Source organism: Psilocybe cubensis, chromosome 8 (genome assembly GCF_017499595.1).
Source record: "Psilocybe cubensis strain MGC-MH-2018 chromosome 8, whole genome shotgun sequence".
Classification (NCBI taxonomy): Eukaryota; Fungi; Basidiomycota; class Agaricomycetes; order Agaricales; family Agrocybaceae; genus Psilocybe; species Psilocybe cubensis.
Genome location: NC_063006.1, coordinates 1319476 through 2398510, shown reverse-complemented (window position 1 = coordinate 2398510; position 1079035 = coordinate 1319476). Strand labels below are relative to the sequence as shown.

The following is a 1079035-nucleotide window of genomic DNA, read 5'->3' as shown; positions in this document are numbered from 1 at the left end:
CTCGACAGCCTGTTCAGATGGATATACACGTCCGTTCCAAAACCGTCCATGGATATCAGGCGTAGATCGCCCCCAAAGTAACGCGCGTACAGTCTTGACAGTGGTAGCCCATACCCAAACCCAGCCATCGGAGCCTTAAAATCGTTTGTCTGGAAATCGCCGTCAATTCCCTGGCTATCCATAGTGGTATACATGTACGTCCAGATGAGAGGAATGGCACTGCGTGGGATGCCTCCTCCCTCATCGGAAATTTTGATCGTGATGTCCTCCTTACCCTCAACGACGACGACCTTGATCGGGGGAAAGTTGTCTTCCTGGTCGACGCCATATCGTTCGACAACCGCACGCAGTGAGTTTTTAAGCAGCTCGAAGCAGATGTGTGAGAGATGGCCGGGAACGTAAGGGAAAGTGAGGTCTTTGGGACAGATGAGCTGCACAGGCGGCCCTTTGAACATGGCGTAGTGTTCTTCGCACACGAAACGCGCGTTTTCGATGGCTTCTTGCACGATATCGTGCACGTTCTATGGAAGTGCTTAGCGTGCGTATTTCCGCAGAATGGGAAAGAGGACGAACAGCTTTTGTACAGATGATTCCAACATAGTCCGCATGTGCCTGCTGTGTATTCAACGCCACATCTTTAACACTAATGAGCATAATGACGCAAAGACAGAAATAGTGACGCACGCTGTCCAATGAGAAATCGGATGCCTATACGCGAGAGGTAGAAGCGATCGAGCCAGGCCTGCATGTCGAGCCCAATATGGCGCGCATTCTGACTCCGCTTCCACTCCAAAACACCCTGGGCGACGGTGGTGACTGTTGGATCGTGGCGGCTCTTGATGTGCTCGAGCAGCTTGGTAAACCGCTTGTTGTAATCCTGGACCTCGGGCGGCCAGGTAATGTTGTTAGTATTCGCGTAATATCTGGAAATGCAATGGGTTGGTTGACATTCGATGTGAGAAAAAGGGCAATCGTGCGGACCTTCGTTCCATGGGTACCCGGAGTTTGAGCTTGTTAAAGCCATTCCCGTTGCCGTTCCCGTTCACATGGGACTGGTACGGATTTGAATAAGGGTCGTTGAAGAGATTGGGTTTGGATTCAGGGAGATGGATTTCGTCCGGTCTGGTTATCATCAACGCCTGGCGGATGCTCGGCGGAAGCACGATGGGGGGGAAAGTGATGAGTTCCTGCGGGAGGTGGAGTCAGAACAGGGTTGGTCGCACAAGGTATGTGACTCGCCTCGAACGACTGGGCGTACCAGTTTTTGACTTTCTTGATGGACGGCATCGCGCTGAGGTTGTGCGGTAGCTCGTCGAGTTCTTTGACGCGGTGGGCTAGGCGCACGGGTAGCTCCTCTACGTGAAGCGGTGTGAGATGTGCTGTCGATATTCAGAAGCCCGACGCACCTGCTAGGAACTGGCTAGCCTTGAGCAGGGTGCCCTGGCTGGGATTCTGACCGAACAAGACCATCTGCTGGAGAGAGACTAGCGCACTGTCAGACGGCATCAGACAAAGACCAAGCTTGAGACGAACCTCCCGTCTGTGGAAACGAAGCAAAATGGTGTATCTTGTCCCATATCGCAGGCGTTATTCTGAATCCTGCAGACATTGTGGAAAGAGGTCAACGTTGGCGTCGTCGTCCGCTGCAAGCTCAACTTATACCGGTAGGCCGAAGCTGCAATCCGCTTATCACATGCCCCCCGGATAAGTCCGAACTCCGCCCAGGCCAATCATCGACTCGAGCTGCGATAACTTTGTACCATATTCCGGCCGTTTACTTATGGGTGTCCGCGAGTTTAATGGAGAGCGCTGGTGAGTCATCTGGGCAGCGCCTAGAGGAGAGCTGGATTATGTGCTTCCCCGCATTTACCCCAACTTCTTCATGCGGGAGCATTCGCGCTGTATCTCTTGGCCCGCGCTTACCTTGAACCCGTCTTGTCTTCTGAGGTCTCTTTACGCTAAACTAAACCAATCCTACAACCACTCGGTGAAGATGTCGAGTAGCCTTTCTACATTCAGACCTTCTATCGCCCCATTTTCATCGATAATCAGAGTTGCAGCCATAGGCAACCACACAGTCCATTTCGGGGATACTGATCTCCTAAATCACAAGTTCCGCGATGCGCATGACAATAGATGGTACGGCCCCTTACGGCCCTTGTAGGTCGTGAAGAGCTTGTGTTTGTGTTATACGGGGTCAACCATGATCCGGACTCATCAGCGTACTATATAACACTCGCCTCGTTTCTGCAGATCACAAAGACCCAACCGCCTACGGCCCGAACATATCGAATATCTTTTCTGATGTCGTGGCTCGATGATTAATATACGTCACGAAGGTCAGAAATTGTCTATCAAATGAGATGAACGCTTGTTGCGGCTCCGTTGATCTATTCACGGCTTTATATTTTAATAATCACCCACGACGGACCAGTCAGCAGTTCCCGCACTTCACCTATTTCCCAGCATCTCCAATCTGTGAACCAGTGCGCCAATTTTTTATTTACTTCGAAGTTTATAGATATCCTTCGCTGTGCTTTAGTACTTTCAGGTTTCATGGTCAGCCATCATCGAGCCGAACCTCCGGGTCAGCATAATTACTGACATAATAGCGAGATCGGCATTGCGCAGGACATGAAGCGTATTAGACATAGGCATTTGTGGTGTGTACAAGCTCTCGTTGCACCTAACAGTATCAACTCTCCCTCTGGAATGCCTCACGGATCCATTTGCAGCTCCATGGCTAGAGAAATTTAGCTCACGACTCGATACCATGCGTAACTGTTGATCACATTCACATCCTCCTCGGGCCTCACATCCGACATGTCTGAGTACAGGATGAGTAGGCAATTTCAAGATAAGACCTTTGCATACCATGTTTCGACTGAGTGTATCAATGAATCGGAACGATCGAACTCGAAACAAACACAGTGACGATTTTTGACTTTCAAACTTGGCTGGTGACAGAAACTTCCCTACCTGTGGGCGCCCGATTCTTATATGTTTAAGCACTAATTATTCCATTGAATTCAGCTTCAAGTAATAGGACAAATTAAACCGACTTTAATTGCCTATTGCATGCCACCAGAAAATAACTTCAATTTGGGGAGGGCGTTCTGCTCAACTGCGCGAATGTTTTTACCCATGAACACCCTGAGCCCACATCGAAGGTCGACCACCCTGCAGTCTATGTTCTTGAATGGAATCAGCCATATAAGCTCTCATACATCTATACCCCCCATCGCTCCATCTAGGAGAAAAGGGACGAGGATAGCACCAGGTATTCAAAGGTGTGGTGACGTGCCTGCGTGGGCGGGCAGCCTTGGTTCCCCTTACAAACGAATCAAACTCACGACTTCAATGATTCATTTATGCCCTCCTAGGCGTCAAAACCCCGTCAAGACTATCCTACTCAAGCCTTCGCGGTGACAGTGACTTCATTCAATTTTTCTTACACCCTAAAACCCATATAAATTCAGAAGCTTTCTATCGGAAAGTGGGGGTTGCATTTGGGTTGTAAATGTGAAAAAATCATGGTCATTCTGGCGTCCCAACATGATTCAGATGATTGACAGAGCCATTTTCAACGACGTCAGCAGGTACGGACGTTCAACCGGCGCCAATGAGCCCATCAGGTGTACCAATGGAGTACTAAAAGTGAAGACAGACGAATCAATGCGAGGTATCTATCGTCAATGTTGGAATATACATGGCGATGAATGGGTTTCATGCAAAGAAAGCCACAATCTTCAGGTGTACATAGCCGAATGCAACGGGGTGGGTAACATATTTAGCACACAGATACGCCGCCACTTTATGAACATCAGCGACCGATGGGCGATCATCATCTTCTCCCGATTTTCAGTGGATTCTCCCGAGTCTCAATACATCTTTCACATTCAAATCCATATGCTAACGACAACTGTCAACAAGAGAGGAGACGCCATTCCTGACATACAGCATAGTCTATCAGCGACTCCCTACTCCGACGATAAAACACCAAGGATTCTCCACATCCCACACACTTCACATATTAACTTCTTTATTGCACGAAAACGATTCAATGTTGTCGTTCAGCGGTGGATTGCTGTTCGCGGGAAGCTGATACACTGTCCCGTTATACTGGGTTCCGTAGCCCGCACATCCAGCGATACTGTACGGTTAGAACACGGGCACGGTAAATATCGATATTTCAAAAATGGATCTCGTATAGAGGATAGAGGTGAAGACTAACACAAAAAAGGTGCATGTGTATCCCGGGCCAATGACCAGACTTTCTGCTCGACCAACCCAGCGACAGGGTAACGTGGTACAGTCTCCCGGGATGATATTGTCAGGAGCAAAGGTGGAACCGGTGAGGTTGGGCGCGTTGTAGAATATAACGGATACCTCGTCGGCCGGGGACTGTCAGTGACCAAAAACGATACCATCGACAAGTTGGATAATAAATACAATGAACAAAAGTATATTTGACTTGGAGCTCTGGGAAAACAACGTACACGAGATACAATAGGATCACAGCTCTGAGAAAGAATTACTGACGAGGCGACCGCGAAAAACAGAGGGCAGAAACTGGAGAGGGCCTTCATCTTGGAAAGGTGGTTGATCTTTGGGTTCTGACAAAATGTTCGATGGTGGTTATGAATTTATACACTCAGCTAAAGCATTTATTTATACGGGAAATCTTAGAATGTTGTGTATAAATAACGGTGTTAGTCTAGGCGAATTTCCAAGTCCGTGAAATCAAGGGTTTGTCTGTTATTAAACAATTTAACTAATGAATTAGTAACTTCTAAAAAGAAGGCCATTCCCTCTTTCCAAACATACCACAGACTGACAGATTTAAACGCCGACATTACTGAAGCAGGGACTACATTGTATAATGCAGGGGAGATCAGCTGCTTTGACAGGTGTTGTGAAGTTTCTGAAGACATTGAAACTACGGACACTTCTTCTCCCGACGTACACCATACAATAAATCTGACGTATCTTCTTAGACGCTCTATTTCTATAGTTTGCACATGGTCTCGGAATCCTTGTCTTTTCATACCTCGCTGTTATTCATCAAAGGGCGTCTAATTATACACGCGAATTCAACGAAGTAGCATTTGCATTCAAATCAAAGCGATTAAGGGGCAGATTGCTCGCATGTATTACACTGAGCCAGACTTGACCGGAGATACAAGCTTAAATGCAACAAACAACCCAACCACAGATCTTGAAGTATAGAAGATACAACAAGCTATCAATCAAACATACAAGGAGTGTGGTCAGGTAAGCGGTGAATTGAAGAGGAAGCAAACAGGAGGTTCTTATTTATTAATGTGCTATTGGTCAGTCATACCGAAGAGTACAACCTCAGCCAAAGAGGCCACGGCAAGGCTGCACAGGGATGGCGCGAACAAGTGTCCTGCCACCCCCTCTTTGGAAAAAAAATCCCTCTTCAAACCATGCTCTCGAGCGAAATCTGAAGAGGTCGTTATCGCTTCCCGATTAACAGGAAGCGATAGGGTGAATCTCAAGCGAGATTCCTTTGTCTTCACTCGATTGAGCGAACGACAGTGCCTGCCTTGAAAGGCTGGCCGTTACCATCCGAGCTCCCTTGCCAGTTTGGACTCACGCTACCCGTGGCAAGTCCTTGCTGGGGAATGGTAGAGGGAAGGGGATGTGGGTAGCAGCTCGATCATTGAGCATTGCAATGGTTATGCATATCATATAGCTATCAGTTACGAGTCAGTTTCGGAAATAAATATAATGAAGATGAATGTGGGCGTACATTGGTATATAACATTATCATCGAAGCATGATGCATATTTTCTGAGTATATCCCGAGTCAGCATTGTAAACGATATTATTCGATCATTACGCTCACCTTAATTCTGATCGACTGGCAGGAGAACCTCGAGTGAGGCTCCGCCAGCAAAGGGATTTTAGTGATGTTGAACGGAGTTGGACCGTCCAACGAGCATATTGACCAAAATCACACAAAAAAATGTTCTAAAAACCAGCAAGTTAGCAAAAGTTACAAAATCCCACAGTTGACCCAAACATACCTTCTTGAAGGACACATAATACAGGGATCTTCAACAGGAAAATGCTGGTCAGAACTAATGTAGACAACAAATGGATTCAAGGTAGAAAACTCACAAGGTGTGGCGGATACTGGCGGATTTTTAATGTGCTATTGGTCAGTTGTACCTATGGGCACAACCTAAGCCAAAGAGGCCACGACAAGGCTGCACAAGGATGGCGCAAACGAGTGTCGTGCCACCCCCTCTTCGGAAAAAAAAATCCCTCTTCAAACCATGCTCTCGAGCGAAATCTGAAGAGGTTGTTATCGCTTCCCAATTAACAGGAAGCGATAGATTGAATCTCAAGCGAGATTCCTTTGTCGCCACTCGATTGAGCGAGCGACAGTGCCTGCCTCGAGAGGCTGGCCTTTACCATCCGAGCTCCCTTGCCGGTTCAGACCTGCGCTACCCTGCAGGTCCTCGCCGGGGGATGGTAGTGAGGATGGGGACATGGGTAGCAGTGTGGAGTCAAAAGAAACTCATAACATAACTAAAGCACATTGAGTCAGCTGGGAATGAAACCATACAAATTGAACAAGAACATACTTTGGCATAGCATTTCATTGTTGAAGCATAGTAATCTGAACCTAAAAGAAGTTAGTATTTTGGGCAATAACCGAGAAGATTGTTACTTACTGGTTTATGATAGACTGGCTGGGGCGATTGGATACAATCAATGTATTTGAGATAGAAAAAACTCACAAAATGTGGGGAATACCGGTTGATTTTTAATGTGCTATTGGTCAGTTATACCCGTGGGTACAACCTAAGCCAAAGAGGCCACGACAAGGCTGCACAAGGACGGTGCGAACAAATCGTCGCACCGCCCCCTCTTTGGAAAAAAAATTCCTCTTCAAACCATGCTCTCATTCGAGCGAAATCTGAAGAGGTCGTTATCGCTTCCCGATGAACAGGAAGCGATAGGTTGAGTCTCGCGAGAGACTCCTTTGTCGCCACTCAATTGAGCGAGCGACAGTGCCTGCCTCGAAAGGCTGGCGGTTACCATCCGAGCTCCCTTGCCAGCTCAGACCTGCGCTACCTTGCAGGTCCTCGCCGGGGGATGGTAGGGGAAATGGGATGTGGGTAGCGTTGTGTGGTGGGTGACCGCAATCCATAACATAACACTGAATCATATCAAGTCAGACCGAATGAAAGCGTACGTGCGAGAAAAAGAACATACCTTATTATAAAGTCTTATCGTCGAGGCATAGTGGTCTGAATGCATTACCAGTTAGTGTCCTGGACCATAACTAACAAGAGCATTACCCACCTAAAATATTATGGGCAGGCTGGGGCAATCGGCCCCGCCCGCCATTGATGAAACGACCCCCTTGACGGCGTTTGGCCGTAGAATGAGGATCGCGTTGGTAAGTGGTATGATTCGTTAGCTAGAATCTGAGAACAAACGACGCGTTAGGTGAGGAAGAACTTAGATGTATGCATTAACGAACCTTTAACTATCAGATGCTCATTTATCAAGGAACTGCAGCCTGAATACGCGTTGAAGAGAGATTAGTAAACGCTTGAATGAACTGACTGAAGACAAAGCCACTTACATTTTTTGGGGCTGACCGGCGGGCATCGTAGAATGCCTCGCCGGTCAAGGACCTCGTCTACGGCTTATGCCATCGAACGAGCTTTGCCAATGGGCGTGCAGCGTGTGCACGCCCCATGACAGCGCCTCAATGTCGCCACAGGCGCGACAGAGGCCTTTATCGTCCGCTGTACCGCCCGTTTGGTAGGCGCGCAGACGATAGTGGTGATAGAGTCCCCGTATAGACCTGTGGTGCAGATTGTCAGTAAAAGTATATATGCGTTAGAATGTGGCATACCTTTGGCGACGTCGCCACCGAGTGGTCAGCCACCCGATGGCATATCGCTGTCGTTGTGGTGAATATTGAAGACGCGTCTCAAGCCCATATAGGGCCGCAGAGACTCGATGCAGTCTTCACCGCAGACGAGATGGGGGAGCTTGTGGAGGGGACTGAACACCCAAGCCAATCTTTATACGGTGGAGGTGCAGACCAAAAGGCAGTGGCGTCCTTCCCAAGTTCTGTCAGTACACACAATCGGCAGACACGGCACAGAATTTATTTTTGACATCTCGCCATATGGCCGCTACCCCGTCCTTCAATTATTTTCCTTTTGTGGATTTTACAAAGACCACGCTCAGGACACTTGTAAGAGGGATGCGGATTCTCGAGGCTTCTACGGATCGATAATCAATCATAAAGAAGTCAGAAACAGTCATTCCCTTTGTCTTTCTCATCGATTAAAGTGAAAAGGGGTTAGATGGTACTCACGGGAGGAATGATAGGGCCTCGATGTCGATGATCGGTTACACACAGGTGGGTTTAGAATACCTCGTTAGAAATGTGGCTGACTGCAAAGGTCATAGCACCTTTGTCTACCGATGACTCGGGTTTTCTTTTGGTATTATGAGGTGGAACGGTTTGCGTTCTGGATGCCATTTTACACGATGTTTTCGGTGGCAGAGTACTGGAATAGTGCTTCCCTTAAAGTATACATTGACGAGATGTTCAGCGAAGATGTGCCACTCGATGACTCACAGACAGAGGTTGAAATTGAAAGCGCATGATTCGATTTAAACTTACAATGATGAGATTTATCTTGGTTCGGGTGAATTACGAGCAGTCTCCGGCGTTGGGAAGGGCTTGTATTTGACGGAAAGCAAGGAAGATTGGGATATTTTCAGCTGATTAAACGGGAGGAGTTTGCGGAGGCCGGCTGCGTTCGAACTTACACACCGTCCTTCATGCGTTCTTCTACTTCCCTTCTCGTAGGATAACTATCAATCGTCCCGCTCTTCTCACAGCACATACCCGCAGCCTAATGGTGCAAAGGGTAAACAAATCAGCTCAGGTGGAGGTAAAAATTACCCTCAAAGCTGATGCACATACCTGCACTGCGACCTTCAATAACTTCTCCAATTCCATCTGGGTCAACTTGAAGTCTGTACCCTCCTTATCGGCAGAATCATCATGAGCATCAGCCATCCCCATGAGCTCACACACAAAGTATCCTGCAAAACAATCGCCAGCGCCCGTTGTGTCTTTTGGAACACCTCCTCGTAGCTTCGCTGCAGGGACATACACAATTTCCATCCCTTTCTCGACTCCGCATTGACGCGCCAGGACCCCTTTTGCGCCGAGTGTACACACCACACTTGTATTCCTAAACGCCTCCATCCCACCGAGCGCATGCACGAGCTCACGCGCAGCTTCTACCTTTCCATCTCCACCTCCACGGCCGACGCCGCCGCCAAACGCTTCAAACAACTCCCTTGCCTCATCCTCATTCACAATCAGCCAGTCGACCTTCTCCCATGGGAACGCGGAGATCGTGTCCCGCGCCGGGAGTGGAGAGGGATTGATGATCACAATAGTATCCCTTTGGCCTCCAAGTTGACTTTGTCTGGGAGGTTGCGACGAGACTTTAGCACTATGTATGGCGGATAAGGTTGCTTCCAAAGGAATTTCATTCTGCAAGAGAAGATGTGTGCTGTGCGGGAAGTACCCGCCTGTGCCTGCTGTGGTTAAAGACTGGGCACGGAACGCGTCTTCGTGGAGGGTGCTATAATTCGCGCCAGGGAAGAGTACTATATTCAAATGAAAGCAAGATATGATTAGCTCTGACCGGTAATACCCCAAGATTCAATAAAAGGGAGCGACTCACTGATACTATTCTCTCCTCTCTCGTCTACCTGAATAATTGCCCTCCCCGTAAGCTCGGTCTACAAACATTGCGCATATGAGATATTCGTGTTTTGCACAGCCCGACTATACCAGTTCTCTCTTTTCATCTTGTCCATCCGAATATCCAACCCCCTAGTGGATATCCAACGTGATAACTCACCTCCGAGACCAAGATACCCTCAACACCAACACCGACCTCTCGCATTCTCTCCCTAATCCAAGCTCCATCGTGCCCAATTGTCCCATAAAACTTCACCTTGGCCGGGTTACTTCCCGATGACTCACCCCCGCCCGCGGCCAACGCAACAGCGACAGCCTGGTTTGCACCTTTCCCACCAACGCGACTTTCGTGAAAAGTGGAAGACAGAGTCTCTCCCGGTCGGACAATGTGGGCGACTGGAGGTGGGAATGACGGTATTCATGGTTCAATGTGATTGTTTAACGGTTTGTCGCGATGAGGGTTATATGATAGGGGTATAACCGGCAGAGGGGGTTGGAGTTGTACGCAGGATACAACCACGTCAAAGAACAACAAAAAGCACGAGGAACGAGAAATGTTGTAATGCAATGTCCAAGCCTCAACTTTTTGGAGTCATTAGCGACATAAAATAGTTCACGAACCATGGAAATATTCATCATGGTCTGAAATTCGGTAAAAAAAAAATAACGTAAATCAGATTCCAAAGGCGTCATGATGTAGTTTTGTTGAAAACAGCAATAATCACATACTTATTGACCCTCTCACAGTACAGGTTGCCAAAGCTCTTGACCCTGAACCTGCATCCGCCACAGTTTGCATGTTGCTCGCCACTTCTGAATGGTTTCTGGATCTTGTTGGTTCTTCCCCAGTATTAAAGGCTAAAAGACTGTCAATGCTGCTGCTAGTTTGAAGACTGAGTAGCTGACAACGTGGTGATTTCAATGTTCGAAGATGGACCCCGTCCAAGGCGCGTCAATGTCAAGAATGATGGTAAAACAGTAATACAACGACGAGAAAGACCCGAACGTCGAAATGGAAGTGAGATAAGATCAACTTGATCACATTCCACCAATCGCGAGGAAAACAAAAGCACACAAGTAAAAATAGAACACAATTCCGTCATATGATAAACGCGTCGCGCCATCTTCGCTAAGTGCTACGGAAGCTTTCACGTCGGGATATTCATATTCGGATATTCAGAATATGAAGTTCCCACGAAGTGGGTAATCGAATGTTACAAAATATTTGAAATATAATAAGGTTTTAAATGATGCAACATGCTTTAAATACAAAAGAAATACATATGTTAACTAAGATTGTAATTACATGGCAACATCCAAATCTTTAAAGAATGTTGTGATAAATTTTATACATAAAGTACATTTCAAGAATGACTTGTATATTAAATCTGAATCATCCTCTTTGAGACCAAGATATTTTATATCAAAGTTGTCCTTGAAAGGAACTTTGTATTTCAAATCCATTGTAACTTTTGAATGCCTCGTGAATGTCAAAAAAAATTTAAAGTACAAAGGTCCTTTGTGGGCTTGCTTAGACATAGCATGTTTTGCACCATCTGTTGTTCATAGACATTTGAAATACAATACTCCCTTACATGCTGCCACATATATTGAGTTTGTTACTACTTACAAAGGTCCTTTATATTTTAAATATACAGGAACCTAATATGAGTACTTTGTATGTTATAACATATCTCAAATATGTTGTTCCAATATATTCTGTGCCCGCTCATTGCCCATTGAGTGCCCAACAGTCGCCCACTATAACAGCCACTGCGTGCCCACCTACATCTGGCATTGAACACCATTTTGCAGGCATCAATTCTATAAACATGTTCAATGCCCGCAAAAGAGATCTAGGTGGGCACACAGTGGCTGTTATAGTGGGCGACTGTTGGGCACTCAATGGGCAATGAGCGGGCACAGAATATATTGGAACAACATATTTGAGATATGTTATAACATACAAAGTACTCATATTAGGTTCCTGTATATTTAAAATATAAAGGACCTTTGTAAGTAGTAACAAACTCAATATATGTGGCAGCATGTAAGGGAGTATTGTATTTCAAATGTCTATGAACAACAGATGGTGCAAAACATGCTATGTCTAAGCAAGCCCACAAAGGACCTTTGTACTTTAAATTTTTTTTGACATTCACGAGGCATTCAAAAGTTACAATGGATTTGAAATACAAAGTTCCTTTCAAGGACAACTTTGATATAAAATATCTTGGTCTCAAAGAGGATGATTCAGATTTAATATACAAGTCATTCTTGAAATGTACTTTATGTATAAAATTTATCACAACATTCTTTAAAGATTTGGATGTTGCCATGTAATTACAATCTTAGTTAACATATGTATTTCTTTTGTATTTAAAGCATGTTGCATCATTTAAAACCTTATTATATTTCAAATATTTTGTAACATTCGATTACCCACTTCGTGGGAACTTCATATTCTGAATATCCCGACGTGTTTGTAGCTTAGAGGACGAGCTCAGAGAAGCTGAAGCGGACAGTTCAGTTTATTTCTGTACTTTAAATAGTTACAGACTCGCGCCTTGTGCATCCATGCAAGAAAGAGAACTAGTAAAAACTATCCAAGTATACGAGACAAAGGTCCAGTCCAGATGCGCAAGCAACGTTAGCCATTTAAATAAATAAATAGATTAAGTCCGATACCTGTGGGGTTGTGGTGTATTTAAAGTACAAAGCACCAGTACCAACTTGGAAAAAGTCCTGAACACTGACTGAAGCAGCAGAAAAAGAGAGAGAGAATCGATAACATTTTCTTTTGGAGGGGACAATCTGGGACCGATAGAGCTACAATGCCTTTTTTCGATGGGGGTAGGGGGATAGAAGGAGGAGAAGGTACATGGTAGAAATGAGGAAGGATCATGATGATGGGATGATGAAGCAGAAAAAGGACACATTTTGGTTTTAGAATTGATTCGGTGGGTTGGGTTGAATTAGCAGATAGGATAGATAGAAGATGGAAGGAAAGATATACGGAACGCAAATGGAAAGATTAGGGGAAAAAGTGAAAAAGGGCACAGAAAAACTTTTAGGCCGTATGGTTGAGGATTGAGCGAGGCAAGACAAGGCATGAAAAGGGAGGTAAGTAGTAATACGTATGCTTGAATGTATATAACCAAAAAGAATAGTGACGGGGGTTTTCTCCCAGTCAGCGAGTGAGAAAAAGCAAGCAAGCGTCATTATAAAAAGTCAAAGGAAGAACGAAAAACAAAAAGAAGCGAGTAGCATCTGAGAGATTTAAAAATTGAAGTGAAAAGCGAGTAACTGTGTGGATGTTTGTACCGATGTGCGTGCGGACATGTCAGCATTGATGAAATGATAATATAAATGGAATCGGAGAAGATATGAGGTGAGTCGGTAAGGATGAGATGAGCTGGAATGTGAACTGATGGGAGATGATGGTCATGGTTGAAATCAGCTAGTCTGTCTGTCCATCTGTCTGTCTGTCTGTGCAGTGTATGGTCATGCAGAAGGAATAACGAAAAAAGAAAGCAAAAAAAAAATGAAACGAAATGAAAAACACAAAGGAAAAAATAACCTCCCCATCTCAATTCGCGCTCACTTATCCATGTCGAACAAATCATCATCATCCCTGCTCATCACAGGCCCGCCCAGAGGGCTAAGTGGTCCCTGTCCCTGCACAGCACTAGCGCTGGCAGGGGGATACCGCCCGCCGCTGACGTTGCGCGAGAGCCCTGGAGGTGCATTTGGGTTGGCAGATGTCGTCGAAGCACTCGGGTTGGCATTAGCATTCCCGGCGGAAGGGCTACCCGTACCACTGCCGCGGGTCGCAGCCGAGTATGAGAGGCGGGAGAACATCGTCTCAAGCCCCGCGCCCGTACCCGTTGGTGTCGTGGCCGTAGCAGCCGTACTTCCCGCGTTGGCATTCGTATTCGTCCCCCCGACGCTTCCCGCCGCCCAATCGCCGCCATACCCTCCAGCACCCGCACCGCTCTCAGGCGACCCAACAACGTTCTTCAGCGGAGGCAGAGCGTGGATACGCGAATATCCCGCTGCAAGACCTTGTGGCAGACTCTGGCCGGGAGCATGCTGCTGCAACGCGCGAGCGCTGGGCGAGAGCAGATGTGGCGCGGCGCCACCACCGAGCATAAGCTGCTGCTGGTGTTGCTGCTGCTGAGTCAAGTGCGACGAATGCCCGAGGTGCGACTGGTCGTCAAGCGCAGAGCCAAAGGCTGAGAAGGTCGGGTACTGCGTCGATGTAGAATTGGACGTTGAGGACTGCTTTGAAGGGTAGAATGGAGAAGATGTCGAGGATGAGTTGTTGGTAGCGGTAGACGCGCCGAGACGTTGCTGAGGGAGCTGCTGACCATACGGTGAAGTTTGCTGCTGTTGATTTTGTGCATGCAATCCCTGCGTCAAATCAAATGGCGACGGCGTCGTCCTATAAGTCGTCTGCGTACCGCCATGCGTGTGCTGGAACGTCGCGCCGCCCGCGGACGCGGATGCAGGCAGCCCAAGGCCCATATAATTGCTTGCCAGAGAATTGCTATTCGCCCCACCATTCCCATTCCCTGCTCCGTTACCACTCGCACTTCCGTTCCCGGTCGAGGAGAACAACGGATTGCTCGCACCCCTCAACTGCCTCCCAATACCCCCCAGACCATACCCCAACTGCGCTTGCTGCTGCGCCTGCAGCTTCGCGGCCTTGGCATTGAGATAGTTCTGCTGCAGGCCAGGGAGGAACGCGGCACTGGCATTGCTCGGACTCATCATGCCCAGCGAGGAAGCGGTGCCTGCGCTTCCGATGCTCATGCTCAGCCCGCCATCGTCCATCCCATAGTGCTGCTGAGACGAAGACGCCTGCGAAGACTGGGCGAGCGATGCAGAGAGGTAGCTATCAAAGCGCGAAATCGAGGGCGTGCCCCTATGCGTTTGATTGTTGTTAGTCGCAGGAGGAGAAGAGGGCAGCGCGGACGACGAATCCGCCCAAATGGACTTAATATCACCCAGCAGTGACGGCGCGGGCACCGAGCGCGAGTACCGATGACCCAGCGCCGCGCCCCCGTTGCTCGCACTGTTGTTAGCAATGTTCACACCACCCGCTTGCCCGCTGTTCGCACCCGCATTCTCCGCAATACTCTGGTTCGTCGCGTTCGCCAGCGCGCTTGTCAAATAACTCACCCCGCCAGACGTCTGCCCCGAGTTGCTTCTCGACATTCGGCGACTCCGCTCCTCCGGCGTCAACAAATCATTCAACGAGCTCGGCAAGAAATCCTCCAGATCCTCGTCCTCCACGGCCTCATCATCCTTCACCTTGCCTCTCCTACGCCCGCCGAACCCAGCCCCATCGTCTCCCTCGTACTCAACGCTAATATCGTACCCACTTCTAGCGCCATACCCATTCCCGTGTTGCGTGCGCAGAGCATTAACAGACTTGGACAGCAAGTCTCCCCACGACTTGGGGGCTGCGCCAGGCGAGCCAACGCCGTCCATGTCCATCCCGTCCGCATCTGCCCAACGCCTTCCCCGTCCAGCACCCCCGCCCATCATGGCGAGGCCACTCCCGAGACTAGCCGCAATACCCATCCCACCCATTCCGCCACCGGCATAAGAAGACGATCCCGTGGTGAGGAACACACTTTGTGTGCCAGGGGCAGAGAAAGGTGATGACGAAAGGAAACCGAGGTTATTATTACTGTTGGTATTGGCGTTGGCATTAGTGGATGGGGAAGAGCTGATGGTGATCCCGTTGAGATGTTGTCCATATGCACGAGGTGAGGTGCCAGGGGAGAAGTTGTTAGTGTTAGAGGCGCGGGAGGGAGAGATGGGTTGACCGGCGCGGTAGTTTGGCGGCGAGCCTATCGGACCAAAGTCGACAGCTGCGGCTTGGGTGGTGGTAGAGGGCCGAGGGGCAGAAGGTGGGAGTGGTACAGATGCGGCAGATGTGTCTCCAGCAGCTGTAGTAGCTTGTTTTTGGTCGTCCGAGGTGGCAGAGTCTTCATCAGGAGTCGTCGTGGCCCCCGACGCCTTTTTATCCTTATCCTCCTTCTCCTGAGCTTTCGACGAGATCCCCTCCATCTCCTCGAGCGGGGCAAAAAAGTCGGTGTCCTTGAGTGGCGGGGCGGGTGCAGAGGGCGAGATGGATGCCTTGAGTGCCATACTCATTGGAGGGCGGCCAGACGAAGATGATCCGGAGGCAGGGTTAACGTCGCGGGTGGGTGCAGTCGCACCTCCAGCGAGGAGGCTGAGACGGTTTCCGCCTCCACTGGCCGTCGAGGAATCGCGCTTGACCCGCCCGCCGCCGCTGCCCGACTTGGCGCCCTTATCGCTGCCATGAGATCCTGATCCTGCGCTTGTGGTGGTGGTGGTGCCCGATGCTGCAGCCGCTGCAGCAGCATGTTGTGCGGCCTTCTTGTTCTTCCTGTCCATAGCCATGCTCTGCCCGGGGAGGACGTGTGCAAGAGCGCACTTGTGGCCAAACTTGCAGTTGCCCTTGACGAACCAGGTACAGGTCTCCTTCTGGCCCCCTGGCTCTACCGCAGAATGGGAGAAGGGACACGAGGATCCAGCAGTGCATCCACCGACCTTGAAAAATTTGCAGGGCACATGCGATAGATCCTTGCCTGGAGAGAGCGCAGATGTGAGATATTGGGTACTCGGGAGACAACAAGAAAAGAGATACTTTTTGAGACGGCTGCTGGCTTTTGCTTAGAGGCCCTGTCAGTGCGGTCTGTATCCCTGTCCCTGTCTCTGTCTCTGTCGCGGTCTCTGTCGTAGTCCCTGTCGTCGTGGTCTGCAGGCATCGTGGTCGTTGTGGTCAGAGTTCAGTGGTCGTAGTATTAGCCCCGCCAAGAAAAGACTGCAAAACTGACAAAAGGGCACGTGCCAATCACGTAAGCGTCCCCCAGTATGTCGCCGCCGCCCCTCCTGACCTCGCTTTATTCTGTTTTTCTCGGGAAATGTCCTGTAAAAATGTATTATATGGTCATAGGTACTCTCTTCTGTATTCTTATCCCCGGGCACGCGTCTGTCCTCGTCTTCGCTCTGCGCAGTCGCCCTCTGTAGATCCGAAATGGCTGCTTCTTGCCCACAAGTGTCGCTGTACATGTGGATATCCTTTCTTTCTGCGTATTCCGCTTTCCACGTATACATAAATGTCCGAGCGAGCGAGCACGAATAGACTGCGACGCTCCTGAAATAGCGTTGATTTCATCGATGATGACAAGTCCGTGTTTGTCAACTTAGGGTTAGGGTCAGCGCAGATTTCGGTCTGGGCGATAATCTTTTGGCCCAGCATCTCATCTTACATCCCATCCAACACAATCCACAATGCGGTACTACGAACAAAGGTACCCCGAGGTCGACGAGCTCGTCATGGTCCAGGTCCGCCAGATTGCGGAGATGGGCGCCTACGTCAAGCTGGTGCGTCTGGTCCCTTGGCCGCTGCTGTGAAAAAAATTACGGTGCAAATCGAAGCCATGGTATTGATTGTGAAATGAACAGCTCGAATACGACAACACAGAGGGAATGATTCTCCTCTCTGAGCTTTCCCGTCGTCGCATCCGTTCCGTGCAGAAACTCATCCGTGTAGGCAGAAACGAAGTCGTCGTCGTTCTCCGTGTTGATAAAGAAAAGGGTGCGTTACACTTTCATTTCTCCAAACCACCCACTGATCTCTATCTTTTCCTCTTCTTTTGTTCGCTTCCACCCTAAACAAAATATATTCAATCACAAAACCAAATACAAACCCGACGAAACATACAAAAAACCCACACAGGATACATTGATCTCTCCAAACGCCGTGTCAACGCAGAAGACATCGTCAAGTGCGAAGAGCGCTACCTCAAATCCAAAACCGTCGCCTCCATCCTGCGCCACGTCGCATCCAAGATCCCATCTCTCTACGGCTCCTCCTCCGACGCTGCTTCCCCCACCGCCGACGCCCCGCCTCCCACCCCGGCCTCCGCGGAAAAGGAGAAGGAGAGCAAGCGCAGCGCACGCAAGGCGCGCCAGGCCGCGCAGGAAGAGGACGGCGGTGTGGCGCCGGCGGAGCATGATGCTGGTGGGCCAGGGGGCAACGAGGACGAGAAGCTCGAGCAGCTGTACGATCAGGTCGCATGGCCGCTCGGCAAGATCTATGGCCACCCCTACGATGCGTTCAAACTGGCTCTGACGTGAGTCTTCTCCCTCTTATTGCCAGATCGTTTCATACACCACATCATACGATCACAAACCATAACTGTCTCCAAACTGTACTAACTCCTTCCCCTCCCTAGCGAACCCAACACAGTCTTCGCACACCTCTCCCCGCCCCTCTCCCCATCAACCCTTCAAATCCTGCTCGCCACCATCGCGCGCCGCCTCACACCACAGCCCATCAAACTGCGTGCCGACATCGAGCTCACATGCTACACGCCCGCAGGGATCGACGCCATCAAGCGTGCGCTGCGCAAGGGCGAGAAGCAGAGCACAGACGCCGTGCCGATCAAAGCCAAACTCGTCGCGCCGCCGCTGTACGTCCTCAGCACGAACGCAACTGATAAGGTTCGTCCGGTTTTTTTGGAATTTATATATCACAATTCGTCGATTATGTTAATGTGGTTACTGACTTTTTTTTTGATTTGATTTGATTACAGTATGCCGCGGTGGAGCGGCTGGAACGCGCTATCGAGTCTATCCAAGGCTCAATCGAGGCGCAGGGCGGAAGCCTGATTGTGAAGATGAAGGTACGTTCCCTTCCTTCCCCATATTATTTCCACGTATCCCCCTCCGTCTATCACTTTTCCCACTGCACTTTTATTTTATTTTATATCTCCGTAAAATTCATCTGACATCTTTCCAACTCACTTTTTGACAGCCCAAAGCCGTTTCCGAAACGGAAGAACACGATCTCGCGCAGCTCATGGCCAAAGCTGGCCAGGAGAACGCCGAGGTGTCGGGTGATGAGGATGACGAGGAGTAGATCCATTCTTGCATTCCCTCAGTTGCGGTTGCGGTTGTCTGTGTATGTAGATTCATATGAAAGAGGTGGAGGTGAATAGGGATTGTACGAATGTATTACGAGTTTGAGTACAGTACAGTACAATGCGAAAAAAAAATTCGCTTATATTGCTTTTTTCTTGGCATCTTTTGTTGGTTTTCGCCATTTCCTTGGTTGTGTAGTAACTCGCGACAGCGATATGTAGGCGGAGTTCGAACCTTCGCGAGCGTTAGAGCTGAACGGTTTTTACATGCTGTAATTAGCAAGAAGACTACGGTTGCTTTCAAGTTTCAACCCAACATTCTCCGGTGCCATCTGTGGCTAAGAAATTTAGTTGGGATCATTTCCTGGTCTGCTCGCACACCTTAAGCGCCCGTGATAGCTTTCAAAAATCGATTGGGATCGACAACAGCTAGTAAAGCAATAATCTCAAAACTACTTCCTATGTTTCCAACTAATCTAGGGAACTGTTTTGTTTATTGTTACGGCTCGAGTTACTGTTCCCATTCCACTTTCCTCGCATCCGTTTCGCTTTCCTGCAAGTGTATCAAGGCGCCCTTCCTCAGGCTTCGGCCTTTCCAGGAGAATCAGGGTCATTTTCTGCCGTGGCTGAACCAGCCGTGATAAATATAATACTACCCTCTTCCGGGGAAGCATCGTCATAAGTCCGCTTATTCGCAAGCAGCCCATTGAAAAGAAGTCTATTCTGATAAATCCCCGACACAATTGGGGTCTGCATCTGACTAGTAACAAAAGCACAACAAACCATTTCTTCACTTTGCGTCGAATCATAGGTCGAGGAATAACAAACTTACATATTTCTGTTTTCAAGGTCCCTGCGGATATCGTCGATGAGGGTGCGGTAGGTTGTGTGCTTGGCCTGCGCGCTCGTCATTTTGCCAAGGTGGTGCAACAGGGCGCCGGTGAACAGACCACCCTCGTGTTGTGACTTTGGGTCTGATGGATGTCTGTGCATTTCTAACGCAGGCTGACTTTCTGATGAGGCCGCCATGAGCACATGTGATGGGTATCCGATGAGGTATTCTGGAGTTCAATTAAGATTTAGCGCAGGGTTAGAAATGCTGCAGTGGGGGCTTTGGTAGTGGGTGATTTTGCGAAGGATGAATACGTACTAATAGTCGTTTTTTCCATCTCTCTCCTTATTGGCATTGCTCTTGATAGCTTACGACTGGTGTGGTTGATTTCTTTGGATGTGTCCGCCAGTTGCGTTTGGTTCTCGTTTTCGTTCACTGGTTCTGTGGGCTTGGGCCTACGAGTCGGGAAAGGGGGGGTTTGAGATCTAGTAGTATCATGTTCGGAATGTCTCCCAAATCGACCAGCATGGCATGTGTCTAAAATAACTGTCTTCAAGATAGTTATTCGTCTAATAATTTGATAATGGATTTGCGCAGATTGATGACTTACTATATTATTTCCCTTATTATCGGATATGTTTTGGATTAATTGAAGCAGTCTTTTGTAATCAAGTCCCGACTCGGGTCGGCTTGCGGTGAAATCTGTGGTGACAAACACCAGGGAGTCCTCTTCCCCCTCTCCCGCTTTCGAGAACTTGGTGTGACACGCGAGATAGATAACAATGGATGCGCCGAGTCCTATGTTCCGATCCGTCGCTAGATCTTGAAGAGCGTCCTCAATGTCTCTGGAACTTGCATGTAGCAGCAGTTTTACCTGGTGATTGGGTACCGCAAAGCTGTTCTTGAGGAAGTCTGCAACCGATTCTGCGTCGCTTTCCGCAAAAGAAAGCTCATTAACCTCGCCGACGAACTCAGTCTTATTAATTCCAATAATGACAGCATGCATGCTATCAACAGTCACATCCCCCAGTGTCCACCCAATTTCATAGGTAACCTTTGCCCTGTCTTCTTTCTTCTGAATGGCAATTGGAGGCGGAGGATCGTCAAAGAGGGGATTGGAAGCCCATACGGCTAGACGGACGACGCACAAGGCCGCCTCTACTGCAAGCCAAATCCCTGGACCGCGGGTATCATTCAAGTTGCTGGCCTTAGACTGGATAAGACCAAAGCAACCAACATAGCCTATACCGGCAGCACAGATTCCACCCAGTAGAAGAATGCGGCATGCCCCAAGCAGCAGTGTGGGGACAGACACCCTGTTGATGATCTTACTGAGCACAGTACGTTTGCTGGTCACTAAGAGGTCCTTGTCAAATGAGCTAAAGGACCAGGTTGCACCGACGGTTTCTTCAAGTCCTTTCCAGTATACTTCTTCTAGACTTGCAGCGGAGTCTGGTACTGTATTCGAGTTCAAAGAAGCATTGTCTGAACTGCTGACTCCGACTGAAGGTTGATTAGCTGTTTTGCTTCGATTACCTGTGTAATCTAATGAGCATAACAGAGAGAAATTAGCAGAAAAAAGGACATACCAGCTAATATATCGTGCCGGGTCCCCGATAAGCTTTCTGCTGCTCTGGACTCTGGATTCCACGTATGGGGAGGCAATCTCCCATTTCTTTGAAACCAAATGTTCATGGCATGGAATCGAATTCGGTCGTGTACAACCACCAGTATCCGAAGTTGAATAACCAACTGGATTACAATTGAAACAACCACAGAGCCGTAGACACGTAGCACAGGATACATCCAATTCTGAGAAAATGGGCGGCGAGCTATATCGGATTTAATGATGTCCACAAAGGATAACAAGCCCAAAGATCCCAACAGGACTGTGCAAAACGACAAGAGGAGATTCCACCGGATCCATCGCCAACACAGGATGTTAACGCGCACTTCAATGCTTGGATAATACTGGAGAATGGAACGTATGTCATTTTCTGCGACGCAGATGCTGTCATTGGTGTCCATAGCATACGCCAGCTTTCCCAAAACCCCCTTTGAGGAAAACCCTGCATTTTTTAACAGTCGTGGACCGTGTAGTGGCGACTTATCGATGGAAATCCAGAATGCAATAAACCCGGCTTTGATGATGCCTAAGCTTCCAAACATCGACATAGGTGCCCCAGCAGCATAAAGAAATCCACGGTCTAAGGTGCTGGTGACATGCTCTTCACATTGCTCTGTACCCAAGAGCGGTAGAAGCCCAGAGACATTTTGAATACCTGAAATGGTTAACGTGCGAATGTCTGTAGCCTTTGAAGGATCTGCAGTTGAGGTTGTATTTACAGACATTATCTGATTGTGGAATTTGTAACCATCAGTCGTAATTTTCTAAAAACGCAACAGGAGTTTGAACACGTACATGTTTTTGGGGGTGAAGAAGATCGTCGTATCTACGGTAACCCAGCTGCAGATGTTCTTTGCTGAGTCCGATATCTCAGAAACCTATGCTACCATAAATTTTTCATGCCGAAATGTTGGGGTCTATTCATAATTCATGCCCCAAAAATCCAAAAACAACTTGACTTCGGCGTGTGAAGAGCAGCCTGGCGCGGTAGCACCCAACTGTTGTGAGACTTAAGTACTTGGGAGTACTATGATATAGCCCTCGATAGAAGCGATGAAAAAAAACAAGGGAATTTCTGTGTCTAACACCTTTCTGGTTGGTTATCAATCCGTAGAAGCCTCGAGAAGCGGGAATCTATAACCCTCTAACGAGTACGTAGAGCGTGGTCAGTGTAAAATCCAGAGGGGTGAAATTAGGCGAGATGTCAAAAATGCCATGCCGTGTCTGCCGATTGAACGCCACTTCCCCCAAACGTGTCACATCATATCGAAGTCTGTCTAGGAGCGGTACACTTTCTAGGTAACAGACCGATGCAGAGAGCGCAACAAAAGCTGTACTTATACTGCGATTTTAAATTCCCCATGACTCTGGACGGTTGACATTACGAGCCTCGACGCATGCCCACAGACAGGAAGGCTAAAAATATTGTCCAACAAATGTCAAGCCCAGTTTGACTGTGTCTCCAATTGAGCGAGACCGAGAATTGACGATTATTAATGACTAGTCGAATCTCGTTCCTTGGTAAGCATATTGGTCGTTCTTCAAAGGAAAAAGGCCGTCAAATTGCAAAGGAGGAGGCAGCCAAATTCTCTGAATAACTTACAATTCTCCTGCTAACAATGTAATTCTCGTGCCAGTAACAGCTATCATAAGAGCTCTAAGCAAATCCATACTGCCCAGTCGACTCCGGATCATCAACCCCCAGTTCAGCAGACGCCTTTTGAACTTGACCCATGAAATGATCCCACCACCCTTCCGAAAAGGGCTCCCCGATGTCAAGCCAAAAACTAACGCGTCGCGCGCTCAACGCCGCCTCGATGGCCGGGTCAGACAGACCTTTGTCTATGGTGAGCTCCTTGTATATGCAAAGCGCAGCGAGCAGCGATTTACACTGGCGCAGATCATCAATCATGACACTCTCACAGTAAAGCGCAGCCAAGTAAAAAAGCAGACTCGGGTGATGGTGCTGGTCAGACGATGCTGGGGCCGACATCATTTCCAACACCTTGCTTGTCAAATGCTCCTCCAAGAAAGAAAGGATTGATGTAAAGATGTCCGGCTCAGTAGCGGGTTGGCGAGAATCTTTTTGCATTCTACCGAGAATAAATTTCCGTTGACTGCTGAGGACTCCTATAAGTGACATAAAATCTGCTAACTGGTGTTGTTGGATAGAAGAAGCAGATAGAGTGGTTTCCTTTATGTTGCCGTACGTCTCGAGCCGGCGCAACATTAACAGCGCAACCTCTCCAAATTGCAACGAGAACTCTAGAGCTGTATAATCATCAATTAGGGAAATAGAAAAGTGTTCATTGCTCGGAAACCATACCGTCTGGACTTTCTAGAGATAACGAATAGTAGCCTCCCTGGATTTTAAAACACTCAGGGATTTTTTGTTCCCCAAGCTTGGCGTTGCGTAGCCCATTTTCTTCCCGAAGATAATACTTCATTAACTGTAAACTCAGTTCAAATGAATGCTTTGTAAATAGTTCAATGCGTCTGTAGCTTTTATAACCTCCAACAAAGGCGAAAAGATTTTGTTGACGAAGAAGGCTGGAGTAGGCCGTTTGATGGGGGTAGAGGGCGCTAGTCATAGAGAAAAATCCGCCAAGCAAGTATCGTCTTCGAGTTCAAAGCCATTTGCCACAAGGCGGTACAAATACACATATTGACGGTACCAGCGTTGATTATCGCGCATCAATGATATTTCGTCGAAACAGTGATAGGCCGGAATCGCAGTTGACTTTTCGTCATTCTGAGAAAGCAACCCCATCACAATGTCATAAGTTGGAAAAATCTGGTAGTCCTCCTGGCCCAACATTCCTCCAAAATCGAGTTGTTGACCAAATAAACGTCGCATATAGGCGTCTCGTATGTTCAGCCACGCTAGATCAAAGCAGCCCCACCAATGCGAACGGGCAGCGTGTCCAAGGTAGACTGTAAAAGGGTGAAAGGAGTAGTAACCAGGCTGAAAGGGAGCAGACCTGGTGAAAGGTTTCCTAAGGTAATGCATAACTTGGTGAAGAAGCCTTGGGATATGTAACATTGCAACCCTATCATATAGTTGTGCAACTGAAATAAATATCCGTCGCACTGCATGGGATTGTGGTGATTTGTATGGGCACTGACTCGGTGGAGCAACAAACTTTGGGACTGTACCATTCCTGCGTGGAAAATAGACGTAGAGGGACAGCACTTGGAGACAAGGGAGAAGTGTCGTAGCGATAAGAAACAGCAAGATGAAAGAAATTACAACAGCAACAGGGATAGTGACGGCCCAGTATCCAATAGCATGGAGAAAGTCGATGATTCCTCCCAAGAAGAGGACCAGAGCAGACTGTAGTAATAGTGGCAAGGAGGTGAAAATTTTGTCAACGTGCCATTTTTTTATACCATCAGCTCGCATATTGTATAATGCATATTTCTCCCGTGAAGAAAGGTCGGATTCATATGCTTGATGCTCTCTCAGCCATTGTAGAGAGACAATGCCAATAACAACTGTGGCCAAGCTGAGAACGAGACTTATAAACCAAAAAACGTTGACCCGAATAGAGGATGAGGTGGGTACAAAAGAGTTTGCAGGCTCCCATTTGACCGTTGTTGTATTGAGAGAGCGATCCGTTTGCGAAGCTATCTGGGAAAGAAGGCCAACAATGGTATCATTGGGGTCCGCCTGCAGGTTTTTGTACGATTCAGCGATGAAAGTGGTAACAACTGCAGAAAACAGTCCAGCCTAATAAGGAAGACGGGGTTAATTCACGCCTTTGCGACTCAGAGATGTACACTCACGAAAATGAGCAAATTCTGTACTTCGTCTTTCCAAGCATCACATTGAACTCTGTCCTTCTTAATCAATGGGTCTAACAGCAGAGCCCATGCATCTCCCTCGGGTTTAGGCGGGGCGTATTTGAATGTATCTTTAATATCCCATAACTTGCTTGGCAGATTTGGCAGGGAGTTGGACCTGGTGTTTGATTGTTTCTGCTTGAAGTAGGCAGCTTCGAACGAATTTGACAAGCAATTGTATCTTAGTTACCTCAATATGTATCGGAGAATGATTTATGCTGTCTTTTTCCTCCTGAATCGACGACATTGAGTTCGAAACTGAACGAGTTGGAATGTGAAAGTTGAGCAGGTTTCTGTTGTCCGAAACAGGAAAGACAACGCGTGACATATGTGACAAAGCGTTACGACAACGTTCTTTTCGTGCCCAACATCACCGCCGACTCTCAGCCATTATTGCCCTTCAACGGACCCCACAGGCTTTGTATAGGTAGCCTGGTGCACATATCAACATTTTCCTCAATTAAAGAAGGCCAAAGCCTCTAGTACTCATCATGAAGCTCGTCAGGTAAGTGCTAGCAATCACATTCATTTTCGCTTTGAACTCTGGATGCAGAGGGTGTTTTCGTTGCGGACGTTTATCTTAATCTCGCTACGATGGATTATGGGCTATACGAAGTGGGGGAATTAACTGCAAAAACCACTCATTATCGCATACTCTGAACGTCTCCCTGGACTTCGATCGCGCGGCATGGATGCATGTTATAACAATTCATACTGATTCGTGCTTTCCCTAGATTTTTGATGAAGCTGAACAATGAAACAGTGACGATAGAACTGAAAAATGGATCTGTTGTTCATGGAACAATCACTGGTATGCATGACTTCGATTGGCGCGTCCTTTTCAAAGTACCGATGGCTAGTTTGTATCCTTCAATTCAGGTGTTGATATGCAGATGAACACGTATCTCAAGACGGTGAAAATGACGACGCGTAATCGCGATCCCGTTTCTCTGGACTCACTATCCATTCGTGGAAACAACATCCGCTACTTCATCCTTCCTGATGCCCTGCCTCTTGATACTCTGCTGGTCGATGATGCTCCCAAACCCAAGGGACGAAAAAAGGAGGATATCAGAGGCCGTGGAAGAGGCCGCGGTGGAGATCGTGGGCGTGGACGTGGTGGTGGTGGCAGAGGTGGACGCGGCCGAGGACGAGGATTCTGATCCCTTGAATCCAGCTGATCGTCATTCCCTGCCATCAAAGGGCGGTTGGACTGGACTGCCTTTTTGGACGAGTTTTATTCGAGCTGGGGATGTAAAAATGAGATGGGTGGATCACGGGTGTTGGATTGTTGGTCCCCGAGGAGCCTTGCGACACCGAGCGTTACAGCGGCCTGTTGTCCTTCCCCTTCTTGCGATACGACATCTGCGATCCGCGCACTGACTTCGTCTGCTAATTTGTTGTTGTTTTTTCTTCTAATCATGATCTTGTAGTTTGTATGTCTTGCCAGGCTTGTAAGACGAGAGAATTTTCTATCTAACGCATTCCAGAGTCAGATATTTATCCGAAGGACGAAGGTATTAGGTAAGCGTTTGTTTCTTCACTTTCAAAGTTTGATCCTCAAATCCGCGTCTATTTGCAGTTTAAAACGGTCAATCCCCTCAGCGGAAATTTCTCCGTCTGTAAGATGCATGTTTTCAACGAAAAGGTTATATGTGATTCAAACACCTTAACCTGCTCTTAACCATAGAGCACGTTGGATTATCATGATGTTCACTATTTCAATGTCTGCCTGACCTCCGACACACCTTTGGCGCAAGTCTGCGACAGTGCCTAGACAATTTCGCAGAATATTCTTTGCCGACTGCAAAACCCTGTGTGATTGCAACTCGGTGAAAATCTTATTTCTGGTTTACATATTTTAGTTTGTTCAGCTGCCAGAAAGCTGCCACTTTGCGATGGCCGCCATCACAACTTTACCTGAGGTATTTCGTTGCCTTGTTGTAGCGCGCGACTAGCCAGCTGATATTTGGTCGATACCAAAGCCGCCCAACGGCGAGCATAAGCTTAGCATTCACTTACCTCAGCTCCTAGGCTATCAAAGGACCGTATCGTGCTCGCTTGCAATTACATACATCCTTGCCGGCGAGCGCTCTCATAGTTCCCTGGAATGACGCTGTTACAAGCATTTCACAGACCATAGTCACTTGCAGCGGTATACGCGGACAATACTCTCCTGCTATTGGTTCTAGATGCTATGGGCTCTTTCCTCGGCTATTCATCGCCCATGGTGCTGCACCGTGCACCGCCTCGCAAAGGTCGCGTTTTCGGCTGTTTGCCCATTTTATCTCCGGATCATCGACGGCATCGTTTGTGCTAATAATATGTGAACCTTCAATCCCTGTTGTGTTTCAAGTTGACCACTGGCAATGCACACGACAAGAAAGTGAGAAAGAATTTGAGGGTCATGATGGAAACGACGTGTCCGTGTGTGTCAAATTAATTTTACTTCGACGCCTTTTACAAGCCTAAAGTGACCCAACTACCTGCAGCCATAACCACTGATCTACAAATTTACAGCTATGCAGTGCGCTTGATGGATCGTCGCTATCTATGACGAGATAACACGCCCAAGAGTAAGAGGCTATTCGTTGGTATTTTAAAGCTCAATTGTCAGTTTCATCTACCTTCAACTTTTGAGTGGATTAAGAGTTCCTATACGGTCATGCTGCTTAAGGGAACTCGGTTGACCATGGCAAGCCATTCCGAAGTATTTTTACGTGAAAGTGTAAATGACAGAGATTCTTAAAGCTAGAAAGAAAACTCCGACGTAAAATGCGATTTATTTTGACTGCAAACAACGCTCTTGTAACCACAGAATCATGCATTTGCATGCATTAATCGCATTCAAAACCAACAATCGGTTCATTCGTTCAACCCCAGCAGGTTTGCTCTACCAGGATCTGTCGGCTCGTATTTGCGATTCCGCTCTAATAAGAATGCGCCTTGATCGTTTCGTGGAGCATGTCAAGAATTTTCATATCAATCTGATTTGAATAGTTGATGGCATGATGCAGTGCCGGTGTTCCATGACGATCCCGAATTGGCAACGTTCAGGGTCTGGATAATTATATAAAACCTCAGGAACTCCCGGTATGGCTCTTCAGCTGGTCTCATCCCCCTTCATCTCACATATCGATATCGCCTGGCGCGTTTTCCAACTCCTCCAATCTAATCAATTTACGTTCAATTCTACATTTTCCTCTCTTCAATCATAATGGTCAGACTCGCTACCACCGTTGTTGCTGCTACCCTTCTTGTTGTTCCCGCCCTTGCTGCGACCCAGCAGTTTGAGTATGTCCCATTCTCCCTTTGTCATGTTGAACCTAGTTTCTGATAAATTACTATAGGCGCGATGTTTCTGACGACGTCATCGTCACTCGCGAGGACTTGATCGACATCCTTGGCCGTGATGTCGTTACAGATCTTGAAGAGCGTGACCCATTCGGTTTTGGCGCCATCTTGTACGTTTTCTATGGCTAAACTCCCTCGATGTATTTACTGATGAAAAAAAAATAGTAAACTAGTCAAAACCGGCGTCAAATTGGGCAAGGAAGCCCACAAAGCCCACAACCATGTGCAAAACGCTCAGAACAACAGGAACAACAACAGGAACAACCGCCACCACAGGCGTGCCTTGGATGAAGAGCTGTCTGCACGCCAGTTCGAGGAAGAGTTTGATCTAGCAAGCCGTGAGCTCCTCGACGACCTCGAAGAGCGAGCTCCTTTCGGACTTGGTTTTGCTGCGTGCGTTTCATCTTTCATACGTTCTATTCTGAAGCTTACATTCTGCCTCATTTCTGTAGCAAACTTGTCAAAAATGGTATCCGGGCTGGAAAGGCTGCACACAGAGGTTACGAACACTACCAACAGTACCGCCGTGAGTTCGACGAAGCTAATCTCCTTGAGAGGGAATACTATGACGATCTGGACTGAGAGACGTTTCCTGAGCGTTAACACGAGCTATGTGCAGGCTGAAGGGATCTCTGAGATAGTCACGACATTGATGTACGACTAGGTGTATTTGTAAATATATCCATGACTTCTCGGACGATAGATACTCTTTGGTGCTCCATGTTCCAGTACTGAGTATGACGCGATCACTAGTATCTTGAAAACAGATAGCATACGGAACCAGATTTGCGCCTAACGCCAGCGCCAATAGCCCTTTGTAGAGGTTGAAATGCCGCTCGCAGCTACAAGATTCCGTAGCGGCTGATGCGAAACGCCGACGAGTAGGCATCTTTAACAAGAATTTCCATCTAATCGTTTCAACCAAACGAGCAGCAGAAAGCTCAGTTCAGGCCTCCCCAAACAAACTACTCCTTGGGTCCGTCTATGCTCCGACGGTCCTCTGTCCTTTGAAAAAAGTGGGTGCAGCTTAGCTTTGACATGGGTCATCACAATCTGACGTCGCGAAGGTCCAGCATATGATTGTGGTTATTACTGGTAATAAATTAAGTTCAAAATTGTAGGTCGGTCCCTACCTGTTTGTGTTATGGTATCTTCAAATTTTCTTGCTCTCAAACATAATCTACAAAATAGCATCATGATGTCAGTATATTATCATATTACATGAGACGAATGGAAAAGGCCAACTACATGCATTACATCGATGGGCATAAATTTGGCGCTGGAATATATATATATCATTCCAAAAAATACCTGTTGGCATGCTCAACTGAAATAACCGCGTTATTATACAAGAGGGTAACTTCAAACATAACTTTCATTATTGTGTCATCATCCCAGGGGATTTTACCACTGGTCTTGGGTTCACAAGTGCGTAGGTATGCGTTCATTTAGACCATTATGTAGGAGAAAGAATATCAGTCAATATTCGTACCACCAATAATTGAAATGATTCGAAATTGATGCTCTTCTGAGGTAACATTAATTACCTTATAGCCTTATACTTCCAAGTTGTTCAATTCCCCTGCCCTCGCATACTTGGGATGTGTCGAAATGGAATCTAGTTGGGTGTGATCGCAGGATTTGATACGCGCACTTTGTACGGCCGTGTTTGATGCATTTTCTTTGCGAAGGTCGAATTCGTAGCTTGTACATACTGAAGGGTTTGATGTCTTGCTTAACTCTCCGGTCCTTACAATTATCGCAGAGAACTAGACACAACGTCAGCATTGATTATTCTCCATTCCGAACGACGTTCAGCAACAACTCACATTGAGACCCTGTATTTGTAGAACAATTAGTGGAAGGCTCTCCGATTATTTGAAGGATTTCAAGACTAACCAAGACGGGTGACATCTGATCAACAAAAAGGCATGAAGTATCAGTGACTGCTACAGCAAAAAGTGACTCAACAATATTGGAAAATAATTGTGTAAGGGTTGAATGACGATAAATGCAAGTTGCTATTGTTATCTCGCCTACGCAGTATACTGCAGCTTTATAGCAATAGGTTTTCAGATGGAAATTTTACTATACCAAGAAGCGGACAACCCTTACCTGATTCAATAAGAATCACCACAACTCGAGTAAACATGCGCTGCTGATTAGCGCGTGCGGGGAAGCCTATCTGAATGGATACGATCCTGTAGATAATACAGCCTTTCAAATAGTAGGCGTTGAGAAATAATGAAAACCAAAAAATGTACGAGACTCACTCGTGCAGATGAAGTTTTCGGCCAGCGTCAAGAGGATGAATGGCCCTGCCAGGTGCAGTTTTGGAGCTATCGCATTCGCACAAAATAAGACTAGTAACGAAAAAGGCATTTCGAAGCGATTCAGAATTATAGGTTTTCAAGGGTATAGAAAAATGACTGACCTATGTTCCCGAGGAATAAAATAAAAGGAAGTAGAACAACAACATATCTATGCTCCCATACAACAAAACACCTGTAAAGCTTCGAGAGCTTAGCCGTACCTGGAGATACTTCCTCATTGAGCCAAGCACTTACCAAAAACAGATCACAGACTAGCGTTACGGCAGTATATATCGTAGTACTGACAAAAGCAGTGTGCGTCTCAAAGAACACGATTGAGCCTGGAGATACGTTGCCCGCGAATGACCCTCGCATTGTCAATATTATTGAGGTAACCATAGTCTGAAAGAAATTTGAATCGTGCCGGGAGTACTACTTGTCAATGTATGCACTCATACCGCTGTGACCAAAATGAAGAGCAGAATGCTCGTCCCATAGAGATAGATAAATGAGGCAGACCAGGATCTTCTGCTGTAAATAATCCTCATGTGTTCGACAAAAAATGTCATATAAGCTCCTGGTGAAAGAGAAGTCAACGAAGAAAAATTGGCACGATAATATATCCTTGATTGGTATCTTATCTCACCGTAAATCAAAGAGGCTAGGATAGTTCCAAGCAGTTCTGCCTGAGGAGCTGGTAAAGACATGATGTTGGCACGGATTCGAGAACACCACTGGGGCCTGATGGAATTCAAGCCAGCGCCGGGCTTTTATCACCATATCAATAGTATTATAATAAGGAATTAGGGTTCCAGGTATACGGGAGGTCTGACTTCTTGAAGAAGGTCAACGCAAAAGCCACACGCCAAGATGAACTGGTACTTTCCACATGATGAGTTGGGCGTCGAAGGGTACATTGTTGGGAACAGGTCGTCAGAGCCACGAATCCCACACTTCCGTTGTGTTGAATGGTGGATTAATTGTGTTGAGATCACGGCGCATCATTCTGCCAATGCTGCGAGATGAAATTGCATGTCAAGCTATATGATAGATTTTCTATACGGGTATGACAAATTCATGACAGCAGATAGACACCTACACCAATTATACCCAACATGGATCCATGGTGGCAGTTGCGCAAAATATCCAACAACGCTGCTATAGAATCACAAGAAAACAAATATGGCTAAGGATATACATCATTGATTTATTGAAATTTTACGAGCGATTCATGTATATGATTTGAGAACTACGAGATAAGCCTTTCGAGCTGAAACACAAATTCATAGAGGATACTTACCATTTAGACATACGGTGCGCGTCTGATTCAGAGGAAATTGTCATGTCCAACAATTTGTTTATCATTAGGATCTAATGTGGAACTGTAACATCGTTTGAGCCTAAAAATCAATAATCCACAAATAGAGACCTTGAGTGATTGGTTACCGTAAACCACACTCCCGAATCAAATACTTGCCACCCACCAACTTCGGATTAGATCAAGGTATGAGGAAGAGCACGGGCATAACGGGTAAACCGTAGTATTTCTATTATTGAAGCCTAGATAGCGATAGCTTGGCATGAGGGAAGAGGACATGGTAAGTGAGTCATAACTTGATAACGATGGAAGTGGAATTTTTCAAGTTCAGTACTGGTTATGGAAAAGCTGTAAAGGAGAGAACCAGTTCTATATCATTGGTCCAGATGAACAATGAACAAAAATGTTCATTTCCCTGAATTTTCGATAATGTTACATGTAGTTAGCTCTTCGAGATGCCCAACTTTGTTTACCTTCCCTGCTACCTCCGATTCTGGTTCTAAATTGGATTCAGGAAGAAGTGGGTGACCCATCAGATCATCAGCAAAATGTTCGGCTTCCTCCTATTCTCCGCCAGATTCACCAGTCAATACGATACCATGATTAGGGTTGGCAACGAGATCGTCTGACTCCAGCCCGCGTACGCCTTCTGCATATCAAAGAAGATATGGACAAAGAAGCTCCAATAGACATTCCCAAATATTGAGAAGACGATGGACACAAACCTTTTTTTTTCGTGATTCGTTCCAGCTTTTCTCAAGCTCTTCGATTATCTTGTCCTGTGGGTGGGGAGTGACCGATTCGATCATTAAAATCTTCGACTGTTTCCTCTTCTCCACCAGAATCATCACTCAGTACGATGCCATGATTAGGGTTGGCCACGAGGAGATCTTCTGATTCCAGCCCGCGTGCGCCTTCTGTACAAATACAACAAAGAGACGTAAACAAAGAAGCCCGTAGACATCCCGAGACAGTAATGAAACGATTGATGCAAACCTTTATTTTTTCGCGATTCGTTCCAGCTTTTCTCAAGCTCTTCAATTATCTTGTCCTGCGTCGTTTGGATGTCATCTGATGATGTGCATTTTCTGTATTTTTCGAAAAAGGATCTAAATATTGAAAAGGAAAGCGAGAGATAAGGATATTTGTGTTGAAGCATACGGTCTCATGCCTTACCGATTCACATCGTAAAATGATCCCCCCCAACCAAATGAACTGAGCAGTTTCTCAGCATATGTATCAAAGCCTGTGATGTAAAAGGCGGCTGCAAGTGCTTCAACGCAGTTCAACCTCCAAGGTTTGCCGTAATTGGTAGGGTTTGTCGCAATGAGATATGGAACTAGATCGTTTTGGTTTGCTTAGCAGTTGAAAGAGGAAAAAGGAGGAGCAATGACATACGCAGGCGTTCGTGAGGACTAGCAATTTTGTTGAAGGGAACGTCGTCGAGGCGTGCCCAAGAGCATTCCACAACAGCCAAACCTCCCGAGAGAACAATCTCGCGATCAGAAGGATTTATGATTTGCTGACCCTTTGGTCTGCAGACTGACAGTAAGAGATGTGATGTGGTTGATGAAGCTACAGCAATACTCACGACACTACAATACCCCTGAACCGAGAACCTACTCGCAATTCTTTAATGAGCCCAAGTCGCGACAATTTCTTGCCGGAGCAACGACGAGGATCACAATGGTCAAAATCCTGTTGTGCAGTGACAGTTAGATGTGGAAGATAAAACTGCAGAGGTACTTACCCACATGGCGACGGGAACTTCAATTTTAACATCCAATTCCTCTTCGTCTAATCCGTAAATACCATGTCAGGGAATTCTTTCTAATCGAAAGTGCACAATTACACACCATCGCCCGATTCTTCTTCGGAGCCGTCTTCAACGTCGTCAACTGCACTCTCAGGGCGATCTGAGACTCCAGGTATATCCACTGAGCCTGCACCTGCATAGTCCCGTCCGCGTCCTTTGTGCCCAGTAAATCCTCTTCCTGCAGGACGGCCAGAGCCCCTGGGATGTCTGTGACCGCGATTTGAGGAGCCTGCCACAGGCCCACTAGATGAATTCTTTTTGCCCATTTCTTGCGGTGTAGTATCCCCTTCTAGATATCGAACCTGTCTTTATAGACCGTCCAGCAGAGTCTTTGTGAGGATAAAACAAAGAGACACAACAACCATGGTTTGAAAGCGATTAGATTCAAAGGGAAAGGAATCGTGGGAATATAATGAACGGTTCAGTAATTTTGCCATCATTTCGTGGTCGGCGCACAAACTCATTCGACCAACATGTTCGCGACGGTGGCCAGGCTGTCCAAGGCCTCTAGGGCGCCTCTGACACCAAAGAGGGGAAACAAAGACTTTTACAAGGGTGTGTACTTACAATTCTATCTGCTAGGTTATTTATTTTGACCGTCTTGACACAGGAACCAGGCAAGCGTTTCTTCCCGGTGGACGAAGAACCGGTGCGCCTGGTAAACATGTTATTGGTGGAAAGGCGAAATACCGCCTCGTGGACGAGAAAGTCAGGGTCTACGTCGCACCTCCTCTGGAGGAGATAGAGAACAGCGTTGTACGTTCATTGCTTTCCAGTAACGATCCAACAACTGCTCAAAAAACCTCTTCATTTCGGTAGCTAAAACCGTATGTTGCTCTCGGAACAAGGCTCAACGAAAATCAGGAGATGGCTATCTTCAGCAAATTCCGGACCACTGGGGGTCTATCGCCCCGGCATTTCTTGCGCGTTGCTAGAGAACACACGTATGCAGAGATGAATCCTTCAGCACCTATTCAACCCCTCAAAACCCAACCACTATGGATGAAGGCCCAGAGAAAGCTGGAAATGATGCCCGAAACCCCCCCTACTATAGAAGAGGTGAATGCCCTTGTGTCAGCAACGGACCGACAACCGGGTGCCAGGTTCAAGACCAGAGGTTTGAGAGAGTTGGAGGAAGTTGTGCCTGAGAAGCCATGGTGATTCCTCTGTGAGTAACAAGAACCTATTATTGAGACTGTTTCCTCACTATTCTAGTTCAGGATACTACCGAGAGCTTTCGGATGGGAAGGATTTATTAATTCGAGGTTGATTTGAGAATACCAACGCTCTCTCTTACATGTACAGTACACTTGCTCGCCAGCTCTGACGCTGATATATTCTCCGAGACAACATGATATAATGCACGGTTTTACAAACCTGGATCTTGGCGCGATGGTCTGTTCACATCCCTCTTTGACCTTCTAAAGAAAGCTTCTTTCAAAGTCAATTTTTTCCACTATGCCGAAGAATAGCTCTGGTGCAGGACTTACGCGAAGTTTGTATCAATATCGAGGGATAGCGGTCGCTGCTTTTGGCACATGCTGATCAAGTCTCAGTTCATGTTTCCTCAGGCTCGTTTTGAAAGTGTTTTCACTCGAACCTCAAGTTCCGAAGCCTGAGACCTCTTACTTCGTTTCAGCCTAACAAAATTCTATAAAGAGGTGAAGTTCTCTGACGCCTGTGGATCATTAGACCGCTTCCAAATCCTTTCTAGTAACATAATAATGGCCAACACATCTTCTGCATCAGCTGCACCTTCTGGTGTTGCCTTTGCCCTTGCCAACGGTTCTCCTGTCCGCTCAGCGATGTCCATCTTCAACCTTCTTGGACGCGTCGCGATAGTCACAGGAGGTCACCGAGGTATCGGTCTCGAAATTGCACTCGCTCTCACAGAAGCCGGAGCCGTTGTCTACTGCCTCGACCTGGCACCCCAGCCCGACCAGGACTGGCTCAAAGTCAAGAACTTTGCTGCTGGGCTTCCCAACCTCGTAGCCCAAGGTGAAGTTCAGAAGGGCAGGCTCGAATATATGTCCTGCGACGTGACGAAACAAAAGGAGACGTGGGATTTGGTTGAAATGATTGCGGATAAGGAGGGTAGGATAGATATCTGCTTCGCTAACGCTGGTATGCTGTCGGGTGCAGAGGCTCTAGATTATCCTGCTGCAGATTTCCAGAAGGTATGTTTTCAGTTTGCTCATCACTTGGTGAAGATCCACATTACTAAACTGTGGGCAGATTCTGGATGTCAACATCAATGGCGTCTTGTACACCGCACAAGCTGCTGGTCGGCAGATGGTGAAACGAGACATGGCTGGGAGTATTATCTTGACTGGTAGTATCAGCGCAAGCGTTGCGAACAAGGTATGGTATTGATGATTAAGAGTTGTTGTTTCCATTTTTAAGTTTCATTTACTTATAATTGGTGACGCAGGGAATGCACTGGACAGCTTATAATACTAGCAAGGCAGCAGTTGTCCAGATGGCGCGTTCATTGGCTTGTGAACTGGGGTCGAAGAAAATTCGCGTCAACACCATCAGTCCAGGTTATATATACACCGAGTGCGTTTGCTCCTCCTCCTCTTCTTCTCTGTAGTACTATATGCCAACACGGCACATTATAGCATGACGAAGGCCTTCCTTGATGATAAGCCTCAACTTTTGAAAGAGTGGAGCTCTCATAACCCTCTCGGTCGTCTCGGTTCACCTGATGAACTTCGAGGAGTGGCTCTTTTCCTAGCCAGCGATGCTTCAACCTTCTGTACCGGGTCAGAGTGAGTGCTTTTAAGTATATCTGCTTTCCTTCAGAAGTACTGATGAATTGTCAGCCTGATTATCGATGGTGGGCACTGCGCATGGTAGTAGACAAGTCCGCCAGATAATGTCGAGAATTCCGTAGAATAGACACTTAAATGGACAATTTTCTTCAACGACAGCGCTTTATATCTGACGGTTTGCACAGAAGTAAGACTATTACCACGAGTGGACATTTTCATTTATCCCAACTGACCACAACTTTCGAAAACCTTCACGGCGACTGCTCTACGATTTGGAGTGTCAAGCACTTTGTTGGCACTTTGGGCTTCCGCTTTAAAGATGTCTCTTATCTAACTAGAAATAATGCTTTTTGTCAACCTCTGAGGCCGCAGGCCTTCGATTGTGCAAACTGAAGCCCGAGTACTTGATTGAGTTCTGAGCCTGACTGATGTCTCTGACTCAGAATGAATTGGTCAGCAATTGGTTTTGATCGTCGTGTCACTGCTTACGTGACACCTTGATGCTGATTGGCTCCCCGTGAGCCGTGGGATCTTTCAACATCTTGCCGGATGTGCCGATGATGATCGGTGAAGTTTTTTGGATATGAGCTGCAGCTCAGATGGGAGCGCGTCTTTCACACTCTCAATAGGTTGCCCATATTCCTCATGACACCATCCTGTGTAATTCTCTATTCTGAAGCTCTCCAGTTATCGAAAAGCGCCCGAAATGCTATCCATTTTGCCTCAGTGTGGGGCTGACTCGGCTGCATGACATTATATCGAAACTTCCATGTCTTCCCAACTTGTGAAAAGGCGATACCACTACAGCAGACTACTTATCATATTATTAAACTTCTGTTCTCTTCTAGCATAGTACGGTGCCCGAGTCCTTGGCCCAATTATAAGCATTAACGACATAACGATGCGAAAATACCTACAGTCTCCACGATTTCTATTCTGGTCTGTACTTCCAAATCATCGAAAACAAAAACACAACGTCAATCCTGTGCCCCTGCGAACATTCACACCAATCGAACCAACCTATATAATCAGTTCGTCTCAGCCATGCGTTCACGCTTTATCCACTTGCACATAAGGGAAGATGTCAGACTCTTCCCACCCTTTAGGCGTCGCTGCTGCTCTCGCCACTGAGGCCCCACCAGTTCGTACTGCTCTGAATCTGTTCTCTCTGCTCGGAAAAGTTGCCATTGTCACTGGTGGGCACCGTGGTATTGGACTCGAAATAGCACTTGCCCTTGTAGAAGTTGGGGCCATCGTGTACTGCCTCGACTTGTCCAACGAGCCCAACGAAGAGTGGCTCAAAGTCCAGAAATTCGCCTCTGAGCTGGGTGATCTAGTCTCGGAAGGCAAAATCAAGAAAGGGAGGCTTGAATATATGCCATGCGATGTTACAAACCAGAAGGAGATGTGGACTCTGGTAGACAAAATTGCTTCACAGGAGGGAAGGTTAGACATTTGTTTCGCAAATGCTGGAATTGCGGGGTTCACCGGAATATTGGAGTACCCAGAGGAAGATTTCCAGAAGGTTTGATTTAATTTAGAGGTTGTTTCTCGCCAGGTCAATTTTCCAAGGACAGGTACTCGATGTCAATGTCAATGGCGCCTTCTACACTGCTCAGGCTGCTGCTCGGGAAATGGTAAAACGTCAAATAGCTGGTAGCATCATATTGACGAGTAGTATATGTGGAAGTGTTGCTCTTCCAGTAAGTATACAGATTCTTCTGTTGGGTTCTTGGGCATTTACCTGGAATGAAAACAGAGGGTTAAAACCGTTGCCTATAACATCAGTAAGGCTTCGGTGCTTCAGATGGGGAGATCCATGGCGTGTGAACTTGGGGAAAATAATATCCGCGTCAATACTATCAGTCCTGGATATATTTTCACTGCGTAGGTTCCGTTTTTTTTTTTTTTTGAAGAATAACACATCACTGAAGTCCTTAATTCATACCAGCATGACCAAGAACCCTCTTGATAGTACCCCAGGTTTAACGCAGGAATGGAGTTCCCAAAACCCACTTGGTCGCCTTGGCAGGACAGATGAACTGCGAGGAGCCGCGCTCTTCCTGGCAAGCGATGCATCTACGTTTTGCACTGGCTCAAAGTAAGTTTCTCAACTCTTGAGCTGGGCTTGTCAACGCCAAGGCAAATTAATTAATCGTGAACTCGCACATTAGCCTCACCGTTGACGGTGGTCACTGTGCGTGGTAGGCCGAAAATTGGATTCTATATAAAAGACAACAGTAAGCTCAAAAAACCTCTCGCTGTATGGCAACTTAAGAATACAACAGAAAATTATCAATGACACGCGAATACAAGACACTCAAACAAGTCCGATACAGTATAGTCGGAATATCTGTGTTGTGGAATCATTCAGACATAAATATCAATCAATCATGTTTAAAATTGTTTTCACAAGCAACCTAGCGCAAAGGCATGGTCACTGTCAAATTAACAAATACAGATTAAAAGTGAAGGCAGAAGCAACCTGGCGCTAAGGCTTGGTTTACTATGCAGAATAATCAAATTAACAAATACAGATTGACAAGTGAAGGCAGAAGCAACCTGGCGCTAAGGCTTGGTTTACTATGCTAAATACAAATACACAAAATTAACAGAGAGGCAGCCTGGCGCTAAGGCGTGGCCGCAGGATGTTGGAATTTATAGGTCAATTAAGAACATGTGCACGGTTTGTCGCTGGTGGTGCAACCGCATGAGTCCGAACTGCCTTTGCACGAACACTATAGCATAGTAATTGACACGTCAAATAACGCCATCATCAATGAATTCAGTTTACTCACCTTATCAGTGTGTGTTTTGTTAGGACACTGTGGGCAATCGCATTTGCCCTTTGGGCAAGCACAGCCTGTGCCTTGGGGTCCGCAAGCGCTGGTGAATTAGATAATTTAAGCAATGATACGGTGAGGAATAGGGGTGAAACGTACGAGCATCCTCTCTGGCAGGTGCAGTCGGTGGCCATTATTGATAGTTAAAGTTGTTGGATGTTGTGCGAATCAAAGATGGAAGGTGAATGGCTGCCTGAATCAATGACCCGTACAGTTTATATAGGGTAGCAGTGGCAGTGGTGTGGGTGATGACGTTGAAAACTTTGGAGTGAAGTAAAACACACGGGCCAGACAAGTGAGGAGAAAGAGGATCTGCGTCACAGGTGAGGCAATTGAGCGCCGAACTGTGGATATGGGGTATCCTGGTTTTGGAATAAATTTTGCCTCCGCTCCAACAGTGATCGGAACTCAAAAATAACAAGCCAGATTATCACGACGACGTTGGCGATAGCGTCTCAGACCACAGTTACGACCTCAATACGCAAATAAGACACTTTGTAACGGCAAGCATCACTTGAATATTCTCAGTGTGGCACATTGCGTTTGGCATAATGTGCCACTGCAGACGCTGAACTATTAGCGCTACTATGCCTTGGGGACGTCTTAAAATAGACCTACCGCTGCACAGATTATAAGGACATTGTCTACATCATTCTATCGTCAGTAAGAAAAAATACATTGTGGTTGTGATGGAGTATATGAGGTATGTACATACATATGATGTCGAGAAGACTGAGAGGTTTAATAACGAAGACTAGATGAAGACCCACTCTTGATAAAGAATGTTGTAGGTTCAAAAGGCCTTGACTTTAAACTTGAAATGCAATGAAGACAAGTTTAGCAAAGGAAATAGAGTGTTCCTCATCTGGTTCCTGAATTCCGTCACTGAGTTTATCCTTGTTCCCTGTAATAAAAGGATTCTCTCATGAACGGTAAGCTCCATGTCCAACCTTTTGAGTGAACGATACTCGAGTTGGTTCAATGCATTGGCGAGGCGTGTCCAGAAAACGTGCGTCTGAATATCGCGTGCTGTATGTGCATTGTGATGCAGCGGAAAGAGGATTGAGATGTTGAGGCAAACCATATTACTTGGCCGTGTAATTGATTCGAGTGCTTGCACAAAGCCTAGCAGGTCTCGTCCCACTTTCCCAAAAGACATGCGAACGGAAAACTTCTTCAACGCATTAAGCCTGCCCAGGTCAATGTTTCCTGGAAAACTCATGCCATTGACAATTTGAGTGTCTACAAGACCCGTCAGATGTTTTGATGTCGATGAAACGGAAAACAACCAGGATAAAAATATGACATACCTTCCCAGCAACGCCATTTTATAACCTTGATTTTATCCGCATGTGTTAGCATGACACTCCATGTGGCATTGGTGTTGGCAGTGGACTCGGTACGAACGCTGAGGTATCTGAGCTCAGCCTTCGGATGCGCGGGTGGGTCTTCTATCCAGTGTCCAGAAGGAAGATAAGACTCAGGACGTAATGTAAGTACGTTATTAAGGGAGAGATAATGAGTGCAGGTGTTGAGTGCCGACACAGGAAGCGATCCTAGGTTGGCAAGGCTGAGCATCTTGAGAGATGGTGAAAGGAATAAGAACAGCAAAGAGCATCGTAGTTCTGGCGAAAATTGATTCCAATGAAGAAACCCCACTTCGCATCCAAAAGTGAGCTGTCGAACACTGTGAAGCATATCCAAGAGTCGGGGTAGAGACTTTTGTTGGGTTATCCACTGAGAATTGTATACCGGATAAGAATCAAGTAGTTCAAAGGTTTTAACAAATCCTCTAGTATGTGGTCTCTTTTGGAACAGGTTGCATAGTCCGTCAACGCGCCGGACTACATCGCGAATGACAATGGGGCTAGGCTGGCTCCTCAAACGGAGAGTTATCGTTCTGAAGAGCAGTGGAAGAACACGAGAGTGATTGTCATGGGATAGAAGAGAACATGCTTTTAAAGTATTCCACTCCTTCTCGTTCTCGAGGATCTGAAATATGAGTGACAAGAGCTCTGGTGGCACTCTCGCCATGGAAGTCGGGGAAGAAGTTAGACAGTGATATAGTCACTCAGCGCGAGTAAAGCAGTGACAATGAAGCGGAGATTGATTGGATCAAGCAAAGTTCAAAGAGAATAGAAATAGTCGACATTCATCTTATCTAACCGACTGACATAGTAACATTTAAGTACTCAATCCATGTATAATCTGGGCGTAACCCGTAGGTCAGCACAACGACTTAATAGCGACCCTAAAGCATAGTGATTAAATTGGAGTATCTAATTTCCAGCATGCACTATTTCGATTGATTCAACGCCACATTATTATTGTAAGTACCATATCGTATTCTAGAAGTAACCAGCAAAAACAAAGCTACTGTTAATCCGCAGGGATCTGTATGTTTCATGTTCAGTTTTGCGCAGTCACAGTACTTCTCAGCATAAAGAACTTGGATAATTGCCGTGTAAAACGGCGCTGGGTCTTCGCAGGTCTTGCATAGATTGGTCTAAGAAGGGCAGTATCTGTTAGCTGGAGGTATAAATCTACCGTGGCTTCGGGAGCATCCCAGTGGGCCTATAAATATACTCGAGCAATAAGTTCGCAGGCCTGGTGGTTCAATAAATCACTTACGAAATGGTTAAGACCAGGAGCAATGTTGAAATTAATGGAATTTACGATCCCTTCTTTCGTGGCTTCTTCCTGCGCCGCCCATACACCCGCAATGCCAAAAGCCGCCGATTTCTCGCCAGCAAGGAAAGATATCTTCATTTTTGGGAATAGTGCCTTGGTGGACGGGTCAAACAAAACTTTACGGAAGACTGCGTTCAATTGGGGAGTGAAGCCCATGATATACGGTGCATCTCCGGCAGACTCCTCATTGGATCCAATCATTCCTTGTTGCTCGGCCTTCGACATGCTAAAGATGGAGCCAGGACGTGAAGACGAGGGAAGAACGTATTCCAGGGTATTGAGATCTTTCTTGGAGAGATCGTCATGGTCGAAGTATGCTGTAACCCACTGGTTGAAGTACGGGAAACGTTGTTCAGGAGGGATACTTTCAACAGCAAAAGGTGCCCAATTTTTCTCGGGCATAGGCAATCCGTAAATAAGAGGTGCAGCCTCTGTTGTGTGCCACAATTAGGCACGATTCCTTCTGTGCATTAGGTGAAAGTTTACGCACCGTGTAAGATTAATCCCCGGAGATATGAAGCCAAGACAGAGCGCATCTCAGAAGGAAGGGTATCGGCGTGAGCGATGACAGCATTAGCCTCTCCCGCACCAACCGACCATCCAATGAGAACGATGCCTCCGGTTTTACCATCTTCAGAAAGCTTGGGAAGGTTTTTTGCCTTAATCAATGCGACAATAAATCTGGCAATCTCATGACCACGTTCCCTAAGCCAGCTGTGCTTCTCTTCGTCCGAGCCATTGACAAGGATATTGAACTCCTCCGGTGAATATGGGGTAGATCCAGAATAGTTGCGTCGGTTGAGGGCAATTATACGGACTCCTTTCCCCGCTGCACATGCTTGGACCTTCTCAAAAACCGCTACAGGTCCCGCGGGAAAGATTATTAACTGTCAAAAATGGTAAACAAATTTACAGGAAAGACTTACGTGCGGCGAAAAACATCCCATGAATGGCAATAGCGGTCGTGTAGGGTGTTGACTTGGTCTCGAGCGCTCCGCTATCGGTGTATGCGAGCTCTACCCCAGAGTCGCTCACAACTACTTTCCCATAGGTAGGAGACATTATCTGGGCGAGGTTTGAATCCGGGAAAATTATGACCTTTATGGATCGACGCAAACGATTTATATGCTGGCCAGGACATATCCACCGTTTTGGTCAGGCCATTTTGACGTCCGATATTTAAAATTTTGAGTGCAACGAGTAAGACCAGTATGAGACTAGAACACGACTATATTATGTTTATCCTGTAGAGAACTGTTGAAGAATAGCAGAGGATTAGATTAATACCAATTTCCACATATCAAAAAAGAGACTTTGTACTCCGGTCACGGAACATGAGCTGGGGTATACCGATAAGCATGTCGTTGAAATGCCATTCTGCTGGGCCGTTCCCGTTGCGGCTGCTACCTTCCGAGCACTTTGCTCCCGTCACCACCGCTGGCGGAGGAGGAAGCGGAGGCGTTTTTGTTACGGTGTCATGAGACCGTAAAACACGTTATAAGATGTTGTATGTAGCATACTCAACAGGTAAGCCATACTTCTTCCTCTGTAATACGAAAGGCCAACTAACAGTGAGGAATCGAACGGAGACCGGATACTGGCCTGTAGACAGCTGTAGACTGGAGGTGCGTAAGTTGTGTGACTGGCAGCGATTAGGGTTGCATTTGGGTGGGTAGCTTTTCCATAGGACTCGCAACCTTCAGACGTGTGGCAGTCCTGCGTCAACGGTCACGATCAAACTGTATCAAATACCCCCAGGTGGCGTTTGGGCCTGCAGGGTCAACAGCAGTGCAACAACAGATTGAACGCCGCCATCAGGTAATTCATCGGCAAGGTTCGGGTAGGAAACCGCCTTTGTGACGAAGATTTGGCATTGGTTAGCAGCACTCTGTATCGAAATATCCCAGTGGAAATGATCAGCAAGAAATAAGGATGATTGAAATATGGGCTAATATGGGTGTCAAATTGACTTTTGAAAGGAAATCCTTGAATGGAAATTGTGCTTTCGCGGAAAATCAAAGTTTAAGTTCAGCTCGTGACTCCGCTCCGAATGTCTGGAAGCATTCCATTCGTCGGCTTGGCCTCCGATGTTTCTTCGCTGTCAACTTGTTCTTCAGATACCTTCGGTTCAATAGCACAACTGGTCAACTTCGCTCTTAACGCCTTGTTTATCATCCATAAACCACCTGAGCGACTAGCTTGTTATCAACTGTCGATCCCTCTCCATTGGAATTCTCTGGACCAACTTGATCAACAAATCATTACCCTTTCGTTCGTTACTCTCATACCTGATGCTCAAATTTGGCGTATACAATCCTTCCACCTCAATTTAAATAATTCTGGATATGATATCGATCTGATTTGCGCAAAACATCACACTATCTTCGCCATCATTAGGAAAATGATCTTGTAATGCAATTTTTTTGCTTGTTCGTCAACTTTTCGGTATTCTATCTGCGGGACTAATGCTCAATCCGTTGATATTCAACATCTCTCGTCATCACGGATGATGCGCCGCACAATGTGCCACTGGTCCGGATACATAACTACTGCCAACCGAAAGAAACATGATCGCCTACCTTATCGGGGTTGATTGTGTTCGGGTTGTGAGGACATAGATACCCCCGCATTGCCTCCTTCACTCACTGAACATCGTGTCAGTCTATGAGACCTGAAGGGTTGGCCACACTTGTCTAGTCGCGAGTATTGAACCGGTGAATAGGTCATTTCTATTCGATTCTTTGAAAGCAACGAAATGGTCTCCTTAGGAGAACTTTGGAGATTTTAACCAGGGAACTGTTGCCCCCATAACGTGTGTGCTGTTGATGCGTAGCGCTTGAAGAATGTTCGGACCTCTGAGCTGACCCGTATCAATCAGGAGTTCTGTCGAGCACTGGTTGTTGCCTGATACCCCTAGCCGAGAAACACGGTTCGTATTTTCATCGTTGAGAAAAACAATACTCCATCTCATTCAATTCAATATAGTGTGATCGGACGTGCCAAGCTCTACAGTTACATAATTCCTGTGAATAGGGTCAGAACTACAGTTCTGAAGAGTATAAAGACATAGATGACCCTATCTAGATTCTCCAGCTGGTCTCCTCTACTTCGCGCAGGTCGCATTCGCATCCAATCAACCCCACGCAACATCCCTACCCTACTCCTCTAACTCTCAAATACATTCTTTCCGCTATGGTTAAATTCACCTCCGTTTTCTTTGTTGCTGCTGTCGTCGTCAACGCTGTTCCTACTTTGGCCAGGCAGGTCTTCTTTTCGTACAATTAATGCTGGTATGCTAAACGCATACAGCTTCAGGGACAACCGACGAAGCCTAGAGTCAGATGATATTGTTCTATCTCGCGACGTTATTGAGGCTGTATATGGGCGGGAGCTTACGGACGTCGAGCTCCAGGAACGAGCTCCGTTTTTTCCTCTCATCTTGTATGTCTCTTTGAGGTCCATATCAAGATTTTATTACAGGCTGACTATTTTTTAGTGCTGCGCTGAGAATTGGCGCCCAAGTCGGTGCCCGCGTAGGCTCAAGAGTTGCTAGCAAGGTTGGCCGCAAGGCCGCACACAAGGCTGCCGAGCATCACCAGCAAAACCACAACAATAACCACCACCACAAGAGATCTCTCGAAACGAGTGACATTTGGAACGATCTCTTAGAAAGGGAAGAATTCTTCGACGAGGCATTTGAGAGACGGGATATAAACGAGCTCGACTGAGGGGCAGATTGGCATGGGGAAGTCACCAGCCGTGTTACCCGCGATGGGTAGCACATGGCATCTAACGAAGGCACATGGGCAAATAGGATGGTTAATGCTAACCTTTGTACATTCAGTGTACCCAAAATATGCGAGATAGTCGTTGAATATGCAATATCATGTCATTGATAACGATTGATAAGTTCCTGCGTTGACAAATGGTGCCTCAGGTTGAGCTAATTACTGCACCTTTGCTATTTCACTTTAGACGCCTAGAGATAGGTAAGGGTAATGGGATGAAATCTACAATTTCGCATGGGAATGGGGACCTCTTACCACTCGGAACGAAATTACTTTTGCCTTATTATTCCAGCTTCATGAGAACCCTGCCTGAGTGAGCGGCCCGGGAAGCCTCAGATGACCAGCCTTACTTGATCCGAAAAAATGATCGGACAGCACACAATGACAACTCAAATGGACATACTACGTCGATATACATGCGTGTACACATATATATAGTAAGCATAACCCTTCTACGTCTAATGACTCTAGAGTCTACAATCCACAGTCGCTTATGTTGCAGTATTTATTTTTTCATACATTCACACTGTCTTATGAGCGTGTACAAGAATAATGCGATATCAGGCTACCACTAGCCACAGCGCCCATCTAGCCAGCCAATCAGTGACAGGGCACGTTTTACTTTGTTATCCCCATTTTCGGGGCATTCAAATTGGCAAAGAATAAAAGGCAAGACTTCGTTAATTTATTGCCTCACCGTTCTTTCTTCTCTCTCTCATCAAGTGTTACTAATCGCTTGGAGGATTTACTCGATGTCTTTTAAGAAAGTACAAGTCAGTGACGATGGAGTTGAGCTAGGGTACATTGACAGCGGCCCAGTCAACGACTCGAGCGATTATACGACAATTATCGTTATCCATGGTTTATGCTTTAGTTCCAGTACGTCTTATCACTTCAACGCACTGGCAAGTTTTTTCTAAATTGTTCCTCATACATCTGGTATATCTACAGCGATATTCAAAAGGGTCCAAGCCATGGCTGCAAGCAAGAATATTCGCTTCATTGCTGTATCACGAAGGAATTATCCTGGATCGACAGCCTTCACGCCTGCCGAGCTTGAGGTAATGGTAAACGGTACGGATGAACAGCGCGATACGTGGATGAAGAACCGCGGACACGAATATGCCATTTTGATTGACAAGTTAATCGAGAAGTACCAGCTCCCGCCAGTGGCGAGCGATAGGAAATCAGGCGGCGTTGTGCTTTATGGATGGTCGCTTGGTTCAGGGGAGGCAAATGCCACAATTGCACACGCAGATACACTTCCTGCTTCCGTGAGAGACAGGCTCCAGAAGTACCTCCGTGCATTGATATTACATGGTATGTGATGATGACTACATTACACCTACTCCTCTGAACCCTGCTCCTCTCCTTTTCTTTTTGTTTCTCTCAAAAATCTAAAGAAGGACCGCCCCTCGTTTTTGGACTTCCTATGCCCGAGAAGAATTGGGCGCCGTTTCAGATCGAGTCCGTTCCTCCAGAACTCAAATTTCCCATGTTCGCGCAGTGGGTTACAGGATACTTTGACCATGGGAACGCCCTCGCCACGCGGGAACTCAATGACCTCTCATATATACTCCCATCCTCCTTTAAACCGGGTACTATCTACAACCTCACCATGGAGGAATACACTTCCGCAGTCTGTACAGGACAAAAGGAGGCCTCCTCCGAAATACCGTACATGTTCGGCTTTCAGAGCCAGCTTCATTCGGCTTACCAAAAGGCACTTTTTGATCCCCAAATCAAGACATTGTTCCCGAGTTTGGTAAAAGCGTATTTGTCGGGAGAGAAAGCTCCTGCGTTTGGCATTGCCGCCATGTGGGCTATACAGGATGAGGCAGAGAAACGTGGTGCATTGAAGTCAATGAGATTCGAGATGGTGGAAGGAATCAATCATTTCGTGAGTTCAAGTGTTGTTGACATTCTGACATTTATGTTGAATGTGCGTCAATGATATACAGCCACATTGGGAAGAGCCAGAAAGGGCTCTCGATATCTATTTGAAACTGGCATCCCCATTGTAAATGCCATTGAAAAATAACCGGTGAACGAATCTCTCGCTACATATAGTTTTAACACAATGAAGTTCATATGACACATTCGTATCGAATTAAAACCCCACTTTTGTCACTTTTCACTCGGTAGTACACAAGGATGAGAAAAACATCGCTATGGGCGCTTGTCCCAAACAAATTTTAACCCCGAGAACGCCGCCTAAATCAGTTGCATGGTGTTCTTAATCTTATGTAATGCAATTTCAGTGGCTGTTCTTGTCTAGATTTAGACATTGATATGCCTAATTGAGAGCATGCATCCCATGCCTAGAGAAATTAAATCACCGCGTGAGGGTCCACGATGTCCGCTTGTACATTGAGTTTACATCATAACATGGTTGATAGTATTTTCTACCCTGGGAAGCATGCCAAAAGAACAGCGTCGATATTGGGACTGGCCATTACCCCAAGGCATGCAGATTTTTTGTCGAATTGACTGCAACCTGAACCACAAATTCAATCAGCTTGCCTTACATTTTGGGATAGTATCACATTCAATGTATACCAATAGGATCCCATATTAAACTCCTGCCTTCATATACTGCATATGTGTACTAGATAATATATGCAAAGTGGTTTAGTCAAGCTCGTCAAGCTCATCAAAATCCCTCTCGAACTCCTCCTCGAACGCACGCCCATACAAATCCTCTTCCGCTTGATATTCTCTCCCGTATATCTCCTCATCAAATGCAAGGTTGTCACGTTCAACAAAATCTAGCTCAAGGTCCTCGTAATCCCTGCGGTTATTGAACGCCGCTTGAGCAAGTGAGGAGGCTACATGGGCCGCGTGGTGCACGGCGTGCGGGTGCGCCTCAACATGCGTCATCCCAGACTTCATAAATCTGGCAAACCCAGGGCTTCGCGCATCAATGCCTGCGATTGTACGTTCGAAGAGATTATCGAGCTCAGCTGCACCGCGCGCGAGGAGGATCTCGTGCTCGCTAGCGTCTTCCCGGCGGATCACACTGGTAGATACACAACGTGAACATCCTCCATGAGCCCTAGAGATTTAATGGTCTAATAAAGTGAGCACTCACACAGAGGCAACCTTCTTTATTCCATGCCATAACTTGTGGAAGAAGTGCCCAATCTTACTGCGCTCTACGAGGCCTTGCATATCTCCATCTTCGAACTCTCGAAGGTCAAGTTCCTCGGCAATGCGCCCAAAGAGCTCTTCTGTCTCGCGTGCAAAAGGTGAAAGGGCGGACGAGTCCGAGGGAGAAATAGACCGGCTGTGGATGCATATAAGTAAGATTTATTGTTGATAAAATTGAAGTGTGTGTAATATCCCAACAATGGAGGGAAAGGTGTAGTTGCCGATGTGTAGGCAATGATGTAGGCACATCATGCGAAGGGTGCCAATGCCTGAAGTATAAACACTACGCAAAGACACACCTTTCAAGTTCAAACTCCTCCCAACCAGATCCAGCCGCCAGCACAGAAACAGGACCGGCGACAAGGGCAGCAGCGACGAGAAGGGTGGCGGATGTGACTTTGACCATTTTACTATAGAGTACTGTGGATATTTAAGAGTTATAAGAGTGTTGTTTATTTGCGTATATAAGCTAACTGTGATCAACACAGATAGAAGGCGTAGGATGGGAAAGGGGTGGGGGAGGAGACCAGCTGAGGAAATTGCGTACGATAGGGATAACTACTTATATACCCTCACCTACATACGTCTGTTGAACTTTTACCCACAGTCAGATGCTGACGAATTTAGATTAACAACAGGCATAGTCCTATCAATAATCAAAAGGTGGAATGTGGATGATCGTTTCTTACGATGGGCGCTGTTCGCACTGCCGTTCACGCCGACGGCATGGGTGGATCAGTCAGTGATTGTCAACGTGTGATACTTTGATAGAGTAACGGAAGGAGTGGCGATAAAGGACATTAGCTGTGTCGCTTTCGGATCGTGATGACCCCCGTTGGGTTTCTTGAATCATTGAGGCAAAATGTGGCTCGTGGCTATCACCAGTCGCTGAGCAGAGAACGTACGCCGAGGCTTTATTTTAACACACTCTTGAAGTGGTTTGAATGAAAGCTACATAACTTACTGAGGGGAAGACCACTTCCTGCACCGAACCCAGCTTACAACGTAATTACTCTCTACCACGGGCCCAGACGGACAAGTTCTCCAAAAGCCGGATGTCAGTGGCTGAGAACATCATGAAATTCTGATCCCTACTTCCGCTTGAGGTCAAGCGCCATGTAACACCATCATTTCCTGTCATTGATAAAACAAACAAGAACTATTCACTTAGAAGTATCCCGTTCTTGAAACACCGCCGAGAAGGTAGGTTTATAATTAAACTACTATATTATTAGTATATAGTTCAGGCCCTCCAGGGCCATTGAATGACGACAGCGCAGACTGATGACAATGTATGTAATCTGTAAACTAAAAACACGAATAACCAACAGATGGGTAGATCCAAGGTAGGTCGGCCTGTGGTCAGCGCTGTGTTAAGTAGCAGCGGCAAAACCGTGAACTCGGAAATGATACACAGCCCTTTCTTACCTTCTAAATCACGCAAGGTACAAATCCTGCGCAAACCTCATACCGTTGTCAGACCTCAATATCCAGTACCAGGCTGGAACACATGCCTCAGAGAAAACAAGAGCACCAACAATGGATAAAGAAAGCACCGCGAGCGCCAGAGCGACTGTCGGCGCTGTAGCAAACTCACTTTTCCAAGCAATGTCATGGGCAGGCATTGGTATCAACACATATACAATACTGGTGGAAGAGCGACACTCTGCTTTCCTAATTCCAAAGTACATGGAATGAGTATTGATTAGTGTGATATACTCTTCTGCTTGACTCTGTATGTTAATGGTAATGGTAAATATAATTAAGGGATAATTAAGTTTTGCACATGACGGACGGAATCCAGCACACAAGGCATTTTAGTCGAGCTCGTCAAACTCGAACTCGCGTGCCAACATATCCTCAAGCTCATCGTCGAGTGAAAGGCCGCGCGCGAACATGTCTTCTTCGTCTACAAATTCGCGCGCGGAAAGGTCAAGCTCAAGGTCAAGCTCGCGCTCTTCGAGGATATCGTCGAAGTCGCGGGAAGCAAGGTAGAAGCTGTCGTCGGTGAGGTCACGGCCGTCAACAGTGGGTGGGTTCTGTGTGGATGGATCAGAAGCAGGGTGCGCGAGGTGCTTAACATGCGACCTATCAAATGAAGAGGAAGATTTGTTTTGTTGGTTATATTTAGAAAATGAAGAAAGGGGGAATACGCACATCCCGCTTTTCATGAAGTGCATGAACCCAGGGCTTCGCTGCTCAATGTCCTCCATGTACCGCTCGAAGAGCTCGTCAAGCTCTCGGGCTTCCACCTCATCAATGCCAAGCTCCCGAGTGAAAACTTCTTCGCCGTCTTCACGTCTAAGGATACTATATCCCAGAATATGCATTTGTCAATAAATTAAGTATCGCAAATGAATAGAGCCATGGCACTCACACTTTGGCGACTTTCTTGATTCCATGCCAAACTTTCTTAAAGAATCCCTTAATCCTGTCGCCGATTTTGGAGCGCTCTGTGAGGTCTACAGTCTCGTAGTTGATACCACGAGCGTCAAGTTCCTCCGCAAAGCGGGCGAAGAGCTCGTCCACCTCACGCGCGTATACTGCTCCTGTTTCCGTAAGCTCGCGCCCAAAGATGGACTCGGACTGGGCGACGGCATCGAGGTCACGACTGGAATGGAAGAAGGCAAGACAAAAATTAGAAGTGAGGTCAGAGTCCAGGATTACATGACACCAGGTGAAATGATGATGCATCTCAAGCGCCGGAAGGAAATACTCACGAATTTAGATCATCCCAGCTGTTTGAGGCAAGCGCGGGAGCGGCAACGAGGGCGGCGAAAATAAGAGCTGATACGAATTTAACCATTGTGTTTTTAAGGGTATGAAGTTTTCTTTATTGAGGAAGGGTGATTGTGATCAACACGAATCTGCAAGTGCAAGCAAGAAGTGGGTGGGTGGGGGAGACCAGCTGAGGAGCCGAGAACAGCACTGCCAGCTATTTGTATTCCCAAGAAACAATGATCTCAGGTCAGGGGAACACATGGCTCAATGTCTGCCGATGGAATCCGGTGACCGGCATTGCCATTCTGCCGCTCTAAGCCATACCTATTTTAGCTATTCCCCGGACGTCGGGATTTGCCAAGAAAATCCTAGATGTTATCTACGCCGCTCGATGAAAAACCCTGGTTTCCAACCATACTGCTGCATCCATAATTTTTAGCTTTAACCTGCTATTTTTCAGCGTTCCTTTGCTATAACTATGGATGCCGCGACGAATAATCACATTTAACTGTCATTACAGCAACTTTGCACTTTGCGGAAGCGCCCATGAACGTCGGCATTGGGCAATTGCGGAGTTTGAGAGATTTGAATGGAACGCGTCGCTAAGCGCACTAAAGGATCTCTGGTGTTCTGCAAGGCATAAAATTGTGTTTTTTCTCTTCAATTCTCATGATAAGCCATCCTACTAGGGAACCTCTAGGGATTGATTCACTCATAGGAGCGTTCTGGACTAAACATCCCTTATATGATCTCTTGCCATCCTGTTTGCACCAAAGTGATCCACCCGAGGCACACATTCATTTACGGAGGTAACGCACAATGACGCAGTTATCGGGATCGCCTATGGTATCCGACATCCATCATACCGTGATTCGTAAAGTCTTGATTAGGATCCATCGCTTCAAATTCCAAGCTTAGCACTGCACCCGCCCTGCATTCCCTTCACTTAAGTGCGCTTGAGCGTGTCGGAAGGGAGAGCGAGGCAGTGACGCTGGTATCCGCATCTGCATCCTTGATGTCGATGGAACACGGGGTTTATAAGAACCTTGTTCTGATGCTCTTTGTTAAGCCATATGCCCGACTGAATCGCCAGTGTTCATCACCTTACATCTATATATCCTTTGCCACTGAACAGACTAAAATGGGTAGGCTAAATTCTGGCGACTAGATCATCAATGATCCTGTCATGAAGTCCTGCCGAATAGTATGGTGGGTCCTGGGTGGACGTGTCAAAAACAAGTTCTCTACCTTATCGTTGAAAGTCCAATGTTTATTCGTGAGTTGGGACCAGATACATGGCGCTAATCTTTGTTAACCTTACTCAACCGGAAAGCTATATGCTCATACATATCAATGTTCAGGCCTTCAAGCTTCAGTTCTTGATCCATTCTCTTTTGATCTAATAATAACCTGTCCGAGATCGTGCCGTTGGCTGCGACTAACCAGCATCACATAGAAAATTTCGAGTACTAGGAAATCCAGACGAACCTAAATCAATCAGTTTTATAATAATAGTTACATACTCAACCATGTCATATGGAAGTGGAGGCTCAGTACTTCAGTTCTTGCAAGTTTCCCAGTCACCTCCCTTCTCCGAGTCCGGGTCAGGACTCAAGATAGATCCATATCTTGTCCATATCCATCACCCGTGTCAGCTACCACCTCCATATCCGTCGTCATCGCATAAAACCTTTCGCCACATATCAGTAATAAATAATCCAAACACTCATGACTTCGTTTTGCCTTTAAAAATCTCTGAATACTGGCGGACGTATTCATCTTTGATTGGCGTTTTCGTTCCACCAAGTTTTCCTCACAGGTGACAGCTCTTGCGGCAGCTTCAAATGCCATGATAGTACACTAGCTATCGGCATTTCAATCGGAAAGTGGACTTGGACAAACAGCAAGTCTTGAAGCTTGGAATCCGGAGCTAAGGAAAGGTCATATAGATGAAACCGGGTTAAATGTCTGCTCAATGGCTGTGGCGTCTCAGCAAGTATATGACTCAGTCATAAAGTAAGATTGACGTCGTCGAGGTTATGATGACAACCCTCCAGATTTTTGGTCCGATTCTACGAGCAAAGCATAACATTGCATAATCCTTCATGAATGCGCTGGTCTCGAGTCGGCATCCCAAATGAACCTGAAAGAAATATAGTTCGTCCAGTTGATTCAGATTGTGTCATGACATAAACTCAAGGTCCAAGGATAGTAACGACACTGGTGACTGATCAACGAATTAGCGTACTCGTTGGATATGATCCAATTGATACACATGTAGATACAGAAAGTGTGGGCACCAGGGATTGCAATAATTCTGCTCATCCTCCCCCAAATACGGCTCAATCCTGCCGCAAAGGCGACCTTGGAACAAGCGCCCATAATGACATCATAAAGACAATCATGGCAACCAACCTAACATAAAATGACAGAATTTTAGTATCAACCCAGCAATGCCCAAAAGATGTACACCCACAAAGGCTGCAAACTTTTTATTCCATGATTTTCAGCGATTGCCCCTGTCACGAATGGGAACAAAGCACTGCCAGCTTGTCCAAAACCTGCAATCCACCCAATGGACCCTGTCAAGATGTGCCGTGGTAGAATGCGTGAAGTTTGATTCATGACAATGGGATACATGGGCCCGAGGAAAACACCGACGATAGCTACCGCCACTGCGTTCCCAATAAGAGATGGAACAAACCAAATCACAAATTCGAGGCTGAAGTTGTGAAAGTGAGATTCAGTGGTCCACTGAGAGAATAAGACACCCAAAACACTCACCCAAGGCAAATAGCAGAGTACAAATACATGACCCGCCGCTCCCCGACCTAATGTCGAACGCAGAAGGGTTAATTGGTGACTTATTTGCTGGACAAAATTGCGTCAAAATCACCGTTTTGTTCACCCATAGTAGAATAACCCTGCCAAGGGTCAAACCTGAGAACAGGGAGAGGCAGATCATTTTCAGTGCTCCGCCACGTAACTAGGGTTCATTTCACTTGCCTCCAAAAAATCCTGATGAGATATAACCAGATGACGGTCCACCTCCTCTGACGTTGATTATAAACGTCACGATCCAACCTATAAAATACTTGACGGTTAGAAGAGTTAAATGACAAACATGCAAGTACATACCCCCTATAGTGACTTCCACGCCCACATATACAAGAATAAAGAAAGCTAGTAAATGCACTGCTTGTGTGCGCATCACTGTTTTGAAAGTGCTTTTATTCTGTTCTTTTTCTTCCGCTGTTGTTTCAGGAATAATCTCCCCCGCTTCCTTAAGGCAGTCTGAGTCCAAAATGAGAATCAGACCTGCCACAGTGGTTCGAGTGGAAATCTCACCATCTTGTCGTTTGAGTTTGAAAATCATAATCAAAATAGCAGTATTGGTGATAGCAAGTCCAAGGGACACCAAAAAATGAAAAGACCATCTATGAAGTTGCGCGAATTGAGTCGCCACCAACGGCGAAGCGAATGCCCCAAGACCTGCCAGAGAGATAATCAGCATAGTTCAAGACACACCATAATCGGAAGGCAAGGATGCAGAGAAAATGGCAAGGGGAGTTGGTATGAAAGTCAATGTTCATACCATATGCAGCATGTAAAATACCCATTTTAGACTCTGGGTTCTGGGTTAAGGTGGCAACAAAACCATTTGCTTGGGCGTCCTGTGAAGAGAATTAGAAAATTCAAAAAATACGATGCTCTGGTAATACACTAGAAAAACCTTTATTCGTAGACATGTACCTGGAGAGCGAGTCCTGCACCATTTATGACATACGCCAATACAAATACTGGAAAAGGAGGGGCGGAAGACTGTATGCTGTATGCCACGACCTGGCAAATGGATCCAAAAACAATGGCCTACCCAATGTCAATTCGTGTTTGGTTTGAAGTTTTCTTTGCGTGCGGGGCTCACCTTGCCAAAACCAATTTTATCGGTTAAGTATATGTTGGCTAGTGCACCTGAAAGGAATCCCTAACAAGCAAGCCCTTCAGGAACATATATACAATTGACCATAGCCAAGACCACTCACCACACACGCAAAGACAAAAATTAGAGATACAATGGTGAAGTTGACCTAAGGGTTATGGGAGAAAATCGAGGGTTCCATTAAATTCACAGGGGCCACAAATTGACACGAATACCCATCAAACTGCGTTGCAGAATCCAGGAGACAAACCTTATAAACTTCTTGGATACGTGGTAAGAGAGGACCCGTCGTTCCATCGTTCCATCCAGCAAGGAATAACGTCAAACATAGGGAGAGGAATTGCCCTAACGCAATGTTCTTCTGTTCGCGCGTGAGACTCCTAGCAACTTCCTTATCTCCATACCCATCTGCCGACATGCTCGGGCTTGCGAATGCACTAACATCGTTTCCTGGGGTCTTTTCGCCGACTATGACTGTAGGTTCGGGCGTAAGTGTGAATTCCTTTCCAGTCGAGTCGCCTTTGGGGTTGATTGTCATCGGAGTAGGGGGGCGGGACGCAGTCTGAGATCCTGTTCCATGGCTCGTGTCGATATCCATTTGAGACACCGGTACTTGCAATTCGATCCTGTCCGCCTTATAGTTTCCCTCGGGTAGGGAGACGGAGATGGATTCTAATCCTTGAATTCTCCAGTGTGGAGGGACTGTGGGTGAATGAAGCCAAGGAACGATCGGCATTTTAAAACTACTAGTACAAGTAGCCGGATTATGTTTTTCCGACGTTAATGCGATGACAATCTAATCTCTTTAATATCTAATCTCCCGCGGGCTCCCCCAATTGGGCGCGTAGGTACCACTCAACCAGAAAAATGAAATTACAGAAGGTATACAATCATTGGATTACTCTGAGAGACACTATGGTTTTATTGGTTTATCGTGTAGCAAAAATACATAAAAATCTTTCCAACAATAAGAAGTCCATAAGTATTACAGACCTTTGAAGATCGTTCAAAGACCAAACATCTCAGGCGGCGTTGCTAATCCAGTCGCGCCGGTGCATTTGGGACTAATGCCCATAATCCTAACATGAGTCCCATCATTGAAATGAGTCTTTGACAACGTGGTGAATAACAGTTGAAAGCGGGATAAATTTTTAAAACTTACAGTGGTTGTAGGCTCTTGATACCGTGTCTCTCTGCAACGGCTCCAGTGATAAAGGGAAACAGGGCACTTCCAGCCTGTCCAAACCCAGCAATCCAACCAATAGATCCAGTTAAAATCCACCGTGGTAGAATCCGCGATGCTTGGTTCATCACAATTGGATACATAGGTCCAAGGAGGACACCAACTATGGAGATGGCGACTGCGTTTCCGATTAGGGATGGTACAAACCAGATTACAAACTCTAGACTGGAAATTTTGTCAGAATGCTTAAGGTCCGATGACAGCAAAGATGCCTACGCAAAACACAATGCGCCATAGATGAACAGCACACGCCTTTCTCCAACCTTTACAAAAAACAATTAATTAGATATGTAACGAAGCGATAGCACTGTTTTCAGCAACGCACCTTTTTGTTCACCCATAATAGAAGGACGCGCCCTACAGTAAGGCCTTGCAAGTGGGCAATCATGATATCAGTACGGTACCCTATACCACGTCAAGCACAATGTTTACCTCCAAAGAATCCAGAAGAGATATAACCGGCTGATGGCCCACCGTTTCGCTCATCAATGATGAATGTCACAATCCAACCTGATATTTATTTATTCAGCAATACGCAATATCGCAATTCCTAAAAACGCACCGCCAATGGTAACTTCCACACCAACGTATACAAGAATAAAAAAAGCGATTAAATGTACTGAGCGATTGCGCATCACGAGCCCGAATGTGTTTTGAGTTCGAGTTTGCTCTTCCTGCACTGCAGATTTCTCTGGAACAACTTCCCCGGCTTCAAGAAGACATTCTGGAAATCGTCGACGAATAACAAAGCGATCAATAATTGTTACAAGAGATTTCGTCAAATATATCTCACCATTTTGGGGTTTAAATCTGAATATTGCCACCAGACAAATTGTGTTCAGAACGGACAGGCCTAAAGAAACCAAAAAGTGGAACGACCATCGCGGAAGATGCGCAAATTGTGTTGCTACCAACGGTGCAGCAAAGGCACCCAGCCCTGCCAAGCAAAGTAAGTACATTGGAAATTCGAAAAAATAATGAGATTAAGAATCAAAAAGGCAGAGACCAAGACGTCGTAGACGTTGTCACTTTCATCTCTGATTTTCTCTGACAGTCACTGAGTCAGAGTAAGGAATGATCCGCTGTTCATTTAAAGAGAGAAAAAGGAATGGTAGAAATTAAAAGGGAAAAATATGCACCATAAGCAGCATGTAAGATGCCCATTTTTGATTCGGGATTATTGCTCAGGGTTGCAACGAACCCATTTGCTTGAGCATCCTAATGAACGCGAATGAGGTAACACACGTTGAAAACTGAATGAAGTCTCACCTGAAGGGCGACACCTACGCCATTGATGGCATAAGCTATAACAAATAATGGAAATGGCGGGGCCGAGCATTGTATACTGTATGCCACAATTTGGAAGACGGATCCGAGAGCGACAGCCTAGTTCAAATACAACGACTTAGTTCAGCTGTTCACATTGTGTCATCGGAAGTGTTGTGTTCACTTTTCCAAACCCGATCTTTTCAGTCAAGTGAATATTCGCCAATGCTCCTGCAAGGAATCCCTGAAAACATATTTAAGAAGTGTAAATGTTAAAACAATGTAGTTATAGCTTACAGTGCAGGCAAGGACAAATATAAGGGAGACGACGGTAAAATTGACCTAAAACATAAGTTGTTATTGGAGAATGAGGTGTAAACGTAGAATGAACATACATGGTATACCTCCTGGATGCGGAGCAGAAGAGGACCTGTAGTACCATCATTCCACCCGGCAAGAAAGAGAGTAAAACAGAGAGACAGAAACTGGATACGGCCGGTGAACTTCTGTTCTCTTGACTTCGTCCCTGCTGAAGGCCCTGTTGCAGGTCGGGTGTTGACAGACTTTCGCTCTTCGTTCGTGAGCGTCTCTTCAATAGATACTCTCCTAAGCTGTGACCCAGAGGCAGTATCCACGACTTCGGAATTTACTTTGGATTTTGCCTTCATGGACGAGGAAGTTGATTGATTTCGAGATACTTTTTGGACAGGGGTGAGTTCCATGAGCACGGTGGTGTGTGATGTCTGAGCGAATCGATCCATGGTGTCGGAATCGGTCACAGAGATTAGAGCAGAGATTTTGATGCGCAGTGGCGGGTACGGAATCGAGAACAGCAGTGGAAGGATTTTCAGAGAATAGGTAGACCTAAGACGATGGGTAGAGGAAAAGGTTGACATTTACTTTTTATATCTAAATTTGACGCGGGGCACATTATTCCGATATTTAACCGTGGCAACGTCGCTTACTGCCACTCTTGCTTACTTACTGGATTGTCTCTTTCAAATTATGGTCGGGCATAAGAGACCTTAAATGCGCTCAGAGTGCGCTATAGAGTGGTCAGGTACTCAGTACTGAAGTCTGAGTACCTTGTCATGTGAAACCCGGTCTTACTCACTTCGATTTCCGTTTGCCACATGTACACGTCGAATATCTCGGCATCGGACTAGGCCTATAGATTTGACTTACAATGGTATTTGCTTGGGACAGACTGGCGCTAAAGTACAATGTGCTAATGTAGAATAGTAATGTATCGCGTCGTTTATAGCCTACCCATAGGTGAGAGGTACTTGTTCCAATCTTCAAAACTGATAAAATGTCATCAAGACTTTGTGTCAGAACGACAGATCCATGTCGAATAAAATAACTTACTTGATGAGGTTTGTTGCGTCAGATAGCGGTGATAACGCACCGTTAACTGTTTGGGTGAAGGCGTTGAACCCGTCATTAGACTGAAATATTCCTGCAGAGTTCTGCAATTGTGGATTTTCTGGACCAAGGGAAGAGGTAATGCTAGTTGTAATGGGTGCAGACTCGTTTGGTAAATAGCCCATCTCTACCAGCAGTATTCGTTGCAGGTCCCAACTATTCAGTGCATGATTTGATCCTGATATGTTAGTCGATCCTAACAATTCATTAAACATGGCGGTTGACATCTCAGTCATATCTTGGCTTATATGGGTTGGATCTGATTGGACAGTTGAGGGGTCGTTAGATGATGATGCATTGTTAATGTGCTGAGACCCATGTTCGGGAATGTCGCCTGCTTCCCTCAAGCTATCCCTAAGATATTGTCAGTCGAAAATCTTTGAGGAATGGATCGATAAGCTTACAAAAGCTTTCCAGCGGAGTACCATCTGGCAATGAATTAGACAGAGCAGAAAAATATGCAAAAAAAAATTCTAACCGGTTTTCGATTTGCTGTAGATAGTTCATGCACTTCTGAAGATTTTCGATGTCCTCTTTCGAGCCACCTGTTTGCCCAGTGGAGCGACTGGCCGCCAGTAGGCTGAATGTGATGACCATTCCTGCCGTGTACGCAATCGACTAGTATTTCATGAGTCAGATATGTGTACTGGTTGACATGCGGAATCTACTACACACCAATGCATTTGGTAGCACGCAAGTACCTCTTGCCAGTGAGGCATCCAGTATGCGTGTACATGACCTTGCTGCATTTTTACACATAGCGAGCGAAGGTAGAGTTAACGACGATTTCTTTATCAGATAGGGACGATGAATTTGGATTTGGATATAATAATAGAAAAGGTGCAAATTGACGGTTTGATTAAACACGACAGTGTCTTTTCTGTGAGGGTCCCATTGAACTGTCAAATAGAGTCACAAAGGAGATAAGCGGTGTTTTTCTAGAGTATAGAATGACATACGGTGCTCGGGGAGATCCTCGCTCCACTTATTTATGGAGGAATCTAGCTCCGCGACCATTTTCCCCTCCCAATCAGGTCCTATGAACCCCAGGAGCGCCTTCGACTTTTTGTTTGCATACAAGGTCCTCAGCGCAAAGCCAAGAATTTCGCAAAGCTTAATGAAACAATTGAAAGCGGTGATTGAGCACGGCTTTCCTTGAGGTTGTTTAAACGCTGTTTTTGGGTCACCTGTTTCCCAATACTCGTCGTCACATTCAATTGGATATTCAACGTCATGCCTACAGTTGATTCAGCAATAGTAAAGAATGGGAAACGAAAGTAAATACGCACGCCTCGTGCATAGTACAAGGTCTACCCACAAATGAGCTAGAACAACAGTCTATGCAAACAAGAACCCTAAAAGCCATTGGAGGAAATGCGGACACATAAAATATCAGACTTACCAAAACGCGCGTTTTAGAAGCTCACTCTCTACAGTAGGCGCATTTCCTTGGCCTTGGCGGCGATGGATGCCCTTCTCATATGCATATCGGAGACCAATTACCGCAAAGTTCCAGCAGGCGTACGGCATCGATGTTCCCACAAGAAACATTGAAGCAAGCTGGTAGGGCCCTGCAAATCAGCAAACGAACATCAACGGCAATAAAACAGACTTGCAGCATAGTATTGTAAATCGTACACCGTTGACTTGTAAAGCAGCTGCTTCCGATGCAACGGAACCTGAATGAAGTATTTCCACCCAGAAGACAATCCGATAGAGTCATCGGGCATAAATACACGGGGATCTTTTGAGTACTTAGCGCCATGAGCGCAAACCAGTAGAACAACCATGCCGAAGGACGAATCCCAATGGTGTTGTCCCGATTTAACCGATTCCATGAATGTCGGTTGGTGCAAAAGTGGGATTAGATTGTTCACTTTTTCGAAGTATATGGTGATAAGTTCCATGAGTAAGTCATATTCAGGATATATGTAAACGGTTTCTAGATCATTAATATAAGGAAGCTCCCACTGCATGCAAGTCAGAAGAACCCGTTGTCGAGAGGACGAATAAGAAAACACACTGAGCACAGATTCCAATATATTGGCCGTCTGTATTTGGAACTCAACACAATTTCGGAGTCCCCTGTAATCTCTTTCTTGACATCGGTGACATGTTTAGCCAGCATAACGGAACTGTCAGGCCCGTAAGAGAAGGAATCCGTGAAGTATAACAGCACTGTACCTGGCTTGCCCGAAGAATCGTACGTCTGCAGGATCACTAGTAGACAGATTCTTCAAATCTTTGCTCAGAGAGATCTCGTCGAGTTCGTCTTGTCCCAACTGATCATCATTATTTTCTGGTGTCGAATAAGTAACCGTGTTGGTATGTGGGTCGACATTACTCGGATACTTCAGTGATATTGAACCATACGTCCCACTACTTGTGCTGGCGTATGACGCGTTGGCAGGAAGAAGACCGTCAGGTTCGTTTATTATACGATCAATATCTTGACCTGGATGAATCTAATCGAAACCAAGTCAGCGTAAATGATAGAATTACAAGACAGACGCACCTTCTGGATGTAATTCTCTAGTTTCTGTATCCTGTCTTGCAAATTGTTGATATAACTAAAATCTCCAAGTTCAAATCTGGCATCAGGTGTACGATTGAACTGCGTTTACTCAATAGCTTCTTCATGTCGGTCAATCAGCTACAACGCGAAGTATAAGTAAACCTACTCGTTGAGATCGATACCGGCATACCTTCTGATATCGAGGCATTTCATGTCGACATCGAACGTTGTTTGCTATACAGCTGGAGCAAATGTTCAAGGGACTCTCAGCACTATCGCCTATCGCAAAGGAAAGTTTAAATGAATTTAAAACGTACAAAAGAGATGATTTTACTCACATTTAGCTATTGAAAGCCATTAGAGCCTGCAAGCTTTCATGACAGAGAGTGTGTCTCAGACGGAACAATACTTACTCTTCCTGATACGGCAGGCGTCGCATGCTCCACGTAGTCGTTTCTTCTTGACTCGAGAAGCACTCCTGGCTTCCTGTGATATGGTAGCTTCATCTGACATTGTCAATAGGATGGGGAAGTGGATTGGAATTCGGGACACTATTTAGCACTGAGAATAGAACGCGTAGTGCGTGGAGTCACAGTCTTGTTCGGTTACAAAATGGTTCCTGGCGGCAAACTGACACGCGCGCCACGGCCATCCCAAATTGAAACTCCGATTCGCACAGCCCCGAAACTTGTCCAAAGAAGTCGAACTAAGAAAATTCGAAACCACACATGCTGACGACTAAGAGAATTTCTAAATGTAATGAATATATCGAGGGACTATACTGGTGTAGACTGGTTCAGACAAAAATCCTCGGTACTTACAAAGACCCAGCCAACAGCCTTATGTCAATAACCAACCACCCAAATGATGACGCAGCCTCAACATCGGTCAGTTATTCCTCCGAGACAGTCCCCACGCAGCCCTGAGCAGCGAAATGAGGGTATGTTGTATTTCGTAAAGTCCAACAGTTCTGTTGATATCTGCATAAAAAATATGGCTCTCCTCATGGGAAATGACGGGTCACTACCAAGTCCCCCTGTGCAATAACTCTTCATTTTCCGTTTGTAATCAATCAGGTATCTGGAAAGAGCAGAAATCCTATAGATAATTGGGCCATCCACAGATAATGTCTATTTCGACTCGGAATAATCACTCGAAGCTCTTCTTGATGGCACATCAAATCTGGGCGCTTAATCCAAATCCAACACCGTCATTGTCCATTGCGCAAGCGCGGAATGCGCCGACGAGAAACCTCCAACACACCACCTGTTGCAGTGCTCCCAGCTGGTCGTCATAAGCATGACTACACACCTCAATGGACAGGTGACACCGTCTATTAATACACACGCGCTAGCACTGTAACGCGCTCTCAGGCTGTTACACCAAGGCAGATCGATGGCTATGTGAGGCTGATACAACGCTTCATATTTAGAAAAAAAAGATGTCATATCACTGATCATGACCGCCCGTCTATCTGCGTCCAGGTGCCTGGTGTATATATAAACACACGCCTTTCTTCTCATGGGATTGGTTCACTCGTATCTATTCCAGCTATATATGTATACCACAAGCTTGAACTGTTACGCAGCACCTCTTATCATTGAGCCATCCGGGTGTGACGTTTCAGAGAGCCGCATGTAATGGCAATGCGTTCCTGAGTCTATTACATTCCCAGAACCCAAAATCACAAATCAGGCGGATACATTGAAGCTCGTATCATAGCGTGTAAATAAAGATCCATACATATTCAAGTTCGTCACCAGATAACCATTGAACAAGCTATTCCATATCTCCAAAGCCTCGATATGGCTCAGCTCACGCTTCTCGTTATCTCCCCGGCACATCCATGAAGGAAGTCGAAGATGGATTGATACACAGACCGCCTCTGCCGGCGGTCCGAGTCTCCAATCGCATACGCATTCGCATTCGCATTCACACAAAAAGAATCAGCCTTACCTCCGACTACCACGCTCACACCCGTCAAATTAGGTTCGCATCATCCATTCAGGCAGATGGGCGATACACCTCCACACAGGGACGGAGAGAGCCCGGTTTAGTGCGTGCACGGTAAACGGCTACTATACCTGACACAGACTCGTGAGAGGCGCGTCGTGATTCTCACACTCGATCCCCTTGCCCCGCTCGCTCAATAAAACAATGCAAGCGCGCGGCACGCATCACGTATCAACCGCTTGACGATGCGAAGGGCAGACGAAATAGCGAGTTTAATTCTGTTACGCCATCATCTCATTCCATCTGGCTAGCTTTTTCTTTCAAGAAAAGGAAAAGTTAAAAAAACTAGAGACCACGCGTGTTATGTATCGCATTCGCCGCCACGGAACATGTCAATTTTAATTCTTCAAATCAAAAGTTTTGACTATTTGAATTCTGACGCGTGAGACAGACACACAGTCCAATCCACACTCTATGTAGTATAAGTGCCAGTGTATTGTATATATATCTCAATTTATTCTTTATTCTAGTCCCCCAAGTACCCCAGACGCCACATCCGCAACGCGTCCGACTAACACCGCAGATAAGCCTTACTTCTTACTTAAAGTTAGTGAGACGGAGACGGAGACGGAGATGGAGATGGAGACGAGAGTGGTTAATTATGGAGCCGGCAGCGGCGCTTGTCATGTCATATAATATAGAGTTAAGGGCTCAAGGAGTCGCGTATGGTAAGAGGTTTGATTGTTTAATTGATTGATTGTCTGTTCGTTCATTTCTGCCTAGTTTACTTTTTTGATTTTACACAAGTTGCGCACTGTTTTTTGATATTTGATGTTTTATTTCAAGTTCAAGTTCAAGGCTATTGAACTTCAACTTGAACAACTTGGCTTTGGCTTTGGCTTCAACTTCAACTTCAACTTCAACTTCAACTTCAACTTCAACTTCAACTTCAACTTCATCAAACATTGAATTTTCTAAACATTGAATTTAATTTGTGAGAAGGTACTACGTCATAGAATCATACACGAACACATGAACAGAATCAAAAATGTTGAGGCAGGCACAGAACTACAGAACTATAGAACTACAGAACTACAGAACTATAGAACTACAGAAACACAGAGCCACAGAGCCACAGAATATGGATTAGGGATGAGTGGTCTGGAGGAAGCAGGGGACGGAAAGGAAAGGGGACGGAAAGGAGGGGAGGGAGGGAGGGGAGGGGTTAATTCAGGACCCGGGAAGCTCCCCTATAAGCATGTCCGCCTGGGATCCCAATTTTTGCCCTCAAATCCACGAGATTTTGGGGCTCAAATCCGCGAAACCGGACAATGCCCGATAGGGGCTTTCCCAATTAGGATTTTTTTTTCAGCCCTGCGGGGCGAGCTTGCAAAACCACTCGATGGCTCGACAAGTCATTAATTGATTGCAAAATAAACATATGGAGTAGATATTTAGGTGTTACATGCCTCGAGGGGAAGGATTTTGAGGAGGTGGAACCTCCATTACTAGTTATCAGGATAGTGAAGAAATATGTCAGGGTAGCAGAGAAAAGACGTCCAAGTTTCACTAATATGCTGTATATAGGAAATGTAACCTACTACTGTGCATTTCCGTTGATTTCCATCCGTCTACCGCTCTTAGATAATAGACGCTGGCCAATCATTGCAATCTAAGCGGGATCCCGGCCCCAAATTTGGCCAACAATTAGCTGCATCTGGGAAAAATGGTTGCGGCATGCCGCCTTTGAACCATTACTACAGACGTTTTTTTAAAAATATGGGCCTCAAATCCGCCAAACCGGACTTTGTTTGGCCAAAATTTTGCCTGCGGCGCCCTCAAATCCGCGAGAACTGGACAAAGAAATTGCCATTTTTTGGCCTCAAATCCGCGAAAATGCGGACATGCCTGTACGGGACCGGGGAGCTTCCCGGGTCCTGTTAATTCGGATGGATGAGATAGATTAGCTTAGATTAGATCAGATGCGAAGGTAAGATAAGATAAGATAGGAGTAAGATAAGATAGTCTATGTTTGTTAACTACTAGATCAAGGAAACTGACACTGATAGTGATACTGAAAACCCGTCCTTCCCCCATCCTTCCTTCTTCTTCCCTCGTAATGATATTGATAATGACAAGGAGAATGATGGATGTTGGCATACCCCGGCGCGCTAAAAGTAGCTGTCATACCGATACCGAAACCGATATCGATATCGATATCATATCATATCATATCATATCGTGATGACAAGTAACTTGCTCGCTATTAGTATTATATACTAACGCTCGACATCAGTGGTCACCCAAGTAAGTACCTACACCAGCCTCCAGTCCCGTTCGCCAGCTAGCTAACCGCGCTGCTCAAATCAACTCGATTGCATAGCATTGCTAGTCATAGTCATAGTCATAGTCACAGTCATAACGTTAAACGAAAGCAATGCGTGCATACCTTTACCAGCAAGTATATAGTGCGGTTGACCACCGTCACCGTCACAATACTGATCCAGCTCTGATCCAGCGCAGCAGCACCAGCGCCAGCCTCTGCGCAGTGGGGCCCGGGCAGAGAAGCGCATGTGCCAGTGGATCGATGGGATGGTGCGTGGGCTGGTGAGTTATTTATACATGCTGTGTCATAGTCATACTCATGTCATGATCATGATGGATGATGATATGATGCGAACGAAGCGAACGAAGGGAGAAAGAAGGAAGGAAGGAAGGGACGAGGTGAGTGCTGTGCGGAGCTATATTCAGAATTCAGAATTCAGAGTAATTGTAATTATAAATTATAAAGGGTGCGTCAAGGTTTAAGAATAAGAATAAGAATAAGAAGCGAAGGGGAAATGGATCTTGATTCTGGATTCTGGATTCTTGTTGGTTTTTTTGATAGGCGATGGATTTACGGAGTAGTTGGTATGTATGTAATGAATTGGAGAGTTGAATTGAATTGGATTGGACTGAATTGGATGGGATGGGATGGATCGGAACTACATAATCAATCAGAACATAAAGCGTCTGTTCACAGTTCAGTGGGACTGCCAGTGCCAGTGGGTGGTACGCAGTAGTTACATTACATACACCAGTGAGATCTGAGAGGGTTAATTGTGATTAAACGAGTGACATTACATTTACATTGACATGCACACGGCGTCTGACAGGAGCCATCGCAGTTTACACCTCAAGCTCGACTCGTAGTCGTACTCAGAGCCAGGGACAGTGGGAGAGTTGGACTAGGGAGGGAAAGACGAACACGTGCCGGGCTTCGAGATTCGAGGTTCGAATTCGAATTCGAATTGTTGTTGATCTGAACGGGGGGGTGGCGTGCTCTGCCGCATTTCCCGCGACTCCCGTCTGTCCTGTTGCTCTTGACACCCACGCAATTGCTAATCCGCCTCTGCGTCTCGTTTTTTTCTGGCTCTTTCGTCGTTACGCTCTGTGTCTGTTTCAGCAAGCGAGAGAGAGAGGTTGAGATTCTGCATACGCATACGCACGCACGGTGATAGCTGGTAGCTGGTAGCTGGTGCGGATTGTATAGCTGGATAGCGATTCGACACATACCTACCCACCTACCACCCACTCACCCACCAAACCACACAGCCCAACCCAACCCAACCCAACCCATCTCCATCTCCATCTCCATCTCTCCAGTCAATCAACAAGCAAAGAAGGACTCAGAGAGTACGCGGGCGGCTGATCCCATCCCATCCCATCCAATCCAATCCAATCACATACACACACGCACACACGTAGTGCTATTGCCATTTTGGTTCCGCTTTTGCTTTCACCTCCGACCTCCCACAATAACACTTGCACCTCCAACAACAACACTACCACCACCGACACTAGCACCCACCACCACTACGACCACCAACACAGCCAACTACCCTGACGCACGACCCACACACGCACAACCGACCGCACACGCAGGATATCTAATCAAAACTCAAGGGCGCTCACTCGACTCGTAGCGCACAAGACAGGCAAGAACGAGTAGAGTGATAGTGATAGTGATAGTAGAGCCGGGCAGAGCAGGAGCATTCAGATTCAGCGATGTCCGCGCAGATATATAATGTGAGTTTTTTCTTCTTCTTCTTCTTCGTTGGTTGGTTGTTCGTTGGTTGTTCGTTGGTTATTCGTTGTTCGTTGGCTCTCCTCTTTTCCTTTGCTTTTCTTTTTTTGCTTTACTTTACTTTACTTTTTTTTTCTTTTCCTCGCTTTTTCTTTACCCTTTTTCTACTTCTTTTCCTTGCCTTGCCTTTTCCTTCCTTTTCTTTCCATTACGCACGAGACTCTGGCTCTGGTAGCGTCCCATCAGCACCATCGGTGTCCTCCTCCCACCTCCTGCCCCAGCTTGCCGCACCACGCACCACGCACATCATCACTGCCCCCAGCCCCGCGCCACGTACCCCGCACCCTCGTCTCGCACCCTCCGCACATCCGCACGTCCAGCGCCGAGCGCCCATCCTCATCCTCATCCTCCTCCTCCTCCTCGTTCCGCGCAGTACAGTGCAGTGCAGGACGCCGTCCTGCCTCCTGCCTCCTAACTCGCGCCTTCTGATTTGCACCACCTTACCCCTCTCGCCGTGCTCTGATGGTGTCGGTGTCGGTGTCGGTGTTACCGTGCTGGTGCTGACGTACCGGTGTGCTGGCATGTCGGCGGCGGTTGGTCGGTGGGGCCGGGCGGAAGAAGGGGGCAAGAGGGGCGTGGACGGGCGGGCGGGTGTGGGCGGGTGCGTGTGCAAGAGGGGTCAGGAGGGAGTCAGGAGAAGACGGATGGATGGATGGATGGTGTGTGTGATGCTGATAGTGGTACCCAACGCATGGCAAGCCAGCGAGCGGGCGGGTTGGTTGGTTCCTCTTGTTCTGGTTCCGTGACAGCTATGCGACGCGGAAGGAAGGAAGGAAGTGGATGGATGGATGGATGATCCTTTCTTCTTCTTTTCTTCTTCTTCTTTTATGGGTCGTTTTTTTCTTGGTTTTGGTTTTGGTTTTGGTTTTTTTTCTGGGTTGTTTTTGAGTTTTGGTTGTTTTTGAGTTTTGGTTGTTTTTGAGTTTTGGTTGTGTTGGTTTTTGGTTTGTTTTTTTTCTGGGTTGCCTCTCATTCTCATTCTCATTCTCTTTGTGTGTTTTTTCTTATCAAACATCTTGATTTAATATCTCTTTTCATTTCATTTCCCTTTTTTTTCAATTAATCATCATCCCTCCTTTCCTTTTTTTTCTTTCCTCTCCTCTCTCTTCCTCCTCTAAAAAACCCCAACTCACCCACCCTTTTTATAACCCCAGCACCGCACACTCCAGCCAACAGGCCCCGCAGGCCCCGGAGGCCCTCCACCACCGAACCAATCCCCCGCATCAAACCCAAACTCAAACCCCAACGCCAACCCAAACGCCAACCCAAACGCGCCCAACACCAACGCCAATAATCCCAGCGCAGGCCCCGGCGGACCGCCGCCCCATCCGATGACGCCGCAGCAGCAGGGCATGGGTGTGCCTATGATGGTCGATAGGGATCGTGAGCGTGATCGTGAGCGTGAGCGTGAGCGTGAGCGGGACGTGAGGGACGTCCGCGATGTGCGCGATGTGCGAGAAAGAGAGATGAGAGAAAGAGAGATGAGAGACGCGCGCGAGATGCGGGATATGCGGGACGTCAGAGAGATGCGGGACGCGCGGGATATGCGGGATATGCGGGATGTGAGAGATGTGCGGGATGTGAGAGATGTGCGGGATATGGGACGAGGCGATATGCGCGATATGCGCGATGTACGGGACGTGCGGGACCCGAGGGATGTGCGGGACCCCAGGGATGTGAGAGATATGCGGGATATGATTGCGCGGGATATGAGGGATTTGGGCAGGGATTTAGGGAGGGAACGCGAGCGCGAGAGGGAGATGGGCAGGGATGGGAGGGAGAGGGAGATGGTCGTTAGAGAGCGTGAGCGCGAGCGCGAGCGGGAGAGGGAGCGGGAGAGGGAGAGAGAACAGCTTGTGAGAGAGCGCGAGCGGGAGATGGGTGTTGGGCGCGCCGAGCGCGACCGCGAGCGAGACCGCGAGCGCGAGATGGTGATTGGTAGAGGCGACCGCGAGCGCGAGATGGGGCCTGGTGATGTGGGCGTTGGCAGGCAGCTCGAGCTGATCAACCGCGGGCGCGACATGGGCGGTGTTGGCGTCGGCGTGGGGATGGGCGGGCCGGCTGGTGCGGGCGCTGGAGGGGGCGCGGTACCGCTCAGTCTTGTTGGTGGTGGTGGGGGTGGTGGGATTAACATTGGTGCGCCGGGGGGCGGGGTGAATGTGGTTGGGCCTGCGGGGCGCGGCGGGGCTGTTGTAGGTGCGGGTGTGGGTGTTGGGCCGGGCGATAGGGAAAGAGAGAGGGAACGCGAGAGGGAGCAGTTGGCGCGGGAGAGGGATATGATGGTCCGCGAGCGTGATGTCCAGCGCGAACGCGAGCGGGAACGCGAGAGGGAGAGGGAGAGAGAGCAGCGCGCGCCGGTGGGCGGAGGACCCGGCGGTCCGCCGCCGCCTGGTGTTGGTGTAGGCGTGCCAGTCCTCGGCGTCGGCGGCGTTGGAGTTGGCGTGCCTGTGGGCGGTATCGCGCCAGGTGGTGTTATAGGCGGCGTTGTACCGGGCCATCACCCCGGGCTGAGTGTAGGTGTCGGTATGGGGCCTGGGGGCGTGGGCGTTGCGCCTGGCGCGGGGCCGGCGAATGCTGTCGGCCCCGGCGCGGGTGTGGGTGTTGTGGGTGTGGGTGCGCCGTTGCCGCCACAGCAGCAGCAGCAACAGCAACAGCAACAGCAGCCGCAGCCACCTGGTGTAGGCGTGGGCGTGGGGGGTATGCCACGCTCGAGGCTTGACGAGCCGCTTGATGCGATTAGAGCAGAGTTTGAGTTGTTGACGCAGGAAATGGTTTCGTTGCGTGCGCAGCGGGACGAATATGAGTCAAAGAGTGCGTCCTTTTTTTCCCTGTCTTTTCTCTTTTTCCTCGTTGGTTTTGTTACAATTTTGACTGATGTTTTTCTTTTCTTTTTCTTTGTAGTCGCTTCGCAAGTCAACGAGCTCAATATCATCCGTCAATCGCTCTACGACCTCGAATCGCAACACGGCAAGATCCGCGCGCATTTCGAAGAAGAAGTCGCGCGTGCGAGGGCGGAGGGGCGGGCTGCGGCAGCGGCAGCCGCAGCCGCCGCCGCCAACGCCAACGCCAACGCATCTGGGAGCGGCGGGCAGCAGCCACCCGGCGGTGGAGGTGGTGGTGGTGCAGGAGGAGGAGGAGGAGGGGCGCAGCAGGGGGGTATTGCGTCGCTTGCTTCTATGAATGGCAATGGGATTCCGGGGCAGCAGCTTGGACCTGGTGGGCCGCCGCCTCAGGGTCCTGGTGCCGGAGGTGCAGGAGGAGGAGGAGGGGGAGGACCGGTTGTGGGACCTGGAGGACAAGCGACGATGGGACCTGGCGGCATGCTCAGCGGGTCCAATGCGCCTGTGGGCATGTACGGCGAGCCGTATTATGGTGGTGGTGGCGCGGGGCGCGAGAGGGATATTGCGCATAGAGAGATGAGAGAGAGGGAGATGAGGGAACGGGAGATGAGGGAACGGGAGATGAGGGAGCGGGAGAGGATGGTGGGTTTGGAGAGGGAGAGGGAGAGGGGCATGTCGCTTTCCGAGCGCGATAGGGAGAGAGATCGTGATGTGCGCATGGGCGCGCCTCCAGGCGAACGCGAGCGCGAGCGTGAAAGAGAGCGCGAACGCGAACGAGAAAGAGAGCGCGACAATAGAATGATGGTCGACAGAGACCGCGCCCCCGACCCTCGCGACACCAAACGACCCAAGATCGAAGGGGCGCGGCTTAAAGACCATTTCAGTCCGGGGCATACACCCAAACTCCCGCCGCCGCCTAGCGCTGGGGCCTCCTCCTCTTCCGCCTCCGCCGCTGGTGGTGGTGTAGGGCTTATGCATCCTGGCGCGCCGCCGCCGCAGGGTGCTGGACCGGGTCAGTACCCCGGCATGGACAACTCGCTGGGTCTCATTCCCACTAACCCCTCCTCCGCTGCTGCTGCTGGGGGTGTGGGAGCAGGAGGAGCGGGAAGCCTAAGTTTCCCGGATGATCTGGACATCCACAATGTCCCTGCTGATATGAAGAAGGAAGGAAGCGATTGGTTCGCGGTGTTTAATCCTAGTCCGAAAGTGAAGAGAGTGTTGGATGTGCAGTTGGTTCATACGCTTATGCATGAGAGGTATGTTTTTGTTTTTTTTTTTTTGTTTTTTTTTTTTGCGTTTTTATCTTGTGGATTGTGGACATTTTGCTGATGATCGTTGTTTTTTTTTTGCGTGTTTTTTGCGTTTTTTTTTTATGGATAGTGTGGTATGCTGTGTACGCTTCTCAGCAGATGGAAAATATCTCGCGACGGGGTGTAACAGGACTGCGCAGATTTATGATACGAAGACTGGAATGAAAACTTGGTGCGTTTACATCGCCATTCGCATTCTCTCTGTGTTCTTCTCATTCTAACTCTTTGTGTAATTTTTTTTTAGTGTGCTGATAGACGATGCAGCTGGAAAATCGGGCGACCTGTACATCCGCAGTGTGTGCTTCAGTCCTGATGGCAAATACCTCGCGACAGGCGCAGAGGATAAACAAATCAGAGTGCGTTTCTTCAATACATCTCATACCGTTAGCATCAGTGGCTTATCATCATATGCACCGTAACTAGATCTGGGACATCGCGAAAAAACGCATCCGCAACGTGTTCGACGGGCACCAACAAGAAATCTACTCGCTCGACTTTTCACATGACGGCCGGCTGATCGTCTCAGGCTCCGGCGACAAAACAGCGCGGATCTGGGACATGCACGACGGGTCCTCGAAAGTCCTGACCATCAACGACCCCGACTCGCTGAACAACGATGCTGGAGTGACATCCGTCGCCATATCACCCGACGGGCGCTGGGTCGCGGCGGGGAGTCTGGATACGGTGGTGAGGATTTGGGATGTGGCGAGTGGCGTGCTGGTGGAAAGGTTGAGGGGCCATAGGGATAGTGTGTATAGTGTTGCGTTTACGCCGGATGGGAAGGGGCTGGTTAGTGGGAGTTTGGATAAGACGTTGAAGTATTGGGATGTTAGTGGGCTTGGGAAGGGGGTGGGCGGAGGGGGTGCGGGAGGGAGGAAGGAGTCCCCGAGCCCGAGGAAGGATGAGAAGCCTGTCATTGGGACGCCTGGGGGTGGCGGCTCTGGTGCGAACGCTGCTGGCACATCATCGTCATCCGCGTCCGGCTCCGGCTCCGCGTCCACCTCCACAGCCGTAGTCCCCGCCAACAACGCCGGCACATCCACATCCACGTCCACGTCCACATCCAACACCTCCAACCCAAGCACAAGCACAAGCACAAGCACAAGCGCAAGCGCATGCACAATGAACTTCACCGGCCACAAAGACTACGTCCTCTCCGTCGCCGTCTCGCACGACGGCCAATGGGTCGTCTCGGGCTCCAAAGACCGCGGCGTCCAGTTCTGGGATGCACACACCGCGGTTGTGCAGTGTATGTTGCAGGGCCATAAGAATTCGGTTATTAGTATTGATTTGAGTCCCGCGGGGAATTGGCTCGCGACGGGGAGTGGGGATTGGCAGGCTAGGATTTGTGAGTGGCTTTGGCTTTTTTTTTTTTTTTTTTTTTTGGTTTGAGGTCTTTTTTGGAGGTTGATTGCTGATCTCTTTTATCTCATTTTTTACAGGGAGCTACAGCACGATTGCTTGAAAATCTTATCCTATTCACCACTTTGCCCTTTGCCCTTTGCCTTTTGTCTTTTTCCCTTTGCATGGGATCCTTGTCTTTTCTTGTTTTTGACGTCGTGTACATTCTCTTTTTTTTTTTTCTTTTATTTCGATGTTTGATGTTCGCTGTTGTTTGATGTTTGATGTTTGATGTTTGATGCTCTTTGCGCTTACTACTTTCTTACTTTCTTAGCTGCTTACCTTGTTAGCTTTAGCTTCTTAGCTTTTTTACATGAATGTTCAATGTTCAATGTCAATGTCGATGTTTTATATACCATCTCCCAATCCGTATCCGGTTGATGCATTCTTGTTATCCTTTTTTTCTGTTTTTTTTCTCTTCTTTCTGTTTCTTTTCTGTTTCTGTTTCTGTTTCTTTTCTCACTCTCTCTTATATTTCTTTTCTCTCCTCTTTACTGTTTTTTCATTCCTGCACTTTGCATTCTGCACTCTGCATTCTGTGCCCAACCCTCCTCCTCCTCCAGCTCCTCCTCCTCGTCGTCGTCCTCGTCCTCGTACACGTCGCAAGGCCACGTCCCTAATTGCATACTATTCATTCTCTGCACGGTACGGCACGGCACGCTAGCATTAGCATTAGCATCAACGCCAACACCAGCAGCACCAGCAGCATCGCTATCGCTATCGACAGCCACGGCCACGGCCACAGCAGCATCCACAACCACAACCACATCCACAGCAGCATCCACAACCACAACCACATCCACAGCTAAAACCACACCCAGCACCAGCGCCAGCTTTACCCTAACACACCATTGTCTGTCGTCCGCCGTCCGTCACCCCATCGCGCGTTACCAAAAAAACGTAAACGTAAATGTCAACAGTCAACAGTCAACATAACACGCTACACATAATCGTTGAATCGTTGATAACGTACATGTTGGACGAGGAGCGCGGAGGAGAGCGGAGGAGGGGAGGAGAGGAGATGTAGCTCGCCGAACGGTGCACAGCGAACGGACGTACGGACGTACACGATGACACACCCCACCCTCTTACCCACCCACCCCCTTAAACAAAAAAAATAGGTGGTTGTTTGGTTCGTTGGTTGTTGGTTGGTGAAGTTGGTTGGTGAGGGAGGGTGGTGTATTTGGTGGTTGATACAAGATTTCTTTTTTTGTCTTTCCGTGTTTTTCTGTTTTCTGTTTTTTGTTTTTTTATTGAATGAATGCTTGAATGACTGCTTGAACGAATACTTGGATGCTTTTGAGTGAGTGGTTGAGCGAGCGCTGACGTTGAGCTTTTACGACTAATTGCGCATGCCCTATATTTTTAAGTATATACCTCTCTTTTCTCTTTTCTCTCTCCGTCTCCATCCTTCATCTCCACCTTTATAACGCGTTTGCTATCTGTAGCTGTAGAACTAGACGTAGAGCAAGAGCTAGATTGTCTCGTGTCGACGGAGTCTCTCTTCTTGCGAGTAGTTACTAGTTTCGCTTTTTCTGTCTCTTTTTCTTTTTTTTCTGAGTGGTTGTTTTTCTTTTCTTTTCTTTTTTTTTCTGATTTCTTTCTTTCCCTCTCTCTTGTTCTTTTTGATAGACGAAAGATGTACCTGTTTCCGTTTCGCGTTCACTTTTGTCTTCCTTTTTATATAATTGGTTTTCCAACTTTTGCGTGTTGTGATAATATTGTTATCAGCGTGCACTTACACTTAAAGCACCTGGATACTCCAGAACCACCCGCCACCCTCCTCTCGCCTCTCGTCTCTTGCCCGTGGCAGCGATAGGGCAGTGCCTGCTGCACCCGCATCTGTACAGTTCAATAGTAATACAAATCGATACAAATTGAAGCGCAAAACGCTATATGCCACTCCGCCGCGAATCCGCGATGATCATATACTACAGTTAGCTACAGTTTATCTTACCTTTGAGCTGCTTTGAAACTTGCTATCTATCGGCTGTCCGATATTTCTAGTTTCTATGTTATAGCGACTGTCATTCCACAATCCACATCGTTGCCGTTGCGGTTTTGACAATTTGGATAAACTGGAATCTGTCTCGTCTCCCGATCCACTTTAAAAGCAAGCAAAAATATCATGCACATTCCCCATTTCCAATGATAATAAAACATGATCATCTCCTCGAAGCACTGACCAGTGATTACATTTACAAACTACTTTTTTTTGAAAGCTCGTGAATCCGAATCATAGCCTCTCTACCAGTCCCGGCGCGATCGCGCGTGCAAGCGCCTCGAGAGTCTCTCGCCGGTGATTGGGTTGAGACGCCTGTACAGCGCGCGACGCTCGAGTGGGCGTTTCTTCGAGTTGGGCGCGCTGGAGCCTGTGCCTGCTCCAGGGGCGGGGGCGGGGGCAGGGGCGGGATGGGTGTTCGCAGCTGCTGTCAAGTGAAGCCATCATCAGTCCAATCAGCCATATTTTGAACCGTCTGTGGGAAGTGGCACGTACCATTGTTGGTAGCAGGCTTGGCGGCGGCAGGTTTGGCGGCAGGGGGTGGGAGGTCGTCGTACAGTCCACCCGCGGGCTTGGCAGCAGCAGCGGCGTTCTTTAAAGGTGGGAGGTCATCGTACAGTCCAACAGCCGGGTGCGCTGGAGGAGCTGGAGTCTTGGCTTTCTCCTTCTCCGCCTTCTCCGCCTCCACTTTCTGTTTCTTCGCAGCGATCATGGAGTCCATGTTCTCCTCTACCCAAAGCGTTGCAACCAAAAATTAGCGCTCATGACACCAACACCAAAAAAGACCAAAACAAAAAAAAGACACACCAATCTTCCCGCGCAGACTTTGTATATGCTCTGGTGCAAGCTTATCCGGCAACCCATACCTCCCAGCCACAGGCTGCACATTGCTCACATGGATCTGCGCCGGCACACCCGTACTAATCAAATGGTTCGGGTCCCCATTCGCCGAATTCGGGATCCCATACTTGCTCGGGTCGTCCGTGTGCGACGCGCCGGGGAGCGCGTGGCCAATCGGCGCCACGCCCATCAGCCCTGCGGCGTCGGGCTTGATGACGACGACGGCGGGCCTCGGTTTGTTGGGCGCGCCGCCTTGGACGTTAGCGCCGTCGCCGTTGAGGATGTGCACGGGTTTGATGCGCACGATGTCGCCTGCTTCGAATTTGGCGCCGCTGGCGCCGCCGGCTGCTGGCGCGGGTGCGGGTGCGTGTGCTCCTGGCGCAGGGGCAGGGGCGGGATTGTGGGCTGGTGGTTTGGCGTTCGCGGGTGGCGGAGAAGCTGGATGCCCCGGCTTGTCGTTGACTGGCATCGGCGCCGCCAATGCAGAGCTGGCAAAGGTGCATACAGCAACAATCTGGAAGAAAATACCGAAACGCATGATTGTAGAACCTCAAAAAAATGAAAGTATAGCTGTACATAGCGAATCAGTAAATCAGATGTGCGTCGAAGAAATTGAAAAGAGGGTCTCTTACGTTTATGCTATAGAAGACTTCTCGAGCTCTGCTCGATTAGACGCTTGCTTGAGTTGGGTGAGATGAGTTGAGAGACCGGCTCTTGGGATCCAAACCACATCTTTCCCCTGCTTTTATACACATCCAAGAAAAACACCTCTAGACCAACTTCAAAGGCAAACTCGAGCCGCAAGCAATCCGCAAACCTATCACGGACAGAGTAAGGTCATATTTTTAGATCTGTACGCTCCCGCTGTCAATTTCTCGTTGAAGTCAGTGGCGAAACATGAAAAAATATGTCAAGCGTGCAGGGTACCTGTTAAGTACCTGTTTTAAATTTTTTTCGCCTCGTGCAGCCATGCAATTATTGGCAGATTATTGACTGTTATGTTAAGCGAGCGTGGTTTACCCTAGAGCTCCAACTTATGATCCAATGGATCCACCTTGATTAAGCAGGCGCTCTGAACAAGTAGCCAGAGTATGATCATATACTAGACACTATTTTCTAATAACAAAATCTTATCATTAGAAAAGTAGCACCGAAAAAGTTTTCCAGAGGAATGAACACCCACCAAGGCTGTGACCCTCCTCGTTTCATTTTTTCCCGCAATAGACCTGTCACTAACGGGAACAGAGCACTCTCGGAGTATCCGAGCCCCGTATTTCATGGTATCATCTAATAGGCCCGGTCGGCGGTAAGGTACTCTCCGATGTAGAACTTTCAAGGTATGGTTCATGATGATTCTCGATCCTTTCAGTGTAGCATTTTCCGCTGCTGGCCGTCAAGAACGCGTCTGAGTCCGAATCTAGCCAAATCTACGACTTTGAAGAGGAGTCTTGTATTAAAAATCAAGCCTTCTTCATGAAAGTCAGAGAGCGTGTATCTGTCTCTGCTGATATAGTTGAGAAAGGGTTTGAATCCAGGGCAACTTTAGTAGCCTAGCGGGGTTTAAATCGGGGTTTATTATACATTTCAAAACTTTTTTTCTGCACCGTCTTGTCTTTTCAATCAACTTTCAACCAAAGAGAACTACCTCTGTGATCACCTCCGTCCCGAGATCTATTTCTGGTAATCTTTGACACCCAGGCAGCCCTAAAGTCTATCATCTGTACAGCCGTCAATGCATACCTCTGATTATTTTGTCCTCCAAAACCTTGCTCGGCACCAAAAACAAACCTGCAAGAAGCCCGAGGCATTCAAGCGGTAGAGATCGAGCTTAAAACTCTTCATATATCCAAATTCACTCTGCCATTTGTCTGACGCTATGGAGATTGGATATCTGCGGCTCTCCATCACTGTGCTCTACAGGAAACTGTCAAACTAGTCTGCTGCGCACTTTACAGTTGGTCAGATAAAAGAAGACACCTGGTTTTTCTGAATTACGACATAGAGAGCTGGCCTCAGAAGTATATAAACCTGTGCTTCTTTTATACTCCTTCGAGTCGCTTCTCTCCCGATTTGTTGCACACGCATTGCTGTTTTCAATATGAGTGCTCTAAAAAACTACTTGCGTTCGAAATGGTTCTTGATTCACCATCCGGGCGCGAAGACAGTACTGAACATTTCACTACTACAAATATTTCCACATGGCAGGTAAGCATTGGGACTTATACTATTCGCTTTCCCCCGCTTTGAACATTCTGATAGTGTCGTGTGTTGCCGCACTTCTCGAGCGACGGTAAATACTTGGCGACGGGTAGCAACTGGCATGCACAAATATCCGACGTAGCGACCCAGGAAAAAGTTTGGTGCGTTGAATTATTCTTTTACTTACTGAATTCTAACGAAATCTCTGATGTTCAAACCTGATAGCATTCTGAAACATGGCCTGGAAAACCAACTAGGTGATAACTACGTTCGTGGAGTACGCTTCAGTCCTGATGGTCAATATCTGGCAACGGCGTCCGAGGATAAGACAATCAATGTAAGTCACTAATTCCCTTTAGTTGTATGTAATCGACATCATAACGTTCAACGAAGATCTAGGACATTGCAAGCAAGCGTATTCGCGCTACATATGTTGCCCACCAATCAGAAGTTGCCCTAGACTACTCTGCAGACGGTTGTATCCTTGCATCAGCGTCCAGAGACGCCACAGTTTGTATCTGGAACTGTGACAGCGCGGAATCGAAAGTTTTCAGAGACCCGGATAATTCTGATGCTCAGTCGGGCTACACATGCGTTGCCATCTCGCCCAACGGTAGCTGGGTCTCGGCAAGAAGCCTAGATGGCACGGTGAGAAAATGGGACATCATGAACGGCCAGCTGGTGCTCAGCCTTTGTGGTCACCAAGACAGCGTTTATAACTTAACATATCAGGACAATGGAAATGCTCTAGTGAGCGCAAGCCTGGACAAAACACTCAAACGCTGGGATATCAGCTGGTTAAACACTGCCTCTACAGTTGTCCCATCCTTGCCGGGGTCCATTCCTTGCGTAAAAACTCTGACAGGCCATGACTACGTGCTCAGCTCTGCAAAATCCAAAGATGATCGGTGAATATTTTCAAGCTCCAGGGACCGCAGTATACGAGTATGGGACATGAATAGGGACAATGGAGTAACCCATTGTACTCTTAAAGATGCCCACAGCACATCCATAATTTGCATGGCTTTGAGCAACAAAGGCGGAATACAGGAGGGAGTGATGGCCAGCTTAAAATGTGTGAGTTGTATTAAGTCGTTGTCACTGTCTTTTGTAGGACGCTCATGTTGCACCGGGATAGGGAGCTTCAAAAAATTTTCCCTTTAGACCCCTTGATACCATCTATTCATCTACCTGGGCGCTTAATGCAAGGCTCAAAATTGTCATAAACCGATATCTTGAGGCTTGTAACCCCTTGTAACCTCAAGAATTCTCCCATTTTGGTTCCGCGAAGATCAAATATATTGAAATGGAGGCATGGTAATGCATACGTGTTCAGCAGTAGATACTATGCTTCGCATGATAACCTTGTAGTGTGATTTCATGACTTCATGGGAACTCTCGGCCAATCTTACCCCTAAGATCAGACTGTGACCCCTAACGCCGTTTCTGAACGGTTGAACGGAGGGGAAGCGGGGATAACGGCCCGATCCCGCCGTTCGCAGAAGGTTAGTCAACTGATCTTTGTTTTTTGTTATGCACCATCCTTGCGCTTTATAAGAACAGTCGAATCATGGATAACACTCTACCTGCATCTTCTTTCGAGGCTCATATCTATCCTTCTTGTTCTTACAAAACAAAATATGGTCAAAATCACTGGGTTTGAGACGCACGGTTCGCTGTCGAGTCTATGTCAATGCTTATTGTTTTGTTGGCGCTAACGAGACTGTAGATGTCCGTTTCCCGACCTCGCTGACCGGTGACGGTACAGATGCTATGTGGGCATCATCTCCTTGTATTGTTAATTCTTCTATTGTACTAACTTCTGGACGCATCAGGAACACAGATTGTGATTATTCGTCTGCATACGTTGCCTTGTTCACGGATTCCGAACTAGTCGGTTACGGAATGACATTTACCATCGGACGTGGTAACGATATTGTGTGTGGCTCATCCACCAATGATTGTCTTGCTCGCTGAATGATAGTTCTCCGACTAGGTATGCGCCGCCATCAAAGAGGTGGCAAGCCGCCTAGTCGGTAAAGACACAGAAGAATTGTTCTCCGATATGGGGAAGACATGGGACTTTATGATGGCAGACCCACAACTGCGATGGTAAGACGCTTCTCTCTCTAAGTGAAGTACACTCTTCAATATATGTTATTCCTCTATTAGGATTGGGCCTGAAAAGGGAGTCATCCATATCGCATCCGGAGCTGTAAACAACGCCGTATGGGACATGTATGCTAGGTCACGCCGAAAACCTCTTTGGAAGCTTGTCGTAGATTTTACTCCAGTTAGAGTCTTTCTTTATTGTCCTTGTTTTTTCGATTATAAGAATTCTTTACAGGAAGAACTGGTAAGATCGGCGGCTTTCAGGTACATTTCGGATGCCATCACGAAGGAAGAGGCGCTGGCCATGCTGAAAGAAAAGGAGGCGGGAAAGAAAGAAAGAGAAGCAAAAGTCTTAGAGCTTGGGTGAGTCGCTGTACTTTGTTTTGCAGAAAGCGTTATTTACTACTATCCATAGGTATCCAGCCTATGTGACTTCTGCTGGATGGTTAGGTACGTGACCCAATCTCATTTTGATTGATGTAGAGAGTAAATATACCCTGTATTTTTAGGCTATTCTGATGAAAAGGTCGCCCGTCTAACGAAAGAAGCCGTTTCTGGTGGTTTTAATCATTTCAAAATGAAAGTTGGAGCTGATCAAGCCGACGATATCCGGCGGGGTAAACTCATCCGCTCGATTATCGACGACCCTCAGTATCTGCCCGCTGGCTCCCAACCGCGTGACCCCAACGGTGAGGATCTAAGAGGGAAGAATGCCGGGCCGACTGGGGCAGTCCTTATGATTGACGCTAATCAGGTGTGGGATGTCCAACAAGCTATCGACTATGTGAAAGGACTCGAAGAGATAAAGCCATGGTATGAATATTTTTGCGATAGGCCTCCTCACTTCCGGGTAAACCGCTGCTGATACGCTGATACGAATACCCGGCAGGTTTATTGAGGAACCTACCGCTCCGGACGACATCTTAGGGCACGCAGCCATCCGAAAAGCTCTCAAGCCGCATGGTATTGGTGTTGCTACCGGGGAGCACGCGCACAACCGCATGGTCTTCAAGCAGCTCCTACAAGCCGATGCAATTGATGTCGTTCAAATCGATTCTTGCAGGCTAGCTGGTGTTAGCGAAGTCATCAGTGTGTTGCTCATGGCAGCCAAGTTCGTATTTATGATTGTTTCAGAGATTTTTTCTTACCAAACATTAGGTTCGGTGTTCCCGTATGCCCACATGCTGGGGGAGTTGGGTTGTGCGAATATGTGATTCACCTCAGGTAGAGCTGCTATTGAATTCCTCTGTTATAATGTTGATCAATTCTAACAAATGTACTGCCACCAGTTTGATCGACTATATCTGCATCTCTGGCACCATGGAGCGCAACGTCCTGGAGTTTGTTGATCATCTCCATGAACACTTCGTTACTCCATGCTCCATCAATGCTCGAGGAAGGTACAACGTACCTGTGAATCCGGATGAAGGATATAGGTAAGTGAATACTTCCATGACATTTTGTTACCAATATCTTTCCACCTCGCGATGAAGGGATTTTTTGTTTCCCTTCATTGGTCTATCATTTTATCAAATTTCTAAGATATCTGATTCATGTTTTGATCCTTGCCCTCTAGCATTGAAATGTACAAATCCAGTATTGCCGAATACGAATGGCCAAATGGAACTTATTGGCAGGGACGACGAGCAGAAAAAGCGGATTAGCTACTAAAGCATTGTCTTATCATACGACGATGTTCCTTGATATCTTTTTTTGCTGTGTTTTCACTTTAGAGGATCGACGCATCGACAACGCAGGATCGTCTGATCTATTTATAGCCATGTTTTCCGTTCAAAGGATCAAATTTTGCCATGCAAATTTTCTGATCAGATGGTGTCGCTCTGCACTTTTTTGTAATTAAAATGAACTGTTATTTCCGCTACAAATTGGAGCCTCAATTGACAGTCGCTCATGGCAAAACACGACACCATCCATACTCTCTAAAGCGCTATTGTCATACAATGTCAAAAATCAAGCGCGGTAGCAAGTATGCTTCACTTATCTCCGATCCCGGGGCGCTTATTGCGCATAGTTTCCTGTTCCGGTCACCTTTAGAGACTTTATCTCTTTGATCCTGAAGGCTACTTCTTTATGAATTTGAAAAACGTGCTGGTAAAACGGATCACAGATCGTCCAATGCCTCACAGCGTCGCAGTTCCAGCACTTTACTGATACGAAAGTATGTATGAAACACACTCGTTCGAGGCCTGCGCCTCAAAGATGACTAGGAGGGCTGTTCATACTTAATGAATAATGATATCTGACCGGGTCACACCGCTTCGCTCTAAATTATCTTCATTCCACTGGGTCATTCGCTCTCATACTTACATTCATGTAAACCGAAAGACCTCAGCTATTCTTGGATCGATAGCATGCTGTGTGCTAGAAACCCTATGAAAAGATCTTGGGATGGATGTTAAAGTTCTCTTCACGATTAAATCCGCAATTATGTACCCGGAAAAGACATCACACGGGTATATGTACCCTTTAGTGCGACAGCTCGGCCAATTTTCGTTTGTTAATTGCAACCAAATCATTGTTGATACTCGAGTATTGAATACTTCTCTCGAACATGATACTACGGGGGGTTCGGCTATGTATGGCTGATGAAATCTTTTATTAGAAAACTTTAATTCAATTTCCTCAAAGGGTCAGAGCGTGACAGATTCCGTATAGCCTATGGAACCTCTTATTTCAGTGAGAAACAAAAAATGAGATTGGCCGAAGCTAAAGTGCCTCGAAAGGTGCCGTCCCAGTGCCGAATCCAAATCTCATCAATTTCGCCATCGGCATATCGAACTAGCACCAAAGCAGTGTCACGAACGGGGACCTCCCCCTTGTTTATTGTTGTTCTTGATCTTCTTGTGTTATACGCCCACAAGTGATGTTCTATTATCAATGGGAGCCAGAAACCAGTTTGGAAGCGCTACCCACGTTTCTTCGTGACGACGATGCAACTCCTTGTCTGACCTTGTCTATCTTTTGTCTTCGACGCGTCGCGAAGCAAAACGCAAGACTAACTGATTGCAATGACCTAATGGGAAGCTTTGTTGCCATTATAAAGTCATCGACTATGCATTGAGTTGAGCTGCCTTTAGATTCTGTTCCTTCTCTCTACTTATCCGACTGTTGTTTTAGCTTAGTATCTGCAATTCTAGAGCAGATTTCGTTCTACCTTCTTCTTCATATAATACCTTGTTTTCACGCCAATTAGGGGGCTGGTCCGCTATTCAACTATTCAGCATCAACTTATACCCATGACTTGTTATCCTCCTTCTAATATCCCAACACTACACTACGGCTATTCTACACCTTATGCCGCCCTTCCCAAACCACCCCCCAACACAATACTCTACAACCAGGTTTATAATCACGACCACCTCACTATTAAATGCTACCTACGGAACCTTTTGAAAAGGAATCAACTATCCAACATGCCTTGCGGCTTTCCTTTCCATTGGGATCGCTATGATAACCCTCGAATCTCCTACAAATCATACGAATTCCGAGAGCAATTCTGCGTGGCAGACCAATCCTCTCGGATTCAACAGGCAACATTTGTCTACACTTCTCCAGATCCTTATGCTCGGGGGGGAAAACGCATGATGACTTGGAGGATCTATCTTCCTGCGCGGGAGTCTGAACTGTACAGAGACGCCCCTAGTGAGTTACTATTCGAGCTATTCTGCCTCATTACACCCCAGCTGATGATTTTCCTAGAGAAAGTTTCCGTCGCCCACGTTGAGGTGGATGAGATGGTGATGGAAACCTCTTTAGGAATTGATCTTACCACAAATCCTCGCATCATGCTCGAGGCTCTCGCTCTATCCCTAGAGTTAGGGATGCTAGTTACCATCGAAGTCGCCAGCTCTAGGACACTAAAGCTGTACCCCGCCAGAAGAAATATTCACTATGGACCTGGAGAGATTCTCTTTGTCACCACGGATTGCTCTGGCAGATCAGAAGTGGCTTGCGTATTCGACTAGCAATTTTCATTCGGTAAGTCCTCCCTTTGCAATGATTATGATGTTCAGTGTCCTAAAACTTGCTTGCTAGCTCTTCGTTTCATATCTCGTTATGCTAACAACTCTGCCTATTTGGACCTCTCCTTCTTTCTCATAACAGTCATCCTTTGCTTTTCTTCGACAACTATCATGATTTTTGACGACTTGATGACTTCTTGCGGCAACGACATGCTGTTCACTGATTTTCTTACGACGTAATTTTGTTCATGATGATCTTGCATTTTATTCGCATCGTTCACATACTGTTCTCCTTCATCATTGTTTCCATCTGCCTCTGATTGCTTTTCATGGAACACTCTCATTCGTTTTGTTTTTCCAATACCCATGCATTTTATCCTCGTGTCATTGCATTCTTTCATTTCGCATTTGTGTATCATTTATGCTTCAATTATTTGCAGTCAACTGTAGCAATTACTTATTTATTCTATGCACCAGATTTTGTTGTTGATATTCGGACAATCATACATTAATTACAATACGAGCACAACATGACCAGTATCGTATGAAACGGGAGCCATCGTCAGATCTGAGCTCCTGGTTAACGGGAGTGAAAATGCGACCTTCTCCGACTACTAGGGCAATTCTACAGGGACTGCATCTCTCAACCTTGTTGAGCGCTAGCTGCCCTAGCCATTTGGGTAAGTTGGACAGTAGCCTGCCACCAGCCGATCATAGCGAGGCCGACAATTCCGTGTGCAGTACCCCATACAACTTCAGGGGTAATGTTGAGTCTATATAAGTCATATTTGAATAAGGTATTGAAGATGGAAGGAAGGAAGGCTTACGACTCTGCTAGTGCACCGAAACTGTGCGGAATGAACCTGGGTGCTTGGTAGAGAACGGTAGAACAAACGGTGTGATATACCGTGAGCCCGATGGCCAACGCACGCTTCCCGGGAAGAAAATCTGTGTAACAAGGATTGCGGGTCAAAAAAGGGGAATAATTTGGACGGAGGAAATCAAAGTGCAGGGTTGACAGACTTGGTGCAACGTACCAGGAAGATTGAATGCCAACAGTGACGCAATACATGTCCCCAAGACTAAAGAAGCGTATAACTGCCCAATATTAACTAATTAGTGATTGTTCCGGTGCTTGTCGGGGTTGATTTGGCCCAACCTTGAGTAGAACGACTGCAGTGTTATTCAGCTGAATGAAGGGCAAGTTGGCAGGTGACCAGATGCCTTGGATGGCCACAGGGATCTCCAAAGCAATATGGATGAGAAACACAACAGCACTGTGTGGTAATCAATGCCAGATCATACAGCACGGTGGTCGCAATGAACTTACAAGGGGCTACGGTACGACATTGAGGAAGGGTCGAAGAGTTCGGAGTAGAGTGGTGGCTGCTGGCAATAGAGCGCGACGTGGACGTGGTCAAGCCTGTGAGCTCTACTTCGGGTATCCGTCAAACTCTCATGCACCTATTATCTGAGCGCATGTGGTCGCGTCCAACATGTAACCCCTTTGATAAACCAAAAGGTACACGGTCTAAAATGCCTGCTGACTAAGCATGTTTAGGTTCAAGGGGCGCTAACGCGGCCGACCTAGTATATCAGATTGCACCAATATTAACTCGCCACCTAGCTGATACTCATACCCATTGGTAAATGATACTATCAAGACGACTCTAGAAGGATCATAATGTTGATCAATCGCCTCTCTCTCTCTCTCTCTTTCAATGTGCCGAAAAGGCCTAAAAATTGTGGAGATCGTATACTGCCACACTAGTACTGGCAGAGGAGATACAACCGAACCAACACGTTCATATTGTGCACCAATCTTGACCTGCACACAACCAAAATGTTCCTTTGCAACAACTCACTATCCGTATATCTTCTCATGCGTCTGTAAAAACAACTACCGGATAGATCTTTTCCTCGGACATTCCATCTGTTGGGGATCCCTCCAAAACGTGGTACAATATCTTTGGTGAACTCCGCTCTGGGACAAAGCCCTTGGTCGCTCTTCACGGTGGCGTAGGAGTCGACTCAGACTATCCCGATATTCTCTCAGATACATCACAGTCTCGTATTCTATTTTCCTGTTGCAATCAGATTGCTATCGGCTGCTTTCCACACACTTTCTGGAGAAAATGCGAGGCACGAAATTCTGGACAGCATAGCTTTGCATCAAGGAGTTCAACAATATACATGACGGTCTGGGGATTGTTGAAGATTTTGGCCTTCTCGGACTCTCCTGGGCGGAGAATTTTTATCTTTGCTGACAGTTTTGCGATAACGAAGCCGTAGGGTCTGAAGCACTTAATAGTGTCCTTCAAGCTTTTGCCTGCAGACACCTCGTCGACTATCGATTTTCAAAAGGCACTGCGATCCCAACTAACCTCCGATGTGTGCATGAATTACCCAAGCAGCACGGAGACAACAGCGTACAGATACAAAGGAATATATCGAGCAGTGAAACAAACAGACATGTCTACCGGTGGCCGACTATTCTAAATTCATGCCATAGCCAATTTTTCATGGATCTTGAATTTTGGGTGGATCGATGGATCGAACATCCCCCTCCTCTTCCTCCTTCACTGTGTATGACCATGTCAGTATTATCTTTGGCAAAGGACCTTCAGGAGCTCAAGATCACTGAATCACTGAAACATCTACCGTTGTTAATGACACCTCTTGATCAATGCTCCAACGCTTCTGAACAACGGAAGCCACGATGAGATGACAGATGCTGTCGTCGCACCGCACTTAAAAGCTATATCCAGGGTGAAGGGGTCAAATCTGAGGTCGGCTTCCATCATTTCTGTTTCACCGTAGTTGACAACCAATGCATACTGTATAGAAAATTCTGTGCGCAAAGGACATCTCGATCTTGAAGAAAGGAAAATGTTTATGGAAGTTGTTATCGACTTTCTATCTCAGTTTTGCGTACAATTCACTTAACTCCCTCCTACGATGAAAAAGAGGGCTAATGCATTGAACGTTGTAAACCGATCATACTGCGCGAAGATATGTGACGATAGGTGATAAATCTCAACTTGGAATGTCGCTGATTCCCCTAATTTGGATGAATATCTAGTCTCGTGTTAGATTACCTCCAATCAAAATCAAGTTCTGCAAGCACCCAAAAATAAGCGCCCCAACATAGGCATACCAGTTTACACCTAGTTTAGTTGGTAACGCTATGGCTCAAGACGTGTTGTCAGTCATATCTGTCCTCACTGTCCTACCTGGCTTGCAAAGTATCCTCAATCCTCAGCATTGCTTCCGGTTCGTTGTTCCATGCGGACCCAGTCGGCAATTCCATACCGCTTTCTCAAAAGCTAAAAGTAGCGCTGACCATGGGCATTATCATCTAAGAAAGGTCTAGATACATTGAGTTGCGACTTAAAAGGCTTGATCAGCTATCCTATCTTGAAATTCTCCATCGTCATCGTAACTAAACGGAAAGCGCCATGTCCATTAACGATTCTCTCAAAGTTACCACAGGAGAGGCCCCATTCGATGTCCCAGCTGCTGGCGGAAAGCAGTGCAAGACATGGTACAAAGTATACGGCGACCTCAACGCTGGGAAACGGCCCCTGGTCACATTGCATGGCGGCCCAGGAGTCAACCATGAGTACCTCACACCCCTCTCAGATATCACAGCCTCCCACTCCATACCTGTGGTCTTCTACGATCAGATTGGCAACGGCCTGTCGACGCACCTTCCAGAAAAGATGGGAGACGAGGCGTTCTGGACGGTGCAGCTCTTCATCGACGAGCTCAACAACCTCCTCCAGCATCTCGGCATCGCCGACGACTTTGACCTCCTCGGCCATTCCTGGGGAGGCATTTTCGCCGCTAGCTATGCAATAACCCAGCCGAAAGGATTGAAGCATCTCATCATTGCCTCTGGGCCTGCGGATATGCCTGCTACAGTCATATCGCAAGAGAAGCTGAGATCTCAGCTACCTCAGGATGTCCAAGACACGTTGACCAAGCATGAGGAGGCGGGGACGACAGAGAGTGACGAGTACAAGACGGCGAGCGACGTCTTCAATGCCCGTTATGTGTGCCGAATGGATCCCATGCCTCAAGAGCTCGTAAATGGCTTTGCCTGGATCGCGAAAGATCCTACGGTATACATGACTATGTGCATATGCTTTTCAGTTCATTTTTTCAGGATACAAACTCACAAATTTTGTATTTCATCTCAGGAATGGGCCGTCCGAGTTTAAGATCCAGGGATCGCTGAAGAACTATTCCGTTGTTGATCAAATACACAAGATCAACGTCCCAACTCTCCTGACGAACGGACGGTACGATGAAGTCACTGAAGAGCTCGTCGCTCCTTTCTTTGATATTCTGCCCAAAGTGAAATGGGTTGTTTTTGCGGTAAGCCCTGTTTTATCATAACCTTACCACTTGTTTATTGACATTTGCGGCCGGCATAGGACTCATCTCACTTGGCTCATTTTGAAGAGAGGGAAAGATATATGGCAACAGTGACCTCTTTCTTGACCAATTAAGCGTGACCAACGAAGTTATCAAGGGAATGAGGCTGAAAATTGAAAGGCATAAAGGATGAAAGGGCATAGAACGTGCACTATCCATCGAGATTCTCACTTGCAAATATTCAATTTAGTTTGCCATATCAATCGAAAAGTAATCGAACGCACCTAAGATCTTCAAAGTAACACGAGCACTTAATCGTATGTCTTCTCATCAAAACATCTTGCTTTTGATTACAGGCTGTAATATGTCCTGCTTTGACGACTTGAATGAAAAACAAAGTTTTAGATTACGATAGTCTTGTCTTGGTCTTGTCAATGTGATCTACTGATCCAGCCCAACGTGATTAAACATGAAAGAGAAAGGGTATTAAACAGAAAGAGGATAGATTGAATTGAACACGAGGAACCTGTACGGTGAGGAACTACTAGCCCCAACGTGTCTTCTGCCTTTCTCTTGTGCTCGCCACGCCACTGACGCCAGACGATCCATAAGGCTGGAACCGACTTTTCTTGGGCGGCGGGGCTTTGTCCTTTGAGCTAGAGAACTCGATATGACTTCGCTTTCCAGGTGCTTGAGCCGCAGCCTGCTTTTCTGATCGCTCCTTCTGAGCGTCAGCTTCGAATTGGCGGACCCAAGATTTGCAGCCCAATGGACGTAACAGAAACCAAGCAGAAGCACACAGCAGGAGCGAGCATAAAAGATAAAGAGGAAAAGAAAGTGAGATAGTCCACATCGATGAGGGTGTAGGTCGTTTTCGGTGAAAGGTGGGAAAGAGCGGCGAGAGAGGGTAAACAGAATGGCATGAATTAGATTCTTGACGAAGCAAAAATGCAGACATACCAATTTGACTTGCGAACCATTCAGGCTTGACATCGTTGGGATCCCAGATGTCTTTTGGAAAGTTCGTCGTCCGTTCGTCCACGTCAACCCAGTCAACAAGCTGAGTATATAAATGGGGATTTCGGAAAGACCTGTTGGACATCAGAGAGTCGTTGTAGTGTTTGGGATTCTTAGGGTCGGTTTTGAGAGAAGAGAAACGGGTGAATTGTGTCTTCATGCAGAAATCAGTGAAATAGTCACGAAGATATAGGCATGACGACAGACTTGTAAAGCAGGTTCACACTTCTCCGTCGGCTCTGCAGGGATACCCCAGTTCTCGACCCCTGGTATGGGTTTAGGCCGTAGAAGAGCTCGGATGCGTGCTAGCTCGTCTTGAGGCTCTGCCGAGGGACCTGGACGAGTGGATGGTTGGCGACTCGACGAGGAACTGATGTCCATAGGTGAACCTTCTGTCGATGGCCCTGCCTTTTTGGACGGGTCATTACTGATGAGATCGTCCGAGTTATGGGTGCGTAGGTGTTGAGTTTTATGGCTTATAGCAGGGCGTTTAATGATGACTTGAGACTTTGGAAGCCGTCGGTTCCCTGATTGCAAAAAATGATTGGCATCAGCGGACGAACCCAACCAAAGACAGAAGGCGCCATTTCGTACCTTCAGAAGAGCTTTTCAAGCTAGCTATCGATGTTTTATCCTATCCGACGCGGAAACGGATGCCAGCGAAAGGGAAACTATTGTGGAAAGGAACAACAACGAAAGATCTCACATTGGTGTTTTGAGGGTTGCTAGAGGTCGACGGTACAGCTTCTGAATCACTTGGAGAATCGTAATCGTAGGAAACCAGACCTGAAATTGCAGTTAGATACGCCCATTGATAGGTTGTGAAGTACTGACCGTTCATTTTTTTAGAAGTGTAAGGTTGAGGTGGTGGCAGTTGGTGAGCAAGTCGTGACTTCGAACTCCGCCGACAGGCTGCGGGGCTCTATACCCGAGACTCTTCATCACTAACCACTGTCACTGTTCACAACTATCAAGAGTACAGCCAGCTCTAGGGAGAGTCATGCTTCTCTTATCTTTATTTCAGTTCCTTCTATGCCTCTCAAGCTGGGCTTGGGGTGTATATTCTAGCGATACTCAGGAAAGATTAGTCAAAGACTTCTTTGACAAGAATGGGGCATCATCAAATCCAAGCGGATCCACACACACGAATAACTGGGCAGTTCTAGTATGCTCATCGCGCTACTGGTTTAACTACAGGGTTTGGAGCAACCTTTGTCCTTCTTCACGAAGCTAAACGTCACATTGCAGCATATGGCCAATGCCCTTGGGATGTTAGTAAGCTCCATGTCTTTAACGTGTTGTATGCTCAAATGTTATTCAGGTATCGCACTGTCAAACGACTGGGTATCCCAGACTCCAATATCATTCTCATGTTGGCCGACGATGCGTCATGCAACTCCAGAAACAAGTTTCCAGGAAGTGTTTACGCCAATCCCGGGCGTCAGCTAGACTTGTACGGAGATAACATTGAGGTTGATTATCATGGCTACGAGGTTACCGTGGAGAATTTTATCCGCGTTCTAACCGGTATGCATCATATTCGAAACGGAGTGCGTCATGTCTTATATCAGGTTAGGTCGCATGGACGCCTCGGTACCGCGTTCGAAAAGATTGCTGAGCGATGAACGTTCGAACATTTTCGTGTACATGACGGGGCACGGAGGAAACGAGTTCTTGAAGTTCCAGGACAACGAAGAGATCAGTGCGTTTGACGTCGCAGATGCTTTTGAACAGATGTATCAAAAGAAAAGGTGCCGTGGTTCTCAAAGATCTCTGGGCTCCACATTAATAGCGTTCTCGCAGATATAATGAGATATTCTTTATGATTGATACATGTCAAGCCAATACAATGTATTCAAAGCTGTACTCGCCCAACATTCTGGCTGCAGGATCCTCTCAACTCGGAGAAAACTCATATTCCGTACGTCTCTTACCCTCCGTCCGAGACCAACGCAAACCTGACCTACTACCAACAGCATGCCAACGACAATGACATTGGTGTGGCCGTCATCGATGCGTTCACCCATTATACCCTCGAATTTATGGAGAAGATCAACAAAACCAGCCAGCTGTCCATGCAGGAGCTCGTATGTTTTTTTCACTTCTCCATTCAGCCAGGCCTTGCTGAAAAGCTTAATATGTACTAATGCAAATAGTTTGATTCATTCGACGTGACCAAGATCAACTCTCACCCAGGCGTCCGTAGCGATCTCTTCAACCGACCCTTGGAACACACGCGAATCACAGACTTCTTTGGCGGCGTGGCCCAGGTCGAGGTGATGTCGCCTCATGACGTAGCTCCATTGATTTCGGTGAATGAGACCCAAGGCACCGTGCAGGATTCTCCCAAACCAGCTGCATCAGCATCACCCAGGCCGCAATCCCAATTGCAGAACTTCAACCTGACTCCGGCCCGAGATTGGAAAACCGCACGGGCATGGGGTTCCGTTGCGCTCATCGGTGTCCTAGTGGGATGGATTGCCCTGAAACAGTGACTTTTCACGGTTGTCGTCGAGAAACATTTCCCCCTTGCCCATGTGTACTATTTGTAAGTTAAAAGGTTACTTATGTAATTGATAATCGAGGAAAACTATTAGGTCGAAAAATATTGTTGCCGTCCCTGCTGGCCCCACAGTCTACATCAAGTTCCACCTATCAGGCGTTTCTAAGCGATGTCCTATGGGCCCGGTGTATATGTCGGCGAGCTGTCGCTAGTCCAAGTCACAGCTCATCTTTTTATCTCTTCATCTTGGCACCCTGTTCCAATCCCTCTAACAGGCCTCCAACATGTTTTAGATTCGCCCGCTTTAACCCAAAATCGAATTCGACGTTCTTTTTTTTCCCTTTTTTCACAAATTCACTATGGGTCATTGGTCATGCAGGCGTGAAATGAAAACTGACGCCGTAAAGGCTAAAGCCATCCTGTTTCCGCCCAGGAATCAGGTTCAAAACAGCATGCCTAAGCTTTTTTTTCTGACACATTTTGATAAGAAACACTCATTTTAGCTCGGTCTTGTGATTTAAGCAAGCCCGTTTCTGTCAGGATAGAAAACAAATGAAGCACCCTAACGATATGTCGGATCTCGAATCTCGCTATCCATCCATCCATCTATCCATCTATCTATTTATCTATCTATCTGCATATCAATTCACCCCCCCCTCCCCTCACAGAAAAATAAAAAGCTCCCTTTCGATGTCGAACCGTGGGGTCAATTCCGCAGAACAAGAGAACTACATCCGGTCGAAGCGCTTTCGTCCCACTTCGAGCATTTATATAAGTACTCCTCGGAGGAAAAAACCGACTTTGCGTAAAAAAAACAAAGAAGGCACGGCACAACGTGGTTCTGGGGGTTCAGAACCCACTCTCTTTCATGTTACTTTTTTTTCTTTTGCTTTTCCGTCAAGGTCAGGACACAGTGCGTCTGTGCTTATTCTTGTGAAGTGAGCGGGCCCGGGGTCCCTGCTAGAACCTCTCCCTTGGCTGCTTTTGGGGCTCTTTGGAACGCCGTTTCTTCTGTTTTTTTTTAAGAATCCTTGACGCCCGAGTACCCGGAATGAAGGTATAGAGTTGGCTGGCTCCTTCCCCCTATTGAGGCAGGTCATGACTGATAGTAGTAGCTGTCGATTAGGACTATGCATGCACTTGGCTCCAATGTCCATGGTACGTCGTGTCTTATATTAATCGCACTGCGGTGGAGGCGGGCAGATGTCAATCTGAGTTCTTATCATTACAGCACATATGGTCACCCAGGGGGAAGGAGGGAGTGGATGGGAGAGGGGTGGGGGGTGGATGGAGAAATCCGCGCTCTTGGGCCTAAGAATTATCTGTCAACCGAGACTACGGAGTCGTAGCTGTGCAGTGGGTTATGCTTTAATTACTCTTCCAACCACCACGTCGATACCGATAGATAATAAATACCACGAATCAGATTTGAGCTCGACTTGGGGGAATCTCTCAAAGTCGATATTTATAGGTGGGCCAGTTAAGTAAAGATCCTCCATCTCCGGATTGGATTTTGGATTTTTGTTGCTCGTGCTCGTGCCCTTTTCCTAAATATCGGTGCCACAACCCAGGTGGGGGCGAAACGGAACGTGTGCCAGTTTACAAGGAAAGAAGGAAGAAGCCTTGCCGCCTGCCTGCCTGCCTGCCTGCCATCCGAGTCGGTGCTAACCTATCGTCCTATGAAAATCAGCGACTTATCGCGCCATGGATAGTCGTACCAGTCCCATCGTGGGTTCAATACAGAAGAGGGATAACCTCTTAGAAGGTGCGCCTAGACCTGCACTAGCGATATCTCTCTCTCTCTCTCCCTCTGCCCCTCCCTCGAGGTATCCCCTTGCCTAACCCAGGTCCTGCCATGGTCTCCCATCATCATATGCATCGCTGGGGGATCGCATCTGGTGCATCTCAATTCTCCAATACGTATCATGGTCGGGCGGTGTGATATTAATTAATCGTATACAAATGTCGACACCTTACCCAACCCAAACCTGACAGAAAAATGGACGGCTACAATTCAAATGATCATGATGATGATGCTTCCTCCAGTCTCTCCCATAAATGCTAAAACCCCGAAGAGTGGGATAGTCGCCTTTTCGCTTACATACCCCAACATCCTTTTTGGCTCAATTTGGGAAACCACGATGGGATGCCTTATTTGCTAGAGTTCTTTTTATAAAAAAAAACAACAAATAAAAAAAGCGATCCGTGAGTCCTTGCGGTAAATATAGCTCCATGACGCTTGGGAAGCCATCGGTTGGGTCATTCAGAACAGTGAAAACCTTGATTGGTTAGGATTCTCTCACGGACATTGGTCATGAGATTCGGGAATTCCGTACAATTGTTGTCTCTTTTTTTACCCCGCGCGGAGGGAGGTTTCAGTCGCTAAATAGTAATAACTAATTGAAGGCATACATAATGATTACTTACATTGTACAACGGCCAATAAACCCTTCATGCTCGGCACGCGCAGGCGATGTATGGGATCTGCCTCACGGTTTTGTTCCGACCTGACCTGACATGATTCTAGCGGACTGCTCCACGAGCTACAACTGTCTTGCATATGTCAAAAGGGGGACATTTAGAACTCGGACAGGATTAATTCTTTTTTTCATGAGCAAAGGAAGACTTGTTAATAGCGACGTCGACGGTGGAATTAGGAACAACCCAGAGCCAGTGGACATGTGTGTGTGTGTGGAAAAACACGGAAATATCAATGCTGATGGGGTCTGCAGGCAATCGCCTCGGCCGCAAATACATGAAAAGACTAGACATGGTAATTCCCGGCATTCCAAAAGTAAACTTGACTTGAGTGCAGGGGTGCGTTCACTTGTCATGATCAGCAAAATACTTACATGATATGCCCATCCATAAGTTTGCATGATAGGTGCTCCATACGTTTCTGAGAACGTTCGGAGGCTGAAATATACGTTACATACATATTCTTATGCTTATGCAGCAGTAATATCTCTTTGACTTTGACAGAATCGAAAAGGAGGCCATGACAGGCTTTCTTGGTCTCGTTTAACCCTTTATTTTGCGGTTAGCTTCAGACGGTCTTGTTATTACGGTAATGATATGAATGGGAAATGCCTTTCAATGGCCGAGCCCGTTGCGGTCCGTCTTGTCTGGTGCCTTTTCCGAAACTTGCATGATGGAGTACTAGCATACTACTACGCCTGCAATGGAGAAGATCGACTCTGACACTGCTATATTTATTATACGCGATCGCAATACCACTGGCTATATACCTCAGTTCGACCTCCGGGACTTGCAGTGCTCGGAGATCTGGAAATGATCCCACACCAGATCGCACATTAGCCGATGCAGATATAAGGCACCATTTGTAATAGTACGTCAGGCAATTCGGCGCAAGATGTGTTGCCAAATAGGGGTGTTGGTGAAGATGGAAGGCGATGATTGTCTGGGTTCAAGTGGGTGGTGGATGCAGCGCTGGCTAGACTAGGAGCATAAAGCAAGGATGAGTTGGGGGTGAAAGTGCATTGAGAGTGGCGGAGATGAGATTGAAGGTGGATCAGATCATCAGGAATAAGACGGAGTCCCCCGAAGACCCAAGGATTTTAAGAAAAGCTTCCTTTTGTAAGTCCTGGCATCTTTCCATTTTGCCGAATACGACGGATTTCAGTTGCCGGCAACCTAATTAGAACCGCCGTGCAGTGAGTCGTATATTCTCCTAGAATCTGGAGAGAGAATGACATGGATGCTATGAAAAGAAAGAAAGGCTGTACCTGGCCATGTTTGTCTCCAATTTATATCCGGCGGCTGGACAAAGGGGACAAAGCCACGCAACAAACCTGGATGGCATCTTCCAGATAGATCTCATCTGTTACATCTCCGGCAATTTCATTCGTCCCTATATATTTACTACCGAATGAAATCTAAGAACCGATTCTCCTCTACCTCTTCTTCAGCACGCGCTTTTGCTTCCATACTCACCCCGTATCCAGCTGCCAATCCCCAGTAGCCCCTCCCCCACACCGACCATGTCCTCCTCCAGCTCAGTCTACAACGTATGTTGTCGTCCAATATTTTTTCCATCCAACCCCTCACCCCGCTGTTCTCTCCTAGCATCGTCCTATGCAGCCTACTGGTGTACGCACATCCACCGCCCAGGATCCCCCACCCCCAGTCCATCCCACCTTTTCCATCGCCGATCCGCTCGACGCAATCAGGCGTCAATTTGATTCACTACAGACAGACCTTGCGCGGGTACGCAGAGAAAAGGAGGAAATGGAGGCAAAGCGTGAGTTGTCGTCTTTCACCTGTCCAAAACCCAACAAAAATTAAATGCATAACGTGATTCTACAATGCGCCACCCATGCTACTAGTAAACGCCCAAATTGCTGAGCTCAACACGATCCGAAAGTCCTTGTTTGACTTGGAAGAAGAGCACACGAGGATCCGTCAGCAGTACGAGGAGGAATTACACCGTCTGCGGTCAGAGACCGTGGCGATACAATCTGCTGCTGCTGCTCCTCCGCCGCACCAATCCACACCAGCACCCGGATTTTCGGGTCGTCCCCGCGGCCCCGGCGTTTCGGAGGCATCACCCAGGCTCACGAGTACGAGCCAACATGAAACCTACTATCAACTAGACAAACGGCCCATGAGTCGAGGGCTCCCCCCACCAGGCGAGCGCACGCCGATGGAGCAGCATACAAAGCTTAGCAGAGCCAGGTCCTCTGAAAGGGACCAACCCGACTCTGATCAGCGCGAGTCTAAAAGACGCAAGGCACGGAGGGAGAACCAACTGGGTATATCATTTTCTTCCTTTCTTCCTTTGTTGACCTTGTCCATCATTTCTTGAAGCGCTAAAACGTCTGTCTGATGGCACTATTTTTTCCTCTCTCTCTCTCTTGCAGATATGTATCCACCGCCGATGGGCCCGCAGTCTTATCATTCATCGTCATCTGCGCCATCTGGCGTCAAGCCTCAGTCGTCATCATATAACGATTCTATAGGGTATTATCGCTTCCCGGGACAGGAGGGACAGCCTGGTCCCAGTACCTCGGCGCTCCCACCCATAAACCCCAATCCCCCTAATCCTGTCTTCAATAGCCTCAATCCGGACACCCTACCCCCCGAGTTCAAGAGGTTTGGTTCAGATTGGTTTGCACTCTACAATCCGAAAGTAAGAAAGACGCTCGACGTCAATCTGGTACACACCTTTTCGCACGACACGTGAGTTTAATGCCTTTTTTCACCTTACACTCCTTCCTTCCTTCCTTCCCTTTTTTTCTTTCTTCTTTTTTGTCCGTTTGGGCCGTTTGAAACGCGAAACTTACCGAAAAGTAGCGTGGTCTGTTGTGTCCAGTTTTCGTTTGATGGCAAGTACTTGGCCACGGGCTGTAACAGGACTGCGCAGATTTATGACGTCCAATCCGGCATAAAAGTTTGGTAAGTGGCTCAGTCAAAGTCTACTTTTATCCTTTCCAATCCAGGGTCCCTCACATATCTTTAATCCAACCGCAGCGTTCTTGCAGACGAGACGGCTCGCCCCGAGAAAGACTTGTACATTCGGAGCGTGCGTTTTAGCCCCGACGGCAAGTACCTCGCGACAGGTGCAGAAGATTGTATTGTTAGAGTTAGCCAATTCCCATTACACTTCACCCAGCACAACACAAGCTCATTGACGTTATACTTTCACACCACACCCCCCCTCTGTGATCTATCTAGGTCTGGGACATCGCAAAGAGGCTCGTCCTCCACCGCCTCGAGGGGCACACGCAGGAAATCTACTCGCTCGACTTCTCGCCCGACGGGCGATACATCGTCTCCGGCTCAGGCGACCGCACAATGCGGATCTGGAATATCACCAACAACACCTCACAGACCATCACAATCTCCGATACCGACACTCTGAGTAACGACGCGGGCGTGACCTCCGTCGCCATCTCGCCGGACGGCTCGCTCGTTGCAACCGGCACGCTCGACAGCCCCGTGCGCGTCTGGGACGTCGCCACGGGCACACTGCTCGAGCGTCTGCGCGGCCACGGCAACAGCGTCTACAGCGTCGCGTTCTCCGCGGACGGCAAGGGCATTCTCAGCGCCAGCCTCGACAAGACGCTCAAGTACTGGGACATCAGCCACCTCGTCGCCGCCTTTGCCAACCGCGTGAAGCCAGATCCGCAGTCGGGCATCAGCATACCCGCTCACCCGCCCTCAGCCTGCACCATCAACTACGTCGGCCACAAGGTCTGTGTCAATTTTTTGTATTGCATTTTAAGTACTTGAATGTATTGAATGATTGTCTCACCGCCCTCTCCCCGATTCCAGGACTACGTGCTTGCGGTATGCGTGTCAAGCGACAACCGATGGGTCGTCTCAGGGTCCAAAGATCGCACCGTCCACTTTTGGGACCTCAAATCCGCCACCTTGCAACTAACCTTGCAGGGCCACAAAAACTCTGGTACGTCTCTCTCCCTCCCTCCTCTCTCTCACTACCACTCTCGCACGCACGCACGCACGCGCGTAGTATCTACGCGACAGCTCCGCCTAAAATAATATCCACTATCCACTATCCACTCACACTAATGCTAACAACACTAAAAACGTAATTTATCCAGTCATATCGTTAAACATGAATCCCCTTGGAGGTATGTTCGCTACTGGCAGTGGTGACAACACAGCGAGAATTTGTAAGTTTTTTAAGCAAAATCCATTTTTTTTCTAAAAAAAAAAGTTCCCTTTCTGACTTAATCTTACCCTTTTTTGTAGGGACGTATTCCACTACTCCATCATGACGGCCGGGCGCTTTCGTTCCATTTGTTTTAAATTCCTAATTCACGCATTACTCACGATTTATTATACTCTACACATTATACCCCTACCACCTCTTACTAACTGCTTGCTCCTTGCTCTGCGGGGTCCGAATTCTACATGACAGGGCTCCTAATCATCACCTACAGTTTGCATCTTGCTCTTCGTTTCGTCTTGTCTCGTTTTTATCTAGTTATCCGCCTTGCTTTCACATATATAAAGTCTCATCCAACTCTTGTAAAATACTACACATTCTCCTCCAATTATTATACCAAATCTCATTAGTAGAATCGAGAAAAAAGTGTATATATCATAATATTTCTCAATCTCTGCCATCAACACGAGTCCCATTCTGATCAGTGCACCAGTCCAACATCGCGCACTCAGGAAGAGTTCCTGCAGGCTCATCGCCATCATCTTTCAGAAGCAGAGCCACAACTCCATGTGGTGGCACGTTGTGCGCCGTGAAGTTCCGAACTGCCGTACCATTTTGCGTATGGGTCCAGAGATCCTAATTGACCGAGAACGTGGTCAGCTGAAAGAAAAAAGGAAAAAAGGAAATGACCGTGAATGTAAGCGACTCGACCTACCCTGACTGAATATTGCCGGCCTGCACGAATCCAAGGCGACTCCGTCAAACGGAAAGTCATGTCGGCAGGATGATCCAGAGTGTTCAGCTAAGGAACATTGTGTAAGCTACCAACAACAACAACAACGAATACAAGACAAAGTTACCAGCATGAAGACGGTGCCATTCTGACTGTCCCCGCTCCAGTATTGAGCAGGATGGGTGGCGTTAAAGGTCCAATCAGGCTATGGATAGAAAAGGTTAGACAAGGCCAATCTGCTGGTAAGCCATTGTCCTCGACTCACGTTAATTCCCCATCGGAAAGGAGTGATCGATGTGCCGACGACGGGATCCTGATTAATCGCAATAATTTCGGTGTTCTTCAAAATGCTCAGAGTCTGTTCTGTGACGGTGGCAAGCTGTCCTCCAGGTTAGGAAAAGATAAAGACTTGAGCGCTGACGGGACAACATACTTCTGTGCTCTGATGGATCGAGACGTTAGAGGTCAATCGATAGAGCGGCTAGTATCAAGCAAATATAACTCACAATTAATAAGGGGGACTTCATGAGAGCCCACGCCGTGAAGTGCGATTTTTGTTCTTCATATGTGAGATCGCCGTTTCCTCTGCGAGGTACAAAGAAAAACAACTCAGTAACAGAAAGGCAGTGGAGTTAGAACTACTCTGCTCACACTTCAAGCTGGAATAAGAACGCGATCGAATCAGCAAGGCAACATTAAATTTATGAGTGCAAGTTCCGGTTCTTACAATATCCATGTCATTGCGTCCATAGAAATCCGTCGCAGTAGCTATGAAAGAATTCCTATCAAAGGAGGTAAGTTCTACCGGAAAAACGTCAAACATATATTTGTTTCTTACTCGTTCAAGATGCTAGCCAAAGACTTCCACTCCGGGTCTATAGGATCATCATCCATATAAATTCAACAAGAACCTGATGGATGAACGTACAAATATCCATGGTTGTCTGAACAACGAATGGATTAAACACTGGCGTAAGGGAGATATATTAATTTTACTCACTCTCCAGCTCTGACCCAGTTTACGGGCCCAGATCCATGGTTGATTCTGGCGTGGATATCCCAAGGTTAATTCGCAGTATCTAAAAATAAACTCGAAAGGCTCTTACGCGACCCCATTGGCACAGCGAAAATAAGAAGGGTGGTTTCCCAGAGCTCTTGCTTAGCCTGATAATTGCTTCTGACATGCGCGTGAATTCTGAAAGAATAATATCATGTAATCAGCGGCAATTCTCAAGAATAAAGTGGTATAAATAGGCTTGTGAGAAAACTTACTACCGACCATACCCTCCTTGATAATTTCATCAAAGGGCACTGCATGAGGAGTTAGCAACTATCAGTCTCCCGAATACGCCAATACTTGCCAGCGCAGTTGTCGTATCTGTTGCAATATATTTAGTGGGTTAATGCTTGTGGCAGCTGCAGTTTCTTATCTACATACTTTAATAAATCGAATCCCCAATCTTGGAAGAGCTTGATATCCCTGAAAGGAGGATAAAATGGTTTAGCATTTGGTGAGAAATCTTAATGTAAAAAATGAACCTGTCTTCATTCATATATGATCCTGGGTATTTTTGGCAGGTAAACCATCCGGAGTCGCTGTACTATATCAAAATTTTAATTTTGATAAGCAGAACCTACAAAAATTGCGCTCACAATGCCCGCTTTACTGTAAGTTTCCGATAGTCAGTAAAGTTTGTCGACCAACCAAGAAGCTGATGATAGACGTACAGTCCGAGGGAGTGTATTTGATCCGTCAGCGCATTCATCCCGGAAGGGAACCGTTCCTTGTCTAGACTCAATTTGTCAATAAAGAGTGCTTGCACCACGAGTGGAGCTATACTCCTGACTTGCGACAATATCACCCTCTGGGCTTCGCTTTTTCTCAGAATAACAGTCATCGATATTCATATGATCATATCCTAGATCCTAAAATCAATATGTGAGTCTTTGAGAGTAGCGGCGTTCTAGAAAGAATTCTACCAAAAGTCCAAGGGATTTCATAAGGCGAGCGGTTCGCAAGATTTTAGTTTCATCGATATCACACTGAAATGAAAGTCAGTGCCATGAGATTCACGCGGAAAAATTGGATCGTACGGCGTAGGAATTCCACGCTTTGAGTGTAATGAATGGTCATCATCATGCTTTATCGGGAAAGGCTTAAGCACATACTATTATAACCCATGACTGCATGTAAAGGTTAGTCTTTGAATGAGAATCCAAGGTTCTAGAATACTTACAAGGAAGTCGGCCAACCGAATTGTTGCGTAGAGCGATTTGCTCAAGCGGCGTGTGCGGAACAACATTTTCGTTTGGTTTTGTGCGAGTCACCCATACTCCGAGCAATCCGGCCAAGATAATGAAGCCAAGGGCCATAATTACGGTAAATGGAGCAAGGCTAATGATAAGGCGCCTTTGAGAAAACTTCTTCGCTGAACTGGCATCTAATTACGTATAAGGTGAGCGTTCTGGTACGTAGAAAGATCTTCAGAGAAGACTTGCCAACAGAGTGCTGGAAACCGGTAGCAAGTACTTGGTAATAAAGTGTAAGCTAGTGCCCCAACTGAGATACAGGTTGTAGTGGAACACACCAGGTCGGCCGTTGCGAGAGTCGTCGTCGCGATCTACAACGCAATTAGAAGGCACGAACAATAGACAGACTACAACACCGTACATCCATTTGCTCTATTGCTATGCATATATTCGTTCATTTCTGCTCGTAACACGTCCCATATGATGAGTGCGCTCAGTGTTAACTGTTCTTCAAGAAAGGAAAATACCTGTATCTGCATCCAGGGCATCGCTGGAAGATTGGGCATCATGCTGCACCAGTGGTGCGTATAACGCAGAGTCTTTGGAAGTCAGCTATAATATAGACATGTAGATGATAATTCGCTACATACCTTTAGGGTTTTGCATCCTATGTATCCCGCCTTCGTAGTACTATAGCTTGGCCGTATTGAACAGGGTATGTCGACTGAATTGATAGGAGGGTATCCGTAGAATGTTGCCTTCAAAAGTGAAAGGTATTAGGACCGATGCTGAATTGTGATAGAAAGACAACACGTAAGACGGCAAAACATCGTCAGCAACGTAGAAGGAAATTTCACGAGTATTTGACTGTCACTTACTGAATGTGGGGGTTAACCAACACTGCACAAACACAGGGGGCTGTATTGTTGAAGAAATGTAATGAGTTTACGTTGAGAAAGTAGAGTTATTAAGCCTGACCAACAAGAAAAGGAGTCCCAGTAAATCAACAACGCCCGTCACAGTGATGCGCGTTGCCAGAGCCTTGAGCACTGCCTCGGACAATGGTGGCCGATGTACTTTCAGGAGGCGTGGGAATACTATCGCGTGACATTCATGAGGCAAAATTAAGCGTGACGTTTCACGTGATTAACGCGTCTATCGTTGAAGGCAAGTCACGAACGGTTTGACTACCTACTGGCATACCATTTATCTCAACCGTCGTTGTACTGAAGGCTCTAAAGTAAGTTGAAGGCTGTATTTGGCACATGAAAATGATCAATGGAGATTTGGTTAGGGAACATGTCACGACCATCACTTGAACTGCCAGCCATCGAGCCGAGTCAGAATGTTCAGGCTGCAAAGAAACTGGAGACGCAGTTGAACGCACTAGACATCCAGTTGTTGAAGAAAGCTCAAGAACTAAGTGAACATAGAACGGAGGACGATGAAGATCTCGATCCAGAAGATGCGATGATCAAGGATCCAGCTATCGTTGCAATGGATGTTGCCGCTCAAATAGTATGTGACAGTATTCCTCAAGACGCGTCTTCCCTTGATATTCCTCGCAGGCCTATCTACGAAAACTGAAATTTCAATATCTGGAACAAAACGCGAAGGACAAATATGTCAAATCCATTGTTAGTGATATCGACGATGCACCGATTATTACAGTAGAACAGAACAACGAGCTTTCAGCGATCAACGAAGAAAAGAAGGCAAAGCTAAAAGTCGCGAAACAAAAGCTGGAAGAGACACAGAAAAATATCAGACTGTTGGCTCCACTTGTCGAACAAGGTGCGTATTGTGTGGCTAGACCTTGATTCCGATTCAAGACAAATTTGGACAGATTATCATCAGGTTAAACAGGCAACAGACAGAGCAGCGCTACTTTCTCAGAAAATAATAGATGCTCGGACGCGCCTAATGCTCCTCAGACACACTCACCCCCACCCACGACTAACAATCCCGCTCGCCGATCAAAAACTTGCCGACCAGGTAGTAGAGATGCAAACGCTGAGCGATCAAGTCCAATCTGTCAAACAGAAGGCTAAAGCGGACAAAGCACGTGTGAAGGCCGGTGCTTTAGTGGTCGAGAATCTTCGAATCGAAGCCTCCGAAGCGCAGAAGGCCGTTAAAAATGCCCAGTTAGATGAGGAGGACAGCAGAATCGTTCCTTTGTATGAATGGTGCGCAGCTTTGATATACGCATACTACACTGCTCTCATACAATATCTCAGGTTTACCGCATCTTTATCCCTTCAGCGTTCTATCCACAATCTCGAAGATTTGCATTCTGAAACGGAAAACGAACTTCGTCTAACATACAAAATAAGCTCCTCTCCTCCGCATCACATTACAATCACCCTAATATTTCAGTCCGACACGAAGAAACTCGCTGCAGCGGAAGTTTCAGGCCTGGATGAACTGGGAATCGAAGTAGGGGACGTGGTGGATGCGCACATACAAGTTAATGATGTTCACGGGCTGGTGGCAGCTATTCTTGCTCATGCAAGAGCCGCTGCAGGCACATAACCTGATGAGTCCTGGCCATATTCTTTTCCTTTTCTATTCACGAGTTAATTTATTCATCGATATGTATGATATCTGTAATAACATACCCCTCCTCTATCATGTTCATTCACTTTGGCAGGCCCGGAACTCTAAATACCGTTTTGATATTCCAACGGTCCCGAAAGCCAACTGGACGTTCCGCCGCCATGTTCAAGTGATCTAGAAAACGGGAAACAAACTCGCAGAAGCAGGTTTCGGCCCGATCTGTATATGTGATCGCGGTCGTGACCTTGACTCCTGACTTTTACACGCTGGACGTGAGCTCCATCCCTTGACTGAATCTGTAGGAAGCGGCTACCCACAGTTCTTGTCATCGCCGTCATAGAACCACTTGCATCATGGAACACAATTATCCTCGTTGCATGGCGATACTCTGGCAAATTCCAGTATACTGTTGTCTCTTCGCACCAGCCCATCGCTTACTCTCTTGCAGAAACGAGCTCACAAAAATCTCTGTTGCTAACAAGTCTATCTCGGTCCTTAGATCTGCTGTATTCTATTATACCAATTTTCGAAGACAATATCTACATCTCCAGTCAAGCCTTCTGTGCAGTAAGCCTTACGGCATATATTCGGAAACACCCTACATGAACCACCTTTGCGCATGAGGCCTACTTGCTTCGAAGCGACTAATACTTCGTGACAAGTCATGCACTTTCCAGTTGGACGTCCAATGCTTCTAGTTGGATCTGGAGCAGGTTTAAAAGAAGACATCTCTTGACTCCACTCAGGCCCCTTCGAACAACAACCATGTTCTCTATCTCTTTCTGGGCCGTAACACTCGGCCTCGTCGCTTTCAATGTCAACAATCCTGTCAACGCTATCAACAACGGCGTAGCGCGCTTGCCAAGTCAGTCGGTCCAGATTCCCTTACGTGACCAAAACGTTTTTGGCTAACGATTCTGGGAAATAGTCCTGGGTTATAACAGTATGTTACACGCCTCTGACGCATTCATGCCTTATTGCTAACCTCTCTAAACTTAGCGTGGAATGCCTACCAGGTACTCGATCGCTTTTGAATACAAATGCCCTCGGCACCGACGCTAATAATGAACCTTCCGCATATTCACAGTGCAACATCGATGAAAATCTGTTGTTGACGACCGCGAAACTCATGAAGTCGTTGGGTCTCCAGGTCTGCATAAAGTTTTCTCATGCCTTCTAAATATAATGTTTTGGTGGAGAATCGTGATTGACATCATTGTCACTGTAGGCGGCCGGCTACAATTTTGTCAACATAGACGACTGCTACGCTGAGAAAAACCGAACTGCCAGTGGTGATATTCAGGAAGGCAAGCTTTGCATTGAGCAACCGTTCTCAGTGATGTTCTGCCCTACTGATTTCAAGGTTACTATCAGACAAAGTTCGCTTCAAGAATGGGATGGTCAAGCTCAATCAACAGATCCATGCTCTTGGATTGTGTGTATATTTTCTATGAGTATTATTAGCTCTTAAAGTTACTGACAACCCATGTCAGCCAAACCGGCATTGTGCGTGTTTTTCCAGTTACCTCAATTAAAATTATTCCATGTCGTCATCGAAATTACAGTACAGCGATTCCGGATGGTTCACATGTGCAGGATATCCTGGATCTTTCATGAACGAAGTTCGAGATGCTACTACCTTCGCCAAGTGGGGATTTGACTATTTGAAGTGAGTGATTGTTCTATTGGTTTTCATTTATTTCCATTTACTAAAATTGGCTTCCGTAGGTACGACAATTGTGCTAGTAAGTATATCACAGATGGATTGGTACCTAGTGAAACCACCTCATTGCTTATCTAGTTCCTTACGACGACATCATTAAACAAGGCATAGTCGGAAGTGCGTCAATATCGTGGGTGCTGTGCGAATAATAGACTAATTAGCAACTTTCAGAGTATCAACGCATGGCCGATGCTCTGGCCCAAGTTAGCAAGACTTTCAACAGGCCGTTTGTCTTCTCGTTGTGTGAATGGGGCTGGGTAAGTCGTGTTTTCTTTGTATCATCACTTCTCTGATTTGTCACATCTAGAGTCAAGTGTGGCTGTTCGTACTTTTCTATTCCATGTTTAAAACTGTTAGGAATCCTCATGTCTCTTCAGCTGGGGTGCGAAACTAGGGCATAGTTGGAGGGTTCGTCAACTTCCTTTTGTTTATATCGTATAACTTACGATATTTGGCCCATTTAGACTACTGGAGACATCGCTCCCCAGTGGAACTCTCTTGCCTCCATTATCAACTTGTAGGCTACCAAAAGCACTGTGTGATAACCTCCAACCTTATTGTCTTGTAGCAACTCGTTCATTACTCAAGCCACTGACTTCTATGGCCGCAATGATCTGGACATGGTACGTCCTATGTGCATTGTTTCTAAGTGATGGACATTAATACCAATCTTAGCTTCAACTGTACGTATTTAGTATAATTTTCTCTTAGGAATTGAGCTGAGAAATCAATGGATACTTCAGCGGGAATGGCGGCTTGACTTTTGAAGAATCAAAGTCGCACTTCACCGCGTGGGCATTGATGAAGTCGCCACTCCTCGTTCGTTAATTTATTTCTTCACCTTTCGCGAAATGAAGCTCTCATGCATCATCATTTTATAGATCGGGACCAACGTACGATGCACTTGAATCAATTGATGGTATGAGACTCACTAATTCCTATCCATAGCTGTCGGCCATCACACCTGATATTCTGGAAATCTTAACCAACCGAGAGATTCTCGCCATTAATCAAGATCCTGTCGAAGGAACCAGTATCTCTCCCTTCCGTTGGGGAATCAACGTAAGAACCCACACCCATAATTGCTATTTAAAAAGGCAACTGACAATTGTTGATTAGCCGGACTGGACAAGCAATAGCACGCACCCAGCTCAATATTGGAGTGGACCTTCCGAAAACGGAACCGTGTTTATGCTGGTAATCATCATTTCGCTTCAAGAAGTAATCGAACAGCGCTGAGATTTGCAACGTAGCTCAACACGCTTGACACTCCATCCACGATGTTCTTCAACTTGACCGAATCTCCTTTCATTCGAGCAGGTCGCCAATACTCCGTTAGGGTAAATTTTATGTTAAATCCTCTTTCATCTCGTTTCGTGCTGAAAATCCGGGTGTCTTTTACACAGGACCTTTGGTCACACACCAACAACGGCACGGCTGTAAGAAACTTCACGGCAACGGATGTACCACCTCACGGTGTTGTGGCTTTGTTGTTGAAAGACGCCGGCGACGAACCTGCGGGACTTTTCCCTGCCTGCAGCGTCTGGTGGCAATGCACAGACAAGAACGGTACTCACGTTGGTGGATAAGTACAAGAGGTTTTATTGGAGATCACAGGTAATAAGAAGTACAAGGAGTCGTCATTTTTCTTTCATTTTTTCTGGAAACTGCTACTACTGTGATAATATACTGGTATAAAGATATTTCAACATTGATATCTCCCACCAGGTAAGCGCCGATAGGAGATAGGAAGGTGATGGTATCAACATCTAAATGTGGTATAGCCTATAAAACCACATTCACAACTTTGGTTTTACGTGTGGCGTTCGAGTCTTGTTTACAATACTATCGCGAAGAATGCGCCTTAGAATCTTGCCACTAGGACTCTTAGGAATTGAATCAACAAATTCAATACCTCCGTCGAGCCATTTATAACGAGACTTCGCATTCTTCACAAACTGATCCAAATCATTAGCCACATTCCCCATGTAACCAATACAGGCGCCTACTTTGTATATATCTGCTTTAAGCGAGGATGCTGCAGCTGGGTTATTTTTTATCTCCTCGGCAGCTTGCTGACGCAGTACAATGAACGCTAGAGGAAGCTCTCCAGCATATTCGTCTGGAACTCCTATGACGCCGACTTCTGCGATGCTTGGGTGGTCAATGAGATGGCCTTCGAGCTCTGCAGGTGCGACTTGGAACCCTTTGACTTTAATCATTTCCTTTGACAAAACCGTTGAGAAACAAAGTAATAGTAGAAAATTGGCAGAGAACACGGTTCTACCTTAATGCGGTCGATGATAAATAGATCACCGTTGGAATCAATCTTTACCTCGTCTCCGGTTTTATACCATCTAATAGGAATATCGAAGTCAGCTTGTGTATTGTGTAGCTATTTTCGGTAAATACCCATTCTGGAATGCTTCACGCGTACTAAAATTACGATAGTTAACAAGGCCAAATCTGCAAGAAAGCTTTCGAAAACTACTCACGATGCCTCATTCTTGTAATATCCGAGCGTTATTTGATTGCCTTTAACCCAGAGCTCCCCAGACTCGCCAATTGCAGCAATAGATCCATCAGACTTGACCACTTTAGCGGTAGTGCCAGATATAAGCTGGCCTCCGCTGCCGACAGTCCCTATTCTTTGGGAGAGAGGCCACTATAAACGTCCCATCAAAACGCTGTCGCCAAGGGCCCATATTAACAGAGCCAGACACTTACCATGCTGACTGCACCGCACATTTCTGTCATACCTTTACGTGGTTGATAGCCATCAGAAGGGGAAGACGTGTTATCGTTTTGTTGCACATACCGTACCCTTGCCCAAGACAAGCATTTGGCAGTTTCTTGATAAGGTGTTGAGTAAGCTCGATTGTGAGAGGAGCAGCCGCTACCATGCAATATCGGATGCCGGATAAATCGGCTTTCAGAGCTGCGGGGTGCTGGTGCAGATACATAAATATAACTTTACTTCAAAGTTAATATACTAATACGAGCGTACCTTGCAAAGAAGAATGACCTGAGGTGGAACGATCCTAAATTCAGTTGTTTAGTGGATATACAGGCAATATAGTATGATTGTCTAACATAAGATGGGTGATTCTGTATTTTTTAATCCCTTCTAGAAATTTCAGGAAGTCAAATTTACGCGTAATGACAAGAGTCATCTGGGGTTTAGTGAATATAAACCGTTACTCTTACATCGTTGAGAAAGTCTTACCTGGCAGTATAGAATAAAATGTAACTTTATAATTGGCGATATTAGTTTGGCGCCGGGCTCATTAGTAATTACCAACTTACATTCATTGCAAGACCATAAATATCTTCATGTACACTGAGATAAGAAGTAGTGAAGAAAATTCAATAATATTTGGCTCACGATAGAGAGGAAGGACTGAGGGATATCAGCTTAAATTCATATTCTAGGATGCTTGCAGACATACCTCCAGTGCAAACATCTCCTGGCCTATATCGTGGCTCCACTCCAGGCAAGTTCATATTTAATCCATCAAAGGTAGCTAGTTGGAGGACGTTACATATCGCGGTTTGGTGAGAGATAGACACTGCCTATCAAAGATGCATGAGTCATGATTATTGGAAAGCGCCAGGAAGCGTCACCTTTGGTTTTCCGGTTGTTCCTGAAGAGAAGCAAAGAAACGCCACCTTAGATGATCCAGCTCCAGGCTCGAGACGAAACGTATGAATGTTGGGAAGGTGTCGCCCGTGATTGATAAGCACGTTCACCGACTCGTATGCTGTGGCTTCCCCAGTAGGATCGCCTCCTAGTACGATGATGCGACTCCTGGAGATGTTGTGGCGCTTCGCGGCCTGGGCTGCGATAGAGACATTTTCTGCATCGGCAATGATGATCGACGGCTTAGTAACCTCGAATTGATAACCTAACAAAAAGTCATCAGCATCAAACATTGAGGAGTACATAGATTTGGGTCGATTACTCAGTTCACCGGTCGTGAGGCCAGGACTTGTTGGGCTGCATGGGAATGCATGAGGTTCTGGACCATGAGCAAAAAGGACTTCAAACGCACGCGACGATCGCACCCAGCCTATGAGCCGCCCATATACATACAGGATAGTCTGCTCGCTTGCGTTATTGATAGACCGCCGAAGTGAAATTGAAAGGTTCGGAGAACTCACCTGTATGGTTCGCAGCAAGCAGACTGACTAGACCAGGGAGTTAGATTGTTAATATGCCAGGGTCTCTTTGAAATTAGGGTACCTATCTCGTCGTTGCCTGTCGTCATGAATCATGAATAATAGTCGCCAAACCAGACATCGGAAAGTAACACACGAACCTAAACCAAATTGCTTTGCAAAGGATCTGGCCAAACAATCTGTACGATTACGAAGCTTATGTGTGGAATCTAAACAGGGGCTCATCATCACATCCAACAACACGTACTTCAGAAAGGAATACGGTTCGTCCACTTTCAGCGTCAATTAATGTGGGTATCTGTGGATACTCCTGTGTTGTTGTGGAGTGTTTCAGCTTGCGGTCAAGGAACACTTCTGGCAAAGTGAGATCGGCGGGAGGAGGTACAAAAGGCGGGCCAGACGACTGTACGAGGGCCATATTTAACGTCGTCGACGGGGTGTAGTTGAAAGGAAAGACGAGATTTAGAAGGTGGTTCAGGCATGACCTTTTGAAGATCCGCTGAAAAGTTTAACCGTAAGTTCATGCGAAGCACGCTGTAAAGGTTGTGGGTCACCTTATGGGAGATTGTATCCTAGTCATCTGAGTGAGTGCGAAAATAGTTGGTAGAATTTTACCCATGTTTCAGGATTTTAAGGGATTAAGAAGGGAGAAAACTCATTTCAGGGACCAAATTTGTTACAATTATGCTATGAATTGAGGCAGGTTCGTAGAAATAATACAGGGACACAACTTCTTGGCATGTTCGGGCTCGGACCTTCCTTGATGGGCCGTCTTTGTCGGCCCGGCAATTGTCAAGAAGCGCGCCGGCCACCGTGGGCAGCGATGCAGTCATGATTGCAGGGCAGAAAGATCTTGTTACAGTCTGTTCTGCAAATGCATAAAATCTGCATTTATTCTCTCACCTCGAAAGGATGAAGCAGTTCGTACTGAAATGTGTTTCGGCGCCTAAAAGCCAAGGCCGACATCCCGCCACGTTGTCCAAACTGAGATAGACGCGTCGGTACCGCGTTAGTCATGTGATGTGACATCACGTATCAAAAGCCACTTTGAATGAGTCTGAAAAGTCTGAACAAAACTTACACTTCACCTGCACATTTGCCATACGAAAACAAATCCAGCTGCATTCAAACAGCACGGTAACACCATGGTATACTCTAGATCAAAAAAGATAGGCAAGGTTTCTTATGCCGAACGTAAGTGTTGAAATGTTCAAACCCCTAACAACGTCACCATTGACATTGATTCGGAATCAGGCGTCCTTGGAGCGTTTACCCAGCTTCAGAAGGAACATAGGAAGCATGCCATTCATGTCGCCTCAATACGTGCTCAAAGTAACATTCCATTCTCCTGCTAATGCCACATTTTCCTCTTAATCTTTTCTACCAGTCAAAAAAACTGCACAAGCGAACAAGGATAAGATAGGCCCTCAATGGAGTCACTGGGTTGGAAAAGCCATTTCAAAGCTTGTGGGGTATAAATTACTTTTAAATCTTATAATCTAACTCGTTTCTTTAGGAAAGCGAAGGAATATTGGAGTCTGCAAGCCCTAGTGGGACGGTGGCACTGACGTCGAACGGCAAACAACTGTGAGTGTTTGCATCTCATATGCTATACGGTCAATCTAAAGATGACCTCAGTATATCCCGGGCCCGCCGCTCTACCTTCCCTCATGAAAAGGATGATATTAACGCGAATGAAGAAGGAATGATCTGGAAGCAGATAATTAGTGGAGTTTCAAAGCGGACACGCGCGTCCTCTGTAGACGAGTACCCGGGGAGTACGAGCGCCACACCTAGAAAGAAATCCTCCAGAAAGCGAGCAAAAATTTCGGATCCCGCCAGTAAGACGAGCGTCTCAAAAATGACTAAAGCTGAGGTATGTCACCTTCCGGCACAAACCCCCAAAATTTAAAATTGATGGGGTTTCTACTAGCTCAAGGCCGAATTAGACTGGTTGCGAGAGCAGGCACAAGTTCATTATCTTCTCAGGGGAGTTTCTCCATTGACAGACCTTGACAACGAAGAACAAGTAGAAAATGCGCAGTTACGAGAAGAATTAAAAGAACGCGAGGAAGAAATCGAGCAAATGAGACGCGAGTTATCTGCGGCAAGAGCCGCGAGGTACCGGGCATTGAATGACGATAGGGAGAATGAACCAGATATCAGTTTCTCACCACTGATACCGGACGCTACGAGGTGCGCCCTTAATCTTGCAACGGATGGCATTATTCCTGATTAATGATCAAATCTTATCTAGCGAAGTCAACCATGTTACCTCCCCACGGGCTCCCGCTACCGCATTGTCGCGCGTCTATCCGAAGGGTCTAACTCGCACTCAATCTGGTTCATGTATTTCCAACATCAGCAAACAACCTACTCCCGCTCCAAGCTCACCTGATGATGATTTGCCCATATACGACGATAACATGTTAGGCCTTCGTCAGAGTACAGAATCAACTTTGAATCAGAATGCTGTTCAATGGCCAAGTGTCGTACCAAGTGGGAGTGGTAACCACCTAGGGGGCGACCGCTTGATGGATAGCGCATCCCCCGCTACCCCTCTCAGTCGCGTTGATAAGCGGTCTAACGAGCACCAAGGGGATATATCGACATTAACGACCGAGATTGAGAGTCTACGGAAACAATTGGAGGTTAAAACAGATTCACTTTCCAATCGGGACGCAGAGGTTAAAGCTCTATCGGAGCGCATTGCGAGCTTAGACTCGGTCCTTCTTAATCAGGAAGGTTCAATCGCGTCTTTGCGTGAGGCTAACGCAAGGCTGAGCGCCGAGGTTGCCGACAAGCAGGACTTGTGGAAACAAGCGAAAGATACGGTTGTGAAGACAGCAGAGCAATTGAAAGCAGCCCAGTCCTCACTCGAGGTTTTGAGGAACGAGAACACATCCGTTGCTGATAGGTTCGTCCTTCTAGAATTGTCAAATGAAGAATTGCATCGTCAGAAAGACGCCCTCCGGGATTCTGTTGACCGCCTCAAGAAACAAGAGCTCAACCTCAAGGCCGCAAATGAACGCCTTCAAAACCGACTTAATGGCGTTATGGCAGAACTGACGTTGGAGAAAGAATTAGGCGATGAGAAGCTGACCGAAATCGCCCGCCTGAATGCAAAACACTCAACGGACTTTCATGTCGTCCGACAGAAGAATGAGGATCTCGAGAAACTGGTATCCATATATCGAACCGAAATAGAAGAAAAGGGGTTATCCATTGAGAGCCTAGGTAACGAACTGAAGCAAAAAAATCTTCACATTGAGGACCTCTCAACCAAGTTGCAAATAATGGGTAGATCAGCTGAAGATCTTTCAGCGCGCTTCTCCGGAGCTCAATCCTCCATCGCGTCACTCTCTCAAGAGCTGGAAGACGCGAAGCGAGATGCACTGTCTTTTGAAACCAGGCTTGAGGCCACCGTTTCCGAGCTCAAAACCGAATTGGCGGGGAGACAAGAAACGGTCGCGAAATTGTCGGAAAAGGAGAAGGAGATAGAGCTCGAACGAGAAAGCACAAACCAGCTTCGTGGTTACGTGGAGAAACTTAAGCGCGACATTGCGACGAAGGAACATGGCGTGCAACAACTTGTGGGTGAGGTTGAAGCTGCGCGGGAACAAATTACGTCTTTGGAGGGCTACTTGGCCGATTCTGCACGGACCCTTGAAGCAGAGCGTGGTCAAATGTCAACAAAATTATCTAATCTCGAAAGTTCCGTCACATCGGCAAGGATTGATGTCGCCAGAACTAGCGAAAGTCTCGCGGACGCAAATAGACAATTGATTGTGTTAAACGCTGATCTAACGAGAAAGGACACCAAACTCGATACCTTGGGTGCCACTTTGAACGAGGAGCGGCAGGAAAAATCGCGTTTGTCCGCCGATCTTGATACACTTACTAGGAGGAATAACGACTTGCAAGACAAACTGCGCCAATATGAGGCCTGTAAATCCCTCGACCAGACTACGATCATCGACTTGCGCAATACGTTGGCCAAGATCCGCGACTCTCAAATGAAATTATTTGGAGAAATTGAGGAGAAGGTACGGAGATTTTTTTCGCCTTTTCGGAGCCGCATCCATCCGACTTTTTTTGCTTACCTTTAACTTATTGGTAGATTATTTCTGCTCAACCTTCGCCGAGCTCATATCAAGCTACTTAAAAGTTGAAACATTATTAATATGCTACCTTGAGCCGTATATTCTCCTATCTGCGGAGGACAAGCTATCTTGAAAGTCATATGGACTCATTTTTCTATTACAACACCAATATCTATTTGTTTCCTAGTGTATAGATTTTCATTTTCTATTTTATCATGTACTCACTCAGTCTAAGGCCATCCTGCCTATTTTACTAAATAATTAAGTAGATCATATTTTCTGATTTGTTGGTTATTACAATCCTTGTTCCTATGTCACCGATGCGCACCGGGGTTCAATACGGCATCAAAGATTCACTCGACGAGTGTAAGCTCTGTATCAACGAACCAACAAAAGCTACAACGGACCTCTGTACCTCTCAGTTCGCCGTCTTATTCAATGACATTTTCACGAGATGACATAAAATCATGCAGATGTTTAACAGGTGTTTCGGGCCTCAGATTACTCCCCACGGTTGTTCTAGATTCATGGGAGAAAATACCATATGTATATAGGCATAACCTTGGGAATATAAGCTTTACGCATTGTAATCTGCTGGTATTTGTTAAAAGACGCAAAGTTGATGCGAATGCCCCTGTAGCCTCCTAACTTGACAGACACAAAAAATACGCATGTGGAGAAAACTCAGGAGTATGTATCCACATTCAAATGGAAGCAAATAATCGTCGATTAATCAACCATCGAGATTTGAAACGCCGATTACGCTTGGCTGATCGAGCTGACTAGAACCTCTGCAGACTGTCATTCCCCAAATCAAGGCCAGATGGTACTCGAAACAAAAAACATATATCCTGAGTTTTCGGGCCCTGACAAGGTACATAAGAGCCTTCAAAGGGTGGCAAAGTTTCAAAAGGAATGTATATAATTTTGCGATATCCTCGCTTTCGACAAAGCAATTCTACGTAAATGGTTTCTTACTCTCCAAAATTCTCTGGAAGGCTGTACACGTGGGCGGCCTGTGACATCAACAGTGCCAAGGATTACATGAAGGCATTAAATGTGTTTAGAAAGGCCATTTCAAATGTCAAATCGGGCAATAGTGGCGGTCAATGTTCACCACGTGGTAGGTATAGTTGAACTTAAATAATTACCTGAATGCAAAACTGCAGTCAAAACTAAGTGTTGTGTGGAATACTATAAGCCCAGATCAACCTAGTCCGAGTCAGTGCTTTACCGTAATCTTGAGAGATTGGTAGTCTACCTTCTGATGTTCCTGAATTTTGTTGTGCAAAATCAAGACATTATGTCAGGTCGAAGCTCTAGTTTGGCAATTGTAAAATTATTGTTTGACATGTTCCAATTAGGACAGGATATTTAGCATATATCTAGAGTGTAAGAAGCTTCTACCTGTAGAATTTGTCTTACTCAATGAGCAATTGGAACTTCTGCTTCACATTGTGACATACGAAATACTGAGGTGCAATAATTCCCTTGCCTTGAAGTTGGCTATGTAGTACATGTAATAATATGTGTCAGAATACAAACAAACCACTCTTAATTGAAGTCTCCACCAATCACCTTCTGGCTATATTTATACGAGTTGATGGTTACTCCGCAGACCGTCTAGATGTGTACGAAAATGAAGAAAATTACATGTCTTCCAGAGCGAGCGCTCGCGGCATAGAGACAACGATTCATTACGAACCCCGTCTTACAAATATTACTCTTACATCCTCAGAAATCTTGTACAGTCGGCTACCCAGGTTGTCATTTGTGCCTTATCCGCTTACCTACAGAAGGTGGAATAAATATACACGGCCTTCGTTCTCCCATGACATCAATAGACGCCTACGGATTGATTTATGTAAGGTCCCTCTTGCTCTGTTCCGCAAGAAAACTTTGGAATGGGCGTTTTTATGCTGGGCCTTCGTCAGGCTGACGTTCCAGTCTGCCCGGTGGCGTATTCCAGACTGTATTTCCTGAAACATAGAAACCATGAGACTATTTAGAGTGCCGCGGAAGGGACTCCGCACGTAAACAGGGTTGAGGAGCATTTGGAGTTAGGGGTGCAAATCTGCAAGGCTAGACTCTATAGCTAACCCTACAGATCCGATGAGCGCCAGCCAGCAACTCTGCGAACTTCCGAAACGTGTGTAAATGGTTGTTATTTGGTTACCTCTACTCCGAGATAATAGTTATTTCGAGGCAATAAGCATAATAGAAACAACATGAGAATTTCGTGACCGCTTATAGTGTCTAAGTTTTTTCTGCAGGTAGCCAACCCTTTGTCGACATCAAACGCCCGCGTTCACCATCCAATTTATTTTCCCTTGAATTTCGCTCAATTAAATCCAGGTACGTTGCGGGGATACAGTAGTGAGAGAAATCATTATTTGAAATTCTCAATCGGGGCACAAAGAAAGTATCGCCCATCTCAGTGGGCCAGCAGCAAAGCCGAATCGTCTTGAATTGTGCATGGAAGTTCAAGCAACGGAGTTTGCTGCTTTAGCGCAAAATAAGCAACGGAACAAACCACGTGAATTGTCAATCCCTGACAACGTGGCTTTTGCGTGGCTTCAATGTGATCATTCCGCGAGCGTTCCGTCGTCTATCTGAAGGGTCAGTTGGATACTTAGGCGCGTCGACAGTGGACACCAAAGAGATAGCAGAGATTATGGCCGGTATGCCCTTCACAGGTGAAAGGGGAACCCGGACAAGCCAATATCGCGCACGTGTATAGCAACGATATCTAGTTGATGCACCACAGTGTCTGCTACCGTCATCGAATGGCTCATTGTAGAAGATAAAGCTGAATCGTACACATAACATCTATCGGATTTCCAGTCAAGTGTATACGAAAACATGAAATGAAGAATTAATAACCTAATCAGATTAGCGCAGGGGAGAAAGGAACCCATAACACAATCTACTGATCAGCACCTAGATCCACCATGTCGGGTTACAGATCGGTAGTCTATTTATGAATTGAATACTTGCCAAGCCGAGGCCCGGTACTCGGCTTACAGCATGCTAGAGCTTACTTCTATGGAAATTATGGCCGGCAATGGCCAGTCAAAGTCAGGAAAAGCTTCTGCTTCTTCAAATTAAAGTTTTGTTCCACAAGACTGACAGGAACAGAGGACGAAATTAACACAATCCAGATGATCGGTTTGCTCTGTTTTTGTGGGCAAGAATGTCATACAGAGTTTCCATTGAGACAAGTTTGTAGATCTGCTTGCCATCAACTGGCCATAACGATCATGTTCAATACTCCTTGGCTTAAATCCCAGGGTATCCTAGTCACCGAAATTTACCTGCCCAAATGGTCAGAATTACGCACTGAATTATGGATGCACGAGTAATATCCTCCATATGGCTTTTTGAAATATTATCTCTGCGATACGTGTGTACCTTGACAATGGGCATAACGTAGATACCCTGGAATGCCACGCGACCTCTGTAACGATCTTGGATCCATTTTCAACCTCACTCGACGGATGACATGACTCTACACTCGATTTCGGTTTCTGATGAGGTTAATCTGAACGGGACGGAGGTATTTTGTTTTTGTTTAGGGTCGCCATCATGGAATGTTTAAAGAGGAGACGGTTTCTCGAGTTTTTCCGATTCATCACACCTTTTTACAATATGGTTTTCCGTCTGCCAACCCAGCTCGAGAGTCTCGTCCCTCCTCCATACGATCAGCGCCCCCAGCCGCCACCGTGGCGAGGCTCTATAATCGTGAGCGGATTGAGGAGCTCCGACCGTGGCAGCAGTCAGGAAATCTTCGTCACCGCAGTTGAGACTGACGGCGAAAAGTACGTTGATGTCATCGCGCAAAGGTTACTTCTCTGATTTGGACTCAACCTAGCAGGGCACAACAATGGCCTCAAACATTCTTTGTTCGCATCTTACATGACCAGCCTGTTCTGAACGAATTTCAAACTTGGGTCAAGGCCTGTATGCCGCCCATGCCTCTTTGCACTTTTATGCCGAATCGTCTACGGGAAACGAACCTCCACACGGTCAACCAAGCCAACTTCCGCTCTTTATCCCGCGCACTCTTTGAAAACAATACAGTATGTGCCTCTGCTTCTGTCCAAAGTCTGGAGCTCAAAGTTCAGTTTATCAAAACAGATTGCCATTGCTTCTTGGGAGCCTAACACTTTCCCTGGTGCCGGGATGGTTATCTACCCCGCACAAAACTCGAGCGCAGTGCTCGTGGGTGCACTGTTTTTTGAGATGCCTTTCCCTCATTTCATTGCCGGTGTACATTCCCCGATAATGCCCATTTCCCCCCACGCAATGCAACATGCACCCAGACAGCCCCATTATCAGCAAAGGATATCTACCGCCATTCCTTACGGTTCTTCACCTCATCATCGTCCTTCCCTGTCTCCCCATCATTCTGATCACAATAGTCCCATAGAGCCTATTGCCGCACATCGTCAAGACCCTAATTTCCGCTACATAATGCCACGTTCCAATCATCCAGCTTATAACGTTGGACAGCCATCTTCGTCTTCGGAGGCACCAGCCTGGTCCACTATTAAAGATGAAGATGAAAACAATTACGCCGCATATTCTGCGCACCAACACCCTCCTTACAGCTAAATGCCTACTCAACAGATCTTCCGGATTGGGCCGACACTGCTCAGAGATTCAACATCAAGTGTCTATTTTCGAACTTTTTATTTTCTTCAAGACATAGACATTGTCGCCCCACAATTCCGTCTTTCTAACAACACCGTGCATAATCGCCCAATACCCCTGTTTTCCAATCACTTGCTGCCTTGCTTAAACCACCTGTATCGACATAGTCACCGTCCTTTCTGCCTGAACCCTTAGAAACAATTTTCGCTCTTCGATCTAATCTTCCCTGGGCGACAAGCCCGAATGTAGCTATTATATTGCCTTGACTCCAAATCGTGTATCCATATAGCGTATCGTGAATGTATTGTTATCTACTTTATAGAAGAATGTGAGATGTCCGTTCTATGAAAGCTAATCCAATATCCTCTAAGCAGAGGTATTGGTGGAGTTAGGGTCCTCCTTTCGGACTTTACGGGCTTGACTTTCTTGTTTAAATTGTCGAGGAAGAAGAGCCATGCCCAAGCCGTATAAAACCCAAAATACCTGAATCAATTCATTAGCGTGTTATGAACTTACGGTAGTTTAAATTACGCACAATAACCAACGCAAGCCAAGCATGTTTAGCCGATTCTGGGACTTGGTGAAGACCACCAGTGAGGAGCCATTCCGTGAATAGTCCGTAATGTACCTACATGGATCATTGAAACAAGTGCAAATGAGCGCAAATTAGTTATTAAATATCGGCATATCTTTTTAATGAGTTAATTACCTGCCATTGAGCGAGAATGAATATGGCCAGTCCGACAAGAACGTGTAGGTAACTGTGTGGAGGGCGATGACCTCGGAAAATAGACGGGAGTTTGAAGAAATGGACGATGGCTCCCAGGGCCATTTGCACGACGTATAGAATGAGTAGTGCCAATCCTACTTTCTGATGGGGATCTGTAAAGTGGGGTGTTTCTAGTTCATTCGTCGTTTTGTAACCCAATGCCCAGCCAGTGAATATGACAGGCCCTGCAATGAGGAATTGGATGATCCAGTGGGCCCAGAACCACCTCAAAGTGATCCAGTAATTAATACAAGTCCCTCTACGCCAATAACCGGGGATGAAAAACTCACTTGTAACGCAATGTCCTGGAGTATCTTGCGACCAGAGCTCCAATGGGTAGCAATATGAGGAAGCCAACCACGCAAAGAATGGCATGATTGCGTGCTCGTCTTTCTAGTTCTGTCAAGGGAATGGAGAATGGGATGAATCCACCATTACCGCCATCGCCAGCATCGCCAGCATCTCCACCTCCACCTCCACCACCTCCGCCATTATCGCGTCCGTGCATAACTGGTAGAGCAATTAGGTGATAGTGAGATAACAAGGAACTCTTGGAGTCTGTGGGTAAAAGGCCTACCATGGGTTGGTACATATACTTGAGGCGTTGATGATGTGTGTAAGCCGCAGCAGCAAGGCAAACATCTCGGCATGTTCAAGGCGTCGACTGTGCTGATGTTGAAGAAACTTCAACCAATTATACCGTATCGATCATTGGATGGGAATGCATTTCGAGGAACTAAAGCAGAACAGGACGTATCTTCCCAAGTCATACCGGGCGGGACATCGTTTGCCGATTCCCAGGCTGCTGGCCGAAGTCATCGCTTTCAGAGATCAAAATCACACCCTCACCACGGGTAGCACTATAGATAGAAAAATTAAACGCGACGCAAAAAGCGATAAATACGTATATGAAAAACAACATGATAACTGGCGACTGTAATAAAAACAATGGGGTGACGATGACAATTATGCAATGAAAAAAAGAAAAAGACAGCAATACAAGTACAGAAAAGACAACACTGCACCAAAACATTTGATTACTTGAGTCTCCCTAACAGACCATTCCTTCACGAAATGACGTGTCGCCGGTCTTTCCTTTGAAGAGCAAATGGATCCACATCTTCTCCTGCAGCTATGTTCCTAGATGGCGTCCCATGAAGTGCGGTGCGTTTCTGCTTTTTCATGGGTGTTTGCATATTTTCGCTTTCGGTTGCATCATCATAGGTGCGCTTGCTCTTGTTGGGACTCTCAGTATTTGTGAAGTCCATGCCAAACTCTCCAAGCTTCCCAACAAATCCATCCTTACCCTTGCCCTTCGTTCCGTTATCTACATCCATGGCGTCCATAGCGGGAAGAGCCTCGCGTGACAAGGCAGACTTTGATCTCTTCTTGGATTTCTGTTTCCTGGGCGGCTTGGGCGAAGGAACGTAGGCCGTGTTATTCCGGACTGCCCATTCGATCTCGATTATTCTGTGCCCATGGATTCAAGTACGGGTTATAAAAAGAAAAAGAAAAGACGAACGTCAGATATGCTTTCGTGACGAAGAAATTTTAAGGAGAAAGACGTGTATAACGAAGAGTATCCACCTCTCTTTAAGTTTGATGTTATCAGGCACGTAGGTCTCGGCCTTGCGATACAAGTCGAGTGCGACTTGCAAATCGCCCCTGTTTGTACGAACGACGATTGAAGGGGTCAACTTTGGGACATTTGATCCACAAATGTACGTACTTTTCGGAATGTGCACGTGCAAGCGCAACATAAGCGCGACCCGTTTTCTTCTTGGAAACGGGTGACAGGACATCCGCTAGCTGTGTCTCCTTAGTTCCTCTTTCACTATTCATGTCGGTCAATATGGAGTAAAGCATATGCAAGCATTAATGGAATCCTCACTATTTTTTCTCAAGTTCATGGAGACGGCTCTTGAGTTCCTCATCAAGATCTTTGTGACGTTTCAAGAGAGGAGTCAGGACACCTGAAGGTAGACTAGTCTCCTTGGTCGGCGTGCCTGTCCTAGAAACTTGTCCTTCTCTCCTCGCAGCTTCTTTCTCGTTCTGTTCAGCTTCTGCCCTTTGACGCTCACGTTCGGCTAGTCGCCTAGTTACTTCAGCTTCCACAGCTGCCTCAACTGCTTTCGAAATCTGCGGTGGCAAAAGATGATCAGCCTGGCGCCCTGCCAATATCGCCGAGAAGTGATAACACACCCGCTCATCGATCTCCTTTTCTGTCATACCAATGCCAACACTGCCGGACCGGTCGTATGAATGATCCTCTTCTCTTATCTTTTCAAACATCCCGGTTTGTCTTCGTCCTGCCGCCGCCGCCCCAGCAAGTCCAAATGATTGATACCCGTGTCCACCGCCTATTGAGGAGATGCGGGACGATCTTGACATGGGAACCAAAGATGGGCGAGCACGTTTGGCCCCTGCAGTTGAACCAGAGCCTGCAGTGGAGATCGCTTGAACGATGGCAGGTGCTGGTTTGGACGCAGGTGGCTGAATAGAGACGGCTGCAAAATGGGGTTTTGGAACAGGTCGGTTATCTATACCAGAAAAGAAGCAAAAAATAACATGCGTGAGGACAGATAAATGTTATGTCGCGAATCCACAATCGACGTACCGCGTTCGTTGACAACAGGCCGATTTTCGACATTCTTTGTGCGAACAGCAAAACTGGATTTGACGCAGGAGGTCAGGGACGTAGTAGAAGAAGAAATCAATTGCACATACTTAAGAGTATTCAGGGTGTCCTGACGGAATTTGATGCCTGGGGCCAAGTTACAAATCAACAGCCCCACGGATGAGCCACCAAGAGCGTCTTGTAAGATGCGAGTCAATTTGGAGTTGCGATAAGGTATGCGTGACTGATGATCTCGATTGAATGTCAGTGGCGTTGAATTGTAAAGAAAAAACTCACTGCTCCTTGATTCAGCGCGTGGACCACTTGCCCGAGAACACTCAAAGATTTGTTAATCGCAGATGATTCGGCCATGCGGGATGGATCGTTTCCTGTGAGCTGTTTTGCTTATAGGACTGAAAAGGTCATATTAAAAGGTGAATGTACCTTGTTGTTCTCCGAGCCAGCAAGGTCGACCAGGTTGATTTTTCCAGTAAGTGCTAGATCGATGAACTCAGCTTGATGCATAACAATTATAATTTTAAAACGTACTCGTATTCGCAACTGGATCCACCATAGATGCTTCGATAGTGAGAACTGCGTGCGAGCGCGACGACGCCCTATTCAGATTCGTGGCACCCACCGACCGGTGTTTGGTTGCAGTACTATTGAAAAGCTATCAGAACTTTCGAAATAGTAAGTATGTGTATAACATGTTATTCACTTATAGATGTTATCAAACTCTTCAACTCCAGAAATCTCCATTTTGGTTAAATTGGCGACGAAAACCATGCCGCTGTCGTTTTCTCTTACAGGAAGTTTGGGAGCCTGTGATAACATGTTATTGGCATATTTGTATACTGATTGACAGACGAACATTTTCTCTGGTTACCAGCAGGTCGTAAACCTCGTCTTTGTAAATCTCCATATACGAAACTGAAAGCGAGGTCTGGTATTGGTGGAAAGAAGCTTTTTTCTCAAACATGGCCTTAGAAGGGGTTATCAGTCTACAGAATGTCATATGAATACACTCGCTTACTCTAACGACACGGGGAATAACGCCAGGTTCGTTGCGTGTCCCTTGCATGGTGTGGGTTTTCCCCGAGGAAGTGACACCATATGCAAAGATAGTGACGGTCTGATATATGTTACAATAGAGGCAACGATGAAGATAACATGTAACTTACAACACCGCTATATACAACGTCAATCAATGGCTCCACATCGTTCTCAAATATCTCCTCTTGAGTGGAATCTTGATCGTAGCAACTTGAAAAACTGCGGCCACTGTGAGCAAAGCCCTCCGAGGTTGTTGTACAGAGTAACTCACGGAAACTTGAAAACTTGTGTGGGGTCTCTAGGGTTTGCCACCGAAATGAAGCTGCTGCCTCCACTTGAGCTTGAAGAACCCCCGGTGTTGTTAGATTGGTGTACGACTTTAATTGAGTCATCGTCGAGTTCCCCGTCGAGCCGTGGTCTAAGCCGAGCCGCTATCTTGACTTTATGAGAAGCCATAGTTGTGGTAATAGTGAGAGGTTTGCTGTGTGTTGAATTGAAGGCGGACTCGAACTTCTTTGACGATGTGTCCCCCTTACAAAGTTTGTTGAACCAACCTGATTCCTCCACCGTCGCGACGGTCATGTGATCGTTTCTCGACTGTCACAGACGTCACACTCATTTTTGTCACTGTGTCACACCTCATTTTGACAACCTCTCTTGTTCCTTTCCTCAACGTCCTCACTGTCAAAATCAGCGTCCACAAACTTTATTATGTACTTAATTTATTTGAAATTTCTGGATCTGTTTTAAATCATTTTATCTTCGAATTCCCGAGTCCAGGATACCTATCGTCAAACTCATGATTAATTCCTCTCTGTTGCTTATTCATGATCTATCCATTTCGCCTTTGTCTGGCTCGTTAGCGCCTCATGAGGGAGCGTAAATGAGGAAGCAAAATGGCAACATATACTCCGCGTCCCAGACTTTCGCGGCAGAACGCCAAAAAAATGTTTGGTACCACTGCTTTGTGGTAAAGCCTACGAAACTACGACCTGCCTGGGACCTGGGATATGGCTTACACCGTGCAAACAAAGGAAGAACCAGCTTTTTGGCTCTTAGGCTTTCGAGTTTTCTTTTAGTCTCATCCCTATTGCGTGGATCGCCGGCATTTGTTAAGCTTTTGGCGTTCGTGGGACCGTGCTGTGCTGTTCCCCGAATAGCAAGTCTGCAATAATTCAGAAATCAACGTTATCCTCATCATATCTAAGCGGAATATCCTATCGAAACCAAGTGCAAGGTGTGTAGTTGCTGTTTTCAACAGTTGCCATCTCATAAATTTAAGTCTTATAGCATTCTCCGTCATGTTTCATCACAATGTATTCGTCATTGCATTCATCATCGCCCTGTACAAGTGTTCCAAACTTGGAGTGTGCGTCTTGGTCAGATACTCCTATATCTCTTGATATGATATGCGGAAAACTCTAGGTTCATCTCGCCTTCCTCCGACATAATGCTCTAAGATTCATCGAGCTTTTAGGAATACCGCCTCGTCTCTACCTCAGGCAATAAGGCATCCTCTTATCCCAGTTCACTGTCAGGGAACAACCATTTAGCCGCCTGTCCCTCGGGCATACATTTCCGTATCGTAGCCCCCACATTACCGCAACCCTTTATCTCGCGTTGACATTGTATCCGCGCGTTTTCGTGCGTGTGCGCCGCAGTGTCACTTCCCCGATACAGTTACACAGAAGCCACGCACCTATAAATGACTGTGGATTTTGCCCAAAGCACTGAATTCAATCATCCTATGAACGGTTTTTCGCATCCAAATCTCCCTCAATATTAGCTATCCAAGCTTCAAAGCGTAATTTATTTCGAAGCACGAATTTCCTGGATGGGATGAGCCGTTACGTGCCAGGATCAATTTGACAGCCCTCCTGACGAGTAAACCCGTCAGAAAGGAACTCGCTTCGATGAATTGCAGCATGTGGGGAGAAGAAAATGCCGTCCTGCATATGGCCTCGCTTGAACAACATACTGCCAGGTTTCTAATTAAAATTCTAGGTAAATTATTAAAGCAATATATCACCAGTGTTAACGGTTATGCTCATCCGAAGCATTGCCTTGCTATGCTAGCACCAGGCTGCACGCATATAATGGCATCAGTCATAGGGTGCATGACCGGTTGAAATCGATGCGCTGGTGACGCATGAGAAGTCGTGAGAACTGTTTTTCCTAAGTAGCTTTGCACCGACTCGCACGACGCACTCGGAATGAGGTAAATACACTTCTTTCATCCAGCATATCTAGAGCCATGCTTGCGGTGTGCCAGTCCACCATATTTTCAAGTGCATTTACTCACCACTCCGACAAGCTCTGGTTTTATCCGTCACTACAATCGAACGGATATAAAGTACACAGAGACAGCAACTCTCCGATCCTATAAATACGCTGAAGCCGTCAAGGATCTCTGACCATTAACAATGACCTTGGACGACGTCAGACGGTTGAGAGTCGCTGTCTTTGGAGCAGGTGAGCTCCTTCCTCCGGTTAGTTGACTCACACGATGAACTCATAGCTAGTATCAAGGCATGGGCGGCCTCACTTGTGCCCTCTCGTTAGCACACGAAGGGTTTCTCTATATCGATGTCTACGAAACTGCGCCCAACCTAGGTTTTGTAGGAGCAGGAATTCAACTTGCCCCCAATATGGCACGCATTCTCGATAAACTCGGCGTTTGGAAAAAGATCGAGTCCGAGGCTGTCTTAGTCAAGAGCACGAGCATCAGACGTAAGTAATATCAGTTCTTGACATAGTAAATCAATGTGCTTAAATCTTCCCAGAGGGAACAACCGACGAAGAGCTCGGCTTTGTCGAGTTCGACTCCGTCAAAGATAAATATGGCTACGCTCACATGGTAGGACACCGTGCCTCGCTCGCTGGGAGCCTTTACGAAGGCTGCAAAGCACAATCTGCTATTACCTTTCACTTCTCGACTGCCGTATCTGAAGTGAATTTTGGCGGGGATGACAGGAAGCCATCGTTCTTGGCTACGCCATTAGTAGGTCCAGCTGTGCGAGTCGAGGCTGATATCATATTAGCCGCCGATGGTATCAAGTCGCTCACTCGAGCAGCAATGCTGAAGGAACTTGGTTCCACGGATCATGTGGTGGATTCTGGACAGGCTGCATATCGCATTATGCTGACCCGCGAGCAAATGAAGGATGATCCTGAGCTGTTGGAATTAATAGACGCTGACAGAGTTACTCGGTGGATTGGGGAGAAGCGGCTACTTATTGCATATCCAATTGATAACAAGCGGATATACAATATCAGTACCGCGCAGCCAGATACGCATTTTTCTGCTGCACCATCAGCTCAGTATACCACGAGAGGGAGTAAAACCAGGATGCTGGAGGTGTTCTCCGATTTCTGTCCGAAGGTACGCCGGACCCTCCCTTGAGCATGTCTGTGACCACTAATCTGATTAATATTCCACCATTCAGGTTCATAAATTACTTAGCCTAGTACCGCAAGACGAGGTTTGTGAGTGGAAACTGCGGATTCACGCTCGCCTCCCCACATGGGTTCATCATAGCGTGGCGCTGGTAGGCGACGCTTGCCATCCTACACTTCCGCACCTTGCACAGGGAGCTGCTCAGGCTATTGAAGATGGCATCACCCTTGCTGTTGCGCTCTCCAAACTTCCTAACACCGACCCCGAAAGCGTGCACCAAGCGTTAAAGATCTACGAAAAGGTCCGCAAAACGCGGGCGGAAACCTTGGTGGACTTGGCGACAGCAAATGGGAAACTATTGCACCTCGGCGAGGGGAAAGCAAGGGAAGAAAGAGATGCATTATTTTCTAAGCTTCTGAGGGATGGTAAGGGCACAGTTCCAGACAAATGGGCGGACAAGGAGATTCAAAGCAAAATATATGGTTTCGACTGTATACTCGAAGCACGCAGGGCATGCGTTGAGTTAGGCTGGTAAACAATAGTATGTTATACTATATAATACTATTATAGACCTTCAGTATGATTCTGGTGCTGCTCCATAAGTCTGTCCGCCATTCTGTGTAGTTTACCTTGGAGATTAGAGTGAGGAACCTGATAGTTAGGGGGTTAATCTATTAATAGACTTCCTCAACACTAAACGGAGCCCACGCTTTTAGGGATAAAATTCGTACATACAGTGCTCACATAGTACTTAAGTATCTCTGAGTTGGAGCTGGGCTACATATGTGAGTTCGTTGGTCCAGGAAGCAATTTTCTTCTCTGATAGTCGGTCATCAATAAACAATAGCCTGTGAAGCCCGAACAGTGATAGGAATTACATACGCAGGGTTATTTATTTGGCCGTAGAATTGAGTCTTGTTCTCACGATTCATTACATCAATAATGCCAGTTGCGATTTGTCTTCGATTGTCAACATTCAGCAACTGCACCAAGTACGAAGCGCGTTTGCCAGCTCACTAAATTGCCTCGTCGAAGATGCCTGCAGAAGACTCTTCAGTACACCTTGAGCAGGGCACCTCATCAGACGCTCAGAAGGCAAAGAGAAGGCGATTGAAAGGGTCATGCGACTCATGCCGATCTAAGAAGAGTGCGTAGGCACACTCATTCTTCATGAAGCTCTGCGATTGACTTTATTGTCACATATGACCAGCGAAGTGTACGCCATCATTACAATTTCATCAAAAACCGCACTTTCTAACGTCGCTATGCACAGGCGACAGTTCAGAAAGGCCAGGAAATGTTTGCACAAATTGCATCCTTTCAGGAATAGCATGCACTCATGACCTGCCTCGCCAACAGAAGGTACTCATCAATGTTTTATAAGAAAATTTCTATCGATGACACTCAAGCTCTTACAGGTAACGGAGGTCAAACAAGCAGCCACCGCGTAAGCGATCTTCAGTGATCCTTGAAGCTTGAACAGTCAAGCTGATCCGGACCTCCGATAGGCACATCATGATACTGGAAGCAAGGATAAAGAAGTTAGAAGACTATATACGAGGTGTATGTGCTCCATACTTACGTTCAGCTCAGTTTTATTGTTAAAGTGAACAAGTTGCATCCTGGAGAAGACATTGAGCAAATTATCAACGCACCTGTTAGGGAGATCTCTCGGTCACCGTCGATCTCCAGTGGTGTCGAACCCAGCTCTAGCACATTTAGCTCTGTGGATTTAAGATACCCTAGTAGCCCTCCCATGGATATAATGACAGCTGCTACATCGCCAACAGCAGAAGATGAACCCGCTGCTTCAGACGATGACGATGACCTTGCCCATGTCGCTCTTGCTGAAGATTTGAAGAAGCTGTCCACGAATGCCACAGAAGACCGCTTCTTCGGCGAGGCTAGGTATGTTAATTAAATCTTTATTCACGTACTACCTCACCTGATTACGCGCCCTTAGCACATTCATGCTCGCCAAGCATGTCACAGACGCTCGAAACATGATTACGGGTCAACCGAATGCTGGCCTAGATCCACGCAAATATCGGCGTCTAATCTATTGGGAACTACGACCTGTTTGTGTCCGAACTCATCTATACAAATACCATGACTGACTATCGTAAAGTGGGAGATGACCTACGTTACCTCGTCAGAGCGTCCTTACGTGTTTCCGGAAAACGATCTACTCAACACTCTTGTTTCCCTCTATTTCGAAAAGTCCAATACCATTATCCCCATTCTTCATCGCCCTACTTTTGAGAGGTCTCTTTCCATGGGACAACATCATTGGGATCCATCATTTGGTATGACAGTGCTTTTAGTCTGTGCCATTGCATCGCGGTACTCTTCAGATCCCCGCGTTTCGGTTGCCAATGACCCTTCTGGCATGTCCGCCGGTTGGCATTACTTCTGTCAAGTCCCAGTTCATCGAAAGAAGATGCTTTACACAGCAAGCACGTATGATTTGCAGTATTACGGTGTAAGTCAATATTATGGGCCAATTTTCTCTATTTTGCTGAGTTTACTGTAAGCTTGCTTCGTTATACCTCAGTGGGACATCAATGCCGCATAATTCTTGGACAGTGATCGCTATTGGTCTCAGGCACGCTTTCGAAAAAGGTGCACACAGACGCAAAGGGAACAAGCAGCCTTCGGTTGAGGAAGAATTACAGAAAAGGGCCTTTTGGTACGTCAACTCGACTTTGGTGAATATGTTATGCCAGAAAACAATTGCTATAGGGCCCTTATATGTCTTGACAACCTATCAAGCTCCTTCGTGGGTCGCTCAGGCTCCACACCTCACGACGCGTAAGTTCGGCATATCATATTACTGAGTGTTTACACATTTCATATACCTTCATAGCTACGACGTTGAATATCCAGTTGAGTGCGATGATGAATTCTGGGAGACCGAAGACCCCGATCAAGCATTCCGGCAACCTCCAGGAAGACCCAGCTACATGACCGCATACGTTCACTTCATCAAGCTATGCGAGATTCTAGGATTCGTCCTCCGAACCTTGTATACCACCAAGAAATCTAGGATGATTTCAGGTTTTGTTGGGCCTGACTGGGAAGGTAAAATGGTTGCGGAACTAGATTCGTCGATGAATAAATGGAAAGAAGCCTTACCCGAACATCGTATGTGGTTCCTTACGTCCCTTACCTTTATATTAATACTATAATAGTTCTATGGAACCCTGACAGACAAGATATTACCTTTTTCCACCAGTCTGCTAATCTGTACACATCGTATTACTATGTACAAATGCAGATCCACCGGCCCTACCTCACAAAAAAATCTGAATTGACGCTTCCCTCTCTCGCCATGTGCAATAGTGCTGCCAGAGCCTGTTCACATGTCCTGGAGGCTTCAATAGCAAGGGGAGCTAGAATCCTTCCTCATGCAATCGTACGTATCAACTGCATATTTCTGGCTCACCAAATTATCTAAGCGTTTACAATAGATTGTCGCATACACTGCTGGAATGGTGATTACCCTGTGTATGTGGGGTGGTCAACCTATGGGGTACCTTGGAGATAATAAGGAAGGCACGGAAAGCCTTCGAAAATGTCTTGACTATCTGTACCATTGCGAAAAAAAGTTGGTTCTTTGATCTTCATAAGCGTAAATTAATAGTTGCTGAAGATGATATCACCTCACTGTAGATGGCACTGTGCCGGCAGACTAAGGTATATCCTTCTTCTGATTAGATGTCCTTATGATGATCATATTTCTAAACAGTGATATGTTACGGGAAGCAAGTGATATTAACCTCTACGTACAGCCGACCGTGAATAAGCGCCGCCGTCTATCGTTTGATACTGAGCTAATTTTCCAGCCAGCTCCAGACTCGGCGGAGCCTGTGGAGGTGACTGCCACTGGCCTTAGCTCGGCGGGAAGCACTGTAATTGGCAATAGACCTGTGCCGCCTTCTACCATGGGCAGCCCTCTCCAAAGTCTGATGCTCACAGATATGGGTTTTTTCCCGGGGACCTCCATTTCAGACAACAATCCCAATTTGTTAAACACCACTAACTTCAACATCCACTTACCCCAATCTGAACCTACCGCTTCCATCGGTATTCCTGGACAATCGATATCTGCAGATCCTCCTGCAAGCGATCTGTTTGCTGGGGTCTGGTCTGACACTACTGTTCCATTTACGAGGTCAGTATCTCAGTATCATTTGCTACTGAGCAGTGACTGAATACCTCGTCATTTTAGCCTGGAGCAGTGGGATACGTATTTTGCTTACATGGGCCAATCATAGCTTGATACACTGTTACTCCACTGATTTATGTGTATCATATCGAAATAAATTTATACGCTTGTAGTTAGCCCTATGTAACTGACTTTCCTATGTACACGTAGAGAATAGAGAATCATTCGCCTAATTAATATGTAAATGCAATTTGGAATAGGACACCCTGACTGAGGCTTCAATGAACGGGGTCCGTATGAGCGACATGTAAGTATCCGTAACTTCAGTAGTGAGCCCTCGATTGCTTCTATCATCCTCTTTTACTGACATTAGGGGTGGTGAGGATCAATGTCGAGGGATAGACTGTAATGGAACTTCGGAAGCCCTTCGGTTAAAAAGCTGGAAGTCAATTTTACTGAGGCAACTATAGCCTTCAGGTCATTGCAGCCTCAATTTGTACCTGATCCGTGTGGGCCCACTGTCAAATTTTGTCACTGTAGTAAATAAGAATGTGAGATGGGCCTTGAGGGGGGACGTGAGGGCCCTCCGTGGCGCAGAGTCGCATCGAGGAAAGTAAAAAAGGGGCGAGTAGGTAGCCAGTAGTATCAAGCCCAGGGAGGGGTCCACCCCTCAGAGGCTATAACATAACACAAAAAAAAAAGAATGTGAGTCGACTTGTAAGCGCTCATGACACTCCAGGATATTTTTAGATGCTTCCAACGTGGTAAAAACCAGCGGTGCCAGGTCTTGCAGTGGAACTATACGACTCGGCGTCTCCTTCATGTTTTATCTTAACTATAGGCAATATGAGTGCTCTATCTGATTTTTAAGTCCTTAGCTGACCACCTACAGCAGTCACCAGGTCTTTCTCATGGTTGGGACCATCACAAAGAAGGCATCGGGCCTCACGGTTGGGACCGCACCTTAAAATAGTTGACAGCCACCTTGCTCATCTACATGTCGGGTTATCATCCCCGCAAAGTAAAATATGAAAACCTTCCATATTCAGGGTCCTTGCCGCTGGCATAATAAACAAAATTTTGTAGTATCACTGTCTCGGGCCCTCATCACACGAGCAACATTAAGATTATTAACCGTATCTCTCTATCATGTTTAAATCTCATCTGGGGATGTTAAGTCAACAAACCAATCATCAACGGACCTTAACCCTCATTAGTACAGAATTACGGGGTTCGAGGTCTTTCATCATTCAGGGTCAACTGTTACAGAAAGACGGGGTGGCCTCACGTGGCAAAATGATCTTGGCGCCAACGACGTCGCGGGGTGTGCCGTTCAGCCGTATTGTTTACCTGTACGACTTTCTTTGCCCTTCTTCGCGCTGATATAAGGCCATGGACTCATCATTCTTTTTCCCGCGTAACATTTTTGAAGCTCCACTGTCATTCTACTTATTCTGCCACGGTTTACATTCTCATGACATCTACCGCCGACTCGCGTTCACGCAGCAGCACTCCTCCTGAAATCGAAGCGGGGACCATTCAACATGGAGATTCACAACAGACAAAGAGAAGGCGACTAAGAGGAGCATGCGACAAGTGTAGAATAAAAAAGAGTGCGCTGTTTTCTCTCAATGACACAGAAGAAGGAACTTATTTTTTACTATCTTGTTCAGCCAAGTGTACGTTCACGCAGTTATTTCATTTCTATTTCTAATTTTTTCTTTCTCTGAGTATAGGCGACAGCGCAAGAATGCCCGGAAATAGGTGCACCAATTGTCGAATCGCAAATATGCAATGTAGCCATGACTTACCCAATTACCATAAGGCAACTTGAAATCCTGATTTTTGGTGGCTGGACCTCATCACAATAGTTTTACAGAGAGCAGAAATGCAGCAAGCGTAAAAAAGCCAGTCTTCAATTGCAACAGCACTCTTACCGTCATACCAGGTATATTCAAAATCTTGAAGACAAAGTTCGAAAGCTGGAAGGCTACATCGAAAAAGTTTGTGTTGTATCATCGTTAACAACTTAGCATTGACCCCGATCTGTTTTAGCTCCATCCTGGGAAGAATGTATATCGTGTAATAGCCTTATCAGAAGCGCAGGAAGGCTCGAATACATCTATAATCAATCGATCCGAGGTCCCAAAACCCGTTCGCAGTCTCTATGGAATAACAGATCCTAATTTCACCCTTCAACAAACTATAGCCTCAAGCGTACCCTCGAGATGTGTATCATTGGCGGTAGATGGAGGGGAAATGTCAGAAGAAGAGGACCTAGACCAGATTGGGCTATCAGATCACTTGGCCAAGTTATCAACAAATGCCGTCGAAGAGCGATTTTTTGGCCAGTCCAGGTAGGACTTAAAATCTCTTCAGTATGCGATAGCTAAATATCAGTAGCGTGTATATGTTTTCTAGACAGGTTTGCGACTTTCGACATCAAGTCGCTGGCCTGGAAAAAGTCAAAGGTACCGAATATCAACGAATCCGTCGTCACACTTACTGGGACATCAGACCGGTAGGCACTTGCTCGTAAATTAAAGTAAAGCTCGTTACTGAATCAGCACGAAGTGGGAATTGTCCCTTGTAGCAATACCTGAGACTCCATACATCTTTCCTGAGGAAGATCTCCTTCGAAATCTGGTTTATCTTTACTTCGAGAAGACAAATAGCCTTTTACCTGTTCTTCACCGCCCAACATTCATGAAAGCTCTGGATACGCGCCAACATCTCTGGGACTCATCATTCGGAATGACAGTACTTCTGGTGTGTTCCATTGGTTCCAGGTATTCACACGATCCTCGAGTTCTTTCCCCAAACGATACATCTGCCTTGTCCTCAGGATGGAAGTACTTTAGCCAAGTTACAGTTCATCGTAAGATTAACCTCTATAGAACAAGTGTTTATGATTTGCAATATTATATCGTGAGTCATTGCTTTGCTATTAGAACGCTTGGATACCTAAGTCAGGCATGGCCATATAGCTCGCTGCACTATATTTGACTGGTACAACGATGTCCAACGCAGCTTGGATTCTGTTAGGGATGGGCATAAGATTTGCTCTAGAAAAAGGTATCCATCGTCGTAGAGGAGATAAACAGGCTCCGACGGCTGAACGCGAACTGCAAAAACGTGCCTTTTGGTGTGATGCAATCTTAGCCTTTTCATACCTTGATTTAACACAGAAAATAGGGCACTTGTTTGTCTTGATCGCATCGAATGCTCCTTCGTAGGCCGCCCATGTTCGTTTCCTCATGAAACGTGTGTATTTGACAGCATTTTATCAAAACGTTTATTCTTAAAACTATTGATAAATCTTAACCTAGTTTCGATGTGGAGTATCCTATCGAATGTGACGATGAATACTGGGAGACTGATGACCCCGAGCAAGCTTTCCGTCAGCCGGAAGGGAAGCCATGTACCATAACGGCCTTCGTTTGCTTCATCAAACTGGTTGAAATCCTGGGTTTTGCCCTGAGAACCTTATATACCAACAAGAAGTCCAAAATTATATCAGGTTTCATAGGAAGTGACTGGGAGGGGCGGATGGTCGCAGAGCTGGATTCGGCGATGAACAAATGGAAAGAATCTCTTCCTGACCACTGTGCGTATACGTCACCTTTATGGATATCCTATCTGTCCGCTCAGAGGCTTGTAGTGAAATGGGAACCAGAGCGACAGGATCTCCTGTTCTTCCATCAGTCTGTGGACTTGCACGTCACGTATAACTACGTACAAATTCAAATCCATCGTCCCTACCTGACTAGGCCCTGTTGCCTAACCTTCTCTTCGCTTGCCATGTGTACCACTGCAGCAAGATCAACCGCCCACATCCTCGAGGCGGCAACGACAAGAGGGATTCGCATTTTCCCGATGACGATAGTACGTCCGTTATTCGTAGAGATCAGCTGTCTCAAAATCAAACCTGATTTTTTTAGACTGGCGCTTTCACATCAGGCCTGGTTATACTTGTTGGCTTATGGGGTGGCCAATCCATAGGATATGTTGGTGACCCAGAACGGGATATGCAAACTCTGGCTAAATGTCTCAACGTCCTGAAGGAATGCGAAAAAAGGTGTGTAGATTTAAATTTATAATACTTTAAATCGCTTATGTTTATATTATGTAGATGGATTTGGGCGGGGAGATTGCGGTGAGTCAAGCCCTTTTTAGGTATCGCACTTCTCTTAAATCCGTACAGAGATATAATCAACGAAACAGGCGCTCTAAATGAATACTATCCTACCAAAGGCGATAAGCGATCTTATGAGGCGTCCGAAGCAGCAAGCTCGAACCAAATACCAGCCACCGTGCCTTCGGCGATTGATGGTCTCATAAACACTGCATTTACCTCTCTCACCGAGATAGACGAAAATCCTGGAATGATGGCCACTCCCGAGTTTGACTGGGATCGACTGTTGCTCAGCGAAATGGGTTACCTTCCTGATTTTCCGAGAGATAATACAGAAACTCTTAATCCTGCGACTTCCCACAGGGCCTATAATTCTCAAGGTCCAACACCGTCAGGCATTGAGGTACCACATTCTCAGATCACGCCAGGAAATAGTATACATTCTTCATGGGATAACCTTCCCAGTTCATCTTTTCGGTGCGGTCCTTACCACTTCCTCAGAAATTCATGCTAAAATTACGTGATATCAAAGGGTTGAAGAATGGGACGCGTATCTTAGAAGTATGGGTCCATCATAGCTCTGACTGACCAAATGGTCTGGATTACAATGACTTTTAATGAACGATCTTTATGACTCTTTATGTATCATTTCATATACTCACTTGTACTATTTAACAACACTATTATCATATGGACATTTTGATTTTACAAGTCAAGATGCCTGAAACTTGTAGAAACTTGCGCAAATCTCGGATCAGGGCTATCATTTGCGCCAGCGCGGGTTCCGCGTAAACCCGATAAATAGCTACCTAATGAGTGGAGTCCTCTTTTGTCTACTGTAAATAAGGTCGCTCCTCCTACAAACAAGCATCATATACTTAGAACCAGAGTAATTGAATAGCCAAGCGTTCAAGGCCTATGTAGTTTTGGCATGTGTGAAAAACGCAAAACTGATGAGTCTAGACTCTAACGTCATATCAGTTGTCCACGGCACACGGATCAAAAGACTTATCAAATCTTGGGCGCTATTGTGTACATCAAAAAGTTCTCACGTTGTTTCTGTAAGGCTTGGTTCAACATTCACCATTGGTTATTAGCAGTATATGCTCATGACCAACTATTCCCTGGTAATCGCTATAACTGTCGTATAGATATTGACCGAAATGTAGCGTGAGCGCCATGATCCACAAAGTCGGTTTGCTACCTCTTTCACACATAGACAAAGTGTGGGATGCATATGGCTCTTGGGTCCATTCCACTGCTTTTAGGAAGGATACTGGAAGTAGGACAGTGATTATTGAGTTTGTAGGTGTCTGGTAAGTTATCATCCTGATCGCAAAGCAAGCTGCATAAAATGGTTGTCTAAACGTATTGAACTTGAAGGGATACAGTGAATTCGGTGGGTCTGATCGGTGTCAGAAAGCTTTATCACACTGCGAGCAATGGCTCCCTGCGAACATTTCGACATGCCGTGGCGTTAGATGAGCACCGTGCTCGATTTAGATCGAACATGTGGAGTCCACCAAGCACCTATCCAAAGAAACGTCCTCAACATTTTGTTGTAACAGACGTCGATCAAGTACGGTTTTCTGGCTGTCATTGTGGTGAGTTACGAAGACGACTTTCCTCTGTTAAATCCAAGTCATTGATAACTTCACTTTATCCCAGACGTTGGAGGTGGATCCGGTAAGCTACACACGCCAGATAATCCATGAGAACCTCACGGTTTCTAACATTCCCTCTTAATAGTCCCTAATGGCACTCGCCCAAATCTAGCGCATATTGCACTTCGTTGGATGGTTCGCGAGTGTTTCAAAGCAAAGACTGGGCTCAGGTTTGATCCTGCTGAAATAATGGCCATTGGGATTGATCCCGATTCTCTTAATCCCGTCGTCAAACCACGGCCACCTCCTGCCGCACTTTCCAATAGCCATAGGATATCGACGGAGCTCATTCTACAGCCCAGCTACATTAGTAAGGCGGCATCGTGGTTAATTAGCTGGTTTAAATCTGGACAGATTTCCGGAACTCCAGATTATTCCATATACAACACCTATGGCGAAGAAGAACTTGACCTCGTGGATGCTCTCGCGCCTGTGTATGATCAACTGGTTATCAACAGACGGCTGTGGTGGTTTCTGGAACATATATGGCTGCGCAGATATTCAGTTACCAACAAGAAGATGGTATGGAATAGAAATCTTGAACGCGGCCGCATGATACCCGTCCCTCATGATTCGTCACTCACCGACCCTTCTGCAGCGGCTTCACTGGGTCAAGTGGCAATTCACCCAGGATGGTCCAAAATTCGTGTACATAGAACTGTGACAACGCGAATGGAGTCTTCTGGTGATATTGATGGCAGGCAATATATTCCTAGGGCACTACTGAAAAACACAAGAACGTTAAACAATGTAGACCCTTCCTTGATCGAATGAGTTGACTGAATTTCTATTGCATTATTCTTTCCTACCTGGCGTTCAAACATAAATAACTTGTCATCAGGCACTTCCAAGCGGCCTAAAAGATATATTACGGTTATATAAAATATGCATTTAGAGTAACAGATAAATATGATTGTACAAACTGGTACATAGGTTACGGTAAAGAATACAAACGGGAGTGGAAATGGCAGTAACAAAAGCTAGAAGAAAAAATTAAAAATGCCTTTCAGTCCACCCACTCAATCAAATCAGGGTTGAGTTTATCAAGCCCAATTTCTCCATTCACTGTTGCTCGAGGCACATAGCGCTCTTTTCCATCTGCAGTTTTGCAAGACATCCGAGTCTTTACAGTCCTATGAACACGTACTTTGGTCCACCTTGGATCTTTTTCAGCCTTCTTCTTCATATCATCAGTACTCCCTGGTGCTCGTGGATCAAAGGGAGGAGGAATGACGCGGCCCTTTCCTAGGTTAGGTGTATACCCGCGAATCTTCATCGGCACAATTTCTAGGAGCGCCCACTTCGCCGTCTTAAGTGCGAGCTGATCGAAGATAGGAGCCAGAGCATCAACAAGGTCCAGCTGCTCTTCACTGTACGACCCATATATCGAATAGTCAGGCTTCTCTTCCTTTGGAGGCGTAACGAAGAAGCTCTTAACCCACGACCCAAAGCGCACAATGGCGTTGGGCTGTTTGATAGTGTTGCTGGATGACAATGTCATATCTGAAGTGGGTTCCAAAGCGGGAGGTCGGGTCTTAACAACAGGATACAACGCATCCGGATCCAATCCAATAGCCCGCAGTTCCGCTGGGTCGAACAGTATCCCAGCTTCTTTCTTGAAGATTTCCCGGATCATCCATCTCAACGCAATATGCGCCAAATTGGGGCGGGTGCCATTAATCACTACAATTTGAGTGAGCACGCAACATTTAAGCTCCAGCAAATAACATACCAGATCCACCTCCGACGTCTGGATGTTATAAAGTTTATGAGGTTTTGTGTCATAAGAGGATCATAATTTACATACCACAATGAGCGCCTGCGAACCACACCTGATCTGCGTCTGTCGACCAGCTCCAAGGCTTTTTGTTGTGTTCACTGAATTTTGGCAGTCTCCACATATCCTGTCTGAAGCGGGCGCGGTGCTCATCCAAGGCCACCGCATGTCTGAAAGTTTTTACTGAACCGTTTCTATCCGCGAATGGGAGCGTTTTGCCGTATACAACGCCAACAGAGCTGACGGTATCCCTGTTGATATTCCGTCAGCGACCTTCCAGGTAACGAATGTACAAAAAATTCAAGTACACACCATACTCCCAAAAATTCGATTGGTACATCTCGGCTTCCATTTATCTCACGGAATGCTTGCCATTCTTTTTTGTAGTCTTTACCCTTTTGCTTGTAGCTCTCATATGCACGTTCAACTTGATCCTCGCGTGACTTGGGAAGCAGGCCAATCTTGTTAATCATTCCTCCGACACTATGGCATGGACCAACGTAAGGCTAATGATCAGAAAACACAGCGTCCATTACTCACGCTCTCGCGGTGTATGCTCCCCTAGAGAAACCTGAGGAAGTGTATAAGAAAACAAAAGTAGCCGAGCATCTAGTTTTACTCACCAAACATGCAAATTCTGTCCCCATCCTCGTCTGAAAAGGTCGTCATGAGGCGGTAAGCACACGTCACACCAATAGATACAGGATAAAGGTCCCATACATTTGTCCATGATCCATTTATAAGCCTCTATAGTATGTGTAGAGATAAGTACCCATACATTGATTGTTGCAAACGATCGACGTACCTTGAACATGCGAACCCAAGCTCCAAGCAACTGCACTATCCACCGTCTGATGTACGATAAAGACCTTTGAGAGGTTGATAAAAACTCAAGGTCGACGTACCCTAGATGCGGTACTTATAACAGGGATCTTTTTGTCTCTCAGACCCGGAAAGTCAGGATGGTATGTTCCAATACCCGTCTGTGATGAAAGAGGTAAATGATTCTGCAAAAGTCATATATGATTTACAACTCGAAGCTTACCTGATAAAATATCATCTGTTTCTTCGGATCATCTATGGGATGAAGCATCCTCTTCAGCGCGACGACGTTGGAAATCTAGATGACGTTGCAAAGTTCAATTAAAACTCATAAATCAACTTGATTGACGCACATCCTGATCTTCCCTAAAAGAGGAGCATGTCAGTATTACACAAATATCAAAAGGGAGAGAGAGCTTACGAGTCGCCAGTCCCATCGAAGAGAAGAATAAGGGCGCGGCCTTGAACTTTGTGAGCCGGAGGATATGTGAGTATGTCTCCCTTCTTCTCCCCGTTCAACTTGTTCAAAAGAGGTGACGTCTCGTCGGAATTCATATTCGTTGTATTGGAAGATCTTGGGAGATATGTATGTATGGACCTGATTTGCCCTCTGGTCGGTTTTATATTTTCCTACTGGGCGTTCCTTGAATCGGTCCCAACACCCGCCGACCCAAGCCTGACTGGACTGTTTGACTGACATTGATCGCACCTTCCCTAACTAAACTGATAACGACATTCGGGAAACATTCCAATCTGACGTTCGCGTAAGAAGATATGCGACCCGCGCGGGGGTTTATGATTCCCAGCTCGCGCAACTGTGACTATGACTTTCGTTTTGAATCAACGACGGGGAGTTCCATAATAAACGATTGTGGGATGTTTGCGCGCGTCGTTAACACTGCCGACCTGCCCGCAACACTTCCCTTTTGTAGGTTGCAGGAAGGTCAAACATTGATAAGTTTCATCTCGCGCCGGGGTAAGTGATGGGACGGGTCAAGGGTCACAAGAGGTCATGGAAGCCTTAGCTCAGCCACAGGGTCCAGAGGCTTAGCAGGGCTTAGCAGCGAGCGCTGTGAGTTTGTCGAGTTCCTGAACTTTCCGGTGGCGGATGTTCAGTGGTGAAGACTGATGAATGAAATACATCTATTGAATACTCAGCGGTAGATAGACTGACGGATAGATTGGATTTGATGTTGTGTCCGCTCTATCCACCAGCACCAGTACCGACCTGATTGGCATGGGCGTGTTTACGTTTTTCTGCCTCTTGTCTTCAGCAAGAGCCGTTATAACTTCAATATAAGAACTAAATGGAAAGCTAATCATTTTGGGCAATGACAAGCAAACTGCATAGAGCCAAAGGATCAGATCATTCTATCTAAGAAAGGACTTCGAAACATACCGGCAGAATAAGGCCCAATTCAAACAAAACCTCCTAGCGAACGACCGATGTACATAAGTACTGTAGGCTTCGGACAGCATTGAATGTTCAACATTCAACTTGATCTTCAGGCACAGAGGAGGACAGGTGATTCGCGGTGTTGAACAGTTCTAAATGACCGACTCTTGACAATGCCATAATGCCGTCGCTTTTCAAACAAAGTCGCGGAACGCTTTAGCTGCGCTTTGACTCAATGTAAAGGACAACCTGGTGAGTCGGAAGAGACGGGACAAGACGGATTGCACAAACTGTCCATGTCATGTCCGGATTTCGAACGTTCACGTGATGCAGACGCGCTTGTATACGAAGACAGGGGCTAACACTATTTAGGTGGACTACGGTTCAAACCGGCGCTTCTTGTTCCTATGTAGATGTCGATGATTATAAAGCATAGAAGAATCCAAGCCACAAGTCGGTGCATTATTTAAAAATCAGTTTTAATCCACCCATTGAATCAGCGCAGGTTCCAACTTATCCAACGTAGTTTCTCCATTCATAAGCGCTTTAGGAATATATGGCGGATGCTTATCATCCCCCACACACGCCATACGCGTGCGTACCGTCCTATGAACGCGAAGCTTCGCCCATCGTGGATCCAGAGGGACCTGATGCTTCGCTTTGGCCTTCACCGGGTCTGTGAGGTCTGCATCAACAGGCGGGAGAATCGTCCGCCCACGTCCCAAGTTCCTCCGCCACACATCGCGCTTCTCTTGCGGCGAGTAGCCCTTCAGCCATATATGCTCCAAGAGCCACCACTTCATCTTGTGGATAATCAACTGGTCGTATATTGGTGCCAACGCATCCATAAGATCAAGCTGTTCTTCAGTGTACACTCTGTAGTCTTGGGTTTCGGGTGCGCGAGGGGTGGAAAACCAGCTTTTGAGCCATGATCCAGCGTGCTGAGCGACACCCGGTTTTTTAACGGTGACTGTCGACGGCTTCAAGTCTGGCGTGGGCTCAAGAGCAGCAGGGCGCTCCAGCACCTCAGGGTAGAGCGCGTCTGGGTTTATTCCAATGGCACTAATTTCTGCTGGATCAAACGTTATCCCAGTCTTTGCTTTGAAGCATTCCCGGACCATCCATCTCAGAGGTATGTGTGCCAGATTAGGGCGAGTACCGTTGGGAACTGTAGCGAGGTTATCGACATCGATCTTTTCAACAACGTTATGCACAAAACAACTTACCAGATCCTCCTCCGACATCTACCAGCATCAGCGCGCATAAAATTGTTCAATATTACAACCAACAAAAGACTAAATTTATTAGACATACCACAGTGAGCACCTGCAAACCAGACCTGGTCAACATCAGTCACCAGGGGCCACGGCTGCTTCTTCGGATCGGTTGAGGGTGGGTTCCACATATTCGAGCGGAAGCGCGCACGGTGCTCATCCAATGACACTGCATGCCTGAACGTACGCACAGAGCTATTGCTCGCAGTGTACGGGAGCTTCCGTGCGCTGATGATGCCGACCGAGTTCACTGTATCCCTGCACTATAGCATTAGATTATAACCGTCTTTACAAAAGGCTGATATCAAAAAGGACAAACCAGACGCCAACAAATTCCATGATAACATCTCTGCAAGCGTTCTCCTTGCGGAAGGCCTCGGAATCCTTCCATTTACCACAGCCTTGTCTCGCAAACGAATTATATGCATCCTTGGCTTTGTCCTTGAGGGCCCGAGGAAGCAGACCGACTTTATTGATCATCGCACTGACACTATAAAGTGTAATATTATTAACTTCGACAACAATGTTCACTACGAGTCTACTTACGCTCTAGCGGTGTATGCACCCCGGGAGAAACCTTGAAAGAAAGGGTAAAGATCATGTTAAATACCCGCCAAATCCAAGTGGCGTAGATTGCACAGTGCTCACCAAACAGGCAAACCTTATCATTTTCCTGGTCTGCAAACGTAAGATGGGTCAATAACTCGACTCGCAAATGGCGCATAGATATTCATACAATGATCAATAAGCCATTGGTAAGCCTCTACACCAAGTATCCCGTCAGCAGTACGCAGATAAACTAGACCGCGGAAATTCACCCCACCTACAACATGATAAGACAAACTCCAAGCTATAGCGCTGTCCAGTAACTATTAATCCATCCACAAAAAATGGCATCAGCCGAGGTTTCAGAAGCTGAGGAACGTGAACGCAAACACACCCTAGACAGCTCGCCAATGAATGGAATCTTGATGGTCAAGCAAGGGATGTACGCGTCATACGTCCCGATACCTGTCTATTAAATGAGAAACGCGAAAATACGCGGTAAGTTCATAAGCGCCGGGCAATCAGAACAGCATGATGGATGTGCAACTTCACACACCTGGTAGTACACCAGCTGCTTCTTGTGGTCCTCCAACGGATGGAGCATATTTTTCAACGCAATAACATTGGAGATCTACGAAAATCCATTTCAAAATATTAACAAATACGTCGTTTCGTTACTATTCATAAATCAAGCCTCTACGTACATCATTGTCATTATCACTTCACAGAGAGCAAAAAAAATCAAGCATTAACGCGCAACTCGCCGCGAGAAGAGAGAAAAAAGCTCACGTATCGCCCGTTCCATCGAACAACAAAACAAGGGTCCTGTGCCCGTCCTCGGACGCAGGTGGGTACGTGCGGATATTGCCCCTCAAATTATCCGCCGAGTCTGACTTCATCTTGTTCAACAGCGGGGTGGTCTCATCGTTCGACATTCTGCGCGAACGAGTGGATTACTTGAAGGGTATATCTCTTCTTTTCTTCTTTTAGCAAAAGAGGGGTGAACGCGGCAGGAACAGGGAATACAGCACACCCTGCGCGGATTATATACATATCGAACCTTTCCCCCACGTTGGATTCCATCACACCTCTACACATAAAGTGACAGCTAGAATGCTTCCTTGTAGATGTTTTTTCTTACACCCAGCCCAACGATTCACAACTGATGGCGCCTCTGAACAGCATTCCGGCGTTTTGGTAGACCTGATAACTTTAGAGAGCTAAGTATGGCCAATGACAGACTTCGGTAACCTGAGGATCAGAACATTCTATCTGAGAAAAACAGACAACTTCAGAACATACTGGCAGAGTAAGTCTCAATTCAAACAAAGTGAACCCTCCTAGCGAATGTCCGGTATACGTACGTTAGTCTTCGGACAGCTTTAAAAATTGAAAGTTCGACATTCACTTTCACCGTATCTTTACTAGGCTCGTCTTGAAAACGCCACAATACCGTGACTTTTCAAAAAAAGTTGCGGAACGCTCTCAGTTGCGCTTGAATCGATATAAAGGACTGCAAGATGAGTCCGAAGTCAAAGTCGATGGAAGTTAGAACTCTAAGACGGTTTGCACAGGCTGTCATGTTGATTTCAAGGTTCACGTGATGCAGTCGCGCTTCGACAGGGGCTAGTGCCATATTAGGCGTTCAAAGCATGTAGTGTTCCTATGTAAGTAAATAGTGATAATTATAAAGTACAGAAAAATCCAAACCAGAAGAACGTGCATTTGTTCAGAAATCAATTTAATCCACCCATTGAATCAGCTCAGGATCCAACTTATCCAACGTAGTTTCTCCATTCATAAGCGCTTTCGGAATATACGGCGGATTCTTATCATCCCCTGCACACGCCATACGCGTGCGTACCGTCCTATGAACACGAAGCTTCGCCCATCGTGGATCCAGAGGGACCTGATGCTTCGCTTTCGCCTTCACCGGGTCCGTGAGCTCAGCATCAACAGGCGGGAGAATCGTGCGCCCACGTCCCAAGTTCCTTCGCCATACATCGCGTTTCTCCTGTGGGGAGTACCCCTTCAACCACGTATTCTCCAGAAGCCACCACTTTGCCTTGTTGACAATGAGCTGGTCGTATATCGGCGCGAGCGCGTCGATGAGGTCGAGCTTCTCCTCGCTGTAGGTCTCGTACACGCTATAGTCTGGCTTCTCAGGTTCGGGAGGGGTGACGAACCAGCTTTTGAGCCACGACCCAGCGCTCTGGATGACGCCCGGTTTTTTGATGGTGTCTGTCGACGGCTTCAAGTCTGGTGTGGGCTCGAGGGCAGCAGGGCGCTCCACCACCTTGGGGTAGAGCATGTCTGGGTTAATTCCAATGGATCTAATCTCCGCTGGATCGAATGTCATGCCATTCTTCGTTTTAAAGCATTCGCGGACCATCCACCTCAGAGCGATGTGCGCCAAGTTAGGGCGAGTACCATTGGGAACTGAAGCGACAATATTTGCATCAGAATCTTCTCCAACAACATCACGCAGCAAATAACATACCAGATCCTCCTCCGACGTCTACCGGTACCAAACATCGTTCAATATATAATCGAAGAAAAACCAAAATTTATCACACATACCACAATGAGCACCAGCAAACCAGACCTGGTCAACATCAGTTACCAAGGGCCACGGCTGCTTCTTCGGATCCGTCTTGGGAGGATTCCACATATTAGAGCGGAATCGCGAGCGATGCTCATCAAGAGCAACCGCATGCCTAAACGTGCGCACAGAGCCATTGCTCGCAGTGAACGGGAGCTTCCGCGCGCTGACCGTGCCGACCGAGTTCACCGTATCCCTACACCACAGCGTTTTAGCATTATAACTGCGTCGGCGTGCAAGGGACAAAGGACGTACCAGACGCCGACGAATTCGATGATTACACCTCTGCTTTCGTTTTCCTTGCGGAAGGCCTTGGAATCCGTCCATGTGTCCGGGCCTTCTTTCGTGAACGACTTGTACGCATCCCAGGCTTTATCCTTGCGGGCCTGAGGAAGCAGACCAACTTTGTTGATCATCGCGCTGACACTAATAACACAACCATTAGCGTCCACAATAACGGCCACTACGAGTCCACTTGCGCTCTAGCGGTGTATGCACCCCGGGAGAAACCTTGAAAGGTGTAAGCGTCATGTTAACTTGGCCGCGGTCGAGCAATGCTCACCAAACAGGCAAATCTTATCATTTTCCTGGTCTGCCAACATTGCTTGCCTCAATGTTTCGCCTCTCAAAAGACACAAAGAAGACGCATACAATTATCAATGAGCCACTGGTAGGCCTCTACACCAAATATCGCATCAGTGAACCGCAGCAGATGCACTAGACCGCGGATAAGTCACCCACCTACAACATGATAATCCAAACTCCAAGCAATAGCACTGTCCAACGTCTATCAATTGATATATTCACGTCAGTCAATGTTTCCCGAGAACTCAGAAGCGAAGGAACGCGAAACTCACCCTGGACACGTCGCTAACGAGTGGAACCTTAACTTTCAACCCTGGGAAGTGTGGATTGTACGTCCCGATTCCAGTCTATCAAACAAACGAAAGAAAAATACGCCAAAGGCGCGATCGGGTTGTAAGCGCCGGAGATCACTGGAGCACGTTGAAGCAACTTCACACACACACCTGATAATACACCAACTGCTTCTTGGGGTCGTTCCTCGGATGAAGCATATTTCTCAATGCAATAACATTAGAAATCTACCGAATTCCATATTAAGATATCAACAAAAACATTGATTCGTGGTTATTCAGACGCACATCACCATCGTCTCTTCACATTGCAAAGAAGAAAAAACCATCAAACATCAGCAGGCAAATATCGTTGAAGGCAAAAAAGCAAATTGAAAGCTCACGTATCCCCCGTTCCATCAAACAACAAAACAAGGGTCCTATACCCGCCCTCATGCTCAGGCGGGTACGTGCGGATATCGCCTTTCAAGTTCTCCACCGCGTCAGACTGCATCTTGTTCAGCAGCGGGGTAGTCTCATCGTTCGACATCCTTGAAATTCACGAGCGAAACGGCTTGATTGCTTGCTTGCTTAAAGGGTGATATTCTTCTATCAAAGGTGGGGAGAAGGCAAGGAGAAAGCGAGCAGGAACAGGGAAACACAACACAACACACCCCGCACACAATATAAACACCGCGCATATATACATCCACATATCGAGCCTTTTCCCCCCAAGTCGGATTCCATCACACCCCGACAACGCAAAAGTGACAGCTAGAATGCTCCCTTGTTGATATACTTATCTCTAACACCGAAGATTGGTGCCTCCGAATAATGATACTCCGGCGTTTTTGACTGTTGACAACTTCAGATGGGACACGCTCCACAGATTAGCGCAGCTATAGGCTCTATCAGCGTTAGGGTTTCTCACGACATGTAGCCCAGCGCAGCGCTCTAATCGCTTCGAGGACGTGTAGGTACAGTCACACCGTGTTCACGACGCCTTGCACCGCGACTGTGAATTGGGTGTGCGTCGAGCGACGAGGCTGGGGAGGCCGTGGGTCGACGCGTCGCGTTCAGTCAGGGTCAGGTACACCTCCGGAAATAACACCCTTGTCGAGTTCCTGAACACTTTACTGATGCACTTACATAACATCACAACTTCATTTTTTAATTTATGGAACCTTTATCAAGGCCAAAATCGCTTATCATCAGGTTTTCTGTTTACGTACATATTGCGCTGTAACTGTGCAGTAACGTACTTTACTTCCAAAATCTCATGATCCCCGAGTTTGCAGCGCCGACTATAGTACTAGTACAAAAGCTTGAGTTAAGCACAAGACGACACTAAACAAAATCACAGGCTACTTTGTCAACTCTACCAAGCTGATTTCATTCAAACCAATTCCCGCGAGATGGTGATCATAAGAAAAGACAAGAGAACAGAACAGAATCGAAAATGAATACTACAACTATTGTAGTAGAACAGAAAACTAGAAGTCTTAGAAAAGGACGAGATGACACAACCGCACCATGGGGCCGTCAAGGTCAAAGGAAGGGAAGAGTAAGCACTGACACAGACAACATCAGCCAATTCCCAATTCCCAAACAAAGACGCCTTTAGCCTTTTCCTTTGGCCATTTGCCTTCGACCTTGAGCTTGATATTGAGCCTGTGCCCTCCTTCGCTACCACTACCAGACCTATAGACCAGGCCATCATGGCGTGGAAGCGACACCAACACTGTACACAACACCCGAAACCCATTGCTCAAAGGGCCGCATGGCCAAACGACAAAGAAAGAAACAATCAAAGTAGCCCAGCGCAGTGTAGTGTGGTGCAGGTATACATTCAACGCAAACAGTCGCACAGACCACCCTCACCCCTAATTAAAGCGATAACCCTCACCCCTAACCCCTAACCCTGCGCACCACCAGCATGCCTACCTAACACGCAGTCCACACCACACCACACCAAAAATCAAAATCAAAACCAAACCACTCCAAAAAACCAAAAACCAAAAAACACAAACCCAAAAAAGATAATCACAACAAACGAATGACTCACCCTCAATTCTCAAAACACCGAATCACCCCAACCGGCTCCGAAAGCCCACCAAGGGTAAGCTGCAACAAATTTAGCTCATCAGATACTGATACTGATACTGATACTTACTGATACTGATACTTACAAAGAGATACAACAGCTTCAAAAATAGCCATATCCATATCCAAAGAGGCCGCCCCTTCTATGGCTAAGGCCAAAGGCGCACGGACACCCGCCCCGTCCGTCCGTCCATTCACGTTCCCAGGCCCTAGGTGGTGGCCTCAGGGAGTGCCGGCACAATCCAGATGCACACGCCGGACGTTGCGTCAAAAGTCAAGTCTGACAAGTCAACTTGGAAAAAATGACGCATTTTGGCAAAAAGTGGTTTTAAGAGACGATGTCAGTCGTTTTCGCAAGTTGGGAGGGAGATGTTGGTGGTGGTTGCATCGAAATTGACAATACTGCTTCCAGATAGCAAAAATGACAAGGTAAACGGTAATGCCACTGAGAAGCACATCCAAGAGGCCTGTTGTCTCATACAAAGAGCTGAAACACGACATCAATGACTGCAGAAATGAAGCTAAAAAGCCGCTTACTTGAAGACGTCACATAAGATTCCAAAGTGGTAAACGTTCAAGTCAGTCAACATACTCTCAACAGATTAATGACGTTGACGAAACAACTATGCACCAAACATGACTTGCAACTTGGGTCTGTCCTCAATTGATCAACGGGAATCATGCAAATACAAAATAGATATTATGAAAAAATACACTGGTGTACAAAAATGAAAAGATGAAAACAATGAAAGCCCGACCAATCCATGATATCCGAATCTATTTGGCACCAGCAGATGAGAATTCTGAAAAAAGGAAGGGCAATGAGTAAGTGGAGCGATAGTGATAAGAAGCAGCCAACGTACTTGTCACAGACTTGGTACCCTCAGAGATAGCGTGCTTGGCAAGTTCACCAGGCAGGATGAGGCGGACGGATGTCTGGATTTCACGAGAGGAGATGGTGGACTTCTTGGAGTAAGCAGCGAGCTCTGAAGGAAGGGCGAACGCGTCAGATATGTAAATGAGAAAAAGAGGCAAAGTTGAACGTACTGGAAGCCTCGGTGGCAATGCGCTCGAAGATATCGTTGACGAACGAGTTAAGAATGGCCATGGCCTTGTTCGAGATACCAGTATCAGGGTGGACCTGCTTGAGCACTGGAACAAGCCCAAAATGAGTCAATAAGTGGAAAAGTGGCACGATCCAAGTCGAGTCAACGCACCCTTGTAGATGTAAGAGGAGTAAGTCTCCTTTCTGATCTTCTTTCTCTTCTTCTTGTCGCCATCAGCAGGCGCTGCGGCCTTGGAGGTCTTCTTGGCTGCCTTTGCACCCTCAGTGGATTTGGCAGGGGCCTTGGAGGCGGTAGAAGCTGGGGCTTTGCCAGCGGTGGAGGCGGGTTTGGGGGCCATTTGAGCAGCTGAGGTGGCGAAAGAGGGCGAAAAGAGCTGGGGGTGGTGGTGGTGCGAAGGAAAGTTGGAGAGAGCACAGACACGAATGTCGCCCTTGTATATATATCCACACGTGACTTTGTTGTTGTTTGGTCGAAACGCGCTAAACGCGTCTTTGTTGATTGCAAGTGACCTCCGTTTGGCCCGCGTCGGGTATAAATACCGCACCACTTTTCTCTTTCCGTCCCCCATCCATCGCCCTCCTTTTGCCCATCGCCACCACCACCAATCACCACCACCACTCCAATCAACACAATGTCTGGCAAAGTTAGCGGAAAATCAAAGTCTGGCAAGGCCGCCGGTGGTGATGCCGCCTCCAAGTCCCAGTCTCGCTCTGCCAAAGCTGGTCTCCAGTTCCCCGTCGGCCGTGTCCACCGTCTCTTGAAGAAGGGCAACTACGCTCAGCGCGTCGGTGCTGGTGCCCCTGGTGCGTCTTGTTCTTTTCTAATCAAAATTTTCACTTGTCTTATCAATTTTCTCGCGTCCAGTCTACCTCGCTGCCGTCCTTGAGTACCTCGCTGCCGAGATCCTCGAGCTTGCCGGAAACGCTGCCCGTGATAACAAGAAACACCGTATCGTGCCCCGCCACCTGCAACTCGCCATCCGCAACGACGAGGAGTGCGTCTTCTTCCTTCCCTATTTTTTTTCCTCCACTGACCTTGCTCTCCAGACTCGGCAAGCTCCTCGGCGACGTTGTCATCTCCCAGGGTGGTGTCGTCCCCCACATCGCCCCCGAACTCCTGCCAACAAAGACAGGAAAGGGCAAGAAGGAGAGCCAAGAGGCCTAATTCTTTCTTTTGGGTTCTTGTTTTATTATTTTATTTGCTTTCCTCTTCATCTTCGCTGTATTTTCATGTAACATTAGTTATACCTTACGCGCGGCTTTTATCTCAAAGCATTTAGTGTGATGGTTTATCTCATTGTGTGCTTAAGATTATTACTGAGCCTTTGATTAAGCAACGTTATGGGTATCGAACGCGTCTCTCCCTCATCTACCGATACTTCAGACAACAGTGGAAATGACGCCCCAGCTGAGATCTTCATTCCGAAATAAAGGCGCTTCAAGTCCTGCCTTCATCTCTCTTTCACCATGAAATCCGCGCGGCAAGTCCAACTCGCCGCACGCGTTACATCGTTTCAAAGTTTGTCTAGGAGACAACAGTGAACACGGACTCTCCGCTTTGAGAGGCAAGTTCAGACGAGGAGTCACTTCCGGATGAATACGAACTCTTCGAACTCCTTTCACTTGAGTATCCGAGTCTTTCAGCCTTCGAACCTATTCATCACCACACTCTATCTCACCCCAATTTAAATCTGCCACACACAATTAAACCCTTCACATCGATATCTCGAACGACCACTCCCAACACAAAATACAAATACAATACCTTCCCTAACCACACAAATTCGAGTAGTAACCAAAACAGAAAAAATATTAGACGCATCGGGAATCATTGTACATGTGCGCAATACCTTCCAAATTAAAGAAAAAGCGTGAAGCATTAGAAATTATAATTGAACCCCAAAAAACATGGACGCATTGGGAATTGAACCCAACACCTCTCGCATTTGCGAAATGAATAATGACGAGTATGCTAAGCGAGCGTGATAACCAACTACACCATGTGCCCATCTGAAGGGGCGTGCAAAGGAAACAACACAACAAGGCTCCTGACACGGCGGGCAAAAGTGCTGACTAGTCAGCCTGGGAGTTGGTCTGACCAGTCACCTGACCATATCGTGACGCGTTCCGTGACGAATCAACTGACCAGTCAGGAGAGGTCACACAAATATTGTCACGCTGGTCAGTATTGGTAATGGTAAATGAGTTCAGTAACATAAGATTAAATGGGAATAAACCATTGTCTTCCGAAGCACTCTCACTGAGGAAAAGCAATGAATGAATTGGATATTTCTTGTGTTTGGTTGAAATTCGGTCATTATTCAAACAAATGGATAACTAATCACGCTTTCAGAGTACTTGTGCATGGTCACCCAACGTTGTTTAGAAGGTACACAACGCTCACCCTGTGTAAGTCTGGGGCATAGAAAAGAAATCCTCTGTTCTACAATCAATGAGCGGAATTACAGAAACTTAGCAGCGTGACAATAAATGCGTGACAGCTACATGACTAGTCAGGTGACTAGTCAGCACACTGGTCAGGTGACTGGTCAGACCAACTCCCAGGCTGACTAGTCAGCACTTTTGCCCGCCGTGTGAGGACGTGAAGGCTATCAGGATATTGAGTTGGGAAGCACGGTAAAATTGGCGCTTGTCAGGCTGTCAACACAATCACGTGTAGTGATGGGTCGACCCCTGAGAGTTGAACGTTGAACTTCAACTTGACCAACTCGGAAAAAAATTGAAATTTTAAGCCCAACTCTTACTCATCCTTACAACATCACTGTGATAGAGAAAAAATGTTAATAAGCATATCTCTAAGCTAAGACTATCTTGATAACCCATGTTCAAAATGTCAAAATATAACATCTACTATGCTTTTTTAGTTGAAAGAGTGCCCCTCCTAGCGCCAGTCACAGCAATGATCGCGACCTTTGTGTTATTGAGGCACTGTGTTTGGTATGTAATGTGTATTATTTGTATATAAACAGCATAAATCATAACAATTTTGCATCAAAACCTGCACAACGCGGATGGAAAACCCAAGCATAACCACTCAAAAGTTTTAAAACTTCCAGAAAGCAAAAAGATATTTGAATATACTTGATTAATGTATTATATCACTGACTCGGCTACGGCCTTTGTAATTTCCATGGTCACTCTGAATTGGCATGTTCATGGTTGCTGCTGTTTCTGGGCTGGCACAACTTTAAAGTTTTTACATTTCTGAGTAACGGCGATCAAGTCAATCCTGTACAATACATCTTATTCCTATGATATAACTTCAAAGGCTCCTAATACATCTAAGTAAGACACTTGTAAATTGTCAATATCAATGGGCTTACCAGCTTGAAGTCTGATATAACCGTTCCCCTTGTGGGAAATAATAAACACGATCACAGGAATTGATGGTCGTCGGCTATTTTGCTAATTACTCCCATCCATCACTGTCTTTCCAAACCATTACCTCCCTAAAGTTTTTCAGCGATAATTCACAATGAACCCCTTTTTTTGAAAGTCCTTCCCAATCCTCATCGATTCATCCTCTGCATCCGGTTATTGGTACAGCAATACTTCATCTGGTAAGCCCACCTGCAACACATTGCACCGTACCCTCCGAGCTCATCCCTCTCCAGATTCTTGTTTAATGTCCGGTCGTACACGTATAAAATCGGCCAGTATCCTGAAATTGGACCGTGATGTCCACATTCTCGATAACGTCTCCGTGGCCCAATTTGTCAAGCACGACATCATAGAACTTCAAGCTCGCGGAGTTCTCAATGACTTTGATATAACCATCATTCTAGATCCCGATGGCAAACCTACAACACCTTCCACCGGAGATCACCACATCACAGGCACTCTACCCTTCATGGCTAGTGATCTTCTTATGACACTGGAAGATAGAGCGACATTCCAATTGATATACCCTACAACTCCGATGTACCATTTTTACCGCCACGACCTCGAGTCGTTTTTCTACATCCTCGTTTGGGCAGCCACATGTTATGATTTAAAAACCGGCCACAGGTTACCGCTTCCCGCGAAGTCGCCGCTGATAGGGTGGTCAGATACCACAGACTTGCCCAAAGCTGCGCTAATGAAGTCATTCACAATTACGCTCATGGCCCTATTGAAAAAGGGTATCCGCGCAGAGTGGAAATGCCTTTGGGCGGACTGGATTGAGCCACTCTTTCTTTTATTTGAGGAAGGGCTGCGATGCAGCGGAGCTGCTCAGAGACGCGGCAACATAGATGATTTCATAACAGGAGGGGGGCTATTGACTTTTGACAACTTCATGGACACTATTAAAGTCTCACGCCGAAATTTGGATCCCAAGAAATGATAGACCTGTGCGTTTCATCGCCTTTGTCGAATATAAATTTCAGTAGCTTCATCAATATATATAACATCTTACAAAAAATCTGCCGCCTAAAGACTTTTCTACCTTTTTATATCTCTCCGGAATCCGTTCAAGCAGTATCAATTTGTGCCGTAGGCTTATAGCAATATAAATGAATGGATATCATAATATAAAAAAACAGGAAAATCACAATAAATAACGCTTCTTCAAGAAGCGAGAATAACCTTCCATGCAGAAAATCAAGCGCCAGCGCAAGACATGCTTGCGTGTCCAGAGGAGGGGGCAGAGGGAGCGGGCGACGGAGTCCTGAGTGACGACCCCTTGTTACTAGCACTGTACGCGCTATGCGCGTCCATCGTGCGCAAAAGCTTATCCAAATTGACCTGTATTTCCCTATACTTTGCTGTGTCATGCATCTTAGGCAGCTCGTCCATCAACGCCTTTGCCACCACTTCTGCATCATACAAGGCCTGCGAACCGGGGGTGGCGGTATTGGCCTCCAAATAGTGACCCGTGCCATTCTTCCTGGTGCGCCGCTCATGCTGGTATTTCTCGAATAGTTGCTGGGCCAGATCAAACTTGCAATATGCATACTCCTCATGGATTGGCCCTATCCTACTAAGCAATTGGCGATTCCATCTGATCGCATCGTCCAGATCACTTAACCTCTCGCTGATCTGATAGCATACATAGTGTGCTGTACCCAGCGTGCGCATGCACGTCTCAGGTGTCGCCTTGAACTTGGCCTGTTCGACTGCGTCGATGGTCAAAGGTGCGCCAATATCCAACGCATCCGCGATATTGTTAATCGCTTCCTGTAAGGTCCGCTCCGCATCTTGTGTATTCTCTACCCCCTCCAAATCTTGATGGTCCCACCATGTCGTGACAACAACCCCACGCATAACGCGCGCAATCCAGCGTACCTCGGGCGGGACAGTATCCATTTCCCAAAGCACAGTACGAATCTGGCCTATCGCCTTGCCGTACGAAGCCTTTGCAAAATCCTTGTCCGCCTGCTGTTTAGACCTCTCAAAGCTCCTCATGGCACGATAGCACCTCGCAGCATGAAGGTTCGCAAGCGCAAGGCGTTTCTTTGCGAGCGGGGCGGATATTGCTGGCTGGTCGCTCTGCGACCCCCAAATCCTGCAAATTTCCTCATCCAACTGGATCACTTTGTCCATATCTGCTGCGAACTTGGACACGTCCAGCTGGTAGCGAGTCCACAGCGCATCCGAGTAGTGAGTGAGGATTTTATCAAGGCTATAACGCGCATGTTTTTCTTTGGTTTTCCCGCGATTGCGGAGTGATATTTGGAAATGCGATATTGAAGTGTTGAGGTCTTCAACGTCATGCTTTTCATTGTACAGATTGATACATTTCATCGCGTTATCAAAGTGCCTGTACGACGGGTCCTTCCGAAAGAGGTCGAGGGACGCTGACCAAAAGGAAGGCATGATGTAGTCGTGTTATTAAAGACTGATACGATTTATCGCAGACGTTTTTCGGCGCTAATGCACAAATAAGTTACGGTTTATGCCCAAGTCCAGGAAAAAAGTCTCACTCACTTCGAGTATAAAAAAAAGAGAGAAGCTTTGGATGAACTGTGAAATACAGAACAGAGAACAACTGACTGTTCCTGCTTTTATACTAGAGTTTTGGAGGCTTGATAAATTCATCAGCGAAACGACGGAACTTCAACCAGGACTTCTCCCCGCTGACGGCGGTGCAGTGCAAAGTCTCAGCACGCAACTCCTCGACACCGACGGACGGTGAACAGAGCGCAGCTTTTGCCACGGCATTCTAAAGGGTCCAGTACATACGACGCATGTCGCACTGGATTCAATAAACTCAAGGCATGAGGCACCTGATTGACCCCATTCTCCACGGGGTTCTAGGCCAAAACCCTTTTGTACTGAAGGCTACAAAAGTCTCGAAGATGAATTGACGCTCATCCTGGTCATATATGCAGAGACCCAGCGTTCAAGACACCTGTCAAGATAGACAGTAGTACGAGTCCAGGAATAGGTGCTATTAAGGTTGGTGTACTCGATGGGATTCTTCTTCTTCGTACTCATCATAGTGACCTAGCTCATTGCCTGGAGCTGGGCGTACACGTTGAGAACAAGATCAGCTGTGAATATGGCGTGTGATTGTTGCAAAGACTCCGTGACGTAGAAGCTATGTTGGAACATGAAAGAAACGGCTCCTGCGTAGTTCCTCGATGGGCTAAAAAACGACCCCTCCACGCTGTTTCCCACAGAGGGACTATTCACGACGTTCGGGAGCTAGTTTAACCGAAGGCTTCGAAAACACAAAAGCATTTTGATGAATGACTTACTCAAAACAACAAGCAGAGCAGTGTGCAAGCGTCTGTTTCTCTTCAGGAAACAAGTAAATGATTGTCCAAACGACCACTTTTGTTCACATTTGACCGTCCAAGTAACCAGACATTGAGAAGCGTAGAGCATCTGAGCGGTTCATAGGAGTAGATTTGAGAACATATATATGCTGAAGCGCCGGGGGGGTGGTCTGAACAGATAACGAAGAACGAAAGGAAATTTCAAGTTCCGCGTCGCTCCTGGTGATGCGTAGCTTTTTTTGTCACGCACCACGTGGTATATATACCCCGCGGCGCGTGCGTCGCGTCAGGCGCGTCGCCCCTGTTCAGACCATTCATATCATTCAATAGTCACTTGTAATAAGACATGTTATTAGCCTTCTTCAAGATTATTAGCCACCCAAAAAACTCATAAAGTGATTGTGAAAACTAGTGTGCCACCCTATATCACGTACGGCTCCCCAGCTGACAGTAGACTCTCCTAGCCAGACCACAACTGTCAATGGCACCTACTCACTCAAAATAAGCACATGACTCCAAAGTCCTGCCCTTCATTAAAAAATTGCTCAACACCACCTTAATTAATAACTGCATTTTCTTTTGGTGCCAAGTCAGTAGACAAGGCCATTGAACAAGGCTAGCAAAACAATTGGAGGGAATGGTACTAGTACATGGAGATGTGAACTGTAAGAGAGAAAAAAGTGAGTTAAGGGAAAATATTTTCAAGATAGTCAACGCCTTTGAAGGGCTGCAAGGTACAATCCCAATGCAACTCTACCTCCTACAATATCATATTGCGCCGTCAGACGTGCTCTGCCCCATTGTCACTTGCGTTAAGATTGGTGCTGCTTGATGCCCTGGACGCAGTCCTGCTGAGGTTGGTAATATGTGTCCTGACCGTATCTAGAAGTTTTGTTGATTCCGATTTGAGTTCCGCGTGTTTGGCGTCATCAATTTCTCTCCATTGCAACACCTGGGTCAGTGCCCCCTCAGCTCCACGGAGTTCATTGACTCCTTTATCTGCCTTTAAGTCAATGCTGAGCCATGCTCCATCAGTCGACCTGCCCGTGGCTCTCCGTCCTTGCTCATATTCGTATTTGACGAAGAGTTTTTCGGCAAGATCAAACAGACTGTAAGGCGTATTCGTATCGTCATTGCGCATGTGCTTGAGCACTAGTTTATTGTACTTGATAGCTTCGTCCAGATCGGCCCGCAATTTACGATTTTGGAAGCGGAGGTTGTAAGCCATTGCAAGGGTAAGCAAACCCTGTCGCGCAGTCTCATAGGGGATTGACGAGTCGCTTGCTCCTTCTTTGCGACCAATGCGGCCACCTTCAATGGCTTTCTCGAGGATTGCAATAGAGCGATCGAGCTTCTCCTCTTTCTCGTCCTGCGATTGAGCCAAGTCATCGTAACACCAGGTATAGAGTGCATCCCCGAGCTTGATTAAACCTGTCTGCTTGTCGGTCTCCGTTCCGACTTCTTTCAGCTTGTCGAACATGATGATGGCCTTTCCCAACATATCATGAAGGGCCGGGTTGACCTTGTACTGATTGCAGTAGGCATTTCCGAGGTCGAGAAGCAGAACAGGGTAATCCGGAGGCCGGGATGCAGGGTCACTCTCCCATAATGCGTACGCTTCTTCGTCCAGCTCAATAACTTTAAGAACATCAGACTGGGAGTGAGTTATTGTGTAGCGTTCCCAAAGAACAGATGCATATGTGATGAGGGTTATCCCAAGATCAGGATGGGGAAGTCCATCTTTGGTTTTGCGGCGATTGTTGAGTGCCAGCTCATAATTGGCAATGGAGTTATTGAGGGCCTTCAAGTCCTTCTTGTCAGAGGCCTTATACTGCGAGTAAAATGCGTTCGCTCTCTTAAATTGCTTCCTGGAAGGATCTCCTCGAAAGAAATCTAAGAAGGAAGACCAGCAACCGGCCATTGGAGTCCTAGATAAACATGTTAATTAACAAGAATTCAGAACAATGGATGATTCGCACCTCGCCAACTAAGAGTCCAAGAACAAGACGAGTTTAGTGATACAGTAAACTCTATATCCTCCTCACCTTGAAGTTCAGACGTTCTTTATAGGACAGAGGTGAGACCGAACTCAAGTGACAATAAAGAGGTAAATAGTGCCGTTCATTAAAAGTCGCTGCCGACAACATACATTATGAAGCGCAGGGTGACAAAAGGCTCCAGGATGCAGCGTGTACGAAGCATGGTACTATGCTGGCAAGGGCCAGTCCGAAAAACCATTCACAGACACGAGGCTCGACCCATTTTCCTGATGCTTCAGCACTAAAGGAAAATGCCCCAGTGTCGAACCGACAACTTTTTGTCGACCCATTGGCATCAAAGTAATTGCCGCACCAGACTTCCTAGTGCTAGAAGATGGGGTATATTGATTCCCCCGAATCCAGAAGGGGGAACCTTTCTACCAAAACATGAGGAGAACCATGCGCCACGGGTAACTGAAGGGGTTCGTTTTTAGTTTTGATCAAGGGCGTCGTAAATCTACAGCCGTTTTGAAGTAGTGTAGCGATAGGTTGCACTGTGTGTAGTTACTCTTCATGGCATAAGGACTAGAACAAGGAGATGTAAATGAGACGTAAAGCAGAAGATTCGAATGATTGAAAACTAGAATTTTTGGGTGTTCCTTCGTGCCACTCCCTGCCTCGAGGTCAAACTTTATTATCATTTTTAGTCGGGACAACATGATCGTCTGGCCTTTTTTGTCAGGAAAGCCGTAACTTGTCCATCTATATAAGTGCAATGATCAATCGGTCATTCATGTACTTCTGGGTAGGTAATATGTACATACCGCGTCATTCAACCAATTGAGTTGCACTCCCACCAAATCCCTTCAGTTCTATCGAAAACAGGACATGAAACAGAATAGCATCCAAGCGTCGGCCAAATTGAAAGGAATCGGTCGAAATGGTTTCAGTGCGAGTTTTAAGGACTCGACACTAATCTTGAATGAGTCAGTGCCAGTGCGAGATTTTGTAGATTCTTGACGCAGCTCCTAATTCTTGAAGAACAAGGTAAAACAGTGAAGCACCTGAGATTATGTGGGTTCCTTCGCAGTTTGATGGAGAAACATCTCAAAAATATTCCAAAATGACTAGAGGTCGAGAATATATACTCGAGAGAGACAGGAGCAAGAAAGAGTCGGAAAAAATACGTGACAGTTGTGACGTACTATGTAATACTACGCGTCCCTGTAACTCAAGACGCGCGACGCGACGCATTACTCATGGAGGATTCAGGGGCGATTAGAACGACTATCGTAACAAGGGCGGCAGACACATGGTCCTCTTTATAAAGTATACAAGGAAGGGTCTACAAGGAAGGCAAGCTCTAAAGATAACGAATCAATACCCAATGAGAGATCGTGTTATTGTTGGTAATATTAATATGAATAGCTCTAACTGTACGATTTTCCGAGCGCTCGATCATTTTACAACTAGAACTCGAAGAAAAACAGTACAAAGCAGCTGACGTGCTAGCTACTGGAGGATTATTTGACACTGAGACCATCGATATGCCTCTGCACCACTTTCAACAAATCGTCGCAGTTGGCAACCAAGTCTTCCTCTAAACTTTCCCGCTTTGTCAAAACATCCTCCAAAACCTCTCGTGCCTCCTCCAAACATTTGGCTCCATTGACTTTCTCGGTATCCAAAGAGGACCGACTTCGTATGGTGGTCCTGGTTTCTTCTTTTGATCCACTGACTCTCTGATATAGGGTGAAGAGCTGTTCGGCCAGATCGAATGAGCAGTATGCGTAGTTTTTATCGTCCACCTGCAGAGCAGAACGAGCCTTGCGATTGTAGTCAATTGCTGCATCCAAATTTTTCGGGTCCTTGCGATCTTTATAACGAACATAGTAAGCGACCGCAATCCGGAGGATCGCATCCTTCTGGTCGGCATCCATGGCTTCAGATGCGTTTGGGAGTATCTCATTGCCACCTAAGTCCAGTGCCTGATGGAAGTACTTCAATGCCTTGTCGAGTCGTTTAATCCGTTCCCCAGACGGTGTACCGGCATCATTGCGCTCGTACCAGGCTAAAAAGGCGATGCCCAACTTCAGAAACCCACACCGTTGCTTCCGCAGATCGGTCTCCAAGGTCAGCTTTTCGTAGTTTTGTACTGCCTTCTGAAATTGTTGCGAGGAAGTAATATTGCTGCGGAATAGACTGAAATAGGCGTTTCCAAGGTCAAGGAAGACATTGGTGTGGTCAAGCGGCCTGGAGGAAGAGTCGACCGCCTTCTCCCATAGAACTTGGCCTCTTCATCTAGCTCGATAACCCTGTAAAGATCGAACAGCGACTTTGTGATCTCGTAGCGCTTCCAGAGTACCGATGCGTAGGTGCTGAGAGTCGCCTCAAGGTCAGGATGAGCAAGTCCGTCTTCGCCTCTACGGCGATAGCACAGGGCTAACTCGAAGTTAGCTAGAGAAAGGTTGAGAGTTCCAAAATCCTTCTGGCCAGACTCCGTGTATTCCGCATGTAGTGACTTTGCTTGTAAAAAATGCTTGTCGGATGGCTCGACGCCGAACCATTGAACAAAATCTACAATCGATGATAACCACCTAGGCATATTGGAATATACAGGAAAAGATATATGTTGGGGAATTCTATCTCCTAGTACTCAGTGAGCATATGATACCATGCAATGCAGACAGCACAATACCGACCAGAGATATTCAACAGGATACAGACGAATGAAGGGAAAGAAGGCAACAGCGAGAAGTTGGGCCATATGTGTAGACGACGATGTCTAAATATACTGCAATGGTGCAGGCTGTGCGGCGAGCGCGTGTTTTAGTTGGAGGTGTAAGAAATCCAAAGGTCGTGTACAAGCGCATGTCGATCGATTTACTCCCCGACAGTGTGGGGCGAAATATGAATGAATCCCACATTTCAGGGATAGATGCGCCATAGAGAGGTAACAATACTCGTCAATCCAGACTGATTCCTAGACGTGTTCGGTTCAAGCCTAGTGCAATTAATTTAGATACAGATACTAGACAGATGAATCACACCATTTCTCGGCGCTTAACGATTTAATGAATCCGGTGCTTTGCCTGCACCGAAAATGCGATAACTGTTGGTGGACTAGTATGGGAATCATGGGAATATTCACGCAAACACGCAAGCTTCCTGCGTTTGTTCGAGTTCATCGATCGATCATCGTATACGTCGGACAGCCATATCTTGGGTAAACACATTTTCCAATGGACCTGCCGCTGATCCAGTGCCATATATGGCTGCTTTCTGCCTTTTTCAACCTTTTATAATTAAGCGTGTTGAGGGTGAAGGTGAGATTCAAGCATTGAAAACACGCACCGTTAAAACAGTCAAGAAAACATATTTGATTGGCGTGAGCAATCAAAGACAAGTTTAGTCGTGTCACTGCTGAATCGAGAAAGCCATGAGGCAAGAACGGTCGATTTTATCCAACTGAGCTGAAGGAACAGGCCTCCAACAACAAACCAACTGATGGACATCCACTCCACGACTGATTACATCCAATCACGCAGAATACGAAGGCCACAAAGTTCTTGCAAACTTCATCAAAGACATCATAAACATTAGTGCCATAACCCAAGGGTTGCATCTATGGACTAATGTGATAGTCAGCCGAACAGCCTAAAAGACAGTATAACTAACGTCCTCTTCTATGTTCGCAAAAGCTTCACAGGTACAGTGCGCATCTTGTCCGACCTCTGCGTCGAAGGGACCAAATATCCGGATATGCTCGAAATCAAGGACAGGCGTTTCTGAAGGTCGACACCCCCTCCCTTTGAGCTTGTCGATGACGACCTACGATGCATTCCAGGCTGGTTTGGCGAGGAAGGTGAAGAAGATACCGATGGCTCGGGGGCACCAACAACCTGCACAATGGCCTGTGTATCGACGCTGTGAATTTCAATAGTATTGTTTGGGAGGAGAGACGTGATATAAGGATAATCGAGGCCTAAACAAGACATTTTAGAAAGTTAAATAGAAGAACAAATTGTTTAGTGAGAAAAGAACTGACAGATAGCTTCAGGATGGCTCGGCCATTCGAGAGTACCTCTAACCGGGTCACCATCTCCTGTGACAAAGAGACCTAAAGTACTCGCTCCCGTCCAGGACAAAATCAAAAATTCATTCTGGCTGATTACAGTGATTGACGGCTTCACAACGAATGGCGTAGGTTCGAACGCTTGTGAGACGGGAAGTACTTGAAATACAGACAATGCCTCGAGGTCCAGCATGCTGTAGTGAGTTTTGTCCGCTATACAAAGGGTCCGACCTGTTCGTTTGGCAAGGGTAATGCCACCTTGTTGAAGGGGGATTTCCTGCGAGAATGGCGTTGATATAAGTGTGACAAAAAAGGGTCAAGGAGGCGTACTTTGGTGTAGAAAACGCGATCCTTCATTGTAAACATAGCGATACCATTCCTCTTAACAACACAGAAATCAACGGGTTCCATTGGCAATTGCAGGCCTTGTGCAGAGAGAGGGGGCAATTGTCGCTTTAGATGAATGTCGTCCACGGCGAAGGTCACAACGTTTCGAATCGGCTTGATGGGATATGGGTCGAGCGAAGGTATTGTATAAAAATGTATTTGATGATCTAAAATGGACCAAAGTGAGGAATTTGAACAACATTAACGTGGAAAAAGAGTAATGTACTCAAGTACCAGATAGGACTAGCGCCCGCGAAAGACTGGGAACTAGGACAATTTCATCGATGGGTTTCTCTCCAGGGACAACCTGTCTGGAAAGCAAGGTATAGGTTTGGAGCTACAAGGTGACCGGTAAAGTATCATATGTGTTAACACACGCCGAGAAGTAATGTTAGGGATGGAAACATGCATTATTCGGCCCATCTGCTTGCAATGCAAACCGCAACAACTCTCCGTTGGAACATCCGGCGTATATCTCAGAGCCTAGAGAATCATCAGTTAATAGCTTTAAACCCTTGCCGCCGAGCTGGCTCAAGGTTAAGCATTAGTGACTCACCTAATGCTTGTGCACAGCGCAACTGAATCTTCCCAGCAGCGCTCTGAAAGGCTAATAACACATATTACATTTTATATCAAGCAATCATTCATTGGTACTCACTGTAAGGCTCGATGACATCCGGAATCAGGCGCTGCAGTTGAAATGGAGGAACCTCAACAGGGTGTTGAGGAGCGGAAGTCATGGCAGTAAGATGACCTTTTGTTGAAGAAGGTGGGGAAATGTCTACAGTAATAACTGAACCCGTCAGTTGCAGGCGTCTGGGTCGAGTGTGGGGTGTCGGATTCAGGCAAGGATGGCTTTAAGTACAATTCAGAAGCTTGGCAAGCCTCGCCAACGATGTTGTCTTTCGTAACTAACACGAGCAAATATGAACTCGCGTTGCGTCGCGTGACGTACAGGCCCCTGTTTCTGGCCACCTTAAACAAGTTCATGGATGACAGTTACGTTATAATTTTATGATTTGAATTTTCAGGACAAATGTGCTAAACGCATACAAATAAACTATTTGGTGCCAGCTATTTTTCTCTGGTTGAGCCGCAACAACCCAGTGTTTTAGGGTCGTCTACCCATCACCATTCCCTAATTAATCCTTGCAGCACAGGAACTTGTACCCCGTCCAGCAGCACGCGCCGTCTCCACAGCTTCCGCGGTTCCTTTCAGTGTATCCCGGTGGGCAGGAACCAGCGCAAAATGGCGCGGTTCCATCCCAGTAGCAGCCAGGTGGTGCAGGGCCATCTTCCTCGACTTGGTGTCCGGCAGGGGAATTGGTAAGGAGGAATTTGAGCGCACTGCTCTCATCGTTGGTGTTGGCAGAAACTGCATTGACGTCCTTAGAGGGAACGGCAAGGACGGATGCAGCGATTGCGATAGCGAAGATGAAGAATTTCATTGTTTCTGATGTTCTACCAGACGGAAATCAGTATTTTGTAGGGTTGAATTGAAGCTGGAGGAACTGCTTACATTGCTAGACGTTGACCTGACTGGGGATTTATCGATTTCGAGCAAGGTATTTATACAATTTTGCCTTGCTTCGAATGAGGTTGGTGTTCTATCTGCCATGCGCCACCACCGCGCGAAATGCTCTTAAATTCAGCCACAAGAATCGCCTAACAATGACAAGGCAGGATTCCATTCGTCCAAACCACCCTCTTCATAGTTCCATAAGTCAGAAGATATACCTGACGACTTCGATGTCTCAAGTATCTGTACCGTCAATGATTATGTACGTACTTAATTTGTCTACCCAGTGATAGCAGCGCCTTGCCAGCCTAAGATACAGTCAGAGAAACGATGGTAGCATGTTCTCCACAGCAGCCACTGCAAAACGTTGCCGCTGAAGGACGCTCTAACTGAATGTGTTCTTGCCATCTTGACCGCCTCAAACCGTTTGCGCTACCATTTGTACAAGCTTTGCGCTGGGTGAATTACCTTCAAATCAACATTAAGTCTTGTTACTTGTCAACCTTAGTGGCCAAATTTAAACCAACCCCTAACCTTCCCGCTCTCCACTATATTAAAATGCACTCTATAATTTTGATCATGTAAACGAAGTCGCTAGTGTTAACCCTCAGGCTTCGTGCTTCAAATTTCACCCAATATCCCGGAGTTTCGTGTCGTGTCGAAATCAATGCTGCTAGTTGGTACAAGGTAGTTAAAAAGCCGTATACAAGTGAGAACCACCAAAGTCTAGCCGGTATCAATGCATTTCGAATTGCAACTTAACGCACACATGACTATGACTTATTGTCAGTGTCCGGGCGCTAAATCTCAGGCCATGACTGGAAGAACGATGACGTCATACCCTGCCAACGCGACCTCGTCGACTGTAAAAATAAATTGGGGTGAGCTCAAATAAACCTCGTCATACACATAGATCTGAATTAGTAAGTGTAATATGGAGCCGTAAACTTATACTCTGCGGATAAGTTTAACTGGAACATTGTTGACACCCAAAGTCAAGATAATCTTCCCATCCAAAACCCTATCCCTCCATTCATCCTTTGTTTCCCCGTTGCTCAAGGCAGGTTCGACCCTGTAGTCTCGAAGTAGAAGAGCAAGGAAGCAAACAGACTCCAGAGTCGCGAATTTCCTCCCCAGACACGCGCGAGTTCCAATGCTAAAAGCAGAGAAACTTTCCGACTCGTTGCTGATTCCATACCACCTGGACGGGCGGTATTCCCCAGGGTTATCGAAATATCGTGGGTTGTACTCTGTTTAGTAATACTTAATCAAATGCAATGCATGCATGAGAATGGAAGTAACTCACGGACTCCGATCATGTCAACAATCACCTTGAAGTTTCTGGCGTCAGCAAGAGAAGCTAAAACGAAATAAACGTATATAATTACATTTGTGCCCTTGGGTACAGGGAATGTTGTGACGCCCTCTTCTCCAACGGGATTGGGAATATTCAAGACAGTGTCCTCATACGCCTGGCGAATCATGATATGGCCAGCAGCTGCATACGTCCGTCAGCATATCGTCGTTTAATGGAGTAGCTAAACTGACGGAAAAGTCTGACACCCTCATAGAACGCCGCCAGGACTTTATTCAAAGAAGGATAGTCATCGATTGTCTGACTTCAGATTCAGTTTGCTGATACCGGCCACTCTAACCTTTGACGTTTACATACCGGCTCACGGTCCCGTCCAAGAACGGAGGCGATCTGATCGTACACCTCATCCTGAAGATTTTGATGATACGCCAAGTACCCCAAGGTTGCAGCCAGCGTGTGTGCCGTCGTTTCTTCGCTCGCTACATTAGTAACAATTGGGTCTAAGTTTTATTCCGACTTACCGTGGCCAGCAAAAAGCATGACAAAGACGTTTCCAATCTGATGCCTGGATGTTCAGTAAATGAAAGATGACACTAGAGAAAACGTACAAGCTCATCGTCGCTTAATTTAAGCTTTCCTTCGTCCTCGTTTGCTTTAACCAACATGGTGAAGGCATCATGTCTACCCTCAGAACTATTAGAGCGGACCTCCGCTCGTCTTTCTGCAACCTGTTGCTTCATGAATCCTAATAACTTCCCGTGCGCCTCTCGTACTTCCTTGAATCTACAAATTGTCAAATAAGTCTCAAAGTGTGATACGACTCATATGCACGTACTTCTTTGTGGGTAGATTCTGAATCCATTTTGGTAAGAAGGTCGCAATCATGTGTGAATCGGCCACAATTCGCAAGGCTTCCTGGATTGACAACGATCCATCTTCTGACCGAGGCGGAGAAGACCAATCAAAAGAGAATCCAAATCCGCATTTCCCAATGATCAACAAAGCAAGCTAAACATTAATGAGCACTTAATTAATATAACGTGTTTAATGGAACCCACTTTGAATGTCAAAGTCTGAATGACGGGAACATCTATTTCTTTCTTCCCTTTCCAGCCTTCCGCTTCGACCATGTCATTATAGGTATTCAAAGTTTCGGTCCACACCATCTGGTACCTAAAAAGACGTTGGGGAGATAAACTTCATAGCTTGTATTGCATCTTACAAGCTGTTATTGAATGCAGGTCCCACAATTCGTCTGTGCTTCCTCCAAGTTTCTTTATCTGCCGCGACGATATTCATTCCCCAAAGTCTAAAGGAGATATGAGATGTAATACACAAAATGACCCCACAAAACTCACAAGAATGCTGCGCTTGACTCGGGCGTCTTATAGAAGCTACACTTGTGACCTCCGCCACTGACCTGACGTGCGACGTCGACATTGGTAGTATAGAAAGTAGGCGATCCGACCAAATAAGGTACAACGGATATGGTGTCGTTCGGGAACGGCTTATAGACTTGAACAAATCATTACAAGCTATCAAAGAATCAGAGACTGAAATCTTACATGAGTATCGCCATGTCCACGGAGAGTAGTAATTGGGGTTCCACGACGCCTTTGGCAGCAGGATCGCTGGTAACGAAAGTGGATGAAAGGGTATGCGAAACCCTGGCATGTAGCTCACAGCCTGGTGCCAATCTTGTCAGACTTCGCCTGGCCATTCCACAATCTCGTAATTTACATACCCGAAGGCCTTTGCGATACTTGACGACACGAGAAGTCACGAAAAGAGCTAGTAAAGCGAGTCCTACATTTGTCACCGTGAGTTGAGTGTGCTCGAGCCATTGTTGAAGGACACCAATCGCTGAGTGAATATAGTCAGTCATCGTAGGTGACTGAAGATTTACAGAGGAAAAAAGTGTGCAAAGGAAAAGAAAAGAAGCAGGCAACTGGAACCTTCACACCGCCATGGCATTCCAACTACATACCCATCCATCAGTCTCACAGGTGTAGAACACTGAGGGATACATGTTTGATGTCAAACATCGACAATCAAACAGATATATATTATGTAGGATATAGATGTTTGATGTCACGCAGATATTGTGTTTGACAACAAACAGGCTTCAAACATAAATTGTGTTTGAACTCTGTGTGACATCAAACACCAAATACGTTTGAGCACTGTTTGTTAAAAAATATTAGCCTGACATAATTCCTGTTATAAGGTTCTGTAAGAGATCAACCATATCTTAACTAACATGAATATCAAACATATTTTATGTAAGCATTCAAACAGAATATTTGTCCAAAATCCGACAGATTGCCAAACAGATATTTATGAACCAATCAGATGCGAGAAAAAATGTATGTTTGATATTAATAATTGTTTGATTTCGGGCAAATATTCTGTTTAAATCCTTACATAAAATATATTTAAGATACAGATTATATGGTTGATCTCTTACAGAACCTTATCATACAGCTATTCAAACAGGAATTATGTCAGGCTAATATTTTTTAACAAACAGTGCTCAAACGTATTTGGTGTTTGATGTCACACAGAGTTCAAACACAATTTATGTTTGAAGCCTGTTTGTTGTCAAACACAATATCTGCGTGACATCAAACATCTATATCCTACATAATATCTGTTTGATTGTCGATGTTTGACATCAAACATATTCTATCCTGAAGTAATGTCAATTACGAGATTGGGCCGGGAAGGCCGACATGTGCCTGATCTCAAACCGGTACCTTTAATTTATTTCTTATCTTATCAATTTCGTAACTGAAACTACATCATAGCCCTCTCGAGGGAGTCGTTCTTCATCATCGACAGAGCCCTCTCAAGGTCGTTTTTCATCGATTGCCATGTCCAGTCGTAACCTTTTGCAATTATTTTCCCAAGGGCTTCCAACCTCTCTTCAGAAACAGTTTCACCATCTCGAATATCCTCGTATCCGGGAGCATTGAACTCGTATCGTAGACCTTGACGTATAGTAGCCTCAACAACGAAGTTTCCGAAGGGCCGTCTAACCGCGTTATAGACTCTGGTTATCTTTTCGATACTGATTTTTTCTTTGGAAGTCAACTCCTTGGCCAGCATCATTGCCAGAAAATAGGCATCCTGAAAAAGATTCGTTACAATTCCAATAACTACAAAATATACGACAGCTCAACACTCACCTCAATGGCCTGGCCTGCACCGTTACCCAGGTGAGGAGGCATTGCATGAGCCTATGACACCAATTAATGATTGCTCATGCGAATATGCCTGAAGCAATAAACTGACAGCATCGCCTATAAGAAAAACGCCCCCAGATGCAAAGGCATCCAACGGCTTCGATGTTTGTATGGCCCATTTAGACGGCTTGGATGTTCGCTAAAACAATTACAAAAGCATGAAACTTGTGAAACAAATCAAACAAGAACAGCGTACATTAACCAAAATCTGGGCATCCTCCTCCCATCCCACAAATGGTGAAACAAAGTCATCCTGCGTATTTTCTACTACAGCAGGTCCATCCAAGTAAGTACCCTGTTTGCTTATGTCGCTCACGAAAAGAACAGAATTGATGAGTCTCCCTTGCGAAACAGGGTAGGCCACGATGTGCTAAAAGCCGTGTCGTTCAATCCCCCATTGACGTGGGCGAATGATGTAGGCGTACCTTGTTTTTGCCGCAGTACTGTTGAAGTATACAAAGCACGATAATCAGTAATTCGCCGTCTTTGACCCGAGAAATCTGGGTGAATTTGAGATACGTACCACAACAGGTAGCTTCAGAGCCTGATGGTTGGGATTGTCTCGCCGAATGAGGTCGCTGTCGATTAGGTTGCGATAAACGTAAGTCCCACTGAATACAGGTCTCGCGTTCCTAGTCTTTTCATCTTCAGACCAATCCTTTCCTTCCGAAATAAATGTTCGTCGCACAGCCGAGTTGATTCCATCGGCGCCTATGAGCAAATCACATACAGCTTTTTCTCCATTTGTGAATTCGAGTTCGATGATTCCTTTGTCATTTCTTTGATATCTTTTGAGTCTGTGAGAAAGATGGAATTGAATCAGGGGAGAAATGTGCTTCAAGAGAATATCTTGGAGGTCTGCCCGGTGGTACGAAATAGAGCCGCCTAAACATAATTTCCGTAAGAACCTTGCTCGTTTTGATACCAATAATAAAGCGCACCTGGTACCAGAATTGTAGTAATTGGAACGCCCACCTTTTGATCACTCTTACGGTACACAAAACCTATTTCTGTGCATCAAACAAAAATAGTAATAAAGAAACGGCTCTCCGAAGCCTCCAAATAACAAGGTTACAGTACTCACTGGGTACTCCTGTTGGAACTTCCTGATCAGGGGAGAGCCGTTCTACAAGGGAAGCTTCCAATCCCATGTTCTTCAGTATTTCCCAACCCCTGGGCCATATTGTTATTCCTGCGCCGACTTGTGTCAGCTTTGCAGTTGACTCGTATATGTCGACTTGGAAAACATTGTCCAACTTCAAGTTGCTCATAGCAACGCCTATAGCCATCCCTCCAATTCCACCCCCTCTATCATGTATTGTCAGCGAGGTATCGTATACTGGTGGCTTGGTAAAGGAACTCACACCACGGCTATACGAATTTTCCGACTGGATTCAGACATTAGAGTTATGAATCTGGGGGGTAAGAAATTCGTCTGTGTCGCTAACACGCTGGCATGCTATTTATCTCGTATGTTTTTAGATAGCACTACCAAACGGCGTAACATATGAGAATCCATAGACTTGTCTTTCAGTGACAGTTTGGCCAGCATCGATATTTCTGTCGTCTTTCTCATGAACAAAGAAAGCACTCATCATATCACAGGTTTGTTGGCATTCATTCCATGATACATCGAAATGCCTTGTGACATTACAAGGAACCATCATGTTAGAATACCAGAAAAAAAAGCTATTAGTTTTGCATTGGATGTGCAAGCGAAGTCAAATCTAATCTAATAAGGCATGGATACAGAATTTATTTGAATATTTGCAGTTCATGCTCCACTCACCTACTCTCTACCGCCCAACAACAAGACTCGACACTAATACTACCCAAAGTGTGTTTGTGGTTCCGCTCCACTACCTTCTAAATCAGTTTAGAAAATGCAGCCTACCCAAGCTGACTCCCTTATGATGTCACTGGAAAGGTCACCCATTTGGTCAAAGACTCAGACAGCGAATAAAAGACAGCAAAACATCTCCAAAACATCACCTAAACGATAACAAGAACCTCATACGAACAAATTTTTCAATTATGCAAGCTGCAGCCAACACCGCGCAAAACGTAAGAAATCTAGAATATTTTTCATAGACGGCAGTACTAGTCGAGCTCACTGGTGGCATTCCACTTTTAGTACCTCGGCCCTCTCGATACGACTGTTCATCCGGAATACAAGCATGCTGAAGATGGTTCAACAATGCGAGCATTGGCATGGTTTGGTAACAAGGATGTGCGGATGGTTGATGCCCCTATCCCAGCCATCACGGAACCGGACGACGTCATCGTGAAGGTGACGGGAACGACTATTTGCGGATCAGACCTTCATTTGTAGGCTTGTCATTTGCTGGTTTATACGTACCCTGATGTCCTTCGGATTAGATATCATGGGGAAATCATGACGATGCAGAAAGGAGACATTCTCGGCCATGAGGTTCGCTCAGCTCTTTTCAAGCCATGCAGTTCTAATGCTACTCTCCCAAAGTTCATGGGAATTGTCGATAAAGTAGGCCCCAATGTGACCCATCTCCGTCCCGGACAGCGAGTGGTTGCATCGTTCCAAATCGCTTGTGGCAAATGCGAATATTGCAAAAAGAGACTGTCATCGTTTTGCGACAGAACAAACAATTCGTCGTATGTCCTTTTGGCTATCGGTGATTCTCATGCGCTCATTCATTCCTTTCCAAGTCTACAAAACTACATGTACGGTCAGCGCGACGCCGGCTTTTTTGGTTACTCACACTTCACCGGAGGATTCCCGGGAGGGCAAGCAGAGTTTGTGCGCGTCCCTCTTGGAGAAGTGAATCTCTTGCCGATACCCGACAACGTCCCCGATGAGAAAGCCTTGTTCCTGTCAGACATTCTTCCGACAAGTTATCATGCTGTGGTAGATACTGGCGTTCATGACGGGGACGTAGTTGGAATTTGGGTGCGTGAATTTTCTCCAGCTTCATGAATACAACCTATTGGAATACCTTGTAGGGTTTGGGCCCCATTGGCATGTATGCTGCAAAATGGGCACAACTCAAAGGAGCCAGTCGCGTCATCGGAATTGATAAAGTACCGGAGCGCCTCGCATTTGCAAAGGAAAAACTCGGGATTGAGGTTATTGACTTTAGCAAATTCTCTGACATTCCGAAACGCATTTATGAGCTTGTTCCCCGGGGTCTCGATGTTGCACTTGACTGTGGCAAGTTTCCCAGACGCTTTCGTAATTCTCATCACTAAAGCCCAGTACAGGAACCTTCCACGAACCGAAGACCATGATGCACAAAGTTCAGAAGTTGATGATGCTAGAGACAGATTCTCCCGAGACCATTAACGAGATGATTGTCTCGGTCAGAAAGTTGGGAAGATGCGGCATCATTGCAGCATACGCTGGTTTTGCCAACGGCGTCAATATCGGTGCATTGATGGAAAAGGGCGTTCGGTATGTCAAGAGATCTGATCCGGAAAGTGTTTGCTTATCATCCGGGAATAGTTTGATTGGGAATGGTCAAGCGCCCGTTCACTTGTACTGGAAAGAGATTTTGCACGATTACATCATGACCGGAGAATTTGACCCCACGTTGTATGCATCAATTCCATTGTATGGGGCTTAATTTGCGACGATCTAACATTGTTTCTCCAAGTGTTATTACACACAGAGTACCTCTTGAAGACATGTCTAAGCTTTACAGTGCGTTTGACACTCGACAGTCCGGTGTCGAAAAGGTCTTTGTCGAGACCAAGTTCTCATCAAAGCCAAGCGTTGGCTGCCCCTCCGTTAGCAGGGTATCGGAGTGGAGTTCGATTAATTAAACATAAGATGTTGGATAGGAAGCATTACTTTTATAATACATGTAGTACGCACTTATATTCAGCGATACAAGTAATTGTGAGACATAAGATATTGTGGTCACTCGTGAGCAACACGAAGGGTCCGCACACTTGACTGCGGCTTGCAAATAGACTCCTGAGAGATTACCCCTATCGTTTTAACATTAACTGGTAACCCCTAACTCCGGTCCGTCCAGCCCACTCAGATGCCACATGTCAACAGGATGGCAGGCACGAGGCAACTCCAAGGCGACCTTTGGTTGTTGTTCCCAAAGGTGACATTGTACCTACTTCCAGGTGAGTCTGGGATATTTACTTTGCAGAAGCGCCCGTTCTCTGGTGATTGATCTACTAACGGTTTATCTGGTTCGAAGCAAGCTCGATTGTGATACCTAGTGCGCCTACCAATACGGAACTACTGAAAGCGTGTCTCCGTGCCTCCATTCTTCGATTCGTATCCTCCCATACACCACCTACTAGTGCAACCAAAGTCACCCTGCGATGTCTTCAATCATAAATCAGGTTTCGGAGACGAAAGACCCACGAGAACAGCTAGCCATCATTGAAGCTGAAGTGGCGCGTGTTTCCGCGACGTTGGTTGGCCTGATGAATGAAAGCATTTCTCTCAAAAGGACCGTCAACGACCAGTATAGCCCATTCCTACTCCATCTCCCTGTCGAGATTATTTCTGAAATTTTCAGCTTTTGTCTCCCTTCCTTCGACCCGAAGAACGACATGCCTAGTACGGGTGACCCTCCATTCACACCTTTCGTCTTCGGTGCAGTATGCGCCTCGTGGAGGCGAATAGCTTGGTCGACGCCGATGCTTTGGTCAAAATTGACCTTTCGCCTCATCTCTCCTCTCAATATCCATACCCAGGTTAACTTACTGGAAGAATGGCTTGCTCGTTCAGGCGAGCTCCCACTTTCCATCAGGCTCATGGCAGCCGATGACTTCTCCTGGACCGGGGTTAGCTCCGAAGGCGTCATACAAGCTATTCGAAAGTATGCCCACCGTTGGCACGATCTCATCATACATCTACCGTCTTCTTGCTACAGGTATCTACCCTCTACGGAAGAGGCCCGCGGCTTTCCCGTTCTAAACTCGTTCATTCTCAAGCCTCCGGGAGGACAAGGAGATCGCGTTCACAGAATTACTATACCGCTTTCACCGAATCTTCGCTATCTGTCATTATCATGCCTTTACCTTCGCTCCATCGTCTTCCATTTTGAAGTCTTGACTCACGTCGAATTAGAGTCTTTTTATATTGACGAAATACTGGAGATGCTCAGGCAGACGACAGCTTTGCACACTCTGACAGCTAAACGAATTCTGAGCGGAGACGATAGGCACGATCCTCCCGAGGAACCTATTATCCTTTCGAATCTTGAAGAGGTTTGTATCGTCAATGACAAAGGCACAGATATACAGCTACTATTTGACAAGATATCTACGCCCAAACTCAATACACTTTCATATACCGCCGAGGGGTTACAACCAGTACCTGCCCATGACATAGTCTCTCTGATCAAGCGGTCTGGTTGCCAATTGGAAACTCTGGACATCCTTCATGCTCCAATACGTGAAGAGCCTCTTCAGATTCTTCTGGCCGCACTTTCATCTCTCAAATCTCTCAAAATGGCTATGCCGACACTCACATCGATAAGACACGCACCACTAACCGACGCGGTACTGCAAACGCTGAACCCGGATTATGCACAAGCGAATAAAATAAGCTGCTCGCTTCCCGAATTGCAAAGTCTTTCTTACGCTGGCGCTCAAGGCTTCACATGGGAGGCTTTACTTACTGTTCTTGAGTCACGCTGCCCGCTCCCGCCACCGAAGGACCCTTCGCAATTAGCCCCTGTAATTTCCTCCCATAAACCTATGTCAAGTATAAAGGATGTCATGTTGGTTCTCAATTTTGCATCGCCGGATGAGCATTCTTCGACGCCTTCCCCGTGCCCTATCATGCTTGAATCTTTAGCGCATAGGGGAGTGTCAATATCTATCCGCTCTGATGTTAGGCCTGGGCTGCATGCATTGGTGGAAGAAGCTTAACGTCAGCCACTCTTCTGTAAGTCTTCCATTTCATTTTTTTGCGCTGGATCGTTTTCGCATTCTGAACTTCTTATTATAAGCTTCCAGTTTCGGCAGGCTGAGCCTGTAGAAACATCAAGATTCTCTTAATTGTATACTCTCTGTTAGCGTTTTACCCCGGACAGACGGAATTCTTGAATGTCAAATATCATGTACGAACTATCATCACCCCTCGTGCTCTATAGCACTACCCACTTCGTCGGATTTCTCCATGTAACATGTATACTAATCATACTGACCTTTTTGCAATACGAGACCTTTGTGCAAGATTCACCACGTTGACAGTGTTAGAGTTTCAAAAGCAGGTCGAAAGAAATGGGGAGCCTATGTATGATGCGCCATATGATTTGTGCAGCTCTAATGTGGTTTTAATTGTGCAAACTGAAATTTGACAGTTGTTACCGTGTAAGTCCGTCCATTGACGAGCTAAAAGAACTTAGAAGGAACACTACCAAATGCCGATCAAATTTCATACCACGGGCGAATATATAAGGTTGAAAAGTCGACGAGAATGAAGGTGCAATGTACCCAAATTTAGTACCAAATAATTCATCGCAGGCAACGCAGTAAGTGGGTACTACATGAGAAAGGCGAATAGTGTTTTGACGCCCTACTACTCCACAGAATGACTTGGCACCTCCTAGCGTTGGCTTTATGGGCCGTAGCAGCATTCGCTATGCCTGCGACCACAACAAACCATGACAGTGCCACTGCGCTTTTTGACCCTGGTAGCCTCGACGCCCTACTGATCAGAACTAATGAGTTCATCGACATTGGCGAACGAAGCGAAGCAGATGGCCCTGCTCCAAACGGATGCTACTGGCAAGGTCAAGCTCCAAAATGCAAGGACAACATTTGCCCTCCAGGGTATGCTGAGGAACTCAGGGGGCCCTGTGGAGACGGCCCATGCTGCGCAAAGAGAAATAAGGTGTTATGCTGCAGAAATGCTCAAGGATGCTAGCTTTGAACTTCTGACGGGACAGCAGCTGGGCTACGTTACGGAAGGAGTGTATGCACAGAATGAAATGAGTTGAAAGGTTCAACTGGTTATTTGTCAATACAAGGATGATAGAGGGTTTGAACAAATAAATTGACCACTGTCATCTTAGAATCGGTGGTTATTTCACTAGTCATCAGTCGCGATATTTACATACAAACGATGTAAGAGGTTATATATAGATGAAGCTACTGAAATTTATATTCGACAAAGGCGATGAAACGCACAGGTCTATCACTTCTTGGTATCGAAGTTTCGGGGTGTGACTTTAATAGTCGCCATGAATTTTTCAAAAGTCAAAAGTCCCCCGCCGGTCGTGAAATCATCTATATTGCCGCGTCTCCGAGCAGCTGCGCTGCATCGCAGCCCTTCCTCAAATAAAAGAAAGAGTGGCTCAATCCAGTCCGCCCAAAGGCCTTTCCACTCTGCGAGGGTACCTGTTTCCAATACTTCCATGAGCGGAATTGTTAATGCCTTTATTTGCACAGTGTTGAGCACGTTTGGGGTATTTGACCACCCTATCAGCGGCGAGCCCGGGAGAAGGCGCAACCTGCAGCCCTTTTTAAATCATAACGTGTGGCTGCCCAAACGAGGATGTAGAAAAACGACTCGAGGTCGTGGCGGTACAAATGATACGTCGGAACTGTAGGGTATTTCAATTGGAATTTCGCTCGATCTTCCGGTGTCATGAGAAGATCACCAGCCATGAAGGGTAGAGTGCCTGTGATGTGGTGATCTCCGGTGGAAGGTGTTGTAGGTTTGCCATCGGGACCTAGAACGACGGCCATATCGAAGTCGTTGAGAACTCCGCGAACTCGAGGTTCTGTGATTTCAACAGACTTCGACTCGGTCGCTGGACCAGAGGCTATCTTTTTGGTAGCAATTTCCGCATTATCGGCAACATCTTGTTCTTCCAGCTTGTCTGTCTTGCCAGGTAGATATATCATGAGGTTATTCTCGCTGATATCACGGTGAAGAACATTCCCAGTTTGAAAGGCATGGTAATGGCCTATGAGATATCAATTAAAAACTGTTCAAACGGCACAAACAATAACTTGCATTCCATACAGTCTATGAAAGCCTGCTTAAACTCTTCAATGTCACTGGCTTCCCAAAGGTGTTTGTAGCGGTTTGTTGCAATGACATGCAGATCGCGGTCGTCGATGTGATTGCTAGGGGGAGTGGCTGAGTCCTTCATCGCATTGTAGACATTGTATTTCGGCATGGCAAGTTCTTCCGCTGTAATCTTCGTATAGAATAAGGGGTCGGGAAGGTGATCATGCCAGTCAGGAAGCACTTTGCGAAGGTGACTGATGATTTCGCCTTCATGCTTACGATTTGGAAACTGCCAACTCATCTTGAGGACGTATAGATTAGGAGAGAACATTTCTCCTATGAGAGCATGGCGAACTTGTGCTGCCACCGTTCCACGACCGTTGATGCCTCTGTAGCGAGAGATATATCTGTGTATAGCAAACACATGTTCCTTGTTGCCCTCGGTGAATTTGTAGCAGAGGTCTTTCATCTTAGGCCACGGTTTGGTCAAGGGAATTACAGTGGAAGTCTGAATGGGCACGTCAAGCTTTCCAGCCAGGCAATAGATATAAGGGTTGAATCCAGCCTGCTTCATGTTGCTCTGACTAAGAGCGAACAGGACAGCTGCAAGATTGGCCGTGCCAGATGGCTGAGAAAAGTCATGAGAAACGGTACGCATTGGGCCCGAGTGATCGTAATACCAGAGTCTAAAGGTGACGCCGTTGATAAAAATGCCAGTCACGTAGTGTCGATTTCCGGCGTAAAGGCACTCAAGCGCATAATTAGCAAGTTTTAATTCATCTAGTGAAATGTTCCGGGTGGCCATGGTGCGTTGTTTCTTCGCGTCTCTAAGTTCTTTTGAGAGGGTTGGACTGCCTGGTCGCTTGTTTCTAGATTTTCCACTCTCCTGCGTGAAACCAGACGAGTTGCCCATCCCGTCAGTATTGAGCAAAGACGACACCTCGGTACCTACACCAGACCCTGTGCCCGTCTCTTTGCCTTCGTGAACGGTGTCGAGCTTGGGTGTGACCGTCTTCCTATCCTTCTTAAATTTGACCGGGGCACGCGCAAGAGCCCATGTTGGTATCTCTGCATTTGTGATAGAGTCTTCGTTGTCGGGATTCAAAGGATTGTTGTCATTATCTACCGGTATGCATACCTCCAGGAGGTCAGGCTTGAGCATGCCATGATGGGAACCCTTCTTTATTTTCACGACCATTGCTTGGGCATTGCTGCTCGATGTCTTTTTGAATTTGACACGAGATTCATGAGAGACATAAGTTGTGCCATTTCCATCCCAAAAGTATGTTTGGAGCACAGTGTGCGGAAGGTCAAAATGATCGCAGACGCTCTTGAGAAGTGCTCTAGAGATACCGCGAAATGGCTTGTGAAGTGTGAACTCCTGCTTGGTACTGTTGTTGAGAATATGCAGATATTCTTTCAGGAGGTCTTCTGGGAGCTGAAATTGTGTATCAAGAATTTTTGAAACCTTTGCAGGCCCTAATCCCCAGACATGCTCGACAAAATGGGCCACGGATACGTTGTCGAGGATGTGGTCATCAAGGTCCGATTTCAGGATGCTAGAACTGGCCGATTTCGTACGTGTACGACCGGACATTGAACAAGAATCTGGAGAGAGATGAACTCAGAGGGTACGGTGCAATGTGTTGCATGTGGGCTTACCGGATGAAGTAATGCTGTACCAATAACCGGATGCAGAGGATGAGGATTGGGAGTGACTCTCAAAAGATGGGGTCATTGTGAATCGCTGAAAAACTTCAGGGAGGTGATGGTTTGGAAAGACAGTGAAGGATGGGAGTAATTAGCAAAACAGCCGACGACCATTAATGCCCGTGATCGTGTTCATTGTTTCCCACAAGGGGGGTGGTCATATTAGACTTCAAGCTGTTAAGCCCATTGACATTCACAATTCACAAGTTTGAAGTACTATCATAGGAATGAGATTTATAGTAGAGTATAGGCTTGATCGCCTTTACTCAGAAATATGAAAAACTTATAAGTTGTGGCCTGGCAGACACAACGGCAACCATGAGCATCATCAGTGGCCGTGGAAATTACAAAGGCCATATTCGAGTCAATGATAAAACAAGTATATTCGAATACCTTTTTCTTTTCTGGAAGTTTTAAGACTTTGGCCAACTGTTTATGTTTGGGTTTTCCATCCGCGTTGTGCAAGTTTTTATGCAAAATTGTTATGATTCAACACGCCGTTTATACACAAAGAATACTTGTGACATACAAACACAGGAAAAAAGGCAAACAAACATTATTTACCATTCGCGTTGAAATTCCAGGGTGCAACTTTAAGCTTTAATAGTTGCCATGAAGTTCTCGAAAGTCAACAATCCACCACCAGTCATGAATTCATCTGCGCCGTCATCCCTTTCCTCTACATCTTCGCTGAGACTTAAGCCTTCTTCAAAAAAGCTACAGAGCGGCTTAATCCATTCATTCCACACGTTAGTCCAATCAGAGCTGTTGCCTCAATGATACGAAGGTTGCGATAATCGCTGTGACTGCCGCCTGGCAGCGGCACGCTTTCAACTGAAACCTTAAAAAGCATTGTAGATTTTATATTTCTGCGTCTGGGACATGTGTTATATATAAAGAGTTAGCTTTGATATATCTCACTTGAAGTTTTTGCTCCCTAGAACAGTGAGGGTCTGACGGTCTGAGCTTTGAGAGTTAAACTTGGAGGCTCAACAGCCCATCAATACACGTGATCATGTTCATATGAGCCAATGACAGGACAGGATGAGAATTTCCATTTTCGTCCAATTTTCCCCCGGCTGGTCGTTGGACGCCGGGTGTTTTGTCCGTCACAAATTTCGAAAACATACCTTGAAGCTCGCCCGATGAACAGGCTGCTGCTCTTACGCCCCATATCGCGAGCGGCGGCTCGCACAAACGGTGCTGTAGCCCCGGCTCGCAGAGATCTTGCTCGGGCCTTCTCGACGACTTCATGTCAGAACATTCGCGCAACGCCTCCAGCGAACAAGAGGAAAAAAGGCATGACGGAAGTGGATGCTGAATTTTTTGGAGGACCTTTTGAAGCGGCGCCTGGGCAGTCAAAACAGCAGCAGCACTCAAAACAGCAGCCAAAGCAACAGCAACCGAAATCAGAGGGTGCGTTTGTCCTTGTTCTATGGTTGTCCAGTGGTGGAGCCCTAAAGTTCTATTGTAGCAAAACCTCAGCAGTTGAGGCCTTCGGTGGTTCATTCTGGTGCGTTCTGCAGAGGATTTCTGAGATTTTGGTAAACTTGTATAACTATGTCCTTGAACAGCACGTCCATCAAAGCAAACAACCGACTTCAAATCTAAGGAGGTTGTGCAAGCAGAACAAGGTGGGTGCGGGGTTTCTTCTGTTTTACCCAGCTGTTCAACTTTCTTTCAGTGGAATCGACGTCTGCACTCCCGCCGCAACTTGATGAGCAACTCTTCGCCGACCTTCTCTCGAATGAACCTATCAATATTGAAGAATATTACGCGTCATGGTTCTCCTTAGAGACGCGACAGGCATTAGAGCAGCTCCGTACGTGACGCCAGCTACTCTCCTTTTTATCTCCTGTGTTACCTTCTTCGTGTATTGACGTTATACTCAGGCATAGACAGATATGCATTTGTCTGCTCCATTTTGGAGACCGACCTTTGCTCATCTCTAATCAACGCCTTCGACCCCCAGACAGAAGAAGAATTCGAGAAACGCTTCCTGGCCTTTGAAATATCGGAAAAGAATGATGATACACCTCTTCTTCCCCTGCTCGAGTTCTTCCTTCGTGGAGGTTTGCAGCTGTTGCCGCCCAAACTTAATGCTATGCGCCCTGAGGAATGTATCCAGCTCGTCAAACAGTCTGTAGTCGAAGAAGCCTTCAACACGCAGCAAAAGGGTCCATGGCAGCTTAAAAGCGAGACTGTTCAAAGTATGTCTGCATAAATATTCATCATAAGAACACCTATTGAATTGTTGGTATCAAATTAAGACTACATCTCAAGCCCGGTGGAATATCCAGACCTCATGACTCCTGACAGCATCCTGGACCCACGCGAGGTATACGACTTCCCCGCGAGTAAAGAAACACCATTCCAGAACCAAGTTATTGTCCGAAACCACCGCTCCGTCTTTCACGAATACAACGAAGGTGAAGAGGAACTGCTAGGAGAAGAAGAGTCTGGTCCGCCCATTGAGGAGGATGAGGGTGGTGACTCGGTCATAAACGCACTCCCCGTCTCTGCTTCTTATTATCAAAACCTGTATCACTCTATCCTCATGCGCCGGCCCGTCGTACAGCAAACGGGCAAAGGCAAGATCAGGCGTGTGGCCTATATGGTGTTAGTGGGCGATGGCAAGGGCCTGGTCGGGTATGGCGAGGGCAAGCACAGCAACGCCGCCGTGGCGCTCAAGGCGGCGCGCATCGCGGCCGTGAAGAACATGGACTGGGTCGAACGCTTTGAACAGCGTACGATTTGGACGGAGATGCGCACCAAGCTCGGCGCGACGCAGCTCATCTTGCGCCCACGTCCGGTTGGGTTTGGGCTGAGGTGTAACCCCTTTTTGCATCAGATTCTAAGGGCAGCGGGTTTGAAGGATATTAGTGCCAAGGTATGGGGGAGCAGGAATAAGCTCAATGTTATCAAGGCAGCATTTAGGATGCTACACGCGGGTCATGCGCCCACGGGCATGGGCGATGGCGTGGGTGGAAAGGGGAAGAAGTTGAGCAAGGGCTCAGGAGTGAGGGGCAAGGCTGAGATTGAGCGCGCTAGGGGAAGGAAGTTGATCAGTCTCAGGCATTAGAATTCTATGTGTTTTTATTTTATCCTATTACCGCTGATACTAATGTCTACACCTGCCGTCAGTGGAAAAGTCAACATCCTACTTGCTTTGTTCGAAATTCAGATTCTGCCTCATATCTTCAGCTAACTTGCTACTTTTAGTCAAATGCGTCTCAAGTCGACAAGGTTATCCCTTCATGACAATGAAAGTCTCAGCATTTTGTCATTTTATGTCATGGCCATTCCATGTTCTGTTTTCAAATCTGACCCAAGCATGCGTTCACTGGCGAACCCTGCTTCAACACTCTGAGTATCCTTCTCGAACATTGCAATTAATAATTGGTATTAAATCCATACAATCTGACTTTGGAACTCTAAACTAATAAAATTTAAACAGCAACAGCCCTTAAGGCTCTCGACGCGGTCTATCTAGTACACAGCAGTGGGGTAATCATTATATCCGGTCCTCCAGTCACCCGAGTCCTTGTTGGTCTGCATGTGAGGCATGTCAGGGATGTTGTCGAGTGGCTTGCCATGCTGAACCCGCTCGACAAGATCTGGGTGGGTAATATAGTTGAAACCAATCGAGATGGCGTCTGCCTTGCCCGCCGCGACAAGCTCTTCGCCTTCTTCGGGGGTTACGCCCGAGTTGACGATGACTTTGGCGTTCTTGATGTAGGGCGAATAGGACGCGAGCACGTCGTGCTTGGTTGCGCGGCGGACGCCTGGTTGTTGGTGAATGAGTACCCGATATAAGAAGGGTTTGGAGGATAACTTACCGTCATATTCGACATCGAAAAACAGAGCGTAGCGGACAAGTGCGAAATAAGAAACGCCCAGTTTGTCAGCTTCGGTGATCACATAGGAGTAGGTGTCCAGAGTTTCCTGCAGAGGCATGCTGCAATAAAAAAACCTTCAGATAAATCAATCGATTGTGAGGCCGTACTGGAATCATACCCCATGTCATTGTACCCTCCTGCAGGACTGAGCTTGATGGCAACATTGCGGCCAAACACCTCCTGCGTTGCTTTGATTATCTCCAAGGCGAGACGTGCGCGGTTTTCGATGCTCCCACCCCATTCATCGGTGCGCTGATTGGAGGTGCTGTCCAAAAACTGGTGAATGATGTATCCATTTGCTCCATGCACTTCAGATCAATTGGTTAAATTTAGCTGACATTGAAGAGTGAAAAAAAAAGCTTACATTCGACACCATCAAATCCGGCCTTTTTGGCGTTGACGGCGGCACGTTTGAATAATGCGACGATCTTCCATGGATCATCAATGGCTGTTGGCTGTTGGCTCTGATTGAGCGACGCGCTTTTTTGACAATGATGAAACAGTGGGACGTACTGTGACGTATCCGGGCTGGCCAGGAAGGAGTCTGAACTTTCCTCCTCGAGCACCAATTGCAGAAGGGCCGTACACAGGCTAATGATAACTCTAATAAGCAACCAGTCTCAAAAAAATTAAAGAAACGTACTTCTCCTGCGAGCTTCTGCTGCTCCATGTCGGGATGCGCTACACGTCCGACTAGATACCGAAAACATTGTTAAAAAAATCTACAGGCTTAGTGGAGCGGGAAGGTGGCTCGTACCATGCCAAAGCTGAGAAAAACAACGATGATTTTTTTATCAGTGATGTGTGGGTAAATATGATTGAAGAGATGCGTACTTGTGCGTAGATAATGGAACCCGCCTCATGCACTGCGTCCACGATGCTCTTCCATCCTTCGACATGCTTGTCCTCCCACAGGCCTGGTGCATGGGGCCACTCCGTTCTAAAAAGGGCCAGAGGTTAACAATCGCGTACTGAATACCGATATGAAAATGCTTACCCCAGGCGCGTTACCAAAATAGCTTCAGTAACGATGAGGCCAGCACTGGCGCGTTGCACATAATGCTCTTTGATGAGGTCTGAAGGGTATGTATCCTTAGCACGATTCCTGGTGAGAGCGGCCATATGAATACGGTTCTTCACTGTAACATCGCCGATTTGAAGAGGTTGGAACAGGGCTTTGGTAGAGGACATTGCTGTGCTAATAGTTGGCTTGACTTATATCAGAGTGGAAAAGATTGGGATGTTTGTTAGATTGTTCAAAGCAAAGATATGAGTGCTTTTATAGTTATTGTAGACCTATTTTTCCACAGTGGCAGGTAGCAATAGTCATCAGTTTCGCGATTTGGTGAAGAAGCGATGATCATCATGTTACAAAGGACTTGAGAAGAAAGGGCTAGAAAATCTCATACCCTTGGCTCTGACATAAATCCGCTTACTCATCACACCTACCACCCTGATGGATTTGGTGGGCACTTTTTATCAAAGGAGATATATTAGGTTTCTTTCTTGACTTCCTACAGTTATTGAAAGCTTCAGAGTCAGCGCTTTGGAGCAATCTAAACCTGTAAATCTGTGTATCCTCGTGATTGGATAACCGCTAAGTATCCGTTTAGAATAATTGAAAGGCTATTCTATTACTACACGTATCCTTCGCGTATCTCTACTAATCTTATTGATTCAGTGAAGTAAGTTAGAAGGAAGTGCAAAAATTAACCGCTACTTTCACGAATCAGTGGTGTCGAGTTGTGGACAAGCTAAGTCCGTTTCATTATATTGATGATTAATCTACCAGCGCAACCTTTACTAACTTGGAATCATGGCATACGCATGCTCCTTACGTGTCGGTATAGTCATCATACTTGTTACTACGCACCTGAATGTTCTCTTCGAAAATGGGAAACATTGTATATGCCAGTATAAAGGTGCTTGCGTCATGGCACTATGATTTCTCCGACAATACTGGGGCGATTTATCTAGACCTGAGAATATGTGATACATATGTACACCCTAAGTAGTTCTCCTTTTTAATTGGGCGAAAAACCCCAATTCTCCAGCCACGATATGAAGTTGTTGGCCACCTTGGCCTGTCCAGCTGGCGTAGGATGAAGGCTGTCTGGGAAAACATCTTCCCAGGTGATCCATCCAGTAGTGTTTACCAAAAAGACATTGTTGTCGCCTAGGGCGTTCCTAATTATTTAAGAGCACATCAATAAATTGGAAGCATGAAAGATTAAGACGGGATTTTACCTAGCATCAAGAACTCTCTGATACTGGCCATCGTAATAGTAGTAGACATTGCCGTCAGAGGTTGGCCAACCCCACTAAAATTAGACCAACCGCGGTTAATGTGAGTTTGTCAGTTTACAATTTCTGCAAGACGAACCGGAGTGAAGAGGAAGAGCGGCTGAGACGAATAAAGCGCGCGGATCTTGACTAAAAAGTCGTTGTATACCTGGCATGTATTAAACCTCCTTAGATTACGCGGGTGAAATTTCAGAATGAGTTTACCTGAACAAACTGGTCGTTGGTAATCCCTTGGGCGTTGTCGTTAGCACTGTATTACGGACATTAGATAGGTCCGGAAATATTTTTGATATAGACACAGACCCTATGTGAATGACGACGTGAGAAGGTTTTGGATGGTCTCGGGCAAAATTCCAGTCGGTTGTGTAGTTGTGATCCGTGGTATAGTAATAGCTCGTATCCTCAGTCTAAAAGAAATCACCTAATTCAGGCCAAGCATGGTGTTTGAAGGATGGGAGAAATGACCTTAAAGAATTGGAACGACATTCCGTGTACATTTCCGTAGGAATATATGTCCTGAGGTTCCCAAAGACGTTCAGAATCGTAGAACACGCTGTATACAGCCGTGTTTCATACCGTTAGAGCAGCTCCGGCCTGCGCAATTATTCGATGCTCGGCTTTGTATTTCTCTCCGACGAGGAAGGCCCACGACTGATCTGCACCATTTGGCATAAGGTATCCCTGGCATGACCCCCATAAATGCGCGATACTAGCACATACAGCAATGACGTAGGCTTACAGACGTGAATGAATCACCAATAAACTCAAAGACGGTTTTCGATGGGATATATGGAACAACCAAGGCATCCTATGTCTCTGTTTAGAATAACTGCGGCACATGGTTAGTATGCTAAAGCTTACTCACAGAGTTTATTGTGATGCTATCAAACTGTAGACGATACGTCTCCCATCCCGCAGCGTTTATTCTGACAGTAGTGGGGCGCGATAGCGGTTGTTTCAACACTGCGGGGGGTATCGTTATCGTATTTGCCCCTGCCGAGGCATTCACAGGAATGAAGTCGGTGTCACCCACAGATACCCCTATGCTGGCATAGGGGTATGGGGTAAGTGGACCCAGGTTGAGGGTCAACGACTTGAGATTCAACACGTTGACTTTGAATCCAGAGCCCGGCCTTCTCGCTCACTTTCAGCGCTATGAGAGGTTTCGACGCTTATCATGTCTTACCACCAAGTACCTTGAGAGGCATCCCACCTTCCGTGATAGTATATGAGTGGGTTATTGTATTGGATGGTCTGATTTTTGGGCGCAAGAGGTTCGGGTGCGGCGGTGACAGCCACAGGAAGGAGACCCACGACGAGGCCTATAAGAATCAGTCGAAGCGACAGCATCCCTTATTCGATCTTAAGGATGGAAAACAAAGACTTGAACATTTTCAACTTGGTAGACAGCTTCTTAAGTATCGTCAGGGTGGGTGTCGGCTGCACTCAGACCGCTCCAGAAGTAAATGGCCAAGGATCACGAGTCGTCAAAAGTGCACCGCAATGTATGTGAGAAGAAGCTTGACCGGAAGCCGTTACATCGATGGCTTTGGGCTTGTGAGCAGAGTACCGATGATCCCCCGTGCGCGAAACTTCGTTGTGATGAGCGAAAGGCTTTAAGCCACCGGAAAAAGTTCGTGATAAATGTAGGATCAACTTCAAGACATCACCCAAAAGTGTGAGGTATCGTATTCAGTGGACTTGGTTATGCGTTTTGAGAAGCAGTGTAAGAAATTCATATCGTTAAGGTAAGCTAGAGGCCGAGGTACCAAGCTCTTGCAGTGGTCGAGGAAGTAGAGGACAAACTCGAACCGTGGATGTCAGTACGTGCTATGAAATGCATCGGACTGATCCGCGAGACCCCTGTCAATGTCAATAGGGGCTTCGAGACTTCAATGTTCAATTTTGAAGGTCAATGGACAAAAAGTTTCTGCCACACAGAAACGGGTTCCAAAGTGTTACATATATTTCATTGCTTCGCTTTTTTATCCATGTGGTACATATGTATATATGAGTGATTTAAGATAAATATGCATGTAAAAGTGATGGTACAACATGAAAAAAAAATGATTGTGGTTGGGGAATTGCTTGAATGTGACCCCATGCTCGACCGAAATGCGAAAAGATAATATACATAAATGCAGATGATGTGTGAGGACAATGCTATATGAGTGTAGTAAGTATGCAAATTGATGATTTCCGTTGTCAAAGTCCCCTATGATGACGAAAGAAGAAAAAAATATAATGATGACGAAAGAACAAAAAAGAAAAAAAGAGAATCGAAGGAGCGAAACATCAAGCCTTTTGCTGAATGGTGGATATGAATAAATATCCTCTATGTATCAAACATCGGAAGGGGAGAGGGTAGGTAACCATGTCGAATTAGTTCACCTCAGCAGATGTCCGGAACCGGCCAGGAAGGTACCAATGGCGGGTCGAGCGAAGGTGGTGGTGCTGTGGGGAAGAGCCACCGCCATGCTGAACCTCTTTGTCAGCGGTATGTCGGCCATCATGTTCTTGCTGAAAAGCAGATCCCGCCTTGTTTCCCGCTGCCACCGCAGAGTGGCCCCAGGCAGCCGCGTGAGGTGTCGGAGAAGGCGTTTGGCGGCGCGCAAAGGGTGAATGAGATGCTTCAGTTGCAGCGCGTCCACGTGAAACCGTCGAGTCCGATGTGCTTGATGGAGTCGACGGTGATGGCGACCGAGGGAAGAGCTTGATCGCGAGGCGGCTGAAGGTGCTGGACTTGTGGCCGCTAGCAGAGGAAGTGGGGGTACCACTGGCGAAGGTGGTGTTGACGGTAGCTGCGGCGCTGGCGGTGGGGTGCGCGTGCGGATGTTTGTTGAAAGCGAAAAGGAACGAGTGGTTGGGCCTTGAAGAATGAGGAAGAACGTCGGTTATTTGGGTTGACACGGATGGAGAGAGCTGACATTGTTGAGCTTGAAGAGACTGTACCTGAGCAGGGAACGATGTCCAATGGACGTCAGGTTCCGGAGAAGGTGTTCTTGAGCGCGCAAAACGTAGGTCCTCATCGGCGACAGAACTTGAGGTTGAGGAAGAGGAGTAGCTCGAGAGAGAGGATGTCTGAGTGGCAGAGGAGGCGGACCACACAGTAGGAGAGGTCATGTCTTTGTCTTCGCCCACGGCGGTAATTGCTGAGTCGGGCATGACTAGCACCTTACCGGGAGAAATAGGGCTGTTGATAAAGAACATGGATGAGTATGGATCATATTCGATGGCAGTCTGCATAATAGAGGTGCCCGTCGAGTAGGACGTCATGCTAGCACTGGCGTCATAAATACGCGGTCTTGGGATGTTAGTGTTGATCAACAACGTAGAGCGCAGCTCGGGCTTGGTGGCCTTCTGGCCAAAGGAGGTGTCGTGGTGATTGGGGGTAGGCGGGAGGGAGGTTTCTGCCGTCTGGACAGAGGATGGTGTCGAAGAGCGCTCGAAAACGTCCATGCGGAAGTGATCAGGCTCAGAGTCGGAGGAGACTGGGGATTCGTAGGCCCAAGTCGCTCCGCAGGATGAATAATTAGTCCATGGAATACCATAAGATGATTCCTGCGCCAAAGATTGAGTGGCGAATACAATATCGGAAGTGGAGTCCTTGCTCCAGTGCGAGCCTAGTTGCGGGTCGACCTCCTCGGGGAAGGCCTGGGCAGTAGGCGATTGGGGGCCAATGTCCTCGGGGTTGGTACCCGAAGACGCGCTGTCGATATCCATACCGGATTCCCATGGGCAGCGGGCCATACTTCCCTCGAAGACGACACCGTCTGAGTAGAAGTTATTGATTTCCTCAATGGCGTAGCGCACCTCACGCAGGGTGCTGCGCTCGCGCCAGTCAACGTCGAGCATCCTGACGAGGATCTCGTTGACTTCAGGGGAAATGGGGAGGACAGTCGGCAGGAAGCCCATGGGATCGCGCAAGTAGGCTTGGAAGGTGGGATCGCTGGGAGTCGCGGACTTCCAAGGGTTACGACCTGTCGCAAGGTTGAGCAGGATGATCCCGAGAGACCAGATGTCGTTGAACATGGGGGAATAGTTGCCTGTCGGTGCAAACTCTCCGCCTTGGCATTCTGCGAGATGAAAGGGGGATTAACTAAAGCTTAAAGCTTGAAACAAAGGGAAAGCGTACCTGGACTCATATGATAAACGCTTCCAGTGCGAAATTCGTCACTGAGCTTGTCAGTGGTAGCAAGACCGAAGTCGGTGATGGCGATGCGAAGGCCATCGTCAAAGCAGAGGATGTTCTCTGGCTTCAAGTCTCGGTGATAGATACCGAGATTGTGGCAATATTCAACTGCGTCGAGCAGCTGGAGAAAGACTTCCTTGATCAGAGCGTCGTCCCCAAGATAGCGACATTTGTGTAGAATCTGGGTGAACAGATCGTGGTCCGTCGCATAATCCATGATGATGTATGTATGGGTGCCCTGTTCGACTACTCGGTGAAGAGTGACTACGCCGGGATGCGCAGAAGCGAGCTGGTGCAGCGCAATTTCTCGGATATGGATCTGCCTTTGACGCGGAGTTTGGTGCCCTGAGGCTACGAGACATTTGACGGCGTATGATTTTTGGCCTCCGGGTTGGCGAGTGGTGTCGACTGCACGATAGACAACGCCATAGCCTCCGACGCCCAGCACTTCGACGAGTTCTAGAGAGCCTCCATCAATGAGCGTCCCGACAGGCGGGTGAAGCGGGGAAGTGACGGCGGGGGCAGCTTTCGAAGACATTGGGTTCAGGAAAGAGGACCGGGCAACGAATAAGAAACTGAGGAGAAGAGAAAAGGGAGGAGGAGGAGGTTTGTTAGCACCAGTGCAAACGAGGACTTCCAAGTGAAAAATCGAAGACGCAAAGGACTCTGTATAAATGGACAGAGAAGAGCACGAGTAGGGGTCAACGTGATTGACACCCCTGTTGTGCGTGTAGAACATGAGGTAGGAAAATTTGTATCAAGTCACTTACTCAAGGCGATTTCCACACGCTGATCCGCTTGGACAGGATGGTTTGCCGACGAGTGTTTCGTTTGGAAAGGCAAAATGCCGAAAGGATTCTATGAATCATAACTTGAGAAGTATTTAGCTGCTGGACAAAGCGGGGGCGGGGGCTCGGTCGACTACCGGATTGGGAAGGGAATGGTCAGCAATAATAGCCACGAGGCGGTCGTAGCCCATCTTGGGAGTCGGTCGCGGACTGAATGCAATGGATGGCCTCTTCATTCCATCGATCTGCACAGTACGGAGCCTTACGAGTCCAGTGACCGAGATCGAGAGGGTGATCGCATAGGAAGAGGTCCATATTTAGTGTCCTAACTCAGATTAACAAAACGGGCCCAAGAGTTCGAACTGGCCCAGTCGACGCGAGGCGTTCCGTCAGAGATATGAGTTAATCCATAAGGGTCCGGCAATTGTAAATCTGACAGAATGGGTCAGTATTACCTTTTACCTACTGTGTCTGAGTTTCTGAATGCAAACGCTGATGAACAGCCAATATACTCATCAGAGAATGTTAAGGACATAAAAATTACTTCGGCCACCCGGCGAAGTCAGACATTGCATCCAATAACAAAGGGTGACCGTTACAGGCAATTGCTTATCACAGGCGATATGTGATCGAACAGTTAATGCAATGCTTTCACTGGCCAGCAGCAATTAGAACATAACCCTAAGATAGGCACGGATTTAAGACGAGATAGACGCTGCATCTAACGAGTATAGATTGAGAGGCGTTGCGTCATCTCGGAAAAACATAGCCAATGAAAACATGTCCGCTCACCGCAGACAAAAGATGTAAAGATAGGTCTTCAATATCAATATTGTACGCACAACGGGCGATGAAATGATCATTGACGCCTTGAATGCGCGCGTTATGGATGATTCTGCATGCTTCGGAAGGCTCTGAGAAGAAAGAGTGACAAATGTTTGAGTTGTAAGCATGCCATCAAAGCAACAAGAACACGAAGACCCGAAGGATACTGGGGTCCATTTCATGCAACGTGTTTGTCGAAGTGAATGAGAAACATGATAAGCTAGAAACGAAGGTGAGAGTTCAAAGCAAAAAAGGATGGCACGCCGGCAATCATTCCCCTCACTCAGGGATCACCGGCAGAACTAGCCGGTACCAGTAGTCCTGTACTCGCAGAAGTAAGGTGGCGAAAGGACTGTAAAAAATAATAGAGAAATCTGTCATGAAGCTTCAAGAAATCTGACGAACATTGACAGTATCCGGTTTGTTTAAGATCCACGATAAGGTGCAATGAAGGGGTATATGTAAGAACAACACTGCTAGACCTTGACTAGTCAGCCAATTTGGCACGGAGAGCGAAGATACAGCGAAATGAAATGCCCCAGACATCTCTGATGACAACGAGGTTGAGACTACGTCAATGCGATGAGGGTCGGGCTACGAGGCACGCATCCCGGGAGGTCGGTATGTTTCACGTGGTTTCCGACGCGCCGTTATTCTTGTTATGCGCTGCACGTGACATATTCCTGTTTTAAGTTTAGGTTGGGCGAAAACGTTCAACTTGACCTTGTTCTTCTACTCTATCCAACCTCATAGAGTTCCCCCTCAACGGCGGTTGGCCATCAACTCTACCTCTCGGTATCGATTGGCAGCGTCTGTGATCACTACATTGGCTCTCGTAACCTTTTCTCGTTAATCTCCAGCTCACACTCGCCTCGTGTCGATCTCATTTGCCTACCAAGTACAAGCATGTCTCTTCGTAGCTTCACCGTTTTCCAAGACGATGCCCCAAGCAAAGATACCCAGCCCAAAGTATCTCGTCCGACGGCGATGACCACGCGCTCTGCAACGCGCAACATTTTGTCGGCCAAGAGTGCCACAGCTGCGGGCGAGTCGGCTCCTCTGGATAAGGAAAACTATAATCCGCTCACCGGCGAAAGGGCGGGTCCCTCTACCGCTGCGAAGAAACGTAAGACAGCAGTCCTCTCTGCAAAGCCTTTGCCCCCCGTAAAATCGAAGAAAGAGCAAGAGGGCCACTCGGAGCCGGAAAAGAAGAAGCGGAAACCCTCGGCCTCGGGTGTCACCAAACCTACCGTTTCATCTGCATCCAAAACTAAAGTCAAGAAGGATGTTAAGGGATCTGGGTCATTGAAGAAGAGTTCCAACAACCGTACTGGTTCGAGCAAGGTTTCTCCGTTGCCCAAGTTGGCGGAGGTAGAAGAAGCTGAAAAGGAGCAGTCCACGCAGGCAGATATCGATTCTCGCTGCTACGATTTGACTGTCAAGCCCCTGGCTGATGTCTCTCAGGCATACGAAGAGTCATCTATTTTTGATGGTTTTGCTAACGCCGTGGCTGGTGGCTCTGAGGAGAAAGTTAAATTTGACAAGGTCAAATTTGGCACAGCAAAGGTACCTCTCGTCTTCATCTTAAAATTTAACGAAGCCTCTAACCACTTCATTTCTACAGGCATCTTCCGTTGAACCTGAGATTCGTGACTACTTCCAGCCGTCTCAGGCGCTGTTCTGCCCTCCTGCCGCATCTCGTCTTCGAGCCTTTTCCGAACAGCCATCAGCGCCACGCACATTCTCTACTCCTGAACGGAAACAAATCTATGCGGCGTTCACCTTCTGCTCCCCTACATCCCTTACGTCCAAGGCCTCGCGTTCTGGGACTATCTCCCCTTCTGAAGGATTGTAAAGAATGTACATCCGATTGCCTCGCCTTCTCAGCGACACACACCTTGCGCGCAGCACACTTGCATAACCACCCTCGATATACTAACTCACCTACGGTATACCTCCGGCCATCAGCCCAGTTGGAACGCTTTCTGAATACGAACGCACAACACGTTGTTTCTTAATTTAAACTGCACGCATATCTTCGCCGATTTGTATCAGCAACGAGATACCTAGCATGGAATCCTCCGTCATTTTCTGGGTCTCTCTTCCGTATTTATCACCTAACCCTGCATGATGAAGCTTTTTTTCTCTTCCATCGATCTACTCCGTCATCTCTTCTTTCATTTTTGGGTTTATCACTTTTCATTTGTTACCTTCACCTATTCACAAGCATGCCTCGGATACTCTGTTTGCTCATTTCAAGCTATGCATCCATTCACTTTTTTCTTTTTATTCCCATCTTCATTTATCACCCACTGCACCTTTTTCAACACATTGCAATTTTCAATCATCATTCATACAATCCGACATATTTAAAATCACCATCTCAACCCAATCATCCTGGCTTGGTCATTTCTTCATCTTTCATCTCATTTATTTTATTTCTTGCCTCTATCTTCATTTCTTCCCATCGCTAACAGTTCCTCTTCTCGCCACAACCTTGATTTGTCTTCATCGCTGTCCGTGTAACTGCTATCATTTCTCATCTCTTTCTTTCTTCATCATCTATTTATATAAAAAACGATGTATATGTTGGAGGTCGCCTTTGATGACGAATGACACACGTTTTACATCATATACGACCTCGTATTCGACGTTATTTGCTGTGAAGACCATCGGTCGATTGATACTTCGGCCGTCCGAACAAAAAACACGAGGACCGGGAGGACTCAAGACCCAGGAGAAGATTCCAGGATAATATCACGTGGCCGCGATTAATATTGTTGATTCGGAAAGGTCCGACCAATGATGCACGTCCAGTTTGCACATCTTGACGGTACGTTTTCTTGGTCTTACCGTTCTCGAACTCCACTGTTCAAATTCAAGACTCTCCATGGCGTCAAATACGACGCTACTATATGTCAGAACATACCTTGGCCACTGTACGCAGCAGTACCCAGCATAGACCAGCTCTTTCTGGCCATCTCAAAAGCCGGTCGAGAGCCTAAACTTTTCTTCTAGTATCGAAAAACAAGTGGCAGAGTCGTCTCAAGGACTTGGCTTTCTACAGAACAATGTTCTGAGGTACGCTTTCTCCTACGCTGGACATACATTTGGTTACACTTTGACGATTCTCATAGGCCGTAGGGAACAGTTTGGTGGCGGCAATGTCGCTAAATATGGTTCTTATCTTATCACTCTGACGTTCGAGTCCTATTAGGAGACCAATGAGAACCGAACATGATTATCACCTGATGAAGTGATCCCCCAGGACTCTGGACGGTTCGTGGATATGACCAGACCATGATAAGATGGGTACTAAATATTCCTATCGTCATCTGTTTGCAATCTTTACATAGATATCAATTTGCAGATCGCCGTTTGGCATTTGTTGCCTGAAAATTGAATGTGGAGGTCAGGAGAGAATTTAGGAGCCCACTTTATCTTGAACTAGCGGCTAATGGGATGATGGTGGCTTATCTATTGACTATCTGACATTGGATTTCTTGCCATCCTCTCAATAAGACTTAGCGCCTTCGGCGCGGGATGATGTGCTTCGAAGGAGATAAGTGGGGGGCCTTAAGAAGGAGCACGGGTTGGAGCTTCTTTTTTCTCCAGAGGTCTGCCCTGTCCTGTCAACCTTCTCCTGTCCTCATTGCGCGCTGTGTCCCTGCCTGATCTTGTTGGGGTCTTACTTGCCTTAATTCGACGGTTCTATCGTGCTGCAAGCTAGTAGGCACTCAATATGGGAATTCTCGAGAAGCTTGAGGTGCCTCATGCACCTGGGTTGACGTACTCTCAGATGTTTTTGAGTGTCGGTGTGATCTTAATTTTCAGAAATTCTATTCTGATAACCTTCACAGAACAATGATTTGGTTCCGGTACCTCCAGAGGAGAGGAAATGGAAAGCCAGAAATTTTGTATCTTTGTACGTCATAACATTAACCTTCTAATGATCTGCATTGCTTAAGCATGCTCCTCAGCTGGATCGCTGATTCGTTTAATGTTAATACGTGAGTGCCGAATCTCGTAGCAAACGCTAATATTCTGATCCGTGCCCTCCAGTTGGATGATTGTTTCATCGATGGTTCAGTTAAAGCTGTCCTGGTGGCAAGCCTGGCTATGCGTATGGCTCGGCTACGGCATCGTTGCGCCTTTCATTGTGTTAAACGCCCGGCCTGGTGCAATCTTCCATGTCACGTTCCCTGTCGTTGCCCGCACGAGCTTTGGATTATATGGGAGTTTGTGGTGTACATTCAACCGCGGTGTCATGGCCTGGTCAGCGCCATATTTTTGTGCCGCCTTTTTATGGCAACTTACTTCCAGCGCAGTATCTGGTACGGTGTCCAGGCGAGTATCGGTGGAGACTGCGTCAAAGTGATGCTCCGGGCAATGTGGCCTAGTGTGAACGATATTCGTGAGTTTTCTTTCTGCACCCCATCGCATTTGCTCTTCGGTACACGATGCACCATTCTCACGAAACGTCGATGAAACCTTGTTTCTGTATTATGCTTGTCATATCTAGCCAACCACCTGCCTGCATCTTCTGGAACGACGACACGCGACTTTATGTGTTTTTTCCTGTTCTGGTTGATTTCATTGCCTGCTATTTGGTTCCCAATTCATCAAATGTGAGCACCCTCTTTCTTGCCTGTTGTCAACGATCACAGCCTGCCGGTCATGTTATCGCAGCACTATTTCTCGCTTAAATCTGTCAAACCGTTTCGCTTATTTATAAAACTTAATTTCCAGCCGCCACTTGTTCACTCTCAAATCGATTGTTACACCGATTGCAGGCATCACTTTCTTCATTTGGTGTATCGTGAAGGCGAAGGGCGTCGGTCCTATTATCTCTCGTCCTTCTGAAATCCATGGCTCGGAGCTGGGATGGGCGATGGTCGTCAGTCTCATGTCGTGCATCAGCAACATGGCTACTCTTGTCACGTGGGTATTACTTTCCTTCACATTCTTTTTAAGTTCCTTCATGGGGTATAATGTATTGACATCGGTGTACGGATGACAGCAATGCTCCCGATTTTGCGTCTCGTGCCACTACTCCATCGGCAGCGCTCTGGCCTCAGTTCTTTTCTGTGCCAATCTCGTTCTCGGTGGTCAGTTTCCTCGGAATTATCGTCAGTTCCTCCTCCGAGAACATTTATGGTGAAGCCATTTGGTCGCCCATTGACCTTCTTGGGAAATTTTTGGATGATGGTCCGTCCAGCGCAACACGCTTTGGTGTATGTTTCTTTTGAATTAATGCTCCGCTTAATTACTCAATGTTAACTTTAAATGATGCTTATTTTGTGTTAGGTCTGGTTCATCTCTTTTGCATTCATTATTGCGCAGTTGGGAACCAATATCTCTGCTAATTCGATCAGTGCTGGATGTGATTTGACATCTCTCTTGCCCCGTTTCATTGTAAGCAATATCAAAGCCTCGAGGTTTATTAGTTTTGACGAGAAGTTTTTTGGCGCCTGCTAAATAGAATATCCGCCGTGGTGGATACATCGCTGCTATTGTTGGACTTTGCATGCTTCCATGGAATCTTCTAAAGAGCAGCAGCAGCTTTACCTCGTACCTCTCTGCGTACTCTGTCTTCCTGAGCTCTATTGCTGGTGTCATGGTATGTGGATGGCCTCATCGTTCGTTCATCCCTTTCAGCTGACTGGACAACTATTTACAAAGATCACGGAATACTACGTGATCCGCCGTGGCCATTACAATGTCGCGGACCTCTACGACGCGCATAAGGGTGGATGGTATAAATATACCTATGGAATTAACTTCCGGTACAAACACTCGCAACCCATATGCTCGTTTTGTGTGCTAATCGCTTTGTAGTGCTTATGCAGCATATATCGCTGGCATTCTCATCAACGTCGTTGGCTTCGCCGGTGCTAGTAAGTGCTTTGACGTTATAAATCACGCTGGTAACTCATGGTCTGCGTATAGCCGGCAGAACCGTACCTTTGGCAGCTACACGGATCTACCAGATGTCCTTCTTCACAGGCTTTGGCGTGTCAGCGCTGATTTATATCATCCTCAACAAAATTTTCCCTGTGCCAGGGGTGTACACGAAATTCGAAGAAATTGACGTTTCCGGCATGGTATACGACGAACACAGTCCGGAACATGACTCTAGACAAAATGATTCCGAACACGACACTGCAAGTGCGAGCGAAATCGACTCGAAAGATAGTAAAAGCAAGATTTGATTGCAGTTATTATGTACTTGTATATTTAGATATCGTTACGAAGTAGCTATGATTTTGCTTTCCTGTATGACTTGTAATTTCCTTAATGATTGAATTTTTTTTTCTACTTGAGTAAATGAACAACCATGGGAGCAGGAATTCGAATTTACTGGACTTTGAGGACCCACTGCCCAGCAATAATTGAAATATTTACATTGAAGGTTTCACATTATACATTGTAAGTTCGATGTATAAAGGGATAGGACTATCCAAGAATTGAGAAATTTGCACAGAAGGCAGTGCAGTCCACATTCGACGTTACCTGAAATTGCAAGGAAGACCCCTGTTTGTCATTCTAAACACTCGAAACTATGATTTGATTTTTAGCTATTGTTAACAACTATCCGAATAGTCAAATATTTCTTCAACTGGGTTTGTTGGAGGGTCAACGCGAACTCTATGACCATCGGATGCGAAGCGCATCCGAAGGCCAGAAGCGTACAGGTAAGCGCTTGGTCCATCGTACTGCCTGTATGCGGACGCGGAACCGAGTTGCACGAAGGTGCTCTGGCCATCTGTGCTTACGGATGAACGGATCTCCAGCACCGATGCTTGGGTGATACTGGGCATGGGCGCTTGGTCCATGGGTACTGCTAGAAATTTCGGTACCGAGTGTGTGGGTCCCAATTTTTTTTTTTGATCGCTCGCGCGCTACATGATCATTTGGCCCTTCGGGATGAGACAGAGTAAGCGGCACCGAGATGTTGTCGATTGGGGTTAGTATCGATTTAGGTTGTTGTGGGTCCACTGACAGAGTAGTACGGGGATGTCGGGGATCCTGAATACATTTCAAAGGTCATTTCACTGCGTCAAGTAGAATGTGATTCAGTCTAGAAAATACATCACCAAAATAACGATGGCATCAAGCACGTCAATGCAAATGCCTTACAAAAACATTGGTTCACAAAGCATAGAACAGGTGGTATGCAAATCTGTTACTCACATGGCACATTTTGTATAGGTTTAGTGTGTACAAATAGGTTTGGTTTGCTATTATTCATAACAGAGATTCAACGCAAAAAAAAATTACGCTCCTAGATCTAACCGCACGACGTTAATCGTCGGCGTGTCTGGCACAAATGCCTTCTTCTCAACTACGGGCGTCTTGTCCACGTCGACACCTCCATTCTGCGCACCGGCCGCAAGCTCGTGCCCGTGTGCCTCCTCTACCGCGACCTTGCGCTTCCCCTTGGTACTCTCCGCGTAATTCTCATAAAAGTTGTTCGCGTCCTTACCGATATCGTGGTCGCCCTCCCCGCGGCGCCCTGGGCCGTCCCAGAAGTGGAACGCATGACTGTGCACGCCGTATGAGGCCGGCACGACTTCGAGCAGGTCGCCGCGCGCAATCTCGATGGCGGGAATTTCGGACGCGGGCAGCCCGATGAGGTACGCGAGCAGGCAGCGGATGACGGACGCGTGTCCAATGATGAGGAGATCTTCTTGTTCCCGCTCCAGCTCAATTAGTATAGGCTCTATTCTAACTGAAGAAATTTTGATGTTTAATACGTTAGCGGATGAATGACGGAGGCGAGGGTGACGAAGCATACCACTTAGATCGTGATAACTCTCTGCTCTTGGAGCTCTGTATGAATAGGGGTCTTTCGTGAATCTATCCCAATCCTCAGGATAATACTTCTTCGCCTGCTCAGGGCTCAGACCATCCCAAATCCCGGGATTGATCTCGAGCATCTGCGGCTTCTCGACAATCTTGATCTGAGAAGGCAAAGGTGGTGATTTCTTCACTGGAGCAGTAGTAGGCATCGGTGGTCCTCGGGAGAGAGGTTCGGATGGAAGGATCGAGTCGGGCGAGGTGGATAGGAGCTCTGGAGATTCTTTGAGCGTTTCAATAGTATCCACAGGAATGTGCGGCGGAATGGAAGACTGAGAAAGTTGAGAAGACGAGGAGGTCGAGGCGACGAAAGGCCATGCGGTGTGGTGTGCGCGTCTCCGTGTCGAGGTCCAGATCTATACCATCATGGCAAAGTGAGCAAAGCAGACATGCAGGACTCTCAGTCGTAGAGAGAGAGGAAACTGACCACTAATTTCCTCTCCGAAGGATCAATTCCTCTCTGTTCGAGGCTCTTTGCGCGTCGTTCGAGAACGAAGTCCTTAAGTCTTTCCGCGTACTCCCATCCAGCGGGCGAAAGGTCGGAGTCAGCTTTGTATGAATGTTCAATTAGAGATTGGCCAGACTAATAAATATCATGGTCAACTCAGATTGTTAGATACAGTAGTTGGCTAAGGAACTGACTCGTGCAAAGTAAATGGTACGGAATCTGTTGTGGATGTTCATGAGGAAGAAAACGATGCGCGACTACGAGAGATCGGAATTAGGTCATTGTCTTGTAATGTGTCTTGACGAGGAGAGGGTACGCACTTGAAGATATCCTTGGATGTCCTATAAAATCATTGGAAGAGTAAATAAGGTGGTTCATATGGCTTTAGGCATCTTACATTTAAGATGATCTTCTCTCCGACCTAAAATATATCATTTAGAGGATTGAAATTAGATAAGAAATGAGCTACTAACGTTGATAATCTTGATGTATGGCCAAGTGCGCTCTTCAACTGTCTCGTAGTATTCCTCGTGCCCGCGAATTCGTGTGTAGTAATCTTGGACAGCGAGATCTGGGTCCCAGCCTTTGTACTGGATAATGTGAATGCTTTACGGTAAGAAATATAAGCCGGAGATAGAAAGAAGGTCGACAGACATCTGGAGATGATATCTTCACATTCCGGATATTCGTCTCGATGATTTCCTTATTATCGCACAACGATTCTGCGACATGCGCCTCCCACCATGAATAAAGCAAAAAACTCAGATAGATATGGGCAGAACGCACCGAGCAATACAACGTGTATGCCTGCTTTGTCGAATTTCTCCGCAAGAGCATGACGCGCCGCTCTAGTGCCGTTATTCGCGTCGTAGATAACAACCTGTCCTCCGCTTTCAAAGTAATCCCAAATCAGCTTCTCGCACCCATTCTGAACCTTCTTCCTCAGCGCGTCCGTCTCAGGACTCTTCTCACCTGTATCATACCAACCTATCAGAAAGCAAATCTGGGAATTGGGACCGTGTATGCAAAAGATGACGCACCGTGCGTGAAGTAGTCGGGGGGCAGCTTCTGTGCGCCGCCAAGCGTCTTGCGTCGGTAGTCGCCCAGAGAGACGACCTGGGTTTTGACGCCCATCCAACGCAGGTACCGCTCGAGCGCGCGCGATATGTGGGTCTTTCCTCTTGCTGGAAGTCCGATGGTGATAACCAGGATCTTACCTGCGTGAAACAGGAGCCCAGAGGCGGTGGTGTAGAGAGGGGCGACCATCTATGATCCCTGGTAGTCGTGTAGGTTCTGCCTTCTGAATGTGTTGTAGAGGTTGTATGTCAGATATTCTACAGGAAATGGTGTGCAGGGAAGCGACGATGGCTGTCCGCGATTAAGAGATACGGAAGCCGTGCATGCAATAATCAAGACTCGAGGTCGTGCCGTAAGAGTGCGGGGTGAAGAAGATAATTACATAAGCTGAGATAAGATAAACCCAGTAGGGGCACTATACAGTTGAGCACAAACGTGGATATGAAAGTCAAGTATTGTACAAATGAAGAGTCAGCAATGGAATGAAGAAGAAAACACAAAATAACCCATATAATCCAGTCACGAAGACATAGCACAGCGAAGAGAGAAGGAACAGCGGCAGTTATTCCTCAAACCCTGGAGCGGCAGCTCGGTAATCCTCCATTTCTTTGTCGAGGTCATCCACCGTCACTACTCGCTTTTTCAACCGTTTGGGGCCTTTCTTCGTTTTCAACTTCCGTGGTGGTATCGGGATTGCTTTTGCGCTAGCTGCCTGGGCAATTGGAGGATTTGCCTTCTTGGTGGGACGCGGTCCGCTATAAAACGAAACCTTAGCATACAGTAAACCAAGCTGAGAAGGGATATAGTAGCATACGATGGGATAGACGCGGTGGTTTTCGGGTGTGAAGCAGCAGTGCCGTTCAGTTGGGCTTGCTGGACTGGAGAAGGGGGAGAAAGCCGATCAATGAGAGAGGGTGGAGAAGGTTTTGCCGCAGCTTGTGTTAGGTGCGAGCCATCTGTCAGGATCTCAATCCTGATAGGGCGACCTTGAGAATAATACATGATTTCAATAATGAGCATAGTCACGTCGAAGCACAGAAACTCACGTCCATCCACGAACTTCCCGTCGTATTTTGCACGAGCGACCATAGCATCTCCTGGACGCTGGAACGCGACTACAGCCATGCCTTTCGACCTCCCCTGAGAGTTGTACACCAGAAATGACTCTTTGAGAGGCCCCACAGTTATCCGGAAAAGCTCCTGAATAGCACGACCTTCATCAAGTTGGTTGGACTAGACTTGCAGTGACCGGGCGCCTACCTCGACCTCTTTTTCCCCGACATCAACCGGAAGCATGCTAATGAAGATTCTGCTCCCCGTTTCCGTCACAGACTTGGCTCTTGCTGGTCCACCGTTTATACCGTGTCCAGAAACGCTGGCTGCGTTTGCTTTCCAGGCCGGCGCTGTATGCCCGGCGCGATTCCCCAAAACTTGACGCTTGGGCGTGTGGTAAGATGCAACGCGACCGTTTTTGAAGCGCTCATCTTGGGCTGCCAACATTGTACTTGTAGGCTTAGAAGAGAGATCTGGAGGCGAATGTGGTGAGGACAAAGAACAAGGTTTCTATTTCATGTCGTCTGGTCACAGTAATTCCTTCATGGAAGCCGATGATAAACAAATGGCAACAATGAACTAGAATTGCTCGCGCGTCGGCAGACATGCTTCGTTTACAACCATTAGGTCAATGCAAAAAGTCCCAATATAATTGCTGCGACATCTTACACACATTCCGCCATTCAGGCTATATTGCATTTGAGACTGGCTAAAGGTAATGTTGCGATGCCGTGGTTCCAACCTACCAATCAAGCCCTGAGGGATTGGACAGATCGCCAAATCTCCCTCGTATCCATGTTCCACAGTTCAAAGGTGCGCATATATTCTCTAAAAGTTCCCCAATGCCCATGTTAAAATTTTGGCAGGAATAAATTGGCAATGACACAACGACAAACATCCATACATGACATTGAAATCCAACTGTAACAGAGACCTTTGAAGCGGAAATGATGGATTCGAGCACGAAGCCTTAAAATACAATGGCGTCACAAGGACTGTAAGGGGAGAGCGGGACGAATAACTGGTGATTGTCTTCTATTATGGTGTGATCCTCACTCAAACCGATGTTAACCATTCGTGACGAAAGAGGGAGGCAGCCTCAACAAGTTCAACTATAGAATGTTTATACTATGATCCACACGATGTTTGAACATGGATAATTATCCTTTCATGCAACATTTTTGGACATCTTGCTTGCTCCGTTTTACAAAAACGCGGCAGCGGTGCTCTACACGTCCCTCCTGGGAGAGGAGGCTCATTCTCTGAATAACTAGATGGTAGATCTCCCTTATCGGTTTCATACTCGGTCCTATATTCCCGTTTCGTTAAATCGCATGCAGCACACACCTCCCTAAATACTCATAGAATGTATTTGGCTACTCCCCGCCATTGGCGACCCTGGCGGTGGTGCGATAGATGCTATACCCAGCCTGCTGGCGCCGAAGCGTGGGTATAAAGCGTTGTTACCTTGTGAGTATTCTCATTTGTCATTTCCCTCAACCATTAAGTGTTACATTGACATAAACGTTCACAGTGCTTCGTTCTTAGGTAGACAGCAGGCCGATGCCGTCCGCATATCTTATCTCCTACGTACCTGCCAATGAGATTCTACTGGCTTCTCCTGGCTTTTGTTACGTCGCAGGTTGCAAGGTTGAAGGTCCGAACCAATCAGAACTCCTCGCAGATAACATACAACGGTCGAAAATTTTTCATGAAAGAAGTAACCAGTGCCATCATATCGGGAAAACGGCGCCGATGCCGCCCCTTCTGTATAACAGAGACATGGACATGTTGTGCTTGCGGCTTCTTCTAGGTTACTTATGGTGCAAAATAGGGCTTTCTGTCGGCCGTAACGTCGTCACGCGTAACCATTGGTTGAGTTGATATCTCCTTATCTGCGGCAGAGAGAAGTTAATGTCCACTTCAGATATCTTCCGGTTTCTCGTAAAAAGACTCGAAGTTCCCTGCAGGGAACGTAAACTTTCGCGACATGATTTTTTTCTGCTATCCCATGTCACTCAAAAAAATCCTACGGGGCACGAAGCTTAAACGCTTTTAGTGACTTTAAAGAACAAGACTGTCGATACCTGCTTTCGTCACCCACTTCCTAGAATTTGACAATGTCAAATATGTGTATAGAATCTACACATGAAAAGCGGACTTCTCCTCCCATGTGCCCTGGAACTCATCCTTCACCCCAAAATAGTGTCGATTCCACTGTCCCCGACTGCGACATCGTTCAAAACCTTGACGGGATCTCCGAACAAAAAGACGTAGAAGTTGGGTTATATCTTCCATCTCTCAGTCCGACTTTTGTCGACATAACAGAACTCTCAACTGCGGGCACCGAGTCTGAGAAAACCCTCACTGAAGCTTCCGAGTACACCTTGCAGAATTCCAGTGCCACTGGATCCGTCGAAAACGCTCATTATGCGTCCATCTACGACCTCCCTCCATTAGATTCTATAACGACGACAGGGAAGCTTTCAAAAATTCAAAAACGCAATGGCATGTTACAGTTTGCATCATTGTGCTATTGTATCTGGTTAGCAGGCTGGAACGATGGCACGACGGGGCCGCTCCTCCCCAGGCTGCAGGAGCATTACAATGTAAGTAGTCTCTCTTATGATAAAATGCTTTTTCTGATAGCTACCATTTGCTGGTAACAGGTAGGATTTTCGGTTGTGTCCATGATATTTGTTGGAGGCTGTTTCGTGAGCACTCTTGTTTCTATCTATTTGAATGCCTGTGTGAATTATCTCTGGGAAACAGGGATTCATAACTGGAGCTGCGCTGAACATTTGGCTTAACGACCGTCTGGGTCTCGGAAAGGTATTCCTTTCACTTATGCCATGGTTTATGATAAAGTTTCGTGGTCCTAATTAGATTTGAATCAATCCAGATACTTGTTCTGGGCTCATGTTGTCAACTTCTTGGCTACGCTATCATCGCTCCTGCCCCTCCGTTTCCTCTCTTAATATGCGCCTATTTCATTGTTGGCTTTGGTATGTCTTTTCAGGTTAGACGGTCTTACAGGTTATAGTGCACAGCTTTAACTTACTGCCATGTCGATTATAGAACGCTCAAGCTAATGGATTTGTCGGAAGCTTGGATAAGAACATGACAACCAAACTCGGAGTGATGCATGGCTCCTATGGTGGGCGTAAATACTTCAGTTTCTGAGAACCACGGCTAAATAATATGCGTCTGCTTTTCTGCTCTTTAGGACTGGGGGCGCTTACTTCACCATTTGCTTCTACGTATTTTTCAAGATTCCCAGATCACAGATGGGCTTACCAGTTCATTTTCTCCGCGGTATTTGCTACGATAAACGTTATTGCTGTGATCCTTGTTTTCAGGTTTCGGAGACAGGAAGGTAATGCTATCTCTTGAATACCAACTGAAGAAAAACAGTGGCCCTGACGTTCTCTTTACTAGAGGTACTTTTAGACGCTGGCCAAAAGTCTCCCACAAATTCCGAGTGCAATCCACAGCGACATGGAAATACGTACAGGCAGATTTTTACCTTGAAATGTGTTCCCCTTCTTGCTGCCTTTGCTGTGATATACATTGGAGTTGAAGTCACTTTTGGAGGTAAACGCAAACAGTGAACTAGTTATAACTGAAACACTAAATCACTTTCTAAAGGTTGGAGTGTAACGTTTGTCATTCATGAACGTGGAGGGGGACCAAGCTCTGGTTATATCTCGTCCGGATTTTTTGGTGGTATGTTTCTGCATCTTCTTGGTCTACCGTGACACTTATGCAAACACGCGTTCCCTTTGAAGGTCTAACGCTGGGCAGAGTTGGTTTGATGTGGCTCAACAAAATGGTCGGAGAGCATCGTGTGATTATTCTATACTCTTTAATTGCTATTGGGTAAGAGGTCACTAGGTTGATATGAATTATCTGTTCTAAATGGCTTTCGAATAAGCCTCGACCTGACAGTTTGGCTCGTCCCATCGATCTACGAAAACGCTGTGGCAGTATGCATACACTCACTTGGCTACAAATTCGTATCTGACTTTTGCATCTTTCAGGTTTCTCTCATTGGTCTCGTTCTCGGCCCCATGTTTCCCGTATTCGTGTCGCATATGACCCATATTCTTCCCCCCCATCTCCTCACGGCATGCATAGGGATCATCACGGGTATCGGTGTCGCAGGATCCGCCGCGTTACCTTTCATCACAGGTGTTCTGGCTTCAAAGTTTGGAATTGGTGCTTTGCAACCCCTGTGAGTCTCTGTCAAAGACTTTAGTGGTATAGGCATAGTTGGGACTGATTTATCCTTGTAGGATGATATCTATGATGGTAGTTATGGTTCTTCTATGGATATGTGTGCCCACCAGCGTTCGGCGGATGGAATCGGTGTGAACACATGTATTTTGGCGCTTCGAAATCATAGATACTAGAAGAGAATTTGGGTCAAAGGATTAATTCTCGGCGGCTCAGCTTAAACAATCTCCCTCGTTTTGTACGTATCCATTGTAGAATTTCTTTCATAGATATTGATTACACATTATAAATGCAAACAAGATTTTACCGCATTGAAACTAGAAAGAAATTCACAAAATGGAGTGATACTTGATAACTGGAAAATTCACTCCGTATACAGAGGACCATTTATCTCGCCCGGTACTGGGACTAAAGTCAACTCTAGGACACAACCAGAAGATTTACGCTATGGGCGAAGACAATCTCGCTATTGGCCCTTGAACACGATCGCGTGTAGTGATGGGCCATCGCGAGGCTGTTTAGTCGAGTCGGGGCCTCAAACCCAACTCCTCCTCACCTTTGATAGAGAAGAAAACTTCAATGAACATATCTCTCAGCTAACGCTATCTCGATAATCCATGTTCAAGACCCCGATAAAGGAAGTCTTCAATTCTTTCAGGATTTCTGTTTAAGAAGGCGTGCCCCCGAGCAATCACAGCGATGATCGCAACCTTTGTGTCATTGTAGCGAACCACTACAGGCCTCTCTGGGAGGCTCAGGACATTGAAGAGTTTAAGCAAGCTTTTGACGATTGCGTGGAATGTAAGCTTTTAGCGTTAAGCCGTTGTTCGACGCTTCTACGCAGGCACTAACCAACATACAAACCTGTTGTAGGCCATTTCCTTGCGTTTCATGCTACAAATAAACTCCACCGCTACATTAGCGGGAGATCCCTCATGATATGCAAGACATACAGCAGCGAGAATTTCAAGGCCATTGAATCGAAATCGATTGGAGTAAAAAAGTCACAAGTCTTCGGCATTCTTTTTGACTAGGACATAGCCGTTTCTCGAGGCTCAGATAGCAGACCCGCGAGGGACAATCTCTCACGTAACAACTTCATTGCAGACAACTTACCTTTTATGGTTCGCCATCTTCTCCTAATGCCAAAGGAAAGAAACCAATACCAAACGCTGTACCCCACAACTCCAACGTTCCATTTGTGCCGCCACGACCAGTCGAGTCGTTTTTCTACATCCTCATTTGGGCAGCGACGTGTTATGATCTAAGTGCCCACAAGGATTTAAAGCTGCCCAACTCTTCTCAGCTCATAGATTGGTCGGATACTAAAAACTTAGCGAGGGCAAGGCAAGCAAAAGAATTAGGTGAAGTGCTAATGATATCCGAGTCAATTCTCTCCGATTACAATACTATATCTGTGGAATACTGTGGGACTGGTTCCCTGAGACAGGCGTGAAGTCTGAACGTCCCCTTGTGGGAAACAATGGACGCAATCACGCGAATTGATGCATGACAGGAGTCATTGAGGTTGTCTTTTTACTAACATCACTTCTCTAGAGCATCCATCGAGCAGCATTGTCTGCCCGAGCGGGTACATCACATTTGGAACCATATTTCACTTGCTACATCCATATCCGTCCAACAACCCAGTGAGCACGGCCTTTGCTCAGTCACGGTTATAACACTGGGTAGCACCACTCATTGTTCCCGAAGCCATTTCGTGGGATCTCCAGGGCACTCATCGCAGTACCTCGAGCTCGCGGAGTTCTCAACGACTTTGATATGACCGTCATTCTAGGTTCCGATGGCAAACCTACAACACCTTCCACCGGAGATCACCACATCACAGGCACTCTACCCTTCATGGCTGGTGATCTTCTTAAGACACCGGAAGATAGAGCGACATTCCAATTGACATACCCTACAATTCCGACGTACCATTTGTACCGCCACGACCTCGAGTCGTTTTTCTACATCCTCGTTTGGGCAGCCACATGTTATGATTTAAAAACCGGCCGCAGGTTGTCCCTTCCCCCGAACTCGCCGCTGATAGACTGGTCGGATACCGCAAAACTGACGAGAGCTATGCTAATGAAGGCATTAACAATCAGGCTCATGGACCAATTGGAAAACGATATCCGCGCAGAGTGGAAAGGCCTTTGGGCGGACTGGATTGAGCCACTCTTTCTTTTATTTGAGGAAGGGCTGCGATGCAGCGCAGCTGCTCGGAGACGCGGCAATATAGATGATTTCACGACCGGCGGGGGACTTTTGACTTTTGAAAAATTCATGGCGACTATTAAAGTCACACCCCGAAACTTCGATACCAAGAAGTGATAGCCCTCTGTGTTTTCTCTTCTTTGTTTAATACCAAGTTCAGTAGCTTTGTCGATGCATATTATGCATGTCGTTTGTATGTAAATTGTGTGCCCCACGCTGATTTCGCCGTCGTCACAAGAACTCAAGTGTCTCGAAGTTTATATTTGAAAACATATACAGCTCTTTTGGTCTGAAGTAGCGATGTACCGACCGCACCTACGTGCCTAACAAGGCTACAAGTTTGAGAGGGAATGAGTTCAAATTTGTGGTTGATTCCAAGTCCGACCATCCTCCCTCGCTCGTAGGAAAGATGGACACGATCACGGGAATTGATGGGGTCGCGTGTTTTGCTAATTACTCTTGCCCGTCAGTGTCTTCTCAAACCATTCCCTCCCTAAAGCATCCATCGAGCTGCATTGTCTGCCCAAGACATCACATTTGGAACCATCTTTCACTTGGGATATCTATATCATATCTGTCCAACAATCCAGTAAGCACGGTCTTCGCTCGGTGGTTGTGATGCGTGGCACCACTCATACGTGGCACCACCTATTGTTGACCCAATTAGACACAGTTAGTTGATAACCCATCTATAAAAGCGAGAGCTTTTTCAGCGATTCACAATGACCCCCTCTTTCGAAAGCCACTCCCAATTCACATCCTCTTCATCCAGTTATTGGTACAGCACTTCATCTGGTAAACCCACCTGAGACACATTGCCCCGTACCCTCTGAGCTCACCCCTCTCCAGATTCTTGTTCAATGTCTGGTCATACTCCCATGAAGATCAAGTCGGCCAGTTCCGATATAAAAATCAATGCCGACGACATGAGGGACATCCTCAAATCGGACCTTGATGACCACGTCCTCAACAACGTCTCCGTGGCCCATTTTGTCGAGCACGTCTGGGGCCTAGAGCCTGCAAAGGTTTCGGAAATTCTTGATATGCAATTTCAGCTGCCAGACGACCTCCTGAAAGAATATCTGCATATTCTCAGCAATAAGCGGGAGCCCGCACTTCACAAGCCATTTCGCGGTATCTCTAGAGCACTTCTCAAGAGTGTTTGTGATCAATTCAACCTTCCGCACACTGTGCTCCAAACCTACTTCTGGGATGGAAATGGCACAACATATGTCTCTCGTGAATCTCGTGTCAAATCCACGAAGACATCGAGCCGCAACGCCCAAACAAAGGGCGTGAAAACGAAGAAGGGTTCCCATCATGGCATGCTCAAGCCTGACCTCCTGGAGGTATGCATACCGGTGGATAACGACAACAATCCTTTGAATCCCGACAATGAAGACTCTATCAAACATGTAGAGGTACCAACATGGGGTCTTGCTCGTGCCCCGGTCGAATTTAAGAAGGGTAGGAAGACGGTCACCCCCAAGCTTGACACCGTTCACGAAGGCAAAGAGACGGGCACAGGGTCTGGTGTAGGTACCGAGGTGTCTTCGCTCAATACTGCCGGGACGGGCAACTCGTCTGGTTTCACTCAGGACAGCGGAGAATCTAGAAACAAGCGACCGGGCAGTCCAACCCTGTCAAAGGAACATAGCGACGCGAAAAAACAACGTACCACCCGGAACATCCCATTACATGAATTACAACTCGCTAATTATGCGCTCGAGTGTCTTTCTGCCGGAAATCGACACTACGTGACTGGTATTTTTATCAACGGCGTCACCTTTAGACTCTGGTATTATGATCGCTCGGGCGCGATGCGTACCGTCTCTCATGACTTTTCTCAACCATCTGGCATGGCCAATCTTGCAGCTTCCCTGTTTGCTCTTAGTCAGAGCAACATGAAGCAGGCTGGATTTGACCCTTATATCTATCACCTGGCTGGAAAGCTTGATGAGCCCATTCAGACTTCCACTGTCGTTCCCTTGACCACGCCGTTGCCTCAGATGGAAAATGTCTGCTACAAATTTACCAAGGGCAACAAGGAACATGTGTTTGCTATACACAATTCTATCTCTCGCTACAGAGGTATTAACGGTCGCGGCACCGTGGCCGCAGATGTGCGCCATGGACTCATAGGAAAGACGTTCTCTCATAATCTATATGTCCTCAAGATGAGTTGGCAGTTTCCAATTCGTCAGCATGAAGGCGAGATCATCAGTCATCTTCGCACAGTGCTTCCCAACTGCTGGCATGATCACCTTCCCGACCCTGTATTCTATACGAAGATTACAGCAGAAGAACTTGCCATGCCAAAGTACAATGTCTACAATGCAATGAAGGACTCAGCCAACCCCCCTAGCAATCACAGTGACGACCGCAACCTTCATGTCATTGCAACAAACCGCTACAAACACCTTTGGGAAGCCACTGACATTGACGAGTTCAAGCAGGCTTATATCGACTGCGTGGAATGTAAGTTTTTCTGTGACATTTCAACAAATTTTAATTGATATCTCATAGGCCATTACCATGCCTTTCAAACTGGCAATGTTCTTCACCGTGATATCAGCGAGAATAACCTCATGATATATCTACCTGGCAAGACAGACAAGCTGGAAGAACAAGATGTTGCCGATAATGCGGAAATTGCTACCAAAAAGATAGCCTCTAGTCCAGCGACCGAGTCAAAGTCTGTTGAAATCACGGAACCTCGAGCTCGCGGAGTTCTCAACGACTTCGATATGGCAGTTATTCTAGGTTCCGATGGCAAACCTACAACACCTTCCACCGGAGATCACCACATCACAGGCACTATACCCTTCATGGCTGGTGATCTTCTCATGACACCGGAACAAAGAGCAAAATTCCAATTGAAATACCCTACAATTCCGACGTATCATTTGTACCGCCACGACCTCGAGTCGTTTTTCTACATCCTCGTTTGGGCAGCCACACGTTATGATTTAAAAAAGGGCTGCAGGTTGCACCTTCTCCCGGGCTCGCCGCTGATAGGGTGGTCAAATACCCCAAACGTGCTCAACCCTGTGCAAATAAAGGCATTAACAATTCCGCTCATGGAAGAATTGGAAACAGGTATCCTCGCAGAGTGGAAAGGCCTTTGGGCGGACTGGATTGAGCCACTCTTTCTTTTATTTGAGGAAGGGCTGCGATGCAGCGCAGCTGCTCGGAGACGCGGCAATATAGATGATTTCACGACCGGCGGGGGACTTTTGACTTTTGAAAAATTCATGGCGACTATTAAAGTCACACCCCGAAACTTCGATACCAAGAAGTGATAGCCCTCTGTGTTTTCTCTTCTTTGTTTAATACCAAGTTCAGTAGCTTTGTCGATGCATATTATGCATGTCGTTTGTATGTAAATTGTGTGCCCCACGCTGATTTCGCCGTCGTCATGAATACAGCTTGCACAAGAACTCAAGTGTCTCGAAGTTTATATTTGAAAACATATACAACTCTTTTGGTCATAAGTAGCTATGTACCGACCGCGCCTACGTGCCTACAAGGCTACAAGTTTGAGAGGGAATGAGTTCAAATTTGTGGTTGATTCCAAGTCCTCCCTCGCTCGTAGCTATAGGAAAGATGGACACGATCACGGGAATTGATGGGTGGCGCGTTTTGCTAATTACACTCGCCCTTCATTGTCTTTTCAAACCATCCTCCCTATAGCATCCATCGAGCAGCATTGTCTGCCCAACCAGATCCATCACATTTGGGACCATCTTTCACTTGGGATATCCATATCCGTCCAACAATCCAGTAAGCACGGCCTTCGCTCGGTGGTTGTAACAGTCATTGTTGATCCAATTAGACACGTTTGGTTTATATAACCATCTATAAAAGCAAGAGCTTTTTCAGCGATAATTCAAAATGAACCCCTGTTTCGAGAGTCACTCCCAATCCTCATCCTCTGCATGCGGTTATTGGTACAGCAATATTTCATCTGGTAAATGTCCTTCACCGTGATATCAGCGAGAATAACCTCATGATATATCTACCTGGCAAGACAGACAAGCTGGAAGAACAAGATGTTGCCGATAATGTGGAAATTGCTACAAAAAAGATAGCCTCTGGTCCAGCGACCGAGTCGAAGTCTGTTGAAATCACAGAACCTCGAGTTCGCGGAGTTCTCAACGACTTCGATATGGCCGTCGTTCTAGGTCCCGATGGCAAACCTACAACACCTTCCACCGGAGATCACCACATCACAGGCACTCTACCCTTCATGGCTGGTGATCTTCTCATGACACCGGAAGATAGAGCGAAATTCCAATTGAAATACCCTACAATTCCGACGTATCATTTGTACCGCCACGACCTCGAGTCGTTTTTCTACATCCTCGTTTGGGCAGCCACACGTTATGATTTAAAAAAGGGCTGCAGGTTGCGCCTTCTCCCGGGCTCGCCGCTGATAGGGTGGTCAAATACCCCAAACGTGCTCAACACTGTGCAAATAAAGGCATTAACAATTCCGCTCATGGACCGATTGGAAAACGGTATCCTCGCAGAGTGGAAAGGCCTTTGGGTGGACTGGATTCAGCCACTCTTTCTCTTGTTCATGGAAGGACTACGATTCAGCCAAGCTGCTCAGACACACGGCAACATAGATGATTTCACGACCGGCGGGGGACTTTTGACTTTTGAAAAATTCATGGCAACTATTAAAGTCACACCCCGAAACTTCGATACCAAGAAGTGATAGCCCTCTGTGTTTTCTCTTCTTTGTCGAATATAAATTTCAGTAGCTTTATCTTGAATGTAAATTATGTGTGTCGTTTGTATGAAAATTGTGCTCCTCACCCTTACTTTGCCTGGAAATGAATACAATTTCAATGCACCAGAACTCGAATTCATAACACAAAATATATGAGTTTCCCTTCGCCAGAACCGGTACTTATTCTGCCAATCTTGCCTAGGGTTGACCGGTTGATCGACTCTAATATAATGCATTCCCCCGCATTTGTGACAATTTTTCCTTTTGCTGGAAACTCTTATATAACTCACAGATATTTACATTGTTATCTTTTCCGAAACCCAATCCAACCGCATGTCATGAATTATGGTTTCTACCGAAAGCGAAAGCAGATGATGCGAGGCGAGGTAAGTTTGGCTCAAAAAAGGAAATCACTCATCATCTCCACCGGTCAGTCCGTTCCAAACTTGCTTACTACCACCACAATGGCTTCAAACGAATCAGAAACCGCGAACAACTCCCTATCTTCTGACCTGGCTGGAACTGACGCGTCTAATTTGTTTCGGGTCATCGACAGAGACAAGTGAGCCATTCGCAACCTAGCTGCAAAAAAAGTTCAGGGCAATCCTCATCGTGTTGTGCTATCGAGTCAAGCGTACACGGCCTTAACCTCACCGTTCCTGAGGATGCAAAGGAAGTCATCAAACCATGGGATGAACGAGAGGAGACGACAAAGTTCATCGAGTCCAATGTAGACGATCAGGTGTGTATCTCATCGGCTTCAACCCAGTCGTCTGATCCAATCTTACTGCTACATTGCTACATAACCATCCAGCTTATCATCCACATTCCATTCACCCAAAATGTACGCATAAAATCGGTGCTCATCAAGCTTGGTATGTTTCAAGTCATTGACATACACGAAGTACAACGCTCAACTGATCAAGGCAGGGGTGAGGTGACGCCGCGTCACCTGCGCATCTACACCAACCACAACCACATCGTCGACTTTGCCGACACCGAGAACACCAAGCCCCAGCTCAACATCAGCCTGTTGGAGGGAGAGACGCGTGTCGTCGAGTACCCACTGCGCGTTGCGTCCTTCGTCAGCGTGCATTCACTATCGCTCTTCTTCGTAAGTCTGTCCCATGTTCCTGTGCAGTGCGCACGCTACCCCGGGTTTGGAGTTTCGTTCACGCAATCTAATGATGATGAATCCACACAGAGCGACTCGATAGGCGGCGACGTCTCCCGATTATACTACCTCGGCTTCAAAGGCGACATGCGCTCCGTCAAGCGCGAAGCAAACTCCCGTCTTGAGGTTCCCGCGCCCAACGCAGCAGACGCCCCGCTCACAGAACGCGCATCGCATAAAGCATCGGGAATGCAGACGACGGCGCGGTAGTCTTTCTTTATTGCTTTCTTTCATCTGCTGGTCAACGAAGATCATGTAACATCTAGATGCTACTTACTTTTCGTCTTTTAGTCTGTCACATAAAATCGAAATCGTTTATATCGCATTTGGTAGCATTCTGGCAGACCAGAGCGGCGAGAAAGGTTCTTCACCCAGTCAAGCAATGCGCGCTCACAAATCCAATGGTAATTTGCCTTCGCCACCTAATATGAGCGAAAGAGCAAATAACACTTCAACTTGAACATAACATCACCATCCATGATTCAATATTCAATCACCATCCTTCCAGTTCACAAACTGCACAAAAAACGAGTCATGAAAACCGATCAAACTATTTGTGTATTAAAAAAGGGGTAAAGGGTAAAGAAAATAACCCAAAGAGAGAGAAACAGAAAAATAAGGGTCCATAAAAGTACAACTGTAATTATGTCTTTTTTTGAATTCGTCATTCATCCAGGAGGGGTTCGATCTGAGAATGGGAGGGAGGAAAGGAGGGAAGGGGCGGGGGGACGTGATGTTCATGGTGTTGGTAATATGTCCATGGTGGTGCTTAACAAACGAGAGTTCTGAATGTCCTTGGTTCCGAGACGTGTGATCGGTTCGACAAAAGAGAGAGAGAGAGAGAAGTAAAAGTCTAAAAAGGTCCTAAACTGTCCCAGTGTATTTTCAACTTCATTACCACCAACCAACTCGTAATTTTCCATTCACAGCCAACTCTTTACTCGACAGTCACAGATTTTGCCCTAAAAAGTTGAAAAGCAGAAAAATAAGTCAGCACAACATATTCCTACCAAGAAACATAATATATGTATTCAGCACGCACAAGTTACGAGGGAAATCAACATCGCATCCATTCTTGACCGCCAAATGGTAGCTCAGAATCTGGAGCGGGATGATGTTCAAAAGGCCCTGCAAGCAATCCACGGTCTTGGGCACCCGGATAGTCTTCACACCGGCAGCAATACCCTCGTCACCCTCGTTGCACAGCACAATGGGTTGGGCCTTGCGTGCTGTGATCTGGGCAAACGCCGATTGTACCTTGGGGTAAAGCGAGTCTTGTGTCATGATGATGATCACGGGCATGTTTTCGTCAACGAGGGCGAGGGGACCGTGTTTCAGCTCGCCGGCAAGGATACCTGAATGGATGAAGATTATGATTAGCTCATTGACGCATCCCAATCGCATCAAGCTAAATGTATGCGCACCTTCCGAGTGCATGTAGCTGATTTCCTTGATCTTCAGGGCACCCTCGAGGCAGGTAGCATATCTGAAAGGCAAATCGTGACAGTTCAGGGGAAACGTCCCTCAAGGTTGATTAAAAGCACGCACTGATACCCTCTGCCCATGAGCAAGAGACTCTTGTTCTGGGCAACAGTGGCAGCGAGCTGCTGCAATGCGCCGTCAAGCTCAAGGACCTTCTTGATCTGACCAGGAAGAGCGTGGAGTCCGTCAATGATCTGGTTCCTGCGCTCAGTGAAGGAGATGCGATCCTCAGAGAGTTGGAGAGCGATCATCAAGAGGGCGACGTATTGAGAAGTGTAGGCCTACAAAATAAAGCATTAGTACAGATAACCATGAACAAAGAAAAATTCAAACCTTGGTAGAAGCAACACCGACTTCAGGTCCAGCGTTGATGTGGACACCACAGTGGGTCTCACGAGACAAAGTCGAGCCGACAGTGTTAACGACACCAACGCACAGGGCACCCCTGTCAACGCAGTATCTCAACGCAAGGATAGTATCCGCAGTCTCTCCGCTCTGGCTCAGGAACACCACGACATCGTCCCTGAAAATGGGAGTCTTGCGGTCCAAAAAGTCACTTGCAAGCTCAACGCTGACCGGGATTTCGGTAAGCTCCTCGAAGATAGCGCGGGTGGCCAAGCACGAGTGATAACTCGTTCCGCACGCAATGAACACCATACGCCTGCAGCGGCGCATGATGGGCAGATATGCGCGGAGTCCACCGAGGGTGATCTTGTTGGCATCAAAGTTGACACGACCACGCATTGTGTTGACCACGGACTCGGGCTGTTCATAGATCTCCTTCTGCATGAAGGTGTCGAATTTGCCTTTCATAATAGCAGCGATCTCGAGCTCGAGGGTCTCGATGGTACGGGTAGCGGCGATTTGGCTAGGGGTCTGGTCGCCATCCTCCTTGCGCCTCATGCGGTGGATGTGGAGTTCACCCTCGGCAATGTGGGCAATGTCATCATCTTCGAGGTAGAGGACGCGCTTGGTGTGCTCGACAATGGCAGCAGCGTCGGAGGCGATGAAGAATTCGATGGGTTGAGGGAGACCATCCTCGGACATGAATGCGCGACTCTGAGTGCGCAAAACCTTGGGGTTGGCATGAGGTACGGCGAGGAGAGAGTTGGTTTGCACTGTCAAAGATTTAAATTAGCACGCATATATGCCGAAAAAAAACCCGATGACGCACTTGATTCAATGTTCTCACTCTTGTCTTGACCAGCGAATTCAACATCAACGAAATCGACCTTCAGTTTCTTGTCGGTCTTAACACCGATCAAGAGGGGGGAACCGCGGCGAGCAGTTACCACCTCATTGGGGTAGTGACGCGACTTGAAGACGAAGGCAAAGGAACCCTCCAATTCCTTCAAGACAGCCTTGATCAGACCAGTGAAGGTCAGTTCCTTGTCGCTGTGCGAATCGTAAACGTATTTAGTGAGAATGGCGACTGCCTCGGTGTCGGTCTCGGTTTCGAATTTGTAGCCACGCTTTTGCAGAACAAGGCGCAGCTCAGCGCTGTTGGTAACGATGCCGTTGTGCACAACGACGAAATCAGAGTTGGGATCTGAGCGGACAGGGTGGCAGTTTCTCTCAGAGGGGATACCGTGGGTGGCCCATCGAGTGTGGGCAATAGAGACTTGAGAAATGAAGGTCTTGTTCATGTTCGTGTCGGAGGCAGCGATTTTCTTGCGGAGACCGGCGACCTTGCCGACTTCCTTGAAGTAGATGACATCTCCAGCCTTGTCACTGTCGATACAGAGACCAGCGGAGTCGTATCCACGGTATTCCTGGCGGGCGAGACCAGCTGCGAGGACCTCAAGAACCTCCTTGCGGCTCTAGACACAGGAGTGAGATGTCAGCAAATTGACAAGATAATCGATCTCATTGCGGTGGAGCGACAGCGGCAGGACGACAACCACGAGGTTTCCCGCCCAATGCCAACCACCGCCATGGACGAAAAGAAAGAAAAAAAGGATGCTGACCTTTTCCTTCAAGTAGCTGCAGTATCCAAAGATTCCACACATGTTGAGATTGGGAGGGGCGGGATGAGACTATGGAGCTCGTTAGACGCAGCGAGGACGAGGAAGAGACGCTGGAATACGATACCTAAAAGCGATTTAGAGGAGGGGAAGGAAAAAGACGCGTTGGTAAAGAAAAGAGAGGGATGGTTGTTGTGCAAGTTCAAGTTTTAGCACGACCTTGATATTGGATTTTAGGGGCCGCAAGCATGAACAAATAAAGCCGCCCTTCATCGCCTCCGATGTCTCTCTCTTGAACTGTACCGCCTCTTGTTGGAAATCCACTGGACTACCGGCTATTGAGCGCTCTGGCTGTACCTCCTGCACATATCCCGCAGACAATCAACTTCGATGCGCCCATGCTCTCTTCTCACCCCCGCTGGAGTCCAAACAGCGCTTCATCGTTTTTCACCATCCATAATCCGCAAAAATATCTCTGAAAAGCACGCTAGAAACAGCATAGTGTTTTATTTTTTAATATCTCTCCTGAGGCTGCCACCGATCACATTGACGAAAATTTTCTGGAAGAGTTGATTCATAACGGTGTCCATTAACACACCTCCGTGTCCGCACCCACACGGAAGTATATGCTCCTCAGCCTATTGGCGTCTCACTCTGCAGGCCATGGGATCAGCCTCCTTGTTCAAAGCTGACTCGGACAAGGAACATACATGAACCACACATAGGAGGCTTGTTTTGCTCTGCTAGGGTTAGAGTCGCGCCAAGAACTTTTCCGATTCTCGTCCGTGTCGTCATACCACCGTGGCACTGATAATCCCAAGACGGCATATGGCTCACCGCTCGGGCCAAAGGTCATATTAACCACCAGCAACCAGACTACGTGCGCTCCGGACCTCGATAAACGTCATGGATCATTTTTGGGTGTCCAACTCTATCCACCGACGGTGCACCTTGCCCGGACTTCCAATTAAAATTGACTCACGCACGCGATTCCACGCGTCGAGAGAAGCGCATCAAAGCCGCCGACACCGCTTTATGCGCATTGGCGCCTTGGGGACTTGTGGACATGTTGCCCATTACGAGCATGCGCCTATTTATACCCCTATCTGGGAGTAACAGAGTTAAATCGCCGTCTTGTAAAACATCTGTTGGCAATTCTCAGCATCGTCTCGGTGGGCTTCATAATGCACAGTTCCTCTGAACGAAGGAAAGCGACACCTCTGTTGATATATATGCCTTATCGGGTTCTACGGAAAAAGACTGGGTAAAGTCCGTTATTTAACCCATTCTACGCCCCAATGTATATTTTTGTAGCTCGCTTGCGCCGGGGTATGCCTTAATCAAGTCGAAATTCAACTGGAAACGGTATCCATAGTGGACACACAACAGTTTTACCCACACCATCAACCCACACCAGGCAACTTTTTACTCTGTGTGAAACTTCTTGCGTCAGTGACTTGGTAACCACCACGAATGCATAGCTCAGTTCGGGGGCGCAGTTTGCGAAACGAAAGAATTTCCTTTCAAACTTGGGGTCAGCAGTCCGGGGGGTAAAATTCCGTCTTCAAAACCTCAATCGAGCTGAAGAGAACATCAAGTAAGATCTTATTATCTTTTACAAAGCTGCATGATTTTTCTGATAAATTACGGATCAACTCATGATTGGATTGTAATGCCCATTTTTTTGCATCCAGATAGAAATAGAGAAATCAATGCTCTGCTCCGTAGGCGGAAAATATTAAAAATAATAAACTGAGATCTAACCTTCACTAGTCATTCCTTGATTGCAAGGCTATCTTCTATCATCGATGATCCGAGGAACGTTGCAGGAAGTGTAGATTCTGTTATAAAATACCATTGTCAACATCGACGCACATGGAAAGCATGTCGACGATGTGGATTAACTTTCGAGCTCGTATCTCATGAGTTTATATTGTATACAGATAAAGTATGTGTTATAACATGTAAAGTGACATTCACAACTCTGATGTACAGGATAAGCCAAGATCCGAAGAGGCACATGCACTGAGAAAGATATCTAAAAAAATGGACTGAGTATTCTCGTTTTCTACTGACAATACTATCGAACAACCCCGTCGGTAATTTCCAACTTGACGTTCTGCAGTTCTAAGGCTATCACAACCTTGGCAGCGCCACCTGAGATTTTCATATCCCTCATTCAGTCAGAGTATTCGCAGTGCTTTCAGATAAGAGAGTGGGCGCTAGATCCGTGGATGAAGGAAATCAAGTGAAATGGAGAGAAAGACATTGAGATAAAGTCTCGCGTTCAGTCCGACTCTCAGAGGTTTCTAAATTCGGAAGCAGGGGTGCGTGGGAGTCTAGATCACACACGTGCGCGATGGACCCGGCCACATTTGAGCCGTCGGATCGTTCCGAGTAGCCATCATTCTCGTTAGTCGGCTCGGCTCAAAGGCCAACATTTCTCCTCAACGTCAAACTCTCAACCTCGCTCCATTTCAAGGTGCTTCCTCCATCATCCAACAAAACACCATCGCCCTGCTCGTCCGAAAGTTCTCGCACATGTCAGGGTCTGTCAAGATTTTGCCACTTGTCTGTTCGACCCTTGGTATTTGCTACCACAGTCACTGGTAGTCGTGATATCTCAGTTCATCGTCAGGTTGATTTCTGTTGCAGTTTTTAGATATATCAACCGGATCAGGCGTTTATCTACTTTATATAAATCTGTGCGTCGCAGCAAGCGAGCTGTGCACCGCGTCGAAACTTATCTGGTTAGGCCAGGCTAGTTACTTAAAATCGGTCTACTGTCAAAGCATTATCCGCCACTGCAGACATAGCACGATCGCTTTCTTGGTACTTATGACGACGAAACAATCGGTGCGCAAGGGCGGCTATGGGAAGTGGGACACCCTGCCATGATTGCAGCGCAGCGCAAACTTAGCGCGGGTCCCTCCCCCTTGTTGTGCTCATCCAGTTTCATGTATTGTGATACTTGGAATGCACACTGAATGGAAAAATTTCCACTGCAGTATTGATGCACACTCTCGGTGCACACACGGCTCCGCGTGTAAATCCCTTATGAGGGAACCCAGAACAAACCGATAGAGCGCATGTGAGAGTCATCGCGCGTTATCCAACAAATACTGATGTAAAGGTGCTAATCACGGCTTACGGGCACATCTTTAGAGAGGGATGCTTCCAAAAATACGACCTCCACTGGCACGAGACGGCCGAAGCTGTGCGATTGGGTCTGGGTTGATGGCATCGCATTTGTGTTTTGGTCGGATCCTTCTCGCAAGTGTCGGTCGGAAACATGGACATGACGACGTGCCCGACCCCGTGTGCGATGTATAAGTACGTGGGATTCATTCCCCTGCCTGCTTTCCCTTGCACCTGCAGCCACCCCTCCTCCCCCTTTCTTGAGCTTGCGAGCTCTGTACACTAGCAAACCTAACTGACTGATTGCCATTTATTTACACGCTTTATAATATCAGGTGCGGTGCACAGTTGCATAGCATTTGTAAACTGCCTTGACTAATTTCTCTCTCTTTTAAAGCATCCTTTTTCCATCTTTCTCATATTTTATTCTACACATTTTTAAAATGGGTTTCCCTTCCACAATTTGTCGACTGCTCGTAGCACGCGCAGAGGGTAGCAGCCACGATCAAAAGACCACCGAGTCATACCAAAAATACCTCCAATCACTAGCGCAGCCTGATATCAACGATTTCGACGCGGTCATCGCACATTATCATGACGCATGCGATTTTCGCTACGAAACCGATCCTCTATATCTCACTACGACTCTGGGCCTCGTCATTGATGTGTGGAGATCTTTCGAAAAGGCAGAACAAACTGCAGCCGCGTTGCAGGAAGTCATTCGGGCACAGGAGGAGACGCTCAAGCACTGCGAGGCCGAAGAGAACAAGCCAGAGGGTTACACTCGGCTCCTCATTAACCTCGGAAAAGTTTATATCATACTCTCTGACACGAACGAAAAAGAACGTACGTTCTCACTGGTGAAGTCCTCCGAGTATCTCGAGCGGGCGCTAGCCTTTACCGCAGAGCACCCAGAATGTCGCGCGAGCGACGAGACTGAAGCCAGCCTTACGCTGGGCATCGCCTCCTGGAAACTGTGCGATATCGAAAGGCGTGATATCGCGCTGAATGCAGCCATCGCCAGGCTCTCCGGGGCGTATCAATGCCAGAACGAGTTTTTCAGCGATCCTCTCCCTGCCCCGCAGGATTTGGCAACTGCGGTACAATATCTCCACGAAGCCATCGATCGCAGTCCTCCCTCGGCGCAAATCCGCGATACATCTCTGCTCCACCTCTGCCAGGCACTTCTCTTGCGGTATGAGCTCAGCGAGGATCAAGAGAGCAAGTGCCATGATCTCATACGCGCCGAAGCGGTAGCGCGCACCGCGATGCCTATTGTATCTCAGGACGTGCACGGAAAGTTCAAGGATACGTTGATTGTGATCTCGGACTGGAAGGACCAGGCGGCGCAGGTTGACTCGATGCATGTCAAGCCGTCGCCCGTGGCGCCTGGTAGCTCCATGTTGGACGCTGGTCGTACCTTTTGCGGGTCCCGCGCATCGCGCGCTTTCCCGTGCCCGACGAGTCAAGTGATCTTCACAACCTGGGCCTTGTCGACTCACCCGAGTACTTGTGTCCAGAGGCCTACGAAAACTATTGCTTTTACACAATCTATTGGGCATCGAGTAACTCCTCCCAACCGGAAACCCAGGGGACCCCGTAAATGGTCGGTGTCCGGTAGGAATTTAATATCCGTCAGCCCGCAAAATCAGCTCTCTTTCGGTTCGAGCTACCACGCTATCACCACACACTCAAGGTCAAGAAGGATATAAGCATAAATTTTTTTGTCTCTTTTATGGCTGCGTCATTTTACATTTTGGACATCTTTTATGGTCCATCTATGGTCGTCCTTATTGGTCCGTAATTTATTCATTATGTTTTCCTATTTATTTTTTGGAGCTCTTTCTCTCCGTTATGCTCTTGTATTCTAGGCATTACTAGCTTATTTATTACGATTTTAAAATAGGAATTGTACCAGTATGTGGCTGGGTCATTAGGACCTGCTTTGAATTTCTAATAGTACTATACATACACGAACCTTGTAATTTTGGATACGCCCATTACTGTAACTCAGAACTACGTTTCTCCGCTGACGTTCGCCACCCGTTGACTTAACCAGATAAGTTTAGACCGGAGCGATGACGCCCCGGGCGTCTGATTCTTAGTTGATAAAGAAATCGATGACCTTGGGGAGTAGAAAGCTCGAACGAAAAGGAGAATGATACATGGACACAGAGATTTCTAGTGGTAATTGATGGTAATCCATCATCCAAAACTTTCTAGACAGAGTGAATGGAATATGAAAAAAGCAGTACCATTGTCCAGAGTTCGAACGTTGCGCCGCTGTCGTAGCATTCTAACGCCACAGTAAAGCAGTCGTTTCGTTCGTTTGCGCCTTTGAAAGGCTCATATGCTAAACGGTCACGTATTACTTGAATTATTTCAGTGTATTGCTCCCATTAGTAGATGCAATTCTTCTTACTGCTCTTGACGGCTAAACTCTGCAACTAGGTTTCTCGAAACCCAGTACATCTTCTTCGTCCTCGGAGGAATCAGATAGCCTATACAGTTCTAAATACTCAGGTCTTCAACTTGCTTGATGCATATAGCCAATCCAAATGAAAGCTAATACGCTAATGATTGGTCAATCATGAGACGTTTCTATTATTGAGGAACATGAAAAAATCGTGAATGAAGGAGATTATGTCATCTCGTCACTTTAATGGCTCACGAACTTCACGCTATCCGTCATGTAAAGCACCGTATTAATAGTGAGAATGAGAATAAAGACCCAAAAAAACCCAATGCTATGATAATCTGGAGAAATGTGAGTGATGGTGGAGTTAATCAGCATAGAAAAAGTACAAGGAAGCTGGGACCTATCAACAGTTCAACACGGTTGGGCGCTCGATGATAAGAAATTCATCGACAATGAATATAAACGACCAGCTTGTTCTCATCCTTCACCCTGGACGAATCTCCCGTGGCCAGCGGAAGCAAAAAAAACGGACTTCGCCTTCGTCTTTTCCAAGAGGCGTGATGGTGCGTTGATGAGATAAAAAAATCAGAAAGTGTGCACAGCTGATAGGATGCAATTTTTTTGATATCACAAATGCGGACATACCTGCGAACGATCTGCAAGTGGATTGAATGATCATAAAACATTGCTGCATCGCAGATGTCAAAAGCCTGGCTGTGGTTCTTGAGAGTTGGATGGTTTTTTGGTCAGACGGCGCTCTGTACAGGGCGGGAGACAGCTGCCGAAGTACTTAACCAAGTACGCACAAACAAAAAGGTCCGGCGGACGGGCCCGAGACACCGATGCGCCTAGTACAAACCGACATCTCTCAATCTGACCATTTCTGTGTGTCGCCCGTCCTGTTCCTCAGGGGTTCGGCTCGGTACGAGAGTTCCCTGGAGTAGTTCCTCGTAAGGCCTTACTCTAAAGTGAGACGTACATAACCTGTAAGTAATTGCAATTTTACCTTGTAGTTTTTCGGAGTCCATTGTGACCTCTTCTTAGTAGTAGCTACACTTGCAACCTTTCAACCTATTGATTGAAGAGTAAGGGTCTTTCCAGAGAATCTGGGCTTTGCGCTATGATGCAAGAGTCAAATCAGCTTGGCAAGCGGTGAACTGGAGCGGGCGGGGCTGCGCCATTAAGACGGTTCTATCATCAAACGGTTATTTCCTGGTATGTTAGCAAACTGATGATGTGACCTTACGCTAATGGATCTCAGCACAGGTCGGACTATGATCTATTTGGGGCTGGGGACCCAATCGTTAATATCGATTCTGAACGTAACTCGGTTACAAACTCACTCCTCTGCGGCCTCGAGGCGCGTTGGACTCTTTTTGAAAATGTGCAAGTTAATCGTGAACTCTCCAAGTCGCAAGGAGCATTGCTGAATTTAACCGTGCAAAAGGCGTGTATTTTTCACTAAAACTTCGCAGGTAATAGCATTATGCATGGATTCAAACTTAAAATATCCAAGAAGGACCTCTGAGCAAAGGTCCGTTGGCAGGGGACGGCAGGCAACTCAAATGGCTGCCGTAATATCTCCATCCAGGAAGATCTATACATAGATTAATCCCGACGTTAAAAAACCCCAAGAGTTGAAGGGTTGAATTTCTGAGCCTTACCTCCATCCTCTTCTCTGACCGCTCTCTCCAAGTTACTTGTTCATCCTCTTTTTCGTCACGATGCCTGATTGGAAGGACCCCGCTGAAATTCAGAAGGATGCAGTCGCCTTCACCAAGCTTATGCATGCTCTTTTGGGTCTCTACGCGTTCGTTCGTTTTACTCTCAATCCTTATGCGTGTTGAAGGGCTTTCGCAGTTACGAATTTTTCATATCCTTCGACTTTGAATGGGATTTCATTACGGGGAAGAAGAAATTTAAGTGGCCAATGGTGCGTCCCCTTCAACATCCTACGCCACAGCGATATCTGATACTGTAATGCTTCCATTAGGTGTTTTACTTCGCCAATCGGTATCTTCTACTCTTTGCGATGATTGGAATGTAAGTTAAGTCTCCTCCGTTGACGAAATGGTTCTGACCGGCTTTCTAGTGCCATTTCCTTGGATACGACAAGGTATTCTTCCGCGATATATTAGTTTATAGTGCGATTTCGCTTATACACTTCTTAAAAGTAAACTTGACTGCCAAACGCTATACACTTTCAATCAGGTATGGTTACCTGTGGATCACCTCTTTAGCACTAAATTGACGATGACTTGGAATAGTTGGCTGGAGATGCTGCGGTCGGTTTGGCTAGCATCAATCTTTCGATACGCGCGTAAGCTCACTCGAACCATGTGGATGAGTCGTTTGTCTCACTGATTTGTCTTTAGTATGGCAGTCTGGTCGCAAAATCGGTATATTATTGGTTTTCTGGTATTGTTGATTCTTGGTCACTGGTCGTTGATCCTTCAAGGTAATTCTTCCCCAGTAATATTCGGCGTTTTTAGACGCCGTGATTCAGAGGGTTGACACGTCTTAATTTAGGCGTTCAGCTGAGTGCAGTATGGGTTCCCGGCGTCGGATGTCAAATCACCAAGACCAACAACACAATTCTGGCTGCCATCTTCATATATTCGATGTGCTTCGACCTTATCGTTTTGTTGTTGATCACATACAAGCTGTTTGGAATTACCGGCAACAGAGGCTCTGAGGTCATGGGGAGGAGTCGTCTGACCCACATGATCTTCTCAGATGGTCTTATTTTCTTCATCATTGCGTATGTCTTCGGTTTGCTTGCTTCCTGGCTTAGGCATCATTATCACTTACTGACTCTCCTTACTATAGCTTCCTCGCCAACTTGGTAGCGACTGTTTTCATGCTCTTGAATCTCAATCAAATCATGTCTGTAATCTTCAACGTTCCCGCCGCCGTGTTCTCCACTGTACGTTGCCCCTTCCTCCTAACTTGTTTCCCTCACTAATTAATATTGACAGATCGTTGCAACCCGTGCTGTACGTCGATTAACGAACTTTACTAACAACGGTCCGGAAGTCTTGTACGTTAACGTTACGCACATTTTTTTTATTGCCTTGATCTAACCTTTCCAACAGCGCTGCTTCATCGACAACTGGGCAACGTGGAATCTCAGTGCCACCAACCCAAAGGAGTATAGTGCCGACTCTCACGTACAAGACTGGCTCGCGCGCTGGAGTGCACGTTCAGGTTAGCGTTGAAAATTTTAATTCTCCCCTTATATCTTTGCTGACGTTATTTGGCATCTCCGTAAATCCTCAACCAGATGGAAACGTTTACGCATGGCGAAGTACATCACGATGATATCTACACCAAAACGAAAGAAGGGAGTGAAACTGATATTGGAACTGACATCGAGGGGAAAGGCTCTCTCAGTCAGTAAAAAATGATGCACACCCAAGTTGACCTTGGATGCTATTACGATCACGAGTAAGTGGGACTCGCAAAAGACCTTCAAAAGGATCTTCAACCCTGCCTTCCTGTCATTTAACGCTTAGAATACTCAATACATACCAAGTCGCTAGTAAACCATATACCCTCATATACCACATAATCACGGACGTTTAATGTACAACATTTTGGCTGTATGGACGTCAATAGGAGGACACGTAATTCTTGACATGAGCTAGCGCCTTGAATTTGTTTCAGACTTCAGTGGTATTGAAATATTTGACTGTGGGATGTTCCTGTGTTCTGAGTGCTTCAAGGATTTATTTAAGTCTGCAGACTGTGAGAGACTGAGGCACTTGGGCCGCGTACTGAGGATCTTCCTGCACGCAATTTACTGACCGGTACTTTCTTAAGTGCCCTTCCCCGCACAAGCGATCGCGCAAGGGTTTGTCTCCACAATCTTTCATCAATATGGCTCAATTCTGCCTGAGGTGAGCCCACAAAATTAACAAAAAATTAACGTACTCGGATCGACGTCTGCGATCACTGAGTCTCTAAAATGCAGTTAATGAACGTTGAATTATAAGGGTCGTCGATTTCTCCCCATGCCTTGATATCCATCTTCAAATGGTCTACCAGAGTAATTGAGTTGAATTCTCTCTATCGCACGCTGCCCAGTGCTGTACTGGCTATAATATGATGCTTCTTTTTTTTGCTCTAGCGCCGGGTGACAGCCATGAGCACTGTGGATCCGTGGCACCTTTTTGCAAGGTACCCGTCGGCCCTACACTAGTACTACTACGATGTATATCATATATACACATCGTGGATTACTTACAAACACAACTGTGGCAAACATGTCGGCACCGCTGTCAGTGGCACTGCTTCTTCCAATTTCTTGGACAGCTTCCTTTTCACGACACGTCGATCTTTGAAATTCGCGTATCAACTGGAAAGATAGTCGGTTGCTTCACATTTTGAGTCTCAAGGTGGTCCATGCGCTCTAGCCTCTCAAAGTCGTTCGGAAAGGCTACACTGGTGTAGTATTAGGACTTGGTCATCCACCTCTTAAGCGGTACTGTCGCGTCCTGGTTTCTGATGCTGATGTAGAGTCCACGGCTAATGCTCGCAATATCATGAGCACATTCTAGACGATGGGCGACACCCTTAAAAAGTCTAAACGTACATTGATATTTTCATGAAATCCAGGGTTTTGATGGTCTCGTTATTAGACTGTACAAGCGAGCAGTCAAGTCAATCTTCCAACGTGGACACTGGAGCCAGAGGAGGTTATCGGCCATACTGGGACATAATCATTCATGAATGGCACTAGATGGGAAGGAGGGAAGGACCCTTACGCAATGATACCAAAATCATTCGCGTACTGTTTGGATTTGGTGGGAATCAGTGGCCGACAACTCCGTCGGCCCCCTTCTACGCTATTTGCTACCTGTGCATGCAAAGACTAACAGCTCCAAATCCACTCAACCTCCTCAACGCTGCGTTCAACTTTGACTACAGCTACATCTACAACGTACGTACAGAGGAACGAATGCTAGTCGACAGAAGTCAATCTTAAACCCGGACAACTCTCCTGCGGTAGCTCGCTCAAGTTGTTGCTCTTTTTTTCCCCCGAGGATCAGGCCGAAATATGTGATTCTGGATAATGAGCAACGTCCATTGGCGGGGTTCATGGTTCATACCTCACCCACCCCCAACTTCTCATGCTCTCCGGCCCACCGGACTCCAACGCCAGAACCCAGAAATGATATTCGTCTGGCTGTTTGGCTCGACCGAGTCGAAACCGTCCCCAAATCGGCAATAAAACGCCCGTCGATTCAGACTCCGAGTGAAAGTCTGCTGAGCAGATGGGACGGGAGGTGGCAGTACGTACCATGTACCTGCAGGGGTACGTGATTGGCGAAAACAACCATACATAGTCGATGCTTAATTGATTTTTGGACTAGACCAGTTCGTCTTTTTTTTTCTCTCGTTTTTGCTCTTTCTCTGATGGGTTTCGCAGTGTGTGCATGCCTAAATATGCGCTAGTGCGTACATACGCGCTCCATGTCGTCGAATGCTCGCTAAATCGCATGATCTTTCCCTTTCAGCTTAATTACTAATTGGTTCCTGCATACTTATTTCTTTTTCGAACAGAACGCGCTAGAAAGATCAGAGAGAGAAGCGCTGAAGAAGATGGAAGAGCTCATGGCCCCAACGACGGGATCTGTTCGCATCAACGCTACCGTTCAAGCGAGCGGGGCCTTTTCAGCGTTGCAAAAAAAAAAAAAAAGCGAACTCTGAGTCTCAGTCGAACACTTGGGCTTCTAAACGACAGTGGGATGTCAGTGCTTTCTTGTCTTGCGATCTTCCTCTTCGTCGTGATGATGTGATTGCCCCAACGCTCAAGCGCGAACTCGGCAATCCGAAACTTTTTTCTCTATTTTTTTCTGGCTTCTTCTTACCTGTGAGTGACGTGCTGGGAGAAAGTGATAGTGATATATTCGAAACTTGTGGTTGATTTATTTATTTCCCAAATATGGTCGTCGCTAACCGTGTGTGTTTCTAGTTCCAGAACTTGAATTCAAGGGTGTGCACCTGAATTTGCGATAATGGGAAAGGTAAGTGCATATTCGTATTTCCATGGCCTATCGGATACTGGCCATCGTGAGCTACTTATTTATGTTTATACCGCAACTTCCCAGTATGCATCTCTTCGTTCAGTTTGGATAATTACCTTCGTTTGGGTTTGAAGACATTTTAAATTTTTTGAAAACCTGTGCAGTTTCCCAGGTCATGCCACAAGTCTCGAGTCTCGAGCCTCCTTTGAATCGAGTGTAAAACCGCGTTTTAATGAACTCGATGGCGCGTTGGGAAGATGTTGCATTTTACGCGGAGTGCCGGTGGGTGGGTATGGTAAAGACGTTAGAACTAGGGACAGGAAGATCAGGGAATAGAGTTGCCTAGTTTTCCTCCTAAGAAGAAATCCCATATCCGGCCATGTGTTTACGACATAAACTGGTGGAAAAGGCAGTCGAGAAGCACGGTCCGCCGTACGTGCAGGGTCCATGAGCGCGTGGAACAGCAAGGACAAGATCTAGGGCGGTGTACGTAGCGTAGGCACGTATGTAAGGGTATTTCTCCGTCCGTCCAGTCCAATCTACGAGCAATTCATTCACCCCACAGCACCGTTGTGAAAAGAGCCACCTGCCCAGCATGCTCTGCGTGAAGGTTGGAGCAAAAAAGAGAACAAGGTATAATTGAGTGGACAACATGAACGGAAGTACCACCCCCGTTGTTAAGTCACGTATGTTTTTCTCACTTTTTTTCCTTATGTTTTGTGATCCGTGATCAAGGGCGTTGCGAGGGTTAAAGGGTTTAGCCGTGAAAAATCTTCACCGCAAACATACCTTCCGGCCGTCGACTGTTCAACATTGGCGCTCCAATGACATGGCTTCTGTCAGAAATAGAAGGTGTGCGAGATATACTTACAAAAATTAGACATGGAAGCTTTCTTTCCTTTCATTGGGGGAAATGAATGGTATAATTGTGAACCGTCGGTGGGAAAGGAAAGTCTAACATAGTGTTATTAAACGCGCATCGATGTCGCCTTTCATAGAATTTGGGTTTACAGTACACCCACTGATATAGATTATTATTGCCTGTGTGGAAGTAAGGCGGACGAAATTTGAGAGAGGAACGATAGAGATGGGTGATAAGGACTAGCCGTCGGAAAGATGATAGTGGTTTAGGACTCGGGGTGATGGGCTGATCTGATATCATAGATATCTGTCGGTGGTTGTCGCTGCGCTTGTCAGAAATACTGTACTTTCTCCGTTCGCCCAGGGGCATTATGTTGAATATCTTGGCTATATAAATCTTACCCTGGAGAAGATTGCCCTTCATCAGAAATTTTAACTATTCTGAGAATAAAAAATTGTTCTGCGTCAATGTACTATCCATGAATGGGTGCATACAGATATAGTGACGGCGGCTAGAGAACGAAAATTAGTTTATCGAGAATTAATGTTATTATCTTGAGCTAGAATCGGATTGAGGAAATGAATATGATGGACATTATCGAGTTCTGATTCTGGATTCATTTACGCGTTGTCGAATCAATATTACATCCCTACTGACCTGTGATAGCCCGGGGGATGTAGAGCACGACATCTGAATCCTTCAGGGACTGGCAGAAAACTTTGGCGAGACCGCAGAGACTACAAGACACACGGAAACGTCGGCGTCTTCTCCAGTCGTGCGAAGAGCGGGCATACGGACTGGTGGGTTTGGAGTCTACTGATTTGTCAGTTGTTGCGTGGAGACTCTTCCAGTATAGAGACTTCTGAGATGTGAGATTGAAAAAAGTCCGGAAAGTTTCATCAATTCACTTTGAACTTTTCTGGGCCGCAGTATGTGCCCCACAGACGGCATGATTTGTGTACACACAAGTTTGAATGGGTTTTCTGCAATGAAGTCCGGACTGAACAGTACACCCGACTTGCCTACTTTTGACATGGTTAATTTATGACTAAAATGAATTTTGCACGAAGACTAACCAAAAAACGGTGTTGAATCCACTGAAGGATCCTCAGGTGATTGTAGAAGAAGCGATGGTGAAGTGCTCTGTGTATTGTGGCTCAGGCAGCGGGCGACACAGTGTCCGTCATCTGTCAGGTACTTGTCAGACAGCACGGATCCCCCGAATCGACGATGATTATTTGGGGGACATTATTTCGCAAGGCCAGGTCGAATGGAGGAACTGCCAGTGAAAAAAGTCGGATCGCATGTGGCAGTGACCTGGCGGCCAGGCCGACGTCGGCTAGATAATTCCCAAATAAATGCAAATGATGGCCGGCTGCCGGAGCACGTGTCGGTGTTTGTGTCCGACTTCCAATCCATGTTCTGCCCCGAGCGGTCATGTCGAAGTCGGTCGCGAATCGTTTCATGGAAGCCGCCAAGATTGGGGAAACTACAAGCGAATATGCATCTGCAGAGAAAGAGTGCGCAGGATGATGCATGCAAGGATGAGCACACTGGTTTGGCTTAGCCGCTAAGGCCGGCAAGCGAATCGTTACGCCAACGCTGATGGGCGAAGCAGCAGCGTCTGTGAAAAAAGGGGCGGCCAAATGGGGCGAAAGGATATGTATGTCATATTTAGATCTAAGGGTTCTGGCAGAAAGAATCCTCAGCACGCCGTCACACAGTCTTCTCAGGCAGAAGCCTGCGAAGCAGGTGACTTTTACACTCCAACCCAAAAAACTTCCCCTTATAAGTACCTTGATTCTGTTTCATTTACTTTAGGATCGTCCTCCCTCTACTTCCCGCTGCCACTTGCCTCTCCGTCACTTATTCGCCATGGTTGACTGGATGTCCCCCGCTGAGATCGCGAAAGATGCTGGTGTGTTTACTTCTTCTCGTCTGTCTGTCGCGTCCTCATCGCCATGTCCCTTCAGTTGCCTTCGATAGGTTTATGCACGCTCTTCTGGGTCTATATATGTATGCGCTTCAACATACTTCATTGGCACCCGGAATGCTCTGACACGCATACAGGTGGGAGTTTGCCATCTCCATTCAGTTCGACTGGCAGTATATCTCCGGGAAGAAGACTTTCCGGTGGCCCATGGTATGTACCACGTCTTGCATATTGCAACTGAAACTTATCCCCGCCTAGATATTTTACTTCCTAAATCGTTATTGTCTACTGTTCGCGTTAATTGGAATGTGCGTGCCTCTAAATATTACGCGCCGTCCGACATTTTAACCATTCTCTTTTCCTAGTGCCATAGCGCTGAACGTGACTGAGTGAGCATATATTGCTTGAGCGCTAGGAAGCCTAAATTAACGAGATTCCAGGGAAGTAAACTGCCAAGGGTTGTACACCTTCAACCAGGTACTTGATATATGCGCGTTATTTTTTCAATTCTCGCTCAACATTTGTGTTAGTGCTTCGGAAATGCTGCCATTGGTCTTGCCAGCATCAATCTGTCGCTTAGAACGTATGTCTTCCGTAAATACCCCGCATATATGCGTATATTCAAAGTTCAATGCAGCATCGCTGTCTGGTCAAGGAAGTGGTACATTATTGCACCTCTTGTTCTGGTCATCCTAGGACATTGGTCGCTTCTTCTACACGGTACGTATCTGCGGACTTGGCGAAATCAATATCTTGCTCAATTATGTACCTACAGGTATTCTTTTGAAGGCAGCTTGGGTCCCCGGTCAAGGCTGTGTTATTACTCAGACTGATAACAAGCTTTTGGCCGCTACTTTCATCTATACCATGGTGTTCGATCTCTCCGTTCTGATCTTGACCGCGTTCAAGCTTTTCAGCCCTAAGAACGGGAAATCGAAGCTTGTTGGGCTTATCTTCAACGACGGCCTGATCTACTTCATGATCGCGTGAGTACTATTCGTACAAAATATCCTAGTCCTTTGCTTATCTTTTTGCGCCAGTTTCATGGCCAACTTGATCGCAACCGTATGCAGCTTCCGCTCCTTAACGTTCCCGGGATTGACTTAGTCTTTGATTAGATCTTCATGCTTCTGAACCTCAATCCTGTCATGTCTATTATTGCAAACGTTCCAGCTGCCATTGCATCAACAGTAAATATTTTTCCCCTTTCTTATTGCGTTTCTGATCTCATTTCCAATAAGATTGTGGCATGCCGTGTCGTCCGACGACTGAGCAATTATACCTCGCGAGGAGCAGAGATGTTCCCGTATGTTAATTTCTCTGACCAACTGTTGGTGAAGCTTACTAACGACACCCCAGAACTACTACACAGGGATCAACAATTGCCTTCCGCTCTAACATGTCCACTCATCGCCCTAAAGCCGCCACTAAGGTTAACACCAAGGTCTCTACAAAGTCCGAAGGAGTTCACGTTCAGGTGCGTAATCGTTGTCAGTTGTCAAGTAATTAATCTTACCTTTGCCCAGATGGAAACTTTTGAAAGCCCAACCGATAAGACTTCTTACGTCGAGTATGACGCCTCTGGAAAGATGGGCAGTGCAGACAGCTATGACCCAGAATCCCAAGTGATCAGCGGGGAATTCAAACGTCCCCCGTACTAGGGGCCTCATCGTACGTACAAAGGCTTCAGTCAGTTCGATTTTTTCCAAAACTATACCCGCCGTACCACCTTCATTCAGCCTTACGTCAAGGCCGTCTCGTTCCACTTTGCACAAAATCGATACCATCACACTCTTCCATTCGAAACGGATATCTATTTTCCCACATCCTCGCTGTCGTCGCTTTCTGTACTATTTCCTAGAACCTGTTCTCTTTAGGTCGGCCTTTTTCTCTGTTAGACGCATACCCCTACGCATCAACATGCCATCACTCCTTTTCGATCATCGGACTCTCTTCGTCATTCTTTGCGATCCTGGCGCTCTCCACGTGAAATATCAATTTTCGTTTCTCCACACGCATTCGCATTGAAAAGCCCTCAGGCATAACGAAGAGATCAAATGAAGAAATTTCTCTGGGCAAGTCGATTAGTATTGCTTGTCGACTTCTTTTCATTTCGGGGTGGTCAATTTTGCAACGCTACGTCCCGATAGGTTCTCCTGATCTGCCCCCACCCCCCTGGAACTTCTTTGGCTTCTTTATCCCTTTTCGTCTTCTTTCTATTGTCTATTTCGTCACCGTCACCGCCCTTCTTCGATCATGATTAGCGATAGCCCTTCTAGAACGTAGAAGGGAAATGAGTTTGCAGTTTAAACTTTCATAGGGCGGGCATTCTTTTCTTTTTCTCTGTTTCTTTTACACACCATTAAATTGTCATACATACATACTTAGCACAGTATAACACACGTACCACATCCAAAATATCAAAATTGTACTATATCGTTGATATATCTTTTTCATCATACAGGCAATAAATCTTGTTGTATATTGTGGAGACAATTTGTATTCGGCGAACTTTCTTTTGTTAAAGGTGGATCGTTTATTATGTGAATGATGTCGTTATTATGTACTTAGTTTTGTATATACGGAACTGCCATCGAGGAGTCGTTGACAAGACAGAGGCACTAGTGTATCCATCCATGTATGTTCTTACGTTCTGTCGATGAAAGTTAAGATTTGGATGTACTATACAGAATTCAGATTCCAGATTCATGGATGGATGTTGGATATTCAACGTCCCGACCCCACCGACTTGACTTGGCGTAAAAGTAACTTTGAGAGGTTTAGCGCGTCTAATGGCCGTCGATCCATGGTCTATTTTATTCTGTTCAAGGCCGTTTCGCACGGGACATTGCTGTTTTTATCCTTTGTTGGGTCGTTGGATCTTTTTTGACATTATTGATATGATGATCTTATCTTTTTTGTCTTTTGAGCCGAGTTGGCGCTCAAGGTGCCTGTATGTGCGAACTGCGAACTGTGAAGTGAGGATGGAAGATTGTAGATGGTCGCTTAAGTATGAGATAAGACTGATTAATAGAAATGATAAATCAACAGAATATAAATTCAGCAACGGAAAGGAATCGGAAACGGAAACGGGAGACATGGGACACGGAGGACAAATTGAAGCGGTTTATTTTTTAAATCTCTTTGACTCTGGACCTTCCCGACTCAGCATCGACATAGATATCCTATGCATGGACAGGTACTACGTTGATGCAACTTGTATCTGTTGCGAAAAAGATCGACGTGTGCGGGGGCCGCCAGGCCACAGGGGTGGTGCGATGCTGGACATGGTGGGAGAAAATGTACATGTATGATATGGACGATTCAATAGTTTTTCCCTACCCTGTCCATGGCCATGGCCATGGGCGCCGGCTGTATAGTAGAAAGATAGCAGTAGCGAATATCACGATAGACAGCTTATTCTGCTCTTTGGAATTGTTGAATTGATTAAGCTGAGATATGATATATGAGGGTCTAGAGCTAATCTTCATTACTCGCCGTTCAATTGTACTTTATGCAGCGCTATTTTTGAACATAGCACTAGTAATTTGGGAAGAGTGGTGCTTCGTGACTTGATTCATGAAGTGCTGCAGGTTGCCGTGGGTCTTCTGCTATTTATGCGGTATCGTTTCTGTCAGAAGTTCGTTCATTCATTTCGTTTGTGAGTGGATGTCAGCACTTAAATGAATAATGAAATCTGTGCGCGTGATAGGTTGTTACTGGATTGGCACTTTGAGTTTCCTCAGATGGGAAGTGATCGTGGTATTCGGAAATGGGACCTGCAATTTGGAGAGTAAAATTAATTACAGGTCGGTGTAGTAATGTCGCGGGGGGAAAGAAGTGAGAGTGAGGTAAGATAAGATAGATTATAGTTGAAATAACCTTGTCAATCAATCTCATTGCTCGAAATGGCTAAGCAGGGGGCCTTTTGAACTTGCCTTTTTGGAGGCAGCATCATTCGATGAAGAGAAAGACGTCGAGAGCGCATCCAATGTAGTGCTAAAAATAGATTCAATTGAAAGGATTAGATTAGACATGGATTAACGTTTGGGAAGAGTGGGGTCCATGTCTGTAGATTCCGCAAGCTGTGGATGCGAATAACGGAACATGTTTTGTAGACCACCGGCGGAGGACGGCACACATCCCAACAGCAGGGCAATCGAAATGTTCTTGTCCATTCGAATCGAGTTGCTCCTTGAAGATACACTCAACCTTGTTTTTTACATGTTCAATGGAGCTGTTTGTTCGTATCCAACTACCCCATAGGTTGACTGATATCGCCGCCCCACCTACAGAGTTGCCATATAGACGGCCAGGGTCGCAACCCAGCCTACAGCACCCAGAGTTAATCGAACGTAGTGGAGACGTTTCCACTTTCGTAGTAGCGTTTCGACCTCTTGTTCGTCCGAAAGGGTAAGGGACGAGTCTTTCTTTGTGGCCTTCTCTCGGAGGGCAAGAAGACGGAGGTTGGTGGGGAGCACTGGGTTTACTCAATGGTTAGTACTTGATGATTATCAGTAGTGTGGGGAAAATATGCTCACTAAACAACAAAGTGTGCACTCCATTGGCGAGATGAAGAGGTGCAAGAAGGAGGAGGTAGTTGCGGGGTGAGAATGGCAGTCCGGTAGGCGGCGTCTGGAACGCTGCGGCCAAGGCTGCGAAACCAGCTACAGCAGCTGATATCCCCATGTGTATCTGCACAAAAGACGCCCGCGTTAGTACTTTGGGAGTAAAGTGATATGTAGATGTGGCTGTAGCGTTGAACTCACGGCGCCCTTCTTATAACCCCATGCAAATATCTCGACGGCTTTCGAGGTATCAAGTGCAACCTTCTTGCGCTCCTCTGGGTAAATTGCGAGCGCGATGCTGCCCATGTTTTGTGAAGCGATGTTCCCCCAACAGTAGTATGAGATCATTCCAAACCCAAGTCCGAGAGTACAAGAATACGGCGAGTCCAAAGCTCGGGAAGCAAACGAGTTGATGATATGAGAAGACATTATTGCGCGAATTAGTTTTTGGTCTCGTTATTTAAAAACATTCAGTTCGTTGGGCGCCTTTATATGTTGTGGAATCCAACAGAGGTCTGGAGAAGTTCAGGGCAAGGTATGCTGATGTGTGAAGGCGTGAATGTCTTAGATTCAGAATGAACGGTTAGAGAGCGGATTGCCGAAAGGCGCGCCCCTGCGCGCCTGTGCCAAATGCATCTCACGATCACATGATCGGATGTGTTGATGCGCGTTTCGGCTAGATCCGGCTGTTGAGGTGTGCGCGAGTTCTTCAAGTTCACCGTTCACCCACGTACGACGCGCTTGAATATCTGGTCATTCTGATGACACTGTCTGGATCGATACTGCCGCTGAAAATCATGTTGCGAGACTGTGGCACGAAAGCGATTGTGTTCAATATATGTGCGCGATCGACTTGTTACGCATCCAATCCCGGTCGACGCTTTATTCTTCTATTCTTTTCAACAAGGCGCTTTCTTGTCAAGCGAAGGCTAGCACTCATCGCAAAGAATAGCTTGTCTTATTTTAACGCACTAATCTCGCTGTGTTGGAATGAGCATGAAGACTACATATGTGTCGACCTTCGGTTGATAGCGACTTCATGAATACTGGTTAAGCATCAACTTGCCAATATCCTCTTCGGATACTCATATCACCGCTTTCTACTAAGTATTTGCAAGCTTACTTGCTCCTATGACTCCATTGATTCATATTCGCGCATTTAGATCCGCGACTCCTCTACACTCTACCCTTTGCGGTTCCGCCCAAATCAAAAGCAGAGTCACGACCCTGGTCGAAATACGCAATCCACCACAAGTTCTATTTATAAAGGACGCACTACTGCTCCGCGCTGAGGTCAGTAGTTGACTCAGGGCGAGGAAGAGTTGAGATCCGTGATCATACGGACAGACCTGCGGGGACGGATTTGCTCAGGTAAGCATAGAATTCAGCTCTTGCAATACTCTTTCTGACTTCTCGATGTAGTTGAATGGCTTACAGGCCTCTGGGGCAACAAAACTTTCTCTCGAGCATGCAATCAGAAATACCATACTTATACTATATGAAAGGATATTATCGACGACGATGAAAGCATAAATGAAATCTTCCTTGGCCACAAAGCAGCATGATTTACCCTTGTAATCGTTCTTACCCATATTTCGACGATTCTATAATCAATCCTCTTACGACACTCCGATGTCGGATTTGGAGATGAATGGTATAGCTTTACGGTTCCGGGGAGCTGACTATCATGAATCGTCGCATGATATGCGTGGAGGCTGCACTCTGGATTCTCATAGAAGTCCACCTGTGCGCAACACTCGAGAAATAAATACCACGACTTCTGGTGGCTGACCCCGCACCTTTAAAATCCACTCCCAGCATGACATCTCAGAAACTTCGTATAGCCATTGTGTGAGTGCAATGTCTATGTTCGCAGCCATTTTGGTTTTATTCTAAAGGATCTATTGTCAGAGGTGGTGGTATTGGAGGGCTAACTTTGGCAGTAGCCCTCAGTCATTTAAATTTAGACAAACATATTCAGGTCGATATCTACGAATCTACCGCGAAGCTTACCCAGGTTGGGGCAGGAATCACGATTTGGCCCAGGGGGAGGGAGATACTCAAGAATATAGGTGTAGAGGCGTCCTTAGCGGAACGTTTGCCTGGTGATCAAGAATTACCTGCGCTCGGTGTCCCCAGTAAGTTGTTATTTTGTATGGAGTACCGTTTGGCACTTGTGCAACTTGTGATTTGTAGAACTTGCTTTTATTATTAGAAAGAGCGACAAGAAAATCGGCGAGGTTATTGCTGAAGTGATGTTGCGAGGTACATTGGAATATGATATGACTCGTTGACGATGGTTGATATTGACATGATCCCAGGTGGATCCATTTCAATACACCGCGCAGATGTGCAGGAAGTCCTTCTTAAACATATTTCACCTTCCGTTAAATTCCACCTCGCGCACCGACTAAACACTTACCGACGCACGAAGAATGGGATCGAACTCGAATTCAAAAATGGGGAAAGTGTAGTGTGTGATCTGCTCGTGGGCGCCGATGGGATCAACTCTGCTGTCCGACAGACGTTCATTTCTGAAGGGCAAGATTGGTCAGAGGAAGAGAGGATCAGGCAGGCGGCGCCTGTTTGGAGCGGGACGTACGTTTATAGAGATTTGATTGACAGTGAGGTCGTCAGACGGGTATACCCCACTCATAGTGCGCTTACAAAACCTATGGTGGTAAGAGATATTCCAAATTTAAGCGGGTAAGATGTGTTGATTTTCTCACTCATTCTTCATAGTATTGTGGTAAAGACAAGGTAATTTTTGAGCGCGCCGAATATTTAAAGTACTCATTCTGAATACAGCATATAGTCGCGTATCCCGTTCGTCAAGGGAAGTTTGTGAATATGGGTATCTTCTTGAGCTACCGAGATCAAGAAGGAACTTATCATAGCGGACCCACTGTCGTGGATAGTATGCCGGACGAGTGCATGCCACACTTCGAAGACTGGGAAGAAGAGGCCCGGGTGCTAGTCAAGGTGAGAGGAATGTACGTGTTGATTAATAAAGTCTAACCTTTCTGTCTGTTTAAGCTCTCTTCCAAACCTTCAAAATGGGCTGTACAGACCACCAAACCTCTAGACACATACGCGAAAGGGCGGGTCCTCCTGCTTGGTGATGCGGTAAGTTTGTGTCAGCTAACCAGGTAAACACTGTTCAATAATTTTTTTTTCTTTTAGGCGCATGCTATGACAGTTCACCTGGGGAATGGCGCTGGCCAAGCCATGGAGGTGAGATAATATATTACACTTCAATACCGTCTCAGAGCCTGAACCATTCTCTCCACCAGGACGCATATATCCTAGCTAATTTGATATCCAAGGCAACCCAGGAGAAACTAGATGCTGTGAAGATTGCAGAGGTGTACAGCGCTGTGAGACAGCCTTTTGTCAACTTTGTCGTACAGGCGTCTAGGAATCAGGGGTTGATCTATGAGCTTAATGCTCCTGGACTTGAGGATCTTAAAGATGGTGATGATGTTTCGAGGGAGGATCTGGATAAGCTCGCGGACCTGATTAGGAGTGCATGGGATTGGACAATAGAGTCGGCCGATGATGGTCTGCGCAAAGCCCTCGCGATGTTGTAGTTGCTCTACAACAGAACTGGATTAACTTTAATAAGACCTCCGAGCTTCTCTGTGCAAGGCTCGTCATTTAAATCAAAGAAAGTAATCTATCAGGCCCAGCAGACATGCGACTTTTGAAGAGAAGAGGATCGACTCCGGATTCACGTTCACATATTCAGGAAAATGGGGCAGAGACTGTCCAAGGTGATATTGTTGGTTCAACAAAAGAGAAATCTATCAAGAGGTGTTTATGTGTGGCTGAACTGTGCGGAAATGTAACGCTGCTCTCTGTCCGAACACAGCAGTGACACTCAAACCGGTAAGGTAAAAGAACCAATTAAGAAACGATATGTTTCTTAATCACGGACAGTATATATACAGCAGAAACGGTAGAGTAGTAAGGCAGCAGGCTTACAGGAAAAGTACTAATGATCGACTACAAGGTTCAAGTTTGAAACGTACATTGATCTATCTAAACTCCGCTTTAAATGTTGCAACAACCTCCTCAATCACCACAGCTAGTATTAAGAGGCTAATGGTCGGTTCGTATACTTATAGACCTTTATTATATCTACTAAATACTCCAACAAATCACACAGCACAAATTCAAAGCCTGAACGCAATGATGAACCATCATGATTTTGTAATTATGTGCCGTCTGAACTTGAAACGGCACTGTGACCTAATGTGACGTGACGACAGAAAATGGTGAATATTTCATTGGGTGCGACTGTCCTGATCATATGAAAACCTTTCATACTTAGACCCAAGTTGGTTGAATTCCGATATCCTACAATTTGGAATTTGGAATTCTTGGATGTGGAAAATTGAAGGGAAAACTTGCAGCGAGGCTGTGTTGTACAACCAATCGATCAATAATATTAAAAACGCGCTGGTTGGGTGGTATTTCGCGAATGCTTGCAAGGATTTGTTACGTGGCGAGGATCTCTCATAGCACAGATGTCTACGTATTCCTGGTCAAAATAGATTCACGGCGCGTTGGAAGCGTGCCATCGATGATGTGTAAATATATGTAACTCCTTGCAGCCTCAGCCAAGCAAAACAAAAGCTTGGCCTACTTATGCGGACCGAAAGCGAATAGCTCGTGATCTATCATCACAGAGAGGACACTCGTTCTGTCCTTTCCGATCTACCCTTCTCTTCACCACCAGATCCACCATGGATCCCTCTATATTGCCGACAGACTACTCGTCCTATGCTTCGTCGTCGTCGTCTTCGAATATGGCCACATCCCATTCGAACACGCCCACCACATCCGGGAACCCACAGAGCCCCAACGCGCTAGCTATGAACCTACTCCAAAACCTCATGCAGATCCAAGGGCTAGAAAATAATATCGTCCAGCAACAACTTTCCAGCTCAATCATCCCTGGGGCGGGTTCTGGACCGAACACTACGCAGGTGCCGCAAACGTTCACCAATAACTCGGCATTGCTGCTTGAACAGCAGATCAAGCTGTCACAACTCCAACAGCTGCAGCAGTTGCAGAACCAGATCTTTCAGCAGCAGGTGCGTGTTAACATTTCACCGTTGTGGATAAGGGTTTTGGAGCACAGGGGGATCGGGTTATGCTAATACCGCTACCACCTTTACAGATCGCTCTAATTAGTGGACAATCACCATCCATGCTCCCGTCGTCGCCCCATGTGGATCCTTCGAGACAATCAGCAGGCGGTAGCGATCAATACACTGGTCTTCCAACACCCGGTGCGCAACGTTTTCTGTCGTTATTTTTTTCACGTTCTGTTTCTCTCGCAACATCTCTTCATTTTTGACCCCCTTTGCCGGTTTTAACATGGAGCGTTTTTACCGTAATGCATTGGTGCGCTTATCAGAAAGGCTACAGTATATCTGGGTCTTATCTCACCCCTAATGTATGCGCGTTTTCATTAATGGCTTTAAGGCAGGGGATGACCTGATTGGGACTACATGTCTCCTCCTTTATTTCGATGTGATGCCTTACTTAGCCAAACGTCGTGGTTTTTGGCTGCGTTCTGAATGGGATTGACGAACGTTGGAATCGAGGCCTCTTCAACTTTAGCCATTGTGCATCTATTTCGTATGCGCAATCTTTATTTGTTATGTGTTCCTTTCCATACACTCCCTGGACGTTGGGATTCTTTTTATGTCTGTTTTTTTCTTAACATCGCGGCGATTCGTTCCCATTTTTCTCTCTATTCTTTCCTCCCGTGTTCCTCGTTGACGCATGCCTTCGCATCATTTGCGAAATGTATGCGCATTTTCTGCACGTTTATTTATGGTTCCTCGCCATCGAGAATAGCGAGTCTTACGTTTTTTAATTTATCTAGGACCATCCGCTGAAATTCGTCCACAAAGACCATCGATGTCTATGGATTTTGCTACCTTATCACCATCTGGCTCAGTTACGAATTACATTGAACCCCTTCCTCGTGCCCAAATTCCACTACCAGCTTCAGCAGCATCTTCATCGAATTCAAACTCGAATAATATCAACGAACATTCACAACACCAACTTTCACCTAATCCGAACATGATCCAGAGTCAGCATTTCAATCCACATCATTCTTCACCCTCCCACGTCCGGCATGGTTCGCTGGAGGGGACGAATTTGAACCCGAATCTACAAAGACAATTGCAGGCATTGTCAAGTTTGCACCATCAAGCGACGCAGAGACCACATCATCCTCTCCGTCAAGGTCGAACACCTAATTCTGCATCTCCGTCATTCGACTTTCAACATGACCAGGACGGAATGTCTTCTCCGATTTACCCGCCTACGTCTCCTATCCACCATCCAACCTCGCCTCACCATGAACAAGCGCATCGTAACCCAAATTACGAACATCATAGCCAAAATCACAATGCAAGGCATCATCACCACCACCATTTAGTTGCCCCGCATTCGGCCCCTGAAAGGGTGGCTTTCCAGATCTTCCAAGGGCCGTTTCCTGGAGGTGGCGGTGGGATTCCCGGCTTGACGCTGGGCCCTGCAGGGATACCGGTGGATGATGGCCAGGGCCAGGGGAGGAGGATGAGTTTGACCGAGTCCCCGCGGTATACACAGGGCCAGGGACCCGCAATTAGCCACATCAACCAAATGCAAATTTTGGACCAGGACATTTCGCCGCTTACGAGTCCTTGGCTGGGTGCGCATCCTACTGGCAGTGCGAATGCGAATCAATCCAACGCTTCGCCTAATGCAAGTAGTGGTCCCTCGAGTAGGAGCAGAAATGCGCATCGAACTTCGGCTTCTGCAAGTATGGGTGTGACATCATCATCATCGTCTGCGGGGAAGGCGGGGGGAGCGGGTAGCAAACGGACTGCTTCGAGTAGTGGAGATGAGGGTGGTGGAGGTAGTGGGCGATCGAGGAAGAAGCAGAGTCCTGCGATTAGGCCGACGCTTGGTCTGAGTATGAGTGCTGTTGTGTCTCCTGGGGAGCGGGAAAGGGGGTCGATTTCACCTTTTGGAGGGGCGAAGAGCGCAGGGGGTGATGTCGGGAACGATGGAGAGAAGGAAGAAGGTAAAGCTGTGGATAAGCGGAAGGAGGGTGTGGATAAAGAGCATATGCTTTCGTCCTCGTCGTCGTCCTCTGCGAGGTCGGGTTCTGTGTCGGGCTCTGTGTCCCCGGCTCCGGATCTCTCCACGCCTTTGGAGAGTACGGCTAATTCTGCGTCTGGTCCTCTTGCTGGTTCGAGCGCTCCGAACGCAAAGGCGAATACTCGTAGACCCTATCGTGGATCGCTCTCGACAAACTCGACGCCTTTGATGAGGGGTACCCCGAGTCTTGTTATGACACCAGCGTCTGCTGCTAATAGTCGAGCGAAAGAGAAATCGAGATCGAAAAGTCGTGGACGGAGCGGGTTGAGTGCCGGAGGTGCAGGTGCAGGCGGGGTGCAGGATACGCCGTCGCCTGTTGATCTGAATAATAACGAGGATGATTCTGCGCCTGGAGGGTCAGGCGGGAGAGTGGATAGGTCGATGCCACCGCCTCCTTTGCCTGCGTCTGTTGCCCGCGGAAATGGTGGAGGTGGAGGTGGCATGGAGTTGGATATGGGTGTGGAGCTGGGTATGGGTGTGGATGGGATGATGGGGATGAATAGGATGAGGAATGATCAAGGCGGAGAGAGTCTGGGGATGCATTTTGGAGAGATGATGAATTCGCATGTTGAGAATCATGAGCATGACCTTGGCCGGATGGACGGAATTGGGATGATGGGCATGGGTATGGGTATCAGTGGTATGGATATGAATATGAATAATTTGGGTGGGATGGAAGGTATGGGGATGGGGATGGGTCTGAGCGGCATGGGTGGTATGGATATGGACATGGATATGGGGATGGGGATCGGCTCGTTTGGCGGGATGGATATGATGGATATGGGGAACGGGGTGGAGTTTGGGTCCCATGGGTCATCGCAGCAGCAGCAAAGTCGAGAGCAAAATCAAAACCAAGGCTCGAATCAGCAGATGCAACCACCACCACCCTCGTCGCAGAATCAGTCTCAACGTTCGCAGCAGCAGCAGCAACAGCCTCTTGTGCCGGTCACCCCGGCTAGTATTATGAACCTTGGACGGTTGGGTATCAATAACGCTGCGGGTGGCAGTGGTAGGCTGGGTTCTGCGTCTGCGTCCGCGACCGTTGCGTCCGCTTCTAATTCTGGTAGCAACGCGGGTGCTTTGGGTTCAGCAACTATGGGTAAGCAAACGAAGACTGGGAAGAAGGAAGGAGCTGCTTCAGCGGCTGGAAAGGTGACTTCTGGCGCTGCGAGTGCATCTGCAACGGTGACGACTAGAAGCGGGAGAGTGTCGACGCGAAGGGCGGGTATGGGTAATATGGTCAGTCCTAGTTTGAAGCCTTTGCTTCCTGGTACGTATTTTCCTAGTTTTTACTCTACGCACGACTTTAATAATTGATTCGTACTAGCGGGTTCCATGACACCCAATATGGACCCAACTCTGCCTTCGCCCATGACAGTTTCTGCCCCGAATACGCCTCGCACGTTGCCCGTTGTCACTGGTGGCATGGGCGCACCGTCGTTTGCAGGCGGACCACCCATGCATGTGCGCAAGACGTCACATAAGGCGGCTGAGCAGAAGCGACGCGACTCGCTCAAAACCACGTTTGACGATCTGCGCAAGCTGCTCCCGCCCATTGCGCTGCCGACCGATGCGGAGGCTGGCGGGGAGGCAATGCTCACTTCACCCCTGTTCAACCCAACGACGCCGCTGCTGCCTGGTGCGCTACCTCCCCGCGGGCCACCCAAGGCTGGAGGCGAAGGCCCGAATAAAGGGGTGAGTAAGCTGCAGTTGCTGATTTGCGGGAACGAGTATATTAGGTTGTTGAAGGGCAGAGTGGAGAGGAGGGATGATGAGATTGGGAAGCTTAGGAGGGAGATTGGGAGGTTGAGGATGGTTGTTGAGGAGAAGGGGGGTGAAGGGGTGGTGGAGTCTGGGGAAGGTGAGGGTGAGGAGGCGTTGGATTTGGAGAAAGATCTCGACGCTGTTGAAAAGAATGCCATTGCGGGTGGCTCGCAGGCTAAAAATGGGCCGACCAACGACGCGGTCGGTGGGGACGATGCTATGGACGAAGGTGATGACGAAGGAGACGATTAAACGGACAAACATGTTGTCTTCTCTCTATGAAATAGGGTATAATTTATGCATTCGTGTCACTACTCTCGTGCGTCTTTTTTTTTCTTTTTCTCTTTATTTTATTTCATTTTTTTTTTCTTTCGCCTCTTCCTTTTCATTCTTTGGGGTGTTTTTTTTGGATATGTAGAGCTTTGTATCTAATGGTAACGTTCAACCGTATATACCCTTCTTTCTTTTTCAAACTCGCCACCACATTTTTAAATGTACCTCTCGCATGCTATTGCTAGTGTAATTGTACAAAATAATCTACTGACCAAAAAAAAATATCACACTTTTGTATTGTAGGAAGACTTTGAATGCTAATTGTAACTCTTTTCAATATGTTGTTCTTTGAAGGTTTCACTGAGAAGCTCTGAACACGCGATATGAATTTTTGAATGGATGAAGGTGGTAAGGCTGTTGAGATCTCGCATATTTTATTCACATTCACACAATGTACATTGTAATATTTAGCTACGTGATTAGGAGTTCCTTTGGCGGTAAATACTAAATATGATAGGCTGGCATTGTGGGGTAATCCAATCTGTGTTCTTGTTGCTTTTCTGGAGGTAATATTATTATAAGATGGCGAGCTATGAGATATTGAGAGGTAAAGTTCCAGTTATGTGGTGGTGGGCACCGATAGAATCAGCTGTAGGCGTGTCGTTTAGGCCTAGAATAGTTATCATGTTGAAGTCATCTTGTCGCTTGCGTTCTTTCCCTCCTCGCCATCATCCGGCTTGTCAGTTCGACCAAGGGGACTTATTATAACGTTGCTCTCGTCGAAATCGCGAAGGATGACTTTGCCAGTGTGGAACAAATTGAAATGGCTCATCATATATAGTGCTCTGGAGATATCGTCAAATGGCATGTGAAGTCCGGGATCAGACTTGTTATTCACAATATCCTGGTACGATTTCGAGAGGCCGTCCGGCTGCGCAAATTGTGAATCTAAAGTCGTGGTAGATTTTCCAGGCTCTAGCTCGCTGGCGGGCTCGACGAATTGGGCTGTAGATACATTATCGAGAATGTGGTTGTTGAGATCCAATTTCAAGGTGTTATTAACGTCATCGGCATGATTCAATGCATTAGAGTTTGCTGTGTCAATCTTCTGGTGTGTGTGATCACCCATTGAAGGAGAGTCTGGCCATGAATCAGTAATGCAAGTACTGGGAAGGGCGAGAGCAGGCTTACTAGACGTGGACAATGACGACTGGGAGTGGGTTTCAAAAGATGGGGCCATGTTGACTCAATGAAAAAGCTGTTGCTTTTATAGATGGAATTTATAGTAGGGGTCAACAATGAGTTGGTGCCACCTGTTACTCAACCACCGAACAAGGGCCGTGCTTACTGGATGGTTGGATGGATAACAATATACCAAGTAAAAGACGATTCCAGATAAAAGTATTGTGCAAATTTGATTGGTTAGGCTTGGGCAGACAATCCTCGATGGATGTTCTAGGGAAGTGACTGTGGTTGGAAAAGTCAGAAGGGCACTAGTCATTAAAGAAACACGCGACGGCCCATCAAATCCCGTGACCGTGTCAACTTTTTCTCACAAGGGGGCACCGTCGGACTTGGAAACAAAACGATAAATTAACGATAACAATTTTTAAAAGTTGGACCCTCTCATTCCTTGTCAAACGTATAGTCATTTAGGGTGGTATATCTGGTACCTTTAAAACTACAGGCAGGTATAACTCTGTATGAGCGTCTTACTGGCTGAGAGCGAGTCAAATTTACTATGTTAATGTTAATATTTGGTGTAAGGGCAAAACAAGTTGGAACAGAAAGTATGTAGAGATTGCAGCATGGGGGACGTTCTTGCTGCCAGTATTTGGGCGTTTTAATTAGTCAAATTTTTCTACCAAATATAATATGAGGGTTCTTGTGCGAATTCATTTTCATTTCAAGGCCAAATGAGCGCACGAATAACAGGCAATTGCATAGATGAAGCTGCTGGACTCTATATTCAACAAAATAGGAGAAACGCGTGGGTCTATCATTTCTTGGAATCCAAGTTTAAGGGTTCCCCTCTAATGCTGCGCATGAAGTTGTCAAAAGTCAAGCGCCCACCTCCCGTGATGAAATCATCGATGTTACCGCGTTTCTGAGCAGCTTCGCTGCATCGCAGCCCTTCCTCAAATAAGACAAAGAGCGGCATGATCCATTCCCTCCATACACCTTTCCACTCAGGAAGGATACCACGTCGCAGATTTTTCATTAGCGTATCTCCCAATTCTTTCGCAATCCTTGCCCTCCCCAAGTTTATGTTATTCGACCAATCTATGAGGTATGTGCCTTTGGGCAGCTTCAACTTCTTGTGGGCAGTGAGATCATAGCACGTTGCAACCCAAATAAGGATGTAGAAAAACGACTCGAGGTCATGGCGGTACAAATGGTACGTCGGAATTGTGGGGTAAAGCGATTGGTCTTCGTCTCTTTCCTCCGGCGTCTGGAGAAGGTGACGAGCCATGAAGGGTAAAGTGCCTGTAATGTGGTGGTTGCCGGTAGAGGGTGTTGTAGGCTTGCCATCAGGACCTAGAATGACTGCCATATCGAATTCATTGAGAACTCTGCGAGCTCGAGGTTCTGAGCCTTAAACAGACTGGATTGTTGGACGTATATGGATATACCAAGTGAAATACGGTCCCAATTGTGATGAGCCTGCTGGGACAGACAATGCTGCTCGATGGATGCTCTAGGGAAGTGATGATTTGAAAAGACAGTTACTGCGAAGACGGGAGTAATTAAAGAAACACGCGACGGCCCATCAATTCCCGTGATCGTGTCCATTCTTCCCATGGAGGGGACGGACGAACTTGGAATCAAAACGATAAATTTGCGATAAATCAACAAGAAAGGGTGAAAAATTAATATTCAACAAAGTATGGAGAATGTACAGGCCTATCATTTCTCGGAATTGAAGTCGCTGGATGAGACTTGAATTTTTTTCATGAAATTGTCAAAAGTCAAAAGTCCCCCTCCGGTTATGAAATCATCTATGTTTCCCTGTTTCTCAGCAACGTCGCTGCATAATAGCCCGTCGTGAAACAAAAAACAGAGGGGCTGGATCCATTCTTTCCATAGGCCATTCCACTCAGGGCGGATGTCCTGTTCCAAATCTGCTAGCAGCCCATGCCCCAACTGCTTGGCCTGCCTCGTCTTCTTCATGCTTTTGATATTCGACCACTCCTCAAGGTGCGAATCTTTGGGCATCTGTAATCTTTTGTGGGTGGTCAAATCGTAACACGTCGCAGCCCAGATAAGGATGTATAAAAAGGACTCAAGATCGTAGCGGTACAGATGGTATGTCGGCATTATCGGGTACATCGATCGTTGCAATTCTCTTTCTTCTGGTGTCCTCAGAAGATGGCGGGCCATGAAGGGTATAGTGCCTGTAATATGATGGTCGCAGATAGATGATACAGTGGGTTTGCCATCGGGGCCTAGAAGGACTGCCACATCGAAGTCGGTGAGGACTCTGCGGACTCGAGGTTCGTTGACTTCAACAGATTTGGACTCAGTCATTAGGAGTGAGGCTTTCCTCCTGCTTGCATTGTCCTCATACTCGGTGACATTTTCTTCTTCATTTCTGTCTGCCCTAACATGTTGATATATGATGAGGTTGTTTTCAACGATATTGCAGTGGAGGACACGTCCAGTTTGAAACGCACGGAAATGACCTATGATATATCGGTTAGCATCGGCCCAGAACTTTACGACAAATTGCAAAAAAGTTACAATTCACACCGTATATAAAAGCCCGTTTAAATTCCTCTATATCAGCGGCTTTCCAAAGGTTCCTGTAGCGGTACATTGCAATGGCACGAAGCTCGCGATCATTGCTGCGATTGCTAGGGGGAGGCTGCCTGTCTGATTTTTTGAGAGCATTGTATACTTCGCATTTCGGCATAGTGAGCTTTTCAATTGATTTATCAGTATAATATAAGGTCAGTTGTAAGTAGAGCACTGTTCGATGGGTGCTCTAGCGAAACGGTGATGATTTGAAACGACAATTGCATCGGCAAAAGTGACCAGACCCCCAAATGCCTTTGATGCCTTTTACGGTAGGTCAATGTTTCATGTGACACGATAATTTCCCACGAAACATTTGAACAAAATTTGGAGGCGCCGCAAACATTTGGAGGGCATTTTGAGACTCTACAAACATTTGTGAACCTCGAAATTTATTAAAAATAATTTCGTATGCTTAAAGTCAATTTTTAATCATTTATTTGCCATAAAACATTACAAAAAACATTGAACAACAATAGAAACAAAGCACAAAACCTTGAATTCAAATTTACATCCATCCAAATGATTACATGGATTGAAATACATGCCAAACGATTACAGGGATTGCAATTCACACAAAATGATTTTGCAAGGAGAAATTTTGCTGACCGTAGCATTATTACATGACGTCAAGTCGAGTCAATTTCCGCAAAACCACGCCAGTCCATGTACAAATTAAATCGGAGATTGAACCTCAGTTTTCTGTATAATAACTTGAGACATATTCACGACACGGCCCCCAGTCCCTTTCTTTCCACTTTCATTTCCACCGCTCTGATGACTGTACTTGCTAGTGCGAAACATACTTGCACACAGAGCAGAGCTTGAAGGTAAAGCACTATTGTTTACTTGTCTCATTAGGCAACTCCAACTAACCAAGTTCCATTTCCTCTACCAGTACCTTGAATGACTATACAGCCATTTCTGTTAACTTAAATGTGAGTATATGCGCATATATGTGCATTTGACACGCATATATTTTACATTTTGCTTACTATGATTCAATCGTTCTAGATCTTCTTCAATCAAATTATGCGAGTTATGGTAACCTTTTCACACGCTTGCCCGTTGGCTGTGTAGTCACAAATCATATTGTTTCTGTGTAGCCTCTGTTGTATTAGAATCCTATTCAATGAAATTTCTCGTTTGATTACTATTTATATTGTGTGATTGCCTGAAGTGGCTGCTAGGAATAAAATACGAGCATTAGTGTGTGAACCAATTAAAATTTTGGGTCTCTCAAATGTTGTCCAAATGTTTTCGGGACTCTCAAAGGTTATCCAAATGATTGGGTTATATTTAGAGCTACCTAAAACATTTGGTTTGAATCAAGGATTCGGAGTCTTTTAGACTTCCGAGTCTCTAATTAGTCAATATAAAAGGCCATTTGGGCCTTGGGGCCTTTGGACGCCTCCAAATGCCTTGGCAAGGCATTTGGGGATCTTGTCCTTTTTGCCGATGTGAAGGGCACGCGAGGTGATATGAGCCATGTTCACGTGATCGTTCTCACAAGGGGTGGACTAGTATTCGGAATCCTTTCTCAAGCTTTAGGCTGCCTTGTGAGGCGCGACTAAACCTAACTTATTAAAATATTCAGATGATACTAAACAAGCGACTTACTGGTTATCTATCAGTCTTAATAAATTTACTTCGCCCTTTCGACTAGTACACTTTGCTGTTAGGAATTATTCCTACTATTGACAACGTATACATTTGTTAAACATCTTATATTTCGTGATTAAACAATTAAGGATACAGGGCAGGGTACAGAATAAAGTTTACATACATAACATTCATAGGATACAAATATTGGAGCGAAACATAGTACTTTGTTGATCAGAATAGATAGATGTGCTGGTGCACCTTTTCTCAAGTCGTATGATACATCTCAGGATTGACTCATACTGTCAAAGTAAGCACTCCACTCTTGCGATAGCCTGTAAGTTGATATAATAAGCCTCTATTAATTTGAACTGATGAGAAATGCTCACCATTGGGAAGAATTAGAGTGCCCGTTCCATAGTCCAGCTATACTGGCTTCAGGACTGATATGTGGTACACCGCTAACACCGCTTGCAACTCCTGCGTGGGCGAATTGGTCGGCATAACCAGTCGAAACGGGGATTTCTTCAATACCCTCCATGATATTTCCCGGTAAATATCCCATCTCTGACAGCAGTAGTCTTTGGAGGTCCCAGCCCTTCATTGTTGACCCATTATTGTCTTCGAATATATAAGCGTTGTCTTTGACAGTTGGTTGGGGCACCTTGTCCAAGTTTAGGTTCGACATGGGAATCTGAGGTATAGATATGTCATCTGCCTCTGACATGTCACGTCTTTGAGACGGCTTGTACTCGGTCATTGACGCCGCTTCATTCAGCATATCACTATTGGTCCGGTTGAAAAGATGTATGAGTACCATATAATAGTGCTCAGCAGTAAGGGCCTCACCATAATCTGCCAGAACAATGCCATCTAAAAGGGCCTTAATACCACCACGTTAAAATTTGATAAGTGAGCTAACCTGTCTTCTGTTCCTTTCAAGACGTTGGCGCACTTATGCAGACATTCTGTATCCTCTTCAGCATTTCCAACATAACCTAGAGAAGGACCACCCCATAGTCCTAGAATTATGACGACTCCTGCTGTAAAAGTCGAAACCTACGCATTATGGAATAATGGATGTCAGGAAACTCGAAGATGGTAATGGAAAATGCATGTTGACGTACCAATGTACAAGGCAGGATTCGCAGGCCTCTTCGAAGGCCTGCCTCAACGACACGAGCGCACGATCGGGCAGCAATTGAGCACATGGTTAGGGAAGAGAACCCCAATGGAGATTTTTTCAAAAGGGCAGGGCGGTGAATCTGCATCTGAACATAATGATACATACAGTGAAGATTCACGGATTGATGGAAGAAGTCGGCATCCTTTCTATCGGGATCCCATTGCACTTCGACAATAAGTCAGTTTTAGCTCGAGAAATGAATGATTTTGAACGCACAGTGATCAGGTAAATTGTTCTTCCACTTGTTCATAGACGAGTCAAGTTCTGTAATTACCTTTTCCTCCCACTCTTTCCCAACAAAGCTTGGAAGAAATTTCGACTTTTTCTCTGAGTAAAGGGTCTTGAGCACATTCCCCATGATTTCGCAGATCTTGATAAAGTGAATAAAGGCAGTAACCAAAGAAGGTTTCCCTTCAGGCTGACGGAATGGCTCCTCAGCGTCCCAGTATTCATCATCACATTCAATAGGGTATTCCACGTCGATCCTGCAAAACGAAAGCAAACTCGAACGTAAGAAAAGAAATGCTATCCGACTGTAATGGCATGCCTACGTTTCATCTGGAAACCCAAGCGGACGTCCAAAGAATGCGCTTCCGACACGATCAAGGCAAATAAGACCCCTTTTTGCTTCGATTAGTCTATCACAGGTACTGGTCGAATAAAAATGGAATTGTACCAAAAGGCTCTTTTTTGCAACTCAGTCTCGGCTGATGGACTTCGGTTTGCTCCATGACGACGGTGTGCACCTTTCTCCACCGCCAATCTGAGGCCCACACCCACCAGAATCCAGCCTACATGGGGGATGCCAGTTCCTAGCAGATATATGGGCGCAAGCTGAGAAGAGTTAAAAAGATATCGATGGTTCATAAATAGCACCAACGTACGCAGTAGTATTGTAAATCGTGAATTGTTGTTCTGAAGAGCATCATTTTCCGATGCACCGGAACCTGGGAGAAGTACTGCCAGCCAGCTGACAGGCCAGAATCATCATCAGGGACCGCTACGCGAGGATCCCGTGAGTATCTCGCTCCAATGGCACAAACCAAAAGAACAATCATTCCAAAAGATGGGTCCCATCGATGCTGTCCCACTGAAAGTAATTTCATGAAGGAGGGTCGATGTAGCACGGGAATAAGGGTGTTGGTTTTCTCAAAATATAGTGCCACTAATTCTTGAAGAAGGTCATCATCAGGAAAAACGTAACAAGTTTCCAATTCCGATGAAGTAACAAAGGACATTTCCCACTGAAATTCGTTCATTGTAAACCCGAGATTGATGAAAATGTAGGGACTTACTGATCTAGCTTCCCAATAAATATGCCTTCTGTATTTTTTCGGATCTGGACCTGTGAAGTTCTCGCCTGTGATTTGACTTCTAATAATCGTAACGTGTCTCAAAAACATGAAAGCGCTACGTATCATATGGTTAGTCCTAGATCCAGAAGGTAATCCAAGCGAATGGTAAGTTGAGAGAACAGACCTAGCTGGCCCAAAATATCGATTGACTGTAGCGAGCGAATGAAGTTTCTTCAGATCCTCGGCTAGAGCTATATGGGAGAGATCCTCTGGCTCTGATTCGTCTGAACATTCTGAAGGTGTTGACTCCATCCCAGTCGCGAAGGTGGATTGAGGCAGCTTTGACCCCGAGGATTGGAAGCGCCCATTGATCCGATATTCGTCAAAGGGTGGAATAGCGCTGATCAGGCTGTCGATATCGACGTTCTCGCCTGGGTGCATCTCGAGTAGACACTTATATAAGCAGGTTGGAAACGATGAAGATACCCGCTTATCAATACCTGCATGATGTAGCCCTCTAGCTTTTTGATTCTAGTCTCTAGACATTGTACGTATCTGTCGATGTTCTTGTTAGTTTGCTCGTACCCAAACAACAGTAAAGATGACTACGCAGAGCCTCCTTGTTGCAACTCCTTCTTCTATTGAGCAATATCCGGTTGGTTTGAGTTCTGAGAGAATTATAACAACCTACCTTGCGATGATTTGGTAAATCATGGGTACATCGAAGATTGGCAACTATGCAATTAGTGCAGACGTTCCCCGGCATTGCAGCGCTATCACCTGCATAGTGTCATTATTTGTCACTAGAACAGGAGTGCAGTACTCACATTTTGCTGAAGAAGAAAGTGCAGAAATAGGACGGTTCACAAATAAACGCAAGATGTCAAATGGCGTTCTTTATCGTGAACGTTTGGCCAACTCACTCTTTCTAAGGCGGCATTTGTCACAAGCTCCCCTGAGCCTCCTTCGTTTCTCTTTTGGAGGATTTTGAGAAGATCCCGAAGTTTCTGACTCAGCTGAAGGCTTTCGAGGAGGCATGGTTTTGAAGGGAGAAGAAGAGGACAAAGCCGGACCTTCTTGATCGCTACTTATACTAATAGTGAAGACGTCTAAGGTTAGAAATCGTCGTGGGAATAATCAAATTCTACAACGCTCAGAACACACACTACTTGCCTATCTGAAGCAAACCATGTTATACTACGTAACACCTAAGCCTATATCCCACCTCAACGAGTAGCCGCGAGTAGCTAGGAGCCATGATGGCCGTTGAGAATCTGGAGATAGTGTGGGGCCCAGGGTATGGCTATATTTGGGCTGGTACAATTTTCGTGAATACCATCGCGAAAACCGCCAAAAACAAGCATTGCCTTTGTGTCCTTTTAAGGTAAGTCCGGAATTAGGTGACCTAACCTAGCCAATCAAAATATTCATTGACCTTGGATTGCCTTTGAAAGGTCAGCCAATCATTTGTTGACCTTTGAGTGCCATTTTAATATTAATTCTCATTTGAAAAAATGGTAAAAAATTGATCATACATATGGTGTAAAAGAATTATATGCTTTGCTTTCTTTTCTATGACTATTATATGTCTTGTCATGCATTCAGACCCAAAGCATTAGTGTAAAATTTTCTTGTTTATCAAGCCTTACTTGAAAATTAAAAAGCGAACAAACATTTAGACAAGTGTTGTAGAGTGATCAACAAATTTGTGGACAATTCATTGACCATCAAATATTTAGAATAAGCTTGCATTGTCGAAGCAACTTTTTACAGCATCGTCACACATTAAAAATACAAAATTGGTCGCTCCTCAAGATGAAGTCCGTCAGTGATCACATGATACCAAAGTCAGACATTGGGGTCCCTGAAATTGGGGACGTTGACTTTAAAGACGCTCGCACGAATTTCAAGCACTCAATCAACTCCTTTCCACTTACTCCCACCTGCTCTTGCCTTTGACTTTCTAATGCTGGCACAGAAATAGTAAGTTTCTTTTCAAACAAACCTTCAAGCTTCAAGAATCACTGATGTTATTGTGACGAGTCCATTGTCGGTTCTAGGTTTTAGAGTACCTCACCCCAACACGAGTCGGAAGATCTCACTGGCTTTCACTCACTCTGACAACGACCTCCGCCATCCTGAACCCGTGTTTGGTGTATGTTTGTACGTGATTTCATAATGTCACCTCTCATGATCAGTCAGTGTGACCAATATTCGGTTGTTGTAAATAAATTATATTTGTAATGCTACCGTTGATTCAAAATACATATTTTTTATTGCTATTTTATTAATCAATGTCCGAAGAAATCGAAGAGCAAATCAGGAAACCGGTCAAAGAGGAAGCTTCTTCAAAATGTTAAATAATTTTTGCCCTGCCTTCCAAGGTCTACTAAGGGCAACTAAGGATGACCGAATCTACTAAGGATTACCAAAAATACTAATCATAACATGTCCTTACTTGTAAGTGCTTACAAGTAAGGCTATTTATTATCTTAGCGGCCTTAGTGTCCTTAGCTGCCTTTACTAACAATATATTATCTGGCAAGGTTTTGGCGGTTTTGGCGATGACTTTACGCCCCCTTCTATCCCGAAACATAAGCTTACAATACACAACCTTCAGAAACTTGACCATTAGTCATGAGTTTCGCCTACAGTTCTTCCAATTTTACAGAACCCATTTTGCTTTTAACGAACAATTCAACTCTTGGGTTGTCCCAGGCGCCTTTCCATCCGGCCCTGCCGGCATTTATCATTGTTACTTGGCAAAAACCTCAGAAACAATCTGCCACAGCTCATGGCAGGTGCACAGTCTGAGATACTACGACGATCTACTTGGTACGTGATACGATAACTCTAGTGCCAAAAACGGTGCGTTTTGCAAGGATTTCGTTCAAGACAACATAAATAGATCTGTTACTTAACGCCGTATTGAAGAATGAACCCTTAGACACTACAGAGAATATGATTATTATTTATACACTGTTCATGCACAGGTGGATGGTATAAAAGTATTTTAATTTAAAGTAACCAAGTGTATCGAAATCGTGATATCATGACGCGGCCGGCTGCTATCCCCTTGAGACATGAGATTTACTCTGGAAATCAGGATCGCTGGTCCTACTGCTATACTTCGTCGCCTAGGCGACCTCTCAGCATTCAGAGTTTGATCTACTGATATCATCCACGAAGGTTACAGATGCAAGTACCGATATATACTGAATGCTCATGGAAGAGACTGACTCATACTAGTGGCAAGATATGCATCCAAGTTATCGATGCTAAGGAAGTAATCAGCTATCAGCCTTCAAGCTTCAGGGTTAAGGGAACAAGCCATACTTGCTTGATGCAGAGACTAGCTCCAACCACATCCCAAACATGTCTGCTCCCAGCGTCAAATCATCAGAAGGTGGAATGTTGCATGAGTTGTCGGTTGTATCGCTATTCAAGTCTGCGCAGTCTTGCACACCTTCCTTGAAGTCTCCTGGTACATAACCCATTTCAGCAAGCATCAAGTTTTGAAGGTCCGAATCATATGGTAGCATTTCTTCACTACAAGTCGACGTTGACGATGAGGTATCCGGAGTGACGTGCTGCGGATGATTTGAAGTCCCAGCTGAAGAGATAGATGGCTGTGCTGAGAATTCTGCATCAAATAAGTGACGACGGCGCTTCCGATTCGAAGCTGCGGGAACGGGGAAATATTGATTCAAAGTGCCAACCTCATTCAATATATCACTATGTCGCGCGTGTAAGCACATCACAAACTAATCAATAGTCAGACACCTTACCGCAGTCGGCCTGCTGGGTGCCACCTACCAACGCAGAGCGTGAATATCGCGCCGGGGTCAAGGAAACATACTTACCTTCTTTCACACTCCTTGAGAACATTAACACACTTGTTGTAGATGCTTTTTTCCTCTTCGGGATTGCTAATGTATTCAGTTTCTGCACATTGACCACCGTAGAAAGCGAGTACCATGAGCACTCCCGCAGTAAAGGCGGCAATCTGGACGAACCACGGTTCAGTTCGACACATGAAATGCTGTGAGTCAACAAAAGTAGGCGAACACACCATCGTGTTCGGCAGCACACGAAGACCCCTAGTCATTCCTGCCTCTAAAACACGGGCACATGCTCTTGCAGCATTCGAGCACATAGCCAATGAAGTGAAAGTAATTGAATTTTTCTTGGTTAAGAACTGACGATGCATCTGCATTTGTACATAGTAGTACGTCGCGTGCAGGTTTACTGACTGATGAAAGAAAAGAGAATTCGGCCTGTCAGGGTCCCAATGTACTAATAATGTTTAATCAGTAAAACCGTAGTAAAAATAAGAAATTGGCATACGGTAGTCAGGGAGGGAATCTTTCCATTCGTTCATGGCCGAATCTAAAGCAGCAACCATGCGTCCCTCCCAATCATTACCAACGAAGCCCGAAAGAAGCCTCGATTTTTTATTGGAATACAGGGTTCGAAGTACAAACCCAAGGATTTCACATAGTTTGATCAAACAAACGAAACCGGTGATAGAACATGGCTTTCCTGCTGGCTGTTGGAATGCCAGCGCTGGATCGTCCGTCTCCCAATATTCATCATCGCATTCCACGGGATACTCAACATCAAATCTATCCACGAAGAGGTAAGATGAAGTGACAATTTGTGCACTACATATAATCTTTCAGAAAACGCACGTTTCATGGGGGAAAGCACACGGGCGACCTAGAAATGAGCTTCCAATTCGATCAAGGCAGACTATGGCCCTAAAACGTAGCGTTGGTATCCTTCAGCAAAAAAAGGAGTAACCCAAACCAGAAGGCTCTCTTTCGCAATTCGTTTTCGGCGGAGCGTGTTTGATTTTGACCTTTACGACGGTGTGCACCCTGCTCCAGAGCGTATCGTAAGCCGATTCCTAAGACGTCCCAAGACGCTTGTGGCATTGATGTGCTCATAAGGTATTGTGCAGCAAGCTGTTATCTCGTTAATTTCGAGGTTGCGAACAGTGGATAAAAAGGGTGTCCACTTACACTGAAATATTGTAAGTCATAAACAGTCGTCTTTACTAGCATGACTTTCCGATGTATAGGAACTTGACTGAAGTATTTCCAGCCAGATGATAGCCCAGAGGAATCGTCAGGTTCATTTACGCGTGGGTCCTGTGAGTACTTCGAACCAAGCGCACAAACCAAAAGAACTATCATTCCAAATGATGGATCCCAATGGTGCTGTCGAAGACATAGAGATTTCATAAAAGTTGGCCGATGAAGAACCGGGATCATGCTATTTGTTTTCTCGAAGTAAAGTTCCACAAGGTTAAGCAACAAGTCTTCCTCAGGATAAACATAATGTTCTTCCGACGCAGTGACAAAAGATACCTCCCACTCAAAGAAAATGATGATTAGCTTAACAGTCGTGAATATAGAAGAGTAGAAAGAAGTCAAGCGACGTACAGGCCTAGTGTCCCAAAAAGTGAGTCTACGATGTTGTTTAGGATCTAGGCCTGCGTTATCTCCAGTGACAGACTCTCTGACAATGTATACATCCCTGGCGAACATGAAAACACTGTGGAAAAAATTATAGATCGCCGCACAAGTAATAACATGGAGAACCAACCTGGCTTGTCCAAAAAATCGATCTGTACTTCCTGGACTCATGGATAATTTCGTCATGTCTTGAGCAAGTGCAACATGAGCAAGGTCACCAGTTTCAGGAATTTCAGTTTCCTCTGCCAATGTGGCCGAGGAAACACCGTTATCAAAGGGAACAGACTGAATTTGTGGGTCTTGTGCGTATAAACAGCTTAGAGCGGCATCTGGCCCCTGAGTTGCAGTAGGTGAAGGATTAGTATCTGGAGATGTGGTACAAGATTCTTTATTTGCGTCGCGCCGCAACTGTAAAAATGATAAATTCCAATTTCAATATCACATTAAGCCGGCAGACCTTTTCAATGCATTCCTCCAGAGCCTGTATCCTCCCCTCGAGGATCTGAATGTATCTTGAAGCACAGTTCAAAACAACAGGTGTCAGAAGTGGCTTATGATCAAACGTACGCAGCTTGCTGCATCTCCGTTTTCTCATAACAGATTCGATTAGCAAAAGCTTAAGATTAACTGTGCGGGGAATACCTTATGATGATGAGGTAGGTCGTGACTACACTGAACATCTGACAGTTGACAGTTAGTACACCCCTTTTCACCCATTTCTGCGCTGTCGCCTGCGATAGTACGTGGGTTCTTTACACCTCATCTTCATAAATGAAGAGATAAACATACATTTGACTAGTGAGAGGATATCTCTGAGTCGCAATTGAATATGCGTCTGACTAAAAATGGCACACCTTTCTTGATTCGACATTTATCACAAGCACCACGCAATCGTCGCCTCCGTTTCTGAAGTTGTTTCGGAACCTCTAAGGCTGATTCATTGATTTTTGGAGGTTGTGCATCCATGGGAATGTTACTGAGCGATAGAGTTGTTAAAGCACAATTTCAGTCGTATTATTAGGACGGTTTGAAGAGCATTGGTAAGTACTTAACACGGATTGATCAACAATGTAAACGTTGACTTGCCCGCCGTCCAACTCGCAAGCTGACTAACGATGACTAACCATTGAAGGACACGTGAGAATGAGTAGATTAGATAAAATATATAGTAGTAAGCCGATCCACACGTCGCAACAACATGGTTAGGCTTGCATTTGCACTTCTTCCTTGGTGCTCAGCGTTAAACTGCGATAAGATGAAGAAGTCCGAGAAGTTATATGGCTTCCAATAGGACAAGCTGGACTTTGAAGTTTTGTTGAGTAGAGCACAGTGAGATTGGCATGGGATTCAAGTTTGGCAGTAAAACGATATTGGACTGACACTCTGATATAAAGATTTTTAATTGTGGACCTTTACTAGTCTGCTGCATGTATTTCTATGGATTTAGACAGTCGGGATGCCACAACTATTACTGCCCATTAGACCAACACTACCTTTGCTACGACCAGTCGACCGCAGCTAAAAATAGTAAGCTATAATGACTCAGTACGGAATTGATCCAGCACGGCTGTTGACCGAGATCACTCATGTTCTTTGACTATATACAATGTTTTATAGAGATATTGACCATTTAGAGCGTCATCTACGCAACAATCCCCGTAGTTTAAGCCTATATGGGAATATGTACTGCGACAATAGCTACTGCGCCAGACATTCTACCTCATTACTTTACAAGCGCGGTGTCCTTATTTGCCGAAAAGGGCTCCAGTAAATCCCTACATAAAGGTCAGTTTCATACATCTTCTCAACATCTATTTTTTTCTCCTTCTCGTTCTCTTTTCCTTCCTTCAGTTCATCTCATATATTCATTGTTTGTTCTCACTTTAAGCTACAATGTCACTAACTGGTAATGGAACAGGTCTGTCATCCATTTCAAACATGTATAGATTGTGACTTTGTTTAACAATCTCAACAGTGGTAGACCACATCGACGGCAACGATTCGGATAACCCTTATGGTTATGTCCCGTCTAGAACCGTTGCCATAATATTTCTGTCTCTCTTCACGGCGTCTACAGGTAAGCGTAGTCTTTCACCAGCCTGGCCTTTATTTACTCGGCTAACTTTATATTGTCGAACCAGTCATTCATGGTTGGCAAGCAAGCCACTACCGTAAATGGTGGCTCCTGTATACCGCTTGTTTGTGTGGAGTTATAGAGCTTGCAGGATGGTCAGGACGCCTGTGGTCATCTTTCTCCCCTCTCTTAGACTCCCCATTTCAGATGCAGTGAGTTTACATGCAGTCCAATGGATTCTTCTCAGCTGACGCTAGCGGCTGTTAAGAATAACCTGCACTATCATTGCACCCACTCCCCTTTTGGCCGCTAGTTTCATCATCTTTGGCGATATTATCAAAATTCTCGGGCCTATGTACAGTCGCCTGAACCCTAGATTATGTATGCACCTTCTTTTACAGCTCTTTACAGCTATCTCTGATTCTCCTTTCCAGACACAATCATATTTACGTCTTGTGTAAGTTTCCTCTAAGTATTCCTTGCATCACTTGACCAAAGGCTCATATGTCACTTAGGACGTTGTTTCGCTAGTGGTTCAGGGTGTGGGAGGTGGGTTGGCAGCGTCCTCGGATGGCCCGGATGGCGCTGAAATGGCGAGTATTTAATTATCTAAACGCTCTTATTTCATTCATAGTTAATCGTTATATGACAGGGTGCACATATCATGCTTGGAGGAATTATATTTCAATTAGGTATTCATCTACACTTTATCATTATACGATATGATTGATTAACCTGCTTCTCCAGTCATTATATTGGTCTTCTGCGCTTGCGCAATTGAATTTGGTTACCGATACACGTACGGAATCCCCTTTCCTGCTGGGATACGATCTCCAAGAAATATATTCCGCACGGGACACTCCATTGGGCGTGGAGACTTGACAATCAGAATTCAACTCATGTGCTATGCGCTAGTCTTTAGCACTACGGTCTTATTTATTCGGTACGTAAACTCGCAAATAAAAGAGTGTATCTAACACTCGCATTAGAGCTATCTATCGAATCATTGAGCTCACTGATGGTTGGAATGGGAGAATTATTCAAACAGAGCTTTACTTCAGTGGGTTTTAATTCCCCAAGATTGAATGAAAATTCTGACACTGTATCCAGATGTCCTCGATGGAGCAATGGTAGTCTTAGCCATTTATACCCTCAATATTTTCCATCCCGGAATGATGCTTTCTGAGCAATTTGTATCAGAGAAGGGCGGCTCTGAAATGGAGAGGCTCGAGACACAGTAAATCATTGTCTACGGTTTGCTATTGCGGGGCTCAAATAGTAGTTTATAAAACAGTCATTAACATTTATATGTATTGGATAGATTTTGAGTAGAGATAGGATTCACCGTCGTGTTCGGTTGACCTCGGACAACTTCGAGTATTACTATATTAATTTTATTTGATCATTGTCAACTTAAACCGTCATTGTGGTAGAATGTATATCATACACGGAGATTTTATGTCTTCATGTATTCGCATAAAATCGAATCAAACCAAAGTTTCAATTTTGAAGTGCGTTGCCGAACGGCTGTATCTGGCTGGGTTTAAACTTAGATTCAAAGGTCACATGCGCAATCACGTCGCCCCTATTTGATCGTGTTGGGAAGTGCAGTGAGCCAACACATCACTGTATTGAATTGTTAGAAACACTGATCTGTAGAAATACTAGAATAAATATAGAGGTCTGTGCATGCTTATTTTAGGTCGTTTATATTTAATCCTCGTGAATCCCACGGTGTCGCTCATATTCTCCTGCTATCACGCGTGACGAACGATGGAGTCGGTGTGATAGCATGGCTACGCGGGTCTGGTTCGCTCGTCATTGACATATCAAGGGATCAAACAACAAGAATCCATTGATTCAAAATTAACAACAAATAGAAGACACAAGAAAACGAAGAGGTATGCTAGAGTAAGAGTGGTATTGTAACTTAACAGTGCGGCAGAGGTATTATAGGGTATTGTGCCGAAAGGTGTATCAGACGTAGGTATAGCACAGAGGCTCGCTGTGAATATCCATAACATCACGTATAGGGCGCGTCTCTCCAAGATTACCCATGAGTAGTGTATAGTCAAGGGTAACGTTTTTGAATGGCGGTGTGGTTGTTGACCGGCCGGAGATTTCATACAGGCGTTGAGGTAATGCCTGTTGCCAATTCCACCACACGCGGTCCAAGTTGGAGTGATGAAGGTAGAAGACAGGGTCTGAACAAATGCGCGATCAGGTGGATGGCCGAAAGTCGAGACTTAGTGGGGCTTACCTCCAGGGCTAGAGTAAAAGTTGCTCATTTCTCCTCCGATGGCAATGTGTCCACCGTCATGGATTCCATGGTCAGGTGTGAGTGGTTCTCCTTCAAGTTGAACATGGAAAAGTTCAAAAGTAGGAAGGCGCGTGGCGAGAGCTACCGCTGCGGCGCTGAGATACTTCGAACTATATGTGTTATTTATACCGCGAGTAAGGCAATGATCAGTGACAAGTTTCCCGGGTCCGATGCTGAGGGGATATTGTGCAAAAGGGCCATTCTGGACGCATCCTACAAACATATGAGGGTCATATATCTTGGAATCATTTCCATAGGGTGGAAGGGTGTATGTCCCGGGAACACCATCACCACCAAATCCAGTAACAGGGTCAAAAACAGGAGATTGTGCAAACCTGAGGTTTTCTTTAGTATTGAAGAATAGTTAAGAGACACTGTTTAGGACTTACTCAGCAGCATCCTGTGACCAGTCCCAGTAGCTATATGACACACATGCGTCAGCATGATGTATGTCGATGTGGCTAACCTGCCTACGGATTGGCGCCTTTGTAACCACACTCTTCGCGAAGTGCAGTTTCGTACGATTTCACAAATAATCTGTGCCACGGAAGAAATTGGCCCTGTTATACTGCAATTTAATGTTCCGGTTCTTCAAAATAATTTGGTGAGCATACCACTAGGTGAACCGTGTCGGCAATTGCAATGTGATAGGCTTGGAATTCATCGAATCGGGTCTTCGCTTCCTTGATGACTGGCTGGAGAGCGGGCTTGCTCTGCAGGCATTTGATGGCCTTGATATAATCGGATTTTTGGTTGTCAGTGAGGGTCCTCCTATATTAAATGCACGTATGGTCAGTGATCAGGGCATTGTTTAATCATTTAAGTTAATACCATTCACTGCGCTCCAGTAGTGTTCCGCACGGCCTACGCCCGCCAATGTTGGCATCAGACTCGTCATCAGCACTTCCATTCGTATCTTCACTACCCAACACAGAGACTTGAAGGAAGGTAGAGACAAATAGGACTGCAACGAAGATGGAGGAGATGGAAGGCATTGCGAGGAACAGGGGTAGCGGGACCTTGGAGAGGGAGATGTTTACGCGCCATTTTATATGTATTTGGACTAAAAATGGCTCGGAAAGAAACAAGGCGTCCGGTCACCTTTACGATGGGATCGTTGTCTGGTATCGGCTGGAATTGTAATCGATACGATTAAGGCAGGACCAGAAGTTCTATTCAAGGTCGGGCCGGCGTTAAAGAAGTACATAAGTGGTTCTATAAAAAAACCACCCCGCGGCGCTTCCAGATGGAGCCGCAGTGCGCCGCAAGAATCAGTGTAATGAAGGTTAATAGCACACCCACTAATCAGACTCCACAAAGCAGAACCTGTAGATTCTGTGCCTTGATCCTAAGAACAAAATGGACTCTTTTCAACGCGTGTACAAAGAGATGGACTCACCGATGATAGATACGAACTTCGAAAATGGCTTCGGTGACAGATACACAAGATTGAAGAGAAGCAATCCATCGTTAGGCATTGAGAATATCCTAACCTCACCATACACGCGTCCATCGGAGAATTGGTTCTATTTCCTCTGCATTCCAAAGATAAAGTTATTTAATTATATATCGCACCTCAGCCGATGGGTGGTGTTCATTCATTGTCATGACTTTGGTCATTTCCTTTCAACAGCACATTTACTGACACTGCGACAGACAGTCTGTTCGGGATAATCAGACGTTGCAACAGTCAAGTTTCAAGAAGTTTGAGCGCTGGCCAGGATTTCCGTATGGTTGATTTCGGAGATTGGTGGATCATGAGATGTAAAAAAAGCTGAATTCAATTGACAGTGCTACCTACGTTTACTGACAAAGATTATGAGTTCAGTGACTAGAAAAACCGTCTTAGTTACCCTAGCCTAAACCGTGATAGAACATGGGTCATACTCTGTTTTTGTTGTCAGCTTCATCGTTTACGGCAGCGGGGCGAACTCTTATCTGTGACTGTTTAAGCGCAAAGGTAGTAAGGATCACTTCAGTTATGCTTTTGCGAGAATCCTGCATCAAGAACAAGTCAACTTCAGGGAAACTTGAAGTGAAGAGTGAAGGAAAAGCGGGCTACGGTTTGGCTACGGTTTCAAACGGCGTCACGGAAATGTCCGGGACTGATCAGACATCGGACATCTGGCAATTGCCGACTTTCAAATTGGACCAAACGCAGTCAGTTTTTACAACATACTGCCTTGCCATGCAATTAACGGTCAACTTATGGTGTTTTTATTATCCTCTGCGAGATCATACGGTATCCCAACCCCAGCCCTACAAAATTACCGTACACGTACAACAACTGTACTCCTGATATCTTGATATGCCATTCGATTGATGTACGTTGACCTTACCACATAATTGGCAAAGGGCATGCGGCTGAATGATGTAGGTTGCTTACCCATTTACCCAGCAAGCACAAGGTGAGGTTCTCTAGCGGGCTACCCAGGAGTCAGAGGAATGGAGGCTGAGAGCCCGATAGCGGTAAATTGGCAACAGCCCGCCACAGTGCAATCAATATATGTAGCCCAGCCGGGACAAAACGTGCTTCCATACGCAGAGTTTTCAAGTCTACGCAAGGTGGCGCCAACAGGTCTAGGTCTGATATTGTAACTTATTGGCTCACCATGCCGTATCAGGCATTTCGAATCGCAATCAGAAACCCTTCTTCATGCCAGGGAGATTTTATTCCGCTCACTGCTCTATGCAATCTTGGGTTACACTCGCTCGTAAGGACCTTTGAGGCAGTGCCAAAATTTGGGGCCAGAGGTAATTAAATTTCTGCTTTGGAAAATGGGATGGGGCGAATGGCAGTCCCATGTTCATGTCCATTCCCTCCCGACTTGTCGACCAGCTTCTATACAATCACCAACGCTGACACCACCGACTCCAGCACCCACAACAGCCAAATGTGCTTTCCAACCCCCAGAATCTCTATCAAATGAACCCGGTGTCGACGAAAGTCCCAACTGGGCCCTCATTTCCTCCATTCGTTCAAGATGACCAGGAAGAAGCGTTGGGATGCAAGCTTCATTATTCCATATCCGCCAATAAACGGGGTCAGGCAACTCTTTTCCTAACTGCGTCTTTAGTTGGTCAAGAAGATTACGTATGAAAGGGGGCATGACGTCCGTTTCGGATGAACTAAGGTGTGGCGGAAGAGGTGGTTTGGAATAAGGACCTCCGGTCATCATAGTCAACTTCGTATGCGAGGCATTGTTGTAATAATTTTCTGTTCGAGGGAAATCCTGTTCATATAGAGAGCACGAATCGAAGACAGTCCCAAGAACACCTGAAGCAGATGGATTCGATGCGTCGGGGTAGCCATCAGGTGGGCGTGGAATGAGGTATCCGAATCCTTCAGGATGGATATCTTTCGGGGGCAATGGGAATACCATGTTGACGACATGCACGGTGGAATATGGATTTTTGTTCAAATTGGGGACCAACAGTGTATTGTTGCGGTCATGTATGAGATTGTATAGCACCTGGAGGGGCAAGGCAGACACAACATGACTTGCTATCAAGGGCGTTCCTTGGGAGTGTGCGACCTAAAAGAATGTATTTATCAAAAGAATTGAAATAATAGGGGAAATCATACCTCCACTTCCTGGTCCTCCAGTAGCTTAAGGCTGGATACATGCGCATTTTTTGTGATGCCGACGTTGGGTGTGGTCTCCAGATTACGTTCCATGGCCTTGGTCAACGTCTCCATGCCATCTCTAAAAGAATATACGGATATTCCGCGCATGATTTCGGGGACGTCACCTAAATCGTACGTTTCCTCCTCAGCCAAATCTTTCTTTTTCTTGGGTGTAAGAAATCCCCGTACAATACTTCCCCGCCCTCGCTCTTCCGCTTCCCATATAGAGGGGAAAGCGGCACGAACGCTCAGCTTTCGAGAGTCTGTAGCATATATTCCGTGTACCAGCGCACTTCCAAAAACTCGAGCAAAGGTTTCCCCGAGCCGGCGGGTGAAGAAGGAATCCACGCTCTCATCACGGATGTTACTAGGTCGATTGTAACGTTTGAAGGGTTCGAATAGAACGGCTGGTAGCATCACTGATGCCAATGGGGAGGAAAGCATGGAAAAGATGGATGACGGTATACGCTGCAGGCCAGAGGGTCCTGAATAGCCATTGGACTTCGGGATATATAGGAAACGAGCCTTTGCAGGAGGGGCGGTTTTTGGAACTGTGATGACTTCGTCCTGCAGTTTCAGTAGATTTATCTACCTATTGGGTTCAGCTGACGATGAATTTTAAGAAGCAAAAGATGACTGACCAGTTCAAGGACCGATTTGCCGTTAGGTCGCAATGACCTTGGTCCCCCCTCCAGCAATACAGATGCACCAATTTGCGGCAAATCCACGCGTTCTGAGCGAACCCATCCGCCTAGTCTACCCTGCTTCTCCAGAAGTGTGATCTTCGATGTCGGAAACCGTCGAGCGAGATGTATAGCAGACGACAGTCCGGTGAGACCCCCACCCAGCACTGCGATATGTGTCGGAGGCATCGTGTCTCTTCCGACGCGACTTTGAGGACGTGAGCTATGTAAAGGACGAACGAAACCTCTTCAAGTACGTGTGGTCGATATTTTGCCGTATAGCATAGCTCCGAGTCATGGGAAACGAGTGTGTTGGAGGCTAGAACAAAAGCCGGTGGTCGCTGTGCCTTTGCATTTGTTTACAGCCAAAGGACACGCTTCGAGGACGTTGATGGCATTTGGCAGAAACTGCAATCCACGACGCTGATTCCAACTCATCTGACTTGCTAACTGACTTTACTCGTCACTTCACCGATTTCAATGAAGTCAGCACGAAACTACAAGCCGTAAATCTAATGGTCGTGCAGATCGGTGGCGACACTCATGAATATTTTCCAATCTCTTCTGATCCTCACCACAAAACAGTGTAGTGCTACACGGACTTCAGAGACCAGCTTGCTGTCATCTTTAATGCTAGAACTTCTTGAGCACGGAGCCTGACTGCCTTTCTTTTGGTGAAAAACTCCTTCCTTTACTGGACTCCTGATTATGTGTTGACTTTGTCGTCAACTTCTGGTTTCAAAACACACCTTCTGCATCCTTATATGACACATCTTGGGCAACGTATCTCTTTTGGGAAAGCTGGGATTTGTCTTTAAGAACATGGAATGATGTTTTCTTTGACGAGGTCGCTGGATGCCATCTACCAGAATATTCCGAGTTTCTGGTCAATGACTACCAAGCGGAGAGCCTTTTTTACTACTCAAAAAGACCAATCGCCATCTAGTAAACCTGATCGGCTGGCTTATACTCTCCAAATTTAATAGCGGCTTTTCGCCTTTGGACGGTAGTTCTGTTCAAAATGCACTTGACGATTTTTTTCTGTGGCTGACGTCATTAATGATAATCCTCAGTTGCTGGTATTTAAAGCTCAAATTTCAAAGGTCATCTCTTCTATATTCCACATCCACACTATCATGAGCGCCCCTTCAAACCGAAACGTTCCTGCGGAGGGTATCCCATACTTCACCCCAGCTCAAGTGCCGCCAGCTGGAACAGCCGAACCTGACGGCGCGCAGACGCTCCCCATTCTATTTCAACCACTGCAAATTCGCGGGGTACGGTTCCCTAACAGAATATGGGTGCGCCTGTCTGCCAAAAAATAAGAGAGATATTTTATATCTAATTATCATTTTTACAGCTGTCTCCTCTCTGCCAGTATTCTGCCCAGAACGGTCTCCTCACCCCATGGCACCTCGCTCATCGTAAGTTAGTCTACAATCACAGTCCCATTACTCAAATGTGACGATATGACAGTTGGAGGAATATTTACCAGAGGTCCTGGCCATACTATGGTCGAAGCCACCGCCGTTCTGGCCAACGGACGAATCACCCCAGAAGACTCCGGCATCTGGTCAGATGAGCACATCGCGCCGCTCGCCAAGATCGTCACATTTGCTCACTCACAGGGGCAGAAGATTGGCATCCAGCTCGCACACGCCGGACGAAAGGCGTCGACGGTGGCGCCCTGGATATCGGGCGACCCGACTGCATCGAGAGAGGTTGGTGGTTGGCCCGACGATGTCTGGGCGCCATCTGCAATTCCATACCAGGATAATTACCCTCACCCCAAAGCCCTGACAAAGGAGGGTATAAAGGAAGTTGTGGATGCTTTCGAAGCTGCGGCGAAGCGCTCACTGAAAGCTGGGTTTGACGTTATTGAAATACATGCTGCTCATGGATACTTGCTGAGCGAGTTTCTGAGTCCTATGAGCAACAAAAGGACAGATGAATATGGTGGAAGCTGGGAGAACCGAGTCCGCATTGTTCTGGAGATCGTTGACAGGGTCAGAGCCATGATTCCGGAAAGCATGCCACTGTTTTTGAGGTGAGTTCTGTCCTTCGGTGTGATCTTGAAGTCCACTCAAGACGTACATCTAATTTGTATGTTCTTAGAATATCTGGGACTGAATGGTTGGAAACTGTCTTCCCAGATGAACCTTCTTGGAGATCAGAAGATACAGCACGTTTGGCGCCTATACTGTTTGAACACGGCGTCGACTTACTTGACGTCTCGTCGGGTGGGAATCACCCGAAGCAAAATATAATCAGCTCAGCAGGGTATCAATCCAACCTCGCAAAAGACGTCATGCGCGCTATCGGGGCTACATGCGCATACCCTTCAGGAGAGTCGGACGCCGCCGCCACCGATACGAGCAAACTGTCGCGCCTGATTGTCGGGACAGTTGGCACAATCACTTCTGGAACACAAGCAGAAACTTTGCTTCAGGGGGGCTTTGCGGATGTCGCGATTGTTGGGCGACAATTTTTGAGGAATCCGGGAACGGTTTGGGCATGGGCGGATGAACTTGGAGTTGTTGATGTACGACTTGCTAACCAAATCGGGTGGGGATTTAAGGGAAGAGGTAAGAAGACGCACGTTGGGAAAGAGGATCACGGCGTAGACACGGGGAAGAAAGATTTGAAAAACTAAGTATCGTCCTACATAAATATGTTTGTTTGATTCATGGACACCAATAACATATAGTACGTTTCCAGCCATCTTCGTATCTGTCCCTCTTGCAAATGGACAGCTATATCTCACCCTTATTTCCTCCGAAAACGGCCAGGGTCTTCTCAGCATCGTCTCGAATATGAATGAATAATGCACCTGCCGAACCCGTACCATTCCTGATCATATATTCTTCGACAGCATCTATCACCGTTTTCACGAGGTCAGATACTTCGTCCGTTTGCTTTTTGACGATGTGCACGCGGAACAGAAGATTCGGTCCTGAAAGGGTGTCCACAAGTTCTTTTTTGTAACCGATATGTTTCAACAAATGGGAAAACGCTAGCAAAATACTTTGCCATGACTGAGGATTACTACCAGAAGCTGTAGGTAAGCTGCGTACAGGTCAAAAATTACGTTACCTACCTGATCGAGCGTTTTGTATCGTCCCAAGGTCGAACCATAAAATTCATCAGCACCTCAGCGACTGTAGATATTTTTGACTGGTCAAGATACCATGACTTTGACCTCGATGAATCGAAAAAGAAGTTCAATAAAAGCTGTCGGTATTCGTCGTCTGGAGTCCACGAATTATGCTGCGAGTCATTTTCGCGCAAGTAGTATAGAAATTGTCCAAGAGAGTAGGCATCTTGGTAGGTCTTTGGATAAGTAATGGCAGACAGATGTCTTATGATGTTCAAAGGGTTCACGACTCTCCATTTAGTCGCCACCAGCGATATGCAAAAGGTTACTGCAAAATCTGGTGATAGCTTTTCCAGACGACTAAGAAGACTTTGATCCCATATATCTCGCTGACGCCTGTACGCATCGTCATGGAACTTCTGTTACGCCAGAAATCAATTAGGTGTGCAGCTTGAGCGATATACGAAGTGTCAGATTCAACCTTACCCTGTTCAATGCTTTCCAGAAAGCGCATAATAGCTTTGTAGAAGATGTTCCACTGTGGATAGTCGACATCCCATTTATCAGAGATTCGACATATGGGACTTCAGATATGGTCGACCGAAATTCCTGATCATAAGAAGCTGAATTAAGTATATGCTCGCTTATGTTGTTGATGGAGTATTCTACAGCAGCCGTATATCCAATAGATGGACACCCTATGTATCATATTAGACATGCATACTAGATGAGTCAGTCGTCGGTGAAAGTACCTGGTTGGTGAAACCTTTTGATGTGTCGAATGCAGAGATATACGAACTCTTCATGTACAGACTCGGCGCCTCTGTATGACATTGAACTGCCCGTGAGCATATCGGGAAACGAAGGGTGCCTGAATTTGATAGCAGTCTCATCGTCTACAATCTCCAACAATGGATCTAAATCAAGCATTAGGCGTCGTACGTCCCCTGGATTCAGGAAAAGGTATTCCTCCATATTTCTAGGGCTCCAGATAAAATTCTTGCCGATGGCGATGAAGTTCAATATCCGATGTATTTCGTGATTGTCAGGTGCCTCATGAAGAATCAACATACACAACGATTTGATCTTCTCGGAAGATTCCTTGTCATTGAGTACAGTGTTAAGACGGTCGGCTGGAGAGTGTCGGGAGGAAGATACATAGCGCATGACTGTCATGGGATAGACGAATCTTCCTAACGCTGAATTGACCAACGTCTGTATCTGCTGGCCTTGGGGCCATTCTCCGATGCTAAGAGTCTTTCTTTTCGGGTGTGCCTCCTTGATCTTGCGAAAGCAGTCAACCAGGTAATCTTCAATAATATTCCTTGTAACACCCAATTGGAATATACGGTTCGCCTCCTCGAGTTCTTTGGACATTAGATTTCGTATATCTAAAGGATATTCATCGATGAATTAGCACAACAATAACTTATGCATCAAATGACTGTGGATGCGGAAGCTAACCGGGTGAAATGGTGGAAGAGTTTATGGAATAACTCCAAGATGATTCAAGTTCAGGCGTGTCGTCAAAAATTAAGTATTCAAAAGATTCATTGTCGCTGTAGTATGTTTCGGGCCTGCGTGCGGGAATCATTATCACATCGGCTGCCACTAAACATGATATGGGTTAGAAATCCACAGACCATATATCCAAAGCTAAAAATGCAGACATACATTGTGTATCGTTGTTATTGGAGATGTTTCTTTTAGGTACAGTCAACTGTACGCGATCAATGTTGCTTTGAGCTTCAATGAGCTTGATTAGCGCAATAAGATCATCGACTTTGTGCGTTAATAGCAGTCGCCAGTAATGAGAGGAGCAAAGACCGAGCAATGCCTCTACTTGTTGGTATGACTGGATTGGGGACCACGATGTGTAAGCCTCCTCATAGTAGAAAATGGCCTGGTCAAGATCATCGCTTTGATGGAGATTCAGATACCTATTTAGTAGAGAATTTGCCAGTTTTAGCAGCAGGGAAATCTGACTTTCCACTACAAATGATGTGGAATACGTGTGAAACCTGTCTCGAAGGTCCTGTATTGTTTCAAGAGGGGCAAGTTGAATCGGGAGACTGGTGGCTCTGGAGACCTTGATGGACCGTATAATGTCGTCAAGACATAGATAACTTCGCGGATGCACCTCTAGGAAGGCCCGATGGGATGCATCATTCGTCTGCCATCGTAGTTCAACTTCGGGTTCCATAGTAGATATCTCTTCAAGGAGGTTTTGCAGGGCATCAGCAAAATTATTGTGAGATTCATATAGCATGCCTTCAAGCTGTTTCCGAAGTGTACCCATATCTCCATCTCCATCAATAACAAAGTTCTCTAAAATCTTCAATCCAAGCTCTTTGACGATTTTGTGACGCATTTGAAGCCTCCCAGATCTGCCGAATAGGTAATCTAAGAGTGGAATTGACCCGTCTATCAATTCATTGACCAAAGATACCGTCTCAGGACTGAGACTCTCCAAATTTTGTCCTTTCGGCTCGAGATATACAACACCTAAAAACGAGTCTTAAAAAAAGCAGATGAAGTCATATAATCATTGGCTGACCATCAGACACATAGATGTCATTTGTTTTGCGAATTTCGGATAATAGGAGGCCGGATTGGGACTCGCGGAGTGACTGCAAATTTACATTCGAGGATAGAATGGAATACCAATCCTTGTCATTGACTATGGCAACCTTGGCTTCAGGTTTCTATGATTCATGTTGATATCAGTAGGAAAAATCGAGCTGACAGGAACACATCTTCACCTCTTTCAACAGAAACTCGTTGACTACTTTTGCCAAATGAACCGTGGGCTGGTAAGAGGTTCTCGATTAGGTCATTCTTTTAGAGTGGACCATGTCAATAGCTCACAGAAGACGGTGTTGAAGGTTGTATAATAACATTATCCGCGTTCTGAATGGCCAAAGAAGTCGACTGATTGCTGTGATTTCGCGATCCTTGTATTTCTCTTCTCAGATAAGATGTATCTTGGGTGGATACCGCAGGGGATGGTTTTTGAGTTTGCGAAGTACTCCCCGATGATGGCTCAGATTCATCCACCTTGACATCAACTCCGAGGCTACGTTGTACACCATGCCAAAGATCCTCAGAAAGGGTGACTGTGAGGGTTCGCAAGAAAAGGCATTGGTTTAGGAGAGGACCTTGGCCAGGTTCGCTCAGTATGTCGTCGTTCTCTTCACGATCAGGTCCAACTCGGACTTCCGCCCCTCCATTATGTTCCCAACTGTAAGTCTTGTCCGGAATCCGACGCCCATCGGCCCCCTGTCGAGCAACGTAGTGCAATCGCAGGTTCTTCTGCTGGACAACGTCGTAAAAGGTCGCGATTCCCCAATACGTCGTTTTATCACATCCAATCACCAGCCGCAAGTCGCCATTCTGGATTTCGCGACCGCAAGGCCCGTTCGCGAATCTATACCAGCTCTCTGCGTGGATTGCAATGTGGTTGCGGAATTTTGATATGTTGTTGAGCTCTTCTTTATACGCGCCTTCCGGCATCGTTAATACAGAGCCTTCCGAGGCCGAAGATTCGAATGAGAATCCGCTGAAAGGGACGTCAATATTTGTACTTGAAATTGACATAGAAGAATCATCAATATTTACTTGCCTGCGTTGTGTGAGGACCTTTTGTATCGTGGAGCTAGCCAGGTAGCTTCCATTTGTAAATTCCTTGTACGCCCGAGTATCCTTTACGCCTAACGGCGGGTCTACCGGAACAAACCCCGCTGGAAGCTGGCCTGAGTGGATTGGATCCGTCGCAGACAGACATATGTTGAACAAAAAGTCGAAAGCGCCATCCGAAGTGATGATCCCAACATCACCGATGCACACACCTTTTACTCGGTAAGGCGTTGGAAGATGTATATTGGGCTGCGGTATCCAAAGAGGATGCCCTCGTCCCTTCTGAAGCAGGTGTTGTTCGTAGACTTGGTTGCTCCTTTGAACACACCGAATACGCGGCTCAACTGATTGATGGTGACGAACGCCTATTGGTTCTTCCTCCTGAGGAGGCTAAAGAAGATATTAGACCCGGAATTGCATAATTGAGATGCACTCACAATGGGAGGTAGGGGATGATCTCGCGGCGAACGCGCGCGTCGGGGACGCCCACCTGTCTGATGCCTCTGAGCCTCACTTCCTAACGGAGTCTGAGGTCCATCTACTCAAATCAGCAAGGCCAAAAAAGAAAAAAGAAAAAGAAAACGGCATACTGTGTATATTGACAACAAAAGATGCTTGAGGCCCATGATGAGCAGTAAACGTTCCACCATGAACTTGCGTATTCTCCGCCGATCCAAACATGGCAGCTGTAGCAATCGCGCTGATCATGCACAACGTCAAAGTGTTAAGCGGGGGCTGGATAGCAAAGAACGTCTTACTGATCGCCTTGAGGAGGTCCCGGGATCCTCATCTCCGGCTGTAGCTGCCGCTGCCTCCGCCGCTGGTGCTGTTGTTGCGTCGAGTCCATTGACACCATTGCACCAGCGTCGGCCTGGCGCTCGCGATGACCAGTATGGGCGCCTGGCGCGATCATCATCTCCGACGGAAGCTCTCTCTGTCTCTCTCGCTGCTGCTGCCTCTGCTGCTGTTGTCTCGAGTATTCCATTGATTCCATATCCACAGCATTGTCCCGGCGCTCACGACGACCCTGAGTGTGACCCGCCAATCCTTGATCTCGTGCTTTGTCTTGCTCACTAGTAGTAGCACCTCGAGACGACGACGCGCGATTACCCATCTGCCCAAGTCTAGATCAAAATACAGCTGGAAACTGGCCTCTGTTCGCCGAATTGTGAGGAGGTTGAAAGTCAACGATTCAATGATGCAGCTGCAGGCTCGTGGGGGCAGGAGACATGAGGCGCCTATAGGCTATTTCGGACCACAGAAGTTAAAACGTAGCAGTTAATTTTTACAGTGCTGAGTGCTATGCAGGAATCACGCCGGGTGAGCCCGTGGCGAGCGCTGCGCTGCCGATCTATTTCACGAAATTGCACGATTTTCTGGTTGGTAAATTAACACTGGTGGCACCCCTTTGTCAAAATAAAATCGATCGAAATAGCACTATAGTGCTCACCATGACATCTTGTAGTAGTAGATATTTGCACTAAAGTTTCAATCGTGTGGTTTGTATACAACCTGAGACACATCCAAGTCATACATGATCAAAAGAGAAAAAAAGAATCACAAGAGAGAAAAAAGAGCCGCGCCAAACTCGAAATTTCAACACATCAAATTTTAAGTCGGAGACAGAAAACGACGCGTCCCCACAAATGAAAAGTTTAAAAGCACAGTACGCAAATGCAAATGCAGTAGTATATACTCAGTAATCTACATACATACATACATACATACATACATATTACACATATAAGTACTACACACGTTTAACACGTACAGACGCAGACAAAAGTCAAAAGTCAAAAGTCAAAGGCAAACGCAAAGGCAAACGCAAAGGGCAAAGGCAAAGATAGGGGCAAAAGTAGAGGCAAAGGCATAGACGAAGGTGAAGGTGAAGGCATAGACGAAGACGAAGATCAATCGAATATCGATTTAATGATCATTGATTGGGTAATGGAAAGAAAAGGAAAGAAAAGGAGGTAAAATTTAATGGGATAGGATCTGAATGGGAAAGGGGAAAGAGAAAAAAACGCACGCTCGACGCAACTCGACACGACACTACACGAGACGACAACGAGCGTATTAAAGTTCAAAGGACAAAATAAATAAAAACAGAGAAGACAAATAAATAAAGTCAAAGACATCCGAAACAGAACTGAGAGGAGAGGAGAAAAGGTTGCATATGTAGATACCGCTCACACCACCACCACACTACACACCACGACTACAACAAAAACCACGACTACCACCGTCAACCCAAACCGACCTCTCCAAAACCACCACCACCACTACCTCCTCCACCACCACCCCAACTCCCCTCAACTCAACCCACAACTACACCAAAACACCATACAAATACAATACAATACAATACACTCTGCAATCAAATTATGGCTCGAAACACAACACCGACAGTGGGGGCTAGAGAAAGAGATCTCCAAAAAAACAGAAAGCACAAGGGATTCCCTCCTCTCCTCAGCCCACGACACCTTCAAGCCACGATTCAACACAAAGTCGTAGAGGTGCGCGTGCGCGCGTGTGTGTGTGCACGCGCACATATGTTAAATAGGATAACGGGACTGCAAAGACGAAACGAAACGAAACTCGAAAGTCGGAAGACGAAAGACAAAACTCGGAGCAAAGGGAAAGAAAATTCGGATCAAAGGGAAAGAAAAAGAGATCACAAAAAGAAAAAAGAAAAAAAAAAAGAAAACAATATAAAAGAAGAAATGAAACACGTCAAAAAAAAAATTCCGAAGGTCATTTGACACAAGCGTTTTCTTTCTTCAATGGCCGACAAGTAGGTCCGATATCAGCACCCAGTGGGAACATGGAGAATGGAATATGGGATATGGGATGAGACTGCCCGTGCCGTGTTAGGGCGGCAGGGGGGCGGGACTGAGGGGGAAAGGGGTGAGAGGGTGAGTGTATACTGAAATTACATATCGTACGTCGCTGCTGTGATTTGCTGTTATATCGGTATGTTTGGTGTGATAGGTGTGATTGTGTGTTGTGGTTCTGTTGATGATGTTGTTGTTTGGTGCGATTGCGATTGTGATTGTGACTGCGAATTTTCTTCCCTACACGAAAACGATGCGAATGCGAATGCGATGCAACGATATACGGGCCCAATTGAAGGTCAAAAAGCCACCGGACAACCCCTTTGGTGAGCGGGGTTTTATGGGGGGAAATTTTGCGGAATTTGCGGAATTGTGGAATTGTGAATTGTGGGTGAAAGTAGGAAGTAGAAGAAAGAGAAAAAGTAAAAGAGAAGAAGTTGAAGTAGAAGAGAAAAGGAAAGAAATAGAATGAAAAAAATGAAAAATGAGAAGAGGAAAACATAGAAAAGAAAAAAGACGACACAACTATCCCTCCCTCTCGACGACGACGACGATAGGGTACCAAACGACATTCGCCAGAATTAAAGAGTTACACGCTGATGGCGAGGTTGAGACTAAGGTTGACGGTGAAGTTGATTGTGAAGTTGAGCGTTGAGGGTGAAATTGAGCGTTAAATGACGTTGATGGTTCATTCTTCATTCTTCCTTCTCCACAGCGACAGGAACATCAACAATCACACATCAGCCCCAGGGAAGGACGACAAAAAAGCACGGTTGATAGTGGTAATGGTAGTGATAGTTGGAAGAGTAGACAGGAGAGTAGACAGAGAGAGTAGACAGAGACAGAGAGACGAAACAATGAGGTGAGACGGCGACGAAAAACGCTGACGGCCACGACGACGACGGACGACAAGACAAAAAAACTGCTATTAAAATAAACCATATAAGAAAAATTATATCCAAAAACAGCATAACATAAAAAAAAGGACAGTCAAGGAATCAAGGAATCAAGGAAGTAAAAAAAGAAAAAAAAAGCAAAAAAAGAACACACCATGAACAAGCAAATGTGTAAAACATCACATCGCTCGAAAAAACCTCAAGCAGATTTATCATTATCATCACTACCACTATCACTGCTGCTCTCCCCACTCGCACTGCTCGCATGGTCATGGTCCATCAACGGCGACGACGAAGACGAGGACGCAATAGCAGCGCTAGGGGGCGGAACAATGACAGCTGCGACAGGTGATTCAGCTGCATCGTTGTCTTTCTCATTATCCGCGCCGGTGTTGGTGTTCACGGCAGGTGCAGTGGAGGTCGAGGTCGAAGCTACGGCACTGGTAGATGCCTCGGCGGCATTCCCATTCACACCACCACCAGTCTTCGCCTTCTTCTGCTTAGGCTCGCCGCCTCTCGACGCCCGCGCTCGCTTCTTACTTCCACCACCTCCATTGGTCTCAACAACACCATTACGCTCTGCAGCAGCAGCAGCAGCGGGGGGTGCATCGTCAACTTTGCGTGCCGTATCGGACGGATTCACCGTCTGTGGTGGCGTAGACTCATTCGGCCCGCCAGGAGCCGCGACGGGGGGTGGAGCTTGCGCCTGGGCCTGGACCTGGGCCTGGGAGTGAGGATGGGGAGGAGCAGATGAAGGCGGCGGGGCACCTGGGGGGTAGATGGCGGGGTAATGCGGGAAGGGGGGATACGTGCCCGGATGGATGTAATAAGGCATAGGATGGGGCGGAGAGCCATCCGGACCTGGTTGGCCATCATGTGGATGGGGGATAAAGCCGGGAGGAGGGTAGTAGACGGGATAATATCCCTCTGGTGCATACTGGGCGACAGCGTGGATAGCAGCAGCGGAGGTAGTGGCTGGAGGCGGTTGCGTACCCGGGGGCCAATCACCTAGATTAATATTCAGAGAATATTTCGAAATGGAACAAGTCACACACCAGTATAGCTAGGGCTCTCTGACTCGCCTTTGGATTTGCGCTTATAGGGCCCACGCTTGATACCCTTTTTTCTCTCCTTCCTCTGGCCATCGACGCATGAATCTGCGATTCCGTACTTGACGCAGCGTTCGCAGGGCCGACTTTCGTCACAGCGTTTACACGCCCCGGCACAATTAGTGCACTGTTGATTTGAATCAGTCAGAGAGTGTCACGTCAGCAAAACAAGACAAGGGAAACATTCTTACAGCCATTTTGACCTGTTTGCGCTTAGGACGCAGGGCAGGCGGAGAAGCGGAAGTTGCTGGGGGAGGTCCGAACGCTACGTGAGAAATGAGCGGCGATAGACAGCAGATAGTGAAATGGACATACCTTGGGCCTGTGGGTGGTGGGGATAAGCGTACATGACGCCTGGGGGGAGGCCAATCATGTATGGACCTGGAGGGCCGCCGTTGGGGGCACCCTCTGGATGGCTGCCGTCTGGCGGGGGTGGCGGGTAGGCAAAAAAGGGAGGCATGTATGCGCCTGGGGGACCTGGAGGTGGATATGGCCCGTTATAAGGCTGGTGAGGATACGAGACCATTGGGGGTGGTGGATATGGATGCTGCTCCTGGGGCGCAGGGGCGGTCTTTTGGGGCTCTGCCATGGTTGGTGGCACTGAGAGACTGCGGGAGAAAACGGAGGCGGGCGGTGTGAGCGGTGAGAGAGCTAGGAGACATGGCGGGGAGGAGTGGAGAGGGAGGAGAAAGAGAGAGAGAAAGAGTCAGGGGGGTTGTTGATGTTCAGAGGGAGAAGGAAAAAAGCTCACTCCGACTCAAAGATTCCGAGCTCAGACTCAAATGTCGGCTGTGGGTTCAAGTTCAGCTGGCTGGGTCCCAATGGATAACAAGACTTGCTGGGGCTCAGATGGGCGCTGCTGCTGTTCTGGCTGGCTGTGTGGCAAGCTGGATGGGGGCAAGTTGAAAGAATGCGCAGACTACTCTTGCCACCCGTGTGAACTATTCCTTGCTTACTGTCATTTTTAGGCCCGTGCGCTCCTCCCCTCTGCCTCCCGGCCCCCGGCGCGCGGCTGCCTCTATCCTCACCTCACACTCCGCTCCTCTCCCTGCTCTGCTCACACATCCCCAGCTGCGTTTCAATTACTCTTCCAACATTCTCTCTTCTGGCTATTACTTCCCTCCACAGTTATGTCGATCAACTGTCATCGAACCTGATGGAACAGGACCACTCCCCATGACTGTGTATCAATTAGCACCCAAAAGTGTACACAGTGATATACTATAGTCATTTAGTAAATAACTAAACTCCCACATCGCAAGCAAAATACACCTTTCTTTCAAGGGTAATAAGACGTGACAGTCTATAACTATATACATAATTTCACTCAACATAACAATAATATATTATAATACATCAAACAACCTCCACCCTCCCACTGACATGACTACGATGAGAAGACCGCCTCTCCAACGACATCCTCGTCCCCGTCCCCGTCCCCATACTCCCCCTCTTATCCACATCGCACCTATCCGCATCGCACACCGGCTCAGGCATAGCAGGCCCAACACCCACATCAATATTAATATCAACATCACCATCACCATCACCCATAGAATCCACCCTCACACTCCCAACCCCCATCCCAATCCCACTAATCGAAAACTCTCCCGAGTCATTCAAACTCAAACTCGCATTCTGTCTCTGGAACTGCTCGCGCATCTGGAGGAGCGCGCGGCTCGCGAGCATCGCGTGCAGGCAGCGCGAGAGTCTGTGGAATGTTAATACGGGATACGGGATATGGGATATGGGATATGCGGTTGGGGGTTGTTGTAAATAATATAATGTATCGTTAGCGTGTTTGGTAAGGGAGAGGAGGCCGGAAGTGCGTACGAGCTACCAATAACGCGGAACGACACCTACATCAATTAAAAGACATTAGTTTAGTTATGAATATTTTACGATATAACTTGGAGATTAAAAGTTGGTTGTACGTACCGGAAACGTCCAGTATGAAATTACATTCACGATGGAACATACTACACAGACCAATCAATCAATCAGCCTCCTCTTCTCTTCGACGCCTGAACCTGAACGCCAGAGTCGTAGTACAGAGAAATCGTCGAACACTCACGAAATAGACATAAATAAAACAGAATCCCTACATTTCAAAGAAGAAAAGAATGATTGCATTAATAAAGGAATGTAAAGCTAAACCACACCAAACCCAAGAGAAAAACGTACCATCGCGATAAATAATAAGCGACAACGGCATTCTCGACGCCATACCCAACCGCCCTACATCGAGATCAATATAACACCACATCAGAATCCAGACCATGAGTCATCATAGGTTGAGTATATCAGAGCATAGACATAGTACTTACGGAATTGTATCGCGGGCTTGAGAACTAGCGCCATACACACTACACCATAACCACCAACAAAAAAAAATAAGTAAGTAAGTAATAAGTATACAAGATTTGGATTTGGCTTCCAATACAGGTAACAGAACACATGAACCGACGACTTACACGTATCCCAAATACACAACGATAACCACCACCATTTTATACTCGTCGCTGGTCTATTCGGAAAACACCCATGGAACCCTTTGTAGATCGGTTTCGGCGGTGCTACAAGGTGAGTGCAAATAGAAGGTGAGTACAAGATCAAGGTGAGTACGAGGTCAAGGTAAGTGCAAGTAGAAGGTGAGTGCAAGGTCAAGGTGAGTACAAGATCAAGGTAAGTGCAAGATGAGTGAAAGTGAAAGGTGAGGGACAATGACAAGGCGGATGGAATTGGATATCCAAATTAGCAACATCTCAAAGCATAAAGTTCAAGCTTAAATCTCAAAGCTCAAGCTCGAAACTCGATGTATCGGCAGGATAAAAAAAAGGTCGACGAGATAAAAAAAAAAAAGTCGACGAGATTAAAAAAAAGTCGACGAGATTAAAAAAAAGTCGACGGAATAACAAAACAAGTCGATGGGATAAAAAACAAGTCCACGGGGTAAAAAACCAAAAAACCAAAAAAAGAAAAAAAGCAAGCCAAACACGCACCTTTAACAGTAACAAAAAACCTATAAAGCCCCACAACCCCAGGGACCCAAATGACCACTCCCAACGCGCAGAGAACGGTCAGGAGGCGGGTGGTCCGGTTCCAGAGTGCCCATACGCGCGCGGTGAGGATTACTGGTCGGTATCGGTATCGGTATCGGTATCGGTATCAAAGTCAAAGAGTTGGGGAGAGGGAGTGGGGAGTGGGGAGGGTGTATCGTCAGCCCTTTTTTATTTTTTGCAAAAAGACAGTGGTGATATGATGATCCCAGTCTCACCTTCAGATGATAATGTGCCTAGCACCATCACAGCTGCAGCAGCAGGATCCGGATCCGAGTTAATTTATTGATTTTATGGTCAGTTACCTGATTTCCTCGCAAAGATAATTGATGACGCTGCTGCTCACCTGCGACTATCCATTTCACGCGATCGCATTTGACGTCCGTCATATCGCTCCCCGTCTGCCCTATCAAACATAAACATTAACATAAACATTCAATTCAATTTGAAATTCGAGTTCGAGTTTGAGTTCAAGTTGGAACATAACATCAGCATTTCAATTAAAGTTATAAGTTACAATTTTATACCGCGAATTCGAATGAATGAATAAATGAAGGACACGCACGATAAATAGCCAAAACACACGCATCCAGTACAACAGCGTACCGCTGGAACAGGTACACTATCTCGATAAAGTCCCATTTTTTAAGCCAGACTTGGTTGATCTCCATGTCGAGCGTTAGCGCCCAGTCGTAGGTGTACATCGCTAGCGCTGCATCTGTGCGTGTGTGTGGGAGGGGGAGGGCAATATAATCAGTTTAGGGCGGGCGTTGATTGTAGGAGTGTGCAAGCTTACAGTTGAAATACTGGTAAAACGACACGACAAGACGATGTGGCACAATGCTAATTAGCGACGCCGGAAATAGGAAATAGCAGATGAAGATGGGGATGGGTGGATGGAGGAGAACGAAATGCAAATGCGTACTGGTACTGTAGCCATCCCATGGATGATTTTAAGGATTGTGGGTGTTATAACCGAGGGCTGCGGCTGCTCCATCCTTCTCTCCTTCTCTATCCGCAAGCGCAAGGAACAGGGAGGAGCAAAAAGTTTGAAGCTTGAAGCTTGAAGGAGCAAGGGCAAGGTCAAGGGAAAAAGAGAACAGTGAGATAGTAGAGGTATGGTATAGTATCGCTCCAGTCGAGAGTCGAAAGTCCAGACCGCGAACGTTTAATATAAACAAGCGTTTACGTTTTAGTTTAAGGGACGCAGAATTGCGGGATTTTCTCCCTAGCTCCTAGCGCCTCCAACGTAATGGTGTCTGATGTCTGACAGTCCGTTTATGTTTACAGGGCTCTTTAGTGTTAATTCTCATTCAACCCATTCAATCAACCAAGTCTAAGTCTGCCGCAGATTTGGTTGATTGAATGGGTTGACAGAGCCATCAGCACAGCCAGTTTCCAGTTTCCAGTTCCAGTTCCAGTTCATATTGACTTTTTTAAATTGTACTTGAGAGAGAGAGAGAGAGATGCTGGGAAGATCCACCCTGCCAGCTTTCAGGAATCAGGCTTGCTTCAGGCCCCACTAGCCTGGTAGTCTAAGGGCCAAAGCCTTCAATTGACAATTGACAATTAGATTGTGATTTCGGTTGATGGGCATGTCGTTAGTGTTACGCAGCTGGTTACCCCTGAGTCCTGGGGGGGCCGGTGTTGTGCGGGTCGAACAAAAACAGCTGATAGATCGTGGATTCGTGGTTCATGACCACGGCAGACCCACTGCGGCACCGTGACGCTGAAAAGATCTGAGTTCCAATTTGCAACTCAAATGCCGAAGACAGCCGAAGACCCACCTCGACCAAAAATCCAAATTGGCAAGAATCTCCTTTTCCGGAACCCCATCATCCCAAACCCAAACCGAGAAGTCGACGGCGAATTGAAGGACCTCGAAGGCAACTTTGACCAACACCACTAAGCACACGAACACACGAATACGAATATACCACACGCCCGAGCGCCGATACATATATACCTGACTCGACTCGACTCGATCTTTGCATTAAACGACATGGAAGAAGGCACGAAGACGAAGAAGACGGTGTTTGTGGGTGGGATAAGCGACGATACGGATGAGACGGCGCTATATGAGAGTTTCTCGACTTTCGGTGCGTATTCTCTGCCAGATTTTATGGAGACGTTTGTGCTAATGCATCAGCATCACTTTTGCTATATCTTCCTACATTCTACATTCTGCATTCTACCATTGCGTTTATACGATTCTTGATATGTGATACTCCCTTCCCCTCCCCGACTTTCCATGCGATGCGGCGATGCAGGTGATATCCTCGAAGTCCAGATCCCTCCGCCTGCGAATCAACACCAGAACCCAGCTCCAGATGGTCAGTAGACACACGTCCCTTTTCCCAATCCAACATACTGAAATCCGCACATACATCCCCATTCTTCACTCGATCTCGCATGCACACCGTACCCTCTTCTGCTCAACCTGCCAACTGCGCATCCACCCACCCACCCATCCACACCCACCTACCTACCTACACACTCCCCTCAAAAAACCACCCGCCACCCGCCACTCTCCTCTCCATTCACCATTCACCATTCGCCTTCACTTCAATATAACACACCACAACACAGCCCCCAAACACCGCGGGTTCGCCTTCGTCACCTACACATCCACCGCCGACGCACAAGACGCGATCGACAACATGGACATGAACGAGCTCAAAGGCCGCGTGCTCAAAGTCAACCTCGCGCGCCCGATGAAGACAGCCGCTGCGAACCTGAACGGCAATCGCGCTAGTACGTTTTTTTGTTCTTGTCTATTCACTATACACTATGCACTATACACTCAAACACTCAAACACTCAAACACTCAACACGATGCGGTGTATTTCCTCTTTACGTTTTTCATCTGTCGATGATGTACTGATGGACCGTTTCTTTGTATTTCATAGTTTGGGAGTCGGAGGAGTGGTTGAAGGAACACATCAAGCCATTAGCCCAATCTGGCGGTGCGTAATTCCCAGTTCTTCCAATCTTCTTCTCCGAATGACGGTTCTGTTCCGTTCCGTTCTGCTCGTTCAGGTGTCCAAGGTCGTCACGCCCAGCCAATACCAGAGGAATCAGAAGAAAAAGCAAAAAGCGACGATGGAGATGCTATGGAAGAGTAAACGAGAAAAAAAAACCAAAACTTTAGAGAACCAACAGCGGGTTGCAGTCAAATTCTCCAAGGACCACCTACGAAGTCACTGTCATTCATTTGCAAACCAGTGCTAGCAGTTCAACACGATCTCAGACGAAAAGGTGTATGGTGGTTAGCTCTACATTCAACGCCGATCTATTTCTGCTCTATGGAAGTATAGATATAGCATTATCAACGCACGGTTGTACTCTGTCTGGTTCGCCAAACACTAGTAGCACTTCCGTCTTCGAGAACCCGATTGTATGCATTTGTAGGATTAGCCGGAAGTGGGAACGGAACGACTTCTGAATGACATGGCTTGATACATGACAGGATTGTCAAAGTGTGAGCCTGCCATTGCTCGGTCTGAGTTTGCTCGACGTGGTGAAAAGGGGCAGATTGGGTGAACAGGAACAGCGTTAATGGACGAGGCTGAGGCGGATCCCTGTATGATCTTGATAGCGCCTACGTTGTACCTGATGTGCAACATTCCTGCGGTAGCATCAATCAAGTGGCAATGTCCCATTGGAAAGGTAACATGCAATCTGCACGTCTCGGAAAAAGTAACCACACGAACATCGTGTAGAATCGTGGAGAATCTGACTTGAGGAGGGGAAAGTTAAATGGCTTTGGGATTTTGAATGTCGTCGTCGAACTGTGCTCTTGCCCGCTTGATGTCTTCTTGCATGAAGAGCAGCTCTTCCATTCTAGCGAGCTTTTTGGCGTCGGCTGGGCGAGACAACGCGCGGCGGAGGTCGTCGATGGAAAGACGGGATTTTTTGGAGGGGCCCGTGGCTTGCTGGCACTAGAAAGAAAAATAATATAGGTGTAAGAAAGACTGGGCAGAGTCTCACGATGGGTTCTGAGGAACATACGATGTCTGTGATGTATTCGATGAGGATTTCTTCCATCACGTTCACAGTGTCCATGGCAGGGTTTCGGTCGTCTCCAAAGCCATACATCAGGTTCTTGACTGAGAACAAGTTTAACGACCAGGCGAAGCAGAAGAATAGGATAGCGATAGCATATACACACGTTCTTTCGTAAAGAGTCCTTTCAAATTGGACTGTCTCCTCCCGCCTCTTCCACCAGTGCTAAATGACGACGCGGCCTCCCTCGTATAACTAGGTGTATACGCAGAAAACGTCGTAGAGCGCGCTAGAGGCGTCGGCGCCGAATACGGCACATGCGTAGTAGGCGCTGGCGCCGGCCTCACGATCTGCGGCTGCTGGAGCTGGGGCTGCGGTTGAACAACCTGCGTCTGCGCCTGTGCCTGATGCTGCTGCTGCTGCTGCTGTTGTTGTTGTTGTTGGGTTTGCAGGAGATGTTGCTGGTGCTGTTGATGTTGCTGGACGATGGCTGCTGCGGCGATGGCTGCCTGCTGGGTGGGGTGGGTTACATAGCTGTAGGGGTAGGACCACCCGTAGCTGGTGACGCCCGTCTGGTATGCGCCTGGAGGATATGTGTAGGCGCCTGGGGTGGTGGGATGTCCGTATGCTGAGGGATGGTATGCGCCATATGGATACGCTGTGGGCGTCTGTGGTACCGAACCGGGAGGTGGGGGCGTAGGCGAGTATCCAGGGTATGACATTGATATTTGGAGGTAAGTACGTGAAGTCAAGTCAAATGAGTGACGCTAGCCGTGGTTTCCAGATTGTTTGTTCTTCATGTGCTAACCAAACAACCACTTTTTCGACGCACCCGAACCGAACGTAAACCATATTCACCAAAACCATGCTGGCAATAACACAAAAAAGATGCGTGCCCACTCTACAACTACGGGCATCATATATACCCACACCGCAACCCTGCCGCTCGATATCCAATTCTCCCTATGGCCGCACGCACGTCTGGAAGCGACGACCCCCAGTCCTACCGAACCCCGTCGTTCCTAAATTTCCGCAGAAAGTCATCCGCTCAGACGGGACTTCCTTTACCCACTGGACGACGTCGCCGAAATCGCTAGCGCGTTTGACGCGAGATACCACCAACAACCCGCTTTGGAACACGGGGAACCCCAACGACCGCTCGCTCGAAGACGAGAGCAATGCTGCTGGCCGTATGGGCAGGTTTAGTAGGAGGTTCGAGGTTCTTGGCTCGGATTTGAGTGATTCGGATTGGATGGAGGAGATGTCGACTGTTATGAAGCGTGAGGTTCTTGTTGAGAAGGAGAAACCTAAGCCAAAGTCGAAGAAGTAAACGACGCGGTACGCCTTTTACTAGCACATATAAGACAATCCGTTTTACCTTTTGCTCTTAGTCTTTTTTAGCTATTCACTTAATGCAACGCGCCATGTTCATAAACATGTGTGATTAAGTTATGTCATTCGATGATTTTCGACTATACGGGCATGGCCTTCTTTATGCTCTATCGTAAACTATTTTAAAGAGAGAAGGCTCTAGTATGATGCGGTACAAGTTCCCCCCCCTGATTCTCGAATGAAGCTTGCCGCCGCCCCAACGATAATACCTGCAGAAGCTTGATCACCAAATGTCTCTTCCACCGCGCAGCGCGCAATAGGTTTAAAAGCGGGTCACGCATCAACAATTATTGACCATGGGAAAATTTGCTCTCCATGGTCAATCGAGCCATGTTCATTCTTCGTCTCCTTCATCATCACTTCACCATCTGTTTTTCTGATTTCCTGATTTTTCTGTTTTATGCATTTTTGTATGATGACCCTTCTGATCATTCTCATAAGATACGAATACCTCGGGTCAAAATATACAGGACACTTGACTCCAGGAGTCAAGTTCTAGCCTTGGACGAACGATATTTCGAGTTGCTTCACTGCACGTTTTTACCCTGCAAATTCTTTTTACGAGTGACTCCCCGCGGAGATTTGCTACTCGAAGACGAATCTATCAGTACAAGTTATCGCCGGGCATCTATCGGTCGTCTGAGAGAATCAATGGCGGCAGCAGTGGCCTCAGTGTTCGACAGCTATAAATACCGCTGCTGAAAGGATTTAAATCAGTCGGTCTTTGACAGAACACTGCCGCCTTTTGTTATCTTTTCTCCAGCGATGAATATCAGCTCTAATATCGGCGTCGACTACAAGGCATCCAGCCTTGATCTCGGGGTCATTCACCCAAGCTCCTTGCAAGGCTCTGACATCAGTTTGTCTTTTCGTCTCTTTTTCATCGATAGATAATCTTACCTCCAACCCTCTCTCCTCCAGAATTCATTCGCTTGCAATGGCTTGACTATACAAATATGGTCAAATTCCGTATCATGCCGGTGTCCTACTTCCAAAAGCTCCTGGCATCTCAGCGGCCGGGCGTCAACCTCGCCAAACCCTCGCTAGGACTCGTTGGGCTCGGATTGGCAGAGGGATTCCCTATCATGGGCGAATACTATCTTACTCCTGACGTTCGCACTTTGAGGAGGTGTCCGTATGAACCCGGCCATGCGAGCTTGATGAGTTGGTTCGAAGAAAAGGCTCCTGTTGAGCTTCCGGATGGTTCTTCGAGTGTTGCAGTTCCTCTCTGTCCTAGGACCACACTAAAACGAATTGTTGAGTAAGCTTTCCATGACTATTTCATTTTAAAGAATGCTGAAGTTGTTTAGTTGCGCAGAAAACGAATCGCATGTTAAATTTCTTGTTGGCTTTGAAAGCGAGTTTGTGTTGTTAAAGAGTACTGATCCCATCGAGGCTGTAAATATCCATGAGTTTTCAAGCTCAGATTCTATGCGTCCCGGAGCCATTGAAACAACTGTCATGAATGAAATAGCCAAATCTGTCCAAGAATCGGGTATTGAACTCCAACTGTATCACGCTGAAGCTGGTGCTGGACAGGTGAACCTCATTGAACAATTCAACATATACTTTAATTGACACAAGATAGTATGAGGTCGTGACGGGCCCACTCCCACCTCTCGAATCAGCCGACGCACTAGTCCACACCCGGGAAATCATCTACAACACAGCTGCCCGCTACGGGCTCCGTGCAACCTTCACCCCCCGTCTACCCACAAGCGCAATCGGCAGCGCCGCCCATATGCACTTATCCATCCACTCAACCGTTCGTACCCCTTCTCCCAAGCACCCGCTTCACACCCCAAAGGCGCCCAATGTCCTCTCTCCTCTGGAATCTACCTTCCTCGCCGGGCTGCTTGCGCACCTCCCAGCTTTACCAGCGCTAACACTGCCCACCGCGGCCTCGTACCAAAGGGTAGGCGACGGGCGGTGGTCCGGTGGCACGTACGTTTGCTGGGGCACCGAGAACCGCGAGGCGCCCGTGCGCCTCACCAACCCAGCGTCGCCTTCGAGCCGCCGGTTCGAGCTGCGGTTCATGGACGGCACGGCGAACCCGTACCTCGCGCTTGCCGGTATCATAGGCGCCGGACACGCGGGGGTGCGCGCTGGCTTGAAATTGGAGGTGCAGGATAATCCGGGACCTCAGAGCGCAGCGCAGATGTCGCCGGAGGAGAGAGCGGCTCTGGGTATCGTAAGACGCATGCCGCTCAGTTGGGAGGAAGGACGGAAGAATATTCAGAGCGATCGAGAGCTTGTAGTGATTCTGGGGGAAGAGTTGGTGGAGAAGTATTTGTCGGTGAATAAAGTGCGTATGGGCTTTCGTGATTCCTTTAGGAAATTCTTTCCCTGAAACTGATTCTAACTGTATATGTAGCTTGTCGACAGCACCATTAACAATCCAGAAGCAAGTGAAAGTGAAAGAATTCAATCTCTCATTAAATTCTATTAATAACCCTCCCGCCACCTTTTTCAAGGATTTCTATCTAACACCGCATTGAGTTCTTGCTGTAATATTCTTAACCGCTCTAACAATACATTGCTTTGGAGCGAACTATCAAATTACAAGCATTGCACTCCACCAACCACAGGATAACTGAATGCTTCCCCCCTCCACTTGGCGCGAAAGTTCAACTCGAGCATTCCTGAAAGTTGAGGGTGTCATAATACTTAAACGCTATCAAACGGGGGCTAATAGGTAGAAACAACATCAGCACCCGCCGCACATCACCACGCTGATGACGCTGCAATTCGCATCTGATACGCTGGTGGTCTCCAATTAATGCTGTTATTTCGACTTATGTGCGTGAAAGGTCTTAGGCTTGTTCTGTTACCTGACAGTGAAAGTAGTGGCTGAGATTATACAAAGCCATGCTTCTTCCCCTTTTAGCCGGTACTTCTTTCATGTTTCTCATCGCGCATCAATTTTCTAATCATTCTCCGCCGTTCTTCTCCTGACATGAATTCGAATTCTACCTAGAGCTGCCGTGGCTGTTTCCCTCGCCGTTATCTTCATTTTGATTAGAATTTAGCCTTCACAAGCATTGTATACCCAGAGTGAGCCGCAACTAATGGCGAAATTGGGCCATTTTTTCCGGGAATGAGTAGGACAATGGAAACAAGTGTACAACGAACAAGGACGGCGGAAACTCGCTTTTGTTGCAGGTCTGGTGGATGTCTATTTAGGTAATGCCAGTAGGTATTCTCTGGCTCAATTATCCCCTAATAATTTATTGACATGACTGATATAGCTCCGATACGCTCCCTCCACCAGAAATTTCTAGGGCGGCTTCATTAGAACCCACGACACAGGTCCATGGTATACCAAGGTCCGTGCTATTTTGATCGAAAAACTGGGTTCCTTCTTGTTCATTCACTCAAAAGTACAAATTATGGTGTACAAAAGGGTGCAAACCCTGCCAACACAACCCCACACCCTAGATGCTAAACGATTCTGGGGTGCGTTCTAGAGTATATCTACCTCTTTGACCGACTCCGACGTAATATTCTCTCTTTCGATTGCTATCAACCACTCAAAATTCAAGTAATATTTGAACTTGGGATGAACGAGTTTTTCATGGGACTTACGCTTCACCCCGAACAGCGAGCTGACGACAAACCCTTTGTCCAATCCGTGTGTAAATCTTGAGGGAAAAGTAACCCTGATTCGACAGTAGATAATGCTGACTTTCCATGAATCTTTCTCTGAGAACAAACCCTTACTACGTCTGAGAATTAACCCCTCCTTCGTTTCATTTTTTCAACATATTAATACTTCCATCTTAATCTATTAAACAGGGACGGTCGATAGAGTGGAGCCTGACCAATTCTCTGTCATACAATTCTGACCATCGATGACAACAATGGAGCATATGACCGTGCGGTATGGTGCATTTACTATGAAGCTCGCACGTTCTCACAAATCGATTGGAAAACGAAGATAAAAGAACTATAATTAAACCCTGCACCTGGTTTGAAATTGAATAGCATCTTTAATTTTTCACTCGTCCGACCTTCCATAGCCATAGTTCGGACCTCTGTTTCTTGTGGTAGCTGTGTTCTATTCGGTACTTGACCAAAATATGACTCAAGAGATGCAGGGGAGTCATCTCCAGCCTCTCCAAGTGCACTTCAAAGTTCATTACCTCATATTTGTGGATTCTCTTCGGGTCCACATAGAATTTTCGTACACCTTACCTAAATTTGGCCTACTTCGACAACGACATCTGATTATTTCGGCTCAAGTTGAGACATGGAACCTCATGGAACCATAGGAATACTGAAAACGAGAATAAGATACAAACATTGATTTGGAATTTGTTGACCAGAGAGATGCTAGATAGTTTTGCAATTTTAACATACATTTGCCAATAGCGCTTTGGTTTCTTAGAGTCAAATAAATTCGCGGTGATTAGCATCAGAGAAAGTCCATGTTTTGGAAATTCACGGTTGAAGATCACTTCGCGAACTAGATCTCTGTAGCAGCTAGCTTCAAGTCTGTGAACGGAACTGAAGTCCGTACCGAACAAACCCTTTATCATAATTGGTCGACGACTATGCGTAAAACGCGTGGAGGGATTACTTGTTTCGATCTATGCCCTTGAAGGAAACTTGGGGGCGTCATATTTAGTATAAAGGCCCAGCAAAGCTACACAAAACTTCAGACAATCACCCACCTCATCTACCAACTCAAACAAGTAAGCCTCGCTCTGCTATCTACAAACTGCAAGATAGTCTAAAGCCAGAACCCACTTTCATCATATTTTTTCTACAGGTCAATCTCAATCAATAATGTCCACCACTGCTCAAGGATCAATATCCGCAACCAGCAGCACACGTTTCACAGCGACCTTTGTCCTCCCCGGAAGTGGTCTGCAGGCTAACTTCGCTGGAGACTTCAGCTCCAGTGTCCAGACGTTCAACAGCGCCAATGCGGTCGTGACCTACAACAAAGAGAGCGATCTCACCGGCACCCGCGAATTCAGCGGCCAAATTGGCGTCACCAACATCAAGCTCACGCTCACCAATGGTGTGACCATTCAAGGTATATTGGACATGCCCATTTCCCCTGCCGACAGTGTCTCAGGAAGCGGAGTCTGGGATCAGAACTAGGTATGAGCTCGATGATTACCTGGGAAGATTATGGTCTGACTGCATTTTGAAAAAAATCTTTTGATTCTCCAATTCCAGATATACTCAGATGTTCATTTGCTAGCAGCAGGATGCGGAGGAAAATAAGCTATATATCGTGTTTGGTGGTGTATGAACACTTTGGCTTCTGTGAACTTCAGCTTCGCCGAAGTATGTCGTATCATTTTAAATGATAATATGCCGTGCCGTGTTTTGTGCTTCTTGCAATCTGTACTAAATAAGCGAAGAAAAAAGGTGGATTCATTAGTTACTAGTTGAAGATTTTACCAAAAATTGCAAATCATCCTCGAAAAATTCCTTGTATGCATATATACCCTGACCCTCTCTTTGTGCAAGGGACCTGCGTTTTTTATGACGTCGGGAAATGCGAAGACGCAAAGGCTATCAGTCTGGTGGCAAAGGCCGAACCGGTTCCGGTTTCCAAGATTGCCGGTGCCAACCTTTAAACGCGTCGTATAAACGGACGTAACGCCCCTGATCTTGACGCACAACTTTCGCTGCCAGCGTCTCCCGTAAACCACCTTCAGCACCAGTAACAAAACGTTTAACCTTGAGTTAGGGCTTCCGCTGTCAACATGAACATAACACTTTCCTCTCCGCGACTATCCTCAGGCCAAGATCCAGACAATCCTTCTCTCGTCGCCTCTCACATACCTAATGACATACCCACAAACCATGTTTTGATAAAAGTGGATAGGTTTGGATTCTCCGCCAACAATGTGACCTACCAAGCTTTGGGAGAACATCCACATTTTCGGTGAGTCAACGTTCGGTCTGCGGCATCAAAAGCATTTTCTCATCGTCAGAAAACCCCGCTGTCGATAGATACTTCGATTTCCATCCTGCGCCAGAGTCGGACGATGGAAAAAGCTCCTCTAAGACGCACGGATTAATCCCTGTCTGGGGATTTGGGACCGTTGTCAAGTCGAGTCACCCTAAAATCAAGAACGGGGAACGAGTGTACGGGTATCTAGCCCCAACTCGCTACCTGCTTTTGCCGGTGTCACCATCTGATGTGAACAAGTTTGCGTTTTATGTGCCACGTCCTCACTTACCGGCAGGTAATCGCAATACTACGTTTCCACATGACGCGCTCCCCTCTCTAACTTCATCTCAGATAGAAGACCATACAACCAAATCCTGAGGTGCGAAGCAGACCCGCATTACATTCCTACTCCGGATGCCGAGGATCTTACCATGCTTTATCGACCCCTTTTCTGGACATCCTACTGGTGCGAAGACTGGCTGCACTCTTCCAGATACAAAGGGGGCGCTTCTACAATTCTGATATCATCTGCGTCTTCCAAAACAGCCTTTTGCCTTGCCTATGCGATATCGAAGCGCATTAGGAAAGGTGAAGCAGATCCGAACACGCGAGTTATAGGTCTTACTTCAAGAAGAAACGTCAACTTTACGAAGAAGTTGGGTCTCTATCACGAGGTACTTGACTATGGCTCTTTCACCTCGGCTGCATCTTTACAAGGTCATCGTGACGAGAGGTGGATCTACATTGACGTTGCGGGAAGCGACGATCTGAATAAGGTTATAAATTCTCATTTTGCTTCTCCATACACCCCTCAGTTAGCAGCGATGGTTTCACTTGGAATGACGAACCTTTCCCCATCTTCTGCGGAGGGCTCGTCAATGCAATGGGAAGAAAACACATTCGACACCTCCAACAACTACGATTCCAATACTCGCACATCCTCTTTTTGGCCAAAAGTGGAGAAATTCTTCATGCCGGAGTGGCTAGACATCCGCCGGCGCCAAATACCAATACTAGAAATCTTTAGCCGACAGAATGAAGCTTGGAAGGCGCTTATGGACGATTGCCAGGATTGGGTGAAGTTGGAGCGGGTATATGGACCCGCCAACGTTAGAGACGCATATCTGAAGCTGGTTAAAGAGGGCCTTGGACCAGATAAGGGCCTCATATGGAGCCTTTGGGACAGTGATGACAAGGCAAGTCCGGTAAATTTGGCCAAACTGTAAGACCAGAATGTGCAGTACATTGTATGCTCTAATCTAAAGATCTAATGTGGATTGTATGAGTGTATTATACATGCTGAAGCGGCTTTGTATATCATATTACAACAAACGTGGAGTAGTACTACAGGAAAGCCAGGTATCTAGTCTGTGGACAAAGGGTATCTATTATAATCAAATTAAGTGCATTAATAATTAATATATTTAAGACGCTTCGTGTTTCATAGACGCCTTCGAGAAGGACTGAGTTGTCAGTGACCTATTGTCTACCAAGATAACCAGTTAGCGAGTTGTTTTCCGTAAAGCTGATGTACTAACTAAGAGCGGTGGTAAGTACTGCTTGGGCGTTCATTCGTATACTTGATGAATCATGTGGATGAGGTGCTAGAACGAACATAGCCCAGAGTCAGTCAGGTATTGGGTAGAGAGCGCATGAAGTGGACCTTTCAACCCATCCTGTGGAATAGATAACATCGTTTGCTTATCGGAGGCATTCGACTTGCTTTGAGGTTGTTGGTACTTCTCAACATGTTCAGCAAACTTGCGGCCTTTGTCGATAACACGAGACAACACGTCGAAGAATTCGGAAGGGCCAACAGGTTCTGACAATGAATTATCTCTTTGTAGTGGATATTGTTTTGTTACTGGGGAGGACATCATCGCATCTTCTTGGATCTTCGCTGCCTTAACGAATTCGTCGACAATACGAGCGGCTCTGTCGTCGAGCTGCAATTGTCCATCCACGTAAACAAGCCCAGCTTGACCCAAAGCCAACTTCAATGCCTCATGCTCTGCCCTGAGTGCCTCCAATTCTCCCGCGATATCGGTATTATACGATTGTGCCTGCACCAGACTGGCAGTCAAGTCCTGAATGCGTTGCCCTTGTTCCTGCTGTTTGTGCTCAGCAGCAGCCATCTGCGCATCATGTTGATCTTGTGCTTTCTTCAGGTGGAGCTCCAACCCTCTCAAAGCGCCATGGTACAGGTGAGCTATCTGTTGTTTCTCCTGCTCCAAAAGTTCGACGAGAAGATCAGCGCCTCTATTAATCGCGGCCGATTGCAGAGGCGGAGGGGTAGTTGATGTTGTCGCCTGATCTGGCCTTGACGCCATCGGCGCCGTAATCCGGTGGTTCTGATAAGCGTTGTAAAGGGGCTCGAGACTATCTGCAGTTTATGATAATGGCAATTGGATAGGTTGGGATTCAATCAATTCCAACTCCAAAAGTTTGAGGGAATAGCGAATGGGGAAACTCTGGCGATAATTGTGTGTACATTAGAGGGTGATGCATGCTGACACAAATAAGAAAATGGCCGGAAATTCGGCCCGTGTAGTGTGCCACCAAAGGTTGACCAAAGGCAATACTATCAAGCTTCAAGCTCAAGCTTCATGCCTCAGGAGGTAAAGTGTTTACTTAAATAGGCCTGCATGTTAATGTTGTCAACACAATTGAAGAGTTGGCGACCGTGATGTTCAAGAAAGCGTAATTATCTCAGCTGATTACTTCAACGAGGTTTGTATGCCAGCGCTGGCGCCCACTGCAACGACGTGTTGCTATACTTCCATTCAGTTATGCACTTTTGTCGCAAGAAACAGTTCCCCCAGCCTTGCCGCTATGATTTATATCGTAATGATGATAGATACAGAATGTATTCAGCATGATTGTCACTGATTGACATCAGGTCAAATGGTCAACGCACTACAGAAAAAAAGCACTGCAACACGAGATATCTGTCAAGAGGCAGTGCTGTATGAGCTGAATGTATAAACACATCCAGGCACAACACTTTACATATGTATTGATTCGACGCACAAGCATCCGTCCGCCATCCGCTTATGATACAATTTAATGTCTGTCAATCCGCCAATCCGCCGCGCAAGCTAAAAATAATCATTTGCGTGTTCATACAGTGGGGCCAGGAGACAAATATCAAAGCGCCTGACATTTAAAAGGACAGGCGTGCACTAACAGGACTCTTCAGCTGGTCTCATTACGTTTTTACGAGCGACTGTGTCGCTATACTTCGCAAACACACCAAACCTTCTTCGCTTTATATTTTTTAACTACTTTTTATCATGGTTTATATCTCAACGGTTCAGGCAACATTCCTTATTTTAGCTGCAGCTTCATCCCTCGCTGCCCCTATTGCCACTGACAGCTCGATTCAGTCGTAAGATTCTCATTTATCTTTTCGTATATCTTAACTAATGAAATTGAAGGCGTGGTGTGACACTTGAAGCTCGTACACCGAACTTTGGCTCTTTCTTCCGTAAAGTCCGAAAGGCTGCCACTCCCTCACGCATTAAAAAGATTGCACACATTGCCGAACTTGCATTGCGGGAGAATGAGGATGAGCAAATAGTAACCCGAAGGGAGTTGGAGTACCTCGAAGACCTTGTACTTCGTGAACCTAGCATCGGATCCTTCTTCAGAAAAGTCAAGAATTTTTTCACCCCCCATAATATCGACAAGGCTTCCAATGCGGCAAAGGAGGCATCGAAACTAGCTGGCATGCTCAAACGAGAGGCCTCGGAAGATTTATCCGCGAGATCCCTTGAAGCCTTTGTTGATCAGCTTACCGAAAGAGAATTCGAAGACATTCAAGAACTCGCAGCACGCGAACCACGATTTGGATCTTTCTTCAAGAAATTTATCAACATGAAGAACATCAAAAAGGCGGCGAGCGTGGCTAGTCTGGTCATTAGGGAGGATGACGAACCCTTTTACATGTTTGAGAGGGAAGCCTTGGAAGCAGACGTCGATAACCTGGATTGACACGTACAGGATCCATGACAAACACTAATGATAATACTTCCTTAGCCATTTGTACGTTGTCATATTGTAGTTAAGTTCAAGCCTGACAGTTTATGATTTGTTTGCAAATGGGTCCTTTGAGGACACACTCCCCCTCCGCGAAGCGCGAAGATTCTTCTTGAATTATGCAGCTCATTGCCGAAGGGATTCATAAATAATAATATATCTTTATGTTTTTACGTCAAGGAAACTTGAGGCGTGAGTTGGGCGTTCGGAATTGTATCCTGAACATCATCATGATCTGTTGAAGTGTTTTTGGCACCACCAATTCGGATAATGCCGAGCATATCGTGAGAAATACGCGATTAGCACGATAAGACTATATAAGCGCCCACTGGCCCTTTATTAACACATCTTGCCGAAGTCGCATCTTAACTCTCATCCTTCATCTATCTTTTTTTTTTGTATGACACACCTGCCAGCAATATGTATAGGTGAGTTAATCATCTGTCCTCCCTAGTAAACCAGTAGACCATTCGCATTCAATGGTCCCTATCGGTGCCGCGGCGTCTGCAGACGTGTCAAGATCGTATTTGATCTTGAATTTTATCAACGACTCTCGGGTCAGCTGAAATGTAGGTTTGGGCATATGAAATGGATGGCGAGTTGATGTGGCGCGAAGTTGTCTGCCTGTATGAGGGTGGGTAAACCACCCTTGTGATGGGCACGCGATTTTGTTGCATCATGCACTTGCACTCAATGTTTTGTGTCCAAGCTATGTGAATAGCGGTTTACTGGCTCCTGGAATCTTTCTGTGGTGGCAAGCTGTATGGATCAGATAGCTCTTACGAGATCTCATGATCCATACATGGGAGTTTCTCCCAACGTTACAAAAAAGCAGTAATTCCATGAGAAAAGAGAGGGTCAGATATGGCATACGAGGGGATTAATTACGATAATTTTTATCTATTCTCTGATGTTTATAATGCGGTTGATAACTGACTAACCCATTTGCAAATAGGAAATTTATCTGAGATCAGCCTGACCATCTCGTCCTTTCATCATTGATTTGTCGTATATCTCTCACTTGTGCGTTCTTCATCTCATTGACACCAATGGATATAAACAATGAACAAAGCATATAATCATTCAAGGAGATATGTTATACTTTGGTGATGCTGCTATATGATTTGTATCGTAGAGATAGATTCAGCTTGAAAGCTCAAATATCTCTGGAATTCAAAAACAAAATTATGAGTTCCATTCTGTGTTCTCCCGAGAAAATGTGGGCCTCATACCTTATTCGATAACCCAGACACCAGCTCCCGAGGCACTGATGGGGGGGGAGATAGGCGTGTTTAATACACCCTCTATTATAACACCATTATTCATTGTGAACTTGACATTGTTGACACCGAGTTGGGCTTCGAATTGGCGGGCGGCTGTGAGATCGCGGGGATTGTTGTAGGTCAATGTCGCATCATCGCAGGTGAGCGACGGGACACTGGAGTAGAAGTTTCCAAGGAAGGTGGCCGCCCTATCACTTCCGGGGAGGATGAACATCGCTGTGAAACGTTCGCCATTGCCTCCGGTAATTCTTCCTTTAGCAGTAGTGGACATTATTGATTGAGATTAACCTGTGGAAAAGATGCGGGAAAGTTGATTTGTGTCATTAAGCTATCTTGGAGTCTGAGAGCAACATACTGAGGATTACTTCCTTTGAGTTGGTGAGGTGAGTGGTTCAAGGTTGTCTGAAGTTTTGGATAACTTTACAGGTCTTTTATACTAAATTTGATCCCGCCGGTTATCCCTCCAGGGCTTAGATCCAAAGAAGAATCAAAAACGTACTCGCTCCACGCATACAATTGATGAATCCAACTGTCAACTGAAGCATAATGGCCTGGTCGGCACGGACTTTGCGAACTTCAATGACGAAATGACCTACAACTGTGGACTCCAACTTCCAAGAAATGGAACTTTTTTCGACATTTTGGGGCGTAGCAAGCCAAGTATATTTGGTTCCATGGACTCCAGGCGTTATTGGCATCAAGACCGGCCTGTAACACGATGACGCTGGTCAACAAATGCCGGAGATATGTTTCTACATTATTGATCGTTTGTCGCGGCTCGACGGAGAACCGAGAAGTATGCGAATAAGATACCCTCGTTGAGCCCATTCAGTAGCTAGAATACCAAGTTAGGTTATATAAGGCTATTATTCGGACCTGGAGACAACTGATAGAGGAGCGCGTTGAGGGTCATGTTAGAGTCGCATTCTCGCTACCGAACAGAATCCAATTCATGTATCTGTATCTTCTCAAAAATGAAAGGTCGTAAATCAAGGCTTCATAGTGAGAACAAGTGAAAAAATGAACTTCCCAATCCATTTTTTTAAGTTTCGAGCCAACCTCCCTTTTGATTTGATACGCTACACATAATCAATAACCATCCTGCAATCGTATTCTGAGTACAAGATTTCGTGACGTTGCAACCTGTGCTATATATAGTCCACTTTTCTTCGAGTCGTCGTGAGATGGTGCGAGACTCATAGGGATTCTCTGACCGAACCGGATAGTGATTCAAAAAGATAGATACAATGAAAACGTTAATTTTACGAATGAATCAAGCGAGGGAAGGATTATTCTCAGAGAAATACTCATGAGAGTCGGCGTTATCTACGGCCGAGTCAGGGTTGCTCTTCGCAAGTGACTTGCAAGCTGACTGGCCATAAGCGTTATCGTCAGTTCCGCCGTTTGAGGTGAAGTGGGAAGACTCGTGAATGATGGTTCCGCCCTAGGTCATGAGAGAGTTATACTTGAACTTATAATGAACTGGAGTGGTTGAAAGAGTGAATATCACCTTTGAATCGGTTCCAGTGGTGGGTGCACTCCAAAACGCACCACATAGGTATACATGTCCAAATCTAAGAAAATTAATAAAAAGGTTAGTCGACAAAAATCACTTCCTTGAGGACATTGAAACACTTACGTATCGGGGTACACATACGCATACGTGCCAGAATCGGTGCATGTGCAATCAAATGTGAACGACGAGAACGTGTTCGAGTTTATCTTGGTGTACTGCGATAGGACAGTGGAATAACGGGCAGCAGTGTAAGTCCCGAACCATGTCGTGTACCGCGTTGTCGCGGACGTGTGCGACTTGAGGTAGGACAGCGAGCTTGCGGCATAGCTTTGCGCTGCTGATGCGGCGGAGACGAGCGCGGACTGCTGCGAGGAGCTGCAGCCAGTGTAGCTTGCGCGTTTGGAGAGGGCGCCAGCACCGGGTCGGGTTACCGCCAGCTTTCCAGAGATATGGGCGCGGTGCGACGAGGCATGGTCTGCGTAAATAGGGGAGACAGAGTTGTCGGGTTTGACGATGTAGAAGAGGTTATTGGCCTGGATGTCGTATGCGCCAGCCCCTGGTGCGGTAAAGTTATACGCCTCACCGACTGCGTTAAGATTAATATGATTTTAATTTTAGAAAGGCTGAACTTTAGCAAACTTACGGTTATGCGAGACTTTGATGGATTCGCCAGGGGATAAGGTGGTGTATGCGCCAATAGAAGCGGCAGTCTTTGGCACATACTTGACTTTGATCCCAGTAAAAGCAGGTTTAGCGCCTGTGGAATCAGTAATGGTGAAGGTATCAGTGGGGAGCTTGGACAGAGGGCCTCGGGGATCATTGAGAATTTTGATTGCCTCGTCTCCTGTGTTGGTGATAGTGGCCATAACGTTGAGGCTCTCCACCGTCTGAACCTGATCAGGACCTGAAGTAACATCGTAAGTTTATCAACTATGATACGTTCTAGATCATCGAACGCACCTGCTATTTCCAGCGAAAGGGAAGAAGCAGCGGAAGCAGCGACGGCTAGAGTGGTCAGAGCGATGAGAGCATTTCGCATAGCAAAAGAGAACATCGCTATCAGGATTAATATATAAAGGTGAAGGATATCAGTTGGAACTCTTGATGAGGGATAAAACTCCATTCATTTCACTCGATTTTATACCAACTGGTAGCCCATGTTCCAAAAGGTTCCATATCATTGAACTAAGCAATACCATGGCGCCTTTTGGAAACAAGATAAGCAAACCGCGCTGATACTTGGAATGAATAGAATGAACTCGTCTCCGGCAAGTGAATCCCCTGCCCATAAATTTAATAGCATGCGCTGAAGCAACATCCACCACAAGAAAATTTGATCAGGAAGCGGGCGCTAAAAATAGACTGGCCAAGACCAGCGTGGTTACGCCTTGAAATGGCGACGACGATCTCGAGATAACTTTCCGATGATCTCCATGCGAGGAGGCTAGTCATTCTAAGGTCTCCGAAGCACGAGGAAACAGGTAGACACCTTGTGATAATTCCCGTTAAAGCTGGTAGAAATTTAAACGTCGCGAATTGATAGTGTTATAGATAGAAGAAACGAAGAGATGCTTATGAAATTGTGGATAAACTTGCTGATTGGAATGCTTTCTTGCAAGATTTTGATTTTATTCAGGCTATTCGAGCCGTGATCTGTTTCACTGATTTTGCTTCAAGAGGTTTGGTAGTCGTTATAGGAAAAATGATGTTGGAAGGTCGGTAATTGTTGTAGTGGTAGATCCTGGTAGATCGATGATTCCTTGGTAGCACAGTTACACCGTTGAAGATGTGAGAGGATGGAGCGTTGCACCAAATGGAAAACGACGAAATGGAATTCGAGTTGCCGAACACGTCTTATGACGCGGAGTCATATGGAACCCTATTCACTGACCCAATCGTCGCCGGCATAGATAAGAAATTTGACCATGCAACTTCTCGGTTGGATACTGGAGTTGCACCTCAAGTTCGAGGACATAACGTCCGTACCGAGGTTAGTAGGCTTGACAAATTTTAGATGGGCTGATATCACCCTCGAGTCTAGTGGCGCAGGCAACAAAAGGAATACGCGAAATTTCTTCAAGAAGCTCTGGAAGAACGATTTGAGCAGGAAAACATTCAAAAGGAAATGAGTGTCAAACGTACTGCTCCTTTGTCTACATAAACATTAATACGTTTAGCACAAGGCCCTCTGCTCTGAAGTTATGAATCTTTACCACAAAACAACAATCTCGACTCTGGGCTAAAATTGTTTCAGTTTTGTCCAGCGACTATGGCTATGAGATAACCACGCCGCTGTAACAAGTGCTAATGCAACCTCAATCACGGTTACGACGCCTCTTCCGAACATAGCGTATTCAGAATTCTGATTATGTGCGGTGATTTGAGGTGTATATAACGTCGCAGAATGAATAACGAGAGCTAGGAGAGAAGATCAATGGAGATAGGTGTCACACTATCCTTGAAGTCTGAAGTTTTTCATATAGCGCTGGATGTCATGACTCGAAGGTCTTCTAGCCGTTCAATTTTCTCGCAATGTTCTCCAAGTCTTTTACAGAGCTCGAGCACATAGTCAAAGATTGTTGAAGAGCGATGGCGGTCGGAGAGCGCGAGGAATCAACCAGCGTAAAGGTAAACAGGAAAGCTGAAGTGAAATCCTTCTAGCTCTTCATGGTATCGAGGCTTGGGTTAAATGAAAGATGACAGGGAAGATGTTGATGCGCAGTCATGTGACTGTGAGAAGGGAGTCGCGGTTGAGTTGAGGCCCATGAGGCGACGAATGCCTCTTAGTCTTTTTATCCAGGACCCAAACCACGGCCTTTCATAGGCTCTCCAGGTCATGGCTTCATCTGGAGCGCCTGTTTTGCCACCCATGCCCGATTTTTTATCAGCAGATGACCCCTTTTCCACCGCTGGCGACATGAAATTCCACCTTCAGAACCTCCTCGACAGCAAGGAGAAACAACTTCAGCAGGCAGGCAGTCTTGGGCAGCGGGTTCTTGCCCAGCAGATGGAGCTGGAGGAGCGAATCAGGCAGTTGCAGGAATTAGAGGCAGATAAGGGAGAGGACGATGAGATCGACAATGAGGCTCGCGAGCGATATCGTGAGCTTGCAGAGACTATCGTGGCATGGGACACGGAGAATGCGCAGCTTTCCAGCACTTTTGGAAGCTCAAAGGTGTGTGGTCCTTTGCAACGTGCTGGGTTAAAGTAATTCTGGGTTACTAATCTCATTTCCTGCTCAGCGTTTTCTTAATGGCACCCATTCTCCTGCAGTTCCATACGCAGACTTGCCCCGCGAGGAACCAGAGCGCGCAAAGGCATCTGCTGGAACATCAGCCGCTCAATCCAGGCGCGCAAAAAATGCGGCCCATCGTGCTGATGATGTCGGTCAGTCTTATGTCCCAATTACGTCCATCGAAAGGCTACGATTCACATCATTTTCCTTTCTATAGAATTTGCTTTTGAAATTGGCAGTGGCTTGCTTACAGAGGTCCGTCGTCTTCAGAGTCTCCTCGGAGAAAGGGACAAGGCTATCCAGGACATGAAAGAGGAGAAGGATGATCTTGAAAAAACAGTGGAGGCTCTGAGGACTGCTCTCAGGCAGCAAGAACAAAATGCAGGTATGTACTCTTTTCTTATTCCTTTGGGTTATGGTCTTAACACGTAGATAGACAAATTCAAGGAGGAAAACTGGAACCTTGAGGTGACTTTACAAGAAATCCGGACACAATTAGGGGACTCGCAATCTTCCGTGCAGCGCTTAGAGTCCGAACATAAGCGTCTGACAAAGGCTCTTTCAAACGCCCGTGATGCCGCCGACCAACACAAGAATGAGGGAGAACGCCTCCAAAGCGTTGTCGCTGAAATGAAATCTAAACACGAAACCGATATTGCACAGGCTCGCAAGCACGCAGCTGGGCTGGCTCGCGACAAATCCGACCTCCAACAAGCAGTGGACACCTTGAAGGCAGAAGTTGCTCGTGCCGGACGGATGCTTCCTCGGTTCGGTTCTCCACTTACACCGGGCGGAGCCGATACCAAAGATTTCCTCACTCCGGCGGGGCGTGATGACGATGGCGATGTTTTCGGAACCACAGGTCGTGGTTCTACAAACCGCAGGAATCTGGATGTTTCGGGCTTATTCCCGCCTGATGATCTGGGCTCAGACTTTCCTGACTCTCCTGATCCATCTCCCCTCCGCAGGCCTTTCTTGTCGTCTAATCACCCCACGAATGAGATCGAGGCCTTGCAGCAGCGGCTTGCACACGCACAGCGGCAGATTAATACTCTCAAAGGATCGTTGAATCGTGAGAAGCAGCTCCGGATCAAATTAGAACAAGCTGCCAGCGCCTCTGCTGATGCAGACGAGGCCGGTCCTGATGATGGAGAAGAGTATGCTGACGAAAATACTGCTGTTGTTGAAAACAAGCGCGTTGCGAAGAGGTCGACTACTCCTTTCAAGGTTGGCGGTAATCGCGGCGGTCGTGGTCGTGGCCGTGGCCGCGGTCGGGGAGGAATCACTCTCATCCAAAGACTCGGTATGGCTTCGAGCAGTCCCGCCTCGGATTTCAACGACGACGATCATGCAGAGCGCGATATGTCCGAATCTCCACCGCCGCCTGTGCCTCCCATTCCTATCAACTTCGACCAAGGAGATGAAGAGGACGAGGTTTCTCAATTCTTTGGCAGCAGTGGAGATCATGAACAGACCGATGAGGTGGAGGAATCTCAAGACCACCCTTCGCGCTCGCGCTCGCCTTCTCCATCACCTGCCGAACCCAGCTCGAACCGGACCAGCATTGATGGAATGGACCCTGCCTTCGCTAATGTTCTCCGCCGCATCCCTTCAAATGGCTCGTCTTACACTCGGAGCCCATTGCGCCAAGCTGTGCTTGGTCGTTCTTCGAAGAGTGGCGTTATTGGGCGTAGGCCGAGAGGTGGTGTGCCGTACAGAGAAGCGAGACCACCTTCTATTGTCAAAGCTCCAGAGGTACTTTCTGCTGAGCTCGGCGAAGTTGACGCATCGCCAGTCAAGAGCTATAGAAATTCGTTGTTGAATGACGCCGAGATTCCTGAAGAAGATGGGGAATACATTAGGGTGAAGAAGGTTGAGAAAGTTGAGTTTGGTTGTCAGACAGAGGTTGTTGAAGAGGAAAAGACTGTGGTACTGCCCGAACCACCCGTGGTCGTCGACATCCCTGTGGTGCCAGTTCCTCCTCCAGTCGAGCACGCAGAAATGGGAACGCAGTCTGACCCAGAGCCTGAACCAATTCCTCCTCCACAGATTACAACGTCGGAAATGTCTCTGCAGACGGAACCCGAGCCGGTTGTTGTTCCTCCTCAGAAGTCCGAAATGGGCATTCAGCATTTCACACCAGAACCAGTGCCTGTTATTCCCACTCCTCCAGTGTTGATCGACAGCGGTGTTGGTACAGACCCTATTCCCGAGCCAGTACCTGTTGGAAGGGGTTTGCCACCGCTTGTCATTGGAGATTCAAGCCGCAGATCAACGCTTACACAGTCGGATGTCTCCAGGGCGAGCACAAGTGCTGGTGAGACGACCATCACACGATCCTTCTTGGTTGGACGTAATGTGGAGGAAGAGGAAGAAGAGGACGAAGGAGAGGAGACTGAAACAGGAGCTGATACAGAGGACGATTACCACGACGCCAGGCAAAGCATTGGCCTGTCAACTCCTTCCGAAGACTTCCATTCTATTCGTACTGTTACAGACAATGATTATTCTGACTCTGAAGATGGCGCAGAGACAGAAGATGACACTGAGAGCATCAAGGCCTCTCACTTTTCGAGCATACGCGATCCCTCGTCCAGCTCATTGGTGCGGCCCACGACATCATCCTCTTACTATCCTCAGCAAATTCCCAAGGAGATTCTGTACGAAAGCGTTGCTGTCAGCGCCGATTTATACGAACCTCCTTCTCCCGTGATCATCGAGGCGCCACCACCGCCCAAACCTGAGGTGAAAGAGATGTCCATCCAAACTGACGAGTGGAAACCACCGACGCCGCCGCCGGCAGCACCTGTGCCAGTAGCCGCTCCCACTCCTGCTGCACCACCATCCAAGCCAGCAGGTCTCTTCCGCGTAGGATCTTCCTCTCATCAATTCCAGTTCATTCCTCCACCTCCACCGTCTTCTAATGGAAACACCTTTTCGGTCCATGGTCCTGTGTTTACTCCTCCTTCTCCTGTGCCCACACCAAAGTCCAGTGTGTTCCGTGAACCATCTGGTACTCTAGTTCGTCGCGCAACGTCTAACTCAGAGCGACGACAATCCATAGAATCTCTCATTTCGTCGACTAACGGTGGTGCAGATGACCCAGCCAGTCGATCGCGTGTACCGTCGTCGTCGGGCAACGCACTCCTTACTTCTGTCGATAAGACGAGACCACCCGTTATGTCACTTCCACCACCACCGAAACAACCGCCTCCGCCCAACAGCATGCCTCCTCCCAATTTCATTCCCGAGCGCAAGGTTCTTGCAAGCTTGAATGGATCGCATCACGATGGTCCTCCTCCAAGACCATCGTCGCCACCTCCTGCTGAGCTCATCCAGCGGGCGACCACACCACTTGGTTCCATTCTTGTGCCTCCAGGTAAATATGGAAGCACGAGATTGCATGGTTCGAGTCTGCCGCCATCGCAGGCCAACCTGCGGCAGCCACCGTCGACGAGCAGCTTCAGGTCGACATCCGTCGCTGGAATGCACACACAAGCGTCGATGCCTCCTTCGCACACGCTATCGTCTTACAGTGTCAGAGAACGAGAACGCAACCAAAGGTCGACGTCGTCTCTTCCTTCGGAAAACAGCCTCGCCTCGCCTCGATCGTCCATGTCGTCTGAGAGGCACCTCTACCAATCTGTGAACGAGCCGTCAACGCCAAACAAGACGGCTGATGTTACCCCTCGGGCTAATAACACGATGATGGCCACAGATCCTGCTATCATCCACGCTATTACACAGACCATGATTGGAGAATTCTTGTACAAATATACCCGTCGGACGATTGGGAAGGGGGTTGGAGAGAAGCGGCATAAGCGGTTCTTCTGGGTTCATCCGTATACCAAGACGTTGTACTGGAGCTCGGCGGACCCTGGCTCGTCCAATGTGTCGGAGTCGAGCGCAAAAAGTGCATATATTGATGGAGTGCGCTCTGTGCTCGATCCTAACCCTATGCCTCCTGGTTTGCATCAGTACAGTGTAATCGTGTCTACTCCTCAGCGCGAGATGAAGATCACTGCTCCCACGAAAGAACGACATGATATTTGGTTGAACGTACGAGTTGATTTTAAATCTATTTGTGAATATTTTCTGACACAATTTGCTATCACAGGCTCTGAAATACCTCCTTGCCCGGCCGAGCAATGCAGGGGTGACTTCTCCTGCCAACAACACTCTTCTTCCTCAACCCCAGACGCCTGAAAATCTGGAACAAGGACGACGCCCTCCTCTTCTCAGCCCACAAAGTCAGCGTAGCACAAGAAGTGCTGTTGCAGGTGAGACGTGGAACACTACACCTCGTGGGCAGCGGAGTCGCTCTCAAGTTTCCATTGGCGGTTCGGTAGGCAAACGTTCAGGTACACCGGCCATGGAGTATATGCGATGGAATGCCCCCGAGAGCCCGTACAGTCCCGACCGTTCGTTTGTTGACGTGCCCGGACAAGATTCCGACGAACTTGACTTCGAGCTTCATGAAGAGAATATGTCTGATGAGGGCTTCGAAGGGCTGGAGAACGTGCGAGCATGCTGCGATGGCCGGCACACCGTTGGCCCTTCAGGCAAAGTGCACCACCACCACCATCATCATCACCAGCAACCCAACCAAGGGACAATAACCAGCCGGAAGAGCACAGATAACCAACACTTGGATGTAAACCCGCACTTGCAGGACCAGGCGCGACCATCGTCGCCTGCATGGTCGTTCCGCTCGCGGACGGGGAGTGCACAGTCTCATGAAGCTGGCGGAGGCATCTTTGGCTGGGGCCGAGGAGACGACGGCAAAATTCGATTCGGATCAAGGCGGTCAACAAAATCATCTGTTCCTGTACAGGACTAATACCAGTCATCCATCATCATCATCGTTTTCAACCCCCATGCACCATACCACCCGTTATCATCACCACATAGCTCCGATAAATTCGTTTTAGTACCCATTCTGCAGTGATTTGGTTCTTCTGCATTTTATTCCCTGCCGTTTTTATCAGCTATTCCCCTTTGTTTCGCCTCAGTAAATACCAATATGCCACTTCTCCGGTCCTGTTTCCTTCATCTTTTCGGCACTTCGCTTATGCTTTTTATGTTTGACTCGCCAACTAGTTTCCATTGTTCCGTGACTACTCTAGCTTATGTATTGTTTGGACGATTCGGTTACATATCTACGCTCTTTCATCTTTTTTTTTCTTTCTTCCTTTTTACCGAAGTACCTCGTATCATTTCACGTTCGAAGCTTGATTCCGATTGTCTTCTTTTTTTCTGGTCTTGCAGATTACCTTGTGCCATTAAATACACAAACAATACCACTCCTTTGCTTAATTCCACTACTATATTTGTTTATGATCTGACCTTTAGACTTTTTATAGTTTTCAATTATACGATGAAAGAGGATGAAAGGTGAGGCATGCTATGGCCTTTTTTTATTAATACCTAGTTTATTCTCCGTTTTGGCGAACCATATGTCAGAGAGTAGTACGGTACGGACGTATAAACTACAGAAAAAGGCTGACGCGGAAGCACCATGTGCAACGGAATGCTATGGCTTTACCAGGAAGTACAAGAGTATAAGGGCAGAGTGTGTTGAATAGATAATTTGGATATCAATACATTTGAATGAAAATCAAAAGTTTTATGACAGTCAGATAAAGATAGGGGCGAAAGGTACCGATACTTTGTGCGATGAGATAAGCCACATAAACCACTGAGACCAAAAAATGTAAGAAAAGAGAGGGTAAAAACATGATACAGTGTTGTGGAAAGAGTCGAACTGGAACTGGATATCAATGTGGGCAAGAATCAAGAGTCAAGGAGAGAGGAGGTTGAATGGTAACTAGTACATAACTGCATGTAACTAACGCAGATGAATGTGAAAGAATTGAAAAAACGAATATAATGTGAAACAAACGGTCACAGACGGTATTTTTTGGGGGGATGTGGTATCAAGAAGAACGAACAAACACAAAAATAGATAGATAGAGAAGAAAAAATTGTTGTCAATGTAGATGTTCATGAGAGATGAAAGAAAATGGAGGAAGAGAGGAAAAAAAGAACGAATGAAAATCCAAGCAGGTCAGTCCAGTGATTTGAATAAACTGGGGAGTATATATGCATTGTTGTTGGTAACATGTGCTGAGCATGGTTGTTGGTGGCGATGTATATATGTCTTCAAGCAGCCTATGTCAATGCTAAATTTGCGACGATGAAAATTTGTTGTGAAAGATCCATAGAAGTCTGATAGAGCATAGGGTGAGTTTCATAGAGTTGAGAAAATGTTGTTGGCAGAACCACAAATGAGTAATCGGAATGGAACACGAGCTGTTCTGGTCGGTTTTCGCGGGCAGCTGGGCAAGTCGAAATGATGAAGGTGGAATGAGTCCATCTCGCTGTTTGCATCACGTCTGATACAAGGTCGCGTGACAGCCTGCGCTTACAGCCTCTCTTGCAACTCTCATCGCATCGAATCCAATCTAATCCAACTCACAAGCCCTTTACGGCTCCCATTCAGGAGGCAAGGAAGGTGCCGCGAGGAGCCCCCAGACCCAATCCAATGGAAGCAACGGATACACCCGTCCTGCATAATTAAAAAAAATCTGACGTTCGGTGCCCCCTGATCTCCCCTCTCCCTCGATCGAAGCGGAGTGGGATCTCGCAAGCGTCGACCCGACATGAAATCGCCTCGACCCTCGCCCATCTGCCTGCCTGAGCTATGTTAAGAGCAAACATAAACATAGCGCTGTCGTGGTCCTTCGCAGCCTCTCCCTCTCCATGTGGTCACCGTGTCACCTTTGCCCACGCCACGCCACGCCCGTGTCTCTTGGCCACTGGCCACTACGGCTAAACGCGCAGCGAGATCTGATATCAGAACACAGGTGATAATAGCAGCGCCAGAGCAAAAGTCCCAGATGCCAGACGAACAGCCGCGAGCGTGTGTGTGTGAGCGTGTGTGAGGTACATAGGCAATTAAAGCTATTTGTGTTGTTGAAATGGTGGATTGAAGGAAACAAAAATGAGGGTTGGGATTGGACGAGGTTGGATGTAAGATCCTGGGATGGAATAACCGCAAAAAATTTTGAGTATGCGTGTGAGTGTATGAAAAGGGCCAGGTTGATTGATTTCTTGGTTGCCGTTCATTAACAACCATTGACGGGCTCCATATGCGCGCATACCCGGGCCGCAAATTCGAATGTGAATATCAACCAACGAATATCGAAGGACGCAGAGTGGATAACAACTCCTGAGTCGGCAGTTTTGGCTGGCGTCGAGTCAAATCATGCCAGGTTGAGGATAAAGACAGATAGTGCCAAACAAGCTGAGCTGCGCGCGGCGTGCAGGTACAGGTAAACTTACAACCGTGGAATTGGGGTCCTTGGCTTCACCCAGCATGCAGCAGCAGCAGCAGCTGACGCTGACGCTGACAGCGACCGTCCTGCAAGCGATTGCACGTATCCCACACCCACACCAAGATATCCCCCGCCGCGTCGTCCAAGCCCAATTCCAAGACACAGCCTATTTGATAGACGCAAAGAACCTGAAATAGAACCCCAAGAAAAAGACAAAGAAAGAAAGTGAGAAGTGAGAAAGAAAGAGAGGGGCGGTGCAAATAACACACAACGGGTGCAAAGGGAGACTTGATAGATGGGAGTGCTCGATGGAAGGACGAAGTAATTGAGTTGCTCTGTGTAGAAGAGATTTGACAGTTAAAGCTGTACTGATGTTGCTGGTCGCGGTCGTAGTCGTAGTAGAATAATAGTGGTGATAGCGGTGGTGGTGTATAATAGCGTTACCGAAGTGCATGCGAGAGCGTTACCCGAACGCAGAACGAGAAACGAGATATGGGTGACAAAATAACATACAGGGTCAGTCAAAGAGCCTTTCCCTTCATCCTATTCGACGCAATCACGGCGAGACCTGCAGCTTCATGGCCTTCAACGGAAGCGGCTTCAGGGCACCCCCAGCCGTCCCCACCCCGACGTTCGGAGGCGCAGACGAAGGTGGCGGTCCGCTCCCATTGACGTCTTTTTCACTGTCCTTGTCCTCGTCACTCCCTGCATTCGAAATCTCGCTGCCATTCGCGGTGGCATGTGCATTTCCATCCACGCTTGAGCCAACATTGGTAAATCCAAAGAAAACATTTCCAAACCCGACACCACTTGTCCCTGCACACCACGAGTTCCTTGCCGCTCTGACATTGGTACGCGTCTTGGCCTTAATCTTACGCCCAACCGTAGCGAATTTATCGACCAAAGGTGGTGGTAGGGGCTCGTTCGCTTTCCCGTCCTCAATGACTCCATTCGCCAATCCATGTCCGTTAACATTTTCATCGCCACCGCCACCACCACCATTAACCCCAACAAACCGCATACTCATCGTCAAGTTCTCAAGCGCATGTGCATGCGCGTGCGCACTCGCATTCAAATTCATCTGGCTACGCTTCCGCATCGACCCAGCCTTACTCGCAGCACGCAACGCCCGTGCCGCCGCTTGTGCAGTCACCGCTGCCGACTGCTTGCTATGGCCATATCCTCCATTTACGGCGAGACTGCCGCCGAGAGCATGCACACTCAGAGGCGGAATCTGCGTAGGCGTCGACCCACCCGCAGCTCGCGTGGCAAATGACCCCGAGGTCTCGCTCAAAGGCGAGAAGGGCACAGATGCGGCCTCGGACGCGTCATCCGAGACTGAGAACGAAGGAGATGAAGGTGGAATCGGGATGGTCAACAACGCGTCTTCCACACCCACACCATTTACCCGCGCCTTTTCTGAGCCCACGGATGAGCTTGCCGACGATGACGAGCGGGATGAAGAGGGATAAGAAGAGTACGCGGTAGATGAGACGACCGACAGCGCGAGCGCAGGGGGGTGGTGTGTGGGCAGCGTCAGTGGGAACGCGGACGTGAATCCGGGTATACGCGGCGAGCCGGGTGTCATGATCAGCTGTGGCGGTGGTGGCGGGAGGTAACTTTGGTTGTGGGTGAGTGGCAACGGGGTCGGTGTCGGTGTCGTTCCTGCTGCCGAGCCGCCTGACGCGTTCACGGCAGCGACAGCGGCTTGCAGGGACACAGGCACAGCGGTGGGCTGCATGCCCGGTGTCGAAGGAATGCTCGACGGTACACTCGAAACCGCACTGGGGCTCGCACTTGTCCCGGTACCCATACTGCCGTCATCTGCGTCTGTCTCCAGACCCCTATTTCTTCGCCGCCTCTCCTCCCTCTCGCGCGCCTTCTCTTCCCTCTCTTGCTCCTCCTTTTCCTCTTTTTCCACACCTCTCTTTCGTTGCTCCCATTCCTTCAAATTCTTCCTGCACCACTCCCTATACATGCGCATCTCTGGGACAGCCTTCTCCGTCAATTCCAAGAGCGGCTTGGCGTAGCGCGAAATGAAGAAAATCTGTGAGGCTGCAAGTGCGCGGGGAGAAGCGGAGAATGGTTGAACGGTTGGCGTGAGGTGGTAAGACGACTCGAGAGATGCTTGAGCAGACCACTCATGCGAGAGCAAGGAGGCCCAGTGTTTGGATACGAGGAAGGGGCGAGTCTAGTTACATTTTCGTTGTGGAATAGAAAGGACCGATGGTAACACATAAAACAGAACATAAAAAGAAAAACATTTTATGTCTTAAGAACCTGCAAAACACTACAATAAAAAATGCCAAAAGGTCACTCACCGGGTTGCTAATATCCGCATTCTTCAAAATTGCCTGGCACAACACAATCTGGCGGTGACACAAGCTGCCCTTACCACCTTCAACACAGTTCCTTAGCGTTTCCATGAACGCATCGTGTACCCCCATGTCCGTTGCCAGCACACTCTGCACGAGCACCTTCCGCAGGTGCGCGCCGTCTGCGGGGCTGTCGAGCAGCACGGACGCCAGCCCGTGCGCGCGCATGACTCGCAGCAGAAGCTGGATGTGCAGATGCTCGAGCGCAGAGCCAGATGGGTAGAGCTGCGCGAGAGGCGTATGTGCGTTTTTCTGTGAGATTTTCAAAAGATAGGATCAGCGTCTATCCTTTCCAACACCATCCAATCTGATCCAAAACAAAATCCTACAAAATGCACCACTCACCATAAAATGGTTAGAAAACCCTGGATGCCCCACATCGTGCCCAATCGCGGCGACATACAGCATGAACAGCTCTCTCCTTCCCAGACTCGCGATCAAGGTCCCGCCACCGTCGTTCAAGCCCTTGCGAGGGGTCCATCGGCGGCCAGGTGCCTCAAGGAGGAAAGACGGGGGAGGTACAACGCCGGCCGACTTGAGATACGATTGTGTAGCTTGCAGAACATCGAGTGCGTGTTCAAAGTTGTGGTATGTGTTTTCGTAGCGGTAGATGCGCCGCAAATGGTGGATGAAGGAGGTTATTTGTTCTGTGAGTGCGAACGTAGGAGGGTTGGGAGGTTGGATAGGTTAGTTTAGAATACGACAAAAGCAAACGAAAAGACCATGGGTGGAATGGTCTAGGTAAACCAAAAGCACACTCACGCATGGACACTGGGACGGCCTCCTGCATACCCTCAACTCGGAAGAGCGCCTCGAAGATCAGGATGGTGCATGCAATCACCTCGTCCTCTTCGAGCAGGTGAGGCTCGAAGTGCCAGCGGTCAAGCGCCCAGATGAGCTTGGTACGCTTCGAGTCGGAAATGGACGGCGGGAGGCTATGGGGGCACATTTAGCACAAGAAAAGGGTTATAAAAAGGAGAACGCACGTCTCGACATTATTATCATTCACAGAGCTCATTGTCTGCGTATACATGTCGCTGAGCAGCTCTGCGTACTCCGTCCTGTACAAGACAAGCATAGGCACAAGCACAAGCACAAGCGCATACAATCAACACAAGCGCACAAACTCAGAGCAAACCGGGACTCACGCAATCTCTCCCGGCTCGCCTCCCATCCATCCCTGGCCCTGCACACCCGCACCCCACTCCTCCTCGCCATGCACACCACCCATCGCACCGCCAAACCCACTCAGCTCGTCGTCCTCCCCCATACCACCCCCGTTCATACTCACAGCAGCACTCGCAAGCGCACGCGCGAGCCCACCTACATCTGCACTACGCCTGCGCCAGTCGCGGGGGTACGCATGAGTATGTGCAAGAACGGCGGGAGACTGCTTTTGCACGGGCGATGGGGCTTGCGCTTGGGCAGCCTCCAAATGGATCGCACGGCACATCTAGCACACGATCGAAGACCACGACAACGACCGCTGAAAACCTACTCGCAGCTCGCAGCTCGACTCAAAACAGGGTATCTGGTGTTCACGTCCAGCAGGCGGCGATAAAGAGCGACGATAGGATGCGATAGGATACGATACCAAGGACGTCGGCAAAGACGAACCCCAACTCGAGGAGAGAGAAGCGAAAACGAAAGAGAGTGAGAACAGAAAAAAGCGCAAAAAATAAAAAAGGACGGTGAGAAAGAAGTATGGACTGGTGCGTGTGGTCAGTAAGGAAACGTTAGGTGAGGTGAGTTGGGGGATAACAGAACCAGATCAGTTTAGAACCGAGCCAAGAACGCCGATTCCTCTCGTGGCATGCGCGTGCGACTCGACGGACCCCGGAACCACTCTTACATACTGCGCCAAAAAATGCGTCACCTGAGCGATTCGAACACTCGCGGGCAAAGCCCAACCGCTGTTCAGCTACTTGCATAGCAGGCGATCCCGTTAACCACTCCGGCAAAGTGACTGTGGTCGTCGTCCACAGCTTGACACAATCCGGTTGGAAAAAAGAAGGGGAGGAACCAAAAAAGCGTCACCTGAGCGATTCGAACACTCGCGGGCAAAGCCCAACCGCTAACCAGTATACCGAAGTATAGCAGGCGATCCCGTTAACCACTCCGGCAAAGTGACTTGGAAAATCGAGGGCAATGTAGTCTACCCATCATCAATTCGCAAGTCCCAGAGATCTAATCAGATTCCCCGGCCTTTGTATCCAGACTCCTTTTCCCAGCACATCCCAACCACACTCTTTCTTTCATTCATTAAGCTCTGCCGTCAGAGTCCCCGGGGGCCTCCCCATCCACCCCCACACGGAGCCACGGACGGATGCATTCAATCTCCGCAAGGCACCAAAAACATATCTGTCCCGCGCCCCGATCGTCCCTTTCTCCCAACTTCTTCCCTGTGTCTCCACACCATGAACGCATGAGCGCTCCCACACTCGGGCCCACGGGCGCGAATTGCACATATGTGTGTTATGCTTATGACGACTCGGCCTCCGCCTCCGCTATTTTGAGCGTTCCTGAACTTTTAATGGATTTGCTTCCGCTGCTGTTTACCCAACGGATGCAAAAGACTATAAGCGCACACAGGCTAAAGCGATATCCCAGATGTGCGGTGCTGCTCGCGCCTTATTGCATTCCCCGCAAGGTCACTGTCTGCCATCCAGGACACGTTCGGAGACTCGGTGTAATCAGTAAGCACAATCTAACCACTTAAACGACTGAATGAATTCAAATGTCATTGATGTACTTATAGCACTATTTTATGTATTGATCATCGATGTCTTTTGAAGACCGAATCCGGGTCCGAATTGAACGCGACCCTCTACACGAACAATATAGTAATTTTTCACTGTCTTGTGCCTGCAAAAAAAATAAATTTCACCACATCAAATATCACAAATGCAGTGAGTCCTAACGGGGGCGCTTGCGTTTTCTCTACGGCAACGGCAAGATTTAATACACCACAATAACCCTTTTCTTACCCCGACTGACCCCCGAGCCCACAGCTTTCAGATTTAGCTGACACTGGCAGGCTGGCACCCGGAACACATCTCGGATACCTCGGATAGCCCAAGCCCAAGCCTAATCAGCAGATAGGGTGGGTCATTATCATTGTCAATGATAGCACCACCAGCTCTAGCCCAGTCTAACCGCACCAAGAGTAGTTTTGAGCGAGTCCTCGGCTGAGGCACTGCAGATATCGTCATCCAACTTCTTGATAGCAAACTAGAACTCGCGCCCGATCCGAGTCCACGCGAGAGCCTAGAGGCTGGAGGTATGTTTGCCTTTACGCAGCCAATGGCATCTTCCCCGCTTATTGCTCCTTACCTCGATCATCTATCTGCATCAACGGGGGCGGACCGCCACCTGGCTCTAAAACTCTCTATCTATCAATTCCCCGCCTTTCCAACTGAGAGCCAGAGCCACCATGGCCAACTAACTAAAATGCTAAGCGCTTCAAATATCCTTGTACGGTTTCTTCCACTGCAAAATTACACTCCTAACTCCTTTTTCATCTGGCATATGCTCATTATAAAGCGAACAATCGTGCGCATGAGCCCCAATCTCCAGTCCCCGCCGGCCCTCCGGTCCGCATCTGTGGCCCGACGACGCGCTCATATTGACTGGTATCATTCAGATGCGTCGAACTCCTCCGAGTCAACGCCACTGGATAGACACAGGACATTGTCACACTCCATCGAAGCTCAGACTATTTCTGTGCAAGTCAAGTCAAGTCAGTTCAGGTCAGAATCAGCTACCTGTCAGTACGCTCAACCCGGATATAACTTGCAAGTGAGTAAGTAAGTATCTTAATGACATTGACACAATGCTTCGGATAGCCTCTGCTTTTTCCTCTTTGGTATGTTTGTCTGTCTGTTTGATCACTGAGTACGATCATGATCATGATGAGTTACCGTGGGCTTGGTGTACTATAATATACTCATTATCAGTCGTGTGGAGAGCGGCGAGTGCGTTTGTGGCTCGTGTTTCGAGCATCGAACTGACTCTCAGTGGCTGCAACACAGTGGAATTGAAGGGGTTTAGTGAGGTGGTAAACAAGTATTATTATTGCTATCACTACCTCTCGCATTCCTTGTGACTTTGACTGTTGCTAGTTTTTCTGGTGGCGCATGTATTCAAAGAGACTTCAAAAATATTCATGTACCTATATACGTGATCCGGGTCACTGCAGAGAAAAATTATAGAAACTCGTTGCATTTTGTGGTACCACGCGCTCAGTGTCTGTCAATAGTGTTACTCGGCACCCACTGCACCTACGCCCACACCAATCTCAGTATTAAAATTACAAGTACTCATGCACATCCGACAGCGACACATTTCTCACAATACCTATGCATGAGTCTGCGCTTGCACATACATACATAACATTGACAAGTACGTACATAACACAATATCACATGAAATAAAAGAAAGCTCTATACAAAACAGCCCAATTCAAAGCAGCACCCACAGGCGCGCACCCCGTAGCCTATATATTCATTATATTGATATTGGATCACTAAGCGGTTGACATTTTGCTTCACATAACCTCTGCAGCTTCCTTTTATGTCCTCGCTCCCTCCGGCGCGTGGGTGGGTGGGGGTGGGGCGGGTGTCATGTTCAGGTGTGAATTAAATAAACAAATATTCAGGGATATTCAGGGATAATCTTGTGGATATTGGATAGATGACGGTATGCTTAGTCGGGGTCCCTGGCCGGCCCCACTGGCAAAGTGTCCTAAGGTTGTATGTATACTCGGACAGACATTACCGGATTAAATAAACTCATGTTGAATCACCGTCGTTGTCGAGCTTGGAGGCGTCTTTTTTTTTCCTTTTTGTTTTTCGTTCCGATCCAATTATAATCTGGGGGTCTTCCATGTTCCACCAAAAACTGAAAGAAAGAAAGAAGAAAAAACACGTACGACGACGCGGTACACACCCCAGCCTACCCCGGCAGTGAGAACGTTTGTGCAATTCAAATAATTACCATACGTATATACGTACTTACATCCACTGTTACAACCACAGTCACAGTACCAAGAGATTAATCCACGCGCGTACAGGCCAAATAAACTCGTTCCACCCCACGCGTGTACGTACAATTGGAAGCCATGTTAATTGACGTTGTAGAGTGCGGTTCTGGAATCCTTGACGCATTGACGCGCCCACAGGGCGCGCCACCATCAGAATTCTTTTAGAATATGTAGAAGCCATGCCACTGGCGATATAATATACTTAAGCAGTATCTGTACAGAGTCTGGCAGTGCTACGTAGACAGGCAGTCTGAAGTTTCTCGTGCGACGATGTCTGGTTGCTCGTCTGTCCGTCGTCCGAGCGGGAATCCAGCCCCACAGCGCGTGGAATTAATTTATTTTGCCTTATTGCTGGCGACTTCTCGGAGTAAATTTGGATTGGTGATTGAAATTCAAGTGATTGGCGGAGCCTAAGAGCTAGCTGCTACAGGCTCAACTTCTCAAGCGGCCGCTCACGATATTGCAATCATGCAACTGAGGTTTCTAGATTTTTCTCTCGTCGTGGATGAATTCAATTATGCTTTAATAGCGGTGACACTTCGGCCGGATTGTGGATGCTATTGCGATACCTACGATACGGTAGATTAATCTTCAAGCTTCAGTTATGATGGTCACGTCATTTTAGCGCTGTGCGTCTTGTGGCTCTTTTTCCAGGACTCTAGTTCAAAATAAGGCGTATCCCCAGTACTCATGTGCCTGTGGGATTTTTTTTAGCTGTTTCTATTTGATAGAAAAAACTTTGAAGCGAATTGTTGAAAGCGCGTTGAAGCTTGAAGCTCGACGTCTCAGCCTTTAATACACAGAGCGTCATATTTTATCCCTTTAAATTCAATTCGTTTGTACACATATTGCGTACCTACAGCACATTAGATCTTTTGCACAACTCCGCTACTACCAACTCGGGTATTTGAAGAACATCTTTGCTACGGCTTACCTAGTACAGGTTAATGCTACCAAAAAATCATACCATGCCGCTACCCAGTAATCCATGATTTAACTCTTTTTTTGGTTACCTTGCATCAGAGTACCGCTCGTCAAATGCTAATTCTCGTTTATTTCTTAACAGACTTCTCCACTTACCATTGCTACCCTTTCTCATGGCCAAAGTCTGGGTTACTTACGTGTTTTTTCTATTTATTTAAAAACTCTAGTAACTGATACGTATACCCGACTCGCGATCGATGCCCACCCGCCCTAGAAATTACGAGAACGGGAACGGCGAACACACAAATAGCATAACATGTGTTGGCACAATTCAGCCCTAAGTCTCCTTAAGAGCTGTACACCCCAGAGATGAGAAAAGAACGGCCCGTCAAGCAATGTGCAGGGATCCCTCCTTCGCTTACAGTCTTATTCCATTTAGAATATCTTCCAAATCAAGTCTTCGACGGGGTACTGTGTTAAGCGCAGGATGAGCGTGTCTTGGCCTGGATTAGTATTATTTAACTTTGGAGTATACCTCAGTGGTTGAAAAAACGCGTTGTGTTGTTCACCGCCTCATCCAATTGCTCCACTTTGACGTGGGAGCGGACCGAAGGAAAGAATCGCCTCGACAATCGAGAACATCGTCGTTTAATTGACCTAGAACACTCGTCGTTACCTCTGTTTTCTTTTCTCATTAGAACACGTACTGGTAGGTACTAGCAGCCCATTATGATACACGGGGGCATTATTCTCAGCGGTGCCAGGAGGCCTTTCACCCACGCCTCTTTATTGCAGGTCGCTCGAATTTAAAGCCGGTGGTAGTTTTCCAGTAATTAATCAAGGATGCTTTAGTGTTTTTGAATAGTCTCTATGTGAATATCTATTTTACGCAGAAGAGTCAAATCCACACGTGCCTTAGAAACATATCTACCTATCAGATGCTAGGCGGACATAAACTGTCGTTCATCTTTCGCTGAACTTCATCCGACTCCACTTTTTGATATCAGGGCCCGTTTGTTATCGATCTTACCCCGCACTATAGGCTCCAATAAGGCAACCGAGGTTGCCACTCATGGTAATATATCTCGACTACACGATGTCATGGCAGAACATCCGTGGAAAAAGCACGCAAGTGTAGAGGCCTAGAGTACTAATTTCTCTCTCACAGAACAGTGCCATTTTCAACTACGTATTTGGTGTGCCTCGGATTGGCCAAGAACACGATTGCGCGATGTATTTCTCCGCGGGCGTAGAGTTTATCTTCTGTGTTATTTCCCTCGACGTGGGGCGGTGCTAAGATAGTTATGGGAAACCCGCCTTTTGCGGGGAGCAAAACCTAAAACTTGTTTCAAGCTTTTCCGTGTTTTACGAAGAAACAGGTAGGATAGATGTCGCTCAACCTTTACTAACGTATACCATCTCCATGAGCTTTCTAACATAAACACAATACATTGGGTGATTTTATCCCAGCACCCCAGAAGCTTTGCTCCAAGCCAGGCCTTACTAGGAGAATGTCCTCACACGCTTGTTAATTAGGGTCAAAAATGTTAATACCACCGCTTGCAACGCGTTGAATGTCGCAATGTGCGGCCGCCATGATTATTATCCCTCGTCTCACAGGAAGCTCGCATAATGTCGGTATCATCGCTCTTGCCGGCACCCTACTTGTCGTAAGGTGATTTGCTGGTAGGCAACCTCATCCACTACCCCACAAGCTTGACTAATGTCAATTTCTCCGCGTTATGGCACATCCGGAGTCCGTGGATGCATGTTTGATAATCTAAAATTATTTAGTGCTACAGTATACTACAAATTGTCGTTTGAAATCTAGTCTTATTTAATATACCTTTTGACTGATTTACCATTAGATTTACTTTGTATTTTTCTCACAACTAAAAACCAAATTCTGCTCACTCACGCATTGATCCTCAGAAATATCATTACTTGGCAGACAATACCTGCTGTCGTTCATGTTGACAACGGCATATAGGGGCTCCTAATTATATAATAAGCGCCCACAACGCTCCACAACGCGGCTGCAAGGCATATGCCGGATGATTTGATGCGCCACCACATTTGCTCTCTGCTTCGTCATCGACTTGTTTGCCATGACCTTTTAATCAAAGTTTGTTTGATGACACTGTCTTTTTGGATGTTAGTATACGAGCTTCGAAAGTTGACTGTCTCGATGCTACGGCGAGCAAATGGGTTCTGGAATTCATCGGACCCGTGATTCCTTAGCATGACGTGTGATTGTGGGCGAAGAGAGATATAGAATGTCCACATTGGTCGATTTCTGAGGAGAGATGGGTATAGTTCCCTTGTATTTGGTAAAGAAAAAATGCACATATTTAGCAGCCAGGTGGTTCTAAGTACCGACTATTTAAATGGACATCGGAAATCAAACTTATACACCCTAAATCTTTAGGCATCTGTTTTCTATTTAGTTTGAGACTCAATAGTGCTAACTTCTTTCTCCGAGGGCCTTTTCCCTCAGGAGCTCTGTGGGACTCTCATCCCTACCCTTTGGCTATAAATACACTCTTTAAAGTATGGTGCAAGTTTCGAAGGCTAAACCGTCCCTCGTCATCTTAGATATTCATATAGCTCGGGGCTTACTTGCAAGCCTACCAACCAATTTAGAATGTTTCGATGATCAGCCTTGAGAAATAGGGACTTTCTCAATCATCATGCGCACCATGGACCTTTTAAACAGGATCAGTCTTAATCAGGCTTGTAGTCCTGTCATGGATCTCAGCCCGCCCTTCGGTATCGCATGACTGGTTGAGCCGGAGTCATAGTGCGACTAATGTATAGTGCAAAGGCTTCTCCGGCTCCTCTAACCCGTAGTCTATGGACCTCAGGCTCCCTGCGTTCGCGAAGACCTCCATGGGTTCTGCATGACAGGTTCGTTGATCTCGGACAGGCTCTTTACAGGATTAGCGGGGCTATTCTATTGGTCCTCCGGAGGGGCTGATCAACTTCCGCGCAACGTACGCTAACACACTCACTAATGTATGGCAGTTGAGCGTCATCTATCGAACACTTGATATCCGCTTCAGAACTCAGGAGCTTCGGTTCATCTTTCTCCAAGTTTCAGAGCTGCGCATCTGTGTAGTCCATGCACGCCAGTTGCATTAGCGTGTCCGGAAAAACCACTGGTGTGCTGTGATCAAAAAAATCGGACGAGATACAGGCGAGAGAAGGCCACAAGGCTCGCATTTCACAAGTCACATCTTAACGATCTTGGGGTGACCTGCCACCTTGCTCGTAGCACCATCGATGGGTGATGGTCGCGCAGTGGTATGGGTGTGTCCCCTCGAGATCCTCGAGGGAACGCTCATTTGCTATTATGCTTTAATCAGATATCGAAACAAATATGTGTTCACAATGGACGAGAATCATAAGACCTTCTGTAGATCAGTCTGCGAACCGTCGCCTGGGGGTAGTACTCCTGAACAATCGAGCTCGATAACTCCATAGGATGCATTGTGCGAGGATTTTGAGGTAGGGTGGTCTGCGATTTCCACCTGCGATTGGATTGGATTCAACAAAAAACAGGGGGCGTCTCTTCGGCGGCCGGGTCCCGGTAATAGTAAAACTATACAGCTGTTAATATTGACATAAGATTGTACCAGTTTCCCACCTACCTGGACGCGAAGAAATAAGGGTCCGTGCCCTTTATGGTGCTGTGCCTCTGAGTGTCTGTGCCTCGAGGCCATTTAGGTTTTCTGCACTAGACCACAAAACAATGGACTCTAACCGTCTTATTTTTGGACTGGTTATTTATCCTTTTTGGCTTCTGAGAGACATCATCCGGTATGAGTGTGTATCTGTACGTCTGATGAATTTTAGTGGTTCAGGGATTCAGTGATGATTGAATTAGATGAATGTGTGAAGGTATTAATTTCTGCTGATAAGCTGTCAATCTTATCGTATTGACATAACAAATCATTCGGCCTTTCGGCTTGTCTCTCCCATTGTTCGTGGAATGAGGCACGACTCACACAATGTTTTTCAGGAGGTGAGCAAGTACTGCCACTAGTCTGGTCTGGGGAGACAATATATTACACGTGTATGTAATTCCGTCAACTCATGTCGTGTACGTGATTTATTACGAACAAAAGTCACCCTTTTTATAAACTCTCTTTCGGTTGCGATTTTGTGATAACTTGCGATTGTCATAAGGCAGAATATAGATTATTTGTATATGATGCCATACACTCGTCAGACTCGTTAGAGGTGCGTGTATATGTGTGGCGCGTGCACTGCATCCGTCGTGTGCCAATTCGCCTACACCAACAGCTTCTAAAGCAGCTCGAATCGCACTGGCAGCACGAGGTCCAGACCCATTGTTCCTCAAGTGATCTTTCCATCTATTCAGATAACTCAATAAGCGGCGTATCTTTGAAATGTTAGAGGTTAGATGTCCCATGAGACTTCTCTGTCAGAAGTCAAATCTGTGAGTACTCTGGATCTGTTCACTGGACATGGGTGCTGATTTGAAGGGTCTTTATCAGTCTGCGTAATCTGTAAAATCCGTTCTCCGTTCTCCGTTCTCCTCCGCTTCGACATGTTCTGACAGGTATGTTGCATCAAAATCAAGTTGGATTATTCGTGAATATATCTATAGTGCCCTCTCATCGTCTCCTACAGCTGAACTCTACACCTCCATCTATACCAGTGGACCTAAGCGGAGAAAACCAAAGCTAATAAAGGTATGCAAACTTTGACATCTCCCAATACAATCAATCAATCACTGCACATCGACGTCTAATTCGAAACGACCCAACAACCGACCCTGCAATCACAAAAATAAGATTACACACAACGAGGCCAGCCGGGTGCATGCCCTGGGCATCCCCTGATCATCTGTCATCTGTTTTTATCGAGAAGAAAGACACACACTCTCGGCCTATCACCTTGAACAGTTGCTCGCCAAAAAAAAAGAGGGACGATCTTGGCGATTTAGGGGTGTCTTTCTATTTATAATTATAGTGACATTTCCAATGACGGGATTATTTCGCGGGTTCGCATTTCGAGGGGAGGAGGACGGGTGGACGGGGAAAGGGACAGGGTACGGAGTCAGCTGCCTATACATACTTTGGATGGGACTCTAGACGTGAATTTAACCCAGAAAGATAGTGATCCCCGATTTTATGATGATAATCGCTGAATATGCCACCTATTGATGTTTGGTTTTGGCGTTTTTCGAGTATATACTGATGGAACCTTTACTGGCAGCATTATCGTTCATATGATCATGATCGAGACAGAGTATACAGGCCGTGCAGCGCTTCAAAATGAGAAGGCTGCACTCAAACGCGCTGTCTGCTCAGTAATGCGAATCCCCACGAAATATGAATCCCATGACACTCAGCATCATCCTGAGGCTGTGGTCTCCCAATTCTCCTAACCGTATATTCTCTCAGAAGTACCTCGGCCCCGACCCCGGTGACCATTGTCAATTAATCATGTCAAGAGAACTGGGGTCGAAAGTTGTAGAATTATGAAGAACAATACTAGTAGTGATTAATACGTAAAAAAACATACGTGAATTCCGATCGCGAGAGCGTGAAGAAACACAATTTTTGTGTCGATTTTGATAGTGGGCACTGCCATGCTGGGTTGAAAGGGGCAACAAGAAATGTCAGTGCATGTAAGTGCATGTAAGTGCACGTCGGCACTGACATGCGCTGACAATATAATGTCTATGCACTGACATGCACTGACATCACTTAGGATTTGTGAAAAAGTTGAAGTCTGTACTTATATAAAATGAAACTGTGTTCAGTGCAGGATTACTTAGACGGATTTTGAATGTATTATAAGCGTCTAGAAATCTACTATCCTCCTAGAATTATCTCTATACTGAATACCAAGAGTTGATGCACTGACACATGCACTGACCGCCAAGCAATTGCACTGACTTTGCACTGACATGCACTGACGGTGCACTCACATGCACTGACATACACTGACCTTCATTAATGGTGCACTGACGATGCACTGACATAGTTTTTACCTTATAATCATGTTATCTTTTATTTCAAATGAAGAACACAATTTTAGGTAAGTAGACTGTATGAGTTTCCTCTGGTCCATCAGCTGTTCCCAAGACCCGCTTGACTAGGGTGCTTCAATGGGACTTTGTAATTCCCTTTCCCTTTCAGCTGTGACATGGGGACATCGAAATACTTACTAGAAATCCGCACCCCAAGCCAAGGCCAATACCAAAGCATTGTTGCGCCTGCAGCCAAGGATGATCCCAAATCATTGTCAAACAGGATCAGTTATACACTGGAATACTCTGAGGCGCCTATTTAATGATTCCAATACAATTCATTCATTCTTCCCACATCTATGCTTGATTTAGTACACCAGATTGTTACTTGAAAATGTAGAGAATATATATTTACTTCTATATCTTGTTATTTAGCTATGCCTGACCCAGAAACTCCGAGACCATATGCTTTAATCATCCCCAAGTTAACTTTCTCACGGCCCCAATTTAACAAGTTCAAATTTTGCCACCACACCATCACGATGAACTAACCAATGCACTAACATAACCCTGCACGCACAGGCATGTACTGACACACCATGACCAACTTATAGATTATTGGAAACATGCACTGACATTGCACTGACATTGCACTGACATTACTGTGGTATGCACTGACATGCACTGACCGCACTGACATTGCACTGACATTTTCCAGTGCCCGGTTGAAAGACTTGAGAACTTAAAACTTCGAAAACAAGCAAAGGATATAAAACGGGCGTGTGAAGCAAAACCTTTATAACCTTGCTGTCTGTCCGAACATAGCAAATACACCAATACTGGCAAGGTAAAAGAGACAATTAACTTGAAGACCATCAACTCAGAAAGCATCGATAGGTAGATACGGTGACTCCGAGGATGGATGGATGGATGATAGACGCGTGATGCATGTCAATGCGCGTGCACATGCGCAGTGGGATGTGGATATAAAAAACGTAACAGAAAATATGAGATGAAGAAAAGAGCGTTGAACGGTGCGTTGAGGCCAGCCTGGGTTTACATGTACATGCACACGTTACACGCTCGCATGCGCGCCGCGGCGTGTGGTCGACGCGTCCAATCGTCCAACCAATCGCTCAATCGCTCACTTTATGAGGCAAATCAGACAAAGCGCAAGTGCGAGTGCGAGTGCAAGTACAAGTGAAGTGAACGGTGCCAACCGCGCGAAACAGCGCATCGACGTCTTACGCCCAGAGTTTATACAGTAAACCCCTTAATTAGAGTTTAAAGTTTAAAGTTTAAAAATCTCGGTCACACAAAACGTTGAAAAACAATCAAAAAACCGGAAGAAAATTTGAAAAAATCAATAAATAAAAAAGTACAGAAATATGGAAATATGGAAATACAGAAATATTGAATATCGAAATAGAGAGATATGTGACAACTGGAATATTACAAATTAACGACGCCGGAGGAATGCAATTTGTAATTTGCAAAAGGGGCCATTGCCCATGTGGCACGAGAATGAGATTGTGGGTCCGGCAATTCACCTTCCGCTTCTGGAAATTTCTAATTTCTAATTTCTGGTGGACAATGCGATGCAATGTCAACCAGCTTTACGCTTCTGTGTTACCCAAAGAAACAGAAAAAAACGATTGAAAGATGTACGTGTAGATCATAGTATAACGCAGCTACTTTCCCTCAGCAACTCATCATGCATCAAGTACAACTCAAAACTCAAAATCTAAACTCAAACCCAAATTCCATCCCACCAACAAAAAGGAGGCTCAAAAATTTTTATGTTACGCAGTGTCGGTACACCAAAAAAAAAATTTAAAATTATGTCTACATGTATAACTGTAACTTTAAGTGTACATGTATAAGTGTAAGTGTATATGTATGTGTATGTATGTGACAAATTACAATACAATGTGCGATACAATGCGATAACAAAACTCCTGTTTTCTCTTCCCTTCCTCCTTCCCTCTTCCCGCTTACACTCCCGCACCTACCCGCCCACATGCACGCACGTCCACGCCCACGCCCACGCAGCTCCTCCACAGACACCGACACCGACACGGATACTGAAACATCTACACCCGACTCCCCTATACACCATATCTCACTGTATCCCATATCCCATATCCTATACACCCCACCTCCAAAAAAAACAAAAAAAAAAAACAAAAAAATGCAAAATCAAAAGACAAACACAAAGCAGAATCAAAACAACGACAACGACGACGACAACAGCGACAAAAGCAAAAGCAAAAGCAAAAAAAAACCCAACACCCCAACCCCCAACACGCAAAAACCAACAAGCTAACTGCTCAAAAACGACGCGACATTCCCGCCACCACTCCCATTCCCATTCCCATGCCCACCAGCACCTCCTCCTCCAGCACCGCTTCCCAAACCCACACCCACACCCACTAAACCCAGCCCTAGACCTAGATTCAAACCCAAACCCAGACCTAAACCCATCCCGCCATGTCCCACACCCTCAACGATCCCTACTCCAGCGCCCACTCCAGCGCCCACACCCCCGCCTGAACCCGAACCTATGCCTGTGTCGGGTAACGACCACCGTCTATACACGCTTCCATGCTGCGTATTCGCATGCTGATGTGTATGAGGATGTGTATGTGTATGTGCGTATGTGTGATTGAGGTGCGGGTTATGCTGCTGCTGCTGCTGATGCGGATGAGGATGGTGCTGGTGCGGATGCTGGTGCTGGTGGTGCTGGTGCGGATGAGGATGAGGATGCTGGTGCGGATGGTGCAGGTGAAATTGCTGCACAGAAGTCAACGGCAAACCCATATGGATCGTCTAGTGAATGAATGAATGAAGGGATGGGAATGAGAATGCGAACGGGTTGGAAACGGTCAAAGTCGAACGTCGAAGGAGAAAGGAGACAGAAAAGCAAACGGAAAAGAAAGAGAAAGCAAACGGAAATGCAAAAAAAACATCCCGTCAGTTTCAATTTCATTTCAATCTTTACTCCAAACAACTCATCTCATCCCCAAGGGATAAAGAAAAAAGAAAAAGCAAAAAGTTGGGCTTACCTCTGCTGTTCCTGATGTTCCCGCTCCTCCTCCTCCTCCTCCTCCTCCTCCTCCTCCTGCTGCTGTTCCCGTTGTTGCTGCTGACCCTGTTCCAGCTGACCCCGTCCCCGTTCCTCCTCCCGCTGATCCCGTCCCCGCCCCTGTTCCTCCTCCCGCTGCCCCTATCCCAGCCCCCGTCATTCCAGTCGTCGAACTCGTCGAAGTCGCAACCGTCGAACCGGTCGAATACGCACTACCATCACCGCCCGCCCCCACACCCACACTAGCGCTGACACCGACACCGGCGCTGACACTAGGACTAGCCGAACCAGCATTACTCGCGTTACTCGGCGTGTACACCCTCAGCGGTAACCCCGCCTGGGAAGGTAACACCGACTGCGAAGCCAAACCAGACTGTGAAGCCAACCCCAACGAAAGCGGCATCTGCACCTGCGAAGGTAGCTGCGAAGGCAACTGCAACTGCAGCCCGAGAGATCCCAACGACGGCTCTTCGTACTCGTACCCGTTCTCATACCCGTCCTCAAACTCCTGACTCTGGCTCTGGCTCTGGGTGTGGGCCTGACTCTCGCTCTGGCTCTCCCCGCGCATACGCCTGATGTATCTGAACGGCTGCGACTGCGACTGCGACTGCCCACCTCCGCCGTTGACATTGGAGTCCGAGCTAAATATATGCTGGTGCTGCTGCTGCTGAGAATGAGAATGCTGATGATGATGATGTAGATGCTGGGAATGCTGCTGGTGCTGGGAATGCTGCTGGTGCTGGGAATGCTGCTGCTGGTGGTGTTGCGCGAACTCCTGACTTGGACTCTGGCTCTGGTTGTGCTGCTGCTGTGTATGGCTAGGACTCGGACTCTGGCTCTGGCTCTGGCTTTGGATCGGACTCTGACTCTGACCCTGGCACTGGATCTGCTGCTGCTGCTGTGCATACGAAAGCGAAACACCATGCCCATGCCCATGCGTCTGCTGATAATGATGCAAACTCTTCCTCAAATACGGATGCGACGCGGCTGTAAACCGTGAAAAAAAAAATCCATGAAAAGATAGTCAGCTAGCTGCTCGTATGCGAAAAACAAGAAACGAAACCAAAAAAAAAACCAAAAAAAAAAAAAACAAGGAAAGAGAACAAAAAAAAAATAAATTGCGGAAGTACGAAAAATAGGCTTACTGGTGTGGAGTCTTTGGATACGCATCGGTGTCAGCGTTACATTCGTCTGGTGCGCGTTTTGGTGGTGCGCGTTTTGGTGTTGGTGTGCGTGCGCATGCGCATGAGGATGTGCATTTTGGTGGGCGTGCGCGTACTCTATCCCGAGCATTGGTACGACACCGGCGCCTGCGCTGCCTGTGGAAAATGCTTGATGCTGGTTGTCGACAAACATGCTATGCTGCTGCTGATACTGCTCGTGCATGGCGGAGGCGGAGGAGACGGATGAGTGCGAGGCTGTAGAGGAGTGCGAGGTGGAGGCCGAGGCCGAGGCATCCCAAGGCGACGCGGGAGAGCTCGAGCTCGAGATTGGTCCCTTGTACCTCTCGTGCTTTCGCTCCGACTCGTGCTCGTATTCGTACTCGCGCTTGAGCTTGTACTCATACCTGTGCTCGCGCTCATACTCGTACTCAAGTTCCAACTCGCGCTCGTGCTTGTGCCCGTGCCCCAATTCGCGCTCGCGCTCGTGCCCCAAGTCGTGCTCGTGCTCGTAGACACCATGCGCGCGCAGCGGGCTGTCGGTGCATGATGGTGTGTGCACGGAGCGCGTCGTTGAGGTGCTTATTCCTGTGCTCGCGCTGGTGGCTTCGCGTTCGTGGTCATCCTCATGCAGCTCGTCTCTCCCTCCCTCCCTACCCCGCTCGGGGTACCCTGCGTCGGAACCACGCGCGACAGACCTTCGTCTCCTATCGCACCTGGACAAAGAGATGTCGCGGTCGCGGTCGTCGTCGTCGTACAGATCGTCGTACGGATCGTCGGGGTGCAAGGAGAAGCTGGGGGAGAAGCTGCGCAGTTGCAGGTGGTCTGTGAGGGTGAGTGTGAGGTCCGGCGTCTCGCGGAGGTGGAACGGGGCGTGGACGGGGATGGGGATGGGGCCGGGGAGGAGGAGGTCGTGTTTGCGCTCGGTGAGTGCGGAGGAGGGCGTGGTGATGGTGTCCTCTGTCGCTGCATCTCCATCCTGAGCTGGGCCGGTGATATCGAGCTGGAACTCGAACATCAACGGCTCCTCCTCGAGCGGGTGGGCTTCGCCGCCCCATGCCGCGTTGGTGTGTTTGGTGCCATCTGAACCAACAGGGCTCTCGCTCCCTTCCGTCGAGTTGGAGTTGACGCTGAGACTGTGCATGGAGAAGGGGTTGAGCCGGAATACACCCATCATCTCGCGCATCTCTTTGCTTGCTTGGGTGGCGCGCAGGGGGACCTCTGTGGGTGGGGCGAGGGTGTGCAGGGAGGAGCATGGTTGTTGGTGGTTGTGTTGATGTTGGTAGGGGGATGCAGGGTGGGAGAGGGGGAGGGAGGGGGAGGGGGAGGGGTAGAGGGAGGAGAGCTCGATGATGAAGCGGGTGTCTGGGTCGTCGGGTTCGATTTTGACTGCTGGATGGGAGACGGGCACGGGGGCGGGCACAGAGGCGGAGGTGGGAGATGTGGATGGAGCGGGGTCGGAGGCATAGTCTGATGCAGGGGATGGGTCGCGATTGGGAGAAGTGCGAAAGGCGTAGGAGGGTGGAAAGTAGAGTGGCCAGGGGGAGTTGTGCTCGTTGTGATAGAAGGGCTGCTGCGAAAAGACATGGGACATGGAGGGAGGGGGTTCACACAAGATATCATTTACCGGGATTTAAAGAGAACAGAGAACAGTGTACAATGTATATTCCAAACCTCCTACTCTTTTTTTTTTCTTTTCTTCTTCTCTCGCACCGAGGATCATTGTCTCTTTCAGGATTTAACAAGACAGATCTGCGATTTACGATTGCGATTGCGATTGCGATTTAAACTGGCAAGGCAAGTATTTGAGGACATGCGACTCACCCCCTCCCTCCCTCATCCGCATTTGGGTTCACCGCAAGGTAGGGATCCACAACATACGCCACCGCGTGATCTTTCAATCTCCGCTATCCCCCTCTTCCCGTTCTTTGGCGCACCCCTTCGTCCCATCCTATCCCACCCCGGGATCTTAGACGAGCCCGCGTACAGCTAGGATTTCATCCGTTTACCGTCTGTTGTCTGTTGTCCTTTTGCTCCGGACTTGAGCTTGATCGTCCCACTCCCAGTGTGAGTTCGTGAGATAGTATAGATACTAGATAATCGAGTGCACCAACTAGCCCCTTTGTGTATGACTATCACTATCACTATCACTATGATGGACTTGTTAGATAGATCTGCTCTTTTAATGTGCACTGCTTTTTGGGTTTGGGTTTGGGTTTTGATTTGTGTTTCTCACTCTCACTGGAATCTGACGGCTTGGGATTGGGGATTGGTGGTGCTCCCGCTATGTATCATCGAATATTTCTCTCGTCGCCTCCTCCTCCTCCTCCCCCTCCTCTCCCTTCTGCTGCTGATGCTGGTGCTGGTGGCGCTGCTGGTGGTGGAAGGACAGAAGCGGGAGCGGAAGAATGACAGTAGTCAATATTGCTCTGTCGTCGTGTCCGAGTAGGAAAATTATCGGTCGCATTCACATTTACATTTGGATTTACATTTTCCTTTGCCTTTACTTATTTTTTGCGTTTGCTTCTGCGTTTGCGTGTGCGTTTGTTTTTGCTTAAATTTGCTTTTGTCTTTGAACCGAATATCAAGGTGAATTAACGGTGCTAATCATAGCATAGCATAGTAACAAGGGAGAAGGAGGTGGGTTGAGCCATTGTGGCAGGCAGGCGGGCGGGAGTGGGTGTCCGTTGTGTGGGTGTGTGCGTAAGGTGTGTGGATAGATGTGTGAGTAGGCGTGTGGATAGATGTGGGTGTGTGGGTGAATAAATGGGTGTGGTTGAGTGTGGATGGGTGTAGGTGGGTACATGGGTTTATTATGAGTCGATATGATAACATCATTTATCCTCCCAGCACCATTACCAGCACAGCCTGACAGAGTGAGATGAGACGAGACGAGACGAGACGAACCTGAGCTCTCACTGTGTCAGTGGGTGTGGGATGGGAAGGGAGGGTATTTAATAATTAGAGTTTAACCGTATCTCCGTCTCTTTTCTCCTTTTTCTCCTTTTTCTTCAAGTTCTTTTCCTTCCTTTTTCTTCTTTTTCGCTCCTTTTTGTGGTGTTATTTTTGCATTTTTGGCAATATGTCATTATGTTACAGTTACAGTTACAGTTACACCTATTGACCCCGCAGGACATGATCATGACGCGGACGCGGACTGGATTGTGTGCCTGGATATTGAGCTGGAGTTGAATATCTGAATTACCAGCTCAGAGGGACACGGACATAAACACGGAAAGGAACACGGACACGGACAGAAACCTGCCCACGCCGCTCATTCCGACGTGCGCGCTGCTGCTGCTAACCTAGCTGTTAGCTGCTCTTTAAACCTTTTCAAGTTACGGGTTACATGAAGATACAAGGTAAAGAGGCTTTTTGAGTGTATCCGTAGCGAACTACAATTACGATTACAATTACGATTAGAGTTGAAAGCAATTGGCGTTAGAGTTTGGATCGAGGTGATGTACTGCTGTACTGTACTGTAGAATTATACCGGATAGATTAGTGTAGGGTAGGATAGGATAGGATAGGGATATGATAAACTACCCGGAAATTTTACTATATACTGCGATTTCACTCTAGTCATATCCATATCATCCATTGTCATTGCTACTAGTATGCCGGTTTAAAAATTTAATATTTAATGCCTGCTCTGTAGAACCACCAGATTACTGGCCCAAGTCCAACTTCGAGTGCAGCTCCAAGTCCACGTCGATCTCCAAGTGCAGGTGCAAATCCAAGTGCAAGTTTAAGGTTCAAAACTAATAAAACCACTAGTACAAACTACCAAACGGTAAACGGTAAACGGTAAACCGCAATCCAGGTCCTTGTCCTCTCCTCTCCTCTCCTCTCCTGTCATGTCCTGTCCGGTCCTGTCATGTCATGTCCAGAAACCAGGACTATGACCAGAAACCAGGACCGCGACAAGTACCAGTAGTCGACACTCAAGCACTCCAAGCTATTTCAAATTTAACCATGCCATGCAGTAGGCTGGAATCTGGAGACTCTGGGGCTGATTGGAAGTGACTTATTTAGACCTGGTTTAGGTTTGGTTTTGGTTTTGATTTAGAACTTGGGATAGAGGAAACTGGGAACTTGGAATTAGAATGAGATACAGTTTTTAAGTAGCCGTGTCAATGGGCGTGTCAATGGGCGTGGTCGTGGCTGTGGCCGTGGTACGGGAATTTGGGGCGGGTTGATCTTTGGATTGGATTTGTGTTGTGTTTGGATTTGGATTCGGGGTTGGTTTAGGGATTAAGGACACTCTGATTATTTCTTTCTTTTATTTTCTTTTTTGTATTTTTTTGTGAAGAAGGAACGGAAAAGCCAGCCAGTTGCACTGTGAGCCATACCACAACTATATCACTCAACTATAAATAAGCGCTCATTAACACTTGGGATCTTATCCTACTCATACTCATATTAATTGATTGGATACAGTACACTCTTCCCCGAACCTTTCGTTTCCAATTTCACAGCATCGGCGTTGGCATTGGCATTGGCATTGCGGTGACATCCGAATTAAAAAATTCAGACTCGCATTCAGACTTAGACTCGCACTCAACAAATTGGCGAGTTGCGTTGTGTATCATGATCACGTCTCGGAATCGTCGGATCAACCCAACCCAACCTTGCTTTTAAGTTTTCGACCTTCGCCTTCGCCTTCGTCTTCGTGGATCCGATGGAGTCGTAATTAAAATTAAAAGAAAGAAAGAAAAAAGAGCAGCCGAACCTGAACGTTTAACGATTAGCAATTAACTACGCAATGTCCGGTGTACACGGTGTTGTCGCTGTCTTCTCCCATCCCATCCTTCTCCCATCCTTCTCTTCTGTTTCTCTTCTATTCTCTGATTTCTCTTCTCTTCTCTACTCTTCTATTCTCCTTTATGGTGCAGTTTGAAGTCCGACTTGCAGAGTTACCGACTCGGAAACGGATACCTTGCTTGCTTGTCATAGCTTGTCATATCTGCGCCGGGAGATGTCAGTGAGATGCCAGTGAGAGTGAGAGTGATGTCTTGTTGTGTGTGGTGTGTGGTGTGTGGTGTGTGGTGTCAGACGCCGCCCACGTTCTCCCTCCCATTCCCGTCTCCGTCTCCGTTGCAGTCTCCGTTCCGGCGGTAAAGTAGGTACGTAGTGTGCTAAGTTGGCTGGCTGGTACGTTGGTACGTTGGTACGTTGGTTGGTTGCTGTGAAGTTAGCTCAATGGGTGATGGAGCATGCATATGGATCATAGAACATGGAAGGTTTTGATCCCTGAAGAAGCGTTTAATTTGACGATTTAGCGCTCGACTCGGATGATTTGATTTTCATTTGAGAGTGAATTGTCTGGTGCCAGTTCCGTGCTGAAAGTGAAGATCGGTTGATATCAGTCTATGGAACTGAGAGTGAGAGCGAGAGTGTATTGTCTTGTAAATCAAATTCAAATTCAAATTCATCTCTCGACGCTCGACCCTGACGTTCGACACTGACACTCGTGCTGACCCTGGAGTCTGAGTCTGAGGCACGCGTCTAAATGTAAGAAAGTTATATTAAACCAACCGTATCAACTCAGAGCACGTCTATTCGGATTAATCCTCTACTTCACACTTCACGCTTCATTGGACCATCAGTTTAAATCTCTTCAAGCATCATTGACAAGCTTCAATAATAATAATAATAATATAATCACCGTCTGTCGGGCCCAAGTTCGGATACGCCACAGAACCACTGCACCGACCGAGCCACAAAACTCAAAAACAGAGCGTTGTGGGGGAGAAAGGAAGTATGACAGTTGTACTAAGTTTAATGTCATTGTCATTTTCATTGTAATTGTTGTTGTAAATGGATGTATTGGATGTTTCAAGTGGAAGTTTAAATTTTGGCTGGATTCGTGATTCTGGTTCTTGTCGTATAGACGCAGTAAGCTTGTGCTGTGATATAAAAATAAAGTGCCGCGTATACCACTACTACTTGTATTTGGTTAGTACATGAAGGAACTCAAAAATGATGGTTGGGACTAACAGTCTAAATTGACTTGCAAGTAGCAGTGCGTCTGGACAGGGAACCTGTTTGAGACCAAGAGGCTGGTTTTTGGACTCGATGGGCGGACTACTAGACACTTTCGGGAAATTAGTTCAGTTCTGGATGAATTCAATGCGGGTTTGATCGACGTAGAAACATAGTACGCTCATCCAAGGAGCCTCAAACGGGCGTGTGTAGCCATTGAAAACCAGGAGTAAGGCTCTGTTATGTACTCAGTAACCTTGGGCTCGGTTTGGAGCACGAAAAGAGCCTGAACATCTCATAAGAGCGTGTGTATACAAGCCCAGATCAACCAGGGTCGAAGGTCTATTCCTGAGAGAATGTCGTCGTAGGTTTTTCGGTTTTCCACCGTCGACCTGAGAGCGCACGCAGTGAGATAGTACACGACATTCTCGTCACCTGCGGAAACACAAAAAAAGAGTTCTGGGGTACACATACCACAGGTCGCCTACGGCACCTTATTAATATCCTCGAAGGCTGAGACTGAGCAAGAGGGGCACACATCACAAATTGTCCAGGTGTGAGTCATGATACACTTGTGACTTAACCTTGCTGTCTGTTGCGACAAGAAGGGGCGGCTTCCAATTGGTGGGGTTGAGCCTAATCCGCGCTGAAATGCCCGGACAAAAATAGGTGTGATATAAGCTTTTTCATACAGTCTGCAAGGGCACTCGCCGTCCAGCGTGAACAACGCGCGGGGGGCTCGATATAAGACCCTCCCTATTGAAACTCGTATCGCTATTATAATAATGTACGTCGAGGGTACGGCCCTCTTCCATTCAGCTTGGTATAAACCGTCAACTTGGCGGGATCTGGGGTTGGTTGGTTGGTGGGGGAGAAAAATAGGGCACCATGGGCGTTTTTGCAAGGTGTCTGACCAGTCGACCGAAAGAGTCGCTTTTTTGACTTGTCGTTTCCGGCATGGACATGGACGTTTGATATACATGCGAGTTTCTGCGATCGATGTAGTGTACGCCGATAACGTGCATAAAGGTAGCTGTCAAATCTGTTCATTTAACCATTTACCGCCGGCATTCTAGGCATACAGCGGCTCTGAACCTCGGGACGCAAGGTTGCGAATAACGTTGGTAAATCTTTTTTTCTTGTGTGTGTCCGGGATATCAAGTGTAAGAGAAAAGGCACTGTATATGCCCTTTCGAGCGCATTAACAGCGGTCAGCTGAGCCATTTGTGATGACCGTCGCGAGTTGTGTGACAGATGTCCATCAAGCTCGTCTATGTGTATAAAACCAGGCCACAAAAACCTGACTAGAAGCCAACGGCGATCAAGATTTCAGGTGTATGTATAGCTACCATTGAAACAAAAAATACAACCAGGGCCCATTTCATATGTGTTTAAAGCATGGTCTATAGTTTCTTTCTGTGAAAAGAAGGGTGATAGTTTTCATGAACTAAAAAAAAAGACATTGGGTCATCTATCTTCTAAGGCGTTTTTCTATTTGGCAGAATAGACGGCGAGCAGTTCAGACGTTTTTTAGGTATGCCTGAATGTGCTTTGTTATGTTACAACAGAGATAGTGGCGTGTTTGTACCCTCGGGTCCAACCTCATCAATACCCCCTCGCACCCACTCGCAGTTTAACTCAATAGGCATACCGTAATTGATCATCATGAGACACTGTGTTTTGAGCGGTTTTAACCTCTCAGAGGACCGGGGACTCCGATAAATTGCATTGGCGTGGTGCTCGTCTCATGACAAAGAAAAGCAAATGGTGAATAATTTGAAGTTCAAAACGGAGATGAAATGATTTAAGCTCAGATTGAACTTCGTTATCCCGCGTGGCGCATCACCTATGGCACTGTCCATACCTTTATCACGGAGATAGTGTCAAATTGCTCCAATACTATGTACCCCTCTTGTTTAATCAAGTCTCCAAAATGCTTCGTAGGAGCTCAGATTTTAATCTGTATCGCTATTTAGTGGCAATGACTAGATAAAAGCTGCCTGGCATCCCCTATGTTCCCATCTGGAATTATCTCGTGAGGTGGGTTCCAGTACCTCTAAAGCACATGTAGTAGTAGCAGCGCATAGTTCCTCTGGTATCTTCATTAGTTAATTATACAACTTGACTTTTTATCCAGTCATACGTGCTAGTGTAGTTCTAAACCTTCGGGAGAAGAACCAGGGTAGTCAGCAAGCGCATCCTCTTGTCAAACCAGTATCATAAGCAAATCCTAGTCATATTTAAGACTCCTGTTGGGCTTACAGGTAATTAGGATGCTCTCTAGGAAATGAGGCTAACCAAGTGACTATAGGGTTAGTAAATCATAAATATCGACTTAACCTTGAATACAAACGACTACATCACCACACGGGTGGTTCTTGCTAAAGGCTCTTTGCCAGAACCCATCTATACCCCAGTGGTCTCTGCTAGTGTATCAGCGTTGAAAGTTAGCATATAGAAAGGAGGCGCTTAGGGGTCACCTCCGGTCAAAAAATCGGATCTATAGATGAATCTCAGATTGTTTATCAGGCCAATACGAGAACAATGCGTTCTCATAGGGGTGCACTTAAAATACTTGCTAGGTTGTCAGTATGTATAAGATGTAATCCGTGAATTACTTTACCTTCCACTCTCTGAAATTATTGTACCTGGTTGTTGACGTCATATCCCATCGGAGCATGAGAGGATGGACAACCTTCACCCGGTGTCAACTCTTCCATTGACTACAAATAGTGTCATAAAAGCGGTTTAATTCAATATAACAGTCATAATTTCTGTTCAAGTATTTCATATGGAGATGGAAGAATGTGCTCATGCGTGTCCGTATCAGATTTCTGGTATGACTTGACAGACAGAGGGCGGATCATGTTGCGAATGCAACGCATCTACCAGATCTGATGTCATTTCAAGTGAGCCGTTAAAAATTCATTAAATTCTAGAGCCCGAGAGGACAGGGATTCCATGAGGTTCGTCAAAGATTCTCCAGCCGCTGCGAATGGCGGGTGACCCGTTGGGTGTCAGTGATCCCGGAGTAGAAGCCATATTAAACCCCGAATTTTCTATACAACAACCACTGTATATAGTGTAAATCTTAGAGAATTAGGTATTTCAACCGGTTAAATGTATATTGGCGCTCTCCGAGTCCTGATTACTAGTTTTGACTTAAGAATTGGTTCCAGTTGAAGTTCCAAACGTTGACGGCGAAAGCCGAACATATCTACTATTTGGTTTGAAAGCAAAACCCAAACACCGGCTCATTGATTGCCGAAAGTCCGAGACCTGCAAAGTTTTCAACGCTGGCAATCTCAGGTTTGTTGAACTACTTCAGATTCGAAAACGCGAAAATTTCTCCCTGTACAATCCGCACAACTCGTTGGATTAAACCTATATTCAAATGCTACTATCTACAGTGCAGCCTTCTATCATCTCTCTCTTCTCATCCACAAGCTCCGACCCATTGACTCTGTTCAGTTCAGCTACCGATCAGACTCTGCTTGCTGATTCTTTCATCCACTTTCTTCACGACCGGCTTTCTTCCCCGCTTCCTGAATCCCCAAGGGTGCTTCTTAAACTGCCAACAGTCAGTGACGCAACAGAACAGGAAGATTCTCCAGATCATGGTGTGCAGCTTGACCAAACCGTTCTTCATATTCAATCACCAACGATCCGAACTACGTACATTCAATGCCCACCAATTCTTGCTCCTTATGGTGACATTGGGAAGCATGACCGACCTGGTGGCTTGGGGATCAGACATCCTTGGATGCACCTCCAGGTACGCAACTTGGCAAGGGAATGGTCTGTCGAAGTTGGCATCGTGGATCATGCAGGGCGGTCCGGTACCATCCGTTTGTCTACTTTTCAGGTGAACATTGAATATTGAATATTGAATATTGAACACGCTATGCACGAAAAGTCTTCAGTATCACCTACTTCTCCTTGTATTCTCTGCGATTTTTTGCGAAAGAGAAGAAAACAAACTGAAATGGACACGTATCTGGCTCCTAGAATGATTGTTGTTTGTTCCTGCAGATCTGGCAATACCTTTGATCCTCCATGGTTCTTTTGCGATTCTCCTATATGACTACTGGTGTCACTTCTTTACAACAACACTCTTATCTTGATTGATATCAAGAGACGTACTTTCAAAATTTTATGGTCTATTTTTTGCGTTTCAAAAAAGTCTAACTGAGATGTCCTTGCAGAACAAACCGTGTCTAAAAATCGACCAACATTCACGATCACCACCCTTGCTTCTGCTTCCCCTGTCATTTCCCCCTGATTCGACGCATCTTTTAACTCTATGGAGCACCATCGACATCCACTTCCCTTCCCTTCTTCCGTATTTCTCCTCGCCCGCCCTTCGCTCCATGCAAGATATTGATCAAGAAGACACTGAGGAAGACACGAAGTCCCATGAGTGGGCTTCGAGTTCGCGTCCGAACACTACCGCACCGGCCTCTATCCCTAGCGGGACCTATTCACACGTCTCATACGTTCGTGTGTACGCGAACTGTCGTCTTCGGAGGATCTGGTTCGGAGAAGGCGGGCCAAGTCAAAAGGGTCCTTGGGAATTTGAACTCTACTCCAGTGATTGAGTCGTATGACTGTATCCTTCCAGATCAACACGGGTGTGCGGTGCGTCCTATTTATTTGCATCTGCACATCATCTGTCGACTGAATTCGTCCAAAATTACAGGTACAATGGCTGTCTGGTGTTCATTCATTTTATCCCCGTCAAATCGTAGACCTTCAGCTGAGAGTTGCATCCGGCCCTCATCAGACAGATAGGGCAAGTCGGGCTTGATGACTAAAGAAAATTTAGGTCAGTGTTGAATTTATGTACAGCCCTTAGGGGATCATGCGTTCTCCCTATCTGTCGTTTTTGCGGTTCATACCACCCTAACTTGTGCTCTTTGTTGCCGAACGTTTAAGCACGTTGAAGGGTGTTTAGTGGTAACATGCGGGACATGATCAAAAACGAATATATGGCACCGATACTGTTTTCCAACCACTCGAAGTAAACCATTAGGCTTATTGAGCAGACTTACCAAAATCTGACCTGGTCAACTCTTAAAATCGGAGATGTACCGACTTCAATATGTAGTCATTTTCTGCGGAGAAAAGTCGACAAATATCACAGCTTGGTCTCAGAGCAATGTTAATGTCCCAGGTTTGATTTCATCTGGCAAGTGGATTATGGTCTACGTCCATTTCGAGCCTCGACTGATAGGCTGTTCCTCACGTGTACTGCTTCTAGTAGCTAACTTTTCACAGCTTGAAGCTTGAAGGGCCACCAGCGTCATGTATCTGCAAAACTGTAGGCTATCGCATTGACATCTCCTCTACTTGTATCATAAGTTGCGTCCCTCCAGTGAAACATGTCGAACTGCGTTCTTTGCAATGGATCTGGAGACTTGGGCACTTCCAACACGCGCAAAATCTGTGAAATATCACCAGAGCATCCTTGTGCTCTATGTCACGAATATATTTATCTCGAAACACAGATACAGGCCATGAAAACAAGTTTACCTCTCCTACTGGGTCGTCAAAACAAGCTGTGTACATAAATCAACCGTTTCCATGACCCAATTACGCGACAGCTGCCTCTAGATCTTGTCTGCGTCATATTCAAATTCTACGCCCTAAATTGTATTCTGAAGCCATAGGATGACGAAGACGATGAAAATTACGCATGATGGGATGTCCACAAAACCAATTGTTCTCTCTTGATTCTTGAAGCCGTGTGTCAATCCTGGCGTCAAATCTCATAGTCGGAACCTCGTCTATCGACGCACATTAGAGTATCTATGACTCACCTTCCAGACCATTCGAATGAATTGGAAATTCTCCAACAATGGCTTGATCTGTCGCATCAATTTTCACTATCCATTCACTTGTCCCTTCTTCAATACGACCCCTGGATTGACTGGATTGAAGATGACCCTAGAGAAGAATTCTTACGTTTCAGTTCTCTGATAAATCAACAATCGAGTCGTTGGATGAACCTGAGAATCTTCTGCTCTCCTGTACTACTGCCATTCATTAAAGGAGACGGACATGGACATTGAGCTTACAAGTTACATGGAACAAGAAGGATATGCTACAAGCTTCAATGGCCTATCACAATCTGAGTTGAAAGGATTAAAATCATTACAGCTCTATTTCTTTATATGGTATTGCCGACACCCTCCACGATCATATTGATTTCACAGAAAACGAGTTAGAACATGGGTTCTTAACATTTACGGCGTTTGAGGCGCGCTCCCCTGAGGAGTAACTGGTGGTTGGGATTAAAGTACCGCTGTGACGTGACTAAACAATTCACATTTGGAGGTACATAGTCAGGTGATGTGACCAGATGTTGTATAAGTAGGTTTAACACCACTAGCGCTCATACATATTTTCAAAGAAAATAAGACCCAGTAATTATGTTTCCTACATTTTTTTGACGTATTTTATTGGAATATAGGCTTCGGTCTTCCCTAATTGGGTAACCCCGGACTCTATATACAAGAAAAATGCGTCAAAAACCAACAGGAAACATAATTACCGATACATATTTTTCTATCAAATATGTATCAGCGCCAGCAGTGTAATTTCAAGCTAAAGCTGCGTTTGGTTCAAACTTGAGTACAAACATTCAAACAGTCACATTTTACTCTCGTTTTCCAACCGTCAAAACTACTTGGAGTGCCAAAGCTCAACGAAACATGCACTGCATTCTCTGTAGAAATCAGACATCCGACGCAGATGCTACCTTGGAACTTCAAACTGCCAGTACTGTGGAATCTCTTCATCAGTTGGACGGGAAACATTGCGAGCCTTGTCAAGCATTTATCGATTTGGAGAAAAGAATATCGGCTGCCAAAGAATCCCTTTCATCCATGATGTCCTGTCGGAATACACTGCTCACGGAAATCAACCGACGTCACGATCCACTCACACGTCGACTGCCTCCTGAAATTCTATGCAGAATATTCAAGTTCTACACTAGCATCAATGAAGAAAAAGAAACTTGGTCTTCTTTATCTTATCTTCTCCCAAACAATAAATGTCTGACACTGCTTCTTGGCGCTGTATGTCGGGATTGGCGATGGCTTGCATGGTCGACGCCCAAACTATGGCGCAGCATTCGTATCAATTTTAAACGAGCGGACGACTGGAACTGCGTGGATATAGTCAAGCAATGCCTCGATCGGTCTGGAAAGCGTCCTCTATTCATCCAACTAACCTGTTGTCTGTCCAGCATCGAAGGCACATGGGACCATCAGGGTGCACTTCAAGGTCTCATTTCTGTAGTCAATTCTTTTTCCGACCGCTGGCAAAGCTTAGAAATGCACTGCGCACCCGAAATTCTTCCCTTGATATGTGGAAACACGCACGGAGCACCGACCTTGCGTAGATTATTCATAAAGCTTCGCGATTCAGATGATTTATTACCACCTCCCCAAGGATACATTTTTAGTTTGACAGGCATGAATTCGCCTGTGTACCTCGAAGCGAGAGGCATCAATTTTCAATCACTGGCGATCAATTGGAGTCAAGTTACCAGAATAACTTTTGAGACAGCTATGCCGCTTTACGAGGGAGCGCAACTTTTACGACATGCCCCGCAATTGGTACATTGCACTCTGACTGACATTTGTGACTCCAAAGTAGGATATTCGCAAGCGGAGGCTGGTACTCCTTTTGTGCACCGTCAACTCCAAAACCTGTCCATCGATAATTACTATGGAAAGAAACTCAATCTTTTTTTCAATAATTTTCTTTTCCCAGCACTAAAACAATTCGGCCTTTTTAATTGCCCACATTACGAATTGGATGTCATTACCGATCTTTTTCAAAGATCGTCTTGCAGTTTAGAGAGCTTGATGCTTAGCGATGCTATATGCACCACTGAGCAGCTACGCAGGCTGCTCGACACCTCGCCATCCCTTCACAAGCTTGAGTTGGCATCTTGTGATGCAGTCGTTGAACCTGACCCGATGGAAATTTTGCGTTTTCTTGCCGCCACTGCTGACGGAACAATGTCCCTTCTTCCAAATTTACAGCACCTCCATTACTTTACTGACAGTTATACATGGACCGCCGAGCTTTGGGCACTTACTCCTAAAGTGCTAGGAATTCAGGACATCCACAGTCCCAACCGGCGCCAGCTTAAAACCTTGAGTTTCGACATCTCAGGTGACATAGGCGACAAGGAACTTGGGGACCTTATTTGCAAAGACAAAAATGTAGTAATGCGCCTTGCTGATGCTGTACGCTCCGGGACGGAGATCGAACTCCTTCACTACTCAAGCAGGGATGTGCTGAAACTATCACTTGCACATCATCAGCTTACTTTAAGCTAATAGAAGCTAATACGATAACTGGATGACAATTGGGTGTGCTGGGAGTTTGGTGAATATCGACGGAGTCTGTGCAACTCGGAGAATAACTTGCTGGAAATGCATCAGTTTAGTTTTATCGCTCTGCATTTGCACATACATAGTTAGAATGGAAAATACATGGTCTATTAATGAGAACAGGATTTGGCAAATTTCATTGAAATTTTGGCCCGGTCACGGCTTTGACCCCTAGAAATAAGTTGAAGCCGAAGCTGGAATCCCCGGGGCCCTGGCCGCAACTTACACTTGAATCCCACCGAGGCCCCAGAACCGACCAACAAATGGACACCACTCCCAAGTTCAATACCACTCCAATTACCCGGCTCTTCTGCTTTGGATTCATGAATTCATGACGGACCTGAAACACATGGTCACAGAATGGCCGACGGGCTGTTAGCATTGCCACACTGTACGAGACAATCCCACTCCTCGTTCTTTCTTCCGAGTTACCTCCTAACACAATTCGCCTCTGTCGAAACCCACCAACATCAACAAACCAATACTACTCCATGGATCTACTTCATGATTCCCAAGAGGATTTGGAAGGCATGCAAGTTTACGAAAACTGCAAAATCTCTGATGGGCAACCCTGCCTCTCCTGTCGCCGATACGTAGAATTCGAGAAACAAGTGGTTTCTTTGAAAATGTCCTTCATGCAGCAACTCCAGAAGATGCGAGATCAGCAGCGTCGCCTCCGCACCAAGATAAATCGTGGACACGATCCCCTCGTTCGTGTACTCCCATCGGAAGTCATGGCAAGCGTCTTCGAATGTTACGTCGACTCGCAGAATTCTGTCGAGAAAAGTTGCCAACAGGTTTACAACTGCTGTGCTCCATTGATTCTTGGAGCCGTTTCTCAATCGTGGCGCCGTATCGCGTGGTCCTCTCCTCAGCTCTGGACCCATATCAGCATCAATCCTAGGGGTTATGAACATTGGACCTGCCTGGAAGTGGCACAGGAGTGTCTCAGCAGGTCAGGTCAGCTGCCGCTATCCATCGAGGTGTCCCTCTACCACCCAGACCTAAACCACCAAATTCGCAATCGTCAAGGGATATTTCGTCAAGTCATTGATCTCGTCAATCGATATTCAAGTCGCTGGCAAGACCTCAGAGTTATTTGCAGGTCCGAGATACTGCCCCTTTTCACTGGAAATGCACAAGGAACACCTATCATCCGAAAACTTCTCTTAGAATATCCCTTCGACACTTATAATCGGGTGGAAGGTGATGCCAAATTCAAGGTTGAAGGCTTGAAACCACGACCTACGCATGTCTCGCTGTCAAATTTTGGGTTCCAGTCATTGGATATCGATTGGCTTCGAGTCACCAATGTACAGTTTCACAAGACCAAGATCACCCTTGACCAGTTTTTCCAGCTTTTACAACAAGCCCCTGAGTTGATGGACTGTCAACTCTCGTGTATCTCCGATTCGGAGCGATCATTCAGATATCCCATGAACGAAATTCCCATCGTACACCACGCACTCAGGTCCCTCGAAATTGGGAAATATCAAGGCAAAGAACTGGGCCTCTTTTTCTCATTCCCTGAATTAACACATCTTACAATCGAACACATAACCGATCCCGAGTCCAGAGTGCTTTTGAACTCCATCGTGCCCCTCATCGAAAGATCTTCATGCCAGCTAACGTACCTGCGGCTTCACAATGTGCTCTGCAACCGCGAATCATTCATCGGGCTGTTACGAACGACACCGTCTCTTCACCGATTAGAGTTGTCTATCTGCAAAGCAAGCCTTGATGTCTTACAATTCCTGGCTGATACGTCCGTGGCACAATTCAGTGGAGAAGATGCCTGTCACCAGAATTCATTTCTTCCCAACCTCCAATCCATTCATTACTCCGACGTTCGCCCTGTATGGGATCCTGCATTCTGGGCACTGATCCCCACCATCCCTGGTTTACCATCAGAATTCCACAATCCCCAAAGGCGGCCCCTTACGAAGGTAGAATTCGCCTGTCGTCAGGCTCGTTGGAGTGACCCTAAACCACTATCCATGGTTTGCAAGGATCAAAATGTCGTTGCTCGTTTTATAGAGCTTATGAAACTAGGGATTTCTTTTCACCTCACACACGCCAATGTCGACATGCTCAAGAATTCGATAATACATCATGGATTCGACATTCATGAAGCGGTGGAATAAGATGAGTTGTGAATAAATTGTGGCCCCGGTCGATCTGTTTTCAGGGGAGAACATGTTCTTACGCTACTGTACTATCCCAAATGCAAGTTGTGCACTGTCCATCCCAGATTGTTATATAATTAGCACTTGCACCTGTAGCGAAGTCACGGAAGGGTAAAGTCAGATAAGTGATGCAATGTTAGGTATGTACAATAGGAACATCTTGTAGCAATATGTACAGTTATAAAAGTAGCAAATAGGTATTTATAGGTATATTATGAACAAAGCAAATTATAGAGCGGTGTACGGAATGCAATAACAATGAACACAAATCACTTGCGCGAACAGGCATTTAGGATTTCGCCAAATACCGGCGAACGATATCTTTCATGCGGACAAGAACCTCCTTCCTTCGTATGCGATCTTCAGGAAGTTGTGTTTCGCCAGTACCGAGCTTATACAAATAAGCAAAGTCGGCCTGTGCAACCAGGGGTATCTTGGCGGATGCATGCTGCTCTTGCTTGATTTGCAACTTCTCTTTGAACTGTTTCGCAAAATCCTTGGATATCACATCTGCTCGATCGACCACAGGACGTGGCACGCCGGCCAAGTTGGCGACATGAGTACCGAACGACGATTCGGCGACGCCATCAATAAGTTTATACAAGAACACGAGCTAGGAAATATAATGTCAATATATGCGCGAAAACAGTACCTGAAAAGGCATACTTCATGTTTTTCATCGTCCACAAGGGTTGACATATACATCCTTCGAATATTTGGATGGTAGGCATGGTCATCGGTTAGTGAGCCGTAATGGGTCGCAAAAAATGACAAAGGCAGGGTATGTGTGGCGAGTTCATGTAACACCGCCTATGGTTTCAAGTCAGCAAGCAAAAAGAAATAAGACATCAGATTAACATACACTAGCGATTGCCATTCCATCCTAGAGCAAAGAAATTGTTTAATAGAAATTCGGCAGTTGAAGGTTAAATAGAACTCACAAAAGTAGAGGTTCCTCTACCAAGTTCTAGATATTATGTAAATAAAGATGAAGTAGACGAGATACCAAAAGATTACCTACCATCCAAGATGACAAGTGACTTCGGGGTAGCGTTACGCAGGATTTTACAGCTGGTGACGGTGTTAAGTAAGGTTTATCGGCATACAAAGCTGCACTTACCATTCATCAAGTTCCACCTTGAAAGTACTGGCGTTTGAGAACATGTTGTCATATGCGCCCATGCGAGTGATGATCATGTCGACAGCACTCAGTCTAAGCAGACAGAGGATTTAAGAAGGATGAAAGATTTGCATGTGCGTATATGCCTACCTGGCTTGAGTGGCGGGTACTAACATCCCAAGTTGCGCCATGATGACCCCGGTCGCAGTCATTCTCATAACCTTAAGGATGCTGTTAGATACCGATACCAAGGAAGTAAAAACATACACACCGTAGATTTCCCACTTCAGATGATAGGCCAACCTCAGTAAGATATGATGGATGGAATATAAAAGCAACTTACGCCATGTTCGGGCCTGCATTAGAAATTGAATTACAAAATGTCAAAACCCACAGCAACGACACGTACCTGTTAACAACACAATTTTTCCGACATCACCTCCCATTTTAACGTCGTTCGGGATAAAGTTCTTCAAAGTCGTACTCATGCAAAGTGTAGGATGCCTGAGCTCTTCGAAATCAAGGACAGCTTCATCTCCATCTACAAAAGCAGGTCTGCAAGCTGGTTCTCCAAGTGCCGCCGATGACTTTGCCAAACTGAACAAACAATCTAGTTCAGCAAATACACGGATCGCACGTAACCACAAAGCACGCTCGACGTCGAACTCAGTGAACAGGCGGAACTTGAACGCTTTGATTGCAGCTGTACGGTTTTCCTGTGCCTCCTTCAACTGTCGAACACGTTTTTGGAGTGATCCTACAACGTAGCGGTTCTTGGCCTAGAACACCTACTCGTTAGAATAAGGGAAAATACTGATGCTGAAATCGCAACCTTTGTGCCAGACGATTTCGTCCAGTCATTCGGCAGCTTCTTCTTGTCAACGCTGGTTGAAACTTCTATGAGATAGATATCCTAACGTGTTTTTAGTGGCACATTTTCGATCGATGAAGGATTATGACTTACCTTGTTTCCGACGGCGCTATGCCAATATGCAAGCTTGATACTGTTGATAATTGATCGTCAGGCATCGAAACAAATTTAAAGGGTTACACGTACCCCAATGACTTTTCAAATTTGGTCAAGTCAGCGTTGAGGCTCTTCTCAAGTTCGTTGATCTCTGCAACAACCTCATCGTATCTTTCATCCTTGCCATCTCTTGGTACCAACTCGTCGATTTCTATGAAACAATGTTTGTAATAAGATCAGCTGGATTCCAAACGATTAGTTAACATACTATCGTCGTCATCTTTGGCTGGTTGAAACAAGCTTCGAACGTTACGCAAGTGCGGTGTGAGATCCGGTGCCCCTCTGAGGAGGCCAAGAATAGTCGTGCTCTTGAAAGATGCAGCTTCATCTGCAAGGTTGGTAATGCCCTTGTTCAATCTCTCAAAAGCCTTTAAAGAGCCAAATGTTAGGATGGAGACCAGTTTGCAATAATATTAGCCAGAAACTACCTTAAGAACCTTGAGGAAGTCTTTAACTCTGCAACTTTTAGCGTGTATACGCGAGACAATCCTCTCCAGGTCCGGTATCCCTTTTGCTACATCTGTGAATGTTGCCTCGAATGTTGGATGATCTAAGATATCTTGAACTGCATCCAATCTTCAAAAGAACATTAGCTGAGGGCTAAAATTTAGCAAAAAGGTACTGCAATAAACTTACCGTGCATTGATGTCCCCGATATCTCGCAGGGGCATACAAAGCCATATCCTGAACAAACGTTTTCCAAAAGGGGTGATACAACGACTGAGGAGTTTCAGTAAGGATCCCTCGTCTGAACCTTCATTGTTTTGAAGAATCTATCCTCAAGGAAAATGAATGCGTCGTTCAATATGGACGCCTAAAAATGCACATTGTTTCCTACCTCAAGATGTGCCAAAGTCTGTCCGTCCAAGGTCAGCCCCATGCCCTTCTTCATTGGATCATATATGTTGAAATTTTTCATGCTCAGAATATCCTTGTCAATGTTCAGCTGGCGTAGGTACCAGATCATCGAACCCAATGCTTCAATTGCCAGTGTCTCGCGAGCCATTTCTCGAATAGGGGCTGGAACGCTATCTGGAAGTATCGAGTATGAAGGATCATCCTGATCCATCTCGACGTCTTCACCTGTTTCGGTAGGGTATATTTTCTTCAATTCTTCAAGAGTTTCCTCATATTTGAATCCTTCAACAGGTCGCAGAGAGGTCCATAAGCATCCCGCAGGAAGAACAGATTTTAGGAGACTAAGCGTGTGCTTAGATAAAGTCCCCTAAATGGATGTGCGCATGAGATAGAGATGTCAACTATGCAAAAGTTATTTACCTTCTTGTACAATATCTCCTTAGGGCAAATTTGCCTCATTAGCGTCTCCATTCGAGTGCGGCAAACATCATCCTCAAAATAGCTCAGATTGAACTCTGATGTAGAGCAATCCAATACGCATACACCAAATTTGCGTTCTGATTCAGGTTCTACATCGTCGTTGGCTTCGTCACCCTGAGTAGTAGCTTCACAAACACATATACAATGCCCTGCTTGATCGTCTGTCAAAAATTCTTGGTCAACCAGAGTTCCAGAGGTATAGACTTTATTCAATTCTCTAGTATTATTGTTAGGGAAATGTGTTCGAATGAGATGTGCAAAAACATCGTACCTTCGGACGATTTTATCTTGGCCTGAGGATCCTTTGGCTTTAGTTTTTCCTGAACTTTTTTCAGCTGCCATACGCATCTCTGCTCCGAGAGCTGTTTCTGCCTGCTCAACACGTCCAACTTTGTATCCTGAAGTTCGGTAAAATAGGCTATCCCACATTCCGAAGTTGAAGATGCAAACCTTTGGCAAGGAATTTTCTACCGAAGATAAAAAATCACCTTAGCCGCCTTCTTCAAGAAAGAAAAAATGAGACTCACGATGCCCACATATTGAACGACATCTCGGGAACACCAACCTGTACTCGTTGAATTAATACCCTTCTTCAAAATTTAAAACAGTGCACTTACCATGCACATCTTCACTCTGTTTGTCAACTTCAAGTCAAACACCTGATGGCCGATGCGGGCATCATCTTCATATAACTGATTACAGCCATCGATATAAATAGCTGACTCTACATAGATAACGTCATCTCACCTCAAAAAACTTCCTGTATGCGCGTCGCAAATGAGAGAACGTACAACCGTATTGGGTTAGTTACGCACCCTTTCTGAAAAAAGAGAATCTAGTGAGAGAAAAGAAGGGAGTCAGCGCGATGAAGACCTTAGGACGATAGGAAACATACAGTATCGTAGTGGTTTTGTTTGATCTTTGAAAGTCGATGTATCAATTATCTATTGAATCTCAAAAATTTTTAAAAAAATGCAGACCTCCCAAAACTAGATAGCCAGTTAGACACTTCGGCAGCTTGTAGTCCAAATTTAACTTACCTGCTTTTCAAACGGCGTAAACGTTGCCCATGCCTTCTTAGGCACCAGTAAGGTTCTGGGGTCATATCCCTCCTCACCCGGCCTTTTCCCGTCTTTCTATTGTGATATAATTGGTATATGCTCTTAGATTTCGAAGCTGAATAAGAGCTTACGTCTCTAACATCCATTAGGAAGTCATAAGGAGACTCAGCTGCCTTCTTGTCATCCTTCTTTTCTTGTTCGCGTTGTTCGGCTGCAGTGAGAAGTGAAAACGTTCCGTTTCCTACCCCGTCTCCAGACGGCTTAGCCGCAGAACTCTTACTCGAGGTTGACTTTCCTGAAGATTTAGTTTTTGTTTTCGCCTTGGATTTCTTGGGAGCTTCGTCTTCTTCAAGGTCATCATCGTCAAAGTGATCTTCGTCTTCAGAAGACGCAGCTGAAGTGCGGGACGAAGTGGAAGAACGACGCGACGAGCTCGACTTGTGTGATTTGATAGAGTGTGAATCTTCATCCGAATCGTCCGGCACAATGAAGTCTTCGTCATCTGAAGACGCCCTTGATTTGGAATTGCCTAATATAATGTGTCCCGACCTACTTCACAAAAGTAGATAGTGAACGCCTACCTTTCTTCACAGGAGATTTTTTGAAACGCGAAAGGCGCTGCGAAAGCGATGCCTTCAGGTCTTCCTCGTCCTCTTCCTCGTCATCCTCAATAACAACAGTGGACAAACGAGGTCGTTTTGTCTGACCTAATTGATTTCTTAAGCAGCGTCGTAAAAGAAAAAGAGCAATAACAAACTTCTTATAGCTTCAGTAGGAGATGAGCTCCGTATGGATGCTTTCCTCCTTCCATTACTCGCCAGCGGGGCGTCCTCAGCTTCTTCGTCCGAATCGTCTAGAATGACTTTTCGTTTCGAACGGCTTTGGGTGGTCTGCTTTGGATTTTTATAGGACATTTTCAAGAATCAGGTAAAAGAAATACTTACAGACTTCGTGGACGATGGCATGCTTTTAGCATCATCAGTATTGTCCAACATATCTACATCTATGGGGTCACTGCTGGGCGGTGGCGAAGTACCGTTTCGCGTCGACGGGACTGAGCTACGCCCAGAGGTGGAGAATCCCGTGTGCCGTGTTTCTGGCGTCTTCGGTTCATGAGGAGATGAGGGAGGTAGAGATTTAAGCGCGTTATTAGACGAGCTCGACTTCCGCTCCTGCACTGGCTCTTTCGCTTTCACTGCTTCTGTTTTGGGTTTTGCAACGGGTTTTGAGGAGGACTTCGAGGTTGAGCCAGCCGGAGTGGTGCTTGCGGCGGGACCCTTGGCGAAAAATGAGGTTAAGCTTTTTTGTTTCAGTTGTTCTGTAGAAGGCTTGGGTGCCATACTGGTAGCGGGTGAGTAAAAAGGTGTCGCGGGGTCAAAGTATCAGAAACGCGTTGGTACTTGTTTGGTTCTACCCCTAAGCCACACGAAGAAATTACGTACAGGACTCAACCAACCACATCGATCTTTACATTCAAGGAATTGATCAATGTATTGATTCTATGTATATGATTTTTAAATATGCTTTCTCCAACGCATAGAGTGTGCATTGTGTCTCAATTGGTATAATTTCAGACGCGCCGTTGACGCGCTGCCATTATTATAATCAAAAGACTATGTTTACCCGATCCAAACAAATGATGGACATCCGCGAAATTCAGCGCTGGACACGACGACAGAGTTTAGACATGTACACTCATTCAAATCATATCCCCCAACCCCCACATTCAGCTGGTCTTCAGTATAAAGGTGCTTAACATCAGATTTTATCCCAAAATTACAAATCTCACTGTAGCTTAGGTCTGCGTCCACGCATCGACCCAGCCCAGGTTCCATCTCCTATTGATGCTATTGAGAGAGACCGACGGGTATGGGAATCAAAGACACATACAACGCTACCAGGAACCCATGCACCGCTCTGTACTTCTGATTTTGTTGCTGTTGATCAGGGTGCGCGTTTGGGCCGCATACAATCTGAATACTACGTGATGCTTATCTTCGTACAGGCAATTCATCTCCCAAATTTGTTCGCGTGTCGACATGGAATATGCCCAGTACCTCTAAACTCGTTTCAGACTGCCATGTTCCAGTAGCTGCCATATTTCAACCTTTTGCAGAACAAAGTCCTGCCGAAGAGCCAGTACCTGTTATTCAAACGGGGCCTTCGGGTCCACCTCGATGCGCTCGATGTAGGTCATACATCAACCCATGGTGTAGATGGATGTCAGGCGGTATCCGATGGAAATGTAATCTTTGTGGACACGAAACAGAAGGTACGCGACAATATTTTTACATATACTGTGCTCTATATCTCACATCCACTAATTCCAGTGACTCCTGAATACTTCTGCAATTTGGACGCCAATTTTCTGAGACTAGACCATATGCAGCGCCCGGAATTGAACAAGGGAACGGTGGACTTCGAAGTTACCTCGTCTAAAGAATATTGGGCACAGAATCCTCCGGCTCACATAGCTCAGCCATTCTACTCTGTTGAGACTGTGCAACCAGGCCCACGGGACCCGTGTTCCTTGACGTACATTTTCGCATTTGACGTATCAATTGACGCGATCTCTTCGGGATTTCTTCATGCCTCTTGCGTCGCGTTGAAAACTATTCTTTACGGAAACCCCGACCTTGGGATTGAGCCTAGCTACCCGACTTCCAGCAGACTCGCGATCACTACTTTCGATAGCTCGTTGCACTTTTACGACCTCGCTGTGCGTTCTTCAAATTATCACGAGCCTGAATGCGCATTAACTTCGGGGTGGAAATCGTCGTAGTCAGAGATAACTCAGATGCTTGTTGTTGCAGACCTTGATGAGGTGTTCTTACCAAAACTTGGGTTATTTGTAGATCCTATGGAGCGAAGGTAAGCCTTTGACTTTAATACTAGAATGTCAAGTAACACCCACGTCGAAGATCTGCTGTAGAATCTCTAATTGACAGTTTACCTTCGCAATTTGCCGGTGCAACGTCTAGCGACTCGTGTTTGGGTTCTATGATTCGCGGCAGTCTCGCCGCGCTGGTACATGTCTTTTCTTTTTCTTCATATAGCATACCTGACTATATTCTTTTACAAGGCCGGCAGAGGTGGACATCTGGTTCTTTTCCATTCAGCGCTACCTACTGTTGGTGCAGGCGAGCTACCTCTTACACCTCCGGCCGAGACAGCTCTGTATGACACCGATAAAGAAAAAACATTACATTCTCCACGTTCTGGCACTTGGATATCGATTGCTGAAGAGTGTGCTGAGCATGGTGTTGCGGTGAGCATGGTGCTGGCGCCAAGCAAATATATGGATACAGGGAGTGTTTGTATTGTTGCGACCCGCACAGGCGGCGATGTATTTTGGCATCCGCGTTTCGTTCCGGAGAGAGATGGGCCCGTCGTACAAGGTCAGCTGCGAAGGCTTGTATCAAGAGGCCAAGGATATAATTGTATGGCGCGTGTACGGACTTCCTATGGTACGTTAATTTCTTTCGTGATGTGTGTATGCATCCAAACTACCTGTCTATATGTAACCTAACTAAACTTAACAGGTCTGCAAGTCAAAGCTCACTATGGTGCTTTCTATACATCTGCACCAAATGAGCTCGCATTCGCCAACATGTCCTCCGACGCGGCGTTCTCCGTTGAACTTGAACACACACGCACCCTGTCACCTCGAGAGCATGCCTTTCTACAATGCGCCGTTTTATATACGAGTGTCGAAGGACAAAGAAGGGTCAGAGTGATAAACCTTGCAATGGACGTTGTGGAACTTGCCGGCAGCCTTTTCCAATATGCAGATCTAGAGAGCGTCCTATCTCATTTCGCGAAAGAAGGTACATATCCAAACGCTCCCTGCATGGTTACAATTAATGTTTTCGGTAGCCATGTCGACAATGTCCCAACAGAGGACTCTTATCATCAGGGAAGAGCTTACAGAAAAGTGTGCTTCACTACTTTTGGGTTATCGAACTCAGTGTGCGGCAGCTACGCGGTCTACTCAGGTATCTAATGACTTTGTGACACCTTCCACCCCCTGCTAATTGCACAATTGTTCAGCTAATTATTCCGGAGGCATTCCGTGCCCTTCCGGCTTTCACGCTCGCGCTTCAGAAGACCAAACCACTCAAAGGTAGGCAGTTGTCAGTTCATCACAAACTCTCGACAATTAAAACAATTACTGTTTACTGCAGCTCGTCAGGTGTCATCTGACGTTCGCAACTACCACGTACACCATATCCTCTCCATGTCTCCCAGGGCACTTATGCACTATCTCTATCCCCGTTTACTCGCTCTACACGACCTAGATGATCATATTGCACTACCACAAGTTGTCACAGAAGAGGATGGAACCAAAACTGAAAAGACTCTCATGCCATTCTGCATGCGCAACAGCTACTTCTTCATGGAAGCAGGAGGCATCTACCTTATAGGCATGTTTTGCGCTTGACATCATGCTGGAGGCCTTAGTTTTTAACCAACATCCTGCAGATAATGATGATATCATGATCCTTTGGGTTGGATCGAGTGCATCTCCTCAACTTCTGAATGACCTTTTTAGTGTGGATGACGTCCACTCTATAGATCCACATATGGTAGGGTCTTTTTCATCACCTCGTATACTCCTTACACAAAGCTTATTTTGATACTCAGCATACACTTCCTGTGCTCAATACGACTCTATCGACTCAGGTTCATAACATACTTTCCAATCGATTTGCCGAAAAGGGGCGAGCAAGCAAGCTTTTTATCGCCCGGCAAAACCTAGACGCCTCTGAAATCGAATTTAGCGATATGCTTGTAGAAGATCAAAATAATGGTGCAATGTCATATTTAGACTGTGAGTCAAAGTAACCATAGGCGTCTCGACATTCTAATGGTTGATCATGGTTTCATAGACTTGGCGCTCGTTCACAAACAAATCACTCAAGTGGTCAGGCAATTTTAATTGTCATCAAACGTGTCAATATCATTAATTCTGCGCGTAAATAGCTAACCAACGGAGGATCTTTGACAGGAAGCTCGAGTATCCGTGGCTCGCCTTGGTAGTTGTCCATTTAACATTATCTGCACCGCCTCCCAGAACGTTCTCGGATTTGATGTCCAGCATCCAGCATCAACCTATTCTTATTAAACCTGTTTGTACTATGAACATACTTACCTTATCTTCTCTTTCTCAACGACATCGATCATCAAAGCTTAGAATCATGGGATTTCTATCGGTTAAATCATCTGGATTTCACGACTTGAAGACCATTCTACCAATAAACTAGATCCATATCTCAAAGGCGAACCTGCACCTCTATTGGAGATCCAATGAATGGCAGTCTCTGCCCTAGGAACTCAAAGTATACTTTGTGCTCTTCTGCAGTCATATGGCCCAGGTTTTTCAGTCCTATTCCGCAATATGGAGATGTTCCAAAATGTTGGCGGTCTGATGGAAGGCGTCGTCGGATGGATAGTGACTTCAGCTGCTTCAGAACCTCTTGGGTTTTGACTTCCTTGACTGGGAATACCACCACGCCACCACCCAGTGCAACGATGAACTGTCTCTGAATCTTCTTAACGTCTTGCACGGAATAGGAGGTCCGTTTCGCCCAGTATTCGTTGGACATGAGCACCGCCGCTGTTACACCGTCCCTTTCGAATGTTGGTTCCTCAGATTCCGAGTGCATGATCAAACGACATATGTCGAGGCCCAGTCGAAAGTGGGTATATTGCTTGGCAGCGACGATGTACGCCCCTGTGAATAGCTGATACGGCGAAAAGTGCTTCCGTAGCTCAAATACCTCATCAGGTAACCGCGTGTATAGGCGCTGTAGCAGAATGATCGACGCAACAGTGACACGGAACGGAAGCTTAGTCGCGCTTAGCAGACTCTCGACATAATCTGAGAAATCTGTTTGAGCGTTGATGTCGGAATCTGAGGCCTTGAACCGACAGCCAAATGTTTCGGAAAGGAGATGAGATACAACGTTTCCGATGTTTGAAGGATGGTACGCCGGGTCCATGGGTGCATCTCTGATGCAGTTGGTGTAGTGTACGACATGGGCGCGCGCTCTAGATGCTGAACCGTGGCCAGACGGAATGAACGCGTTTGAGTACATTCTACCTTTCTCCGCAAGATCTCAACGCAAACTAACAGAAGAAAATCTCGGTGAGACAAAGTGTGTCCGACTTTATCTATCAAACTTCAAGATGAGTAGGTTGGTCAACTTAAAAATCTGCCTGGCCAGTCTTTGATAGACTGCAAGTATTTGGAAAACGTCCTTTTTACTCCGAAATCCCATGCTCTGAGCTTTTGAAAGTAATCGTGTGGGAAGAAATAATATAAGCCTACACTAATTTTGCGGGCGCTTGTACGTCAACTTTCCTACACATTGTCAAAACAGCAAGACGGAAGGATAATGATGATACTCACCGTTTCTCCACGTTCGCGTCACCACAGGCATTTGCAGTTGTTCAGGAGTTAGGTTGTTGTAAATTTCTAGGAAACGGAACAGAGCCTGGGGAGCTGTAAATTGTGTATCGTCCATCATGCTCTTTAGATTTTCGAAAAATGGGCCGAGTTCAGGGATGATATTTTCGATATGCTGTTTAAACTAGCTTTAGTACATATAACGCATGGTCCTACTAATGATATTTACCCTGACTTTGTATTCCAGCTCCGCTCCCAAGAATGCAATATCGGCTTTGAATGGATTGTATGCGCCGTCTATCTTAGGGAGATCGCGCAGCCAATAATTAAGAGGACGAGTTGCAATGACGTTTTCTATAATAGTATCCTCAGGAAACACTATAGCGTTACCGAAGTCTATTAGAGCATATCGGACTTCCCCAGGGCGCCGCAGGCCTCTTTGTGTAATGGGTTCACGATCGTCCAAAATGACATTCATTGAGGTATTTTGGCCGAGGAAATCCAGATGTACTATCCTATTTCTGTGCAAAAACACGAATGCCTGATAGTTAATTAGCCTAATGGTTATCCCACAAATGATTAAACGAATCAATACCTCGAGGCAGACCTTCGTCATTTCTAACAACTCTTCCACAACCTCAAACTCTGGCTCAAAAGCACCATTCCATCTGGATAGAAGATAAGGTTAATCATAGATGTACGGACAAGGCGTTACCTGGGCATGACAACAAAAACCAGATTGTCAAAAGTTAAAAAGTCTAGAACAGGAATGGTGTGATTCAAGGGATCGGAGCGAAGATCTTTCGAATTTAATCGTTGTAAGGCTCTCAACTCTTGAGACGGACAAGAAACATCGGAAATCATCCTGTGGTGTATTGACGTTATAGAACGTATTTAGTATGGTCATTATGTCTTACTTTATCACGACATCTCGTCCGAGCTTATCTCGTGCAGCCCATAATGATGGGGCCTTAAGCAGACATATGAGAATGATGAGCAAGAGGGGATTTCAAAAAAACACTTACTCCCCAAAAAAAGTCGTTATATTTACCAGGAATAAATCGAGCAAATGGGTACGTAGTATCCTCTGGGTGCTTCAAGTCTGGGACTGGAAGCAGATAATCTGATTTTGGGTCCTTGGTATGAGGATTGTAACCTCTTGAAGCAAAGAAAGATGCAAGAAACTCCCACGTGCGTACTGCCTTGAAGTATGACTCCCGGTTGACATCTGCGCAAGATATCTCTCGGTGAGACACAGGGAAGGCTTCTTTCCTATATATGTGTCGCAATGTCCAGAGTAGTTTTTCGAATGGCGAGTCCATTTGAATGATTCTTGGGATTGCGAGTAAATACATGACAATTATCGATAACAAATGCAAGATAGTGTGAACCAACTCGAAATTAAACAACGCTTGTGTTTACTGGGATGATAGGATCGAACTGTCGGAGACTGAATGCCGAATGCAATCGGCAACGATGCCGAGAGTGCCCGAGTAATTGAACCAACAACGACTTGACAACGAGCCGAGCGCAGAGCTGGAACAAATCCCTGCTGGTCAGGTACTCCACCAGCGGAGGCAAAAAATTCATACATTATGATTCCCAGGAGGTAGTTCATGTGTTACGGTCAATCCTGAGTGGTCCGCGGCAAAATTTAATAAGACTGCTACTTACAACTGTCGACAATCAAACTTAACCACTGGCAAAACTTACCCGTCGCGTCTTATCAGTCTTTCATACACACTAAAACTTAGACGACATATTTTAAAAGACCAACTGCGCAGCACTACAGTCATTCAAATCGATGAAAGTACTGCATTACGTCAAAAAAAGTACAGAATCAGAACTAGCGGTACTAGGGCCATGGTGTCTTGTATATCAATTCTCCTGCGTCGAATGTATCAAATCAGAAATACTGAGGAAACAAGGAAACCACCGGGTGCTCACCATTTTTCCAGGCTTTGGTCACCAAAGGTGTTTGAAGCTGTTCTGGTGTTAAGCTTTCGTAGATTTCCAGAAAACGGGACAACGCCTGAAGCGCCGTAAATTGTGTGTCGTCCATCATACCCTTTAAATTGTCAAAAAATGGGCCAATTTCAGGAATAATATTTTCGATATGCTGTAACTAGTTATTAGTAGAGATAAAGAATGATTTCTCAAGAAACTAGTTACCCTGACTTTGTATTCCATCTGTGATCCCAAGAAGGCGATATCGGCTTTGAATGGATTGTATGGACCTTCTATCTCTGGGAGGCTGCGCAGCCAATAGTTGAGAGGGCGAGTCGCAACAACGTTTTTGATTACAGTGTCCTCGGGGTATACCACAGCGTTTCCAAAATCGATGAGTGCATATTTGACTTCTCCAGGACGTCGCAAGCCTTTCGTCTTTAATAATTCATAATCGTCTAAGATCACGTTCATCGACGTATTCTGGCAGAGAAAATCCAAATGCACAATTTTGTTCTTGTGAAGAAGGACGAACATCTGTAAATGATTGAGCATAAACAATCAACTAGTATGATCCAGGGTAGTACTTCAAGAAAGGCTTTAGTGATTTCCATTAATTCTATCACTATCTCGAATTCAGCGGTGAAGGCATCTTCCCATCTGTGGTAATAAGTCCTTCAAGCTGTGGATAAAGGAAGCAAGTATTACCTGGGCATAACCACAAAAACCAGATTATCAAATGTTAAGAAATCCAGTACGGGAATGGAGTGGTTATAAGGGTCGGAGCGAAGGTTTTTGGAATTCAACCTTTGCAAGGCCCGTAGCTCTTGTGATGGACAAGACAGATCAGAAATCATTCTATTGAAATATAACACCGTCAAATGATGTCTTACTATGCAGAGGGCGCGCTTACTTTATCACCACGTCCCTTCCAAATTGATCTCGCGCACCCCATATGGTGGGAGACTTTAAGCAAATGCATTAGGCCTGTTACTTTTGGCATAAAAATCTCACTTACTCACGCCCCAGAAGAAACGGTCATGTTTATTATGAACAAGTCGGGCAAATGGATATGTTGTCTCTGGGTGTTTGGGAAGCGGAGCAGGAAACATGTAGTCCGATTTCGTATCTTTCGTGTGTAGACGGTAGCCCCTGGAAGCAAAGAACGGTGCCATGAATTCCCAAATACGCACTGCCCTGAAGTATGCTTCTTTGGTGATCTTTTTGATAGATACCTCTTCGTGGGACTTGGGAAAGGCTTCTCCTCTGCGAAGGTGGCGAATAGTCCAAACCAGGCTTTCTATAGGGGAGTCCAATTGAATGACTCTGATTTCAGGGAGATACATGATGTATAAGGGCAACGGTGATTGTTAGGATTTAAAGATGTATTGTTTGACTGAGCTTAAAGATGTGTATAACTCCGACGATGGGGACTCGGCCTGGGGCGGCAAAAAAGGTAAAGGATACATAGCACAATACCGGCAAGATCTGAGAAGTTTGGTGAAAAGCCTTTCTAACAGATAGTATCCAAAAGTAACTGGAAACTGAAAGAATCCGTTCTAGAACTTATAAAAAGAAAGTTACTCCAAAAAGAACAATGGCGAAGAGATTCATTTGAACTTTAAGAAGAGTCGTTACTATTTTTGCACGGTAAACCGCCTATTTCTTATATGACTCATATTTAAAGCAATGCTTTGGCCGGCAAATTTGGACAAAAGAATTTCGAATAGCATCCACAAGCAAAAGGCAGAATCTACACTTTCCGACCAAAGCCCGATTTATATGTCAGTTTTCCTGTACAAAGTGACAAACTTTTAAGAAAAGTAAATCTGAGTAATAGGATATACAAAAAACCTCTATTCCAAAGTCTCGCGATTACTGGTGCCTGGCTTTGTGTCGGAGTTAAAGCATTATATATTTCTAGAAATCTCGAGTATGCTTGGTTGGCGGTAAACTGCTCGTCCGACATAGTCACCATCTGGTCAAAGAAAGGTCCCAGTTCAGGAACGATGTTCTCAATATGCTATGTACATATCAACCATTGGACGAAACTATCAGTAATCATATATATAATTTTGTCACAAGCTGGACGCTTACCCTGATATACTTCTGGAGCGCAGCACCCAAGAAGGCTATGTCGACTTTGAAGGGATTACACGGACCTTCTATGGTTGGAAGCCCACGTGCTCGAAAATTGAAGCGCCGTTCCATCATCACTTCATGGGTTGAAGAATCACTAGAGTATATCTTGGAAGCGCCAAAATCAAGCAAAGCATAGCGTACATCGGCAGGATTTCGCAATCCTTTTGCCATTAACAATTCCATAAAGCCGCATACAACATTCATTCCCGTGTTCTGATCCAAGAAATCAAGGTGAACAATCCTGTTTCTATGGAGAAAGTCAAACATCTGAATGGCCCGGACTCATCAATTTGTGCTCTTCTATCTTTAAGTAGCAAAAATTACCTCAAAAAATGCCTTTGAAATTTCCATTAATTCTGCCACAGTATCAAAGTCAGGAAGGAATGCATTATCCCACCTTTGGACAGTCAAAACCTTCTAGTGCTATCCATATCAGAGTAACATAATGCTCACCTAGGCATGACAACAAACTGTAAGTTATCAAAGGATATAAATTCAAGAACAGGGATGCAATGGTTAAAGGGGTCTTCGCGTAGTTCTTTGCTGTTCAAATGCTGCATGACAATGAATTCATCCGACGACTTTGAGACGTCAGATATCAATCTGAACAATGCCCAGCAATGAGATTTCTGAGACCTTGAAATTTCAAGAAGAATATTTACTTAATGACAACATCTCTGCCCTTGGAGTCGCGTGCTGCCCAAAGTAAGGGCGTCTAAGGAACCACATAAGGATCTTGACATCCAACAGTGGCCAATACTTCATTACTCACATACCAGGCGAAGTTGATATCGTTACTGGGAATGAATCTTCCAAAGGGGTGAACGCTCCTCTTCGGATGAGGAGGTAATGGCTCAGGAATGAGATCTTCAAACTTTTTTGATTTGGTGTGTAATCTGTAACCTTTGGAGGCAAAGAACGGTGCTAGAAACTGCCAAGTATGCACGGTTTGCATATACAGCTCCGTGGAAGGATTTCCTGTCCATTGCATCTCTTTGTAAGAAGAAGGGAACTTGTGTTTCCAGCGTAGCAATCGGAATGTCCAGAACAAACTTTGCCAAGGGGAATTAAGTTTGACGATGCGAATGCGGAGTGGAAGATGATACATCATCATATACAATGAAAGAAGACCTGTGGAGACAATGATCAGCATTTGCAGCGGGGCCATAATACTCATGGATGATCAGTTGTTCGGATTTCATTCGGATTGACGGTCGCTTAGTCTTACCATTGGTCATCAGCAAAAATTACAACTCCGAATCGTGCCGACCATGGCCGCTTATAGTAACGCGATGCCGCTTGTTAACTCAGATTGATGGGGTGATTGAGAGTCAGTTTGGACATTCATTCGTTTTATCCATTTTCTATTCGTTTTCTGTGATTTTCATTTTTATTTTCATGCAGACAGTATATATTAGAATATATGTACTAAATCTCATGTAGAACGGGGCACAGGATTGCGAGATCCGAATCAGTGTCCAATCCGAACAACTGATCACCCTCTCGTTAATGATGCTAGACTGCGCATGACGCTCGAAAATTTACTGATTATCAATGACTCTACAATTTAGAAACACTTTAAGCTTTTGAACCTGGCCCCATGGGCCCAAGGAAACTTGTTCGCTGTATTCAACATGTAATATGTGTTGTTTATTCCAAGAGTTACAGTATACTACTTAGCCACTGGCATTAGAAAGAAAATGGTTTCAATACCAATACCGAAACCCCAGGCTCAAAGTTCACGCTTCTGAATGTAATGAAATATACCAGGAAAAGACGGTCTAAGCATATTGCTACTGTTTTGAGGGCCATGGCTTCTTGTACGTCAATTTACCTGAATCCAATATGTCAAAAAAGAAATATCAAGGCGGCCAGGGAAACTACCTGTTGCTTACCGTTTCTCCAGGCTGTCGTCACCACAGGCATTTGAAGCTGTTCAGGAGTCAAGCCGTCATAAATTTCCAGGAAACGGGATAGCGCTTGGTGAGCAGTAAATTGCGTATCGTCCATCATGCCTTTTAAATTGCCGAAAAATGGTCCAAGATCAGGAACAATATGTTCAATATGCTGTGTAAATGGTTATCAGGGGAGATAAAGTACGGTTTCACCAGCATAAAGTAGTTACCCTAACTTTGTATTCTAGCTCCGCTCCCAAGAATGCTATATCGGCTTTGAATGGATTGTATGGGCCTTCCACCTTGGGGAGTTCACGTAGCCAGTAGTTGAGAGGACGAGTGGCAACCACGTTTTCGATTACAGTGTCCTCAGGGTATACCACAGCGTTTCCAAAATCGATAAGCGCATATTTGACTTCCCCCAGACGTCGCAAGTCTTTCGCATTATATAATTCATGGTTGTCCAAAATAACGTTCATCGATGTATTCTGGCAGAGGAAATCCAGATGGACAATTTTGTTCCTGTGTAGAAAAACAAACATCTGATGACGGATGAGCAAAAAATGTTGAAGCGTCATAATTTACGGTAGTACTTCGAGGAAGGCTTTAGTGACTTCCATCAATTCCATCACTATCGTGAATTCGGCGATGAAAGCATCCTCCCATCTATAACGATAAGTGACGGAAGTGATACGTAGAATAAGGTGTTACCTGGGCATAACAACGAATACCAGGTTATCAAACGTTAAGAAATCCAGTACAGGAATCGTGTGATTGTAGGGATCGGAGTAAAGGTCTTTGCGATTTAGCCGTTGTAATGCTCGTAGTTCGTGGGAGGGAGAAGAGACATCAGATATCATCCTGTAATGTTTTACTATTAATTATTGTATTTAATGTGGATGCAATACTACTATTAAGGATCTTTGCTTACTTTATGACGACGTCTCTTCCGAGCCTATCTCGCGCACCCCATAAAGTAGGTGACTTATAAAGGTATAAGCGTATGAAACAGAACCAATGGCTAAATCACCCACGCCCCAGAAAAAGTATTCTTTGTTGCTAGGAATCACTCGAGCAAATGGATACGAATTGCTCTCTGGATCTCTGTGCATTGGTATAGGAAGCAAATAATCCGATTTTGGATCTTTTGTGTGAAGATTGTAGCCTCGGGAAGCAAAGAAGGGTGACATGAATTCCCATGTACGAACTGCCTTCATGTACGCCTCTAGTGTAAGTTTTTTGCAAGATATCTCCCGGTGTGACTCAGGAAATGGTTCTTCCCTACGCAGTAGACGAATTGTCCAGATGAGGTTCTCAAGAGGAGAGTCTATTTGAACGATTCTTGGGAATTTGGGTAGATACATGCGAGCTGCCAGTAAGTTAAGACGATGGTGGATTACAACAACTCCTGGGAATAGTTTGGAGGTGATACAGTCGGAGCTTGAATATTTGTGTGTGTAGGGAACACATAATGTGCCACTTCTAGAATGATGATTCAGGACAACAAATCAGAAACTTCCATGTTATGTTTAGTGTTCACCGTCCTTTATAATTACTTTTCATTTGTGATGACTGACGTGGACAAAAATTCTCTAGAGGTGCCAGGTTCTTCTATTTAGGCAGATTTTCTGAAGGGATCCTGAGTTGGCGATGCAAAACGAGGCAAGTATTGCGCTACTTTCAGTTGACCGCGGTAGTAAGTTCCTTGGGTAACTTCTCTAAAGTCTTTATGATTCTAAAGATTGTTTTTGCCTCCAACTCCCAGAAGGAAGTTCAGAGAACTTATTGGCATGTACAAACATTAAAAATGAACCAATCTCCGGCAAGTCTGTGGAGGACCGCAATATGCCATTGAGGCGGCCTAAGTAATTAGGGCCACGGCTCCTTGTATGTCAGTATTCCTGTATCAAATGCATCAAAATAGACATATTTTGAAGAGAGCCGCCTACTGCTCACCATTTCTCCAGGCTTCCGTTACCACGGGCGTTTGAAGCTGTTCAGGAGTTAAACTTTCGTAGATTTCCAGAAAATGGCACAATGCTTGAGGCGCCGTAAATTGTGTATCGTCCATCATGCGTTTTAAGTTTTCAAAAAACAGCCCAAGCTCAGGAACGATGTTTTCGATATGCTAGGTAAATGATTATCAGTAGAAAGGAAGTATGGTTTCGCCAGAAGCTGTTACCCTGACACTGTATTCTAGCTCCGCCCCTAAGAAGGCGATGTCGGCTTTGAATGGATTGTATGGGCCTTTTATGTCTGGGAGGCCCCGCAGCCTATAGTTGAGAGGACGAGTCGCAACGACGTTTTCGATTACAGTGTCCTCGGGGTATACCACAGCGTTTCCAAAATCGATGAGTGCATATTTAACTTCTCCAGGACGTCGCAAGCCTTTCGTCTTTATTAACTCATAATCGTCTAAGATCACGTTCATCGACGTATTCTGGCAGAGAAAATCCAAATGCACAATTTTGTTCCTGTGAAGAAGGACGAACATCTGTAAATGATTGAGCATAAACGATCAACTAGTATGATCCAGGGTAGTACTTCAAGAAAGGCTTTAGTGATTTCCATTAATTCCATCACTATCTCGAATTCAGCGGTGAAGGCATCTTCCCATCTGTGGTAATAAGTCCTTCAAGCTGTGGATAAAGGAAGCAAGTATTACCTGGGCATAACCACAAAAACCAGATTATCAAATGTTAAGAAATCCAGTACGGGAATGGAGTGGTTATAAGGATCAGAGCGAAGGTCTTTGCGATTTAAGCGTTGCAGGGCTCGCAGTTCCTGGGAGGGACAAGACTTATCGGATATCATTCTGGGTTATTTTGTTATAATTCATTTGTACGGTGGTTAATTTTGCGGCTCACTTTATCACCACGTCTCTTCCGAGCATATCTCGCGCACCCCACAAGGTAGGCGACTTAGATAATGTAAGTATATGAAAAAGAACACAAGGTTGAAACACTCACACCCCAGAAAAAGTTTTCTTTGTTGCTCGGAATCACTCGAGCAAATGGATACAAATTGCTCTCTATATTTCTGTTCATTGATATAGGCAGCAAGTAATCTGACTTTGGGTCTTTATTGTGTAGCTTGTACCCTCTCGAAGCAAAGAAAGGTGACACGAACTCCCATGTGCGAACAGCCTTCATATATGCCTCCAACGTAATCTTTTTGCAAGATATTTCTTCATGCGATTCAGGAAACGGCTCTTCCCTACGAAAAAGACGGAGTGTCCAGAGTATGCTTACCATAGCTGAGTCCATATGAACGATTCTTGGGAATTTGGGCAAATACATGACAGCAACTCGGAAAGAGGGTAACAATAATTGCCTGGGAATGTTTGTAGGTGGCACCGTCGGAGCTTCAATATCTATGTGTATGACTATGACACAACCGAAAGCGCTAAAGCAAGTATTGATCAGAGCCTGTGGCGAGTTATAAATTCGCCAGTTTCGATGAAATTTATGGCGAAGTAAAGCTTTGCAGAGTTAAAATTGAATTATATGTACACAAATCCGTATCGTAGTACGCAAACAGAGAAATAGAATAAGTGTGAATATTTTATCCTCAAGTTGAGCTATATGAAGTTCGCGTATCCGCATCTGCGACAATCGCACTACCGTCGTCTATTCCAAACCCTTCTTCGAACTCTTCCATCAAGTTCTTGGTTTCCTTCACGATAGCAGAGAGAGCCTGCTTCTTTGTCCAAGTTTCCAGAGCAGCATCTTCTTCCCCTTTTTCCGTGCTCCCGGATGCCGCAGCCGATTCACTGTTCGACGCAGCCAATCCGGGCATGGGAAGGAGTAGATCATACCCCATAAAAGTTTGGACGCCACGGATTCGTCTATATGTTTCATGAATAAGCTTCAGAGATTTGATTTTCGTAGTTCGTGTCGCCGACGAGGATTCACCCCCGTCACCACTTATCCTGGTATTCCGTATAGCTCCCGCGCCTGAAACGCCAGCTCCTATCATGGGCGAAGAAATTGGCGGAAATGTAGATGGAGATGCAGGTCCTAAATGCAAGATTTTGGGCAGTCCCGAATTGTCCTGTGGTGAAATGGGAGAAATTTGATAACCTGCTCGCCTGCTTGGAATTTCAAGAAGTGAGGGTGAGGGCATAAGGTTCGAAGGGGACGGCATAAGCCGGGGGGAAGATTCTGGAGAAGGGACCATGAGGGATGACATACGCTGCCGAGACTTTGAAAAAACAGAGGTTGAGACTCGGCGACTACTTGGAGATGTTGGATAAGGACTCATATTCCCGGTGCCGCTGCTCTGGTTTTGTAATTTGTGGTCAAGATTAACGACCTTTTCCATCATCAAGACCTTGAGATGCATTCGAAGTGGACTGCGATAAGCGCACACAAACTCAAGCATGGACCACAACGAATAGTCGACAATACGAGGCCGACGAAATAAGCGTGTTCGTTCAGAAAAAGACGACGGGGATGTGGGTCGGCTAAGATCAGAGGATGTTGACACAAAAAGACGAGAACCAGAGCTAGAGAGGTCAAACTGTGCGCTTGTTCGAGGTGATCCAGTAGGGGTTGCCGCAGCGGAGTTAATGTCTGGCTTAAAAGCAAAGTCTGCGTTTCCCTCCGCAAACATCGAACTGCAAAATGAGGATAATCTCTCCCATATACCAATCCGTGGTAAATAGGAGATGTCAGCCGCACCACGGACCACGACGACTTTAATAACTTGAAGAGCAGTCATGAAAGTAGGTAAATGAGATCGCCAGAAGGCTTCTTGACGATTTTTGTCACCCATTTTCGATCGAAAAGATGAACCGAGACCACGATTAACACTTTCTGCATCTCGTCGACTTCTTTGGCATGCTTTGATTGCGTAGTACAGAATACGTACCCAAGCAATGGCGAGCTTTTCCCTGTGTTCATCGGTACGTGAGCCATCGGTGATGACTTCAGGTTCGGTTTTCATGCTGAGTGCCAGTGGAAGAACAACCCCCGCAAGAAATTGATATGTCGGGGGACGCTTTTCTATTTCACTAAAAACATCGGCATCTTTGAGGAATATGGCCTCTGCTATCAATGATATCAATACTGGTCGGTACTGAAGCGTCATTAGTTGGTTTTCAGATGCGGCGACATCACATGCTGCTAGACCTGCGGTCACAATTTCACTGACAACTACTTCACCAAACATCGAGTCATTGGCATAGAGTGACATTTCCGTCAACTTCAAGACCGTCTCGAACACTGACGTAAAGTTAACGGACACCAGATAGGCGTGGAGAATTGGCGAAAGTTCCTGTAGGAATGATACGACTGCCTTAGGCGCCGTCGGTTCCTCGCGATAGAGCAACATTTTGACGAAGTCGCCTAAGAAGGTTGCTAGAGCATCTGTGTTGGTATCCCAATCCTTTAAAAGACTTCTCGTCACATCTAAAGTATGTCTGGCAACTGTGAGCGTGATTTGCCCCCCTGCCGACCCTAGACCAAGAACAAGCCTCAAATAATCTAACCTCATGATCTTGGAATCACTGGGCGTCCGCGCTTTTTCTTTGGCATTGTTTTCGCTTGATAGTCCAGGACTGAGTAATAAACCATCTTGTTCTTCCAATATTGGCTTGGGCATATTTTCACCGCCTTTTGGTTTGGAAAAAACCCTCGTTAAGATGGAACCAAGAGCGACAACGCCATCCGCCAGCACGGTCCGGGTAGATGCCGATGCGTTATAAAGATGTGGAGACAGAATACGAAGTAATCGCAGAAAATGTTGAGCACGTGCGATAGACAGATCATGGGCGATAACGGTCAAGAACAAGCGGACGAAATCGTCCATACTGAGACGATAGCTTTCATATTCATCAGGGAGTTGAAGAGACATCTGACGACTTGTTTGAGATTCTCCTCGACGTATTGCCGCTAAGAAAGTTTGTGGCTTTTCATCTGCGGTATGAATAATCAAAGCTTCGCGTTCTTCGGCCTTGTTGACATTACGGATGCCAGCGGCGTCAACCGTTGTTGAAGAGCCTTTACTGAGAGAGGCAAATAAGTCGTAAACGCCTTTCGAGAACCATTCTAAATCGATGTCGGGAAGCATAGCGAGCTGACCGGTGGTGTTGATGGCCTGGTACAGGAATGAATCTTTATGGAGTGCGTAGAAACGATTGATTGCATATTCGATGGCAGAACGGATTCCAGGGTGGGATGGTTTTTCGGTATAAACTTTGACAAGAGCAGGCATAAAAAGCGAATATCCTCCTCCTGATGTAAAAAGTCTCCTGAAACGAGTGCTGGCTACCATATACCCTGGAAAGTGTGCATTTACTTTTAGTTTGCTCAAAATCCATAAAATGCTGCGACTGACCAATAAGCACTTGGCTTACGATGTTTATGTCATCGCCATGTACTACAAGCGCCCTATTCAGTCCATCGACCAAAGTTGCTAATTCATGTCGATCACTGAGATGCCGAGGCATCGACCGGAAAATTTGAGCAACCAGAAGGAGGTAACTCCGAGACACCATAAGTGAGAGAATTTCCACTGTACTATGATTAGGGGGCCGATTACTAGTTGGTGGGTTTTTGCGAGGCATGTAGTCGTTCATTTCCAAGTTCTTTACCAGTCCATAATCATCGAGCGAAGGAAGGACAAGACGGGACATATTTTTTCTTACCACCTGAACATCTTGGTAGTTTCTCTTGAGCATCGAGTAGAAAAAGATATTCTGCGAGACACGGATCATGGTGATCTCCATCAATGTTGGAGGAACTGGTTCAAAGGGATCGCTGGTTGGTTTTAGGTGCCGAGGGAACATCGAACCTTTGGGAGCCGATGAAGTAAACCAAAGCGAGCCAGAAGGAATGATAAAGTGCTCTAACTTGGATCGCCGGATTTCCTTGATTGACATACCACTGACCTGAGTAGCGATGCCTGCCATGACAGGTAGCACAAGTGAGAAGTCGTGAAGAGAATCCATAATTTCACTGTTTCTGGCCAGAAGTTTCAACAGCCCAGCTAAATTGTTGAATACGCTATGCGTAAAGGGAGGAGGAAGGGTGCGTCGGACGTGCAATAACTTTGTCAGTGTTGATATTGCGAGCTGCATATCCTTGTTATCGCCTGCTAAACATTCGTAGATAGGTCTTAGCAAAAGAGAGGGATCATTTCGCATCAAATCCATCAATGTTGCCCTGGTCGCAGCCGCAACGGCAACATTTTTGTCGAAGAGCAGAGTGGCGAGCCGAGGGAATATGAGAGCTAACTGTGGAACAAAAACTACCCGTCGTTTGACGCTGCTCAAAGGGCCACCAGTGCTGGAATTTCGACGCAGAAGGGCGGCAGCGTCTTCAACTGGCAGCAGACCTTGGGCCTGGTCTCGCTGCATACCCAATTTTCTTGGAGAAGGCTGGGGGCTCGAAATAGGAGAAGTGGGGATGCCAAATGCAGGGTCATTAATGCCAACTTCCATCCGGTCCAGTTGGTTCGCGGGCAAAATAGACATCGGTGTTTTGATCCATTCTTGACTAGGATCGATGACGCCGGCGTCCTCTTCAGCAAAGCCGAGTTCTGCAAGACGTTGTCTCAGCTCTAAAGGAACGTCGTCGCTTTCCTTGCTCTCATCTGAATCTTCTGTGTATACATAAAGACTTGTTCCCATATCTGCGGCAATGAATGGAAGAGGAGGGCGAGCGAGTTTGAAGGGGCGATGAGACCTATCAGTCACGAAGTTTTGGGTGATTATCTGGAATCTCCAGTTGGTCAAAATACCAATCTTTCGTACAGCTTCGAGACGTGTGGTATCATCCGAACTTGATATATCATTAGGTGAATATCAACAAGTAAAAGTCTAAGTTTACTTACGTTTGCAAATCAACCTCAATGATAGCTTTCAAATCTATGGGTGTCTTCTCAGCGCATTGCATTAATAAAAAGCAGGCCTATTAATCATCGTGTTAACATCGGTATTGCAGACGGTGATAAAAACCAACAAACCGATGCTGTAGAAGAAGCATCGACGTTGTCAAGTAGACAATGCTGCCAAAGTAAAGGGCCCAGGTTGAGATATTCCTCTTCGGCAATAAGTGCAGATAAAGCCACGAAAAGCTTCATGGCCTTGGGTGAATAGCCTTTCCCCAGTGATTTGAGAAGTTTTTCATTTTCTGAAAAAGTTGAAGCAAGGTCGAGCGTCTTTCCAGAGGTCGAATTATTTGCAAACTTTGAAGCTGTGGCAGCCAACAACGAAGTAGGACGCTACATTTCCAAATCAATCACAATAGTGAAATAAGTCATGATCAATAAGGCTTACATCACGGTCTTGCTTTGATGCTGCTTGAGCAGCTGCATACAATCCTCGAATACGTTCGACGGCAGTTGTTACCTCTTCCTCAAATTCTCCAATGTATTCGTCTGCAATGAAATCTTCAAACCACCGAAGTGTTCTAGTAAGCCACGGAGCACTGAGAAAATAAAATGAGCACGAGGGTGTATGTGTATATGACGAGACTTACGGTTTCAAAGACCGTGTCAGCAGTCTAAACTCGCGAAAGAGGATACCTAACAACATGCGGGTAGACGAGGGCAGTACCGCTGTTCGTTCCTATATGCTGTAAGCGAAAATACTTGGTTTCAAGTTGGTATGTCATGTTTTACCTTCGCTTCAATCATCAACCAGATCCGCGACTCAAGCATAGTCACAAATCGTAGGAGTTCGCCTGATCTGCCATCACCCTATACAGCTATCAATTTCAGTTACTGACAACAGGCGAGCATTTATAAACTTACGTTGGCCAATGGATCTTTACCATGCCTGATCTTCTGCATCCGGCCTATCAACTCAACTAGCAACACCAATTGTCCCAATCGCGCCACTTCACGAGAACCTGGGGTTTCACCACCAGAAGCATTTCCAAGCAAAGCCATACACAACATTTCTACATCCCGTACCCAATAGTCCGCGATATACCTTGAATGTACTTGCACAGTACAGAGATGATTGATCACGACAACTTCTTTGTCGGAGGTAGCACACGCAAATAATGGTCTGAAGAAGACAGGTGGAAGAGTTTTTGAAAGTTGAGTCAGGAATGCAGAAAGAGGTGGAAAAGGATAAGGCGGAGGAATTTGAACCAATTTCTGTGTAAAGAATTAATCAGAAACTCGCATGAAGGAGAAAGAAATTCAATTCAGACCCACTTCGTTTAGAGCCGGAACTATTGAAAGAAAGATAGCCTTCCTGAGATCCGTGGGGATGGTTTTCAAAAGTGCAGAAAGTATCAAAACCAGTGGATGCCAATCTCCTGATATCTGAGCCTACAATTAGTACATAGATAACTAACAGTCAGAAAGCTGACCGTTTGCTGTAAAGTCTTTTCTAAAACGTGTTTCCAAGGAGACCCACTTCCTGCCCTATACCACTGACAAATCAAGTTCGTAGCCCATTTTACCAACTTTTTGGTCCCTTCGGATGTCGGTTCCATCCTAGGTCCTCCAAAGACATCCGATTTTGGACTGGTTATTGTGGTGGTATCATCGCCATCCAAGCATAAAACCTCTAGAACCAATCTTGCCACTCGTATCCTCGTCTCTAGTACAATTTGGGGAGTTAGTTCTGTACCCTCGTCCAAAGCTTCGCTCTCAGGCAGAATCCTAGACTGACAAATATCAACAATTTCGAAGGGAAGCCTCGGATTCTTGGCTTGCCAGCCAACTGCCTCGAGCGATAATGATGATGACGATGATGCCTCACGCGACATGATTAGAGGCGATAAGGATGGACGATAAAGAAAGGGTTGTAGCAATGATAACGATAGCCTACAAAAAGTGTTCAGCCTTCGACAACAAATGGAGGCTTGAAGAGTTGTCCAAGAGTCAGCTAATGCATCACTACGTAGGGGCCAATATTGCTAATAAAACTGTCAGATAACATTTAAACAGCCAATGAATGTAGTGTACCTCGATAACATTGCACAACAGCCACTCTCCGGTTCCACCACTATTCTCAATGGTACTAACCAACGCATCCAAAAAGATAGCGCGTCGCACACTTGGCATATGCCTTCGGTCGGCAATTCCGAACTCGACACCATAAGTTTCCTCCACTTGATCATCTTCGATTTCTCCCAATGACCCCGAGAGATATTGAAATATTATATCTTGAAGGGATCCGATATCTGGATGAATGGGTTGCTGAAAGTTTGCCGATGAAAAGGAAAATGCAGAAAATTTTGATGGAGTCGTTGGATTGTTGAGGTTTATGGTTGACGATGACCGATAAAGTGCCACCAATAACATCAACAAGCCGTTGACAATAGACCGGAACGCCTGAGGGGATAAAAGAATTCTATTGCTGTCGCCTGGAACGATGATTCGCCACAATGAGCCTAATATCCGCGTCCTCAACACACTGGGTGAAAGACTACTAGCTGCTTTGCAGCACCACAAACAACGTTCCACACAGGCGTTCTAATGAAGATATGTAAATAAAAGAGTTGGAAATATATTTGTGGCAGGTACCTCATCAACTGGAGTCCAGCTCCGGGATACCAACTCAAAGGATTCCATCGCGGTGATTGTTTCTTCTTCCAGTCTCACTCCAGGGTATTTTACAGGTGTCAAGAAAGGGCATAGTAAAGTTGACAAAACCTGGCTCTCGTATGGCAGATGGGGGGATACGCTATGTTCTTCAGGACCAGAATGATACACCAAAATTTGGTACAAAAATCGAAGTGACGGTCCTTGTGATCCTAAGGTCCCAGCAGCTGTGGTAGCAAGTGAAACCACAGACTGAGGGCGGCGGAGGTAATCCATCCTCGAAGACCCTGTAGCTTGTACCCCTGCTAGATTGACTGTCGACCCATGATTTAAATTTTCCTTTGACGACTTTTGCATTTCTGGATATCGAGCAACAGCACACCCACGCATGATTTCCTCCCCTAATTTGCGCGTATCATCTGCCATATCCCTTGCTTGCTCCACAACCTGCTTGAATCCAAGTCTGGCCAGTCTGGAAGGCTTCGGCGTGGTTGACCTCACGGGGAGATTGCCATGAATAGACGATTGCGCTGACCCAGGTCTCGGAGGGGGAGACATTGACCGAATATGCGCAGGCAGGACATGCTGCCTCAGACTCTCCCATCGTGCGCGAGTAGGAGAGGGCGTCGAAGGCTGACCCTCCGAATTGAATGATCGCATTGCTCTTAGAGGCACAGGTCGAACGGGCTCCAGCTTCGTTGGACTCTGCATATCTGCAAATGGATCTGTTGACGGTGGCGACCGCGAGCCGTCGTCCTGCTGCGCGTCTGTCATGGGTTGCTCGACGATACGTCTTGCATATTGTGCCGTTCCTTCCGGGTCATCTTCATCCTTTTCTTGCACATTGGATAGCTCGAACGGATTCAGCGGTCGTGCACCTTTCGGTCCTTCGTAATCTGAGGATGCCGCCGAGGAACGACGCGACGACGTTACGGACTTTACTGAATCGAACGAGAACAGTCGGCGAGGTTTGGGTTTCTTAGTATCTGTTTTGGCATCCATTCCGTTGCCAAACGATGCTGTCGAGTACAATGATTTCGCACAAGCATCGTGCAGTGTCGGACTGTTCCATTTAGCAATGAATTAGACTTGGAAAATGCGCCGGCAGTGGCAGTGCTTTCTCTTTGGCCGTGTTTTTGCTTGACACCACAATCAGGGGTACATACTACACGGGCAAGGTGCGCACACCAGAGACTCATCGAAAAAAGATGCCAAAATTAATGATTACATCCGTATAACAAACACCTCGACATAATATATAACATATTGCCCAGCTTTGACAATGTCAAAGAAGAAACAAATCTCGCAAAATGAATCAAAGGGGGTATCAAATCCTATCACAACAACAGAGCATTAACGCTCAACACAGCACCCAAACCAAGCGCCATGAGCATGCCACCAAGGCTTCCTACAACTGGGGTTCCAAACCTTCCAGAGGCAGCGTTAAGCAATGTCGATCTGTTGGAATAGAGGATCGTAGGATTAACATCGAGTCGATTGCCGCCATACACGTAGGACGTGATGTTCGAGTTGGCAGGAACTGGCTGAGCACCCGTGCATTTAACCGAGACCGAGTGAACAATAGCGTAGAAGTGTCCAGCAGACTTGTAGTCGGGGTCGTCCCAGTTGATCATGCCTCCAGCCCAGTCAACGGTTCCCTTGGGGGAGCCATCAATACCAGCGGGCCAAATGCTACAGTTTCGGGGAGTATTTAGAATAAAGTCTAATCAAGTTACCTGCAAAGAACCTACGAAAGTTGCACGCGCGATGGTGTAGTAGGGAAGCTAGCGACACCGGTTGTAGCATTGATGGTGTCAGACTTCTTGATGGTGCGGACGACTTGGTTGTCGATAGAGAAAGTAAGGGTATCAGGTTGCCAGTCGATCTAAAAATTGCACACATCATCATCAACATTCCAAAGTTATTGTGGGAATAACCAGGGTAAAACACACAGTATAATCATGGAAGTTGCTGAAAGTATCGGAGGAAACTGTGTGCGTCTTTCCGTCGGTGGTGGTGGTAGCTGAATAAAACCACGTTTTACAATATATTCATTAACGGACGTCTAGGAAGAGACACTTACGAATGACACCTTGCCAGAAAATGTTACTCTGGGCTTCAGTGGTCTTAGCACCGGGGAACTCCCAGTCAATTTCATCTCTGATGTCGCTCATGGTAATGAAGGCGGTGACAACGCCACCCCAACGTCCTGTCTTCACTGTATAGAGAGAAAAAGTCAAAATGAGCGCCCAACTCGACGTGTTGATACTGTCAATGAAGGTATGGCATGACACCCACAGTTTGCAGTAATTGTTCCATAATGTACATATTTCGTGCTCGATAGACGGGTACCTCCGTTTGTCTGAGTGAGTAGCATGGCAAGATCTCCGTTGTCATTAATGACGTTGCCTTTATCAACTACCCAATCTATGCGATGCAAAAAAGTGAAAATACGTTTTGGATTGCATGCTGCGTTTAGACATACCATACTTGGTCGAGTTGCCATCGAAGAGGGTGCTATTCGTGAGGATACGGGACTGGTCAGAGAATGTATACTGTACGAGATAATCAGCGAGCAATCGGGCAGTCATGGCCATACGTATACCTACCGTAGCATCTTTGCACATTGGCTCAGGTCTGCATGAATCCAAAGATTTCGAGGTGTACGGATTGCAGCCACCGAGACAGAACTATTGCGTCCAACGAACGTAAAGTGCGAAGGTTGACGATCAGTATTGATATGAATGGGCCTAAAAGACCTGGACGTACGTCGCCTGACCCGCAGAAACCGAATTCACCTGAACTGGGGTCAACACAAACATCGATCTACCATTGAGGGATAGTACGCACTGCAGCATGGAGCAAATGCCGGACAGGGTGAAGTAGCATTGCTAGTAACCAGACCGCCGTCAACATCAACATCCCATCATTCCAAAAGTAATGCGACGTACCAGGCAGTAGCATCCGCAACTCCAGCAAATGCAGCCAGCAGCAAAGGGAGTGCAGCAATTAACCCTGAGGAAATCATATCTCCAATGTAATATGAGCCAAAATCGAGATTGATGACGATAGGTCTTCAAACGAAGTTCCGACAATTATTGTTGTTTTCCTGAACAAAAGGTCTTGTACTGTTCCGTTCAGAAGTGGTGGTAATATAGATTATAAGTTGGTCAGTGGATGTGGTACGCGTGTGTGTTCGTTCGTCTTGAAGAGAGAGCGAGGGAACAAAGAATGTGGTTTTGCAGTAGCGAGCGTTGTGTACCAGGCCAAACTAACTTCCAAGGAGATGGTGAGGGGTGAAAACTGAAAAGATGAGCCGGCGTTGCCTTCTCGGGTTTGGGCTTGACTTTGGTCCAAGCTGTGAACGCGGAACTTTTATTGTCCACGTGGCTTCCTTTGTAGCCAACTTCGGCTTTGCCACTGTCCATCGCGTTGGCTTAAATCCTTTAACTGGAAGTCTATTAAAGTAATTTCATGTCCATACATCCTTTAGTTCAACTCTCAAATACGTATCTGGATTGTGCAAAGGCAAAAATCGTCAGAAAGCTAACATCACGTACATCGGTGCCATGGCAATTAACAAACCATAAAAATCTCAAGGAAGGTCATCTATCACCGAACACTAAGCATCCTTGGGCTTCTTGATTCATTGAGAGACACATCATTAGGCCATAAAAATACACCTATAAAATAACGAAAAGTACAAACAACAGGCAGTGATAGGAAAGAAAAGGGTATCGCGCGACGTGAATTGTAGTAGCCAGAAAAAAGTCCCATCCACTAGTTTGCGAAAAAGAAACGAAAAAAGGAACCTCCTCCCTGCGCCTACAAGGATGGCAGTCCCCTCTATCCATCTTTACTAGGCTTTAGAATCCACAAACTGGGGGAAATTGAAGCACAAATGAATAAAGACAGAGGGAAGCCACAAAAAAGACGAAAACCAAGAACATTAAAGCAAGAATTCAAAAATACAAATTCGGCAGTCAAAGCAAGTGGATTAACATCCTTTGAGCCAGGGGTTGCGGCACATCTAGCGATTTAGACAGCAGAATTTTGATAGACAGGGTTGAAATGCATTTGGTTGGCTGAAGCATAGAGACGGTGGCCAAAAGTTCTGATAGTGTTCCACCTGCAGCACTTTCAGACGATCAAGAGCAAGAAATCGACAAAACACATACCTCGGGCCAGAAGTAAATGGAGGGTCATTAAAGTCATCGCAGACATTGGAGAAAGGAGGAGTTATCGCAGTAAGAGATGTATGCCTAGTATGCGCCATAGGAGAAAACTGAACCCGAGGAAAATTACCGCACCCTCCAAGAGGAGCATGTTTGAAAGTGGAGACATCTTGATTTGTAGTAGTGCCACCGAAAGAGTGCGCACGCGCCAAGTGACCACGAGAAGATGGATCAGAAGAGTATCCCATTGTTGTCTTTTTGTCAAGAACATCAGATAGAGCGGCGAGGAACTGATCGGACTGAAGAACACTAGATGCGGGAGGCTTGACATAACGTACTTCAAGACAATGATTTCCATAAAGCTGTCCAGAAAGGCTGTCCTTTGCTTCTTGCGCAACGCTAGCCCGAGAATATTGCACGAGAACCGACATTGTACCTGCTGGCGATACATGAACTATCTCGAGTTTTTCGATGTGACCAAAGGGAAGAAACAGAGGCTGAAGATCCTGAGCTTGTGAGAATAGCAATGTTGGAATATTGGAGACCAGCAAGGATGGAGTAGGCATAGAAACAGGGGTCACAGAATTATGATCCACATCAGATGACTCTGCTGCAGAGTCTGGAAAATCAGATGAATTACGGTTGCCTCGTTCATGAAGCTTGGGACTGGGACTAGATAAATGAGAACGTGAGTCAAGGAGCAAAGCTCGATCACCCCCATCCAAAAATCCTGTAAACACGATATCATATCAACCGCATGCAGACGGAAATTGTCAGGGATTTTTGAACCGACCTTGAGAACGCTGCACAACCGCCCAGGAAACGTCGATTGAATGGCCTCTAATGAAAATGACATTAAGTTGTGGCGATGCAACGTATGCACTGTACTAACTTGATTGAGGTGTGCGTCAAAGCAAGCATTGCACGTTTTGCTTCTTCGTGGGTCGACATTACAACAAAACCTCTTCTCCTCGACGAATTATCCACCGTCGCCAAGATAACACAGTGCGATACAGTGCCGTACTGAGCAAACAACGCACTGAATTCATTTCTGCCGAACGTTAAGAAGATTTGAAAGAACAACAAAGACTCGCTTACTTTGTAAGAGCGAATGGGAGGCCAAGAACATAGAGGTTTCGACGGTCGTCCATTGTTGTCTTGTTCATTCGGTTCACTGAATTTGCCGTTGTTAATGCGGAAACCGCTCTGTAGATGGAGTTGTCAGGTATTCAATTTGTATTGTGCAATACATGAAACGCGCATAAATTTTCGTCAGAAAGAAGTCCAAAGATCGGATATGTAAAGTGTAAGTATGCATGCAGCCTTGTCGACACTTACAGAGGAACACCCGCCAATTTGTATCCATTCATACACAAAGCTTTGCTATAGAAAAGTTAGAAATTAGTACCAAAAGGAAGAAGTCGACTTACGTCGCAGAATCGCGACCGAAAAATGTTATTTCAAGTCGCGAGCTGGGAGAATCCCTGATGTCCTGAAAGCTGCGAACCTCGCCTAAACGATCTGGGTTAAAAGAGCCTTGAATGGTCCACAGGAACTTACCAATCAGAGAGTTGAATAGAGAAACTACTTCACGCCTATTGACTGAAGGAACGGATTAGTTGTAGCATCTACGTAATCTTTTGCATAGAGAAAACCGCACCATGACTTGGAATATTCTCTACGCTGATCGAATTTGTTGGGCGAGTATTGAAATCGAACAACGCCCCGCTGTCCGCCGTGCAGGATTTTCCAGAAGGTTGAGCATGTAAGTTGCTCCCTAAGTTACCTCGCTCAAGGCGATGTTTCGTGGATTGCATGGATAAAAAGTTGCAGTGATTCCGTGCCGAAAAGGCGACCTTTTTGGCGTGTTGAATTCGTCCAAGGCGTTGTTGAGGGAATCGCTGGGAAAGATCAGGCTTTCAAAAACCAATATAAGGGAGCTATCCAGAGGATTTGCTGGTGATTATGTTGTGGCTGGTTGAAAGAAAGTGATATACGATGGTGGCCAGCAACTAAGGCTGCAAATTGCTTTTTCTGTACTTCGCGTCCGAAGGCTTCTCGCGGACCTTCAATCACTGGCTTCTTTGAATTGATCCGGTCAAATCCAGACCCCTTGTAATCTTTTTTTAGAAATGATACGTAAGCGACAGAATATTGGTGTAGGCAGTAAGTACTTATGAGTATGCAATCTTGATGCTATCCTATGTTTTATGGCATACAAACAAAAGCTACTCTAATTTAAATGATCGCAAAGTAATAAAAAAAGAAACATCAGTTATGTAAATCAGGACTCCCTGGATAATAGTGTACTCTGCACCCTGTGGTTGGCTGTTGCAATTTATTGTAGACCACTGTCGGTTCTCCTAATCGCACCCGGTGCAGGAGATTGAGGCACATTAACATCTCCATTAATGATATCTTGTATCGATGCTTCCAAAGCATCTACACGTGTAGACATTTGGTTCACTGAATTGAGGATAAAAGTATTAAAATCAGCGCGCCGCCTGGTTCACTCGTGAAAATACAATCGACAAACTTCTGTCTAGGATCTGAGTTGACATATCATCAAACTTAGAATCCAGTTGCTCTAAAAGTGTTTCTACCTGTTCTTAGTTAGCACTCGTCAATAAGTCTGCCCCGGGAATCAATACTTAAGAGGACCCTTACAAACGCTGTCAACTCATGAGGGCTGGAGATATCGTTGGGGGCAATGGTGCCTAATTTAGAAGGCATCTGCTTTTTGTTAGCAGCAGGTGTTTTATCTTTATCCATTTCATTGGATTTGGATGGAGTTGCTGGAACCTTAAGAGGCTGCGCTGAAGACATTATGTTGGAGATGGATGTGGTTGATGTCAAAGAGGTGCCCGGCTTTGATTCGGCAATGACCTGAGTTTCAAAATCTCGGAAACAAACAAACTTTGAGGCACTGCCACCCATTTTTGCACCCTACAGCCTTCGCATTGCTTCGTATGAAAACTTGTCAGAATTTAATTTCGTCAATTCCCTAACTATTTTGCATCAGGCTGTTTCCTTCTATCGATTACCACTCTAGATAAGTATGATGACTGCACATGTCCTGTAATGAAAAGTTTCAATTCATTTTTAGCTCGAACCACCGCCATTCGCCCCACCAGCCATGACCAGTCCAGCCATTTGGATGAAAGCTAGGTTGATCATCTGAAGATTACCTGTATCAGACGCCGAATCTGATCCCGGAGCCGTGGCGGAAGCCGAAGCTGCGCTTCCTAATAGTGTTGCAGTACGCGACACAGATGATGCAGAAACGTCGCTAGATGAAGATGCCGACGACGAGATGTGCACAGTGCTCGAAGCGCGCGTCGTCTTTTGCGTCGTTGTGGGGGTTGGAGTTTCTTGGTGCTCCGTTGTCTTGGGAAGAGGAGTGGGAGGAGCCGCCGCATCTGCGAAGTTCCAAGAGCCAGTCAACACGCCCACACTTGTCGATGCGAAGAATTCGAAGAGTCCCTGTGAAAGATCAAGCCCTGCAAACGGACATCCTGTGCACTTATATTATCAAATTGCATGAGGAAAGTCTGTTTTCACGATGGCATAGCAGTAACATACCACATCAACTATCTGGGCGGATTGTGTTTTGGAGCCAACAATAATCGTGACGCTTTCAAAACAGTGAGCACCTCCTGCATATTGCTTTCAACAACGGATGAGCTTCTATATGCGTCGGATCCTCGTTTTCACTATTTGAAACACTCACATCTGCGTTCATGGCTGCAACCTGCTCAAAAGTCATTCAGTGCAGCTCTCTATGACACTCCCGCTCCATGCTTTGTGACGAAACTTACAAATTCACTATCTGAATTAGTCTTCCCACACGCTCCGAGGCCTGCGTTGTAGAATGTCAATCTTGCACCGTCAAAGCGCTTCTCCAAACTCCTCGAAGTGATATTTCTTTCACTGATTGGTATTGCCCGGGGTAGACGGTTTTTGTGAGCAATAGATTCACGACGGTGTATAGTGAAAGCATCGACGTCGCTGAGTACCAGTAAGGCAGATGCAAGTAAGAGAATAGCTTTGTTTTTGATCATTTGGTGAGGTGGATTGGGGAATAAGGTAGTGAGGGTGTAGAATGTACTACTAGATGTCGGTCAAGTTGAGGAAAAGATTCAATGGAAGAGCAAAAGAGTGGTCAATATGGTCTAACTGTAAAACTGGATGCTGATGAATGAGGGTCAGCTAGCTACCATTCGTGCATCATTCGCGTTTCGACGTCGACCATCCACAACTATTGACATTTCCAAAAATAGCTTCCAGAACTGGTAAAGAGATTATCAGTTATCAGTGGCTTGGGTGGTTGTCAACAGCACCAACAGATAGAATTTTTCTGGGGTAACCTTTCAGCACTGATATGGAGTCATATACTACGGCGGAAGCCACTCGGAGGGCAGGAACTTTCCAACTCAACTAAGTTGTGTGTCATGACAATTTTAATGTCAGGCTTTGACATTTCTGCCAAATTAAATGGAGCGCCAATGTAGGTAATGGCCATGCGCGCTCTCCCACATCCCATTCAACGACGTGATGAAACAACGTGTAAATTTCCATAAATTGACCAAGTACTCTAGGAAGATGTGGCGCATCGTGGTTATCCGACGGAAGCTTTAGTCAAATTCTAGTGGGTCCACGGTGGGTCCAAGGGTTGATCGATGAACGTGAACGTTTGAACCTCGAGCATCAAACGTCAAAGGAGGATATGCTAATTGAAGTGTAGAAAAGAAGATCTTTCTTTTGAACTAGTCATGCATAGTAAGGAATCATAATCCAATCCAATCCCTTCGAAATAGTGGCAGGGCCACGAACCATAGCACTCATGTTACCAGACGAGGAAAAATATAAGGCAAACTTTTCATATTACAAGTTAAAGGGTTAGTCATAAAGAGAGCATTAAATGTCAGTCAACGCCGCTATAGCCGTCTTCATCTTGCGTACGAAGTCTGCCAGTTTCGCGCGCGTTTTCTCTGGATCGATTATTAGATGTCAGTCTCATTCAAATATATGCGTCTCATCGAATAAATCTGGGTGGGGAGGAGGAAAACTTGAAGCTGAACAATGCATACCGATGATTGGGAGACGAATGAAAGATGAAGACATAGAGAATGATGAAGAGATGGAAGGTGTCGGTGAACACATGCCTTGTTCTCTTTCGGTGCTCATAATGTTGGATATTTGGTCTTCGAGATTTTGGCTTTCCATAGCAGCTTCGTGCTTCGGACGTGCAGAGGCCCATGCATGTGTTTCCAAAATGGCATTTAAGAGCATATTACTCAGTTCTGTATGGAAAGAAATGGAAGGGTAATAACAGTAAATCTCATGCGCATATATGCGCCTCTATAAAGTACATTTCCGATTTGCATGGGAGTTGGACTCACCTTGCTCAAATTTTGCGTCGCGAGACACATCCTCCTGAAATGGCTGTACCACCAAGTTTTCTGCGTCGAACGGAGCAAATTCTTCCGTTATTACCTCCGCAAGTGGTCTTTCGACGCTCGAATTTTGATTCCTTGGGCTGGGTTGGGTCCCTGGATTTGTGAGCACTAGTGGGGTAGCAGGTTGCCCACAGGGTGGACTGGAAAGCATCGTTTCAGAAGGAGACTCCATGTCCGAGTCGTAGTTAAAAGAAGAATGATTGAACTACAAGAGAGTAGTCCGACTGTCGTCTTAGCGCTTTGGAGACCAAAGCCGATGCCAAACACCGTGCGTGTGAACAACACTATAATTGTATCTTAACCTTCCTTTTTGGAACATGGCTGATCCCTGGAATACCAAAAATAACTTTGGGTGATTTTCCCAGACTATGAAGGATGAATCGATGAGCCGTAAGTCGCCAGTGAGATTTGCGCGAACTTTGTAGGTTATGATATCAGAAACTCCTTCGATTTAAAGGGAACTATAAGCGATCCAAAAATTGGTAACAAAATGTTATTCGAATAGTTACTATCCGACCATCCATGAAGTGGTATTAGGTTCGTACAACTACAAATTTTGATATATCTACATGAAAAAGCGTGACGTGGCAATGCATTAATGTCGTATGAATATGAATGGGATAGCATGTTGTAAATTCAGAACAGTGTCATTAGAAGTTGGCGTATTTTGATTTAGCTCTGATTTGGGCACCATACTTCCATAGGTACCACAGACCAGGCCAGAATGCGATTGTGATACCGGCAAGAAGAGAGCAGCCACCACCGACGCCAATCGACGTGTATAGTGAGCGACCGAAGAGTCTAGATTAAGGATAAATATTAGTTTGTGTGGTAAATTCATGGTGTATGGAAAAAGAACGTACGGGAATGCTCCACCAAGAAGGGCCCTGAAAAGACCATTACCGGCCAAGATTGAAGCCGCATATCTGGGATATGACATTGGCATGTATACAACAGCGCCTTGGAAGATAAGGAAGAGACTACATGACTGGTTAGAACCGCTGTTAACGACACAAGAATTGATTGACATACCCAGGCAGGTACAATGCAGCGCCAATGGTTGGTGCGATCCATGGAATATCTGCGCGTGCAGTCCAGCCGAAGATGAACAAGGCAATGGGGCCGAATGGTGCAGCGAAGAGGGCAATTGTGAGACGCGACTCGGGGATGATAGTACCAGTGCGGAGGAAGGTAGCCTCAATGACATATTTGTTGTAAAGAAGATAGCAAACACCGGTGACACAGGCTGTGATCATCAATCCCAAGAAAGGAAGGCCAGATGCGCCAAGTCCGAAATGGTAGATGTCGACGTAGACAACTGGGAAGGCCTCAAACCACACTGTAAGACGATGCGATCAGTATTTACAGCAAGGCATGTGAAATGATAGGGGTCTTACAGTAAAAGATCGCATATCCGAGAGCGATGTAGAGATCGAGATAGAGGATGACGGGCTCAGTCATGAGTTGGAAAGGCCTCAGGAGTGACTCGAAAAGGATGTTCGTGAAGCTCAGGTGGGATTGTCTGTTTTCGCTCTCACTGGTGAGCTCTTGGATTCCTGTCCTCTGGCGAATGCGCCTTGCACGTCGAAGAAGGATGGTCTCTGCGTTGGTTTCAGGGTACCAGAAGATCAATACGAGGAGTGTGAAGCCAGTGATCCACAAGAGCTCGTAGAGTGGCCATTTCCAGCCGTTGGCTGCAGCAGCGTATCCACCCATGATGGGGCCGATGAGTGCTATTCGCGTGGGCGCTTAAGTATATATTATCTGGAAATATATGAAGACCAAAAACTCACGTCCGCAAAGAGCAGTGACACTCCATAAAACCATAGCGTTGGGGAGCTTGATGAAGTGGAACCTGCGCAAACGAGACATAAGTCATCGGACAAGTGGAAGTAATATTCTCGACACTTACATATCCTGGATGGTCGCACCGCCGCTTGCCAAAGCCGGAGATCCGAAAAAGCCAGCAAGGAAACGCATGGCAAGCAGGGTGTGGATGTTGTTCGCGAAAAGAGTCGGGACTTGCAGAGCGACATAGATGATTAAGGTAATAATATAAATTGGACGTCTGCCGATGGAGGGAATTTCGGTAAGAGGACTGAGGAACATGGGTCCAATACCGTAAGCGATAACGTATAGCGATAGTCCGGCCGTAGCTGTTGTTTGTCCAACGTTGAAGGTTGTCATAATATCTGGAATAGAGGCGGTGCTGTAAAAACATGTTAACTGCATTCCTTTGCACTAGAAAAAATTTGACTGACTAGATGGCAGATCCAGTATAGACACTAGTCGTCAAAAGACATGTCAAAGCGACTACAAAGCAGCGCTTGAATAGAGACCAGTTCCTAAAAGTCCAAGTCAGAAACTGAATATTGTAAAGGCTTGGCGTTCTTGAAACTTACATTGGATTTTCCTGGTCATTGTCATCGTACCAACCAACGACAGGTTTGTCTGGTGTAGCAGCCTTTTCGGGGACAAGTCCTTTTTCGATCTCCCCTGAGTCCCTTGATGAAGGAGTTTGTACTCCCGGGGTATCGATCGCATTCTTTTCTTTCTGCTTGACGTCAGTGCTGCTCCTTTGTTCTTTAGGTCGCAAGTTTTCGGGGAGGACCCAATCAGGACGTTGCTCTGGATGGGGGAATAGGCGTCCGTTAGTTAGGGTATTGATAAGACTCCCGACAGTCGAGTCTCTGAAGATGTCGGACATGATGAGAAGACACTGAAAGTAAAAGCCGCTACAATGACCAGGCTAGAGGCACTTGAGAGGACTGTAACTCGAGGGGCAGTTTGGCTAGGCATTTGAGTGCTACGGTATTTAAACATAGCAGGCTGTCAGCACGCTCCCGTTAGTTTTCACTATAAACTGCCACGACTCGGCGGTGTGGCAAGTCAGCAACATTGCAACCGAAGAACCACCTACATGCAAAACTTACCAAGACCAATACGAACCAAATGTTCATTGGGGCAAAAATAGGTTTACGTCAATCTGTCCGCATGTATTCCGACAGTATCGCATCCAAATATAGTATAAATGGGGTCAGAATGTCCATACAATATGCTCTCTATGAAATTTCTCAATCTTTAGTCCGTACGTGATTTTTGTCAGAATCTTATGCTCATCTCAACTGCTCCTTCGCTGCTCCTAAATGTGACATCCTCCTGAGAAGAATGTTCTGGACAAGGCGTTCTTTGAGAGAACTATTCTCGATACGCAATCTAGATATGGCCTCCGATTTCACCGTCCTGTGTTCCACTTTTAGGCTCACTTTAGTACCAATCCGCAATACCATTTCCATCCGAGTCGTGCGTTTCAACCGTTCAATCTTGCTTCAAGCTGAAATTACTGTATGGGCTTCCGGGTAAGAGGCACATTAGCGAACCTCCAAAAAGTTTACGTAGTGCTTAGCGAACGATAGGATAATCATAAGAACTTCGACAGAATATCCAGACATATTGGGAAAGGTCATCCTCCACAATCACACTTCCTACTCACATCTTGAATGTTGTTGCCCAATTCTAGTCACTGTTCGCAGCAATTCTGGAGGATTTAGAACGTGCTCTGAGCACTTGCCGGATGGTTGTCTTCGGTTTCATTTCCTCCGTCTCCGTGATCATGATATCTCTGGTGGGCGCTGTCACCAGCCTAATTTTGTGGCGCTGACAAAATGGACGAACTGTCCTGTAATTCCGTTGGTTCCCCGATATCGTTCGATGATTGCTTACGGAGACAGTTTCATTGGACACAACCATTGTCCTATTAATAGCCACTATGATGCACGCCATGAATGCAGTCCACCCATCTACCTTGATGTCAATATGACGCCCCTTCTTTCTTACTAAAACGTTCCATTTCTTGTTGGATTTTTCTCCACCAAATGTCACGTTTGATATCAATGTTAGAAGTGGTAGACTTAGTGCATTTGGGAAGGTAGACGTTGGATATGTTGCTGACGGATAAACCACGGCAACAGGTTCTCACTCCTTAGATTCGGAGCTCTCCATCCCAACTGCACATGCTGCTCGCCAACAACCAACCGTGGCATTTATGCGGATTATCAAGATGGTTCTCGTCGTCGCTGAGCTTCGTCAGGAGTATCATGGTATTCTATCATCGGGTGCAAATCATTTTGACAGATTTCAGTTAACCAGTGAATAGGATACAGCGACGCGGAGCAGTGAGAAACCACAACAAGAAGAATATCAGCAGTCCTTGATTGGTTCCGATGAACACGACCGATGGCCGACGGTGATTCATGGGAAGTGAGATAGGTGGTAGACATCACGATTTCAAGCACTGTAAATCTATTTCTGCACTTTTGGATATGCTAAGCAGATGTCAAGGACAAGCTACATTATAACGAAACGGCCTGAAGTAAACTGTCTAAAAAAGGGAAAAAGTACGAAATCGTTTTACGCTGGTCAGGGGCGACGTCAGGGCCACTTCGACTCTCATTGAACAGAAATACCAACTGTGGATAGGTAATGCTTGCCCGGAGTGAAAGCGACCATTTCTTACCGTATACAGCAAATCATGGCCTTGGCTGCAATGTTTTGCGCCACACTGAATGTTGTTGGCCACATATAGCCAATCAGCGTCTCTTATGATACATGATAGACGCTTGGGCCATTGCTCGGCGGGAGCGGACTTGCGATGATATGCACAATTGGTCAATCGACATCAAAGCTAAGTTATTGAAGTTCACAATTGATGGTCATCTAAATGCCAACAACATTTGGGGAAGGTGCATGTTATTAAAGTAATGAAGTGAAGTGAAAAGTTCGCGTCTTTTTGACAAGTCAAAAACCTGTCACATTGAAAGTTTAAAATAATTAGCAATAAAATAGTGTTACACTACAACAGTACTAGTACAAGATTACAAAGGTTAAAGAGCAAAGGACAAGGTATCACACAACATGGATATTAACTTCTTTTGTGATTAATCTGCATTTGCAACCACGACCGCTTTACTCGGCGAGACCCAAGTTTTCCCAAACTGTCTCTCCAGGAGATCTTGCATAGACTCAACACCAGTCAGCCTACATCTCTGACGCTCTTTATACCACTCCCATCCAGCCCATTTACTCCAACTAACCCATATATCCCGCATTTGCTCGCGAGCAGAGCGATCTGCCAGCCAGAACTGGTAGTACCACCACTCGGAGCTGCACGCGCCAAGGAAGCCCTCGTCAAAGAAAGGAATGACGCCGGCATGAGCGGCGGAGAGGGGGTCACGATACCAGACTGTGATAATGCGCGAAGGAAAGAGGAGGAAAAGGGCGTTGATGAGAGTCTGGTCTTTGCCTACGAATTTCCCGAGAGACAGATAATGGTTATGATAGGCGTAGTAGGTGCGGGACCACCATGAGATGGCTTGTGGAGATCCTCCGAAGAAAGACCCTGGAAATATATGAAAAAAATATACTGATTAATTTATAAATAGATGAGCTTTTTACCTTCGCTGACTTCATTGTCGATGGGTCCCATATCTTCCTTCCACCTACTCATCCTTGTTGCGGGTAAACCGGTCAGCGGAAAGAAGAGAAGATCGTTGGCATTCGTCCCAGTGATTTCCGAACCTTTGTGCCATATCTGCTCTACCCTCCTGACATCTGGCCAATTTTGATACCTGTGTTCGCGCCTGAAACTGCCAGCATCATTCCAAAATGCATAATCATATACTCGCCCTTTACCAGCCAGAATCTTAACAGCGGCGTTCAACAAAAACGGTTTGGCATTCCACACGGCGTACAACGCCGGCGAGTGAATTTTTTTCTCCCGGTCTTGATTGTGCATCTTGGCATAGTCATCTTCCAAGCCCTTCAGAGGTGAAACATCGAATGGCGATGCGTATGAGGTATCGATTGTGATAGTCAAGCCATCCGGGCGGGATCGACGGACGACAGGTGCAAAATCGGGCGTGGTGAAGAAGTAGACATCGGTCGTGATACGCTGAAGGAACTGGGTGAGCCAATATTCGTATTCTTCGTGCGAGTGCTTTGATTTCGGTAGCGGGAACATGGCTGATACGAGCAGTATGCGCGATGCATTACGGGAGTCAGCAGCCGCAGGCGGCGTGGCATCCTCGAGGACAAGGGGATCATGCGCATTCTCCAACGAAATGGTCACCGCAGGAAAGGTTTGTATGGCGTTGTTGGCAAAGAAAAGAAAAGACAGAACAATGAGAGTGATTGAGGCTATTAGGGCTCTTTGACGACGCGGTGAAGACTTTGGCCAGGTTCTTGCCAATGTCATGACGCTGGCGCGACGACCCAGATTATAAGGCGGGTATTTTGTATGAGAGATGTGAGTGTCTGAGGTGAAGATATGCAGCGCAGCAAACTACTCCGTAGTCTTGGTATTCATGAATCATGAGGTAGCCACGCGTCCGGGCATCACGTAGCGTCATGTAGTCATTGCAGTGTCAAGATGGAGTAAGCCCCAGAAGAAAGCCGCGCGCCTTTCATTCTGATTAACATGACCAAATTTGTGTCAAAAGAATGTTAAATGATATACGTAGGCAGTCTAAAGTATCTTCAGCTGTCCCAGTCTTGAGGAAGTTTCCGTTGATAATCTTCACTTTGATGAAAAGACGCTGTGTGTTTTTCATTTCAACACTTGCTCCCCTGTAGCCAGTATAACAAGTTCGCAAGATATAGTCGTTGACAAGAGTCAAGTTATAATTAGGACCTCGGCCTCAGGCCTCCATAGACGCGAGTAGAAAAACATTTTTTTGAAGTGAAGTAAGAGTCAGAGAGAGCGACAGCGCGAGTCGCGCCCAGAGTCAGCGTTCGTTTGAGCTTTATCTGATTTCCCCTTTTGGATGCTTTCTATGACCCGCAGAAGTACCCACGTGACTGGAATTGATAGGGTGATCGCGTTTGTGTTCGTTTCTGGAAGTGCTGTAATCGTGAAATCCAACCACTTTTAGTTTTTAATCGCATCGTCGATAACTGAAAGGACTGGGTAAGTTTCTTTATTCATAAATGCACCTTATGTCTGAAATTGGTACATTCAATGCTAGTCACACACATGGCTCATAACTCTGGGTTTTACCAACAAGGGCAGCCTGTACAGCAGCAACAACAGCAACAGTACTCGCCAATGTTCCAACAACCAATGAACATATATCAGCAGTTGGGCAAGCCGCAACCGCAACCGCATTTACAAAGCCATCCCACATATACGGCTCCTTTGCAGCAACCCCAGCAGCAGCAGCCCATACAATCACAGGGGTTCCAGTTCAACCAACCCCAATACGTTCAGGCCCCGCCCCAGCCTCAGCAGATGCAGGCGCCTTATGTTCTGAGCCAAACCCCGTATGCGCCTTCACAGACGCCATATCAACCCTCCCAAACACCGTATATACCATCTCAAACGCCTTTCTCGTCGCAAGCCCCTTATCCTATATCTCAAACTGCATATGCCCCAGCTCCGATCACATATCCTCAGCAACAACAGTCGAATACCCAGTTTGTTGCGCCACAACAACAGCAGGCCCAACCAGTGTACGCTCAACCTACCCAACCACAGATATCCCATATACCGACGTCCTCGTTTCCGAATCAATCTTCGTCAGCAATACCGCTGAACTCGTCCGGATCGTCTTGGAGGGTTGCTACATCAAGACCACCTCCAGTAGCTCTGTCTGCCACGCTAGCCCAACAAGCACAAGCACAGGCTCAGTCTGCTCAACCACAACCGCAAATACAAATCCCACAACAAGCGCCACCAGCAGCACAGCAGCAGCAAACCACTTCGACTCCACAGACTCCGGGCCGGAGACCTCTGCCTCAACCAGCACCAGGAGTAAATGCAAAGACGCCTGCCTTACCCCCTCCAAATACCCCTAAGCGTATACCTACACTCCCCAATGCAAATGCTATACCTTCGGGGTCGTCTAAACCCTTCCCGATTGAACCCATACAGACAAATATACCGCAAGCCTCTAAAACACCTTCACCGACCAGGGGAAGACCCCTTCCCACCCCTACGGAGTCCGGAAACAAACGAAATACGGTTGATTTAGGTAAACTCCCACATACAAGTTTTGGGAGTACTGCTGGTAGTTCTGCATTTTCTAATGCGAGTACTGCTTCCTCAGCATCAGGCTCGGGATGGCCAGTGAAAAAGGTTGATACCAGTCCTACAAGATCAGTTCTTCCTTCTCTGTCAGAACAGAAAACATCCAACAATGCCAACGTACAGCTCTCAAGAACATCTAGCTATGCGGTGAATCTGGCCTCATCCGATTCTTCACCTTCGAAGACAACGACTTCTTTCCCGAAACGTAGAGAGAGTCCTCCGCGGTTCCAATCTGCACCAAGTTCAGAATCTAACAGTCCGACCAAGGAGAACCCGCCTACTAGCACATGGAATCGTTCAAACTCTTCTTCCTCCACGAACTTGAGTTCTTCTTCAGCGCCAGCACCTCCTGCGCCGAGAGCCATTGCATCTTCCACATCCCAATCATCATCATCAACCAAATCGTCAGCAGCAGATGCGAACTTTGTGGCTTCACCCACGTCCGCCACCTCTTCGTCGTCTTCCGCGACCGCTCCGCCCAAGAAATTCGTCCCGATGTGGAGACGGACCATCCCGGAGATGCCTGCACCAGCATGGGGCTACGCCGCTGGCATGGTCTCTGAACCGCATCCCCAACCGCCACCACCGCCCGAGCCGCCTGCTCCAGCACCTGCAGTGGCTGCTTCTCCTGAAAAGTCGAAGGGGAAAGGAGGTAAGCTGAAGAAACTTTTCAAGGGCTCTTCGTCCTCTGCACCAGCACCGGTGCCAGCGCCAGCACCACCGGCAGCGGCACCAGCTCCGCGTGCTGCTCAGTATCAGGCGAATCCTAGTCAGGGGTTGAATTCCGGATATCCTCGAGCGAATGTTAGTCCTGTGCAGCAGAGATATCCAGCATATCAGCAGCAGATCGCACAATATGCACAACCGCAGGCACAACCCAGAGCTTATACATCTCAACCGCAGCAGCAACAATATCAGCACTACCGCCAGCAACAACAGCAGCAGCAAGAGGAGGAGGAAGAGGAGGAGACGGAAGAGGAGGAAACTGAAGAAGACGAAGAGGAGGAGGAGGAGGAAGAAGAGGAAGAGACCGAGGAAACGGAGGAAACGGAGGAAGACGAATCTGACCATCGCTACCATATTCACACTCGGCAGCGTAGTCAGCCTCAGGCGCAGAGCAAAGGAAATGCTCGGATGCGCAGTCAATCGCGCGGACGGCATGCATATGAAGAAGAGGAAGAGGAACAGACGCCTAAACGAAAGGTTTTACGACCAAAAGCTCCGAAGGTCGACCCCTACACAGACATCAGTCCATCTGGAAAAGCCAAGATCAAGCCCAAACTTGCTCCTCGAAGGATGGAGCTAGATGAAAATCCCTCTCCTAAAACCAAACTACGCCCCAAAGCAAAGGCACTCGCGAGGTCTACGCTGGAGGACGAGGAAGAAGAGGAAGTTGATTTGGAGCGCACGCCGAAGAAGAAGAATGCCATCCACGAGCGCGAGCGTCAGATATTGGAGGCGAGGAGGTTGAAGCATGAGCGTTCCCGGAGCGCTTTTGAGGAGCGCGATATTGCCAGACATCGACGAGAGCCTAGCGAACGGGAGCAGAGGCCAAGATCGGGGTCGGCGTTTGCTGGGTCGGCGCCTACGAGGAAAGGAAAGAGCAGGTACGAAGAGGAAGAGGAGGAGGAGGAAGATGATATCAGCCTCAGGTTGGCGTACGACGACGAGGAAGAGGAGGAGGATGACAGCGAGTTGGAATGGTTGAAGAAGCAAAAGGCGATGAAGAAGAGAAGAGCCGCCGCTGCCCGTGAAGCTCAGCGCAGCGAAACTTCCAGTCCTCAATACGGCATTCGTGATCTGAAGCCTGCCAATCGACGTGCTGGGTCTGGATCTGATTCGCGCGCAGCACCGGCGTCACGGTACGGTAATAGATATGAAGAACCCAGTGAGGAAGAAGAAGAGCAGGAATACCGGCAAAGGCGTCCTGTAACCGCAGAGCGGCAAGTCAACAGAAACGGCAAGGAACGGGAGTGGGATTATGAACAGCCAGAACGTAGGTATCAAAATGTTGGTATGGGGAACGGGAAAGGTACTGGACTGCCTCAGCCTCCCATGATGCGGGATTCGACGACGAGTCAAGATAGACAGATTCGCGGAGGACCGAGACTGAAGAGCGCACCTATCAAGTTTGACGACTACGATCCGGACGAGCATCGGAGGCAAACTTCTGCGCGCGACAATTTGCCCATGCAGTTCTCTTCAATGAACATGAATGGGAATAGTCAGGAAAATAGAAACAGGAGCGATAGCCGTGGATCAGCACACTCGTCCGCCCATTCATCCGCCTGGCCAGTGGATCTTCCCCGATTACCAAGAACCCCAGGATCTGCCACTACTCCAGGCAGTGTGATGAATGACGGCGGAGGATACTTCGACATCAAGCCTCAGCCCCAGTCTATACCCAATCCTCCGACCAATTTTGGCAACAGACAAAACCAAAGCCAGGGAGATGTGAACAGAAACAATTACCGCGAACGCATACAGAATCACAGGACTAATCTTGACTTGGATGATCCTCCTCCTCAAGCGACTGTAGTTCGAACTCCTTCTCCCGGTCCAACTGGTTATACCCTCAGTCAGAGAAGGGAACTTCCCCAACCTCAGGGGCGACCCCAGAGTCAGGCATTCCCACCATCTGCAGAACGAGTCGCACAGCAGCTTGCCCGACGCCGCTCGCTGTATAACGCTCCTTCTGCATCAACTCACCAAGAGGATGATAACATGTCGAAGCCACGAAGACCTCAAAGCCAGGTGTACGATGTGCAGAACAGTCAAATGCACCAGCATAATCATCAGATTGGGCGGTCACATCCTCCGTCTGCGAGCTCTGCCCAGTTCGCGAGCGCACAGCTTAACCATCCTTTCAATGTCCCAAGACAGCAGCCGCAGACCCCTGCGCCACCTCCAACCGTAGGTATCGAGTCTCCTCATCCCATCGGAGGACGAGAGAAGTTAGCCGATATACCCAAGATGGAGGAAGACAGTAACGACGGAAGCGATAACGAGCATCATCGCGGCGCGCCCAGGATACAAGTCGATTCCGCTCCTCCGTCAATTCCCATGATCAATGTGAATTCGTCGCCGATGGGAAATGGGGGTGGGGGTGGTGTACCGATGATCAACATCGATTCTGTGGATAATGGGTCGCCGAGAATGAGGAATAATGCGCCGCAGGCACCTCAGATTCAGGTCTTTGAGGTACCAGGGATTAGTGTAGCTGGACCTTTCGATGGGCCGAGCATTAGTATTTCTGGGCCCGACGACCTTAATCAACATCAGCACCAGCACCCGCAACAACAACAACAACAAAGTCGACCCCTACCCCCTCAGTCTCGTCCACAAACAGGATCGGACTTTGGTGGCCGACAATCCCGCCCCGGGGCGGGTGGGTTGATTTGCGGCGGATGCAACGGTCCTATTATCGGGCGCATCGTGAGTGCCATGGGTTCAAGGTACCACCCGGCCTGTTTCAAATGTACTGTCTGCAACGAGCTGCTGGAACATGTCAGCTCTTACGAACACGACGGGCGGCCATACTGTCATCTGGACTACCATGAGGTAAGCATTTGTCCCGTCAAACAAAAAGCTAACCTCTGATGTCTGAGTTTGTTTCGTGTTATTTATTTCTTGAATAGAACTTTGCACCCAGATGTTATTCGTGCAAAACTCCTATCGTCGAAGAGCAGTTTATCAGTCTGGATGATCCTGCATTAGGAAAGAGGGCCTACCATACTCAACACTTCTTCTGCTCCGAGTGTGGTGATCCGTTCCTAACCCCTTCGGGTGGATTGCCCACCAATTCTCAAGGTTAGTTCAGCGCCTGTTATCTTTCTGCGTTATGTACATACGAATTTAATATTCTGCATAGGGGAGCTCGCGGTGACCGGAGATGGCGAATTCGAGGGATTCACGGTGTACAAAGGTTACCCTTACTGCGAGGCATGCCACGTACGACTCCGACTCCCGAAATGCAAACGATGCAAGAGATCCATTCGAGACAGCGACCAAGCAGTTGAGGCGCTGGGAGGAAAATGGTGTTGGGCGTGTTTCGTCTGTGCTGTGAGTAAATTCCCCATTGCTGGTTGTTTTGTGGGATTGTTACTGATTGGGTTTTTTTGTAACTTTGTATAGAGCTGTCACAAGCCGTTTGAGAACCCTTCGTTCTTCCAGAGGGATGACCAGCCTTACTGCGAACATTGCTTTAGCATTATGCTGCGCAACGAAATTTAATGATGATTATTCTTTTTTTTCGTTCTTTTTTGGCTTGACCAATCTTGTTAAATTATTATTGGATTTTATAGATTGTTTTATGGAATGTATAATTTTTTTGTGGATGGTCTGACTTCGAGCAATTTTGAGAATTTCATGAGATGTCAACTTTAGATACATGTTGGGCGATATGGTTACATTACAGGTTTAATCTTAATCCAAAATACACAACATCAAAGACTGTTTACAATGGGAGGACGTTGGGTATGGGCCCAACAGGGACAATCCGGGTAGGGTTGATCTAACGCAGTGTATAATTGGATTAGAGATGACAGATGGCGAATGAGAAAGAAACTGGATACACACCGAGGTGTGGGACCAATAGTAATGGGACTTGATATGTTCAAAGTTTGTTGAATCTTTGAAGGCCGAGTTCTCCCAATACAATTTTTGCATCCATCTAACGAGAAGAACAATAAGTTTCCGCGGAAGATTGATGGAGAAATCTACAGTTTGTGTAATTTACGAACCTGTGAATGGCAGGGTAACCGTCGCGGATGGTGCGAATGTTGCACTTGAAATGTCCGACATATACAGGATCGAATCGGATCTAAAAGATGTTTTTGAATGGATAAAATTTCAGTCGGCTTTTACTGGATTGCGAAAGGCAAGATACGCACAATGGTCACCCAGAGTCGGATGTCCGCCTCGGTAAGCTTGTTACCGATGAGATAGTCTTTGCCAGTCAAGAGCTTTTCGGCTTTATCAAGAGCTTCAAATACTTCGACAACTGCCTTGGAGTAGGCTTCTTGTGTGGTGGCAAATCCAGACCTGTACACACCGTCTGCAATAATTTTAGTTAGGAACAGTAGAATCCAAGTATTCGGATGGGGCGTACTGTTGATGTTAGGATAAACCCACTCGTTGACCTCGTCGATCTGAGCGCGAAGATCTTCCGGGTAGTAGTCAAGAGCAGCCTTTTCAGCTGGCAAAAACTCATTGAAAGCTGTGTTGAAAATCCTAATGATCTCTGAACTCTCATTGTTGACGATTGTGTGTTGCTTTTTGTCCCACAGGACCGGAACGGTGAAGCTGAGGGATGTAATGAGATGGGAGCTAGGAACGACCTGAGTGAGACGTACCGGCCAGAATAGTCAGGATCGGCTTTCAGGTAGAGGTCCTTGACGTGTTGGGATTTGTACAGCGGATCTTCGTCTGCAGCGGGAAATGGATCGACTTGCGCAAATGGCCAGCCATGTGCTCCCATGTGAGGAGATACCACAGTAACAGCTGAAGTCACCATACATGTTGAGTGGGGAATTATGGGATGTAGGAAGAACGAAACGCACGAATAATGGCTTCTAAACCTTTGAGTATCCTTACAATCAAAGTTCTCGTAGCCCATGCTAAGGAAATGCAGTTAGCATATCTACCTCGTTACCTTTGTTTGTGCTGGACTCACGACAGGCATAAGAAACATAAAGATGGTAACGATCTGAATGCCTGTGTGAGACGAAAATCAAAATGCATCGTTATTGAAAGCATTCACCTTGCTCGGGAGGGAATTTCCCCCCTTTCTCAATCGTGTTACGGAAGGAAGAGGCCTGTCGTTTGAACGAGCCATCAGGTTCTGTCTTCATCTTGCTGATGTCTGATTGAGAGGAAGTGTCTCTGGCTGTGGTCATGGCGCGAATATGCAGATGTCTTGGTTCTGGACGTGGTTGTAAAATGGGCGACTTGATGGGTGCACCGAAGTAGAATCTGCGACTTATAAGGTATCGCGGTCCTGTCTTATTGATCCATTGCAATTGCGAATGCAGAGTCCCACGTGAGATTGTGATGTCAAGCCATGCTAATAGGGTTCTCTTGCTAAGCTTCTTGTGAAATACAAAGGAGGTCGTGGGCTCTGCTGAACTTACGACGATTGCAAAGCAGAGTCGATGTCCTCTGAACTGTGACGAGCTTTTGCATTTGTGGGTAGATTGAGGACACGGTATCAGTCGTAACTGCTTAGTACGACCAACAACCTCATTGACCTATGACGCCAACGATGGTTTGAAAGAGACTCTCACTGCCATCACGGTCATTAGTCAAGCTATATTTGGCATCACTGGGCATCCAAGTTTGCCATGTCATTCCCAGGACGTGTAAGCATCGCGTCAGCGAGATTCGACAGTGTACTTGTGGTTTCGCTCACCCACCGTTGACCTTCGCGAACCCTTGCTGGTTCCTCGTAGACATTTGTATAGGCTGGTCTCTCAAGTTTGACCATATATCCCCGTATGAACGGCTCGAAATTGATTAAAGTGCTTCGTAGATACTCGTGCGTAATCTCACCCCTAATGAATGTCAGAACTGTTTGACTCTATGACAGTATAATCGATACCCAGTCCCTCACTCTTTGAAACTCTACCTAATCGACTGGGATCTTTAAAAGGGAAGAGGATAGTCATGTAAGGTCTCATTTTATCTGCTGTGTTGGTGAACTTACGCTCTCTCGCAGAGATGGCACTCAATATATGATAAATTCTCGTCGTATGACGGGTTATGGCCTTTACAGTCATATATTAGGATGGTACTCGCTGGCGAAGGAGCTTTCAAACAATAGGGTATCTGCTATTTGCGTCTTTGATGGGGGTTGGGAATATATGATACAAAGACTTGCACCACATAAGGTACGCGACAGAACTGTTTGTCCAACCTCGCAACAACGACGAGCGGATTCAATAGGAGATCCTTCCGCTAGGCCAAGTTCCAGATTATTCCCAGTCAAAAACTGAGTGGTTAAAAGCTCGACGCGACGAAGAAAGGTCCACCTTATCTTCATATCTTCGGCATTGCATGAAACTTTTACGTAGCATGGGTATTCCCTGTATCGTATCGACCAGGCCCGTCTCAGCAGAGGCCTTGGCTTCCTCGCTTGTTATGAGCGGACATGCTGACTATGTCGCAGGTGACAACCCCGTATGACCGAATTCTCTACATTCGGTTCAGTAAACCTCTGACACAATATACCCCGTCTAGGCTGCATTGGTATACGGCGCCCCACTTATTCAAAATCTGCTACCAATGATACCCGATCCCATAGAAGTCGTAGGATTCCCGAAAAAGAGTATCTACGGTACCCTCCGGATGAGCAAAATCACTTTAATGGACCTGGAGATACTTCTTCGGCCTGGTAGCAATAGCTTTCCCTACCGCGTCGTCTTCACGCCTGACCAGGCATACTACCTCATTCGACGGCACGGAACAATAGAAAACATTTCCAACGCCCTACAGCTCGACAGATCCTACCTTCCACCACAAAGCACCTTTGCTCTGCGTGATGGCTACATGGACCGCGTTAGGATTGCACGCCGATTGTTCGAGCTGCCCCCTTTGCCCCCGTACTCTGCGTTTCAACATGTTGAGCCGCATCCCGAAGTTACAAGCGAGTTTATGAAGGAGCTCGATAGCCAACTGGACCAGCTTATTACGCCGATGGATTCATACAAGATGGAATTATCTTGAAACTGAATTTGCAAATCGACATAATACCCCAAACCGCCGAAGATGTGCCTTCGCGAGTGTGTCGTCGTTGGTTGTTTTCGCAAAAGCTTTGTGTGGAAGCACTGCGAGTTATTTCTTCGAACCTGGCGACAGACCTCTGGAACGAGGATTTTCGAATCACGTCATTGACCGTTACAACCATGATTAGGATATTAAGTTTCTGTGCATCAGTCTAGTGCATCATGGCTGCTAATCGATAGTAAAGTCAAATTTGTAAAGACCTGTCTTTCGTTACTACGTTGTGCGAGATGATGGGCATGCTTAACGAGTGAATTTACAATGTGTGTACCTTGAGCACCTGCAATATATACATGAACACCATATCTTTTTGTCTCTTTGAAGCTTGTGAAACACGCTAAATGCTAGGAGGGCATAAAATAACATAGGAAAAATCTCACCGATATCAGTTCAACTCAGGAATCATAGCAATAGCATTTTATATAAAATTATAAAATTTTTTGGCTCATGGTGGCCACACTTCTTTCATAGCCATGAGTACTATATAATGAACATGGGTATAATAGTACAGTAATGGCAAAGTATGGAGACCGGGTTTCATATTAATTTTCTGAGGAAAAAAAGTAAAAAGAAGAAAATATAATGAAGATTTAAAGAAAGAGAAATGTAGTGGATGTAGAAGATAGTCATGGAAAGATGAAAAGAAGGTCCAGTAGATGTGGAAGATAGTAATGGAAAGACAAAGAGAAGGTCTAGAAGATGTGGAAGATAGTCATAAAAAGAAAAATAGAAGGTCTAGTAGATGTGGAAGATGGTAATAGTAGGAATAAAATAGGAGGCATAGTAGATGAAGAAGGTAGTGATGAAAAATAGATATGGGCGTTGTAGATCTTGTAAATGGGTATAGAAAAAAAATTAAATGTAAATGTGAATATAGTGGTGAAAGGTGTACAGGAGATAGTAATGAAATAGAATAAAAGTGTATGTGAAGATAGTAATGGGTGAAGAAGATGGGGAAGAAAAAGAAAAAGAAATAATATAAAGGAACACATACTCGGGCTAGGATATATAGGTTGTCGCAAGGTGAAGTGGAATCTGAATCGAGAAGATCCATAACCGGGAAAAGACCAGTAACCAGCGAATAGGGATTGTGACGGAGAAGGAAATCTAGAATGATGCTGCTCGTAATGATGTTGCTAATAGTCATTGCTGGTAACGATGTTGGTGATAATGGTGATGGTTGTTGGTAATAGTGTTCATGGTAGAAGGGATAGAAGAATAATGCGAGCAGTGACCTGAGAAGAAGAGCCAGAGAAGGTCAATGTAAGAGTTAAGCAGTCACTGTGGAATCAGAAACGCACCTCAACGCTTGTGACTATCATGACAAGGCGGCAAAACGACAGTGAATCATCTCGTCAGACCATTCCTCGCCCGACACAATGAGGATGCCGGGAGTTCGTCAACCCTGTACCGTTGCGAAAGTCGATGCTGCTCTACGAGTGCGGATGGGTGTGTCTTGAAGACGTCGGGAATATAAAGACGTTCAGGATGTGCCCGAGACCTCGATGTATCGATTGCATTTGCATCCACTGAAGCGACACTCGAATAGAGTATCGAGCTTCTGTTCTTGCATGCGACCGAAGCTGGAAAGAGAGACATATCGTATGTACTGCAAGGTTGGCCGGTGTGCGGGTGCCGGTGGGTTTGTGACGGTGCATTGGAGGTGTCTGAAGAGAAGCCTTAGAAGTGAGATGAGTCCTAGTCCAAATGCCATATAAATCTTCCTGTCGATGTTGCTGAGTTGTCTTGTTCCATCCGTTTCATCTCGACCGACATCCACAGGCAGCGCAGGGGAACTGTCAGAAAGGTGTTCCCCTCTGAAGGCGCTACTTCGGTAGACAAAGGGAGAGGCTATAACGAATTGTCGTTCATATGAGAGATTGGAGTATGCAAACAGGTTAGTTACTCACTAGGTTGGGCAAAGTAACGACACTCCATGACTTGGGATCTCCTCTGTGACTAATTGAATCGACACCATGATCTGTTGTTGCGTTTGATCAGCAAGATTTATACGATGAATGAAATACAGACCGAGATTATCGTGCATGGTGGACTCGTCAACAGTGAAGTAGTGGAGGCACTTTTGTGTAGCGACAGTCATTTGGATTTGAATGAGATTTGCGGGATCGTTGGTAGGACTTGTGGGGTTGACACCGTACACATCGACTTGAGAGGCTTCAATGGAAAACATCCAAATGAAATATAGAATGATGATGCTGGTGATAATGTTGCTAGTTGGTGGTAATAATGTTCGTTGTAGAAGCGATAAAAGAATAGTACGAGGAGCGTCCTGAGAAGAAGAGCCAGTGAAGATCAATACGAAAATTAAGCAGTTGCTGTGGAATTAGAAACGCACCTCAGCGCTTGTGACTATCATGACAAGACGGCAACGCGACAGCGAGTCATCTCCTCAGACAATGGAATGCCGGGAGTTTCTCAACCCCTGACCCCCTGTACTGCTGCCAAAGTCGATGATTCTCACCGTGTGCGGATAGGTGTATCTTGAAGACGTCGGGAATATAGAGACGTTCAGGACGTGCCCAAAGAACAAGGCACATACAGATACCATGACGTCTGCATCGTTTCTTCGTTCACTTGGCATTGACGTTGAAGAGGCGTTGGACGACCGTTAATTGCCTAAAAAATTGCGATGCACCACCAAGTAACAGAAGGACTGCGATTATCTATTGCCGAAATGAGATAGTTCCTAGGTGAAATATGAACTTCCCGCTCACCTTAAATATCCCAATGAAATAACCTTCAAATCGACCACAGTAGGAGTGCACCAGGAAAAGAAGCATAACAAAGCACTCCATGAACTCGACAATTACCGATAGAATAGCCAACACAGAAGATAAGCGTAGTTTCTTCCTTCGCTTGCCATTGACGTTGAAGAGGCGTTGGACGGTCGTTAATTGCCTAAAATATAGTGATGCACCACCAAGTAACAGAAGTACTGCGATTATCTATTGCCGAAATGAGATAGTTCTTTGGTCAACAATGAACCCTCTCACCTTAAAGATCCCAATGAAATAACCTTCAAATCGACCATAGAAGGAGTACACCAGGAAAAGAAGCATAACAAAGCACTCCATGAACTCGACAATTACCGATAAAATAGCCAACACAGAAGATAACACGGCCCAGAATCCTTGTCCCCATTGCTCTGACAAAGATTGACAGCCATTTGCGAGGAACTTGTTAACAGAATCCATAGTGACCTTGCTGTACCAGACCTCGATGTATCGATCGCATTTGCATCCACTGAAGCGACACTCGAATAGAGTATCGAGCTTCTGTTCTTGCATGCGACCAAAGCTGGAAAGAGAGTCATATTGTATGTACTGCAAGGTTGGCCGGGGTGCGGGTGCCAGTGGCTTTGCGACGGTGTATTGGAGGTGTCTGAAGAGTAGACTTAGAAGTGCGACGAGTCCTAGTCCAAATGCCATGTAAATCTTCCAGTCAATGTTGCTAAGCTGTCTTGATCCATCCATTTCATCTCGACCGACGTCCACAGGCAGCGCAGGGGAACTGACAGAAAGGTGTTCCCCGCTGAAGGCGCTACTTCGGTAGACAAAGGGAGAGGCTGTATAGAATTGTCGTCAATATGAGATATTGGGGTATGTAAACACGTTAAATACACACTAGGATGGGCAAAGACAACGACGCTCCATGACTTGGGATCTCCTCTGAGACTTAGGGAATCGACACCATGATCTGTTGCTACGTTAGATCAGGAAAATTAATATGATGAATGAAACACCGACCGAGGTTATCGTGCATGGTGGACTCGTCAACAGTGAAGTGGTTGAGGCACTCTTGTGTGGCGACAATCCTTTGGAATTGCATGAGATTTGCGGGATATTTGATAGGAATTGTGGCATCGACAACGTATACATCAGCGTGTGAGGCTTGAGAAACGTCCATGATGTGTGCTTCGGTAAGACTGAACAAGGTAGAGGATGCTTTGGAAATGGCAGCGGCGCAGAGTGGGGTTGCGTCGCTGGAAACTTGCGGTGGTGGTATTAGAAGTATACTAACAAGCATATGTCTTTTCCTACTCACACTGTTGGATGCCATTCATTTCGTTACTAAGGATATCTAGAAGGGGTCCGAAAATGTTTGAGTCGATACCAGGGGATATGTCAATCACGACATTGTTGGTCTGACCAAAGAAAGGTTCATTATTGCGGGTGTTGACAAATGGAGAGGCTATAAAATGTCATCGTTAATTAAAGGGGTTGGGGTATGTGAACAGGTTAGATACATACTAGGGTGCGCAAAGACAACGACGCTCCATGAGTTGGGATCTCCTCTATGACTTAGGGAATCGACACCATGATCTGTTGTTACTTTAGATAAGAAAGAAAATCTTAGAAGCGAAGCACCCACCGAGTCTATCGTACATGGTGGACTCGTCAACAGAGAAATAGTTGAGGCGTTGTAGTGTGGCTAGAACCGTTCGGAACGTGAGATACTTCGCGATATCTTTTGTAATGAATGCGGCGTCGACAACGTGTACATCAGCGAGAGAGGCTTGGGTAATATCCATGAAATGTTTGTGGATGTCAGGGGCGCCGAGTGAGATAGAGTCGTTGGTACCTTGAGACGATGTCAACAAAGCATAGACGATGACGCCCTTGCCTACTCACCTAGTTGGGTGCTATACTCTTTGTTACTAGAAATATCCAGGAGGGGTCCGAAAATAATTGAGCCGATGCCAGGGGACATATTAACCAAGGCGTTGTTGGGCTGACCTGCTAATCAACGGTAGTCAGCTACAAGAGCTCATTAACAGGGCGAGGGCGAGAAAACTTACCAGAGATGTTGACTAAAGAATTCTGCTCGCCGCCTTTGAAGCCTTTCCCATAATTGATGGTGCTCGAAGCGCTTGATTTGGGATGAACGACGACGAATCCACCAGTTGAAGCAGCTTCGGACTCTGGAGAGCGAAATCCAAAAGGCGAGTTCGGGAAAACAGCATCGCTGTAGCTCGAGAGGGCTGTCTTCACTGCCCAGCCCACCAAAATCAAAATGGCGAGACGTTTAAAAGCAGCGCTAGACAGGCGAGGGTATGTCCTGTGGACCCTAACGGGTGGTTGATGTCCCATGAAAACCGCTGCCATTGCTATATTAAACTCCGGGTCGGGAGTAGGGGACCTACTAATGTAGGGCCCCACCCCTATAGACCTTGGATACAAAGGATGCATCCAAGGTTGGCGCGATGTTATTCGTACAGAATTTTGGCGGCGAGGCGGATAGGCGTGTTGTTATTCGTAGATAATGTTGATGAGTTTGTTGAGAGTTGGCGAGATGTTATTCTTCAATGGCGTTCACGAGCTTGTTGAAAATAGGCGAGATGTTATTCGTCAATAATGTTGACGAACTTGAGCGATGAGGAGCAGGCTAGCTGTTATTCAAAAATACGAGAGAGAAGTTGGCTGTGGTAGTTGTGGTATAAGGAAGAGACGGGAAGGGGAGAGAGGTTACCTTTTATCTGTCCTTTGTATTTTGGACTATTTGGAGGATTTGCCAGCCACCTCTGGGGACTCGTGCTTGGATAACCCCCAAAAAACAGAATACCGATCGCAGGTCGATCTTTGGCTGACCGCAAACATATGCAATGTTCAACCCAAGATGGTGACATCAGTACCCCAGTGTTTTACATTCTCTAGCCAATGCATACACGAAGGCGGAGACTGAATTGACAGGCCAAGGACGAAAACATGACACCAGACCACAGAGTTTGCTTCATGTACCAACCTCCCACTGCCCATTGGTACTTTGAGCACATCAAAAACCACTGTTTCGTACACCGGCAAAAGTAAAAAAAAACGAGCACATTACTAGTAGGTATTGACCAGTCCAATGATTGAAATTTGATGAGAATTCGAGTTGGGGGAAAACGAGATTCAATTGGCCCTGGAAGCTAGTTCGTCGACATTGCTACGTGACATCAGGGATTCGCTGGAATGCTGGTGCAGATGATTCCAGGGGCAGTCATTTTCCAGCGAAGTAAGCAATACATTTCCCTTTGAGAGAGATCATTGCAAAGGAGATAATCATAAGTTCTGAGATCTTGAGACGTAGAGTTTGCAGGCTTTCGCTTCTGCCAGTCGGAACTGGTTATGGGCAAACAGATGCGAATTCCCTAAAAGGGAAGCTTGGTCGCATTGTTGTGCGCTTATTCCCACGCGGCTCCAGTTGACTAGCGACCTCTGGCCTTCTGGAGTCAGCGCTCAGCCTTCGCAATCAGTTTCCACATCCGTAGCTCGAAGAAAACGATATTATGGGTGATTCGAGCTATGAGTCGCTTTTTCAACCAAAAACTTCAATTTCCTACTTTTGCACGTTTTTTTATTATTAAGTAGGTATACTATTATAGCCTAATGATCTAGTCACTCATGAGGTATTGTACAGTGAAAAATATGCCAATGCTACTACTGGATTATCAAAACAACAAAAGAAAAGGAAAGGTAAGGGAGGAAGGAAAGGCGGTAAGAAAGATGGTCAGTTATGATCATAGACAAGCGAATTTTAAACTGAAAATCCGATGGAACGAGATATATGGGTATCACCATAACATAACAATGTTATACGGTGAAAGGTTATGAATGAAACTCAAGTTCTCTTGGTAGTCGGTGAACAGGGTTGTGGAAAAATATCACATGGAGAGAGGTAGGACAACTGGCCTTTTGATGTCTAAGCTTTGGTAATATTGCCACCACCACGTCTAAGCTGCGATGCGCGCTTACTCGTCGATCTAATCCGTTCACCATACTTATAAAAGATAAACGGAATAGGCGCGATGGCGCATGCAATCAGAGCAAGGAGCAGTCCGGCCCATTGGAAGCCCATATGGTGGAACATTTGGTTTACGAAGAGGGGTACCATGGCGCCGATCTCGGAGCGCATGAAAGTCTTTGCGGCCATGGCGGAGGCAGCGTAGTCCGAGTAAGAGTCAATGATGTAGGAGTTGGCGGAGACGTAGAGCAGAATCATTGCAAATCCGAAGACAAAGCCAGATATGCACACCGCGATCCAATGCACCCATGGGTATGCGCCAGTGAACGCGAACATGAACAGCGCAGTGGGCATGAAGCTGGAAATTTTGAATATGAATTTCAGGACATCAAATGATGTGCGATATTAGAACGACGTACAAGGCTCCGACCATCATTGGATAGAGACGTGCTTCAGGGAATGAGCCAGAGGCAGTTGCTTTGGCGTATAATTTTTCTTGAGTTGGCAAGAAGAGACCAGCAAAGAAGATTCCCAACTAATGTTATTTCATAAGAAATATAACCAAGAGAGTTGGGGTTCGATGACAACATACCATGATACTAATAAACGTGATACCGGTCATACCCTCGCTAAATCCACGAATTTCAAGGAAAGCAATAGGGAAAGCAAAGAATAGCAGGTCTGTCAACTAACGTCAACAAAGATAAGACACTGATGAATCACGTTTTGACGTACACAAAAGACTGTAGACAAATGAAAGATAACAGCTCATGAAAATAACGATAGGTTCCTGTACGAGCATCAAGAAGGGCCTGACAAGAGCAATTTGAAGCGTTTCGCTGAAAGGAAGTTTTTCGAGTTCCTCGAGGGTGCGATATCGGTCGTCATTGGTAGATTTTCTAAGCACCTCAGCTTTTCGGCGCAAAAGAACAGGGGCAAGAGACTCAGGAATAAAGAGCGTCAAGGCAAAGGAGACGCCGAGGAAGATGAACAAGACCCAATCTGTTATAACAACGTGAGTTGCTGTTCGGTGCGAGCTTAGGTAGAAACGCACAAATCCATCGCCAACCGGCATACATGCCGATCCAACCAGCAACCATAGGACCTACACAGGGGCCGATGCTGCAGAAGGAGATAGATTAGCAAAACTGTTGACATGTTGACAAATAGGTAAGTGACGTACAATAGAGTGCCAGAAAAAACGGCCATGGGGACTCCTCGTTCTTCGATGGCCCAGACATCTGCTATACTGGTTCAAAGTTAGCTGAATGTCGAAAGGCTGGTGAATGTTAAGTTACCTTCCACCGACATTGCACATAGGTGCAGAAGCAGCCAAACCGGCGATCATGCGCGCGACGACCAGAGTGGCCGCATTCTTTGCCAGGGCACTTGGCAAGGTGAAGATAAAGTAGAGAAACATGCTGACGCAGTATATGGGTCGACGACCGACAACTTCTGATAGAGGTGCCATGAACAGAGGACTAAAATGTAGCATAAATAAAAAGCGAGGTTTGATATTGAAAATACCGTACCCAATTCCAAAGCCCATAACAAAACAAGTGACAGTAAGATTCGTAATTTCTTGTTGTATGCCTAATGTCTTCGTTGGTCCTGTCATGCTAGTTACCAATGTTGAGATAACGATCAAGATCTAAGGTCTATGGTAGGACTTACTCTCCCGTTACGATCGAACTACCAATTGCAACCGCCAGACATAGGATCGACGTGGTAAGAGTAATGTACCTTCAGGAGGGTATCAGGGTCTAAACAGAATTAAATGTGAAAGCACGAACCATTTTTTGAGTTTACTCCATTCTCTTGGATCTTCTCCCTTTCCCTTTTCGAACTTGACTATTTTATAACCTTCCTTGAGATGAATCTCTTCAAGGTCATGGAGTGTGCTGGGACGGTGTAAAGGAGTGCCATCGGAAGCAACAACAGTAACTTCATCAGGATGTTTGAGAGATAGCTTTCGACCTAGCTGGGTAGACTCCAGATTCTCTATTTCTAGAGTCCTGAATTCCTCCTCATGCTCTCCCGAAAGAACGGGATGCCGATAAGAAAATTGCGCTTCAATGGGTTCAGACGGCATTTCGCAGAAAGGGAAAAGTAAAAGAAACAACGGGAACGTACTGAAAAATTTGAGGACTTATATATGTGCAGCGGACGGCTGCCGACATTGTGGGACGTACGATGCGAGCGGTCAATGTTCTGTCAGTGCGCATCATGTAAATGGCAAGCGCTTCAACAACTCTCGGCAATCCTCGGCAGGCGCCCGTCATTGCATCACATGTTTGGCAATTCCACCAAGATCTCACACGTTTCACCCACCAGCGACCATGAGCTCAGCCGTTGACGAGGAAGTCAATCCCTATGAGCTCCTCGATGTCAAGACAGAGGCTACAGAGCAGGAGATACGGACGGCGTACAGGCAGCGTTCGCTGAAAGTCCATCCAGATAGGGTGCGTATAAGAATACGATCATATTTACACATGGCATATCTATTGACATTTTGCGGCTCATCTCTAGAATCCAAACAACCCTGATGCCGGTGAGCCCCAGATACGAGTCACAATGTATTTTTTTGTGAACTGAGAACCCGTAGCTCGGAAGTTCCATGAACTAAATCAGGCTTACGAGCTTCTGCTCGATCCCCTACGGCGCTTAGCCCTCGATGCAAAATTACGCGTCAAACTCGCTCGTAAGGAACGTTTCAAGGCATATGACAACAAGCGGAAGAATTTGGTTGAAGAGCTTGAAGAGAGAGAGCGTGCTTTCAAGAAGTCGCGTATGGACAAGCAGAAGGAGGAGGTGGAGACATGGCACGAAACAGAGAGGATCAAGGAGGAAGGCAAGCGCCTTCGAGAACAGAAAGAGCAGGAGTTGCGAAATAGAATGCAACCTCCGAGTTTCAACGAGTCCGTGAAATCGGATGATGAGGAGGAAGCGCCACCTGCTATGGGTATGTTATTTTCCACTTCGGCTTTCTTACTCTCGGTTGTATTCTGACCCGCCGACTACTATTGCACCCTCCAGACTCTCTGGATACCACAATCCGACTCAAATACCCCCTCAAGACGCATCCTACTCTCACCACCCCATCAGCCATCGCTACCTTACTCTCCCGCTTCGGCGCGACTGACGAAACCTCCATTGTCCTGTCTCTCAAAAGCAAGGTGCCCGAGAAACCACCAAAGTTCGGCACCGCCCTCGTGCCGTTCAAACAGATTGGCGATGCATTCGCGGCGGTTTGCGCGAGTGGGCGGAAGGAGATGGGCATGGATGGCGTCAAGATCACCTGGGTAAACGACAAGGAGCCCGAAATCCTCGGATGGCTGCGCAGGACGGGAAAACTGGGCAGCGGTGTCGGCGCGTCGGGAGGCGCGAGTCAAGGGTCATCCACTACCAACACCCCGCCCTCGAACGTGGCAACGCCAGACAGGGATAATGGCGTCAAGGCGGGCTTACCTCAGCATCAGACGCATCATGCTAGTGCATCGCCATTCTCATCTTTCCCTTCTTCGTTTGTAAGTTTTTTTTTCAAGAACCTCGTTTTCATGTTATTTAACCACTCATCCAGCCCGAAACTTTCCCTTCGCCAGAACTTAAGCCTGTCTCTGCCGCTCCTGGTATTGATTACGAGTCTCTAACTCTAATGCGTATGAGACAAGCAGAGCGGGAAAGACTGGAACGCGAGATCCTGGAACAAGAGGCTAACGAATAAGCAGCTACTCGCATATTTCCCGGATACGTATATCAACTTCATGAGAAGGTTGAAAAGGTATGTATTTTGATTTTATATATGTACAAAGAAGTAATCAGTACTTTTTTTGTTCTATATTAGAGCTAGTCTCCCCTTCGTCTCCGAATACAGTTTTCGGAAGGTAGCCCATTCGTCATTGAGTATACATGACTGAATTTCGAGAATCTGTCTATTAAGCGCCTGTGAAGTATTGAGTGTCAGTGCCGATACTGGACCACTGCATTCAGACCAGGACGCCGTGTCAAATCACCCTTTCCTCGTACTATACCTACTGTACAAATTCCCCCTTTATGGATCGACCATCATATCAATGACCTGGCCAGTCAGGTAGTCGAAAATTCTCCGAGAGACGAAAAGGATTTCCGCTCATGTCTAGCACGCGAGCAGGCTAGAAAGATCTCACAGAGAGTAAATATTTTAATACATCAGAGCGATTGTGCGCCTTATAAAAATATCTTGTCCTTCACTTCCTCCCACCTCTATTTGTGCATATCTTGCTTTACCCCACACCGCCCGCCCATGAGATCGCCACGCTTATGCCCCACGCCGATGCATGCACAAACAAAAGCGCTCAATCAATCCCGACATCAGTCCACTTTATTTTCTGTGTTGAAGAAAACGACCGCTCCGCTCCGCCCCCTCCCCCAACTTAAATGACAAAAAAGAAACAGAATACAGCACAGGGCAGAGAAACGAAAGCGGCGACCCCTCCACACCTGTCATCCCGACCTGACTCGACAACTTGACTGACGCGGATTCGGCGTGGATCCCATTTTTGTAGAGCTCCATGAAAAAGAGAGCTCATTTATTCCTCGAGGAAGAAATAGTTGCCAGCGGCTAAGAAATGTACATCAGAGAGCAAAGCAAGAAGGTAATGAGATGAGCGCTTACCTTTCTGCTCGCGATCCTTGACACTGTCCCGCTTGTTAACACGCGGGCGGAAGTTGGTGGGATCGCGACGGAAGGTGATTTCGAGCGAAGCAAGGAAGCGGTTCATACCCGACAACAGCGATTGGGGACTGCATAAATTTAGTTTTACAGTTAGCGCCCATATTTTATGCAGAGCAGAATGCTCAAAAAAAAGAAACATACGGTGTGGCAGTGGCAGCGCGCGCAGGCTGACCCTCGAAGACAATGACACGATCGGCGAGGTAGGTGGCCATGATGAAATCGTGCTCAATGACAAAGGCAGTCTTCTTCGCGTGCAGAATGAATCTGTGCTCAGATAGACGAGGCTCAGTTACAACCATAAATAAACTGAGAACGGGTATCACTGACCGTTTGATAACCTTGCTAGCAATGATACGCTGTTCGGAATCAAGGAAACTGGGTAAAAAGATATTAAAATCACAGTGAAACGAGCCTTTAGAGGACACGTAGACAACTCACGAGCTAGGTTCGTCCAAAAGATAGACCGAGACGTTGGGTTTGCCTATTTAAATCATAGTCAGCATGAGCGCTGTCAAGATACTCAAGCGACGGCATGGGCGACGCCGCGAAGGGCGAACACCATGACGTCACTTCAAGAAAAATTATCAACGCACCGAGAGCAAGAACGATAGCGACCCTTTGCAACTCTCCTCCGGAAAGTGTCTTGACCTCCTGATCCATGATGTTCTCCAAATTCATGGGCTTAAGAACGTCCGTTTGGAACTGGGGGTGCATGAAAGCATTTTTGATCTGCTTGAGCAGTAGCATGCGGACGGTGCCGGGGAACTTGGGGGAGATTGTCTGAGGCTTTAAACTGACAGCTAGCGATTGTTTATCGGTTTCCTCATCGGGGGTGTCACCGGCAAGCAGGCGGACAAAAGTCGTCTTTCCCGTTCCGTTCTCTCCCAACATGACAATAATCTCAGAGTCGGTGAAAGAGCCGGCCTCGACGGTCAGCTTGAAATTTCCGAGGGTCTTGGTCATGGAAGGGTAAGAATAATGGCGGGTCTTGTCGACAACAAGTTCTTCAGCGTTCTCGACCATTTTAAAGGACAAAGATTCTTCACGGAAACGCAAGTTCTCCGTGGGGATAAAACCGTCCAAGAAGATGTTGATACCTAAATGACTATATGAGTATAACATCGACAAATTCAAAGTATATAAAATTAATACTGACCTTCTCGAACAGAGGAAGGCATCGTGACGACGCCATACATGGAGGGCTTGCCGTACAAGCAGCAAATGAAATCGGACAGGTAGTCAAGCACGGACAAATCGTGCTCTACAGCTACAACATAGCAATCGGGGGTCAACAGAGATCGAATGACTTCGGCAGCCTTGAGTCGCTGCTTGATATCCAGGTAACTGGAAGGTTCGTCGAACATATAACTGTAATTTATCCTTAGAAAACATATTATTTTTAACATGTTGAAGTACATACACGTCAGCCTTTTGGATGCATGACATGGCGATAGCAAATCGCTGGAGCTCTCCTCCAGAAAGATGAGCGATGTCACGATCTAAAACGTGATTCAATTCAAGTTCGTCGCACATCTCCTGTTTGTTGTCCCGCTCCAGCTTTGAGTCGAGCATTTGCGAAACGGTTAGGCTACCCTTGATGGCTTTGGGAATATGATCGACGTATTGAGGCTTAATCAGGGCCTTGAGATTGTCCTCGAGAACCTTGGTGAAGTAGTTCTGGAGTTCGGATCCTCGGAAGTATTTGAGGATCTCTTGCCAGTCGGGAGGGTCCTATGGATGATGGATCTATTGAATACTATCTGAATGTGGCAGGCAAGACTTACATCGTATCTGCCAAGATTTGGCTTCAACTTTCCAGCAAGGATTTTCAGTGCTGTACTCTTTCCGATACCGTTCGTCCCGACCAACCCTAATACCTGTCCCGGTCGTGGTGTAGGAAGACGATGGAGTTTGAAGGAGTTGGCAGTATACCGATGTGTCACCTCTGACTCTAGATTTGTGGGCAGGTTGATAATTGCGATGGCTTCAAATGGACATCTGCACGAATTAGTTAGATGTTTCAACAAGAAAAGTGGAAGAAATCTCACTTCTTCACGCAAATACCACAACCAATACAGAGGAATTCAGAGATGAAGGAGATCTTATCGGTTGACTTGACTTCAATGCAAAGTTTGCCTAAAATATGATTTAGTTTGAATCCAGTTCTTCATGGAAATACTTTCTTACCCATTTTAACAACGGGGCATGACTACGACAATACCAGTTAGTTGCATCTCCAGTGATGAAGCAGGATACATACTTTCTTGCACTCTAATGCACATCGCTTGGGTTTGCACCGGTTAGAATCGACGATGGCGATACGAGTGATCTTGTCTGACGACATATCGTGCTGTAGACGCCGAAAAGAATGCAAAGGGATCTGTACAAGAAGTGTGATAACAGCGTCAAGAGTTAACGTCAAAAAATTGAGTTTCACACATGCACTTAATCGGCACAGCCACATCGTCAATGTACATAATCGGTCCCACTTCATTGGTTAACCTTGACTCACTTGCCTTGACTCAGAACTATGGCGAAGAAAGGTGCTGCATCTGCCGACAAGAAGCCTGTAGACAAGGCAGACGGCAAAAAAGGAAAGGGTAAAGCAGCCGATGACGGAGACAAGGTATCGTGTTTATTCACGTCTCAAACCCTCAATTTGCTTAAACAGTTCGACTACTAAGGGAAAGGGTGCATTGAAGGCAGCCACCGCCGTGAACGTGCGGCATATCCTTTGCGAGAAGCATTCTAAGGCAATGGAGGCTCTGCAAAAGATCCAAGTGCATATATCTAGTGTATCCTGAATAGGTGGACCACTGTCTGACTGTCTGGCGCCTCGTCATAGGAAGGCCAGTCATTCAACAAAGTTGCGCAGGAATATTCGGAGGACAAGGCCAAAGGTACACATGACTTATTCAATAAGCCTTACTTTACTCCTAATTGTCTTGATACAGCTGGAGGAAGCTTGGGATGGATGGTAAGAGGTAGTATGGTTGGGGCTTTCCAAGATGCTGCATTCGCTCTCACACCATCCACTGTCGACAAACCCATCATCTCGTCCCTGGTTAAAACGAACTTCGGCTACCATATCATCATGGTTGAAGGTCGTCGCTGACTGTCAGGAAATCATTCCGCGAGCACATCAATACCCAGGTTCTTTCTAACTCTGGCCTTCAACTCAAATTGTGTTGTATCTAATGTGTCAATGTATCAAGTGGTCCTAACCAGAATCTGCCTACACCATCCCAATAATTCCATAAAGAAACTATATCGTCTAACACCCTGAAGAGTGAAAATATATTCGGCCCCACTAATGTATGTAAACCATGAAGCAAAACGATGAAAAACAAACAATGCAATAAAGTAAATAAAAAGATGCGAAAACAACAGTCAAAAGAGAGAGGAATCAAAAGAAACTCATCCTGATGATGTCCATCCTGTACCAGGATAATAATACGCAGTCCTGCCTCCAGGGGCAGGCGGTTGTCCGGGTGGCGTTGTCATTGGGTACCCGTGGGGCGGCCTCGATCCCGACGCAGGAGGTCCGCTCATCGCCGGATACATTGCATACGGATGTTCCCTCCTCCCACTCGCATCCGCAGCGCCTGACGCCCGAGGGTCCAAATAATATGGCTGCGTCGTCCAATACCCACTCGTATGAGTCGGCTGCGGATAGGTCAGATACGGCGCACGATGCGCTGGATCGCTTTGATGCGCGGGATATGACTGCATAGGCTGTACTGGTAACGGCTTTGGCGGGCTCATACCAGTCGGTGAATGTATAATAGACGGTGGGGCTGGTCCAACAGACGTCGTTGCCGGATATCCTGGTCTACTGGTGGTAACCGTAGTAGATGCCGAAGATGTCGATGCTGGGTAGGTCGTTGTATATGGCGACCGTGAAAGAGTAGGCGAAGAAGTGCTAGAGGTGCCTCGGAAGGTACTGTCCGGAGGCCTACTGGATATATACACACCTCGGTGGTCTGTTGGGTATGGATATGTAGTTGCAGTTGGCCCAGGATAGGCAGTACGGTGGGCATCCGAATACGGATGCGCCGAAGACATAGCAGGGTACGCACTCCTAGGAGGCGAACCCGGACGCGCAGGATCTCGCGCATAGCTAGAAGAGCTGCTTCGGTTAGGATCACCCGACAAAGATGACATTGGAGGTGTGGCCGACAACAGAACGCTAGATGAAACCGGCTTCATCGTCGTAACATGATGAATGACACCCGAACCGGGATAATGGGGAAGTTCTTTCCACACTTCATGATGTTCGGGTGTGGGTGATCGTTTGGGCGCTCTAGCAGCGACCTTTTGAAGGTCTAATGCTACTGCATTGATCTTGTAATAGTTGCTGACTTGAATCGTCGTCTGCGAATATTTTAGCTTTTCAGGATAACGAACGCACGGACCAACAAACCTTATTCGGCATTGAAGCTGCGATGCGCTTGAAATCATCACCATATTGTGCCAAGAGAGAGAGGAATTGATCTACATAATGTGATGTCACGACAGGAACTCGTTGAACAAATGGAAGAATAAACGAACTTTTATCTTCCTCCGACCACTGGTTCGGAGCTGCAACTTTATCTTTTTTACGGAAAGAATCGCCCTCAGTCCCCGTTGGAGGCAGCTCCTTATCCACGTCGAGGGTAGGTGAAGATAGATCATCAGATACAGTGGCTGCAGACTTGATCTTCCTGGTACGTTTAACACGTTTGGTCGGACGTGAATCCGCTTCGCGTTCCTACAGAAATTAGACATAATTAGGGAGATATAATGAGATGACTTCCCAAACTTACAACAGGCAGTGGTGGCGGTGGTGGTGGATGGAAATGTCGCGAAGGCTGAATAATGGGTTCTGTAACAATTGGAGGAGGTGGAGGAGGTTCCGGGACAGGCACCGCGATAGGCTTTGGGGACGCAGCAGGTGGTGGTGGTGATGGTGGCGGAGGAGTTGCAGGTTTTGGGGGTGGTGCAGCAGGAGGTGTCGCGGGTTTCGGTGGCGATTCCTGAACAGGTGTCACAGATCGAGGTGTGGGCGCGGCGGTTGACGCAGGTGTTGGAACCGGTATGGTCGATACATTAGAGGCAATTGCCGATGTGGGCGCGCTAGCGCTCGTACTCGATGCAGCATTCGCGCCCCTTCGTCTTCTGGTCCTGGATTCTGGTTCAGGGGTCGGTGTACTCGTAGGCGTATCCTCGAATTGAACGGCACTCCGTCGAGTCGATTTTCTTCCTTCGGTGGGCTGGACGGCAGGCCTCCTTCCTCTCGGAGCACGTGTAGAAACGGAAGGCGTCGCAGCCGCGACTGCAGCCGCCACATTTCCACGGTTGACCTCCATGTCGTGCTTTGCAATATCCACCAAAAGTCCATTTCCCTTTTTCCTGCCCATCCCTCTTCGCTTTCTCTTGTTCGGCGCGAACAACGAAACGACCTTGCGAAAGTCGATCTTTTGCTTCTTGTGAAGGTAATAAAAATCAACACATTGCGCGGCGGTCTTGTTGGGGATGTAGTCGGCGATAATCCCAAACTGCTTGGGATGCGCCGCAAACTTGTCCAAGAAAATCTGCTTTTCTTCATCTGTCCAGTCGTGGATCCCAGTATGAGGCGCATAGTACTCGCTTGGGTTCTCTACCAAGTGCGATGAGTCGTCGAAAAGATAGTCTACTTTACCCTGAGTGACCGAAATCATATCCGGTATTGTCGCCACGTTCCGCATCGACAGATGGGTTGGGTCAGTTGCCTCATCCACACCCAGACTAGCAATGATCTGCTCCATCTCAAAATCAGAACGCACAGCATCAGCTGTGGACCGACGCGTCGTCCGCCCGCCGTGCTGACTCTCATGCTCTGACGCCAATGTCTTCTGTTGCTCATTCAACGCATGACAGTGGGCGAGCCAGCTTTCCTGCAGTTCAACGTACTTGGATTTCAAACGCGTGATCTTGTCCTCAACTACAGAATTCCTCTGCTGCAAGTATTGTACCAGACGCGGCCTTGTGAGAACAAAGGACTTTAATTGATCTTGACGCATTTGTCCATTGTTCGCCCATTCAAGCAGTGATTCAGGAGTAGCTACAGGATGCGCTTCCGGAGGGTTCGCAATCGCCAGATTGGCAGCGAGCACAGGCGCAACTCGTTCTTCTCTCGTCTGGTGGTCAAGGAGCAAACGTGTCATGACCACAATACGGAACGCCTCCTCCTTGGATTTAGCTTCAGTGATTGGGGGAATTTCATCAGGCCTTGGAATTATTTTTTGAATCACTGGAGAATGAGGCCCTTCGATAGCTGCAGGCTCTGAGAGAATCGGGGAATGTATCGGCGATGGAATATGGATGTCTGCAGGGCTGATGAGAGGACTCAAAACTGGACTATGTATGTATGAAGGTTCAGGTTGCTCGATGTCCGGAAAGTCGGTTGTAGGGGAATGAAGCGCTTCTGGAATGACAGGACTAAGAGGGACGGAAACAGCGGGTGGTGTTTTCTCGACGGCATGAGGAGGTGATGGTGAGGCGATGTGAGAAGGAGCAGTAACACCATTTGTCACAGGCTTTGGATGATTTGCAGGGGTGACAGCATCCTTCTCGACGATCCTCGCCGTGATCGTAGTCGGTTCCTGCCTAGGTGAATCTGCGATTAGAAAAACAAATGTCATTTTAGCTCAACGCACAGCACAACATTAAACATGGCGCCCTACGTGTAATACTCAAACTGGGTTTGATCGTAGTAACGTCATTTGATTGCGGTATTGTAGGCACACTCGCTGTAGATTTCTGTACAGTAGGAGACACAAGCCTTGGTACCGGCTTTGCTTCGGCGGTAGGAGGTACCCGAGATGGCTCAGAAATAGCATTCTGAGGGCCCTTCGGATCAGGTTTCGCTTCGGCTTGTATGCCTAAGATTTTCTCACCCACAAAAGGCGGTCTGTTTTTCGAAGTTTCTGATCCAAATGACGTCTGAGCAGCAATGATCGGGGGAGTAACAACAGGAGCTGGCGAACTTCTGTGATCTGAAACCTGCGTAGAAGCAATTGAAGAGCGTGAAGGGGCTCTTGTCGGAACTTCACCTCTCACAGGTGGTTGAAGATGTGGAGTCCAAGGCTCGGTATCTACTTCCAGAGGAATGCTATTGGGGTTCGAATGAGGAGGGGGAGTTGGGGAAATAACAGTTCGCGGAGAAGGTGAGGTCCTTCGAGATACAGCACGACTTGAAAAGGGCGAGTCATAACGGTCAGAAGATCGAGCATGCACAGAACCAGAGTCCCTTCGATTATGGCTTCCCACAGGACTTATAGGCTCTCGACGGAAAGGAGGAGTCCAGCCATCGTACTTTTCATATGTTGGGCGGTAAGAATCATAATCAGAACGCCCAGGAGGAAAGGTCTCTCGCTTATTAGGAACAGGCCTATATCGGTCACCACCAGAGATAAATGGAGCGGACCTGTCGTTTCTCATAGACCTTTCAGGAGAAACATCCATACTATTCCTATTTCGACGGTCAAAATACCGATCAGATGGTGGCGAACTAGATACTTGGTTCAAAAGAGAAGACCTTGGAACCTAAGATTTGAAACCACTCACGGGTGACTTCGCGAAGAACGCTCGTTGTGAGATTGCTTCCAAGAATCAGAGGGTTCAAAGAGTCTAGTGGACTCATCTCTAAGTGGCCTTCCTGTGATATTGGTAGGAGATGCCGGAATAATTTTTCGTTCGGGCCACATATTATGCGCCTCCGGCACAGAGCGCCATCCGGATCCGCGGTCCCAGGGTTCAGGCTCAGATATTCGAGACGAGTTTGCGTGGCCATATGCATCAGGACTTGGAGAGCGACTGTAATAATTTGCAGAAGAATAATCCCCAGGACGATAACTATTTGGCCTATAGACGTTTGACATGGAATCGCGGAAGGGGACATCGGATCGCGTAGGCACGTAACTATCGTATGGCCTACGAGCCAAGCCTATAGGTGGAGAAGGAGTTCTTCTGCGCGGAGGGGGGATTGGCAACCTCTGAATCGAGTCGAATGATGGAGATATTTAGGAATGCTAGGGCCGTCGTGTCAAAATGGATGTTATAACTCACTTGCATAGGTCCTGATGGTCTTCGTGGTTCGTAGCGAGAGAAACCAGATGCATTGTGTGGCACATCATAACCTCCGGAAGACATCAGAAACAAACCAAACTTTCAAGATTTCCCTGAAATGCAGATTCGCCAGTTGGACAAGCACAGTGACCAAATCTTGAAGGAAATTGAAATATGGATTGAAAGAAAGAGGAAACAGTAGGCTCTGGATTTTCACACAAGCCAGAGCCTATAGTTTGTGGAAGGCGTATAAAGTCGAAAGGGAAATGGTAGACGAAGAGGAAGGGGACTCAGTGAAGAGAATCGACGGAAGGCATGACCCAGCCACACATCAACAGCGTGCCAAACATGTTTGTCCCTATTGATTTGCGGACAAATTCATATTAGGTAAGCGCTCATGAATCCTCCTCCACCCATCGCGAAAAACGCCGACCAAGACTCGAAGCTACCATCCTCGCTGCGCGACCCGGCGACCCTCTCCTCCCAGACAATCCCACTGCGCAGATCCATTGTATTAGCATACTGTGCAGTTATTATCCTAGCTCTACCTGCCTGGTGGTACACAACTAGCATCCAGAGGCTGTCTCTTCCATCTAGTCGCGTCCACCAGTTGGCTCAGAGCCACCTCCAGCTTCCCATATCATTATGTATTGAAACCTCCGACGTGGAACTAACTAATAGTGTCCGAAAAACCTTATCCACACAAATATCTCGTGAGTTAGAGCGATGGAAGGGTCTGTTGGTAAATGTTGAGGGCAAAGTTGCTTGTGGTGCGTCGGTCGCCCTTCAACTTGCAACATGCCGTAATATTTCAGCAGGAGAGTCAGATAAGAGCGATGTATATACAATAATTCCTACGTCTGGACCGTCCTGGATACAGGGACGACGTCTGTATACTCCACTGAATGGGCCCAGTTGTAAGTAATGAGTGTTAGTCATTGCGATCCATGATTCACCAAAATGTAGACATCATCCAACTCGCTCATACGATTACCTCGCTTCTCGCACCATATTCCGCTTCCAATGACCCCGAACACCGTGTCGCCCAATATTCACCTCGTTATAGACTGGCATTCAGCCTGCTCAACGAAGATGCAGCAGCCGGAAACGCCATCCTTGATTGGAAGATTCAAGATGGCCTGAAAGGTTTGTCAGGTCACCCTCTGTACCACAATTCCTAATGGCTTTTCAGCAAATGTCAATCCCATCTTACATCGTCTTAGCCCCCTTCATAATTTCACCATCGAAAGTCAAGTTCAGTTCCATGCCCCTCTGGCATTCACTCCACGTCAGCTCGACCAAGCTCATGGTTTAACACCCGAAGATTTGACTGTATTCGTAAACTCTGCCGATTGGACTTTATGTGAGCTCATGTATTATCCTTATACCGTGCTCTGTTCATCTGTTGACTCCCCTTTGCCTTTCAGCTTCCAGTTCTTCCAATGACCCTGTTTTGCACTTTATACTTTTTATACCTTCCGTTGCCCACCGCCCATTGAGGTTATTAAGGAATGATGGTGAGTTTTTTTCTCTTATCATTTAGGGGATGGCACAAATCCACATTCTACAGGGTCAGCATCTGCCTCTACTGCCTTCTTAGTCCCACAATGGGGAGGCATCATCATTCACAATCCAAAATTGGGTTCATTTTCTGGAGAGGAATTACCTCAACAAGATCTTAACGACGTCTTCTATGTGTTCACAAATCAGTTACTTGCTCTTCTAGGAGTTCCGTCGCTGCCCCCAAACGTGGCCAAACGGACTTCTGGCCTTTCGGACTGGCAGCTAGATGCTCTTGTTCGTCGTCGCGTTTTGGAAAACGCACAAGGAAGCCAGGACACCCTTCTTAGTATCGTGAAGCTAGTCGACCAAATTGAAAATATGCCTGTGGGTGAAGACGTGAAAGGTGACGTTGAAGACGCCTTGGATGCGTTGACGAAGGTAGGTTTCACGAACCGTAATTAATGCATGCTCTAACTTTATGGACTTTAGATGTATGAAACCTCGACAACCTCTCTCTATCAGGCTTTTAGCCACTCAGCAGAATCCTTCGTCCTTGCCTCTCGGGCATTTTTTAACCCAGGAATGTTAGCTCTGCTCTACTTCCCCGCTGAGCATAAATACGGAGTATATGCTCCACTTTTCGCCAGCGCCCTTATCCCCTTGCTTGTAGCTGCGCTTAGGGAGCTGTCTGCATACCGCCAGGAACGAAGGACAGACAAAGAAGCAGCTACAAAGACCATTAGGCAATGAATATCTCCTAATATACCTATAAATCGTTTATCGAGACATTCCATACACACCCCAAAGGGATGTGATGTACTCTTATATTTGGTCTTGTATACGTCTCTACAACCCCTGAGACCATCAGAACGTTTTCGAGGAAATCATACCCGCAAGTCCTCGATTTCGTATTTCTGTTTCATGTGAGTGAATTATCCTCGTTCCTTTGTTTTCGTGATTTCAACGACCAGATTTATGGATTCACATATTTTCCTTGCGTGATTTTGTGACATGTGTCTTGTTCAAGCTCTCGCCAGGCGCAGGTGGGAAGCCCGATCTCGTCTTTGTTTCTCTATATGCCTCCTGAACCCCGTTTAGACGCGCCAAAACCACATTCCAGATGCCTCAATGGGAACACGGAACGCCTGGTAGCGTGTGCATATTATGACCCCACAACAAAGACAAATTTGCATTTAACTGGCACATCCTTCTTGCACCGACAGAAAGGACGACATTGAGAAGGAGTGCAAATCCGAGGAACACCCTTTGGCATAAACATGGCTTGCCTGTAGCCGACCTATTTCTAACCCAAGGGTTAGGCCTGGAAAATCCTTGCCTTGGGTTAGAACTGAGGTCGCCTGCACGCTCCCCCTGAAATCTGACCTACTTCTGTCGATGGCCGTTTCTCGTCCAATGGGAACTATCTTTGAGAGGACTTCAATTCCACAACACGATGTCGGCGATAATGTATATTAAAATTTTCACCGCCTTCAGGAATCTGCGAGAAGGTTGGTCGTCAGACTCGTAACTGTGAGGCTTCATAAATTTCTTCTGTACCCCCACGTACATTTTGGATGTGAACCTCACGACTGCGGCGGTGCTTCGCCAGACCTCGCTGCCCGACGAGATTTGGTATAATGCCATTTGTATGAACGTGGCATTCTGTATTAATCTCAGTCTGAGGGGCGCATATTTCTATGAGCGGTGTCATATCATCGTGCTGTTGTTCAATTTTGTACCATCAAGAACCTAATTGCTTGAGGTATCCGGACGAGCACATCGCCGCGTGTTATGTGATGGTGACAACGGCAGTTAGAGACGATGGTGATGGGTCTCAATATCAATGCCAGTGCCAAAAGGTCAAAATAGACTTTTTATTTAGTTTACGCCAGCTCTAAAACAAAACGTACTATCAATAGATTACAGTAAACAGGCAGAAGTCAATTAACATTGTGTCAGTGGTGGGAAACGGCCGGATGCATGTCGGCGAATGACTGGCAGACATAGGATTGAAGTTGTCACTCAAGACAATGAACGCATCGTTAGTAGTCAGTCTCATTTATGTCTATCTCAGGCTCTGCTTCTTCGATATATAAGACCTATCATCCTCGTGTCTCGTATCACTGTACGAGCTACACTTGCAGTGTACTGGAAGTGCACAGCTTATCACTCTCCGCACAAGACTAATCGGGAAAATCCTCATGTATGGGCGTCCCGAATACCATTGAACAGGCCGACCTGATGTATCTTAATCGGACACGTCCCCTCCTGAGTGCGCACCACGAAGTACAGACCGACAATGAGGAACATACAGAAAGGGACAATTCAGGTCTAACCGAATATCACGGCAGATCTGTTTAAGTAGATGATATTTAATTACATAGCTCAATGTGTCGTTTTTTCATGTTTTATGAATGTTTACATGACGCCTCTTTTTCAATTTGGGATAGATGCAAGGAGGAGCAGGTAGTAGCAGGCAGGGCAGCATGACCTCCCAGTGCCGCGTCTTTGATCCGGATAAGGGTAATGGGCAGTTGGGGTCGCAGAGAGGGGCCGAGGAAAATGATAGATTAATAATGATGTGCTCAGACTGCTGCCCAGCTACAATGCGAGCAATAATATATTGCTCAGGGCACGCAAGTGTGTTATGATGTCAGTACCACATACTGGCTGGGGGCGGAGGCAAATTTCCGCGAACATCGAGGGTGAATTTCAAACCATGGCCGCAGGAAAATTTTACACAGATCAGCCTAAAGATATGGAGAGCAAAATATATCCTTCTTGACTATGCCCAACTTCATCAAAGAGCAATTCAATAGCTAGTCTGTGCCTCGGTGCGGCACGCCAGAATAGAAATCGTCGCCGAAGAACAAACGAGGCAAAGCCGCTGTCCACTGCCAAGTTCTATAAATGTCCTTGGGGTTTTATTAGACTAAATGTCGTATAAAGTCACTGTAGTCCTTTACATGAACAGTGCAGTGAGTCGTGTTCTCCTCATGGAGTACAACAGACTCCCATTCTCCAGCTCTTGTTTTCAGGAGATCGCAAAAATTAGACCATTTGACCTAGATTCGATCGTTCCCCAGGCCCCGGCGGCGGAAAATGTGAAAAACAGAGCTACGGGCAAAGTCAAGGGTTGTTCAAAAAAACGATATACTCCGTTCCGAAATACATACTTTAGATCTGCATATTTCTGCGGCGTAGACAAAATTTAGACCCCCTTATCCTCAAAACAGGTGGTGTGGCAATGAAAATCAAATACATGCGAATCCCTCCTGGAAGAAAGTACCATACACGGATATTGGAGCAGAGCAGGAGCTACCAGGAGGAGGAGCTCAGGTGTTTGCCGTTATCACCAGGTATGACTAGGCGGGTTTCTCCAAGATCCAGGGCAAGGGCTCCGCCAATATGATCAGGACAGCGATCCAAGCACTGATATATATCACCATATCGTTTTTTGTTGTCTCTGTTATTTATTGCTAATATGTGCTTTGAAGAAATAAAAAATCATTTGCTGATAAAATGGCACAACAATTTGTCCGCGGGATGGTCCGGAAAGTCAAGGCGTAGTTTCAGTTGAAAACCCAATTATCAAGTTGAAAACCCAATTATCAAGTTGAAAACATTGTAGCAGAAAAAAAAGACGGTGAGGGCAAGTTTTCTTCCTTTATTTTCACAATGTGGGATAGGCCTGAATAGGGGCTCGGAGTAGATCAAGAGTGACGGAAACGACCACAGATTGAAGAGTAGACATTAGTGCGCCACGATATTTTGTATTTTCTCGTCCATTAAGTAATAGTCGATTAGGGCGCATCGGTGTGGGTGAGAGTTGCACAGGAGGTAAGCCAGGTGTGGCTGAAATATGATACAGAGGAACAAATGGATTTTTTCATCCAAAACTCGGTTGGATTTGAAGTTGCATATGCAGGCTATAAAAATCGTGTTAATATCAGAGCTTAGTATGCCGTCAAGATAGAGAGGGGCGCTCAAATACTATCGGTACTCGGTCCGAGTAGAAGAAGAGAGCGACATATCGAGGACCAATGGCGCACAGACAGTACCCGAACGCGCTCATTTATCTCGATAAGATTATGTTGTTGTTAGTTCCAGAAATCCGTGAACCTAAAGCCAGTTGAGAGCTTCAGGCCCATCTCCGACCTTGGAAAAACTGAATCACTGAGTGAAGCATTGAACATGAGATCCAAGCGTTCTGGCATGAACGTTCACGAGTCGTCCGGAAGCAGGACTCGAACCGGCAGAACAGGGTTTACATCGCAGGAAAAGAAATGCATCTCAGGAGTTTTCTGATCAAGGCGGTTCGGAAAGGATCAGGTCATCGGAATCGAGAAAGATATCGAGCCAAACATGTTCAACGGGGTCAACAACTCTTTAACTCACGGGTTTTGAGGGATGACAAAGGATGCACGGGTAGCGGCCCGGAGGGTGAGCACATCACTGAGTGGCACCTCTGTTGCGTTGGACAAGATTCTTGATGTCTTCGACTGCTTTCAACAGTTCGGCGTCTCATTCTCGCAGAATTTAACAACATAACACCGCCAAGATGGGAACCAAACTAAACATGGAGGGAATTATGCTCTTTGAGCAGCCATTTGTTCGAGTGAGTCTCTTTCACCTTCCTGAATATTTGCGATCCATGAACCAGGGGGTTAACCTTTTCAAACGTTCGTAGGTTCCATACGAGAATTACCGCAAGGTTTTTCGTACGTCCCAGAAGAACGTGGAACGCGAACTCAGCGGGGTTCAAAATATCTCGAATGAACTTGTATCTCGTGCATCGAAGGGGAATGTTACTCCCGAAGACGCGTTGAAATCAATTGATAATATGATTGGAAAGGTGGAGAATCTGAAGAGAAAAGTACGCACACAATTGATTTGCTGGACGCTATTTAAAGTCTTACCGCGAATACAGCTATCTGACCTTCACGAGACGTCAGGGAAACCGACCCAAGATGTAATGCGGGAGCGTCTGCACCATCTCGTAACCGTGGAATCGCTACAGGCAACTACTCAGCCAGAGTTCTCGAGATGGGCAGATGTCCGGCTTGATAGATGGCTCGTGGACTGGTGTTTGAGAACTGGGAAGGAAAAGTCTGCCAAAAGTATTGCGAAAGAGAAGGGGATCGAGGTAGAGCATGACCAGGTTGCTGTTACACTTACCGTTATCTGACCAATTTTATCTTAAGACTCTTGTGGATATCGAACTTTTCTCGGACATACGGCGTATCGAAGACGGTCTTGCTCGTCACAGTTGCACCGAAGCTCTCGCCTGGTGCAATGAAAACAAGACCGCCCTTCGCAAAATCAAGGCAAGTTCTCCATCAAGAACCTACTTAAGTTGCGTCTTTACTAATTTCGGGTTCGTCTTTTGCCGACAGAGTACTTTAGAATTTGACCTTCGCATGCAGGAATACATCGAACTCTCAAGAGCAAGAAAGACTCTGGAAGCTATCGCCTATTCTCAGAAACACCTAGTTCAATGGCACGATACCCATCTCGCTCAGATTCGGCAACTGTCCGCTTTGCTGGCGTTCCCACCAACCACTTCCTGCGGCCCTTACAAAGTGAGTTTTAGACGTGAGTAAACGTATATTTTGCCTCATTTGCATTACAGAGATTATATGATTTATCCCGCTGGCGTACCCTTGCCAAGGCATTCCGTTTGGAAATATACAATCTTAACACCCTTTCCACAGAGCCACTTCTTCACCTTGCTTTATACGCAGGCCTTGTAGCACTGAAGCTTCCTGCATGCTTTGACCACTCGACTAAAAATGTCGACTGCCCCGTTTGCGATGGGGAATCTGGTTTAGATTCAGAACCTCTGGGACTCGGAAAACTTGCAGGGGAAGTTCCATATAGCCACCATGCGAATTCAACCATAGTATGTCGGATAAGTGGGAAGATCATGGACGAAGATAATATGCCAATGGCATTCCCCAATGGTCATGTCTATTCTCGAGAGGTCTGCCCCTGGTTATTTGGGTGTGTCCGGTGGACGACTGACAAACGCATTGTAATTTATAGGCTTTAGAAGAGATGGCTGCTAAGCATGGGGGTATCGTTACCTGTCCGCGGACAGGTGACTCATGCCAATTTTCTGATTTGCGAAAGGTGTTCATATCTTAAACACTACGGATTTGACGGCAATCGCATCGTTTAGGTTGAGTTGTAAAGTAAAGTCGTGTAAACCATCATTCAATGTATAATTATTGTTATCTTGTGGACTATGTATATCGACGATGCATGGTTTTAGAAAGTCGAGCAATGAGAGACGACGGATGAAATGACAACCGAAAGGAGCAAATGTATTAGCGAGATCAGTCGAGTGATCATGATTATCTCATCCTTCCATCCTTTCCCCAGAACCATTACCTTCAATCATCTGTTCACCTGCTCCTCTAACTCGCCCCGCACACATACAGACACGCACATTGTCACATCGGCCGACCCAATTCAGTTTCTTAAGCCTTCTTTTTCTCACTAGGTTACCTCTTGGGTATCCGTCGATGCCACCAGTAAAGCAGCCAGTACAAGCATCTTTGGATGATTTCGAACTTGGAGAAGAAGTTGCATGGGGATCTTTGGCTACGGTATGCTTATGTCACTTCCTCTTGTTTTGGGTTCTCATTCATCTCATAGATTATAGATGCGGTTTATAAAAAGAATAGAAAACATTATGCTCTCAAAGTTTTGAACAAAGCGCAGCTAGTGAAGAAGAAAGTCATTCGATCGGCTATGGTTGAGAAGGACGCGTTAATTGCTCTGGGTACAAGATCAAAATCACATCCCGGGGTTATTCGTCTGCACCACTGTTTCCAGGATTCAACACATTTATGTAAGTTTTTGACTGTAGTTATTTCAACTCGGTGACATTTATCGTCAGACTTTGCCTTGGATCTGGCTACTAATGGCGATTTGAAGGTCCTAGTTCAAAGACTAGGTTCGATATCACTTGACTGCGCGCGTTATTACACAGCACAGCTAGTGGATGCAATTCAATACCTCCATGAATCAGGGGTGGCGCACCGCGACATAAAGCCGGAGAACATTCTCCTCGATAGTGAGATGCGGATCAAATTGGCAGATTTTGGGTGTGCGTATATAGGCTCAGATATGGAAAGTAAGTTCTTTGGCTGGCTATTTGTTACACTCTTATCTTTATGATATTGAGAATCTAGCTCCAAGAACGAACACATTTGTTGGAACCGCAGCATACATCTCACCCGAACTGCTCGCCCGTTCTGATTCGAATCCGAAAAGGTATATTCTACCTTATCATCTTAACGATTAGAATCATGCTAAACTTGTCGTTTTATTCAGTCCTGACATGTGGGCTATAGGTTGCACCCTTTTCTTTTTCCTCTACGGAACATCGCCATTCACTGCCGCCACGGACTATCTCACAATGAAGCGGGTGAGAGCTCTGGATTTTTCTTTGCCCCAAACCTGTGACCCGGATGCCGCCGACTTGATTAAAGCCCTTCTCGTATGTCATAAACATACTATTTATGATATCATGACCTGACGAAATGTAGGTTCTTGACCCGCTCGAACGCCTCGGGGTACCACCGAAGTCTTCATCAGATATTCTCCGTCAACATCCTTTTTTCAGTGGCGGCGGGAAGACCTCTTCTGATGATACTACTTCGCCAAGACCATGGTCAGTCATTGATTGGAACGTCCTATGGACTGCGCCACCTCCCAAAATTGAGGTTGGGCCTTACCGCTCGAGGCCAAAGGAGGTACCTTCAGACGATCTTTGGGTCGGCTTTGAGAGTCTCAATGTTGATAATGATTGACCACATACCCGGATATAACTACTCCATTTCCCTCGGGATCTAGCTTTTTGTATGTCAAACCAATCTTGATTTCCTGGTCACTCAAGAACCCTAGGTGGGCCGAATGGCAGAGTCCGCCCCCCACGCTCACGGAACGTGTGCATCATGCATTCGGTGCCGTGGTGCCCAAACTCTTCTCAAACTGCTTCTCGGCTATGTCCCTTCAAGTCCCTCCTCATGTCGGTCTTTGCTCTTGGTATTTGCCCACGAAACTCTGAATCGATTGAGAAACATCCGGAGAAGAGTCCAATGGAACGATATACCTGCTCATCAGATTCTGCTACTTTTTGCATGTGCTGCTGCTAGACGGTTCTATTATTATTATCTTCATCCAGACATTCGTACAGAAAAGTATTGGGAGTGCCCGGTGGCGGCAGTCCATGTGGCCTAGTTGGCTTATGAACCTGTCGAAATGAACTGTGGCCTGCAGAATTCCTGGGTGTCCGATGACGACACTGTACCTCGGAGAATAATCAATGTCCACAACATATAGGTTGTAACAAGTTGAAAGGGTCAGCTTCATGTCAACTTGGCTTAATCCTTGGCGCCTTCGAGTTTTGATGGTGTCGAGCTAGATGCGATTTCCACTGGAACTTGGTTGAGAATGTCCACCGGTTTATCAACGAGTCAGATTTCGGTGATTATTTGATTCAACTTGGTTTACAGCAGTCACTCAGTGAGAAAATGTGAGTAATCTTGGCACAAGAAAAGAAGAGAAAACCACATGTCCACCTATAATTTGAGCCATTTTCTGGAGTTAAAGTGAGTTCTCAAGATATTTCCAGTGTCCCTGTGTGTTGGCGCTGCCTCGAAAAGAGGCTTACTCTCAAACGTGAGAGCTTATGTAATTCAGTAGAACGTTTTTTCCGCTCGACTTTGGCACATCAGCACATGGTTTTCCAGTCCCCAACGCCCCAAAAAATCATGCTGCACTCAATGCTGCTGACTTCTACCCGTTCTCGACGTTCCAGGGCCAGTCTCTCCACTCAACGTACTTCACCATAAGGTCCTTGTACCAAACGGACGTTTTACGCACACATGGAGGCTCCTTCGAAATTGGTCTCGCGAAGGAAGTCATCAACTCAACACAAAGCTTCCAATGGTGTTCAGCTACCCAAGAAGAGTAGGGTGCATACAAATTCGCAGCTAATGCACTGGGACGAGCTGGAGGATTGGCAAAAAGACAATGAGTACATTATCCGTGGGTACAGAAGGTGCGTTTCAGTCTCGTATACCTCGGCAATCGCTGAAACCATGAATATAGGCCACAGTACAACTGGCATGGCTGTTTGAAGTCTGTCTACGCCTGTACGAAAATCTCACAACTTTGCATGCAACTTTCTTCTCACTACGACCGCAGACTTGCACAATGAGACAGGTGTGAAGCCAGCCATTTGACCCGCATCACAAGAAACTCAAAAGAGACATTTTCTAGTTAACATTCACAGTCATCTATGGGGCTCTGTCTTCTTTGTCTATCTTCTGACGACCTTTTATTCTACATATGTCGAACTGCATGATATTACGACGTGGAAAGACGTTGCAGTGATTGGAATATTTCTGGCATCTGCGAGTATATGCCTCGCGGCGAGCGCTTTCTACCATACGTCCGGTTGCCACTCAAAAGAGGTTAGGAATCTGCGTGTTTGTCATGTCTGCCTTGCTAATTATCAATCAAGGCTGCCTCGCATTACCATGCCTATGACTACTCCGGAATAATCATCCTCATTGTGGGATCATTTTTTCCATCAATCTACTATGGCTTTTTTTGCAGCCCACTCATACAAAAACTCTATCTCACGACGATGACACTGGCGGGCATGGGTATGTTGTTCCTTGATCATGATCGTTATGTCTGACATTCGTTTGGGGTATGCTCAATATCCTACAGGAGCGGCCTTCATTGTTTTGGACCCTGAATATGCTAAACCTACTCATCGAGGCGCTCGGACAACTGTCTTCATCAGCCTTGGTCTGTGTGCAATTGTCCCAGTGACCCAACTATTTCTCACGCATGAATTCAACGAACTCGTCTCGGACATGGGTGTCCAATGGCTACTGCTCTCAGGTGCACTGTACATTGTCGGCGCATTGCTATAGTATGTCACTTTCGTTTGCCTCGTTTCATCTTCTTCCATGATCTCCGTGATGATCTTCGTCTCTCCATCCTATAATTAAATTCATTAAGACCCCCCTCTCACTTATTGTGGCACGTCATCTTTCATTCTAGCGCCAACCGAATCCCGGAACGATTTGCACCAGGCCGCTTTGATTTTTTCTTTGCCTCACATCAGATATTTCATTTTTGTGTCATTTTTGCAGCTTTGGCGCATTACCAGGGCGTGTTGGTATCTATGCAATATCGTATATCACAGCCATATTGCGAACAATGAGAAGGCATGGATGCATCAATATCTGGGGTAAAGTGGCGACTTTGTTTTATCCAACATGCATAACCAAAGTAAGCAATGTCCCTGGCGCTTTTCTTCTTTCCAAGAGACTCAATTGATTTATGTGCCTCATTTCAGGGAAACTCATTTCTTGAAATAGTTATTCGGATCTAAAGGCTGTATATTCCAACATTTGCGTCGTAGAAATCGAAATGTTTCTTTGGATACTCAGAGTGTAGAGCCCAGGACTTATGACGAATTAGGTCTTGTGATTTACCGTTTCTCGCACGATGCTTCTTTTTCCACCGCCAAATGCTCCGTCTGCTACTTTTAGATGACTATTGACACACTGCCAATGCACAACACTACGTGTTCAAATTCAAGATGCTAATACGACGTGGGATATCCTATGTAGGCTGTTACCGACACAAAGGCTATCTTTTTGCTGGCTAAATGATGTTTTCCAGATGACGAACCTCGGTGTAGCTTGGGGGTGTCGCCATCAGTCAGTCCAAGTGAACTTATCAACCTATCGCCGCAAGAAAGACAAGTTAAGCGATCGGGGAGATCTGTCGAGAGAGATCTGTGATCTCTATCTAGGCCTGTAAGTTTACCGTTCCCGGAAAGAGTAATATAAGGGACCTCATCGCCAGCAAATATTCTTTGAACGGGAAATCTCCAAAATGAATTCCAAGCAAACAGGTGAATGCATGCCCCTGCCCGTAGGGTGTAAGTGGATTTTCACCAGATATATTTGGTTTCGGTGGCGAATCCGGACAGCAATACTCGAGATACTCAAGATAGTGAAACGCAAACTCTGCTTCAAGGCTTGTGGGTGCCTTTGGCGTGACAAGCTGTTTACACTAGCACGTGTAGAAGAAGCTTTGCTGAGGTGCTTTACGGAGTTGTGACCTGTTGCAAGTTCATTTCGGGACCGATTTTTGGAAATAACCCATTAGATCTCAAAAAGAAAGGAAAAAGGAAAGAAAAAAAGAGTCCCAGATGCTTCAAGATTCTCGACCCCCTTCCCGATTGGCAACACATGAATTTCGATTCCGCTTCCGTAAAGGTTGCATGACCGAAATGAGAATGCATGATTTTGCCGACCGCTGACAATCTATGATTTCCTCTCGACCGGGTCTGCATGCCATGCTACTTCTGGCAGGGTATAAAATGGCATTCTTCGATTGGTGTCGATATATCCCGGCTGGACCTGAACATTATAAGACTCTTCACGCGTTCGAAGGCTTTCCCTCCCGAAAAAACTCCTCGACTCAACAAAACTACTCGCCATGCCATACAGCGTAGGCCTGCAGTCTGCAGCAGCTGCGTTTCTCTCCGCGGGGTTCGCAACTCAATTCACGGTCGCTGTCATAGTGTTTCTCGTGATCGTTTCCGTGACCTCTGCCTTGCAGAAAGAAGGAGCGGACGCTCCCAAATCTCTGCCGGGCTACTCCATCTTTCATATCATACCTTTTTTTCGCAAACGACACGATTTTCTTAACTGGGGCTTTCAGATAACTGGACAGAATGTCTTTCAGTTCATGCTTTTACGAGTATATTCTAATCCTTCTTGCATAGGTGCCCTTACTAAATCAAAATTCTATTTCTTTGTTCCAGAATACGGTGGTGGTAGTCTCCGGCGAGACCGCGAGACAAACTTTCTTCACTGCCAAAGGTCTGGATCTGACTGAAGGTTTCAAGATCCTTTCTGGAGCTGTAATTTTCTATTCTTATTTTTTTTCCTTCCTCACATTAATCCTCGTTCGACGTCCCATAGATTCCCATGGTGAAGGGTGTCACCTCTGACCTTCAAACAAGAAGGATAGCTCTTATCCATAAACGCCTTGCCAATGTCCAAAGAAACGGGTCATTATCTTCTCGTACGTGCTTGGCCGAACGGACCTTGCACATTTTATTGATTGACCTTTTAATCTGCCAGTGATCCCGTACCTGTTGGAGGACACCCGCAAGATCATGGAGGGGTGGGGTACCTCAGGGAAATTCGATCCCTTTGAAAATGTCTATGAGGTCAGCCTTTCGCTTAAAGCGCTTAATGCTTCCCAGACTGAACTTCAAAAAAATGAATACAGTTGTTATTTCAGTTGACGATCCGCAGTCTTTCCTGCGTTGAGATCTCAAACGATCCTGCTCTTGTCGCACGCCTCAAGGTGCTTTACGATACTTTGGATACTGGAACTACCCCGGCGACAGTTCTTTTGCCATGGCTTCCCACACCCGCGATGATCAAAAAATTATGGGCGACCAAAGAAATTTATGAGATTGTCATTAAAGCCATCAATGACAGAGAGAGCAGTGGGATTTCACGAAATGACACACTTCAGATGCTATTGGATTCCGGAGACGAGAAACTCGTGGTCGTGGGGGTAAGTTTCTAAAAATCCTATCGGCGGCGTTCCCACCATGCATTTCAGACAACTGATAAATTTCCATGTGTTCAGTTCATCATGGGACTGTTGATTGCCGGGGCGAGAGCCACTGGCACGACAGGTCAGTATTACCACGTCTTCGCCGAAGTATCAGAGTTTTGGTTTGCTGACCCTTTCTTCATTATAGCATCATGGCTCATGACTTATCTCGGTGGCCATCCAGAGTGGAGGGCAAAAGCCGCCGCTGAAGTCGAGTCTCTCCTTGCTTCACGATGCTATTCTCCGGAGAACTCGCCCACCAGAGAATCTCCGACGTCTTTCTTTTCTTCTTCAACAACGACTTCTTTATCCTCATTGTCTGCCCGCCTTGGGACCATTCCACTAGAGGTCTGGGAGACCGAAACACCGGTCCTGGACGCCCTTATCAGGGAGACGACGCGGGTCGCCCAGCCCCACACCGCCATGAGAAGAAACCTTGGCCCCGAACTATATATTAACAACAAGATAATCCCTACAGGAGCCTACGTTATATATCCATTTAGTGACGTCCACCTCGACCCAGAAATTTATCCTGACCCTTGGAAGTTCGATCCCAGCAGGAAGGAACCTGCACACATTCCGTTCTCGTACGTCGGCTGGGGCGGAGGTGAGTAAAAATCGTGTTCTTAATCGTGTTGATTGCGGTATTCTAACTCTCGTAATTCTGCCAATAGGCAAGACTTTATGCCTCGGAACACGACTTGCCAAGGTTGAGCTTAAATTGATCACGGCCATGTTCGTTCTCGGATTCCAACATACCGTCGTTGACCGACGAGGCGAGCCTTCAAATCCTCTTCCTGTTCCCAATTGGAACGACATCCTCCTTTGCCGACCGCCCGCCGGATCCTTCAAGCTAAAATATGAAAGAACCTCTGTACGACTCTGAATGAATTAGACAACGTCGTCAAATTCTTTCTCCAAGAACTCCTTCCTCCCTCCCTCCCTTTTCCTCTTCCTTCTTTATTTTGGAACGCCATCTTTATTCTTTTCTTGCAGGCCCCCGAACACCACTCAAATTGTTTATTCATTATTTTTTGCTCCAGCTTTGCGGGTCGACCTTTCGTCACTCGCCGATTTTTATTCTCCTTCGTTATGTGACCACGAATCACAATGTATTGCAAACACAGAAGGCCGTCCGGACGGGGTCAACTAGATATTTATGGTATCTATCCTCGCACTGAGATACGCATAACATTATGATATATGTATTCCTAGAAGTAGCATATTACGGATCGAAGGGCTTGATCGTCCTGACATGCTTATAATGCACCTGTCCAAATTAGATTTTATGTAATTAGTGCCTCTCTTGTATAATACTTTCCCCTAGATATTTGGAATCCATTATCAGTTTCACTACTCGAGGGTAGACAAGCGCCTGATGCAAAATTTTGTTAGCGTCGAAGGTGGACGATCACAGGTCTACGTAATATCATTTGGTTACTCATTCGATGATCACAAGGATAGAAAAAGAACTGACATAGCAGACGGCTGCGACGATGCTCGGAAGCGAAGCACGTTGAACGGCAAAGCTGAACAAGACGAGCCGAGATCATTGAAACGTAAGGGTGTCCGAGATGGTTTGTTCGGAATGAGGGTCTGAGCCGCCCTTCTGTCGGATAAACCTGTCTTTGCGAAGCATTCGCTGGAGCTGGGACACAGTCTGGGTCTCAGAAAACTCTTTCTCCTTCCTAGCATCGATGATCGCCTGTCTCTGCCGGCGTTCTCTGATTGCGAGCTGCGTGCGCTTTTCTGCGGTTGGCTCCCACTTGCTTTTGAGAATGCGACGTACGGCTTCCGGGCTGATCTTGAATTTATCCGCGAGAACAGCTGTCGTGAACGTCTCGGGTTGGACATGGTGTAACTGGCGAAGTGCATCCATGGCTTCACGCGATAGTTTTCGAGGGGGTGCCCAGCCTTCTGGGAAGGACTTGCGCATTGTAGCGCGGTGGGCCTTGTACTCATGGGGTGTGGCCTTGCCAGATGGCTTGCGGAGATGAACTGGAGGTGTGTTTGGATGCGCGCCGTTGACGGCCTCGTTGTCTTCTGAGAGATCTATCACGGCGTCATCGTCCTCGAGAATGGACCTGGGCCGAGGAACGCCTCCGAGCTGCCATTTGTTCCGCGCTGCCTGATAGGGCGTCTCTGAATAGTATCGCGCTGTAGCCTGTCTGGTGAATATCTGATAAGCCCTAGAAACACGCAGCCAGGATGCCATGGAGGATGTAGCAGGAGTTAGGAGCAGCAAACGATTTTCGCTGGTCATTTGGGAGAGCATGTGATCGGTAAAAGCCGCTCGTCCATTTCTGTCCGTCGTAGAAGACGCAGGGCTTGACCAGACATTTATCTTTCGTTGACTTGATATTCTCTTTTCTTTCTTTTGGTTCTTTTGTTAGAGTCTTTCGATACCCTTGGGCAACCCGCTATCCAATATGGCTGACGTCTCGGACTCCCTCATCAACGAAGGTCTGTTGCTACTTTCCTAGATGCGATCCTAGATGACCTCGATGTACCTGGGCGCATATCTAGCAATCCATCGAGTTCACCGTGTTTGGATCCTATCTGACTCCGTATCTCTCTAGCTTACCTCGAGGTCCGTGATGACAAGTCGGATACCAATTGGCTGTTGCTTGATTACGAGTCCGAGCGATCCGACAAGTTGATAGTCACGAAGAAAGGATCAGGGGGTTTATCTGAGCTCAGGGAAGCGTTAGATGACTCCAAGGCCTCCTATGCTTATGCGCGTGTCTCCTACTCTAACGACAAGGAGTCAAAGCGCGAGAAGTTTATACTCGTGGTCCGTCTTGATTTGCTCATTGCCACTAGATTCGCACCGCTTATACCCCAAATAACACGCTTTTCTACTTTTCTCTGACAGGTCTGGATAGGGCCGAATTGTAAAGTCATGAGGAAAGCCAAGGTAAATAGCATCTCCCTCCACACGGCATGGATGAAATTCGTGCAGGTCGCCGCCCGGGTTCCCACAGCGATCCTCACCTTCGATGGTTGATAACCCCGTTTCTCTTCATAGATCTCTGTGCATTCCGCCGACGTCAAGAACGTGCTTCGCGTCTATTCGATTGAAGTCGCTGCTCGCGAGAAAGACGATCTCAACGAGGATCCCATTGTTATACGCCTGCGGAAGGTATGTAAACCCAGCATACAACGTTGTCGAGCAACTCTGACCCGAATGCCTTTGTGTTCCTACCCCTTAACAGGCTGGCGGTGCTAGTTACGACGGTGTTTAATTCGTACCAGATGCGCCAGAAGTTATATTAGAATGTATAAATCAATTGGAAACCAGGACGTATAACCTGATCGAACTAATACTATCTGAAAGCCCGATATCTAGGAATCTGCTCTGGTTCTTTTTGAGTTCTTATGATATAGGTTCGTGTGTATGGTTTAGAATAGCTTCTTGACAAAGTTTAGCTTCGCCGCTGTGGACTTAGGTCAAAGAAACTGGTTGAGGTTCTTGATGCCCTGGCCTTCAAGCCTCATGCCCATCCATTCTGACATGGGTGTTGCACCAAGTCTTTTCTCGTAAAAGTCGATGGAAGGCTGATTCCACTGTGGTTGTCAAGGACCAAAGAATATGATTTCAGAGTTGTTTGTAGATTCTGGTTTCTTCTGAACATCTCACCTTCAGAACGGACCAATCAAGCCTGCCGCAATCCTTTGGACCCCACGGAGAGTTAGGACGAAAGAAGTCAGCTAACATGTAGAAAGCATCCCTCGGATATCTGGGTGGAAGATGTCAAGTGCGTGTTACCTTTTCTTGTGCAATCTTTCCTAGTTGGCCAAAGAATGCCTTGCCAACGCCTAATGACCTGTGTTCAGGTTTCACGTAGAGGTCTTCAAGCTTAAAGCACACAAAATGTCAGCGTGACAGATTGAGCAAAGCGTCGAATAAAGGCAACTCTCCGTGACGTTGAGCGCTACTTACATAGAGCCCTGGTTTCCCAGTCCAAGTGGAGAAATTGAAAAAGTACAAAGCTAATCCGATGGGTTCAGCAGGAGTCTCAGCGGTCCCGGAAAAAGCAAGAAGAGCATGAGCATATGGCGTTTCAAACAAATTTTTGTGGAGCTGGAAATGCTCCTTGATCAGCCTCGGAAGGATCCAAGGGGACTTGAGCGAGCATTTAACGCACGAGTTCAGGAGTAGCCTTGACCGACTCTGGTTCCTTTTCATAAGTAGCCTGAATGACAGAAATAATATTTCATTTGAGTCATTCATTTACAATCTGCACTGTAATCGCGCTATCTAGTTGAATGCACGCACTAGATCGATGATCAGTTGCAAGATAATATCCTATAAGGTCAATAGATATTAGGGCAAGCTCACGATACATGCGTTCCTTTATTTCATACCACATCGTCTGGAGTTGCCTGTCTTATGTGGAAGACGGGAGCCATTGCAATTATCGAGGTTAAGGATTGCCTCCAAGCGGTGGCTGAATTTAAATGTTTGTATGCTTGTGTTTGTCTCTGAACCTTAATTGCTTTCTCGAGTCCTCATCACAGGCTACGACCACGGCCCAAATTTTTGTTCAGTCCCTAGGCTCCCCCGATTCACGACCGTATAACGACCATGGACCCCGCGAAATTGGCAAAATTGCAAGCCGCCGCTGCGGCGAACAGGATCGGTGAGCCTTTTCCCGGTGTACGCGTGGCTCGGTCTGCGATTCGTACTGGCGCTTGAATCCTCGCTCAACCTCATTTTTTTCGCAAATTCGCGCAATTTCAGGTGGAAAGGGAACTGTGCGCCGAAAAATTGTGCGGAAAACTAAGCCTTCCGCTGCCCAAGACGACAAAAAGCTCCAGGGCGCCCTCAAAAAGCTGAATGTGCAACCCATCCCAGGCGTTGAGGAAGTGAACATGTTCAGAGAAGATGGAAATGTCCTCCATTTCACAGCACCAAAAGGTAAGTTTTCGAATGAACTGCCGTTTCTCATGCAAAATCACGTTTTGGGGCTGGTCGTCAGTCAGTTTTTGTCGGGAGATATCGCTAATTAATTGCTCTTTCCCCCCTCAGTACACGCTGCTGTCACTGCCAACACCTTCGCCATCTATGGCACTGGACACGTGAAGGAGCTCACGGAACTTGTCCCTGGAATTCTCAACCAACTTGGTCCTGATTCATTGGCATCCCTCCGCAAACTCGCCGAGTCTTACCAGGCTATCCAACAAGGCCAACAGAGGCAACAAGCAGGAGCTGCTGAGGATGATGATGATGATGACGTCCCCGACCTTGTTGAGAATTTTGACGTCGAAGCTGATGCCAAAGCCAGCCTCGATTGATTGATTGATCGCTCGACCTGTTTAGCTGTGCTTTGAGGATGTATGTAGGAGGATTTTGCGAAGGGTTTTGACGGAAATGATGTAGAATGTAATGCGGATATGGTTCAAAAGAAGCGAAGGGAGATCCCAAGGCTGGTATCTAAATGTCGCTTGTTCCTTTTTTCTTCCGTTCACTTTTTTGCCCCGGCTTTGTTTTCATTCGCATCATTGCGTCCCAAATTCCTCTAATTTCAATTTGGTGATCCTGTCATCTCTTTGAGTCATCAGCTTCAAGTTATTCCTTCCAATCCTAGTTTTCGCTTTGTCTATCCACGCTGTCGACGAATACTCATTTTTTTTCATATTTCTAATCATCCGTTCGCATGGCTTCCAACGTCCTACTTGTCACTGGGACAAAGTCTGGGTATGTCGTTGCTTTCTAACTTACAAAAGTGTGCTAATTATTCTTCATTCCATGGCTCTCAAAGTGTGTACGTATGGTGGAACCGCATTTGCAACAATTCTCCTATGACTGTCTGCGCAGCACGATAATCTAGCTTTGAACCTTCTTGTGAGATCAGGCACCTATCTTCTGTCTCTTTGATCCAAATCGTTATTTTCCTCCTTGCCATGGGATTTCGAAAGCGACATTCAAAATCCTTTCTCGGCCATACTTTTTCAGGGCTAACCGCCCCGATGTCAATTTCAGTCGTCATGTTATAATTCAATTTTGATTACGTAGAGGAACGCAAGCCTCAAAAATCCACGATTTCGCGTCGTACATCAAGTTTCTCCCAAGATATATGCCGTAAATATTTCTCAATGGTCATCACAGATGGTAGTCTCTAGACTTGGACAATATTTCTTGAAAAATTTCCAAATCACCGAATGGTGATTAAGTCCGGACGCGCTTCAACTTGAGTGAACTTCTAACGACGCATCACCGCCAGCCACAAAACCTGATAACTCGACCATCAATCGCGTTTGTGACAATCTTTCTGGAAATGACTCTGTGCTGGAGACTGGTTCTTAGTGCGTATTATCATTCATTTGGCCGTGCTAGTTTCTGGTATTCGAGCTTGCGTTGTCTGCAGCCGTTCTTCTCCCGCGCATTAGAAGTGACTGCAGCCATTGATTCTGTTCTTGCTCCAGACGCTCTCACCTCCACCCTTGGCATTTGACGTCTTTGGGATATTTTATCGCACCGCTTTGGAGCTCGTGGAAAATCGTACCAGGCACCTGATGGCTAGAGGTATATCCGCGAATATATTTGCCTCACACATTTCTTCCCACTGCCCCGGAAAGCAGGCACTACTGCGTCCTTTCACCTGCACACCCCCAAAAGCACGCTAAACTTTTTATTTAGCCTACACTGTACCGCTTCTCCGGTTCGTGCGCAAGCGAGTGGAAATGTAAACTTTCATAGGTGTGAACTCAATTTGTGGCCGGCAAGTGGGGACGTACTTGCTCCAACTGGTGTGACAAAGTGATTTTCAATCGGACATCGACCATCGATGCTCCCAGCCCCACGCGATGTGTATAGATGAAAAAGATCTCGGCTGCCGCGCGTTTCCTTGTGGCTTGTCTCCTGCTGCTCGTTCGCAGCCGCGCTGCTGACGCTTGACCATACATCCGCCTGGGATTTTCTGGAGACTTTTCCCAAGGCACCAGCCCCGTACGATCCACCTTTTTCCACCAAGCACAACTACCTTCCGGACAGGCACCTCGGCAATCGTATTGCCCTCAGTCGGTAATGCGGTTAATGGTATTTTAGAGTGGCAAAAGCTATGCTAGTCAATCGCGTGCAAGGCTGACTTTGGCCGACCTGATGCATCATCGAATGTCAAAGTTTTTGGCTTGTCTTACTTAACGGTGCCTATGATTATTCGTTCACAGCGTGATTCGAGATCATCCACCGTTAAGCGACCCTATCCGCTGTTTCTTTCCCTAGACGACATATATTGGGACCTGTCCCACTTGCGCGTTTCGGCAAGAAAACACCCCAGATCAGTTTCTCAATACAAAGGCTTCAACTGAAATCTTATGCAATCCTGGCTTTTCCGAAAGGCACCATTTGTTCACGAACACGGTCTCCGCATTTAAATGCACTGTTACTTCCAAATGAAGGTCGACCCGGATATCTCGGCCTTTTTTAGTGGTTCGCACTCATAGAGCTTTAGTGGAATTTCAGGCTCTTGGATAGAGATAATGTTAGCTTAAACCACGCGTTATCTTGAAAATCTCATCGGCATGTCGAGCCGTCTCTTCATATATCTACAATCCCCATGTTATCACGGAAAACCAGACTCTCGACATTGGATTTGCTTTATGCCATGAAGCTGAATCAAATGTGATTTAAAAATGTCCATGTCAGCCCTCGCCAGGTTCCGTGGAATCTGGATTGGAGTGGCAAGCCCTCGGTTTAAACAAACGCCAAAGTGCCAAAATTTTTGAGCACAACGTATCATGTACTATACCTTCCGAGACCGAAACCGATACTGTGTTTTTTTGATTTTTTTGTCAAGCCGTGTCAGGTGTTGCCACAAACGCATTTAGCTTTAGTCGTTGACGCTCGTGGTAATTTATCGCGCACCGGACTACAAGGTGACATGGCTGGCACTTACTTCTCTAGCGGCATACAGATGACCCACTGATGACAGCAGAATCAAAGCTTTATTAGTACCGATCTATCTATTTAGGTCTCCTGTTGTTTGTTTGCTTCTGAGTAGCAACTTCACGTGGAGTTTAGTGAAGCCTTTTCATACAAAATCATCCTTGAGGACACAATGGCTGATGATTGGAGACCTCACTGAGGAGAAGTTACCGTTTGCACACGTCTTTTCCATGAGTGTGATATGTTAATAATTCCTGATTAAGAAATTCGAATAAATGCACCTGCTGGATATGCCTACTTGATGCCTTGTTTGCTTAAGACATGAGATGTGTGTACAGAATGCCCATTTAAACTATTTAAACTTATTCCAAATTGAATTCAATCATCCGCACTTATCAAATATGAGGAGAAACACACCACATAATAGGTGATAAGTGAGATTTGGTGTCCGAAAAACCAGTTGCCAAGCGCGCAGGTAAATAACACTTGGGATGGACGCTATTTCTTCGTCCGAATAGGCAGAGGAAGTAAATCACACGACCTGCCAGAGAACGGAATTCCGGAAGACAGAAGAAACGCGAAATTCCATTTTTCTTCGGTACAGAATACTGCGAATGTTAACAAATACATGTGAGTGATATAACAATTTTAATGCATCCGAGATTTATGAAGCAAGTGTAGATGAGTGAATTGGAATTGGTGAGTAGCCTTGCAATCGATGGTGCACTGCAATTTACTTCAAAACGGAAGTTCGACTGCCTTTTACAAAAGCGTGGGAAACAAGCACGCGATGTTGACAATCATATCGATTTCCCATTTTGGTGGCTGCCCGGGTGTTCCTTGTCGTTGCTCACAACTTGCCCACGATAACTCTTCTCTACCCCAAAGCAACTTCACCATTCTTTACTACCTCACAAAATAGAATCTGCCGTACCAAATATCGATGTTAACGTGATACTGCGGCTATCCTCCTTGTCAGCCATAACTGAATCAGATATTGCCTGGTGATTTCCAAGTCGACGTCGGTGCAATGCCTCTATCATCGAAATATGCCTCTATCTGTATTGGCGTTAGTTTAAATACGATAACCGCTTGTCCAGCTATCAGTTATGTGGCTGTTAATTTATGCAAACTAGTCTTGTTGCCAGTACCAATGGGCAGTGGGAGGTTGGTACATGAAGCAAACTCTGTGGTCTGGTGTCATGTTTTCGTCCTTGGCCTGTCAATTCAGTCTCCGCCTTCGTGTATGCATTGGCTAGAGAATGTAAAACACTGGGGTACTGATGTCACCATCTTGGGTTGAACATTGCATATGTTTGCGGTCAGCCAAAGATCGACCTGCGATCGGTATTCTATTTTTTGGGGGTTATTCAAGCACGAGTCCCCAGAGGTGGCTGGCAAATCCTCCAAATAGTCCAAAATACAAAGGACAGATAAAAGGTAACCTCTCTCCCCTTCCCGTCTCTTCCTTATACCACAACTACCACAGCCAACTTCTCTCTCGTATTTTTGAATAACAGCTAGCCTGCTCCTCATCGCTCAAGTTCGTCAACATTATTGACGAATAACATCTCGCCTATTTTCAACAAGCTCGTGAACGCCATTGAAGAATAACATCTCGCCAACTCTCAACAAACTCATCAACATTATCTACGAATAACAACACGCCTATCCGCCTCGCCGCCAAAATTCTGTACGAATAACATCGCGCCAACCTTGGATGCATCCTTTGTATCCAAGGTCTATAGGGGTGGGGCCCTACATTAGTAGGTCCCCTACTCCCGACCCGGAGTTTAATATAGCAATGGCAGCGGTTTTCATGGGACATCAACCACCCGTTAGGGTCCACAGGACATACCCTCGCCTGTCTAGCGCTGCTTTTAAACGTCTCGCCATTTTGATTTTGGTGGGCTGGGCAGTGAAGACAGCCCTCTCGAGCTACAGCGATGCTGTTTTCCCGAACTCGCCTTTTGGATTTCGCTCTCCAGAGTCCGAAGCTGCTTCAACTGGTGGATTCGTCGTCGTTCATCCCAAATCAAGCGCTTCGAGCACCATCAATTATGGGAAAGGCTTCAAAGGCGGCGAGCAGAATTCTTTAGTCAACATCTCTGGTAAGTTTTCTCGCCCTCGCCCTGTTAATGAGCTCTTGTAGCTGACTACCGTTGATTAGCAGGTCAGCCCAACAACGCCTTGGTTAATATGTCCCCTGGCATCGGCTCAATTATTTTCGGACCCCTCCTGGATATTTCTAGTAACAAAGAGTATAGCACCCAACTAGGTGAGTAGGCAAGGGCGTCATCGTCTATGCTTTGTTGACATCGTCTCAAGGTACCAATGACTCTATCTCACTCGGCGCCCCTGACATCCACAAACATTTCATGGATATTACCCAAGCCTCTCTCGCTGATGTACACGTTGTCGACGCCGCATTCATTACAAAAGATATCGCGAAGTATCTCACGTTCCGAACGGTTCTAGCCACACTACAACGCCTCAACTATTTCTCTGTTGACGAGTCCACCATGTACGATAGACTCGGTGGGTGCTTCGCTTCTAAGATTTTCTTTCTTATCTAAAGTAACAACAGATCATGGTGTCGATTCCCTAAGTCATAGAGGAGATCCCAACTCATGGAGCGTCGTTGTCTTTGCGCACCCTAGTATGTATCTAACCTGTTCACATACCCCAACCCCTTTAATTAACGATGACATTTTATAGCCTCTCCATTTGTCAACACCCGCAATAATGAACCTTTCTTTGGTCAGACCAACAATGTCGTGATTGACATATCCCCTGGTATCGACTCAAACATTTTCGGACCCCTTCTAGATATCCTTAGTAACGAAATGAATGGCATCCAACAGTGTGAGTAGGAAAAGACATATGCTTGTTAGTATACTTCTAATACCACCACCGCAAGTTTCCAGCGACGCAACCCCACTCTGCGCCGCTGCCATTTCCAAAGCATCCTCTACCTTGTTCAGTCTTACCGAAGCACACATCATGGACGTTTCTCAAGCCTCGCACGCTGATGTATACGTTGTCGATGCCACAATTCCTATCAAATATCCCGCAAATCTCATGCAATTCCAAAGGATTGTCGCCACACAAGAGTGCCTCAACCACTTCACTGTTGACGAGTCCACCATGCACGATAACCTCGGTCGGTGTTTCATTCATCATATTAATTTTCCTGATCTAACGTAGCAACAGATCATGGTGTCGATTCCCTAAGTCTCAGAGGAGATCCCAAGTCATGGAGCGTCGTTGTCTTTGCCCATCCTAGTGTGTATTTAACGTGTTTACATACCCCAATATCTCATATTGACGACAATTCTATACAGCCTCTCCCTTTGTCTACCGAAGTAGCGCCTTCAGCGGGGAACACCTTTCTGTCAGTTCCCCTGCGCTGCCTGTGGACGTCGGTCGAGATGAAATGGATGGATCAAGACAGCTTAGCAACATTGACTGGAAGATTTACATGGCATTTGGACTAGGACTCGTCGCACTTCTAAGTCTACTCTTCAGACACCTCCAATACACCGTCGCAAAGCCACTGGCACCCGCACCCCGGCCAACCTTGCAGTACATACAATATGACTCTCTTTCCAGCTTTGGTCGCATGCAAGAACAGAAGCTCGATACTCTATTCGAGTGTCGCTTCAGTGGATGCAAATGCGATCGATACATCGAGGTCTGGTACAGCAAGGTCACTATGGATTCTGTTAACAAGTTCCTCGCAAATGGCTGTCAATCTTTGTCAGAGCAATGGGGACAAGGATTCTGGGCCGTGTTATCTTCTGTGTTGGCTATTTTATCGGTAATTGTCGAGTTCATGGAGTGCTTTGTTATGCTTCTTTTCCTGGTGTACTCCTTCTATGGTCGATTTGAAGGTTATTTCATTGGGATCTTTAAGGTGAGAGGGTTCATTGTTGACCAAAGAACTATCTCATTTCGGCAATAGATAATCGCAGTACTTCTGTTACTTGGTGGTGCATCACTATATTTTAGGCAATTAACGACCGTCCAACGCCTCTTCAACGTCAATGGCAAGCGAAGGAAGAAACTACGCTTATCTTCTGTGTTGGCTATTCTATCGGTAATTGTCGAGTTCATGGAGTGCTTTGTTATGCTTCTTTTCCTGGTGCACTCCTACTGTGGTCGATTTGAAGGTTATTTCATTGGGATATTTAAGGTGAGCGGATTCATATTTCACCTAGGAAATATCTCATTTTGGCAATAGATAATTGCAGTACTTCTGTTACTTGGTGGTGCATCGCAATTTTTTAGGCAATTAACGGCCGTCCAACGCCTCTTCAACATCAATAGCAAGTGAACGAAGAAACGATGCAGACGTCATGGTATCTGTACGCGCCTTGTTCTTTGGGCACGTCCTGAACGTCTCTATATTCCCGACGTCTTCAAGATACACCTATCCGCACACGGTGAGAATCATCGACTTTGGCAGCAGTACAGGGGGTTAGGGGTTGAGAAACTCCCGGCATTCGAGCATTGTCTGAGGAGATGACTCGCTGTCGCGTTGCCGTCTTGTCATGATAGTCACAAGCGCTGAGGTGCGTTTCTAATTCCACAGCAACTGCTTAATTTTCGTATTGATCTTCACTGGCTCTTCTTCTCAGGACGCTCCTCGTACTATTCTTTTATCGCTTCTACAACGAACATTATTACCACCAACTAGCAACATTATCACCAGCATCATCATTCTATATTTCATTTGGATGTTTCCCAAGCATCTTCACGTCGACGTATACGGTGTCGACCCCACAAGTCCTACCAACTATCCCGCAAATTTCATTCAAATACAAATGATTGTCGCTACACAAGAGTGCCTCAACCACTTCACTGTTGACGAGTCCACCATGCACGATAATCTTGGTCTGTATTTCATTCATCGTATAAATCTTGCTGATCTAACGCAACAACAGATCATGGTGTCGATTCAATTAGTCACAGAGGAGATCCCAACTCATGGAGCATCGTTTTCTTTGTCCATCCTAGTGTGTATTTAACCTGTTTACATATCCCAATCTCTCAGATTAATGACAATTCGTTATAGCCTCTCCCTTTGTCTACCGAGGTAGCGCCTTCAGAGGGGAACACCTTTCTGTCAGTTCCCCTGCGCTGCCTGTGGACGTCGGTCGAGATGAAACGGATGGATCAAGACAACTCAGCAACATTGACTGGAAGATTTACATGACATTTGAACTAGGACTCGTCGCACTTCTAAGTCTACTCTTCAGGCACCTCCAATGCACCGTCACAAACACACCGGCACCAGCACACCAGCCAACCTTGCAATACATACCATATGACTCTCTTCCCAGCTTTGGTCGCATGCAAGAACAGAAGCTCGATACTCTATTCGAGTGTCGCTTCAGTGGATGCAAATGCGATCGATACATTGAGGTCTGGTACAGCAAGGTCACCATGGATTCTGTTAACAAGTTCCTCGCAAATGGCTACAATTTTTGCCAGAGCAATGGGGACAAGGATTCTGGGCCGTGTTATCTTCTGTGTTGGCTATTCTATCGGTTATTTTCGAGTTCATGGAGTGCTTGGTTGTGCTTCTTTTCCTAGTACACTCCTACTGTGGTCGATTTGAAGTTTATTTCATTGGGATATTTAAGGTGAGCGGGTTCATCTTTTACCTAGGAACTATCTCATTTAGCCAATAGATAATCGCAGTACTTCTGTTACTTGGTGGTGCATTGCGATTTTTTAGGCAATTAACGGCCGTCCAACGCCCTTCAACGTCAATGGCAAGTGTAGGAAGGAGCGCTGCAGACGTCACAGTATCTGTATGCGCCTTGTTCTTTGGGCACGTCCCGAACGTCTCTATATTCCCGTCCTCTTCAAGATACATCCATCCGCACCCGGAGAGCATCGACTTTGGAAGCGGAATAGGGGGAGGTCAGGGTTGACGAACCTCGCGACATCCTCATTCCTTGCTCAGGGGGTATTGTCTGACGTGCCATGATCATTATCACCACCAGCATATTACCAACAACATCACTATACTTTTCCTTCCGATATCCGATCTCTATCTCTATCACCTGGCTACTGGTCTCTTCTCCTGGTTATAGATTTCTTCAATTCGAAATCTACCTCGCATCAGTGCCACAGACTATGCTCGAGTATGTTTCATTTATCCTTTTCTTGTCTCCAAGATCTTTTTTATTTTCTACATCTCCCTTTTACTTCTCACATTACTATCTTCAAATATACTTCATCAAATCTACTCTTGATATTTCTATATCACTGTTCCTATTATCTACACAGCCTATCTTTTCTTCTACATTACTATTTTCTTCCTTGACCACAGCCTATTTTTCTATTTTTCATTCAAGAATATTTTACCCCTGGTTTTGTTATTCCCCTTCTTTTCTGCCTTCTATTTGCCTCCTAGAAAATTAATATGAAAAACCGGTCTCCGCACTTTGCCACTTATGCACTATCATACCCATGTTCATTACATAGTTCATTTGCCTATCACAAAAGTGCGGCCACCAAAAATAAAAAAAATTATAAAAATATTTTGTGTGACCCTCCATCCACTTCCCGCCTTCGCCTGCATATTCCGAACAGTTAAAGCATGGTGTGTAATTAGAAACCAAAGTCAATTGTTACTTAGTACATTAACTTTGATATCTATACTATGTATTATTTATAATTTCCACGTTCTCATTGCGCCTTTCGGGCATCACAAGTTCAAAGATAAACGCCCATTTATCTTTACAAGGTCGAACGTGCTCTTCTCCCCATTGAAGTTTCAAGGTTTGACCAAATGTCCACGGTTTCCTCTCTATGTATCCTCATATTTTAGTTCTTTTGTCAAAGAACGAATGCTGGGAAATTGCGCTTACTGCCTCGTAAAATGTAACCGTCACCCTCGATGCATATTTCAGGAGGCATGATTGCGAATATATGCGCAAATAACACGCTTTCTACGGCTTTCTGTAGAGCATAGTTTTAATTGTCACTCTCTGGCATCTATCCCTATGAACCTACTGTGATATCGTATTGAGCCAGGAAGAATGTCGACAATTCCTTAATCACATTCTCGCTGTTGGTGTAGCCGTCAGTTATTAACCTATTTCATGAAAAAAAGGAACAGATGATTACTGCACTTGTTTTATTGTGACCTGGACGACGTATGCCTCGCCTGGCCCTGTGTCCTTCCCCTTTTTTAGATCGTCAGTAGGAGAAGATTTAATGTTTGATGCCAAAGGCTTGGAGCCCTGGGTTTACCGTAGGAACAAGACTCGGACAGCAAGGGAAGAATATGAGGACAGATTTGTTGAGGGGGATACAGTATGGCGTATACATCGAGGTTGTGCTCATAGTGGGCAAGACTTGGAGATGTCACGAAAAGAAGACTCTTACACAGTTACCCGACAGCATGTCCACAACCCCATAAATAGAAATTAGAATAGAAAAGTCCCGATGCATGGCCACGATTGGCCCCGGATTTTTCCCACTTGAGCGCTTAACCCTGCGAAGTAAGCAAATCAATCATATAGTACAAGTTTTAGAGTTACATCCAGCATAATGTCAATAAATCTACAATAACGAACGAAGCACCATAAAAAAATGTATTAATACGACGAACCCTGGATCTCCTTCATATGCGCCTCGCACCGTTTGCGCCAAAGACCGTTCACGGATTTCATGCGCTCCGCCCTCTCCGAGTCGTCCGAGAATGTTACTGAAACCCACTCCTTTGCTAGCTCAGTTCCAGGGGCTGGTAATCCTTTCCCACAAGTTTGAATGGATATCAGAAGGTCGACGAGACCTTCGTCGTTCTCCATCTCTTTCAAGCGCAAAGCTCGCGCAACAGCTTCTTCGGCATCAGAACGCTGCCCGAGAGCCTGGTAAGCCCGCGCCAGGCGCATATATCTACAAAGGGGAATGGATAAAGTTGAGATTCCAGTATCGAGGAAAAATAAGGAATGAACAACGAACCCTTTAACATAGAATGTGTCCAAAAGGATCGCATCTTCGGCATCGTCAACTGCCTTCTCTGCGTTTTCCTGGCTGGTGTTACCTCCCATTAACCTAGCAGCAGAGCAGTTCGCATGGCATACGACTTTGAGCTTCATTGCGTCCTGCTTGATGGCCTCCGTCGCTGGTGTGTACCTACGGAATGCTCTGTCCAGATACTTGATAGCGTCCTCGAAGAAGGCGACAGCAGCCTCGCGATTCTTGGCCGCGTAAGCGCTGTTTCCAGATGCCTTGTTCTCTTTGGCACTTGCAACATATTGATTAAATAGCTCCTTTCCGTTCTCGTACACCATATCCCTGATGGTGTCTTCAATTTCAGCTGGAGTATCTTTCCATTTGAACGGCGCAGGTAAGGAATCTAGAAACGGTTTGAGTGCCTGCTTGTGATGGCTAAGATTGGCTGATAAGATGAGGAGATGAGGGAGAGCAGGTTTAAATATTGGGTGAGGATGGGCCATCGCTAGTTTAATGAATCTAGGAAGTAAAAGTATCAGTCATCGGTGCTAGTGGTTATGTAGCATGTACTGGAATAGGTGACGTACTCCTCGACCTGTTTAGAGTTCGGCGGCGTCCGATCATAGTTTTGCATGTAACGATAGAGGTCCGGCCTAGAACCTTCCCCACGACAATTCCAGGCGTGCAGGTCGAAAGACTGGTACGCACGCTCCTTGACGTGAGCCGGGTGGTCGTCGCGTAGCAGCTCCCCTGTGGCTGTCTTCATTCCGCCAAACTGCATGTTGATGATCCAGACAGTCTCATGTTCGATAGGAAGGGATGCATAGTTCACTTCGCTTAGATTGGGTGTGGTTTGGTCTAGTTTGGCCAGGTCTTCATTGGCGTGTTGGAATAGCTCCTGGACATCCGGGTCGTCAAGATTTGACATCAAGAATCTAACAGAGTTGAATGGCCTGTAAGTGAAATTCTTTTGAAGTTCAAATATACTTACCGTGATATCTCTGTGAGGTCAGGCCTTCCCATGACAGGGTCTGTGCCCAACTTTCTACCTATCTTCTACAATCACCATCGAGTCAGTTCTCTGAGATACTTCAAAAGTGCCAGACGGAAGGAGGACACACTTTAAACAACTCCTGGTTGAAAGGCATTCCTCAAGATTATCGTGCTCTAGGTGATGGGGTGTGTTTCGGTATGAAATTTGTTTGTTGGCCAGCAGATTGGTTTATATAGCTTTGGGATAAGGTTTGCGGGATTACATGGTTGATCGAGTCTCCCGGGTGATTCTGGAAGCGTATTATAGCAATTGCAGCAGATTGTGAACAGTGGATATTCTGTTAGCGAAACGGTATGAGAATATATGACATTATACCACATTGCAGCAACATTATACCAAAACTGCAGCGTGGCGCATTTGATAGGAGCGGGATTGATTTATCCCGCTCATCCGAGCCAAGGCGCATTTTTGTCAGTGTGGGAAGCAAGCGAGGTGAAGATAGGCTTTCGCAGAAGTAAGTAGCTTGCGTTGGTCTGAAGTGTTGTCAGTCATGATGAAAGTCCGGATTCACATTTACTCAAAACGAACCGTTTAGCGAAGCCTTCTGTGAGCTCTCCTTTCGCACTCCGATCAATTTTTGACGAAGTTTGCACAAATACATCACGCGGTACCTTAGTCTCGTTCCCATCCGTTATAGGGCACGATCTCCCCTCCTGCAAAGGCCGGGGACTAATAGGCGGAGATCAAAGTCGGAGTCAAAAATTCTGCAAAATTTGATCGGGGAGATGTGCCCTATAACGTCTGGTGCAATTGCATCAGTAAAGATGCGGACATGTCACGCCGTGCTCACGCATCGACTTGACGCCGTCTAAGTCAGGATTTTTTGTCCAAGAACAACAGTTCTCTTCGCTTAAAATTATAGCTTACCATATCTATAATCTCAAGTATGTAAAGTGCCCAGTTGCCGCCAAAAATGTCATAAAATTTCCGCTGGAAGACTTCCATGGCGAGTCTAGCCCGTGTACAGGCAACCTCAAGTGTTAAGTGTGAAGATCTAATATACTTAGGCTGAATGGTACAGTAGAATTAGGACAGAAAGCGGAGGTTTGATGTTACAGCATTACTAGGCCGGGTACTCACTCTGCGAGTTCACATTGCACACTCCTTGAATAATTGTCAGTTAGGAGTGGATGCACCAAGACATCAAAACAAGGCTAGCTTTATTGGATTTCACTGAAATCAAATAATATTATATTTTTTCTCATCCAGTAAGTCTAAGAGTGATTATTGGTGAGTAAATTATATATTAACAAGGAGAACGGGGAGTATGAGTTGCATTGATTGAGTGATGAAAAGGGACGTGAGAGTGTGACTGATGTGACAAAAGGGGCTGTCCGCATCTTTACTGATGCAATTGCACCAGATGTTATGGAGAGCGATTTGCAACGGTTTTCGTCAGGATTTTGACTCCGCTTTCATTCTCCGCCGGAGCTCTCCCGAACATCTGGAGCCGAGATTAGCGGTACATGCCTTATCTGGAAAAGAGTCGTAACTTCCCATCAAGCGGAGATTGAAATGAGTTCTGAGTTGATATTTATTTAAATTTCCAGATTACAGCGAAGTTAGTTTCAAGCCGATATTCCAAACCGAATATGAAGTTCTTCTTCTGTGTGATACTTAGGAGGTGGAAATAGACGCTCAACTTACTAATACCGGTCGACAAAAATAGGCGCCAGTCCAAAATCTTCACGTGACTTTTCTTGACTTTACCTGACCCCTATCTACGCATCGTTTTGCGTTCTCTCATCGTCCGCACTTAACAGAAAGCCCTAGTTTCGGACTATTCTCTTATTTATACACACAAATATTTCTCGTCAAATTGTATGTTTTAGTTGAATATCTGCGAGGACCAGCCTCCCGTGTCGTCAGGCATAAAACTACTTTAAATAGTACCTCGGGCATAACCTCGGTCATCCATACACTCTGTACACCTTGATACTATGCTTTAGCAATCGAGGTTGATGCGAAGTGCATATGCACGGATAATACATTCCCGACTTTGCTTACACTTCAGCTTACTACTCCCATCGGCTGGTTTAATCGGCTTATGAACTAAATATCCTCGCAAGAACAGTGCGTCCTAGTTAAGACTCTATCTACCCATGGGTCATGTAGCTCAGTGGTAGAGCATTGGCATATATAGCCGGGAGTCACTGGTTCAACTCCAGTCCTGACCGTATCTTTTCCGTCGTCACCTGATTGAGTGATTCTAACAATAACTTATAAAGGACATCGAAAATTTCAGTTTTCACTCAGAGATCTCCAGCTTTACCCCAACGTTTACACATAACCTAACAGAACAACATGGTTTATCCAACTCTTTTCCAGCCCATCAAAGTCGGCAACAACGTACTCCAACATCGTGTTGTTCTGGCGCCGTTGACGCGCTTGAAATCAACCGAGAAGGCACACGTTCCGACGGTTGGCCTGATGAAGACATATTATTCACAACGTTCTAGTCACCCAGGCTCCCTACTAATTTCAGAAGCGACACTGATTGCACCTCAAACGGGAGGATATGATCATGTCCCAGGTATCTGGAATCAAGAGCAAATCAAGGCATGGAAACAAGTAAATAATTTTTATATTTCGTTATGCGTAGTAAAGTCTGAGCTACCTATCTCTAGATTACCGAAGCGGTTCATGCCAATGGGTCATATATTTTTCTCCAGCTTTGGGCCTTGGGACGTGGAGGAGAGTTCCGTATCCGGGAGGCAGATGGCTATGAGACCGTTGGTCCATCAGCTATTCAAAAGCAGTCCAATCACCAAAAGATTTTATCGTCCCTGATGCGGATAAATACACGACCCCCAGACCTCTTTCTGTCGCCGAAATCCACGAATATATAGAGTGGTACGCCCAAGCGGCAAAGAACGCGAGGGAAGCCGGTTTTGACGGAGTGGAATTTCATAATGCAAACGGGTATCTTCCTGATCAATTCTTGCAGGACTTGAGTAATCAACGGACGGATGAGTATGGGGGTAGCATCGAAGGAAGGAGTAGATTTGGTCTTGAAGCCATCGACGCCATCGTCAAGGCCGTGGGTGCAGAAAAAGTTGGAATCAGATTGAGCCCTTGGAAGACATTCCAGAGTGAGCCATTACGGTGACTTGAGAGATGCACCCAGCTCACTAAATAACTGTTATCAGGCATGGGAATGACTGACCCTATCCCACAATTTTCTCACTTTGTCAAGTCACTCGCAGATTCCCACCCTGGCCTCGCATACCTTCACGTCATCGAGCCCGACACAGTCACCAGATCAAACGACTTTCTTCGTGAAATATGGTCTCCACGGCCATTTATAAGCACTGGCCGACACAACAGAGAGTCAGCAATTGAAAGGTCGGAAAAAAGCGACGATCTCATCGGTTTTGGACGTTGGTACATATCGAACGTACGTGATTCCGGTGTCAGAAACAAAGAACAGACTCTTACCATGTTTTTATAGCCCGATCTGCCAACGAGGCTGATGAATGACACGCCTTTAGCGCCTTATCGCAATGAGACGTTCTATGTGCCTGTTAAATACGACAGTACAGGAAAAGGTTACATCGACTTTCCGTTCGCACATGACTATGGACAGCATACGGTCACAGAAGTGAGGCAGCAGTAGGGGTAAATTCCTCTGTAACAGAGTTCTTAGAAAGTAAAAGTACAGGGCAATATAGACGCTGGATGTTATGATGTAGCTACGTCATTGATGAACAACTAAATTCTCGGTTTTCCCACTCATTGTTCACGAGCGCTTAAGCCCACACGCTTTAAAAATGATTGAATAATTACAGGTTACATTGAAGCAAAGTCAACATAGAGCACTACTGGTAACATATTTATCGTGGGCATTACACCAAGTCCATTAATCGGTTTCATACTTTCTCCGGTTTCCCTCAATGTCCACCACTCCTATTTGCAGTATACGCATATTTGGAAATAGTTCCAGACTAACCTTAGCCATGAGTTTTCAAAGAATTAAAAATTTGCGCGAGGCCTTTATTGTTCTCCATCTCTGGATAGCGAGCTAACGATTTGGCAATAGATTCTGCGGCTTCCACATGCTTCCCGAGAGCCTGATACGCCCGAGCCAGACGCATATATCTATACATTATGGAGCATGTTATCAGTGATTATTCGCTATGCTGAAGAGGTTGTCAGTCAATAAGTAAAAGGCGTACCCTTTGGGATAAAATTTGTCCAAATGAATGGCTTCTTCAGCGTCTTCAATCGCTCTTTCAGCGTTTTCGGGTTTGACAATCCCATCCACAGGCAAAAGTCTAGCTGCAGCACAGTTTGCGTAGCACACAGCCATAAGCTTCGTCGCTTGTTCCTTCGTGGTGTCATTCTCTGGCGTAAACCGGCAAAATGCCTTGTCCAGGTACATTATGGCGTCCTTATAGCACGCGATGGCAGCAACAGAATCATTGGCTGCATATGCCTTATTGCCTTCCTCCTTCTTCTCTTTAGCGCAACTCATATATATTTTGAAGGTTTCTTTTCCCTCTTCGAACGCTGACTCTTTCAGTCTGTTCTCTATCGATGCTGGTACGATCCTCCATATAAATGGGGCTGGTAATGAGTCCAGGAACGGTCTGAGCGCCGCTCTATGGGGGGAGAGATTGGTAGATAGAACGAGGCACTGAGGAAGGCTCGGCCTGAACAATGGAAAAGGGTATGCCATGGATGATTTAATAAATCTGTATAAGTAGTGTCAAATATATGCGCAATATATTAGAAATAAAATAACGATGAAGCGTACTTCTCTACATTTTTAGAGGTCGGTGGAGCGCCCACATACTCTTCCATTGAACGAAAGACGTCCAAGGACATCTCAGGTCCAATCTTGATCCAGCAGTGTAGTTGAAAAGACTGTCGCCCATGGTCTTTGACATTAGCCGAGTTGTTGTCGTAGGCGTACTCCCCAGCTGCGTTCCTCAAACCACCAGGGTTCATGGTAATCAACCAAAAGTTAAATCTTTCCATAGGAAGTGCAGAAAAATCGAATGTATCCAGGTTAGGTGCACTTTTGTCCCTTTCCTCGAATTTTTTAGTGGCGCTGCTCTGTAACAATTCCTGCACGTCGGCATCGTCAAAGTTCTCTGTAAAAAACCTGCATATAAGACCGAGACTTGAATGACTACACATAATATTCATAGATTATGTTTGCTCACTTATGGACATCTGTTACGTCCGGTAGACCTGTGATTGGGTCGTGCCCCATTTTGTCTTTGAGTCTCTACCCCAATTTAGTTTCCTTGTTCCATGATGAAGGATGTGAGTCTGCCTAAGCACAACGTACCATTACCACATCTATACCAACTCCCAAGTCTTCCAATATGTCCTGAGGGGTGATCATACTGTATTCAGTGCAGTGGTGGGTAAAATAAAAGATAAAAAAGAGCCTCGTCCAAATCAAACCCCGCCGCCTTCGAATTTAAAGGGATCACTGGTACCGAAAATGGTATCTGTCTTACTATCTTACTGGCACGCAAAAAATCCAGCTCAGTCTAGACTCTTGAGACCACTAAGCTTTTCTCAAGACATGCTCGAATGACCAGGCGATCGATTTTAAGCGCTCATGATCGTGGTCCGAGAGAGTTGTGCTAAGTATGGAAGCATCCTGTCCGAGTCCACCGCATCTGCTTGAAAAACATGTATTTGAAAACCAACGTGACGAACTGCCGTAAAAACAAATACATGGAAACATGGGATAGGGATGGGGTAGTGGGGAAGGGGAAGGGACTTTGTCAATCAATGACAGAGAAATAGGAAATACTACACAAAATTAGATGGAAGGTCGTGAAAAGGTCATGAAAAGGGAGAAAAATTACAGCAAGTGATACTGGGTCATGGTCAAGGGGATGGTAAAACAGCGTGAATAGTCGAAGAAAGTGAGGAGAGAGAAAACATAGAATGATGTACAATTGTGTATGCGCTTGGGGATCATGGGGGTTTGGGGGTTTGGGAAGTGATGATGTAATGCTGATGTGAGAGAGAATAGACGCCGAGAAAAGAGATACAGGAAAGAGACGGCAAGAATTACAACACGAGAAATGGCAATGCTAATACAAGATAATGCGAAATGGAGTGAAATGATCATGATGGTAGAAGAAAGACGAAAACGAAAACAACGAAGAATTAGGACAAAGAATTGAGATGATGATAATGCAAAGCGAGGAAACGACGATCATAAGAGACAAACAGAAATCCCAGAACAAATAAGAAAAAAAAGGGAAAAGCAGTGACGAAAGAACAATGTTTCGAAGAGAAACAACAAAGAAACGAAACGATGATTGGAATAGGGATGGGGATGGGGATGGGGATGCAGAAAAGGATGTGGAAGGGGATGTGGAAGGGGATGTGGAAGGGAAAGGTATGGTGATGGCATGGGAAAGGGGACAGGGAAAGGGATGGGAAAGAAGACGAGGAGAGGAAAAGGGAAGGGGGAGGGGAAGGGGAAGGGGACGAGAGCGGGAACTAGAATGAGGTAGAGAAAAGTTTACACAGCTTGCTTCCTTGCCTTCTTCAGGCCACGCCCGCCCATCGCACGCTCCTGCTCTTCCATCTCCCATTCATATACCGCCCATCCCATCGGATGCTTTGACTTGATATGCCTCTTCAAGGCGTCCGTCCTCGTGAATTCCCGCCCACACCCAAACTCAAACGTCTCCGGGTCGCACTTATAGCTCGGCTTCTGGTGCCTGAGGCCCTCCAAATGCCGCTTCATATCCCCGAGCGCCTTGCTCTGAATGTCGGGGCACGCGCGGCATTGGAACATCATCTTGCCCGTCTTCTTGCAGCGGAAGGTTATGTATGGCTTGTCAGGAGAGCGGTCGTGTACGTCTTCGCCGATGCCGCCTGAAGGAGAAGGGGAGGTGGGGTCGTACGCGTCATCGGAGCCCGAGCTGGATTTGCGGCGAGCAGATTTGTCGGTGGAATAGGGTTTGGCGCGGGCGCGTTTGATGGTGGTCTTGCGCTTAGGAGAGGTTTTGGGAGTGATGGGGAAGGGTGAATCAGGGCCGGAAGAGGAAGAGCTTGGAGAGGAGAGCTCCGGTACGTTGTTGGTATTGGAGATGGCGGAGGAGAATTGGTGGTGAAGTTGTTGCTGCTGGCGCTCGTAGGAGGGATCCTGGAAGTCTGGGTCATCGCTGTTGTCGTTGTCCTCTTCGGAGGATGGGTCCATGGTTTCGTCGTAGGATGAAGAGGGGATTGTGACAGAGGGAATAGTAATTGAGGGAATAAAGGGTGCTGGGGGTAATTCGGGAGGTGGAGAGGGAGAAAAGGTAGCTGGTGGATCTTGCGAAACTTGTGCGGGGAAAATAACGGGGGTAAAGTAGGAGGAAATATCCTCGTCCATGTCTTCTTCGTCGTCGGCCTCTCCATCACTGCAGGGCGAAATAAGGTCTAGCCAAAGCAAGGATAACCGTAAACGACTACTTACGCGTCTGCACCGGAGTCTCCTGACCCTTCGGTGGTGTCGGATTCGTACATCTCCTCGGGAATATAGCTGTCGTTGAAAACGCTAACTTTGGGCCAGACACCATGTTCGATGGCGTATTGTCGCGCGTAGTCGTAGACCAACTTCGGCTTCTTGTCTGCGACCACGATTTCTGGTTCATCTAGGGTTGCCTCCGCAGCGACGTTGGAATCATCGATGATAGGTAAACTTGTTGATATAGAGAAGTATGGAAGTGGGGGAGGAGCTAGGTGAGAATGATCACCGTAAGGTGTATCATCATAAAATGAACCTGAATAAAGAAATGCTATGCTGCGCCGCGTTTCTTCGTCGTGAGACGGGTCCAAAGTCTGCATAAACTCTTCTTTGGTCATGGAGTTGGGTAGGAACTTGAGTCTGTTGAGAAAGCCTGCGGAAGTGGGGGTTTTGCAGGGTAAAAACGCGTCTCTTCCGGTCTCGCGGAGGGCCGCAGGCTTCTCCGCGCGAGAGTTGGTCAAATCTAGGTTGAGAGGTCGGTGCTTGAACATGTTGGAGTAGGGGATGAAATGGAGGCACTGGGAATGGGAGAGATGGTGGTGGTAAGAATGAAGTTGGGTCCTTTCGCCTGGCCTCCATTGACTGGCCGATTATATACAGGCTCTTTACAATGAGATTAAGCAATCGCTGTACTCCTGCGCGACGAGATCTCAAAGGTGAACACCGATCGTGACGACCGCCAAGCCTGACAAAGCAATTAACAAACGGACGTTTTGAACTTGTGTTTGCGCTGTGTCGTACAGCTGTCAAAGATAAGATTCAAAAGAGGTGTCCCGGTCAAGGGAGACAAAGGAAGAGGCCTCCATCAGAACACGAGGCCGTGGCCCGTCGCGGCCAAACTTGCCATTTTTTCCAAGATTCGAGAAGCCCAGATACCCGAGTTCATTGTCCAAATTATGGAGACAGACATACGAGTTGAAATTATAGATGTGGGCGTAGGGCAAGTTGTCAGATGAGTCGGATCCAGGTGAAAGGCAGGAACTTTGAAGAATGAGAAAGAATGGAATGGGCACAACGTGATCAATAATATTTTCCCACACTGGTTAACGCGTCGCGTCGCGTCAATGGCTCCACCGCCGCTGGCAATGTGTGAAGCCAAAATTTGGTATACCAAACAGATGTAGATAATTGGTCAGTATCGTATATAGAGGTCGCATACTACCTGGCTATCCAAGGGTTATTTTCTATCTACCAAATGCCAATCATCATGTCATTAACCGAAAATTGAGCTTCACGAAATCTCGTGAAATCTTTTCGACTTGGAATACGCTAAGTATATTGGAAATCAGAGAAGGAATTTATTGATATTGGATGTTGGAAAAGATTTAACCATTTGGCGGGTAGAAATCTTCCAACAGGGAGAATTGCGTTTGTATCAACTTATCCGACGTGAACCTTGAAAAATTCACGGATTCCCCCCAAAAAAATCAGCTTTTCCGCATGCCAGGAGGCTCATACAATTAACTCGATATCATAAAGCACTGACTGAAGCTGTAGATATATGAGCAGATTGCGTCGTGCGAGTACTGCCCTCCCGAGTTACTGGCAGAAGGCGAACCGTATATACTTTTGACATTGGAGAAGATGCCTGAGAGATGCATTATAGACATAAACTATCTGAAGAAAATGAGATTTTATGATTTTCTCAGAATTGTTCAGCGAGCTCGGTGGGCGACAATGAAGTGGTCAGAGTCAAGTCCCGCCGCGCTGGATGACGGTGACAACGTGACCTGCGAGTATATTCCCACGTTTAGCAGCCACGTCTCTCGTCGCAAAACGCGTTGTGGAAGTATCAGTACTTGTCTTTGGACGGCCTTATACCTTTTCTTCTAATATCGCATTCATTCTTCCCCTTCTTGTCCGAAAACACCTTTTTAGACTGTCGCCCCCCTGACAAGTTGCGAGCATGTCGGTTATGCTCACAAAATTCGAATCTAAAAGCAACCGCGTAAAAGGTATGGCTCCTTACTTTCTGCTTTGCTTGTCGATATCTAACCGGACGGTGGCTAGGTCTTGCATTTCACCCAACACAACCTTTGCTCGCCGCTTCGCTTCACAATGGTTGCGTACAATTATGGAATTACCGGATGGGTGTCTTGGTGGACAGGTTTGAGGAGCATGAAGGTATGTTCTTGGTTGTCATGTCCTGCTATCCACAGGCTGATCGATATGATAGGGCCTGTGAGAGCCGTGGCTATCCATCCCAGCCGTGCTCTTCTGTGTACGGGAGGAGACGATTATAAAATCAAAGTTTGGGGTGAGCAGAACCCTGTCGACATTCCTCCTGATCTGACGGCGGAGCACAGATATCCGACCACAGAACCGCCGCTGTTTGTTCACATTGCACGGACATCTGGACTATGTCAGAACTGTTCAATTCCATCATGAAATGCCCTGGATCGTAAGTTTTACAAAGTATCATGCAATACCTCCCTCGTTCCGACAGCAAAACATTCATAGATTTCAGCTTCGGACGACCAAACGATCAGAATTTGGAACAGCACCTCACGCCAATGTATCGCTGTTCTTACCGGACATTCACACTATGTCATGTCCGTCCAGTTCCACCCCAAGGAGGATTTAATCGTTTCCGCCTCCATGGATCAGACTGTTCGTGTGTGGGACATCTCCGGCCTGCGCAAAGGGTCACCCAACCAAGGAGGACCTGGAAGCTCAAATAGCAATGGGCCCGGCAATTTCGAGACTTTTGATACATTTTCCACTGTCAAACACGTTCTAGAAGGACACGACCGCGGTGTAAACTTTGCCACCTTCCATCCCACCCTCCCTCTCATCCTCTCGGCCGGAGACGACCGTGTTATCAAAATCTGGCGGATGAGCGAAACCAAAGCCTGGGAGGTCGACTCGTGCCGTGGGCACTTCAACAACGTCTCCACCGCACTCTTCCACCCGAAGCACGAGCTCATTGTATCTTGTGGAGAGGACAAGACCGTGCGTGTATGGGATCTCGGCAAGCGCACTGCGATCCAAACGTTCCGTCGCGAGCAGGACAGGTTCTGGGTGCTCGCTGCGCACCCGAACCTGAACTTGTTTGCTGCGGGCCACGACAGCGGTCTGATCGTATTCAAGCTTGAGCGCGAGCGACCGGCGTTCTCTGTATTCCAGGACACCCTGTACTACGTGCGCGACAAATATGTCCGCTCATATGACTTTAACACTGGCGCAGACATTGGACTTCTTAGTGTGCGGAAGTTTGGAAGCCCTTATGTCCCTCCACGAACGCTCAGTTTCAACCCTGCCGAACGGGCGGTCATTCTTACGATCAGCTCGGACAATGGGCTGTACGAGCTAGCTAACCTGCCTCAGCAAGCTCAAGGAGAACTGAAAGACTCGAGTGTAGACGGGAAGAAGGGAAGTGGGCAGAGTGCGATATTCGTTGCTAGGAATAGGTTCGCTGTGCTCAACAAGACCACTCAGGTATGTCTATTTTTACTCAGTTGAACATTTTCTGAATGCTAAGGGTGCCGTTCCGTCCCCTTTTAGCTTATCGAAGTCCGCGACCTATCCAACTCAGTTGTGAAATCAATCAAACCTCCTGTCCAGACGAACGAGATATTCTATGGAGGAACCGCCTGTCTCATTCTCAGTTCGCCGACCGCTGTAGTGTTGTACGACATCCAGCAGCAAAAGACAATCGCGGAAATTAACAGCCCTCCTGTCAAATATGTCGTGTGGAGTAATGATTCGTCCTTGGTTGCATTGATGAGCAAACACAGTGAGTAAATCCATGTGGCATTTTTTAGATGATCAACAGGCATCTAAACCCCCTCGCGTCCCTTTAATCAGCCATCACAATTGCCAACAAGAATTTCTCGCAACATAGTCTGATTCATGAGACTATCCGTATCAAATCTGGAGCTTGGGACGATGCTGGCGTTTTCATTTACTCGACGCTTAACCACGTCAAGTATTGCCTAGCTCAAGGGTAAGAGTCTTTTATCCTTTTCATAAACCCATATTGCGTGGTGCCAACCATCGTTTCACTCTCAGCGACCATGGAGTTATCTGCACCCTGGATAACCCCGTCTATCTGACACGCGTCAAGGGCAAAACTGTGCACTGTCTCGACCGATCTGCGCGTCCACGCACTATCACCTTCGACCCCACAGAATACCGCTTTAAGCTGGCTCTGCTCAAAAATAATTATGAGGAGATGCTATACATCATCAAGACAAGTACGCTTCTTGGACAGAGTATTATTTCATACTTGCAGCAAAAAGGGTTCCCTGAGGCTAGTTAAGGATATCATCATGTGTTAGACAACGCTAACACTTTTTTCTTTTGTAGATTGCCCTACATTTCGTGCAAGATACCAACACCCGATTCGAACTTGCAATTGAGTGCGGAAACCTTAATGTGGCAATGGAGACCGCAAGGGAGATCAACCGACCTGAATGCTGGGAAAGGTTAGCCCAACAGGCCCTGAAGCAAGGCAATCACAAGGTACGGACTCATCTTCACATCGTGTACGATGTTGTAGACGCAGGCCTAATCCATGATGTTAATAGGTGGTGGAGAAAGCCTACCAACAGACGAAGAACTTTGATAAGCTTTCCTTCCTGTATCTTGCCACCGGTAGCAAGGACAAGCTTTCGAAGATGCAGCAAATTGCAGATGCACGTGGGGACCCGATGTCGCGTTTCCATAATGCTTTGTATGCCGGAGATGTAGAAGGAAGAATCGCCGTCCTCCGTGACGTTGGACTTCGTGCGTATATGCGTATTATGATCCACGAAAGCCACGTATTCATTGGTTTTGCTTTTATCAACAGATCCGTTGGCGTATCTGACTGCGAAGACAAATGGCCTTAATGAACTGGCGTTAGAGATCTTGGAAGCAGCCGGTCTGACAGAGGCAGATGTAGACGATGTGCCCACGTTCGCTGCGTCGACTCTGAAACCACCACCTGTCATCACCGCCACGGCCGATCTTCTGTGGCCTTCTTTATCATCAGGCGAGAGTTTCTTCGACCGCGCGCTCGTCAACGGCCAGCTAGAAGGCGGCGTCGAGCCTTCATATGTCAACGGCGACGCTGCGGCCGCCGCCAATTCCGCACTCGATGCCTGGGCTAGGGATGAGGAAGTGCACGATGAAATTGACCCTGAGGAGGAAGGATGGGAGCTGGATGCCGATGGCGATGGAGGGGAGTTCCAGTCCGCTATCGAGGGTGAGGAAGCGGCTGCTGAGGAAGAGGAACTTGGTGCGGGTGCCACGCCTGGGCCGAGCGAGCCTGAACTGTGGGTCAGGAACTCACCGTTAGCTGTGGATCACGTCGCTGCGGGTTCTTTTGACACTGCTATGCAGGTACGTTACTTTTACTTTTTCGAGTTATTTCCCGTATTAAAAATATCTTTATAGCTCCTCAACAGACAGTTTGGTGTTGTTAATTTCTCCATTCTCAAACCCCTGTTCCTCTCAACATACCGTTCGTCGCATGTGTATCTATCACCTTATGCGTCTCTGCCGCCTTTGAAGCTGCATGTGCGACGTAACCCCAGCGAGAACGCGCCTAGTCGCGTCCTTCCCGTGTCCGTGCGGTCGCTTGCTACGCTCCGCTCTGAATTGTCAGATGGCTTCCGATTGGTATCGGGAAACAAACTACCGGAAGCGCAGGAAGCTTTCCGGTCGGTATTGCAAGGGCTTCTGTTGGTTGTTTTGTCTTCAGACGACGAAGCCAAGCAGGTGCGCTGTTGCTTCATGACTTTGAATATACAAATTACTCATGCGTTATAATTCTACTTATAGTGGAGAGAGACCGTGACATCTGCGCGGGAATACCTCCTCGGTGTCTCAATTGAGCTCGAGCGAAGACGTGTGCTCGAGCAGGAGCCTGACAATGTGACACGAAACTTGGAGCTTGCCGCATACTTCACGCAGTGCCAGCTACAACCTCCGCATATGCAAATCGCCCTCCGAAGCGCGATCAATGCCTTTGCGAAGGCTAACAACCAGGCGCATGCTGCTAGATTTGCCAAGCGCCTGCTTGAGCTGAAACCTGATCCTAAAATCGTTGCTCAGGTATATATTCAAGCTATTTTCCCGCCTAAGTCTACTCTAACTTGTCACTCTTCTTTGATAGGCCCGACAACGTATTGCAGCGGGCGACCGCAACCCGCGCAACGCTGTCGAAATCGCCTACGACGAATTCACACCTTTCGAGATCTGCGCAGCGAGCTTCACACCCATCTACAGTGGATCCCCGGCTGTCCACTGTCCATACACCGATGCGGCGTACCTGCCCAAATACAAGGGTACCCTCGACCCTCTCCTCCAGCTAACAGAGATTGGAGCGTCTGCCTCGGGCCTGCCGGCCGCGTGGTAAAAACATTCTTCCCTTTCTTTTATATTTTAATTCGATGTGAAGATGAGCCTGGATGTGGGGTCTGCGAGCCCAAGCTTAGCTTGAGGGTAGAAGTGAAGTTGGAGCTTCGATTTCGATTTTTGGAAGGATTGTTTGTATCACAAAAAAATTCCATTTTTTATATTCTCATGCTTAAGCCTCAAGCCTTATGATGTCATTGTTCTACTCAGTAGGTGGGTGAGGCTGCCCTTTGTACCGTATCATATATTTCGTTGCCGTTTCGTACTTGTCGTTGCTAATTTTACAGAACATATCTGAAATCCCGATTTTGAATATCGGTCAAATCCATGAATTCCTAAAACGCAACCCAATCAAAGGCCTGCCCATTGTTCAAAAGAGGTTTTTAAACCTACCTTATCCACCTTTACTTTAATCATTTCCCCATCTTTGCCCATTTTCTCAATGTAGACATTTTGGAATTGGTCATCGGCGGGGTCTTCGCGGTCACGACGTTTGTTTTCAGACGAAAGGATGTATCGGATTATTAAGAGAAGCGCCATGCAACACAGGTAGCAAATGCCAATAACGAGCCAAGGGACGTGATTCCTATATAGTTAGAAATATGTTGTATTCAGCAACTAAAATTTGGGGCATTTTCAACATAAATTTCACCTTGGAGTATACTTTGCCTGCCACATGAAAGGGCCGGCAGAGTTTCCAATGCAATATGCACCCAGCATAACGGCGTTGACTGTAACCCGCTTAGTGTGCCCCGCAGTAACGCTCGAAAGCCACGATAAAGATAGCACAAATCCGGTGGTACCCACACCTGCCAGATAAATGTATTAGAAAAATGAAACTTGGCAGCAAATTAAAGGAATAAAAAGAGTCATGTGGATAAGTTTAGTTGGACATCAGCAACACTGACCTGTACACCATTGAGCGAACAGCAGCCCAACCTTATGCTCCCAAGGTAGGAAGTTGATGAGGAATACGCCGAGAATGTTGGGGAAGAAGTAGATGAACCCGATGTAGGCGCGGCTGTTAGGTATTTTGGCGGCGAGAGTGACCCCTGTCCATATGGTAACGATCTCGATGAATCCATCGACGCAGCCAAGGAGCGTAGTCTGGAAAGGGGTAAATCCGAAAGATGCCACGATGATTTGGCGCTGGTTCGTCAGAGAGTTGGGCACGTTGTCGAGCGCGGAGAACAGTGCGAAGAGCCATGTTTTGGGATCCAGAAGCGCTTCGATCATCCTTTTAAATAAAGTTTTTAATAGTTGATATTGCACATAGAGGTGAAATTTTCATTGAAAGCTTACTGTTCTTTCTTGAAGTGCTTGTTCTCGACTCCAGTTTGGTTTTCCTAGATCACATGGTACCATGAGATCTCGAGTATGGTGTGGTTGTTAAATTTAAGCGATTCGTACCTTTATCCGACGGACAGCAATCACTTTCTCAGCAGGTGTCAAAAACCAAGCTGTGGTAGGAGAATTGGGGAAGAGGAACCTAAATGGAAATAAAGCGGAGGTCAGTATGAGCATGACCCGGACAGGCAGCAGACGCTGAATTAAAGAACGGGACTGACCAAAACGCAGTGGCGGTGAGAAGGGTAAGACAACCAGTAATAATCATGAGCCTACAGTATGACTGAGATTGAGCAAGAGACTAATGGATTCAATGTGATGAACCGTAATGCATACCATTGCCAGGGTTCAAACGATTTGGTGTGGATATGCAGTGAACCAAAGCTAATAAATCCAGAGATAATTTGAGCTGTATACATGTCATGTTAGACGTTTGAGAAGAGGGAGAGGAGGGACTTTAAAGGGGTGATGCGTACCAGTGCCATTCATGAGGACTATAATGGAGGAATCAGCACACTTCTTATTAACGATATCAAAGAAGATGCTTACACCAATATCCGACCCTTAAGGTCTGTTCTGTCCTAGTGTAGAACATTGACGTGACAATCATGAATCCAGCTGTTATGGATCCTTCGCACATCCCTAATATCAACCGGACTACGAATAGTCCTGCGAAATTTTTACAAGCGGCATGAGAGCATAGCACTACACCCCAAACAAAAATATTGAAGCTGGGTATGATGCAAATTTAGAAAAAAAAAATACCCCAACACTGATACTCCACTCACCTCATCCATCGTCCGACGGGGAACCGTTGTAGACAAAGATTTTGTGGGAAGACGAATGTAAGATAACTGAGATAAAAGATTGTCCCGAGCCTAATTTCAGACGTATCAGCATCCAAAGAGTCCGGAAGTGGTAAGGATTTCGGGTACCAGTTGTATCTATCAATGTCATTTTTAATTAGATTATCAAACGATTCAGGAGACGATACACGACTACTCACTGGTTTGTTGTGAGATGGGTGGCTTGCCTGAATAAAGAAACGTGAGTTACAGAAGTAAAATGCGTTATGGAGAACATACCGAATCCCGAGAATCGCAGAACTACCCAACGTTGTCTTATCCATGAATTGTATCCTACATCAAATTTGTTACTTTGGCGCTCTCTGTGGACCAAGTGGAGTCGCACCAATAAAGGACTTCACCGTACCGGTTAGCATCACCTAGATGATGGAAAAATGTCAAGACTCACTACACATAAGAGGAAGGATATGATAATCTATTTTGCGTCTGCATAGGCGTTAGAGTAGAGGAGCGGACAACGAATAAATCAACCTACCTGATGCGCAAAGCCTCTACTGGATCAAGTTCTTCCTGGTCTCCTGAAGCGAACTCTGCAGCAGTATCCACTTCTTTAGAAGAGACCGCCACAATCTCGACTTCATCTCTTCTCTTCAGATCCTTCTCATCGCTGTATTCGGTGCTCGATCCCATAGTGCTGAGCGGCAAGTAGTCAGTGGCAGTAGGAGCTGTTGGCCTGTTAGCAAGGGCCAAATTGGTTTCAATGGGAGAAGCAGTATATATACGAACCGGATGACCATATTCGCGATAACATGCCCCGCATTATCACGCCAGCATGCTCCAAGTATGATTAGAAGGAGTAAACAAGACGAAAATAAACTCCAGATTTGCTTTCCACTATCATGTCCTGGGAACCACAAGAAGATTTAGGTCCGCGTCGGCCGTGGTTCAAAAGAAGTCTCATGCTCGCCGTGAGAGCACGAGGTCATGCCAAAATGATATCGCCAAAGGAGTTCAACAAGCAGAAGCTCGACACCTATGTGTATTGACCTTGCTTTTTATATTGAGTTGTGCCTAGAAAGGTCACACCAACTGCAAGCCTACTGACATGAGGCTCCGAGTGATATGTGAATTACACAGGTAGCTTGGAGGCAAAGCAGATGTTAGAACGGGTTTGGCCCTTCCATCGAACGGTAAATGTGAACTTGACGTAAGTAATGTTACAGGCAAGTTGTACGGTTGGAGCCTATGGAAGCCCGGCGCACGCGTATTACCAATCGAATCCTTGTCGCGTCGGTCACGCGTACGACCGCCTTGTCCTCCCACTTCAAGGTTCAACTCATTGAATGTTTCTCTCAGTTACATCCCACCGAGCCCGGTACATATGGGAGTGAAGGGCTTAAACACATTCATTAAGACGCTGCAGTGAGTAATTCCCGCAACGTCTAGATTCGTTTAAATATAGCTCCGCGTTCATTCAGCCCAACGATCTTTAAACAATTGCCCAATCGTTTTGAAGCTCTCAGAGGGAAAAGGATTGTAATGTGAGCCGATACTTATAATGATCTCAAGTTTTTTCTGATTTCATTCAGCGATGCCACCCTCATAACCCAGAGGTACCACTATGCGAGGCGAAGCTACGAGTACCGTCATATTCAAGGGTGGTTTCGCCTAGCCCGAGACCTGGAGAGAGCCGGAGTTTCTGCAGTTTGCGTTTTCGACGGAAGCGAACGGAGTGAGGCCAAAGCTGAAGAGGTGTGTATTATTTCCTTTGTATCCCACAAGTGCTAAAGAAGAGCAGGTCCAACGCAGGCGCGACCAACGTCAGCTCATTACAGAACGCTGGAAAATGGAAAATGCCCGATATGAACGACTTTGCCAAATGAAAGGGGGTATCAAACTTTTACAGCATCTCAATCCTTTGGAACGGACCGAGGTGTTTAAATTTCTAGATGAACCTTCGTTTGCTCGAATCCGTGATTTGAGTGCCCAAACGCCAGAACTTCCGAAAGAACAGGATACAACAAGGAAGGACCAAGTAACAGAGCCAAGGGAACAGTCTATAACGCCAATTGCTCCCTCTACGCAGGAGAGTCCAGAGCAAGAATCTGCTCCTTCGGCACCGCTCACACCTGCCTCAGAGGAGAGACCACTCAGCGATACTCTCCCCAGTCCCAACGTGTCCTTGACCGATGTGATTTCTATTTTCAAGACCCTGCATATTAGCTATAACGCTGGACTTGCGAAGCTTACGACCATTTCTGCCGAATCCGAAGTTGAGCCCCAAACCAAACCCCTTCCGCCAGGAAAAGAGGCACCAGATATTTTAGAGGCAGCAGAAGCCACTGTAATGACGAAAAGGCAGAGTGAGCTTTCTGAAGCGGAAGGGCAATTATGGGCTGAAATAATCCAGTCTCGCTATTCTCCTACCTCGCAAGCAGATGCAGGTTTTGAGCAACACATCAACAAGCTAGTCCATCAAAGCTATGAGATGTCCGAATCATTTGATCGAAGAAAGTCGGCCCCGGACACCAAAATCTATGGCGAATCTCAAGAGCTCCTGCAAGCTCTAGGTGTGCCTTGTATTATAACTACAGGAGGCATCGAAGCAGAAGCTCTGGCGTCGTCGATAGTTTTAGCAGGACATGCTGACTACGTTGCAAGCGAAGACACGGTACGTTACCAAGCTGCATTCGCAGAAACCTCAATGACATTGTCCTTAGGATGTAATGATTTACGAGGCAACCTTGCTTAAAAATGTCACCCAACATGATTCACCCCTCATCACAGTCTCCGGTAGCGATATGCGTGAGTCGTTGGATCTCACTCGCTCGCAGTTCCTCGACTTTACCCTGCTACTTGGCACTGATTTTACCTACCGCATTGGACAACTCGGGCCTGTTAATGCATATAAACTAATCAAAGCTCACGGATCTATTGAACGTATCATCGAGAACATCTCTGACAACCCAAAATTCAAAATTCCCGCGACATGGGACACTTACCTCAAGCAGGTTAATGCGGCGCGACTCGTCTTCCAGACGTTACCCCCTATACCATCCCCCGAATTTCTCAAGCCAAAACAGAAGGATGACAAGCTGCTCGCGGACATTCTGAAGAAATATGGTCTGGCCTTCTTCTTGATGAGGGACGATGCGTGGGATTACGAGCTCGCGAGTGCTACCACTGTGGGCGGGAATTATTTTGGAGACGATCCATCGACTTGGCGATGAATTCTTGAACTTGAACTTGTTGTCCACTATCGACGCGTATTGTCATACGGCTCACGAACCACCCGCTGTATTAAACAGAGTTGCTTCGGAGGCCGTATTTTCTGCATCAGCTTTCCTAGCCGAATGTGTGGCTCAAACCTAGACATTATGGCATATTCCTCCAAATAACGGGTGGATATGGTTCATACCGAATGTTCCCTATCTATTATACAATTACTCGGGATATTATGGAAGGCTCTAGGGTATCTCAAGGCTTGAAAGCCGGAATGAATGATGGAAATATAGGAGGAAAGATCATATGGTTGTACACTTGTCCGTTTTTGTTGCAATATGAATAGGATGGATTGGATCTCAGTGGCTCTACCGACGGATTTTGATACCTGGTCAGCGATTTTGGTGGCGCATCTGCTGTCGTCTGTGATGTGATCTGATGTGCTCTATCCTATTTGCTCACTTTTTCCAGTTCAAACCTCTCGCCCAGCTCAATTTCGTTTATACGCGGGAGGCTTGGTCGACTGACGCTGGATCTGGCCATCACAACCGGGGTGTCGGGTGGACTGTGGCTCTGCTGCATGGCGTTGACTGATTTTCGCATGTTGCGCCAGACGATCACGGACTACGGTGGCAAAGACGTTATCGATGAGATATAATGCACGGAAGATCGCCATAGCGCTTATGAGGACTCACAATTACCGGGTCAGCTTCAATTGTACATGTCAGTTTTTCTTTCAGCCGGCGGCGGACGTTTAAGCCATTCATGAAGGACTAGCCGGATAAGCGGTCAATTCGATTCGAACTAAATCTCGACGCATTGGTGCCTACTCACTGTTGAATACAAGCGTCCTATCGGGATAATAAACACGGTGTACAGAACGCTCTCTGGACGAATGACTGATCATCGGGACATGTCACAGATCAGAAGATAATCAAGGCAAATTAGGTGGTCGGTTGGCTCACGAAATGTGATAAGCGCAGCTACAGCAAACATGGTGGGCAACATCCCCGTCCGAACAGATCCTCGAATGAGACGGTTGATGACTGAGTCGGTATTCGATGCTCCCGTGCGGTGTTTGTACAGGAAGGCGATCATGAATCCTAGCAGAAAGTAGGAAACAGGTTAAAAACGCCTATCATGTAGGACGAAGGGTTGTGCGGGGAGCTTACCGGCTATCGCTATGTCCAGAACAGCTTGTATACCCAACCACGACGCAACGAGGGTCTTCATCGACACATGCGTGTCCGCCCTAAGCACCAACCAGAGTACAGCAAGTCAGCGCCTAAGAATAGAAAAGAACCACCAGCCAGCTACCACCTGGGTCCGGGCCCAATAGCCACGCGGTGTAGGGCACACGGCGAAACAATTGACTTACATGGGAAGACGCGTCCAGATACTGTAGGTCCATTACCTATATATGAACAAAATCCATTCTTCCTGACGCTCAACAAGAATGGAAGCTTACCCTGTTCCGTAGGCGATCCCTGTTCCGAGAGCGCCAAACGTGCCGAGGAGGAGAAACGCGTACAAGGGCTTGCTTTTGGACATGTAGTATATTCTGCAGGACAGTTGGTTGAGGAATTCTTGTCGACAGGAATAAACGTACCTGCGTCCCATGGCTAGATGGCACACTGTCGCTGTAAGCGCCGTTCCGATGGGTATATACGCATACGGCCATATCGTTCCTGCTTGACAAAACCAGAAAACGCTAAGAAATGCATTTACTGGTAACAAAGGCATGGTAAGACCACTCACGATCAAAGATCTCCTTCATCGCTGAATTGTTGATGCTAAAAATAGATCATCGTGTGCTTAACGACGTTTTGGAAGATCGGCGGAACAGAGCAGTGAATTACCAGTAAACCCAGGCCATACAAACCATTCTGTGAGTTGACGATATTGTTTATTAGCAGGTATTAAAAGGGATTTAATGCGGATGTGTAGAACTTGCATTGCACTTTGAAAAGTGTCGTTTAAGAATAGTGAGAGTACCGCGAACCTAAATGGTCAAAGTCAGCATCTTAACCAGAGCGGAGAGTTTAGTCGGACCTGACGTTCAGAGAATCATTAAATTCTGCAAGATACAGTGAAGCCTGAGCATCGTTATGGTTTCATTAGCTCGAAAGAACACTGACTGGACTTGTAATAGGTAGAATATTGCACGGTAACGAGGCCATAAAGATATGTGTTGACTGGACAGCAAATTAGACGTCAAAAACGAGAAGGAGAAAGGCAGTCTACACACAGAATATCCCAATTAAAAGTGCACCTGCTCCCATCAATCCAAATTCTCAACATTCATATCTTATAACAACGCACCTAACACATCCTCGCAATCCAACATCCCAGGCTGCGCGGCACAACAGCCCTTGCAATCAACAACCTTCACTGAAAGCCGAGAGATGAAATGTAATGTAAAATCAACCACTCTCAAAGGGCACGAAGCACGAAAGTGACGAAACACAAAGGAGCGAATACAGAAGAACAGAAAGAACCGAAACAACGAGTGTGGGGGAGAACGAGAATGCAACGGGACTGTCACCAATGCGATGCACAGAAGGGATCAAAATCAAAATCAAAGTCAAAGGTTCAAGAATCAAAACACCACACTGGCACAGGCAGACTCTCAGGGCTCCCAATGCGCTTATTTAAATGAATATGATATATGTAACATGCAAGTCACTACCAAGTTACCACGGCCCTCACGCACCAGCACCAGCACCAGCAACAGCGCCTCCGACTCCGACTCGGACGTTAGACTTCAAACTCTAATATCTGATATCTGATATCTAATATCTAGTATCTAATATTTCATGCCCATACAAGGATACGCCCTGCTACGCCAGACAGCCCTTGCCCGATCTTCGCGCCGAAACGAGTGTCGGGTGTACGTGTTTCGGGGTTACGGGTCTTGGGTTTGCCCTTCGTCCCTGCCAGACAGTACCAGACTCACTCCATTGCGCCAGCTAGCACGCGCCTGGCGTCGCATATTATATTATGGGTAAGCCGGAGATAGCGACCTTGTGCTCAGTCAATGTGCTCACTCCGCTGAACTGTTACAGATTACACTACAGATATACAGTTACTACTACGGTAAATACCCCCAACTCCTGAAGTGACTCAAATTATTGTGTGCCTCAAAACATGCTTTGAATAAATTGAATTTGGTCCTTTGGACCCTGTCACCCTGAAGGCTTATTTCGTTATGTATCTATTTCGAGTCATGTAGGCTGTAGCTATGCCTACCTTGGACTAACATAGATTCCAGTTCCCAGCGCTTTTGCGACTCGTCGCCAAGGCCCAAGAAGGGAAGCTGAGGCTCGGGTGCTGCCACTGCCACATACGTACGTACGTACCTGCTATATGTGTACATGACATGTATACATGATATCTAGCGGCCAGCCTGTACTTTTCTGTAATCGCAACGGTGTGGGTCTTCAAAATGAATCTAATCTATTTCATCCAAAATCTCCATCGACGCGCCGCGTATCCATATACCCCAGCAGAAGCAGCAGCGTTAGCTATGATACCTGCATATAAGTATACGAATTTGCACAAATCATGATGAAACGTTTAACGCATCCGACTGTTGACAAGTGTTTCGAGTGTTTCGAGCATTTATACTTTGATATATCTAGTACGTGCATGTATGTATAAATACCATGCATAGACGCAATATACTACCAGAATTTCCAATTATCCGAGTCAAAGCCAGTTAACTGCTCGTGCGTTTTGGGCGTTTATCATGATAATCCACCGTCCTTCAAGTTCAAGTTTCTACATACTAATATTGTGTTAAGATATGGTATAATACTCATCCATCCATTCATCCAGCAAAAAAAAAACAACCAAACAAACCGCGTTGATAGGAGCCGCTTCTACACATCCAAATCCAAATCCAAATCCATATCCATATAACAACACGATCGAAAAAGCTGAGACGCGGAGGCGCGTCGGGGGTCTGGGCGCGTTTTGACTCGGACTTTTAATTATTTGTAAGTACGACGGTAAAGAAACGACGATGACGCAAGGAAGATGACGAAATTCAGTCATACGCACCGGTAGGGCCATTCGAGTCTTTGACCTTGAAATGTTAAATTAGTTGGAATTTGGCGCAATTGGCGAGATAAGATTTGGAGACACGAAACAAGAGGCAAGCCCTGGCAGTGGCAAGCCTCAAAGTCAAAAATAGAACTAATTCACCTCCAACCTCCGACAAACCCATCATCGCGAGATTAAATTTAATGATTACTGTAATGCTCAACACCAACGAACCATGAAGATAAAAGGTGATATAAAATACATACATACATACATAGGCCTTCAAAGTCGAATACAAGTCCGAGTCGTTAGTAGTACAAATATCCAGCGATGAAGCCTTCTGAATCTAATCAGGCCCTGGAATAAAATAAAAATAGCATGATACATATCTCCCTCCACAGTCCACACATCCACATCCACATCCAAACCGACACACTCGTCAAGAGATCGATCGATCGTTAAACCACACGCCCCTCCTCCTATACCATTCGAAAAACAAAATCAGTCAGTCAGTCAGTCAGTCAGTCAATAGCCCATCCATGATCCCTATCCCTATCCTATCGCTCGGCAACAAAGTCAAATCCAATAGCAAGAAAAAAAAAGAAAAGAAAAGAAAACAATGAAAGTAAAACGTACAACGCACAACGCAAACCCGCGCGTCGATGTTACATCTCAACCCAACCCAACGCTCAATAGCAAAATAACAACACATCCAACAACCAAAAAACAAAAACCGCGAAAAAGAAATAAACTCACAATGACAAAAGATTTCACAACCACCTGCATATCCGCCTTCATCTTCATATTTACAGTCGCATTGCTCCCATGCGGGAATAAAGGGTTCGAGAGTATCTTCATCTGCCTACACAAATCACAAGTCACAAGTCATATGAAGGTTAGTTACACATTCGTTTGCAGACGGACTGGTCGCATGCACAACGAACGGGCGAACGGACGAGCGAAAGAACCAAAGACGTGACCAAAAGACGTACCCTGAAAGCAACCCGTCAAGGGAAATCATCACTCTATGCGCTTTTCCAGCTGGCAAATACGCAGGCGCTAAAGTCGAAGTTAGGCAATCAGTTCCAGTAAATCAAATCGTTCAATTGGGATACGGTGAGCAGGAGCACATATAGAAAAAAAGCGAAAGGATAAAAGATAAAAGATAAAAGCGCAAAGAGGAAAGAGGAAAGAGGAAAGAGGAAAGAGCAAAAGAGACGTACCGAGCTGGGGCAACATAACCCCTCGCGCACCACTCGTGTCAAATGTCGCATGTGTACCGTCCGCGTGTACCATCTTCGTCGAGAGCTGCGAAGTCAGCACGATCTGTTTTGGAATCCAAATACCCAGTACAGTACAGAAAAGAGAAAGAGGGAGGTGTGATTAGCGTCAGCGTTCGTAGTGGCAGTAGCAGCGTACAATCACAGAAAAAGAAAAAGAAATAGGCAAAAAAGAAACAACAGAGGCGCATATACCATGGGGTACAGCATGGTATAGCACGATTGAGATTGACAGACCAACAGACAGCAAGCAGCACACGACAAAAAACGACAAACGTCAGACCAACAAACGACAAACGACGAGCAACACACGACAACCAACAAAAGAGAAACAACAAAAGAGAAACAACACTCACACTAACCCTCCCCGCAGCCGTCGCCCTCGCAAACGCCTGCTTCACACGCTCAAAATGCGCGCTCCTTTCCGCGGGGCTCAGGTGCGCGTTCTGGTTCTGGAAGGGAAATGAGATGGAGGTGATAGCGAGCAAAGTGACCTGATATGATTAAGTTCAATTATGTTTCGGTGGGTTGAGTTTGGGTGGGTGAGGTAGCGTTAGCGTCAATGCCAATGTCAGAGTCGGGTATGAATATAAACTCAAGTTCAGAAACCCCAGACAACCAGACAACGTGAAGCGCATGCGTACCTTTGGCGCCGCGGCGAGTATAGCAGGCAGCTGGTATATAAACAACAAGAACTGTGCGAGGTCGTGGATGTGCGTGTACTGGATACGCTGTATCGCGTTTTGTGCGTCGTGCGCTGGGAGGTGGTCTGTAGTGTTCAAAGCGGTTGGGACATGATCAGCGATCAGTGAGTAGATGGTTTGATGGTTTGATGCGACTTTGGAAGGGAAGAGAAGGGGAGGGGGACGTACCTTTTAGAGCGCGAGCGAGCACCGCGGGCGTTGTCATATGCTGACAATCTACAAAAAACCAAACACGTCAATTTAGATAACGCTCACATATCCAATCACAAAATAGACAAAATCAAATAAAAAAGTAAGAAAGAAAGAAGGAAAGAAAGACAAAGTATCTCACCGACAAAGATGACCTCCTCGCCTCGACCCACGACCTCTGCGACGAGACCCATCGCAAGGCGTTCCTTCGGGGACCCAGGCGGGCCTGAGAGCTCGAGAATGTGTCCGCGCGGGAGTCCGCCTCCTCGTTCTGCTCCTTCACCACCACCACCACCATCCGCACCCTGACCACCTCGGCTACTACTACTACAACTACTGCTGCCGAGGAGGAGAAGCGCATCGAGCGCAGCGCAGCGCGTGGAGGTGCGTTGTGCATGTGCGGTGCGGAGGAGGGCGGCGGCGGATTGGGTGTGTGGGAGGGATGGGGTGGGTGCTGGTGGGATGGGTCTTACAGCAGCAGCAGCGGATGAGGATAAGGATAAGGAGGAAGAGGAAGAGGAAGAGGAAGAGGATGCAGCGAATATCGACGACGACGCGCTAGATAACGATATAGATCGTTGAGCGAACAGCGCTTCGATCTCTGACTGAGGCAAGTTGAGGTCTTGGGAGTGTGAGATCGCGCTGCGTGTGGGTTGAGTTTGTGGATGGGTATGTACCTTTGGATAGAGAATCGAGAGTGGCTGATGTCAGATCTTGCACTGTCTCGTAGCCGTTGCGGACAAGTGCTGCGAGGATGTCTTTTGGGAGTCCGAGTGATAACAGAGAGCGTGGCGGCATTTCGGGAGTGTTCGAGCAAGCTATTGACGCGGTTCAAGAATCTCAAGGAAACGCGTCGCGTTGGATCACGTGATACGATAAACAAATTCAGCAAAATGTTTCCCAAAAACAGGAGTGGTCTTGTCATTAAGGGGAAAGTATGTACCGAATACCGACACTATTCACACAAAGTGAACAAAAAGGAAAAAATTGCACGACAGACGAAGAGTAGTCTGAATCGAGTTGCACGGAGATCCCTCTCTAGCCCCCACAGGCTTGAAAGGAAACAACCAACATGCGCTGCGAAGTGAGCTGAAGGATAGTCGAGCGCTGCGCGCCCTGCGTGAGCCGCTCCCCCGCGAAGAAGGAGCAACTCCCAAGTCGTCGCACGCGGCTCGCCACCCGACCATTACAGCGAGTTCCAAGACCGTCCCGCGCCCTCCCCTCCTGCCTAGGCGATCTTTGGGGTTCCCTCAAAGGGGGATTAACGCGGGGGGTCGGATTTCTGATACGCCGTTGCAGCTGGTTACAGCTGGGTCCCGCTAGGACCGATCGAGAATGGTTGGAATGCTCAGACCTTAGCCCGCTCGCGAGTGCGGATGCGCAGCATAAGGAGGGACACAGAGGTCCCTACCGCCGCTGCCCGTCCTGTATGGGGCGAGCCTCGCAGCTTTCCATCTGTCGTGGTATGAGAGAAAAAAGCATCTCAACGCGATCAAAAAAAGATTGTGACTTGATTGTATGCGTCTGCTTGTTTCTAATTGGCATGGAGGGAAGACGCAAATACCATCAGCGTTGACGTCATTCTTGTGATCTTTTCTTCATCTTATCTGTGGGTGGCAGCTTTCATCATCGTGAAAGCATTTTCACTTTCTTTAGTCGTCCATCATCGAAAAATTCATAATTTGTGTGAACCCAGAAGCTATAAACTGCAAAAGGACTAACCCAACCCCCGAATATACGCCGTAACGACATGAAATCATCACTCAGCGATCATATGGCGCTGGGAGGGGGCGCACACAGGGGTCACTCCAAAGTAAAGTCAACAGTAATTGCCGGGTCTCCGAGCGAGTATAAAGAGCCAGTGTGAATCCTTCCTTTTTTTCTCTCTTATCAACCCACCACACCCTGCATTACAACCACAACAACAATGCCAGCTAGCAAATCCGTAACACTTAACACCGGCGCTGAGATGCCCACCCTCGGTCTCGGTACGTCTCCCCCCCTTCCCCCTCCTCCCCTCACCCTCACACTCACACTCACCCCAAAACCACACCCACACAGGCACCTGGAAATCCGGCCCCGGCGAAGTTGCCCACGCCGTCCAATTCGCCCTCCAAAACGGGTACACCCACATCGACACCGCAACCGCCTACGACAACGAATCCGAAGTCGGCGCAGGCATCCTCGCCTCCGGTGTCCCCCGCTCCTCCTTCTTCCTCACTACTAAATTGAATAACAATGATCATAAGCGCGTGAAGGATGCGTTGGATTTTTCGCTTAGGGCGCTTAAGACTGATTATTTGGATCTTTGTGCGTTTGATTTTTTCTTTTCTGGTTTTTTTGTGGTGTTTGGAGTGTGAGTGTTTGTGAGAAGAGGGGAGCTGATGCGTTTTTTTGTCTTTGATTTGTAGGGCTGATGCACTGGCCGGCGCCTATGGTGCAGGACCTCAGCGGCCCCGATCGCTCGGTACGCGTCCATCGGGCCATCCCTAACTAAAACACCTCTAAACCCACCCACCCACCCCAGATCGACTGGCTCGACACCTGGAAAGAAATGGTCAAAGTCTACAAAGAAAACCCTGACAAAGTGAAAGCCATCGGTGCGCATATATTTTATTTTATCACATTCGGACGACGATATTAATATGTTAATATTATTTGTTTACGAATTAATCAAGGCGTGTCCAATTTTTGCATTGACTATCTTAAGCGCCTGCTCGCGGACAGCGAGGTCGTACCAGCCGTCAACCAAATCGAGCTGCATCCGTACGTACACAAATTTCCCTCACACCCCATCCCACCCCATCCCACCCCATCCCACCCCATCCCCATCCCATCCCATCCACACACTCAAACATTCTCACTAAAACACCACCCACAGCTCATGCACCCAAGAACCCCTAGTCGACTTCTGCCGCACGCACAACATCGTCGTGACAGCCTACTCACCCCTAGGCTCAAACGACTCCCCACTGCTCACGAACCCTATTGTGAATAAGATTGCGGAGCGGTATGGTGTGAGCCCTGCGAATGTGCTTATTTCGTTGCAGGCGAATAAGCCGGGGGTTAATGGTGCGTTTTTTGCGTTTGCGTTTTTGGGTTTTGGGTTTGGCTTGTGGCTTGTGGCTGATGGGTTGTTTTTGTAGTTCTTTCAAAGTCTGTTACGGACGCTAGGATTAAAGGTGCGTTTATTTTCATCTATACAACCAAATTCCACAAATTTTCTCCATGTTTCGAGGATGTTAATACTAATACCATCTTTTCTTTCTTTTCTTTTTGTTTTTTTTGTGACTGGCAGCCAACGCGAAGGTTATCGATTTGACACCGGAGGAGGTGCAGGAGCTGCAGGATATTGACAAGACGAATCATTTCCGTGTGTGTCATCCTAATTGGACGGGATGGGGGTCGCTTGGGTTCCCGGATTGTGAGTGAGGGAGGCCCGATGCAATGTTGATGAGGGATGAGGGAGGAGGGAGGAGGGAGGAGGGAGGAGGGAGGAGGGAGGAGGGAGGAGGGAGGAGGGAGGAGGGAGGAGGGAGGAGGGAGGAGGGAGGAGGGAGGAGGGAGGAGGGAAGAGCGGGGTAAGAGTGTGAGGGATTATGATAGAAGTAGAAAAGGAGGAGATAAGATTGAGGATGCGTAGAATTTGTGATTGTAGATAGAATGTGTGTTGTAGATGTGGAAAGGATTTGAGAGAACCTTGTTCCTGGTTACATGTCGACTCTCAGCACTACCCCGGACAAACGAAAAAGTAGGAAGCCTTCAAAGGAAAGAAGCTGATCTCCTTGTGTACGCAGCACGATTTCAGGCAGACTGCTGCGGCACTGCGGAAGTGGATTCTCATATAAAATATCTACTGAGAATTTATATTTACATCCAATTGCGCAACTACTTATGCGCGCTTCGGGCGCTTCCAAGGACCAAAAGGTCGCCCGTGCCACGCGAGCGACAAGTCGCGCCGCGCGCTAGGCTCTAGGCGTAGTAACACGTGTACATCGAAGTCTAAATTTAGAACATGGGATAATTGAACGAAATCACTGCGCACTTACGATAGAATCAACCGAATCATGCGAATCAGCGAATCAGCTTTTTTTGTTTTTAATTGTTAAGCAGTATCGTAATTGGGCTATGCACGCTTAATTGCGCAGTCGGTTTGGAGGTTTGGAGGTGAGGATTGCGCAGTCGGTTTGGAGGTTTGGAGGTGAGGTGGAAGGTTGAAGGGGCTGTAACGAAGTAACGAGGTGACGACCTAACACTGGCAGGTCGTGTCGTGATACGATGGGGCCGGGTAGGAGTGGATGGGTTTGATGGGATGTGTTTTGATCTACTCAAAGTTACTGTGCTGTGGAGATAGATTATATATAAGCGCAGCAGCAGGCCGGGTGGGATTTGACATATTTAAGTCTCCCCCAGTTTCTGACTGTTCCCTCGCCGCCCACCACCGACACCGTACACGACTCCAATTAATCAAGTTTCAACCATGTCGCGCCCGTCCGAGTCCGAGTCTGCGCCCCTCTTGAGCGACCACGACGCCTCGCCCGCAGACGACTATTCGCGCCCTATAAACGGTGACGCCCGCATTGCGTCGCGTCTGCAGAGATACGCGAAGATCCTCAGAGTCTCTGGACTCGTTCTGTCAATTTTGGGGCTCGTTTTGATTATTGCGTTTATTGTTTTGGTTAAAATTGCACCGCTTTCGAATTCATCTTGGAGGTACAGAGCCGAGGAAAACGTGATTGGATGGGTACGTGCATGCTCCAAGCCACATACATTCTTTATGTAAATCAGAAAATATAATCTAACGGGTCGTTTGTCCTATACAGTACATCGCCTCTGTGATCACAGCCATTATCATCCTCTGCGCCCCCCTCCCTGCGCTGGTCAGCTTCGCGAACGACGTTACGTTCCTGGTGGGCTTTATCGTGTCCTCGGTGCAGTGGATCGACAGTATGCCGTTGAGCGACTGTAATGGCCAATACGACTGGCGCACCAAGAAATGGACGCCGCCGCATCCCAAGTGCAAGGATTACCAGCTGATTATTAACATCATCATGGGCTTCGTAGCTGCTTTTGGGATTCTACTCGCGTGAGTTTTTTGGTTCCTTCCCTCTGTAACCGACTCGAATTTGTGACACTCATCATGTCGGTATTTTTTACATAGCACCTCCTACGCCCTCCTCCTAGTCATTCGCGTGTACAATGTGTTCAGGTCCAAAAGCTGGAGGAGCAAGCTCCCTGGCTCTGGCGAGATCACATGGACAGTCAGCTTGAACGTCCTCACAGACGGCCATGAGCGAACATACGGGTTCTCCGTCGGCGCCAAGGCAGATTCAAAACCTACCCAGGGACCTGTGCATCTGTAATTTCCCCCCAATGAAGAGTCGACTTTCTGGACTTTATATTTAGTAGTTTTATCCCGGTTGATTGTATATATTGTATTGTATAAGGAATGTTACAGACAGAAAAATTGGACTGGCTGGTGATATATCTCTTGTGCCTTTGTTTTTCTGTGTGCCCCCGGCGAAAATGGCTCGCCGGGCGTCTAATTGCTGGGTCAGTGGAGATAATCCACATTGCTATTTCATGTGTTTTCACCGCACAAATGGCTCACCTCGGGCATCCAACAGCTGGATGATCAAATAGTCTAACTGCCTGTCCCGCCGGGACAGTGCACTAATCCATCCTTTTCCTAATGATGGTATTATTGTTCCTAGATTATCTAGCAGATAAATGAAGTTATCTTGTTTCAATAAAATGTACAAAGAAATTCATTGATAATTTGAAGTTTTTATTAATCTTGCATTACTCTTGGATAGAATTGTTGGAAAACGGATGATAAATTGTCAAGATGAGCAACATTTTTTCCAACGTCACTGGCATGACTCGTCCACGTCTCGTCCGAGGGATGGGGCGCCGACCATGAAGTGAATAGACTTGACGAGCTTAGCCTTGGGAAATGTACATATCTATGATGCAAAAAATACTATTGAAGTGGATGTATCGCTCCCAGCGCTTTAAAAGGGCGTCCACCGGTATAGCATGTTCTAAATTTAGAACAGTCTATTCCTGCACTTACGATCTTAGTAAGGTAGTAGTCCATGATATGATATGAGGTCGTGGGAGGTGGGATATATCAGTCTACTATATATAAACTGGACAGTGGAAAGAATTGCTTATACATATAAGCGAGTTTGACCTGGCAGAGGCACTGATCGTCCCACTCTTGATACTACCACCCAATTGTGGAAGACATGCCGCCGCCTCCCTCAGAGTCCGCACCTCTGTTGAACGAGCACGACACATCCACTATCCCAGATAGTGATTTGCCGCCCACGAACGCCCGTCTGTCGTCCCGATTACGAAGATATGCAAAGATTATTAGAGTTGCTGGACTCATCCTGTCGATCTTCATCGTCATTCTGGTCATTGCGAAACTCATTTTACTCAAGATTTCACCTATCTCATCGTATTTGCGGAGCATTACCGAGCAAAAAGTTATAGGATGGGTGAGCGCTATTTAGTCATTGTGGTCAGGCCCAAGCGAATCTAATAGTAGCATCATTTCGATGCCACCGTTTGGTTCCTTGACAGTATATTGCCTCTGCCATCACAGCGATCATCATTATCTGCACCCCGTTGCCCTCCCTACTCAGCTTTACCAGCGATTTCGTGCTCTTGGTGGGTACTATCGTGTGCTCTGTTCGGTGGATCAAGCATATGCCCTTGAGGGCTTGCATGGGACGATATGATCCGCCGACCAGAGAATGGTTACCCCCGCACCCCAAATGCAAGGATTACCAACTGGCTATCAACATTATAATGGGCTTCACAGCTACCTTTGGAATCCTCCTTGCGTGAGTTTTTCTATCCCTCGCCGACTCGGTGCTACGAGCAGTGCCTAAGTGTAACAAAATTCTCATGTCTTTCTGGATATTTCGTGTAGCATCTCCTACGCCCTCCTCATCATCATTCGTGTTTACAATGTATTCAAATTCAAGCTTCCTGGCTCGGGAGAGATTAGGTGGACAGTGAGCTTGAATGTCCTTGAGGACGGACATGAGAGGACGTATGGGTTCACTGTTGGTGCAAAGGCAGATTCAAAACCCACACAAGGGCCTGTCCATCTGTGATTAAGAGTACAAGAACGCCCGTATTTCACAGCAATGGTATCTCAATCCTAATTGTATATGTAATCAACCTTTGTGCCATTTCATGACATAACTACTCCGTGGCTCGCCCGACTCGAGGGCTGGGACGCTGATCATGAAGTAATTGGACTTGAAGAATTTCCACTCGTACACGTCTCTGATGTAAAAAACACTATGGAAGTGGGTGTCTCACACACCATGGAGAGCTTCCAGCGGCGCTTCGAAAGGGCGCTACCGGTACAGCATGTTCTAAATTTAGAACAGTCGATTAGTGCGCTTACGGTCTTGAGAAAGATGATGTGCATCTAGAATGGCTATGCACGCGCAGGCGTAGATGGTAACGAGGTAACAGTCGTAATAGGATAGAAAATCGTCTCTGTGTGGGATAATTCAGTTTACTATATATAAACTGAACAGTGGAGAGAACTGCGTATATAATAAGCGAGTTTGACCTGGCAGAGGCGCTGACAACCCCACTCTTGATACTATCACCAAATTCTGACCGCTAAACCGACATTCGACAGCATGCCGTCGACCTCTCCGGAATACGCACCTCTTATGAGCGAGAATAACGCGTCCACCGTTTCAGATAGTGATTTGCCACCCACGAACGCGCGTCTGTCGTTGCGATTACATAGATATGCGAAGATAATTAGAGTTGCTGGACTCATCCTGTCGACCTTCATCATCATTTTGATCATCGCGATTCTCATTTTGCTCGACGTCGCGCCGTTCTCAACTTGGCGAAACCATACCGACGGTGCAGTGATGAAATGGGTGCGGACTGTTATTTATATTATCTCCCCTGGCTCTCAGAGGAGCAAGGCGGCCAAAGTCAAAAGAGTCTAACATTTTTTGTGACACTATTTTCATTATTGACAGTACATCGCCTCTGCCATTACAGCAATCATCATCCTCTGCGCCCCGCTTCCCGCCCTGCTCAGCTTCGCCAGTGATGTTGTGTTTCTGGTAGGCACCATCGTGTGCTCTGTCTGGTGGATTGATTTTATGCCCTTAAGCGCGTGCCGTGGCATCTATGACTGGCGGACAAAAAAATGGGCGCCGCCCCACCCCAAGTGCAAGGATTACCAACTGGCTATCAACATCATCATGGGCTTCGTAGCTGCGTTCGGGATCCTCCTCGCGTGAGTTTTCAATTATTGCCAACTCTGAGCCATGCGTATGTGCTGTGAGCATAAAAAACATACTCATGAACTTAATATGCCATATAGTACCTCCTACGCCCTCCTCCTCCTCATTCGCGTGTACAATGTGTTCAAATCCAAGGTCTGGAGAAGCAAGTTCCCTGGCTCGGGAGAGATTAGTTGGACGTTCAGTTTGAATGTCCTTACGGACGGACATGAGAGGGCGTATGGGTTCACCGTTGCTGCAAAGGCAGATTCAAAACCTACTCAGGGACTTGTTCGTCTGTGATTTAGAGGACCTGTTTACATTTAGTTTCCCCGGTAATTGTATCCCAATCGTATTTATGCATTGTATGAATGCTATATATGTTCAGCTTTTGAGTTTATGGTAATTCTCGTGTTATATTTTGTGTGTTTGCGCAAAAATGGCTCACCACGGCGTCTAACCACACTTCTGCATCGCGCATAAATAGCAGAGTATATTTGCTCCATGTTGGTAAATCACTGTAAAGGGTACTTGTTTCTGTCAAGGCATAGTTGAATAGGCAGTTCCGAAGGCGAGTCCAAGGTTCACAAACTTACGATTGCATCAATATCCCATAACCTGATCACAATAAACTGTATCAACTACAGAGTATGCGTCAGCTTCACCTCGTCTGCGTACGAAAACGCGTCGTCCCATTCGAGGGCGCTCCATTTACGCGGATGCGCACAAGCGTCGGCGAAGTGTTCAACAGCCAGAGCCATCTGCTGCGCGCAGCGCGCCGCTGATAGCTTTCCCGTGCCTGTCCCAAAGCCGGTCATCAGCACCGTTCGTATTGGCGTGCATGGGCTTTCTGAGTGCAATTCTTTGGTTAATGTACCGTCCGATGCACCCCCAGATATTCCATCATGGACATTGCTGATAGAGCTTTCCCTGGAGCCCGACGCAACAGCCTGGCGATTATGCTTCTCCAGTTCCACGAGCAACGCCCACATCGTATTGTACACGACCTCCCTATCCCACGTCGCGTCCTGCGGCACGCGCATCGTCGGGCAGAGTGCGATGTACGCGCATCCGTGTGCATTTGGAGTGCAGGATGTATCCGCGAGCGAGAGGAGTGTGCATGTCCCCGGCGGCGCGTAGCCTTTCCAGCGGTCGTAGAGGAGCGATTGCGCGAGCTGCGTCGGGAGGTGTGGGTCAGTGGGTGAGAGTGCATCGGATATTGCTTGATCGAATCTGAGGATGGGATAGAAGAACGTGGGTTGGGAAAACCGCGTCAGCAACGCTGTCATTTCACTTCGAAACATTGTAGGGGATCGCGACAATGGTTTCCTGGGAGAATGTAGGGAACACAAATGGCACAGGCAACAAGCATTACCGTAACAACGATCAATGATATTCACCCGCCGTCTAAGCGCCCATACGAGTTAGCGGGCGACACGACACAATCGAACTGCTTGTGCGCGGCGTCGAGATCGGCGAGCGCACCGCTGTGTAAGGTGAGAGGTGTGAACCTGGCACGGAGGGCGCGGTCTTGGATATGTTCGGTAAAGGCGCGCGTCCATTCGGAGACGAGGGCGCCGGAGCGATCGATGAGGATGAAGTTGAGGTCTTCCATGGGTGCTTTTGGGTCGGAGCGCATCGAGGAAGCTGGTTGCCTCGTCGGCAAAACCCGAGCTGGACGTTACCAGGACCTTTCAACCACTTTGTCAGTCAGACCCCACATACAATCCACTCAGTACTTTCACAGTGCAGCTCTAGGAACAGAGGAAAATCGTTCGTACACCCCCTGGACTAAAGGATCCACTTGGTATCCATTGACATGGCGAATTATGAAAAATTGGATGCGCACCAATAAAGGAGTTGAACGTCACGGCCCAGGAATCTGAGTACAGTACTCTATTGGAGGTGTTGGCCGCCGCACCGTCCTTGCAGGCATTGGAAGTCGACGCAGAGCTTGAAATTGTCTCACAGAAACAATTCTTTCAACGATTGTCATTACTCCACTCTGATATTGATACCCTCCCCGCACCTCTGCTTCCAGAATTAAAGTCATTCACCTTCTAATTCCAATAGTCTGTTGTGGAGCGAGCAGTGCATCTTGGAGCTTGTACCATCTTAGTTGAACCAGGCGAAGTTGTTGGTATCAAGTGCGATGACAAGGGTGTTGTTGTGCGCATCCTCGAGCTTTCATGTGCAGGAACATTCTTTGACCTTCGACATAACGGCCTGGATGTACTCCAGCACTCTCTGCAATACCACGGAATCTCTGAGCTCTAGTCAATAACTTAGTTGATATCTTTACCTTACCGCTCTTTTTGGAGCAATAAATTGTGTGCCCAATAGTTGTGGTGTTTGAAAAATACCATATGGAATGGTTCATTTTGGGCGCTTATTCCTGCCACTTTCATTGTTGGAACAGATCATAAAAGGAAGGCCAGCGCCCGAAACACTTGACGTTGACAAAGCATGGTAAAATCAATATAATATCCAGCCAGGAGATTTAGATTCTTCATCATCCTACACCAAATTAAATAATGCCATCTTGGTAGGTCTATTTTTATACGGACTCCAAGTAGTTTCGCCAAGAAAGCGACCACCTGGTTAATTGCCCCTGAATGGTTTGCAAAAGTTGAATGTTGATTGTGAAAGTGGAGTACTAGTAAGCACACAATATACTCGCCATGTTCATTTAGAAATGCTCATTTGGTTATACTACTCCTATTCTTCAATCCGGGTTGGACGGGGTCGACATATGCGTCGGAGCAGCCAGGCCTGTTGACGCTGGTATCAAGTCCTGTGTTTTTACAGTGCAAAAGGTTGGATAACGCATGGCTGATTTACGGTACGCCTTCGAAGGTTTTTGGCAATGGTGTACTATGATGACCTTCAAAAACATAAGACAAGGAAACGGGCCGTCGACGAGTGAGATCAAGAACGCCATAGAGACTCGGGAGTAATATTGCCGAAACTCTCGCGCCATTGCAATGAAATTGCATGATAGTGCACTTTGAGTTTGAACTTTGATACACGGGTTGAAGGCCGCTCTTGGTAGCCCTTGGCAAGCTTTGCAACGAATGAAACCGAGGACTATTGCATAGAGATTCTTAGTAAAGTCGCTCCGAATGAACCTGAACTTTGAAGGGTAAAAAGACATTGTAGTCTTTAGACCGGCCGGAAGAATATATAACTATTAAAAAGATAAACGGGTTAGACTTGGCCAATAGAATGTCAGACGTATCAGTGTCGACCTTTATCGCATTGCCTAGTCCTTGTACCCGTGCTAGCGGTAACATTTGCATCGAGCTATCACTCGTACGCTGGCCCGGGGCGGAAGTATATACAAAAGCACATGGTGCTTGCCAGGCGAGCAACCGATTGAATCACAGTAAATCGCATGGTCATGGTTTGATTTGGGCTCGCGAGCACTGCAACTTTATGGAGATTGGCTGGCGCTTTCCGTGGCACCCAGAAAGCAGGAAAACAGCTGCCTGCACATTAGGAAAAGAGGCCTGTTTATGTTTTGGGCACTTCTTGGATGTCTTGGGCGCATGTGGGAGGTCTACTATCTTTTTTCCTACGGAACTGAGCAAGTGGAAGGTACGATGGTACACTGGTACAAAATCTGGGCATGTGTGACGACATTTCGAGGCGGTAACATAGGGTCAAACGAAGGTTGGGTCCCGGTCGAGATCGGCGGGGGTGCTGCAGACATGATTGAGGAGAACGGATCTGCAATAGGACAATTAATTGAGAAGACCGCAATTATCAGGATAGTCCAGACGGGGATTCATTGAAGCGTCACTTAGCGCAAGACACGAGCGTCCAGTTCGGATCGAGGTTTTGACCTAGTCCAGAGGTGCCGGAAAGAAAAGCGAGCCGCGAATGTCACTGAGTGTCATCTGCCGCGACCTTGCAGTATAGTGCATGCAAGTTAGACAGCAATAGCCCCACATTGCCAATTCGCCAAGGATGTCCAGGAGCTCCGGGAGCACACGATACTTTGAGTCGTGCATGATAGAGAAAGCCCTCATCGAGTCGACCTAGGTCAGGCTGGGTTGTCACTGTCGTTGGTTTGGAGAGCTATCGGCTGGAATTGGCTCCATAGCTTTAGGTTTGGCATACCGTCTCGATGCCCGAGCGATTGCGAATCTCCGAAGAGAACTTGGTATCGTGAATGGTATCTTCTGCCAATCGCCACATCGTTCTATTGATAGCAATCTCATACCTTTGGGGGTTGCGTGCAGGCAATTCTGAGCTACGATGTTCAGCCTGATTTGAATCGCTGTTATTTGCCCGACAATTCTATTCTGACACGGAGGAAGTGCTTATCTCCAGCTAATTTTATTTATTTTTGTTGGTCCTGGCGGCAATCAAGGGAGTTTGGAAACAGGAATGATGGTGTTGTGGGTTAGATAAGCACACCATTTGCTTTGCCCACTCTGTAACCTTTAGCGCGCCATGTGTGGCTTTTCATGGCATTTCTCTGAGATCTGAGCTTCTGTTCTACTGCCTAAGTTCCTGTCCATATGGCACCAAACTATACCCACAATGTCCAGCTCCCTTTAGCATTTCATTCGCCCGATCTCTTGGTTAATGACTAGCCCAAGATTCGCTCATATAATGCACCTTGTCCGTCTGCTTCTGTTCTTGCATCCCCACTTTGTCAATCCAGTCGATTCACCCCAGGTGAATCCATAAGTGGCCTCTAGCACGATGAGCACCGCTATCGAGAGGGACACTCCGATTCTCCACCGCGAGCCGTACAGTGAGAAGCGAGAAGATTCTGTGGAGGACGCAAAGCTCGAGGAGGAGAAGGAGGACAGATATGAGGACCATGATGTGTATGTTGCCGCCGTTACCTACTTTATGTGATAAAGTTCTTAAACCATTTCCTCGCCTTCTATAGCTCCAGACCTTTCCCTCCTGATCCTGATGAGTGGGAAGAAACTCATCAACTATCTTTCAGGTAACATGGTTCTTAGTACCTGTTTGAATCTTTATCTCATGTGCACATCAGGGCTATCTTTGTTGGTTGTGCATTGGGCGCTATTGTTGGAGCATCCAACATCTATCTCGGTCTGAAAACGGGATTCACTTTCGGTGCCCAATTGTTCGGAGTAAGTTCCTCAAATCACTGCTTATCTTGTTCATCGAGTCCTTATTTTAATTTAACAGGCTATCTTTGGTTTTGCAATTTTGAAAGCCATGTCCAAGGCCTTGCCAGAGAGTGGCATCCTCAGCTTCTTGGGAGGACCATTTGGACCTAAGGAGAATTGTACAGTCCAGTCGTAAGTTCAACGTGTCCTTTTCTGTAATCACTACTCATATTCAATACGATTTTAGAGCTGCTACCGGTGCGAAAAGCATTTTCTTAACAATTTCTAAAGACTAACATCACTTTCAGCCGCTGGTGGTCTCGGTATCCTGATGGTCAGCGCCGTCCCAGCCATGTATACCCTCAACCTTCTTTCCGATGACCCTTCGAAAGACATTGGGAAACTCATTGCGCTAACTTCTTGTGCTGCGTTCTTTGGTGTCTTCTTCGTCATTCCTTTGAGGAAATATTTCATTGTGCACCAAAAATTGACGTTCCCGACACCTGCCGCCACTGTATGTCAACTTACATCATTTTGATTACTCAAACTTAGCATATTTCCTATATTCAGGCTTATACCATTCGATCTCTTCATCGCGGCAAATCCGGTGCCATTGCTGCCCGCAAGAAATCGCTTGCTCTGCTGTACTCCTTCATTGCCGTCTTCGTCTACAAGGTTGTTAGTGGATATGCTCCCGGCATTGTGAGTATCAGCCTTCATATATTTGTTTAGGGCAAAGCCTGATTTGCTTGATAGCTCTTTGACTGGCATATCGGTTGGACTCTCTACCGTCTCGGTTTCACCAGCATGATCAACCTTGAGAACTATGGATGGTGGATTCAATGTAAATACTTCGCCAGATCTTTTTCAATCGCGCAACTCACTTGAGTGCTATAGTTACACCTGCCTTCTTTGGTGCTGGTATGCTCAGCGGTTTGAACGCGAGTTGGAGTTTCTGTAAGTTTGTGTTTCGCCTTTTACCGTTTTTCTGTCTGACTTTTGTCAATAGTCGGTGGAACCATTCTTGCTTGGGGAATCAGTAAGCATGGTTTATTATCGATTCTATACATATGACTAAAACTGTCCAGTTTCGCCATCTCTGGTCAAGAACGGACTTGCCTTCGGAAAGCCTATCAGCGATGAATATCCTCTCGTTACATACATGTCGATGTCACTATCAAATCCCGACCTGTATGCAAGGGAACCTTCGCCACGATATTGGCTTTTGTGGCCCGGAGTTCTCATCATGTTGTTGTATTCCTTCGCCGATGTCGTCATCACCCTCATCCCCATCGTTCGCAGTACGTTTGACCCAATCTTGATCGAGCCTTACAGTATTTAACACATTGTAGATATGCAAATTCCTTCCTGGAACCCCCGTACTTGGCTCCACTCTGATCCCAATGCTGAAGATGAGGATAAGGTGCGCATTTATTTGTTGCAAAGGACTAGTTGATTAACAAACAATCGTCTCCCTTCTAGACACCCATTGAGGATCGCATTCCCGTTTCCTGGTGGGCAACCGGTTTGGTTCTGAGCACTGTCATGTCCTGTGCCATTCTTGCTACTCAGTTCCACATGAACGTTGGCGAGGCCATTCTTGCTCTCGTTCTAGGTTTCCTGTTCTCTTTCATCGGTATTCAGTCCTCCGGATACACTGATGTCAACCCCGTCTCTACTGTCGCCAAAGTGTCCCAGCTCATCTTTGGAGGTATCTCCAAGAGCACCGGTCTTGCAACTCTCCCTGCGCAGACCCTTAACATGACTGCTGGTGTTATCGCTGCTGGATCCGCTGCCCAAGCCACCGATATGACTGGAGATCTCAAGACCGGTTACCTCCTCCGCGCCAAACCCAAGAACCAGTTCATCGCACAGCTTTGCGGTGCCGTAGTCTCCGTCTTCTTGACTTGCGGACTGTTTGTTCTCTTCACCAAGGCTTCACCTTGTATCATGTACGTCTCCATCTTAACTTTTGTGTTTCCCAATGCTTACCGCTTCCTTAATAGTCACCCTGTTGAAGACGGTTAGTTTCAGCGGCAATTAGGAATGAAATGGTAAATTTGCTAAGTGCGCTTGTTTAGGCCCCCCTTGTACATATGGTGCTCCATCCGTCGCCGCTTGGGCCGCTGTCGCTATTGCTGTTACTGCTCCAAAATTGCGTACGTCTATGCATGTCTTTGTGTTCGAAGTTAGGCTTAATCTGTCTCTATAGCTATCCCTCCTTCCTCGGGCTACACCGCTATCGGCCTTGGTATCTTCAGCGTTGTTTGCCTAGTTGTCAAGGTATGAGGCTTACACCCGTTATATACTTTGCTTTTGCTTACCCTCGCTCTTCTAGACCTACTTCGTGCCCAAAAAATACTGGCCTTATTTCCCTAACTGGGTAAGTTAATCTGTCCAACGAACGGATGCTATTCAGATCAGCTAATGTCAAGTTATCTTGTAGAACGCCGTCGGTCTCGCCTTCGTCGTACCTAACCTCTACTATTCAATTGCCATGGCTGTTGGATCAAGCTTCAATTACTTCTGGATGCTCCGCAACCCCGCTGGCTATGATATGTACATGTTTGCTGTCTCGGTAAGTTTTCAGCGTGACTATGTTCTCCACCGCCTCTGGAAACTCAACTTTTCTCTGTCAGGCCGGTATGCTTGCTGGCGAGGGTCTCGGTGGTGTCCTCCAAGCCCTTCTCGCTATTGCAGGTGTCGACGGTGGAGGTAAGTTCTTTTAACAGCAATCTTTTCCAAGGTTTGTTTCTGATAATGACTTTCGTACTTCTAGCCTACGGCACTGCCATCGGCTGCCCTGGAATGGAGTTCTGTGGTTAAATGCCATTTGCTTCATAATCCATACGGTTCTTATGATAATATCTATCGATTATTGTGATTTGTATTATAATTATGACGGATGTCTGGGAGGATTTATCAATCTATCTAATTTCTCTATTCATAAATATCTGTGTGGTCGACGTCGTTAGTTTCCCATTGATTGCTTGATGTAGCGTAGTTGGATGTGTTAATGAGCGTGAAGGATGGGATAATTCGTGAGTAAAATTTCTGTTGAGGTCATTGAGAGAACTGTCACTGAATGATGCGAACAGCATAAGCCATCAAGCCCTCCTGTTCTGCAGCAGCGGGTAGTTTGCCTGTATTTCCTTTCAATAAACTTGCTTCCTTGATTATGGCGTTCGTCAATCTTGCCCTGCGAGCTTTCTTTCTTTTCTTGACGAGATTCAAGAGCATCGTGCCCAGAGACACGTTGTCCCACCCCGAAACTGGGTCGGCAAAGTTGACATCCAGCGTCAGCAGCGAGCGCAAGTTGGGCAACAAGAATCTCGTCTTCCACACGCCTTGCTCGCTCTGGTAAGACTGCATCAGCCCACCGTCCTCGCACATCGGGCCCATGAAGCAAAAGCTATTGTGCGACATCAGCCACAGCGTCTCGACCGCAGCGAACGGCGCAAACGCGTGCATCCAGAAGGTCTGGTGCTCCGCCGGGTCGAATTCGTGGACGATGTATAGCCGGAGATCGGTCGCGTGGCGGCAGGGCGCCTGGAGCGGCGCGAGGAGCGCGAAGAGGAGCTCGTCGGGTGTGAAGTCGACATCGTGCAGCACCGCGCCGCGCTCGTCGAATTCGCGCATGAACTCGCCGCGGATGTCCAGGTGCGGCTGTGCGCTTGTGTTGGAGAATGCGCATGCCAGCTCGCTCATCTGCAGCATGATGGTGGAGCCGAGGATGGGGGCGTCGTGGTTGTATCGGCTTTCGAGCCAGGAGGTGAAGGTGCCGAAGGTGGATGTGTTGATTTGAAAAAGGGAGTGGAAGGATATGTGGACGCTGCAGGTGTCTGGGATATCGAGGCGTGTGATGAGAGAGACTATGTGGTGGAAGCGGGATTTAATAGTTAATTCATCCAGCGTAGGTAGGTTGACACTGGGTACATCCATTATAATGTCGTCATGTTCATCAGGGAAGGCTGATTGTGCCTCGCTATCAGTCATAGCATCCTCCAGCGAAAGTCGACGAAGGCGCGGCAGTGCCGCGAGGATATTAAGCCAGCTTTGCGGTGTCAAAGCTGTTGTAACAGGATCGAGGTCCCTTATACATAAATTTTCTAAAAAACAAAAGAATGTGGGTTTGATAGGAAAAAAACACCCAACCAGACGTAGCGAGCGTGTGTGCCAGTGTGGATGCCGCTCATTATCGTACAAGCCACGATGGTCCAACACCAGACAGTCGCGATAGCGTGCGTTCTCCAACGAGATCTTCTGAAGAAGAGGAAGACGCGCGCTGATAGGACCCCACTGCAGAATATCCGCGTCAGCCATCGATAGCTCCGCCAGAAAAATGCGCGACTGGGCCATAGCCTTGTCGAGCAGATCAGCGTTCTCCGACGTCTGCCAAAACTCGACCATGGACGGCCAAATAACATCCCCAGTCTCCGGGTCGGAGACCAGAGGCAGCGCAGGCAGCTCAAAGTCGAGACGGTCGCCTCTGACGCGCTGCAGGATCATCTCCATCTTCTTCCGCGGGGTATCGACGACTTTGAAGCATCTTGCCCAGATCTCCGAGTGGTCCAGCATGATGTGCCGCCACAGGCGGCAGACCGTGCTGAGTTGCTGGGCAACTTCGAAAGCATCGGCGTCGGGATCTTTGGAGTCGTGGAATTCACTGAGAAATAATATCTCTGACAGAATTTCCGGTGGGAGGTCGTTGATGGTCCGCTGGACACGGTCGAAGGTGGGCTGTGGCCACGAGGGATACTTGAAGGGTGGCATGGTGAGCGCATTCGCATTAGCCACGACCGAGACCGAGGTATCGTTCGACTGGCCCTGTCGACTGCTGTGGGCGACTAGACGATTCAATGAAGAATCCATATGCGGCGCTGCCATGACCTGTGCATTGAATTAATAAAATAACAGACCAATGGAAAGTAAACGCACTGGTCACTAATTAATAAGATGGACCAGCCAAGGTAAGAATGAAGGTAAGGGATGGGCACTTCCTCCATAGCGTAGCTTTATACGCTGAACTCCATTGTGCGACAATGTGTGTCAATGGGGCACTTGGTGATGGCCTCCAAGCGGGCCTGATCAGAAATGGCCAGACATTTGCTTGAGAGAATCCTGTTGCCGTTAATTATGGGGGTTGTAGTGGCCCATGGCCCCATTTGGTCGTGATCCATTGTCTGCCTGAATGGACGCGACGCGACGCGACGGAAATGGCGTCCCGTGCTAAAATTGCTTCATGTCACGAAATTTTGGTCATGGCCCTCGGATGAGCACAGTCGGACTGTGCGACTCTGCCACCACGATCCAGATATCGAGGTTCCTCAGCGACACAACGGGCCTGGTGGCACGAAATTTTCATTGAGAGAAGAATCGTAACCAAGGCAAAACGACATACCAGCTCGAATCTCCACGAGTATCGTCCGAGTCTCCAAAATCTTCGATTTCCTGGAAAACATCGTGCAAAGACGGCGACGGAAATGTTCAGAAGCTGGAAGTCGATATTCAACGATTTCAGACAAGTAGCATCACACATTTTGCGTTTGAAAAGAATGAATTAAGGAAAATAAATATACAAAGTGATATACAGATAAAACAGCGCAAAAAAACAGAATAAAAACGACCAAAGAAAGATTTACTTGGCTCCCGCTGACGAGAACTCTGCAAGCCACAAGTCAGAAATGAATAAGAAGTGATAAGTGGAAAACACGTACTCGTTACTGACTTGGTACCCTCAGAAATGGCGTGCTTGGCAAGCTCTCCGGGCAGGATGAGGCGCACAGATGTCTGGATTTCGCGCGAGGAGATTGTGGACTTCTTGGAGTAAGCAGCAAGTTCTGAAGGTAATTTAGGATGAGACGTGTCAAACTAGCAGGTAAAAGGCGAAACTCACTGGAAGCCTCAGTGGCAATGCGCTCGAAGATATCGTTGACGAAGCTGTTAAGGATAGCCATCGCCTTGTTGGAGATACCAGTATCAGGGTGGACCTGCTTGAGCACTGGAGAACGAGTCAACACAAAATCTGTAAATTTTCAAACTCGGAACGCACCCTTGTAGATGTAGGAGGAGTAAGTCTCCTTTCTGATCTTCTTTCTCTTCTTCTTGTCACCGTCAGCGGGGGCAGCCGCCTTCGCGGTCTTCTTAGCAGCCTTTGCGCCCTCGGACGACTTGGCGGGAGCCTTGGAGGCGGTGGAAGCAGGGGCCTTGCCGGCAGTGGAGGCGGGTTTGGGGGCCATTGTGGTGAAGAGGTGCGGTGGTGGTGGTGGTTACGGGTAAAGAGTGAGCGTAATGTTGAAGCGCTGGATGGTGGTGGGTTATATAGAAACGCGTTGCTTTGGTCTTGTTTGAAACAACGCGTCTTTGTTGATCGCAAAAGACGCGTTTGTCAGTCACATGACCGTGGAAATGCGTTTCTCGTTTGTTGTTTATGCTTTTCTGTGTGGCTCGTGCGTTCTCCTCTTACCACTATAAATACAGGACGACGATGGCGCCTCCCCCACCTAACCTCTTGCTTCACCCCCACCACCACAACACCCAACCCACCCTCACCCACTAACACCACATTCAACAATGTCTGGCAAAGGAAAAGCTGGAAAGTCCGGAGGCAAGGCCGCTGGTGGTGACTCTTCCTCAAAGTCCCAGTCTCGTTCGGCCAAGGCTGGCCTTCAGTTCCCTGTCGGTCGTGTTCACCGTCTCCTGAAGAAGGGCAACTACGCCCAGCGTGTTGGTGCTGGTGCCCCTGGTGCGTTATTTAGTTCATCTTTTGCTCCCAAATTGCTAATATTTACTTCAGTTTACCTCGCTGCCGTCCTCGAGTACTTGGCTGCTGAGATCCTCGAGTTGGCTGGCAATGCCGCTCGTGATAACAAGAAACAACGTATCGTGCCCCGTCACCTTCAACTCGCCATCCGAAACGACGAGGAGTAAGGTTTTCTTCCTCTTTGGGCTCTTCATTTGCTTATCGATTCGCTCAGGTTGCAGAAACTCCTCGGCAACGTTGTCATCTCCCAGGGTGGTGTTGTACCCCACATTGCTCCTGTACGTTACTTTCTCTTCAATCTTCTTTATGCATCCACTTATCTTCGATCCTTAGGAACTCCTGCCCACAAAGTCCGGCAAATCAAAGAAGGACGAGGGTGTCAGCCAGGAGCTCTAGATGTTTTCTTGATCTATTTTTCTTTTACTTGTATTTTGCATTGAGGTTGTATCGCACTTGTATTATTTTTTTTTCTTCTAATTATTAAACCTTTTATATCGGACTTGTGGCGCATCGTTTGAAGTCTGAGTTCACCATTCTCTCAAGCTTTCATCTTCGCCTCTCCAAACAGGATTTCTCCACGCGGCCTCATCTTTGGCATGGATTGCTGATCTGTCTCTCACTAGCTGTTCGTTGATCTCGATTCCGAGTCCGTGTCCTGCAAATTCAATCATTGAGGTTTGCACTGGAACTTCAAAGTTAATCGCACTTGCCTCGCAGAATGTCAATGTGTCCATTCGTTACACTGAAAACACTTGGATCGGCAATGTAGGTATGCAAGTCTGCCACATTCGCCTGGTTGTAGTGTATCTAATCGTCCCAATCACATTAGATTTTGTCTTTCTATCCGTGATCATGTTTTCTTGCCTCCCAACTCATTTCTTGAATGAAAACTGCAATCGCGAGTGGTCAATGACGTTGATTATACACCCATCAAACTATGACTCACAGTTCGGAACCGCAGTCCCGACTTGGATGCAAGCAGCCAGCGCAATCGGACCCAGTGGACAATGAGGAGCGACGCCCACATCATACGTCTCCGCCATCGCTGCTATACGGTGCAGCTCGCTGATTCCACCGCAATGAGACACCTGCATATCATCACATACCACGGGTTTTGTCAATCAGTCGGGCTTGTTTGATTACGAAGATGTGGGGGAATAAAAGACATCAGCTTACATCGGGCTGTGCGATGTCGATGGCGCGGCTTTCGAAGTAGGGGCGGAAATCGGATCTCGAGAAAAGCCTTTCGCCCAGTGCGATGGGTGTGCTCACGAGCTTGGCGAGGTCGGCCGTCTCCTGGGGGTGCGCGGGGAGGAGGGGTTCTAGGGAATGTGTGTAGTTTGAGCCATACGGAGGTGCTTGAACTACACATGGCGGACAAGCGTACCTTCGATGAAGAACGGCTGGTGCGGCTCGAGCAACTTGGCGAGCTGCCTGGCCATGCCCTTGTGCAGCCTTCCGTGGAAATCGACGCCGACGTCGAGTCCTAACGCGCGGACATCTTTCACTCTCTGCACCGCTGTCTCCAGGACCGTCGGCGAGTCAATCCATGCAACAGATTCTACATTGCCCTTCAGCCTCTTCGCCATTTTATCTCGGCCCTACACCAAATAGCCAGTGCTCAGAAGAATAGACACGCTTACCGACAGCATTCATCTTCACGGCGGTAAAACCCTGCTCCTTCCTCCTCTTCGCTTGCTCGATGAGATGCTCAAAGTCGTCTCCTCCGATCCATCCATACACCCGAACACGGTCGCGCACCTTGCCACCTAGAAGCTGATATATCGGGACACCCAGCTTCTTGCCCTTGATATCCCACAACGCAATATCCAGCCCCGACAGCGCGCTCTGCAATGATACACAGTATGCACCAGCACCATCAGCACCACCTCATCCAAGCCCACGTCCCAAGTTTCTCGCACACACTCACCATCAACACCGGCCCGCCTCTATAAAACCGCCCCCGGTACGCCATCTGCCATATATCCTGGATATTATCCGCATCAGCGCCCACGAACCTTTGCAAGTCGAGGAACGCGCCCTCGATCGCCTCGGTGTGTCCTTCAAGGGTGCCTTCTCCCCAACCGACAATCCCGTCCTGCGTCTCGACGCGAACGAACAGCCAGCGCGGCGGGACGCGGAACGTCTGTGTTTAGTTTGAATCGATGAGTTCGTCAGAACAACTTGGTGTGCAAAACGCAGGCGGAGGGATGCACGGGGCGTGTGTGGATGTGTCTTGCGTACCTCGATTTTGCTGATGAGAGAGGGAGCCATGGTGAGAATTGCTTTATATTGCTGTTTTTCTCAGTCGTGTCGCCTTTTATTCATGCTTTTGTGAAGGGTATACTGTAGAAGGTATGTAAACTCCCAGCGTTCCAAAGTTCTGTGTTTTTGGTCAGGTGTTTACGGGCTCGTAGCTCATTCATCGCGTCGTCAGCTCTCCAGTGCCCTTACACACATTTTTCTTTCATTTTTTTTTTCAAACCAGTTTACTGAATCTATCGGTATCTGCGACATGCTTGTTTACCATCTCGCGTCTGTTCGAAAGCACAATACTCCCCGTCAATGAAGTCAACAACTCTATACTCTTCCTACCTCCCGGGCCGCGTTTCCGGTATTGAGTCAGGAAGCCAAACTTGGCTTCCTGGGACCTGAAGTCCTATTGGGCCTGGCCATAGTCATCTGTTGCAGGGGCAGAGCCGGCTTTTTTTGCACATAACAACTAGTAGGCAGTTATTATCTACAATGCTACAGTGAAAAGTGACATTATTTTCGTCTAGGTGAAGAAACTGTGAAAGATCAAAACAAAATTATTCGAAAACTTCGCCACCTTCTTGAGATTCCCAAGAAAGTATATAGAACAAGGTGTTTAAAAGGACTTTGTGGATTTCCTACCGACTTACATGCTAACGCAAGCCAACGCCGCTAACCTCAAAAGTGTGCACTACTACGTTTTCGTCCAACTCACGACGCCGCTCATAATTGTATCCGAGAAGAACGGCTAGTGCGGCTCGAGCAACTTGGCGAGCTGTTTGGCCATGACCGTGACCTTGTGCTTCCTTTTTTCCGTGGAAATTGACGCCAACATCGAGCCCTAACGCACGGTCAAGCTTTCACTCTCTGATACACCCCTTTATAGTCGATTCACTTATACATATTTTCTTCTAAAGCGTAGGGAGGTGAGAACGTGCATCATAGCACTCCGGTTGCTTGTTGCACGATAGATTCCCAAAAGAAGAAAAAAGACTTCGATACTCACTACGGTCTATGGGTTTTTCTACTGCTATCACTTTGGCCAACTCGATACAATGTTTGACGGAATATTCAATTAATTGCTCTGGTCATGATTACTGGTACGGATGCTATCAAGAAATGTACTATGCCGGGCCCGGAAAAGGTGACGCAGACATTGGTTCCTTCATAAGACCCCTCAGGGAGAATCGGTCTAATTTTCATTTACTGGATGACATGTAAGAAATGGCATTGATCCAGGATATTTTGATATCCTCTTCTAGTTAAGCTGGCGGTTCGTCCAATTCTATATACGGAAACACCCTGCCTGTGTATTCGATCCATTTTTGCCGCCCTTTCCTATCCGTAACTAAAGCCATCACAGGATCCCATTTGTCAGGATTGTCGTAGTACTGAAAAATCAATTCAGAATCGAGCCCCCCCGACGGGGGGCCGGAATTTAGAAGGGCACGCATCATCCTGAAACAATTCTGCCGGTGATTAATGAAATTTGGCTCGAAGGTTTGAAGTGTCATTGAAAAGTCGAGGAGAACGACACATTCCACTTGGGCAGTTGGATGTGTATACAGTAAAAATTGGCCATCATGCCAATCCATCTGAGTAATATCGCCTGCATCCAGAACACGGACAGCATGGCGACAACTCTGAATCTGGTATAGCTACATTAGCCTCTCTGAAGGACCAACGATATCAATACGCACAACTTGGATCTGTTGAGCATAACTCAATTCATTCACGCGTTCGGAATTCAGATGGTATCCATCGATGTATTCCATGAGTAGTCCTTGAACGGCCACTCCATTAGGTAGAATAAACTATCAAGAGTTATTAATCACAAAAAAGACCATTCAGCCATAATTCCTACCTGATGTTGCCCATAGAACCAAGGAATAACCGTTCCCTGTACAGATCGAAGTTTATCATAAACCGTCGTCTCTTTATCAGCACGGTCTTCGGCGAAGAACACTGAGCGAAACCAGAGGGGAATAGGATCTTCGTAGTCAATCCAGTCATGTAAATCTTGGAATCGGTCGTCGAAAAGTTTCAAGCAAAGCAAAGGGGAGGACGACACGGAGCGCCCATCGATTGAGGTCAGGTGGCAGCGGTAAACAGTGCAAAATCCATTCTTCTTTCCTTCCGCTAGAACGTCTTGAATGCGAATTGTAAATGACTTACTTTGTGCTAACGCATCGTCAAGCCCTCCTTGAGACAGCGGAGAATCGCAGTATATCATCTGAAGATGATTCTTAGTGTCCGAAGGTATTTCGGATGGATCAAATGGATACAAAGGGGGCGGAACATGTATAGCTGGATTGAAGCGTTGGTTTGTGTTTCCCTGTAGGGTACTGTTTGCCTGAGCAACTAGTTTGGATTTATGTTGTAGCATATGTTTATTCCATCGAAAAAACTGGAGAGCCCTGCCGCGATCTCGTACCAAAGTAGCGAGGTCAAAGTCAGAATTCCGGTGACATGTAGCAATCAAGTGTTCATCGGAATGCAAAGGTTGGTCGGGGTTTTGAGGCGGACCCATCGGAAGAATGATGTCCTCATTCCAAATTCCAGCGTCCATATCAGGGCCTTCGATATAGCCAAACGGCGGTAATGCATCGAGCAAGCAAGCTGCTGCTAAAACTCTCAATGTTGCTGGAATTTCGGATGTTTCTACCTTCATAAAAAGGTCTTTTCCTGAAGAAATGTGCTCGCCTTTGCTCATAAAGACGACTACAACCTCTTTAAAATTTGTCACGATGACTGATGATGCAGAATCCGAGATCTTTGAAAACGCGAATTTGAGGTCGGCGGAGCACGTCTGGCCGTCAGGCTCGAATAGTTCATTTGGCTGTAACATGTATTATTATTCCGTTTGATGCATGAGAAACTACGCCAGACTTACCACAAACAATATATATGGGGGAAGAGCGGAGAAAAACTTGAAGTCGTCGTTGCAAGTAAAAGTGGCTCCCACAATGGCTGCGAGAAAAAGTCAAAGATGAGAAGTGATGATCAAATCACTCCGGGACAGCGGCTCACAGTTTCCAAGTTCAACTTTGACACATCCCATTGGACTGCCTTGTAGCACATGTGGGCCGTGAAGCGTATTTAATAAGTTTGCAATGGGGCTTATGAGTGACTGCATATAGTCTGCCGGTGCGAGCCTGCGATAATGAGCGTTTCCAATGCACACCATTCAATATCGTGCCTACCTAGATGTGTTTGAGGATTCCATTGGCCATTCAACAATTCGACGACGATTGTATCCTATACGTATACGAAGATTATTAAGGCAATGGAAAAGCTGGCGATGAGCTAACACGTCTTCCTTCCTATGTTTAACGGGAGACGGTGGAGTGGACGGAAGCGTTGTAGAACTCAGTAGCGAGTGTGGCGGAGCAGGAGGAAGTTGATAAAAAATACTGTCAACACGCTTGGCTTGCATCGTGTACATGACAACCTTGTATGTGCGAGGTCCGAACAAAGTTGGACGCCACATTAAGAGAGGAAATGCTGAGGTGGCAAAGACATCTATCATCCAGCATACCTTTATAAGTCAACGTTTTCGTGGACACCGTGTGAAATTAGGTAGGCATGCTACATTGTGGAATAAGAAGTGGCCCAGTGGAGCTTACAATGTACTGTATAATAGGGCTTCAATAAATTCATTGAATCATCGAATGCCAAAATTCCCGCAAAGTCAAGAGTCACAATGTGCCACACTATATGGGCTCATTGAATGTATCTGGTTTGTAAGCCGCTTTTGGATTTAAATTATCAGTACACTACCACTGATGCACTAGTTACGAGGCTGACCGTAGGGAAGGCTCGTTCTTTTCATCTTCGACCCATAAACCCACTAAGACCTTAACAGTTCGTGGGAACTGTCGATGTTTGACATCAAACATGTATCGGAGCCTGTAGTGACAAGGTGTTTAAAAGGACTTTTGTGGATTTCCTACAGACTTACAAGCTAATGCAAGCCAACGCCGCTAACCTCAAAAGTCTGCACTGCGTTTTCGTCTAACTCACGGCGCCGCTCATAAATGTATCGGGTGAAGAACGCTGTTTGGCCATGACCGTGACCTTGTGCTTCCTTTTTTCCGTGGAAATTGACGCCAACATCGAGCCCTAACGCACGGTCACCTTTCACACTCTGATACACCCCTTTATATCGATTCACTTATACGTATTCTCTTCTAAATTTCAATACATGTTCTTTCACATACGACGCCCCGAAAACGCCGACGAAACAAACATACACCTACAGCTAGTTTCTTAGGCCCCGTTCGATAGCAACGATATACATTAGCGTAGGGAAAACACTCACCCGTGCGTCATAGCACTCCGATTGCTTGTTGCACGATAGTAAGCAGATTCCCAAAAGAAGAAAAAAGACTCCGATACTCACTACGGTCTATGGGTTTTTGTACTGCTATCGCTTTGGCCAACTCGATACAATGTTTGACGGAATATTCAATTAATTGCTCTGGTCATGATTACTGGTACGGATGCTATCAAGAAATGTACTATGCCGGGCCCGGAAAAGGTGACGCAGACATTGGTTCCTTCATAAGACCCCTCAGGGAGAATCGGTCCAATTTTCATTTACTGGATGACATGTGAGAAATGGCATTGATCCAGGATATTTTGATATCCTCTTCTAGTTGAGCTGGCGGTTCCTCCAATTCTAGATACGGAAACACACTGCCTGTGTATTCCATCCATTTTTGCCGCCCTTTCCTATCCGTAACTAAAGCCATCACAGGATCCCATTTGTCAGGATTGTCGTAGTACTGAAAAATCAATTCAGAATCGAGCCCCCCCGACGGGGGGCCGGAATTTAGAAGGGCACGCATCATCCTGAAACAATTCTGCCGGTGATTAATGAAATTTGGCTCGAAGGTTTGATGTGTCATTGAAAAGTCGAGGAGAACGACGCATTCCACTTGGGCAGTTGGATGTGTATACAGTAAAAATTGGCCATCATGCCAATCCATCTGAGTAATATCGCCTGCATCCAGAACACGGACAGCATGGCGACAACTCTGAATCTGGTATAGCTACATTAGCCTCTCTGAAGGACCAACGACATCAATACGCACAACTTGGATCTGTTGAGCATAACTCAATTCATTCACACGTTCGGAATTCAGATGGTATCCATCGATGTATTCCATGAGTAGTCCTTGAACGGCCACTCCATTAGGTAGAATAAACTATCAAGAGTTATTAATCACAAAAAAGACCATTCAGCCATAATTCCTACCTGATGTTGCCCATAGAACCAAGGAACAACCGTTCCCTGTACAGATCGAAGTTTATCATAAACCGTTGTCTCTATATCAGCACGGTCTTCGGCGAAGAACACCGGGCCAAACCAGAGGGGAATAGGATCTTCGTAGTCAATCAAATCATGTAAATCTTGGAATCGGTCGTCGAAAAGTTTCAAGCAAAGCAAAGGGGAGGACGACACGGAGCGCCCATCGATTGAGGTCAGTTGGCAGCGGTAAACAGTGCAAAATCCCTTCTTCTCTCCTTCCGCTAGCACGTCTTGAATACGAATTGTAAATGATTTACTTTGTGCTAACGCATCGTCAAGCCCTCCTTGAGACAGCGGAGAATCGCAGTATATCATCTGAAGATGATTCTTAGTGTCCGAAGGTATCTCGGATGGATCAAATGGATACAAGGGGGGTGGAACATGTATAGCTGGATTGAAACGTTGGTTTGTGTTTCCCTGTAGGGTACTGTTTGCCTGAGCAACTAGTTTGGATTTATGTTGTAGCATATGTTTATTCCATCGAAAAAACTGGAGAGCCCTGCCGCGATCTCGTACCAAAGTAGCGAGGTCAAAGTCAGAATTCCGGTGACATGTAGCAATCAAGTGTTCATCGGAATGCAAAGGTTGGTCGGGGTTTTGAGGCGGACCCATCGGAAGAATGATGTCCTCATTCCAGATTCCAGCGTCCAGATCAGGGCCTTCGATATAGCCAAACGGCGGCAATGCATCGAGCAAGCAAGCTGCTGCTAAAACTCTCAATGTCGCTGGAATTTCGGATGTTTCTACCTTCATAAAAACGTCTCTTCCTAAAGGAATGTGCCCGCCTTTGCTCATAAAGAAGACTGCAACATCTTTAAAATTTGTCACGATGACTGATGATGCAGAATCCGAGATCTTTGAAAACGCGAATTTGAGGTCGGCGGAGCACGTCTGGCCGTCAGGCTCGAATAGTTCATTTGGCTGTAACATGTATTATTATTCCGTTTGATGCATGAGAAACTACGCCTGACTTACCACAAACAATATATATGGGGGAAGAGCGGAGAAAAACTTGAAGTCTTTGTCGCAAGTAAAAGTGGCTCCCACAATGGCTGCGAGAAAAAGTCAAAGATGAGAAGTGATTATTAAATCACTCAAGGACAACGGCTCACAGTTTCCAAGTTCAACTTTGACACATCCCATTGGATTGCCTTGTAGCACATGTGGGCCGTGAAGCGTATTTAATAAGTTTGCAATGGGGCTTATGAGTGACTGCATATAGTCTGCCGGTGAGAGACTGCGATAATGACTCAGCGTTTCCAATGCACACCATTCAATATCGTGCCTACCTAGATGTGTTTGAGGATTCCACAGGCCATTCAACAATTCGACGACGATTGTATCCTATACGTTTATGAAGAGATTTAATGCAATGGAAAAGCTTGCGATGAGCTAAAACATCTTCCTCCCAATGTTTAACGGGAGACGGTGGAGTGGGTGACGGAAGCGTTGTAAAATTCAGTAGCGAGTGTGGCGGCGCAGGAGGAAGTTGATAAAAAATAGAGTCGACCCGTTTTGCTTGCGTTGAAAATGCCATTTGCGCCGGGAACACTAGACCGCAGCGCATTCCTAAAGTGCCAGTAAGTATTTCTTAACATGTGAGACGAGTGGCCATCTCACGACGAACGAAGTTCTCCCTTTGAAGAAAAAATAAGGATTGTTTGCTGTACTTAGTAAATGTGGCGCTATTGCATTTCCACAAACACAACGATACGGAGGCGGGACGAAATTGATAGCGGACAACATGGGGAGACATGAACAAGAAATGGAGTTGAACCCAATTTAACGCTGGTGAGGCCGAAGATGCTTTCGGCATGAAATCGGCATTGCCCGCGTCGTATTGAAATCCAACTTGTTTCTTTCATCTGAACCATGCCCATGGTACTTGCATCGACCATTATGTCTCACACTATGCTACAATCTCACCACAAATTACTGGCTCTCCGCTTAGTACATACCTGAACTAATGCGAAGAAACGCCGATGAAATTTCGCGGAAGACGTCAATGCTCCCGCCACTGTTCTACAGCATTTGTACAATGGGCACTGATCAATCAAGCCCGCAGTGAGTCACCTTTTTGAGGCATAACAGCTAGTAGGCAGTTGTTATCGACAATGAAAAGTAACATCATTTTGTCTAGGTGAAGGCACAACTTTGGAAGATCGAACAAAATGCTTCCATCCAAAAAATTGTCCAATTTCTTGAGATTCTCAAGGACGTATAGTACAACACGTATACGAGAATTTCCTGGTGACCTACAAGCTAACGCCGCTGACCTCGAAAGTCTGCACTACGTTTTGGTCAAAGTTGGACCAAAACTTGGTGCCGCTCATAAAGGTATCGCTGTAAGTCGCATAATTTTCAGAGCTGCCCATGTGAGTCGACCATCGGGGTATCAAGGTTCCACTACTCGGGTACCTGCTGAACTTCGAAAGATCAAAATTGATATACTGTGTACTGTCAAAGTTGGCAGCAACGATGATGAGCTTCTGGTTGGCCGAGTCATACGCAGCCGCGACGTTGTTGTTGCCCGTGTCGAGGATCCGCATGCCCTCGCGGATGTGGCGCGTAAAATGTGCGAGGACGAAGTATTTCTTCGCGACGCTGGAGAGCGTGTTCCCTTCAAGGTCGCCGACAATCAGGCCCCAGCCGCTGACGTCAATGGCCTGCCAATATGTCCACGCGGTAGGGTGCAGCCAGTTGAAATCCATAAGAAGGTCCTGGGCCAGAAGCTTCCCTGTTGCATCGCTGTCCCCGTATTCACTGTTCCAAATTTCACGACCGGCACTTTGCGCTGCATTGTACAGCAGGTCCCGGCGGCCGCCAGTGTCCTGATACCCGTGCACGTTGATTCTTCCAATGTTATTGCGGGTGGTCGAATCGAAGCTATTCCATGTGGATGTGGCTATGTCATAGGTATTTTCGTCGGAGGCGGCAACGAGAGTGGACTGCAGGCCGCGGTTGTTTAGCTCAGTACGAAGGTTGCTGATGACAGTCTTTTGAGTCGCGATGCTGAAGAAGCTGCCTTCTTGGTTGTTGGTATCGGTCCACCAATTCGAGCTCGGCTCGTTGAACGGCTCGACGGAGGTGAAAGTGATACCCCAGTTGGTTTGAGCATATTTTGCAATTGTCGCAAGGTAGACAGCATGGTTGGCAATGTTCCAAGATTGAATGTTCTCGCCTAATAAATTTGTTGAGCGTGGTGATAGCTCAATGAAACAAATAATACTTACCTCCGCCTTTTGCGCCGGCTGGATTGTGATTTTGGCACATCCACCACATAGGTGAATTGGAAAAGAGTTCAAAATAGTTGGCTCCTCGACTCTTTGCCTTGGTCAACATTGCACGCTGGTTCGGATCCAGCGACCAATTCCAGCTGGACGACGTTGGGTCCGAGCTACCCCAGTTGATCCAGTAGCCATCAATCTTGCGACTAGGTAAGATATTATTGGATGCCATAGAAGACCCGTTGTAACTGTTAGACCCCGATGCACCTGCATTGTAGCGCACGACGTTGAGTCCAAGGCCAGGTAAAGTGCTCCCGCTGAAAGACACAGAGTTGCGCGTGAAGAAAATGTCCGCAAGGTCATCCCTGGTCCCAAATATCTTCCCCCACCATGCAAGAGAAACTCCCCAGCCTTTCCAGTTCCCCCTATTCGAGGTTGGGTCGATAGTCGACGTGAAATCTGCTGCGACTGGGCATGCGATCAGCCCAGCGCCGACGAGGACGAGCAATCCTTTGCTCTGAAGTCGCATGGTTGGCACCTAATCCTTAAACTTGCTGAATATTCCATTTATACTATCGTTGCGAACCCATCGTTAGAAGCAGAGGAAAATCCGGTGACATGTCTTCTGGGTGATGAAGTAGCATATACATTGCGTATAATTACAGAGAAATATCCGCGATCGCACGAGCTATGCACGACGGCTCCAAGAGGGCCGCTTTGGATCGTAAATAACGACAGAAACCGAGATCCGACCGATACTTCATTTGACTTTCTCTGTGATAGTGGTTGAATTGAACAAGTTGCAAGTGACTAGTGAATGGTGAACATGAAAGTTGAACGTGATGATTCCAACGCCGAGCGGTAATTGCCGCGACTCTTGCAATGTCTCGAAATTCTGCACTGCCACTGAGTGACTGACTTTCAATCCTCCGATGAGACCTTACAGAGTATAACAGCAATTTATACCATCAGGCGCAAACTCTACAGTGAACTCGTCGATTTACATGTTACGCTTCTATGCAATCGATTGAATCACAGTGACGAGGGAAAAAAACCATGTTCGTACATATTCGCTCACTTTAGAGTTGACAGATGCTCTCGGATGATTCCCCTACTCACGCTGACAAGGCGCTGGGTACCTGACCCGCCTCTTGCTCACTTATCCATAGTTCAGTTGCTGTTTTTTTCGTTTTCGAAGAGACATAAACGTGCCCATCTTTTCCGTACTACTTCATAACGGGTGTGGAGTTTCACTCGTCGGCCAGGTATCCAGAGTCGGTTCCCGAAGACTTGACAGTTCCTCAATTTATTTTGGACACACTTCATGAATTTCGACCAGTGTGTCCTTCGGGTGTCCCATGGCTTGTTTCCGAGGGGTCAGGGAAGACAATTGGGCTGGAGGAGGTTGGTATTTTTCTCCAAACTTTAATCACCAAAAAGCTCATTTATCGTCCTGCATGAGATTCATCAACGTACAAATGGACTCGCTGTCAGTCTCCGCGATGAATATTTTATAGGTAAGGTTCATCGCGTAAATATAATACCTTTTTTACCGTTTATTCTATCCAGGCGAAAACGACGTTGGTAGGTCCATTATTTTATTTGAACAATAACTCGGTTCATATTTTGTTTGTCTCCAGTCTTGATTTTTAGCAGTAATCATATAGGTTGTGTCACATTGTTCTATACTCACCATGCTGCACTCTTACTAAGGTGTGGATTTGTATCAGATTATCCTATATGCGTCTGGGCTGTCCATCGACTGCTTGGAATTATAGCGTGAGCCTTGGCTTTTGAAGATAATTACTCTCCCGGCGCATTACACTCTTACATTCATTTTTAGACCCTGTAACCCAGCATACACAGTGCCGGAACTCATTCAAGTTATCGACTTGTCGAAGCCTACTCTCATCATTACACATTCGGATGGTCTTAACGCTGTAGTCACCGCAGTGCGACAAGCGGGTATCTCTGTGGAACGCGTTCTTGTGCTAGATGAGCAAGATAGTTTATCTGAGCCCCCACAATCACGCTTTAAAGGGTTCCAGACGATTGAATCGCTAATTCGGAAAGGTTGTCTGACAACGGAGGTGGTGACAGGGAGGATACTGGAACGAGGGGAAAGCAAGAGGCTGATGGCATTTTATAGCCTATCTAGCGGTACTACTGGCCCACCAAAGGTAACGTTCATCTGGTCATGTACAATATTTCTCCCAATTTTGACCAAAATAAACTGTGTCCACGAAGATGGTCATGATATCGCATTATACATTTGTTGCAAATATCATCGTTACTTCCGCTGCGAACATTGTGTTGGAATCATAGTCGGCGAGCGACTTCGTCGCTAAGTCGTTATCTTTCTCTGGTAGTTTATCTTATCATATTTTCTAGATTATTCTACTAAAGGTTCCGTAGTTACTGTAGGTACAACCGTGTAGCTACGTCGTGAATCTACATCTTTTACCACCACTGCGCACTTTACTTACAACAGGTTATGGGCCCCGAGAGGTCATAACTAAAGCTCGCTTTGTTCTAAACTCGTTCTATTCTTATCGATCTATATCTAAACTTGTACTCGACGTCAAATGGCTGACTCGACAACCGCGGAAGTCAACATCGGCGGATATCGCATCGACACACTGAAGGCCCACAATTGGATGCCGTGGAAGCGGCGCATGCTAGCAGTACTGGTGGACCTCGGACTGGAGAAATACGTGGACGGCACGTCGCTTCGACCAGGATCAGCGAAACCGAACGCACCCACGGCGGAAGAAATCGCAGCTCAGACAGCGTGGGATAAGGGAGATGCGAAAGCGCGATGCAGGATCGAACTCGCGTTAAGCGATGCGGAGATGGTACACGTCCTGGGAGCGCGCACGGCGCGCGAAATGTGGACGCAGTTGTGCACAGTGAAGGAATCCAAGGGACGACTCGGTGTTTTGGCGACACGACGAGCACTTTTCCGGGCAACCGCAGAGGAGGGATGCGACATGGCAGAGCATATCGCAAAGCTACGTCAATTCCAGGAGGAGCTGCACATCATGGGCAGCATTGTTTCGGATGAAGATTTCGTCATGATTTTGCTCACCTCGTTGCCGGAATCTTGGGAGAATTATGCGTCATCCTTTTTGGGCTCGAGCGGGAATCGTCCTACGCTCACTTCGCAAGAGCTCGTTGGTGTTCTCCTTGAAGAAGCTCGTCGTCGGAAGGAGCGTGGAGGTGATGGTGCCGGAGGGACTACGCTTCAAGTTCGTGGAGGTCAAGGGTCGTCGGATGGAAAGGGTAATGGTTCGAGGGATGGCAGCGGCGGGAAGGAGTGCTATAATTGCCACAAGATGGGGCACATTTCGAAGGATTGCTGGGCGAAGGGCGGAGGTCGTGAAGGAAAGGGTCCGAGGGGGCGGAAGACGAAGAATAGAGGGCGGACGAATCAGGCTCGGGAGGACGTCAACACTACGCTCAACGATGAGGTTGCGTACCACACGTACTCGACGTCGAACTTCTCTCGTTACGACTGGCTTTACGATTCTGCAACCACCAGTCACGTTTGTCCCGTCCGTGAAGCCTTCATCGAGTATACGCCACTTGTTAATTCCTCCGTTCGTGGTGTCGGAAAGAGTCCAGCTATCATTGCAGGCCGCGGAACAGTCATCCTCAACTTCGATGTCGACGGGCAGACGATTACTCATCGTTTGAAAGACGTTTTACACATCCCTGAAGCCGAAAATGCTTTGATGTCGCTCGGAAGGTTTGAGAGGGATGGGAGGAGCTCGTCGTTTAAGAATGGGAAGGTTCTTTTGATGGATGCGAAGGATAAGGTTATTGGAAAAGGGTCGAAACGCGGTCAGATGTATATTCTTCATGCTCGCGCTCAGCTTAATTCAGGGGAACAGGTCAACTACGTCTCGCCAAAACTCACCTGGGATCAATGGCATCGTCGTTTTGGCCATATCTCAGTATCGTCGTTGCAGAAACTCGTCCGGAACGATCTCGTCGTTGGTCTTTCCGTGGACGAGACGTCTATTCCATCCCCATCGTGCGAGGCGTGCATCCAAGCGAAGCAGACGCATAAACCTTTCCCTGGAGAAGCAGAAAATCGATCCACGGTTCCTGGAGAGCAAACCATGAGCGACGTATGGGGTCCTATCGGAACACGCTCGGTAAATGGATTTTATTACTACATTACGTTTATGGACGACGCAAAGCGATACAACGGCGTGGTTTTCTTGAAGGACAAGAAGGAGGCGGCAAAGGCGATTGAGAATCATGGGGAGCGAGTGAAGAGGAGGTTTGGGCAGTATCCGAGGTACATTCGCATGGACAATGGCAAGGAACTCGTGAACGAGCGGATTAAGAAGTGGGCGGCGGAAAGAGGCATTGAAATCGAGACGACGGCGCCATATTCCCCATCTCAGAACGGCGTCGCAGAGCGCTACAATCGTACGCTGTTGGAGCTAGCACGTGCGATGATTATTGCGAAGAATTTACCTCTCTTTCTCTGGGACGAAGCGGTCAATTACGCAAATTATTTACGCAACCGCGCGCCTACTCGAGCACTCGACGACAAGACACCATATGAAGGCTGGCACAACAAGAAACCGGATGTTTCTCACCTTCGGGAGTTCGGATGCGATGTATGGGTGTTAGACGAGACGAAGGGGCTTTCGAAGCTCAAGCCACGGTCGAAGAAGAAGGTATTCGTTGGTTTTAACGAAGGCTCGAAGTCTGTGCGTTATTACGATCCCAAATCGCGCACAGTGAAGTCATCGCGAAACGTATCGTTTAACGAAAACGAAACGCCGCAGAACGTCGAAATTCCTGGATTATCGTCTGAGGGGGAGCGTAACGAATCGACAGACGTTAAATCCAGCGAAAACGAGCCAGAAACCGTCAAGAACGAACCTATTTCGTCTACAGCATCGATTCCACAGCCCAGCATACGTCGATCAGCTCGTGAACACAATTTCGTTGATTACAAGAAGGCAAACAACCCGAATGCTCGTTTACCGACTACACGATCCCAAACGACTCCAAACGCACCACAAATCAGGGAGACATGCAACATTGTATCTTACGGTATGTTAGAATGGTTGTAACAATGTACTGCATTATGTGGGTTCAATGAATACATTGAACCATTGAACCAGACATTTCTCGCAAAGGAAGTAACACATGTAGCATGCCATATGGATTCAATGAATAGTCCAAATGGGTTTATAGGTTAGATCTACTGATTGTTTACCTGAAATACGTTTTGCTTATTGGCATCAATTAAATATGCCCGACCATAGCACTCGACATTCCGACAGCTTACAACCTCCAACAGTACGGTCAGACCCACAGATCCGAATTGAGCCCATGCCGACAAAATCCCGATACCAAAATTCCGCTTTCCCTTGGCACTTTCAACCGGATATACCAGCCCTTGGACCTCCAATCTGTTTACGAAGGATCCATGCCGACGCGCCGTGATTCTGCCATCCCAACAGCACAGTATGTTTAAGAGACCAAGACTTGTCGGAATATTGTCTGTCTCCGAGGCATCAATCCCGACACGGGGCCTTTCCGACAGTACAGCATGATATTCCGTTGTTCTTAATTTTCCAATTCGGTGAGTGTTTGCGGGATGTTGCAATTCTGTCAAATCTCATATCTCATTATGTTTTCAGAATTTCAGTGCAGCATCATTGGTGTTGGTACAGTGTAAATATTAGTTCACCCCCTTAGTAGAAAACCAACAATAACATTGACACAATCTAATTGCACATTTGAAAAGAAACATTATGTGCAGTATGAAGTCAGCGGCGAGCGCCTACTCTTCCATTTCCCCGCCATCGCTTACACCCTCATCGTCGGAATCTTTTTCATCATTGGCATTGGGGTCGGCGTCGTTTTCAAAGAGGCCTTCATCCAATTGACGAGCAAAAAAACTCTTCGTGAAGTATGGGGTTGAGTTATCTGTATACCAGTCAGCCGTCAAACTGTGCGGATATTAAGTATTGAAATACCAGATACCTTTGCTCTTGACAGTCTGACTATCCGATCTGCGATTCTTAGTTTGCCTAATAGGCCCACTGTCCGAGTCGGTTGGGCTTTCAGAAATTTGCCTCTTCTTTCCAGCAACCTTTCCGCCATTGTGTCCCTCCTGTATGTCATCGCCGTTCTCGTTGTCGTCAGAGCTAATGTACTCAGCCTGCGCCAACAATTCCGATACCGATTGTGGAGCCTGAGCGCAAGCCGCTACGTTGTTGACTTCGGAATTCTTGTCTTCATCGTCGTCGTCGGAATAAATGTACTCGGCCTGTGCCAACAGCTCCAACACTGTTTGAGAACCTTCAACGTGGTTGACGTTGTCATCAGAGTCGGACTCCGATTTGTACGTCGTTTCCGCCATTTCGATAAGACTAGCGATTGAACCTTTGTCCGTCCCATCTTTGAAGTATTGGGGGTGGATGACAGATTTGTCCGACATATGTTTCTCTTGAACCAAGGGCGAGACGGGCTCAAAATTGTCGGATGCGTGAGGGGAGTGCGATGCTTTGTGTTGGGACCGCGAACGTAGCTTACCGTCTCGCAGACTTTCCGCATAACCAGAGTGGAACGCCTTCTTTTTCCCTCCAAGGGAGCACACCTCTTTTGCTGTCAGTTCTCTGCCCCAGGTCCATTTTGAAGCGGGATTTTCATCGGAATGAGTCATGGCGGGGTCTTTGTTCAAATCTGCAGCGCGTTGCGAAGCCTCGTAGAGCTCAAAAAATCCAATAGCACGGCGGGAAATGCGGTCAAGCTCGGTGTTAGCAGTGCTAAACATGGATGAGGTATGATTCTTTGCACTGCTAAGCTGCTGGATACTTTCAATGGAAAGATTTTGAAAGGCGTCGCAAGCATCACAAGTGTCTCCTACTTTGTTTAGAATGACTTGAACAGGATGGATGAGAGGCAGATTGGCCGGGACATCGGGAACTTGGTTGAAAATGTGTGCCTTGAGCAAGTCATCGAATGTCGTTGTTGGTTCAGGATCAAATGTTTTGTAGAACTCAGCCTTGTGATGAGAAAGAATTGCCTCGATAGTCGGAGTACCCATGTGGTCCTCTGGCTTTGGAGCGCTGTTTGAGTTCCACCAGGCATAAATGTAGGACCCGACACGCTTGTCAAAGGCCCATTCCCGAGTGCCGCTCGCAAGAATTTCAACGAAGGCCATGTCAATATTTATGGGGAGAATGTCTTTGTCTACCGATCCGAGAGAGTCCGCAAGACAGCGAATCAAGTGCGGAATCTCCAAGTTCAACCCGACGACATATCCCCGACCGATGAGGCTCAAAACCCAGTTCTAAAGATAGATAGTTACATCAGCGTCATATCATGTGATAGATAGAAATGGAAAAGGGGCCGTAAAAATTACATACCAATTCCTTTTGAAGGCTTCGCTGCATCCACTGTTTACGCCTCTGCCCAGAGGCCTGCAAAATATGAATCAAAGCTTCACGGAACCTGGATGCGCTGCAAAAGATAACCAATTGCAAATATTCCTGCTGGCGTGGGCTGGACCCATACTGAAGATCAAAGGGGCGGAATGGGCGAATTGAGGGTACTTCATCCATTACTGGTGCAGATAGCTGGCGGAATGGGCGGATAGTAGGGGGGTTTTCGCTCTTGCTCATGGAGGTGCAAGGTTAAGGCAGTGAAAAATAAATTTGAAATTACAGTATAATGGATGTATAATTTACATTTGTCTGCTTAAAATAATGATCCCCAATCAATGCCAAGCGCTTGTACATCTGTGACTGCCGATGTGCATACGCCGTTGCACCTGGTGTTAAGGCTCTGTCACCGTTAATAGTATCTAGCCACCACTTTGATTTATGAAGGAAAAATAACACGGTCCACCGCATTTCATAACGAACCAAAGTTTCTTCTTCAAGCCAACGGTTGTACAGTGCTCTTGCCCGTAACCAATGCACACGTTTGACTAGATAAAAATAAGCAAAAATAAGCGCCCAGTAGTGTCCAAATTTGGGAAACCTACATTCAAGAACAGTGGCGGGATCGGCATCCTCGCCAATACTATAGGGATCCGCAGCGGAGTCGGCATTTGGATCAAGTGCCCATCTTGGTCCGAGACGTTGGTTTATTGAGTACCAAATCCAAGAGAGGCGGAACTTGGTGGATCCAGCAATATTTGGGTTGATGACTGCTGTGCTAGACTTCACATCGTCTTTGGTTAAAATTCGGAATTCTTGCAAGGTACTGACATCGGCACCAAGTTGTACGAGGCAACTTCTACAATGTGAATAAGCCTGTGCATGCAGGAATATTTGGTCTTTGAGTTCCTTTGCTGCGGCATATCCTCTTGTGCGGACACCTTTCCGGGGTGCATGACGAACAATGTCGGAGTATTGAAATGATCTCTCGGCAATGCGTTCACGAAGTTGATCGAGGAGGCTTCGGGCCTGAGAAATCTGTGCCTTCAGCTCGTATGGCGCGTATATATTGTCCGCTGTTCCGTTAGACGGCAGGCATAGTAGCTGCTTATCAATGGCGTCGTACTCTGGTGGAGCCGATCCCGGCGCAAGAACATCTTTGTCCTCCTCCCAGTCAACAAAAAGCTGCTCAGAAAAGCTTTGTCCGTGTACTGCAGTTGTTACCACTCCCGCATTGGCTTGAAGCAAGGAAAGTTGAGATAAAAGAGGCTTGAGAGCGTCCCGAAGCTTCTGCAACTTGACTCGGTCGGTAAGTCGGTCATGATTTACCAACCTCCGTGCACGGACGCGGATATCAAGTCTGTTAGTGAAATGGTGTTAGTGTTGCATTGTTTAATTCAATAGTAAACATACTGTTTCTCTTCGACCAGTAATGCAAATTGAATCCATGACTCTGTTGGAGTCAAGGACTCAGATGTACATTCAGCCTCAGAATCGCGATTTGATGAAGTACTTTGTCCAGGTCGCTTTGCTGTGTAGATATCCATCACTTTGGGATCCTCCAATCTGCGGGCTTCGGCATCTTCTATCTGTTTCTTCCAGAGGTTAACCGCGTCGGGATCAGCGGCTTTTGTCAAGTTTGCAAAAGATATCCGATAGGTTTCTCGTGCTTGTACAGACTCCAGATGCCTTCGGCAAAGATATTTTGTGATTTCCAGAGCCTTTTTGTGGTTTGAATCGGATGCGTGATCATCCAGAATCTCCGTACGATGCGCTAGTGTTGCAGTGCGAGCGGCTGGAGAGATGGAGTTTAAGTCTGCCCACAGAGATTCAAGTATTTCTCCGCAAACGCAAGCAGCCCCGGGAATAAAGGTAGGTGCATATCGGAAAAAACACTCGTCTTTATGGGCATGGACGTGAAACATTCCAATGGCACGATCAACTTTGAGACCGTTCGGGAGATGCTGTTTGATTCGCTTCAAGAGATGGATGATGTACTGGCAGATAATGTCATATATTACCATTGTTCCTTGATCGGGATGAACTCCAGTAGAGCGAAGGGCCGCTAGAAAGGCAAAATCAACATTCTTTTGCTGTTCGCCTTTGAAAAGGTTGACAAGAGCATTGGGAGCATAACAGCCATGGCGGGCACATGCCACTCCAACAACACCTGTAACATCGCACGATGAGGAGGATAATAATGAATTTTGAATAGCGCGGAAAGTGTTCTCGCAAGGTGCACCCTAGACAGTACTTGGAATTAGGATCAACTTAAAAATATACTAGACTCACGGTCAGTGCTTCAATTGCTGTCTTTAAAAATGCATGATACTCCTCTCTTTGAGGCATCATACCCCCGCCTTCCGACAGCCAGATATCCCGCGATGGCTTTTCTGATCGTACGTGGTCGGCTTTAAAGTTTCCATCTGCTACAAAAATCCGTTTGTAAACCCATTTATTTGGATCCTCTCTCCAGTTAGGATCAATATTGATGCCTGGTTGCGGGCAGGCAGGACAGTAGTTTGCCAGTTCTCCTTTTCCAACGTTGAGGGCACTTTTACCATTGTGACCTGCAAATCCCGCCCACTTCAATTTCTTCATCCATCTCCATAACCTTGACATCCTGCGGAACTCGTTATATAAGTCGACAACACTTGATGGTGCCATGGAATTTGTTATGCGTTTGAGTAACGAGTAAAACTGGTATGCCGACGCCTTGAGCTCCAAGTTGGATAAACGAAAGTAATCGAGAAGATGGGCGGAAAATAGTGTGCGAGTATGGTAGAAACTTGTAGGCAATAGTCTGCTTGCCACAAGGTCGAGTGGCAATGTATCAGAGCCTTGACTGTGGCAAACACACGATACCATTGCTAGATGATGAAGACCATTTGTATGAACGACGCGGACGTAAGAGTTATTAAGGCCATCCACTCTAGGTACGTGGTTGGCATGGGAAGAAATATTAGGTGTTGCCTCTGTCGGATACTGCAGATATTGTGGGATATTCCCGACGTCGGAGTCGCCATTTGCAGTTTCTTCGTCCTCATCGTCCAAAACGTCAGATGGGAGTTCCATAGACGGGTCTTCTAGTAAGTCGTCCAATAACTTCTCAAACTCTGCATCTGAAGGGCCATTTGGTTCTGGTTCTGCTCCCATTTCATTGACATCCTGTGGAGTGTTGTATTCATTGATGCTGGTGGCTCTTGTTTCATCAGTTCTCCATGGAACTTGACTGAGGTCCAGTGACCTGAGTCGAGCTTGCTCTGACCAATCCTTGGGCTCCTCTAGAGATTCCAGAAATGCAATCCGAGCATTCAAAGAAGGGCATATGGCTTCACCAGAGTGGTGGGGAATCAATAGATATGTGCCAACCTCCCATAGTTCGGCCTTACGAAAATGAGTTCCTGTCCACTGTTCAACCCTGTGCATAGGATTGGGTTTGTGGCTGACTCGCATACACTTCCTGCACATAATGGCCGGTAAACTGCAGTCTCGACAGCGCCAGGTTGCAATATTATTGCTTCCCTGGCACTGCGTACAAATGGAATTTTCCATTGGTACATTGAGGGCCTCTCTGCTTAGCAGAGCTCCCAGTAGGCCATCTACTCTCTCAACAAACTGGAGAATATAGTCTCTTTGCGTCTAATGTGCACGTAAGCAGTTATACTGAATGAAATGTGTTTTAAACTCATGCCTTTCGGGGTTTTGAAAGAACCATATCATCTTCATCCCCACTGTTGCAGTCCATAGGTGCTGGCCCTGGATCATATTCATCAACATCAGTGGAGGCTGCAGGTCCTTGAGCCTCTTTAATGTGGTATCGCTCCGCACTGGTTAACGGGACTTTGATTAATTCTTCCACTCTTCTTCCTGTGCGCGTAGTTCGACTGTGCATTTTATATGTGACGACATCTGCTGCTTCAGCATCATCCTCGTACAGAGTATTCTTCTTCGATTTTCGTGAGCTTTTTGGCATGATGGTAGAAGGGAAGAAAGAAAGAAAGACCCAGGCGTCCGGCCTTGTTCCAAACATCTGATTATCTGATGGAAAGCCCAGAGAATTTAGGTAAATTCAAATTCGAAAGCTAGGTGGAATATATATACATGCGCAACGGATACTTGGTCAGCCTGTTCCCCTCACAATTGCCCTCGCATTTTTACTTATTCAAGTTTTGAATTACCCAAGTGAGTGCACTGCTTGTTATACCATCCTTATATTTGTTTTTTCTGACAACAATGATATATATAATAATAGAACATGGATACTACAGTCTCTCTGGCAGAGGAATACAAGAGTCTCTTGCTAGAAGATGTTTTCCGTGTACACGATAAGAGGAAGAAGGTATATAACCATCAAGAACGCCAAAGAATTGAAGCATTCAGGGAACAATACATGAATGCTGGAAGCAATCGTGGGCGAAAGGAGGTTGTATGCAGCATTCTGCCAATCCTGTTTAATTATTGGGTTGAAACTGGGAGCAGAATTGTTTCCCAAACAGAGGATTTTGCTCAGCAAGAAGCAAAGGTTCGTGCGTCTAGTGTTCGGAAATTGTGGTGCCGACAAGCTATTGGCGCCGATGTCTTAGCGCCGACATGATATTGACGTTGATCCGCATCTAGAAATTACTAAAATGGATAAGGAATAATTGGCGCTCACCAAAGCCGACAGAAGCGGAACTTACGGGCCATCCGAAGAAAAGAACAACTATTCTATGGCGTACTAGGAAAGAGGATGTGTACAAAGAGATTGCTACTATCCTGGGCATTGATTCTGTTACTGCCGGTACTCCTGGAATATTTGAAAACAGAATGAAAGCCATGGGAAACATTCTGGCGCGCATGTCGGACACCGAACTCAAGCAACTTGACCTTGAGGGGAAGGCATTAAACTCCGTTGAGTACACTGACGAGCAAAAACGAGTGTAAGTTTTTTCAAGTAACCCAAAATATACTATTCAATAACCATTGTATCATGAATAGCAATGCCGACAAACATGCTTTTCGGAAATTGGATGAAGCTTCAAAACGAGATTGGGCGGAGATGGGTCTCATGAATATCACCTTCGTTACCCGGCTTACAGAATCGGGACAGCTAGCTGTCAGGGTGTGAGTTCTGTTTAATTGAAATCTCTAGTATTTTAACTAAATTTCACATTCATTCTAGTCACGATGTAATTTCTAGTACACTCGGAGTATCGTCAACTTCATTTGAAGATCAAAAACCCGCTGAAGTGACACAAATAAAACGTTTGATTGGTGTCTATGTGCGCGGGTTGTTAAATGCAAGGAATCGAGCAATGGATGGAGGAGGAAACGGAGATGAATCAGGAATTTTGATGCTTGACCAAGATGCACAGGGATTTCCCAAGTTACCACGGGACTTGGAAGCCGACAAGTTGAATAAACGACAACTCGAAACACTCATGGGCTTATACTTTAGCCAACATTATAGTGAGTGACCTTTTAATTTAAATTTTACAGCCAAACCATGATACTACTATTAGGTCTGGCAACAAACGGTCGAAGTAAACATCCTCCTTATGATCACATTGAGAAAAAGCAAGCGGCATTCATATCCCCAGAGTACTTACCTTGAGGGCTCAAATTAGCTCCGCCAAGAAACATGACTATTGAGGATATTCATCTTCTGTTGATTCATTTGAGACAACGACAGGAGACATTTCCACTAAGTCAGGTTTTTAGGTTCAGAAAGGTCAAGAAACACCGAAAAGGCGATGAAATGGTATACAGCAAATATCCCGATGAAGAATTCCGACTTGACGAGCCGAAACGACCAATCCCACCCCCTAAAAAAAGTCGACGAAGAGGCAAGCCAACGAAGTCAAAACCTACCCAGGCAGCAACCCAACCTCCATTGCGCATTGAGGAAATGCAAGGCGGATCTCAACTCATTTCATTCAATAGTATTGATAATTCACAGATTGACCCTCAGCTCCTTGGACAGGATGGCCGTGCGGATTTCAACCATCCACAATCCGCTCTTAGCTCAGATCCGACCACTGGCCTGACTCATCTTCAAGATACCTTTGCAGACAAAGACATGTTGCAACCTCAGATTCCTGACACACAACAGTTCAGTCTGGAAACTGGTCCAGTTTCCAACCTCGATATGAACAACCCTTCCTTTTCTCACCTGCCAACATTCATCTATCCTCCGCCAGAACGTATGGAAGTAAATCCTGTGGAGAATATTATACCACAGCGCAATATTCCCGCTCCGATATCTACTACTGTTAACGTACCCGCCCAACAGCCAATACCCCGACCTAAACCACGTCCCCGACGCAAGCCAGTTACCGTTGAAGAAATTGCTCAGGCAGAAGAAAACCGACGCTTATTGGAAGAGGCACGGAATATTGAGAGAGATATTCTCACAAATGGAACTGCCGCTGCGGAAACATCTGCAAGTCAGGTCCGAGTCAATTCACCCACTGAATCAGTACAAACTACAGGAAAACGAAAAAAAAGGTCAGAAGTGGAAGAATCACTCATCTTGTCTGGAAAACGGGTTCGCCGTGTAAGAGAAAGGACTAGCTAGCAGTTTTACCTTTAGATTTACTATTAATACACTTCTTTTTTTTGTTCTATGCATGTGAACTCTTGAGCAAATGAATTTATTGAAGGCAAAAAAATCAACTAAAGGCTACACTAAAAATTCCCCACCCCCTGATCACAAGTCTTTGTCGGCATCCAACTTTGGCGCTGCTGGAGAAGGGGAAGTATCCGACCTGTAGTCGGGCAAAACGCCAGTTTTTGAGGCAACCTTGTCGGCATTGGAGGTGTTGGACAACTCGGATTCAAGACTCATATTAGAGCCTGATTCCACACTGTCATTGAAGTTGTTGTCGGCGCTGTGGTTCAAGAAGTTATTGTCACCAGTATTGGAGGCTGCGGCGGGAACAACCCCAGTGCCGCTAGATGTGTCGGTGTCTATTGTATTATCTGAGGTGGTGCCGCTCACTGGAAATGCCGCTGGAGCATTAGTTTTACCTTCTGGGGTAATTTCTGTGTCGGCGTCGGCGTCGTCGTTGGCGTCTGAGTTGGCGTCGGCATTGATTTTACCCTCGGGGGTAATTTCAGTGTCAGTGTCGGCGTCGGCGTCGGCATCTTCATCGGTTTCAACTCCAATTGGGTTGGTGGTGGCGTCATTGGTGTCCGCCTCTGTCTCAACATCTGTGGGGTGGGCATCTAGTGCATCCGCGGATTCACTAGAATGTGATGACCCCAAATTGCCCGACTCAAACTCTGATTGTGAGTCCAAGTTGGGATAATCCACCAATCTCCCCTCCACATCGTCCAACCTTTCCACAACCCCATCCATGCGCCCTTGAAGTTTTGCAAGGCCCTTTCGCACACTCTTCAACATCACGATTGTTTGGTTCAACAATCCCGACGTTCCATCGGCAAGTTGCTTGTGGTGTGCGACAGATCGCTCAACGGAGTTGATTTGTTCGTCTTGGTTCCATACCTTGACTTGGTGATGGCCAACGGACTTTTCGATTTCTTCAACTTCATTTTTGATGTCCTCGACCTGTGCGTAGAGATCAGCACAATGTTCCTCATAGGATTTCTGCTTATTTTCTACAGCGGTCAACCGTTTTACTAGGTCGGCAATGAATGGGTGGCCAGCAAGATCTTGCGGAATCTGGGCGGCGGCTTGAAATGTCGGGACAGGTGTCGGATTCCGGTTTTTCAATATTACTATAATCAAAGTATTAGTTTGTAAATCAAATCAAAGTTCAAACATACCTGATGTATTATGACTTGCAACGGATTTATTTATTTCCAAGTCAGAGTCATCGTCGGACTCAATTTCGGATATCTTGCGACCTTGAGTGTGAGTTTTGGGGGGCATAGTTTTCTTGACGGTTTGTGGGCCTTCTATGGAGGTGTAAGAGTAAGAAAACACAAAAGTATACGGCTACTGAAGACATACCTCGTGGAATATTGTCGTCGGGATGGACTTTGCGGATTTTTTCCTTTGGTGGGACTTCAATAAACTCAATATCGTCGTCGGTCTGATTGTTGACAGCCTCCGACGCTTTCCCTTTCGATTGAACAGTGTCCGACATTTTTTTCTTCTTCTTTGGCGGTGAGCGGGACGGTTCTTCATCACCGCTGGACTCGATGTACTTGGCTGACTTGACCTTGGTAGCCTGAGCTTTCGACAACAAAGCATGTTTGGAGGGGTTTTTGCTGGGCTTTGCCTTCCCCTTGCCCGCCGCAACGTCTCCTTCACCCATTTCGGAGTCCTTATCCACCCCAAAAAATTAGTAAACATTGTTGTAGGAAGCTGTGTACTTACACGCAATGAACACTTCTTTTTGTCTCTCCAACACTCAAAACATGCCTTCAAACCACCCTTCTTCCAAACACAATTCCGCTCCTTACACTCAAAATCCATTTGTATGCACCGCTTGCACTTCGGGTCAGCAGTTTCCGAATTCTTCCTCTTCCTCTTGGAGCCATTAGCGGGGGTTTCATGATGCGAGGTTTCGGATTCCTTCCACTCCGACGCGGAGTCGTGCCAATTCTCCCGATCCTCCGAATTGGCACGCTTTGAAAGTTGCTTCTTTTTCTGAAAATCGTGCATAGGCGAATCAGGTTGGTCCATAGCCTGTAGTGCTAAGACATGGTACTTCTCGGCGAGCGTCAAGTCGGGATCGGCGTTGGCAGCGGCAGTAGCGGACTTGATCTTTTTTGACTTTGACTTTTTATCGCTGACCGTCTTCTCTAGGTGCTCCACCATTTCCTCAAGGTTTGTGAGCTTCAAACCATCGGATTTTGGGAGGGGCTTGACATGTTTTGTCGCCGGTCCAGATGTATTCAAGGCTGGATCACGACTAGCGGAAGGGTTGGCCTTCTTGACAGGCGCGGGGCGTTCGACAGGCACGGGGCGCTCAACAGGCGCGGGGCGTTCAACAGGCTCGGGAAGTTTGACGGGCATGGGTTTTTTTTGATGAGTGATGTTGTCCTTAGATGCAGAAGCTAGTAATTCAAGAAATTGTGAATACAGAATGTAGAAATATTCAAATAAAACTTACATTTTAAAGAAACAGCGGATCCAACTGCTCCCTTAAAGCTGGACTCAAAGCCTCCCTTCAAAGCAGAGGCGTCGGGATTTGCCTTTGTCGGAAAAGGGGCGGCGGAAACCTTAGTGGCGGCGGGAACTTTAGCAGGGGCGGGAACTTTGGCGGTGGCGGGAACGTTAGCGGCGGCGGGAACTTTAGCATTGGCAGCCGTTTTGTCCTTTGATATATCCGCCATCTCCAGCTGTTGAAGCTTCAGCCTATGGGTTTGAAGAAACGCGTCGAGATTGAACGTGTTCTGCTTTCGAGTTGTATTGTATTCTATGACGACATTCCATAAAAATGTACCAAACTCTTCAAAGACCTCGCGAAAAACGCCGAGTTTTTGAGCTTCGAAGAGTTGTTTCTACAAGTTGTAGTTGAATTTTAAGATTTGATCGAATAAAAAACAGTGACACGTACCACTTTCCTCTTCACCGATTGGATGTACTCTTTTATTCCCCCATTTTTCACGGCATTCTTGATTCCTGCATCGAGTTCGGCCAATGCAAGGCGAAGAGCAGCAGCATCTGAGAACGAGGAGGCCATGTTTACAGAGTATTAAAACAGAGTGTGAGTGGTTATGCAGGAGGTTATGCAGGAGGTTGTGGTGGACAGAGGCAAGGATAATTTCAAAAGCATCTATGAATTCGCCAAGTTGATCTAATCAGGAACGCGCCACGCCAAACGATCACGTGAACTAATTTGAAATCTACGCGACTCAAGATTACCCTCGACTCCTATTAAAAATGCCGACAGAATATAAATTTGCTTGCTTGTCCCACCTTTTTCCATACCCCACCCTATTCACTCATGCCAGAAGAAAGTTCTTTTGAGTACCACCTCCCCGATGGCTACACACTCATCCTTGGTCCCGACAACCGGGATTACTTCGTTCCTGATTTTGTTGCACCGTCCTTGGTGCAATCATTTGCCGTTCAGCGAGCCAAATCAAATATCGGTGTTACGAGTGCTTCGGGAATTGTAAGTACATTGCTTCTACACGACATTTAATCAGCAGCATGCTGATTAAAATGTTTAGGATCCGTTAGCGAAGAATGACCAAATCTACAATACCTTGGGAGGTAATCTTCATATACCACCAGAACCGGTGAGTGTCATCTATATCTCTTTTGTTAACTGAAGACTTTGGTTGACCTCATTTAAAATAGCCGTTGACCGATCAAGAACGATTGAGTCTTCACGCGGAAGTTCTCAGCCTTCAAAAACGTCTCGGAATCTCCTACAAAGACGCCGCGCATAGACTGTACCTTGCCGAAGTGGAAAAGATACAGTTAGCAAATATCCATCGCAGGAATTTGGGCGCATTGGACAAACATATAGGAAAGTCTTTGCAATATATTGCACAACGCCATAGTGTCAATGAAGGGGAAAAAAAATAGATTAGATAATTCAATAATAACTTGTTCTGTGTGAAGTCTGATTTTGTGAATATGGATTATTTGACAAAGTCCAAGATCAACGAATAAGTTTACAATATCCGACTCTGAGATGTGTTCTTAGACTTTGATGTATACTCATTATCAAAATTTCCCTTAAGTCTGACTTGGGTACATCAGAGAGTCAACAGTTTGTGAAGTATAGTAAATCCACGCATGGTTCCAGTCGGCGGCCTCGATTTCTCCATTCCGCGCATGGTTCCAGTCGGCTTTGATTTCTCCATCCTCCGACTTAGTTCTACGCTGATCTACTATGCATCAATCACGAAAGAATTGCGATGGTACCGAGTTGAACTTTTGATACACTGTCTTTATTTAGATTTTGGAGTTGTACGGTAGTCCGACATATGCCACCCGACATCAGACTGGCCTTAGAACAGCACGAATTGAAGATATGGTGAAAGTGGCCCTGTGGGCTTGATAATCCATACTGGTTCAGTGAATCCGTACCATATGATACAGTGTAGATTACCTGTTTGATACGTGTATTATTCACTGTCTCAATGTATTCATTGAATCCATATCATATGATCCAATATATATGTTCATTGTATCGTATGGTACAGTACAATGTTACAACACTATGTGCACAAATCGCTACAAAATCGACCGAGACCTCGAGCGCAAAGTCTACAGCAACGGAGCAAGCAAACGTCGTCAAAGAACAGCTGTGGGGCGCGATTTTAGACGATTCGGAACGTGTCTTTGCCATGCGCGAATCGGACGTACCTCGGACACTTGAAGAAGCTTTGGAAAGCTGTGAGGCAGCTGCGTGGAAGGCAGCTATGGACGAAGAAATCGAGACGCTTTTACAGATGGGTACTTGGGAGATGATGAAGATTCCGGATGGAAGGAAACTGGTTGGATGCCGTTGGGTCTACGCGAAGAAAAGGGACGAAAACGGGAACGTCATCAAGTACAAGGCCCGACTAGTCGTTCAGGGATGCTCTCAGAGACCTGGTACAGACTACAGCGAGGACGGAACATTTGCACCAGTCATGCGATTCGACACGCTACGCTCGCTACTCGCATATTCGGCCGTACACAATCTCAAGATGCGTCAATTCGATATAAAGGGTGCATATTTGCACGGTTACATCTCGGAGGAGATTTATATGGTCCAACCACCCGGTTATGACGATGGCACTGGTCAGGCATGCCGTCTCATTCGTTCGCTTTACGGTCTCAAGCAGGCAGGAAACGTATGGAACCATGAACTCGATAACGCTCTCACTTCATTCGGTTTTACGAAACTCAAGAGCGATTACTGCTGCTACATCCGTCGAGCTGAAAACGGCGATTTTACAATTTTAGTTACCTGGGTGGACGACATAATCAGTTTCTCAACGAACGGCTCGCTCAACGACCAGCTGGAGCGTGAATTAGGCTCGAAATTCGACGTTAAATCGATGGGTCAGCCCTCAATGATGCTAGGATTCAAGCTCGAGCAAAAGGACCATTACATTTCGCTCTCGCAAGCACACTACATCGACAAACTCCTCGAGAAGTTTGGTTTACAAGACGCGAACCCCGTTTCGACGCCTATGGACCCGAACGTGCGATTGGATAAGGATGAAGGTGTTCGGGAGGATGGAGACGGTCAGGGGGAGGTTAATTCGCGTTTAGGATTCAGTTATGCAACGGTCATTGGCTCGCTCATGTATCTGGCACTCGGAACTCGTCCAGACATCGCGTTTGCGGTATACAAACTCGCGCAATTCACCAGCAAGCCAAAATCGACTCATTGGACCGCTGTCAAACGTATATTTCGCTATCTGAAGGGCACGCGCAATCACAAACTCACTTACGGCGGCGATTCGCAAGTTTTGGACGTAAATCTCAATGTTTATTGCGACGCCGATTGGGCTGAAAACTACGATCGGAAATCGACTAGCGGATACGTGGTTACTATAGCAGGCGGCGCTGTGGCATGGAGCTCGAAGAAACAGAATACGGTCGCACTTTCAACCGCTGAAGCCGAATACGTTTCCACAACACATGCGGCGAAGCAAGTCTTATGGCACCGCTCACTCTTCACGGAGCTCGGTTTCCACATTCCATCGACGTCAACCATCTTTACCGACAATACGGCAGCCATTTCGATTGCGCATCATCCAGAATTCCATGCCCGTACGAAGCACATTGACATTGCATTTCATTTCCTACGCGACTTGGTGGAGAAGAAGACGCTCGACACGGTTTACATCAACACTTCAAACAATTTGGCAGACATTTTCACAAAGGCTTTACCTCGCGTTGCACACGATGGTTTCACGTTGCAGTTGGGAGTTTTGGCCGACTAAGGGGGAGTGTTGGAATCATAGTCGGCGAGCGACTTCGTCGCTAAGTCGTTATCTTTCTCTGGTAGTTTATCTTATCATATTTTCTAGATTATTCTACTAAAGGTTCCGTAGTTACTGTAGGTACAACCGTGTAGCTACGTCGTGAATCTACATCTTTTACCACCACTGCGCACTTTACTTACAACACATTGTTGGACCCAAATCTCCGAGGTTTGTTCCAGGGGATCGGTGTCTTGCTGTTTTACCTTTCTTTCGTAGGTGGCAGTTTATGCCCATAAACCATTCTCTATGATCTTGCTAAAATGTCTTGACCTACAGATATATATGGGATTTTCTGTGTTGTACGATCTCTAACACCAGTTGCCTTTCGGACTGTCTGCTGACTTTCATTCTAGCTCCATCTCAACTTCTTTGCTGCGGTTAGTGCCTTTCTCCCAACGAAAAGCGTAGTAATAACTATTAGGTGTACACAGATATCTGTCATCGTTGCACCAAGGTTCAACTTGACACCATTGATAGATATAAGATCACCACCCTGATGCTTGTTCCTCCTCAATTGCTCCTTCTTGTAAAAGTACGTTCCGTTGTAAAAGTTACCTTTAAATCGGAAATGATTGCTCAATCACAAGGATAATAAAGGAACCCAATGTAGCCAAATACGACCAATCTCATGTCCGAACCGTTCTCAGTGGTGCTGCGCCGTTAACAGGTATGCCAGGACTCAGTCATACCAGGACCAAGACTCATAGAATGACAGTTGAGGTGTATCGCTTGCTCACCAAGTTGCTTCCCCAGGCACATATCTGCCAGGCATACGGTTTGTTGCTTTCCTGAGAATCATGGTATCCCTGATGTAAACATGACCTATTAGGTTCGACAGAAACATCGGGCATTATTTCGATTTCTCCCTTGTACCCCAAACACATGCGACCTAACTCGAGTGGGGCACTAGTACCCGGAGTTCGCGCACGGATAGTCAAACCCGATGGTACCCTGGCAGGATACGATGAAGAAGGTGAATTACACGTCAAGACACCAGCTCTTGCCACGGGCTATCTCAATGATGAGGCAGCGTATGTCGTCTTGATGGGGTATCTCATCCACATCGTTCCATTTATGATACTCTTTGAACTTTTAGGACGCGTGCGACGTTCCTAGGCGACTCGTCAGTATCTCTTTGAACCGTACAGGTGGCTGAAACTGATGGTCAATCGTCATAGATGGATGAGAACTGGAGACTTAGTTAAGATGGACAGGAGTAACGAAATTGTTGTCGTTGATCGTATCAAGGTGAGCGACATGTCAATGCAAAGAGACCTCAAGAAACACACTCATTCCGCTCTTTCGACAGGAAATGATCAAAGTAATCACCTCACTAGAGCCTACTTAGTAGTTCTGCTTAACAAAAGTTATAGGTCCGTGGATTCCAAGTGGCTCCAGTTGAACTAGAAGGCTGTATCTTGGATCACCCTATGGTTACGGATGTCTGTGTCGTAGGCGTCCCGCACCTCTACAATGGTGAAGTGCCTTTCGCATTTGTCACCATCTCTCATGAAGGACAACAAATGAATAAAGCGGAGCTGAAAGCCTCCATTCAAAGGGTTTGTGATTCCCTCATAGTTATTTCGTTGGCCGATTAACATTTGTTTCTTCTGCCCTCCATATAGCACATCGAGAAGAACAAAGCACCGTTCAAGCGCCTGCATTACGTCGAAATTATCGATTCTATTCCGAAGACCCCCAGCGGCAAATTACTGAGGCGGGTGCTACGACAGGAGGCTAGAAAGCTAGTCGTGCCATCTGCAAAACTGTAGGCTAAATATTGGAAAAAATCTTTTTTCGAAGTGTTTTCTACCATGATATGTTACTGTTGTATGGATATGGCAATCATTATTAGAAGTCAAAACCACGGCATGGACGCGCTTGGAAAGTTGAAGCATATGGTTCGGGTGGTAATCAAATTATGTGATACATGCTTCAGACAATTCAAGCCTTGACTCTGTGCCAAATTGTAACGGATCATGGAGACCACTGTTTGAATGCATAGCAATAATAGTAGATACAACGGTATAATTGTAAGAAGCGCTCGAGTATAAATGGAGGTGGCCCCTGGGCAACCATGACACTTCTACATACTTTTAGTTTGAATGAGCAAAGCGCATTTCTCTGCCACAACTACTGCAACGGCCATGGTGTGAGTCGAGATAATATCCGGAAAAATGGAGGTATCAGCAATGCGAAGTCCATCAACACCATGGACCCTCAGTTCATCATCAACCACCCCTGGACTCGTGGGGTCTTCTTCAGGTGCCATTCTGCATGTTGAGGTATAATGCAAGCAACTACGTATGTTCTCGCGGATGTATTTGTCTAGGCTCTCCTCGCTTTCTGAATCCGGGAGCTGAGAGGCAACGGGTTTCAGTGGGCACCCTTCAACTGTCATTTGATTGGCAAGCTTCAAAGAAAGGCGCAACCCTTTGCGTAGTGTAACCAAATCTTTAGCATGAGATAAGAACCCTAGTTCAACGAGGGGTCGATCCATGGGATTGGCGGATGCAAGGCGCACAGACCCGCGCGACATCGGCTGGACGAGCGTTGTGTTCAAGGTGAAGATGCCAATCTTGTCCAGGACAGGATCGACTGCCTTGGCTGTGGCTCTGTGGTGACTCGGCATGATTTCAATGTCAGGAATATTGCTGGGCTGTCGGGCGTCTAGGTGAGACTTGTCGGATTTAATGAGCTCGGATTTTTCGTTCAAGAGTGATGTCTTGATGAAAATGGACGATTGCAAGAAAGGTACAGAGAGTAGGCCTTTTCCTGATGTGATATAGCGAATTAAATCCAGCAACACACGCGTTGGCTTGTTGTAAAGGACGTGCAGTGAATCGTCGACTGGGACCTCCCATGAAGTAGGAACGCCACAATGGTCACCCTATAGATATAAGTATTAGTTATCTGGTAATGAACCATAAGATACCTCGGTAAACCTACAAGGTAACTTCCAACACCTGGCATATCTTTTACCACAGAAATGTTGAACTTCGTAAGATGATCCTTGGGGCCGATCCCGCTAGACACATTGTGTTACTACACCCAGCCACCTCAGTTTAGGTAGTACAACATACCTTAACATCAGAATTTGTGGATTGGCAATGGCTCCAGCGCAAAGAATAACTTCTTTTGTTGCGACCGCTTGGAAAATTTGGCCAGAATGGTTCTTGACGTGATGGAAAGAAACTCCCGTTACTCGCGGCTTCTTACCCGGCGCAGTGGTAATATCAAGCTTCGAGACGAGTGTATTCGAGCAGATGTATAGTCGAGACTTGCGGGAGGCAGCTACATGCTGTGGCAGGAACGCATGCATTGTACTTTGGCGCTGACCAGAAGCATTTGTCGTGATATCCATAGTAGCGATGCCATAAGCAGGTTCGTCGGGGGAGTTAATATCTGAAATATGCGGCAGCCCTAGGCGTTCAGCAGCTTGATACACGCTGTAGGGCCATGCGGTCGTATGAACGTGTGTTTTTCGTATACGGTTCATGTAAGGTGCTTACAATGTGTGGCATTTGAAAGGGAAATCATAGATGGTCTGATTGATCCAAGGGCCTAAAGCTCTGATGTTAATAATCATTGTTTTTCGAACAGTAGTATTGTGGTCTACTCACCGCTTTTTCCTCGAAAGCGAGATTCGGATTTGGTCAAAGTATGCTCAGACTTCGCAAATATGGGTTCAAGCTCATCGTAACCCCAATCCGAGTGACCCATTGATTTCCACTTATTGTAATCGGCAACGCCCCGCGTGTAGACACAGGAGTTGACTCGCGAGCCACCTCCAAGGCCTTCACCAATGATTGTATCCAATTTGCGGGCATTGGCGTTTGCTACTGGCTCGCTGTCGAATATCGCGCAGAAGGCATCCTTGGCATACAAGTTAGCTGACACAAGTGGGACCTTGGAGAGCCATGTATCCCCAATGCGGCCACGTTCGATGACTAGGACTGATGTGTTAGGATTTTCGGTGAGACGGGCTGCAAGACAGCATCCTGCCGTTCCGCCTGCGCAAAGGTTGTCAGTGGCTATTTCTGTAGGAAAGATGGTTTGGGGCTCTACCTCCTACAATGATGTAGTCGTAGGTGTGATTCGCGACTTCTTGAGGTTTTGACTCTGGGTAAGAGCTATACGGCCACATTGTTCAAAGCAAAGGCAGGTTGTGTCGCTCAATTACTCCTTTAAAGTGATGGGAGCTTTAATATATGGTAGTCGAGACAACATAGACAGGCAGCCATGATGCCGCCGAAGAACCATTCTGTTCAACATCAGATTGTCATCAGAAACCAGTTGTGTACAGGCCATCATAAAACTAGGTCTATCACGGAAAGAGCGTACCTCGGAACTCTCGAATGGCTATTTCTGTTCATAAGAAGTGGTATGGACCTTGAACGGTCGCTGGGTTCATACAGTGTGTGAAATGGAAGGAATAGAAGCGTGAAGGTTGCGTGAAGGACGGGTAACGCAGAGAAATGTCCGGTCACGGATTGGTCACAGAGAAAGCCTATGTGATTGTTACTCATTGTCACTTTACTGATTTGGGGCATCTCGGTCGGAGTGATAAGGACACGACCACAATGACATATGGCAAAGGTTTGGTTCCGGATAGACTATCATACAACTAATTCATGCTCAACGAGTGCGCTTGCTACTTTTTATGAAGTTGTTACTGAGCCTTGATCTCATATTCTTAGATTGATTACTGCGCTGTCTGCGAAAAATACAGGCTTAATATGGTGTTTTTATGCTGAGATGAGTTTATCGTTCTTTGATTGTTCTATCTTCACAAGTCACCTGCGCTTCACTGCATATGATCTATATCACGCCCACTATAGGCTCTTTCCCATGTTTTCCCACTGTAGATGGCGTTGAAACAATCTCTCAAATAACACCGGCATGGTGAGATCACGGCTCAGTTTAAACTCTGTGGACAATCATGGTCATTCTTGGAAGCCATCGAATCCCAACTTACCGATGCACGCCTAGGTTCGCTATTCTCGTATTCAGATACCCAAAATAGAAAAATGACAATGTGCAGCACAGATTCATTCCATCCCAAGGGCGATGTCGAAGGCTTTAGTCAGGTCCTTACCATTTACAGGCGTTGGTATCGCATCGATTTCCTGATCTTGAATCAAGCTGAGTTGAGTTGGATGCTCAAATTTGATCGAGCGCTCAGTGGATGAGCGTTTACATATAAGTTGAACATCACGAAGACTCCGTTTTGTTTCTTCTCCAGAACCATGAATTCACTCACCCCCGCCAACTCGTCCGCATTCTATTTCACTTTCGACCACGAGCAGTCCAAATGGATTTTTGCCAAGGACAACTGGATGGAATCTACTTTCGCTACAACAATTGTGTTATTCGGCATTGGTTATGTCTTCTATCGACGAATTTGGTCCAAGAGTGCTACGACGACTATCCCCGTCATCAACAGCTCCCTTCCATGGATTGGAAGCGCACTCGATTTTGTCCGTGCGCCCACCAATTTTCTACGCGAGTGCAGGTACGTCATTTGACTTGTTCCTGACGGTCGCTAATTAATTGTCTTCGACATTTAAACATTCATTAAGGCAACAATACGGTTCTGCCTATAGAATTCATGCTACTGGCCGTACAATCCTGGTCATCACATCTCCGAAGGCCATCTTGACCATGCTCTCTCATAAGGCCACAGATTTCGAGATAGTGGACTACCTGAATCTTCATGTCATTTCGGGAATTGACACAGCGCGTATGCCAAAAATTTGGCCAGCTATCCTCGACTTTTTCAAGGCTTCACATGCTCTATTCAATCCTGCTCATTCCCAACCTCTTGTATACGCTTACAACAACATCGTTGCCCAGAATTTTCTTAGGATCACTGCCGACGAAAATCATTCTGCTCAGAGTCTAGATGATTTCGTTTTTCGCATCAACCACTTTGCTGTATACGGCATGTTCATGGGAACGCAGTTTAACACCAAGCCAAAAACATACAACAGCTGGAGGGCGTACGATAGCGGAGTCCATAATATCATCCGTCGACTTCCTTTCTTGTCTCGTGGTGCCATCCGAGGACGGGAGGATGTGTTAGAAACAGTGTCCGAATACGTGCGACAGAACTGGGTGGATTCCGACGACGGAGGATACATCCATGGAGCCTCAGAAATAATGTCAGTTGTGGCTCAGAAACTCAAAGATTCTCCCGCGACGGAGGAAGAAATCGCCCGAGTCATCAATTACCTACTTTGGGGCACCGCTGGAAACATCGCTCGTCTCATCAACTGGGTCATGCGCTACATCATAGTGTATTCCGATGTGTATGCCTCCATACAGGAGGAGATCCGTCAAGTAATGGCAAAGAAATACCTCCAAGCCGACCAATTGACGCAGTTAGATCCACGTACACTTGGCGCTGATTTCCCCCTCCTTAGCTCAACAGTCAACGAAGTAATTCGTCTCTTGACCCAGACTGTTCTACTCCGTCGAGCTTCTGTGGATACTGTACTTTTGGAGGATGATGGGCGTGTCATCCCCATCTCTAAAGGGGATTATATCTTAGCCGATACCCAGGGATACCACCACAGTGAAGACTATTTCGATGACGCTTATCGATTCAAGCCCGATCGTTATACCCAAGAGCAGGCTCCTAGCCGCTCACTTGCGTTCAGCGCAGGCCCCCACATTGTAAGTGACATTTGTAGTCAAACCTAGCGCACGTATTAATTGCCCTTAAAGTGCTCCGGAGAATTTTTGGCCAAGACAACAACCCGGATGTTTGTGGTACTCTGCCTAGCTATGTACGACGTCGAAGTCAAGTTTGAAAAGGGCGTTACCTCTGCTTTGGAAATTCTCCCAAACAGTTTCCTTCAACTACCCCTTCCTAAATACGAGGCAGACATAACTCTTAGACGTCGTGTAGCTTCCTAAATTTTTTGAACTAGTATTCAATGAACAAATATTTTGTACGCGTCTTTGAAAGGCACTTGAGTGCTTTGGTGCCACCTCGCGCCAGGAAATCGATTTAATCATCAAAATTTAACAATAATTCGTTACAGATTTCGATTCGTGAAAGAAAATATATGATAAACTGAATACCAGCGGCACTTCATAGTCTTTGAAATGAATTGACCTTTATGTTTTAAAATACAAAGAACTTGATGGTTTCTCGTGTTGTGGAGAACCACATGCTGAAGAGCGTAGAATAGGGTCATAAGAAGAGGTTCTAAAGGGTTTGATTGAATTTTGACAAAGTTTGGGACGTCAGTAAGTTTGCGTGCGAGACAAGATCATATTTTTTCCGAAGGTCACCCAAAATATCAATTGCGACAGACATCGATGGCCATTTTTTTCGCGCAGGGTTTCACGACAACACATTTAGAAATACGGTGATAGCGAGGTACCTGACTGTCTCCAACGGCTTGAATCAAACTCCATCTGATGTCTTTTCTATGCTTCTATTAGCTAATTTTATCCGACAGATAAGATCTTTTGTTATTACAACTGGCCGCATTAGAGCCTTGTGATATTTTCCGCCATGGAAGGGACAAAACAAGGAAGCTCTACCCCGAGTACACTGAGATACCCTCGCTAGTTGTGACGTCTGCATATTGCAGCAGAGCCTTGACCAGATCATTTCTCTCATGCAATCTCCAGAGGTGGTTTGATGGTCCGAGTCGGTGAACATCACGATAGTGAATAAGGGGTATCAAACTGGACTCCGACAAACCGTCTATACCTTCAAATGAAGGAACTTTAAATGGGCGCGTTAATTTACACTAATCGTATCGTCATCCCAGAAATCCCTCGAGATGGACGCAAATTCGACTGTCGACAGTGCCCCAAATGTGTTCCCGCCTCCACCTGTTGGCCTGAACTATATTGCTGCGATCCAGCCATCGCTCACGTTTCTTATGATCGGTACAGTTTGGGGCGGGATTCTCCTGCCTCTCCTTGTTGCGCTGTTCTTCTTTTCTAGCAAGACCACCCGACGAAGACCAATTTTTATCCTAAATGTATTTTCCATTACATTAGGATTATTCATGAGTATCTTTAACGCAGTCCTCGAAGTAAGCCATTTATTTACTTTGATGATAATAGTACTTTTAATCCATTTTACGACATAGATCCACGCAATTTTAACGCCCTTGCGTCCGCTTAACCCTGATACTGCCCTGGTGTTCACTGTGGTCATAACATTTACACCATGGCTTGTTGAACTCATACTGGTCGTGCGCCTCCTTGCCGTTTATCCATATGCACGGACCCCAAAGCGAACATGGTTTGCAATATTCATTCCCTTGATATTGCTCAAAATTGCACGATTTGTCAACAACACCGTATATGCGGTTGAATACGTTCAACTTGTTCGGAACCCTGGATCTGCAGATCCTATCAGCGTGGCTCAGAGGTCATGGGATTCTCATCCGGGCACAAAAATCGAGTGGGTGCTGCAGGTCGTGGACAATACGTACGTGAAAAAGCTGTCAATTCTTAGCTGGCACATTGTTGAAAAAATTACAGGGCAACATCACTTTTGTTCATTCTTCGCCTGAAATCTGGCCTGGAAGCTCCGGGTCGGGAAGTAGCAACTGGAAATAGTCGTCGTGAGTATACCACACTTTTTGTCCACGCTCCCAATTCTGATTCTGTCCAATAATTTTCGCCAGAATCATACGCATCAAGAATCAAAGCACTATTCTGGATCTCTGTCTCCAACTTCGTTTTCCCAGTAATTTTGAGCATCATCCAGCTTATCATGCTGTTCCGTGATCCCAACTTCCTTAAAGGCAGCTACATCTTTCTCACGAACGACTACGTTGAAATCGTCGGCGTTTTGTTGGCAACGGTGTGGGCGTCAACCTCCCACTGGACGGATCAGAACTCGTCGGATATCAGCAGCAAGTCTTATGGTGGATCCACTGCGCCGCGGTTTGCTCGACACATCCGCCTGAACCAGTCGGAGACCTTCACAAATTCCACTCGAGGAGCGGGGTATACCGCTGATGATGGCCATATCGAAATGAAGGGAATGGATCCCCAAAGCAAAATTGAAATCGCACCTTTGGAATCCCATCTGGAGTTCTCAGAGCCCAGCGTTAAAGAGAAGAAATCAGGTATCATCAAGGGGTAGATTATTTGATTCGAGTCAACTCTTTTCCTGGAAGTAGTTTCTAAATATATGGTTTATTTATGAATATGTTCTGGTTGCGCGATATGTCATGAGTGATAAATAGAGCATAGAAAAAACTTCTTAACGCAAGGTCTGTCTTAATATGGTGCTTCTCACCTTAAAGTCACTTCCATAAATAAGCATGGTGTGAAGACATGGGAAGTTCAACAAAGGGGCTTATGTTTCAGAAAATTGTGTGGAATTTTTTCACTTGTTTAACAAGAGGGACAAAGTAGCAGAAGTTGGAAAGATGAATTTTTTCATAATTTTCATATATTTTCACGAAGTCCAAAGAACGTCGGCATTTGCCTTGCTTCACAGCAGCTTTTTGATCGGAGGGATCGGCACTGAGGAGTGATGTTCCCACGCTGACTCAACTTCTCGTTCTCGACTTACTTAACCTGTATAAGCCCGCTTGTAGCTAATAGCCATCGCGTCATGTCCCGGTGAGCCACCTGTGAACTACCGTGAAACACCAACTTCATCTTCCAATAACATCTCGGTGTTTTTTATCCTTGGGAGATAGAACGTAGGCAGAGCGGACCCAATGCGCGCAGGCCTTCCATGTTTTGAACATTCATAGTCACACAATCAACAATGGGCGCCGGAAAATAGGGTGATTCCATAAGGTACGTAGCTGTTGATACTCTTCCAATCTGATTCTAAAGTAACCACAGCTTTTCTCGCGTTGTAGCCGCAATTCGCAAGCAGTACTCAACATTTTCAACACACGAAGTAGATTCCTGTGACCTTCGATGCGCTGCGCGAATTCCGCCCTATCTTTGTTTTCCGGACGTGCGTATATCAGAGCCCCTAAAGAGAGCGAAGAACACACTCTCAACTGAGATGTTGTCTCGCCATGACAAGCTGTTATTCCTTGAACACGATCTCTCCATCTTTGCATCCACGAGGACTCGGGTGTCCGTTGTTGGCTGTGCCACTATCTCTCCATGACAGGCTGATACTTTTCGAACACAATCTCTCCATTCACGAGGACTCGGGTGTCTTTTTATGGTTGTGTTGATCGGAGGCGATTATAGCGTCAGCGCGCGGATATGAAAGACGACACCTCACAAGTCACTATCGTCAGATTGTTCGGCACAACAAATTGGCGTATTGAACCTCTTTTTCCATCTTTCTGATAGATAAGAAGTTGATGGAAAATGATACTGGACAAGTGGCGCTGGTAGCAGAGGGTTACAATGTGTTAATACAGAAGTAGAATGGGTGGATTTCCCACTCAAAAAGTTCACATTAGGTGCAGTATGTTTCAAGTTTGCAAATTGCGTTCCCTCATGTCTTCTTTGAAGTCCCACTTGAACACATCGTTTCAACGCTTTGACGATGTAGTCCCAACACACCGTACCACACAACTTGCTCCTCAACGCTGGACCGATATACGTTCTTTGCTGCTGCTTTTATTCTGCCTCCCATTAGTCGCCATTGTCCTCAATGTTGTCCGCCAACTTGTACGTGGACATAGCTAATGGTAGATATATGCGTTGAATTTTATCACTGCGTCTTTTAGATTCTGCCCCGGAGGTCTACAGACCCGCCCGTAGTCTTCCACTGGGTCCCCTTCATTGGCTCTGCAATAGCCTACGGAAATGACCCAGTAAAGTTCTTACTGGATTGCCAACAAAAGGTATTAATTCGCTTAATTAATTGCCTTCACTGTTATATTGTCACTAAACATTCTTTCGTCAAATCAGCACGGAGACATATTCACATTTGTCCTTCTTGGCCGTCGGATGACGGTGGCCCTAGGGACAAAGGGTAACAACTTTATACTAGGCGGCAAATCTCACCAGCTCAACGCAGAAGACGCATATACCGTATGTGACCATATCAAATTTTCTGTGGGCATAAATTAACCCAGATGTTTCGTGGAATTATAGCACTTGACCACCCCTGTGTTCGGCAAGGGCGTGGTATACGATGTCCCCAATGATGTATTCATGCAGCAGAAGAAATTCTGCAAGGTCGGATTCTCAATATCCAACCTCCGCAGATACGTCGGGATGATCGAGGACGAGGTCCACGCTTTTCTCGCGCACGATGCGACGTTCGGCGGGGCTCCTGCGTCTACGGATGCCAGTGCCACAGCGATCGACGACACCCATGGTACTCAATGGAGGACCTTTGACGCACTGCGGTTGATGCAACAGCTCACGATACTTGCTGCGTCCCGCACGCTGCAGGGCGCGGAGGTCCGCGCGGGCCTCGACGCGTCGTATGCGCAGCTTTACAGCGACCTCGATGAAGGGTTCACCCCACTCAATTTTATTTGTCCAAACCTCCCGTTGCCGAGTTATTCACGCCGAGACAGAGCACACAGGAAGATGAGTGCGTTTTATGTGGACATAGTACAGCGCCGTAGGAGGAGGTTATTGGACGTGGGTGATAAAAATCATGAAAGTGATGTACGTTATTTTCATCTTCTGAGGCTCTGAGTGCATTCTGATGGAATTGGCATGTATCTCGAACTGGCTTAGCATGAAAACGAACATGAACATGATATGATTGCGGCGCTCATGAAACAGACATACCGTAACGGCCGGCACCTCGAGGACCACGAAGTAGCGCATTTGATGATCGCGATGCTCATGGCTGGCCAGCATACCAGCTCATCCACTGGCTCCTGGGCGCTTATCCACATCGCCAACAACCCCCAGATCGGGTAGGTGTCCATCACTGAGTATCAATCATCACCCACGTCTACGGCCTAGCGTTCTTTTGTGGCGTGGCGGCCCATCTGAAATGATAGATGCTTATCTTTCAGTCATGATATTTTACCTCAGTTGTGATTATTTATACCCTGCCGATGCGAAATACTGATTGGTCGTTCCGTTTTGTTGTATGTAATTATAGGGAGGCGCTATATCAAGAACAAGTGGAGCATTTTACAGAATCATATACAGCGTCGCCGTCGGACGGGGGCAGGCGCCCGGGGCTGCGTGCGATGACGTACGAGGAGGTGAAGGAGCTGCCGCTCTTGAACGCGGTCATCCGCGAGACGCTGCGCTTGCATCCGCCGATCCATAGTATCATTCGGTATGTCCGGGAAGATGTGGTTGTACCGCGTACTCTGGCGGCGCCGCATCTTCATGGTTCGGGGGTGAAAAGACGTGTGGATGAAGGTGATAAAGGTGATGGTGATGGTGGTGATGCGGTGTATGTTGTGCCCAAGGGCGATTATGTTCTTGCGTCGCCGGCGCTTAGCCAGATTGACGCGCGGATATGGGGTCGTTCTGCGGATGTGTGGGATCCGTATCGGTGGATCCGGGATGATGTTGGTGATGTGATGAAAGTGGGTGATGACGGCGGCGGCGGTGATGGCGAAGAGAAAATCGACTATGGGTTTGGGCTGGTGAGTAAAGGCACGAACAGCCCGTATCAACCGTTTGGTGGCGGTATGCATCGGTGTATCGGGGAGCAGGTATGTTGTGTCTGTAAGCGGCTTCTTTCCTACGTGATTTGCTGATTGATTTTTTTTTCTTTTTTCGCTTTTTTTTCGCTTGTTTTTTTGCATAGTTTGCGTATCTGCAGTTAGGTGTCATTGTTGCTACGCTAGTGCGCGCTTTGGAGATGAGGATAGAACGTGTCCCGGAGCCTAATTACCATGTAAGTGTTATATTCCCCATGGTGTTTGATATGCCATCCGTTTAACACCGTTGTGTACTTGCTTGCATTGCATTGCAGACGATGATCACGCTCCCGAAATCCCCAAGGGAAATTTCGTTCCGGAGGAGGAGGATTCGGGAGGTTGATTGAATGATAACTTGTCGGTTTGGGGTTTGAATGTACTACTACTGTATATATTTAGGAAACTGGCGTTTATGTATGAGTTTGGAGTCGCTGTGGGGGTGTAACCCCATGTTGTTGTGGTCGTGGTCTTTTTTCATTTTGAGAAGGATTCGCATTTCCTTGTTTAGAGTTGGAGGGAGGGTATGGTATATGTTGACGGTTGAAGCAGAGTCAAGGATTAAGAAGTGAGAAATGGATATTACAGTAAAAGTTAAGATTTGAGCGCGCGGGGGTGTCGGGACTCGGATAACTTGTATACTTGTTCAACTCTGACTGCTTGAAGCCTAATTTATTACTAATTAGGAGATATGTTCCCACGAATTTTCATTTGCCCCACACGGGTGAGGACGTCACGCTCACGCAGGCTCACGCTCACGGATTTCGCAAGGGTTGCGTTTTGCGTTTTGCGTTTGAACCGAACGTGAAGGTGAAGGTACGTCGACTCACAACTCTGATTTTAACGTTGACGCTGATACTGGACGTCAACCTAACTAAAAGGACTCTTTTCTGCTCTTGCTTTTTCACAGTTCCAGCTAGTTTTGTGTTCATTTCGAGGTTTCGAGGTTTCGAGGCTTTCGAGGCTTTTGAAAGAAGGAAAAAGAAGAGGACAAGAAAGAAAGGAGCTAAAAGAAAGAAGGAAGAAGCAAGAGATATAGATAGAGGGTTGAAAGTATGGCTGATGCGGGTGAGTGCTACACCATCCATCCATTCGTTCATCCACTCGTTCGTTCGATGGCGTGTTTGGTATTTTGGATGGAGCAGTTAGTGTATCTGCACTCCAGACACCTGCATCTTCTTTTTTTTTGTGTTTCTTTGACCCGACTTTGGACTGTGCTGACCACACCCTTTTTTCTTTTTTCGGTTTTCGTTTTTGCCGTTGCCCCTGCCCCTGCCCCTGCTGCCCCTGCCCCTGCCCCTGCTCCTCCTGCTGCTGGTAATGGAATTGGTGCTGGTGCTGGTGCTCTTGGTGTTGGTGTTGGTGGTGGTGCGTCTACACAGGCTTCTTCAAAGGCACATCCGCGGACCAGGACAGGCGGTTCTCCGACAAGGAGGTGAAGCTGCTTAAAACTATGAAGTTTCCTGCGAATTTTGAGAAAAAGGTGTGTGTTTTGTTTTCTTGTGCTTTTGTGGTTTATGGGTTATGAGATGTGGGTTGTGGGTTGTGGGTTGTGGTTCTTTTCTTCCACCTTTTTTTTCTCTTCTTTTTCTTCTTTTGTTGGTTGGTTGGAGTGTATATTTTGTACCTTTCAACATTTTTTAATGCTCGTTCAACTTTCAACTTTCAATGCTCGTTCAACTTTCAACGTTCTACATCACACCCTACATATCTCCCTAACTGTAACTAAACTAAAGCTAACCCAACCCTCTCACTCCTTTCAATCCAGGTGGACATGCGCAAAGTGAACCTGACGGTCATCCGACCGTGGATAGCCAAGCGGATCGTGGAGCTCATCGGGTTTGAAGATGAGGTGGTGGTGGAGTATGCTATGGGGCTTTTGGAGGATGAGCAGCAGCCTGTATGTTACCCTTTTTTTTTGGTTGTGATTTGTGGTTGTGGTTTGTGATTGTTGGCTGATGAATGATTGCTTTTCTTTTTTTTTTCTACATACACACACACCTAAACACACACAGAACCCCGACCCGAAAAAAATGCAAATCAACCTCACAGGCTTCCTCACAAAAGACACACCCGCATTCATGGCCTCGCTCTGGACACTCCTCCTCGACGCGCAGGCGGAGGTGTCCGGTGTGCCGCGTGCGTTTGTGGACGCGAAGAAGGCGGAGATGCGCGCTGCGCGCGAGGGCGATTCGAGGGCGATTGATGAGCGGGATAGGAGGATGCGGTTGGATGAGGTTGGGGGCGGGATGGGTGGTGGGGGTGGGGGTGGGGGTGGGGGTGGGTTTGGGGGGAGAGGAGGGGGTAGAGGAGGAGGGTTTGGGGATGGGTTTGGAGGGAGAGGTGGAGGAGGAGGGGAGAGAGGTGGAAGGGGGAGGGGGAGGGGGAGAGGTGGGCGGGGAGGGTGGGACGATAGTCGTGGTGGTGGCCCCGATCGCGCGCGCGATTCTGGTTGGGGCGCGCGCGGAGGCGGGCCTGGTGGCGGTGGCGGCGGTGCTGGGGTAAGTGTTATTCATTTTATTTTATTTTTATTTTTATTCATTGTTTTTGATATATACTCTATTCTACTCTACTCTAGCCACCGCGCCGCCGGTTCTCGTCGCGCTCTCCTCCGCCTCGGCGCCGCTCGCGCTCGCGCACGCGTTCAAGGTCTTCCCGCTCCCACTCTCGTTCCCGGTCCCGTTCGCGCTCGCGCTCGAGGTCGCGCTCTATCACACCCAGACGATATCGTTCCCCTCCGCCTCGCCGCGGCGGTGGAGGCAACGCCAGCTCTCGATCCCGTTCGCGCTCGCACTCGCGCACATCGTCCCGCTCGCGAAGCCGCTCGCCGCCGCCACCGCCACCACCGGCTCATCAACGCCGCCGTGGGGCGTCGCCTGTACCTGCTCCTCATGCCCCTCCGCCTGCGCAGGGTAAAGGAAGGCGGTCGGCTTCGCGTTCTTCACCTTCTATCTCGCGGTCGAGGTCAAGGTCGCGTTCGAGGGCGGGATCACCGCCTGCGCAGATTAGTGGAAGGAGGAGGCAGCGCTCGCCGTCGCCTACGCCGCCCCCGCCGTCTGCGCGCGAGAGGGAGAGGGAGAGGAGGGGGATGAGGGATCGAAGTCCGGTGCCTGGGAGGAGGCGCAGGGGTGGGTCTGGGTCTGGGTCGCGGTCTAGGGATAGGGATAGGTCGAGGGATATGGGTAGGGAGAGGGAGAGGGAGAGGAATGTGGGTAGGAGAGATAGGGAAAGAGAGAGGGATAGGGATAGGGACAGGTCCCGCTCGCGCTCGCCGCCGCGAAAGTTTGCGAGGAGGATGAGGAGCGCGAGTCCGCCTAGGCGCGGTGGTGGAGGGGGGAGGAGACGCAGTCCGTCGTATTCGCGCTCGAGGTCGAGGTCGAGGTCGAGGTCGCGTTCGGCTGGACCTGGACCTGGAGTTGGGGCTGGGAGGAAAGGGAAGGCTGGGAGTGGGCCTGGTGGTGGTGGTGGTGGTGGTGGGAGAGAGAGGGAGGAGCCGCCGCATATGAGTAGGCGAAGGCGGAGCGCTAGTCCTGGTCCTGGTCCTGGTGCGAGGGGTAAAGCGCGCTATGGAGGAGGAGGAGGGCGATCGAGGTCACGTTCGCGGAGTAGGTCGAGGTCGCGCTCGAGGTCGCGATCGGCGCTGCGTCGGAAAGATGAGGAGGATGCGCGTATGGATGTTGATGAGAAGCCGGGGAAGCAAAGGGAGAGGGAGAGGGAGAGGAGGAGTCCACCGGTATCCCGCGGAGGAGAGCTCAAGATTAAAGGGCAGGCCGAGGTCGAGCGCAGGAAAAGTAAGTGGTCGGATGGTATTGGTGTTGGTATTGGTGCTGCTGGTGCGAGTAAGGGCGCGGGTGTGGGTGCGGGCGGGGGTAAAGGCCCGGGTGCGAGTGCGAGTGCGGGTATGGGTAAAGGCCCGGGTCCGGGTGCGAGTCTTGCGAGCCGCATCGGGGCTCCTGCGAACGCTCCGAACGTTGGGAACGTTGGGAATGAGGAGGAGGATGATGATGATGATGATGTGCGCACCCCTTTTTTTTGCTTGTTTTCTTGGATGGTTTTTGTGTGGTTTGGATACTGATTGTCTTCTCTTTTTGTTTTTTTTTTGGGTTTTTTTATATGTGATCCGCGATTCCTGCTTGTCATGGTCGATGGTCTATTTGCGACGGTCGATGGTCGATGGTCTATTTGCGATGCTCGATTGACGATTTGGCGATTCGATTCCTGACTGGCGATGGTCGATTTGGCGATTTTGGAAAAAGCAGCGTATGAAAGTCGACCTTGAGCGGCGCGAGAGTGAGTTGAAGGAACGCGCGTTGAGGAATAAAGTTGTCAGGTCTAGGATGAAGAGCGGGTGATTAATCGATTAATGATTGATGATTCGCCGTCCGTATGCCGTGTGTGTGGGCTGCGTCTGTACGTACGTACGTATTGGTGTGCGTGTGCGTGAAGGGCGAAGGGTGTTTGATTATGGTGTTCGCACTGGATACTGGATACTGGTGTTTGGGTGTGGGGTGTGGGCGTTTGGACGTTTGGCGAGGCGATAGAAGACCCGGAGCGGGAGAAGGTGGTCAAGGCTTCAAGATGAAGATGAATGAAAAGGTGACACGAGTGGGAAGGAATAGGAACAGGGATGCGGATGCAAGGGAATGTGAATGGGTATGGGAAGGGAGAGGACTAGTGTGGAAAATTTATTTAAAAGAGGTTGGGAGTTTTTTCGTTTCGTTTTTTCTTTTCGTTTTTTTGCTTCTCGTTTGTTCGCTTATTTTTTTTTATTTTTTGGTACCGGTATTGGTACTGTTGAGATGATATATATGCTTTAAAAATGATTTTTTTTTTCGAGCGGGTTTCAGAGTAGGCGTTTTTCTTTATTGTCGAATGTACGAACCCAGGCGTGCGTTTTTAACTTTCTGTGTCACTTTATCTATTTTTTGATATTGCGTGTTTTGTTGTGCAGGTCAATTTACTTTTTTCACCCTTCACTTGCGCTCTGTTCGATAGGGTATCAGCTAGGAAGTGTAGTGTGGTGTGGTGAGGTATACTGAGGTGTAGGTGTAGCAGGTGCGGTGATACGATTGCATTCTATTCATTCATTTTGTGTACACACGGTATTGGGAAGTGACAGCGCCTATCTCTACTTAGTTCTTAGTCCTCTACACTCTTTCAACTCGCACACACCATTACGCAAATACGACGCGTAAATCTATAAATAAACACATTCGGAAGCGGATAACGTCATAGAAGGATGAGTCAGCTGAGCTAAATGCTTATATTGGGACTAGTGATGTATCCGGTTTTGAATTTTTTTCGTTCTTTGCCTAATTCTGAATTGTGATCGTTGACGGTTGGATTATGTGCGGCGGAGACAAATGTGAACCTGACAAGGGGTGCTATGTAAGATGTCTCAATTCTCAATTCTCACTTTTTTTTTGGGTTCTTTTTTGGTAAGTCGCTTTTTGAGGAATTTTTCTAGGTTTCAGGATCCCTAGTCGCACTGGTAGATTTTGGATTTTGGATACGGACCTATCACTGTGCTCCATTGCATTGCATTACTTTGCTTTGCCAGCGGGGACAGACTGCAAGTGGTGTATAGCGGTCACCGGTCCCGGTCACTCGTCTGAATCAACTGCGAGGCGAGGGGGGTTCTACGACTGGTACTTACTTACTGGTACTTTGTACTACCTTGAAAAGCGAAGCGAAAGCGAAAGCGACGACGGCCGTTTGGAGTGTGGACTCTGGACTTTGGATTTTGGACTTTGGATTGCTTGTCTTGGTTCCTTTTCTGCTGCGTTTGGACACACCACTTTACTGCGACCTTCGACCTTCGACCTTCGACTTCGACTTTGGTTTGGACTACTACATCTGCGACTGCATCTGCGACTTCTGCTTCCACTTCTCCTGCCGACTGGGGCAGGGACCGCCGACTCAAACACCGACTTCGACTGCGACCGAGTGCGAGTGCGACAGTGGATGTCTAGGGCGAGTCTCTGGCCCTGGCCCTCCACCAACAACTGGCAAGCCTCCATCTCCGCGGGCACATACGCATATACACGCGCATATACAGAGACGCGCTCGGACAGGCGCGAGCAGCAAACGGACGATATCATCAACATGTCTGTCACAATCTACACTTTACCCCTCCCTTCCTCCTCTTCCACCTCCACCTCCACCTCCACCTCCAGTCCTGACACCGGCGACGGTAACAACGGGAACGGTAGCGGTGGGAATGGAGACGACGACGGCGGTCTACAACAGCGCGGAGCAAACTACTTCTTCGGGTTCCTCATCACGTTCGTCGTGCTCCTCCTTGTGTTTGTAGCGTGTGGGATTGGCTCGCGGAGGCGGTTGATGGCGGGGCGCGCGCGTGGTGGTGCTGGTGGTGGGTTTGCTGGTGGTGGTGCGGGGAGTGCGGCGATGTGGGGGCTGGATGTTGGAGGTGGGGGTGCGATTCCAGGGGCGTTTGGCGGTGCGCCTGCCTATGCACCACCAGGTTCGTGGGGAGCGGGCAGGGGAGGCGCAGGGGGAGAGGGCGATGTGCGCGGTGCGCCGCCGTGGGTTGCGCTTGGGAGCGATGGGTACGGTGGGATTCGGTATAAGCTCCCGGAGCTGTATGAGAAGCCGTTCGTGCGGGCGTATGCGGCCCCGCCCCACGCGGACGCGGATGCGGAGGAGGTGGGGGTGTGGAGGTATACGATGGTATGTTGTTTTGCTTGTGCTTCTACTACTTCTTCTTTCGCGGATCGCTGATTGCTGATTTATTTTATCTCTCTCTATTTTTTTTGGTCTTGTTTTATTCTTGCCACTTTGACTTTTGACTTTCGCACTCGCGCTTGCACTCGCGCTCGTATGTGCACGTGTGCGCGTCCGCTATCATCATCTTCTCCTTTCCACTTTCTCCTTTCTCCTCACCATCACCCATCTGCATCATCCATCACACCTCTTCTTTTTTATTTCTTTTATTTTTTTTGGTGATTATCTAGCCGTTATCCGTGGCACTATGCCGACGGCCGCCTTCAGCTGCCAAAGAACCTCCAGACAGAGATAGCGATAGGGACAGTCACGATACGAATACCGCTGACTCTGACTTACCACCAACAACAACAACACTTCTCGATGGCGAAGTCGAGGGTGGTAATACAGCGCCTGTGCTAGCCCAATTGCAAGTTCCAGTCGACCCGCAGGCCCAAGAACAAGGTCCGCTGCCGATGAGACGTGTATCGCTGATGCAGCGCACGAGCCAGAGCCAGAGCCAGGATCCTGCTGTGCGGCCGCTGGAGATGCGGGAGGTGCAGACGGAGCGTGGTGCGCTTGACCATTCATCAGCGGTAGCGGCAGCACAAGCAGCACAAGTAACACAGGAAGAGGCCGCCACCGATGCAGCAGCAGCAGCAGCCGGAGCACCTTCCCCGCGCGCGCCGCCGCGCTTTGGCGGGCACTCGCTGTCGTCGTGGTTGCGGCCGCATCCTACACTTCCCGTCCCCGTCCCATCTCCCTCCACCTCATCCCCACCTCAAACCCAAACCCAAAATTCACACCAAAACCAAAACCAAAACCAAAATCAAACACACCGCACCCGACGCACACAGCACACCCTATTCGGGATCCCCCTTTCCCCGCACCCCCTCCACCTCCATCACCGCGACCGACACCGCGACCGACATCGCCAACCGAATGCAGCAGCTGCGATGGCATTAGCTATGGCTGCTGAGGAGGAGGGGAGGAGGATGGCGGGGCCGCCGGAGGCGCTGCATGTTGCTGTTGTGATTGCGATGCCGGATGTGCGGAGGTCTGTTTATTATTGTTCGGCGCCGTCGTCGTCGTCTGCATCGGCGGCGGCAGCGGCGGCGGAGGAGGCATTGCGTGCTTCGGAGGAGGGTGGGTCTGAGACGAGCTCGAGCTCGAGCTCGGGGAGTTCAGGTGGGATGCCGATGACTCCCGTTGGTGTGGATCTGGGAGTTGGTGTTCCTGTACCAGTGGAAGTAGGGATTGAACGTGTGCCGGAAGCTGCGTTCGTCATTGGCGACGCTGAAGTTGAAGATGGAGATGAGAAGGAGAAGGAGAAGGAGGCGGGAGCGGTTACGATGATTGAGTATGCTGATGTTGATGTTAACGGTGATGTGGCGGCTGCGGCTGCGGCAGCTGTTCGACGGCGGCGGGAGCAAGAGGTACTTCTCCAGCAGCAGCAGAGAGAGAGGGAGAGGGAGGCTAGGATACCGGAGTATCAGATTGGAGTCGCGACTGTGCCGTGGCGGACGGAGGTGTTCGTTCGTACTTGAAGCTCGTTTATACTTGAAGCTTGAAATTTGAGCGACTTTGAGCGAGGACCCCAGACGGCAGATGGCAGACGACGCCGACATTGACGCCGACACTTTTTTTTGCTTGTGGCGCGTTCAACTTTACAATTCCAATTCTAGCAAGGAACGAAGGAATGAATGAACGATGGTGGAATGCCTTTGGATTTTTATGTTTTTTCGGTTTTCGGTTTTCGATTTTCGGTTTTTGGCTTTTGGCTTTGAGTTTTGTTTCGTCCCATTCCATCCCCATCACACACAACACACAATTCACAATCCATAACACACGCGTCCACACAATCCATTTTTTCACTTTTCACAGTCCACAATTCACACTCAAAATCCAAGACAGTTACTATCAACCTATCCAAAAACAAAGGCCATTCATCCATTCAACCATCCATCCATCCATCCATTCGTCCTAGTGCTACTGAAATTTAACCCTCCCCCTTTTTTCACCATTTTTCATTTCTCATTTCTCGACTGTTTTCGCGTCGCGTCGCGTCGTGTCAAAAACTCACCCAGCCTCATTCCACTTCCACCTCGCTACTTCTACCTCGCTACTTGCTAGTATAGTTTTTCTCCTATGATCGCCGTGTTTCTGTTCTCTTTTTTCCGTCTTTTTCTTTTTAGTGGCCTTTTGGTTTTTTGGTCTTTTTTTTTAGGTGGCTATGGTCTGTTGAGACTTGTTCCTATTTCTGTTGTTGCTGTTGTTGTACCAACTGTTTGTATTATTTATTATTCATTATTTATCAGTTCGTCAGACAAGTTCTCAGACTTGTTGTTTGATACCTAAGTTATGCGCAATATGCGGCCATGGTCCATGGCCCATGGACCTTCTGACAAGTTGTTGGCGCTGGTACCTACACCTCTAATTGAACCCAAGTGTAAACACGGTCGACACTCAAATTCACATTTCGCATTTCGCATTCACAATTCCGTTTGAAAACGTGTTTGGATATCTCAGAGTGAGGGACTAACGGGAAGAAAAGAAAAAAAAAATGATTGGATGCATGCATGCATTTATCACCTCCGTCCCGTTCTCGTTCCCTTCCCCGTCCGTCCCTGTCTCTGTGCAATTCCATGTCAAGTCAAGTCGAATCTATATCAAACCGGATCTACAACCACAATGCTTCAAAACTATTTACCCTCCTTCCCCTCCCCACCACCACCGCTGCCATCGCGCTGGATAATACCGACAGAGGCAATAGCGCCGCTCGAGGCGATGGATGATGCCTTGTGCGACTCGTGTGCGCGGTGTTGCAGTTGGCGGGCGTGTTCGGCGGCGATTGTTTGTGCGCGTTTGATCTGTGGGTTTATTGGGGGGTTATTGGGTTTGGATGTTGGGTGGGTATGTTTATTGGGTGGGTTTATTGGGTGGGTTGGTGGGGGTGGGGGTGTTGGGTTGGGTTGATGGGGGTGTGGGGTGGAGAAGTTTGAACAGGGTTTTGAGAGGTGTACAGAGGATATGTGGGGGATTGGGAATTGGTGTGGACGTGGTGGACGTGGGTAGTGTTATGATATGATATGATATGATATGACGCCGTTGCGGACGCGGTGGTGGTGGTTTTGGAAAGCGTGCGGGTGCGGGTGTAAGAGTTGTCAATCCCGGCGGTGCACGTTGCGTTGGATTGTGTTTGGGCGAGCGGGTGAGATATCATTATGGTGCGGGAAGGTTTGTTTATCCGGATCCGGAGGTGCGTGGAAAGGCAGTTGTAAAAGTAAAGGCAAAGGCACAAGGTACAAGGTAGTGTGTTGGACGTTGAGCACGAGGGTTGTGCAGCAGTCAGGTTGGGAAGATGTAATGTGTGAGGCAAAAGCAGAAAGAAAGAATAAAACAAGGTTAGCGCATTCAAAAGAGATGTAAAGGGAATAAACGGACCTCTTTGCGGTTATCCAGGCATTCTAGGTAATCCGCGCCTTGCGCTTTGCACTCGGCGGGATGGTCCGCCACGGCGTAACACTGTATCCAGCAACCAACACACATTCAGCGACACGCATACGCATATACGCAGGGTTACAGCCAACGCACTTTCTGGATCTCTTGCCAATAAGTAAAGCACCGCGAACGGCCTGTAGAAGTCAGAGGTTAGTCCCCGGGTCTTTTGGGCAGCTCGTAGAAAGGAAGTGTGGGTATGTACCTCCGCCCCAGCCGAATCCTGACTATACATATGAAAGTTAACAATTTCAGTTACGTTTATTGCGCATAAAGGAGGTCAGCGTACCGCCATGAGTTTATACGGGTTTTCAAAGGTTGTTTTCGGGTGTCGACCTCAGCCTTGGACTCGGGTGACGCGATGCTTTGTGACAGACCATGACCTGTGACAGTTTTACGGAACACGTGATGCCAAGGTAAGATCGATGACGACGACGGGGGTCGCGGCCCGCTGTTGATTGAAACGGATAGGGCCCATCGCAGTGTCTCGCACTCTTTCCCCCTCATCACTTTTTCTAGCACATTCCGCAAAGGAGACCCACTGATTTCAAAGCGCTGTAGAGAAAGCGCACGCTAACGGATAAAGGAGAGTCTAAGAAGATAAGGAGAGGAAGGATAATATGGCGGAACAAGCTGAGAGAGCGTTCGCGCGAACGTTTCTGAATACGCTGGCGACACAGCCTGTCGCGTATGCGGACGATTATCAGCAGCCTCCTCAGCAGTCGCTCAAGCGGGTTCCGGTGCTGCCTGTACGTTGTCTTTATTTTTATTTTATATTTATTCGTTTGTGAAGATGGGATTGTATCTGTGTCTCTGTCTGTGTCTGTGAAGGATGGCGGTGAAGGCTGGCGGTCGGGCGGAACCCCCTCTTGTGCTTGGTGACTTTGTCGGTCTGGCTTGGGTGATTACGACTTTTGCCGGGTCTTGTAGTTTAAAATGTCTCTTATTTTTTCCTTCTTTTGTTTCCCATCCACCTCACCTCTCTTTCCCATTCGTCGTGCTCGTCGCAGCTCCCCTGTACTCATTTCCTCTTGGTTACGATAAATGAACTTGAGGCTGACTGCTGCGTTTCTCTTTGTTTAGATCCCTGTTCCACCTCCTCCGGCACGTAAACAGCGCGTCGAAGACACCGCATCGTCGTCAGGTAAGCCCTCTTTCCAGTCGCACGGCACGCCCCAACCACGAGCGATGCACACATGGCATGCACCTTCCTATCGAAGCACATTTATTTCCATTTCCGTTGCACACCGCCTCCGCCCCATCCCTGTCTTCTAAATCAGAATTTTTCAATAATATATACACGTACTGACAACAAGCCCCTAAACCACACACACAGCCTCGCTCTCCGTCACATTTAAGTCGCTCAAGCCGCCGTTCGCAGTGACGCTCCCCGTGCACCCCACGGACACCATCTCCGCCGTCAAACTCCTCATCGCCGCCCAGCCGCACGCCCCGCCCGCCGACGCCCAGCGGCTCCTGTTGAAAGGCAAAGCGCTCGCTGACAACAAGCTCTTGAAAGAGTACACTATCAAAGACGGCGATACCGTGAACCTCGTTTGTAAACCTGGTGTAAATTGGGATCCAACCGCTCCTACCCCTACCCCTGCCCCTCCAGCCACGACAGAGAAAGATACTACAATGACCGACACCCCTAACAGCAAACCCTTTTCATTCGGCTCAGGCTCGCTCTCGACGCCCGCAAAGTCTTCCTCGTCCGGTGGCCACCGCCGCATCCCGAGCGTCGTGCTCTCGCCGTCGCCGTCAGAAGGCACCCCCGCGCAGGAGCGCAGCCAGAAGGACATCGTGCTGACGCTCGATATGGACGCGGGTGTTATCCCTACCAGCCCAGGCTCGAAGACGAAGGAGATTATGTCGACGTTCCATGATACGGTTTCGGATCCTGGGTTTTGGGAGAGGCTTTACGCGTTTTTGCAGTGCGTCTTTTTTTGTTTTTTGCTTTTTGTTGTTGGTTGTGGTGGGTGGTAACCCCCTGACTTACGCGTATGCCTTTGCTTTTCTTTTTCCAGGAGCGAGTTTAAGACGGAGGCGGATGTGCATCTTGCGTTTGAGGACTTTTTGTGTGCTGCCAAGGGGTCGCTGACGCCGTTTGAAATCGCGAAGATTAGAGACACCGTTGGTATCGTTGGTATGGCTGGCACATAAATCCGTCATTTTTTTCGGAATGTTGAGGGGATTTTCAATTTGTTAAATGGGTTTTTTTGACTGGTTTTTTTCTTCGTTTCGTTTCAATTCGTCTTATCACATTCACGATTTTTTTTTACTGGTCATTTGTTTTTTTCTTTTCTTTTTGAGTTTTAAGTTTAGTTGGTGTTGGTGTTGGCCTAATTTTTTCTGATGCAATTGACCGACTGGGGATATAAAATAATAACTAACGTCTTGCGCAGCCTGGGACAGGCGATGTCTACCATACGAACCTTTTTTTACTCAACAGGGTCTGTGTGCGACATTGTCCGACGTGCATCCGCAAGTATCCTGCCTTGCTTGCAGTTCCCAGTGGGCGGGCGTCTAAGTATAGACATTGGGAGTCCTAGTATTGGACAAGGTTTAGGCAACTCATCGGTGTTCTCAGAGTCAAGAGTCTATCTCGCTCCAACCTTATATTTATATTCATGTTCTCATGAGATACAGTAGAGAAAAGGGAAAGGAATGATATCATATCATATCATGTGTTGCATATATACATGCATAGTTGCCTTGTAAGGGTGTAATTTGACGTTGGTTTAATTTAATTGGGATAGGAGATCGATGTCAATTGTAACTTGTTCGAATGGTAAATTTAGTTGAGGTTTTTTTTTGTTGGTTTTCTGCTGTTCTGAATCTCTTGGGATTTGACGCGGTGTCACCCGGGACCTTCGAATGTGCGAGAATTGGTATAGATATGATTGACGTTGGCCGCAGTCTTTTTGATGTTTTTGCTTTTAGGTAGTCACGGTAGTGATTTGGTTGGATCATTGGGATTGACTTTGTAGCAGAGGTATTCAGATCGTACCGTTTCTTTAAATCGAAACGAAATGAGAGGACCTGGAGTGTATATAGATATGTTCTTCCAGGTTCCTGCATTAGAGTTTAGAAGTAGAATGAATGTCATACTAATTAATACGACAATACGACTCGCGGGCCATTATTACACACACACGATCCTGCGTCTTCGCCGCGTTCTTCTATCTTATCGATGGGCTTGCCAGATGCGTCATGCAAATAAGGTTGTCCTCGTCCTGACATAACTGATACAGTGTGTAGTCATCATTTAGATACTAGATAGTGGCCGTGCTTCTGGCTCTGCGCCCCACGGTCCCCACACCGGAGAAATTGAGATGCTTCTTCTGTGCTTTTTGTTCTTTCGCGTTTTTCTCTTGGGTGTGTGTCTCTCACCTCACCTGCCGTGCTTGTCGTGGCCATGACCCATGTCATGCAACGTCAAATTTCAATTTTACGATTGGTCCCTTGGGCAAGGGACTTGGGTATATAGGGTATGGTGTGGTTGTTCATCTGCATCTGCATTTACATTTGTATTCAATGTATTGGCATTGGCATTGGCATGGGGTATGTAGGGATACGCATCCAGTTTCGTCAAGTCAGTCAGTCGACGTCGTGATCGTGATTCCCGACCTTGACTTGCTTGTTCGAGCACTGCACGCGCATCTTTCTGAGCACATTGGCTCGAAATAGAAACTTCGAAGTTTCTGCCGACACCCACATAGAGTAGCATCCCATCGGAGTTGGGAGCGTGAGTTCTCAGCTTCATGCATGTGGACGCGCGGGGAAGGGGGGAGGGGGGGCGGGGGTTCGAGTTCCTGGGTCATTTTAACCTTCACAAAATTCCTCGTTCCAAGTCGTTTCTTGTTATAAACATTCCTGCCCTTTCAATCTTCCTTCCCACTTCGGGACGCTACTGGATGAGGATAAATTGCATTCTGCATATAACCACAAAAGACCATATTGTCTCTTCGTCCTGGCAGATGGTGGGTGGGTTGGGGCAGAACATACTTTGTAGAATAAACTAAACGAAAGCGAAATGGGAAAAAAGAAACTGACCCCTTTTTTTCTTTCTTTGTGATGAAGGTCTCTGATGAGATCTAATCAAGGGTCTAATCAAGCTCGCGTCTCAGGCTTATGTACTTATCGGATCTTGATCCGCACTCCGCCGCCTGTATCCGGTGGGGTCACGGGTCGGGGTGACAAGACGCGAGTATAAATCGAATCGGCGTCAACAGTCTCGCAGTCTTTATCCCATCCCCCCCTCCGCCCCTTCTCTTATTTCTCTCTCTCTCTCGCTCTCTTTTATTCTTATATTTCTTTAACATGGTACGTGCGCCCTTTGGTTGTTATGCCTCCCGCGAGAATGGTGCAATGTGCAGGGTCGCGACTTGTGGGGCAGAGATGCTGATTTGTTGGGGTGTTGCATAACGGCGCGGAACCGTCTTTTATTTTTACTTCCTCTTCATCCTCCTCGTCAACCCTACACTATAATCTTTTAACCTTCTACGAACCGCACACCCGCATCTCTTGCCCCCCAAAGCCCCATAAGCACAAACACAATGCTTTCGCGACTCCTTGCCACTTCTGCGTCCAGCGCACGCGCAGGCGCGCGCTTGGGGAGCCGGTACACGTCAATGCGTGATTTTGCTAACACTCGTCCTGTGCAGGGCGTCGAAATCACCCCCATCAGCCCCGGAGACGGTGTCAACTTCCCCAAGAAAGGCGGTACGTGTCGTCTTCTTTTACATGTTGCGCAATGAGCATTTGGGACTGACGTTTTGGTGCCATGTATGCGCGTGGTGTTATGCAGACAGGGTTTCTATCCACTATGTCGGCACTTTCCTCGACGGCAAGGAGTTTGACTCGAGCAGGAGGCGGTGAGTCAATGCGCGATTTTTTGTTTTGTTCGAGACGTGTCTGAGGAGTGTTTCTGACTTTTTTGTATTTTTCTTCCTCCTTCTTCTTTTCCCCCTGTTCCTTGTATGGTCTACAGTGGCTCCCCATTGGTCACCAAAATCGGTGTTGGCAGCGTGATCAAGGGATGGGACGAGGGTGAGGCTCATTACATTCCCTCCTTGCACCCCCTTTCTCTGACAGATTTGCATCTCTAGGCGTTCCCCAGCTCTCCCTCGGCCAAAAGGCCATCCTCACCGTTTCCCCAGACTACGTGCGTACTTCTACGTGGATCTTTTCATCTTCTCGAACGCTGATTTGATTGATCGACTGATACCGATTTTGGATTTTTCATCACTGCTCAATGTTTGGCGCCGATCCACATTTGCGTCATTTGTTTGCGCCACCCACCACCCATATCTTTCATTTCATTTTCGACGCGTGTTTTGTCTATTTATAGGCCTATGGCGCTGGTGGATACCCACCCATCATTCCTCCCAACTCGACTCTCAAGTTTGAAGTCGAGCTCATCAAGATCAACTAGAAGCCTTTTTTTTTCGCTTTGCTACCCCCTTTGGTTCTTCTGTACAAACGCTGTGTTCCTTTTTTTTGAAACTACCCGAAATATCAAAGTGTACTTTGTACTTGTGTGGGCGTCTCTGTCTGGTGTTCGCAAGTTTGACTGCTATCTCTTTTGAGGGATTTACGTGGTGGTTTTAATGTTTTGATTCCGACGCTTTTGACACTCTCTCATTTTTACTAGGGTCGGCCAACCCCACGAATTAACGCTGGTTCTCTATCAGCCGTACGTGCGGAGATATGGCGCCAACTCCAGCAGGAGCCTCACAGGCTCACGTGTTCCGCAGGTTCAGTTAAATGGGTGTGCTTTCACAGTTTCGTTAAAATTCCACGGTACATTCCGCCGCGTTTTCTTGCTACTAATGAGGCGCGCTATTCTGGGGTTTCGACCATACGCGCACAGGGTGCGCACGTTGATAACTCAAGCGATACGTGTGGACCAAATTTTTCATCAAATCCCTCCTGCCCCACCGCCATCCTTGTTGTCTTCTTCAACAGCTTTTCCGTTTCCACCCAGTCCACCGACTTCTTGTACACATTGGGAAGAGGGCGAAATAGCTCATCGAAAGTTTTTCGAATGTCTGCGATCCCTTCATGATGGTGTGTCGTATAATCGGAAACGACGCGTCGAATGGCCAGTAGAATCCGCGAACCCGTCAAGGTATGCGTAAAACTCGATTGGTTGCTTATTGAAAATGACTCATGGACACTACTAGTCTCTCACCGGCAGATTACATGCAAGCTCTCATATCCCCTGTTACAAGGATATTTGACCAGCTCCACGACTCCGACTTGTTTGTACGGCAGAAAGATCTCATAGGGTGTACTAAAGTTGACCTCGGAAATTGTGAGCCACTGCCCTTTGTTAGTTATATTATTTGCACTGTTGACTGGTAATTACAGCCATCGTCGGGGTTACTTTTACTGCCCAGGAATACAAGGAGTGGAATCTTTCTCCTCCGTACATTTTGTTTGTGGTAAGCACACACAGAGTTTGTGATAACTATGTAGTGTTGATGATGTTTTATTCCAGCCGGATGAGCTGTTTGAACCTGATGGACGCACATGCTCCCCCGGAGTCGAACTCGCACTGTCAAAAATCTCAAATGCCGCACCTTCCGTCGTCGTAACAAATTTCAAAGAAATTACCGTCTTCTTTACGAAACAAGGAGGTTACAGACCTACAGGCAAAGATGTCTTTATCAAAGTGCCGACATCCCAGATTCCAGCGACGTTAAGAATTTTATCGACGGCTTGCCTGCTTGACTCATTACCACCGCTTGGATTTATCAAACGGCCAGATTTATTGACGTTGATGATGAAAAGGAAAAATGACTCCATTTTACTTATGGGACCGCCTCAAAACCCTGACGAACCTCTGCAACCCGATGAGCACTTGTTTGCTACCTGTCGTCGGAATTCTGACTTTGATCACGTTACGTTGATACGAGATCGTAATAGGGCGCTTCAATTTTTTCGATGGAATAAACATATGCTGCAACGTAAATCCGAACTGGTTGCTCAAGCTAACAGCACCTTGCATGGGATCACAAACCAACGTTTCGATTCAGATGTAGAGATTCCGCCCCACGTGTATCCATTCGATCCATCAGAGATACCCTTGGACACTAAAAATCACCTCCAAATGATTCACCGCGAGTCGCCATTGTCTCCAGGCGGGCTTGACAAGGCATTGGCACAAAGCAAATCGTTTACACTTCACATTCACGACATGATAGCGGAAGGAGCGAAGAAGGGATTTTGTACTGTCTACCGCTGCCAGCTTGCCTCGATCGATGGGCGCCCTGTGTCCGCCTCCCATGTACTGTGTTTGAAACTTTTTGACGACCGATTCCAAGATTTACATGACTCGATCAACGATAAAGACCCCATCCCAGTGTGGTTCAATACGGTGTTCAATGCCGAGGAATGCGCTGATATCGAGATGTGGGCCTACGACAAACTTCGCTCTGTACAGGGAACGGTTATTCCTTGGTTCTATGGACAACATCAGGTATGGTTTATTGTTCAAGATGTTCACCTGCGTTGGCTCTTTGGTTAATACATATTGCAGTTTACGCTACCTGATGGCACGGCCGTTCAAGGATTACTCATGGAATATATTGACGGATACAACCTCGACTCTAAACGCGCCAGCGAGTTGAGTCCTGCGCAACAGATTCAAGTTGTGCGTGTCGGATTATTTTGCGTATCTTCTGATAGAACTGACAAAACTCGTTATAAACCATTCCAGATCCAAAGTTGTCGCCATGCAGTCCGTATTCTAGACATTGGGGATATATCGCAAACAGATTGGCACGCTGGCCAGCTCTTGCTGTACTCGCATCCAACTGCGCAAGTAGAATGTGCCGTGCTCATCGACTTCGCCATGACAATTCAAACAATGCACCCGGATTACGTCAATTTATTTCAAAATTGCTCCAGAATGATGGACGTACTATTGCTTGCTGGACCACGCGATGGAGGGCTTGACCCAGATTTGATTTTCGAGCACTACGACGATCCTGACAAGTGGGATCCTACAACTGCATCAGTCTCGGACAAGAAAGGGCGCAGAAAATGGATCGAGTACAGAGGAACTCTGTTCCCTTTCATAAATCTTACACCACCTGAACCCATACCGCTCTTTCCATAGATAAATTAGAGATTTCTAACTGACAAATATGATTATACAATATTTCACCAGACATTTGACTGCTGAGCGATATTGAACAAGATATTTTTCACACGCTACCCCGCGAGAAGGTTTATTATAAAAGAACACGTACCAGTGGCACCTTTGACACCGTCGCGTTTTCTTGCTACTAATGAAGCGTGCTATTCTAGGGTTTCGACCTCAAGCGCGTAGGGCACTGACATTTATGACTCAAGCAATACGTGTGGATCAAATTTTTCATCAAATTGCTCCTGCTCCGCCGCCATCCTTCTTGTCTTCTTTAACAACTGTTCCATTTCCACCCACTGGTCCTCCGTCTTCTTGTACACAATGGGAGGACGACGTTATGGCTCATCGAAAGCTTTTTTAGATGCCTGCGACTCCTTCATACCGGCGTGTCTTATAATAGGAAACGATATATCGAATGGCCAGTAGAATCCACAAACCCGTCAAGGTGTGCATAATAACAGATTCTGTTCATCTCAAAGACTCACGGCACGCAGTCTCTCACTTGCAGACTACATGCATGCTCTCATAAGTCCTGCTGCCAGCGTATTAAACCAGCTCCATGATCCACACGTGCTGCAAAACGATACCATAGGGTGTACCAAAGTTGACTTGGGAAATTGTGAGGCTGCCTTTTGTTATATTATTTCCACAGTGGTTGATCACTAAGTCACAGCCATCGTCGGAGTCACCTTTACTGCTCGCGAATTCGAGAGCCAGTCCCGTAATCCTCCATACACTTTATTTGTGGTAACCCTCGCATAATTTCTGATAATGATGCAAAGGTGTTAATACTTTATTGCAGCCGGAAGATTCCTTCGGACCTGATGGGCGAACGTGGTCTGCTGGTCTCAAATTCGCCCTTTCGAAGATTTCTGAATCCGCAGCTGCAGTCATCGTAACAAACTTCAAAGATATTGTCGTCTTCTTTCCCAGACGTGGAGGTTACCTCCCTACAGGCAAAGATGTTTTCATTAAGGTACTGACATCCCAGATTCCAGCGACTTTGAGAATGTTATCAACAGCTTGCTTGCTCGAATCTTTGCCACCGGTTGGCTTTATTAAATGGCCAGATCTATTGGACGTAGACGAATGGGATAAAAATTGCATTCTTCCAATGGGCCCTCCCCAAAACCCTGACGAACCTCTGCATCCCGATGAGCACCTGATTGCTACATGTCGTCGGAATTCTGACTTTGACCACGCTACCTTGCTTCGAGATCGTGATAGGGCGCTTCAATTTTTTCGATGGAATAAACATATGCTACAACGTAAATCTAAACTGGTTGCTCAAGCTAACAGCACCCTGCATGGGATCACAAACCAACGTTTCAATCCAGATGTAGAAACTCCGCCCCCCGTGTATCCATTCGACCCATCAGAGATACCGTTGGACACTAAGGATCACCTCCAAATGATTCACCGCGAGTCACCGTTGTCGCCAGGCGGGCTTGACAAGGCATTGGCACAAAGCAAATCGTTTACACTTCACATTCACGACATGATAGCGGAAGGAGCGAAGAAGGGATTTTGCACTGTCTACCGCTGCCAGCTTGCCTCGATCGATGGGCGCCCTGTGCCCGCCTCCCCTGTACTGTGTTTGAAACTTTTTGACGACCGATTCCAGGATTTACATGACTTGATTGACAATGAAGATCCCGTCCCGCTATGGTTTAGGGGGGTATTCAATGCAGAAGAATTTGCTGATAACGAAACAGCTGCTTACGAAAAACTTCTTTCTGTACAGGGAACGGTTATCCCTTGGTTTTATGGACAACACCAGGTAGTATATATCGCTCGTAATGATTTGACTATTTTAATTTATTATTTTTGACAGTTTACACTACCCGATGGCATTGTCATTCAAGGACTACTCATGGAATACATTGACGGATACCATCTCGACTCTAAACGCGTCAGCGAGTTGAGTCCCGCGCAGCAGATCCAAGTTGTGCGTGTATCAATTCTTGTCTGAATCTTTTGCCAATAGAGCTCATATATCCGTTCTTGATTCAAAGCTGCCGCCATGCAGTCCGTATTCTGGACATTGGGGATATATCACAGATGGATTGGCACGATAACCAATTTTTATTGTATTCGCATCCAACTGCGCAAGTGGAATGTGTCGTCCTCATCGACTTTGCGGTGACACTTCAGACACCTCAACCAGATTTCGTCAATTTCTTGCAAAATTGCTGGAAAATGATGGCCGTCCTTTTACATGGTGGCCCACCCAATGGCGGGCTTGATTCGGATTTGATTTTCCAGTACTACGACGATCCTGATAAATGGGATCCTACGAAGGCATCACTCACGGACAAGAAAGGGCGGAGAAAATGGGTTGAATACACAGGAACATACTTCCTGTTCATAAAACTGGAACCGCCTCCTCCCCTAGAGTAATTTGTGTAGATAATCTGGTCATTTTTTGGCTATCGCCCTAGACTGTTAAATAGTTCACCAAACCGCTGAATTTTAATTGGCGAGATATCGAGCAAGGTGTTGTATAAGAATAATTTTTGACCTGTGTTTGGTGCTGGCAGGGCATACAAACCCGCCTATCCTACATTGAGGTTACATAGAATGAAAACATTAATATCCACCTAGCCTATAGTTTCGCAGATTCAGTTACTAAATTCCTTCCCTTCACGCGCAGGTCACGCCTGAGCAACTTTCCGCTCGGTGTCTTAGGAATAGAATCGACAATCTCAACATAGTGCAAATGTTTGAACGGCGCCTTATTTTCCTCGACATGCTGCAAAACGACCGTCATATTGAGCGAGGGCTTTAAAGGGAAATAAAAAAGGGCCACCTTGCGAATGGAGGCTTTTAGCACCGTCTCTGGCAACTTTCGGCCTTGTGGAGAGACGGCGACGAATGCGAGGGGAACTTCGCCGCTGTATGGATGAGGCACGCCGACGACGCAGACATCTGTGACCATGGGATGGTCTAGGATGCACCCTTCAAGCTCGGCAGGTGCTACTTGGAACCCACGGACCTGGGTAAAAAGTTAGTCTATAATATATAGGGTCCCATACGGAGAGATAATACGGACTTTAATCATTTCCTGTCCAACATATTGATGGTTAAATTGAAGGTTCTTTTGAGTAGAAGATTATTGACCTTGATGCGATCGACCACTATAATTTCTTCATTCCTGTCTATTCTGACCAGGTCGCCTGTTCGCAACCATCTGCAGTGACCACATTATTGAATATTTTGTCAACATCAAGTGTGAAAAGTGCTTACGAGTCTTCAAGGAATGTTTCTCGGGTCCTATAGGAACCTAAAATTTAATCATTTGATCAGAGACATTAAACAAAACAACATACGCCGCCTCGTTGTTGAGGTATCCCATTGCGACAGCAGGTGTTCTGAGCTGCAATTCGCCTTCTTCGTCGTACCCCGCTAGGCTGCCGTCAGGTTTGACAACGCGGGCGCTTATGCCGGGCGCAAGGACCCCGCTCGTATTGAGCCGGCAGTGCTTCGGGTACAGGGGAGGCATCGATACGCCGCCTGCGGTCTCCGTCGAACCTGCAGGGAAATCTGCTCAGCAGATGTACTCCTTCCCGCTGCAATTTGATAAACTAACCATATCCCTGGCATATGTGTGCATGAGGAACCAACTTGATGAGCTGGTCATAAACCTCGGCTGTGGCATAGTCCTATCAGCGATTTTTTCAAGGGCGTGTTTGAGTGTATAGTTTACATACCTGGTAAAGGCGCTGCCCCACTTAGAATGACCTTTATATGTGATAAGTCATAGTTCTTGACGATGGGCTCCTAAATCAAGGGAGTTAGCGCTGGTGTCATGGATACCAAATTGCCTGACATTGTAGACGTACCTTGACAAGAAGTAACAATTGTGGAGGCACAAGTATAAGCGTCGTAATCTTGTGTCGGTCTATGCTATGAAGCATCTCCCTGAAGCTGAATTTCGGAACCACGACAACGGTTATCTAGGTAAACAGGGTGATCCGATGTTTGTGAGCATGTATCATCATTTGTACAATATGACACATACTGCAGCGAAGAAATTGATATGGAGCTGGGTTTTCGTTAAGTAGGGCTAGTAACACTGAAGTAAATGGGGCTTACAACGCAAAAAAGCCCATAAATGTCTGTTCGAATCGATGTATTCAGGAACGGTCAGCCCTGTGTAACGGAACATTGCTTACGATAAAAAGGAAGTACGGCGAGACAACGGTCTCCGGGTGTAAACCTTGGAGATGTTGGACCTATGATGCTTGCAGCTGAGGTGATAATGATGTTTGCGACGAATGCATAATGTGATTTCATGACCATCTTGAGATAGGTTCACTGAGTGATCGATTCCAATCTAGAAAAAATTGAAGGGGTTGATACCTTGGGTGCACCTGTAGTACCGCTTGATGAACTATAGAAAGCGACAAGCTTCTTAGATTCCCCCTTCTCGAGCTTTCTTCCGGTCACTTTTTCCCCACTCAGAGAACCTCTGTGAATAAGTGCCTCGACAGTCTGCAAATTTCCTTGGCGACTTTTCGTCAATGGGCTATCTTGGTCTTCTAAAACCAGCACACGTTGTGCTGGTATGCCTGTCTGCCGTGCTGCAGCACTTGCCACTTCAAAATTATTGAAATGAGTGATAATCAGCGTTGATTTCGAAAGTTTGATAGCTTCAACAAGCTCAGCAATTGTATACGATGGGTTACAGGGCCTTTTAATTGTTCAGCACAAGTAACACATAAAGCACTTGCTGATTAGTCTCACGTTACGATCCCAAGCAGCCGATGAATAGCCCAGACGCATATCGGATAATCTGTAGGCAGATAAGCGTTTAGTATAGGTAATTGGGATCTGGTGAATCGAGTAGAACCTATGTGATTGTTGCTAAAAAGCATAACTTCGGGGACACCAACCACTTTAGTATTGTCATGACGCGTGCCACAGTAACATACCAACGTCGTTCTGACCTACTTGCAGATAAGAATCTACGACAATCCTGGTATCCAGTGAACTCACCAATGAGGTATTCATCCCGGAGACTGACAGCTAGCCCATTGGTACGCTTGTGAATCTATTAGAACTCGTTTCAAAACTCCTGCACTGTCTGAGTTAAAATAGCAATGACCTCTTCTAGATCATATGTACGTCCAGATTTGTCGGCCATAAGCCATGGCACGCCTGCAGGACGTTCGGGACGGGATAGGTGGTGGGTGTCCAAGATGAACTGGGGCACCGTCACATCGTCTGGAAGTGGCCCCGGAACGCTGGTCTTCGACGTAAATTCCATGGTTTAAGCACAAGAAAGGAAAATAATGGCAGGAAATACAGTTGATCAGAAAACGCCATTATATAACAGTTCTAACACGGTCGTGAGGAGACCTACTCCAAGAATAGAAGCGTAATAGAACGGGCACAATACAATCACCTGACGGCGAGCAGTGAGTGGTGTAGACTTTATCAGAGCTCACCGTACTAACGCGGCAGAAAAGTGGTGAGAGAATTGAAGTCTTCCGCGAAATTTCATCGGCGTTTCTTCGCATTAGCTCAGGCAAGTGGAGAGTCACTGATTGTCAATCGTTTGTGAAATTTGTGGTGGGATTGTAGCGTAATGTAAATCATAATGGTCGATTCCAGTATAGCAGTACCATGGGCGTGGTTCAGATGAAAGAAACATCCTTACAAGCTGAATAGAATCCTAGGAATGATTAGGAGTCGATCTTAACAAGCAGGAACAAGCCCGGAGCCGTTCGTGATCATGTTGATTTCCGAGTCAATACGACGCAGGAGATGCCGATTTCAATAATGCCGAAAGCATCTTCGGCATACCGGCGTCAAAGGTTTTCAACTTCGGAGTTTGAGCCGTCTATGATTTGCATGGCCTCGGCTCGGGCCGTCGTGATGGACTCCCGGTCCTGCATGTCCGGGGCACTGCGGGAGATGCCGCTGATGTTGACCGACGCGCTCCTCTCAGTTTCCGTCCTCATGTCCTCCATTTTCAAATTTAATCCTTTCAAGGCCGCGTCATTTTTGTGGAAAACTCGGAGTACTCCTGTAGTACCAATACCCAAAACAAATGCATACCCATTATTCGAAGGAAAGCCATCGTTTGTTGCGAGATGGGCACTCGTGATTCTCTCATTCGATGTCATGTACATGTTCGTACATCTTTTTGCCATAAATCCGCGATGCTTTTAACTTCCTCATCCACAGGGGAAACATGACGTTCGCGTGTCTGGAGGGTGGCCAACTATATCCCAATCCATTCGAGACAATCAAGCCCAAAAAAGTGAACGATTCGACCCCAGAGCCCCCCAAAAAGCCACTGTGGACACGCGTGGCTTTCGCTGCTGTGCACGTAGGAATTGGCGGCTTTATTGCAGCGTTCCTACTAAGCCAAAGGTCCAGCTGGGTACGCACAATGTCCATCGTTCGACCGGTGTCTAGATCTGGCACGGCAAAGCCAGCGCAGTTGTACGTTGAAGTCTCTGGCCATCCGCGCGGGTACGGACATCCACTGCTCATGAAAGAATGTGCTTTGGCTCCAACGAAGATGGACAAGGATATCATGTTGGTTCTCGCTGGGAAAGACGGAAAGTTCGCGTTCCACCCCGTTGGTTCGAAGATTGGTGGCAAGCAGATGCCTTCGGACGGCGATGTGGCCAAGATTAATATGCTAAAGATGTGGCGGGAATACGGTGGCAAAATTGAATATAATCCCAACTGATATGTTGGCCATACTATTAAGCCTCCATCCACATGCCTTTGGAAGTCAACGAAGCAACGCGCGAAGTGTTCAAAACACCTAATACGTAAAAAATTGCGCCTCAAAGAGTTGAGTGGTGTGTATGAAATCTTCAACTTTACGTGTATGCACTCACAAAGCATCCTATAGCAAAGTATGATACTTATTCCCTCATTAATCGTGTATCAGTGTTCCCAACAACCTTTGCTGTTGAAGAATTTAGATGGAGTCACCCCCAAATCCCCCCCACAAAAAAGAGACATCTTTATGATAATCACATTCGCCACTGCATAGCAACACGAACAGGTAGACTATATATTTTTTTCTAAACAAAAAAAACAAGATTTACGTGGTATAAACTTTAAAGACGGAACCAGGATTTCTAGTTAGAAAAACTATTTAGGGATATTCAAGCACAAAAGTTACAACATGTCAACGAGACCGGCGCCAGAGTTGGAGAGGTTGTAGTACCAACGGGCGGGGAAGGTCTGCAGATGAAAGTAGTTTAGCTTTGAGATAAAGCCATTGATTGCTTATAAAACCCTCACCTGGATGAAGCAAGTACCGTCTTCCAGAACAGTCTCGATGGTGTTACCGCTCTTAGTCTTCTCGACAACACGGATCTTGAAGGTCTTGCTGGTAAGAGTCTCAGCTAAACCCTCTTGTAACATATCATCCTGATCGAAGCCTTGGCTGGTTAATTGATCTTTGAGATTCCTTCATGAGCAAATAAACAATCAAGATTAGCAACACGATACTAAAAGCAAAAAAGAAAAGTAAAAACATACTTGAAGTAGAGTAGAGTGACCTCGCCAAAGTTCTTTTGCCATTCGGTGTCTTCCTTCTTCGCCAACAAGATCGCGTAGTTGTCCTCAAAGTTAGGGTCGAGAACCACATCGGACATGTTAAGGATCTTGCCGATGTCCTCCTGAACTTCTTCGACCTCTTCCTCGTAGGACGTTTTAATCGAGTACTGGGCGAACAGCCCAAAACCCTCATGAGGTGCTTTGTCGATGGCTGGCCCGATCGAATCGTTAAGCCAGCTCTGGTTGTACCCGAGGCGGCTGTCCTTGAAGAGGATGCGGAACACGCCATCTTTCACATCAGCATCGATGGTGGGGGCCTGTCACAAAGCAGAAAGGATAGGTCAACACAAAGTCAAAAAGTATATCACACAGCAAACTTACGGCGTCACCCAGCTCGTTGACGGTGACAGTGAGTTGGCCTTCCGTGACCGCGTTTTGGAAGTATTCCTTGCCAAGGTCGCCGTACTTCTCAACGAAGGTCTTGATTCCGTTGATGAACCCCTCGATGTATCTAAGGTTACAAAAATATGCATTTCATTAATAAAGAGACGCTTTGAAGGAGAGGAGTGGAAGCATACCCAGTGAATGTGCGACCAGCTTGTTCAGAAGACAACGACAAAGTCTCGGCGTAGGCCCAGACGGCGTTAACGTCGATGTTGATGGCAATGGGGAAGCCAAGGACATCAGCGATTTCAGTCTCATAGTCGCCCTTTTTAGATTCGTAATTATCACGAACTAACAGACAAAATCAGCAAAAGGATCGTCAAGAAAGGTTACAAGAAATACGTACGATCTTTGCGAACAGCGAGAGGAAGCTTCTCGACGGGTGGCTTGGGAGTGAAAGCGGGCTTCCTGGGCATTTTGGTTGATGTTTGAGAAAGGAGTTCGAATGTAAAGCTTGTAGTTGGTTCTGTGTTTCCAACAGGATCCCTGGTAGCTTTTATACGCGTCTTCAGGACCTGAACACGGAAAAAAAACTACGCAAATGGTCAAGGTCGAATGATACGCCAAGTAAAAGTTGTGGAACCATCAGACTTTTCTGGATATCCAGAGTCAAGTAACACGTCGAGTTTGCGCAGTCCATAGCCCAAAACACCAATCGTAGGTCATTTCTGCTCTTCAAAAAAAATGGGCGTCCGCTGAAAGGAGTTGAGGAAGGAGTGGGCGCGCTCCGCGACGATGGCGTTGAAAGACAGGTTGAAGTTCGTGTACAAGAGCAGTATCATGTCTGCACAAGAGCATAGCACTTAAGCCGAGCGGCATTCTCAGTTTCTGCAGCGCACAGAGAGAATTAACGGGTGTTGGGCGCGTCCTGATTTATTTTGAGATAAAGACATACCGCCGCCCAGTTGTGCACCCTACATGGACATGTTGAAGGGTTTGAGAGGTAGAGAGGGATGGGAATTTGATAGATCGACAGATAATTGAAATGTCGACGGAAAATCTCCCAGAGTTGACACGCCGAGGCGCGGCCGTGCACAAACAAGCCGATTAGGGACATTTTCCTGAAATAGAGAAAACGTTAAGACTAATGTCTTGTTTTCACTTGCTCGAGTTGCTGAAGCGAAATCCACCCAGCATTTTGCATCCTAAACGTACAGAGAAAAACCATGTCAGCAGAACTGTAAGTAAAACCTTTCAAAGACCACGCTTACTAACTGAAAACACTTTACCAGCCCTTTAAAGATCCGTGTTGACATACGGGACAAATGGGAGTCGCCCAAAGGAATGATCCAAAAAAGTATTGACGACCTCGAGAAGACTTTGGGGCACAAGATTGTTCCGGAAGTTCAATGGCTGCAATTATACGATGCACTCAAGGGCGTGTATCCGGACAAAGCGCAGTTCATACCATCCATCGCGCGAGTCGTCAACGCCTTCTATGGACGCCTATTGGCGAGGGTGGACGACGATAACAACAGCGAGTGGACGGAGGAATTACTCGAGATGCTTGCAAAGAAGCCTAACTCCAGTTGGTTGTTAAAACTTGAGGTCAGAATTGAACTTAAATGATGACACACCGATATATTTTGACTATTTTTTAGATTAGTGCTGGACGGTGCCCAAAGGTTAATTTGAAAAGAGAATTCAGTGCTTTCACACTTGAGATCCCTAATGCCCAGCTCCCACTGAATGCGGCTGTCGAGTCTATGTTCGACCAGGACTTAGACCTGCTCTTCTCCTCTGAGGTCGGGATCTCGTCTTCGGACGCTGCTGTAAACGATGACGATTGGGCCAAAGTAAACGTTCGTGGAGAGACGACATTATCATCGCATGCTTCAACCCTCGTCCCATCCGGAATCGCCGTGACCCCCCGTATACAAAAATTACCCAACATAGATATGCTGGATCGCCCTGCACAACTGTTCAAATCCACAGCGCCGTACTTCCTGACTGTCGACGCTAGAACCATTCCACTTGTTATCCAAGGCAGCCATCAGCCAAGTCTCGAACTTTTGGCAGAGTATTTGAAAAAATGGGCGAAAACGAACATGGGTGATAGCCTCAAAGTAAGTGCATTCAATATGCTAACCATATTCAAGCAGCATTTTGACCGAGCACTTTAGAGGCCAATATTGAAAGTGGAGCTTGTTGAATCGGCCTTCGTGTTTGGAGTAATTGACGGTATCATAATCGAACCCTCAGTCCCTATGCGTGCATCAGTACCACTGAATCCAATGCTCATATTAGCATTTGTGGAGGGTGTCCTTGGATATAGGGAAACGCACACAACAGGAGCTCATTGGGTCTTCAAGCTCGAAGCCCCTTTAAGATAGCTCGGATATCACTCCTGATTATCAGGTGGACTCAACCAACAAAGCATTGACAACATTGGTTTCCGTGTTCTTGAAGTTTGGAACAACTGGCAAATGTTCTCTTCCACTGTTTGTATGTAGACCTCGTGCGTGAGGCTGTCTATATTATGTTGACATGCGTTCTGGTTATTGTTAAATATTCGGAATGAAATGAGCAAATGTATCGATAGCAGTGATGAATCCCTTACCTGGACTTCATTTTGTTCGCGTTCTGGTGGGTAAGTGTAGACAGACACGCGAGGGGTGATTTAGTGATTAGCTCAGCATTGTTGGCACGTGCTGTAATGCGTGGGAGTGCAAGTTTTTATTACCAGATTCGTCACTTTGCACACTCACAGACTCTCACCACTGCTTACAAGCCAGCCAATCCACTGCACTGAATTGAATTAATACGCTTGCACCGTATCCTGTTTCCAAACAATAGCAATAAATGTCCATAAATTGATTCTCTGGAGTAATAACAACGACCCTCTCGTCTCAGACCTCTACAAGGCATATCCCGCATTCGTCATTTCAGATTCATGTTCCTTGATCCTATTGTGTCTCCGAGTCTTTCTTGTGTTCTTCGAGGTCATCCGTATACTGTTCCCTTTCATGGCCTCAAGATTACAACTGATTTTGGTCATTCCTTGGCAACTACGAGGAACCTGAGAAACAAAAGGTTGGTAACCGAATGCGCCCATACACACTCGCAAACAGGGATTATACCTGCCTTCACTTTTCTGGGGCCCTCAACATACATTTCCTTTAGCAGGGTACTCTCACAATCTAATATACGAGGGGAAACCCAATTGTATGGTTTTGGCTTGGGCCGACCTCCAAATTGTTCACCTCGCCACTCGACTGGATTTGGAGTAGCCAGTGAAACCCCGTCACCTCAAGCACCACACACATAACGCTGCCTTTTTAAGGCGTCAGAGTAGAAAATCGACTTCTCCATATCATTCACATATAACTGCCATCTTCTCCCCAGAACATCTCTAGGTATCGTCGAGTCATTTCTGTCTCTTGTAAGCCATTCCTTGCTCTCCGGGCTCCGTACGCCTGACGGTGGATATCTTGCAGTATCATCCTGAGAGTGTACGGTATAGTAAGAAAATCTACCACTATATCCGCAGTACCATTCCAATCCAGCGTCAGCTTCTACTGCCCCACCTATCCGAGTTGATCAACCTCGCCACTACGTTAAGTCGGACAAATGACCGTCGCCACTCATACACAGACCACGACCAAAGTAGAAGACAATACCGGAGGATTCCCCAGCGATGCCGCCACTTCTTTAGTAACTCTTCCTCTCTTAGAGACCAGTACATCAATGGAGGGAAACGGCCAAACCGCACAGTCAAGCTTGGACCAGCACAAATCATTTGAAGAGGTACACATTATTATTCATGTGACTAGAATGTAGACACTGAACTCGTGGTCATAACGGCTACCTTTTTTGTCGCACAGCCAGAAACGAGTTTGACGATAGCCGCCGCCGGAGAGTCGAGTTACAACGACGCGACACACAGATCAGTAGTCGACGGGGTACAGGGCACCCCTTTACAGACAAGTGAAGTCGTCTCGCCTATCGTTCTGCTACCATCAAATATCCATCCTGGCCGGAAAATTCGATCCAACAGAAGGATTCGCCACTCTGTAAGCTCGTCCATTAATACAATGCCCGTTCGGTGTGCTGGACCTAACTTGATGGTTCGCAAATACAGGGTAACTCAACGACCTCGGTACCAGAAAATTACAAATCCGCATACATCGAAAAAGATCATGATACTATCATTGTGGCCACCACTGTGACTATACCTTCCCCAACAGCGGCACTCACCCTTCAATCTGGACCTGCTCCCCTGAATCTTTCCGCAGGGTCCTCCTTGTCTAATGACTCAACAAGAAAGCTACCGGTACAACATTCTCCATCAAATACCTACTCAAGCAACGAGCATGGCGCTCCAGTATCTGTTGCTGGCCTTCTCGAATCCATCAATTCAATAATGGCCATGTCGCAAAAGGAGATTGAGGAGGTTCTGCAGAAAGAGTTCGATGAACTTGTTCCCCCAGCTCCCCTGACGTACAGGCTGCTCTCAGCACCGCCAATGTCATCTTCTATCCGAGCAAACGAAAAAGAATCTTCCCAAGGAGCTGGAAGACTTTCTTCGCTTGTCGATGCGCCTTCTGGCTCTCAAGACACCAACGCAAACACGTCCCAGCTAGATTCAATCGTCCCTGAACCCCATGAAGAAGCGCTTACAAACGACTCACTAGCCCTGTCAGGGACCCGCAACAGCGAGGACGGTATAGAGACCTCCGCAGTTTGCGAAGCGGCTCCTGTCCAACCATCTGGACCCACCTTGGGGGCGTCATCTTCCACGGTTGCGGACGACAATTCAATATTGGGTGACATATCTACAACGGCTCTCGTTCACGGCATCGAGACAGAGAGTAAATCAAGCGGGACTCGTCTCAGCGAAGATGGTTCACCGCCTCCATCCTTGCCTACAGAGGAAATTGCCACAGTGGTTAAACGAGAATGTCGTGTCACTGAGTCGGAGAGTGTCTCGAACCTCGAATCGAAATTAGAATGGGATGTGGTGGCGCCATACCAGGACGGACCTGTCGCATCAAGCGTAGCACCAATTGCTACCTCATTGGTGAACACTGATGTCGGCCACACCGTGAACCAGAAAATGGAGACAGTGGCTGAGCATATAGAGCCTCCAACTTTGGCGCCTATTCTCGTGCAAGACTCCGTTTCCCCCGCTAGCCTTCGCCACGCATCAGTCGAAGTGGATATCTCAAGTGGTCCCTCTGCTGATCCAAGTCAGACGGTCCGCACGACTTTCAAATCTGAGAACTGTCCTGTGAAGGTGCCCGAAAGTTTTGAATTGATCTCAGAAGAGCAACAAGTCAATGATAGGGGTTTCAGTCCTGACCCTTTGAGTTTGATTTTGGATGAACCGTTGAACGATGCATCCGCACAGCTCCCCCCTTCACAAAGTCCCCCACCAATCCTTCAGCTCAAAACAATCGTTTTAAGTGACGGCGATGCTCAAACAAACTTTCATTCTGTTGCACTTGGGATGAGGGACTCACCAAGTCCTTCTGAATCAAGCTCCAATGAGCCTTCACCGATCCAAGAGGCCTCCTCTAATTTATCACCGAAATGTTCCCCAAAGAATGAGTCATTGCCCTCAACAGGTTCTAAAAAAGACCTCAAAGACGGTGAGATACCGTTACTCAGCATTGGAGATAATCAGAATACGGTCAAGGCCAGCATGTCAATGTTCAACGTACCGCCTTTGACTACCCCGCTGAAGGAGCAGCCTACCAAAAGTAGGCGCAAGTTTGCAGAGGTAACAGATCTGGACCTGGACGACCTTTCGTCTGTGAGCTTTAAATTTTATGCGTCTTTCAAATTGACGGTGATGTACTTATGGATTATTAAAAACTTAGCGCTTTGGACGTTTTTCTGTATCTGACGCTGGAACATCGAAAAACCGTAGAAGATATGCTACTCAAGATGGACAATCCCACAGCATGTTTGGGAATCTACGCTACTCAGCAGTGCCTGAAGACCGATACCAACCCGTCCCAATACCCATTCAACTTATACCAGAAGTCGTGTCGACGACGCAGGCACAGGCTGATTCAGATGTCCCTGAGCCGGTACAACCTACAAGATCAGAAGATGACAAACATCCAGAACCTATTTCCGTCCACCCGCCATTATCAGAGACAGAAAAGCAATCTCCTGCTCCTCAAGACACGTCGCATAGTAATGCTGCTCCGGTTGCGGAAGATCAACCAAATGAGGAAGCTAAAAATTCCCTAAGCGAAAAGGACGTGCAAAATACTTGCTCGAGCAGCTTGTTCGCACTTTCTGCCGAGGGAAGGAGAGCAGGCAGACGAAAACCTGATAGAGCAACGCGATACCACTTATCTATGATTCGAGAGGCACAGACAGCCATCGAGAGGATGGGTTCAGTAAGAAAGGTATCTATAGCTTTAAAGGAAGATCTTGAAACCCAACGTCGCCCTCCCGTATTAGAGAAAGTCAAGCTTCGCATAGGCTGTTCTTCCAAAGTTGGGGGTAAACTTCTGCCAACTGGTGTTCCTCGCACAAATCCTTTTGCGCCCACTCCATCAGCTACTAAACCAGTAGCTATTCAAGAAAGGAAGTCCGCAAAAGCTGCGAAACCCACGACTATACCTCCTCGTCGTACTCATGCATCAACGCCTCGGGAGTCCATTGCTCCTTCTGCTCGTGTATTCCGACACCCGGATGAGCCACAGCAACCGCCTCCGGTACCTGTTACCCCGGTCGTTGTTTGTGAGGCCATCGTTAACGAAGACATAAACGATTGCCACATTCCAGGAGCATATCCCACAGTCATGGAGTCGCTTGAAACATCGAGCCATGTCTTCCCGTCTTTTTTCAACAGGATAGGGCGATTTGTGCAGCATATCTAATCCGTTTCATCTCCAATCAATTCTCCAAGGAAGCATGTGCACGTTGCATTCCCCTTCCGTGTTTAAAGGTCTAACTTATTCCTACAGTTCCTTCAAAAAGATTATTTTTGAGTTACTATCGTTATTCAATCTCGGACAATGTGTTATACTGGAGGTCATTGCATTTCCATCAATTCGTTGGGCGATTTTCAACCTTTTTTACATTTTTTGTCGTTATATTTTACTAGCACTGTCTGAATAGTCCCGCTTGAAACATAATATCTTCATGTTGTAATATTGCTAAAGTCTTGCGTTCATAATCATATACTTCTTTGTTTGCTACTTGTTGATCTTAGCTGCCTTACCACGATTTTTATTTGTCGAACGGGTGAGCTGATACGTGTGAGCGTATAGGAGAAATAAGGCGTCTTGCCTCGCGTCTGACCACCGAGTTAAAGATCGTACACGCTCGTACACGTGTAAAATGATAATGATTGAGCACTACGTGGGCATTTTCAGGGGTTACATCGCTCACATGGATTCCAATGCTGGGAACCCTGCAGTGCGAGTCAAGGGAGATATAATACCTTTCAAGCATGTCGTATCTGCCATTGTATTATGTACAAATCTCAACACGATACTACACACTAGATATCTGAGCAACAGTTAATTTATAAGATGGTATGAAGAAAACTCCCCTGATAATCAACATCAGAAGGTCAATACAAATCTTACTCATTGACGTTGAAATCAAACCCAAGCGGGTATTGTATTGGATAAATACAGGTTTTTCCGAACATTCGAAGGTTCAGAAAGGAAGCTTTTGAGCCTTATACAGTCACTTATTGTTCCTCTAGTCAGAGGGCTCGCTTGCTATACCGCAGAGGAGGGAGTGGCGACAGAACAGAGGCTTAAGGCCCCGTTCAAGCATCTTCCACCAAAGTTTATAAATAATTGACATTATGTAGTCCGTTCTTTTAATTTCTCAGTGTGCCTACTAACTTAACCCTTTGATCACAAAGCACGCCTTTGATCCCCGAACAGGACCGCACGTTTAAGTACAAGGCGGCGTGCCCTAATTGTTAAAAAAAGTCCAGGGTGCAAACCATCTTAGATACAGTGTGAATATACGACGTAAAACCAATATCCTGTCCCAAATGAGTGTGTTGTTAAATCAATCAGAAGTGTTCTTGATGGACGTCATTTTCAGCCGATCACACCATGAGCACGGCAGCGATGGTGGAGGCAGCTGTTAGCCCCATAGTGAAAGTGAGGTGTTCCCACCCGACGATCCGTGTTGCACTACTGGCCGACAAGCTCGCAGTCGGTGTCGTTGCTGCAGGGCTAGTCTCAGAGCTTGTTGCTGCAGGGCTGGTCCCAGAAAGGGAGTTACTCGGAGAGGTAGTAGTGCCACTTTTTGATCCCTGAGAAAAAGAAACGGATGAACCTGAAGTAGATGATGACGATGTTTCATGCCCGCTTACTGTCGAGCTGGGCTTAGAGCTGGACTCGGTGGGAGTAGGCGTGGCAGGCACGGAGATACTGGTTCCAGAAAAAAAGAGCCCATTACCAATTGTCTTGAAAGGAGTGCACGAGGAAGATGGCGGAATTGGATGTGCAGAGGGTGTCGCTGGTTCTCCTTGGTGGAATGTTGACGTCCCGTAAACACCCATGGGCTGTCATGTACAGAGTTATTAGCAGTTGATGGAGAAACTAACCGCAGTTAGTGACAAAGCATCTAACCTCTCCACTATCTCCTTGACAGTTCTCAAAGCCCTCGCCGTAATTTGCTGGCATGTTCCATGCGCATCCCATAACGTCGTAGATATGTTGGCAAAAAGTCGCCGCCAGAGGCCCGGGTTTACATGCCCGGACACAGAATTCATCGGATGAAACAAAATTCTGAAAAAAGCGTTGAAATCATCAGAATTCAGGTAAGGTTTATTTCGAGACTTCAATTCACCGTCCATTCGTGAATTTGCTCCAGCTGGCCAAATGCAGATGAGAAAACCAGGCCGCCGATGGGATTGCCTAGAGGCAATGATGATCTTGCATAATGCTTTCATGGTTCAAAATGTTATAAAATCATCACCAACCGTTTCCGTCAGCGCCATGAGGGTCCAGCTTGACACGCAGGTATATCAGTTCAAAGGCCAAAACGTTGAATTTTCAAAATGCATACCTCTCCCTATACAAATGAGTTAGTATCGTTTTCGAATATCAGCTTGAGCGAGGAACGCCTTACTCCTCCGTCTCCGGCGGGGATATTAAGTAAAGTTAAATCACCTATACCTATTTAATTCCTCAGTATCAGTAGGTAGCATTCAAGTAGTAGATATCTAAGTACCTGTAACTTGAACAAAGTCTGGGGTTTGGACGAAGTGTGCGCCTTTAATTGCACCATCTGGAATGAGGCGAGCACCCGTGCCATCCTTCGATCCCGATGGATGATGTGTAGAATTTTTAAAATATAATAAAGCACAAGTACCTGTATGCACCAAGCAACTTCGATTCGCTTAAAGTTCAGTGCGAAAAGTATGAGATGAATGCGCATGAAGTTCTTCAAATTGGTTACCTCCGTATTGCCGATCACAGAGTCCGGACCTGGACTAGGTGGAGCGAAGAGACAGAAGTCCGTAACAGAGTTGACTTTCAGATGAGACATTAGATTATCACCCACGAGGACTCATGAGAATTAAATACACACTGTACGCATTTTGGCATTCGGAGGTCTGGCTAGAAGCAGTCCCACATTGGTTTGTGCCTGCTTGTCCTTGCTCTGTTTTTGCAGGAACATTCGAGGGCAGGTACGTTGCACTGTATTGAGCGCTAGATAATGTAGCAAACAGTACGCTTGAAATTGCCCAAGCGCTCAGAGTCAAAGCCAAACCCAAAGCAGAGGGCATGTCTGACACAGAAAATTAGAAGGCCGTCTGAAGATACAGTGGTGGTTGAAGTTGAAGAGGAGGATTAAGATAAGCCAGCTCATCATCTTTCCATTCTGATAGCTATGTATAGTGTCCTATGCGGAAACATACATAGATACAAATCGTCCGTGGCAAGTCCGTTGTGGTGGACAGAAAACAACTTCACAACCGATGTCTACGGAACAGCAAGCTAAAATTAGTTCGGAGGTGAAATATATTCTCACGATCACGCCCCGTTTCATGCCAATGTCGGGTGCGATTGCGATTGGACATGGCCGTGAAGTCACCAAAATTTTCTAACCTGTTATAAGTAGGTTCAAAGTGCGTGCATAACCGTGAAGTAATGTTCAACGTTCATCTTTTATCAGACAGTAATTGGTAAATGAAATCGGTGGTTTCATCATGGTTATCCATACACTAACATTCTCATCTTTTATGCTAAAACCACCTACTACCTCAACAATGCATTCTGTTTAGTCTGCAGGTTCAATTACAAGGTTAATACTAACCGCTTTGACAAGGTTTATCGCAATGAATCAGGATGATATTTCAACAGCTTTGGATTTCTATGTTACAGTACAAGATGTTACAGATAACCAAGAAATATGTTGATTGACGTTTCCTTCCAGTGTCCTCTTTCCAGACTTCAGCCTGCACAGAAGCCTGTGAAAGACTTGTAATACCCGGAGTTCTGTACATCTTCAACTATCGGAACGTTGAAGTGGCGATTGGCTTCGTGAAGAAGATAATATCGAGATCCAGTTTATATCTCTTCTACGCTGACTCTATTTTCCGGTCATCACACACAGGGTCGTCGAACCACACTCATCTATACTTTTTCAAGATATTGCAGCCTCGTGTTGAGATTGCCTACCTCCACCAGGATTCTCAGCAAGTCAGAATTGGCAACTGAATTCATTTCCGACCATGTGGCCAAGTATGGGATTTTTCCCTAGCTGGGGTGGATGCGCTTGGACTTTTCTCGAAGCGTGACAACAAAATTGAGCTTTGGACAACCCACCGTCATTTTAACCTCTGACCGTCCGGTGCCATCGTCCCCTTCCCAAATCAGCATCTCTGTGCTTCTTTTCTTTTCTCAGGCGCGTACGGTGGACTCGACCTCATTGGCTTCCACTTCCCAAACATGATGACGTTATACAATGGACGTTACGCAAAATCGTGGGCCCTCTGTCTCAGCATTAGTATCTTCCGTCAACCTTGTCTCGCCGCCGTCTTCAATGGGAATCGGGTGCGTGACCGGAGCATGCAGACTATCATCTATGACCAGTCTGAGTCCCACAGATCAGGTGCGAGCACGGATCTCATGTTCCTCCCTGTAAAGGTTTCCCCATCCATCCGACTCTTGATTGGATTGGCCCGGCAAATAGCATGGATACCCCCACCTCCTGTTCTTGGACAGTATCCCATATCCTATTAGTCCAGAAGTATAAATATCGTCGCAGCTAGACCGTACCCTCTTCATTTCCCATCTTCAATCCTAATCCACACTTGCAATGCTAGGCATCTTCAGCCTGCTCTACCAAAATCTCAGTCCCGCCTCATTGATATCCTTGATATTAGGGGTCTTCACGCTTGTTCATGTTGTGCCGTACCTCTATGACCCTTTCAACATTCGTCGAATCCCTGGCCCATTCTTAGCCAAGTTCTCTGACATCTGGCTCGGTTGGGTGAGCAAGAATGGCCATCGTTCAGAGGTGGTGCACTCTATGCATGAAAAATATGGTTCGCAATATAACATCTGAAATATTGGTTCCACAATTCAATTGTGTTGTAATAGGCCCTATAGTTCGCATTGCTCCAAATCATGTGTCAATAGCCGAACCCGACGCACTGAACATCGTCTACGCACACGGTAACGGGGCGCTGAAGTCCGATTTTTACGACGCCTTTGTATCTATTGCTCGCGGAATCTTCAATACTCGCGACCGAAGCGAACACGCTCGCAAGCGCAAGATCGTTTCGCACATCTTCGCTCCGAAAAGCGTTGTTGAATTCGAACCACAAATTCGAGAATACGTCGCATTGCTTCTCAAACAATGGGATCGCTTGTATGAATTGTCGCAGAAAGGTTTATCAGGACCTGAAGGGGAAGGATGGAAAGGAGACGGTGGCAGACTTTGGTTGGATTGCCTACCATGTAACCTATTCTGGCCTGCTTGTTATCAGCTCAAAACTTTACTGACGAATCTACTTTGTTCAGGGGCCAATTATCTTGCGTTTGATATTGTCGGAGATCTCGCGTTCGGTGCACCGTTTGGAATGATCAATGCTGCCCGGGATCTTGCGGTCGTTCCAAGAAATCAGGAGGATGCAATGAAGAGTTATGGAACTAACGCCGCCGTCGATGTTGTAGAAATACCAGCAGTCAAAATCCTAAACGGAAGGGGAGAATATTCAATGTCTATGGGTGTGCTTCCGCCTTTATGGCGTCCATTTGTGCGCCATCTTCCCTGGTATAGCAAGGGACAACAGGATGTTAAAGCTCTGGCCGGCATCGCTATCATGGCTGTGGCCAAGCGTTTTGCATCTCCCGTCGACAGAGTCGATCTTCTGAGTAAACTTCAGAACGGTAGGGACCCCGAGGGCAACCCGCTATCCAGAGAAGAATTGACTGCCGAGTGTCTGACACTCCTCATTGCTGGCTCGGATACAACTTCTAAGTGAGTGTGTGCGTCCCTTTTTACAAGCATGTAATTGACTTGAAGGATTTAATTATTAGCTCAACATGTGCTATCCTTTACTATCTTGCGCGTACCCGCCGGGCGCAGCTAGAGCTTCAAAAGGAATTGGATGAACAACTTGGTACTGAGGACGAATTAACAGCGACAGGCCAACAGGTAAAGAGATTGCCATACCTCGACGCTTGCATCAATGAAGCTCTGCGTCTTCATTCCACCTCTTCCCTTGGCTTACCCCGCGTTGCCCCACAAGGAGGAATCACCGTAGCGGATCAATATTTCCCACCGGGAACAGTTCTCAGCGTTCCAAGCTATTCCATCCACCGCGATAAAAAAATCTGGGGGGACGACGTGGAGGAATACAGACCAGAGCGATGGTTTGAGCGTAACCAAGCGGATATCCAAAAAACTTTTAATCCCTTCTCATATGGTCCAAGGTATCTTTACAATTCATTGTGACGTTTGTAAACCGTTTTCTTGACAATTGCACAGGGCATGCGTGGGTAGAAATCTCGCTTTCCTCGAATTGCAGATCATCGTTGCGTCAATCATGCGCAGGTATGATATTATTTTGGAACATCCAGACCAAAAGGTCGGTCCTCCCGCGTTGCTCTCTTCTTACAGCATGTAACTTACGCGCATCCCTGAAGCTCGAAACTCGAGAAGGCTTCCTTCGGAAACCCCTCGGCTGTATGGTGGGCCTCAAGAGACGCGATCTGTAAAATTGCGTTTCGACGGTCAAGTTACGTACGCCGACGTACCCATAGCTTGCTTACGATTTGGAACATTCTCCCGCTCAATTATCCGTCGAGCGTCACTGTCATTCTTCTTCCACGAGTACTTGTATTTGTCTGAACTAGTTTTAAATACTCTTCCCAGTGTGTATTTCTATGATAACCTGTTAATTTTGGACTTGAACCTACACGCTTTGTATCTATTGATGGTGAAACGATAGATATGTTTCGCGGCAAACAATCAGCCGCTACAATACTTCGCTGCGGTCATCAGAGATTGAACACAGGGAAGTGATGCTTTTCATGAGTACATCTTTTCTACCAAGATGGCACAGCTCCACTGCAGCCGCTCCGTTTCGCCTGCGAACATACACCTCAAAACGACATCGAAAAAACATTATGATCACACGAGACGCTTTATTTAGGCCACTTCATCGGCATGATTTGACAGATACCTACAAATAGGACAGAGATGTTCTCACTAGTTCTATGTAAGAAGACGATGTAATGGGCATAATTCCCTCACAATATCTCAATCCCACCTTAACGGAAACGTCGATGGGTGGCCGCTGCAATGGCTTTGCAGACATCTCATCGCTCTGAAGCATCGTCGACACCCACGCCCACATCGAGCTCCGGCAACACCACTGACCCCAATGCCCAGCAGACTGGCTTCTCCCCTGCAGGGTCGCCCCCTCTCATTCTGGCCTTTCTGGCTATCGGATTATTCTCAGCTGCTATGATCGTTGTTTTTGGTTGGCGACGAGTGCAGTTTGGTCGTGCGTGGACATTGGGGGGTATTCCGCCCACGGAGGAGATTCGTTTACCAAGAGTTCTACCCAAGAAACCCGTGCTGTGGGATCTATGGTGCAAAGGACGTGCTGGTTGGACAGAGGTCGCAGGCAGCAGAAAGCCAGAACACAATATTAAGCTACAATGGGAGAACATGGCGGTAAGCATCTAACACGCGTTACGCTCCATCTTGGGACTGTTTGGATGGTGCATTAAGGCTGATCGAGTGACCTGTAGCCGTTTACTGTAAGTACGGTGCCTTTGCACGATCCGGCCGAGAACAGTATCACCACATATACCCCACCAATACGTGATGTTTCTCTTCGCCCTCGTCCTCCCTTCCTCCCTTTTCGTCTAAGATGGCCGAATCATCGGAGCATGCCACCGCCGCCCCCATCACCACCACAGCGACACAGGGATTCCATGAAATCAATCGAATCATCGCCATCGACGACGTCGAGATCGACACTGCAAGTAGGGGTCATCATCATTATGCCATCTGCCCAAAACCCTACATATGTCAGGACAGACAGTGATATCAAGCGCCATGAGCGCAACAGACATCGAGAAAGTGAAGAGGTTGTAGATTATTCCATAGGAATATATGAGTGCCCGTGGGATTAATGTTACAGTCACTGATTCGTGTCATATAACACCACGCTGACGGCGTAAATAAGTTAAATAGCGAGTGGCTGCGAAAAGGTAAAATAATTTAAATTGAACCGGGAAGATGCCAAGAGATAATGAAAAGAGTTGCGTGTATGGGGGGATATGGGTATTGGGTTAGATGCAATGGGGTATATGTGGGGTGTGTGTGCGCAAACAAGGCATGATGATAATCGTCGATGCCAGCAATGAATAGCAAGCGAATTCTTGAAAGGTTTTTGACGTCAAGGAATCGGATCAAGGAGATAATGCTGAAGATATAATGGGAAGAATGGGCCAAAATTTTGCAAGTGATTAGGAACGGAAGATAGTGAATGGTGATATGTGACGAGGTTATGACCTTTGCCTTTCCCTGCGTAAGGTCATGATGCATGTTTTATCCATTTCGAACGATACAGATAATCCGCCAAACCACGTGTGTTCCAGCAAACAATCCATTCGAATCACACCATTTGAACGACACACGTCCGGGTTTGGTGCTCGGGCACATCGATCTTCGAATACACCAGTGATTCTGGTCCGCTGCTTTTCAGACAGAATGTCCCATTCATCGTGCGATATCCTCCTAATGAGAGCAGTATGAATCTCCTCGAGAACGTCGCCAACAGTAACACCTTTCGTACGGCGTATCTTGATGGGCCAGTACCCCGGAAAGATATCGCAGACAATGTATAGTGTGTTAAGAGAGGGATTGGTAGCTGGTTGCGAGAGATCGAAGTCGGATAGTGGATGTTCCTGCTTCAGTGGATATCGTGCATATTGCGATGGTTCGCGGATGTTCCACAGCGTTGGTTGAGGTTGGTCTAACGCATCGGGATGTTGGGAGTATGAAAGAAGTGGATGTGTGATGAAATCGGCCATAGTGGTAAAGGACGGATTGCAGAAGAAGAGCAAGCAGGACGTATTGGTCCCTATTTATACCACCTCGGAGGGGACGGACGGAAAGAAATCTCGGAGTGACCAAATGCCCATCGTACGTGTGCCCTTGTATGCGGCGTCCGTACATCGATTGTCACCTACTGCGCCTGTCGCTAGAAAGCTCGAAAGAACAAGATATAACACCGCTTGCTGTTTGATCTGGTTACCCATTCTTTCGATCTGAAGACTCTGCATATTACAGCCTGTAAAGAAAGCAGGTTATGTACATTGTTAAGGGTAGAGATGGAGGAAAGCATGACGCAAGGGTGTTGGTCATGGCACGGGAAGCACAGACACAGTCGGCACGGTTGTGCACTGCCTCACAACTCCGCTCACTTCATCGTTGCGCTAGATGCACAACGCGCCTTTGAACCATAGAATGTCGACAACGAAGTTCGGCAAAAGTGAAAGATGATTTTCCAGTGTAGTGATGAACGGCTGTAAATCTGAGAGTCAGTTCACTGCATACCGCATACCGTCGTTAGGCACAAACGCACCTAATTTCCTCCTGAGCGCCGAAAAAAATGACAAAGGTGGTCATGCATGGATACAGACAAACCAGAACACTCGGTTCTGAGAAGATCAGAAGTGCGCATAAAGTATTTCTTTCTTCGGTGCTTCATTCAATTTTATGTTTGGCAATGGGAGAGATGATCCTGGGTCCATAAAGAATTCTCCGTGTTCATCTTATTAGAATGGTATTGAAGCATCATATTGATGATTGAGAGAAAAGATACCAGGCAATAAGATTGGGTGTGGGTTGAGGGTTGTATTACTGAAGAAGATACAGTGTAGTTTTGCTGTCAGTTGGGAAATGATAATGACTCGTTGAGGAGCATAGACCCTGTCAAACCTGTGTGGGGTCATTATGCTTGAGCTTGAAATATTTAGAATTCCGAAATTAGAAATAGCAGTGCTTTATTTGTAATTGCGTGCAATCAAGAGTACCGCATATAGCCGGTCATTGGTTGTGATGTATGGGTGACGTCACGGGTCAATTTACCCTGAAATCGGCAACCAACTGTTCGCGATTACCAATAAGTGTTAAGGGAGTGTCGTCCATCTGTATGCCACAGTCACGTTTAGTCAAATGCATACATTATATTCCGTCGAAAAAGCAGTCATAGACGCCGTGCATAGCTCCACAGCGCTTACGCGTCTACTAGTGGAGAATTGGGGCTTTTTGCTGTGGCTATGTCAAAACTTGACATGAAATACGGCGTGTCTGTCCGAGGACCAGAGTAGAAAAGTAGACAAGCATCGATAGAAAGAGACAAAAGAACTCCAGAGTTCTCAGCGAGAGGCGGGAATGTACGCAATGTTCTTGAAAGGAAGTTGTGTTTGAACTTGAAAAACGGTTCCCGAATTCGTCGTCTGTCTGTCACCAACGCTCAACCTTGGAATTGTATCTTCTATGTCTATATCCCAGTGCAGAGGCTTGAGCTTGAGCTGAGTATTAAGACCTGAGGGCGTGTTGACAGTTGCCTTCAGGTTTTGCTTCGCAACGTTGTAGGTTGAGTTGTTGCTGGCAGTTCTTCCTATATGTCATATAGACCAAGGTCTGGTACAACGGTTATCATAGCCGACATTCTACTGCTATCTCAAACGAACACAATCGGCACGCATCAAACGTTAATTTGGTGCGAAACTATCTTCTACAGAGATTTAGTTCTGTCCGATCGTTTACACACATACGTGTGGCTTGCCTCCATTTTCTAGAGGCAGCTCTATGCTGATTGTCTTTAACTGTTCCCAACAATACATGCATTCGCGATCACGATGCTATCTCAGGCATGTAAGCCTTACCCCTTTTTTGTTTATCATTGATAATTGACCCAACTGTTTGATGTAGCACTTTTTAAAATTCTCAGACATTACTCCTCAATTAATCCCAAATTCCCTCCATGGGGTCTAAAATAATGTCGCTCAAGAGACTGCGGTGTTGGACCCCGTTGGATATGAACCCCAAACTCTGTATTCGTTTTAAGGGTCTCCAGGAAAATCGGGGATAGAACTGCGATGGTACCGACAGTAGCATAGTATGTCCATTAATGATACGGAGATACCGTTTAATTGTAACCTCAAGATCTGTTTTACAGTTATTGTGGGCTAGTAAGCGTGTGTAAGTCCAGCTAATCCTACCAGCGGACTCAACTATTGGGTAGAGAATCACCAATCCTTTATAAATTCTATCTTTACAACTGCTCATCTGTGCTTGAAGTCTGTGGCTTTATCATCTCAGACATGAATACACAGACATAGCTTAGGACGAAACTACATTATAAATTTTGCCACAAATGCTTCGGATTGATTGCATCTGTCTGTCTCGTGTAACGTAAAGACTCCTGCACCGGCGGTATTGTGAGCTCTCAGAAAGCTTTTCGTGCAGTTGGATAAATGTGTGTTTTTTGATGGCATGTCATTCACATCAAGTCTGAAGGCGCCTATTGTCGGTTATGTGTTCTGACATTTTATGATCACTAATAGCAATATAGTCATAGTGGCAATTGTTGCCACATGTGTGCTGCGCAAAACCAAGGGAGGATTACCGTTGGGGGCGCGTGAACTGAAAACTTTGGATCGTTAGGACTCAACTGCGACCCTCCACACGCCCCGCGAACCTGGTCGGAGTCTCACTGCCGGCAGCTTGCGTACCACATAAATGTGATCAGGTTAACTTCGTGCCTCGGTGTATACATCCCCGGGTGTTATTTCTGAAGACCTGATGATTGTCGGTGTCCTGATCCTACTCTACCTATCGCTTAATTACCACTGATATTTCCTGATGAACACCTTTACTCTGAGGAGTCACCTCTGATGAACCCACCGACAGCGTTGAGTGGAACGAGTTAAGAATTACGGCGCGCGTTACAAAAACATGATGCAGGTTTGGAACTGCCATTTGGAATGGTAGACTGTCAAAGATTTTGCTCAACAGGTGACTTTTGGGGAAATGTATGCTCTGTAACTGTCGATTAATCGAGACCGAAATATATCAACGAACTGACTGAGTAAAATCATCCACCCCCTTCCCCATGGGCCAGTCTTATTTTTAGCGGCCATCACTTCCTGACTTCACCTCGCAATAACTTTTGTACTGCGGGTTATACACATTGGGGGTTCATTGAGCTTTGCATGGTGGGCTAATGAATTACTTTGGTAATGAGCGTTAACGGCAACGAATTTATGACTTCACCGTGTGCTGAGTCCTTCGAATTCGCGTTTCGAGTCGAAATACAAGGCAAAGTTGGGAGGTGTTGTTCTTGCTGGCAGTCGTCCCGTATTTGGTACAACCCTAGGAACTGAAATAATTGAGTACAAATACATATGACGAATGCGGAAACCCGGACAGATAGCCATACATGAGGATGACTAAGTTGCAGTCCTCTCGCATACGTAGGCGTATGTTCTTTCGTGAATCCCCCAGCCCCTGACAATCTCGATGCTTGTTGATATCTTTTTCGGTTATGAATGATTTTATGAAACGAGTCTGGAGATGCTTGAAACCATCTGGTTCAGTTGAGTGGAATCTGCTTGAATTCGGGCTAGTTCTGGTGGTGCACTCCACATTGGATCTGAGGCACATGAGATGCTTCAGTCGTCAGAAAAAGACCCCGTGGCGATCCGACCATCGTACACTGATCAGCTTGTGTACATCGAAGAGATAACCAAAGTCATAATTCAAGCGTTCCTCGAGGGCTAATCCACAAGCTTGTAGCAGCTTTTCGGTGTACGCAGTCCGCAGTCATGATGGCATTTCTCAAATGCTAGTAAGGCCAATTTGAAAATATTTTGATCTGCGTTTGTCGTGACGAGTCTTTCCCTGCACAAGCAAGTTTGAAAGCGCGCTTTGTATTAGCCTGAAGATCCGGACCAATAAAATATGAGTCCCTGTTAATCAGTAATCCATACATTCTTTACCGTGTTTTTCCGTCGATGTCGAAGTTCAGGTGGCGCCAATCCCTTGCAAATGTGCTGACCAAGCAGAGATGGTTTGGTTTGATTGCCGACTTTTGTTTGGAATGGACGCCATTAGTTCCTGTTGCAAATGGAATTAGCGCTCTTGGCATTTCGAGGTGTCTCCTGCCCGTCGTCGTCCAACTCGATCAGCTCGAGCCAATTAATTCTATCATCCTCATCAGCAGCACCATACTTATCTGGCCTTTGCGATGTCCGCCGCGCCTCCTGTCGTTTTCCATCAACCGAAACATGCACGGCCTGACGCAGATCATCACCAGCACGCCCACCATCATGACCACACTAGAAGTCCCAGAGCGCGACTGCCTGTGATACCCGACCTGCGCTTCGAGTACAGTTATATGAGGAGTATCCAGCCATATGTTCACGTTGAGAGATTATCAACAGGAGAGGCCGTGCCCCGACCTACAGACGTTGAGTTGGTTGACCAGGGGATGTTGGATGAATCTGGTTTCGTGACGCTGGATGCTACTCTCGGTATGCAGGGCAAGGAGACCGAGAAAGGGTTCGCGGAGGGAGAGGTGGCATTGAAGCCGCCGTCTCAGACGGAACCCGCGTCTGGCCCGTCAGAAATTATTCATTTGCAATGGAAAAAGATTGCTTGGGTTACTGTGCGGGACCAGGTTATCAGTCCTCTAGTGCAAGGAGCGGCTTGGTGAGCAGTTTCATATAGTATTTGATGCGTTGATTGTAACACGTTTCTTCACTTCAGGGCGCTTGCAAGCTACTACATTAGGCCCTTTTCTTTAGAATTTGGGTCTCGTATGGGGACATTCGTACACCAGAGACTACCAACAAAAGAAGGGTTGGGTGTTTCATGGCTTCGAGATTGGGCGAAATCCATTGGTTTGACGAGTAGTAACGCCGCCGCCGTCCAAAGGAAATCGTAGTCGACATACAAATAGTGATGATATAAATTACACTGCAACATAATCTTATACATTATTTTGTGATGCCACGATTTCAGTCGAGATTAAGGTTTTATCTCGACATAAGCGTTTATCCACATGTACCTTGAAAAGGCCACATAGAGGTAGCGGAACCATAGGAGTTGGCTCATGTGCGCCTTCATCGATTCCAAAGCTGTTTTGTACTCTTTGTAGCCGGAAATGAAGATTGGTGTGGCATTGGCATCGGGGTTGCGAGGGTACGGGGGGGTAAGAATGTCAGGGTGCCAGATAGATAAGACTTGAATAATAAAAGCCTCCAATTTCTGCATACCGCGATAGATGATTATCTCGATCTTGCTCAGGGGGACGGATACCACGCTGATATACTTGTACGGGAGCGAAGACGATATCAAGGTGAACAGTCGCAATGGAGGTTCCGACGAAGTTACTCCGAGGTTTTTGATCAGGGACAACACACCCGCAGGGATTGAGTTATGGTTGGGATGGTTCGATACACCAGATGCGTCAAAGGTCAAAATCTGTCGTAGTAGTAGTCAGTGAGTCGAGGCAACCACCATTGTTCAGAAAGGCTATACCGTATCAATTTTGTGGTCATGAACGTAAGGCTTCAAAACCTCAGCGATAACATTGGGATCCCATTCCGCCGTTTGGTTGTCTTGCAGCTTTCTGGGAGCAAAATATTTTAATCGAAAGATATTTTGAAAGCGAAGGCAACACTGACGGGTGATCAACGACCCAGCGAGTAGAAACCCCAAGAATATCAAGGCTATGGCTGAGTTCGCGTTTTCTGGTTTCACCCAGACCTTCAGCATTCCCATACGAGAGGCATAAATGTGAGAACGAGATAGTTTCGTTTACGGATTTCTGTTGCAGGGCAAGGATCGTTGGGGCGAAGAAAAGGGACTCGTCGTCCGGGTGAGCGGTCACGAGGAGAATATTTTTGGACACAACAGCCTTTTCTAGTGCTTCCTGAGTAGCAAATTGACTGTTCGAGTCTAGTGGCTCGTAGATGGCGCCTAGAATAAGTGCAAAGACGAGGACGACAATGGCTGCAGGATGAATCATGGTCGGGAGAGGTCAGGAGCCTTGAGTCCCCTGATCAAAGTCCCGCGTTGTGTTTTGTTGATCCCGAAACAGACAGATGGGGTAAACATTCTCACACTCCTTTTTCTCTCTACCACATCACTCACGATGGCGCTCTTAGGAGCTGGAACAAAAAACTCCCCTATCGCCATAGATGACTCTGAAGACGAAGTCGTATACGAGCTTTCGAAAGACATTTCTTCTAGATCATCTCCAACGAGCGACAAACCGGATTATTATCAGAGACATGAAATCCCTGACAGCGTCTTTGATGATCTCACTCGTCATACTGAAAGTGCGTCAACTACCTGCTACATAATTATAGACGCATTTTAACGCTAGTCGCCATTGTCAAGCTGCGCAACCCATTCCGAGGGATAAGAAGAGGAAAAGGGCGGGCAGTATGGCTAGCCAAGACATACCCGTTGCAGGTCCTAGCCATCCTAAGCAGCGGAATCATCCGAGTCTAGTGAATCGCCTTTCGCAGCCCGAAAGCAAAAAGGCGCGTAAACGGAGGCGGAAGCTGGAACGCCAGGCTCAGGAAGAGGCACGTTTGCGGAATATTAACTACGATTGGCTTCCATCAACGGGTCCGACGCAGCCTCACCCGCCGCATTCATCTTGGTCGCATGAACACCAAGTATACAGTGACCCCTCTTACCTCCTGGGGCAGCCTCCCATAGGCGTAGCCGTGCCAATGTCGGAAGGTATATTCCCTCGAAATTATCTGTCTTACAATTCATCCAACCCGTACCAAGAAGAGAGTTTCTTCGATACATATGATTCTCATTCCGTCACACCTCCTTCCAATTCTCTCCCACAAACGCCTACTTTACCAGGGTCCACCACCTCCGATTGGGTGTCCGCTATGGCCATGGCCGCAGAGAGTTCAACGAACGCGAAAAATGTTGACCATCTGCCCCTGCATTGGTCCCCAATGGCTACCCAGATCTCATTACCTCCAGTGCAACCACCACCCCTGCTACCTCCCGCTTCGTCTTACTCGCATAGCGCCTCGCTTCCTAAATCCACTACTATGCCTCCGAGACTTGCAGAACATCACGCTCTTCCTCCAAAACCTCCGCCTCCACAAAAACCACCTCAACCTTCACAAAAGCCTCATCCGCCTCCACCTTCAACTTCACAGAAACCACCTCCGCCTCCGCCCTCACAGAAACCACCTCCACCTCCGCCCTCACAGAAACCACCACCTCCGCCTGCCCAGAAACCACCACCCCCTCCGCCTCAACCTTCCCAGAAACCACCACCCCCTCCGCCTCCACCATCTCAAAAGCCTTATGTTCCCCCGCTCGTTGTGCCCATCGGCATGCAACCAGACCTCGATCCGAACAGTAAGCATGGTAGCTTTCAAATTACTGCGGCCACCAAGGACGTGGGTGCAGAGGCGAAGAAGAAGAGGAAAGACCAGTATATTCCCAATCCGGCGCGTACCTTGGTCATGGAACAGCTTCCCAAGCAGCACCGGCAACCAGAATTTATCAATAGATGGAGCCGGGGTGCCTGCGGTGCTGTTCCTGTCCATTTGTTTATCGATGGGCCGAGAGGCAAGGCTTTGATCGAGTTTGCCACCGCGGAGCTGGCTAGGAAGGCGTGGGGCAGTCCGAAGCTTGGAGTTGGCTTTGCACAACTGAAGCCGCATCAATTGAAGGGCAAGCCAAGGGAGGATTTAATCAAGGTTTGGTGGTATCGTGTTGAGGGTGTTGGTGCCGGTGCTGGTGTAGGCGAAATTGAGGAAGGTGAGATTGAAGGTGATGCAGCGGAAAAGGAACCCGATGTTTCTGTTGCAAAGAAGGAGACGAAAAAGGAGCGAAAGGCCAGGTTGGCGCGAGAAAGAGAGGAAAAGAGGCTTATCCGTGAGGCGGCAGTGCTAAAGGCTGCTCAAGAACGGCAAGCGCAGCAACCTCCACCGCCGACTCTACCGCCACCTCTGCCTCCGCCGCCTCCTCCATCAGAATCTATGATCGTTGATGAACCTGTTCCACCTTCCAATCAGCACTTTTTCTCTTATGTCCCGGTTGCAAGTACTTCAAACTCTAGAAGACCTTCCACACACGATAATGATATCTCTCAGTATCAAACGTTGCCTCTTTCTTCTCGTTATCAGCAATCTGTACCCCCTTCATATTCTTCGGGGACTCATTCTCATGGAAATCCACCAGTTCATCACCCTGTGAACAAAGCAGCGTACGGAGCATCTATGTTTCTTCGTCAAGGCGATGACAATGAGTCAATTAGTTCATCGGTCGCCTCGTCCGTCCCAGGCAATGCAGAACCTGGTCAGGTGGATGATCTCGAAGATTACGAAGAGGTAGACATGGATGTCGATGTCGAAGATGTTGTAGCGCCTCCTCCCCCGCCTCCACCTAGAGTACTACCCCCAGCACCACAGTTAATGCACAAGTCCTTACCACCCCGCCCTATGTCTCCTACCCACTATGCCAGGCTTACATCCCTGAAACCATCTGCCCAGAATCAACCTCAGTTCTCAGCATCAGCGACACCATTTGTTCCCAGAAATCCAGTCCAAAACGTGCCACCTCAACGCCAACCTCCGCCTCAGGCTCAGCAAGCTGTACATGTCGCAAAACCTCAACATGTACAGGCACCTGTGTTGCATCAGCCACGCCCACAACATCCGGCAACAATTCTGACAATGTCCACTTCGGCTTCTGTATCTGTGCCATCAATATCAGCGACACATTCGCCATCGATGTCGGCTTCTTCAACCTCTTCGACTGTTCCATCCGAGCCTAAGGCAATGAAGAATGCGCCAACTGAACCTAGCTTCACTAAGCGTGCTCTCATAGCTCGACAAAAGGAATTGGAAGAGAAAATTGCACGGAGCAAATTGGAGCTAGCTGCGGCTAGTAGAACCACATCTACTCCTACATCTACTCAATTATCGCAACAAATTTCTCAATCTGCCAGCATTAAATCTTCTGTGGATCAGGATGACAAGCAAGCCAGGGAAGATAAACTGAGACAATTGGTCATGCAAAGCCAGCGGTCGAAAGCGAAGCCTGTTACAAAAATAGCTCCGACATCTGATCCTCCGGTCTCCGTCAAACCCTCACCTCCTCCTGCTCCCCCCATTCAGCATGAGAAGCAACCGACAATAACGACGACGGCGACAGCGACAACCTCACATAATATCTCAGTCTCAACACAAAGTGAGAATGACTTCACCCTGGAGGATCTAGCAGTCTCGTTTATCACCCAGACGATTGCGACTGTAAAATCACAATCTGCCTCAGTTAAGGCTGCACCTGTAGCTGCTTCTGCGCCATCTGTGCCAGCGCCTTCCATCAAACCCTCTCCATCATATTCTCATGTCAAGTCCGACCTCGCTGCCAAGCAGAAACGTCTAGAGGACCACATCTTGGAGACGAAGAATCTAATGCATAGGCTATCCCTATGTCGTTCTAAAGAGGAGAAGGATGTGATCTTGAAGATCATGCGTGAAAAAGAACGGTGCGTTTATTTAGATCCTGTTGTTGCTATTTTCCTTTTCCATATTGTTTGTCGACGCCTTGTTCGATGTGTTGTATTATCAAACAAATTTTTTTTGAAGAGCGCATCACTAAATTTTCCTCTCTTTTTTCGGCGGTTCTTTTTTACCCGTTTTGTTTCCTTTGTGCCCACTGCGTCTCGCTATCCAGGATATACGAGGCGGAAGAGAATAAAACCGTATTGTCATCAGCATCGACGTCGACGTCATCAACGCCAACGACATCGTCGTTCAGCGCAACAAAGCGGAACTCAGCGCCTGGCTCAGTCATCAACAGGGCACCAGCGACACCATCGCAACCAATGGTGCGATGGCCTGTCATTCAGCAGGATCCTGGCGTTTTGATGATAAGCGACGATGAAGATGAAGATGAAAGCGATGAGGGCGAAGATAACTCGTGAACTGGGATGACGGGTGACGTCTCACCGACTTGGTCTGCTTGGGGTAACTCAGGTGTGTTATTCTTAATTAACAGGACTTGGTCAGGCGGTTCAGATAGGCGGTGGGTGTTGGGCAGTGACGGTTTTGGGTGTGTTGGAGTGGAAGCGGATATGTTTGGTGTTTCATAGGGCCATCAATTCCACCCTCTCCACCCTTCGTGGAAGTAAAGAAAAATGTATAGTTTTTCCTTCGCTTCCGAACTTTGATTTTTCTTCTTGTGATTTTCTGAAAATCCAGTGCAGGGAGGTACACATTGTGCGCCTTCGTCTACACTGTTTCGTGGTGAGTGGTTTTTTCATTTCATCTCATGATAGCCGCGATTTGTGGAATTCGATTCAATAACTTGTTTTATCTTGACAGAAGTCCCCGACGGTCGTATACTATCCGGTTTTTTCATCGTGCCAGTCAGACCCGTAAGGTGGTGGCAATGCAACATCGTCATTATAGGTTGACACGGCCACGCGGATGTAAGTATGTCGTACGACACACGAGACTCGGAGGATACATGAAGATTGTTCTCTCCCTTCATCCCCCTTTTGCAACTCTTTTCCACCATGACTTTCCTCGTCGTCTCATTGCTGGTTATATCTACATTTATAATTCCTTTCCATCCTGCTTTGCGAAGACCGACGGGGAGGCTGTGTTGGTTTTCAGCACGGCTAAGCGTTTCGGTCTGGCGTATTTTCGTTTTGTTCATGCCTTTATTTTATTACCCTTGTTATCAAATAATTCAATAATTTGGATGGCTCGAAAGAAGATTATGTGCTCCCTATCCCTTACCACCACTTGACCTGCAGGTTTGGCGCCGTAGTCCGCAATCAACTCTTTTCAGTGAGGTCAAACAAGTGTTAATGGGATTAAACGATACATGCTGAGATATATATTACACATCATATTCCCCATTTTCTCTGTGGCCCTTACACAAGGTGAGTGTAAGTGGCTATGAGTGTCTAATGTGGAACGGTGTGGCATTTTTTGAGAATAGAATACCCAGCGTAGTTAGTAAATGGGAAGGACTGTGTAGGTGTTCAACACTTAACGGCAATGTTGGGCCGTACTGCGCGAAATGCGTTGTCCAGATCGCGATTGACTTTGAGGACTAGCGCTCAAGCGCTCAAGCTTTACGCTATACCCCAATTTGAGTGATAAACATGGATGGCATCAAATGGATACCGCCTTTGAGTATCAGAATTCGCGGATTGTCGATGATAAGGACGTAAGTCTGTGGTTCTAATAAGATACTGAAGCAGGCAAAATGTCGCAAAGATGCATAATGAATTGTTAACATACCGAGTCTGTGCTCACGTTGCGTTCAAGTTTTGCTTAAAACCTTGCGTAATCCGTCGCATGGTGTAATTTGTTGGTACTCGGTAGAGTCTATAACCTTCAATTTCAGTAAACGAAGTGTTTGACATGTGGACTTGGACTGTTGACACTAGAAAATGAAAAATAAAGATAGACCAGTCGATAGATAGAGTTTTCGGTTGCAAAAAGCGCGTGTCGGCTGTGCAAAGCTCGCGTCGGTCGGGCATGCATGGTATTCAAGAGACCAGGGAGCGCACTACCTTTGTCTGTTCATTGAATAGATTGCTCTGGCGATACGCCGGTAGATCAAAGGCGCCGAACAAGAACTCTGGCTGGTCGTCTGATCCGACTGACTCACGAGCAAAGCTATATCTGGCGCTGATATGCGTGGCAAGCATTGGTTTTCTTCTCGAGTTAGGGTGCCCTCGATACGAAAATAACGAGATAAAAGAGTTTTAGGGGTGCAATCTGAAGCTATGAGGCCCACAAAATGCAAGCAAAGGCTTTCTGTGGACGCAGAGATGGTGTTCTGCTAGAACCTGCGAGAATGGGTGACAGATAAGGCTGTGTGTAAGGACGGGCTGACTAAGCTAGCGTGTGTACATTGACAAAATAGAGACCAAACAAGCCCTGTGCACCTTATCCTCCGACCACCACCAACTGGTCTCCATCCTCTTCGTAAACTTCTCTTTTATTGGTAAGTCTTCCGGGCGCTCAATCCGATCTTTGGAACTGATGAATTGCTTGAAACTCTCCTATCGCCTTCAAATCGCATGTATTTTCCGCCGATTCATTTCGTTGTCACTCAATCCTGCGTTAAAATCCCTCTTTTCTTGATCTCGTGCGATCCGAATGGTCCTCCAGTTTCTTGCTTCAGGTCTTGAAGTTTCGAGTTTGCAATGGCCCTCAAGCGCATCAACAAGGTGAGTTATCTTCTTCGTACGCCCATCGCTGTTGATTTGCGTGGCACGCCACAAGTCAGGAGGCTGACATTTTGCTTAGGAATTGATTGATCTCGGCCGTGATCCTCCCTCCTCCTGCAGCGCCGGGCCTACTGGTGATAACATGTTCCAGTGGCAAGCTACGATTATGGGACCCGTACGTTGCCTTCCCCCATGGTTGTTACCCAAATGAGTCATACTGACGCTAAACACGTCTAATCAAGGGTGACTCTCCATATGCTGGCGGTGTCTTCTTCCTCTCCATTACATTCCCCACCGATTACCCTTTCAAACCTCCTAAGGTCAGCTTCACGACCAAGATCTACCACCCTAACATCAACGCCAATGGTTCCATTTGCTTGGATATCCTACGAGACCAATGGTCGCCCGCCCTTACGATCTCAAAGGGTGAGTTTTGAAATTTCTGACAACCACAAATTGACGCAACTCATATATCGTTGTTAAGTCTTGTTATCCATCTGTTCGATGCTGACAGACCCGAACCCCGACGATCCTTTGGTACCTGACATTGCTCATTTGTACAAGACAGATCGCACTCGTTATGAGGCAACTGCTAGGGAGTGGACAAGGAAGTGCGTATATCCGTTACTAAATTTTTAATGTGGACGTCTGGCTGATCTGACAATATCAGATATGCCATGTAGAGAAGTTACAGCACTCCGATTATGAAAGCTGATTTTGCATGCTTTGGACGAGCTGTTTATATCGAGCTAGTGTACTTTGTAAACCTACATCCCATGTTTTCTTTGGCCAGATACAATTCTTTCTCTTTGTTTTAATAATCTGTTTGGGCAATCCATCAATAGCATAATTAACCCCTCAGTGTACACGGTATCATTCGTCGTGAATAAAGAACATCATTCCTTGTAATCATTCTTTGCGCACCACTAAATATCAAAACCTCAATCTGAGAGTATAATATTCATGTGAGTCCACAACTTCTAATAGTAATATATCATTGTTGAACGCTGAAAATTGCCTCAGGTGAGCCAAATCACATAGTTTGGCATAATTGAGGGACCATCTTTTAAAATCGGACGCTCTTTGGTTGAATGTAATTATGTTTAGTTATACAAGATTTCCTACGTCTGGATGAAACCGGAAACTACTAACTTGGTGATTCGTCGATGCGGATGGGTTAGAGGGCGCATATTCCTCTTGTGAGAGTACTTACCCTTCTCGTGAGTCAAAGCCGGGACTTTATGATTGGAACCATCTCTTCATTGCGTTGCAGAAAAAATTATTACACAACAACAATGAAACGAACGAGAAAAATGTCGAAGAATATCATCCTGTTGTACTTTACAAAATAACGTAGCTGCTCTTTGATCTAATGATTCTAGTGACGGCACTGAAAATGATAGTGTACGCATGCTCCCTGGTTTACCCATTGCCTAGAATCGGAAATCCTCATGTCTGGCTGAGCATTGGATGGTGTGGACAAGGTGTGGAATCGATTCCAACACGGTTCGGTAGATTCCCTCTATGTCTAATAATTTGCCATCCTCTGTTGTCCCTTAAGGTTCCTTGTTGCTCTCCACGTCAAATGCCACCCATGAAAGGTCCGAAGAATTGTCTGTTTGAATCAACTGGTAATTGAACGATTTATTCCACGGCAAAAGAATTCCACGGTCGTTGTTCTCCGTCGATTGTCTACACAAAAGAAAGTCAGTCTTGAATGAGGCGCGAGCGCTCGCGCACTGACATAGTTTTTCCAGCAGTATTTTAATCACATTCAAAACGAAAAGATCGGTTGATTTGTTCCAAATCCGGACGTGGCGGTCGGATGTACAAAGAATTGACTTTTCTCAGCTCGGGAAAGATAGCGTACCTACCTGAGCTTCTATCTACGGTCAAGGACTCAAGGTACCCACTTCGATCTTGGCCGGCTTTTACTGACCTGGTTGGCAAGTTCTCTTACATTTCGGAACTATTCCGTAAATGTCGCGTCGTTTCCGTATATAGTATGTCGCTGTGGGTGTCCAGCTCGAATTGTTGAAAGTCGGTTGGATGGATGGAGTACGAGACCTGTCGGTTAGGTATCAGTCAGCAGGAATCAGTAATGACCCATGATTTACTCTTAGCTCATCATCTCACGCGAACCGAAATTTTGGCAGGATTGAATATTGAGATTAGATCTTGATCAGCCAGATCTATGAAACTTGATGTTACACACCGCCTCCTTGGATATTATGGGTCCTTGCCGACTTCTAACTGTACGTTGTAAGTGAATCAAACCAAGCTACCACCCGCTTCAACTCTATGTAGACAAGTTGTTCAGTACAGCTCGGAAACAAAGTACTGACATCATTCCAATGTCCTTTATTCCATCAAGCCTAAGGGTCCGAACTATCCAAACACGGCATTGAAGGCCTTGAAGCCCTTGAATTTCCTTTTCTAGTATGCTTTTGAAATACATCAAGTACGCGTCAACATTCTCCTCATATAAACGGAAGAGAAGGGCACGTTTTTTCATTAGTTCACCTACCTTTCTCGTCTCTCAATCTCTCACCTCTTCGTCTGTTTTGATTCCCATTCTTGCTTATAGAGCACGTTATAAATTTCTAATAGCCTAGAATATGTACTTCAACCATCCTTTTGGCAGCTGGGGCGAGATGGGCAATGGCCAATCTGCAAGCTCGACTTGGAACGGCGCAGCACCCACTCCTTCCATATACGGAGCTCTCCCCTATCCAAACGACTCGTCTGCCTTCCAAACTTTCTACTTCACGAACTTCAGCCCCGACATTCTTAATTGCACCGTGATCGGACCTCAAGCCCAAGTTTACTATAGGATTGTTACCGATAATCAGATGCCGGGCTATACTGTTGTCAAAAATTCGGAGGGCAAAAACGTCTCACTCATCGAATGGCAGTCCCATCCGATGATTGAAGTTCGTGGATTGTTGACCAAGCAATACGTTAGAGCGTGGCTGGCGTTGACTGCTGATAAAAGGTAGTTACACCATTTGTCCTGTGATTGACATGCAATCTTAAACGATTGATTATGACATTTTAGTGCTCGAACGATGTCCGTCAGAGGAATGCAATACGCTTGGGCGCCACGTGATAAAAGTATCAGTGTGAGTGGATTCTGGTTTTTTCTGCATCGTTACGTTTGTTGAGCCGGGATCGTGTGTATTTTAGTTATTCGCCGGAGGACCGAGAAACCCTACACTCCTGGCCAGGATAACTAGAACAAATGGTGCCATAGCACTCGACATGACGCCTGATGCTATCCAGCTAGGTCTTCTCGACTCTGTTGTCGCTGCTTCCCTCCTCCTCCAATGCGGACGCAATATAGACTGAACGGCACCTGTCTGTCGGCTGAACCGCTCTTGGATTTTGGACATTATACCATTAACATTAGAGTGTCCTTGCATTTTCTGTATCATAACCATTCGCATTTCATTTCTCCTTTGCACATGTTTCTCTCTTTATCTTCGTATATCTATTATTATTTATTCTCTCTCATTATTTATCTGTAGCTTTAGTTTCGACTCCCTGCATTTTGCACGACCATCCCACGACCACAAACCTCATGTTCCGCATGTAATTATCTTCTTCCACCCATAGAGCTTTCATCTATTTATCGCATATTTATTGCCGACCCTCACATCCAACTTATATCGTCATTTTTTTTTTATTTTTTTCTGCTTCCCCTTGATTCAATATTCTCACATAGTATGTATTGGCCTTCAACGGCCTCCACACAACCTCCATGATAGTCTAGTTTCGTCCTATAGATCTAGTACTCTTAAAGGTGGCGGTAGCTAGAGTCCTATCGTAAAATTTCGTGTATCGAACATCAATACGCATTGAACGCCCTGCAACTTGCCGAAAACTTTTTTTCAAGTTCAAGTGCCAAGGTACGCCGGCAGGCACGTGTTAGTGCCGAGTCCACATGCTGACAAGCATAGACAAATAAATCGCTGCCGAATCATTGGCAAATTACTCAACCTCTCGCTTTCCTCTGCTCTTCGGAGCAGCTCCAACTTGATTTGCATGATAGGCTTCTTGGGGGGTATTCATGCGCCTGATATTCTAATAATACCCTCTCATCGCGTGGCATGTCTTATGGTCAATTCGTCTTGGTGAAATTTTCATTTGTGGCTTGTTTCATGCATCGTATCTTCAGACCAGTGCGTGACCCAATGTTGTTCACTTCACCGTATCAGGTTGCATCGGAACTGGGGCACGAGGCGTATCTGGTGACTTGCTGCCTTCTTGAAGAGAAATTTTTCGGTCGGATAAAGGGGAACTTGACCTACAACCATTGGTGAGAATATTCTTCGTGTCTCGAATCAATAGTTATTCATAACATGTGCCTACTTGACTGTATTCGATTTACAGCGTTAGAATGACTGTCAGTGTGGCCCAAAAATTGCATCCCTGCCTCCACACTCTGATCCTCTACACAAAATATGAAACCCTTGGTTCAACAAACAGAGCAACTACACCCTCCTAATCTTCCCCATAAATGCACCACTAAAAACTCTATTTCTATTCAGGTCTTGATCAAATTTGCTCGGGTGCTTTCAGCGTCGTGGGACCTTTAGTTGTGCAGGCTCTTCCATTTTCTACCCGTGTAAGCCTGACTACATTGATCCTCCTTGCACTCACACCGGAGCTCCATCGTCTTGTCCAAAAAATTACATTTACGTTGCCCTCTTCACAATTTGGTCTACCACCTTATAGGATGTGTCCTATCCCCGGTGCATCCGTGGCGTTATCGCATTGTATTGGGTCACATTTCAAATGAACTATTCTTGCGAACATCCTTGAATCTGTTCGGCGTAACTCGTTATGAATACAATGGTACGGCTCTCTCTGTATGTGTATTCCTCATTATAGATATGTCAATTGGGCTACCCTCGGAACCTACGAGCCAAGTTTGCCTCCTCTCGCCCTCATTTCCCATATACGCCTTCTGCGCTATTGCTCCAAAGGTATGACCAAAGGTAAATTTAAAAGATGGACTTATTTTAGATTATACCATATTGATTCCCCACATGGTTCGGGTGGCTGACCCGACTGACTGACCAGACTGACAATGGAGCTTGTGGATTGGCGTTTCCGTTCTTTGGATAGACATGATAGACAAAATTACCACCCGAAAAGGCGATAGCTGCCTGGACTCTTTCAAGTATTTAAATACTGGCGAAAATTTTCTCTAGTCCTCAGAGGTCCTCCTCCCATTGCCATAGCGCCTCTCGACATTTTTTGCACCAGCTAAGATCCATTCGTCGTTTACCAATGTCTTCCCTTCTCAAGATATTCATTGTGGCGTACACCACGGCCTCTGCTCTCGCCGCGACGTACTCGCAGACAGATAGCCATATCGGATCCGACTTCCTCAATGCCTTTTCACTGGAAGCAATATCGGACCCCACTCACGGTCGTGTGTAAGTGTCAGCCACTTGTATCATGTACTCGATCATTAAACATTTAGTTTGGGGCGGTATACAGGAATTATGTAGACGCTGGTACCGCCGCCAGCCAGAACCTCACATTTACGTCTAGCAACACCTTCATTATGCGTGCTGACTTCAAGAAGACATTGGACCCAAATGGTCCCGGCAGAAATTCTGTCAGGATGATGTCAAACAAACAGTACACTACCTCTGTCATGGTGTCCGTAGTTTCCTACGTTCAATGTCGCCAAATATGCTGACATCAACGTCCAATTTTAGATTTAACATTCGACATATGCCTCAGGGGTGCGGGTAAGCACTCAATTATCCCTGTCTTATGATTAGCGTTGTTTCTAACTCCGTATATAGAACGTGGCCCGCTGTTTGGACGGTAGGCGCTGACTGGCCGAATCAGGTAATTATAGTACCTTTTCAATGACCGCCGTCTATGGACCATCAATATATTCAACTACAATTATTGTAGGGGGAGATCGATATCCTGGAAGGAGTCAACGACCAGGGTCCTGACCAAGTGACATTGCACACTGGCAACGGTGAATGACTATCTGCATCAGCTCTCAACGTGTATCTGACGCCACGCATTCTGACTGTCAGGAGGATGTACCATGCCTTCTTCTCGATCACAAACCGGGTGAGTAGTACCAAAGCCTTTCAGAAACCTTCCTGTGTCGCTTATCATTTCTTAGATCGATCGTCGGGGATGATTGCGATACAGCAGATACAAACAATGCTGGTTGCAGCGTCAAGGTCGATGACTCACGGAGCTATGGACCGACCTTCAACTCGAACGGGGGAGGATGGTAAATTTATTGACTGCGTTAGTGATGATGTAGGTACTCATCGCTTCCATTTCCAGGTATGCAGTGGAGCGTACGAATTCTTTCATCAAGGTCTGGTTCTGGGCCAGAAATGCTGGAGGTATTCCTTCGGACGTTTCAAGCGGCTCCACCACAGTGGACACTGATAACTGGGTGAGTGACCCCTGTCTCAGAATACGCTCGCCTCTCTCATTACGTTGTCCTTGCAATAAGGGTACTCCCCGAGCTTTCTTCCCAAGCACCAGCTGTTCTATCTCTGAGAAATTTGGTCCTCACAACATCATTTTCGATTGTAAGTAATATTGTCTTCAATATTTGGGCTTATTGATCAAGGTTTTTACCTCAGTGACATTCTGTGAGTGTTTAATAGTGTATGGTAAAGTTACCGGTCTTACATGATTTTATCAAGGCGGTGACTGGGCGGGCGCGGTTTACGGGAACTCTGGATGTCCTTCTACTTGTGTCGGTGCGTCACACTGTCCATTCTGTCCTTATATGATTAGAGACTGACGGTCAGGTTTAGACTTTGTCAACAACAATCCTTCAGCGTTTACTAACGCTTACTTCGATTTCGCTTGGCTCAAGATCTATACTTAAGGCTACGACTCTGATCATGATTAACTTATTATACCGTTATGGAAAGCCAGGTGCTAACCACATTTAAGATCATTCGTCCTCATTGCGCCGCTTGTTGTCGCTCGTCACCAATCATGATTTATAACGTCTTTTTATTTTTGGGAGTTGAAGGAACATAAAGCCCTTCACATCAATGTATACAATCTAGTTTGTTTGTTACCACTGTTATACAAGCTGTTGCATTACCACGGAAATTGGAGCGAGATGAAGCACTTATTGAATGAGGGAAATTTTGGGATCATTTGTTCTCCGACCCGACCTACCTTTTATCAAATCACAGAGATGTGAGATGTATTGACAACAGGAGGAATAAGGCACTATCTCTTTAGCGCGCTCCGGACCGTCGATGTGTCCACTTGATGTAAATCACTTCCCGGCTGTTGCACTTCAGCATGATGCCTACATCCTATAATAGATCCTCCGATCTGTAGCACTCAGGGGCCAGGGGGCGATTGGCTGGGAGTTCAGCATCGTCTTGAGCTTATAAGGCACCGAGTAAGTATCTTCATAGCAGTGGTGTATTTTTGTTGGGCCACAATTAGGAATCAATATCAAAGTAAGCGACTTTAAGGCAAGTAGGAAAAAGATTTGAACTCTCTACCTCAATTTATTGCTATATGACTACCGCACCATGCCATGCTATCTCGAGGCTGAAGCAAGCTGACGGTTTCTCTCAAAGTGATATACTGGGAATGAGTATATGGAGGGCATCACTTATTTAAGTTACAACATGGTGCAGAAGTTATTCGAATTGGCTTCCACTGTGTGTCCGGACTGACGCCAAAGTTCCGTTGCCTCTGAGTATCACTTCGAGACGGATCATAGATGACCCTGTAATGAAGTATCTACCGGCGCATACCGTTATGAAAGTCCTTTCTGTGAAGTCACTGAAGGAGTTTAGCACCGTGCTAAAATAGGCAAATTTAATTCTTACTATTAGTATATTTATGACTAGGTACGAATGCATTTTCTCTAATTACTAGGCTAACTGATCCCAGTCAATGGCTCGGTTTAGTGAAGGTTACGATCGATCTTGAGTTGGTTATGGGTGCGAATCCAAAGACGTTATTACGTCCTGCATATGACGTTAATTCACGTGCACGATCAATCCATGTGCAAACATTGCGGTTTTCCGTTCATAGGTGTGGGTGTCCCAAACGGGAAATGATCAAAAAATGGAGATAAAAAGAGAGAGACTCACGATGCTTTATTTTTGTCAAATTTTTGAAGAGAAATGACATGAAAGTGCTTGACAATATGTATAGCTTGTCACAAACACAAAATTTATGAAATACCGTGTGAAACGAAAGGCAAATTTTCAAAAAATTTCGCGCTGACGCGCGTCCGAGAAATAGTCCATGTAAACATGTACCTTTTACTTTGTCTGTACTCTAAATTTATATGATACTTTTTACCTGGGTATTATTTACTTTATATATGATCTAGAATATCACTCAAAGAGCCTCAAAAAATCAAACCAAGATGGCCGTCGAGCGTGAATTGAATACGGAAGTGCGCAAATGTGGCTGTGTTGCGGCACCTCGGCTGGCAGATAACATTGGGGGTGGCAGATAACATTCATACGTATTCTACTGATTCGACAGCACTTACTCAAATTTTAAAGGCACTTATGTGTATATACATTCTTTACATACTTGAATACATTTTTTTATTGCAGTTCATCCAAGGTTTTATAGTGAAAACTGTGAAAAGAGTAAGCTCGGATTCTGCCGGGCAGATAACATGGCAGATAACATACCCACACCTATGATCGGTAAACCGCGGGTTTTGCCGGATGAGTGTTTTTACCAACCACAAACATCCATGCCAACGACTTGCTTCATCCTTTTTGCACCTCCAAGATCTACTTGTGAAAATGTGGTATAGCCTGCATTCTCTTCTACGACATTAATATTTATGAGCTTACTTTGTTCATTGACATTTGGAATGCAATCAGCACGGGTGGTTTAAACATATTTAGCCATCATGAACCCGCAGTGTATTGTGCGTGGAGACTCAGATGCAAGAGTCATACAATTACATGTACAACTTACTGTGTGGCCCACTTCCATTCTAGAGGCGTCTTATCATTCAGCGCTGTCGTCGGGAACACGTTTTTCGTTCAGGAGCATCTATGCATCTACTCTCGGTCACGAGGCGGTGCACCGATTACCGACAAAGTCTGTGCGCCCGGTTGCGGTGCGCTCTCGCTTTTGCGTCATGCCCTTACCCAACCCATACCCTTAACAATCAAAATAGCGATATGCTCTGGTACTCTCTGCTCTGCATGCGCCATATAGAACCCTGGTGATGCAGTATTAACGTTGCTCGATCATTAAAGCGGTGTGGGCCTTGTCGAATGGCTATTACATTGGCGCTTGTCTGGCAAGAGGCGCCTCATTTGGCACACCGAGTCGGCGAATCTTTGACGTGGACATGACTGTCGCCGACATCTCCACATATGCACCCCGACAGTATATAAAGGCAGTCCATAGTTCGCTGCCCTTTACTATTTTTCCATCATTGCCTGCCACAATGTCTGACTTCAATCCTCACCCTCTTATCACTCATTCGCAATACCAGGACTCCTTTTCAACCCAACCCATTCTGTGGGATATACGCGAACCTCCAGAGTACGCACGCTACCCGTCGGATCCATGGCATCCGTTGTCCCACTTCGATCTCGCCCACTCAGCAACTACTCCGCGACTCTCAGACCTACACATTACCTGCGAGGTGTTTCCATACCCTTGGCCTATCCATGTATCTTGCGTCAGTGGAATCACGATCAATGACGTGCTGGAGGCCATTCATTCCGAGTTAACGAGAAGAATTTCGCATGGAGAATGGAATGCTCTCTCAGAAAAGCAGAAAGCACGTATAAGTGATGCTTTTGAAAGACGCTGTGAAATGGCGCCAGACCCTGCCGCGTGTCGTGCAAAAGGTGTCATACGGGTAGATTGCTTGGTGAATCACACTTGGTTCTCCGGCTTGATCGTCTCTTCAGAGACAGATAATACTTGCTTATTATCTTTACGGCGCGAAAGACAAGAATATTGAAGTTACGACAATCGACACATCATTATTTATTCATCGGTCAACTTCCATTTCTTTTACCAATCACATATACCCACCATCATTCCTTTATACCCCCTTTTCTCATACATGCATTTTGATAATTCATAACATTACGAAGTTATTCATCCCTACTAGTCACCATATATACCCGTCCTTCCTCTGAGCATAAGGTTCCTGTAGTGTAGTATCTATTGCATTTGGATGTAGCTTACATTTATTACTTTCTGCTTCTACCTCTTTGCCTATCGTCCACATATCCTCCAATCGCTATTCACAACTTCGTCTTGTAGCAATAAATTGTATATAAATCAGACAAAGCGTCGACATTACTGTTCATAAAATTGCTGCTGCCTGCATACAACGTATCGAATCACTGGCACCTGCAAATCCTGGTTGCCTCTATCACCATTAAGGACTCCGATATTAAAAAGAAATATACAGGTGCTAATTGCGTTAATCTTCCATCCTTCGTGACTCTTGAATAACGTCCATTTACGAAATCGTGAGTCCTGACCTGATACTAGTAAACGGTGCTGCCAAAGAACTTCGTAAAGTAGATGTATCATTTTTGGGATGAAATGGGTTTCTGCTCGTTCATATCAAAACCAACGACCATGCAAGCTATACGGTAGGAATCAGTGTCTGCATACTCGTTCATGCACTTGTTATCCTACCCACTCACATGTATTACTAGTAGCTTGCTACACCGAGTAGTACTATGACATGACATTACGTTCGTTAACAACAGGTGCCCAAAGTAGATTCTTCGACTTCTCATTTGCATACTGTTCTTCGTTCTTTAATCTGCGGATGTACTTCTGATGCAGGGCCGTCCATGTCCGCCGGAGCAATGACACGCCGCAGCATCTCACCTGGGTGCTCTGGGGTACAAAATCGTGCATCGGGAATGATGAAATGGAATTGAGGGTATTTTGGGCAAGGTTGGGCGCTTACTAGAAATCACACTGGCAGAGACACTACCTTACTACTGAATGACTCTTGTTCGAAATGTGAACTTTGAACCTTAATCGATCAAATAACTCTACAGCTCAATCAATCAAGTATTTTTGATACATGGTCAGAGGCCCCGTCTTTCCTTCTTCTGTATTCTGCGCATATTTACAACCTTAACGCCTCAACATTTGCGTACTGCCTCTTTGAACATTGAACTTGACGTACAGTACAGCTTTCACACGCTGTGTGTACTCATGATAGGATTCTATTTATGGCATATCGGATCCAAGGATACACTACAATCCGCACGATTGATACATATTAAATAGAACCTATAACCATTACGGTTGAACTCAAGGAGATCCGGGGGGTACAGCTATTTACAAAAATAGTAAGGATTCAGAATCGAAAGCGAAATATGAAGCATGAATGCAACGAAGGAATATTACAAGTATCGCAGAGGAATGCAATCGTGCATTGCCATATTTTATGCTTCGATGCTTTGCAAAAATCGAGCATATCCAATTCCGCGTACAAGATCAATCTTGGTGGCTGAATCTAGCACGTTGAGAGTTGGCTCCTGAATGCGCGACTTAAAGTATATGTCAGGAAGATAGATTAATTGTATCAAATTGCAACTGACCAAAAGCATGGGCTCCGCCCTTTCTATGAGTTTCAACAGGTCCTTCGACATTTCTTCCAATGTGGCCACGTGACGAGGATCAACAGTGCGACTTCGGTGGAAGATATCAGGCAGGAGCGCGATTATCTTTGGAGCGCGTTTCGACAGACGGTCAATATCCGCGGCCTGCGCTGCGTCTGGAACAGTGGCTCTCTCCTCATTTTCAGAAGCGACTTCGTCTAACAGTTTGGGTAGCTTGGTCATGATTTCTACGTAGTCGAGGAGAACCTACGGAAGGAATAATGATTGTTACTTTTCAAAAACAGAAAACAAATCATAGGGAAACCTACCTGGCCCTTCACGAACCAGCCATCAATCTTGTCCCTCCTTCCGGCACTGTTGAAAGGGGAGAACAGGCGACCCAAGAGTTCCCAATCTTTCCTAATGATGGCGTCGGGAGCGAGTTCTAGTAGAGCAAGGTCATGGGCCGTATTATAGCATTCCGCAGAGATATAGAATTCGTATGCCGAATAGAATTTTCCGCTATCGTATTCATACATGGCCTGATGGTACGAAATTAGTCATATAGGCATTTTGGCCATTGGAAAAATAATTCACCTTTGCTTCGTCGACCCAGGTCATAGGCAACTTCAAGCTTCCAACTAGGGCGCGTGTCATCCAATCGTCAAGTTTGGGAGCAGAACGGGCTAGGAGATCTTTGATCGCTTTTTCTCGTCTATGTCAAACGCCAACATCATCAGTATAATTTACAAAAGGAGATACGTATGAAACATACCCGACGCTTCCTTCAAGATGTAGCAGGACAAACGACGCCTCTTGAACCAATCCCCAACTTTCTAGTTCAAAGGCATAGGCACTGGTCAATAGGTCCGCAGACGGACTGTGTCCTTCTGGTTGGAAGTCGTCATCGTCATCATCCCTTGTCGATCCGTCGCTACTGTCTACATGGCTTCTTCCATTGGAAAGAGCACTCTTGCCTTTTTGCCCTTTTTGTTGTGTACGAGCAAGATCAGTTCTATCAGAGAAATCTCGAACCCTCATAACGCGAGACAGAATGATATACAAATGCCAGCACATGCCTATACCCCAGTCGAGACCGGAAGGAGTGAATGAGAGTGGGTTGAGAGCCTTCGAGAGCGATAAAGCCGGATTAGAAAAAAGCTTGATGAGGACGTATAGAGGATCTTCTGGCAGGTTGTCGGTGGCACTGGAAGACGAACCTGAAAAGAGACTCGAGCGCGCAGATCCTAGCGGCAAAGGTAATCCTTGCTTGGCAAGGCTTGCTGCCCATTTTGGTATAGGTTTGGCGATAGTCGAAGGGCCATTGGAGATTTGGAGAAGAATGTTTTCATAAGCATGAACGACATCTGCTATTGATGCGTTCACACTCGTACCATACCACAGAAAGAGACCAAAGACTCGCTTCCAGTCCAGTCCAGTGCAAACATCTTCGCTTTGACTACCATCTGTCTCTCCTTGGTGTATCACTCCTCCGAGAAGATTGTATATCTTCCAAATTCCTCGGCTGACAAGTCCAACACCTCCATTACTGGTAGCCGTCGACCCTGGTACCAATTTTTCCCTCTTCCATATATCGATCTGTGAAAGAATATCCTCTTTGAAAAGATCATCGCCTCCAGCCTGGCTCAGAAGCGTCGCCAATTTAAAATATCCTCCGTCGGCAGCTGTCGTACAGGCTTCGTTGATTTGGTGGCCAGTAAGATGGGTAAACGCAGCATCAGCTGGAGTATATGATGCTAAATGATGAGACCTTAATATCAAAAATTGTGAACAATAAACCAAAATCAAGCCCAGTTACCATTTGACCCGTTTGTTTGCATCCGCAAATCGGCATCAACGCCAGGTTTGACAACATCTTTCAGCCATTTGCTCAAGGCGTTTTTTCTTCTGAGTACTAAAACTCGGTTCCGGAGGTCGGGGGTGATTGCAGATGGACTAATGATGCCGCTATTTTTCTTGGATCGACCTAATTGCAGATCAATTGGGTCGAAAAGTGCACTGCCCAGACGAAAGATGGGAGCGGGACTCGTGGTGTCATTAGTAGGAAAGAGCGAGGCAAAAGATGAAAAATTTAGGGGGTCGGGAGAGGCCGCAGGGGCATGCGTACGCGATCTCGTTGATGTGGATGCAGAAAGTGTGGAGGAAGTGGGTATTGCGCAGGGAGCGCCCGACTCGTCTGGGGAGATGGTAGTGTGCGTTAGGTGATGTTGAAGGAGCTTGGTGGCAAGGGCAGGTACGCTTGGTTGAGAGGGCAATGTACTGGAATCAGGCCGCGATGAAATAAGTGTTGGTAAAGTTTTGGTAATCGTGATGGTAGATGTGTTCGAGGATGTATGACTTTGCAAAATTGTGCTGTGAGAATCGACCAAAAGATCTACTTTCAATAGAATACTCACGTTATCGACATGGGACTGCATATACTTCCAACGTGCACAAGTTGCCCAGCAGGACCCCAACCTACTCGGAAAGAACTACCCATAGCAAGGCCAGCGTCGAAACGGGCACCTTCATTTCCATAAGCAATAGATGATGTAAAGCCAACACGCGCGTATTTTCTTGATGGGCGGAACGTTGGTGTTTCGACTTGTTGAGCAAATGAGAGTCTCTGCACAGCCAGAAATCAATATCTGAGGTAGATGTTGTAGAAAACTCTTCTCTTCCTACCTCGCGAGAGTCTGGTCTCAGACCATCACCTTCCTCATCTCTGCTATGCTTCCTGTTCAGAGCTCTATCGTTATCATTCGAACCTAAGTTAAGAGCCTTGGCTGACGTGCGCTGAGGAGGTTGGTTTCTTTTGCTTTTGAGTGCCCTCAGCGCCACAGCGTCTTCTGGTGTACGAAAGAGGGCACTTTGCATAACATGCATCCTTTGCGGATCGACACCAACATGCTGAGCCCATGGTATTATGGTGGGATCTCCGCGCTTTGGTTGACGTGGCCTAGCAGGAGGCGACTTTGACGGTGTGCCGTGTGTAGAAACGCGTGAGTTGACTTCATGCGCATATCGTACTTCTCCGTCTTCGTCCTGAACTAGCGCGTTTCGGTCTTTCGCTTTAGATTTCCCCCGCTTCCGTATTGGAGACGAGTCCAGTTCGTCCTCGTGCATCTCCGATGACGAGCCGCCAGAACTTGAGGCCTGTTCATTCCCGCTCTCGTTCTCTTTCTCCGACTCGTTGTCATCGTCGTCAGATCCGTCTGGAGCTTTATGTGTTGATTTGGTAGGTGATTCAATTGGGACTTTGCGCGTTTCTGGTTCGTCTTCGCTGCTACTCGTGTCGCTGCTGAAGGCCCTAAAGCGTGCCATGGCAATTGACAAATAAAGTTGACCGAGGTATATGGCCTAAGTTGAAGGCCTTGTGGCTTTGGCAGACCAACTGCGTTGTTGTTCCCGAACGGTAAAAGCGACGAAGCCAATTAGGACCAAGCATAGGCACAGCCACACAAATTCTAAACATTTCTTGGAACCTGGCTACTCAGATCGCTTCTGACTGTTCAATCGTTCAACGAGAATTATTCGATTTGACCTACGCATTTCATGAAATGCCATTAAATTTTGATTTCCGACATCACTTGGACAGGACCCTTGGGCCAGTGTTTTGGACTACAATGCGAGTGGGTATATCGAATACAGTTATAACGTACGTGTGCAAGAAAATTTCCACAACGAGGAGTAAAGTTTACTCCTCGTTGTGGAAATTTTGTTTACCCAGTAAACAAGATAATAATAAGGACTTTGCGAAGGGGCTACATTAACGAGAGCGATGCGGGTCGATTATTTCTAGACATTTTTCTAATACCATTATTTTTCGTTTGATTCCTGGCGGTCTTGGGAAGACAGGTCTGAAGATGCCAGCAGACTTGGTGAAGTTCGGCGATTTCGCACATCTCCCAATAATCCTAAAACTTCTTTTAGCAAAAATCATTTTTACAGACAAATTGGGCTATACCCTCAAGCAAGGGGCGGCCAAAGGTATTTGTTCTAGCATGTGTCTTAACGAAGACTTGAGAAGGCAATGTAATACTAGCATCGTTGTCAATGGGTTCGGTGATCAGTCTATAGAAATTTTGCATAGTAAGTTTAACTGATTGACAACGAATAACAGTGTAAGTCTCTAACATTCCGGATTTCCGTCTAGGAGGAGGAGGCCTGGTAAAATTGATATATTCAGTCGATGCTCGAAGTGCTACGAATCCCTGTTTCCGGACTTACAGTCTACAATGAAGTAATCATATTGATTATTAATCCAGTGTTACCAAGATAAATAGTCCACAGCGCTTACGAGAAAGTGTAGTCCGTTAAATGATCCTTATTATTTTCTAGCTCCCGTGGACTTAATAAAGGTCAGTTTAAGCCTTTGAGAATACGTATCAGGTCATAGATTCTCCTACTTTAGTTGATTACTTGGAATTTTATTGAAAATCTTTTAGTATATAAGAAATGCGCAGTGAACAATAGAAGAAACTCACGGATCAGAAGAGTCGGTAAGAGAAGTTTCCATCATCATAAGGTGATCACTAATGTACGAGGAAGGGTTTCAAATCGAGTGGTCAGATTTGAGGTCTGCGACTAATGCCACATCAGAGTTACACTTACCTTCCAGTTGGGGACACTGTGGGTTCACGCGAATGAGGGATTTCCGTATCTTTAGTGGACGTTATAGACTAGAGACAGACAACAGGTTTCATCGTTAGCGCGTCGCTTTTTATTCCTTAAATTAAATGAGAATGAGAAAGATCATTTCTTACCTTTCCCAGTGGATGGGAATTTGGCTCCGTCCTTGTGGAGTTAGACGCAGGATTTGACATCGGTAATTAGGAATAATATGTCCAAACGCCAATCAAGCTGCGAAAGATCGAGAATATGGTCGACACGGGAAGAAGAACAGAGTCCGGACCCTTGATTCCAGCCGCAGGCCTTTTTATACGCTTCCAAGCTGTGACTTATGTTACAGAGGCGTATCAAATCCCAGATAAGTTTTGCACTGTCAACTTCCCTGAGTGGCTGCCTATTCTGATCGGCGGATAATGGAGAAATCTGAGGTCGTGTTCGGTCCTTTGCTTTCTCGATGTCCAAGAAGGCCGCGAAGAAAGAATAAATCAGGTAAGTCAATTCGCAGGCACACCGAATGATTACTATTAGGTTGCACAAGTATTTCGTACTGCTGATAAAGTTGACATGCTATGCTGTAGTTAAAGTAATGATTGCTTGAGAAAATAGAAGGATGAGTGGGTACTTAACGGGGGAATGAGCATTGGGAAAGAAGATGATAAAGCAATCTAGGCGATTCGGGGTCATTGATTTCGAGGTCAGCATTGTCTCTGCCGAAATTGGTTTGCGTAATCAACATTTGTGGGCCTACACTGGCTACACAGTATTTGTGTGCTGGTAATTGCCCTTGGGAAGGTCCCGTTAGTATGGATTGTCGAAGCATGTTGTGGTTTGTAGCCAAGACAGTAATTTTAACTTGTAATATGGATCTTGCCGCGTAAGCCGCCGACTTTGCCCACTACGTCGTGACCTGTTCTGCTCAATGGCAACTTCGACCCATACAGTGACCAGCATGGCTTGAGCTGACAGCACCGGTCCCCTAACTCTGTAAGGCTTCATTATCCCTGATCGGTAGCATTCTACTATGTGAAAAAGTACAACCGCTTGAGTTAGAAGACATGAGCATCAGGGCAAATCTAGTGCGAGGCAAACCAAATAGGTCCATGTACGTACTATTTTTTTTCCATGGTTGCCCTGAGTTTTAACGTCGGGACCATCCACCCAGGATAGTCGGGTCTAATGCTATAATTAAAATCCTATGGCACTGCACTCATGACTCCTCATAATCAACCAACGTATTCCGCTGTCAGCATGACTTTTTGTCTCTGCCGTTATTTGGGGAATATTCTCGGTCATGGGATTCAATCCTTTTTTCTCCCTCGTAGTATCTTCCTGTGTTCATGATGCCACCTAGGATGTGTTATGACTCCTGTTCTCAATCACCCGCCCCATAGCTCATTTTTGGCAATGGGGAGGCCGGTTTGCCCTACATGGACAGATAACGACCACAGGTACTTTATCCTTTGAACGGTCGTTCCGCGAAATAGTTCTAATAGGTATTATTAGGCATTATCGCGTCCCGATGTTTTGTCGATTCATATCCTATTGACCATGAGCTGGCTATTCCTCTTGTCTATGACCGGAATAACGCGCAGAAGCATGATGCTGGTGACTACCTATTCGTATCACATGCACGATTGTACGGTTCCATAATGCCGTCGCCGTACTTTTCCTCCGAAGTCCTTGACTACTTGCAGTTCGAACTTCGAGATGGAGTAAATGAGGAAAGCTATAAAGCATCTTTCGGTGTCATCCAGGCTCTGTAAACCACGATGCGGTTTATTGTAACTCTGTTTACTGCCCTCTTCACGTTTAACCATTTAGGCCGGGCCCTTCAGTACCATGGCGCGGATTTCAGCTCTCTTGTTAACCTTGAAAAGTCCGGGATCGTCTACAAGGACTCTAGCTCCGCCCAGGGAGCTAAATTTGAAACAATCCTTCATAACCATGGAGTAAACCTGGCTCGTATCAGAATTTGGACTAGCACCAACGATGCCGACTACAGTCTGAACTATGGTTTGGCTTTGGCTAAACGTGCTGTCGCTGCTGGAATGGAAATCTTTGTTGACCTTCACTACAGCGATACTTGTGAAACCTCCGTTATTTAACAATAAAATTTTCTGATGAATGTGTAGGGGCCGATCCCGGAAAACAAGCAATTCCAAGTTCGTGGCCCAAAGACCTCAACAGTTTGAACACTCAGATATACACGTGCGTTTTTTTTATCCGTTCTGTTGACTTCCACCGACGTAACCTTTAGGTACACAATGAATCTCGTTAACTCATTCTCGGCACAAGGGACTCCTATCAAATTCATTGAAGTAAGAACTCAATCTTGCCAAACCCTATCCGTGTAAAATTAACACAACCTTCTAGATTGGAAATGAGATCAACAGCGGAATTTTATGGCCTATTGGCCAAATCTCAGTCAACGGATATGCTGGGCTTTCTGAGCTTCTCCACTCAGCTGCTAGTGGAGTACGTGCGGCGTCCTCTTCAACCAAAATTATGATCCACCTTGCCAATGGATGGGATTCATCAAGCATCTCCTCTTTTTATTCTCAAATATTTCTCCCAGGAAAATTATCTACCTCGGACGTGGATGTCATGGGCTTCTCCTTCTACCCATTTTACGGAACAGGAGCAACGCTGAACAACCTTAAATCGAGCCTTCAAAACATCATAAACAAATACGGAAAGGTAAGCTTAAGTTATATGTCATTACCGCCGAATTGAGATCAAACTGTATGCTTAATTCACTTCCCTATCTAGGATGTGATGGTCGTTGAAACAGATTGGCCTACCTCATGCCCGGGAGTAGCTTTAAGCGAGCCCTCGGTACCGGTCTCTGCTGCAGGTCAATCCACATGGGTAGCAGATATCAGGAACGTTCTTTCTGGATTGTCGGGAGGTCATGGACTTGGAATTGTCTATTGGGAACCTGGTTGGATTGGAAACGCCAACTTGGGATCAAGCTGCGCTGTACGTCGTGTCAGGAATCGTATTGAGTTGCCATATACTAACTCAGAATCAGGATACACTGCTTGTTGATAGCTCTGGCAACACACGTAGTAGTATATCAATGTTCTCGTCTTCCATGTAACCACGCCTCCCTTGGCGTTGAAATATTCCAAGTTCAAAAAGAGATGTTTCGATGTCGATATCGACTCCAAGTTCAGATGAGTGATGTTATATATAGCGTGCATCGCCAGTCTTCATTCAAATTTTTCGTCGATCCCCAGTCAGATGCTATATGACCGTGCCCTGTTGGTGGACCATATGTACCTTTTATTTCCCAGTGGCGCTCAGGGGGCATCATGTTGCTGCGTTCTCGTTCGCATAGCAGCGTGAAGCTTTCATCTGTATGGTCTTGTGCGGTGGTACTCTGCGCCCATCAAACGTGTTCTAAGAATAGAATGATGGTGAAATCATTCTTCTTATCTGACAGATCAGCATTCTCCTCGTCTACTCATGTTGCCGGAAAACGGTTATAAAGCGGATCACACTAAAATAAAGACTTTTCGAGACTTGCGTCTTCGGAAAACACTGGTTTCAACTTGCCACCCTCCAAGCCCCGCACTTCTTTGACGGTCGGACATTGCTTCTCTCGCAATCGCTGAGTATTAGCATGTCAACTCTTAAACTGGTACAGATTCTTGACGATAATGCACCGGACTTCAAATACTCAGGCGGCCAATGGACGCTTAGCACGCTAGTTCAGTGGTACCAGCAAACTTCAAATTACCCCGCTTTCGTAACGGCGACGCAGTTTGGTTCCTTCTCATTAACCTTCCAAGGTGGTTAATCTTTCTCATGTCAGCTCCATGCCCTTTTGAAGTCTGCAGAATAGGAACATCCATCGCATTTATTGGGAACACCCCACCAGAACCATCTTCCCAGACTGCACTTGTTAGCATTGACGGTGGCGCACCGTCTGAAATTACATATCCCGGCACGCCACCCGCTTACATTCAATGGTACCAGTCGCCTACGCTGTCAGAGGGAATACACAGCATAACAGTATCTCGTATCGACGGAACCGCTGTAGACTATGCGCTCATTGAAGTCGGCCAAGATACTCCATTGTCTGGTAAAACTATTGTCGTCGATGACGATGACCCTGCCATACAGTACGCAGGTAGCTGGATACGGGACACAGACGAATTTGATGCTGGAAGCCTCCCGGACGGTTTTCCACTCCGCAATGGCACGCACCGAACTTCCAAGGTTGGGGATACGGTAACATTCCGATTCTTTGGTGAGTTTTGTTTAAAACTCGCTTTAATCTGTGTCAAATTGACCTGTAAATTCAGGTACTTCTTATGCTGTGTATGGAATATTCTCATGGGAAAACCTTGGTTTACTGTCAGCAACATATACATTAGACGGCAGCTCAACTGCTCAGAGCTATCCGGTAACAAAATCCTCTCCCCAGTTTGTCAAGGGCGATAAAGAAGCGGTAAATCTCCAATATTTTTCGCAGGACGGCCTTCCTCCTGGAGAGCACCTGCTAATTATAAACGTCACACAATCTCAAGACGTGCTTTATATTTTGGACTATATCACTTATACTCCTTCATTTTCGACTCTTTCTACTATGCCAAGCCTCGGTAACAACACCATTATATCTTCCGGAGGGTCTGGCATCTCCACATTATCAGGTATGGGTCAGTACACGTCCCAGTAGATATACGTTGACTGGCTTTCATCCATTTTAGCCCTACTTTCTACAAGTTCAACGACCTCCGCTACTGGACTTCCACAGCGCCCAGCAAAAGGTAAAACTTCACATGTGGGCCCCATTGCAGGAGGAATTGTAGGTGCTGTGGTAGTTCTTGCTGCATTGGCGGTCACCCTGCTTTTGATACGACGGCGCCAAAAGAAACCAGCGCGATTCGGAATGCACTCTGATTATAGTCAGTTCTCACTCCAAAATTGATAATCAACTCTATTGAAAAACTAGTAGGCGCTTCGGTTTCAGCAGGTCAACCAGTGGCACCTGTTCATCAGGCTGGAGACAGACAACAATTGAATGGTGCAATCTCTCCCTTCCGCCATGACACCAACCCTAGTCCTATCGGGTCTGCTGAATCACCAGTCGGCTTCAAGAAAAAGAGATTTAATTCTTCAGCGCCAATCAGCAATACACCTCCCCTGCCTACAAGTGTTGTCACTTCCCAAACCGGTACAAATATTGCCCTGTCCGCAATTGGGAGCACAGAGATAGATAGTACTACACCACCTTCAAACCGAGATAGTAACCCTCCTGCTTATGACTCGGTCTCAACTTTGCGAAGGTCTAACCTTCCTCCATAGTCAAGCCCACAGACCTGGATTATCGACGGGAACCACTTATTTGTTACATTTCTCCCTTTTAATTATCTATCATAGGCTTGTAGTATATATCATCTCCACCTTCTTGAACAAACCCTAAAGGGAGCTAAGATAGAATGAAGCATGTCTTCATTTCGCTTACTCGATAAGGTTTATGAGTGACCTATCAGGATCCACCCAGGGAAAACGACGGGCGCTTGTCTCATGCGATAACTTTCGATCTGTTCAATGACAGGTTGTCAGTAGTGGCACTGCCAACTGAACACAACACCTCCCGTTATTCCGACACCATTTGAGGCGCCACTCTGCGCCGACTGCCCAATTGACCGCTCATATCAGCAAATAGTTGCTGTCATTAATGCGTCGTTGTGCAATCATCCTATTGGCGATTATATTGCGTCATCATTCTCTTGGTGATCCTGGTGCTCCTGCAGAAGAGGTTAATTTACCACTGACCAGCACCATGACACGCGCAAGACCCACATAAGACTCCATTTCTCCAAACAAGATTAGTCAATCATAACATCCAAGGGCGTGGTATCCCATAGTCTGCCTAATTTAGTTCAGTTCAAGTCTTCAAGAACCGTAGGAGATCAGCTTATACAAACACATACCCATATCAGAAAGTCATAGAGTACACTACTTAATGATATTTATATCCTGCTGCGACTGTACAGTAGAAAGGAAAGATGCATCAAGCCTTTGTAGGAGCCTTCGCTTAATTCTGGACTCCACCTCCAAAACTTCTATGGGGGCTACGTTGTGACGTCATTCTTCATCTCCCGCTATAAGATTCAAAAAGTCGGGCACAAATGTAATTTCCTTTCCATTCCGCTTTCCGACATAAACCTTAACAGTCTTCAGCAGCGCATAAATTACAATCTGCAATGGCATCACCTACAGCACAAAACGTCGGCAAACGAGGATCAACAATGGTGACGCACAACGACATGATTAGACATTTTGATCTGACATGGTCTCCTTTTAATTCATCAGGCAATTGCATGTGGAGTTGCAATAGCATCTGCCCTGGGGGTAATGTATGCAACTGGCAGAGATGTGAAGTCGAAAGAAGGAGAAAGTTCACCATACAGTAAGCGTTAAAGCACATTAATTGGCATTAACTTTCGACGTCTCATAACTATTGTCATTTCGTTAGCCAACCAAGGGCAGGGACTCGGAGGAGGAGATAAAGCAATGACGTCGTCGGATGTCAACGCTGCAGTATCTGTACCAAAACCAGGAAAGGATCGATTATCTACTGCAGTTTCGAAAGAGAAATGATCGCCATCAATGGCCTACCACTCAATATGAAAATTTATAATCCTATAATTAATAAGCAGTATCCTTCTCTACTTGCATGAGTTGAAGTCGCAAAGGTAAGGCAGATATGAATTTGTCAAATACAGTACGATTAACAAATGTGCAGGTTTTATGGAATGAACTACCTTGCAAAAGTTTGCCTGACATCGTTCCATGTCTCGGCGTCAATCATAGAAAGAACCAATTCAGGACCACCTATATCATACAGAAAATTATCAATAAGAAGTATGATTGGCTGCAAATGCGAGACATCCTGTGTTATCCCTTGACCATCTTCCGTCGTTCCCTGTAAACTTCTCGAAATTGGGACCGACCCGGTTGTGTGGGACTTCACTGACTTGTATATGTTTAGGATTCCGACAGAACATTTTTGTATGCTCAATTGCTTTTCATACATGGACACTTCGGGAGATTGCAATGTATAGGTAAGCCAGTTTTCAGTGTGTTTGATTAGACTTTGAAGTGCATTGCGTGAATGACGATTTGACTTGAGGTCGTCTGTTTTCTTGATGATGTGAGTCACTACTGCCCAGTATATGCCTATGTTGTCGGTCGATATCAAATTTGAATCGAAAAGGGCAGACATAGATGTTAATAGCTGTGTGGCCAGCTCGGCTGCGCGCAAAATGTCAGCATGGATCAAACTTAGCGTGTCCGGTGGTAACTCACGTTGGGAAGTAAACGGTGCTGGGGCTGCAATATTCAAAATTTCTAATACCACAGAGGAAAGTTCTTTCGACAAGGAGGGAGAGTTCAACATTCTGGTACACTGTTCGAGGCAATACAAAGAGACATTGGGACTGGCTTTGTGGTGGCCTATAAGGTAACCCGCTAGAACCATGTCCCGGGCGAAGGCAGGATCTATATCAGAATCATCGTCCATAGGTTGTCGAAACAGTGACAATAATGCCGGTTGTATGAAGCCAACAATGGGGACCAGAGGATTCCAATTCTCCGCGATAATGTTGGACACACACTCCGCTGATATATTTATATCCAAGGAGGCCAAACAGTGGTGGATATTGTGGATTGTTTCCACGTTGTAATGCCCTCGGGCAAAAGTTTTGTCAAACCAGGTAATACCGCGCTGCATGAACTTTCCATGCCTTTGCCACCGATAGTCGTATTTGACCCAATTAGCGTCATTGGAATGCCATGAGCTGAGCTGAAGCTGGAGATAGTTCAGTGCCGTGCCGTAGAATAGACGCTGCTTGATCTGAGAATAAGTTGAGATGATCCATGTCAATAGAATATAAAATGCCCATGACTGTGGTGATTTAAATGCGCATTGTGCGCTCGGTTCTCGGTAGTGCGACGGCCACAGCGTTGATAGGTGAACCAGGTTTTGAATGCAAGGCGCTACCGTCGTCCACATGAACATACCCATAGCGAGTCCAACAATTATAGTCACGATAGACGCTACAAGGTCGTTGATCGTCCAAAGCAAATCGATGAGGCCTGCGAAGAATAATACTAGGGCAGCTTGAAGGAGTAGCGGTAAGGACGAGAGAATAGCTGGCACATGCCATCCTAGAAGTCCCTCATATCGAAGATGGCGCACTGGGAAGGCATCCTTTGCAGAAAGCCCCTCATATCTTTGATATTCACGTAGCCATTGCTTACAGAGAATTCCCAGAAGAACAGAAATAAGAGCTAGGGTGAGACTGGTGAACCAGAAGATATTGACCCGTATAGAAGACGCGCCAGGGGTGAATTGATTCTGAGAGAACTCTTGGACTCCAATACTCGAATTTGATCCTAAACTTTGCAGCTGGGAGGAAATTGACTGCAGAAGTTGGACCTGTGCATCCAAAGGATTCGGTTGGAGCCATGTGTAAGACTCAATGGTAAAGGCGGTCACTGCGGCCGAGAAAAGTCCAGCCTACATACAATGAGGTTTTATAAGACAATCATAAACAGAAAATTAAAGCGTACGAAGACAAGTAAGGTATCAATTTCTTCTCTCCATCCTCTACACATTTCCTCATCGAATTTGAGTACAAGTTTGAAGCATTCATCCCATGGATCATCTTTCTTCGGTATGGGGTAATGGTATGGGTCGTCTGTGCCCCATGGATTGAATCCTTGGGTGAACTTGAAATGGGAAGTCAGATAGTTTCCAAAGTAGCTTTAGAATGAAAATACCTCCGATTTGTACGTCGAAGGTGCGTTGGGCTCGAGAGTGTGCAAGCTCGCATGAGGCGACACAGACCGCGATGGGGACTTTCGAAGTCCGCTCGGAGGATCTTGCCGAGTATAACTACCATCGGCCCGCACGTCTTCCTGTTCTGTATCCAGGGCATCATTATCTCTTGACAAATAGCTACAGTGCATACGTCGTGATATGTGGGGGAGCGCGAAGGAAGAAACGTACACAATGGCTTCGTCGTCTGCCCTACAATTCTTCTTTCGGATAATACAACCACCTGATCTTTATCAATCGACTAAAGTAGGAGTAGGTTTAGTACATTGTTCCCTATTTGCTGACAGTGGGGGCGGTGCCCAGCACTGCATTGAAACTTTTGATGGTTGAGAAGAAACAGGACGAACCCTTCACCGTGTACAGTCACTTTTAACTTTGCACAGATGAGAATGATGATTCCCACTTCCCACAGTGGCAATTGATTAAACATGGAACAAATACAGGGAAGTGACATAACAACAGCAAAAAGACAAGACATAGGATACTAAACAACATGATAGAAAAATTGCAAAGAGATGGATCTAATGTCCATGAATGGTGTCATCCGAATCATAGTCATTGTCGTCCATGGATTCATCCATGAAATCATTGTAGTCCTTCCCATTTATGGAGAGAGATGTTACTATTGCATTTGTCATCTTCAAAATAGCGTCGAAGTTCGAAAACTCGCACAGTACAAATTCCACCGAGCAGTCGCTTTCGCTTTCTCTACTACGCTTATCGATGGAGGAAAGAAGAAGTTTCCAGGCGCGCCGTAGCATCCGAGAGCCTTCGAAGCAAATCTTGATGAAGATCAGGCATGAAAGGTCAGGTAATATCTCGCTATTTTGGATAGCGTTCATAATCAAGAAAACCGATTGTGATGTCCTGAGTTTGACGTCGTAAATTCCTGCTGAGTCGTAATCACTTACTAATGCCAACCATTCAAGGATCACTCCATGTAACTCGGGAGTGATTGCGAGGTCGTTGTCGACATCGATCTCGAGAGTGATAGGAAGATATTTGCTATGTTGAAAGGACGCCATGCACCGAGAAAAAAGAGTCGTTATTGTGCTCATTCGTTCTGGACCAGAGAGTGTCTGAGGCCAATAGATAGAAAGGGAGATGGAAGGTTGAAATTTTACTATCTTTCGTGTATGCCCTCTGATGCGGTCAACAGTCATGTAGGGACTTTGATGAGGGACTTCCACACTATACTGAAAGTGTGAGGCATCTATTTGCAAACATTGACTTCCCCCTGAGGTCGGTTCGCACCCCCAGAACCCCATTCGACCTTTTATGTGGTTAAGCACCTCGTCGAGATATGGTCCAGGGCTTGCGAGATGGCACTCCAATACCAACGCACAGTTGACCGGGACCATAAGACAGGTAAGAATTGTAGCGCAGGTGGGTATGGGTGCCGATATCGCCAGCGATTCTAATCGTTGAAGGCGCGGTTTTCTATCGATATGAGGTATGGGAGTGTTGCTCGATATTTCAGCTACTGAGTTGCTATACGGGCGTTGTATGTGGAGCGAGCTGAGAGATTGCATACTTTGCAGGGCACTCAGCAGCTGCGACACGGACAGAAAGCTATCCGATGAAACTGTTAATCGTTGGATATGGCGGTGTCGACTGGAAATCGGGTTATATCGAAGGGATATGGATTGGGGTTGTCGTCTGGATCTTCCTACACTGAGGTTCTCCATGAGATGTAGAGGAATCCTGCAAGTTGTTGAGAAGCTAGCATATTTGGGGTCAACATCTTGGGGTTCTGACGAACTGAACGCCGGAGGCATTGAGACTGTTAATCCTTTGAAGCGAGTCACGTTCGAAATCTCCGTCATAATAAGGGCGTACTGTGTTTGACCGATGCCTGGAGGAATTTCAACGTCTAATAGCTCTTCTGGATAGGATCGTTGCAGGACGAGCCGGATCCAGTAACGCGATGATGTCCAGGCCAGAGAAAGTACAGGCCCCAACCACAATGGAGGGAAGTGTGTCGCCACTGATCTCCACCGTCTGCAAACCTGGGAAGCATATCTTGCTGTAGATGCGCGACTTTCTAGAGAGTCATTCTGACAGAAGAGCCTATCTACCGAGGCCAGGTAGAAGATCGATTCCAGGGTCGTATCTTGTAGTCGTGCAATAGGTGTGTTGACGGAGATGTCTACAGTGGAGGGTTCTGTTATCGAATAACTCTCGATATTTTCTGAAATCGAGTGCAAATGCAAGAAGCTGATTTGACTCATCCTTTAAGGGAAAGTAGAGAGTGGGTGGTTGTGTGTATGATGAGCGTTTTACTGTATTTGACATGGCTCGTTAGTGTTGGGATATAATGGGACGCTCCGCCACTCGTACCAAGGCAAGATCCGACTTCAAGGCGAGAAAGATTTCGCAATTTCTTTTGAGAAAGGAAAAATAGCTATAGTGAGAGATGTGAAGCGACTGATGAGATGGGGTTGAAAAATAGTTGCGAGGAAGCGCTAAAGGGGGGCCTCCAGTTAATAACGAGAGGGTAGTACCCTTTTTCGGTTGGGAATAAATTAGGTTTGCCAAAGGAAGCCAAAGCTCCTCAAACACGTCTTTCCCCATCGGATACGTATATTCTAAGAATATGACAGGTCCCCAGTAGATCACCCGGCTCGGAATTCGTTTTTTTTTTCACAGGGACCATCTTGTCTGACTTCGATTTCAGACTCAGAAGATTGCAATAACCGATTTGGAACTTGATTTCCTGCAGGTGTCCCGCTGATATCCTCGTTCCGGTCTAGAGGTCCGAGTGAAGCACTGCAAGGCGACTGAAAGAAGTCATTCAAGTAAGAAAGGTAGAAGAATTCGCGATATCTTTGAATGTGAAAACCAAGGACCAGGAATTTGATAATGACTTGCTGTCCATGAGTCAATGATGAAATGCCGTAAAGAATAGCGGAGAAGTCTAAGGAACGGAATGACAAGCAACGCGTATTTTTTCATTTTAGGAGATTTGAACGAGAGCCGAGACTATGGTTTAAAGTTCAGTAGACTATCATTATGCACACATAACAAGGTTTTTGAAGCGTGCATACACTCACAGAAATTGAATTGCCGGAGACAGTGGCTTCGTATGTAAATTTTTTCTTGCGAAATTACTTTTACCCTACCCAACAGCGGCGTTGATGGTATAGCTTCAATGCAAGGGCCCCGAGGATCCCGAGTGCGCCCAATTTTGCACCATTTATGTATCGGCCACCTGATGATTTGCATTCTGGTGCCACGGTGCTGAACGAAACTGGATATTTAGAATTAGCTGAGCAACCAATCTCCCAAACAGTCCACGTTCGCCCACATTGTCATTGATAGTTGGAGAGTGATGGCGCCCAAACAGAGTTAGAACTTAGCGTGCAAACAGACCTTGGCCGTGGGTTCAAAATTACCAACATCAACTTTGGTTATATGCAATCTGCATTTATACACAGGCATCAAAGTTTGGAGTAGATGGGCGTCGGAAGTCGAACGAGCTTCGCCTGCAATATGTACCCCTGCTTTGTGTGCAACTTGGCAAGGAAAGCGACGTCTGTGTTAAATGGAAAGAAACAAAAAACAATCAATACTCCACTACGAGAGTAATTTAAGCGCACCGTTCACACCTTTGCGCGACTTTCCACACCTAAAAGACTATCCCGATTGTAATCTCACCAACGTTATTAAAACAACAGTATCGCTTTATTTTTGAGCTGGTACACGTGGAAACCTGGCTGTGTGGGTTCAACTTTTATCAATTTCGTCGAGTGAAACCTAAAGAGGAAGGACAGGCGTGTCTGCAGCGAGAGTATCAGACGAAATAATTTGAGGAGAATGTATCGGGGCTTACGAATCAGCAGCGAAAGCGCTAGCCATTGAACTGCATTGAAGACGCAGTGTTGAACGTGGATCAAAGAGCTGGCTGATTTGTCCACTGAGCAACTCCTATGGTGCCACGCATCGAATTTTTTTTTCATTCCAAGTCTATAGGATGTCAAATATAATACCAAAGGGCCGCATACAAAAAGGAGTACACGCGTCTTGTGTATCCATGAATCCCTGTAAACATTATTGTAAGGCCTTCTATCAGACATTGGGCTCAAGCAAGAAATAAGCCAGGAGTAGGCTCTCACTCCCAAGGCCTGAGAAGTAGGCAGAGAGAGAACCAGTCTGCATACTTAAATTATTTAGTAGGCTTCGCAAATGCCATGTCGCGAACATTTAACAATGACTGGAGGACTAGAGAGTTTTGTTGAGGTGAAAGAGCGTGGGAAAAGGACGTGGCACGACACGTCGCGAAATGGATGCGTGAGCCACGGCTCGGCATTGTACTATTCTCTGTTTACCACCACTATCTTCATGACCAGTACATCCCGCATCATATTCTCATAATACCCACATCTCTTTCCATATTGCCACAAAGATACCATGGCTCGCAGCAAAAAAATTCCTGAACTCACCACCACCCCTACCGATACAAACAACGCCCAAACTCTCAGCCCAACCTCCAGTCGCACACGATCACCACCGTCACCAGAATCAGAACGACCTATGGGACCTTTATCTGCCGCTCTACCCTCTTCAACCAGAGACGTTGTGAAAGTCAACAATGGGAGTGCTACAGAGCTCAAGAATGCTTGTGATGATGCTGTAAAACGTGTAAGGAACCTGTCAATCATTCCGAGTATTACCCCAACCACCCAACTTCTTCGCCTTTTTACGCTCTGTTAATTTGTATACATTCATTTCTTACCCTTTTTTCCCTATAACAGTACCTATCACGACCGGAGCTCTTCAGACAAGATCATCGTCATACAGACGTCCGCCTGGCGCTTGGTTGGTTGAGTGTATTCGTGGCCGCGGGTACGGCTCTCTATGGATATAAGATTGACTTCGAAAAGTCAAAGCCTGTCGTTACCTTGGGACTTATCCTGTAAGTTCTTACTTGCCCATGTACTTTGGACGCTCTAAAACATTTTTTAGATATATCATCTTGACAGTTGGGCAAACACTCTACGCATACTTCTTTGAAGGCAATACCATTTTTGTAGGGAAAAGAAAATCTTTGTCAAAGCGTGTAAGTTTCTCGTCATTTTTACTGTGCCTACCATTCATGCTGTGGCGCAGATTATAAGTGAACGCATTCAACTCGCGTCATCAACAATACCACCAGCAAAATCATCATCATCACTATCTCCTTCGAACTCTCCTTCTTATCAACTCGCCATTACGTATGTCCGCTCCACGAACAAGGGCAAATCCCTCCTCGCCAAAGGGCGAACAAAAGGCGCACAATCATATAGCTCATTTTTTGATGACCAAGGAAACATGGATCAAGAGGGATTTGAGCGATGGGTGGGAGAACTTGTTGAACAGGCCATGGATGGGAAGTCGGCATGATTGATACCAAGGCAGCGTCTATTTTTTGTTTGAACAATTATTCTTACTGAGCGACCTCTCAATACAAAAAGTGGGCATGTGATATTAGAAATCTGAACCCCTATGACCTTTCCTCTGTTCCGCGCTTGCTTGCAAAATTTCAGTTGAAAGTTTAACTATTCAGCTTTGATCCAGAGACCCTATGACCTTACTAACTTGAAATTACTTTATTGCAATGCTGACGTTGTGCATTTCATTTTTTGTCGAATAACCTTTTCTTTTTCTGTTGTGAGGTGCGCGCATGTCATTATCCGTCATTGATGCATTCTTGTGCCACTTACAGCCATTCGCATTACATATCCTGGGAGCCCCATTGCATTTGACTGGCAAATTTTGCCTCCACCCCCAACTCCTCAGCCATAGTCCATACCTGCCCAGGATTTTTTTGGAATTTTCGACCGATGAACACGACATCCGCACGTCCAGACTGCAATAACTCCTCTGCCCTATGTCCATCATGAAGGTTGCCTACTGCCCCAACTACAATTTTGTCCCCTAATGCTGTTTTGACCGCTGCCGCGAAAGGTGCTTGATATGCAGGTCCTGGGCGGACTTTTTGCCGAGAGTTGAGACCGCCAGCGGAGACATCCAGGAAATCGACGCCGTGTTCGATGAGGATTGAGGCGAGCTTGACCGTGTCTTCTGTTTTCCAAGATGGTTCGTCCTCTTCCTCCAGCCATTCTGTTCCAGAAATTCTGATTACAGTCATTTTAGCGTTCTATTCAGCGAGTTACAGATGAAAGTGTGCTCACCGCACAAACAACGGCATGCCCTCTGGAATAACTGCTCTTACAGCATCAACAACCTCCAGAGTGAAGCGAATTCTGTTCTCGAAGCTGCCTCCGTACTGATCTTTTCGCTTGTTGCTCGTAGGGGTCAAGAATGAAGACAACAAATATCCATGGCCACTGTGTACTTCAATAACATCAAATCCAGCCTTGACCGCCCTCTTTGCGGCCTCCACATGAGCTATGATGACCTCTTTGATTCCTTCGACGGAAATCTCTCGAGGCTCCGGATACCCAGGCGCAAATTGGATCGCCGACGGTGCCCAGCAATTGTCCGGCCAGCCACCGAGTTCTTTGGGTGCAGTCGGCGGTGCACCAGCGAACGCCAGCCAAGGCGCAATCGTGGATGCTTTACGGCCAGCGTGCGTCAGCTGGATGGCGATCTTCTGCCCCTGTCCATGTGCGAACTCAACAATCTTAGAAAGCGATTCGGCTTGCTCATCAGTCCAAATTCCTACGTCCTGAGGGGTGCCTCGACCCTCCGGCGACACAGCCGTCCCCTCAAAGAAAGACAAACCAGGACCGCGGGTGATGATTCCGCCAACTGTGCACGCGTCGCATCCATGATGTTAGCACCCCTTTCATTATCTTAACGTGTGTATGATGCTTACAGTGGACTAAATGCCAGGGTGTCACGAGACCGTCCTGTGCCGAGTATTGGCACAACGGAGATAGCTGAACATATCGTTTAGAACGAAACGCGCCCACCATCAGCAATGTTAAATTGGTCACTGAAATATGGAAAAACTCAACAAAAATTCTGTTTGGAAACGTTACCCCCCGTATTCTGAGCGGTTGGAACAGTTTGGGAATTGCCTTGCCATCGCTTTGCGGTACCAGTGCCGTTCCAGCTGGTGGGTTTTGGAAGGGTGTGAAATAAGGAACTCCTGGCGCGGGGGTATTAACATTGCTCATTGTGTGCTTTGGGCGATGAAATTGATAGATGGTGGTTGAATTGTTGAAGAGGATCTGGAAAATCAAAATGAAACCTGACTTTATAGTTATCATCAGACGATACGGTCGGGGACGCTTATGATGCGACGCTGCTAGTGGTTACCTATACTGTCTCGATCAGTATCATGAGCTGTCACCCGTGGAACATGACTATTTCAATGTGAGTTTATGCCTCATTCAGCAACAGCATTCATTTCAATCACTTCCTAATTTTGAACGTAGCTTGCAATCTCGCGCTTATTAGACAATCTTCATTTGACGTTTTCTGACCCTTGCAGCCTTTTCGTTAACTTCATCGGCACATCTGACTGTTCTAGATTGTCAATGGGGTCCGCCCCGTATGGATTATCATTTTCGACAAGTCGTTTAGTATTCTTCTACATCTCAAGCAACATAACATTAATGGTTGGTTCACTCGGAGCCGGTTAATCTATACTAAGGTCTACCCAAAGTATGTGGTTTATTTTAAAATCTGTGACATGCTAACTTTGACGCTTCAGCCATCCAAAATCCTCCTTTCTTTCTGGCTTGCTTGTTCCCAGCCCTTTTCTGCCTATTCCTGAGAATCCCCAACCTATTTGCTTGGCCGTTTGAATTTCCACCCCGAGCTCCTCAGCCATCGCCCACACCTGACCGGGATTCTTCAAGAATTCTCGACCTACAAAAATCACGTCGGCGCTGCCGGAGTCTAAAACACTCTGCGCATCTTTGCCGCCGTGCAGTTGTCCGACGGCCCCAACAAGAATTTTGTCGCCCAAGGCTTTTTTGACCGCGGCTGCAAGGAATACTTGATATTGTGGGCCTGATCGGATCTTTTGCCTGAAGTCGATTCCTCCTGCCGAAACGTCGATCAAGTCGACACCGTGCTCTGCAAAGACTGTGGCTACCCTGACGGTGTCCTCTAACCTCCATGACGGCTCATCAGGCGCAACTTCTTCAAGCCAATCTGTTCCAGATACTCTGAGAAGTAAACAATTAGAAAACCTCCTTTAAACGATGAACATTGAAACTTTACCTCACAAAAATCGGCATATCGTTGGGAATGACCTCTCTAATTGCGTCAATGATCTCGATGGTTAATCGTATCCTATTTTCGAAGCTTCCGCCATATTCATCTGTCCGTTTGTTGCTGGCCGGACTTGCAAACGATGAGAGCAGGTACCCATGGGCCATGTGGATTTCGATGACGTCAAAACCAGCTATAACTGCCCGCTTCGCAGCGACAACAAACGCGTCAATTATCCTTTTAATACCTTCCAAAGTCAACTCGCGAGGTTGAGGATAAGAAGGATGGAATTTAATAGCAGATGGTCCCCAGACATTGTCAGGCCAGCCTCCTTCCTCTGGTGAGGCCATGATGTCGCCCTTGCTAACAAGGTAAGGCGCACTGGTAGAGCCCTTGCGGCCGGAATGGAAAAGCTGGATGGCCATTTTTTGGCCTTGCGAATGCGCGAATTCGACGATTTTTGATAATCCTTCAACGTGTTCATCTGTCCATAAACCAAGGTCTTCAGGTGTGATACGACCTTCTGGCAATACGGCTACTCCTTCGGCGAAGCTTAAGCCTGGTCCTCGTATTATTATTCCACCCACTAGGAAGATTCATCAGTACTCCATCGATTACAAAACTTGAAATGCAAATTACGATGTGCGAGATGCCAAGGGGTAACAAAACCGTCCTTTGCAGAATATTGGCACATGGGAGATAACTGGGCAGAGGCTACTTAGTATCTGTCAAATGAATGGGGCATTATTTCCTCACAATGATTCTGTTTTGAAATTCGACTCCACGGATTCTGAGAGGCTGAAAAAGTGTTGGAATGGGCTTTCCGCTTTTCTGAGGAACGACCGCTGTGCCAGCAGTGGGCACCTGAAGTGGCGTGAAAAAGGATGTATTGGGAGCACGGATGTTGAGGACCACACTGATGACGAATAGACGATGCAAAACATTTTCGAAGATGTCCCCTATTTATTGAGAAGGCACGTATAGTATATTTGGCGCACACAGGTAACATTTCCTCCATTGATCTCTACCGCCATTTTGTTTCTCAATAAGCAATTCGTACGTTGTGGTTGCGAAGATTGCAATACTCTCGGGTACGAATTACGATGCAGCGGTAGATCAGCATAATCAATATCGCAAAGCGCCAGTAAGGAGATTATTGTGCTGTGATGATTATGAATCTGATTTCCTCACCCAACAATCTTGACATTGCCGAATGATTCCTTATAAATTACCATGATTTTAGAGTCGATGCTGATGATAAAGCCAACTCAAACATCAATTTTGCATTATCAATCATGTTTGCAAAATATCCTCCAGATTCCACCTTTCATTAGAATATTGTGATCTTGTTTGGATATGGAAACTGGGCAGAACCACCTGTTCGATAGAAGGACCCAGCTTCCATAAATAACATGCTGTGGGTCACATAAGCGCTGACTCAATGCTTGGAATTTATTGCTGCCTCATAAATGGAGATGCTGAGGGACCAGTATATTAAGGATGGACGAATACAAGTACGCATAACAATCAAGTACAATTGACGTTCCTTCAGGAAACCAAGAGGTTGTTCTTGAGCTTATACTTATACTGATCCTCCAAAGCCATCTGAGAAGGCAATTGTTAGTTGATAGTTTTAGGTTAAAGATAAAATATAGCAAGACTTACAGTACAACGCAGCATATTTAACCTGGATGTCTTTGGAGCCAACAGTGCACTTGGGACATTCGATTAGAGATGTTATTTGTTATGTCAGATAGCAACACTTCTCACAGAAGCAGGAGGCTGTCCAAGACGAGTCTGAACTCGGTAGACTTGCTTAGCAAGATCTCCAGTTAAGGAGCCAAGCTGAACCCAATCAATGTCCTGGCTTCCAGTTGGAGCAGCAGCGCCGTTGACTTTAGCAGCAACAACGAAAGCGTCGGACTTCCCGGCATCGGCACCTTGGGAGGTGAAATCCCACTTAGGGGTGATGCCTGAGCCGGTGATAGGGTTGGTCACATAATAGTGTTGACCTTTCAAAAAACGATGAGATATTAAATTTGATCATTCACATTACAAGTACTAACCAAGGATAGAGGGCGATGAAAATCCGTGTAAAGTTGAGATGACCTCAGATATCGGCAAGGATGGAGGGGCAATTTCCCAAGCAGCACTAGCGATGCTGGGTAATGTGGGAAATATAGGAGAGTTGTAGACACAAGAGGCATCAAAAAGTTCGGCCAAAGCTCCCACGTTGCTGAAACAAATTGGTGAGCATGAATAACACAGAAAATTTGTGCTCAACTCACGTATAGGTACCTGCACTACTGCAGGTGTAATTTTGAGTGCCAATGGCAATACCGACGAACGACGGTGGGAACGACGGGGCCACGAGCGGAGGTGGGAGATTTGAAAGCTTCAAGTTGCTCAAACTACATCCTGAGCGCTTCACAGCAAGCCCAGACACGCTAAGCAGAGGGGCCAAGGCAGATAGAGAAAGGAGTGTGGTGAATGTAAGCATGTTGACAACTTTGATCTTGAAAGAAATGAAGTGAGGGACCTCGTAAGACTAGGAACGTCTTAAGGTTATCCGTCTCAAAACAACGCCTCTTTATATTGCTCGCTAATTTCTCGCATCGGCGTTATCTCCGCATTCTTTTTTGCTATGATTATATTCTTGCAATGGGTGACAGACTTGAATATGAAAGTTGAGATGTTGGAGGACAACAGCCGTCTAGAACGCCATTTGATCACGGGCGCGACAATTTTTTGATCAGGGGTTGATGTGAATCCGGAGACCTATGATCATTCATTGACTTCTGGGATGTGAAATTTCGAAGTATGTCCGTCGAAGAAGTTGCCACAAGGCATTCCGGTATTGGTCAACTCTGCAGCAAAGGTTCGAGCCATATGCTACCTACTTATTTCGCTCTGGGTATGGAAGAAACTTAGTAGATATTGTTTAGTAGATATTCATCTAAAGCAGTTAGTATGAGTGTCTCCCCCAAGATCACAGTTTTCATGTGAAGTAAAAGCTACATCCTGATCTAAATATATACCACATATCTAAAAATAAATCAAAAGTTACCTGGGCGGTCGATCCCTGCATCTTGACCGAAAATACTTCAATTCTCGCTGATTTCCCAGTGCAGTCCGAGAGCTGTGCTGGGATCAGCCGAGATTAAATTTTTCTGGATGTCACTTGACATTTTTTGACAGTGAAGGTATGCTTTACCCTCATGGATCCATGATTTACAAGTAATCTGCTATGCGCACTGGCAGGCTTCTCCACAGATGCAACGTGCAAGTTCCGTTTTCTTTTTTCGTAAGATCAAACACGGAGAAATGAGCTCAAAATTTTTTCACTTGGGAAAAACAGAAACACTTACGTTGTGTTCATTCAATATTCCATCGGCACAACAATCGTTTATCACTAACCGCCAGATTCGGTCTCCATGGTCATGGTATCGATCTCATCTGGGTCATTCACTATAGTGGTCAAGGATTTACAGCCTTAGTTTGATTCTTGTAGTATATCTATTGTGGTGGATGATTATCTATCTTCAGTATGAACTCATATAGTACGCGTGTCTTTCCACAAATATGTCGGGATAAACATAGACTTGCGAGTGTCCTGTCCTGAATGATGACACAATTGGATATCACGGTGATTGCAACAATCGCTGCGTCTGTGTCAATAAAACACATTCATTATGGTATAACAATACATCAGCACATCACTTATACAAACTCTTGTTGGCTATCGCTGATCAGCAAAAAAAGCTGCATTCAGTTCTGTTTATTCATCACCTTCAAATCACTTTTGAAACCTGGGATATCTTGCGGGTGGGTTTATTTTAGCTTTCATCATTACTAGCCTTTCTACCGCTCCATTATTGAGTGCGTTTTAGACGTTGATGGACTCAGAGCTGACAAAGTCACTTAACGTCGTCCCTGACCAGTGTCATTTCTCAAGCAAACCTTAAACTTTCTCGTATACCCTGCAACAGGTCGAGGGTTCCCGCGCTTAGTGCCTTGCGAAAAAATCTGTGCACACAACAACACTTCAACATTTGTAGTAAACTAAAAGGATTTTACGATTAGGAATCTTTATTAGTACTGGTGCGAGTCTTTTATCTAGTTTGCAGTGTACAACTAAAATGAAACCGTGTGAATATAATTGAGCTTATAGCCGGCGGAGCTTGAACATTGCTACGCATTAGTCATCGTTCGCACGGCCTGTCGCTCTGTCGTGGCACAATCGTGCCAGGCATATTTTTTACCTGTTTTTTTCCATTGTCTCATACTGACCTTGACTTGATTGATTTCCCGATTCTTTCAGTTCTCACTGATATTGTTCCTGTATCACTCACTTTGATGGCTCAGTGCTCAAGGGTCAAATATACGAATATCGGATCCCACTACATTTCTTTCTTTACTAATGGTGGTTACAGTAAATCCTACGCTATCTTACGGTTGCGGCAAGTTATGCGTACTACTTGACGCCAAAATTTTTGTCAATTATTTCAATTCAAAGGCGAATTACGGCTATTACTTGACCAACGCCACGATATAACCTTTGATGAGGGACTTACGCGGAGCATCTGTATGCCAATGTCACTTTGTATCAATGTGCTCAGTACTAGTGAGTCTTTAACACCTTCCACCAAGAGGGGTACATGTTTAGTGCAACTTTTCACACCCCAGTTCGGCTTTGGATGATCGATTTTACCCGTTCTACAAATATCTCTATACATCACTGCCCAATCCACAGCGATGATTAAGTCCAAATCGCATCCCCTTTCTTGCATCGGATACGCCGGCATTGCAGAGAAATATCTGTCTCCTGGTTCACTGCACCATCGATAGGAAACCGTCGCAGCATTGATTCATAGGAAGGTATTCAAGAGTACAATTTTGTTATCTCTTATCCTCTGCGATGACGTTTTCGATCACTCGAACGACTTTTTTCAGGTATATGCGTAGGAAGACCTAACTTCTTTTGTGACCCTCAGCATGGTTATCGGTGGTAACACGGAATAGAGCGAATGCTCGTTATCAATGTGGACAGATTTCGAGCCGACCCTAATCTTGACCTTCGACGATCACCACAATGGCAACATTGAGCATTGGCGAGGCAGATACCAAGGATGTTCTTGACTCTGAAAAAATTTCAGATCGAACCTCTGTTGATTCTTCCCAGGATTTTATTGACGAGAAGGCATTGGCTGAAAAAGCTGAGGCTGTAGCTCTTCAGGTAAGTTTTCAAGATTTCATAACTTGTACTTCTTAGTCCTTCCAAAAGATTAAACATTTTGCAGGTTATTTCTACCCGCGATGATCCTGACCTACCTATCTTAACATTTCGCGTCGCTCTATTGGGCCTTGGCCTAAGTGTTTTCTCATCGGTCAGTGTTTCACTAGTTGTCGACAGACTGTACTGAACCCTAAAACTTCTCTTTGAAAAGGTTCTCTCTACCATATACACCTTCAAACCCCAGAATGCTACCGTTTCGCAATTGTTCTGTCTGATAATTGCGTACGTTCTGGGAATTGGCATGGCGGGTACGCAGCCTGGGTGGCCTTTTTGTACTCTATCTCATATTTATAGCCCTTCCGTCTCACGGCGCATGGAGGTACATCAACCCAGGGCCTTTCAACATCAAGTACGCAGCCGCCGCTCTGAAGGATACAAACCCTCATCGTTATAATTCAGAGAGCATACTGTCATCGTCATTATGTCTTCGACCGCATCTAGTGTAGCAGTGGCGATGGAAGTTATAGCTGCACTTGGTGAGTGAAGATGATCTAACAGTTTATTGACCATTTATTTACATTGCACCAGATCTTTTCTACGATCTACGCCTTAACTCTGCTGTGGCCGTGTTTTCTATTTTTTCTACCCAAATGCTAGGTGAGTGGAGCTCCCATGTTTGTAGAATAATCTGATTGACCTAGACTAAGGATATGGAATGGCCGGCCTCTGTGCGTAAGGCGAACTCCAAAACCTTTCAATTCATTGACACTATTGCAGTGAGAACATTTTTGGTTTACCCTACCTAGTGCGCTTCTTTTCTTCTCTATTTCTACATCTAATTGTACCACTTTAATTCGCCAATCAGCGCTTTCTACCCGTCCTACATATCGGTAGTCAACTTGCTCCAAAGCTTACACTTCGGAGGAGCGCTCAATATGAAAAGGAGAAGGTTCTTTTGGATTGTGGTAAGTATTTATTATCAAAATTATCACAACTCTCTAAAACGCATCCTCTCTATCAGTTTGCTGCAATTTTCTTCTGGGAATGGATCCCGCAGTACGCGTTTCCTCTTCTTACTGCCATCTCTGTGGTATGCATGGTCGATAATGGCCGTCACGACTTCATCCGCAATCTCTTTGGTGCAGGATCTAGTAATGAAGGACTTGGACTCCTATCTTTCAGTACATCCTGGACGCTAATCACTCAAGGCACCCCTCTCGTATGGCCCCTTCAGACCCGTGGGTACATATATAGCATATTCTGATACATCACGTTTAAAAATTCCCGCCGTTAGAGATCAATTCATTCAGTAAGCACCGCCTGATGGCAATCCCTCGACTGATTTCTGATATGTTCAGTCGGAATGGGCCTAGGATATCTTTTCCTGACTGGGGGCTACTACCTGAATGTCTTTAACGGTCGGAGCATACCGTTCATGTCCACCTCCTTGTTCGGCGAAGATGGCGCCAGCTACAATCAATCGGCTGTCATTGACTCAGATTTCAAGCTCAATACCGATGCTTTAGCCACCATAGGCCTTCCACGGTACACGACAACATACGCACTATCTCAGTTATTCTACAATCTTTCGCTCGGTTCGGCATTTACATATGTTGTAATATGGCATTGGGCAGAATTAAAGGCCGGTGAGCCCTGCAATTCCTCGCTGGTCCGAGAACATTCTAATATTACTCATTCTTATGTCCGTCACATTTAGCATTTGGAGGCCTAAAGTTCTTAAGAAGGGGCCACGCAGATGTCGATGATCCTCATTACAAAGGTATGAGCCTAGCTCAAGCCCAGCAGAAATGCTCTAATTCAATCATTAGAGATGCAGAAATATCGTGAATATTTCGTTCATTGATCCTCCTCACTCCTCTGAATCATTGGTACATCTTTCAGCTGAAGTCCCTCAGTGGGCTTATGGTCTGCTATTCTTTGCTTCATTGGCTGTAGGAATTGGCTGCAGCTATGCTGGTCCTCATGGAACAGTGCTCATTCCGGCATGGAGCATAATTCTTTTCACAAGTAAGTATTTCCCAGACTATGTGAAATTATATATGTTGGGACTGACAATCATATTCTCTTTCCTCAGTCCTGAGTTGGTTTGTGGCGATAGTGTTAGGATTCAGTAAGTTGTTATCGCCTATAAACAAGAACTGTTGATATTGAAAAACTCAGTTACGGCGACCACCGGTAAGTGGAGTAAACCATGGTATCCACTTTTTCAGTTTAATTGATTGTCCTCAGGGTTTAGCATATCCATCAAGTACGCGATCCAGATTATTGCTGCATTCCTTCACCCAGGGAAGCCGATGTCAGTTTGATATTGTCTCACAAAACCAGCGCCTATATTCTAACCTGCTTTACGTAGTCCTGTTATGTACGCGAACCTATTTGGTAACAGCACGTCGTTCCAAACTTTGTATCTACTTCAAGGTGCGTGTGTTGTGAATGATGATGCGTGATTCTGACTTCAAGCGTAAAAAGATCTCAAATTGGGCCAATATACCAAAGTGCCGCCTAGAATGACCTTTTTTGCTCAGATGGTCGGTTTTCACCTAAATTAACTCCAACGCTGTTTTGAAGTTCTTTCCTGTAGGCGGGGTCGATCATTGGCTCAATTTTCAACTTTACCAGTGAGTGTATCCTCGTACTCCAAAAATCGCTCTATTTATATGCATCATCAGTGATGAAAATCATCGTTACCAATAATAGAGAAGTCTTGAAAGATCCTATAGGAACTCGCATTGTAAGGTTCTGGGCTTGTCAGAATCCATCTCCTTCTGACATAGCATGACAGTGGAGCGGATGGGTGATTCAACAATACAATTCTGCATCAGTAGCTATGGGCGCTCTGGGAAAGGAGCTCTTTTCGTTCGGAAAACCTGCTGGATATTGGATTATTCCATTTGCAATGTACCTTCCTCCTGATCTTCTTGCTTCCGTGACAAAAATTGAACAAAATATTGTTTGTAGGTTTTTGGGGATATTTCTTCCTTTACCATTCTATGTGGTATGGAAGCTTTCGAAGCCAAACTCAAGGCTTGCGAGGGTTATGAAATATATCAATATACCGGTTATTGCGCTTTATATGGGATGGTGAGGCATCGTCTAATCAAGTCTATTCGTTGTTTCGACGACCTCACATACGAATACCTTTAGGCTCCCTTACTCCGTTAATGGACAGTGGTGGTCGTGTGTAGTGATTGGCATCTTTTCTCAATGGTGGCTCAGGACAAGGCGCCCTCGCTGGTTTGTGAAGGTGAGCCAGCTTTTCCAAACCTGTATTCCTGAATCAATGTCAATTTATCTTCGTCTCATCTAGTACAACTACCTCATGTCGGCAGCCCTCGATGGTGGCAGTCAAGTGATCCTTTTCATACTGTCTTTTGCAGTATTTGGTGCGAGCGGAAATGCTATCTCGTTCCCGACGTGGTGGGGAAACAGTGATACATTAAGTGTCGACAGGTGTAAGTCGACGTGAGGCATGTATTTACGTATTTCGAATTGTAGGCGACTGAATGCCTATTTTTCTTTTCATTCGATCTGATGCCTTCGTGGAATATGGCACGTTTAATCTTGCCTTGTTACTCGGAAATACAAAGACAATTCAGCTTTTGAATCCTTTCCATCTAAGGTCATTCCATTCATGATACGTACAGGATCGAGACCGTCTGATGGCCAGAAGCATGCGGGCACGACGAAGCTTCGAAAGGATTTGATCAAGCCTCAAGACGTCTTTTTATTATTTGCACTCACTTCACGCACCATTGCGATTTTGCAGGAACCGAAGTTCACTGTGATTAATTCAAAGCTACATGCTGACATTGAACTCCGTTTTCGCCACTCAAACTTCAATTTAACGATAACCCCATAGTCAGCATTAGTTCAACAATGTAACCTTCTATCTGAGAATCGAGATAGCGCCACAAATTCAAGAAGTATAGACTGCCTCAGAGTCTGGCGTATTGTATACCTGATTTCTGGGAAAGATTGTCAGCACTCACATTTGCGAATACTTGGGCATCTGCCGTAAACAAAGTTGGCGGGAGAGAGGGCGGGTGTCATTCTCTATTCCCAGCTGGGGCTAGTACCAACCATTAGCGGAGAAGGGGTCATTTTGACACGAGAGAAAGGGCATGGAAATGAAGAAGCCCGTTGGTGACAGCATGCTATAATGATATTTGTATGTTCTGATTTCAGCACGGAAGAGAGATATGAGTGATGGAACGATCCTATCGACTCGCTGTCACTGGTGACGTTTAGATATATCTGCCCTTGAGCACCGTCGTTATAATATAATATCAATTGTATTTGAAAAAGTAGGCATCTCCAAGCTCCATTATTTGGACGAACGTTCTCCGCTGATTTAATTCTTTTTTTGAAAGTACATGGGCTACCAGCCTAATCGACAAAGGTTAATAAATCTACCATACTCAAATTTGTTGACACTTGTTCAACAAGCTACCGTTGACGTCTAAGTTTCTAATCGGCTAATTCTGTAAAGAAGGAAAAACCGAGGTTTCTAGACCAGCCTGTGTGGCACTGAATCAAAACCTATTCGTCCATACCATTTTCGACATCATGCCTTTAAGGAATGTGGAGACAGCAAGAATATAAAGGAAAACCTGTCTCCCTGTCGTTCCACAAAATTCACCACACGGCCTCAGTTTTTCTGACTTTCACCAGACAATCACAACTACCCACATTCAAGTCAAACATGCGCGCTGCTATCACATTCCTTGCCCTCCCTCTCCTCGCTGCCGCCAATGTGCTTCCCCGCGGTGGAGGTGGCGGTGGATACCAGTGCAACACAGGCTCTCTCAAGTGCTGTGACCATGTCGGCGACGTATGTGAAGTCAAGCTTTGAAAGTCATTAAATATTGACCAGATTTTTCAAAATAAATCTATAGGTCAAGACACTCAGTCAAGAATACCCATCTCTTGTAAGCCTGTTGACTGCTACAATTCCAATTGATGCAATCGTTGGAGGTGGGTCCTTAGCCTGGAACGCGAATTTGGAGGAGTGCATACTAACGCGGTTTCAATATCGTCTATAGTCGACTGCTCTCCCCTCAGTGCCGTCAGCATCACCAGCAACTCTTGGTAGGGAAAACCCTTCTAAAGCGCGAACATAAGACTGATATCTGAATCTCAACCAGCTCTGCCCAACCCGCGTGCTGCACCGATAACAAAGTCGTACGTATCTAGTCGCCATGCATCAATCAGACAGTTCAAGTCTAGTTACTGACTCTTTCACTTTTACTGGCAGAACGGTCTCGTCAACGTGCAATGCGTTCCCGTCAACCTTAACCTCTAAGATAGATCGTGTGCGGCATTATTTGCTGAAGTGATATGTACCGTAGTTGCGAAAAGCTCGAACATTAGTTTAAACTGTTATTGGACACTCCTATACACGTAAATGTCGCCATATCAGTTGATTTCTACACTTAATGGACTTTTCTCTGCTGTCGCTTGCTTCAAAGTAACTTTTCATCACAATCAACATACATTATAGTTTTGTGTGTTCAACATATTGTCCAAAAATTTGAAGTCAAACGCCAAGTGTTTTCGGAGATCAAAATGCCGTATGTACAGACAGGCCAATCGCAGCGATAAATACGTTTGTTAACGTTCGCTATTACTAGTAGAATTTACACGATTTCAAAAATATAGTATACAAAATGGGGGTAAATTATTTGATACATCTTCAAATGGGTCCTTGAATCCTCTACCTTTCCTGCACGTCGCAAAAGTATTGCGGGTAGATATTAAAATTGCGTACCACCTCCTGCGTGTCCACCAACGCCACCTCCCGTCCCTACATGACCCGCACCTAGCGAGGAGTTCGCTGGGTGTGCACCGTGCCCGACAGCACACTCACGGCGCATCAGCGCTTCCCGTTCTAGTCTCTCGGCTTCTGCGAGCTCACGCCCTTGAAGTTTAATCGAGTTGGCCTCCCTAACACACGAAGGGAATCAGTTTTAACTGCCATATCATGAATTGGACGCCATGAATTTGAACTTACTGTTCTTTCTGCAGTCCCTTGGCTTTGAGCGCGTTGCTACCCACCATAGAACCAATCGCCGACTCGACTTTGCCAGTCAGGCGCTGACCCGCCCCGCCGGTGGCGTTGCTACCATGGTTAACAGCGCCTGTGGCGGGAATCCCAGCACCTCGAGCTCCAGCAGCATGCGTCGGGCCTAAACCTCCCGCTCCAAACGCGGCTGGGTCTTGATCATAGTGATTTCCAGTAGTAAATCCTCCGGTGTGGCCTGGTGCCTGTTGGTGTTGAGCAGGTACGAACTAAAGAGATTGAACAGCATTGTCGTCAGTGGCATGTCTGGGATATGAGGAGAGGATGTGTACGAACATCGTTGGCTCCAGTAAATCCAGGCTGTCCGGCTCCCATATGGGTTGGCCCCATTGCATTGGGGCCTGCTCCGCCAGACGGGTAGTCGTTGAAGCCATGGTTGGCTTGGTGATGACGACCTCCACCAGTTGTATCATTCAGGGCGGTGTTCTAAGTACGTAGAGCGTTAGAGTGTAGTCAAAGCTAAAAGCAGAACCGTACTAACATCGTTATGCTTGTTCTTTGATCCAAAAAGAGGCATGATGTTGTAGTGATTATGTTGATTGTGGTTTGAATTGAAATGTTAGGAGGGGAATCAGTGCTTTGTTCCACTTATATACCATATGAATCTTACGACGTATGTACACAGTTGGAGACAAATGACGCGTATTTATCCAAGTATCGGAGCATGGCGCTGCGAAATGGTAATGTCGAAGTGGCAAGCGGAGTGGTGGGTACCAGGTGCAATGGCGCTTATCCAATGAGCTAAAAATAACAAATGACGTCAGAATGTTTAGTGGAATTGGAAATACTTGATTCAACAGGATGATGAATTGATAAGATACGGATGCGCCTCCTGACGCAAGATTGTCTGAGATGAGACTGTGATCAATCCTCAGGAAAAGATAACGAAGGCATCCTTCAAATTATTGAATGTGAGAAGCGGGACAATAGGAATAATAAGGAGCGCACAGTGAGCTCAGATGGATGTCGGCAACGATTGAAAGCTGCAAAGAAGAGAGATAATGCGACAAAATGTGAGCCAGGCGGCATGGTGGTGGGCCAACCGCAGGAACATAATGTTGTGAGGCACATCGTTAGAACATGGAAATTGTAGTGATCACCTATTGGACATACTAGTAGCCAGGAGAGGTAGTCGACGTGAGATAGAAACATGGCATTCCGTGAGCTACAGCGGCCTAGCATGATTGATACCCACCACCAGCAGAATGCACCAAAGATCTAGCATCAAAATCAGACGCCCTTGTTTTAGAAATTCCCCCAGAAATTCTGTCAGTCTGCCCAATATGACCTCCTTTGCGAAGCTCGCCGCAATAGGACAGGATACATCGAGCACTTTGTGGGGTCAATCGTGTGAAAGGAAGCTAAAATGTACGAGGTTAGACAGGAAAAGACTCGGAAGAAACGAATAGTAGCTCCTGTATGATTCACCATCTCAAATTCCCATTGAATACCAAAATCTGACGCCTGAATAGATGTGTTTTCATTCAGCTTTTAGAAGAACAGTTTCGTTATCTGAGCCGTGTAAGCGAGGTGTTTTTCCGCTAGGTTTACGCGGTCCTTCCCGCGATCTATCAGTCTTTTGTTCCAAGGCTCTACCGTGAGAGATTGTCGACAATTGGATAATGGTACTGGTAGCGAACCTGGCTACGATCCGCAAACGGCTGGGATTGACAACGGCATCGACAGGGAGGGAGCTTAATGTGTATCCCAACATATAGATGTCAACTTGAAGCGAAGAAGCTTGTATATCCAAATAAGCTCAAGGATCTGAGATCAGATTGGTGTCCTTGATAGAGTCTTTAGCATAAAACAATACAGTCGCATTTCAACCTTTCAAGCTAGAAAACGCACGATAAGTCAAGATTATCGCACTATTTTTGTAACAGCACTTTCGCGTCCAAATTCCTCAGGGTTAAACCACCTAAGATGTATCCCATGCGAACTTCAAATTCACCAAGACAATCATTAGTATTCCGTGAGGGTCGGTCAGGGAAAAAGAAAGAAACGAAGCCGACAACACTACCACGCGCTTCAGAATAGTACATATGAAATAGACCAGCGACCTAGCCCCGGACACAGTCTACAGAGAGGAATTACAGATGACCCCGCACAATTGTAGTCAATGCCAGAGGAATGCATACAAAGAATTTTATCAAGCCAAGTTTCCAACTATCTTGTCGCTCCCTGGGTTAATCCGTTCCTATGCATATATTCTCGAGGTCGTGATCATAGTCATAGCTCCCGGATGATCTTCGGGATCTCGCCCTCAACGGCAACTGGTAGGGACTACGCTAACGCGAAGCAAAGAATCCAAGAACGATTAAGCAAGATTCATGGAGATTGTGGGCTCTGCAAGAACCATAAACCCTACGCATGGCGTGGCCTGGTTGTAGATTCGATTCCAGATGATGAAGCCAGTCCAAGGTGAAGATTAGCGGCATTCGATATTGGGGTTGGAATGTTAGAATGGCTTTTTCAATGGACCCGAAAGAGGTATCGTATCCTTTGTAACGCGATGTTGGTAGGGACATGATGCAACCTTGGAAATCGACATGATTCGACTTGATTGATATATGTGCTTTATGGAACTAAGTCGCATGTACCAGTGCGTTTCCGCCGCCGATTTATTATGTATCAGGAAACAGATGTTACCGCAACAGACGCAAAGCCTAGGACCGCATCAATTCCGCCTGGGAAGAAAGCTGGATAGACATGGTGGTGGTGTTGTGAAAAAGAGATTGAATGCTGATACGTTGACGCCCTAACAAAGTCTGACAAACATGCGTCATCAAAACTGGCACATCTCACGGCCCTGTGCCAGACCATTTCTTCAATTTGTCGACTTCTCTATCAAAGTAGGGCCATATCCCTCATGTAGAGCCTAATGTTATAGCCCAAATTTATGAAAACAGAAAAGACACAATGCAACAAATTTGCCACAAATCAAGATGCTTTGCAAAGCGCTTGCAGTTGACTTGCAAAATGGTGAGAAAGCAATGTATCCTCTATATCATATAGACATTAAAAATAGTGGTAGGGTAATAGGTTGAATATACAACACAACACATCGTCATCGTCAGTGAGAAGTGTGCACAACTATGATGTATTATCTGAGATCATCGACGCCCATTTTTGGACTTGTGGATTTCTGGACCGCACTCTTGACCACATTAGGATCAAGGCCAGGAACAAGGCGCATCGCAACTTGTTCTGCCAGCATTTTCTTCTCGTCAAATGATTGGGGTCCGTCATCTTCATCACTCCCCTCTTCGTCCTCTGCTTCCTCTTCTATCACTGCCCCTTCTTCTCGGAGTATATCCCAGGTACGATCTTTCACCTTGGTGAAGGTATCAATAAACATATCATTAATAAGATGTGGCGGCGACGAGGAAGAAATGGGGATGCGGGACTCATATGTGGAGCACTTACCTCGAGGTTCTGACCAGCGCTGATATTTTTGATGATCTTGCCCTCTTGTTGGACGTGCAACGTCCGCCGAAAAGAACGAGACAAGAAGGAATTCATCATATTGACTGGCCATTTTGGAGGCACCATTGAAATAACCTAGAAGTTCAGAGATGGGTGTTCGGAGTAAGCCTGTGTAAATGTTGTACAAAGATGTACACGCTTCGCACGCACATCCAGGACATCAAGATTCATCGCCTGTGCATTAAGCAACTGTGCTGCAAGATCCGATTGTCTATAGAAACTGATTTAGAACTGTAATATACCAAAACGCGGATGAAGAAGCTCACCCAACATCCATGTAAACCTCCAGAAGAATTTTAAGCAACTCTTTCTTCAAGTCTTCATTCACAGTTTTGAGACGAGTTAATGGTACTGCCCCCACACCTCTTCCGTTAACTGCTTTCGTTGACGGTGAACCAAACAGGACCGCAGTCCAGTCTTGCAAATTGTTATCATCCGCTATCGATTGGGCAACCTTGGGTGGAACAATGTCGCCACCCAGCGTGCAATATGTTTCAGCAGAGGTTGAATCATTGAGTCCGTGAACAAGAATCTGGAGCGCTGATCGATGTCGACCAAGCTGGTCATAGATGTCAATCGACTTGTCAATGGAGAATTATAGTTTTACCTTCCCGTCGATGATAGCCAACTCAAATTTCAGAATTTTCTCCTGTTCTGTCAGGCGTTGACGTACTAACTCGGGGTCATATAGAGAAGATCCCGCCAGAAAAAGAAGATTTTTTAGCCTTGCTCGTTTATGTCCAGATTCTGGTGTTGTTGATGCAAAGTAAGAGAGGAAAGAAGATTGATTATGTGATGACGAATAAGAAGCCGCTGTGGATAAATGTGGCACGTTAGAGTAGAAACATACAGAACGTTTCAATCCAAACCTTTGGCTCTCCAGAGTTTTGCCACTGTATCGTCTTTTAGGAAAGAAAGTACTTGATCCACGCATGCCAATGCTAGTTTCAGATGAAGTTCTCGGGACTAGGGAGTGCATATGTTCCGGTTAGGAGGCTGTCAATTTCGAATAAGATAGAGCTGACCGTGCTCCACCGCTGCAACACAAGATATTCTAGATACTGAACACCAGCCGCTGGATCGGCTTTTTGGATCTCTTCCAGCAATGCAATATCTTCTTCTGGTTTTTCACGCCTCTTCCCAATGTCTCGTGGCATCAGAAGCTACGCCAGTGTTGTCAGAAACGTCAATTGGCAGAAGGTGCTGTTTCCAACCTTTAATCCCATATCAGGGTTGCGCTTGGTTATCCATAGGCCCCATTGCTGTGTTAATGCTCTATCACGCTTTTCTGTCAGCAGATTGACCATTTGCCCTAAGGGATCTTTGATATCATCGTCTGACCATTCTCCATCGACAAGCCTGTTACAAAGTTGGTGAGTCAGAGAAGCGATGGAAAGTAAATAATACAAACTTCGAAAGAACTTCAATGACCTTCAGATCATCCCCACGCTGCTTGTAAAGGATGCATAAGGCGTTGTACTGCCCCTTGCTTTGTAATGCCGGTTCGACTTCAGTCAGCGCGACATCATTAGGTGCTTCCAAAAGAGCATATAACTCTTGAGTTTTTTCAAACTCTGCGTAGAGCTTGACAAGAACAGTGTCGATTGCCTGACTCTCTGTCAGATTATTTCGAAGTACAAAAACAATGAGGATGCTGAGCTTACAATATCGATTGGGTCTCCTGTGCTCCCAACCCCATTTTCCTTCAACAAACTGCGTCTTGTGCGGTTTTTCTTCAGGAAGACGAGTAACATATCCCTTGCCGCCATGCCGAGTATCTTCCTAAGTTCTGCAGTTGGAGGTGCAGATAGGGTATCGGGTGCTAGATGAGGGGAATAATTCCTGACTAGGTTCGACACAACTGAATATCAGTTCCAACACAGGAACATATTGTGCGAAGGGAAGAAGGATTATGTCAATGGGGGCTGGTTTTGCCAATGAAGGACAGTAGCCATTCAATAAGAGGGAATACTTCATACACAAAAGCAAAGACATCGAAAGAGTAAAGGCGAGAGACAACTTACTGATCTGGTCGACCGACCCTTCCATGGGCATATGCTCTGCTACACCTGCAAAAACATCCATTGCGTCGTCTTCTGAGAATAAAGAGCCCCTAAGGTCGGGATAATAGCTGATGAGCAATCGTGGATCTATTTCCCCGTTGAACAAGTGTTTCCCTGCATCTTCAAACAGAGTTTCTGTAAAACATTGGAAACCTATCCTCTGGTACACGTATCGGAGTTCTTCTGCCTAAATACATAGTTAGAAACGGCGAGAAGAGTGACTATGATCCATCAACGCCGGACGTACTTCATCTTCATCAGGTTCGAGACTTTCCTCCAGTTTCTTCCTTCTCTGGTCTGCCAGTGCATACGAATCATCGAGCCTATGACTTTCCAATAGCGATTCCAATTGAGATATTATAGTGGATGGTACCAGTGACTGAATGGAATTGGGACCGAGAACGAGAACACTGGAACGCGGAAAGACGGGGGGTCGCATCATTTGTCTACGTCGTCAAAGAAACCCTCGTGTCTTCCTGACCAATGAGCACTATTGAGCTTGCAGCTGCATCCAACGATGGCTGTGACAAAGTCCCGGTTGGAAATATGGTGGTGTGGGGTTGAACTTTGTAGAGGTGATGACCGTGGTGAGCAGTCACGATACGGCCATCAGCTTCGAAGTTCACAGTGCCTGACAGACACAGCACAATGCATCGCCCCTCGCTTCACCACCATGTTCACATTTAAACCTACGCGGTTTCAGACGACAAAAATCTACTCTTAACCTTCTGGTCGTCTATGGAGGGCAATGGCGGCGTCCACTTCTTCAAGAATGCACAAGGGGTCACAGTCAAAAATAGCCATTTCGTCAGTGCTGGACATGATTACATTCGCTATGAGATTTCGGGTGACTACCATGCTCACAACTACGAGAACGAAGAAGGTGAGCATTATCATCTTTGTACGATGCGTGTATAACATTTTATTTTTTTCTAGGATTCAAGAATCTGGGCAAAGTCGTAGTCCCCGACGCACTTCATACATCGGGTTTGACTGCAAGATGTCACCCAGGAACGCGAGAAAAGATCATTCTTGCTATTAGATCATGGATTGAAGACAAGAAAACACAACAAGATGTCCTCTGGATTTACGGAGCAACTGGGATTGGCAAGTCGACTATTATGCAGGAGATCGCAGAGTTGTACTTGAGTTGTGAACCCAAGGATCGTTATTTCGGGGGCACATTCTTCTTTTCAAGAGGAAAGCCAGGTCGAGATGACGACAGCCGCCTTTTTACCACCTTGGCCTATCAGCTCTGTCTTTGCGATCCTGAAATGCGCAAAAATGTTGATCGCGCTATGGCCAATAATCCCCATCTCTCTTCCAATCGCCCTGGATTGCAACTTCGCAGCCTCATTTTTGAACCCCTCAGCAAACTGTCAACCCCACCTTCTACAACTCCTTTCGTTATCATCGACGGACTCGACGAATGTAAAAGTCATGAAATTCAGACGCGCATTATCAAGACAATCACCGACACCTTACTCACCTATGATCGTCGAGTACGTTTCATCATAACAAGTCGATCTGAGGCCCATATCCGGGATATCTTTGGGGACCCCATGATCTCGCCTAGGACGCATCAAATTGGCTTGGATTCGTTATACAATCCGGAACGCGACATTCGACTCTTTCTCGAGGAACGGTTGAACGCGATTACGACCCTGAAGTCAACGATAATGTCAAAAGTTAAACGTCAATGGCCCTCACCTTCTGACATTGATTATCTAGTCAAAAAGTCATGCGGACAATTTTTATACGCTTCGACTGTACTTAAATTTGTTTGCGCGGAAAACACACATCCCGTCACACAGTTGAAAACAGTGCTTGCTTCGACACATGCGACAAATGTTTACTCGAACATGGACGAACTTTATACTCAAATTTTGCAAACGTGCCCGAGTCCCGAAACTCTGAAACGAATTTTTGGCCTTCTTCTTACTCTCCATTGTCCGCAACCACCGGAAGTATACGATGATATACTTGGCCTAGACCCAGAGACAGAAGGAGTGGCCTACATACTCCATGGTCTACACTCCGTCATCAGGTTTCCTAATCCTTCGGATGACGAAACGGAAAGACGAGTTTTCGAGCGTCGTCTAGAGTACGACAAGACTCGTGGTTTGCGTTTTCACCACGCCTCATTCCAAGATTTCCTCCTCGATGAAAAGCGATCCAAAACGTTTTTTGTTGACTTGTCGACTGCCCATGCCACTCTTGTAAAATCTGGGTTTGATCTTATGACGAAATGGATATCAGGTCCTTGGAGGTGCGTACGTTTGCAATTTTCTCGTTTCAGGATCTGAGGTATCTTTTTTAGAACTGGTGCCGAGGAAGACTGCCCAACGAAGGAAACTTGGGGTTATCTGAAACATCATATGGGCCTTCACCTCGACAATTGCGAAGTGGATATAGTTGAAGACGTTCTGAAGGACCTGAATAAGTTCGATGTTGTATTTCCTCCGTCCAGAGTTATTGGAGATCCTATCTGGGATATAGCATTTGATGCTCTACATTGCATTGTCACGGCATTCGCCACGGTACGAATAATTGATATGTGCTTGCCTGTTACTGCCTGCTCACACTATGTTTACCACAGATACTAACCACAGAAGAAGAAACCAGACAACAACTTCTCAACCCGACTAACTTTCATTCTGAACACTCTCACTGGGCGCAAGAGTGTGTCTTAAACCCACAAAAGGCCATGGAGCGCACAGATTCTCCAGTTCTACCCACATATATTAAATTTTGCGCTGCTCTCGACGATTTCTACAAGTTCATCCTTTCTTCCTCCAATGATATTCAGCAGCTGTTAGAAAAGCTTCCCGGAATTACGACAGGAATGGGGCCCATTAGGTTTCATTGGCTACGTGACCTCTTTTCCATCGAAGATAATCAACTTTTTCAAAACCGTAAATTTTTTAACACATGGAAGAACGCCTTTTGGGCTCAGCATTTTGCTCTTGGAGGGGAGAAATCTGGAAATGATGATGTAGTTCTGCTATTGAACCCTCACTTCAGGGACTTTTTGCACGACAAAAGCCGCTCTGGACCGTTTTTTCAAGACAGCAGCAGTGGACTCATACTGGATTGTTATCGGATCATCAGTATGATCTTTCGCCATGATTGGCTCAAAGTTTCAAGGTCAGTACAGCACGACTCTTTTTGGAAAAACAGCAATCTGATGACACTATTGGTAGGTCGCGTCACCCTCTAACATACCTCGATAATATTTTGAGGAAATGTCTGGAATCAATCAGCATATCTCATTCAGTATCTTCCGGTGACCATCCTATGTTCCAGTTAATACAGGGCTTGAAAATGCTCTCATACGACAAAACGTGTCTTCAAGAAGCCCCTGTTCTTAACGTCGATCTTCTTTGGTCCGCTACACGACGGCTTCTTGATTGGATACAGCGGGAATATGAATCTTTAAGACATTCCGACCGGAGAGGTTTACAGTATAGGATTCGGAAGGATCTCGCCGACATAAGCACTCATATCTATACCCAAATTCTCCAAGTTGACACACCCGTCACCGGAGGTAGAATCATAACGATCTATGAGCCGTTCCGTATTGCTATCAACCGTGATCTCGCCTCAAAAACACCGTCAACACTATCGCCTCCTCCGTCTCCCATGTATCCGGAGCAGCTGATGATCTCGGAGACTCTGCTCTCTATGCATGGGATCCGGTCATCACTGCTTGCATTCCTCACCAAGCCCGAGAGAGCAGGAAAATGGTGCTTCACGCCGGTGGAGTACCATACCCAGTCTGCTGAAATTTGTTTAGAGCATTGTGACCCTTTCGTCTCTGATATGTGGGTTTTTTTTCTTTCAAAAATATACCCAATCCAATTTTCATTGAGCTGATTTTCTCCCTTTTTCCTTTCTTTTTAGTTCGAAAGATTGGAGAACTTGGCCATCACACAAAGAATGGCGGTATCATCTTGTCAGGGCTAGTCCGAGCGAAACAATCTTTGCGAGGTTGCGGTCCATTCATCCCGGCCCTTGGCTGACGGAAGGCCTTCCAACGGGTGACTCGGGGGCAAAGAAGAGGTCCATTATTGCCATTATCGATTGGTTAAACGTAAAACACTTTTTTCAACTATAGATCAGCAGTTTTCATTTACCAGCCTTGCGTTCACAGAAATTTCCCGAAACTCCTATCGATATTACTGAGCGCTGGAGACAAATTTTACTCGACTTCACACGGCTGGACCGCTGGCGCAAAGCAAGAATCGGGGAAAGCGCTAAGGAAGGTGTGTACCCTGCAAGTAGGGAGGGAAGCCCCAACCTATCCGTCCGCAGTGGCTCCAACTTTCCGCCGTCTCCATCGCCATCCACCTCCTACTTTCGGGATACAGGCAGTAGTATGATTTTGAGGTCATGATTTTTGAATAATTCTTTTTTTCGCTTTCAGTTCATTGATACCCTACATATTGATACCCTTATGTGTTCATTTATTAACACCCTATCTCCCACATCTGTCTATTGCTTCCTTCTATTATCTATCGCTTCCTGTAGATATCTGCTATTCATTGTTGTATATACCCTTGTTATAACTCTTGCCATCGTATATGATACACAGATTGAAGGAATACGTTACTATTAATTTAATGACTACTTGTCTTAATAACGCTTCAAATTGCAAGATGTTGAAAATCTAGCAAATCATGAACATATCATTAAACTTGGAGCTAGGGCAATTTAATTTCATGTAAATACCCTCCATTCACTCTACAAAGTCTAAATACAGAAATGGTTAATCATCCGAAATAAATGTCCATTATATAATGTGACGGTCTAAAGGATAGGTGTGTCGTTGAGTGAGTGAATTTGTTTGCAAAAGTCCATAAATGCATGTGGTGGTATGTAAAGAACCTAAAAGAAGGAAAGTGAAAGAGCTGAAAATCGTGGTCAGGCAAACGCGCCCTGTTAAAGAGATGTACCGACACTCACTCCGTGGCATGTGAACGTATAAATTGAAGCAAAGGAGACAAACATCACGGGTGCACGCGGCGTCGTCGGATAAAGCGTCGAGATGGAGTAGTATCGTGTCTTGAGCTCTCAACATCGCGGCCGACTTGGTTGCCAGCTGCTGACAGTAGAATTGGCCATCTCCATATCGAAGGTTGTTCTGGTACACTTGACGGCGTGACAGGCTCGACGAAGTTCGAGTTGACTCTGTCTTTAGGCAATACAGATGAGGCCATTGCCAGTGAAGACATCGTGAGAATCGTTGTGAGGTGCAACTTCATGATGATGTAGGAATGTGATCTAATCTGTCGAAGGTTATAAGCGACCTGGAAGCGATAGGAGAACTTGAACGAACAAGACAACACGAACCTGAACCTCCTAATGTAAGCTAGACAGTCATATATCGAGTAGAAAGGGGAGACTACTAAGGAGTCGAATCCCCTCTGGAATGGGGCGATGACTGCGGACAATGAACTCCGAAAAACGTCCCCAGCCTCCGTGGTTGTGATTGCTATTTATGCTTGCGGCCTGGGGGCTGGTTTTTTGCAACAGAGTCCGGGCTCGTGTTACATCATATCCTACTCAGGCTGTTCGCCGCCAGGCAATGCGCCAGACGAGGCGCATTGCGTCTCAAGCGATGATTAATTTGATGGTGGCTCCGCGCATGATGCTGACGTTTGTAAGTTGGAGCGAAGGTAAGGCGAGGTCTAGTCACGGTGCATACGAAGCCAATTCTTTGACAAACTTTTGGTTATTCCACACATGTTCGACATTGTGGCGCGTTTTTGAAGTTTTCAAACTCGTTGTGTGACAAAACCTTGTAAGAATTCCTTGAAGGCATGGCAGTGGTGGTAAGATTGGGCTCATCAGAAACCAGCACCCTTACGTAATCAATGGGCTTGGCGCCAAGAGCGGCCAAAATCCAGCTCGAAAAAAAAATCAAAAGTTATGTTGACGGAAAATGGTTTCAGACAAAAAGTTTAAAAAAAAAAAATTCATAAATGTGCATATACAATCCTTACTACTAGCCTTTATGCCCACAATAATAGAATTACACCTCAGAGGTCAAATTGTAGTCTCTGGAAGTCCATAATGAGTCTGAGAGGTATTACTTAGGCGTGACTTATTGTCACGTGTGGTCACGTGTACCATTATATAAGCGGCCAAAAGAACATTGTCAAATTTTCGAAAATCTCCCAAACTCGAGAAAACACCATTTCTGACGTGTTAGACTAAAAAAAAAGGAAAAAAATTAAAATCTTTATAACTTCTTGAGATCAAAATTTTTTTGAAAAAAAAAACCACAGATGTGTTCAAAGAAGCATAACCTACATATCTGTGGTTCAAAAATGTAGAATAGTGTGAGTGCAGAAGGGTTGAAAAGGTTCGGAGGTAAGCCAACTTTTGCTTACCTAAGGGGGTGCTGGTTCCTGATGAGCCCAATCTTAAGTGAAGCTGTATAACGGCCCGTCAAACCGGTCAAGCATGCGTGACATGACGTCGTCACATTTCTCGAGCCTTCCATCTTGTCCTTCCGCTTCATTGTCCTTCAGCGACCTGGTATCTTAGCCAACCACGTTTAGGCGACAGCATACATGACCGTAGATAATGTCTCCGCAACTCACAGAAAACACAAGCACCAGAAGATAGATTGGAATGATTTACGTGCAAGAAGCCTTCAAAAGGGAGGATTTGGAGACGAACGTGTTGACCTATGGTCTGTTGGAATTTCGCCTGCTTTATTGCTCAACATTAAGCTATGCATAGGCCGAAGATATTGAATGTAGCAAAACCCAAAGATTTTGCAGACGAAAAATCCCGCAGACCGACTGAATCTAAAGACGAAGTTGTACATCAAGATGAACGACAGATCGGGCTGGACACAGACCGCAGTTTCGTTCTCTATCCAGTGGGTGGGAATGATGCATCCTTCTCTCGTCAATGGAAACTGATTTGACCCATGTAGATTCGAATACCGACAAAGAAACATTACAGGCAGAGCTGCACAAGCTGCTTGTGTCTATCTTTCGCAAACGACCGCGCCTAAGTTATTTTCAGGTCCACTCTTATCCATATGCAGGGATTCATGCTGCTGACCTTCTGTTGATTTTTGCATTAGGGATACCATGATATTGTTACTGTCCTATTTTTGACATTACCGCCCGAAATGCAGCTAGTGTGCGCCGAGAAGTTGAGCCTACACAGACTCAGAGATTCGATGGGGTCCGGACTGGAACCTGTGCTTGGACTGCTAAGGTACCTTTGGTCGTGCAGAAAATTCAAAATTTGAGTCCTGACATGTTATTTTTTCCAAAAGGGTAACCAGCAAACTTCTCCATCTTGCAGATCCTGAGTTTGCCCAGCTTCTGGAAAGGTGCGGTAGAACATCTTTCAAAAGGCTCGGCAACAGTTGTCTAAAATCTTAATTTTTTAGAAATTCCCCGCTGCCTTTTTACGCGCTTTCTAATTTATTGACCCTATTCTCGCATGATATACCAACTTTGCCACTCATCCAACACGTTTTTGATTATCTATTTTGCCGTCCCCCTATTGCGGTCGTGTATCTAGCAACAGCTGTATGTATCTTTTTTCGGTGTTACTTCAACAGTGTCTTTTATCACAATATCTTATAGGTTATTCTCTCGCGTAAAAAGGAGGTCATACGATTGGAGGAGGAAGACGAAGATGGCATGATTCATTCACTACTCAGCAGTTTACCGAACCTCGCGGACGACATTGACGAGGAAGATATCATAGATATACGGCCAACACCGTGGAAATCCGACGAGTCGCCCGAGGCTGACACCAGCAATACATTTTTCAAAGAGGAGAATGATCCAGATCAAATTATGTTGAATAACTCAAGCCCATACGTTGACTCCACAGTGAAAGTGGAATCAGAAAATCCAATGGATTATGTCCAAAACGATGGGAACAGATTACCCGATTCTCGCAGCCATTCCCCTTCGCCCACAAACAGTCACGAAGGTATCTCGGATAACACCGGAAACGCAACCCCTCTTGAACATGTTCACGATGATGATTCACTATCCAACAAACGCGACGAAACTCAGCCGAAAGAAGAAGATGCTGATCAAAGCACTCGTCCGCTATCGGAGACAATACCGCCAGTCGAACTAAGCCCACCTATTAACGAGCCAACAAAAGAGGAAAATCATGATTGCGACATCGTCTCTACTATCCACCATAAACCTGAGAGGATTTACCTGACCGACCTTCTGCGGCGTGCTGATGCTCTATACAAAGAGTTTCCGCCATCTCATCCAGGCCTCGCACTGTCGTCAATCATGGGTCCCCAGAGTGTCGTCTTTACGTGGTCAGAATCGTTTTCGGAGCTACCTTCAGACAATACGGCCGAAGCTATGGTATCGCACCCTGAGCTGGTCGTATATCCCTACGTGGAGATAGACCCGCATCAAAAGGAAGAAGGATCTTCTGATGATAAAGACGAAAAATCGCCAGGTGGTGGCAAAAAGTCGCGTCGGAAACGACGCAAGCTCAGAAAATCTCCCTTCGGACAGATGGAAAAGAAGACAATGTTGGCTGGGACGGTGCTGGTGCTCGGCGTGGCAATGGCGGTGTATGGCATCAAGGCGCGCAATGCGCACCCGAGCCATGGGTTATTATATGGGATCGCTGAAGGTCGGGGGCATAAAGACTGGAGGCGCGTCAGCGGGTGGGTAGGAGGCGCATTGGCCGGAATGAGCGAAAAGATAATGAACGGTCTATCTTCGGGCTCATGAAGGGATCATACTCGCAATTTCGACCTGCCGTATCTCATATCGCTTGCACAGTTACCCTCCCGATTTCCCAGATGCATCACGAAGTTACCTGCCTCGTTCTTATCCATGTTTAGCATTATTCGTCATCATCATCTCACATCCCGCATCCAATGATCTTTTCCCCATTTTTGTTCGTTCATGGATGCACGCCCCACTTTCGTATCCTATCATGTCAACCCTAAAACAACCTCCAGCATGGCGCCTTGCTGGCCGGAGAATCGTGTCCTTTTGATCGCGATGGCGCCTAGGCCTTTTGCTCCTGGGCCAGTCCATACTGCAGAATTACCAGAGAGACCTTTTAAACAACAGTACAAGTTCGAGATCATCACTGGGGACGAAAAGACCAGATATATTGCAAAACATTGCGAAAACGTGGCATTACGCACATATACTTTCTTGCCGTGAATCGTTCCTCGAGGGTCCATTCGCGTGGCCTTGATCGCCGATTTCAATTTACTATAGATCCCTCTGCCCGGTGCTGAGTCCCTCTCCCCTTGGTTTCCGCGTGATCGGCGCTCTGGGTGGCAACCGATTGCGCACCAGGGCAGTCAAGCTTGATTCGACTCCTCTCGCAGGCGCCACCTTATTTTATGAACTCTGTCTTGAGCTACGTATGTATTTGTGGTTATATGCATCCAACTGATCATGATAAATCTACTTTCTTGATAACGATGATGCTGTCTGCACTTCGGGGTTCTTGGTCTCCCACTAACTATGGGATTGCAGCACCATTTCTGTCCAAAATTCTATCTTTAAAGCGAATGAATGGGCGAGACACCAACGCTATAACCAGAATGACGGCGGGCGCGCGCGGGTGAGGCCCGTTATACCACCACCTCGTTGATTGTTTTCTTTCCCTCCACAACGGATTGCACCACAGGCAACGCCTTTGAGAAATCCGAGAACAGGACGTGCTTGATGCCTTCCCTTTGGCAATACGCCGCAAGGTCGTTTTCCCCATCGAGCTTGGTCTTGACGAACAGAACGTCGGCGTATTTGGCTGCCGATATGTCTGCAGTCGTGTGTTTATTTTCCCGTTTTCGTCCGCAGAAAGAGGTTTAGGCGTAAATTGCGGTTTGTATGTGTTCAATTTAAAGATGAGAGTGGACCGAGGTGACAATCCAGATCAGCAATCCACCCCACTGCGATGTATCATTAAGAGAAAGGAGAGGAAAATCAACTTTACCTGATACACCATCGCCAAAGAAAAAGAGTGTGGGCGGTTCCGGCAATTTACGGTATGGGAGAATCGCCTGCGACTTGTCGTGTCCGAATCCGCTGTGGCATATGGGGAATTATTGGCGTCAGTGGTTCATTCTCATAAATTAGGTGAAAAAAAAAATATCGTGAAATAGGCCATGGCAGGTGATTAGCGTTAATTAGCTATTGCGTGCGCGTGCGTCCGTTATTTCGAAATGGACGCGATTGCAGCTTGTGAGCATGTATCCATGCATTTGAATATGTATGTTTTTTCCCTTGCTCGGTGCTCCCATTATTGCTCATGGTCTTTCTTCCCTGCTCTTTTGGCTGCACCTTTGCTCAGACCGAAGACGGAGTTTCGGGACTCACCTGGATGGATGTCTGTATTTGATTTCCCACTTGCCGTCGGGGAAGACGGTCACGTCGTTTGCAATGATCTCAATCTCATCGGCGTCTTCCTGGCCTACGAGATTAGACAAAACTGCTCGAATCAGGGGTGCCATTCCGCTGTGTGGTGTGGACGGATGGGTACGTGTGTGCGTGTGTGAATTTATTTTTGGATTTTGGATTTTTGGGAAAAACAATGTGGGTTGTGCGCCATGATGTTTGAAAAAAAAAAGAAAAACCGCAACGCGTTTGCATCAGTCACCCGAAATATGGTAGCCCCTTTGATTGCTCCGAGAACGCACCTGGATACGATAATGACAGGGATATCGTTATTTTTACACCAGGCGTAGAACTCCTTAAAGCCAGGATCTAGTTTGATGTCTGGAGAGAACCTCATCAGTTATCCCAGGATCATCACCCGACAGAATAAAAAAACCGGTGGGACGGGAGGAAAGGTGTGGATCTCTCATGGATGATATGTGTTGACGTACTTTTTCGGAGCAGCTCCTTGCATTCTTCAAAGGTATGTCCGTTTGCTGCGACACTGGCCAGCATCTTCCGGAATCCATCTCTGTTGTTGTCAAAACGTAAGATGCCGATGTGGATGATGTAGTATGGATGTGTGGATGTATGTATGCACCGAGTAAACTTGCCGAAGGGCAAGAGGCTTCTCGGGCGCTTATATATGTGTGTTTATGCAAGCCAAAAGCTTACCTGAAATTATCGGTCCCTGCCAGGATCTCGAGGTTGCCTGCCCTCCGTTTCTCCTTTCCAAAACCAATGGTATCGGTCATATCTGCAAAAAAAACCCATTGATCGACGAAAAAAAAATCAAACAGATTATTTTAGCAATGCTAACTAATTGATTCTTGTCGAGAAGGCAGCAGCAGTGTTGCCAGTTGGGGTGTGACGTACAATCATTTGAATCATGCGTGGTGATCGTGCCATCCCTGCCAGGTTACAGAAAAAAAAGCAAAGCAATATATGAGCCCAGAGTGTTGGAAAGTGATGTGAATTCCAAGATTGCATGCAGACCAACCAATCGGAGAGAACGATGAACTTCTTGTCTTGGTGGAGAGGTGGGTATGGGAGCGTGCTTTCTGGAGCTTGCTCTGACATCGTGGTAGAGATTAAGGAGAGAAAATCTATATTTCCTGGAGATGAGAGGGGAAGAAGGGGGGGTCCGTTCAGGGACTTTGGGGATAAAAGCTAAAGCCAAAGATGCCAATTGAAATTTGGATCGATGACGATGACAAATTGCACCCGCATATCAGATTTTATCTTATCAAAACGTCATTAGTCTTTGCCGACAACTTGCCGTTGCTCTTCCGAGCGGCGAACGTGGGTGCCAGTGTACTTGTAGGGGATCGACAATGATGTGAGCGGTCAACACGAGTTTAAATTCGAGGTATATAGCAAGACAAAGGGTGTTTGATACATAGGGTCTAAATAAGTACGACAACGATTAGATATAATAATACTGGTCTAGGAGACTGACGCTACAGTGGTAGGATGAGGAAGCTTCGACATCTAATAGTAGTAGTATGGAGGTCATCAAGAAGGAGTGAAAGAGAGAGAATTATGTGACAGGAGAAACAGCAAGGACAGCAAAAAAATAACCAAAAAAAAGTCTAGATCATGAGAGTGGAAAAGCGACGACAGCAAGATGATGATGATGAATAGTGAGATTTATGAATGCACGCGAGTTTCTAGGAGTTGAGGTGGTTTTTTGGCGATTACCAGTCGATGACGGGGGGGAAGAATTTGGCGATGAGACCTTGGTAGTACGGGCGGAGCTTTTCGACGTCGCAAGGTTCGTCGCTTTTGCTGTAGAGGTCATATGGGTTGAAAGCTTTGACAGCCTCGAGAACCTGAAGGTCCTTTTCGTTCATAAGGTGGGCATAGGCACCCTCTCTGTGCCATGGATAGAAACTGTGGTAGCGGATCATGGCGAGGGCCTCGGCGGGGAGAGTGGATTGATCCTTGACGACGTTGTAAAGGTACTAAATGTCAAATACCGGTGTTAGACTTTCAGGCGCCTAAGCGATTCAAGTGGGGTCGCGTACCTCATCGTGTCCCCACGAAAGCATGACATTGTCAAGGCCACAGTGCGGCTTGTAGATGCCGTATTCAGTAGAGTATACGGCATCGTTGTAGTCGGGGTTGTTTTTGAACGTTTCAGGGTAGATGATCTTGTCAGAGAACTTGCATCCAACGACTGCACAAAGAAAGAATTTAGAACCACCGTCTGCAGGGTAGTTGTCTGGAAGGAAATTTACCAAAAGTGTCCTATAGGAGCTCCGTCAGTCCATATGACCCCCGTATCAATTTGGAAGAGAGACTTACACCAACGACGTCCCATTGTCCTTCGGATCCAAAGAGTAGCAGCAATTTCCCAAGGTCGTGCAACAGCCCAGTCAACTGTTTGATGACAGTCAGGATCCGGGCGAGAATGGAGAATAATAATAATAAAAGTTGTTACCTGCATCCACTCGGGTTTTCCGTCTCGTCGAATAGCTTCAGCTGTCTGCAGCAAGTGCTCAATCTGGGTCATGCTGGTCTGCAGATAGTATTGACGTCATCAGTACACGGAAGAGTCGCTTGGAGAAAGCCAGTTACATCAGGGTCGGAGTCATCAATCAATGTATTTAGCAACTCTATCGCTTCCCATACGCCCATGCGAGCCCGTTTTCGGCTCTTAAAGTCGACGCGCGCCTTGATGTTAAAGGCAACCGTCTGTTTTTCTGTAGAGTCATTTAGCGACGCGTGCGAAACAGCGAGCGCATGAGCGCGTACCGTGCTGTTCCTTGTAAAAGTTTTTGACGCGGTCGCAAGCGGCTTCGTAGTCGCGGAATTTTGACTTGTCCTTCGCTTCGTCGAACTCTGATTGTTCGTTCCACATTTTTCCTTTAATGACGTTCACTGCAAAGCGAGATGCGTCAATGCTCGATTATGCACGGCAGAGCTAATCAAACATACCATCATCGATGGCGTCCGAGGTCGCGTCGAGGTCGCGTCCGGGGTTCTGGCTGGGAGCGCTGGGCATTTTAGAGAGGAGTAGAGAGGTCGAAGACGAGGAGGAGTAGTTTGCTGGTGATATCGTCAAAGACTATCGGCCTTTTATGAGGTCCCTTGGTTGGCAGAGAGATCGCTCGGACGATCATGTCGAGTAGGGGCGAGCACAGATTTCAAAGGGCTGATCCAATCGGCGATTGAGACGGAATCAATACTCTCGCAGCTAAAGATGCAATATAAGGTTGGCAAGTTGAAGTTTCAGTTTGTTTCTGCGGATATATTCATGAACTGTAGGATCATATGAGTTGGGATTGCAATTGGACTTGCTCGTACATACCTCCAGATAGACTCGAGATCTCGCAGAGACAGTCAGGGGAGCGCCACGCGCCCGTTGCCACGTGTTGTCAGGGCACTCTCGTCCTTTGCCATAATCACAGTCTCCTCTTGGATATTATAATTCCAAGTTCCCCGCCCTCACAATCTAGCGCTAGTCATCCGTCCCACACTCTCCTCCTGACCATTCAGGGTGATCCACTTCTACAATGTTCCTCGAGACTCGGCCATTCAGTAACGTTAAGAATAATACAGGATCTTATCCACCTCAAGTCTGACCATCATCGTCAGATCAGGGTGGGTCTACTCCTCTGCTCATCTTTTTGCCCGTTCTCAATGGGTTAAACGCATCCAACTCCAGCATATTAACTACCTGCTATTCCATAGCGACTTGACATCCATCGCAGCCTGGATCCTGGAAAAATTGGCTGGAAACAATTACAAAACACGACAATCTGTATTCTGCATTTCCCGAATAACTTCCGCTATATAGCCTCCTAGCAGTCACACTCGACAAGCTCTAAACCCAACTCCATCTAACGGTTCCAAGCGCATTGACATGTCTCCATTCAAACTCCTCTCAGCTCATCTCTCAAAGAAGGTAATAGTCGGTACATTTAGAGCGTCGGTCGGTCCCAAGCACCACTTCATTTTCGAGGTCCCTGAGGATCGAAGATCGTCAAAGTGAGATTGAGCCTCTCTCGCAGCCTCTTTTCGGCAATCGGGCTTGAACCCTCTGGGAAGCTTGTGGATGGCCGAGCGTGGGCAGAGTATTATTAGGCGCGGCTTTGCAGAGCACTGCTTACCACACCGTCATAATATGTGCAGGTCTGGCCTAAACAATTCCCAAGTTCATATATAACTTGATGATACCACTGATAGGAGCTCCATCCAGTAATCTCAAAGTTTCAAATTTCTTGTCTAATTGGCACGTAGATTAATGCTGTAAACGCTTACATACGCGTTTTTTTCTTTTTCTCTCACCCCCCATCTTAGTTGCTCCGTCCTCAGTTTCTCAAGGGTTAGACGCTTCCGTGTCGATGTGTGTGTTCTGTGCGGCTCCGTGATATTCGCGCGATTGAGGAACAAATTCCAGACTTTTGGGAATCCAAAACATACGGAGCATCAGCTAGTTGAAGCACAGGATTGTCGAACAGATTTCAATGACGCCTCAGGTTAAAATTAGCATTTTATAGCTTTATCTCTGGTCAAATGAAGTATTCATAGTTCATTAATGAATAGATGAGTGGCAGATAATCAAGCCAGTGCTCAAATGAGTTTAGTTAGTTTTACACACAACAAATGAAAAGTAAACTTGATGAGTTGAGAGCGGAGATATCTTTTGGGGTTCAGAGGGGTTCATACTCGTCCAGAATGGGTTTTGCATTTCAAATTCTTCTAATTCAACTGTATTCAACGTCTCCGTTCTGTGACGACATTTATCAGAGTTGGTAAAGGATCCGACCAACATAATTTCATCCCCGACTATCAGGCTGGAAGAGGAGGCCAATTATCGAAGCCGAGATCGACAGCTGTAACGAAAAAGAAGAAAAGCAAGAAAAAAAAAAAGCGGTCAGAAAATCCAAATAATTCCCGACGTCTGAGTGGAATAACGTACGCCAAGGGGGAGTGATGAATCTGGGGACAAAAATAGTCAGCAAACATGCAGCGAATGGCAAGAAAGAAAGGAAAAAAAAGAAAAATTGAAGGCTGCTTATTCGCTAAAAGAGCACAGGACAGAACGCGGGAAAAGATGTGCACAGACCTCTTCTGTTTTCCGGCAGCCGCGAGCCCGTCAAGCTGCTCGATGTCGGCAGTGTCCAGCTTTTTGGCGGCTGTAACGGCAGGGCCAAAGTTTGCGGCTATGCGCGCAGGAGTGACGGATTTCGGCAGGATGATTATGTCCTTTGCGACTGAGTTCACGGAGGGAATATGTGTGTATGTATGAGTGTCAATCAACGGAGTGATGTTAATGCGTCAATACAACGTACGTAGGTAGCCCAGTAATACATCCGATGGTTGAATAGAGTGTTTCGATGCTATACTTACAACGACATCGTCGGTAAACAATGGGGAATTGGTGGAGCCCAATGGTGAGTAAGCCTCGACCGCGATCCCTTTGTCTTTGAGATACTTAAGGAGCTTATGTTGTGGGTTGTACACGTGGATCTCGAGCTGTAAAATAGCAGAGCAGAACAGAGTCATTAGAACATCCGCGTCTCAGTTTGACATTTTTTCCCTTGCCTGGTTAACGGCAGGAATAATCGTTGCCGTAGGCAGGATTAGTTCGAGCTTGGCTTCCGAGAAATTGGACACTCCGATAGATTTAACTTTGCCTGGATAAGATTTTAGATTGTGAGGCGAATACACACGATATCAAAGTGATCGTCTATCCTTACCCTTCTTTACGAGCTCTTCCATTTGCTTCCAAGTATCCTTCAAGTCCCACTCGTGGTAGACATCTCGCTTACCGCTGGGTAACGTGGGGAACACAGGGTGATTCCCCTTGGGATTCAATGGTACTGGCCAATGAATAAGATACACTGACAAAATTTAACGGCGATATTTAGAGTTTGTATCTCCAAATGAAGAGATACACACATACAGTCAATGTAATCTGTGCCGAGATTGGTGAGTGTTTGGTCAAGACATTCTTCGACGCGGTTGTGCCAAGTGCCCCACAGCTTGCTGGTAATCTGTTGTATGTGAGAAGAAACAATTATAGGAGCTATAATCAGTCACTTGTGCTAATTCGCGAGATAAAACGGGGACCTACAAATACTTCGGACCTAGGGACACCAGAGGCACGAATCCCATCGCCGACCTCTTTCTCATTCCCATAAGCCCTAACATTGAAAAAGGGTCGCAGGGTCAGCAATATCACGAATACAGCGCATGATTGGTCCAGTTTCTCACCAAGCACAGTCAAGGTGACGGTATCCCACTTCCTTGAGGGCGTATTCCACAGCCTTCTCAACCTCTCCTGCTTTGGATTGCCACGTTCCTAAAGACACAAGCGAGGAGCCCCTCGTAAGTTGACATTTCTCCGCCAATCAGAAACTGGCGCACGACAAGCTCACCTAATCCAACTGCCGGAATTTCGACACCATTGTTAAGTTTGATTTTTGGCACTTCTATTGACATCGCAATGGATTCGAGAGGATCGATGAGATAAGGGAGCCATTTTGGCCCCTGTGGTTGTTTATGCAGAGAACCAACACCGTGCCCGGTCCGCCGTAGTGCCCGGCCCGCCTCCTTGGTTAATTCGCGCCGCCATTTTTCGCTCGCAACCACTTGCCTCGCCAATAGCGCCATACTCGATTGTTCTGACTATATCATGGGACATCCTCGCGCAAAAGGTCGATGAATCTTTTATCGATAAGGAAATTACCTGAGCAACCCGCTTCCACCTTGAAGCGGCGACTTGATCTCACAATCCAGATAATTGTGGCTTGAGACAAGTAGGGAGGAATTATGTTATATGTAATTCAAGGGTACATGGTTAGTTACAAGCTTGTTATCTTCATTTCTAGTAAGGTGCATTTTACGAACAGAGCTCTCAAGGCCGCCTTAACATAATTTTGATATCTTTCAAGCATTCTCGTTGTCAACTCGTTGGGCTTCAATCATCAACGTGTCCAAACCATCTGAATGATTGGCGCCTCATATCTCTGTATAAGAACAATCACTTCCCAGAAAATTGTATGTACATAGCTTCCTTCGATTTCAGGCTCCTACTACAGGTTACTTGTCGCTTGATTGGACGAATCAGTGAACTCTCCTGCAATCTACGTCTCCTCTCTCTCTCTCAATTGATTATATGCTCTTGCTTTTCTCTTTCATGGAGGATATTGTCAACGCACATCACAAAGGTCGTGTGGGTAACTTTATCCAGACATTAGAGAACTGACCTTTTCATCCCAAGTCCTAGGGGGCCCAATCTGTAAAACAAGCTCTAAAGCGATCCTCCGCTCCGTGATGCATCATTTTCTCCACGTACTATTTTCATCGCGGCTCTGCGGTCCCTATTCCTCACTAAAATTTGACAGGATGCATCCTTCTATTGAGTGGTCAGAATCTTCTGACTAAAACAAAAAGGCGCATCCAAAATAATATCTTCACCGCAACAGAAGGACCTCTTGGAGTCCCACTGTTGCTACTGGATTTTTCCAAGGTACTCACTGGTGTTACTAACGCTGCAGACCGAATATTTCCGCACAGTTCGACACCGCTCCAAGTAATCAAGAAAAGATTAACGACAATTACCGAGCCTATTGTCCACGCTTTAAATCGCTTAAAACGCTGCATACATTGCTCCAGAAGGGGTACGGTAGTTGCTCCCCGAACTTTATCCGGTCACAGGAAAAGCAGACATGTCAGCCTCTTCACTTCCCTTTGAAATTTTTGTACTCCGGTTCTAAAAATTAATAAACTTACCTCGGCCTTGTTAGTTTCTGAATTACAAACCTCTAGGCGCTTTCCCCGACATGCTCACACAAAACGATAGTAGGAACGATGGAACTTGTATCTCTGGTTCTAATCGCTCGCTAAAATCCTGCCTTCAAACCGACTCAACCTGTATGTACACCCATGAGCTTCGGTAATGTACTTATGTGGGATCACGCAACTTTACTTCACAATTAGGATTGGTCGTTACTCATGTGCAGACATACCAGTGCATCTCTCCGAAACCTTAGAGCTGGAATCGAGGGTCAGACTCACATCCGTCATCTTCATTTGCTCCAACTGCCCATCAAGGACACTTATGCTGTCCTGACCACAAGGGGCAACGCCGTAGTAATTAAGGAATTCCACGTTCTGGCTCCGACAGAAAGTAAGCCTAGCTATTCAGTCCAACTATTTAAGCCTTATTTTCATCCACATCTTGAAGACAAAAGTGAGCACCAAAAATGTATCAAAATTGATGCCATAGTTGTCTTGACCGACACACTAACCAGTTCTTTTGCTTCTTTGCCAATTTTGACGCCGGTCAAAGAAGGCTAAAATCCTGGATATATAGATTGATTTGTGCACTGAATGAACGCTACCGTTTAATGGCCAGTATGCCACAAGGTGGTCACCACATGCTCATTTATACGAAGTCCAATTCACACGGTTCACCCACCTCTCATACACATTCTCCAAAAGAGGAAAAGGAACAAACAACTATATTCAAAACGGTTAAATTTGAAAGTTGGCTCGATTCAAGTTGAAGATTTGTAAACTAGTGTATTGATAAAACTGTGCTCAGATAATACCATCATGCCAAAGAAATGTAAAGGGGAACTTGTCCTAAACTCCGGAATGTGGGTTTGTGGCCTGAGGATCAAGTTATTTTATGGCAGCTGATTTTGGTTGCACGAACATATCCCTTTGGGTGTAGATACCGCACGGATTGAAAGATACGGGATTGGCAGGTTCTCCTTTCCCTTCCCGAACTCAAACTTAACATAGCGATAGAGAGTTAACAACCTGAAGTTATTTTGTAACTGGATGCTTTGGCACAAAGCCGTCCGCAACACGGTGCAGTTGGATAAACATAACTTGATAATATCAACAAACTCCTCTTCTACTCATTACATGGCGGATCGGAAATACAAGTTCAAGTTTGATCAAGTACATATACAGGAAATCGCGTTGTTGGGCTTTACTTTGAAATTACCTATCAATCTTTCATAATCTAGGATTCCCAGAGTTAATGTGCCGTCTGAGGCTCTCTTCCCATAAGGCATCCCAAGGTATCTCCAATTTTTCCAGGCCTACCGGGACTTGCCTCATCGTGGACTCCGTAGGCACTAGAATCGTGATAACAGGAAAACCAATGGCGTTTGGATTTCTCGCGCGTTCCTCGTGAGTTTGTTCGTAAGCTTTATCGAATGCTTGTTGAGCAGGGGCGAATGAGGACTTGATGGTTTCAACATCGATAACCAAGGCTTGATCCAACCTGAATGCGTGTTCAATATCTCTAGTACTGCGAGGCACATTGCTCGAAGTGAATGTCGGAGAAATGACCAGTTGTAAGGTTTGAGCAAAGCAATTGTCAGGCTTTTGTCCCAGCCTCAATGCATGATATACGGCAAGACTAAGCAATGGACGAAAAATCTAGATAATGATTGTTGTGGGTTATCACAGAAAGATATAGGCCTCCATAACCTACCTGAATCCACTTGGTCAAGACACGGTTCATGGTATTTGGTGAAATACCCAGTTCCTTGATGATAGGTCCTTCTCTCATTCTCTCGCGGGTCTCTGCATTGTGCCGGCATATAACTTTGTGAGTTGGCCAGTGTACTCGTTGACATTCAACTGACTTTCATTACGATCAATTTCAGCACCAACCACACAACCACAACATTGCTTACACAATAATGGGCCCGTTGGCTCCGTTTGCAAACCCAAAGTTTTACCTCCGTTTCTGGTCTAAGACAATTCTGGCACTGTTTGAGAGCACGAGCCGGCTCTGTTAACGAGACTTGAGGCATCGGCGAAAAGGTTAAGAAGAGATGAGGTTTTCAAGTGTGTATTGTGGTCACCGTCAACCCAGACGTGATTTATTCCTTCGCCGTCACGGTTGCCTTATATCAATGTCTCAATGGGTAAGGTCACGTTCAACAGTGATGTCATGTGGAAATTGGTAGGGTTGCTGATCGGCAATTCACAGGGCATTCAATCTTGGACAACTTGCATTGGTCGGGTATGCAATAAAGAGCATGATTACTGTTATAAAGAGCAAGGTAGCAGTTATCTCAAGTTAGCATTCCGTCCAGATAAGACCAACAGAATTGATTGGGCGTTTAAAAGTATCTAAATATAGTAATTATTACCCTTTTGGGTTGTCCGATGAAGTGAGACGATGAGTGGAAGTAAAACCCGCTGTGCATATTGCGTCGCTGTAATCATGACATGAGAGTGTCAATCACCATATTAGTATCCAGACACTAACCACTCACATGGCACTCATTAGCAGCTCTCTGTACGTCGGCGTGTTGTCGGCGGTGAGAAGCATCGCAATAACCTTCATAAACAAAGAAGATCAGTAATAAACCAAGTGTATAGACAGATTGGGAGCTCTGTAACGAGACTCACTTGAAGCATTGTGTGGCCTTGTATACATGTACTCAATAAAAAAACCTCAGTACCTGGATCCGTTGTGTAGCATGATTGTAATTGCACGAGGCACTGGGAAAGTACAGGGGCTTACCGCTAGGAGATCTGATAGGGCCGGCTCGAGGCATGCTTGAAATACTGTTGGGTACTATATTATCCTTGGGTTTGTTATTCACTGGCGTATGTTATCTCAGGAAGAAAACTATGAGGAATTTGATCTTGCCCACCTGAATTCAGGACTGCAGAGGCGTCCATCAATGTCTGCTTTGGATGGGTAGCAGTAGCATTGTAGATTAATCCATGAGTACCGTGTCCGATGCACGATCGATCGAGCGAGGAATCAAACAAAAAGTCGATTAAAAATGCCTGAGAGTAGCGGGTTACTACGTCTAAAGGCGGGTTCTTTTTATATGAAATTTCTGCCCAAGTAGAGCCACATGAAAACTTTTGGCAGGGATCTAGGTGTCCAGCTTTATTTTGTATTCTAAACAATGGAGAAGGTTACCTACTGCTTTGGCGGTAAAACTTGCAAGGTCCGTATAAAGTCTAAACAACGTCAGAAGTGAGAATGCTGACCACCACTGTGATAATTGGTCTACCTTCTGAAGAAGACGATCAAAAACTAATGACAAAGAATCTTTTCGACTTTTGCTGTCCGAAGCCGTGCATTGTTCAAACTTATGGGGAACGCTTGGATCAAACCAGATTTTGGCAGTGCCTTGAGTATCAAGGAGTAGGATAAAGCTCTGGGCATCGGGATTCGGTAAGTAGTATTACCAGGCCATCTACAGCAATCATTATAGACTTACATCGGTATCTTGAAGAGGATAGTCCAGATTACACAAATAATCTAGGCCTGACTGTAGTTCCACTACGCATCAGGGTTGTCAAAGGAGATGTAGAGCATGCAGAACATACAGCGAGTGAGACAACCTGGACTTCGAAATGAATACAGTTACAATTATGATAGGTGGTAACATGATCTTACCGACTGCAGACCTAGCACCAACGATTGCTCAAGACTACTGGACAACAATCGAAAAGCAATCGATTCAACAGTGCCTTGATATTCTGTATCGAAATATAAGAATCGGTTGAATATTTCCAAGTTTAACCAACATGGACTGACCTCCACAAAATGCAATAAAAGCGGGACTCATACTTCCGGATGTCGCACCAAATATTTGAGGAAACGCGGGGTGCCTGGATCCAGAAGGTAATTATTCGTACCGATTTTTTCAACTCAGAGGTGTCTCTGTTCTCACATTATATTCATACTAAATTTGCATGTTTGGGTCGAAAGCTAGTTGATAAAAAGTGACACTAGATATATACAGAAAGGTTCAATGGTCATAGGTGGATGTGCGTACCTCTGTAGCGTGTTCTCCTTCATAAATTTTAACGATAATTGCTCTGCCAGATAACTGGGCGGAATGTATGCGATAGTCATGTCCTTTGTATATTTCTTTGTGTAATTCAACATCCCGAGGAGATATCTAGAGAGGTAATCAGATTATGGTGCGGTACCAGTCTTTTAGGTGCTTGCTTACTGTGGGTATTTCCGGTATCAAACTCTTCTCTATCACAGATTCTGACTTTTCTAAACCTTTGTTATTATGTATGAATATATTCTCCTCAGATGCAATGACTTGCCTTTCTGAGGAGTCTGATTGACAGTTATAGTGTTAGCGGAGTAAAATTGCCCGCCGGACACTGTAAAATCACGAGCATGGGAGAAATGGGAAACCCTGCAAAGACCATCATCAACTAGACAGAGGTTAAATATACTTAAAAGACAAACTTTGTAGAGTGACCTGCGCATAAGTGCGGGCTGCGTTGTGTACGCTCTATTGGATGAGGTTTATAGTCCTATATTCGTGTCAAAATGCAGAACGAACGTAACCAAAACCGTGGAAGATAGCTACACTGCGGAGTGATGTAATATCTCGACCAAACCCGATAGCCCCCTGACTCGATCTTTTAATTGTAGCTCGCCATTTGGGTGTAATACTATCGGTAATGCGACGGAAGAACGGTTCACCTATTATTGAGATAGAAAAGTATTAGATCTTTAGTTCATTAAGGTGGATAGGAAAGAAATCCTTGGCATTTATTCGAACCGGTCTTTCGCACAACTTACCGAAAGCAAGCTTGTGTTTCTGGGGATTACAAGGTTGATGTTTGAGGTCTATGGTATAATGGTCAGTTTTATTCACCTTTTGGAGCCATTAACTAACCCAGCAAAGTTCCTGAATGGCATGTATCAAATAGAGCCTGATATCAAAAGGTTTATAATAAGTTTGAAAAAGATTTCTGGTATCTTACCACGAGATTGGATCCCCGGGGAAGGGCCTCGGTTAGAAGTTGTCGCAGAGTCTGCCAGAAAAATCATATAATCAGTTTGCTTCATTTTAAAGGTGGGCCTGACACGAACATCGTCGGTGATAATCTTTGTTTCGTCCACAACGCTGGTCGTATTGTCAACGGCATCGCAAGGAATGATATCTGAGAGGTATACACAAAGGTCAAACTACCTGTGGCATTTATGCATGACAATTATTACATTCATCATGCCCGTCCTGCACCGAGTCTAAACAAGTCTCTGAAGAATGACCAAGATCTAACAAAGTGTGCTACCATCAGTACGAGTTTGTCGTCCTGGAGAAAATGCTCACATGCAAAAAAGTAATCCGAGGGCCGACTAGGCGTTACGAACTTAGTTAACTCCCTCATCTACGGTCACAAATAATAAGCCCCTACCAACACTTCAAAATAAAAGTTTGCTTACTATGTTTGCATAAGTCGGAGTGCGATCATGGTGCGTTCCGTCCGAATCAGAAAGTAGAATAATCTCCTTGTAGCCATATTCGCCTGAATTCTGCCATCAGAATCCCACAGAAAAAGGAAGGGTGAGTAGATAAAAGCTCATTACGTTCAAGTAGCGCAATTAGGCGCTCAGTGTATGAATGATAAGTCCTGCCTGATAAACCAGAAGGATTCGACTCGATGAGAAGCGCTACTTTGCGTCGACGTAATCTCCGTAAGGGATTCTTCATTTTAGACATTTAGACTTCAGAATTGTGCCCAGAGAAGCACAGACATACCCAGTTTAGGCTCCATCTCTCCAACGAAAAGGCTTGGTTTGGCATTTCTTTTTCAAAAGTTTGTGAACTGGGGCCCTTACTAGTATGTTGGGAGCGGGGCAAGATAGAGGGCCAGAGGGCAAGACGAGTATGTTTTTATCCATTTACCTTCAAGCATATCAAGGCTGTGTGATATGAATCGCCTCATCTCTCCATGGAGTGGGCAAGGCAGCTGTGCATGTCATTGGCGTCTGTCGAAGGATGGCGGACCTAACCAAGTCCAAAAGCAAAATGACTAAGCAATTGTTCGGCAATAGCCGACGCGCTACAATCAAGGAAACCTGGCACTGGTTCACCAATTACAACAGCTTGGGCTGTCGAAACCCTTGCATATCCCATAATCTGCATTGCAGCCATGCAGGACGGTCGTGCACCAAGGTAAGGGCCTTTCTTATCTCCGAGTAACATTTCTAATTTTTGCAGAATCAAAAATCGGGCGCCAGCTGCGATCCAGGTCAATGTTCTCTTTATGAACTTTATGACACCGTGCTCATGCAATCTTGCTATTTCAGATCACAGCTGAGCAGCTCCTCAGAGAGGTATTCATCATAATATCTGGCCCCGATTTCGATGATTAATCTCTCTGACAGGCTCAAGAGCGGCAAGAAACCGCGTTCCGCGCACCTAAACAACGAGTCGAAGATTTCGAAGAGCTCCATGAATACCGCGGCCGGAAAAGAAAGGAATTTGAGGAGAGGATTCGAAGAACACGAGGGAGCATGTGAGTGGCAACGACATATAGATGACCATGCATATTGACATGTCTGGTGCTCAGCAAAGAATGGTTACAGTACGCGAACTGGGAGGTATGTTTCTGTCTGATATGGCTATCCTTAAAACTTTTCTAATCTCTGCAATCCTAGGCTTCTCAAAATGAATTTGCGCGTTCGCGGTCTATTTTCGAGCGTGCTCTTGATGTCGACCCACGCAGCGTCCAACTCTGGCTATCCTACACCGAAATGGAGCTGAAATCTCGCAATGTCCAACATGCCCGCAATCTCTTCGACCGTGCCGTCACCCTCCTTCCGCGCGTCGACCAACTCTGGTACAAATATGTCTACCTGGAGGAACTTCTGCAAAATGTCCCTGGGGCCCGTCAGGTGTTCGAGAGGTGGATGCAGTGGGAACCAGATGACAAGGCGTGGCAGGCATATATCAAGTTGGAGGAACGGTACCAGGAGCTTGACAGGGCAAGTTCGATTTACGAGCGATGGGTTGCTGTGAGACCAGAGCCCAGGGTGTGGGTAAAGTGGGGGAAGTTCGAAGAAGAAAGGAATCGCTTCGACAAAGCGAGGGAAGTCTTTCAGACTGCGCTGGAATTCTATGGTGATGACGAAGAACAGGTGGAGAAGGCTCAAGCGGTCTTCAACGCGTTTGCAAAGATGGAGACACGGCTGAAAGAGTTTGAACGTGCTAGGGTCATCTACAAGGTAACCGTTTTATTTCTATTTTCTTTTGTCACTCCCACTTACTTGAGTCCCTTGACTTAGTTCGCCCTTTCCAGGATCCCAAGATCTAAATCCGCTGCTCTCTACGCTGCCTATACCAAATTTGAAAAGCAGCACGGAACACGGAACACTCTCGAAAACACTGTTCTTGGAAAAAGACGGATACAATACGAAGAGGAGATTTCGCATGACGGAAAGAATTATGATGTCTGGTTTGACTATGCCCGATTAGAAGAGGGTGCCTATCGAGATCTCAAAGACGAGGGCAGCACTCAGGAAGAGCTGGATGCAGCCATCGGACGTGTCCGGGAAGTCTACGAAAGGGCTGTTGCCCAGGTGCCACCAGGAGGAGAGAAAAGACATTGGAGGCGATATATATTTCTCTGGCTGGACTATGCTTTGTTTGAGGAGATTGAGACGAAGGCTCGTATTAATTATCTATTTTACAAATAATTGGTTTCACATCTTTACCACAGGATTACCCACGGACGCGACAAATATACCAAACAGCCATCCAGCTTGTTCCCCATAAGCAGTTCACATTCGCCAAACTGTGGCTCATGTTTGCCAAGTTTGAAATTAGACGATTGGAACTTCCCGCGGCTCGCAAGATCCTAGGTACGGCCATCGGAATGTGCCCGAAAGAGGCGCTTTTTAAAGGCTATATTGACTTGGAAGTTGAGGTATGGTGCTTTATGGTGATAATATACCTATTCTAACCTCTGCTTAGCTTCGTGAATTCGATCGTGCACGGACATTGTATGAGAAATATCTAGAGGTAAATTTCACTGCTTTTTAGTCACACTAGGTCATTTTTCTGAACACCTCTCTTTACAAGTGGGATCCCTCGAACTCGAGCGCTTGGATCAAATTCGCCGAACTCGAAGCACAACTCCAGGATTTCGCTCGAACTCGTGCCATATTCGAGCTTGCCGTCTCACAATCACCGTTATCAATGCCCGAACTTTTATGGAAGGCATACATCGATTTCGAGGTCGAGGAAGGCGAGAGACAGACGGCGAGGGCATTGTACGAGAGGTTGATTTCTCTCAGTGGACACGTTAAAGTCTGGATTTCATATGCGCTCTTTGAGGCTGAGCCCATACCGCTTCCTAGGGCGGAGAGAGAAGAAGAGGAGGAGGAAGAGGAGGAAGAGGAGAGAAAGATGGTTCCCGGTGACGTTGATCTGGCTAGACAAGTCTTCGAACGCGGCTATAAAGACTTGAAGAGCAAGCAGTTAAAGAGCGAGGTATGTGGTATCTCTGGTGGTCTCTGGTGACAATTTCCTCTGTTTCGCTGATACGCAGCTATTGTAGCGTGTGGCCCTTCTAGAGGTATGGAAGACGTTTGAGCAGAACCATGGTGGCCCCGAGGATGTCAAGAAGGTGCAAGACATGATGCCTATCGTCACCAAGAAACGTCACGTCGATCAAGAAACAGGACAGACTGTCGAAGGTCAGTTATGCTTATTTTTTTTCTTGGCTGATGGCGATAAGCTTATGCTTGGCTATTTATGATGTGCTTAGACTGGGATTTGGTGTTTGCGGACGACGAACGCGAGTCGAATCCAACGTCATTCAAATTCATGCAGATGGCTCATGCGTGGAAGCAAGCCCAAGCAAAAAATGCGGCGGGTGGTGGCTCGTCTTCGCTGTTGTCTGGGTTCACTGCTGCCTCCGCCACCAAAGCGAGCGAAGAGGATGAATCGGAGGAAGAGGACCAGGACCAGGACCAGGACGTTGCAAGCTCAGACGAAGGAAGCGGCGATGAAGAATAGACCTATAATGCATGGCTTTGAATTGCTATGTAAGGTCTCGTCGGTTTGTTTTACATGTACTCAATTGGTGGTTGAATATTCCATTCGGTTCCATACATGAGTGTGAATTCATATGTCCATGCTCCAGTCATTGGTCTGCTTCATGGGTGAATTTTTGTTAAAGATAGTCGTTGGGTCTGGAGTGGCCTCAGTGAATCCTAATGATCAACGGACAACTTGTTTCTCCGATGACATCGGTTGTTGAATTGCCACTTCTAGGGGCAACTTTGATATATTGGATGCTTACCGATGCTTACTCCGTCCCCAGCTCCTTTCTTATCATCAAAATTCAAGCGCTTAAAAACCTCATAAAGACGAACGCACGTTCACCGTATATCAGCTCCAAGGCTTAATCTATAAGCACAGTATCGCTGCCAGTGGCATAGCTTGACGACGCAAACCCGTCTCGTTGATCTCATTGAAACACCGTATGTATGTTGAATTTGTCACAGCCTTGCTTCTCGCGAACCATAGGGCGTAGCGCCCATCTCTGATATAAACGCTGACTCTGCTATGATATGCAGCTTGATTCCCCTCCTTATATGCCGGTCCTTTGCCAGCACCCTTCGCGACAATCTCCTCGTTGATTCGAGTCTTCCCAAGGCAACGCTGGCATGAAGATCATCAGAAGTCGTTTGTGGCCTCAAGGACGGAGACAGGCAGTTGAGGCGGCAGTATTGGCAGCCACAGCTGTTGCAGAACAGGCCGTCGCTAATCCTGCTCCCGCTGTGAAGACACCGCGGAAGAAGGCGTTGTTGATTGGGTGTCAGGAAGTGCGAGACCAGCCTCCATTATCCCCGGCGTCTCCGGGGCCTTTGTCGCCGTTGTCGGCCAGGTTCAATAGATCAGACAACTTTGCGGTGACGGGGTTGAAGAGGATGAAGACGAAGATGCAGGAGAAGAAGTCCATGAAACAGAGTTTGCTGAAAGGGCCTCATAGAGACGTTGAAGCTCTTCGGAAGCTTTTGATAGGTGCGTAACAGGGCACCTTTTGCTTTTCTTGGTAGCCTAGTACTCAAACGCTCTTCGCTTGTATCAGAGGTTTATGATTATAAACCCGAGGATATTGTAATCCTCATAGATAATGACTTACCAGGTCATAAACAACCTACCCAAGAGAACATTGTATGTGATGGTTCAACAAACCTTGATGTATTTAACCTGTCTAATCCGGACATAAGATGTATGAAATGAAAAAATTAGTGGAGGGAGCTCAAGAGGGAGATCGCTTTTTCTTCCATTGTTAGTGTTTCGAGATGTCGTAATCCTCTTTGCAACGTCTAACACATCTTCTGTGCTTAGTCTCTGGTCACTCGGTACAGGAAGATACAGAAGATATTTCCGAAGAAGATCGCAAGAACGAATGTAAGTCGGATTGATTATCACATATATCATGCGGAGAAATATAATCTTGACTACATAGTCATCGAGACCTCTGACGGCAAGAGAATTAAGGACGATGTAAGATTGGGTGCTGTTGTCCAACTACCATTCCCTTGCTCAGTCGAGATATTTCCAGATACTAAAAGAAACACTCGTTGACCCACTACCACCAAAAACATCTTTGATTGTGAGCACGGCCTTTTGTAAATGTGGATCCTTCTTAATTATGCCGCTAGGCTGTCTTTGACTCATGTCACTCAGGCTCTTTGCTTGGTATGTATGGGTCTGTACTTCGGAAGAAACTGAAGTCCAACTTCCAACGCGGACAACGGTACTGATTACCTTTGAGCAGACCTGAAGCATTTCAGATGTAATCGCGTCTATGTGCCCTGGATAAACAAAGGAACTCGAAAGACGGCCACCCTGTTGAATAGTAATAGTGAGTTCACCCTTTACATCTTGAGGGAGAGGAATGATCAGCTCACATTACCCATTGATCTTTTTGAAGAACGTCAGCGAGCAAGTGAGCTTTTAGGACAACTGATTGCCCATCCTTGTTCTAACAGACAATTCGCGTTTTTCGCGTCCCTTTTTCTAGAGATTTCAATGCCAAATGCTATAACGCGGCTAAAGGCGCAAGCTTGGGCGCACTCGTCCATCGATAAAGTTCTTATTTCGCCTACAGACTCTATATCAATACATGAAGGAACACCCAATCCGGGTACAGCTGGGCACGTCAAATCCAAGTTGTCCATCACCACGGACCTGGTGTCGACATCCGCCTCTAAATTCTGGATAGACTCTCCCACCGTTCGGCAGGAATGTTCTTCACCGGTAGCAATGTACTGCACTGGCTACTGTAGACAGCATGCACTTCATGACGAAAGCGCTGTGCAAGCGGACGTCGTATGTCCTCGTGCTCTCCCACCTAGAACAGCTGGCTTACTTGTGAAAATTTCTCCTCTTAATGACATCAGATCTCTATTTCTTCCGCGAAAGATGGCCAGAAGTCTTGGGAAGACAGGAACGGCACGTCGATGACACAAGTTCTCGTTAACATATTGAGTAAGCAAATCCTCGTATGCTCTGTAGGCGGCCTTGGCTGATGCTGTGTCTAGGGAAAGATCCCCATCCTACGTTAGCGGACCTAATGACGCTTGTTAGGTGCATCTTTCAACTTTTTCAACGATGTAGAATATATCATATTTATCGTGTTTCTTATTCTCAGTCACGACATCCACGCTTTTTATGTGGATTTGCATGACCGAGCTCGAGAGTATAAGAAAGCCGTCAGGATAGCAAATGAAAAAATGCGTAAAAAGGGGAAGAAGCCCAGGGAGGGTGATCCGGTGGAGATGAATAATTTTCAAAATCCTCAGGTTAGCATTCTGACAAAAGTGGTCTTGCCATTTCTTCATGTTTGAAGCGTGATGCTAAAACAACTTTTTGTTCTTTTGGGTGGCATCATTCAATTAGCTTTCCAGTGACCTTCCACTTGTAAGCTTTTTTCTGAACTTTATCCAAGTATCCGTATACTGATGATTAGCCAAAAATTCAGGACATGACACGACTCTTTGCTCCATAAACACTGTTTTTTGGTGTTTCAAGCAAACATGGACCGGTTTCTTAATATGACCCCCTGCATACCCAAATTTGTTTGCACTGCATTTGCATCACAGATCATTTCTGACTCGAAATGATTCGACTGTCTGTCCATAACAGAGTAGGTCCACCTTGATTGACCAGCCCATTCATGAGCTCGGCAACACATCTACGAATGCACTACTGCCGATGTGGGACATGGGACAATAGTCCCATGCGCGAGGTAAGGTCATTTTGTTTTCAGGTCGGCAGTGCTTAATTACGCCTCATATGCAGTCTCCTTGCAGTTTCCTGATTGTCCTTTCCATTACCGAAAATCATCAAGTCTGCGCGGCTCCGAGAAATTGTATATCAGAGGTGAAGGTTACCCATATGCCTTTTCCTTGTTCATTCCGGTCGGTCATTTCGGTTGATCCTATTTCTTTGTGTGCGGTTGGAAAAATCCGATATTTTCCCTGCTTTTTTTTTGTTTTGCCGTGGTACTCTGTGCATACATTTCATTGACAAGAAATAAACTACGTAGCCCTTACGTTTATGGTCTTGTTCAACCTCTATCCCTATTACTTTACTTTCGCGTAATAACTGTTAATCTGATATACATTCGTAGATAGTTATTGTACAATCCTTATATGTAGTTTTCGCAACTGAATAGCCGTCGCTCCAGTCTGTTTTGCTACTACAAAATCACACCATTTGGTGATGAGTATGCCTATCTTTTATTTCGATCTGCCATAAGTGCTGTATAAAGTCGTGAATCGTTACTTCGGGGGATCCTTCTCACATAACCGGCGACTGATTTTCAGCCACCGGGCCGCAGACGAAAATGAAGAATACTGATTCCAACTGATACGATCGCGATACTCGAAACTTGTTCGCAGTCGTCGATTGGCACGCATCCAAATTCTTCCCCTCATAAAAATGTCGGACCAAAGGTAGAAAATCACCAAACACATGCGCCAAGGTCATCATGGCCCAGGGAGGAGGGGGGCTGTTAATTATGAAGGATATATACTAATATCACAGCCTCACTGGTGCAGAATATAAAAAGCCTGTCAAACGCACTGGGGGTTCCCCGCCCTACAACAGTGGGGAACATGTCCACAGCACCCAGTTATTATGTGCCTCTCGAAGATCCTGATTTGCAGCAAACATTGTCTCCCTCATCCGACACCGTCCCGCTGGTATCACAGACAGCACGCACCGCGAAAGTGTTTCGCAAACTTCGTTTGTATTTGCGCACACTAGTAAGCACCGACTCTTTCTCGTTTTCTTTACAATTATACATATTGACACGTTCTATCTAGGCCAGGTTCCGACATCGCGACAAGGAAAAAATCGCTTTTCTCATTGGCATTGGCTATTTGCGTGGCGACGGAAGATATGAGCTGACAGGTTCACATAAAGACATACACTTATTAGAGGACTTATTGAGGAGTAAGTTATATTTTCATTCTTTTGTAGTGCAGCAGGCTTAATGCTCTACTGCAGATGATTTTAATTACACGAAATTTATTATTCTAAGTGATAGGCAAGGAACACCGACAGAACTGCTTCCCACGCACGACAACATCGTATGTCTTTTTATGCCGTTCACAACATCCATTTGTAATATCTATTTTGCAGATGAGGGAATTAAAGAACTGTATGACTGACAACTCGAACGCCGATTTTTTCTTCGCGTGTATGTCTTGCCTTTGATCTAGTTCGAAACATCCTTTTGACAATGAACACAGACTCAGGTCATTCATTCCATCGTGATGATTTTGCTGGAGTAGAAGAAGACGGCCAGGAAGAATGTACGGATTTCCCATTATCTACAGAACGACGTAGTTGGAAAAATGTACTCATCAACGCTTTCAGTCCTTATTCCAAGTGATGCATGTCGTGTACAGTATCTGAATCATGGATGGACCATTACCGACATTAATCACGAACGGATCATTACCGACAAGGTCAGTGGGACTGTTCCTGCCATAACTCATGCTCATAATTATTGTATATAGACTTTGAGAGAGCATCTTGTAAATTGCCTTCCCAAGCACTCCCGTCTCACTGTAAGCTGGACTAATCTGAATTGGTGGTCTGTTGCAAAAATAACATTGGATTATAGGCCCTCTTCGATACATGCCACTCAGGGACTCTACTCAGTAGGCCTCACCTTGGCAAGTTTATCTATGAAACATTTCTCAAAGTTATCCTACAGACCTTGAGCATCAACGTTGCAATCACATTGGTGGATGGAGGGGCTTTGGTGAGAATTGATAATGAATATCGTCAATTATACGTACAATTTATCTTGCTCTAGTTCAGAATGGACTTCGAAAAGGTATGTGCACGTAGCTCGTGGCTCGTAGAGAATTCATACTTAGCACCTTTTTTGCTCTCAGTGATAACCGAACCTCTATCCCAGCAGAAGAACAGAGTCAAGCAGCGAGTAAAAACTTCCCGATTGCTATTGATTGCCGCCAAAAAAAATCACAGCCGTTCAAAGGATATTGCATCTAGGTCGCCGAAGAAACCTAAAGAAGCGAAAATGACCAAATGTAATGGCTTTTGTCGTCGAGTCCGTGGAAGACGTTGTCAAGTGGTACGCTCTATGACTACTTTGGGGCCTCCGCGTCAAAGTTCTGACTCAATGACTGGCGCGGTAGATATCCATCTCTGCTTGCGACGATTCTCAACAATCCGTAGAAGGACCAGATGGAGGTACAATGACAACCGTACGTGCAGCAACGATAGGGGTCCCCTATTGCTCAATAATCATGACATACCATTAGGCAATCGTCGCGCTTCTGAAAGAGAACAGGACACCCACGTATGCACAAATAATGGAAGCTGCAAGGTTCGTTCAATAATACCATGCAGAATGTGTGATACCAATGTGAAATATTTTCAAAGGAGTGCAATCTACGAGGCACAAAAGTCCCAAAAAGCGAAAATGGACGACTTCATTAATAAGACCAAGTGCCACGAGCTTAGTTGCAGCCTCAGGGGACATAGTCGGTGTTTAGCTCCTCATCAGAGAAAGCGGGAGATGTGTAAAGTTATATCCGACCCCAAGGTCGGTTAAGATGATCTACCCGTATATTCTTTCGTTGACTGCAACATCTATAGCTCTCAAGTCTTGTGCCATTGGTAAGATTCTCATCTACTACATACGTAATTATGAAGTTAACACGCACTCTATTAGCATACTGACGAGATTTTAAAGCTCTGAAGAGTTTAACGCCTATACCTGTTTTATTTGGCCCTCGACCGGTCTGCTGAGAGCCTTCCTCGCTTCGAAGATGTCACCATTTCAGATTGATTTTACACAACAGGAACCAAGTTCCAACCACAGGCGCAACCTCTATCGTACTTACTTTCAGATGACTTTCTCAGGGAGGTCATCCCAGCATGGAATGCAATTCTTTTAGCGGTGACATCCCTCAGCTATTCCGTCCCCGGCCTTTCATGGCATCCGCGTGCCTTTTATTCATTTTTCTATTTTGTCACTGTTTTGGAAATTATTTTTCATTTTATTCCTAGCGAAGTTTTGCTTTCGCTTTTGTATAATCGTAGACTCACATTTCTCGATGCCAAATTATTGTTATTATAATAGTGATATTAGTACATGCTATAATATATAATAATATTAGCTTAGCATTTGTTTTTAGAGATCCTTCCTGTGAATCAGGTTCATGTAGTTCAACATCCCTCCTTGTAACCGGAAGTGTTTGATAGAATTGCTACATAGAAGTAATCGTCCTTAACTGATAAAACCCTGATAAGGCTCCAATGACAAGGATCCTACCAGAATGATAACGACGTTCTGATAGAACTCTGATGGAAGGCATCGCTTCTCACATTTTGCCGATGTCAACATTCAAAATGCAGGTATACTTTGGAGTGAGCTGAATGCCTTGACAAAGCCAACTCAGAGAATATTAATGTCTAGCCTTAACACCATACGTTATCGCAGCAATGTACTTCAAGAATCCAATGTATATCCAAGATAGAGAAGTGGATTCAAATTAAGACACTAAAATAAAGATAAGTTTTGAAGGCCGAGAGTTGTTTCTTACTTGGAAAGAGATATGTGTATCTTAGTAATGTACAGCAGCATGTTCTACTGCTCGCTGCTGGTGACGGCGTCTGTGAGCTGCTGACGTCGAAGACACTCCGATGCAATACGCATAGCCTTCCCACAGGCCCGAACAATCCCCATTCAACGCAGGGTTCCATGCGTACAGTTGGTCCAGCGTTATACCTGCATTGTTGGCCATGTCAAAGCAGAAGATGCCTGAAGTCATCGAACAGCCCACGGCGTCAATTGATAAGCGCCCGGAGTTTAAAAGAGACCGCAACACTTACCATCTTGTTGAAGAACGTATTTATCGCAGTTGCTTGCAATTCCGGCCTGCGTGGGGCCTGGCGGGGTGGCTGAACCGGTAGCGGTTGACGTTGGGGTTGAGGTCGGTGTGACTGTTGGTGTGCTAGACGCCGGGGTGGAAGTGATTGACGATCCCGGAGCTGCGCCATTAACGCAATAGCTGCCGATGGATCAGGGTCAGATAGCCCCGAAATTGAATATTAACTCCGGCATATATGAAAAACTTACGCTTCGCCTAGTAAAAGGTTAGTGCAGTCATTGTTAAGCTGGGGGTTCCAGGTTTGTAGTTGAGCCATGGTAATGCCGAAGGATGCTTCTAATACTGAACAAGTGTCTCCTGAAACAATAGTATGCCTTTACAAGAAAATAGAAGATGTAGGTAGGTTCAATACATTAGCGGGAGTCCATGTGATAGGCATGCTAGCTTACCATTGGTAACAGTTGGGCGTGCTGCCAGAAGGTGTTGGCCCTGGAGGGGTTGCAATGGTGGAGGTTGTGGTGATTGTGGCATTCCAGTCCGAGAGCGGCCAGACACAATAATACAAACCAGGAGTCAAATTGGTGCACCCCGAATTAATCGATGGGTTAATCTGTTCGAAAAGATCGACATTGATACTGTTGTTAAGGGAGATTTGTTGGCAGTTATCTCCACTGTTGACCTGATAGAATTTACCGCACTCCGGGGTGGTTCCGAAGGGCGTGGCACCAGGAGGGGCTACGGTGGAGATTGCAAAGCCTGAAGTGGTTGAAGTAGCCCCAGGTATCGTTGTAGGGGTATATTCGGCTCCAGAAGGCCCGACACATATATTGGTATTTGAAACAAGGTTAGAGCAGTCCTGGTTTATCGATGGGTTGTAGCTAACCAGCTGTGCGAAGGTGAGGCCATGTGCCGAAGCGACAGCGGCACAGTTGTCATTCGCCTGTACTAGATAGATAGGACACGTCCTAGGTAGACATCTAATCGCAGAAAATGTCATTGTCAAAGATTACCATTACATAGACGGTAATTTGAGTACGTACAAATCTTGGCCGGCGAATAGGTTAGTGCCGTCAGGGAAGATTCCATTGAGGGTTTTCAGAGGTCCAGTAGGAACGCCATGTGCGACTGCAATTGCCTGGGGATCATCTCCAGCCTGAACAGTATAATGATTGCCAGAAAGACAGGTAGAACTAGCTGGATTGCCGGATGCAACTCCTGGAAGGGCAGTGATATTGGTGGCAGGAGGTTGGGCTCCAGTTGGAAGAGGTCCAGTGTTGCAGATAGATTGAATTTGGGCATACTTCTGGGCGTATGAGCTATCGTAGTTGGAGAATGGAGTGCTTTGCATGACTTTTATGAGAGCTAGGGTGCAAGGGGAACATAACTGGGTCTGGGGTAGCGCAAGAATATCTTGATCAGTATCACCACTAGAAGCTATTTGGTCTATGCAACCCGATATGAGTTTAGGAAAGCAAAAAAATAGAGATGTGGAGTATGAAGAGTTATTTACCGACACAATACGCTCCGGTGGTGGGATCTTTCAAACATGTCTGATTGTAGGCCGCCCATATAACGTCTCCCGCCCAAACGGCTGGTACACCATCCCAAGGCTGGGGATCATTGGCACAAGCAGAAGCAACCGTGTTATGATAGGACTTCAAAGAGATACCACATGACGCTGCACAAACGGAATTTTGAAGGGTCGCGTTGTTGAGACTGCCATAATAATCGTCTGACACCAGCTGTTGTAGATATGGATCGCAATTAATGGTCGCGTTTAGAGCTGTGGTGCAACCTTGTGAGATATCTGAGACGGCCTGCGTTCCATCAACGAATAGATTGAACTGGGCATGGACACGGGGCAGAATCCATGAAAAGGCCAGAGGGTAGGCCAGTCGAGTAAACATGATACTACCGGCGCGACGCAAAGTGGGGGATGAATGGAGTGTGCAAAAAAAAAGGTTCACAATACATACGGTTATCGGGATCCCAAAGTGGTAAGAAAGAAATTGGGTAAGTGTTGTCGCAAATACACTTGTGCATCCGTGATGAAATCGGTCAATGAATCAGAAAATGGATCCTGAGATAACATATTGACATAGTGTAATGTTGCAAGTAGCAATGGAAGGCACGATTAGTAACTTTAGAACACATAAAAGCTCCTACAGATTAATTCCAGATCCAGAACATGTCATACAGTCGGCAAAAACGGTCTACTGAAGGTCTGAAACTTGGACATATGATATCGGATCTTGGGTTTTAACGGCTCAGCGCTGAAGAATAGACACAGACCAGAGATTTTCACATCAACCATGACGTGAAGTTACTCGATACATCGCAAGTTTGCAGTTGCAAGATGATAGTTGTCGTGGTTGATTGGAAGTTGCCACGAGTCTCGCGTTGCACATCATGATAAGCGCGTGTAGAGCGTCATTTTAGAACCGTTCGGCCAACGGATATGCCCGCTATAAGCCGAATTTGATCAGTTTAGTGACATTAGCGTTACCTGTTCCTGTCAACTCAACCATGATCTATACTACACAACACCCAAAATATCGTTCACATGTTCATCCAACGTACTCTCCGTTATTTTCATATTACGTCGCGTGCGAGATCTTAGGACGGTCTACATGATGACGAGATGCAAACTAAAGCCAGCTTACGACCTTTTCAATCCGAAATGATAGCAACTTATAAACTACAACATATCACTGGCCATGAGTTTATCGAAAGCCGACCAAACCCTCCCATCTATCGGCGAAATCCCAAGGCTTCAGATTTTGCAAAGAGCGGTCGACCATGAAGCTCGCACTCGGTGCACCAATCTGGCTGACGGCACTCCTTTTAAGTGTGGCCACGTCGGCACAATTCACTTGCAGTCCCACCCAACCTTGCGAAATTGGATGTTGCACAAAGTTTGGCTCCTGTGGCTTAGGCCCAGACTCCTGTGGACCAGAGAACTGCATATCCAACTGCGATCGCAAGTCTGACTGTGATCCCGGTTGGGGTGCGCAGTGGTCCAACGCTGAGGAATGTCCCCTAAAAGTTTGCTGCTCAAAATTCGGATTCTGCGGGACAACATCAGACTTTTGTGGAAATGCCACGGTAACTGCCCCTTCTTGCTCTGGCGGATCTAGCTCTTCAAAACGGACCATTGGGTATTATGAAGCTTGGAGTGTTACTCGTCCATGCGACAAGATGTATCCAGAAAGCATTCCAATTGGCTCGTACACCCATCTGAACTTTGCTTTTGCTTTCGTCGTAAGTGTCTTGCATTCTGTAATCATGAAAACTTGTGTTAAAATTCCCAATGCAGAACCCAACCACATTTGCTTTATCACCGATGAGCGACGCCGACCCTGCTTTGTACAAGCGCTTTACGGCACTTAAAAATACCAATCCGGGACTTCAAACCTGGATTTCGATTGGCGGGTGGTCCATGAATGATCCAGACCAACCTACTGCTACTACTTTCTCTGACCTTGCTGGGTCGAGTGATGCACAGTCCAAGTTCTTTGCATCGGTATTGTCATTCTTGGAGACATACGGCTTCGACGGTGTCGACATTGATTGGTTAGTTTCTCTTTCTCAAGTATGATCCGCTGCTTCCTAACTTCATTATCATTGTAGGGAGTATCCCGTAGCTCCAGAACGCTCTGGAAAGCCCGACGATTACAAAAACTATGTCACCTTCCTGCAGAACCTTAGAAATGCCCTTCATTCGACGGGGCACAATTATGGACTTACGATCACAGTACGTTAACTTCCTTTCCACTCATGTTGCAATGCTGATAATAACTGCTTTCTCAGATTCCATCGTCGTTTTGGTACCTCCAACACTTTGATATCGTGAACATTGAGAAGACGATCGATTGGTTCAACCTCATGTCTTATGACCTTCACGGTACTTGGGATTCGACAAACAAATTTTTGGGACCGTACATTGCTGCCCACACCAATCTTACGGAAATTGATGAAGCCTTGTCTCTCCTCTGGCGTAACAAAATTAACCCAGACAACGTCGTACTGGGACTTGGATTCTATGGTCGTTCGTTTACCCTCGCTGATCCTAGCTGTAATACCCCTGGTTGTGTCTTCACTTCTGGGGGAGATGCTGGCACATGTACCCAATCCGTCGGAACCCTCTCGTTCGCCGAAATTCAACGCCTTGTCGCAGCAGGCGCCCATGTCGCGACCGATACTAAAGCTGCCGTCAAAATGGTCACATATAATAACAACCAATGGGTATCATATGACGATTCTGACACTTTCAAGATGAAGATTGACTACGCCAACTCGCACTGTCTCGGTGGGACCATGGTTTGGGCCTCTTCTACGGATGACGCGAAGGGCAATGCCGCCGGTGCTTTGTCCAAGTCAACTGGACGACAAGCTTTATCGCTTCTAGCAACAAAACAATCTGACCCCATTACCTCGTGCCAGCTCGGCGAATGTGGTAAATCATGCCCTGCGGGGTTAAGCCCTGCGCAGCGCAGCGACGGTAAGAATAGGGGTAACACTGGGACCAACACCGGCTGTTCAGGCGACGATATGCGACTGTATTGCTGCCCAAGCAACGACATGCCAACTTGCACATGGCGAGGTGGTGCGCCATTCTGTAACGGGAAATGTCATGATGGCGAAGTTGAAGTTACATCATCTACCACTGGAACTGGCGCGGAATGTTGGACAGGACATAAGGTCCTCTGCTGCCTCAAGACGGCTTCGGATCAGGCTGTATCGGAGTGCCATTGGTCTGGAAGCGCGCCTATTTGTTCTGCTCCATTCAGCCAGGCTGGATGCCCTGATGGTCAAAAGGCCCTCACGAACAGTAATTATGGCGCTGGAGGTGAGCAACCGTGTGCGATTGGTGACAAGGTGAGTTGCAGAGTAACTGCTACCGTATCCCATCTGACAACAACATCGAACGCAGTCATTCTGCTGCGACCAACCTCCTCCATACGAGAATTGCGACTGGTATTACCATGGTGGAAAATTCTTGGGTCAGATTCCATTTGTCTGTACTGGAACATGTCCAGCCGGAAAGTCGGTTATCGCAACCGATCCTACTGGCTGCTGGAGCGGTTCGTATATCCCTTGAACCGATATCGTTTAAATTTCTCACAAGTTGCATCAACTAAAGGTTATGGCGCGTTCTGTTGCGACAACCCTACAACTACAGTAAGCCAATCGTTGTTGCTACAAGTTTTTTGAGCTTATGGTTGGTTATTAGAATGATCCTTTAGTCGCTGATTTCACAAAGCGAATCCAGGCGTTTTCATCTGATGCAACCTGCAAAGTTGGACAGATACAATACTCTAGAGAGATCGATGATATTCTCTCCCGCCTCGACAAGCGGACGACACTGAGCAACGCTGATATGGCTCAAACTCTCCAGCAGCTCACGCAGCTCGTTTCTGGAAATGGTCAAACCTATCAACAGAACCTAATGGAATCTGCCTTTGATACAATCTACGGTGCGAGTCATGGACTGTTTGTTTCGAATATATCCTCATACTTTGGCGACTGGTGCGTTGACATAAACAACTATTGACGAAATGACTTAATGCTCATGAATTTATAAAGGCCAAATATGGATCAACTTTCGCTATCGGAGAGCTTGCTTTGCATGGGGAATGATGCAATCAACTTCTTAGCCGACTATCATAGCAGCCGAACCCAAGTTTGCACCAATTCCTGTAACCTGGTCAGCAGACGAGATACGAGTGCATCCGACTTCTGGCATAGAGGCTTTACCAGCTTTGAGAACATTGACAATGTCAGCTCGACAGCATCGGAGAAGGCTTCCTTACTTTCGAGGAACCTGGGTGACAGTGAACACACAACCAACACAGGGCCCGACGGAGAACCATCGTGGGGTGAGTAATTACCACTCTGTACTCTTTGTCGAGCTAAATTATTGCATAAGGTTTCATGGTGGAGGCCATTCTGAACGGTCAAATGACCATTGAATATGAGCAGATGATTCTTGCAACAGGATCTGGATCTGAAGAAACCATCCTTGAAGGTATGTTTCTCAGACTTCATAGTATATGTGTTTGATTAACGGAGGCGCAATCAGTCGTCTGGAATCTACCCTCTGGAAGTGGGGCAGGAGGAATTAACTCTAATTTCCAAGACGAAAATCCTTCCGATGCACACACTAATCCGGATCGTTATGTCGTTTTCCACTTCCACACCGATCACATTAGACAGGCAACGGCTACTCATGGCGCTGCACCAGGTATACATGCCGTCGTCGCTTTCCACGGTCAATTTAGACGGGGAAATAACGGACGTGGGCGAGTTGACAATCAGGATCCCAATCGCAATCGTCGCGCCCGAGTTCTAAACTGTGGTAATCAAAACGATCTTTTCTGGTACCCGGGAGACGACAACGACAACGACAACCATTTGAATGAGTGGGCAGCGCTTATGACTCGTTTCGGAAATTACATGATCAACAATGGAATCATGACTCTCGACACCTATACAGGCTCCACTCGTGGGCAGCTTGTTTTAAATCCTCCCGATGACTGTGGACGACAGACATTCAACTGGGGCGGATATCGTCAAAGTAGAATGTTCCAACCGGGCAATCCCAATCAACCAGGTGGAAGTGGATCCCAAAACCCCAACGGTGATCCTGGTCAAGATAACGACGGCGTCTAGAAGGGGGGGCGTCTTTGTGGTGGTTTATAGGTAACAAAAGAAATTAAAGTATCCTTTTCAACATATCATTGAGTTGATATATTGTAGCTTTTTCGTACTATTTATGATTAATCTAATTCTGAATCAATGCTTTTAACGAAAGTCAATGTCACTGCACCGTTGTTTCCACTGGTTTCGGAAGAGATCCAACACCTTGTTTGAACAATTAAATCAACCTCAAATTCCCGCAGGAATGGCGCAGTCCCAATGTGGACTACATGTTATTTCCGGTTGAGACCTTTGAGATGATGGGCACATATATGGTACCTTTGAAATCATTGTTAGTGGTCAAATAAAAATTGAATTGATCTAAAGGTGGACTCGAATGCATTCAGACTTGATGGTACGGGAGGACTGATTATCCTCATTCCAGTGCATCTGGCATGTACAAAAGAAGCTGTATTTAAGTTTTTCACTCTCAGAGTGGAAGTTTGGACACACTGGACGAACCTGGCTTTGTATTTGTATACTCAGCATCCTTTGGAAGTTCCATGAGATTTCTTAGCGAGAGTGGATTTCTCAACGTGAACGCATGTATATGCAGTAGATATATGGTTTCAGACCGAAAATTTGTCATAGCGAAAGGGCCGACTGCGGGTTGAGATTTTCTGGCAGTGAACAAGAGATGTCATTCCATTGGAAATCAGAGTTCAAACTTGCAATGAACCGAAGGGCCCATATGGTCACTTGGCTACTTATAATGCGGTAGGAACTTGTAATTCCGGAAAAGGTGCAAAATCACTGGACAGATAAATAGACTGTGAATTATACGTAGAATTTTGGCAGGTAAATGTGAGCTGAGAGCTCAGCTTCTAATCAATCAACGGGGAATTTGAATGGAAGTTTTCGCTGTCAACAAATCGTGACACGTGCTTGGCCTCTCTTGTGTTACGCGTACATATCCTGGCACAAGCAACTACCAGCCGGGACAAATTTTATACCTTCAAACAACATATCGAAAGCAATCAGGCGTAATTTGGATCATGCAAACATGCTACACTCTTCTAACCGATAGAAGATGGACGGCAAAACGGACTTTTTTGACGTTTTTTTGACGTCCTTCTGTGAGCTATGTTTTGCGTCCTGTTCTTAAAACATACTAAGATGAAAGGTGCTTCTCTGATGAATTTAGGACACATAGTGGGAATATTTACACGAGAAATAACCTGATATTTGCGCTCAGAACCGTGCTATGGACAGAGGCTTCATCCTAAACTTCAGGGAACAGGACACATTTTACGCCTAATTTCGTCTTTCGAGTTTCGCTTTCATGCCTCGGTCGAAGAAAAAATTTGGAACACTAGGTTACTGTCAAGTCAGGGTTAGATTTCCATGAGAAAGTTTTTGGCGTTCATTAGGACCACCCCGGGATTCTGAATACTTTGGTGAGCAGTTGATCATTTCTATTCTGTACCAAACTCACATGAAAAAAGTTGGCGATGATGCTTTATAAACCACGCTGCCCATTAACCTGTTCGTTTACGCCCGTGGCTTTGACAGTATCAGAGTCTAAGTGAAAGGCTTGCTCTCGATCTGCCAGCGGTGAGCAATAAGATCGTAGTAACTCTTTGACGCTTACCCGAGTGGTCAATTCTTTAGATTTGACTAGTCAACGAATAAATGCGTGCAATGGGGTGCTTCAAAGGTTCCTTGTCCTGTTTATCCTTCATCTACTTTCTGTGTTGGTGAGTACTTGAATTACTCTGTTTTAAGAAGATTAGACGTCTGATATATCCCAAGGCACCTCCTGTATGTCAATGCAGCCTCAATAAACCAACGAGAACCCCGTGCCGCTAATGATTCGTCTACCAATACATGGGATTATATCATAGTTGGGTCTGGCCCTGGCGGGGGTCCGCTGGCTGCTCGACTAGCTCAAGCAGGTTTTTCTGTCCTGTTGGTTGATGCCGGAGACGATAATGGTGACGACGATTTTGTTCGGGTGCCTGCGTTGAACGCCCAGGCTTCCGAGTATACGCCAATTCACTGGCAATTTTTTGTCTCGCACTACGATGACCCTGCAACAGCCCAACGCGACTCAAAATTTACCTGGAAGCAACCCGATGGTCGTTTCTTTGTTGGCCCAAATCCTCCTGCTGGAAGCGAACCTCTTGGGATTTACTATCCCAGGACAGGAACCTTGGGTGGGTGTGCGGAACACAATGCCATGGTGATGATATATCCTGCTGAAAGCGACTGGAATAATATTGCGACCATCACTGGAGACTCATCGTGGAGTGCTGCCAATATGCGTCAATTCTGGGAGAAATTAGAAAACAACCAATATGTCTTGCCGGGAACATCGGGCCATGGATTTGCTGGTTGGCTTGACACCTCGCTCACCAGCCTCAATCTTGTTCTCAAGGACACGAAAGTGTTGAGTCTTGTGCAAGGCGCTGCCACCGCGATGGGTCAAGGTCTACTCGGCAGTTTATTATCAACACTCAGCGGCTTAGCCCAAGTCCTGATTACGGATCTCAACAACGACTCACCTACACGAGATACAACTACAGGACTTTACCAGGTTCCTATTTCTGTTTCCAACGGACCCAAGACGCGTTCGAGCCAACGTAAACTAATATTGGACACCGCTAATGCCGTAAATGCGGACGGCAGCAAACAATTCAAACTCGACATTGAACTCAATACCCTTGTGACGCGGGTTATCTTCGATACCAACTCCACTTCTGGGACTCCCCGTGCAATAGGTGTGGAGTATCTCCAGGGAAGCCACCTATACCGAGCCGATCCAAATTCTGACGGGGCGAATCCAACTGGCTCCGGGACTTTCTTCGCCAATCGCGAAGTAATTTTGTCGGGAGGAACATTCAACACTCCACAGCTCTTAAAGCTTTCTGGTATCGGTCCAGCTGATGAACTCTCTCAGTTTGATATTCCTGTCGTGCTCGACTCGCCCGCGGTCGGCACCAACATGCAGGACAGATACGAAGTCGGCGTTGTTGGCTCAGCAGACAGCGGCTTTGTTGATCTAGCTGGCTGCACATTCCTCAACACCACGGATGATCCCTGCTTCATTCAATGGCGCGATAATTCGCTTGACCACGGTCTATACGCATCCAATGGGTACGCGTTAGGCATTGTGCAGCAAACAAGCGTCTCTGCACCGACGGAGGCCGATATTATTATTGCAGGTGTACCAGCGAACTTCCATGGCTATTTCCCTGGCTACTCAAATCGCACAAACGCCGACAGTCGGCACTGGACGTGGTTGGTGCTCAAAGCTCATAGTCGGAATAACGCAGGCACAGTCACCCTTCGATCGAGTGACCCAAGGGATACTCCTCAGATCAGCTTCAAGAGTTATACAGTGGGCGGGGATCTTGACGCGCAAGCGTCGTTCGAAGGCGTGCAGCTTGCTCGGAAGATGTTCAAATCTGCACTTCCACTTGACGGTTTTTTCACTGAAGAGATCCCCGGGCCAGCCATTCAAAGCGAAGCTGACGTGAAGCAATGGATTAGGGACGAAGCCTGGGGTCATCACGCAAGTTGTTCAGTTCCCATTGGCGCAGATGACGACATAACAACTTCTGTGCTGGACTCGAAATTCCGTGTCAAAGGTGTCTCGGGCCTTCGAGTTGTGGACGCCAGCGTGTTTCCAAACATTCCTAGTCTCTACATCGTTGCCGCAGTCTACATGATATCTGAAAAAGCGGCCGCCACTATCATCCAGGACGCTCAATGATATTTTCTGCTATACGGCATAGAGACTGCGTCAGGGTAATATCAGACCCTTGCATCGCTTACCATCATGTTTTTTCTGCAGTACCCCTAACTGGTCTGGTGTGATATTTTGTTAAGATCTCTTTGATTTTTACCGCTCAAAGGACCTTATTTCCTTTGGTTATTTAAACCTGTAAACAACCGCGTCAAATTTGTTATCTATCTAAATTTTTCAAGTGGTTTGGGTCAACGTGCACCCGTCCTGTGGGGCCACATTTTATGCCACTCGCATTTCAACTTTGATATGACCGCTCTAAGTGTGCTAGTGTATCTGTATAGGGGTGAGTTGAATGTCGAAACAGGTGTGAAAATTGACTAGAAGTGGATCATCCCGACTTGCCGAACCGCTTAACCGAAGCAAAATTTACCGGCGAGAAGGAAACCTTTGGAAGACTTCTACCCGTCATCACTCTGTTCCAACCGGCTCCTCTCGGAATTCCGTTCGCAGAGCAGCATAGAATGTTGCCATTGGGGTCGGAATTTCTCAACATCGCCAAGTCTCTTTTGAAAAATCTGATGACAAGTTTGCCTGAACTTGCCTCGACCTCAAGAATGCGTACATAGCCGATTACTCATGATGTGCACAAGATACGCATATCCGCTAGCCTGAACAACGACGATTTAGAACACAACTTCGCTGATCTATTCGAGTTGACAAGATCGCTTCTCCTCTCTGATGACCCCACGTGTATTCAGATTGACAACCCAAAGTGCCATGTTATTTATTGGTTTGGCTCGGCCAGCAACCTGGTTTACGCCATCGCCGTTTTCTTGCATTCCGGCAGGGTCAACTAGCTCGCAACATGGTTAGCATTACCTGGAACCATCTCGTAATTGTAATTGGTATGTGACGTACTTCATATATAACTCGACCAGGCTGCTTTGTGTCATGCCACTTTCTTTCTTTGTTCCACTCTCGCTGCCAGCTGGATCATCGCTGGTTTCAAGGAATGAGCATAACCCTGATAAAGGCTTGAGTTCCACATTAGTGGAATAACTTCCAACCACTATTCGATGCCTTCCCAACCTTTGCCTCAGGGGCTATGCAGCAAGTTCTGCCATCCGGACTTGATGGAACGTATTTTTTCATGGCGAGCGCGAGTCGATTCACACTGCACGGAACCACACGGCGGCAAAATGAACAGCGTAAAGCAGAAGGCTCGACACCAAAAACCCTATGCTCGACCAGTATCATCCATTCGATCTCGAGAATCGTATGATCGTGGTTGCAATCTACCCGAGCCATCATCGTCTGACATTCTCGTCCCCGGAGTTGCTCATGAGAACCCCTCAAGTTCCTTGACGGTGTCTGACACATATCAAACGTTCATCGCATCTCGTGGCTTACACAAATCCGAGTCGCCAGATCCACTAATCACCCTTCCTGTATGTGTTGATTATTCACTTCCTTCGAATACACGCCTGACATCAAGCCTAGGCATCATATACCCCTAGCTACCTCGCAGGAGAATACTGTCGGCTTATGTCAATTTATGATCAACTCCAAATGCGACGCCGGCACCTCGAAATAGCTTGCCTACGGAAGGTCGGGGATCCCAACATTACACAGCAGCTCTTGGATATCGGTGCAGCTATCCAGCGCATTATCAAATCTACCAGACATGCTGCGAAACTCAATCAAGAACTCGGCTTCAATCTTGATTTGTCCGCGATATACGCAAAGTATCACGAGCAGATTGTAGCCCCACCAAAAGCACCGCCCGTCGAACAACACGATGAAAATTTCATCAAAATGCCACAGGCTCGACACTTCAGCGAAGCATGGAAATATAATCCCTTATAATCGCCACACACATCAGTTTTTTTTTCACTTCAGCATTTTATCACACGAACTCCATTCACTTCCCCTGGCTTCACGTTCATCGCCTCTTTTTTGCTTGCCTTTGCAATTGCACTCACTTGTACACATATTCGCTCGCATCGACACACATACATCCGTACACTATGATACTACATGGCATTACCTATTCTTTACTGGGATATTCAGTCATTTATAATTTCGTTTGTAATCATGACACCACATACGTCTTAAATTCGGTTACACTTTGCTACTTTTTAAACACTTGTACAAAGTACTGTGCATTACATGGACATAACGTTGGGTCAGGTTTCGTGATTATGCACCGTACGGCCCTAAAAGTATATGTGTCCGCCGACCTGGGAAGTTGCCCCTTGTCGCGTATAGGGCGCAACGCGTTTACCAACGTGACACATGCGTAAAACTAATAAAGTCATTAGAATTGATGTGTCATGTCATTGATGTCAAGCATTCAGCGTAAAGCGTATGACAAGGTGTTGTGTTGAGAATCAAGATGAGACTTAATAACTTCCAGTGTCCGCCGACTTTTTTATTTGGGATCGAAAACACTATAACCATTACAAGTCAACTGCTTACCAGCTTCTGTAATCCGAGTCGAAAGCAACACCCTATAATTCTAGAAATACATTCATTGTCTGCACAGAAATCAATATGTAGCAGCGCAGTACATAGTTTGCGTTGGTTATCGGGTACATTTTCGCATCCAAGTGTCGTCCATATTATACAATATCAGATGCCCGGTCAAGTTCATGAGCGGAGATCGCTGTGGAGATCTTTCGATTAGACAGTTTCCTCAACTAAAAATGAATGATCCATGAGCTTATACCAATGACCTAATATATATTCAATACGTGCCTGGCTCTTCACTGTATTGCGTATCATCCATCTCTTTCGTATCTTCATAGGTAGATGTGTCAGAAATTTCTGTTAGCCCGCTGATTCCAGGTCCAAAAAATAGGGTAGACATGAGGGTTTGGTCATGATATCGCGACCAATAGCTTGATCCTGAGGATGGGTCTCTGAGGTTGATCATCAAACGGGAAATCATGGAAGAGGATAAGCTATAGATTGGAATGAGCATATTCCTGCGATTAAGATATAGACTCTCGAATACAAACGGGATACGCACATGTTGGTTAAGGTGGCCGTTATTCCTCGAATATACGACTATCATCATTCAGAATGAATGAAAGCTCAGATTATCCAGAAGCGACTCACCGGCAAAAGCTACGGTTTGACCATATCGTCTTTAACGTGTACTGCAGGTTTTGTAGCAAATATCCTACTTACATAGAAAGACATAATGACGGAGGTAGATGCTAGCACCATAACCCTACATGTAATCATGTTAGTAACTTGTCGGGTACTTGTATTCTGTGTAGCTGGACTGAGACCAACCCAAAATATATGGCGCCTTGAGCAGTGGAGAGACTATCGTCAGAGTGATACTTTGTCAAACGAAAAAGCATACCATCTCGTATAAGAATGTGAATGATGGTGTATCCATTCCGTTTGATTTTTAGAGATTGATAAAGGGTTAATGCAAAGATAACGGTATCGAAAACGACCAATGCAATCCATGCTTCGGCAATTCCTACATTTTGAGCCCCCGCGGATCAGGAATTTGAGCAACAGTATTGCATAATGCAAAAAAGGGAAATTTGAGCGCACTGCACGTATTATGATATGACATGGATGACTAAAGATGAATATATTAATTGTGTACCTTTTGTCCGGATGTGGTAAAATACATCCAACAGAAAGAAGAACAGACTTTGTCTGAGTCTCTGTGATCTTTTGTTCCACGACCATCGCATTCTTCAGTACAGGAGTTAGTACTTCTGGCAATGGAAGAGCTATATAAACATGCCACTCCAAAGACGATGACTCCGATAGCGAGGATACACAACGTAGCTAAAACTCGACGGCTTTGTTGAAACAATGCCCAAGTCCTAATAATTGAAATAACTGTACTCGTATCATCAGTTTTCAAGTTACTCTCACTAACAAAATAGTGGTGCTTACTCCCGATGATGACCTGCATGACAACTATGAGATATTGGTTGTAGTAATTTATATACAAACACCTGGCACAGTTTATTGATATGAGTGTGTCCTTTTATATATGGGGAACTGTAGCCTTACGTCTAAGGAAAGTTAGAAGGGCTATTACTTCAAATAAAAAACAAAGAAGTACCTGAAAACGATCAGGTACCGCAGACCAGTTCCAGAAGTAAAACAAGATGACGGGAATATGCCCTAGAGTGACCACATATCGGTTCACAAAGAACAGTATAAATCCAAGGGCGAAGTTGAATTTAGGCCTCCAGTAGAAGTCGATCTCGTCTGGAAAGGTAAGAAGGTAATCGTAGTACAGTATGACTGAAAGCAATCCTTTGAGTCAGTCTCGCACAGAAAAGCATACAACATAAGTGCTTACTAAACGAAGCGCATAAAACGCAGTTGTAAATGAAACTAGCAGAAATGAGATTCCTGGACAGTCTGCAGAAGTAATTTAAAATACCTACATTTGTTCTTCCGACACATTTTCATGGGTCGCAACTGCGGTAGCCATCACGGGTATTCAATACCAGTGTGAATGCATGCAAACAGACCGAAGTAAACCAGGGAAGCGAAGGGATAGTCAAGAAGTAAAAATGTATATATGGTTTTCACTTACTTTATAAAAAAAGAACCTAAACACTAATCCCTGGTCGATGTGTGGCATCTTTGATGTATAAGTCAACCAGGATGGCAGAAATATCAATCCGTATTCTAGCCACGACTCATGAGAGCGCCACAATCCACAACTTTCCAGGTAGACGGAAGGGATAGAGCCAACTTGAAGACTCCACGAACAAGAGTATAATAAAACGTAAATGCCTGTGCATTTGCAGACCATGGCGCCAGAAGCAGCGGATGCAAATAGTAGAAACCTGTTAATCGGGACGCCATACCACATTTACAGGTTTCGTGGCAGTATCGCTGCACATTTCACTCTCATCAAAGAAGACCGAATATGTCTGTCCCACACTGGCAGGACAGTTGGGAACTGTCTCTCCAATATCTCTGTGGATACCGAGTGACGATTGACAGCATGATGTGACAGAATCCCAGAAAATGGAGTTTCAAATCGTCATATTATAGTTGTCTATGTGGGACCTGGTGAATTTGCCTCGAAAGATTGTGGAGGGAGCAAGAAGGATGTGGCCGTCGATGTATACAAAGTTGAATGGACTTGAAACAAAGCGTCGTCAAGGGCAAACGACTGCATGTCTGGATGTTAATCCAATGAGTTTAGAAGGTCCTGTGCATATAAATTTGAGAAAAAAGTTGTTGAATTTGGAACTTTGCGGAGACGACGAGAATGCGTTGATACAAATCGAAAAGACCAGCTGCCTGAGGCCAGCGGGCAGCATTGGTCGTCAAATGTTGATTATGTAATGTAGATGCTGCCGATCAATTGCCGGAAACTTCCAAGAGCTTGGCACAGGACTTAATCATGACCGTACAGATTGTGTTCCGAACCTTGGATGACCTCCCTCCCTGTGCTCCCTGGAGTGAGAGACCTATATTCGAGCCAAACGTACTCCGGTCTACTCACGAAAAACTAACTTAAATTTCACATGATATATCCTAGGTTTACTTCAGGTTGCATAGAGGAAATGAGTAGGACCATCATATTGATGTTTAAAAAGATTTACAATGACTCCGCTTGCAATGCATGATCCAGATCCTTCATCACATTTCATTTGGATATGACATGGGTAGAGAACGTTGTCATATATATTCAAAACTACGTGGACATCAAGTACCTAGTGTCAATAATTAAAAGCAGTTTCCAGTGCGTCAATATCAATGTATTCCACGAACTCGCTCTGGAAGGTATATCCACCGTTGGTCATTTTCATGCCAACCCATGACTGACAACTACCTGAATTGGGTGTAAATGGTATCCTTTCAGTCTGAATCACTTTCGTATTCAGGCAAAGGTTTGCCCTCTAATTAGGATAACAATGTGTCAAACTCTACGCCGGATATTGGAAATAAATCGATCACTTACCAGAAGATGGATGAGGAAGAAAGTCAACTATCTCAATCAAGAGCCTTTCGGCGTGACAGTTGACAAAACGCCCTGACGCCGAACACAGCGAGACCAGAGTTTTCTCGTTTTGAGGACAGCGATGTACAGCTGTTGTCATGCGGGGCTGGTCTAACAAAAGTGGGACATTTGTAATATCCATTTGAGCCCTTTGAATTGATAACCCCTTGTCAAAACTCGAGAATGAGATCATTTGTTTTTCACAGAATCTGTATCCCTCTAAACAGCCGTCGCTAGCAGGAATTGTAGTGAAGTCGGATTCTTTGTTGTGCAGCTGTGATGCAGAACGATTCGAAAGGTATTCATCGACAAGAGAGGAAACATAGAGACGGTAGCGAATGGCTGATTGGCTTTGGTTGTATGGCTCTTCGCCCTCTGAGTATATCAGAGAATCAATATGAATAGGAAGTTCTGATTGATTGTACCAGGGATCCGGAGCTTCTACTTCAAACTGGGGAGAAATTTGGGGAATAGAAGGGAGTTCTGAGCTGAAGATAGGATCCCAACTTTGTGCATCGCTTGAAAGGGAACTGTCAAGGGTATGCAATTCTGGGATTGTATAGAGAGAAACCAAGTTGCTATGTTGAATTATAACTATTTCGCCTCGAAGAAAAATCTTCAACATACATCAGAAAAAGAACCAAGAGTGAGTAAGTGTCAAAGCTTACATTACTGATTATTGGGTACATTGGCACAGACCATGTTGCTTGAGTACTAGTAACGTAGTCCCAGATACGGACAATGCCCTCATCGACAAACATGACCAACTTGTTGTGATTAAACGCGTAAGAAAGATCTTCATTCGCACTGTAGTTATAGCTTTGGGTAGCAATTTGACGAAATGATGCGCCCTCTAACATTGGATAGATTTCATAGACAAAAATATCTCGTTCGCTTAAAGACGGTATCAGAAATCCAACGCATACAACTTAAAATAGTAAACTTGCAAGACTCACCATTCCCCTTCTTCCTCTCCAAGCGCGTCCTTGCAGGCAAACAATATTATTCCTTGCCCATTTCCGGTGGGGTGAGCTGGGAGAGACGAGAGAAAGGAACGGTCCTCGAGGGAAGCAAGTGGCAAAAGGTCTTGAAAATCATGACCTCGGTCGGATTTTCCGGGAGCACCAAGGTCCCAAAGATGGATCTCTGAAGTGAAGCCTTCATGTTGAGTTAACATAAACTGTCCACCAGGAACGAGGTATACCGCGGATACGGATTCGGAAAAGACTGGGATGTCTCTGAGAAGATCTGTATCGATGTAATGACTTGAGTAAACCTTCAGTGGAATACCATGCTGGTTGGACGATTGAAAACTGGAGAGAAAACGAGCAGGAGCAGTCGCTGCATTTTCGTAATCTTTCAAAGTCATGCCACATTCTGATATCAGCAACGAGTTCTCCATAGACACGCGCCGAAACAGAGCTTTCCACAACGAGAGATTCATTGAGGCATGGTACCAATTCTGGCATACCTGAGCTTGTTTAACCAGGTTGTCCCTGATAATGGATAAAAACATACCCGCCTAGCTCCCACAATGACATCTCGTGGTGGCGTAAAGGAAAAGAGGTGTATGAAGATGTCTAAAGAGAGGCCTGAAATATTTGTTATGGTCATAAATGCCGACAGTGTTGAGTTTTTCTATAAGTTGACAAAACAATAAAAGAGCCGCAGTTCCGCAGAGCAGAGACAGAGGAGTCGCAACGCCGAGACAGCACGAGGGTGATACTCAAACAAAATCAAAGCAGTCCCAATCGACGGAGCTAAGATGCTTTATCCCAACAACAAAGTTGGAAAGAGAGAATGGTGAGAGCTCCCTTCAACGAATCTTATACTAATTTTCAAAAGAACGTACTGCTGAGCAGCCGTCAGGAGCAACTTCTGACAGCCTTACGCGATGGACGTGTTTGTCAATGATAGGCATTTGAATGATGGGGCAATCAGGCTGTGCGAGTAACTACAGTGGCCACCGGAGTCTAAACATTCAAGGGCCGAAGTTGCCAATTCGCTCCCAATTCGCCACATCACGAACAAAGCCGCGTGAGTCCACACAAGCCATCCACAGAATTTCCAAATAAAAAGCATCTACCGATATGTACAAGTCATCTTTCTGCTTTGCAATAGTTTTGTGAACACATTAATATAATGTAGGAGTGGCACCCCAACCTATATCCACCGGGATTGGATCCGATTTCTCTGGAAGGTGACTTGGCTCGACCACAAGTCGAAGAGTACGTGCTATTGTCTCTTGTTACGTTGGAAAAATGCTCAAAAGGAGTATCTTGACTGATTTCAACCAGGCTCAATCACTGCGTAGTAGCGGACGCTCTTCGCGGTGGACGCGAGTTTCAATGCTAATTATAGTCGCGTTTACTGCAGTGGGCATCGCCCGACTACTGCGCTCGCGTATCCAACGAGCATCGCTTGCCTTGAGCCTGAGTCTCCGCTGAAGTCTTACTTTGCAGTGTGGACGTCTGCGGATTTTGTGATATTGAGCTATAAAAGCGATTCATTATTCTGAAAAACCTTCAGTCTTCCACAACCTACTTTTTTATCCCTAATACTACAAGATGTCCAGCAATAATCAATCAGGTAGGCCAAAATTCTTCTGCACTCGATTTCAGCAGTAATTGATTTAATTTTCATTCTCTACAGCGGATGGTGCCCACGAAAACCCTTATGGCTATGTTCCCTCTCGAGCGACTGCAGTCATCTTTATCTTGCTCTTTGCAACCTCCACTCGTACGCCCATTAGGTTTCTTGACTTGTAGCCCATAAAGCTTAAGGCTATATGAATAGTCTTGCATGCCTTCCAAGCAACGAAACATCGCCTGTGGTGGTTCTTCTGGACTGCCTGCTTTTGTGGAATTATTGAGCTTGTAGGATGGTCTGGGCGGCTTTGGTCTTCTTTCAATCCTCTCAATGGTTCTGCATTTCAGATGCAGTAAGTTATGATCATTTTTGAATACTACATTTCTCTTACAATTTCCCCTAGAATTACTTGTACAATCATCGCACCCACACCCCTATTGGCTGCAAATTTTGTGATTCTCGGGAACGTTATTAAGAGGCTGGGCCCAGCATTTAGCCGTCTCACTCCAAGGCGTTGTAAGTCCTTTTTTCGCACTTCACAAAAAATAAGGCTCAAGATGTTTGTGTAGACACAATCTTCTTTACATCTAGTGTATGGTTTCTTCGTTCTATTTTTCATGATTTACCAATAATTGACTTGCCGGACAAATAGGATGTTATTTCACTTGTTGTCCAGGCTCTTGGAGGAGGAATAGCTGCTTCCTCTAACGATAACGCTGGTTCTAAGCTGGTAAGTCTGTTTATTCGATCGTGTTAATAATTATTCTAAATGGAAAATACAGGGATCGAATATCATGCTCGTCGGGATAATCTTCCAGCTAGGTAAGTAGTCGATGGCTGTTCCAGTGCGTTATTGGCTATACTCATACCATACGTGAAATCAGTCATCATCTTGGTGTATTCTGCATTTTCCATCGAGTTCTATTATCGATACAATACAAACCGTCCCTTCGAAGGCCGGCCCACATCGGACGGGATCCTGGGCAGTGCCCAAGGGAGACTCACCCCAAACATAAAGCTCATGTCCTATGTCCTTGCATTCAGCACTGTTCTGTTTTTCATACGGTAAGACCAGTTTAGGTCAAGATTATGAGCTCTTTTCTAACTTTATGCATAACCCAGCTCAATCTATCGTATCGCCGAGTTGGCAGATGGATGGGATGGAAGGATCATCCAAACTCAAGTCTATTTCAGTATGTTTACTCCAAATGTTTCCTCATGAAAATTATTAAATGCTCGGACACATGCACAGATGTCCTAGATGGTGCCATGATCATTTTGGCCATCTATACTCTCAACATATTCCACCCCGGCAGACTTCTCTATTCATACGAAGAGACGAAGGAAGCAGAGTTGAGACATATCAACAGTGCTTGACTGTAAGGTATTCCTCAGGAGAGGGCACTCGGGTTGGCAAGAAGCCGATGTGCTCCTAAGGCATTGTTGTGTCTTTGATAATGCCTCCACGACTCCTAAACGTACATATATTCAAAGACGGACATCTTCAGTTTATTACAACTATATCAGTTGCTACCTTGACGAGTAGAAATGCAGTGCAGTGCTCGACAGCAGGTTCTGTAATTCTGTACGAATATATCAAGTAGTGGCGATGGAAAAATTTCTGGATAACTTCAAGTTTATGAGGCAATCGACAGTCGCAACAGTATTTTCCAACCGCTTCATTTGACAAGAATTTAAATATTGGCACGCACCAAAAATAAACTGCCTGCGAGTCGTGACATCATTTAGCTCTGGATAGAGCAAAAGCGTCACTGCGCCATATAATCAGTGAATATCTTTATTTAAACTCCTTCAGTTTCAAATATTTCAAACAATGACATGTAGTGTTGAATACATCGCGTGCTACAATATTTTCAAGTCACCATGCGCCAGTGATTTTCTTTTGAAGCGGGCTGAAGGAGATGAATTCTGACGAATTAGACATCTATTACACAAGTGTATTAACCCATCAGCAAAAGAGCTAACTGAAGATGATATTCCTGAATATACCTTGGCAAAGCTCTGAGTCGCTCTTGCACCGGAAAGATCCAACGGGTCCTCCAGTGTCGACCTTCAAGCACATATCATTGTAGCTGAAGACATTTATGCGCGAACCAGTGCAGTCGCTTCCAGTGTAATATTGGATGCAGTTAGTTCCACCAGAGGGCTGCGAGAATGAGAATTACATTAGTGACAATTCAACAGCGCGTCGGGTCGAAATGATGTTCACATACTTTGATGGAGTGTCTACCTGCAAACGAGTGGCAACTGTTATCGCAGTTGACCGTGTTTCCAACGGATCCAGTACAATCATAGTTCCCGTACGCGACGATAGTATTTGTCGCTTGTACAGAAGAGATGGCGAGAGTGGCGGCAATGGACAGCGAGGCGAAGGCGTTGAACAACATGTTGATGCAGAAAGCTGAGTACTGTCAAAAGACTTGTAAGTTATGATTCAAACAAGGACTTCTGCTCACCTTTTTACATGTGAAAAATCGATGGTATAATACAGTTATGGTATAATACAGTTTTAGCCATACACAATTTCCGTTGTTCTCCTACGTAACACAAGCGCATCGGCCGTGCCCTCCGCGGGTGACGAATCTCAACAGGCTCTCGAGTACCTAATGGACTACACCACGATAACCTTGCGTTGTACAGAATCAACAATTCTCGACAGCCGTGATTGCAGGAGATAGCTACCACCTTCTTGTTCATGGCCGATTAACAGCCAGTGGCATATGAGGCCGATCCATACGGACTGTTTTGGCTAAGCTATACTTCTTCTCCTTACACACCATGGATCGTTTTAGATATTTATATATGTGCACACTCTCATCCAAGACTGTCACTCAGTTCGAAACAAGACGTCACATACATTTTTTAATGGGGCAAGGATCGTCGTGTGCCCTGGTGTCTCCCCGGCGCTTAAAATAACCAAACATTTGCCTTCGCTATCAGCGGAGGATCAGTTGATTATGCCCGGCTCTTACCGCAAACTACAGGCTACTCACACTAAATCATACAAGCAGACAAAAGCGAACACTCCTGTGATCTCCCCCCCTCAGCCTGATGACGAATTCAAGATGACTATCAGGTCAGCATCCAAATTTTAAATTTGAATTTGGGAATCAAATTCGAAACCCATAGTGGTATCACAAATACAAAGAAGAGGCAAAAGAATCGTAAGAAATGATCAGTCACTGTCAGTGGTCATCGCGATTGAGATTGCGACTGGACCACCATTAGGCGCTCGAGCACCTTGAGACTTTCTTCCCTTGATATTGAAGGAAGACTAGATAAGGAAGGGCTGGCTGATGTAAGGGTATGCAATTTGGGTCCTGTTGTCGCTGCGTGAAATACTAGTCTGGCAACCACCTCACCCTAGGAGAAGAGATATAAATCAGTACATGAAAGAAGGGACGGACATAGGAGAACGCGTATACCAGTTCGACAAGACACGCAACTACAATCAGCCTATGCAAAATATCCACAATGAGTTAAAATTATATTGAGTTGTGCGGAAAGGCACACCAAATAACAATCCACGTTATCCGCTCCATTGCGGAATTATTTAGATGGTCGTGAATAGCATCCAGCTGAAACGAAGTTTGTGTGAATTAGCCATCTTTACTCTCGAAGAAAAATAAACTAACAAAGTCACTCGCCACCCCCAGCTTTTCATTCAACACTTGTACTCTCGGTCCAATCTCCATGTACTCTCGCACAGCATCATATAAGTCTTTCAAGCTGGCCTCACTCCAAAAGAGTTCCGGAACGTCAAGCACATTTGACACTAGGTTGACGTCCCTCCGAAGCTTGAACAGTCGCCCCGTGAGTTTAAGCGCATCGTGGCGACGGAGTTTGAGAGCCCCAGAAGCGGCGAGTTGATTGGGAATGGAAAGCGTCAGAGGAGAGGAGAGGACCATCTGGGCGTTGGATTCGTAGCGCGCGAGGAGAGTGGACTGCGCGAGGGCATGGGCAATGGAAAGTTTGAGTAAGTGGGATCGGGATTTGAGAGCTAAGGGTTATGTTAGCTCAGGTTGTCCGATAAAAGAGTTACTACTGGCACTGAGTGGTGTATTTCAGCATGCAAAGGTCGAGGTACGCGTCCCATGTCACTTTTGCTGTCTTGAACATATAGCAAAACTTACATGAAACACGTACAATGACCCCGATTTGTGTTGCATACAACAGCCAGCGCCAGAGGAGTATACAGATGACTTACTGAAAAAATCGTTGTAAATGCGAGGGTATGCGATGTGTGGGTCGTGCATGAAATGACATTCTTCGATCTCCCAGTCATCCTCCTCCATCTTGCGCTTCAAGATCCCGGCGTTTGTGATGTCCTCTAAGATATCTTTTTCCTGCTGTTCGTCTAACCCAAAGAAGACGGCCACACCATACTCAAAAAATACAACCTCTGCTACATCCTCATCCCGTGGCTTGGCCGGCTCCTCTGGCACCACTGGCTTCTTCCACTGAGAATAAACTCCAGGATCTGTTTCTGCACCAGGGTCTACCTCAAAGCTGGGTGTAGCCACTACCCCCGGAGACGTTTCAGAAAAAGGTGTCTCTAGCTCTGGCTCTGTGGCGAAACCCACGTCAGGTTCTGTAGCGAAACCAGGGTCGGTGACGAAACCAGGGTCATTTTCTTCGTCCGTTTCTGCTGGAGGAGCGAGTGCCGGAGGGACAACAGGCTCTCGGACCCGGGACCCGCGAGTTTCGACAGGGGAGCTCGAAGAGATGTAGCCTTCTCGAGTATCATTGGGGGATCGGTCGGCTTGAGACGTGAAATATGTGCCTTGGTAGCCATTTTCTTCAGCTTCGGAGAGGTGCGCCAGGAAGGTCTTCCCGGTGCGAGTTTTGGCTGGCACAGAAGAGCGAACATTCGCGTTGGGACCATATCCCGGTAGTAATGGTAAATGATACATCTGGACAATAATTATAATACCTTCAGAAGAGAAGATATAATTAAACTTACAACATACAACGCCTCGTCAAATGCTCTAGGAGACACATTGTGTTCCCTCTTTAAAAACGACGACAAAAGCTTCATCTTGAATGACTCTGCCACGCAGTAGGCCGTAATCCGCTTGAACCCCGCCTCTTTCCTCTGCTGCTTGTTCATACGCTCCGCCTGACTCTTGTACTCCCTCACACCACCGTCTATCTCATGTCCCAACGTCAAATCATCTCCAATGTCAGCTAGCAACGGCCGAGTTTGGGGCGCCGATGGGAGTTCAACGAGCTTGTGCGTTGTCTTGGATGTCCTCTGTGATTTTGGACCTGACGTCAGACCGGTGACTGACGCCCGGCGCGACATGGAAGGTCCTGTCCCCGAGGTGGCATTCTTCCTTGTGTTGGGCAATCCCAGCGAGGCTAAGCGAGATGCAGGTTTTCTTCTTCCTGGAAGTTGAGAATTAGAAGGGAGCCGAGTAGGCATTGCTGGCTTCGTCGTCGAAGACATCTTCTGGCGTGTGGGAAGCGATGGTGTCGCCGAATTAAGCTGCTTGTTGTGGCTCTGCCTAAATTAAGGAGATACTGACAGTTAGGGAAAATAAGAGTACGGCTGTGTCTGAGAGCTCCCAGATGTTATCTGGATTATTTTAGGGGCTGACGAAGTGTGTGTATTGAAGATTGAAGATTAGCGGACTTGTTGTGGTTGGGTGGGTTTGCGGGTGTTTTGGGTGATCGGTTTCGCACAGCACGTGAACAGAACGTGGTGCGCGATTTCTACGCGACTAAAGCAAAAAGTTTTAAAAGCCAGTCATGAGTGAGCGAAGCTCTTTATCAAAACCATAAAAAGATTTATATATCAGCAGAAAAATAACTGCCCAGTCGTCGGTTCCTCTCGAGGTATTATATTGATATATTGTACTATTAGTACTATACTACAACAGCGGGTCATGATAGGTCGTAGCGTGTCCACAAGTAAATACTATGAATGTTGTCCTTTTGGCTCAATAAGTATATATTAGCAGCTTCCCATCCCATTCTCATACATTAAGGTTTTCCAGTTTCGCCTCTTTGTCCTGATACTCTGAATCATTCGTCGATAGCAACCGTCCAGGATGGAAGGCATTGAGCGTATAGATAGCAAGGATAACCATGACACCATCTAGCACATCTATGAGAAGCGATTAGATATACTTCCACATAATCCCACATAAAAAATGCGTCAGAAGTTGGCTTACTGAAATAGACCTCTGTTTGAATAATTCTTCCGTTCCATCCATCCGCAAGTTCGATGATTCTGTAGATTGAACTGATTGACAGTCCTGTTAGTATACTCACTGCTGATAGTGTTAAACAGAAACATACCGGATGAAGAAGACAATTGTGCTGAACACAAGAGCCCAGGTCATGATCGTAATGTTCCTGGTGAGAGGATCGTGCAAATTGCCCAAAGTGGAGTTTGAGCTCGTTTCTTGCTCAGCATTTCTCTTGCGGATGATGGGTAAACGGTTGAGGTATCGATAATAGAACTCGGAGGCGCATATAGCAAAGAATACAATAACCACTGGGCGAGATGTACTCAACGAGGATTTTAGACAACATCAAATGAAAGATACTCACGTAGCTGGAAAATGATACCGACGAGCATGATATCAGCGCCCTATACAACGCTTTAGTAGGTGTCATGAGATGCCAAAAATTGATATATTTACCCTGTTTGCACCATCTGTGTCTTCAGCGGAGGCAGCCATACCTCCTCCAATTGCTTGAATAACTAGAGAGATTACATCCTGGATTTTGATGAGCAAATATACTGTATCTCATGATTGATGCATACTCACGCAGGAACAGAAGACAATTGTATACCACTTAGGGGTGAGTCGGCTATATGCAGGACCCAGTCTTTTGATGATATTTCCGAGGATGATGAAGCTTGCAGCGAGCAGTGGGGTTGGACCGATGATCGTGCAGCATATTCTGTATTGAAAATAAGCGCCCGGGACTTTCTGATGATAGCGTCTACGAGATGACCTACTGCATTTGGAACGCTGAGTCGTTAAAAACATTGAATGATGACCATAGTCGCCCTGCCCAACCTATGATCTCAATGAGACCGCATAGGCAGGCCGTAGGAATCAGCCACCACATTCGGTGTTTCGCCGCTTGAAATCCATGCAGCACTGTCAGGAAACATATGATTAGTTAACGTCTTTAGACAACTAGACAGTGAATTGCTCACAGGTTGAAATGCTGAAGAGGGCAAGGAAAATTATTGCAGTTGATCGAGTCGGAATGTAGCCATAAGGATTGTCTTCCACCTCTGTCATTACTAGAAAAACGGTCAGAAATTTAGGGAAGGAAAGAAAAAACAATAGTGCAAACCTGTTCCGTGAATGTCCGACATATTATAAGCGTATATGTAAAGTGAGGGTAAATGAGAATCCTGAACGAAAGGAGGATATGAGAAGCGCGACGAAAAGCCGACCAAAGAAAGATGTCGCCTTTTGTAGTTCTTCAAACCATTGTCAATTAATGCTGCTCGCCACGATAGCCGTACATGCTTTTTTCTCCGGAGTTACAAGACAGGGCCTCAGCGCCCAGCTGAATACGCCCGCAGCATACAAACTATGTTTCAATGTTTAATTCGACAAACAGATCAGGCATGGGCGTGTTGAACCTGCAATCCAGAGTCCAGTATTATCGCGCAAAGCAGTACAAGCGGCGGTATCACTGCGCAGTTGTCAATGCCGAAGGATCCGAGTAGCTCTGTGTCGCAGGCTGGCGGAGGATATTCCCAACAACGAGGACATCCGGCCGGAGAGATCGCTCCGCTGAGTTATTTGTGTGAGTCAGAAACGGTTGGTAGCCAGCGTCAGACTCAAGTGTCACCTCGCTTTTGCGTGTGGTACGGTTAATGATAAGCCCTGCCCACATTGCCCGAGATTATTAGGATCGTCTGTAAAGCCAAAGATAAACGACAGTACGATGGATAATCTAGTTCAAGTTCATTGTTAATTGACAGAAATGTTAGAAAGTGGACGTCAGAGTTTCGTTGATAAAAATGTCGTACTGTGGACTCCTGCTTGTAGGGGAAGGAGTTTGTAAGGTTTGCCAAGTCGGGGATATCGGGTTCTGGTTACGAAATAATTTCAGACTCAGACGGCGCCTAGACGGCACACTGCCGCTTTCATGGTCAAACTGAAAGATGTAAACCATGTCTTATTACATCTAACCCTCCAATTGTAAGCATCAAGTGGTACAATTAGGGCCATACAACTTTTATCGCTTTTGTATGCGGATATAATTATCTTGCAGCTTTCTTTGATGCTCTGAGACGATTCAACAAATAAGCAGATGACTAAAGCTCTCGATTCCCGCCGGGAGAGGTTCCGTATTTGCATTTTGTTTACATCATCACAGGACCATATTCCGAGTTACCGCGACCGTATACGTGTGGTGGTTGGTTATTTTGGTCAGATACCTAATGTATAGCAGAAATCAATGGCGCTCTTCTATATCATATGAAGGCCAAATGATGCTCAGGGCTGACAGATGTACCGAATTCTCCTCCATCCAAGACCCAAGGTTTGTGAGTATTCAACTCAATGGTTACTGATGATATGGACAAGACCGTAAGGAAGCTCTCAAAGCTATTTTTTATGTTGAAAAGCTAGATATGCTTGTCTCTCCTGGGAAGTTATTTTCCTGAGTACTTTCATCTGTACTTAAAAATGTTGAAAAGCAAACAAAACGTGGATCAGAAGTAATTGCTTTCAAATATTTTTAACTAGTCGATTATTTTGTGCCCTTAAGGCTCCTTAAGGTCCTTTTCGAAGAAATAAGTGATATATCCTGGTTTGATACTGTTATACTAATATACGCAGAATTGTAAATTTGTATTCGCTTGTGTGATATTTATGGTCGCCTCTATGAACAGCCTACAGTAAAATTAGAGAGGAATGGGCAATTATAATTTTGGAGTTGACGCGGAGATTGACTAGTAGACGAAAACAACACAGGTGACTGGGAGCGTAGATCCTACTTCCAGATACTATAATCTTGGCTTCCCTTGAGTATCGTACAAAACCAGTGAGGTCACCAAAGCATCAGTGATTGCATCACCACCAGTGGGACCGGACATACGATAGCACATGGTATCAAGATCCGAATTTGCGACTGTAAAGCCTTTTCGAGGGACCTTTTTATTGAAAGGAAGGCTCTGAGAAGAGGTTATTAGTATCATACAATGTAAGTATACGTAAATGCTGATTGATGGATGTTTTTGACTAGGATATTCATTAATATAGAAGATAAGGAAATGTATTGCAAATTGCTTCCTTTATGACACTGCATGTTTTATTATATGCCTTACTGTAGACCCGACTGGACTATGCTTCAACCGAATTTCCACTTTCAGGACGCTATTCTATTTATACTTCAGGTACAATTAAGCGCCAATGAACTCATGAGAGGTTGGTTGGATCTGCACTTTGCTTCAAATACGAGACATGCATATAAGCAAATATACACTTCCAGCGACGATCATCGACAATATTCGTTTCATGACGAAATCGAAACAAAAGGAAGTTAAACAATCATGGCGTTGTACTTATTTTAAACCGCCGAACATTAGCCACTGCCTAGTTTAACAGAAATGTCGGAATTGAGGACGGTGAAAGATACGGATCTATCACGAGGGATACATGGACATCTGTACCCATGGGTCTAGAGCGCCTGCACCCAGATTAATACTCCACGTGTGATATTTTTTTCTTTCAGGGTACACGCGCGTGGAGCCTTTGGTGTTGACTTTTCGAAAGCTATGTTCTGTCCCATAACTTATTTTAAAAAAAGATACGTCAGGAGATGTCTAGAGATCTATCTATGAGCCAATATAACATTAAAAGAGAGACCAAATTATTGGCGGCGTTTAAGGCATAAAACCTTAGTGTATCATGCAACAGAATATTATTACTAACTGTGCGGAATCAAAGTTATAACCACTATTCCCTTCAATATATTGCTTATTATGAGAAACCGAGTCAATTTCATGGTTCTATCGATAGTCGTGAGCCATTACCTCGAATGTGGTTAAGACAATAGGCTATTTATTGATCTTGGTGTTTTTTCAATTTCAAGTTTGGCGTTCTGCGGACACTCCAAAAAAGATTAAACATATTTTGAATACTAACGTCAACGTTGACTATGAACATAGTTGACCTGCAACACGCCCCACTGATCTTCTTTTTTGAAATTGCTTCGAATAGATATGCGAAGTCCTCCTTATATAAGACGTCTTGGCCATCATCAGAGATTCTGAACTATACCACAACTTTCCAAATCACTTGAGGACACACACTTACGCTTCTTTGTTGTTAAGATGGACAATGATGCCTACCAGAACTTTTACATTTCTTTCCCGGGCCCTTCCAGTGAAAATAACCCATCCCAACTTTCCGGAGTATCCTTTGTAACGGTGAGAAATCCCCTAAATTGATTCCACAAGGCTCAAAGCCAGAATAATGAATAGCAATACCCAAGCCCAGTTGCATCTGAATCAACAAATAGTCAGCATGCAGAAAATTCTAATGAAGTAGTCGGCCATCTAGATCAGGCCGATAACAACACCGTCGTATCTCTATCAACCTGTTTCTACCCAAAAGGCGATCCAGAGACGGATACGGTCTTTATGTCGTCAGATAACGTGTACTTTTACGCCAATTATAAGACCATTGTCGAGGCGGAACCAAACGCTTTCCTCCCTTGCATCGTTGCACCTCTGTCTGACCAACGATATCGCTCGAGTGTCATATATCTTGACGCCCCAAGCCCCGAACTTAACGTTATCCTCCATGCGCTATATAAAACGTCGCCTGCGACCAATTCGCCAACTTTTGAGGTGCTCGTCCGTGCAATCGACCGTATGCCCCGCTATGGATTATTGGCCGAGACCCTCATTGCATCTGGGACTCCCATCTACGAGTTGCTCCTTTCGCATGCCCCATTATATCCTCTCGACGCATACGCACTCGCTGCACATCATGGAATCGCAGCTCTGGCGTCCACCGTGTCAACGCACCTTCTTTCTCACGATATGAGAACGATATCAGACGATATGGCTGAGCGAATTGGGCCAATTTATTTGAAGCGACTGTTGCTACTGCACACCAACCGATTCAGAGCATTGAAGGACATCTTGTTGCGTGCCCCGATACCGCATCCGGAAACGCCAGAATGTAGCTTTACTGCGCAGAAGAAAGTAACGCGTGCATGGGCACTGGTATCGGCTTACCTGGTATGGGATGTCAAGCCTGGTGAGTTATGCGTCTTTCTTCTGTGTAGCTTAATTTATGGGAGCCTGCGATAATAGATACATCTACCCATACCTTGTCGCAATCGCTAAATCCTCTTCTCGACCATGTCACATGCAAAGAGTGCGAAAAGATACTCAAGGACAAGATTAAAGAAGTCATGGTTAGGTGGACCGCTGTCAAAGTAGGCAATTGAGACGCACTTTTGGTAGCCCTAGTTTATAATTGCTAACATTTTGACCATATAGCGTTCGATATGAAGGTCACTGAAGCCTCTCTCCTAATTCATGCTTCGTAGTCTATATTTTGCGCTCTGAAAGCTGATCTTGGAGTTACGTTGCTATTGATATTTCAAACTGTTTTTCAAACTGTTGTCTTCAAGTTGTAGTAATTAGTTTGTCACCATGCTCTCGGTTGATAAGATGGATTGATGTTGAATCAAAATGCTGGTGGTTGCAGGGGGTACCCGGAAAACCCTGAATTCTTAGAGTCTTTCGATGAGAACCATGACCGTAGAAATTGAGCAGGAGGTGACACGAACCATAACACGACCAAGCAAAGGACTAGTGTGCACAAAAGTAAGTCATGTGATTTTATACCCTTTGATGGGGACGAATACGAGCTTGACCTTGCTTTGAACCCCACAGCCTACTTGTGTCTCCTTCCTCCTTTTACGCACTTTTAGAATGACAAGTGAGCATAAATTACATTCAAATTACAAATTGCATTCGCTTGACAAATGTAGTCAGTTTGATAGATTTTTAGCCAATATTTCTTCCTGTCCGATAATCACCACGCCACTACAGGGCGGCAACGTAACCGACAAATTCCAAGGTAGACCAAAAGCATTGACAACTTCTTGTCTTTACTATCGTCTACAACGACATGGCTACTCTTACACGAGTCAAGACGCGTGTCGAGCCTGAGCCTTTAGTGGACCTCGACTCGCACATCCCAACGCCCTTTCCTCGAGAGCAACTTATTCAGCAAAACAGTGTAGAACAGAGTAAACAAACGGAGGATTCAGAAGCGTCTCCATGTGAGGCAGGGCCTTCTATCACTGTCGAACCACCGGCGGTCAGTGAAAGCGTATCTATTGTCAGTACTCCTTGTCATTTCACGCTTGTTATTAACCAACTCCCTTCAGAAAGATGTCATGCCATCCATCTTCCATGTTCAAAAATCATGCTTAATGACTTTAAACAACCTTCTCTCTGGCCCTATTGGTTGGCACCCCATAATCCCTGACCGCCGACACTCAATGCCCCAATCTGCAACCGTCTCGTCTGAAGATTCGTCGTCGACCTCAGCATTGCAGACCCTGGTGACGAATCTCCGTAATTACGGAACAAACGGCGAGATGATTGAAGTTCGCGATTCTGGCTCAGACGGCGAACTTCTATCCGAGCTGCGTGTTCGAGTGGAGGCTATATCGAGCTCGCTCACACCAATCGACGCGGGCCTCGCAATTGCCCTCGTGTCCCTCCTTTCTGACCTCAACCGTCTCTCCGAACTGCAAGCCAGTGTTTCCCCTTTCCCAAGCCCTAGTTTAGATGTGGATACGTCGAGCATTTTAGATGCCCCTCCACCTATCGACATGTACGACACTCTTTCGCGACAACTCAGCGATCTGCAGGTCGAACGCACAAACTCTTCACAAAATCAAGTTCTTCCCGGGACATCGCCTTTGGTAGTTGTAGAATCTGCACTGCTTTGGTCCCGTATCGACTCGGAGCTTGAGAACGTCCTGGCTATGTGCAAACAGCGTACAGTGCCCTACGAACATCTTCCGCCACAGTATGACCTTGCTGACTACGAGGACGACTTGGAGAACCCACCTGATTATGATGGACGACTGTCATTGGATGACCACAAATCAAAGACGGCGCATCCTCAACTGATGAGCATCTCTGATGATAAGATGAGGCTGGATCTCGAAGCTGTGACCATGGCTATTGATCGACTGTATTTAGTTGCACCTCAGCTTCATAACCAGCGGGTAGAGTTGAAATCGACTAAACTGGCCCAAATGGAACGAGCACGACGAGAAGGAAAAAACAGTACAGTGTCACAACGAAAAGGAAAGGAAAAGGATATCAAGGAGTTGGAAGGATTGCTGGAATTGATCGGGAAAGCTTCGGAGCGCACACTTAAAGATCAGTCAGTTATATTGGATGGGAATATGCAGGCGCGATTGGAGAAAGCCCGCCGACGGGAGTCTGCCAAGGTATGTATTATTCTTTGACTTCTGCCAATGAATAACATTATTTACTTTTTTCTAGCGTGATGCATTCGTTGAACAACTTGTCAGGCATTCAGAAGCTGGCCGAATTCACGGACAAGACGCTGTATTACAACCTCGAAACAAAGACCCTGAAGCGCTTTTATCGCTACCTGAGTTCATGCGAGAACCGATTCCTGCCTCTGCGGGCGAACGTTTAAAGGATGCTACGGATCTGCTGACTCTTCCTGAATTCGTCAAAGAAGGAATGCCAGCCTATCTATCGGAGCCCGAGCAGGAGCCCCAGACTGTATCCGCAGGTGGCAAGTCCAAGGAGAAGAGGCATCGCAGCATTTCTGCTCCTCCTTTGTCATGGCTCCGATCATCATCTTCCCGGAATTCATCTGCTTCGAACACGAGCACGAGTAACAGCAGTGCTAAAGGTAAAGCAAAGGCGATTGCTACACAAGGTGCGAATCCATTTTGTCTAGGAATCAGTAAACGTTGTTAACTCTTCTTACAATAGGCTTCGACGTGGTGTATGTAGCTGAGAACCATGAAAACCTGAACCACACCCTCGTCTTCGCAACGATTACAGGCGGCAAGACCGGAGCGGAAATCCAAGCTGAAGTCCTACCTCCCTTCCTCGGCAATGCCTCTGATGGTAGCGATCACCTTGTTATCAAGTCGGGGCCGCATTCTTCTCTTCCGCTCATGCTTCCAGCCCATATCATCCCCGGATTGAAAGATGTACGCGTGCAAAGCGGGCACTACGAAATCAAGCTCATGAACCAGGCACATCCAGTCTCAACGACGTCCTCCTCCTCGTCACTGTTACCTACCACACCCGAACAGACGGATGACACTCCTCCGCCGTTGTTGGACGCGACACAGCTCGCGTCAATCAACCCGACGTCGTTCCTCTGCGCATCTTGCTCACTGCCGTTGATCCAATCCTCTCGCGTCATGCAATACAGAGATCTGCCGTCGGAACATTGGGAAGAACTCGTTGAAGCTTGGATGTGTCATGGCGATCAGAAGCTGAATGAACAGGTTGCAAAGCAGGGTCGGAGGGGATTTTGGCCGGCAAGAGGTCAAGGCCTTGTTGGAGGCAGTTATATCTTATTTGAACAGGATGCAATGATTGAGAACAATCTGCATCTCACACAAGAATCGAGGGTGCGTCGCTATTGCCTTTTTTTTTCTTCCCACCTTTGCTTTATTCCTTTTTCTACTGTTCATTTTTTCTGGGCATCAAGAAGACTGGCGCTGGGATATCTACCAGCGGCCGATGCCCACTGTGGATTCTGACCATCAACATGGCCAAGGGTTCTTTTCGCCTGCTCTTGGGCGGTGAGAGGAATTTTTTTAGGACATGTGCGAGAGGACAGACCATGGCTGGCACGGCTTTACTAGTTGATACAAAATGTCCAAGATCAAAGACTCGTATGGGTCCAGCTACTTTCTAAACAACTCTCATGCCAGAAGGCTCATTTCATGGGAGCTACTGTTAAGGGCACATCACTTTGTTTTCGTGTATCTTCTCCGTTGTGTCTGTTGCACAACCTCAATTTTTTGCTTCTCCAAATTTGCCGTTTTTGTGCTATAGTTACTTACTATTTGTTCCCTTTATTCTAGCTTGACGATAATTGGAGACTCACGCGATGCCTGTGCGGTGCCATTGTTGGTCGTTGCCAAGCAAAGCCCACCGACGATACAACGGGGTCTACGAGTGTGTTCCGGATCCTCAAGTATGCCGTTCGACCAGTTAGCCAAACCTCAGAGTATGTCTACATGCCTCATTCACCTGCGCGTCATTGTTACTTACTTACTGTGTTTCCGACTGCAGGCCGCTCAAGATTCCTTTATCGGCTTTCATCGTAGAGGACATGATTGAGTTTGTCCATGCACACGCATCTTACCGCTTTGTTATACAAGACGAAGAGGAAGAAAAACCTCGGATCCTTGTAAGTATCGCCTAATTAGTTTGAGCACAGTTTATGTGTTTATGCTTTTATCAGATTTGGCTATTCAAACCGAAAATACGGCTAGCATACACTACACCGGCATCGCGTGCTATTCCGAAGAGTGCGAATATCGTAGCAGCCAAGGTGCTCTACAAACTTCTCAAGCCTTCCGACCAAGTGTTGGATATCAAAAGGTGCGATTGGGTTGCTCGGCGCTGTCTTTTCTCCTGCTCATCCAACACAATCTCCATTTTGTCAGTATCTTGAACAAATACCCTGGGTTCCCCCAAGCAGAATTTCTCTCGTACCCCATGCCTATCTGTAGACGGTTAGCAGGGTTGCTTAAGGAAAGCAACACTGCATACCCCGAGAGTCTCCGTATGATGACCGGTTTAGAGGTTGGCTGGCTACAACGCATTTGACTTCCCTAATTTTCTTTTGGTTTGGGCTCCTACTACCTTATGCAACGTGGCTTGTCCACCACAGCTCTTTTTCCTCTAGTCGTATTACATATCCTTGTCTGATCTTACATTTGGCGGTGTTTCTTCCTGTATGACTATCATATGTGTATTTAAAGTTCTGATTGGAATAGACTTTCTCGATGGTTTGTGGTAAAGCTGATAAAAGATTTGACCATGTAGTAAGAACTGAACATTTGAACATTGGCACTAGACTAGGGTATTGTTCAAGAAACTCAAAACAACTTCGAAGTACCTGTGACGAAGAACTATCGTATACATTCAAATACCCAGTGGCAATAGTGCTTACCTTTCTGGTTCCTCATACATGCCAAGATGTGTGCTGTTTTGAAGCTCGACCCATTTTATTTTGGGTATCTTCTCGAAGAACGGCAAAACCGAAATCTCTTGGATCTCATCCAGAGGAGCAGAGATCAGGAGAGTAGGAACGGCGATTTTGTGGATAACGTCGACGATGGACCAGTCCTTTAGTGATCCGATGACATTGAATTCGGAAGGCCCAACCCTATAAACGCGTTAAATTCTGTAGTATCTTCCGCAGAAAAAAGACTCACATTGCCTGATAAACCCCGGGATTGGTCATAAGCAATTCGAAAGTCGTATTGACATCTTTTGGCCAGGGATCAATGGTACAGACGTGCTTATTATAAAACTCGGACACAAGTGCTTGATACTCCTCAGACTCCTGGGTGCCTTCTGATTCATGCTTGCGCACACTCTTCTGAAACTCGGGTGGAAATCTCTCAAGCAACTGGTCTGTACCAATAGAAGCCAGCTCCATCGATGCCGGAGCATTGGCGATGATCAGACGTTTCAGACCTTTGGGAAGCCGAGTGGCAGCATATTGCGCGACCAACATTCCTGAAACCAGGCTGTTAGTTGGTAGCCATGTAAAGAATCAGTTCGACTTGCCTCCCCATGATTGTCCTAGAAGATCAAAATCATTCTCTACTCCGAGAGCTTGAAGGATGTTGTCAAGCTCGTCCATGAACAATTCGGGTGTCCAGAACTCCGGAGGCGCATCCTTGCAGATTGAAGAAGAACCGTTTCCAATCTGATCATAGAAAATGACTGGTATACTGAGATCAAAGACGGCCGCCTTCAGTGACTGTATGCATCAGGCACTCGAGAAGATCATCACCCAGTTTTGGCAAAAATGGTCTCATGTGGTCTGAAGATGCATTGTCAGAGGTACGCTTTTCTCATGATGATATGGATAGAATACGGACAGCATGTAGTGGTGGGTCATCCCTGGTCCACCGTGCACAATAACAAGTGGGCGGTGCTTGCTGGCCTTGATGTCACCCACGATCTTGTACCACGTTTGATATGTGTCAGTGCCGACCTTGAAGTCGACTGTACCAGTTGACTCGACAGACATATTTTGAACAGGAAGAATATGAGGGTGGTAAGCAATGTAGTGAGGAAAGAACAGACAGCTCCGCTAAGCATATCGATTCGATGCTACTTGTATCATTATCGGATCCGGGTTGACTATTATCTGACAAAGAGATTGTGCTTTGGCCAGTTGACTGTATTCGTGATCCTGAGAAGTGAGATAGCCCCCACATCCGTCCTTCGAACGCGATCAATCTCCCATAAACAGGATTTTTGTAGGGGCAGAGCTATGGATTGAATTTAAGAAAAATCAACTCCATTCACATAGCCGGGTGATGGTCAAAGGTGGAAATCTAGCTGATCTTATATGTTGATGGTTGAAGTAGAGAAAGTGCCATTTGACCTGGGAGGGCAGGCAGAACAATTTAGCCGGCGCCTGCCGAAGGTGAACTGGTGGCTGTGCCCCCAGATAGCGGCAGTCCGTATGTGTGTGAATATCAATTTTCTTCATCCTCTGCATTGCATCTCTCGCCGCCCAGTTTGCAGACAGATCCCCAAGGTCATAGTGCTTACCCCTATTTTGAAACCTTCGATCTTCTCTAAGTAAAAATTTGATTCGATGTGGAACTACTGACCGGTCGAAATTACTTTCTCAGAACTCAATGTGGTTCAAGTTCTTCTTGCACTAAATTTATACGCAGAAGCGTCATAGGCCGCGTACGCAAGGATGAACATGGTGATTTAACTTCAATTACCCATCTTTGTTTACTCCGTCATCGCTACTATGCAGCTACCACTGGATTGCGAAAAGGCCATCATTATATGTGACCTATACATCGACGAGGATGGGCGCATGGTATACAGTGACGATGTTGGGGAGCTACAGCAAAAACAATCTCGAACAACGATCTTAGCCACTTGGGCAGTTTCGATCTGTATCATCTGCACGGTGGTGAACTGTTTGATCGCCTTGCAACTTCCCGAGCTAGCACCATCTCTCCTGGAACCAATTTTCTCAGTCACCAGGGAGCAATATCAAATCCTCCATCGGCCAGTTGTCTCTTCTGACCGTGGCGATGAAACTGCTCCAGAACGCGTAACTTTGTCGAAAGGAGTCATCACCTATCCAATTGCTCTCATTCAAACAGACCTGACTACTGGTCGGTATGTTTTAAACGAAGCATTAGTATCAGGAGGAATGCTTCGTGTCAGCCAAACAGTGAGTTGCTTTGACGTCACCGTTTGGTACAAATGATTGAGGTTTGCACATCAAACGAAAAAGTCCTCGATAATTCTGCAGTTTGAAGCAGTAGGCCCTGGTATACATCAGTGTGAACTGATGCTTCGGCTCACCCCAGATGCAATACCTTCAAGGTTATCGACACAAGCTTATTCCTTCTACATATCGATACACCAGGTGGAACAGTTCCCCTCGCTGGATATCACCACGCTCAGTCAAGCAGAACTTCCCGCACGATTGACGAACATCGGATATCTCGCAGCAGTTCATGGTACCGCCATCAACTGGATCCAACCTTTTGATTGTGGTTTGGGAGAAGTATTGACGTTTGAGGTGTCATGCTTCAAACCTGGTGATTCCATTGAGGAATGCGACTTGGAATGGTGGCAAACGACAAGATATGAAGACTCTTACAAGAGTAATTGTGCTTCTATATATCATCGATTTATCTCATTGCTGCTTTTAGATATACTTATGATCCAGCGCGGATATAGTATATAGTGTGGCGATCTTATAGCTTAAAACGTAAGTAACTTCTTCGAGTACATCTGATGTCCCTCCACCCCAATATATTGCGGTTCTTATTGTCAACACTTCTAGGAATATGAACTTATGAATTGGAGCCGATGAAAAGGTCAAGGTTGACGAGAAACAGAGTGTTTCCTAATTCTGTTCTTCAATTCTGATTTCAATCGTTTTCCTACTTGATCAAAGAATAGCTGTTAGTAACACTATCTAATCAATCGTAGCATTGGATTATACACCCGTGATAAGCGCCCATAAGATCAATTCATAATCCTAATTCTCTCCTAAGCTACATTTAAAAATCCATCTCGGGCAGTCGTGACCATCGTAAAGATCAAAGGTATCGTAAATTGTCGCTATCATCGCTCCGCTCCATAGCCAACAACCGCCAAGTCCGTGAGTCCCCAACGGGCCGAATAATATTGAATCCCAGACGGCATCAGGTGCTCGGCAAGTATTTATACACAAGACCGACTTCAAGCTTCATCATCTATTTCTCTTTTCTTTAACCTACCCAATCTTTGTATAATATCTCGCCTTGTCCATTCCTTTGATTGTCACTCTCTTACCATGTCCAAGCTTTTATCCATGGTTTCTATGATCCTTTTACACGGGTTGCTAAACCGCGTATATGCATGCGAAGGTGACTGTATCGTCGGCATCACCAACGCGTTTCTCGGAAATTATACGCGTCCAATGAACATCGCCCTTGTAAATCTTGTAAGAAAACCTATTCAAGCATATCTATTAGGTCTAACTCATGGTTCTAGGCCGATTCCATTGTCTCAAACGTCATCCAGAATAAGAACTCTCCCGTAGCGCCTTTATCCTATCTTAATCCCGTCATCGCCGAATACAATCGGCGAGCATACGACTATATGGAAACCGCCATTTTCAAGGACTACTTCCATGGAAAATGCGAGGACCCAGATACAGGCATCGACCCTCCGGGTTGCCCCAAGCCGGATTGCGACGTTGTCTGCGGGACTCCGGGATCAATGGTTCACTTCTACAGCAAACTGCGCTATCTGGCGTTCGACGCCAACATCGACTTGTTTAATGATATAGTTGCCCCAGGTTCTGATGCTTATAAAAAGGTTGAAAATACTGTACTTGCTGCAGTGGAGGCATCGCGTTCTGGGTCCAACAAGCAGAGGCGACTCCTTCGATTTATGCGTCGGACCGACAGCATCGTTGCTACTGGCTCTGGCAGTCTAGATTCCAGATCTAACGATAATTCAAAGGAGAAACGCAGCGATCAAACTAAATCTGAGCTTCGGTCCTTGTTAAATCAATTCCGACTGCTATTGACTGTAGCATGCGGCGGAGGTCAAGATGGAAAAACTAACGGAATTCCTTTCTGCACTTGGGAAGATACCTTCAAGCCTTACATTCTGTCTTTTCCTTGAGTTAAAGAGAAGAATGGTCATTGCTAAAAATCGCCGACGCGCTCATTTGTACAATTGCTATACGTACATGCTATTTGTCGATTCTATAATACATTATTATTCCATGATCTTTCACTGGCGGATACTGACGGGGTACTACTAATGCCAAACAGTCAACACGCTGTGGATTGATTACTTACTGGCTCAATCCTACCTCAAGAAGAGAACCAAGTAAGTAGGTGGCTTAGAATTTACCCTAAAGTTCCAACTAGTCACAAGCTTTAGTATCTTTCAAAGAGCTGCTTCGATCGGACTTAGATATTAGATCCTTTCTAGTCAGATTCTTATAAACTCCGATTAAAATCCTATTAAGTGGCTGTGCGCTTTAGTCACGTCAACGAAGTCGTGACGTGTCCTGTATATTCCAAATCGCCAGCACACCGCATAAACCTAACATTCAGCTTTCCCTTGTACTATCACTTACTCCTTCCCGTTCTGAAGTTTGGTTTTCTACCCATAGTAAGCACTGCAATTGTTTTCTTCGAAACTCATCTCATCATATCATGAAGGGTATATATACAATCCTTTGTTTGACGAGTCGGAGCACCAGCGACGTGATTCGACAGCCATGGAACAACAAGCGAAAGCACCACCTGAGATCAAAAAGATTGCCCAATTCTTGCGAGGGAGTAATGCGGGCATGAAAATTCGCGTAGGGGCCTTGAATGGGAAGCGTTTGGATTACTTCAAGGGTGCGTCTGACTTTGATGTAATTAATGTGGCCATACCTAAACAAAATATTAGGAAAGTCTGCTATCAAAGCTCTACTCTCGCCCGCCTACGCCAAACTGAAAGGAGCCCAAAAAATTACATCAGAAGCTGAAGCGCAGACCATACTTCAGGCCGTAAATGCCTTCGCCTTCTTCTTGCGTGTTCAACGTGGTGGCCCAACTGGATCCACTTCCTCGTCACCAAAGGCTCTGCAAATAATACCCGAGCAAATGTTCTCGCCAGACGAATACTACGCATGGTTCTACGAGGGCTCGCAATGGACGACATATGCGGGAGGAATCCTCATGGTGGCTCTTATGCTTGGCGGTGTTATGTTTCCGCTGTGGCCACCCATTATGCGTTTGGGAGTATGGTATCTCAGTATCGGAATGCTCGGCCTCATTGGTCTATTCTTTGTCATTGCAATTGTCCGCTTGATATTCTACGTCATCACACTCATTGTCGCAAGCCCTGGAATTTGGATATTCCCTCAACTATTCGCTGACGTCGGATTTGTGAGTTACGCCATGCTTCAATATCAGTTATGCGACTAATCTTTGAATAATAGGTTGAATCATTTATTCCGTTGTGGGAGTGGGATCTTCCAAAGAAAAAGTCCAAGAAGAAAAAATCTGACAAAAAAGAGAAAGGGAAGTCATCAGCTGAGAAGCACAAAAGCAACGGCGGCGCGTTTATCGAAGAAGTCCCTGAGTCGGAAGATTCTCGGCCTCAATCGCGTAGTGCCCGCATTGAAGAAGTTGAGGATGAGGACGCCTAGTGGTTGTGATGTACGTATGTAGTTATGTTTTTCTATCGGCGATGCACACTATATATCATATTCCATCGTCCTTTATTTCATGTTAAAATTGGATATGTTATAACAGCTACGACTTTTATTGTTGATTTAACTTCTATTTTCGCAGTAATGATATGTGGTATTTTCTCCGGAGCTGGCAGTATCGCATGCTGACTACTGTGTACTTTCGGTAAACACTGAACTCGAGCAGATGAATAACCTTTCAATTCGATGGTGCTCTTAACATTCTAGGTACGGTATAAGCCCGCTTCATGGTATCATAGGCAGACCCTGGCTACGATACCGAGTGGATGGAGGCCTACACAAAGGTCATGGAATATTTTTTATTCTGATGACAAGGATCGATAGCTAAGTAGTAGCAAAGCGGTTGTGGCTGCTAGTTTATTCGTCACGGTGCGCATTCAAGCTCAAGCTTGGGATAAATCTTGAAGTGTTATATTAGTTTCTTCTTGTGCAATAAGAAGGACTTTTCAAAAAAAAATAACATAAATCATATCCTACTCTTGAGTGCCTTGTGAATGCCATTCGGATACTACTAAACTATCACTTCCAAGTTCAACTTCCCAAGTAGAACCCAATTGAAACGGAGATTGAAATAAATAGTAGAAGTAAATATACATGATCATCACTCTCTTCTATCGGCCATATGCATCAAGCTGAAGTTCTACTTCAACTTTTGCAGTTCATTTTCATTATCTTATGACTGGTCCTTATGGATCCTCCCAAAGCTGGATTCAATTGTCTCTGATTACAACTTGAAGCATTATTCCGGTAAAATCATGTCTTTTCAAACTTAACCACACGTTCCAGGGATTTTAAGGCGTGCAACACCATCCACTTCTCCATATACCGGGCTGCTCTGGCTTCTGAATATTGTATGAATTTACGGGGTGCGTCATTATATACTTTCACATTACAACGTTTTCTAACAGGCAAGCGTAGCTGAGGTTAATGCTGTCGATGCTGTGATGGCCGAGTCGCTAAGGCGAGTGATTTGAATGCGTGCTTTGGTTCTTTCAATTTGCATCCAGAAAAATTTTATGTATTTATATGAACAAAGCCACACGTATAGATGAGTATTTGCAACACCTGTCATTATTCTTCCTTGACGAAACAAACTTTGTGGTGACAGGATAATAATTGCAGGTGAGTGACGATGAGAAGGAAATTATGGGCCTGTCATTTTTATGCTATATTCTGGAAGAGCGCGGTTATGCTCGCCCTATCAGAACCATGGCGCATATGCGCACATCTTTGACAACGTAAATGACAAAGATACTCTAGACGCGTAAAAAGACCATGGCCATAACAAACTAATTGTCCTGTATAATTTCGGCGAAATCTACATATGCTGCCTGTCCATGATATCGGTGGTTATCTCAGGCCATGAGGCTTCCTTCGGATGCACACCGCTCAATATTCACAAATTTCTTCATGTTTTCTAATGTCGTTTGTGTCTTTTTCTGGTTTACTTTGACATGTTGTTAAATATAACAGACTTTCCGCAATGCAGTGCTGCCTGACAATCGCAGTTTAGACAGCGTTGCCATACCTACCAGGCTACAGTTAGAACCTTACGAGTAAATACTACTAGTTGTGAATCCTATTAAGTATTACTATTAACAAGCCACCGAAGTGCCAGTGAGATAGAACGTGTGCTCGATACAAGGCATGCGTTTGAATTGCGTGACGAGTCGGCAAGATCCGCCCAATTACTACCTGTTTACATGTTTTCTGTTGCTTATTTACACTTTACAAAACCATATTGGCATATCGTCAGACTTAGAATCACAAATCCCGACAATCTCGCTCTGAAGGGTAAAACGTTTCAACCAGCTGGAACTAAGGTGACAAGCATCTGGTAGTAGGCTGTGTCAATAAAATAACTTCACCTTCGGCACATAGCACTGGTCAAATGAACTTTTTGACTTCGTCAAGCAAATGCCAGACGAGATAATATATCATTGCGGAAGTCATGGGACCTATGAAACTTTCAACTGCGATAGTACATCCTTATTTTGGCCAGCCCTTTTTGTGTGGAAGAAACAATCCCACTGCTGCGTCGGAGTCAGACTTTATCGAGCCGCTACACAGATACACATCTAATAGGATTTGCACCGCCAATCAGACTCGATATATATATATATATATAGGTAAACTTCACCCCCCCAAAAACCTCCACCACACTCTCTTGTGAAGCTCAGGCGGACGGCGAGTTTTCACATCCCCAACTTAGAGTTGCCAACACTCGATGGTAAACTTTCCAGCGCCCGTGGGTGGAACAGCCTATGCGGACGACTTCGCGCCGTCGATCTTATTTGCCGTGCTCTATGCTGCTCTTGTACCTCTGATGCTCTATCGCATGTTTGATAGAAGGTCACGAACCATTCTTTTGATGCAAACCGTGACATTCTCCATCGAAAGGCATGTTTAAGGGATATAACGTGGTTGGATACTTGAAACTAATACAATTTTAGAGTTGTTATATTTGCATTACGAGCATCTCAGTCCCGCAATGACCACAGGCGCCTTTCGCCTGGACTCGCAACTTACATGCAAGTCAGCTTTGGAATGGGCTATCTGGGAATAGCTCAAGACCTGGTTAACTTACTTCGGTGTATGCTTGTGAACCCAACATACGGGTCCGACACGTACTTCCAATCTCCAGCAGCTATGACAAAGGGAGGGATCTACTCTCCTCCACCTCCTGGAGTACCAGATGAGCCAAAGCTACGGGGGCTCTTACGTGCCTTGATGGGATATATGTCATTGGCCTTTTTTGCTGCCTTAGTCCCTGGCATCATTGCCAACTCAGTTTATCGTAAAGGCTTTCACAACCAAGATACCGCTAACAGGACAGCATCTCTTCGGTATGTTGATTATTCAAACAGAACTACTAGGAATTAGACATGACTGACTATAAAATCATAGATTTGTGAGCTCAGGGGTCACCCTTGGGTTGTGTCTTTTGATTATGTTCACTGCTGTGTGGAGCTTGAAGAGGTTTCCAAAAAACAGCAAGCGCGCAACCGGGGTCGTGTTTTCCGTGTCCGGTTTGATGGTAAGTTCTTGCTATTCAATTTATGTATGGAATGTCTCTCACATCACAATCTAGGCGGTGGTCGCTGTTTATCGTCTATCGATAATGCATTTTAAAACGACTTCTCTTTCTGATCCAAACCCGTTGAATGACAGTGCGGCTAAAGCTACATTTTATATTTTCCATGTCCTTCCTGAGTGGGTAGCCATCACCACACTACTAATTCCCAACATCCGAAAGTTGCTTGGCACAGGAATGTGGGGTGATTTCAGATGGAGAGACATGACACCGGCCCAAGTGGAAAAGTGGAAGACACAACAGGCGAAGAGGGAACATGAGAGAAATAAAAAATCTGGGTTATCTGGAGATGCTCATGATGAGATACCCCTCCAAGAGAAGACAAAGAATACAACAAGCGAGGTTCGGGTGGCGGTTTAGTTTGCGCTGGATAGTAGCCATGCGGCTTCAACGAGTGGGTTATATTTATTTTTACCTAGTATTCGGGTATCAACATCGCATAGAAAGCACTGTCATCGGAGTTCCTCCTAATATCCTGCTATAATATATCTTTGCTATAATAATATTGGTTAAGATTAAAGTTCAAATTTTTATTGCGATTTGGCCAAATGGAAATAGGGGTTGAATATGAATAGGGGCGTGCCGGCGCGACCGCACGTGACTTAATTTCTTTCAAGAATTTTTGAACTCCGATTATTGTCCGTGTTTTCACTCTTCTTGCCGCTACTACATACATCTTTCGCGGAGTTTTATCGTCGACATTGCTTGAGGATACAGAGCGTCTACAGCAACTCAGTTTCAAAAATAATTGAACTTTTCAAAACGGTAAACCCACTCAACCACAGCCGAACTATTGCCGTATTGTGACCAATTCTTGAAGAGTCTCTACCATCTACATTTTTTACTCAGAGGTTGGGTGTGTCTGGCAGGATAGATACCGACTTGTTGGAGTTTCGATATACTAACACAATGCGACGAATGTCGCATTTTCCATTGGATGTTTTATTGGAAATCCTAGCCTTCTTGCCCCCACAAGATATAATAATAGGGTTCCGACCGGCAAGTCGAACTCTTTAACATGATGGTTGCTGTATTACTGATGGGCTGATCTAGGTTTGCTCTTCTTTCTACGCTGCCTCTATGTGTCTGTCTCTATGGAAAGATAGATTTCGAGCTATGTGCCTTGAGAACACTGTTCTACCAACAACCTACTCAGTGGATACTATGCACCTGAAGGATTTCGAGCATGCCACTGCATCCCCTTCAACGTTTCTCAACAATCTCCTTAGAAGTCATGGTTCTGGAGGGCCATTGAAGACCTTTGGCCGTCATTGTATCGATCTTTGGAATTTGCACCAACGTGTGCCTGATTTAGAAGAAGTGACTCAGCTATATCTCATTCCGGGAGGTCGGTTCTTGTTATCAGAGCACAGGGTCAGTATCAATGTGCCAACCGTAATGCTTTGGGACCTTGGGACCCCTGGGATGTATAAAGATTTATCCCAGTGTTACCCCATAGCAATTCTCGACGAGGCACCTTTTGGAGGGCCTCATCCCTGTCATCTGACACCTGATAACCAGGGCATCCTTTTCCTATCTTACTCAGATGCCTGGCACATTGACAATCGATGGTGGGTGTTATATTCATAGGAATCGCAGTGTCTTCCTTCGTCTGCCGATGCTCAAGTCCAACAGGAATCGAAGTATTGTAATCTATGAAATATTTCCAACACATCCTAATTCTTCTTTTCACAAAATTGCGACACATACAATTATACTTGATGACCGCAACCACCAGCCTTACTCATTATCCGCCAATAAATTAGCCATGATTGTCAACAATAGTATCTGTGTGTGGGATTTCGTGTCGGATACCAAAGCTTCATGGACTGTCCCTCTATCTGGAAACTTTGATAGGGTCCGTGTCCATATTCTACTGTAATTTTATACAAGTAATCCTGACAGCTCAATTGAGGTTACTCTTAGGGATGAATTTGTTGTCCTATGCAACAGCAATTCTATATTCGTTTGGGCCATCCCACAGTTACATCCTTGTGGAAGCGTCGAAGCGGAGGTCATTCAAGATTTGGAACCCCTCAAAAGGTTATCGCTTGATCTGCGTCATGGTGTACCTAGTTCTGGGTACAACGTCGAGATTCTCGACGAATGGTATAACGGGTTTAACCAACCTTTTGAAATCGACATCATTTTCTCTTTCAGCGAGGAGAGCGTGGAGGTCTCCCGCTATCGACTGGATTTACCTTCAGCTACAAATATGCTTGCTAAAGGGGAGCAGCAGATCTGTGTGCATGAAGTGGGAGAATTCAAACTACCTTCCGACGATGGCTATCTTGAGGAATACCGAATCTCAAATGAACATACCTTCATGTATTGGAGTTCTGATCGGGGGGTCAACATAGTGGCCACCCCGTTTCAGTGGTCCAAAATTTCTTCTGCACCTAGGCGTCCCCTACAGCATTCAATGGGCTGGCACGAAACGTCACCTGTCGATCGCTTCTTGATGACGTTATGTCCAGTCTCTGGACGTATGTGCTATGCTTCACCGATTGATACAATCCGTGTAGTGGACTTTGTAGCACCTTACATGTAAGATGTAGTTGTAAGCCTCCTATTTCATATCAAGTTCTGGATTCTGTCATATAGCCTCGTTTTATAGAACTCGTCTACCAGAATTTACGTTTGGTTAGATACATCCCGGTCGACCCTTGACAGGCATTCAACTAAAGCTGTAGGCCATTCGGGTAGATGATACAGATCCTCAGTAATCGTCATGTATTGCTATCCCAACCTGACATTCGTACCTCTAACTAACATCGGTGGGAATGATCGGGGAGGCCGGAGCTCCATAGGCTATGTCAGTAGTTCATCGTTTCTGAAGCTGCATGCTTGATTATTCCTCGACGATATAGGCCGACCACTCGCAAAGTAGATGAGGTGAAATTATGCTCAATGATGGCAGTGGCAGCGGGATATTCAAGAAAACTTGATAATGGGTCGGAAGGAACCTACGTTGGCTGGGGCTGCAATGCCCCTCTTCAAGATCATCGACGAATCAAGGCGCGAGGGTTGATTATTCGCACGCAGACAGGGAGATAAAGCACTAGCATGGTAACAATATGGGCATATAATCGAATCTAGATATGGATGTGCGTTGATACAAGAGGTGTTGTAGTTGGATACAAGGTATTGGATACAAAGGTAAATGTGAGTGTCCTGTTGGAGGATGATGCAATGTGATGAAAGCCAAACAGTTAGCGTCCCTAGAAAACGAGAGAAACAAAAGAACAGGAAAAGGAAAAAAAGCATGGTCACGCAGTGACACTCTCAGCAGCAGACAGAGCCTTTTCGAAGGACTTCAGCAATGTGTCAGTGTCCTCCATACCAACACTGATCCTAACCAAACCCTGTTCTACGCCATACTTGGCTGCCCAATCCAGTTCTCCAAAATGCGCGAGGATAGTAAAGGGGCAGGCCAGAGTGAAGTTGGTTCCGAGGCTGGGACCCTTGTAACACGGCAAAGCGTCAAAGAACGCTTCGGACGCAGCGAGCGACGTAAATGTTAACGAGAACAAGCCACCAAATCCACCAACTTTGCCATCGACAGGATCGACTGTCTTGATGCGGCATTTATCGTAGTTCTCCCTCGTGATATACTTGGGATAGTATACTTTTTTAATGGCCGCAGAAGAAGCTCCTCCAGCCAAAGACCGGGAATGGAGAAAGTCGCACACGGCTTCGGCGTTGGCGTCGATGACGCGGATGCGACGTTTGAAATCACGCGAGTTGCGTTCCATGTAGATGGCATCTTCACCGAAGTAGATATCTTCATAGTTATCTTTGAGCCAGTCTTTCAAGGCAGCGTAATGGGCCCCTCTGGGGTTAATAATAAGGCTGGGTCACAGAACCCCAGTGAGCTATTGTGGACAGATTAATGACGATGATGAACATACCTCCCGCCCATAACGTTGGAAGCTCCGCTGAACACCTTCGTCAAGCTGCTAACAAGAATATCGGCAAAAGGTAAAACTTCTACGTTCACGAAATTTCCAATAGTCTCGTCGATAACAATGAGGAAGTCGTATTTATCGGCCAAGGCACGAAGACGGGGTAAATTGGCAGATCGTAAAAGAGGATTTGAAGGGAATTCAGTAAAGAGGGCGAGAATAGGCGGTTTCGTAGGATCGAGTTTCTGTTCAGCCTCTAAGATTTTTTCGAGCTCATCGATATCACTGTCGATACCGAAGCCCAGAAAATGGCATCCAGGACCCCACTTTTGAAGGATTTTCAGGGTATCAGTATACGGGAATCTACGAGAATAAGATATGGGTTAGCTGCTACGACACATCTTAGCACATATTGTTCGCGCACCCGAAACAAACACTCTTAGCAGCAGGTCGGATAGAGAGTGCCATATGATGAGCCATCCAGATGGCAGTCATGCCACTGGGCTGCAAGTAGACATCGTCGGCAGCGACGTCTGCGATACCTCGCGTACTAGGCCCAATCTCGAAGTCCTTCGCGGAGCATGTAGGGGTAGTCGCTCCTTCTCTAATGGTACCAGCTACTCTTAATCGGAGTGCACGCTTGGCAAAGGCGGCGGCTTCCAAAGGAAGGTTTCGTCCATACCGTTCCTCGATAAAGAGGGAATCGGGGTTTGAGTCATCGGTGGCTGTTGAAGAGGATATGTCTTTGGATTTGACGAACGAGGTAGAGGTCTTGCTGGCGGAGTAGTGTCTGTTATGCCCCTTAGCGGGAATTCGCTTCGCCGTTGGGCCACCAAGGGGCTGAGAGTTTGAGGTAGAGTTCGGCAACAGAGATAGACATTTCTCTGCAAGACGGCTTGAAATCCCCAATCCAGTATGTTGCCAGAATTCTTTGGCCACAGAGAAAGACTCCCTTGGGAACAAAACGATATTCAAATCCACACAAGAACCGCCGATACTCGCCTTGTCGATGTTGGCATGCCCCTCGTCTGGCGGACATATGAACAAGTTAACCAGTCGAGCGTTCACTGGAGTACCAAGGGCGGCAGATCTCTGATGAATATACGAGCGACACAAGTCTGCGATCTTCTGTGTAGCAAATAGCATGCAGGCCTCGTTCCCGACCGCATACTTGCGTTCGCAGATCGCAGCGAGCTACCAAATTGGAGGTCACGTCAATCTTTGCCCCTAAAGATAAAAACGACATCTAGTTCACCTTCTGTATGCTCAGGTGGATGAAGAACCTTGGGTATCCTGTCACCATGCTATCCACTACACGTTTTTCCCCTTCTTCGTAGCCAACATTGTCGCGCCAAGTCGGCAAAGAGACCGAGATTGCATGAGGGGTATGTGGTGGAACAGACAACCCAACAGCGTGATTGATATCACACATTTTTACTGATTTTTGTATAAGGACTATGAGCGAGATAAAGGAAAAGAAAATAAAAAAGAGAGGGGATAAAAGTGAGGATATGAATGAAATGAAGCGAAAGGGTAGTCATTGTATACGAAAGAGTCCACCTTCTGGGGCATCGGACCATCGGCCGCGAAGTATAATCGGCCGGGTGCTTTATGAACCAGCCAATCATGTCAGGCGATTCCTTTTTACATAGATCGGTCGAGTCAGAGGAAACATAGATATTACTACATTGTCCATCTATTGTACGAGTACACGATAAAACAAATACAGATTCACCAGACATGTTGTGTGCATAAAATCCAGTATTAATGTGCTTAGAACTTACAGAAACGTACCCCAGAAACATCATTCATTATGCGATTAACCAATAGATTCCTTCTTCACTGGTACTGGAATGCTACGCCGACTGCTTTTGCGCTGCAGCGCGAGGGAATCCAGCACCGGCACGTTTACCGGACTTCTGGAGCTATCCAGCAGATCGAGAACGGAAATCCCGCTATTGCTATTGGGCGGACTTGAAGCGAGAACAGCAGGGCTTTTCCTGATGCTGGTCCGGCTATTCGACCTTGATCGATTGAACAAATCTCTGTCAGAAATTGACGACGAAGCAGAGGAAGCACGCCGGTGACGCTGCATCTGTGTAGGATCAATATTCTCTATCTTTGCAACTCGTGCAAACAGAGACAAAACTGCCGAGGAAATAACGTCAGCATCGGCGGAGGAGTAATTGACTGAACATACTGTCGACTATCGATACAATCCCTGTCAAATTGCCTTGAGAGGATGGTGATAGTGTCGGGGAAGCTAGCCCAGATTCTCTTGTCACAAAAAGGCGATGGGCATTAGCTATCAAAGAAGCACACTTGTTAGGAATGGACTATACTAGTGAAAGATAAATACTCACTAGCCAATAGCTTCTCTATTGTGTAGGATAGTACACTGGACGGGAACACGGAATAAACTATATCGACTTCAATACCTTGGCAAAGAAAATAAGGTGTTCATTTACCTGGGTATCTGTCAGCACCATCTGTTGAACCATCAATTTCCTTGAGGCAATTTATTTGTTGAGCACATATGTAACATTCGTTGGTTTGTGAGGCGAACCTTGATCTGAGCAATAAAGTGGTGCAGAGGTGTTGCCAAAACCTGGTTACTCTGGGATGGGACGACAAACTGCAATATCTTCAACAAGGGCTATCGTTATATAAGTTAAGAGAAATTTCTTACCTTTCCTATATCGGTAACACTGACAGCGCTCAGCAAGATTCCCCGCTGTTCTTCGGTAATTGCAATGCTGCTGACACCTTGCTCGCTCATGAGTTTCATTGCATCCAAGATAGTAGCTGACGACTTTGATGCAACTATTGCAGCATTTAGATTAAGGGAAGGGAGGGAAAGAGACTGGAGAGGGTTGGAGAGGTACTTCTGAAACGATGGTGTTTCGCGAGCATAAGAATCAAACCAAGATAAGAGTCTACGATCTGAGACCATGCCGACGAATTCATCCGGGTTCATAGACGACCTTATTAAAGCTGGGATGCATTGTTAGCCTGGTTCCAAATGATATCAATATACATACTTCTGTGCGCTCCCCTAGAAAACACCTCTAACAAAGACAAGATTGTGGCATTGTTGGGAAGTATCTCAATCGGATTCTTTTGAGAGAGATCTATATAGTGTATACACAATTCTGAGCTTACATAAAGACTTATAAAGTAGAAGAGACACATACTGCTGACAAGATGAACCGGAACCCGACCAGCTTTGGCTGCTGTTACAATATCGTTTATGCGCGGATTTTCACGAAGGTCTTCAGGCAAGAGGGTATGCCTGGTAGCAGCCAAAGTCAGGAAGGCGTTAACATCAGCAAACTGACGAAATGCTCAGTAACTGCACACGCAATTGACCGATAATCCATGTCATACATCGAATAGGCCATGATAGGGCAGTCCAACGTTCGGTACAGACTGTCTGTCCCTGACGACTAGGCAAGGAATGTCCTCCGCCAATAATAACTGTATAAATACTTGTAAGACAATATCTTCTAATCGGAAACATAGTTCACTCACTTCACAAGCTTCTTCTACACTTGTCTCTGCATCGATAGGTACTATTCTGGAATCAATCAGGTCTATGTATGAGCCATGAATATGAGTGCTTGCTTTATCAGACGCAATAGAAACATACCACGGGCGAATACTGTTCTCCAAGTTGCCAACCACTCCTCTATATCCTCATCTGCCGAGGGGACGTAAGTCGGAGGACTAAAGTAAGTCGAAGCATCCTTCCAACTGCCGGTTAGGGATTGAGAGAGCCTTTTGCTTGTCGACATATATCAATTTCCGGTGTATATTTCGACTTTGTTGGCAAATTATCGTCGCTATCGATTGTCAGAGCTCATGGAAGTTGAGAAGAAGGCTCTAGATCGCGTTAGTCCTGGCTCCATGATCATAGGCCCCGCCAGGTCCATCATAACTGGACCGACAACGTGACCACTGTCCCACTATTTTGAGAAGCTTTAAGTCTTTCCTCCAACACCATTGTCCGCCAAGCTCTATCTCCTCGATGCGCACCTGTAAAACTATTTGGTTTATATAGCGAAGAGTGGGCAATTGGAATCGGAAGGTTCTCGGCTCATTGCCTTTTGTCATGCGTGTATTTTCAATTCTAGCTGTCCAGAACCGATTGGAGATACAACCATATCAGCATTCTGAACAGTGATGAAACCGCAGCTCTCGCCTTGAAGTTGAACGCATCCAGATACTTCAAATCTCCTTCTGTGTGGTCGGCCAAGAAAGCCTTAGCTATGTTTTCTTTGACATCATATAACCTGACGGAAGAACAACGTCGAATGTATGCGTCGGAGAAAGCAGAAAACTTTCGCTGGATATCAAAAATAGTTGCAACATATTCGTCGTACACTCTCACGGAAGCAGACCTTGCGCCCGAGAGCCTGTATCTAGAACTGGCGGAATTGGGTGAGCAATCTTTCTTCATCACCTGTATGCGTCATTGTTGACTCGAAAACCACGACGAAGGGGAGTTTGCGGAAATTGCATATAATTTGGTTCCCACTGAATTCATCCTTGATAATTATGAAAAGCTCAGGCAACCGGGGTATCCTCTGGAGTACCACAACGCTCTCGGCGATGTTAAACTACTAAGCTCATTCCGAGGGACCTTTGCGGATCTTCCTGTCAATGTAATTTATCGGCCTTCCACAAAGCAATTATTGGTGGCCGTATCTGGGACATCGTCCATAAAGCATGCTTTTCAAGATTTACGCGTCCTGAAAACCTCACATCCATCTAAACGAGGCTCGGTCCACAGTGGCTTCTGGGCATTATACCAAGGCATACGGTCGATTGTTTTAGATTTAATTCGTCAAGGCATCACCTCTCATTCCCCCGCTGAATTAGTACTAACTGGGCACAGTATGGGTGGGAGTATATGCTATTTGCTGGGCATTGAACTACTCGCACACGACGAATACTTGGTGCCTCGGCTACGTCTGAAGATAGCGGTCTTCGGTTGTCCGAGAGCAGGCGACGCCAGACTTGTGGATTATTATCGTGAACTGGTCGCCGCTTTTCGGAAAAGAGAGGGTAATGACGCCTTTACTGAATATGTTGTTAAAGGGTATAACGATGGTGAGCTCCCTCTTGTAACCTCGGTATATTAACTATCTGATTCGTGTTCTATGCATAGGTGTTCCTGCCCTCCCACCCACACGTTTTGGTTATCGTCATTTCTGCCAGGAACCCTTTTACCTAGTTGGTGGGAAACTATACAGAACACCTTCCACGGAGGCGGAGCACGCTTTGTTCCGAGTCGAATCTGATAATAACGATGACCAAAACAAATTCATCTTATTCCCCAAGGGCGGTCACAACTACTACAATGGCCGCGACTTGGAGAAGTTTAGTCGACGCATGAACTGGCTAATTCAATCAATACCAACCCAAGACGGTTGGGAGGAGCGATATGCTGAGATAGCAAAGAAACACACTTGATCAAGACGGACTATTATCTCCCAAATCATATCTTTAATCTGTCATGTATGACTCAGTATGAGTGTGATCTATTTGATCGAGTTGTACGTTGTGCGCGATACATCGCTCGACGAAGGGGGTTCTTGCCAAGAGTTATATTTCGGTTCCATATTAATTAAAAGTTCTTCAACACTCTACTTCTAGTTCAGTTCAAAGCCCGAAACTTCAAATATTGGCGTAAGTAATCGTTGGTGGTCATCAATAATCTCGGACCTCTCAGCATTTGACTGGCACATTGAAATAAAGTTGATTTCCACCGTTTTCCCCTTAGGACGGTACGACTTGTGTTGCGTGGTCGCTCCGAGGAGCTTCAAACTTTTGAATAAAGTTTCGATTTAGAATATATGATCCAAGAAGTATATCCTTGTACATATGAGTGACCAAGAGATGTACGTATTACATATATCTCGCTTAACTTCGCGTACACTACTAGTATCCTCGATCTTGACTGTCAAGACTCACATCAACGGGAGGTCATTCATTGGAGCAAATCCAAACCTAAAAAATGTGTAATTCATTAGGATAACTGGAAAAGTGACCCATTGATGTCAAGACTCTGATTTTTACTCACACGAATCTTAGGTTCGGTCCTACGAGGCCTCGAGGTCATCGGTCGTGTGAGTAAATTTAGCCAGACCGCCGTTCGCTCGCGCTGGCTAGCCTCCTCAGCATGGATTATCCTGCACGGCAGAACCATCGATGCATGGTAGATGCGAGAACATCGCCAAGGTTCAGCTCCATTTGAGCACCTAAATTGCGGGGTAAAAATATCCTCTCATCCAACTTCCATGATGTGAATGAAAAATTAAACAGGAACTCTACCACTTGTATAAAAACTTGTGTCGAGTGATGAAAACGTTTTTAAGGCAACGCATGCCATAATCATGATTTTACTTGGGTGCGGAACTCGGTCCGCCAGTCTAAATCTCGTTGTTCGATGATGGGAAGGGAAGGGAGGTTGTGAATATTTGAACCCGTAAGCTGCCTTTGCCACGGCTTGTCTGACTTACAGATCACAGGCATCCACATTGATGCCGGATAGCAGACGCAGAAGATCCTGAGAATGGATTGCTTCAGTTGTGATATACAGAACATCTTGAACCAAGATCACTGACGTTCGAGTTCCACTGTATATGTCCGCGCTAGCTCTTCTGCTCTCGACCAAAGGCAGTTAGGTTCATCTCTCGCTTGAGATTCCCATTCCTTAACGACATTCAGAGGATAGGGGATATAGACTACCCTGGGATTCGTCGGCCACACGAATTCTTCGCCGTCTGATGCTTCGGTATTGTCCAAAATGATAAAAAACTTGATGTGCCTATAGGCAGATAGCATCGCAGTTAAAGTGTTTTCACTAGGACTGTCATGTCGAAGTCGCAGGGACAAATGTGTTAGGCGAGGAAACCTTTCTAAATGTGGAATATTCTGGGCAGACCGACGTCTCCAAAATATGATGTCGAGGTGAGTGAGTGTATTGTACCACCGAAGGTGTACCTCTGGCTCCGAGATTAGAGAGATAAAATGCTTGTACTCAATGGATAGCCTGCGTAGAGGCAGTGAACACAGAATGGGCGACAATGGGCGATTGGGAAATGTGGCAAGGTAGTCCACCCAGAATGCCAAATCGAACAGGCCTGTACAGACTCGTATAATCCGCTCCGCGTCTGTTGCTCGAACTGAAACAGATAGACAGAGTTTCTTGACATGAGTGGCAAAAAAACTCGACCGCATTGAGTCCATCGTTCGCAAAAAAAGGGCAGTATCTACTGAGCCCAGCGCGACCATGTTATAAATGCATGGCTGGACCCTATGAGTCGGTGGCTACCCAGTCAGTAACTCGGACACGTCAAATGACTATTTTATGACCTCACCATGAATTCATCCGCTTTGCGACGAGGACGAGTTGGCGAGCATGGCTCGGATCTGCTGCTGCTGCCACAAGAAAAATTTCTCGTTGAAGTTCAACTGGAAGGGCGTTGAAGGGAAACAGACTAGAGGGCGACATTAACTGAAGGGAGGTGAGAAAGTCCTGTAATTAATACGTCGGAAATTTGATCATATCGATGGCCTAAAGACAATTTCAATCAAATTCGAATTGTTTCTTCACAAGTGAAATCACGTGTAGGATGGAGTGTTGAGGTTCTTGCCAATGCAGATTTCGGCTTGGCCCCTGGCGTAAACGTACATCTTGTCGTTCTCATCACCTTCTCGATTTTCAATACAGACTACCATTCAACTCCAAGTGGCATAAGAAGCGAGCCGGCGACGTCTGTGTGTAAAGTAGAGAAATAGGCCTGTAGGTAAGTCGGTTCTCCCGAGGTTTTCAGTATGAAGGTTACACCTGTCAGCAGATGACTGAGTAAGTGAGAAGGAATCACATAAGAAAGAAAGCTAACTCGATTTATCGGTAAAATATGAACGCACTGAATTCTTGCGCCACTCTTATCACCTCTTCTTCGTTAGGAAATTAGGTTACATAGCCAGCTGGGGGAAATTTGAGGCATGCATGGAAACAGGGCGTATTTTAGACCGCGCTACTTTTGTAAAGCGCCTGTGATAATTTCTGCACTTACTTGGACTATTAAAAGGTGAGTTGGGAAAGCGCAAGTTCACCGTCATTCACTATGAGAAATATGTAGGTTACGATGCCAGTCTTGTTTCTGGCTACCGAGATTTTTCCTGGAAACGCCGTTTTCCCGTTTGGCCTTGAACGAGTTGAGCTAGGCTGTGAAGGAGGTTGCAGAACAGCAGAGTGAAGACCACGCAATTCGGGTATGCCATCTGTGAAAGCTAGCTCTTTGCCGAGACAGTGCCACCACATCTTAAGGAATATCTATCAAGATATCGTGAGTTCGGATGTGCATTATTTGCACGAATAGATATTCTGACGACGAAAGTTTTCTACTTACACTAATGTTCCATATTAGACGTTCCCTTGCGTCTGGTCATTCTCGGCCATCCTGCACAGTTCTATAACTACGGTTCGCTAGGAGTTGCGGCGCCTCAATAGGACTCCGATATCTCGCTGGCAACCAACTGAATCAGATTTCTTGCTTCTTGCCGTTAGACAAAAACGCTGTTTTTGCGCTCATCCGATCGCCAGCAGCCAGCAACTGTCATGTCTTCAAGCAAAGAGACTGAGGCGTTGTTCATTCTGGGAATGATTTCACCGTTAGATGGTGGCTGTATGGATTGCGAAGCACATTAGGATTTTTCGGATGTGATGTTTTTTCGAAGATGTTTCGGAACCGCACTTGAACATTCCAGGGCAATTATGCACGACACGCTCCGGTGGGCCAACAACGTACAAGTCAGGGAGACTCATGCCTCCATTCAAATGTCGATTCGGTGATTTAACGCTTCTAAGAGCTCCGCTGAATCATCGTTGCCAGCTAAAAATCGCCACATTCTTCGATTCGCCTTTGTTTTCCTGGAGGTGCTGGATACATGGTATACACAGTCGAACAGATTCAGCCTCGTATCTGTCTAGAACCATGTGCTGCAAGTGACTCGCCTTATGGTATACAAAGCAAGACACCGAAAGCTAGAACTTCGTCCCTTTACAGCAGATGATAGTGTCTTGAGTCTCTACCATGCCGTTGTGCGGTGCGTGCCCGCTAGAAGGGGCGTGGGAAGAGCGCAAAAGCTTTAGTTTATCGCCAATTCAATTGATTATGGCCCGACCACACGTCTTTTTCATGTGAAGATGTCTTCAGTACAGGCACGGATGGTACAAACATGAATCAGTGGCTTCAAGGTATATTGACGCACGAAATCAGAAAAAATCTCGTAATTGATTTGCCCTTCAGGCTTGGAACAGTCTAAATGGTCAATGATGCAAGCAAAACGCCAACTGAAAATATCTAATTCAGCCCACGGAAGGATGTGGTATAATTATAGCAAAAATTGTTCGGATAGTGGTTGCGATGCCGCAAACATGGTCGAAGTGTTGAAATCATGACAGAAATAATCAAGAACTTCTGTGTCGAAGTTCTTCCCGGAAAATTGGCAAGTGTGAATCTCTTTCGAGATAGTTGAGACAGACTTTTAATTCACATGAACGTGGCGCCCTAGTTGAAGAGAGAACTTCGGTTTGACGCCATGGAATGTGACGTAGAGAAACCTATGCCCAAAATCAAAATACAACTCCACGAGAGAGAAGATTGTAAATTTACCCTGGAATAATTGCACGGCGTTTTCTGGTATCTATTATTCGAGGTGTTACAACCAAGGAAATGTTTGGAGAATTTAGGATAATTGAAACATACGAGTAATGCGTGGCCCTTGAAGACTTTTTGGAAGATAATTAAGCTGGAAAGGCCGAAAAAATCACTGATTACTTACTGAAAACCGAAAGGCATTTGATTACGATGAGAGGAATGAAGAAAGCCGTTTTAATTCACGAATTGGCTCAGGTCGAGCAAAAGTCTTGGTGCTCCAGAGCCTTTCATGTGCACAGCCTTTGATTATGACGTCAGCGCCCTATGTAATCTCATCTAATCTTATCTGACCTACATACTGAGGTCGTCGTCAAGGTCAGCTTCGAATTCCCGCACCACATGCTTCAGGAACGAGCCAATCAGCCACTAGCACAGTGCTGCAACAAATTGAAGTGTGTACAGGTGTGTACCAGTCGCTAGGGATTGATGTGGGATCGGTGGTAACCTCCAGATCGATAGAAATCATTATTACATTACCGTTTCCACGGACCTGGGTCACTCTCAACTCCTATGGAGATCTAAGTTTACCAGGACATTGAATTCAAAGGCGTTATGTGGAACCTCATTGTACTACGGCCGCCTTCACCATGAGCTCACACCGGCAAATGGCAACTACTCTAGGGTAACACAATAACATAAAGGTGACATAACTGAGATTTTTATAGACCACCTTTTGTTTTCGGGGACGACCGGTTGTTTCGACAATGAGTGCAGGACTGAATTATGATCTACAAAGTTCAAATTGTTAGTTGCAGCTCGTACAAGACATTTTATCTGTGTACCCAGCGTTGAGATGATAAAGAACGAGGGGCATGGATAGGAGAGTGAGGACACTGGTATATAGTACTTACGACTCAGATAATCCTATATCAGCAGGTGATGCCAACTGGTTCGGCAAATCGTAACCATCTTGAAAATTTGATGCTATAGTTACCACTGTTCTGGAGCATATGGAAGGCACAATAAACGACAAATCATTGAGGGACATGTGCGAATATATAAGAGCAAAAGCAAACGAGCCCAACTGTTCTTTGTTTCTCCTTCATCCGCGTCTACCCCAGCCTAGCAGTCTGTAGTTTCAACCCAGGACAGGTTCCTTTTTTTTTTTTACTTCCATTCCCCTTTCCTTGAAACTTTATTTTCCAACACCGCGTGTTTTCCTTTCTCTGCCCTTCCTCCAGTAAATCTCAAATTTCGAGCTAGCTCTCATATCGAAAATGTTCTCTAAAGTCTGGACATCCGCCACCCTTGTTCTTGCCCTTGCTCTCCAAGTTAGTGCGCATGCTGCTATCTCCCCTGCCCTTGGTGTCCGAGGGACTCCGGCCCGCAACAATGTTAAGCGCCCAAATAACGCCAATCCCTGCGGAGCCAACGTTAACATTGCCTCGACCCTGGATTCCTCGACTGCAGTGACCGCTAACGCTGCTGGGGCTGTCAATGTTGTCGCCATCAACTTCAATGGGTACCTTAAATTCTAGTTTCAATCGACAGCGTCGGGATGCTGATCTCTTATTTTGTTTCAGAGGTCGCGATGGTTCAAGGAGGGTCACTGCCAGGGTCGATCCCTCTGGAACAGGAAGAAACTTCGTTGCAATGACAGTCACGACCAACGGTAACGCAGCGCCAAACAATGTTGGTCAGCAAAATATTGTGGCCAACCTCCCGGCCGGTACTAGGTGCACTGGAGGTGCCGGAAGGAATAAATGCCTTGTCGTAAGTTTCTTTTGAAATATTTGAGTCCAATTTATTGAGCTCCTTTCAGCAATTTGTGACCTCTGCTGGCTTCGGAAACTGTGTCGCCGTCACACAGGCTGCTAACGCTCGGGCCAACGCTGCTACCGGCTCGAGAAACAGAAGGGCAGCCGTGAGTTAAACCAAAGGTCATGATATTTGGATGACTCTGATCTTACATATTTTAGGGCACCCGCGCTGCACGCGCTATGCTCGCTGAACTCGAGGCGCGAGGCGAGGAAATTGCAGAGCTCGTCAAGCGCCAGTTCTGGACAACATCTCAGGACAGAGACTAAGTTGAAGCTGATATATTCAGGACGCGCGCCCCCTTTCTTTCATTTTTTAACCTGGGCTACATACAATGTATTTTCATCACACCATTATCTTGATCCGAAAATGCAATGGCTGGGGTTTTCGTACCATTTGAAGGCAACGATACCTAAATATCAGTTAGATCATACATAAGTATGGGCATTTTGTCGAACAAAATAACTTTTATTCAGGTAATCCAGATGCTGCAGCTAGTATAAGTTATCTGTAAGCGGGCATCTTTGCCAAGTCCAAATAAGTATCCATATATTAATCCTGACTCCGTTGTTTCGAGGGTCCTGGCTTCTCGTACGTGGCTGGTTTCCACAGCTGATCAGTAGATTACATCTTACAACATGCCATTGACAGAAATTTCGAAAGGAGCCCACTAAGCGAGCTCGTCGAGGGAAGGCTATGAAAGGCTATAAGAGAAAAAACTTCGGGAGAGGCTTTCGGAAACACAAACTGAGCGAGTCACGCATCATTGCTGACCCCATTTGAATCGGTGAATCTTTTGCTATCTGCTGACCAGAATACCCCAGAACGGCACCCATACTTGCTTCTTTCACTCCTCGAGTCCGTCGCCAACCATATTCCGGTCCGTTACTACAAATCTCAGGCTGCTTTCGGATGCGGTGATGCTACCCCTTTCTTGGGGCCTGATAACAGAGGACTGACAACCCGCCTCGGACTCGGTTCATGGGCGCTGAATAAAGCCGCCATAAATCGAAATGAGAACAATGACGTACCAGCCACTAAAGTCTGTACACATTCTTTTGGAAAAAATTCTTCAGTAATAAATGAGCGCGTGGCGCTAAAATCATAAAGAAACTAATATCTAAGTCAACAGTTAATAGAAGAGTTTTGATTGCCTTTCCTTCCTTCACCTATACCCGATATCATAAAAGTTTCAGACCTTGATGACCAATTAACCTATTAATTCCAGTGGAATCTTGTTATATACATAATTACTACGGAACTTTTGGGGCAAGATGTCAATCATCAATGATTTCATTGTAGCTGTTGTCTAAAATGTGACAACCGGACGCTCTAAATCGGCGTCTAATTTACGTGAAGGGCGCTTAAACAATTGCTGCTTCCATACATCCACATGGTCGTTAAAGTGCCAAGCTCTGTAGCTTCTGTTAATTATAAAACCATGGCTGTATTTATTGAAAGTTAATCTGGCAACGAAACATGGTGAATTATTGGACTCAACTAGATAACAGGCACTCAACGATTAGAGCACCTGGTTGACCAAAATTCAAAGAACAAGGGTAGTAATAACAACTCTTTGAGCGTCTGAGTCCAACTCAAGTCCAGGCATAATTATTAAGCATTTTTTACAGCCGATAATAATCACGTACGTGTTCGGTAGAAACCAAGTTCGTTATTTGCATTTCTCGGGGCGCACATTTCCCAAATGGTATCTGGGTAGTCTGAAACCTAGAACGCTCATTTTGAGGTGGCGAAAGGACACTTTTATATAGTAATTTGGCCTCTCAGAAGTATAAGAGGCCTGTATAATGAATGTGAAAGTAACTAAGCAACCCGCTCTCCTTCAAGACAGTAAGTTGGGAATATCATATGCACATTTCTTTATCTTACAACTTCTCTCATCACCAGATCATGCACCATTCTTTCCAGGTTCTGGCATTCTCTCTTGCTGCCCTTCACTGCATGGGAGCATTGGCATCGCCAGCCGTCTCACCGCAGGTGAACAACGTAAATATAATTTCACCTCGTTTATTCTCTATGCAAGCTGAGATTCTCATCGAAGATTTTAAGCCGTGCTGATGCGCCGGACGAGGAGTTCGTGATCACTCCAGGCGGACCTGTCCTTAAATCCAACGTGCACTCCGTGCCCCAAGGCGCTAGAGTAGAGCACATTGGTGAAACCATCAGTATTGTTTCTGCGAATGGTACAACTCTTAAATCCACCCCATTTACCAGCGCCAACAGGAGCCCCCATCAGCGCCGGGATATACAATCAGGATACGTTGGCTTGGCATACTGGTCCAACGGCGCAGACCCCAATCCAATCTCCTCTTTCAGTACCTTTTGGGTCGTCCCAGAGGTTCCAGAAGTAGTTGACGGTCAGACCATATTTATCTTCAACGGACTTGAGCCGGATGCTGGGGACGCCATCTTACAGCCAGTCTTACAATACGGCGGGTCAGCTGCTGGAGGTGGAAATTATTGGGCACTTTCGTCGTGGTGGGTTATCGGGACAAGCGCATTCTTCACACCGCTCGTCCAAGTCCCCGTCAACCAAGGCCTTACTGGACTTATGACCCTTCAAAGCATCACAAACACTGAGGGCGTAGCGGCATACAACTACAACTCTGTGTTTACTGGCTTCCCTGGTACCTCCCTCTCCATCTCATCGACTAGGCCCCTTCCACTTGCATTCGAAGCGTTGGAAGTTTACAGTGCCAAATCACCTACTTATCTTCCTCGTGGACGGACGTCGATGAGAGGGATCGATATTATCAAGAATAACGGTGTTCGCCCGACCGTCATTTGGTCAACAATCGTTGACACTGCCGAAGGGTTTACCATGTCAGTCGTATCAAATGGAGTACCTAACGGACAGGTAGATATCTTCTACCCGCTTCAATGAGCGCTCTTTTCTCCGCCACGTAGGAAATAGAACGGTGGCTGCCGCTGAATGTCACGAGGTTTGCTGTACACACTAAGGACGCCGAATTAGTAAACACACTTGCCATATCCAGCTTAGTATTGTTCGATTGTAGGGTTCGCTGTCTACAAGTAAATATGTTTATATATTTTGTTCTGCAAAGACAATTTTGCTGAGTTAAAAATTCTTTTCATTGAAAAACTCGCCACCCTCACTTGATGTTGAATCGCTGCTTTTCCACGCAAGATCCCAAAAATTGATCACCAAGTGGGGTGCGTGATCCTACGAAACATGGGTAGCATTCTCGTGTCATAATATTTGGAAAGAGGCTGGAACATTGAAATAGAGAGGCGAACCGCCCCGATAAGAAACGAAACAGACAAGGCACTGCTGAAAACGATGATGAAGAGAAATCCCGCCGAGGTAAACCAGCCGTATTTGCTGAAGTCGATTAGAGGCCAAAAGACGATCCGCACCACTTCGGCGTACATAATTGCCAGTGCTAAACACACTACTATACCAACAGTGTAGAGAATGATGCGTAGCGATAGCCGACAAATAAATTTGGTCACAAGCCATGCTGCAAAGTTCTATTAGCATAGAGTTGGGCATGAGTGTTATTTCAGAAATTACTTTTAACAGCGATTTGAGTGAGCGTTTTATTGGTTTTAATGCCATCGATGATGATTGATATAGATGGCCCAACAAAATTAAATACACGAAGAAGAAAGGTCCTTTTCCGCAGGTAAAACGTCCAGAACCACCAGTACACCGTTACGAGTGTGGCGATACCACAAAGTGAGTAGAATGAGATCGATCCAGAGACCAAGATGTTTACGGAAGAGATGAGCAGGGAGTCGTCAAGTGAGAGCCTAATAAATGTTCCTTGCTTGTTGGTTGTCTCTTGCACGTAGTATTCGGCCAGTGTTTTGAACCATTGAAATGACCAATTTCCGCAGAGATACGTAGCTCCTACAAAAATGCCGATGAAAAATCCTAGTGACCGTGTTTCTCAGTACCTCGAGTGTTTGGAAGAAGGGATAATATATGCACCATGGTACGCCCATTTTTGCAAAAGCCAAAAGTAATCGTCCTGGAAGAAAGGTGCGGCAAAGTCCGCATTATTATTTTCGTACAAGCCGATTATGTACAAGCTACTCCAGGGGATGAAGGATCTAGATATACCTCAACGATGAGAACTACAGGGCGTACCTGGATGTCGCCACGACACCAAACATCCAATCAAAAGTGTTGGCAGCAGTAGTGTACCCAAAATAGGCAAAAATACACTTGACGGTCGCAAAAGTAGCAGCAATCGCGGAAACGAGGATTCTATATATGGTGACAGAAGGACGACGCGAAGCCGTGAGATATGATCTGCGTTCGGTTGTATCGTACTCGGGAATCGGCAGACGAAAGAGCCTGAGCAGATCCCAAAAGATGTTCATACAATCAAACGTAAAAAACCAAGATAGAACACTCGGCTTGTCGTTATTATCGACTGATTCTTCGTAAGTTGTGAGAAGATAAAATCTAATTATTCGGCTTAGTGATTTATAGAAATAAGATTGCTTGAACGCACATTATAAATACTAGAACACTTGAAATCCATTCCAAGGTTGTAGAAAGTGCATGCTCTTTATAAGTTAGTATTGCCTTGGCCGTTCCTAGTGATACGGCGACGGAAAGAGTCAACAAACGAAATGGAGTGAGTTTGGGGTGCCAACTACGAAGCGGCTGCCTAGACGTGTTGATACCGAAGGTAGACGACATGGACTCTTCAATAGCAATATACTGGTCGGGTTATATCCAGTTGTGTGTCCAAGGACGAGCCAGGAGGCGAGAGAGCAGTTATCGTTGGTCGAATAGATTGAAGCTTTATGCAACGCACTATAAGCAGAGAGTCATCCGTTGAACAGTGCAATCGGGGGGAATGGTCAGCGGTAAAAGACAAGAAAGCCTCAAATCATTGATTTGCAGTCGAATACGGTAATTCTCACGCTGTGTATGCCCAGCCAGAGCCTGTAAGCACTGCCATGACCAATCCAAAGCCATCATGGTGACTCGAGGGCGAATGACATCGATAAAACTTTGAAGCAACCTTGATAGCCACTCAAGTTTTCTTCTGCACTTCTTTCCTTGTAGATTGGTTGCTTGACGGCATGGCATTTTGATACGAAGGGCTTCTATGATAACGGCAACTGGCGCGGCTCTTCAAAATGTAGAATTTTTTGGGAGGCTTATTTAAACCAATTTCAAAAGGTCACCCAACACTCCCATCGCGGTGACAGCAGCACCTGCACCTGCACCCTGCACAATCAACGGCCTTGGACTATATCTTTCGGTATGGAACATGATAATGTTGTCTGAGCCACCGAGCGAAGTGGCGAAAGGATGATCAGTGGGATATCTGAAGAATGGTATATGCTATCAGTAAGGATATGTATAGAAAAACTTTAAAGACATACTTCTCCAGTCCTGCCCTAACCTGGCCACCAGCGACGTCAACTACACCGACGAAACGAAGCACCTTATTTTCTTTGCTAGCTTCTACCCTCAATTTAGCAAATTCGTCGTCGAACTCGGGAAGACGCTTGATAAACTCGTCTCCAGTAGGAATGCCTTCCAGAGCGGGAGGAATCAGCGATGCAGTCTGGACAGAAGCAAAAGATTGTAGAGAGGGAAGACTGCTTCCAGAGGGCATGCTTGATATCAATCGTGACAAAATAGTTAATTTGCGTGCAACATCGAAGCCATTCAAATCATCTGCAGGGTGAGGTTCCTTAAGAGAGAAAGATGAGTGAGTAACACTTCCAAAGTCTATTCGAGTTATACAAGACATACAGTGTATCCTTTTTCTCTTGCGATAGCCACTACAGAAGAGAATGCCGGTCCTTCTGGGGTACCAGTTGAGAAATTGTTGAAAATATAGCTCATAGTTCCGGAGAAAACTCCTTCAATTTTGATTATCTTAATATGATCATCGGTGAAAAACTGTCAAATATTCTTACAAAAAGGATCCACACCTTATCGCCAGTAGCAAGCAACTCCTTGAGAGGTGCGATGACCGGCAGGCCTGCACCAACTGTCGCTTCGTTGAGAAACTTGGCTCCGCTTTCCCTACTGGCACTGAGAATTTTAGAATACAAGTCGGCGTCTCCTGAGAATGCCTTCTTGTTGGGTGTCACAACGTTGATTCCTTCTTTGAGCCATGTAGGGTAGAAAGCGGCAACTTCTTCCGAAGACGTGTTGTCCACCAAGGCAACCCGCTCCTTTTCGCCAACCAGCTGTTTCAATTGTTCGGTAAGTGCCTTGAGGTCTGCTGGTGCCTTAGAGGATGCGAGCAGGGATTTCCAGGAGTCATTCGGGCCAATTGGGCTTTCTTTCCCAGTGAAGAGAGATCGTGATGATGATGTGAGTGAGACAAGCTTGAACGGGGATAATGGTGGCGGAATGGAAAGTAGTTGATTTATCAACTCCGACCCTACGAGTCCGACACCCACGACGGCCACAAGGATTTTCGGTTGGTGAGTAGATGCTGAGGACATGATGGTTCGAGAATACACAAAGGCCACGGGGGATCTCAAAGCGGCTCCAGGTCGGCGACGGAATATTCGGACGATCGATAACGACAACATTCGTGATTGCTTGAGAGACCCCCTGTTGCGCCCGAGTTCCTTGGAACTGAGTAATGAAGTTTGTAGCTTGAAGACTTGGTGGTTCACGTTAACGTGTCTGTATTATTCCGTTCAACATCAAGGCTGCCGTTGTTTTTTGCATAACAGGCGGCTCTGCCATACTACTGCTAGTTCACCTGCTCTGTCTCTATGATGTCTACTGGGGCCGATATTGCATCGTTGGACCTCGCACATACGTTCGAAGGTATGACAATTTATGCCCGCGTCATAAACATGTTCATTTTTAATTCAATGGTGCAGGTTTTATTTAAATAGAGATTCATATCTTCTCATTTCTTCGCCTCCGTCAACTCTCCGTCTTCGAACGGGATCTCCTCGACATCAACCAACACACGATCCTCTCCCGCCGCTTTCGAACGCTCTTGCCACCATTCTTTTGTTACCACGAATGTCCAGTTGTCTTTCTCCTGGTTGTAAATACCAGAGAGCTGGAATTTCTTTTCGAGCAAACTCCGCATAGGCTCATTGATGTTGTCTGTTCCGAGCTCGACCTTCTCGAGGCCCAAATGGTCGAAGGCGTATGCAAAATTCAGATCAAGTGCTTCGACAGCTATGCCTTTTCCCCTGATTGAAGGCGCGCTGTTGAGCATGATGCCGCATTCTCCTGTTTTGGCTTCCAAGTCTATTGGTCCAAAGCCCGAGTCGCCTATCGTAGCATCGGCGGCGGTGCTGATACCTTGGGGACCTCCATGCTCAGGGAGAAGCACAATCACAAGGAAAATCCCCTTGATGCCGGACTCTGCACGCCACTTTTTGACCTGCTTTGTATTGGATTCGTTCGTGATGGTGGCATTCTGCAGCCATGGAAGGTATTCAACGCATTTTGGGTCGTTACCACGAGCGGTCAGGGAATTGACATCCGTGTATAAAGGCGATCGCAGAAAAATGCGGGCTTTGGGATTTCGAGAGCGAATAGAGACCAGACGTGGTTGAGCCATAAACTTTGTGAGATATATTTCTTCGTCATAGTTGTCTGTTTTATAATCCAACGTCTAACATATTATGACTCAACGGGCCCGAAAGAATGTGGAAGCGGAATTCGCTAAAGGTGTGGATAAAATAAATCAATAAAACATCAAGAGCTGGTTGCCATTGTATTGAGGACTTGTAGGGACTTGTGCATACATTTGTGAGGATGAAATCATGCGGCGATTTTGACAGGCCCTGCCCAATCTACCCGGTTCCATCGATCATGAGGTGCTCAGCGCCTTCACCAAAATTATTTTTATACTTGTCGAAACTTTCATGACAGTTCGCTCTCTCGCTCTTAGTCTTGGTGTGTAAGCTGTATTACATTTTGAAAAGATTATTGCCGGATTTTGTAGGTAGCAGTGTGGTTTAAAAATGCAGAACCTTTCCGTGGCAGAAAGTCCCGACAATCGTGAAATCAAACCTCTTGAGTCGGAATCCCAAGATGGAGCACAATCGACAAACGGCCCTCAAGTCTCGGTTATTATGGCGCTTGGGATTTAAGTACGAGTCCTCTATGGTATTTGAATTTGTTCAAATGATGATGTTGGATCGTACTCGGAGGATGCAAGTGTAATCCAGATCAGGTTAAAGCGACCGACCCCTAACTTTACAGCGCCTACTCTCTAGGCTGCGAAACACGGAGTTTGCATGCTACCCAAAGTTGGAAGGCGAAGTTCCAAGGCTTAGGGAACCCTGCCATCACTATTCGCCACAATTGCCGTTTTCACTCTGACAGAAGCAAAACGTCCAAGCATGGCCGGTGCAAGACCATTTTGACGTTTCCTACGCCACAGATTGTCCAATATCAAAAGACCGGGAATTAAATATAGAAATTTGTATGTGAAGTCGAGGTCAGAGATCACTGTATACATGAGGCCGTGCGATGTACGAAGAATAGAATGCAAATAAACGCCAAAATATTCATTGAGTTATTATCACTTTCCATGTATGTAATGACAAGTAACAAATCCCTTAAACAACACTAACAAGAAAGGAAGGTCCGATGATTTTATCCCATCGTTACGTAGGGTCGATGTCCCAAATGAAAGTTTAGGCTGAGGTTCTTCTCCAGAACCTGGAGCGCTTCTTTGGGGCTTCAGTCGAGTGGGAAGAGGAGCCGGAGTCATGTGCTTTGGAAGCCTCAGTGGCAGCCTTCGCTACAGCAGAGAAGGGGACGGTAGGAATGGGGACTCCGGGGGGGCCAACGGAAACGCCGAGGTCATGGACAATACCGGTTTCAATGTCGTAGACGAAGCCATGGACGAAAACATCCTTGGCGGGGCCTCCCCCGCTGCGCCTCGCGTTGCCAGTGACATTCTTAGCAGCAGACAAAGCGGCGAAGTGGTTAGAAATAACAGAGTCCTTGACGATGCTGTTGACGGACGCCTTGACGTTCTCTTCGACAAGAGCACGGAATGCCGCTAAAGAGACGTTGAGCTTTGGGAGAGGTGGCAAGTCTTGGTGAGAGTAAACTTACGATCTTGGATTTCAGGCTCCTCGACAAGAGATGCGTTGGCATGCTTGACCCTGTGCTCGACGATCTCGGCTCTGTGACAATCCAATTTAGTTAGTTTAAAATGAAAATAAGAGTCAAGCTACGTACCTGGTCGATGTTTCATAGATATTGCGGATGGGCGAGATCCAGCTTTGAATAGAGCCGCTAGCAGCGTCAATTTCCGCAGTAGGAGCCGAGGCAATGGAAGCAGCAACTCCTCCACAGCCATAATGCCCCATAACAATAACATGGCTCACTCCCAATTCAGAGACGGCGTAAGAGAGCACAGATTGGCTATTGAAGAAGTAGGAAATGGGTCAGGTTAGAATCTCAGTGAATATGCCCGGATTGTGCAGCAGTTAGCTTACGCGTTCGGATCAGTCTTGTGGTACTGATTGGCAATGTTGCGCTGAGTGAAAAGCGTTCCAGGCTGGGCAGAGAAGATTGTACCCTCGCTGACACGACTGTCAGAGCATCCCAAGAACATGAAAGGGGGTGCTAGTTTCGTGAAGATAATTAGAGGCATATTTGATCACAGGTTAAAGTAATGACGCACCTTGACCTTCATCTGCTAAAGTCTTCAAAAGAGTTGGTGATTCCTTCGAAAGTTTATCACGGAACGCCTGGTTTCCAATAGAAAGCATCTGGAGCCTATTGGAGGTTTCGGCAACAACCTTGACAGACTCAGTGCGGCCAATGATTTTGATGTCGCGCTGTTGGTTGACGGGGTGTGCCAGAACAGAGGCGACCGCCCAGAAGACAACAAATACGAGACTGGAAGCACGCATGTTGGATAGAAAAAATCAAAGAGGGTGATAGATTGTTGTAAAGAAAAGGGATGTAGACAAAGAAAGCAATAAAACCCAAAGAAACGACTGGCGCTCGGAGGGTAAGGGTAAGGCGGTCAAAAAAAAGGCGGAACTAGCGCCAGAAAATGAGAAAGAAATAAATTGAAAACCTCTAAGGGAATCAACCCGCGACCAAAAAAAAGAACCAAGAAGGAAGGGGAAGGAGGAGATAGACTCGTTTCTTGCAAGCGGAGTCTCTTTATAATACTCTGCCATACAACAGCAGCATTGTAATTGGCCAGCTTGCATCGCACCTAAAATCTTGATAGCGAGCGAGGACTTGGCTGCTTGGCGTCACCGAAGTTACGGGCAGATTTCGGTCGGTTTCTCCAAGCTTGGCCTCCTTGGCGGTGATACCGCCTCCCATAGACTTCCCCGGGTCCAAAGAAGGCAGAAATCCCCTCAGAACAAGCTCTTGCCAATGCTTGTCTATTCTTATTCGCATGTGCGATGACAGACGTGGAAATAGCACACTAGGCGCCCAATATTTTTAGCCACGGAAGACATCGATTAGAATTTGAATCCGTGGAGTATGTTCCATGTATCAATGTCACGTCGTCGACTATGGTCGAACCCTGCAGAATTGGATTTTTCCAGACGGTATCATGCGACACTAGGCAACGTTTTGTTGATGTGATCAAATGTTGTAGAGCTGACGGGTGTTGATGGTAAAAGTTAAAATATGACATTAATTCCGGAGGCTAATCGACAGAGATGGAAGCTGTTGGTGTAATGAAGGGTCTTCGCGTCCCATGAGGACCCAACGAATCTCTCACCAACCAAAGGAAGCCAGCAACCCCGTGGAGGGTTGTCATGGAACGTATACGACATAACACCTACAACACCACGTCGTCTCCTTCCAATCAGGAAACTAATCATCTCATGGTAGATATCAAGACGTGTGCCAGGTACGGTCAGAAATTGAAGCGATAAGCAAATTTCTGGAGCGATATGGCTCCTGACTGACTCCTGACGAAGCCTGCGCCTTCCTGTGATTATAAGCCAGGGAATGAGATTGAGCAACATCAAATGCATCTTCGACAACAAGTAGAACGGTGGAACTTGCCACTACATTCCTGTGCCGCATGTGAAGGTTCGAGGGTTTACGCTGACCAAAGGTTCTGAAAAGAGATAAGCGCGTGCTATTAGAGCACTACAAAGTTACAAGACGGACCAATCGGCACACAGCCAAGAAAATGATACATGTAAGTATGCCGTCCTAGAAACCGGGCAGCGTTCTGGTTAGATGATCTGATTGCACGGCGGCTCTAAGATTGGGCTCATCAGGAACCAGCACCCCCTTAGGTAAGCAAAAGTTGGCTTACCTCCGAACCTTTTCAACCCTTCTGCACTCACACTATTCTACATTTTTGAACCACAGATATGTAGGTTATGCTTCTTTGAACACATCTGTGGTTTTTTTTTTCAAAAAAATTTTGATCTCAAGAAGTTATAAAGATTTTAATTTTTTTCCTTTTTTTTTAGTCTAACACGTCAGAAATGGTGTTTTCTCGAGTTTGGGAGATTTTCGAAAATTTGACAATGTTCTTTTGGCCGCTTATATAATGGTACACGTGACCACACGTGACAATAAGTCACGCCTAAGTAATACCTCTCAGACTCATTATGGACTTCCAGAGACTACAATTTGACCTCTGAGGTGTAATTCTATTATTGTGGGCATAAAGGCTAGTAGTAAGGATTGTATATGCACATTTATGAATTTTTTTTTTTTAAACTTTTTGTCTGAAACCATTTTCCGTCAACATAACTTTTGATTTTTTTTTCGAGCTGGATTTTGGCCGCTCTTGGCGCCAAGCCCATTGATTACGTAAGGGTGCTGGTTTCTGATGAGCCCAATCTTAGTAGAAACTAGTAGAAACTAGAAAGAGACTGTTTGACATTAAGTTGCCTTGAGTTGCCCATGGTCGTGGCCACTAACGAGCATCAGTCAACCGTCACTGACATAGTCTGACTAATATGGTTGTTGATGCTTGTACAGCTTATCTATTTGCTATTATTTACCAATGACTTCCGTAACACACTGCTCACTGGCTCTTCTACACTGGCTCTTGATCCACGACCTGATATAACTTCAACTTATAAGATTCGGTATGTCTATACATGAGGTTACAGATGAAGACGCCGAAGATATTCTGGCCGAGGCTCTAGAGTTTCTGGGCGGTAAACCTGTGATCGAAAACAACTTCATCCGATATGGATCTTTAGTTTTGACACTGGCACCAAAGGTATGGCTTTTCAATAATAAAGGATCCCATGATCATAACATTATTACGATCGCCCTCTTCTGCGTAAATCGGTGCTCTTAGGAAGGCAAAGTGCGCTCAGTACCATTCCTGTTCATTGGTACAGGGCTCTCAAGCATAAATCAAGGCAAACTCGCTTTTGGCAGATCACCTATTCTCCCCGGCACTGTTTCTGGCGGAGAGGATTGAAAGAGGACTCCTTCATGATCTCAGCGGGAAAACTGGTGAGCCCTGACAATTTTCTGGGAATACTTTGGTGTTAATCCTGGATGAACAAGTTGTTGAACTTGGAGCAGGCACTGCTCTTCCGTCATTATTGTTGAGCATTCAAGCAAATCCACCGTCCCTTCTTGTTGTCACCGACTATCCTGATCCTGCAATTCTGGGGAATGTTGAGGCCAACGTACAGAGGAACGCTGCTCTTGTGAAACCTGGATGTACTGTGAAGTGTGAGGGCTACGAATGGGGGACAGACCCGCTGAAACTACTGTGAGTATGAAGAGCTTCTTGTATACTTAAAATATCCTCAATGTCGATTAGAGAGATCTGCAAATCCGACAACGGTTCGAAAGGAGGTTATGATGTAATGATTTTGTCGGACTTGTTACATTTCTTTGACTCGCACGATGTATTGCTATCTTCCATTAGCATGCTACTTGCCAGAACTAAAGAGGCACGAGTATTTATTGGAGTTAGTTTACGTTCTTCTGTTTCTGACAACCAGTTGGCTAATACCACGTTTATCGTTGAATTAGGCTGGATCGTACACTCGAGCTCACGTCTGCGAAAATTTTTTGCAGAAGGGAGAGGAGATGGGACTCTGCCTGGACGAAATTATTGATAACGATAAGTGGCTGGGAACACTTCCTGTGAGCGACTTGGATCTTGAAGCCTTGTCACTGCGGAAAAACAATTGCCGCTATTGGGTTGGGCGGTGGTCAGATGTCCCCCAACTAACACCGTCATAATTATTTACTACTCATCTTCTCAAAATATCATCTTTGTAAAGATAGATTTCTGATATTTCATGCCATTTTCTAGTTAACCGGCTCCTTTGGGCTCTGCATCAGCCAATTCACTTTGAAATTTTTATGTAGTCTCTTTTTGGTCGCTTTGAAAAAACCTATTTACGCGTCGCGAACGTCACGAGACCTGTGACTTACCTGTGACGAGCGCGTTCGTGAGTTGAGTTTTGATACAAAAATAAAGGCTTCCTTGGACCACCAGTGACCACATCAATTCCGCCTTCAAATTCCCCGCATTCCTTTTCATGCCACATAGACCTCTTGTTCAGAACCCCTATCCATAGATTATGGGAATCTCTGGTCTCTTGCCGGCTTTGAAGTCTATCCAAGTTACCAGACATCTTTCCGAATATTCTGGCAAGACCGTTGCTGTAGATGCCTACGTCTGGTTACACCGAGGCGTCTACTCGTGTGCGATAGAGCTCGCGACTGGAAAGGCCACAAATAAGTTAGTACTTTGTTTCTTCTATTCTTTACTACAAAGAGGATCCACCTTTTGATATCGACAAATACGACATCATTCTGACTTCTTTCGTTAGGTATGTCGACTATGCAATGCATCGCGTCCGAATGCTTCAGCACTATAAGATAATCCCATACATTGTCTTTGACGGAGGTCCGCTCCCAGCGAAGAAGGGCACCGAGAGCGAAAGGAAGGCCAGACGAGAGGAAAATTTAGCCAAGGGTAAAGCATTCATGGCACAGGGCAAGATGTCGCAAGCCCGCGAGTTCTTCATCAAATGTGCCGACGTTACACCAGAAATGGCTTTCCAATTCATAAAGGTGGGCATCTTAACATTATTACCCTCCCGACTGACCAACATGTTCCTTTATTGTTCCCAGGCATTGCGAGCCGAATCGGTTTCCTACGTAGTGGCGCCGTACGAAGCCGATGCACAGCTTGCTTATCTCGAATTGGCAGGATTCGTAGATGCCATCCTCACAGAAGACTCCGATCTCCTCGTCTTCGGGTGTCAGAACGTCCTTTTCAAGTTCGATTCCGTCAACGCCACCGTGGTGTCGATTTCCCGCAAAGATTTTGGGGCAGTGGCGACATCCCCCGGAGATGCGAATAGCATATCTCTCATCGGCTGGTCCGACGTGCAGTTTCGCGCTATGGCAATCTTGAGCGGGTGCGATTATCTACCAAGTATACCCGGTATCGGTCTGAAGACTGCTTGCAACCTTCTGAAGAAGTGGAAAACCCCCGATGCAGTCATTCGAGCCATTAGCATAGAAGGGAAAAAATCAGTCCCACCTGGCTACTCCAAACAATTCAAATTGGCAGAGAAGTGCTTTCTACATCAGCGCGTATATTGTCCTAGGCAGGAAAAACTTGTGCACCTCACCGACGTCGACTCAGATTGGAACGAAGAATTCGACGCATACGTTGGAAGGTTGACTTTTATGTTTTGGTGTTCTGACACTATAGCTAAGATATCTATTTGTACAGTGATATTGAACCTACTCTTGCGAAGGGAATCGCCCTCGGAAACTATGACCCAGACTCATATCTTCCAATCAAGGATATTAACCCCGATTTCCTCCCGCGCGCCTTGAAACCCATTCACATGGAGACCAATACCCCCTCGATGACGTCCAAAGGTAAATCCAAGGCGCGACAGAGTTTGCCAACTCCAGTCAAATCAGGCGGGGGGATTCTCGACTTTTTTGGTGGGTTCTATGTTGTTTTGTCTACAATATAACTCAAAATACTCTCAGGTCGTAATCCAATTATCCCCGCTGCGCCTCCAAAGAAAAAACCCGTAGCTATCCCAATGAAACACCAGACGGTTTCTGTTGGGAAGGCGAGTGGGAAAAGGACGTTATCAGAAGTCATGGATCAGGATCTGGCACATAAGAAGAGACACAGACACAGTTATTCTCCGATAAAATCCGCACAGTCAAGGTTTTTTTCTGCCAACGACGAAACAAAGTTTGGTTCTGTCAGACGAAGGCACAGCGATGGACTTCCCCCCGTTGCTGGTCCTTCCCGGACCCACGCAAATAAAGAGAACTTCCATGTTGCCACCGATGCTGAAGATCAAAAGCTGGAAGATTCTGAATCAGATATGAATGTCTCTGACCTTTCCCTCCAAGGCCGAATTGACGAAATCAACTCCGACGGACGTGTATCCTTGAATATCGAAGAATTTTCAGACGTTGTAGAGCAAGAAGATGGCTATCTTTCACCTTCGTCTTCGTGCTCCAAGGATGCTCAGGATCTTTCTTCCCCACCAGGACCCAGTCGTCAACGGCGAGTAGTGTCGTTGACAGGCGTTATTCCAAGCGACGATGAAGAGGAAGCTGATACTAGTTTTGGCGCGGAGGTGGTGTCAAGTCCGGTTTCAGTGAGGAAGCCTAAATCTCGAAGCCGTTTTCATAATGAAAAGACGCCATTGCGAAGGATCGCCAAGTCCAAGTCCAAGGCCGCTGGAGAAAGCCAAGTTGTCGTTCTCGTGGCATCAACTCCCAGTCCCGAAGGAAAGGAACGCTTGTACCCCGATATCGACGATGTTCCATCCCCCACTTTATATTGCGGCCCAGATCTTCGGAAAATGTTGGGAGACGAAGAGACGGTACTCGATTTTAATGAAAAGGTTAAATCGGTGTCTGGATCAGCTTCACCCCCAAGCCCGTCTTCCGAAACCCCCAATTGTAATGAACAGCAACCCGCACGGTTCATTGATGTCGTCGATGTTGATGCCCTAGAAGATGAAGACGATCCGAGATGGCAACAAGAATTGGTTGCGCAGAGTCAAGCTGCCGTCATGGCGGGGTGGAAGCAGCGATGGGCTTTACCTCCTGCCAAAACCCCATTGCAGGCTAGGCGTTCAGTTCAGCATGTAATTACGCAACGGCATCCAATCCGCCCTTTGTCTCCCAAAATGACTTCCAAAAAACTAAAAACATCCCCCCCTGGTTCCTCTCGACCCACAACGAGTCGAGCGTTTGAATTGCGACGCAGCGATACCAATGTTACCCCTGCTGGCCGACATTCTCTGGCAAACTATAAACCTCCCCGGTCCGCCCCATCTAAGTTATTTGGGACATCGGGAAATAGCAACTCTTCGATGAATCCGCCGAACATCAAGCAGCTGGACAAAGGGCAACCTCGACGTAACGTGTTACTTTTTGAGACAGTCAAAGTTTCTGGCAAAGGGAATGGGAGCGCGTCCTCCGCTTCGTCTCAAAATCACAGCGAGCCTATCGATCTAACAATGGACGACGAAATTGAAGAATTGGATCCTACTGCATGGACAGACGAGATGGTGACAACTTCTGCTCGGGCGAGGTTGTCCCATTTTCGGTGTGCATTAAATTTCTTCTTCACCTCTTTCTGGCTTTGCTGATAATCAATGGGTTTTTAACAGGTGCTCATGATTCCTTGGATTTTAGGAAGTTTTTATATGTATTTTTAGTTATAATACTGCTGTCCCTCTGCTTTCTTTGTTGTATTATAGCTCAAGCATGGTCCTAATAGATTTACGGGATATATGGAACTAGTTTCTTTGCGAACGGATTCTCGGCGAAAACACTAGGTAGCTGGACATTCTGTTTGAAGCGAATTTCGCAGAGGTTTGCGCACCCAATGTAAAGAACTATAAGTTGACAATCGCAGACACAATTCCATACGCTTCGTTGAAGGCCCCTAATCATGCCACGAGCGTTTCGACGCAGCCCGCTGCAATGCATCATGATACAGAACGCTATTAACCAATCCAATAGGAATATCATATAATTCGGGAATGGCATCATTTTCCGCGCTCGCAAAATATGGGTTACGTGTACCAGGTTCCTGCGAGGGTAACGCAATACGCGAATCTAGGGAGTGGACACAGATCAATTGGGGACAATGAAGTGAATGTACTTAGTCCACACCTGTGACAGAGCCCATCTCATCGAAAGCAGGCGTAGCTCGAATTGCGAGGGCAAAGTAGACGAAGTATGTCAAGAGCACCGTTACGACAGTCCATGACGGGACTAACAGTGCCCATTCACTGTATTCATGTAGGATCATCAATCACTAAAACCCGAGTGTAAGTTCTTCACCGAGACGCACCGGTTTGGATACCAAGTCACCCCGCACCATACCAACCACTCATCCGGTAGGATAGCCCACAACAGGTACAACAGAAACAGGAGATAGGTTGACGTCCACGCGACAAAACCGTAGAACTCTGGCGCCCTACTACGTTGTTCTTCTGGTTCAGGAGGCCAACGATATGGTGCTGTTGGCGATCTTGGAGAAGTGTCTAGAAGGACTTTGGAAGGAGAATCGGCCATATGGGCATCGTTGAGCAAGCCGACGCGCTCTTGCGGTGTCGTGGTCAAGAGGAGAAGCCTTTGGTCCTATTTTTATTATTGACAGCCAAGCTTAATGTGCCCACGCGCCCCGCACGAATACCACCGCGTTCACTGACTCAACAACACAAAGCATTTGTGAATGAAAATATGCCTAGTTAGTGTGTGTGCTACTATGTACATAATGTGTGCAATGAGAAAAAGAAAGATAGTAATGTAGATGAATACATATAAATGAATAGAAGAGCCTGCTGACAATGATTTCAATCGCCGACTCGCTCTTATTCTGCTAATCAAACCGCAATTTGAGGCCAAGGAGGCGCTTTCAAAATAACCAGCGCTGAGTCTGAAAGGACAGAGAGCTGGCGAGAAGGAGTATGTAAACGTGAGCATGCGAAGATTCATTGCTTAAGTTTTACGGTCACGCTGAGAAGGAAAAGAAAAGAAAACGACATGAGTGAATCACATCTTTATCAATTTTGAAATGAATGTTGTTCTGCGTGTTGTCTGATTCTATATTTCAGGAATTTTTGAACACAGCAGAAGAAAAAGAAATAGAATGCGGATAAGGAAGAGAAATCAAAAGGAGAGAGTATTCACCTGCGGGACGCGATATGGACGCGAGTCGTCGCCATAGGAATGACCGTAGGTGTCGTAGGGGGAAGCACTGGAGGTTGTACTTCGGCGGTCGATGCCTTCGTGCGAGTCATACGCGTCCGCCAACTCGTATCCACCTGTCGGTCCATATCTGCTCGAAAGATTGATTGGAGAAGTCGAAGTGCCAGGAGAAGATGTTGTAAAAGAATGAATCGAAACGGACGGTGATGTCAATGCTGGATAGACAGGGCCTAGCACTCGACAGTTGACTGTGCCCGAAGAATCTCCAGGACACGGCGGAGAGCATCTGCACGATTTCATGGTTGATCTCGAGGGACCCAATGATGAGCAGGATTGGCGCGAATGCAGATTAGTCATGGATAGACGGTTGGAAGGCCCCAACTGCGTCGCCGGCGTGTCTTGGTCGACAATCGAAGAGATCAGCATAGTCGATGTAGAGGCAGAGACTCCCTGTGTCGGGGACCTGGAGGCAGTAAATGATGAAGGGGAATGATGCGAACTTGGTACATTCTGTCCAGAAAGAAGGCTTGGCCGTGAAAGTAGAGCTCGATCGCTGTAATCATTGTACATATCGTCGTCGTTGGCGTCGTCAGATTGGCTATGTATATCCAGTCGTAACCGTGGGCGCATAGATGTGGGATTCTCTTCCACGAAACGTCCTCGCATATCTTCTTGGTGCACATTTTCCTCCTCTTTCCTCGCAGCATCCTGGCCTTGGATAGTGTCTTGTACTGCATGCATATCCGCCACATTATGGCCTGCACGCAAGGCGCCCTGCCTATCCACACTCAAAGGCATCCACCTAACTCTATATCCATTAACCCGTGTAGAAGGTGTAATTCGGCCTTCAGGTATTTCTTGTTGGCGCAAAGAGCCCGACTGTCCCCTTACGTCCAACCTTTTGCTGCTAGCCCCTACTCGATACAAATCTGACGATGAAGCATGTACGTTCCTATTTGAATGTTCAGGGGCAAAAATCATCGGAGTATCGAATCCGACGACATATGAAGGTTCTTCTGGCACTGATGGAGGCATTGCCGTTGGAATAACGCCATGCGTCCGCATATGTCGTCTTGCGTTCGACCGAACTCCAAACGTACGCGTGCAACCGGGATAGTCACAGGGAAATGCTATGGTTTGTTACATTCAGATTATGGCAAAGCGGAGAAAAAATGCAGACGCACGTCTTTCATTGCTATGGGTGTTCATGTGTGTTTTCAACCCGCTAGGCCTACATTGGACAAAAACAGTCAGTTCAAGGGAGAAATTATTCAGTCGTTTTCATCTGCATTAGATGACATCACACGTTATCGGCATCTTCTGCTTTCTTTTTCGCCTCTGCTAAGAGGCTGCGAGCGCCAACAAAAGCGTGTTAAAACAGTCCAAAAGCTCACCTAGGAAATTTCTTGTGGCAAATTTCACATTCATGCATTTTTGATTTCTTTTTTTTCTTAATTGTTCCTGCAATCATTGGAGGTATTGTTGCAGGGGTAGACGCCGGCCCTGTGCCAGGTCTCTCCGCGATAGTCGTCTCAACTGTTCGCTCTTGCTCTGTTCGGCCGCTCCCAGCTCTCGACAGGATATTGTCGTCTTCCGGGGCCGGGGCATCAAACCTGGGCGGAGGCGCGGATAGGCGTTCATACTGCATTTTTTTCTGCGTGCTGACGCCAGTATTGAGATTGCTACCGGTCCCAAAGTCATGATAAGAAGAAAATTTGGATGAACTTGAGGGCTCGATGTAGCTGTCCTCATTAATGGAATATGGATCGGACGTTGCCCGCGATCGTGGAGGATGAGGATATGGCAAAGTCGGCGGGAGTGAGGGGAGAACGACGTTGGGGGTGTTTCTTCTGTTGATTGGACTGAAGCTGGTATGAGAATGTGATTCTGATCAAAAGGAGGAGGTAGTTAGCTATGGTGGGAATGAGAAGAGCAGAAGATGTATAGATAAACAATAAGTTGTGGGCCACGTACGTGTAGGAGTGGCAGGATTACTTGTGGCCGCGTTCAGGTGTCGATGTTGGTGATAATGTCCTGGAGGGTGATGAGATTGTGAATAGTGGATATGTGGTTGCGAGTATAAGTGTTCTCCGTGTTGTAGATCGTGATGATAAGTAGGTTCATAATCATGATGTTGATCATTTCCATGCTGAAAGGGACGCGAAGGATTGTTACTCATGGGAATGGAGGACGTCTGCTCCATTGATGGAAATGATAGCAGCTTATGTGTCGCTTCGTCTGAATGTGTATCATCCAGATGAGAATCCGGATGAGAGTGCTCAGATGCATCCGATGCATTTGATACTCTTCGAGATGATGCATAGCGCGATGTCCCAGGCTGAGAAGCATACCCTGTCGCTCTATCAGGAAGAGAGCTGTATCCACGATTGTCTTGCGATATGTTTTGCAAATTGCTGGATGAAAGAGTATGGTGCTCTCTCAAGGTGGAGCGATATTGTCCAAGCGGCGACCGCGAGGAGTGTTCTTCTTGTGAATAATGGGATTTGGCGTTGAGAGGAGGTAGGGTATCATGATCAGCAGGGTATGTAGTTTCGGATAAAGAAGGGTATCGGTTCATGGAATAGACCCGGTAATGATTTGATGAATGGGGATGCAAGCCGGTACGCGGATCATCTAAATGCGAAGTGTATTCGTAGCTGAGGCGATCATGGTTGTGCGATGTTTCTAAGTACTTATGAGCGTCCGGGGGCATTGGATGGCTTGAGAGGTGATGAGATGACTCGCTTTGGCTGAAATCGGATATGCCGCTATATGTACGATGACTCGGAGGCTCCAAGTGAGGGTGTGTGTGTCTTGAATGTGAATGGATCGGTTCAGAAGAAAATGGTTTGCGTGAGGAAGAAGTATATGCCGGAAACTGCACATCGTTTGCACTCTTCTGTGAATACGAAATTGATTCGTGGAGTGCATGATGCCCAGTTTGAGTGTTCATCCCTGCGGTTTTAATTAGAACAGGATCGGCGAGGATAATTTTATAATTAACGGACCGAACGGCTGTGATGGTGGTGCTGTAGAGAGAGCCCCTTGCGATAGTAAGTGGGATTCTTTATGCGACTGAACAAAATAATATCTCTGCGAAGTGGCCTTGGGAACCTAACCAAAACTGAAAAATCACAAGCATATCAGTCTTCACATGTCGAGTACTGGTGTTTCTGTTGCTTACCGTTTGCTTTCTTGCGATGGTCAAAAAAATTGACACCAGGTGGCCTATGTCGCGATTGCAATGAGGTTCATCGAAGTTCTGTGATGGAAATGGACGGACATAGGTTCACAAAAGCTTGCTTATTCAAGGCCTAAATGGTGCTAGGCAAAATTCGAACGCGTTACAGACACCGTAGTGTGCCGTAAATTGCACCTGGTTGTTTTTTGTCAGTTCTAAAAAGATTCGCATATCAAAATGGGGGAGTGCGTACGTGTAGGGTGGATTGGCGCGGAAGGAGACGATCACTGGGAAGGGAAAGGGAGTTGTTGCTTGGTTTTTGGGTACACAGATTGGACGCCATATTTTTGGCAGGCACGCTCGCGATGATGGCGACAAACACCGCGTAAATAAATTACGTCAGATAAAATTATGGCCTTTGCTCGTTCCTCACCACAACAGATCACAACAAAGGCACCCAGCGCGGCGTCTCTTCTCAGTTTAATCATGCCTTATACTGTATCGATATCTCCCATGCAAATTACCGGCTCGGAAGGACACAAATATTGTCTGTTGTCAGGTACACAAATGGATATCAGAATTTCAACCTGGATCCTTCACTCTTTCGAGCAGGGTAAATAGGTCATAAGCCACGGAATGTGCAGAAAGCTCGTTTGGCTCGATCTCGGTGCTATTATCACCTCAGTAACAACTTGCTGTAACCCATGACCTTTCGTGATACATTGATTTGAATCATTCGCCTTCAACTTGCTTTCAAATTTCCTTTCCGAATGGACAAAGCAAAATGGAGATGATGAACTGAGAAAGACCTGTCCTTTCTGGGAATGCTGCCCAATTAAATCCATGGAACAATTTGGATCAATGGCAGACATGGTAGCTTTTTATGAGAGAACCAGGCTTATCTACCGTGGCTGACTGCATAAAAATTTAAGAAAAGCTAATAATCCTAAATCGGATACCTACCCTGCAAAACCCAGTTCGCGGAACCTCGTTGCAAATTATTGACTCGGTAAGTCTCGAAATTCCAATCCATATACTCTCCGCGGCCAATTTATGAACACTGAATTTTCGAAACACTACACAGTGGCGGTGCTTTTCAGTCCGAACGACTTTGAACTTGATTTGACCTTGATGCCTCGATGAGACGACGAGGAGCACTGATACTGCCAGTATTGAGACATCATATTTTTAGCACAGATATAGAACATGTTGTTCAAGTTCGCCCGAGAGAATAACTTCTCAAGATCTCAAGGCTAGGTTTGCCTAATTGTCAGGTAGAGAGCATCGGCCACAGAGCTCTTTGAAATTTGACCTTCTGTCGGAGAATAAATCGGAGTTGAAAATTAAACTATTAGCTTGGTCACGACCACGGAAGAGGCATGCCCCTTGGCCTGCTGCATTGAACACCTCGCGATCGTGCCCAATAACTCGTTGCATCAAACTTGTCGTCAAAGAATACGTGCTCGATCGGAGAGGTTTAATGTGTGAACTCAAGTACAGAGTTCTTTTTTAAAGCAATCTTACTTCGGTCCATGGCCTCCGCCGCACAAGTTATCCTCAAAACTCAAAAGAGATCCCTGCGTCGAGCTTTAGGCAACGAATTGAACAAGATACCTCAGTCATCTCTGGAAGAGCAATGTGGGCAGTCATACTTGTTGAATTTACCATTTCTCTGATTCTTGTCTTCGTGGATCGCAATGCAAAGCCCATGCAATTACCGAACGCGTTTTATCCCTACCTGCATTTCAGGAGTGTCGATCAATAAGCTGCTACCTCAGCATGCCTACAGGTGAGGTGCGAACTGCGCCAATAGTAAACGCTATCTTGCATGCTGGTAAGTTGATTCGATCGATTGACGATACTGCCTCGCCTCAAAGCTGCATCACAAAGGCAAAATGCTATTCGTTCCAAAAATCCTAACGAAAGACGGGACTATGGATTTCTTCCGTATATACTCTTCTGCCGATCTTGCATCGCTTCCAAGTGGAACGTGGGGGATCAAGGAACCAGGGGAATCATTGGAAGGAGGTCAAACACGGTCTCGAGGTGTGTGCTTTGGGGGTATTAACCTCAACTGCCAGCATAATCATGGTCCGCCTGTATAGTTCTCGGAGTGCCACCCGAGCCACTGGACGTCATTCTTCTACCCGGTACACCTTCAGTGTGATATCATGCAGAGATTAAAAACGCATACTGACAGGATCTTTCTAGGAGTTGCATTTGATCGCACACTCTCCCGGCTTGGGCACGGCAAAGGTTACTATGATAGGTTTATCACAGCATATAACTCGGCGTTCGCATACTCGCCGTCATCAACCTCCGTCACCTCTGTATCATCAAATCACCGGAAACCACTGCTCGGTACGTCTGGATCTTTCTCCTCCGAAGTAGTGGCCTCAGGCAGCTATATGTGACAAAGTGACTAATGGCTAATTATTTGTTAGTTGGTCTTGGACTGCGCGAACAGCTTTTGCCAGGGGGGGAGGTTCCTATTGGAGAACATGACTGGAAAATGGACGTCATTATCACTCCCGATGAAACTATCACTTCTGACAGCGCAGAGAAAGCAAGTATCGCAACCAAGGCATGAGTCGGCTGTGAAGTCGAGGTGGGTCAGGACCTCGAGATTAAGCTAAATCCCAGGCTGTGCCGGAATTTCTTTCCTCAGGAGGATAATGGTCTATAACGGTACAGTCCTGCTAAAAATTCACTTACCCATCGTCACCGAAAATGTAGAATGATCCCTTTATCTTTTTTCAACACCACCTTTCTTCGAGCGGTGTGGAATGGAACTTGCTTGAAAAGTTCTACGACCATCAAGTAGCTTCGATTCTTTTGCTTACTCATCATCTATTGGTATGAAAATTTATTCATTCCTAAGTTTATTTTTACCACCTATTAATTAATGAGGTAGTCATGTCAAAGAGTATATGGCAGTTTTTGTTGTCAGTTGCACACTTGGAATAATCTTCCGTTTCGTCTGTTGATATGCCTTAGGTGGAATGTTGGCGCTGTTCAATGCGGTTACACTGTACAGTCATCTCCGCGTAGTGTCAGTGAGTCTATTTAAAATGTATGCCACGTCCACATATGTAAAAGGTGAAATGCGGCGGTGATGTATAGCAGTCTTGGACCTCAGTATAGCCATCTACATTTCAATACAGCTTCACGACTACTTTTATTGGACTGTGTGTCCACGGTCCAATTATAGTCTTAATTGGGGTCAAAAGTATTGGAGACCCTCTTCGTGACGGGCTTCTATTAAACCTTCTGAGAGTCTCTTACTCCCTAAACTACCCCACCTCTTCAATTAAAAATGGCAGAATGTATGTTAGGTATGACCAATGGTCATACGTTATCAATGGGTCGACGCGTGGAATGAACCCTTTTGGCTTCCCGATGTCGGAAGTCATCGACATGATTTGGGCGGGATGTTTCTCAGGCGTGTGCCGTCTGTCTTCTTTTTTGGGCTTGTAGCAGCGCAATGTTGTGCAGATGATCATAACCGACCTCGTTCGGATTCAGAAAGATACATCAGTCAATCTATGGATCGATGGAAGTTGGATAGTTCAAGATGGAACTCTCAATGAAGATGCATTTCACTAGGACCGAATCGCCACGTCGTATTTTAATGGAATGATCGTAGATTGTGTGCAACATGCTCATTGGGAAATGAGCTGCGTACTGAAGCAGCTTCACCGATGGAACGCCATATAGCCTTGTATAGTTTTTATGATCACAGGGCACATATTATTTATCTGTGTATCGGTCTATCGGCCGAAACCACCGCAACGAGGATAGTTCGATTGGAGAAAGTACATATCGATGGTTGTACACGGGCATGCTGATCGTTAGGAAAGAACGAGCAAAGTGTGATTTCTACATCATTGTGAGTGAAAGATGCCTGTTGTCATGCTTCCAAGTGTTACTACACAATTCAGTTGTCAGGTATGTTGGGTGTATCATGTATGGGAGTAAAATTCTACAAGAACTTCGTAGTAAAATTCAACTACGGAAGATGGAAAGAAAAATAAGGAACAGCTGACCGTGGATGATACAATAGGGTGCATAGAAATTCGAAAGCAATAGCAAAGTTCCGACGCGCGGCGGCGACAAGCCTGGATGTTAGCGTGTGGAAGGTACAGCCTAGGATATGCCACCAGGGAAGGGAATGATATTTGTGTGATTGTGTGCCCAGGTACAGCATCATAGGGGTACAAGGTCGTCTTCAGAATCAGATTCTCCATTTTGCCGAAGCCCGCACTTGGCCAACTCGTCTGCAAACGGAGATTTGACAAAGGATTTGGCGCGGGGTATAGGGCCATCTGAATGTTCCATGACCCAGTCGTGGAGAAGGTCATTGATTCTAAAAGGCAGTGAGCGGCGAGAGAACGGAAGCGAATTACAATAAAACGCAATTGTCAATATTGCTTTGCAGTGATGATCGTGAATATTAACAAATGGCAGCCACTCACTCTTCCGAATGTGTTACGTTCCCAAAGTGAGGAGCGTCCTTCACCTGCGAGAGTCTGGGTTGTAAGCCTGCTGAGGCAAGGCGGCTTCGAAGTTCCTCGACATAGTGGAGAGGGTATGCAACATCACCGCCGCAATGCACCAAATGGACAGGGCACTCGATTTGACGCAACTGAGCAAGATCGTGTGGTTTTCGGTCAACAAAGAAGTCGACGGACACGGTGTGAAAGGCACCAAAATTTTCTGGGGACCAGTTTTTTATCGCCTGGGGTAAGGTATATTGAACAAGTCTACATGGTGGCCATCAAAAGAAAATATATCAAAATCGGCGAGCAGGTACGAATAATATCAGGCAAAGCTTACGCGGAGACGATACTTTCGTTGCTTTGGTTGAAGCCCAGCTGAACTGCACCGAGGACGGCGTCAAGCATAGCATCCTCGTCGGGGTTGTCGTTCTTACGACCTGCAACCCAACAATCATATATTTCTTGACGCCCAGAGGCGACATCGTCAGGCTGAAAAGGCATGTATAAGGCGGACATGAAGAATATAGAGCATATCGAGCCAACTAAACTTACCTCCACCAATGGGAGCGGAGAAATCATGAAAGTAGACAGAACCTGTTCGGGATGTGCAACTGCCATTTGCAAGGCCACACAAGCGCCCATGGACACGCCTACTATATGACACCGTGGTAATTTCAATGCTTCCTGAGAATCACTTAGCGCCATCGACATCATGGAGTTGAAAGACACTCACAATAAATTTTGAGACGTCCTCTGCTACCTCTGCCCGTCTGGCGGTGGGTGGAACTGGTCCAACAGTGTTTCCATGACATCGAGCGTCAACTCCCACCAAGTTAAAGCGTCTCAGCCGAGGACTCGCAAATTGATCTATTACTTGTCAGTATAAAGCTAATGCTTCGAATAAAGCTAGACTCACTATGGAACATGACTGCGGAGACATATACGGGGTGTAAGAAGAGGATTGTTGGGAGAGAGGGGTCTATATTTTGTGCGTTCTCAGAATCCGGGGTCGAGATGACATAGTTGAAAAGAACGTTTCCGGTGGCGGTCTGGACTTTGAGATGAGGCATGGTGTACTCTAAGAATCAGGGAAAGTAGACTGAGGTAGGTTGATTTTGAGGGGGGAAGAGGTGGGAAAGATATGCTAAAGATATGTATTTCTCTCCAGATAATCTTGTTCCCGCTAAACCAAGACATGATCGGTTTTCCAGATTTGTCCGCCCCTAGAATCCTGACGTGAAATCATACTGAAATCATTGGTCCGCGCGGCATTTCAGGACGTGAGTGGCCACAGAAATATGATATCGACCTGTGGAGATGTGCTGCCAAGTACGTCGCCCAGCAGCTTCCGCCTACTCTACGGTGCGGTACAACTTGGCACGAAACTATACGGTCGGGTTTGTTCATCGACTACTATAATTCAAAAATCTTAGCTTCCAGCCCAGCATTTCATTTATACCTCCACCTAACATCTTCTAGATAGTAGATATATTGAGACTTTATTCAAGTATTAACTCAGGTTAAGATCGAAAGTATCGCTCAAAAGCAGATTCACTGGCCCCATTTCTCAGCATTGAGCAGAAACGCTTTGACAACAGGCATATCCGAGACATCGAAAAACAGGGTCTGAGTCTCGTGCGCGTGGCCAAAAGAAGACCTGAACAGGCTGGCCCAACGATCGTTGGTCAAATGATAGGAAATTCAGGGGCTACATATAAAATGTCTCCTGTACCCTCAAGCTCTCCTCAAGTCAACCAATATCGTTGCGAATTATTACGCCGTTGCCCATTGGATCGAGGGTTACAAAGTGGAATACGAAATATGTAATAAAAATGAGACACTGGATACCCTGATACCACTAAATATAATTGATCGTGAGTTGAAATTCCCCAACGCAACCTGATAATCATGATAGTTAGATTGTAATTTCTTAGAGTTATAGACTATAGTATCAGCATATAATATAACAAAAGTACTTGGGAAGTAAAACCAACCCACCAAGTCTTCCATTACAGAGTTTTCGAGAAATATTTAATGACATAGTGTCCTCGATGAAATTTATTGGAAATCAAATACCAGCACAGCAGCATACTAACTTCCTTCGTACTGGTTTAGTCGTCTGTCGGGCTGTGCCGCCGCGCCACCTACACCGCTTTGCGTTGTCCACACTGGTCCACTTGGGAGCGGTGGTGGTCAAATTCTAGTACAATATGACCAACATACCTATACAGCTCTCTACAGTACTCCAAATGCCGCAGAAGCACAGCACTATTTGAGGCAGAAATATCAGTTTATTGGAACCGAGCCAAAGGATAGGAGTATTACGGGCGGAGCCGAACCCTTTTAGAAAGTGATCGAGATCCGCGGCGCAGTGTGCCCACATGCCTAAAACGTGCGCTGGCTTGGAGGCGCTTCTTCCAAAAATGTCATTCCCAATGCTAGAATTTGATAACGTGCAATGCTTGGTCGATAAGCCGCCGTGTTAAGGCGGAAAGGGGGTCGTCCGAAATGCTGTAGGATATGTGTTATATGGAGAGTGCTTGATTCTACAATGATGGACCACTCCAAGGCTGCGGTCAAGCACAAAATAATTAGGCGAGGAGTGGGCTTCCTAAGTTGCTACAAAGACAAAGATTTAGCGCCCGTACAGATGCACGGATTCCCTTGTGACGAGACAGAATGATGGTAACCAGAGATAAACTATTTGTGAGCACAACATAGAATATCTATTCGCTCCAAATTTCAAGATCCCAATTGCGAGATTGCCAAACGATAAGTATACAGAGTACAATATGATACAATTTGTTTGTCTCTATGTATTCAAGATAGGGTATGTATGGGTATCTCGGCATCGCCGGGCTTTTATACAGAGAAGTTAATATACATTAGTGGAAATGCACCTAAAGAACATTAAACGGCCTTGGATTGGAATGTAGAATTTGTCGAAGTCCAAAATGACTGGCAAGAAAAGCCCTGTTGTCCACCTTTCATACACTGTTTACTTTGGCAAAGCAGAAAACGATTGTGCGTAGTGGCATATATCTCGGGAGGGCACACCCGCTCGGATATGTTGCAAGAACGGGCATTCATTTGGCGAGTCAAAAATGTGCAGGGACGTGCCGTTTTCGACAGCCGAATGAATGAAATTATCAGGTAATCGGTACACAGTGTAGGGGGCGTATATGAATTACACCATGGCGGCTTCATCTTTGGGGACAAATAAGCGGGTCAGGTTAAGGGGATTGGGCAGCTTGGTCTCCGAAATGGCGAGATGAATGGCGAGGATAACGGCAAAAATGACACCTAGGCAAGCGGCGGCAGAGACAATGCGAAAGTATTGGCAAATGACGAATAAGACCTGAAGAAAGGCGGAAAGGGAACTCGACATGAAAAAGGTCCTGGGGAGAGCGTAGGCCAGAGCGACACCTTGAAATTTGAAGCGCGACGAACAGACATTGGACAGGAAATCGTGAGCAGAAGCGGCCCCGGATGTGTCAAGGCCATCGTGACGATAAATGAGGTATGCAGAAGAAATGAAAGCAAGAGCGGCAAGAGAGGACGACGTATAAGCAAGAACAGGGTATACCGGAAGGAAGAAGCAAAACATATGGAGACTAAATGCTTGATTAGGATCCATAAAGCACAGGATTTACCCAGAAAGAAACTTACAGAAGAATAGCGATGGATCCGCCAGCGACCTTTTGCCAACCGCTTATACAAGAAGCCATAAAGGAATTCCAGTCAGATCCATAGACAAATTTATCGTTGTAGATTTCGTTCAGGCGTCGAGAGTATCTCTCGGATGAGTTGAAAGTGAGCGCAGACACAAGTGATTGAGACCACCGGCTCTCGGTCTCCGCTTCAACGAGAATGGAGGCATCCCGAGAAAGCCGGGATTGTTCTTGGCCGAAATGGGTTTCGTATCGGTTATAGACTATTGCACAGGTTAGAAATGCATCTCCGTGAAAACCAACAGCCTTCGCACCAACTATGCCCCATAGCCGGGCAACATATGACACTGTATAGCCATCATGGATACGATCTAGCAGATCTAAAATCAGAATTTGCTTATTATAAAATAGAGTTGCATTACCTCGTGAGGCTGTCAAAAGATTTAAAAACTTTTCACAGTCTTTTGCCTCATATGGAAAGGTTGAAAATTTGGATGTCAGAGTATCTAATTACGATTCCTGAGAATGGATGAATCCCACACGAATGCAAGACATACCAGCCAAAGCATGAGAGAACACAAGAATAAGGTCCTCGAGGCACCTGGGATGTAAACCGCCGACGTGCATGCAGAAATTTTCAACGTGTGCCCAATACTGAATTTGGAGAGCAAGTTCTGGATTTAGGGTTAGAGGACTTCATATAGTCACCTACATGTTTCACATACTGAGATGAGAAGAGGAGATTGTGGGGTGCACGCCAACTTCTGTAGTGTCGTATTGCTCCAGCCAGAAAATAGCTTGTGTGTATCGGTCGATGAAATAGTAGTTGCAGTCATTGCCGTCCAATTGCAAAAACAGCTCCACTACCCCAGATGGGAGCAAAAATCCCTTGTCAAGTGCCATCTTCTCAACAAGCGATGCCCAAGCGCATATCCGTTCTCCGACTTCCGAATTGTAGAGATATTCATCAGTGACGACGCTTAATCCTGTGTTCCGGTGAAAGTAGAGTTTTCCTTCGGGATGAATAAACGGCAGCCAATGCGCGGGCAAATATGTAGGTCTGGCAAAACGAGTTGAAACACACAAGGCTGCCGCGAGGCATGAAACTACTTACGAGGCATCGCAGGTTGAAAGAAACATCCCTGGTTCTATTACGGTAGATGCGCGCTGAACTCTGTAGTGGGTCAGTGTCGAAAGGAAAAAAGAACAGACAACGGACTGACTTCTTGGTCACGGCGTATCGGCCAGACTGTTGTGCCACTATTGGTCGGAGAGTACCAAAAGCAACCCCATGTTTAGAATTTTGCCCTGCAAAAGGAGGAGATTGCATTGGACTAAACGGTGGTGAAGTAGGAAAAGGAAAAGGAATGAAGATGCTCAATACATACGCACTCTTCACTTTATATTTCCTTTACCTTCATGAGGCGATGAGTTGCTGTGCGCACACAGGTTATGTCACTGTCACAATGTAACATCACGGGTACAATGGAGCACCAATCCATTTACCTGTGCCACTCTGGGGACCCTAACCCAGCCGGCCATGGTATGTCGTGAACGGTGACCGAACCGTCACACACAAAGTCACTGACCAATATACAGTCACCTCCGTGTCCCTGCCTACATTGCAACCTGTGTCAAAACGAAATTTAAACTACATAAACAGTAAATGCCTTTGGAACTGTGAAGATAATACTGCGACAAGCAAAGGCATGCTTAGGGACTCTGCCTACCGAAAATGACCTCCAATGATTGCTTACCAAGAATGTATTATTTCCTAATAGTAATAACGACGCCGTGATGTTATCGATGGTACTAATGGTCCCATAGCTGTTGCTGATACATACCCCAACGTCCAACAACGATGTCAACAGAGGAAATTCGAGTCGACAATGATGATCACACTAACGAAGGGTGAAACGCATACAGACCTACTACATGTACAATACATGGAATTGATGCTTTTGATTTCAGGTATCCTATAGAGAACGAATCTCAGGCGAAGGCGTCTATCAAGGACAGTGAAGAAGTAAGCGCCCACACAGGAGAAGATGCAAACAAGGATAAGGGGTCAGATGAAGAGGGCGATAAACAGGACGGCACTGCAGAACAAGGTATACATCACTTAATCCTCATTTCCCTCGGCATTGAACGTTACTCTCATCAATGATTAGCGCCTCAAATCCCAATTGAAGCATCGAAGACTGAAGATAGGGCAGAGGATGAAGATGAGGATGAGGATGATTCCGACGATGATAATTTCCCTATCAACGAAGAGTACGCCCGTCATTTCTCATCACTGTACCACTAACAATTTGCTTTCAGTGCCCCCCGGGGCCGTGTTGTTGGGCCAGTAGCTGGCCAAAGGCCCCCTAAACCTCGATAATATGTCTTCATTAATCTGGAAATGTCATCTTCATTCTCTATCAGTCATTTTCGGACCTTCAGACCGCCTAATATTATGGAAAACTTTGGCAAGAATGACAGCTTGAACTCGGCCTGCTTCAAGTTCCATGGCATATGAGATATGTCTCCGAGCTCGACACTCATTAGATGATTTGCAAGCCATAGGCATTCGTTAAATAACGCTGTGCGCTTGGAGTGTCTATTACTGGTTGTCCTGTGTCCGGGATGCCAATCAGCGCAATCCGTGGTACCGACATTTTGATGCTGTGACAAATGTGAGATAGATAATACCGTTCAACATATCTCTGCGCCACAGCTTGAACCCGTCGATGACTCCGGACTGTGGCAAAGGACAGCTTTCATAAGTATAGGTTGTAAATGTCAGCTGAAAACCAGCAGATGTGCTCTTCAATAGCTGCGTATGAGTCGTCATTCATATACAGAGGGGGATCGACTATGCATTCACCGATTTAGTATAGTCCATTGGTCTGCAACCCTCCTTTACCATCAAAAGCAACATAAATGTGTTCATGACATTTTTATTTTGCTAAGGAACAGGGTTCGTGACTCATCCTGTACTTGTCTAGTTTAATTCACTCAACAACGGTACACATTTTCGGCTTATCATTCCTTTCTATAAGAAGCCTTCAATACATAAAAAGCATTCCGATCTTTTACCAGTCTGTCTAAATATCTCACCCAAAAAGATGTTGACCAAAGCTTAAAATAAATACAGTGGAAACCCTTGATAATTGAATCTTGACGCGGACACCCGAGACTCCACTAAATGCTTTAATCATTTATGTCCATAAGCTGATCATTGCATTTTCACTGAGCCATCCTACTAGCCTCATTAGATGTATGATCATCCATCTAAGGCGGCACTTTCCTCAAGTACACCAGTGTATGTACTTCATGACGTTTTTTACTTAGCGCCGTAGAGAGTGCTAATTCCTTCCGACTTCTCAGGATAAATATGAATACGAATCTTTGAATTAAAAGTCCCGTCATGCACGCGAGAAATCATATAAGAAACGAAGGATAGATAAGGTCGTTGAAGGTTAAATATGTGTACGGCCCCCTTCATTTGCACACAACCTGTGTGAATCATAAAGGTAACACCTATCTCGTTCACCGTATATATGCTCCCGAGATTTCTACAGTACCTCACACGGCGGTGATTCTTGATTTCAGACTGAGTACATCTCACCCCCACGCTAAGAATATCACCCATCCATTCATCGGTGTTCAATTGCGGTATATTGAAAGGTAATGCTCGACTTTGTATCTGAATAGCAGGTCGTTCTTCGCAAGAACCTTGCAACAGCGACTTTACACATAACTGGAAGGGTTGAACTAAATTTAAAGAAGAATGTAGTAGAAGTTATCGCATTTGCGGCATCAACGAACCGAGGAGCCGGACTTCACATGTTCACACCCCTCTTACAAGTCCGCTGACTACCGATTGTCGTACCCGGTAGCCAGGTCTCAGCTGTATATGGGTACATTGCTCTTTTTACTGGTGAGCGGCATACGGCAGCGTGGGGATTGTGAGGATGTATCACAAGAGCCTAGGCTTCTGAGGTACGGCACATCGTCAGTTGACTCTCTTATCAAGCGCTCATTACTCTGCTTTCGTGATACAGAGGGAGCAATCGACGTGCCAAGTCAATGGTGAGCTACCCCATCTTTCGTCTTGTGTGGATCTAAGCGCCCAAAGATCGCAAAGAGCGGCATTTCAATCTACTGTAATCGGACGGACACACATACTAGTGAATTGGACCTTACGATGGTAATCGGCCAACTATTCTGTTTTGTCAGAGCAACAAAACAGATATATATACAATCTATTTGAAGCCAACTGAGGGTTCCCCCTCTCTCACATACTATCCTACTCTCACCAATGGACAAGATAACCGAAGCCCTCGCAAAGGTGACAAAGTGGGTATATCCTGGTTGTATGGTTGTATCAGTCGAAGTCAATCTCATCAAATCCAACTACACCTTTACTCGGACTATAACAGGAATGTCGTTGCACCTACTGGTATTCCTATCAACCCAGTGACAGGGTAAGGCCTTCTCCGCAATTCGGCGTAGTTCTACAGGAGTGGTATTAACCGCATCTTTTGCTCAGGCCTGAAGCTCCAGAGTACGCTCGATCTGATTCATTAGAGTTGTACAGACGCGCTCAAGAAAATTTTTTCGCAGCATTCGCTCTCGAGGACCTATCGATCCACAGACTATTGGGTCTCTGCACCCGAATGCTAATGTACCAAGAATCGATGTACCGTATCCCGGCGGATCTGTAGCTCCTCCAATTCCTCCACATGGACTTCCCTCAGGCAATCCCTACCCCCCTAATAGTGGTTTCAATTACCCATCCCATAACAGCAACTACCCTTCCAACAGCAACTATCCTCCCAACAGCAACTACCCTCCCAATGGCAACTACCCTCCCAATAGCATTCACCCCTCCAGCACCCACCCAGCACATGGGCAGCCATCCGGCTACCCTGGCGCTCATGCACACGGTCGGCCCAACCCTTATTATCCCTTTACGAATGCGTTCCCCCCTGCTCAAGGCGGCGGCGGAGGCTTTCCTCCGCCTAACGGAAATCCCCCACCTGGAGGATATCCTGCCCCAGGAAGCTATCCCGTACCGGGAGGGTATCCAGCTCCAGGAAATTATTATGGAGCCTCAAACCTTAATCCTAACTACCCCCAGCACCACGGTTACCCGACAAGGAGGGCATGATAGCGGGGTGAAGAAAAGTGGGTTAGATTCCCATTTCTGGGTTGATGTCAGTGTAGATATGGAATGAAATAAGCGTATGTCCAGTTCATGACATTACATTCTCTTGTTTTCGTGATGCTATCTCGTTATCTATGTTTGTATTTCTGTTATTACCCCGCATTTTTGGTCGAGTCTGAAAATACCCAGATAAAAATTAGTTGTTCATTACACATGTATTATACCATGGAGACACGATTTCTACTTACGATGAAAATCATTATGACACTCAATATTTTGTACCATCTAGATCATTGTCGCTGCGTGCAACTGAAGCCAGTTTGTTCTAGTCATAGGTATCCCCAATCTGCTAGCAGCCTTTAGCGAGTCATAGGTAGAAATAACAGCATATTCAGCGATCTGCGTCTGTCATACGCATGTCCATACCATGGTCACAAGCAGCAATGATTTTGAGAGATACAGTCTATGGCTCTATCAACGGATTCCTGGCCATAGAAAGTTCTTATCGGTTCAATCAGATGCCCCATCAGGCAACGACATTCCCGAAAATGGTATAAAGCACTCCCATAGATTTATCGTTTAAAGCCAGAGCGAAACGTCAATTCTCATGTGGAAAACACGTTTATCGGAGATCGTTGGAACAGATTGGCTTCGGAAGGCTGAGATGTATCGAGATTAGGAACAATCGGCATGAGGAGATCGTTCGATCTAACCATCAAATCCAAGTATCGTCGTACTTGTATTCTCCAATTATGGTCATGGGATATCCCAATTAAAATTTTGGTCACTGTAGATATGCTGTAAGGCTGTGAATAAGCGAATGGATTAATGCAATGCGAAAGCTACTTGTTCATTAAATATAAATGGTCCAAAACTAGCGACGTATGAATGACGGTAGTGCGATTGACATATGCTGAGTCGCAGGTTCCTATGGCTAAACAGACGGGAGCTTCGAGTTTCGGGATACCCATCGTCCTAGAAGAGACCTTTTGAACGGCCAACCGAGGGATGCTCTCAACTTGGACTTCGGCAAAGTTTCTTCAGTGCTTGTCTCTTGTGCTGCACTGAGTCGTTCGGGATTTTGTTGTGGACGAGTGGACATATCGTTGTCCCAAGATGACCATGTACCTATAGAAAAAATGGTAATAATAGCTGCTATACCTCCAACTATTGTCCTAGCCTCGATACTGGACTTTTGGAACGATAAGAAGCAAACACCGAGCAAAAAATTGATGACACTGTTGTTGTCAAATTCAGAACAAATAGACACTTGTTACTGACGAATTACCTCCATATCACCAATGCACTGGGTATGCTATAAAGTATAGCTGGTTTTTCCAATCCCAACACAGGATGATTTGCTTTTGAAAGGAAGGCAACCTGAACAAAAATAAGCGATCGCTGGTGATATGATCCTGTTATGACTGACATAATCCTGTGTATTGCTACCTCTATGGTGCCGTATAAGCAAGGAACCTAATGCAATACTTCCAATGTTACAAATGAGCGATAAATAGATCACAATTTGAGCCGGTGATCTGCGAGATTCCCCAAAGCGCTCAACCTCTGGAACCGATAACAGTCCAACATTGACATTGAGCATCAAGATTGCCTTCAGAAAACAGTCAAGACGCACATCGCAGAAAAATCGTGACAGTGAAACGACGCACAAGGAGAACCATCTGCTTCCATTCGTGATTTAAAGACTTCATTATAGCTTCCCAGTCATACTTATGAACGATAGCATCGACATATGCCTTTTGAAATGACCTTAGATTGCTGTCCGGAATGAAGAAAAGCAGTGGCGATGAAATTTTTATGAACCAAGTCCGAGCCAGCTTATTCTCAGCGTCAGAAAAGACAGATGCTGTCCGCTCAAGCCGAGCATGTCGCTCTCCATAGTAATTATAAAACCTAGATCGGGCTTCAATCTCATTAGGCAGTGCGTTGGGTGCTAGTATTCGCAGTTCGGACGCACCAAAAATGTGCATTATCCGAGCTGGAAGGTATGACCCTGAGTATCGAGTAGTACACCAATGAAAATTAGCACTTACAAACCAGGCTTGCGGTTCCTACAGATTGCCAGCTGATAGTATCGTCTATAACAGAGCAGTTCAGCCTCGTCAAAGGAAATTATTCCAGACTCACGCTTTACTGTCTTTGCCAGAGTCAAGGCCTGTTGAAGCTCTTCTAAGGTAAATGGCGACGCAGAAGTTGGAGAAGATATCACATCTTCAGCATGTCGTTATACCGGAATTTTCAATGTAAGAAATTATCCTCCCAAAGTGAAGGGACATACCTCCAGAGAAGTGCAGTATCATATCCAGTAGCTCATGTGCGAGTTGTTCTGATACCCTGAGGCTGTGGGGGTACAGAACGATGTGGTACCTGTGGATTCAAGTTGTTCTTTTAGCTCTACTGTGTAGCTTCATTACTCTCAATCTCACCAATACTGTGCTTCTATCTCATGCTCTGAGGTATTCATAAATCTTTATTCGTGTGCATGATGGTTCGTTTGAATACTCACTAAGATGTCCTCCGCTAATTTCTCCTTGAATCTCATACCATACATGTAATAAATCGCTACCTTGAAATTCATCCAGGAAAAATACTGCTCGCGTTGGGTGGTGCAAGTAATAATACCTCGTTTCGATAGTCCCATGTTCACTGTATCGTAGGTCCAAAACTAGGTCATAGGCTTCAGGAAGTGCAATGCCATTATTGGATACAAATTGTTCCAGCGTGTCAAGGTCAGCCATAATTTGACTTAGAATACCGTAGTCGCAAAGGTCAGAGTCCGTGTACACGTTCTGTATGGTCGCCCACAAGATTCTCTATATGAGAGGACACTCTAAGGTAAAGCAATCCACTTTACCTTTTGAGCGTGATAGAAATAACGACCTCCTTCCGGATGTGTGCATTTGAACCATCCAGCTGGAGTGTTAAAGCTTTTGCACTGTTAAATTTTTTGATTGCAACAGATAGCTAGCGTTTGGGCTTGCCTGTCATATATCAATGTCAAAGGCTGAATCGTCATTTCTGTGACCTGTCTTGCTCTAATAAGAGCAAGAAAGAGATTTATGACTTGAAATCAAGGAAAGATAACGATTAAAAAATTGCGTACATCTTGTGCCGTCCCTCGTATCGCATGATACCTTCAGGCATTACAGGTCTAATCCGCGGATTGCTCAAATGAGGAAATCCTATCCTTGAGGTGGGATTGGTATTGTATAGAGGATCTGTAACAGGTGTAACCGATGGTATCTCTCCAGCCTCGTGGTGAACGTCCGGTATTTGAACGCATGGAGTATTCTGGGGATAATGATGCACAAAGGGCAAGACATCGCCAGGAGGCGCACAAGAGTACATGATTGCAGATGAATGAATATGGTCATCATCACTAGAGGATTCTATGGAGTGCAGTTGTTGAACGTGATGACCGCCCCCAGTATACATCGTGTTAACCTCTTTGGTACCGGGTGATTCAGAGCGAACCACGACTGCAAATTTGTCGTCGGTAACACGTCGTCTGATATAGCCAGAAATTTCCACCAGCGTTCTTGCTATCCAACAGATGCGCAAGGAGCACCGTTTTCGAACTTGAAGAAAAATGTACCATAGGTGACGCAGAATGGATAAGATTGGCGACAGTGCATGGTGCCGCCATAGTAGACATTGGTATACAGTTCGACGTATAGTTCGGAGGGTTGGTTTCGACGGCGACATTGGGGACGAAAGTCAACCACTGGGTAGGGAGGAAGACGCCCTAGTACTGGTATATGTGCTCGTCAGACGGCGACGAGGCGGTGTAGTGGATAAAATGATTTCTTGAAGGTTTCCCACCATTAAACACAGCCCTGCTAGATGATGACACTTATACGGTGTTATTATATAATACATTCTAGCATTTTACGAACAATTAAGCCCAAGTATAGAGTTTTTTGACAAATGGAGTGCAGTCTTTGAAATTGCAGGGGACGGGGACTGGTGATACAAATATGTATCTGCTACACTTACAGAGTACATTGGTGTCTATGTGAATGGGGGAGTTGAGTCAGTTAAACGCTAGTGATATCAACGGATGGTAGATGGTACAAGTGGTGCGCGCTAACATTATCGTCGTAATCGTTCGTAGTCGTGATTAATGCATCATAAGATGGACGTCGTAAACGTCCGTCGCCGTTATACACGCTCGTTGACGGCTGTGTGCTCCGAGTCGTACGATTTACGTCGGAAAACCTGCACCGCCGGAAGACTTAAGAATTTTGAGAGGGCGTATTCTCGCCAGGATTTGAATGGATGCTGAGAATGGATTGACCGCTGCGAGTTTGTTGACTCAGGCTTGGGTTCCGAGGGCTCAACCGGCTTGTCGTCGGCGTGCTTTTCCCAAGAAGTGTATACACACCAAATAATCAGGATGGCGACGGCAAAACACAACGAGCCAACAAGTGAGCGCGTAGGCACACTAGAGTCAGCGAAAAACACAAACGAGAACGCTGCCAAGAATGACACCATCCTTTTACAAGGGCGCTAGATCAATACGAGATGCACCAAATAGGAGGTAAATAACTTACCCCCACATGAGAAGCGCATATGGTAGGCTGTACAGAATTGCTAGCGTTTCTAGACCTAATCTTGGATGCCTCCGTGCTTGTAAATACGCTTGCTAGATGCGCAGTTAGTGAGTGGAGATAAAATGATGCTAAGTAGTACTGACAACTTCATGAACTGTTTCACGGGTTTTGGTTCTGTTTTGCCTAGTCAACAATAAACCGAGTACAATGCTCCCAATACTAGCGACTACAGATAGATAGCTAGCAATCTGCGCAGCAGATCTATGCGGGTCGTCGTTTATATCCACACTTTGAATCGCTAAGAAAGCGACATTGGCATTGAGCATGACAGTGGCCTTCAAAGTGTTGAGCATGTAATAATGGATGAGAAAAACTAATTGAATAAACTCACAAACAGGACGAACTCCTGCCACTCTTCGTTCATCTTCTTCATGCATTCTTGCCAGACGTTGTGATGCATTATACCATCTACCCACATGTTTTGGAGGGTGCGAAGATGAAAGTCTGGAGAAGAAAAGAGAATGATAGAGAGGGATTTCACGAGCCAGGTTCGCGAATGTATAGGGTCTCCGTGCACAGAGAAGTTACGCTCTATACGTGCATGGCCTTCTCCGTAGAAGTTGAGAAATCTCGAGCGAGCTTTGAGCACGTATAAGGCGCCTTGCACTGTAATATAAGCTATCGACTTACCAAAGACATGCATGATGCGAGCTGATCAAACATGAGCGCGAAGAGATACCTCGACAATATGGCTCCTCACCAAGCAGACTCAGAGATCCAACACAATATACGTTCACATTATCTACGTTCAACGTAAGTACCGTATAACACAAACAAGGGCCAGTGCCTAAACGCTTACGTTCCAGTGTGGCAGTAAGCTTGAGTACCTTGTTGAGTTCGTTTAGTGTATACGGAGCAGTTGATGTAGGTGATGTCATGGCATCTTAAGGGAATGAGCGTGCCGAAACGGCCTTTCAAGAGGAGATGATAATATACCTCCAATAAAGTGGTGAACTGTGTCTCTGAGTTCTGAAACCATTGCCTTGGAAAGTTTGGTGGCATGAGGATAAAGTAAAAGAAAAAACCTAAAATAAAGAAAGAATAAGTTCAAAGGCCACACCACAACAGAATTTGGTACCAATATTGAGCCTCAATTTCATGCCCTTGATAAATGATCATCAGAAAATATTGTTCATGAATTTCCTTAACTCCTTACGAAGGTGAGAATCGGTCCTGCATCCTGATATCTCATACCAAGAGAATAGGTTACTGGGGTCATAGGTATCCAAGAAAAATACCGTCCGAGTATCGTGGTCAACATAATAGTAGTTATTCTCAATGATTGACGGATCGTCTTCCTTGTAATACAGATGCATGGCCAAATGTATATTCGCAGGCATACGTATGGCGTTTTCAGTTATGAAGTTTTCGCAGAGCTCGATATCTTCCATAATCTGGGCCAGAATTTTAGAATCGAAAAGGTCGGCATCTGTGAAAACTCTCTAAAAATAGGTTGAGAGACAAAACAGAGTTGTGGAAAGGACCAAGCTAAAGGACCTTTTGTTCGTGATAAAAATACCGGAGCCCTTCAGGATGGACGTACTTTAACCACCCTAGAGGAGATGTAGGCCTTGCAAAAGATATATGTTATTAAGCAGTAGCATTGACAAGGACGATACAGCGCACTTCTCGAACACTGTTGTGATAGGTTGGACAATCATATTATAGTCACGGCGATGTCTAAAATCATATTCAGCAATGTCATTGGCCCAGTGGCATAAATCCTTACATTCGAGGTCGTTTTTCGTAACGCAGATTCGCTTCTGGCATCGTAGGTACTATCCGATTATTATCCAAGCAAACATACATGGACAAGGATTCCATTGAAGGAACACTGATACTTGTTCCCTCCATCTCTTGAGGAGACATTACTTCCGAGTGTTCGATTATCCGCGAAGGCTGTCGAGGTGGAGTAGTGTCTATCCGTGGACGATAACGACTTGGTGGTTCTAACGGTGGCATGGAGAAAGGAGGTGGATTGGACAGGTCGGGCAAGGAATGAGAGAATCTTCGAGTCGGTGTTGGCGATGTGGGTGAGCCTGGTTGTACAACGAAGGTGTATCTTTCATCCTCTGTTCCAATCTGTGATATGGCAGGTGAAGGAGTGCGTACAGAGTCTCCAAGGTTAGATCGAGATGCACTGCGTAAGGATATGGCTCGTGAATGCGCCTCCCGGGAAGCAGCCAGGTTTTGAGAGGATCTGGATGCATTGCGTATCCCTCCAGGGCCGTAGGGAAATAGAGAAAATGAAACATTTTGGTCGAGATGTACAACCTCACCGTTGGCCACCAGAACGATTTGGTCTTCTCGGTCGACCAGAGTTCTTCCTTGGTCATCGTTTGATTCCGCATCTCGATCCCGAAGATTTGTTGGGGGTTCGTGGCCACCACCATCTGCACCTTTTCCTCCTCTTCTCCTTCTCAAAGTTATAATCGACCAGTAGAATTGCACCCGTTGCAGGAGCTGACGAAACACCTGCGAGATAGCACATTTCCTCAACAATCTCAGCGCATATCGTAATAATGAGGATAACAGAGGGGCAAGGCGCAGATCTGCGGCCATAAATTTGCAGACTGACAACAACCTAGCGGGCGGGAAGTGGCGGGAGGTAGTGAATGTGATGAACGTGCGCGCTGAATAACATGGCGCGCACCATGAGAAATCATTGTATTACGAGCAAGCCTCAGCCAACGCCTCGTGTCCATCGACTCCTGCTTCTGTTCGGGGTTAAACTCCGTGTGAATAACCCTATGGGGTCACCTTTGCCCCGTAGTCCCACGATATCAGTCGGTGGATTCGTCATCTAAACAGTGCAGTCGTGCAGTGCGCACTGAGAAAAGCACAGCACACACTGGGTTAGGGAATGTATCCGAAGTTCTGTACTTACTGACCTTGTATGGTTCGAAAGGGAAAAAAACATGTTTTCACTTTGATTCCTTTGTCACCGCTCATCGACTTTTAATCAGCAAAAATTTCCTTGGCATCATGGTGATCTGCAACTTCGAGGACATGGTATATACTGTTGTAAATATTTGAAAGTGTATATGCAGTTGTCAGAGATCCTTATAAAATGATAATGGCCATGTTGTCAGTAAAGCTAATGTGAATCCGATGGAAAAGTTACAAGTAACGATCTGAGTCAATGCTGTGCCATCACTGCCCAGAGTGCATGTACTAGTACTTCGATACTAATCTCATGGCAGAGAAAGGACATTCAAGGGTACATTGATATGTTAAATAAAGTACAGTTGTCTTCGGTTGAACAAGTATATAATTGCCATTTTTCAAGCGTTTCTTGACGAATTCTCCCAGTTGCTACATCGGATTTTGCAGCAAGGCGGCGAGACTGCAAAAAGCGAAAAATTTAAAGCAGACACGTCATGTAGAAAATCAGACTAGACCAAACGGCAGGCACTGACAATGTAAGTTACCTGTGATTGCATGGATACTAACTGAATTGCCATCGCATCTGTGGCGGAAATGGTGTTCATATTCAATGTTCAATTACCTCCCCACTGCATTTCATTGCCATACTCAACGAATGCAACGCAAGCCGCAGCCTTCACCGTCATTATGATAACTCCCAGAGTAACTCATCCTCGGAACTGCAGTGGAGCGCAGATATGTCAGCATCAAGTAGAATTGAACGTTAAATCCAGTGCACGCCTGGCCACTGAATGCACGACAGCTTGAATCCACCAATCGGAAATAACCGACGAGCGTCTAGCCGTATATCCTTCCATGGCAGTGATAGTTTCGTGCTGGGACACGCGGATTCGGTTATAAAGCAATCAAGGACCTTAGCAAATTCATACCAATTCTCCTCCTAGACCACCACTACCACAAAGCGATCACACTTACAGCGGCCTCCCACCCTTATCGTGCCCTCCAATCAAATTCATCAAAGTCGACCGATGTCCCCAGAGATCACACAAGGATTTGACCAAATCACCGAGAATGTGACTACCACCACTACGACCACAGTGACTGAAACCCTAACCACCGCTCCTGCCGACTCTGAGGGCAATGAAGTCATCACGAAAGACGTATCAGTCACAGATACAACCGTAGAAGCATCTCAGAAAGATGAAAACAATGGCGACGACGACGACGATGATGATGATGATGATGATATACCCAAACCTCCGAACTGGTAAGTGCCCATGTGTCCCCTGTCGCACGATTGCAGTCCATCCCTACATCATATTTTTAGGAATTATAGAGGACCTTTAGTTGGTCCCGTCGCCGGGAACAGGAAGGCGAAAGATGCAGGAGATAAAAAAAAAGAGGGCGAAAAGGGGAAGGGTGCAGGAAAGAAAGACGAGAAAAAAGAGGACAAAGACAAAGACAAAGACAAAGACAAAGGCAAAGCAAAAGTCAAAACTCAGTAGAAAGTTGTGCACAAGATTCTCATTTTTCCAATACATATTTTCGGATTGGTCTTTATCGGGAGCCATTTCGACCTGAACAACTTTCAAGCAGTCTTTGATTGATCTACTCATTCGAATGGACGCAAGGGGATCGGAGAAGATGGGAATGACGAACACACCATCGAAACGGCATGAATTACCGCGGCGTATAATTCACTATCCGCAACGTTCCATTAACCTCTTCGTCTTGCCTTAGGCGTCCAACTCTCAGTTTCTGACACTGGTCGGGATGGCATCGGAGGTGGCGATTGAGTTGTGACCGCTTCTTCTTTCCTCTTTGCTTCGAAATTGGCCTCCAAAGAGTGTTCAGGAAGTGATTCGCGGCTTGATAGCCTTTCTTGGTCATTACTTTCGCTGGACGACAGAGGCAGCGTGAATTTAGCCGAAGTTCGGGATTTTCGTGGTGAAGCAGGAGTAACAAACTTGGGAGGAACGACCTTGATCGTTGAGCGTGCTGGAGGAGGGGTCGAAGTTGAGGTCGACGCGGAAGCAGATGCAAATGAAGGAGCAGCTCCATCTAGCTGTTGTGGTGGCAGATTTCGATAAGTGCTAGCCTGCTCGACATTCCCTCCAGAAGAGACACTCTCCGGTTCGCGGACCAAGGGTACCGTGTTGTGCTTTGCAGCCGCTTCCTCCAGTGCCCGCGCAGCATCCTGTTGTCGAATCCTTAGCATCTGTTCACTTTCTGCGCGGTCTCTGGCTTCAATAAGCGCGACATTTGCCAAGACGCGTTGCTGGCGTAGGACGTCTGCTTCAAGCTCCTGAATTAGCCAACGAGAATTAGTTTGAAATGATACAGTATGCAATGCAGAAATCTGACTTGGATAGTTGGTGGATCGCGGCGGGTATGGGTAAGCCATGCGGACCATTGGACTGAGTAAGTATATCATCAAACTATGTTTTGGACAACAGGTTTAGATGGTGCTTACCAGCAAGACGTCTTTGCCCACCAACATATTTCCACATATCCTCATCTTTCTGATATTGCACAGTCCTTTTCGTTCTGCTTGGATCTATGATGCACCCAGGATAAATTGACTACCCCAGCCTGTCATAAATAAAAATACCAACCATTTGGGGAATACGACTCGTAAAATTTGTTTCCTATGAGCAGTTCAGTCAACCGATATCAAGCAGAGATTTGGATTAAATTCACCATGCAAGTCCCTGCCTACATATCGTACCTAGTCAAGGCATAACTGTATAAGCTTTGAGCTCTAGAATGGAGAAAAAGAACACAATAGGAACTCACAGGGTTTCTAATGGCGTTCCATAGCCTTGCAACGAAAGACATTATATCAAATCGTTATAAATTTGCGGCGTGCGGATATGATAATAGGTAGAGGTGAAAAATTGGTAGTCCTCCAGATGACCGTGCAAGGTAAAGTTAGATTGTTCCGCACCGTACCGTGTACATTACGTCAGCCTATTGGCGCAGTGACGAAGGAAACCTCTATAATAGGCGTTTCACCAATCACCACCATTCGGCATTACTCTAGACTACGTTGGACAATCAATGTTCAAGATCAATTATTCGCACTCGGGAGTAGACAATGCGATGATTCTCTGGCGACCATGATAGGCACACTTGTAAAAGAAATGAACCAAATAAAATACAACCCTGTGCAGGTTACCACAGGAAGAATACAATCGAAAACACGGTTTATTGCGACTAGCACATTGCAGGCGTAATAAGAGGACAAGCGAGTGTTTAGAACTCTGGACCCAGATCTTCGTCATCCAAGTCGCCATCTTGAATTTCTTTGGCCAGTTCCTTTTCTCTTTCTCGGGCGCCTTCAGCAGCAGCAAGCTCTTTGCGATGGGCATTGAGAGGATAACGCATAGCCTGTAATGATTGATATGACATTAGTAGTGAATTATGAAAGCGCATATGTACAATGTAAAATAAACATACTTTAACACTCTGGTTGTGCAGGTCTAGACAAAATGCGATGCGACGTCCGAATACTTCACTGACTTCTGGCCCGTATCCGTTCTTCTGGCTGCCGCACTCCATCCATCCTTGCTCATGCACCATCTTGCCCTCAATAACCCCGTCTCGAATAGCCTTGGTGACGACATATTCTGCGTTTTCTTCAGAATCCAGGTTAAGTTTGACGCAGATATCCTTTAACGAGATGCGCGAATATGATAGGGAGAGCCTTCGGAGTCCGGTCTTGATGACATTCTGGCGAAGGCGGAGAACAAGCTTAAATACATTGTCCTCCTTGAATTGGTAGATGTGTTTATTGAATGTTTCTTCGAATCGGGCGAGAGAGCCTGATCTAACAGCTATATGGTATAATAAGCACAACATCGTTACTTCAGAAAAAAACGATAAGACCGACCTTTCACAGTTTCAAAATACGCATTGAGGGGCTTTTTCAGAACCTCGTGTCTGAAAATACTTCGGTCTGGAATATCACCCATCAACAACTCCACAATCACAAAGAATTTGTGGATAGCCTGGTAAAAACCAGGGGCTGTCTTTGCAGGTGGAGCACGACGGATTGCTTGCTGCAGATTGGTATGAGCGTCCGTATAGTTGAGCTGGATAGCTCTGATGCGGCCGAGGTAGAAGTGGTATCTGGCAAGCTGGCCGTTACTCGCGGAAGGGGGGAAAGTTGCTTTCGAGACAAGTTGCTGGGCTGGGAAAGGCTGATCGAAGGAAAGGTAGTTGTTAAGGAGGCAATTAAGGAGGACAGCGTTGGCCTCATCATCGTTTCTCAAGGAGGCTGTTCTCTGGGCAGCGAGGAATAGTCTATAGAACGTATGCTCTCAGATCAAATAGCAAGGTTTAGGGAATAAACATACGGCCGTGCCTCGGGGAGGAGATCGTTCGCTGAATATGCACGGTCAACTGCCATCCAGACCTTTGCAGCAATGGCATCCATGCTACGCCTGTTCAGATCCTGCATCTTCTTCACTGTTTCATTCGCCAAATCGAGAGCCGTCGCGTGATTGTCTTCGTCCTTGAGTAGCTGATAGAGTATTAAAAGTCGGAGGTACATCTCAACTTCTGGTACAACGTCCGTCAACGAAGGCTTAGATGGAGCATCGACGTCCATGCTTTGATCTTCTGAATCTGAAGCAGCTGGTATCCACCCTAGTAATGTGTTCTTCAAAGATGTGTCTATGTGATGTGTGCTCAGCTGAATGGTCCACTAAGACAGTGCGAGGCAACCTCTCACCTTTGCTATAGATGGATTCAACAGCATTCCTAAGGATCGAAGCATCGATACGTTTACGGAGTGCAGTCAAAGTGCGTAAAACCCGATGGGTGAATCGGGGTTCGAGGGTGGTCACTGCTCGGTCAATGAGCGCGACGTTGCTCTTGATTTCCGCCAGAGGATGCACTGGAACAGGCTTTCGTTCCTCCTGAGGTTTTTCTTCTTCAACCTGTTTAGATTCTGCGGGTTTCATTTCAACGTCGGGCATCGTGGATGGTGGAAGGAATGGTCGATGGATGAGTCCAAGCTGTAAATATGCGTCAGCGAGGAATTACACAAGGTGACGCGTCGCGTTAGGTTACCCATTTGAAATTTATTTGTGACAAATTACAAATACAAAGGTCAAAATGTGTCTCGATAGCTAAGTGGTATAGCATGCGATTGCAGCTTCGCTTCTATCGCAGGGTCCGGTGTTCGAACCACCGTCGGGACTTATATTTTTGTTGTCGGTTGTTAATTTCTATTTTTTCCCGTATGTATCCAAAAGTTGACATTCGGCGCTTTAATTGTCCGGGGGACCTCCTGTCCAAAGTCTGATGTACAGAACAAAACTTCCACGTCCAACATCCGAAACTCCGACCTCTATTTCCTTACCCTAATTCTTGCTTGTTTTTGCTGTTACTTCAAAGCGGATGGTAAACTACGGCCTGGTTGAACAAATCGTTCACTGACATGTATGTACGATCGCTGTTCAAATTTGCTTTGAAACGTTGACAGTCATGAATTTAGTGGTATAGAACTAAAATTCGATGTTGTGGCATCGATTAAACCCCGGAAGGCGGTTCACACTGAATGACTTCCATCTGACAGATGTAATGCTCACACGGCAGGCTATTCTGGATCTACAATATAGGACTCGTTTGCGAAAGAGTTGTCCCCCCTTCCTACGAACTCTACTTAACGCGTCACTGTTGCATCATGGGTGCAATACCCATCGCCCAACTTCTTTCCCTTGTTGTCTTTGGGCGTAAAACACTCATCAAGGCCGTGCGCTACTTACTTAGCCAAACAAGTGGGAAGATCTTTCAGAGCCTTGCTTTTCTCTTCAACATCTTGCGAGGAACTTGGCGCAGACGAGAGCATCTTCTGGCGAAAGGGACAGGGAAAACTCCGGTGCTACCAGCGGAAACGTCGAAGGGCAACACACTCTTTTTTGATACAGGACCTGAGATATCTGGCTTTGAACTGACTCTGGAAACGAACGGAGAAAAAATATCCATGGACAACGTCGCATTTTCTACATACCCATCGTCTAGCAATCCTGCCAACCGGTTTTCTACATCTTGGACCCAACTGCACTTTAGGCCACAGACTGAAACTGTTGTTTCGGAAGCGCGCTCAACGTCAACTGCCATCGAGAGGTTTGAGTATAGCTCGCGGTGGGAGTCGAATATAACGAGCAGGCTTATCCTTTCACAAGCCGGTACAACCACATTCTTTAAACACCCTCGTATCATGCCTGTGATGCCGGAGGGTTCTCGTCGATACAAAAATCGGGCTAACGGGTAAGAAAACTGTGTAAACGTTGCTCTTGTTTCTTATCTCTTCTAGGGAAAATCGCAAATTTAATTCTCGCCTGGAGAGAATGAATACAGAAAAGTGAGATTTTGAAAGTTATATCCCTTTGACTCACAAGCGCTGAACTAGATTACAATTGAAGGCACCCACTCTCGGCTGGTTGGACACAGTGCACTCACCCTGACGGAGCAATCTATTTTTGTAACAGGGATAAGGTTGGTTTCACCGGAATGAAATAACAGCGGAGTGTTACTCAACGGTTTCCTACAGAGGATCTTTACGGATGCCAACATTTACGACACTGTTCTTTACCAACAAATGCTTGAAGACATATCCACTATTGAGGAATTTATCTCGACCCATGGCATTACCCTCCCCAGCAATTGCGACCTTGCCCTTGATGTGACTTATAACAATGCTTGTCAAGAAATCCAAACATTTTACTACTTCGTGCATCACCCATCTCGTTCTATCTTTTTCTTGGATAACTATGAAGCTCCTTGGTGTGAATTGAAAGGCATCAATTCGTCTAGTCATCTACGTTAGTTGTTCGCGTTTACATCCACCGTATATTGCGATACCACTAACAAACTGTCATTGACAGGTGAAGAATTGGAAGCTCAGTACTGGTGAGATTATACAAGTGAAAGTCAATCGACCTACGTTCATTCGGACATTCCCAGGTTATATCTACAACTATGCCCACAAGCCCTTGAAATATCCTCTTCTTTGATTTTTGAACTCCGCGACACCGTTCTCCAATTTATTGGGGGTACAAACAGCTTTTTTTTATACATCTATCGCACATGCTCATTTTTTGTAGATCATATAGCGTCTCAATCCTCCGCAACTATCTATAACTTGGATGAACTCTATAAATTTCTCACATTGATCGAAAATTTGGAAAGTAGGTGCTCCTGGCTGTGGTCAATATAAGGTCTAACGAAAATGACATGTTGTAGGAAATCAGGGACGGGAATCCAATGGCGCAGTTGGTCTTTTATGTAAGAATGATGCTTGCATCAGTTAACTGAAAATTACTGAAATGCATATCTAGCTCGACTCATGCATTCGTTTGGTAATTCTCATGAGTTGTTCTTCTGTCCTACGTTTGCTTACTGTTCTTATTTAGCCCAATCAAAGGTCTACGACTCTCAAGGGAAACTTCAGCCGAGATTAAAGAACGAAATCCAGATTGTGACCTATGCCGCCCAAGCATCAAGACGGACATGGTTCATAAGGACAATTTCGCCATTCCTGTTCTTCTCTCCAAATCTCTATCTCCGAACATTGCGAAGAATGTGGGTCATTGGCGCTACTCACAACTCTGTTTGGGACCAAGGTGTGACCAGGCTAAGGCATGAATGGCGAGAACGTATATTCTGGGTAAGTGATTTCTGTATGTCTGCACAAGATATTTTTCTGATCCTTAGTTAACCCAGTCCATCCTTATGCTGATCGCTAACGCTGCATTTCTAAGCATTCGTGACATTGGTCTGAGGCACCCCGAATTGGAGCATCGATCCGGAGCACAGATCTCCAGCTATGTATCGGTTATCTTCGCTATTGGAAGTATCTTCTTGGGTATGACTTTCCATGAGCACATAATGGCGAACAGTCGGGATTTAATTGGGGATGTGGTAGGTATTCCTGGCGCTTATTCCGACCCTCTTAGACTGACGACTCCTGTGTAGAGCGCTTACGCGAAAAAGCGTGCTTACTCATTGGTTGGCTTAGAAGCACGCGCTATTGTGTACAGTCTCCCATACGTATTTCTCATCTGGTCGTAAGTCTGCCATCCCCAATTCCATTCAAATTGGATAGCTACTAACTTTATCTGGGACAGGATCATCTCCTTTGCAACAGCTGTTGGATTCCTAGTCTTTCAAGACACTAGAAGGGTTACAAGGGTCATCGTTGGCGTTTTCGCAGCTGCTGTTGGAGTTCTAGTCATTATTGGCGTTATTTGCTCCTGGGAAAGGTATACAGAACGGGAGACTGCCCAACCTCTCAACGAATCACCCTCGAAGAGCCCAGAAAGGAATGTCATTGCCGAGGTATGAGAGCTCACCTTATACTAAGTTTTGTCCGATGTTCTTTTTGTCTCTATCGTGAACTCGAGTATATTGGCTGCTGAAGTTGTCATTTGTTTCTTTGGACTATAATATCAGAATTTGATCTAATCATTACCCTTGCACCTTCACTCATCAATGAGACGTATATATTTTCTATGGAACAAAACAGCCTCTGAGTGAACAACATTCACCACAGAAATATGGCGCTTGGACCATTAAATCATAGAACTTCCCTCCATGAGTTCCTTGAGGGATCACATCAATAAAGTCACTCTCTTTTACCTCTAATACTGCCAGAAGCGGTCCACGGCTTGCAGAGATGATCAAAAAAGGAGGTGGGGCAAAATGATGAACACGTCGAAGTCCCGACGGTGGTTCGAACACCGGACCCTGCGATATAAGCTGAGCTGCAATCGCATGCTATACCACTTAGCTATCGAGACGATGTCCACTTGCATAGTCCTTTCCGTTGGATTTCGTCTACCTGGCTCTGTTAAGTTACCAGTGGACGCTGTAACTCTCAAGGGCGAAAGAATAGATCGAATCGACGATTCAGAATCATAAAAGCCCATAGCTAAGGATAAGCGACGGCACAGTAACCGAGTTCGGCTGTGCGTACTTATTTGGCTTGGAAGTGACAGCCAAATAAATGTGCCGCGGAACCAATTGCACTCTCACGGGACTGTCGTGTCGCAACACGTCGACTGGATCTCCCATTTCACATTCACCACTTTCTTCTGATCGCCATGTTCTCACTACTCCCAGCTTTATTGCTGGCGCTTACGGCCCAGGCTTCCGTCTTGACCCTTCAATCCCCTCGCTTGATAGTCTCAGATTCAACGGGTTCTCAATTGCGCTCAGAGCCGTGCGTGTCAATGAATACGTTGGACATACGAGGAACTGATTCAACCTTCAATAGCCTCTCACTTTCACAGAAGGTCGCGACGCCGGTCCAAATATCGGGAAAGGATACATTGAGGATCACTTTCCAAGTTGTGGACAAGGATGGAAAGGGCGTGCAACCCCATCAGACTTTCCTTCGACTCTATGACGAAAAGACGAACGAAGAAGGAATTCTGCCAATACGCGTCACGCCAGGAGGAAAGGCCAAGTTCGACCTTGTGAGGTTGAACTACATATAACTCATTATACAATGCTAAATTGTTGGTTATAGAACCTATCGAAGCCCCCTCTTTCGTTGCCACCTACCCCGAATGGTGACCCTTTGAAGGTTACTCTTCTCATCGGTTCTTCTCTACACGATCCACTCTCCGCTGAGCTTTTTGACCTGGTTCTACCTCGTTCTCAAGTTGCACCTGAGCATCCTCTTGAATCCACATTCCACCCGTTGCCAGAAATTAAGCACACCTTCCGCCCCGAAAACAAATTGCCACCCAAATTCATCTCAGCTGTGGCAACTGGTGTAGTTTTGGCACCCTGGGCAATACTGTTGGCTTTGGTACGCTCATTACATTTATTCCAATCGAACTGCAATCAATTATTTCCTTCACAGTGGTCTCAAGTCGCCCCCACACCTTCGCGCACATTCTCACCAAGTATCCTACCATTCATTGTCTCTCTTGGCGCTTTCGAAGTTCTCCTTTTCAGATATTGGATTGGCTTAAAGCTCGGGCAGGTCCTTCTTTACGGAGCCATTCTCACAATTCCTACTGTCTTTGCTGGAAAACAGGCTCTGTCGAGCATCGGTAACCGTCGCCTCGGCAGAAAATAATGACTTCATGCAGAAGTAATCCCAGGTCTTTTGCAAAACTGTACTCGAAAATGATCAATGTAGAATGATCAGTTATTTATATCCGAGCGTTTTTCTGCATTTCACTCTGCTGTATCCTTGCGCCGCGGCAAGTATGGATGGATGATCAGGTATTGCAGCTCAAGGGACTTCAAAATTGTCTAACTATCACTAGAATCCGAGTTCACTCAGGCGGTAGCGCGCCAGTGTAAAATGAAATCCACTACATACAAAATCAGTTGGGGAATTAGATGAAAGCTTATGGGCTGCTTACAGGTATCCATTGACAAACTGCTTCCAGGTCGAAATTGCACATGTATGCTGTAAGGCCTTTGAGACCCTTGCATGTGCAGCTAACGACTCAGATACTACATCTCGTAGCGTCTCATTCAATGGCTTGTCGGCGATGCGAGCACGCAAGAAGACGTATGTATCTCTTTCCCCTCCGAGGTATTCTTTGTAAAATCTGGCAAAACGTAATCTGAGGTGAGTATTGTTGTTGATTGGAGTCCATAAATGCACGCACGATAATATGTCATTTACAGTATTTATGAAAAATACGATATCGTCTATGACCGTTATGTACACACTTAAGGTCAAGTTTTATTGCCTTGGGAAAGAGCATGAACGCATATGCCTCCGAGCACCCCGTCTTGTTGCGCAGATAGTTTGGCCACGAGCGCGCCGAGTCGGAAAGCTTGATATCACGGATAGCGTCTCTTTGCTCAAGTAGCATGCCGTTAATGCAGTCCATGGCGGATAAGGTGATCGCGTTGGCGGGGATTGGGTCATAAAATTGGTAAAACCCGATAAGGTGTTTTCGGAATGCCTCATTGAAAGCACCCTCTGTGCTGTCTCCCAAGAGGATATTCAGCTGGAGGTTTTCCAGCGAGCTGAACTCCTTTCCGAGGTCGTCTACGTGAAGTAAGAAGCTGATAATTTTTGAAGTGCGTTGAGTTATCCCTGCGAACTGTCCAAGGAGGAAACGGCTCTTACCAGGTGAGTCGAGCGATTTCCATTCGAATTTCGGGGGTGTGGTCAGGGTAAGAAAGCTATGTTTCCACTTTCGACTTTAATTCGATTTGGGTCACGTCTGTATAACACACCTCTGCCATAGTGACTGCAGTCCGATACGTCTGGTGATACCATTCCTGGCCGTTATCATATCGGGTCGAAAACTCCAATTTGACTGCTTGATAGGTGGCATTTGAATCTGGTATTGGATCTATTGGCTGGTATTCGAGGTCTTGAATGAACTTGGTTATAATTTTTTTTAGTGTCAGTTGCCATTGATGCTGAGTGTTAGATGTAGTGTCCATGTAGTGTCAGTTGGAGTTGATAATTGTTTGAGTGATAAGACCTGACGTATTTAAAGGATTTCACATCATTAACTCTAGGGAAAAACGCTAGGTAAGAATCAAAGAGGTACGTTAATGAAGATGATACTGTTTATGAAACGCTACGAAGACGGCCAGTTCGGATCAGTGGTTTCCCATTCCTTGATTCTGCTTTCTGGAATAATATAATATATAAGTATTTTCAGTCCACATCGAGTGGTTTTTATGGACCTTACACGCAGTGGCTTCATCTTACCTAGTTTATTTTGTCCGCGACTGACTGTTCAGGCATCACTTTTTGCCTTGCTATTGCTGGAAACGACACGGTATCTGGGGAAATTCTGCCAGTGCACGATTCCGGTATTAAAGTATACATAATTAGAATCGCATAGGAAAAAGCTTTCCCGAAACTGACATAAATGACAACACCAAATGATATCCGCAGCTTCAAATGTAATTCAAATTACGTTTTTTAAAATGTCCGCTATACTTCAAGCCGCTTTCTTGAGGGAAAGTTTCGACTTCGATGTTGTAAGCAACACAAAAGCCATATTTGATTGGGCGCCTATCTTTCATCAACATATATATCTAGGGCGTATGCACTAATACAAGGGTGCTCGGATATCTCATTGTTTTCTATTCGATGAAGCTACTCATTTGTCGATTTTGGTGGTCTGAACCCAAATGGAATTCGACATTATTTAAAGTTCAAGTTCGTTCAGCCGATACCGCACCCCAACAGTAAAATGAAGCCCGCTTTATTAGAAGGTTGTCCATTAGCTATCAAATCGAAACACAATTCATGCAAGACGTACAGGTACCCGTTCACATATTGCTTCCATAAGCCATAAGCGTCTGTGGATTGCAGAGTTTTCGTGACCCTGTCGTTTGCCTCTAATGTTTCTTTAACAACAAGCTGTAACGTTTCGACGAGTGGTTTATTGGTGATTCGTGCTCGCAAGAAGATATATGTATCGGTTTCCCCACCGAGAAATTCTTTGTAAAATCTGGGTAGATTTAAATGTCACGGCGTGGTTTCTTACAATGCAAGTAAGTGGTGACTCACGACAAAATATCATTGGCAGCATTGGTTATAAAAACGATATCCTCCATGACAGATATATAGGTGGTCATTTCAAGACCCAGGGACTTTGGAAAGAGCATGTAGGCGTAGGACTCTGAGCAGCCAGTCTTGCTACGCAAATAGTTGGGCCAGGACTTTGAGCTCTCGGAGAGCTTCATACCTCGAACGGCGTCATTTTGCTCAAGTAGCATTCCGCTGATACAGCTGATGGCTGCTAGTGTGATTGAATTGGCTGGAATCGGATCGTAAAGATCATAGAATCCGATGAGGTTTTTCCGGAATGCCTGTAGAAATTCTCCATCAGAGTTATCACCCATGAGAATCCTCTTTTGGAGACCCTCAAGAGTATTGAAGCTCTTCCCAAGGTCGTCAACATGAAGTAAAAAGCTGAGAATAACCATGTTATGAGCAAAGGAGTTCTACGACAGCTATACCATTCCTTACCAAGTGAATCGAGCTATTTCCAACCGAATTTCTGGCGCATGATCACGGTATGAGAGCTACGCAGAGAAGTTCGTCAGGTTTGATGCAGGATGGATGGATAAAATGAACATTACCTCTGCCATGGTCACTGCCGTCCGATACATTTGGTCATAAAATTCGTTTCCGTTGTCGTACTTCATCAAAAACTCAGATCGTAAAGCTCTGTAGGTTGGGTTGTCCTCTGTGATGGGCTCTTCTGGTCGGTAATCAAGATCCTTCACAAATTTTGTGATAATCTCTTTGAACGTGTCCACCCAGTTGTTCTTTCCTCCATCGAACTCGTCTCGTATAAGGGTCAGAGGAGACTGAAAATAAGTTTGTTGAATTTCGGTTTCTGGAAGAACAACGGCGGCCATGTTGATCATTTGCTGAAGGATCTTAATACTTTCTGACGAGCTTTTATACCTTTGTAGTCTAGTATTGACGAGGCCAAGGTACTCTAGAAGCAGGCTTGAGCGAATTTGGTCTTTCAGAGTGACCTGACTGTGTCCTGAACTCCAAGTGATAATCATCATGCTATTATAATAAAGGGAACCTACTCCACTGATGAAACATACGTTGAACGTGTTTTATGGTATAAAAAGCTTCAATACTTTCTGTAGATGCGCATCCGTGACGTACAACTCTCTGACATATCGTCCGCCACAACGGAAAATAAACTATGCTTCAAAGAAGGCTTGAAAAAGTAATGCAGCAGAACAAACAACCAGAATTGCTTTCTTTAAATACAACGTTTGCAAGGGTGTCATGCTTGAGGAATGATAGTCCAATCTAGTCAAACATGATGCATCTTACTTGCACCCACTGTGAATTGACCGTAAATGCCCGTTCATTGCACTAACTCCGTTCTTCCTGAGATACGACAGAATCGGTATACCGTAAGCCTTTGTTAGTGTCGAAGCTGGGGTATCGATGGTAGAAGCAATACAATTGTCCACTTGTAACCTCTTGTCGACGAAAAGTTCGGATTCATGATTAATACTTAAAGCTGAAAGAAAGGTACACGAATCATAATTTCACGAAGCTGGAACTTCCACGGCAAGAAAAGGAGAAACAGGGCCGTGAGTCCGTACACAAGGATTCGGAATATAGCGATCGGCCCGGTACTACGAAGCATGTAAACGCGCACTTGTAAAAATTGGGTATTGTCCGGCAGCCATAACCAACGACTTTTCTAAACGTCTGTTTACTCCTCGATCACCTATTTGAAAATAGAAACTCTACCAAATGCCTGTGACAATCTGACGCGTACTACAAGTCATTCACATTACGTTGATTTGCCAAGGTATGGATGTGGAACTTTCAATTGTCATTTGTATCATAATCCTAGTTCGTTTAGGCGATAACGTGCCAAGGTAAAGTGAAAACCGCTTGAAGGAAAAACATCAGTCATTGATTCCAAACACGACAATTAAATAACAAAAGAACTTACAGATACCCATTGACATATCGTTTCCACGTCTTGAATGCTTTTGTAAACTGCAGGGCTTTTGTGACTCTGGCATATGCCTCGATAGTTTCATCAACCACAAGTCGCAGTGTCTCATCGAGCGGCTTGTTGGAAATCCGGGCACGCAAGAATACATAGGTATCAGTCTCACCACCGAGAAATTCTTTATAAAATCTGGCACCGTTGAACCCAAATTGAATATGAGCAACAAACAACGTTATGAATTACAAACTCACGATAGAATATCATTCACAGCATTTGTAAAAAAAGAAATATCCTCGATGATCGAAATGTAATCAGCCAGATCAACGTCTAGGGCCTTCGGGAAGAGCATAAATGCATAGGCTTCGGCACAACCCGTCTTTCTACGCAAATAGTTGGGCCATGACTTTGAACTGCCCGAAAGCTTCATTTCGCGAACGGAATCATCTTGTTCCAGTAGCATGCCGCTGATACAGTCGATAGCTGATAGTGTTATTGAATTTGCAGGAATAGGATCATAGAGCTTGTAAAACCCAATGAGATGTTGTCGAAATGCTTGCAGAAAATCTCCCTCAGAGTTTTCGCCCATAAGAATTCTCATCTGGAGACCGTCAAGAGTGTTAAAATCATTCCCGAGATCATCTACATGAAGTAGAAAGCTGAAAATGGCCAAGTATACTCAATAACAACATTAAGAAGAGATACCACAGTATTTACCAAGTAAATCGAGCAACTTCCAGTCGAATTTCTGGTGCATGATCACGGTAGGGAAGCTATAAATTAATCCGCATGTCAGGTAGATTCAAGGAATTTGCTGTAAAAAAAAGTCCAAATTACCTCTCCCATAGTAACCGCAGTGCGGTACATTTGGTCGAACCATTCATTTCCATTGTCGTACTTCATTAAAAACTCGGATCGTACAGCTCTATACGTCGAATTGTCGTCTGTAATAGGGTCTTCTGGTTGGTAGTCGAGGTCTCGCACAAATTTTTGTATGATTGCTTTGAAGGTGACCACCCAGTCTTGATGGACGTTACCAGTATCTTTGAGAGTGGCTGGAAACGCTTTTTCGAAGACGTGCTTTGAGATTTTTCCCGGTAGCACAGTGGCCATTCTAAAGGTGTGTCTGCAATCTGAAGAAACCTCGTTCAAGTGATTTATACCTTTTCATTTATCTCCCAGACATGAAGATTAGGTTGCTTTACTCACATGGTTTTGGTTAACTCGTCTCCATTCGAGCAATCTTTGCATCGCGACGTCAGCCCCAGCAACAAAGGAATGCTAGCGGAAAATGAAACGCCGAGATAGCATCATTTACGCGCTGAAATATGTTGCAAATGGCGGACAGAATGAATGCAGAAAACGTTTCTAGATAATGCAAATATTATTAGCTGGATAGTAGGCAGAGCGGGAGTTTCTAGCAGTACTCGGATGCTGTGTGGTGAGTTTATCACACGATACGATTGTAGTGACACCCAATTAAGAATGGTACAAATAAAATGCCGAAATGCCGAAGATGGAATAGCCATGCCGCCCTCGGCGGCGCCTCAGAAGCACAGGTGACATTTGGGTGACACAATTTCGGAGTTATGAGATCGCCGATCTCACCAAAGTCGTAGTATGCCACATTGTCAGAAATACTGATTGCCTGGTGAATTGTGGATTACAATCCTATTTTCGAACTCCAGATCCTTTATAAAGCCAGACGGAATTGTGGGAACAAGTAATTATAAGCGCCTAAGTTGGTGTGCCGCATGGCTAATCGGTCCGAGATCATGCCTATTGCCAAACACAAGCAAGCACGCCCTCGGCAAATTTTTGATATGGCCGAAAATAGAAAATTAACCCTGTCATCCCTGAAGTCACCATCCATCTCAACATGGCTCCTCATTCTCTACCGCCGCCTTCAAAGAAGAGAAAAACCCACAAAGAAGAATATGGCTCTAGAATAAAGCAATTAGAAGAAGAAATAACGGAAGCAGTAGGCAAGAATTTGTCTCTGAATCCACTTGCGGACCTGTTAGCTCTGGCATACGATGTGGAAGACCCCCACGATACCTCGAAAGCAATATACGCTCTGTATAGAGTGTTTGTTGTGATTATCTCGAATAAAAAGCTCGATGTTGGTGGAGACGAAGCAGCAAAAGTGGTTAAAGCATGGATCTGGGAGCGCTTGCAATCGTACACCGACTTTCTGGGGAGCCTTTTGCAAGACGACGAGAAGTTCTTGCGCGTAAGCAAGCCAAGCTATGTCAGGGAGATGATAAGTTTAACGTTTTTTAGACTTCAGCATTACAGATAATGTTCTCACTACTCAAGCATCTATCTACATCTTACACAAAATCATCCCATCCTACGAAACCCCAACCCCAATTCCATGCTTCCCATTTCAGAAAAATTGTCTCTTCTCTCCTTCTATGCCCAACATCGAAGAGGACATCATCTAGCACGAAAGCCGCGGGCGGGTTAATTGATGTAGATGTCTTAAACCTATTCTATGATACATGGTTTAGCGTCCACGATGATGTTCGATGGTTTTTCCTCCGTGATTCCGCGTACGTCAAATTTTGTGCCATACCGTTGTCTTCTTACATTTTTTCCAGAACGTTGCTTTCAAATCATCCCACAAATGATTATCCCAATGTTCCTGTGAATCTTCTATCCATTCTCGAACGACTTTCTACTTTCCCGACCGAAGAAAGCGAGTTAAATGCTTGGTGGGTGGCGGAGTTCTCGGCAAAACCACCGAAACCCAAAGCATCCAAAAAGTCATCTATCAATGCCGAAATGTCATCGGACGATGAAGCGTCACCAAAGACTGGGGAAGAAGAAGAAAATGACGATTGGCGGAAGTTCTTCGAAGATGAGCCATTGGCGGTGGATGGCAAGAAGGGTTCCGGTCAGCGTTTGCATATGATGACTATACATCAGTCCTTGCATTCGCTGTCTTCACACCGCGCTGTATTTACGCGAGCATGGCTCACACTGTTACCTCGCCTGGCTGTTCCTGGGAACATTGAAAAAAACAAGGCTTTGGCCACTAGAGCTTTAAACCTTATGCATCGCAGCGTTATGCCACACTTGACAAGACCTGTGCTAGTTATGGATTGGATCGGCGCCTGTGTGGACATTGGGGGATCCGTTGGTCTCCTAGCATTGAACGCACTGTTTGTGCTTATTAAAGAATATAACCTGTACGTGAACCTTTACCGTAACCTATTCGTGAGCCACAGCTAACACTTTGCAGCGATTATCCATCATTTTATACTCGACTATATGCATTTCTTGATCGCGATGTTCTGCATCTTAAGCACCGCTCCCGTTTTTTTAGGCTGACGGAACTATTCCTGAGCTCAACGTATGTTGACGGATTTTCCCACTTGATGTTTTCCCCTCACTATCATTTTCAGCCATCTTCCTTCTGCTTTGCTAGCATCTTTTGTGAAAAAATTGTCTCGCTTGTCAATCACTGCGCCTCCAGCTGCGATAGTCATGGTGATACCATTTACGTACAATATGCTCAAGAAACATCCCGCTTTGATGGTGATGATTCATCGAGCCGATGTTGACGATTCTAATGGTAATGACTCAACTCTATAGATCTATCCTTACTAATATATGCATAGATCCCTTCTTGCCGGATGAAACGAATCCTATGCTGACCAATGCCCTCAGCAGCTCTTTATGGGAACTGATATCCCACAGCTCACATTATCACGCCCCCGTGTCGACTATGTGTAAGATTTTCTCCGAAGCTTTCACAAAACCCGGTTATACAATGGAAGACTTTTTGGATCACACATATAACACCGTGCGTTTCCGCATGTCTGACGGTCTTTGCAGTATCTAACAGAGCCTTGTAGTTGTTTGAGACTGAGATTAATAGAAAAATCAAACGAGAGCCAGCTTTAGCAATGGAAACTAGTAGCAAGGTTTTTGGAGGAGAAGAGAATGAATTGCAAGATTCAGAGGAAGACCGACTCGCGGGAAATGCACAACGGGACTTCGTAAACGAGCTTTGGGTATTTTAATGACTATTTCGTCTATTGCTTTTTCTAGGTGTATGACGATTTGGGATACTTATCATCACGGTGATGTAATTCTTCACGTTAATATGAACAGAAAACATCAAACGGTGGTTACCATCGACAATGCATGCAGTGCTCCATCGTCGTCGGATGGGCCCCAAGGCAGCTATAGTATGTTGGAAGATGATAAAATTTTGCTGCCTCAACGAAATGACACACTCCACTTTAAAGGACTTTATTATTTTCGTCGCTCACCATCCGTTTGTATGCTCCATTTGGGTCTGATTGATAACCTATAGGTCACGAATCTGAAGCCGCTCAACCGGTCGTTCCGGGCTTTCGAGGCACTGCCGCAAATAAGGAAAGGAATACGCGTCTGCGGCACCAAGCTTTTGCTGAACGTTCATCTTGCCGACCGAAATCGAGATAGACATCTCCACAAAAATGTTTTGGGATCGGCTCAATCAAGCGCTATGAACCCCTAGGTTATCGGTGTATTCTGAGGGAACTTTACTGGTAGTCTGATTCCTGAGTCAAACAGAATCTCCTCCTATCAAGTGGCGTCATGAGAAGACAAGATAGGACCGAGATCGGTAGTATAAAAGCACCATGAAGTTCAGCAATGCTTTGCGGATTAAAAACGGCCACGTCGCCACAATAGCCATGTCCTCAGATATCGTTGTTTATCTTGTAACAGGTGCTAACCGTCCTCGTGGACTAGGTATGCAGTTTTCGTCCACTCACCAAGCTCAGCAGGATTTATTTGCCAAACATTTTCTGTCCTAGGATTCAGTCTCGTTGGGCATATTCTTCGTACACACGAGAATGCTTTTGTCTATGCTGCTGTCCGGGACCCGGCCAAGGCGGTTGCACTTCACGAGTTGAAAGAAAAATACTTCGACAGGCTTGCGATCGTAGAGTGTGTTTCAGCTGATGTAAAGAGCAACTCAACGATGGCAAAGGAAATCGAGGAACGACACGGACGGGTTGATACCGTGATTGCTAACGCAGGTATCGCTTACTTCAACTTCTGTTGATCGGTTATAGAGGATGACGTTCATGGTCTCTCTGCAGCGCTGTTGGGTGCTGCAGCTTCTGTTCATGAGGTTGCCGTTAAAGATATGGAAGAACATTTTAGAGTGAGTAATGCTACCTATGAATCGGAATTTTTGACCAAAACTGCATAATAGGTCAATGTAGTAGGCCCTATGGTCCTATTTGGTGCTGTGTACAAACTACTGAAGCGAAGCACAAATCCTCGCTTCATTCCCATCAGTAGTCCTGGAGGCAGTCTCAGTGGGCCCATTATCGAATTCCCGATTGGAAGTGTGATATATGCTTCTACCAAGGCTACATTGAACTGGATAGCACGTAAAATTCATTTCGAGAATGAATGGATTAGTGAGTCCGAAGTTCTTTCAATGTATGCAAAATTTCAATAAAATTCTTCAACCAATGCAGTTGCGTTCCCCTTGTCACCAGGAGAAATAGATACCGATATGTGTGCGTGTCATTTGTGGTTTGAGAACTAGAGCCAGGATGTAACCTCCTTGATTTTTCAGTTGATTTCACCGTCTCTGTTGATAATGGCGGAGAATATCAGAATCTGATTAAGACACGGGGATACGGATTGCCGCCAGCCACAGAAGTGGCAGCCTCATTATTGAAAATCATTGACAATTCAACACGGGAGGAGAATGGAGGGGCGTTCATGAACGTAGATGGTGGTACCCTTCCATGGTAACGTGTGGCAGATGAATCGGCGCCAGCCGTGTATTTATTCAATGGGCAGATGACAATCTAAATGTTTGAATTCGCAATGGATTCGACGACGCAACAAAGCTTCACCGTGTTCCTGATAAGATATGGTTTCATAGATAATATATCGGATTTTGTGAACTGGTTCACGATAGCACTTTGTCACGGTTCAAGAGTTCAGAAAGCAATTTAATCAAGCGTAATTGGGATCGAATTTGAAGCATTTCTCTTAGCCCACAAGGTAGATCATACAAAACCAAATACTTCAACGCAATTTGCTTTACTGACTAAGCTGATAGTGATTACTGAGGAGGGACCTTGATGGGTTGAGGAAGTTTGGGGTTTGGACTGATGGCTGGCAAAGGAGGTCCCTTCCTTAGCGTGAAGGGAGCAGTTGGTGGCCTGATAGTACTGCCATAGACTGGTTTGGCTGGTGGAGCAACGAATGGGTGTGCCTCAGTATTGAAGACAACTTTAAGAAGTTAGTAAACAGTAGGTAAAGGATAGTAATCAAATGCAACGTACAATTATCAAGGCTAATGTGGTTGGGGTCGTCAAATGTGAGGTATCTTGAAATAAAGGTACCCGTTGATTAACAAAGAGAGGAAAATTCATAGTAACGATGGACTCACAAATATTTTAGAACTTCGGCGAACCAGAAACTCTCAGTGTCGTCGATTTTGCTGGAGTTGACGTCATTGACGTCGTTCAAACCAGCAAAGCCTGTGGGTGTCTGCAAGAATTTGTTGAAGCTGGCTACCGCACTTGCTGCACGGTCCAGGTATTTAGAGTCACCAGTTACGCGGAAAGCATAGAAGTTGGATTCAAGAACTTCTGGGCGAAGGATATAATCGGAGGCTGTGATATAGTAGCCGTGCTGCTCGTAAAATGCTAGTTGATCGGCGCTAGGAAGACCGTTTCCAGTGAAGTTCCCGTCTGAAGAAATGAATGCAAAGGCTTCTGGACCAATCCCAGTACTATAGGTAATCGTAATTGTCTTAGCATGTGGCGAACAGGAAGCTCGTGAGAATTGAAGACTTACGCATCCCCAGCATAGGTGTTCCAGCACCCGTCTATCAAGTCGAGCGCAACTTTGACGATGGTGTCGTTGTTTAACATGCGTCCACCTTGTATAGATTAGAAAGAGAAAGAGATGTATATCCAATAACCAAAAGAATCCATACCAAGTAGCCAATTCCCTCCGTGGAAGCAAGCCAGGTGAGAGCCGATATGGCGGATTGTCCTGGAGTCATCGAAGTCCGCAAGATAGACGTGGTTTCCGACCGTTGAGGTCTGTGTGAATGACAGAAGCGGTTAGAAAAAAGTATGAAGGTCATTTCCAAATCATACCCGCAGCAAGGTCTTAATAGAAGAGTCAACAGCGGTGTGCCACGTATCTGCAAACAAGTTGTCGTTGGTATTTGACAGGCGAGCGTGCTTGATGAGGTATTCAAAATAACTATCGGATCCTCCTCCCCAAGTCTTTGGTACCCAGGCTAAGTTGATTTGACATGCGTATAAGGAGCAGAAACTTACGACGTAGCCGCCTACAAACTGCCCGTTATCCGGATCAATGCCTTGGGCAGCCAAACCTGGGCGACCATCAGTCAAGCAAGCGGACCGTTACACATATATTTATTGACCTGGTAGAGGGGCCGGCTATAATCATAAATAGGTTGAGATTAGATGTCTAGTTTGAAAAATCAGCATCACAATACTTACAAGATTCGCGATGTGGGTCACAGACTTGAGGGCCAAATTCGCATACGTTTGGTTACCTGTATGCTTGCTAAGGGTTTCGAATTCAAGAGTTAGCTAGAACAAAGTTATTCATTGAGACCTGGGAAGCGCTGTATTAAAGCTTACGGTGCCTGCTTCGGCAATGTTGGACTAAAAAAAGATATTCAAAAGGTGCCCAAAGCTCCATCCTCAGGACTTACGGTGCTTCCAATATTGGGCGTATTCGTCGAGAAATCAAGGAACCCAAATGGAACATCGTTATTCTGCACTTATTGATGATTAAAGTCAATGGAATTAATCAAAGACAACTTGTACGCACCCCTACCCAACCAAAGGTGAGTTTATCCCCTACCTCTTTCGCTTTCTCGAGGAGAATCGGGAATTGTTGATTACTTAGCTCATACGAGCTCAGGAGACCTCCGAGATAGCGAATGGTGGTCTCGAATATACTATAAGACGTGCATGAGCTTGCAGTACAAATCAGACTTTGAAATGAAAATGCTGACCTAACAGTATCAGGTGTCTGGGATTTGCTGAAATCTATTTTGCTCGAGAAGTTGACGGCTTCTTCAAATAGATCCTGAGCGCGGGGCTTAGTCGCGTGAATATGATGTCAGAAGAAACGGATCTCACGTTCAGCCCCATGATATGCTAGAACCAAAAACGGTCAGGGTTTATATATTACCGGTTGTCGAACGATAGGTCTACCACCCACCATTGTACTCATAGCATCGACGATTGTGGCGCCTGGTTTTGTGGTGTGTAAGTTGACGAATGGATATTATTGGATTATACACTTACCCCAGCCATTACGACCGTCGGAGAATGCTAGAGAATGATGAGTCTTGGTGGTCTTTGAGTATACTATAGACCATTACATTGACTTAAAGGAGAGAGATCATCATGACCAAAAGCAAATTTCCTTAGTGACAAGGAAGTGAGTTGGAGTACGAATTTAACAGGTATCGGTGAAACTAACTTGTAAGCTGCATAGCTGTCGGTGAAGATTTTTTGGACAGCGTCGCGGTTACCACGAGCACTAGGCGGCAGAACGATGCCCGGGTGTTGAACAGGAGCCGCAAAAGTGGCCGTAGTCAGAAGAAGCTGGATCGATGACTGGCGAAGTAACTTCATGATAGAACCTGGAACTTCAAGGGTGGGGGATTGACAGCATATCCGACCAACTTTTATATGTGCAGCACTGGTTCTATCTGTGAGCTTGCACTTTCATGATTTGTATTTTTAGCTCTCACTTCGATCTAAACCAGGCTTCGATAAATCAAAGGAATGTCCAAGGTTAGACCACGGTGCGCCGGTTCCCCAGATCAGTTCCATGGGATCGAAAGAAGCAGTTGTTGTCTCGAACGCGTGGATGGGTTTCATTGGGCGGTTGCGGAGGTCTACTACTACAAGTATTGGGTCTGTGCATGCAAGTCCATCCTGTATACCTGTTTTAGGACAATAGCGACATGGAAGCAAGCAATGTGGATTGAACAGGACGCAGTGGTTGATGAAGTCCTCGAGAGGGTCGATGTTGTAGATGCCGGAAAGCGGTGGTAACATATCGGCTCGCAGCGGTCCCTCATACATCAAGAGGGATGAAATCCACTTCAGTTCTCACCACCCCCACATGGAAAAATCTCGTGATCTTGCTAGACGCATGGTAATTGCTATTAGGAAGGTATAGAACCTTAAAAAAACTTGATGATATTCAAGCAGGTGTAACAAAAAGACTAAGAAAATGACGATACGTTGTTCCATTTCGATCAATTTTTCGATGACATGAGAGTCAGCATAGATGCCATTGTGCTCTAGCATTATCGGTAAGTCAGTCGGTCAACAGTTGAGATACACTGTAACCATGCCACACATTTCGGGAGACAAAGAATACAGAACGAAATTCAACCAAAGAATTTTCGTCAATTCAGAAGCTTGGATGGGGAAGCCAAACGATCAAGTGACAAAGAAAGATGTGAGCGTAGTACAATTGCCGTCCTAATTGTAGATTTGAGGTTATATGTATCGCTACTGGCAGCGTGGGGGGACAATGACTTGGATGGTTGAGAACGAGGAGAGGCCCGACGAGCCGATCGCGTGCCCGAAGACAACCGTCAACATCGTCATCTCACGTGATCTTTATTGTATCTCCGACTGAAACTGAGTTATATAATCATATAAGAGCCTGAAACAGGTTCTGGTTTGCATCAATTGATCAATTTATTTTCATTGCTGCGGTTCCAGGACCAACGTTCAAGACGGTGCTGTCGTTGTTGTAGGCGCACTAGTGCTGCGGCGCTTAACCATAATTGAAGACTTACCATATATCCAACTAGCAACAGGAAAAGCAATGGTGTTTCAAAAAGCTTTGTCCACAAATTAGCTACCTGCTTCTGAATCAGATCCCCTCAGGCTGGCAGTGACAGGTCCAAAGTAGCAAATCAGTTGCAGGTAAAATACTACAAGGTACCGGATCAACTATGCATACTATTGGTCGTATATCTTTTATTCCATATTTATCGAACTTTCCGACAGGAATTACTTTTTGATGTATCCTGTTCGCATGACTGCGGATTGATGAAATTTATGGGGGTACTCTATCCCCTGTCTCGACGTATTTACCCGTAATGCGCATAGGTATTGAATAATCTTATCCAATATATCCCTTTTCCATAAGAACCAGTTGAAGTAAATTACATGCAAGGAGAAACCCTCCAACCCAGGTGAGGTAAATTGAACTCTTTGAATCATCGAGACCGCAGAGCAGCAACTAATTCTCCACTACGAACCATGCATATCTAGTGTAGATCAAGATGATAAAGCGTTGATCTGTCGGACTGATCTATAGTTGTTGCTCACCAGGATGTGCTGCGGGATCAGCATGAATAATTACGAAACTTGAAGCTCAGTACCTGGATACCGATAGAAGCTCTTGAATAGATCGACATGTCTCCGAGTGAGATTTATCTTGAATGATTATCTCCAATTTTTTTCCACAACCAACTCAACCTGACCGATGAGGATGTACAAAAGCTACATCTCTTCAACAGACGTCGTCATTGAAAGGCAGAGTCAACGTACTTGGCAGTAGAGGATTGTCTTCGTCGGTAGATGATTCAGTGTTGTCCGGCCTTGATTCACCGAATAATCCTACAATGGGAACATGATACGCGTGTTCGAGGTGTTGTGTTCCATTGTCAGCTACCCCTTGTAGGAGTGCTGACGGACTAGACGACAGTATTAAAGGGACTGCTGTTCGTAGCTTGTTGAGACATCCTACTTTCGCTTCAGATACTTTCATTCCAGATCTTTTCTCATTACATATATCTAAAGTATTATGTTTTCCCCCGTTTTTTCTACGATTTTACTGGCCTTGATAACCACCGCTGCCGCGACGTACGTCTATTTCCCTCACGGCAAATTCGATATACTAATATTTTATTCTTGTATAGCAATAATAGTCCAGTCTCTGTTAGCACCACCTCAGCTGCACACAATTACACCGTCAGCGGAACATCCACCACCAGCTTTGCCCCGCCAATTTATACCTGTGTGGTGTATGTCAATGCTACTTCGAGCAGAGGGGCGTACGCATCTACATCATCGGGATTCCCAAACTATAATATCTCCAGCACCTCTTATTATAATCCCAACGCAACTTACGGTTATACATCGTCCGCTTCAGCAGTCCCCACTATCGTCACATCTTCTCTACCTGTGGACTTCGGTAGTTCCGTCACAAATAGTGCCTACGCCACACTGTCAAGTGTCAGGTACTCAGTCAGTACTAGCTCGGCTTCAGCAGATTCTGTCTACATCACTCGCCCTTTGACCAGCATCGTGTACGCGACTCTCATCACGGCAAACGCCACCGTTTCGACAGTTTATGCCTCTCCTACTCCCATTCTTACCGGGTACCCGTCCGGATTGCCAGTTTGCAGCCCATACGGTGATGCCCCCAAAGGAACGGTATCTGCCACATCTACGGGGGCATCACAATCAAGTGCAAATGCCCTGCAAGCGAATTCGAAGACCGACGACAGCCAACCCAGCACGGGATTCGCCATTAAGCAAAACATTGCCGGTATCACATTTGGAGTTGTTGCTGGAATTGCGTTGGTGATGGCTTGATTTAGGCGCTTATTTATTTTTAATTTTTTCCCTTTATTACATTAGATGGACAAACATTTGACGATCCTTTATGTTCTGTTTTCAACTTCGCACGTGAACCCTGTTCACGGGGATTCGTTCCCCCTTTAGAAAAGGCTACAGGTTTATTATTTTAGTGTCAGTAGTGATGATGTAACATATGAGGCACTGCAGGTCAAATACTAGATGATTGAAGCTGTATCTTGGCCAGAAGAACTTCAATTAGGCGCCCACCAATTTAGTTCGATCGTACGATATGACGGGACTGATAGACGAAATTGGCTTTTTGGTATTTCTTCAAATGAGTTCAGACCCATATATACGACAAAACACCCAAAGGCGACAATCAAATTGACTGTGCGGACTACAGAATAGCCGCTATTCCATTTGCCACAGCGTTCAGCAGGCCGTAATCTGTTAATTTCGGTATCGCAGGGAGAGAGCTAACAAGCGGTAAAGTACCCGGGGCAGTTTGGGTAGGGGGGTTGTGAGGAACATACCCACCAGAACCATAAGTGTCAGCGGCAGCAGGTACCTCGAATGGATGCGCCTCTGTATTGAAGACATCTGTTAAAGAAAGACAACCATGTCAGCCAACGTAGCCAAAGAAAAGACAAGCCACAAACATTTATCCAAACTAATTTTCGATGGATCGTCGAGTGTCAAGTACCTGGTAGGTTTGACACATTGTTGAGGTTGCGAAAATTGGAACAAAGAATTGTAGAACGTACAGATACTTAAGAACCTCTGCAAACCAGAAGCTCTCCGTGTCGTCAACCCTGTCTGAACTGCTGTCATTAACATCCATAAGACCGGCGTACCCAGTAACTCCGTTTCCTGGTACTTTGAGATATTTTTGGAAGCTCTGCACGGCAGCGATGGCTCGGTCGACGTATTTGCTATCGCCCGTTACTCTCCATGCGTAAAAGTTAGACTCCAAAACCTCGGGCCGGAGTACGTAGTCAGCTACGGTGGTATAAAATCCGTGTTCTTGATAGAAAGTGGACTGCGACAGTGTCATTGGGTTGCCCCCGGTATATCCACCGTCAGCCGACCGGAATGCGAAGACCTCAGGACCAATTCCAGTGCTATGAGAAATTAAAAGAGAGAAATAGCATTGGAAAGGAGGACCCACGAAGTGGAGGTATAAGTGTTCCAACAAGCGTCAACAAGATCGAGGCCTATGTCAACCAATGTCTGATTTTTGAGAAGTCGACCACCTTTATAAATTCGTTAAGTAACAACCAAATGGGATGTAATGCTAAACTTACCAAGTAACCAATTTCCACCATGGAAGCAAGCCAGATGTGAGCTTATATGAACGATGTTTCCATTATCATCGTAGTCAGCCAAATAGGTATAGTTGCCCACTGTCGAGCGCTATAAAAATCTTTAATCCGAGTTGAAAAAAAAAACACTTTCAAAAAGCACGCACTTTGAGTAGAGTATGAATTGATGAATCGACCGCCGTTCTCCAGGAATCCACAAAAAGAGCATCGAGGGTATTATTAAGACGAGGATATTTGATAAGATATTCGAAATAACTGTCAGAGCCCCCTCCCCATGTCTGTTGACGGAGATATCAAAACAATACAATTCCATTACGTGTAACGTATATATACTCACAACATATTTTCCAACAGGCAGGCCGGAAGCTGGATCAACTCCTTGGCCAGGAAGCCCCGGGAGAGGGGCAGGCCCTTGAACAATGTGTCGGGCCGACTTCTCAGCAAGTTTCCTGTACTTGTCATCCCCGACATATTTGCTAAGAACCGCCCATTCAAGGGTTAGCTAGATTCAATTAGACAAGACAACCAAATATTGTAGGACATCCAACATACAGTTCCAGCTTCTGCGATGTTGGTCTTCGAAGACAGTATTAAACAATGTCCATGACTTTTGAAAAGTTTAGACTCACAACTTCGTTTTGGGGAGTATCGTTGCTAAAATCAATGTGACCGAAAGGAATGTCATTTGTCTGGAATGCAGAAAATATCAGGCAGTGATGTTCAAGGTTTCGAGAGATATATTTACCCCAACCCAAGCGAAGGATAACTTATCCGCTAACTGCTTCGCTTTATTCACAAGAGCTGGGTACTGTTTTCCACTGAGTTCATAAGAACTTAGAAGTCCTCCTATGTACCGAATGGTGGATTCGAACACACTATACAGCGAAAAGGTTTATGGCGGAGTAAAAGCAGTCGAAACACTTGAGTTACCTGACAGTATCCTCCGTGTTCGATTCGCTGAAGTCGATATTCGATGCAAATTCCACTGCTTCAAGGAAGAGGTCCTATAGTATTACCAGGACGTGTCAGCAATTGAAAATATAAGGACAAGATTGCTCACATCAAGATCCATTATTTTCTAAAACGAGATATAAATGCGTCAAAGAAGTCATTACCGACCATATATCTCGCCATGTTATGTTAAGAAGCACTCACCATCGTGGTCATCGCATCAACAATAGAAGCACCTATTTATAATTCCAAACGTTCCTGTAAGTAATGATAAAATATGACCGACAGAACCTACCCCATCCATTACGACCGTCACGAAAACCTTTTAATCAGTTGGGTGAGTCAGGTATTCAAGGATGGGTTAGGTATCGATGGAGACAAACTTTTACTGATTGGGGACACATCGTCATGACCCCAAGCATATTGTCTGACGGAACATTAGTCGGCAAGTAAATGACGAAAAAAAATGAACGAACTTGTAAACGGAATAACTATCCGTGAACATCGCCTTGACAGCATCTTTGTACTGAGATGCTTGGGGAGGTGCAACAAGACCTTGCTTCTGAACATAGTTGGCACACACGTCTTGAGGTAATGAGAGGAAAGCTCCAAGAGCAAAAATGAATGTGTGGTACGCCACCATGGTGAGGTTGGCAATACGGTTTACTGGAATAGTTGGGGGGGAAACAACGAAGTTTTCTGACAAGGCGAGGCAGTCGGCAAACGTCTCTTTTAACAGTCGACGAGGTGGCGTACCAAATCTGTTTTCCTCCCTGACATGCTCAATAGAATATGACGTAAGTAAACCCGATCACAACTTCTAGCCTCTACTTATCGCATCAAATTGTAATTTGGGCTGACCGCTGAGCTAAAAGCTGCGACGAGCAGTCAGCCTCTCAAGCTAAAATGTCAAGACAATTCGGCAACCAACCATGGCTAAATAATGGTATTGTACAGCCATGAAAGTATCAAAAGCGAGTTAGGTATCTAGTCCGGGTTGAGCAAAACAAAATATATCCTCGTCACGTATATTCTCAATCCCGTGCCTGCAATAAGAGAATGGTGAGCCGAGAACAAGGGCAAAAAAGCTTTGCAAAGGACTTACTTCGATTTTAAGTGAGACCTCATTCCGTTGAAATTAGTCAAAGGAGGGGGTTTGTCGTGTGGACCTTCAACTCCGAGATCATGCGGGCGATATACCAAGGCAGAAAGCTGGATTTGAGGGCCACGCATGGCCGCTAAATTGGCGCTCGCGGAAGTAGGATGTATTGCTGCAGCTGGTATACCTGGAGCGGCACCGTTTGCGGTAGCATCGTCATTAGTAGAAGCGGCAGCAGCCAGAGCAGCAGCCTTGACTTGTTTGTCCCTAAGACAGTGCCTGCAGCCATAATTCTTCTTATCGATCTCTTGTTTGATTATGGGTGGTGGTGTTGTGGGGACAAGGAGCTTCTTTACTAGTCCGTATTCGTAAGGGAAACCGCCCATGTAGCCGACAATATCGTCCAGGGGAGTAGTGAATGAACACTGCATATCTTCGTGTCGGTGACTATGTCCAATCTAATTACTCTCGTCAGTGAGTGATTCACGCTGTGAGGGAACAACTCACGATGCTGCGCGAATCTAAGACCATGGAAGGGTCGCAGGATGTACATACAAGAGCGAAGCCAACTTGGAGGAGGTAGTTGCCTCCGTCCCGGTCTTCAGCAAAACCAAGAGCGCTGACAGCTTTCTTCAAAACATTGATAGCCTGAAAAGCACACTCGATATCAGTGCTATCTCTGACATTCCCATGCAGCCAACAAACCTTGTCATCCTTAACAAAATTCTTCGAATCCCAAACAGATTTTTTACCTGTCCTCAATCTAGCATGCTTTGCATTTCCGACGAAACATTCGTGCAGACATGCCCCCGCAAAATCAAGACTTTCATCGGGCCGATATTTAGTGTCTAGCCTCGGGCATCGCGTGCACAAAAAACGAGCTGTTACCCTCTCCACAGGGTGTAAAATATTCTTGCTAGCGGTCTTCCAATTCTTGGGGAAACCGAGGATAACACCGAAGTCGCTCTTGGCGCTGTCGACCCACTTTTTCAGCTGACTGATGAGAAGATCTTTAACCGTCTTATCCTTGGTCAATGAATCGAAAACGGTCCCGGTCGATGATGGGGTTTCAGCAGACTGTAGCATAGCTACCACGGGAAGTTTACGGAACGTCGCGAGAGACGGAAGATAGGGATACTCCTTGCTTGATCGAAGGTGCTGATACGCTTTTTCTACATCTTTCCTGCCATTCATCAAGGCCACTTCTCCGTTTCTCCGATCGCGTTTTTCGGTCAGAGCAAGAAGCCTGGATTCAATATTATCCCGCAGGACTCTAACGTCTGATTCAGTTGTAAGTGATGCATTGCATATATTACAGAACCAAAAGAAAGATATTGAAACATACCAATTTCATTGATCCTCTCGATAACCTTGTTTTTGTATCTTAAGTAGTGTCCAAAGTCCGTATTAAGAAGCTCTCCTCGTTCCCAACCATACTTGGACGCTAAGATCTTGGTCCTATGTATCTGGTCAGAGACTCTCAATAATCAAAAGTGATATGTACGAACGTATTTTCATTAGATTCTACGTTTCGCTTGAAGATCAAAGTTCTCGCTCTATTCCAATTATACAACTGAACACAAAGCTAATTAGAAAAAGTCAGCGTCCCAGTCTATCAAAGTCTGTTCATTTAAAAGTGGACCGACCTTCATCCACTCCAAGTTACGTTCTTGGCGTCGCCTGTACATCTAAATACATAATAATGAGGATTTAACAATGAAAGTGGCCACATAGTCTCAACTGACCTCGTTGTAATTGTCTCTGGATGAATACGTAGAGTGGAATCTGACAGCTTCCTCCCATGCTGCTGGACGGCAGTATGATCTAGTTGTATTAGGCCCTTCGTCCATTATCAGGTTTACATAAACGTTTGAGAATCAAAGGGAGGGCTTACAGATAGAACCAGAATTATAGGAAACTTTATCTACCGTAGAAGTTTGGGCGATCATTTAGTTAAGAGGCGTCAACGATGTACACAAACATTACCATCCAGAGACGAAGCTTCGTTTGTTGGTATAATCGCAGTTGCGGGATCAACAATATTGTTGTCACCACGCCGCACTGGTTTTAGAGATCTGCTGGATAGCTAAACACCAGCATTCAGAACATGTTCACAGCGTTGACGTACGACAATGATACGCAAGATTGCTTCAAGAAGAGGTTAGATGATGATTCACATAATTAACGACGAAGCAATACCTTCTTGCACAGTCGAAATCTGAGGGCAAATGATTGATACAACATTGCAGTTTCATTACCGCATGCCTGAAAAAATAGAAAAATCGATTAGCGAAGCAAAGGAATTATACATACCACAAACATCATTACTTACTTCGCAGTTGCCAGAATCAAATACAAAGGCAGCATATGCAGGCTCTCCAAAAAATTGCTTTGGAGGTTCAGGTAGCGAAAAAGTCTCTTTACCGAGATGTACAAACATAGAGTTTTGAACTTCAAATACACATCCAGAGCCTTTTCTAGCTTCGCGCCAGATGAACTCGGCGTCAGGACTCAACAGTGTGTCGCATAAAGTTTTGGAGGTTCTTGCTGTAGCAAGGACGTGTTGAGGCGATCCTGTCAGTATCATGATTTCGGCCAGGAGTTCCAATGGCAATGATAAAATGCCACATGGTTTAGATTCCAAAGACGAAGAAGGATCGGTCTTGCTAGCCAGGGAGCCACCGGGTTCAAAAAGCTGTGCGGTCTGAGCCGAAACTGCTGCAGCATCGAGACGAGGTTTCTTGGGAATGTGCACTTCGCATTTAACAACAGACGTGTCGGAATCTTCAACATTAGGGTTTGTAGAGGACGAAGATGGCGTCGCGTCGGATGTGTGTTCCAATACACTCTCTTCTCCTTTCCATATCGTAACATTAGTGTCGGCTATCCATTCATAATCTGACCTTGTGCCATGCTCACCTTCATCCCTTTCTTTTCTTTTCCCAATCGCAGCCCCTGAAGCAGAAGTGCTTGTTTCGGGGACCGGATTCACCTCAGTGTTTGAAGGAAGAAGTGGTTGAGTGTCGCATTGCACAGGTGAAGTGTTCATGTTTCTCAGTCCTGGGCAAGGTTCACGAATGTGAGATAGCAAAGAGAAAGGATGCCGGGGTGGCCAGTGCACTCGCAGCCTGGATGGAAAAGAAGTGTTAACAAGCGGAGGTCGCACGTCGGTGAGTATCAAGAGTGAGAGCTTGCAATTATGCTTGATATTGCCTTCACGGAAAGATGGTGGTTTAAAGTCGATACCTTGAAGAAAAGGCAGAGGAACAAAGGCGTGTATCACAAGTGGATCGTTCAAAAAGAATACAATCACTGCGCAAATAGAGTCAAATTCATAAATTGATGTCACAAGTATCACAGTCACAACTGTTCTCAAAGATCAATTACCAAGTACTCGTGAAGCGCCACCATGGGCAGCACGTTCACACGCATTGATGGCTACCGCTCAGTAGCGCCCAACAACTTCTTCAGCCAAATCCTCCGGCCAAATTGGCTGGTCGACTCCATTTCCCCTTGAGCCAATATTATATCCAGGTTTGACCATGCCCTCTGGAAACGTAAGAATAGGCTTGACTGTTTTCACAGGAACTCCAAGAGCTCGGTTTTCGCGAGTCTCAAAGAAGTCGGGATTCATAACAGCGGCTTTGTGCTCCTGTAGCATGCGCAAGTATGATGGAAGAGTTACTATGACCATGTTGTCGGTATTGCGAAATACGGGGTTTCCGTAACTTGCCCATGTTTTTTTCCAAACCTCAGAGGGATAAGTAGAGCAAGAGTTGACGAGCCACTGAGAATAGTAGTTCAATGCAGCCTGTCCAAATGTTATAGAAAACAGTCAAACGTGGAACACATTTTGCAGAAAGCTCCACGTACATCAATGACGAACGAGCCACCCTTCTCTGACTTCTCTATCAGTGCTTGAAGCACTGCAGTAGCTCCGCTTACTCCAGTACTAGATGGGGTCAGTCAAGTTTATCAGATTCAGTAGGACACAAAAATTACCTGCAATCGGAGTTAGGGAACCCAGGCGTCACTGGCTCATCGTTACCCATTGCCCTTCCATATTCCAAAGATACGCCACAACACTATGAATGCTTCAGCATTTGGTAAATCCGAAATGGAAAGTAGAGCCTACCGCATCGCTGATTTGTTGCCAACCAGAACGATAAGCCCAAGGACCATTCCACCCATAACAATTCTCGCGGAGGTAGATAATGCCTCTTTCCTTCCCTTTGAAGAGCTCCAAAATATCATTTTTGCCAAATCCCCATTTTTCCATGGCTCCAGGTCGGTAACCGTCAACGATTACATCGCTTTCCTCAATAAGCGCTTTCAATCTGGAACGATCTTCTGGCTTCGTAAGGTCAAGATGCGCATTCCATTTGCCCCAAGCAAGGTCGCATAGCAGGACTGTCAAGTCGGAGACGTCTGGAGAAGTAATACGCATGACACTGGCACCTAACTCAGCCAAATCACGCGTGACAGTGGGAGCAGCAATTATGCGCGCGAGTTCGAGAACTTTCAACCCATACAGGGGGCGCGATGGATAGGTGCGGCCATCAACGGGTGTCCACCACCCGGGCGCTTGTTTGGGATTTGGGATATGATGCAACTCGTACAACCCCACATGCGCGTTCGCCTTTCCGTGCTCAGAGTTTAAATACTCCTCGGTGGACCAGCAGATCGTGCCTGCTTGTCGATATTTGTCGTTCATGAGAGTGTCAAGTTCTTCGGCCGTCAATTTGGATACTTTCTCCTGGTACACCGCGCAGCCTCCAGCGAAGTCGGTCACTTTTTCTTCTTCGGGGAAGACTTTCAATGCCCTTTCAACGGGGCCGGCGTTCATACTAGCTATACAAAATAGGTTAGAGAAGGCAAAAACGCGACGATAATAACAACATACTATGGACGTGATAGAAGCGCCCGTCCTTGGTTTTGTATATATTGGTTGCTGCCGCTATCAAAGGAGTCCCATCCATGCCTTTGTAAATGTCGCCATCCGGGAAATACTTCCTGTACTCAAGATCTCGAGGGCTTATCTTTTCTCCCAAAGGGTCAATGACAGGCAAAAACTGGGACATGATGAACAGTTGTGCATGGTCTCTACAAAGCAGAAACGGTCATACACAGAACCTGATAAGAGAAACATGGAGGCACATACGTGTTAATGACAACCCTTTGATAGTCAACTCCATATTTTTTCTTCAAGAGGACATTCAGCATTGAAGCCTGGAATCCCTTGATAGAAGAAATGCTTTCTGCAAAACGCCAGTTGATCGGAATGCTGGGATCATCTGTACCAATGAATTCGATGTATTTTGAAGCCTCTTTGATTTCTGTGGGCAAGAAAGCGTGCAACGGGTTCTGTATAATGCCTTCATGAAGCAATTTCAGGCTCTCGGCAGGAACAGAGTACGATTCCATGGATTAGAGCGTAGAAGTTAGAACAGGGTATGAGGGTGTTGGATATCGGTGAGTACAACTTGGACACTCTTTATATACCATTCCTTCATCAAGACGGTTGTAATTTTTACTGGAAAAACAAGTGATATGTCTCCGAGGATCAAGCAGATAAAACCAAGTTAGTGAAGACATATCTCGTGTAATGGGGATACGTCAACGACTCTGGATATCTTTTCCGTTTCTTGGCCGCTGAGTTTGGCATTTTGGCCCCTTCGTAGGTAACGCGTAGGTGGTCATACATGTTTTTTGTAGATAGAATAAATAGAACTACTTCGGTGACGGAGACAAGCAGCCTCCGAAAAGGTATGTTGTTACGACAAATAGATGGATTATAACTAAGCACTGCCAAAGGATTAGCTAGTGAAGCGCAAATCCGTGCCGTAATTCGACAACCGGTTCATAGAAAGCCGGTATGGCTTCGGCATTCTGCTCTGGAATCCTACGGCTTTCTAATTTTTTACCCACAACACGGCGAGCGAAGGGCTTGAAGCTTGACCCGAGAAAAATTCAATAAATCGTAAGGGTCATTTAACTGCGCTTTTGGACGTTATGACACGTAAAGTGCCTTGTTTCTGAGGGAGCAGGCAATTCAAAGTCAATTGGAAGCATAAATGTCATTAAATCAAAACAATCATTATACATGACATCAAAAAAATCACAAGATACACAAAGGATTTGGGGGTCTACGTCGACTAAATGGATTCGGTTCTGTAGCTTCTCCACCTACTATTCCTTTAAACCTTTTCCGATTTCTGAGTGACATTGGCACCAACATGTCCAGTGGCCATGTTGTTGAGCTCATCTTCCTTGGCATCGAGGTCCCTGACGGAATACCAGAACGCAATGCCAGTCAAGAATGCAAGGACCCCCATGACACCATAGTTCCAGACCAAGAGTGGGTCGGCAGAGAGCGCTACACAAAGAGAAACTTGGTTAGATCCTGAAAATACTATACAGGACTGTAGTGATACTCACAGACGAAGGCCTCGCCGATGGCAGACGAAAGCGCCGTCATGAAGAGGAAGATGGACATGACGAGTGAGCGCATGTTCTTGGGTGCCTTAGTAAACGCATATTCGAGCCCGGTGATAGATGCAAAGATCTCGCTGATGGCAATGAGGATGTACGAGCCTGACTGGATCCAAACGTTGAGAGGAGAGACACCGCAACCGTCGCTCGAAGCATGTTCACCACAGGGGTTTGTCTATTAAAAAAATGAATTTTTTAGTTGGTTTTCATTTTATATAGAGTTGGTACGAGATACCTTGTAGATGTAGTGTTGAAGAACTGTAAATGGTGGTCAGTAAGTCGAAGAAAGAGTATCCACTCAGTCAGAAATGCTAACCTGCAGCCCAGGTCATAGCAGCGGCACCAGTCATGAATCCTGCCGTGATCTTCTTCAAGGCGCTGAAGTTGAGTCCCATGCGGCGAAGGCCAGGATAGATCTGTGGGACATGTACTGTTTAGCCCACTGCAAATGACATGAAAGTATGCTGACAAAATACTCACAAACATATCGCAGATAGGGATAAGAATGATTAATGCGAAGGGATCCAAGTTCGACAACACATCGTTAGGGATTCCATTCAAAGTCATGGTGGCCGCCTGCGAGGTCAAGTTGTTGTTAAGTTGGTTATAGGTCAACCCTAAAAATCATTCAGTCATTTGTCACAGCCAAAACAAAAAAAAAAAAACGAGGAAGAAAGAGAAACAAAAAGAGGCAGAAAAAGAAACATACAGTAAATTGGGTACCACAAAAATACACCGCACGCTTTGATCCCCCTCTGGACTTCATCGACCCATTGATCATCAAAGTTCATCCATGCTGGCTTCTCGCCAACAATCTTGCTTGGCTTCGCGTTCTCCCAGAAGCCAGGCGCCGTCATGTTCCTGTATGTTGTCACCGGGTTGAGGCTCCATTTTCCCCGCGCGGCGTGGCGCCAGAGCTTGATGGCGGTGGCAAGGACTGATCCCGTGGGAGGCGATCTCTCATACTTGTTGCGTCCAATGTACAGAACAAGTGGGCAGAGCAAGAAAACGGCGGTGGGGAGTGTGTACGAGAGATAGAATCCAACGAACTGTGTGATGCAATTAGCTTCAATTACTTTACTTCAATGTTCATTCGGGGAGAAAAGAGAAACCGCCATAACAGATCAAAGGTGCTGGCATGCAGTCCAACAGCGCCGTCAACTCACCTTCTCAGCGTAGGTCATCCCGATCTGGCCAATTAAAGCACCGATATTGATAAGAAGATAAAAATACTGCATAGAGAAAGATAACAGATGTCAATGACCGTGATTGGTTGGGGTATGAGAATTGCATTACCATGTAGACTCTCAGGGTAGTCAACGATGGATCAACTATTACACGCTCTCCGCTTTTGGTGGTTATGACGAACTGCTTAGTGCGCTTATATTGCTCAGCGACCAATGGCGAGATGTTTGCCTTGAACAGTCCAGTGCCTGTACCACATCGCCAAAAATTCCCAGCAATTGAGTACCCTGTGATACACGAAAATTTATGGTAAACACCCACCGAGTCCCATAACGATCAGTGCCACAGAGAAAGCGCCAATCGCACCGCTGGATTCAATGACACCCGGGACAGCGGACACAATGAGAATGATATGTCCAATAAGTGCGATGACCACTGCCCAACAGATTGTCTTGAATCGACCCCAATGGGCATCAGCAATGTAGGCGCCAAGCAAAGGGGTGACATAACACCTGCATGGACACCATGTCAGTTTGACGTTGATATTGATTGGGGAGCACATGTATAATCGATACAACTATTTTTGGCACGTACCAGAACTGGTAGAATGTTGTTAGACCTGTCGAAGCTCGTTGTCCCATGTTCAGAGCACCTGCTTGCCCATGCAACCCCGCTGAACCGGTATGTGAGCCTGGAGGGAGAGGCCTTTGGATAAAGTTCGTCTGGATTTTTGGGCTCTAGTTGGATTTGAAATCATAGAATGGTAGGTAGAGAGACTCACAAATACGACACTGGATCCATAGAACTGAATAATAATGTTAGCATTGGCAATGGTAGATTAGAAAAAATGAAAACATACCGAAAAACGTTCTGCGAATTCGACGATCGCAATTACTAAGGCGTAACAGTCAGCGTGGTGTTTAGAGAAATCAGGAACCGAAAAATCGATTTACGGTAGGCGTTCCAGGGGACGCTGTCTGGGATACGTCGTAGGGTAGCTCGTTCTTCCTCAGTAGGGAATTCGAGACCGTCGTGAATACCATCAAGTTCATGCTCCAACTCTGACTGTTTCTCGGAAGAATGGATGGAGTCGTGTTTCTTATCGTCAGCATATGCTACGACCGCTTGATCATCGTGCTGAATAGCAGACATTGTTATTGCTCGATGAAGCGGAGGAAAATCGCTAGACGTTGAGCAAGAAGCTGGGTGGTAAAGCCCAGAGGTGGCGAGCGGAAAGAAGCTTTCACGAAGGATCTAGGACCTGGCTTCTGTCCTTTTAAACCACGACCTAGGCAGTGACAGCAGATGCACATGCTCTGATGGTGTAGTGTTATTATTAGACATTTCCTTGGCGTAAATCGTGTTAAAATAGGACTCGGCTATTCGTTGTTATCGGGTCTGTGGAATCAGATATGTGTGCCGATGTTGGATGTGACTGGGGTGACTGGGACCCATTGGAGTTGTCCTTGTCACTTTACACACAAAGGTGGCGGGTACGGTACCCTGAGCTCTAATGCATTTCTGGCTGAATGGAGGAGTTTGTACGGCAGATGCTAGACATGGAAAACGGTAAGCCTAATCTGTACATTTAGCTTCTCGTAACCAAGTGACCTTCAACTTCATGTGACTGGGAATAGCATACTGTGAGCTGTCGAGAATTGCGTGTATGGCAGAATATGCGAGACCATGGTCTGAGAAGTTATCGACATGTCCAGCTCCATGAAGCTCCAAAGAGTAGATAGGCTGGAGCCGGTTTGAAAATTTATGCGGCTGTCTTGACACGATGACACGAATCCAGCCTCGTTGTAAGCCTGGAGACTTACCACACACGCAAACACGCACCGCAGGCGGACGCGCACAACAAAACGGCGCACAAACGCGAGCCCAGATTGGGTCTCGCTAATCAACTTACAAAGATATTGAGACCGAAAGACAAAAGGGAAACAAATGACCTTCGTTGCTTGACTAGAACGCTACGCAACGAAGGTAAATATATTATAGTAATTTACTACACATCATGTATTGACTAGAACGCTACGCAACGAAGAGAGCGTTGTCCCTTCTGTTTCAGCGAGTGAGGCTGCCGATCCCGACAGCCTTCCACTTTTTTTTTGAAGCCGACTACGTACCACCGCCGCACACTGTTACCGTTACCGTAAATTGCCCACACTGTATACCGAATCGTCGCGGACCACTCGAGCGTCGACCCAACGACGAGAAGAGCTTGGATTACCCTCAGAGCTTGTTCCAGGCCTTACTGTTTTCCGCAAACCACGAACTGAACCCCAAGGTCCACCGCCGTCACCGTCTGCCTCATCAGTGAATCTCAGCTTCTCAGATTCAGCGACCTCTAACTCAGAGGACGAAGACCATACCGACACACACACTCCCACCGCGATCAGCAATCCGATCAGAGATCGACGCAATCGCCGCAACCCTAGGTATCCCACCGTTGTCAGAGTCAAGATGCCAAACGATGACGATAAACCGCTCGCTACGGTTGTCCAAAATAAGATGAAGGACGTACCGATTCTCACACCAGGGAAGATTGATCCTCTGGTAATGCAGCAGTGGGCGGTTGCTTGCCGCAAATACATGAAGCATGCAGCGAAGTCGCCAAAAGAAGTTGTGAAGTTTGTGGCCGATGGAATGCAAGAACCAAGACTGGTGGCTTGGTATCAAGCAGATTCCACACGGATTGATGAACTGCCGCTGGAGAAATATCTGGAGGAGCTTCAAGTGCTCGTGTTGGAGAAGAAGTGGGCTCACAAAGTCCGTGAACAGATCCTAACGTCCTATCAGGGCGACCGTATTTTCATCGACTGGAAGATCGAAATGGAGAATTTGAATGCGATCTTGAAGACGATGGCACCAGAGGGGTACGCCTTCCCCAATGAAGCATTGAAGATACAGCTCGAGTCACACTTGAACCAGGAGCTTCGTGAGTCGCTCGGATTCGAGCCAGTCAAGGCCACCGAATTAGCCGCCTGGTCACTGGAAGTAAAGGACCGTGACGACCGCCTTCGTGAGGAACGTGCACGCACCCAACGTCAAATCGATGCGAGCTACGCAACACGAGTGGCTGCACGCAGGCTTGACAAGAAATCCTTGTTATTGCGTCTCTCGGATAGTCCAAATCCCAACCCTCGACCATCAAACAGCGAGTTCGATAATGGGGTGCGAAGGCCACTGTTACCTAAAATCACAGCAGAAGAACGTACATTACTCGACAATCACAATGGCTGTACCAAATGCCGTCGATTTTACGTCAACCACCGCGCAAGGAACTGCCCAAATGGATGGCCAACAGCAAACGGATACAAGACCCTTACAGAAGAGATGGCATTAAAGGCACAACGTGAGAAGGATGCCAAAGAGCAGGGCACTAGGAAGTCCTTGCCCGTGGGGCAAATCAATGCTTCCTCCTCATATACCGTGCATGACGAGGAGACAGATTCTGATTCGTACGTCCCTACCATGTCTATGACCGTTCCGCACCTCTTTCCAGTTATGGAGATTGAGGGGCCAGCGGTTGTGGATTTTCCTCTTCGCATTCGACCAATGCTTGATACGGGATCTCCTTCCACAGTGATTGACGAGACACTCGTCACCCAGCTCGGCCTCCCCCGATATCCACTACCACCCGCCGAGGACAATTTGTCATCGATTGACAATACACCGCTAGAATGCAGGGAGTATGTTAAGATTCGGGTTGCATCAGGAAACGGGAGCTGGATATCACGGACACATAAAGCAAAGATTCATCAAAACCTATCTATACCGCTGCTACTTGGATTGTCATTTCTTTCCCCAGAAAATATAGTCATTGATACTCGGAAACGAACGGCTATTGATAAGCGTTCTGGATATGATTTAATGAATCCACCAACAAGAGATACTCTTGCTGCAAAGAGCACTGCTATCTGTGAGGGATTAAAGACGGACGCAGGGATAGATCAGGACAAACAGAGAAGATCGGCCATGGCAAAGGAACAACATCTGCGATCACAGGTCGAACCAGAGCGTGCAAAACAGTTGGTAGCAGCGATTAATGAGCAAATCAGCAACATTCAATTTCAGCAGAAGCTATTGCGCATGGACAAAGAAATGAAAGAGAAATATCGAGATCGCTTTCCTGACCGCCTACCAGACAACGTAGATATTCCTGATCACATATATCACCGGATACGATTGGTGGACAAAGACAAGATACATGCGGGTCGAGGATACGCTGCTCCAAAGAAATATCACGATGCATGGAAGAAGCTTCTTGACGAGCATCTGGCCGCGGGACGTATCCGACCATCCTCATCTGAATATGCATCGCCAGCATTCTGCATTCCAAAGTATAAAAACGGAGTACCTGACCTGTCAGTACCACCACGATGGGTAAACGATTATCGGGAGATCAATAAGAACACTATATCTGACAAATTTCCACTTCCACGAGTAGATGACATTCTTGCAGACTGTGGAAAAGGCAAATTCTTTGCAAAATTAGACATGACCAACAGTTTCTTCCAAACACGAGTACACCCAGACGACATTCACTTGACAGCTGTGCGTACACCATGGGGCCTATACGAATGGGTTGTGATGCCAATGGGCGGGAAGAATGCGCCAGCTACACATCAACGGCGAATGACAGATGCATTACGGGAACTCATTGCACAAGTATGTCACGTCTATCTAGACGATATTGTGATCTGGGCAGACACCTTGGAACAACTATCAGAACGAGTAGAAAAGGTCTTGAAAGCGCTTCGGAAAGCGGGACTTTATTGTAATGCGAAGAAATCAGTCCTTTTTGCAACTGAAATTATCTTTCTGGGACATGTTATTTCCGCAAACGGCATTCACGCAGACCCTGCAAAGACAGACCGAATCAAGAAATGGCCACGACCAACAAACGCAACAAATGTACGTGGATTTCTAGGACTCACAAGATATCTGGCTGTCTTTCTCCCTGCGCTCGCGGAACATACTAGCATCTTATCACCACTGACAAGCAAAGAATGCGATCGCGACTTCCCCAAATGGACCGCCGATCATGATCGAGCCTTTAACGCAATCAAGGAACTGGTTACAGGGGCGGAATGCCTCACTGTCATTGATTACGATGACCCTGAAGGGAAGATCTACGTGACAACAGATGCAAGCGATAGGCGAACAGGTGCAGTCTTGAGTTTTGGAAAAGATTGGGAATCAGCAAGACCAGTTGCATACGATTCATATCAGCTGAAAGACGCAGAAAAGAACTATCCAACACACGAAAAAGAACTCCTGGCAATTGTGAAAGCATTGAAAAAGTGGCGCAGCAGTCTTTTAGGGGTCAAATTTGAAGTCTACACTGACCACCGAACATTGGAATATTTTCAGGCGCAGAAAGAGATGTCACGTCGGCAGATGAGATGGTCGATGTACATGGCAGATTTCGATTTCGAGATATGTTACATCCGAGGGGAGGAAAATGTAGCAGCAGATGCCCTATCAAGGATGCCGGACGAAGAGCCAAATTCAAGATTTGCAGCCTGTGCATTGGCCTATACACGGAACCCTAATCGCGCCCCAAGAGGATTTGTGGGATCAGTGTTATCTATTGAAATTGACCAGGAGTTTGTACAGGCAATAAAGGATGGGTATGATGCCGATCCGTTTGTTAAGCAATTTCGAGATGGAATGCAAAAGCACAGTCTAACAGGAGCACGAGAAGAAGAAGGGCTGATTTATCTTGGACAAAGACTAGTAATCCCAAACGATAGGAAGATCCGAGAACGACTGTATTATCTGGCTCACGATGTTTTGGGTCATTTTGGATTTGACAAATCGTATGAAGCATTACACGGGTCGTACTACTGGCCTAACATGCGAAGAGATCTCGAAAAGGCATATATTCCTTCGTGCACGGAATGTCAGCGAAACAAAGACCGAACAACCAAACCTACAGGACCACTTCACCCACTTCCTGTCCCAGACAAACGACTCACGTCAGTTGCATTGGACTTTATTGGACCATTGCCCGAGGAGAAGGAACGCGACACAATACTCACGATGACTTGCCGTTTAGGTACTGATATACAACTGATTGCAACTCACTCCTCATGGACCACAGAACAAATTGCGCACAAAGTTGTTGACCACTGGATTTGCGAAAATGGATTGATGGAAGAATTAATCTGTGATCGCGACACAATCTTTACATCAGATCTATGGACTGCAATATGCAAGATTTTGAATGTAAAGATCAAGATGTCGACCGCCTATCATCCAGAAACCGATGGAGCGAGCGAGAGAACAAATAAAACCGTCAATCAAGCAATACGATACTATGTGGATAGAAACCAAAAAGGCTGGTTAGACAAGCTCCCTCGCATTCGGTTCGCAATGATGAACACAGTAAATGCATCGACAGGATACTCGGGTTTCCAACTGAAGACAGGTCGATCTCCACGGATTATTCCTACAATGGCAAAGGCAAACAAGGATGCACCAATGGTGGAAACATCAGCAAGAGAGATCATTCGGAAAATTGAGATCGATGTGAAGGAAGCGCAGGATGCCTTACATACAGCCAAGATCCGACAAGCAGCTCAGGCAAATGAGCAGCGAGGTAACGAGATCGTGTACCAACCAGGCGATATGGTAATGCTCTCTACAAAGAACCGGCGACGCAACTACAAACGGAAGGGGAAGAAAAGGGTGGCAAAGTTCATGCCACGGTTTGATGGACCGTACGTTGTAGAGGCTGCCTTCCCCGAACGATCAGAATATACACTGAGGTTACCAAACAACCCAAAGACGTTCCCGGGGTTCCATGCCAGCCTTTTAAAACCATTCGTGCCGAATGATCCAGAGAAATTTCCGGACAGAGAATTGGTACGACCACCAACAGTGATAACCGAGGACGGGGTGGAAGAGACAGTGATAGAGAAAATTGTGGATGCGAGAAAACGTGGTAGAGGGATGCAATATCTGGTACGATGGGCTGGATTTGGGAAGGAGCATGATGAGTGGCTTCCAGGGCGTATGCTTGAAGAGAATGAAGCACTGGATAGATGGGAAGAGGAAGAGGCCGAGGACAAAGAAGACGAATAACGCCATAGAGAACAGACCCTTTCACGATGGAATTCTTCAGAGGGGGGAGGGGTGTAAGCCTGGAGACTTACCACACACGCAAACACGCACCGCAGGCGGACGCGCACAACAAAACGGCGCACAAACGCGAGCCCAGATTGGGTCTCGCTAATCAACTTACAAAGATATTGAGACCGAAAGACAAAAGGGAAACAAATGACCTTCGTTGCTTGACTAGAACGCTACGCAACGAAGGTAAATATATTATAGTAATTTACTACACATCATGTATTGACTAGAACGCTACGCAACGAAGAGAGCGTTGTCCCTTCTGTTTCAGCGAGTGAGGCTGCCGATCCCGACAGCCTTCCACTCGTTCATGATTAAGTTCTGGTGGACATCCAGATAAACAGACGGGAATGCATCCGTGAGCGTTGAGATAATTATAGAAGTAAACGCACATGTGCATGTCTAAACAACTATCCCCTTGCGTAACAGTAGCCACATAGTCCTTCTGGTAATATAGGCAGGATATATTGCAGAACGAAAAATAGCACAGATTTTTGCCCATTCCTAAAACACGCGTAAACATCTCCAAGTAGGTTTACAACAGATGAGGTATATACGCACCGTAAAATTTGTTCTACTCAGCAACGGATGTAATATTTAGGCCTTGTACCATGCTGGTAATTTGTGTTCCCTCGATAATGAACAGTTTTGACACTGACAGTCGTGGCTATGAAAAGGAGAGTTGGGAATCTTGGGATACTTCGAGATGATTTCGGATCAACGATATCAGTGAGACCGCCCGTCAAGCTTCAAGCCCAATGCTTTGTTGACTCGGGAGACAAAATATTTTAAGATAGATGATCCCAAATTAAAGGGGTAGTCTCGGTCCTGTTCAGGAAAGAAATATGATGAATACGGTCGTAATGGAGGATACTAATCAGAATGGATTGGCCTACAAATCACAGAAATACGGAGTTTACGAGAAAGCCCAGTGACACACTTCTCATCGACGTAGTGTCAGCTCCTGAAAGGAGATCATATTCTGAGGAACGAGGATCTCAAACCAGAAAGTCCCGTCCGCAGACTTGCCAGTTCGCCAAACCTTGGACCGCGAACCGTGAACCGCGAACCTTGGACCGCGAACATGGAATGGCGAACCGCGAACCGCGAACTTGTTTGTCAATGGTGCTTGATGAACAATAATAACCAAACAAAACGCAAACATCCACCCCGGTCCATCCCGGCATCGCCACTGTTTGTTTCAGCAGCACGCATTGACACACGCATTGACACCATCTCCCTTTGTCAAGGAGCAATGCGCGCTAGGGTCAATGTGTGCTGCTGTGCGGCTTGCTCAACATAACTGGGGTTAATTCAAGGTATATAAAGGTGCAATTTTGATTCTACGTTGTGCCCTTCAAAACATACCTCTTAATCTCTCAATGCCTGATCCCATCGTCACTCTCCAGACTCAAGGGACAGGGCCAAAATCATGAGTAAAATAGAAGTTAAGATGGTCATTGGTCGTCCCAGTTTGTGTTCTTCAATAAAATTGCTAGCACCACGAATTGAATACGGGTTACATCCAGAAATGCAGTTAGTTCTTCTAAAGTTAAACTGTTTCCAAGTATTGGAAACTTAACCAGGAGGATAGCTAGGTCGAGGAGATCCATGAGCTTGTAGATTTATTTTGCTATTCATCTCACTACTTATACAATTTATTTAAGTGGTGTACACAGGTAATTTGCTGCTGGAATATGGCGTTGTCACGATAATACTGTATGTTGACCAGTGCCCACACCACAACGGTCCATTGTGACTACAGTGTGTTGACCACCGACGGTAGTGTTGACCGATGCTGAGTGGCTCCCCGGGTCCTATTTGCATCACAGGCCCTTGTGCAAACAGGTTCGCGGTTCGCGGTTCGCGGTTCGGCAAACGGTTCGGCGAACCGACAAGTCTGCCGACGAGATGCCCTCTCTCAAACCTGGGTGGAAGAGGACCGAAAAAGAAGGGGTCGGAACTCGCTGGAGGACACCAGAAAAGCCAAAACGCACGTGGCATCCAGTATGTGGCTATGCTTTCACAATTTGCACTAGGGCCTGCTGACAAACAAAAGGCACGGCGCCGCAATGAGCGTCTTTCTTCTCTTTCATCGGTCCATCCAACTCGTGCGCACACAGGTCGTCTATTGTCACCACTGAGCTCTTCATTGCAGCTACTGTCGGCCTTTCCTACTGTCGGCCTTTGGGCCACGGAATACACTTAGACCAAAGCACGAGGCACCCCTTGGGAAACCCCCTTCGACTGCAACTTGGCATTTCCAGCTAACGTCGAATAGGACTTCATTCAATGGCGACCAAAGAGGATCAAGAAACCCTTCGCCTCCTCGTACAGCATGTCTCAAGAGCATTCTATGAGCCCAAATTCACCATCATCATGGACCAGCTCGCACGGCATCCTGTGTAAGTATGATATGTACATGCAGATTTCACAGCTGCGTTGTGCACTTCTTTTGACAACACTCCTCCTATCTTACATTCTGCCACATTTATGATCTTTCCTAACATTATTTGATGTATCGCAGTCTGAAAGACGATGATTTGGCGGGGAGGATGGGTCTTCAACCCAAGGAGCTGAACAAGGTCATAGCAGTGTTGTCAAATGACTCACTTGTTAAAATGTGGGTTTTGTCTATGATCTCTTCATCTAGTCTCATTTTATCAAACTGCTTACAAATAGATACCGTCAAAATGAACTCAAGGAAGGTGCTCAACGCAGTGTCGGAAAGCAATATTACTACATCGACTACGAGCATTTTTGCAACGTAGTCAAGTGGCGTATCGCAAAGATGAGGCACATCATCGATTCTACACTGCGTAACGTATGCATCTTTACATGTGCCCTCATTTCTTACCTTATTTATCGTGCAATCTTGCGACTGATTAGGAGCTGGATAACAAAGGCTATATATGCCCCCAGTGCAAGCAATCGTACTCGCCACTTGAAGTGGACAAGTTGATGGACTTCACACAGGGAATTCTAGTCTGTGAAATATGTCACGCGGAGGTGGTTGACAATGAGAATGCGGAAAGCGTGTTGGGGAGTAAGGATCGGATGCAACGGTTTAACAACCAGATGCGGTTCATCCGCGAGGGATTGCAAAAGAGCGAGGCAATGGTGTTGCCTGCGTATGTACCTTTTCCACCACTGCACCCTATACCACGTACTGAAATGATCACAATCATTCAGTTTCGACGTGGCGGCGTGGATTAAGAACAACCCCTCCGAATCGGATAAGAAGAACGCCGTTGCGGGCGGACCCGGGCTGAAAGTTGCAGGTGCAGATGGCAGCAGGAAAGAGGACGAGGGTGTGGGTGTGATGATGGCGATGGACAAGGACGAGTCGACACGACGTCTCGAGCGGGACGCACAGGCCGAGGTTAAACGTCAGCAGAATGCGCTCCCTAGCTGGCATCTCAAGAGCACTATCACGGGTGATCTCACGGCGCTCGGTGTGAAGGAAAGTAACCGTGAGGCGGCAGCGGCACTTAGTATGGCTGCAGGACAACTGGCAAACGATGACAGCATACTAAAGGGATTGGGAGTGATTGGTGGCGGACCGAGTAGGAATCAATTACAGGGTGTACAAAACAGTGTTGTGGGCGGTGTCGAAGATGTTAAACCTTCAATTAATGTAGAATCTGATTGTAAGCGTCTTTTCTCTGTTTTGTTTTTGGTTCCATTTTCATCTTGCTTTCTCAAATAAAAATAGTTTACGACCAATATTACGCCAGTCTTGCAGCCTCCTCGGCAGCTGCCTCCGCGCAACCTACACCAACTGCAACAGGGCTTCCCTCATCTTCCTCGAATTCGCCTGACTATGCCAACGGCTTCTCGCACGTCAACGAAGAGGAGGACGAGGACAAAAAACCGAATGTTGAGTACCTCGACTCACTAAACGCCTATCGAAAGCGGTCACGTAGCCAAGAAGATATCGGTGCGGGGGGTAAAGCAAAAGTGGCGAAGATGGATAATGGTATAGTGAATGGGTACATGAATGGGTATGGTGGCGGAATTAATGGACATGTTAATGGAAATGGCCATGCGGTGGTCAATGGACTTGTGAATGGGTACGAAAACGGACATGGACATGTAGTGGATGAAGCGCAGGATGCGATAATGGAGAGCCAAGGCGAAAGTGTGCCTGGCACAGAGCTGGACGACGATCCAATAGTCATGGGTACGTCTCCTCTTCTGTTGGAATTTGCGACTTATTAATATATCTTGAACAGTAAATGGAACCCCAAAGCCATACTCGCAGGTGACGGAAGAAGATCATGACTTGATGACTCCGGACGAGTATACGGCGTATTTCGAAATTGTGCAGGAGCGATCATAACGAACGGTAGTTGGTGGTGGATGAGAGAGCCGTGCCGGTTACCTATTGAGAAGCTGAGGGTGGACTTCAGCGTTGTGTGTTGAGTGCTGGGCACCTTAAAGGCGTCAGCTCGTTCCAGGTACCTTGGGCATCTTAGATTCGCATGCAAGAGGTTGTAAAGCAGTGCCGAATACTGTGGTGACGATGGTAATGGTAATGATGTGGTCCCACCGATGGACATAGATCTTTGTTCTGGTTTGGCGAGGACCACTCCTCTAACATGGGCGGATGCGTCTCAAAGTATGCGGTGGCAGTCGACAGCAGATACCTGATTAACTTCTTCCACCCAAGATTTCCCTTCCATTCAGCTCCAATTTTCCCTTCGTTTGTTAACTCCACGTATATCCAATTCCCTTTCCCCGTTCATCAACGTCATTGTCATAGACATCCTTCATCTTTCATTAGGGTTAGATTGGGAGTGTTACAGGGAGCAGGACGGCAGGACTACGTATATAATACTGTGCTATTATCTACTTACTGTCTACGGATTAGCAGTACTAGAAAGAAGAGACGTTGGAGATGAAGATGAAGGAATTGCATCTGGTTTAATTCAGTATCGTGCTGCGCAACAAATAAAAGTTGCGCTTCTCAAGTTTTTCATTCGAAGAAAAAGGTATCCACCGCAAGACCAGTGCTCTAGATTTCCGCCAGAATGTGATATCTACCATAGCCTAACTTTTTGACTCCATAGGTAAATCAGTTCTAGCATTCAGCACTATATACGGCCGTTTTTTTCCTTGACACTAGTTATGTTCGTTCTTTTAGTCGACAGTTAAGTTTACCACTAGTGAATTCTGGACCTTGGACTTTGACTGTCATTCAGCAACTGCGCTTCTAATTTATTTTCTGCTTCCCTTCTCGTGTTTTGATAAAGTAAAACATATTTTACAGGCATAAAAGCCATATAGACTTCACCTAGCAGTTCAGCAATCAATTCCCCAACTGATTTTCAACCCTTTGCACCAAAAGCAACCAAGATATCGACAATGCCAGCCATCCGTTCCATGTGGATCGTCGCCTCTTTGGCTCTGAGCACCGCGCTCCTTTCGTCCGCCCAGCAGACTCTCAGCAGCGGAGTCCAAGCCGAATACAACAGCATCTGCCAGGATCAAGCAGCCCAAAACGGAATCGAGGACCCAGGCAATTGGGTGTGGTCCGACGACGAAGAATACTGTGTCCCAAACGCTTTAGACTCCAATTCTCCAGAGTATGTCAACCGCAAAGATTAAAGGCACATCCAAAAGCTAACATAATTCCGCGGCAGTGACGTCCAAGCCATTGAATCTGGCGTCGAATCAGGCGTTGAGAACGGCATTGGCGCTGTCGAGCAAGGTGTCGGCGACGTCGCGTCCGGCGTTGGCAGCGTCGCGGGCTCTCTCGGATTGCGCTCCGCCAAGTTCGCGCGTGCGATCGAGGCCCCTCAAGCATGCGATGAGGGAATGTCAACTTGCCTGCAAAATTGCGGTGACTACAACCCAAAGAACTACCAAGACGGCGAGGCGGGCGCGTGGGCTGGGTGTCGCGCTTCGTGCAGCTTCCGCTGCAGTCCTGCCCGTGGAGGGTGCTGGAAGGGATACTGCTGGGCTGGGTGCAGCACTGGATTCCCGATTGTTGAAGGAAAGGAGTGGTGCTATACCACACAGAGCTATAGCCAGAGCTACCAGTACGTCCGGTGCAGCGATGCATCGCAGTGCGACAAGAACTGGAAGTGTGGAGGACCGTGCGCAGCGTTTTGAAGACAGTTACTATAGGGATTGAAAATCAGAATATACGCGGAGGATGTCCGGTATCTCTCAGGCTCCCGTAAGACGTACTAGTATGAAACCAAAACTCGGAAGTCTGTGGCCTATGTAGTGCAAAAAAAATCAAAAGCAAATAAATAATCATTAAGATCTGTGCAAAATTTGTTTGCATACCAGCTAAAAGGCCTCAGCCCCTGAAGCTTGAAGGCTTGAAGTCCAAATGTCAAATGTTCATCGCAATCTGAAGTGTTCTCAGCAAACCACTGTACAGTTGTCGCCGAAGACGGTGGAGACGTCGGATCGGACAGCGCACGGAGGGATGGTGGTGGAAGCTTGTTGACTACACAGGATATCTACGTGATCATGTGACTAACGACCGAATCCCCGAGGTTGTGACTATCACCCACGCGTCCACAGACGAATTTGAAGATTGTTTGAAGACCAACGTTACGGAGACATCCACAGTTGCAATTCCCTAGTAGACAGCGGGAAACACTGCATATTCATTCTTATCCTATATCGGCTCAGCACAGTGAGGTGTTCTTGAACCCGGGTATGCCTCTTTTATATCTTCGCCTTCCTCTCACCATGGGCTCCATCCGTGGTTCCAACAGTCCGTGGTTACACGAAATGGCTTTTTACAGACCTAGACCACGAACCCCACGCAACAAACACACAACTTTTCACAATCCACTTAAGCATCCTGGCCGCCAGCGTTCTAATCTTTAAGCCTGGACTTGTATCTATCTACCTGCCATACCCATTCACAGTATGAGCTGGAAATTGGTATGTAATTCATACATAAACAAATTCCCATGTGTTTCATCCTTTTCGTACGTATATCTCACACCCTCATTTACAAGCCTGCCAAAAACTCTTTCCGGCAATCCCAGGCAATCCCTTGACTTGAACACAGTCGGAAGCAGATTTAGTCCCAGAAGTCGCAAGTTTCAGGGAAATGTACTAGGTCCTCAAATTCTGACATTTGACGTGGCGGCGCAGACCGATCAGGGACCCGCCAAGTACTTTTAAGTAACGTTGACAGCCTCATCAATCACATTTGCTTTTTTATGTTGAAGTAATACCATATCTAGGACATTTATTGTTTCTCTCTTCAAGGGTGTAGGAGGTCGTGCCGGAAGAGTAACGGTCTTTGTATTGAAGAATTCCTCTCCTGGTCAGTTGGATCTCACGTAAATGTTGCCAATTGGTCATAACTTCACATGCTCCATTAAAAACCCTGACTGATACAAAAATCACACACACCTTTCGTCCCTGCCATAATCAGGTTAGATACTAAACCGTATGACATTAGTAAGGAGACGAAAAAATTCTCTTTGCCCCCGACCCCCACCTCTCTAATTCATGGACACGAATGCTCTAGATGAAGACGCTATACAAGCCATTACAATTAGGCGATGGTCAATGAGTACGTTTGCTGCTTGTTTCGCTTTATATAATTACATTTAATATTGCAGTGGCATCATTGGCAATGGTCCTCTATGAGTACGTTGTTACATTTGCTGAAGAGATGAAGTATATCTGGCGGTAAGAATCAAGGTGTTTTCGAAGCTATTATTGGACGTTTATAGCGAGATCAATCGAGTTAGCGTTCCGTTGAGGCTAGTGCGTCTCATATACATCTTTTCAAGATACTTCCCCATTATTGTTGGGAGGTAAGTCCCATATTTATGTGCCAGAATGACATTTGCAAGTGGCAGCTCATATTCGGTCATAGTATCAATATATTCCTTATATTTGGGCCGCTCTCGTCGACAAATATACCAAAGCTGCGTTGTAAAAAATGGTTCTTATTCCAGACTTGGGCAACGTGCTCGATCATGGGTGCACTGGACGCTATCCTCATGCTGAGAGGCGAGTACAATTCATGTTGGACCGGAAGCTCTGGATGATTGACGTTACGGCATCCTGTACCAGTATATGCCCTCCATAATAGGAACAGGCGAGTTGGGATGTTCTTGGGATTTCTTTTTGCGTGCCAGGTCATAGTGGAAGTAATTTGCGGGATACTGGCAGTAGAATTACCCTATAATGGGATTTGCGATGCTCACGGTATTCATCCTGCGGTCATGTTCTATGGGTGTGTTTATATATTTTGTCTGTCATACCAGCCGTACACCGACATTACAGAACAGTGCTTCAGTATGGATAACGCACATTTCGTTGGTTGCCCTGACAGCCTGGAAGTACGACCTTATGAGGTTGAATATTCCTATCGTCAAAATTGTCACTCGAGATGGGGCATGGATTACCGTCCTGATATTCTGTAAGCCTATGTATATGCTTTGTCTTTATGTTTCATCATGATAATTGCCGTGTCTATGCAGCCATATATACTACATTGGTCCCATTAGCATTTGTGCAAAAGGTGCAAAAGGCCCATATCCTCTTTGGGTATGTGGACTACGTAAACAAATTCTCGTATCGACGACTTATCATTCCTCACGTTTTACATTATCTGTCATCGAAGGTGGCCTATATCGATAATGTCAATTGCAGTAAGCCCTATGAATTTCTCATGCGCGGAGACTGTCTTTCCGCTGATCACCTATTAATTGTACTTCAGTGTTGCCGTATGATCATGAATATGCAGAAAATGGATATAATATCAACGGAGTCAAGTAATGATTCCGAGAACCTTACTGAGCTTACATCTGAGCTTCTTACCCTTCAAGTCGAACTAAAGGGCTAATGTATGTAGAATCTGTGTAGAAATTAGTCCGCATTGGGCTAACCTACCTGTACATACTTAATGATAGGTTAATTTTGTTGTGTTGCACCGTGTATATGCCCTTGTCTAAATCCTTACCCACTTATAGACTATTACATTAATTTAATGTACAATCAAGTGAAAGATATACAAGAGGGGAATCAAAGCAGACCGACAAATGTGAGAAGCAAAGAAGAAATAACAGTAACTTATGAGGAAATGCTGCAGTGCGGCATCGCTTTATGATGAGAGGGCTCTGTCGACACCAAAGAACTAAAGATCTACAATGACCAAGACGGGCGGGATTGATTGGTAAAACCCAGAAAGGGAAACAGGACTCAGAAGAGTTATGGCACCGCGAGCTGATGACAAGTCGCCGATGTTGGGCGCCAAATTTACCCTTGGGAGTCAAGTCTGGAAGAAAAAAAAATCAATCCACTGTACGCGAATGGAATCCGACATCAAGCAAAGTGCCAGTAGACAGTACGCGATTTAGCCTGTGTGTTCTGAGAATCAAAACAAATCTGGTTCTGGTATGCACTAATATGATCTGAATCAAGCGTTTCTAATATCGCGTTAACAGGAACATTTATCAAATTCGGTGTATCTTTGCGTCGAAAGCTGCGATAATCAATAGCGGTCAACAACAGTTGGAGCTAAATTTCAATGTGATATTGGGGTTTATCTCTCTTGGTCTCATCGTCGAAGGAGGATGCGGTGATTATGGAGTAGTTTGGTTGAATCGAGCTTTCAAAAGACTATGCTATCATACTACTATCATCCAATCCACTAGTATCTGCAGAACAGTGCCCGGTTGCCGAGAACATGTTTGAACTTTTGGGATGAGCAAAATATGAGGATTTGTACCAAGGCGGTCAAGGCCCTCCCGCAGTGCCTCGGCATAATTCGGCGTCGTCCACGGAATAATGTCCGACACAGCCGTCAAGGGTCGGCATCAATTTCGGCATCAGTTTGATCGGTAAGCTCCGACTCATCTCGGTGAACTTCGAGAAAAACAACATTCCTGTCCTTTGTTCAATGGTCAAAATTTACTTGTTTCTTTGATATAACTAAAACATTGGGGAGTTTGCATCCAGGAGCGAAAGAGTGAAAACTAGCAAAGGGATGACTGTCGTAAAGAGAACATATGTGTAGTGAATCTCAATAGAACTCTGTATATCAAAGGAGCTCCTTTGTTTGCAATAACAGCGCGGGTGCTTCGTCGAATCGACGCTGTACCATAATATCGAAATTCGGGGGACGCCTGATCCTCCTTGTCAGTCAGATACATGACAAATCCAGGTAACTCACATCGTAATCCCGGCTCCTACAGTCTCTCTCAAGTCGGGAATTGTCGATTTCCCTGTGCTAGCGTTGATTCCAGGCTTTATGGTAGCAGCCCACAGTAGCCTCGAAAATACAATGAGTAAGGCTTCATTTGCATAGTACCGACCAGGGCATATCCTTCAAACCAATATTAGATCTTGTCAATTTGGAACAGCATATTCATACCTAGCGCCAAATCCCTAGAGAGACGAAAATGTTTAAATTAGAATATAAGACGAAATATAATTTCATTTACATATGCGACGTGGCCTTGAATTTAAAGCAGGTACAGTGAGTGCGTGTCCGTTGTCAATAAGTAATTCTTTACCTTCAGATTCCAGGTAACCGTCTTTAGTTTTACCAACGATGTCAACAAAATTGCCATCCTTGTCAAGGAAACGACCAGGATTAAATTCGTCGGCGTCTTCACCCTGTGACGAACAAGTGTTATACATCTCATATGAAAAACGCATACCAAATTTGACTGACATAGACTGTCTTATCCCGATTCATTAACCTGCATGGCGCAATTGAATGAAAAAGATTTATCGGGTAACTTTAAATCACCTACCATATATTTGCAAAACACATTGTGCCTTTCGGAATGAAGCGCCCTTCGTACCAGTCATCCTGCAATGTTATCGATGATCAAAGGACATGATTGGAATCAATCTATCATGTTAAACTCACTTGCTTTACCACATGCTGCGTTCCTAAGGTATCCAAGTTAACTGAAGCCGCCAACATGATTTAGGTATATGAATTACCGAGGGGGGAAACCGGCCTCCAGCGCAGGACCTCCTTGACCAATGCCTTCATGTAAGGAAGGTTTTCAGCGTCGCTCGCTGTTGGCATCCTGGACCGACCGACAACAGCATCGAGCTCGTCTTGGCAGCGCTTCTGCTGTTCCGGAAACGCCACCATGGCCAGGAAAAACCAAAGCATTACCTCCGTAATCTGCCATGTTTGCAAATGGATAAGATAAAATTTATTAACCACATGATAAACGACTTACGGAAGCTGACCCGTTTGCGCTAAAGTCTGTGAGTAAATGACTCATTAGGAAAAAGTTATATTTGACTCACTAGGTGGCAGGGAGCCAGGCAGCTTGCGCTTCGGTAAATCCCAATTTCTGCCGCTCACGCAATATATATCCAGCGATACCAGGCTTCTCTTCTCCTGCATCCTAATATATGATTAGCATATTTGGGAGACAAACGTAGTGATAACATACAACTTGTTTTGCGGTATCATTCCAGAGCTTTTCGAAGAAGGCGGAAAACTCGACATAGCCATCAGCCATTCTCTTCTTCCAGGGAACAATGAATGAAGGTAGAAACTTGATCCAATGGAAGAATTCAACAAGATAATTTCCAGGAAACGCCGCTTCAATCAAGAGATTGTCAAATCTGTTGAACTTGGCAATGATAGGATCATCTTTCGAAATTGTTGCGGGTAAGTCGTACACCGTAGACAAAAGCATAGATATCGTCATTCTAGAATGAGAATATACAATATTTCAGTGACATGTATGCTGAAACGCTAATTAAACAGCTCACCGTGACACTTCCTGGTGCCAGTCGCTCGAGTCCTTCAGCAAGTTTTCGGTGAATATAAGGGCCTCTCGCTCCTGCAATTTGTGGTAACGGCCCATGGCGCCTTTGCTCATGCTCTCATGCCCACCACGACGGAATTTGCGCCACCTGTATTCATATATTTAAAACTTATTTCAAAAAAATAGGCGCTTTAAGTAATGTACTCACACGTCACCGTAGCTGAGGACTCCCAGAAATAATCCCCGAGTGAGGGCGTTAATGACTTTGAAAAACAGAGATAAATAAAAAGTATATCGTAAAAAGCTTTAAAAACCTACCAACGAAGCTGGGCCTGTCACTATAAATGGTGCTGCGACGGTGTAAAAGGTCGATAGCAGCGGTGTGAGAGTTGATCAAGAGGATTCCTTGACCAAAGACTTTGAGATACGCCATGTCGCCTCAAAGCCAAACACAATCTCAGTTATGTATCAATTCAAGAATAGTGATGTACTTCCTCACCGTATATATGACCCCATTGGTTCAGACCCTGTTTTGATAGTTGGAAAAGGTTACCAAAGAAGGGTATGCCCATTGGCCCAGGAGGGTACTTTTTTGAAAATTTCAAAGTCCATTGTACGACGGAGGTTACAGTGAACAGAACAAGAAGAGCCACTGGAATCTGGAATCCAGAGAGGGAAACCGTGTTATGGTCAATGGCAAACATGACGAGGGATGGAAAGAACAAAAGCAGTGTACTAAACTGTTAAATAGTTCGATAATGGCGGTACCGCGCGCTTCGTGTACCGAGTAGTTAATTAAGAGATTATCCATGACTATGTGGGGCAATTCAGAAGGCCGACTTGCTTCCTAGCTCGGGTGCCACAGTTCGCAGTCTGCAGTTGGATGCCCCGAATATCAAGGTATACATTGGTGCGACGCGCAAGATCGTGTGACGTATTAGCCGCCACCGCCACTACCTTGACAATTTGGTTATGTACACATGTCACCACAACAGTTCAACAACTTCGCCCGATGAAAAGGAAGGAAAGAAGACGAAAGAACGAAAAGGAGGGGTGGTGGTTCTCATATCATATCTATCTACCCCCGGACTGTACAATGTTATAATATGCTATAAGAAGAGGCTACAACAGCCCTCCTATTGAGGGATTCATGACTTTAGCAATAAATATTAACATCACGTACTTCTACATTGCTCCTTGTAAAATCCTCACTCTATCGTAAAAGGTGAAGGGATGTTGAGATGCGCATAGAGATCCATGCCATATGCTATGGCGCAACACGCTTCGTTGTCATCATCTTCTTTGTCTCCATGTGGACTCTGTATTCAATCTTTTAGCTCGATATTGAACGTCTGACTGCATAGTGCACGTATCGGATGCTGCAGGCAATAGCTGACTGGTTTGTAAACCCTTCATCTGCCCTTCACTATGTAGACAAACTCGCAACCCTTCTATTGTGGAGCTCGAGAATTCAGAAGAAGCACCATTCAATTTATACACATCGCTTCCGCGGTACCGGTGATCCGCAATTCACTGACCAATGTAAGGATTTCGAAACATTTTAAACCACAGCTTGAGCTGTGCGGAACACAGCACAGAGAATTTTTATCATGTTTTCTGTTAATGACATCTCTCCGCTCACTTTCGCAGCAACTGCTGGCATACTGGTTGTCTCTTACGCATATTCCAGCCTAGCTAAGGGGTCCAGAGGCAATCATCCACCTGGGCCAATAGGATTACCATTCTTTGGACCTCGACTATCCAGCACTCCGTGGAAAGACTTTGCAGAATGGGGGAAAAATTATGGTAAGCATATTGTTTGCAAATTTGCCTTGCAAAAACACGCTTTCTAATGCAACTAGGTGATATACTGTATATCAAGAGCTACGGAAAAGGCATAATGGTTTTGAACTCTCACCCAGCAGCCGTTGACCTTCTTGACCGTCGAGGAAGCAACTATAGCGACCGTCAGACATTTATTAGTAAGTTTTCTACACCAAGTATGATACAATGGCTCAACCGCTTTCAACTTTAGTGAACGAATACTTGACTCGTGGACTATCGTTCGGCATGGTCAACGTTGGTGACATGTAAGCAGCACTCAAACCCGAAATATCCGTCTTTTTAACAATATATGTAGGTGGAGAAAGATGCGTCGGGCGAGCCATGAGTGCCTGAGCAAGACAGGAGTCACACGATATTATCATGTCCAGGAGAGAGAGGCTTTAATATTCACGCAGAATCTCCTTTGCGATTCCTCAAAGTGGAACCAAGAAGTAGCACGGTACGTAAAATGAAACCGCTGAGAGCTGGGCTCACGATATCGTCACCAAAAGAACGGCCGCCTCTGGAATGCTCACTGCAGTATACGATCTGCCGCCTAGGGAGTCAATAAATGATCCCCTTGTTTCTAAATTTAATGACTTCCACGAGATTCTGATCAGCGCTGTAACGCCCGGCCTCATTGAATACTCACCGTGGTTGCAGTACCTTCCGTCGTTCTTAACTCCGTGGAAAACAAAGGCGCAACATCGCTTCCTCGAGCTATCCTCATTTTTCGGGGAGCTCATGCAAGACGTAAAGAGTCGCATGGCACGTGAATCTGCTCTGACCATGGACAAAACCTAACCGTAACCTTCTTGGCAGCATGGGGAGCAGGAAAGCTCTGCGTTTGCCCCGTTTCTCATTCGCGAGAAAGACAAACTTGGGTTGAGTGACACTGAGTCGGCATGGCTCGCGGCGACCGTGTACGTTATCTCATTGCGTTACGCGCTCGCTTTCTAAACATGTTGTTTCATGTTAGTGTGGCCGGGTTTGGATCGGTGGGTCATCAATACCACTTTCATTAGGCCGCCATTGACTGTCCATGTAGAACAATGAAGCATTGCTTTGGTTGTTCCTTGCATTGATCGCGCACCCCGAAAAGCAGCAAAAGTGCCAGGAAGAGCTTGACGCCATTGTCGGCCACTCAAGGATGCCAACATTTGAGGATAGGGACAATCTTCCGTATATTCGAGCAACCGCCAGGGAGTTGTTGAGGTGGAAGGCCATTTCTCCTCTCGGTAAGCTTTCGCCTTAAAACAACGCACACCCATGTTGATTGTGATACTGTTCGACTAGGTACCGAGCATGTTTCCAAGGAGGTACGTCGATAATTTCGTTGTTTACCAGAGCCTCGTCAGCTTACCTCAACTTAAGGATGATTGGTACCAGGGATATTTCATTCCGAAGGGTACCATGTGTCTTGCAAACTTGTGGTAAGTTTTAACATAAAATTATACATACATACAGTGACGCTCCGTGCAGGTTGATGAACCGCAACCGGGAGGTATACGTGAGTCGATTGCCTTGTTGATCAATGCCTCAGTATCAATGTCTCAATTTCCCCCTCAGGGTGATGATGTCGAGGAGTTTAATCCAGATAGGTTTATTGACAGTGAAGGGAAACTTAAGCCTTCAATCAGTGACACAAAAGATGGTACGCTTTGTTTCAATCCGGGGCCTTCAGTCAATAGTGCTCAACATTATAATATCTCACTTTTCTGTCATTTTAGAAGGTGAGCAGTGACTTCAACATTTTGAATCATAAACAGAACACTAACAGCTCGATACAGGACACTCATCATATGTAAGCATATCTATCTGATACGTCAATTCCTGCCTCACGAATATTGTTTTAAGGGTTTTGGACAGCGGTGAATGTCTTATCCTACATGTACAAGAGGTAATCTACTAATTTGATCACTACAGCATGTGCCCTGCCCGGCACCTATCCAATGACATTATCTTCATCTTCATCGCCCGGCTGTTATGGGCAGTCAAACTTTCCGCCGTGGTGGATAAAACAACTGGATGCCCCATTATCCCCGATTTGACGGCCACAATTGTCGACGGTGTGAAAACGCAAGTCACTCTGATTCCTCGCGTCATTTCAGACGAACTTCTAACATCTCATATGCAGACGCCCGCTTCCTTTTGAGGTGATAGTAACACCCCGTTTTGCAGATGCGGCTGAGATGCTGCAACGTACAAGGGAATTGTCATGAAGAGGTCTAGTTCATCAATGTAGATAAAGAATATGTAATTTCTCAATCCGAAGACATGCATATCGATGTTCCTACCATCTCGAACGCTGACGCGATATGCGCTGCGTGAGACCGCTTTGAACGCTACAAAATAGCTTGAGGTGGAGTGCTCGGAGTCATAATAGTTGAAGGTTCTATCTAAATCACCGTACTATTATTGTTACCTTGATTTTTTGGCAGTGTTATTGTCTGGCCTCTGTAAGAGTGAGAATAGCATACGTGATATATCTCAGTATCTAAAGCCAGTACTGTATGAAAATTCCGGTAATACGGATACTATCCGTAGTCCCGCAACAGTAATTATACTAGTAGCGAAGAGGTCAGGGTCGCATAAATTTTTGGTACCTAATGGTGATGTCGGAGCGGGCAAGAGTTTCGCGAGTGAGTCGCCCCAGAATTCCACCCGAAGAGCATTATACCGGACCAGTTGCTGCTCGCCGCTCTGTCAACTCGTCAACTCGCTACGACGCCACATTAACATCAAATTCGCGTCGGACCATGGATTTTATTGCTTCTACACCTAACTAGTAGAAATTTCTATTAGTGGTTGTATAATGCGCCTGGGCCCTGTGGACCACGATGCAACTGGCGCTCCAGAGAGGGCTTGGTGTAATCCAATCCAGAAGATGCCAAAATTCTTTAATTCGCTTCGATTCAATAGCGATTTTTGGCACTATCGGACACGCATGTTCTTTAGCTCTCGCACGGAAGCTGGTGCGGCGGGTAGTAAATTACTCCCTCTGTCTGTAACTGGATAGTCTACTGGGGAGACGTGGTTGTTCGAAGCACCCAACTATTGTAACTGTGAGCATTTAAATTGTGAGGGTGTTCCATCCTTGTAAGTTTATGACGGGAATTGTGTTGCGGGATCTGGACCTATGGCTTAAGTGTAAGGTCAACATTCATTGAGAATATGTGGTCATGGATATCTGGTAAGTTACTCAGAAATTAACTTTCGAATGAGCGCCGCTGTGACTATTTACGGCCGAGCGTTAACGATCGCCCAACCTATATATATGAATTTGTAATTGATAGTCTTTAATCAATGTACTTCAACTTAAATCCTTACCAAACACTTACCACGTTTCGACTACCATACACAGAAAGGTTCGTCCACGAGATTTTTTTGCGCGGACTGTCTGGCGGACTGTCCGCCGGACACTGGGTATATGGTGGGTATTTGTGACCATAGTGTGACCTCCAGGCCACGTCGGGGGATTCACTTGCATGGTCACTGCCCTAGACAGCGAGCTCATTTCCCAACAATGCCCCACCGTCTGATGCGCTACACAGCGCACGCATTGTTGGTAGCACATTTAAACTGCTGCATAACGCGTGAGAATTTGTTTGGCACATTGCGGCTTTTTTTGAATATTGGCTGGCTCAACATCAACGTCAAGCAAGCTGTTATTCGGGCGCTTCATTTACTACACCAACGCAGTCATTGAGACAGAGACAGTATGTACTTCTATAGGAAAAAAATTGTAATATAAAGAGCAAAAATCTACAAAGCTGAAACAATGGTGACCATCCTCAAGGTCAGCTTGGAGGTGGAGGGTGGTAGTTGTTGGGGAGGGGCACTGCCAGTGGTCGCTGTGGAACACAGTGAGCACGGCTGTCACTAACCCAGGTCACGCTGGCTCACTGTAAGGCCTATAAGTCCGGCGGACAGTCCGGCAGACAGTCTGGCGGACAGTCCGCGCCTTTTTTTTTCGCAAACCACCTGTCCTCACCATACATTATTTTGTCTGTATATATAGTAGTGTAAGCATGAGCTAATAATCTAATTTTATATTATGTTACATTGCCTGCGATTTGTTGCACATTCCCCAGTCCTGAGTCTTCGCACCTATCCATTGGGGCCAGCACGTACAGACGTCGACTGTCACCCCCCAATTCACATCCCATCTATGATCATTGCCCGCTCCCACCTATCCCGACTTCTTCTGTTCTCGTACGAGGGATATCAATCGATTCACGTAACTGTGGCGCTATTCAAGAACCAGTCTACTCGTCGAGCATGACTCCAACGACTAGGTTCGGATACACTAATAAGTGTCGAAACTAAGTCATCGTAAAAATCGAAGAAACTTCAAATAATCATCCTCCGAATACTTAATCGGCTCTCTCATACACCATGTCATCCACAAAGCGGTCATGATCAGATTCTGCACCTTCGAGATTGACCCTGACTCCGATCTGGGGCGTGAGTAAAGTCCGTTTTTCAACCTTTGCCATCATCAGCTGTGCGCTGGACGCAGCACGTATATGATTTATAAAAGTGTCCGCCCTTTTGTAACGTTTTGAAAGTATCAACATGGTACTCCCCCTACTCCTTTCTGACCCGAGTACTAGTCTGCGCTATGGCGACATTGGAAAGACTGTTCTTCACTGCCTTCATGTCATCCATTCCATGGAGCGCGCCATGTCCATTTTCTTGGAGGCAGTAACATATGAGAGTCTTAGACTTGACGACTGTTCTCCTCCTCCGACGTTCTCTTTCTCTGCATTCGATGCGCACGTTGGAGACTGCGCGTGCCAAACGCGCGCACAAATGTTCTGGGATCTTTTCAGCTTGTACAAGGTAGAAGAAAACAAACGCGCCCTTGCCAACGCCATCACGGTCCTCAAATCCGTCAAGTCGAACACCGTTAAACTCCTTGAAGAGATAGAGCTGAACCGCGCAAAGCCACGCAGCCCTAGTCTGATGACACTCACTACTCACCAGGCTGTTTGGAAGCGTATCGGCTTTCTCTCTTTTCTGGATCTCTCTACAAAGGATCCTGAAGAGTGTATCAAGCCGTGTCATGATGGTGCAGAGTCTCAAGGCATGTTCTCTTTTCTAATTTTTGACGGCCACCACTCACATCCACAACTTTTCAGCGGCCCTCAGAGGCGGTGCTCGATCCGGTCATCGACATCGGGACATAGTAGTCGATACAGAATGGAAACCAGACGACATCGTCTTTGTTTCTCGGCTACTTACGATGTGCAACATGCTGTCCGAATTTCGATTCGCAAGCATTGAAGCAGGCCCGCCAGCTCGAGTCAAAGTCCGCGTAGACCTCCCGCTCATGTACGAGAGAAACGCAAGAGAGCTGGACGACCTGAACGTCTGCAATAAGCGCCGAATCGACTTCCACATCCAGTCCCTTTCAAAGACGAATCGGCAGACGGAGGCCATGCAGATATACGTATCTAGAGTGACGGCAGATTGGGTGCGGAAAGCCGCCATCACCGGGAGCGGCTCGTGGAGATGGTATTAGACTTTTTTTGCATCGCCCTGGCCCCTGACGTGTAACAAGTGTGCTGATGCGCTTTTTTTTGTAGCTTCCCAGATAGCTTCTTTGCGACAAACGATCGAAAGATTACGTGTGTTGCCGCATATGCTTCTTTCCTGGTTGTTCGGGAGGCGTGGTTGAAGTCGAGGATACCCATCTTGATGATGGTGCAGCACTTCTGTTCTCACGGGGGTAAGGCTCCCACACTGTGTTGTGTGTCCAACTATTTTCAACTTGTTTGTCTAGGGTATCGGAACTTGTACTGCCGCATTGTGCCCAACCCAGCGGCTGATATGACTGCAAAAGATTATTCGGCCCTCGGCGACGTTCAATGGTTCGACATCGAAGTGCTCACCGTCGACCAAATCGCATCTGCACCATGGAACAAGACCCCACATACCATTATAATCGGCATGTCATGCCAAGGCACCATCGAAGACTTCAGATTACGCCTGTTGGAGAGCCAGCAGGGTCTACTACCCGCCCACCATCGCTGTGGCCAAGTCGACGAATGCGCGCTGGCCATCGAATGCACCAATATCTCGCATTTGGTCTCTCACTTCTTTTCTCAGCACGAGCAGTTCCCGTTCGTGCTTCCTGGGGGTGAAGATGAGATTGAACGGGTTGGAAGTGCGTTGGAGTGCTCCCTTGGACCAGACGCGAAACATGCCTTTGCTATGGGCCGTGTTGGGGCGGAGAAGTTTGGGACTGGGAGGTCAGCCCGACTCGCCACAATCGAACATATCTTTTTGGAATATCCATGTGTATTTGCGAATGATATGAAAAAGGTCGGAGAAAAACCACAGGTTCTCGGATGTCAGCTGGAGTAATCTTATTTTGTTTTAACAACAAATATGTACTGTAATATACGAATTTGAACGTGAGCTTCAACCAACGGTGTGAGAGTTGCTGTTCTGCGTTTCCACTGTCATCCCTGTTTAACAATCAACTCCTAAAGTAATTTTATATCCCTTTGCACCAAAAAATAAAACCCAAATTGACAATGCCAGCCATCCATTTTATGTTGACCATCGTCAATCGTCCCTTTGGCTCTGAACACCGCATCACTCTCATCAGGCGTGTAGGCCAGTCTAAGGTAACCGACGTCGTGAGTCGTGCGTTGTGAGTCGTGCAGCTTCTGCTGACTCCCTGCACGGCATTCAGAGAGAGATTATTCATACATAGGCGGGATAGTAGAAGTGCAATACGTACGCAGAGGCATCTCTCCCCCTCCCCCTCCCCCTCCCTTTCCCTCTCCTTCACCCTTAACGACACGCCACGTATTTAAACTCGTTATTCGTTACTCGTCAGTTATGAGTTAGCCCGCCACTCTTCGTCCCCTGCCCAGTTACTAACATAATCCGACTTGATCTGATCTGATCAAGCTTCATACTAAGTATAACGATAATAATAACAACCATGCGCCTGAGGCCAATTATAAACTGATACGAAAGCAAGTATAGTATAGTATAGTATTAGTACTGGTATAGTAAGCACATCAATCTACTCAGTAGGTATCTAACTTTCCAAGGTTAACTACTTTTATCTTCTACCTTCTACCTCCTATCTTTTATGTCAATGAGAATAATTCCCTTTTCTGTCTTCCTCGCTTCACCTCGCCTCACCTCACAGTCGCTTAATACACGTATTCATACCCACGCCCCCATACATGCACACGCCCACGGCTAAACAAGCGCTGAAACAAGCGCCCATGTGCCCGTGTGCCCATGTGCCTATGCACCAAATCCACCATATCCCGTCCGTCCAATCAGTCTCGCCGTTCAGCATATCACACTCGTACACTCATACACTCCACTGCTTGACAGGGCTGTGATAAGTCTAACTCTGGGTAGATTCAGAGTGAGCTGCATAGAACGCGTGTGGTCGTCGTCGTCGTCGTTGCTGTGTCCTCTCACTCTCCCTCAGTGTGTGTGTGTGTGTGTGTGTGTGTGTGGGTGATTGCTGTTACAGGTACAGGTGCAGTGCCAGCGATAAAACCCGTAATCGGAATTTGTCGATGTGGGATTCAGAAAATTATATCTCGCGCTCGACTGTATCGAACCCTGGATCACTCTGTACATCAGAAAGAAAAGGGGGAGAGGGTGGTTAGCACGTCGTAGAAAACAAAATGCGAGTTAAATGACGGGAAGGGGAGGACTTACGACGCGCTTCCACCTTCCGTCCCCATCGACGTACCCTTCCTCAGCCTCAGCCTCTGCATCGTCGGCCCCACGACCGCGCTCACTCGTCCCCATTCCCATACCCATCGCCCTAACATCCTCCACTCTCCTATTCCCTGATCCCACCCCCACCCCCGCCTCCCCACCCCCACTTTTCCCCATCCCCTCCACCAACACCTCCAAATCCCTCACAGCCTCCAAATAAAGCGCCTCGCTCCGCCGCTTCAGCATTTTTTCTTTGGGCGTCATCTCTCGTCCTGGAGGTGGCTTTCCCCCCTGTGCCTGTCCTTGTCCTGGTCGCTGTCGCTGTCCCTGTCCTTCAGCATCTTTATCACCTGCACCCTCAGCACCCTCCCCAACCTCAGCGAACCGCCCACGCACATGCGCAACGACGCGCGCCGCGGCGCGCGTATTCCTCGCCATGATGAAGCCGCGCAGGATGGCGGTGTAGAATGGGAGGTCCGGGGGTGGGTAGGTCAGCCAGTGGCCTTGGCCTTGTGCGTGTGCGTGTGCGGGTGGGTGTTCCCCGCTGCTGGTGGTGGTGGTGGTGGAATCAGATGCAGATGTGGAATTAGGAGGGGTGTTGGGAGTGGAAGAGGAAGTGGTGGTGGTGGTGGTGGTGTAGCGGGGACGCCGCGGGCCGTGTGTGCGTAGCGGGACCCACTCGCCACCATGTGCAGCTGCACCCTCAAGGCGCGCGATAAGCTCCCACACATCGCGCTCGCGCTCGCTCATTCCTCCCTCTCCCTGCTCCTCACCCTCCCTCCCCTCCCCTCCCTCTGTCATTCCATCCCGCTCCCGCTCCCGCTCCTTCCTAGCACGCACCCCCTCCTCCAGCACCGCCCACCTCGACGCTCTCCCCACCCCCACCCCCGAATCCCTCGCCAACACCCTCCCCATCTCCGTCCACACATACACCTCAGGACTCACACCCAGCTCAAGCATGTCGCGCACGACGCGCCACCCCGCGCGGGCGCCGTACCCTTCGAGGAGCGGCTCGAGGAAGGGGGTGAATGATGCTGAAGTTATGCGGGTGTGTGAGGGCGGGAGGGAGAGGAGGGCGCGCGGGAGGGCGATGTGTGAGGGTGGTGGTGGTGGTGGTGGTGCGGGAGGTGCTTTGGAGGGTTGTTTGGAGGGCTGTTTTTGTAAGTGATTTTGTGGGTGCTTTTGTGGTTGTTTGATGCCGTGCGCGGGAACGGCGTCAAGTTTCCCTGCCTTGGCCTTCTCCTTAGCCTTCTCTGCACCCTCTGCAGCGATATCGACGTGCGCCTGTGCAATGCGTAGAAAGGCCATGTACACGTCCTTCCGCCGCGGGCGCGGTGTAACACGCACGAGCGCATGCCAGAGCAGGGTGCAGTGCGTGTCCTCCGGGAAGAGCTTTGCGCTGGAAAAGGGGGATAGAGTGTGCAGGTACGCTGTGCCTGCACTTGCACTTGCGTTTGTGGTTGAGGTTGAGTGGGAGTGGGAGTGGCTGTAGGAATCGGAGGAGGAGGAGGTGCGGGGTGGTGGTGGTGCAGGGAACGTTATTCGCGCGGGGTACTTTGCGGGGTTTGACGCGCGCCGCGCGAGGTGCGCGGTGTACCGCTCCATGACGAGCGCGCGGTCCACACCAAAGAGGTAGAAGTGGTCTACGAACGTCTCGACGACGAGCTCGTACAGCCTGTGGCGGTGATAAAACAGCATCTCCGCGAGCGCGTACGTGGACGCCGTGATCCTTGCCGCGGGGTTACTTTTCGCGGTGGGGTTGGGTCCGTCGAGGAGGGTGATGGGACCTGAGCCGCGGTGCGCGCGGCGGAAGAGGGTGTGTAGGATACGCGTGCGGCCGTGCTGCGCGATGTACATCTCCATGAACGCTGCGATGCTCTTGGAGTGCGGCACGCGTGTGCGGGTGAGGAGCATCGCGTGGAGGTAGCGCGCGGCGAGGACGACGGAGCCGTTGAAGTCGACTTCGTCTTCCACCGCGGGGCGGCGTTCTTCTAGCGCGTCGAGTTCAGCGGGGGAGAGGGTGGTTGTGGCTGGCGCGGCGTGGTCGAGCAGCTCGAGGACGCGTGGGATGGGGGCGTCTTTGTGGCCGAGGGAGATGTCGTGGGCGGCGACGTCGTGGAGGAGTTTGATGGTGGGTTTGTGGAGGACCCAGAGGCCGTGTGCGACATCGACGAGGAGGGGGACGGCTTCGTCTGCGCGGCGGGCCAGGGCGAGTGTGCGGACGACGCGGTTGCGGAAGATGCTGCGTGCGCGGGGGAGCTTGTCTGTGTCTAACCCGGCATTGGTGGTGTAGACGACAAGGGCGGCGTCGATGGCGTTGAGAAAGAAGGGGAGGCGAGTGGGAGAGAGGGAGCGGACGGTGATGTCGACGAGACGCTGAAATTTGTCGATGTAGCCGAGGGAGGCGAGGACGGAGAGGAGGCGGGCGATGGTGCGGGTGTCGGGGTTTGCGACTGTGCGGAGGAAGTGGGCGTCGAGGAGGGAGAGGACGGTTTGGGTCTGGGGCGCGGACTGGCGGGTTGTGCGGTGGAGGGGCGGGATGAGGGCGAGCCAGGCGGCGATGCGGTCTGACTGCTGTTGAGTGAGGGGCGCGGTGGGGTCTGTGGATTGGAGAAGGGCGAGGGCGACGTAGGCGTACTTGGGGGACGGGGGGATGGGGACGCCGAGATCGTACATGTCGACGAGCAGGGCGTGGGCGTCCTCGTAGCGGCCGGAGAGGAGGGTGCGGTCGAGGAGGCCGACGGAGGTGTTGGTGAGATGGGCGGCCTCTGAGAGGGGGGCAAAGACGGGGGTGGCGGCGTCTTCGAAGAGAGGGCCGTCGTCGGTGGAGGGATCTGGGAGGAGGGCGGGGAGAGACTGCTGGATGATGTCGAGGGTGGAGGGGCGGGGCGGGGCGGGGGCGGGATAGTCTGCAGCGCTGTCCTCGAAGACGGGGCTGGGGCGGAGACGGGACTCTGCGGCTGAGAGCAGCTGGTCGAGCTCTGGACGGACGGAGGGGTCGAGGAGAGGCAGAACCTCGTCGCGGGCATAGCGGGCATGGCCGTTCTGTGCAGCAGTGAGGGCGAGCTGGTGCAGCAGAGGCTTGTGGGTGATGGTGCGGCAGACGTGGCGATAGGCATCCAGTCCGTCCGAGGAGGCAAGGATGTCTGCGAGTAGCCGCTGGGCAGAGGGAATGTTGCCCTCTTCGTGGACAAGCGCCCAGAGTCTCCGCAGAGAATCCTGTCTCTCAATCACATTGATGGGATAGTCGCGCGCGGCGACCGAGGACTCGCACCGCACCAGCGAGCGTCGCCCACAGCGCAGGACAGTGTGCAGCATAGACTTGCGCAGACAGTGCAAAATATCCGTGACGGTGAATATACCCTGTCACGTCACACGACTACATAGATAAGATGCGGCTGGCTGTTTCTGGCTTCCTTACACCTACTCCATCATCGCCCGCTGGTCGTGCTCACAGCCTATCCACTATGCCTGACTCGCCCCCACGCCCACCTCCTATCAAGTACACTGCTCCCCTCGGCACTCGCTGGGCAAAGGAAAAGGCCGCTGCAGGCGGTGCTGCCGCCTTTGACCTCCCCACTGACCCAAAGTCCATCGGCCCCTGGATCCTCGGCGAGTGCGTCGGCAAGGGCGCCTCAGGTCGCGTCAAGATCGCCCGCCACCGCCGCACCGGTCAACTCGCCGCCGTCAAAATCCTCCCCGTCGCCCCCCTCGTCTCCTCCCGCGCGTCTCTCGCCACCCGCGCTGCAAAGTCTGAGAAACAGCGCCTCGGCATAGACCGCGAGATCACCATGATGAAACTCATGAACCACCCCAACATCATGCGCATATACGACGTCTACGAGGGCCCCACTGAGCTCTTCCTCGTCCTCGAGTACGTCGAGGGCGGCGAGCTCTTTGATTTTCTCGTCAACCGCGGCAGACTACCCCCCAACGAGGCTCTCATCTACTTTCGCCAGATCGTCTACGGCCTCAACTACGCCCATACATTTTCCATCATCCACCGCGACCTCAAGCCAGAGAACATCCTCATCGCCTCTCTCGCCCCGCCCCAGATCAAAATCGCCGACTGGGGCATGGCCGCCTTTGCCCCGCCCGCCCTTCAGCTAGAGACGAGCTGCGGCTCACCCCACTACGCCAGCCCAGAGATCGTCAACGGCGAAAAGTACCAGGGAAACGCGACGGACATCTGGAGCTGCGGTGTTATCCTCTACGCTCTCCTCACAGGCCGCCTCCCTTTCGACGACAAGAACGTCCGCAACCTCCTCGCCAAAGTCAAGAGCGGCAAGTACGACATGCCTACCTGGATCGACCCCCTCGCCAAGGACCTCCTCAGCAAGATGCTCATCGTCGACGTCAAACAGCGCATTACCGTCAGTCTCAGTCTCTCTTGTTCCTATTAACTACTAACACAATACAGATTCCCGAGATCCTCACACATCCCTGGCTGCTCACACACACCTCTATCCCATTCACATGCCCCGCCCCGCCCCGCCCGCTCTCCTCTTCCTCTTCCCACCCACCATCCGCCCACCAAACGCAGCACCAAACACAGACAACACTCACATACACCCTCCTCCCCCCGCCGCTGCCACCGTCCCCCTCGCTCCTCGCACGCCCGCTGCCCTCGCCTGCACATATCGACGCCGAGCTCTTTGCGTCCCTCCGCATCATTTGGGGGCGGCACGCGGATCCCGCTGGCGATGTCATCAAACGCGACCTGTGTGCGCCCCAGGGACGCGGTGTGCATGCCAAAGCATTTTATTTCCTTCTTGGGAGGTACAGAGAAGAAGCGGGTGGGCGGAGGCGGGAGGATGGGTTGGCGCTGGGTGTGGGTCTTTCAGGCCAGGGCGAGACGGCGGAAGAGGAGATGGCGAAGGTTAATTTCAACCTTGGATGGGAGCTCGAGAGCGGGCTGAGGCAGTATGAGGTCCAAGCGCCTAGGATCCCCGCTTCAACTGCTGCTGATGCTGCTGCAGATGATGATGAACCTGCTCCGAGCCCTGTGTTCTCCCCGCCTCCACCGCCTTATCCTTCTACGACGACTACTACTAGCACGACGACGACGACCTCGGACGCAGCGCCCTCGCGCAGACGGACAGTTACGGACGGATCGTTGCCTTTGCATATACACACCGTCAGCCATGCGAATGCGAATCCGCAGCACCATGTCTCGTCGAGCGCGATACCGCGCACTCCTGCGCCTCCTGTGCTCGTTCAGTCGGCCCCGCCCGCACCCTCGCAAACGCAGACGCACCCATCCTCGCTCCCACCAACACAACCGCAAACGCAGACGCAGACACAACAAGTCCCACAGCCGCATGTGCTAGGCGTGGGAACGAACGCTGTGATTGGTCAAAAAATGGGAACGGTCACGGGATCGTCACAGGGTACGCGCGCGTTTGGCGCGCCGAAGAGGGGGTGGACGTATTCGGGTCCTGGGTCGGGTTCTGGGTCTGGATCTGGCGGTGGGGTTGGACAGGGACAGGGACAGGGAAGCGGACAGGGACAGGGAAGCGGACAAGGACAGGGTAGTGGACATGGACAAGGACAGGGACAAGGACAGAGTCATATGCACGCGATGGGATTTTCGCAGCATTTGCAGCAGTTGCAGGCGCGTGCTCATGCACATGGGCATGGGCAGGGGGGTTCTGGGAGATCGCGCGCTGGGAACTCTGGGCATGCGAGTGCTGCTGGTTCTGCAAGTTCAGATTCTAATTCCAATACACATGGATATGCACATGGCCCTGTACACCCACACGTCCATGCACAATCCCCGGCCCCGGCCCACGTCCATGCACAAGCCCACGCACAAGCCCCGACCCACGCTCATCCTCACGCTCACGTCCATCCACACCCCCACGCAAACACCCACGCGCAAGCGCTCCCGCTCCTGACAGCACCACGCACCGAAAACGCACAGCTCCAACGCACAGTGGAGGATGTGGCGCGGAAGGTGAATGAGCTTGTGCAGGCTGTGACGCAGGCGCCGCCTCCTTCTCCTTTGGGTTCTCCGTTGGGTTCGTCGCCTGTACCTGCTACGCATGGGCATGATGAGAATGATATGGAGATCGTAGTGGAGGGTATGACTGGTGTTGGTGTTGGTGTTGGGGAGCGTAGGGAGAGGGTGGATGAGGCGGATAAGGAGAATGCGCACGCTGGTACTCACACTCATGCACACCCCCATGTTCATGCACACGCTGGCGCGCACCAGATTCTGACACAGAAACGAGCCTCCGCGGACAAGGAAAATGACAAGGACAATGACAGGGTTAAAGACAAGGACAAAGACAAGGAGGCGTTACATGTCATTCAGCCTGCGTATCATGAGGCAGATGTACTCGCTGAACTGCATTTACCGCTTAATCAGGGGAATGGTGGGGGTTTAGGAGATGAGGATGTGTATGAGGGCGGGTATAATCCTTATGAGGGGTATTTGGTGGAGGGTGTGGTTGTTGGGGATGCTAGCGCCAACTATCCAAACGTCAAAAACCACAGTGCTAATACCGACGCCAATGACCCCGCCCACAACCACAACGCCAACCTCAACGTCAAAAACCACGAGCACCACGAGCACCACGCTCAGGAGGAAGAAGATGAGGAAGAAGACGAAGAAGGCGAAGAGAGCTGGAGCCACGTGAGCGTGAGTGCTGCTGAAGCGCATGGGGATACTAATCCGGAGAGGGTGGGCCGGAAGGTGGGCGGTTATCAGGGGCTTGCAATTGGGGTGCAGAGTGGGGGTGGGATTGGGAATGGGAGGGATTTGGGTGGTGGTGGTGGTGGGGGTGTGAATCAAGGGGGAGGGGGTGTGAGTGGGGGTGGGAATCAAGGAGGAGGGGGGAATGGAGGGGGGAATGGGGCGGGAGGAGGAGGGGGGTATGCGCAGCATGTGCAGGCGCTTGTGAAGATGAAGAAGGAAAAGGAGAGGGAAAAAGAGAGAGAGAAGGAAAGGGATAAAGAGAAGGAGAAAGAGAAAGAGGAGAAAAAGGAGAAGAAAACAAAGGCTGAGAGGAAAGGGAGACGTGAGTTTGTTTTCTCTTTTTTTCTGGGTTATTATTATTATTATTTCTTATGCTTTTTTATTATTTTTTCTAGCACCACCGCTTGATTTACCGTCTCTTAATACGGGTCATGGACATCACCACGCAGCGCGACGCGCTACACTTGGTGGAGCACTCGCTTCTCCGCTGTTCTACGCGTCCTCGCCTGCACCATCACCAATGCACTCACCTATGCCCTACCACACCAACTCCAACACCACCCACGCACACTCTCACTCACACCCGCACACGTCAAATACCACCACGCACCATCCACACACAACCACACACGCACACAAGATCCTCGCCTCGCCCGTTGTAGGCGAGTTCAAAGGCTGGTTCTCGAGTTTGTTCAGTTGGAAACAAGGGTCGGGCGGGTCGTCGAATCTTGGTGCGTATGGGTTTGGAGGGGGGACGGGGCCTGGGTTGTTGTATTCGGTGCAGGATTTGAGGAGGACGGTGGGTGTTGTGCGAGGTGTGTTGGAGGGTATGGGTGTGGGTGTTGTGGGTGTTGGTGGTGCGCCGCCTGTGTCTGGGCATGTGTCTGGGAATGTGCATGTGTCTGGGGATGGTGCAGCGGGATCTGCGGTTGATGGAGGATATACGGGACATACGAGCGAGATTCTGTTATGTCGGATTGACCAGTCTGTGGTTGATCCGGGGACGGGGACGACGCTTAAGAGTGTTAGGTTCCGTGTTGAGATTAGGGGTGTTGCGGGTGGTGCGGGTGGTAGTCCTGTTGGGACGCCTGGCGAGCAGCAGTACCAATACCAACACCAACACCAGCAGCACCAGCACCAGCAACAGCAGCAGGCACCGCAGTATGCGACACATCAAAATGCGCTGATGCTCTCACCTACGATGGAGGAGCCGTCGTCTGCGCCGATGACGCCGGTGACGCCGTTACCGCCTGGTGCGGGCAGTGCTGTGGTGGGTGGTACGGTTGCGGGTACGGTTGCGGGTATGGGTATGGGTGCAAATCCAGTCGCTGCTGCGCCGACAACGACGGCGGCGGTGGGGGCGGCGGTTGCACCGGGCCCCCGTGCTCGGGCGAGTATGCTCCTTGGGCGCGCGGCGTCTTATCATAGCTCCTCGGTGTCGGTGCCTATATCCGCGCCGTCACCCTCCGGCGCCAATTTCAATTTCCACTCCAATTCCAGCTCAAACTCTCACAACACCAGCGCGAGTACCAGCGCGAGTGTGAATGCCAATGCGAATGGGAGATACGAGATCCCGCATGGGTGTCAGTGTATAATTGCGCTGGTGCATGAGAAGGGGTCGATGTCGACGTTTAGAGCGGTGTGGAAGAGGCTCAAGGAGGAGTATGCGCGGTCTGCTTCGGTGGGTTTGGCTGTCGTCGGTGGTGGTGGTGGTGGTGGTAATGTGTCACGCGGCGTTGCTGGAGGTGGAGGTACTGCGACGAGAGTGAGTCCTGGAGACCAGCACCCGTATCAGTACCCGTGCTTTAGTCCTGCGCTCCCGCCTATGACCCCGGCTCCATATGCGGATGGGCAGATGCATGTACAGCCGCAGATGCAGGTGCAGGTGCAGGGTCAGAGGATGGGTGTGTGAGTTGATTTTCTGGGGTTTTTTGGGCGTGTGGATGCTTGGTGGTTTTTTGCTGGCGACTTGGACTTGGAGCTTGTGTGATTTTTCTTTCTTTCTCTGGGATTGTGTTCTGGCAACTACGTTCTTGGAGGCTGCTAGGCTGGCGACTGGCAACTGGCGACTGGCGACTGGAGACTTGGCCTATACCTTTACACCTTTACTGGATCTACTGGATTTGGATCTTTTAACGTCATCTTGAGGCTGGAAGCTGGCTGTTCTGACTGGTTGTAGCGGGTCTACTATACTCTATTCTACTCTAGGACCCTTCCCTCGCCTTGCGATCTTATTTTTTGGGAATTTTGTTTTTCATCTATGGGATGGGTTTATTAGTCTGGGTTTTCTGATATCATATGATGTGATACGGTCTCCTCCCTGGAGGATGGGACGGGTAGAAGAATGTCAACGGGTAGCAGACAGATAGACAGACGGACGGCCGGACGGACGGAACAAAAACGACACTTGGAAAAAAAAAAAAAACAAGATCACCCATCATTCTTCTGGACGCGTTTCGCGTTATCGGGCAGATTTATGACTCTTGAAGCTTGAAGCTTGACTAGTGACTAGTGATTTCTGATCCCTTCGATCTCGTGCGGTCCGTTCGAGTTGGATCGATGTGACTCGTTTTTTTTGCCTCGTATTCGTCTGGTGGGCTGTACAGTGGCAGCGGTCGGTTGGAGGGGTACCGGGGTAATGCGGGATGGGTGTATGGTGTACGGTGTACGAGATATGTTGTGTGTTAGTAGTGTTAACTACGAGATCATGTAACCCACATGTCAGGATGACTATGACTCTTCTGCGGAACCCGATGGATGATCAGCGGTTTTTTTCAATTCTGAGCAAAAAAAAGTAAGAACGGAATGTCTTTTCCGTAAACTTCCTTGCCTTCTTGGTCTGAGAGAAGTCAAGATGATTATGAGCCGTAAGAACCCGCGTTCTTTCTATGAATACAATGCGAGTGCCTTCGTTGAGATGAGTTACGGTGGGGTGAGCACGGGGAACGGGCCGAGTGTGATGTCCTAATTGGGTAGTCGTACCCAAAGAGTGTATATTCGATACGAGCGTGCATACATCGCTGGCGGACTCCAAAGTCGAGCCAGAACAAAATACATATCGGCCTCATATTACCTACCTCACTCCAAACGGAATATCGAGCGATGGTGTTGCAGTGGAAGGTGCGTAAGGGGCTGGGTGCGGTCGTATCTCGACCGCACCGCCATCGCCCTGTCGCTTCGAGCCGTTGTCTGGCGCGATGGATGGATTGGAAGGGGGTGTTTGTTGGGCTGTTAGTGTGATTGTTGTGCTGGGAGATTAGCGGACTGTGTGATTCCCCTGTGTATCTTTGTTGGAGAGGTGTATGGTGTATGTTTGAGGGTTGGGTTGGGCTTTGGGATTTTATTTTAGAGATAATCTGTGATGCGCCTTTTTTTTGGGTGGTTGGGAGGTGAGATTTAATGGGGTGGTTGAGGTAGGTGGGTGTGGGTGTAGTGGTTGAGGTGCTTGGAGAGGGTGTGGTGCGTTAAGGCTGTGTTTGTGTTAGTAGGGAGCATGGTAAGTAAGCTAGTAAATAGTCTTGCGCTCGCTCATTGGGTTTAGCTTTAAATAATGGTCTATTTAGCTCTGGATAAGACATTAGACCGCCTGCGCAGCGGTAAGTATGTTCACCAGACTCTCTACTAAATTATAGACGCGCTCGCCCATGTCTCTGTGGCAGCCTGCGCAAGCACGGACGGGCCATTTCTCAATATTGCCCTTTCGGGCAGAGTTCTGCGCTTCCAAGATCTATCGCATCTTTGTGGGAAAAACCTGTAACTCATGGCCACCTTACGTTCACCCCTGCACACCCCCTATTATGCACCCATTTTTAAGGCCGGGGGAGGATGCCATTTCTACACTTCATAAGCGTATTTATGGGCCAAAACCGGGGGCCCAGCTTTCCTGACAAGCCAATGCGTCACCACGCTCTGTCACACAATATCTCAATTCTGATTCCATATCGCGGCTTCCCGCTCCAGAGATGCCTCTGAGCGTGTATTTTTGTGTTGCTTTTGGGGGATGGGTTGGGATTGGACGTTTCCGGGAGGGTGTGCCAGGCTCCCATCCGTCATCGCCTCGGACTCGGATTTGATGATTCGGGAAGGGGTAGAGGGGATGGATTATGGGGGGCCAGGTGGGTGGGTGGGGGCGTGTACGGCGATAATCGTGCTTAAGCACGATACTATGGGCCTACGGCTGGACTGGACGAATGTTTGGCATGGTATGCATCCCGTGCGTGCGGTAACCATCAGACGGGGGGCACGTACAAACAAAGATCTGGGCAGGCATGGCCTGGCAGCGGACCCCCCAACCCCCCTCCGCCGACATGCTGGGGCGAGGTCTGAACCTGGGATTCCTCAGGATCCGGCCAGGCCAGCTAAGTGGATACGCGATTGTGACTAGTGGCAGAATGGAGTAAGAGACAGGCTTAGCTCCGACGCGTATCTTTTCCTAGTAATGGGCTGCGTCATACCTGCTGGTGGGATAAAGGGAGTTTGCCTTGGGAGGATGGATACAATTGTGTGAGTCAGTCAGTCAGTTACTAGGTGCTTCATTGTGTGTGTCGAGTCGACATACAAAAGAGAGTTATTTTCTGCCATTGTTGACTCGAATGGAAGCACAATTGGGGACCGGTGACCGCTCGGCTTACATGGCGGATGGTGGGAGAATTATTCGTGCATGGCCACGACTCACGAGTAACAATGGACACCATCGTCGACACCTCGAGGTTAACGATGTTTGAACGAAATAATTCCTCAATGAGGCGAAAATTACTATATAGCCAATTCGGGCCAATTTTTAGAGGTGAAAAAGACCAAAGCTGGTAAATCATCCCTGAAAATAAGCGAGAACTTGAAGAACAAGGTTAAGAGATGATTACCAGCAGGAGTGATGCGCAACCACGTTGCTTGTGGCCTTTACAAAGTCTTTGCTTTGTCGTTCGTTGCCAGACTTCGAAAACGAGGCAAATATGAAATACTTCCGGACAAAAGACGGCACATTGACGGTGTGTGTACTCGCGCATATCTGGCTGGGACCACGTGCTCCCCAAAAAAACAAGAGGTTATTGGAATTGTCTTTGTTCAACGCAAGAATTACTGTGGTTAGATATTGGACGCTCCTAGGGTGTCAAACGCTTATTAACGGATGGGTTTACTAGTCTCGTATGCGTCTCATTCAAGGTTGATAGTTTTCGACGAAATGATATTTCGTCGGTGGAGCAGGCTGCATCAGCCTCATGTTGACTAGGAATTTCAGCATCTAAATTAAGATATTTTACATCTTCAGACCGCCTGAGAGTACAAGTAATCATATGCATTGTTAAGCATTTAGAGTGCTTCTGAAAAAACCTGAGCGCCAATCTGCCAAATACCTCCATGCTTCCCGGAGAAATATCCAATGACTCGTGTCATATAGAAGACGACTTTTTTTAAAAGAAATCAATGCCTGCAGACAGGCGTGTGGAGTTTGTGCACTCTCCCACCCGTTTCAAGAAACTAAAGGCGCGACAAGCGCAAGGCAGTGGTATCTGTATTTGTCCAGGCGTAGTCGTTCCGGATCCCGCATGTGAGCAATTCTGCCAAGCAATTGGTATGTGGCTAGTGCCTCGAATTAAGAGGTACCGCCGTTGACCGCCCGCCCCAAAGCTCATCCCTTTCCAGTAGTCACGATATGAGTTACTGTAGTTAGTAGCATTCAGTTCGTATTCTATGATGTTCTATAGAAGTCTCCGGTATGGAATCTAATCTAATTTCCTTTTTGAGTGCCGACACAATGGCTCTTTCGCTATGGTTTCCCACCTGTAGCGACGATAATTAATGGCTTCTCACCTCATCATCGGCCACTGAGTTGGTCAACATTTCGGAAGAATATATGGAGACTTCAGCGTTTGATTAGTTGGAGGAGACCAAGCCATGTTCAAAAAAGGAAATGTGCAAAGCGGCGACTGCGGGAATCCCAGGAATCCTTATCCAAGAAGTCTTGATAAACAGATCATCATGTTGAAAAACTTAGCGCTGCATCAGGAGTCCTAGATAGCCTTCGCAGTCAGTCACAAAATTAGTGTTCATCGTATTGGTAGATGATATCGGTATGTATTATCAGGGAAAGGTGGCAGTGATAAAAATACGTGAATAGAATTATGTGAGATAACCCGTCGAGGTCCGTAGCACAGGCCTCGGAATCCCAGCAACAATGCTGAAACCCGGCGCTGACTGGTGTACCTGGGTTTCTTGGACATGTCCTAATATGCAATAAGTTGTATAGGTGGCCTGTGCGGACTAGGCGATGTGTAGTAGTCATCGCAGATTTTCCCATGGCACAAAGCAAACTTTTGTTATAATCAGGCAGCAACGGTTTTGAAATTGTAAATACAAGGGAACGGATTTGCGTACCTGCTCCCGGGAGAAGATCTCAACAACGGTGAAGGACCGGAAGCTACGAGAAGAAATGAGAACCTTTCCCAAGATGGACAGCTGACTGGTTGTTCTAAATTAAAGTGGGTGAGAACAAAGAGGGCGCCCAACCCCGCAATTGGTCAGGATCCTAGCCGGAATCCGTTTGCAGTGTGATTGATTCCGCGGCTTGTGGCCTTGCATGGGTCGGGAAACAACGAGGCACAGAAAAGGGCAGGAAATGGTAACAGGGGATGAAGGTGATGCTAGCAGACAAAAGGCCTTTAGAAGGTGCACAGGAGATGAAATGGAAAAGGTTTGGATACCTTTCAGAGAATGGAAGACTGGAAGGAGATAGATCCTGATATTAGATTTATCTTCATCGATCGTTCAGGAAAAACTTGAAGGGTTCCTGTAGGCACGTGCAGCTGTGTGACTTGTTTGTTGATGCTTCGTTTGTGCCGTAAGAGTACAACAAGTCAATTGCTTCCAAACCACGACTCCACCGCCATTTGCCTCCTCTTTTTAACCCCAACACCTCCCTTGGCCAATGACCATCCTTATCCCTCGCCACAACATGTCTCTTCACCCCAATAAGCATATCAGACGAAATGCGACCGCTGTTATGGCCGGTGCCTTTGATCCCCGGCCTCCCAGAGATGTCCTCACAAGCCTGCTCAATGGCGTTGGTCCGTACAAGGAAGTAGAGAGAGACGAGGAGGCGCGCCAGAAGAGGAAGCTTGAGAAGAAGGAGCAGAAGCGGGAGGAAAAGAGGAAATTGAAGGCTGCTGCGCGTCAGCGTCAGAAAGAGCTGGCGGAGGAGCATAGTCGCGCGACTGCAGAGGGCAATTATCCCAGCACCAGTGCGTTGAATCCACCCCCTGCTGCAGCCAGTAACACCGTCGCGTCCTTCTGGAGAGCACGGCCTACAATCTTCATACCTGGCGTTCAACGGTCGGTCTCGGTCACACCTTCCCCTACCTTATCCCCGCGTCGATTAGCTTCGACTCCTGCTTCTACACCCGGTCCCTCCATCTCATCAAGCACATCCCGCACCTCGTCGAAACGGCCGCATACACCACATGATGACGATGAGGAGACAGCAGTTGAGTTGCAGTCGACCACTTTATCGGCGCCACCGCGTCCGCGTAAGAAACGGGCGGCAGCGAAGAAAGGTTGGAAGGGCTGGGTAGAAGGCTCGCCTCCACCCTCCGATAAACTCATCAATCTGGATGCTGTGCCTCTTCTGCAGGAACGACGCACGAGGAGCGGGAAAAATTTCGATGGCATCGGTGTTGGCAATCAGCATTGGCTGTAGATGTGAGTCACCGTATTGACTCATCTAACGGTTCAATTTTGCTCATCTTCTGTCATTTAGCTCTTTATATGCTTTGGACATTATCTGCCTATGTTTTGGAAGGATTCAAATCCACTATGGTGGTCGCCGCCGTCTCTTCGTCGCTCGCCCCCGACGGAACACTATTCCGTAAATATCCATACTGGCAACGAACACCGCAATTTCTGGTAGACTGCAGATTTACTTCGCGCGTTGGCTGTTATCTTCAAAGACTTACCCTTCTGCTTTCCTTTTGTCTTACATCTTTCTTTCACTTCATAACTGTCGCACTACCGTGTATTGTCTAGTAGCCCCATCATCAATCGTACTATCCTTCTTTCGTCCTTGATTTGTTAGCTTCTTTGCAAGTTCGGTTAATATCTTTCTCTTCTCTCTCTTGTACTCTTGTCCCGCTCCAACTTTCTAGTTTTGTGTTTTGGCATGACTTCATTTTTGGTTCTCGAAAGGCTCCGAAATTTTGACTTAGTCTTGTATACCCAGCCGCGGTTTTCTTTCAAAATATGGTAGGTAGAACAACAGTGTCTCTTTGATATAGGCTCATAATTCATAACAATATATGCCGTTCAACCAACCATTCTTGTCAGTTATGCTGGTTCATCCCGGCGCGCCTGTTGGGCGTCTTCAATGGCACTCATGATCGGCGCAAAATTTAGGTAATTGTGTTGAAAAAGGAAATGCTTCGGGCCGCCAGTGCCTCTGAAAGCAAATAGACAACAACAACCATCTCAACAGTCGCCAAGCTGCCAATTTAATTTTGACCTCATAGTTCTACCCCCATCTCCATCGTCGGTGTAGCTCTTCGGGAGGCCCAAGTGCTCAAAAGGCTGGAGGAGAATCTTTCTAGCCCATCTACCCCACTTAAGCCTTCCAATTCACACCATTGTCACCATACACGCTGCCCGAAGTTCTGGTCCCAAGTCACGGCAACTTTTCTGACCAACCCGCGTTTGACCGGACTTTCCAACGACTCGAGGAGATCAACTCGACGCGCCGTTTGGGTCGAAACTAGCTTAGATAACGGGAAGCTTTGATTCGCTCTACTTCTTGACCTTCTGTGTTGGTTAAATCAACCTCTCGACGCCGCTACAATTTCCACCGTTCTCTGAATACGTTCTTTGAAATGATTTTGCCCCAATTTCCGATTCTTCCTCAACCACCATCATGGTTCCCGGGGCACATGATGAAGTTCACGCGGAGCCTGCCTGCTTTACTCAAAAGGACGAACGTCGTTCTCGAAATCAGAGACTCGCGGCTTCCGCTGACGAGTATAAACAGGACTTTGGAAGGTATGTAGGTTGATTCTATGCGTGTCAATCGGATGAGGCTATAGCCTACGAGGGACGTTCGATAGCCTTGATGTTTCGTATCCTTCTTGTACCTCTTGAATTGGGCAATCAAACACAATGGGTTAGATCGTAATTCATTACCGGTGCTCTCTGGCGGTCTGGCCCCAATGCCTCGCGTCCTTGACTTTGATTTGCACCTGTCGGCTATCATGGCATAACTCTTACCCTTTATGTGTGTAGGTGCGTTGAAAAAATGGAGGCTTGAACGAGGATGGGATCCGAATAATCCGGGTCGCCGTTTCTTTGCTGTTGAAGCATGCGAACACATTGTCGTGTTGAATAAACGCGACCTTGTTCCTGAGTGGGGCCTGGAGGTGTGTGTGGTTTACTTTACACTTTACAACGTTGTATTAAGAGGCTAATCGTTTGAATGTAACAGCCTTTTCGAAAGGCTATGGCTGCGAAGTATCCACACCAGCAGCTCTTCTTCGCATCATGGCAGCGGCCACGGGATATTCGTACTCTCAACGAGATCCTTGTAAGTATGTCACCGTTTATCACTCGGTGAATCGACCTGTTTATTTACCGTGCCCTTTATCGCTTTATTGAATGGCACTTGTAGACATCGCCAAGGAGTACCCCCACGCGATGGAGCTGAACGTCCTTGTAATTGGTATGCCAAACGTCGGCAAGTCGACATTACTGAACGCACTTCGAAGTATGGGAATTAAAGGCCGTATGTAAACATCCGCCAGTGTTTGCTAAATTACTGACCGTTGGATGAAATTCTATTTGTCCACTAACAGGAACGGCAAAAGCATTTCAGACTTCGGCGAACCCTGGAATGACGCAAACTTTGTCTACGAGGTTAAAGTTATCCTTAGACCCGCTGGTGTACGCATATGATACACCCGGAGTCATGTTGCCCTTCCTTGGCCGTGGGGCGGAGGGCGCCGAAAGAGGAGTGAAACTTGCTCTCATCGGTACGTAACATCCATCTATACACCACAAGGGTGGTGATCAGTAAGACTGATAAGAAACCTTTCATTCAACCTAAAAGCGGGCATCAAAGAAGGGTTATACGACATGGAAGCGCTAGCTGCGTATCTGCTCTACAGACTAAACGTGCTGAATCCCATATGTAAGTGCGATATCCGAATGCACAACAATCTGTGGATGACAATGACAACGACGCTTTGTTTGTCGTTGTTCATCATGCCACATAACTCTGGTTTTATCATATTCAATTTAAATCAGGACTTACTAATCCCTGTTTCTATTTCAGCGCCGGCGTATTTACAGTTACTGCCGCCTGGAACTGCCCCAACGAACGATGTGGAAGAGTTCTTGATGCTACTTGCCAAGCGTATGGGCATGATCAAGCGCGGCGCTGAGGTGGATCTCAGTCGTGCTGCGGTATACTTTGTGCGGTGGTGGCGCGAGGAAGGAGGGCTCTTGTCTGCGGCTTCGTCACCCCGTTTAGAAGCCAACCTGTCAAAAGACCTGAATTCGCCAGCGTCACGTACTCTGGCCTGGGGTTTTGACTTTCAGTGGGATCTGCAGCCGGAGGACACGCCGCTGGGTTATAACCCCGAAACCCTCATCCAACAGAAGATGGAAGAGACGATAGAGGAATACGTACAAGCTACGGAACGGGAAGAGGCTGATGAAAATAACATCAGTCAAACGCAAATAAAAAAGAAAGCAGTATTAGAGGAGAAGGAGAAAAGGCGTCTGAAGCATGCGGCTAAGGGTGGAAGACGGTAGTGATTTCGTTTGTTTTGCGGTATCTTCTCTTGTGCGTCAATTTATTTTTCGCTTTCCTTGGCTACTTTACGGTCTTTACCGCCTCATGTTGTTTACATATGGACTGTTGAAATTGACGGAATGGATTACCACCTCAGCTGAAATAATCAGGTAGGGAAAATACCACTCCATCCCTTTTGAACATGACGTATGACCGATGTGAGCACAATTGCCCGAATTCCGAGATCAATGAAATAGACAAACACACAATCTATTATCGCTGGTTTATTACCCAAGGATCGAAAAAATGGTATGTGCTACTACAGGGGTTGCTAAAATTACAGAATGCCTAAATATGGAATGGGAACACGAGGTAACGAATAGATGCTTTGCATAATTCTAGAAAGTTAGAAATCAAGATAGTCTCGTCCTCGTCCCCATGCACCACCACCAGTTCCCCCAACGGTCCCGTACGGATCTTCTCCAGTAGAAGCTGTTACTCCGCCGGAGGTTCCTTCAATGTCCTTATAAGAGAACTCGCGTTTGAATTTGGTCTCGAGCGAAGACATGGTGCCAATCAACTTTGTACAGGCTTGTTCGAGCACGGCTTGAGGTGTCTTTGTGCCGTCGGTTTGGATTTTGATGAGGAAGTAAGGGTGTAGAGGATGTGGCACTTTGTAGCCTGCGAAGAGGATCTCGGGCATAGCGAGCAGTTGGCTGTAGAGCGGTGAGTCAGGAGTGCTTCTTGGATAAAGCAGGGTATGGGAGAAGGAAGAAGGGAATGAATGAATGAATGAAGAAGGCGTACGCTCGTAACATGTTCCCAAGGGTGTGATCCTGCTTGACGATCTTTATGGTGGCGGCATTAGGGATCTTTGTATCTTCTATGAGCTCAACTCTGGTGTGTAGGGAATGTAGTTTCAACCATTGACCCCTCAGTCTGTAATGCAAACGACGTACGGCTTCTCGCCGTCCTCAAGGACGTAACTTTCATGACGAGCAGGGGCGTTCATATTGGATTAAACTCAGAAAATGTATCTTCTGTTGTGAAGGCGTAAATACAGGAGAAGGGGTATAATAGACCGCGTGGATTCACGTAGGTATGTAGGGTTCTGGAATGCGACTATCCACCGAAACGACAACAATGTGGGGGACGTGATACACCAACGACTACGACAAGAAATGTACCTGTGAAGAGACGGTTCAGCCACGGTCGGTGGGTTGCATATGAATGAAGAAAAGGAAAGATCAGCAAGAATTTGCGATCATTAATCGTTTCACCGACAATAAATATGTACCATCATGTAGTTCTAAACGAAAGAAACATAGAACTTACAATAACAGGGTCAGCGACGACGGCTAGATGGGATAACGTAGAAGACAAAGAAGGCGGGTCAGAAAACAAGAGTGCAAATTTTGGTGACGGTGTGTTTGGCTTTGTTTACATTGTGGCAACCAACAGCAGACTGATCTTGCCAGGACTTCGAGGAGGCACACCAAACCGTCACCCTTCCTCAAGGTCAGTGAATCTCTCTCGAAACTTTGCTCGAATGCATCGCCATCGTATCCAGATTGTCCGCAGGTGTCGAATCCATGTCGTTTGGACGAAAAAGCTGGAGTTCTGAGGTGGATGGGTCGGGACGGTTTTGGATGGCGATGTTGGATCAACGAGTTGTTTTGGACCCGCCGCTAATTTTCGCGCCTTTGCATCTCTCTTACAGACTACAATGCCTTCCCGGTTTTCGAAGACACGCAAGCACCGCGGCCACGTATCGGCCGGTCACGGTCGTGTAGGAAAGCACCGCAAGCATCCGGGAGGTCGTGGTCTTGCTGGTGGTCAGCACCACCACCGGTGAGTTTCTGCATTATTTCGTCACCTTGCCACGTTCGCCTCCCAAATCTGCTGTTGAACAGTACTTCTGACATGGTCTGTATCTTATTTTAGTACCAACTTCGATAAGTACCATCCTGGTTACTTCGGTAAAGTTGGTATGCGCCACTTCCACCTCACCCGCAACCAGTACTGGCGCCCCATCATCAACGTCGACAAGCTGTGGAGTCTGGTGCCCGAGGAGCAAAAGAAGGGACTGACTGAGACCTCCGACGTTGTTCCCGTTATCGATACTCTCGCTGCCGGATACGGAAAAGTTTTGGGCAACGGAGTGTGCGTGTTTTCGATACCCTTTTCAATATACACGGTACTGATGGTATTGCGTGGAATGATTAGCCTGCCAAAATTGCCTTTCATCGTGAAGGCTCGTTTCGTTTCGGCGAAGGCTGAGTGCGTCTTTACTATTTATACAGATTCTCAAATTTGACGTTCATTCACCTAACGCAGGGCTAAGATCAAGGCCGCCGGCGGTGTTGTGTCATTGGTTGCTTAAATCTCTTACGCACACTGTTCATATATCTTCTTTTTCTTTTATGACACATGAAAATAAGCAACATGCCCCATGCTCCTTTCATGCTGCATGCTGGAACACCGAACATATGAAGATCCTTTCCTGCTCCGGGTCTTGAGATCTTATAGCGGTATTTATATTTATCTCTTGTGTTATTTGTCGTAAGTATGTTACCAATGGTGGTTGGGTTCAACGTCATCACGAACCCTGCGAACCTTTGAGCATGTGCGCGACACATATGTTCTTATATCAAAATGGGGCTTAATGGCTAGAACTCGAAGATAAAGTCATTACCCCACATTGGCTCCATACCTCCACAATATTTCTTGAACGGCTATGACCCTGTTTGGATTGGTATCCTCGTGTTGCTCCTTGCGCGCCCACTGTCAATACCGATAACGTACGAGTGACCAGTCACATATTCACATTTCGCCCTGAAAGCACTCGGATTCGACGGATACTTGTGGGGTTTTAGCGGATTTCATGGTCATCGAGAGATCGATATAGATGTTTTGTTTTAGGTTTATCTCTGATGCGTATAAGTTGTCTTTTCACTCTGCACTCGGAGGAAGATAGCTGCATATTGACATTTATGTCATCCTCTTAGCATCAGGCGACCGTTGAGTGCTAATTTAACACATCTAGCCAATGGACATTGTGATCGATGTTCCAATGATAGACAGATAGATAGAGAAGAAGTGACAGTAGATGGCAGCGATAGAATGGTGCGTTTCCTTATTCAAAGGCTAACGTGTATGTTATCGTATTTCGAAGTTCCAAGTAGTCTATTTATGTCGTTATAATAATGTAAATTACTGCGACATGGGCTCTAGATATGTGTCAGTGATATTCGTTTTTGGGATAGGCTAGTCGCGACTCGCAGGATGACCGTAAGGACCTGTCCAGAGGCCGTTGTCTTGACTCCTTCATTGAACTATCAGGTGGATTAGTGCCCGAAGAGCCAATTAGAGGCGAATAAGGATGAGATAGGGGTTTTGCTTTCGATTCTCAGAATTCATTTTTGGTTTTCACGTAAATACATGGCTTCGACTCCCTTTTGCTTTTCGCTTCACTGGCATCGATATAAATCGTGTGGTGGGCAATGGAGAGTCGTGCTTGTTTAACGTTTACGGAATTCCGACACTTCCTGAGGTTGTATACGAAAACAAGGTTTTCAGACTCACGTTCCATTCTTGAACCTGAACGATGGAGCATGGAGCTGACGAGCATATTTGAAGTCTGTGTGTATTGGCGAATCTCAACACCACTACTTCGGATGTCCGTATTCTGGATGGAATTTCGGCAGAGGTTTGGAACTGATACCTCGATTCGACCGAAGGAGCTTGAGGGTAATAGTTTCTTTCTAGATCGGTCCCGCCGCTGTGGCCACATGCCCTGATCCTCAGGCCTCAGGCTTCAAGTCTGGATTTTGCGTAGGCTATTACTTAACTTGGCGCTACTGTCTTGAGTGTCTCGCGTTGGATTGAGAGATGCGTTTAGAGGTAATCTGGCATTTGAACTTGGGAGTTGAGATTCATGGAGTCGTGCCTATTTTTGGATGTCCTTGCTCAAGGCGAGATCGATCCAGAGGCCTTTGAGCAGGCTGCTGTGGGTGAAAAATCGACGGTCATAGAGATCAAGGTATAAGTACAAAGTTGTTTCTGTGTATTCAAGCTGTATATCGAGCAGGCGAACGGCAGGGTAGACGAACAGTTGGATGCTTTGGGTTCAGTGGGTTCAAGCAGTAAAGTTAATTAGTGTATTAGGACCATATGAATCCTATACAATATTGTTGACTGAATTGTTCCAGTAGATATTTGGCTGGCGGGATGCTATTAGGAGGTGGGTTCGAGGTCTGGATTCTAGAGTCTCTGGAGATTTTCTCAAACGCTCGGGTCAGATGCGGATACATTCCATTATTGCTGCTTTCCAACTTGCACTTTGGATATGAGCATGCACAGAATACCTAAAGCCTCTGCCCAGTAAGTAGCCTTTAAGTACTTAGCGATGAAATAAATTCTCTAAGAATTGGACGAGGACATGCAGATGATACATGTAATTCAATTTTAGGCGCCGTGAAACTCGACTCGAAGTCTGAAGGGATGTTGTGATTTGATGTGAATATAAGTACAAGGATGTCATTCTTTATATCTGCAGACTTTGTCCAGAGTTTGAAAGCTAGGTACCCTGTGCAGCCACCAGTTGGATACGATTCGTATTCGATGGGGTGCTGACATTTGCAAATGATTCAAGTCGGTAGGAGACTGCCCGAAGGCGGTGTCGTCCTGGTGTCGTCTATTCTTCTGGATTGTCGACTACCAGTGTCCATCTCTATCATCGGTCTCCAATTACCCGTCTCCTGACCAGCCTGTTGGCATTGGTAAATTGCATCATCGGGCCTGCCGTCTAACAATCATAAGAACGAAGCTGCCAGTACCGATGGCCAAGAATTACTGCGACAAGAGCCTACAAGAGCCCGCCCATCGGCAGCTTTACGATCGAAAATGGTAGGTTAGGCTGAATCCGATGAGGGATAGGTGCCCTGAAAACGGTTTCTTGGCACTCTGAGTTACTGTGTCTCGAGGTGGGGAAGGAGTTCAAAACAATAGACCACAATAGACCGTTGTAATCAACAGGGCCTCACCGCGTTCAGACGGACAGATGCGATGAACATTATTGTAGAGTTGATAAAAAAAATCAATTATTTTTCCTCTTTCTTCATCCCTCAAATCGGAGGTGTTGTGCGTTGTCAGCTTTCAATTATGGATGCAGAGTAGGTTGTGAAATATTTGTCATGTCTTCAAGTGTGTTTAAGTCCAGTCCTCATAAACAGGGAAACTGCATTAGAACACGAATTTATGGTTGGGGAAGACGATTAAGAGAAACATGGATAATAGATCGATTGTACGTTTGTATGTCGCTGGTGCGAGATACAATTTCAAATCGAGTGTAGACATGAAAGCGTTCTAAATCGTCTTCCGTTACCCGTCGTCATTCCCAAGACTCATTCCGAAGGTGAGCACTTTCCACCGCACTAGACTCTGTGGTAGAGCGGGGAAATCGAAGTCACAGTACACTGCAAGTCATATATAGACCCAGTGTAGTTGTCGTGGCATCGATGTTATCCATGTTCCAGTGCGGTGGGAAGGGAAGGGAAGGAAATAAGTGCGTTGCTGACAGATGGTGATCATCCAAGTTCAATGAGTATCAGAGTCCTTGTTGCTCTGTTGTACAGTGTAATTACTGCCATGAAGTGGATTTGTATCCGGATGCAGACCTGCCAGATGGCGATATCGTGACGTGCGATGTCAGATACAGTGATAGTTACAGCTAGTACTAGTAGATGTCGGGCGATCGATGATGATCAAAGCTTCACGATCGTGATCGATGGACGATGCGATGTCAGGGATTCATCCAAAGAGATAGTAATGGTCTTTGCAGCTGAAGAGCAGGCAAATGAGGCGGTAAACTGATCGACAAAGGTTCGAAAACCTGGATAGCGCGTGTGGTTTCCCCGGGAATCAATATCAATATATGACCACGAAGAAAAAGTCGCTTCACGAATGGAAGTGCACCATCTTCTACAAGTGGGACTTGGTGGTGGGTCATAGAAGATTGACGTACCCTGACGAAACCGGCGCGCATAGAACCTCATAGATAGCCCAGCTCGTATTTATCCCAATGACAAGACATAAATACCACGCGAGGCAGGATTTGACGCCCGCTTACAGATGAGAATATGTTGTGTTACTGCGGCCAGTGGAGTGATTTCGCGATTGGTGATTCGTAAAGGCAAGCTGTGCGAGATATCGGAGAATCAAGAACCGCTGCATCCATCCTTCCGTGGGACATGTCTATTTGCAAATGCGAAATTCACAGCTGCATGCGGCACGCAGTGTCAGTGGTCAGTTGTGGATTTGTCAGAACAGGCGGTTCTTTTCTCGACAGCACAGCGATCAGTGTTTGGAAGTTGGAAGTGGGGTCGAGGAAGATAAGCTGGCATTACGTCTTGATGATATGAATCGCGAGTTGTTTGGAATATGGAGTGTGTGGATTGAGCAGAAGAGACCCGACTGACCAGAAATAAGTGCGCAGTCCGAGGAGGTGATGATGTGTTGCCCGATTTAGCAGGATATAAAGAAGCCGAGACCGGCATGAAGTTGGAGTCTCACCCGTCCGAAGCGCATCTCCCACCGCAACCATCTCTTCCTGACCCCCTTCCTTCCACAGAGAATCCGATGAGTTTAGCACATTGGTGTAGGTCCATTCTTTGACTCTATATACCTCTTTCCGCAGCTTATATATACAAATACCCACCCACGTCCCTTGACATTCGAATCCCACAGACAGTCGGCAGTACGAGACCTGGAATCGCAACCGCCTCCAGCGACACTCTCCAGCACAGGCTCAGGCCGCAGCAGCGAATAACGTAAACGGTAACAGGGACGCAATGGCCCAGCAGACGCAGGAAGGTCAGTTGGATGGCGTGGGGAAGGACAAAAGGTCGGGCGAGCCGTTATTTGGACCTGGGATCGGCGCTGTCAGCAATGGCCCCGCATGGACGCTGTCGAACGAGAAAAAGGTCGTCACGGATGAGCTCACGCAGGAAATTGTGAATCTCTGGATCGAGAAGAGCAAGGAGGTGAGTCGTGCTGCAGCCTGTTTGTTCCCGTCTCGACATCACCATCCCATCTGTGATTTTTGCCCGTGTGATGTATCTATTCTCACTGTTATCACCGTCCGTCATCATGTAGCCTTCCCAGCCGACGACGACGCTTCAAGCGCTCGTGAACCTCAAGCGGCCGACCCTCCGTCTCTCACCCCTCACCTCCGTCACTGACGACAACACCACCCCGGCACCTGAGCAGCACCACCACGGACTCGAGTTCGAGTACGACTGTGATGCTCCTAAGTGCGGCATCTACGTGCATGTTCACTTGCCCAAGACTCACCCCGATGCGCCATCGATGCCGACGAGCCATGCACTTGCGAAGCTGCTGGTGTTTGAGACAGTCGTTGAGGGTGGGTTTGGACGACAACTAAAGCTTGAGGAGGGAGCACTTCTAGAGCTGGGGAGGTTCGAACACACCCACTCGAGTGCGTCGACGAAGGGGCCGGAGGATGTTCAGGCAGGTGCGCAGACATCGGGGGAAGCGTTGCCGGCGATTGGAGAGGGTTCGAATGGAGCTGCTGAAGGCGGATCGAGTCGCGCCAACCCGCGGCATCGTCGCTTCACGCATTTCCACTTCCGTAAACCGCGCTCGGAACATAACAGGAGCATTTCTGGACCAGCGCTTGCTGTTGTTGACGCAGAGCCTGCCGGGGCTGCGCAGGATGGGAAGAGCAAAGAGGGTGGCAAAGACGAGCCGGAGGAGGGTGTGAAGATTACTATCAGGCTCGCGGCGTTGGACGAACAAGGCACTGAACTTGCAGCGCTGAACGAGCAGACAACATATCTGCACATCGTCAGGTTTGGCCAACGTGCAGCTGAGCCAACTGATGGTGGCGAGCCCGTTGAGGACACCCGACCGTGGGTTGTCAGGGTTGTGAAGCGCGAGGCTACGGTAGGTCTACGTTATATTTTGAGCTTTCTTGGCTTACTTTGTCTAGATTGGACCGCATACATTCCACCTGCACGAAATCTACGGCCTCACATCCTCATCTGCTCACAGCGCCTCCGCCTCCGAAACTGCCCCGCTCCCTGCTCCACCATCCACACATACCTATCCGCCTGACGAAACGAAACCCCCCATCACAGCAGCAACACCAGAAGACGATGATCCCCAGTCCGAGTGCCTTCTCTGTCTTTCATCCCCGCGCGAAGTTGTGTTGCTGCCGTGCCGCCATCTCGTAGCATGCAAAGATTGCGCATTGAACATGGTTGAGTTTGGTGCTGGGGGCAACATCACCCAAACGGTTGAGCCAGTGACTGGTGGTGATGAAGCGCCTACCGGGACAGGAACGGGGACCCAGACTGGGACTGGGGCGACGGCTGTTGCTGCTGCACTGGCGACGCCGAATCCTCCTCCAAACCCAAGGAGAAAGAGGAAGGCCAAGGGCTGGTTCTGTCCCGTCTGTCGACAACGTGAGTGCATTTTCTCGGTGTCGCTAAAAATATACATTGATAGATTTAATCATAAAAAAACACATGTAGCGTATACATCAATGCTCAGACTAACCACCACTGCGCCACCGCTTTCTGCGTCCTTGGGCAAAGAATCAGGTGAAGGGTCTGGGACAGAAGACGAAGGTGGTCTTCTCTCGCCCACTTTACCTCTTGGCCCCAATGCAGGTGCAACAACGGGAGATACAGTTCTCGACGTGAACTATACGCCGCCGACGGGCGAGGTTGGTGCAGAGACAACTACTGGAGCAGGGAGAGGTGGTGGTCTGTTGAGTGGGGCGTTGCGGCCGACAGGGTTTTTGAGGGCGTTAAGCTTCTCTCGCGGGGGGAATGCGCATCAGCAACAACAGCAGATACCGATGGGGGATGTGGAGAATCAGTTGGGAGCTGCGCAGGTTCGGGCGTAAAAAATTTCATCCCTTGAAAGGTGGCGTGGTGAGCGGTGCACAGAAATCTTGCCCTGAGTTGGGGATGGGATTTTTGAGCCTTTGTTTGCGTTGCTGTCGTTGTTGTCGTTGCTGCTGTGTTCGGAAAATGCTGTCGGTTTGTTTCTCTCCTGTATGTTTCGCCATCTCCATCTCTGCATCACATTTTTCCCGTTTCTTCTTTTTTTCTTTATTCTGTACACCAGTTCCTATCCGGACCTGCCTTTCTCTTAACTTCATTTACCCATTCATCTGCACATCCACCAACTGATTCATGGATAACCTTTCTTCCATCATCCACTGACACTATATCGCCCATTCGCTCAGTCTGCTTCTACCGCCCGGCGGACTGGTCGTGGGCCCTGGATTTGGATCTCGCACTTGTCTTTCTTCCTGCCTTCCTTCCCCGCCCTTTGCCTATTTCTGTTTTCATCATTTTCTTTTAAACTTTTCGAAGTCCCGGCTTCGCGTGTCCCTGTTTGGTTCGGGCAGGGGTGTATGTATGTAAAATATGTAGACTATGCTTAGCATCCCTTTTTTCGTGTGTATGTACTGCTTCTTCTAGTGTCGGATGTGTCCAGGTTACTGGACCGTTGTAAGTATATTCTGCGTTTGATTGGTTTGTGGTTTGCGTTTTCATGTCTTTTCTTTCTGGTCTGTACTATTTATTATACATGCATACATATATGAATGAATGAATGGTTTTCTTCGTCTCTTGGTCTTCTAGGTTCGTGTTGAATTTTTTTATTCACTTTTATTTTTGAATATGGAGGCTATCGACATCAGCTTGATTACGTTTTCCCAGATTTCAACCGAGATGGGTTACGGTTGAGGTTGAAATTAGACGATTCATTAGACCGTGCTGAAGTTTGCCTCCGTGTATGGGCATCGCTGCCCGATGTGAGTAGAGAAGGCTTTGAAAAGCAAAGGTTTCTGAAAGTTGACAGATGGCTTATCACAGAAGACGAAAATGAGATACGAAGCGCCCGTGAGTTGATCGGGTTCAGGTGAGTCTGTTCTCGAATCTTGCCTACGACGCGTCTCAATTCCTCCCCAGATAGAGGAAGTCGTTGGTTTCTTGTTTTGCTTGAAATTTAAATTGATAGTGTTCTAGTTCAATAAGTTTTGCTGCACTATAAACCTTGGGGATACGTTGCACAGCTTGCGTTGCACTTAACCCGGCTATAAATAGACTGTCGTTTACTGACAATGTAACGTCGCCAGGGATTGGGCATTCTGCATGTCCCTGACATGTAGGCAGACTGCTCGTGAAGTCAAATACTCAACGGCGTTGTTTTTTTCCCTCCCATTCTTTTTTCTTCTGCATTTTTGTCAGGTACTTTGCCGTCTTCTTCATCCTCCTCTTATGATTTTGTCGCCGCGAATATCCGTTGCGGTTCTCTTGCTGGGGTCTTCGACCGTGCTAGCAAGCAGCGCTGGCTCATTTACCCAGGCCGGTAATACACTGGTCAGCGCACTGTTGGTAAGTACATCCACTGCACACTTTTCTCCGCTCTGTGTCAAACTCGATTGGTTGCAAGATGTTTTTGGGGAATGAAGACACGGTCTACATTATCGACAAGGCTGAGGGGAACGCAGCTGCAGTTGCAGGTCATCCGGCATGGGGATCGAAATGGTGAGATCCGTGCGCATCAATCGAGTTTTTTTGCCACCGGCTTGACATTTTGCATCTTCAGGGATATAGCTTCGCAACAAGCAGAGGTGATGGATATTCGATCAAATACGTTTTGTTCCTCTGGGATGCATTTGCCCAATGGCTCCTTCATCAACTTGGGTGGAAACGACGGTATCACGATAAACGGTGCACCTGGCTCAACAAAGAATACGGACGGAACAGGTACAGGATTCTGGGACGCAGTATACCAAGATTTTGACGGACGAAAATCGATTCGTATTCTTAATCCTTGCAGATCTGGCGATGATTTTACCTCCCCACAATGTAAATGGTTCGATGACTCGTCGGTTTTAGCAATGAAGGCACCCAGGTGGTACGCAGCTCTTGAACCTTTAGGAGATGGTACCATTGTCATTCTCGGCGGATTCACTGCTGGTGGGTATGTCAATCGAGAATTTCCAGTTAGGGATCCCATCACGCAAAACACGCAAGCGCAGAGTACCTACGAGTATTATCCTGCAAAAGATGCCGATCCACAATTAGTTCAGTTTCTTGTCGATGCAGGGGGGTTAAATGCATACGCACACATGTTTTTGATGCCCTCCGGAAATATCTTTGTCCAAGCTAATCGTTCTTCCAGTGCGCATATCTGCTTTCTTCTACATTAACTACCCTTTTGACCGATTTCTGAAGTGATTTGGGACCATACAACAAACACTCAGACACCCCTACCAGATATGCCCAATGGCGTTGTTCGGGTGTACCCTGCCTCTGGTGGTGCTGCAATGCTCCCTTTGACTCCAGCCAACAACTATAACCCAACCATCATCTTCTGTGGAGGCTCAACAATGGCGGACGATGATTATGGTAGCTATAGTGGCCCTCGTGTTGAAACCTGGAAAATACCTGCTTCAAATGATTGCCAACGTATTACTCCAGAGCCACAGGACGGATCAGCACCAGTCTATGTAGCGGACGATAACATGCTCGAGACACGAACGATGGGACAATTTATAATTCTTCCGGATGGAACTCTGTTGATGATTAATGGGGGACTCAATGGTACCGCTGGGTATTTCAATATCACAACCGACCCCTTCATTAAGGAGACGCCATTTGGGGTTTCATTAGCATCTGGCCCTGTTTTCACGCCAGCCATTTACAACCCAAACGCACCAGCCGGAAGCAGATGGTCTAACAAAGGATTATCTCCTTCACCTATACCACGGTTGTATCATTCCTCTGCTATCCTTCTCCCAGACGCATCCGTCCTGGTGGCCGGATCCAATCCCAATCCCGATGTAAATCTAACAACTGTCTTCCCTACCGAATATCGCGCAGAGATTTTCTTCCCTCCTTACTTCAGTGCCAGTGTTCGTCCTGTGCCCACAGGTATCCCAAAGACACTGTCATACGGTGGCAATCCATTCGACATTACGATCCCTTCGACCTCTTACTCGGGCTCATCAAATGATGCTGCAGACAATACCACAGTTGTCGTCATCCGTGGTGGGTTTACTACGCACGGCATGAATATGGGACAACGATTTTTGCAGCTTAACAATACATACACTGTAAATAAGGGCGGATCTATAACGCTCCATGTGTCGCAGATGCCGCCCATTCCCAACATCTTCCAGCCAGGACCCGCATTTTTGTATGTCACCATCCACGGAATACCAAGCAACGGTTCGTATGTCATTGTCGGCAGCGGAAACATCGAGAAACAACCAACTTCACCAGTTGGCGCACTCCCAGCAAGCGTCCGCCTCGACTCGGCGACAGGGGGCGTGCACCCTGGGCAGAACGGTACATCGAATTTGGATGGCGGCTCAGGCGGTGACGCGAAGAAGTCCCACAACCTCGGCTTCATCATAGGCGCTATTGTCGTGGGAATTGCTATAGTTGCGGTGATAGGCGTGCTCTTCGCCGTCTGGCGCAGACGCGCGTCGGCATGCCTTGCACCGAGCAAGGCTTACCCGCTCTCTCCGACCGCCGGCGCTGGCTGGACATCGCACAAAGGCGAGTCGGGCATTTTTGTCCCGCTTGCGCAAGGCAAATACAACGATACATCGGACCCTTGGGCATCTTCGGCCAACTTGAATGCACCGTATATGGATGACAATAGGGCGTCGTCGATTGGGAGCAGGAGCCAGGTGTTCGGAGAATACGAGAAATACTCCGGCCACCCTGGGCAGACGCACGCGGTGCCCAAATCACACAGCGGCTATTGAGAATTGTCACCTATCTTTCTCATATGAAGGACAATGTGTATTTTGTCATTCCTCTTCATGCCGCCGCTCTTGGTATATTCCTTCACCAGTGTCTTGTTCGTCTCGTTCTGTTCTGAAAACTGGAACTTGTGCAAACCCTGTATTTAGCAAATCACGTAGTCTGGACTTTATTTCCCCTTCACTCATTATCACTCATTAACCACCTCTCTCCTTGGTTGATTCGCTCACTAAATTGAACTAGATCATAGCTATAACCTACCCCTATGTTTGTCACACAAGTAATCTAATTTCTTGTTGCACGTTTATCGACACCTCAGTGTGGACTAAATGCCAATTTCACTCTTCCCATGTATTTGGACGACGATCGTGTTGGGTCCGTAGGATGCTTGGAAATATTGAACTGAAGTGTATGAGGTGCATGAAGTCTAGGGATTTAGTGATGAATATTATTATCATGCGTAGACCGTGTGTAGGAATCAGTTTCAGTCGTCGGTTGTATCAAAGCCGAGACGCGTTGGGCGCTAATGCTAGCGGATATCTATCCGCCAGTGGGGTGAAGGACTTCTTTAGGATGAAAATGCTGTCGGATTAATAAGTGTTATGATTTTGCCTCTCTGAAATGCCTCTTCCTGAGCGTATACAAGAAGCAGCAAGGTAGCTATAAGCTCACGGAGAATGGATGTATTGATCAAGATCTTTAATTCTGCAGGAGATTTTGTTATCTTTACGTGATGCAGAAGCGCCCGTGGAGCTTAGAATTTATGGTAGACGATTGCTACCTAGTCCTGGCAATTACCTCATTTCCAGAACTTAATTCCTATGTGAGTAATGAATATGAATTGCTGACTCTCAAATCATGAAGCAAAAATCTTTTACAAACACATCCCGATAGCCAATTAGAGATTAAGCATGCCGGTGCTGAGGAAAGTGAGATGAGATGGACTATTTATACATATCTCCGTACCCGTCTCTCAATAATATCTCACCACTCTACGTCAATAACACATGCAATAATGCTGACAATATGATCATGATGATTCAATGAAGATGCAAGTTCATAGAATAGAAATCAGAGAGTCGGAATAGAATATACACCTGATAAGTTACATATAATTAGTACAGAACCCATATGTTTCATTCCATCCTGTTGCATGATTATAATGATGGATCACATCAATAAGTTGAAATGAATTGGATCAATTATAATCATTATCATGACAAGTATAACCACATTCAACTCCAGAAGCGACGCCCCTGAGAATGTTATCCTTGCGAACCTCGTGGAACAGCGCTTATATTGTTTTATTAAATACTTATATGTCTGTTTCACGGGGATGGTTGAACTTTGGTTATATCAGCAAGAACCAGGTGTATATCGATATGTGTGCCTTGGCATCGGTATCGTAAGTTTGAGTTTAGGATGCGACGAAAGCCTAGGGTCAGCATAAATCGTCAAAAGCACAATATGGGCAACTTGAAGTGGTTCTGTTCAAGTTATAATTAAGCCCGCAAAGATTTTATTTCTGGAAAAAGGATGGCATTTTCAAGGGTATTTATGATGTGATGCAATGCTATCTTTTTGGCGTTTTTTCTTTTTGCATACTCTGGCTCTTTGGGTGAGCGGACGGACGGCGAAGTTGATATTCACGGCGAACGGCGATCTTAGGGTTTTGATGGGATTCCCGTTGGAATCTCGGATCACGGGTGTTTTATGGAAGACTTGGGATGCAGGGGGGGAAGGGGGGGGGGGGGGGCAATTGACTAAGGGAGGATTTGTCATGTATATGTTACTGGATGCGCATTTTCTGAGCTTCCTCGGGAGATTTAATGCTTTAGGTTTATGAATTCTGGAAGCTGGCAAAAAGCGTGTTTATTTACATGTCTTCCGAGATTCTTTGATTTTCTTTCAGCTTCCCGAGTGCGTGTTTCTTCTATATGCTAAACCATGTAGAGGAAGGGCTCGGAAATTTCGTTCAGACGTTGAATCGTAATCAAATGCCCTCGCTAGTGCCTGTTCTGTCCATATTTATTGAGTTTCTTATAGGTTTAGTTACTCGGAGCCCAAATCTCTTAATATACATGCACACTCACGCTGCTGGGGACGAATGTCGCTGTGCCCGAGTGTCAGGGTGTCTATTGTTGTCTGATAAGAAACCAGAACTCGGATTCGGATTCGGGCACCCATATCACCTGCTCTTGAATTTCCCCTAAGAAAAGGTTGAGCCGGCCCCGCTCGATAAGTGAATTTCTTTTTACTGTCAATATCAATAAATTGGTGATCTGCAAATGCCTCCGGGTAAATATGTTATGATTGTATATGTGTAGGTACAACTTGAGATCAAATGAATCAATGAACGAACTGTCAGTGTCAGTGGACCTCAAAACCCCGCCAACGGATGACGATATGACGATTTATGGGTGTTATGCGTATGATGGAGTTTAATGACGTATGTATACAGTAAGTTTAAGCAAGTTAATTGCAATTGCTTCTCAGGGAGAGATCCAGGCCCACTTTGAATGAAGCCATCGATACATCTGCTCGATCCATCATCACCGTGGTGTAACGAGGCAGGTAGTTATGACCGCGTGTAATCAACGTGTAGATAAACGGCGATCTCGATGAGAGTGCAGAACCGAGAACAGAACAGAATGCTAAAAAATACCTCGGATTCCTACATCATTGTTGATAAGTTACAGTATGCTAAATGTATGCCGAGTTTGTGTAGACCCGGCCTGCAGGACTGCTATTACTCGTCTTTAGTGGTTTCCTTACCTGCCTTTTGATTTTATTCGCCCTTTTTTCTTGCGCTAAGTGGGTAGCCACTCAATTCTGACTCTAGATTTGATCAATCACCTCACCTCACCCCACACCATCTCATTGAATTTACGTTATACTGCATGCATAGGTCAATTTCCGAGCAATGGTTAACATATTTATTAACACACCCCATACGCACGCACGGAGACTTGGCCGAGAATGCTCGATGCCCGGTCCGCTCGATGATATATATTAATACGCGCAAAGTTTCTTGGACTAATTACCCTGTCATGGCAGACAATTCAGATATTGTATCATATCTCTCAACAATTCTAAAAGATCAGACGCGGAAAGAGACGGGACCTGCTGCAAGTGCTGCTCCACGTCAGGTTAACAGGGTCCGGTGAATGCACGATGCATTGAGACTACATATCATTGAAGTTACTTAAAACAATTGGTAACTGAACTCGGAAAACCGCTGAAGTACTTGTACAAAAAAATTTTCACAGTAATTTTAGTTCAACATTGTGAATTTGAACTTTTGACACCATTCTGCATTCCAGCCATCAGACGAAAAGAAAAGAATCTTTCTCCTAGATTGAAGGTCGAGAGTCACCGGATGTGTTCTTACTGGAACCTTGATCAATGGAATGTTTGAGGAGGCAAAGCATTGAAGGTAGGGCAAAGCTGATCCCAAGCAGCTGTAGAGTTCAACTGAGTCACGGACTTTTAATAACAGCTATGGAATGAACATACGGGGAGGCTTGCTGAGTTTGATGGATTGGAAATCTTCTGCAAATACAACCGCCATACCACTGGATAAAGGAAGTGATCTGATTAGGAAAGTACTCGATTGACAAGCATGGAGACTTACGCTTCAAGATGCCAGTCAATATGGCTAATGGATGATTTGTCAGAACGTAGAAGGGCGATTAGAATTCAGCAAACGCACCAGTGCAGAATCCAAGGTCCAGCGTTGTCGGTCGTGAACCGTATGGTAACGTTGTCTGTAGTTTGTCGGCCTATATTGACAACGTCGCGCCTGACTGGATTGACATAGTTGTAGCGATTGCTACCTGCACTCCTCACGACGGAAAAGTCATGCTATAGAGAATGATCAGGAATGTCAAGCATATAAAAGTTTACCACATACGCCATGCAAATGCATAGGGTGCTACAACGGGTAAACATGAAGTTAAATATGATACAATCTTGATTGAGAAAAGCCTCACCGGACTTCCAGTACTGCCGCCAGGCATAGATATCTCTATGACTTTGTTAGGAGGGAGACTATACACCACTCCTTTGGGGAGCAAATCACTCGCTGCGCGTGCTCCGCTGAGGATCTGAAGCAACACCGGAACGCGGACTTCTGTGAAGGTGGCATTGTTGATAAAGAATTTCCTTGTTTGCTCATTGTAAGTGACATCTAGTTTGATGTTGACATCTGCAGCTCCCGGTCGTGGAATTCCCGGAGCGGCAGGATTATAGAGAGGCCGGAGGTTTGCCTCGATCAGAGGGTTTGAAACGGAAGCCTTTGATGTCGTCGGGTTGATGGTGGGCGCACCATAGTAACGCAGTATGGCAGAGTTGGCACCTCCCTCGAAGCCCCCTGGAGCATCTTCATCGGGTTGGGACCGAATCCAGTAGTTTCCGATTGGATTATTGGCATAAAGAATGAAGGAATATCGTTGACCAGCGAAAATGACAATTTCATTAACCGTAAGAGGTTGCACGCTCTGAGAGTCGGCTTCTATAACAGTCTATTGTCGGTATATGCAACATAGAGCACATTAATATTCATGATTGTGGTAGTTTTAAAGCAAAGCTTACCATAGGATGTCCATCAATCGAAAATGTGAACGCAGGACCGCACGAGATAGAAACCAGACGAAAACGATAACGTTTGTTGGGAATTACCATTACGACCGCTAGCGGAGAAGCAGATCCGCCAACGACACGACCTTTCCCGTTGATCAGAACTGAGTCTGCTTCGGCAGGAAGAGGCTCTAAATGGGCAACATTATGATACCTTCATCCCGATACGCAGTCAATTTGAATGGTACGGCAGTGTAATGTGTTTCAGGACCCACCAATCTGCAAGGGTGATGATTGTAGTTTCTGTAGATAAAATAAAAGTTCAACAACATCTACCCTGCCACGATTCAGGAACACAAGTCTTACCGTCGTCGATATCATACCTACATACGTCAACATAGATGCAGCTCGGAATGGCATCAATCAACTCACCAGGTTCTGTATGGATCAGCTGGGTCATAAACAACCAAAGCGCCTCTGAGGCCATCGCAATACTGCGTAGCTATATAAAATCTTCATCAATAACACCTTCGCCAATTTTTGGCGTTGCACACGCACAGTAGTGAGAATGGTACCAAAAAGTCCCAGCTTGATTGGCCGTGGGAAATTGATACAAGAAAGAGCGGCCCGGAGCGATAGGGCACTGAGTTACACCGACCACACCGTCGGCCCAGCTGGTTCCTTTTTGGTGTAAGCCGTGCCAGTGCTAAATAATTCCTCAGATAGTACGAAGGTTAGGGTAAGAAGAGGATTGTTACGATGCTGGTTCCCGTTAACATGGTGGTATCGGTTAACTGATTCACTACGTTGATCCGTAACGTGTCGCCCTAGGTAATGCACATCAATGTCAGTCCGCTGCTCGTGAATAAATCAACAGATAGACCTTTGTTGCCCGGATTACAGGTCCTGGAAAAGACAGGGTGTTGAACGATGCCCCAGCCAAAACGGTCCTATGAATCGTCAACACAAACTTCGGTGGGAAGAGGAGTGAACGTGTTACGAGCGCTTATTTCCATCCGGAGCTATGACTTTGTTGCCGATGTATAAATTAGCGGAGGGACCTATGGTGATAGCGTAGGTCTGGAGTCCCCATAGAAGTACAACAATGCCGCTTAGAAAACGCATTGCTTGAGAGCTTACAGAACTGCGAGAGTTACTGTGAAGCGGCACTGAAGCAGCATCTTATATGTGTTGTAGTTAAACAAAAATAGAAATCTAGAGCCACTCGCGCATTAAAATTAATTCTCTCCTGGTGCAAGACTAGAACCAACATCTCATCTACAGTGGTCCTACCTACTCGACGCCAATGAGACAAAAGTTTCAACATTGCTCGGTACCTCTTTACGTTACGAACCCGAAAGTACCTGGTCTACTCCAGAAATCAGGTCCATTAGTCTAGAAAAATCAGCCACTATCTCATTTTTGTCAGTACATGGTGCATGGAATCTCATTTTAAAGAGAGTTTGTTCCTTTCTGGAAGAAAAGGTTCGCCTATTAGACTCACATGCACAGTGCATTTTGAGGTAGGCTGTGTCTTTTTCTATATACATCAGCTTTAAATTGTTGATCAATTTTTAGGTGGAACATTTATGGTACAACAGTCGAAGAATTTTAAGAATTTCCATTTTACCTTGTCTTCTTGCCTCGGCCTGGTCTGGGGTAGCGTCAAAGAAATCATAGCTTTCGTATTTCGTTATTTCTAACCTGAGAAAGTTAGCTCATTCTAACCGTAAGTTGATTTCGAGCTCGAATAGTCCTGCACCTCTCCAAAATCGATAGAGACTCGAGCAGTTTTAGAGCTCAAATACGCAAGATTGTTGGACTTGATAAAATACTAAGCAATATGACCGCTTCTCTGGCCTCAAAGCTGTAAAAATCAAGACAAAGTATAGAAGACGTTCTCAGGTGTCGTTATTTTGATGTGGGATGGCGTGTCCAATGGAGTCCTGATTTTACGTAGTTCTAAACATGTCCAACAGCTGATCATTTTCCCCAACCATTTCTCTCCAAAGCCCTAGGTACGAGTGTAAGTTATAAGGTGATAGATGTGCGGGAGAGCCTACCAAATCATGTCAATTGGGACATAAACTCTACAAGAAGTTGAATTCGAATCCACCTGATTCGAATATGAGTCCTTCTCTGCGTCCTCCTCTTTGGCGTTAGCTGAGGCCTTTTCGGGAAAAATCATTCCCAATATTCGTTTCATTTCTCTACGCAGACCAGAAGTTATACTCAACATTATTCCCTCTGTCTGGCCTCAATTGTGTTGAGTTCAAAGGTCAAACTTGTACCTTAATCTGGTCAAGACTGAGCTGTAGAATAAATAAAACAGTTAATCTCCGTGTAGTATTGTGTATGTAATATGTCAATGCGGAATGATGCGAAGCCTTACACCGTCTCATCTGCTCGACTGCTCTCCTTGAACGGTGACTGTTAAACCATGCCAGGAATGCAAGAAGAAAAATAGGGTTATCGTGGGAGACTTTCTGGGAATGTGCGACGTACTTTTCTACTTTGGTGTAAGTTGCTAATTTATTGTTCTGTTGGGTCTTCTGGTGTCGTCCACTTGCTGCACCCGATGTCCTTCGTATACACACGTTCTGGGATCTTTACCATGGGTGAATACAGCTTTTAATGTTGACTATGAGGCAATTGGCGGTATGTCCTGGCGTCGGTTGGCGAGGACACACTGAGCCCAGTAGTAACGATTTGTAAAGGAGGTGCATAGAAAGCCCACCGAGTATACATTTTGAGAGAGATATATGCGCGCTCGAGCGTACCTCGACTTGTACAACGGCAAGTTGGTGAGTAAAGTTCCAATGACCTTTAGCCTCAGGCACATACATGTATGTGCCTGAGCTACTGGGATAACAGGAAGGCGTCTGAAGGCACTGGTTAGTAGAGTCGTCTTGACTCTGCAGCACGTACCTGAATGGTACGTACACAAGTTAAAATCCGGTCCTCCATCCATGCTATAGGCGCTATATCCATCTAAGGAAACTCACAGGATAAATCCACTCGGATTGTGTGACCGCACCATCTGAATCCGAGTGGATCCGAGTCATCGATGCACCTACAAATATTACTCACTGAAGATCCATCATCATTATCATCATCATCATCACACAGCGTCATCACCCGTCACGCAGAACGAGGTTCCGCACAGGGCCGACTGCGACCGCGTGGTACAAACGTGTACATAGATGGAAATCACAAACTGTAAATAGTGAGAGTGAGAGCGAGAGCGAGAAAGTGGATGCCGGTGAGAGTGTTACAGAAACGAAAAGAACAGGACGGAAAATGAAAAACAAACCCCGCGTGTAAAATTGTTGCGAATCGGAGTCGTGGCTGTGCTACTTTAGGCACAGTTTGCACAGTTGCTGATAAATCACGTGCGCTAGATGTCTCTAGCACATTCCTTGCTTAGGCAAGTTGGTCGAAACGGAAAGGCTTGATTATTACTCATCCCTCCTCTTCTTTCTCGTTCTTCTACCATCGCCCTTGAGCTGCGCTTGGTGGTGCGTACGTATTGCATTGGGACTGTGGATCTACAGTGTATCTCGAGCTTGAGCTTGAGCCTTAGACTTGGACGTCTGGAATTGGACTTGGACTCGGACTCGGACCTTTCGACTTTGACCAGCAGCTGCAACTCTACCTCTACTCTCCCTCATCTCACCCACCAATCTCTTCCCATCTTACCCCATCCCATCTGCACCACTCGAAAGCACGAGTTTCCATAGACACCAACCCACACAACCCAAACCATCGCACAAACAATCAAACACCACATCCACAAATCCAAGAACTCAAATCAAAGGGGATGTCAGAGATCCGCGGTCTCCCGCTGCTAAGTGGCCCACCACCACCGCTCGAGATCCCAAGCGCGAGCGCGAGCTCGGACGACTCGTGCAGGAAGTGTAATAAGGAGTTTAATATTCTGTTTGCGAGATCGAGGAAGTGTAATCATTGTGGTGCGTGTTGTTTGTATCTTTGTCTTTTGTCTTTTTGAGGGTCGTGCGGTCGAGTAGAGGTTGGGTGCGAGTGTTGGTATTGATGTTGGGTTTTTTGGAAGGGAAGAGGTCTTTCCTTTCGTTTCTCTTTTTCGCAGCATTTCTTAGTTTCTGAATGACATTCTCATCATATATTCTTTCAACTTACTTCCCCTCACTTCACTTCACATCACCCCGAATCGACTCTACCCATCCGACGATACGAAACGATTTGTTCCCCACTTCCCCAATCAATCAACACATCATCTACGCGCTCGATTCGATTCGATTTCGGCAGGGTATGCTTACTGCCACAACTGCACAGACTACCAGGCGATGATGCCCCGGTCTGCAAATGGTACTGGTGGTGGGGGTGCGTCCACGACGGGATACGATGCTGTACCTGTATGTGCATTCTGCATAGAGCTTTTGAACAGTGAGTGCTGCATCCTTTTTTCTTTCATTGAATCCAAAACCCCTGCGTTTGATTGTATGCTATGGGAAAGTTCCGTTGCTAATCAATTCCTTGTTCCTTGTATTATGTTGGAACCTGTCTATGTGTCCCTTTGTGGGTGCGTTGCGGTATCGTTATGTATCTCAGTCACTGCTGCTGGACGACATCAGCTTAAGACGATGTCGCTTGCGAAACTGAAGAAGTACATCAATTCGTATAACATCAAGATCGACCGTGCGGTGGAGAAGGACGATCTCATTGACGCCATCATCTCGGCCAAGGTGCGCCTCCCCTGACAGATCTCAACTTAACGGCGTTCATTGAACATCGCACACTTGATAAATAGGCTCCAAATGGGTGTTTACCTCCGGCGAACGAGGTCTGCTTGTTTTTGTCTGTATTTAAAGCCAATAATGAAAGTTTAACCATGTTGTCGTCGATTGCAGAACTATTACAGAAAATACTCTGTGCCGAATAAACCGCCTGGGCGCGCGCGTGGATTTTTTTCTCGTCAACAAGGCCCGAGCTCTGCGCAGAATACCCCGCCCCCAGTCCCGCCACGTAGTGCGGACAACATGCCCGAGTTTGCGCGGCCTGATTTAGCGCCGGATGGCCCTCCGCCGCCTCCGCCTCCGCCTCACGCGACATACCCACCGCCGCCCCCTCAGCAGCAACAACAGCAACAGGGCTACAACTGGCAGCATCACCCACCGCAACCGCCGCCGCGTCCACGTTCAGCGTACGGGAACTCGGCGCCGCCACCACAGCAACCGGCGCCTGGGTTCGGTTACAATCGGCCTCCCCCGCCGCCACCACAGCAGCAGTACCACCAACAGCAAGCTCCCCCACCGCCACCGCCTCCGCATCACTCACGCCCGCCTCCTCCGCAGAATTATCAGACGCGCCCGACACCGCGATACCCCAGCCAGCCTCCCCCGCCCCCGTCACATACGCACCCACAGTCGTTCCCCCACGCGTATAGTTATGGGCATGCGCATCCGCCGCCACAGCCGCAAAATCAGTATCACTATCATCAGTACACCCAACCTCCGCCGCCGCCGCCCCGACAGCGCGCTGCGTCGACACCTTCGCATCCACCTGCGGCTGCAACACCGACTCCCCCTCCCCCTCCCCCGCCGACGCTTGATGAGCTACTTGCTATGCCCACCTCCGATATATCAGCACTGAGCATCTCGGCGCTTAAAGCTATCCTCTTCACGAACCATGTTCCTGCGGGACATGGGCAGATCCTGGAGAAGGGTGATCTCGTGCGTAAGGTCGTCACACTGGTGGAGGACGAGCGGGCTGAGCGCGAGCGGATGCGGAGGATTGAGGAGAGGGAGGAGATGGAGAGGTTGCAGCGGGAGCAGGAGAGACGGGAGGAGGAGGAGCGGGTGAGGATGGAGAGGGAGGAGGGGGAGAGGGAGCGGGAGAGGCGCGCAGCGGAGAGGGCGAGGATGGCGCAGATGGATGGGAGTGGCGGTGCGAGCGCGAGTGCGAGTGGGGAGGGAGAGGGAGGTGCTGGGGAGGCTATGGTTACCGACGAGCCGTCGGCTTCCGCGGCGGACAGTGCGCCCCAAGCGCCTACTCCAACGCCCGCACCTGCGCCTACGCGTGCCCCGCCGAAAACGCAGGGTTCGGCGTCGACGCTTGAGCGTACGGGGCTCTGTGTTATTTGCCAGGACGAGGAAGCGAATATCGCCATTGTGGATTGCGGGTACGTGGCTTTTTTCGTTTTTGTTTCCCTGCTATATGGGCGTTTTCTTGCTTTGCTGACGCCTTATTCTTTGCAGACATATGGCGATGTGCAGAGGATGCTCAGATCTCGTTATGGCAAGCTCACGCGAGTGCCCACTATGCCGCACGCGGATTGTGACAGAGGCACGGTTGCTGAGAATCTTCAAGACATAACATAAGAAATACAACATGGGAAATACCCAATCCTGAACTATTCATATTCAGCGCTCAGCATCTGCATTGTTCCTATCCACTTTCTCTCTTTCATTTTTTGGTCTCTGGATATTCCACTCTGTGTATCGATACTCACTCACTCGCTCACTGGCACTCTGACGTTCCAAATCTATTATCCCCTCCCTCTATTGTCTTCTTTTCTTGAACCGTAATTCCACACATAGATGAGCGGGCGGATGTCTGCTGATTCTATTTACCGCCCCGTATCCCGCCAGTCTCTATTCACCGTGACGCCGTGGGACGACTTGTACTCAGCCCGTCGTCGGCATCACCGAATATTCCTTCTTCTATCAAACTCACCCTGTATTCCAATATCTTTTTCTTTTCATTTCATTGTCACATGCATCGTCCGTTTTTAGGGACACATATCTCCTAATTTTCATATTCTGACTACACTTTTCATGTACTGCACTTCTACAGTTTAAAGCTGCACGCTTGAGATTATCTGTACCCATTTTTGTATATCAATATTCATCTCGTCGACGGACGAATCGAGAATCGAGCAAGCTGCACAGCATATGGCTGCCCAAGTGGGGAAATATTCCCCGTAAACTTATTTAGGTATTTTTCTTACTGCGTGAATTTGTAAAAAATATGTTGGAGTGCGGAAACATTTTTTGAGTGCGCAGATTGTTTTCTAGCTTAGCCGTAAATATATTTGATTGCGCGGAAACATATTTGACTGCGCGGAAACATATTTTGGACATATTTTGCTAGCGCATGTAAATTTTTACTGCCCTCAATTATATTTAATGCATAAATCCTATGCGCGTAAAAACATTTTGAGCCCCAAACAAATATTTCGATGCGCGGAAAACATTGTTCAGTTGCACTATTTCTAGCCTAAAGTCACCAGCCGTTATGCCGAGATTATGTAAAATAATCTAAAATGGCAGCTCGGCAGACGCAAATGAGGTCAAGCTCCGACTGTTTTCTACAAAATAAATAGCTATTCTCTATTCATTACCACTTTATAGAGAGATATAACAGCTTCTGTAGTAGTACATATGTGTCAACTATACACTACAGGTCACTTTGAGGACTCCCCATTAGTAGTACAGCCTGTACGCCATTTAAGACACCTCTGGTACTGTGTAAAAATAACTGTGGGAAAGACATCAATCAGTACATCTGTGTGTGTGGTATGTGCATTGGTGCATCTGTAGAGTCAGGCATAGTTAAATACGATTTAAAAACATAGAAAGACATTTATTCAACAATAATTAATGGGTACTAAGACACCGAGCACAGCAATGACAAATGTGAAAGAGGATTAGTGACTGCAAGCAAAGCGAAATTGAACAGTCGGAGATTGAACTCATTTACGTCTGCCGAAGTGCCATTTTGGATCATTTTACATAATCTCGGCAATCACGGCTTCCCACTTCACATAAGAATCAGTGACTGTGAATAATGTTTTCCGCACAGTGAAAGGTTTGTATGGCTGCCCAAGTGGGGAAATATTCCCCGTAAATATAATTACCTTATTTTTGGAAAGTGCATCAAGAATAAAAGAAAATTTGCGCGCGGAAACATTTGTTTGGTGTGCAGATTGCTTTCTGGGGCAGTTTGATGATTCCGTGAACACAATTGGCTGCGCGGAAACATATTTCAGACGTAATTTGCAAGTACGAATGCATTATTTCTACCTTAAATTACATTTAACGTGTAAATTACATGCGCGTAATTATATTTTGTGCGCCAAACAAACCTTTCAATGCGCGGAAAACAATATTCGAAATGTCCATTTCTTGACCAAGGCGGCCAGCCGCGATTGCCGTGATTATGTAAATTGATCCTTTATGGCACTTCGGCACATGCTCATGGAGTTAGAGCTCCGACTGTCCTGTGTAATAGTCGTCTTGCTATTACCATTCTGTAGGGTAAGGTATAAACAAGTTTTGGGTTATTTATATCTAATAACACCTATCTGGTGCTTATGAAAGCTCCCCATTGGTGGTGCAGCTTGTGCACCATCTCAGAGAAACTGCATATATTGTGGGAAAATCATCAGTCAGTACGTCTTTGCCTGTACCTTGCACGTCTGTGAAGTTAAGCATGTCTATATAGGACTATAAAGTCATACCAAGGCAATATTTAATGAGTAAAAGTGTAATTACTGACCATAGTACTTCATAAATGGCTGTAAAAGAAAACGACCCTTTGTATTTAAATTATAGGTTATGCCTTCAGTCGGAGCTCTAACTCCATGAGCATGTGCCGAAGTGCCATCATGGATCAATTTACATAATCACGGCAATCGCGGCTGGCCGCCTTGGTCAAGAAATGGACATTTCGAATATTGTTTTCCGCGCATTGAAAGGTTTGTTTGGCGCACAAAATATAATTACGCGCATGTAATTTACACGTTAAATGTAATTTAAGGTAGAAATAATGCATTCGTACTTGCAAATTACGTCTGAAATATGTTTCCGCGCAGCCAATTGTGTTCACGGAATCATCAAACTGCCCCAGAAAGCAATCTGCACACCAAACAAATGTTTCCGCGCACAAATTTTTTTTTATTCTTGACGCAGTTTTCAAAAATAAGGTAATTATATTTACGGGGAATATTTCCCCACTTGGGCAGCCATAGGTTTGTTCAGTGCGCAAAATGTATTTACGCGCATGTATTTTACACAGTAAATATATTTTGGGGAGACCATAATGCACTCGCGCATGTAAATTATGCGAAAAATATGTTTCCGCGCAGTCAATTTTGTTTACGGACTCGTCAAATTTACCTCGAAATCAATCCGGGCACCAAACAAATGTTTCCGCGCATAAATTTTGTTCTATTCTTGACGCACTTCTCAAAAATAAGGAAATTATATTTACGGGAAATATTTCCCCACTTGGGCAGCCATACAGCACACATCGTACTATTTACTTTTTTTACAACGTACGCTTGTACTATCATACCACCCCTCTCGTACTAGACGTTTTCACACGTTTTTCTTCTACTTGTATGGAATTTTGATATTGCGCTTTTTAATATACCAAATGAAAAAATGCAAGCATGTCTTTGTCAACTTGTATTGACGCTAGTAACACCGTTCATTCGGTCCACTCCTACGTCGCTGGGATGCTGTTTTATCTTGCGATAGGTCACACGGCACGTAGATCACTATGGGGAGCCCGCTATATGCCGCACGCGGATTGTGAATGAAGCTACGCTGGTGCTTTGATCAACATATTCCCATGCCATAGCAGCTGGACCTCATCATCTTCTGCCTTGTTGATCTTTGCCAGACAGCTATCGTCGCCAGATGGGTCAAATATGGCTGTAATGTTGCGATAATCAGATAGTCTCCAGCGTACTGTACGAGGCTCTGCGGATATGTACTTTAAATATATAGTTCAATGTGGTAACCAACAGATCATAGGTATTTGTTATGGTGATACTGGTTGCATATCCTCAGTATACTCATTTCTGTACCGTGAATCATTGCTAAATAGAGATCAGAGAGGTATATCTTGAGTAGATGTTGCAGGTTCACCTCCATCTCTCCTCATAACACCCCAGAATTGTCTGCAAGCTATGGACATACAATACTCAATCCCGGAACTATGTCTCACGTCTGCCACGATCAACTCGGATATGTGTTATAGTTTCTTAATTGGTAGAGACATTCAAAAATTTAATGACACTTAATTTTTATCCGATTTTAAAATGCAGGATTACAAACCATAATTTATGTCGCAACAATGTATATTTACAGTATGTCCAGAATACTCCAGCATTTACGAGCATTCGTCAAATGGATTAAGCTCACAAAAAGGACTTTGATTTATCCAGTTTCTAGAAAACCCCAGAATACTCGGTCTTTAATGGTCATTATATCGACTTCGGTTTTACACATTTTATCTCTTTTGCAGTTGTTTTCTATGGGATCTTTTTCAAATCCTATACTTGTAGAAATTGCGCATTAATACGGGCATCTGCATTTAATGGGGTGCTGATTGTGGCTGACATATTGTTGGTAGGTGTCAGGGCAACACTATAATCAGTGTGACAAGGCCACCAACAAAGATTAAGCAAGAGAGAGAGAGAGAGCAGAGGGAGAGTCAGAGAGCAAAGAGAGAATAAGAGAGTGAGAGAGATTCAATGGTTCTAAGAGATCACACCAATGATAGTGGATATCCTAAGAGATTGAAGCTGAAGCTACAGCTACCTACAAGTCCAGTATTTATACTCTACAGCTATTCTAGAATATTCTCTACATTACATCATAAAGGAAGGTTAAAGAATAAAAGTGACATCATATAGAAAAAGAATGAGTAAGACTAGGAATCATATAGAATTTACTAGAAAGAAGTGGAGCAAGAAGGCTGTGATGAAAGAAATAAACTATCTAATCAGATAATTGATAAGATAATGAAAGGATAAGATAATTCTGTGAAGATAAAGAGGGGAAACTGGAGAAACCCTGACAGTAGGTTAAAAGCCGCATTAGAGGGGTATTGTACTTTCTCTAATCTGCATAACAGGTCTGGAGGTGTTACCATGTCTGGGGAAATTCCAAACTTGCCATTATTGTGCCCTTAGCTCTAATACTCGCTGAAATTGGTGTGTAATATGAACTACTTCTGGAAAAAGACAAGTTCTAACTACAAGATGTTGCAGGTACATTTGGAGTCGCAACCATGTATGAAAATCTCCCGGGTTTCTGGATAATGCTTCCTTTGTTCATCTCATTTGGCGCTACAATAACTTGCTCAATTCTCATTGCGTACAAGATCCATACAGCCTCCAAGAATTCGTTCCGTAAATCTCAACAGCGCCTGTCGAATATTGTGCGAATTGTTTTGGAATCATGCATTATACACGCTATTGCCTTACTGGTCTATGTGTTCATCATGGTCATAAACGGTACCTCAACATTTCTGAATCTGATAACAGTGTCTGACTAGTCAATGGGCTCATGACAGACGTTGGACCTGATGAATTTGAAAGTTGCCCGCTGAATAGAGCTAATAGCTATGAAAATACAATTGTTGCATTTATTGCAGTAAGTAGTTGTATTTAAGCTCCGCTAAACTAAATTTCAAGATCTCCGGTGTTTTACAGGGAACTGCACCACTAGTTTTAGTTGCACGGATCACACTTTCAAATGACAACAATTCAGATATATCTTCGATAACCAACAATTCACTCCTCCATTCATCTGATTCAGATAGCCATATGGCCACAGACAGAAGGGTGCAACGTTAGGGTTTTTACACTTAAGTAGTTGGGTTGAACTTTGGCAGTACTATTGTTATGGTACAATACCCACAGACATTGTTAGGTAATGCTCCAGTTGACAGTGACGATGGAATATTCAAGATTTTATTGAAATAATTTGGAAGAGGCGTCTTTTTATTCTCTAAGAATCCCAACATGCCTCCGTGCTCATGAACCAAGTCTTCACCACATCGTCTAAGTTAGTCTCGTTCCCATCCGTTATAGGGCACGATCTCCCCTCCTGCAAGAGGCCCGGGACTAATAGGCGGAGATCAAAGTCGGAGTCAAAAATTCTGCAAAATCTGATCGGGGAGATGTGCCCTATAACGTCTGGTGCAATTGCATCAGTAAAGATGCGGACATGTCACGCCGTGCTCACGCATCGACTTGACGCCGTCTAAGTCAGGATTTTTGGTCCAAAGACAACAGTTCTCTTCGTTTGAATATTATATCTTACCATATCTGTAATCTCAAGTATGTAAAGTGCCCAGTTGCGGCCGAAAATGTTATAAAATTTCCGTTGGAAGACTTCTACGGCTGTAGCCCGTGTAGTATGTACAGGTACTAACCTCAAGTGTTAAGTGTGAGGATCTAATATATTTAGGCTGAATGGGACAGTAGAATTAGGGTAGAAAAGCAAAGGTTTGATGTTACAGCATTACCAGGCCGGGTACTCACTCTGCGAGTTCACACTCCTTGAATAATTGTCAGTTAGAAGTGGATGCACCAAGACATCAAAATAAGGCTAGCTTAATTGGATTTCACTGAAATCAAATAATATTGTATTTATTATCATCCAGTAAGTCAAGAGTGATTATTAGTGAGTAAATTGTCTATTAACAAGGAGAACGGGGAGTATGAGAAGCATTGATTGAGCGATGAAAAGGAAGTGAGAGTGTGACTGATGTGACAACAGGGGCTGTCCGCATCTTTACTGATGCAATTGCACCAGATGTTATAGTCTCGGCCTCCCATCCTCTTTCGGATCGGTTACCCAATATGGGTTACCCATCGTAAGAGTCTGGGTCACAACCAACGGTCGCAACATACCATTGCGTTCGTGGTTTTCTCGCATTTCCTTGGCATATCTGCTGGCCAAAAAACATTGCCCCTACCACTATTTTATACACATGTACAGGATCCATACTACTTTACTCTTTACTTAGAATCATAATAAATATAACTGTAAGTATTGTAAGCAATGTTTGGATCAACCATTTTCACTTTTGAGACGGAAAGCATTTTTTATGAGAATGCCTGTGTGCATAATATAGGACATTAGGAGAAACAATAGCAATGACATTACATGGTTGACCATTCCTTGAATTTCTAAGGCAAAGATCACCTTTGATTTGACAGCACAGTTGTTGAAAAGGTGCCAAGGAAATGCAAGAAAACCACGAACGCAATGGTATGTTGCGACCGTTGGTTATATCCCAGACTCTTACAATGGGTTACCCATATTGGGTAACCAATCCGAAAGAGGATGGGAGGCCGAGACTACAGATGTTATGGAGAGCGATTTGCAACGGTTTTCGTCAGAATTTTTGACTCCGCTTTCATTCTCCGCCGGAGCTCTCCCAAACATCTGGAGCCGAGATTACGTCTAAGTATGTTTGCGGTAATCCGGCCACTCTGGTAATTGCCGAATAAAAGTTACACCTTCCATTTTTGGCTCACTTATTTCAAGCTCCGCGTAGATTTTGTATTGAGTGAAAACATATCCATGGAAAACCTTATTTCATTTTTACTATGAAAATGTTGAATTAGGTCGGTAAGTCTGAAAGAAATTACAAATTTTGACAATTTGAAAGTCGTGCACACCCAAACATGGTCCGTCCAAAAGTTTCTGATGAAATTCTGTTTTTGTAGTCCGATTCATTCCCATCAAGTCCGCAAAATGTTCCGATTGATGTGTATACGTGCAAACAAAGCCTCTACGCGCAACAAAGGTTTGAATTACCACTTTGTAGTATACTAGATGCCTTCTTGCTCTGGTCCTTCAGACAAGCTACCACCTTCCTCGCCTCTCTCAACAATCTCCTTGCGATGGCGCTATCCGACATATCAGCATGAGGCATGTCCGCGCACCAAGCGGTTCTCTTCATAAGCCCCGTAACCGCGATACACGGGCAGATCCTGAGAAGACTGATTTTGTGCGCAAGATCAATAAGTATCTCAGACACCAAAATTTCGACACTCAACCAAGGACAATCACACAAAATTGACCATGTCCACAATGTTCTGACGTAAAAAGTATCAATTTTCGTAGTCCGATTATTATCGGCATGATCCGAAAATGATCCGATTGATGTTTTGCTGCGCAAACATTAACCCGACGGGCAAATTAGAGTTCTTCACACCACTGGCGCTCATATATATTTTCAAAGAAAATAAGACCCAGTAATTATGTTTCCTACATTTTTTTGACGTATTTTATTGGAATATAGGCTTTGGGCTTCCCTAATTGGGTAACCCCGGACTCTATATACAAGAAAAATACGTCAAAAACTAACAGGAAACATAATTACCGATACATATTTTTCTATCAAATATGTATCAGAGCCAGCAGTGTCAAACTTCAAACTTCAAACTTCAAGCTCTAGCGCCTCGCACCGCAACATTGCAGTACCCATATCCTATCACCTTGTTTTACTAGGTAACTTCTTATTTTTGCTCTTCAGGCTGTCTTAGTTCCAGACTTTGGAGTTAGATTGATGTTTTTTTGTTTCTTTTTACAACCACCCAGATTGTAAAAATGGGCTCTGACATTCAGGTTGGCACTCCTCTCCCGACATATACGCACCCACAGATGTTCCCTCATGCGCACAGTTACGCGCATGCGCATGCACATACACATCTACCACCATAGACTCACCATTCCGTCGATGCCTTCTTACTTACTCTTGGAATCGCCAACACCCGCACACCCACACCACCGCCAGCGCCTCCGCTGATGCCCGCAGAGCTCATCGCGATGCGATGTATGACATCTCCGAATTGTGCACCTCCGTGCTCAAAGAGATACTCTTCGCCAACCACGAACCGCATTCCCAAAGGACACGTGTAGATCTTGAGATGAGCTCTCGGAGCAAGAGCGGATGCAAAAGGTGGAGAAGAGAGTAGAGAGCGAGAGAGAGCCTGTATGGCGAAGATGGATGGAAGTAGGAGTAACAAAGCAGATGCCGGCGAGGGCATGGTTCGAGATGTTGATGTGTCCTCAAGCGACAGACAGTACGCTGAAAGCGCCTAGATTTTGGGTGGGTGTTTCGTCAATTTGTACCCTGACTATATGCACGTTTTCTTGCTTTTCTAGACAACCAATCGACGCGCTTTTTTTTCTTCTATGCATCTGTCTTTTGAAGGAATATAACAATGTGCAGAGGATGCTCGGTCCTTGCTAGATCACGATCACCCGCTGTGCCGCACGCGAATCGTGATGATTTTCAAGCTTCAAGGCGCAACTTATCAACTACACTCTGTTATGAGCTGTGGCATCACCGCCTTGTTCACACCTTGAATTTCTGTCCGTTCAAGGCACATGTACTCTGCATTTGCCTTGTCCATGCCCGTTGTATATCTCTTCCTTTCGTCTCTGGATCCTCACTGGCTGCATTTATACTCACCCACCATGACCTGGAAATGATTGTTCTCTGCTATTGTCCTGTCCCTCTTCCTTGAACTACCAATCGAACTATAGACAGATGGATGGACGAATGCAACATCCATTTTTTGCTGGATCCATTCCCACCTATCCATCATCTTCATTCACCGCAATGATTCGATCCATCAGGACTCAAATGAGATCTCTTCGCAGTTGAGACTGTTCAACATTTATCGAATTCATGAATGGAAAATATCAATGAGTTTATTCTTATTCTCTGAAATTTCATTAATCTCAATCGTACTCGAGGTAGCTCAGTCTGTCTGTATGGGTCATTCTCGCTGTTCTGGGATCCAATAATAACAACTGGATCATTGGACATCATCAAGATGTGTCTTGATAGAAATCGACAAAGCACGCGAACGTGGCAATCCGTCGATTTTATTTTTATCTGTCTACTGTATATGCATGGTTGCAGATGCATACTCAAAGGCTTCTTAGCTTCTTCGTTGTACGAGAAACCCGTCGACTCATGGATTTTACGTAGGTCTCCCAGCCTGAACCGTGCGTTCAGGTCAAATTGAGCCTGTGCCATGCTTTAGGTTTTTGACGGACTCAATAATTCACCTAGATTTACTGACCCTTCAAATTTTCTCCGAACTTGTTGCTTCTTAATGTCTAAAGTCCCCTGATAGCTCCCTACGCTTATCACTCGAAACCTGGATTGCTGAGATAACGGCTCAGTTGGCGTATGAGCGACAACATCCTGCTAAACATTCAACACATACTTGTGGGCACCTGATGCAAACCGTGGCATACGTGATTCACTACGCTCTGCCAGCATTTTTTTCATGTATAAAATGTCAATGGACATCTATCCAACGTAAACTTCTGCTCTCTTAAACTTCCCTACAACAAAGGTGAAGTACGAAACGTGAAAAGAAGACAGAGTCTCATGAATATATATAGGGATAATGCATTTCAGATATCTTTCAATTTGTCTCTGGGTCTCAGCCATAACATGCACTAATGCTACCCCCTCTCCTTCAAACGAGCCAGATTATCCAGAGGTCATTCCCGGGCCAGGATTACCCTCGTTAGAATCCCTTGGGTTGACCTCCGCCGATCTGCATCGCAATCGCACCATGAGTAGTACGTGAATCCCATTCTTATTGAATAAAAATTGCATGAAATAATTGTTTCCACCCCTTAGAAGCATTTTCCGACAGCGCTGAATTCTTAGTTGTCTGCATAGCAGGCGGTTCCACTGTCTCCGTGGGCAATGCGCAAGCGTGTGTCAATTACTTGGCTAACCTCGGCACCACCGACTGTGGGGTCCCAGCCAATCCCGGCGTAATAAGTTTCTGCGTATCAGGAGATGCAAGCATCTGCGGTACGAACATATGGGGTAATGGTCAAGAGGTGCACTCCTGGTGGTATGTATAATTCATTCGCTTTCGCCGTTGTGAATTCTCTCTCTGATTAAAGATTTGGTCCAGCTCCGACGTGGCTATCAGTGCCCAGGCGATTGTTAATGGATGCCAGGTCACAAGTGGACAGGTCGAGGGTACGCTATGATCTTCTTCGCCTGATAGAGTTTGGGCGCTTAATATTTCTCTTTAGGCTACGCTCCCGCAGCTCAGAATTCCAATTTACAGGTTGACGTTGAACCATTGGAAATCTGTTAAGACTAGAGCGATGGAGACAAAAATCGAGACATATAAAAATAATACCTGTAGTTTCTGTTTTCAACCATTTCCAGCCATTCCAATCGCACATTTGAACTCTGGTAGTGAATCTTATGGAACAGATCCACAGGGTTTGTCCATGGGATCTGAAGAAGACAACACCCAGTTGGCAATCCCAATTGCGTAATTTATATTCAATTATAAGAGATTTTGACCAAGGCCTTATTATGCGTGAAAGGCTCCGACCCAACTTCATGCATGGCCTTCACACGGCATTCCTATTAAGAATGAAATAGACCATGTTCTCACGTTGGTACGTGTCCGCACAACATCCACCCGACATTGCATTCGGAAGAGCTCACTTCAAACCTGTTAGACTTTGTAGGTACCTTGGGTTGGCTAGATTTCGTTTTAGTAGCAGGCTCTACTACTATGGCCTACTACCGGCCCCCATCCACCGCAGAATAATCACAACCGAAACCGCACCAACATTCCCACCCACAACACCCCCGCCGCCGTCGATGCTCGACGATCGCCTCGTGATGGCCCGCCATCAGAGGCTTTGAAGTTTGACTTCATTTTCACTCAAGATCTTCCCGTATCCAGAGTGGCCCTCATAGACCCAGCTATAATACCCCAGGTCTATATTAATTCTTGTTATACTGTCTTTGCCGTCAACCCCTAAACTTCCATAGTGAGTTCTAATGCCTATCCCCTACGCATATTAAGCACAAATAGCCCCTAAATGAACCTGCTTTCCAAAAGAACAGCAATACAGTCAACACAGTCAACACAGTTCCAACCATCCACTCTCTCACCTTCCCGAATATTGCCTTATTCGTAATTCGTATTGACATAGAACTCTAAGGCAAGTGGGAAATGTGAGGACATACGTAGGAGTTATGAATGTCATGGAAGGTCTTGATAACAAGGAGCCTAGATAATCCGCACGTTTGTCTGCGCTTTTTGTTAAGATTTGAATGTGAAGCTTATATAGGTTTATAGCTCACTGTATAGGTGGGAGAATAAGGCGCTGATCTTCGTGCTCTTTGTTTTAGGTAACGATTTGCAGTCTATTATTAGAAACCTTTGAGCAGGTATTAGCTGTAGCGAAATGATATCGATGGTGCATATATCTCACTTGAAAGATGGAGGTGGATAAAAAAGAAATATAAGTAGAAAAAATCTTTTAGAATGGTGCGTCGAGATCACATAGCATGACCCCAAAGATAACGGTAAGCGCTAACCCCATATCTATTTCAAGGTCCTATGTTGGTATGTATAGTATGTATCGATTTATCTCCGTGAAGGATGGAATGTGTAGTATCAGTACAGGAATGTGACTTTAGATCGGGACCCAATCCAGAAATGAGGTTATGTTAGGTGTATAACCGTTCTCTGAAGGACATACGCTACGTTCAACGTGGTCACAACTTGGCTGGTTTGGAAGTTATTTAAACGATTAACATCTTGAAGTTCCTCAGGCTCTCCAGCTGGGTGCTCAGCTTTATCAAGCTTAAAACCTTTGTCAAACTCTGTGCCAATTCAAACATGAAGTTTTCCATCTCCGTCATCGCGTCGTGTATGGCTTTGGCTGTTGCATCCGCTGTCCCACCGACCACATCATCAAGCATGAAGGTCATAATGGATGACTTCTCCAAGCTTGGCACACAGTTCTCCAAGATTGCGAGCGACGTCAACAGCTTCCCGCAGACCGGCATAACAGGTGTGAACGTATGTTGCCTTTTCTTCCTCCAATCCTATCCCTTATGCGTCCCCCAACGTACAAATATAAACTCGAACCCCCATAGAACATCCAAGCGGATGCGGGAGCCATTCACACACTCTTCACCGACGTGATCAGCGAACTCGACGTAAGCTATCTCTCACAAAAATAACTGCCTAGCGCGCGCTAACATCACTTTTGCCATGAATTAACATTCAGAATCTTGAGGCACCTCTGCCCGCGAACGACGTTAAGAGAATCATATCAGTGTACAATAGTTTCACTCCCGACATCCTCGACTACCTCAACGGCATCGCCCAAAAGTCGGCCGACTTCAAGTCCCTCAACTCGGCTGGCACGATATCACTTGACTTGTTGAAGTCTGCCAACAAGTGTGCCGTGCTCGAGTCTACTTTGATGCCTATGGTACCGGTCAGTAGAACGTTTTTGTGTTTAATAACAAGTCATTCGGCAAAGCATGCGCTGACTAGGATTAACATTCATTTTCCAGACGACAATGACGACCACCACTAGTGCTATTTTTAATGTTGTCGATGCGGCAAGGCAGAACGCCTTGGCTGCTCTTTCGTAGTCTGAGGCAAAACAGAACATTTAAGTCAACGTCGGGGTCCTTTAAGCGACTGTGCAAGATTTGTGTGCAGCGTTCAATCTCAGATACAAGCTTGGAATTGTTATGGATTTCTTTGTTTTGATAGGAAATCGAAATTGTATACTTTTCAAGGCTTCTATTCTGGACTAAATGTGCATTCTGGGTTCATCGTGTCACTCGTCGAGAGAAATGATTCAACTATTAACGACAAATACCCCTCTGACTTTACTACATCTGTTATTGTGCGATCCCATAATTTAAAGTAAAGAGACGTTCAGATTTGAGCTCACAGGTTGCGGTGCACGATTTACTGCCCAGGCATCGGGGGCCTGCTCCTCTGGCATTCGGGTCCAAATCAATGACGCGGACATTCCTTATCCCTATAGTTTTGATCGTTTCTGAAAAGAGTGCAATATTCTCAACAAACACGAAGAAATTAAGATTTAATTAACGGCACTGATCTACTGGGCAGACTTCCCAAGGCAATAATAAAGTGCATGTCGTCGTCTCATTGACATGCGTACACACCAGGGTCTATGCTGTGCAGCATCAAAGTAAGCTAGCTGAAGTCTCGTTGGATGGGCAGAGGCGAAGGGTTACCATGAAGCTCGTGCCTCAAGAAAACCGCCACGTACAAAGGAAAGGTGCTAGGAGGTTAGAACATTAAATTGGCACGGCATTCCACAATTGAGGAATAGAGGGCATCGCCGCGCATATACTCGACACCAGTAAACCTTTGAATGTGGAGATCTGCTGTACATCGCGCTGACAAACTTTCCACTCAACCTCTGCTCTCCCGGGTGGTTTTGGACGACAAGGTTCTACAAACGACTCTAATGCCCTTTGCTTTTACACGTATCGACATATATGACTCAGAGTTTTAATTTGATACCGGGTTGCGCATAATACTTGTTGTGTGTGGACGAAACGACCGCATATATGCGCGTATGGTGCTTTAACCGACCTGATAAATCAAGTTTGTGAGTGTCTGCATTTGCCACTAGCGCCGGTTTGCCATTTGAGTCCGGTTACCGACATTTTCGAATCACGTCAGCTTTTAGCTCCAGGTTTTAAGGTGCTCATCCCACTGGTTACGCCTGGTCTGCATCAGCAGCAGCGGCGGCGGCCCAAGACTGGGCCAAGGCTTCCTTAAGACATCCGGCGAGTCCGGGAGTGAGCTGCAACACCCCATCGACGGTGCATATCCGGTATGAAGGCATGGCTTGGTATGTGCCTGGTACAATCTGGGTGTTTGGAGAGGGAATAAATTGTTAGGTTAGTACACGGTCATGGATCTGGGGAGTTATTGGAGGTGGCTTGAAAGGGAGCGATGTGAAGAGAAATTGTCAATGAATCATTCACCTTTCCATCCTGTACGAGCACAGATGCTAATATGTCGTCTGGATCACCGACGCGTCCTAGTGCTGGAATATTCCGCTGATCTGTTCACCACACATACATAGACAAAATAAAACATGAGTTTTCACCCGTATTCAAATGGGGTCTCGGTTCAGGGAACTGGAATAGGTTTAAGGAATGGAAGCAAAGAGACGTACCGCCAATGTGCATCCAGCCATTCCCATGGGCAATAGCGGCATCTCTCCAAATATCGTCTTGTCCCTGCTCAAGTGCAGTTTGGATGGTGGCGTGCAGGAAGGAGAGAAATTTGTCTATTGTTTCACCGTATCGGTATCAGAGAATCAGTTAAGAATTTACTTGTTTTCAGATAAACAGAGAGGGTGGGGTGCAAGGCAGCATAAACCGCACCCCGCCACACTTTCTGCGCGCTCAAACAGAGAGGTAATTGAATACAAGACTTACCGTTCCCCATGAAATCGTCCAATGTTGAACCCTGCCCCTCTCCCTGTATTGCCTCTCCCTCCACTTCTCCTTCAACAATCGTCTGTGCGGGAAGCCATCCAATCACTGCTTCGGAGCCCTCCCCGCCAGCAGCACTAGCAGGGGGAAGAGCATCCAAATATGACAGGGCGAAGGCCGGGAGCACGCGTGAGAGTGGCGTTGGAGCGGGAGTGTAATGGTAGAACAGGTCGGGGCGATGAGGGTCAGCGAATGTTATGGGATTTATTTCTGACTCTGGTTCTGGTTCATATTCGTGTTGGGTGGGGGAAGTGTCGGGAGATGATGGTGCTGCGCCGGTTGCTGTTGTAGTATATGACCTGCGAAGATGTTGCCTCGGTGTACGTGTATATGATATGATATGTTGCAAGGTGGAAGGTCTAGATAGAGAAATGCTAGCCTTCCTGCACGGTGACGATGAGCTTTTGCCGGCAACGGGGCCAGCACCAGCTACAACCGTTACGAGCCGTCGACAAGATGACACTCGAGTAAAGTCCCTTCTGAGGATTCTAAGAGCTGATGATGAAGCTTTTGGGGTGACTGCGGCGTGCATTATTGTAAACGAGGATTATGTGGTGCTGGGGTCGATGACGCTGAGGCTGAACAAGAATCGACCTTGAAAAAATGGCAGGAAGAAAATCACGCTTGGGGCCCGCAGTCCAAATCCGACGCGGTCCGTTTGTTTGCATTTAGCGTCAGTGGCAAATATGCCCCTATTTTATTGCGATTGTTCGCGATTCAGTACAAGGTACGTGAGCTTCCTTGCATATGAGATTTATTTATTTAAACTATCGTTTCGCCTGGTTGAGAAATATAAGACTACGTTTGTCATGAGATACAATGTCTATGTCAGTAGAAACCTCGATCAGTGATGCCCATATCCCTGAGGATTCCTTCGAAACGTGAATCTACAGTATTTGTGTCAAGCAACCTGTGAGACCCTCCTCCAATAGCTTCACCACATTCCGGACAGACAGACGTTTGCATAGCACCACCGCACTTCAAACAAAGCTCCATGTTATTATCAACTCGGTAAAAAGAAGTTGCACGTACCTCTGTGATCACAAATGGATGTCCGTTTGGACAATTGTAAAAATGACCAGTAGTTACTAAAGATTGTGGAGCATTTCAGCGCAAAGTATGTTGAATGTTGCTGGGTACTCACAAAATTTGCCCTTAAAGGCTTTTACGATATCTTCCATTTCGTTGTGTGAAAGCGGCTCATACACTGTCCCGTTTTTGACCCATGCTTCCAAATCATTCAATTCATCGATAAACCGCTGGACCTTTATTGCGCAGTTTTCCTTGAACCAGTTCCTCTCTTCATTCAACTTCCGTATATTGTTCCCAGTAGGTCGGCTTCTGATATACTCCCTTTCGTATTCAAGCAGTTGCTTCTCCACGCTAGTTCTTGTGTCGGAGACCTGTTGGGCTATACGCTCACGATCCTCTGCAAACGTGGGGTCGGATACCTTAAGAGACTTCATCCCGATTGTTGTCTGAAACCGTATTCTTTCGAAGTCAGATCTTATCATGAAAACCTTGGATGTCGCAGCTCTCCGAGATGCTGAAGACTTCTCCGCAATAGCTAAAGCTTTTCTAGAGTCAGCCACACATGTCTCATATATGAACCCAATGAACTCCTTCCAATGTCTTTTTTCTTTGCTGGAAAGTTCGTCCGTCGCAGCTGGGTTCAAACCATCGAGACGCGCAAGGCCGACTTGGGCAAGCATAAAACGTAATTCAAGGGTATGAATGTACGCCTCAATTTGGAAACGACTATCGGCTGTAGGAGGGGGTTGACCAATGTTCATCTGCACAGCGCGCAAAGCCATTGGCTCTGGAGCATCGGTTACTACGGAAGGATCATTGATCAAGGTATCGAGCTCAAGGCGATACAATGTTGAAAATGCCCCTTCATATGCCTTGACATGTGCTCCTTGGGTCGTTGCTATGCTGTGAGCCCTTGAATATGCATCCAGAATTGGTTTTACAATCGTGTTCCAAATTCTAGTCTCTTGCGGGGACAGGCCATGTATTGAATTCATGGCATTAAGATCAAGCAAGGCTTTTGAAATCGGTTCTTGCTTCTCAATCGCGTCAGTTTTTCGAGCTTGTGAGATAGTGCCAAGATTAGTGGTATCAGGGGTTATGGTTTTCGCTCTCTCTTTGAATGTCTCCAATGACTTCGAAACATGTTCCAGGTGTGGTCCAAGAAGCTCCAAATCACGCGACATATTGCTCGCCACATTCTGCTCGAGGATGTCAAGCATAGAGCGTTTGACGACTCTGCCATAACGGAGAGCAGTAATAGAACTTCGGCACTGTGGACAAGTGGGTGGTGTTTGATATTCCACAGGAGGAGCTTTGGTTCGAATGTATGTTCCGTCATTGCTCACTTCGTAGAAATCAGCCATTCTGCAAACCCCGTCTAGGGTTTCCACGGTGAAGATGTGACCACATTTGAGCGTAATTAGCCTTTCCGAAATGTCATCGGAGCTAAGGTCTAATTCATCGAGTCGCCGTTGCATGACGAGGTCGACAACCTCTTGCTTTTTATCTGTTTCTAGACACAGCACACAGATCTGCTGATTACAAATTTCGCCGCAAACTGATATATGTCCACTGTAAGTAAACGTACAAATATATATATAATATTAGAGTTTGATTTACCTGAAGGGCATGGATGACCACACGTTAATTTTTCCCTGCAAGGTTGATCGCAAGGCAGGCGTGTACAAATCTTTTGGTAGGAATTGAGTTGAAAGATTGAGTCTTAAACATTGAAGCCAACTTACCGACCCGCATGTAACAGGACACGTATAATGGGAACAGTTCCAAGTGCATGGTTCCATACAAGGAGGACAAACGGAGGAGCAGGTCTTCTTACACTTTTGATGAAGGCATTCCTGACGACAGGCCTGTTGGCAGGCGGGATTACATGGAGGATTATCCTTTGGGTGACAAGCCTTGCCGCATGGGTGCATGCAATAGAGTGGACGATCACATGGGTGAGTATAATGAGAAGTACGATTGATCCTTGTTGGACTAGATTTGTGACCGATAACAGGATCGCCAGTAACGAGAACCTTGGTTGCTGTCTGGCACTGATGACATTGAGATTTGCATGATTTTGAGCAGCAACCCATGATACCACCACATATTTCTTTGCAGATGTAGGATGCGGGATCCTTGCTGCAAGGCATTAGAGCAGAGTGTTCGCATCGTGGAAGTTTTTTCGTCACTAATTTTGGACACTTGACCGAATCAAGCTTCTCAAGAAGGTAGCTATGGATCAAATTAGCAATTGTATGCGCTGTTGGAAATTCAGCACACTGACCAATGAACTTTTTTTTCTGTATGGCTACAAGGTAGGGTGACGTCGTAGATTGGGAACATGCAATCACCGCAGTTTTCCGAGCACTCTTTTGGGCATGGATGGCCACGAGGGCATGGGGTCTTCCTGCATGGCTCGTGGCAATACATGCTACGATGATTGTCAAGCGTAATATGACACTGTTCAAGGTTCAATAGCATTAAGATACTATAATTTTGAGTAGAAAATCCGTGTTTGCTCACCACAGACGGGCATATATGTCCGCAGTCTAGTTGATATCCGCAGGGTAGTAGACATCCACCTTCAGGAGCATACTGACCAAGATCTCCGGGTTTTGATATAAGATTGACCTGGTCGGGATGTCGCGCACATATAATTGGAAAGCCTTGTCCAATAAGCCCCTGGTCCTCCAAATCGTCCAGAATTGTTGACCATGTTGTGTTTTTACGCAGGTTAGATGCATTCCCCATGATATACATGCCGTGCTTAGCTCTGGATAGCGCTACGTTTATCCGATTTGAACTCTTCAAAGTGTTCAGAGAATATTTAACTTAAAAATTATAATAAATACCTTTAGAAATCCTATGGACGCTGACTTGGTGTCGTAGTTGCCCGTATTTCGCACCAATGAGACAATAACAATTTTTGCCTCCTGCCCCTGGTAAATGTCCACTGTGCCAAGACGAATCTGACAAATTTTGATATGAAGGCTAACCCAAAATTGGAATCCGACGAATGCTTACGTGCTTGGCCACAACGACTTCCTCGAATGCACCTTCTTCTTCCAAACCTTGTTGTAAAAGTTGGGTTTCATCCCTTTCGTCAACTGATACAGCAATTTTCAAATCCTTGAGTGCCTGTCGTACTTTCTGAAGCTGGCCCAAATATGCGCAAAGAACAGCAATATCCCCTGGACCGCTATACATGTCTTGCTTCAAAAAGTAAAGGACGAGATCGCGAATCATTTGGACCTGGTTGGAATTACCTTAAGAATTGTAATATATAAAATTAAACATTCCACTCACTTCGTAAGTGTTATACTTCGATACCGAGTCCTCTGATCCACCTTCCGGATGGATGTGATTCAAGAAATAGACGTCCTTTTGCATCCCTCTGACTGATGGATATGTTTTGACAATGTCATGATCTTCCAAGTTAGGATAAAGTATACGTCTTTGGGCTATGCTAAGACACTATAGATCAGATTGAAAGCAATAGAAGCATACCGAATAAAATGAGATATAGTTGGTCGCATCCGACGTTGAACATTGAGTTGCGTCATCTGAAGACCAGAATCCGCAAGTCTTTCCATGAGCGACCTGTCAAATTTGAAAAGCTGTTTACCCCGCTCGCTATCCATTGATAAACCTGCAGTCATAACAGAGTGTTATCGTATTTGCAAATTTGGGATTATTTGAACATACCAAAAGTCGCAAGGCTTGGGCGAAGTTGTTGAGGATCTCCAATGCATATGAGATGATGGACTATAAATTGATTATTTCAGTAAGCTATGTGGTTTTAGGCAGAGAGCAGCAAACACATACTTGAGTTGACAAGGGACGTTAAAATATGTGCTTCAAGAACCTGACCAGCCTCTTCAACCATCAAAACACGTGGAGCAATGCTCTAGCATGAAAAAAGTGAGTATATCACAACGTACAGTGCGAGTCAGTGACAATAATATACATTAATGAGCGAAGTGAGTTTTGCGGCCCCTAAATCATCCTCGTTAATGTCGCGGACCATCTCAAGTGAACGCAATAACCTTACGAACCAGTTGTTGTACATGCAATAAGGTCAACAGAACTAAGTAATCGCCGGCGGGTCTGATGACGTGAAATGTTCGTTATGAAAAATAATCTATGATCAAAGTGAAAAGACACATACCTCATCTCTTATATCATTGTATTCTTTGCATGCTTCTTTATAGTCTTCCCGAAGACTATTGTACCGATCCAGATTTATATTGTAAGCCAAAACACGAATGTCCTCTTCCCAGGCCAATGCCAATCGTGTCCTCTCTTGCAACGACATTTTCCACAAGTCCTCGCTATTTCTAAGCCGAGTGAGGGGTCGATTCTGATCGGGTATCTGCGGTCGATTGTTACCGAATTCAAGTGTTTCAAAGAATCGAGTAACTTTTGGGTCCTCTTGTAGCACTGTAGTCCCTTGTGATTTAGCCGCTCTGTTCTTTTTTTTGCCAGGTGTAGGCATCGGCGAGTGCGCCATGGAAACTGGAGCCAGAAAGGCTATATCTGCACCCGTCTTCCAGAAATCGTAGAATGTATGTGAGACAACGTCCCCAGCCTGCTGCTTTCCTTTGCCACGAACAGTGGACCACTCTCCGTTTGTATCTTCATCCGCCCATAAAGTTTCAGCCAGCTGTGATATCCAGAAAGGAGGTGACAATAACACGTTTAATGCTTGCGGAAAATGGATATCTAAGTGATCTTCGACCTGTTGAGCAGAAACTTTCGGTAGTTGAATGGATTCCATAACTCGACTCATATCTTCTTCCAACCTCTTCATGACAGCATATTGTTTCCCTATCGAGCGCTGTAGGGAGGATCTTTCGGCAAGTTTTTCCAGCTTGTCCAAGGTGTATTCTGCGACAACTTCATCGGATGAACGAGAGCCTAAGCGCACCAGCCTCTTGGTAATCCCTACATCGAGAACCTCTCTCAGCAAATGGTCTAAAGCATGATTGGTGTAAGCAATTAGAACTAGAAGCTGTGTAAGTTATAAAATATGTTAAACAAATTATGATGTCATACCAATAGGCCGTACTTTGCTGGCAAAAAGAATGCGCAGAATTTCCCGACCAGTAAAGCTCTTTAATTAACCAAAGTCAGCATACTTATGACATAATAAAAAATATAGGTCACCTTTCCAGTTCCAGGTGGTCTATCGAAACGATTTTGTTATTAGAATTACGACGACGGTATATGAACTTTAGACACACCCTTGAATTAAGGAGACCTCTCTTGTCAATGTGTTGATTACAGCATCAACTTGAGAGGGATCGAGAGTGCTGGATTCAAGCATTTGGTGACGGGCAAGGTTTACTGCATCGGGTCGAGTAATATCCAAGTCCGAGATTCGATGTTCACGATCTTTTGCCAAACATTGAAGGTTGTACTTAAATCTTGGGTTGGTGGCATAGCGAGGCGGTTTGACTTGAACGTCTGCCAGAGAATTGCTGGAAGAAATGTAGTTCCCAAAGGGAATTTCTGTGGGCTCGATGGTTTGAAGTCTCTCCAAAAATGGCCGTGACGCTTCGAACATAACGGAACCATCAACTAGGAACGCGTACGACGACGAGCTTCCTGAAAGTTTCTCCCTTTTCAAAGCGCGAAATTCTACTTCTGGATCAAAGAAAGTGATCCTGACTTGAACCTTTTCTGCAGATGCCTTTGACGACTCTGCAATATCGTCGCCGAAGGATGCAAGAACCCCAAGATAGACCTTTAAAGTTTTGTTAGAAACAACAAGAAGGGCGACCAGTCCGCCTCCTTGTAAGCGCCTGCTGTTTTTCCAATATGCAACTCGTTTTGATGCCTGTGGATCACGAGCAGCTCCTGCGGGTGGGTCGATCAAAAGCCCAACCGTAAGGTCACGGCGTTCGGCACGAACAGGAGCAAAACCAACATTGGCATAAATCATGAAAAAAACAGAATCTAAACCAGTGGTCCTGTATGCTCCACCGCCTTTGGAAAGTAACTTTTCAAGTTTGGTTGTATCTCGACGCTGTCCAGGAGATTCCCATATCTCGCGAAGATCTTGATAAACGGCATTTATAGATGACCTTATTGTCGAGCTAAGAACAAATTTATCGTTAGCCTCAACCAGGTCACGAATAAATGTAAGCAACATACATCAACTCTTCGCGAAGGAGACGAAATTGTATGTCAAGATGACGTTCCATTGAATCTGGCAGACAGTGATGCTGGGCTTCGGGAAGAAAGGCGGGAAGGTATGGGGAAATCTCACAAAGCAGCTCGTTTTGAGTAGGAGCGATTCGTATATCAGCAATATCAATGGAGTCATTGTCATGCCTGGGACCTTCTGGTCTAAGTTCACCAGGGGGATCATAGATTTGCCCAAGGCGCATGATTTCGGCATTGCGCCGCTGCGCCACAGTTACTGCAGGGCGAGACGTGTGTCGCTTAAGAACAGTAGCATGGTCTGACTCTCTTTGAACAATCGTGACTAATCGATTGATATCGTCGTGAATTTGATCTATGATTAACCCTCGACGGCGAGGATCAAGGTCGGTAATTGGATCCTCAAAGAGCACCGGCGATTTCGTCATCACGCCAGCAACCCAAATATCAAACCACTCTGTAAGATGTTGCACGAGGTTGACAATTTCAGGATGGTTACGGATTGAGCTTTTGAAGCGATTGAAATATCTAAGAGGGGAATGATAACAACACTATATAACTGACGTATATGAAAACGACTTACTGAAGAAAGACAGTGGTCAGTGTTTTGAATACGTTCGCGCCATCGAGGTTTGCAGCTGAGCCCGGATCCCTCCACGAGTTTCGCTTGATCATGGAATTCATGCAAGAATCGACAACAGCGTGTAAATCATCGTAGTTGTCCTCGACAACTGTATATAAATGGCTATATATATTTAAGATTTGAGCACACGTCACAGTGAAAATGAGTCATTCACTTGATATTCTTGTGCCATGTACTTTTCAGAACAAGACTTGACGATAGATACTGTTCAATGTGAGTTTCATTTGCATATCGCAGAAAACCGATAATATATACCTCGAGAATAGGAAAATAACCGCGTTGGAAAGAAAGACTGGTTCTAAAAACATTCGTGCAGTCATCGACAGGCTTGAAGCGCAGTATCTCTCCAATTCGGGTAATACCATTGTCCTGTAGACATATTAATAACATGGTAGGATAGACATTTAATAGCGCCACCTTGACTAGAAGGGAAAGAAAAGCCTGGATCGATTATAGGTATGAAGCAAGCGTTGTAAAAGACTAGTTTCAACTTGCCTGAGCATTATCGGTATTCTGGAACAAGTCAACGATTTCAGTCAGCCGCAGCATTTCTAAGGCACCACATGTACAACGCACCCAGCTTTTATTGTGATCATTGATGCTTGATATGATTCGAACAAAACTTTCAATGTTTCTTGGTCCTTCAAAAGTGTAATTATCCTTCAAAAAGGGTTTGATATGATTGTGGACTTCCGCAGGGTCGTAGCTTCCTCGTTGCGTTCGTTCACGGCCATCTGGAACGAGCCCGTCGATGGAATAGAAATCAGGCGGGTCTTCGTCACTGTTGATAGCTGAGCGCGATGCCGTATGCGTTGCTTGTGGGTTACGGGTGTGCTTGAATGAACAATCAAAACCACGATCGCATGCGCCACTTTGCCAGAATATGTTGCAGACTTGACGGGGTGCAGATGGAGAAGATCTCGGGCTGGTCGCACCTCGAGGGCTGGCAGTGGCTTGTGAAGTCGTGGGCGTAGGAGTTGCTGGTGCCGGGTTGTCATGAATGAATTTACATTGATTTCCCTTTCGACAGTTTCCACGAGCGAAGAAGTCACATTTCTTCCGATTCCTTGAGGCCATTGTACTCGAATTGCTGTGAGGTGTATATGGTTGCAGTTGGATAGCAGATTGAGACGGGGAAGAACAAAGAGATGTGGGCGCTTAGTGCTATCGAATGGATCAAGGTAGTCATGTGGCCTTGCATGGTGAAGCACACACGAGGATTCACAAAGGGCATCGGACGATAAGGGGCCGACAGCGTGATTGGTGGAGAATCCAACTTGAAAAACCGCACGATTGAATTCTGGACCGTTCTATGTGATGCAGAAGCTGAGAGCCACAAGATGCCGAGAGGTAGTAATCTATTAACAGATGGTCCCCGAAACGCATGATACTGCAGCCAGCACTGTTATTCGCGTTGCATTGGTACTAAGTAGTGTCAGACTTAAACTGTCTGTTTGAATATGAACTTGACTCACCTCCTTCATATGTCATCTCGTTCCAGATTGCATCTTGCTCGCTGCCGCTTTGACGAGTTTGGATCAAATTGAGTGGGCGTGGGCTGACAACCCGGTAACGTCTCACGATTGGTTGATTTAGCCATGCTTCCCTATCTCTCTATATTTGTCCCTCGATGATTGAGATTGACGAAGATTTGAGGAACATGGAATAGCCAATTTGCATGGTGTGTGTAGATGGTATGTATTGTGCTGAGAAACCTCAAAGAAAGGCGGGTTGGAATCGGGTTGGAAAGTTGAAAGGATGACTGATGGCACACAGTGGCAAGCCTTTTTCCAGATTTGGTCAGCCTCATGTGTGATTGGTTATTTAGAAACAAACCCCAATCTAAGGTCTCGATCATGCTTGATCAAGACTGACTATCGTCGTTACTGGACTTAACCCACTTATCCTAATCCGCATTTTGGAAAGGCATTTCAGATATAAACGAAAGTAGTACATCTTGTGTTTGAAATCATTAATATTTTAAAGGCCAACGAACAAAGTATCAAGAAAAGATGCCTCTTCATCGCAGAGATTCAGCTGTACACGAACGCTTTCGTGCAGTGCTGCGGCGTCCTCAAATTTCTGTTTGTAAAATGATCAGTGGTGAAAACCAATCTATGTAAGAGATATAGATCCTACAGATTGCAAGATTGTTTCCAGGAACCCCAGGAGATCGTTGTTGATGTAAAGTGCATGATACTGACGGTTCTTTGGAATATCGGGTACAAGAACGGACTCCGTGAACTTTAAAATCTCTGCTCGCAAGGAGGGTAGCGGAAGCGATTCCTTTATGTGAGAGTTGATGTAGAAGAGACCTCCTAATTGAAGCACTTCAGATGTTCCTGGAAGGAGCTAGATGAGTGGATTTGACGGGAGAAAATATCAATACTAAATACTCACTGCTGAAATGCTGCATGTATAAAATCGCGAACTCGGCATGCTTTGAAGGCGCATCGATGTGAAATATTCCCGATCGAGCCTCGTCAAGAAGAAAATCCTCAATAGATGCATGAAAAATATGCAGACGTCTATCTTGTGTCCCAGTATCGGTACCATGATTAGTCAATTTGAGGATTGAGCCAAGGTCACAAAGAGCTACGTCGGCGTCGCCGGTATTCATACAAAGTATCTTCTCCATGTGTCCGACGTGATCTATTATTTCCACCTGCTTGGATTTTGACAGAATCTGGAATGCAAGGATTTGAAGGGCAGGATTCGGGTTATCGAGGGAGGAAAGTATGTGCATATATAGAGCATCGAGCTCTGCAAATGGCAGTGCACTGTTGGCGGCACGAATTCCAAGAACAATATCAAGTTGACTGGTAGGACGGTGACGACGGCACGACACGAATTTCACGACTGTAGCGGCATAGATGAATTGACCTGAGGATTTGGCCACCAGCTGTCCAATGACCTCTTTACTGGGCCAATTTAAAGGTATATGGTCCCTAAACGGATGTGTTCGTCTGAGGTTCGCAAAGTGGTCGCACAAATAGCGTTCAATGTCAACATATGCCTGGTAGTCGTCATCTAACGGCAAGGAAGTAGTGATCCTGTGCAAATATCCAGACCGAAAGGAAGCCTGAATATCATGTTCTGGTCGGCAGCAGAAAAGCAATAGTAGAGGTAGATTGAAGTTTTGTAAAGCGCACGAGAGAGCATCCAGTATCCGTACCTGCTCGTCGCGTCTTATACACTCGTCCAGGCCATCAATGACAATTACGCGCCTCGAGTTCTCCGTTGCAAAATATCCTGATTGAACAAGAGGCCGCAGTGGCTCGAGTATGAGTGAGTGGAGTTGGGCTTCTAAAGACCGCGTGAAGATAAGAGGATCGAGTTCTATGTTTCTGAGAATGCAGTCGCGCACGTCGGGGAAATGTTCCGCTATTTGGTATGATAGTGTCGGAATGAGTGATCGAGAGTGGTTCCTCGTGGGGTCCGACCTCGCGAAGAAAAAGCCTGCGAGTAGCAGTTTATGATAGAAACAAAAGTCTGCGATAGTCTGCGCTATGGCTGACTTCCCAGCTCCAGCTGGCCCGTATATCCACAAAACCACCCGTTCTTGATTCAAGGGGGTGCATTTACGAATCCAGAGCAAGATTTTTTCCAGTATTGCGACCCGTGTATTGCGATGGCATCGTGGGGGATCTCGTCTTTCTCCTGCATTATGAAACGCATTCGACGAGGTTGCATCTTGTAGCAGTTCTATGGGGGCTGAACAAAACAACGGTAAGTAGCTATCTGCACAAACTGAACCCTGTCAAAGATTGATAGCTTGCCTTTGGCTCGATGCTGCTGACTAGTGCAGACATGTTGTGTAAAAGTTCCACCAGTGATAACTGTACTGGAAGAAAACATCGTTGAAACGGGCATGGTGGCCATACGCGGTGCGTCTGTGGTGTCGCGTTGACCTGAAGTGGTGGTTAATGTCAGTCATATATTAAAGTACACTCTATATATTCCGTTAAATGGGGGCATATGTGACAGACTCACCGGTAAGTAGGCGACTCAATCAATCCAAAGGTAGATCCCGGTTATTCAACTAAACTTGTCTTGGACAAATCTCATCCCACAAGTGCGGTTCCACTCGAGAACGGGAAGTAAAGGTCGGCATATAAGCACAGATACATCATGGAAGGAGGCACCGGATAAATGAAAAGGCTGAATGTCTGCTAAAAAAAGGTCGCAAGACCATTGAAAGGGCGCTGACAGTTACGGCGATTGCCGTCCAGGACACGGAGAGACGGAGTCTTCAAGTGAGATCATAGTACAGTCCTTCATTGACAATGACGACCGGCATTCAAATTGAAAATTTCAGGCCATCAAGCTTCGAGTTTAAGGCTTCGATCGCAGCCTCAGGCTAAGCAGTTCCAACTCAAGAATAGGTAACTAATACGCCGCGGAGCTGTCAGGCCATGAGCCACAGAGATATTGTAACAAAGATATGCCAGTGGATGACAACTGGGAGTAAGGCTGCTGCTGGACTGTCTCGACTGAATGACTATGAAAATCCAAAGTTCGGGATACTTTTGTACTACTAGTAGTGTAATATTCACTCAAACAGAAACGGGTAATTATGCAACATTAATCGTTAATCCTCCGGCCTTCGGTAGTACTATACCAAAAGAAACAGGCTAACACCATACATATTTAAATCCAGCGGCGCCCACCCACTGTCGGCCATCGCCCAAGGCCAATATAACAAGACATGGCATGACACTTGACATTTCCATTTGACACAACGGCTTTGCATGCCGCTCAAGCCTCAAGGCCTCAAGGCACAACTGTGTCAGTACACCAGACTTAAGAATAAGACAAGCGAATCTCGAGAGATATGCGTGATGCGTCGGACAAATAGAACACCGGGCCCGCTCCTGGGACTTATGAGAAAGGAGAACAAGTAGATAGTAGTAGAGATATACATAGTACATGTCATCAGATTTTAAGCACCAAGCTACAATCAAGTAATGTAAAAACCAAAAAAAGAGCGTCCGTCCTCCAGTCACCACAGACGTCGCGTCAGGGGTGTACAACAAGAAGCCGCATGCAAAAAAAAGACAAGTAAGAAATCGTAAAGTCGTCAACAGGGGTGGGGGGTATAATGGAGAAACGTCAGAGCCACATCAAAAAAAGATCGTCAAAAAAAAAGATAGTAAAAACATTTTTCATGGAGACCAAGATCCCTCAGATGCTATGCAGCAGCCGCAGCCTCAAATTCACTGCAGCAAATCCGGCGGACCCCCATCCACATCCACTTTGCCCTTCTCATCCATAACCGCATGCCTTTCCGAAACCCTAACTCCCGCCTGCTCACACCCCCTCTCCTCCTCCCTCCACAACCCCAACGCATCTCTAGGTATCCACACCGTCCTCTGCGGCCTCGACGCAGCAGGCTGCGCGAACCCATACGACTCCTCCTCTTCCTCCGCAGCAGCCGTATCCGCCGCTTCTCTATCTTTCGTCAGCCGTTCTTCAGACGAATCTTTCTTGTCTGTGCTTTGTCGGCTTTCGACGTTGACAGCGGACGCGTCGGAGGATGGGCCGGCTGTGCCGCTGGGCTGAGCCTCGATGACGGTGGCGGTGAGTGTGCGGTCTTGCAAACTCAGAGGCAGAGCGGAAAGGAGAGGACCGTAGGAGTTATTGATGATGATATGGAACCCGGCCTATCATACCCCATCGTCGTCAGTTAACACTGCCACGGCAATTCAATGCCAAAAAAACATACGGTGATAACAATGAGGACAACCATCAACGCGCCCTCTGGAATCGCACTCGGATGGCGATTTTCATTCTGCGCAAGGAAGAACAATGCACAGAGACAGATCTGTTCGACATAAAGTCCAACAAAGATATGCTGTAGCGCTTTAGGATAGAACAATCCTCCCGTGTCTGTAGTCGTAGGCTGCTGATACGCATACAAGAACAAGTATTTGTAGAGTTGATAGAACATGAAAAAGGTCGCACACGCGAACCCGTTGATGATAGGGGCGATGACGGAGTAGGCCAGAGCTTCAAGTTGGAAAGAGGAGGGATGGGACAAAGCGGATGGTTAGTTTATTGGGAAACACGTAGATGGGGAAGGTGAACGTACCAATCACAACCAAAAGAGTCATTTCAGGGAATGCTGTACCCCAATCCAGATTTCTAAGGTTATACTTGATACCCCAAACAGACCGAGGAGTCGATCCCAAGATGAATAGTTTGACATAGTAGATGATTAAAGGAACGATTTGGAGGAATCCTCCAGCAACACCAGAAAGACCTTGTAACACAATGTAGCTGTAGAATAAAGATGTTATAAATCAGCTCAAGGTAGCTGTGCGAATAGACAAAAGATACGAACGTTAGGAAGAAAGTGGATGCCTGTGGCAGATTCTGTGCTAAGATAGACGGTACAGATGTTGGGTTATTGATGAGCTGCTTCAATGAAGCCATAATTCCAGACGCAACCGTAACGATCAGGAAAGAGTGCTAGAACACGGTAGTATCAGCATCCTAATTCCATCAAGGTAAACGTAAATAAAAACGGGGAATAAACTCACGATAACTTGGAAAATGAAGAATCTGGTCATCAACGACAGCTCTAGACCGGTATACTTCGGGATTCCCTCAAAGCGCGCCAACAATCGTAGAACGATGGGGAGAAGCATCATAAGGATCGCCAACAGTACGGGAGGTAGAATACCCTATTTTAGAGATCAAGAACATGTTAGAATTTCTAATTCCCTTGACATTCTGATGGGGTTGTACGCACGGAGATGATTCCAACTACCACTTTTGGCAGATCGCAAATCCAGGATAAGAACTTGGCCGTGGAGCAAACGGTATAAATGTTCGAAACGATACCGACAAACGCCACTGTAGGGTAGAACAGAGAGAATCAGAGATAGACATCATCATCAGTGGTGAAAGAAAGCGTACCTGGGATAGCCCAGAAGATGATCAGACCCGCGGTTGCCGCGTAGCTAATAGCAATACGGATCTATAAGAAAGGAATACACACGCGATTAGGAGGGAATGAACACGCGCTAGAATCAAAGAGACGGGCGTATATGCGGCTCTAAACACACCTTTTGCTCGTATGGATTCAAATTAAGGTTACCCCAAATGACATCAGCGGGAGCGACTTCAATATATCGATTGCCTATGAACGGTGAGTGATTAATCGTCTCGAACGCGCATATAGAAACTAATAATGGACTCACTCATGCGGTATGGTTCGTGGTGAGCCAACACTTGGACAGCCAGATGCGCCGAGACCTGTTTATTGAACGTGACAAATGCACTGTTGAGTGGGGGGTACTCTCCCTCCGGAATCTTGTCTCCGACAACGCGTCCCTTGATAGCTCCCGCGCCCTTCGTCACTCCACTGACCGTCCCCTTCGCCACATCCCCAACAGCACCTACAGCCTGTCTACCAACGTTGACAGGGTTCAACAAATTTCCATGACGCGACTCGCTCTGCAACCTTGGGTTCCCATCCGCATCGAGTGCCGCACCCTCCAATTGTACATCACCATCAGCCTCACCGATACTAGGAGACGACCTCCCTCGCTCTTCACTCTCATTAATCTTCGCACGTCCCTCATCCAGCAGTCTGGTGCACTCCGCGATCTCCTTACGCGCCCAGTTGATGGTGTCTACCTTCTCACCAAAGAAAGGGATCATACCCAATCTGTGAGTAGGACGCTCCGATTCGGGGACTTCCTGCTCGGCAGTTGCAACTGAAGCTTCGACGTCCGCGTTGGCTTTTGATCCTTTCTTGGCCTTCTTCTCTGCTTTGAGACGGAGCTTGGCTGCAGTGCGGAGGAGGGCAGTTTCTGCGGCTTCGAGTTTGTTTGTTGCAGCAGTGCGTCGATCGTAGATGTCGGGGAGATCTTTTAGATTTCTAAAGAGACTGTGAATTGTCTTTCTTCGATAAAATACGGGTGGATTACCTGTTAATCCATATTTTTTGGACTCCACCGGGAAGGGAATTGAATAGTTTGTAGAGAGCGTCTTGGTTGAGGTAGCGTTTTGGTATCCCCGTAATGAGGATGGTTCTAGCTTGAACGGATTTGACGTGTGTACGCTCGATCAGGTGTTGTTGACGAGTAACAATGAAATGCTGCATCTCGCGTTTGATGATATACAGAATCCAGACTACTTATTTAATGAATATTTCCCGAGGATGAGAGAAATGAAATTACGCACAAGTGAAAATCCAGGCCAAAATCAAATGCCCAGCGTAGCGTGCCGACTTGTCGGGAGCCACATTTCCGTAGATGAACCTGTTCAGGCCGGTGAAACCAGGCACAGAAGTATTCACGGACGTGAGAGGAAGAAGGACGACCCAGGAAAGCAACCAGATGGGAAGGAATGTGATAGCCATGACGCGCAGAAAGCGCACGAAGAAGTATGCATCTAGCCCGTTGGCAGAAATGATAGCGCGATAGTCTGCACGGAAAACAGCGAGTGGCCACAGGAATCTGTTGCGGGACAGAGGGCCGATCCGCTTGCTGTGCGCGACCAAGACTCAGCTACAGCGCGGTATAGAGAATGAAAGGAGACATACCCCGATGGGGGCACGTATGTTCTTGGTTCATAGATAGACTTGAAGTATGGACGTATGAGGGTGAAGACCCCCAACTCTGCGGCAAAGACAGCGGCGTTGAATACAAGGGCAGTCACGAACGTCGCGGTGGACGCGGACTGGGCCTGTGTCTGGCTAACGTCAGACCTGCGGGGGTCAGCAAAGATTTTGAGGGGAGAAAGGAAAAGAAAACATACATGGTGGTGGTGAAAGAAAGAGGAGCAGCGACAGAGAAGCAGGCATCGAGTTATTCGTCTCTTATTGACGTCTTGCATTCAGGTTCAGACCCTGATTTACGCCTAATGGGGATAAGCCGTGGGTCTCACATTCATCGTCATTCCTTCTCCTTTTTCGTTTCAAATCCCGTGCCCCGCCTCACCGACGTCACTCACCACAGCCTGCAGGTTGAATCAACGCCGAGTGGGCATTCGATATGCTGAACGGTAGGCCTCGAACAGCCATCATCAAAGAGTGGTTCCTGGACCTTCCTCGTGGCTCGATTCCGCCCCGTTTGACCAACTTGTGATTATTATCGTCTTCTCCAGAACGCGATATGTTATTCTTGACTCTCGGCTCACCATCGCATCCGCAAACCATCTCGCCAAATATATTCAAATACTTCTCCTTCTATGTGCATAAAACTCGCAAGAAGCCGCCACAGACAGCTGCTAGCACGGCATGTCATGTCTATAACAGTTTAGAACCATCACTCTTGATTCGCCAAAATGCAAGGCTGGGATATTGTTCTTTTTCACAGCTCTGGGAATCGAGTTATCGTCAGTAAAATTAACGACTGATGTCAATTGATACCTCCAAAACTACCGAGTCCAGAACTGCAGTGCTTGCAAATAGATAGATACTGAGAGCTGTGCAATGCATGCAGGAGCAATTCACGAGCGAAAATCGCCGACGTCCATGTCAAATACCTTGCCGAGCATCATTATCAGCATTTCTCGTGTTATCGCTCTCGTTCATCTCCATGATCTCCCGAATCTTCAGAGGTCCGTGCACACAAATTGCAATCAGATCGTTCGGTGTTTGCCGTACTGTCACACCTGATGCGTGTTTGGATCAGTCACGCCACATTGCTGTTTGATTCTTTACTCTCCTCAATCGCAATGTACATATTTCCCCGTTATGTCGAAAATTCACAAATGTGCTGTTGGGGAACGCTACATGCGACTATAAGTTATCCTAATGTTTTCGCTGCCCATCAATGTCCTCGACATGGCCTTTACGTATCATGGTGGCCCGCCTTGCTTCAACGTATAAAAATTCGGCCACTACTGCACACCTTTGGCCATTTCTTCTTCTACAACCATCACATCGCCTCTTTTGCTAAGGTACTGTATATCGCCTTTTATCGCGTTCATCTCAGGTCCTGACGCGACAAACCAGGATTCCAGACATGTTCAATTCAAACTTGTCGGCATATAAACCCAACCCAGCCCCCCAAAAGACTCTACGTATCCTAAAAGCCATCAAACTCTTATGGGACCCAATCAATGAGTGGACTATACAACAGTATTTCAAAATGATGCTGACCTTCCTAAGCAACTTCGATCTCGAAGCGCACATGTTCGGTCAAGTATACAATCTCAAGTGGTCTGATCTCAGTCTAGGGCTGGACGACAAGTGCCACCACCAAGTGAGTAGCCCTACGCATATTTCGCGAATATACTCGCTGAGAATATTTAATCTAGCGGCTCAGGATTCGAGGGGTACATATTCCCCGCCATGCCCTAGCAGAAATGTGCCCTGTAGGCGCACTAGGCTGGGCATTCTTCATATCTTTTGGTATTATGAACAATCCGCATCCTAACCTCACAGGACCCCGATTCCTCCAAGACTCGCTGTTCGACCCTACCATTGGTGTTTCCCAGGTGGACCTCCGCTCGACAATGACGGTGTCAGAATCAGGATCTTCATCGTTCTACCTCAAGTGGTACAGTGCCCTAACTGCTAACAAATACACCCCACTATCCGTAGAAGAAGAAGCCGAGTGTAAACTCCTGTATCAGTACAATTATAACCGAATCAATCTTGGCCGTTACTGCAAACGCAATAATGTTTACAAAAACCATATACGCGAAATGACGCAGTGGATGTTCCCGTGGTACGACTACGTACGCGGGATGCTGTCCGTGGACACGGTGTCACGACATGAAAAAATTGCAATGTTCCGATGCCTAGCCATCTCATCGTACCTCGCGGAGGTGGTCCTACAGGACGCTATAGTCCTCTATTTGAAGAACCCCGACGACCTGCTCCTATCGCTCTTCCATCCCTTTTGCAATGAAAGTTTCAAGAAATTCGCTTCTGGTGCTCGAGTGGTTCTTGAACACAGCGCAGCTCCGAAACTTCCTGTCCAGCGCTGGCGGCAACGTGTAGATCGACCTGTGCTGTTGGTCAATAACGAAGCGCGTGAAGATCAATCTGTCGATGAGAATGAGCTCGACGAGTTTATGGATTCTGTTATCGATTGGAGTAGCTGCGAGGATGCCTGCTAGTACCGATCTGTTTTATCTTTTCGTCCTGTTTATCAAATGTTGAACATGTTATGTTAGATCGCTGTAGACTTCAAAAATATCGCATCAAATATATATTAATACCTTGTCAATCCCCTGATCGTATCAGACGCCGTTCTTTTTTAAGGATATTGAAAGTGAGTTATGAATACACCATCGGGCGCAAGTGAGTCCTCTCGGCTTCTGATCTAAAAACCCGAAGTCGGATGCCGGACAGGTAAACCGCCATCCTGGGCCTACTGCAATAATTAAACTGTACGCACACTATTCACACAGCGATTCACATGACATACCTCTACCAAATTGACAAAATTAACAAGTTCCCATTGGCGTCATACCTCGAAACGATCACCGTCGCAATCAAATCAATTACAAAAGATGGCCGGGTGCTCCCCAGTGCTCCTAGGGTCTAAGTGTTAAATTTAAATTTATAAATTTCCCCATACATACATGCCTCGCAAGAACGAGTCCCCTGCTTCACTGCCTCACTGCCTCACCTCAGTCCTATGATCTATCCATCTATATAAAAGCGAAAAAAACGATGGGTGGGTGACGACCACGTTCTTCGTTGTTTTTCCTCGTTCAATACGGATCCCCCTCAACCTCAGCCTCAACGCACGTATTCTGAACATCTGGATCTGCTAGAGTGTGCAGGGATTCTTCGATCAGTTGCTATCGGTATCTAGGATGATCACGGTCACTTTCGTGCGTGTTCTGTGTTGAGCTCTGTGTTGACCTGCGGTGTCAAATCTGGAGTGTTCTGTGCCTAATCGTACCGATGTTTTGTTCCCTTTGTGTTTATAGATCAGGCATGGGCAAAGCGAGGATAATGTGGTGAGGGGCCTTGACCAATCGCACAGATGGGCAGGAAATGACTAAGAAATTTTGGAAAGAAAAATATATGGGCTGGGTGGAAAGATTCGCCTTTATCTGAACACGGTCAGTTCCAATCTTATCATCCGCACAAGTGTAAGCTTATGTTGCTGCTACCTTAATCCAGGAAAAAAGGTAAACTCGAAACACGAAAACAAGCTCATACACACGTAAGAAAAACTGACCCAAATAAATCCCTCAGCAAGCCAACGCCCTAGGCCAAAGCCTCGCCTCGACGCGCATAACCCACATCTACGCCTCCCCGCTCCAACGCGCCTACACAACCGCGCAATACGTCCAGCACTACCAGCGCGCGCCCAAACCCCCGCTGACAACGAACCCGCACCTGCGCGAGCAGCACTTCGGCATCGCAGAAGGCCATCCGTGGGTCCTGCAGCAGCCGGAAGATGTGTCGGTGGAGGAGCTGTACGAGCAGAAGATTTTCCCGGTGCTTTATGGGCGCGAGGCGAAGTATCCCGGTGCGGAGAGTCTGGATGAGCTAGCGCAGCGGACGGAAATTGCGATTAGGGAGTGTGTGTTGCCGCATTTGCAGCAGCAGCGGTCTCTACACCCGGAGGGCGCGCAGATGTCAGTACAGGAGGAGGGAGAGTGTGGTAGCGGCGACGGCGTGCATGTTGCGATTGCGAGCCATGGGCTGTGTATTGCGGAGCTGATATCGGCGTTGTTGAAGCTGGACCCTCATGCGCCGACAATGTCGAGGTTCGGAGGACTGTCGAACACTGCGTGGACGAGGATGAATGTACGGATCAGGGTCAGTAAATTATTCATGGAGTCGCGTGTGATTGACTTCATCAGAAAATACTGCAACTTTTAGGAAGGTCATCAGGGACCCTTTGATCTTTCGAATCCACCTCCGTTGGAGGTTATTGTAACTCATACGAAAGAGAGAGATCATCTCAAATCCGTGGTGCGCCGTGACTCTGTGATCGGGGATAGTTTCAGTGTTTTGAAGATTTACAATAACAGAACGATATACCTCACGTCGAGCTTGATGCAGCCAGTGTCGAAGCTCGGGCATTCTTTGGAGGCGAAAGCCTGAGTGTCCCACAGTCAAAGTGATGATTGAAAAGTTTGATGTTGGGAAAAGTTGAACCTGTAGAAGCGTAAAAAATGCCAGAGCCGGTATTCATAAATTGATTTGTATTTGCACCCAGTAAAGGTCTTCTTTGAATTGAACCGTGTATCACTAAACAGAATTTTTAGTATGACCCCTGTGTGCTCTTCCTGTGTGGATATATTCTCATCCTTACAACAGATTCTCTATTACGCGCGCCGTTTGCCGACAGTGGACGCCTGAGTAAAGTTCCTTATGCCAATGGCAAGGCTCGTGGTCTTTGGGCGAATTCAGCGTGCATATTACTTGTAAACAAGATTTGTGTGATGGCATGGTATCTTGAGAGTACGCGCAAGCTGGATGTCTCACGATGCTACCGTCTGTTTGGATTTAATGACAATGGCAAATATGCCCCTATTTCACGATTTATTTAGAGCTCACTCAAAACTAGTCTCTCGTAGACAGACCACGATACGCTTTGCGGTTGTTCACGATTCTGTATACAGTATGTGGGCTTTCATTGTACATATCTCTCATTTTCGTTATTTATCAGATTTAATTGAGCTACAATTGCTCTGGTAAAGAAACACCGAAATAGGAAAAATTCCCAGCGGCGCTTGTCGCTGTCGCTTTGAACGCAAGTTATCGGAACATTGCAGAGAGTTCTATGGTTCAATATCTAGACCGCTGACGTGAAAGTATCACTTGAAAATTGTCCAAACAGTGATATTGTGAAACTTACATCATCGGTTCTGCCCATGAACCTAACGGGCAGCTCCCACCTTCCCGAATATTATCATTTTTACACTTCCCTCCAACACCTTCCAGAGATAGGAGTCGGAAACACAAGCCATATCTAGAAATAAAATTAAAAATCACACAAAAAATATAACGCTTTCCTATACATATGGCAAGGCCGAGTCTTGTGCCCCTTTTCGCACTCAAAAGATAGCGAGGGTGGGCGTTCCTTCTCCCGACCTCTTCTCCCGACTTTCTCAGTGATTATTGATAATCTTTCATTAATCATTAGTCATTTATGCACGGTTATGAGGACGAGATAGCACATATCTTACTGAATGTAAGAGATAAAATCAACAATGGCAACGAAGTTCAACATGATAATAACCTTGTAGGCCCTTTAACTTCGCATTGTGCGGACAAACGGATGCGCTATTATGCAAAAACACTACAAGTTGTATGGTCGCAAACGGCTAATCGCTCATAAATCATGCCAAAAATTAAATATAAAATGCAATCTATTTCCCCCGGCTGTGGCTTATTTTTAGCTTACTCTCAAGAAACGAAGGGATGCAACAAGGGTATTTAACTAGTATATCATGCAGATTGTCTTCAGCTCATAGTTCTCAGCACATTTTACTCGCTCTATCATCACACTTCTACCATGAAATTCTCCCTTGCTGTTATTATATCCTGCATGGCTGTCCCCACTGTGCATGCCATCCCTGCGACCAAAGTATCAATTGCACCTGCTGCAACAACATCCTCTGTCCCTCCAGCCCAGGCATTTGCGCTTGTCATAAACGACCTGGAGACGCTCGGAGGTCTCTTCACCAAAATAGTTTCAGACGCCTCCAGTATTCCTAGATCTGGAATTCAAGCCATAGATGTACGCTCTTTTATCTTCATCATTTCTTTACCAGATTGCTAATGAAATTGTCGCACGCAGGCAACCCATGCGGATGCAGAGGCCATTCACCTTTTCTTCGAGGACGCCAACACCAATCTTAATGTCAGTCATCCAAAAATGTTTATCATATAAATCAATCCTCTTACCATAACACTTTGCCATTTCAAGGAACTTCCCCCCGGGAGTCTTGTCTCGTCTCAAACTGAAGAAATCCTAGAGTTGTACAGTGGACTTGTTAATGGAATTCTCTCTTACTTGAATTCAGTCGCCCAGAATGCGGATTTCTTCAAGACCTTAAGCGGTACCTCCACAATCACGACTGATTTGTTAAACTCGGCTGCCTCATGTGAACAGTTTGAATCAGCTCTGATAACAGCGTCTTCGGTTAGTTGACCCATATCCTCCGTTATCCAGTTTATCTGATATCATTGCGTGGAATATGCGCCAACACTGATGAAATTTTTACAGACTAATATTCAAGTGACGAGCCAAATTATTCAGACATTCAGACCGGTTGATGAAGCCAGGCAATCAGCGCTAGATGCACTGTCAGAACTTTGAAGGTCGGCGGATAAACAGAAAGCAGGAATTCTTGGTTCGATTCAGATGAAAGTCACTTCGATTCTTAATTCTAAACCCGACTCTGTGTAAAACTGACGGTGATTTGATTTACAATTTTTTGGTTACTGGTGAATATGTGGGCATATTGGTATAGATCAAGGCTCATCAAACTACTGAGAAAAATGATGAAACTCATCAAAACGAATTCGGGGTTTTATTGAACTGTGTCTAAAGCACCGTCGAGTTCCTATGGGCGAGTCCTATTTGGTGGTAAATGGTTTGTGGTATTGTCAGGCTTTAACTTGAAACCTTCGTCGTATTTAGTGTGTACTAGGATTTCTATTTTGCCGCCTCTGTAACCATGCTTCTTTGTGCAATGCTACCGAGACGTTTTGGTGGTTTGAATTATTTTTCATCTACCACGCGGTGCGTCGTATCACAATTACAATACGCTGTAAGTACGGGAAATGTTATTATGGTTGATAAATCTCCGATTCCTCACATATTTGAACGTAGAGCAGCTATAATTGACATCTGTAAACCAATTAAAACTTAATGTATTGATGATATATTGGAAAAACGTGAACAAAGGATTTATTAAAAATTTTTGGAGAGGCCATTCGAGTTCAAGCCGTTACACAATCCATAGCATTGACTCTTGTCTGCGTGTTTGAATTTCGGCATGTCGACCAACGCTCAACTTGGGAGTCTTGGAATATCAAGCTTGGTTTAGGGATGCATGCCCGCCGAGTATTTCCATGGTTGTTTTGCCTTTCACCGGCATGATACCCAAATAACGCCTCTCTGTTTCATATATACTTTGATGGCAGCCGGGCACGTACATTCAACTGCCTTGGACTGTGTTACTACCGACATTTGACCTATCTTGATGGATCAAGTGTTCATCCTTTAATTGTCTAAACATAGAGGCGACAAAACGATAACCCGGTTATCTTGAGGCCATAGCAAACAGCCAAACGGTGACATCATGTTTAACGGCCATGTCTCTTTCCTGACAGTCTGCTCGATGTTATTGGAATTCTTCAGCGGGCTTCACGGATCGGGTCCAATCGGCTCTATATATTACTTCCTAGGACTATATATCTCTAGTGTCTAAACATTTTGCTTTGGCATCTTTGAATCTTCATTGCTAGCCTCAGCCTTGTCCAACCGACTATGGTTGCACCAGGGATCAATTATCTGCTGAAAGCTTCCGTTCGCTTTGGTATACCGTCAGCGGCAACATATTGTCTGTTGGATATAATCCAAAGAAGACAATTCCTCCCGTTCAATCTACCTGGATGGGCACTCATCAGCATTGCGGTTGCTGCGAGGCCCATGATAGCCATTGCATCTAGGTACTATGCAAAATGGGCGAACAAAAGGGCGGCAGAGGCGAGTGGAGCTGTCATTCCTCCTTACCTTCCAGACTCCACATTTTCAATCATTTCTGAACTGGGGGAAAACCTTCGGGACGGGTATCCAAGTAAGCAAAGGATTTCTACGTTTGTTTCTTGGACAATATCTGATCTTTCCTGATGCATAGCGGATGTACTTAAGCGCTTCAATGACCAATATGGCAATGTTGTTAACTTTGATCTCATGAACACCTCATTTGTAGGTCATGTTTAAAGAATATCTTGTCAATTATGACAGTCGTTTGATTATACTCAACTATATAGTTGCTTACAAACGAGCCGGAGCACATTAAGGTTTGGCTTATTTTATTCGATTAGTCAAATTATCACTTAAGCATTTCATGCCCTTTTTGCCCGAAGGCGATACTTGCGACGCAGTTCGAATCATTTGTAAAAGGTATGAACAAGGGGAGCCATAAACAAGTGTAAAAATTGACTTTCTTTGTAGGCCCTTTATTTATTTCGCAGATGGACTCCATGTTCGGAGAAGGGGTTTTCAACTCCGACGGTAAGACCTGGTTATTTCGGTGTGCTCACCATGCAACCAACGTTCTATTTTGAACATACAATAGGAGAAATGTGGAAGTAGGTGCTACAAAGATCGTTAATGACCCTGTATTTACTATTTTCTGTGTTCAGATTCCACCGCGCAATGACCCGTCCATTTTTCACTCGAGAACGTATCAGCGACTTTGAGATATATGATCGCAATTGGAATATCTCCTTGAAATTGGCAAAGGATCGTCTTGCAGAGGGATACTCTATCGACATGCAGGTATATTAAAACCACAGCTTGTAATATCAACAGTGCTTGACTTTGATCTGTAGGATCTCATTGCACGATTTACTCTCGATTCTGCATCGGAGTTCTTGTTCGGTAAAAATGTGGAGTCGCTTTCAGCAGGGTTACCTTATCACCAGGAGGTCGCCAAGAAAAACTCTAGAGAGTTCTTCGACCATCCTTCTAATCAATTTGTCAAGGCCTTCTCGGACGCACTGCTTCTGATCGCAAAGCGTCTCACAATGGGAGAAGAGTGGGCTTTGGCAGAATTTACTGGTGATAGAATAATACCTTTGCGCAAAACCGTGGAAGACTTTGTGGAACCTATGATGAAGGCCGCTTTGGAAAAGAGAGAGCAAGATATCCTACTTGGAAAGGATCCGAGCGAGAAGGAGGAGTCCAACTTGCTTTCTCACCTTGTCAATCACACGCAAGGTGCGAGTCGCAGTTTGCCTACAGTACTGTTTACTTCATGATTCTGACATCCTTGCTTCAGATCCGAAGATCCTCAAAGATGAGGTGTGCATATATACAACTTTTTCAATTATACTAACTCATATTCTTGTAAATCAGGTTATCAATCTCCTTGTTGCTGGTCGGGACACGGTACATTCGGAGCTCATTCACACAATACGTGATTATATATCTTACAGTTAATTTACAGACTATGTCACTACTTGCCTTCTCAGTGTACATGCTTTCAGAGCATCCTGATATTGAGAAGCGACTTCGCGAAGAGATTTATGAGAAGGTTGGCCCCTCAGAGGCACCGAAGTACGAGAATATGCGAGAAATGAGATACATGAAGGCATTTATAAATGGTAAATATTATTTCTTGGTTTAACGATTTTCTCTGAGTCATATTGGTTCATTTACAGAGGTTTTACGCTTATACGCTGTTGTGTAAGACATGGTCTCACGCTGCATGTCCGATGAAGTCAGGCTAATTTATTTCTCATTTTACCCATTTCAGACCATCCAACGCAAGGTACAGTCCACCTTCGATGCACTCATTCTATTTATATGACATTCATCGTAATGCGCTTTGGCAGAAAAAGCATTGCACCCGTTGTCCTACCAGCAACAGGTCCTGGAGAAAAACCAATTTACGTTCCAAAAGATGTGATGTGTGTAGCTTTTTCGGAGGGCCTACCACATGCTCACGTCGTCACTTCTTGCCTACAGATGCATATATACTACTTTAAATATGCAAAGACGAACGGACTTGTGGGGTCCAGACGGTACGCAACTAAAATAATTTAATTCCCTTGATTTAATGATTTTCTCAGCCCTTACGTTTGACCCTGACCGTTTCCTCGACGAGAGGTTGCAAAAGTACCTGGTTTCCAACCCTTACATCTTTTGTCCATTCAACGCTGGCCCTCGCATATGTCTTGGTCAACAAGTACGTCTTGCTTATATCGAATATTCATTTGTCATTGCAAAATCTCAATTCAAAAATCCTGCTTTAATTCAGTTTGCCTACAACGAGGCTTCATATTATCTCATCCGTTTACTTCAAAACTTTACAGAGTTTACTCTTGATTCTACTTCCAACTTGCCGCCTCCCGCACACTGGAGAAACGGCGAAGGACTCAAGGCAACGGAGAAGATTTTCCCAGCGGCACATCTTACGTTGTTCATCAAGGTAAATACAGGGGATGACTGTTTACGCTGTTAGTGCTGAGTCCTTTCGCCACTAGGGAGGATTGTGGGTCCGCATGAAAGAAATCAAGTATGAAAACTCTGGAATGTAATGTTGAACCGTCACTTTTTAACCAAAAATTGCGACATTACTTAGTAGGACACAATATGTTCAATGACCACTCACTGCATCGTTTACAATGATAGCGGCATTGAACTTACAATCCCGTAATCTCAGTGTACTTTTCACCTACATATAATGCTAATAGTACAAATACCACATCAAGATCTAGGAATCAGAAGAAAAAATTGGGTTGTTTACCCATAATTGAAAAGTCGAAAAGAAAGAAAAAAAATTTGAACGAAAGGTAGGCAGGCTTGATAGTATCTCACTCGCGTTCTATGTCGCAAATTGTCTATTCAGATCATTGGGAGGGTGCGATTGCCGGCTATACTTTCTCTTTGCGCTGCTTCTTTGGGATAGAGCGATCTGGATACGCCCAACCAGAGGCCGATCGGCTTCTACGATGTTTCGAAATGCGTTGTATCATGCTCTCTTCGCGAACACCTTCAATACTGAACTCCAGCTCGGTGTTAGAGGTAGAACCCCTCTCACTGATCGTCACATTCCCTAGTAAAGGGGCGCTCTTGGTCCGTGAATGAAACGATTCTCGCTTTGTAGCACTGGAGAGATGACTCTCGCACGTGGAGCTCCGTTCTTGTTTCTTTGACGGGGCTCCCCCCGAGGAGCCAAATCCACTGAGAATCCCTGGAACGTGAAGAGCAAAGAATTCGCTGGGAGTCAGCATGCGACGTGGCGGTTTCGAGGGTGCATTGGAATTCAATTCCGCCTCGGTGAGACTCTGTGGAGCAACAATTACGTATGGCTGGTCGGAACATGCGAGATAAACTGAGTCTGTAAGTGCTGGGCTATCTGCGGTGGGCGGACGAGGCGGACGGGTGGGTGTTGGCCCAGACACAAAGCTTACAGTAGGTCTGCTTGGAGTGGACGTATATGCAGAGTTCGACGACAGGGCAGATATACGGTTGGGCTCCGAATACTCTGAGGAACACATAGAAAATTTAGAAGGAGGTGAGGGAGCAGCGGTCTCGGTGAACAAGTCCCCTTCATTCCTGATACACTGGGTGGTTTGTCGATCGCTTTGCAGAGGCACTGCGTTCGTGAGAGGGGCAACAGGCACCCACTTATCCTCAGATGATACAGCATCTTTATTCTCCTTCACTCTACTTGCGGAACGTCGACGGGAATGACAAAGTTGGAACAACCGTCCAGTAATAGCGGGATCGAGAATAAAGAATAAGCACAGTGTGAAGAGTAAAATGCTTCCAATGACAGATCCCAAGATGACCACTCGCTTAGTGGGACTGGCGGTCCTATTAGATGCAGGTAAAGACGTCGTACTTGACGCAGCAGTAGGTACCGGCGTAGAAGATCCAATTGCAGGGAATGGTTGAGAAAGAACAACAAGCCCTGGCCCACGAAGTGGTGGTGATTCCGGATACACTGTACTTGATGGAAGAGGGTTCGTAGGGGTAGGAGTGGGCGCAACGGAGGAATCGACAGAAGACAGAGATCCATCTGGGAGTTGAGCAATCGCCATAAAAACTTCAGATATACGAGCAAGATCGGAATCGTTTACAACATCATCTGGACCAGAGGATTCAAAAGGACCAGGAATTCCGTAGCGCGTGGCTATGCTGGTGTCAGCCCTCTTGCTGACTGAAAAGTAACTTGGACTCGGGGTAACGGCAGGAACAGCCAGAGATAATACATAGTGCGCATGGGTAGATATGAGAAGCCAGATTGGTATCTTTGAGATGAGAGTACGAGGAGCCATCACCGAGAGTTGACAGGAAGGAAAGAAAGTGCCGTGTGGGCTTGGATTAAAGATGAAGGAATGTTCGATTTTCTATGATGAAGATAGCAGATGTGAGCAAAAAACACAAAGAGGCGAACCTGGCCAAATTTCAAAAGGGCCTTGTACTTTATACATATCGCAGTCGTGAGGCTGACCATCCTGATGATGTGGTTGACGTGAAAACCTTTGCGTCCACCATGGGAAAATATTCTCCACTCGGAACAAACCGGTTCTTGGGTTTCCCACGTTTTGAATCGTTCGACCAAAGGTCATCCTGGTCATCCCATCTTCGCATGGACCGGCACGAGTAGGACGCATTCTGCTACTAAAATACTTTCCCAGACTGTTGTCCCTTTTCAAAACCAATTTCCCTGAATGTTCGATCCCCATCAATCATCAGTTCGAAGAACAGGTCATCAGAATCATGTGCTCGAGGTTCCAATGCACCCCAGTGACAGCCGTGCGCAAAGGTCACAACTCCTCCACTTACGATACGTTGTGAAAAGGTAAAATCCAATACCCGGGCTTCGGGGGCGGTGCAAGGTGGTTATATCAATATTTTCTGGATTATTTTGCTTCATAGCAGTGCTTTTGATCATCTTTTGGGATTCTATTCTGATTGATCACTATCGTCTTTCCCAAGATTCTGTACATTTATGCTCTCATCAAAAGGTATATGTGTTTCTTTCTCTTTTTCCTTCTTACTGCATAGGTAGCTGGTCTTCCTGGAAGTGTTATGGACCCCATCTCTGCTGTGTCGGCCGCCAGGCAAACCTATACAGGGGCGTATCTGTGGGGTAAGATAACATTCGTTCTTCTAAGTTCCGGATATCACCTCAAACATAATAGTTTCTGCTTCTACATTCATTCTTTGCGATACTGTGGCTACTCTTCCCCTTGAGGTGAGTACAATTTTGGGGCAACTTCTATACGAGAAACTATTCCAATGGCTCAAAACGCGATGTTATAGATAACTCATATATGGAAGTGAGTATAATTTTCGATATACTGCCGTTTGGCTTGTGGTGTTAATTATTTTTACACTCGCTATCGAGGACTCGTTGGACATTCCCAAAAGTTTTATATCTTCTCTTGCGATACGGGTGCGTGGTATATGGGATGTAAGCATTTCAAATTTCGGAAAATGTGACTATTCTAATTGTCGTGGCGTGCCCTTTACAGAGTTAGCTCTTATGGTAAACAGTGGACCTGTGTTTGAAATAGAATAACTGACTTTGCATTCACCCAAGTATTTTGCACTTTGCAGCGTTCGATCCTCGTATGTCATGAGATCTAATTATATTTGACTTCCTGATAATTGAAGTCACTAGGGGTATGCTACGAGTCCATTTTCGCTCCGGTTTCTCAGTTGAAAAAAATAAACTGTCAAATATTACAGATGCGGAGTATACTTGTCGTATAGTATATTGATGTGAGCTCATAGCATCGCGCTCAACCTCTTGAGACTGACTCAAGTAGGTCAATGCTGTTGATGGACCTCACAAATGCGATATTAGCCTTGAGAATATATGCGCTTTACCATGGAAATATTAAAGGTATGATACTCAGACAAACGCTTTGCCGTGCTTGCTTATTCATTGTGATACCCAGTTTTGGTCTTCTTGTTGATCGCAGTACTAAGTAAGTATCTGGACCTACATGCACAAATACGGTCCTCTTGACCCCACTACATCTTTTAGGCGAAATTATCGTAAGAATTAAAATTTACAAACTCTGGTTCAATGAAATGATAATTTGCAGATCCAAATTTATATTGGGACTATGACTGCTATTGCTGCTGTCAAAGCGGAATTACTACCGCCATCGGGAACACAGCTACCAGGCTGTTTTACCACTATAAACTTGATCGTTACAATCCCAGTTTGGTGCGTCGTATTCAAAATTGGAACTATTTTTGTACTCGGCCTAATGTACACTTCAGGGTAACAGATCTATGTATTGCTTGTAAGTTTCTGGTGCTTATCTGTAATTGCATCTTATGAGCAGTAACTGCATAACTCAGGTATATTTTATAGCATGCTTGTGACGAAACTCTATCTAGAAAGAAAAGAAGAGCGTAAAATTGACACCCGTTTTACTCTTCGGACAATTTACAAGATATTTCTTCGAGATGGCACCGCATGCTTCTTATTGTGAGCCGTTTTATCTATTTTAGCGCCAGTATGAAGTTAGTAATGTCGCTACATCATTAGCATCATAGGTATGCCTTCATTGCTTAATCAGATCTTTCTGTTTCACCACAAAGTTCTAGGGGTTCTGGCAACCTATGCTATGAGCTCCTTGTTTATAGAAGGTTATTCAACAGCATTACTTGTTCCGTAAGTGATTTTGATAATTAGCAAGTTATCCTAGCTAACAAGAAACAGATGGGCTGTTGCTGGATTCGACGTTGCGGTAGGAACTTCTCCTAACAAAGACATGTTGAACGCCTAAAGACGCACTAATTATTATAGGGAACACGTTTAGTTTTGAACCTTCGCGAATCTGCTTACAGAGAAACCTGTGTAGATTCGACGTTCAATGAAGACGTTATATTCAGGCAGTTTAGAATTGCGGAAATTTCAACCGGAACAGATGTTGACACACCTGTGTCGGAGCGTGAAGTGGCGCCTCCATTAGCACCCACAGAAGGCCGTCGACCATCTATTCGTCGGCGAATGACCGTCGTATCACGGGAGGGAGGAAATGCGCGGGATAGGGCATACTCTGCACATGATGTAACAGGTCTGGCACCGAGGATTACCACAAATCTTGAACAGGACTCTCGGATATCTCTTCCCATCATTACAGAAGACTCTTAATATATGTATATGAAATTCGATACATATGCGCTATCATTCAATCGTGGCATAAGTTCTTGGTTAGGTTGACACAACTCAGCGGCAGTCTCACTCATCGTCCTGAGAGAAAAGTTTAAAGTTTTGATATCACATGACCAACTGATTTTCTTTCAAGGCCCGCTCGGATTCGCCCGATTACGTGGCAATCAAATGAAATCGCACTCCATTCTTGACCACCACCGCAAAGACGACGCCAGTCGAATAACTCACTTTCAACACCCCTTGAATAGTGACAACTCACAAATTCCGACCATAGCTTGCTTCTTTACATTAATGTCAACTCACGAATTAACGGAAGATGAGTTGAATGACGACATCGACGATGATCCACCCTGTGTTCGTGCTGCTCGAAACCCAGATCCCGCGGTAATCTCTGCAATCCTCAGGCATCATTCCCAACTCAACTCACAAATTCCAGACGACATGATTCCTGCTCGCCGTAGCAGCATGCTTCGTGGATTTTCTGCGAACACATACATCTCCGGTGCAATTCACGGATATTACACGTCACCTTTGGTGGAAGCAATACGGGCATCTTTACCTGGGAACATTGAAATACTACTTCAGGCGGGTGCGGATCCAAATGGCATCCCTCTTGACTACCTCGACGAGTATTCCGTCCGTTTTATCCGTGGCAGGGACTCAAAATACGATACCTATAGCTTTGTCGCGTGTCCTCCGAGAAGCAAGGTGTTAGCGATCAGTTCCGTAGTCAAGCCCCAGATATCGCCTCTTACACAGACAGAAATTTTGAGACGCCGAAAAGGATTTTCGCGGTTTTGGACTGAACCAGCATTTCCCACCATCTCTTTCAAATCCAAACCTGCTCGCACTGCGCTTGAAGAAGCCGCAAGCAAAGGAGACATTGCTATCTTCGACCAGGTGCGTGCTTCAAACCCGGACGAATCCTGGTGGACCTCTGGAAGGATTCCATCTCAATTGCCAGACATTCTGACACATTCCTCACTTTCGGTTTCTTCGCCGATCCATGAGGCAATAATCTCCACTAAAAATGAAATGCTGGAACACCTTTTAGCTATTGGCTACTCTCCAAATATTTTACCTCTTGCCGCTCCCACCTGTTGTATTCCCCCTCATATTGCAGCTATTGGTTTGTGCCGTCCTCCCAATCAAGTTGCCTATGATATTCTTGCCTCAGATCCACACACTGATTTGGCTCTTCGCACACCTATCTACTCGGTTCACGTCTTGCATTTTGCCGCCGCACTGCTCGATATTAGTCTGTTGCAAAGACTATGCAGACACACCGCCACACCGCTCAGTTCCGCTGGGTGCACTGCTTTAGGCCACACCCTTCTCCACGTAGCATCACTTCCGCTCACTGATCTACACGTCAATATCTTCAGTCAAAAGGTCTTCGAGAGCGTGCACGACGTGCGGACTCTTGATACCAAAATTTGGGTACCAATGGATTTGCATAGGCGGAATCCTGCCAATCGGGGAATACTCACCTCTAAAAACGATAATGTTCCACTTCCACGTACTCGAAGCGCTGAAGACAAGCTTGACGAAACTAGGCAACATGAACTAATTCTGTGGCTTCTGGATAGCGGGACCCAAAACCTTGCGGCTGAGGATGTCTACGGTAATACGATTATGCACTACCTGGCTTCAGCCGCGTCGGTCAATGTGCAATTGTTAAATGAGCTCCGTGCAATGGAGGGAGGCGAAAATGTGTGGAAAGAGAGAAAGAATATGATGGGTCACTCACCTGAGGAGCTTTTCCAGGATGGATTGGGAGCGGAAGTTGAGCAATGGAAAGACTTTTGGATGTCATAGTAAAGGTGAGAAAATCGTAGCAACTTGAATATCACAGAAAATCAAGAAGGAAGCGTGGAACACGGGGCTATTGAAATACTCTCATTTGCTTTCGGAATCTACTCAAGGAGATAACAGAGAATTGTGTTCACATGCTTGTACCCGAAAGTTTCAAATGCATCGTATATCATTTCTTGCCTGCATCCACAAGTGCACACTAACTCATCGCGCACTAGTGGGTGTACTGATCATGATGGAGCATCGCTTTTGTAGTCTTCGGAGTTTTCGGGAACCGGTTTTGTAACCCTCTTGCTTAAAATTGTGGCTCTTCCTTCAGAATTTATTTTTCGTGCTGTGCTGGGCTCTGTGAGTGTGGATTTACCAGTCGCCTTTTGTCAATTGGAGAAATATATAAAGACCAGTGTGGGGCAAAGAAACGATCAGTTATTTCCTGCTTCCTTCTAATTCGACAACCAATTAAAGTCGGGAATATTTATAATCGCTGGTCGATTATCATGAAGCCTTTCGCTATTTGCCTCACATTGTGCATTGCACTTATCAGATATGTCTATGGCTTACCCTCCTTGTCAAAACGGGCTACATTTAATGATGATCCTGCTATTACAGTAGGAGCCTTATATTATCTTATATCTTACCGAATTGCGTACTCATATGTTGATTAGAACTCCGAGTCCGTGTCAGTAGGCAAACGTGCTTGCACTGAAAACCAAATTTGCAGAACATTTATCGATGAAGCAAAAGTCAGAGGGGAATCACTGCATCAATACCCGTTCGCTAGAGTCTCATCCGAATACGACCATCCGATTTACCGACGTTCGCTAGCGCATCTGAAGACAAAGGCGCACACAAAGGCTGCCCAGGCCCATGACAAGGCATCAGGTGCTCATGCCTTTAAGGCATCCATGATGTCGGCTTCAGCAATTAATCTCTTGGAAGACGGCAGCACCCAATATGTCAAACATGCACATGCGCTTGAACACGAAGCCGAGGAACACAGAAAACAGGCGGTTGAACACACACAAAAGTCTGACCATCATCTACAAAAGGCTCATCAACCTGTATCGCATGGTGTCCTGTATCCTTTCAAGTTGGCGAAGTCCATCATAAAGTCCAAATTCAGCAAACACAAAGCAAAGAAGTCTTTACATAAGGCGTCGACGTAACATTTGTAGAAAACTACTACTATGTAGATTCCCAATGAAGTTTTTGTGCAGTTTTTCCGGGGCGCTTGCAAATTGCTACAGGCACTTATAATGTTACGTTGCTATCTGTCCGACCACCGCAGTAACACTCAAACCGGTAAGGTAACAGAACCAATTAAGAAACGATATGTTTCTTAATCATGGATAGTATATACACAGCAGAAGCGGTAGTGTAGCAAGGCGGCAGGATTACACCCAAAGACATTTTTAGATATTGAACATCTCGATTGAAAGCGTAAATCCTGTGCACCAATATGCCATTTATGACCCAGCTACGACGCTCCGAGTCATGTCATCTACAATAACTATTTTTGGGTGGTGTATGATAGCCTCGCGCCTTTTATAGTCATTAGAACTCCATTGAAACGTAAAAGGCTGTTCTTGAGTGTAGACTACATGTAGATTTGATAGATCCGTGGTTGCATTGTAATTCGACAAACACACAGCACCGAAATCTAGCCAATGATGCACATGATTGATCTACCAAGCTGAACACCTATATATTCCAACATGAACATAGATCAAAAGAATAGAGCTGGTCTCATCATAACGCACCCCACCCATTGCTGCAGTAAACTTCGCATAATCGCTGGACGACTATGAAATTCATCATCACTATTCTTATCGTGTCCGCGGTGGCCGCTGTAGATGTCGTTGGTCTTCCTGTTCGCCTTAAAGATACTGCTTCCAAAAATACCAGCTTCGTCTCGGTATTACATATTCTCTGAACGAAGGTACCAAACTGACACAACTGTCTTCAGAATCACAGATATTTACACAACGTTCTCAATCCTGATATCTTTACCCGGAAGATTGCCTCTGAAGATGGTGGTTCTCACGGTGACTTGGTGCAGGTGCCAAGCCACCAGGCGGTTAAGCGTCTTAGCCATCTTGAGGATATCGTGCCCGCCAACGACATTCAGAAACATATGCTTGTCAGGCGTATCTGGGAGAAACAGATCAAAGCAGCTCACAAGCAAGCCAGCGAGGCCCATACAAAGGCCGCTGCCGCCCATAGACAGGTTCAGGATAATCACGCAAAAGCTGCCACGAAGCACCTCAATGCTGGGAACCACATTGCAGCTCACGATGAGAATACAGAAGCGGAAAAACACGCAGGGATGGCCCTGGCCCACGAAAAAGCGTCAATATCTCATCTTAACGAGGCGCACCCTGACCTTCCACGTGTTAAGGCTACTGTTCCTCAGGCTATAAAGTCAATAATTTTGTCAAAGTACGATGCACACAAGGCCAAAAAATCTTTGAAGAATGCGGCACATCGACCTAGTTAGCCATTACATTGCTGATTTCAACTATAGGCCTTTCGATCGGAAATGTAGCTGTAGTATAGGCGTCGGTTGTATTAATCATTTGGTGGAATCAATGTGTGCAAAATGTGATTCATAACGCGAAAATTTGTGGTTTGAGGGAGGAAAGACTATACAATTTGGTTATCAGTCCTGTGTCTGCACAACCTCACTCACATCGTAATCAGGAGATGTAGTCGGTAGGGTGTAACATAGACGTTATTATTGATTGAACCGCTGTACACAGGACACGCAGAGCCTTCCCGCCTCGGGCCCTTATGGTCCTAAACCTCCATTTGAACGTATGTGGACACTTTCCTACTAGGGGAGTCAAGACTGACACCAACTTTTTGAAATTGCCAAAAAGCCATATGAAAGGAAGTTCTCCAATCGATGAGCGACCATCAAAACCGTTGAATAATTAATTTTTCAATCTTTTTTTCCCTCGTTAATAATGTTTCGATCTGCGCATATCTCCAGTCAAAGTGACCTCTCATTTCTGACCGCTCAGATGAATGAGCAGTGGTCGCCAAATGCTAGTGCACTTCATTGATAGCCTATTGAAGCATTTTTGGAAACAGAAGTGTACCATAACCGAACATCTTTATTCCGTTCTATTTCTGCACGGAGCGCTCGGGTATCCAGCTGTATCCAGACCATCAGGTACTTGACTCTTGATTTGCGCTTGCCAATCCCCATCGTTGTTTCGAAAGGAAAAGCCAAACGAATGCCGCTAGAAGCCACCAGAAGCACGATTCTGAGGCATATACATGCAGAATCAGCATAGAGCATAGAGAGCAAGGAGAATCAGGTCGACGGTGTTGTTGGGTTGCAGCAAGTGGCGGTTGAAAACAGAGCACAAGCAAAGCGGCCTGGTTCATTGTTCAAGCGGAGAAAAGATCGCAGCTGACAAATTATGTAATAAATTTAAAGCTTCTGATAATTAATAACAAATAAGAGAATTCCGTGTTTGTCAAAAGTCTCCTGTACTCGGCATGATGGGCACACGTCCATCTTTCCACCTCCTCCAACCGCATAATCCTCGCCCTACCAGTGCAACAGTCACTTCGTGAGAATTGTCGTCATAAATAAGACGTCTTTGATACCACTCACTCTAAGGCGGAGAGTCCGACCTGTGCGCAGTCCCAGACCGTCGACTACCTCAGGAATCCCAGAACCACTTAAACATTCAAGCCTTCAGACGCTCGAGGTGTTCAATTTCAGACGAATTTTGCTCGTTATACGCCACCTGGTACTGGCGTCATGTCTGTAGACCCTTACCATGCTGTGCAACAAGAGATCCAGAACTCTCTGCAGACCGCTGCACAGCTGCAGTCGTCATTTCTTCGTATAAGGAATATGGCGAGGGAAGATAGTGAAGAGTTGATGTGGGCCAGGAATGAGGTGAGTATTGTCAATGTCACTGCACAAAGAGGGCATGCTTCAAATGGCATTCTATCAAACAGTTGAAGGCCACACTCGCGACGCTAGAGGCAGACCTTGAAGATCTGGAGGAGAGTGTCAAGTATGTGCTTTCATCCACCAGACAATTCCAGTTATTTGACGAGGCGACAAATTATGAAGGATTGTAGAGTCAACAGATGCAAGAATGTTCGGACTTGATGATGCTGAGGTTCAAAAACGGCGGAGATATGTGGGGCATGTACGAAAAGAAATAGAGGTGCGTCTGCCTGTTCATCGCATTACCTTTCACCCTTCCATGCTCCTCCGTGACTCTGCGACTCCGCGATCCTGTCTTTCATTTCATGTTCTTCATTTTTTGCATAATAGACCACTAATAATGTCCCTTCGGAAGTCCAGAACATGAGAGCCAACGTATCCTCATCCCCATCTGCCTCGCAGCCATCAGGGTCCGGTACGCAGCTTCACGCAATTTCTCCTCGAGCAGGCCCTGGTTCACCATTCTCAGAGAGATATGGGGACGACCACCAATCGGAATGGGCTCGACAAGAGCAGCAGGTACTGTCACCCCTCTGCACCTCCGTGCATACTTCAACGATGCGGGAACCAGTGCTAATTAATTCGTAGATTATGCTTCAACAGCAAGACCACACGATGGATTCAATAGCGGGCACGCTAAACACACTAGCACAGCAAGCGAGCTTGATGGGCCAGGAAATCGAAGAGCATAACGAGTACGTGGTGACGAGACTTCTTAGTGCAAATCCCGCAGCTTATGCCTCTGTTCACTAGAATGCTTACTGACCTTGAGGCGAACGTGGACCGGTCAGATCAGAAGCTCAACGACGCGATGCGACGTATGCGAAAATTCCTACGCGATTCAGAAGAAAAGGGCAGCGGGTGGTGCATCATCATTCTGATGATCGTGCTCATGGCGCTACTGCTGGCCGTCATTTTGGTATAACATTCCACTCTCTGTCGGGGTCGGCACATGGTGGTCGTCAGTCAACCTGTGTTTCTGTGATACTTTACACATCGACCTTGGTTGGAGATGCCTTCTTTCTATATTTTCCTCTTTCTTCATCCATACCCATGAGAATCCTTGGAAACTATTAATGTCCACCCCGATCACACGTTCTATTTTTTTTTTCTTTGCATACTTTGCTCACATCCATTTATTCCTTAATTATTTGAGCACGATACCAGGACGCACCATAATTTAGTCGTTCATATTAGTACCGCATTTACTATGTACACATTTCTCTAATATGGATTAACGGACTAGGAAATTAACCATCAGGTAGGGTGAATACACATGGTTGTAAAAGCAAGCTGAGCAATGAACAAGGTAAACAAACATAGGAATTCGAGAGCATATACCGTATATACAGGTGCATAAGTGGTAGCAAGATGATGAGATGGCTAGAAACTGGACAATGAAGCAGAGGGTATAGGATGAGGTATCTAGAGAAAATTCCAAGAAAAAAGCGTAGTAGACGATGATGGATAGCGATAATGCGTAGTGATGACAATTGTGTTATGTACAGTGAAACGAGGAGGAATGACACAGAAAAGAGGTTCGAGAGATATCTGATAAGAAAGTTGACATATAAGCGATGACCAAAACTTGGAAAAGGGAAAAAATAGGGCAAGAAAGATATTCGGGCAAGAAATCATTTAGGCTTTGTATAGACCATGTCATTGGTCCAGCCGGCTTCGACAGCTTCCTGGAGGATAACAGTGTCACTTGCTTCGAAGTTGTTACCTTCAGCAATGGCCTGATTTTCAAAAGCTTCGACAAGAGGGCCAGGATTAGACATCCCCATGCTGTCTAGGTTTTCAACAGTTGCGTCGACATAATCGTAGCTATGTAAAAAGTAGATGGTGAATCAATAAAATGAAGAGGTCTCGGATAAGCCACGGGTACTGGAAAAGAGCCTTACTTTTGCCATTTAACTAGATATTCGTAAGATATCCCCTTTCCACTAACGACCGTCTTGCGCCGCCCTACGAGGGCCTCCACGAGGTATACCTGTGGCTCTTGAAGCAGTTGCTGTGAATTCTTGTTCTTGGTGCGCCGTTTGACATAGGTTAGGAGACAGCGCGGCCTGGCGCAAGGTGCTTTGAGGCCGTTGACTTCCTCATCGTTGATTTTCTTGACAGGGGATTCTACGAAATCCAGACATGATTTTGATTTAGAATTTTGAGGAAAGAAATATCGTGCAAAAGACTCACTGCTTCTGATTAAGTCAAGGATACAATAGAATAGGAAGTAGCTATCCATCAGAAAATACACATGGAAGTCTAAGTGTATTGAACGCACTTGGGGATGCCAGCTGTGCACACCGGACAGACATAATGTTCTGTATCTTGTAGGTGTTTGTCGTCCGGCTCCAGGCCTACGCACCCAATGTGGTACCACGTCTCGCATCTAGGCAGATAGTAAGCAGTTCATGGTCAGTATAAAACTACATGCCACTCAAGGATAGTTTACCCACTCGTCGCATTTGACAAACTATGTATGTGTCGAGAGATAATCGAGTTAAATTAAATCCTCTGATTGTGAAAGCTATATACGTACGCGATCAAAATTAGGATTCTGCATCTTAGGCCACACCAGATCAGATTCGCGCTTTTTCTTCAAAGTGGGAGTCGATATAGAAGCAGCGGAGCTTCCGACAGAATCTTTTCGGGGTGACCGCATTGGGTACCTTGTTGATGAGGCTTCCTCCTTAATTACCATTTCTTTATTTCTCAGACTTGCCCGCCGCAGATCCACCACCTTCCCTTTACCTACTGGGGGCACAGAGGAGGAAGACGCGGTAGTAGCAGCACTACGCGCCCTTGCCCTCTTTAAGGGCGGTTGCTCACGTTCAGGCACATCTTCAGCTGCTGCATTTTCATTAGACACATCAGGGCTCGCCTCGGGGCGCTTACGCTTCTTTATCCTCGTAGCTGCCACGCTTTTACCCAACTTTGCTGTCAGCCGGTCGGTAAAGGTGCTCTTTTTTGGGGGCGCTCCAGTCGTACCGGTTGCTTTGCTCTGTCCCGTCAGGTTGCTGTCGAACAATCCTGAGGCAAAAGAAGGGGCGGGTCGTAATGATATCTTCTTCTTGGTCTGATTCCTTATGACAGGGGCATCTTCGTCGGAGGCATTGGGCGGCTGTATTATGCGCGCGGTAGCTTTCACGAGGTCAAAGGGGGAGCGCACAGGAGGGGCCGGTTCCTCGACCTCAGATTCCTCTTCGGTCAATGGGGAGGAAAATCGGGATTCGGGAGCAGGTTCAGGTTCAGGCACGGGTGCCGGTGCGGCAGTTTCTTTCCCTTTCCCTTTGATATCCTCGGGTTTGTGTGTCGTTGGTTTCTCCTGAACGGGCACAGGCTTTACAGATTCTACAAGCTTCTTAGGATTTTCAGACAGAGCCTTCGAAGTTGACGCGAGATGAGAAAGAGGGTCAAAAGTTCGCACTTGTGGGCGAGAACTCATTGCTGCTGCCGCAGGGGCAGCCCTCACAGGTGTTGTAAGGTCGACAATTTCAGGAGAATTGGTCTTAGCAGAAGCCTTGCGTCTCGCATCAGGGATTGGCCTCGGAACAGTCGCTCTCGACTGCGTAGAAGGTTTCTGCGAAAGTGTCGGAGGGTTTTTCTGCGTCTGAGTTTGAGATGGCCTAACCACGATTTCATCGTCGGTATCAGAGGAAATGGATATTACATCGTCCGGGGGCTGCGACGTGCTTGGTTTCTCTTTCTTGATGGTCAGAGCTTCCTTCTTGGGCTTCATGGGTGCGCGCTGAGACGACGTTCCAGGAGCATTAGAAACGTTTTCCGCAATCTCATTCGTAGCATGGGCTTTCGACGTCGACGCTTTCGGATTTGCCTGGGCTATGAATTTAGCAGGCTTGGACATCCTACTGGGTGAGGGCGATTCGGACGGGATATACGTATACTTTCGTCCAATCTGCGCTGGAACAGTTATCGGGCTATTCAATTCTTTCTTCGCCTGGACAATCCTCGTCGTTTCTGAATTCTCCTCTTCGTCGAGATTAGAACCATGTTTGAAAGCTGCAGATTTGGCCTTGATGGGAGTAGACGTGTCCATCGTGTGGTCTTCATCGAATGAAGAACCACCATGAGCAGATTCTTGACGTTGAAGTGACGAGGACGGGCCAGCAGAGGAAACTTGGGGGGCGGGGGTCTGCGAAGGTGTTGTGAAGAGCGGTGACAATGTGTTTTCCGGAACAGGCGCTGTCACATCTTCATCATCCTCGTATCCGTAAGATGTGAGCGCGCTACCCATCGTATCATCAGCATTGACATCATACATCTCTTCGTTGAATTGTGAATCCTGAGATCCCACCATAACCAAGGCGTGCACAGTATCTTCGTCTTCTATCGTCTGAGATTGCTGAGAATCTGTGAATGGGATCGTTGTAGTGGCGGACGTTGACAAAGTCGCAGTTGAAGCGGTATGAGATACAGACAAAGTGGCAGCCGAGTTCGAGGGTTCGACAGTAGAGATAGGACGTATAGTAGAATCCTTTCTTAGAGAAACAAAATTGGTTGTTGTTGCATCGATCGTAGGCAAAGATGAAGAATCAGCCTGAGCTGACGGAGTAGGGTTTGTCTGTATGTCACGTTCGGGAGTAGATCCAACAGTCGAAGGAGCCAAAGATGTGAGAGTTGACAATGAGGATGCATTGGACTCTGTGGTCTCTTTCAACACAATGTCCGCGGTTGATTCCCCTTCCAGAGATATAGACGCCACGCCGGAAGCGAGTGCAGCACCTTTCGACCCCTGGACCGTCTGGTCTTGATCATCGTCCATTAATTCATCCCTCTGCTCGTCATCATCATCGTCCTCATCCTCATCCTCATTTCCTTCTTCAGCATCGCCGTTGTCCTCTTCGTCTTCCTCCTCTTCGCTCTGGGGACTCAACATTCTCTCGCCCGCCTCTGCACCCATAACCATGTCTACTCTGCCTTCCCTTCCATCGCCCGTCTCATGACCACCAAAGCTGCGCTCTCTCTTCAGCGCTTCTCCGTATACATATGCATCTGTATACGCCGTCCCTAACGTCGCCTTCCTCAGCTCAGCGATTGAGCCTTCCATCGGGGGCGGCAGTGTGTAGGATCTGGTGGGGGTCATCGCCAGCGGAGGTGTCGTTGCTATCGTATGCCTACTTGCTGATAAAGAACTGGCGAGATTGTGCAGCGCGCTGGGGTTCATACTGGGATTTGCAATCGGGCTAGATGTGCTTCTCTGGAACGGAGACGGAGACGTAGAGGGAGGTCCGAGAAGTAGTTTGGCAGTCGGGCTAAGGTTCAGTATGACGTTGCCATCTCTCGTCTCAGTTCTCGGCGTTGTGGACCAATCGACAGGTGAAAATTGACCTCTGGGCGGTTTTGAGCGGCGATGGGAGCCAGATCGGTGCAAAGAACTGGAGCTGGCATGAGAAGCGTCCGTCTGCTCTTCGTAAGTCGCCTGCGCGTTGTCGACCGCGACATCGGGAGCCACATTCTCGCCTCGGAAACCAAGAGGAGCATTGTTATCTTCCACCGGCACCATGTTATCTATAACGGCATCGGTATCGCTAACCAGCTCCTGTGGCTCCTCTTCCACTGTGGCCGAAGGCGCTCCGGGCAGCAGAGCTCCATCCTGCATTGTCAGGTCTTCCGCTGGTGTCGCACTCTGTTCCATTGCTCCTTCATCTACCATGTCAAACACTGTAGGGTCACCAAGAAGAGTGGAAACTAATTGTCGTAACGCGACATTATTACCCATATCCCAGTTAATTGGAATAGGGACAGGATTGAGAAAGGGAATGAAGCGCGCGATGATTTCGTTTGTCGACATTAGTGTCGTGGATCCGGGTGAAATTGTCGACGAGTGCGCAGCGGGTGCGGAAGATGTCGATGCATGCGGTTGAGTAGACGATGCCGAGTTGGAATGTGTCGAATCACGATGTGTCGACGTCGTTGGCGCGTCGGTCGATGTCGATATGGTGTTCGCATTGGTTGGGTGAGACGGAGGCAAGTCCGCCATGGATGGTAGGTATCAGATGCAATCAAAAGAGGGTGAAAGAAAGAATCGCCGCGAGTGTAACGGCGGCGCATGAAGAATAAAAACGATCCAAACACAAAAAAAAGAAGGAAAGGGATACCACCACAAAAGCAAAAACCAACAGATGTTCAAGATGACAGATGTAAAGCGACCGAAGCGAGGCAAACAATAGTATAAAGGACGGATTGAGGTGGGCGGGTGTCGTCAAGGAGAGACGACAGAAGAAAGGAAAGGGAAAGGTAAACCCAGAAAATGCGCAAGGGCAAGTTCAAAGGTGGCAATCAAGAAGAAAGGTGAGGTCGACGTAGCCGACGAAAGTCAGGGGGCGGCATATTGCCCGATTTGATTGAAAATAGGCCAAAAATAGAGAATTGAACAAAATATTGGGGATAATTTGAAATTTCAAGTGTATCAGATTCCAGAAAGTTGGAGGGCAGAGAGAGACCATGGAGATAGTGATACAGGAAGAGAAAGAAGAAGTCGTTAGCATGTCGTTCTAATGTTCGCAAGGTCGCCCACAAGGTCGGATTTGGAAAGAAGGACATACCGGGTGCATGCGGGATAGGGGCCACCAGCGGTCCGTGCATCCCGAAAGGCGACGAATTTGCGACGAGGGGACCAAACACATCTTCCCCAGGCTCTTCATCGTCTTCTTCTGACAGATCTCCATCATATCCTCGCTGACTGGAAGGGGGTTCCTGCAGGAACTTGGATGGTTTTCGTGTCGCAATTCTGGAAGTGATAGATCCTGTACAAATCTCGGGTCAGTAAAAGATATCGAAATAAGAAGATTAAACTTGCCCACAAGCTCCTTTACGGTCGTTATTTCTGCTTTCAATTCCAGGATTTGACCTTGGAAGATCTGTGAATTGTTGAAGATTAATTCAGATAGGCCGTCTGAAAGTAATGTAGGTCAGTGGCTGCATATTAACCAGTGAGAAAGTAGACAAAGTACCCATCTGTTCCATTATTTTATCGTTGGGTAGCTGTTGTGGTATGATCGAAGAACTCTCTGCCGTGACCTGTTGACCAATAGAAGGGCTCCTCCTCTTTGCTTTCGGTGTATCAACATCTCCAGACCTAACAGGACTCGTCCATATCTCGTGCGTGATTCTTGTCGACTTGTCGGCTGAATTAAGTCTTGGTGACTCTTTCCAAAGCAAGAACTAGAAGAGAGGAGACACACCATCAGTGGATTGTTGGTTTTGGATGCCTGGTCTAACCCCAGCCTGGAGTAGGGTCTGTATGTCAGTACTAAATTCCGCCAATGGATCCCTCAGTCGCTCCAAACATTCTTGAAGGTCCATTTCAACATTCGTTAGCCTCTCCATCACGCTCTTGACCTCCGGATTCTTGATATGTGGCGCCGTGGTCGAAGTCGACGCCGTGGGCCAGGTCTCCTCCATGTCGACGTCGATGACTTCAACCTCATCATCTTCTTGGATTTCACCGCGCGCAAGGCCTCTCCTCGTTCTCCCTATAGCGGCAAACGGCGTTTCGGCAGAGGAAGCTGTTGTGGTGATGTTGATGGACCCAGAGCCAATAAATTTACCGTCTAGTCCTACTCCAAGGACGTTGAGTACAACCCCCAGGCGATCTCCCAATATACCAAGCGCTCGAGCCACATTCTGGAGATGCTTGTCTTTCTTTTCGTCTTGTGCTTTCTGCAAATAGCGCTCCTCAATCTTCTGCTGCAACTCTTCAAAACGTGCTTGCTCTCTGGCGTCTCTTTCCTCGTCCCGTCTCTTCAAATCTTCTTTTTCTTGCATACGCTGGACCTCCCTTCGCAGCTCCGCATCATTCCTCAGCCTCTCCTTGGCCTCGTGTTCACTCTCCCAAGCCATCATCATACTTTTTATAACCTCCAATCTGTCCTCTTTTCCCTGCTCCTCCCTAGCTTCACGCAGTTTCTCTCTTTCTTCCCATGCCCTTTCCCGCTGCTCATCACGCAATGACTGCCTCTCCTCCCATATCCTTTCCCTTCGCTCGTCGCGTGCATTCTGCTTTTCTTCGTGAAGTCTCTGCCACTCAGCATGCATACGTCCATTCTCCTCCCTTTGTTGTGCTCTCTCCTGATCCATCTTTTGTTGATACGCCATCTTGTCCGCCTCGAACCGCGCATGAAACATCTCCCCCAAGGCAGGTGTCAAGATCTCCAATATCCGCTTCGCAATCCGATCTTCAATCTCAGGCGGGACCACCAACTGGGGCACCGGTGCAGGAACAACATTCGCATTCGCATTCGTAGCTGCAAGTTCCTCCGCATGCCGCTTCTTCTCGCGCTGCATCTCCAAGACCTGCTGCAACCTCTTCGCCTTCTCCATCTCCATCTCCTCGCTCCTCCGCCGTCTCTCCTCATCACGTTCTTTCTCCACCTGCCGCGAAAACTCCCGCTGCCTCTCTAACTCGCGTTCCAGTTCAGCTTGACGCGCCTTTTCGCGCTCCAACGCGACCTGATGTGCTTTCTCAAGTTCCAACTCGCGTGCCACGCGCTCTTGTTCAGCCTGACGCGCTTTTTCGTGGTCCATCTCTCGTGCAACACGTTCCTGTTCCATTTGACGCGTTTTCTCGCGTTCTAATTCCTTCAAGACGCGTTCCTGTTCAGCTTGACGCGTCGACTCGCGTTCGGCTTGTATCTGCCTCTCCAATTCCCTTTCCCTCTCTCTTTCCCTCTCCTTAGCCTCAGCCATTGCTCTCTCCTTCTCGCGCTCCGCCTTTCTCTCTTCCTCTCTCCGCGTGATCTCCAACAACTGGGATTTATCTCGTTCAGCGCGTAGTAAAATTTCCTGTTCCCATTTGGCGTTTTGCTCAGCAAAGGTAACGCGTATATTATCTTCGAGTTTTTTCTCTAGACGCGTAATGGCATCAAGGATATCAAGCGTAGAGGTTTGCGGTTGAGAATGTGCTTGAATTCGATCTGCAGAAGGAAACGACAGATGGGATAGATGAGGTAGGTCAGCAAAAGGGATATAGGGAATAACATGATTAAGCACACCTGGCAGGGAATGAGAAGCTGACGCCGCGGGATGGGTAGGTACTGGGACAGGCATTTGTTTATTTTCAGATCCAAGTGCAGTAGTGGCTACCTGCATGTTCGCGTCTTCATCGCCTAGGAAGAGCTTCAGAGCTCGGCTCATTATATCGGCACCCAACTCGTCGATGTCATCGCCGGGGCTATCAGCAGAGAAAAGACTGTCGCCTTCAGGCTCCGTAAGAACTGTGACATTCTCCGACTGCAGTTGATCCTCTTCTTCATCTTGTTCCTCAGCATTCTCTTGCCCCGCACTTTCATCATCCGTTTCCGTCATACTTCCCGAGGCGGATTTCGCATCTTCCCCTTCAGAATCAGAGACCACCAACATCTTCCGTCCTCTCACTTTCTCCTCTTCTTCGCTTTCCTCCTCCTCCTCCTCCTCCGTCGCCGCCACTTTTTCACAGGGCAATGATGATTCAGAGGTTAGGTCGAAATCAATAACAGGAAGAGGGGGAGGCGCATAATCATCTTCATCTGAATCGGGTATCAGCTCCGTAGGTTGCGTGCTCTCTCGCTTCTCTTCCAAGTGACCCACTACGACGCCTCCCTTAAAGGAACGCTTTGCATCCTCTTCATCTGAATCGAAATCAATAACAGGGAGAGGGGGAGGCTGCATATAGTCATCTTCATCTGAACCGGGTATCAGCTCCGTCCGTTGCGTGCTTTTTTTCTTCTCCTCTTCCGAATGATCCCCGGCTACACCTCCCTCAGATGAACCCTCCTCATCCTCCTCAGCCTCATCGGAGGACTCTTCCACCACAACAACAGACCTCCTCGTGGATGTTCGCGATTCTTTTTTACCTGTATCGACTTCTAGGTCGTACTCCTGGTCTTCACCCCGATCCGAGCTTCCCTCATCTCCCGTTTCTTCAGATAACTGAGGCGTCGGACTCGCTGTGCCTTGCGACGACTGATCTTCGTCTGAGTTGACGCCTGAAGCATGACTCGACCGTTCGTCTTCATCTGAAGTCTCCTGCTCGTCCGTCTCATCGGCTACTTGAGGAAGCACCCTTGTCCTCGATATACTGTCGCTGTTATAATGCGACAGCTCCTCATCCGAATCATCCTCGACAACCATCTTCTTGTATTTGCGGGGTGGTGGTTCTTCCTCATCTTCTTCTGAATTGTCATGCCTTTTGGACTCTTTCAGCTTCGCATGAGTGCGCTTCAGTGATCTCTCCCCCTTTTCGTCGTCGATCGCTTTGGAATTGGGCCCAGGGCCGTGCTCATTGATCTTGGATATTCGCACACCATGGGATTTTCCGTCGATATATGCGGGCTGTCGATGCGTGGATGCAGTTCCTGAAGCATTTGAAAGGGCCTGTGGAGGAAAAAAGAACAAGGAATTATATTGTTAGACCTCGAAAACTCGAGTTGTGTCGCTTAGGAGAGAAAAAAAACTAAATTCAGTAGTACTTACTATTCGGAGTTTCCCTACAGGATCAAAAAGCACCTTTGAAGGTAAAGTTGAGCGTTGTATTGCACTTGATGAAGGGGCTCCGCTGGATACAAGCTTGTTAGCAAAAACCGCGTCGATTCAGGGACTTGACGCGACAAACGGTAATTTTGGAGCATTTTGAGGTACAGGTTTCTACATAGATGCGTGTGAGCGTGCTTTCCGTCTAAAAACGAGCATACAATGTACATGATAGCCGTTTTTTGAAGGGCCTGGGAGACATTCTGAACTGAGGGCAAGTCGTGAACGAAATTGAACTGAGAATATGTTTTGGAATTCTCGTTGTTTTTCCTTTGTGGGTTTGGAAGGATTTTGTCCATTGACCCTGTCCATGTCACCCAGAGGACGCAAGGGACGAGATGGATGGGTGTAGCCAATAAAGGAGCTGGGGACAGCCTTCAACGCAATCGCGCGTACACAACGCGTAAACAACCCTAAATTCTGCACAAATTAATTAATTTTTCTCCGCTGAGCCCAGCCAATCAACGACAACCTTGTGTACGATCCCACGGTAACCGGCTTTAAATTTGATCTCCGAATTTAACCCCCGCACTTCACTGGGCACCGGCTTGACAGCGAACTGGCACTGTGCATGAACTCACCGCCCAGTGCCCACAGCCATGGCGTCGGCCATGAGCAATTACTACTGCACCGTGAATAACAACACCGAAGTAGTTGTCTAGAAACTTGATTTACGGTTTCTATAACACTCATGGGTGTAGGAGTCTCTTGAACTTGCATTGAAGTCACATCAAGTGTTAACTTGTAGGAAAAGAAAGTGCGTCAACTGACGCTACTCATATTGACGTTTACGCCACACAAAATAACTCTATACACATTATTTACGGATGCCAAGGGTACATTCCTCATCACGAACCCTTTTCAACTTGATATCCGTCTCGGAGGGTGAATCTAGGCATGCAAAATTCAACGTTGCCTCCACGGCCGTTGTATAAAAGAGGTGTTGCTTGTATGGGGAGTTGGGAATCAGACCCTTTTCCTCCTCTGTCTTTCTAGAGGCCACCGATGTCATTGGGTACCGTTATTCAGTCTACAAAGGGCCTCACAATTTCCGACGGCATCCGTTTGCTCATTGAACTGGTATCCGAATACCAGCTTCTCGCGTACCTAAGAGGTCAGGATTCATCGAATTTCAATCAATCTCAATTATTCTTCGGACTGATCTTGTTATTCATAGCTATCTGCGCCACAATCGTTGTTTATGATCACTGTTAGTTCTTTCTGTGCTTTCAGTATCGTTTTTCTAAAGACGAGTTTTTGTGAAGGCATTACATTCGACAATGAGGCAGGTCTCACCGACTATATACATTATTCCATTACTGATCGCTACGTCAAACATAGGTCAATCTTGTCTGGGTGAGCATTCGATTGCTCTGCTAGGTTGAAGATATCAATAGCTAACTAATGTGCTCCAGAGATCGCCGTGGTCGGTCGTGAAGGCCCTATTTCTTATTGTCAGTCGCTTCTCAAAGATTCGATATAGTTTAAATTTTGACACTGCATTGTTTTGCAGAATCGATATTATACGTTTCTGGGGGCCGTGTGAGTAGAAATCGTCCTTAACTTTCCCTTGAATGATCGTAAACCTGAACTCTGTCTTCATTTTAGTGTCATAGGATATGGCGGTCGTTGTACGTTGATATAATCTCCTCATCCGAGCTTAGTGACGAACTGTTCGTAATTTAAGACCTTGACTTCGGTCCTAATCTCTCTGCTAAAGTAAGCTTTGCAAGCGTGTAGACGAATTGATCAAAAATCTCATCTAATCTTTCTCCAGATGTAAGCTCGGTACCCAATTTATATCGCCTGATACTGATATAATTACCTTTCATTCACCTCCTGCCATGCGACTCTAGATGTAAGTCGTTAGTCACAGAAGAATCTTTCTATCAGACAATATGCTCATGCCGATCATTCTGATCGATACAGGTTCACACTATTATCAGTTGGAGACATGGGCAGTCCTCGGATTTGCCTTCGCTCAAAGTGGGTCTTTTCTTTGGAGGCATTAATCAGAAATAATTTGCTCAAGCTGTTAAACACCCATCAGTTATCTTTCAGATTCGCATTTTCGCACTGTACGGAATGAAAAAAGCACTATGTATTGCCGTTTTCTCCGTTTTCTTGTGTTCTATGGGTCTTACGGCGTGGATCGTTATTACAAGCACCAAAGGCCTCACAGGTGAGGTAGACTGAATGACAAAGCTCCTTACATTGCTATCTCATATTAATCTCTCGACGGTATAGCTATTATTTTGCAGCCCCCAGGGGTCAATATGATGATGTGCTTACCAACCATTGCGCCTAGTCTTGTCAAAGCTGTCTGGATACCCACAATATGCTTTGAGACCCTCCTCTGTGCACTTGCGCTTTTGCGAGGCTACCAAACGTCAGATCCTGGATCCCACATGAACGGCAATTTTCTTATGACTATCCTCATCCGTGACTCTGCCATATACTATCTTCTGTAAGTTTACTTGGTGCTAGCTCAAATGTTGGCTAATAATGATGCTGCTGTATCACTTTAGAATGGCGTCTGCGCATGTAGCGTCGTTGATTATCTCCATTGTATCATGGGTAAGAATTACATTTTCTTGGAAAACCATTGCATTGCTGACATCCTCATGATCATGATACCTATTGCATATTTCACAGGAAGGATACCTATCCGCCACTGTCAGTTTCTCCCTTGCGATGTCTTGTGTGCTATCTTCCCGTGTTGTCCTCAATATTCGAGAAATTACGAAGATCGAAAGCTTGCACAGTTCATCCAGTGGTGTGGGTAATTTATGGTTTAATCGCACCAACTCAACAGGCCAAATATCTTGGCATGTAAATACCAGGGAGACAACGGCATAGAGAATCAGTATTTTAAATGTATATTTTACAATACCATGTAGTCAGGTCCTGCTTCTACTTATTGACTAATGCTACGCTTTGTGGTAAAATGATTTATGGCTTTCAGCAAAAGTATTGAAAAATCAATTTTAACTTGTGGCGAAACATTCTGTGTGTATTGATGAGAGCCAAGCAGAACCAGTGAGCGTTGAGCGTGGCTGAGGGAGACTCGGAGCCGGAAGATTTGAATGCTTGCATGGGGGATACAAATGCTGTAACGGCGATGCACCGGCACCTTCACAAACCCTGCTCACTATGATTAGTTGGGGCCATCACCGGCTTTAGGCCGAAGCTTCTTCAACCTGCCCCCATACTGCACAGCCAGCCACGTTGCCCGTTCCAAATTTTGCTCTTCCCAGTTCCGAGTAATATTGCATTCAACAGTGGAGTAAAGCTGCTAGGGTATAGTTTCAACCCTTCCCTGAACTAAATAGCGCGAAAATCGGATTGTCAACATATCACATATCCAGCGAGGTGTTACAGAGCTCTAACACAGTTTGGAGGAGTTGGACTACATATTTGTTGTCAACCGACTGAGGGACTATTGTTGTGTTGGGCCCTAAGTTAGTACAAATTGGTACTATTTGGAAAGCAAACATGAAAGGTACCACTTATCAGACATTATCAATTGCAATGCTACGGTAAAAATAGACGGTTTTGCCCATTGCTTTTGTCTCCACCAGTTAAGATACCCACATAGTCAGCAAATCAAAGATGTGATGTTATGTCAAAATCTTACGTCCGTTGACTGATATCTGATTCTGCTCCTTTTTTAATGTCCAATGGTCAGAAATAATGTGGGTCGGTACGCGAATGAACAATCTATTTCCTTTTCCTTACCTTATGATACCGTAGGGTGCAATTGGTTAAAAATAAAGTCTTAATATTACTACATCGAACGGACACTGTGGTGACGGTAGACTTAGACTCTATTGAAAGCTGAGGGAGTGAAATCAAGGATGGAACCCCAATCTCCGCATCTCTGCGGATCCGTGCATACTTTCTCATGAAATCTGACCGCGTTAAGATGAGATGTTACCCCATACGTCATTCACTGTTTTTGATAAGTTTAATGGTTGGCATGAGTGTTACTCTAACGCTCTGCAAGGGTTTAAATTACCTCAGTAAGTAATGCCTCCTTCATAATTCATTCTCAAGTACCTTGCTAACCAGCACCAAATCAACCCATTTTTGCGTGTCATTTCTTTTTTAAAAAAAGACCATAAAAGTAGATCACTCCAAATGGGAAACATTCTCACAATCCTGCAAGATAATCGTTCTTGTTTGTAGTGCATAGAATAAGAGCACAGGAGCAAAGGTTTTCATGATAGTTACCAGTTTATTCAACATGTATTTGTATGTAAATTAATCTACCATGCCCTACATTCTCTAAAAATCCAGCTACGGGGCCAGACGACGGTCACTCCGAAACGTTCATCAGGGCGCAACAGGCACATACTCCAATCAGCTATTTTATCTCGAACATTTTATCTATAGAAATTGTCTCTACACCTTCATCTAGCATCATTCGTTAACATCTGGACATTCTGTGGGCATATATTAGGACCATTATGCACTGAGTTCCGAGATTTTGTATCCATTCTCAATCTGTTTCTCCCCTCTGCATCCAGTGACCTTGAATCTGGAGTTTACTATAGGGAAATGGATTCCTTGATCGCACCAAAGTCGCAGTTCACTGCCGTACAGCTCGCGCAAATCCAACGGGTCGTGTACCTGAGAGGTATGATTGCTTGAGCAACACTGCTCTCCAGATTGTACAGGTTGGAACGTTATCCTAAATATCTACCAGGGGTTTGTGCAACAATCGTGCTATATGACCACTGTGAGTATTCAGGCGCTTTGATTACATTGACCAGTAACCTCAACTGTTTACTAGTGATCACGTTCCGGCAGGAAGTGAGTTTCAGTAAATATCATGTTCTAGTGTTTACACTGATTGCTTGCGCCAGGTTAATTTAATATGGGTCAAATTTGAAACTATTGGGGGTACTTGATCTTTTTCTGAATTTACCTATACAGAGGTCCAAGTGGTCCGTTGTAAAGGTCGTCTTTTTGTTGGTGAGATTAATATCAATCATTTGAAATAGCTATACCTAAGCCTTCGTCTGTCAGAACCGCTATTACACCCTTATTGGAAGCATGTGAGCTTGAGTTTTTAAATTCGTGACCAGGGGCTCGAGTGTACCAAACTTTGTATTGTCTATAGAGCAGCAGGATATGGTGGTACGTCTTTCTTCATTGTTTTATATAACGCAAATACACAAAGTTAAAAATTGGATTCAAGAACTGGACTATGGTAACACAACAAGCGCAGTGAGTCCACCACCATCTGTATGTGTATAACTAAAGTAAACCTAGTGTAGATGTAGGATTTCTTGAAAAAAACTTGCATAGATATAAATTTAACCAAATCCGGCCGTCCAGATGTGCATACATGGATCGCTATCCAGGGACGCATAAACAGCACTGAATTTTGGTTACAGGCTCTACATATCTTCAATGGGAAGGTTGGACTGTACTTACGTTTGGACTTGCCCAAAGTAAGACTTTTATCCCTTCTGTAAAGATTCAAGCTTATGTGTGTGTGCTCTTTTGATTTGTAGTTATATTTCAAATCCGTTTGTATGCGATCTACGGGATGAACAAGAAACTGTTTTCCGTCGTCTTCACGATCTTCTTAACCTGCATGGCTATCACGGCATGGCTTATTGCAAGAAGTACCGCTGGACTGAGGGGTATGATACTCTTTAAAATATTTCAAACAGAATTGAAGTTCCATTGATTTGGTGCTTCACAAAGGGCATGTAATACACATCCCTCAGGCTAGTACATCAGTGTGCTTCTCAGCAGGAGGGTCTCTTCTATTCAGGGACATGTGGATACCTTTCCTTGTGTTTGAAACCCTCCTCTGTGTTCTAGCTCTCATACGAGCTTATCAATCTTATGATCCGGAGGACCGAGCTCTAGGGCTGGGTAGTCGTACAAACCGTCTCTTGACTATCCTCATACGCGACTCTGCCATTTATTATGTTTTGTGAGTAAATTGTCTCCAGCAGAATTATATCAGTAGGTTCATCTTTGAGAGGAATAATCTCTAACCCGCTTGACCATTAGCATGGTGTCCACGCATTTGGCCTCTCTGGTCATTTCTATAGTCTCATGGGTGCGTGTGTATTCGTCCAATGGGCCTCAAATTCTAACCTAAGATTAATTCAAGGAGGGCTATTTATCCGCCACCGTCAGCTTCTCACTGGCCATGTCATGTATACTATCCTCTCGGATTGTTCTAAACATTCGTGAAATCCACAACAAAACGGTAGAAAGCTGCGACGACATTGAAACGCCAGTAGGAGAGTTGTGGTTCAACCGTTCAATCCGTGATGCATCATAGTATGTACATAGCTTATAAACTTTTGCAGATATATCTGTAATAGCAAGCCCAAGATCCTAGCAAGCTTTGAGCATGTAGTTGCAAAGCAGATTCGAGACATTTAAGTCTGTTGAAGATAACCAAGAGAAATCTTCGCTCAGACGTAGTGAAAATGGAGGTTGCAGAGACTCGATCAGAGGTAGACTCGGGAACACTTGCTGCAGCATGTGGATGCGACTTTCCGCAGAGTTCACAATTCCGGGAAAATCCGGGTGACGGTGACACTATGTAATGATGTAATCAGATACACGACGCGTACACAAAGCCAAGCAGATCTCGTAATCTAACTGCATCCAACCGTTACCGCTGAGTGCTCCGAGCCTCCGACACTATCGATGACCACGTTGGAAAGGACGCCAAAGAGAATAGGAATCATTGGTGCTGGTCCTGCGGGGCTTGCTGCTCTCAAATCTATTCTCGAATCTCCCGAATATGCCCTGGGACAATGGGTACCTACCGTGTTCGAGACATCGCACACCGTTGGCGGCGTCTGGCATTCCTCGGTCTCATCACCCCTCTACGATTCATTGACGACAAACCTACCACATCCTCTGATGGGGTTTCCATCTTTTCCCTTTCCCCCTAACACACCGCTGTTCCCACATGCAGACAGAGTGCAGTCGTATTTGGAAGCATATTCGGATACCTTTGGGCTTCGTTCACATGTGAAGTTCAAGGCGCATGTAGTGGACATTAAATGGCGGGATCCATGCTGGGAGATACTGACTGAGAATAGTTCGGAGGTGTATAGATGCTCGCTTCTCTTGGTTTGCAATGGACACCATAACACTCCGCGTGTGCCTTCCATCCCAGGTCTAGATTCTTGGCTTTCTTCTTCGCGCGCATCCCATTCCCAAACGTACCGCAATCCCCATAGCATTCCCATTCCTCTCAAGGACGCCTCTATTCTCGTTGTTGGAAGTGGCCCAAGTGGGCTCGATATCTCAGCGGAGCTCCTTCCCCTCGCAAGGCGAGTATTTTTATCGACATCTACAGGCGCCCCTCCTTCGCCTCCATCGCAGTGCACAATTAAGCCACGTACAACGTCGTTCTCATCATCCTCCACCGTTCATTTCTCTGATGGTACCACCGAGAATATTGATTACTGTGTTCTTGCCACGGGGTACAGTGTCACATTTCCCTTCTTCAAAAATGATTCTAATGCAGGGTTCCAAATTGTGCCCTCGTTGATACCATCCGATCCTCCTGAGGATTCAACTCATTCTCTAATAAATACTTCATATTCGCTCTTCCCCTTGGCGCGGCACCTTTTTGGATTCCCTGGTTGCGGTTTTCGTTCTCATATCCAGGGCCAGGAACAAAACAACCTTCCTCCACCCACTTCGATAGCATTTCTTGGGTTATTGGTGCGCGTTGCACCGCTTCCGATTGTGGAAGCACAAGCGCGTGCTGCTCTGGCAGTTTTTCGCTCCTCTATTGAGCCTACTGACAGCATTTCAGGCGTAGATGCAACCTCAACGACGAATACCAACGACTACACACGCCCGCAGATAGATTGGGTGCACGAGTCTAATCTCATTTCAACACGCCATCTATACCTCACCTCCAAATTTTACGAGTCTCAATCCTCACCTTCGAACTCCGATTCACCAAATACCCCCGATTCCAACCTCCCCCTTCGCCAGTTTCTCTCCCACAGATGGCACCACTTTGAACCACCCGACCAATTCGCGTACCGTGATGAATTGGATGACCTCGTTTCCTCTCTCTCTCGCACTGATGAGCACAAGCGAGTGCGAACGAGAAACTGGGAACTTCTTATCTATCTCCATAATCTCGCGTTGCGACGCACATGGCGCCTCATTGAGGCCCGGGGCGAGGCTGAGGAATGGGTGCGTGGTGTGGGGACAGGTGCAAGTGGGAGGAGTGGGGAAGAAGAGTGGGTGGATCTCATGTGGCGAGTTGTAAAGTGGGGTGAAGAGCACGATGATTCAGGGGAACTGAGAATTGCGCCTAACGATGAACAGAAGCAGGATGTGGAGGGTGTAGGAGAGATTTAACTGGATCTCAGTACGTACCGCCTGACCTTATTACCCCTGAGGGCACACTGTCTATGATGAGAGAAATTCTGCCCGACGACGTTGAGTTGCTTCTGTTCAAAACTCATAATTGATGTGTAAGCTTTTACGAAGATCGCTTGCGTGATCAAATGTGCAGAACCTTGCTCAACGTTCAACACTTTGGCTAAACTCCCAGGGGTGATAGCAAGGTAAATAATCTATAAACAACCATGGTATTCTGTCTTCGCACATAAGGTAACTTACATTAAAAGCGAATGAAAAACGTCTGATAAATATACAATATGATACCAGAATCTTTGCGTTATTGTAAAAAAACAATATCACGTTTACATTCCAACATTCTCGGGCTGGATTTCCTTCATTCGAAGCCACAATCCACCCTAATAGTTTAAAAAGTCAGCAAGATCGGACATACAGTCATTTCGATCCAGTACTTGCCTTGACGAACAACGTAAGATGTACCGCCGGGAAAACCTTCTCCGTCGCCTTGATGCCTTCCTCATTTTTCCAATTTGCCGGAGGTGGTACATTTGCAGACGAATCAAGGGTGAACTCGGTAAAGTTCTGAAGTAAACGAATGAGATAATACGATGACTCGTGATAAGCAAACTAAAGAAGCGGGCATGAGTTTGGTCTGCAAGTAAATTTTAACAAATTAAAAGTCTCACCTGTTGCCCCAGGCATATGCGTGGTCCAGCGTTGAAGGGACAGAATATGAACGGGTTGGAAACCAAATACTTCTGTACCCGCTCATCGAGGAACCGATCAGGGTCAAAGGTGAGGGCTGAAACGTCTGTTAAAACAACAAAAGATCTTGAACTGTTAGAGGTACGGACCGTCTGGCCCCCAAAGATCCGTTCGCCTTTGCATGTTAAGAGTAGCATATATACAACTGCGAGTACAGCGGTATCAGCATCCGTATAGGCACACAAATCTAGGTGAAAGCTTTCTTACATCATATCCTTTGGAACATAGATCGGCTTTTTTCCAGGTCCTGCGGCTGGAAGAACAGCAGGTGCCGCACACCTCCTTTAAAAGAGCGTCATCGGAGTGAGAATGATAGGACAGGGCACATAAATTCAGTACAAAAATGAATCATACCTAATATCAGAAGGACTGCACAGGGCAATAAATGAATTAAAAATTCAAACCGGAGCATTGGGCCTTGGGTTATACTTACACTGAAGGGTATAATCGAAGAACCTCTGTAATGTTAGACCACACGGTCCATCAGCGAGAGCAGAACATAAACTCGATAAAATCTGCCTACCGTTTAAGAAAGCCCTCATATACTTCATCTCTCGCATTTGCTCGTACTTCGGCGCCTCGAAGGGCCCAACCTTCTCGTAGATCTCTTGACGGAGCCGCTTCTCAATTTCAGGATGCTCTGAGAGCATGTAGATCGAGAACGTAATCAGCGACATGGTCTGTAAAAGCGCCAACGGTAAGATATTGAATTGTGCAATGAAAAAAATATTAGAAGGTACCGTGTCCCGTCCAGCAATCAAGAGATTGATGACCTATAGTTTGCAAACATGAATTTTGTACTCGACATGAGATAGAAGATGGTTTCTTACCTCGTCTTTCAGGATTTTCGGGTCTGAAGAAATTTTTGGAGTCGTCAATGAAACAGCGTTGTGGATGAACCTCTGCTCGTACCTTGCGTGTGGTTCACAAGGTGAGAAAGTAAATTTAACTCCTCCTTTTCGCTTTGGCCATTCTTCAGTAAGATATCTTGCTCCCTCTTTGCCAATGCGGCTTTCATCATGGGTTCCACAAAATCGTCCATAACCTCGCGGAAAGGTTTTATTTTATCACCCATGAATTCAGCCAAGGGCCACTCTTCTCCCATTGTGAGACGGCTTGCGATGCGAAGCAACCCAGACGAGAAAGCTTTAACGAATTGGTTAGAAGGATGGTCAAAGAACTCGCTCGAGTTTTTCTTTGAGACACTCTGATGATACGGTAATCCTGCCGAGAGCGACTCCACGTTCTTGCCGAATAGAAACTCTGAAGCAGAATCGAGCGTAAAGCGTGCAATGAGATCCTGAAAATCGGAGTCAAATGTTGCTGATGTTCTACGCTGTGGCTTTCACATACCTGGACGTCAATAGAGTACCCTTCTGCCAGACGATCCTTTGCCAGTGTCAACGATATGTTCCAATTTCGATCATAAATCTCAAAATCGCTAATGCGTTCTCGACTGAAGAAGGGACGAGTCATTGCACGATGAAATCTGAACAGAAAAAATAATTAAAATCCGTGTTATTAAGAGCGGCTCGTATACCTACTTCCACATTTCTCCTATTAAACGTTGAATAATGGTCGTTAAATACGGAAAATTTATTTTGGGAAAAGTACTTACCTTCGGAATTGAAAACTCCTTCTCCGAACAAGGATTCCATCTGTGACAGAACCAAAGGGCCTATAAATCGAATCATTGACAACCATTTCCTTTTAGCCTGTCTACATGTGCACACACCTTTTATAAATGATTCAAACTGCGTAGAAAGCATAGCCTTGATAAACAAGAAAAATGAGTCATTTAAAGATAGTCGAAGAATAAAACGTGAACAAAAACCTTAATGTGCTCCGGTTCGTTCGTGACCAACTGGGTCATCCAGTATGATAAGATCACTGCTATATCCAAATAGAATAGAGCTAAACAGACATACAAATGAGTTATTCATGAGATCGAAGTTGACAACATTGCCATATTGATCATTGAAGCGTTTAAGCACATCCGCTACGTGTTAGAAAATGTCAGACGTCAGCATCAGCTAGTAAAAGCCTGCGGAAATCATTGCTTACTTGGGTACCCATCCTGAAGGCTTTTCCCTAGTTCAGAAATGATAGCAAAAGAAGAGTCCGGTAGATAGGGAGGAATGACTGCTCCCTTTGCAGCCGCTGCCCTTTTGTTTGCCCACTTCCAGTAGAATCGAGATGCAATGGCTATAATGGGTCTTGCAGCAAGGGCAATGCTTATAACAGCCCATCCAGGGAGATTGAATGGAAGGAACTGCCTTCCTTGCACAAAGTTTAGCAGGCAATACGTTGTCGCTGATGGTACACCGAAATGAAAAGACGCTCGCAGAAGATACTTGATCCCTGGTGCGACCATCATGAGTTGGTTAAAGCTGGTAGTAGCAATGGAGATTTAGAATGTGTCCCTACATGGCATTCAATTCCAAAGATTTATAGTCCTAGATGGTACTTATTCGACCCGATTGTATCCGACCGCAAGCCACTTGGCATGCAAGGGACATTGGCGACAATGTTTCGATTCCCTTGTTTGCGAAAGAAGCGGCATGACGTTTCTCTTCCCTTTGAACTTGAGCGCCTGCATCATATGAATAACCACTCACCACATATTCTAATGATTGAAGCATTTCGTTACCATTGCACCTTCCTCGACGGCTTGAGTGTTCGAGATTCAACGTTCAATATTCGATGTTGAATATTGAATGGCTGCCGAATCATGCACACGATCATGACGATCCGAGGATCATGACGTCATAAATGTTAGGACCCTAAAGTGAGTCAACGGCCTTGCCTGGACCTGCTGCTATATTGTCTATTACCACCGGTGTTTTGCATTGACTCGATAATTCTAAATTGTCGGCAAAGCGTGATGTCCTCGCTATGCATTTGAGTACTTAGACCTTAAAAACTATCACCCCTTTTACTTACAACTGAGTAGTTGCGCTTAAAGTCTAGCAAAGGCTAATCAGGGAGACCAAATGGGACAGAGATCTGTTTCTCCCCTTCAAGTTACAGTTGTGCTCTACGGTACATGTATAGGAAAGGTTCCCGAATTCTCCCGCTGCGGTACGCCGGGCGGACCTGCTGAGGGCAGTTTAGTAATCTTTTAAGCTCTGGGTGAGCTTGGTAGGTATGCTCCTGGTTTCATGGCTCACTTCGATCCAGAGGCGCTAAAGCAACTACGGGACGCACTGTGCGATTTGTTGGGCTTGCAGCAACTTGCTTTTCCGGTAAGCGCCGATATCCGAGGTTGATGCGAAGTCAGATGGTAGGGAGTTTTTATAATTAAACGGTAGGTTACGGCGCCCCAATGTTAATCCAACGTAATATAGTGATTCTGATTGAAGCTCAGCGTATGGAGAAGTGTGGTAGGTCCATATGCGATGGTGAATCATCCGTGTATATGGTTTCCTTGCTTACGGCACGGAGGTTTGTAATTACACGAGACGATAAGATGCAGGACATGGTAGAGGAAAAGGTGATTGAGACCACTAAATAGCCTTTCTGTGGCCTCCATTTTATTAGCAAAACTATTGAACACTTGAATAAGGAATATTTACCGAAGCAACAAAGCTGATAACCAGTGAAACTACGTGAGTAGATGCCATTCTGTAACAGAAAACAATATAATAGTTAGCAAGTAAGGTCCCCGACCGTGTATTCCCGCCTCTACTTACAAGACATAGTAAAACAGGGAGTCGCGGACAAGGATAAGCATCAGTCGATTTCCAAACCTCACGTCTGTGCAGTTGAAATATTGGTATCCTCGCCACAGGGCTAATGCACACAATAGTGTTTCAAACACTAGAACAGGTATCCAAAAAGACCTGATCATGTCTGACAGACCAGCTGGATAACACAGTGGATTTTTGACTAAAGGAATCTGAATTAATGAACCTGAAGGAATACAAAGATGTCAAGTGTAATTGGCAAAATCATGGGAAGTTTTGGCAAACCTGTAAGAGCGGACGTACTCTGCCAAAGTATCCACGCAGCAGCAGCAGAGCATGACAGAAACGCTGTAACAATAATCAACAGGAATGACCTGTTCAATTCATAGATAGCGTATAATCGAATTTGGAAAATGACTAGATAAAATGTGTTTTGTTATTATCTTACACAGCACAAAAGAGTTGATGTACTTTGGGCCAAAACAATTGCTACCATGGTGCACCATGCACCCAGTTGGTAGTATGTTGAGCCTATTTGAATGATCAGATACAATATCGAAAGAATAATACTCAAGAAAGCTACGTACAACTATATGTAAGTATTGAGAGTAGCAATAAGCTTATGGACAATAATGACTTACAGCTGTTAGTTATGTCAGTGCGTCTTTTTTGCTACCATTAGCTCGAATTCAAAGGCTTACTATAAGAGATGGGCCAGCATCTAGAAATATATCTAATCATTTCAGAAAATTGTCAGAGCTTCTAGATAATGACGTGTCCCGAGGAGGAAGTTGGCCTACCACCAAATCCTAAGATGCTAGAAATAAATATTGTTAAGATGGACTTATATTTCAAACATAATTTCCAACTGACGCAATTCCCAAAAGAGTCAAATAGCGGTTCTTGGAAATTCAGTTTGTAAGGGAATGGAAAAGGATAGGTAGAGAAAATGAACAGACCATTAGATAGACGACTTTCAAGATACTCCATCTTGATTTCTATTGCGCAAGTCAGTAAATGAACAAAAGATAATGTGGTCATTTCCTACCCAGACGAGATCAACCTAAAGCGGTATTGCGGCATCAGCAGTCAATCTCCCATCTAGACAAGAATATCACCTCACTTCCTGATCCATGTTAATTACTATGGAATCATCAATTGACCAGTATGCTTCGGCAGCTTTTGAACATACCATGTTCATACAACACAATTGTTGAACACATTGCTGGGTGGGAATGCATAAGCAGAAGTAAAGATATAATATTAAAATGAATTATGAACACACCTCTCAAGTACGTGATGAGCTGTAATTCTTCAAGGAGCGGCTTAGCAAAGAAGAGAATAACGTCCATGGTTCTGGGTGTGTGTGTCCGATGTCGAGCCAAAGGATACATGTCGTGACATTATATATGCACAGACGGACTATTTTTTGATGCCGGCCAACCACTGGTGACGAAATTGGACAAGATCCCAGAGTATGACACAAACATGATCGAAAGGAATCCGTTTCACTTGCAGCATCGGCATATGCTAATCCTTAACAGAAAAGGAAGCTCTTGTCTTGAAGAATGCTCAGCCGTGCAACGCCATGGTAGGTGCTAGATATAATTCGCCAGCTTGGAAACTGATTGTTGTGATCGTCGTACGCAGTGCTAGTGAGTCCCTATCTCAAATAAAATACACCACAGAAAAGGGAATTTGGTCACAACAGTCAAAGATAATAAATTGCTTACCTGATAGTCAGAGTGAGATAGTAATGCTGAATTATAAAGTTCAAGATTGATCAACAATAAAAGCCTATTGATGGATTCTTGCCTCCAGGTCTGGAGATCTCAACTGAGTAGGTTCCTGTATATTCTTGGCAGATCACAGTTCAACTGAGAATAGCCTAAGGTTAAGGTCAAGAACTAACGCTCTTGTGGGAAGTTTGAGAGGTAATGCACCTGAATATGCCATTTAGGTGAGGTCTAAAGAACTGATGACGGACGAACCTACAGAATTATTGAGGGAGGTTGGCAGTTTCAAGGTTGAAGGGAGGGATAAATTAGAACGGCCACTTTTGGCACATTGATATTGAACAAGATGACAACACAATACGAACAGTTGTCGCTCCGTTGTCGCCATGAATCAGATGTGAGTGAAAGATATAAGTAACATGGCATCAGCAACTTCCGGGGTAAGTATACACCGGCACCGAATATTTCAATGTCTGCTGGTGAGAGTGTTCTAAAAGCAAGAAACAAAGACAGCGGTATGCATATAAATGGCTGTGAAACGTCTCGAAGGCAGAAATGATGTTCATCTTGTAATTTCTCTGATACTGTTTTCCCCTTGCAATTATATGTGAGTGCGCAACAGCGAGGGAGTTTTCAGAGTGACTGGGATTCACAATGTCGACAAGTGATGGATGCGTATGCAGGTAGACTTATCCACCAGCAAAAAACATAAGAATGTAAAAGAAGAATGATTACGATTACAACAAAAATTAGCTGTTGTGAACGCCGACAGTCTGGCACACAAAATAAAAGGGGTCAGATGGGAGAAGGTGGCGACGTCAACCACATCGGAAACGGCAAAGATTTCTAGGTGCTCACCAGGCGCTTCAAATGTTCCATAAATACTTGCAAACTGACATCATCTGTAAAGATGGCTTGACCAGGGTCAACACCTGGCATTGTACCATACATGTTCGCGGACATGTGCGTCGTTGATGGATTCAACTTTGATAACAAGAAACGAGCCTGGCTACCTCCCTGGTCGCATACAATGTAACGCGGTACCGGAAAGCGGTCCACGAGAAGTTCCTATTGATATAAAAGATATACAGGATCAGTGATTGCGCAGTTCGATTAAGGTTAAAGAAATTTTACCTGTGCATCAGCGACCGGTCCTTCAAGGAGCTCCTTAAAATTTTCGTATCCTTCTTGATCTTGGTACCCGAGTTTACGCCACTGCGCTATCTGGCTTCCGTGGAAGATAAGAATATGGAAAAAACTGTCGAGCAGGAGAATTGTATCGTGTTTGATAGACACACTATCAAGGAGCACCGGTTGAGCTGGTGTATCGAAGGTGTACGACATCAGTGTGGGCTGTATCATAGTGAGAGAATTATTGACGTCTTCTTCATTCAAGACGTGACTGTCAAGTTGTAAGGTGACAGCAGACACTCAAGGTATCGTAACTACTCACCGATAGAAAGCGGTTTCATCAGGACTGTTATTGAACACTTGCAGGAACTGGCTTCGGCGTAAATGGAACATGAACTGTGGATAGATACTGAAATTATCTGCCAATCTGAAGGTGCTTGGATCTTCTTTCCTGTATTGAGCGAATTTCTGACACAGGCGAATCAGCATTCGATCTACCCATCGAAGCACATCTGGAGCCTCATCGACTTCGGCTTTGTAAATGGCAATACGTGACATGAGCACGGCAGCGGCTTCTTGATCGAAAGAGTTAGCAATACTAGGGGACCCGGCTTCTGCAAATGTACGAGCAATGGTCGTCACGCGCAGTCGCTGCTGACCCGATGAATGCTGAAACTGCGTAACAAATTGAAGCAGACCACGAGAGCCTGGATGAAGCGATTCCTCAGCCTGTGAGACGACTTCGAAGTAAATTCCAAAAGACGCATGGGGAGTGATTGCAGCAATCTTCCAGCCCGATGTGCCACCAATTCCAATCTCAGTTTCTCCAACATGTGTGGATTTCTTCTCAGCTGAGATGGCATGACCAATGAGACCGGAAACTTTCAGTTCTTTTGTAGCCTGGTATAACAGTTAGCAGAGAAATTTACTCGAGAGAATCAGCACGAACTTGGACTTCCAGTGTCGCATTAAATCCCATCTGAAGGTGCCCTTCGTCGTCCTTATCAAACATGCGCAAAAAGCTTTGCTTAAATATAGAGGTGATGAAGGAGTCGGCAAAGACAATAACGCCATTCGTCGAGTTTGGTAGTGATTTCATCTCCTGCAGACCAACTTGATCGAGGCAACCCGCAAAGACATCGATGGTATGGCCGTTTCTCGATGCGCGCTTGGCGAGACCCTCGTAGAACTGAAATCGAGGATGAAAATCAGACAAAAACAAAGGTATATTGACCGACTTTGATAGCCCGCCTGTAGTGTTTGGCAGTGTCTTGCTCAATGTCATGATGTGACCGAATGTGTTCTTTGAGTTCATTCCCAACAACTGCGCCAGGACCTTCTGTAGGAGGCCCTCCGGTGAATAGCATCACACGAGCACCAGTATTTGGATACGTCAGCTCGAGGAGACTAACACCAACATTTAGTGCACCCCCCGTAGATCGAAGGGGGCGCATATCATTAGCAACAGGCCATGGGTCGCGTAACAGCGTTTCGAGAATACCCGTCAGCTGGAATTCACACTGCTCTAATGGCACCAGGAATGGAGAAGTGAAAGGTAACCCTGGGCGTCGATTTGGAGCCTTCAGACCAAGTAGATCGGCAATTTGGGCGGGTGTATAGTCCTTACTGCCTCGAAACACGTAGGATTTGTTGCACTCGCTAAATCTCAATTCATGGACTTGAATCTACAACTTGTATTAGCGTTTTCGGTTATAAGAAGAGCGGAACGTACCGTGGTTCCATACGTAATCAAACCAACAAGAGCGTTGGCCGGTAGTAAGCCTAAACCGATGACAATAGTATCGCGCAGAGCCCTGAGTTCGGCGTCGTTGTCTAGACATACGTCGACAATAAACAGAAATATCGGTGGGAGTGGATACAGCTGAGGTAGCACGTATTCAATGGTTGTGTGGTTAGGTAGGAGCTCTGCAGGAAGGTTCGTGTTTGAGATATCCTTGTAGTGAATCGGAAGAGCATTGCGAGAAAGGCAAAAAGGGCATATCCAGAGTTTTGCGCGTATATCTACCTGACTAAACAGAAAAATTGAATAGAGCGATAGCATGGGCCAGATTGAACTCACCAGTATGGGTTCAAAATAGAGCGACAAGGCGCCCTGCATACAACCGGTTCGTACAGCAATGGCGGAAGGTCCACCCGGATCAACATTGGCGTATACAGCACAGAGATTGGAATAACCATCCTCGTTGCTTCTGAGCGTGATGACGGCCAGACGTTCCACGACAAACGAACCCCTACTTCACGTCAGTCGGTACGCCGTAATAGGAGATCTTACTGCTGACCGTCCCGTTCTTCAGCATCCTCAAACTCTGCCATAGCACATATACAGTTTACTAGTGTGACTTGATGCTGCACTTGGATGTGCAGAACGTGGTGAAAACCAGAGCAACGAGTGAGACATTTTTGAAAGTGAGGAAGTCCGATTTGAGAAATGGCCTCAAACTGACCTGACCAAAATCTGATCAGACCGTGCGCAAACGCGTACTGCACGTGATCATGTGAATTCAATTTAATGAAGGGCCGGTTTTTCAGTTGCCAAAGTTCAACTTGCTTCACCCACTGCACCAATATGTACGACGGTGGCCTAGAAATACTCAGGCATGGGAATACGCTGGGCCACCGGTGCTACTGGTAAAATGGGAAAAAGAGCTGCGTGACGGCCCGCGAGCTTGTGCCAAGTATCTAATGCAGGCGATGCATGCCGCGCAGTCTGAGGTTGAACCACCACGCACAATTAAGACCTCTCGTCTGTTATCGTCCAGCGGTACTACTAAACTTAGCCATGTTTACTTTCAAACTTACTTGATGCTTAACCAGTTAGGATCTTATCGCTTTCGACTTTCGTCCGATTGAATGTGGGCCTTATGCATTCCCGGCATGACATTGAATCTGACAGGTATCGTTCGTCTCCATACGAGACAGAACAAATGACTGCATCTCACAGGCCATCGACTGGGTTTAATATTCAATCGTTGTGTTGAGGCTCACTTCCATAGGGTTTAAACGTTTTTAAATCGTAATGGGCCGCACATATATTCGATGATACGGGCCATGAGACTTCGTTGTGCGCTTGGTGCCAATGGTGGCCCTCTGTACATTTGTGTTCGATATAAAGGTGAGCATTTTACTACGTTTGACGACACTCCCCAGGTCAAATCATACCCATGTCTTCGCACAGCAGCCAACAGCAACATTTGATTCCCAGCAGTCACAAAGCGACCGACCATGTTTCGTATCTCAACAAACTGAACGAAGTTCTTCTTGCAATCAATGAGCTGGAAGGTCATCTCATTGATGAGAGAAACGATGAAATAAAGGCTAGATACAAGTCACGCATTGAAAAGTAAGCACTGGTATATCAGTCCAATTTTTGTCTCACCAACATGCTGTAAGCCTGAAAAAAGGCGTTTTATTGGAGAAAAGAGGTTTAGAAAACAGAGTTTTACCCACTGACGCTGCAATGAAATCATTGGAACAGGGAATCGAACTAATCTTTAGAGAATACGAGGTGAGTTGTGCAAAGATCCATCTTATTCTACTCTTCCGTTGAGCATAACATTGAATGTCAACAGAACGACTCGGGCTACTATCGGGAGCTCATGCGTACCAAGGCACAGCAGAAAAGGTTAAAACAAGAAGCCATGGAAGCCAAACGGCTCAATAGGCGATCTAACAGCTCCATTGGTGCCATGTTTGCGAGCACGAGCTCAGAATCGCTCTACTTACCGCCTGGGTGGGTCTACACGTTTTAACAGCTACAGAGCAGCAGAATAACGATTGTTATACCCCTTGTAGACGAAAGATGTCTCCAGAAGAATTTAGGTACCCACAGAACTACTTCCACGCTCAGACTGGAACTTCAGGGTCGTCCGCCACACAACCATCCCATCCCCGAAACAAGACATTTTTAGAGGTACAAGAGTATCCGTCGAACTCTGACCCAGCTCGTTCTGTTTCCCATCAAGGGACTCAGAAATCTGGAGCTGGTAAAGCATTCGAGGAGCAAAGCACCTCCGCTCCTCATGTGTCGGTTGGTAAGGCAGCACATGCAGGTCCTATTCTTCGTACCAAGTGTTCTCTCAAAAACCTGGCCAATCTATTTAAAAAATGTTCTGACAACGCAGAGTTAGCTAACAACTACCCAGGCCCATATGTAAGGTGCGTTCTGCGTTCTGGTTTGGTACGCATTGAGGATCATCCGCCTAACAGCCAACTTTTCTTCTTTCATTATCAGGCCCGGGGACGATGGAACTTCTTACACTGCATCTTCTCTCGTAGACGCGCATGTTCAGGCTCATCAACAACAAGTGAATGGCTTTAACTTAGCGAGGTAAGCATGGCGGTAGATTTGGGAATTTTGTGTTTTAACCCAGAAAATATTGTTCAGGAATATTGATGCTTCTCGAGGTCATCGTGGCGGGGAAGTCTGATCTTTTTAACCATTTTGGCAAATTTATGCCAGTGAGCACAATGCATGTTACTATGGTCTTAAATATTGGATGCGCAGCCGTGCGGTTATGGTTTGTATGCTGACATGGCTCCAAGTGTATACTTGTGTTGTAAATTAGAATCGCGAGTGATAGTCTTGGACGGAACAATGAAAAATTACACAAGCCACATCATGAATAACGGGTGCATACCTTTGTACCCATTCTTGAACGAAGTCATGGTTTTTGAGCTAATAATAGGGAAGACCCAGTCCCTACGGACAAAATCTGAGACATAGCCACGCGTGCACGTCGCTATAAGAAGAGCCGATTCAAAAATTCAAAATTCAATTCCCATTTCAAACGTCTACCTACCAGGATGAGTAGCCTTATGGATAGACCCCTCTCCCTTTACTCCATCCCATTGATCTTCTTCACAGCGGTTTATCCAGGAGAGATGAAGGTTCGTACATCCCAAATTCCACAATAGACGCGCATATATTTACGTTGTGGGTCCCTCAGTATTTTAAAATGCTCAATTCCGTTGGATACAACAAGTACACGGAATACCAACCGCTTGTCGGTCTTTGATTAATGCTTTTGCTTGCATACAGTGTCTCTCCAAGGTCAAACACCGCGAAAAATCTGGGCGACCAAGTCACAGCACATGATTCCCAGTTGCTTGAACGAATGGAAGGCGCTCACCTGAATGGATACGAGAATCTATCTATCTGGTTCGCTGCTATCGTGAATATATGCGCCATCATTCTCCGATATCAGCCGCTTACTTGGAATTTATCCCTTCACAGATCGTTGGCAACATGGCGGGATTGAGTCACCGCTGGTTAAACACCATGTCGCTGACATAGTAAGCGTTATGAATACATCGAACAGAAGATACTGAAGCTCTGATGTGTTGCATCAGCGTAGCGACAAGAGTCGTCTACAACACGGTTTACATCCATTTCAATCACATTGGCAAAGGATATCTCAGGTCAGTGACTGATTCAACTACACGTAGTAAGCGAAAACCGACTCATTTGCCCAAATTTTTTAAGAACTGCTATATATTACATCGGACTATGTACGTGGCGCATTAACAGTCATGATTCTGATTTTGTAGCCTTATCATCTTGGCAGCGCAACCGTTGAGTGTTTTGTTCAAAGCTGCGGGATCAGTCTACAATAGGTCCGGACGTGGATATTACTGAGATCGAGTCGTCCAAAACATCCACCCCAGTCATATCCTCCTGGGAACTTTCATGAATGTTGGGTAATGGGAGGTTTGAAATTAAGGTTTCCTCGAAATAATCTGCATCATCACACGGCTGGCAAATGGACTTAATAGTTTAGCATAGTATAAGGTTCTTTATGGAGTCTATTTATTGGCGCCGGATGCCTTTCATCCGAATGACGAAAGTGACGCCTTTCTCTAAAACACCGTTGATTCATGGTAAGCAATATCGAAAAGATAAAATACACAAATACAAGTGGTGAGTACGCTTTTGATGAGAGTGCCCAAGAGCGCCAATCTGACCTGCTTTGTTTTTAAATAAGCGTTGTGGATGACGGATTGTGTCTCGTGAATGTGATTATTATTAGTAATTTGGTCACTGGGTATTCGCTAAAGGTGAGCTAGGGTGAATAATGTTCCCGTGTCGAAGTCAAGCGTGCACAAGAAATGACCGGAATTAAACATCTTAACGCACAAATCATGAATGAATACGCACGGCCCAGAGTATAAAAAGGCAGACAGAAGTCGGCCGGTGAAGCTTTTCACAGTACGCATTTCCCCCCAAGCATTTTCTGGCACAATGGCAAGCCTTCTCGATAAGCCTCTGTACTTTTATTCCATCCCCGCCGTGTGGTTCTCGGCGTTCTATCCTGGCTCATTGAGGGTGAGGCATTTCTGCTCGCCGCTCGCGCAGAAGCAGATGCCTAATAAGTAATACACATAGTTCATGAAAATCAACAACTCAGTCGGGTACAACAAGTACGTCCGAGTCCACCCTTGAGGGTTTGATAATCAAATTGACTAATAACGCCATGATGTGCGTGTAGCGTCTCTCCGAGGGCTCAGAACCTGCAAGGGCGAGTCACCGCGAGCAGCTCCCAGACGCTATCCCAGATGGAAGGAGCACATCTAAACGGGAACGAGAACATGCCCATCTGGTTCGCAGCCATCGTGAGTATCGTATACCGCATGCGAACCGAGTGGCTCGTCGCCACTGGCTTGTGAGAGCCGTTTCCGGTTCGACTTCGACTTCTCAGTGGGCAGGGGCTGATTCGCTTCTGATTGTGTGTACAGATAGTCGGGAGTATCGCGGGCCTGGATAACCGATATCTGAACACGATGTCGTTGACGTAGTGAGTGCTCCCGATGTCCGGGGAATAATTTAGTTTCCTGGTTCTGGGTGCTGATGAGGTGTTGACTCGTTACAGTGTCGCGACCAGACTCGTGTATAACACGATTTACATTCATTTTAACGGGATTGGAAAGGGTTGGGTTCGGTGAGTCAGGGGCTTCGTAGAATATAACTCGTGCTCATCATGAGCACCTTAAAGCACCGCTGTGTTCTTCTTTGGACTATGTGAGTATCGTCGTGAACCTTTTCCTACCTACTCTGACATCTCGATAGCACACCCGTTGAGAATTCTTTTCAAGGCTGCAGGGTCGATTGCGAACAAGGCATGAACAATGGCCGTGGGTTAGGGTCGGTCGGAGGCAGAAGAGATTGTAATCGCACTTTCACATACTGGTATGAGTCAAGGCGACTGTAATCTATCAGAAAAAACCGTTTGTAGAAAAAGAACCCCGGAGGGGGACTTGAATGGCATTTATTTCTCACCGCTGTCGAATGAATCAGGGATTCCACACTACGCTTTCCCGTGAGTTCCGAGGGGACTGTGGACTATGGACGAGCTGGACCTCAGAACACATAACTGGCGTCGGGCGGCCGTACCCGTTAGTCCTGCATCTTCGGCGTCGCACACAAGTCCCTTATCGATGGATTGCAACTTGTGTGCTCTGTGAGAAAGACTGAGAGAGCTGGGTAATAACACTGGAGAGAAGACAATCTGATAAATCTGGGGTCGGGCAGGGTGGAACAAGGCACTGAGAAGGCGTACGTAGGGTGAGTGGAAAAGGCAGTGAACCTGTCACTGACCACACTCTTCTCTTCAGTTATTTTCCTTTTTTGGATTCTGTAAGATGACATCAGCAACTTGGCAGGTTCACATGTGTTAATTTCACCGCGTCCACGATCACACCAACTTGCTGCCTTTTCCGTGCAACTCGCCGAACGTCGAAGGCTTTCAATGTGACAGTCCAAAATCATGGAGAATTTCTGTGATCCCGGGATCTTCTGTCTTTTTATATCTGTTTCGTCCACTTTGAGAGATAAGGTACCCCTTTCAGGTGACAGAACGCCTAATCCATGGGATCGGCCGCTCCGAGTCGAAGCACCCTTTTGTCCAAAATAACGTCGCGCCACTCAAAGATCTACACACACATCTGGGGCGTGTAGTTCCCCCTCTGAAATACCTCTTTCTTTCTGAGCAGTCGCCATCTCACTCTTCAGCACATCTGCTCTAGTAAACTGTATACACTATGACGGGGGCAAGGCTCCCTTGGACCACGTTGGGTCCGCTATGCGCGTCTTTTGACGCGCTATTAGCATTTATTATAATCATGACCATCATGGTCATGATTTTCTCAATTACAATCGGTTTAATCAACGGCAACGGACAGTGAGCATCATCACTTTTTCTGGGTCTGTCACCAAGAGCTAATATTTGTCTTGCAGCTCTGGACAGGCTAAGGGAACCAGCGGGCGAAGATATCGCAAGCGCCGCAATGCGGCGAAATGCGCCATCCGGTCCACCACCCCTGCTCCCCACCACGTCAGCTCTACCATCCGTCCAGCCCGTAAGGTTGCAGGCCGCCGATTTGCCTCAAAGCGCAGAGCGGTATCGATAGTCCACAGAAGCGGTAAGAAATCGATCCGCTTCTCTCGACGCACCGGCACCTCCCGAGCAGAATTTCGGTTTCTGCTTGCTCGCAAACGCCAACAGAATCGATCAAGGCGCTCGGCAAGATTTTCACTCCGTCAAGTCCCATCAGAGCGGATCTGCGCATCGACTGCAAAGGTCTTCGCAGGCGCTCGGTATGCAAAGGTCGGGAGCAGCGAGCATTGCTTCGCAGGGTTTTCCCTTGCAAGCGATCTCCTCGCCATCATCACAGGTAAATCCAGCTGGGGCTTCCCCAGCTTCCCCAGCTTCCCTGTATTCCGGGCCAACGACTGGATCAACAACATCCGGATCGCCTTACCGCCCGTGGTCGCATATCCCATTTTTGGGATTACACCTGACTCGACCGGCCCCTCTGGCTCTTCACCACCTCCACCATCCTCCTCAAGGGATAAAGGCAAGGGAAAGGCGACCGGTAATGACGACGACGGTGACGAGGGGTCTCCTGGACAATCACAGGTGAGATGAATTGGTCTTGTTTACAGCTGTTCGCGCATTTTTACTGATGTACATTTTTGTGATATAGGAAACTCAATATCGTGATCCTGAATCCTCGCCGCCTCCACCATCTTCGAGGGAATTGAAGGGTAAATGGAAAGCAATCGATAATGAAGACGAGCCTGAGGTGAGATACAAAACCTTTATCTACAGCTTTTTGCACATTTTCGCTGATGTACATCTCTGCAATATAGGAAGACCGCCTTCAACATTTAGAGGACGCAGAACCTGTGCGCTTTTTAACTTTTTTTTTTCATCTTTGCTTTACGCTGACATCCAAATTCAGAGAAGCGTCAATACTTCTTACGACAGGGCCATGGCGATTATGGGATGGCAACTGTTTTATCAAGATCAGGATGCCAACTTCGGCGAGGTGAGCGAGGAAGCTCCCAAGGCACCTCCGCAGCACGAATCGAGGGCATTGGCGGCTCAAAACGGCCTGCAGCGGCTGGAGGCCATTGTGCTACCGGGAACTGATGCGATATCGCACAGCACACCGCTGGCGTTTCCACTACAGGCCCGCCGCTCCGACCTGCGATTCGCGAGCTTGTCGAGCTCCTGGCGGCAGCGCAACCCGACGGTACAAGGAAGCTCAGACCAAGGCGCTGACGACATGCCGTCGACCTCGATTGTCCAGTCATCCAGCTTTGACCAACCCCGAGCATTTGACCAGTATATCGACGACAACGCCTCGGATTCGGACGACGATATTACTGAACAGGGACCACAGGATGCAATCGACGTCGACAATACTCCAGACACCAAAATGTCGGGTGCCGATGAATCGGGCGATGGTAGCTCGGACGACGACGACTCAAGCTCGGAGTCGGAGTCAGAGGACGATGCGATGGATTCCCGCATCGTCAAGCCGTCCAAGCGGCCTGGTAAATCGCGCAGGGAAGACAACAGCGATGATGACTCGAGCTCCGAGTCAGGATCTGACGATGAAATGGTGCCCTTGCCAATTTCAAAGTCGAGGAGGCAACACACCCCGTTTCCACGCGGGATGTCAGTCGACTCGGAGGACGACTCGGAGGACGACTCGGATGACGACTCGGATATGGAGCCCGAGGGTGATGTCCCAGACACACGAATCTGCCGGCCGCTTGTTCCACCAAGCAAAACGGGTGAGCTTGACCGCGCGCTGATCGCGGTCAAGATCAGCGAGCCTGCGTCAAACCAGGCTTCGGGTTCAGCTTCTGGAAGCGCCAGCGGGTCGTCGTTATCGTCTCAAGGTGTGCCGCCGGTGGGTACCGACCAGCCAATGGAGGCAGGTGGCTCGGAACAGCCATCTGCACCGATGCCAACGGTCAAGAAGCCCTCGTACTACGTCTATAGGTCGAAGTTGCACGAGTATATGGAGAGGATGGAGGTTGCGGGACCCAGTAGCAGTGCTGCGAATACTGGTAACAATGCGAGCACCAGCGGAACCTCGCCTTCAGTTCCCTCTGCAGACGGCACTGGTGCATCCCCTCTGGATGCTTCTGCAAGCGGCAGCGGTACCTCCCCACAGTCGGATCCCACTCCAAGCGGCAGTGACAGCTTGTCGAGCGACAATCAAGCGCCCGCGGATGTCAGCACCACCGCACCTGTGCCCGAGGCTGAAGAGGCTACCGCTACCGTCGCCGCTGCAATCACTGACACGCCGCCATCGCTAGAAGAGCGCGAGTCCAACGCCGCGGCGATATCGGAGCAGACTGCGGAGCACCCAACGTCGGATGCCTCTGGATCAGCAAGTGGCAACGGCAGCGTCTCTCAGCCTCACGAGTCGGATCCCCGGGCGAGTACGAGTAGTGGTAATGATGGATCGGCGAACGACGATAATCAAGCGCCCACAGCCGTCACTGCCACCGTGTCTGCTGATGACACCGCCACCGCGCTTGAAGATGCCGCCACTGCCGCCGCGCCCACAGATGCCGCCACTGCCGCCGCACCCACAGATGCTGCCACCGCCGCCCCGTCCACCACTGTCGCCACCACTGCGCCCGACGTTGAACAGTCCGCGTCCACCACCACCACCACCGCCGCCGCTGTGCCTGATGCGCCACCGCCTGTAGTGCAATCGGCACCTCCACAGATCCCGGCTCAAGCTCAGGTTCAAAATCAGGTAATGGCCAACTTGGTAAGTTTCCTCATCATCCATGTTTTTTTTTACTTTATCCGAGCTAACGTTTGATTATCATGTTCTGTAATAGGACTTGCTGAACTATAAGTACGATAGAATAGATGGGCAGCCGATCCAGAATGGCTTGTTTAGTGCGGGTGTGGGGATGTCGATGGTGAGTGTCCAAGTTCCTCCATTTATGAATCATAACTAACTGACTGGTATTTGGTTGTAGAATCCAATTTTCCCGCAATACAGTGGGTTGCAAGTGCCCACGTCCGTCCTGGCCAGTACCTCCGTCGTCGTCCAATCGCCGTCAATGGCGATTGGGAATCCAAGTGTACGTACCCGTGCCTTTCACACTTTCAGTGCGAGTTCGCGTTGGTATTTTGTGTACTGATTAACCTTTTTTTTGGACATTAGCAACCCCGCGCGTTACAGATCTACGAGCCTGTACCGCGCCATCCGATTTCGCAGCAGGTGCCTGTAAGTAAAAGCATTCATTTCATTTCTTTTTCTTTTTCATCACGTTGACATATACCTAACCATATACTTTCTCTTTCCTTCCAGGCATTCCTAGACGACGCCGGCCGGTGGTCAAGCACCACACACCCATTCCAGCCGCATGCCGAGTCATCGTCATCGCAGGTTTACACAACGGCCGGCAATGCACCCGTACGCAACGTCTTTGCTCTGTATCTCCTACTTGATGCTTATACCTATTGAACAATAGCAGCAGCAACAAAGCCTGCCATTGCCATTTGGTGCACCGGCTCCGGATTTACTGGCTCCGTCCAGTAGTCAAGTGCAGATCCAGGTTGGAGTAAGTGTTTTTTTGCAAATGTTCAAGTTGTTGGAAACACTTTCTGACTCGCTCTTTTTCTATTTCTATTTCTTTTTATTTTTATTCTTTTTATTATTTATCTTGTATTGCTTGATATTGTGGCGATTTGCAGAGTCTGAACTACCAGCGCAGTGGTTATGCGCCAATCAAGCTGGATTCAGATGAGGATATCGATATCGACATTGAGCTGCCTGTAAGTCTCTTCTCTTCTTTCCTTTTCTTTTTATTTTGGTTTTTTATAGTGTGCATTTTCTGACTCAAAACAAATGTTAATTTGTGTGATTTAGGACCTCGAGTACCCGGACTTCTCACCGCGATGGCATCCTCAAGACGTTGAAATGAAGATGGAGGATAACTGGGAGCTCGACGTAAGTTATTGCCCCCCGTACTGTGAAGTATATTGAGATTGATTAATGTGATTGTTTGATTTTTATTTGTAGGTACGGCCTGTCAATACGCTCGACGAGATTATGTCGAGTTTTATGCCGGTTTGTAGTCCAAGCCATACATACATACTTTTCTTGCACTTTATTGACACTCGCAACTTTTGTTTGCAGGCACCGCAAGTCCACGAGCCGCAGGCCCATTTGCAATGGGTACGAAGTCGTCTATATTGTACATGATATTCAAAGCTGACTATGAGCGTTTTTGATATGATAGAACCCATTGCAATGGCGCGACAACGGACACCTGCGACCCGCCAGCCCGATCTCCGACTCGGAAATGGCGGACGCCACATTCAAGGTTCGTATCATGTCCAAGTTTTTGTGCTTTCATCTTCACCTTCATCAAGTTCTTCTCGCAACATTTTGTGCGTTTTATGTGATCCATGACTTACTTTTATTTTTTATTTTTTACAATAGAGAGTGGCGGAATGGAGACAGCAGACCGCCGCCGCTACCGCTGAGCACCAACAACCGGCCCACAGCACTCTAAGCGCCGCCTTCTACGACAAGGAGGAGCTAATGGAGGATGTGCAGCAGCTGCCACCACACCCACACCCACAACCTCACCCAGCCCCACAACCTCACCCGCACCCGCACCCACTGCCCCAGCCCCAGCCCCAGCCGCACTCGCACCTATATCCCCAGCCAATGCCGCAGCTGCACGTAGCCATGGAAGTCGAGTTCGAACCCGACTTCAACGTGCTAGCTGAACCGGCGTTCGACGTTCCACAGGCAGCGCCAGTGCCAGTTCCAGTGTCAGTGCCAGCGCAATGGTACACGGCTGAAAAGGCCAATTATCGGTCTGTGCAACGCGCGCGAGAGGTGTTGACTGAGGCTTGGGTTGAAACACAGGCTAGTGATCCGGCCCCCGCTCGAGTAACACCGCCGCCGCCGCCGACAATATCGACCCCGCCACCAGCAATATTGACATCGACACCACCGCCGCACGTGCCGACCGAGGACCCTTCGACATCGACGCCATCAACCGAAGCAGTATCAGAACCAGGACCAGTAGCAGAACCATCGAAGACACCACCACCACCCGTTAATGCCGGCCACGCCTCGGACCGTACCGAGGTCGTTACAGTAAGTACATCCGACGGTAGCACGGCAAGGGAGGAGGAGGCGGGAAAGGGAGAGGACGCTCTCCCTTGCGCGCCGCCTGCTCTTCTGGCACCTGCCATCGAGATCAGGACCTCCGCCGACGCGGACCATGGAGAGGGCCACGAAGCTGGCCTGGGCCATGGTGTGCCGGCGGAGGAGGAAGAGAAGGATGCCACTGAGGAGTCTGTCAATACCAGAAAGCCGCTCGGAGATGGATGCCTAAAAGCCCGTACGACGCAAGCGACAGCCTGCCCATCGTCCGAGCCGCGGGGTATTGAGGGACGCCTGGTGATGCCTGAGCCGTCTGAAGGCTCGGAAGAGACAGTAGCGAAGGCCGAAATCGATGGTGTAGGTGTTTTTTTTGGTGCTTGTGTGGTGTGATGGTGTCTGTTAGTGCTGTTGTGCTGATTATCTTGTTCCTTTGTTTGTGTAGACTGCTACTACTGGTTCTGAAGATGGCGATGGTAAGAAGGAACTCTCGGAGGACTCGGAGGATAAAGGTGTCGAAGAAGCGGTGCGCTCTCTCTTTTTTTCGTGTCCAAACATAATTTAAACATTCCTAATTTTTATTTTCATTCAACAGGTTCAAGTTGCTGAGACGGTCACAGTTTCAAGCACCGTACCGGCACAGGTCGACAGCGCGGAGGATACCACCACTGCGGAGGTTCCCACGGACGCAGGGCGTATCGCCAACGTCGAGGCGGCACCGCAGAGGACGTCGAGGAAGCGGCGAGTGGAGGAGGTGTACGGCGCACACGTCGACACCGATTTTGGAAGGGTTGTGAAGCGGCAACGGACCGATCCTGGGCCCAGCGCAGGCTTGAGCAAGGTGGCAGAGGCAACGGAGGCAGCGGCAACGGAGGCAGCGCCAGTGACGGAGACGGCTACGGCTATGGCGGCAGCGCCAGTCATGGAGACGGCTACGGCGGCAGCGACCGAAAGGGTAACGGCGGCAGCGGCGACGACAGCCACGCTGGACGAAACGGCGCACACCGACGCGGAGCACAAGGACACAGCGACGCCAGCGCCGGTTTCGGTTCCAGAAGTACTAGCGGTGTCCAACGCATCGCGCAAACGCTGTCGCGACTCGGAGGACGAGGACTGTTCGACGCCACCTAGCAGCTCGCCGTCGGGATCGAAAGCAGGGGAAGAGGGGACACGGGACGAGGCAGAGCAGAGGCCTGTCAAGCGTGTTCGCACTCTGCCATCGGATGATGGCCCGATCTCCTCGCGCCTTCGAGTCCGTGTTAATGGTCGGTTCAAGGGGCAGTCAAAAAGGTGAGAGCGATTAAAAGGTATATGGTCTTTCTCTCTATCATGATCAGCACTGACTCTCTCTTTCAGTTTTTTTAATTTATCTTTTTAATTTAGTGTAGTTTTTGTAATATTAGTAGATGTACACGTAGATAATATCCTCTATTCGCTCTTCATTTCATTGCTTTTTTGTTTTCTTCGCTGCTGTTTGTATGTACTGCTTTTTTGTAATTGCTTGCTAGTGTAGATTGCTATCATGTTGGATGTGTATTTGTATCAATGCATGCTATCGGTCACTGAATGAATTGGACTTTGATGGGAAATCACACCCGCCTCTTTTACTTCCTCGCACATCCCTCTCCACCCACGCGCCTTCCGTGATCTCACGCGTAGCTTGTGGGTCCACCGACAGCCAACCGACAATTGAACATGCAACCCGCCAATCTCTCAACGCGAATGCTGCCATGTTGCATGACAATCCCTCTCCGTGATCAGCATGTGCGGATTTGACTGACTGGAATGTATGTATACATATACTGTAACGTAACACGTCAGCGCCGATGCAAGCCTGAGGGGCGGGCATATATGCCCTCTGATATACATTCCCCCTTTGTTCCCTGCTACCACCACCACCCACCTCCTCGCGCCCCGTCCCGTCATGGTTTCGCTCTCCACTCCGCTCTCACTGTACGCGATCCCGCTCATGTGGATCATCACCTACTACCCAGCCTACGCCAAAGTACGCTCTTAACCACCATTCCAATCCTATACAATCTCACTGAGTCCACCCGCACCCAGTCCGCACTCATCAAGCGAGTAGCCGGGTTCAACAAGTACGACTCCTTGAGTCCCTCCGCATCACACTTTACATCCTGACCTGCCTCCGACAGCGTCCAACCCCGCGGCAACCCCGCCAGACTCGAAAAGAAAGGCGTACCACCCGAGATCCTCGCGCGGCTACAGCGCATCGAAGGCGCCCACAACGTGCGTGCATGTCAATCTCGTTCATTCATGAGGCTCAAAAGTTCTCACTCCGATGGTGTGTGCGTGTGTGTGTGTAGAACGGACTTGAAAGCCTCCCTTTCTTCGGACTCGCCGTTCTCGCGGGCAACTACGCAGGGATGGATACAGCCTCTTTGAACGTCGCATCGGGGCTCTAGTGAGTTTTCCATCGTCCATTGACCATTCCCTCATGCTGGTCCAGAGTCAAGATAAGATATGCTAACTATCCATATTGACGATTTTTGTGTAGCCTCGTCTGGAGGGTTATCTACAACTACATCTATTTCAACCAATCAAGCCAGAAAACCGCTGGATTGAGGTACGCCTGCCTATTTCCCTTTCCCCTTTGCCCTTGTTCCCTTTTCCCCCGATGGGTCTGACAAACTTTTCACCCCTTCACCCCTTCATCCCTTTTCATTTCATTTCGTAGAACAATTACTTGGGCAAGCTCAATGCGTAAGCGCGAAACCTCAACAAATGCATCTTCTGAATCGCTTACAATTTTTTCTTTTATTGCTATTATTATTATTATTACAGTGTTCCCGTTCTACATATACATCAAGTCAGCTTCTTTGGTGATCGCGAAAGCTGCGTTGTCGGATGGTACAGTGCGCATACAGTGATGTTGGAACTTGTGTCTGGGTCTGGGTTTAGGTCTGGGAAAGGGAGCTTCGATCTCAATTCACCTTCCGCACGACCGGGGATTACAACAGTGTTCAAGTATAATTACATACACCAACACCAACACCAACCACTGTACAGCATATACGATATAAGTAATGTACACAGCGCCGGCATAGTCTGCAGTCCGTCTTACCTTATCCTCCTCCGGATCAAAGCAGGCTTACATGACATACACACACACAGCGAGAGAGAGACTCGGAGAGAGGTCAACAAAAACGAAAATAACAAGCGTCACTGGCACGGTGCTGTTCTCCCAATACACAATGCACAATACACAATACACAATACACAATGCACCACGCACCCTCGCGTGGCCGTGGTTGAATTTTGAAACTTGAGGTAGTTGAGAATTTGAGGTTCAGTGGAGACGTACTAATCCTGATCAATTATCAATTATCAAGTGGATTCAGACCTCGAGCACTACGAGTACGCGAGTACGCGCACGCACGCACAAAGAAAGAACATTTCATCTATTCAGCATTATAGTACACTGTGAATCCGGCGTCAAGTCTAAGTATTGACAAAGTTGCCAGGTACCCTACCCTAACGTTTGGTTTCTGATAAGCGATATAACAAGTTGGTAGTGGGACACTAGCTTTGGGATGGCACTGGTATGTACGAGTCCCGCGGCCAAAGCTTCGTACATATTTCCATTTTAACAAGTAAGTGTCTGTACAGTGTAGGACAACGTTCTGTTGGGCAATAATGGGCATTCCGTTGGAGCTGGGTTTCCCGGCGATCACTCGGCATAGCCGTCGGACAGTATCGACTAATTATTGATCAGACCGTGACGTTCATTTTAATCACTGATTCGGTTTACCCACCTTCCCATACTCCTTTTCTTCCGAAAACTGGGGAATAGAAGCTTTAGAGTATAACTTTTATGTGATTATACTTTGTTTTTGACCAAAAACGATGCAGAAATGAAGATAACGAACTCGGAACGAGTGTTCAAAATTGATCGTTTTGAAATGCCGATGATGCCATCACTGAACGAATTTCATCGCCAAAACCGCCAAAAACTTGCCAGATAATATATTGTTATTAAAGGCAGCTAAGGACACTAAGGCCGCTAAGATAATAAATGGCCTTACTTGTAAGCACTTACAAGTAAGGACATGTTATAATTAGTATTTTTGGTAATCCTTAGTAGATTCGGTCATCCTTAGTTGCCCTTAGTAGACCTTGGAAGGCAGGGCAAAAATTATTTAACATTTTGAAGAAGCTTCCTCTTTGACCGGTTTCCTGATTTGCTCTTCGATTTCTTCGGACATTGATTAATAAAATAGCAATAAAAATATGTATTTCGAATCAACGGTAGCATTATAAATATAATTTATTTACAACAACCGAATATTGGTCACACTGACTGAGAGGTGACATTATGAAATCACGTATAAACACACACCAAACACGGGTTCAGGATGGCGGAGGTCGTTGTCAGAGTAAGTGAAAGCCAGTGAGATCTTCCGACTCGTGTTGGGGTGAGGTACTCTAAAACCTAGAACTGACAATGGACTCGTCACAATAACATCAGTGATTCTTGAAGCTTGAAGGTTTGTTTGAAAAGAAACTTACTATATCTGTGCCAGCATTAGAAAGTCAAAGGCAAGAGCAGGTGGGAGTAAGTGGAAAGGAGTTGATTGTGTGCTTGAAATTGGTGCAAGCGTCTTTAAAGTCAAACGTCCCCAATTTCAGGGACCCCAATGTCTGACTTTGGTATCATGTGATTACTGACAGACTTCATCTTTGAGGAGCGACGAATTCCGTATTTTTAATGTGTGACGATGCTGTAAAAAGTTGCTTCGACAATGCAAGCTTATTCTAAATATTTGATGGTCAATGAATTGTCCACAAAATTGTTGATCACTCTACAACACTTGTCTAAATATTTGTTCGCTTTTTAATTTTCAAGTAAGGCTTGATAAACAAGAAAATTTTACACTAATGCTTAGGGTCTGAATGCATGACAAGACATATAATAGTCATAGAAAAGAAAGCAAAGCATATAATTCTTTTACACCATATGTATGATCAATTTTTTACCATTAATTCAAATGAGACTTAATATTAAAATGGCACTCAAAGGTCAACAAATGATTGGCTGACCTTTCAAAGGCAATCCAAGGTCACTGAATATTTTGATTGGCTAGGTTAGGTCACCTAATTCCGGACTTACCTTAAAAGTACACAAAGGCAATGCTTGTTTTTGGTGGTTTTCGCGATGTTGAAGGAAAGGGCGGAAGGCTTCTTTAGTTTTAGCCAATACGTTTTGTTCTGGACTGGATTCTACACGACTATACTATCATCCAATCTAAATGTTGGCTCTCAATGGTACCGAGAACATAGTACTAGTACGTTTGCAACCTTTTGCGATTTTCTGCTCTGGAACCACGCATGTTCACATCAGAGTATCTTTCAGCTGACCTCGGAGCCCCGCAGCATCATAATATGACTTAAACTTGGACTTTGGACTCGAAGCTAAGAAATTAGAATTTTGCTGCGTACTACTATCTTTCTCTATATCTTCACTTCCTTTCATATACCCTCGTCGATATATCAATTGAATTTTTTGATTCCTTAGTTCAAAAATATGCATTCGCGACGGCGTTGGATTGCTACTGCCAGAAGCGCGAGATAGCACGGACTGCGAGTCCAGGTCCGGAGAACAGGCGTCACCGGCGCGTCATAATATAAATATACTACATATGTTCATTGGCAGTGCCTGTATACATATGTTAGAGTAAGAGTCTCCGCGGCGTGCCAACATAACTATGTCAAGTCTATACTATTAGTATTACTAGTGCGATCAACGGGGTTTACAACGTGTCATTATAAGTGCATGGATCGTCGGTAGCCTTCCCACTTTCCAATGTACAAGGTCTAAAAGTGGTAATTCGGTTCAGCAGCAAGATAACTGCGCCATTGTCTGACCAGAATCTCTCGTTGGGCCTCATTGTTTGACTCTATAGAAGAATAGTGCCGGCTAAAAATAAGCGCAAGACCGTTGCCTTACAACTTGTAAGGCAACGGTCCTGCAAGGTTGCGCCTTAGGGTTGAACCCTAAGAGTATTGATATTGATAATAATATAATAAGAGACGATTCCTCTCAGAGACGGGACTCATAGTATTCTCGCGGTAACAAGACCATTCATCGAATTTAATGTCATTTTTTTTTGGTTCGAAAGCCGCGACGCGATTTGGATGCGACGGTTCGCGGTCAACAGCGGTCAACAACTTGAAGCTCAAGCTCAAATGCCAATACTATCGTAATTAATATTGGGGTTTGTCGCTCTTTCAGTCTTATCGCCACCGCTGGAGGAGGTGGTGGCAATTATAAAATATCATATCGAGTTTGATTGGATCTGGATTCTACAAGACTACACTATCATCAGCTATCATCCAATCTACTGACTGGTAAAAAGAACAGACCAGCAAATTCCCAAGGTTGAGGGTTACTCAGATTATTTTCTTATCGGTATACTGCGCATTCTAACAGAATATTTGGTTTTGTCGCTTAATTTTTTCGATCGAGAACGCACGTTCGAGTGTCAGAATATCTTTCAATGCAAACCTGGAGGAGCCTGGAGGCTGGAGCCGCAGCATCACGATATGACTCTGACCTTTAATTTGATTGGAAGCTAAGAAAAAAAAAATTAAACCTTTCTGCGTACTATCTTCAACGTCAAGTTTGTTCTATATGTCTCCAATTCCTTCCTATAACTACCTAGACCCTCATCGTTATCAAGTGAATTTATATAGTCTTAAAACGGTGCATTCGTCGAATTAGTTGCCACTTGCCAGAAGCGCGAGATAGCACCAGGCGTTCGCTACCGACGCGTCATAATATGACACATGTGGTCAGAACTCAGTACTCAGTGCCTGTGTACGTAGAGTGAGAGTCTCCGCGGCGTGCCAACAGAACTAAGTAAGTTGTGTTATTTAAGCCTATCCTAGTTCGATCGACGGGGTTTACGGTATCACCATCGCAAGGATTGTCGGTAGCGCTCCCAAAGTGGCAATTCGGTTCGCCAACAAGATAACTGCTCCATGTCCGGTCAGAACCTCTCATTGGGCCTCTTTGTTTGATTCTACAAGTGTATAACATTCGCTTCTAAGGGGCTAAATATGACCGTTTGTTAGATTCCTTGACATTAGTCATTTTTAGACCTCTATTAGCTATTCGTAGTAGCAGTCTAATATTCTGGGCCTTTGACAGATTTTCACCAACGGTGGTGAGTGTTGGAGTTTAATGTCTGCAATCGACACAGTCATTCGCAAAAAAAAACATCAATGATATTTATATACTGTGCGGTATAAAAACCTACTCGAGCACGTACAGTTCAACAATCAACTCCCCAGCTGAATTTCACATCTTCGCACTAAAAGCAAACCAAGAAATCGACAATGCTAGCCATCCGTTCCATATGGATCATCGCCTCTTTGGCTCTGAGCACCGCGCTCCTTTCGTCTGCCCAGCAGACTCTCAGCAGCGGCGTCCAAGCCGAATACGACAGCATCTGCCAGGATCAAGCAGCCCAAAACGGGATCGAAGACCCAGGCAATTGGGTGTGGTCCGACGACGAAGAATACTGTGTCCCAAACGCCTTGGACTCCAATTCTCCAGAGTACGTCAACCGTGGAACAGATATAAATATTACATCCTAGAAAAGTTAACAACATAATTTCGCAGTGACGTCCAAGCCATCGAATCTGGCGTCGAATCCGGCGTTGAGAACGGTATTGGCGCTGTCGAGCAAGGTGTCGGCGACGTTGCGTCCGGCGTCGGCAGCGTCGCCGGCTCTCTCGGTCTGCGCTCCGCCAAATTCGCGCGTGCGCTCGAGGCCCCGCAGGCATGCGACGAGGGCATGTCGACGTGCCTGCAGAACTGCGGCGACTTCAACCCGGGGAGTTACCAGGACGGCCAGTCGGGCGCGTGGGCCGGGTGTCGCGCGTCATGCAGCTTCCGCTGCAGTCCCGCTAGGGGTGGGTGCTGGAAGGGGTACTGCTGGGCTGGGTGCTCTACTGGGTTCCCGCTTACTGAAGGCGCGGAGTGGTGCTACACCACCCAGAGCTACAGCCAGAGCTACCAGTACGTGCGCTGCAGCGATGCATCGCAGTGCAACAAGAACTGGAAGTGTGGAGGACCGTGCGCGGCGTTCTGAGGAAATTGTGGCGGGGTTAGCAATGGTGCAGTATGTACGCGGAGGAGGGGCATCTCTCCCGTAAGACGTAGTACTGTGGTTTTCTGCAATTTGTCGTGACTATCAAAAAAATACGAATGATACAATCCATCAGAAATGTGCCTGAATTTTGTGTATAACTATCAAAACTTATCCTCCGAATCAAGGGAGGCCTTCCCAATGGTACAAAATTATCCCCTATACGGAACCATAGAAAAGAGAAAGGTCAGCATCCAATCAGCATCTCAAGAAAACAACTAAAATGACAAATGTATACACTCACTCTGCACCACCTTGAATTATCATCAGCGCAATGAAATATGATTTATTTCACTCACCCTCACTTGGTTGCAACTTGAAGCTTGAGGTCCGGTGGACGTACTAATCATATTGAGCTCGAGCACTACGCGCATGCAGAAAAAAAGAATATTTCATCCATTGTGCTCTGCGAATCCGGCCTCACGAAACAGTGCCAATGCCAGGCCAAGTAGTATGCGATTTAGCTTGGTTTTCCTGCAAATCAGAGTCAATCTAGTTTCATCCTGTGCTTTTAACTTGTAAATGGGCCACAAATTTCGTATGGAATGTACGATTCCCGATGCTTTGCATTTCTATTTAACCTTCTGCAGCTCAACGTTCTGAGGTTTACATTGGGCAAATCCCGGTGATCACTCGGCATATCTGTCGGGGCTGATATTATATTATATATAAAGTATACGACATCGCACCTTGCACTTCCGGCTTTCCATGCATATCAGGCCATGACTTGACCGTAATAAATTATGGACGTTCTCGAGGTATGTCAAATATAACGACGTAGCTGCCAGAAATGCTCTGTGGAAAGAATGAATAATGGTGTGGATAATATAAGACAATACTCTGAGTTTAAATATTTGGCTTCCAGCCACACTCAGTGCCTCGCCATCACGGCATCACCAACTAAAATAACTCAATCAAAACGAATGGCCAAGGGCCAGCTAAAAAAAGCACAACGCGATCTTGCAGGACTGTCGCTTTATAACTTGAAGGCCCTCTGAGAGAGGACTAAAAATAAGGCGGTAATAGATCAACGGCAGTCAACAACTTGAAGCTCAAATGCCAATGCTATCGGAATTCATATCGTTGTTTATCTCTCTTTCCAGAGTCTCATCGCCGTTGGAGGAGGTGGCGATTATTAAATATCATACCGTGTTAGATTGGATCTGGATTCTATAAGACTATCCTATTTTCCAATCTACTGGATGGTAGGAAGAACATACTAGTACAATTCCAACATTGAGGGTTACTCGGTTCAGAAAAGTTAATTTTTTCGCTGAATTTTTTGATCGAGAACGCACGTTGGCGGTTGGAGTGTCAGAATATCTCTCAATGCAATCATAGAGCCGCAGCAGAATCATGTGTTCTGACTTTACCTATGACTTGGGCTTGGACTTGAAGCTAAGCAAAAAAATTAAAATTTGCTGCGTACTATCTTCATGTTCAAGTTGCTCTATGTCTCCAATTTCTACCTAGACCCCTCATGAGTCCTTATCAATTGAATTTTCATTCTTTAGTCTCAAAATGTCCATTCGTCGAATTGCCACTACCAGAAGCGCGAGATAGTGCGGACTGCGAGTCCAGGGCCGGAGAACAGGCGTCACCGACGCGTCATACATCTGTTCAGTGCCTGTGCACATGAGTTAGAGTAAGAGTCTCCGCAGCGTGCCAACACAACTAAGTATGTTATTTAAGCCTATCCCAGTTCAATCAACGGGGTTTACGGTGTCACCATCACAAGGATTGTCGGTAGCCTTCCGAAAGTGGCAATTCGGTTCGCCAACAAGATAACTGCTCCATGTCCGACCAGAATCTCTCGTTGGGCCTCTTTGTTTGACTCTATAGGTGGATAACATTCGCTTCTACGGTGCTAAATATGACCGTTGCTGAATTCCTTGACATTAGTCATTTTTAGACCTCTATTAGCTATTCGTAGTAGCAGTCTAATTTGACCAGCGGAATATTCTGGGCCTTTGACAGATTTTCACCAACGGTGGTGAGTGTTGGAGTTGGATACCTGCAATCTACTTTTTTATTAGAAAAAAAAAACATCATAAATATTTGTGTATTGCGCGATATAAAAGCCTACTCGAGCACATACAGTTCAACAATCAACTCCCCAGCTGATTTTGACCACTTTGCACTCAAGCAACCACAACCAAAAAAATCAACAATGCCAGCCATCCGTTCCATGTGGATCATCGCCTCATTGGCTCTGAGCACCGCGCTCCTCTCGTCTGCCCAGCAGACTCTCAGCAGCGGCGTCCAAGCTGAATACGACAGCATCTGCCAGGACCAAGCAGCCCAAAACGGGATCGAAGACCCCGGCAATTGGGTCTGGTCCGACGACGAAGAATACTGTGTCCCAAACGCCTTGGACTCCAATTCTCCAGAGTACGTCAACCGCAAAGATTAAAGGTACATCCAAAAAAGCTAACATAATTCCGCGGCGGCAGTGACGTCCAAGCTATCGAGTCTGGCGTCGAATCCGGCGTCGAGAACGGTATTGGCGCTGTAGAGCAAGGTGTTGGCGACGTTGCATCCGGCGTCGGCAGCGTCGCCGGCTCTCTCGGCCTGCGCTCCGCCAAATTCGCGCGTGCGCTCGAGGCCCCGCAGGCATGCGACGAGGGCATGTCGACGTGCCTGCAGAACTGCGGCGACTTCAACCCGGGGAGCTACGAGGACGGCCAGTCGGGCGCGTGGGCCGGGTGCCGCGCGTCGTGCAGCTTCCGCTGCAGTCCCGCTAGGGGTGGGTGCTGGAAGGGATACTGCTGGGCTGCGTGTTCCACCGGGTTCCCAATTGTTGAAGGCGCGGAGTGGTGCTACACCACTCAGAGCTACAGCCAGAGCTACCAGTACGTCCGGTGCAGCGATGCATCGCAATGCAACAAGAACTGGAAGTGTGGAGGACCGTGCGCGGCGTTCTGAGAAAATTGTGGCGGGGTTAGCAATGGTGCAGTATGTACGCGGAGGAGGGGCATCTCTCCCGTAAGACGTAGTATTGTCGTTTTCTGCAATTTGTCGTGACTATCGAAAAAAATAAAAATGAATTTTGTGTGTAAAACTATCAAATTGTTACATACACCAACCAATGTACAGCAGATAATATACACAGCGACTGAACAGACCATTGTCCGTCTTATCCTCCGAATCAAGGGAGGCCTTTCCAATGGTACAACACAGTCCCCTATATGACACCACAGAGGGGTTAGCATCCAAGAAACGAAAAATAAAAATGAAAAGCGTTTGCACACCGTGCTGTTCTCCTTCTGCACCACCTTGCGGTTCACCAGCGCAATGAGACATTTATTCACCCTAGCTTGGTTGAGATCCGGTGGACGGATCAAGTCGAGCACTACACGCGGGACGACGAAGACGACCGAGTGAGAAAAAGGTAGATGTATGCGCGACCTACACATGAGACTTACATTTGACCGTCTGCGTAGGACAGTACATGATTCCTTCAATCACGTCTTCCATGTTTCGACGCAGTGACTAATTTCCGGCACCCGCACGTTAGTACCAATATCATGTACATAGCAAATATCAGTGCAATCGCGGACAGGACGTACCGGATCGCTACCACGGAATTCCAAGGGGAGAGAAGCTACCACTCTCTCAATCTCAAGCTACATGCCCCCCGAAAGAACATCAAGTCAGAAAACCGACGAAATATTCAACATACAGAATCAAACGCACACTCCGCTCTTTCTTTTCCTTCGCCGTAAGCTTCGCCTTCGCACCCTTTTTCTTCACCGGCACCGGCACACCTGATTTGGTGGCGTTGGAGGATGCGCCTGTGGCGTTGCCTGCAAAAGTCATGTCTGCGTCCGTCGCCATGGTCTTGTCCGCTGCAGCAACGGAGGAAGATATGTGCTGTTCGCGGGCTTTGGCGGCCGCGGTTTGGGCGGCTATAGCTTCCATTGCTGCGATCGCGTCTTGTTCTGATGGGGAGGGGAAGTAGGGATCGAACATAGACAGGAATAAGATTGGGAGGATAAGAAAGTGGAAGAGAGATTCGCACCTGCCCGTCGTTTCGCAAAAGTAAACGACGCATCAGTAGGCAACTACACCACGCCCCAGACAAAAAACAACGCCATAAGTCCCAAGTCCTAAGTCCCAAGCCCCCCACCCAAAAAAGAAAAACAATCTCACCTGCGGCCAATCCGTTGTCAACGCATTCATATCCATCACATACAGCCAACTCGCAAAGGATTCATTGAACATTGTGAGCGCCTCGCTGAGGTGCTTCATCCCTTCGACATTACTCTGCAGCGTCTCGCTCTCATCGAGGAACTCGGCAAGGGCGGGCTCGAGGAAGCCCAAGCCGTGTGGGGCGTCGGGGAAGGCGTTGGAGCGTGAGAGGCGGAAAAGGGATCCTTGCGAGACTCGCCGTAGGGGTGTGCGGTGGGGCGTTTGGGTGGGAGGCATGGAGTTGATGATCTGGTTCAGGAGAAAGGGGGGGTACACGTGACGAACACGTCCAGCGCGTTTTTTGCTTGCTTGCTTGTCAAGCCAAATATAGCTATGAAGGTGTTCGAGTCCATGATTTTCCAACGTCGAAGCAGATATACAATTAGTAGGTTCGTTGGTCGGTCTGACGCTACATTTTTCTAGGTACAAATGCTACAGAGAAATATATACAACCGATGTTCAAATAATTATCCATTCATAAAAATAAAAGAAGCAAAAAGAAAAACCAAGTTATATTATGCATAGAAAGATCCGAGTCTGTGAAAAGCCTTTACACCAAAAAAGCAACAAAGGGGGCATCTGTATAGCCTTAATCAGAGTATCCACCAAAGTCGTCAGAGGAGGCTGCGGTTGCGGTCGCGCGAGTGGGTGTCAACATCGGACTGGCTAGTGTATCCGCTACCTCGTCTGCTTCTTCCTCGTCCGAGCTTATCTGAGGCGTGGGCTCTTTGATTGGGACGAGTCGACCTTTGCCTTTGCCATTTCTTGTTTGTCGCGCGGGAGGCTTTGCGGGGCTGGGAGAGGGGCTGTCGTATTCTTCTTCCGACGTCACTTCCTTGGTCGATTTTCTATTACCATGTAACTATTGTGAGTGCTTCTATGGGTGCATTTGGATGAAAAGACGTACAGAGGAGCTTTAACCCTTGTCCTTTTGCGATTACCGGGAGAGGTAACTTGGCCAGAACCCGGCGTATGTGCTCTCCTACAACCAAAAACAATCAGAACAAGTCTAAGTACAAGCGAAAAGAACTAACTTTACACCCTTCTTCTTTTTAGGCGTAGCGACGACTTCCACAGGAGGGGGAATATTTTCTTCATCAGACTTCAGGGATTCGGTCTCTTCTGGGACCGCACTGTCCATGACGTTAATAATCGACTAGGTTCACGTGGTGGGTCGGTGGACTTACGCTGCTTTACGGCTACGCGATCCAGCTTTCCCTTTGGGTTTGGCGGCAGCTTTACGAGCAGGCGGTTTGCGAGTTCGCTTGGGAGGCGGCGTTGGAGAACTGCAGACAGTGTTACAGACAAATAATATAACGAACAATCCAACAACTCACTTTGCGGGACTTTCCTCGTCATGTGCTTCCTCAGGCTCTTCGTTATTAGCCTCGCTACAAAAATTGCAAAAGATTGTTCAGTGCACCATAGCAAATTGTGAGGTATGTAACCAACCTTTCTTCTGCTTTATCAGTAGCCTGATCTTCCTCTGTTGGAGCCTGGACAGCATCTTCATCTTCCGCCACAACGGCCGCTTCTTGTTCTGCCGCCTCATTACCACCAACCTCCTCCTCTGCCGCCTCCTCCTCCTCATCCTCGTCAACCTCTTCCTCTTCATCACCTTCCTCCTCCTCCTCATCGTCTTCATCCTCCTCCTCAACCATTAAAGCTCCCCGTTTATTTTTCGAGCGGAAGCGGACCTTGCCATCGTATCCTTGCTCAGGAGCATCGACGCCAATGCGCTGGTACAGATCTATAAATTCGTCATCTGCGTACTGCAGTGGATCGATCTCTTTCAGCTCCTTCTCGAACATGGTCGTGAACTTGTTTTTGAAGCGGTCAAAGATCTTCTCGACGGCTACATTTTCAAAGGGTGCTTGCTAGTATAGGTAGAGTGGACAGAAGGGGAGTCGTCAGATCATAGCTCGTAGTTCATGCTGATAGTAGGAAACAAATACGAACCTCTTCGTGGTTGGAAAGCAGGATATTGAGTTTATGAATTGAGCGATTGTCCAATCCAGGTCCAATCTGCAGCTGGCCCAAAAGCTGACACAGCATTTTCTGCACATCAACTACGAAAAAGAGATAAGATAAGTGGGATCACGCGCACGCTTGGGAAACATCGTACCTGTGCGATCAGTATCGTAAAGGGCGACCAAAATTTCCACTGCAAGGTTAACATGGGGCAGGTGCATAGTCTCCTCATTTTTACTGAAACGAAGTATGTTAGGCTTGGAGAAAAGGGAATGTAGAAAAGGCAGCATACATTCCGACAGATTTCTGCGGGTCCGTCCAGTCAATCATCAGGAGGCCGAACTGATAGGGCGATATCATTTCCTGGTCATCATCAAGTTCTTCATGCATACGAAGCGCGAGGTCGAATGTCGCCATGAAGACCTATCAACATTAATTCGAAGGTTAAGCCACAATTTTGAAATAATTCAGCAAGCAGACCACGTACGGAAGACATTCTAATTTGGTTGGCAGCCACGGAGTATGAGTAGACGGGGAAGAAATAAGATAGGCATTGACGAAGTTCTTGGTTTTCATAGGTAGCAGGTGAGATATACACCAGCGCGAGCGAGGTCAGAACCTAAATATAATAAGTATAAGAGAGTGGGCTCAGCGATGATTTATTTGAGATTATCACCCTGGTTTCAGTAATTATCCCTGGGAGAAGAAGTTTGCATAAGCCAGTCACAATGACGGCTTGAGCTTCGGCAGATTCCTCAGTTTCAAGAATCTGCAATAAGAAATCCACAATTTGTTTGGCCTAACATGATTGTGAGAAAAGTGCCCCTAGATATACGGTAAGGTAATGTACTTACCGTCTCTTCCGAGCGGCCAAAGAATTCTTGATCATACATGATCAAAAGGTCCATGATAATCTTCAGCACCTGAATTTTCAGCTCCGTGGGCGCGTTCTGCGCTTGGCTGAGGAAAAGTTGGAAAGAGCTCAAAGCCATATTCTACGGATGCGAGAAATGAATATCGATATTCCACTGGGGTATAAACGTAATGAACCATACCTTGGCAATCAGGCAGCACAACCCAAGACTGACAAGCGCCTTTTCCCTCATCGCGAGCTCCTTCCTCTTCACACATGGAATGATGAGGTCGCCTAGTATACCTTCAAGGGTGGAATTGTCCTCAAAAGTCTACATCAAAGTTAACACAATTCGTAGTGCAAAAAAGATTTCAAGTATTACTTACGCCATTCACGCGCTCCAACATAGCTATACATAGCATGAGGCACCGAACATCCGTCAAATCCGCCCGCGTGCGCTCTTCAGGGGTCATATCATCACGACTTTTCTTCCGAGGCTTCTTAATAGTGGCTTGAGACACATCAGACTGATTATCATCGATCTGTGGACCAGAAGAAGAAAAGGTCAGCAAACCGAAAAAAGTTAAAGCTAGGAAAACTGTACAGGAGGTTCATCGGCGTTTTCGCCGTCGTCTTCGCCTTCCCGAAGTTCAACCACTATTTCTACGATGACGCGGATCAGATCACGTTCCGAGGGCATGATTTCTTTGAGGACGTCAAGGCAGCGTTCAATGAGTGCCGGAGGCAGTTGGGGATGGGCAAGCATGTCCTCTGGGGGTTGGTTTGTTCAGTTTGCTTCTAAGAAACCCAAAAATAGACAAGCACTCACTGACGACAGTGAACACCTTCCTCCGTCCAATCTCATCACCGTAGTCAAACTTAAGCGCCATTTTGAGGAGTTCACTCAAAATAACCTCGCGTTTCGCGAGCTCCTCTTCCAGTTCTTCATTTTCCTCCTCCTGCCCGGCTTGTAGAAGCCTTGCAGTTTCAATTTCCTCCAAAACACCCAAAACACCGTTATAGGCTTCCATAGCGACGAAGGCGAACGCTGTAACCACTGGTAGAGAGGATGACTCAAGCCGAGCTTCGTTTTCGGTACTGTGGCAATGTTCGACAAAAATTCGGGCGAGGGTGGCTGATTCAGGTGTCAAATTCTTCCAGAAAGCCTCTGCAAATGGATTAAATTCCTACAGTTTAGCTTGAAGTGGGATGGAGGACGGACGCACCTGAGAAAGTGAAAACATCTGGCAAATCAGGTCGCGTGGTGAAAACAGAGAGCACGGCGTCAGCAGCAACGGCCTCTCCGCCTATTACATCGAAGAGACCCAAGAAGCGAACTAAAGCCTTCATCACACCAGCGTCATCTCCCACCCAAGTTGGCTTTTCTTTCTCCTTTTCAGGCTCTTCCTCTGTTTCTTCCTCTTTAACGCCTTCGTTTCCTTCCTCGTTCTCCTTCTTTTTCTTGGATTCTGTCTCCTCCCCTAGAACCATCTCGTACCACGACGTCACGAGTTTGCCCGCGGCAACTCTGACAGCCGGCTCGCGGTCGCCCAAACCGTCTTTGACAACAAGTTCTCGCTGAGCTATAGAGAGGTGACGTGGATGTCCCAATTTGACTTGAAGGACTGAGCTATAGACAAGTTTTCGTGTTACAGCGTCGACGTCGCGCGTGCGGGAGAGGACGGCGCTCAAGGTGGATGGCATGAGAGGGATATTGAGAAGGATTGCTCTTCTAACCTCACTGTCGTGCAGCATTGTTAGTTTATATCAAGTTAATATAAGAAAAATGGCACGTACGCGGCAGGGTCAGTTGAGAGGGTTTCTAGTAGTGTTTGAACGATGATTTGCTCAGCTTCAGGAACTTCCTCTGTAATTTCGCCTCCCAGCAGCTTGGAAAGCGCGATCGTGGCGTGTGTCCGAACCAATACTTCTTTATCATTGAGACGATCAATCAAACCATCCCGTAGTTCGTTATACGCGTCTTCGCTACACACAAACATGAGTCAGCCGCCTACACAGCAACACCGGAAGAAAAACTTGCTCCATATCTCCCAGATGCGAGATCATCTCTGAAATGACGTGGATACACCTAAATCGTACGATCTTGTTCTTTGCAACAAAGCCCTGGGATAGCCATTTCAGCATGCGAGAGTTGAATCTTGAAGTTGGTGTATCCTCGTCTTCGTCGCTCAGAGTCGTGCCTGCCTTTTCCGCAGCCTCTATTGCTTTAACCCTTGCTTCAATAGCTGAATTTTTTGGTAAATATGTCTCAGTCATGGTGCCCCAAGTGAAATCATGAAGAACAAGGAGGATAATTCGCGCGCCCACACACCTTTTTCATTCATATACTTCATAAACGCCCCCACATATTTAATAGTCTTATCCGCAGTAGCTGGACCTTTCTTCACCACCAACACCCGACTAATCATATCGATAAACACATCCTGGAACGTCCTTTCGCCTATGAGCTTGGTGCGCTTGCCGTGCTTTCCGGGCTCCTTGATGTCGACCGTGCTGATGTGCAGTTTATACAGTGCCACGCAATTCTTCTTGTGGTTGGCTACCGAGAGCTGGACCTGGTCGAAGATGGCGGCGACCGACTCGAACAACGTCTCGAGCACATTGCTCGGGTTACCCTTCGAGGACGGCGCCATGGAGATTGGAGGTGAGGAGAGAATTGATATTGAACCCTGAGAACATTCAGTTGATCGTAATTCGTGATCGAGCTTATTTGGTCATGTGTACGCGTTATTAGAGCTTGTTTGGCTTGCATCTAATCTACTTCACACTTTATCTTATCACACCACTGAGAGTAAGTTTCGTGGGTATATTTTTGCAAGCGATCAATCGAGTCATATTCTGAGCAGGCGGAGGGAAAGCGGGGAAACTAGCCAATACGGGGATGTACATGAAAACAGCAATAACAGCACCTAAAATGCAGTAATGCGGGGAGCAAGCGGGGGAGGCCGAATAATGAAAAGTATAAAAATCTATCCAATCTCATCTTTGGGGTATGTACGCAAAACCAAAGTCGATGACCAGGAAGTGAATGTCCTAATGGTAATGGATAGCAGAAGAACACTAAATAGAAAAGACTGAACCAAGGAAAGCACGAATCAGGGGGCAGACGATGAGGAGAGTGGACAGAGTTGGGAAGATGTCGCAAATCATTCTAACACAATGAGAAAGGGGATTGAGCATAGATTCCTGGGGGCATAAAATGAGGAAAGCCTCATGAGGCAATAGATAGGCATTCCGTTACTCTTGAACGACGACGGCGACTCGGAGATTGTTCTTGTTTCCACAATGGAATTGAGTTGTATCATGGGCATATCAAAGATGCCGTGGCAAAAAAAATGAGTCCAACGATGATAACGAGTTAATAGACGGTGGTTGGCAGCGGGGCCAGTGAGTTAGGATGGTGAGGGAGAAGGGGCGACTGGTCAGCCGGGAGCATCGGGTTCTGAGCGGTACTCGAGAACTTCGGGGGTGTCTTCATGGTTTTCAGAGTAGGGTATAAACGACGAGTCGATCGTGGGACTCCAGGCCCGAGTGCGGCGCTCCTGGTTGTCGCTGTCCTGTGTGAAGGACCTTCTACGCTTTTTGGGAGGGGAGGGAGAGTCTGACGATGTCGGTGGGAACTCCTCCGATGTAGCTGAAACGCTCTCTCTCCAGGCAAGCACCGCATCAGTGGGGTCGCTAGGAGATGGCAAGAGGTCCAATGCCAGCGGGCTGGGAATTGTAGGCGATATGTCGCCGGCAGCCACGAAATTTTCAGTGGGGTGGAAGATGAGGGGGAGCCTGGGGGGTTCATCGGGTCCGGACGCAAGCGGGAAGTCGAAGCTGCCCTGGCCCGTGCCCTCTGTGAAGGAGTCAAGGTCCTTCATGAGAGGGGCATTGGGGGGTATGGTACGCTCCTCCGGGTACCAGGTAGAGTGCCCAACGCTAATGAAGAGGTCAGGGCGATGAGGAGCAGCAATGCAAGCACACATACTATGGGCGTTCTGGGGATGCCAGATAGATGTGTGAGCTCTTAAGAGCTGGAGGAGTTGGCAGGGAGGCGTTGGTGGACGACGGCGTATTGGCGTTGGGTTCTGTGCTGTGGGGGGTGTCAGTGAGAACGAAAGCACGGGGAAGAACGACGACGTACCAATCGTGAAAACCTTTTATACTCAAGCCTCTAAGACTCTCTAACATGTCTTTGTCGTCGTCGCCCTCGAAGACCACGGATTTAGGTGAATCAGACCTAGCAGACATAGGGTGTGGCGGATGGTGGCTCCCTGCGATAACGGTTGGTTAGGAAACGAAGAGAGCAGGCTCGTCGTGAACAGGTGAACATACGATTAGTTGGTGGGCAAGGAAGAAAGAAAAGAAAGAGAGAGGAATGGGTATTATATAGGGTATATGAGAGGACGGGTCGGCAGGTCCGCTCCCAAAGATGTGGAAGGAAAGAAAGCAAGAGAAAGAAAATACAAACTCCGCTATTACTTATCTGCCCCTTGTAAGACGGCGCAGCACTGCCCTCCGCCTCCTAGTATTCGCACGCTCGCGAGGCCGCTCGGACTCCTTGTGCGTCGTCTCGACATGAGGTTGAACAAAAATATGGGTTCATATCGCGGTATTCTGTATGAGAAGGGCAGGTCAGGGACGTAACGCGGACACTGGGAGCAGCCTGTCTAATATAGGGCTTTCCTGGGCGTTCAGACCTACCCAAGTCTCGATGAGGACCGGCCGGCCAAGAAGCCCATCCTTATTCGTCCAGTTCCTTGATCAATCTCAGGGCAAACGTGATGACGATGCTCGCGGGTGCAATCATGGGGTATTTCATCGGTCAATTAATTTTCTAGGGTCTGTCATTTACAAAAGCCTACGGCGCAGCTGCGTGGTAGCTCACACCATCCACCGTAAAGACGATCCCACTATATTCATTGCTAGAATGTAATGCGGATACTGCATGCGCAGGCGTATATCGCAGTACGCGGCTACGTTGGATGCGTCGAACCATGAATCATAGCTGACCAGAATATTGCAGTCTCCACAACATTGATACGCACAGTCATCGCGGTACAATAATGTCGAACCATTTTAGACGAATGGTCATTGTATTTACTCCAGGTTAAAAGTCAGACGATATATGACCTTGTACCTGCTTCCTACAAGCGACAAAAAGTCATACGTGACAAATCGCTCGACTAGAAGCTTTTTCTGCTCGAGGGCTTACTTTAATTGAGATTCATCAAGTTGTTCTACTTTTTCTCAAATGGGCGCTGTCGACATTTCTCCCGAACTTTGGTCATTATGACTGTACAACTTTTCTCTCATTGGTTCAAATCGTTAATAAAACCTGAGGTAGACCTTCGTCGCAAAAATGACACATGCTACAGAATACTCTACCAAAGGTGGTCAGTAAAACTTTATACACAGCAAACGCAATCTTCTGCGCCTCACGTCTATATCATACAAAAACAAGAGTCTTAAACGATATGATAAACACGCCTGCCAAAATTCGTCGATCGTTCCTGAATCAACACCGCCCTATTTATTGGTCCAGTGGATATATGGCCGCCAGCTGTTAACTCAGCCATATACCTGACAGGCCAGTGTATATACAAGCATATTTCTTGAAATAACAACTCTGCGTGGTGACTATGTCAAAACAGTGTCATCCAAAGATGATGGTTGCTGGCATCACATGAACCGGTTCTACCCCTGGAAAAGCTCCCACATAGGCCACTTAATAACTATACAACGTGGATGGTCCATAGACCACGTATTTGCTATGGGATTTCGTGGGACACGGGTAATCGCTGGAATGTGCTAGATGATAACAGAACGATCGAAGACTCAAAAAGCACAACGTGCAGTGACTCTTCAATCGCGCCCAAGAGCTGTACCCATTTGCTGGTCGCAACAAGGAAATACTGGCTCAATTAAACCTATTCCGGGTCTCTCTCTCCTCAGTGTAGCGATTACACGTACTCCACTGGCCGCGATTGCACGAATGCTGTGCTTGTTTCCGCCAAAGGCGATCCAAGTACCGGATTGGGCAATTTGGCGGACACGATGCCTCCGTTAATTACCATATCGGGACTTGCTCCTGACTCTAATTCGAACGTCGTGGCCTACACGTGGATCCACAAAAGGGCCTAAAATGAAAGAAGATGCTATGGGAAACATGGGAGCGAGAGCCAATATGAGCGAGAACAGATAAGAAATACATCATGTGTTGGGAACCTGCCTTCAAAATATCACCCTGCTGGTTGCCTGCTCGAGTTCTTTAGTATACTATAACTGCAATGCTGGAATGGAAGGTTCAGTGGTACGGTACTATAGAACCTGATGTAAAACAAGCCTGTATTATCAGGGGAGGCACCAAAGATAAGGCTAACTAGGACATTGTCGTCTGATTTAATATCGTAGACGGGGGTTCTTATAGGTTCGTCAAAAGAAACATGAAGGCTGAATGATTTGGCACCACATATGTAGAAGTCGCCCAAATTTATATGAGCGAATGAACAGTGAAATGTATCAAAATTTGAAGCTTAAACGCGTAAGGCACCACCAAACGGCTGCGGCATAGAGATCATCATGTTGTTTAGTTGCCTAGTCCCGAAATTAACTGCATGTCCACAATTTCATATACGTATTACTATCTGTACTTCTCTTGCGGAAGAAGTAGGTCGAAACTTGAAGAATATTCACTTCTTCAATTTTCAAAAGCCAGCTCCGAGTATGAAAACATCCTGCACTATCATATCCGGTGAGTCGCCAGATACATACATACCAAGTATTGCTTGTTGAATATTTAGTAAAAAAAAAATCAACTCTATTTCAGTTTCCAGGAGCATTGAAAATCTTACAAGCTACAGAGCAGTTTACAGCTTGACGTGCTTAGCCTCAGAGCAGAGTCAGTGGTAGAGCAAGGTAACGGGCCGGGAGTTACCGAGGCAGACAACATTTGTTTGGTCGGGTTTTGACACGATGATACGTGGCTGGAAAGAGCTGCAAGTGTTTATAACGTCTCCTACGCCGAGGTCGTCTGCGACACCTTTTATTCGCCGGCTTAACTAGCTGATATACCATGCTTAATTTTGAAGATGTCGAAGAGCGAGATGGTTAGAGTTTCTTGTTCTTCATAATCTTTTCTTCCGACTCACAATCGCAATTCAGGCGTCCGGTTGTCCTGGAATGTATGGCCGTCATCCCGTATAGAGGCGACCAGGAACGTCGTACCCATTTCGGCTCTCTATACACCACTGAAAATCCGCGAAGATTTGCCACCTGTGCTCTACGAGCCTGTTGCATGCAAACCGCCTTGCCGCGCAATCTTGAATCCCTATTGGTGAGTGTCCTTTCCCTGATAACGATTTTGGACGTGTTCAAACTCTCGTTCAGCCAAATTGATATCCGCGGAAAGCTTTGGATTTGCCCCTTCTGTTTGACTCGCAATGCATTCCCCCCTCACTACAAGGACATTTCCAACACCAATCTGCCGGCGGAACTTTTGCCCAAATACACCACCATCGAATACACCCTTGCCAGACCCGCCCAAGTCCCTCCTATATTCCTGTTTGTTGTCGACACGTGTCTTGAGGATGACGACCTGAAGGCTTTGCGGGATGCCATTGTAGTTAGCTTGAGCTTGATCCCCCCTTACGCACTCGTGGGTTTGATCACGTACGGGACCATGGTGCGTCATACGTTGCACTGATTGCTTGACACGACAAGACTGACTTTCGTCCAGACCCAAGTTCACGAGATTGGGTATCCAGAATGCAGCAAGTCCTATGTGTTCCGTGGTGGCAAAGAATACCAGCCCAAGCAGATTCAGGACATGCTTGGTCTCTCCTCCCAAAACAGGGCTGCTCCTCGTCCCGGCCAACCTATGCCCCAAGCCGCGCTCGGTGCTGCCCGCTTCTTGATGCCTGTCCAACAGTGTGAATTCCAATTGACAGGCATCTTGGAGGCTCTCACTCGTGATCCCTGGCCAGTTGCAAACGACAAACGCCCTCTCCGATGCACTGGTGGTGCTCTCAGTGTCGCTGTAGGCCTCCTGGAGACGACCTACCCTAACACTGGAGCTCGCATCATGTTGTTTGCGGGAGGACCTGCCACCGAAGGTCCCGGAATGGTAGTTAGCAATGAACTCAAGGAGCCCATTCGTTCACATCACGACATTGATCGCGACACCGTCAAGCATTACAAACGCGCGATTAAGGTTAGTACATTGAATAATATCACTGTATTTGTTGTATTTACCGCGTTGTTAGTTCTACGAAGGCTTGGCAAAGAGAGTTTCAAACAATGGGCATGTTGTTGATCTTTTTGCTGGATGTTTGGATCAAGTTGGTTTGCTTGAGATGAAATCTCTTCCCAACTCAACCAATGGTGTTATTGTGTTGTCCGATTCATTCGCCACCTCTATCTTCAAGCAGAGTTTCCTTCGTGTCTTCAACAAGGATGATCAGGGCCACCTTCAAATGGGATTCAACGCTACTTTCGATGTTCAGGTACTTCACCAGTCTCACCAACGTTGTATGCACGCTGACGGACTTCTGTATTGTGCCGTAGACCACCAAAGAACTCAAAGTATCGGGTCTCATTGGCCACGCTATTTCTGCTGCTAAAAAATCTGCGTGTGTGGGCGAGACCGAGATCGGTATTGGCCAGACCTCCGCCTGGAAGATCAACGCCATTACGCCTCGTACATCCACCGCAGTCTACTTCGAAGCTGTCACTCCTGCCGGTCAACCTCTCCAGCAAGGCTCGCGTGGTCTCATCCAATTCGTCACGCATTACCAGCACTCCTCCGGACAGCAGCGCCTACGCGTCACGACCATCGCGCGTAACTTTGCTGAGGCAGGGTCAGCGAGTATTGCTGCGTCGTTCGACCAGGAAGCGGCTGCTGTGCTCATGTCGAGGCTCGCGGTATTCAAGGCGGAGATCGACGACTCACCGGACGTCCTCCGCTGGGTCGATCGCATGTTGATCAGGCTTTGCCAGAAATTCGCTGATTATAGAAAAGAAGACCCAACGAGCTTCAGGTTGTCGGATAACTTCAGCATTTACCCGCAATTTATGTTCCACTTGAGGAGGAGTCAGTTCTTGCAGGTGTTTAATAACAGTCCGGATGAGACGGCCTTCTATCGGTGAGCTTCTTTAACTTCTATGTATATTTATATGTTTCTAAGACTTGTCCTTTCAATTTATTTCTGTAGTCATATTCTTAACGAAGAAGATGTCAACAATTCCCTGATTATGATTCAACCAACGCTTATGTCTTATACCTTTGATACCCCACCGCAACCGGTCCTTCTTGACAGTGTGTCCATCAAACATGATGTCATTTTGCTTCTTGATACCTTCTTCCACATTCTTATCTTCCACGGAGAGCAAGTTGCGCAATGGCGGAAACAAGGATACCAGGACCAGGAGGGATACGAGAACTTTAAAGAGTTGTTGGAGGTTCCTGTTGCTGATGCTCAGGCAAGTTTTAATGGATCCCGATTATTAGGATGTAACTGATTGACAACATTTCTTTTCAGGATCTGCTCGTGGACCGATTCCCAGTTCCTCGATACATCGTCTGTGACCAGGGTGGAAGTCAAGCGCGTTTCCTGCTCTCCAAGCTCAATCCTTCCACGACGCACATGTCCGCGACCATGTACGGCACACCAGCAGGTGCTGGCGCTGGCCAAGCCATCTTCACGGACGACGTCAGCTTGCAAGTCTTCATGGAGTACTTGAAACGTTTGGTGGGTTTTGTTGAGTCGATGTTGTACTTTGATCGAACGCTGACTTTCGGTTTGATAGGCTGTTGGTGCCCAGACGAATTGATCGAGGAATTCAAGCTTTACTTTTTTTTGTTTTGTATCTCCATATTTTACCGCTTTTATACAATTGGTTTTCGTCGTCTTTTGCTAGCATTAAGGATTTAGAAGTCGCGGCTCTGATGAGGAAACAAGTCGAGAACAAAGAAAACGGCCCGGGTGCCGATATCGATGACATCGCTGTCGAAAATCGGACTTGATGAACGTGCCGACGTAACCACAATAACATTGGACCTCGTTTCGACCTTCTGCGCTATCTCTCTCTTTCTTTAGCCATCCGCTCCATCCTTCACCCAGAAGCTGAAATGGCGCAGTTACAGATACCCCAAAACATATGCCGCGGAGCCTTAAAAACCCAAGTATCCTCGTTTCCGCTGTGCTCAACTTAGGCATATCACAAATAGCGCCAAACGAGGCGCAATGCTGCAAATTCGTGGCTGGTGCATGTTCTGTCACCTGCAGTCGTTCATTCCCGGGGGCTAGGTGGAGACAGTCTTATTTGCTGTATTACTTCCCTCTACCAGCATATTGCTGGCAATTCCCTTGTTTTACGATGGCTCCTCATCGAGTTGCGGGCGCAGCGACCGTCTCGCCGTACGTGTATGATGCTCGTCAGGAGCGGGCCACGTCTGGCCAAACGCTGGTCCATGCATCCAGTCCAGTCTCAGGAGGGGCAGGCGCCGTGACGTCTGCTACCGCTGCTACGAATGTCAATGAAAACGCGGATCGTGGGGCTCCTCATGGGAAAGGGAAAAAGCCCAAGGCGAAGCCAAGGGCGGAGAGACCTCCTAGGCAGGAAGAAGAAATGAGATTCAATACTGGGCCTAGAAGTTTGCGCCCTCCGCCGGCAAGTAGAGGGGTCCGCAGAGGGTTTCGTATACCAGGAAGGACGTACCCTGAAGATCAGAATGGTATGCTTTTTATCGTTTGACGGACATGTATGCTTACTATATGCGTTTTTTTCTTGTAGGAATACCTGATTACCCTCCGCCTTCGTTTCAGGAGGCAATGACTACGCCCCCAGTTTCTGTATGCTCTAGTACGACGTCGCTGCCACTGGCGCCCACACTGCCGTTGATTATTCCCGCTAACATACCAGAAGAACCACAAGTATCGATTGTCCAGCCCGTTGAGGAACCGCGAGAATCGATTGATCAACCCGTAGCGCAAGTGGTCACGACTGACCCACAGGGTGCCGATAACGACGTGGATTTTGAAGGCGAGATGTTTATTATCGATCGAAATTCGGTTCCTGTCTGTTCTACCGACCTCCCGAGTGGTGCTGCATTGGAGGAACGAGTAAAGAGCGACTGGCTCAAGCGCCGAGGAACGGAGTTTCCAAATAAATCATCGGCCTTGATGAACCATTCCTCTGCGAGTAAACCTCTAAGTGATGGGATTAATGCCCTCACACGGGGACGATCTGCTAAAAAGCTTTTGACGCCTTTGCTTATCGACCCAGACCCAAAGAATGATGACTTTGGGCCGATTCCCGTCAGTCCTAAGCGACGTTTTTTGTCGCTCTCCCCATTAAAGACGATATTTCCTCCACGTTCGCCGGTTCACGAAGATCGCGCAACTTTGTCTGCGCACCCTTCGCCAACATCACCATACCATACTTCCCGCTCCATTTTCTTCCGAAGCTCATCATCGTTGGCGACCGCATCTTTCCTTCGGTTGCCACTTCTATCACCGCCGCCGCCGCACACCGGAAAAAGAGAACCTTTATCGCGAAGAATTTTCAGAAGAGATCGCAGCAAGCAGAACTCAGATGGTCTACACCAGAATGCGGAACCAATTGAAACTTGGGAAGTTGTCGAGGAAGAAACATATGCTGGAGTCGATGAATTGGGGAATGAAACTGTTATTCATCCTCGCAGCTTGTTGTCAGCGATTGAGTCAATCCAACAACATTCCAATGGCAATGGCGATACTTCTCCAACGAAGAGCGTGAGCTTTTCATTAGGGACACCATACATGTCTGATGCCTCTAGGGCAAAGAGATCGCTAATGGTACCAGAGTCCTCAGAGGAAGAACGGCGTACGCTGAGAATACCATCGCCACAGGCTTCCCAGGAAACATTCCTGAGAGATTGGAAAGGGTCATCTCAACTTTTCCTTGATCGTTCTGTACATCGAAACCGATCCCCGACACCTGGTGCTTCCGAATCTACGCACAGGAGCCCTACATTCCTGGCCTCTGAATCCACAACTTCCCTGAACTCGGGCCCGCCATTGGTGTCTGTACGCGTCCGCGCCGTGTCTCCATCTCCTGCGCCTTCACTCACGGTGTTGAAGCACGTCGCACAGGTTGCGCATCCTTCTCCTCTACGATTGGGTACAAACACTACTCATAGCCTCGTGGGGGATCAGTCAGCTGCCGAAGCAGCTATGTACCAGAAGGCTTTAGACACACCACTTCCAATGACTCCCACTCTCTACCATCAGTTTGATCTTGACGGCTCTGTCGCTGCATTCAACGACGAAGACATCTTGTCAGACCTGCCTGTGCTCTCGGCCGGCACCTCGCCAAGATTGCTGACAAACCCGATCTCCGAAGACCATCATCGCATTGCACCCGCACTCACCGCTGCACCTGCAACTACGACGTCAAGGATGGCTACACCACCGCCTCCTTCTGGACCTTCTACGATGTCAGTTACTACAGAAGTGGTAAAGTCGAACTCGTTGGAGGAACCTATCACTCCATCACGGCACCACTACGCTGGCCGACCACTTCCGCGCCCGCCGCCGAGTGCGTCTGTTCCTACTAACACGAACCGTGTTCATGTTGTCGATTCGGTATACGCGTCCTCGGACCCGACTTTGACGCTTAGAAATAACCCGCTTAGCACCTGTCCGGAGGGTCTTTTGATTGACTTGGAGGATACGACGTTAGACACCATTCCAGCGAGCCGTTCTTCGACGCCTTTATCGTCTGAGAGGTATACATCCCAGCCGCACCTCCCATTGGCTCAAGTACAGGCTCAGGCTTCCTCATCCTCAGTTAATCTTATGAGGGATCCAAGGATGCTGAACATCAGCTCCTCAAGAAGCCCCTTGTCAGGATCGCGTCATTCCCCTGGCGCTGCTATTCAGCAGAACAGCAGCGCCCCGAATAATGTACTTTCAGACCTGACAGATTTGGATTTGTTGGTTTCCAGACTGGCAGATGCAGATCCAAACGGTACTGATTATGATGTGAGTTCTGGTCACCACGGGTGGAACGGTACGCGCCTCAAACAGCCCCCAGACGCTTCTCCTGCTTTCCGAGATAATTGGGCCAGCCAGTACAGATTTGACCTCGACGACGACCTCGAACCCGAACTCGAACCTGTCATTGAACCCGAATTCGAGCCCGAACCACAGCGGTGCAACCGACAACCGTACAACACCTACGATCACATCCAGCAACAACGCGACTTCGTCCACTCCGATCTGCACCCCCCGGCACCCCAGCGACAATATCTCGCTCATCGCGCGTATTGAAGTGAAGAGGCGGCGCGTTACCGACAAGGGCGTCGTGAAGCTTAAGTTGTCGCTCTTGGACGTTGCGGTGAATAAATGTGGCATTTGCTTGTTTCAGTTCAAGGATGGCGAAATGGGCGCGTTGACGTCGTTGTGCCAGCATTCGTTCCATGAAAGCTGTCTATCTCGGTGGTTGAGGAGGAGTAAAACCTGCCCATTGTGCAGGGTGCCTTTGGACACAGACATCCGGTAGCTGGGTTATCGGATTGAATGGTGTTTTTCCTCTTTCTTTTTGGCTTGGTTGCTTGTGCTGTACTTTGGTCATTTGGTTTCCGTTCACGGTTGATCATGAATCCTCTTTTTTTCTTGTCCCTGGCATAGGTCGCATAGGTATTTCTCAGTGCACTTCGGTGTTTTGGACTTGCTGTTTTTCTTCTTCTCTCTCAATCTGTACAACAAACTCATCCCATATGCAATCCACCAGCATTTTTTTTCTTCATTCTCACTCTGTAGTACCACCAACATCAGATCTATTTGCATCATTTTATCTTTCGCCATTAAGAATAATCGGGTGTAGTGAAATAATAAACACTAATATTTACATCATTAGTCGGTCTATCTATTGTATTTAGAAGTTGCGTTAGCTGTCGTTGTAAGGCACTAACATATTTTCAATTTGTTTTGGTAAAATGGGTCATTCTTTTGATCATCACGGTTTGGTCACATTAACTGTCATTTCGATCTCGGGTGTACACTGTGAATGCACCGTACTGTATTGCTTGCAATAAATACATACGACACGAATAGATTAGCTGCCTTTATGTAGTCCTTACGTAGCGTTCCTGACAAAAATGCCAGCGCATCGCCACCGCGGAAGCTAATCCTTTGATAAGTCACGTGATGTCATTATGGAGTTGTGAGTTGTCGAGTTGTCCGTTTGTTCAGTTTCGTTCACGGAAGAACAATGAAAAGAAGGTAAGTCCGTTACCGGAGTGGCACTTACTCTTATCTAGGCTTCTGCGAGTCCTATGATTTGAGGCTGGGCTTCTAATGATATGCCGGGAACAAGTATACCGTGTCAAATGGCCGACAAACACGCGTTCCATGAGTGAGTTTCCCAAGGATACACACAACCAATGGCCCGTGGCACATTGTTCTGAGTCAGTGTAATGACGCCTCTTTAGGCCCCTGCGAAAAGTGGCATAGTGACATTTTCTCTTTGCTTTCACAATCCGACAAAGGAAAGCGCGTTGTTATACTCTCTTAATCATCGACCACCATCTTGTGTCGCGTTTTCACCTTGCTTTCCTGCGCTTTCTAACCTTTTATTCTTTTCTCACCGCGCATCACATATTTTAAAATGACAACAAGCTATTCCATGCAGGCCACAGATGCTGACGGCCTGTGCGTTTGATTTTGTTTGCTGCAATTTAGCCTTCAATTTGTGCTAATCCTTCAATCTGGGCAGCGATGATTATATCAGTGACGATGAAACCACCGCGGCCCCGATACCACGCGATAGCACGACGCAGCAGGAGGATGAACAGGACGAAGAAGATTTATACGCCAGCGCCACTCAACAGTCGGAACGCGATCCGATTCAACACACCCTTCCGACTGAAGGTCCAACACCGGATCCCAGTGCATGGCAAGCGGCAGAGGACCTTTTGAGTGATGTTGCAGCGGATATCAAAGGGAAGGGAAAGGCGCGCGATATGGATCCCCCGCCTCCAGTCATCCCTACTATCCATTCGCCACAATATTCGGAAGCCGAAGACGACGTCCAAATCCCCGGGCTCTCGCAAAACCGCTCCCACCGCGTATTCTCACTAGATCCCGCGTTCGAAACTCAGGAATCGCTCGCTGGGCCTTCGCGGCTGCCGTCGGTGAGCGTCACAGCGGATCAGGAAGATATATATCAAGATCAGGCTTCGCTTGTAGGTCCCTCGTGTAGACCTAAGTTTACTCATGATGCTAATAGTTCACAGTGGTCCAGTTTAGGTCGGGCTGCACCACAAGAGCCTGAGTCTTCAAGTTCTTCATGGTGGCAGGATCCCCATACAATGTCTGGCCTTCTAGATTTCAACGAACCACCTGCCTCGACCTCTGATTCTTCGCACCGAGGAGTACAAGATCCAATCCCCATTCTTCCATCATCAAATATTGCATCGACCTCAAATCATCAGTGGGAGCAGGGGCCATCTCCAGGACAAACCTCATTTCCTCAGCAGGAAAGTGTCCCCCATTTCCTGCTTGACAATGACGACTTGCCAATGGAAGTAGCTTCTGAGTTGGGCGACATCCCAATGATTGTATGTCTGACTTTTTTTTTACTTCTTTTTTAACAACGGGCATGTAATAGGGTCCTGAACTCGAGGAGGACTATCCAATGTGCGATGTATGTATCACATTAAGATTATTCACAGTTTTGATGTGTTTTGGATGATTAACAACTATGTACAGGATGAGGGATACACCTGTGAGCAGATCTTTGGATCTGGGGTGGAGATCCCTGAGGGGAATTTCGGAGAGGCCGTGTGGATCCAAGCGGTGAGTATCATCGTCGATTTATTTGCATATATTCATATAAAACTAAATTAAATATTGCAGCAACGGTACCTTCTGCAACAACAAATGATACAACAGCAGGAGCACCAACATCAACAACAGATCTTGTACGAGGAACTGTACAGACAACAACAAATCAGGCTGCTAGAGGTGGGCGTTTTTATTTGTATTTTGTCGATGTTCTAGCTTCGCTGACTGTTGTCCTATCTACAGCGACAGCAATACGAGGCGCAGATGGCGACTATGTGGGAAGCTTCACTAGAAGGCCGGCTGGAGCGGGCAACCAGGTTCTGGAACTCAATTCCAGCGCTTCCAAGGCCACCCACCGCGACGCCGCCAACCGTCGCATCTTCAGCGGCAACCCTTCCTCCGTCTGAGCCGACTCCGAGTCAGCCTATTGAGAAGGGCATGAGTGCAGCGCAGCGTGAATACAAGAGGATGATGGATCGCGAAAACGTCGATCGTGACCTCCGAAGGAGGTTCCCCTATTCCATTGCGGCTTCAATGGGTCCTTCCAAGTTTGCCTACCTGCAAAGAAGTCTGCGAGTCCTGTCGACGTCGCCCATGAACACACTCATGTTATCCCGCCGCTCCTTTAAGCCAGCTCCCCTACCTGCTACCCTCCCCAAGAAGTCTGTTCCCCCCCAACGGCCTACAAATTCGCACGTATATGGAACGCCCGCCGTGCGCAAACTTCATGAAGAAATGAAAAGGGCAGAAAATGTAAGTCCGAGCTCTATGCTCATTTCTTGTTTGTCATTCAACTTCTTAGTAGGAAAGATTGGCAAGGCTCTCTGCCAATTCTCTTGGAAAACGAAGGATGCGCGTCTCCGATGACTCGGATTCTGACGATGCCATTGAGAGACCATCAAAGCGCGTCCGGGCCGACGACCTCTCCGCTTCGTCCTCCACCCACAACAACGGCAAGGTTCCTTCTAACAAACCGTCCAAGAAGAAATCAAACTCGTCGCCTTCAAAGTCTACATCAAAGTTTAAAATGTCTACCAGTAAAGCTTCGATGAAGAGGTTTGTACGAGATGCCCGTGCACCATCCCCTCCCTGCCTGCCGCCCACCTCGTCTCTGTCCAATACTCTCTTTCCCAATGAGCCATTGGAAATTATCTCAAGGGACCATGTCTCGGACTACTCTTCCTCAGATCGCGCCCGGGCCTTCGAGAATCGTGTTAACGAGATGAAAAATGGGCCACTTTATAGTGCCCTTCGTCGACCTTCACCGTCATCCGCCTCTTCAAATCGCTCTAAAAAAAAGGTGACATTTGCTCTTCCTAATCTCGAGGACGGCGATGAAGAAGACTCAGACACGGATGTCGCCGGGGACGACACAAGGAATAATAGGAACACCGTTGAAGTGAAGACAAGAATATGTGCAAAATTCTTGTCTTCAATTGCGATAATGTTTAGGTTTGGTCGCTTCGCATAAATTATTTCTCTCATTGCATTTTTGTTTTTTGATCTGTTTTCTTCGTTTTTTGTTTCTGTTTTCGCTGTCGCCCTGCTTTCTGTTTTTTCTGATTTGTATCTTCGCAATTCTACTCACTGGGACAATGCACATCTGTAGTACTTACTATAGCTATATTCTATCATATTACCGCGCTAATATCTGTGCGCACAATGTTTCTCTTAATTCACGTATAATATCTGTTTCGTTTTGCTCATTCCCCAATGGTATTTTTGATGCTCGATGCCTTCTCTTCTTCATTTTTTGTGTGATTCAAGTTGTTGGCTTGTTGACATCACGCTAGTGTATCCAAACTAATCAAGGACCAGTATTTTATCAATTGATCTGTTCGTTCGTTAACTACGCATCAGTTTTCATTGCGCGTTCACTTGTTAACCCCCCTCTTTCTGCGACAAAGTCTCTCATGGTTCATCGATAATATTGAACTCCCACGCAAAAAAAGGGGCCAACGCTTCCGGCGGACCTCATGTTTTTTCCTGACTTCTACTCCATCTTGATCTGGACTTCTGCTCGCTTTCCATTGTTCTGTCAACAGCTAAAACATCCAATCAGCACCGGGTGCCGGCCCTTGACTGAGTCGCGGGATTGACACCGAGATACAAACCATGTCACCGCTTCGCTTTGGGTATCCACGGTGGTTCGAGTTGGATTCGAAGGTTTCCCCATCCCCATAAGAGGTTTATTGGAGATCCTCTGGACCATGGACCTTCGGTTGCACGCGAATTTCCAGGTACTCGGGCCAAATCCATCATTAGATTCTCGTCTCCGTCCAGGCAGATTACCCACCAGCCTGACCCGGATCCTGTTCGACACCTAGTCATTCTGAGGAATTCGATTTCCATGTTAAAATCGAATCGCGACACGATGTACGTGGCTATGCGTCACCCCTTAAGAGCTTCATCTTCTTTACTTCTTGTTTCAGCGCCGCAGAAAAGACTTCGTTTTGGGCCATGCTCCGCGTGATGCACTTTCCGAAGATAATTTTAGCCTGATGAAGGCATAGACCATGAGGTTGCACGACGAAGGGTGAAGACTTTCAGGATCATAGCCTGGTATCACAGGCGACAGGCGATATGACCCGTCACTAGTCACTGTCTATGTGTGAGTGTCCAGGACAGTCTCTTTTCTAAAACTGCTCACATCGCAAATTTATGAATATCGGGTCGATTCTTGCCAGTGCGGAAAGGATTGCCGGCGGTGCTGAGCCGAAATGGGCGCTTATTCAGCTCTACCGTCGCCCACAACGCTGCCCACAATCACAGCTCTGTCCACAATGTTGTCGCCCACAACTCTGCCCACAATGCTTTCCGCCCACAATATGCACACAATATCGTCGCCCACAACTCTGTCGCCCACAACTCTGTCGCCCACAATGCTGTCGCCCACAATTTTGTTGCCCCTAGCTCTATTCTATTGATGAGTGGCTTCGATGCCGATCGCGGATGGTGGAGAACCTATGTAGAAGTCATTGATTACCCATAGATTGTATAAAAGAAACATTTCTGTTCGTAATATTGTGTCTACATCAAACTGATAACGCTATACCGATCCTTATTACGCACCATGACAACTTCATCGCGCCAAATTGAGATCTTTATCGAACAAAAAATGGCTTACCGTAACCTCAAAATGGCCCAGATTGCTAAACTTCAAAGATTTACAACATCATTTCGCGACGGAGTCATGCAAGCAGAATTAGAGGAGGATATACGCGCAGAATATCTGCATGAATTGCATGTGTAAGTCAATGGCTTTGATCAGGCTTCTGTAATGATACTGAAGCGCGTAGTATGGAACTGAATTTAAAGAGATTACACGATGCCTTGGATGGGGCGTTTAACGCGTTCTTTGCTGAATCTATAGACGCGGCGGCACTTGCTCGACTTGAAAATAATCTGCTGCTGATTGAGCGTCAATTTGAGGTTTGTGCAGCGATCATTCTCGAGTACCTACAAGCTTCGTTAATCTACTCACTTGAAAAGTTGACATCATTGGATTACCATGCCATTGGGAATGAACTACGCTCTTTAGCGGTTCTTCGGAGTATGGACCTGCCCCTTCCAGAAAAGTGAGTATTCATTCTCTACCGTTTTTCTGCCTTTGTGGTCTAAGCTTTACATCCAGTTTCGCTGTCCGTCAGAGAGAGCCCGCAGATACACAGTATACGTGGCCGGAATTTCACCATCTGCCCGATGATGATACGTACGTTGGGAGATATTCATTCGAAAACGCAAGTCATTAATATCGTAGCATCAGATTTGAATCGGTTCCAGTTCCATGTCTGGACTTTGGCCACCCATATAGTAGAAGGTAGTACAGTCAAGCCCTGATCATACGAGGTATGTCATATGTCATGAACTACTTGACAACCTTTTGACCATTGCCTGACAGGCGAAGGAAGAGCGTCTCAAATAGATGCTACGGAAAATGACAAGCATTTTCAAAATGCATGTGAAGCACAGTAATAAAAGTGTGTCGATGTTTTCAGGATTGGCGAAAAAAATGATCTTGAGCCGATACGCCCACGGATGATAGTGATGATAGCTTTTTCGTATATCAACCATCCCGCCTTCAGGATAGCACAAAGACGCTCCTTAGGGTGAATGTTATCGACACCATCTGGATCATTAGTCGGTAGAGTAAGAGCACGCCGACGCCACGCTGTAAAGGTCGTCAAATCACTGTCTGTATGAGACGTCGCTCCCGTAAGTAGCGATACTTTCCAGTGAATGAATAGAATGCACTATGGTGCACATCACACAATCCACCAAACGGCCGAAAACTACTGTCTTGCGTAGCGATAAGAAAGGATCGAATGAATCTTGAAGTATGAGCTGATTGCAAGAACAATGACGCCAAACAATGGTGGTTTTGAGGAGCTGGCCCCTCCAGAATATACGACACACTCTGAAAGAGAACTCACCTGCCCCGAGTCCATATGCCCCGTTTCCCCAGCGGTTGCGTTGATCTCAGAATCCAGGGAGATCTAGGAATGCGAGAGTTTTGAAAAAGTGACCTGATAGTTCTTTGCTAGAACCATCAAATATCGTAGACCAAAACGAGGCAATACTGGAGGTTGGAGTGAGTTGCCAGAAAAGAGGATAGATTGGTGGAGGAGTACGAGGTGAAAAGCCGGCCGCTGGGTAGTGTTGCGTGTCCGAAGAGTCCCACGTAGCATGTGAGTCCCACTATTGCCGAGCCAATCACGGTTGGCAGACTCACGACCCGCTTTCACGACGACCACGACAACACCTCTCATCCACTCCAGCATGGCTTCGTCATCGCGGCCATTATCGCTGATTCTTCCTCTTGTCGTTCTTTTCCTGTCGTTTTGCCACACCGTCTCGGCCATCAAGTTCAACCTGCCAGCATTCCGCTATCCTCCACAAAAATGCATATGGAACCCAGCTCATCCTAACGCTCTCGTCATTGTCACAGCCAACGTTGGGCCTGGTTTGCACCAACGCGTAGACATCGAGATTGTAGACTCAAGTCCGAAGAGGAATATCTACTTGAGCAAAAGGGGGATCAAAGCGGAGTCGAGGCTGGCAATCACCACGCATTCTGAGGGTGAAGTGGGGGTGTGTCTGAGAAACTACATCGATACAGGTCTGTCTGCTCTTGTATCATTAATCTGAAGCTGCGTTTACTAAACATCGCTATAGATGCTAAGCTCTCGCAAGACGAACAGGGGAAATTGAGTCGCGTCATCGACCTAGACATTGATATAGGCGCTGACGCCGTCGACTACAAGTGAGTGTCTCATTGCAAAAGCCGATGTATGAACCGGTATCTTATTGTAAAACGTGCGAACAGCGCTATTGCTAACCAGGAATCACTTTCTGGTCTCGAAACCGAAATGCGTAAGCTGGAAGGACTCGTTAAGGAGGTTGTAGACGAGATGAACTATTTGAAGAAGCGTGAAGAGCGGTTTACCAAGACGAATTGTGAGTTTTTTATGGTTACAATGTTCTCCTATCTTACCCTGGGTGCTTACTCTCCTTCCAGTTTCAACCAATAAACGCGTACAAAACTTTGCCTGGTTTTCAATCATCTCTCTGGCCGGCCTCGGCGCATGGCAAATCTTCCACCTCCGCTCTTATTTCAAGCGAAAGTACCTCATCGACTAATTCTAATCTGCTTCAGCTATGTAGAATGTTGGCTATCGTCGAGGCGGGATGAAAGTGTATCATTGTTGACGGGAAAGTTGGACCTCATCTGCGCTAAGTTTTGGATGCATATTTTGTGTATAATTACGCTTACCCCACATAATGGTCATTTATCATTTCGCTTTGGTTTTCGAAGAAACAGCAGTGGTTTATTTCCTTCCACGCAACGTTGCTTAAGAAGCTGTTGACCAACATTGCTCATGCAAGTATGTGTGGGACAGCGGAAATCCCAGTCTAGAATTTATAATCACTGACATTATAATCTACACAAGAGAGTTCTGCCTCCCCTGCGTTTTCGCGACTGTTAACCTCGGATCATCGCATTCCGTTGTCCGCGACTTCGCCTTTAAACGTCTTCATATAAACAACTTTTCCCCTTGACCGAGAATATCGACAACTCGTCCACCAAAGTATGTATAATCGATACTGTGGGGGATATCTGCTCGAACTTTGAAATTCGTCTAAAATGCGTGCGGATCCAGCAATAATACAATTTCCCTCCTCTTACAATCGCTGTACGAAATGGCCAAGTTCCGTAAATCGGCAGTACTCCTGGTAATGCCTCTCCTTTTCCCTTTTACAGTTAGTTGGAGCTTTCCATTCCAGTATGGCAGGGAAAGTTAGATGCGATTGAACAGCTCATTAGTGTACGACCATATGTTTCCTGCGGTCAGACCAAAACAGTGCCCAGTGGTCTCTGAGTTATGCGCCTGGAAACGAGATGCGACTTCGACACGTCAGGTGACTGGATTGTTTATTAACATTGAAATTCGGGACAAATCTTAGTTGGTCCGAGCCTGTCAACTCGTTTCCTGTTCTCATCTATACCTGTAGGACTGAGTACGCCACGTTGCTATTGTACAGTGCCCTCACCCCCACTTTCCTCCGGTGTTTAACGTTTAAATTTTACGTGGTGTGCCTTGCAGTCCAGACACATCTCCCTCTATGCCTCCCCAGCCTATAAGCCAGGATACGGATGAGGACGACAGTATTTTGTTACCCTGGGAAGTTGATTGGGTCAAACTACAGCCTTTTCTGAAGAAGAACGGCTATAAATTGCGACCTCGGTATCATCCAAATTGGAAACCTCCTTGGACAAGGTTTTGGAATCTCAATAAAGATATGTCAGACTACTCTGATTGGCTTTGGACAAGCGTACGAAATATGCATCTTTCGATACTAATAAAATAATTGACTTGGTCGGCAGGTGCCCAAGTTGATAGATGCAGTCCGCGTCCGTGACGGTGCCAAGGTGGTGCTCAAACGAGTGGTTCTTGCAGAAGACAATGTTGAAATCTTGCAATTCCTGAATACTCCAAAAATGCGCGAAGACAGCAGAAATAACACCGTCCCACTCCTGGATGTCTTATTGCTGCCAAATGACAGTGGTCTTGAAACCTCCTCGCCTTCCGCACTTCTTGTGATGCCTATGTTATTTCCACTTATGTCGGATAGTCTTCCATATCGACATGTTAAAGAGGTTCTTGAGCTACTCGAACAACTAATCCAGGTAAATTTAAACATGATCTCAATCAATTTGAAAGTTGAGCGTTTCATTTTCTCGCCAGGGAATTCAATTCCTCCATGAACATCATATTGCGCATAGGTATAGTGCTCTTGATCTCGAATCTTTGAAGAGCTAATATCTTAAAATTATGTCAGAGATGCGTGCTGTGGTAATTTCTTGATGGATCCAACGAACGTTATCCCAAGCAGCTTTCATCATGCCGCGAACTACTGCCAGCCTGACGGGAAAACGCGGATCATCTACCGAGATCGCTGTGCCGTGGCACCTGTTAAATACTATTTGATTGATTTCGAAACGGCCCGCTTTTTTGCTCCAGGTACTGGCTGTGTTGGATATTACGGTCAAGTCAAATACGTTCCAGAGATGTCGGGAACTATTCCATATGATCCATTCAAGCTAGACGTCTTTCAATTAGGTGACGTTGTCGACAGATTCGTTCAAGTAAGCGCCTCCCAAATCAGGTTAAGTATTTGCTCAAATATTGTCCTCCAGGAGTACGAAGGCTTAGATTTTCTCTCTCCTTTGGCGGAATCCATGAGATATTTTGATCCCGAGTTGAGGCCTACAGCTACGGAATCACTTTCCATTCTTCGACAGATTATTGCATCACTTGATTATGCTTGTCTATCAGGGGATATCTGGTTAAGAAAGACAACGGCCGAAGAACGCGGGAGGAAAAGTCCACCGCCCCAAAGTAGAGCTACCAGACGCCTTATATCATTTATTGAATGGTGGATCAGGCTGATAATGTTATTCCAAAAAAGAACGTCAAACCCTGTCTGAAAAACAAGAGGGCCGACTCACAAGTTTTGCGCTATCTTACTCTAGTAATTCATATGTCATATTTATATCACTTTTCTACTACTCGTATACTCATGAAAACATACATATAATCGTTATCAGTGTCCTCTCAATTTGTAATTTCTCCAATGGCTTCAGATGTATCTGAAGATCTTAGTTAAAAGAGGCGAATTGTTTGGATAAACCTGGGGTTCCCGAGGACTGGATTGGTGGGAACGGTCTGGACAGTCATACTTTATCGTCACAGTTGAGCTATGGGGTATTCAAGTTGCTGGGGCCTCTTCAGTCGACCAATATTAGATTGGAGAACCTGAGGCAAACGGGTTAAACGCTACGCGACTTCGACTTCGACATGTCAGGTGACTGGATTCTTAGTTTCAAAATTTGGTTTGAGTTCATGAACATTGGATTGGCGGATTGGCATGAAAATTTGAGTCGGAGTTAATTTGCTGGCATTCGGTATTAGTCAGGACCTGTCAACTTACTGAGAACACTGTTGTAGAAGACACTCACCTCCGCTATCCTCTGGTTTCTGCCTCAGGCTTGTACCTTGAAACCAGAAGCAGCACCATCAATGACTCTCCAGATAAGCCAGGATACGGAGGAAGATGATGGCCTGTTGCTACCCTGGGAAGTAGAATGGGTCAAGCTCCAGCCATTTCTAAAGCGAATGGGCTACAAATTACGACCTCGTTACCATCCAAATTGAAAACCTTCATGGACGAGATTTTGGAATCTCAATAAAGATATGACAACTTGCTCTGACTGGCTTTGGACAAGTGTACGCAACCTCAATCCAATATGTCAAATATATTACGTGACCGACTCGTTGTACAGGAACCCAAACTAATAGACGCAGTCCGTATCCGCGACGGCACCAGGGTGGTAATCAAGCGAGTGGTCCTTGCAGAAGACAATGTTGAAATTTTGCAATACCTGAATACTTCAAAGATGCGTGAAGACAGCAGGAATAATGTCGTCCCCCTCTTAGAGGTTTTACCGCTTCCAAACGATAGTGGCGTCGAAACTTCTTCGCCTTCTGCACTTATTGTGATGCCTATGCTTTTCCCACTTATGTCGGTGACTCTTCCATATCGGCATGTTCGAGAGGTTTTGGAGGTGGTTGAACAACTAATCCAGGTATGTTTATATAGACTATCTGTCAATCAAGCTGCGAGTAAAACCTGCGACTTTCTCTATTAGGGCATTCAATTCCTGCATGAGCACAATATAGCGCATAGGTAGAAACCGAGCATTGACCTTAAGTTTGAAAATGCCGATGCTAATGTCTTATTAGGGATGCATGTCGCCGTAATTTCATGATGGATCCCACAAATGTTATCCCGAGTGGTTTTCACCATGTGGCTAACTACTGGCAGCCTGACGGGAGAATACATATAGTCCACAAGGATCGCTGCTCCGTGGCACCTGTTAAATACTATCTGATTGATTTCGAGACAGCTGAATTTTTTACTCCTGGCTCTAGCTGTGTTGGATACTATGGTCAAGTCAAATATGTCCCTGAGATGTCGGGAACTATTCCATATAATCCATTCAAGCTAGATGTCTTTCAATTAGGAGACCTTGTCGACAGATTTGTTGAAGTAAGTGCCTCCCGCATCAATTTAAGTACTTGCTCAAATATCACTCTCCAGGAATACGAAGGCTTAGATTTTTTGTCACCTTTGGCCGATTCTATGAGATATACCGACCCTGCATTGAGGCCTACAGCTACGGAGTCACTTAGCATTCTTCGACAAATTGTTACATCGCTTGATCAACCCTGTCTGTCAGGAGAAATTTGGCTAAGGAGGACCACGGCAGAAGAACGCAGGAGGAAAAGTCCACCACCCCAAAGCAGAACTACCAGACAGATTATAGGATTTATTGAATGGTGGATCCGGTTAATAAGGCTCTTTCAAAAAAGATCGCCAAATTCTGTCTGACGGAAACGCACTTGTGCCATCTCATTGCGGTAATCTCTGTGTCATAAATTCATTATTTTTCTTGTACTCTTATATTCATGATATAGCCCTCAATATTTCAACTGAGAATGAAAGCACAATCCTATTGTTTTATCAGACATACATATCGTCGTCGTCAAAATCCTTGGGGTTTGTATCCTCTCCATTGGCTACAAACACGCTCGAATATCCTACTTCGAAAGGTATACCTAAGGCTTCGTGAGGATTGTATTGGTAAATCGTCCTGAGCCACTTTGAAGAACACGTCTCTGATAGATGGTATTTTTTGATGTATACTTCCCGCTTTGCTGTTGTACGAAATATTTGTCTTCATGACTGATTCCGTAATTAGATATCCCTGTTGGCCTACTGAAGTGAGGTACAGAAGGTTGTCGCACAATTGCCTCATGGAGAATTGGGTGGTGATGAGTTCCAGAATGTCCTAAGAGCATTATTGCTGTAGGAGAACCTGGTTTGTTGTCCTAGCAGCCTACCATCATGTACTTTACTTCAAAGGGTACTACAAAAAAGTCGAAGTAAACTCGATTAAACTCCGCTTTAAAAAACGTGACAGGACATGACGCGATTTTCCATTTGATCCGTGTTTGTTGATGTCAGTCCTTTTTCCCAACCTATTGGCACCATCTGCACCTGTTGTCCGAGGCCGTACAATGTACGAGATGCGGTAGCGTTTTGGATGAGACAGATGGCTGGCTTGCTAGTGAAATGTTTTGCAGTAACCTAGGTGCGCATGTTATTTATTATAATTTTATCCCTTTTGCACCCCCCTTCCTTTGCATCGTGCCAGCAGCCCAGAAATGCTCAAACCTGGACATACACTGGGCTGCCAGTACCCTAGCCCCTTTAACGCCACATCACTCGTCATTTCTTCCCGACGACAACTAACCAACAGGTCATGACGACAGTGCGTTACATGTATGCTTCACATTTTGCCAATGATTCAAACTAATACTTATATCTTCATCCAGTCCTAATATACTGGGATCATATCTTGCATAATTCCTTGTTATCAGGTATAAACCCAGATCGGCCGCAATGGGCGCTTCTGAGCCCCATATCAAGATGCCCTGTCTGTACTGGTAGAACCATGACCACTTCGTTGGTAACGGAGTCTATTAAAGACTCTTTCAGAGCGCTGCGCTGGGCATCTCTGCGCTATTGAAATGCTGCTTGCCTATATGTCTTAATCTGAATCGCCTCGAGAGCGAAATCAGGCATTGTGTTGGCTTTCCATTGGCGGGATTGGTTACCACCTCCATCAACACTGAAACACACTGGGCGCACCTTAAATTCCGCCTCATCCAGACTGAACCTGCAATCTGGTCAACGCGGTGCAGTGCGCACTCCTCCCTCACGTATTGAATCTTATCTTGATACATGAGTGTTGTGGTGCCCAACCACCTGCTGGGGATGCAGAATGCAGTCTGTCTGTCGAACGCGCCTCATGATTTAACATACTTCCCCAATGGACCATATGATGCTGTCGAGTCTTGATATCTTGTTTGGTTGCGCGTGTACCTCGAGCCATGAACGCCGGATGTTAACGCATCTTTCCTATCACACTTCAGGAAGCGAGCAGAAACATCGTAGGCAGCCAATTTCAGATGGTTGTTAAGAATGTGGAGTTTAAACTTGAACTAGGGCACCCAGGGTTGCATATTTTGCAGCGTTGAATGGATTCATGGAAAGACAGATGGCTAGTTTGTCTCGGTTGAAAGATCTAAACTGTAAAAGAAGCAACAATCAGATGTGGATATGAACTGTGACCATCAACTTTGTTTCGAGTTTCTGAAGTAGGTGTGATAGCGCTGTCATATTCAATGTAGCCGCCCATTCTCAAACAGCCGTATCAATGACAACACTCGATGAGATGTACATGTATTAGAGTGCTTGACAAAATATTACACAATGTAGCAAGTAGATACAATGCCTGATTTACAAAGCAGAGACAAATAATTTACGACAGTAGCTGTACAGCGATAAAAGCAGAAATGAACAAGAAAACAATAACAAAGCAAAAAAGCAAGAATGTGTAACTATATGTATCACGACTCTAGATTAAACAAAAGAATAAATATATATTACACGTCCTGGAAAGAGACAAGAGAATCAGTACCAGAAACAAATCACATATGATAGCATGACATACAACTGATTGAAACTGAATTAGCCTCTTGAAGGCTTGCTCCTGTTAGGCCTCATCCAGCTTGGTAAACGCGCGATGGCCCTTGACACCAGCCAACTTAAGTGGCTCTTTTTCTTCTCCGTCGCTATGTCCTTGGGTAACAGTGACGGCGACTTTGCACGACGTGGAGCCAGAGACGGAGGCGGTGACTGGCGGGACGGTGATTGTACATTATCATTGCCAGGCACTGTCAATGAGGGCAATGGCGACAACTTTGATTGCCTTGCCCGCTTCATAGGCCTTGTATCGTCTTCCGTCTGTGACTCAGTTTTTGAACCAACTAAGCTCAACTTTGCCACTGAGCTGGATGGAGTTGGTGTAGAGTTATTGGAAGGAAGGAGGGTGGCAAGGCTTGAATCGTCGTCGCGGCTGCGCTTTCGTGATGAAGCAACTGGCGTTGATGACGATATGACCTTGTGCGTATCCTGTGCCGGCTCCGATGTGCGCTTGTGGCCGCGATCTGCGTCCCAATGTTCAGATTCTCTATCAAGCTGGGCCATCGTCGCCATTGCATTGTCCGAGAATGTGACTGACGGATTGTCATCACTGGGGCCAGGTCCGAAGTGACCTCTTTTCGCGGCTCGTTTAAGCCCCTCTATCTCGACATAGGATTTACCTGTCTCCTCCGCTCAGCGCTTTTTGGAGGTCCTTTCCGTATGACTAGCTCTGTCGTCAAGCCTTCCCAGATCGACTTCAGCATCCAAAACCTAGTAAAAAAAATGAAGTTAATGTGAGAGATAGAGTAGGATAGAAGGTATATTACCGGCACGGCACCAATTTCCTCTAGTACTTCGACGCCTTGATCTTCGAGTGCTTGATGACCAGCACTATCTTCAGAATTTTGAGTAGCAGTCTGTTACAGATAAAAAGGAGGTTAACAATGCAATGGCATATCTTGAGATAGAACACTTACACCATCAATTTCGGCCTTTACTGATTTTTCTTCCGAGTCATCGAGCCCGCCGTTCGGAGTACTCTCTCCAACGGCCACTTTGGGCACTGATTCGGGCATCACCTAGTGTTCATCAATACCCTGCGGCTCAGACGATGGGCAGGCTGTCGCTTGCGTCGTACTGGCTTTTAGGCATCCATGACCAAGCGGCTGAGTATTGACGAATTCCAAAGGCGGATCCTCCGCCGACACACCATGGCCCAGGCCAGATTGGCCCTCTCCATGGTCCACGCCGGCGGAGGTCTCGACGTCATTGGAAAGGGTAGGATGAACCAAGCAAAGGAGAGCGTCCTCTCCAATGCGTGTCTCTTCCTCCTTTTCCACATTTCCGTCGGATCGAACGACCTCATTCTGGTCGTGGCCAGCATTTTGGTGTGCCTTGTGGAAGCTATTGTCAACTTCCTCGGGCAGTGGTAGTGTCTTTGATGGCTCTTCTACTGCAGATGCTGAAGGGGGTTTGATCAATCTAGGTGGCAGTGTTGAAGTTGGCGTTGCCGATGCTGATACCTCGTCCATGTTGCTGTCCAACAAAGGGTCCTAAAGTAGTGAAGGAAATCAGAATAAATGGATCATTGAAGGGGTCTAGGAAAATACACATACCTGATAATGGAGCTCATATGCCGGATGAGAGACCATAGGAGCACTGGGAAGCTGCTCTTCCATTGCCAAAGAGACTTCAATGCGCAAACTAGCTGATTGCAGTTTATTAACCAAGTATTTGCGCACCGTGCCCACGGCTTCAACGACCGTCCCTTGGTTCGTGGTGACAGTGTGGTGGATAAAGGCTGTCGCCGAGTCCACAAATTGTTGGGCCTGTGAGATCTCTTCCTATTGCACGAGTAAAAAAATATGCCATTTTAGATATTGAGTAATGATTCAAAAAGCAAAAGGTTTACAGACCTGGACGACTATTCCTGGTAGCTCTCCAGAAGCGGCAGCATTGAGGATATCGACAACGAGGTTAGTTGTGTAGATGCATCCCTCTTCGAGTTGCCGTTCCTGTTCTTGAATCTGTGTAGAAGATATTGTTAGCTATCAGTTTCGATATAAAGTAAATTAAACAGGTCAATATGTACCCAATTGAGCTCGATTTGCTCTGGCTCCTGTTGTTCCTATGCATTAACTACATTAGTCTCGATGATTTTTAATACTGCTAGATTCATTTTACCTCCTGGAAGCTTGAAACGAGATGACGATCTCTAATTTCTTGCTCCTGGCAACAAAGCTGCTTGCATTGGCAGATACATGAGCTAAAGTGTTTAGGTCTTACCTGGGCATATCTAACTAGAATATCATCATCCTACCAAGAGTGATTGAAATGAGATAATGAATAAATGATAAGTAGAAACTAAATGGCCTCACATCAATTTCCATGTCCGGCGTATCCAATGATCCAGTCGTCGTCGGTACTGGCAGGGCTTCCTTCGGATTGGTTGGTTCCCACTGAGCAATTTCTCCAATGAGGTACATGCCCGAATCGCGAATGACGTTCGCTAATAGAGTCTGTACGATAGACTCCAATTCGTCAATGGTTGAATTCTTGCCAATCTCCATGTCCCAGATTGCCGCCATCTGTCTTCCTGTGTCCTCAGCAAGTGCCTAAAATCAATGATAATTGTCAGTAATTGATATAAAAATAATAAGGCAGTGATAATATCTGAAGGCATAAACCTCTACGACATGTTCTGGAATTTGCCTGTAGGTAGCCTTGAGTATTTTGGTACCAACGTCCACTAGCTCCTGATCTTGTTGAGGTGGTTGCTCCTGAAGGTATTGTAGTCAATATAGGCCTATTCAGAGCAGAAACGTTACAAAATCACCAGAGTTATGATTCCCTTGTAGCTGTTCAGCGGTTGCTCATCGTCCTTTTGTGATATTTGATTTAGTATTGGAGTCAACGAAATAACGCAAAGAACTTACGTTAACAGGCTCCCAAACTAGTTCAGTTGATACATCACCCAAAATATCAATGGGTTCAAACGCCAAGAAGTGCTGCAGAAAGACAACAAGGGTTAGGTTTGAAGACATGAGCATCCAAATGAAATGACATACGCTTTCATCGGCCAACCCAGTAAGCGGCTGTGAATCCTAGATCCAAGAATTGGTGATCAGATTATTTTCGCAAAGAGGGGTTATATAACATTTACCGCAAGTTTTGTTATTGGGGTGCGATTGACCTGTTTACCTTTTCGCAAGGCGTTAACTGTTTGACCGTCTGAGTTTGCCGATGTTGTGCTACTGCCTGGAAGTCGTTCTATGAGGGTATCACACCCCTTCTGGCCATCTGCGGACAAGGTATTGTGGTCTTCACTTGCGGGGGTGGTATCATCGAGGCTCCGAGATTCTGCTATCGTGGAATAGATCTGGGAGCTCCCTACCAAAGTGTTGACCTGAGCGGCGTTGGAGGGGAGGCCCACCTGAAGGGCTTCCAAAAATTTGACGATATCATCAGGGTTATCCTCTAACTCCTGATGATCAATGTCCTGCGTGGGTTTGGTCTGGTACTGCCCACTGCCCTTAGACGGTCTTTCATAGGGATTACCACGTGTGCGTTTAACCTTCTTTTCACCCCGAGCTTGTCAGGGTACGTATTGGTGCCACCCCTATCCGTTATCGTTATCTGTTACGGTCCCACGCTGTCATGCCTTGTTCTATCTTTGTGTTCGGTCCCACGTCTATCGTTCTCCTGTTTCATCTATTGATAGTTGTCATATGTCGAGTACTCTGGTCCGGGAAGTAGTTACTCCGGTCTCCATGTATATATAGGGTCCTGGGGTCAGTAGTCAGACCCCAGCTTCGATATCAACTTGGTCTTTGGGCATTCTTCTCTCTTGACTTAAGTCGATTCCTAACAGCATATCGAAGCTACCCAACGTTGCCCTGGTACTCTATCCAGTGCAGCGCTCGTCTACTCCACTCTACCTTGCCCCCACCTACTATACTCTATGGCCGACCCTCCTTCGCCTTACGATGGGTTCATGACGATGTCCCTCGAGGACCGTTTCGCCCTCCTCTTTAGGGCGCAGCAAGTCCGGTTTGACGCCGATAAAAAGGTTGATGACCGACTGTCTGCCATCGAGTCTAAACTTGAACGCCTCACAGCCTCCCTACCCAAACCGCCTGCCGCTCCCACTCCCTCTGCTCGCGCACCTCGCGCTCGACGCACCTCTAGGAAGGAACGCCCGGCTGCACCTACCTCTACCCCTACTACAGGGCCCCCGCACTCCCAATCCATCCGCTCTACTACTACCAAAGCCGCCCTCGAGAAGATCGTCGCTACCCTGTCTATTGCGGACGAACAGGCTGGCCACGTCATAGGGCGCGCGGGAACTGGCTTACGCCAAATCCACGACATCTTGCACGCAAAGATCTCGGTCTCCCCCGTCGTCACCTCCGGTTTGCGTGCCGTCACTATCAGGGGCACCGCTCGTGAAGTTGGTGATGCTCTTTCTGCTATCGGCAAGCGGATTGCCCGTCGTCGCATCCGCAACCCTAGGTCCAAGAAGCCTAAACAGCCTCCTGCGCCCACTGCCGCCCCCCCTACCCTCGTCGTTGAACTTCCTTCTCCTACTCCAACCTTGAGCTCTACCCCAACTACGCGGACATCCCGTTCCGGGACGGCTTCTCCGCATTTGCCCACTCCTACGGCTGTCGACACTCGCTCCAGCCCATCCTCGTCGCTCGCCCCTGGTTCGCCTATGGAGGTGGACGCTCTCAGGGCTCCGCAGCAACACTCTGACGGTTACTCTCGCCCCGGGCCTGTTCAGCCTAGGGAGGGAATTCAGACCGCGCGTTGTGGCGGTGGACCGCCTCATGTCTTTGGTGCAAACCGTCCACGGTGAAGACCAGGTCGTTGGGACACCGACCTTTAGAGGGGAGGTGATGTCAGGGTACGTATTGGTGCCACCCCTATCCGTTATCGTTATCTGTTACGGTCCCACGCTGTCATGCCTTGTTCTATCTTTGTGTTCGGTCCCACGTCTATCGTTCTCCTGTTTCATCTATTGATAGTTGTCATATGTCGAGTACTCTGGTCCGGGAAGTAGTTACTCCGGTCTCCATGTATATATAGGGTCCTGGGGTCAGTAGTCAGACCCCAGCTTCGATATCAACTTGGTCTTTGGGCATTCTTCTCTCTTGACTTAAGTCGATTCCTAACAGAGCTTGCTTGACAGCCGCTTGCTGATTCCATATTTTCATCTGCTTCAACGAGGGCTTCTTGCAAGATGAACTCTCTGAAGAGGACGGAGTCACGAGCAAGGCAAATTGCTCCGTTACCGAGTCTACAGACTCCGCGGACGATTGTTTTGGTTTTGTCCTTTTCGCGACTTGTGGTGGACGTTGGAGCCGTGAAAAAGATGCTTTGGCGTTGGTCAGCAAGCGGGGTACTCGTTGTTTCGATGTTACTTGCTCTTCTGGAGAGCCTACGAGCGCAGTAGGATTTGGAAGCAAAGGTTGATTCTCTGAGGAATGTACCGGTATTTGTACAGTAGGCGACGGGTTTGTGGGTGCTTGTTGCTGTCCCGTTAATGAAGTTTGCGGGACTGATGCTGTAGAATTAACAAGTTGACTCTGCGCTGCTTCTCGAAGTTTGAATTCCTTCATTGAAGCAGATAACAGGTCGATTGACTTGTCCATGGCCTACGATACGGTGGTTAGCGAGATCAAGAATTGGGGGGTCATTTACGCACCACATGCTGAGTCTTTGGTGGGGAAAAAGGCGCAGATCCAGATGGATCAGAAGAGATTAGGGGAGAATTATGCGTAGTTTGAAGAACAGGATAGACAATAACGGGCGACAACAAGTCCCTAAGCTTATTAATCCAGCCATCTGAGTGGCAGTCGACACAGTCGGAGAAAAATCCGCTTGGTTTTAAGGTTAACATAGAAAGTAAATCGCGGGAGATGGACGATCTTTCGAGGCATGGTTTAGACAATTTTGATTCGACTATGATCTCCAACCTAGGTGCACTCGCATAGATTTCCAGTGTCGATTGTTTTGATGACCTTTTGATTATCCTTGCGTCCCGGATAACTAAACCATTCGATTGAGTTCTTATTCAACGTCTAAAAGAGAGATGCAAAAAGCAAACCTAATGCTTTCCCGCCAGTACCGCAAATGCCCATCCTTTTCCCTCTAAAGCGAGGTACTATTTTGCCTCTAGATGCGTACCGACGGCCGCTCACTTTACGAGCAGGAAAAATCAAAAAGATACTTTGATAAACTTTGGATGAGTTGTTATCTTTTGATATGAGGTGGCGCTTGGAACGTTTGATTTTTTTTTGTCGATTTCTTTTTCTGACGCTTGTGGATGCGGCAAGTTGGTGGATTGGGTTTGTCAAACTGGAAATGGAACATAATCGGTGCTTGAAATTGAAGCATTAAAATGTTGTGCAAACCGAATTATATAAAAACACAATTGTGTAACCAGCAGCATTAACATCAAGAAGATGCATAGTATTGTTAAGCGGTCAAGTAGAATACCGCTAAGCAAGCCCAAGGGAGCCCAAGGGAGCTTAGGTCCAGACATGTTTGCCAGGCTGAAGAGAGTAGGGATACAGTGGGCGTTCAGAGTAAGTCTGAAGTTTGGAAGACGAGACCAGTAACCTGGCAGATCTGTGTAATGGGACGATCTCTTGGGAAAGCACAGTGTACTTCGAGCTCGGAGCAGCCGATCTCATGGATTAGGCGTTTGGATATGTCAGTTGACACATGAAAGCAGTGCCTTATCTCGACAAGGAGGCAATCTAGATATAAAAAGACAGTGAATCCCGGGATCAATGCTGTTCTCCATGATTAGGTGCTGTAGACGACTTCGGTGGACCTATGGGTCGGCCTGAATGCCCGGGAAAAATCGACTCGATGTTGAGTTGCTGGCATCACAGAAACCGACAAAATTAACACACGTGAGTCTGCTTAATCAGTGACGTCATTATAATTGACCAAAACAGGCAATTACATTAGGAGGCCTTCCCATGTCAATGAGCAACCGCGCCGGTTCATTGGCATCCTTTTGATCTCCCCAAGTTATTCTTGTCGGAGTCACATACATCCTAGTCTCATGCTCCTCCGTAGCATACCCGGTGTTCAATTTTTACACCGCAATGACACACAATCCTTATCCTGCACATCGACTCGGATAAAGAGCCTGGCAAGCCTGGCAGAATGCGGTTTGAACAAGTGATGTGTAGAATTTCTGACATCGGGGAGCCGAACCGGAAAGTTGCTATGTGGGAGTAGTTTACCCACTTTTGTCTACCTCATTCTCCTAAACTGTATGGAAAAGAGAGTAAATTGAAGTAGTTCTCTTGATTAGTGCACAATCAGAGGTATCAGGTAAGGTTTTAATAATTTTCATTATATTCTGAATTTATACACCAGCCAAATGGCCATTCACCCAGTAAGTACAGTCATTCAATCAATCGTCGTATATATCGTCATGAGAGATGTATTCCCGAGGTTCTTGCTCATCAGCAGCCGCGGGAGACGAGGGGTTAGGCAATCCGCTGGACAGCTGAAGTGAAGCCATTGCTGAAGCGTAATCAGCTTGCTGGGGTATTTGTTGACGATAATTCACACTTCTACAGTAAATATGGTATACAATACAATTAGTATGTCTCGCGTCATTAAATCATAATGAGTTACGTACCTCGCAGAGTTATTCGTTGAAGTGTAGCGAAGTGCAGGGGGTGGTTGAAGTCTGTGGGCGTTTTGTGCTGACACAGAAGGTTGCTCCCTTCCGCTGTCAGCAACGCGTCGAGAGCTTTAAAGTATTAAAATAAATGTCTACTCGTATATTTAGATACACGCATGGTTTTTATGACTTACCTCTCGGTGCCATGGACACCAACATCATCATTGCGAGAACCAACTGGGATATTCAGAGTCCTACCTCCCGATCGGCGCTGCGGTGATGGAATGCCACGACGTGGAAGAGATGTGTGGCGAGGTGGAGGCGACAACCTGTTGTAGAGGTGAATATTATCATTGGGGTCCATTCAGTGGTGTAATAGTCCATGTGGATAGCACATACCCTTGACGGCGATCCTGAGAGTTTTCCAATATCTCTCTGTTCGTTTGTTGAACTAAATTTTCCCCTCCAGATAGCAGCAGATTGAGTTCTCGAGGATCCAAGATGTGCCTGATAGAGCATTATAAGAATCGTCGTTCTGTATTGAGTATGAATTCCGACCTTTCAATGAAAGGTTGACTCGTTTGCGCAGGATCTCCGGAGGCATCGTTAGTTGGGGACGAAGAATTCTGGATAGTATCCTGCCTGTTACTATAAGTTAAGATAGTCATATAATCACGAAAGTAGAGACGACTCCTCATACCTGGATACGTTTGTATACTGATTGGGAGAAGGTAGAGTTGTTTGACTGGATGGTGTGCTGGAACCTTGTGAGTAATTTTTGCCTGGTTGATATATATTTCGCACACCTACGATGGGACATAACCTGTACCGGCCTTGTCTTCTTTCGATTTCGTTAAATTGGAGAATTTATCTTGTACCAATCTAGAAAGCGATCGCTTTTTGGGCAGACCAGAACCCGCATTTGCTGCATCGGGTACATCGCCACGCCTTTGTGGAGGTTGTCTATAATGGCTTGGATTCTGCGTCGTCTGAGAAGGTCCAATGTCATTTCTGTGATGAATATATGTAGGTCAGATTCTTGCTTATGCATACAATAACGAGATATCTGGATGACGACTGACTGCGAAGAATTGAGTTGAGAGTTCAGCGGGTCTGGGTTCGACCGAAGAGCACGGCTGTTAAAGTGTTCAGCATGTGGTTAGTTCGAGACATGGTGCACACACCTGAAATAACGCTCGGTTTGTAGAGGCGGCCTGATAGTGCGACTTTTCGATCCGGATTGATGAGATATACAACTCGTATTTTCAATTAGAAGCTTACTGGAGGGAGGAAGTATCACTTTGACTATGGGTTCCAAAAGAATCGGGTTAGTCGTGCATAAGATGCTACAATACGAAATTAAAGCAACATCTAACCTCGGAGACGGAGAGACACTGCGAGCGAACGTGAGATCTGATAACTTTCTCTTGTGCTTTGGTTGAAATTTCTTCCTTGGTTGTGAGCTAAGCAACTGTCTCTGAGCATCCACTCGCTTCTGAAGCTCAGATGCCAACTGTGCAGTGGTAAGCAGATTTAAAAATGTCCCTTCTTCGAGAATGTTGATGATTTACTCACAGTATAATCATGTTGTAGATCTTTGACTTCTTCACGAAGTTTTTCAAGTTGATCGTCGACATTTGGAGGTTTTCCGAGGCCGCGAATTATGTAAAATTTGGACTTTAACTTCGTGATTAGCCGCTTGGCCAACATTTCTGATCTACTCCATACAGTAAAAACAGTTTCATCTGTTGCATGAGGAAACGACACCTACTCATTTAGGCGTCTGATGTACGCCTCTTCTACATCGTTTGCCCAATTTTCAGACAATGCTCTCTCTCGCAATTGATTTATATCCAGAAGAGTAGCATCCACCTTCTCCAACTTCGCTTGAAGCGTCAACAGGGCAATTTCTTGAGACTCGGAGCTCTCGCTACTGTTGACATCACTAGAATCGTGGCCACTGTCATCCTCTTCGTTTCTATCGTAGTCTTGCTCACTGCCAGTGTCATCATCTGCAACTCCGTTGTCGTCTTGCTCGCTTTTGTGCCCTTCTAATTTGTTAGACGCCATGATAATTCGAATTGCAGGGTAGTTTTTAGGGGGGGATGATGGCAAGTAATAAACAAACGTTATATGGGTCACTATCTCTTAATCATGATGAAAAGAGCCGGAAGTTCCGCACACTATAGAGTGCTGGCTCTGGAATTCCCACTTTGGTAGACACAATAGATCGATTCAACGCAGTGAGTCGAAACCTAAAAATAAGACCTCAAGATACACGCATCGCATTATGACCGAGAGACTTAAACCCTGTGAGAACAGATTGTCGTAGTATGGAATAGACCCTGAAAACCGGCGCTCCTTGCTCTTCTTTATAGCTGCCAATGGTCTCTGCAGGATCGATCATTCTCAAGAACGCTCAACATGTCAATTCGGACTCCAAGTACTCGGGAAGCGCCGCCTTGGGCGGCCCACACTGGCTTGCTGGACAGTTCAATCACGCGTTTTTTGTGTTTGTTCATGCTTGATCGGGAAACATTGGCCACGGTTCAATTCGACCCACGACAACACTGGCCAAGCCAGTGATAATCCGAGGACCCAAAAGCCGCCGCATGCCTATTGCTTGAGATATTTGTAGTTATATACCCGGGGTACTGCAGGATAGCGAAGAGTCGTCAGTGTTAAGCTGGCCAATGATGAGTAAAGAAGTGGGAATATATCTCTCGCTAATGTACCAATTTTTGTTTGATCTTGTACCCACTGGCAATTGAAGTCTCAGCTCGGGCTTAGTGCTCTATCCTCGTAATGCTAGTAGTATAGTCCCCTCACAGTTGAGAACAAGTTGGTGTGAAATAGAGTCCACCCTCAAGCTCTGTATTGCCGTCCATCCATGGTTGCCGAGTATAACATTCACGGCCCAAGGGTCAGTTTAAACCGGAAAACGTCACGCGGATTCTGATCAGACCTCCAAAAATAAAACGCATGCGGACTTGGAAAAGTGATTAGTCAGAAACGGGTGGGTACGAGCCAACCCTGAGATGCTGACGTTTCAAGGATTTCAACTCTTACACAGTATGTTTTCTACGATCACTGTTGTTCTATCTCACCTCGAGGTCGTATATACAAGCAGAAAATGACGGGTGAAGAAGCTCCCGTAGGGCTTATCAGTTCACTGGAGGCAAGATGGGTTGAGATATATCCTTTCCTTTTGCAACACGGGTACAGGCTTCGTCCCAGATACCATCCAAACTGGAAGCCTTCATGGAAAAGACCCTGGAACTTTTATAAGGACAAATATGAGTGCCCTGACTATATTTCAACTCGAGTCTGTAATCTCTGTCAACTACAGAACAGTCAACTCAAAATCTTATTCTTATTCAACAGAAACATAACCTCATGGATGCTACTCGCGTTAGTGACGGCGCAAGAGTGGTAATGAAGCAAGTCTTCCTCGAGGAAGATAATGTACCCCTCCTGGAATATTTGAATTCTCCTGAAATGCGCGCGGACCCCAGAAATAATACGGTTCCCCTCCTCGAAGTAATACCTGTACCGTCGCAGTACAAAATGGCCAAGTCACGCGAATCGGCAGTGCTCCTGGTAATGCCTCTCCTTTTTCCTTTGATGAGTTGGAGCTTCCCGTTCCAGCATGTCAGGGAAATTGTGGAAGTAATTGAACAGCTCATTAATGTACGTCCGTGTGTTTCTAGCCCACGGCCTATTTGACATATAATTGCGCAGGGAATTGTATTTCTCCACGAACACCGCATCGCTCACAGGCTTGTTCCCAATGCTCATGTTCCACCCGCTCATTCTGATGTCTGGTACTAGGGATGCGTGTTTTCTGAACTACATGATGGACCCCACCAACGCTATTCCCAACAGTTTCCACTATGTTCGACACTACCTTCATCCCGACGGCAAATCCCGGGCAGTCTTCAAGGACCGTTGCCTGGTTGCCCCAGTAAAATACTATATGATTGATTACGAGACTGCCGAATACTTTCCTCCAAACATTTTATCCGAGGGACGATATGGTCAAATCAAGACAGTTCCGGAGTGGTCGCTGGACGCACCTTACGACCCTTTTAAACTGGACGTGTACCAACTAGGATGCCAAGTAAAAGGGTTTGCAGAAGTAAGATACTGAAGTCATTCTTTCCTAAGAGCAATGTGCTAACCGAACTTTTCTCTTGTCAGGAGTACAAAGGCTTAAAATTTTTGAAACCACTTTACATTGCAATGACACGCGACAACCCTGATCTCAGGCCTACTGCAGCTGACTCCCTTCGAAAATTCAAGGAGATTATCGACGAGATGGACCCAGCGTCTTTAAAACGCGAAATATGGATCAAAGGTTTTAATGCTTCTCAACTCGCTAGACAAAAAGCAGCTATGGCATATTCACCACCCGAAACCCAGCCTGGAATATTTAGATCGATCAATCAAAAGCTGTCCAATGTTTTCGGGTGTCTTTTGTTGATAAGCTCGAAAGTCAAAGTTGGTGTAGATAGCTGAGGAGGTAATAAAAAGTAATAACACACCTTTATGTCAAACACGTGGTTCCAATTGTGGTCCAAATAATCTGTATCATTGACCACACGCTGGGGTATCACGGTATCAGTGGTCTTGTTTCTGGCTAGCAAACAAAGCTCACGTTGAGCTCATGGCCATAAATCCACGTACTAGGCAGATACGTTAACTAAAGGGAGGAAGAAAAACGTTTGGAAGTGACAATGGACAGACCCTGAATACACCTTGAATATTTAGTGACCTTGTCCTGGGAACGGAAAGCCAGGTCGGCAATGCAAGTTGGGACTCGTCTTGGACTCGTCTCACTTGGGAGTCGTGGTTTAAATTTCAAATCCAGTTCGAACTCAGTGACATCAAATGTCCGATCGGCGATGGTTGAAATTCGAAATGTTAACGTTGCAGGTCTTTTCTTAATATTTTCTTTCGCCGTTGTTGTGCTTATAAGTCTCAAGTCTCAAGCTTGCAGAACCCCCACCCCAACTCTTATGAATGCGTAACATCATGGATAATGGTCATCCCGCAGGCCTGATCACCCAGCTGGAAGCAAGATGGGTGGAAATATATCCCTTCCTGTTACAACATGGGTACATGCTTCGTCCTAGGTACCATCCAAACTGGAAGCCTCCATGGAATAGACCCTGGAACTTCTTTAAGGACCTGTTTGACTTTCCTGACTTTATTTCATACCAAGTCCGTCGCTTCAGTCAATTATCTCAGATAGACAATTCATTTTTCATAATTTCACAGAAATACAACCTTATGGATGCTACCCGCATCAGCGACGGCGCAAGAGTAGTAATGAAGCAAGTCTTCCTTGAGGAAGATAACGTACCCCTCCTGGAATATTTGAATTCTCCTGAAATGCGTGCGGACCCCAGAAATAACACGGTCCCCCTCCTCGAAGTAATACCTTTACCGTCGCAGTATGAAATGGCCAAATCGCGTGAATCGGCAGTGCTCTTGGTAATGCCTCTCTTATTCCCTTTGATGAGTTGGAGCTTCCCATTTCAGCACGTCAGGGAGATTGTAGAGGCAATTGACCAGCTCATCAAGGTGGGGCCGTGTGTTTATAGTCAACGGCTTATTTGACGTAGGTTTGCACAGGGAATTGTATTTCTCCACGAACACCGCATCGCTCACAGGCATGTTTCCATTACTTATTTTTTATCTGGTGGTTATAATTTTCTATTTCAGGGATGCATGTTTTCTCAACTATATGATGGACCCTACCAATGCCATTCCTAGCAGCTTCCATTACGCGCGACATTCCCTTCATCCTGACGGTAAATCTTGGGCTGTTTTTAAAGACCGTTGCCTGGTTGCCCCTGTGAAATATTACATGATTGATTATGAGACCGCTGATTACTTTCCTCCAAATGTTTTATCGGAAGGACGATACGGCCAGGTCAAAACAGTACCTGAGTGGTCTCTCGAAGCACCATACGACCCTTTCAAATTGGATGTATACCAACTAGGATGTCAGGTACAACAATTTTCCAAAGTAAGCAAATAGAATTGTCACTCTACGTGCTACTTACTATACAACGCTTTACTGGTCAGGAATATACCGGGTTGGACTTCCTTGAACCCCTCTATGCAGCGATGACCCATCCTAGCCCTGACATGAGACCTACTGCGGCAGAATCACTTCAGCAATTTGAACGTCTCATCAATTCATTGGATCCAGAATCTCTTTCTTCCGAGATATGGATTAAAAGATTTGATTCGCATATGCTCATGGCCCAAAAGATAGCTATGGAATATTCTCCTTCTCACAAAAAGCGGCAATTATTTGCGTTGGGGAAGAAAAAACTTTCCAAAATATTTAATGCTGTCAATGTTTTATCATAATAGTACCCTATAAACACCACTTATTATCGTTTATGTTTATGTTTATGTTTACGAGATTACCAAACGGCCCTCAACAGAGCCGCCCGGTGTGTAGCAGCGGGAGGGGCCCGAAGCCTCCCCTGTCCTACACAGAACATCATGGCGCATGCAGTTGTGTCACGGGCGACAAGGGCAATTCTTTCCCTGCACCCGGCTCGCTGATTAGCATCCATGAGTCCAAATTTAACGGGCATGTTTGCTTTCATATTTGAAAGCAACAGTTTATCTCATTTATAGTCCATTCATGATCCATATGCGAGCATACAAATAACCTCTAACAATATACTGTAAGTTTACAAGATGAAAATGGGAGCCTCTTCAAAGACCTGTAACACTACTGTCATGGTTTCTGAAAATTGCTTACACGTGATGGCCGAATATTCTATCCAACATTCTCATCCAACTTAGTTTCCCTCACTGGATCTCACACCGTTGGCAAATTGTTTGACTGGGTCGCAGACTTCAATTTAACGTTTACAGCCGAATCATTGAAGCACAACCTATATTCAGCCAAGTTGCATCACGGTCCGGTTTTGACGTTTCAAGGATTTCAACTCTTACAAGGTATTTTTTCTACGATCACTATTGTTCTATCTCACCTCGAAGTCATATATACAAGCAGAAAATGACGGGCGAAGAAGCTCCCGTAGGGCTTATCAGTTCACTGGAGGCAAGATGGGTTGAGATATATCCTTTCCTTTTGCAACACGGGTACATGCTTCGTCCCAGATACCATCCAAACTGGAAGCCTTCTTGGAAAGGACCCTGGAACTTTTACAAGGACAAGTTTAAGTGTCCTGACTATATTTCAACTCTAGTCTGTAATCTCTGTCAACTACGGAATAGCCAACTCAATATCTTATTCTTATTCAACAGAAACATAAACTCATGGATGCTACTCGCGTTAGTGACGGCGCAAGAGTAGTAATAAAGCGAGTCTTCCTTGAGGAAGATAATGTACCCCTCCTGGAATATTTGAATTCTCCTGAAATGCGCGCGGACCCCAGAAATAATACGGTTCCCCTCCTCGAAGTGATACCTTTACCGTCGCAGTACAAAATGGCCAATTCACGCGAATCGGCAGTGCTCCTGGTAATGCCTCTCCTTTTTCCTTTGATGAGTTGGAGCTTCCCGTTCCAGCATGTCAGGGAAATTGTGGAAGTAATTGAACAGCTCATTAATGTACGTCCGTGTGTTTCTAGCCCACGGCCTATTTGACATACATTTGCACAGGGACTTGCATTTCTCCACGAACACCGCATCGCTCACAGGCTTGTTCCCAATGCTCATGTTCCACCCGCTCGTTCTGATGTCTGGTACTAGGGATGCGTGTTTTCTGAACTACATGATGGACCCTACCAACGCCATCCCCAGCAGCTTTCACTATGTCCGAGACTGGCTTCATCCTGACGGTAAGTCTCGGCCTGTCTTCAAAGACCGTTGTTTGGTTTCCCCAGTAAAATATTACATGATTGATTACGAGACTGCCGAATACTTTCCTCCAAACGTTTTATCCGAGGGACGATATGGTCAAATCAAGACAGTTCCGGAGTGGTCTCTGGACGCACCTTACGACCCTTTTAAACTGGACGTGTACCAACTAGGATGCCAAGTAAAAGGGTTTGCAGAAGTAAGCTAGTGAAGTCATTCTTTCCTAAGAGCAATGTGCTAACCGAACTTTTTTCTTGTCAGGAGTACAAAGGCTTAAAATTTTTGAAACCACTTTACATTGCGATGACACGCGACAACCCTGATCTCAGGCCTACTGCGGCTGAATCCCTTCAAAAATTCAAGAAGATCATCGACAAAATGGACCCAGCGTATCTAAAACGCGAAATATGGATCAAAAGTTTTAAAGCTTCTGACTTCGCTGAACAGAAAGCGGCTATGGCATATTCACCACCCGAAAACCGGCCTGGAATATTTCGATCTACCAAGCAAAACCTGTCCAATGTTTTTGGGTGTCTTTTGATGTAGTAACAAATGTCTTTGTTTGAACAATACGATTACAGAATCTTTTCATATCGAACCAGAAACGATGATTCATTATCATCCGCCTAACAAATTTACGGTTAATTGTTAAAAATGCGTTTTCCACTTCCATTTGGAATCATATAATACCAACATGGGTCTATGAAATAAGTCAGGCTTTGATTCGTTGGTGTAACCGCGTTCATCCACTGCAATTCTTTATACCCTCACACATAGATGTCTTCCCAATCATCGTCGCCGTCTTCAATCTGAGATATCAAGGAGGGTACTGCGGCAGCTATTCCGTCACTAGATCGTTCAGAATTAAATCCTTGATTATCAACCATCGTCAAAGAGGTATGAACACTAAAATCTAAGGCAGGTTTAGATTGACCCAAATCACTCTGCAAAAGTAGTGAATTTGAAGGGAGTGGCGTGCTGTTGACGCGGCGGGGAGTGGTATAATCCGAAGTCGAGCGACCGCGACCCGATAGCCCTGGGGGTGCGGAAAATGGAGTGGATGTATACTTAGTTGGTTCATTGTGTGACCATGCATTACCAGGGGTCGAAATGCCAGAGGGCGTCAAACTTGCGGAAGAGATGGCTTGACCAAAGGATTGATACGCCCCATTCCCCTTCCAAATCTGATTACGTCTAGGAGGAAAGTCAGAAACAGTAGCGCGCCTTTTGAACGCAAAGGTGGAACTTGTATCTATCGGTAGTAACCCTAAAATCGTGTCAGAAATTTTGTTTTCGAAGACTGCGTTGATTATTTACTGTCAACGGGTGGAGGGAGGTTATTGGCTCTGAGATAATGCAAGTCAGTTCCAAGGCACGGTAGTAGTTTATTATGAGACACAAACTTTGCAATCATCGCTTGCCTATCCTGTTCGCGGAAGTAAGCAGCGATGGCCTCTGGGCTTGCCCTCGCCACCTCATTCCATCTGAAAGGCTTAGGATTAGAAGGGCTGTATATTTTGCATAGATATATCAATGTTCTGATAATAGATGTAGACTACAGTTGAACATACCTGACAGGCGAGGGACTTGCACTACTTTCCGACGACCGGTCGAGCTTCTGTCTGTCACCAAACATATGTCCGTCATTTGCCGATCTGAAAGGTTTTGCGCCGACTGACCTTTTGGGGGTGACCGGTTCATCCATACTACGCCGAGCGGAAACAAAGCCTGGAAAGTACGAGCTAACATGCCTTTAGTATGCCTCAAAACTGGACTGAACTTTTAACTTACTCAGGTTTTTCGTTGGGTGTAGTATCAGGTGAGCTGGGTGAAAAATCAGGTTAAATCTACATCATTTTGAATACTTCCATCACTTACTGTTCAATTTCATTTTCTGAATTATACGACATCGGCGAAAAATCTGAATCGCTGATTTCGGGAAGGTCAATATAGTGCATCATTTTGTATCTCTTCTGAGGTGCATTTGGCATTTTACAGTTGTCGAACTGCTCTTTACCACGACTGTGTTGGTCATTATTAAAATCCTGCCAAGACGACATGCGTGCGGTAGTTCAAGTTCGGGGGGTGGCGCAAACTTTCAAGGTGCAGGAGATCGCCTTACTTTTATAAATTTGATAGTCACGACCTAATATAATTGTGGCAGGCCACGAGGTATACACAAGCACGTCATGCCGCCGTACGGTCTGACTGGGATGTTCACAAGCCTTGTAGGCGCCCGTATAAGTAGACTTATTCCTTCAAGTCCGTATCCAGAAACCACGGGATGACCGTGCTAACGTTAGCAAGGTGACATCCATAGAAGTGCAATGAGACCGCACAGAATCCACCAGTCAATATTCACGACCCGTATCTTGGGAGAGGATTTACACGAAGTCTTGAGATGGAGTCATACCAGAAGCCATTAACCGACCTTGAGAGAAATAAGGCCATCAGAGCAGGACCCTAGGGCACGAGCACTTTTCCAGAGGACTGGGTCGCTTTCTACTGGACGTAAACCGAAAAACCGCCGCGATGTGGCCGGGCCACCGCAAGAATTCGATGCAAAATGACTCGCCACTCGGTCGTCCATGTGAGAAAAATCACACACCGCTGTGTGAGAACTACCAAGGAGACATCTGTCAATTTTTTCTGCGCCCGGAAGACCATCAGAAGAAGAAAGCTGGACTTCTGGTACTGGCGTGTTCTTTCGAGAACCTCTTATCTCATCTTGATTACTGCGAATATTCGTGGACGGTGAAGGAATGTCCGCCGGGGTGTAGATCGAATCAGATGCAAAAGAAGACAAAGAAAACCGACAGAACGAAGAAGGAAAAGAGATGAGAGGGGGATCTCATATAGACAGACTGCCACGCATGCACCAATCCATGATGGGGAGCAAATTCACCAAGTGCTGCAGTTCCCGAGCCAAAGACCTCGGCACTAATCTTCCTTCTGAACAGAGAACAATGGTAACAATGGGGTTAAAGGTCGTTGCAGGGACTGATTAAAACACCGGTTGTCGATAATGATCTGTGCTGAGACTTTGAACGGAAGTGTCTCTACACGAAGTCCACGATAAATATCCATGAGACGTCCCTGAAGCTCAAGTCCCGCCAAAATGATATTGATCGCGACGATCCGGGTGGAGCGAGAGATTTGAACCGTAAGACACTTTGCTGATGGCAGGCAAAAATGATTAATGAAGTACTAGGTTCGCGGATGAGTCAAATCAGGGGAAAAACTGGGAATCGTTGGTGAACCGCGCAAATGAAAGGAGAACTGGCCCGTCCGCCGCTGCCCACAACACTCGCAAAAAATCGTGAGATATTATTTGTCATCGGCTGCGGCAAGTCGGCAATTTTTTTTTCGCAGTCGAGTTCTGCCGGATAACAGAAGTACAAATGATCTAGAAGACTGAGACTGGGCTGTAGCGCAGTAGATTTTAACACCTACCAAAGCTCGAAATTTGGAATGTAGTAATAGGTCTCCTAACCGTGAATTGCGAAAAGAATAATAAAGAGTAGAAGCAGGTAGATTAAAACGCTTTAAATATTGTGAACTTGTTTTGCAAGTTCAAAAATGAAGTCTACGCCGCTACAGCTACTGTTAGTGGCATCGGGGAAAAGAGTTAAAAGCAGCTAAGAGGTTCGATTTATCGTTTGATAAATTATTAAGCCCAAGTCTTCTCGAAAGTCAACTTGTGCTAATCCTTATCCTTGCAGCAAGGTATAAATCCCATTAAACAGCAAGAAGCATCTTGGCGGGATCTTCGAGGTATTCCTTGACTTTCACTGTAGAGAATAATGACGTCAGTAAGTGAACTTGAATTCACAATTAATTGTTCAGAAATGCTTACCAAGGAAGGTAACAGCCTCACGGCCGTCCATCAAACGATGGTCGTAGGTAAGGGCGACGACCATGATGGGACGAATGACAATCTGTCCGTCGACAACGACGGGGCGCTCTTTGATGGTGTGCATACCTACAATGCCACGTAATGATTTAGCGTCCTGTGGAAACGACGGGATACGAAAGACATACCGAGGACAGCAGCTTGAGGCAAGTTGATGATAGGTGTTCCATAGAGAGACCCGAAAACGCCTCCGTTAGAACTAAGATCGGATTAGAAGACGCGTATGCGAGATAACAAGAATGAACAAACATGGTGAATGTGCCTCCAGCCATATCCTCAAGGCCCAACTTTCCGTCGCGAGCCTGATGTCTTAAGTTAGAAAATGCGATAGAAAGAAGGGTAAAGGGACGCACCTTCTTGCCCAAAGCAGCGACTTCCTTCTCGATGTCAACGAGTCCCATTGCCTCAGCGTTTCTCACCACAGGCGTAACCAATCCCTTGGGAGTAGCGACCGCAACACTCAAGTCAACGTAGTCGCGATAAACGATCTCTTCGCCCTCAATGCTGGCATTGGCAGCAGGGATCTCCTTAAGCGCCAACACGGAAGCCTTGGCAAAGAAGGACATGAAGCCCAGCTTCACATCATGCTCCTTCTGAACAGCATCCTTGTACTTCTTGCGCATGTTGATGAGAGCAGACATATCAATCTCGTTGAAAGTGGTTAACGATGCGGCGGCATTCTGCGATTGCTTGAGACGCTCAGCGATGCGCAGACGCATGCGGTTCATTTTCACCTGGAAGCAATTGGTTGATAAAATTAGTTGGGTGAGCAATGAGGTGTACGCACCCTGGTCTCATTCCTGCTACCAACAGCAGGTTTGGGGGCGGCGGGTGCACTTTCCTTCTCCTTTTTAGGGGCCTTCTCTTTTGAGGACTCCTTTTCAACCTTGAGCTCCTTCTTGGTGGAATCCGAAGGTTTGGGAGGTGGTGGCAGCTTCTTATCGGTCTGTTGGTCGCTAGGTTCCTCAGCATCTTTAGTTTTGGGTTTTGACTCTGTTTCTGAGGGTCCCTTCTCTTCTTTTGGTGGGGGAGGGGCGGGCGTTGAGGCTGTAATACAAATTTGGAGGATTACTACGATAAAAAAGGATTGTAAAAATGATGACGTACATTGGCTAACCTCTCCTTCCTCAATAACGAAGAGATCTTGCCCTGGAACAACGGTATCCTCCTCGTTCGCGAGTAGTTTCACGATGGTTCCAGCTTTTGTTGCGTTCACCGACACATCAATCTATATTATCACCCAGCCGGACGGAAAAAAGGAAGCATGAAGCAAAAAAAAGTCAGAAGGACCGGTCGGAGCAGACCGTTCCTAGTTCCAACGGACCTTATCAGTCTCGATCGTCGCGACCTCCTCGTCGACTTCGACAGTGTCGCCGACTTGCTTTGTCCACGTCTTCAATGTACCCTCGGTAATGGATTCCGCCATTTGGGGAACTTTAACAGTCTCGGCTAACGAAAGAGTTCTCCTTTAGTCGGTGCTTGTCGAATAGATGATATACAAACCTTGTAGCAGACGACTTGAGTGGAACTGTGCGATCCTGGAGCGAATCCTGACCAGCAGATTGTGAGCACTGTTGACCGGCCAACAGCCGATGCTTGAGGACGGATCTACTCACAGGACTTTTGAAGCATCCTGGAGATGCTGAGGTCGCAGTAGAGAGCGACCGCGCGCGACGGCGATGATACGTTTTGAGAGCATTGCTGGAGACGGAGGAGGAGGATAGTATTAGAGTCTGAAATGGGCTGCCAGCTGCATCATCCACACGGTAATCTGTTTGGCCCAGCTTGGCTGGTCTCCCTGACACACCGCATATGACAGGACACCGTCAGAGTCCGACTCATCCTTCATATGTTTCTTTTTCTTCCCTCTATTGGAAAATCGAATTACCGCAGGGAAATCCGGACAACTACTTTCTTCACAGTTCTTTTTGTTTGCCAAAAAGAATACTACGATTTTCGTATGGCTCCCAATTGGTCGATATCGAACAACCGATGAGCAGAGCCTTGCACAACCTAGCTGGTCACGCATATCAGCGCGTATGATTTTAATCGTCAAAAAAAAACCATTCAAAAAATGGCGTCTAAAGGCCACAAAGAGGGACTCAAGAAACGCTTCCTGATCATGAGCAGTTGAGAGCAAGTTGACAGTCCTGTGGAAACCGTGAGAATAACCTTCCGAATGAAGTATAGTTCCATAAATAGATTACCCACCAATCTATGACGTCAGTTCACTTGGGGCTGGATTGCCTCTTAACCAACCAACACAGATTGCCATTCAAAGAATACCATAATGACCACCAAATCCGACTCTGTTATAAATCCCAACAATCCTGATCGTATGGATTTCCTCTTCCTACTCACATAAAAACTGTTCTGATAGAGCGAGACACGCTTTCTTTCAGCCGTTACACGTAACCAACCAGACTCAGGAAATACAACTAGAACTGAAGGAGAGAAAACCATGCCTGGAAGCTATCCATCGAGTCCAAAAGATAGTACGCTACTCTATCTTTCTTCTTCATTCTGTAATCGACCTCATTGTTTTGCAAACGAAGCTACCGCATCTGGTGGTTACTCAGCAACGCCAGAAAGCGCATGGTCGGACAAGTCGCAGCGCGGTACTGACTTTCCACTAGGGTCTGAAGGAAGTAGTGCAAACTCTACTGGAGAGAGTCTCAATAATGACAAGGGCCTAATCGATCAATCCACGAATGGTACCAGCTTGGTTCCTGAGATACAAGACGCACAACAGGGTCGGGACAAGTCATCGGACTTTGGAGAAGATGCATGGGGAGTCGAGCAAGGGGCAGGGAAGGATTTTTGATTTATTAGGAGCTCATGTAACTACTCGAATCTCGATGCACATAGGCCATGCGATCTTCGGACGAATACACCACAGATAATTTAAGCATACTAATTGTCGCATAATTAAAGCTGAACAAAAAATTTCACTGCACCCGGTACTATAGTGATTAATGGAAACTATTTTGCGTTCAGAATCAGTCTCAAGGACGTCGAATTTTGGGTAAACTTGCAAGATAAAATTAGTCCTTCAACTTTCTCAGGACGTCATGAGTGTTGCCCGCCCTATCATACATCAAACCCTTGACCCTTTGCATCGAAATTGGGAATACCCCGAAGTCATAGACAGCAACACTTTGCTGATCTCTACTTGTATGCAACCACTCGTCGAGTTCATCCCCACAGAGATCATCGGCCTTATCATTGATGAAGTGGTTTTAGCAGACAAGAAGCTGGGCGCCTTCAAAACCGTCAAAGCATGCTCGCTCACCTGTTATGCATTTCTTCAACACAGCAGAAGACACATATTTTCCGATATCTATGCTGGAGAAACCGATAAATTGCTGAATTTCTGCAACCTTCTCAAGGACTCGCCGTGGATTGGACAACACGTTCGCTCTCTGTGGATTGTCCTACCAGGCCGATCATACTCCTTCGACCAGAGCTTACTTTCAGTGCATCATCATTTGAAGCATATGGATCAGCTAAAGTCCATTGTCATTAAAGGATACTCATTGGAATGGACAGTTGACATTCCACTATCACTCCGATCTACCATCGTACACCTAATGCATCTTCCGAGTGTCGTCGATATCCGGTTCATTAAAATAATCGCCATCTCTCCCTTAGATCTGGCGCCTTGCAATCTTCACACTCTTACGATGACTAGTGCGAACTTTATGGACAAGTGTAGGCCACTACAATCTATTAAGTGTCATAAACTATATCTGGAAGACGTCATACCCAGCCAGTGGATCCGCCATCTACAAAAAAGAAAATTATTCATTGATCTCAAAGGGCTTTGCATATATCTGAGCAGCTATATCCAGCAATCTCTGTATTTTCAACTTTTATCCGACATACCATACCTCGAGGAACTTGATTTGCGAATATCAGGTATGGCCTACTTTCGTATTCCTCGTGTTCCATCAGAAATCTCGTAACTTTTCACTGAACCCTTTCCAGATTCTACCTACTCCCTCTTTCCATCTATATTGGCTGTTCCACCTCCTTCACTGAAATGCCTCAAAATTCGTATCCACAATTCTCATCTTTCTATGTTGACATGCCTAATTGATAGGCTCAAAAAGGTGGCCGACACGGCCGGCCATCTTGTCCAGCATCTCAGTTTTAACGTGATGTCACGTTCTTCGTCAATCTCTCAAGTTCCTTTAATCCAAGACGTTCTTGCAGACTCCAGCAAATGGCCAGTATTGCAACGCATGTCACTTCGGGTGTATGTGCGAGATATGTGGCCGTCCTATGATGCCCCAGAGGCCGGCTGGGAAGACGATTTGAAACTTCGATTGCGCAATTTTCTGGAAAACAGGCAGTCAAATTTTGGATTTTTTTACTCGATTACAGACGCTTGGACTGAACACTACGATGAAGACGATAAAATTGACTGGCATGAAATGGTGAGGAACCCCGCAGATTAGATTGTTTGTGTTTAAAAAATATGCTCAAAGTTGGTACCTATGCATAGCACTGACAATAGGACACTCCTCTCAAATATATTCGCTACTTCGTTTTACATTTCGTCTTGTACAGAATGTCTTTGACAAATGCATAGAAAATAGGGCTTTCCATTCATAGGGGTGGGTGAATAGAACTGATTTACAAGCTCCAACAGAGATGTATACTAGCCAGGCGATGCGATTACCCTACACATTTCATGTTTGTGTGTATTCGATTATCATGGACTGCATTACCCAAGTCGACAAAATGCATGATTGAACCAAGATGTTCAATGCAAGGGGGTCAATTCGAGGAACTGAGCCGCGCTCGATACGGATCCACATTTTCAATTTCTCACTATTCCGATCATATGCAGTCTGGAAGTGCCACGAGAAAGGCCAACTTTTTGACTGACCTGCAAAGATCTGAAAAGCGATGATCAAGCTCATAAGAGCAAGTAGGGCCGTCGTAAACAGAATGATGACTTACGTCTACCTCCTCGTACAATTTCCAATCGCTAACAATTACTTTAGATTGTTGGGTAGATGTGAGAGCAAGAGGCTTGAAGGTCTGGGTGCCGTACTTGGTGCAGACAGAGTATGCATTGCCACGGCGATGATCTTGAATGAAGTTATTTAATGGCTTGGGGTCTGAGAAACCCAGACTATCACTCCACAGAAAATCGTGCCAAACTGAAAGATGGTCCTGACGACGCATAATTGTGGCGAACACGGATGTTTCAATGCCGCCTGGCTGGTGAATGATAAAGCTGGCCTCCCCATTGCTCGCTGATTTGATGGAGCATGCCTGCTTTAGAAAGTTTTTACCACTGATTTTGTTCCTCCACGACTTTACGTTGCATATAACAACCTTGGGTGGGCCGTGGAGGACCGACTCGGGCTTCAATGGATCCATTTTGAAGTACAAGTCGGCACTGGCGCGTCCGTTCATGGTGACAAGATCAACGTAGGTCGGAAAATCCATAGGCCACTGAATTTCCCTCGTTGTATCCTGAGACAGAAGTGCGGAAGAGTCAACGTTCATGTTGAGGTAGCAATGTTGGGGTAGCAATACGAATCGAAGGCGGGCTAGAAGAAGATGTCGAGGATAGCGAGAGATTGAAAACACGCGGCCTGGTATCACAGCAGACATTATTAATCAGTTCCCGGTTCCCTTTGTACATTCCCATAGGCTGACCTGGAGGCATATTACCCCCGAGAAAATGGGCACATGGACAGGAGGGTGGAAGACTATGTCCACAGATACGACGAAAATCTAATCGGATTCCAACCGCATGAGAGTTCTAGGATTTAGAATACGTCTTGGAATTCTAAACTTGTACTATCAGAATAGCAGGGTTGGCACTCACCTCTGATTAGGCATCCATAGCTAATCGATTGAAAGGTGGCCCGTATAACCTCTCTACCGCCTCATCGATCTCCTCATTTAGTGGCACCCATCTCATTTTGTCAATCGATTTGATTGTAAGCTACCGCAGCGTTGCCCGTTGACGATTAACCTGCCGTGTCGTGATAAACTCAGGAGGTCCAACTCCGCGCAGTGTCTGAATGCCCCCTCCATAAAAGCAGAATAAAATAACAGGCTGGCAGAGATATTCCCGGGATCATTTCGCGGCACCGCCCAATGCCCATGCGCCATGGCATGTCATCCGGCTGCTTCCGAAAGTGCACGGGGATCAGACCACAGACGTGCAAACGCAAGCCTACGTCAATGGGCATTTGAAGCTGCTGTAAATCGTAATTTACTAAGAGCATAGGCAATTAATATCTATGATTTATATGCCGCTGACATGTACGTTTTGAGACACAAGTTGCCTGTGCCCATGTAAAAACTGATCTTTTCCGTCATTCGCCGAAGGATACTTATTTAAAGATCCGCTCCAATCAGCCGCTGATGGCCGTACCCACTCACTTTCGGTCGATCAGTAAGGCATGGGCAAGAGATAGTTTTAGAGCTCGAGAATGATACACAATTCTTATAACTACTTTCCATATTGTTTGCATTGCTTAGTATGGCAAGAAAAATTCAAAGACAGAGCTGAGAATAGTTAAGCCTAAGTTGACTCAGTGATTGGTTGGTCTGTCGGTGTACAAAAATTAGTGGCCGGTACACAGTTCCTCGTTTTGCAATGGTGCCGAGTTCAAGAAGTATCAGAACGCTTCCTGTCAGTCCTCCTCGTAAAAAGTGGCGCTTATCCGTGCTATGTGCGTGGGACCGAGTTAACTAGTCCTCATAGAAGGTTCTGACTTCAATGGATGGCAGTGAATTTGAGGTATTGCTTTGGTAAAATTTCCTGATTGTGTACCATTATTTCTACCTCAGGTTACCTCATAATTTAAGAATAGTTCTAAACCATGACCACTTCGAAATTTATCGAGCCTGTTTGCATGATATTTGTATTAATTCCAATGGCATTGTTTGTTCCATTCTTTGCAAATAGTAGTATAATTCGATATACTAGAACTAGACAACCGTAGCGTTACTGAAATCACTGTTTGTCGAAAGATCATACTAGATGCACAGTATCTAGCCGACGCGGTTAGCTCTCCTGAGTAACTTAATGCATCATTCATTACTCCTAAGCGTCGCCTGTGTATATGAGCGCGGATAATAGGTTAAGTCCTCGGAAATGCTATAAGAGCAGAAGAACAGAGTCGATTACAAAACATTACTAGTCGTATTTCTACGCCGGTCTGTTTAAGAACGAAGACCTTATGAGCCCATTTTATATCCTTGAGATTATGGTTGTCAACGTAGGGTCGCAAAAACCGTGAAAATATTGACAAGGAACTATTCATTTACAGTGATGTAGTAGGCGAACATCTAAACGAGGATTTCGGCAAACTAATATCTTTTGTCCTTCGAGTAATGTTTAATACGGTAACATAATTACCAATAAAGGCGAAAGCGATCTCTGATTGGCGACCCCGCAATGTTATCGGGGAACTCCAGGTAATTGGCGTCTTCGTTTTCGAGCAGTTCAGCGCATTCAACAACTCAGGGCCTGCAACGATGGAGCAATAGCAAGCCTGGGTCAGCAAGTAGAAGGCCTTAAGGGAGACAGTCAACGCGTTCTATCATGGTCATGTGTAAGTTTAATCATCAGTGGCCAGATTAGTGCAGCGAATTATCACCAGAATCCTCATTTTAGATGCATTATCATGTCATAGCTGAGTACAAGACAGATAAAATTAAATACCTTTCCTTTTCTAACATCCAAGATGAGCCATGAACAGCTTTAAATGGGCGGTCGTATGTTCTAAATATAATGTGGTGATATGATCCTTTGTCGACAAAACGATTTACAGTAAGGATAGTACGAGAATGTTTGTCGATCTTTGAAATACATGTAGAGTTGATCTCGGTTGGTTAAGGATTGAGCGAAGACTACAAAAAACTCTTGGAGCACTCGAGGCCTCGAGAAACGATTGCATAGGAAAAAATATAATTATGAACTGTGTTGAACGGATAACATAACCGCTTGGGCAACGTGAGCATCATCTCTAACTTCTGCCATACCCCGCCCAACTCCGACTCGGGTATTTCCAGAAATAACTCTGCTCCATCAAGGTAAATTTCTCTCGTACCACAACGACCCTCAACGGTTTCCGTCTACCGACTTAGACCCAGTCTTGGCCTCCCAGCAAAGCTGACTAAGTCAGAACTACAGGATGAGGCTTCCGCGAGATAGTGTCCGTTGATCCTGTTTCAGATGCACGCCTCGCATAACGAGTATTAAATGGACCATGGGCCTCCGGCAAACCTCGCTGTCTAGTTCACCTCCAGTCATTGGAGGGTTTCTTTCCCGAAGTCCACCACCATCACTGCAAACTTTTTGAAACCGCGCTTATTTCGAACATGGAGGACATGGTATACACTAACAAGGTCCAGACTGCTGTTTTCCCGACGGAAATCTTTGACCTAGTCATCGATGATTTAGCGGCAGCGGAGAATAGGAAAGACCTTCTGGCGTGTTCACTTGTATCCAAATCCTTCCACTTTCGGGTCAAACATCATTTGTTCGCGACTCTACAGCTATTGGGTGGTCCGCAATTTCAATCCGAGTACAACCGGAAACAAAAAGGATGGCTGCAAACGTTGCTCAACCTCTTGGGGGAAACGGATCGGCTTGGGACGGCGGGCACTGTTCAAACATTGGTATTGGGGAACATATTCAAGGATGTTGCTCAGCTTTTCCGACCCTGTTGGCTGCTCATGGATCCTACTGTACCATCAATTCTGCAGAGACTCAGCGGGGTCAGAAAATTCGTGTTCAAAAACGTGATTCGCACAATTCGGTGGGGCAGCTTTAGCGAGGAACTGTCATCCTCTATTTTGAGACTATGCGCTTCCCCCTCACTGACGTCTCTTGAGCTGCAAAACATTACTCGTCTTCCTTACAACCTTCTTCCCTGCTCTTCCAACCTCGAATCTTTGTCTTTGATATATACTGCTATAGTCTGGAAACCCACCGAAGAAGGCGAGTGGCCTATATACCATTTTCGCTTCACGTGTAACTGACCTTACGATTCCTTGTCAGACTTTATTTTGTTCCCGCCAAACTTCGAATTGGTATCACTCAAAAATTTGCGCAATTTATCAATTACTATTGGCGCACCATTTACCAATAGCGAGGCAGAATGTCGTCTGGTCCTTCCAAATCTCTGCCAAATGCTTCGCATCGATAAATCGTACTCTAGCCCTATTGAGGTTCTCAATATCACCATCGGATACGAAATCCTATTCGACTGCGACGACAACGGTTCCATAGATGCCCCCAATTCACGAAGCCGTCTGGACGACCTTGACGCTGTTTTGTCTAACCCCAAATTTTCCCACCTCAAGACCGTAAACTTGAATATTGCCTGCAAGAGACTGGGACAATCTCTCGACCCCAAGCTCCAAAAACATATCCAGCTACACGCGGAAAACATTCTTCCGGACCTTCGCTCCATGTCATCAATCACATTCTCAATGAAGTTGACGGATTATGTGTTTTAGGCAACCATGCTATCGAAACTTGAGGAGTTTCCGGATTAGATTTTATCCGAGTGATGTACTGCACCGGAAAACAGTTGATTTGATTCAAAATGAAAATAAGAATGGATCATAGCCTAACGATGTAAAAAAAGGTAACGTAACTGCAAGGAGATGTTGAAGTGGATTTCAGAGCGTGTCACATGAAAAAGTCGAGCGCCTATTACCCCTCTAAGCCATTTGCTTCGTTATTTTTAGTTTTACGCGCCACCCATTCATTCTCTGATTTCTTGTTGTGCTTTCTTGACATCAAATGCGACCTTAGTTTTTACAAAATCTTATGTAACACTTCGATTCTTTCAAATGTAAATTACCTCGGAAGGCATGTGTTTACCCAAGTGTAGGAGTTTACAATTGTTCACATACGTCTCGAGTAATTTCTTGAGTTTGTCGTAAACATGACGGTAAGCGGCTCCAATACCTTTGTCATTCCTTTCATAATGCTAATGAAATAGTTGATTATAATCAATTCTTTTTTGAAATAAAGGTCGAATGAACACCATGTGATGTGTAAATATCCGTTGTTTTAGGGATTCTATATACGCCTGTCGAGCCCGTAAAGCTATAAAAGAGGCAGGATCCGAAGGGAAACCTCTACAAAGCTCTACGATGTACAAGATCGTCAAATTCTCCACCCTTTTACTTATTCTCTCCGGCTCAGCGGCTTTTTCAGCGGCTCAGGGTGGCCTAGGGGACCGATGTAAGTGTTTATCTAGCTGCAGGGTTACGACGTCAACAAGTTGCTGCCCAAATTACTGATATGACTTGCAATGTTACCAGGCTCAGGTCAAGGAGTAAGTTAGCACTGAATCTATGTCATGGTTATCCTAATGCATGGCTGTTCATTATTCTTGATAGGACTGTAAGTGCATATGATCGTGCTTTTTGGTGTGATCACTCAAATACAGGACATATGTTAGGTAACACTGGACTTACATGCTGCAAATCGGTTCCGTACCCCAAGTGAGTGGCATTTCGCCATGCATGCATATTTGGAGGATATTTATTCTAACGGTCATTGTATTCTCATAAAACTCAAGATGCGCACAACTGCCTCCAGGAGTGCTTTGCTAAGTAGTAAAATATCGAGCACCTTCCGCACGCTTAGCCTCTATGTGAGCGGCTAATTCTGTATCTGTCAGTCTTTCCGTCTAATAAAGATATCATTTAGGCACTTTCATCGCGGCTTAAGCATCAGCAGGCGGTCTCGAAGATTCAGTGAAAATTGAATGACACTGCACACGAAAACCGTCCATTATGTAGCAACTTTGTGAAATTATTTACCAATTATAACCATGCCATGGCTCAGATTTGTTTCATTGCTGATATTGTATAACTCATGGTGGTTTCTGACGACCATAATTCAGTCAGTGCATAATATAAGTTGGTACCAGCACACATCACGCCTCGGTTGGTAGTTAATTGATAGGATTTTCAACAGTTATGGGAAATGACAATATATAGGGGCTTTCCGATCAGACTCTGATTTACAATTTTTCGCAACAGGTGCCATGAGAGTCGAACCAATTATATTTTGGGAGCCTAATAGGATTGCCATAAGAATTCTGCAGTAGTAGATTCAACCGTCAATTTGAATCTGTCGCACACGGGTAATCTGTATACCCCGTACTCCAATCCTCCGGGCTCCGGTTTGTTTGTAAATGGGCCATATCAAGTACATTGTCGAGTGGTTTACCATGCAAAACGCGATTCGCCAGATCAGGATGGGTCACCCAATTGAAGCCAATGGCGATAGCGTCTGCCTTTTTAGACGCTACGAGCAGCTCGCCTTCTTCTGGAGTTACGCAGGCATTGATGATAACTTTTGCGTTCTTGACCAAATGAGCGTATGATTCAAGAACATCATGACGTGTCGAACGTGAAATTCCTAAGTAAGATCCAGAAGGAAATCGATTATCAATGGGATTTATGCCGCGAGAGTGAAACGCACCATCGTACTGAACATCATACGCGTCTTGATATCGAACCAGACATATATAGCTGATGCCTAGTTTATCGGCCTCAGAAATGAAGTATGAGTATGTATCAAGGGTTTCTTGGAGAGGCATGCTGGAAAGCATAGTCAGTTCTATTTCACAAGAGGATCCTAGTCAAAAGAATATACATACCCCATGTCGTTATCACCACCAGCAGGACTGAGTTTGACGGCTACATTCTTGCCAAAGGATTCGATCATGACTTTCAGGACTTCGAGTGCAAACCTTGAACGATTTTCTATACTGCCTCCCCATTCGTCACTTCGGCGATTACTGGTACTATCAAGGAATTGTTGAATTATGTAACCGTTAGAACCATGCACTGCAATTATGTGTAGTTGTGGAAACTGTTGAAGAGGAAAATTGATTCGATTGAACATACACTCAACGCCGTCGAATCCTGCTCTTTTCGCATTGATAGCGGCTTGTCTAAACTCCTCTACTATTTCCCAAGGATTTTCAATAGCTGTAGGCTACTTCAGCGAATTTCACTGTTAGTCGAAAATGTGATGACGGCATCGAGAGCTTACCACGACGTAACCTGGGCATCCAGGAAGCTCTTTAAACTTGCCACCTCGTGCAGCAATTGCAGATGGTGCATATACCGGCTAGGGCATAGAATTCATATCAGGAAGATATAGGTGACGACAAAAAATTCAAAGCATACAATTCCTGCAAGCTTCTGCTGTTCAGCATCCGGATGACTTACTCTTCCAGCTAAGCATTCGACATTGCATCTGTAATCAACCTCATGCAAAAGCGTGAGATGTCAGAATTCGTACCATGCCAAAGCTAAAAGAAAAGATGGACGTGAGAACAGAGCAAATTTCATAACGTTGAAGACAGTGGAGGACTGACCTGTCCATAAATTAACCCTCGCGCTTGATGAACAGCATCTACAATCCCGGTCCAAAGCTTAACATGTTTATCCTCCCAAAGTCCCGGAGAATAAGGCCATTCAGTTCTGAGTACCTAGCTATGATAAAAAACACGGAGAAGATCAATGCACTACACGAACCCTTGCCGGGACACCAGAATAGCTTCAGTAACGATGAGACCTGCTCCACCCTTAGCTCGCTGAATGTAATATTCTTTCATGAGCTCCGTTGGGTATGTGTCCTTCGCACGGTTTCTGGCGAAAGCTGCCATAGTAATCCGATTCTTTATTGCGAAATCACCGATTTGAAGTGGAGTGAATAGAGCCATCGAAGTCGTCGTGATCAGCTTAGAATTGCTGGGGTCGTAACTGAGACGAGGGACACTGGACGGAAATCCTGAATAGATCCTCAGAATTTATACTGCCCGAGAATCTCACATGAATTCGGTTGCGACGTTCGTGTGCCTCCATTGAATAAAAATCTTGAATGGAGTCGAAGAAGCCGTATGGAGGGAAACTCTATGAAGCAGCATTCATGTGAGCCATCCCTGGGTATTTTCCACCTCTATAATAACTTTAAACTGGCCCTATTTAAAGCCATGGAAGAGTTGCCACCGGGGAGGCCTGATCGTGGCTCAAGCCGCCATGGGCTCAACTTGTATTCTGGTCACTAGGCAGTGTCATGCAAACTCTGACCTGTACTTTGGCCAAATGCTGAAGACATGTAGAGTTTCGCTGTCTTAAAAGTGGTTTCAAATAGTTTATAGTTTAAAAGAAGCCAACAAGGCCTGAAGGAGGATGCTGAGTTTGGGTGAGATTGAAAAGGTTGAAGCGACTCCTGCAAAAGATATTCGCTTAGTCATCATTGGGACTGTTCGGCCCGAGACCATTGCATGGAAAGGAATGATCGGCGACAGGCTACAGCGGCGACAAGCCTAGCTTATGAACTGAACGTCGCGCATTTCATCGTTAAGCCCATCGATTTTCAACCTCAACCAGGTTATTACGAAGATTTGATTCTTTGGAGAACATCAAGGATATAACGACTACCTTACTGCTTTCAATATGAACATCAGAGTAGCCAAGGTAAGCCCAACTCCTTGCGATTCCTCTGCGCCATGTCAATGACTGATGCCAGGTCAGCGAAACCTAATTCATACACAACATCTCGTGTGCAGCAAGGAACTTCTCTCATAACATAAATCTTCCAGGTTGAGGACTTGATGGGGATGCAAGCATGCAACTTGCAGAATCTTCCGGAGAACTACATGATGAAATTTTGTATGTCCCATTTGCATCGTTTTTGAATGTGAACATGGTTCTGATAACTTTTCGTAGGGATGTACCATTCCATGACCTGGCCTCAGATATCATTTGTCGCTGAGGATCACAAAGGACGTATCGTTGGATATGTGTTGGCTAAAATGTACGTACATTCACACTCGCACGCGGAATCCTGCTTGACCTGTGAGTTTAGTGAGGACCCAAGTGAAGAAGGCACCACGGAGGAAATTCACGGTCACGTCAACTCGATATCCGTCCTCCGGTCATACAGACGACTAGGACTAGCCAAGAAACTTATGTTGCTCTCCCGTGCGTGCAATTCCACGAGAACTGTGCATTTCGCGATTAGACTCACGTTTTTACAGAGGAAGCGATGTCGTCCATTTACAAGGCCTCATACGTGTCTCTCCACGTACGAAAGTCGAACAAGGCCGCTATAGCATTGTATAAGGATACACTAGGGTTTGAGGTTGCCAAAGTGGAGAAGAAATATTGTGCGTGGCTTCAAGCCTCTTGGTTTCTTGACACTCATTTCTTAACATTCTAGATGGAGATGGAGAGGATGCCTTGTCAATGCGTCTTTCCTTGAAAAACCCTTGATTCGTGGAGAGCTACAGATATTGTAACTTATTACTACAAAGATACCAAAAGATACAGATTCGTATCAAGTACAATGCTACACTATTACAATACCGCCCCTCCTTCTATATCCTTATCGGCGCCTGATCTTCAAACCCTCTTCATCGTCATCGCCATCATCGTCCCTACTCCGGTTGTTGAACGCATAAGGCAATGGAACCTCTCGAGTGACGCGGTACTGATCCATATTACCAAGATGTTCATTTTCCAATCGATCTGTCATAAGAATCGTTCATCAGCCATTCGCTACATCATCGTGTCCGTACTCACAGAAATTCCATTGCAACCTCCTCAACATCTCCAGAAATCCGGCGATGAATGTGCGGACCATCATGTTTGGTCCGCTTTTAGGGATGTATATCAACCAGATGAATCTAATCAAGACATTCGATACCTGCGGGGCCAATGGTTCAAGATGTATGCAGGCTTTGCGAAGACGATCAGCTCACAATAGCAAAGTAATACATCTGGATAGATTTCCTTGAGTGTTTCACAAGTCATACAATTGGTCTTCGACTTACTGGTATATGGTTATTGTATATCAACTCCGGTCGCAGAAGAGGGTTGGTGCTGTGTATTTGCAGGACGGACCAGTCCATCAGGAAGTCCTAAGAAGAGGCTGTTGTTAAACATCGAAAACACCGTCTGTAGGCGGAAGATAAAACGCACCCAGGCAGAAGCATAAAATGAATATATAACATTAGTCAAACACCAGAGGGCAAAGATTGTTCCTCGTTCGTTTTCTATCGGAAGAGAACGGGGTTAACAAAATAAGCCGGCGCGAAAAGTGAAAAGACTAACGATGAGTTCTCCACAAAAAGTAGAAAAAATAAGCGACTATTCCACTGCCGTATTTTCCACCCTATGAGCGACGCAAAAGCACTGGTATCAGCGACTCCAAGGAATAATTTCGATTCAAAGGGGGGGCCAAACGTACATTAATTAAATGAGTAAGTAATTTCGAATCCCAATAACGTTTCACAGATTGAATTAGACGAATCAGCAAGGGCAAAGCAGCGAGAGCAAAGTAAGCAGGCCATGTTGAAGAATTGACAGAGCATTTTCTCCAGTCTGGATGGAAGTCGTTTACATAGACGCAGACAAAGAAATAGATGTTCGAGAGCGTGAAGATTAGACTACACAGTTGATCCCTGATATGATTCATGGTAAGCAATGTAAAGCTAATTTCAAGCAATCAAAACGTACCCCATCCAGAAATCGGTAAACTGCATGAACACAAAATAGGTGTCAACGCTACCACGTAGCGAAAAAATGAAGTGAAACTTACCTCAACACGCCTCGTTCCAGATATGAAGAGCTTAGCTACGTTCCTGACGAGCCAGTACCTCGATGATCTGTGCAGAAGATTGATAGGATCGAATACAATTATAAATGTAACACCCAGCCAAATGAGCGGCCATATCATTGGTGAAACATGAGGATGCTCGATTAGAGAAAAGGATAGCCAAAATGCATAGCAAAGTAGAGATAACAATATGGATGGGAGCTTTCATGAGAAGAATTTAGCGTGGTACTTTTACTTTTGATAAGACGCCCACCTCAAAATATTGTCGATAGTCAAGTTGACTCAGAACATCGATTTCTGAAGAACGTTTAGATCCTCGATCGTCAGATAAGTACAGATACCCACCGAAGATGAAGATGTAGTTTATTCTGGAGTTGGCCCATACAAGCAGGTTTGTGCCGACCAGGAATGTAAATAAGATTGGAATGAGTAAAATGGCGTAGATGAATAGCAGTGGACCCCATGCGGGTATAGCTTGTCTGGTACTCTGTTTAGAGACTAGAAATATCCGTGTTATACAATGTCCATGCCGGCAGAAAGAACATAATCACCTTTAACTAAACCCTCAATGAGTGCCGGAAGGGCAATTCCAATATATGCACCGGACCGGAAGGTGCTGAAGTGATGACTTTTGCTGCTGTTACCCGCGCGAAGACGTTTGGTAGCCATTTTCTTGTTACCACGAGCTTGAAAGGGAGAATATTAAAAAGGTTAGCACAATTATTGTTCGGGACATGCACGGGCACAGGGCATACCAAACGCCGCTGCATACAGGTCCTCCATCTCAGCCATCATCTGTGCAACAGCTTTGTCAGATGCGAATGCGCTTTTTTCAACCTGTAACATGAAATTCTTAGAATCGAAGCGACACGGAGCCGAAACATCAATGCCTACTTTTTCCGCCATGTATTGTTGTTGAACAGGGATCTAGAGTCAAAAATAATGTCAAGAAGAATCTTCATGAGACCGCACTAGATTGCGGTACCTTGGTCACTTTCTCAAACTTCTTTAGTGCCTTTCGGAACCCGGTTATATTAAGGACCTGAGGAACACAACGTTATTTAAGGGACCAGAGAAGCAAAACATTTACGTGCTCGATAATTGTGTAATACTTCAAGACCGCTAAATGCGAATGATCGAGCTATTAGTTGATAGATAGCATAGAAAGCCGCTAAATCACATACCGATAGTGCTCTAACACCGCCCTCTTAAGCTTCCTCTTTGCATATAGGTAACTGTCTGGGTCTGCAGACAAGGGAATTTGACGTGGCCCGGGGCTCTCTTGTTCGTCATTGTCGCCGGCGTCTGAACCTTCGCACTTCGATACGGTGTTACCCCTGGTTGAACCTGGCAAATCTTCTGGATCCTCGGCGCGCTGGGAGTCGGAACACGAACTATCGTTTTGTTCAGCTGTCTCGCGTTCCTTGCGCTTGGTATATGCTTTCAGAAACCGCGTCTTCGCTTTTGTTACGCCGGAGCTTGAGGCTTGATCAGATCCGGTTTTTGAGATGGCTTCTGACTTGGGAATAGCATCAGTTTGTATCGTTTCCGCTGAGGCTTCGAATGACTTCGGCGCTTGCTGTAAACTAAGGGTCAGATTTGGAAGAAACACCAGTTCGGTGTAAACTTACGGATGGTCTACCCTTGAATCTGAATATTGATTTGATCTTTCGCGATCGAATTCGGCAAAGGTCGCTTTGAGGAGGCGCAACTTTGGCAGGTAGACGGCCCAGATTGACGACTGATTTAGCAGCGCTAAGGAAATTCGTGGCCCATGAGGTTTGAGATTGTGCTTCCTATTACGATGGTCAAATCACTTCTATTTGTGTAAAGACAGATAACTCACGTGAAATAGCTTGCGGTGCTCCTGTAATTCAACGAGTTGAATTTTGAGCATACGCCCTCGGGTCAACATTTCCTTCTCGCGTGCCAAGTAGAAAGACTCCACTTTGTCGAGTTGGGCATCTAGGAGAATGAAGAATGACACTTCTTGGGGTGACAGATGGTTTAGCAGTTCATGCAATGGTAGCACCGAAAGTGGGTCAAGAGGACGTGGCGTGATTCCGTTGACTGTGGAAGAAGAAGTAAACGTCAACGGATCTTACAAGGACGACAACACAAACGTACATCGACTCGATACACTTTTGCCTCCACGTACCCCTGTACCTTTGAGACTACTGATATTGACAGATGCACGTCCTTTCGCTGAAGTTGATTTGACCCGATTTCCAGAGCTGAATGCTGAGGCTGAGGCGGGAGCCATAGAAGTTTCTGCGTACCTCCCCACCTCTGTAAGGTCAACGCTTGAAAGGTCCATGTTTCCAGTTGATTTAGGATCCTTTGTATGCGTTTCTTCCAGAGGACCATCATGTGAGTAGATAGACGGCGCGTAGTCCTCTGAACCAACGTCAGACGCGCGTGGAGCAGCTGGCGGGGACGGGAATTCGTCTGGGGATTCATCACTTGGGATAACATGGAAATTGAGTCCTTGTTGCGATTTTCTGATGACGGTGATACGTTTTTTCAGTCCACGATAGTCACTACGAGATTACGGTGAGTCGCAGTTGCAATTGCGCAAGAACCCTGGCTGACATGTATGCCCTCTTCCATTCCGGCGTCTGACCACTGATTTAGAGCAACCCTTGTTGATTGAATGAATGGCATAACATACCTGAGTATCCTGTAAGTATCTGTCTTCCCCTTTCAACCCTGTTTAGAAGATAGAAATGAAAGAAAGATTGCGCACTGAGCGAATTTCATGATCCAAAGGGTTGGGTGGTTAAGCGTGCGTTGCCGCGAAGGGTATCTCAGGTATAATGAATTGTCAGTAAAGTAAGAAAGAAACAAGGGTGTAGCATATATTGAGGTGTTTTAAACGACGTCCTTTCATAAGGGATCGTGAATGAAAGCCGTTCATGAAGCGAGGACAAAAAATTTCATGGACCTGCCAGTGACTAGTGACCCGACAGGCACCTCTATGACGTAATCACCGCCCAATCACAGCTCGCTGTTTGCTTCCGTTAGCTCCTTCCTGGCTCCTTCCATGCCCTTCAACAGGAAATGCGGTGGGTTATTCGATATCGACAGCAACGAGGAGCTCGGCGCGTACTTTTACGTATCCGCTCTTCAATCTCAGTTTTATGGCCCAATTATCGGAACTTCGTCTACGGTGATTTTGAAATGCGTTCTCGTCGGCGGATACCCAACCTGAGGTAAATTTTATTCCATTATCTTCAGTCGAACATCTCGCGGCCAGCCAACGCATTCGATGCAGCGCGCTCTTGATACTCTTTCTGAGTCTGAGGATTGATACATATCACACTCATGCCCAAAAATCCCGCTTAATTGCCTCCTGTCCGAGACACCCTTCAACACCTGCAAGTCTTTCTAGTCGACCACGAGCAAACAACCCTGGAAAATTCGCCGCCTTCGACAAGAATAGAACACTTACTTTGTGTCAGTAACGCCCGCATGGTTCAATCCTTATTGTGGTACAACCTCCTGTTCTTTGATAATTGCGACGTTGTGGCAATGAGCTTCTCAGGGTAACTATTTGTGACGGAGCACGTTGTCTTCTCTCGCCCGGATGGCCGAACTCAAGTATTCACTGCTTTTTATCGTGTTTAGTATCCAACATTTATCCCCCCTCTCCTGTACAGAGCATCGTCACCGACAATGGGTACGACGTTGCTTCGGGACTCGTAATAACACGTAACTAATTCGGTTTCAACCTCAAGAACTCGAAGGGTCCTTCCGAGACTATATACCTTGCACTATTGTGCCCGGAATCTTCTTGACTTTCTAAAGGGGAACCACTGCATGTTTATCGATGATAAAGTGCTCTAAGATGGTGCATTCGTCGACATGTTGTGTCATTCAGGTCGTTGGTCTTAGAGTTGGTTAGATATATGCACTCACACTGTTGGTACATTTGCGTCATCTGCGCTTACGGGTCCGTGACGTCGGCTGAACTCTTCCCCATTTCCTCTAGGGATTAGAGCAGATCAAACACATATAAGTAATGATTGGAGCAGCGTTACAAATCCTTTGGACCACCACAATATCCTCTTCGTTTTCTCTTCTAGGGTTGCCATGGACAGTGACGAATCGGAAAAGAAGGAAATCTTCTCCACCAGTGTCACCGTCGTCCCTGGGTCCAACCCATCTACAAACGTCCCAACGAGAGCGTCTTCATTGACTCACGCAGACCTCGACTGTGAGGCAGGAAAGGGACCAACCGAGTTCAGTGCAGCTACTGTCGATGAAAAGGCCTCAGAAGATGAGGATTGGGAAAGCGATCCGATTAACCCGAGAAATTGGGCACCTTTCAAAAAGTGGTCGGCGATGGCCATTGTTCGTTGAAATAATGCACTTTACCTGTCGCTATAATGACGACTATACTTTCCTCTAGGTCTCCCTGTATACGTTTATACCTCCTCTTGCAAGTTCCATGATGTCCCCAGGTCTTCCCGAAGTCGCAGAACGATTCAACATTCAGAATCCGACTATCGTGGCATTAACTTTGACCATTTTCCTTCTTTCCTTTGCGATCGGTGTAGGTCTCATCTTCTACAGCGGTTGCTTTACTGAAACGACATTCTCTTTAAATAGCCTCTATTTTTGGCGCCTCTATCGGAAATGTATGGACGGACATGGGTTAGTAGTCAATAAAGAACATATCCTGGACGGGACTGATAGATAGCAAACTTGTGAGCAGATTTTACACATTGGCAACCTGTTCAATATCGCATTCAACCTTGGCTGTGCCTTTGCACCGACCACAGGTGCACTGATAGGGTTCCGATTTCTTTGTGCGTGCCTTTGTTTTCCCGGAGCTTGAAGTCAGTCTCGGTTGACCCATCGCTACTTTTAGCAGGATTTTCTGGCAGTGCACCTATTGCAGTGGGGGGCGGATCAGTCAGCGACCTCTTCGACGCACGGGATCGAGCCAAAGCCATGGCAATGTATAATCTGGGTCCCCTGCTAGGTGTGAACAGCGATATTTGCGACGATTTTTACTCACTTTTACTCAATAATTAGGACCTGCCATTGGTCCCGTTGCGGGAGGCTTCATAACTCAAACTATAGGCGTTAAGTGGGTTTTCATCGTGATTGCAAGTGCGTCGGCTTTTGGCCTTGTCGTTCGGATTTATTCATCTTGTTACTCTAGTTTTAAGTGGAGTCGGTAGTGCTATTGCTATCCCCTTTCTACGAGAAACATACGCTCCAATCATACGTTACCGACGAGCCATGCGCGATGGTGACGACGAAAAGGCGGCCAGAGCTCATCCTGCTCTCATTGAAGCTCAAGGAAGCTTACACAAGATTATATGGGTCAGCGTGACTCGCCCTCTGGAAATGCTGTTTAGAAGCTTCATTTGTTTTGTGTTGAGTTTATACATGGCGTTGTAAGTCCGCTTTTGTAATTAAGCTCCTGACGCTCTCTAACAAATGCTGTTTGCATAGCAACTACGGTTTGTAGAGCATTTTTACGAACATAATTATGCCACTGACCGTCTATCTGATTATTACAGGCATCTACTACCTCATGTTTTCCACCTTCCCAGGTATGCAGCAACAAATGCATTAAAGAAGCTGCACCCCGAACTTAACCTTTTCCCAGCTCTTTTCAGCGATACGTATGGTTTCGGGGCTGGCGTCGGAGGCCTCGCATATCTCGGGTTAGGCTTCGGGTTTGTGCTGTCGACCCTAGCAGGCGCGAGATGGGGCGATTCACTCTACAAATATGTAAGATACATGTTTCCTTCATACCAGAATTTTGCTAAATATGATATGATACTGGATCAGCTTGCAAAGAAAAACGACGGAAAGCCTAAACCAGAGATGCGCATCCCCTTCATGCTTCTGGGGTCAATCTTGGCCCCAATTGGTCTGTTGTAAGTGCAATTCCCTTTGGTTGATTCAACGCAGTGACGAAATGAATTTGTAGCTGGTACGGATGGTCTGCTGAGGCTGGTGTCCATTGGATCATGCCCATCATCGGGACGGCTATTTTCTCATTTGGTGAGTGCCTATTACTCTCTTGTGATGTGAATCAATACTAATATGCAAATCGTAGCCTTGATGCTGACTTTGTGAGTGCCGTTACGAGTTATCGGACCTTTATTAATCGGATCATGTAGCCTACCTATCACTTTATACCTCGTGGACTCTTTCAAGTACGCAGCAAGCGCATTGGCGGCGGCCGCGGTGCGTTTTAGTCCTGTGCATTGTTTTTTAGATTTGAACTCGCCCTTTCCAACAGGTTTTCCGATCCATGCTTGGATTTGCATTTCCGTTATTTGGCAAACAGATGTACGATGCGTTAGGCAAAGGAGGAGGAAATTCTGTACGTCTATTTCCAATAATCTTATACACTTGCTCAATATGCGTTCTCTACATCAGATGCTAGCAGGCGTGGCTATAGTACTGGGGATACCATTTCCAATATGGATTTACTATAAAGGAGAAGAGATGAGGGCCAGAAATCCGTTGACGAAATAGAGCTGTATGTGACGACTTTCATGGACGAATGCTACAGTTCGATATGTTTCTTAGGATGTGTTTACCCTAATAGCGTGTATAATTATCTATACTCAACTTTGTTGTAATTTTCAAACTGCGCTGGCGATAGTGCGTTTTACAGTGACAGTGAGTAATTTAAAGGAGTCGGCTTCAGTTGAACACCATACAATCCATCTCCATACCAAAGAAAAATATCGGGCTATTTCGACGCCGTTTCATTTTCAAATTCATCTTAGATCGCTAGTGTTTTGATGATAGTCAATCCATGACACTTCGTTGACAATGAAAAATGCCCAGGGGTGTGTTGATTTTCGTCTTGGCAAATTGGAACTAACGTGAACCTTTCGTCACCTGGTCCTTGAATGCGTGTCGAGACCTCAATTTATGCCTCCACTTGATTCCCAACGACGTGGTAGTCATCTACGCGCTCAACTTTTCTGGCCGTTCAACTCGGGAAATGGATTAATGAATTCGAATAGTGGGAGATTCGTATCCCTGGATCGACCCTAGGCCATGGAGTGAGCACATAAAAGCGCCAGTCTCATGGTGTGAGCAGAGCCAGAAATCACTGTCGCCCAATTCCCTTCCACAATCGAAGATAATCATGTTTAAACTAGCCATTTCTCTTGTCGTTGCGGCTCTCGGTGCTGCCTCTGCTTACGGGCAGACAATTCCTGTCGGAGAGCTTTGTAAGTGGTGTATCATTATCATATCGAGTCCACATGAACTGTGCGTTAATTGCATGGTTCTCAGGCTCTGGAATTGCTGGGCCCCTCCCCGTGAGTCTTTTTTATTGTAATGAAGATATATAATTCTGATTCCATGATTTAGTATCCTTGTAAGCAACTGTTACGGACCTTTAAATTCATGGGGATCACCGAAGTCAGGTATGAGTAATAATCTACATTTTTCCGGTCGACGTTCTTTTCCTCTCCGATCCCTCCGATTGCAGTACACACAGGGGTATCGTCAAGCTCAGTTGTACATCGTATATCACACACAAACTCTCTCTCAGCAAGAGATCCCAAGTAACGCTGCGTAGTGACAATCATGGCTGCTAAGAATAGCTCGTGAATTGATTGAGATGATGGTGTTGGTGTCCGACGAATGACAAGTTGATGGCCAGGGTTAATGTGTTGACCAAGTGTTGACCCTGGTTAAAGCGTGACTGGTACGTGATACAATTCGGGTAAGCATCGTATTCTCGAGTTTGGATTGGCCATGCAGCTGGTTAGGCTTAGCCGCTGTTAACGATCGTTAATGGTGATTATAAATGCGCAAGAGATGCAAACGTAGGCGCCTAGTAGCGGTCCCGACATTGAGTATGTATATAAGCAAAGGCGATTCAAAGAAGGAGGAACATAATCGACTGCAAATAGCCTTCAAACTACCTATATCGCATCCATCACAATGTCCAGCCAGAATATTTTCAAACCGATTCAAGTAGGAAGTGCTCAGTTGAGAAACCGGATCGGAATGTCTGCTCTTACGAGGAACCGTGCCGAAGCGACATATCCTACCGAACTTATGAAGGAATACTACGAGCAACGCGCTATTGGCGGCGCAGGCATCATAGTCACAGAGGGCATCCTCATATGTCGTCAAGGGTGAGCAATATCTTCCAACGACCGAACGCGCCAAAGATTAATTACATTTACTAATTAGGACACCGTGGCCAAACGCTCCCGGACTCTGGGATGATAAACATGTTACCGGTTGGAAAGCCGTGACTGATGCCGTTCACGGGGCAGGTGGAAAGATTTATGCGCAGGTTGGTGACCTTCACTGTATTATTGAATGGCATGAAGCAATTGCTGATCTGAGTGAAATGATAGCTTTGGCATGGTGTGTATTCAGCATCTGTAGTAAGGTCACTCAACTAAGGTTTATCTAGCGGGACGGCTTTCCCATCCTGATACGCCAGAACAGAAACTCGCTGGCGAGGTAAGTCTACATTTATGCTTTCACTTTTAAACATGTAGCTGACGAGTGAGATTTCGAATAGCCTGTATACGCGCCATCTGCAATTGCTGCTAAAAGCCACGTTAGATTCCGCCAAATACCTGGAGAACCTGGGACAGTTACAGTACGTAGTCAGCGAGGGCCTTCCATAAGTCAAACCCTCATCTTGCATCTTAAGCCCACAGCTGTTGACGATCCTCGGATATTGATTGACAAATACCGCCATGCTGCGATCAACGCCAAAAGGGCTGGCTTCGACGGGGTTGAATGTGCGTCTACACCCACCAACTTTCTACTTCCAATTTTTTGCATATTTAAGGTACCTTTTGGATTTAGTGATGGCATCTAGCGGTGTTCTTCCACATCAATTCCTCGACTATAACAGCAACCAGCGTACTGACGAATGGGGAGGTAGCATTGAAAATCGCTCAAGATTCGGCATCTCGGTGCTAAAGACTTTGAAGGAGGTCTATGGTTCAGATGTCGGCCTGAAGCTTAATCCTGGTGCAGGAATTAATGATCTCGGGTGAGTAGATATCGTGTACCACCCTGCTATATTTCACTAAGTGTAATAGGATGCCTCTGCAAGACACACTTGACACCTTCTCTTATTTTATAACTGAAGCTGACAAGCTGAATCTTGCATACATTGCCCTCGTACGGTACAATGCAGTGCATGACGCACTTGTGAACGGTTAGCACACGCACAGTGGATGCATCTATCTGCGGAGACAATATTAATATATAATTGCATTCGCAGGGACAGCTCGAGGAACTGATCATGACGTACTCGAATCCTATCGTTCTTATATCAAGAACTCAAAGCTATTTCTCAACTCAGAGGTCACACCAGATGAAGCAGAGGAACTCATCTCGGCCGGAAAAATCGATGGAACTTTCATAGGACTAAGGTGGGCCACCCACCCAGATCTCGTGAAGCGTATAGAACAGGGTATTCCACTGAATAACCCTCCAAAAATGCAATTACTCCAAGCCACTGCGAGCAAAGAAGATTATGCCAGTGGATATACGGACTACCCCACCGCCGCGGCCGCTGCGTAGTGGTGTATTATTGTTATGTTGGAGTGGGATAAAGCAGTTGGGGCAGTAATAGATCAAGTCTAGATTTGATTGTAATTAAAATACAGCAACTTGTTTATACATCACTTAATTGGAGATACGCAGACTCGAATTGCGACGATAATTTGACCTTACGCTTACCACTTTCAAAGGTTTACAAGCAATATTACCACTTTCGGGCGCTTATTTTGAACCCCTATCGACGAACAGCTTAAAATTCTGTCTCGACATTCAGTGCGACCTAACCGAACTATTCTACTGGAAGAACTTCGCAGCCATCAACATAGCAGAACTATTCATCATAGCTAATGATTCGTCGGACGAAGTCGAGGAGCTTTTCTGTGCCGGAAAAATCGATGGCGTCTTCGTAGGATTCAATTGGGCCACGCACCCAGATCTAGTTAGACACGCGGAGCAGGGATTTCCGCTCACTAACTCTAGCACAATTACCAATGCTCCAAGTGCCTTTGAGCAAAGACGGTATAGCTAATGGGTACACGTACTGCCCCACTCACGCTGCAACTGACTGCTGTGGAGTGGAATAATGCGGTGGATAATAGAATGACTAAGGAGCGAAGGGATTTAAATAAATGCTCCCAGTTTATTTACATGATAATATAATAATCACTATAATCACCTGTACAAACGTCAACAGTAGCAATCTTGGCTATGGAGCGAGCAAGGCGCGTACTGCGCATCTCCGACGCCATATTACATGTGGAGAAACGCATTCATAATGCAGCCAAATATTGTTCAACTTCTTGCCAACCCATTCTTGGCCCCTTAATTATTGTCAGAAATACACCACATGTACGGCAGAGCTCGATAATAGCAACTTGAGAGAATTGGATGGCATGTCGGAAATCTGCAGGTTGCCTTTTCAGGCATTAGTATGATCATAGGCCCCTTTTGCCTGATCAGATCACTGTTAAGGCTAAAAAATGCGACGCGTGGTATGATAAGCGACACGACTGCCTGATTAGAACTAGGGCAGAATGATAATGTAAATAGTATATGATAAGATAACGACTAGACAGTCAATAACAGACTGGACTTCGCCAATGTCATCACGACCAACAAACATAGACGTTCTGTGTAAGCTTCTGGCTAATTTCAAAGCCTTGTAAGCTCGTCTGAACTAGATGTACATTGACATACTCAATGTAATAACATTTATTAATATGCCAAAAATTTTCATTATGTCTGTTAAAGCAATGTCAGCGCGCCAATGTCATGCTACTACGGGTTACATTGACAATGGGCTACGTGTATAGTGCTAGTAGTGTCAATATATACATTGATTGCTGTCAAAATAATGTCACTGTGCCACTTTCATGCTGCTATGAGTTACACTAGGCTACGTGTTATATGGTGCTTGTAGTATCAATATGAACATCATTTGACTGGTCTATGCGGTATATGGATAGTTACAGTGGCTCTGGAATAATATAAAGCATGATATTGGCGGATACTAGTAATTGTAACACCCCGGACTAAGGTGACTGAGCAACATTTCTCAAAGATTGACATATATACTCTCGCACTTTCATTGCACATTTCTCACAGACATGCCGCCCAAACAATCTCGAAGAGTCATCGGCAGCGATGGGCGCATCAAGTGCGCTTGGTGCACAATAACCACGCTCCCAAGAGGACTTGCTGCCCATGAACGCAGTTGCTCAAACAACCCTGCTAATCGTAATTCCGACCTTGCATTTGATATGTTAGCGGTTGAACAAAATCGTGAAGGTAATAAGTAAATTTGATTTTTAATTGTTAGACAATATTTGTTGATATATTCACTTCTAGCTCATTATGCACTTCAAATAGCCAATGGTCGTTATACTGGTCCAGGCGCTATTAGTGCCAGGGAACCCGGTAGCAATTCAAATGCAACTGTTACAATGTCTCTCAACTTTGAATTGTTGGACAGAAACATTCTAACGGAACCTGAAAGTGAGCATGTTTTTGGCATTACATTGACAACAAGTCATTGTGTCTAATAAGCTATTCAGGTGAAAATGGTCACAGTAGTAACACAATGGGATACACAGGGACCTACAACGAGACAGAATCAGATGAGCCTGCCGGTCACCATCATCCTCAGTTGTATGATATTAAAATAAAGCACCACCCACGTACCAATGAGAAGGATCAGCACTACACATTTGCAGAATACTGCGAACTCGACGAGGCTGATACCAGCGACATTATCAATCAATTATCTGCAGCTCCACCTCGTTCAGAGAGTCAAGCACATCAATTGGGTCAGAATTCAGATTCAGTATCTACCAACAAGTCTGAGTCCGAGTCCGAAAGACCATGGCGCCCATTTCGAACACATTTGGACTTTGAGTTTGCTGAGATTTTTCTCAGCTCTCACATGAGTCGAGACAAGATTGAGGTGATGATTTCATTGATACACAGAGCGATTAAATCTCCGAGGGATTTTACCTTAGAAAACAACTCAGATTTGTCTGAAATATGGGGGTTTGCAAGAGACACTTGTGCACAAGGAGTACGTGTCAAATCCTGTCTTGATGTGACATTGAGAGTTACTTACAGATCTTGGTATGGAGCAGTTTATTAAAGCACCGATCTTTGTTGAATACAAGGGTGAAAGCCTCGAGTATAATGTTTGGTACCGCCCAATTTGGGAATGGTGCCGTGAGCTTCTCCTCAACCCGGCGCTTATTAGGGAGTTTCGTTGGGATGCTGAAAAGATTTATATGTTCAACGGGAACACATATGAGCGGGTTATTGATGAACCATGGACTGCTGATGAATGGTGGACTCAACAAGTCAGTTGTCCAATTCACTCTCTAATTTAGCTGCTATATTCAAATGACTAATATTCTCTTTTATAGTCGCGTCCGGATGTTCCTCACGATGCCAGCCTACTATGCATTGAATTTTGGGCTGATAAAGCAAACCTTTCGTCCTTTGGAACAGTGAAGGGTTATCCTGTTCTGGTCCGATGTGCAAATTTGCCCGTGGACATTCAAAATGGAAGTGGGGTCGGTGGAGGGCGACTCATTGGTTGGTTGCCCATAGTGCGTCTAGAATATTACATTTACTTTTAAATTTGTTAACATACTGAACAATATTACGATAGCCTGATGAAGATTCCGCTCATATTCACAAATCTAGCTATGTTGATCTCAAAAGATTGATTTGGCACAAAGCTGTGCATAGGATTCTAAAGTCTATTGAAGACACTACATATTTCGGTGCGGCTATAAAATGTGGCGACGGGTTGGTTCGAAACATCTTTCCGCATGTTCTTATGATATCTGCTGACTACGAGGAACAGTAAGTTATGTTTCTTGCAATTTATATATTTGATGTTGAATTATTACCTGTGTCAAGTAGGACAATGATGGCATTAACACGTGGAAAGACTGGGCTTTTCCCCTGCCCAATCTGTCTAGTTCCACAAACAGAGCTTTCAAATCTGTTAGTCACATATCCACGACGCACAACTTCTACAATGCAAGAGGTGTATAACCAGGCGCAACAAATGAATGTAACAAGAGGTGAAGAACACCTGAAATCCTATGGGATTACTGATGTACCGGTAGGCACACATCTCTTAGAATTTAAATAACAAATTTTGGTTTGAATTTATATATAATATAATGACAACTCGCTAATTAATTCCTCTCAATCCATGTTTTACAGAATGTATTTTGGGATCTACACAGAACAGATATTTATGCCGCTCTCTCCTTTGATGTTCTCCATGCATACGACGGGGGACTTTTCAAGCACCATTTGCTAGGAGAGCTCAAGGCAACTCTCAGAGATATGGGGCGTGCTGCAGAGACAGCTGTTGACCACGCACTTCAATCCATTCCTCCTTGGTCGGGTCTCAACCATTTTCATTCACTACAAAAAACTGGTGAAATGGCAGATGGACGTAAATTTGAGGATCTTTCTAAGGTAATTGTATATGCTTGCCAGCATGTGCTTACACCGGAATCCTCACAAAGTGGATATTTGCTTCTTCAACTGACTCGGAGTTACCTTGAACTCCGGATGTTTGTATCACTTACATTACAGACAGAAACATTTATAAACTACGGACGTGGTGAGCTCATCAAGTTTGAAAAACTTCTCCGTGTGAGTAAGACTCTTAATTGAATATTTCGGTTTTTATTTGGCAGGGCTGACTTACTGTTTATTGAATCAGTGGTATGAAGCCGCAAATCGGGAGAAGTCATGGAATTTTCCCAAGATACACACCCATCAGCATGTTTTTGATGATATTTTTGCCAAAGGGGTCACGCAAAACTACAATACAAAGCCAAACGAAAAGGCAAATGGTCCACTCAAGAAGTACTACCAAAATCATACCAATTTCAAGAACACAGAAGGACAAGTAAGGCATTTACATGACCCTCTTAATGTTGCTTCAGAACTTGTTTATGCAATAACATTGACATTGTATTAAATTTAGATCCTTCGAGTCAGCGAAATGGACCTTGTGTCAACAATTATTCGCAGTAAAATCGACGACCTTGATCTGTCTCAGGAAGAAACCATTACCAAGGCAAAGAATAGAGAAGGGATGGATTTAGAGAAATCTAGGCTCAAATCAAAGCCTGGAAATGACCACGTAGAATTTGGATCAAGGCTACCTCAAATTACGCTCGAGAACCTTGAAAATATACATTCCACAAATGTACACTTTACATCCTTTCGACGACAACTTGGGCATGCACTTACTAGACTGTTGGGTACCCGAATTATGTTGAGTTCAAGTCATACTGTAAGTCCTGGCATACACTATGTGATTGTTTTGCACCTTTTAACCTTATCCCTAATTACTTTGAAAGATTACTCCATACCAGACTATGGAGGTCTTCTACCGCTCGCTCATCGACTGGCGCATTGAGAGTAATATTCTTCAAACCAATCCAGATTTCCATCACAAGAAACGATACGACTTCACTCTGATCAAGGTTGAAGAGAACAAATGTATATTTGTTCAATTGCTCTATATCTTTGGAATTCAGCTCGATGGGAATCAGACATTATACATGGCCCTGGTCCTCCCATTGGACGTCCCGCGATCTCTTTCCAATCGTCGCCGTGACAAAGACCTTCGATTATTAAGAGTTAAATCTCGTCCATCATCGTCTGGAACTGTGTTCATTAACACAGATTCAATCATTCGTGGTGCACTCCTTTCAGAAAACCATACCTCTGATGCTGTTTCAGAGTATTTTGTCAACACATTAACTGATCAGGATATGTGGAAAAGATTGAATCCTGACATGGATTCGCCCAATGACACGGAATTGATAACCCATGCAAATATATGAACCCTTCAATTCATTAATATGTTAGCAGTGCTGTAACTCATTAATTTACAATGTATTGCAGACTGAAAGCATGTTCTTAATATATAAACTCATAATAGTGGGCAAGGATGCGAGACAACCATGCAACTGTCGCCTTTGCATCGTGGGAAGTATTAAATTCCGTGAGAATTTTAACTTCAACAAATTTTTAGACTCAAACAATTGACTCGAACCTCATGGATGCCTCAAGGTAGTCGCACTCGAGCTGAAACAGCAAATCAACCACCGAGCAATGTATCACAGAAGGTTAGTGGCTGTAAACAAGCCAGAAACGGCTCTGTTTTAATTTCTTTGTTGAATTATTACTGGCAGTGTCTAAATCAGAATGAATCTGAACACAGCCAATGTTCAGGATTATGCTCAAAAAAAGCAATTCAGAGTGTGGAAATCATGATGCTACAAGATATTTTCTGTATCCTTTTTTGATTTAAGGCAACCTTGTATTGTAACTTCAAGACACTTGTATTTCTATCCCCCATTGACACTCGTAATCTGGACTACCTGTTATCAACTTGTTTGTTCATTCTATGTCTTGTCGTCGCATTCAACCTCAAGGCGCTGGTGCTCGTGCAGAGTCACGGTCAACATTCAGCCCTACGCAACCTGTAGTTGCTGCATCTTTAACACCAAATTCAGAACAGCACTCTGTTGCTTCTGATGCCAGTAGTGGCAGCAGGTCTGCCCCGGTCTCTGCGGCATCATCTTTTTCGATGCCACGTATTCTAGATTCAGCTCAGCTCTACCAGGTGCAATGTCAAATTCCTCTGATTACTGTACATTGTATCTGATTGTGTATCTATTATCTAATAGGCATACTGTGGACTGCAGCAAGAGGTTTCGGCACTCAAGGCGCAAAATACGGCACTCAAAGCGGAGCTTGCAGACATGAAGCTTGAACAACGACATTCAGCCAATGCCTTGGATTCAAGCTCAACTGATATGTCATCCGATGTGAAGAAGTGGGGACGTTATTTTAGCTTGTTCTTCAACACATTTGTCACAGTTTCCACATTTGCTTCCACCCTTCCTAAGGTTCTGTTTGCCTCAGATAGTGCGACACGATACCTGACAGATGCAAATGAGGCGATTGGACCAACAGTTGAGCTTTATGAACAGATTCCACTCAAGTACCACCCAATTATGAAGCTGGCCGCTCAATCCAAAGGAAAGAAATTTGTAAAGCTAGTAAGTCATTTCTAATCTATGATAATTCCATTGTTATTAACCATCTTTTATGATTTCCAGTTCCGGGATGCAATCAGCGCTAGCCACTCAACATCTATATCACAACTCCGAAACAACTCTGGCCCAATCATTTTCAATCTGCCAAGCGCCTATTTCGAATCTGATTTTTCTTCCAAACGCATCGCTGTTCCGGAGATCCGCGCACTTCTTGGATACAATGCCGACTTTGCTGATTCGGAAGAGGGAAAAAAGTTCCCAGAAAAGGCATATGCTCGCTTTCCACCCGTGCTCTGCAAGGATGAAGATTCCTCAAAAGTGGAGAACCGGTTCAGGAACGGGAAATTGTTCATGGTATGTCTATTTGACTTATTTAAATCAATCTTTCACGAATAAATGATGTACTGACACTCACTATATGACAGGTCGCACGTGCGATTATCTTTGGCAAGAAGGCAGCAAAGGCCAAATCTTTGGCTATTGGCCGGGAGCCCAGTTACTACTTAAGATCGGATATGCCTGCGGCAACAACATTTGGCCTTATTGCTTTAATATCCGGCATTGTGAGCCTTTTTCTTGATCTCTCAACGCTGTCTTAATTATTTCATTACAGACAAGATTCACGTTATCACCAGACACCCGCTTTGATAACGGAGGTGTTGGTCCCGAAACAGGGATTGATTACACTGGTGATATCAATTACTACAAAAAATATCTCACTGTGCTACGTGACGATCCATCAACTGCTAGCTACGTCAATCGGCTTCTCAAAGAATGGGATGCGGAGGTTTTTTCCACACACAATGCCGCAATGAAACGCTCGTCGGATGATGCGGATCGTGAGGTTATTGATATGGACAATATATCAGATGAAATAGAGCAGGATATACAACGCCTTCATGTTGCAGAGGCTGCCACTAACACTGACCAAATAAACGATACCATGCAAGACCTCGAATGCGACACCATGGCCAACAATAGGTCGACTGACTTGCAGCCAGAGGACCCAGATTTTATTCCAAATCCGATTGCTCTTGGACGTGCACAATCATTCTTGGACCATGAACATCAGTCAAATTCTGATAGGGGATCCAACTTTGACATCGACGATGATCAAGGTTCATGGGCAGACAACGACTGCATACATATACAAGAACCTGGTAAGCTTACTTCAAATTAATCCTAATATGAATATTACTGTGTTCCTAATAACAAATCAGTAGCAGCAGAAGCCGAGTACGTCAATATTCCTGAAAAAGAGATACACACAACAAGTAGTAGCAGAGCCCTGGACAATCTGGTAGGCGTTCCTCATATTCATAATCTCCCGGAACTTCGGACTAATATTGCCTTCGACCAATGTAGTCTGTCTCACCATTTCAACCGGCCTTGAATTCAGCTAAATCTTCTGCCACGCCTGCTGGTCTGACAGCTTATTCGGAGCCACCTCGAAGATCCACACGATCAGACACCATTAGGACAACAAAGGCAAATGTTGACACACCCGGGTCCTCTGACAGTTTCAATCCGATGTTGCAGGCTGTTGATCCTGCAAACTGTCACCCACTGCTTATGCATTCAGACTCGGCTGCTGCAGTCAACCATGGAAGCTTGGAAGCTTCTGCTCAGGAAAAAGCACCCCCAAAACGAGGCACAAAGACTGCTGCCCGAGGTCGAGGCAAGAATGGGAGGAAATGATACTTACCACCGGTTACCAGTTTTCACTCTTATAACATTACTATGCACGTAACATTACCTTTTAACCATGTTTTATGACAAGTTAGGCACATCTATGAGTTTGTTTAAATATGAATACTTTCCATCGTATACTCGCGTGTGCTATATGAGTTGAATTTTCTTCTACAATGTCGCATTTTCAAGAAAACTCCGAGTGCGCATCAGCCGCGGTCGATGCCCAGAGCGTGCGTATATATTAACGCGGGCAATCCTAAGTAATAACGGAACGATGGTTTAGTGGTAAGTCTTGTCAACGGTAGGGCTATTAAGGTAAGTGAAGTCATGAGTTCAATCCCAGGTAAGTGCAAAATAAATGGTAAGTCGTCAAACAAGCCTACAACTCACTAAGTTAATCTCTACTAACTGACTACCTGTACGACTATCTAATCTCGTCGCTGTAACCTGATAAGAAGACGACGACCTTGATATTTTGCCCATTTCTTACTAGGTTTCACTCTGTCTTATCATGGGTCATGAAACTGATCGCAACGTGCCTCATCAGATCACGATCTGCTGTTCATGGTGGGCCTAATCAGGCTAGCTTGCTCATAATCATGCCGACTGTGTGCCTCATAATGTGTCATTAGGCAAACAGAAAATTATCGGCCTTATCGGCCTGATCAGGCATCTGGGAACTTTCCGACACATGCTATTTCATTATCATATAACGTTGCAGATTCAACAGTCTGTAAAATATCTGTCCGACTGTGCCTCAGTTTCAGCAGTCATAATAACAATTTGACTCAATTGCTCATCCACGTAGATTTTACAGTGGAGTCGTCACAGAATGTAATAATACTAATAGTCCTCTACCCCAAACACTTGACTACGCATAAGGAAAGTCAAAGGAAACAAGCGGTTCAGATATGGCTATTTATAGACATGCGAGCCTCGAGGCAATGCACCTCAAGAGTTCTGTGATTTTCCATAGTCTTCCACAGGAATTACTCCGCAGCCCCACTCTTAACCCACTACGCGCAAAGTCATATGTCCTGTCCCTGAGATATAATTGGCATTGGCCGCCTTTATTCTGCAGCATCATTTGGGGCAAGTCCGATGCTTAAATCGCAGTTGCGCTCTGTGGCGTACTATGCCTTCGTTATCTGGTTTGGGGTAGATTGCGAAACCTTCCAAAGTAGGTTAATATACCAAAGGAGGAGCCTCGGGCTCATGGGTCTAGGAGCCTGCCTCGTTAGAGCCACATTAGTCTTCCTTTTACGAGCAAGTCAGATAACCTTGAACCCTGCGAACGCTTCTAATTAAGACTTGACAATGATACAGCAAGTTTACTTATCAGAAACGATGCATAGGCACATGAGTGGTGACATCACTTTGTCTTCTGAAGGCGGCGATTAGGGATAGATACGCACGCAAGCGAAGGTCGCTAGTCTAGTCCAGAGCACCGAGCGGTGCATATAGTCTAGTTTTATCTGACAATGTAATAGATTGTTAAGAACATCTAGGGTCAGTTCCAAGTCGGAAACGAAGGGGATGTCATGCGACAAGGTTATTCTTCCAGGGACCAGGGCGGTGCCCTTTGAAAGAGCGTACATGTAATATTGACAACGGTAAGAGTCATTAGCCCTAGATGAGACTCTAAAGGAAGAAGGCAAAGGTTAGGCGTCGCACCGCACACGTACTGATGAAATGCTTCCCCGAGATGGCTGTGGAGCGCACAATGGAAGGATGTGATAGGGTTTTTACCCCGCATCATCAGCGACGGTTGGAACAAAGGCGGTGTTCAAACGCTGTCCAGTGTCGGTGCTGAGAGGGGGGAAACCACTCCCTTCATTCTGATCGCCGCCGCCATTGTAGTCATCGCAGCGGTGAGCGCTGAGCTACGGTGCATAGAATGCAGCTTGACAGGAGCCTGTCATCGTCAAAAATGAAGCACGGAGAGCGCGTTACCTGACAAAGTGTGCCACTGACATTGACAACAGAGACAACCGGACGACCCGGCAGATTCGGACAGCGGAAGACGGGCGCAGAGGCGGAGGGGCACGCGGGACGCGGCAGCGGATCCACCTCGGCATCTGCATAGCGACCCGCGCTACCGGCGGCTTTCGCCGCCCCATTTTCACACGCGCCATCAGAGTGGCTCAGCTCAGGTTGACTTCGTTGACGTTCGATCGTCCGCCGGCGACTCGGACGGAGACCACGCGAAAACAATGCGGGAGGCGGATAGACGCCCAAGGGGAGAGCTCGAATGTTGGGTGGAAATTGTGTTTTAGGAGGTGAGTGCGTTTTAGGAGGTGCGGATTGAATTTACCTTACTTTGAGAGGATGGCACACGAGTCGCGTATAGCTTTGGGTGGAAGCTTGAAGCTTGACCCTGCACGCTGCGTCATCGTCATCCAGGCGAAAACGGCGACTGTTCCGATAAACTCAGAAAACTCCGAGTCAGGAAGGGATAGCATGACGCGTACTTTCTCCCTTTCAAAGACAATCAGAATATCAGAAACAATGGCAGACTCGGACCTTCGACTATGAGTGTTCGGTTAGAGGTTCTGGAACATGATTCCAGCATCTATCGATATCATTGTTTCGATTCTCCAGCTCCATCGTACGCGGTCGAGAGACATGAGGAATGCACGAGGCGCTGGTACTTCCCACTCATTGTTCGGGCAGACAGTCGGGTATGTCATGATTATTGATTATTGTAATCAGTGCCATCCATACACACCGCTCGCGGCTCAGTAGCAATAGTGGGGGTAATCAGCGATCTGCGTCCCATCACACTCGATACGCAAACAGTAGTGTTCGTCATCGCGTTTCGTTCGGGGGTCATCTTTGTAAAATTTTCTTCACCTTTGTTTTCGGTCTATGGTGATGTGGAATCGGTGCCCCGGGTTGCTTGTACGCTCGGCCAGTATCAGCGGGACAGAGATGTTCCTGCCAACAACTGCCAGCGACTCAACCATGGGCACGAGGACAGCAGACCGAGGTAGGAGCTTCTAAGCAACGGCCTCGCCCAAGCAAGTCAAGACTCAATCAGTCAAAGTTGAACGGTATTTTGACTGTGGTGACGTAGCAGTACTAGTGACCAGACAAAGCTCTCGAATAATCGACGGCGAGGAATAGATACACGAGGTATGTGAATATGGCGACTGCGCAAGAGCCCAGCAAAGAAGCAAAGCCAAAAAATCCCTTCGACCAGAGAAGAAGAGGGGTGAATTTAGGCTTAAGGCAGCTCGATCGAGTGCGTTAATTGTCGATGTCCGAGTCGAGGTAGGCTCGTAGACTTTTTACGCGTCAGGAGTCCTAAGGTACCACGCCTATATCCCTCAGCGAGTCAGCGACTGTGGCGGCGCGTTCTTATGGATAATGTATGTAAACCGGGGATTAAAACCGGATATGAAGACGCGTTGATGCGACGTGGAGGTGCGCGGTGCCAGTGGGGGTGGAAGCTGGAGGTAAGTAGGTGTAGACGTACGTGGATACAACAGTTGGTGGTCAGTGTTGGTGCCATTGGCAGAAGAAGAATCCGAAAGAAAGAAACTTGAAGGATGTCGCTCAAGGGAGCGTAGTGAATAATTGATAGTGTAGTCAAGAACACTAGATATCTCAGGCTGTCCCTGTCTTGCTATTTTTCGAGCTTGGGATAATTGTGCTCGGATGGATAATTGGCGTTGGCGTTTCATTGCAGGGATTCGCCTGGAGAAGGAGGGGTGGAATGGAATGGAGTGAAGCGGCCTCGAGGTATCGACGAGGATGCGGGGATGCTAATTGATATCAATTCGCTGTTTTCCTTTGTGGCTTTACCTTGCCTTGCATTGTTCTCGTTCTAACTTCTTGATTCGCGTCGCTTCCGTTTCCCGTGTCAAACGCCGTGACAGACTGATGAGGATAACAACCAGTGCGGGGCGTGGAGGGGCACACTGGGGCAGTGCTCGATGCGTTCCGAGTCTATGCCTGCATATGTGTATTTCTGTAATTTTGGTCAGGGTCACGGTCGCTCGCCGTTGTCAAACGGCATGTTCGTTGTTTTGTTGTGATGGACGAGGGTAAGAGTAAGAATAGGAATAAGGTGCATTGAATCTAAAAGGCAAACGGTTCATGTTCAATTATTCTTCATGGGAAAGTCGTGTGTATATCCAGATTTCGTCTGTGTTATTTTCGCGACGCGACGACGAGGATTGCGGGTGGTATCACTATCAGATCATATGTGCATTGTTGTATCCAATGCATTGCGCATTGCTATTATATTATATTATTGTATCACGAATACAATGTGTGATAGATGTGGAGGACGGGTAACTCAGGGATTGTTTGTAGCTGCGTTTGTTTCTTCTATTCTGTTGTAATATTAAGTTGGGGCGAGGGGTTATTGTGATACTTTATGTGCGTTTCGAACTTTCTAGATAGACTAGGTGAGGTATCATGGTATCATAATACTGCTATAGTGCGTATGTACGTACGTACTTGATAGATGAGAGATAATGACAGGCGTCAAGCGGTCTGTCAATAAGTACAATGACCAGTTTTTGTCCTAGCTTGTCAGTTCAGAAACGTTGTTCTCGGGTCATTATGGCGGTTATGTGAAGTGGAGTAATAGGTGTAGCAGTATTGCAGTACTAGTACCGTACCTGGACATGGTTAAGCGTGCTTGCATTTTTTGTTTTCAGGATGGAGACAGTGGATATGATCGATGGTAATTAATCTCTTGAATCTTGCTTGATCATAACACGGTGTAATGGACGGGATACTACCAGCCCTATATCTATATCTGTATATGTTGGCCCTCTGCAAGGCATTCGGATCTTTCGTCTGAGCGGTTGAGTGCCAGTGAACCCTTCCTTCCGTCCGTCCGTCCATCCGTTGTCCGTGCTCCGTTTCATTTTCATTTCATTTCGTTCTCAGGAATCGATTGAATTAGTGTAATGGTAATGCCAATGTCAATGTTCGAGTAATGCGATCAGTGCCAGGACCCAGCGTGTGTTTACTTGTGATCGCTGTAGGTATGCGTATGTTATGGTTATGGTTATGGTATGTTAAAAGGGTAATGTAACTGCAGTGGCCGCTGCCGCAGCAGCGGATGTTTGTTGTCAGTTAGCCTTTGGAAGGCAAGCTA

At 46.4% G+C, this 1079035-nt stretch overlaps 339 protein-coding genes and 6 non-coding genes across 345 annotated transcripts in view; 180 read left to right on the top strand and 165 right to left on the bottom strand.

Moving 5' to 3' along the window:
• The window catches only part of JR316_0009266 ([Pyruvate dehydrogenase (acetyl-transferring)] kinase, mitochondrial), a gene marked incomplete at both ends in the record, with an annotated part of 1631 nt that extends 22 nt beyond the window's left edge, over positions 1–1609 (bottom strand). The window contains 7 exons of the mRNA XM_047894971.1: positions 1–521; positions 574–635; positions 685–923; positions 982–1187; positions 1240–1355; positions 1407–1484; positions 1534–1609. The exon at positions 1–521 is cut by the window's left edge and continues 22 nt beyond it. Coding sequence (XP_047746430.1) covers positions 1–521; positions 574–635; positions 685–923; positions 982–1187; positions 1240–1355; positions 1407–1484; positions 1534–1609 — 1298 coding nt within the window. The remainder of the gene's footprint in view (positions 522–573; positions 636–684; positions 924–981; positions 1188–1239; positions 1356–1406; positions 1485–1533) is intronic.
• Positions 1610–8831: 7222 nt separating this feature from the next.
• JR316_0009265 (Ribokinase) lies at positions 8832–10586 on the bottom strand (the record flags this gene model as incomplete). The annotated part of the gene is made up of 6 exons (XM_047894970.1): positions 8832–8921; positions 8993–9690; positions 9768–9825; positions 9948–10183; positions 10409–10429; positions 10517–10586. 6 exons carry the CDS (start codon positions 10584–10586, stop codon positions 8832–8834), a joined length of 1173 nt encoding a protein of 390 aa, XP_047746429.1.
• A 2801-nt stretch (positions 10587–13387) lies between these two features.
• On the bottom strand, positions 13388–16593 carry JR316_0009264 (Zinc finger protein LEE1; the record flags this gene model as incomplete). Its single annotated transcript, XM_047894969.1, has 2 exons — positions 13388–16413; positions 16473–16593. 2 exons carry the CDS (start codon positions 16591–16593, stop codon positions 13388–13390), a joined length of 3147 nt encoding a protein of 1048 aa, XP_047746428.1.
• Positions 16594–17119: 526 nt separating this feature from the next.
• JR316_0009263 (Eukaryotic translation initiation factor 2 subunit alpha) lies at positions 17120–18752 on the top strand (the record flags this gene model as incomplete). Its single annotated transcript, XM_047894968.1, has 6 exons — positions 17120–17212; positions 17294–17426; positions 17568–17964; positions 18067–18334; positions 18427–18516; positions 18648–18752. 6 exons carry the CDS (start codon positions 17120–17122, stop codon positions 18750–18752), a joined length of 1086 nt encoding a protein of 361 aa, XP_047746427.1.
• Positions 18753–19332: 580 nt separating this feature from the next.
• On the bottom strand, positions 19333–21937 carry JR316_0009262 (uncharacterized protein; the record flags this gene model as incomplete). The annotated part of the gene is made up of 5 exons (XM_047894967.1): positions 19333–19513; positions 19586–19814; positions 19904–20135; positions 20196–21130; positions 21175–21937. The coding sequence occupies 5 exons, from the start codon at positions 21935–21937 to the stop codon at positions 19333–19335; spliced, it is 2340 nt and encodes a 779-aa protein (XP_047746426.1).
• Positions 21938–22869: 932 nt separating this feature from the next.
• JR316_0009261 (uncharacterized protein) lies at positions 22870–25302 on the bottom strand (the record flags this gene model as incomplete). The annotated part of the gene is made up of 6 exons (XM_047894966.1): positions 22870–23483; positions 23539–23662; positions 23725–23795; positions 24339–24942; positions 24999–25190; positions 25246–25302. 6 exons carry the CDS (start codon positions 25300–25302, stop codon positions 22870–22872), a joined length of 1662 nt encoding a protein of 553 aa, XP_047746425.1.
• Positions 25303–25546: 244 nt separating this feature from the next.
• On the top strand, positions 25547–26218 carry JR316_0009260 (mRNA splicing protein smd1; the record flags this gene model as incomplete). The annotated part of the gene is made up of 3 exons (XM_047894965.1): positions 25547–25560; positions 25790–25866; positions 25935–26218. The coding sequence occupies 3 exons, from the start codon at positions 25547–25549 to the stop codon at positions 26216–26218; spliced, it is 375 nt and encodes a 124-aa protein (XP_047746424.1).
• A 2054-nt stretch (positions 26219–28272) lies between these two features.
• On the top strand, positions 28273–28991 carry JR316_0009259 (uncharacterized protein; the record flags this gene model as incomplete). The annotated part of the gene is made up of 4 exons (XM_047894964.1): positions 28273–28349; positions 28406–28519; positions 28575–28802; positions 28862–28991. The coding sequence occupies 4 exons, from the start codon at positions 28273–28275 to the stop codon at positions 28989–28991; spliced, it is 549 nt and encodes a 182-aa protein (XP_047746423.1).
• A 3804-nt stretch (positions 28992–32795) lies between these two features.
• On the bottom strand, positions 32796–34121 carry JR316_0009258 (18S rRNA aminocarboxypropyltransferase; the record flags this gene model as incomplete). The annotated part of the gene is made up of 7 exons (XM_047894963.1): positions 32796–32956; positions 33036–33148; positions 33216–33378; positions 33438–33574; positions 33631–33737; positions 33790–33836; positions 33896–34121. The coding sequence occupies 7 exons, from the start codon at positions 34119–34121 to the stop codon at positions 32796–32798; spliced, it is 954 nt and encodes a 317-aa protein (XP_047746422.1).
• A 207-nt stretch (positions 34122–34328) lies between these two features.
• JR316_0009257 (uncharacterized protein) lies at positions 34329–35016 on the top strand (the record flags this gene model as incomplete). Its single annotated transcript, XM_047894962.1, has 3 exons — positions 34329–34410; positions 34466–34611; positions 34675–35016. 3 exons carry the CDS (start codon positions 34329–34331, stop codon positions 35014–35016), a joined length of 570 nt encoding a protein of 189 aa, XP_047746421.1.
• Positions 35017–35579: 563 nt separating this feature from the next.
• JR316_0009256 (Short chain dehydrogenases/reductase notP') lies at positions 35580–36714 on the top strand (the record flags this gene model as incomplete). The annotated part of the gene is made up of 5 exons (XM_047894961.1): positions 35580–36032; positions 36091–36216; positions 36287–36414; positions 36477–36626; positions 36681–36714. The coding sequence occupies 5 exons, from the start codon at positions 35580–35582 to the stop codon at positions 36712–36714; spliced, it is 891 nt and encodes a 296-aa protein (XP_047746420.1).
• A 996-nt stretch (positions 36715–37710) lies between these two features.
• Positions 37711–38837, top strand: JR316_0009255 (Sorbose reductase sou1; the record flags this gene model as incomplete). Its single annotated transcript, XM_047894960.1, has 5 exons — positions 37711–38154; positions 38207–38332; positions 38389–38516; positions 38662–38730; positions 38804–38837. The coding sequence occupies 5 exons, from the start codon at positions 37711–37713 to the stop codon at positions 38835–38837; spliced, it is 801 nt and encodes a 266-aa protein (XP_047746419.1).
• A 457-nt stretch (positions 38838–39294) lies between these two features.
• JR316_0009254 (uncharacterized protein) lies at positions 39295–39606 on the bottom strand (the record flags this gene model as incomplete). The annotated part of the gene is made up of 2 exons (XM_047894959.1): positions 39295–39367; positions 39428–39606. The coding sequence occupies 2 exons, from the start codon at positions 39604–39606 to the stop codon at positions 39295–39297; spliced, it is 252 nt and encodes an 83-aa protein (XP_047746418.1).
• A 675-nt stretch (positions 39607–40281) lies between these two features.
• JR316_0009253 (uncharacterized protein) lies at positions 40282–41050 on the bottom strand (the record flags this gene model as incomplete). Its single annotated transcript, XM_047894958.1, has 3 exons — positions 40282–40376; positions 40562–40714; positions 40783–41050. 3 exons carry the CDS (start codon positions 41048–41050, stop codon positions 40282–40284), a joined length of 516 nt encoding a protein of 171 aa, XP_047746417.1.
• An 831-nt stretch (positions 41051–41881) lies between these two features.
• On the bottom strand, positions 41882–43225 carry JR316_0009252 (uncharacterized protein; the record flags this gene model as incomplete). The annotated part of the gene is made up of 4 exons (XM_047894957.1): positions 41882–42046; positions 42104–42594; positions 42654–43022; positions 43090–43225. 4 exons carry the CDS (start codon positions 43223–43225, stop codon positions 41882–41884), a joined length of 1161 nt encoding a protein of 386 aa, XP_047746416.1.
• A 2130-nt stretch (positions 43226–45355) lies between these two features.
• Positions 45356–45891, top strand: JR316_0009251 (uncharacterized protein; the record flags this gene model as incomplete). Its single annotated transcript, XM_047894956.1, has 3 exons — positions 45356–45438; positions 45473–45604; positions 45660–45891. The coding sequence occupies 3 exons, from the start codon at positions 45356–45358 to the stop codon at positions 45889–45891; spliced, it is 447 nt and encodes a 148-aa protein (XP_047746415.1).
• Positions 45892–46703: 812 nt separating this feature from the next.
• Positions 46704–47975, top strand: JR316_0009250 (uncharacterized protein; the record flags this gene model as incomplete). Its single annotated transcript, XM_047894955.1, has 4 exons — positions 46704–46830; positions 46903–47271; positions 47355–47851; positions 47913–47975. 4 exons carry the CDS (start codon positions 46704–46706, stop codon positions 47973–47975), a joined length of 1056 nt encoding a protein of 351 aa, XP_047746414.1.
• A 607-nt stretch (positions 47976–48582) lies between these two features.
• Positions 48583–49507, bottom strand: JR316_0009249 (uncharacterized protein; the record flags this gene model as incomplete). The annotated part of the gene is made up of 3 exons (XM_047894954.1): positions 48583–49006; positions 49043–49237; positions 49401–49507. 3 exons carry the CDS (start codon positions 49505–49507, stop codon positions 48583–48585), a joined length of 726 nt encoding a protein of 241 aa, XP_047746413.1.
• A 1411-nt stretch (positions 49508–50918) lies between these two features.
• JR316_0009248 (uncharacterized protein) lies at positions 50919–51907 on the bottom strand (the record flags this gene model as incomplete). The annotated part of the gene is made up of 4 exons (XM_047894953.1): positions 50919–51189; positions 51259–51411; positions 51479–51712; positions 51822–51907. The coding sequence occupies 4 exons, from the start codon at positions 51905–51907 to the stop codon at positions 50919–50921; spliced, it is 744 nt and encodes a 247-aa protein (XP_047746412.1).
• Positions 51908–54164: 2257 nt separating this feature from the next.
• On the bottom strand, positions 54165–56498 carry JR316_0009247 (uncharacterized protein; the record flags this gene model as incomplete). Its single annotated transcript, XM_047894952.1, has 9 exons — positions 54165–54237; positions 54299–54544; positions 54607–54653; positions 54719–54746; positions 54825–54906; positions 54961–55116; positions 55171–55314; positions 55418–55496; positions 56013–56498. 9 exons carry the CDS (start codon positions 56496–56498, stop codon positions 54165–54167), a joined length of 1341 nt encoding a protein of 446 aa, XP_047746411.1.
• Positions 56499–56797: 299 nt separating this feature from the next.
• On the bottom strand, positions 56798–59032 carry JR316_0009246 (Bypass of stop codon protein 6; the record flags this gene model as incomplete). Its single annotated transcript, XM_047894951.1, has 12 exons — positions 56798–56870; positions 56925–57170; positions 57222–57268; positions 57331–57374; positions 57438–57515; positions 57568–57729; positions 57799–57942; positions 58145–58223; positions 58275–58391; positions 58456–58515; positions 58569–58613; positions 58667–59032. 12 exons carry the CDS (start codon positions 59030–59032, stop codon positions 56798–56800), a joined length of 1461 nt encoding a protein of 486 aa, XP_047746410.1.
• Positions 59033–59635: 603 nt separating this feature from the next.
• Positions 59636–62724, bottom strand: JR316_0009245 (Transcriptional activator protein acu-15; the record flags this gene model as incomplete). The annotated part of the gene is made up of 13 exons (XM_047894950.1): positions 59636–60050; positions 60175–60314; positions 60549–60595; positions 60656–60933; positions 60986–61051; positions 61099–61267; positions 61309–61666; positions 61720–61831; positions 61881–62161; positions 62212–62266; positions 62321–62349; positions 62402–62490; positions 62625–62724. 13 exons carry the CDS (start codon positions 62722–62724, stop codon positions 59636–59638), a joined length of 2139 nt encoding a protein of 712 aa, XP_047746409.1.
• A 5487-nt stretch (positions 62725–68211) lies between these two features.
• Positions 68212–73905, top strand: JR316_0009244 (Transcriptional repressor rco-1; the record flags this gene model as incomplete). Its single annotated transcript, XM_047894949.1, has 8 exons — positions 68212–68232; positions 68512–68949; positions 69445–71101; positions 71192–72386; positions 72511–72612; positions 72685–72796; positions 72864–73788; positions 73883–73905. The coding sequence occupies 8 exons, from the start codon at positions 68212–68214 to the stop codon at positions 73903–73905; spliced, it is 4473 nt and encodes a 1490-aa protein (XP_047746408.1).
• Positions 73906–76088: 2183 nt separating this feature from the next.
• Positions 76089–77221, bottom strand: JR316_0009243 (uncharacterized protein; the record flags this gene model as incomplete). The annotated part of the gene is made up of 3 exons (XM_047894948.1): positions 76089–76270; positions 76339–76572; positions 76651–77221. The coding sequence occupies 3 exons, from the start codon at positions 77219–77221 to the stop codon at positions 76089–76091; spliced, it is 987 nt and encodes a 328-aa protein (XP_047746407.1).
• A 1592-nt stretch (positions 77222–78813) lies between these two features.
• Positions 78814–79794, top strand: JR316_0009242 (Transcriptional repressor tup11; the record flags this gene model as incomplete). Its single annotated transcript, XM_047894947.1, has 4 exons — positions 78814–78888; positions 78943–79043; positions 79108–79219; positions 79282–79794. The coding sequence occupies 4 exons, from the start codon at positions 78814–78816 to the stop codon at positions 79792–79794; spliced, it is 801 nt and encodes a 266-aa protein (XP_047746406.1).
• Positions 79795–80522: 728 nt separating this feature from the next.
• On the top strand, positions 80523–82658 carry JR316_0009241 (L-galactonate dehydratase; the record flags this gene model as incomplete). The annotated part of the gene is made up of 12 exons (XM_047894946.1): positions 80523–80553; positions 80612–80657; positions 80718–80820; positions 80879–80994; positions 81055–81175; positions 81230–81357; positions 81410–81444; positions 81504–81807; positions 81884–82105; positions 82153–82218; positions 82284–82430; positions 82571–82658. The coding sequence occupies 12 exons, from the start codon at positions 80523–80525 to the stop codon at positions 82656–82658; spliced, it is 1407 nt and encodes a 468-aa protein (XP_047746405.1).
• A 1770-nt stretch (positions 82659–84428) lies between these two features.
• Positions 84429–84980, top strand: JR316_0009240 (uncharacterized protein; the record flags this gene model as incomplete). The annotated part of the gene is made up of 2 exons (XM_047894945.1): positions 84429–84657; positions 84715–84980. The coding sequence occupies 2 exons, from the start codon at positions 84429–84431 to the stop codon at positions 84978–84980; spliced, it is 495 nt and encodes a 164-aa protein (XP_047746404.1).
• A 640-nt stretch (positions 84981–85620) lies between these two features.
• On the bottom strand, positions 85621–86327 carry JR316_0009239 (uncharacterized protein; the record flags this gene model as incomplete). Its single annotated transcript, XM_047894944.1, has 5 exons — positions 85621–85750; positions 85805–85925; positions 86015–86075; positions 86137–86254; positions 86308–86327. The coding sequence occupies 5 exons, from the start codon at positions 86325–86327 to the stop codon at positions 85621–85623; spliced, it is 450 nt and encodes a 149-aa protein (XP_047746403.1).
• A 2108-nt stretch (positions 86328–88435) lies between these two features.
• On the top strand, positions 88436–89491 carry JR316_0009238 (L-amino acid amidase; the record flags this gene model as incomplete). The annotated part of the gene is made up of 3 exons (XM_047894943.1): positions 88436–89115; positions 89180–89357; positions 89417–89491. The coding sequence occupies 3 exons, from the start codon at positions 88436–88438 to the stop codon at positions 89489–89491; spliced, it is 933 nt and encodes a 310-aa protein (XP_047746402.1).
• Positions 89492–89901: 410 nt separating this feature from the next.
• JR316_0009237 (Meiotically up-regulated gene 151 protein) lies at positions 89902–91215 on the bottom strand (the record flags this gene model as incomplete). The annotated part of the gene is made up of 5 exons (XM_047894942.1): positions 89902–90092; positions 90318–90528; positions 90582–90901; positions 90969–91008; positions 91081–91215. 5 exons carry the CDS (start codon positions 91213–91215, stop codon positions 89902–89904), a joined length of 897 nt encoding a protein of 298 aa, XP_047746401.1.
• Positions 91216–91374: 159 nt separating this feature from the next.
• JR316_0009236 (glycosylphosphatidylinositol anchor biosynthesis) lies at positions 91375–92869 on the top strand (the record flags this gene model as incomplete). Its single annotated transcript, XM_047894941.1, has 7 exons — positions 91375–91572; positions 91623–91645; positions 91696–91901; positions 91951–92125; positions 92178–92295; positions 92351–92461; positions 92531–92869. 7 exons carry the CDS (start codon positions 91375–91377, stop codon positions 92867–92869), a joined length of 1170 nt encoding a protein of 389 aa, XP_047746400.1.
• Positions 92870–96878: 4009 nt separating this feature from the next.
• On the top strand, positions 96879–99638 carry JR316_0009235 (Transcriptional repressor rco-1; the record flags this gene model as incomplete). Its single annotated transcript, XM_047894940.1, has 9 exons — positions 96879–96905; positions 96979–97138; positions 97224–97649; positions 97758–98076; positions 98368–98479; positions 98572–99090; positions 99172–99304; positions 99462–99533; positions 99613–99638. 9 exons carry the CDS (start codon positions 96879–96881, stop codon positions 99636–99638), a joined length of 1794 nt encoding a protein of 597 aa, XP_047746399.1.
• Positions 99639–99976: 338 nt separating this feature from the next.
• On the bottom strand, positions 99977–103178 carry JR316_0009234 (putative alpha-galactosidase B; the record flags this gene model as incomplete). Its single annotated transcript, XM_047894939.1, is given in 19 exon segments — positions 99977–100165; positions 100245–100331; positions 100390–100467; positions 100528–100641; positions 100769–100870; positions 100990–101044; positions 101101–101137; positions 101259–101307; positions 101369–101457; positions 101535–101573; positions 101624–101640; positions 101701–101742; positions 101991–102051; positions 102110–102188; positions 102516–102703; positions 102851–102883; positions 102934–103020; positions 103040–103111; positions 103163–103178. 19 exon segments carry the CDS (start codon positions 103176–103178, stop codon positions 99977–99979), a joined length of 1434 nt encoding a protein of 477 aa, XP_047746398.1.
• Positions 103179–103790: 612 nt separating this feature from the next.
• On the top strand, positions 103791–105044 carry JR316_0009233 (uncharacterized protein; the record flags this gene model as incomplete). Its single annotated transcript, XM_047894938.1, has 4 exons — positions 103791–104030; positions 104081–104306; positions 104359–104698; positions 104750–105044. 4 exons carry the CDS (start codon positions 103791–103793, stop codon positions 105042–105044), a joined length of 1101 nt encoding a protein of 366 aa, XP_047746397.1.
• Positions 105045–105833: 789 nt separating this feature from the next.
• Positions 105834–108380, top strand: JR316_0009232 (putative alpha-galactosidase B; the record flags this gene model as incomplete). Its single annotated transcript, XM_047894937.1, has 16 exons — positions 105834–105937; positions 106068–106218; positions 106297–106503; positions 106634–106737; positions 106797–106813; positions 106870–106908; positions 106963–107048; positions 107256–107308; positions 107360–107414; positions 107467–107474; positions 107535–107610; positions 107673–107684; positions 107740–107853; positions 107911–107988; positions 108045–108131; positions 108198–108380. 16 exons carry the CDS (start codon positions 105834–105836, stop codon positions 108378–108380), a joined length of 1374 nt encoding a protein of 457 aa, XP_047746396.1.
• Positions 108381–108590: 210 nt separating this feature from the next.
• Positions 108591–111388, bottom strand: JR316_0009231 (4-coumarate--CoA ligase-like 1; the record flags this gene model as incomplete). The annotated part of the gene is made up of 18 exons (XM_047894936.1): positions 108591–108749; positions 108801–109016; positions 109079–109148; positions 109204–109227; positions 109287–109456; positions 109519–109550; positions 109610–109739; positions 109799–109832; positions 109885–109964; positions 110018–110041; positions 110098–110131; positions 110237–110364; positions 110416–110696; positions 110763–110788; positions 110844–110892; positions 110953–110979; positions 111111–111165; positions 111218–111388. The coding sequence occupies 18 exons, from the start codon at positions 111386–111388 to the stop codon at positions 108591–108593; spliced, it is 1710 nt and encodes a 569-aa protein (XP_047746395.1).
• Positions 111389–112115: 727 nt separating this feature from the next.
• On the top strand, positions 112116–115135 carry JR316_0009230 (uncharacterized protein; the record flags this gene model as incomplete). Its single annotated transcript, XM_047894935.1, has 7 exons — positions 112116–112164; positions 112358–112437; positions 112487–112557; positions 112609–112846; positions 112904–113166; positions 113228–115016; positions 115091–115135. 7 exons carry the CDS (start codon positions 112116–112118, stop codon positions 115133–115135), a joined length of 2535 nt encoding a protein of 844 aa, XP_047746394.1.
• A 3586-nt stretch (positions 115136–118721) lies between these two features.
• On the top strand, positions 118722–119687 carry JR316_0009229 (uncharacterized protein; the record flags this gene model as incomplete). Its single annotated transcript, XM_047894934.1, has 3 exons — positions 118722–118891; positions 118945–119152; positions 119211–119687. 3 exons carry the CDS (start codon positions 118722–118724, stop codon positions 119685–119687), a joined length of 855 nt encoding a protein of 284 aa, XP_047746393.1.
• A 405-nt stretch (positions 119688–120092) lies between these two features.
• JR316_0009228 (Cytochrome b561 and DOMON domain-containing protein) lies at positions 120093–121145 on the bottom strand (the record flags this gene model as incomplete). The annotated part of the gene is made up of 5 exons (XM_047894933.1): positions 120093–120209; positions 120262–120354; positions 120436–120721; positions 120786–121005; positions 121073–121145. 5 exons carry the CDS (start codon positions 121143–121145, stop codon positions 120093–120095), a joined length of 789 nt encoding a protein of 262 aa, XP_047746392.1.
• Positions 121146–121261: 116 nt separating this feature from the next.
• JR316_0009227 (uncharacterized protein) lies at positions 121262–121528 on the bottom strand (the record flags this gene model as incomplete). Its single annotated transcript, XM_047894932.1, has 1 exon — positions 121262–121528. One exon carries the CDS (start codon positions 121526–121528, stop codon positions 121262–121264), a length of 267 nt encoding a protein of 88 aa, XP_047746391.1.
• Positions 121529–121562: 34 nt separating this feature from the next.
• On the bottom strand, positions 121563–124750 carry JR316_0009226 (Kinesin-like protein KIF22; the record flags this gene model as incomplete). The annotated part of the gene is made up of 14 exons (XM_047894931.1): positions 121563–121965; positions 122083–122160; positions 122225–122329; positions 122387–123035; positions 123113–123165; positions 123223–123356; positions 123410–123508; positions 123557–123609; positions 123662–123774; positions 123834–123937; positions 123987–124097; positions 124149–124247; positions 124297–124387; positions 124440–124750. The coding sequence occupies 14 exons, from the start codon at positions 124748–124750 to the stop codon at positions 121563–121565; spliced, it is 2403 nt and encodes an 800-aa protein (XP_047746390.1).
• Positions 124751–126591: 1841 nt separating this feature from the next.
• On the top strand, positions 126592–131842 carry JR316_0009225 (FAD-dependent monooxygenase OpS4; the record flags this gene model as incomplete). Its single annotated transcript, XM_047894930.1, has 20 exons — positions 126592–126640; positions 126698–126898; positions 126952–127550; positions 127615–128096; positions 128515–128557; positions 128601–128712; positions 128839–128927; positions 128984–129012; positions 129074–129106; positions 129159–129473; positions 129529–129643; positions 129694–130047; positions 130100–130254; positions 130308–130376; positions 130432–130709; positions 130757–130980; positions 131036–131172; positions 131238–131261; positions 131314–131739; positions 131797–131842. 20 exons carry the CDS (start codon positions 126592–126594, stop codon positions 131840–131842), a joined length of 3780 nt encoding a protein of 1259 aa, XP_047746389.1.
• Positions 131843–133207: 1365 nt separating this feature from the next.
• Positions 133208–136446, top strand: JR316_0009224 (uncharacterized protein; the record flags this gene model as incomplete). Its single annotated transcript, XM_047894929.1, has 11 exons — positions 133208–133331; positions 133407–133412; positions 133470–133497; positions 133613–133736; positions 133789–134090; positions 134159–134254; positions 135063–135618; positions 135675–135811; positions 135866–135889; positions 135938–136345; positions 136401–136446. 11 exons carry the CDS (start codon positions 133208–133210, stop codon positions 136444–136446), a joined length of 1851 nt encoding a protein of 616 aa, XP_047746388.1.
• A 601-nt stretch (positions 136447–137047) lies between these two features.
• Positions 137048–138306, top strand: JR316_0009223 (uncharacterized protein; the record flags this gene model as incomplete). The annotated part of the gene is made up of 4 exons (XM_047894928.1): positions 137048–137184; positions 137252–137472; positions 137537–137554; positions 137618–138306. 4 exons carry the CDS (start codon positions 137048–137050, stop codon positions 138304–138306), a joined length of 1065 nt encoding a protein of 354 aa, XP_047746387.1.
• Positions 138307–138538: 232 nt separating this feature from the next.
• Positions 138539–140686, bottom strand: JR316_0009222 (uncharacterized protein; the record flags this gene model as incomplete). Its single annotated transcript, XM_047894927.1, has 12 exons — positions 138539–139215; positions 139265–139282; positions 139340–139560; positions 139622–139792; positions 139850–139880; positions 139933–139962; positions 140030–140056; positions 140115–140160; positions 140215–140292; positions 140355–140429; positions 140485–140497; positions 140553–140686. 12 exons carry the CDS (start codon positions 140684–140686, stop codon positions 138539–138541), a joined length of 1521 nt encoding a protein of 506 aa, XP_047746386.1.
• Positions 140687–142006: 1320 nt separating this feature from the next.
• On the bottom strand, positions 142007–144282 carry JR316_0009221 (uncharacterized protein; the record flags this gene model as incomplete). Its single annotated transcript, XM_047894926.1, has 11 exons — positions 142007–142695; positions 142754–142771; positions 142842–143059; positions 143121–143291; positions 143348–143378; positions 143450–143479; positions 143538–143670; positions 143742–143816; positions 143904–143978; positions 144052–144067; positions 144137–144282. 11 exons carry the CDS (start codon positions 144280–144282, stop codon positions 142007–142009), a joined length of 1602 nt encoding a protein of 533 aa, XP_047746385.1.
• An 806-nt stretch (positions 144283–145088) lies between these two features.
• On the bottom strand, positions 145089–147353 carry JR316_0009220 (uncharacterized protein; the record flags this gene model as incomplete). Its single annotated transcript, XM_047894925.1, has 12 exons — positions 145089–145786; positions 145848–145865; positions 145928–146145; positions 146205–146375; positions 146417–146459; positions 146512–146541; positions 146601–146627; positions 146691–146736; positions 146807–146881; positions 146978–147052; positions 147113–147125; positions 147208–147353. 12 exons carry the CDS (start codon positions 147351–147353, stop codon positions 145089–145091), a joined length of 1560 nt encoding a protein of 519 aa, XP_047746384.1.
• A 2330-nt stretch (positions 147354–149683) lies between these two features.
• JR316_0009219 (Histone H2B) lies at positions 149684–150310 on the bottom strand (the record flags this gene model as incomplete). The annotated part of the gene is made up of 4 exons (XM_047894924.1): positions 149684–149709; positions 149770–149892; positions 149954–150058; positions 150124–150310. 4 exons carry the CDS (start codon positions 150308–150310, stop codon positions 149684–149686), a joined length of 441 nt encoding a protein of 146 aa, XP_047746383.1.
• Positions 150311–150604: 294 nt separating this feature from the next.
• Positions 150605–151137, top strand: JR316_0009218 (Histone H2A; the record flags this gene model as incomplete). Its single annotated transcript, XM_047894923.1, has 3 exons — positions 150605–150776; positions 150838–150967; positions 151020–151137. 3 exons carry the CDS (start codon positions 150605–150607, stop codon positions 151135–151137), a joined length of 420 nt encoding a protein of 139 aa, XP_047746382.1.
• A 744-nt stretch (positions 151138–151881) lies between these two features.
• JR316_0009217 lies at positions 151882–151980 on the bottom strand. Its single transcript has one exon. It is a non-coding gene; the product is annotated as a tRNA-Ala (tRNA).
• Positions 151981–153618: 1638 nt separating this feature from the next.
• JR316_0009216 (uncharacterized protein) lies at positions 153619–154317 on the top strand (the record flags this gene model as incomplete). The annotated part of the gene is made up of 1 exon (XM_047894922.1): positions 153619–154317. The coding sequence occupies one exon, from the start codon at positions 153619–153621 to the stop codon at positions 154315–154317; it is 699 nt and encodes a 232-aa protein (XP_047746381.1).
• A 257-nt stretch (positions 154318–154574) lies between these two features.
• JR316_0009215 (uncharacterized protein) lies at positions 154575–155789 on the bottom strand (the record flags this gene model as incomplete). Its single annotated transcript, XM_047894921.1, has 1 exon — positions 154575–155789. One exon carries the CDS (start codon positions 155787–155789, stop codon positions 154575–154577), a length of 1215 nt encoding a protein of 404 aa, XP_047746380.1.
• A 1686-nt stretch (positions 155790–157475) lies between these two features.
• Positions 157476–158615, bottom strand: JR316_0009214 (uncharacterized protein; the record flags this gene model as incomplete). The annotated part of the gene is made up of 1 exon (XM_047894920.1): positions 157476–158615. The coding sequence occupies one exon, from the start codon at positions 158613–158615 to the stop codon at positions 157476–157478; it is 1140 nt and encodes a 379-aa protein (XP_047746379.1).
• A 1581-nt stretch (positions 158616–160196) lies between these two features.
• JR316_0009213 (uncharacterized protein) lies at positions 160197–161278 on the bottom strand (the record flags this gene model as incomplete). The annotated part of the gene is made up of 2 exons (XM_047894919.1): positions 160197–160875; positions 160908–161278. 2 exons carry the CDS (start codon positions 161276–161278, stop codon positions 160197–160199), a joined length of 1050 nt encoding a protein of 349 aa, XP_047746378.1.
• A 1081-nt stretch (positions 161279–162359) lies between these two features.
• Positions 162360–163875, bottom strand: JR316_0009212 (Vacuolar protein sorting-associated protein 3; the record flags this gene model as incomplete). Its single annotated transcript, XM_047894918.1, has 7 exons — positions 162360–162658; positions 162722–163025; positions 163079–163302; positions 163370–163446; positions 163576–163618; positions 163692–163742; positions 163794–163875. 7 exons carry the CDS (start codon positions 163873–163875, stop codon positions 162360–162362), a joined length of 1080 nt encoding a protein of 359 aa, XP_047746377.1.
• Positions 163876–164273: 398 nt separating this feature from the next.
• Positions 164274–164753, bottom strand: JR316_0009211 (uncharacterized protein; the record flags this gene model as incomplete). The annotated part of the gene is made up of 2 exons (XM_047894917.1): positions 164274–164482; positions 164648–164753. 2 exons carry the CDS (start codon positions 164751–164753, stop codon positions 164274–164276), a joined length of 315 nt encoding a protein of 104 aa, XP_047746376.1.
• An 849-nt stretch (positions 164754–165602) lies between these two features.
• JR316_0009210 (Cytochrome P450 monooxygenase 124) lies at positions 165603–167854 on the bottom strand (the record flags this gene model as incomplete). The annotated part of the gene is made up of 13 exons (XM_047894916.1): positions 165603–165904; positions 165961–165985; positions 166043–166152; positions 166203–166269; positions 166327–166439; positions 166491–166527; positions 166578–166752; positions 166805–166977; positions 167028–167142; positions 167192–167278; positions 167328–167484; positions 167535–167655; positions 167714–167854. The coding sequence occupies 13 exons, from the start codon at positions 167852–167854 to the stop codon at positions 165603–165605; spliced, it is 1623 nt and encodes a 540-aa protein (XP_047746375.1).
• Positions 167855–168765: 911 nt separating this feature from the next.
• Positions 168766–170503, bottom strand: JR316_0009209 (Salicylate hydroxylase; the record flags this gene model as incomplete). The annotated part of the gene is made up of 8 exons (XM_047894915.1): positions 168766–169098; positions 169158–169208; positions 169264–169353; positions 169411–169584; positions 169640–169657; positions 169738–170099; positions 170156–170224; positions 170299–170503. The coding sequence occupies 8 exons, from the start codon at positions 170501–170503 to the stop codon at positions 168766–168768; spliced, it is 1302 nt and encodes a 433-aa protein (XP_047746374.1).
• A 745-nt stretch (positions 170504–171248) lies between these two features.
• On the top strand, positions 171249–173012 carry JR316_0009208 (Zinc-type alcohol dehydrogenase-like protein; the record flags this gene model as incomplete). The annotated part of the gene is made up of 9 exons (XM_047894914.1): positions 171249–171278; positions 171349–171542; positions 171594–171645; positions 171697–171845; positions 171900–172140; positions 172194–172401; positions 172452–172641; positions 172693–172782; positions 172844–173012. 9 exons carry the CDS (start codon positions 171249–171251, stop codon positions 173010–173012), a joined length of 1323 nt encoding a protein of 440 aa, XP_047746373.1.
• A 519-nt stretch (positions 173013–173531) lies between these two features.
• On the top strand, positions 173532–175091 carry JR316_0009207 (uncharacterized protein; the record flags this gene model as incomplete). Its single annotated transcript, XM_047894913.1, has 1 exon — positions 173532–175091. One exon carries the CDS (start codon positions 173532–173534, stop codon positions 175089–175091), a length of 1560 nt encoding a protein of 519 aa, XP_047746372.1.
• Positions 175092–176361: 1270 nt separating this feature from the next.
• On the bottom strand, positions 176362–178780 carry JR316_0009206 (uncharacterized protein; the record flags this gene model as incomplete). Its single annotated transcript, XM_047894912.1, has 3 exons — positions 176362–176677; positions 176734–177136; positions 177196–178780. The coding sequence occupies 3 exons, from the start codon at positions 178778–178780 to the stop codon at positions 176362–176364; spliced, it is 2304 nt and encodes a 767-aa protein (XP_047746371.1).
• A 1258-nt stretch (positions 178781–180038) lies between these two features.
• On the top strand, positions 180039–181975 carry JR316_0009205 (putative 37S ribosomal protein S5, mitochondrial; the record flags this gene model as incomplete). Its single annotated transcript, XM_047894911.1, has 6 exons — positions 180039–180309; positions 180368–180406; positions 180468–180527; positions 180578–180715; positions 180786–181103; positions 181164–181975. The coding sequence occupies 6 exons, from the start codon at positions 180039–180041 to the stop codon at positions 181973–181975; spliced, it is 1638 nt and encodes a 545-aa protein (XP_047746370.1).
• Positions 181976–182382: 407 nt separating this feature from the next.
• JR316_0009204 (N-ethylmaleimide reductase) lies at positions 182383–183983 on the bottom strand (the record flags this gene model as incomplete). The annotated part of the gene is made up of 9 exons (XM_047894910.1): positions 182383–182678; positions 182733–182851; positions 182911–183100; positions 183157–183247; positions 183306–183383; positions 183436–183485; positions 183550–183559; positions 183627–183732; positions 183790–183983. 9 exons carry the CDS (start codon positions 183981–183983, stop codon positions 182383–182385), a joined length of 1134 nt encoding a protein of 377 aa, XP_047746369.1.
• An 833-nt stretch (positions 183984–184816) lies between these two features.
• Positions 184817–186446, bottom strand: JR316_0009203 (uncharacterized protein; the record flags this gene model as incomplete). The annotated part of the gene is made up of 10 exons (XM_047894909.1): positions 184817–184979; positions 185040–185113; positions 185176–185244; positions 185301–185346; positions 185400–185503; positions 185562–185612; positions 185673–185777; positions 185836–185904; positions 185962–186229; positions 186283–186446. The coding sequence occupies 10 exons, from the start codon at positions 186444–186446 to the stop codon at positions 184817–184819; spliced, it is 1113 nt and encodes a 370-aa protein (XP_047746368.1).
• A 1032-nt stretch (positions 186447–187478) lies between these two features.
• Positions 187479–189826, bottom strand: JR316_0009202 (Negative regulator of sexual conjugation and meiosis; the record flags this gene model as incomplete). Its single annotated transcript, XM_047894908.1, has 2 exons — positions 187479–189172; positions 189232–189826. The coding sequence occupies 2 exons, from the start codon at positions 189824–189826 to the stop codon at positions 187479–187481; spliced, it is 2289 nt and encodes a 762-aa protein (XP_047746367.1).
• A 1981-nt stretch (positions 189827–191807) lies between these two features.
• Positions 191808–192756, top strand: JR316_0009201 (uncharacterized protein; the record flags this gene model as incomplete). Its single annotated transcript, XM_047894907.1, has 2 exons — positions 191808–192467; positions 192526–192756. The coding sequence occupies 2 exons, from the start codon at positions 191808–191810 to the stop codon at positions 192754–192756; spliced, it is 891 nt and encodes a 296-aa protein (XP_047746366.1).
• Positions 192757–194643: 1887 nt separating this feature from the next.
• JR316_0009200 (Uracil permease) lies at positions 194644–197113 on the top strand (the record flags this gene model as incomplete). Its single annotated transcript, XM_047894906.1, has 13 exons — positions 194644–194712; positions 194762–194826; positions 194882–194911; positions 194964–195176; positions 195230–195315; positions 195424–195529; positions 195651–195842; positions 195922–196135; positions 196209–196316; positions 196384–196521; positions 196584–196687; positions 196740–196798; positions 196851–197113. 13 exons carry the CDS (start codon positions 194644–194646, stop codon positions 197111–197113), a joined length of 1647 nt encoding a protein of 548 aa, XP_047746365.1.
• Positions 197114–198178: 1065 nt separating this feature from the next.
• On the bottom strand, positions 198179–200475 carry JR316_0009199 (Putative 6-phosphofructo-2-kinase; the record flags this gene model as incomplete). Its single annotated transcript, XM_047894905.1, has 10 exons — positions 198179–198633; positions 198700–199117; positions 199189–199344; positions 199404–199466; positions 199530–199550; positions 199607–199630; positions 199683–199799; positions 199864–199931; positions 199996–200181; positions 200250–200475. The coding sequence occupies 10 exons, from the start codon at positions 200473–200475 to the stop codon at positions 198179–198181; spliced, it is 1734 nt and encodes a 577-aa protein (XP_047746364.1).
• Positions 200476–200848: 373 nt separating this feature from the next.
• JR316_0009198 (mRNA export protein mlo3) lies at positions 200849–201786 on the bottom strand (the record flags this gene model as incomplete). The annotated part of the gene is made up of 4 exons (XM_047894904.1): positions 200849–201041; positions 201101–201272; positions 201333–201486; positions 201547–201786. The coding sequence occupies 4 exons, from the start codon at positions 201784–201786 to the stop codon at positions 200849–200851; spliced, it is 759 nt and encodes a 252-aa protein (XP_047746363.1).
• A 1673-nt stretch (positions 201787–203459) lies between these two features.
• Positions 203460–205713, top strand: JR316_0009197 (Bypass of stop codon protein 6; the record flags this gene model as incomplete). The annotated part of the gene is made up of 12 exons (XM_047894903.1): positions 203460–203948; positions 204009–204053; positions 204112–204171; positions 204242–204358; positions 204418–204496; positions 204566–204715; positions 204778–204933; positions 204988–205065; positions 205128–205218; positions 205274–205325; positions 205380–205573; positions 205635–205713. The coding sequence occupies 12 exons, from the start codon at positions 203460–203462 to the stop codon at positions 205711–205713; spliced, it is 1590 nt and encodes a 529-aa protein (XP_047746362.1).
• A 1644-nt stretch (positions 205714–207357) lies between these two features.
• JR316_0009196 (uncharacterized protein) lies at positions 207358–207912 on the top strand (the record flags this gene model as incomplete). The annotated part of the gene is made up of 1 exon (XM_047894902.1): positions 207358–207912. The coding sequence occupies one exon, from the start codon at positions 207358–207360 to the stop codon at positions 207910–207912; it is 555 nt and encodes a 184-aa protein (XP_047746361.1).
• A 743-nt stretch (positions 207913–208655) lies between these two features.
• Positions 208656–211097, top strand: JR316_0009195 (uncharacterized protein; the record flags this gene model as incomplete). The annotated part of the gene is made up of 2 exons (XM_047894901.1): positions 208656–210273; positions 210322–211097. The coding sequence occupies 2 exons, from the start codon at positions 208656–208658 to the stop codon at positions 211095–211097; spliced, it is 2394 nt and encodes a 797-aa protein (XP_047746360.1).
• Positions 211098–211804: 707 nt separating this feature from the next.
• JR316_0009194 (uncharacterized protein) lies at positions 211805–212518 on the top strand (the record flags this gene model as incomplete). Its single annotated transcript, XM_047894900.1, has 1 exon — positions 211805–212518. The coding sequence occupies one exon, from the start codon at positions 211805–211807 to the stop codon at positions 212516–212518; it is 714 nt and encodes a 237-aa protein (XP_047746359.1).
• Positions 212519–212871: 353 nt separating this feature from the next.
• JR316_0009193 (PITH domain-containing protein) lies at positions 212872–213917 on the top strand (the record flags this gene model as incomplete). The annotated part of the gene is made up of 5 exons (XM_047894899.1): positions 212872–213095; positions 213167–213275; positions 213348–213408; positions 213460–213647; positions 213738–213917. The coding sequence occupies 5 exons, from the start codon at positions 212872–212874 to the stop codon at positions 213915–213917; spliced, it is 762 nt and encodes a 253-aa protein (XP_047746358.1).
• Positions 213918–214644: 727 nt separating this feature from the next.
• JR316_0009192 (glutamine--fructose-6-phosphate transaminase (isomerizing)) lies at positions 214645–217198 on the bottom strand (the record flags this gene model as incomplete). The annotated part of the gene is made up of 7 exons (XM_047894898.1): positions 214645–214669; positions 214750–215062; positions 215132–215193; positions 215256–215470; positions 215523–216307; positions 216364–217009; positions 217157–217198. 7 exons carry the CDS (start codon positions 217196–217198, stop codon positions 214645–214647), a joined length of 2088 nt encoding a protein of 695 aa, XP_047746357.1.
• A 3536-nt stretch (positions 217199–220734) lies between these two features.
• Positions 220735–222003, top strand: JR316_0009191 (uncharacterized protein; the record flags this gene model as incomplete). The annotated part of the gene is made up of 1 exon (XM_047894897.1): positions 220735–222003. The coding sequence occupies one exon, from the start codon at positions 220735–220737 to the stop codon at positions 222001–222003; it is 1269 nt and encodes a 422-aa protein (XP_047746356.1).
• Positions 222004–224434: 2431 nt separating this feature from the next.
• JR316_0009190 (uncharacterized protein) lies at positions 224435–226110 on the top strand (the record flags this gene model as incomplete). Its single annotated transcript, XM_047894896.1, has 12 exons — positions 224435–224520; positions 224571–224643; positions 224704–224753; positions 224803–224826; positions 224885–224921; positions 224978–225030; positions 225086–225168; positions 225240–225471; positions 225540–225636; positions 225689–225750; positions 225806–225917; positions 225994–226110. The coding sequence occupies 12 exons, from the start codon at positions 224435–224437 to the stop codon at positions 226108–226110; spliced, it is 1026 nt and encodes a 341-aa protein (XP_047746355.1).
• A 5366-nt stretch (positions 226111–231476) lies between these two features.
• On the top strand, positions 231477–233195 carry JR316_0009189 (uncharacterized protein; the record flags this gene model as incomplete). Its single annotated transcript, XM_047894895.1, has 14 exons — positions 231477–231519; positions 231575–231617; positions 231672–231744; positions 231793–231842; positions 231900–231923; positions 231975–232011; positions 232065–232117; positions 232172–232254; positions 232310–232520; positions 232575–232599; positions 232653–232724; positions 232776–232840; positions 232894–233011; positions 233061–233195. 14 exons carry the CDS (start codon positions 231477–231479, stop codon positions 233193–233195), a joined length of 1032 nt encoding a protein of 343 aa, XP_047746354.1.
• A 2628-nt stretch (positions 233196–235823) lies between these two features.
• Positions 235824–236408, bottom strand: JR316_0009188 (uncharacterized protein; the record flags this gene model as incomplete). Its single annotated transcript, XM_047894894.1, has 3 exons — positions 235824–236014; positions 236076–236229; positions 236304–236408. The coding sequence occupies 3 exons, from the start codon at positions 236406–236408 to the stop codon at positions 235824–235826; spliced, it is 450 nt and encodes a 149-aa protein (XP_047746353.1).
• A 1513-nt stretch (positions 236409–237921) lies between these two features.
• Positions 237922–239692, top strand: JR316_0009187 (Salicylate hydroxylase; the record flags this gene model as incomplete). Its single annotated transcript, XM_047894893.1, has 9 exons — positions 237922–237953; positions 238014–238240; positions 238299–238367; positions 238424–238782; positions 238845–238862; positions 238911–239084; positions 239139–239228; positions 239286–239336; positions 239396–239692. 9 exons carry the CDS (start codon positions 237922–237924, stop codon positions 239690–239692), a joined length of 1317 nt encoding a protein of 438 aa, XP_047746352.1.
• A 1158-nt stretch (positions 239693–240850) lies between these two features.
• On the top strand, positions 240851–245288 carry JR316_0009186 (uncharacterized protein; the record flags this gene model as incomplete). The annotated part of the gene is made up of 4 exons (XM_047894892.1): positions 240851–241201; positions 241288–241399; positions 242002–244542; positions 244600–245288. 4 exons carry the CDS (start codon positions 240851–240853, stop codon positions 245286–245288), a joined length of 3693 nt encoding a protein of 1230 aa, XP_047746351.1.
• Positions 245289–245991: 703 nt separating this feature from the next.
• Positions 245992–246549, bottom strand: JR316_0009185 (uncharacterized protein; the record flags this gene model as incomplete). The annotated part of the gene is made up of 2 exons (XM_047894891.1): positions 245992–246449; positions 246501–246549. The coding sequence occupies 2 exons, from the start codon at positions 246547–246549 to the stop codon at positions 245992–245994; spliced, it is 507 nt and encodes a 168-aa protein (XP_047746350.1).
• Positions 246550–247308: 759 nt separating this feature from the next.
• Positions 247309–249222, bottom strand: JR316_0009184 (uncharacterized protein; the record flags this gene model as incomplete). The annotated part of the gene is made up of 4 exons (XM_047894890.1): positions 247309–247904; positions 247943–248038; positions 248369–248992; positions 249051–249222. The coding sequence occupies 4 exons, from the start codon at positions 249220–249222 to the stop codon at positions 247309–247311; spliced, it is 1488 nt and encodes a 495-aa protein (XP_047746349.1).
• Positions 249223–250992: 1770 nt separating this feature from the next.
• On the bottom strand, positions 250993–253628 carry JR316_0009183 (putative transcriptional regulatory protein; the record flags this gene model as incomplete). Its single annotated transcript, XM_047894889.1, has 11 exons — positions 250993–251041; positions 251096–251491; positions 251556–251579; positions 251629–251765; positions 251834–252057; positions 252109–252377; positions 252444–252512; positions 252569–252726; positions 252777–253136; positions 253188–253302; positions 253372–253628. The coding sequence occupies 11 exons, from the start codon at positions 253626–253628 to the stop codon at positions 250993–250995; spliced, it is 2058 nt and encodes a 685-aa protein (XP_047746348.1).
• A 2876-nt stretch (positions 253629–256504) lies between these two features.
• Positions 256505–259347, bottom strand: JR316_0009182 (putative transcriptional regulatory protein; the record flags this gene model as incomplete). Its single annotated transcript, XM_047894888.1, has 12 exons — positions 256505–256922; positions 256976–256999; positions 257051–257193; positions 257260–257483; positions 257535–257812; positions 257879–257947; positions 257991–258154; positions 258212–258565; positions 258635–258746; positions 258798–259075; positions 259125–259179; positions 259310–259347. The coding sequence occupies 12 exons, from the start codon at positions 259345–259347 to the stop codon at positions 256505–256507; spliced, it is 2157 nt and encodes a 718-aa protein (XP_047746347.1).
• A 3371-nt stretch (positions 259348–262718) lies between these two features.
• On the bottom strand, positions 262719–264056 carry JR316_0009181 (Tyrosinase P; the record flags this gene model as incomplete). Its single annotated transcript, XM_047894887.1, has 6 exons — positions 262719–262945; positions 263002–263396; positions 263451–263480; positions 263536–263621; positions 263676–263832; positions 263893–264056. 6 exons carry the CDS (start codon positions 264054–264056, stop codon positions 262719–262721), a joined length of 1059 nt encoding a protein of 352 aa, XP_047746346.1.
• Positions 264057–265868: 1812 nt separating this feature from the next.
• On the bottom strand, positions 265869–267561 carry JR316_0009180 (Protoporphyrinogen oxidase; the record flags this gene model as incomplete). Its single annotated transcript, XM_047894886.1, has 3 exons — positions 265869–266597; positions 266648–267256; positions 267331–267561. The coding sequence occupies 3 exons, from the start codon at positions 267559–267561 to the stop codon at positions 265869–265871; spliced, it is 1569 nt and encodes a 522-aa protein (XP_047746345.1).
• Positions 267562–268508: 947 nt separating this feature from the next.
• On the top strand, positions 268509–270025 carry JR316_0009179 (NADH:flavin oxidoreductase; the record flags this gene model as incomplete). Its single annotated transcript, XM_047894885.1, has 4 exons — positions 268509–268673; positions 268733–268796; positions 268849–269419; positions 269488–270025. The coding sequence occupies 4 exons, from the start codon at positions 268509–268511 to the stop codon at positions 270023–270025; spliced, it is 1338 nt and encodes a 445-aa protein (XP_047746344.1).
• A 100-nt stretch (positions 270026–270125) lies between these two features.
• Positions 270126–275216, bottom strand: JR316_0009178 (uncharacterized protein; the record flags this gene model as incomplete). The annotated part of the gene is made up of 11 exons (XM_047894884.1): positions 270126–270438; positions 270470–270885; positions 270953–271164; positions 271219–271857; positions 271931–272077; positions 272141–272971; positions 273024–273171; positions 273335–274492; positions 274540–274640; positions 274693–274802; positions 274861–275216. The coding sequence occupies 11 exons, from the start codon at positions 275214–275216 to the stop codon at positions 270126–270128; spliced, it is 4431 nt and encodes a 1476-aa protein (XP_047746343.1).
• Positions 275217–278031: 2815 nt separating this feature from the next.
• On the bottom strand, positions 278032–279530 carry JR316_0009177 (Transcription activator of gluconeogenesis ERT1; the record flags this gene model as incomplete). Its single annotated transcript, XM_047894883.1, has 4 exons — positions 278032–278840; positions 278888–279068; positions 279133–279206; positions 279257–279530. The coding sequence occupies 4 exons, from the start codon at positions 279528–279530 to the stop codon at positions 278032–278034; spliced, it is 1338 nt and encodes a 445-aa protein (XP_047746342.1).
• A 734-nt stretch (positions 279531–280264) lies between these two features.
• Positions 280265–280630, bottom strand: JR316_0009176 (uncharacterized protein; the record flags this gene model as incomplete). Its single annotated transcript, XM_047894882.1, has 2 exons — positions 280265–280267; positions 280307–280630. 2 exons carry the CDS (start codon positions 280628–280630, stop codon positions 280265–280267), a joined length of 327 nt encoding a protein of 108 aa, XP_047746341.1.
• A 147-nt stretch (positions 280631–280777) lies between these two features.
• JR316_0009175 (uncharacterized protein) lies at positions 280778–282671 on the bottom strand (the record flags this gene model as incomplete). Its single annotated transcript, XM_047894881.1, has 9 exons — positions 280778–280800; positions 280880–280920; positions 281126–281179; positions 281269–281307; positions 281484–281517; positions 281944–282075; positions 282219–282251; positions 282347–282406; positions 282566–282671. 9 exons carry the CDS (start codon positions 282669–282671, stop codon positions 280778–280780), a joined length of 522 nt encoding a protein of 173 aa, XP_047746340.1.
• A 1331-nt stretch (positions 282672–284002) lies between these two features.
• JR316_0009174 (Peptidyl-prolyl cis-trans isomerase E) lies at positions 284003–285125 on the top strand (the record flags this gene model as incomplete). Its single annotated transcript, XM_047894880.1, has 5 exons — positions 284003–284099; positions 284271–284333; positions 284590–284754; positions 284910–284966; positions 285040–285125. 5 exons carry the CDS (start codon positions 284003–284005, stop codon positions 285123–285125), a joined length of 468 nt encoding a protein of 155 aa, XP_047746339.1.
• A 630-nt stretch (positions 285126–285755) lies between these two features.
• On the bottom strand, positions 285756–286727 carry JR316_0009173 (Transcription initiation factor TFIID subunit 13; the record flags this gene model as incomplete). Its single annotated transcript, XM_047894879.1, has 3 exons — positions 285756–285941; positions 286012–286109; positions 286172–286727. 3 exons carry the CDS (start codon positions 286725–286727, stop codon positions 285756–285758), a joined length of 840 nt encoding a protein of 279 aa, XP_047746338.1.
• Positions 286728–286870: 143 nt separating this feature from the next.
• JR316_0009172 (uncharacterized protein) lies at positions 286871–287335 on the top strand (the record flags this gene model as incomplete). The annotated part of the gene is made up of 1 exon (XM_047894878.1): positions 286871–287335. The coding sequence occupies one exon, from the start codon at positions 286871–286873 to the stop codon at positions 287333–287335; it is 465 nt and encodes a 154-aa protein (XP_047746337.1).
• An 827-nt stretch (positions 287336–288162) lies between these two features.
• On the top strand, positions 288163–289846 carry JR316_0009171 (Protein fluG; the record flags this gene model as incomplete). The annotated part of the gene is made up of 5 exons (XM_047894877.1): positions 288163–288256; positions 288319–288658; positions 288708–288936; positions 288986–289702; positions 289772–289846. 5 exons carry the CDS (start codon positions 288163–288165, stop codon positions 289844–289846), a joined length of 1455 nt encoding a protein of 484 aa, XP_047746336.1.
• Positions 289847–292185: 2339 nt separating this feature from the next.
• JR316_0009170 (uncharacterized protein) lies at positions 292186–292506 on the top strand (the record flags this gene model as incomplete). The annotated part of the gene is made up of 1 exon (XM_047894876.1): positions 292186–292506. The coding sequence occupies one exon, from the start codon at positions 292186–292188 to the stop codon at positions 292504–292506; it is 321 nt and encodes a 106-aa protein (XP_047746335.1).
• Positions 292507–293120: 614 nt separating this feature from the next.
• JR316_0009169 (uncharacterized protein) lies at positions 293121–294537 on the top strand (the record flags this gene model as incomplete). Its single annotated transcript, XM_047894875.1, has 3 exons — positions 293121–293302; positions 293371–293606; positions 293663–294537. The coding sequence occupies 3 exons, from the start codon at positions 293121–293123 to the stop codon at positions 294535–294537; spliced, it is 1293 nt and encodes a 430-aa protein (XP_047746334.1).
• Positions 294538–294735: 198 nt separating this feature from the next.
• JR316_0009168 (uncharacterized protein) lies at positions 294736–295641 on the bottom strand (the record flags this gene model as incomplete). Its single annotated transcript, XM_047894874.1, has 3 exons — positions 294736–294797; positions 294850–294915; positions 294975–295641. 3 exons carry the CDS (start codon positions 295639–295641, stop codon positions 294736–294738), a joined length of 795 nt encoding a protein of 264 aa, XP_047746333.1.
• A 963-nt stretch (positions 295642–296604) lies between these two features.
• Positions 296605–297304, top strand: JR316_0009167 (uncharacterized protein; the record flags this gene model as incomplete). Its single annotated transcript, XM_047894873.1, has 2 exons — positions 296605–296699; positions 296749–297304. 2 exons carry the CDS (start codon positions 296605–296607, stop codon positions 297302–297304), a joined length of 651 nt encoding a protein of 216 aa, XP_047746332.1.
• Positions 297305–298582: 1278 nt separating this feature from the next.
• JR316_0009166 (uncharacterized protein) lies at positions 298583–298903 on the bottom strand (the record flags this gene model as incomplete). The annotated part of the gene is made up of 1 exon (XM_047894872.1): positions 298583–298903. The coding sequence occupies one exon, from the start codon at positions 298901–298903 to the stop codon at positions 298583–298585; it is 321 nt and encodes a 106-aa protein (XP_047746331.1).
• Positions 298904–299905: 1002 nt separating this feature from the next.
• On the bottom strand, positions 299906–301202 carry JR316_0009165 (Peptidyl-Lys metalloendopeptidase; the record flags this gene model as incomplete). Its single annotated transcript, XM_047894871.1, has 5 exons — positions 299906–300076; positions 300143–300206; positions 300272–300734; positions 300792–301052; positions 301109–301202. The coding sequence occupies 5 exons, from the start codon at positions 301200–301202 to the stop codon at positions 299906–299908; spliced, it is 1053 nt and encodes a 350-aa protein (XP_047746330.1).
• A 759-nt stretch (positions 301203–301961) lies between these two features.
• Positions 301962–302309, top strand: JR316_0009164 (uncharacterized protein; the record flags this gene model as incomplete). The annotated part of the gene is made up of 2 exons (XM_047894870.1): positions 301962–302138; positions 302190–302309. 2 exons carry the CDS (start codon positions 301962–301964, stop codon positions 302307–302309), a joined length of 297 nt encoding a protein of 98 aa, XP_047746329.1.
• Positions 302310–302984: 675 nt separating this feature from the next.
• On the top strand, positions 302985–308223 carry JR316_0009163 (Anucleate primary sterigmata protein A; the record flags this gene model as incomplete). Its single annotated transcript, XM_047894869.1, has 5 exons — positions 302985–303323; positions 303391–303535; positions 303601–303768; positions 303820–307442; positions 307501–308223. 5 exons carry the CDS (start codon positions 302985–302987, stop codon positions 308221–308223), a joined length of 4998 nt encoding a protein of 1665 aa, XP_047746328.1.
• Positions 308224–311276: 3053 nt separating this feature from the next.
• JR316_0009162 (3',5'-cyclic-nucleotide phosphodiesterase regA) lies at positions 311277–314548 on the bottom strand (the record flags this gene model as incomplete). Its single annotated transcript, XM_047894868.1, has 6 exons — positions 311277–312911; positions 313042–313347; positions 313441–313742; positions 313858–314030; positions 314082–314156; positions 314244–314548. 6 exons carry the CDS (start codon positions 314546–314548, stop codon positions 311277–311279), a joined length of 2796 nt encoding a protein of 931 aa, XP_047746327.1.
• A 417-nt stretch (positions 314549–314965) lies between these two features.
• On the bottom strand, positions 314966–315062 carry JR316_0009161. The gene has a single exon. It is a non-coding gene; the product is annotated as a tRNA-Ser (tRNA).
• A 64-nt stretch (positions 315063–315126) lies between these two features.
• On the bottom strand, positions 315127–315226 carry JR316_0009160. The gene has a single exon. It is a non-coding gene; the product is annotated as a tRNA-Ser (tRNA).
• Positions 315227–327386: 12160 nt separating this feature from the next.
• Positions 327387–330903, bottom strand: JR316_0009159 (uncharacterized protein; the record flags this gene model as incomplete). Its single annotated transcript, XM_047894867.1, has 3 exons — positions 327387–327893; positions 328130–329136; positions 329295–330903. 3 exons carry the CDS (start codon positions 330901–330903, stop codon positions 327387–327389), a joined length of 3123 nt encoding a protein of 1040 aa, XP_047746326.1.
• Positions 330904–338688: 7785 nt separating this feature from the next.
• On the top strand, positions 338689–339892 carry JR316_0009158 (uncharacterized protein; the record flags this gene model as incomplete). The annotated part of the gene is made up of 2 exons (XM_047894866.1): positions 338689–339159; positions 339500–339892. 2 exons carry the CDS (start codon positions 338689–338691, stop codon positions 339890–339892), a joined length of 864 nt encoding a protein of 287 aa, XP_047746325.1.
• A 3276-nt stretch (positions 339893–343168) lies between these two features.
• On the top strand, positions 343169–343648 carry JR316_0009157 (uncharacterized protein; the record flags this gene model as incomplete). The annotated part of the gene is made up of 1 exon (XM_047894865.1): positions 343169–343648. The coding sequence occupies one exon, from the start codon at positions 343169–343171 to the stop codon at positions 343646–343648; it is 480 nt and encodes a 159-aa protein (XP_047746324.1).
• A 545-nt stretch (positions 343649–344193) lies between these two features.
• Positions 344194–345846, top strand: JR316_0009156 (uncharacterized protein; the record flags this gene model as incomplete). Its single annotated transcript, XM_047894864.1, has 1 exon — positions 344194–345846. The coding sequence occupies one exon, from the start codon at positions 344194–344196 to the stop codon at positions 345844–345846; it is 1653 nt and encodes a 550-aa protein (XP_047746323.1).
• Positions 345847–346177: 331 nt separating this feature from the next.
• JR316_0009155 (DNA mismatch repair protein msh6) lies at positions 346178–351774 on the bottom strand (the record flags this gene model as incomplete). Its single annotated transcript, XM_047894863.1, has 28 exons — positions 346178–346501; positions 346555–346698; positions 346751–346771; positions 346830–346855; positions 346910–346959; positions 347009–347101; positions 347159–347239; positions 347352–347364; positions 347418–347787; positions 347841–347921; positions 347973–348012; positions 348066–348186; positions 348244–348403; positions 348464–348611; positions 348672–348808; positions 348874–349260; positions 349314–349590; positions 349645–349771; positions 349824–349840; positions 349901–349938; positions 349991–350065; positions 350189–350208; positions 350269–350317; positions 350414–350509; positions 350566–350963; positions 351016–351141; positions 351192–351324; positions 351379–351774. The coding sequence occupies 28 exons, from the start codon at positions 351772–351774 to the stop codon at positions 346178–346180; spliced, it is 3948 nt and encodes a 1315-aa protein (XP_047746322.1).
• A 299-nt stretch (positions 351775–352073) lies between these two features.
• JR316_0009154 (Protein transport protein Sec24D) lies at positions 352074–354875 on the top strand (the record flags this gene model as incomplete). Its single annotated transcript, XM_047894862.1, has 11 exons — positions 352074–352182; positions 352234–352383; positions 352440–352706; positions 352765–353153; positions 353217–353305; positions 353356–353461; positions 353517–353901; positions 353977–354261; positions 354311–354429; positions 354485–354557; positions 354619–354875. The coding sequence occupies 11 exons, from the start codon at positions 352074–352076 to the stop codon at positions 354873–354875; spliced, it is 2229 nt and encodes a 742-aa protein (XP_047746321.1).
• Positions 354876–355707: 832 nt separating this feature from the next.
• On the bottom strand, positions 355708–358165 carry JR316_0009153 (uncharacterized protein; the record flags this gene model as incomplete). The annotated part of the gene is made up of 8 exons (XM_047894861.1): positions 355708–356446; positions 356766–356793; positions 356847–357018; positions 357073–357384; positions 357439–357511; positions 357559–357708; positions 357761–357813; positions 357869–358165. 8 exons carry the CDS (start codon positions 358163–358165, stop codon positions 355708–355710), a joined length of 1824 nt encoding a protein of 607 aa, XP_047746320.1.
• Positions 358166–358749: 584 nt separating this feature from the next.
• JR316_0009152 (uncharacterized protein) lies at positions 358750–360136 on the bottom strand (the record flags this gene model as incomplete). Its single annotated transcript, XM_047894860.1, has 6 exons — positions 358750–358962; positions 359016–359327; positions 359378–359450; positions 359499–359648; positions 359704–359756; positions 359813–360136. The coding sequence occupies 6 exons, from the start codon at positions 360134–360136 to the stop codon at positions 358750–358752; spliced, it is 1125 nt and encodes a 374-aa protein (XP_047746319.1).
• A 1454-nt stretch (positions 360137–361590) lies between these two features.
• JR316_0009151 (uncharacterized protein) lies at positions 361591–362046 on the bottom strand (the record flags this gene model as incomplete). Its single annotated transcript, XM_047894859.1, has 2 exons — positions 361591–361647; positions 361705–362046. 2 exons carry the CDS (start codon positions 362044–362046, stop codon positions 361591–361593), a joined length of 399 nt encoding a protein of 132 aa, XP_047746318.1.
• A 679-nt stretch (positions 362047–362725) lies between these two features.
• JR316_0009150 (uncharacterized protein) lies at positions 362726–363939 on the bottom strand (the record flags this gene model as incomplete). Its single annotated transcript, XM_047894858.1, has 7 exons — positions 362726–362766; positions 362828–362999; positions 363058–363349; positions 363413–363493; positions 363539–363688; positions 363759–363811; positions 363862–363939. The coding sequence occupies 7 exons, from the start codon at positions 363937–363939 to the stop codon at positions 362726–362728; spliced, it is 867 nt and encodes a 288-aa protein (XP_047746317.1).
• An 833-nt stretch (positions 363940–364772) lies between these two features.
• On the bottom strand, positions 364773–365258 carry JR316_0009149 (uncharacterized protein; the record flags this gene model as incomplete). The annotated part of the gene is made up of 2 exons (XM_047894857.1): positions 364773–364955; positions 365010–365258. The coding sequence occupies 2 exons, from the start codon at positions 365256–365258 to the stop codon at positions 364773–364775; spliced, it is 432 nt and encodes a 143-aa protein (XP_047746316.1).
• A 1139-nt stretch (positions 365259–366397) lies between these two features.
• On the bottom strand, positions 366398–372555 carry JR316_0009148 (Protein unc-80-like protein; the record flags this gene model as incomplete). Its single annotated transcript, XM_047894856.1, has 10 exons — positions 366398–369108; positions 369167–370611; positions 370664–370740; positions 370796–371053; positions 371109–371259; positions 371311–371399; positions 371453–371530; positions 371585–371935; positions 371996–372106; positions 372154–372555. The coding sequence occupies 10 exons, from the start codon at positions 372553–372555 to the stop codon at positions 366398–366400; spliced, it is 5673 nt and encodes a 1890-aa protein (XP_047746315.1).
• A 71-nt stretch (positions 372556–372626) lies between these two features.
• Positions 372627–374335, bottom strand: JR316_0009147 (uncharacterized protein; the record flags this gene model as incomplete). The annotated part of the gene is made up of 4 exons (XM_047894855.1): positions 372627–372674; positions 372755–372988; positions 373085–373264; positions 373316–374335. 4 exons carry the CDS (start codon positions 374333–374335, stop codon positions 372627–372629), a joined length of 1482 nt encoding a protein of 493 aa, XP_047746314.1.
• A 335-nt stretch (positions 374336–374670) lies between these two features.
• JR316_0009146 (putative glycosidase crf2) lies at positions 374671–375924 on the bottom strand (the record flags this gene model as incomplete). Its single annotated transcript, XM_047894854.1, has 6 exons — positions 374671–375025; positions 375085–375218; positions 375286–375356; positions 375417–375551; positions 375632–375760; positions 375819–375924. 6 exons carry the CDS (start codon positions 375922–375924, stop codon positions 374671–374673), a joined length of 930 nt encoding a protein of 309 aa, XP_047746313.1.
• A 1268-nt stretch (positions 375925–377192) lies between these two features.
• Positions 377193–379325, bottom strand: JR316_0009145 (Protein elav; the record flags this gene model as incomplete). The annotated part of the gene is made up of 10 exons (XM_047894853.1): positions 377193–377213; positions 377306–377363; positions 377512–378238; positions 378302–378348; positions 378401–378559; positions 378607–378714; positions 378847–378891; positions 378939–379020; positions 379069–379110; positions 379169–379325. 10 exons carry the CDS (start codon positions 379323–379325, stop codon positions 377193–377195), a joined length of 1446 nt encoding a protein of 481 aa, XP_047746312.1.
• Positions 379326–379846: 521 nt separating this feature from the next.
• JR316_0009144 (Heat shock factor-binding protein) lies at positions 379847–380334 on the bottom strand (the record flags this gene model as incomplete). The annotated part of the gene is made up of 3 exons (XM_047894852.1): positions 379847–379974; positions 380045–380111; positions 380176–380334. The coding sequence occupies 3 exons, from the start codon at positions 380332–380334 to the stop codon at positions 379847–379849; spliced, it is 354 nt and encodes a 117-aa protein (XP_047746311.1).
• Positions 380335–380610: 276 nt separating this feature from the next.
• On the bottom strand, positions 380611–381569 carry JR316_0009143 (uncharacterized protein; the record flags this gene model as incomplete). Its single annotated transcript, XM_047894851.1, has 4 exons — positions 380611–381030; positions 381091–381174; positions 381239–381259; positions 381327–381569. 4 exons carry the CDS (start codon positions 381567–381569, stop codon positions 380611–380613), a joined length of 768 nt encoding a protein of 255 aa, XP_047746310.1.
• Positions 381570–383617: 2048 nt separating this feature from the next.
• On the bottom strand, positions 383618–385674 carry JR316_0009142 (Caffeine resistance protein 5; the record flags this gene model as incomplete). The annotated part of the gene is made up of 8 exons (XM_047894850.1): positions 383618–383768; positions 383831–383947; positions 384000–384306; positions 384365–384700; positions 384761–384822; positions 384880–385176; positions 385229–385312; positions 385370–385674. 8 exons carry the CDS (start codon positions 385672–385674, stop codon positions 383618–383620), a joined length of 1659 nt encoding a protein of 552 aa, XP_047746309.1.
• Positions 385675–387904: 2230 nt separating this feature from the next.
• Positions 387905–389220, bottom strand: JR316_0009141 (uncharacterized protein; the record flags this gene model as incomplete). Its single annotated transcript, XM_047894849.1, has 2 exons — positions 387905–388365; positions 388422–389220. The coding sequence occupies 2 exons, from the start codon at positions 389218–389220 to the stop codon at positions 387905–387907; spliced, it is 1260 nt and encodes a 419-aa protein (XP_047746308.1).
• A 777-nt stretch (positions 389221–389997) lies between these two features.
• JR316_0009140 (Paxillin) lies at positions 389998–395283 on the top strand (the record flags this gene model as incomplete). The annotated part of the gene is made up of 4 exons (XM_047894848.1): positions 389998–394611; positions 394689–394860; positions 394922–395112; positions 395185–395283. The coding sequence occupies 4 exons, from the start codon at positions 389998–390000 to the stop codon at positions 395281–395283; spliced, it is 5076 nt and encodes a 1691-aa protein (XP_047746307.1).
• Positions 395284–395506: 223 nt separating this feature from the next.
• On the bottom strand, positions 395507–396947 carry JR316_0009139 (Glutathione S-transferase omega-like 2; the record flags this gene model as incomplete). The annotated part of the gene is made up of 9 exons (XM_047894847.1): positions 395507–395563; positions 395629–395722; positions 395793–395872; positions 395943–396106; positions 396161–396354; positions 396405–396552; positions 396612–396668; positions 396725–396757; positions 396812–396947. 9 exons carry the CDS (start codon positions 396945–396947, stop codon positions 395507–395509), a joined length of 963 nt encoding a protein of 320 aa, XP_047746306.1.
• A 597-nt stretch (positions 396948–397544) lies between these two features.
• On the top strand, positions 397545–398772 carry JR316_0009138 (Flap endonuclease 1; the record flags this gene model as incomplete). Its single annotated transcript, XM_047894846.1, has 5 exons — positions 397545–397585; positions 397653–397715; positions 397766–397937; positions 397993–398226; positions 398287–398772. The coding sequence occupies 5 exons, from the start codon at positions 397545–397547 to the stop codon at positions 398770–398772; spliced, it is 996 nt and encodes a 331-aa protein (XP_047746305.1).
• Positions 398773–400312: 1540 nt separating this feature from the next.
• On the bottom strand, positions 400313–401206 carry JR316_0009137 (uncharacterized protein; the record flags this gene model as incomplete). Its single annotated transcript, XM_047894845.1, has 3 exons — positions 400313–400625; positions 400740–401119; positions 401186–401206. 3 exons carry the CDS (start codon positions 401204–401206, stop codon positions 400313–400315), a joined length of 714 nt encoding a protein of 237 aa, XP_047746304.1.
• Positions 401207–401420: 214 nt separating this feature from the next.
• On the bottom strand, positions 401421–403955 carry JR316_0009136 (uncharacterized protein; the record flags this gene model as incomplete). The annotated part of the gene is made up of 10 exons (XM_047894844.1): positions 401421–401513; positions 401565–401795; positions 401844–402415; positions 402475–402546; positions 402597–402839; positions 402895–403041; positions 403101–403172; positions 403222–403431; positions 403482–403586; positions 403649–403955. 10 exons carry the CDS (start codon positions 403953–403955, stop codon positions 401421–401423), a joined length of 2052 nt encoding a protein of 683 aa, XP_047746303.1.
• A 1576-nt stretch (positions 403956–405531) lies between these two features.
• Positions 405532–407665, bottom strand: JR316_0009135 (Major facilitator superfamily multidrug transporter NAG4; the record flags this gene model as incomplete). The annotated part of the gene is made up of 10 exons (XM_047894843.1): positions 405532–405931; positions 405993–406108; positions 406166–406254; positions 406309–406575; positions 406628–406695; positions 406757–406822; positions 406872–407054; positions 407106–407192; positions 407248–407316; positions 407367–407665. The coding sequence occupies 10 exons, from the start codon at positions 407663–407665 to the stop codon at positions 405532–405534; spliced, it is 1644 nt and encodes a 547-aa protein (XP_047746302.1).
• A 247-nt stretch (positions 407666–407912) lies between these two features.
• On the top strand, positions 407913–409297 carry JR316_0009134 (Pre-mRNA-splicing factor cwf23; the record flags this gene model as incomplete). Its single annotated transcript, XM_047894842.1, has 5 exons — positions 407913–408035; positions 408103–408124; positions 408179–408535; positions 408610–409100; positions 409154–409297. The coding sequence occupies 5 exons, from the start codon at positions 407913–407915 to the stop codon at positions 409295–409297; spliced, it is 1137 nt and encodes a 378-aa protein (XP_047746301.1).
• Positions 409298–410141: 844 nt separating this feature from the next.
• Positions 410142–412631, bottom strand: JR316_0009133 (Fe-S cluster-binding ribosome biosynthesis protein; the record flags this gene model as incomplete). Its single annotated transcript, XM_047894841.1, has 12 exons — positions 410142–410173; positions 410228–410355; positions 410429–410551; positions 410615–410662; positions 410726–410768; positions 410881–411384; positions 411444–411655; positions 411708–412018; positions 412072–412285; positions 412336–412423; positions 412475–412496; positions 412548–412631. The coding sequence occupies 12 exons, from the start codon at positions 412629–412631 to the stop codon at positions 410142–410144; spliced, it is 1809 nt and encodes a 602-aa protein (XP_047746300.1).
• A 186-nt stretch (positions 412632–412817) lies between these two features.
• JR316_0009132 (Peptidyl-prolyl cis-trans isomerase NIMA-interacting 4) lies at positions 412818–413402 on the top strand (the record flags this gene model as incomplete). The annotated part of the gene is made up of 4 exons (XM_047894840.1): positions 412818–412913; positions 412972–413067; positions 413133–413187; positions 413242–413402. The coding sequence occupies 4 exons, from the start codon at positions 412818–412820 to the stop codon at positions 413400–413402; spliced, it is 408 nt and encodes a 135-aa protein (XP_047746299.1).
• Positions 413403–413704: 302 nt separating this feature from the next.
• On the bottom strand, positions 413705–418381 carry JR316_0009131 (uncharacterized protein; the record flags this gene model as incomplete). The annotated part of the gene is made up of 7 exons (XM_047894839.1): positions 413705–414661; positions 414711–414781; positions 414839–415037; positions 415093–416924; positions 416992–417818; positions 417875–418302; positions 418376–418381. 7 exons carry the CDS (start codon positions 418379–418381, stop codon positions 413705–413707), a joined length of 4320 nt encoding a protein of 1439 aa, XP_047746298.1.
• Positions 418382–418690: 309 nt separating this feature from the next.
• JR316_0009130 (GPI transamidase component PIG-S) lies at positions 418691–420628 on the top strand (the record flags this gene model as incomplete). Its single annotated transcript, XM_047894838.1, has 8 exons — positions 418691–418725; positions 418880–419145; positions 419191–419292; positions 419342–419521; positions 419568–419738; positions 419803–419892; positions 419946–420316; positions 420368–420628. 8 exons carry the CDS (start codon positions 418691–418693, stop codon positions 420626–420628), a joined length of 1476 nt encoding a protein of 491 aa, XP_047746297.1.
• A 3811-nt stretch (positions 420629–424439) lies between these two features.
• JR316_0009129 (E3 ubiquitin-protein transferase MAEA) lies at positions 424440–427698 on the top strand (the record flags this gene model as incomplete). The annotated part of the gene is made up of 13 exons (XM_047894837.1): positions 424440–424496; positions 424569–424754; positions 424809–425024; positions 425083–425205; positions 425275–425460; positions 425511–425861; positions 425924–426012; positions 426384–426489; positions 426539–426734; positions 426783–427019; positions 427078–427159; positions 427220–427385; positions 427435–427698. 13 exons carry the CDS (start codon positions 424440–424442, stop codon positions 427696–427698), a joined length of 2259 nt encoding a protein of 752 aa, XP_047746296.1.
• A 1844-nt stretch (positions 427699–429542) lies between these two features.
• JR316_0009128 (ADIPOR-like receptor SPBC12C2.09c) lies at positions 429543–429837 on the top strand (the record flags this gene model as incomplete). Its single annotated transcript, XM_047894836.1, has 2 exons — positions 429543–429561; positions 429629–429837. The coding sequence occupies 2 exons, from the start codon at positions 429543–429545 to the stop codon at positions 429835–429837; spliced, it is 228 nt and encodes a 75-aa protein (XP_047746295.1).
• A 1582-nt stretch (positions 429838–431419) lies between these two features.
• Positions 431420–433442, top strand: JR316_0009127 (Cytochrome P450 monooxygenase claM; the record flags this gene model as incomplete). The annotated part of the gene is made up of 8 exons (XM_047894835.1): positions 431420–431683; positions 431748–431846; positions 431908–432010; positions 432070–432158; positions 432233–432514; positions 432590–432638; positions 432705–433163; positions 433231–433442. 8 exons carry the CDS (start codon positions 431420–431422, stop codon positions 433440–433442), a joined length of 1557 nt encoding a protein of 518 aa, XP_047746294.1.
• Positions 433443–434105: 663 nt separating this feature from the next.
• Positions 434106–434771, bottom strand: JR316_0009126 (Required for respiratory growth protein 9, mitochondrial; the record flags this gene model as incomplete). Its single annotated transcript, XM_047894834.1, has 1 exon — positions 434106–434771. One exon carries the CDS (start codon positions 434769–434771, stop codon positions 434106–434108), a length of 666 nt encoding a protein of 221 aa, XP_047746293.1.
• Positions 434772–434985: 214 nt separating this feature from the next.
• JR316_0009125 (Coactosin) lies at positions 434986–435801 on the top strand (the record flags this gene model as incomplete). Its single annotated transcript, XM_047894833.1, has 5 exons — positions 434986–435019; positions 435136–435350; positions 435432–435473; positions 435585–435698; positions 435772–435801. The coding sequence occupies 5 exons, from the start codon at positions 434986–434988 to the stop codon at positions 435799–435801; spliced, it is 435 nt and encodes a 144-aa protein (XP_047746292.1).
• A 205-nt stretch (positions 435802–436006) lies between these two features.
• JR316_0009124 (Thialysine N-epsilon-acetyltransferase) lies at positions 436007–436969 on the bottom strand (the record flags this gene model as incomplete). Its single annotated transcript, XM_047894832.1, has 6 exons — positions 436007–436123; positions 436326–436415; positions 436500–436640; positions 436705–436752; positions 436836–436865; positions 436925–436969. The coding sequence occupies 6 exons, from the start codon at positions 436967–436969 to the stop codon at positions 436007–436009; spliced, it is 471 nt and encodes a 156-aa protein (XP_047746291.1).
• Positions 436970–437144: 175 nt separating this feature from the next.
• On the top strand, positions 437145–437854 carry JR316_0009123 (Nascent polypeptide-associated complex subunit beta; the record flags this gene model as incomplete). Its single annotated transcript, XM_047894831.1, has 3 exons — positions 437145–437199; positions 437301–437477; positions 437589–437854. 3 exons carry the CDS (start codon positions 437145–437147, stop codon positions 437852–437854), a joined length of 498 nt encoding a protein of 165 aa, XP_047746290.1.
• Positions 437855–442251: 4397 nt separating this feature from the next.
• JR316_0009122 (uncharacterized protein) lies at positions 442252–446045 on the top strand (the record flags this gene model as incomplete). Its single annotated transcript, XM_047894830.1, has 12 exons — positions 442252–442558; positions 442621–442725; positions 442776–442985; positions 443035–443106; positions 443166–443312; positions 443368–443610; positions 443661–443732; positions 443792–444363; positions 444412–444642; positions 445199–445343; positions 445394–445465; positions 445525–446045. 12 exons carry the CDS (start codon positions 442252–442254, stop codon positions 446043–446045), a joined length of 2697 nt encoding a protein of 898 aa, XP_047746289.1.
• Positions 446046–448063: 2018 nt separating this feature from the next.
• Positions 448064–449447, bottom strand: JR316_0009121 (uncharacterized protein; the record flags this gene model as incomplete). The annotated part of the gene is made up of 4 exons (XM_047894829.1): positions 448064–448364; positions 448431–448943; positions 449012–449359; positions 449416–449447. 4 exons carry the CDS (start codon positions 449445–449447, stop codon positions 448064–448066), a joined length of 1194 nt encoding a protein of 397 aa, XP_047746288.1.
• A 2136-nt stretch (positions 449448–451583) lies between these two features.
• JR316_0009120 lies at positions 451584–451655 on the top strand. The gene has a single exon. It is a non-coding gene; the product is annotated as a tRNA-Tyr (tRNA).
• A 127-nt stretch (positions 451656–451782) lies between these two features.
• Positions 451783–453094, top strand: JR316_0009119 (Chanoclavine-I aldehyde reductase fgaOx3; the record flags this gene model as incomplete). Its single annotated transcript, XM_047894828.1, has 5 exons — positions 451783–452049; positions 452106–452236; positions 452293–452570; positions 452628–452875; positions 452930–453094. 5 exons carry the CDS (start codon positions 451783–451785, stop codon positions 453092–453094), a joined length of 1089 nt encoding a protein of 362 aa, XP_047746287.1.
• Positions 453095–453428: 334 nt separating this feature from the next.
• JR316_0009118 (Protein CLMP1) lies at positions 453429–454696 on the bottom strand (the record flags this gene model as incomplete). The annotated part of the gene is made up of 4 exons (XM_047894827.1): positions 453429–453576; positions 453654–454172; positions 454235–454585; positions 454647–454696. 4 exons carry the CDS (start codon positions 454694–454696, stop codon positions 453429–453431), a joined length of 1068 nt encoding a protein of 355 aa, XP_047746286.1.
• Positions 454697–455974: 1278 nt separating this feature from the next.
• JR316_0009117 (uncharacterized protein) lies at positions 455975–457458 on the bottom strand (the record flags this gene model as incomplete). The annotated part of the gene is made up of 2 exons (XM_047894826.1): positions 455975–456860; positions 456917–457458. The coding sequence occupies 2 exons, from the start codon at positions 457456–457458 to the stop codon at positions 455975–455977; spliced, it is 1428 nt and encodes a 475-aa protein (XP_047746285.1).
• A 1415-nt stretch (positions 457459–458873) lies between these two features.
• On the top strand, positions 458874–463310 carry JR316_0009116 (Coatomer subunit alpha; the record flags this gene model as incomplete). The annotated part of the gene is made up of 14 exons (XM_047894825.1): positions 458874–458922; positions 458978–459091; positions 459144–459224; positions 459274–459368; positions 459428–460405; positions 460472–460703; positions 460775–460913; positions 460979–461223; positions 461298–461431; positions 461497–461695; positions 461760–462292; positions 462347–462670; positions 462734–463006; positions 463068–463310. The coding sequence occupies 14 exons, from the start codon at positions 458874–458876 to the stop codon at positions 463308–463310; spliced, it is 3639 nt and encodes a 1212-aa protein (XP_047746284.1).
• A 280-nt stretch (positions 463311–463590) lies between these two features.
• On the bottom strand, positions 463591–466152 carry JR316_0009115 (putative transporter PB10D8.01; the record flags this gene model as incomplete). The annotated part of the gene is made up of 12 exons (XM_047894824.1): positions 463591–463644; positions 463703–463895; positions 463962–464118; positions 464218–464546; positions 464612–464655; positions 464720–464798; positions 465445–465600; positions 465663–465689; positions 465742–465795; positions 465848–465857; positions 465911–465948; positions 465998–466152. 12 exons carry the CDS (start codon positions 466150–466152, stop codon positions 463591–463593), a joined length of 1296 nt encoding a protein of 431 aa, XP_047746283.1.
• A 691-nt stretch (positions 466153–466843) lies between these two features.
• JR316_0009114 (Flap endonuclease 1) lies at positions 466844–468692 on the top strand (the record flags this gene model as incomplete). The annotated part of the gene is made up of 5 exons (XM_047894823.1): positions 466844–466884; positions 466941–467003; positions 467052–467214; positions 467261–468133; positions 468183–468692. 5 exons carry the CDS (start codon positions 466844–466846, stop codon positions 468690–468692), a joined length of 1650 nt encoding a protein of 549 aa, XP_047746282.1.
• A 4494-nt stretch (positions 468693–473186) lies between these two features.
• Positions 473187–475699, bottom strand: JR316_0009113 (uncharacterized protein; the record flags this gene model as incomplete). The annotated part of the gene is made up of 9 exons (XM_047894822.1): positions 473187–473207; positions 473485–473590; positions 473721–473787; positions 473952–474054; positions 474365–474502; positions 474653–474777; positions 474881–474928; positions 475044–475523; positions 475579–475699. 9 exons carry the CDS (start codon positions 475697–475699, stop codon positions 473187–473189), a joined length of 1209 nt encoding a protein of 402 aa, XP_047746281.1.
• A 1129-nt stretch (positions 475700–476828) lies between these two features.
• Positions 476829–478333, top strand: JR316_0009112 (Glycerol 2-dehydrogenase (NADP(+)); the record flags this gene model as incomplete). The annotated part of the gene is made up of 8 exons (XM_047894821.1): positions 476829–476889; positions 476963–477211; positions 477313–477368; positions 477429–477501; positions 477580–477667; positions 477783–477973; positions 478048–478083; positions 478200–478333. The coding sequence occupies 8 exons, from the start codon at positions 476829–476831 to the stop codon at positions 478331–478333; spliced, it is 888 nt and encodes a 295-aa protein (XP_047746280.1).
• A 1048-nt stretch (positions 478334–479381) lies between these two features.
• On the top strand, positions 479382–480264 carry JR316_0009111 (uncharacterized protein; the record flags this gene model as incomplete). The annotated part of the gene is made up of 3 exons (XM_047894820.1): positions 479382–479645; positions 479725–479987; positions 480063–480264. 3 exons carry the CDS (start codon positions 479382–479384, stop codon positions 480262–480264), a joined length of 729 nt encoding a protein of 242 aa, XP_047746279.1.
• An 888-nt stretch (positions 480265–481152) lies between these two features.
• JR316_0009110 (uncharacterized protein) lies at positions 481153–482031 on the top strand (the record flags this gene model as incomplete). The annotated part of the gene is made up of 3 exons (XM_047894819.1): positions 481153–481407; positions 481493–481755; positions 481845–482031. The coding sequence occupies 3 exons, from the start codon at positions 481153–481155 to the stop codon at positions 482029–482031; spliced, it is 705 nt and encodes a 234-aa protein (XP_047746278.1).
• Positions 482032–482574: 543 nt separating this feature from the next.
• JR316_0009109 (uncharacterized protein) lies at positions 482575–483483 on the top strand (the record flags this gene model as incomplete). The annotated part of the gene is made up of 3 exons (XM_047894818.1): positions 482575–482826; positions 482932–483194; positions 483282–483483. The coding sequence occupies 3 exons, from the start codon at positions 482575–482577 to the stop codon at positions 483481–483483; spliced, it is 717 nt and encodes a 238-aa protein (XP_047746277.1).
• A 338-nt stretch (positions 483484–483821) lies between these two features.
• JR316_0009108 (uncharacterized protein) lies at positions 483822–484819 on the bottom strand (the record flags this gene model as incomplete). Its single annotated transcript, XM_047894817.1, has 2 exons — positions 483822–484509; positions 484581–484819. The coding sequence occupies 2 exons, from the start codon at positions 484817–484819 to the stop codon at positions 483822–483824; spliced, it is 927 nt and encodes a 308-aa protein (XP_047746276.1).
• A 3074-nt stretch (positions 484820–487893) lies between these two features.
• On the top strand, positions 487894–491102 carry JR316_0009107 (Putative oligopeptide transporter; the record flags this gene model as incomplete). Its single annotated transcript, XM_047894816.1, has 20 exons — positions 487894–488021; positions 488087–488146; positions 488198–488297; positions 488356–488468; positions 488524–488534; positions 488585–488790; positions 488847–488978; positions 489033–489120; positions 489174–489233; positions 489286–489315; positions 489365–489577; positions 489629–489699; positions 489759–490228; positions 490283–490299; positions 490358–490435; positions 490489–490559; positions 490615–490659; positions 490723–490854; positions 490916–490991; positions 491056–491102. The coding sequence occupies 20 exons, from the start codon at positions 487894–487896 to the stop codon at positions 491100–491102; spliced, it is 2148 nt and encodes a 715-aa protein (XP_047746275.1).
• Positions 491103–491354: 252 nt separating this feature from the next.
• Positions 491355–493148, bottom strand: JR316_0009106 (uncharacterized protein; the record flags this gene model as incomplete). The annotated part of the gene is made up of 1 exon (XM_047894815.1): positions 491355–493148. The coding sequence occupies one exon, from the start codon at positions 493146–493148 to the stop codon at positions 491355–491357; it is 1794 nt and encodes a 597-aa protein (XP_047746274.1).
• A 766-nt stretch (positions 493149–493914) lies between these two features.
• JR316_0009105 (Histone H2B) lies at positions 493915–494515 on the bottom strand (the record flags this gene model as incomplete). The annotated part of the gene is made up of 4 exons (XM_047894814.1): positions 493915–493940; positions 493994–494116; positions 494173–494277; positions 494329–494515. The coding sequence occupies 4 exons, from the start codon at positions 494513–494515 to the stop codon at positions 493915–493917; spliced, it is 441 nt and encodes a 146-aa protein (XP_047746273.1).
• A 334-nt stretch (positions 494516–494849) lies between these two features.
• JR316_0009104 (Histone H2A) lies at positions 494850–495435 on the top strand (the record flags this gene model as incomplete). The annotated part of the gene is made up of 4 exons (XM_047894813.1): positions 494850–495021; positions 495073–495202; positions 495254–495317; positions 495373–495435. 4 exons carry the CDS (start codon positions 494850–494852, stop codon positions 495433–495435), a joined length of 429 nt encoding a protein of 142 aa, XP_047746272.1.
• Positions 495436–495974: 539 nt separating this feature from the next.
• Positions 495975–497313, bottom strand: JR316_0009103 (D-galactonate dehydratase; the record flags this gene model as incomplete). The annotated part of the gene is made up of 6 exons (XM_047894812.1): positions 495975–496127; positions 496216–496361; positions 496427–496600; positions 496683–496887; positions 496970–497185; positions 497284–497313. The coding sequence occupies 6 exons, from the start codon at positions 497311–497313 to the stop codon at positions 495975–495977; spliced, it is 924 nt and encodes a 307-aa protein (XP_047746271.1).
• Positions 497314–498950: 1637 nt separating this feature from the next.
• JR316_0009102 (uncharacterized protein) lies at positions 498951–500140 on the bottom strand (the record flags this gene model as incomplete). Its single annotated transcript, XM_047894811.1, has 2 exons — positions 498951–499106; positions 499157–500140. The coding sequence occupies 2 exons, from the start codon at positions 500138–500140 to the stop codon at positions 498951–498953; spliced, it is 1140 nt and encodes a 379-aa protein (XP_047746270.1).
• Positions 500141–501887: 1747 nt separating this feature from the next.
• Positions 501888–503769, bottom strand: JR316_0009101 (uncharacterized protein; the record flags this gene model as incomplete). Its single annotated transcript, XM_047894810.1, has 4 exons — positions 501888–502331; positions 502389–502502; positions 502553–503527; positions 503719–503769. 4 exons carry the CDS (start codon positions 503767–503769, stop codon positions 501888–501890), a joined length of 1584 nt encoding a protein of 527 aa, XP_047746269.1.
• Positions 503770–504861: 1092 nt separating this feature from the next.
• On the bottom strand, positions 504862–506362 carry JR316_0009100 (Endo-beta-1 6-galactanase; the record flags this gene model as incomplete). Its single annotated transcript, XM_047894809.1, has 2 exons — positions 504862–505787; positions 505840–506362. The coding sequence occupies 2 exons, from the start codon at positions 506360–506362 to the stop codon at positions 504862–504864; spliced, it is 1449 nt and encodes a 482-aa protein (XP_047746268.1).
• Positions 506363–511645: 5283 nt separating this feature from the next.
• JR316_0009099 (uncharacterized protein) lies at positions 511646–516680 on the bottom strand (the record flags this gene model as incomplete). Its single annotated transcript, XM_047894808.1, has 8 exons — positions 511646–511791; positions 511849–513160; positions 513237–513321; positions 513379–513486; positions 513535–513799; positions 513857–514611; positions 514665–515494; positions 515544–516680. 8 exons carry the CDS (start codon positions 516678–516680, stop codon positions 511646–511648), a joined length of 4638 nt encoding a protein of 1545 aa, XP_047746267.1.
• Positions 516681–516893: 213 nt separating this feature from the next.
• Positions 516894–517227, bottom strand: JR316_0009098 (uncharacterized protein; the record flags this gene model as incomplete). The annotated part of the gene is made up of 2 exons (XM_047894807.1): positions 516894–516917; positions 516967–517227. 2 exons carry the CDS (start codon positions 517225–517227, stop codon positions 516894–516896), a joined length of 285 nt encoding a protein of 94 aa, XP_047746266.1.
• A 282-nt stretch (positions 517228–517509) lies between these two features.
• Positions 517510–519810, top strand: JR316_0009097 (uncharacterized protein; the record flags this gene model as incomplete). The annotated part of the gene is made up of 6 exons (XM_047894806.1): positions 517510–517830; positions 517872–518173; positions 518232–518357; positions 518416–518702; positions 518756–518834; positions 518955–519810. 6 exons carry the CDS (start codon positions 517510–517512, stop codon positions 519808–519810), a joined length of 1971 nt encoding a protein of 656 aa, XP_047746265.1.
• Positions 519811–519942: 132 nt separating this feature from the next.
• On the bottom strand, positions 519943–522889 carry JR316_0009096 (uncharacterized protein; the record flags this gene model as incomplete). The annotated part of the gene is made up of 6 exons (XM_047894805.1): positions 519943–520973; positions 521022–521153; positions 521209–521524; positions 521578–522260; positions 522317–522707; positions 522764–522889. The coding sequence occupies 6 exons, from the start codon at positions 522887–522889 to the stop codon at positions 519943–519945; spliced, it is 2679 nt and encodes an 892-aa protein (XP_047746264.1).
• A 3752-nt stretch (positions 522890–526641) lies between these two features.
• On the top strand, positions 526642–527917 carry JR316_0009095 (4-coumarate--CoA ligase 2; the record flags this gene model as incomplete). Its single annotated transcript, XM_047894804.1, has 8 exons — positions 526642–526677; positions 526743–526812; positions 526861–526920; positions 526975–527176; positions 527242–527268; positions 527324–527393; positions 527519–527704; positions 527771–527917. 8 exons carry the CDS (start codon positions 526642–526644, stop codon positions 527915–527917), a joined length of 798 nt encoding a protein of 265 aa, XP_047746263.1.
• Positions 527918–528231: 314 nt separating this feature from the next.
• Positions 528232–530292, bottom strand: JR316_0009094 (L-sorbose 1-dehydrogenase; the record flags this gene model as incomplete). Its single annotated transcript, XM_047894803.1, has 6 exons — positions 528232–529035; positions 529095–529173; positions 529229–529594; positions 529658–529709; positions 529769–530158; positions 530214–530292. 6 exons carry the CDS (start codon positions 530290–530292, stop codon positions 528232–528234), a joined length of 1770 nt encoding a protein of 589 aa, XP_047746262.1.
• A 1102-nt stretch (positions 530293–531394) lies between these two features.
• On the top strand, positions 531395–533066 carry JR316_0009093 (Prostacyclin synthase; the record flags this gene model as incomplete). Its single annotated transcript, XM_047894802.1, has 3 exons — positions 531395–531660; positions 531728–532823; positions 532875–533066. 3 exons carry the CDS (start codon positions 531395–531397, stop codon positions 533064–533066), a joined length of 1554 nt encoding a protein of 517 aa, XP_047746261.1.
• An 881-nt stretch (positions 533067–533947) lies between these two features.
• Positions 533948–535269, top strand: JR316_0009092 (uncharacterized protein; the record flags this gene model as incomplete). Its single annotated transcript, XM_047894801.1, has 4 exons — positions 533948–534196; positions 534263–534606; positions 534660–534742; positions 534806–535269. 4 exons carry the CDS (start codon positions 533948–533950, stop codon positions 535267–535269), a joined length of 1140 nt encoding a protein of 379 aa, XP_047746260.1.
• Positions 535270–536603: 1334 nt separating this feature from the next.
• JR316_0009091 (Lanosterol 14-alpha demethylase) lies at positions 536604–539082 on the top strand (the record flags this gene model as incomplete). The annotated part of the gene is made up of 8 exons (XM_047894800.1): positions 536604–536777; positions 536837–536953; positions 537021–537143; positions 537207–537704; positions 537804–537988; positions 538180–538747; positions 538843–538932; positions 539011–539082. 8 exons carry the CDS (start codon positions 536604–536606, stop codon positions 539080–539082), a joined length of 1827 nt encoding a protein of 608 aa, XP_047746259.1.
• A 705-nt stretch (positions 539083–539787) lies between these two features.
• Positions 539788–542807, top strand: JR316_0009090 (Serine/arginine repetitive matrix protein 1; the record flags this gene model as incomplete). The annotated part of the gene is given in 6 exon segments (XM_047894799.1): positions 539788–539800; positions 539882–540100; positions 540115–540215; positions 540501–540632; positions 540748–541233; positions 541311–542807. 6 exon segments carry the CDS (start codon positions 539788–539790, stop codon positions 542805–542807), a joined length of 2448 nt encoding a protein of 815 aa, XP_047746258.1.
• Positions 542808–544696: 1889 nt separating this feature from the next.
• Positions 544697–547002, top strand: JR316_0009089 (uncharacterized protein; the record flags this gene model as incomplete). Its single annotated transcript, XM_047894798.1, has 2 exons — positions 544697–545422; positions 545707–547002. The coding sequence occupies 2 exons, from the start codon at positions 544697–544699 to the stop codon at positions 547000–547002; spliced, it is 2022 nt and encodes a 673-aa protein (XP_047746257.1).
• A 925-nt stretch (positions 547003–547927) lies between these two features.
• JR316_0009088 (NADH dehydrogenase [ubiquinone] iron-sulfur protein 5-B) lies at positions 547928–549248 on the bottom strand (the record flags this gene model as incomplete). Its single annotated transcript, XM_047894797.1, has 7 exons — positions 547928–547993; positions 548048–548088; positions 548166–548325; positions 548900–548980; positions 549050–549090; positions 549159–549180; positions 549243–549248. 7 exons carry the CDS (start codon positions 549246–549248, stop codon positions 547928–547930), a joined length of 417 nt encoding a protein of 138 aa, XP_047746256.1.
• A 325-nt stretch (positions 549249–549573) lies between these two features.
• On the top strand, positions 549574–551116 carry JR316_0009087 (uncharacterized protein; the record flags this gene model as incomplete). Its single annotated transcript, XM_047894796.1, has 4 exons — positions 549574–549702; positions 550037–550097; positions 550290–550887; positions 550981–551116. The coding sequence occupies 4 exons, from the start codon at positions 549574–549576 to the stop codon at positions 551114–551116; spliced, it is 924 nt and encodes a 307-aa protein (XP_047746255.1).
• Positions 551117–553512: 2396 nt separating this feature from the next.
• On the top strand, positions 553513–554390 carry JR316_0009086 (FK506 binding protein proline rotamase rapamycin-binding protein; the record flags this gene model as incomplete). Its single annotated transcript, XM_047894795.1, has 5 exons — positions 553513–553678; positions 553764–553830; positions 553947–554005; positions 554065–554120; positions 554307–554390. 5 exons carry the CDS (start codon positions 553513–553515, stop codon positions 554388–554390), a joined length of 432 nt encoding a protein of 143 aa, XP_047746254.1.
• A 397-nt stretch (positions 554391–554787) lies between these two features.
• JR316_0009085 (uncharacterized protein) lies at positions 554788–557081 on the top strand (the record flags this gene model as incomplete). Its single annotated transcript, XM_047894794.1, has 6 exons — positions 554788–555086; positions 555142–555272; positions 555329–555402; positions 555459–556439; positions 556500–556613; positions 556680–557081. The coding sequence occupies 6 exons, from the start codon at positions 554788–554790 to the stop codon at positions 557079–557081; spliced, it is 2001 nt and encodes a 666-aa protein (XP_047746253.1).
• A 172-nt stretch (positions 557082–557253) lies between these two features.
• On the top strand, positions 557254–559511 carry JR316_0009084 (uncharacterized protein; the record flags this gene model as incomplete). The annotated part of the gene is made up of 7 exons (XM_047894793.1): positions 557254–557273; positions 557473–557556; positions 557606–557730; positions 557785–557858; positions 557914–558891; positions 558946–559059; positions 559173–559511. The coding sequence occupies 7 exons, from the start codon at positions 557254–557256 to the stop codon at positions 559509–559511; spliced, it is 1734 nt and encodes a 577-aa protein (XP_047746252.1).
• Positions 559512–559716: 205 nt separating this feature from the next.
• Positions 559717–562380, bottom strand: JR316_0009083 (4-coumarate--CoA ligase 2; the record flags this gene model as incomplete). Its single annotated transcript, XM_047894792.1, has 15 exons — positions 559717–560106; positions 560232–560301; positions 560358–560384; positions 560441–560642; positions 560701–560760; positions 560822–560891; positions 560954–561067; positions 561133–561156; positions 561207–561229; positions 561287–561413; positions 561474–561804; positions 561858–561906; positions 562046–562060; positions 562110–562164; positions 562219–562380. The coding sequence occupies 15 exons, from the start codon at positions 562378–562380 to the stop codon at positions 559717–559719; spliced, it is 1719 nt and encodes a 572-aa protein (XP_047746251.1).
• Positions 562381–562880: 500 nt separating this feature from the next.
• Positions 562881–563817, top strand: JR316_0009082 (uncharacterized protein; the record flags this gene model as incomplete). Its single annotated transcript, XM_047894791.1, has 2 exons — positions 562881–563242; positions 563304–563817. 2 exons carry the CDS (start codon positions 562881–562883, stop codon positions 563815–563817), a joined length of 876 nt encoding a protein of 291 aa, XP_047746250.1.
• A 440-nt stretch (positions 563818–564257) lies between these two features.
• JR316_0009081 (uncharacterized protein) lies at positions 564258–565501 on the bottom strand (the record flags this gene model as incomplete). The annotated part of the gene is made up of 6 exons (XM_047894790.1): positions 564258–564323; positions 564384–564552; positions 564624–564958; positions 565023–565152; positions 565220–565376; positions 565432–565501. 6 exons carry the CDS (start codon positions 565499–565501, stop codon positions 564258–564260), a joined length of 927 nt encoding a protein of 308 aa, XP_047746249.1.
• A 750-nt stretch (positions 565502–566251) lies between these two features.
• JR316_0009080 (uncharacterized protein) lies at positions 566252–567418 on the top strand (the record flags this gene model as incomplete). Its single annotated transcript, XM_047894789.1, has 4 exons — positions 566252–566265; positions 566318–566633; positions 566687–567151; positions 567209–567418. 4 exons carry the CDS (start codon positions 566252–566254, stop codon positions 567416–567418), a joined length of 1005 nt encoding a protein of 334 aa, XP_047746248.1.
• A 1237-nt stretch (positions 567419–568655) lies between these two features.
• On the top strand, positions 568656–571924 carry JR316_0009079 (uncharacterized protein; the record flags this gene model as incomplete). The annotated part of the gene is made up of 4 exons (XM_047894788.1): positions 568656–568832; positions 568859–569098; positions 569167–570840; positions 570908–571924. The coding sequence occupies 4 exons, from the start codon at positions 568656–568658 to the stop codon at positions 571922–571924; spliced, it is 3108 nt and encodes a 1035-aa protein (XP_047746247.1).
• Positions 571925–573117: 1193 nt separating this feature from the next.
• On the bottom strand, positions 573118–574809 carry JR316_0009078 (uncharacterized protein; the record flags this gene model as incomplete). The annotated part of the gene is made up of 10 exons (XM_047894787.1): positions 573118–573327; positions 573388–573579; positions 573647–573805; positions 573867–573934; positions 574000–574027; positions 574086–574091; positions 574149–574195; positions 574251–574335; positions 574392–574552; positions 574611–574809. The coding sequence occupies 10 exons, from the start codon at positions 574807–574809 to the stop codon at positions 573118–573120; spliced, it is 1155 nt and encodes a 384-aa protein (XP_047746246.1).
• A 1535-nt stretch (positions 574810–576344) lies between these two features.
• On the top strand, positions 576345–578251 carry JR316_0009077 (Cytochrome P450 monooxygenase 89; the record flags this gene model as incomplete). Its single annotated transcript, XM_047894786.1, has 6 exons — positions 576345–576573; positions 576629–576988; positions 577052–577511; positions 577571–577966; positions 578022–578121; positions 578180–578251. 6 exons carry the CDS (start codon positions 576345–576347, stop codon positions 578249–578251), a joined length of 1617 nt encoding a protein of 538 aa, XP_047746245.1.
• A 586-nt stretch (positions 578252–578837) lies between these two features.
• JR316_0009076 (uncharacterized protein) lies at positions 578838–579679 on the top strand (the record flags this gene model as incomplete). The annotated part of the gene is made up of 2 exons (XM_047894785.1): positions 578838–579215; positions 579293–579679. The coding sequence occupies 2 exons, from the start codon at positions 578838–578840 to the stop codon at positions 579677–579679; spliced, it is 765 nt and encodes a 254-aa protein (XP_047746244.1).
• A 53-nt stretch (positions 579680–579732) lies between these two features.
• JR316_0009075 (uncharacterized protein) lies at positions 579733–580582 on the bottom strand (the record flags this gene model as incomplete). Its single annotated transcript, XM_047894784.1, has 2 exons — positions 579733–579747; positions 580187–580582. 2 exons carry the CDS (start codon positions 580580–580582, stop codon positions 579733–579735), a joined length of 411 nt encoding a protein of 136 aa, XP_047746243.1.
• Positions 580583–584808: 4226 nt separating this feature from the next.
• On the top strand, positions 584809–585507 carry JR316_0009074 (uncharacterized protein; the record flags this gene model as incomplete). The annotated part of the gene is made up of 2 exons (XM_047894783.1): positions 584809–585272; positions 585330–585507. The coding sequence occupies 2 exons, from the start codon at positions 584809–584811 to the stop codon at positions 585505–585507; spliced, it is 642 nt and encodes a 213-aa protein (XP_047746242.1).
• A 1212-nt stretch (positions 585508–586719) lies between these two features.
• On the top strand, positions 586720–590541 carry JR316_0009073 (uncharacterized protein; the record flags this gene model as incomplete). Its single annotated transcript, XM_047894782.1, has 3 exons — positions 586720–586906; positions 586968–590103; positions 590292–590541. 3 exons carry the CDS (start codon positions 586720–586722, stop codon positions 590539–590541), a joined length of 3573 nt encoding a protein of 1190 aa, XP_047746241.1.
• A 2244-nt stretch (positions 590542–592785) lies between these two features.
• Positions 592786–593492, top strand: JR316_0009072 (Ubiquitin-conjugating enzyme E2 1; the record flags this gene model as incomplete). Its single annotated transcript, XM_047894781.1, has 5 exons — positions 592786–592809; positions 592889–592984; positions 593052–593235; positions 593294–593420; positions 593480–593492. The coding sequence occupies 5 exons, from the start codon at positions 592786–592788 to the stop codon at positions 593490–593492; spliced, it is 444 nt and encodes a 147-aa protein (XP_047746240.1).
• Positions 593493–595427: 1935 nt separating this feature from the next.
• Positions 595428–596157, top strand: JR316_0009071 (uncharacterized protein; the record flags this gene model as incomplete). The annotated part of the gene is made up of 3 exons (XM_047894780.1): positions 595428–595804; positions 595868–595931; positions 595996–596157. 3 exons carry the CDS (start codon positions 595428–595430, stop codon positions 596155–596157), a joined length of 603 nt encoding a protein of 200 aa, XP_047746239.1.
• Positions 596158–598104: 1947 nt separating this feature from the next.
• Positions 598105–599698, top strand: JR316_0009070 (putative glycosidase C21B10.07; the record flags this gene model as incomplete). Its single annotated transcript, XM_047894779.1, has 11 exons — positions 598105–598253; positions 598318–598482; positions 598542–598574; positions 598632–598677; positions 598747–598816; positions 598878–598914; positions 598970–599083; positions 599140–599254; positions 599315–599393; positions 599511–599567; positions 599619–599698. The coding sequence occupies 11 exons, from the start codon at positions 598105–598107 to the stop codon at positions 599696–599698; spliced, it is 945 nt and encodes a 314-aa protein (XP_047746238.1).
• A 4558-nt stretch (positions 599699–604256) lies between these two features.
• On the bottom strand, positions 604257–607736 carry JR316_0009069 (Nuclear pore complex protein Nup98-Nup96; the record flags this gene model as incomplete). Its single annotated transcript, XM_047894778.1, has 8 exons — positions 604257–604361; positions 604413–604679; positions 604742–604954; positions 605010–605127; positions 605188–606169; positions 606232–606770; positions 606830–607038; positions 607098–607736. The coding sequence occupies 8 exons, from the start codon at positions 607734–607736 to the stop codon at positions 604257–604259; spliced, it is 3072 nt and encodes a 1023-aa protein (XP_047746237.1).
• Positions 607737–610813: 3077 nt separating this feature from the next.
• JR316_0009068 (Arabinogalactan endo-beta-1,4-galactanase) lies at positions 610814–612144 on the top strand (the record flags this gene model as incomplete). Its single annotated transcript, XM_047894777.1, has 6 exons — positions 610814–611129; positions 611177–611252; positions 611302–611362; positions 611418–611741; positions 611814–612023; positions 612076–612144. The coding sequence occupies 6 exons, from the start codon at positions 610814–610816 to the stop codon at positions 612142–612144; spliced, it is 1056 nt and encodes a 351-aa protein (XP_047746236.1).
• Positions 612145–612669: 525 nt separating this feature from the next.
• Positions 612670–614357, top strand: JR316_0009067 (uncharacterized protein; the record flags this gene model as incomplete). The annotated part of the gene is made up of 5 exons (XM_047894776.1): positions 612670–612838; positions 612892–613299; positions 613355–613702; positions 613760–613957; positions 614008–614357. The coding sequence occupies 5 exons, from the start codon at positions 612670–612672 to the stop codon at positions 614355–614357; spliced, it is 1473 nt and encodes a 490-aa protein (XP_047746235.1).
• Positions 614358–616840: 2483 nt separating this feature from the next.
• JR316_0009066 (uncharacterized protein) lies at positions 616841–618032 on the bottom strand (the record flags this gene model as incomplete). The annotated part of the gene is made up of 4 exons (XM_047894775.1): positions 616841–616914; positions 617082–617580; positions 617634–617792; positions 617844–618032. The coding sequence occupies 4 exons, from the start codon at positions 618030–618032 to the stop codon at positions 616841–616843; spliced, it is 921 nt and encodes a 306-aa protein (XP_047746234.1).
• A 390-nt stretch (positions 618033–618422) lies between these two features.
• JR316_0009065 (uncharacterized protein) lies at positions 618423–619679 on the bottom strand (the record flags this gene model as incomplete). The annotated part of the gene is made up of 1 exon (XM_047894774.1): positions 618423–619679. The coding sequence occupies one exon, from the start codon at positions 619677–619679 to the stop codon at positions 618423–618425; it is 1257 nt and encodes a 418-aa protein (XP_047746233.1).
• A 2632-nt stretch (positions 619680–622311) lies between these two features.
• On the top strand, positions 622312–623283 carry JR316_0009064 (putative signal peptidase complex subunit 2; the record flags this gene model as incomplete). Its single annotated transcript, XM_047894773.1, has 4 exons — positions 622312–622542; positions 622656–622816; positions 622867–622960; positions 623011–623283. 4 exons carry the CDS (start codon positions 622312–622314, stop codon positions 623281–623283), a joined length of 759 nt encoding a protein of 252 aa, XP_047746232.1.
• Positions 623284–623614: 331 nt separating this feature from the next.
• Positions 623615–627104, bottom strand: JR316_0009063 (NADH:flavin oxidoreductase; the record flags this gene model as incomplete). The annotated part of the gene is made up of 8 exons (XM_047894772.1): positions 623615–624017; positions 624075–624654; positions 624722–624841; positions 625639–626024; positions 626080–626656; positions 626710–626773; positions 626827–626934; positions 627099–627104. 8 exons carry the CDS (start codon positions 627102–627104, stop codon positions 623615–623617), a joined length of 2244 nt encoding a protein of 747 aa, XP_047746231.1.
• A 548-nt stretch (positions 627105–627652) lies between these two features.
• On the bottom strand, positions 627653–628570 carry JR316_0009062 (uncharacterized protein; the record flags this gene model as incomplete). The annotated part of the gene is made up of 5 exons (XM_047894771.1): positions 627653–627675; positions 627736–627784; positions 627841–628082; positions 628137–628306; positions 628359–628570. 5 exons carry the CDS (start codon positions 628568–628570, stop codon positions 627653–627655), a joined length of 696 nt encoding a protein of 231 aa, XP_047746230.1.
• A 2592-nt stretch (positions 628571–631162) lies between these two features.
• JR316_0009061 (Oligopeptide transporter 1) lies at positions 631163–634830 on the top strand (the record flags this gene model as incomplete). Its single annotated transcript, XM_047894770.1, has 24 exons — positions 631163–631306; positions 631371–631457; positions 631518–631614; positions 631661–631715; positions 631766–631842; positions 631895–631984; positions 632084–632111; positions 632172–632271; positions 632328–632559; positions 632665–632952; positions 633024–633086; positions 633209–633334; positions 633402–633437; positions 633488–633502; positions 633557–633623; positions 633681–633745; positions 633797–633855; positions 633909–633945; positions 633997–634058; positions 634110–634225; positions 634286–634408; positions 634472–634571; positions 634635–634779; positions 634823–634830. 24 exons carry the CDS (start codon positions 631163–631165, stop codon positions 634828–634830), a joined length of 2220 nt encoding a protein of 739 aa, XP_047746229.1.
• A 1199-nt stretch (positions 634831–636029) lies between these two features.
• Positions 636030–636629, top strand: JR316_0009060 (Fruiting body protein SC4; the record flags this gene model as incomplete). The annotated part of the gene is made up of 5 exons (XM_047894769.1): positions 636030–636158; positions 636223–636301; positions 636370–636415; positions 636472–636508; positions 636582–636629. 5 exons carry the CDS (start codon positions 636030–636032, stop codon positions 636627–636629), a joined length of 339 nt encoding a protein of 112 aa, XP_047746228.1.
• Positions 636630–637080: 451 nt separating this feature from the next.
• JR316_0009059 (uncharacterized protein) lies at positions 637081–637923 on the bottom strand (the record flags this gene model as incomplete). The annotated part of the gene is made up of 4 exons (XM_047894768.1): positions 637081–637270; positions 637338–637615; positions 637683–637832; positions 637888–637923. The coding sequence occupies 4 exons, from the start codon at positions 637921–637923 to the stop codon at positions 637081–637083; spliced, it is 654 nt and encodes a 217-aa protein (XP_047746227.1).
• A 2589-nt stretch (positions 637924–640512) lies between these two features.
• Positions 640513–643400, bottom strand: JR316_0009058 (Transforming growth factor-beta receptor-associated protein 1; the record flags this gene model as incomplete). Its single annotated transcript, XM_047894767.1, has 12 exons — positions 640513–640743; positions 640836–640970; positions 641046–641106; positions 641162–641454; positions 641503–641708; positions 641765–641861; positions 641921–642058; positions 642110–642254; positions 642307–642503; positions 642560–642756; positions 642920–643145; positions 643206–643400. The coding sequence occupies 12 exons, from the start codon at positions 643398–643400 to the stop codon at positions 640513–640515; spliced, it is 2121 nt and encodes a 706-aa protein (XP_047746226.1).
• Positions 643401–643696: 296 nt separating this feature from the next.
• Positions 643697–647354, top strand: JR316_0009057 (uncharacterized protein; the record flags this gene model as incomplete). Its single annotated transcript, XM_047894766.1, has 7 exons — positions 643697–643841; positions 643895–645227; positions 645279–645498; positions 645558–646015; positions 646162–646782; positions 646862–647051; positions 647076–647354. The coding sequence occupies 7 exons, from the start codon at positions 643697–643699 to the stop codon at positions 647352–647354; spliced, it is 3246 nt and encodes a 1081-aa protein (XP_047746225.1).
• A 2182-nt stretch (positions 647355–649536) lies between these two features.
• On the top strand, positions 649537–651705 carry JR316_0009056 (TBC1 domain family member 20; the record flags this gene model as incomplete). Its single annotated transcript, XM_047894765.1, has 7 exons — positions 649537–649658; positions 649709–649854; positions 649908–649999; positions 650061–650197; positions 650259–650315; positions 650376–650517; positions 650575–651705. 7 exons carry the CDS (start codon positions 649537–649539, stop codon positions 651703–651705), a joined length of 1827 nt encoding a protein of 608 aa, XP_047746224.1.
• An 863-nt stretch (positions 651706–652568) lies between these two features.
• On the bottom strand, positions 652569–654450 carry JR316_0009055 (Pdp3-interacting factor 1; the record flags this gene model as incomplete). The annotated part of the gene is made up of 8 exons (XM_047894764.1): positions 652569–652756; positions 652931–653022; positions 653314–653451; positions 653634–653712; positions 653823–653902; positions 654046–654127; positions 654247–654281; positions 654371–654450. 8 exons carry the CDS (start codon positions 654448–654450, stop codon positions 652569–652571), a joined length of 774 nt encoding a protein of 257 aa, XP_047746223.1.
• Positions 654451–655067: 617 nt separating this feature from the next.
• Positions 655068–656377, bottom strand: JR316_0009054 (Inositol oxygenase; the record flags this gene model as incomplete). Its single annotated transcript, XM_047894763.1, has 8 exons — positions 655068–655334; positions 655398–655549; positions 655611–655620; positions 655678–655752; positions 655814–655891; positions 655951–656075; positions 656128–656253; positions 656311–656377. The coding sequence occupies 8 exons, from the start codon at positions 656375–656377 to the stop codon at positions 655068–655070; spliced, it is 900 nt and encodes a 299-aa protein (XP_047746222.1).
• A 1790-nt stretch (positions 656378–658167) lies between these two features.
• On the bottom strand, positions 658168–659994 carry JR316_0009053 (D-galacturonate reductase; the record flags this gene model as incomplete). Its single annotated transcript, XM_047894762.1, has 10 exons — positions 658168–658211; positions 658298–658317; positions 658445–658592; positions 658671–658854; positions 658924–659015; positions 659079–659201; positions 659285–659375; positions 659456–659525; positions 659596–659683; positions 659760–659994. The coding sequence occupies 10 exons, from the start codon at positions 659992–659994 to the stop codon at positions 658168–658170; spliced, it is 1095 nt and encodes a 364-aa protein (XP_047746221.1).
• Positions 659995–662352: 2358 nt separating this feature from the next.
• Positions 662353–662866, bottom strand: JR316_0009052 (uncharacterized protein; the record flags this gene model as incomplete). The annotated part of the gene is made up of 2 exons (XM_047894761.1): positions 662353–662781; positions 662837–662866. 2 exons carry the CDS (start codon positions 662864–662866, stop codon positions 662353–662355), a joined length of 459 nt encoding a protein of 152 aa, XP_047746220.1.
• Positions 662867–663499: 633 nt separating this feature from the next.
• Positions 663500–663914, bottom strand: JR316_0009051 (uncharacterized protein; the record flags this gene model as incomplete). The annotated part of the gene is made up of 4 exons (XM_047894760.1): positions 663500–663569; positions 663630–663694; positions 663766–663782; positions 663881–663914. 4 exons carry the CDS (start codon positions 663912–663914, stop codon positions 663500–663502), a joined length of 186 nt encoding a protein of 61 aa, XP_047746219.1.
• Positions 663915–667284: 3370 nt separating this feature from the next.
• On the top strand, positions 667285–670154 carry JR316_0009050 (NineTeen Complex (NTC) component; the record flags this gene model as incomplete). The annotated part of the gene is made up of 12 exons (XM_047894759.1): positions 667285–667307; positions 667353–667383; positions 667442–667468; positions 667520–667650; positions 667705–667735; positions 667793–668359; positions 668420–668713; positions 668854–669060; positions 669108–669155; positions 669216–669626; positions 669694–669832; positions 669904–670154. The coding sequence occupies 12 exons, from the start codon at positions 667285–667287 to the stop codon at positions 670152–670154; spliced, it is 2160 nt and encodes a 719-aa protein (XP_047746218.1).
• A 653-nt stretch (positions 670155–670807) lies between these two features.
• Positions 670808–673000, top strand: JR316_0009049 (Metacaspase-1; the record flags this gene model as incomplete). The annotated part of the gene is made up of 12 exons (XM_047894758.1): positions 670808–671165; positions 671233–671318; positions 671375–671435; positions 671496–671558; positions 671617–671654; positions 671713–671763; positions 671813–671849; positions 671929–672099; positions 672175–672482; positions 672554–672641; positions 672695–672740; positions 672805–673000. 12 exons carry the CDS (start codon positions 670808–670810, stop codon positions 672998–673000), a joined length of 1503 nt encoding a protein of 500 aa, XP_047746217.1.
• A 1272-nt stretch (positions 673001–674272) lies between these two features.
• JR316_0009048 (Metacaspase-1) lies at positions 674273–676395 on the top strand (the record flags this gene model as incomplete). The annotated part of the gene is made up of 15 exons (XM_047894757.1): positions 674273–674422; positions 674483–674612; positions 674667–674749; positions 674802–674859; positions 674912–675018; positions 675071–675130; positions 675182–675232; positions 675289–675429; positions 675484–675504; positions 675589–675765; positions 675830–675898; positions 675956–676020; positions 676077–676239; positions 676293–676313; positions 676369–676395. 15 exons carry the CDS (start codon positions 674273–674275, stop codon positions 676393–676395), a joined length of 1323 nt encoding a protein of 440 aa, XP_047746216.1.
• Positions 676396–677263: 868 nt separating this feature from the next.
• On the bottom strand, positions 677264–679437 carry JR316_0009047 (LysM domain-containing protein; the record flags this gene model as incomplete). Its single annotated transcript, XM_047894756.1, has 6 exons — positions 677264–677460; positions 677532–677710; positions 677779–677904; positions 677980–678507; positions 678571–678973; positions 679041–679437. The coding sequence occupies 6 exons, from the start codon at positions 679435–679437 to the stop codon at positions 677264–677266; spliced, it is 1830 nt and encodes a 609-aa protein (XP_047746215.1).
• An 892-nt stretch (positions 679438–680329) lies between these two features.
• JR316_0009046 (Chitotriosidase-1) lies at positions 680330–684202 on the top strand (the record flags this gene model as incomplete). Its single annotated transcript, XM_047894755.1, has 10 exons — positions 680330–680791; positions 680847–681103; positions 681161–681284; positions 681341–682408; positions 682464–682614; positions 682674–682711; positions 682764–683059; positions 683117–683409; positions 683460–683558; positions 683613–684202. 10 exons carry the CDS (start codon positions 680330–680332, stop codon positions 684200–684202), a joined length of 3378 nt encoding a protein of 1125 aa, XP_047746214.1.
• Positions 684203–685861: 1659 nt separating this feature from the next.
• Positions 685862–687944, top strand: JR316_0009045 (Oxidoreductase cicC; the record flags this gene model as incomplete). The annotated part of the gene is made up of 2 exons (XM_047894754.1): positions 685862–685926; positions 685982–687944. 2 exons carry the CDS (start codon positions 685862–685864, stop codon positions 687942–687944), a joined length of 2028 nt encoding a protein of 675 aa, XP_047746213.1.
• Positions 687945–689119: 1175 nt separating this feature from the next.
• On the top strand, positions 689120–689786 carry JR316_0009044 (uncharacterized protein; the record flags this gene model as incomplete). Its single annotated transcript, XM_047894753.1, has 2 exons — positions 689120–689368; positions 689421–689786. 2 exons carry the CDS (start codon positions 689120–689122, stop codon positions 689784–689786), a joined length of 615 nt encoding a protein of 204 aa, XP_047746212.1.
• Positions 689787–690666: 880 nt separating this feature from the next.
• Positions 690667–692397, bottom strand: JR316_0009043 (uncharacterized protein; the record flags this gene model as incomplete). Its single annotated transcript, XM_047894752.1, has 10 exons — positions 690667–690883; positions 690952–690989; positions 691041–691049; positions 691113–691155; positions 691549–691640; positions 691696–691790; positions 691848–691860; positions 692020–692204; positions 692263–692297; positions 692351–692397. 10 exons carry the CDS (start codon positions 692395–692397, stop codon positions 690667–690669), a joined length of 774 nt encoding a protein of 257 aa, XP_047746211.1.
• Positions 692398–693782: 1385 nt separating this feature from the next.
• On the bottom strand, positions 693783–695368 carry JR316_0009042 (uncharacterized protein; the record flags this gene model as incomplete). The annotated part of the gene is made up of 4 exons (XM_047894751.1): positions 693783–693823; positions 693886–694540; positions 694593–694818; positions 694881–695368. The coding sequence occupies 4 exons, from the start codon at positions 695366–695368 to the stop codon at positions 693783–693785; spliced, it is 1410 nt and encodes a 469-aa protein (XP_047746210.1).
• A 1123-nt stretch (positions 695369–696491) lies between these two features.
• JR316_0009041 (uncharacterized protein) lies at positions 696492–697890 on the top strand (the record flags this gene model as incomplete). The annotated part of the gene is made up of 10 exons (XM_047894750.1): positions 696492–696513; positions 696577–696663; positions 696721–696865; positions 696917–697029; positions 697083–697105; positions 697166–697243; positions 697296–697335; positions 697398–697578; positions 697636–697706; positions 697766–697890. 10 exons carry the CDS (start codon positions 696492–696494, stop codon positions 697888–697890), a joined length of 885 nt encoding a protein of 294 aa, XP_047746209.1.
• A 1836-nt stretch (positions 697891–699726) lies between these two features.
• JR316_0009040 (Sporulation protein RMD8) lies at positions 699727–703876 on the bottom strand (the record flags this gene model as incomplete). Its single annotated transcript, XM_047894749.1, has 15 exons — positions 699727–699897; positions 699960–699990; positions 700048–700112; positions 700170–700534; positions 700742–701447; positions 701498–702037; positions 702519–702643; positions 702711–702781; positions 702838–703036; positions 703093–703132; positions 703185–703262; positions 703314–703449; positions 703508–703652; positions 703712–703801; positions 703855–703876. The coding sequence occupies 15 exons, from the start codon at positions 703874–703876 to the stop codon at positions 699727–699729; spliced, it is 2784 nt and encodes a 927-aa protein (XP_047746208.1).
• Positions 703877–706852: 2976 nt separating this feature from the next.
• Positions 706853–707979, top strand: JR316_0009039 (uncharacterized protein; the record flags this gene model as incomplete). The annotated part of the gene is made up of 3 exons (XM_047894748.1): positions 706853–706948; positions 707003–707786; positions 707843–707979. The coding sequence occupies 3 exons, from the start codon at positions 706853–706855 to the stop codon at positions 707977–707979; spliced, it is 1017 nt and encodes a 338-aa protein (XP_047746207.1).
• A 689-nt stretch (positions 707980–708668) lies between these two features.
• JR316_0009038 (uncharacterized protein) lies at positions 708669–712393 on the top strand (the record flags this gene model as incomplete). Its single annotated transcript, XM_047894747.1, has 8 exons — positions 708669–708881; positions 708931–710010; positions 710066–710474; positions 710531–711183; positions 711643–711788; positions 711854–711971; positions 712026–712165; positions 712231–712393. The coding sequence occupies 8 exons, from the start codon at positions 708669–708671 to the stop codon at positions 712391–712393; spliced, it is 2922 nt and encodes a 973-aa protein (XP_047746206.1).
• Positions 712394–712639: 246 nt separating this feature from the next.
• On the bottom strand, positions 712640–713831 carry JR316_0009037 (L-amino acid amidase; the record flags this gene model as incomplete). The annotated part of the gene is made up of 6 exons (XM_047894746.1): positions 712640–712685; positions 712740–712955; positions 713005–713311; positions 713363–713529; positions 713592–713621; positions 713680–713831. The coding sequence occupies 6 exons, from the start codon at positions 713829–713831 to the stop codon at positions 712640–712642; spliced, it is 918 nt and encodes a 305-aa protein (XP_047746205.1).
• A 741-nt stretch (positions 713832–714572) lies between these two features.
• On the top strand, positions 714573–715529 carry JR316_0009036 (uncharacterized protein; the record flags this gene model as incomplete). Its single annotated transcript, XM_047894745.1, has 3 exons — positions 714573–715007; positions 715206–715446; positions 715495–715529. The coding sequence occupies 3 exons, from the start codon at positions 714573–714575 to the stop codon at positions 715527–715529; spliced, it is 711 nt and encodes a 236-aa protein (XP_047746204.1).
• A 594-nt stretch (positions 715530–716123) lies between these two features.
• On the top strand, positions 716124–716962 carry JR316_0009035 (uncharacterized protein; the record flags this gene model as incomplete). The annotated part of the gene is made up of 2 exons (XM_047894744.1): positions 716124–716273; positions 716324–716962. 2 exons carry the CDS (start codon positions 716124–716126, stop codon positions 716960–716962), a joined length of 789 nt encoding a protein of 262 aa, XP_047746203.1.
• A 607-nt stretch (positions 716963–717569) lies between these two features.
• JR316_0009034 (Translocation protein SEC62) lies at positions 717570–718490 on the top strand (the record flags this gene model as incomplete). The annotated part of the gene is made up of 3 exons (XM_047894743.1): positions 717570–717693; positions 717746–718227; positions 718281–718490. 3 exons carry the CDS (start codon positions 717570–717572, stop codon positions 718488–718490), a joined length of 816 nt encoding a protein of 271 aa, XP_047746202.1.
• Positions 718491–720780: 2290 nt separating this feature from the next.
• Positions 720781–722007, top strand: JR316_0009033 (uncharacterized protein; the record flags this gene model as incomplete). The annotated part of the gene is made up of 4 exons (XM_047894742.1): positions 720781–720953; positions 721007–721399; positions 721461–721590; positions 721645–722007. 4 exons carry the CDS (start codon positions 720781–720783, stop codon positions 722005–722007), a joined length of 1059 nt encoding a protein of 352 aa, XP_047746201.1.
• A 720-nt stretch (positions 722008–722727) lies between these two features.
• JR316_0009032 (uncharacterized protein) lies at positions 722728–723237 on the top strand (the record flags this gene model as incomplete). The annotated part of the gene is made up of 1 exon (XM_047894741.1): positions 722728–723237. The coding sequence occupies one exon, from the start codon at positions 722728–722730 to the stop codon at positions 723235–723237; it is 510 nt and encodes a 169-aa protein (XP_047746200.1).
• A 178-nt stretch (positions 723238–723415) lies between these two features.
• Positions 723416–724198, top strand: JR316_0009031 (uncharacterized protein; the record flags this gene model as incomplete). Its single annotated transcript, XM_047894740.1, has 2 exons — positions 723416–723525; positions 723574–724198. 2 exons carry the CDS (start codon positions 723416–723418, stop codon positions 724196–724198), a joined length of 735 nt encoding a protein of 244 aa, XP_047746199.1.
• Positions 724199–724916: 718 nt separating this feature from the next.
• On the bottom strand, positions 724917–729346 carry JR316_0009030 (Cystathionine gamma-synthase; the record flags this gene model as incomplete). Its single annotated transcript, XM_047894739.1, has 14 exons — positions 724917–725481; positions 725559–725915; positions 725977–726746; positions 726808–726989; positions 727753–727857; positions 727916–727972; positions 728021–728060; positions 728119–728169; positions 728242–728546; positions 728594–728683; positions 728747–728885; positions 728940–729029; positions 729084–729145; positions 729202–729346. The coding sequence occupies 14 exons, from the start codon at positions 729344–729346 to the stop codon at positions 724917–724919; spliced, it is 2958 nt and encodes a 985-aa protein (XP_047746198.1).
• Positions 729347–736503: 7157 nt separating this feature from the next.
• JR316_0009029 (uncharacterized protein) lies at positions 736504–737313 on the top strand (the record flags this gene model as incomplete). The annotated part of the gene is made up of 4 exons (XM_047894738.1): positions 736504–736748; positions 736810–736999; positions 737049–737150; positions 737206–737313. 4 exons carry the CDS (start codon positions 736504–736506, stop codon positions 737311–737313), a joined length of 645 nt encoding a protein of 214 aa, XP_047746197.1.
• A 1642-nt stretch (positions 737314–738955) lies between these two features.
• Positions 738956–739949, top strand: JR316_0009028 (uncharacterized protein; the record flags this gene model as incomplete). Its single annotated transcript, XM_047894737.1, has 2 exons — positions 738956–739051; positions 739107–739949. The coding sequence occupies 2 exons, from the start codon at positions 738956–738958 to the stop codon at positions 739947–739949; spliced, it is 939 nt and encodes a 312-aa protein (XP_047746196.1).
• Positions 739950–742211: 2262 nt separating this feature from the next.
• On the bottom strand, positions 742212–743515 carry JR316_0009027 (putative homoserine dehydrogenase; the record flags this gene model as incomplete). Its single annotated transcript, XM_047894736.1, has 4 exons — positions 742212–742377; positions 742436–742749; positions 742812–742937; positions 742994–743515. 4 exons carry the CDS (start codon positions 743513–743515, stop codon positions 742212–742214), a joined length of 1128 nt encoding a protein of 375 aa, XP_047746195.1.
• A 419-nt stretch (positions 743516–743934) lies between these two features.
• Positions 743935–744603, bottom strand: JR316_0009026 (uncharacterized protein; the record flags this gene model as incomplete). The annotated part of the gene is made up of 1 exon (XM_047894735.1): positions 743935–744603. One exon carries the CDS (start codon positions 744601–744603, stop codon positions 743935–743937), a length of 669 nt encoding a protein of 222 aa, XP_047746194.1.
• A 1084-nt stretch (positions 744604–745687) lies between these two features.
• Positions 745688–747425, bottom strand: JR316_0009025 (Carbonic anhydrase 2; the record flags this gene model as incomplete). Its single annotated transcript, XM_047894734.1, has 6 exons — positions 745688–746058; positions 746115–746185; positions 746241–746426; positions 746501–746630; positions 746689–746906; positions 747235–747425. 6 exons carry the CDS (start codon positions 747423–747425, stop codon positions 745688–745690), a joined length of 1167 nt encoding a protein of 388 aa, XP_047746193.1.
• A 1669-nt stretch (positions 747426–749094) lies between these two features.
• On the top strand, positions 749095–750215 carry JR316_0009024 (Protein N-terminal and lysine N-methyltransferase EFM7; the record flags this gene model as incomplete). Its single annotated transcript, XM_047894733.1, has 5 exons — positions 749095–749229; positions 749375–749471; positions 749526–749736; positions 749788–749938; positions 750003–750215. 5 exons carry the CDS (start codon positions 749095–749097, stop codon positions 750213–750215), a joined length of 807 nt encoding a protein of 268 aa, XP_047746192.1.
• Positions 750216–750559: 344 nt separating this feature from the next.
• On the top strand, positions 750560–753625 carry JR316_0009023 (Exodeoxyribonuclease 1; the record flags this gene model as incomplete). The annotated part of the gene is made up of 5 exons (XM_047894732.1): positions 750560–750720; positions 750812–751055; positions 751116–751669; positions 751726–751946; positions 751995–753625. The coding sequence occupies 5 exons, from the start codon at positions 750560–750562 to the stop codon at positions 753623–753625; spliced, it is 2811 nt and encodes a 936-aa protein (XP_047746191.1).
• Positions 753626–753924: 299 nt separating this feature from the next.
• On the bottom strand, positions 753925–756230 carry JR316_0009022 (Phosphatidylinositol N-acetylglucosaminyltransferase subunit P; the record flags this gene model as incomplete). The annotated part of the gene is made up of 4 exons (XM_047894731.1): positions 753925–754097; positions 754155–754273; positions 754336–754625; positions 755178–756230. 4 exons carry the CDS (start codon positions 756228–756230, stop codon positions 753925–753927), a joined length of 1635 nt encoding a protein of 544 aa, XP_047746190.1.
• A 265-nt stretch (positions 756231–756495) lies between these two features.
• Positions 756496–757908, bottom strand: JR316_0009021 (uncharacterized protein; the record flags this gene model as incomplete). The annotated part of the gene is made up of 3 exons (XM_047894730.1): positions 756496–756544; positions 756590–757082; positions 757170–757908. The coding sequence occupies 3 exons, from the start codon at positions 757906–757908 to the stop codon at positions 756496–756498; spliced, it is 1281 nt and encodes a 426-aa protein (XP_047746189.1).
• Positions 757909–760155: 2247 nt separating this feature from the next.
• Positions 760156–760966, top strand: JR316_0009020 (putative 5-formyltetrahydrofolate cyclo-ligase; the record flags this gene model as incomplete). The annotated part of the gene is made up of 4 exons (XM_047894729.1): positions 760156–760210; positions 760267–760422; positions 760588–760737; positions 760821–760966. The coding sequence occupies 4 exons, from the start codon at positions 760156–760158 to the stop codon at positions 760964–760966; spliced, it is 507 nt and encodes a 168-aa protein (XP_047746188.1).
• A 1616-nt stretch (positions 760967–762582) lies between these two features.
• JR316_0009019 (Protein ABHD11) lies at positions 762583–763945 on the bottom strand (the record flags this gene model as incomplete). Its single annotated transcript, XM_047894728.1, has 6 exons — positions 762583–762742; positions 762852–763139; positions 763213–763364; positions 763428–763559; positions 763609–763742; positions 763792–763945. 6 exons carry the CDS (start codon positions 763943–763945, stop codon positions 762583–762585), a joined length of 1020 nt encoding a protein of 339 aa, XP_047746187.1.
• Positions 763946–766062: 2117 nt separating this feature from the next.
• On the bottom strand, positions 766063–767667 carry JR316_0009018 (uncharacterized protein; the record flags this gene model as incomplete). Its single annotated transcript, XM_047894727.1, has 7 exons — positions 766063–766489; positions 766545–766809; positions 766861–766917; positions 766969–767052; positions 767104–767220; positions 767272–767532; positions 767661–767667. The coding sequence occupies 7 exons, from the start codon at positions 767665–767667 to the stop codon at positions 766063–766065; spliced, it is 1218 nt and encodes a 405-aa protein (XP_047746186.1).
• A 740-nt stretch (positions 767668–768407) lies between these two features.
• Positions 768408–768929, top strand: JR316_0009017 (uncharacterized protein; the record flags this gene model as incomplete). Its single annotated transcript, XM_047894726.1, has 4 exons — positions 768408–768457; positions 768518–768657; positions 768718–768820; positions 768869–768929. 4 exons carry the CDS (start codon positions 768408–768410, stop codon positions 768927–768929), a joined length of 354 nt encoding a protein of 117 aa, XP_047746185.1.
• Positions 768930–770852: 1923 nt separating this feature from the next.
• On the top strand, positions 770853–771704 carry JR316_0009016 (uncharacterized protein; the record flags this gene model as incomplete). Its single annotated transcript, XM_047894725.1, has 4 exons — positions 770853–770890; positions 770974–771018; positions 771084–771098; positions 771158–771704. The coding sequence occupies 4 exons, from the start codon at positions 770853–770855 to the stop codon at positions 771702–771704; spliced, it is 645 nt and encodes a 214-aa protein (XP_047746184.1).
• Positions 771705–775883: 4179 nt separating this feature from the next.
• On the bottom strand, positions 775884–778897 carry JR316_0009015 (uncharacterized protein; the record flags this gene model as incomplete). The annotated part of the gene is made up of 11 exons (XM_047894724.1): positions 775884–776217; positions 776276–776367; positions 776419–776610; positions 776667–776953; positions 777111–777218; positions 777272–777360; positions 777402–777438; positions 777492–777777; positions 777833–777905; positions 777962–778015; positions 778065–778897. 11 exons carry the CDS (start codon positions 778895–778897, stop codon positions 775884–775886), a joined length of 2385 nt encoding a protein of 794 aa, XP_047746183.1.
• A 1352-nt stretch (positions 778898–780249) lies between these two features.
• JR316_0009014 (uncharacterized protein) lies at positions 780250–780726 on the top strand (the record flags this gene model as incomplete). The annotated part of the gene is made up of 2 exons (XM_047894723.1): positions 780250–780488; positions 780549–780726. The coding sequence occupies 2 exons, from the start codon at positions 780250–780252 to the stop codon at positions 780724–780726; spliced, it is 417 nt and encodes a 138-aa protein (XP_047746182.1).
• A 212-nt stretch (positions 780727–780938) lies between these two features.
• Positions 780939–782059, bottom strand: JR316_0009013 (uncharacterized protein; the record flags this gene model as incomplete). Its single annotated transcript, XM_047894722.1, has 6 exons — positions 780939–781526; positions 781586–781638; positions 781695–781771; positions 781833–781869; positions 781922–781949; positions 782018–782059. The coding sequence occupies 6 exons, from the start codon at positions 782057–782059 to the stop codon at positions 780939–780941; spliced, it is 825 nt and encodes a 274-aa protein (XP_047746181.1).
• Positions 782060–782476: 417 nt separating this feature from the next.
• JR316_0009012 (putative 26S proteasome non-ATPase regulatory subunit 3) lies at positions 782477–784203 on the bottom strand (the record flags this gene model as incomplete). Its single annotated transcript, XM_047894721.1, has 5 exons — positions 782477–782611; positions 782681–783057; positions 783114–783526; positions 783580–783871; positions 783957–784203. 5 exons carry the CDS (start codon positions 784201–784203, stop codon positions 782477–782479), a joined length of 1464 nt encoding a protein of 487 aa, XP_047746180.1.
• Positions 784204–784346: 143 nt separating this feature from the next.
• Positions 784347–784428, top strand: JR316_0009011. Its single transcript has one exon. It is a non-coding gene; the product is annotated as a tRNA-Cys (tRNA).
• Positions 784429–784913: 485 nt separating this feature from the next.
• JR316_0009010 (uncharacterized protein) lies at positions 784914–787576 on the top strand (the record flags this gene model as incomplete). Its single annotated transcript, XM_047894720.1, has 13 exons — positions 784914–785500; positions 785547–785594; positions 785656–785728; positions 785784–786054; positions 786118–786142; positions 786197–786285; positions 786346–786420; positions 786476–786517; positions 786571–786591; positions 786646–786899; positions 786956–787153; positions 787208–787299; positions 787360–787576. The coding sequence occupies 13 exons, from the start codon at positions 784914–784916 to the stop codon at positions 787574–787576; spliced, it is 1992 nt and encodes a 663-aa protein (XP_047746179.1).
• Positions 787577–787949: 373 nt separating this feature from the next.
• JR316_0009009 lies at positions 787950–788031 on the bottom strand. Its single transcript has one exon. It is a non-coding gene; the product is annotated as a tRNA-Cys (tRNA).
• A 303-nt stretch (positions 788032–788334) lies between these two features.
• Positions 788335–789320, top strand: JR316_0009008 (Dolichyl-diphosphooligosaccharide--protein glycosyltransferase subunit 2; the record flags this gene model as incomplete). Its single annotated transcript, XM_047894719.1, has 4 exons — positions 788335–788453; positions 788508–788709; positions 788763–789047; positions 789102–789320. 4 exons carry the CDS (start codon positions 788335–788337, stop codon positions 789318–789320), a joined length of 825 nt encoding a protein of 274 aa, XP_047746178.1.
• A 189-nt stretch (positions 789321–789509) lies between these two features.
• JR316_0009007 (Terpene synthase 29) lies at positions 789510–790657 on the bottom strand (the record flags this gene model as incomplete). Its single annotated transcript, XM_047894718.1, has 4 exons — positions 789510–789561; positions 789613–789804; positions 789929–790401; positions 790445–790657. The coding sequence occupies 4 exons, from the start codon at positions 790655–790657 to the stop codon at positions 789510–789512; spliced, it is 930 nt and encodes a 309-aa protein (XP_047746177.1).
• Positions 790658–791376: 719 nt separating this feature from the next.
• JR316_0009006 (Monoterpene synthase 25) lies at positions 791377–792598 on the bottom strand (the record flags this gene model as incomplete). Its single annotated transcript, XM_047894717.1, has 5 exons — positions 791377–791431; positions 791491–791682; positions 791742–792146; positions 792204–792259; positions 792317–792598. The coding sequence occupies 5 exons, from the start codon at positions 792596–792598 to the stop codon at positions 791377–791379; spliced, it is 990 nt and encodes a 329-aa protein (XP_047746176.1).
• Positions 792599–793560: 962 nt separating this feature from the next.
• On the bottom strand, positions 793561–794787 carry JR316_0009005 (Longiborneol synthase CLM1; the record flags this gene model as incomplete). The annotated part of the gene is made up of 5 exons (XM_047894716.1): positions 793561–793612; positions 793675–793866; positions 793929–794333; positions 794392–794447; positions 794512–794787. The coding sequence occupies 5 exons, from the start codon at positions 794785–794787 to the stop codon at positions 793561–793563; spliced, it is 981 nt and encodes a 326-aa protein (XP_047746175.1).
• Positions 794788–795553: 766 nt separating this feature from the next.
• JR316_0009004 (uncharacterized protein) lies at positions 795554–795976 on the top strand (the record flags this gene model as incomplete). Its single annotated transcript, XM_047894715.1, has 1 exon — positions 795554–795976. One exon carries the CDS (start codon positions 795554–795556, stop codon positions 795974–795976), a length of 423 nt encoding a protein of 140 aa, XP_047746174.1.
• A 219-nt stretch (positions 795977–796195) lies between these two features.
• JR316_0009003 (uncharacterized protein) lies at positions 796196–797705 on the top strand (the record flags this gene model as incomplete). Its single annotated transcript, XM_047894714.1, has 6 exons — positions 796196–796233; positions 796278–796868; positions 796922–797032; positions 797085–797254; positions 797301–797485; positions 797538–797705. 6 exons carry the CDS (start codon positions 796196–796198, stop codon positions 797703–797705), a joined length of 1263 nt encoding a protein of 420 aa, XP_047746173.1.
• Positions 797706–798365: 660 nt separating this feature from the next.
• On the top strand, positions 798366–799446 carry JR316_0009002 (putative secondary metabolism biosynthetic enzyme; the record flags this gene model as incomplete). Its single annotated transcript, XM_047894713.1, has 6 exons — positions 798366–798423; positions 798489–798713; positions 798777–798841; positions 798893–799103; positions 799164–799205; positions 799265–799446. 6 exons carry the CDS (start codon positions 798366–798368, stop codon positions 799444–799446), a joined length of 783 nt encoding a protein of 260 aa, XP_047746172.1.
• A 316-nt stretch (positions 799447–799762) lies between these two features.
• Positions 799763–802334, bottom strand: JR316_0009001 (putative mannosyl-oligosaccharide alpha-1,2-mannosidase 1B; the record flags this gene model as incomplete). The annotated part of the gene is made up of 18 exons (XM_047894712.1): positions 799763–799932; positions 799986–800029; positions 800093–800437; positions 800503–800587; positions 800645–800753; positions 800811–800942; positions 800997–801052; positions 801104–801119; positions 801183–801275; positions 801327–801350; positions 801401–801463; positions 801520–801649; positions 801707–801780; positions 801834–801851; positions 801916–801947; positions 802002–802028; positions 802079–802122; positions 802180–802334. The coding sequence occupies 18 exons, from the start codon at positions 802332–802334 to the stop codon at positions 799763–799765; spliced, it is 1617 nt and encodes a 538-aa protein (XP_047746171.1).
• Positions 802335–804534: 2200 nt separating this feature from the next.
• Positions 804535–805328, top strand: JR316_0009000 (uncharacterized protein; the record flags this gene model as incomplete). Its single annotated transcript, XM_047894711.1, has 2 exons — positions 804535–804593; positions 804650–805328. 2 exons carry the CDS (start codon positions 804535–804537, stop codon positions 805326–805328), a joined length of 738 nt encoding a protein of 245 aa, XP_047746170.1.
• A 382-nt stretch (positions 805329–805710) lies between these two features.
• JR316_0008999 (putative mannosyl-oligosaccharide alpha-1,2-mannosidase 1B) lies at positions 805711–811734 on the bottom strand (the record flags this gene model as incomplete). The annotated part of the gene is made up of 28 exons (XM_047894710.1): positions 805711–805913; positions 805973–806016; positions 806078–806434; positions 806482–806566; positions 806618–806726; positions 806782–806913; positions 806973–807137; positions 807188–807211; positions 807265–807324; positions 807381–807510; positions 807566–807639; positions 807696–807713; positions 807791–807822; positions 807882–807908; positions 807970–808013; positions 808063–808359; positions 808692–809143; positions 809193–809333; positions 809391–809965; positions 810031–810143; positions 810194–810270; positions 810332–810373; positions 810431–810525; positions 810580–810609; positions 810672–810771; positions 810825–810833; positions 810885–810950; positions 811018–811734. 28 exons carry the CDS (start codon positions 811732–811734, stop codon positions 805711–805713), a joined length of 4218 nt encoding a protein of 1405 aa, XP_047746169.1.
• A 396-nt stretch (positions 811735–812130) lies between these two features.
• Positions 812131–814109, bottom strand: JR316_0008998 (Acetyl-coenzyme A transferase nodX; the record flags this gene model as incomplete). The annotated part of the gene is made up of 6 exons (XM_047894709.1): positions 812131–812496; positions 812559–812637; positions 812688–812770; positions 812821–813536; positions 813589–813788; positions 813847–814109. 6 exons carry the CDS (start codon positions 814107–814109, stop codon positions 812131–812133), a joined length of 1707 nt encoding a protein of 568 aa, XP_047746168.1.
• Positions 814110–825797: 11688 nt separating this feature from the next.
• JR316_0008997 (Transcription initiation factor IIE subunit alpha) lies at positions 825798–827847 on the top strand (the record flags this gene model as incomplete). The annotated part of the gene is made up of 7 exons (XM_047894708.1): positions 825798–825910; positions 826033–826128; positions 826188–826329; positions 826395–826636; positions 826698–827155; positions 827221–827688; positions 827741–827847. 7 exons carry the CDS (start codon positions 825798–825800, stop codon positions 827845–827847), a joined length of 1626 nt encoding a protein of 541 aa, XP_047746167.1.
• A 1025-nt stretch (positions 827848–828872) lies between these two features.
• JR316_0008996 (Allergen Tha p 2) lies at positions 828873–829622 on the top strand (the record flags this gene model as incomplete). The annotated part of the gene is made up of 2 exons (XM_047894707.1): positions 828873–829093; positions 829151–829622. The coding sequence occupies 2 exons, from the start codon at positions 828873–828875 to the stop codon at positions 829620–829622; spliced, it is 693 nt and encodes a 230-aa protein (XP_047746166.1).
• Positions 829623–833538: 3916 nt separating this feature from the next.
• On the bottom strand, positions 833539–836051 carry JR316_0008995 (Cytochrome P450 monooxygenase; the record flags this gene model as incomplete). The annotated part of the gene is made up of 17 exons (XM_047894706.1): positions 833539–833623; positions 833671–833823; positions 833872–833885; positions 833942–833955; positions 834014–834116; positions 834175–834202; positions 834257–834315; positions 834376–834398; positions 834453–834642; positions 834701–834719; positions 834771–834871; positions 834920–835181; positions 835245–835388; positions 835449–835503; positions 835559–835678; positions 835740–835980; positions 836025–836051. The coding sequence occupies 17 exons, from the start codon at positions 836049–836051 to the stop codon at positions 833539–833541; spliced, it is 1638 nt and encodes a 545-aa protein (XP_047746165.1).
• A 799-nt stretch (positions 836052–836850) lies between these two features.
• Positions 836851–839219, top strand: JR316_0008994 (Cytochrome P450 monooxygenase; the record flags this gene model as incomplete). Its single annotated transcript, XM_047894705.1, has 13 exons — positions 836851–837046; positions 837103–837222; positions 837276–837330; positions 837381–837524; positions 837577–837817; positions 837887–837987; positions 838044–838062; positions 838113–838302; positions 838361–838383; positions 838439–838497; positions 838547–838574; positions 838634–838797; positions 838991–839219. 13 exons carry the CDS (start codon positions 836851–836853, stop codon positions 839217–839219), a joined length of 1569 nt encoding a protein of 522 aa, XP_047746164.1.
• A 2423-nt stretch (positions 839220–841642) lies between these two features.
• On the top strand, positions 841643–843436 carry JR316_0008993 (putative cyclodipeptide synthase PUL1; the record flags this gene model as incomplete). Its single annotated transcript, XM_047894704.1, has 4 exons — positions 841643–842138; positions 842209–842584; positions 842656–842798; positions 842853–843436. 4 exons carry the CDS (start codon positions 841643–841645, stop codon positions 843434–843436), a joined length of 1599 nt encoding a protein of 532 aa, XP_047746163.1.
• Positions 843437–844741: 1305 nt separating this feature from the next.
• JR316_0008992 (uncharacterized protein) lies at positions 844742–848089 on the bottom strand (the record flags this gene model as incomplete). The annotated part of the gene is made up of 1 exon (XM_047894703.1): positions 844742–848089. The coding sequence occupies one exon, from the start codon at positions 848087–848089 to the stop codon at positions 844742–844744; it is 3348 nt and encodes a 1115-aa protein (XP_047746162.1).
• Positions 848090–848238: 149 nt separating this feature from the next.
• JR316_0008991 (Serine/threonine-protein kinase HSL1) lies at positions 848239–853383 on the top strand (the record flags this gene model as incomplete). The annotated part of the gene is made up of 3 exons (XM_047894702.1): positions 848239–849144; positions 849192–851793; positions 851867–853383. 3 exons carry the CDS (start codon positions 848239–848241, stop codon positions 853381–853383), a joined length of 5025 nt encoding a protein of 1674 aa, XP_047746161.1.
• A 5013-nt stretch (positions 853384–858396) lies between these two features.
• Positions 858397–859164, top strand: JR316_0008990 (uncharacterized protein; the record flags this gene model as incomplete). The annotated part of the gene is made up of 1 exon (XM_047894701.1): positions 858397–859164. One exon carries the CDS (start codon positions 858397–858399, stop codon positions 859162–859164), a length of 768 nt encoding a protein of 255 aa, XP_047746160.1.
• A 1159-nt stretch (positions 859165–860323) lies between these two features.
• Positions 860324–862256, top strand: JR316_0008989 (Mitochondrial GTPase 1; the record flags this gene model as incomplete). Its single annotated transcript, XM_047894700.1, has 7 exons — positions 860324–860489; positions 860730–860863; positions 860929–861031; positions 861112–861225; positions 861296–861472; positions 861550–861630; positions 861775–862256. 7 exons carry the CDS (start codon positions 860324–860326, stop codon positions 862254–862256), a joined length of 1257 nt encoding a protein of 418 aa, XP_047746159.1.
• Positions 862257–862642: 386 nt separating this feature from the next.
• Positions 862643–863248, bottom strand: JR316_0008988 (DNA-directed RNA polymerase II subunit RPB11; the record flags this gene model as incomplete). The annotated part of the gene is made up of 3 exons (XM_047894699.1): positions 862643–862952; positions 863044–863133; positions 863196–863248. 3 exons carry the CDS (start codon positions 863246–863248, stop codon positions 862643–862645), a joined length of 453 nt encoding a protein of 150 aa, XP_047746158.1.
• A 714-nt stretch (positions 863249–863962) lies between these two features.
• On the top strand, positions 863963–864619 carry JR316_0008987 (60S ribosomal protein L28; the record flags this gene model as incomplete). The annotated part of the gene is made up of 4 exons (XM_047894698.1): positions 863963–864087; positions 864181–864399; positions 864463–864516; positions 864574–864619. The coding sequence occupies 4 exons, from the start codon at positions 863963–863965 to the stop codon at positions 864617–864619; spliced, it is 444 nt and encodes a 147-aa protein (XP_047746157.1).
• A 4468-nt stretch (positions 864620–869087) lies between these two features.
• On the top strand, positions 869088–871168 carry JR316_0008986 (uncharacterized protein; the record flags this gene model as incomplete). The annotated part of the gene is made up of 4 exons (XM_047894697.1): positions 869088–869279; positions 869392–870201; positions 870248–870722; positions 870792–871168. The coding sequence occupies 4 exons, from the start codon at positions 869088–869090 to the stop codon at positions 871166–871168; spliced, it is 1854 nt and encodes a 617-aa protein (XP_047746156.1).
• A 1384-nt stretch (positions 871169–872552) lies between these two features.
• On the top strand, positions 872553–875056 carry JR316_0008985 (Aldehyde oxidase GLOX; the record flags this gene model as incomplete). Its single annotated transcript, XM_047894696.1, has 4 exons — positions 872553–872669; positions 872728–872822; positions 872884–873461; positions 873516–875056. 4 exons carry the CDS (start codon positions 872553–872555, stop codon positions 875054–875056), a joined length of 2331 nt encoding a protein of 776 aa, XP_047746155.1.
• A 3400-nt stretch (positions 875057–878456) lies between these two features.
• On the bottom strand, positions 878457–880757 carry JR316_0008984 (Laccase-2; the record flags this gene model as incomplete). Its single annotated transcript, XM_047894695.1, has 14 exons — positions 878457–878515; positions 878571–878629; positions 878689–878712; positions 878767–878918; positions 878968–878988; positions 879047–879577; positions 879648–879846; positions 879908–879935; positions 879999–880015; positions 880065–880134; positions 880191–880338; positions 880391–880459; positions 880516–880582; positions 880633–880757. 14 exons carry the CDS (start codon positions 880755–880757, stop codon positions 878457–878459), a joined length of 1569 nt encoding a protein of 522 aa, XP_047746154.1.
• Positions 880758–883960: 3203 nt separating this feature from the next.
• On the top strand, positions 883961–885986 carry JR316_0008983 (uncharacterized protein; the record flags this gene model as incomplete). Its single annotated transcript, XM_047894694.1, has 5 exons — positions 883961–884057; positions 884223–884356; positions 884422–884454; positions 884522–885792; positions 885869–885986. 5 exons carry the CDS (start codon positions 883961–883963, stop codon positions 885984–885986), a joined length of 1653 nt encoding a protein of 550 aa, XP_047746153.1.
• A 7264-nt stretch (positions 885987–893250) lies between these two features.
• Positions 893251–894471, bottom strand: JR316_0008982 (uncharacterized protein; the record flags this gene model as incomplete). The annotated part of the gene is made up of 2 exons (XM_047894693.1): positions 893251–893328; positions 894178–894471. The coding sequence occupies 2 exons, from the start codon at positions 894469–894471 to the stop codon at positions 893251–893253; spliced, it is 372 nt and encodes a 123-aa protein (XP_047746152.1).
• A 1380-nt stretch (positions 894472–895851) lies between these two features.
• JR316_0008981 (uncharacterized protein) lies at positions 895852–896565 on the top strand (the record flags this gene model as incomplete). The annotated part of the gene is made up of 4 exons (XM_047894692.1): positions 895852–896029; positions 896091–896313; positions 896377–896444; positions 896501–896565. The coding sequence occupies 4 exons, from the start codon at positions 895852–895854 to the stop codon at positions 896563–896565; spliced, it is 534 nt and encodes a 177-aa protein (XP_047746151.1).
• A 1551-nt stretch (positions 896566–898116) lies between these two features.
• JR316_0008980 (uncharacterized protein) lies at positions 898117–898883 on the top strand (the record flags this gene model as incomplete). Its single annotated transcript, XM_047894691.1, has 4 exons — positions 898117–898299; positions 898377–898439; positions 898511–898723; positions 898803–898883. 4 exons carry the CDS (start codon positions 898117–898119, stop codon positions 898881–898883), a joined length of 540 nt encoding a protein of 179 aa, XP_047746150.1.
• Positions 898884–899992: 1109 nt separating this feature from the next.
• Positions 899993–901311, bottom strand: JR316_0008979 (uncharacterized protein; the record flags this gene model as incomplete). Its single annotated transcript, XM_047894690.1, has 4 exons — positions 899993–900145; positions 900264–900343; positions 900458–900571; positions 900723–901311. 4 exons carry the CDS (start codon positions 901309–901311, stop codon positions 899993–899995), a joined length of 936 nt encoding a protein of 311 aa, XP_047746149.1.
• A 556-nt stretch (positions 901312–901867) lies between these two features.
• On the bottom strand, positions 901868–903442 carry JR316_0008978 (uncharacterized protein; the record flags this gene model as incomplete). The annotated part of the gene is made up of 2 exons (XM_047894689.1): positions 901868–903383; positions 903432–903442. The coding sequence occupies 2 exons, from the start codon at positions 903440–903442 to the stop codon at positions 901868–901870; spliced, it is 1527 nt and encodes a 508-aa protein (XP_047746148.1).
• A 560-nt stretch (positions 903443–904002) lies between these two features.
• On the bottom strand, positions 904003–909699 carry JR316_0008977 (NFX1-type zinc finger-containing protein 1; the record flags this gene model as incomplete). The annotated part of the gene is made up of 20 exons (XM_047894688.1): positions 904003–904046; positions 904099–904245; positions 904415–904619; positions 904667–904783; positions 904839–905066; positions 905121–905268; positions 905322–905463; positions 905520–905579; positions 905640–905721; positions 905782–905810; positions 905870–905921; positions 905983–906818; positions 906870–906927; positions 906981–906999; positions 907058–907912; positions 907971–908507; positions 908563–908724; positions 908777–908826; positions 908878–908991; positions 909199–909699. 20 exons carry the CDS (start codon positions 909697–909699, stop codon positions 904003–904005), a joined length of 4386 nt encoding a protein of 1461 aa, XP_047746147.1.
• Positions 909700–910602: 903 nt separating this feature from the next.
• JR316_0008976 (uncharacterized protein) lies at positions 910603–912434 on the bottom strand (the record flags this gene model as incomplete). Its single annotated transcript, XM_047894687.1, has 4 exons — positions 910603–910704; positions 910762–910964; positions 911023–912336; positions 912374–912434. The coding sequence occupies 4 exons, from the start codon at positions 912432–912434 to the stop codon at positions 910603–910605; spliced, it is 1680 nt and encodes a 559-aa protein (XP_047746146.1).
• Positions 912435–913838: 1404 nt separating this feature from the next.
• JR316_0008975 (uncharacterized protein) lies at positions 913839–917437 on the bottom strand (the record flags this gene model as incomplete). The annotated part of the gene is made up of 13 exons (XM_047894686.1): positions 913839–914285; positions 914348–914631; positions 914714–914901; positions 914966–915093; positions 915165–915308; positions 915377–915480; positions 915544–915604; positions 915693–915766; positions 915828–916510; positions 916560–916764; positions 916816–917120; positions 917177–917341; positions 917388–917437. 13 exons carry the CDS (start codon positions 917435–917437, stop codon positions 913839–913841), a joined length of 2838 nt encoding a protein of 945 aa, XP_047746145.1.
• A 1165-nt stretch (positions 917438–918602) lies between these two features.
• Positions 918603–919704, top strand: JR316_0008974 (uncharacterized protein; the record flags this gene model as incomplete). Its single annotated transcript, XM_047894685.1, has 2 exons — positions 918603–918842; positions 918898–919704. 2 exons carry the CDS (start codon positions 918603–918605, stop codon positions 919702–919704), a joined length of 1047 nt encoding a protein of 348 aa, XP_047746144.1.
• Positions 919705–920006: 302 nt separating this feature from the next.
• On the top strand, positions 920007–921675 carry JR316_0008973 (2,3-bisphosphoglycerate-dependent phosphoglycerate mutase; the record flags this gene model as incomplete). Its single annotated transcript, XM_047894684.1, has 7 exons — positions 920007–920129; positions 920368–920427; positions 920527–920556; positions 920616–920661; positions 920802–921367; positions 921431–921523; positions 921583–921675. 7 exons carry the CDS (start codon positions 920007–920009, stop codon positions 921673–921675), a joined length of 1011 nt encoding a protein of 336 aa, XP_047746143.1.
• A 1397-nt stretch (positions 921676–923072) lies between these two features.
• JR316_0008972 (uncharacterized protein) lies at positions 923073–923879 on the top strand (the record flags this gene model as incomplete). Its single annotated transcript, XM_047894683.1, has 4 exons — positions 923073–923297; positions 923358–923420; positions 923487–923702; positions 923787–923879. 4 exons carry the CDS (start codon positions 923073–923075, stop codon positions 923877–923879), a joined length of 597 nt encoding a protein of 198 aa, XP_047746142.1.
• Positions 923880–925055: 1176 nt separating this feature from the next.
• JR316_0008971 (Cytochrome P450 monooxygenase 75) lies at positions 925056–927835 on the top strand (the record flags this gene model as incomplete). The annotated part of the gene is made up of 16 exons (XM_047894682.1): positions 925056–925365; positions 925426–925496; positions 925562–925591; positions 925658–925694; positions 925746–925805; positions 925870–925882; positions 925937–926072; positions 926126–926513; positions 926575–926597; positions 926652–926684; positions 926743–926899; positions 927052–927205; positions 927264–927319; positions 927368–927483; positions 927556–927726; positions 927782–927835. The coding sequence occupies 16 exons, from the start codon at positions 925056–925058 to the stop codon at positions 927833–927835; spliced, it is 1809 nt and encodes a 602-aa protein (XP_047746141.1).
• A 336-nt stretch (positions 927836–928171) lies between these two features.
• On the bottom strand, positions 928172–929581 carry JR316_0008970 (uncharacterized protein; the record flags this gene model as incomplete). Its single annotated transcript, XM_047894681.1, has 1 exon — positions 928172–929581. One exon carries the CDS (start codon positions 929579–929581, stop codon positions 928172–928174), a length of 1410 nt encoding a protein of 469 aa, XP_047746140.1.
• Positions 929582–930258: 677 nt separating this feature from the next.
• Positions 930259–932424, top strand: JR316_0008969 (uncharacterized protein; the record flags this gene model as incomplete). Its single annotated transcript, XM_047894680.1, has 8 exons — positions 930259–930274; positions 930319–930399; positions 930425–930504; positions 930658–930705; positions 931364–931488; positions 931545–931567; positions 931626–931755; positions 932118–932424. 8 exons carry the CDS (start codon positions 930259–930261, stop codon positions 932422–932424), a joined length of 810 nt encoding a protein of 269 aa, XP_047746139.1.
• Positions 932425–932736: 312 nt separating this feature from the next.
• Positions 932737–934263, top strand: JR316_0008968 (uncharacterized protein; the record flags this gene model as incomplete). The annotated part of the gene is made up of 1 exon (XM_047894679.1): positions 932737–934263. One exon carries the CDS (start codon positions 932737–932739, stop codon positions 934261–934263), a length of 1527 nt encoding a protein of 508 aa, XP_047746138.1.
• A 494-nt stretch (positions 934264–934757) lies between these two features.
• Positions 934758–935426, top strand: JR316_0008967 (uncharacterized protein; the record flags this gene model as incomplete). The annotated part of the gene is made up of 2 exons (XM_047894678.1): positions 934758–934868; positions 934926–935426. The coding sequence occupies 2 exons, from the start codon at positions 934758–934760 to the stop codon at positions 935424–935426; spliced, it is 612 nt and encodes a 203-aa protein (XP_047746137.1).
• A 638-nt stretch (positions 935427–936064) lies between these two features.
• On the top strand, positions 936065–936757 carry JR316_0008966 (uncharacterized protein; the record flags this gene model as incomplete). Its single annotated transcript, XM_047894677.1, has 2 exons — positions 936065–936175; positions 936227–936757. The coding sequence occupies 2 exons, from the start codon at positions 936065–936067 to the stop codon at positions 936755–936757; spliced, it is 642 nt and encodes a 213-aa protein (XP_047746136.1).
• Positions 936758–938035: 1278 nt separating this feature from the next.
• On the top strand, positions 938036–939158 carry JR316_0008965 (Syntaxin-6; the record flags this gene model as incomplete). The annotated part of the gene is made up of 6 exons (XM_047894676.1): positions 938036–938176; positions 938239–938297; positions 938357–938453; positions 938564–938752; positions 938822–938928; positions 938987–939158. The coding sequence occupies 6 exons, from the start codon at positions 938036–938038 to the stop codon at positions 939156–939158; spliced, it is 765 nt and encodes a 254-aa protein (XP_047746135.1).
• Positions 939159–939867: 709 nt separating this feature from the next.
• JR316_0008964 (uncharacterized protein) lies at positions 939868–944237 on the bottom strand (the record flags this gene model as incomplete). The annotated part of the gene is made up of 5 exons (XM_047894675.1): positions 939868–940060; positions 940138–940434; positions 940518–940625; positions 940693–940709; positions 940776–944237. 5 exons carry the CDS (start codon positions 944235–944237, stop codon positions 939868–939870), a joined length of 4077 nt encoding a protein of 1358 aa, XP_047746134.1.
• A 5534-nt stretch (positions 944238–949771) lies between these two features.
• Positions 949772–950549, top strand: JR316_0008963 (uncharacterized protein; the record flags this gene model as incomplete). The annotated part of the gene is made up of 8 exons (XM_047894674.1): positions 949772–949846; positions 949944–949976; positions 950108–950122; positions 950182–950220; positions 950280–950308; positions 950375–950397; positions 950454–950485; positions 950544–950549. 8 exons carry the CDS (start codon positions 949772–949774, stop codon positions 950547–950549), a joined length of 252 nt encoding a protein of 83 aa, XP_047746133.1.
• Positions 950550–950664: 115 nt separating this feature from the next.
• On the top strand, positions 950665–951625 carry JR316_0008962 (uncharacterized protein; the record flags this gene model as incomplete). The annotated part of the gene is made up of 5 exons (XM_047894673.1): positions 950665–950752; positions 950817–950948; positions 951014–951233; positions 951295–951343; positions 951422–951625. 5 exons carry the CDS (start codon positions 950665–950667, stop codon positions 951623–951625), a joined length of 693 nt encoding a protein of 230 aa, XP_047746132.1.
• Positions 951626–955450: 3825 nt separating this feature from the next.
• On the top strand, positions 955451–957136 carry JR316_0008961 (Thiol-specific monooxygenase; the record flags this gene model as incomplete). The annotated part of the gene is made up of 1 exon (XM_047894672.1): positions 955451–957136. One exon carries the CDS (start codon positions 955451–955453, stop codon positions 957134–957136), a length of 1686 nt encoding a protein of 561 aa, XP_047746131.1.
• Positions 957137–957483: 347 nt separating this feature from the next.
• Positions 957484–960278, bottom strand: JR316_0008960 (Cytochrome P450 monooxygenase 75; the record flags this gene model as incomplete). The annotated part of the gene is made up of 18 exons (XM_047894671.1): positions 957484–957537; positions 957620–957766; positions 957826–957941; positions 957994–958049; positions 958112–958186; positions 958259–958273; positions 958338–958362; positions 958428–958584; positions 958645–958677; positions 958735–958757; positions 958817–959204; positions 959258–959393; positions 959449–959461; positions 959523–959582; positions 959640–959676; positions 959739–959768; positions 959833–959903; positions 959969–960278. The coding sequence occupies 18 exons, from the start codon at positions 960276–960278 to the stop codon at positions 957484–957486; spliced, it is 1746 nt and encodes a 581-aa protein (XP_047746130.1).
• A 3894-nt stretch (positions 960279–964172) lies between these two features.
• JR316_0008959 (GTPase-activating protein S23) lies at positions 964173–966791 on the bottom strand (the record flags this gene model as incomplete). The annotated part of the gene is made up of 8 exons (XM_047894670.1): positions 964173–964394; positions 964461–964728; positions 964780–965357; positions 965407–965646; positions 965696–966142; positions 966190–966483; positions 966538–966709; positions 966751–966791. 8 exons carry the CDS (start codon positions 966789–966791, stop codon positions 964173–964175), a joined length of 2262 nt encoding a protein of 753 aa, XP_047746129.1.
• Positions 966792–967639: 848 nt separating this feature from the next.
• On the top strand, positions 967640–968905 carry JR316_0008958 (uncharacterized protein; the record flags this gene model as incomplete). Its single annotated transcript, XM_047894669.1, has 7 exons — positions 967640–967818; positions 967869–967983; positions 968048–968208; positions 968271–968509; positions 968600–968633; positions 968710–968805; positions 968863–968905. 7 exons carry the CDS (start codon positions 967640–967642, stop codon positions 968903–968905), a joined length of 867 nt encoding a protein of 288 aa, XP_047746128.1.
• A 3688-nt stretch (positions 968906–972593) lies between these two features.
• JR316_0008957 (uncharacterized protein) lies at positions 972594–979293 on the top strand (the record flags this gene model as incomplete). The annotated part of the gene is made up of 19 exons (XM_047894668.1): positions 972594–972652; positions 972709–973390; positions 973458–973556; positions 973624–973659; positions 973716–975551; positions 975625–975708; positions 975769–975873; positions 975957–976019; positions 976104–976208; positions 976267–976356; positions 976490–976570; positions 976665–976745; positions 976818–976865; positions 976935–976973; positions 977038–977121; positions 977241–978275; positions 978361–978441; positions 978511–979205; positions 979272–979293. 19 exons carry the CDS (start codon positions 972594–972596, stop codon positions 979291–979293), a joined length of 5325 nt encoding a protein of 1774 aa, XP_047746127.1.
• Positions 979294–979839: 546 nt separating this feature from the next.
• Positions 979840–980806, top strand: JR316_0008956 (uncharacterized protein; the record flags this gene model as incomplete). Its single annotated transcript, XM_047894667.1, has 7 exons — positions 979840–979920; positions 979980–980014; positions 980072–980165; positions 980243–980340; positions 980434–980502; positions 980614–980639; positions 980721–980806. The coding sequence occupies 7 exons, from the start codon at positions 979840–979842 to the stop codon at positions 980804–980806; spliced, it is 489 nt and encodes a 162-aa protein (XP_047746126.1).
• A 4468-nt stretch (positions 980807–985274) lies between these two features.
• Positions 985275–986032, top strand: JR316_0008955 (Allergen Tha p 2; the record flags this gene model as incomplete). The annotated part of the gene is made up of 2 exons (XM_047894666.1): positions 985275–985495; positions 985561–986032. The coding sequence occupies 2 exons, from the start codon at positions 985275–985277 to the stop codon at positions 986030–986032; spliced, it is 693 nt and encodes a 230-aa protein (XP_047746125.1).
• Positions 986033–988259: 2227 nt separating this feature from the next.
• On the top strand, positions 988260–988502 carry JR316_0008954 (uncharacterized protein; the record flags this gene model as incomplete). Its single annotated transcript, XM_047894665.1, has 1 exon — positions 988260–988502. One exon carries the CDS (start codon positions 988260–988262, stop codon positions 988500–988502), a length of 243 nt encoding a protein of 80 aa, XP_047746124.1.
• A 17-nt stretch (positions 988503–988519) lies between these two features.
• Positions 988520–990517, bottom strand: JR316_0008953 (uncharacterized protein; the record flags this gene model as incomplete). The annotated part of the gene is made up of 8 exons (XM_047894664.1): positions 988520–989113; positions 989268–989273; positions 989341–989441; positions 989515–989581; positions 989659–989715; positions 989786–990030; positions 990111–990153; positions 990242–990517. 8 exons carry the CDS (start codon positions 990515–990517, stop codon positions 988520–988522), a joined length of 1389 nt encoding a protein of 462 aa, XP_047746123.1.
• A 352-nt stretch (positions 990518–990869) lies between these two features.
• On the bottom strand, positions 990870–995758 carry JR316_0008952 (Condensin complex subunit 3; the record flags this gene model as incomplete). The annotated part of the gene is made up of 20 exons (XM_047894663.1): positions 990870–991128; positions 991188–991262; positions 991315–991413; positions 991468–991566; positions 991618–991671; positions 991733–992157; positions 992240–992349; positions 992406–992488; positions 992544–992674; positions 992739–992870; positions 992928–993050; positions 993106–993246; positions 993307–993435; positions 993491–993646; positions 993709–993875; positions 993934–994272; positions 994331–994845; positions 994902–995090; positions 995194–995350; positions 995437–995758. 20 exons carry the CDS (start codon positions 995756–995758, stop codon positions 990870–990872), a joined length of 3705 nt encoding a protein of 1234 aa, XP_047746122.1.
• Positions 995759–996547: 789 nt separating this feature from the next.
• Positions 996548–997361, bottom strand: JR316_0008951 (uncharacterized protein; the record flags this gene model as incomplete). The annotated part of the gene is made up of 3 exons (XM_047894662.1): positions 996548–997049; positions 997099–997203; positions 997255–997361. The coding sequence occupies 3 exons, from the start codon at positions 997359–997361 to the stop codon at positions 996548–996550; spliced, it is 714 nt and encodes a 237-aa protein (XP_047746121.1).
• Positions 997362–1000185: 2824 nt separating this feature from the next.
• Positions 1000186–1002941, top strand: JR316_0008950 (GTPase-activating protein S23; the record flags this gene model as incomplete). Its single annotated transcript, XM_047894661.1, has 9 exons — positions 1000186–1000219; positions 1000275–1000446; positions 1000500–1000794; positions 1000849–1001322; positions 1001375–1001614; positions 1001676–1002253; positions 1002323–1002590; positions 1002650–1002859; positions 1002918–1002941. 9 exons carry the CDS (start codon positions 1000186–1000188, stop codon positions 1002939–1002941), a joined length of 2295 nt encoding a protein of 764 aa, XP_047746120.1.
• A 546-nt stretch (positions 1002942–1003487) lies between these two features.
• JR316_0008949 (uncharacterized protein) lies at positions 1003488–1006423 on the top strand (the record flags this gene model as incomplete). Its single annotated transcript, XM_047894660.1, has 2 exons — positions 1003488–1003845; positions 1003905–1006423. 2 exons carry the CDS (start codon positions 1003488–1003490, stop codon positions 1006421–1006423), a joined length of 2877 nt encoding a protein of 958 aa, XP_047746119.1.
• An 879-nt stretch (positions 1006424–1007302) lies between these two features.
• JR316_0008948 (uncharacterized protein) lies at positions 1007303–1010411 on the top strand (the record flags this gene model as incomplete). The annotated part of the gene is made up of 9 exons (XM_047894659.1): positions 1007303–1007377; positions 1007787–1007806; positions 1007871–1008339; positions 1008391–1008714; positions 1008765–1008800; positions 1008866–1008952; positions 1009013–1009120; positions 1009184–1009693; positions 1009746–1010411. 9 exons carry the CDS (start codon positions 1007303–1007305, stop codon positions 1010409–1010411), a joined length of 2295 nt encoding a protein of 764 aa, XP_047746118.1.
• A 1602-nt stretch (positions 1010412–1012013) lies between these two features.
• JR316_0008947 (uncharacterized protein) lies at positions 1012014–1012522 on the top strand (the record flags this gene model as incomplete). Its single annotated transcript, XM_047894658.1, has 2 exons — positions 1012014–1012189; positions 1012240–1012522. 2 exons carry the CDS (start codon positions 1012014–1012016, stop codon positions 1012520–1012522), a joined length of 459 nt encoding a protein of 152 aa, XP_047746117.1.
• A 1197-nt stretch (positions 1012523–1013719) lies between these two features.
• Positions 1013720–1014580, top strand: JR316_0008946 (Endoplasmic reticulum vesicle protein 25; the record flags this gene model as incomplete). Its single annotated transcript, XM_047894657.1, has 4 exons — positions 1013720–1014059; positions 1014116–1014203; positions 1014267–1014397; positions 1014459–1014580. 4 exons carry the CDS (start codon positions 1013720–1013722, stop codon positions 1014578–1014580), a joined length of 681 nt encoding a protein of 226 aa, XP_047746116.1.
• A 984-nt stretch (positions 1014581–1015564) lies between these two features.
• JR316_0008945 (uncharacterized protein) lies at positions 1015565–1016930 on the top strand (the record flags this gene model as incomplete). The annotated part of the gene is made up of 5 exons (XM_047894656.1): positions 1015565–1015774; positions 1015827–1016129; positions 1016188–1016225; positions 1016282–1016588; positions 1016640–1016930. 5 exons carry the CDS (start codon positions 1015565–1015567, stop codon positions 1016928–1016930), a joined length of 1149 nt encoding a protein of 382 aa, XP_047746115.1.
• Positions 1016931–1017749: 819 nt separating this feature from the next.
• On the top strand, positions 1017750–1019135 carry JR316_0008944 (uncharacterized protein; the record flags this gene model as incomplete). The annotated part of the gene is made up of 5 exons (XM_047894655.1): positions 1017750–1018088; positions 1018152–1018189; positions 1018246–1018552; positions 1018604–1018733; positions 1018981–1019135. 5 exons carry the CDS (start codon positions 1017750–1017752, stop codon positions 1019133–1019135), a joined length of 969 nt encoding a protein of 322 aa, XP_047746114.1.
• Positions 1019136–1021014: 1879 nt separating this feature from the next.
• On the bottom strand, positions 1021015–1021627 carry JR316_0008943 (uncharacterized protein; the record flags this gene model as incomplete). The annotated part of the gene is made up of 2 exons (XM_047894654.1): positions 1021015–1021023; positions 1021169–1021627. The coding sequence occupies 2 exons, from the start codon at positions 1021625–1021627 to the stop codon at positions 1021015–1021017; spliced, it is 468 nt and encodes a 155-aa protein (XP_047746113.1).
• Positions 1021628–1021747: 120 nt separating this feature from the next.
• JR316_0008942 (uncharacterized protein) lies at positions 1021748–1022130 on the bottom strand (the record flags this gene model as incomplete). Its single annotated transcript, XM_047894653.1, has 3 exons — positions 1021748–1021825; positions 1021882–1021971; positions 1022032–1022130. The coding sequence occupies 3 exons, from the start codon at positions 1022128–1022130 to the stop codon at positions 1021748–1021750; spliced, it is 267 nt and encodes an 88-aa protein (XP_047746112.1).
• A 3-nt stretch (positions 1022131–1022133) lies between these two features.
• JR316_0008941 (uncharacterized protein) lies at positions 1022134–1024713 on the bottom strand (the record flags this gene model as incomplete). Its single annotated transcript, XM_047894652.1, has 13 exons — positions 1022134–1022607; positions 1022671–1022898; positions 1022971–1023081; positions 1023147–1023182; positions 1023239–1023283; positions 1023341–1023370; positions 1023433–1023669; positions 1023742–1023834; positions 1023891–1023935; positions 1023991–1024062; positions 1024123–1024158; positions 1024218–1024645; positions 1024698–1024713. 13 exons carry the CDS (start codon positions 1024711–1024713, stop codon positions 1022134–1022136), a joined length of 1851 nt encoding a protein of 616 aa, XP_047746111.1.
• A 302-nt stretch (positions 1024714–1025015) lies between these two features.
• Positions 1025016–1025912, top strand: JR316_0008940 (uncharacterized protein; the record flags this gene model as incomplete). Its single annotated transcript, XM_047894651.1, has 1 exon — positions 1025016–1025912. The coding sequence occupies one exon, from the start codon at positions 1025016–1025018 to the stop codon at positions 1025910–1025912; it is 897 nt and encodes a 298-aa protein (XP_047746110.1).
• Positions 1025913–1026159: 247 nt separating this feature from the next.
• On the bottom strand, positions 1026160–1026708 carry JR316_0008939 (uncharacterized protein; the record flags this gene model as incomplete). The annotated part of the gene is made up of 1 exon (XM_047894650.1): positions 1026160–1026708. The coding sequence occupies one exon, from the start codon at positions 1026706–1026708 to the stop codon at positions 1026160–1026162; it is 549 nt and encodes a 182-aa protein (XP_047746109.1).
• Positions 1026709–1028489: 1781 nt separating this feature from the next.
• On the bottom strand, positions 1028490–1030775 carry JR316_0008938 (uncharacterized protein; the record flags this gene model as incomplete). Its single annotated transcript, XM_047894649.1, has 12 exons — positions 1028490–1028652; positions 1028721–1028834; positions 1028900–1029034; positions 1029105–1029212; positions 1029264–1029347; positions 1029516–1029716; positions 1029788–1029841; positions 1029890–1029931; positions 1029987–1030010; positions 1030082–1030218; positions 1030281–1030422; positions 1030477–1030775. 12 exons carry the CDS (start codon positions 1030773–1030775, stop codon positions 1028490–1028492), a joined length of 1503 nt encoding a protein of 500 aa, XP_047746108.1.
• Positions 1030776–1032101: 1326 nt separating this feature from the next.
• JR316_0008937 (uncharacterized protein) lies at positions 1032102–1033223 on the top strand (the record flags this gene model as incomplete). The annotated part of the gene is made up of 4 exons (XM_047894648.1): positions 1032102–1032395; positions 1032447–1032529; positions 1032591–1032843; positions 1032906–1033223. 4 exons carry the CDS (start codon positions 1032102–1032104, stop codon positions 1033221–1033223), a joined length of 948 nt encoding a protein of 315 aa, XP_047746107.1.
• A 504-nt stretch (positions 1033224–1033727) lies between these two features.
• On the top strand, positions 1033728–1035089 carry JR316_0008936 (uncharacterized protein; the record flags this gene model as incomplete). The annotated part of the gene is made up of 4 exons (XM_047894647.1): positions 1033728–1033928; positions 1033986–1034299; positions 1034433–1034739; positions 1034799–1035089. 4 exons carry the CDS (start codon positions 1033728–1033730, stop codon positions 1035087–1035089), a joined length of 1113 nt encoding a protein of 370 aa, XP_047746106.1.
• Positions 1035090–1035753: 664 nt separating this feature from the next.
• On the top strand, positions 1035754–1037170 carry JR316_0008935 (uncharacterized protein; the record flags this gene model as incomplete). The annotated part of the gene is made up of 6 exons (XM_047894646.1): positions 1035754–1035945; positions 1036005–1036310; positions 1036362–1036444; positions 1036503–1036758; positions 1036821–1037081; positions 1037141–1037170. The coding sequence occupies 6 exons, from the start codon at positions 1035754–1035756 to the stop codon at positions 1037168–1037170; spliced, it is 1128 nt and encodes a 375-aa protein (XP_047746105.1).
• Positions 1037171–1037326: 156 nt separating this feature from the next.
• JR316_0008934 (uncharacterized protein) lies at positions 1037327–1038550 on the bottom strand (the record flags this gene model as incomplete). The annotated part of the gene is made up of 7 exons (XM_047894645.1): positions 1037327–1037826; positions 1037877–1037905; positions 1037963–1038067; positions 1038131–1038181; positions 1038239–1038301; positions 1038351–1038383; positions 1038438–1038550. 7 exons carry the CDS (start codon positions 1038548–1038550, stop codon positions 1037327–1037329), a joined length of 894 nt encoding a protein of 297 aa, XP_047746104.1.
• Positions 1038551–1040297: 1747 nt separating this feature from the next.
• JR316_0008933 (Dihydrolipoyllysine-residue succinyltransferase component of 2-oxoglutarate dehydrogenase complex, mitochondrial) lies at positions 1040298–1042171 on the bottom strand (the record flags this gene model as incomplete). The annotated part of the gene is made up of 10 exons (XM_047894644.1): positions 1040298–1040350; positions 1040416–1040541; positions 1040601–1040671; positions 1040722–1040774; positions 1040826–1041206; positions 1041260–1041519; positions 1041580–1041700; positions 1041797–1041921; positions 1041976–1042022; positions 1042089–1042171. 10 exons carry the CDS (start codon positions 1042169–1042171, stop codon positions 1040298–1040300), a joined length of 1320 nt encoding a protein of 439 aa, XP_047746103.1.
• A 762-nt stretch (positions 1042172–1042933) lies between these two features.
• Positions 1042934–1043296, top strand: JR316_0008932 (uncharacterized protein; the record flags this gene model as incomplete). The annotated part of the gene is made up of 2 exons (XM_047894643.1): positions 1042934–1042967; positions 1043028–1043296. The coding sequence occupies 2 exons, from the start codon at positions 1042934–1042936 to the stop codon at positions 1043294–1043296; spliced, it is 303 nt and encodes a 100-aa protein (XP_047746102.1).
• Positions 1043297–1043543: 247 nt separating this feature from the next.
• JR316_0008931 (uncharacterized protein) lies at positions 1043544–1044932 on the top strand (the record flags this gene model as incomplete). The annotated part of the gene is made up of 2 exons (XM_047894642.1): positions 1043544–1044390; positions 1044460–1044932. 2 exons carry the CDS (start codon positions 1043544–1043546, stop codon positions 1044930–1044932), a joined length of 1320 nt encoding a protein of 439 aa, XP_047746101.1.
• A 234-nt stretch (positions 1044933–1045166) lies between these two features.
• Positions 1045167–1045995, bottom strand: JR316_0008930 (uncharacterized protein; the record flags this gene model as incomplete). The annotated part of the gene is made up of 2 exons (XM_047894641.1): positions 1045167–1045376; positions 1045441–1045995. 2 exons carry the CDS (start codon positions 1045993–1045995, stop codon positions 1045167–1045169), a joined length of 765 nt encoding a protein of 254 aa, XP_047746100.1.
• Positions 1045996–1048830: 2835 nt separating this feature from the next.
• Positions 1048831–1049973, top strand: JR316_0008929 (uncharacterized protein; the record flags this gene model as incomplete). The annotated part of the gene is made up of 2 exons (XM_047894640.1): positions 1048831–1049452; positions 1049513–1049973. The coding sequence occupies 2 exons, from the start codon at positions 1048831–1048833 to the stop codon at positions 1049971–1049973; spliced, it is 1083 nt and encodes a 360-aa protein (XP_047746099.1).
• A 1622-nt stretch (positions 1049974–1051595) lies between these two features.
• On the bottom strand, positions 1051596–1053212 carry JR316_0008928 (NADP-dependent oxidoreductase lnbE; the record flags this gene model as incomplete). Its single annotated transcript, XM_047894639.1, has 9 exons — positions 1051596–1051897; positions 1051961–1052079; positions 1052139–1052328; positions 1052389–1052479; positions 1052537–1052614; positions 1052674–1052723; positions 1052789–1052798; positions 1052865–1052970; positions 1053025–1053212. The coding sequence occupies 9 exons, from the start codon at positions 1053210–1053212 to the stop codon at positions 1051596–1051598; spliced, it is 1134 nt and encodes a 377-aa protein (XP_047746098.1).
• Positions 1053213–1053948: 736 nt separating this feature from the next.
• JR316_0008927 (N-terminal acetyltransferase A complex catalytic subunit ard1) lies at positions 1053949–1054767 on the top strand (the record flags this gene model as incomplete). Its single annotated transcript, XM_047894638.1, has 6 exons — positions 1053949–1053969; positions 1054095–1054164; positions 1054222–1054309; positions 1054361–1054476; positions 1054533–1054661; positions 1054715–1054767. The coding sequence occupies 6 exons, from the start codon at positions 1053949–1053951 to the stop codon at positions 1054765–1054767; spliced, it is 477 nt and encodes a 158-aa protein (XP_047746097.1).
• Positions 1054768–1054879: 112 nt separating this feature from the next.
• On the bottom strand, positions 1054880–1058872 carry JR316_0008926 (Xenotropic and polytropic retrovirus receptor 1-like protein; the record flags this gene model as incomplete). The annotated part of the gene is made up of 20 exons (XM_047894637.1): positions 1054880–1055022; positions 1055077–1055200; positions 1055256–1055273; positions 1055328–1055414; positions 1055476–1055549; positions 1055608–1055668; positions 1055744–1055957; positions 1056013–1056032; positions 1056095–1056313; positions 1056366–1056409; positions 1056458–1056610; positions 1056664–1056798; positions 1056868–1057039; positions 1057098–1057154; positions 1057225–1057234; positions 1057297–1057691; positions 1057744–1057908; positions 1057959–1058182; positions 1058240–1058652; positions 1058859–1058872. The coding sequence occupies 20 exons, from the start codon at positions 1058870–1058872 to the stop codon at positions 1054880–1054882; spliced, it is 2742 nt and encodes a 913-aa protein (XP_047746096.1).
• A 1332-nt stretch (positions 1058873–1060204) lies between these two features.
• Positions 1060205–1062616, top strand: JR316_0008925 (Efflux pump radE; the record flags this gene model as incomplete). Its single annotated transcript, XM_047894636.1, has 15 exons — positions 1060205–1060465; positions 1060524–1060667; positions 1060724–1060768; positions 1060830–1060923; positions 1060986–1061099; positions 1061153–1061230; positions 1061283–1061520; positions 1061579–1061586; positions 1061647–1061679; positions 1061736–1061860; positions 1061921–1062009; positions 1062063–1062140; positions 1062256–1062322; positions 1062378–1062461; positions 1062518–1062616. The coding sequence occupies 15 exons, from the start codon at positions 1060205–1060207 to the stop codon at positions 1062614–1062616; spliced, it is 1557 nt and encodes a 518-aa protein (XP_047746095.1).
• A 625-nt stretch (positions 1062617–1063241) lies between these two features.
• JR316_0008924 (uncharacterized protein) lies at positions 1063242–1063534 on the top strand (the record flags this gene model as incomplete). Its single annotated transcript, XM_047894635.1, has 3 exons — positions 1063242–1063326; positions 1063391–1063416; positions 1063469–1063534. The coding sequence occupies 3 exons, from the start codon at positions 1063242–1063244 to the stop codon at positions 1063532–1063534; spliced, it is 177 nt and encodes a 58-aa protein (XP_047746094.1).
• Positions 1063535–1064047: 513 nt separating this feature from the next.
• Positions 1064048–1065661, top strand: JR316_0008923 (N-ethylmaleimide reductase; the record flags this gene model as incomplete). The annotated part of the gene is made up of 9 exons (XM_047894634.1): positions 1064048–1064244; positions 1064303–1064408; positions 1064473–1064482; positions 1064532–1064581; positions 1064643–1064723; positions 1064778–1064868; positions 1064936–1065125; positions 1065175–1065293; positions 1065360–1065661. The coding sequence occupies 9 exons, from the start codon at positions 1064048–1064050 to the stop codon at positions 1065659–1065661; spliced, it is 1146 nt and encodes a 381-aa protein (XP_047746093.1).
• Positions 1065662–1071572: 5911 nt separating this feature from the next.
• On the top strand, positions 1071573–1073925 carry JR316_0008922 (uncharacterized protein; the record flags this gene model as incomplete). The annotated part of the gene is made up of 8 exons (XM_047894633.1): positions 1071573–1071721; positions 1071792–1071798; positions 1071856–1072230; positions 1072291–1072581; positions 1072653–1072790; positions 1072841–1073387; positions 1073451–1073527; positions 1073593–1073925. 8 exons carry the CDS (start codon positions 1071573–1071575, stop codon positions 1073923–1073925), a joined length of 1917 nt encoding a protein of 638 aa, XP_047746092.1.
• Positions 1073926–1079035: the final 5110 nt, after the last annotated feature.